At 47.3% G+C, this 1,097,112-nt stretch overlaps 1 protein-coding gene and 1 long non-coding RNA gene across 3 annotated transcripts; one reads left to right on the top strand and one right to left on the bottom strand.

Moving 5' to 3' along the window:
- Window positions 1-132,690: 132,690 nt before the first annotated feature.
- Window positions 132,691-928,484, bottom strand: PDPR (pyruvate dehydrogenase phosphatase regulatory subunit). 2 transcript variants are annotated; one of them, XM_078670675.1, is made up of 18 exons: window positions 928,422-928,484; window positions 856,717-856,972; window positions 854,322-854,455; window positions 815,821-815,902; window positions 723,707-723,870; window positions 695,343-695,464; window positions 615,211-615,328; window positions 586,443-586,592; window positions 534,064-534,256; window positions 504,408-504,532; window positions 414,642-414,797; window positions 414,404-414,537; window positions 379,168-379,316; window positions 378,920-379,032; window positions 378,582-378,676; window positions 223,107-223,196; window positions 199,897-200,079; window positions 132,691-136,191 (listed from the first exon to the last, which is right to left on the bottom strand). In XM_078670675.1, the coding sequence occupies exons 2-18, from the start codon at window positions 856,932-856,934 to the stop codon at window positions 135,787-135,789; spliced, it is 2,631 nt and encodes an 876-aa protein (XP_078526801.1). In that variant the 5' UTR covers window positions 856,935-856,972; window positions 928,422-928,484; the 3' UTR covers window positions 132,691-135,786. The 2 variants fall into 2 exon arrangements, with proteins under 2 accessions (XP_078526801.1, XP_078526802.1); XM_078670676.1 differs by lacking the exon at window positions 928,422-928,484 and adding an exon at window positions 859,292-859,312.
- Window positions 243,694-401,184, top strand: LOC144799386 (uncharacterized). The gene is made up of 3 exons (XR_013603801.1): window positions 243,694-243,794; window positions 398,204-398,301; window positions 401,050-401,184. It is a non-coding gene; the product is annotated as an uncharacterized LOC144799386 (long non-coding RNA).
- Window positions 928,485-1,097,112: the final 168,628 nt, after the last annotated feature.

The raw sequence follows: 1,097,112 nt of genomic DNA, 5'->3' as shown, positions 1-1,097,112 counted from the left end.
CATTAAGCCACTCAGTGCCGAGTTGACTTGTCGGAACCAGCTGTTCGGGATATGATAGGGGTGATTTTGTAGTTGGTACACGAGGCGGGGAAGCGCAACCATCTTGAAAATAGCCGATCTGCCATATATAGACAATGGCAAACGGGACCACCCCTTGATATCCTCGCGCGTACGAGTCCAAACCGGGGTGAGGTTACGCTTGCGGGAAACTGTAGCATCCTCTGATAAATACACCCCCAGATACTTCATACCGCCCGACGCCTTCTGGAGGTCCGATGCCCACGCCCGACCCGTCCCTGACCCCCGAGTATCCACAGCGTCTACTTAGCGGGGTTCATATATAGGCCGGAGGTTTCGCCAAAAATCTGCAAAATACGAAGTAGCCGCGGACCCGAGCGGTCCAAATCTGTAAGAAAAAACAAAACATCATCGGCGTAGAGCGCTATTTTATCCACCAGATCCACTGACCACCGAAGGCCTTTAAGTTGGGCATCGATGCTCACCCATGATGCGAGGGGCTCCATGGGGAGCGCGAATAGATAGGGGGATAAGGGGCAGCCCTGCCGTGTTCCCCTCTGAACTGAAAAAGAACGAGAGACAGCACCCCCGACTCGCACGGAGGCCGTAAGATCAGTGTATAACAGCTGAACATATGCCAAGAAGCGGGGGCCAAGATTAAGGCGTCGCAGCAGAGCAAATAAGTACACCCAGCTCAAAGAATCAAAGGCGTGATCCATATCGGCCAAAAAGAGCGCCGCCTGCTGCCCTAGCCCCTTCCAAGCGGAGATCGCGACGTGAGCGCGTCTGATATTGTGGCGGGTGGCCCTGCGAGGCATGAAACCGGCCTGATTGGGATGGACCAGGTCAGCTATGTATGGTTTAAGCCTATTAGCCAGGACCTTGGCCAGGACCTTAGCCTCAGTATTCAGTAGCGATATCGGGCGGTAGGACGCGTGGCTTTCAGGGGGTCTGCCCGGCTTCAAAAAGACCACGACCTCGGCATGTCTCCAGTCAGGTGGGAGCACCCCCTCGCGCACCTCCTCCATCACCGGTCGGAGTCGCGGACCCAGCTGCACATAAAAACGACGAAAGAATTCGGCGGGGAAGCCATTTGGACCCGGCGCCTTACCGGGGTTCAGCTCACCCAGAGCCGTGCCAATTTCATCATCAGACAACGGTTTGTCCAATAAATCCCACACTTCATCGGAGACAGCCTGCCGGGGGAGGTCATCAATACATTTCTGGACCATATCAACTGGCAAGCACTCCCGGGGCGCGTAGAGGCCCTCGTAATAAACAGCGAAGCTCTCCCCGATAGCCGTATGTTCAAGTATAGGTTCCCCACTAGGGCACATAAGTTGGGGCAGCGGTTGGGAATGGAAAGTGCCCTGACATAGGCGGTGCAACATTTTGCAGGATTTGTCCCCCCACTGGTACACCCGACTACTAGTGGCCAGCCAAGCCTGTCGCGCTTCCTCCATGAGAACGGCTGGGTACTCTTGCTGAGCAAGTACCAGCTGACGTCTGATGGGACCTCCATCCACCCCCCTACTCCTATGCTCTAAATCCTCAAGCGCAGCCTCGCGCCGCACTAAGTCTCTCTTTCGCTCCGTATGGGCTGCTGCGCACCAAGAAATATCTACACCCCGCAAAGTGGGTTTTAAGGCCTCCTAGATATTGGTTACGGAGCCAACATTGGACAGCAAGTAGTGATCTAGTTCTTTGGCCATGTGCTCCCGGTAATCATCCTGTGTCAAGTGCCAAGCAGACATACGCCAGCGAAACGACTGCCTGGCCGGGCCTATGAGGAATGTGAGGGCTACTGGGGAATGGTCAGACAAGGCTCTCTGTAAAAAAGCCACTGAGTGGATCCTATGGGCTAGCCCCCTCGGTACAAAGATGTAATCCAATCGAGAAAACGATTCATTAACTGCTGAGAAGTATGAGTAGTCCCTACATGAACCATGGCGATACCTCCACGTATCGATCCAGTCCAGACCTGTCACCAGAGCATGGAGTTTGGTGGTGGAGACCCCCCCACCACCTCCCCCAGCGACCGCCCCCCACGCCACCTATCACTGCCCAGGTCCATGACATCGTTCCAATCTCCCCCCACTATAGACAGGGCATCCGATATGGCGTCCCAAAGGGCCGTGAGTTTTTTAACAAGAGGCCACTGCAGAGGCGGCGGGGCATATACGCTACCCAGGGTCACCCTGTCCCCCCCGACCCTGCCCTGCACAAAGACATACCGACCCTGTGGGTCAGTCCAGAGTGTATCATGCACATAGGAGATCCTACGATGTACAAGTATAGCAACCCCCCTAGACCCCCTCACAAAGCCTGAGTGGAACACCTGTGTGTACCCAAATCGCTGGAGACATGGTACCTTAGTGCCTAGCAGATGCGTTTCCTGCAATAACAAGACATCCACCCCCGCCCTCTTAGCATATCGGAAAACCGCACCCCTCTTCACTTTGTCCAACACCCCTCGCACATTCCAGCTCAAAACACGCAAAGATACGGAACTCACCGGCCTACCGTCCCCCATAGCAGACATAGGGTCAAGTATGTATATAAATAACATGTGTCTTGGTGACTCAGCACATCAACAGCATAGCAAACACAGAGCAGCATAACATGCGCAAACATTCCCCCAACTCGAACCTAAAATAGCAACCCCCCCCCCCCCCCTCCACCCCCCACCTTCCAAACATGGAAGCACCTGTCGCGGTTGGAGCGCAGCCCGATCCCCAACGGTGGAACTCGAACCCCTCCTCCCAATCGATCCCCGAGCAACAACCCATAAACAGGGTTCTCACTCCCACCCACCCAAACCTACTGGGGCAGGCTCCAGCCCCGATTACCTAAGCACCTGAGCCTCTAATATTGCTGTGCACACAGTTCAGGACGAGAGTCTCATACATCAGGGAATGTCCTGGTGTCGCTGCTCCGGAGGCAGATCCCCCTGGCGGGACGTGGAGCCAGAGTGCAAGCTACGGCCAGATGTCGAGCCCCTGCGCCGACGCCGCTGACCCTGCAGGCCCCCACGGGCCTTCCCACTAGAGGAGGAATCCGATTCACCGCCTGGAGCCGTGGTGATGCGAAGTTTCACAGTCTCATCCATCTACTGGAAGACCTCCTCGGGGGAATCGAAGAACAGCGTGCGGGACTCGTAGATGACCCGCAAGCGTGACAGGTAGAGTAGAGCATACTGGATGTTAAGGCCCCGGAGGCGGGCCTTAGCTGCAAGGAAAGACTGGCGTTGCTGTTGCACCAGCCGCGTGTAGTCCAGGAAGATGAGTATGGTGGCATTGTTGTACGTGAGGGGGGCCTTTGACCGTGCATGTCGCAGGATGGCGTCGCGATCAGCATAATTCAAAAATTTCGCAATGAATGGGCGCGGGCGCGCCCCGGGAGGGGGTTTCTGCATGAAGGCCCGATGAGCCCGCTCCACAACGAAGCAGCGGGATAGAGCGTCCAAGGGCAGCCAGCCCTCCAACCACTGAGCCAGAAAGCGCTCTGCGTTGTTGCCCTCACAGTCCTCCAGAAAACCAACGAAACGGAGGTTGTTCCGCCGAGCACGCCCTTCTGCATCCTCAACCCGCATGGCGAGGCCCTTTCGAGTCTTTTCCATGGAGGCAACCTTTTTCTTGAGCACAGACACATCGTCCTCAATTTCGGAGACGCGAGTCTCCGTGCTGGTGATTCTTTCAACAGCATTCTGTAGATCCTGGCGGAGCAACATAACGTCAGATCCAACAGCCCCAATCTTGGCGTCAAGCATGTCCCTTGATTGCGTAATGGCCGACATTAATGCTGCATTGTCGGGCACCGCGTTGTGCGGCCCTCCACCGCCTGCCGCTTGGCCCGCCTCTGTAAGTTTATCAAGGGTCCCCTGCTTAGTATGTCCACCACCGGCTGCACCCCGCGTCATGGTGCCCATAGATGATATGCGTGGGATGGAGCTCCTCACTGCGACACCCGTCAGCGCCCACACACCGGAGATCCGAGGGGACAATCTGTAAGGCCGCAGGCCAGATCACCACTCCAGACAGGGGACCCCACCTCCGTTGGCGCGCTGTGGCCCGAACCGACCACCGATGCACACCCTCAAGGGTCCCCGTCGTCGCCGCCCCCGGCCCGTGGCGCCCAGAGCCCAGGAACAGCCACTCCAAAGCACTGCGGCCAGCACACCCCCAGTCACCACAGCCCGATGAGGCTGCCGAGCGCCCTGCTACAGGGCCAGCACCACTCCACCAGCCAGGATATATGGAAGAGAGGAAGGGGGGGGAATCGAGCGGGCGCCCTCACCCCCAGGTCTCAATCCCCAAGCCCCTCTGCGACCAACTCACCACTGCCGGCCAGGTCAGCACAAGGAGTCCACGGCCACGAAGCACCAGCCAGCCGCCTCCACAAGCCACACAGCACAGGATCCCCCAAAGGCGGCACAAGTCCGGCGAAGCACTCCAAGGTCCAAGGGGGGGGGGGGGATGGGAGTGGGGAAAAACCAGCGCCGTCCCCATGTATCCGCCGCAATCCTCCTCACTGGGCCTGTGAAGCTGCAGCTTGCTGCCCGGGAGACCAGAAATGGCCACTGCCCCCACCAGGCCACAAACAAAGATCTGTCCAGCCTCACCCAGGGCCACCTCCGTCCCCAAAGTCACCAGATCCGCAAGGCTGCTGCCGCACTTCCCACAGCGACGGGTTGATTCGGCAAGATGGCCGCCGTCATCCGAAGGGCAGGCCTGCCCGCTGCAGCCACCTCCCCGACACCACACGGCCGGTTCAGGCGGTCCGGTTCACCGCGGGAGGCTTGGTAATGCTGCCAGCCGCCACGCGTTCCTGCGGTCAGGACCCCCCCGCGGCAGGGGCAGTGGGGCCGGAAGAGCTCCGCGGCCCCCGGGGCACCAATACCCTGCCGCCGGCGCGATGGTCACCTCCCCGGCAGGGCGCGACACTGCAGGTCCCGGGCGAGCACCAGGCCCCACCTCTGCCGCAGATCACTGTGCAGCGCCCCAGCAGCCCCAACAGACAACCGGGGGTCACCCATGGAGAGCACTGGGTCTCCGGAGAACAGCTGGTCGGAAAAACGTGCTCAGATCAGGATAAATGCCAGGATATTTATGGGGCTGGCCGGAGTGAACCTAAAACGCTGCCGGCCAAGCCGCGCCCCGCCCCCTGGAACTCCATTCTTGACGCTTGAATCTTTGTTTCTCTTGGTTTCTTTGGGTTCTGGTTCATCATATACATACCATGGACAGGTTCTTGAAATCTTGAAGCACGCTTGAGTCTTGGTCCAGGTCGTCGCCAAAATATGTTGTACCTTACCAGACGCAGCAGAGTTCTATTTCTCGAGTTCCTTTATTAAGATCTGGGTGCAGGATGGCATTCTAGTACAATAAGTTGGTTTCCATGTACATCTGCTCTTCAGCCTGGTGATCCTTATACTATAGCATCTTCAGCTCTTACACCATCCCCACCAGGAGCAGCCTGCCTGCTGCTCAGCCCATCTCCAACTGTCACCACCAATCCACACAGGCACCCAAGCATTCCATACATCACAGGCACACCAACATTCCAATACCAACTCTCACTCTGGCTGAGCAGCAGGGAGACAGCTAGGCTGGGAAACATATACTAATACAATCAGGATATAACACTTTGGCTGCCAATTTACTACACCACAAAGTGGAGCAGGGATGGCGATTGCTTGCATTTGAGGAAATATTCATGTCTACACTAGGCACTGTTCCTCTACCCTGAAGGAAGAGCTTACAAGCAAATAGCATCCAAAGGCATGCAAAGTATATACTCTGAACTAGAGCAACCCTCCAACTTGCTCAATCTATTCAAAGAATTGAACCACTCATAATACATACCTAGTCCTCTCAAGAAGAGAAAGAAAACTGCAATGAATACACTGGTTAAGAAAAAAACATAGAAGTGTATAAATGTAACAGAACCCCCGAGAGGGTATCACAAGAGGAAAGAGGAAAATAGCAGGTATTAGTTCATTACCATAGTCCTTAAGAGAACATAAAATGAAGTCCAATAAGGACTAAGCTGTATATCAGACAGATCTATAGTATAGAAATTGACTACAAAAGTAGTATTTCTGAAGAGCTATACAATAGCAAACCAATACTCCTTGTAGAGTAAGTCAAAAACCCAATAAGGGGTAAACCTCTTGAGACCAAGCTCTTATTCAGAGTAAAACAAAGAATAAATAACCAGCTACATAGTTGTAAATGCCATCCGGAGATTAAAAAAGTCAATTCCGGAGACAAATCTCATATGCAAAAAGTAGTGCTTACTCTTCAAAACTACAAGACATAGCAGAGGGAGGACATGATCCTGAAACATAAGAACCACAGATGTTGATACATAAGAAATAAACAAAAGACCTGATACGGTCAAATTACATATTGCCAGCAATGAGGCGTTGTAACGCAGAATCAGCATGGCTGTGAAATAAACAGACTCCATCAAAGAGCAAGTCTTTGAAACTCTCCCGAACATCATCAGGAAATCTGGACTCACGCAACCAAGCATGTCTACGGAGAGCAATTGATCGAGCCATAGCTCTGCCAATAGATTCTGTTGTATCCATCGCCGATTTAATATTTAATTTTGCCATCTCACGGCCATTCTGCACAAGCTAAGAGAATTCAGCCCTGACCCCTTCTGGAAGGGAAGGAAGAAGTTGGTTGACAGAGTCCCACAGAGGACTTTCCTAAGACACAAGATGTGTCAACGACCTCAAGGCCAAACTAGTTGATGCAAAGATATTCCGGCCACACATCTCCAACCACCTAGACTCTCTACCTGGCGGAAGCAAGGAGAAACCTCAAAACTTGGCGAAGCTGTAGCAGTTTGCACAACAAACCCTTTAACAGTAGGGTGTCGAGAAAGACGAGCAGGATCCTCTGGAGCAGGGCCATGAAAATGCGAAATGGCACGATCAACAGAAATACCTGACATCAGCCTTACCCAAGTACCCAGGAGAATGTTGTACAGAAACTCTCCATAAGGTAGTAAAGGTTCAACACCTGTGACACCATGACGAAGCAGATCTAATAATGGATCAGATGACATAGTCACCGACGGAAGCTGCAATTTTAATATTCCAGCAGCTATCTTAATAGTCTCAGCGAAAGCTGCACTGGCCTCCGTCGCCATTCATGGTGGAGAAAGCAGATCATAATTAAGAGACGGTGGCAGACTACTGTCTCCACCAAATGTTGCCAAAGAACCTCCTACCTGAGGCTGACCAAGACCAACCAAGTGGTCGAAATCATCAGTATCTGCATAGTCTTCTTGCAATACTGGAGAAATAGCAACATAACCAGTTTCATCCTCAATTTGTAAAAGTAGAAAGTGCAGGAACTGCAGTGGCTATAAGCGGCGTCTCTAGTGCCGATTGACATCGGGGCGGCGTCTTATCGACGTGCACCATGAATGGGGTCTACGTCGTCGACCGGCGTCGTGGTGGCATCAAGACCACCTCATCCAACACCATCGACGTCACAAGGAGAAGCCGCACAGGGCTGTGTCCTGACGTCATAATGACTCCAGGTACAGAACCGAAGTCCTTGACTGGCGCTGAGGAAGAACCCGCCGGCGTGCTCACAAAGAAAGTCCCTTCAACCGCCTTGGGGCATATCAAATTCTGCACTCAAGTCTAGAAGGATCAATGCTGCTTAACCTCCTTTATCTGCAATTGGATATGAATGTTTAAATTAGGAGAGCATTTGTGATACCAACACCGAGACTCTGGGTCATCAACCCCTCTTCGCATTTTCCTGCCATCAAGGATAAAAGCATCTTTGAGAAATTAACCTTTACTTTTTCAGAGACAAAATTACTAGTCCCTCTGTGAAATGCTGGAGGCAGCACGGTGTTGGATCCACTGTGAGCCATGTTAAGTGGGCTTGCTTTAAACTGCATTTTCTGGTAAGTGGTAGTTAGAACTATAGCAAAGAGAGTGGGATTCCCAATCCTGGATGATCCTGAACTGGTGATCGCCGGATTCATTGGCTGCATAGGATGAGATTGCATTTTGAATACCATCGACCAGCTTTTACATTTAGTGAGTCTGGTTATCACCAGATCCTGGACAAAGGCTGCTGGTCCATCACTGGAAATACAGTAGCTGAAACCTTGGGGTGGAGCGGTTATAGTGACACAGTGACCCTTGGCCAGTCTTATAAATCATCAGGACACATTTCTACAGCCTGATTCTTGTTTATTTTTATGGTGCCTGAAAAGAGCCAATAAACTTGTCCTTCAAGATTGAAGGCCCTGAAATTCTTTCATTAACTCCTTGATCATTTCCTCTTCCTCATTTGAAATAATAGCAGCTGGAGGCGTTGGCAGTTTCTTGGACAATGTTCCTGCTATAATCTCTCACTGATTGGAGGCTTCTTCTGCCTTTTGTTAGAAGGGTGTGTGAAGGTAGTCAGAAAAGAGAATTGTATTATGGCGGGATGCCATTCATGTTGTCTTTTTCTGCTGTGGACCCACAATTACCACAGTAAAAATATGCAAAATAGATACATATGCAATTTTACGTTCATCTCTTTACACATTATTTTGAATCTCAAATGAGATTTATCCTGGCAAACTTGAAATCACTTACTTGCATGTCTTTTTACCTATATAGTGTAATGTTGAAAAGTTAGGGTTCAGTGCTGTAAAATCATTCTTTTTTGGACCCGTTTTCTCGTCTTTAACTAGAAACAGTTATTACCCTTAATAGCAATTTTAAAATTATGTTTATAGTAAATGTCTAATTTCATTAGAAAGCAATTTCTTGTGTGCCTACTTAAAAAAAGTCAGACTTTAACAGAGTTATGGATATTAGAGAATAAACCATTGTAAATATTGTACTGTTTTAAAATGTACAAGCCAATACCCGAACTGAAATTGAAAATACAATTTTATATTGACTTCATAAATATTGGTGTTTCCTTGTTGCCAGTGTTGAATTGCGTGTGATAGTTTGTATGACATCTGTATGTATGTAGGGTGAGCCAGACTGGGCCTGAGAATGGGTAATTAATGATGGGTGCTGGTATGTCGAGCTCTGCTTAGTTTTAGTAGTTTGAAAGTGGGTGCACAAGTCCTCTGAGGACTTCCACATACAAATAGCTCTTGAACTGTATTAGGTGCTTCCTGTGTTCAAACACTGGATATTAGATAGTCAAGTTAACCAGTCAATGGAACTTTGAGACTAGTTTGTCACTATATACATTTGGGGTAGGATATCTTTGAGTTAGGAATTTTGTAGTGTGATGGTGATATTGCATTGTTATGTTGCCATTGAAAATCTAAAACTAAGGGCAGACATGTTATAGAACCCAGGATTGTTCACCAATCACTGACAAGCACGAGACATCTAAAAAAACTAGAAATCTGTGAGTTCCTGAAAGTTTGATACCTTAAACTCCCCATAGACCCCAATGTTAATTGCATTATAGTACCATACCACAGAGGCGCCATAAATTGATTTGCGGTTTTATCTCATTCCCAGGAAGCGATAAGGCCTTCTGTGTTTTCTAGCGCTTCTTACTTCTAACTGTTCTTCCTGTTGCCATTATAAATAAAGATCTACACTCTTTAAAGGTGCAGTTCCAACAGGACAGTGACCTTTACGAGGGTTGTTAACTTGTGCCACAATAGAACAGAGATTAAAATCCTCACTTTTTTGAGGAAATCGTCACAGCTTTACCACTCTACTGTTAGAGAGCCAAACTCAAACAATGCAGGAGTACTCTGAGGCATCAGCAGCTACTCAAGAGAGCTGCCCAGCAACCAATGTTGGGCTGAGCACCTACAGAAAAGGCCAAACACGTGGTTACTGGCCTTGCATTGGTTTTTTAAAAATGTTCTCCATCATATTAGCTAGCGAGATTCAATAGGTACTTGGGCACTTAACCCCTTCGCCATGGTGTGAATTTCGCCGCAGTGCAGGTGGAGCTAGGGGCGAGCGCAGTGCTGCGGTGCTCATGACGGAACCACGGGGCCATGAGTCACGAGCGGCATGTGCTCATAACAGCGTGGTTCCGTCATGACCCTGCCCGCTCATTAATTTGTCCGCACAGGCGGGTAATTAATGCTGCGTGGGCTGAGCAGCAGCCGCATGACGGAACCACGCCGTCATGAGCACACGCCGCCCGTGACTCATGACGGCGTGGTTCCGTCATAAGCACTCAACGGGTTAATAATTATTTTTTTCTTGCAAAAATAAGTAAAGAACTTGGGAATCATCCATTGAGCGTAGCATTGGGGCACTTTATCAATTTATAAAACATTTTTTCTGAATGTCATTCTTTCTCAAAAACCTTTGATGATTTTTTTTGTATCCTAATTTAAAAATGGATCTTTAGTGTCATAGAAAATGTTATATACATTGTATATTAAATTATGTTATTTGTTAACAAATCCATACAATCTAATAGTAACCTAAAGGAAAGACTTGTCATTCCCTAGAATTTCATTAGCCGCATATAAAATGAAAATGGACAAAAGGTTTTTAAACTGTGTTAAAGGATTAGCTATCAGAAAAGGGACAAACATTTTGTCTAGGCCAGATGTCTCCAACAAGTAGCGAATGAGCTACTAGTAGCTCTCCAGCTACCTGGGAGTAGCTCTGCTGGTTGCAGACCAGCATACTAACATAAAATGTTTTGCGTGGTTTAATTATATGTATAGCAAAATTGAAACGCGTGTATTCAAGACAAAAAACGTGTGTATTTTCAAAACTCATAAGCTGATGTTTGGGAAAAATTATTGCATTTTCAAAACAAATTTAGAGTTATTATATGAGTTGGAGAGATTTATCACTCCTATTATTACCTTGGTGTTAAGGGGATTGCATCTTTATCTTTTAAGCATTAACCACGTACAGTAATTTCAAATTGCCAAGATCTGTTTTTACATTCCATTTGGTGGTCACAATCACATCACTAAATTAGTAGATCAGGTTGATTTTCAATGAGCATAAGTAGCTCTTATTACAGAAAAGGTTGGAGACCTACACCAACTAAAACAAGCATTGGCATAGCCAATAGGTCTCGCTTTTGGGACCTTCTAAGTATTTAGTTATGCAGCACAATATCCTTGGTGCAACAACATCAACAGTTGCATGGCTAAACACTTATAAGGTCCCAAAGGCGAGACCTACTGTGCAGATTTTTTCACCACATACGAATGTCAAACTCTGCTTGCTCTTTCCTAGTGAAGGATAGCATGCCAAAACACCAGAAAGGAAAAGGGAATGGCTGGAGTCAAGAAAGACTTTTAGCAGCAGTCTCTTTCAAGATAGGTAGGTTAGTCGCCTCAGAATACATGCAGGTGCACAGTCGCTGCCTAGACTGGTTCTCTCTGGTGTATGCTGGTAAATGTAGTAATCTTTCCTATCCCTTGGGGTAAATGTTGCATTTTAAAAATATTCATTCATTCACCAACCACACAGTACGAACTTCACTCTCAGGCAGAGCACATATATTACAAGCACAGAACAGCCACTGAGCGTACGGCAGCTGTGCCAACTTAACAGCACCAAGATCACACAGCAATGGGAGTGATAAAAGGCAGACGGAAGGGGTAAAGATAAACACGATCAAGGGCAGGGGTGGGGTTGGCAGATTAGAGAAGAAACAGGTGGGGCAGAGGGGTTAAAGGGAAGAGCAGCAACACGGATAGGGAAGATGGCCTGAAAACACTATTAGTAATAACGTGAGTGCCTAATTTAATGTGAGGGGGAGAGCTGTATGTCTCCGTGACGGACAAAAAAATAAATTGTAGAAAAAAAGAATCCAAGTGTTCAGAGCCTTAAGTAAATGCTTAAACTAATAAGAACAGGGATACAAGCGGAAAATGAAACTGACGAAAACAGAGGGGGAGAAGGGAGGGGGAGTGCGAGCAGAGGAGCCTGATTACAGCAATAAAAACAGAGATGGCAGCTGAGCACGTGCACGCGCTCATAAACGCAAGCTGGAGGCCAGCAAAAGCCTCTGGTGGCACTTTTAAAAGCCACTTACTAAATGTCTCGAAGAGACAGTGCAGCATGCGCTGTCTCAGGCGAGACCTAAAAATAGGTAAATGAATGGCTCTACGTGTGGTGAAAAATTATTTATTGCTATAACGAGAGAGATTTGGGAACCAACCAGTGCCTTTGGTTGAAATCCTTATTTTCTATTGAAAAATACATCAAGGACGCTAACTTGCCTTGAATGTCCAGAAAGGACCACTTGGTTACGCATGTAAGGGGCCAAGCTATCGATGAGTGTGTATGGACACATTTTTAAAAGAGGTAAAGATATTTAAATTAACAAATGCTGCTTTGCAATGTGCTATTTTACTTTTACTTTGTGTGTACTACACTCAATTTCATTGTAACTTTTATACCGTTAAAAAAATGAACAATTACGAGTGTTCTGTTTAAACTAATGATGCCCAAACTGGCACTGATAAATCTAAACACATACAAAGAGAAAGCATACCTATAAGTCATTTTACTGGCCTCAGAGCATAAAGGCTAAGCTGGGAACTAAAATGTACTCACTTTCAGTAACGATCTTACTGGTGGATACTCTATACACCTGCAGACTCCTCACCTTTTCAGTATCTCCAGGTGGACTGGATTTGGAAACTTTCCAATAGCTTTCCTGCGCCAGTAGGTGGCACTCCCCCATCTCGGCATTGGTTGCAGCACAGATGTTATGTCACTGGAGCCATATAGTGGCACAACAGTGCCGGGAGGTCAGTTCTTTGTCCATTTTTTACTGAGCCCTAAGAGAGAGAGGTGAATAAAGCTTAGATCAATCAAGCTAATGCAATGTTACATTACTAAAGTGAAACCTCGAGAGGAGAAAATACGTGCCGGTTATGCTTCTTTCTTTGTTCCGGCACGCTGGGGGGGCAAGGGACGCCCGTCAGGGGGCCTTGCAGTCTGGGTGGGTGTACACCTGGGCTGTAAGGCCAAACATCTGAATACTATGTCAGAGGATGTCCAGTGTGTTATTCTGGAGTGGCCCAATGCATCCAAGCTTGCACTGGTCAATGTGTACTCTAGACCAGTGAACATCACCGGTGAATCAAGAACCATTGAGGAACTGTCTTTATTCTTGAGCTCATTGCCTAGTGGTACCCCTTTCGTGGTCGGAGGCGATTTTAATTGCCACTATGAGCCTCTACCAGGTTTGATCGAGGGGGTAGCCTCTGATGAAGATGATCAATGGGTAATACGATCAACGTCGGCTCCTTCTCCAAGGGCATGGACTCCATTGGCCATTCAAATCACGGCTCTAACTCTTAAACATTCTATCAAAGCCTGTAATGGACGAGTCCCATCAGATATACCCCCAAAATGTACATTTAACAAGAAAGGGCAGGAGTCGCGCCTGGATTATATACTGGTCGAAACTCGTTCATGGTCTAAAGTGATTGATTTTAAGGTCATTGAAAGGAGCGAGAGTGACCATAACCCATTAATCTTGGAAATACACTCTCCTGGTATTGTTATAGAGAAGATTAGTGGCAACGACCTGCCGCATTCGAGACTGGTTCTATCCAATGATAGACGTAGAGTCAAGTGGGCTTACCTACTGTCACATCCGGAGAAGGTTTGCGAGCTTTATGACCGAATTATCCCCACTCTCGAAAAAGTTAGTGAATTAACATCTGGCCCACATTCTCCTGACATGCATAATAGGCTTGGAATTTTGCACGGTCAAATAATTAATGAGCTGGAAGATGTGTTCAATCCCAGGACTATGAAGAAACTGTCCAAGGGAAAAAGATCTTCATGGTATAATGCCGCCTGCAGAAAGGCAAAGGCCGATCTAGTGTCCGCCCTAAAAAAGAACAAAGATAGAGCGGTTATTCAGGCCATGAGAACTGACGACAAGAGTCAAGTCCAACTCGCGAAGGAGGAGTGGGATCGCGATAACTGGACACAATTAACTGATGCTCTTGCAGTCAGAGACTCGCGTAGATTCTGGTCTATTGTATAAACTGGGTCTGATGAGCCGTTCACGGCCGTTGAGGCTAATATATCAGCTAATGTCTGGGAAGATCACTTTCGGACTTTGTATGCTGGTGATAACGCCGACTCGGAAGGGGAATTGGGCGGGGGGTTGCGGCTGAACTCTATCCCGCAAATTAATGGCGATGATTTTACCATAAAAGAGGTCTCTGCTGCAATTCAAAAACTGGCAGCAGGGAAAGCACCGGGGTTGGATAAACTCCCAGGCGACCTCTTTAAGCATGAACCTACAATATGGGCTCCGTATCTGCTGGTGATTTATAACGCGATCCAGAGGGGCATGTCGGTACCAGGTACTTGGCTAGGGGCAAGATTGTCCGCATTTTCGAAAAGGGTTCACCTCTGCTCCCAGCCAACTGCAGGCCTATTAGCCTCATCGACGTGCCCCAAAAGATCTTTGGGAGGCTGATCCTCGATCGCTTCCTAGAGTGGACGGAGGAGAACTCCATATTCAGAAAGAACATATCTACAGTTGACCAAATCTTTCGCCTGTCTATGCTGTTTTGGAAAACTGTCACAATCGAAGGGGGGGAGCCTGTATACGGTTTTTGTGGACCTCCGTGCGGCCTTCGACCTGGTGCCAAGGGGCAAGCTGTGGACCGTGCTCACGGAGATGGGGATTCCTTCCCATCTCCTGAACATTCTAATTCGGCTCCACCAGGAGAATTTCGCACGAGTAAGGTGTGGGAGGAATGGAGTGTTGTCTGCCAAGTTCCCCGTTGGCAGAGGGGTAAGACAGGGGTGCGCCCTAGCACCCACCCTGTTTTGCCTCTACGTCAACGGGGTAATTGACCACCTAAACGGGATAACTAACATCGATGCCCCTAAGCTTGCTGGCAATAGGGTGCCCGCAATTATGTTTGCGGACGACACCCTGCTGCTGTCGAAATCCCCTATGGGGATTCAACGGGTGTTGGAAGGCTTTGAGGCATTTTGCAAGGAGCGGGGGTTAGTAATCAACGCTCTGAAAACAACATTTATGATTTTTAATCCCCCAGCAACTTCTCGTCCCAACCCGAGTATAGGCGACAACAGGTTGGAAAGGGTCCAGATTTTTGAATATTTGGGGGTGACCTTAAATGAAAACATGACCTGCGCCCCCCATCAAATTAAATCCCGCCTTAAACTGGCCCAATTATCAGGTGGCATTTTCAAGCTCCCCAACACTTCAACAATTAAACCTATCCGACCACCTATTGAAATCTATAAAATGCAGGCCAGGGGGGCAGCTGTATATGGTGGTGAACTCTGGGGACATGAGTGCAGATCTGAGATCACTGTCACAGAAAACACATTTTTGAGGCAACTTTTAGCTTTGCCTTCTAGCACCCCCTTGCTGCCACTGAGGCTTGATATGGCCCTTAGACCAATAGATGAAGTCCTCGGACTAAAACCCCTAACATTCTGGAGAAGGCTCTGGAGTACACCTGAGCTCTTCAAATATAGGCAGGAACTATTAGAAATTTTAAGGCTAACAAATGTGGGCAGAATTCCATGGTTCAACTATTTTAAAAAGGAGTTGAGAAAGCTGGGAATCTCGTAACTGTGGTCTGATCCGGAGATAGCCTGTACTGGGATCTCACGCAAGCACCTAGCTAAACTCTATTATGAAAGTAAATTAAGGTCTTCAATACAGAGTGTGCAAAGTGGAACCCTAACTGATTCCTTTTTAAAAGAAAAAGATTTTTATGCATTTGAGTCAGTGCTGGATGATATTTTTCCCATTTTAACCAGAAAGCTCTACTTACAGTGGAGGTATGGAACCTTGCCAGTTAGAGCTTTTACTGACAAGTGGAGTACCCCCACTGTAAAATGTTGTCCTGGCTGCAATCATGAATTGGAGAACGACCTGCATATTATGTTTTTCTGTCCAACTTACAAAAAAGCAAGAAGGTACTGGCTTGTGCCGTTGTGCAAAAATTTGGGTCTAAATCATTGTATGCAGGCATATAGAATTCTAAAAACGGACTTATCCACTGTTATAGTGTTTGCTGTAGCCAAATTTTATAACCAATGATTAATTTTTTAACTTTAGTACATGCTCTATCGTATCTAATTTTATAATTATAATAGATTGTTAATGATGAATTGTAAGATGAATAGTTCTGAATATGTTCTGTTTGATGGGAATTTTTATCATCTTGCTATTTGTGTATACTTCTGTTTTTATGATGATGTTTGTATCTTTTATGGCTAAGCTAGCCGAAATAAAGAGAATAAAGAAAGAAACCTTATTAATTACCAGATGCCTATGAACATCCTTGAGAACTGGGAGGAGGGCGGGATTGGTGAGGTGGATAGTGTATCTACCTCAAAGATCCTCACCAAAGGCAAGTAACATTTTCTGCTGAAAGGTTTCTTCCATCTGCAGATTCCTCAGCGTTTGAATAGATGCCACAGCTGTACCCCCTCCCAGGTTTTGGGCCTGAAGGATTGGTCAGACCAGACAATCCAGCAGCTCAGAATGCACGAATGGCTATCCCTTCCTGCTTCAAATCCAAGCAATAATGCTGCTGGGACAGAAAAGGTAAAGACGTGTATCCCTGCCCGGATTGCCCAACTGCACTATTTTCTGGATCCCTAATGATGAGCACAGATTCTTTTTTAACACAATCTTTATTGCATTTAAGGAATTCACATCTCTGATGTCCCTTTCAGAATAGCACAATAGGCAATGCATTACAGAAAAGTCATTGCACATGAGAAAAGTCACATATGCATTTAGCAGGCTTCTGTTCAGGAAAACCACTGCCACAGGATTATCCTGCACTAGCTCTACCCTCTCACCCCCCAACCAACTTGTCAAAGTCACCCATCTGCGAGTCCTAGTGCAATAGATCAACATCAAGAATCCTATGTGGAAGCGCTGGTAAGTGGCTGCAATGTCTGCATAGTAATAGAGGAGTACCAGGCTATAACTGGGGCTCCGCAGGTAGGGGCCGATAAGCATGTCAGGCAGTGGTGTGTAAAAGAAAGGTGCCCTACGCACATAGACCAATAGTGTGAGAGGACGTAAGAAGGGGATTAGATTGGGCAAGATACTATTGCATGTATAGCTACAGCAACATGCATATTACTCCTCTTCAGAGGCCTTGTCTTGTAGCTTGAACCTTTCTAGAAGGGCGTCCCATTCGTGTGAGATTGGTCTTCTAAGAAACCCTCATTGTTCCTCCAGCCGTATTGCTCCACTCTCTGTCTGTCCCCAGTGTATGACCTCCTCCCACCAGACATTCAGTTGTGGAGCACTCTGGGATTTCCAGCATCTGGTTATTAGCAACTTTACCAGTGAGAATGCCAGATCAATAAAGCGTAATGCCAATTGGAGCTCCTTGGTTTAGGATATAGTCCTAATGGACATCGTGCTGGGGTATCCCATGATGAGATGCCAGACAGAGCTGTTAACGCTGTGGAGGTCTCTGCCCAACAAGCAGCCAGTGATGGGCATGACCATAGCATGTGCAAGAGATTGGCATCTGCGGTAAGGCAGCAAGGATAAGTGGAAGGGGCAGACAGAAAAATATGGCTGACTATGTGGGGTTAGGTACGCTCTGTGTAGAATGGAGAATTGGATGAATTTAAATCTCAAGTTATGAGAGATGTTTGCGGTATACGCTCAGAGTAGCCCAATCCTTGTCTGAAAGCTCACAGGATAGATTTTTTTCCCATTTAGCTCTCATGGAAGAGAGTGATATCAGGAGATGGGATCGAAACATGTGGTATAGCCAGCGTACTAGGTGTATGCCATGTGTAACGCCTGAATTGGTACATGCATCTCTAATCCTCTCCCTGAGGGAGCCCAATATCGTCACACATACTGAGTAATACTCGTGTGTGTAAGAAAGAGGTCTTCAATCAGCCCATGTGTGTGCATAAAATCCCAGCGTGGCAGTAATACACCATCTTGGAACAAGGAGCCCTCTGTCACTACCCCTCCTGCGCCAAAGGGCCCAGCATGTGTGTTGTTAGTGGACGTGGGAGGCCACATAGGGATATATCTGCATTTTCCAATATGCCAGGGCTATGCACAATAGGAGGGAGCCAGTTGGCATCACCATTGCACCCAGGGACATTTGTCGATAGAGATAACCCTGTCCGATCCTTTCAGCCATACATCCGATATCCATCAGATTCTGGCCAGCCAGCCAGTAAGAGAGCCACTGTAACTGCCCAACCAGGCAGTATGCTTTAAAATCAAGGGTTCCCAGCCCACCCCATCAATCGGTAACGGCAACTTCACAAGGCTTATTCTACAACGCCCCTTTTCCCAAGGCGAGTTCAACAGTCTGAACACCCATGCCAGCACCACCATCTGTAGATTAACAAAATGATACAGCAAACACGGTAGCATGACCATCTTTGCTAGCACCAGGCGCCTGGCCACTGATAGAGATAATGTAACACAGAACGCAATCTGGGAGCGCAACAACTGACCGTGTGGGCAAGGGTGCCCTCAAGCAGTTCCTGCATCTCTCCATGCCTTTGGATACCTAAATACCGGAACGTTTGTGTAGCCACCAGTATAGAGGTGGAAACAAGTGGCAGAGTGGGTTCTGTGTATGTATCAGTGAAGGAAAACACAATGACTTATCTGCGTTTACCTGCAACCCTGACAATGCCCCAAATTTGGTCAGTAGCTGGGATGTCCAAGCCAGGCTCCCTTGGAGGATTTTAAGGTATAGGATCATGTTGTTACCATATAGCGACACGGAATGGATCGTACGGCTGATGGGGAACCCCCAGTCAACAGCCTCCTGTCAGAGTGCGAGCACAAACAGGAACGTTGAAAAGGGGCAGCCCTGTCGTGTCCCTTGCAAAATTTGGCATGTATCAGAAATACAAGGCCCTGTAAAAGCACTGGCCGTGGGTGCTGAATATAATAATTTCACTCATCTAATATATGCCTAGGGGATTGCGAATTTGGTCAATGCTCCTATCACGTAGTCCCAACCTAGTGTGCCAAAAGCCTGGCGAATATCCAGGGACACACAGTTAGCAAACTAGTACTGCCCTAAAGCAGCATCCATTTGTCGGAACAAACAATGGATATTGAGGGAGGGAGGTACTACGTCGGGGAATAAAGCCACATTGATCCGTGTGTAATAACCCCTGAAGCAGCAGGAATATTTAGCCTAAAATGTTATACTCGGTATTTAATAAAGATAGGGCTCTCTATGAAGTAAGATCTGTGCGTGACTTGCCAGGCTTCAGCAGTGAGGTCACCAACGCCTCCCTATTGGTAGGCGGAAGGGATTCGTTCTCAAGCGAGGCATTACATCATTTTTTTTCTAATTGAGGCACTAATCATGTAACATACCTACAGTTAAATTTGACTGGGATGCCATCGGACCCCCGTGTTTTATTGCGGGCTAGCTCTTTAATCACTCCTCGTATCTCGCCTGCTGAACTAGAGGCACCAAGGGGCTCCTGATCAGCAGCTAGTACTCTTGGCAGTGCTGTGTGTCACAAAAAGGCGGCGACTTTACCCGGTACCAGAGGCCCCAGAGCAGTGTACAGTAGTGTGTACAAGTCATGGCAATCCGCGTTAATGTCTAGTTGTGCTTGGTTCAATCACGTGGGTCAGCGTATTTATTGAGAGAATGGGTGTGGGTGAGGGATCCAGTTGGATTAGATGGGCCAGAGGTGCGCCCAATGTATATGCATCAGTATGTGTCTTTTTGATGTAGGTCTATGACACGGTGCGTTCAAGGAGTTCAGCATGGGTTACTCTAGCATCTTGTAGCCTATCACATGGCTCAGTGTCATTAGCCGCAGCCCCCTCCAGTGACCCCTGCTTGTCCTCCAATTCCATTAGTTCCCACACCACCTTGCTACCATTACTCCAACAGCTGTGCCCCTGATCACCACCTTAAAGGCTTCCCACTCTACTGGTGGAGAGGATGGCGTGTTTGGATTCTCGGAGAAATGAGTGCCAATGCAAGTAGCTAGCGTATCCCTGAATAACGCATCCTCAAGCACAGCAGGTTGTAGGTGCCAGGTGGGAATTGGGGCTGGAACTCAGCTCCATGACAGTGCCATTTCCAATGGGCTGTGGTCGCACATCGTCTTTCCCAAATAAGTGGCATGTGGGACGTCTGCTGGGGGTGCGAGGAGCAAAGAAACCTGTCATGGCCGGAATGTGGATGTATGACGTTACAACGCATACTTTTACAACGCCTACCTTTACATCGCAAGTTTTACAACGCATACCATTACAACGCATAATGCTTTTGGGCGCTGGATAGTGAATAGTTTAATTTACTATTCCAACTCCAGTCGCCGTGGATAGTAGGGAAGGTGTTGGATAGTACATTAAACCTATTCCCTATCCTAGAGCGCCCCCCAGCGCTATGCGTTGTAATGGTTTGCGTTGTAAAAGTTGCGTCGTAATGGTAGTGCGTTGTAAAAGTTTCGTTGTAAAGGATGTTTCCCCCGGAATGTAACTGATGGGGGTAAGAACAGAACAACTATTCTCTCATACCCCAATTGTGGCTTCGCCATACATCGGAAAGATCCCATCCATCTATGCACTGTCACAATGCTTTTGCCTGCCAAATGAGGGCAGTTCCAGGCAAATGGGGGTTAGAAAGATCTAGTGTCATGTCTAAAGCTGCCTTAAAATCCCCTCTGAACACCCACGGGTACAATGACCAATCCGCTAATACTGTCGACAAGCGTGCCAGGAATACATCCTGCTCCACGTTGGGCACATAGATACATCCAAACACAATGGGAGCCCCATCCAGCTTGCCCCTCACTATGACATATCAACCCTGGGTGTCAATTCTAGTATCTAGCATATGCAGAGTAGGATGTGTGTAATTGCCACCTCCATTTTTTTAATAGTTTCAGAGCCTACTGTGCTGTGAGATTGGTTATCTGCAGAAATTCAATATAGGTGTGGCGCCTGTGTAATTGTGCGAATACCCTGTGACTCTTGTGCACAGACCCTAGGCCTCTTACATTCCATGTGATGATGTTATAAGCATTAGGTACATTAAGTATCGTAATCCTTAATGCATTTCCCCCTCTGTGAGAGCACCAGCTTCCACAGCACACCACACTTTACCCCCAGTGCATATGATAGGTGACTAAGTCTAACATTGAAGTAACTTTCCCCAATACTAGGTTCAGCTATACAATGTTGTTCGACCACATAATGAACAAACAACAACAAATTAACCAAGGAAAACTGTGTGCCTATGCTCCAGAGGCAGTAGTAATACACCGAGAGGGATGTCATGTGGATATAGAACAAAGTAGTTAAATCATAGTGGATCATACGGAGCCACAGCATGTCCCGTGATCCAGCATAAACAGTATTAACATATTGCCAGGCTGAGAAGGCAGCTGATGAGGATTCATGACTATCCCATACTATAGGACTGCTGGCGGTCCCCTAAGAGGAAACTATGAGCTATATGAGGTCCTCCCATCTCTTCGATCAATAAGTCAAATTACAGCTGCAGCACACCACAGAAATGTTACTGAAATCATGCTATTCAGGAGTACGCAGGGTAGCCCAATAAACAGAAACTGTGGGGGGCAACCTATAAAGAAACTAAAACATTACACAGAGTCATACAAGCAGTACTCATGTTGTTCACCCCATTAAGTCATATGTCATCTGTGGAGAGATTTAGGAGAACAGGGCCACGCTGCCCGCCAATTCAGACTCCAAAGCACTGCCCTGTGATGAACCGGAGCAAATGAGCTTCTTGGATTGTCTTAGTGTAGTCGTCGATCTGTTAGACTTTTGCTGTACCTCCAGCACCTGCCGCATAGAGGGGGCTGCACTAGATCCGATTCAATCCAATGCCCTCTGGGACCGCCTCCGCAGACCTCGCTGCGGCCTTGGAGGCCTGCCCATTCTGAAATCTGGAAAATTCTGCTCCAGCCAGTCCCATGCTTTTTCTGGCATTTCAAAGAAGATGGTCTGTTGGGCGTTGATCACCTTGAACCTGGCCGGGAACAGTAGTTCATACTGAAGGCCAGCCATGCACAAGTGTTTTTTGACCTCATGAAAGAAAGCAAGATGTTGATTGTATAGTCTGGAAACAGCGAGACCCTAGCGTTCTCAATGAGTGTAAGCGCCTTTACTCGTGCAGCACACAGTACCGCATCTCGGTCCTTAAAGTTAAGAATTTTAGCCACCACGGGTATCGGCGGAGCCCCAGGTATAGGCCATCTGAAAGAGACTCGGTGCACCTGCTGCACAACAAATAGTTCTGACAGCCCAGTTGGTACCACCACGGTCCAGAGCCCAGCTTAAAAAAATTGAGTGGAATGGAGGTCTTCTGTGCCCTCCTGAACTCCCACAATGCAGACATTATTTCTGTGTGCCCTTTCTTCTGCATCATCTGCATGGTCTAGTAGCTGTTCCACCTGTTGTGCAAGTGGTTGAGCTGTGATGCATGATCCGCTTGGCCTGGGGATAAGACAGAGAGAGCCAGTTTATTCTCTTTGACTCTTAGTTTGTTTGCGTTGATCATCTTTGAGTAGGCTGATGTTCGTTGTGATAGCCCCCAGGGGCAGTTCAATCGTCACTCATGAGTCACAGATTTCTTGAAGGATTACGTCCAGCTTATCAATATGGGTTAGCGCCGCCATTGGGGAAATATAGTACTCTGGTGTTTTGGTCAGGGAGCTCTCAGAGGGAGTTTAGCAGGAACGAGAGGGCAGGTATGGTTTTTCAGATCTGTTCCTGGTGCACCCCATTGTGGATTCCTACAATCCTTAGGCACAGCAGTTGTGTGAGATATGTACCCCTCTCTGCTCTCACCACCGTCTAAGTATGTTGAGAGAAGGCCCATGAGAGCAACACTTCACGTAGGGCAGGAATCCTAGCAAGCAGGTGGCCCACAGCGAACGGATGGGCAGCGCAAGAAAGGGGGCTCACCCAGAACAAGAGTAAGAGTCACCCAGAACAAGAGTAAGAGTCCCAATGCCATGCCCAAGAAGCCAACTGGCGGGACACGACCTACCATAGGTCTTCCGTAGCATCCAAGGCCTTGACTGTGGTTGCTCCGTGCATGTGAGGGGAAAGAGGGCGCTTCTTGTAAAGGGGTAAAGTAGGCTGGCATTGTGGTGTCCACCAAGTTGCCACCAGTGCAGATGCGCGGAACTTCAGGAACAAAGGGACCACCAGTAGACCTCTCTCCACACCGCAGTGTAGCATTCAAGTTTCCACACTCACCCCGGCTAGGCTCCGACAATAGCAACACAGGTAGGTTGAGTGGCAGTCATTGCACAGAAGGTCAAAGGCAGGCGCTGATCACAGAGCGGGAGATCCGCTGTAAGACATCACAACTGCACCCTAAGGGGCCCTTGGATGTCCTGACACTGTACAGTCTTGCCGCTGTGCCTCTCAGCTCCAGGAAATTCAGGTGAGGTGCCCGCCAGTCCCACCGCCAATAAAGTCCGGAGCAGTGTCACTTTCAAGTCTCTGGGGAACCACCCAGAGACACCATCCAGGGCCTGCGAGGAAGGGCAAGCCAGGCCCCTATCCATGCAAGGTACCGTACAGTAGCACATGGCTGATAGGGCTTCAGGTCTATCCTCTCAGTTGCGGGTAGTTTAGTTGGGAGCACAGAGAGAGCCTGTGTGACATCCCCGGTTGCTGTAAAGCTGGGCGGGCTCCCTTCACGCCCCCACATGGCACTGCCAAATGCACCAGGCAAGTGGGTGCAGCGGTGCCGCAGCAAGCCACAGTCCAAACCCCTGCAGGGGCCCCCACTCAGCGGTTCAGGTCGGGTGGCCCTGGAAGCAGCTGCCCATTGGCCCCAGTCCACATCCCTCGATGGAATCACACGGGACGGTGCCCCACTGACCGTCTAGGGAGGTGGGGCCTCTGGCTGTCCGGCTGTCACAGCCACAACAGATTCAGTACTGGGGGGGTCCACAATCAATGGGGTCCATCGCTAATCGCTTGCTCAGCCTGCCAGCGCCATCGCTAGAACTGCACTAGGCCATCGGGTCTAGGTGTGCTCCTCCCAGGCCGCTGAAACTTTACCCAGTGGGGGTCTTCGCATATTTCCCAGCCGCACTCCCCCTCACCTGGAAGCCCCAGCCACCGACCGGGGCGCTATCATAGAGGGCATGTCCATCATACAAAGATGCTGAGTGGAGTATAGGCCCTAGATGCACCAGCTGCTGTCATGGCCCAACAACGCGCCTCACATCAGTCCGGCTGCCATTGTTGCAGTTGCGCTAGCAAGGTCCAATAGGTGATGTTTCGCAGCTTGCACAGCCACAAAAACACCAATTCGGGACTGCCTGGCCAGAGTCTGATGTAGGATTTTTCTGGGAATTGGAGTGGCTCTCGGGGCCCAGGTCCGGGAGCCTCCAAGTTATGCTGCCGCCTTCTTAGGTGGTTTACCACAACCCCCTCAAACAAACATGAATCATGTGTTTACTACATGACATAGATCGGTCTCACGGATTAAAGTCCTGTTGGACCAAAGTGCTACTCTCCCGTCTCGCGCTGTTACATGTCCTGTAAGGAGTGGGGGGCAATAGATATAAGCAACACCTATTGTTGCTTGGTCTAACCTTGGCAAAGAGGGATATAGCGAGGGTGTGGAAGGCGCCCTAAGCCCCGTCACTGACCGCGTGGAGAAATAGGTTAGATTTCTGCATGGGCCTTGAACAGCCGATCTTTACTGCTAGGGGGTGTCCCCGTAAACATTATAAGATTTGGAAACGGGCAGATTACTGGGGACTAGACTTGGATCCGCCGTTGGAACGAGATGGCCCTCTGAGAGACTAATGAGTGTGAAGAAGATGGGACCTTGCAGGGGGGAGGGTTGTATGTGTGTCCAGTGTACTGCTACGTGTTTCCGGGGGGCTGTTGGCGTGACTGGGGGGAGGTGGGGTGGGGTGTTCTTGTTAGTTTTGTTAATATAAAAAGTCACTGTCATTTGCTACTGTGCTTTGGATGTATGCAGCTGTCTCCGGGGCTTCGGAGCTCTGCAACATATGTGAAACATGACGAATAAAGCTTGTTTAAAAAAAAAAAGTGCTACCTTCATAGTGGTAGAAGACTACAGCCTTCACCAGAAGTTAAGAAGTACAAGAGCGGTTGTGGCAGCATACCGTGTAGTGATCAGTAGTAGTGAACAGGAACTTCGTACCCTATGTCACTTTAGTGAGGCCTACATGGTCACTCACCTTAAAAGTTCTGCCGCTGTGTGCTTAACTCACTCTTGGCCTACATCAGGTAGATGTGGAGTACTGGATAGCACAGGAGTAGTGACTGAGTTTGCTGTGTGTGTGCCTGGGAAACGTATAGTACAAGGATGGAGAAGTACTGTGCAGTGCATTACTGGGTGTATGTATGCCGAGAGTAATACATTACATGAGCAATGTAGTGCTGTGCAAAGCATGTCTGGATAAAGCATGTGCTGGGTGTATGCGTGCTTGTGTGAAGTACAATACATGAAGGGTGAAGAGTTGTGCAACCCGCACATAGTGAGTGTGTGCTAGCAGTGCGTGTGGTTTGAAAGATCACACCCTGCTTAAAGATAGAAAATCTTCAGTGCATGCAGATTGAGTGTGTGTACTGATTGCATGTGTACATGTACAATGCATAGAGGTATATGTGCTGAACAAAAAGTGTGCTATAAATGTACGCTGAGTAAATGTGCCTGCAATCATACATTGTATAGAGGGCCAAGGATGTCTCGCGCGGCGAGAGAACTGCCTCAGACTCATCGCACCCTTGCTGGTTCAATATGGGAGCTGAAGAAAGAGTTCTTTAACCCTGTTGAAAAAGGCAACGTAGTGCTTCTTTGCGAGTAGTGAGCTCCTCCAATATCCAAAAGATTTCCGGTAGCGCCACTTCGGAGAGAGAGCCTGCACCACCAGGTGCTGCCACGTGGGCTGTGAGCAGTTTGACCTTGCCGAACTGAGCAGGACTTGAGGGTGTGCTTTTGAAGGAGCACACTGCATTGCTGAACCCTTCTGTGGTGCAAGAGTGGGTAAGACAAGAACTGGGCTAGTCAGGCCCCAGGGGAATTCACTGAAAACGGCACTGCAGTATCATAGACACTTTTTTGACTAAGTTCCTAAAAGGCCAGAAGGGAGAACAATTGAATGCGGCCTAATGGGTTGGATTTCCTGATGCGGCCATCCAGTGAATGGGGAATAAACTTGAACATGTTACACATAAGAGGGTGGGACAGGGATTCGCTTGACAACCACTAGAGCCACAACCTCAAGGGGAAAGGTATTACTGCATTTGAATTTTGCATCTCTTTGCATGTGTAGAATCAGAAATAAAATACTGCTCCCTCTTTGAATTGATGAGAATGGCTTTTCCACTCAGGGCATGTTTTTAGGGAGGCTTCCACCAGTGACTGCTCACGAGTCCACAGCATCAGTTGGGGGTTCAGGGGAAGGTCAGGATCCTTGGCACAGATGTTGCTCCAGCCAGTGGCAGTGGTGTGCCCTGTGGAGAGGTTCAGAAGTTGAATGGTGCCAAACCTGCTTGTGGTATTTCCAACTGGATCCTAAACTGAAGCACAGTAACCACAAACACACCACGGGAATACATACATTCCAGAAGAACACCATCATGGCATGGAGAAACTGTACCAGTTTAGTGGCAATCGTCTGGATTTTTGGGGAGGAGGCACTGGAGCCGGGAACACCATCAGAGTTGGAGCCAGCAGGTCAGTCCATAGGGAGCTGACAAGAGGGCTTGGACAGGAGTCGGTGTTGGGATCAGTGCTGTCAGTGAAGTGTCCTTGGATGGAGTTAGGTCCACCAGCTTTGGTTCCGATGAGGCCGCTGCAGGCAGTGGACAAAATCAAGGAGGCCAACCTTGCTACAGGGAGCGATGTGTAAATGTTAAGTCATCCCATCTCCTCTTCTTCTTATGATTTCTCTTAATCTCCAGAAAAAGCTTTGAAGATGGGAAAAGAGCGTAACTTCGAAGATGACCTTAACTGCAAATGGCACCCTTTAGGCAGACCTCGTGGGGATCAGAAATGCACATCTATCTATGGCAGTAGTACCAGGGATTAAAGCCAAGGAGAAATCCCCAAATTACTGCAAAAAAGGGCACAAAATAGAGATTTTAATGAAAAAATATCTCTAAAAGTAGTGCCAGATCCATGCTGAAGTCTGAAGAAAAAGGGAGCTGATGTCAAGAGACAAAGGTGGCACTGTATGGCTCCAGCGTTGTCACATCTGTGCTGCAAATGATGCAGAGATGGAGCCAGCACCACCTTGCACATTTTTTGGATCCAGTCTGGCACCTGAGGATATTCAAACGATAATGGAATTTATAGGCAGAAGTATCCAACAGAAATCCACTTACTGTGAACAAACCTGTGAACTCTCAATAAGAGGTGGGGAGTCTCCAAGCGAAGGGTCACTTTCTCAGCCCCAAAGATAAATATTAAACATTTACTAAATTATTAATTGCTTCTTCTCACATCCATTGAAGCGTTCCAGAATAGGTATATGGAAGGCATTTATATTAAAGGAGACTATATACTGTGTGTTGATGATCGACAATGTTGGATATTTAAATAGACCTTTCACTTTACCCAGCCCAGGCTGCTCTTTTCAACAAATGCAAAGTTCCTTATCAAGCAAAAAACAGGGTGATTAAAATGTACATATTCCTAGGTATGACGATAAAGGCAACAGCTTGAAGTGAAGACCACAGAGAAGAAGGACTCTCTTAAGGTCTTCTTATTCACAGGGCGTTATTTCAAATGGCTCCTTTCATTATCCCTTCCTTTTTACCATGTAGCTAACTTGTGTTTGTCACATGTGGCTGTTGGCTCATTTTGCATTTGGCTCTCACATGGATCTTTCTTTTCTCTCTCTGCCTGTCTCAGCCACAATTGGGCAAACTTAAATTCTACCTATGTCACACTTAGATAGCTTTCAACCTCCATTTTGGCACAAACTTTGACCATCTAACATTTCCAAAATAAAAACAACCAAAACACCAACACCACACAACCTGTCAAACTGTACAACAATTAAATTATAACAACCCAAACAACCTACAAACACTATCAATTGGGAAAAAGATACTACAAATCAAGGGAAGGCACACAAATATGATCACACGGTTCACTAATCATACTTTCCCAACACAACCTCCACACTCTACACAAATCATCAGACAACACAACCGTTACAACATCATAATCCATCACAACTCCCCACACACATCTAAAAGCCCTCATTTATCTAACCAAACAACCTCCCTCTCACCTCTACCAAAAGACACAAACTCAATACACCCCCAAATCAGCCACATTATCATACCCTAAACCCCTTCACCTCCGCCCTTACCACATGACATGAAGAAGAAAGAAACAGAACTAAAATGCCTCCAATGCAAGATCAATAAACAAAAATTGCTTTAATATCTTTGACCTACTCTCAGAAACACTAGACCTCTCCTTCATTGGAGAAATATGACTCAGGGAAGATTCTCCACCCACATGCCACAAAGTCATCTCTCCTGTTTTTCCTCATCATAAAAAAATTGTATTGGCAAAATTGGAGGAGACCTAGCTGTCATCCACGAAAAACATACTACAAGTAACAATGATTAAAAACTTCACCATGGACAGCTACGAAACCTTGATGATAAGATACCACCCCATTTCAAGTATTACTTATTCCCTTCTCTTAATATATAGACCCCCAAGCCGCAATTCGAACTTTAAATATGTCCTATTTGATACAGTAACTATCACCCAAGTTGACTACCCAACCTATATATTCTAGTAGACCCCAACATATATTTTTACAAGAAAAATCTAACACAACCTCAGCTATCACAACCAACCTTGAAGCGTTCAACCTACAACAAATAGCTTCTCACCCAACTCACTGCGCAGGACACACACCAGATGTCATATTTGCATCCTTAGAACAAGCCACAGTTACAGACAACTCCTTTGGAAGCAGAAGCACTCACAAAATCATCCCCTTCAACATCACATTCAACATCTACGCCTCTGTAAGCTAGAGCAACCATAACATAACCATCATCATGATCTACACAGCTATCAATAACAACACTTTGAAGACAATAAAAACCAACAACAACAAATGCTCATACAGACATTATAAAAAACCTAGACATCCAGCAACTCAACAATCACCTTTAAAAAAAACTATAAACATGCAGTTGAAAGCCATACACACCACCTCCAGCTGGATATCCACTGCACTGGACAAACAGATACCAACAAAAACCACATCCAGGATCGACCATAAAAACAAAACACCATATGGGTTGATGACAATATCAAAAGAATGAAAACACAACTCAGTATACTACAATGCAAACTGAGAAAATAAGGAGACAGACAAGAGCACGCTATGGTACTATAACAGAGCTCATAACAGTGTCTACAAATGAGCCATAAGAACTCCCCAAGAAAAACCATCACCACTCCACACGCATAACTGGAGTAGACTGCCCTTCTAAAGAACTCCATGAAATTCTAACAGAATTCCGCAATCCAGAAGGCCTAAACACAAAAACACCATGATTAAATGAAAAGTTACCTCATTTATTAAGTTTAAACTCTTCGTTTTAATTTTCTCCCATTTTAAAGTGTTGCATTTACAAACAGCAGGCCTCTTGTTCTAAATGACCACTAGACACTGTGCCGTATTTACAACTGGAAAAGTATTTTTCTTTTAAATGGGTGAAATTTAAAGTGAAGAAAAAAAATATTTCTATGAAACATTAAGTCTTAATGCCTTTCTCCACTCTCAATTAAGCCAATTTCGTCTTAATTATTTATGAAGCATGCTTTTCACTTTATATTCCTCCCATTTAACCCCTTCCCTGCTGCCGTCGGCCGTCGCGAGCACAACTCGCTGGTGCTGCGAGCGTCCAACGGCCGACGCGGCCCGCCCATTTCGCAGAACCGCCGCACTGCAGCGAAATCGTGGCCACGGCTAAGGGGTTAAACAAATGGCTGTATTTTTCTGTTAGAAACATAGCACACTGTCTACAGGCCACTGGGAGCAAGATGCCTTATGGTTGTAAATGTGACATTTGGCAATGAGAAAAAAACTTAAATGATGAGTTTTATAAAATTCATATAAATATAAAGTTACTCAGGGGGGTGAACAGTTCCCTCTCTACAGGTGACTGGAGAGAAATGGAATGGTTCTATTGATTTGCTTTGTTACACCAAATCACTCGAGATAAATTATGATGTATTCATTTCTCAATGTGCTGCAGAATTGTTTGTTTAGAAAACGGAAATAAAAAGTTACAAAAATGTTTACAAAATTCTCCAAAAAACAAAGTTAACTTTTCAGTTTAATTGACCCATATTTCAAAGTGTCGCCTTTACACACAGCAGGCATCTGCCTCCCTGTGGCTGGTCTCAGGGAGGCATTCTTTTTATTTTATTTTTTTATTGAGCATTTCAAAACTACACATCCGGCATACAATGCCACTTCATAGCATATATATATATATATATATATATATATATATATATATATATATATATATATATATATATATATATCTAAATATATACCCAGTTGAGGACATAAGAAATTAATGCAAAAACGAACGGTACTAACAGAAAATCAGCCGTGTTTGTACAACAATCGCCAGTGGTCAGTGTGCAGTGGACACACACCCATTTGTATCCTATATTACAATCCGCAAAGCATAGCAGGCTATCAGCAGTCCAGGCACCCTCAGCCATCCAATAGATATTCAATCAGATTCCAATTCTTGTCGAGCCAGGAAGTATTCCCTTAGAGGAAGGGAGGCATACTTATAACTGAAATTTACAGCCATTATTTTAAGTGGGAGAAATTTAAAGTGCAGAAACATTTTCCTTAATATGAACATTTTTACAGAACATTTTTCTGCACTTTAAATGTTTCCCATTTACAATAAATGATATGTTTGTGATATACATGTAACGGGCCACATATGGTGAAAGGTATGTCCTGTGACACAAGTACTTATAACACAGGCTCTCAGTAACCCATACACATATATCCCATTCATACCCACACATGTTCATATATCCCCAAAAACCACCCTCTCACTGACAAATGGCAGCCCTATCATAGTGCCCCTAGTTAAAGTATTTTGTTCAAACTATAATATCCGGCTCGATGGACATTAGTCGTAAAGTCAATGAAGATGAGTGTGGGGGTGTCTGGTAACAATGAGCGAGTTGCTTAGCCTTCAATAGCTCACAATGATTTTCACCGATCAGAAGTAATACTACAGAAAAAGTTGGAGACCCCTGGCCTAGATAAGCCACTGCTGTTTCCTTTCCGCTTTGGATAGAAGATGCTTACTCTGTCTTTGTGCCTTTCTGACCCACCTTGTTAGGGCACTTGCACATTGATGAGTAACTGGAATTCCTTTACATTGTACATTGGCACAGTCAATAAGCATAATATATAACCTACTTCAGGTTGCTGTTCAGAGGAAGATGTATGATCCATCTCTGCAATTTTCTGATACTGTTGTGTTAAAATATTTTATACCGCGCACGTTCACCGAAACGGTTTCTTGGCGCTCATAACAAATGCGGAGGGCAAGGGCAGAAGTTTACTCAAATGCCAACTGAAAGAGAAACGTCTTCAGTGTCCTACGAAAGCATTCGTAGGTAGGGCAGTGGCGAAAAGAAAACGGGAGGGAGTTCCAAAGTGTGGGGGCTAGAAAAGAGAAGCGAAGACCGCCATGTTTTTTGCGGCGAATTTGAGGGATAAGCAGAAGGTTATCGGCGGAAGAGCGAAGATCTCTCGTGGGTATGTACCGCTTCAGGCTAGAAGAGATGAAGGCAGGCGCGAAATTGTTAAGGACTTTGAATATTGTACAGCCAAGCTTGAAAGTGCAGCGTTTGGCCACCGGGAGCCAGTGCAGGCTCCGTAATAGCGGTGAAACGTGCTGATGCTTAGGCTGATGGTATACTAAGCGAGCAGCCTGGTTTTGTATCAGCTGCAGCCTATGGAGCTGGTAGGCGGGGATCCCTGCATATAGGGTGTTAGCAAAGTCAATTCTAGATATTAGAAGAGCCAAGATGACAGGGATAAGTGCATCTCTGGTGAGAAATCTACAGATTTTGCGTATCCTACGCAGGTGGAAGAAGCAGGATGATGTTACAGCGCTAATCTGAGGCTTCATAGAAAGGTCACCAGAGATGACTACACCGAGGCTTTTCACAGAATTGACAGGACGGGGAGGCATCCCAAGTGAATGGGGCCAGAAGCTGGACTTCCATGGATTGGCGGATCCACCCACCAGCACCAGCTCAGTCTTTGTGGGATTTAGTTTGAGCTGGCTGTGAGACATCCAATCTGAGATGTCTAACATGGTGGTTTGAAAACTGATACGGGAGGAAAGGGAGGTGTCTATGGGAAAGATCAACTGCAGATCATCCGCATAGTTGAAAATTGTTGCAGAGGATTTGCAAAGAGAAACTATAAGGGGCTGCATATACAGATTGAAAAGCAAAGGGGATAGGGCGGAGCCCTGAGGGACTCCGCAGAACAGAGAAGAATAAGAAGCAGAAAAAGTGGAGAGATGTACGACTTGGGAACGTTTGTCAAGGAAAGATCTGACCCAATCGAGGGCTACGCCCTGGATGCCGGCATTGTTGATACGGTCGATCAGTATAGTATGATCGACCGTGTCAAAAGCCGCCGACAGATCCAGCAGGACGAGGGCTTGAAAGATGTTATTATCAGCACCTGTTCTTAAAGTGTCCATAACAGCCACGATGACCGCCTCCGTGGAGTGAAGGGGACGGAAAACGGCCTGTTGGGGATCTAAAAAGGACGAGCTCTCGATAAAACTCTACATATTGCAATGGTTACTTGGGTTTGGATTGTGGCAATGGCTTTGTTTACGTCATCAACGTCGGTGAGCATATAATGAACAAATTCACATTGCTGGCCAAAGTAATCTGGTTACCTTAATTACTGACAAACTCCCTGGCACTAATCTCCTTAAGCCAACACATTTCCAGAATTTAAATGATATGGTCACAGACCTAAGTTAATTGAATGTGAACCACTTGGCAGTGTGATGTTGAAGAACACAGACTTACAGTCCTTCACTTTCCCAATGCCCAATCTTAATTTGTAGGTGAAAATTACTCTTGCTTGTGCTGCCGCCAATTGCAAAAATAGAATACGGAGCCTCCTAAAAAGTGTTCTGTCGAGAAAAGAAAAAAAATAAAGAATACAGCAAACTTACCTGCCGGTTGCGTCCCAGCCGCAGCCTCTCCGCCGCCTCTCCTCCTCGCAGGAAACACCCGGGCTCCTACAGCCAATGACAACACCGCATTGCAGTGTTGTGATTGGTCTGCGCACCGTGTTTCAGCCATGAAAAGGCTGGGAAGCATGTTGGTCTTGGTGGCTGGGAGAAGATGGGGGAGCTGGAGGCCCCTCCGTGACCACGAAAGTCTGTTGGTGAGGTGCTATAAACAAGCCCAAGGAACTGGCCTTAGAGCTGGTGTTCTTAAAGCGCACCAGCCCGAACTTCACCTTATATCCAAAAAGGCTAGAGCCATCAAAGGGTATGTCCATGAGGGAAGCCTGGACATCCCGTTCTCGGCCCGGCGTGGCGTTGCAATGACACCAACAATGAAATCGTTCTGCCCTGTATGTTAGTCGTGTCAAGCCCACACTTATGGTGAACTTAGTTGCATTGCTCTCATTAGCAATAGCCTGGGTGAATATGGCTCGGGCATCTGACTGCAGGGCTAGCATGGGGGAAGAGAACATTCTCTTATCAAAGGTTTCCAACCTCTTGGATTCCCTATTTGGTGGAGTGGTATGGAACGCGGTGGGGGTTAATTCTGAATGTGGAGGCTTGGATGACAAAACTCTCCGGGGTAGGGTGCTGGGAAAGGCAACTGAGGTCCACAGGAGCAGTGTGATGGAGGCGGGCAATATCCTGTGCATAGGATCTCCTGTATTGGGCTTGGATACGCCCCTAAGACGTCAGTAGGAGCTTCATTGAATGGGAGTAAGGATTTGGAGGAGGTGACTCTCGGCTGATGTACCTCCATCAAGACGTTGGTCTTGACCACCAATGAGGGCAAGTTACGGTCCAAGACCTCAGTCACCTTCACACCACTATTGAAAAAGAGGCTCCCTCCTCTGTAGCCACAGTAGGAGGAGAGACCAGACCAGTGTCAGATAAGTTGTTCAATCCCCTGGCCTCCACTATTTCCTTGTGCCAGTTGTCCTGTTCCTCTTTGGGGACATGGTAACCATGAGGGTCTTTAGACCCCTCCCATTCATCTCCCTCTCCAGGCCAAACAAATAAGGCACTGGATCTGCTCCAGAAAATATGGGCCCGGTCAGTGCTGCAGTCAGCATTGGATGACGCCCATCCGGCTCTGTGCCGGAAATAATGATGGGGCGGCGCCACCTAGGGGCATCAGCAGCACTGGGAGTGGCGATACTGGAGCAGGCACAGAGGAAGGTCTAGGTTTTGCAGGCAGCTCCGCTCTGGATCATGCAAGGGAACCATGGGGCCTGACTAGGGCTGAGAGCGAATCCGTTGGCACGGGTCTAGTAGGGGCCCCTCCCGCAGTGTCTGAAGGTGCTCCCAATGGGCGAGGCCGCCAAAATGAGGGGCATGGCATCGTAGAACTCCTTCAACTAGGCAGGGTAAGCTTAAGGAAGCCCGGAGCAGACCCAAGTTCAGGTTCCACCAACTCGCCCGGCCTGGAGTTTTGACACTCCCACATCTTGGTGGAAGACTTTGATGGATGTAGAGAAATCGAACATCTCTTTGACTGCTTCAATTTTTTATATTTGTGGGACTTATCAGACTTTCCCGACAATTAGGAGTGGGGCGACAATCGTTACGAAGGGCTCTGTGAATGGTTCAGAGACCATCCATGCGATCGAGACCTTGAGTGCCGCAGGGTCGACTGACATTGGGTAGAGAGGAGCGTGAAGGAGTGCTCCATCAGTGCCTTCAGATGCATGGCACAGCAGTCCCCGCAGGTCGTGAAGGAGTGGTCCCGCTCCAAGCCCCAGAAACACACCAGATGGAGGTCTGACACCTACATTTGGCTGTGAAAGGCCCCACGTGGTTTGAAACCAGCCTTATTACCAGATGACATATCGCACACCAGGAGAATATTTCTCTCAAAAATTAGACAAAACTTTGAAAAAAGCCAGCTAAAAAGTGACTGAAGGGTAGCTCAGACCTTATCAGTCCTATATGCAGTGGAAAAAAAAGAATTTATGTCAACGAGCCAATCTGGCACCTATATAGGTACCAAAACAATCACTTCCAATGCTGACGATGCTAAGCTGAACGACGGCACCTACCGGTGAGCAGGGGTCCTGCTCTAAAATCTTCTAGATGCAGTCTGACTTACTTATACCTACTACCCCTCCAGTGGTATAGACCATCATCCAGAGCTCTCCAGCCATCTCTGTCCCGTACTTTTCTTTCAGTCTGACTCCAAGTGTAACCCATCTCCTTGCAGTCAGCCTCACGGTCTCTATTCCAGGTGTTTTTGGCCTTCTTCTTTTCCTTTTCCCTTGAGGGTTCAAGGTGAGGGCTTGCCTTGTGGTGTTTGATGCAGGCTTGCAGAGGGTGCGACCTATACAGCCCCAGCGTCTTTTTATGATTTCTTAATGAGCTGAGAGTTGGAAAGTCTGTTGCCATAGGTAGTTTTTGCCGATGGTGTTTGGCCGGCAGATTTGGAGGATTATCCTCATACAGGTGTTGATGAAGTTCTGGACTTTGTTGGAGATGGTCACTGTTGTCCTTCTAGTTTCTGCTCTATACAGAAGAACCAATATGAGGTTGGAGTTAAAAAGCCTGATCTTGGTTTGCAGCATTAGGTCCTTGGAACTCCAGATCTTCTTATGCTGAATTAAGGTAGCCCTTAATTTGGCGATTTTTGCCTTGACATCGGGGTCTGTGCCGCCATGCTGGTCTATGACACTGCCCAGGTAGGTGAAGGCCTCAGCCTCTTCCAGTTCATCACCTGCAAGAGTGACTGCGATTGACTGTGTTGGGTGTGTTAGCCATTAGGATTCTGTTTTTCCCCTGTGAATGTTGAGGCCAAGTTATGCTGTTGTGGCTGCCACTTTGTTGGTCTTCTCTTGCATCTGCAGATGGGTATGAGAGAGTACAGCCGGGTCATCTGCAAAGTCCAGGTCGTCGAGTTGTGTCCAAGGTGTCCACTGAATCCCATTTCTTCTCCTTGCTGTGGATGTCCTCATGATCCAGTCTATGGCCAGCAGAAAAAGCCAGAAAGCCAGAACTAAGCCATGGCAGATTCCAGACCTCAATTTGAAGCGGCTTCTGTGAATTGTCCTCCATGGACTATCTTGCAGATCATTCCGTCATAAGAGTTCCTGATGATTGTTACGAGTTTACCTGCTACACCGTAGTGGAGGAGGACTTTCCAAAGGGTCTCTCTGTCTACGCTGTCAAATGCCTTCTCGTAGTCAAAGAAGTTGACATAGAGGGGGGAATTCCATTCCATCGACTGCTCAATGACAATGCGCAGTGTTGCAATCTGATCTGTGAAGAATCTCTTTCTGAAAACCAGCTTACTAGTCTCGCAACTGAGTGTCAACTTGTTACTTTATTTTGTTCAGGATGACTCTTTTGAATACTTTGCCTGGGGTTGATAGAAGAGTTATCCCTCTGTAGTTTGTGCAGTTACTCAGGTAACCTTTCTTGTGGATCTTAATCACTCCTTCCAGTCCGAGCGCACCTTTTCCTCCACGAGATCCTTCCAAACATGTGGCTGAGCAGGTCTACTGATATTTCAAACCATGCCTTCAGTGCCTCAGCAGGAATGTTGTCAGGTTCTGCTGCCTTCCCATTCCCCAGATATCTGATGGCTTGTTGTATTTCTTCCTTGGTTGGTCTGTGCAGTCGATTGGAAAGTCTGTATCAACTGGCTGTATGTCTGGTGGAGACTGCGCATGGGTTGGTACAGCAGTTCTTGAAAGTGCTCCACCCATCTTCTTGTTGGCATTCGTTACCAATGACTGTCTTCCCATCTTTGTCTTTAACAGGTCTTTCTGGCTTGTATCTGCTAGAGAGTGCCCTTGTTATATCATAGAGTTATTTCAAGTTACCATGGCTTGATGCTTCCTGGGCTTTTATGGCAAGACTATGGATGAATATTTGCTTGTCTGCTCTTAAGCCGAAGGCACGCCACAGACAAGCCCGTCTGCACCCGTCCGCCACCAGCGCCAGCCATGCTGCTAGTAAACCCTCCGGGGATCCAATACACTGATCTACGGCTCAACTTCTTAACCTGAGAGATGGACACTGTAAGTCCCCCGTTATCCATGAGCTTTCAGGATCCACTTCCCAATTCAGGTGTGACTCCTGCCCATTTACTTTCATTGCAGAGTCCTTATTACCGCTCTTGGTTACGCCTGCTTTCCCTATCACCTCTAATGGGGATGTTACTTATCCCCCCCTTATTAAAGCTTGTTTACTCAATTGTAGATCTCTTCCCAGTCACTCAGATGATATCTGGCTGGTAGTGTAGTTCCTATATTCCCAATAGGCTCTGCGCATTGGAATAATATATCCTATAGATGTGACATAGGACTGAGGTCAGTATGTCTCTATAGAATATACTAAACTTTTGAGAGCTTAAGGCTCTCCCTGGAAGACCATGTATGGGACTTAATGTTCCTAACAGGAACATGGGTTAAGGACCATTCTAATTCCGTCCTTTCCCGGGCTATTCCTAATGATTATCGGTTTGCCGGGGTGAATAGGGCTTACAACAAAGTGGGAGGTGGAGTTGCTGTGGTCCTTCGCTCAGGTTGGGAAATCTCACATAATAAACTCCTGAATATTGGACCCTTAGAAGCCATGTACTTTAGCACCACAATGTCACCAAACCTAGCAATGGCCTGAATTTTGATATATAGACCCCCGCAAGCCCCCCCCCCCCATCACTTATTAGAACCCTATAATATAGCGTCTGACCTTTCGCTTGAAAACTCCCACTTCACGATTCTTGGAGAGTTCACCGTGCATGTGGACGACAAACACTGCCTCAAAGCCCGTCAGCTCTGGAACTCCTCTCTTTGTATGGGTTTCTTCCCCACTGCCTAGAAACGGGCTCTTTTAGTGCCTATTCTTAAAAATTCTGATGCAGTCACTGTGGTTTACAAAAGCTATCGACCCATTTCTCTTTTACCAGCACCAGCCAAAGTTTTTGAAAAATTAGTTCAAGAACAACTTTCCAGTTATCTGGAATCTTGTCACCTCCTTCATGACATCCCAGTCCGGGTTTAGGTCCGGTTACAGTACTGAGACCCCCCTACTAGAAGTCTCTGAGACTATTTGGGAATGCGTGGAAAAGCAAACATGCTGGTGCTTCTTGACTTATCCGCGGCATTCGACGCGGTCTCTCATTCCATCCTTCTAGAGAGACTTTATAACTTATCAATTCAATGCACTCCCCTGTCTTGGATTAGGTCCTACCTTAGTGGCCGGACTCAACTAGTCGTGCTCCATCCTTTTGTTTCCGACGAGAAACCATTGAGGTGTGGGGTCCCCCAGGGCTCTGATCTAAGCTGTCGCTTTTTTAACGCCTATCTCTCCCCCCTTGCGGCGCTGATAGAGTCTTATGGGTGAGAGTGATCTCATACGCCGATGATACTCAGTTAGTGTTTTCCTTTGAAGATCACTCGGAAGCGGCGTTCGCTAACTTCAGACACTGCCTGTGCAATATCTCGTCATGGATGGCACTGAATGCACTCAAGCTCAACTCGGACAAAACCGAGGTTCGTTCTTTAACCAAAAAAGTCCCCTCTCTCCGTCACTCTGGTGGCCATCAGTACTGAATCCTCCTCCGAAGCCAAGGACGGGGCCCAGCTTACCTCAGAGCTCGACTCAAGCACTCAACATACCCATGCCCTCAGATCTAATCACCTTCGCCTTCTGGCAACTCCTCGCTCCCGCCGTTCTAGAGTGAGTGGCAGAGCCTTTGCAGTGATTACTGCCAAGATTTGGAATAGCCTGCCACTCGCTTTTCGTACTGCTGAGTCTGAAACCACTTTCAGACATATTATTAAGACCTGGCTGTTTTCCTCCCCATAGTCCCCTTATGGGTTCTACCTTTGTCATATGACATAGAGCCAGGACACCCCCGTTGGGGGTAGCTGTACGCTCTATAAACTTTACAAAAAAAAGCTCCGCATCTTGTTGGTTTTGGTGTATTTCCTTTGAGCTTTTGCTTTTTCTGCTCTTGTTCGGCTAGTGTTAACTGCAACTTTCTTTTCCTTTCTTGCTTGGATTTTGCAGAGTATCGGTGGAGATTCATTCTTTATGCTGGTGTTTCTTGGGACCTAGGACCACCTGGCAGCTTGATTTCACCGTTTCTTTGATCTTCTTCGACTGGCATTCTACTGGGTCTCTGTCGTCCTCTAGTTGTTGCAGAACTTGAAACGTGTTACTGAGGGTGACTGAGTATTCACTCTGTTTCCGTGCATTTTTTAGGAGGGTGGTGTTATTATATTACTGGTGTTGGTTTGTCAGCTCTATCCATGTTTTTTTCAGCTTTAGCTTTAGTCTGGTCATGACAAGGTGATGGTCTGACACCACATCTGCTCCTGTCATCACTCTCACATCCTGCAGGGACCTCCAGAACATCTTGGGCAACGCAGAACTGGTTGATCTGATTCTCTGATGAATGGTCTGGTGACACCCATGTTGCCTTGTGTATTCTATTGAGTGGGAATACACTACTGCGTATCACCAGACTGTTCAGGGTTTTGAGATCTGTAAGCTTTTTGCCATTCTTGTTCATATCACCAATGCCATGGTTGCCCAGGACTTCTTTATCCACAGTGTTGTTGCTTACAATCTTGGCACGGAGGTCCCTGATCAGTATGGTGATGTCTCTCTCAAGGCATTTCTCCAGGATGATCTGGAGCCTGGTGTAAAACTTTTCTTTTTCCTCTTCTTTGCTGTCATTTGTAGGTGCATAGCACTGGATAATATTCATGTTGATCCTCTTTTTCTGTGCGGAAGGTCGCTGTAATGATTCTGGGACCGTGGGCTTCCCATCCAATCAGAGCTCTGCTGGCTGCTTGCATTAGCATCAGTGCTGCTATCTGAGTATGTGGGGCATTCTCTTCCTTGTGTCCAGAATACAGCTGCATTCCTCCCGGAGCCAGCCTTTTCTGTCTGGACTATGTCCATCTGGTCCCGCTGATGCCAAGCAGGGCAAGGTTGCCACTTAAGCTGTCTTGCCTGTTTCGTACATAGTCCTCACTTTCTATGCCCTGACGGTGATGGTCTTGGTCGAAAGAAGGTGGATCGGCGTTGTGGCTTTCAGGGATCTCTGGCTTTCCCCACAAGGCATCACAGCTCTCTGTGAAGGAGATTCCTCTGTCCCCAAGGCAGAGATGTCTTTTGGTTGACGTTTCTGTAGCTAGGATTCGTTTACATGGTGAGTTAGCTAGCCCCACGCATAATCCTCCTTCTTTTCGCAGCTGGGCTTGGGTCCAGCCATGGCAGAGTTATCCAGTCTGATGCCTGGAGAATATTCTTAGGTAAGGAATCTGTGGCTAGAAGTCTCTAGCAGATTATAATGGCACTTTAACATTTGGGAACCAGCTATCCCAGTATAAAACCCTGTCTCTAATTTCCTTATTACAGGCAACTTGTGACGTTTCTAAAAGCCTGAAATAAAAAAATGATACAGCCTCTTAACTGTAATAAGGTATTACAGTCGAGTTCTGATATCACAATGCCTTTGCCAGAGCCAGTATCCAAGGTGAAAGGCAGGTCATGAAGTATAATTACAGCTGCAGTTTAAAGGAAAACAGGTACTGGTTTTCCTTTCTTCTGGTTCGGTTTTCTAAAAAGATAAAAATGATGAACAGAAAGGAGTATGATGTAACATTTAACTGTGCCTCTCTAAAGCCTTGCTGGGCCAAATGTAAAACAATTAACATATCAGTTAGTTTTGCCTGCAGAGGATCAAGATTATGGCCCCAACTCCAGGCCACAATCTTTTTTAACGTCCAAAACAGTCATGGTTGAAGGACTTTTGCTGTGAGGATTACCTCCTCTACCTCTATCGGCAAATCAAACCTACTGAGATGTCACTGTTCATTCTCCTCGCATGTAGGTTTTGGAGATTCTGGTGCAGGACTCTCCTTGTTGCTGAGACAAGGGATTATCCTGAAGGGTATCCAAACTGGATGGAAAGTGTTTAGGCTCAAGAGTTCTTGGTACCACCCTTCTTGGCCATGTCTGGGGCAATTAGAATGTCTAGGGTCCAGTCTCATCTGACTTTCTTCAGAACTCGAGGCAGAACAGGTAATGATAGAAACATGTACAGAAGATGTGTGTTACACTGCAGGTGTAACATGTCTCCCAGGAAACCTTTTAATGGAAATGCCCGCCACAGTAATTATTACACTGACCATTCTCAGCAGTGTAGAAAGGATTAAGGTAGGGCACACTCCACTGGTGGAAGTTGTTTTGAGGAACTATAGAATAGAGATGCCATTTGTGGTCTAATAGCCGACATAGCTCAACTCATTGGCACTGGTGTTCAAAGACCCTGCCAAGGGACTGGCCACCAGGAAGATTCCCTGTTGGCTCAGATACCTTCAAAGGTGAAGATCACCCTGGCGCAGGTCCTAGAACTCCCACCCGCCCTGCTTGGTGCAGTACCATATGGTGGTCATGCTGCTCGTGAAAACCTGCACCAGCCTCCCTTTGATGGTCTGTAGGAAAGCTTTGAGTGCCAGCCTGATCGCCCTAAGCGCCAATAGATTGCTACTGAGTCAGTGCTCCACTGACAACCATAGATCTCCAATTTCACCATCCCCCGGGTGACATCCTCAACCCCAAAAAAATGCCTCTATCACTACAGTGAGCTCTGAATTGGGTAGCAAGAGAGGTATGCCACAAGTCAGGTTGGTGTCTGCTTGTCACCACTGAACCTCCTGGGCAGTCTTTTTCAATATGCAGATAGTGTCAGACAGACTGTCCCAATGTTGAATCCACTGAAACCAAAAGTTTCATACTACAGGGCCTTCAAGTGGCATCTTGTGCATAGGAAATGGAGGGTGTATGGGTCTAGGAGGCCAAGAAGTCTCAGAACCATCCTCATTGAGAACCAGTATGTGCCAGACACAGCGAGATCATATCTTGAAAGTTCTGGCTTGCTGCTGTGCTGGAAAGGACCTGAATGCCACCATGTCCAGGATAGCCCCTATAAGCTGAATCGTCTGCGTAGGCATCAGGAGGGACTTTAGATTACTGATGGAAAATCCAAAAGATGCAAGAGGGTGACCGTCATCCGAAAGTGGTCAAAGACTGACTTTGCAATATCGCCTTGTGCAGCCAGAAGTCAAGGTACAAGAATACATGTATTCCTGAACTCCATAGAGGGGCTTTCACTAATATCCAAAAGATAGAATGCCAAACTGGAAGAGCTCTTACCTCAATGTGAAAAACAGCAGGGATGTGGAATTCCTATAGCCCGACTCCCGGGATATATAGTTTGGGGTCAAGGGCAACAGGTTTTCATGTGCCCTTTATGCTTGGGACAAGTAGGCCCAACCCCCTACAGCAGCAACCCTCTGGATGCCAGTTTACAGTACAACATTATTGATTAGGGAAAGGCTCTGCCTGCAGTTAGTTTACAGTACCACATTATTGATTAGGGAAAGGCTCTGCCTGCAGTTAAGGTAATATTTGTGTCCATGTGTTAATGCTGTTCAAACTTGTATTTATGGTTCATTATTGCAAAGCCTTTATTATTAGGGTGAGCACTCTAAGTAAATGTTGCAAGCTCAGACTGCACTACAGACGGTGGTTCCAGTATTAAAATGTGTACACACGTTTTCAATGTTTAGCAATATGAGGCTATAAATAATGCTCCCAGAATGCTCCCTGATTAGATGCAAATATTTGCAGAAGCTTGAAAGCAAGATTAATTATTCTTTGTTTTCAAAATAAAATATTCACAAAAATGCAAGCAGGATAAACAAAAGATTTGCTAAACTACTGTAAACATTTAGATACCATTTCTTTAAAGCATCATTTAGTAAAATGTGTTGATGTATGCTAGTATTTCCCAAAAATATTCATAATGGAAAATCAGCGTAACCAGTTTTATTAAGATTACGGGGGGTAAAAATAAACAAGCACTGGTAAAGCCCGTAGGTCTGAAATTGTTGGTCAGCCTTTTGGTTTGTCAATGCGTGACTTGTTTTGGCATGTTTTTTGAAAACCTTATTTGCGTGGGAGCTGCCAGGCACTAACCATTATACCAAACACTGGCAAAAGCAAAAATAGTTTTGGTCTCAAAAAAGCACACATTGCCACAGTAGTTCCTGGCACTGAACAAAATGACTGTGTGTTAATAGGCTCCTTGTGAAAGAACAGAATGCTGTCACTCACAGTGAAGCTAGCTGATAGACAGAGAGAGAGGGACAGAATTTTAATAAACACAAAAGGTCTTGGTTAACGCCAGACCTAATTAGGGACCCAATTATTAAATAAAGTCTCAAAAGTACACCCATGTCCTTTCGTGATTTCAAAAGACTTTACATAAGTAAGCCAAGAAATAGTACTCCTAGAAAATATTTGTGAACATTTTAGCATGAGCAAATCTGGAGGTGTAGGTTTGCATATGCGAAAATGTGTTTACAAGTTTACTTTCCCTCCAATCACTTTTTTCCCCAACCCTGGAAGAAGTTTAATGTTTGCCATTGTCGGGAGTGAATTCCCAACCTTTCGCAGTAAGGGAAAAGATTAGCGAAGAGTTGGTGAAAACCATTAAAACATGCAAGTTAGTAGGTTTGCACAGACTCCTCAAAATGGCCTTCCAACCCTGGAACTGTTGCTTACCATTGCCCTTAGTCCCAAGTATGTGAATCTGCGGAAATGTGGCAACATAAGGGAATTGCTAGTATTCAACCCCTACTATGGAAGGAGCCCTGGCATAATCAGAGATTCTATTTCAGAGCTTTTATATATTGAGATTGCTGCCATAATGTGTTGCAGCATTTCATGGCAAATAAGGGACACGTGGATTTTGTTACAGGACAAGTAGATTTAGGGAGCAACCTGCCCCATAGACCAGTAGATGCTTTATTAAATTCCACACCCCTGAAACCGGTAGCCGTTTTTGGGACTGCATAACAGGTATGTAAAAATACGCATTCTCCTGGGTCCTGAGCTGAAAGTACTTGAGCCAGAGTGAGCATTTTGAATTTGTTCTTCTGCAAGAAGGCATTCAGAGGTCAAAGGTCCTAAATGGATCTAAGACAGTCAATCTTCTTGGGTACGGGCAGTAGTGAGAACACATGCTTCTACAGGGCACAACGTGGAACGGTGGAAGTCCGATCTTCTCCAATGGGCTGGGTGGGAAGGTGGTGTCCTACTCAGAGAGGACCGCAAAGGAAGGCGAACATTAGAATTTGCTAGGGCCTGAAAGATGCTACTCGACGGAATGAGAGGGGGGATGCAGACGACAAGACAGGCTCCTCCAGCTAAGTATCCCTATGCCCACCAGACTGGCGAGCAGAACTTGAATAACTCAAAACTTGCTATGCCCCCAAAAAAAGATCAGTCTCCCTAACTTGGGGAAAATTAGCTGTGATATAGCGCGCTCAGTATAGTCTAGACATACTGCAGCACGGACGTTCCACTCAGGGCTCAAGTCCTAAAAAAAGAAGTGGGGGGACGCTGACGTCACAACAGGCAGTGAAGTCACGAAAGGTGTCTTTCACTCAGTTGCAGTTTATAGTTATCGAGCTCCCGGTAAAATAAGTGGGGGGACGCCGTCCACCCGCGTGTTACCCCGACTCGAGCCCTGGTTACACTATTATATATTCTCCTTCCGAGCCGTCATTTTACTGTGGAAACATGACACCAGGGGGTTGCCGGGTGGGAAGAGAAGGAACAGGGGTTGTTCTATTATATGATACCGGGAAGTAACCAGTGGGGGTTAGTTACGGGTTACTGTTCACCTACATACAAAACGTTTTTATTGCCTCTTCTTAAAGAATTAAAATTTTACACAAAATAAAACCTGCTATGTTACACTTAATGATGCTGAAGGATAGCCGCACGTGTGTGTCTTGCAAAATTTTTAAGTTGTGTTACTAAGCTGCGGGAGATAAGGGGATAATAGGGTAATTCTACCCTGGGGGTTTTATATCTGCAACTTTTTATGATGATTGGATCGCGATAGTGATAGTTACTTCCTGATATTTTCAGGCAGGCCCCCAGTTGGCGACTCAAACTCTCTAGAAAACATCTACCTGATTATGCAGCTAGTGGCATGGATCTTCTGGACGTGTTACTGTACATGCTCGGTCCATATGTGAAATTCAATAAAATCTGTTTGAAAAAAAAATAGTAGAGAGAATAACACTTCTCGCCTTCCTCCTTTGCTGGCCCCTTTTCATTGGTACCTTTTGCCAGAAGATGGGTGGCTTCCTGCATCAAAATTGTGACATTGTCTGAAGAGTATAGGATACAGTATCATGGCCAGACAAGGCAGTAACCCTCAAGCAGTAAATCACATAGCGCGAAAGCACTGATCAGGAATACATGGCAATAGCAGTCTCAAACATATTGACCCAACCATTTTCCCCACACCCGTTATGTTTCTGGGGCACACCCTGGCTTCAAAGACCACACACTCCTGATATGGGGATAAATAGGAGAATTAAATAAATGCCCGGGCGTATCTCCTTCGAGTCATTTGTAATACCCATCAATCTGATGAATAGATTTGCAACCGGGGAGGAAACATTTAATTCTGCACCCTTTCTGCTTGTTGTGGCTCACAAAGGTGAACACAGAATGGCTTGGCAACCGCTGCAGCAGACAAAGATATATTATTTACAAAAAGGGGTGGTGATGGACAGAGTCTCTGAATTAAGCAGAGTACTCTCACCCAGTCAAGAGATCAGGGCTAGATCCAACACCGTTTTTTAGCTCATTGCACCATCCCAGTTTCAGAACCTGGCTGTATGCAAATTAGTCTGTCCCTGGCCCAGTGCATCATGGGAACAGGGCAGACCAGACTACAAAAGCCCCGGAAGCTTGTTTCCTTCCCAGTGTAAGAATTGGCTTTTGTAGTTTGGTTTGCCCTGTTCCCATCATGCACTGGGACAGGAACAGACTAATTTGCATACAGCCAGGTTCTGAAACTGGGATGGTGCATTGAGCTAAAAAACGGTGTTGGATCTAGCCCTGATCTCTTGACTGGGTGAGAGTATTCTGCTTAATTCAGAGACTCTGTCCCTCACCACCCCTTGTTGTAAATATGCAGCAGACAAAGAGGCGCATGATGGCTGCTGTATCAGATGATGTGCATGGTCCCTGCTGCCACAGCAGGACTGCAAAAAGCCAGGATTGGTTGCTGAACTGGCTAGGAAGGCTGTTGCTGCCCGCATTCGTAGCCCCTGAGTTTCCAGCATTGCTGGTGAAATTAATTGGTCAGCGGAATCAGCTTTAAGAGAAAGGGCTCTGCTTAAATCTCTCTAATGCAAAGTCAGCCTCCCCACCCCACGAAATAGTTCGAGCCATTGAAACCTATGACCATCAGGGAAACTTGGACATTCCCCAAAAGTCCAGCTGCACTTACCATGGCATGCTGCAGAGCACTAGGCTGGTACCCATGGCACCACCCACACAGTCAGTGATATCAAGGCCAGCATGCAGCAGGTACCTTGCTATGTTCTATTCCTAAGGAATAGTTTTAAAAAATTCATCCGGTGGTCTTCTGGGACAGCAGGCAACATTTTACTGGCCGTGTCCCACAAAGCATGAGTGCACCTGTCCAGAAGACAGACTGCATTTAACAAGAGTAAAGCTAGGCTGGATGAGGAAAACATATTTTTGGTAAAGGCGTCAAGTCGCTTGGATTCTCAGTTGAGAGCGATGATAGTAAAAACGGTAGAATTAACCTTACTAGTCAACGCCTGTACAGTTAGACTTTTTGGTATCAGGTAGGTGTGTGAGGAACGTTAGACCACCGGGGGTCAATCTGTGTCGTTTGGTGACAGGCTGAATGACGAGTGGCCAGATGCGGTTTCCTCACGTGGCCATAAGAGTGTGCTTCATTAAAGGGCACTAGGGACTCAGAGGTGACCAGCCATGGTAGGAGGATTTCAGTCAGTAAACTTAATTTAGTTAATATAGAAGTAGGCAGGCTGTAGGTCTAGGACTTCCACTGCTCTGTGCACCACAACTGCAAAAGAAGCACATTGCTACCATGGTGGACCAGATGGAGAGTGAAGATCAGTCTCTGGAGATGTTTCCAACCAGCTTGCATTCTACAGGTCCAAATAAAGCTCTCAATCAGTGTAGTGATGGAGAGCAGTTTATCTGTCTCCTCATGTCACAGCACACTCCGGGGGTCGCAATAGAACACTGCCAAGACCCACAGCTCCGTGTAGACGGAACTGGTAAAGACGGAACTACACATCCCATGATGCAAAGGGGACGTTCTGTTCGTGACGTCACACGCCTCGCTGAAGCCGGGTTAAGGCTTCAGGGAGATTTCGCCCGGTGCCGATAATTCTTGGACTTTCCTGTGTGAGAGGCGGCTCAAGATGCCGGTAGGGGTGCAGTTTGCACCAAAATACTTTTCCTGTTCTTTCTTGGATATCCCTCCGTTCCCGTTCTGGGGCGGTTACTTTCAGCCCCGTTGGACGAGTCAGTTCCAAATCTTGCTGAGTCTGTTGTTTGTGACCTGGTTATCCTTCGAAATGCACCTTGTCTTAGCGCTTTAACCCTTGTCTGATTCAAGCTCGTAGTCCCGTTGGTTGAGCTTGGTCCGGTTCTTGCGGGACTACCGTAGTCTTCTTTTGTGATTGTTTGTCCTCGATATGGTGAAAGGGAAACTTATGGCAAAGCAGCTGTGCGGTCGCGCCGCTGCAAGATTAACTCTTCTTGAATACTAGACGTACTCATGTACTCCTTGCCTTAGCTGTATGAGAGTAATACAGCAGGTAGTTTGAGTCTATGGAACTTGGAACCTAACGTTCGTGTATTTATCGATGGAAGTATATGCCTTCATATGTGATTCTGCATATTCAGTATTATTTGGTTCTGGACCCTGCATAATTAAGTCTGTGTTTACTTGTTCTCTTTCATAGCAGGGGCAGGTTGAGTTCTGTGGAAGATAGCCCCCTGTTAATTACATCACTTATAGTCTCTAGGTATGCACTGTTACCAGATTGCCTTGCTTATTCTGACTTGCACTCTTAGCACTGTGAGTATATATATATATATATATATATATATATATATAGTAACATCATTCTTCTATCACCTTTAGATCAAGTAGAGGCAGTAGTTCTGATACAATCCCTTGGAATAAAGCACAGTTATTTTCCTTTACAGGTATTACAAGGGGGAAAATACATTTGTGGCCTGTGATATATATATATGTTTTCTACCACGTTAGAAGCAGCAAGACGTTCTGATCACTGTGTGCTTTCTCGTTACAGATCTCCTTCCCTGCTGATCCCTTTCTTTCCTTCCCTCGCCTGATCTCTCGAATGAGTCTGTAGTTAGAATCAGAACTTTGAGCTATCAGGAGGTGGACCCCATATAGCATCGTACGTCTCCGAGGATTACTGGACCTGACACCTCATCACCATCACCTGTGAACCTTGGACTACATCTGAATTGGTGCCAAACAGAGCTTCTAGCCTCTAGTGATAATGAAGGGGTGAAAGAGGGTGCGAGTCAAAAGGAAATTCCGTCCGGTTGTGCCTTTTTATTTCAATTTGTGAAACAGGCTGGCATGGGCTCATGTCGGTTCATGGTTGGAGACCAGCTTTACCACTGAGCCAGGTATAGAACCTGCCAGAGTTGCTATGGCACCAGTATGGAAGGGACCGTGCGCCTGAATTGGATGTGTGGACCGGTGTTGTCACAGGACATTCAGTCCTAGGGAGTGGTCTGCCAGAGGAAATGCGACTGGAGCCCCCTGCGGTTCCATGGTTTCCAAATTAGGGCTACACCAGGACCAACAGTGGAAAATGCTTTGAGTAGGTAGATGCTGGAGGTGAGCCATTTAAGTGCTGGCTGTGCAGCTTCTCACCTGACTATGCGCGACGAGAGAGGGTTAAATCCTGCCTGGCTCCCGGTGCTTGTGACACACTTAGAATTTTTTTTGATAAACAGTTTTTAGTGAATTTTGGCCATTAAAAATGGTAGAAAAACACATGGCACACACAGCACAGTATATGATAAAGTATCATGGCCAGACAAGGCAGTAACCCTCAAGCAGTACATCACATAGAGCAAAAGCAATGACCAGTAATACATGGCAATATCAGTCTCAAACAAATTGACCCAACCATTTTCCACACACCTCCCCATGTTTCTGGGGCAACCCCTGGCTTCTGAGACCACATGCTCCTGTTGTGCACACCAATCTACACCCCTTTTCCATCTCGAGCTAGTTGAGGGGGAAGGAGACAGCCATTGTGTAGCAATATCATGTTTCGCGACTAAAGGACTGTGCCTATGAACATTCTTTCAGACCTCAGGCCTCCGGAGCCTTCAGTCACTCCAAGAAGAATCATCGGTGGGAAGGGGATGTCTTCACACCTAAGGACAGCCACCAAATCTCGGGTTATCCTGGTCCAATAATGATGCATCACTGGACAAGACCACATCATATGATAAAAGTCTGACGAGCCAATTTCACAACGAGGAAAGGTGGTGCAGTGTAAAGACCTGCGCAACACAGGCAGACTGGAGAGAGATAATGAAAATAGAAATAGTATGTCTGCACCAGCCGTAGCAGCGAGGAGGTAGTAAGTTCACGAAGGGCCATTAGGGCGTCGAGCCAATCCTCATCCTTCATGGGTCCCACTCCGTCCTCCCAATGGGTTCTAAGGCGGTCTAGTGAACCGAACCAGTGGAGTTAATTACGAGGGTACGATAAATCTGAGAGATTCCCCCACGGCCCAAATTACCCATGAGTAGCTTAACTTCCAGGGGGTCAAATTCTGTGAGGGCATCAGGCGACTGGAAATGAGCTTGGACAGCATGTCTGAGTTAGAGATATTTGTAGAATTGGGTATTGCCAGAGAATACGTCTGTCGAAGGTCCTTAAAGGAGCATATATGTGATCCAACCACACATTTCCCAGCTGTATGATACCAATAAGATCCCAAGCTCAAAGCCACAGAGCACCGCCACTTCTCCCAGCCAGGTGCAGTGCCAAAGAGGGGTTTGGTGAGTAAGTCTAGCCTCCCATTGTACATGTCAGAGGGGAGCTCTCCAAACAAGGAACACCACTCTTGTTACCAAAGGTATGGAATTAGAAACCCGGGATCCATAGAGCATGGCCTGCAAATTATGGAAGCCCTAACGAGAGCTCTAGGCGGTAGTTGGGATCTGACCATCTCCCATTAAAGTAATCATGGATAACAAGGAAGTGGGAGGACAAATAATAAAGGTAAAGACTAGATATCCCCAGGCCACCATCAAAGGAACCTCATTGACTGTGCGTAAAGGGCAGACGTGACCTTGCTCCCCACTACAGGAATGTTCTTGCAGTTCCATCTAATGTGGAAATTCACACCAGGGACAACTGAAGTGGTAAATTCTGAGAAATATAAAGAAAGTACGGAAGGATCATCATTTTATATAACACGATACATGCCATGACGTTAAGAGGAAGAGTTTGTCATCTAGTGAGGTTTGTTTTAGCTTTCTGAACTAAAGGTTGAAGATTAAGGGACCTGATAAATTCTGGATGTAAAGCAACACATATGCCCAAGTATTTAAAACTAAGCTGGTGGAGAGTATAAGTCTGCCAGTCATAGCAGACTTTGGCCGATGCCAGAGGGACCAGCACAGATTTAGAGGGGTTCATCCTCAAGCCTGAGTCCGGTTCAAAGTGTTTAAGTAATTGAAGACATCTAGAACCACTTACAGCCAAGTTTGTGAGGTATAAGAGAATGTCATCTGCGTATAACGCAATATGGTTCTCAAGATCCACACCCAAATTCCATCCAGAGTACCGTAGATCTGATCGGATAAGGTGGGCTTAAGGCTCTATTGCCAAGGCAAAGAGAAGGGGGTCCGGGGGCAACCCTGCCTGGTCCCTCGTTCTATGGGGAAGATGGCAGAAAGGACCCCATTGACTCTCACTCGAGCAGTGGGATTAGAGTACAGGACACAGACCATACTCCGAAATCACGATCCAAAGCTAGCACGGGCCAAAACCAACTGAAGATAGTTCCAATCCACTGTATCGAAAGCCTTTTCAAAGTCGATTAGGAATAAGGCCAGATCCTAGGGCAATCGAGACCAGTGGGCCAGAGCCACATGAAGCTGACAGATACAACATCTCGTGCTCCTGGATGGCATAAAACTGCATTGGTCTGGCTGCACGAACTTACTCAAGACCTGTTTGAGTCGGTTTGCCAATACAGTGGAAAACATTTTGACCTTGCAGTTGTGGAGTGAAATTGGACAATAGTTGGCACATGATGTAGAAGGAGGCTGCAACTATAGTGGCAGAGTTCGGCTGTAAAGGAAAGGAGCCCATGCGAAAGACCTCTGTATAAAAGGACAAGAGATAGGGGAGAAGAGTGTCTCAAAATGTGACTTAGTATTGGATAGGGAATCTGTCGGGCCAGCGGTTTTCTCAGACACCATAACGGACAATGCGTCACTGATCTCGTCCATTGTGAAGGATTCATCAAGTAAATGAGATTCAGTGGGAGATAGACTAGGAAGGGGAACTGAATCAAAAAGGGAACAGGATGCCGCCGGGTCCCTCTATACTGGCGTAGAGTAGAACTTTCTATAGGGTTGAGCGAAAGCCTGGGCTATCTCTCAAAGAGACTGTCATGAACAACAAGCTTCATCTATGACCTCAGGTATAACCCTATTTACTTGTTGGCAAGAGGCCAGCCAGTAGAGCAGCTTCCCATTCTGGTCACCACAACCATAAATCCTGGCCATTGTAGCCAGCCAAAACGTTTTAGCCACCTCAAACAAGTGCAGATGAATGTCTTCATAGATGAGACCTAATTGACGGGAGACATCCTCTTGGGGAGTCAATGCCAATCGTCGCTCCAGACGAAGGGTGCAAGCCTCCAGTTGGGCAACAAGAGAGGAGTGCTCACGCTCTCTAGCTCTGGCACAACTTCTGGCAACCCTCCGTACTGCTGCCTTACTAGCCGCCTACAAAGTACTAACCGGTGCAACCGACCATTCATTGTCTTGAAAATACGTAGAGAGTTCAGTGCCTAGTGATTGAAGGAATATGCTACTTAGCAGTATGCATCTGTTCGTGGCATGTAGGGCTGCTGACATTCATATCTGTGCATAGATCGCCACCTAATGTTGGGTCCGGATGATTGCACTTTGTTGTCCTGGAAGAGTCTTCGAAGTATCACGAGATAGGTGACTCCTCCCCTGGACTACAGTGCGCATAGGCATCTTCTCCATCCTCAGATTGTTTTTCGCCATTGTGGCAAAGATGGAGTATTGAAAAGTAAGAGGTGTCCATGTAAATATATGTAGAAAAAGTTCTGCAGCTGTGACAGGCACCGGGGAGGAGGGTGGGAGATATGAATGTCAGCAGCCCTACATGCCAAGAACAGATGTATACTGGTAAGTAGCATATTCCGTTCGAGGCATGTGGGCTGCTGAATTCATATCTGTGCATAGACTGTATAGCAGTATCTCCTCTAGCGGTGGTCACCTGTAGCAGCTGCATCAGTTTGGAAAAGAGTTTTAAGGACAGCCTGGCCTACAGCAGCTTGCTGCTTTGCTTGTACATCTACACAGTAGTGTTTAGTGAAAGTGTGTATGGTAGACCATGTAGCTGCCTTACATATTTCTTCTAGGGGAATGTTTCCTAGGAAAGCCATGGATGCCCCCATTTTACGCGTTGAGTGTGCTTTTGGGGGAACTGTCAGAGTGCGTTTAGCTTTGTGGTAGCATATCTGAATGCATTTGACTATCCATCTGGCTATTCCTGATTTTGAGATGGGATTCCCTTAATGTTGTGATGCAAAAGCAACAAACAGTTGCTTTGTTTTTCTGAAGGATTTGGTTCTGTCAACGTAATATAGCAGAGCTCTTTTTACTTCTAGCGGGTGTAGAGCTCTCTCAGCCACTGATTGCGGGTTTTGGAAGAAAACTGGCAATTATATGGACTGATTGCTATGGAAAGTGGATATAACTTTTGGCATAAACTTGGGGTTTGTACGAAGCACTACCTTATTGTTATGTATTTGCATGAAAGGTTCTTGAATGGTTAATGCTTGTAGCTCACTCACTCTCCTAAGGGAGGTAATGGCAATCAAAAATGTCACCTTCCAAGTTAGAAATTGTATTTCACATGAATGTAGTGGTTCAAATGGAGGTCCCATAAGTCTGGTAAGTACTATATTTAAGTTCCAGACTGGTGAAGGTGGGTGCCTTGGAGGGATTATTCTTTTAAGTCCTTCCATAAAAGCTTTGATTGGGGGTACTCCAAACAAAGACATGTGTTGTCTGTTTTGGAGGTAAGCTGCAATTGCAGCCAGATGTAGTCTTATGGAAGAGTAAGCCAAATTGCATCTTTGAAGATGCAACAGGTAACCGATAATGTTTTGGATGGAAGCATCTAATGGGTTGATTTGGTTATTTTTGCAATAAATTACAAATCTCTTCCATTTAGCTGCATAGCATGCTCTAGTAGTTGGACGTCTCGTCTCCTTGATAATGTTCATGCAATCAGGGGGCTAATTAAGGTACCCAAACTCTAAGACATCAGGAGCCAGATCGCTAGGTTCATCTCATTGGGATCTGGGTGCCTGATTTCTCCATGGTTCTGGGTTAAAAGATGTGGCGAGAGGCGCAGTCTTTGGTGGGGAACCACTGAGAGTTCTTGGAACGTTGTGTACCATGGTTGTCTTGCCCATGTGGGAGCAACCAGGATCATTGTGAGTGACTGTTGGCGCAGTTTGCGTGCTACCAGCGGAATCAGTGGGGCTGGTGGAAAAGCGTACGCAAATCTGCCTGACCAGTTCATTCATATCGCATTGCCTTGTGACAACGGATGTGGGAACCTGGTGGCAAAGTACTTGCATTTTGAGTTTTCTTTTGTGGCAAACAGGTCTATCTGTGGCTGCCCCCATTTTTAGAAGAATGGTTGGAGAACTTGAGGGTGAATCTCCAATTCATGTAGCGGCTGGCTGTGTCTGCTTAACAGATCTGCTACCTGATTGTCTTTCCCCGGCAGGTGTTCTGCTAGGAGAAAGATGCCCTTTGGAATTGCCCACCTCCATATGCTCTGTGCTAGGTGACATAACTGTGGAGAGTGGGTCCCTCCCTGCTTCTGTATGTAATACATGGCAGTCATGTTGTCCGTCCGATCAACACAGTCTTGTTGTACAAGTACTTCTGAAAAGCTTTCAGTGCTAGAAATACTGCTAGCAACTCTAGGTGGTTGATGTGCAGTGTTTTCTGTTCCATTGTCCATAGCCCTTGAACTGTGAATTGAAGTAGGTGGGCTCCCCAACCTGTCAGTGATGCGTCTGCTATTAGTACTACTTGTGGAACCGGCTCTTGGAACAGTCGCCCCTTGGAAAGGTTTTGTGGGCTCCACCACTGCATAGAGTTGTAAGCACGACTGTCCACCAACACTAGGTCTTTTAATTGCCCTTGAGCTTGGTTCCACTGGTTTGCTAGGCATTCCTGCAGTGGACGCATTTGAAGTCGGGTATGAGGGACAATGAATATACAGGAGGCCATCATGCCTATGAGCTGCATGAAAACTCGAGCTGGCAAAGAGTGTTGTGGCTGAAACTTTTGAATGAGAGTCTGCATATTGGCTATCCTGGCTGGATTTGGATATGCTTTTGCTACTGAGGTATCTATTGTGGTTCCCAGATATTGCTGTATGTGGGAGGACTGTAGATGTGATTTCGGGTAATTTATGGAAAACCCCAGACTGTGCAGCAGCTGGAGTGTCTGGGATGTATGGCTTGCACACTGCGTGTACGAGTTCGCCTTTATGAGCCAATCGTCGAGGTATGGAAACACGTGAATGTGTTGCCTTCTGAGGTGTGCTGCTACAACCGCTAGGCATTTTGTAAAAACTCTTGGGGCTGTAGTTACTCCGAAGGGAAGAACTTTGAATTGATAATGTTGCCCCTCTATAGTGAACCTGAGGTATCTTCTGTGAGCTGGATGTATAGGTATGTGAAAGTATGCGTCCTTGAGGTCCAATGTAGCAAGGAAGTCGTTCTTTTGGAGTAATGGGAGTACTTGCTGTAGAGTAATCATATGGAAGTGCTCTGAGAGTATGTATTGATTTAGCGGCCTGAGGTCTAGAATGGGTCTGAGGGACCCATCTTTTTGGGGAATTAGGAAGTATAGAGAGTATACTCCTGTCCCTTGATGTTGAAGAGGGACTGGCTCTATGGCTCCCTTTTCTAGCATGGACGCGACCTCTTGTTGTAACAGTGTGATGTGTTCTTTGGACATAGGACGGTGTTTGGGTGGTATGTTGGGTGGAGTAGAAGTAAGTTCCAGGCAGTAACCATACTGGATAATTTGTCTCACCCACCTGTCTGTGGTAATGTTTTTCCAGACTGGTAGGAATTGTTGTATTCTGCCTCCGACCGGTGTTGGGTGGTCAGGAGGAAGTGTGATAAAGTCACTGTTTGGCGGCAGTGGAGGCTCTGGTGTTATTGCCGCCACGTCCCCTGCCCTTGTTATTGTTTCCCCTATAACCACCTCTGTTGGAGCCTTTATTAAAGGTACTCTGGGTGTTACTCTTGTATGTAGAGGAAGTCTGTGATGTTTTGCCTCTTGCGCCGCCTCTATAGGAGGAGCGACGAAAGGAACCTCTATTTTGCTGAAACTGAAGTGCGCCCATAGATTTAGCTATTTCTGTATCTTTTTTCATTTTGTCTAAGATTGAGTCAACAGCTGGACCAAACAGGAAATCTGGGTTAACTGGTTGGTTGAGGATTGTGGATTGCACCTCGTTTTTAAAACCAGAGATGCGTAACCACGCATGCCTGCGTAGTAATACACTAGTATTAATGGATCTTGTTGCTGTATCAGCTGCATCTAGAACATTTAATAAAGGCATTAGTTATGAATTTGCCTTCCTGAATGAGGTAGTTGGCTTTAGCTTTAAAAGGTTCTGGTAAATGTTGCAGCAAACCTTCAAGGTCATCATAATGCGCTCTATCATAGCGTGCTAATAAAGCCTGTGTGTTTGCAATCCTCCATGAATTTGCAGCTTGTGAGGTCACCCTCTTGCCTGAGGCCTCTAAGATCTTAGACTCCTTGTCAGTAGGGGAGCATCTCCTGTTGTTTGTGTGTTGGCTCTCTTTTGGGCGTTTGCCACTACGAGAGAGTCTAAAGGTAATTGGGATTTGATATAGGCAGGGTCTGAAGGGGCCGCCTTATATTTCTTCTCTACTCCGGGATTGAGTACACGCGCTCTGGCTGGATCTTTGAATAGGTCAGGTGCATGTTTAAGTACCCCTTTTAACATGGGAAGTGTCCCGACATGTTTTTCAGAGGTAGGAAAGGTGTCAAATAAAAAGTCCTCTTCTATGGGGTCAGTGTGCATGTCCACATTGTGATATTTTGCTGCCCTATCTATTAATTGATTGAAAAGAATGATGTTGTCAGTAGGCGGCGGTTTTGTAGGGTATGTGGTGGTGTCTGGGATCGGCTGTGCATCATATGGATCGTTTTGGTCATCCCATGGGTTGTCTTGTGCATCAGGATCTTGTGGCTCATCAAAATTGCCATGAGGATCTACTCCCATGTTCTCTTCCTCATCATACTGTGAATTTGTAGGAGAGTAAGGCACAAAAGGCATATTAGGATAGAAAGGAGGAGGAGTAAAAGGTCTTGAGGGAGATGTCCCAAAGTCTTTTTTCTTTGGAGGAACAGGGGAAGGAGTGTCCGTGTCCAATGGTCTCTTTTTTCGATGATAAACTGTAAGCTTTCCTGTGGCAGGGTCTATATACAGTTTAGACTGTTACTCACTCACAGGAGGAGGATGGAAGAGTTCTTCCTCAACTGTCCGTGGCCTTGGCACCGATGTTTTTGGCTTAGTGACTAGTCCGTGACTTTTTGGCTCGAGAGCTTTAGGTCGTGGAGCTTTTTGTGGTTCGACTGTTGATTCAGGGTCGGAGACCTTTTTCGGTTTGACAACTTTGTCCTTGTTGACGTTCTTTGGTAGTTTAACAGTCTCTTTTGGTCCGGCGACCTTCTGTGGGTCGACGACCTGTTTCGGATCGACCAGAGTCTTTGGTTCGATACGTTTGTCTTGTTTCTTATGCTCGACGACCTTTTTCGGCTCGATGTTTTTGCTCGAGTCGGCGGCCTTTTTTGTGTCGGCGGGCTTTTTCTTTGGGTCGAGTATCTTCTTTGGATCTACGACCTTTTGTGACTCAGAGCTCTTTTTCGGCTCTACAGGCTTCGGCTCGATAACTTTCTTGGGCTGGCCGACCTTCTTTTGTTCGGGAACCTTCTTCGGTTCGACGTTTTTTGGGTCGATAACCGTCTTCGGGTTGACGGCCTTCGGTTTGACAACCTTTTTCAGGTCGACAACCTTTTTGGGGAGAGTGTTACTCGGGCCAGGTGTATCAGAAGGCTTAGTCTTCGGCTTCGGAGCCGAGCCGGAAGGCGGGGCTTCTGAAGTAAGTTGTCGATCTCGGCTAAGGCCTTTAGGCGATGCGTCGACCGGAGCCTTTCCTTTTGGGATAAACGGGGTCAGGGGCTGAGTACTCACTTTTTGCCCCGGCGTGATCTGGTCATCGGAGTGCGACTGGTCCTCAACAGTGACGGTTTCTAGATCCGAGTCCGCCGCTTCAGGGAGGTCGTGTTCGTCCTCGAAGATGTTCTCCGGTTCCGGTGCCTGCCGCTGCATCTCTTGCCTAGAGGCCCGTCGATTCCGGATGGTTTTCTTCTAACAGAATTGGGCACACGCTGGGCAAGTTTGCTCGTTGTGGACCGGCGACAAACACCTGTTACATACTGTATGTTTGTCAGTATGCGGGAATTTTGCGTGGCATTGTGGCCACCTTTTGAACGGGCTTCTTTCCATCGACAGCAGTCCCACGTGGCGTCGAAAAGGCCCAACCGCCCGCGTCGACGACCGGATCGAGATGGAAAGTTTGATCGAGTCAAGGAGTATCGAACGAGAACAATACCGTCGAGGTAGAAGGCATTTTGGCCTTGGAAAGTAGGTTAGTTTCAAATCCGAAGTTGGAGTATGGGAATAACATCCGAACCCAATGGCGGAAAAAAACAATCTGAGGATGGAGAAGATGCCCATGCGCACTGTAGTCCAGGAGAGGAGTCACCTATCTCGTGATACTTCGAAGACTCTTTTAGGACAACAAAGTGCAATCATCCGGACCCAACACTAGGCGGCGATCTATGCACAGATATGAATTCAGCAGCCCACATGCCTCGAACCAAAGGTTTTTTCTTGGAGATACCAAGCATTAAGGCACCACATGGGGCGCAGTCCAGGTGGTGGGTGGCCGAAACGGTGGAGATGGGGTGAGTGGTCTGATATTATGTGAGGCAAAATTTGGATCAGTCAGTTCTTGACAATCGGGGGCAGGCAGTATTATGAGATCTACCCGGGAGTGAGCATGGTGAGCTGGAGATGTGTCTGCATACTGACGAAGTCTAGGGTGCCAGGCTCTCCAAGCATCGCAGAGTTTCAGCTTACCAGTCCAGCAGGTAAGCAGGCGAGCCCCTGCACGTCTAGAGTTGGTAGGGTTCCGGTACGGTCCAGATCAGGGTCGAATACCACAATAAAATTACCCCCTAATACTTTAAGCCCCTGCGGAAGGTGTGAAAGAAGTTTCAAGAGGTCTCGGAGGCAAGCAGGTAAGACGGCTGGCGGCACATACACACTTATCAGATTCATCACCTGTCCCTCCAGTGTACCCTCTTGAGCGAGGAACCGCCCCTGAGGAATGCTTCGAACTTGAGTAACCACAGTAGGTAAGGAGTGGCGCAGAAGGCTAGCCACCCCTCTTGCTCCCCAGGAGTATCCTGCATGGAGGACCCTATTGTAACCTTTACGGGCCAGAAAAGATGGGTCTCTTGAAACAGCAACAACTGGGGGAGATGACGATAGGTGAAGGTAAATACCGCACCGCCTTTCACTTGATCCAGTAGACCATTAGAATTCGACAACAAAACCCAGAAGTTCATATGTATGGGGGTAAGTTATTGTAAGCGGTTGGTGACCTGGGAAGAAGACCCGCGGGGTTAGATAATGTGATAGCGAGTGCAACATTAGTGTGCTAAGAGCGAACATCGCCTCAAGACTGAAGTCATAATTAGTACAAGTGCGTGTGCCAAGATCTAAAAGGTAAATAAATTCATCGTACATTAAACTGGAATGAGAAACCATTAACATGCAAAAAAACCACCCACCAACACCCATACCTTGTCAAACTTCTACCCTAGAAGCATCTGTCGCCCTGAAAGAAAGAAGGTACATTAGAAACAGCAATGCACACAACACTGTGTAGAGGGGAAACCCCATCATAGAGAAAAGCATTGTAAAGACAGTAGCTGCCATTCTGTATTCAAGCAAAGACCTTTGGAGCAATTGAGTAGTTGGTCAAATCAATATGGTTGAAAAAGGGAACAGGATGGTTCAAAACAAGAGGTCACGTAGCCGTTAATACTGCATATCACAGGACTGCGGGAGATCAGAGTCCAGGTGGGGGTCACCGATCGGCGGACAGCAAAGATGAATGCCCCCAGTTCCTCATTCTCCATCCCAAAGTCTGCACTGGAAGCAGGTCTAGACAGGGGCAATAGTTGCATCTGTGGGGAGCGCTACGGTGAAATCGATCAAGCAGTTCTGTGCCCCCTTTGGGATCGAGTGCACTCTACGGGGTTTGGGCAGTGGCCGTGTGTCCGAGGCATCAGCAGGCTCCAGCCAGTGTGAGGAGGCGACGGACCAATGTAGCAAGCAATCTTCCGTAAGCCACAGCCTTGCACATTCCATATTATCGAATGCGCAAGTTGAGACTTGTTGAGATGAATGACACAGAGTCTGGCTGGGAACAACAGATGGTATTGAAGCCCCATAGCCCTCAGCTTCTCTTTGACTTCTAAGTAGGAACACCGTTGTTGCTGTACCTCACAAGTATAATCTGGAAAAATGAGACCCTTAGTGTCCCCATATTGGAGGTCTGAATGCAGTTGGGCTTCACCAAGGATTGCGTCCCTGTCTCTATAATTCAGAATGCGAGCAATTAGCCGGGGTGGGGCTCCGGGTGGAGGTCTAATAGCCAGGGCACGGTGAGCTTGTTCGACAGCAAACCATGAAGACAGACAAGCGCTAGGCATTGAGGATCTAATCCAGCATTCCGTGAAGTCCACCATCTGTTGGGGCTCAGCACCCTCAGTGTTCTTGGTAACTCCAATCATGCAAATGTTATTACACCGTGGGTGGTTTTCTGCGTCTTTGGCGCATCTGTAAAGTTCCGACGTGCGGGTAAGTAGGGTACAGACCTTAGACTTAAGAGAAGGGACTTCGTCCTCAACCGGGGAGATCCAAGATTCAGTCTCTGTTATTTGACCACTGGCATTTCAGAGACCCTGACGAAGCAGTGCCATTTCCAACCTCACCTCACCGACTTTCACCTCCCACGCAGCCTGTGATGGCTGGATGGCCCGTAATATAACAACAAGTTCACTGGAAAGAGAAGTGGGGTTATCACTGTCTGAGGGGCCTGGAGGGCCCTGAGAGGAGCCCGTGGTGTATTGGCCAAACACAAGTGTGTAGGGGCAGAGCGTGACATTTTGTCCTTGCCCATAATAGTAGGTTGGTGGGGGCCTGTCTTCAGTACAGGCTCCTACATCAGGCGCCGCCTTCAGCGCCACAAACCGGTAAGGGCCCAGTCAAGCATGCAGAGTCCCAGCCGTACCAGAGGGAGAAGGTCGTAAGGTAGCAATAGAAGTATTGTGGTGCAATTCTAGAAAGCCCCAAAATGTTCACAGAGTAAGTACAGTGGGGTCTTGCACGTAGCAGTTCAGCATACTAGGCCTCCCAGGGAAGGAAAGTACAGTCCTTACAGACAAGCAGGGCAGGGGGCCCAGTACACAGTGCAGAAAGAAGCAGGCGAGGGTGACCTCAACTCATTTCATGTCCTCACCCGCCTCGCGTTTGAGCTTCCAGAGCAGATGCAGCAGAAAACTAGACAAAGGGGTCCCATCTAAACCACACTGGCAGCACCACCGCAGGAGGAGGCCACAACCCAGCAAGACTCCTTTCTCCGGCTAAGGGAGCTGAAGGGTCATGTGGCAATTCAAGTCTGCGCCCGGCCCTCGACATCCCCAGGGCAGCGGTCCCACTGTCGGCCTAGAAGCCCCTGACAGGAATGGCGGTAGGCCAGAAGGAGGCACCGCAGAACTGCAGGTTCCCAAAGGGGACCCCCACTGGAGATATGAGTGTCGGCAGCGCAGCCCGTTTCAGCAGCTGCCCGAATGAGCTCTACGGTGAAAGGCCTGAAGGAAGTAGTGGCGGAGCATCAGGCTTTCAGTGGGGGGGCCTCATAGCAGGTAGGTGTGCCGGCCATGCAACGCAGCCCACCCCAGCAGCAGTACAGGGAGGCTCTCTCCGCCGGTCAGTCCCAGCGAGCATTGGGTCCATCGGTCCAGTCGATGAGGATAGTCCCTCCACAGCTGGACCAGGTTGCACCCCCAATGGAGTGCCCCACCGGCAATTAGGCACACAAGGGGGACCCGGACCCTCTTCGGCACCACCAGAGCATCCAAAGTAGGCGAGGACCACAACTCAGGCGGCGATTTCTCATTTCTCCACCGCCAGGCCATAGCACAGGCCTCACAACTCGGTTGTGACCCAGCTGACTGTGGAGAATTTAGTTTAGTTTATTATTATTATGCATGATAAATTAAAACTGTTGCAAACACATAACAATAACAATTTCATATACATAGTTAAACGGATAAAAACAATGTTAAAAACCATCATTATGTCATGTTAAAAATTCACATTTGGGACTTGTGCGCTTCAACAGATCTAAAGTGCATGAGCGTTAGAGAAAACTAATCTAGTGAGAGCTTTACCAAGTTGAGCAGCCATCATTATGTCAAATAAGGAGCAATAGCGAAGGCTTGCCTGGTCAAGCAGCAATAACAGCCCGGAGATTTTTTTTTAACCATTGTCCACTTCCAATGCATGTTTGAGTTTCTCGGTCACTGTGTCAAAACAATGTGTAAGCCGGCAGTTTGGCTGTGTTTCGGCCAGATTGAAGCACATTTTAACTGCCTGCCTGCAAGTCCTGGTGCCATTCTGCTTGAATATTGGTCGAAGTAGGGTGCTTCTTGTATCCTTTAGGTTAGAGCAGACCACATAAACGGCAGGCCTGGAGTCCTTATCTCCTTTTCCATGGTGGGAGGTGTGGGAGGATTGGTAGGATACCCAACTGCAGCTTTAAGAATTGTTCTTTTATCCTCGTTTTAAATCCCATGTTCAGGTAAGATTTTGGTTTGAGGGCTTTGTAGTCACTGAGTACTGTCCAGCCATAAGCCCTTTTAGCCAGTGTTTCCTCGTCTTCTAAGACAGATACCATTTTTGTTACCTTTGTCACAGTCTTTTTGAAGTACTGGTGGTCTGTGGAGGTCCCCCAAAGGTTGGACAGTCCCAGTAGCTTTAGGGAGTCAAGCAAGTACTCCCTGGCGGGTGACTTTTCATGGCATGACAGCTCGTTCCAAAGATAGGTGTTTAAGGATCCTGATTCGGCGCTTCGGATCTTGTGCCAACTTTTTATGTTTACGCCCCTCCTTTCCACTGATTGTTTTGAAGCCCAAATTCTAGGCGTATCTGGGCGGGTGACACATAGTTAGGGAGGTGAAAAATTGCTCTGTAAGTATTGGCTATTACTTTGTCCAAGGCAGCGGCATCTCTCCCGTTTAGCGATTCGCTCCCGTACGTTGGCGCTGGTTGTGGTTTTGCACGTATCGCCTGTAATAAAGGGTCCAGAGTTAGATCAGGCAGCATTTTTTTCAGGGGCTTCATTGCTAGGTAGCTCATGGTGCCCTTCGTACGTAGGTACTCTAGCTGGAGTTTGAATGAGTCTTTATGGTCCAGCAGGATTCCTAGGCATTTATAGTTTGGTATCTGGTCCAGGAATTGCCCATTTAAATACCAGTTGATTTTTATCCTTTTGTGATAGTTTATTGCCATGATTTTTGTTTTCTAAGGTTTATTTTTAGGGTGTTGCATTTGTTTGGCATTCTGGAGTATCCTGGCCCATAGTGTGTTGTTCTTTAATCTGTTTTTAGCCCATTTCTTTCTTTTTATTAGTGCCTTCGGTTTCCGCAGATCGCTTTGCACATCTAGGTTTTGGGGAGTTTCGCGAAGCCAACTTAGCGTTTGGTTTATTGTGCGTTTGAGATTCTTTAAATCTGGACTAATTGCTAACCTAGAGGTGGTGTGTCCTCAGTTTTTCCCAGTTTCTTTCTTATCCCGGTGGCAACTTTCTCCCCAAGAGTTGTTATGAAATTCTCCCATACTTTCCCAGGTTGGATTAGCGTGTCCTTTCCTTGGCAATGAAGTATTTTTGAGGTGGCTGATATTTCCTCGATGGTGTTAGGTGTGTAACATATTTGTTTGAAGTCCGAGGTGAATTCTGTGCAAAATGTTTTGCGTGCCTCCAGTAGATGTGCTGTGTTTGCTTTCAATGTCACTTCCTGGGGTACTTGATCACTATGTTCATTGTTGTCTATTCTGTAAGTAAGAGGAGGCATTTGTTGAGTGAAATGTAGCAACTGGCGGGTTGTCCTCCTTAAAGCGGCCATTCAGTGCTCTCATATTTAGGTGTTCAAATGCTTGGAGCAGGTATGTCGAGCATCTTGTTGGTTTCCCAAAGTTTGCCAGGTCCTGATTCGGTATTCCCCATGCGATGGTTAGGTCTTGCACAAGTTCATCATCTGGCCCAGACCCGATAAGGTGTAGATTAAAGTCACCTGCCAGAATGATATGGTCTGCGTCCCGCTCTTCCCTAACCCTTTTCAGCTCTTTCACCAGCTCTTTTGCAGTTTTTGACTTTTACTAGGTGGTAATTATTATGATTTGCTGGCATTTCGTGTTAAACTTGAGTGTTATCACTGTCTGGATGGTGCATGGATTTGTGCTTTTATTTATTAAATATCTCCTATTGTGGTTATTGAGACAAGTATCATCAGTCCCCCCAGAGGGATAACCGAAGTCTGATCCCTTTCTTGCTGGAACAAATTGTGACGTATACACCCCTAGTGTTAAAATACTATGTCCTCCCAGGTTTCCTGGAGTAGTATCACATTGAATGTCTTTAGGTAATTTAATACCTCGAGGTCCTCAGTCTAGCTCGCTAGGCCATTAATATTCCAAATGCACATACAGATTTTGCTTTACCTCGCCGAGGCTGTTGATAAGCAGGGCATCCCTTGTCATTAGGACCACTCGATTGTTATTGTTTGCTGTATTTGCATCCAGCTCAAGTCTGTTGATGGTGGAGTTAAGCCTTTATGCTCGATGCTTGTGTTCAGGTAAAAGGCCTTTGAGCCGATGGAGTGGGCAACTGAGGTGCTACTACGGGCTCCTTTCACTGTGGAGAATTGCAATTGATAGAAAGACAGTAGCTCCGCAGGTAGATCTTTAAAATATAACAAATGGATGGTTGATGGTGATTACGAGTCTGGATTTACGCCGGATTGCAGGGGTTAGCGCGGAGCTTCCCTAAAGTGCGACTTCCATGTTGGCTATCTTGGCCACGCCCACCACAAATAGAATTTTAACTTAGCTAGCACACCTGAATGTATAAAAAAAGAGGATATAGGTTGGATTAAGTATAACTATCTGAACTTGCTTGAAATGGAACGGGAGGAGCAGGAGTTGAGGAAACCGTGTGTTAAAACCAACTATGTTTTATTGACTTCGCCCTCTATCGAACCATATTTAAAAATTGTAACTAAGCCATTCCATCGCTATTTTCTGGTAAGATTTCGGTTTAACTTGATCCATCTCACCCTAGGTAGCTTTCCAAAGTGGGGAAAGCCAGAAAACTCTGCACCTGGTTCTTGTGATAATTTTTCCATACAAGACACTCTACACTTGGTTATGTTTTGTGAACGTTATTCAGAGATTCGGAAAAAAATTCTATCCCCGATTTTAAGAGAGATGGGCTTTGTACAAGTGAGGCGTGCACTGCTCTACTTGCAAATGCTAAGCAATATTTGGGATATTTTTAGCGTGGCAAGTTTTCTGGTAGCAGCGGCCCGGATTAATAATAAGATCTTCTGTGTATTTTAGCTGGATTTGTACTAGGTCTTATTACCTGATCAAATTTATCTGCTCATATTGATGATGAAATTTTGTACTGTATTAATAATATATTATATATATCGATGGTAACAACTTAATATACATTTTAACATATTTTTTAAATTGTACATAGTATGTATTTATTCTGTCTTTTATGATTTTAATTAATCGAAAAAAAGTGTTTTGACTGACTGACTGACTAACTTAGCGAGCAGGTACTGAGATTTAGCATGGTACCTGGAGTGTGTTCTGGAGTTGGAGCAGCACCTCAATTTTGAACAGACGGCCGTTTTCAACATGACCTCTACTGATGTTCTGAAAAATATAGCTGTGCTTCCCAATCCCTGGTGCTCTTTGGGTACATCAGAGCTCATGCACCAAAGACCAGCGTCAAAGACCAGCGTCATTGGGGTCTGCTTCATACATTCAGAGGATAGCTTGAATCCCGTGGCTTTCACGGAAGACGTATTTCCTCGCAAACTGTTGAAAAACCTTTGGAGGAATCAGAAGACCAACAAGTTGGGAGTGGAGCTCCAGGTCTTCATAGATGGGCACAGAAATAAACTAACTTCAGTGCATTGGCAGCATATGTGTGTCGCTCTGTTCCATTTAGTTCCATATTTTGATATATAACCTGTGTGGTGTCCTTTCATTTGGTATTAAAGGGGTTACATATGGTAAAACAGCTGGCTTTACATGCCCTCTTGAGTTTAGCATAAGACTGCTTTGTCCATGCTACCACTAGGATAGCTGGTCTATAAGGTTGACTTTACAACCATCACCATAAGGGTTGTTTGGACTGATACAGGGTGCCCACTAGAATAGTGGACATCACATATCAGGCCAACTTCTCACAATATGTGGGTTGATGGAGGCGTGGCTAGCCGAGCCAAGATGGAGGATGCACTCTAAGAGTGCTCCAGGACCCCTCTGCCCGTAATCCTAGCCCACAATGAACCATCAGAACCCGCATCTCCCTCCTTACCTGGCATGGTGATCCGGCGGAGTGTTTGGAAGTGTTTATCTCCGCAACGGGACCCCATAAGCTATGGACCGGCCTGCCAAACATCCTGGACAAAATGGCGGCCCCCGGCCCGTGACCTTGTTCTCCCCAATGGAGGCGGCGCCCGGCCCCGGGAGCTGAGGGGTTCCTTGACGCTGACCCCCAGGTCCGCTGTGGCCGACGGCCCGGCATGCTGCATGACACGGTTTCTCGTCTCTCCCGCAGGCTCGCACACGGCAGCTGGCGCCTGGCCTTCCGGCGGCGCGGCTGCTTCCCTGCATGTGGTGACGGGCGGCCCGGGAGAAGGAGTCGAACGCTGTTGCCTTCCAGGGCGTATCAGCATGATGATTGGGGGCCCGGAGCTCGAGCTGTGAGAAGCGGCGCTGGGAGTGACGCACAAGCCTGGTGAGTCTGCCCACGCTTTAGCCCCACTAGTGGAGTGATCATCGGAGCGGCTGCCATATCGGGCGGTGGGAGCTGTGGGGGTGGCTGCGAACCAACTGCTGGACTTTGCCCCTTGTGTTCCGCGCCGGCTTGCTCCCGGCACTCCGGAGGCACGGCAGCTTCATTACATGAAGTGCTAGGCGGCCTGGGCCCCACTTGAGAAGTGTTCGGGGGAGCGGCTGCCATATAGGGCAGCGAAGCAGCAGGGGGTGCTGCGAGCCTGCTGCTGGACTTCGCCTCCTGTCTCCCTTACTGGCTTTGCTGCATGCGGTGCTGGGTGGCCCGTCTCCTTCCAGTGAGCACCAACCTGTTCCAGGGGGGGCCATGAGCCGCGCTGTGACAGGCTGTGCCAGGAGTGACGCCTGAGGCCATCAAGCCTGCCCGTGTCTTGCCTCGACTTGCAGACTGACCAGAGGAGTGGTCACCACATCGGGCGGCAGGAGCTGCGGGGAATAGCTTGAGATCTGGGGCGAGATGTGCACTGATGTGGGTGAGTCCTGGCGGCGGTGGGGTCCAGGGACAGTTGATTGGGGGCCCTCCGCGCGCGCAGGCAGTCACTGTTGGAGGGACCAGCCCTGAGTGGTCCCCCTCGTTGCGACGGACTCTCCCTCTCGGAGGACACGCAGTCTGAAATCGAGCTAACAGGGCCCCGTCACCGCATCCCTGGGTGCAGGCTGGCCCAAGACTACTTATCAGCCGCGGAACCGAGCGGCACAGAAAACGCAGCGGATCTCCTACCGCCTTGGTAGACACGGATGGACTGTTCTCGCCCTTGAGATAGCGTTGGGGTGGGCGGGACGGAGGGCCCTCCCTGCCCTATTGCTACACCCTGATTTCTTACCCCCCCCCCCCTGCCCCCACCCCCCCCCCTGCCCCCACCCTCCAGGCCACATCAATAATCGAGGACCTCCTGTTGGGGCTTTTGGCCACGCGCCCAGGGCGGCAACTGTTCGGCTGTTCGAGAGGGCTAGTTGGTCTACATTTGTGGCCCTGGGCGGTGGCCCTGGTGGGCGGGGGCCCCCCATGCCGCCCTTCCCCGGATTCATGGCTCTGGAAGCGGGGCGACTTGTTGCCTGAGTTGTAAGATCTGTGGCTCCGACCTGCGGAGCCCTGCCTGGGGCCTGGCCTCTGGCCATCTCACTGTCCCCCTCCTCCCCTTGCCCCCCCCCCCCAACGACCCACTCTGTCCGGGACAGCGTAGTCGGCCGCAGAAATCAGGCGGCGGCGCTCCGGTCCTGACTGTGCATCGGCGTTGATTGATTACCCTGCTTGACTTCGTGCCACCCACAGAGGCGCGCAGGTTGCCCACTGTGAGACCCACCTGCAGGGGGCCCGGGCGCCAAGGCTCTTTGAGGTGCTACCTTGGGCAGGACTGACAGGTCGTCGAAGGCTCCTGCCACCCAAACCAAAATGGACCACTTTACTACCTTGGAGGGGGGCGCTCCTGGGGGGCCGCGGAACAGGAGCCTCCGCCCTCAGCAGAGTTTTATGCTATGCTGCAATCCATCCATGCCTCGCAAACCTCGGTGGAGGGCAAGATTGCGGAGGTGAGCGTGGACATGACTCTTATCCGGCAAGATCTCCGAACTGCCAACGCCCGGATCAAGGAAACCGAATCCTGTATCTCCACTGTGGAAGACGACGTCCAACAACTCAAGGGGTAGGTGGCCCGCCTTAAGTCTCACACTCAGGAGCTGGGCGGAAGACGCAAAGAATAGGTCCCGGCGCAATAATCTTCGCCTGGTGGGATTCCCGGAAGGGGCAGAGCAAGGCCGCAAGGCGGACTTTTTGGAGAAATGGCTCAGATCATGGGTCCAGAGGGCTCGCTCTCTCCTTGGTTCGCGATCGAGTGGGCCCATCGGTCCCTGGCCCCTAAGCCTCTTCTGGGTGCAGCTCCCCGACCTATCATAATGCGGGTCCTTAACTTCAAAGACCGTGATACCATCCTGTCGGAAGCCCGCAAACAGCAGCGGCTACTGCACGAAAATCGCACTAGCATGATTTTCCTGGACTATACCAGCGAGGTCCAAAGCCAGTGACGCTCCTTCGACGATGTGAAATAAAAGCTGAGGGCGCTCAATATCCATTACCGTCTTCTCTTCCCGGCACGCCTGCTATTCGCTAACAAGACCTTGTTCTTCGACAGTCCAACTGCGGCCTGGACCTGGGCGATGGAGGAACGCCCGTCGCATGCTGATGATCGAGCTCTGCAACGGGGGGGGGGGGGCAGTGGGGGTGCCGAGGGTGGTCCGGCTCACCTTCCGCCTCCCGCTCTCCAGCCCCAACGTAACCGCTCCCACAAGTGCCGTGGACGGAGACGGACACGCTCGGACTCCCCACCCAGCTGCCCCCTTCAACCAATACTGCTCTCTGATGACCCATCAATGGGGTGACGCTCCGGATCATCTGACCATTTGGCTCACGGGGGCCCTTCTCCCCGACCATCCTTGCAGGTTCTCCTGGACACACACCTCTCATGCAGCCCAATGCTCCTGAAAGATCCTGCTTGAACTCACCTCTGCCTGCCGGGCCTGGCTCCACAGCCAGTGGGTATACCTAGTCCTACCACATTCCTTTCTTACCTGATGGTCTCGTTTAAGCGCATCCTGAAATGAGGAGGGGACCTCCACGATTTCCCATTCCCAAGCGTTTTAGTTAAGTGTAGGGTGGGGGTTTGGGGCCGTTGTCCCGAGTTTTTTCCTCAGTTCTGTGATTCTTTACGCCTCTTAGTTCGACCACACCAGCATTCATGCAGCACCTTGCTGTACACCAGACAAGCCAGACAAACCGGATCTCCTCCCTCAGACTTGGAATCCCACTGTCAACCCAAACACCATGTTCGATACGCCATTAATAAACGCCTCCCTGCGTATCATGTCCTGAAACATTAATGGCCTCCTGGACCAATTTAAACGCATGGCTGTCCTCAAATACGTGCAGCGCTCAAGGGCGGACATCTTACTCTTACAAGAAACCCACCTGCTGGGTAATCACTGCCCCTTCCTAACGCGATACGGCTCTGACAGAGTGTGGCACTCGGGTTTACCAGGGGTTCCAGTGGGCGGCAATCCTGGTACGACGCTCCCTTCCTCCGGTGACTATCCAACGACTCTTGACACCCAGGGCACCTTCGTGGCCATCAGTGGCACAATAAATGGCAACCCGATTAACCTGGTGTCCCTTTATTCTCCCGCCTCGATGCGGACGACGACTTTAGCTAAATCGGTTGATCTCCTGGCGTCACTGCTCCCCGGTCCCACATTCCTTGGGGGCGACTTTAACGCAGTCTCGTCACCGGACCTCGACACGACAGGCCTGCCATCCCCAGGTAGAATTGCACAAGCCAAGCAGTTGCGGTATTGGTCAGCCTCACTGGGTTTGTGTGACGCCTGGAGACTGTGGCACCCACACTCCAAACAATTTACACACACCTCAGCGGCACACCACACACAGGCACGCATCAATGCCATTTTTGTTCCCTCAACGGACTGTCTTCTGATTCAGGACGTCATGCTTCTGCCGAGAGGTATCTCTGACCATTCGTGCGGGTACCCCCCCGCCTCTGCCCAACAAACATGGAGGTTAAATGTCTGGTTTCTTCAGGACAAAGATTTTAGGAAGGTGATGAGGGAGGAGCTCAATCAATATTTTCTCTCCAACGAGGCCTCTGTTTCCTCCCCGGGCACCCTGTGGGAGGCGGGCAAGGCCACGATTAGGGGGGTCGCCAAGGGCCAACTCAAGCTCCAGCAACATACCCAATTGGGACAGATTACCTCGCGAGAGGGGCAGGCCCTGCGCCTCGAACGAGCTGCGGCCCGGTCCTCCGATGCTTCCGACACAAGACTTCTGACCCGGCTCAGATCAGAGATCAAGCAGCTACTGCTGGATGTTGCTAAACTCCTTTGGCGCTCCTCAGTGGCAAGAGTATACGGCTGGAGCGACAAGAATGGCGCACTTCTTCATCGCCTGGCTACCTACCCAAGGGCTAACCGTATAATCCCTGAAATAACGGCACCAGACAGGTCACAGTGCCGTGCCCCAATGGAAATGGTGCAGGCCTTTTCCGCCTACTACCACAGGCTGTACGAGGTCCGTGCCCCAGCCCTATCCCATACGGATCTGATGGACATTGAGGGAGGCAGCCTTCCGCGTGTATATGCCGCCGTTCAAACCGATCTGGACCGTCCCATTTCCCTGAGGAAATTGGAGACGCAATCGCCCTTGTCTCATCTGACAAGAGACTCGGCCCAGACAGCCTTCCCCAGGAATACTACGCCCACTACCGGGATGTTTTCATCTCCCATCTAGACGCACTGTTTCGCGAAGCCGTGGAGAAGGGCTCCTTTCCTCTAGAAACTGACATAGCCACCATTGTGGTCCTTCCGAAAAGGGCTCCTTTCCTATAGAAACTGACATAGCCACCATTGTTGTCCTTCCGAAATCCCAGCCCCTATCGCCACAGTGTGCAGACTATCACCCCATCTCCCTCATCAACACCGAGGTCAAACTGTTTGCCACCCTCCTTTCCCAGCGACTCAAACCCCACCTGTCTACGTTGGTCCGCCCCAAATCCGCGGCACCCGACACTGTCTTCGAAGACTGCACTCCACCTTGGCCCATCGCCACCTCATCACTCTTTACCTTGCGCTTCTCCTGGTAGACTTTGAGAAGGCCTTCGACTCAGTGGACTGGGGCTTCCTTCAACATGATGGGACTTGGTCCTCGCTTTCGGGCCATGGTCAAAATTCTGTATGCCCTCCCGAGGGCTCGTGTTCTAGTTAACGGGGTCCTGTCAGAGCCCTTCCCGGTCTGTAGGGGAACGAGGTAGGGTTGTCCCCTTTCCCTCCTGCTCTTTGCTTTAGTGATGGAGCCCTTGGCGGCCTTGATGCGGTCTTGCGACTGAATGCGGGGATGGGAATAGCCCAGCGCTGAACCGGATACAATCGCCTTCTACGCGGATGATGTCCTCATCTACCTGGCAGATCCTGCCCGGTCTGGCCCCCATTGTCTTCGTATCTTGCAGTCCTTCGAGCGGGCCTCAGGCCTACGTTTGAATCCCAACAAATCGGTCTTGATTCCCCTTCACCTCTCTCGGGAATGCTTTGACTGGCAGTCTGAAATACCTCTACGCCGTCAATCAATCAAATATCTGGGGATCTGGATGACCCTGCTGCCCGAGCTCAGCTGGACCCTCAATGTCACTCCACTGGTGAATCGAGCCAAGGCGGATCTCCAGCGGTGGCAGTCGTTGCCCCTCAACCCCATGGGGAGGGTGGCCCTTATTAAAATGATGGTGCTCCCCCGCTTTCTTTATATGCTTCAGAATACCCCCATGTGCTTTCCCAGGGCCTGGTTCCGTGAACTTGACGGCTTAACCAGCAAGTTCTTATGGGGAAGCGTAGGTCCAGATTAGCGCTCAGTACCTGCAGGAACCCCTTCGTTTGACGGGGGTTTGGGGATGACTCACCTTTCCTTTATCTATACTCCTCTCCATACTTGACTGGTTCAATGGCGGGTGGTCCGATCCGGCCTACAGGCTCGAGCTTGGGGAGCTGGGCCTCGACAGGATACAATCCTTTCTCTATGGGACCCCGATTCCATCCCGTGTTCCGGAGGTGACACGCTCTGTCTTACTGGCCTGGCGGGCTGCACTGCGACACACCAACTGGATACACACGCTGACCCAGTGTACACCCCTGTGGCGTGGGACCTGGCTCAGGGAGTTGACCGGGCTTCGGGGCTTCGAGGCTTGGGACTGTATAGGGATCACTCAGCTTGGGGACGTTTGGGTGGAGGATCAGATGCGCTCCTTTGAAGATCTCCAAACCAGGTACTCGCTGCATCACTCGCAATTCTTTCGCTACCTCCAGCTGCGACATGCCCTCCACTCACACCTTGCAACAGGCACGCGGCTGCCAGATCATAGCCCGCCTGAAGCACAGATTATGTTTGAGGACCTGGGGAAGGGTGGCATTTCCCGCATTTACCGCACACTGATTAACAACACCCCGACTTCCTTGGACCGACTGCGGACGCAATGGCAGGACAGGGTGGGCCCCATGGAAGAAGTGGACTGGCGGGATGCCCTTATGGCCCCTAGAACAATCACCGCCTCTGCTAGGCTGCGCTTAGTGCAGCTCTTCTATCTACACGATGCATATCTCACCCCTGTACGCCTTAATCGCGCGGGGCTTAGTCCGTCCTCATCCTGTCCAGGTGTGGCCAATACCCCGCTGACTTCCTCCACATGGTTTGGGCCTGTACCCTCTTGGCGGGATTCTGGATGGGCATTGAGGAAGAACTCTCTGAGGTTCTGGGGTGGGGGGTTCCACACAACCCCAAGCACACGATATTGGGCATCACCAATGGTTTAGACGGGTCGCGCAATGAAAAACTGTTCTTCACTACAGCCTTGGTTGTAGCCAAAAGAGACATTGTGGCCTCCTGGAAATGACCTGATCCCCCAACTGTGGGACGTTGGCGAATTCGGGTGGACTGGTGCGCCACACAGGAGAAAGTTATGTACGAAACACGTGGTTGCCCCAAGAAATACTGCAGAATTTGGGGGAAGTGGTTCGGGGGAGGGGTCTAATCATGGGGGATTTAATTGTTTCCAACATATCTTTGCTTTATTAATGCCTGTTCACTGGGTAGCGGGATTCTGTAACTGTACTTTTCGATTATTGAAATATGGTGCGATTTGGCTGGTGCATGTGTTTATCAAAAAAAAATATGTGGGTTGATATAATCTATAGTATCCGGATGGTTCATCCTTTATTTTAACCAATCTTCTTTTTAAATTTGTGATTGGCACTGTAAAACAAGTTACTTACCTTCGGTAACAATATATCTGTAAGAAAAATAGGTTAGTTATAGATTCCTAACCTTAGAATTACCCCCAGGCGTCAGGCTGGATCTGGATATTTTTTTGTCAGCAATACCCCTGCGCGTCGAAATGTGGGCGTCGGTCGGCTCCACGTTTGACGTTGGCGTCGTGGTCGCCGGGATGATGTGGTAGCTACTTAGATGCCGCCCTCGCACGCTGACATCAGTTCTGTACATGACTTTCCACGCCAGGCGCACAGAGCCATGCAAGACACTGTCCACTGGTGCACAAAACTAGGGTCCTGAAAGGATGTCCTTAACCCTAGAAGTCAGTTCGCAGAACAGGGAGGATGGGTGGGGCATAAGGAATCTATAACTAACCTATGGTTCTTACAGATATATCGTTACCGAAGGCAAGTAACTTGTTCATCTGAAAGAACTAGTTATAGATTCCTTACCTTAGAATAGATACCCCAGCAATAACAACCCTGGAGGTGGGTCTGCAAACTAAGTTCACACTAGGAAGTCCTGAAGAATAGAACGGCCAAAGAAACCGTCTCTCCAAGCTTGGCTGTCCAGACAGTAGCGCTTGGTGAACGTGTGCAGTGATGCCCACTTAGCTGCCTGACAGATGTCATTTAGGGAGACTCCCCGTCCCAAAGCAGTAGTAGCTGCTGTCGCCCTGGTTAAATTAGCGCGCAGCCCCGATGGAGGCTCCTTCTTTGCCAAAGAATGGCAGGCCTTGATGCACAGAACGACCCCCCTGAAGATGGTCCGCTTGTGCATGGGCCGACATCTCTTAGCGCCTGCGTAACCAACAAAGAGCTGGTTGTCCACCCGGAATTGTTTGGTGCGATCCAAGTAGGAGAGCGCACGTTTTGGATCCAGACGGTGGAGCCTCTCTTCCTCTTTTGAAGGTTGTGGAGGCCGAAAGAAGGTGGGTAAAGTGATGGTTTGGCCAATATGAAAAGAAGTGACCACCTTTGGAAGAAAGGAAGGTCGAGTTCTGAGGACAACGTTGTCCAGATGAACAGCCAGAAAAGGAGGCTTGAAAGACAGAGCCTGTAGCTTACTCACCCTCTGCGCAGATGTGATGGCCACCAGAAATGCAGTTTTCAGAGTGAGGAGTCTGAGAGGACAGTTATGTAGCGGCTCAAAGGGAGCGCACATCAGATAAGTAAGAACCAAATTCAAGTCCCACTGAGGCATTACGAAGGGAACAGGAGGAAAAAAATTAGTAAAGCCTTTAAGAAATCTTTTTACAACAGGGGACTTGCAAAGAGAAGGTTGATCAGGAAGCCTGAGGAAGGCTGAAATGGCCGAGAGGTAGCCCTTAAAAGTGCCCAGAGCAGAGCCCTGCTGGGACCAAGACAGGAGGAACCAGAGAACCTCAGAAAGAGGGGCAGAAAGGGGATCCACAGCCTTTGCTGTGCACCATGCCACAAATATATTCCATCTGCAGGCGTATACAGTCTTAGTGAAGGCACGCCTGGCTGCCAAAATTACATCACAGACTTCGGGAGGCAAGTCAAATGACGTCAACTGCCACAGCTTAATCTCCATGCAAGGAGGTGGAGGCTGGGCAGGTTTGGGTGGAGGACCGTCCCCTGCTGCTGCGACAGAAGATCCTCCCGAAGAGGATACCAGACTCTTTGTGCCCAATCCGAAGCCACAAGAATGAATTGGGCCCGGTCGCGCTAAATCTTCCACAGCACTCTGGGCAGAAGTGGTATAGGCGGAAAGATGTATAGAAGACTGCAACTCCACTCTCAAAGAAAAGCGTCGCCTAGCGAGTGCTGCCTTGGAAATTCCAACGCGTAGAATTGCTGACATTGCGCGTTCTCTTCGGTGGCGAATAGCTCTAACCAAGGCTTTCCCCACTGTTGAAAGAGACCTTGCACCACCTCCGAGTGAAGACGCCATTCCTGATCCATGATGCACTTACGGCTGAATATGTAAGGTAAGATGACAGAGAAGCACGTGAACACCCATTTATCGAATCATCTTGAGGCAGCAGAAGGCCTGGACCCTTCACAATCTGGGTTCAGGCCAAACCACAGCACCGAATCGGCCCTACTAGCAGTGACCAATAACATCAGGATGACACTGGATAGTGGGGGGTCTATGATTCTGGTGCTGCTGGATTTGTCTGCTGCCTTCGATACGGTGTCTCACGAAGTGCTTCTCGACCGTCTGAGGGATGTAGGGCTGGGAGGTGTTGCTCTGTCGTGGGTGGAAAGTTTCCTTTCCTGCCGCTCCCAAGAAGTCAGGCTGGGCTCCCATAAATCCATCTCCAGGGAGCTCACCAGGGGGGTGCCACAGGGCTCTTGTTTTAGCCCCACATTATTTAATGTGTATGTGGCCCCCCTGGCCGACTTAGTGAGGTCCTTTGGGTTTACCCCGATATCCTATGCCGATGACACCCAGCTTCTGTTCCCCTTCAAGACTTTCACACCTGCTCTGCAAAAATCCTTCGCAGAAGGCATGAAGGCTGTGTCAAAGTGGATGGCCGAGAATTGCCTACAATGCAACGTAGGCAAAACGGAAGTTCTATTGTTTGGGGAAGCAACAACATTGTGGTCTGGAGAATGGTGGCCCCCAGAACTAGGACCAGTACCTGTCCCAAAGCAGACTGTCAAAAACGTAGGGGTGTTATTCGATCAAGCCTTGACTTTTAAACATCATGTCAATCAAGTTGCTGGCACATGCTTTGGGGCCATTGGACTTCTGAAAAGGGTGTTTCCCTATATACCGGATAGCCACAGGAAAACCCTAGTCCAGGCACTAGTGATTAGTAGATTGGACTACTGCAATGGCCTTCTTCTGTCAACTAATGAAGGCCAATTAAAAAAACTGCAAGTAGTCCAAAATACGGCGGCAAGGTTAATACTTAATGCTCCATCTAGAACTCCCTCCCGTCCTCTACTAGCTAATCTTCACTGGCTGCCAGTGCGACAACGCACAAAGTTTAAAATTCTGTGTACTATTCATAAATGCCTGTTAGGCAAGGGCCCCAAGTATCTTACCAATGTTTTCCAACCCTATGTTCCAACTCGATCCTTACGATCTAGTAGTCTTCACTTACTACAGGTTCCTAAAATAAAAAAGGCCCGTCAGGGAGGCCGTGCTCTGGCGCACACAGGACCCGCTCTTTGGAATTCCCTTCCCCCTAAACTTAAAACAATCACTAACCACTTATCCTTTCGTAAAACCCTCAAGACTTACCTTTTTACTATTAGTTAATCTGCCCATGGTTTGTGTACCCTAGAAAGTGAACTGGTGTGATGTAGACCTCCCTTAGCAAGCAAAAGCGCGGAGATATCCCTTCGGGGATTTATTCAGGCGCTATAGAAGCATATAAAATAAAATAAAAATAAAATAAATGTCCGCCCTGGCGTTCAGTAAACCTTCCATGTGTTGAACCACCAGGGATATGCCCTGATGTTCCAGCCATGTCCAGAGACGGAGGGCCTCTTGACATAGGGTCCACGACCCCACCCACCTGGTTTGTTGCAGTACCACATGGCGGTGGTGTTGTCCGTGAACACCTGCACTACTCTTCCCCGGACAGAGGGAAGGAATGCTTTTAGTGCAAGACAGATCACCCGGAGCTCCAGAAGGTTGATGTGGAGCTCGGACTCCGCGGGAGACCAGAGGTCTCTGATCTCCGCCTCTCCCATGTAGCCGCTCCATCCCAAAGGGATGTATCCGTCACCACTGTGTGTTCTGGTAGGGGAAGGGAGAGGGATCTGCCGTTGACCCAATCCTGGTTTGCGAGACACCACTGCAATTGTCGTGCAGTGCCCTCCGAGATCTGGACGCTTCAGGTCCCACTGCGGAGCCCACATATGCCACCTGGCATGATCGAACAGCAGGATGCAGGAGGCCATGAGGCCCAGCAGACTCAGGGTCATCCCGAGCGAAACCCGGGATAGAGGCTGAAAGATCGGAATCATAGCCCGAATATACTGGACTCGCTGTTTGGGAGGATAAACCAAAAACTGCGTCGTGTCCAGAACCGCTCCGATGGAGAGGAGCTTCTGAGAGGGGGTCAGGCGTGACTTCGGCACATTGATGGAGAACCCCAGCGAATGCAGGGGTGTCAGCCGTAGTCTGGAGGTGGTAGACAACTGCCTGGGGCGGGCCCATCTTCAACAACCAGTTGTCGAGATAGGGGAAGACTGGAACCCCTGATCTGCGCAGATGAGCTGCCACCACTGCCATCACTTTAGTGAACACCCAAGGGGCTCTAGTGAGGACAAAGGGGAGCACGGTAAACTGAAAGTGCTCGTGGCCTACCGTGAACCGGAGGTAACGCTGGGGGGCGGCAGGACGGGGATGTGAAAATAAGCATCCTGCAAGTCCACCACTACCATCCAGTCTCCAGGGTTGAGGGCAGACAAGACCTGAGCCAGGGTCAACATTTTGAACTTCTCCCTCCGGAGGAAACAGTAGACGTCTCTGAGATCCAAGATAGGACGCAAGCCCTTGTCCTTCTTGGACACCAGAAAGTAGTGGGAATAGCAACCACAACCTACTTCTATAGCAGGGATGTGTTCAATGGTTCCCTTGGCCAAGAGAGCCGTAACGTCCTGTTAGAGAAGGGCCAGGCGATCCCCCGACATGCAATGGTACTGGGGTGGCATGAGTGGAGGGATAGTCTCAAAGGGGAGGGAGTAGTCCCTTCGGACTATCTGCAAAACCCACCTGTCTGACGTGATGGTGCGCCAGTGGAGGAGGTGATGGATCCTGCCGCCCACTGGTGTTTGATGGGCCTGAAAGGTCAGACTAGGAGGGTTTGGAGGCCGCTACAGAGGGGGCAGTGGTGGACTGGCCCGCCCGCTGGCCCCCAGAACCACGCTGGTGGTTACCACGTTCCCTGCTGTGCTGAGGTTGAACTTGCGCTGGTCTGTTGCTCTGAAAAGAAAGTGTTCGGGCACCCCTTCTGTGGCCATGAAAGGAAGACCGTGCAGGGTGCATGGATGAGAGGCCCAAGCGCTTGGCCGTAGCCCCAGAGTCCTTGAAGCGCTCTAGCGCACTGTCTGCCTTGTCGCCAAACAGGCGACGGCAATCAAAGGGCATGTCCATCAAAGTGTTCTGCATATCCCCAGAAAAGCCAGTCGTTCTTGACCAGGCGTGACGGCGAAGCGCCATTGACATTGAAATGGGCCTACCCAGTGAATCAGCAGTGTCAAGTCCACAGCGGATGGCAAACTTTGCTGCGTCTCTCCCCTCGGCAACAGCACGGGAGAGTACAGCCCGGGCCTCCTCCGGACATCATATCCTGTTGTAAACGAATCTAGGACCCTAGTGTAGTTTTTCCCGATTCATGCCCTTATATAGGTATACTTTACCCTATCCTTATATAGGCATAGAAATCATTACCATATTTGGCCTGAGCCTTACAGCCCAAATACGGCAAGGCTACTTCCACTAAGTTCCGAGAATTCACAACGATTTCTTGGACAAACCCGCCTTCAGCAGCTAGGATCTTCCCCCTGTTTGAATATTAAGTTATCCAAGAAATCCTGGAGTTTTCTAGGAATTGAACCTTTGAGTGACGTTATTAAGTCCAATCATGCGTCAATCTCGGCACCTTCATGGTATAAATATGCCTACATTTGCCCAAAATCATGCTTTTACAGTACTACTTTATAAAACTGTTTGCATTATATGCCTTGTACTTTATAACCAGCATTACTATTGTAGCAGTACATTTCTCATGCTTGAGATAGAAGACTGTTCAATAAATACCTTTTATTGAAAACGACCGTCTCTCTAATTTCTCAGCAACTCTGGTGAAACTAAGTATACACGATTGACTGAGTAAAATAGTTATCTATTGTTTCCACGACTCTGAAGATTGATTTCTTATTCTTATTCTTGGGAAACAAAGTTGTCATGTTATATGGTTGTCAGAAACTAATCCCTTCTTGTACTTTCGAGAACGTTTCTAGTGACCTCTGAGCTAGCTGGCACACACATAATTAATTCTAATATATTCAGCAGAGACCTAGTAAACCTTAGTCCTACGTCTAAACCGCAGTTTATATTATTCCAATGCGCAGAGCCTATTGGGAATATAGGAACTACACTACATGGCGCCCAACGTTTGGTAAGGCGATAATTTAACGCTAGATACTAGAGTAACTCAGTCGTGCTTTTCACACAGACCCCTTTCTCCCATAAAAACTCCAAAAGACGTCTGGAGTGGGTGAAAGGATAATATCCGCCAAAACTGAGTAGGACGAAAAAATCCTATGTATTCGTTTTTGGTTTGTTCAACGTTGAAGGATACAGTGTTGCAAAATATTGTGCACCTAATCTTTGTTTCCTTGAAACTTATTCTGCAAACTCTTCAATAAGTAAAAAATAATGGTTACTGACGAAGAATTAGCTGCAGCAGCAGCTCAAGCGATCTTAGATGACGCTGAAATACTAGAAAATGTCAGGGATGCTATACTGCTCTCGGTAAATGTAAGAAAAAGTATAACTTCCAAACTGATAAATAATGGAGTATCAGCAAGAGGAGGCAGAGTAATCTTTGTCATAGAGGCACATGAATATCGCCAGACAGAGGTATTCTATTCATGGATTCAGTTTCCAGCAGCAAATGCAGGAACACGAGAGTTCCACTACTACAAAGCAGAGGAACTTCCAACGGAATACGTTCCTTTCGAGGACATTGAAATTCCATTAATTTACCAAGTGCATCAGCTCTGGTTTAAAGGCACCTTAAAACATGAAAATCACATTACCAGGCTTGGTCCACTAGGTAGACCTGGAGCTACATGGCCGGTACTAGCCAGCTATACACCACATCCAGACATTGAAAGGATGTCAGATGTAGAATTGTTAGCACAGCTAAAACAGTTAATTAAAATACATAGACAATTGGTCCAATATGTCATGCGCACAATAACAGTCTAACCAGCTGTAAAAATTCCACAGCACACCCCTCATCAGGGGAACACAAATAAAATAACACCACAGACTATACAATCAGTCATTGGAAAGTTGCCATCCCAAAAGGGAACAAATTCTATTTTGGTTAGCACAAAAAATTACTCAAATAGAGGCAGTATTTCCTGATAGTACACCTCATGAGAAACACAGGATTCTGACAATCTGTTTACCTATGGGGATTGCACCACACGTAGAGGATTGTGACACTTGGGGCACAGTCTTTGCTTCAATCTACACAAAAACACATGGTGTTCCGTCCATGGCGGTAATACCAGATGTTTTAAGACCGATTCAAAATGAATACGGTCCAGAACCAGCTTTAAATCTAGGTATGAAATTACTGAAAGATTTCAAACAGGTATCGGCTATACTACTAGCCAGCATTAGAGGTGAAGCAGCATCAGTGGCAATCCGCCAGAAATTAAAAGAAACAGACATTACTGAGCAACCATATGAGCTTGCCAGAATCATTGAAAAATCCTATGAAGAATTAGGTAGAGATAGTTTGGGTGGGAAACCACTAAAACCACAATTAACTGAAAATCCTGAAATTTTTTTATTAAAAACAATCTCACTACTCCTAGAAAGAAGTGGGAAAATAATAAACAGACACTTCCTAGAGAGAAGCGTTCTCAGTTCAGAGGAAGGTCTCCCCAACGGAGGAGAGTTAGATCTCCTGAACGGGGAGCAAGATCTCCCCAACGGGAGCCGTCTGAAAAAAGATATAACCTTAGAAATAGGGATACTTTAAGAAAACCTGATAGATATCAAGATAATGACACACGTCCCTCTCGATCTTTTCAGACTTCTTCGCAGAAATCAGAAAGAAGAGGACGGTCAGAACACAAAGAAGAACGCGCCAAGTCCAAAGACAAAGAACCCGTTCACCAAAGTAAAAAAGCTCAATTTTCAAAGAAGAAGGTAGCAAGCATAAAAATTAAACATGCCGAGGATTCTGAGGACATAACTCAAAAACAGGGAATGGGCTCAGACAATGCTAGACAGCACAGCAGAAGTGACCATAGCTCGCAAGCACCTGATGGATCATCTGGAGACAGTGGACTTGAATGAATACATTCAAGTTGAAACTGCCAACTCCAGGGTTAGTACACCCCACAAGTTATATATGAAATAACACTCCGGATGGAGGGGGACATAACTAGAAAAATAAAAGCTCTTTTGGGACAAGCTTTCCAAGGGTTATGACATACTTCTAGCTGAAAAAGACTGGCCACCTGTTGTTGTTAGGGAGTGCCCACACGGCGAAGAAATGATTATGCCAGCCTTCTCAAATCACATTCCAATTCATAAAAAATATACATATGCATGGAATCTCACCGAAAATCGCCAGAACGCCATCGCCATTGCCGAACGGCTTGAACGGGTTGCTGCGGCTGCTGCCGCGGAAAAGCGGCTACCGGTTACCAGCTCCCTGCCTGCTTGGCCGAGGGGGGTGCGAAATCTCCGAAATCGCCAGAATGCCATTACCAAACGGCTTGAACGGGCTGCTGCTGCTGCTGCCGCAGAAAAGCGGGCTGCCGGCTACTGGTTAACAGCTCCCTGCCTGTTGTGGCCGAAGGGGCCGTTTCTGAAGCCGTTTGCGGTCCCGCTGCATGTTTGCTGCAGTTCGGCCGATCAGCCACGCCGTTTGTGAGGAGCGGTAGCTGCAAGCGGGTGTGAGCGCTGAGTCAAGTGCTGTGAAAACAACACCGCCACAGCAGCAGGAGGGGGGGAATCACTGCCGTGACGTGGATTGGCCCCCCACCAGCTCCACCGCTGAGGCGCCGCGGCGCTGAGTAACCCGGGGGAGCCAGGAGGACTAGTGAGCCGCTTCAATTTGCATTGGAGAGAGCAGTCAGAGAGCAGGTGGAGAGCAATCACGGAGGAGCGTGCAGAGTGGAGCGGAGAGCGGAAGGCGTTGAGAAACTAGGAGCACTGAGCTCTGAGCGGAGGGGCACGGAGCGGGGCAGTGCCGCCGACCGCAGCCTGGTCTCGTAGTTTCGGACCGTAGGTGTCGGAAGGACGCCAAGTGAAGCAGCAGGAGCGAGCACCGGTGAGTGGTGAGTCGTTCAGGACCTGTTTAGGACTGTTTATGAACGGGAGTGGGAAGCGGGGAGTACGCGGGGAGTGCGCTGGTGTGCTGTAGTACCCATACGGCTAGGCTGGGATACTGATAAAACACGCTGCAATTGACTATTTAGCCATATTTGACCATAGTACACTGAACGGCTGATGGTGAATAGTGCTCGGTGGTTGCAGGAGGGGCAACATCACTATCGTCACTACTGTGCCACAGGTGGGATACCAACAGTACAGTCGAAAGGAGGGTAGGAAGCGCACACAGGCTGGTGAACTGAAATTGTAAACAACTGAACACAGGGAGAGTCTCCTTAAGAATTTTGTGACCACAGACTACACCTAAAAAGTAAAAGTGTCAGAGTGCCACCCCTGAAATTACACTCAGACATAAAGAAAATATAAACCGGGAAATATGCGATCAGGAAAGGTAAGAACTGCAAGCACAACAACAAAACGCTCAAAAAGAATGCAACAATCAATGGTGTCAAAAAAGCTAAAAACCAACACAGCAGGATTGACCCAGTCTCTTATCTCCCCAATAGCACGGATGTTTGAGAAATCCGGTAAAATACCGGATAATTTTCAATTTATGAAGGACCCATCCGGAGCTCTGTTGTCAATGAAATCGGAATTAGATAAGGACAAACTACAGACCCCCATGAAACCTACTACCAGTGAAATACATAACATTACACAACACTGTAAGCAAATTGTACAAATAGAACAAAAATTTGAGGAATACCAAATTACAGCTTTAGATATAATGACTGGTGAGCAACTGCAAGGGCCAATGCATCATGAAACTCCAAAAGAATTGCAAAACTGCAATATAACTCCTGAGACAGAGCCAAAGGCTAAGAAAGTTCACTCTCCCACAAATAAACCTCATTCAAAATCTCCGGAAACTAACCAACAACATCACGGAGATTGGAGGGAACAAGCGCTATCAAGGTTCCCTATTGAAGCCAATGTTGAAATTAATAAAAGATTGTGTTTAGACCCTGAGGATATTGAAAAATAACTAAACCATCATAGGGCTAAACACGGGACTGTCAACTATAAAGATATGGTCAATGGAACAATAAATGAAATCAAGCCAGTTGAGGAAGACGAGGAAGGAAAGCAAGAAAGTAATGACTTAGCTACACATTACCGATAAACATATGGTGGAGCACAAAAACACCCGGGATATCAAACATGCTAAGTGTGAGGTGGCTCAAAACTCAGAATTGGGAATAAAACAGCAAGAAGCAGGGATATCCTGGGATATTTACTACCAAACTTCGACCCTCACGCTAGAAGCCCTTCAATACCAATCAAATAAAATGGACATCCAAATCGACCTCTTAAAAATGATGGCAAATACTGTAGTGGGAATTGATAACAAACTTGCCCAACTTAATGAACTGATAATTAGAGCACAGACAGAAAACGAAAAAACAACTACGGAATGTATTCACGTACCTATTATGGATAAACTAGCAGTACTACCGGCAGTTCTAAAGAGCATAATAGAAGATACTAAAAGAGATATCCAAAACAGTAAGGGGAAAGCTGATGCGGATAACACTACTAGTAAGGAAAAGAATAAAAACGAATCTAGGAATGGGTCCGAAATCTCTAAAGACATAGAAACAAAACAGTTAACAAAACAACTTGGTGAAATAGTAAATCTCCCAGATCTGCAAGTATCGGACCAACCTGGAAACGAAATTATAGGTAAAGAAATTCAAGTGGATCAGATCAACAATGATAACGACTCAGATGGTTTTACTACGATGTCGAAACGTCAAAGAAAAAAACTCCGCAAAGCAAGAAAATTGAAAAAACGAAAATAGGTGTCACAATAAAGATAGACGATGACCGGATACCAACAACCACAGATGCTACGCAGAAGGGCAGAAACCACTACTTTCCTATATTTGGACATAAACCAACAACTGGACCAAGTCCAACAAAGTGCCCCACTGTAGATTAAACACAATTTCCAATAAGGAACGATAATACAGTAGTAGAAAGCCAAGTGGCCAATAGGGCCCCAGATAACCCGTCACAGGTAGCCAAACATGATGTAAAACAAGAGGAAGAAGAAAGAGTGCCAAGTATTTCTAACTCTAACAGAATAAATGAAAGTAGTCCCACCAAATCAACCCAAATAACTATTCCTCACCAAAAACACAGTGCTAAAGAAATAATTAAAAAAGACTGGGAGCTGACAGCGAGAAAGGTGGGAAATGGGCCTATAAAAACGCTAGAATGGGACCATTTGCTGATTAAAAGTAGGGAAGGGGTAAAAACAATCAGCTACAAACCTATGCAAAGCGAGAAAAATGAGGTCCTCAATTACCAAATTCCTAACATCAGTGAAAAACTTATATTTACACCCGAATTTCAGTCTAGAGGCAGGCACGATATACTAAACCGTGGGAACTTACTCAGATTATTTAAATCAATACCAGTACTACCTAATATCGTATTGAGTTTATGGAGAGGAAACTCAGCAGTCAGACTCCAACGCTAATAACATTAATATCACCAACAGTAGCTGACCAGATCATGAACGAGCAAATGACGTTCAAAACCTGGGGCATAGTAATAACCAAACAAATCCCAGAGGTATACCCTATTCCTTTTATTGGGGATGAAACAAAATTAAAACATGAAAAAGTAGATAAACAGATCGTTTCAGTACTAAAAAACGCGCTTGGTAGATCCCCTATGAAAAACGTATGTACCCCGCCGCAAAGCCCTGTTGACAGAATGGTAGAAATAAATGAAAAAATGGATAAATATGGCACTACACAATAACCTTAAACAATGAGATGATAGTCCAAACAGGGGCGTAGCTAGAGCTTCTGGCGCCCGGGGCTATCCCTCAGATTGCCGCCCTTGGCCGCGGGGCTGGGGATAAAGGACGGGGAGCAGGTGGGTGGATTGGCAGGGTTCAAGTTACAACGCCACTCTCTACTCAAAGCAAAGGTCGGAGCGGAGGTGCTGCGTGGGTCCACCCACTATTTTGACAGGGTGAACACCGTCCACCCGCCAAGAAATTGGGCCACACAGAAATATGCTGAACTTGATCTTGTGTCATTTTCAGACTCCTAGGCACGTTCAGCAGCACCTGCACAGTCTGCTTTTCATTCCCATCAGCAACGTGCTAGCAGCGAGGGGGGCTTTTATATCTTAACCTCCAGCTGGGCCAAAGATAAAGGCCAAGTTAAGGGGCCATTAGGCCTCTTTTTGATGGAGTGGCCTGGAACCTCACACTTAAATGTAAATGCAACAGAGGGAAACAAATGCACACAGCTTGTTATCTCTTCACAGGTAATTAAGAGAGGCTTGATTTTGACTTTATTAGGTCCATTTATGTAAGTTCATGAACTGTAAGAATGTCATACGTGTTGGCCTGTCACAGTATTTAAATAGCACTATTTTCATGCAAGTGTGTAAATCAGTGTATAAGATGAGTTGCATGAGTCAATGAGGGCTGCAAGATATAGCAGTCACATATCCTACATAGCTCACTGTGCTATATTGAAAGGCTTACTATTTATGAACTGCAAGTAACGAAAGGAGAAGTGTGGCTCACTGGTTAGAGGAGGCAGACCTGGAAGCAGAGGTCAGCCCGGGACCAGGGTTCAATTCCTGGCTCGGCCGGGTCTTGAGTCCTAAAATGTCCATGGACTCGACAATTCTCGCTCCGATGCCTACTCGATTCACGGGTTCACACTCTGCAACTCTGGGCAATAGCTTGCTTAATCTCCACAACGGCCCCTCGCGGCGGGATGCCTGGCTTTCACCTTGCGGATACCCTGCCGGGGTTATCTCACAGGGGAATACCAGGATGGGTTCCCTAAGCAAGCGCTTAGAAACCGCTCGGTGATTTGCGCTATATAAATTCCTGTACATTTACATTTACATTTACAAAGGATCTGTGTTCAAAGCAGTAACCTGCTTACCTTGTTACATAAAAAAACATTCTATCATCTGCATATTACATGATGTGCTTTACCAGCACATTAACCTTCTATACTACTTCGAGTCAGATCTGGAACTACACAAAACAGAAATCTCTCCATGAAATACTTTAACCGCCTGGGTTATCTCACCAATTATTATTTCATGATATATACTGGGCACCTCTACAGCAGATGTCTTTCCCCATAAAAATATTAGAAAATGCAGACTTTGTAACCAATTAAGCATAAAAGATCTACAAACATGCTTCTCCTTGCTGCCTAGATCTTTAAGCAGGGTTTTAGAACATTTTTAACATTAGTTGAAGCATCAGGATTGCGCCACTTTTTTTTAGCACAACCCCAAAGCAAAATCTAATTTGCTGAATCTCACAATGCACTTAAATGCACTCATGATATGTGATGTCACTTACTGTCACTTACTGTGATGCCATGTGTGAGGTCATGCGTTGTGACATCACAGGCTGTGATGGCACACACTATGATGTTACTTGACTAACTAGGTTAGTTCCCCCCACATGCTGGAGTAACAAGAAAGTCCATAGCTTAAAAAAATACAATTTACATATTTTTCCCCACAGCACAGGCAGTTTCATGCTTTCTCATCCACCACATGCATTTTAAAAAGGCCTGCCCCTGGACCATCCCTCTGGGTAACTTCATGTGGTGTCAGTCAGCCAGCAGTGTAGTCCAGCAATCATTCGAGACTCCTTTGAAAAGCATCACCACTGACCCACCTGTGGCCCCCAGGTCAAAACTAGAGATCCTTCCAACTCTCAGTGTCACCCATATCCAACAAGTGATACCTTAAACTGATAGCCACCCTTAAGTTAAGTTCCTACTGCTGCTGTATAGAACAGAGGAATACAAATTCAAATTTTATTCATTTTCACGTACCTTATTTAGGCTGTCAGTGTCATAGCTGCCATGGTTTCAGATTGCTATGTGTGACATTTTCAGAATTTCAGTATAATGATGAGTGACATTTCAACGATTAGGAGTGACACTTTCTCCCGAGGTAAGAATCAAGCAAAGACGACAAGGGAAACATATAAATATCAGAATTAATACCCATTTGAGCAATAGGAACTCTAATAATATCTTACAACTGCTGCACAGCAACCACAATTCGATGCCCAAAAAATTCAGCCCATACAGTGAACCTGTCACACCTACACTTCAGGGTGTGTACTGGAAGACAGCGTGCATATGTGATTTTACAACAGGAAAGGTTTGTGGTATTATAAGAAAAATCAAGAGTACAACCCAGTGCAGCAAACCCAACACATACAGAAAAAAGCCCAAAACAATCAGCCCAAAACTGTCACTTCAGGGGTTGCATTGGAAGCAGGCATGATAAGAAAACTACCACCTCAATGTCTCAACAAGGTATAGCGGGGAGAGTGCGTGTATTTAAAATTGCTGCAGGACATTTTTTTTATAAAGTCAGGAAATCAACAGTAAAACCCTGCGCAAGAAATTTAATAGGTCAAAAAATGTCAAGCCACACACTGGCCTGTTCAAGACCTTGTTTTCTCCAAATTGATTGATTTACTTTTTGTAGTTTTATGTAGCACCGGCTCAGCCAAAAGGTATTGAATGGCTTTAAACGAGCACCAGTTACATTTCATGAGCAGAGGAAGTTATTTGCCCCAAATCACAGGATGTTCCGACTATGCCGGGCCCGGGAGTCAAACCTCTTTCGGTGACTGCTGCTCTGGTGTCGAACAGGTCGGCCACGCTGCACTCTCCCTGCAAGATCAGTGGAGCTAAGTCGCCCCGGCCCAAAACAAGTTTGCATACTGTAGCAGATACCTACTGAGACAGACTACTGCCTCATTGCACAGTTCTCGGTTGACCGGCCGCAGGCAGATCCGGAAGACCGCTGCGCCTGCACATTATAAAAAGGCATAAAGGTAAGTAAAATTAGAACTTAAGTACCTTACATCTTTGTGAGGTGAGCCGGTGCCCCGCCAACAGGTCAGCCGTGTCTGGCTCGCAGTCATGCTTACTCCTGTGGCAACCAACGCCAGGCCTCGTGAATGTGGCAGGTACTGTATACGGTAGTGGACTGGTGACAGTGCCCTGGGCTGTTCCTGCGGCCGCCGCGGTCCTCTCTCAGCCTGGCCGCTGGTGAGGGGTCAGGTCAATCCGGTCGTGGTGTGGGTGCCTGGATCGATGTAATTAATTAATAAATACTGCCACAGTACCACTGTACGAGGGCCTGTTTCATTTCGCCAGAAGGAGACACTTTCATAAAACTGCCGCCGGTAGTAATGATAATCCCGCTCGCGGGATCATAACCGCTGCAGTGCCATGATTGCCCACTAGTTTAAACTCCAAAACACGTAGCCTTTTTGCGCCGCAGACGTTTTTTTCTCTTAAACAAGGTGGCTGGAAACGGAAGTAGCCATTGGGCATCCGGGCACTGACTCCTGACGAGGTTTCTGTACAGCAGGGTGAGGGTCTGATGAGAGTGTGAGTCAGTCAGGCGTCTGAAACCACTATGCCTGGTCATGGTGGTGCATGATTTTCTTAGAAGCAGGTCCGCTTGCACTTTCAAATATACGTGCATACTGGTTGCTCAGCAACAGCCGCCACATGGGCCTGCCGCCCCAAAAACAGTGCCGCCTGGGGCGGACCGCCCCCCTCGCCCCCCCCTAGCTACGCGGGTGAGTCCAAAGCAAGCAGCTGATAAAAGCAATGACTCGGAAATAATAATAATGTGTTCATGGAACATTAATGGATTGAGAGGTAAGATCTATAACGCACAAATAGATTCTATAGTGGGACCATGCCAGATTATATTACTACAAGAAACATGGGAAACCAACCCATTTCAGTTACACGGATACGTAGGCTACTATGTAAATGCAAAGAAAGACCAAAGGTTCGGCCGAGCAAGTGGGGGCCAGGCAATATTTATCTCAAACACCATACAGGCACACCATGAGCAAGTGGAAGTAGATAGTACAAACATCCTAATAGTTAAATTGAACTATAAAATAAATAACCAAAAACCTAAATCCTTATATTTGATTAATGTATATATATTGCCTACCCATGTGAGTAGGGAGACAACCTGTGGAACCTTGAACAATCTTCTAATTAACACAATGTTGGAGGATCCTATAGCAGACCTTTTGATTACTGGGGATTTTAATCTTAATCTAATGTCCGCCCACACAAGAGATGATATAACGCAATCGCAAAACCACCAATGGTTAATTCCCCAGCAGGACTTAGGGAAAGAGTCTAAATCATCTTTGAACAGAATTAGTAAAAAATTCGTTAAGGACATGGAGTCGATGGGACTTCGAATTCTTAACGGTAGAATAAAAACGGATGTGCCCCCAGCATATAGTTATTTTGGGTATAACTCACAGTCCAGGATTGATTACACAATGACCTCATTATATATGTTTCATAGCATCACCTCGTATCAACTAAAGAAAGTAACTGAAAGTGATCATGCCCAGCAGATAATTATAATGAACATTGGAACGAATACAAACAAAGTTTACCAGACTGTCGAGGGTTGCTTTGGAACAACTAACTATAAACAACTGTTCTGGAATGTTGGAAATAAAGAAGAAACGAATGAACAGGTGGAAAGTCTTGTGGAAGCATGCTTAAACAACACAATATCGGAAACAGTGATAGAGCAATGGGAAAACTTCACTGGGATGTTGATTAAAACTCAAAATCAAATACAAACAAAAAAGAACCCAAAGTGGAAAGAAATGAACAGGGACAATGAAAAGTACATAAATCTTCCATATACAATAATGAAGTTGAAAAAAGACCGAAATAGGATTATTAGGTTAACGAAGAAATCTGGGGTAAAAGCAGAAAACCTAGGCAAATTGAAGCTACTAAATCAAAATCTGAAGAAACTAATATGGAGCGAGAAAAATCAAGCAAAACAGGCAACTTGGGCAAAAGTATTCCATGCCAGGAAGCAAAAGAATCCAAGAGAATTCTGGAAAATCATCTACGGACTTGCTAGACCAAATAAGCATGTGGTCTCATCACCATTAATCGAGCAGGAATGGGAGACTTTTCTGAGGAAACACCTAAACCAGGATAATTCACAGTCATGGTTAGCGGAAAAGCAACACAGGTGTAAAAACGACATTGACATGGCAATTTCTCTTCATGACAACTATATGGACACACCAATACAAATAGAAAAAGAAGAGTTAATTAAATTAATAAAAAAAACAAAAGAACGGTGCTCCCGGACCAAACGGGATACCGTTTGCACTCTATAAAAAAATCCAAAATTGTGGGCTACACACCTAGAAAAACTATATAGAGAAGTCATTCTAAAAGGAGCCGTACCGAAGTCATGGCGAGGATCCTTAATAACCCCAATTTTCAAAAAAGGAAACTGGGCGCTTGCAGAAAACTACAGGCTGATTACTCTGCAAGACACGGACGCCAAGTTGTTTGCCAGAATTTTGTTGACTAATCTAGCCGAATGGGTTAGGGAAAACAAGATACTGCCTTTAAACCAAACAGGCTTCATACAAGGTTTGGGGACAACAACAAACATACTGGTTTTAGCTATGCTCATGGATAAGTCAAATAGAGTGAAGCAACCCCTGTACCTATGTTTTATAGACTTTAAATCTGCATTTGACTGTGTCAAAAGAAATGTACTATGGAAAAAACGAGGGAAAATGAAAATTCCAGCTGCCCTACTAAAGCTGATTCGTCTCTTATATACGAAGACATGGGTGAGTGTGAGGATGGGGGATGGAAGAACGTTATCTAAGGAGATTCCAGCAAATGAAGGCCTAAAACAAGGCTGTGTTCTAGCCCCCCTCCTCTTTAATCTGTTTCTTGCAGACCTAACTGTAATACTGGACGATGAAAATGCTCACCCCCCGAAATTAGCTGATAAGCGTCTCACTAATTTGCTGTATGCGGACGGTGTCATACTATTGAGCCACATGAAAGTGGGACTACAGTGCCTAATTAGTCAGACCCACATGTACGCAAAGGACAATGGGATGGTAATAAACGAGACAAAAACTAAGATCATGGTAGTTACCAAAAATAACAAGATAAGATACAAAAGTAAATGATTCATGGACAACACCCAATTAGAACAAGTAGAGGTATATAAATATTTGGGTGTGTTATTTGCTGAGAAGGGCAATTACCAGCTGCAAAAAAAGGACGTTCAAAGGAAGACTAATGCATTAACTGCAGCTTTCAGAACTGTACAGAAGTCACTTCCCAGCCTAACCTATGGCCCTCTCCTGAGTATTATAGGAGCAAGACTCCTACCAACTATCACATATGGTAGCGAAGCGGCAATGGGTAAGGATAATGAAACTCTGAACAAAGCCATAACCAGAGCATATCGGGCCCTATTTCATCTCCCAGCGAATGCGTCTCCTGCACAAATAAGGTTGGAGTTCGGATTAACCAATCAACAATATGCAAGGCAAGGACACTTCATAAAAGTATGGAATCGAATAAAAAACGACCATGAAAATGAGATATCGAAGCTAATATGGAGAGAAATAAATAACAACACAAACTCTACTGCATGGCACTATCTTATGGAAGCAATAAGAGAGTTTGCAGTCACGTCTATTTGGGAAAATAATATAACCAAGGCATCGTTTAAGAAAATAATTAATAAAACTGCAAAACAACTATCCATTTTAAATGATAAAGCTATCCTTACAAAGAGAAAACATGCCTGGATAATAATAAATGGCTATAAAAGAAAGGAAATTCAACAATATCTGGACACACCCTGGACGGAAAAAAACAAACAGGTGCTCCTTAAAGCAAGATTTGGAATAATGCCAGGCCTGTGTCATCTTCCACCCTGGGAGAGAGTGGAAACCCAAGCGCTATGCAGACTGTGCAATAATGGTGAGGAGAACATTCTCCATCTATTGTGTATTTGCCCAGAACTCTTGCAGGAGAGAGGAACATTGCTTAAGCTTCCATTTAACGTACGAGGTATAAGGACATGCAGGCAGGCCCTGATTAGGTGCCTGCACTCGAATGACATAATCTTGAATGCAACCTTTGTAAAGTTTTTAATGACAGTTAAAAGGAAATTAGGAGTATAATTATTTTTAATATGTAACTGATTGCGAAACCGATGTATTGGTATTTTAAGTGTTTTATACTTGAATATAGTTTTTACTGTTTTCTTTTTTTTTTCTATATAGATGTGTAATATTGTTAGATTTTAAATAATCAACACAATAAACTACTTACTTACATATGCAAGAAAATGGGCTGTAGCTCAAGCTCCAGCATTATATACAAATTACGTAGGATGGGATGAGGACTTTCCTCACCACAAAATACAGTTAAAAAAACAACCTACTGCTCAGGAACAGTACCCTGTTAAACAGGAAGCTAAAAAACAAGTCAGGGAGATCTTAGATCAACTTGAATATCAAGGGGTGATTGAAACATGCACCTCATCTATGAACAGTCCTTTGTTTCCTGTCTCCAAACCAGACAATTCATATTGTCTAGTTTTGGATTACAGACACCTAAACTCCTGTTGTAAAACATTCGCAGTACAAAATGCACATAGTGCTGCACTGATGAATAACATCGTGCGCAAAAAATATAAAACCACATTGGACATTTCAAATGGGGTTTTCTGTCAAAACATTGCACCAGAAAGCAGATACCTGACCGCTTTCTCAATCTTGGGGACACAGCGACAATTTTGCCGTCTCCCCCAGGGATTCAAGAATAGTCCAGGGTTATTTTCAGCCAGAGTAACAGAGTTACTACAAATGTACGACGATGAGGCATTATCTTATGTCGATGACATCTATCTTACAGATGACAATTTGGATGTACACTTGAAAAGAGTGAACACCATAATACTTGGGTTTGCTTCTGAAGGGTATAAATTCAATTTTAAAAAGTCACGAATTGCCCAACTCAATGTCCTATTTTTGGGGTACGAGTTATCAAGTGAAGGCAAAAGCCTGGTAGCAAACTTTCTTGAGAAGTGTGCGCTGCTTCAACCTCCAAAAACACTGAAAAACCTACAGTCAATTGTAGGTTTCCTGAATTTCGGTAGAACTTACGTTTTGAATTACGCAGAGAGGGTTAAACCTCTCTATGAACTAATCCAACCAGATTTCAAACAAACTAATTGGACTCAAGCACACACAGAAATTCTGCGTTCAGTCCAAACAGACATGTTAGCTAAAAAACAGTTACAGACACGTGAAAACATTCGCAACCTAGTGATCCATGTCATCCCAGGAAAATGCAGATTCACATACCTGACCTATAATGAAGGTGAAAAGGTACCAATCGCTTACAAATCACACTTGTACACACAAGCTGAAATGAAATTCTCATCAACAGAAAAAATTCTGCCAGCGGTTCAAACTGCAGTAGCAAAAGAGAGAGCTCTCGCACAGGGTAAACGTATAATGATCGTTACACCTGTACCTGCCTTAGAAGCAGTGACAAGAGCTAGCATTCCCAATGCAAAAGCTTTACATCCGAGATGGATTCAATAGGTTAACTCTCTTGCTGCAACAGACGTTGAATACCATTTTGACACTAATTTAAAGACACAAGAATTTCTCCAATATGAATATGATTGTCCTCTGCCGACTGAAATTCTGCCTCTGGAACATTACGGATGTATAATCTATACAGACGGATCAGCACAGCCCGCTATTGGGGGTAAACAAGCCTATAGTACTGCGTGCGCGATTGTTAAAGGTCGCTGACGCGAAGGCAAATTTAGACCTATGGTCACTAAAACTCAATCACTCTGGGACTGTACAGCTCAGCGAGCTGAACTACAGGCTTTCAAGATGGCGCTTGAGAATACCGATTGCAAATTCCCCACACTAATAGTGTGCGATTCGTATTACTGCATACAATCTTACAATGAATATCTGCAGAACTGGGTTCAGAACGATTTCAAAGACGCAAAAGGTGGCACAATAAAGCATAAAATGCTTTGGGAACAAGTAGTTCTATTACAGAAAGAACTACAAAAGACTCACGTGATTCATACACTGAGTCATCAGCGTGATGGCGTTCACGTTGCAGGGAATTAATTGGCTGATGAAGCCGCGAAGGCAGCTGTGCAAACTGCTTGCGTAGCTGCGATTACTCGGTCAAAAACAAACAGACAGCGAAATAATGCAAGCCGTCACTGCTACAGACAGACAGTGGTAAGACACTCCCGAAAGGCTTTCCAGTAAAGTACTCGTATATAACTGATGCAAACTCTGTTCCTTTTGCTCGAATCCCTGGAGTGGGGGATAGGGAAATCCCAAACATGGAACAAAGGTTAGGACTAATTGTAGCAGCACATGAAGGGCTAGCATCTACACATGCGGGAATTTCCGCCACGGTGTCATTATTAAAACAGAGATATCGGTGGCCGCGCATGAGGAAACTCACTAAAAACTATGTTCTAGAATGTGAAATCTGCCAGAAAATAAAAGTTTCTACAGTGAAACGTCCTGCACAGACACCCCTTCTGATTTCAGACAAACCACTAGCGTGTGTTTACCTGGACCACTGTGATCCCTTAACCAGGGATGGCAACTATAAATATATCATGGTCGCAGTGGACTCCTGCACAAGATTCATTTGGATGTGGCCCCAGCGCTCGGCTGACGCCAGAACTGTTATAAAGGATTTGCGAGTCTTTATCGGCACATACGCAATCGGCACGCTACATTCTGACCAGGGCCCTGCATTTAGCTCTAGGGCTTACAAGGAGGCCATGGTCAGCTTGGGCGTTGCATTGCGGTATTCTAGTCCCTTCCATCCCGACGGTAATGCGGTAGTGGAAAGAAAAAAAGGTGACATAAAGCAATCCATAACAGCCAAGGTATTAGGTTCGGGTGACGGGTGGGTCAAACATCTTATAAGTGTCCAACGTAGTCTTAATAATCTGCCAAGAAATTCTCTGGGTGGAGTCACTCCGTATGAACTAATGTTTGGTACTAGAATGATTATCGGGGACCTCAATAGTCAGACTTCAGTGGTAGAACAAAAACCCTTTGATATCAAAGATCGTTTGGCTGTTTTACAGGACTTAAATGAAACAAGAAGAAGTCTGAGTAATACAATACAGAAACAAACGACCGCTGAAGGAAAACCACCTGTCCCAGCAAGACCTGTCTGAATTCCACAGATTGGAGATCTAGACAGAGAGAAAATTGCGGTAAAGAAGGAATTTGGGCCTTCTTACAGAAAAGCCGTACCTGTCTTGGCAATCCACGGAACAAGATCAGTAGTACTACCGCCCCTTGCTGGTAAAAGGGAGAACAGAGTTGTGTCAATCGACCTGGTCAAACCACAATCATGTGGACAATAATAAGTAGTAGGCCCAGTGGACTCCCGAAAAGTAGCAGGCGTCCAAATCTTGCTACAATCCAGGGGGTTCAAACTGAAAGACTTATCACATTTGATAAACCTGCAGTAAGAAAAGAAGGACTATGCAACAAAGCGATGGAACTTATGCCTTTGGATACCCAAAAAACAGTTCGTCAAGACACACCTATCTACAATGATGTGACATCTGACTACATAGATATGGTAAAAAGAGAAAAGGCTCCAGTGACTTTGAATAATCCTGAAGCTATCCTAACAATTGACAAAACTGCTTCTGGCTATTTCATAAACTTTGATACCTTTTCTGAAGATCCCAGTGAAATTGAAGAAACGCCAGGAAAAATAAAAGCATACCAAGAAAAGTTAACAGAACTCTTTCATCAACTTGGAAAAACATATCTGGTTTCACCATGGGTTGAATTTTGGATTGGGTTAGGTGCATTTTTTCTCCTGCTCTGGCTCCATCACTATTCTTTAGGAAACAAGCATCCTGGGACCGGTTTCGGATTCATAATCCTCATCAGCCAGGCTATCTTGAATCCAGTGGCCAAGTGAGCAAGGGACTCACGTCTGAGCATACCCTGCCACACTTAGGGCGAACAAAGCGATTCAAAAGGGGATGATGGACGGAGCGTTTGAGCAAATCAAACACTCACCCCCAGTCAACTGATCCCTTGACTGGGTGTGAGTGTTTGATTGGTTCAGATGCTCCGTCCATCGCCACCCCCTTTTGTACCACTTTGTTCGCCATGAGTTGGCAGGGTATGCTCAGACGTGAGTCCCTTGCTCACTTTGCCACTGGATTCAAGCAAGCCAGGCTGAAGACGGCTGAAATGCCAAAAACCGGCCCTCGGAAGTTTGTTTCCGGTTTAGGGAAGGCATGGCTTGGCAGTTCGGGCTGGACTGTTCCCATGAGGCACAGGGTCAGACTGATTTGCATATGGCCATGTCTGAACTGGGGTGGCAGAGTGGGCTAAAGAACGGTGATGGATTAAACCCAGATCTGTTCACTGGGTGTGAGTGTTTGATTGGTTCAGATGCTCCGTCCATCGCCACCCCCTTTTGGACCACTTTGTTCACCATGAGTTGGCAGGGTATGCTCAGACGTGAGTCCCTTGCTCACTTTGCCACTGGATTCAAGCAAGCCGGGCTGAAGACGGCTGAAATGCCAGAAACCGGTCCTCGGAAGCTTGTTTCCGGTTTAGGGAAGGCGTGGCTTGGCAGTTCGGGCTGGACTGTTCCCATGAGGCACAGGGTCAGACTGATTTGCATATGGCCATGTCTGAACTGGGGTGGCAGAGTGGTCTAAAGAACGGTGATGGATTAAACCCAGATCTGTTGACTGGGTGTGAGTGTTTGATTGGTTCAGATGCTCCGTCCATCGCCACCCCCTTTTGGACCACTTTGTTCACCATGAGTTGGCAGGGTATGCTCAGACGTGAGTCCCTTGCTCACTTTGCCACTGGATTCAAGCAAGCCGGGCTGAAGACGGCTGAAATGCCAGAAACCGGTCCTCGGAAGCTTGTTTCCGGTTTAGGGAAGGCATGGCTTGGCAGTTCGGGCTGGACTGTTCCCATGAGGCACAGGGTCAGACTGATTTGCATATGGCCATGTCTGAACTGGGGTGGCAGAGTGGGCTAAAGAACGATGACGGATTAAACCCAGATCTGTTGACTGGGTGTGAGTGTTTTATTGGTTCAGATGCTCCGTCCATCGCCACCCCCTTTTGTACCACTTTGTTCGCCATTAGTTGGCAGGGTATGCTCAGACGTGAGTCCCTTGCTCACTTTGCCACTGGATTCAAGCAAGCCGGGCTGAAGACGGCTGAAATGCCAGAAACCAGTCCTCGGAAGCTTGTTTCCGGTTTAGGGAAGGCATGGCTTGGCAGTTCGGGCTGGACTGTTCCCATGAGGCACAGGGTCAGACTGATTTGCATATGGCCATGTCTGAACTGGGGTGGCAGAGTTGGCTAAAGAACGGTGATGGATTAAACCCAGATCTGTTGACTGGGTGTGAGTGTTTGATTGGTTCAGATGCTCCGTCCATCGCCACCCCCTTTTGTACCACTTTGAATGGCTACAGACATCTACACTCTCGGAGATTAAACAACACTTATCTTTACTTAAAGAAGGCAATGATTTGCGAGATTTCTTACTGGGACCTCGCAAACCACGTCATAAACGTTTCATATACGCCGGTATATACGCTGGGTACAACGAAGCTTGGAAAGTAACGCAAATGGAAACTGCAGAAAAGATACGAGAAATTGATCGTATTAATTTAGAGAAAAGTCTCTCTGTAGTGGACAATGGGTTAACGACTCTGTCCTCCAGAATTTATTCTTTGGACAACATTGTATCTTCTGCCATTGACATAATAGAGCAGGACTTGCTAATGCTACAACATGACCAGTCCCAATTACATTCTATCATGCAGTTAGGCTGGACGTTGCAAAATCTGCGTTCAGGCTATGTGCCTTGGCATCTAATCAACACAACGTCATTGTTTTCTGTATTTAACTTTACAGATAAACAAATCGCTTTGGCACAAAAAGGAGCAGACTATATGGTGCTGAACATTGAAAAACTGGAAAGGTTGCTATTGACAGTTTCTGAGAAAACCTGTCACTGAATGGATAATTTATGGCACCATAACAATACCGGTGACGATTTTCCAATTTCAGTATTGTCTACAGCATATACCAGCGGGCCTATATGAAAGGTTGGGTAAAGAATACATTAAGTCAACCTGGACTTTACCTTACACACACAAATGTTGGAATTGGGGAACAGAGGTATTCCTTAGTGGTAATAATTGTAAAAATTCACTAAGTGGTACACTTTTGTGCCAAGGTATTAATTTACATGGAGCCTGCGATGGTTCTGCAAATAACCTCTCATGCCACCTGCACGGAACTCCCTCCACAGTAATAGAACCAATTTTCAGACAGCTATCCAATGGCAGCTACGTTTTACTGAATGATCACAGCTGCTGTGGCATGTTGCCAGGAAAACTATCTCGTTAGTGTGTCCTCCAGGGTTACTTGTTGTATGCAAGTATTGTATCCGAGGAGCAATTCAGACAGCGGGACGGCGTTATGGCCTTCACTAAATACCTCTTCTATACGGATTGATACTTTAAGCAGAATGAAAGCCATTCTTTTGCAAAAAACTGTGCCACTGACCTCGTCTAGAGCAATGTATGATCTGCAAGTCGCAAGACTTCAGCAGAGATACATGCCCTATTATCAACAAATTGTCCTACGCATTTTGTAGAAATGTTGAGCCAAATCTTAAACATGTCTGATACCAGCGGAATCGCACATGTGTGAAAGATGAAAAATTAATTAGCTCTTTGAGGAAGGAATGCATGAAAATGAACCGTAGTTTTACATTAATTTCTGTGTTTCACATGCTTGCATATAATATGGGCCCACTAATGTAATATGGGCCCACTAATCATAATGCAATGCAGCTCCATAATGTACACAGGGTTAAACTAAATTGTCTGAAATTCAGCTAAAACCAAATGGACTGCAAATGAAAGAGTACGTGTCCCTTCTGTTGTAACTCCAACATGTGTAATGATTCACTAGCCTTCACCTGCTGCACAGAAGCCGGTTCAGCGAGTTACTTCCTAGAAATGGCTCGCTGACCTGGGAACATGTCAATCTGCTCTGCTCCTGCTTGGGTAAAATGTTTGCTCAGAATAAATATCGTGTGTGGAAATTGTACGGATAAAGCAGAAAACACGGGCATCTGCTGACCAGATCAAACAGTGCATGTTTGACAAAAACAAGATAACAGATTTAGGCTCTAGGTCAGGAGGCAGTAGCGTAAGAGATTGGCTAAATATTAGCATGGTCATGTGCGTCATGCATAAAGCAAATGTACACGTGGAATATTTGTGAAATGCTCACACCATGATGTTGAAGGTAATAATTAACATGTTTAGGTTCTGAAAATTGTATAAAAGGACTGGTTTCCCTTCTGTAAAATAGATCACTTTGCAGTCCTACTAGCAAATTGTCTCAACTGCAGTTCATGGGCAATAAAGAGCCACTCTTGAAGCCTTTGTGTGTGTCCATCTTACTTGCCCTTAAAAACCGTGCTTTAACAGATGGTGCCGTGACTCGCTGGGGACTGTTGGTCTCTGCAGGGGTTAAAGTACTGCGGTCCCAGGACTCTTCGGGGGGCCTTCCAGTCTCGGTGTATGCTGCGCAGCTGCTGATTGGACTTCGTTTCCTACAAGGCCCAGACAAGAAGGCTCCCATTGATAAGCCTGTGACATCAGACACCAGCAGCTCCCTTCGAGCCTTCAGGTGATTTTTTTGCCACAACAAGAAGGACGCATACAACGGCGTTACTGGTCAGATGTTCAGGTAGGCAGTGCGTAATGCACTGAACTCAGTTTTATACATTGTATGTTGTTTCTCTAATACCTCAAGGGGTACACACTGGGATTCATTAGGGGTCCCTAGGGGAGGTTTGAGGGCGCCTTTAAGATAGGTGCCTGAGGAGGGCTGTCCAGTCTGTGAAAGATCGTGAGGATCCCAAGGACAGAAGAGGAGCCGTGGGTGGTTGCCTCAGGAGGGACCGTGGGTGGTTGCCTCAAGACAGAGCATGACTATGCGTTTAGCTCTGCAAGAAGTCTAAAAAATTCATGCATATGCTTCAAATAGGTTGTACAATAGTGTTTTTCTAACAAAAAAAAAAACAAAAAAAAATGTTCAGTAAACTATTTCTAAGTACTGCTAAAGGGCGTAGGGACGCCTTAGATGTCACTCAACCTACACACCTCCTCGCGGTACCCCAGCATGGTACGTGGCACGAAAAAAAGGGTACCATATAGCTGTTCATCTAGATCAATGGACTCATTATACCAGGAAAAATCCTGATTTGCAATGGCCAGAATATGGCACGTTTCATAGAGCTAAAATGCTTTATTTAGAAGATTGTTTAAGAGAACGTGAAAAGAAAGGAAAAAAGTACGTTTATTACAATGGGATGCATTTCATGCATGGCGAACATATGCCGCCAATAGATGGTCAGGGGAACCTACGACAAGGTGGGCAAAAGCCATAGAACATGACAGAGAGAAGGCACAAGAACGACGTGTAACTAATTGTAGGGACAAAGAAATGGAAATAGACAAATGCTTCACAGTTCATAAACCAATACCAGATGTTTACCCCACTCTACCTAATGCTCCCTTAGAACAGGAAGATACAGAAGATCCTGTAATAGAGGCATTATTAACAACTCCACCACCATACAGTCCGCAAAGAATGCAAGCTCAGTCAGCAGTACACACACAACCAGTTACACCACAAACTGATAAGACAACACATCTTCAACAACAAGTTGCATCTAGTTCACACACAGGTAAAAGGGACTTGCGCATAAAAATATCAGAAAAAGAGAAAAAAGTGGTACAAGAGTGGGTAACAGATGTTATGAAAAATGGTACTTCTCTAAGGCATACAGGAAAATGCCGCTTCCCAACTGATTTCACACTTACACTTCAACGCAGCACTCTGGAAAAACTTGATAAAAAGGCGTTTCTGGTTTAAAGAGTGGGAGAAATATTGGCCTGCTCAAGATGGATACCCCCAACCAGACAGATTGTCCCGTGCTCATGTCAATACAATATTAGCAGTACTAGACGATGTAGGGGCATCAAACACAGAAGTATTAGATGCTGTCCAGATATTAACAGAATGGCTAGATACGCTACTATTACTAGAACGCAAATGTGCAAAAATTAAAAAAAGTAAAGAGGAGGAAGGGAATACACTAACACATTCTTGTGTTCTTTCTCCTGATCACACCATGCCTTTGAGAGAAGTACCAGGAAGTCAGCCAGGACACACTACTATTAAAGTGCACACACCATGGTCTAACGTTGAGTTACACAGGTTTGCTCTTCAGTTTCCAGACATTAGACAAGACAGAGAAGAATGATATAGACAGACAGAAATAATACTAAGAGTTGGCACTCTCACCCTGGATGACATAGAACAAATGTTTTCTATAATATTGCCACCAGACATTTGGGGAAAAATAAGGAGAGAGAATGATGAAGGCTTAAAGATAAAATGGGAAGAAATAACTACAGTGAAAAGGGAACAAGGAGAGGATATTTCAGATGATATTAAGGAATTACCAGCCAAAATAATGGCTAAAATAAATATACTGGTACCAAGAAAACAAATTGACTGGTCAACATTAAATGGATGTATACAGGATACTGAAGAAAAAGTGTCTGCATTTTTCGCTAGAATACAGGAGGTGTTCACAGCCTCAAGTGGACTAGAAAGTGAAAAAGAGGCAACACAAAGTGCACTTGTCTCCTGCTTTGTAAATAATTTAAGGCCTGCAATTATGAAAGGGATTCTAGAGTACAACCCTACTTGGTCATGCAAACCACTGACAGAAATTTTGCAATTAGCACAGTATTACGAGATGCTAGGGAAAAAGGATTTGGAATTTAAAAATAACAAAATAAAGGAGTTAAAAACAAAAGTTTTGATTCAGCAGGCAAACCAGTATAGCGGCAGAGGACAAAGAGGCAGGGGGAGAGGAAGAGGCCGTGGGGGCCTACAAAGATAATTTTCGGCTCCCCCAGCACAGCATACCACCACAAATGAGCAAACACACACACAGGGATGCTTTAATTGTGGGGAACAAGATCATTGGAGAGCTCAATGCCCACACCCCGTCAAACAGTCACAAAGAGGGGGTGGGATGGGAAGATCAAGAGGCCGGGGAAGGAGTATGGGGAGAGCTGGATATCAACAACAAGGACGTGACTCACAACCTGACCCAACACAGTATCCCCCACCACAAATTTCTTTGATAATACAGAAATACCAAAAATGCAGGTGCATCACCCCTATGATGGGATCTATCAAGAAAGGCCCCAAGGGGAATGGGACTATTATGACCAATAGGGAGGCCCGAGAGAGTTAATACAGAGGATGGTAGTCCCTGTAGATCCCACTGGACCATATGTAAGGGGAAAGATTGAAGGTAGACCTGTGGAATTACTAATAGATACAGGGGCCACCAACTCCTCCTTGACAAAGAAAAAGTTTCCAGATGTTCCTCTCTCGGGACAAATACATAAGTCAGTGGGATTCACCAATATACCTGTAACAAGTCCAATTTCGGCACCTTTGAAATACAGTATAGGCCCAATACAGGACACCCATTCATTTCTAATATCAGACAAATGTGCATTTAATTTGTTGGGATTGGACTTGCTAAAGAAGATGAATGCAACAATTAAGTGTAGTGCAGATGGAGTTTTCTTGGAAGTGGATGGGCCGATGGGCAACTGTTTCCTGTCAATAGGAATAAAAGATATACCAGCACAAATAATGGAGCAGATAGATTCGAGAATTTGGGCAAAACATAAAAATGACACAGGGAGAATGAACATCACACCTGTAACAATTACAGTCAAACAGAATGTGAAATTACCAAGGATACCACAGTACAGAATAGCTCCAGAAGGCCTAAAGGGGTTGCAGGATATAGTAACTGACTTGCTAAAAGAAGGGATTGTGAAAGAAATAACAGGCAGTCCTTGCAACAGCCCTATTCTACCGGTCCTGAAAAAGGGGGATGGAAATACTGGTGAAAAGAATTACAGATTCATAGTTGATCTCAGAGAAATAAATAAGATTGTGGTGCCACAGTTCCCGGTTGTCCCAAATGTAGTATTAATATTGTCAACATTGTCACCGGAAATGACATTTTTCAGTAATGGATCTAAAAATTGCCTTCTTCTCAATTCCAGTAGATGAGGGTAGCATGTACCTCTTTTCATTCTCTGTAGGCGGGAGAACTTTTTGTTTCCGTCGTATCCCACAGGGGTTCACAGAGAGCCCGAGTATTTACAATCAGGCCTTGAAAAGAGAACTAGATACATTCAATTTATCACCCGATTCTGTGCTAATACAGTACATAGATGACCTGCTGATTGGCAGCACCTCTGAGACACAATGTACAACTGACACCATTAATTTGTTGAATTTCCTAGCTGAACGTGATCACAAAGTTTCCCCAGAGAAAATACAATTTGTTCAACAGGAAGTGTCCTATTTAGGACACATCCTGTCGAAAGGGCAGAGAAGATTGGATGATAAGCGCCTTAAATTGATTCTACAGACACCAGTGCCATGCACCCAAAAAACAGGTGCGAGCCTTCCTAGGCATGGCCAGTTATTGTCGACTTTGGATTGCTAACTTTTCCTTGCTTTCAAAACCTTTATTGGCCCTGACCCACAAGGACACGACCAAACCCCTTCTTTGGTTGCCAGAACATGAACAAAGCTTCCTTGCCATTGGGCAAGCTCTCTGCTCTCCTCCTGCTTTAGGCCTACCAGACTATTCTAAGTCTTTCCAACTCTATGTTCATGAGTCTGACGGGTGTGCTCTTGGGGTTCTCTGCCAGCAGTTCGGTGACCACAAAAGACCCTGCGCATATTTCTCTGCCACCTTGGATACTGTAGCCAAGGCTTTACCTTCCTGTATACGATCGGTTGCAGCAACTGCTCTATCACTACAACGTGCAGAAAGCATAATAATGGGACATGAAGTTGATGTGTATGTTCCACATGCTGTGGAGCTGATACTGAATAAGACACGTACTCAACACCTTACAAATGCCAGGCTCACGCAGTATGAGATCTGTTTGTTTGCAGCACATGTAACACTGCACAAGTGTAATGTTCTAAACCCTGCCACTCTGTTACCTGTTCCCACTGATGATCTAGTGGACTCAGACCATGATTGTATTTTGTTAACTGAGGAACAAACAAAGGGAGAATAGATATGACTGATACACCCTATGCAGATGCTGAAGGAGAATTGTGGGTGGATGGGTCCTGCCTTAGAACAGAGGATGGCAATACATCAGCAGCCTATGCAGTTGTAACAAATGAAACTGTAGTTGAGTCCTGTAAGATACCGGAGTTGTCCGCACAAGCATCAGAGCTTGTGGCACTCACACGAGCTTGTGAGTTATCTGTAGGAAGGTGTGTTAACATATTCACAGAGTCAATACGCCTTTAATGTGGCACATTACTTTGGAAGACTCTGGAAGGAAAGAGGTTTTATTACCTCACAAGGCACAAAGATACAGCACGGAGTGCTTATCACTAAATTACTTAACTCCTTGGCACTTCCAAAGAAATTGGCCATAGTTAAATGCAGTGCTCACAAAAAGGTGACAGACAAAGTAGGCCAGGGAAATGCATTTGCCGATACGACAGCAAAACAGACAGCACAAAGTCATTCAGCATTAGTGTTAACAGCCCAAGAATTACCTCAAGAAGTGAAGTCACTAGATCTAACAACTGAAGGTGTGAGACTAATGCAACAAGGAGCAACAGCAGAAGAACAGATGAGTTGGTCAAAGAATGGGTCTTTTGTTCAAGGATGCTGGATGAATGAGACAAAGGAGAAATACATGTTACCAGATAGAATGGTCTACTCCATGTGCCTGGCCATGCATGGCCCGGCCCACATATGCTGGGGTGGTAAAGTAATTTGTATGGACAAATTCTGGGTGAACAAGAACATAAGGAAACAGCACAAGAGATATGTCAAACATGTATGGTATGTGCACAGTATAATGTGGGTAAGACTGCTCCAGTACCTAAAGGCCACTTTGAAAAACCAACAATGCCATTTGAAGCTCTGCAAATTGACTATGTGGAGATGCCACCTACAAATAAGTATAGGTATATCATGGTGGTAGTGGGTATGTACTCAAAATGGATAGAGGTATATCCAGTGAAACATAACAATGCCATCTCCACAGCCAAGTGCCTGATAAAGGAGCTGATCCCACGTTTTGGGGTCCCAAAAATAATATTTTCAGACAATGGCAGCCACTTCTGTAATCAAATAATAAACTTGACATGCAAGGCCCTGGGAATACAGCAAAAATTGCACTGTGCATATCATCCAGAGGCCGCTGGTGCAGTAGAGAGGAAAAATGGCGTATTAAAGAACAAAATAGCAAAAGTATGCGCTGACACAAAATTGACCTGGATGGATGCCTTACCAATTGCCCTAATAAGCATGAGGAGCACACCAGATGCCAAGACAAAACTCAGTGCACATGAAATAGTCACTGGGTTGCCAATGGTAGCTTGGGGAGTTCCAGACAAAAATGCTCTGCCTATGATGACGAATGAATTGTTGAATGACTACTGCATGTCACTTACACGTACTCTTGCTTCTATCAACCAGCAAGTGAAGGGGACCCTTCCAGAGCCACTGCAGATTGAGGGGCACAAGTTCAAACCCGGAGACTGGGTACTCATTAAATCATTCCAGAGGTCTAACCATCTCCAAGCTCGCTGGAAGGGTCCACAGCAAGTCCTGCTCGCCACAAAGACTGCAGTAAAGTGCTCCAACAACAAATCCTGGATCCACGCCAGTCATATCAAGAGGGCACCCCCTGAGACGGCATCCAGTCAAGACACAGGTCAGCAACACACGCCAGCACCAGAACTGATCAAAGAGAAAAAAGGTACAATTTGAGGTCAACAAAGAAGAAGGAGATGAAATGTCAGTAATACTGGTAATTGATCCTCTACAAGAGATAGACGAAGTGTTACTGCTAGACCTTATCCTAACAGATATTTCGACAACGATTTTTGACTTTGATAATAGTGGTGAAGAAAATAACGAAGGCACACTCATTTACCTTCAGGAAATATTCGATGAATTGGAATATCAATTAATGCGAGATTCAAACAGTATAGCATTACAAAAAGCCTTAGGTAGAATACTTTCAGACTGAGAAAAATTTGACTACAAATATATTGCACACTACCACCAAGGGTAATAGCTCCTTTGCATAACAAGGAAGATATACAACAAGTCATCAAGGAATGATTAGTCTAGAAAGAAAGTTGAGAAGTAAAGAGTGTGCCAGTCCAGCATTGAATAGATGAACTGATCCAGGAGGTATTTGCGAGTCCTCCTGTCACTGCAAGCACCCGTGCTGCTGCAGCAACCAGCAAAGAACTTTTTCCAGGTCGTCAAGACAGCCAGCTTTAGAAAAATACCTTTGGGGTGAGGTACAGTGGACACTCCTGTGAAATTAAGTGCGGCTGCACTAACAATTGATATACATGACCAAAGGGTCGTGCATTACAAGAATTGCATGCATATCTTTGGGAGGCGGGAAGTACCAAGACATTCTCAAAGGCCATCTGAAATATTAACGAATAACTGTTCGCAATATATTGTGTACTACAGCCTCACCTTATATGTGTTCATGCTTTTAGTATGTTTAGCTTATATTATAGTAAAGATTCACAGTGGTAATTCACAGCATAGTTTCATTAATAACTCTACATCTAATTAAAGAAAAGTATAGGAATAGATAGTTATGGATAGGAAATATACAGCTCTAAAAATGGAGAAAAAATGGTACAAGTCTAAAATGTGCATACCTGGGGTAATATTCTGTCTGTTATTGCTAGTATTAATTACTGTGTACCTATTGGATGTGTTCTATCCCATAGAACAGCTGGTCCCAACACCAACACCACCTGCTACCATACCTGCATACACTTTGTCACCTGAAGAAATAGCCCACAGAGAAGACATGCATCATAATTCCCTTGTGACTTTGTTGCATCACACCAATAAGATATTAACAAGGGGAAATTGCTGGATATGTTTGCAATTCCCAGCTTCTGTAGATCAAAGTTTGCCCCTGGTTCAAGTTCCATTGCCTTTCGCAGCATCCTGTTATGCTACTTACATAACGATAGTAAAAATAGAGATAATAGCTGTTTTACAGAATTTAAAGAAAAGCACTTCTGGTGGTGCAGGGGCAACTACGGCCCCGCCTGCAGGAACATTATATAACAAATATATGGCAGATATTCTGACACTGGGAAATTGCACGGAAGTAGTAGAACAGAATGCAACATTTCCCCTGTCTGATATCTTTACCCCGCGCTTTCCAACTCAGAATACAAGCACTAGGATAGCAGGCCCATCAAAAGAGGCAAACAAGAATATACCATTTTTGAAGTTAAAATTAAGACAACACAACGCAATAGGGAGTATTTGTATTAGAAGTAATGGGACCTATCAGGTGGGCAATAGTTCAAATTGTAACATGACATTCGAAATGACAGCCAGAAATAATAGCATTCCGCTTTACGTAGGTGACTCAATTTACTTTATTTGTGGAGAAAGGGCTTATACATGGCTTCCAACAAATTGGGGTGGATGTTGTCACCTAGGTTTTGTACTACCTGCTATAGCGATAAAAGACACAAAAGAAGTACGAAGGGACATGCAAAGACACGCACCACGGCGAGGCAGGAGAAGTGTGGATCAAAGAGATACAGCAGCAGAAATAGCAGGTGATATATTTAAAGGAGTAATACCATGGATTGGCCCAGCTATAAATTCCAGGGACATACGTAGATTGTCCAGACTACTGGAAGCAACAATAAATGAAACAACAAGTATACTTGAAAACATTACGATAGAGCTTCAAGCTGTGAGATTAGTTTCCTTACAAAATAGGATGATTCTTGACATAATGCTAGCGGAAAGGGGAGGAGTCTGTGCAATTATAGGGGCGTCCTGTTGCACCTATGTCCCTGATTCCTCTGTTACGGCAAGGGAAGCAATAAAAAGACTGCATCATATAGGTGTAGAAGCACATAGGGATTCCGGCACATGGGATATAGGAGGTTCACTTTGGAGTTGGTTGAGTGCATGGGGTTGGAAGATAGGAATGGTGTTCATAACAATATTCCTATTAATAATAGGCTGTTGTCTATGTATTAATTGCCTGCCAATGTGCTGCCAACTATTGGGACGACTGACCAAATGTCCAGTACCGATGTCAAAGGACAATGATAAAATAGATGCAAACAGTAACTACTGAATTGATGCATATAGACATTTCTGACAATGATAACTATGCACAATATAAATATTGAATATTGATATGCTTCAAGATGAAATTATTTTAAACTAAGGTTCAAAGGGTCGTTTGTGAAAGATGAAAAATTAATTAGCCCTTTGAGGAAGGAATGCATGAACATGAACCGTAGTTTTACATTAATTTCTGTGTTTCACCTGCTTGCATATAATATGGGCCCACTAATGTAATATGGGCCCACTAATCATAATGCAAGGCAGCTCCATAATGTTCACAGGGTTAAACTAAATTGTCTGAAATTCAGCTAAAACCAAATGGACTGCAAATGAAAGAGTACGTGTCCCTTCTGTTGTAACTCCAACATGTGTAATGATTCACTAGCCTTCACCTGCTGCACAGAAGCCGGTTCAGCGAGTTACTTCCTAGAAATGGCTCGCTGACCTGGGAACATGTCAATCTGCTCTGCTCCTGCTTGGGTAAAATGTTTGCTCAGAATAAATATCGTGTGTGGAAATTGTACGGATAAAGCAGAAAACACGGGCATCTGCTGACCAGATCAAACAGTGCATGTTTGACAAAAACAAGATAACAGATTTAGGCTCTAGGTCAGGAGGCAGTAGCGTAAGAGATTGGCTAAATATTAGCATGGTCATGTGCGTCATGCATAAAGCAAATGTACACGTGGAATATTTGTGAAATGCTCACACCATGATGTTGAAGGTAATAATTAACATGTTTAGGTTCTGAAAATTGTATAAAAGGACTGGTTTCCCTTCTGTAAAATAGATCACTTTGCAGTCCTACTAGCAAATTGTCTCAACTGCAGTTCATTGGCAATAAAGAGCCACTCTTGAAGCCTTTGTGTGTGTCCATCTTACTTGCCCTTAAAAACCGTGCTTTAACACATGTATTTAAGACAATTTTGTCGGGACTGTTAGCACCTTTTGAAGCGGTCCTCGGCATTTTTCCAAATTTCGTACACTCTGTGTTCGGTGGACTACCGCTCATCTTGGGACTCGTAGCTGGGATACTCTTTTTATTTCTCCTGCTTCGATATGGCAAGTCCGGCAAACAACGATACCCAGATATCCATGGAAGAAGCCCTCCGTGCAATGAGGTATTGTGAGCGGATAACACAGATTCTCGGCTTGGCTCGTTTAAGAGACCTGATCACCACATGGTTTCTTTCGTTCAGACCAATCTGGCAAGATTGCATCTTACCTGTTCTGCAATGCCTGCTTTGCGTAGAAGAATGCATATTAGACATCGGTCTTACACTTCCATTGTGGAATTTTAGTTCGTGAGCTGAACATCATCTGCGCCATCTTGCCCATCCCTCAGACTCACGTATGAACTAGCACGACGGCCATTTTAAGTGCCATGGTCTCCCTGTTCACGATCGCCCGTCAGTGCACTTCCCTGACCCTGCAAGCATCCCCCATGCACCCTGGCTGCCCCCGCTCTCACATGCACAAGTCATGAGCCCTCCCCTCCCGCATGACTCTGTCTCTGAGAATCACACCCCGCGCCTGACCAACACCTCCTTTCCTTTCATGAATACCCCTCCTTTGGTGACCCCTTCCTCTAAGCCTGATTGTCTGCACGGACCGCTGGTCATCCCTCAGCCTGAGGATACAGTTTATTGCCCACTACTGTATGCACTCGCCTCTCTTGAAAGGAGCCACTATTGATCATGACCTCCCCACCCCCAGAGATTCGATCAGGCGCACACATTCCAAAGGAATCGGCAGAACACTCAGCTGCGTGATAGCCCCCTCCCATTGTATGAGGGGTAAGGGCCTCTACTGTTGTCATGTGTTGGAAGGGGCCGGAACTGGGGGGGGGGGGGGGTGCCGGGGATGTCATCCTCATACTTCACAATGTCTCTGTTGTAATAAAGAGCGTTCACATGTCTTAAACCAGTGTATAAAAGACCAGGTCTCAGAGAGGCTGAGAGAGCACCTCGAGACGATACCTTGTTGTCCGATCTGACGTGTTCTACTCCGTCGGAATAAAACTTGTTTCCTGTCTTCCTGTCTCCAGCGCCTGCCTCTTTATTGGATAACTTCGTATGGTATTAGAGGCGTTTTACGCCGGGCAAATTTAACTTAGGAAACATCAACTAAATCGCCTGACCATTTTGAATTGATCTTTATCAATTGGCGTCCCAAACGCGGGGCCCATCAGCGACACGTGGATCCAGTGGGAGAGGTCCTGATGACAGAGTGAACGACTGCAACGATCGGGAGAGCTCCTGTCCGATAGACCCTCGTCTGACAGCCGATCATCTGAACTTCACTGATTCCGAGCAGACCTCTCCCGAGCGATCTACGGTCCTGACTGGGAACCACCAGGAGTGCCGCGATAGCAACAGAGAGTAGAGGACGATCGGGCGCTGGAAGCGGAAGACGAGAAACTGTCCATGCGGTCCGGGTAAGGTCGTGACACACGACGAATTGCGAAATTGATTGATTGTTCTTATTGATTGAAATACTAGTATTTGCTTTGTCGTTCTCTGAGATATTCGCTGCCTACAAACGGGGAGGAATAGGAATATTCTATCTCCCTTTGCGGATAGTGAAGGGTAGGTAACGCGGACTTTTGTCCCCCATTGTAATCTGCCGTGCCTATTTTTCTCCCCATTGATTGATTGATTGAATCGAGCATTGAATTGTTCGAAGTTGGTTCCCTTAAGGATCTTCTCTGCTTACAAACGGGGAAGAATAGGAATATTCTCTCTCCCTTTGTAGAGAGTGAAGGGTAGGTAACGCAGGCTTTTGCCCCCATTGTAACCCGTCGTGCCTATTTCATTCCTCATTGATTGATTGTTTGTCCAAACATTGACTGTTTGGAATTGGTTCTTTTTGGAGGTATTCTCTGTTTGCAAACAGCGTAGAATAGAATATTCTGTCCAGTCTTTGCAAGTAGTGAAAAGATAGGTAGTGCAGGCTTTTGCCCCCATTGTAATCCGTCATGCCTATCTTCTCCCCATTGGTTAGTAGTTGGGTCAACCCGGACCGCTTATTAGAGATGAACCATCCAGCTCCATTGGAAGGCACCCCTAATAAGGACATGTTTACTAAGCAAGGACTAGTCGCTATAGCTTATAGTAAGTTATGGCATAAATATACAAAAAAGGATCCCGAAAGTCAGTGGCCACTGATAGGTTCTTTTGATGAAAATAAAATAAAAACGTTGGAAGCAGCTGTAAAAATAAATAAGGCAACGCCCACTATGCTCGATAGTATTGGCATGTGGCGCAAAGAAGCAGAACAGCGAAGAAAAAGAGAAGAAGCAAAAATAGTGAAAGAGTTACGAAAAGCAGCCCATCTGGCCGCAAAAGAACTAGATGAAGAAATAAGAAGAAAAGAGGAAGTTAAACAAACACAAGAATCAGGACTGGCAGGCCAATGCCCTGTCAGGACCCCCCCTACGCTCTACCCGGAGATGCCCTCCAAACAGCGGGCAAATGACGAGTTACTGCTCGGTCCTCCAATTATCTACATGCCCCCTCCTTATGCTCCCTGCCAGCCTCTAGCACAACACTCACCAGTTCAAAGTGCAGGCGAGGGTGACCCTAGCGCTAGTGCCCCGGCTCTTACGGCCTTCTCACCGGCCGCATTAGTAACAACATCAGATGAACTCGAGACTGGCAAACAGCCAACAGCCAGACCAAATAGGTTGAGCAAAGACGAGCGGGATGGAATTGACAAAATAGCAAAGACGCTGGTAGAACGGAAGGAGAGCGAAGAATATACGATGAATATGCACAATTCACATGCCGGTAGTCACAGACGGCATTTCATTTTACGGTTCAGCTACCACACCCTGAATGCATATGAGGATAGGTACCAGAATAAGGGTCCTGCTAAACTGACGGCTCTATATAGAAGGGTCGATGTTGGAGATGGGACTGAGAGCGATGTGACGGACCTCTTCATGCAAACACTTGAAGTCTTCCCCCACCTCGCGGAACAGAAACCAGAGGTCAAGATCACAGTCCCTGAGAGGGTTGAGCCCCCATTAGAAGCAGCCAACACTATGATGCCTATCAGAGAAGCCGCCCCCTACTGGGTTCCCCCAAGAGGTCAGGGAACAAACGATGATATCAACCACGCAGATGCAAAAGGGAGGGTTGTGTATAACTGGGTTTACCAACCATGGGATCGGCAAGATATTTTAACTTTTAGGCAAACCCTGCCCGATTTAAGAAAGAACCCTACAGCATTTTATACCGAACTAGGCACAGCCTTGGGCTCAACCATAATGACCCTATCGGACATTGATTTGTTTTTCGGGTTGTGTCTGCCGGCCGATGTGTGGAAGCAAATCCGGAAAGCCGACCACACAGATCTGTTCGGACACACCGGGAAACAACTCAATGAACTAGATAGGCAGCGAGAGCCCGGAAAGAAACCTGTAAAAGACATACTGGAACTCCCCGACAAAATAGTGCAGAAGCTAAAGACGTTGATCCCAGAGAAGAAGGTAGACTGGTCGGTAGTCACGGCTTGCCGCCAGAAACCTCAGGAGGACGTATCAGAATACTTCTCCCGATTCGAGACGGTTTTCTCCGACTACAGTGGCCAAGACATGACCACCGCAACCGGACAACACCTATTCGTGCAAAACTACGTAAAGTGGCTATCGCAAGAGGTCTCCCAAAAGTTACAGACGAGCGAGAGTAGTTGGGGAGCCTCCAAACCTGCAGCTATCCTTCAGATGGCTCAGTATTACGAACACCAAAAGAACGAGAACGAGAGGGCGACTGAGAGAAAGAAAAAGGACTTAAAGGAACGAGTGATGATTGCTCAATTGCAGGGAGTGACTACAGGAAGGGAACGGTATAGGGGAAACTACCAGTCGAATGCCCCTAGGAATCCGCCCCTTAGAGACCGCAACCCCACACCCGGCGCTCCACGAACCGACCTCGATGAGAACCAGTGTGCATTTTGTAAAGAATTTGGACATCGGAAGTCTCAATGCCTGGCCCTTCGGGAAATGATTAAAAATAAAGAGACAAGGGACATGACAAATGGCCCCAAAACTGGAGGGCAGGGGCGAGGGCAGACCGACGACACCACCAATGACCGACCTGGCAGACCAAACACATTTGACCGCCCCCGACAGAATCAGTGCCAACAGTCCGACTGCAACAATACTCACGACTCTGCATAGGACGGCCAGGGGCAAGGGAGGGATCCAGTCGAGCTCTGTGTTGACCAGCAAGGTCCTTACGTCACTGCTAAGGTCCTGGGTACAAAGTCTCCATTCTTGGTAGACACTGGAGCGACACGTAGTGTATTATCAAAGCGACTGATTCCAAGGGCACCCTTGTCTGGCTCACACATTACATCGATAGGTTTCGATGGAACGCCCTCCACTAATCCCCTGTCTGTACCTATCTCCTTTGACCTAGGAAACAATCCCACTGACACAACGTTTTTGCTCTCCTCCAACTCCCCTGACGCCATTATGGGTATTGATTTACTGAAACATTTCCGAGCTACTATTAGGTGTTCCCCGGATGGAGTCCGAGTCATCCTGTACGACAACCCGAGCATGTCCAGACCCTACCCCACACGACATATGTACACCATAACAGATGCTGACCTATCCTTGCTCGATACCCTACCCCTGTACCTATGGGCCAGAAACGACTCGGATGTAGGACGAATGATGATCGATCCTGTACACATAACTGTTCGACCAGATGCAATACTCCCGAAACTCCCACAGTACCGGATATCGCCCGAAGGCGAGAAGGCGTTGGTAGCGATTATTCAGTCCTTGGTAGATGCAGGAGTGGTAGAGGAAGTGGTTAGTAATGTCTGCAATAGCCCTATCCTACCCATTATTAAGAAGCAAGGTGAGGGAGATGAGAAAGCGTACCGCTTCATCATCGACCTGCGAGAAGTCAACAAAGTGGTGGTACCACAGTACCCTGTAGTCTCAGACATCGCCTCCATTCTGACTCTCATCCCGTCCACTGCCACCACCTTCACCGTTATTGATCTTAAAAATGCATTTTTCTCTATCCCCATCCATCCAGACAGCCGTTATCTCTTCGGCTTCACTTTAAAAAACCGTTCGTACCGATTTTGTAGAGCTCCCCAGGGCTATACTGAAAGTCCCAGCATTTATAGCCAGGCCCTCAAAAGACAGTTGGACGCTGTCCAGCTACCGGACGGAGTGGTGTTGATCCAATATGTCGATGATATCCTTTTGGCGGCCGACACCACTCCACTTGCAATCACGGCCACTATCCAGCTCTTGCACTTTCTTGCGGAGAATGGCCACAAAGTCTCCAAAAAGAAACTACAGTTCTGTCAGCCTCAAGTGACTTACCTAGGCCATCTCCTGTCCAAAGAAGGGAGGAAACTTACGCCCGACCGAATCCAAACCATCCTAGATACCCCCATCCCAAAAACACAGAAACAAGTCCGTTCATTGGTGGGCCTTACCTCTTTTTGTCGACAATGGTTACCGAATTTCAGTCTCATCATAAAACCCCTACTTTCCCTGTTGGCCAAAGATGTCCCTTTCCCACTCCCTTGGACCTCCGAAGGCCAAGCGTCCTTTAAGGAACTGCGGGATGCCCTTTGCTCGGCACGCGTCCTACGAACGCCGGATTACTCCAAGCCCTTCTCCCTCTTCACTCACGAAAGGGAGGGATGCGCATTATCTGTTCTAACTCAGCCCATCGGCGCCAAACAACGCCCTTGTGCCTACTTCTCTACCACTCTTGATCCAGTCGCCAGAGCTTTACCTGCCTGCCTTCGAGCGGTAGCCGCTGCTGCTGTCTCTATCCGCCAGAGTGAGGGAATTGTACTTTCGAACTCCCTCACGGTATTAGTACCCCATGCAGTTGACACCCTTTTGAACCAGACCAAGACTCAACACCTGACTAGTGCACGACTGACAGGGTACGAATTGACTCTACTTGCCCCCCACATCACGTTGAAGAGATGCACGACATTGAATCCTGCTACACTGTTGCCCTTGCCTGAAAATGACCGCGATGTGCCCCCCACACACGACTGTGTGACCCTCACGGACGAACAGACTAGGAGTAGCATTGACCTCCGAGACATTGCTTTTACAGACCCTGATGGGGAACTATGGGTAGATGGCTCATGTATCAAACTACCAGATGGCACCACTTCAGCTGCCTATGCGGTGACGACAGCCCGGACAGTAATTGAAACAGCTCGCATCACACAGCGATCCGCACAGGCAGCAGAACTAATTGCCCTCACACGAGCGTGTATCATAGCAGCAGGAACCACGGCGAACATTTACACGGACAGCCAGTATGCCTTCGGGGTGGTTCATCATTTTGGGCTCCTGTGGAGGGAAAGGGGATTCCTGACGTCCCACGGCACGCCCATCCTTCACGGAGATCTAGTCTCCGCCCTAATTGAAGCAGTTCTCCTCCCCAAACGATTAGCAGTAATCAAATGCCAGGCACACAAGAAGGTGACAGATTTAGTCGGACAGGGAAACGCACTAGCCGACATCACTGCCCGAACCACAGCTGAGAATAGGACAACGACACGCATGTATGTGACCAGGTCACAAGCAGAAAAATGGACCGACGCTAGGGAAACGATTAGGGACATCCAATCGGCCAGCACACCCCATGAACTGACTGAGTGGGCACGGGTGGGTCTAAGGGACGATGAAGGCTGCTGGCGGACAAAAGACACGAACAAATGGTTGCTGCCCGACTCATACTTGATCCCCATACTGACAATGGCACACTCCCCTGCACAAATAGGTTCTGCCCCCATGATTGAACTCATTTCCAAAGTCTGGCACAACAACAAGTTCCCCGACGCGGCCAAACGCCTGGTCCAGCAGTGCCTTATCTGCCTACAACACAACCCCGGGAAAGGAACTGTGGTACCCCGGGGAGGGTTTGGGATCCCCGACCACCCATTTGAGGTCCTCCAGATGGATTACATCCAGCTGGAGAGGTGCCAAGGCTTGAAGTACGTATTAGTCATTGTATGTGCCTTCAGCAAATGGGTGGAAGCCTATCCGACCCAAGATAACACTGCCATGACTACTGCCAAAGTACTACTGAAAGAGTTTTTCCCTCGCTACGGCCTTTGTCGAATTTTATGGAGCGACAATGGCCCCCACTTCATAGCTGAAGTTATCCAACTAATCCTGAAGGGGTTGGGGGTAAAACAGAGGTTCCATGCAGTCTTCCACCCCCAATCCGCTGGCCTGGTTGAGCGACACAACGCTACACTGAAACTGAAACTGTCAAAGATAGTAGCCACCACAGGACTTAAGTGGCCAGATGCCCTCCCACTGGCACTACTATCGATGCGCTCCACTCCCACTAAGCACCACTTGACCCCCTACGAGGTTGTGTTTGGGCGACCAATGAACCTCTGGACTGCTCCCAAACCGACCTCCATTCACGACGTCCCCGACGTCCTACTGTCAGATTATTTATACAAGCTAACTAAAACGTTGTCTGTCATTCATCAACAGGTGCAGCAGGCTATCCCTGATGCTTCCAGGGGTCCCGGTCACGATATCCAACCGGGAGATTATGTTCTAGTCCGGAACTTTCAACGAGCTAAGAGTCTGGAACCCCGGTGGACGGGCCCCTGGCAAGTACTGATCACCACTCGGACGGCTCTTCGAGTGGAGGGAAAGAGGCACTGGCTGCACGGCCATCACTGCAAGAAGGTCTCCTCGACCCTGGCCACGACAGACAACGTCAGCACCCAAGAAGAATTCCTGGACAAAGACCGACCATCACTGAACTGCTATCCTGATACCGAGGCACTTGAACTTGCAAAACACTCTGATCCCACTGTGCTATCCCGAGAAGGGTATTTCCTGCGTCGAAAGGAGGGAGCTTCGGCTAAGTAGGCCACTGACTAAGTTAAAAATCTCAGAACGGTGGCCCAAAGCAACCAAGGGTTACCCGGAGAGAAGCTAAACAAAGTCTGTGGTTCTGCCCACTACCGAGCACCTTGAAGATGAAGATGATGGAAGCGCCAGATAAGAAGATGATGGAAGCGCCAGATAAGAAGACGTCGGAAGCAACAGGAAATACCCACTACAGGAACCCAAAGACTGATAATTTGCACAAATCAAAGACAATCGCTTTCTTCATTGTCTTCCTCTTTTGCCTCCTCCTCATGACTTCCTTCTGGATCTTGGAAGAAAGCACACCCGCTCACCAGATGTTGCCGACCACTGTACTGCCAACCACCATGAAAGAGCACTACCTGATCACCCTTTCACCTCAGCTCCGAGAAAGGCGTAAGGAGTTCTGGAACAATTCCTTCGTGCAACTGTTGCACCAGCACAACCTTGCTGCAAATGCCACGAACTGCTGGATCTGCGGGTTGCTCCAGCATGCCACCGGACACTCCATCCCCTTCATCCCTTCTCCTTTCTCAGTTCACGGCTCCTGCCTCGCCTGGTTGATCCTCTTGCAGGAAAGCCACAAGGACAACGCCGCTTCTGATCAAACAGTGTCCCACTTCTACTATGGGTTCTGGCTGAACAAAACAGGAAAGACTTCTGCCCCCTTTTGTCCTGTGATTTCAGGTTCAGCCTTCCTTACGAACATCCCTGCCAAAGAAAGAGTCGAAATGCAAGTGCTCCACAATCCAGCCAGACCCACCTTCTCCCACCTACGGAAACAAACGGCTGCCACCCTGACCGTGGCCCTGTCTGTCATCAATGTCACAGGACTCGTATGCCTCGAAGGCCAGGGAACGCAGCTGGTGGGTCACAGTTCCTGTCGCATCACCAAAACATTGGTCTCAGCTGACCCCCCCTCCTTTGTTGCTTCCCCGAATATGTACTTTGTTTGTGGCACCAAAGCTTACACTTGGCTCCCGAAAGGCTGGAGGGGTACGTGCTACATCGCCTTCATTCTTCCTCCCACATATGTGGCCCCAGCCTACCATCACCGGCAAAAGCGTGCTGGAGACGTTGGACAAGCCGACTCCACCGGAGCACAGTTCCTGGATGCGGCGAAGGGACTTGTTCCTCTGTGGGGCCCAATGGCAAATAGCCGCGCTATCCGACACCTGACTCAGGCAGTGGAAACAACCATTAACATCACCGCTGGCATCCTTGCTAACAACACGGCTGAGCTTCAGGCAGTCCGCCTGGTGGCTCTTCAAAACCGTCTTCTTCTAGATGTGGTTCTGGCCGACCGTGGAGGTGCATGCCGCATCATCGGCTCCAGCTGTTGCACCTATGTGCCAGATAACTCACCTTCAGTCTACAAAGCCATCGAACACCTCCACAGACTGTCCTCAGAGGTTCATCAGGAGCAGGAAGGATGGTCGCTTGGAGGCTGGTTCTGGGACACTTTGAAGGACTGGGGATGGAGATTGTTTACGTTTATATTGACGCCAATCATGATACTGTGTGGGTGTTGCTTAGGTATTCAATGTTTACCACCTGTATATGCCCTAAGACTTTGGACTTTAAAACTGAGCACGAGTCCCCTATACGTAGGGTGACCAGATTCTCAAAACAAAAAACGGGGACAGGTCATAGACATAGAAGTAGGACTACGGTTTCCAGTAGCCATCGACATAAAAGTAGGACTATTTGACAGCTGTCATAGACATAGAAAAAGGACTACAATGACAGCTGCCTCCACAGACCGAGATGAAGCATTACAGACGACAAGTCAGAAGTCTTTTATTGGCAGTAACCATGAATTCCATTTAAACAGACTTTGCCTCAACATTTGCTATAGTTGGTGACCGCCCTTGCCTTGAAATTCTAAGTATGTTTTCTTATGAATTAAGTATATATATATCGCTGCTCTCTTGTTTTCTCCATGAGGAAGTGAGCGAGTGCACTGCTATTGAGTATATATATATATATATATATATATATATATATATATATATATATATTAGATATATACAGGTACATACCCACACACACATATGTATGTATATATATTCCCAAAACAAAGTGGTCATAGCGGCGCGCACTATTTGCTGGTGCAAGCGTTGAGATATGACAAGTATCCCAGAGTATTTTCAAACAAAAAGAAGGATGCTGCACTCCTGGAAGCTCATATTATCATGTTCTTTATTGAGCAAACAGCATTGCACAAACATCACCAATGCCTTTTAACCATTGCGGCCTTGTTCACGGCAGTCTGTTTTCAATTAGAAGTGTGTGCTACTCTCTTTTATACTCTCAGGGACATTCTGGGTCTCGTGTTTTTTATAATATATTGTTATTTCACCATGTTGCAATTACTAATATGAAAAGAAGTATTTCACTTTATTTCCTTTTCTTTTTCATTTCTTGAGGCAACAGAACTGTTGCATTTGTAATTCTTACATAAAGCGAGTGCACATATAAATCCAACTTGCCAACTGCTAATATTTTGAATAGTTCAATGTGTATGCACCTCTTTCACATTTAGTTGTTTTCACATCCATCATTTCGTTTGTTGTAGCCTTGATTGGAAAATTAGTAATTGCATGTGCTACGAAAAATATGGCGTTTCAAAACGATCCCAGTCACTTACTTTTAGCACTTCGGAATGCGCTGTTATTGAAGTTCCACAAAGAGTTTCCAGACCGTGCTCTCTGATTTTTCATTCAGTTTCAGGGTTGCATCGGTATGAGAGGCATATTTTTCAAATGGACACACACTCACATTTCCATGAGACTGTCCATGTTCAGGAGTTTCACAAGGCGCCATAGAAGTCCAAGGCCAATCCAGGCTGCAATAGTCTTCAAATGTATAGTACATCAGGTGCAGGGAATTTGTATTCCCATTGCACTCTCTAGCTGTTTTCGATCTTCACATTTTTCCTCTCATGCGGGGCGCTGCCACTTAAGTTTAATTCCAAAGCAAAGTGGTCCTAGTGGCACGCACTATCTGCGTTTGAAGACCTCTGACATAACTGCTAGCATTAACTGAAGAATCAGAACACCAGGGCCGGTGTCTGGCACGATGACGTAGGTGGCGCTGCGTTGTACAAAGAGAAGGGAAATCCCGAGAGAAAGTGTCTCTTCAAAGGATTTCCCTTCCCCTACAACACTCGCCTAATGCCATGCCTTAATGAGTGCAAACAAAGAGAGCATGCGCGCGCACGCCGAACCAAAACACCAATGAACAATGAAAAACCGGGACATTTCTATGTTTCACCCGGACACTATTTAAAAACCCGGACATTTCCTTAACTTGGAAAAAAGTGTCGGGACACCGGGACACTTGTCTAAAAACGGGGACCGTCCGGGGAAAACCGGGATGTCTGGTCACCCTACCTATACGAGATAGAGGTGCGTGGTCTCATGGGGATCGATCCGAACTGACAAGCTGGCGAGACATGTTAAAAGGGAGGATTGTGGAATTTTAGTTCGTGAGCTGAACATCATCTGCGCCATCTTGCCCATCCCTCAGACTCACGTATGAACTAGCACGACGGCCATTTTAGGTACCATGGTCTCTCTGTTCACGATCGCCAGTCAGTGCACTTCCCTGACCCTGCAAGCATCCCCCATGCACCCTGGCTGCCCCCGCTCTCACATGCACAAGTCATGAGCCCTCCCCTCCCGCATGACTCTGTCTCTGAGAATCACACCCCGCGCCTGACCAACACCTCCTTTCCTTTCATGAATACCCCTCCTTTGGTGACCCCTTCCTCTAAGCCTGATTGTCTGCACGGACCGCTGGTCATCCCTCAGCCTGAGGATACAGTTTATTGCCCACTACTGTATGCACTCGCCTCTCTTGAAAGGAGCCACTATTGATCATGACCTCCCCACCCCCAGAGATTCGATCAGGCGCACACATTCCAAAGGAATCGGCAGAACACTCAGCTGCGTGATAGCCCCCTCCCATTGTATGAGGGGTAAGGGCCTCTACTGTTGTCATGTGTTGGAAGGGGCCGGAACTGGGGGGGGGGGGGGTGCCGGGGCTGTCATCCTCATGCTTCACAATGTCTCTGTTGTAATAACGAGCGTTCACATGTCTTAAACCAGTGTATAAAAGACCAGGTCTCAGAGAGGCTGAGAGAGCACCTCGAGACGATACCTTGCTGTCCGATCTGACGTGTTCTACTCCGTCGGAATAAAACTTGTTTCCTATCTTCCTGTCTCCAGCGCCTGCCTCTTTATTGGATAACTTCGTATGGTATTAGAGGCGTTTTACGCCGGGCAAATTTAACTTAGGAAACATCAACTAAATCGCCTGACCATTTTGAATTGATCTTTATCACCATCAGTACTGCCATTGGATGTTAACGCTTTGCTAGGTCCTGTAAAGGCTCATGCATCGTGTTGCCCCCCCACGGCTGCCAATTCTGATGACGGCATTCATTGAGGTCTCACCGGCAAGTTTGACTGCGGGTAAGGTGCGAGAAACTACAGGCATACAGGTAACATCGACTGCTGACGTTGCTAATGCTTCCTACGCTGACGGCCATGATCCACACCTATGCGCATTTGATCTGCTTGATCAAGTAGTTCCACTTTCGCCTACTACGGTAGACGGCTTCTTTGCCAGCCTCGATGATCTGATGTTTTCTCCTGACTCTGAAAATAACTTTTGATAATATTGACACGGTGTTCCCATAACTCTGAAATTCGTCCTTAATTTTTCAAAACAAACCCTCCGGCTTACAAACTTTTCTACAAATGCAACTTTTGAACTTTTTCCAGAATTAGAAAATAATTTTTTGGCACAGAGTATTCTGCTTAAAGTAGAACTATTCATAGAGAACAAGATTTCTTTATAGAACTTCCTACTAACAATATTTTGGCATAGCCATCATAACACAATGGTTTCAAATATTATGCTATGGAATGGTCTCGATTTGATTTTTTTTTTCTGTACAGACTTAAGACATTTCATGAATGTATATTTTCATTTTGCTTTGTAAATATTTGAAGGTATGCTTTCGTATTAGCTCATAGTGTACTTTCACTTTTGTTTCTTCATGTAAACAAGCCTTTTCAAATGCAAATTTGTATTTTGGGTGGGTTTGTGAACACTTACTTTAGATTTGATCAGTGCTTATAGGTCTAGTCTTATTGAACTTAAGATCGTGGAGTGGGTGTTGTAAACAAATCTAGGACCCTAGTGTAACTTTTCCCGATTCATGCCCTTATATAGGTATACTTTACCCTGTCCTTATATAGGCATAGAAATCATTACCATATTTGGCCTCAGCCTTACAGCCCAAATACGGCAAGGCTACTTCCACTAAGTTCCGAGAATTCACAACGATTTCTTGGAGAAACCCGCCTTCAGCAGCTAGGATCTTCCCCCTGCTTGAATATTAAGTTATCCCAAAAATCCTGGAGTTTTCTAGGAATTGAACCTTTGAGTGACGTTATTAAGTCCAATCATGCGTCAAACTCGGCACCTTCATGGTATAAATATGCCTACATTTGCCCAAACTATCACACGGTGGTTCTTGGAGCAGATCGACTAACTACTTGCCCGACGCCCTGCAGCAGCAAGTGCCGAAGGAAGCCGACCCTCCAGCAGACGCACTGAGAGACGCTGTATCTTCTCTTGCCGAGAAATCCAGCTCCAGTGTTTCCAGCTTACCCTTGCGGGTATCTGGGAGATCAAGTCCTGAGAAAGAGATACAAGACCTCCTTCATTCTAAACCAAGGTACGGAGCTGATTAGACCCTTAGAGAATTCTTGATTAGACTCTTGGCAGATTCTAGGCAAAGAATACTAAACTTAAAACTACTCCTAAACGGATTTATTCCCTTGTGCTAGGCTTAGGTCAGGTACATCGGGGTAGGCGTATTTTAGAAGCACCAGTTGAGTACTTTTAGCCATCTCTTTTATCATTGTATGTATTTTATGCATTTTATCTATTTAAAGCAACTTATGGCTTAGAAACCATATCATGCTTTTACAGTACTACTTTATAACACTGTTTATATTATATGCCTTGTACTTTATAACCAGCATTACTATTGTAGCAGTACATTTCTCATGCTTGAGATAGAAGACTGTTCAATAAATACCTTTTATTGAAAACGCCCGTCTCTCTAATTTCTCAGCAACTCTGGTGAAACTAAGTATACACGATTGACTGAGTAAAATAGTTATCTATTGTATCCACAACTGAAGATTGATTTCTTATTCTTGGGAAACAAAGTTGTCATGTTATACGGTTGTCAGAAACTAATCCCTTCTTGTACTTTCGAGAACGCTTCTAGTGACCTCTGAGCTAGCTGGCACACACATAATTAAGTCTAATATATTCAGCAGAGACCTAGTAGACCTTAGTCCTATGTCTAAACTGCAGTATATATTATTCCAATGCGCAGAGCCTATTGGGAATATAGGAACTACATTACAATCCCACTCAGAGTGCGAATAACGGCCCAACAGGCATGCAGTGTTTACCGACCGCAGCCCTAAGCTGGAGGAAGAAAATAACTTCTTCCCAAGCTGATCCAGCTTCTTGGATTCTCTGTCCGGTGGTGCGTTAGAGAATGCGCTTTGGGACGTTGGACCACGAAGCTCTCAGGGTAGGGATGTTGGGAGAGGAAAGTGGGGTCACCCAGGGCAGGGGGTGGTGTCGGGCAACCATGCTATCCACAGGACCCCCTGTGTTGAGCCTGGACCAGGTGCCCAAAAGGATGTCCGTGAGGGCTTCATTAAACGGCAGCAGGGGCTCCAAAGAGCTTGCTGCCGGCTGAAGCACCTCTGTCAGGAGGTTAGTCCGGACTGCCACAGTAGGAAGCTCGAGGTTTAGGGCCTCGGCCACCCTACGCAATACCACTGCGTAAGACACTCCCTCCTCCGCAGCCACGGTAGGAGGAGACAACATGCCAAGGTCTGGCGAGGTGTCCAAACCACTGGCATCCTCCAGTTCCTCTCTCCAGTCCTAGTCGTATTCTAACTGGTCAGTTAAAGGGTCTTCCTCACCCTCCTCTGGCTGCCAAACTGGCTGAAAATGGCCAGGGTGGAATGAAAGCACAAAAGTACCCATTGGCGCCGGATCCGGCGTCGACCGCTCCATATTCACATCGGGGTGGAATGCCGGGGTCGACACGGACATGGTGCCCGTGGAATCGGCACCGGTGGAAGTGTAATAAGGTCGACTGGTGCCGATACAGATCCAGGCCTGGATCGAAGGGGGCCCTGTGGTGCTGAGGCAGGACCCGCCGGCGTCAAAGGCCTAGGGCTCCCAGCCGAGTCCGTGGCTCTCGAAGGCGCACCAGCGGAGTTGAGCTGCACAAAGATGGCATGTATCGTTTCGTAGAACTGATGGAGCTGGGCAGGGATCGTTCCCGGGAAGGGCGGAGTTGACCCTGAAGGCTCCGCACGCGAGCCACTGGAGGGGCACCACCCGCACCTTTCGTTGCATCGGCCGACGGACGAGGGGTAGTTGAAGTGCGATGATGCTTCTTCGACTTTTTCTTGTGCTTTGACTTACCTGACCCGAGTGTGAAGACTTAGACGATGAGCGATGATGGCTCCGCGATCGGTCCCGTGAACTCCCACGCGCCCGGGACCTCGTACGACGCAGAGTCGACTGCCGGGCCCAGAGTAGCTTTCGGGATCGCTCCCGGAAAGACTTTGTAGCCATGGTTCGGCAGTCGGAGCACGACTTGGGGTCATGGTCGCGCTCCAAGCAGTAGAGGCCCGCGCGGTGCGGATCCGTCTCCGACATCAGTCGGCTAGAGGAACCGCAGGCCTTGAAACCGAGCATCCCTTGTGCACCAGGAGACTCGAAAACGAAGTCGACGCTAACGACGAACGCGTAGCCGACCGACGCCACCTTTCGACGTGCAGGGGTACTGCTGACAGAAAAACTTTCCAGATCCAGTCGGACGCCTGGGGGTAATTCTAAGGTAAGGAATCTATAACTAACTGTTTCTTTCAGATTTATGCTTTACAATGATAATGCTTACCGATCTCCATGTTAACTAACATATTATCCATACTTGTGATTGTCACATACTGTACTGAGATGGAGATCGCTCAATTGATAGAGCAATATGAATCAACTTAGCAATATTGTCAGTATTTATTGCATTGGTGATACTTGCCCCTTCTTTCTACCCCTTTCTTCTATTTTTCCACATCTTTCTAGTATTTATTTCCTACTTTCGACCTCCCCTACTACTCTCTCTTGATTGGGACTTGGGGTTAGTGACAATTATTGTACACACTACCCTCTACTTTATTTACTCTAGATAAATACAATTTGTCCAGAGTACTATGAAACTCAAATCTCCTAGCATCCCAGAACGCTATTAATTTAATAATTAAACATACGTAAATCTTCCCTCACTCTTGGCCCATTTAACTTTTAGTCGTTGGCCTGGCAGTTCGGACTGGACTGTTCCCATTTGGCGCAAGGTCAAGACTGATTTGCATATGGCTGGGTCTAAACTGGAATGGCATGGTGAGCAAAAAAACAATGGATTTAGACCCAGATCTCTGTACTGGGGTGAATGTATGACAGTATTCTACATTCTGTCCATCAATTGTTCTTTTTCCATTTGTCACACTGTGAGGGACGGGTATGCCGAGACGTGGGTCTCGTTCTCTCCATGCAACTGGAGGTAAGCTATCCTGGCTGATGAGGGCTGAAAGCCCGAAACTGGTCCTAGGATGCTTGTTTCCAGCCCAGGGACGACCTGGCAGTTCAGGCTGGACTGTTCCCATTTGGCGCAGGGTCAAGACTGATTTGCATATGGCTGGGTCCAAACTGGAATGGCATGGTGAGCAAAAAAACTATGGATTTAGGCCCAGCTCTCTGTACTGGGGTGAATGTATGACATTGTTCTACATTCTGTCCAACAATTGTTCTTTTTGCATTTGTCACCCTGTGTGGGACGGGTATGCCCAGATGTGGGTCCGGTGCTCTCCATGCCACTGGAGTCAAGCCTGAAACTGGTCCTAGGATGCTTGTTTCCAGCCAAGGGAGTGCCTGGCCTGGCAGTTTGGGCTGGACTGTTCCCATGTGGCGCAGGGTCAAGACCGATTTGCATAAGGATGGGTCCAAACTGGAATGGCATGGTGAGCAAAAAAACGATGGATTTAGGCCCAGATCTCTGTACTGGGTGAATGTAGGACATTGTTCTACATTCTGTCCATCAATTGTTCTTTTTGCATTTGTACCAAATGGCCGAATGCCGCTATGATTTGCAACTCGGTTACTTTCTTTAGTTCTTTTTCTATTTACAAAGGATGATTAAAATACAAGGATGATATGGCATCCTGTTCCCTTACTTCGGACGCTGCATCGCGTTTTGAAACCTTGTTCCACAGGTACTGTTCTCAGTTTCTACATGCTATTTACGTATACTTAGCAGCATATTTAAAATGCATTTGCTAGTACTCATATCAACTTGTTACATTGCTTAGGTAGGAGCTTACCAAGGTCTCCACACTGACATTTTACTACTCAGGACCGCTGGACTACCTGGTGGGTCCCTTGGGTAGGTTTCACAAACCTGCACAGTTTTGTGACTTCCATTACAGAGCTTTCAAGCCTTAACTTAAACTTTCCTATTTATAGTACAGTATTTCATGGGGGATCTGCCACTGGATTCCTCAGCCTATACCAAATAGTGGTTACCTTTACATCTGCTATATATAGGTACCTGAGCTACTCCACTACTACTACTTTTTGTCTAACATATATTTTTATATAACTATCTTTGGTGTATTTTGATTATTCACCTATAGATGTCTTGGTAGGACCCACCTCTGCATAATCCTGGTATACTCACTGGGCGCTAGATTATATCGCAAGGGGTTCTTCCTTGGCACCTTCTAGGTAGGACCTTTAACTTAGACTTAAAAGGCGGAAAGAAATGTTATTTCTTATAATACTTGTTTATTTTATAGTACTTAAGAATATCTGCCCCTGGATTCCCCAACATACGTTAGGTGACATTTAGCTTTCGACATTACTTGTTCCAGCATCTATTAGCATTTTAACGAGGCTTACCCACGTTCACTGCTTCTCTTCCTGCCGTGCCTGGTCCTGCCGCATTTTGCTTATTGCTGGCTGCAGTGGGTCGTGGCTCCACCCCACCTCGCTTCTGCTACCGGGTGCTTCAATATAAACAAGCTGGACGCGCGCCAAAGGCAAGCCTGTCGGCGCCCGGAGCGCGACCAGCACCAGAACCCATGCACCTTTTGTTAAAATGTATCCCCGGAACGAGCTGGTTGCCCTTAACACTGGTGAGTATGTTAATCCCACCTTATTGATAGACAGAGATACTTATAATCTAAGAGGGTGCAACGCTTGTGGCTTGGGGATTCTTGACAAACCGGCTAAAAGCTGTCTGCATAGAGGAAAAGGGAATAGAGAGAGGCCCGCTAGGAATATGGATAATACTCATTTTAGTAGGGGATCACAAGGGCAGGATACTGCCCTGGATATACCCTCCCAGCATTCTCTGGACCAACACAGTAATATTCAATGCCTCAGCGGCGAGTCAATCAGTGGCATCCTAATAAATGCAAGATCAATAAGTAAACACAAATATGAGGTGGAATGCCCGATTCAAATTGCAAATCCGGATCTTGTGTTTCTTACGGAAACCTGGGCCAATGAGATATCGGAACCTGATTGGAACGCAGCAGTTCCATCAGGCTACCTAGTTGCACACGTGGATAGGGCAGAAACAAGAGGAGGAGGGATAGCTAATATATATCGATCCTGCTTATCAGTTCGGATTCTGCCACAATCTTCGCTACAGGCCGAGGCACTGTCTTTAAGCATTAGAAATAATAGTTTGGAATTTTTTCAGGGGCTACTAATTTATTGGCCATCTTGGGCAAGACCGCCTTTCTCCAGTTTGCTCCAGACGTTTCTGGAGTCATGTTTGGACACTCACATTTACTGTTTTGGGGATTTTAATTTCCATTTGGAGGCTAATAATAACCCTGATACATCTCATTTGTTGGATAATCTTGCAAGCTTTGATTTGAGGCAACTTGTAGCAGAGCCGACACACGTAGCAGGCCATACGTTGGATGGTATTTTTACCAACAACGAACATCTTAAGATACTTAGCCTGCAACCCCCATCATGGTCGGATCACTTTGCAGTACATTTTTGCATAAAGCTCCCTCCAATTACTAGGGGGCGAAGGGAAAGGTCAGGCATATCCAAATCTCGTCCTTGGAAATCTATCCAAAAGAGTGATCTGGTAACCCATTGGAGAAGAACCCCCCAGAGATGACTTCTGACCCTAATACCTCATCCAGAAATGTTGAAAGCTGGCTTAGTTCAGCAGTAAACATGTCAGCCCCGGAAAAACTAAACAACTCCATAATAAGCGTGTTAGCTAACCTTGGTATACAACTGAGCTCCGGCAAATTAAAATACCTGAGACACAGGGAGCGCATCTGAAGATCAGATTATAGTGCCGATCATAAAAAAAAACGCTAACTGCGCCTTAGAAGACTATAAGGCAGCCATAAACTTGCCAAAGCTGTCGATTTTACTGCAAAAATTCTGGGAGGCGAAAAATTGCTCCAAGGAGCTGTTTAAAACAGTGACGGCGCTATCAAAATGTCCGGGCGACCGAGTATTTCTGCCGGTCCACAATTTTGTGGAACAAATGGCCGCGTTCTTTCAGAATAAAGTTCAAATGGTATACTATGGGCTAGCCACTGCTGCATGTGTTCTAAAAATAAATAGTGCAGATTCTTGGGATCACCGAACATCTCCGCAAAGGTTGTCACGGTTTTCCACGCTGGAGGATAAAGTTGCCAACCTGTTGCTACAAACTAAATCGGGCTCACCTCTGGACCGTTGTCCTCCTCACATATTACACCTGGTATCGGAAGAAGTTCTTCCTTGACCCCGTTATTAAATGCAATCATCATTTCTGGGGAATTTCCCTCCTTGTGGAAAAAGGCATGCATTAGGCCCATTATAAAAAAGGCCTCCTTAGACCCCTCAGAGACAAAACATAATCGCCCAATCTCCTGCCTCCCACTACCATCAAAAATCTTGGAGAAAGTCATGAATGTAGAACTGACAGAATATCTGGATAGCAGTAACATTCTTGACTCCAGACAACATGGCTTCCGCTCTCGGCATTCCATGAGTCAGCTCTAATCATGGCCACAGAAGAGATCCGTAAAGTGATGGACAGGGGAGGCACAGCTGCACTCATTCTGTTCGATCTGACTGCAGCCTTTTATACTGTAAATCATGCAGTATTGCTGCATCGATTGATGGATGTAGGTATTGAAGATGTGGCTCTGACTCTACTTACATAATTTTTAACATCACGAGAACAACTGATACACTGGAATGGCCTGCAATCGGGAATTTTCCATCTTCCATGTGGAGTCCTACAGGGTTCGGCCTGGTCTCCGACATTATTTAATGTATATGTCAGCCCCCTGGCTCGGGTAATCAAAGAGCATGGCATAATGTTGCTGTTGTATGCTGACGACACCCAACTAGTGGTCTCTGTGACACAAAGTGTGGGGTTAACAGCCGAGAGGTTCCGCAATTGCCTCACAGATGTAATGGCGTGGATGAATTCGAACTTTTTAAAGATAAATACGGAAAAAACCGAGGTCCTAGAGTTTGGGCAACTACTTTCTTAATGGAGGTAAGCCTGGTGGCCTCCTGAGGCAGGCATTTGTCCAGTCCCCCTGCCCAAGACCAGGAACCTGGGATTTGTACTTGACAAGGACCTCAAACTTGCCTCACAAATAAATCAAGTTTCCTCTTCATGTTTTTTCACATTAAAAATACTGCGGAAAATACTGCCCTTCATTTCTCTGTCACTTCGGAAAACAGTGGTCGGAGCTCTGGTTCTGTCCAGAATCTATTACTGTAATGCCCTATACCTAGGAGCTGGCAAGGGACAGATCAAAAAACGTCAATCACTTCAAAATGCAGCGGCTCGGGTTCTACTAGGCTTACCCAAGTATCACCTGACTTCAGCGGTGATTAAGGAGCTACATTGGCTCCCAGTCCATCAGAGAATGAATTTTAAAGCCCTATGCCTATTGCACAAGGCTATATATGGAGGAGGGGCTGCGGACATTCAAACCTTGTTTACCGTATACCAACCCCAACGCTCTCTCAGGTCTGCCAATACAGGATTAGTTTGTGTCCCTAGAACAAAAAGAGTTAGATGGGGAGGAACGGGGTTTTCTTACCAAGCACCCACCTTATGGAACTCCCTCCCTGTGACAATCAGCTTAGAATCCAACAGGTCTGTTTTTAGGAAAATGATATAGACCTGGCTCTTCACAAGGTCATAAGATCTGCTGCTGTCTGCATCATATTCACCCAGCACCAAGACGCCTCGGCATAAGTACGCTTTATAAGCTCTTCAGTCAGTCAGTATACATGTACCTGTGTTATACTTGTAGGACGTATTACTTAACATTTTCCCACTTCTTACGTGTACTCTAATGTAAATATATTACTCATCTTACCTCTTTTGGCAGGAGTTTGACTAATTTATACTTTCTATGGTGAACGTATATGGTATCATTCTGGACTGCAAGAAATCTCTTTTCTTAGTGGACCCACGTGGTACATTCTAACATATGTATCTTATAATATGTATACTTTCATTTAATTTTCCAGTGACGTAACTATTTTCATCATGCTCATGGGGGGAGGGGGGGGTTTGAGGACTCCTCTCTCACACTGACTATTGAGTGGGCCAGAGGACCCTGCTTTTTTGGGAAAAAACACACGGAAACCAAATTTTTGTTTTCTCCATAAGCCATTTATGTAACCTCGGTTTACTTCTTTATTAATACACAGATGGTTACTTTTACAACACACAGTTACTTTACCTATTCTCTATATCCATCCAGTTTGGCTATTTCCCTGGAGTATATCGTACTTACAAGGATCATCAACCCAAGTCATATGATGCACACTACTGCAAGCTTATTACCTCCCTGCATGAACCCTTGACGACCATTTCAGGTTTGTCTTGTTACAAGTTATATTGATATTAAATACCTGGACTCCCAGACACGCCATATTTACCAATATTTTATTTTACCTAGACAAAATACTTTATCATGTAAGAACCCATTCTGGGGTCCTTAATTCATCTCATCATGCATCTGATATTCTATTTACTATTATGTTAATGTTTTTTGTCTACTCTTCATACTTCATTTGTGTGATTCCCACGTTGGCAACTTCACTTGCTCTTTCTTTGGGATAGACCAGCTTTCTAATTCTACTTACGTTCACATGGTCTTGTTGGGATAAATGTCCGACAACAGTTTTAATCAGTGGTCACTTAAGCCTTTTTTCTCCTTTCAACTGGATGTCACGGCACGCCATACACCTTCTTACTTACCTCTTCCACGTTCTTGTTATTCTGGAGTGTTTTGGTTCCTTGCTATATCTTTCTACTCTACCTTATATTACATGTTATGTTCTCGTGTGTATCATCCCTGTCTTGATTGAGATTTTATTTATACTTTCAGCCTTGAAAATGTCACCTATCATGACAAAACATGTATTGGCTGTTATGATGATACATGATTGTGGAGTACTGAATTCTCCACATCTTAATAAATCTATAAAACTGGACTTACTATCTACAAACCTTACATTATTGACTCTTTTGGACTTCCATTTGAGTGCTGTGACATCTTCATTTGTGAGTATGAAATCTGCTCAGTTTTCTCTTCCAATTGATCACACACATGTAGAAGACAGATGCATGTTAAAATCTTTTTTTATTTCCAAAACAAAATTAACATCTGCACTTGGCAAAGTAAAATGATACAATTAAGCCTAGCATGATATAAATATAGTACAATAAGAGATATTTTGTTAAAAAAATATTACACAAATTTACAACTGACAAGTATGTTTCTCTTTTAAGGGGCCTGGGCTATCACAATGATACTGTCTAAAAATACATTGTTAACAATGAAGAGGGATGAGGGGAAACCTCTGCATAAAGTATGGAGGAAAGACTGAATTGTGCTGCTGATTCCCGGTCTTCAATATGGAAGATGAACACACGTTTAAAATAAATGGCCTACTTAAGAAAAGCCCTATCACTCAAAAGAATTGCCACATACAGCTCTTTAAACACACTATTATTCAGATTTGTAAGCATCATCTATGAAAACCACAGCTGTCAAAATAAGGACTTGAGTGTTTTTCAACCAGCTGATACAGTGTCATGAAATAGCAAAAACTACATGGTATACTAAAACTCCACAGCTCTCTCAGATACCTGTGCAAGGTAAGCTTTGAATATTAGCTGCATTTAGAATCTCCCTGCAGCTGTGCTTCATGAAACGAACAATGTAAGGCACTAAAAGACATTACAGAACACTCTCAGTAAGAATGTGGGGTGTCCTTTTAGTCTTTGGAGGCCTGGAAAATGTCTGTAAACTTTCCTGGGGAGGAGTGGGTTGGTTGGAGGACTGTGAAAATGGTTATGTAATATCAGGACATAATACCACAAGATGAACTGTGTGTGCATTTCTCTCCAACAAAAGATACATGCTCAGTGGGCTGAGTTAGAAGCCTCAGTATTTACACAGGGCCTAGGTCTCCTAAGTTCAGCACCTCATTTGTTGGAGCTTTGGAAAAGATTTTCATGTCCTGCTTGAAACCATGTTTCTGTTACATAGCCTATTTGTTTAACAGGCTTACAAGACAGAAGGTTTAAGATACACCTGCAGTAGTTAATTTATGTATGATTATAGCTACTATTTTTAAGAGGTCTTTGCTATTAATTTCTCTGGTAGAGGGTAGAATGGGCAAGTTCCAAAGTCCAGCCACACTTGATATTGTACTGTTCTTGCACAGACCCATTATGCTCACTGGGTCTGTACAAGAACATTGGAAATAATGAGCAACATAACTGCTGACAATTCTATTGGGAGCACAATAACTCTTTCAAAGTTGCTTATAGGAATCCCATGTTATCTGTGCACAAAAGTAAAACATAGGTAGAGCAACCAAACACAACTGTCAGGTGTTTGGGTGAACTATTCTCAGATCTGACCGTAACCTTATAAGAAGTGTTCTGCCTAGGGTGATGTACGAGCTTGAAAAACAGGGAAATCATTGGCTAGAAGCAGTCTGGTTTTACAGTCCTGTGACCTTCCTGAAGATTCAATCTCAAATGGGTAAGTGTTCTCCAATGATTAACATTGCACTCTTGCAGCTTCAATTACATTGCAATATTGCTTACATAGATTATTGGTGAGGTATTGTGCACCAAGCAGAAGGCACCTCCAGAAATATTTGTATTACTGAATTTGTCCATACACTAAACATCAAACGCAAAAGAAATATAGCTACATGGAATTTGGTAATTCTGAGGAAAATGAAAGTTAGCAACCTAGGTGATAGAGTAATGAGTTCAAGAGATAACCCACATTCCAGTGAACATATTATAATGTAAAAAAAATGCATCTGTCCATTTGTTTATATATAGTATGCTGTGGAGAATTAAGCCCTTATCATTTTAATAGATCAACAAGTGATTTGCTGAAAAAGATGAAAGATGTGACTAGCCAGGGAAAAAAACTCTTCTCATGAATAGACATGGGTTTTACCACACTTCCCATACTTAGAGGCTTGGAGGTAGCCTCTCCAGATGAAGACCAGCATGTAATGGTCATAAATACATAACAAAGAGACAAATCCCTCCAAATGTAAGGAATTATATAGACCATGAGAATGCACTACCATTTCCTTAGAAAAAACTGCCACACACACATATTGCAAGGAGAAAATATTTACAGCAACAAAACTACTCAGCCAGGCACCACAAAGCAAACCATGCAGAGACAACTGAGCACGAAGCAAGGGAAGCCTGACTTGAGTTTAAACTACAGTAAATGCACACAATGTTGTGTGCCTTGGGAGAAACGTGGCAGACCCACAGTACCATTGCTATCACACAGTCAAAGTGAAAATAACTGGACAACATGAAAATGTATCACGACAGGGCCTTCTGACCATATTGCCCCACAATTCTTTGCTAAATCTCCATGGATGTCTTGGACCAACACATCCTTGCCTAAACATAGGACCAAGAGGTAGTTTTGTATTTTATTCTATGACCATGGTCTTACTTGCCAACTATGAGAAGCAACAAGATAACAGCCTCCAAATGCATTGGGTTTAGGAGTGTGAAAGAATAGAACCTATCTGAAGCAATACAATAAAAGGAGTAGAGATAAAACCACATTTGCCCAACAATTAGTCAGGACATCACTGAAAGGAAAACTGCATTCATCCAGTTTCAAAAGTCTGGGTAGCAGTTAAGAATTCAGACTTTTACTCTTCATTTGTCTCTAGGTAGTACCTGGAGGCTACAGGGGTTGGAAGGAGGACAGCTGAATGATACTCAAACTTTGGTATTTACACAGATCCCTATGAAAACTGTAATAATGACCCATGAAATGCCCTTCCATACAAATGGTAGAATAACCTTTGCCCATATTTAACTATTTGATAAAGTGCGATGTAGAACGTGTGTTGCTAACACCTTTTTCAACAGATGCTAGGGAATACTGTTGCTAACCCTGGAGGCATCTCATACATAGCCAAGTAACAAATGTGGTATTTCATGCTACAATGGGAACCATCCAGATAGGCGGCAAGCAGGAACAGCCAATAAAGAAGAGGTCCAAAAATGTTGCTGATGGAGATGTTGATACGTTTTGACTTAATATTTCCATGATATCAAAGGTTACACACATACAGGTTTGAAGTAAAGAGTTGTCAATATACAGTTCAGGAGGGAGTGCAGCATCAACTTCTTTCTTTCTGCTGACATTGGTGCTACTTTCCTGGGAAGCTGAGTTCTAAGTCATCATCCTTCCTCCGCCGTTGTGCGAAGAGCGAGCTGAACGGGTAGAGTTTAGCCTTTGCCTTGTAGCGCTGCCCAGCAATGTCTATTTCATACTCTCCACGATTTATGAAGTCTGGTGTTACTACCTGGGGCTCACCAGTCTCTTCATCTGTGTGGTGCACAAAGCCCAGGCAGACGTGACGCTCCAAAGTATAGCTGTAGGCGCTGCTGGTGGTCTTTCCAACATGGTGCCCATTACGGTAGATGGGCTCACCCCACCAAGGCCACAAATCCAGATCAGCATCATGGTCCTCCAGGATGAACATGATGAAGCGTTTATAAACGCCATTCTGGCGCTGCTGCAGCAGCGCATCACGGCCAATAAAATCCATGCCCTATGAGAAAAAAAAGCCTTGTGGTTAAATGTAGTCATAATTAAATTACAGCACTTGTAAATGTAGACATTTATTTGCGGGTCACTGCTGAGAAGATATCTTTTATCTCCATTTCATCTATCCTTCTCACCATGTTCAGCACATCTTGCGGTCAAAAGTTACATTACTTGTACAGGACAACAAAAGCAATGCGTAACACCAAAACATATACAGAAGAATTTCTGCTTGAAAATGAGGAAGGCTTTGATGACTGAACTGCATTTGAATACTATAAAAACTATGTTCAAATATAACTGGATTTCATATACCACAGTGCATTTGGCATTGATCGCTCAGCTGCAATGAACTTTCGCATGGCACTTAATACGTTACGGATACGGCCTCTTCCTCCGCACAGTAGAGCACTTTCACTATATGTACAGACACAAACACACACATGTACATCCCTAATGCCTTTGCCTGTGTTGTGGATGCAAGCCTTTGCGGACCGGTGCACCTGCTGTGTTTATATTTGTGAGTGCTTCCTGTTGAGGTTGAAGTTCTATGAAATGCACATCAGACCAGACTGGAACCTCATATTTTCCCAGATGAAAGCCCAGTTTTGCCGAACACATTGGCCACGGGGACCCCATCTCCGGGACTAGGCCACAATTCGAAGGGGGCTGAGCTGATTTCAGCCAGGGGACCCCATCACCCGGAGCCCGGCCTTGTTAGGCTAGGTGCACTGGAGCCCACCCAGGGCACTCAGCTGCATCTTTGAGGACAGTGGGTGGAGCCTGAATGCCCCTGAAGTCCCTGCCGGCTCCCTGCCTCCAGCGGGAGCCAGCACTGCTGTTGAGTTAGTGTTTGTTCTGTCTTGGCAGGAGCTGTCAAAGCCCCCGCCATGGCAGAGCAAACAGCTGTGTCTTCGGGGTTGGCACTCCGGGACATAGGTTGCCAGCCCTGGGAAGTGGCAGCCCCTGGGTCATAACTGGCTCCAGGAGGGGAGGGGGGTATGTGGCCCACTCCCTCTGTGATCATGAGCTGGCACCAGGGAACACCACGGGCCAGATATGGCCCGGGAGGGGGGCTGCGAGGCCACCCTCCGAGTATTATATATTTCATAGGCCCTGGAACGGTTGTTGTCCCCAGAGCCCAGGGGGTTACCAGCGGCTCCCCTTTAACTGGTCAATTTATTACCCTGAGGAGGTGGCGGTCCCCAGGACTCAAAGACTTGGGTCGGGCGTGTGCCTCCTCTTTTTTTCTTAAATGCCCCCAGGACCTGGCCCACATGGGGGCTCTTATCAAAATAAGTGCAGGGGCCTCACTTGGTTATTGTTCCCCAATTGTCCCGGGGTCACGGATCCGTAGCGATTTTTGGCAAAAAATTTACAACATAAATCCCGGGCCACGGGTAGGGGCTCAGGCTATTTTTCTGCACCAGTAAGGAGCAGGAAAAGCAGCCAGTACTGACTTCTGATGCAGACACCCTCTCTATGGATCTTTTAGTCAGAAGGGCCTTCAGTTCCCGGTGTAATCAGATAGTTCTCAGTCGCACGTCTCAAAAGTGTTGAAAGGTGCAGTGGAGTGGAAAGAAACAAAAGACATAGCCCTGTCAGACAATTTACAGGACCCACTTGTCTGAAGTGATTGTTTGCCACCCTGAGAGAGGCCCCAGACAGGCTGTCTGTCTGAAAGGGCCCACTAAAGAGGTTTTGCAGCAGTGGCAGCTGGAGGGGCTGGGATTGGGCTGCTCGCTGTCCCAGCTGCCCAGCCTATCTGTGGGGGCTACGACCACTGCCAGTCCATGAACAGGCATTTAATGGTGGTATTACAAGTCCCTTATCATAGAGATTGAGGGGGCTAAATTGCTAGTGGAACTTATGGGTTGGGGCACATGTACCCAATGAGCAAGTGTTTTCCTTCTGTCTTTTAAGCGCTTGAGGACTAGGTCTGGTTTATTGCTGAATATGCAAAAGTAATCTAAGAGTGTGTCCATTGGAAGGACCGGACAACCCTGGAGAGGCCCAAGGAACTCAGAGAATATATTTAGTATTTAATATAGTTTTGGAGGCCATATACTACGGTAATTAGGTTATTATAGGTAGCCGTAGGCTCGGTAGTTTTATATAACTGAAGGTGGCGTTTTTTTACTATTTCTTTTGAGCACGACACATGGTGTGTGATTCTGCCACTTAACTCGTTTATTTAGAAGGTTCACTTTGAGTTGGAATACATTGTGCACAAATGTCTGTTGTACTTTAGCGAAATCACTAAGGGTGTTGCCTTTGGATTAGTCTGACCACTTTGAGCAAATTAAGTATTCAGATATGTATATATTCAATATATTGATCTCTGAGCATGTATAGTGTTTGATGTATATAGTTACATATGATTTTTCGATTTCTTAGACGGATTTTCACTAGCCCGAGTCCTGATGAGGCCCGTACTCAGTGGGCTGAAACGCGTCGACATTTTGTTTAAGAAGACTCCAGCCCAAATATTTTAAGTTTTGGAAATATAGTTAATAAGGAGTAAGGAATTAAGTGAGGTTTAAAGGATAGACCGTTTATACTCCTTGTTTCAGGTCTGGTTGATCTTACTTTAGAGGAATGCTGAGTTTTACATGTAGTGAGCATCCTTTTGCAAAAAAATTAGGCTACAATATTTGAAAAGAAACATCAATGTATCAATGTATGTATATTGTATGTATATATATGTGTAAAAAGTGATATATATATATATATATTTGTTTGTATATTTCAAAATGGGTCTAAAAAATACATAACCCTGGCTGGGGAGCAGTCCTCCAAGAATTACAAGTCAGTGGTCACTGGGATCCAAGTCAACGCCAGTGCCACATCAACCTGTTGGAGCTCAAAGCCATCCGATTAGCTCTACAGGCTTTTCTGTCGCAAATACAGAATCAATCAGTGCTGGTCCGAACGGACAACACGACGGCCATGCACTATATCAACAAGCAGGGGGGAACAAGATCTCAAACTCTGTCCAAGGAAGCTCAATTGATTTGGGATTGGGCAATCCTTCACAAGATTGCTTTGACTGCGGAACATGTGGCGGGTTCGCTCAACATCACTGCGGACGCTCTGAGTCGCTAGAAATCGACCACACACGAATGGGAGTTGGATCAGGCCATCCTGGAAGAGGTGTTTACGGTCTGGGGGACCCCGACCATAGACCTGTTTGCGACTCCGGAGAACACCAAATGCCGGTTCTATGCAAGCAGGGATCACCATCCGGGATCCTTGGGGAACGCGCTTTCGATTGCCTTGTTACGGCGCATTCTGTTACGCTTTTCCACCGATACCCCTCATTCCGAGGATACTCAGGAAGGCCAAAGCGGAGCCGTGCACAATGATCTTGATTGCACCAGCGTGGCCCCGGCAGTTCTGGTACACAGAACTCCTATTGCTCTCCCAGGCTCATCCGATTCCCCTTCAACTGATTCCGTCCCTGTTGTCGAGGTCTCAGGGTCCGACCTCGCTTCACTTAACAGCATGGCTCCTGAATACAGGGAGTTCCGACATCATAATCTCCCCAAGGAGTGTAGGGAGGTGTTGTCTCAGGCTCGAGCACCAAGTACTAACAAGACATATAAGGCAAAGTGGAAGAGATTCTGCCTATGGTGTCAGAAGCAACGTCTCCATCCGTATACTTCAGCTCCTCATAACATTTTACCATACATCCTGTTACTGGCTAAATCTGGACTAGCACATTCTTCTGTGAAAGTGCATCTGGCAGCCATCTCAAGGTTCAGATGGACGTCTTCCGGCCCTTCACTTTGGTCGGCTAGAATTGTCAAGCAATTTATGAAAGGCCTGTTTCGGATGTACCTCCCAGTCCGTCCTCGACCTCCAATTTGGCACCTTAATTTGGTGTTGGCTCAGCTAATGAAAGCTCCGTTTGAGCCCATCCACAAGGCGGACCTTCAATACCTTTCATGAAACTGGCTCTTCTGTTGGCTCTGACATCGGCCAGGAGGGTTAGTGAGCTGCAGGCTCTCTCCATAGTGGAACCTTTTCTTCAGTTCAAGCGGGATGTTCTAATCCTTAGGACTAATCCAAAATTCATCCCTAAGGTTCCATGTGCATTTCATCCGAACGAACCTTTGATCTTGAAGTCCTTCTTTCCGCGACCTACGACTCCAGCAGAAAGATCCTTGCATTCATTGGACGTTCAAAGATGTTTAAAGTTCTATTTGGAGCGCACAAAATCTTTTAGAATTACACACACATTTACACTTGCATCAAGAGTCCGTGCTCACTCCACAAGATTGATGGCATCTTCAGTGGCTCTGTTTGCTGGGATTCCTATCAAGGACATCTGCAGAGCAGCAACGTGGAGCAGTACACATACCTTCACGAAGCACTACTGCTTAGAGTCTACGGTGAAGGATGACACTGCTGTGGGACAGGCAGTCCTCAGAAATCTTTTTCAATAAGAGGTGAGCTTTCCCTACATCCCTCCTTCCTGTATAGCACATTTTATGTTTTGTTCCTATGAGAGTACATATATTGTCATGTCATGTGATGCAGGTAACAAAATGTGCTTTTATGGCTTACTGCTAACTACTCTGATACAAAGCATGGGAATCTATGAAAGTTCCAATACTGGGGTAAGAAAACAGGTTACTTACCTGTAACGTTGGTTCCCCAGTATTGGTAACTTTCATAGATTCCCATGCGCCCACCCGCCTCCCCTGGGAAAGCTCACCCTGTTTTTACAGAGATAGTGGCTGTTGCACAACGGATACGAAAATCTGAGGCTCTGAGGCTCTCTCAGGAAGGTTCTATGTGGTGAGGCTGTTCTGATTGGTTGTTGAGAAAAGTTTGGGCTCTTTTACACAAAGAGGGTGATATGTTACAAAATGAGATGAGGCCTAGGCCTGGTTTCTCTTTTGTTTCTATGGTTATGATATTTTTTATTTACCGAGGCTCCCATTCCGACGACGGGGAATGATACAAAGCAGGGGAATCTATGAAAGTTACCAATACTGGGGAACCAAAGTTACAGGTAAGTAACTTGTTTTTTTTTGCCTCATGAGAGACGAGAGATAGCTCCAGATCGAATTGAAGAATAGAGAACCGGCTCACCCCCGGAGAGCGAGGAACTGGTGCAGGTGCAGGAGTCGGAGGATAAGAGGTCTTGGGCGCCGGTGAGTCAATACCAAGGCTGCTGTCACTGCAAGACAGCGAGCTACAGCTGGGGGCTGGGGGGGGGGAGCACACGCAGAGCAAGAGCAAAGCCAAACTCTCAACAACCGGCCAGCCTCATCGGGACAGAGGTAACGGGCCCTGCTCACTGCGGCGACCCCCCCTCGCATTGGAGAACACGCCACCCGCGGCCGCCCCCTTATCACCCCCTCCCCATCGCCCCATTTTCGCAGCGAGCACAACGCACCAGGAAAAAACAACAGGGATAACAGGGAAAAACAATGAGGACTAGAAACTCGACCTTACTGCAGGCACAGGAAAAGCCTCGCCCCCACAGATCTGCCAGGAGACGGAAGGCTAAACTCGTCTACCCCCCGGGAGTGGGGGGCTTCTACCCTGGGTCAGGGCTCCTGGAGGGGTGGGGTCTCCCAGAATCACCCGGAGTCACCGGAGCAATTCCAACGCCCCCAGGTCTACCTATTGCGTTCCCAGCACTGACATCGATCCCAGAATCGTCGCAAGCAGGGCAAGATGGGAAGTGCTATAACCTAGTCAACTTAACTCCCCGCTCCGGCGCCAACGTAGCCACTACTGGGCCCCTAGGAAACAGACATAAGAAGCTTCTTGTGCCCCCTGGTAACAAGTTCAGCCGTACCATCTAGGCCACTAAATCATCTGAGGACGGTCAAACCCCTAGCCCCACTGCCGTCCGGGCACCAAGAATACCCCTATCTCCAAGAATAACTACGCTCCAGGGTGGAAAATCCCTCAAGTTAGAGGCATCTGACAGGGTCGTACCGAGGTCCGATCACATCAGAACAATACTCCGACCCACCAATCACCTGAAGACCGCCAACCGAACATGTCCCCAAACGGGGACCCCACGGCTGGCACACCCAACAGCTCACGCAGCAAAGTCTTAGCAAACGGAGAGCACCTGCCTGATGCGCCCAGCAGCATTCATGAAACCAATGAAGAAGGAGGAACTCCACAATTACTGGCCCGGCACACCCAGTCCCCGAACCCGTTGAGCTGGAGCCCCCCAGAACAAGTCAAAATGACCCAGCTATCAACGCCAATGCGCAGAAGCTCGGGCAGGGGGGAGAGCCCCCCAGTGTTTGTAGACCATCTAACACTGATTAACGAGACACTCATTTCCATGACTGGCGCCACAATAATGCACGCCGACAAGCTCGATGCCCAGATAAATATATTACAAACTGTTGCAAACCTAATCTCTGGGATCGCGCTAAATTGGATCATCTGAATTCCCTGATCCGTAGAGCACAGGATAGCACACACTTTAAGCCCGAGTCATGTAGCTGCAGCCCAATTCTGATCAACCTAGAAAAACTCCCGCACATCATGACTACACTAATAGAGGACCTCAAGACAGAAGCCGCCAAGATCAAGGATTCAACCGCACAGGCCCCAGCTCCTGACCCAATAAAAAAAGAAGGCTTAAAAAACCCACCACATGACAGTATAGAAACGCATAAGGAAGATAAAATCACTTGGGTGGCGCCACCGTCCACGAACAGCATGAGCAGAACAAACGCCACCCCGATCAAAACAAAAAACCACGACTGTCAGCATACTACCACATCGACCAGCCTAGACCTTCAAAATTTATCCAGGAAAAATAAGAAAATATTAAAAATGCTCAACAAGGCGAACAATAATAAATCTCTCGCCCCCAGATCCATACGGGAATGGCTACGGCCCGACAACCAGACGCAAGGCCACACAGAGACTCCGGAAACGACTCAACTAGATGTAATCACTAAAACACCAGAAACAACTGAGCCAAAGCTCGAAGTCTCTTACTTTACCAACGCAGCAATAATCCCAGGGTTGGTCGCCCCGCCCGCAGTTCCCCACCCAGCCTCAAAAGCACCAACCAAAAATCAAGCAAACGACCTACAAGGACAAAACACCGTGGAAGCGACTCAAGCCCACGCAAGTGAATATGTTCCTCGCCCAAACCACTCTCAGGTCGTCGTTCCATCAACGTTGACGACGTACCATGCGCCCCAAGTGCCACTGGCTGCCCTAGATTTCAAGGACACTGAAAACATGCCGCCTAATAATGGCCCAGCTAGCTTACCATTCACGGTGGCCCTTCAGCGGCCCACTGGGTTAAACAGGCAGGCAAACGCCCTTCCATCTGGCGTATCACAGTCACCACAAACAGCCGGCCAGGTAGCGGACTCTGCCTGCCAATTAAACCACTCCCAGGATCGGAAAATAATGCTGTACCCAGATTATGCCTCTCAGGGGAGGTGGGACATTCTCAACCGCAGTAACCTTCTAATACTTTGTGCAAACATTCCAGGGCTGGAGGGAATAAAAACTACAGACATTGAAACCATCTCCTTCCTGCCGCCAGATGCGGAGGAGAAAAATGAAACCACGGAGCTAACCTTCATGAGCCCGGACATGGCTGAGGCTTTGAAAAGCCAGCACAAGTTACTGGAAAGCTGGGGCATAAAAATAAAATCTAAGCATGCACATAAATAACCCCTTATCTTAAAAACACACTCCGCGCATTCCCAGACGGGAAACACGGCACAATCAGCTGGAGAGCACCTACGCTTGCACGCTCCCCCCACCCATGTGCCAAACATGGCGCCCACCCTCCAGGGGTCAAAAGGTGGTACAAACACAGGTCTAACCATCAGAACCCCAATCAGGATAACAACCGATCCGATCCAGGGTACACGCATATGCGCAACATTGGGATGCGCGAGCAAAGACTGGTCTTGGCTGCCGCTAGCACTAAATTCCAGATCCTAACGGACGTTGCCTCAATGCCTCAGGCCAACCCCACCGAAGCACGACAAACGTGCACCTAAAGTCCTCAGAGAGGGATCGGTCTCCGGTCAGTTTGAAAATCATGACTTGGAATGTCGCTGGGCTCAGGAGGTTGCTTCTTAAACAAACCGCGGTGACATTCATGGAGGACGCGGACATAATCTGCATACAAGAATCCTGGCAAATCCACCCTCTCTCATTATGAGGATATGCAGAATATGGAAAACCAGCAAAAAAGCTCAACATATTCGGAAGACCATCGGGTGGGATATGTGTCTACATAAAACATTCACTTAAACTGGAATTTGCGGAAATACCTAACCTTCCGGACACCCTCCGGGCAGGCATCCCGAAAGGCTGTCGCCCGACAAATGGTAATCTCGCACTTTTACTAATCAACCTCTATCATAACCCCCATGGGCCCTCATCCAACTCGGCCACGCTGACAAATCACCTCGAGTCCTTATTGCTTCATTTCCCGGCCCTAGAATGCATTATCCTTGGCGATTTCAACACCCATAACATAGGGGTACCTACCACACGATGTCACCTGCCCGGGGCCACTAACGCACTGAACGACCTACTACAATCCTACAAGCTGGCAACAGCGCACTCCGTCCTTCTAAAGAACAGCCCTGGGTCCTTTGTCTGTCCCACATTCAACAATCAAACAACGATTGACTACATCATCCTAAGTGATAAACTCCAACCCCTAATGTCAAATTTCTCAGTTCACCCGCGTAGCGACAGCGACCATGCTGCCTTAACTATTACACTGAACCTCACAGCGGACACACGCCACAGGCTCGAATACATCGGAGCAGCCGACGGAGAAGAATTAATAAAGCTGCCCAGAAGAATCAAATGGGAACAGACCGCAATTACTACATAAAACAGCTGGGCAAACCAGTGGACAGGCTGGCCACCCAGCGAACAGAAAAAGGGTGCAATAGCAACCTGGAACGCCATAACAGGGACCCTGGCGGTGATTCTTCGCGGGAATTCAAACAGCACAATTCATAGGCATCCCCTACCCACATACGGCAACAACACAGAAATAAAATAAGCGCAAAACAACTAAACAAGAAACGCAAACTCCTCCGCAAAACTGGGACAAGCCTAAACAAGAAACAATTACAAGAGGCCAAAAAAAGCCACTCAAAGAAGGTTTGGCCAGCAAAACAAGTCTACTGCGAAGCACAATGGCTGAAAACATTTGACTTACTGATCCCAGGAAAATCGCAAGAGTTTTGGCACTATGTATGCAACCTGGGACGAGGCTCAAATCATAGAGAAAACTCTCTTGAAGCCTCCATTTGGGTCGCCCACGTAAAAGCACTCTACACCGAAGACGGCCCGGTTAATAAGCAAAACGAAACATCTATTGCAGGAGTCGACCTAGGGAGGGAAAAGCCTACGCTAGTGCCATCTTGAGGGACCTCGCAGACTGGACGAGCGCAGAAGGCCTTCTTCCATTCTGCCAAACCGGATTTAGACCTGGGTCCGCCACAGTCGACAATATCATCGCGCTATCTTTTTTGGTCCACCGCGCACAGACACGCAAAAGCCCTCCCTTATTCGCCTGCTTCATTGACTACTCGGCGGCGTTCGATGGGGTAGATAGTGCAATTCCGTGGAGAAAGCTAGCTCAATGGAACATCAATCCATCCCTGTTAAGAGCGATCCAGTCCCTGTACCAAAAAACGTGGGTGAGAATTAAACTCTCGAGGGACCACGCATCCACGAAGATCGAGGCCTAAAACAAGGGTGTGTGCTAGCCCCATTGTTATTCAACTTATACACAGCGGACATGGAGAGTGCCTTGACCGGGGCAGCCTTGGTCACCCCAAAGAACATTGGGATCAAAATACATTTCATGCAATATGCTGACGACCTGGTACTCTTGGACCACACGAGAATTGGGCTACAAAAGGCGCTGAGGGCACTTGCCGCATACAACGATAAAAACAGGCTTATAGCAAACCCATCCAAGTCAAAAGTAATCATCTTCGGACATTACCCAAAGAAAAAATCATTAAAATGGAGGCTAGGCCATCTCTTGCTGGAAAGCACACAGCGGTACATCTATTTGGGCATCTGCTTTCTGGAGTCGGGGCTCTCAAGCGCCCATCTAAAGAGCATCCAAGGCAAAGGCAAAAGCATCACCTACGCCATCTGCAAGCTGCAAGCCTCCTTATACAACCCGTCCACAATGGCCATCCAAAGAGTACTCAAAGCCAAGCTAATGCCGGCCCTCAATTACGCTCTACAAGCATTTCCGGGCAAACTGAACAATGAACTAGAAAAAAATCATTGCAGAGCATATAGAGAGACTATTCCACCTTCCAAGGTGCACCAGAAACACCCTTGTCTGCCTGGAGTTCTCACTCAACCAGCAAAATCTGGAAGAGATGGCCGCCTTAAGTAAATATTACTTTTTAACAACGGCGGCACAGGAGAACACACTCAAGGCAGTCCTGAAATGTATCTTCAGAGAACCAGGGAACCCCTGGTCGGCCACTCTCAATGCGGCAAAGGATCATCTCAACCTTGCCATCAACTCTTGGAACCCCGAACACGTCAATTACGCCGCCATCAAAAACTTGATCAAAAAACAAGTACGGGCACGGGAACGGAAACTGGATCTGGAGTCTCTGGTAAGAAAAGATCTTCATGAGTCCCTGTGCCTACCGCACATCCTGCACAATCCTAAACATCATCTCTCGCAGGCCGTGGGCCGCGCAGCCCTTCACAAGATCTTAGCCTACTGACTACATCCGCTGCCCCTCAAAGAATTATACGCCTTCGGTCAGGCTGGCTCAGGAGTCCGGGAATGTAGGCTATGCAGGTATAAATGCGAGTCATTGGCCCACCTTTTATTCTGCTGCCCGGCCCTGCGCATGGCCCGCAGTCTTTATCTCAGGCCACTTCTAAGACAAGCAGGGTCACGTACCGCAAAGGAGGGGATCATCCATCTCTATACCCTGACTACGGTAAAGCACATGGCCTCTTTTGGAAAGTTTATCTATCAAACACGGTCCTTGCTGATGGCCTCCGAGAGTTCGATCACATAGAGACTTACAGGCCCACGTCTTACTATGAACCCCATCTATCGTATTCCTAGCACTCAGGGAGCAACTATACAGACTGATCTCTCGAAACTCTCCTGGTTTTAACTTTTGTAATTTTGCATTTTGGTTTTAATGTAATGGTTTTGAGTAACCAAACAATAACGTATTCATTCATTCATTCAGCTCCCGATCCATATTTAGTGGTGTGGAAAGAAAGGAACAGATGTCAAAACATTTGGGTGGTGCTTATATGCGGCTCAGCATGTTAGTTCCGGAGTGGAATGAAGTAGGTGTGGAGCGGTATGATGCCATCTACTAGCATGCAAGTACCTGTTCGAAAGTTTATGGATCTGGTCTGACACCTGGAAGAATATTCAAATGGTTAAGAATCTGTGGTCAGAAATGCCTATTAGAAAATATCTAAATTGCCAACCACAATGCCAATGGTGCCAAACTTCATCTGATAATCAATGTACTTCACTGCGAGTTTTTAAAGCAAACAAAGTTGGAAATTGTAATAGAAAGTTCCAGTACGCATTTAAAACACTCACTCTCCTCCGGCTGTAGCACATCTGTGTTGACATAACCGCAAATACCAGCACCATACATAATAGATGAGACACACCTAGATCCATACATCTTTAACACAGAGGGCATATGAACAACACCATTATCAACAGCAAAGCTAAAAATTGTCTTACCCAATGACTTTATCCATGACGAAGATCTGCTGTGGGAACGGGATTGGGACCTTCCCTTCGACTGGTCGCAGCGTGGAGTCTTCTAGTGTTTGGCAACATAAAGCGTTGCCTCTTGATGCCAGATGACCCTCAGATTCATCAAGGCGCAGTTTTTACTGGCCTTAGAGTCATGGTCCGACCACAAGCACCCAGGGCCGGACTGGGAACCAAAACGGAAATGCTCAGCCGCCCCCCGCCCCCGGCCAGTCCGGCCCTGCAAGCACCAAAGACAAATCTGATGGCCGATCTGTCACAGACATTTGCTTGCAACAGTCCATACAAGTTTAAACCCTGTGCTTGGGGGAGGGAGGGAGTGCATTGCCCCTTGCACACTAAAATTCTCAAGTAGATTTAGAGGCAGTCTGAAGAATTGTTGACATGTGAGAAACAAGGGTTAGCTCTGGACCCGCCTCTGACGGCTCGGCAAGAAAGTTACTGATGTCCTGGCGCTTATATGCGGCACCGCACTCAAATTCTGGAGTGTAACGGGATCGGCCCAGTGCCGCACAATGTCACCTACCAGCATGCAAGGGTACTGCTTGAAAATTTCTGGATCCAGTCTGACACCTGGGAGATAATTCAAAAGGCTAATAATCTGAGGTTAGAAGCATCAGAAAATATCTAACCGCCAACCACAATGCCAACGGTGTCAACTTAATCTGGTGAAATGTACCTCACTGCGCGTTCTTCATCGCGTACAAAGTTGGAAATTGTAATAGGATGACTCAGTACGCATTTAAGAAACGTATTCTCCTCGAACTACAGCCCCTTTGTATTGATGTAACCCCAAATACCAGGACCATACATAACAGATAAGACTCACTTAGAGCTATATATCTTTAACAAAGATGGCAAATGAACAAAAGCAAGGCTAAAAATGGCCTCATTAGTGTGTCCCTACCATAAGAACAGAATGTCTGAGTGACAAACCCTGCAAGCAAGAACACATTTTGGAGCTCTTTTACATGCCTTTATAGGGTAAGGCATCACCACCAGAAAAATAAGCCCTGGAGTATGACATTCACATATGAGTAAAGGATTGGGTTTGTTTCCTCAAAAGCAGTCCCGATAAAGTATAACAAATTAAATTACGTGTGCATAATGTTATTCGAAGTCACATAATAGGTGAGGCAACCCCATCTCCCAAAGGGCAAATTGTGTTACCAATTAATACATTCTGGTACTAGCTATGGTATAGTGTTCAATGGTATTTTAAATTGCTCCAATCACTGTGCAGTAAATTTGATAGAACAAATGAAATGTTGCTTACCTGCAATCCTAGTTCTCTCTCGATGTATATTTATATTTCATTTACACTCAAATATATGCAGCCTATAAAAGGTTGAGAAGATCAGATCTCATTTTATTTTCATTTAAAAAATCCAATTATTATCAGCCACTGATACAGATAACTGACCACAGAAAATCTTTCATAAACCATTTTTAAAAGAAAAAATGAAAACTGATTCAAGGACAGAATTAGCCTATAGGCTGTTGCAGCAGCAGGGGTTTGTGCTGCACCCGGTCCTATGTGATTTCCATCTCCATGAGACTGAGTGGCGGCAGTTGAACTTTCTGCTGAGGTCATTGGTGTCACATTGGGGACGAGGCGTCCCTCTGCCAGATCAGCGTGTGCCAGTAGCTGGGACAAATTTGTGGGCTGGAGTGGCACACAACAAAATTTGATCCACTGCAAGCCAAGTTATCTGTATTTTTGTTGTTTGTTTATTCTTTCTCCTTTTTTTACTGTTGCCAGGTCAGCCTAATCACCTGAGATTTTTTAAAGGCTTGCAGCATTTAATTCCAGCAAAGTCTTGTGTGTTGCCACAGGAAGATCTGAATTTACCCCTCATGTTTTTTCAATGGGCACCCCTCCTGAACCATTGCACAGTTGTCTATTGAGATTTTTGACGTTGAAAGAGGTCTTTCTCATCACCATAACATTGGCTAGACATGTGAGCGCGGTGCAGTTTTTCGGTTAATTCACATTATAAAACATTCTTCCTTAATATGATGGTGTTGCAGACCCGAGCTCCTTTTTTGCCAAAAGCATTAACGCCTTTTCATGTCGGCCAGGCGATCACCCTCCCGGCATTCTTTGCTCCACCTCCTCCTTCTAAGGAGGAGGAGAGACTCCATTGCTTACACGAGTTCTCCAAGATCTTGTATAAATCGCAACAAGGAACATTAGGTAGATGATCAGTTCTTTATGGGGTACATCAAAGCAATACAGTGCATCTGCATATGTAGTGTTCTCTGCGTAAAGATCTGCTGTGCACTGGCTAAGAAGAAGCCTCCTGAAGGCTTACTGGTTCTTCCACTGGTGCTAAGGCTGCTACCACTGCACTGGCACACAGAGTGCCAGCCCTGGATACGTGTCTGGCGGCCAGGTGGGCATTGGTACATAAGTTCATGAAGCACTAATGCTGCGATGGTCAGGTTCAACAGCTGGGGCATTTTGTCCACTCGGCCCTGTAGGTATTTTTGGTCGGAGACAGTTCACAGACTTTCCACTTGGGAGGTACTCCTTCGATATCTATTCACAAGATGAGGAATCTGTGGTTACAAATTTCCATCAGAAGAACAAGTTTATTACCTTCGGTAACATTCTTTCTGGTGCATACTCTATCTAACCGCAGATTCCTCACCGGCTTTCCTGCCTCCACATTCTGTGAACTGGACTCTTTTCATCTAGAGATCTGCACACTTGTTGTGCCAATCTGCTGATGGGCTATGCATTCGAGGGCACCAATGTAAGCATGCATGGATGGTGCTTATTTGAAACTTCATTTGTTACTTCCAAAGCAGAATGATACTAGAGCAGAGCTGCATGATGCCACCTACTGGCAAACAGGCAAAACTGCTACAACAGTTCTGGATCTAGTCTGATGCCTGTGGAATATTCATAAATTGAGGAATCTGTTGGTAGATAGAGTACCCACCAGAAGAATTGTTACAGAAGGTAAGTAACGTGTTCATCAGAACTTATTCACAGATTTTTCTACTCCCCCAATTTCAAAATATTAGGATTTTTGACAGTAGAAGACTTGGATCAGCTTTAGAACAGTACGATTAATTCAGTCCATCTAAGAAGCTAAAATTAGTAATGCAATTGGCTCTTTGCTGGTCACTAAAGTCCCACATGAGGATGGAATAACTGAGGAATTTTGGAAGTAGCATAAAGTGCTCTTCCTCACGCAAATTTAAATTTACTAAAAATCATAACATTTTAAAACCATATGAATTAAATATACATGCACAACTTTAAAAAGGAGCGAAACGGGGACTTTTGCTGGTGCAACAGCAATGCAAAAATCTAGCGAGGAGAGTGGATACATAAAAAACAAGCATTTACAATGCAACGGTCTCGCCTTTGCAAAAGTTAGCGCTTTTGGCATTGTAAATGACAAATGTTTTATTTATGTGTTGGTTTTGGAAACAGATAAATTAATGGCATTGTCATGAGCAGTAGAGAGTGAGTAGTAGAGAGTGAGTAGTAGAGAGAGTAGTAGAGAGTAATAGTGAGTAGTAGAGAGAGTAGTAGTGAGTGAGTAGAGAGTAGTAAGTGAGTAGTAGAGTGTGTAGTAGAGAGTAGTGAGTGTGTAGTAGAGAGTAGTGAGTGTGTAGTAGAGACTAGTGAGTGTGTAGTAGAGAGTGTGTAGTAGAGAGTGTGTAGTAGAGAGTGTGTAGTAGAGAGTGTGTAGTAGAGAGTGAGCAGTAGAGACTAGTGAGTGTGTAGTAGAGTGGTGAGTGTGTAGTAGAGTGGTCAGTGTGTAGTAGAGTGTGTAGTAGAGTGTGTAGGAGAATGTGTAGTAGGGAGTGTAGTAGAGTGTGTAGTAGAGAGTAGTGAGTGTGTAGTAGAGAGTGTGTAATACAGAATGTGAAGTAGAGAGATTGAAGTAGAGAGATTGAAGTAGAGAGATTGAAGTAGAGAGATTGAGGTAGAGAGATTGAATTAGAGAGATTGAGGTAGAGAGATTGAAGTAGAGAGTGTGGAGTAGAGAGTGTGGAGTAGAGAGTGGAGAGTCTGTAGTAGAGTGTAGTAGAAAGTAGTGAGTGTGTAGTAGAGTAGTAGAGAATGTGTAGTAGAGTAGTAGAGAGTAGTAGAGGGTGTGTAGTAGAGCGTGTGTGTAGCAGAGTGTGTAGCAGAGTGTAGTAGAGTGTGTAGTGTAGAGTGTGTAGTGTAGAGTGTGTAGTGTAGAGTGTGTAGTAGAGAGTGTGTAGTAGAGAGTGTGTAATGTAGAGTGTGTAATGTAGAGTGTGTAATGTAGAGTGTGTAATGTAGAGTGTGTAATGTAGAGTGTGTAGTAGAGTGTGTAGTAGAGTGTGTAGTAGAGTGTGTAGTAGAGTGTGTAGTAGAGTGTGTAGTAGAGTGTGTAGTAGAGTGTGTAGTAGAGAGTGTAGTAAGTAGTGACTGTAGTAGATAGTGTGTAGTAGAGAGTGTCTAGTATAGAGTGTGTCGAAGAGAGTAGTGGCTGTAGTAGTGAGTGTGTAGTGAGTGTGTAGTAGAGTGTGTAGTAGAGAGTAGTGACTGTAGTAGAGAGTGTGTAGTAGTGTGTAGTAGAGAGTAGTGACTGTAGTAGAGTGTGTAGTACAGTGTGTAGTAGAGAGTTGTGACTGTAGTAGATAGTGTGTAGTAGAGAGTGTCTAGTATAGAGTGTGTCGAAGAGAGTAGTGGCTGTAGTAGTGAGTGTGTAGTGAGTGTGTAGTAGAGAGTAGTGACTGTAGTAGAGAGTGGGTAGTAGTGTGTAGTAGAGAGTAGTGACTGTAGTAGAGTGTGTAGTACAGTGTGTAGTAGAGAGTAGCGACTGTAGTAGAGAGTGTGTAGTAGAGTGTGTAGTAGAGAGTGTGTAGTAGAGTGTGTAGTAGAGAGAAGAGTGCGTAGCAGAGAGTAGTGACTGTAGTAGAGAGTGTGTAGTAGAGTGTGTAGTAGAGAGTGTGTAGTAGAGTGTAGTAGAGAGTAGAGTGCGTAGCAGAGAGTAGTGACTGTAGTAGAGAGTGTGTAGCAGAATGTGTAGTAGAGAGTAGTGACTGTAGTAGGGAGTGTGTAGTAGAGAGTAGTGACTGTAGTAGAGAGTGTGTAGTAGAGAGTGTGTAGTAGAGAGTGTGCAGTGATTTGAGTTTTACATCAAATTAAAAACGGGAACGGAACAAACTCATCCTATACATTATTGTGGTAGGTGCCCACGCATATAGGGTTAAATGATGCGTTAGATGCCACAGGTCCCACCAACACGCTTCCTTTATGATAGGAGAATGCCCAACATCGCGGAGATTTGCTCTCTGCTCTTCCCGGATATTTGTATTTTCAAATGTATAATGTTATCCTGCTAAACGAAGACGATGCTCAAACTATAAAAGAAGAGGGTTTCACAGATATGTTAGTCCTTCCGGGCAAACGAAATGACCCAAAGAAAGATCAAGTGACAGTTTAGAGCTCCAAGTGAGTCTTAATAAAATCAGTGTCTGGAACGCATAGCATCAAAAAACGAGCGGGGCATCAAACTGCAGTGTCATTCAATCAAAGCTTCAAGGCTTCTGAGCGCTAGCCGAGAATTATTTTTTGTGAAGCACTAATCACTGTGGAAGGTGCCCCTGCTATCCCAGATGTGAGAAGTCAGTCTGATATGAAAATAAGCAGTATTTGGAATGAATGTATTTGGCAGGGGGAAGGTGGGGCGGCGCAAGACCGTACTGACGAGTGAACAGGAGCCATTTTGTACCGAGTGATTCTGCCTGTGTGCATGTAGACAAACCAGGCAGCAGCATGAGCATGTGATTCGGTAAAATAACAAGCATTTACAATGCAATGGTTTTGCCTTTGTTAAAGTTAGAGCTATTGGCATTGCTCTTGACACTCTGAGGCTCCACTCTGCATTCTGAAGCTCCACTCTGCACTCTGAAGCTCCACTCTGCACTCTGAAGCTCCACTCTGCACTCTGAAGCTCCACTCTGAAGCTCCACTCTGAAGCTCCACTCTGAAGCTCCACTCTGAAGCTCCACTCTGAAGCTCCACTCTGAAGCTGCACTCTGAAGCTGCACTCTGAAGCTCCACTCTGCACTCTGAAGCTCCACTCTGAATCTGAACTCTGAAGCTCCACTCTGAATCTGCACTCTGAAGCTCCACTCTGAACTCTGAAGCTCCACTCTGAATCTGAACTCTGAAGCTCCACTCTGAATCTGCACTCTGCACTCTGAATTTGCACTCTGAATCTCCACTCTGCACTCTGAATCTCCACTCTGCACTCTGAAGCTCCACTCTGCACTCTGAAGCTCCACTCTGAATCTCCACTCTGCAGCTCCACTCTGAATCTCCACTCTGCACTCTGAAGCTCCACTCTGAATCTCCACTCTGCACTCTGAAGCTCCACTCTGCACTCTGAAGCTCCACTCTCCACTCTGAAGCTCCACTCTCCACTCTGAATCTCCACTCTGAATCTCCACTCTCCACTCTGAAGCTCCACTCTGAAGCTCCACTCCACTCTGAAGCTCCACTCTGAAGCTCCACTCTGAAGCTCCTCTGCACTCTGAAGCTCCACTCTGAAGCTCCACTCTGCACTCTGAAGCTCCACTCTGAAGCTCCACTCTGCACTCTGAAGCTCCACTCTGCACTCTGAAGCTCCACTCTGAAGCTCCACTCTGAAGCTCCACTCTGAAGCTCCACTCTGAAGCTCCACTCTGAAGCTCCACTCTGAAGCTCCACTCTGAAGCTCCACTCTGAAGCTCCACTCTGAAGCTCCACTCTGAAGCTCCACTCTGAAGCTCCACTCTGAAGCTCCACTCTGAAGCTCCACTCTGAAGCTCCACTCTGAAGCTCCACTCTGCACTCTGAAGCTCCACTCTGAAGCTCCACTCTGCACTCTGAAGCTCCACTCTGAAGCTCCACTCTGCACTCTGAAGCTCCACTCTGAAGCTCCACTCTCCACTCTGAAGCTCCACTCTCCACTCTGAATCTCCACTCTGAATCTCCACTCTCCACTCTGAAGCTCCACTCTGAAGCTCCACTCCACTCTGAAGCTCCACTCTGAAGCTCCACTCTGAAGCTCCTCTGCACTCCGAAGCTCCACTCTGAAGCTCCACTCTGCACTCTGAAGCTCCACTCTGAAGCTCCACTCTGCACTCTGAAGCTCCACTCTGAAGCTCCACTCTGCACTCCGAAGCTCCACTCTGAAGCTCCACTCTGAAGCTCCACTCTGAAGCTCCACTCTGAAGCTCCACTCTGAAGCTCCACTCTGAAGCTCCACTCTGAAGCTCCACTCTGAAGCTCCACTCTGAAGCTCCACTCTGAAGCTCCACTCTGAAGCTCCACTCTGCACTCTGAAGCTCCACTCTGAAGCTCCACTCTGCACTCCGAAGCTCCACTCTGAAGCTCCACTCTGCACTCCGAAGCTCCACTCTGAAGCTCCACTCTGCACTCCGAAGCTCCACTCTGAAGCTCCACTCTGAAGCTCCACTCTGAAGCTCCACTCTGAAGCTCCACTCTGAAGCTCCACTCTGAAGCTCCACTCTGAAGCTCCACTCTGAAGCTCCACTCTGAAGCTCCACTCTGAAGCTCCACTCTGCACTCTGAAGCTCCACTCTGAAGCTCCACTCTGCACTCTGAAGCTCCACTCTGAAGCTCCACTCTGCACTCTGAAGCTCCACTCTGAAGCTCCACTCTGCACTCTGAAGCTCCACTCTGAAGCTCCACTCTGCACTCTGAAGCTCCACTCTGAAGCTCCACTCTGCACTCTGAAGCTCCACTCTGAAGCTCCACTCTGAAGCTCCACTCTGCACTCTGAAGCTCCACTCTGAAGCTCCACTCTGCACTCTGAAGCTCCACTCTGAAGCTCCACTCTGCACTCTGAAGCTCCACTCTGAAGCTCCACTCTGCACTCTGAAGCTCCACTCTGAAGCTCCACTCTGCACTCTGAAGCTCCACTCTGAAGCTCCACTCTGCACTCTGAAGCTCCACTCTGAAGCTCCACTCTGAAGCTCCACTCTGAAGCTCCACTCTGAAGCTCCACTCTGAAGCTCCACTCTGAAGCTTCACTCTGAAGCTGCACTCTGAAGCTGCACTCTGAAGCTCCACTCTGCACTCTGAAGCTCCACTCTGCACTCTGAAGCTCCACTCTGCACTCTGAAGCTCCACTCTGCACTCTGAAGCTCCACTCTGAAGCTGCACTCTGAAGCTCCACTCTGCACTCTGAAGCTCCACTCTGAAGCTCCACTCTGCACTCTGAAGCTCCACTCTGAAGCTCCACTCTGCACTCTGAAGCTCCACTCTGAAGCTCCACTCTGAAGCTCCACTCTGAAGCTCCACTCTGAAGCTCCACTCTGAAGCTCCACTCTGAAGCTCCACTCTGAAGCTGCACTCTGAAGCTCCACTCTGCACTCTGAAGCTCCACTCTGCACTCTGAAGCTCCACTCTGCACTCTGAAGCTCCACTCTGCACTCTGAAGCTCCACTCTGCACTCTGAAGCTCCACTCTGAAGCTCCACTCTGAAGCTCCACTCTGAAGCTCCACTCTGAAGCTCCACTCTGAAGCTCCACTCTGAAGCTCCACTCTGAAGCTCCACTCTGCACTCTGAAGCTCCACTCTGCACTCTGAAGCTCCACTCTGAAGCTCCACTCTGAAGCTCCACTCTGAAGCTCCACTCTGAAGCTCCACTCTGAAGCTCCACTCTGAAGCTCCACTCTGAATCTGCACTCTGAAGCTCCACTCTGAAGCTCCACTCTGCACTCTGAAGCTCCACTCTGAATCTGAACTCTGAAGCTCCACTCTGCACTCTGAAGCTCCACTCTGAATCTGCACTCTGAATTTGCACTCTGAATCTCCACTCTGCACTCTGAAGCTCCACTCTGCACTCTGAAGCTCCACTCTGCACTCTGAAGCTCCACTCTGAATCTCCACTCTGCAGCTCCACTCTGCACTCTGAAGCTCCACTCTGAATCTCCACTCTGCACTCTGAAGCTCCACTCTGCACTCTGAATCTCAACTCTGAAGCTCCACTCTCCACTCTGAATCTCAACTCTGAAGCTCCACTCTCCACTCTGAATCTCAACTCTGAATCTCCACTCTCCACTCTGAATCTCCACTCTGAATCTCCACTCTCCACTCTGAATCTCCACTCTCCACTCTGAATCTCCACTCTCCACTCTGAATCTCCACTCTCCACTCTGAATCTCCACTCTCCACTCTGAATCTCCACTCTCCACTCTGAAGCTCCACTCTCCACTCTGAAGCTCCACTCTGAATCTCCACTCTCCACTCTGAAGCTCCACTCTGAATCTCCACTCTCCACTCTGAAGCTCCACTCTGAAGCTCCACTCTGAAGCTCCACTCTGAAGCTCCACTCTGAAGCTCCACTCTGAAGCTCCACTCTGAAGCTCCACTCTGAAGCTCCACTCTGAAGCTCCACTCTGAAGCTCCACTCTGAAGCTCCACTCTGAAGCTCCACTCCACTCTGAAGCTCCACTCTGAAGCTCCACTCTGAAGCTCCACTCCACTCTGAAGCTCCACTCTGAAGCTCCACTCTGAAGCTCCACTCTGAAGCTCCACTCTGCACTCTGAAGCTCCACTCTGAAGCTCCACTCTGCACTCTGAAGCTCCACTCTGAAGCTCCACTCTGCACTCTGAAGCTCCACTCTGAAGCTCCACTCTGCACTCTGAAGCTCCACTCTGAAGCTCCACTCTGCACTCTGAAGCTCCACTCTGAAGCTCCACTCTGAAGCTCCACTCTGAAGCTCCACTCTGAAGCTCCACTCTGAAGCTCCACTCTGAAGCTCCACTCTGAAGCTCCACTCTGAAGCTCCACTCTGAAGCTCCACTCTGCAGCTCCACTCTGCAGCTCCACTCTGCAGCTCCACTCTGCAGCTCCACTCTGCAGCTCCACTCTGCAGCTCCACTCTGCAGCTCCACTCTGCAGCTCCACTCTGCAGCTCCACTCTGCAGCTCCACTCTGCAGCTCCACTCTGAAGCTCCACTCTGAAGCTCCACTCTGAAGCTCCACTCTGAAGCTCCACTCTGAAGCTCCACTCTGCACTCTGAAGCTCCACTCTGAAGCTCCACTCTGAAGCTCCACTCTGAAGCTCCACTCTGAAGCTCCACTCTGAAGCTCCACTCTGAAGCTCCACTCTGAAGCTCCACTCTGCACTCTGAAGCTCCACTCTGAAGCTCCACTCGGAAGCTCCACTCTGAAGCTCCACTCTGAAGCTCCACTCGGAAGCTCCACTCGGAAGCTCCACTCGGAAGCTCCACTCGGAAGCTCCACTCGGAAGGGGCAAAGATCGGAGCATCACGGAACTAAAACAAATATAAACAAGGCAGTGAGTGCAGCACCGCCTTAGCAGTGGGATAGCAGCCTTGATAACATCGGAGCAGCCCCTGCGCCCGGCCTCAAAACAATAAAGGCAACTCTAGAATGCAGATTTACCTGTATCCCGCAAGTGATGTACGCAGATGGGAAAGAAACAAATAGCAACCTTGGAGAGCTGGCGGGGCAGGCAAACACAGCATCGGGAGACGCAATATAAATAAAATAACAGCTAGTATCAAATTATACAAAAGCCCAACGTAACGAATTGCTCAAAAAAGTCAAACATCATGTGTACATGAAGACGCAATATAAATTAAAAAAAAAAAACAGCCACCAACAGATTAAAGAAAAGCCCCTCCATAGCGGATCGGTAAATAAACTCCAAACGCATCTGTTTATGCAGCATCACACAACCCACATGCCCGTAATATTAAACAAACAAGTGATAGCCGCAAACCTTATCATTTAAATTAGTTAAAAAGCCGTTGTCCGAGCACCCGTGAATTGCCTGAGAGCTGGGGTACAAGCCTTCGCCAATGCAGAACGGGCACAGAGAGGCAGCCTGCTGTGGCGGAGCGCAAAATGATGCCCCCCCTGCAGAATGCGAAGAGGCCCCGAGGCTCTTGAGTATAAAGCATGCCTCGCAGATATGTAATGAGCTTGGGCTGAATAGGATCCCCCCGAAAGGCTGCAGGGTTTCTGCATGTTAGCCCCTAAAGAGCGGTAACATTATTAAAGCCGGTTTATGAGGTAATGGACAAAGTAAATGACTTCAACTAAAAAGGGTGTAAAAAAGGGCCGTGTCTTGATTTCGAGTGCTCGATCGGTTTATGAATTATGTGATGACTCGGTTCAGATATGGGGTCCAGGATCAGTACATATCCAAACGCCTTACGCTATCGGCTTGGATAGAAAGTATTGTAACCAAACTCGAGGGGACTTCAGAAGTACAGTGCCATAAAATTCAGCCATCAATGTTTAAAACTAAATAAAAAGGTAGCGTCCCAAAAAAATAAATAAATAAATACCGCCTTCGGGTAAAGTCCGCGCTATATAAAAATGCATAAATAACTAACTAAATACATACCGCAAATCACTGCCGTCACTCTGCCGGCCTGCGACCAGGAAGTCAGGCAGGCCGGCGCGTCAACAGGAAACAGGAAGTAGGAGGGCGGGAGCCTACCCCGCCTCCCACGGAAGAGCCGCGATTGGACGGAGCCGCCGTGTTTGGAGCACCGGAGCAGGCAGGAGCCTACCCTGCGCCCCGGTGCAGAAGGAGGTAAGAAGAGTCCTGCTGCCGGGCCCTGCAGCTGAGGAGAGCCGCCGCACGAAGGAAGCCGGTGAGTGCGTTGCTGAGCGGGGAAGGGGGAGGCGGGGGGCGCGGGGAAGGGGGAGGCGGGGGGCGCGGGGAAGGGGGAGGCGCGGGGAAGGGGGAGGCGGGGGGCGCGGGGAAGGGGGGGGGCGCGGGGAAAGCATGTGCGGGCGGGCGGCCTTTGTATGTATGTGTGCGTGCGTGTGACTGTGGGGGAGGGGGGTGTGTGTGTGTGAGCGAGTGTCTGTGTGCCTGTATGTGTGTGCCTGCGTGTGCATGCGCTCGCCTGTGTGTGCGTGCGTGCGTGCATGCAGAGGGGTGGGGGCTGCCTGCCTGCGTCTGTAAAAGCAAGGGCTGTGAGTTACTCTGCGCATGCGCGGGGGCAAGCCTGTTCATTCCAAGCCAGCCTCAGCCAGCCTCGGGAAAAACGAAAGTAATAAAAAAGCGAAACTGACACTGCCACTGCAGACAATGCTGCGCGCTCCCGAGGTGAAATCCGGCACTGAAAACGCTCGTAACACTTTGGTGTCCACTCTCCTAAAAACGGATCACATTAGTTGTCGAGCTGACAGCATTCATGCTTCGCATGAATGCTAACGTCAGCTCGACCTAAAAAAAATTGCCTGAATATGCATTTGTCTTTTTCAAATCGGACTCATTAAGTAACATGACAGTCACAAAGTGGTTTTGAGGAAGTCTAAAAAAAAAGGGACAAGTGAGTATAACAGCTGGGTTTAAAAAATGCTGAACACGGTGTCCATACAGGCCTAGCTGAAGGGTGCCGGCGGTCGCTTGAGTTTTTATTGCAGAGACATAGCTGGGTCAACCGGTGAAAGAATTGATGCCTTTTCTTTCCCCAGCATTTTTGCAGTTCTGGCAACAAATTTAGTGAACCGGATGTTCAGCTTTATATTTTCTTGATTCATGGCTGCCATTATGGCCTGGCGACATGTGCGGGCGCCTAGTTTGATCCAGTCTGCTCTCAGTAAGATCCTTCTATCATGTAGCAGAGCTGGGCATGCGCAGGCTATGTGCTCCAAACTTTCAGTGTGGTAGCCGCATTCCCTGCAATCAATTTTGTGACTAAGGCGCCACCATTGTGGTGAATACTTTACAAAGGGCCATTCGCCTAGTCTTAAGGCCATAAATTTGACCTTCCAGAAGAGTGAATAGGTACTTGATAAGTAAGATGACTCAACCGGAATCGGAGATGACGGCCCAAGCGCGCTTCCTTCTTGCAAATTTTGCTCTGTCGAAGTGGAAAGACCAGAGCCGAGCGCTTCGCTTGATTACACTCCAATGTTTGTTGTGGTGGATTTGTTACCCAATATTCCGAGACTCCGAGGAGCTGAAGGGATTGGTCCAAGTGGTGCCGATGTTTTTGGCTGGATGCGCTGGTTGATATTTCGTTCCAGAGTTTGATCTCAAGACTGTTATCCTGGGAGTTGCGCAGTCTATTGCAGAACTTGATAAAAGCACCAGCCTTGACACCTTTGTGATCTAGCAGGCCAAGTTCTAGTCTGACTTGTGCCGAGGATGAGGACCTCGGCAAACGCCATGCTCGCTTAAAGATCCTGGTAGGTGATTTATATAGTAAGATGTTTGTTGAGCCCATCATAATCTCGTGGCCATATGATAGGGAGTTTGTAATCTTGGCCTTCATTACCTTAAGCTGAGGAGTTAGGCTTGGTCCTAGTAGATGTTTTGAAAGTTTTCCCGACGCGACCTCCAGTGACAGTGCCTTAGCCTTGATGGCGTCTTTTTGTTTGGCAAAAGAAGCTCTTGACTCAAGGAAAATTCCCAAGTATTTGTAATGTGGCACTATCTCAATGCTTTTGTTGTTGAAAAACCAACTGTTTTTCTGCTGCTTCTGTTTGCTGAAATGAATTATTTTTGTTTTTGATAGGTTCAATTCCAAGGCGTTTTCAAGTGTGTAAGGAAGAAGATCATCAAGGAGCCTCTGCAAACCAACCTTGGTGTGACTCAGTAGCACAAGGTCGTCGGCGTATAGCAGGTTGCAGATTCGGGTCCCGTCAAGTTGGGGTGGATGAGAGTTGACCTTATCAAGTATGGGGGATAGGTCAGAAATAAACAAGTTAAAAAGAAGGGGCGCCAAGACGCAGCCTTGTTTGACGCCGCTACTTGTTTGGATCTTCTTTGAGAACGTGGGACCCGTCGCCCAACTTTATCCTTATCCACGTCTGTGTGTGGAGTTGAATAATGGCTTGTAAGAGGGCTGGGGGTATACCCCAGTGGACCAATTTTTGCCATAGACGGCCGCATGGCACACGATCAAAAGCCACCTTAAAATCAACGAAGCAGCAGTATAGTTGCATGCAGCGGACGTTGGCCTTCTCCATCAGTACGGATAATGCAAATAGGTTACTGCTTGTGCGAGACTTGACTACAAAGCCGGTCTGGTTGAAGGGAAGACGCTGTGTTAATTCAACCCAGGATGTTAGTTCTTCCAATAGAATTCTGGCATAGTATTTGGATTCCATGTCGAGGAGAGCTGTCATTATATAATTTTTGGGGTCGTCTCTTTTGCCACTGTTATAGATGGGATGAATGATAGCGCCTTTCCATGAATCCGGGATGTAGTTGTTCAGCCTGCAGTGTGAGAACAACAGTGGTGCAAGCAGACCCGACCACAACGTTTAGTCTGATTTGAACAAAGACTGAGGTAATCCGTTGGGACAGGTGCTCCATCTGATCTACCCTTCCTAATAATCCGGGCAATGGTGTTTATTAGAATTCCGTGTGTCATCTGTGTCTCTTGGACGGAATAATTTAATGGCTCATCGAATATGGGTATGTCCGAGACGCCTTCAACCTTAGTAGTAGGCCCAGTGTTTCCTGTGGAATGGTGGATAGTGGCCGGGATTTGAGTGTCAAAAGAGGGCTAGGGGGCTGTTGCCCGCTTGAGTTTTCTCTGAAGTGATTGAATATAAAGTTAGTCCAATCATCAGCCCTTATGTTTGCAGTGACATGTTCTCTGCCTCCTAAAGGGCCTCTGTTCACAAGGGCCCAAAATATCTTTGTGTTCGACTTTTTGCTGGCTTGGACTAACTTCAACCAAAACTGGTCTGACGCTGATTGTTTGTCTCTATGTACAGATGCCTTAAAAGCTTTTTGGGCTTGCTTATAGTGATTGAATAAAATGACGTTTCCCAGGCTTTTTTTATTCTGGTCAGGCGCAAAGCAGCCTTTCTTAGTTGTTTTAACGTTTTTGTTGCAGGAGAAATCCGAGGTTGAGGAGGATCTGGCCGGGGAGGGGGTTTGACCAGAAATTAATTTAATAAACTGTTCACAAGCTTTTCCCATCCGTTGATAACAGACGTGTCTTTTTCACCTTGTGAACGTTGAAGATGACAGCATTTCTCCATGACAGTGGGGACTATGCTTGACGACCATTTCATTCGTCTTAGATTCTCAGTGTAACTGTCTGATATCGTGCGAGCAAGTGCTTGATGGTGAGCGATATTGGAGGATAATATTATTTGGGGTCGATGATCACTTTCCTCCAGTGGTGCTATATAATGGCACTCGATTAGGGTGAACATTTCACTGTTGGCCAGTGTGAAATCCAGAAATGAGGGGTTCGTCCGTTGGTTCTTGTCCAGGCCGGGGGCGTATCTTTGATTGAGCGACCATTTATTACTATGTAGCCTACTCTGCTAAGTTGGAGAAGCACAAGTTACTTACCTTCGGTAACGATATATCTGTAAGAAACAGTAGTTAGTATTAGATTCCTTACCTTAGAATATGCCCAGGCATCAGACTGGATCCAGAAGCTTTTGCGTAGCAGTACCCTTGCACGTCGGTAGGCGTCGTCTGCGGCTCCGCGTCCGTCGTCAGCGTCGTTGCTGCCGGGATGACGTCGCCGGTGTACTTAGACGCCGCCCTCGTGCGCTGACGTCAGTTCTTATACACAGCTTTTGCGCGCCAGAAACGCAGCGCCATGATAAAAACCAACACTGGTGCCATGAAACTAGGGCCCTGAAAGGGGATGACCTTAACCCTAGATATCGATTAGCAGAACGGGGAGGATGGGTGGGGCGGTAAGGAATCTAATACTAACTACTGTTTCTTACAGATATATCGTTACCGAAGGTAAGTAACTTGTGCATCTGAAAGAAACAGGTTAGTATTAGATTCCTTACCTTAGAATAGATACCTCAGCAATACCAACACCGGTGGTGGGTCTGCGAACCAATAATCACACCAGAAAGTCCTGGAGGACGGAACGGCCAAAGAAGCCATCCCTCCGGACTTGGCTGTCCAGGCAGTAGTGTCTAGCGAACGTTTGCAGCGAGGCCCACGTAGCTGCGTGACAGATGTCCTGCAAGGGGACTCCTCGGCCCAGGGCAGTAGTAGCCGCCGTGGCCCGTGTGGAATGGGCACGAAGCCCCACAGGAGGCTCCTTTCGAGCCAAACAGTAAAAAGCCTTGATGCACAAGACGACCCATTGAGAAAAGGGTTGTTTGTGCACCGCCCATCCCTTCTTAGCGCCCACGTAACCAACAAAGAGTTGGTCATCCACCTGGAACTGGCGTGTGCGATCCAAATAGAATGAGAGCGCACGTTTTGGGTCCAGACGGTGGAGCCTCTTTTCCTCTTTCGAGGGATGCGGAGGCGGAAAGAAGGTGGGCAAAGTGATGGACTGCCCGATGTGGAAGGCTGTGACTACCTTGGGCAGGAAAGAGGGTTGCGTCCGCAACACAACTTTGTCCGGATGGACTGAAAGGAAAGGAGGCTGAGAAGAAAGGGCCTGGAGCTCACTCACTCTCCTGGCAGAGGTGATGGCAACCAGGAAAGCGATCTTCAGAGTAAGGAGGCGAAGAGGACAGTTATGAAGTGGCTCAAAGGGAGCGCACATCAGAAAAGTTAGAACAAGGTTCAAGTCCCACTGTGGCATCACAAAAGGAACTGGAGGAAACACATGAGTGATGCCCTTCAAAAACCTATTTACAACCGGGGACTTGAACAAAGAGGGCTGATCAGGTAGCCTTAAGAAGGCGGAAATGGCAGAGAGGTAGCCCTTCAGAGTGCCCAGTGCAGAGCCCTGCTGGGCAAGAGAAAGAAGAAAGAGGAGAACCTCTGAAAGAGGGGCAGAAAGGGGATCCACAGCCTTTGCTCTGCACCATGCCACAAATCTGTTCCACCTGCAGGCGTATACCGATTTTGTGGAGGGACGCCTGGCTGCCAGAATGACATTACAGACTTCAGGAGGCAAGTCAAATGGCCTCAACTGCCGCCGCTCAATCTCCACGCATGTAAGTGGAGACTGGACAGGTTCGGGTGGAGGACCGTCCCCTGCTGCTGCGACAGAAGGTCCACCTGAAGGTGAAGACGAATCGGGGGATCGACAGACATGCTGAGTAGCTCGGGATACCAGAACCTCCGTGTAGGAGAGTAGGGTCTGCTTCCTATGGTCACCCCCACTTTTTGCTTTTGCTTTACTGGTTTTCGACTTAGATGTGGCTGTGGGCCTGCTAATCAGACCCACAGCCCAGATGCACTCTCTCTAAATTCACACCATGTACTCTAGGTACATCCACAATTGGGAATTGGTTCACCTTGTCTGCCCCTGTAGAAGTGTACCCTAGGTACTCAGGGCATAGGTGTAACCAAGGCCTACCAGGGGCTGCAGCATGTATTATGCCACCCCTGGCTGGCCACTCAAACTGACACAACTGGCTGATCACTCAGCTGGGGCAAGGTCGTGTAATCACCCCTTGCTTAGGTATAGTATTCCTATATCTACCCTTATATATAGACACACAGTAACCTATAAGTCACTCCTATGGCAGGCCTTAACAATCCTGGAGGCAGAGTGCTTGGTTATGTGTGAGATGGTGCTCTAGCATGAGCTGAGCCTGTCTGCAGCATGCGGAACCATGTCCTTATAGCTGTTCTATGATATCGCCATACCATATACTCTTAAGTGCATTATAATCCTCGCGGTTGAATGCTAACTTTGGTTTGGCTTTAACTAAACATGTCATGTAAGGTGTCATACGCTTTGGAATACTACCCCCTCGCCAATTCTGGCTACGGGGGTAGCATTCCACCCTTCTAGAGTAGAGAGAGAAGACATGTTGTTGCTGACTATCCCGGTTAAAGTTAACCAGAGCCCCAGCGTCACAAAATGGACGCTGCTGCCACAGACACAAGTCTGACCTCCTGCTGCTGGGAATCCTTCCAGTCACGGAGGTTTGGACAATAGGTTTCCTGCCTGGAGAGGTGCGAGCACCACCCCAAACAGGACTTTGTGTATTGGGACAGGGAGGGCTGAATAGTATGAGACACTGCCTGGGGCACACTAGGTGCTCCATGCATACCCCAGTTCAAACCGGTTGCTGGGGCACTCCAGCCCCAACTCTGGCGCGAAACTAGACATAGGAAAGGGGGTGTAACCACCCCCTTCCAGGTCCCACCCATAGGAGGGACCTAGAAAGTAATCCAGCCCCTTTAAGTTGTATAAAGGTAGGAGCCGAGTCCCACGACCTTAGATTTGATCCTGAACTGAAACTTGAAACCAAACTCTGGACCTTCGACATTCTACTGAAGCTGAAGACTGAAGAATCTTTCTTGTGGCCGAGGAGTGACCACCCTGGGCAACCAGGCACCACCCAGCAAATCAACAGCTTGCTTTGTCGAAGCTCCCGCCGGGACTCTAGTACAGAGCCTGACAAGACCCAGACTTCCAGACCTCTCTGACCCTCTCTTCACGTCTGCAGCATAGCTGAGATCCGTGGAGGCGACGAGACACGTGGGTCCGGACATCTTGAAAAGTCTGCGACTTGCTAACTGTGCAGCTCCTGAGGTATCCTCGCAGCTGTGCACTGGGGATTGAGAAGCCCCGAATCCGAGCTCCACCTGCACCGAAGATCAGCCCTCCACACTCCACGAGTTCTGCGTGGGGCCTTTCTGCTTGTGTTCTGCTCAACGCGTTGTCCGGTTGCTGGCCCGCTGGCTAGTAGCCTCTGTGACGACAATCCTTTTGAACCAACTCGCTGGTCTGGTTGCTCCAGACTGGCCCTTGCCGCCCTGCAAAGGTGAGGCACCTCAGACCTTGCTGGTCTGCACCAGAAGCCTTCTTTGAATCCTGCGTGGGTTGCCTTTGCCAAGGCTTGTTGACTCCAATCCGGCAGTCGACCCCTCCATCTGCGAGAACCTTCGTGGGACAGCTCCTCTCCAGCACCTGGTCGTCCTCGACGCCTCCTGGTCGGCATGGCTGAAGAGACGAGCTTCACGACAGCACCTGATTGCTCCTCGACGTCGTCTGGTTCCTTCCTGGTTCCACCCGGTCACTGGCTAGTGACCCAGACTGTCCCCTCTGCTTTCAGGTCCTCTTCATCCTCGATCCACCCGGACATCTTCCTCCTGGTTGCCTGCAGCATCTTTCCTCCAGGTCTCCATAGGCTTTAACAGCGAAACCCCGACACATCTTCACACCTATGCACCCTCTTCCTGTGGGTGAGGTAACAAGAGTACTTCGGTGCTCCCAAGGGTATTGACTATCCAAGTGTCTAGGTTTTTAGTTGTTTCCTCCTAGCTAAACCAGAAGTGTCCTAAATCCTTCTTTTTCTAACATCTAAGTTCCCATTGACTTAACATTGTCTCTCGCGTGTGTGTAAAGACACTGCACGCGCCGCCTGTGGGCCTCCTACTTCTTAACTAAGGTTCAGATAGTGTAGCCCCAGCGATTCCCTAGGCCTTTCCTTTTCTCGTGACGTGGTACTTATACCACTTTCTTAATATATGGTTTGCTTCACCCCTAGGGCCTAACTGTAATTTGTGCAACTTAACGTATTCTGACTAAGTAACTTGTTATGTGCTTTGGCTTCTGATCTCATAAAGAGTTCAGAGGAGTGTGTTAGTGAATAAATACATATATATTTCATATATATCCTGTGTGGTGTCCTTTCATTTGGTATACAAGGGGTTACATATGGTAAAACAGCTGGCTTTACACGCCCTCAAGAGTCTTTTAGCCTAAGACTGTTCTGTCCACGCTACCACTAGATAGCTGGTCTATATGGTTGACTTACAACCATCACCATAAGGGTTGTTTGGACTGGTGCAAGGTGTTCACTAGAATAGTGAACATCATATACCAGGCCAACTTCTCACACTCCGTGCCCAGTCCGGAGCCACAAGGATGACTTGGGCCCGGTCGCGCCTGATCTTCTTCAGCACTCTGGGCAGAAGTGGTATAGGCGGAAAGGCGTACAACAGACCGCAACTCCACTCGCGACGAAAAGCGTCTCCGAGCGTGTGCCGCCTTGGAAATTCCAATGCACAGAACTGATGACATTGCGCGTTCTCTTCTGTGGTGAATAGATCTAACCAAGGCTCTCCCCACTGCTGAAAGAAACCTTGCGCCACGTCCGAGTTCAGACGCCATTTGTGATCCATCATGCACCTTCGGCTGAGCTCGTCCGCCCTGGCGTTCAGAGAACCTGCCAGGTGTTGAACCACCAGGGTCACGCCCTGATGTTCCAGCCACTGCCAGAGGCGCAGAGCCTCCTGGCATAGGGTCCATGAGCCCACCCCGCCCTGTTTGTTGTAATACCACATGGCGGTGATGTTGTCCGTGAACACCTGCACTACACTCCCCCGGACAGAGGGGAGGAATGCCTTCAGTGCAAGCCGGATCGCCTGCAGCTCCAGAAGGTTGATATGGAGCTGGGACTCCGCCAGAGACCAGAGGCCTCTGATCTCCGCCTCTCCCATGTGGCCTTCCCAGCCCTGGAGGGACGCGTCCGTCACAACTACGTGCTCCGGCTGGGGTAGGGAGAGGGATCTGCCGCTGACCCAATCGCGGTCCGTGAGCCACCACTGCAACTGTCTTGCAGTGCCCTTCGAGATCAAGACATGGTCAATCAATCAATCAATCAATCAATCAAATCATTTGTAAAGCGCACTACTCACCCGTGAGGGTCTCAAGGCGCTGGGGTGGGGAATGCTGCTACTGCTCGAAAAACCAGGTCTTGATGAGTTTTCTGAAGGTCAGCAGGTCTTGGGTCTGCCGTAGGTTGATGGGTAGGGTGTTCCAGGTCTTGGCGGTGAGGTGGGAGAACTATCTGCCGCCTGAGGTCGCTCTTCGGAAGCGGGGGACTGTAGCGAGGGCGAGGTCGGCGGAGCGGAGCTGGCGGGTGGGGGTGTAGAAGCTGAGTCGTCTGTTGAGGTACGTTGGTCCGGTGTTGTGGAGTACCTTGTGTGCGTGGGTGAGGAGCTTGAAGGTTATCTTCTTGTTGACCGGGAGCCAGTGCAGGTCTTTCAGGTGGGGTGTGATGTGGTTGCAGCGAGGGATGTCGAGGATCAGGCATGCAGAGGAGTTTTGGATGCGTTGGAGCCGTCTCAGGAGTTTGGCTGAGGCTCCTGCGTAGAGGGCGTTTCCATAGTCCAACCTGCTGCTGACAAGGGCCTGGGTGACTGTTCTTCTCGTTTCAGTGGGGATTCACTTGTAGATCCTACGGAGCATGCGGAGGGTGTTGAAGCAGGAGGAGGAGACGGCGTTGACCTGTTTAGTCATGGAGAGGGTGGAGTTGAGGATGACCCCTAGGTTGCGTGCGTGGTCTGTGGGTGTTGGAGCGGTTCCCAGTGCGGTCGGCCACCAGGAGTCGTCCCAGGCCGAAGCGTTGGATCCGAGGATAAGGACCCCCGTCTTGTCAGAGTTCAGCTTCAGCCGGCTGTTCCTCATCCATTCAGCAACGGCCTTCATTCCTTCGTGAAGGTTGGTTTTGGCGGTGTGGGGGTCCTTGGTGAGGGAGAGTATCAGCTGGGTGTCATCGGCGTAGGAGAGGATGTTGAGGTCGTGCTGACGGGCGAGCGGTGCCATGTAGATGTTAAACAGGGTTGGGCTGAGGGATGAGCCCTGGGGTACGCAGCAGATGATCTCGGTGGCTTCGGAGCGGAAGGGGGGAAGGCGGACGCTCTGTGTTCTGCCGGAGAGGAAGGAGGTGGTCCAGTCCAGGGCCTTCTCTTGGATCCCAGCGTTGTGGAGGCGTGTTCGTAGTGTGTGGTGACAGACCGTGTCGAAGGCGGCTGACAGGTCCAGGAGGATGAGGGCCGCTGTTTCTCTGTTGTCCAGCAGGGACTTGATGCCATCGGTGGCGGCGATGAGGGCAGTCTCGGTGCTGTGGTTGCTGCGGAACCCGGACTGGGAAGGGTCCAGGATGTTGTTCTCCTCGAGGTAGCGGGTCAGTTGTTCGTTGACGGTCTTCTTGATGACCTTTGCCGGGAACGGGAGCAGGGAGATGGGCCGGAAGTTCTTGAGGTCCTTGCGGTCCGCCTTGGGTTTCTTGAGTAAGGCGTTGATCTTGGCGTGCTTCCAGCTCTCCGGGATCACGTCAATGGAATTAAGACACTATGGAGGTGAAAATCATGGAACCTGAGACAGCCTTTGACTTGATAAACTGGTCTGTATTGGAGAAAAAATTAGAGGATATGAATATCCCTATCTAGTTCACCATTCACCTGGTCAGTAGCAAAATTGGGCCAGAGATAGACTGTGGATTACATTTTTTTATGGCATTCCAGTGCGAGTTTAATATGATCTTTGGCAGGGAAGCCCTCGTTCCTCTTCTTTTTGCTTTATTAACAGAACCTCATAAAACAATTCAACTTCAAAAATCATCTAATTAAAGCTAGTCCTTGTGTACTGCTGGCCTGGCAAAAAAATCTAGGTCTATGCAGACAACGAAAGCTCGATTTCTGACACCTGAGATGCAAAAATCTTTCTATGATCTTGCAGATAACTGATAAATATTCCTCTTTATCATCTTACAAAGTAAAGATGAAATAGAAGGAATTCTTACTAATGCGTTTAAATGAGATTTAGGTCATGAGATGCAGAAGAAGGTGATTACCATTCCAGTGAGACATTTGGAAAATCAGATCAGTGTTCAGACAGAACACGTGTATAGACTTGATTGTAAGCAACTGCTCACCAAGACAGGACAAGACTTTAAGAAATGGAAACATCTTTCCCTATAATTGGTAGACAGGATTAACCTAGCGATGTTAGAAAAAGGTTAGGGCTACTTTGGATAAAAGGTGCTGGGGCCTACTGGATATTGAACAATGTTATCTGCCTGCCACACCATGCTTTATCCAAATAGTAATTATTTCCCAGAAATCCCCCTTTTCACTGAAATTCTGAATAAGTTGAGTGAATATGAGGTCCCTTCTATGGGCAAACCTTCTTAAAATAATAAGTACATCTAGAAGTCTGAGATCCACCTTAATTGGCTTGAGCATTTGGAAATGTGGAGAAGAGGGGCTGCATTGCTTTATGGGAGAATCTATCTGTACCAGAGGATTTTAGGAGAAAGGTAGCTGAATAAAAACAAGCATTGGCAGCACCAATAGATCTATCCTACGGGAGAACTTTTGTTTTTGGTAATGTGTTTTAGCCATGTTGTACACAAGAGTGGCTGCTGTTCAGCATGCTTAAAAGTTAGTGAGCTGGGGTGCAGTGGTGTGGGCAGGAGTGGGTAGATTATAGTGGAGTGGGGTACAATGGAGTGAAGAGATTGGGGGAGACTGGAGTGGGATGGATTGGAGGGAACTGGAGTAGAGTGGGGTAGATTGGAGTGAGGAAAATTGGAGCAGGGAAGGGTAGATTGGAGTGGAGTGAGGTAGATTGGAGTGGAGTGGGGTAGATGGTAGTTAAGTGGGGTAGTTTGGTGCAGAGAGGGTTAAATTGGAGTAGAGTGGAGTAGACTGAACTATTACGAAGTGGATTAGGGTAGCTTGGAGTGGGGTAGATTGGGGTAAAGTGGGCTTGATTGGAGTGGAGTGGCTGGTGCTTTAATAAGATTGAGTTGGTGCTGTATAAACCGGGAAAATAGAAAATAAAGCTGTTCCGTCCTTTTGAAGTACTTTGAGTATTGCTGTGACGACCTCTGCTAAGGGCAAGTGGTAAGGTTTTTAGGTTTCCCCTGCAACTGTGCCTTTTTCGGAACACATATTAGAGACAAACAATTTCCTCATTTATCGTTGCAGGCACTAGGGTCATGATTTGAATGGTGCAGCAGGTACAGCGACACGGGGGCCAAAAGATCTGGCACTGAACACTGATTATTCCTACCTTCTACTACTGAAGAAGCAGTCACAAGTGCAGTTACGTTGAAGGCACTAGGGCCATGATTTGAATGGTGCAGCAGGTGCAGTGGCACAGGGGCCATAGGGTCTAGGAACCCCACTGAATACCGTTATATTGTGATATTGGAATCACAGGTACTGTTTGGCAAAGGAGGCTCGTGCGCATTTGAATTCTTAACTGCATATAGTTGATGCACTTTAAAAATGGGCAACTAACGGTTGCATGGATAAAGTTAGCAAGATCTGGTATTTTTGTAAAAAAGCAAATCTAACTGTACTAATAGGATTAACCTCCCACTGTGCTATGCCACGGCTCCGCCACCCATCGGAGAATAATGATAACAAAAGAAATGCACCTGCTATGCACGCGCTTTGGGTATTTTAGAAGGTCTCTGAAAGGTCTGAGAATTATGCTTGTTGCAAAAATGGAGTATTGTGTCGGTAATTGGAAAAACAAACCTTGCATGTAGCCAAAGCAGACAAATCGAAAAGCAATCATTGTTTAAACACGTCCTGCAACACCGAAGCAAGCTTTGTTTGCAGTACCAAAAAGCCTTAATGCGCTGTCTGTATAAACAAAGGTAAAATTACTACTTGAACGACAATTTGCCTATTATATTTATTTTACTTATGTATAGATGAAAAAATCTTTATGTATTGTCTATTGTCATTGAAATAAGAATCATAAATAGTATGAATGTTTGAGCTAGGAGATGACTTCAAGTAATTGTTTTTAATTTTTTATGTATTTTATTTTTTGAATAAAAGTCATAACATATGTTTTAGATACTTTAGTGTATTGTTTTTGCCATACCCTCTGCATATCTATATGTATTCATTTATGATTGCCTAGGATTTGTTTCTCACATATAAACAAAGGTAACTACAATGCCTAATTTAGGTAAAACATGCATGTCCCCAAGGCAAACAAATCAAAAAGCAATCACTGTTTAAACATTTCCTGATACAACATACTCAGAAGCATCCTTTGTAATAGCAAAAAGCAGTCACACGCTGCCTAGTATACAAAGCTAACTACGAACCGTAATTTTAAAAAAACGTGCATGTCATGTACACAGAGCAGACAAATTTTAAAGTGATCGTTGTTTAATCACGTCCCCATACACCATATGCCGAAGCAAGCTTTGTTTGTATTGGAAAGAATCCGTCACAAAACAAAGGTATTTGCGATGCTTTCACGGGCAGTTGTAAAATAGAAATGCCTGCCATTCCATGTGTGAGGAAAAACAAGGTATGCATTCTATCGCTTTTCTGAGATACTGCCATTCCATGTGTAACACAAAGCCATTAGGCAGTTAGCCAACCATTTTTTTCCGGTACCGTTGTAGGGTATACTTGTGAGAAGATCTGGCAAAGTTAAGTAAAAAAAGGCAGAGAAACTAAATTTCATCTCTCTTAAATTAACTGAAGGATGAAAGATGAAAACAGTGAGGTGACTGCATAGAGGTGAACATCTCCCCCTTTACAACTGCAACAAATGTGTCTAGTAGGCGCAGATTACATTTCCCAAAACACAGTCTTATGATATTGCAATTTGTAAAGAGGGGTGGAGCAGGAGGTTGAAGAAGACTGCTGTGTGGCAGCAAACCTTTTGTCTACTTTAAGCACACTTTACGATAAAGTGCTCACACCTCTGTACTTATGTTGTGGGTGCTACAGTTTGGAGTCAGCCCTGCTGTGACGAGGCTGAGTAATCAAAGACCGTGTCTGGTTAGCAGGCTGGTTTCCCATATGGACCGGTAATTAGGTAAAAAGTGGAAAGGAAGGAATGCAACCAAGAACGTCATTACTGTAGTACACTCCATGTGTTTCCGATATATAAAACATTTGTTTTAGTTGGCATAACATCTAACCTACCTTTAAGCATGTTATTTTAAAAAAGAATCAAAAGTTACTGGTCATATAATAGATTTGCTTTCTATTCAACCAAGAACGTAATTACAACATTTTGCAGTTCGTTTATTTTATCTTGCTAAGTATTCTATTCCATAATAATTTGTTCTTTTCAAATGTTACATGATGATTTCTCTTCAGACAAATTAAAGCGGTCTCTCTAAAAACATTCCTGAAAATAAACTGCAGAAGGGATTGGGTACTCCTTTGACAAAGACAGTTGTGCTTTCACAAACCCCTCTGCACTAATAGGCTAAATCCAAGAATTAAACAAGCAAAATAATTAATAATTAAGTGTATTACAGTAGATAGTTTTAGGCACACGTTTCGCTGCGCTGCAAGTAAATGTTCCCCTTATGTGCAAGGTGGCCTCACACGGTGCTATCTGTTGTCTCCGGCAGCCTTCGGAAGGAGTAGTTTCTGTCCTGTAACTCCAGTTCTGTAGTAGGGGTATCTCTGTTATAGTCATAATCTAGTGAATAGTCCCGCCCATGTGCGTGGACCCCGGCAATCAAAAATAATCTCTTAAGTTGTCAGAAAACTGCAGAACTGCAAAGACACTTAAGAGAGAATTTAAAGACAGATAATGCAGCCTATACTCACAGGCTACACTGTCCAGTACTTCAACTAGAAATTCCACCAAAATAACACAAAAATAGCACAGCCTGCCCAGTTTCCTCCATAGAGAAACCTGCCTCTACCAGTAAAAGCCTCTGGAATGATAGAGAGGAAGGTATGGGCAGACAAGCCCCATAGGCTGCCATTATGTGGCTTAAATAGGATACTGTGCCTTTAAGAGAACTTTCCAGAACTTCTCCCAGTATCCCAGAATGCACAGCAGGTCCCACTTACTTTCAGTTCTTTTTGAAGGCGTAACACGCCAGACCTGTAGCATTCCTTACATGAATATCTTTCTCCACCGGGGAGGCGGGAGGGCGCTTATGACTATAACAGAGATACCCCTACTACAGAACTGGAGTTACAGGACAGAAACTACTCCTTCTGTAGTAGGGGATCTCTGTGTATAGTCATAATCTAGTGAATAGAATGGCAAGCCCATCCCCACACCAAAGCGGCGGTGGAGAAAAGAGAAATAACACCACTACTGTGCGAACAGATTTCGCAGCGAAGCCTGCCCAACCTGAGCGTCTGCCCTGGCATCAGTGTCCAGGCAGTAATGCTTAGCAAAGGTATGGACCGACTTCCAAGTGGCCGCCTTGCAGATTTCTGCAATTGGAACATTACGGAGCAAAGCAGTCGTGGCAGCTTTGCCCCTGGTGGAATGAGCCTTAGGTTTACCCCCTAAGGTCTTATTAGCTTTTTGGTAACACAACTGTATGCAGGACACAATCCACCTAGAGATAGACTGCTTAGAGGTCGCAAGACCCGTCCTGACCGATCCATAATTGATAAACAATTGGTCTGACCTACGAATATCTTTGGTTTTATCCAGATAAAATTTCAACACCCTCCTAACATCCAGGGAATGTAAAGACCTTTCCGCTGGAGACGAAGGATTCTGAAAAAACGTAGGCAAAGTTATGGTCTGGTTGACATGAAAATCAGAAATAACCTTGGGAAGAAATTTAGGGTGAGTACGCATAACAACCTTAGCAGCATGAAATACAGTATAAGGGTCTTGGCAACAAAACGCCTGAATTTCACTCACCCTGCGGGCCGATGTAATGGCCACGAGGAATGCCGCCTTTCAGGACAGGTGCTGCAACGAAGCTTAATGAATAGGTTCAAAAGGCTCCTTCATCAATCTGGACAGCACCACATTCAATTCCCATGAAGGCGAAGGAAGCCTGACAGGAGGGAATACTTTCTCCAAGCCTTCCAGGAAATCTTTGATCACAGGGATCTGGAAGAAGGAAGTCTGTGAAGGGCATTTCCTGTAGGCAGTCAAAGCAGTGAGATGAACCTTAAGGGAATGAACATTAAGTCCAGACTCCGCCAAATGTAGAAGGTATGGAAGGATGACATCCTCCTTGCATGTCGTAGGGTCATAGTTCTTGGACTGGCACCAGATACAGAACCTCTTCCCCTTGTAAGCATAGGAAGTCCGAGTGGAAGGTCGTTTAGACTCCTTCAGTATGTCCATGCAATCTTCTGGCAGATTCAAATGACCATATTGCACTATCTCAGGAGCCATGCCGCCAAACTCAAAGACGAGAGAGGTTGGGGTGCAACATCTGTCCCCCGAACTTCGTGAGAAGGTCCGGCCTGCACGGCAGCCGTATGTGAGGAAGGAGAGACCGGTGAAGCAGGTCCGTGAACCACCACTGCCTGGGCCATTCCGGAGCAATCAGTATCATCCGCGCCCTGGACCGGGCCAGCTTGATGAGTACTGCCGGGATCAGGGGAATGGGTGGAAAAGCGTACAGAAAGCTGTTCGACCAGTTGATCCATAACGCATTCCCCAGCGTCCCCCGCTGGTACTACCTGGAGGCGAAGTCTCGGCATTTGCTATTTTCGGCGGTGGCGAACAGATCTACGTCTGGCGTCCCCCACCTTGCGAAGACTTCTCCTAGCACTTCGTCGTTTATGACCCATTCGTGATTTTCCTGGAGCAGTCTGCACAGTGCGTCCGCCTGAACATTCTGCACACCTGGTAGATGAGTGGCCGTTATCGTCAGTCCTCGGGCCAGAAGCCAATGCCAGATCGTCTGCGCCTCCTGCGACAGGGTGCGCGATCTCGAGCCCCCCTGCTTGTTGAGGTAATACATCGTGGTCGTATTGTCCGTCTGTACAAGCAGAGAGTTGGTCTGAAAGGACGGGTGAAAGGCCTTCAGTGCCAAGTGAACAGTCATGAGTTCCAGGAAATTGATGTGATACGTGGCATCCATCGGAGACCACGTTCCTTGAATCTGTAGGTTTCCGGAGTGCGCTCCCCAGCCTTGGAGAGAGGCATCCGTCACGACAGTCTGAGTGGGAATGTCCTTGTGGAAGGGGACCCCTCTGAGGAGATTCTCCGCTGAACACCACCACTTCAGAGACTGAAGAGCATGCAGAGACAGTCGTATCCTGTCGTCCCAAGATCCTTTCCTCTGATCCCACTGGTCCTCAAAGCACTCTTGCGACGGCCTCATGTGCAGTCGTGCGTGTGGCGTAAGGAAGATACAAGAGGCCATCGATCCCAGTAGAGAAGACACCTTCCTCACTGTAGTAGATGGAGTGATCATAAGAGCCTGAGCCTTCCGATGGAGTGATAATCGTCTCTCCTCCGAAGGAGACACGCTTGCTGACCGCGTATTGATGAAGGCTCCCAAGTACTGTATGCACTAAGGGTGGGCGGCCAGCTACGCTCCGTGCACGGAGTGCACGGAGTGCCGTCTTCTACGCATTTTGCGTAGCGGGCGTAGCCAGGCGGCACTACGCGCGCTCCGCAGACGGAGCGTAGCCGGCCGCCACCCGCCCTCCCTAAATATTTAAATAAAAAGGATTGAAAGGTTTTAAAAACACTTACCTGTCCGCCGCGTCCCCGGGGCTCCCTCTCCCGTCCCTGGATTCGCGCCGCCGCCATTTCCGATACTAATGCGCATGCGCGGGCGGCCGCGCATGCGCATTTCTCATGAGAAATGCGCATGCGCGGCCGCCCGTGCATGCGCATTAGTATCCGAAATGGCGGTGGCGCGAATCCAGGGACGGGAGAGGGAGCCCCGGGGACGCGGCGGACAGGTAAGTGTTTTTAAAACCAGTTTGACTCCTTTTATTTAAATATTTAGGGAGGGCGGGAGGGAGGCGGGCGGCGCGTAGTGGGGCTACGCGGAGTGCGCGGGTGGGCCTAGTTTTGCACCCACTTCATGTAGCTCCGCGAAGCCCCACTCCGCACACTACGCCCAGGGTTAGTATGCACTGGACCGGAGTCGGGACAGACTTGGACATGTTGATGTGCAACCCCGGCTTGTTCAAGAGAACGCACGTCTTCTGGAAGTGTGCTTGAGCTTCCGAGAAGGAGGAGGCCTTGATCAACCAATCGTCCAGGTACGGGTAGACGAACACCTTGTTCTTCCTCAGGTGCGCTGCTACCACCGCCATGCACTTCGAGAATGTTCTCGGCGCAGACTTCAGTCCGAATGGCAGTACTGTGTATTGATAATGATTGGCGACGACTTGGAATCGCAGGAACTTCCTGTGTTTGTGTGCAATGGGCACATGGAAGTACGCATCCTGTAGGTCTATAGCACATAGCCGGTCTCCCTGTTGCAACTGAGGATAAATCTGATGCAACGACAGCATGCAAAACTTTTCTCTGCGAATCCACTTGTTTGCCTGGTGCAAGTCCAGAATGAACTCGTTCTTGTCCTTCTTGCGAACCAGAAAGAACCGGGAGTACAGACCTCTTCCTCTTTGAGACCGAGGTACGTCTTCTATCGCCATTTTCCTTAACAGGATATCGGCCTCCGCCTGGAGCTCGCGCAGCTGAAACTGCGAGCTGACCGGTGGAATTGCTGGAGGCGGGCTGGTGAACCGAAGACTGTATCCATTGCAAACAATATTAAGCACCCACTTGTCGGGAGTAATTTTTCTCCACTCTGCCAGAAAAGATTGAACGCTTCCCCCCACCGGAGTGGGTAACGGATGTAGGGGAAGTAAGCGCTCAGGGCCTAGACCCGGCCGGGCCTTTAGTCTCCGACTGTTGGCCGCCTCTGCCTCTCTGGCGCTTCTGGAACGGCCTTCGGAACTGCTGCTGTTGTTGCTGCTGTTGCTGTCCCGAAGACTGGCCACGCCCTCTGCCCTGTCCACTAAACCGTTTCTGGAACGGGCGGTACGATTTCTTGGTATCCTTGGGCTTCTCCAGACCCACCGCCGTGAGTGTTTCGGCCTCCGCCTTCATGCGGGCCATTTCATCATCAGCATGTTTTCCAAACAGGGTTTTGCCAGAGAATGGTAGATTGGGAACCCTCTGTTGTGCGTCAGGTTTTAGTGACATGAGGCGGAGCCAGGCGTGTCTTCGCTGGTTAATCCCATGGCAGAAGCCATGCGCCGCCTGTAAGGAAGAATCGGCTGCAGCACTGATGACCTGATTCGCCACCAGCATCCCCTCATTCAAGACCTCCTGGAAATCTTCCCTCTTGTCACGAGGCAGGTGTTCCACAAACTGCTGGAGGGATTCCCAGAGGGCTCGGTCATACCGCCCCAACAAGGCCGTGGCACTAGCAGCCTTCATGGAAGTCGCCGACGTCCCACAAACCTTCCTCCCAGCCGAATCCAGCCATCTAGATTCCTTATCTGGTGGGACTGTGGATGACGGAGTGGTGGCATGCTGTTTCCGAGCTGCCGTCACTATCACAGAGTCTGGAGGGGGTTCCACCCTTAGAAAAGCCGGGTCCGAGTCGGGAGCCCGGTACTACTTCTGCAGTCTTGAGGGGACCGCCTTAGTCACCGCCGGGGTGAGGAAAAGGTCCATGGCAGGCTCCTCCAGCCCCGGCACCAGTGGAAGTAATGGATGAGACAGATGTTTCTGGTGAAGTGTCTCGAAGATCACCGACATCTTGGGCATGGGCACCGCCAACAAGATGCCCAATTTCGCCGCACCTCTTAGAAGGACATCCTGAAAGGACACCAGATCGTCAACTGGGGACACCCTTGTCTCCGGTGACTCCGACAACGTCGGAGAATAGTCCCTGGTCCGCGAAGACCTCGTCTGGGAACGAGATCTGCGCCTCCTGTGGCGTCGTCTCGACCTCGTGGATGACCTGTTACGCGATCGTTCCCTCCTCCTGGAGCGAGAGCGCGATCTCCCAGCTCGTGGGCGCTCCACAGGCCTCTGTGGAGTAGTCTTCCTCGGCCTATTCTGGGGTAGAGGATTTGGAGTCCCCTTAGGCGGTGTAGGGAGCGGAGGCAGTGACACCGACCTCGGTGGAGGAATGGGTATCTCCGACCGAGAAGCAGGCCCACGCAGCGGAATCGGCGGCGGTGGTTGTCCTGCGGGAGGAAGTGGTGGAAGAGGAGGCTTGATGGGAGGATCCTCTCTAGGTAAAGGAGGCGGAGGCGTCTTAGGCCGAGGTGGTGTATAAACCACCGAGTACACCGAGCCCGGTGACTTCTTCGGGGGAGGGGATTGCGAATCAGCCCCTCCAGTAGGTGATCGCCGTCTCCGGCATCCTCCACCAGACCCAGCGGGACTTCTGGCATCAGAAATCCTTCTGCGCCGCGTAGGAGAGCTGGAAAGTCTCAGAGACGCCGACCTCTTTCTTCTCGACGTCGAGCGTCGCTGCTCCAGCGGCGAACATCGCCTCCGCGACTTCGAACGCCGCCTCCGCGACGTCGAGCGCTTCTTCCTCGACGCCGAGCGGCCTTTGCGGGACGTCGAGCGTGTAGACCTCGACGATGAGCGCCGACTTCTTCTCTGCGCCGACCGCTTGTCCGAGGTCCTCGACGTCGAGGAGCCCCTCGACGTCGATCGGCGGTGTCGCTTTGACGGCGAGCGCCGATGCCTTCTCCTTCGACGGGTCGACGCTGACGTCGACGACGAAGACGACGTCGACGGTGATCTCGACGGCGGCCTGCCCAGGCCTTTCGACGTCGACTTCTCACGCCATCTCGACCCGGAGCCCCGGGGAGATGGGGAACACACCGTCGTCATCCCTCTCGACGTCGTCGTCGAAGCAATCGACGTCGACGGAGACCGGGACCGTTTGCTGGGTTTCCTGCCTCTGGGGAGCCCCCCAGAGGCCTCAGCAGAGGCAGAGGGAGCCTTCCCAGTCTGCCCAGACTCGCCTGCAGCCGTCTCTCTTCCAGGCCTTGAAGCCTAATCTTCAGCCTGTCCCTCAGGGTCCTTGTTGAAAAGGTCTGGCAGATGTCACAATCTTCAGGGACATGTGCTTCAGGAAGACAGAGTATGCAGACGTCGTGTGGATCAGTCTTGGCCTTCTTCCTTCCACATGCTGGGCACTTGTCGAATAGAGCAGACATTTTAGAGCCCTAAAAAGCCTGATCAAATACACAGAAGAGAAGGGAAACACCAAGTACATCAACTGAAAACACTTTTAAATCAAAAAGTGCACAAAATTCCAATAAACCCTTGAAAAAGGGAGAGCTCAATGCACCAGGGTCCTGTTAGCAGGAGCCGGAAAAAAGAACTGAAAGTAAGTGGGACCTGCTGTGCATTCTGGGATACTGGGAGAAGTTCCGGAAAGTTCTCTTAAAGGCACGGTATCCTATTTAAGCCACATAATGGCAGCCTATGGGGCTTGTCTGTCCATACCTTCCTCTCTATCATTCCAGAGGCTTTTACTGGTAGAGGCAAGTTTCTCTATGGAGGAAACTGGGCAGGCTGTGCTATTTGTGTGTTATTTTGGTGGAATTTCTAGTTGAAGTACTGGACAGTGTAGCCTGTGGATATAGGCTGCATTATCTGTCTTTAAATTCTCTCTTAAGTGTCTTTGCAGTTCTGCAATTTTCTGACAACTTAAGAGATTATTTTTGATTGCCGGGGTCCACGCACATGGGCGGGACTATTCACTAGATTATGACTATACTCAGAGATCCCCTACTACAGAAACTAATAAACATAGAGGAAATGCAACTGTTTAATGGCGCTTGATTTTTTTCAGAAAGTTGCATGGATAAAGTTATCAAGATCGGATATTTTTGTTTAAAATCAAATCTGACTGTACAAATAAAATTGACCTCACACTGTGCTACACCACCGCTCCACCACCCATTGGAGAATAATGATGAAGGAAATTCAGCTGCTTTGCATGCACATTGGGTCCTTCATAAATTAGCTGAAGGGGCTGAGAATTATGCTTGTGTGCATAAAGGGAGTTAAGCCTCGGTACGTGGAAAAAAATCTTTCATGTAGCCAAAACAGACAAATTGAAAAGCAATCATTAATTTAACACTTCCCACTAAGAAAGGCTCTTTAATTGTAAATCCTATCTCTTAGGGGAAAGAATGAAAAGGTTGGAGATGCCGACTTGGGAGCTACAGAACCAGGTTTGAGTCTCAAGTTGGTTCAACATCCTGTGATTCTGAGCAAATAACTTAATCTCCCTGCCTTCAAAGCAAAAGCAAATAAACATTTACACGAAAGTTTACCGACAACAGAGTAGGCTTGCAGTTACAAAACTAAACTCAATAAATTACATGAAGTTTGAAAGCATTACCAATAAAATAGTAAGAAACAATGGGTAGCTTATAGAAACACGCGTAGAAAGGAAAGAAAAAAATAGTGACGTAAAAGCACAAAAGTGTAGGGCTACACGTAATTGGGCCATGCGCTGTGGGAGGGATCAACAGACAAAAAGGAGGGACAGTTACGAAAGACTGAGCACATACAAGCAAGCATTTCCAAAGGATGATCGGATGAACAAATGAAAAGCAATGGGTGGGCTGTAAGTCCACAGAGTGTATACAATAGGACTCGAAGAGACAGCACATTCATTGTCTAGGCGAGATCTAAAAAGGCCGAAATGTCAGAGTTAAGAAAATTGTTGACTGTACATGGTTTTGTAACCCTCTTTGCAATTGGTGTCTCAAATAGATACAGAGAGAAAAGTTAATTTTTATAGATTTCTAAGGACTAAGATCTATTAATAAGAATATCTACAAGATCCATTAAATAAAAGTAAGTATTTTAGAATGCTCAAAAGTAAACAGACAGAAAAGATCATTAATGGCGGTGTGAGGCTTAGTGATATTGAACTACTTAAATTAGGGCAATTAAATCCTAGAAAAGTAAAGTATCATTCGTCCCCCCCAAAATATAATGGTACATCTAAGAAAGGCACATTTGAAATAAAAAATGAGGAAAAACAGGTCGCTAATTCCAGCAGAACTTACCAGAATTGGGAGCCAAGTAAAAAACACACCTGACTGCAATGTGGAAGACTTATGACTAAGCAATTCATCGGGATACGAATAAAACAAGCTTCCCCCCCAAATTCTGAAGTATATCAGGGGCATGGGGGAGCAGAAAACAGCAAAGAACTGAGTCGCCAACTTGGAAAGGCAGACATTGTATGGGCCTAGCATCATTAATAGATAACTCAAGACATGGTTTTTGTTGTCAACAAAAGGTTATAGAAAAAAAGAAGAAGAATGCAAATATATGAATGGTTCGAAAAGGTAAGAAGAAGACATGGTTCTCGGAAAACCGAGAGGTCTGTTGTGAGCTCTGGGTGTTTGGAAAACAGTAAGGAATGAAGACACCATCTTAGAATGACAGACACTGTATAGGCTAAGTCTCAAATATAGCTGAATACAAACAAAAAACAATTAATTATTGTGGTATACGTAGGAAAACACTGGTGATAAAAATAGATTATGAATATCTATAAGTGGCAACATATTAGAGGGATGACAAAAAAGGGGGATTTACATTCTCATACAGGCAACTTATTGGTATTTGGATGTTCACATCTTTATATCATATGTGACAGCATCTGATCCCAAGGAGCTTTTTGTTCTGAAATTACCAGTCATACACATGGTATGAGTCACGCAATTGTACGTACACACATTTTTTTCGCTTGCCATCTTTTATCTTTCAAGATCACTTAGTCCAGTATTGACATAGCCATTGGTTAACTTAGTGGTGGCATGTATTTTGTAACACACCTTAGTTGTGCACAATACACTATCATTTCCCATCTCTTGATGTCTGATGCATTTTGCTTTTTTTACATTTTTATCTCTATACTATTGCCCTGAAGGTGGGCTTGCAGATTTACTCCTAAGGGAGACCGCAATATCACCAGTTTCTTCACATCAACCTGTGAATTCTATGCATGTTCAGGAATCTAGACTTTTCGCATAGGTTGACTTGTTGTTGCACAATTCAAGGATATTGAGACAAACATCAATATTGTATGTACAAACACCCTTGTTTGTGTATATATAAATATATGATCTGCTTTACTTGGATATAATTAGAAATATATTGTCATTTTAGTATTGAAAAATATGTATTAATGCATACTTTTGATACTGGTATTGAAAAAACTTTATTATTGATTAAACATATTTAATGTTTCGTTCTAGTAATGAACCAAAAATATGCTTTCATTAACTTGAAACCTTATTGCCAAAACGTTTTCTTAAACAAGAATTAGAAAGGTTAATTCGATCCATTGGATACATTGACCTACTGTATAGTAATCAAAACTGCCGTAATATTTCCTTCAGGATTTTGTTTTCTGGTAATAGCATATGCTTACCCTTCTCCTCAGAGACAACTGAGTTGCCCTCTCTGGTGTGTGTACGCTGGGTTATAATTAGGCACCTACCAGCACACAGGCTTAACACAGCTAGTACAATTTGTTTAATTTTACACTTCTGGCACTTTGAGATCCTATGGGTAGGGAGGACACAGGCTAATAAACAGATGGTGTTTAGTAATGGCTAATGGAGTTGGAGTGGTTAGGCACATCAGACTAATGGCAGTTTAGTCAACCTATTGGAATTCAACCGGATACATATTCCAGTCAACTCAATCAACTGAGTTAAAACTTTAAGATGGTCAGCCAGAATAAAGAGGGAGCCTAGGAAAAGGTCACTCAACTTAATAAACTATTTCTTGATGATGTAATGGCAATTCAACAGTATGTCTCTTAAAGATGAGGGCTACAGTATCCCCTTATATTTCAAGGGAGTCCTTAAAGGTACGGCACACGGTTGAGCATCCTCTACAACACTGAATCTTCTTTCAATGTCTAGCATGCGCCTAAAAGATATCCAACAGGCCATATAGATATGACTGCGGTAGTGTCTGTATACCATATGTTTCTATTGATGTTGTCTGCCTCAACAAGCATGTATGCAACAAAAAAGGAAGGGTGCGTCTGAGGGCCCTCTGATACCTAGATACGGTCTACGTAACCATACCTAGATATCAGAGATGTGATAAGAAATGCAAAGGTATGGGTAAACCCCTCCATATCTGATTTGGTGTGCTAACCCTCAAATTAGCATGGGGGCCAATGCCATTTCCCAGGATTAATATCCTCTGTCCATCTGTCCAGCAGTAGCTGTACATTTTACGTTGAAATTCGCTGCACCAACCCATGAAAAATAACATCATTTCACAAACTGAAAATTAGCAAAATGTAGAAAAACAAGTGGGCAACTCTTGACAAAAGTCTTCATGGACTTCCACTCTGTTGAACACCTGTTAGAAAGTAAAGACTGCCTGGGTAGGGAAGATGTGATAGAAAATATACAGCGAGTATACAAACCTACATTTGACCAAGTTATTCATAGAAATACAGAAAATGTTAAAACGTCATAAAATATATAAAAACAATTGGTTTAAATTAGAATGTCTGTAAAAATATATAAAAAGGAAGTCTTGTGTTCTGCAGTCCTTCTCACAGAGCTCGAAAAATTCAATGAGTGATTGTCACTATGTTGCATGCTGTGCTTCTAGTTGTCCTTATCCAACCTTAAAGTGAGAATGAAGTATTTTCCCCTATTACAGGTTGTATTTGTATGGAATTAACTTCTTTCAATTTGCTCTCATGTAAAATGAAAATGTGGTTTGGACATGAGTGGTAAAACCACATTTTAAGAATGGAACTTTTGGGTTTTTATTGTACAGATGTTTTAAAAGAAGAAAAATAAAAAACAAATTTTGACTTTCCATTGGTATTCTTTTTCGCTTAGTACAGAAAGATTTATTACTATTTTAAAAATGTTCTGAGCTCATCCCTCATATGGCTGGAAACATTCAATGCTTATGAATTTGATGAAGATCTTGTGACAGAAAAAATGCCAAGATCCTACACACCACAGCGTGAGCAGGAGACATGTACTTGATCACAGGGCAATTAGAGTGAGGTCCAACTGGCTCTGGAGAGCAGGGGGAGGAGATTGGCTGACTGGTATGCTACTCTTCCACTGCCAGGTGCAGTGGAGTGTAGTGTAGCTCCTATTTTACCAATAGGCTCTGCGCATTGGAATAGTACCTACAGCAGTAAAGGCCTAGACCAGACGTTAACTAGGTCTACTACTGTCGATACTAGACTTAATTTTTGGGTTTGCCAGCTAAGCTCAGAGTTCGCTAGAAACTTTCTCGAATGTTCAAGGAAGGAATTAACTCCCCTGATTAGACAAGAAGGGATTTAGTTTCTGACAACCATAGAACATGACAACTTTGCTCTCCCCTAATCAAGAGTCAATCTCGAGAGTCGTGTGAGCACAAGGCAATTATTTTACTCAGTCAGTACGTGCATTCTTAGTCTCATCAGAATGTAGAGAAAAGGAAGAGACGGGCGTGTTCAATAAAAAGGTGTTATTTATTGATCAGTCTCTTTTCTCATACATGAGAAATGGATCGATATTATTGCAATACTTATAGTTAAGTAAAGTGCATACATTAAAAGCAATAGTATAAAATAATACTGTAAAAACATTGATATGGTTTCTGAGCCATATGATGTTTAAAATGATTAAAATATATTTACATACACATATACATTTGACTAAACGTACTCAACTGGTGTTTCTAAATACGCCTACCCCGTGTACCTGACCTAAGTCTAATGCGTGGGCGGGAATAGAAAGTTACAGTTTAAGTTAAGTTTGGTTTTGCCAAGTGAATAACTAAAGAATTCTCTGTGAGGGGTTATTCAGTTCTGTACCTGGAAGTTAGGATGAATGAGGAATGGTATCTCTTTCTCTGCTCTCGATATTCCAGGCTGCCTGCGAGGGCTGCCCAGAATCGCCGGTGCTGGGTCTCTCGGCTTGAGATAGCAGCGCGTCTCTCAGCGCGTCAGGAAGGCGGGGCTGCTGCCAGCTGGGTCTGCTTCTGCTCTCGGCTTCGGCAAGTATGGCTGCTCCGTCTTGTCACCACGCGTGTGTTTGCATAGGGCAAGGTCGGCAATATTTATACCTTAAAGGTGCCGAGATTGACGTAAGGATGGACATAGATACGTCAATAAAGATGTCATACGACTTGCTCGTTAGCACATTCTTTACTAAAGTTCTCTGTGAAATCAAAACAATGGCCGCACGGATTTTCCAGGTTGTCATAGGTTTGATTTGTTATGAGAACGTCGTATGCCTTATCAGGGGCTGGAGGAATGTCGCTTGTCTAATTAGATCTCAAGCGTTATGACCTAATCAGATAACACGTTCCTGTGCCGGAGTGTGACTGCGTCAGATAACGGTATCTGCATCATGGGGGTTTTCTTGCCTCATGGGCTGACTGTTAGTTAACTTGATAGTTAGTTTAACCAGAATAGGGTCAGGAATAGGGGGACTGATTCAGAACATATAGAAATACACGACACCCACTCCACGCTAACTATGGTCATATCTACTAATCTATGCATAGTATAACATAGTACAACATACTATAGAGTATAGTGTATACCTTACCACCCCAAAATACATAAATGCATTTCGAAATTTTCAAATATACTGAAAAATTGCAGTCATATATATTGTATGCACTTAAGCTATGAATTAAATGCAAAAGTAAACACGCATTTTTATGCATTATTGCTTATTGGTATATGAGAAATACACATGAAATGGCTCTTAATATGGCTATATAGAAAGGAAGTCCGAGACCATTTCATCACATAATAAAATATTTGTGAACCTACCAGCGGGCAGCTAAAGTCTATAAAGTATCTAAAAATAGAAATTTTAGTTCTCTAGGAATAGTTTCTTACTTTAAGCAGAAGATCAGTGTCCCGGGAAAAAATATGTAGAAAAATATTTTAAGGGGCATGCTGAAAAAGTTGCTGTCCGTGAACTGGAGTGAAATTGTTCATGTGACTTTATTTTTAAAGTTGAAGGCCGAATTCAGGGAACGCCGTGTGCGAGTTTACTCAAAAGTCTCTATTTCTGTTCTGGAGAGAACATCATATCATTCAGGCTTTCGAAAAAACTGTCAACAGCTTCATGGGAAAGTTCCACTAAGTCGGAAATAGGTGTAACCATGCATTCGTGCGCATGATTGTCTCCATTGACATTCTGATTCGCATTGCTGACAGAAGGTCGTACCTGTTCGATGCTGCTTTCATCTTGAACTTCACTACTCTTCAATCGCAGTGGTGAAGATTCCAGGAATGCCGTCATCAGGATTGGCAGCCTTTGAGGGCAGCACAAAGCGTGAACCTTGGTAGGAACCAACAGTGTATCTGCATCCACCGGCGCATCCGATTGTAGCGTCAGACAGGTGTCTAACACGCATTCTTCTCCGCATAGCAGACACCTTAGTACAGGTAAAACACACCTTTGCCACATTGGTCGAAATGATAGAAACCAAGTCATGTTTAGGTCTCTAAGCCGGGAGAGTCCCAGGATTTTTGATATCCGGTCCCGGTATCCAATGGCTAGGATCGTATCTTCCATTGTCGCGAGAGTTTGATCTGTGACATGGGTTGCCATAACGAAAAATAAGGACTAAGAATAGGATTCCTGCAATTAGTCCCAGGATCAGGGGAAGTCCGCCAAAAATCGAATGGACGAAATCTGGAAAAATACCCAGTATGGCTTTGAATGGTGTTAATGCCATCGAAAATACTTTCTTAAATACCCCTGAGATCCCATTGGTATCAGAAATATTTAAGATTTCGCTCAGGATTTCCGCGAAATGTACGGGGGAATTAGTTGATAATAATGTATGTATCTCTGCAGTCGTCCTTGCGACTTGTAGATCATACGTTTCTTTTGATGACGTGAGCCTTGTAGGCGTCTGAAGAAGCACTGTTTTCATTCTGCTTAAAGTATCTATTCGAATAGAAGTAATTTTCAAACTGGGCCATGCCCTTGCCTCCCTGTCTGGAAAGGAGCTGGGGAATAAAGAACGTCCACAGCACTTGACCTTCGCCGTTGTAGTTACTAGATAAGGAGTCCCGGGCATAAGACTGCAACATCTGCGGTCTACAATAAGAATGTAACTCCCATTATAGAGTCTTTGAAAGAATGGTTCTATTTCAGTTGCAGGTGCGCCTTGCTGGTGACATGAAAGGTTGTATGAATTCCCTTCACAGGCTCCATGCAAACTAATTCCGTTACACAGAAGCGTGCCGCTTAGTGACATAGCACAATTGTTGCCACTAAGAAACACTTTCTGTCCTTTATTACTGACACATGCATGTGAATAGGGCAGGTTCCAAGTTGTTTTAAGGTACCCCTTTCCCAATTTCTCGTACATGCCAGCCTGTATATATTTTTGGCAGTATTGAAACCTGAAGGTTGAGATTGGAATATTTATGATTCCGTGGATTATCCATTCACTGACAGGTCGTTCTGACATTGTCATTGGTAATCTTTCTAGTTTTTCAATGCTCAAGATTGTATAATCAGCACCCTTTTGCGCCATACCGATTTGTCTATCAGTAAGGTTAAAGATTTGGAATAGTGACGTTGTGTTGATTAAACGCCAAGGCACATAGCCTGAACGCAGATTTTGTAACGTCCAGCCAAGCTGTACAATGGAACGCAATTGTGACTGACCATGTTGTAATAACAGTAAGTCTTGCGATAATATATCGATTGCTGAAGACACAATGCTGTCCAATGAAAAAATTCTGGAGGACAGAGTCATTAACCCATTGTCCACTACAGAAAGTGATTTTTCCAAATTGATACGGTCAATTTCCCGTATTCTTTCTGCTGTCTCAATTTGAGTAACCTTCCAGGCCTCATTGTATGCTGCATATACAGAGGCTGCTATGAAACGCTTTTGACGCTGTTTGCGTGGTCCCATTATGAAATCACGCAAGTCAGCACCATCAGAAAGTAAAGTTAGGTGTTGCTTAATTTCAGGCAGTGTGGAAGTCTGTAGCCATTGAAGGCATAATTTGCCCACACTGTAGGTTGTTATTATCCCTGGGTGATGTCTTTGGGGATATCTAGGGTCTGGCCTGGTCATTTTGAAACCCTGTGTTTTATTCAGGAATCTATCTTGACAGTGATTTGTATCTGTGGGCCAGATCAACCATTGTTTCCAATCAGGATGTGTTCTGTTTTGGTTTAGTATATGGTTTACGTCTATCTCTTCATCTGTATCAGAGTTATTGCTAAACATTGTTGGCTTTGGAATAGACGGTTTTAATTAAATCTTTGATTTTGGCTAAGCCAAGACAGGTGGTTTGTTGAACAGTGTCATTTAAAAATATCATTTGTTCTGGGATCATGCAGGCTCTAAACAAAGCTTCTAAACCCTGTACTTGCCATTCTTTTGTACCCCAAACACTTTTTAAATCAACATTTTTGTCCCAATAATCAAATCCAAAAGTATTCATTTTTTCGAAGAATGAATCTGAATATATCAATTTTGTGTTGGTTATCATGGTTTTCATCCCTGTCTTGTTTGACAATTTAAAATAAAATGTTTCAGCATTACTTGTGTTAAAACCTGAAAAATATGAATATTTGTCATACACGGTTCTAGTGCTCCCTTTTGGAGGTGTAGCGCAATGTTCCCATTGATTATAATTTAAAACATTTCTAGGTTGTGCAGATTTATGCAAAAAATGATTACCATAATGGTTATAGCAATACATACTATCATAATTTGTAGAACCTTGCAAATAATCATGTTTTGTAAATTTAGCAGACATTACTAAGTCAGACATCATGTTGTTAATACTCTCGAAGTCCCAATCATCAGCAAATGAGTTTAGTTTTGCAAAGTCACTCAAAGAGATCTTGATTTGGTGTGGATATTTCAGGATCTCGACCGGACCATAAATTTCATAGTCAGTGTTGTCCCAGGCTACCCCACCAGGTATAGGATTGGCTGTGAAGTTGGCTGAAGAAAGTTCTGAAGAAAGTTCTCTTTTCTCGACGTGTGAAGATGTGTGTGGTTTGAGGATCAAGTTGATGTTCTGACTTGCTGTGTCCATTTTAGCATATTTTCCCTCAATGAAGCGTCCCAAAGTAAATACCATGATGAGCCAAAGTATGAGGATAAATGCACCAAAACCCACCCAAAATTCAATCCATGGAGAAACCAGATATGTTTCTTTCAGATGTTTCAAAAGTTCCTTAGCTTTGTCTTTAAAGGATTTTGATGATGGCTGTGTCTTTGATTCACTGAAGCCGTCAGAGGAATCATCGAAGTTGATGAAGTACCCGGATGCAGTTCTGTCAATTGTTCCAATTGCTTCAGGATTTTTGTTCCTTGCATTTTCACTTGGTACTTCAGTATAGATTGGTGTGTCTCTGCTAAATGTTTTTATTTGGGTTTTCAGAGGTCTTAGTTCTATTGCATTGTTGCATAGTCCTTCTTGTTCTTCTGCAGGCGTCTCGAATGTGATGAGCCTTTTTGATAGGACCTCTGTACTGGTAGCAAACCTTGGTGTTCTGCTACTTATTGGGAGTCCACTTGGCCTACTGTTTGTTATCGGCCACATGTTGTGGTTTTACCAGGTCGATGGATACAACTCGGTTCTCCTTTTTACCAGCAAGTGGCGGTAGTACAACTGATCTTGTCCCGTTGACAGACAAGACAGGAACTGCTTTTCTGTAAGAAGGCCCAAATTCCTTCTTTACCGCGATCTTCTCCCTGACTAGATCCCCGACTTTTGGAATCCAGACAGGTCTTGCTGGGACAGGTGGTGATTCTTCAGTGGTCGTTGGCTGTTGTTTCAACTGTAAGTTGCTCAGGTCTTTTCTTGTTTTGTTTAAGTCCTGCAAAATAGCCAAACGGTCTTTGACATCAAAGGTTTTTTCTATTACCACTGAAGTCTGACTATCAAGGTCAGAGATCAACATCCTAGTTCCGAATAATAATTCGTACGGACTGAATCCCTTCAGAGAATTTCTTGGCAAGTTATTTAGACTACGTTGGACACTTATTAGATGTTTGACCCACCCAGCTCCCGAACCTAATATCCTTTCCATTATAGATTGCTGTCTGCCTTGGTTTTTTCTTTACACCATCCCGTACCCTCAGGAAGGAAGTGAGAAGATTCCCGCTGGGCTGTGCTCATTTGGCCATGTTTCCCCCCCAGGCTGGATTGCCTGAGTGAAAACAATGGTCGAACGTAGCATGCTCTTAGCGTATATGCCATTTAGACTCGCAAATCTTGTATAATAGTCCGGACGTCAGCCGAGTGCTGGTGATCTACATTATAAGTGGAAACTAGCCTGTATATGTTAATCGCAAGCCATTCTTTTTGCTGGTAATATTATCTGCCTTGATACGACAAGGTATTAAACTGCTTCTCTCCCCACTGCGATCAATGTTGCAGTTTGGGCAGTTTTTTACAAACATGGTGTAGTGCAGGCTCATGCCTGGCCACCAGTACCGTGATTGTAATTCTTCCAGAGAATCTTTTAATTTAAGGTGTCTGTGACCCTCGCCCATGTGTGCGTCTGCGATTAAAAAGTTTCTCCTGTCCATGTTTGGAATCACTCTATCCCCCACTCCAGGGATTCGAGCAAAAGGGACGGAGTTTGCATCGATTATGTATGTATAATTGAGTGGATAGTTGATCGGTAACGCTGAGCAGTCGCCTTTTGATGACGTTTTCACCGCCAGCATTGTTTCACCGTCAATGTATTTTAATGTACGCTTTTTTCGATCTACGGGAGCCGGTTTAGTGGCTGCCGCTGCGGCTGCTTCAGCCAATGAATTCCCTACAACGTGAACGCCATCACGTTGATGACTCAGTGAGTGAGTCACGTGAGTCTTTGGTAGTTCTTTTTTCAAAAGAGCTACTTGTTCCCAGAGCAGTCTCTGCTTTATTGGTGCATCTGTGTCATCTTTGTAACCGTTCTGAATCCATGTCTGCAAATCCTTGTTATATGCTTTGACGCAGTAATATGAAACTGACACTATAAGTGTCGGGAATTCGCGATCCGCATTATCTAGCGCCATTTTCAAAGCTATTATTTCAGTTTGTAGTTCTGAATTAGTTTCTACTGAGTGTGATTTTGTTAATAGAGGTCTTAGTTTACCTCCGCGCCACACTTCTTTTGTAATCTCACATGTGGGGTTGTATGCATGTTCTCCCCAAACGGAGGGTTGAGCATGTCCGTCTGTATAGATTACACAGGCGTAATGTCGTAGAGGCAGAATGTCGATTGGCAGAGGATACGTCTTTTCATATTTTAGATTTTTTAATTCTTCTAGTTCTGGATCAAAGAAGTAGTATACTTTGTCCATTGTGATTGAATTCACCCATTGTATCCATTCCGGATTCAATGTTGTTGTTGGTAAATTACACGGTGCTGTTAGTGCCTCAAAGGCTGATTCTGCTGTTCTGACTGTGATATGTCTACCGTCAGCTATGTCTTTTTCTCTAGCTATTGCGGTTTGAACTGCACGAATGATTTTTTCTGTATTACTGAATTTCTGTTCAGCTTCTGTGTACAAGTGTGATTTAAATGCAATTGGTACCTTTTCTCCTTCATTAGAGGTCAGGTATGTGAATCCGCATCTCCCTGGGATGACTCGGATCACAAGGTTGCGTGTGTTATCACGTGTTTCTAATTTTGTTTTAATTAGCATGTCTGTTTGTATGGATCTCAAAATTTCTGTGTGTGTTTGAGTCCAATTGGATCTTTTAAAGTCTGGTTTAATTAGATCGTAAAGGGGTTTGACCCTTTCTGCGTAATTTGCAATGTATGTTCTTCCGAAATTTAGGAAGCCTAGAATTGACTGTAGGTTTTTTAGTGTTTTAGGAGCTTGGATTACGGCACATTTCTCTAGGAAATTGTCTGCCAGGCTTTTGCCTTCACTTGATAACTCATATCCTAAGAATAGGACTGTCAGATGGGCAATTCTGGACTTTTTGAAGTTGAATTTGTAACCCTCTGCAGCGAACCCAAGTATTATGGTGTTCACTCTTTTCAAGTGAGTCTCCAAGTCATCATCTGTTAAGTAAATGTCATCGACATAAGATAATGCTTCATCATCATATAGTTGTAGTAATTCTGTTACTCTCGCTGAGAATACCCCTGGGCTGTTCTTGTACCCCTGGGCTAACCGACAGAATTGTTTTTGAGTGCCATTTACTGAGAATGCAGTTAAATATCTGCTCTCCGGTGCTATGTTTTGACAAAAGAATCCATTGGAGATGTCCAAGGTAGTTTTGTATTTTTTGCGCACTATGTTATTCATTAGTGCAGCACTGTGTGAGTTTTGTACTGCAAAGGTTTTGCAACATGTGTTAAGGTGTCGGTAATCCAAAACTAGACGATACGAATTGTCTGGTTTGGAGACCGGAAACAAAGGATTGTTCATTTGTGAGGTGCAAGTTTCAATCACCCCCTGGTATTCTAGCTGATCTAGTATTTCATTTACTTGTTTTTTAGCTTCTTGCTTAATTGGGTACTGCCTTTGTGCAGTAGGTTGTGATTTTAACTGGATTTTGTGAGGAGGAGAATCCTCATCCCATCCTACATGATTTTTATATAAAGCAGGTGCTAAGGCCACTGCCCACTTTCTAGCAAGTGTGTATTTTTTATGAATCGGTATTTGATTCGAGAAGGCAGGCATAATTACTTCTTCGCCATGAGGGCACTCCCTGACAAACTCTGGTGGCCAGTCTTTTTCAGCTAGAAGGATGTCATAGCCTTTGGAGAGGTTATCCCAAAATAGTCCCCTTATTTTCCTAGTCTTATCTCCCTCTATACGTAATGTTATCTCGTATATCTTGTGGGGCTTGCTAACTCTGGTGTCTGCAGTTTCCACTTGAAGGTATTCATTCGTGTCCACTGTCTCCAGATGATTCATAAGGACTTTGCGAGCTATGCTCACCTCTGCTGCGCTGTCTAGCATTGTCTGAGCCCATTCTCCGTTTTTCAGTTGTGTCCTCAGTATTCTCGGCATTTTTAACTACCTTGATACTGGCTACCTTCTTTTTGGGAAATTGTAATTTCTTTTTTAGCTGAGCAGGTTCCTTGTCTTTGGACTTGGCGTGCTCTTCTGATCGTCCTCTTCTTTCCGATTTCTGCGAGGAATTCTGAAAAGATTGAGAGGGACGTGTATCAATGTCTTGATATCTATCAGGTTTTTTAATATTATCCCTATTTCTAAGGTTATATCTATTCCCCGAGGGGTCACTCTGGGGTGACCTCTGTCTTTGGTTTGGAGATTTCTCTCTTCGCCTAGGAGACCTTCCTCGGGACTGGAATTTCTTTTCTTTAGGATTGGATTGTTTGTTTCCATCCCAGTTCTTTTTTGGTGAATTATTTTTATTAAAAAATATTTTTTCTGGACTTGTAGTCAGTTGCGGTTTTACTGGTATTCCACCTAGACTATCTCTGCCTAGTTCTTCATAGGATTTTTCTATGATTCTGGCAATTTCAGCTGGTTGGTCTGCTATATCTGTCTCTTTTAACCTCTGGCGGATCGCCACGTTTGCTGCTTCACCTTTTATGTTGGCTAATAATATAGCCGAGACCTGCTTGAAGTCTTTTAGTAATTTCATACCAAGAGTTAAAGCAGGTTCTGGACCGTATTCATCTTGAATTTGTTTAAGCACATCTGGTATTACCGAAATGGATGGAACACCGTGCGTTTTTGTGTAGATGGAAGCAAAGACTGTACCCCAAGTGTCACAGTCCTCAATGTGTGGTGCGATTCCCATTGGGAGACATATAGTCAGAATCCTGTGTTTTTCCAGCGGGGTGGTGTCAGGAAACACCGCCTCTATTTGGGTGATTTTCTGTGCCAACCAGAATGGTATTTGTTCCCGTTTAGCTGGAACTTTACCTAGGCAGGATTGGATGTTCTGTGGTGTAATTTTATTTGTGTTCCCCTGGTGGGGGGTCAGCTGTGGAAGTTTAATCGCTGGCTGAATTGTTGAAGTCCGCATTACATACTGAACTAATTGTCTATGAATTTTTAGTAGTTGTTTTAGCTGTATTAACAGCTCTGCTGCAGGCATTCTTTCGATGTCTGGATGTGGTGTGTATCCGGCTAAGACCGGCCACGTTGCTCCTGGTCTTCCTAAAGGACCGAGCCTTGTAATGTGATTATTATGTTTTAGGGCGCCATCAAATAAGAGCAAATGCTCTTGGAATTTGAGTGGTACTTCCACCTCCTCGAAAGGAGTGTACGTTTCAGGAGGTTCCTCTACTTTGTAATAGTGGAAGTACTTTGTTACAGCATTTGCTGCTGGAAAATGTATCCATGAATAGTATACCTCTGTCTGCCGATATTCGTGTGCCTCGATTACGAATATGACTGTGCCACCTCTAGGTGTCAGTCCATTTTCTATAAGTTTTAAGGTTATAGATCTCCTTTTAATGACCGGAATGAGTGTTATATTCGGGTCTGCTGCTTGCATGGTAGCATCAGCATCTGCGAGTTCAGTTGCTAATCTAACTGCCTCTCTTTCATCCTCATTGTCAGACATTTTACTGACAGGATGGTATTATGTTTATTTGCAGATCAGGTTTCTTTATGGAACAAAGATTAGATGCACAATATTTTGGAACTGTTTATCCTTCAACGTTGACTTGACCAAGAACCATACATAGGAGTTCCCTCCTGCGAGGTTTTGGAGGATATAACCTTTCACCCACTCCAGACGTCTTTGGAGTATTTGGGAAAAGGGGTCTGAGTGAGAAAGCACGACTGAGTTACTCTAAATGTCTTACGTTAGTTTTATCGCCCTTTCCAAACGCGTTGGGCGCCATGTAGTGTAGCTCCTATTTTCCCAATAGGCTCTGCGCATTGGAATAGTACCTACAGCAGTAAAGGCCTAGACCAGACGTTAACTAGGTCTACTACTGTCGATACTAGACTTAATTTTTGAGTTTGCCAGCTAAGCTCAGAGTTCGCTAGAAACTTTCTCGAATGTTCAAGGAAAGAATTAACTCCCCTGATTAGACAAGAAGGGATTTAGTTTCTGACAACCATAGAACATGACAACTTTGCTCTCCCCTAATCAAGAGTCAATCTCGAGAGTCGTGTGAGCACAAGGCAATTATTTTACTCAGTCAGTACGTGCATTCTTAGTCTCATCAGAATGTAGAGAAAAGGAAGAGACGGGCGTGTTCAATAAAAAGGTGTTATTTATTGATCAGTCTCTTTTCTCATACATGAGAAATGGATCGATATTATTGCAATACTTATAGTTAAGTAAAGTGCATACATTAAAAGCAATAGTATAAAATAATACTGTAAAAACATTGATATGGTTTCTGAGCCATATGATGTTTAAAATGATTAAAATATATTTACATACACATATACATTTGACTAAACGTACTCAACTGGGGTTTCTAAATACGCCTACCCCGTGTACCTGACCTAAGTCTAATGCGTGGGCGGGAATAGAAAGTTACAGTTTAAGTTAAGTTTGGTTTTGCCAAGTGAATAACTAAAGAATTCTCTGTGAGGGGTTATTCAGTTCTGTACCTGGAAGTTAGGATGAATGAGGAATGGTATCTCTTTCTCTGCTCTCGATATTCCAGGCTGCCTGCGAGGGCTGCCCAGAAACGCCGGTGCTGGGTCTCTCGGCTTGAGATAGCAGCGCGTCTCTCAGCGCGTCAGGAAGGCGGGGCTGCTGCCAGCGGGGTCTGCTTCTGCTCTCGGCTTCGGCAAGTATGGCTGCTCCGTCTTGTCACCACGCGTGTGTTTGCATAGGGCAAGGTCGGCAATATTTATACCTTAAAGGTGCCGAGATTGACGTAAGGATGGACATAGATACGTCAATAAAGATGTCATACGACTTGCTCGTTAGCACATTCTTTACTAAAGTTCTCTGTGAAATCAAAACAATGGCCGCACGGATTTTCCAGGTTGTCATAGGTTTGATTTGTTATGAGAACGTCGTATGCCTTATCAGGGGCTGGAGGAATGTCGCTTGTCTAATTAGATCTCAAGCGTTATGACCTAATCAGATAACACGTTCCTGTGCCGGAGTGTGACTGCGTCAGATAACGGTATCTGCATCATGGGGGTTTTCTTGCCTCATGGGCTGACTGTTAGTTAACTTGATAGTTAGTTTAACCAGAATAGGGTCAGGAATAGGGGGACTGATTCAGAACATATAGAAATACACGACAGGAGTAGAACAAACACACACACTCACATAATGTCCCCCCAAACTCGGATGCCCAGATAGTATAGAAGAAGAAGTAGCAAGGAAGTGTTTCACTCAGCGTTCGAATAAAAACCAAGCACAGCTCTCGGGTTCCTTCTTTCTCCACGTGTTGCAGAGCTTTGAGAAGGAGGAGAAACCAATATTCTGGTTGGGACAGTGATAATCATGATGCATTACTACATGCGTGCACTGCCCTTACGGCCATCTGTCTCCTTCTGCTGAACTTTTTGTGACTTTCGGCCCATCCTGTGCCGCACTCCACTCAAGTCTGGCCCCTCCCGACTTTACACCCACAATAGGTTTCTTCGAGATTCAGAATGAAGGCAGTTGTTGGCTCCTGCACTACACGTTGCTGGTGGCTTAGGCCACATTACCTGATCGCACCAATTTCTGCCCGGAGCGGACAATATGTAGTCTGAAACAAATTCACACCTGGAAACCACTAAGATCCCAGATCACTTTTTTTGCATAGCTTGCAGATAAGCGTAGAGGGCAGCCATGGAGAAGAGCAAAATGTCTGCTGCTCCTTGAGTTTATGATACCTTTTTCTCTTTTTTGAGGTTCTTGTAAGCCCATGAAATAAGACCCATAGGCAGAGTAACTAGTGGTGGCTGGTACTGCTTAAAAGAGCACAGACTTTGAAGTCAGCGACAATAAAGAAGTGGAAGGAGTGGAACCTTTTGGAAGCTGTGGAGCAAACAAGATGGTAGGCACAGGACAGAGGAAACTCCTGATGCCAGTGTGCTATTAGTGAGACTATTCTGCCATGGACGTTTGAAATCCCACGTGTTACTGCCTGCTATGGTGTGGGCTGGATGGCCATCCAAGTGTTTTCCAGTCAGTACATACTTAAAGGGAGTCTTTGCAAGACACTGAAGCAGCTGCAATTCTGCCAGCAGAGAGAGTTATAAAGTAAAATCTTGTCAGATGGGGAAAGGTTGGTACCCCCCGCTGAGGGAGTCTAGCAGGATGTGGTAGGGGGACCGCATCTAGCAGGAGATGCAATGTCTAAGGAAGCAGCAGAATTCCCATCTTTCCAACAAGGTGCATCAGTAGGTATGTAGTTGCTTGAGAGCAAAGCTGAAAAGCAGGAAATCACAACGAGGGCTAAAAACATTAAAGGATTACGATTTTATCTTATAGATAATGGCAGGAACAATAAGGTGCTGCATTATTTTTTCACAGAATATCTGACTCCTCCTACTCAATCTAAATATTCCCTGCTGAAAGAAAAGTTTTGGAACTCTTCTATGTGGCTCATGTCATCCACTGAGCATGTGTCACCATTATGATGATACTGGGTTACATGGATGGGCCAAGTGCCATTTTGAAAATCACATCTACGATGAAATGCAATAAGAAAGTAGATGGAAACTGAATTCTACAGCTTCCTTAGTTCGTTATGGAGACTTAGTTCAAAGAAAACAGTTCCCGGAGATTTGAAGGGAGCGTTTGTTAATGTGCCTTTCGGTGTCTGTCGATCCCAGCAAAGTTGTAAGTGGAGAATGGAAACGGGACGTATGCCTTGCCAAACATGGAAGCTGCCAGATTTTTTTTAGAGAAAATTACAAATGGCTCCACCTTGGAGAGAGCAATACGCCTTCATTGTTTGATTGCCTCTGTCCTGGGGCTCTGCTCAAACCAGTTCAAAGTTCCTGGGTGTGTTCGTGATCAGGGGTGCAGTGGATATTCAGTAGACTTTTATACAAATCTGAGTGCTGTAATTTTATAGTATTTTCTCCCAACATTCCAATTTGCCCTTTCTCTACTTTCTACCTTTTGCTGTTAGTACTGGAAATTTGGTGGATTTCTTAGAAGTGTTTGTGATGGATGGTACAGGGGTTTTAGACTGTCATAGTGGTAAATGTGAAATATGTATGAGGAGTTTTGGTTGCTGTGGGGCTGTATGAGGCACTGACCTTGTTTGCTGATAAAAAAAGGTTTAAAAAATTGCAAAAACAGATTGGAATTTCTAGGGTGCAGAGGCATAAGAAATGGAGAGCCAGTGCAATGCTTATAGGCACATGTTGGTGCTGGATGATATTTCCCTATTAGTACAATCCCATCATGTTGCATGTCCAGCCTTTGTCCACAGAAGCACTACACCACTCTGAGGATACAGCTATTACCAGATTGCTTTGGTAGGATACAATAAATGACTCCAAAAATGTCAGAGTAAAGATAATGATTAAGGAAAAGGCATAACTTAAAAGCAGGTGGGAAAGTATGTAGGAAAAGATGTGAACAACAACAGGGGTACAGGTGATCAAAATTGTTAATTGGACAATTATTTGGAAAAGAAGGTACCCACCTTGTCAAGTTTAACCCTGAACTCACGGCCACACTCCAGTGGGGTGGTGAAGGCATCCAGGTCTTGGCCCCAGAATGCAAAGAACTTTTCGATGCGTAGGCTGCGCAATGCATAATATCCAGCGTTACGAATTCCATACTTCTGTCCAACACTTATTACCTCATTGTAAACATGTAAAGCATACTGGGGAAAAAGTAGACACTGTTAAAATAGGAAAACAAATAAGGTATAAGTCTGTCATGTAAGAAAAAATTCCTTGTAACTGTTCTCCAGTTTTGGTACCTCTCATAGATTGACATGCTTTAATCATTCTCCGTCGTTAAGCTGGGAGTCCCATGGTATCTTTACAAAAGCACCTGAGAGAATAAGGAATACATACCTTTGGTAACCCTCTTTCTGGTGAGTTGTATATCAAACCACCGATTACTCCCCTTGTGAGTACCCCCAGGCACCAGACTGGATCTGAGATTTTTCGGCTAGTGTGCCGGTAGGTGGCGTCGTTCTGCTTCGCATTAGTTCTGTCCCGCCTCTTAAGTGATGTTGGGCCACAATAAAACCGCCACTGCAGCATTGTCAGTTTCTTTCGGATATCAGTCTGTGCTGTAGGACATAGAGCCCTTGTTATCAGACTGTACCAGTGTGCAGAATTCCTTTTAATATGGTCGAAAGGAGTCCATTCAATAGATCGGGGAGGATGGGGGGGGGCTGGAGAGGAATCTGCAGTTAGAGTATCAACCAGAAAGAGCATTAGTGAAAGTAAGTAGCTAGTACAGGTTCTGATGGTTACTTCGAACCACAGCTTCCTCACCTTGTGAATAGATCCCAAAGTACTACCACCACAGGTAGTGGGTCTGTGGAATTACTGAAAAAACCTGCAGGACAGAAGGGGAAAAGGAATTGGCTTTCCAGCCAGTAGTGCTTTGTGAATGCATGAACTGACCCATGTCCAAAACAGGCACTCCAAGTGCCAACGTGCTTTTAGCAGCTTTAGCTCTGATGGAATGAGCCTGAAGGCCTTACGGGGGCTCTTTCTTATTCACACAATAGCAAATCTTAATAAAAACAACAATCTAACTGGAAATCGATCTTTCTGCACGGCTCCTCACTTTTTCACCACAGAGAAACCCAAAAAGAGCTGTCAGATTGTGGTCTCAGATCTCTCTTCAGATCTAGGAGATGGAGTCCCTTTTCATCCCTGGATGGATGTGAAGGAGTGAAGAACGTTAGCAGGGTGATCGATTGCCCAATGTGGAAAGGTGTTACCACTTTCTGGAGTAATGTTACCAAGGTCCTGCGCACTAGGTGATTTAAATAAAGATGGTTGATAATGAAAACATGCAAAGGCAGATAAGGATAATACAAACAAGGAAAAACAGAAAAACATCAAACAACTGTGATTGTAAGAGTTGGATATACAGAGAAAAACACCAAACAAACTTCCCCCAATGTTCCACATGAATCTGGTGGAGGGACAGCTGGCTGCCAGAATAACATTTACTACCTTGGGAGGGAGATCAAAAGCTGTCAATTGTCATTACTCAATCTCCAAGCATGGAGGCATATGTTGTACAGGTTTGGATGCAGGACCCTGCCCTACTGTTTTGACAGAAAAATGTCATTAAGAGGCAACTGGATGGTCAAGACAAGAAGTTCTGGGTACCACATTCTTCTTGCCCAATCAAGAACCGCTACAATGAGCTGGGCCTGGTTGCCCCTGATATTCCTCAGAACTTTCAGCAGAAGGGGTAGAGGCAGGCATACAGGAGTCCCAAGGTGCAGTCGAGCTGGAAGGTATCTCAGAGCACAAACTGTCTAGGGAAATCCAGCATAAACATGCTTGGACATTGCACGTTTTTGGTGGTGGTGATGGAGCCAGGGATTCCCCCTTTTTGGAAGAATACCTGTGGCACCTATGAGGGCAGCCGCATTACTGATCCATTAGGCAATGCTGACTGAGGTTGTCGTCTATGGCATTTAAAGATCCTACCAGGTGTTGTTCAACCAGGAAAATGCCCTGATGACTCAGTCAGTTCCAAAGGGACAGAGCCTCCTTGCACAGGATCCACGACTCCACTATGCCCTATTTGTTGCGCAGAGGTAACAAAGTATCCACCTCTATATGGATGACCGTGTGCCACTGAGGACAAACTAAAGGGGTCTTGCAGCGGTGGTGGAAGGAAAGTCTGGAGACTCTGTAGTTCGTTGTCACTTGGGGCCAGGACGCTCTTTGCAGAATCCCCGGTCGTGAAATCTGTTGTAAGCCTCTTCCGAACCCCCGAAACGGCTGACACTGCTAAGTAAACTGCAGCGCTCGTGGTGCTATGCCCAAAAAGCGAGCTGTTGCCTTGCTTCCTTAACATGCTCTAATGCGCAGTCCACATGGTCTATAAAGAGATGGGTGGCATAAAAGGGATGCCCATAAGGGACTGCTGAACTTCACTCAAGAAGTCCATGGATCTTAAATAAGCGTGGTGCAGAAGGACCACACTGGAATCAGGTGTCCTACCCACACTGTCTGAAGTGGCCAGGCCTCACCGATCACGTATTTCGATGCGTCTTGGCCATCATGAATTATTTGCTGGAGGTTGGCCCAAAGGTCATCTGGGACTGCAGGCAAGATACGGGCCACCATGTCTCACAATGCATGCAAATAACAGTCCTGCATCTAACTTGAGTTTGCAGATCTAAGGACAAGGCTGGCAAAAAACGAATATTCGCTTCCCACATGCCCCCATGCATTTCAACTCTCTGGCTGTTTGGTTGAGAACACATTTCACATTTGGGTGCAGCCTGCTGATGGATGCTTGAACTACAAGGCTCTCAGGTGTCGGATGAAGCAGGAAGAAAGGGGAGTCCACTGGAGCTAGTCTGTGTCTACCAGCTATCTAGCTGGTAATGGGAAGGCAAGATTCTGCTTTTGCAAGGTATCACTGCCACTAGCCTCTTGGAGGGAAAGAAATAGGTTCTCTCCATCCTATATTGGTGATCTAGCATCAAAGTCATTGTCTTGTGCCTCTGGGTCCCAAAATTCATAGAATTCAGGAGCTAAGCGGTCAACTTCAATGATCCAGGGCTGTGATAAAGGACCTGCCTCTTGCTCAAAAGATTCACTGGGTGGTGCGTCTGCTAACTGTACAATTCCCGTGAACCAATATTACCATGGCCATGTTGGGGCGATTAGGATCATGAGGCATGGTTCTCTCTTTAGTTGGCGATGGCCCTTGCAATCAATGGGATACGAGGAATAGTATATTCATATGTCTCTGACCATGTGATCAAAAATGCATCCCCTGACAAGTTCCTTTGTTGAGAGAATGGCATTTCTTGTTTGTGCCATTTGCAAACAAGTTCAGCTTCGACTTTCCTCATGCTTCGAATCCCATCTTTAGCAAACTGTTGTGGAGTTTCCATTTCGAGCAGCTATAGATAAGAGATTCAAATAGTACGCTTGATCGCGGTCTTTTTCGAGTAAATGATCCATTAAAAAAAGTCTTATCTCTTATGCCTCATACCATAGGTGTTGGTCCTACTTGGCGATCTGCGTCTGCCTTTTTCTGGATGTAGAACATCAATTTTGAGCCATTCATTCAAACCAACACCGAAAAGGTATGTAACCTCCATAGGAAGGATTGAAGACCTTTCCGGGCATCTTAGCGTGAGAACATTGATGTGCATTTTTGTTTAGTTCAGAGACAATTGCCCTCCTGGCTTATAATTCCTTAGGTTGTATTCTCCGGTCGTACCAGTTGGCCAACAGATCCCTTCTAGGGAAGCAAAGGGCCCATTCCACTATGGGAAAAGTTTCTACCACAGTTCTCTTGAGGAATGTCTCCATCGCAGAAATTTGTAAAGCAGCTACATGGCGATCAGTTCATACCTTTACTCACCATTACTGTCTAGATACGGACACACAGGCAGATGCTCAGGGTGGGCAAGCCTCATTGAGAAACTTGTTTGCTAAGTCTGTTTAACATGTATATGTCAAGGTAATTTTCTGTTTTTTGCTCGTCCGCTCGGAAGTGGGTGTGAGCTTGCTACTCTATTCAGTGCTTATGACTATTGGTGAGTATCCCCTGGAAGAAAGGGATAAGTTACTTACCTGTAAGGATTAGTTACTTACCTGTAATCCTAGTTCTCTTCCAGGGGTATCCTCATCAAAGTCATAAGCATTAGAATATTCCCACCCATGCGCGGGACCCCGGAAACACTATATTATATGTGCCCCACATATATATACTCATATACATATATAAATATATATATACATATATATATACACATATATATATATATATATATATATATATATATATATATATATATATATATATATAACATGCAATAGCAGCCCAATCACACCAGAGCTGAAATATGCTGTGAAGAATTTCCACCATACATGAATAATATGCACTAGAAACATGAGAAACAACACCAAAGATTGTTTAGAAACTGTTTTAATGCTTAGGCAGCAGTAGAAATTCTTATAACTCACTGAAAGCATAGAAAGCTCCCAGGCTGCATTGCAAACACACAGTCTAAAAAGACTGAAAAGCTAACCTGTAGCTGTATACAAAAAACTGACACCGTGCCTTTAAGGCACCCATGACCCCCGGTATCCATCATGCCTCAGGGGTGACAGTTAGGTCAGTTCTTTTCGGAGACTGAAACAAACCCAGTAACAAAATAGGTTAACAATATCTCCTTATTGGGGGGGGGAAAATTGAGGGTTACGATATGGCCCACAGAGGTGGTCTCATGTACGAATGTTTTGCACCTGTTGAACCTGGAGGACCCGGAGGATGAGTCGACCTAATGCTTGTGGCTTCTGCCATGTGGGGTGTGGAAGACGCGAGATCCGGGGCCTGGGGGGAGGTATGGGGGACGAGTTGTTTGGGGGGGGGGGGGAGGTGAAGGGCGGGAAGGGGGACCTCGGATAGAGGCCTCTCAGTTGCCCGGGGATGTTCAGTGTGATAGTTGGGAGGGGGGGTTTGGGGTGAAAAATTGGACCACGAAATGATCTTATCGTGATAAATACTGTATGCTACTGTGTTCAAAATGTTGCGTATCACCGGGGGTTGGCGGAATGTTGACGCCCCCCCCGGATTGCCACACTGCTTTTCTTGATGATCCGTATGATGCAACAATAAAAGAAATTTACAAAAAAAAAAAAAAAAACAATATCTCCTTATTAAAGAATATCCTTTGCCCGGGGAGGCGGGAGGGTTGCTTATGACTTTGATGAGGATACCCCTGGAAGAGAACTAGGATTACAGGTAAGTAACTAATCCTTCTCTTCCAGGGGATCCTCATCAATAGTCATAAGCATTAGAATAGAATAGCGAGCCTCTCCTCTTCCCTGCGGGCAAAGGAATGACAAGACAGTAAACTCATCAACAAGCCTGAGCAGGCTATAGGCTACCCAAACAGATTTCTCAAGGAGGCTTGCCCTACTTGAGCATCGGCCCTGGAATCAGATTCGAGACAGTAATGCCTCGTAAAGGTATGAACCGATTTCCAGGTTGCAGCCTTGCATATTTCTGACATTGGAATGTCATGTAAGAAAGCTACTGTTGCGGCTTTCCTTTTAGTGGAATGCGCTTTGGGTGACACCAATAAAGGCTTGCCTGCAAGCTGATAGGCCAATTTAATGCAAGAGACAATCCATCTGGAGATGGACCTCTTGGCCGCTGGAAAGCCCATCCTCATTGAACCATAGTTCACAAACAGTTGATCCGTTTTCCTGATCCCTTTAGTCTTTTCCAAATAGAACTTGAGCACTCTCTTAAGATCCAAGGAGTGCAGTGGGGTCGTAGGATTTGGAAAAAACGAAGGGAGGGAAATGGACTGATTTATATGAAAATCAGAAACCACTTTAGTCAAGAAAGATGGATGAGCCCTCAGGACTACTCTATTGTGGTGGAAAACAGTATATGGTTCCTTCGCACAGAGCGCTTGTATCTCGCTTACTCTGCGCGCTGAGGTAATCGCCACCAAAAAGGCCGCTTTCCAAGAGAGATGTTGCAAGAAGGCCTTGTGGATGGGCTCGAAAGGAGGTGACATTAACCTGGATAGAACCAGGTTCAATTCCCAAGGAGGAGAAGGATTTCGCACAGGGGGATACACTTTTTTCAACCCCTGGAGGAAGTCCTTAACCACCGGAACCTGAAAGAAAGAAATCTGATTAGGTGATTTCCTGTACGCTACTATGGCTGACAAATGCACTCTAATGGAAGCATATTTCAAACCAGAAGTTGCCAAGGAAAGGAGGTATGGCAGGATTACCTCCTCCTGCCCTTTAGTCGGATCTAAGTGATGATCCCTACACCATATGTAGAACCTTTTCCACTTGAACGCATAAGACGCTCTCGTGGAAGGTCTCTTAGCCTCCTTTAAAATGTGCATACTTTCGGGAGGCAGATTCAAATGCCCATATTGCAGGACCTCAGGTGCCATGCTGTCAGGTTCAGTGATTGGAGGTTGGGATGTAGTATCCTCCCGTTCATCTTGCTCAACAGGTCCGGTTTGCAAGGAAGTCGTCTGTGTGGACACACAGACAGATGCAGCAGGTCCGGGTACCACCACTGTCGTGGCCAATCCGGAGCTATCAAGATCATCTCCATGTCTGACCTGAGGAGCTTGGAGACTACCTCCGGAATCAGAGGCAGGGGAGGAAACGCGTAAGCAAATGTTGCCGACCAATCCATCAGGAGAGCGTTCCCCTGCGTTCCTGGCCGGTGGAATCTGGACGCGAAGGCGTGGCATTTTGCGCTTTCTTCATCCGCAAACAAGTCTATGGCTGGACGACCCCAACAACGAAAAAGCTCTTCTACCACTTCGTCGTTTAGCACCCAGTCTGGCTGATCTTCGAAGTGCCTGCTGAGTGAGTCTGCTTTGATGTTTAACTCGCCTGGGAGGTGCACCGCCACCACTGAAATGTTTCGAGAGAGAAGCCAGTGCCAGATGGTTTGAGCCTCCCGGGAGAGAGGGCGTGACCGTGTGCCTCCTTGTTTGTTCAGATAGAACATGGTGGTTGTATTGTCTGTTTGAACTAAGACTGAATTGGACTCGATCGCTGAAAGAAAAGCTTTGAGAGCTAGAAACACCGCTCTGAGCTCCAGCATGTTTATGTGCTACGTCCGCTTCTGTGCAGACCACTGACCCTGAATCTGAAGGGGACCCATGTGCGCTCCCCAGCCTTGTAGAGAGGCATCTGTCACTATAGACTGGGTTGGTAGTGGCTGGTGCAAAGGCACTCCCACCTGCACATTCCTCGTCCGAGTCCACCATTTGATGGCATCCTTCGCTGCTTGGGAAAGAGTGATATGATCTTCCCAACGCCCTGTCGCCTGGTGCCACTGCTCTTCGAGAGCCTGTTGTAGAGGCCGCATTCTCAGCCTGGCGTTCGGGATGAGAAAAATGCAGGACGCCATGGTACCCAGCAGGGAGGCTACCTGTCGGACTGTTGGAAGCCGAGACTCTAATAGAATCCCACACTTCTGCCTCATGGAAAAAAGTCTCTCCTCCGAAGGAAACGCTTTTCCCAAATTTTGTGTCCAGAACGGAGCCTAGGTAGTGGATGGACTGTGTCGGCCGCTGGACTGACTTCTCTAGGTTCACATGGAGACCGAGCCTGTGCAACTGGTGTAGGCAAAGTTGCAGATCGTGCGTTACCTGTACTGGAGACGGGCCCTTTAGGAGCCAGTCGTCCAGGTATGGGTAGATGAAGAGTCCCTTTTTGTGAAGAAAAGCTGCCACCACTGCCATGCATTTGATGAAGACTCGTGGTGCGGACTTGAGTCCAAAGGGTAGAACCTTGTACTGGTAGTGTTTGCTTCCTACGACAAACCTCAAGTACTTGCGATGCTGTAGAGCAATCGGAATGTGAAAGTATGCATCTTGCAGATCCACCGAACACATCCAATCTCCGGCTTGAAGATGTGGGCATATTTGGTGAAGAGCTAACATGCGGAACTTTTCTCTGACAATGACTTTGTTTAGGAGACGCAGATCGAGTATAGGTCTGAACTTGTCCTCCTGATCTTTTTTGGGGACAAGAAAGTATCTGGAGTAGACTCCCTTTCCTCTTTGAGAGGGAGGAACTTCCTCTATAGCTCTTTTTTGTAGTAGGACTGTCACCTCTCTTCGGAGCAAGCTCAGCTGGTGAGGGCAAGAGTTCTTTGGAGGAATGCTTTTCGGGAGAGCACAGAAATGTAGCCTGTATCCATTGCGTAGTATATTCAGCACCCACTGATCTTTTGTGATGCTGACCCACTCTGCCAGGTGTTGTGAAGCACTTCCTCCCACTGGAGTGGGCAACGGCGCCAGAGGAAGCCACTGATCAAGCCTTTCCTCCTCTCGTGGTGGTAGAGGACTGCTGGTGACCTCCTCTACCTCTGTTGGATTTGCCTCGGAACTGGGATTTTCCCTGGTTCTTATTCTGGGACCACTGAGGGGTTTGAACCCTCTGTTGAGCCCCTCTCCCCCTGTTGGTCTTAAAGCGGCGTTTGAATTCTTTTTTCTTCTCCAAACCCACCGCTTTTACCGTATCCAGTTCAGTCTTCATACGGGTCATCTCTTCATCAGCATGTTCTCCGAAGAGAGAGGAACCCGAAAAGGGAAGATTAAGGATGAGATGCTGAGCATCCGGCTTCAGCCCTGTGAGGCGCAACCAAGCCGACCTACTGGCACAAACGCCATGTGAGTAGGAATGTGCCGCAAGCACTGCACCGTCCGCTGCTGTGCTTATCAACTGGTACGCCACCAGACATCCTTCTGTCATAGTTTCCTCGAAGTCCTTCTGGTCTTCCTTTGGCAGTTTGGACTTGAACCTTTCCATGGAGCCCCATAAGGCTCTGTTGTATCTACCCAGCAGTGCGACTGCACTGGAGACCTTCAGTGTGGAGGCAGCTGAATTGCAAACTTTGCGACCCCACGAATCCTGAGATTTGCTGTCCTTATCTGGTGGGACTGAAGACGAAGCAGCAACTGCATGCGTCTTCCTCGCCGCTGCCACTATCACAGAGTCTGCTGGAGGGTCAGATTTGACAAACACTGGGTCAGAAGAAGCCGGTTTGTATTTCTTCTGTATGGGGGCTGGCACCGCTCTGATGGCTGCTGGAGTTAGGAAAACGTCCTTGACCGGATCCATAATCCCCGGGACTAAAGGCAGCAGTGGACGAGAGATAGATTTTTTGTGCAAAGTTTCAAAAATTACTGTCATAGTAACCTGGGGGTCAGAAATTTCAATGCTCAGCGTCTGAGCTTCTCTTTGCAGGACATCCAGATAAGTGCCGATGTCATCCACCGGAGAGGATCTAGAAGTAGGACTATCCGTCAACGTGGGAGAGTAATTCCTCTTGGAAGACCTGGTAGAAGAGGTAGATGAAGTAGACGGAGTTCTTCGACGTCTACGGTGAGCACCGTGCCCCCTCTCACGTGATCTTCTTGGGTGCTCTTCCCTTCTAGGAGAGCGAGATCTGACCGGGTCCTGTCTTCTTGGTGAACGAGATCTGACAGGATCTTCTCTGGGAGATCGGGATCTCACCTGATTTTCCCTTCTGGGAGAGTGAGATCTGGTTGGTCTTCTCACAGGTGATTTGTCTGCTTGGCGCCTGGGAGGACTACGCCTGTCCACTTCATCCACCAGTCTCTGGAGAGGAAATCTGTGTTGCGGACTGACGTACTCGTGCATACGTTTGGTAGCCCCTGAATCTCGCCAATGGTCTAATGACTTGTACCATCTGGGTGACAGTCTGACCTCCGCAGCCGAAGGATCTGGCTGACGCACAGGAGATCTGAGGACAGGACTCCTGGACCTTGAGGATGTTGTTGAGGAGCCAGAAGACTGAAGTAGAATGACGAGAAGCTGACTCCGTAACCATGAACACAGAGTTTCTTGACGATGATCGAGCCCTTTCTGAATGTCTCGACATCGAGCGTTCTGGCGTCGTATGTTTTTCTCTCGACGTCGAACGCCTCTGGGGAGTCGGAGGGTCCAACAATCTCGACTTCGAATGCCTCGACGGCGATCGATGCGAGGATCTATGGTCTCTCGACGTTGAGTGGCGATGACCAGCCGTCGACGGAGCCCTCTCTCTCGACGTTGAACGGCGATGACCAGCCGTCGACGGAGCCCTTTCTCTCGACGTCGAACGGCGAGGACCAGCTGTCGACGGAGCCTTCTCTCTCGACGTCGAACGGTGATGACCAGCCGTCGACGGAGCCCTCTGTCTTGACGTCGAATGTCTATGCGACGACGGCGGAGGGGTATTGGTCACCCTCAACGCCGAGCGTCGACGAAACGCCGACGGGGACTGCGTCCTCGACGCCGATCGATGTTTTTCTGTCGACGGCGGAGGGGTCTTGGTCCTCGACGCCAAACGTCGTTTCTTAGACGACGGCAGAGGAGTCACACTTCTCGACGCCGGTCGTCGCCTGGATGACGACGGCGGAGTGACCTCCCTCGACGCCGATCATCGCCTGGTTGACGACGGCGGAGGGGCCTTGGATCTCGACGCCGACCGTCGCCCGGTTGACGGCGGCGGAGTTACATTCCTCAACGCCGATCGATGCCCGGGTGACAACGGCGTAGGGGATTTCGACGACGGAGCTGGATCCTTCGACGTCCTCGACGTACCTGTTCTTCTTTTCGACGGCGAGCCCGCCGTCGACGGTAGTTTTGAAGACAAACGACCCACCGGTGGTTCTTTCCTCAGCGCCAAGCCTGACGCTGAAGCTGAAGGGTGGGAAGACATCTCTTTTGAAGATGTTCTAGCCTTCTTGGAACCCTTCTTCAACGGAGACCTTCCTCTGGATGACCTGTGAGCCAGGCCATAGATGCGAATTCTCTCCCTGTCTTTGAGAGTTCTTCCTGACAGGTGCTCGCAGTGAGGACAGGTGCCTGGATCATGTTCTTCAGGCAGACACAGGATACAAACGTCGTGGTTGTCTGATTTTGCTTTCTTGTTGCCACAAGAAGGACATTTGTCAAAAAGTGAAGGCATTCTCAGCTGAAAATGCTCACTAAACTGACTTAAAACGACAGTTTCTTACTTGACTAGATGTAAAATGTCAAAGTAAGCAGAAAAAGTTGTTCAAAATGAAGTAATTTTCTGTCGGAAAACAGAAATTAGTGGAGCTGTGTTACCAGGATCCTTCCTGAAGGAGCCGGAAAGAACAACTGACCTAACTGTCACCCCTGAGGCATGATGGGATACCGGGGGTCATGGGTGCCTTAAAGGCACGGTGTCAGTTTTTTGCATACAGCCACAGGTTAGCTTTTCAGTCTTTTTAGACTGTGTGTTTGCAATGCAGCCTGGGAGCTTTCTATGCTTTCAGTGAGTTATAAGAATTTCTACTGCTGCCTAAGCATTAAAACAGTTTCTAAACAATCTTTGGTGTTGTTTCTCATGTTTCTCTTCCAGGGGTATACTCAAAGTCATAAGCACCCTACCACCTCCCCGGACGAGCAGGAACAGTTTACTGGTTATTCTTGCATCTTGTATGCAGGTTCCTACAAGTTTCTTATACCGTACAAAATAACTGACCTAACTGTCACCTGTGAGGCATGATGGGAGCAGGATTCTCCTGGAGACCTTAAAGGCAAAGTGTTCATATTCTCTGAGGCCTTAAAGGCGAAGTGCCAGTTTCCTTTTCTGTACAGGGAAGTTATTTACTTATGCATCCTTCTTTAGGCTAATTGCCTGTCATTACCGGTTTTCTTTGATGAAAATAAAAGGTTGTTTTTGCGGAATGCAATTACTGTACATGTCCTTCTCTTGCATTATATGTTATGGTTTATTTTCATACTAGAGAAATGCATGTAGTTCTGGCTTTCCTAGCTTATTAGATATGTTAGGGCTGCATATTATTGGTTTATACATGTATATATGTATAATATTTTCGCAATTTGTATTCCTTTTCTACTGTATACACATATATATGTATTATGCTATATGTTAAGGGTTCCCGCATATGGGCGGAGATAATTCAGTGCTTATGACTATTGATAAGTATCCCCTGGAAGAAAATTTGGCGATGTCAACTGGAGGCACATCCAGAGGTACACGCATTTCTGATTTTGCTCTCGGTATTATGTAGTTGTCCCATTAACTTCCTCGAGGTCTGGGGTTTTGGGGGACTTCCATATCAATCGAGTATTGATAGTAGAAATTCGATCTATGAACCTGATGGGTTCTGCAGTTATGTGTGCTAGTAAGATTTGAGTCTAGGGCCTTGGGGTGACAAACAAGATTTGTGGCACCTCAGCTGGCTGCAGATGGTGTAGGTGAGGTGTGGCTGTCGGTGGAGGAGGGATACTTTGAGGCGTTGGTGGAGGCTGATATGAAAGATATGCGGGTGGTTGTCAATAGATGTAAGTTTTTGAGCAGGTAAACTGGCACTGAATCATTTGGAGGGTCCTGGGGATCTTCATATCCCATCAGATAAAGTTCACAGAGACGGTCGGTGTGGGCTCTATTACCCAGCTTTTCCTCCCTTTCTCTGTAACAAGGATAATTATAAAAATACTGAGGTGATTCTGGTTCACAGGAAGAGGAGTAACCATGCTGGAAAGAGTGCCTGTCGACAGACCAGAATTTGCCAGAATCTGGTTGACGGGGTCTCTGATGGGACAGTCATCGACAACAGATGTTTCTTTTTCATTGACAGTGGAGGTGGTGAGCTCCTCATCAACAGTGTATCCCTCAACAAAACTAATGTAGACGATTCTGAGGTGTATCTGTTTTCCACAGGCTTCTAAGATGATGAAGCTGGTTACACAACACAAGGTGAATATCTGTTAGTGTCCATATGGCATGTTGCTTATGTCCCTTTTCCCCCCTTCTTCAGATGTTGGCATTAAGCAAGGTGATATCTACGGCATTTTGGAAAATGGCAATTACAGAAAAATAGTCGGAAAGTCCATGTTCGTTGTGTTTTCACCCAGTTTATTTATCGTGTTGGACCCTGTAGTTGGGACCTCTGTTTTAGAAGGCGCTACAACCATACATACTTTTATAAAATAGGTTGCCTTTTTACTCTCACATAGCAGCTCCTGCAACTGTGGACATGGCTGCCTGTCATGAATCTTTGGCTGCCACTGGGAAAGAATATGCTACTTACCAGTATGCATCTGTTCTTGGCATGTAGGGCTGCTGACATTAATATCTGTGCCTAGATCGCCGCCTAGTGTTGGGTCCGGATGATTGCACCTTGTTGTCCTGGAAGAGTCTTTGAAGTATCACGAGATAGGTGACTCCTCCCCTGGACTATAGTGAGCATGGGCATCTTCTCAATCTTCAGATTGTTTTTCGCCATTGTGGCAGACATGGAGATAGTAAAGTAAGAGATGGCTATGCAAAAGATAATGCTGCAGCTGCAACAGGCACCGGGGAGGAGGGCGGGCGATATGAATGTCAGCAGCCCTACATGCCAAGAACAGATGCATACTGGTAAGTAGCATATTCCGTTCGAGGCATGTGGGCTGCTGAATTCATATCTGTGCATAGACTGTATAGCCGTATCTCCTCTAGCGGTGGTTACCTGTGCCAGCTGCAGCAGTTTGAAAGTGTTTTGAGGACAGCCTGGCCTACAGCACCTTGCTGCTTTGCTTGCACGTCTACACAGTAGTGTTTTTTGAAAGTGTGTATGGTAGTCCATGTGGCTGCTCTACATATGTCTTCAAGAGGAATATTTCCTAGGAAAGCCATGGATACCCCCATTTTCTGCGTAGTGTGTGCTCTTGGGGGTACAGGTAAAGTGCGTTTAGCCTTTTGATAACATATTTGAATGCATTTAACTATCCATCTGGCTATTCCTGACTTTGATATGGGATTCCCTTTATGTTGTGGTGAAAAAGCAACAAATAATTGCTTTGTTTTTCTAAATGATTTCGTTCTGTCCACATAATAAAGCAGAGCTCTCTTTACATCCAGTGTGTGTAGGGCTCTTTCCGCTACGGACTGTGGATTTTGGAAGAACCGTGGCAGTTCTATTGATTGATTAATATGGAAAGTGGATACAACCTTTGGCATAAACTTAGGGTTTGTTCTAAGAACTACCCTGTTAGCATGTATTTGCATTAAGGGTTCTTGAATTGTTAGTGCTTGTAGTTCGCTAACTCGCCTGAGTGAGGTAATGGCAATAAAGAATGCCACCTTCCTTGTTAGAAATTGCAATTCGAGTGTAGAGGTTCGAAAGGAGGTCCCATAAGTCTGGTAAGTACTATATTTAGTTCCAGACTGGAAAAGGTGGGTGCCTTGGAGGAATCACCCTTTTAAGACCCTTCATAAAGGCCTTGATTGCTGGTACTCTAAACAGTGAAAGGTGTTGCCTGTTTTGAAGGTATGCTGCTATAGCAGCGAGGTGTAGTCTTATCGAAGAGTATGCTAGGTTGCATCTTTAAAGATGCAGTAGGAAACATATAATGTTCTGTATGGAAGCATCTAATGGGTTGATTTGGTTATTGTTGCAGTAAATAACAAATCTCTTCCATTTAGCTGCATAGCAGGCTCTAGTAGTTGGTCGTCTTGCCTCCTTAATGATGTTCATACAGTCTGGAGGCAAGTTAAGGTATCCAAATTCTAAGATTTCAGGAGCCAGATCGCTAGGTTCATATGATTGCGATCTGGGTGTCTGATTTCTCCTAGGTTCTGAGTTAGAAGATGGGGTGCGAGCGGCAGCCTTTGACGAGGAACTACTGAAAGCTCCAGGAATGTTGTGTACCATGGCTGTCTCGCCCATGTGGGAGCAACTAGGATCAGTGTGAGTGACTGTTGCCGCAGTTTGCGTGCCACCAGCGGAATCAGTGGTGCTGGGAGAAAAGCGTACGCAAATCTGCCTGACCAGTTCATCCATATCGCATTGCCCTGTGACAACGGATGTGGGAACCTGGCGGCAAAGTACCTGCATTTTGAGTTTTAGTTTGAGGCAAACAGGTCTATTTCTGGGTGCCTCCACTGTTTGAAGAATGGCTGGAGAACTTGTGGGTGAATCTCCCATTCGTGTAGTTGTTGGCTGTGTCTGCTGAGCAGATCCGCTATTTGATCGTCTTTCCCTGGGAGGTGTTCTGCCAGGAGAAAGATTTCTTTTGGAATTGCCCACTTCCATATGCTCTGTGCCAAGTGGGACAGCTGTGGGGAGTGTGTTCCTCCCTGTTTCTGGATATAGTACATGGCTGTCATGTTGTCCGTCCGGATCAACACAGTCTTGCTGTACAAGTATTTTTGGAATGCTTTTAGGGCTAAGAATATTGCTAGCAACTCTAGTTGGTTGATATGCAGTTTATTTTGTTTGATTGTCCAGAGCCCTTGTACTGTGTATTGTAGTAGGTGGGCTCCCCAACCTTTCAGTGATGCGTCCGCTGTTAGTACTAGTTGTGGAACTTGCTCTTGGAACAGTTGCCCCTTGGAAAGGTTTATGGGTTCCACCACTGCAGAGAGTTGTAAGCGCGACTGTCTATCAACACTAGGTCTTTTAGTTGTCCTTGAGCTTGGTTTCACTGCCGTGCTAGGCATTCTTGCAATGGACGTATTTGAAGTCGGGCATGGGGGACAATGAATATGCAGGAGGCCATCATGCCTATGAGCTGCATGAAAACTCGAGCTGGCAAAGAGTGTTGTGGCAGAAATTTGCGAATGAGCATCTGCAAGCTGGCTATCCTCGCTGAGTTTGGATATGCCTTTGCTGCTGAGGTATCTATAGTAGCTCCCAGATATTGTTGTGTGTGGGATGGTTGTAGATGCGATTTTGGGTAGTTTGTGGAAAAACCTAGGCTGTGTAGCAGCTGAAGAGTTTGAGAAGTGTCTCTTGCACACTGTTCGTACGATTTTGCTTGTATTAGCCAATCATCTAGGTTTGGGAACACGTGGATGTGTTGCCTCCTGAGATGTGCAGCTACTGTCGCTAAGCATTTTGTAAACACCCTTGGGGCCGTGGTTACCCCGAAGGGGAGAACCTTGAATTGGTAGTGTTGACCTTCTATTGTGAACCTGAGGTATTTTCTGTGAGTTGGATGGATGGGTATGTGAAAATACGCATCCTTGAGGTCCAATGTTGCTAGGAAGTCAACTTGTTGGAGCAACGGGAGCACTTGCTGTAGTGTGATCATATGGAAGTGCTCCGATAGTATATATTGATTCAGGGGTCTGAGGTCCAATATTGGTCGGAGGGAACCGTCCTTTTAGTGAATAAGGAAGTATAGGGAGTATACTCCTGTGCCTTGTTGGTGGAAAGGGACTTGCTCTATGGCCCCCTTTTCCAGCATGCATTTCATCTCTTGTTGGAGCAGGGTGATGTGTTCCGTGGACATAGGACGATGTCTGGGTGGTATGTTTGGTGGTGTAGGAGTCAGTTCTAGGCAATAACCATACTGGATAATTTGTCTCACCCACCTGTCTGTGGTAATTGCTTTCCAGACAGGTAGGAATTTTTGGATTCTGCCTACGACCGGTGTTAGATGGTCTGGAGGTAGTGTGATGAAGTCACTGTTTTGCGGCAGTGGAGGCTCTGGTATTATTGACTCCACGTCCTCTTCCCTTATTATTGTTGCCCCTATATCCTCCTCTGTTGGAGTTCATGTTAAAGGAACCTTGGGTGTTGCTTTTGTATGTAGATGAGGTTTGCGAAGTATTGCCCCGTGTAGCTGCTCTGTATGAGGAGCGTCGAAAGGAACCTCTGTGTTGTTGAAACTGCAATGCACCCATTGATTTTGCAGTTTCTATATCCTTTTTTATTTTGTCTAAAATGGTGTCGACTGCAGGGCCGAAAAGGAAGTCTTGATTGACTGGTTGGTTAAGAAGGGTGGATTGTACCTCGTTCTTAAAGCCAGAAATGCGTAGCCATGCATGTCTTCGCAATAAGACGCTAGTGTTAATGGACCTAGCTGCAGTGTCAGCTGCGTCAAGCGCACATTTAATGGCGGCGTTTGTAATAAATTTCCCCTCCTGTATGAGGTCGTTAGCTTGGGCTTTGAAAGGCTCAGGCAAGTGTTGCATCAAACTTTCAAGCTGGTCATAGTGTGCTCTGTCGTAATGAGCTAGTAGAGCTTGTGTATTTGCAATTCTCCATGAATTGGAGGCCTGTGATGCTGCTCTTTTACCCGAGGCCTCTAGTATTTTGGATTCCTTATCAGGAGGTGGAGCTTCTCCTGTTGTCTGCGAGTTGGCCCTTTTGCATGCGTTAGCTACTACTAGTGAATCTAATGGTAACTGACCTCTGATATAAGCAGGGTCTGTAGGGGCCGCTCTATATTTCTTTTCAATCCTGGGATTGATTACGCGTGCCCTGGCTGTATCTTTAAATATATCTGGCGCGTGTTTTAGTACCCTTTTCAACATAGGAAGTGTTCTGACATTTTTCTCAGAAGTAGGGAATGTCTCAAATAAAAAGTCTTCGTCTGTAGGTCCTTTGTGCATCTCTACATTGTGGTACTGCGCTGCCCTATCTATGAGCTGGTTGAAGACAATGGTGTCGTCAGGTGATGGCTTTGTTGGGTATGAGGAGGTGTCAGGGATGGGATGCGTGTCATATGGATGAGTCGGCTCTACCCATGGTTCATTTTGAGGGTTAGGATCCTCTGGATAGTTATAATCATATTGAGGATCTTCCCCTGTGTCGCCCTCATTGTCCCCAGAGTGTGTAGGAGAGTAAGGAGCAAAAGGCGTAGTAGGCATAGTGGGATAGAAAGGAATGAAGGGTCTAGAGGGAGAAGTCCCAACTTCCTTTTTCTTTGGAGGAATGGGGGAATGAGAGATCGTGTCCAATGGCCTTTTCTTCCTGTGTAGGATTGTGACTTTACCAGTGTCAGGGTTTATATATATTTTTGCCTGATCCTCTGATGGCTCTGGATGGAAGAGTTCTTCTTCCACTGTCCATGGCTGTGTCTTTGACTTCTTTGGCTCGGTCTTTTTTGGATCGAGTGTTGCCTTCGGGTCGACAACCTTTTTTGGTTTGACGACTTTCGGTGCCTTATTGCTCTTCCTCGGCTCGGCCTCTTTGTCCGGGTCGACGACTGATTGCGGATCAACCGGATCTTTAGGTTCGATGAGCTTTCTGTGCTCGACAGGTTTTTTAGGTTGAATGTCTTTTGTCGAGTCGACGATTTTTTTCAGATCGACCGGTTTTTTAGGAGCACTTGTCTTTGGGTCGGTGCCTTTGTTGGCTCGGTAACCTTCTTCGGCTGGGCCACAGGCTTCGGTACGACGCCCTCTGTGTCGGCGACCTTCTTCGGTTCGACGACTTTAGGCGCAGCGGCCTTCTTTGGGTCGACGGCCTTCTTAGGGTCGGCGGCTTTCTTTGGCTCAACGGCCTTCTTTGGTTCTGCGCTTTTTGGCTCGACGGCCTTCTTCGGGTCGACACCCTTAGGCTGTACGGGCTTTTTCGGTTCGACGCCATTCGGGTCGACGACCTTTTTAGGTTCTAGAACTTTCTTTGGGATAACGTTACTCGGACCTGGGGTGTCTGAAGGCTTAATCTTTGTTTTCGGAGCCGAGCCAGACGGCTGGGCTGCTGAATGATGTTTTGGATCTTGGCTAAGGCCTTTGGGCGATGCCTCGATCGGAGACTTCTGTAACGGGGTAATTGGTGTCGGGGGCAATGTACTCACGGTTTGCCCCGGTGGGATTTCGTCATCGGAGTCCGAGTGGTCCTCGACGGTGACTATCTCTAGATCCGAATCTTCCCCTTCTAGAAGTTCTTGTTCATCCTCGAAGATTATGTCTGGTTCGGGTGCCTGTCGCTGCATCTCTTGCCTAGCGGCCCGTCGAATCCGGATGGTTTTCTTCTAACAGAATTGGGCACAGGCTGGGCAGGTTTCTTCCTTATGGTCTGGTGATAGGCACTTGTTGCATACTGTGTGTCTGTCAGTATGCGGGAACTTGGAGTGGCATTGTGGGCACCTTTTGAACGGGCTCCTTTCCATCGACAGCAGGCACACGTGGCGTCGAAAAGGCCCAACGGCCCACGTCGACGACCGAGTCGAGATGGAAAGCTTGATCGAGTCAAGAAGTACCGAGCGAGAACAATACGGTCGAAGTCGAAGGCCTTTTGGCCTCTAGGAAAGTTTAGTTTCGATTCCGAAGTTGGAGTATAGGAATAACATCCGAACCCAATGTCGGAAAAAAACAATCTGAAGATGGAGAAGATGCCCATGCGCACTATAGTCCAGGAGTCACCTATCTCGTGATACTTCGAAGACTCTTCCAGGACAACAAGGTGCAATCATCCGGACCCAACACTAGGCAGGGATTTATGCACAGATATGAATTCAGCAGCCCACATGCCTCGAACATAATATTATTAACTAGTGAGGTAAAGTGCAGTTCACCTTGCCGTTTAGGACCAAGTAACTTGCCGAATTGTCGGTCACAGAACTTATCTCCACGATTTATCATCAATGTCATGAATCTTACAAAGCTGTAAAGTCAATGTCTAAATTACAACCAGGTCTGACACGGGATCCGTAAGGAAAATAAATATTAATTTGGATCTCAGAATAGTGGACTCGGCCAGTGGCTTTCCCTATAGACTATTATGGAATTTAAAAATATGAATATTGTGGAAATTGTGGAAGCTTGCAAACTAAGGTTCAAAAGAATTGTGCAAAGTTTAAGAACTATGGCATTGTGGATTATGGCAGAGTGAGGTAAAACCCGGGTCCACAGTGATCATGCATCCTACCAAGATCCTACATTGTTACTTTCCTATTGTACTGCAATATGCGCCAACTGCTTGGGAAGCTCTCAAAATATCCTCGGAGTTAATCCCAACCCACTGTAATGATGTCTTTATATCCTATCACATTTTGTTCACTGGCTAGACTAAACTATTTCAAATGCACCATTTCCCCTATATTTACCAGGAGTTACCTAAGACGGAATCCACAAAATGCCACCATGAAAAATGATATTTAAGTCCCCTAAGGTTTGATCAATGTTGATGCAAATCATGTCACTAATTACCCAAATGTCTGTAGGGGACTGCTACCAACTGCCTTACATATTGTTTGTAAATCCTTCCTATATTATTCCAAGCTTTATACAGAAAAGGTGTAATCAATTCACATAGATAAAAACAAATAACTGTCTCTTGCAATAGTTAAAACTGTTATGTTCCTATAACTTGACACATGCAGCTCAGCCTTTCGCGAGCTCTGTCAAGATGCAGCTGTAAATCCTACCAATTTTGACCGGTTTCTGAACGACAAATTTCTTGTACAATCCATAATTTGGTATTACTTTTAAAACAGTTTTCTGACTATATCCTTGCATTTAAATTTAATATAGTTTAGAATATTATACATTGGCCTATATTGCGGTCTGAAATACACTATTTGTTTACCAATAAACACTCACTAAATACTGTTAATTGTTCCTAACTTTGTATTATATATCCATTAGGGTATCGATTCATGTATTACTTGTTTTTCCAACACATCTATACTCATACATTCAGTTAGGGTACGGATGTTGCTTATCACTTCGACTGAAACAGAAACGCTAGCAAAAGGTTGGAGAACCCGATCATACACAATTCAAAGTAAATGGAGATGCAGTTGCCAATGAGTGAGGAGATGAAAGACTTAATTACCATAACTTTAATGGGGAGGAAAAATATATAGAAATCTCAAGCAATCTCGGGTAGAAAAAAATAGCTAACCAATGAGAGGCTTCCAGATGCAACTATAGAAACATGAAACTACCTTTGGCGACAATATTGGTGGTGGATACAGGCTTCACACTGGCTTGAAAAAGCTTTTCCCAGATGGCTCTGCAGCATCATCATCATATGGTGCCATGCGGCTGCTGTGGTAATTCCGCCAGTTGTATGACTTAACAATGCATGCATTTACAACGCAAGCCTTTACCATGCTTCCATTACCACGAATTGCCTTTACAACACAAGCCTTTATCAAGCATGCCTTTACAACGCCACGCAAGTATATACAAGAGTCAAATCCATTTATATGGATCTATGGATGAAAGGGTTTCGTTTAATATATATATATATATATATATATATATATATATATACACATATATATATATATACACACACACACACACATATATATAAGCACAACATATACTTATTTTTTTTTAACTACCCCATTTTCCTAATTATCTTTAACATTCCATACCCCAACCTACCCCATAAGCCTAAATACACCATTACCATCCAATAACCCTAAAAATACCATTCTCACCCTATACTCTTACCCATTCCTAAAAACACCATTACCACCTAACCCACCGCTAAACCCTAAGAACTCCCTCAGAACACCTTATCCCTACCCACCCCATAAAAATAAGTTACCAGCCAATACCCTTACCCACTGCTAGACCCTGACAGGCGTACCATCCAATACCCCTACTATCCCTACCCCTCCCAAAATCCTTTTAAAAAAAACCTTTGCACCCAATAACACTTACCCACCCCTAAACCCAAAAAACACCCTTACCACCTAATACCTCTACCCACCTCTACAAACACCATTACAACCAAGAACCCATACCCACCACAAACCCTAAAAACATTCTATACCCAAATCCATTCCAAACACTTAAAACACCCTTACCACTCAATACCCCAAAAAACCCATACCACCCAGTAACCCTACCCACTTCCAAAGCCTAAAAACACACTTACCTCCCAATACCACTAAACCCCCTAAGCACCCTTACCATCCTATACCAATACCCACCCCTAAATCCTAAAACAAACCCTACTAGGCAATTCCCCTACCAAACCCTAAACCCTAAAAACACCCTTACCACCCAATACCCTTACCCATCCCTAACCCCTAAATATACTATCTTTCTCTCTAGCTCATGCTCTCTCTATCAAAATACACACAAACACATGGTCACAACCTTGCACTTTTCAGCTCTAGGGAACCCAACAAAGAGCTGCTCATCCACTCGTTACCGATGTGTGCGGTCCATGCTTTAAGATATTACGGATCAGGGATTGAGTCTATGCAGTGATGAATACTTCTTGCTTGGATATGGAAGAGGGAAGAAAAATGGAGGTGAAATAGACTGGGGCCGTGTTTAACGATTAAACCCCCTTGGTTTAGAAAGATGGGCAGGTATGAAGAGCCAACTTATCTAGAGAGAAAACTGTGAAAGGTGGGCAAACTGACAGGGCCTAAAGTCCTCCTAACGTATGGGCTGAAGTTATTAACAGCAACAAAACCGGTTTCAAGGGAAGAAGTTGAGCAGGGCAACAGTATAGGCTTAGATGGGAATTTCCTCAAGAAAATCAAAATAAGATTCAATTGGAGGTGGAGTAAATAAGTAAAGCAAACCTTTTAGAAAGCACATCATTAATGGAGATCTAAGCCGTTGAATCAGGCAGACACATGAAGAACAACCAAGCCGTGAGAAAGCCACTAACTATAGCCATTAAAAAAGACACAGTTTCAAGGAACACCGCAGGTTTTAAGATGTCTGAAAGGGGTGATTTAAAACTATTAAACAAACTTATCCTAGCGACCTGTATACATGATTTTGGCAGTGGGCTTCCTGGCAACCAAGATGACATCTCATTAGGAAGGTACGGAAACTCTGACTGGCACTGCTCAAACGCCACATGTGCAGCCGCAGCATCTGGGATTAATCAGGAAGACCTTACATTCTTGCATGGAAGCAGAAGGGGAGTCTATGTACTGAGTTCCAGCATATCAGTGTCCAAGACCCTCTGTGCCCAGTATGGGGCAATCAGAATCAACTGTTCTTGAGCCTCCCAGAATTTCCACAGTACTTTTGACAGAATCAGCAGGCCCAAGACCAGTTGAACTGAAGGATTCCCTAGGGGAATCATTCAAATAGCACAAATCTGAGGACACTTCCTGTAATCGTTCACGGCGAAGAGATCCATGAATGAAAATGCCAACGTGGAGATCAGCTCTGTAATTTTACGGTGCTAAACGCTTCATTCATGGTACTCCAGAGATGGCTGAGATTATCTGCTATCACACTGCCAGTTTTTCTTTAAACTGAGAATTAAAAAAAAAAACTTTGAAGGGTTGTAGGTTGTCAGTTGTAGTTCTGTTTTGTAGCTGTTTCTATAGGAAACTGATATTTATATAGCTCCATATGCACCAGAGTTTCCCAGTTCGATGACCAGAATGATTCAAGCATGTGAATTTATGAAAGATATTATGCGTGAGAATTGGATTGGTGTTACAAAGATGGAAATTTGGCACCTACCTCAATGGGGATGTACAGCATGAAGCCAGGCTCTCCGGTGTGCGTCATGCTCATCACCCTGATCCCATTGGCATAACCTACACTCATTTCCTGTGGAGAAAAAATATGCCAGATTATTCGCAGTCAGGTCTGGAGATAATAAATGAGGATGACAAGAAGCAGAAATTCTGAGATTTAAGTGGGGGTTCAAGCTTGGCGTGCAGGAGGAAAAATATTACTAATTAATACAGGCAGAGGTGGGTGTGTGTGTGTGTGTCGGTGTGTTACCTGCTTGGCAAAATGTATTACCCACAAATCAATTGTTTAAAAAAACCATTTCATAGGCATGATGCCATGCTGCAAAATATTTTCTATCATTTACATAAGTTGCACAATTCCTGCGAAACATGGAGTTCATATAAAGTGAGATATTTTCTTTATTTAATTAGTGCTCATCAATTATTTAGTGTAGCACCACTACCATTCTCTTACATCAGCAGTTCTTAACTTTTTGTCTTCTATGGACCCCCAGTAAATCACTAATGGAAAGCGGGGGCCAAAGTCTCGGCAATTTTTATGATTTGAACTTCGAAACAATACACAAAAACACAGAAGCAAGCGTAACTCAAACAAATACAAATATTTTATTTAATTCATAAACATATGCAAAACTCGAAATTTTAATCAGAAGGTTGATATACTGTATTTTTATTTCTATAAGATAGAGCGATATGCTGTTTACTAGCATATTATTTGGTCGTTTTTTGCACTAATGCATGCTCTCTTTTTGGGGGCACATAGCAGTGCTTCTTTTGCGGTCACCACTTGCCCATACTTTATTCCTTTTGCTGTACTTGTGCTGCCTCCACAAATCCACATAAGGATATCAACTTAATTTTTAGCATCCAATTACAAATTCCTTCACAATTAAAATTTCTAATTTTGCATTTTATATATGTATACTTTATTCATCTATTATTTCATTTTCTTTACAGCAGTAGAACCCTTGAGTAAGTGTTGTGGACTACCAAGAGTCCGTGGTCTACAAGTTAAGAATCACTGTCATAGGTAACAAATCGATACCAAAGGGGATGATGGAAGGATCGTTTGAGCAAATCAAACACTCACCTCCAGTCAACTGGTCTGGGTTTAATCCATCAACATTCTTTAGCTCACTCCACCACCCCAGTTCAGACATGGCCATATGCAAATCAGCCCGAACTGCCAAGCCATGTCTTCCCTGGACTGGAAACAAGCATCCTGGGACCGGTTTCAGATTCATAATCCTCATCAGCCAGGCTATCTTTATTTAATGCTATTTTATATAGCACGGACTTTACCCGAAGGTGTCAGAGCGCTTTATATAAGAACCAGTTGCAAAACATAAGGATTTAGGATTACATGCGTTACATAAGAGATACACACAGAAAAAAAGGCAAATGTACAAGATGTAAAGTCACACAAAGAAGAGACTGGTGATTATAGTTATCTCTATATACATAGGGAAGGGATATGAATGGATATACTCTAAGAGTCACATAGGAATGGTAGAGAGTACAAGGTCTACTGCATATACTAGTGATTAGAGTTATCTCTATATACATAGGGAAGGGATACGAGTGGATATACTCTAAGAGTCACATAGGAATGGTAGAGAGTACAAAGGTCTACTGCATATACTAGTGATTAGAGTTATCTCTATATACATAGGGAAGGGATACGAATAGATATACTCCAAGAGTCAGATAGGAATGGTAGAGAGTACAAAGGTCTACTGCACATACTAGTGATTAGTGTTATCTCTATATACATAGGGAAGGGATACAAATGGATATACTCCAAGAGTCACATAGGAATAGTAGAGTACAAAGGTCTACTGCATATACTAGTGATTAGAGTTATCTCTATATACAGAAAAGCAGAGTTCCATTTAGTGGGGTGGGAGGGGGATGCAGTCACAGCACCAAGGAAGGGACAGAGAAGGGCAGGAAAGTGAGACAAACGAGAGAGGGAAGCAGATAGTAATGAGTAAGACAGCGAGGAGTGTGTCAGAGGCAACAGGAGAGACAATAGAAAGGTCGCTAGGACAGAGGGGGGGGTCAGAGATCGCTAAAATTAGGAGAAAGGTAGAAAAAGAAGTGAGTCATAAAAAGAAAATGGCGGGGAGCATAAAGGTCCAAGTCCGAAAGTCCAGGAAGAGGGCTGCCATAGCCAGCAAGTCCGGTGGGAGAAAGGCAGTCCGCAGCAAAGTCACAGCCTCATCGTCCATGAGGAGCTGGGGCAGAGGATCGTCCATGAGGAGCTGGGGCAGAGAGGTTCAATCCGGAGACACAGTGTGGACCCACGTCTGGGCACATCTGGGCATACCCTGCCAATTTAGGGCAAACAAAGCGATACCAAAGGGGATGATGGACGGAGCATTTGAGCAAATCAAACACTCATCCCCAGTCAACTGATCTGGGTTTAATCCATCACCATTCTTAGCTCACTCCACCACCCCAGTTCAGACATGGCCATATGCAACTCAGTCTGACCCTGTGCCTCATGGGAACAGTCCAGCCCGAACTGCCAAGCCATGTCTTCCCTGGACCGGAAACAAGCATCCTGGGACCGGTTTCGGATTCATAATCCTCATCAGCCAGCTAGGTAACTAAAGCAACCACCTAAATGGCTTAACTTAAGAGCTATTTCCCTTAAGAATTGCAAAATTTACTCGCGAGCATCTCATATCGGACCCCCTCCCTGGTGCAATGGTGAAAAATCATCAACTCCTCTGTCAAGCGCCTCTATACTGGCTCCCCCTCAAACTCTGCCAAGTTACTCCCTCATCAAGAAACCAGACGCCAACCAGGACAACCTTAATAACTACAAACCTATATAACCAACTCCCCCTCCTCCCCAAAACCATTGAAAAATGTGTGCTTGTACAACTCAACAACCATATCGAAAAATACAACCTGCTTAACACCTTCCAATTCAGTTTCAGGAAAGGCTACAGTTCAGTGACTGCTATACTAAACATCATGGATGCCCTACACAGATTTTTGGATGATGGCCAGGCCTGCATGCTTGACCTCTCAGCCGCCTTTGACACTATCAACCACAGCATCTTTTTAAACACCCTCTCACAACGTGCAGGCATCAATGGGACTGTCCTTCAGTGCTTCATCTCCATTCTAAGCCAACGCTCGCAGTTAATCAAGCTCAATAACTCGTCCTCAAAAACAACATCAGTCTCAAAAGGAGTCCCCCAAGCGTCAATCCTGTCTCCTACACTATTCAACCTCTGTATGGAACGCCTTGCAATTATCCTGAGGCAAGCTAGAATAGACTACCTTATATATGCTGATGGTACCCAACTATACATGAAAAATCCATCACTCAAAGACACCCAGCACCTAAATAACACTCTCCTCGAAGTCCAAGCCTGGCTGACCAGCAATCACCTCAAACTCCCCACCAAAACTAAAATCCTCCTCATTAGTCCCAAAGCAAAATCCTTTCCTATTGATTGCTGGCTTGACAACCTCACAGCTTTAAACTGCAAACTGTCCATCTCTACTCCTGTTAAATCCCTGGGGATTACACTTGACTCCCACCTAATCATGAAAGACCATATCATTCCATAAAGAGCATGCTACACGCTGAAAAACCTCAAGACTCAACCCCATCATCCCCATTGAAGACCTACAGAAGGTGGTGCAATCCTTAGTCCTACCCAAGTTGGACTATGGCAACGCAATGGTCACGGGTTCCCACAGTCTTACCTAGCCCCATTGTACCCACACTCCACACTGCGGCTAGACTTATATCTGGGGAATAGCTCTTCGACCACATAACTTACTCCCCCCTCAAACAACTCAATTGCATGCCAACCGAGGCAAGGGCCATACTGAAACCTGCATGCATAACATACAAAGCGCTCTACAATGAAGAACCAATCTACCTCACAAATACAGTATCAAAAGCCAGCCAAAAGAGACCTCTATGAAGGTCAAACAGTCTAATTCCTCCTAAATGGATGGGAGAGAAATCGCACACCTGCTACTTCTATGGATATGCTCCTAAAATCTGGAACTTCCTGCCTTGGATCCTGTGGGAACATCAATTATTCCCTCTCTTCAATAAGATACTGAAGCTTCTCCTCTTCAACAAATACCTAAACCCACCTCCCTAAAGCTCATGACCAGCCTGCGGGCACCCTTCTGGCACCCTCTAAATAAAGCTGTGCACCACTACCCCGGGGAAAACTGGGCCTCTATTTCTCCAATCCACAAAAGGCCTTACCCCAACAACCTCAGAAATACAATGCCTGTTACTCTTGCTCATCCAGTTTTTTTTCTTCAGTGTACGTATTGCTACTATGTGCTTTTTTACTTTTATTTTACTCTTCCAGTCATTTTGTACAATTGCTGCTGTGCTGTGAAAAGCGATATGTATTTTATGTACCGTAACTACCTCGAAGTTATATCAATCACTTTCCCCAATGTCCTAGTACACCACGTCCTATAATCTCACCATGTATCTATATGTACTCCAAATGTATCGCATGTAGTTCGGTTTATGCAATTCCTCATATACCTCGTCACTTTGCCACTAAGTATTTGTATTTATTCCAAATGTATCTCAAGTATATGCTGCTATTTCTGTGAAGCGCTCCGATGCCCTCAGGCCAAGTTCACGCTATATAAAACTCAGTAAATAAAAATCAAGTAAAACTTCAGAATTACTCTGTCAAAACATTCTCTAAGCGAAAGGTAATCAAAATCTGGAACTTTATTTGCAATCAGGATTACTGCTAGCAGTACAGATGGTCTGGCTGAAACCATAATGCAGGGAAAGAATCCATGTTGCCAGGATTCAAGTCGAACCATTTCTTCACACTGTTCAATATTCTGTATGCACCACAGTAAAGACAGAAATATTTCAAAACAATTTCTCAAGGCCCTGTACAAAGCACAGTAAAGTATTATTCCTTCTTGACTGTACAAAACATCACTGAAAATATAAATTCAGGTGTAGTCTACAATGAAGTCTGCCTCACTACTTTGAGTTCCTTCTCAATCAATCAATCTTTATTCGGTTTTGCTAGAAAACTATAAAGGAACACACATAAAAAAACTGTTAAAATCAGCCAAGGATATCATGTGGTGTTGTTCTCTATCCAATGCTGCATGGAGCTTTCACTTCACTTTCACTGCACTTTCACTGCACCTATTTGCACTTATTTGCATGCATGTAGAATTTTTTCAGGCGTTTTACACTTCACTTTCACTGCACTTATTTGCACTTATTTGCATGCATGTAGAATTTTCAGGCGTTTTACACCACTACATATGACCAAACCATATACACAGTCTCAAAACACTGAGCAGAGCAATAGATGAAGTCAGTAGCAGGATGACCTAGCTGCGATATCAGCGCGACGTCAGACGTGTCGGGGAGCCACCATTTCAGGCTGCTTACATAAAGTGATGAATTCTGTACTTCCGTTTTTCAGACAGTTCGTCAGTGTGCCTTAGCGTGGAGAGGAGACCGTGTAGATTCACAGAATGCACACGTGCGCTGTGTTTATGAATGAAAATGGACACTATGAGGGCATTCTCCTGTGTCGCTGCGCATTAAGCCAGTCACAATACTCTGTCCGCCGCCATTTTGTTGAAGCGCGTCTTGTGTTTACAGATGCCGCGCTGTTTGCTCACGGACCTTCAGAGACATTGAGCAGTTATGATCGAGCCGATAACACAAATAGTACAGTTTACCCCAGCAGTTAGTATTGTTGCCCACAAACTGCGCAGATTATAACAATGGAGGTCGCTGGGTTTTTCCAGATCGCAGTCGGGAGCTTGATCAGACCGCCATTAAGCTGCCGGTGTTTCGCGCCTTTATCACCCTTCCGTGTTGATCGGTCAAAATGCGGCAAAAAGCATTCTTTTTACTCACGGCTCCGGGGGCTGGTCATATCGCTGGTCACACCGCTGGGTAGGGGGGCCATTTCTGGACTCTTTAGGCTCCTGTCGCTGACTGTGGCGAGCGGACCTGGTGCTCCGGAGAGCCGCGCTGTTGTACCCGGCATCAGTCTCCGTCCCGCTCTTCAGTCTACAGCGGTCAGAGCAGACGGTTCCATTTCTTTAGCATTCCGCGCTCGGAATCAGCCCAAAATTCAGGATATGTTGCAGAAAGACCACGACAGTCGAATCCCTTGCCCTTCAGGAGCTGGGGGTCAGATAGCAGCCCTCTATGGTCGTTAAAGGAGCAGTCGCCTGGAGGAGGTCAGAACTTATTTACTAAATTAGTCATGTCCCTCTATGCCTGTCCCTCTGCTAGAGTACGAGCTGGCGGCGCTTTTTCCTCCCCATTTGGTCTAGAACAGGGTACTAGACAGGGATGTCCATTATCCCCGTCCTTATTCCTCCTGGCTATTGAGCCTTTTCTATACTACATAAGGGAAAACCCTGACATCGCTGGAATCCGGTTCGCTGATTGTACCATCAAACTCACGGCTTATGCAGATGACGTGTTGGTTATGAGTGAACAAGCTGACAAGGCTATCCCAGCGCTAATGTCCACAATAGAAGAATTCTCAGTTGTCTCTGGATACTCCTTGAACAAGGATAAAACTGAGGTGAAGTCATTGAATAACCTATGTGATAAAACAATCCTGGGCGACTCCGGGCTTACCTGGTAGTCGAAGAGTTTTAAATATTTAGGACTGGAATTTGAAAAGGACTTGATATCCACCTTAAAGATTAATGAAGAGCTGCTCTACAAAAAAAATACAAAAGCTATTAGACGGCTGGTCTCCTAAATTCCTTTCGTGGTGGGGTAGGGCTGAAACACTAAAGATGATGATCAGTCCTATGGTAAATTACATGGCGTGTATGCTCCCCATGACCTTCTCGGAAGACTTTTTACATAAAATTGAGAAATTGATCTCGAGTTTCTTGTGGAAAGGGAAGAAACCGAGAATTGCCATGAAAAAACTGCAACTCCCAAAGCTTAAAGGGGGATTAGGATTACCAAATTTCAGAAACTACCAGTCCGCCTTTCTCTGCAAGCAGGGAGCCTCCTGGTTTATCGAAGACCCTGTTTACACGCCCTTATGGGTCAATATTGAAAAATCCATTATAGGCAAAGCCCTGCTCTACGCTGTCCTAACAATGGGCCTCTCACACCTCACGAACTCTAAATACATCACGCTCAATACCAAGAGAGCACTTCTGCGGATAGATTGCGTTCACGCCTCTGGTCAACAAATCCACAATTCCTCCTCTGCGTCTTTATGGCGTAATCCGTCTATTAAAATTGGCGGATCACCCATCATATGGGACCATTGGTCTGATAAAGCCATTCTCGACTCTACAGGCTAGACACTCCCTGTTACCGATCGACTTTTATGCTTTCTTAAAGCTAAAGTCAGCCTTATCCACTAGAGCATTCAAGCTAGTGACGCCTTGGCTAAAAGCTATGCTACCACACTTTCAATCCTCTGGACATTTTGTCTCAAAAATATATAAACTACTCGCGCCAACGGCCAACAAGTCGATGAGGCGCAATGAGGTAAAATGGGAATCAGAAACAAACAACACGGGAATAAGTATAGACTGGGTCAGGATACATGCATCAGCACTCACACACAAGGTATCACCGATACTATCACAGACCAAATATATGATTATTAACAGGGCGTTTTGGACCCCACAGAGACTATTTAAGGTTGGCCTGCGGGACACACCGACGTGCTGGAACTGCTCCTCTGGTATTGGTGACCTCCCACACATGTTGTTCGATTGCCCCATGCTTCACACCTTTTGGACAAAAATCTTTGACTACATTGGACACACGTTTGACATACATCCCACAAGGGAATTCATCTACATTCTCCTAGGAGCCTTAGATCCATCACTAAAGGGGGACCATGACCGCCAGCTCTTGGACCTTCTACTTACATTAGCATGTAAGGTGATCCTATGCAATTGGAAATCAACAGGTGAGGTCTCCTTCAATGCATGGAAGGAGTGGCTGTCCTGCATTAGGGGCACTGACAATCCCGCTTTACACTCATCACCATGGCAGGTCACCAACAAAAAATTATGGTCTTCATTGGACCAGGCCTCCTTCACCTTTGACCCACCCTGAAGGTCTAAATGTTGAGGTCTTTACTCAGTGAACTGTAGGGTGCATGCTGCATGAACTGTAATGGCTATATCTTGTGCTCACAGACTTGACAATCCTATAACCACAAAGCAGGAACGATGAAGTGTAAAAGGTACTATATGACTTTATTTAGACGGAGGGCTCTATGGAACTATATACAAATGTGAGTATGCAATGTTGGTACTTTATTTTCCTTTAATGTATACGTATTGTTTTATATATAATCCATGTCTGATTGCGGTATCTTTGTAACATGACTGTAACATTAGATAAAGCAGTGCAGGTCGAACTTGTGCAAAATGTTAGTTCACAAGCAGTGTAACAATAACAAGGTTTTTTAATTCGTTTATAAAAAGTGCAAAACATAATAAAGTGCTCCGTATCCTGAGCCGAGCTGTTATCACAACCTCATGGGGTGCAAGTAGTGCCATAAAAACGTTCTCACGGTACTGCTAATACATTTTGTATACATTCAGTCTAAATCGAGTTAAAAGGAATCAATGATAATCAGACATGTAAACAACGTATAGCTCAATTAACATTGTTGTTAAAAGGAATCAATGATAATCAGACATGTTTTAAACAACGTAAAGCTCAATTAACATTGTTGTCTGGATTAATAAATGGGCTTTAACAGATGTTTTATCCTTAACCGATAATATTCCTTCTCAATCCCAGCTGAGAGAACTCCAGTGTTGCTTGCTCTAATATTGCCCATATTCTATTTTCGTCTCAATTGATTAACCGGTAATAATCAGTAGAAGCCATCATTATATTTAAATGAACTAGCATTTCATACTTCAGATCTCATTTTGCCTAAACGTTATTTGTAGAATAGTATTTTAGATATATCAAACACTAATCCTTGGAACAATACTGACTAACAATACTCTGGAATATATCCCAATTGCCCAGTGGCATCAAATACAAAAGAAAGAAGGGAAAATTCTTTGTCAACTGGCTATGGTTCAACAAGCTGTTCCTGAACAAGCTCTGCGTTTAGAATTCTCCTTAGTCAGTTCATGTGCTAGAGCTATCACTAATGTTCTAAGATGGGCGTACAATCTTCTACACGCAGACCAAGGTACTTTAAGATTCTTATTAAAAAAAGAGACACTTGAGACCGAATTTACAAAATACACTCTAAGCCAGAATTTGATTATCGCTTTTAAATTATCTAATTGCACAATTGCACTTTTGAAATCATGGACTCCTGCCCAAATGAAGCTCTTCTTGAAACATCTGACACCAAGGCTTAGTTACGATCTGGATATCTTGCACTGCTCCAAATTACATCATTATGAACAGTATGCAGAGACCATTACATACAAACAGGCTCAAAGATATACTCGTTTTTCCTTAAGGCATGCAATCAGGTGGTGTGTAATTGTATTGAGGTTTGGGCTACTCCCATTTAATTCACTGATCTCTACATGGACTCACAAAGAACAAGTTACCAGCATTTGCGATCTCTGCAATGGTGGAGTGCAAGATCTGAAACACGTATTGTCGATATGCCCAAACCAGTTATTGGTTGAGGCTAGAAATTTTTATTTAAAACCATTACAATTAAGGTGTAACAGCTCGTCCGTGCAGAATTTGATCAAGCTTTTTAACTCTCCCCCTGATGAATGTGTGTCATAACTTGTTTACATTTTTAAAATCCTTTTTAAATTTGTATTGATTGTTTTATATGTACAGCAATAGCATTTGCTCTGTAGAAAATGTGTTGTTCTCGGTAGAGAACTAAATCAAATAAATAATACTAATACTAATGACTAACAATACTGGCTAAAATCATTTAGAAGGGGTGCAGAGCATGCATCAATACACCCTATTAGCAAATAAAATCCAAAATCCATGTAGAGTTTATTGAACAGCAGGAACACTGATAAGAAGCTCTGTACATAGCAAACAATAGTATATTCGCTTATTATTAGTTTAGGTAGGTAACAATTACAGAAGGTATGGGAAGTGATGACAAAAACAAGACAATATATACATGATGTAATATGTATACAAATATAGAGCAACAGATTTGCTTGAGTGCAGTAAGAGTAATCAGTAAGAGATGTAAGTAGGAAGATGGTCTGAATGTCATTACTACGCGAGGAAGTGTAAGAGCAATCATGGAGGGCGATTAGACTAAACACATGCAACTCTCCTAGTAGACTGAAGCAGCGGAACCTTGCTACTGCACATGGAGGATCGGTGTGACATGGAGGATCAGTGTGGCAGAGCATAAGCCAATGCAAGAGAAATCTATAATGAGTATTTCAGAGATGCATTTTAGCAATTTCTTTATTGACATCCATATGCATCTGTTTCTGGGAACTCACAATCTAAACTGGTGGCAACAGTACTAAGTAGGGTATGCCTCTGCTGGTTGCACAAGCGGATTCTGGGGAAATTAAACAATTTATGTATTGTAGAAAAGGAATATGGCGGTGGACCGACCAGTAGGCTGTTTCAATAGTTGAGTCTGCTGAGCACTTGCGCAAGATCAAAGTCTTATTGCTATAAAAAGTATTGTTTGTTGAATAATATTTAGGTTCAATATTTGATCTTTGGTGGTTGTTGCCGTTATTAAGGACCTCAAATACATAGTGAGGCTAAAGTGTACGCCGAGGTTTCAGCCGGATAGTGCTGGGGTCAGAATGCTGGAGGAAAATGACAGGGTTAGGAAATATGGTGAGTGCCAAGGTAACAGAAATGTAAATTATCTCTTTTGCGTATTCATAATGAGGACCAGACAGCCATTTAGTGCTGTATGGCTATGAAGCAGTTGGATATCTATGAGTGGAAGTAGGGTGAAAGTAGGAAATGAAAAGATATGGTGGCCATCCACACACACGTTTTCAAAACATACCACCAAGAGAAATGGTATGTAAGGAGTAAAGGAGGTGGCTTGGAGAGCCAAGATGGTGGACGTGCCTTAGTGAGGATCTGCCACGAAGCCCCATTTATCTATTACTTATCCACCAGTAGGCTATCATTGGGCGAGGACATGTAGTATTCAACTCCCCTATTACTCCACAGAGCTGTGGCGTGACTCTCGGACTGCCGAGCCGATGGCGAAGAAGGCCATAATGCGCGCAATGAGGCCTGTACTCGATGAGGGGCGCCACCATTGATAGATGAGGGCTCCCGAAGAGGTGCGCCTCCGAGAACGTGAGGAGCTCTGATCTGCTTAACCCGTTGCTCTCGCCAGGGGCTGTGGGGCCCCCTGAGGCTGACCACCCCCAGCGCCCATGGTGGCTGGGGCCCGGTGGACTCGGGCTGCTGACTGGTGCTGCCTAGGCCCGCTGTGAGGAGCTGCTGGAGCGAGAGATGTCGCTGGATACGGGCATGCTAGGTCGCACTTCGCCGGCTGCCCATCCTGCATGAGGGTTGCTGCCATGAGCCCTTGTCGCCTGGCTCGGTGACGCCACTGAGGTGCAGTGGAGTGCATGGCCCTCTCTCGACTGCCCCGACCATGGGCAAGATTGCTGCAGCGGCAGTCCTGGGCAGGTGGAGGGAGAGTCTGCATGCCTGAAACTTCACCTGGCCTGCTATTCTAACAAGCCACATAAGGACAACTGCCCCCCCTCAGAGGATTCAGTCTCTCCAGCACTGGAGCCCCCCCCTGGAGCGGTTTGCTGCTTTTAAGCCACTGTCTTCCCCAAGCCGCGTCATCCTTGGGCATCTGCAGCGGTGGGGTCTAGTGACCACATGCTGGTATGCGCCTGGTGCTATTGCCGGATTGGCCCCTAGAGAAGAGGACCTTCCCAACGCTCCATGGTTCTCTGAGGGGCCTTCTGTGGTTCCCACCTCGGACATTGAGGATGCTGGGATAGCTCCTGCTTACTTGTCTGGCTGTGGACTGATCCGGGAGCCCCAAGTGCCTCTCTACTCTGGGCTGAGAACCCCCTGTCACCCTCCACTCCTACCTTCACTGTTGTAGGTCGGACACGCAGGTGCTTCATGACACTGGGCGGCTCATGCTGCTGCGCACACTTGGGACCTACTGGCGCATGCAAGTGGGCCCTTTAGCTTGAGTCCTAAAGTGATCACAATACTCCCCAATGACGTTATGTCTCTAAAAGCTTACGCCTACTGCCTGCTGCCCGGTACCATGATTGCTTGCAACCACCTGTATTAGATACCATTCATGAGTCCTCTTATTAGTCCGCTTTTACTGATTCTGTACAGCATTCTCCATAAAGCTCTGACTGGGGCATGCTGGGGCATACAGGCACCGCTCACACTGTTGTGATCAGGAGTTCATCTGGTGCTGTCAAGGTGGCCCTGCGGCTTACCTACCTGCGCTATTACAAGGGGACATTCTCCATGCTTAACGCTATGGGCCGCATGCGCTCCAGAACTGGTGGCACGCCCCCCAACGCACTCCCCACAAAAGATCGACTGGACATGCCAAAAAACGAATTCTTCTACATCCATTGGGACCAAGGCCAGAAAACTCAAATTCTTCTACATCTATGAGGAGCAAGCTGGATACAGTCATTGAGGCAGTGCAGCAACTTGGAATCTCCCTGGACCAGGCAAGAACACAAGAATCGCAAACAAGATTGATAATGTTCTGGTTGCCCTCACATTATTGCATGCAGACCATCGCAAGCTAGCCGACAAAACCAGCTCCATGGAGTACTCTATAAATGGCCTCGCTCCCAGAACCCGTGAAACAGAGACCTCCATATAGGCGTTGACTGACCGTGTGCAAATTCTGGAGCGCAGAACAGATTATGCTGAAGGACGTTCCAGAAGGAAAAATATTCAGGTGGTAGTATTGCCAGAGGGAATAGAGGGGACGGACGCTACCATTTACACAGATCCCTGGATACGCAGACTGATCCCACCAGAGGCGTTGTCACAGTTCTTCTCCATCAAGCGCGCTCATCAGATCGTGGCATGGCCTCCCCTGCCTGGATCAAACCTGAGGACCCTGCTGTTCTGTCTGCTTCGCTAAGTTGACAGAGACTCAATTCTATGTGAGGCACGGGCGCTTTCAGATATAACAGTGGAAAATGCTCGCATAATGCTATTCCCAGACTACACTTTCACAGTGCAGAAACACAGAAAGTCCTTCTTGGCCGTGAAATGCCAGTTGAGCACACTGAACCTGAAGAACTCCTTCCTTTTTCCCGCCTGTGAGTTGAGTCTAAAGGGAAAACAAGATTGCTTGATATCCCCGAGGCCGCCTGGGAATGGCGGGAGTCAACTGACCTGGCTCGACGGTCTGCATGTCTGCGGACCCCGAATAGCTCTTAGGATGCGTTGTCTGATCGCCAACGTGGTAGCGGAAAACGCAGGAACCTCCCTCCGCGACAAGGCCATGCCCCTGATCTGAAAGAGATAATACAAGAGCAATACAGGGCCTTACTAACAACGGCAACCATCGGAGAAGCGGCCCAGTTTTCAGACCTAGAAGACGACCTCACAAATCTGGCAGTGATAATGGTTCTTCAAGTAATGGGCCTTCTGAGATTGGCTCGGTGCACCTCCCGAAATAACACCAAAGACAGCAGATGGCATTATCTAGACTGAAATCTGTTACTATGCTGCCGTTAGGAACCCCAGCTGAGCCTACATAGCATTACTACATGCTCTGAGTTGGTGAATGACATGTATTATAATCTGCCTTCACAACCCCTCCCTTTCCTAAGGTTAAACATCCATTAGTATGCAGCTGTTACACCGTGTACCATTACTTCACAAGCGTTACAGCGCATGCGATGTTACAACGCGTAGCCTTTACTACGCAATTTGATACATCGCATCCATTGTAACGCTTGTGAAGTAAAGACTATCCACATCGTTGTGTGGAAACGGACGCGCTTCGCTGATGACGCAGGAAGCCGGAGAAGACAGATAATCGAGGAGAGAGGGAAGATGGGCTGTGTAGTATTTAAGGGTTTAGGGTAAGGGGAGGGTCGTGCAGGGGGTAGTCTTTATGGTTTAAGGGTAGTGTAGTTGGGTTTGTGTAGTGTTTTAGGGTTTAGGATAGTGTTGTGGTTTTTGTGTAGAGTAGTGTTTTAGGGTTTAGGGTACTGTCGGGGGTGCGTGCAGGGTAGTGTTTGGAAGTAGGGACAGGAATGGGGTAGGGGCAGTGTCGTGCTGGGGGTAGTGATTTAGGGTAGTGTTGTGGTGTTTGTGTAGGGTAGTGGCGGGGTGTGTGCAGGGTAGTGTTTGAGTGTAGGGAGCGGGCTGGGGGGAGCGTCGCCCAGGAGGTAGCGATTTAGGGTTTAGGGTAATGTAGTGGTGTTTGAGTAGTGTAGGTAGTGTAGTGTTCGAGGGTTTGGGTAGTGTTTTAGAGTTTGTGATGTGTAGGGTAGTGTATTTGTATATAGTATTTAGTGAAGTGGTTTTTTTTTTACATTAAAAAAGGGGTTAGAAAAAAATAAGAGGGGTGAATGTCTGTTTTTATTGCTAGCCAAGTTTTTAGTTCGAATTCATTAACACTTGCAATGTAAAGGTACGCAAACTAAAAACTTGCGTAGTAATGGTATTTGTGAAGTAAAAACGTTGAAGTAAAAAGCTGCAAGTCATATTCCTTTCCTAAAGGCAATAATGTTGTTCTAACTATGTGTTTGATCACGCTCTCATAAATGTTACTACGCTAAACACCCTACTAACGCCTACTCACCCGACATATCTGGGGCACCTCCTACTGAGCTCCCCGGGCCCTGCCTCACCTGCAGGTACTTTCTTCCTTTTTGCCAGTTATACCATTATACCAAACTGGTTAGTTTGGTAGTTTGGGCGGATATAGGTTTTGCCTCTGCTCTGATGGAGTTTTAACACCTTGGCTGCTATGACTTTTCCCCTCCTGTGCTGAAGGCTTCAGATTTACATTGTTCATGACAAGGTCAGCTCGTCATTAGCACAGCTCCAGTGTGCCTCATGACGAGCTGAGCTCGTCATGAGCATGGAAGGGGTTAAAGTCTTTGTCTTTTGCTTTACAATTGCTCAAATGTGTTATTTTTTGCTGTTTGATGGAGCCCGACCCTGCACCCACACCCATATACACTGGTCACCGTCTATTGTGCGCGTCCCTGGCTGTTGCACAATCATCAACAGCATAACTCTCACTACACTGATGGCTCCCAATAACATTCTTACATAGAACGTGAGGGGCATTCATACACCGACATGAAGATACTCAATCAACTCCTACCTCAGGTAACGTGCCATACATTTTGCACTCCTACAGGAGACACATTTAATGCTCCCTGAGACCACTAAGCTCCAGAAGCACTGGTGTGGGCAGCTGTTTGCCACAAATATTTCCACCTATGCTAGAGGGGCATTCATATGGATTAGGTTGGGAACCCCCTTTATGGCCCACGAGACTGAAGTTGATGTGGAAGGTAGGTATGTTTTTGTGTGCGGGCCGCCTAGATGGCAAAAAGATACTAATAGGATAGGTTTATGCACCCAATTCGGAACAAAGCTCTTTCTCGACATACTGACAGGCACGTTTTCCTGCTGGAGCGGACTCCCGTGGCTCATAGGGGCGACTTTAACAGTGTTCTCGACCAGGGACTTGACCGCTCCTTCCCTCCATTGCCCACCGCACCCATGATCTTAACTGCGTGAGTGCTCCATGCCAGGCTTCAGCACTGGCAGCAACTCTACATCTGGCGCCATGGTAATGCCATGGCTAGGGTGTACTTGTTCTTCTCTGCCCCACATCAATTGCATGTAAGGCTTGATGGAATACTTTGCACAAATTGGCTGCCTCAGAACTACAGACTGATTATCTAGATCGGCCCCACTCTGACCACAATCCCCATAACTTCCAATTGACATGGGAAACCACTGCACCAGCCATCCACACTTGACTGTTCTAACCGGGGTCCCCAGAGGGCTCTCCTTTCCAAGAATCTCTGGGTACCACCATAACTGAATACTTTGACCATAATGATGGTAAGGCATCCACACAACTTCTCGAATGAGATGCATTCAAGGTCACTATATGTGGGCACTGCCTGGGTGCGCAGTGGAACATACGTAAACACGTTGAAGGCAGCCTCACCCGCTTTGAGCGCACAATCCTCCGGCACGAAACACAAGCAGTACATGACCCGACTGAGCTACAACACTTATCAAATAAACGCCAAGAGCACGCGTCCCTGCTGGTGAGACTACGCTGTTTCAATTATACAGCTCACTCAGTCAGCATGCATGCTACTACGGATAGGTAGGGCTGCATGCTGGCATGGCTCATTCTCCAGGACCAATCTCGTTCTCCTGTGTTCCACCACCAGCACTTTACTTTATACCAAGAACGAGATACAGGCCGAGCTTACGTGTCCTTATGCATCCTTTAATCAGTCGACCACCGCGGCTGACACCGACATACTCAATACCTTTCTCTCCTCAATCTCGCTGCCTGGTATTATGCCAGAGCAGAGAGCATAACTGGATGACCCCACCACACAGTTTGAAATATAGGACAGCATTTGCGCGCTTGCCACAGGCCAAACCACAGGCCCGACAACTTGTCTGCCGAATTTTACAAAGCCTATGCCCCACTGGTTGGCCCCCAGCTGCAACTCCTATATGAGGAAGTCCTTTCTGCCGCTACCTTATCCGACTCCCAAAGAGAGGCATGCTTGTCTCTCTCCCCAAGCCCAGCGAGAACTCCACGGAGTTGGGATCATACAGGCTGCTGGCACTGCTAAACACACATTATAAGGTCCAAGCTAAAATTCTTGCAACTCAACTAGAGCCTCTAGATATAACACTGATCCACCCGGACCAAAACGGGTTAGTGCCAGCACGCAACACATCCTCGAAACCTCAGACGTTTCTTCCGCGCCATTACATATTCGCTGTACAACTGGCCCTAAGCAAGATGCCTTGTGTTGGACCTCGAAAAGGCCTTTGATTCTTGGACTGACCTTTCCTGTTTGCAGCACTTTGGCGATATGGCATCAGATTCTGCTTTTTGCGACTAGTGCAGTTTATATACACACACCCTCCGTTTAGATTCAAAACTGGCTTCTCCATTTCCAGCCGATACCAATTGGCAGGGGCACCTGGCACGGCTACCTAATCTCCCCCCTACTCTTTTCGCTAGCGATAGAACCACCAGCTGTGGAGGTCCGGCAACGAGGGGAGGCCTGGAGCATCCAATTAGGTGATGGTCTGCACACTGTATCCCTTTATGCGGATGATCTCCTTCTGAACCTCAGGAACATACGTTATTGTCCCGACATGATCGTCGCAGTGCTGTGCCGCTTTGCTGCGCTGTCTGGCCTTGATGTCAAATGGGAGAAACCATGCTTAATCCCCTTTACATCGGGCTTGTCAGATCCATGTTTTGCCTTTCCTGGAGTGTCTATACCCTGGCAGCCCAGAACATTGCAGTACTTGGGAAGTCGAGTGTACCATTCTCCTAGAGGATGTTTGATGGTAAACTCACGTGTGCAGCCACATCTGCCAGAGCTCAGATGGCTTTTTGGTAAACACTACTGCTGTCGGTGATGATTCGATGGCCCTGCTGAAGATGGTGGTCATCCCTCGACTCATATTATTTCTCCAATCTTTCTCTATCGATCTATCACGACTCAATTATTTTGAGACTTCGAGATGAGGTTCAAGGAGTTTCTCTAAAACTCTAGCCTTGCAGAGTGGCATTGGCAAAATTATACTCACCCCTGGACCAAGTGGTACAGAATATACAACAACATTATCTCACCTCTCAGCAGCAGTGTGTGGCGACATGGCTCCTTGGCCTGAAGTTGACAGACATGGCCACTGCGTTACCACCCTGGACATGGACTTGAATCCTTCACCTGTCACCTGTTTACCCCACCACTCAAGCTAAAGTGCCGCACCCCCTGCTGCTGGGTGTGTGGCACTGCTGCCACCACAGGAGCCTCTATCTTACGCACTCAGTGACTCCCCATGCACTAGCATTAGCCCTATTAGGCCCTCCCTGAAATGCCACCATTACCTCCGCAGTGGAACTCGAAATCTGGCGTGCTGTAGGATTACACATAATGGGAGACCTCTACAGTGATGGTGCCCTCATCCCATACGGGACACGAATGGGAGAGTACGAGTTAACGCCAGGACAGTTCCTCTTATACAATTCCCTGCTGACAACACTGACCCGATCATGGGGCGACCTGACACCTGAGCCATCGGCTCACTTCCTAGTACACTAACAAGTCATGGGACCGGGTAGGCACTTAGTACACTGGCTGGCTGCCTCGCTGCAAACTCATACAGCATCTTTACATGCAGCCCTATGGGCCCATTGGGAGGGCGATCTCACCCAGCCCTGTACAGACAAGGAATATACTGCAATCCTTGAGAGCTCCATCAATATACCATGCAATACGAGGTTTCACCTAATACAGTTTTATAATGTAAACAGGGCCTATCTTACCCACGCCAAAATCAACCGCTACTTCCCCTGTGCAGATGCTGCCTGCCCCTGCTGCGCCCTGGTTAATACGGACCTACTCCATATGTTGTGGTCTTGCATCTCGCTTCACACTTATTGGCAAGGTGTCACAACACAACTATCGACTTGCACGGAACGCCTAACCCTACACACATCAAAGGCATGCGTGCTGGGCCTGTTCCCTAGGGCTAAGAAGAATGAAATAGCCTCTAGGTTTCTCAACCTGGGCCTCCTGATGGCCAAATTACTTATTACCTGACAGTAGAAGTCCTCAGAGACTCTATCATTTGAGGCATGGACACAGTCCTTTCTTGTGTGGGCAGAGGCAAAGAGTGTGGTTTACACAGAGAGGATACTTTGGGATTGCGCAAGTACCCTGCTGCCCCAGTTGGCATGCCATCCTGGCATATCTCAGAGCTCTCACGTAAGGGGAGTGACGAGAGGGATACCAACCCATGAGGAAACTGGGACTGGCACAGTGGATGGCTGTTACACCCACGCACCAGCGCTTAACCATACGGATCTATCTTTTCTCTTGCCCAGGCCTAAGTAGGTTGCACTTTAATTTTCATATTCACTGACGCACCAAGATACTTCACTGGACGGAGCGGTTTGGGGGCAGGGGAAGGTGCTGGGATTTGAAGTCACCAGCTCCAGTTTTTACAACTTTTTTGTTTTTATATAATGGAATCTTTTCTCCTCACTGCAAAGCTAGGGGTAGCTGACCCTTGTGGGATATGCGTGGACCGTCTAACACCCTCATTTGGTAATTATCCAACAGAATTTATGCAGCAAGTGTAACTTGTTGTTTTAGTGTTCAATTCCCTGATCTACCCTCAGCAATTTGTATTTGTCAATGACGTGATATCAATTGCATGCTATAATGCCTGTAAATGAGACTATAATCCCGCTTTTCTTAGTAGAAAATGTTGTACAAGTAATGCATAAAAGGAGTAAAGGAGAGGGCGAAGATAGAAAGTTTGGCACTGTGCAGGGTGAGAAGCCCCATGAAACTGAAAAGGAATGATAGGAGAGATACAAAGAGAACCAGCCAATTGCTTTGCTAGGTATGCCCAGGGTGGTTAGAATAGATATGGCAAAGGTATCGACAATGCCAAACACTGCAGAGAGATCAAGGAGTAGGACTATAGAGAGAAGATGGTTGTAAGGGGAAGATATACTGAAGTTGGACACATACAAGAGGGTACTTTTTGTACATTGAAAGGTTTTGAAGGTGACTGACGTGGTTACTGGTGGTAAAAAAGAGGGTAATGCGACTAAATACCAGAAGTTGAAAAATTTTCTTAGAACAAAGGGCATATGCAAGATCTGATGCCAGAGAGGGAACACTTTTTTCCCCAAAGCAGGAGCAGCGAGTATGAACACGTTTAAATGCCTTAGTAAATGGGCCCTTTCTGCCACATCATGGTATCCTTAGAAGAGGAACCTTAATAGATTAACATGCTTCAGATTATATGGCTAAATTAGCAGTAGCAATAGTGGGAGAAATCAAACAGAACTGAATTTTACCCAAAGGTTGCTTAGCATAGGCTATGCAGATTAACGTCCATTTTGCTTTAATTATTTTAGTTTAAATAGTGCTTCTTAACCCATTTACATTCTTAGAATCTCCCAGAAGTGGATCCGTTTGATCATTTAGCATTTTCACTCCTGATTCTTTAATCATATTAGGCATGCCAAATCTCATTAGTCCGACTAGTAGGAAATGTTCTAGATTGTGACAGGATGTCTTGAAAACTTCTGCTGGATGTAATATCGTATCTCTGTGAAACTGAAATCATGCCTAAGGGCAACTATTGCTCCATTTAATTCTGTTTAATATCAGTACCAGGAAACCCATTCAGTTCCTGGAGCCATAAAGGGACAACAGTGGAATTTCACAGGTTTTCAATGTAAGCCTATCTGGTTGCAAATTTTCCCTCAATGACAAACCGTTTCTTTGGCTTTTGACAATTCAGATACTGTATTGCAGTTTTAACATAGCCTCTTAAGTATAATTTTGTCCACATTTCAGAAAAATCTTGCCTTGGATAGGCTTCTGAAGGATGCAGCTCATCAAATGGACAATAATACTCTGTTTATACACAAAGTGTTCGAGTCCATACGTGCAGCAGGTAATTATTCTAACATTTCTATCAATGAAAATCTTACACTGCAGAAGACCAGGTTTTTTTTTAACTCTTTATTTGGTACACAACATTAGCATTTTCAATGAACATTGAGACCATCATTTGCCACATAGAGTTCTAACTTCTGTTACATGACGACCTAATCTGTATAAGTACAAGAGTTCTTTACATTCAGGATCAGTCTATAATTGGGATTCATTCAATGTTTTCCAATAATGAATCAACAACCAGTATTGCACATATTTTCCCTCTAAAGGCGTTCCATTTTCCCTACACCCGTTCCCATTTCTTGGGGCACCCTCTATGCAGGCATACTGCTCTTTCCGCCACCATCGACATATCCATGTCATTACTCCAATCTCTTACAGTGGGAGTAGTACGTGCACCCCATTGTTTAGCGATGTTCCCCTTAGCTATAGTTATACCCAGTGTTGCCCAGGTGTGTGCTGCGAGATTAAGATCTGTGGCTTCCCATATGTTTAATAAACATCCCCTAGGCCACAGTTTTCCAAACTGTGTGGCGCGACACATTACTGTGTCGCGCCCCATGCGTGGGTGTGTCGCGCGATGCGATCCAATGACGTCAGGGGCTGACTTTAGGGAAATGCGTTATGCGACTCGAGACTGAAATCAGAGGGCAGCAAACGGGTCTCTTGTCGTTCCAACACATGGACAGTAGGTGGCGCTACAAAAACTGAGATCATGTTCCCAGGCCCCGGTGTCCAGGAGCACTGCAACCCTTCACTGGCCGTCCGGCAGCTGGGACCGAGTGATAGGGATCAGCAGGACTGCGCTTTGATTGTGGAGCAGGCAGATGGCGGGCAAGGTGACAGCACTGATGATAAATAACTCCATCATGCCATGACTCAGATATGGGCGGGAGGGCTTATAGTGCGCCGTGCTGCAGGCACGTGTGGAATTCTGAGTAACGGCGGGGTTGGGGGGGGGAGAGAAGCGGGGTGCTGGGCAGAATGGTGGAGGCAGTGGCAGAAAAGGCGCAAATGTATGCCCCGCTGTTTTCCCCTTTTCCATAGTCACAGCTTCCTATATTCTCTGAGACTACACGGATGTTATTTCTTTCTCTCTCTCTTTGTATAAACTCTGGGGCTCATTAACAAGCCCTGTGCGCTGCTGGCAAACTAGAGCCAAAGGTATCAGAGCGCTTTACATGAGAACCAGTTGTGTTACAGACGGACACTTGCATTTTTGTGTGTGAGGGTGTGTGTGTGAGGGTGTGTGTGGGGTGTGAGGTGTGTGGGGTTGTGTGTGTGGGGTGTGTGTGTGTGGGGTGTGTGTGTGTGTGGGGTGTGTGTGTGTGGGGTGGTGTGCGTGGGGTGGTGTGCGTGGGGTGGTGTGCGTGGGGTGGTGTGCGCGGGGTGGTGTGCGTGGTGTGGTGTGCGTGGTGTGCGTGGGGTGGTGTGCGTGGGGTGTGTGTGTGGGGTGGTGTGCCAGGGGTGTGTGTGTGGGGTGTTGTGCGTGGGGTGTGTGTGTGTGTGTGGGGGGGGTGGGTGTGTAGGTGGGGTGTGTGTGTGTGGGGGGGGGGGGGTGTGTGGGGTGTGTGTGTGTGGGGTGTGTGTGTGTGGGGGGTGTGTGGGGGTGTGTGTGTGGGGGGGGTGTGGGGGGGGTGTGGGGTGTGTGTGTGTGTGGTGTGTGTGTGTGGTGTGTGTGTGTGTGTGTGTGGTGTGTGTGGTGTGTGTGTGGTGTGTGTGTGGTGTGTGTGTGGTGTGTGTGTGGTGTGTGTGTGGTGTGTGTGTGGTGTGTGTGTGGTGTGTGTGTGGTGTGTGTGTGTGGGGTGTGTGTGTGTGTGGGGTTTGTGTGTGTGTGGGGTTTGTGTGTGTGTGGTGTGTGTGTGGGGTGTGTGGGGTGTGTGTGTGTGGGGTGTGTGTGTGGGGGGTGTGTGTGTGGGGGGGTGGGGTGTGTGTGGGATGTGAGGTGTGGGATTTGTGTGTGGGGGGTTGTGTGGAGTGGTGTGTCTGTATGGTGGTGTGTGTGGGGTTGTGTGTGGGGTGGGGTGTGTGTGTGGGGGGGGTCCGAACCCACCATAGGTGGTTCTGGATCGCTCGCTGCGCTTCCTCGCGTTACCGTGTCCCTGACATTTTTTTCACAAAAAGGTGTGTCACCATCATGAAAAGTTTGGAAAGCTGTGCCCTAGGCTCTGGTGGTACAGGGGCCCCACTTACTTTCGTTATTGTGGACATGACTGCCTCCCAATATGTCACTATTCCTGGGCATTCCCACAGTGTATGATGAAATGTGCCAGTTGCTCTACACTATCGTAGGCAGAGCTGGCTATCTGTCTTTCCCATTTTGTATAGTGTAGTCCTAGTATAATAGATCCGATGTAGCACTTCAAGCTGGATTAGGCATAGTTTTGAAGGGAATGCCACCTCCCTTGCGGATGCCAGAGCCTCTTGCCAGTCCGTCTCGTCCAAGTCTCCCACCTCTTTCTGCCACTTCTCCCAGAGGGATTGTGTGGGGATAGGATGATTATTGATGATTTTATGATATGGTAAAGATGTGGCTTTTTTGTGCATGTGCTCCGTAAGGAGTCTGTCCTCCAGGGGAGAGGCCTCTGGGAGGACGGTATCAGGCGGGATGGCTGCCTCTAGTGCGTGCTTAATTTGGTGATACCGGAACATTTCTGTAGGTGCCATCTCGGATTGATCTTAGAGTTGGGTGAATGGAATTACGTTACCCTTGGCCCATAGATCTCCCACCCGCGATATTCCTATGGCATCCCATTGCGTAAACCCTTTTCTGTTGAGTAGTGTGCCTAGCATGCCAGTATCCCAAAGAGGCGTTGCTTGCGTGATCTTTTTTATTCCATCCAAGTTTTTTGAGAACTGCATGCCAAAGGTGAATCGTATGTTTTGTCGGTCCTAATAAAGCCAGAAGACCAGGTTTTTGAGATGTGAGGGACTCTGAGTCCCATTCTCAAATCTCTATGGCCTGTGGCCTGAGAAGAGAACTATTAACTTTAGGCACATGCAAGACGAGTGTGTCTTTACACATCATTTTTGGCTATTCAGGCGATCTATATAATCCAGACACAAGGATGTTTTTTAACATACCTGCAAGTTAAAAACTTTTTTTATGCCAGAGACTGGAACTTCAAACATAAGGCACGCTCTTTAATACAGGGTGCCAAGAGGGTGGAGAAAGCAGGTGAAACGTTTATGCAGGAGGAATGGAATTGGGCCATTTTTGACATGCTTAAGATCCTCATTTTTGCTAATTTGAGGGCAATGCTATTTTTAGTTTCATCTATGTTTTACTTCTGAAAATATTTACAACACAGTAGTCAAATAGTCTGCACTTTCTACCTGATGGAGACAGGCCACTGGCTCCAATTCGTAAATGAATTACAGCAGTCACGCTTGGTTATACTCTGGTAACGAGTGTTTAGACGACAAATATCTTATTAGGGGCAATCTAACCTAAAACAAAAGGAGCTTCAGATCAGATTATATCCTAGGACACTTGAATCTTCACCTCAGAGATAATTCCTCATAGGTCTGTCAAACACTACCCTTAAATACCCCAAACACTGAGCCCTTATGGCCCCCCATTACTGTAATCATAGAAAAGTACTATAGTCTTAAGCAGGGTACCTTTAAAACTGAACTCTTTACAAAAACGGTGGGCATACCCCCCTGGAAACACTAGAATGCTTCTTCCAAATTTCAAAGAACTCACAAAACACTCACTGGGAAAAATGTGTTATCTCCTATTACATTAACCAGAAATATTAGTTACGCATTACCCTCTATGAGAGTGGAATAGTCATGAGCCTGTCCTCCGATATTATCATCCATGTCTTCACTGCGTTCTTTGAAATTCTGAGTACCCTAAACACTATCTAGGTAGAGAAGGTAGCATTCAGAGCATACCCACCTCTCCACTGACTACAACACCACTAGCACACCCTATCTGGGATGCAAATTCGACCAGATATAAGCATGGCTCTGTTATAGGACACAACTGATATTAGAGAAATTGTCTGCAGGTTAAAGTCTTTGCTTTTAGAGATCCTAAGTGGGAGAACCCATAATAGTTCACCTCTTGGTATCTGAAGAGGCTTCTAAGGTAGGGAGATACTGACACTGAGTGTTAATCGGGGATGTGACTGTCAAAATTCAAGTCAGAGGATTTTGTGCAAGTAGTGAAGGATGAGGAGATTCATTCTACTTCCATAGATTTGCCCATACTTGAATCGGGGATGCTTGTGGTAGTTGTTGGGGAGACTAATTGCCATTGCAGGAATCCTTGTGTCCTGACAGACTTTGCCGTGTTCTGGCCTCAGTGCCTTTCATCCCAGCTAGCAACTCGCCGGACCCGCTGCGCGTGTCCCGCAGCGCATCAGACCTTGCGGGAGTTGCTGAAGGGCTGCTCTCACCTGCTGCCAGCGTTGCCGAATCGGGGCTGCGAGCTAGGGAGCAGGGACTCCATTGTCCAGGAGTCCCTGCGAGCCCAAAGACCAACACCTGGGCTGCTCTCCCTGATCGCCACGCCCCCCGCCTACGGAAGTAAAAGTGGACGCTTGGAGCTGACCCACGGGAGACAAATTGCTATTGCAGGAATCCTTGTGTCCTGACAGACTTTGCCGTGTTCTGGCCTCAGCGCCTTTCATCCAAGCTAGCAACTCGCCGGACCCGCTGCGCGGGTCCCGCAGCGCATCAGACCTTGCGGGAGTTGCCGAGGGGCTGCTCTCACCAGCTGCCAGCGTTGCCGAATCGGACTGTCTGTGGCCGTCAGGGGCCGAAGGGGGCCGGGCTGGGCCTGGTCCTTAACATCTATATACTGCCTATTGTTGTTTCAGGTTAGTTTGCCTCCGGGGTACCTTACATGTTAAAGCTACCTACAGCGATGTCTAGTTCAATACCGTCATGTGTTGGGGTTTCGATCCTTGGGCCTCTTGACAAATATTTTGCGAAGGCAAACAAGGAAATAGATAAAGAACTTTTATTAGCAGAAAAACGTGCTGAGCGTCGACGCTCTCTCGAACAACTAAAAAAGAAACCATTGACCATTTCACAAGATCTAATCAACACCCAAGATTCTGGTAGTATTGGGAGGTTGGACTTAGATGTCGAGTTATTCAGTACCGATCTTATCCCCAGCATCTTTCGTGACAACAACTCTATTCTTGTTCACACAGCTATTAATAATGATGAAAATACAAACAGCCCTCCCACTGTCTCCAACAGTCTTATTGACCTGAACACTCCAGTTGCCCCGGGCACAGATCCACAACTTCATTCAACCTTCTCTAATCGTGCGATACTGTAGCATCAACTGAGATAATTCAGGTATACACTAAAAGTGCGACCAAAATTAAGCCCTCGACTCCACAAAGGGTATTTCGTTCTCCCCCAAGGAAGAAAAGGAGAAAAGGCGGGGTAAAAAGAAAAGCCAATAATCCCCTGAACTCCCCACCTACTACAGTGAAAATTAAAACTAAAACTAAAATAACTGTTCCTCCTGTGAGTGAGATCTTACCAGATACTCATCCCCCACATTCCCTCCATGAAGAACTATTACCTATGTTCAATAAAGAGTCAATAGATCTCCTTGAACAGCTATTGAAATCTTATATGCTCCCACTAATGGAAAGAGTTAGGATTCTGGGGGAGAAAATGGATTGCTTTCTAGCAGCTGCAGAATCGAATACAATACTCGACACGGCGAATCTTAAAGACCAGTCCCGGTCGAAATGCCAGTCCAGCAAAAATACATTGATCCTAAGCAAACCCCAAAAAACTCATGGGAATTTAATTCCTAACAACACAAGTGCCCCCAAAATTTCCCCCAAGCTGACGACAGTACAAAAGCCAGCTATAGAGAAGCCACTCTTGGTCCCGAACAAACCGACCCCTCCTACGAAAAAGCCAACTATGTTTCCAGGGGTAGCCAAAACCAACACTAAAACACAAAGGGCTAACCCTAACCGTAGGACCACAGTGGACTTACCACCTGAGTCGGCAAACTTTGTGATCCTGTTAACTGGTGTTCCCCCGATTTCAAGTGGAAACCTTGAACACAATGCAAATTTGAAAAATAAAGTTATCTTTTGGTTGAGAACAAATAGACCCCTACCTGCCCATCTAAACGGAGATATAATCTCGGTAAGAAGATGCAATTGAGTGGGCCTTCTTCCGAAAGATATTGATGGAGACATTGTGATTGTCAATTTTAAGGATCACAGAGTTGTCTCACATATAAGTGACTGGAACCCAGGGAACTATGAAGGAGGTGTTTCAACTAGAAACTTAAGCTATTTTTATCCAGAGGCTCTGCTTAGACCCCCTCTTTATTCCAGTTCTAGTAGAAATACTTACCCTCCGAATTTGGCCAACTGTACATCCCTCTTCCCCCGCCCTGCCAATAATTTTAACACTCCTATCCCCCCTCCTCAACACCGACATCCTCCTAGTCACCTCCCTATTTCAAATAACCATACCAACTATACCAATTACAATGAGTACTGGAACATCCCGCTGCAAAACCTGTATGAACCATACTCGGGGTTGGATTTCATTGATTGACTCGTTGCTCCATCTCCCAATCAAGATGTTAAACAAGATTGTACGGGTATTTTTGCTACCCCAGACAAAACTCCCCCCTATGATGAAGTATTGGTTGAAAAGTCATCTCACTGTGGGAATGGGAAGCTTGATCTCCCGGGTGGGGTTTGGGATGTGGGATTGGAAATAGTTGAGGATGAGGTACATGATGTATACACCCCAGAGGTCGGAAATAAGGTAACCGACCTTCATGGAGGAATTTCCTTTGTAACAGAAGCCGTATTGGGGGAATTAGATGGAGTGAGCCACCCCGGCATAAATCAGGTAGATGGCTGTGCAAATAACTCCTTTTTAGAAATGAGTAGTAGGGGGTACATTGCCTCTATTGCAAATGAATCAGCTGTTCAGGCCCGTGCTCTCAAAATAGTTTCCTGGAACATTGCGGGGCTGAAAGGGAAACTGGATGGGGCTGATTGGGGTGATTTTATAGAGCAATTTGATATCCTAATATTTCAAGAAAGTTGGTCATCTGAGGCAGTCTTTCGCTTAGGATATCTTTTACAAACCTGCTCTTAAGGGGACAAAGGGACGACCGTCAGGTGGGTTGGTTGTCTGGATTAGACAATCGCTTTGCTTCAGGCCCCTCATATTGTTTACCCCAAATCCTGACATCATGGGGATAAAACTTAGTAGAGAACATTACGAGGACCTGTTTATAATTAATATTTATGCAAGGGGGTTACCAGGAGGAAAGAGCCCTGTAATAATAGAGGACTTAGAGATCCTAATGAATATGATTGGCAGAGATAAGTGTGTAACAGTGGCAGGGGATTTTAACTGTACGTTCGAACCTCTGTCCTGCTTGGATGACAGCTGTTATGGGGAGGCAGATGAGTTATGGAACATTCCCAACCTTGCCATATTACCAGTTAAAAAGGCCACTGAGGCTGTGTTGCAGTGGCTCGGTTTGTGTTTGGAGTGGGGTCTAAGGGCTGCAAACGGAAGGTCAAAATCTGATTTAGCTGGAAAAGTTACTTTTGATAATGGCTATAGTTCTAGTCGGATTGATTATTTTTTTATTAAAATTGAGTTTTGGGGACTACTAGGGGATATGGAAATCATTGAGAGACCAGAAAGTGATCATAATCCCATGGCAATTAAATTGGAAATTGATGGGGAATTGTTTGGGAAAAATGTAACAAATCACATTACAGCCGAGACCGTTCTTACCAACGATTGCCGTAGGGTTCGCTGGTGTAGAATTCTGGATGCCCCATCCACCATTGATAAAATCTCTCAAGAAGTGTCGGAGGCGGTTGAAAAAGCAGGGTTATTAATTGACGAAGGGGGGTCATTGGAACAAATCAGTACAATCCATGAGTCCCTTTTTGTTAAATTAAAAACTTTTTTTTCAAAACCTGGTGTTGCAGTGATAAAAGGAGGAAAACCTTTAGGTGCCAGTTGGTATGATAAAACTTGCCGTAATGCCCATAGCGCCTTGATTGTAGCTATCAAATCCAGAGTAACTGTGGATATCCAAGAGAAAAGGCTGAGTTACAAGAAGATTCTAAAATGTGCAAAAACCACATGGGATGACCTTAGTTGGCAGGATCTTTATGAGGCCAGCATGTCCACAAACCAGAGTAAATTTTGGCAGGTAGTGAAGTGGGGCGGGTCGAGAGACCTACAAACCCCAGCAAACCATGTCCCTAGCGAAGTCTGGGTTGAGTATTTCTCTTCCCAGTTCTGCGGCAGGGAGATGGGAAGTAACTACGCAGGGGAGCATAAAATATTATTCAGTCAGGAAGCAATTAGTGGGCCCCTAGTTTTTAATGAAATTGAGGCGGTGAATGCACTTAGATTGGTCCAAGCTGGTAAGGCACCCGGAATGGACTGCGTCCCAGCGGATCTTTTTAAACATGACTTAGATATCTGGGTGCCCTATATAATTACTCTGGCTAATGCCATCGCCAGAGGTGCCAGGGTACCCGATTCCTGGAAAGGGGCTGAAATCCTTCCCGTATTCAAAAAAGGCGATAAGACCATGCCAGGGAACTATCGCCCAATAAGCCTCATAGATGCACTCCAGAAAGTTATAGCTAGAATGCTGTTGGGTAGAATCCAGGTTTGGATGAATGATGCAAAGATCTTATCCCCGCTGCAAGCTGGCTTTAGGGCACATACAAGCACTGTCGACCAAGTACTAAGATTTATTTTGATTTACTGGAAGACAGTGTATTTAGGGGAGGGCACCATATATGCAGCATTCGTGGATCTCAAATCCGCGTTCGACTTGGTCCCAAGAGAAAAGATGTGGACGGCCTTAAGGCGAATGGGAATGCCACCGGAACTCCTCGAACTAACTATTAGGCTGCATGATCAACATTTTGCCAGAGTTAGATGGGGGAGTCAGGGCCAGGTGACTAAGTCTTTCCCAGTCTCACGTGGCGTAAGACAAGGGTGTGTTTTGGCACCCACCTTGTTTTTACTTTTTTATAAATCAAGTAGTGCAGTATCTAGAAGCTACCCCGACTGACGCGCCAGCTCTGGGTGGGACTAAATTTCCCCTCCTAATTTTTGCCGATGACACTTTGATTCTGGCAAAAACACAGGTGGGACTCCAGACTGCAATAAATAAATTTGTAGAGTTTTGTAATATGCATGACCTTGAAATTAATGTCTCGAAAACCAAATTTATGGTCCTGACTAAGAATAAACCCTTAAGGGGTCAAGTTACAATGAACGGTACCATACTGGAGCAAGTTGAGGTGATGACTTATTTAGGGGTAGTTATTGATTATAGGCTGCCTGGAAGGAGCAGATTGAGGCACTTTGTTTAAAATGTGCCCGTTTATCGGGTTGCTTAGTAAAAGAACAACGTTGCTCCCTAACCAAAAGGGTTTTTCCAGCACTTAAAATCTATAACGCAAAAATTAGCTCAGCCATTCTTTATGGCTCAGAGCTATGGGGTAGTGTAGATCTAACCCCTTTAGACAAAATCCAAAATAAGTTTCTCCATACCCTGGTAGGGCTTCCACAATAAACACCGTCGCTTCCCCTTACGTTAGACATGGGCTGCCATTCAATTAAAAATCAAGCTTGTTACAGGATGGTAGCCTTGTGGAGACGTATTTGGTCTACACCAGAACTCTCTATATTCGCAAAAGAGGTTCTGGATGTAAGATCGATAATGGGGTCAGGAAACCTGCTTTGGTTTAAGACTGTGAAGGCCACACTCTATAAAATGGGTCTTCACTTACAGTGGTCAGATCCGGGTAATCATGTATTCCCGTCGAAAAAGGAATTCAAACAACTTTTTTGGTCAACTGTAAAGGAGGACCTTGTCTTCCTCTCGCAGACATCTAGTTTGACTGGTCTTTTTCTGCTTCACAAATTGGTCCCTCATATTGAGACTTACTGGGACAATATTACTAAAAGTGCAGATAGGAAACTTTACCACCAATTTAGAGTTGGCACATTACCAGTAAGGGTATTTACAACCAAATGGCGTAAGCAATCATCCATGTACTGTCCCTGGTGCAGTGAGATAAAAGAAACTGTCGCCCACCTCCTTTTCGCCTGTCCAGCCTACTCCGCACCCCGTCGCAAATGGCTTCAACCCATCTGCAGAAGGATTATTTTATGTGGGTGTGAGGAGGCTCTGGTAGTGTTAAGATCTAATAGTGCAGAGTGGGTATCTATAGGTATGGCGAAATTCCTTGGATGGGCTTGGATTATTAGAGCCAGACACTTACTTGGAGAAAACTAATAAATGAATTGTCTTATGCCACTATGATCTATGATTGATATGTAAACCTTTTTATGAATTATGCAACGTCTTTCGATACTATTTAATTGAATTTTTATTGTGTAATGAATGGATTGTATTTTTAACATCTTTTATGCTGTATTTTGTATGTATTTTTATTCTGTCTTTTATGAAGAAATTTTCTAAATAAAGACGTTGAAATTGAAACTGAACTGAGTTGTTGAGACTAATAGTTTTTTCCATGTTTGGGTTTCTGGTAGACTGCAGACATCTAAATGTGGGTAACGTACTGGGATGATACAAAGCATGGGGAGAGAATGGGGCTTGATACAGGGAATCACATCCTTTGAAACAAACCGCCTTATACTGACAGCTCCAAAGACTGTTTCAAGATAGAAGTTTTCACTGGCAAGGACTTTTTTTTGCGAGTGATGCATAAGCTTTTCAGTACCTCAGTATGTTCATTAGCAAGATTATCACCAGAGGGACTCTTGCTAGTTCTGTTTAAGTCCTGGATGTGCCATGGTGCCTTTGTCTTCAGTTTGTTTTCACTCAAAGAAGTGGAACAAGTGTGATTGATGACTTTGGGATGAAATATTTGGTGAATGCACATGGGAAACATGGTGGAGTAGTAGTAATAGGTGGACATGTTGGTAAAGCCAGATGATCAAGATGGGTTTGAAGGGTATGATGTGATGGAATCAGGAATATATGACAGGCCGTGAAAAAGATCAATTGTAAAAGAAGACCAGCAAATCCTTCATAAACTTGGCGATAATGTCATGGGGGAGGCAAAAGTCAATAAGCAACATGGCCTGGGAGATAAAAAATAAATGCAGTACAAATGGCTAATTTGTACATGAAGGCTTTTTGGGTCACTATAAGAGATGGAAGAACAGCTTGTTCTAGTACAAAGGGAAGGGACTATTTCAAATGTATTTGTAAACCTTATTAGGCATTGAAAGGACTCCGTTTAGTGTTGGACTGTACAACATACAGTAACGAAAACTACAGTGAAAAAATGCAAATGCATTTAGTTTACTCGGTTAAGAAACAAGTGATCTACAGTGGAACTTAGTATTTTAAGCCAATGAATGGCGGGAGAAGGGCACAAGAAGATCCAAGGAATCAAATACAGCAAAGAGGGAAAGAAAGGCAAAGCGCTAGAGGCCCTTGGCTAGTACAAACAAACAAAAAAGAATACTGCAGTTCAAAACGTCTCTATTTCGCTCATAGATCCGAACACAACAAATATTAAATATATTTGGGCTCTTCGTTTAGTGTTTGTAGTGTCAAAAGCCAGTCCATATCGTAGAGGAAAAGCTATATCACTGTATGTATTTAAATAAGTATAATGCACTGTATTCGGGTAAGATTTAATTATTTCCTGCAGAGACGGAATACTGCAGTGGAGGTTAGTATTTTGTAGTCGATGAGAACACTATACAGAATACTGTATGGTTGTGCCATAAATTACTGACATGTATTGAAAAAAACAGCTTAAATCTGAAATTTAAACTATTTTATTCCAAGGCTTCAACACCCCTCTGGTTGGGTCTGGCTGGCACAAGTAATTGGTTCTATTTACATCTATGCAATCACTTTTACAGATATTTGGCAAGAGTTACTTTGGCCATAAAACACGCTATAAAACGCACTTAGTGAGATTATGTGGTTTGCAATGTGATTTACTGCTTACAAATATAAATATTTTGACAACACACGGAAACCAAGAAAAATGTAAGTAGGCAGGCTAACACCTTCTCCTTCTGTGCACAGAGCAGAATTTAGTACTGCGTGAGGCAATCAGTCAGGGGTGGGATTCTTGTCAAATAAAGCAGTGTTCTGAGCTGTAATTTCCTACGGTTACAGTTATCATTACTACCTTAACTCTGGGGCCTACCACAACATATTTACAATGAAACCAATGTTGGGAGCCCCCACCTCATGGAAAGGCTATCTAATAAAAGCTGAAAGCAAATCTCAAGCGGTAAGCCGAAATGCGTACAGTACATGCTGCTAAAATGGAAAAACAAACATTGGCAACGCCAATATGCCCGGCCTTAATGTGCTAATGCCTGAAAACACAAATATGTATAAATGTGCACAAACTATCTTTGTGTAACCTGCCTCTTTCTGTGCCACATATGTATGTTTCATTATTTACTTATTTCCACTGATTAGGTGCTGCATGGCACCAGGACTAGCTTAGGGGATCACAAGTAGCAGCACAGGAACCTTGGGGTGAATTGGAAAAAACACAGGACACAGACACTGGAGACACATAAAGAGACAGGTTGCACAGACACATGATACAACTAGTTTGTGTCTATTGTGCATGACTGTATTTGCACATTGACTCTGTGCCTCATGGGAACAGTCCAGCCCGAACTGCCAAGCCAGGTCCTCCCTGGACCGGAAACAAGCTTTTGTCACCCCGAGTGGGACGGGTATGCCCAGACGTGGGTCCCGTGCTCTCCATGCCACTGGAGTCAAGCTACCCTGGCAGATGAGGGCTGAAAGCCCGACACCGGTCCTAGGATGCTTGTTTCCAGTCCAGGGAGGACATGGCCTGGCAGTTCGGGCTGGACTGTTCCCATTGGGCGCAGGGTCAAGACTGATTTGCATATGGCCGGGTCCAAACTGGAATGGCAAGGTGAGCAAAAAAACGATGGATTTAGGCCCAGATCACTGTACTGGGGTGAATGTATGACATTGTTCTTCATTCTGTCCATCAATTGTGCTTTTTGCATATTTGTAACCCAATTCCGAGGCTTGAGATTTGTAGGCAGAGTTTCTTAATGAACATTCGGTCCAGAGTAGTGCCTTATTGTGTGTAGGAAAGGTGCAATGTTTGACTATTTCTCAGTGTGAGTTGAAATCGCCAAGATTTGATCACACAAACTGATGAGTTGGTTGAAGCTAAAATCAAGGAAGCCATTGATAAAACATATTTTGCTGCCAGGTCGACACTATTAAGATGTTCAGCCTCAGACTATATACGAGTGACCTTCCCACCGAGGGACTGGAACGTAGAACTGGTTGTGGATAAGAAAACCACTACCAGTTCTTTCTGTACTTTTGAGGTGGAGGATTTGGTATCCTAGTGACTAGACAGCGGTATGGAGGATGAGCAGAAGTAGGTTTCCATAAGTGCAATATCATCAAGCTCACAGTTTTGGGTGAAGGCAGATTCTTAAGTTGCTTTGAAGAGTCCAGCAGGGCATTTTTAATGGGAACTGTGTTGAGATGGGTCATTAGACTGAGAGGAGGTTATTCTTCTGAGGTTGCTTAGGCAGACTGATATTTGATTGTGATAGGACATCTAGCTCTGAAGACTATGGTAACAGGATAAGTTATGAGATATGTGTCACAAAGTATTCAGGTATGTGGGCTTGGTTAGAAATAAAATGTATGAATGGATCATGGCTCTAGGTTGTTGAGTCCTTCTTTAGAGAGTCAGCTTGTGGGCTGTTATCATGGGATATCTAGACTGGGCCGAGATTTTTTGTTAACAGAGGGAGTCTACATCTACACTAAGTAATGGCAATTGAGAGATACTGTGTGTTGGTCCATGAAAGTAGTTTACTCTGTCAGTACAGGAGTAGATTTGTTCCAGGCTATGGTCCAGAATACTTACATTTATGTTGCCATTTTGATGTCTGAATTCATTCACTGAGAGGATACTGGGTAATAATGTAGAGCCTGGAGAAGTCGAGGTGTGTGAGCTAGTGGTGTCATAACAGTGGAGATGTGGGCATGTTATGAATGATACATTCTCTAATCAAGGTAGAAGCATCTAGGGTACTCAGAGTAGCAAACAATGTGGTGAAAATATGGAGGATAATATCTGAGGACTGAATCGTGACCTTCCCATTTTCATAGAGTATGATGCTCAACTCAAATCTCTGGTTATGGCAAATGGAGATAGCACATTTTTTAAATTATGGTTTTGTGAGTCCTTTGAAATTAAGAAGCAGCTGCATAGTGTAACCAGGTCAAGTTCCCGGAGGATATCATCACAGGTTTTTTTCTTTAACTAGGAGCTTGTACCCTTTGTAATTTCATCTTATTCCAATGCCAATGATAACTGCCATTGTCTTTGTATGCAATTGTTGCACAATGCTGTAAGTTGTCTCTGCAAGCCAATGAGTTTAGTGCTGGGACAATGAGATAATTACTGCAAGGCAGAAGGTTTACTTTTGATCCATGTAATATTGGTGGATAAAATGTTGCCTCTTCAGTGTTTACCGTAAATACCACACAAAAAAAGACAGCTGAAGTGGAGTAAAAATACACCTGTGTTTAAAACCATTTTCAACAGGGATCTTTTTAGTCATCGCACCATTTAACCCAATGTGGATTTTTGCCAGGTATTACTAGACAGAGTAATAATCATTTGAAAGAGGACCATGTGAAAGCGTGTCTAGGCTTTTCCATACTGAAAGACGATCCACAGTATCAAAAGCTGACTTAAAATCAACATAAAAAATATACAGTGAACTGTGGATGGAGATCTTTTTTTCATATACTTTAAAATGAATATATTACAATGGGTGTTCATTCCTGCTCTAAATCCTCTTTGTTCAATTCGCATACATCTATTTGCATTGGTCTGGTCTTCAAGAGGATCATATATAAACTTCACAAAGACTTTACAGGAGACTAATAAGGAAATTAGCCTATAAGAAGTTGAATCTCCATAATTCCTAGTCTATATATTGCATGAATTCCTGAGCCCAACCATGTTTTGGGAAGCTCACCTTTTCCCTGTATGTGTGTAAATAATTTATTGAGGCTTTGGACCCAAAGCTGTGGATCTCGTTTGAGGAACAGATTCAGTAAACCATCTGGTCTTGACTTCGACTGTTACTAATGCCCTTAATGATACAATCAATTTCTGACACACCTACTTTATCGTTTATCAACAGTCTGCTTCCTTTTCTCTTTATAAATGTGTTAGTCATATAACACACTGAGATGTGCCATCTATTGTTCTTCAGTAATATATAGGTCAAATTGGACATCCTTATGCCTGAACCCATGACTTTTAAAGTAGCATCCATCTTTTCCCAGACTTTGTCGCCCTTGCCCTTTTTCCTCTTGATCAAAACTTCCTATATTTTTTTTATTTGTATACATTGCCTGATTCTTCATGGCCTAAGTTCTATGCACTCCCAGCAACATTCATAATCGAATCAGGTTGCTTACATGGGGAAAATCTAGGGGCACAGTCTCCAATCTCTTTCAGACCATCTTAGATGTTGCTTACTCTGCAGGTATGCAAACTGACGCTATGGTACACTGGCATGGGAGACCAGATATACAATATACAGAAAAGGACTAGGCTAACTTAGTGGAAACAAATTACTGCACCACACGGGAGGCCAGAATTAATTATGTGCACTATAAAGTGCTCCATAACGGATACTGGACCCGAACAAGTTAGAACAGGCAAGACTCACACTGGATGACCACTGTAGGAGGTTCACACAACCGAAATGCGACCTAACCCACATTGTGTAGGAATGCCCGCAGCTCAGTGGCTACTGGACAGCCATCTAGCACCTATTACATAACACCAGTCTTTATCCCTTTGTTGAGTCTGCAAAATTAGCCATACTCCATGGCACCTCATATATAGACAAAACCACTTCCTCATAAAGAGGTGGATGTCTACAGATCTTATGGCGCTGAAGTAATGTACTCTCATAAACTGGTGTACTACACTTGTGCAAAGCCATCTGTATTAGACAGCTTAAATGTTTTGTTTGCCACTTATGAAAGAAGTATCTACAAGATACAGGATCAACTCTAGATTTTCGAAAATGTCAGGAGATTGTTTTGCACCTCATTGACCCTTAGGAAGCTCACTTAATCTTCACCTCACCCAACTGGCAGATCCGCTTTTTCATCATTATGATTGCCATACCACTGGGGCGAACTAGACTCTAAACATGGATATGCAGTACAACCTGGCAATGAGCACTGTGCTAGTTAAAGAGAAGACGAGTGCTGAGAATGTGCAGGAACAGATACCTCAGCCGCTAGCTGGGAACTTGCTATCCATGTTGTGTGTCTGCTTGAGTATGGCTGGCACTGTGGGAATGGGCAATATACTACTGCAAACGTAGACTTTACCACTTTCCCTGCGCAGCACTACACTTTGTCTCAGACAGAACCAGCCTGACACCTTCAAATGCCTACCATACAAACTGACCCCCGACTACCATCCCCCGGTAAAGTCAAGTGGGGATGAATGGGTGTCTGATACGGCCTGGTTGAAGGGCGGATGGGTGGACAGTCGCGGAAAGTATTGTAAACTCTTCCCCAGTCTAGAATACAGGATGTACGTGATCTGTAATGGAATAGTGGGTTCTATATGATTATGCACACATGGGAAGACATATTTGTCCTGTTCCATGTGGTGAGAAGCTTACACGGCGAGAGTGGCTTACACAGACTAAAGTGACACAGACAGTAAACAAATGTGGACTGCGATATCACCACATTACATGTCCCTGTATATGTGCGTATATCTTCAATGTATAGACATGGCTTTATTTGTTTTGTTTTTGTAAATCAAATAAAGAAATACGAAAAAATACAGAATCAGGCATATCTAATGCACATATACATGCCTTCTATAGCCAACTGACCCAAGAACCTTTACTGTTGCAAGGCTTTTGATGGTAACAGTTGTCCTATGTGTGACGGATCACAGAGTCTTCTCTCACCTGGTCTGGGTTTCCAACAGTTTCAGCAAGATATTGTATTGTTCTCCTTTGTCGTACTATAGCCAATTCACATACCCTTTCAGTCATAATAATATGTTTTAATTCTCAGACTGAGAGTAGCCAGCATAGGATGAGCCTCATTCCCTACGCAGGGGAATATTGAAAATTATGTTAATATATTACTGGTGATTGTTCCACAGAGTGAGTGAGTGAGTGAGTGAGTGTGTGTGTGTGTGTGGGTGTGGGTGTGTGGGTGTGTGTGTGTGTGTGTGTGTGTGTGTGTGTTGCAATTCCTCGTTGCACGTTTTCTTCTTTGAAAGAACGAGCGCACACCCAAATTGTGCTTTAGGTGTTGTTTATTTTCGCCACCAAGCTAGTCGCCATGACGCGTTTCGGCCGTCCCTCGGCCTTGATCATATGCCCACTGAGGCGGGACTTTTTCAATTTAAGCAGGTGTCCAATGTACTGCGGAGCCATTCCTTACGGCTCGTGAACAAGAGCGAGTAGCTTGAAACGTGCAGAGCCAGAGCAGACAACTTTGATGAAAGCTTGCTGAAGTTTGCCTGCTGCAGCCCTCTCATTTAGAAGGACTCACTCCGGGAGGCCATCCTTACAGGGGCAACCTTTCTTTGTGGATTTTTAACGGCTTTGTCCAGCCGCGAGGATGGCCCGCCGCAAATCAGCGGATCCTTGGTGTATCAGAGGTGCGCTCAGTATTGCAACAGACTTGTGTTTTTTAACTTTCATCTACCCACTGGGGATTGAAAATATTTTAAAGACAAGACGATAATGGCCCCACTCACTTGGGTTTGATGGTGTATGTTGGAACTGCTAATACCACTATGCAAAGCAACTAAAAAAGATACGCCCACTGAGTCGGGACTTTTTCAATTTAAGCAGGTGTCCAATGTACTGCGGAGCCATTCCTTACGGCTCGTGAACAAGAGCAAGTAGCTTGAAATGCGTAGAGCCAGAGCAGACAACTTTGATGAAAGCTTGCTGAACTTTGCCTGCTGCAGCCCTCTCGTTTAGAAGGACGCACTCCGGGAGGCCATCCTTACAGGGGTAACCTTTCTTTGTGGATTTTTAGCGGCTTTGTCCAGCCGCGAGGGTGGCCCGCCGCAAATCAGCAGATCCTTGGTGTTTAAAAAGATTAAAACTTCAGTGAAGGGAGCGGCATGCACTATCAGATGTGCGGTCAGTATTGCAACAGACTTTTGTTTTTTAACTTTCATCTACCCACAGGGTATTGAAAATATTTTAAAGACAAGACGATAATGTCCCCACCTACTTGGGTTTGATCGTGTATGTTGGAACTGCTAATACTACGATGCAAAGCAACTAATAAAGATACGCCCACTGAGGTGGGACTTTATCAATTCAAGCAGGTGTCCAATGTACTGCGGAGCCATTCCTTACGGCTCGTGAACAAGAGCGAGTAGCTTGAAACGAGTAGAGGTGGTGGAGGAGGTGGTGTAGGAGGAGGTGGAAGAGGAGGTGGTGATATATATATATATATATATACACAACTTAAAGGAAGTTAGAAAATGCCCTGTTAAACTTCCCTTCTTAAACCGACTAGCAGTTTGAAATACTGGGTTTTTATTGTCTCCATTTAGCACACTTTCACCTAATACAATTTCATTCAATTTGCACATTAATATCACCTCCTAAAATAAAGACAGAGCTGGGCAGTATTTGCCTAATGTTTTCCACCACCCAATTGTAAAAAGTTATTTTAAATAAAGTACATCTGGAGGAGAATCAACTATTACAGTTACTACTGAGTTAACAATCACACCATTTTCAAATCGGTTTGACAGAACTAATATGTTATTAACTGAAGTTGGTATTAATGGTACAGGAGCATATAAATATAAGATTAATAAAAATTGCAAGCCACACCCACCAGTCTACACTTACAGGAGATGTTGGCTATAAAAAGTGAGCCAGCCACTCATGTTTGGAATTGAAGAGTAGCAAGTCTCTTGCATTAGTATAATAGAGAAATCAATATGTAAAATTAATTTTTGATTCAAAATCACATTAAAGAGCAAAACTACCCTTGATGTAACATTAACAAGAGGGCAAAAAAACTTGCCGGAGCAAAAATCAAACTTAGATGCAAAATAAACCTTAGTGCAACATGAGGTAGTGCGTGGAACACTTTCATGCACAAAAAAGATTTAGCTGTAAAATAATAATTTGGTGTGCAAAATCATACTTCAGTGCAATATCAGGAAACATAAAGAAACAATTTTAGGTGCGCAAAAGACATTAAGGAGAAATAACAGTGAGGTGCAAAATCATTGCTGGTGGCTTAATAATAGTAGAAATACATAAGAGTCAGTGGTTTATCCACAATTGTGAAAAGAATTAAAAGCTTTGATTAGGGGTGCAGTCAGAATATTCTGGAAATATTTATAAGAAGAACCTGTAAACCAGCCTTGGCCAGAGGCTTTATTATGCAAACTAGAAATAGCCCAGTGTATTTCTTCTGTGGTTATGGGCTCCTCTAAAGTTTCTAATATTTCTTGGTCAGGGAAAAACTATGTCCCATAATTGTCAATCGGTAAGTCTAGATCAGAAGTTACAAAAAAAATCTTTAACTAGTCCAATTACACAAAAATTTTTGCGATTGTTACAGTAATGACGACTCATCATCACCCACAATCAATGGCGTTTTTCAGGAAGCATATGAATTAGGAAACAACCTTTACATGTCTTGGCAACATCTAGCCAGAAAGAGTAAAATTACATAGGAGTGTAGTGGAGTCCGAGGAGAAACTTGTAGGGAGCATTTTGTGCCTGATATTTAAAGAAACAACTTGAGTTTAAGTGTAGCAATAGGGATTCCATTAATGGGGACTCCAAGTTGGGGTCCAATAGCTTTCTGGATAAGGCTGCCTCAACACCTTTATTCCAAATAGCTTCCCTATAAATCCCTGAAATGGGAATATGCAGAGTAGGTGTGATGATCAGTCGTGTCAGTGCAGAATAATTTTGTGGCTCCAGGGGATGTGGTGGGTAGAGGTCCAGAGTATTCCAGAGACAGAAATATTTGATGTTGAAGAATGCCGTTCTCACCTCCTGCACTGCCAGCGTGGAATCTGGAAGATGCAGATAGCCATGTCGTTGTAAGTAAAGCTCCCTTTCTCTGTAGCTAGATGCAAAATCATGTTGCAGATTCAATAACTAAGGAGAGAATCAATGATCGGGATGGGAGAGCTCCCAGCACAGGTCTTGCCACCAGAGTCATGTGCTCTTTCCACAAGGAAAACTATAAACTAGAGGGGTCTTTCAAAGCAGTCCACGGCAGGTTCTCCACAAATGCCTCCATTTTGCCCATGTGACCTGGTTTCTATGTCTCTATTCTACGCCAGTATCACCTCCACACTTTCTCCATTTAAAAAAATAAATAAAATTCTTCTGCCGTTGTCGTAGTCTTCAATTTTATATATCTGCTGCTCTGCTATGTATAGTTGAGAGGAATTTTTATTTAGTCTTTCAGTCATATAGTCTACTTCAATGATGAAGTTGATTTTACCATCCATTGATTGCAGTCCTTTTTATTCATTTTCAGAAGCAGTCATTTTGCACCTGTCTTCTCCACTTGTTTTGGTCGAGCTTTGGGTGGGTCTGAATCAGCAGCTGGCATTTCTCAAAAGATCTTGCTGACAATCTTGGCTCAAGTGATAATTTGGGTTGTTTTTTGTGTCAATTTGGTTGTTTTTTGTCTTTTTGCCAAGCGCGTCGCCTCACCCAAGCCTTTGTCACATCCAACCTGAGGACCACACGATACTCCCCAGGGTTAGCCTGAACCCAGTCTGAGCTCGCTGTCGCGAACCGGGAAACCTCCTGCTGCCCCCCCCCCCCCCCCCCCAGAAAGGTTGGAGCCACTACAGCGAGGGTGAAGCTGCCTGGGACCGAGTTTGTTCGGATATGATCTGGGAGGAAAACGACGCGAGCGGAGGTGCAGGAGGGTCACCGGTGGTGCCTGCCCCAGCCTGGGACCTGCCCGACTTGCCTTTGCCACCATCAATCAGGGCTGAGGGAGGGGCCTCTGGGCTTTGAATTGACTCAGCAGCTGTCAGGTAGGCTGCAGCGGAGGTGCCATAGCCTGTGCGAGACGTATTGGCTTTCCCTCTATCGGAGATCTCCCTCCACTGCCACTGCGTACTATACTTTCTATCGGCGGCCGGAGCCAGGCAGGTGGGAGAGGGAGTAAGCCCTGTGTAAGGCTGTTACCTTGAGGGATCCTATTGGCCTGTGACATCCCGAGGCCCTCATCGGTGGGGCCATCCTTCGGGCTGCGTACGTCGGACTATCTTCTGTTACGTAGCCCCATGCTGGTACATCCTGTGTGCTCGCCCTCTCTACTGCACCATGCAGAGCCCCGATTGCCCTACTGCATCATCAAGGCACGTGGCTGGGCCTATTCTTCCATCCCTACCTGTTGGGCCCCAGCTTAACCTCCTAGTCCTTGAGGAGTAACTCTGACAATACCCACATTGCGCTGGATACATTGCTCACCCAACTACGCTCTTGTGATCAAGCAAGGGGGAAAACTCCCGACCAAGGCTTCTGATTAGGTAGGAGGATTTATTGGAGATTGTTTTTTCTTAATATTAAACAGAAAAAAAGAATTAAGGTCAGGTGGTCCCAGGGAGATTCCTTTCTCGAGTCTCCTTAGTGGTCTGTTCCTCTTCCTTCTTCTAGCTTCAATTATCGGCCTATCTCCCTTCTGCCCTACTTCGCCAAAATTCTGGAAGCCCACGTCACCGCCGGTCTCTCCCAGTTCATCGAGAGCTCCAACTTTCTCGAAGCCAACCAGGCCGGTTTTAGACCTGGCCACTCCACGGAGGTAGTAATCTTGGCCGTGTTGGATGCTCTTAGAGCCGGCGTGGACAGGGGCACCCCTCAGGCCCTGGTTCTTTTAGATCTGTCGGCCGCCTTCGACACGGTGGATCATAACATCCTTCTCCACCGTGTCGAGCAGGCCGGCATCCAGGGCCTGGCGCTGGCCTGGGTCAAATCCTTCCTGACTGGGAGGTCTCAGACTCTTAGCCTGGGTACTTTTAGGGCACCTGGGGAGCGTTCACTCTGCGGGGTCCCTCAGGGCTCCTCCCTATCTCCTCTTCTTTTCAATCTGTACCTTCAACCTCTTCTTTTTTCTCTGAGGCAGTGGGACGTCACCGTATTCAACTACGCTGACGACCTGCAACTCATCTTTCCTCTTGACTCTCCTTCTGCTATCTCTAACTTCCAGGCGGTTATGGTCCACATTCTTCAGTGGATGAGCCAGAACCAACTTAAATTAAACCCCGGGAAGACGGAGCTCCTTCTCCCCGGCAAGAGCTCTACTCACTGGGGCCCGCACTTTTGGCCGGGAGACCTCGGCCCTTCCCCCACCCCCGTGGCCTCAGTAAAGAGCCTCGGGGACATCATTGACTCCGAGCTATCTCTTAAACCTCAAATAGGGTCGGTGGTCTCTTCCTGCATGTATCAGTTGCGCAGGATTAGAAAGGTGGCTTACCTCTTGACTCCCGAAGCCCTGATTCTAGTCATCATGGCTCTTGTCCTCTCCCGCTTGGATTTCTCGAATTCACTCTGCCATGGTCTACCTAAGGCCCTTCTTTCCAGACTTCAGATCGTCCAGAACCAAGCGGCGAGACTGGCCTTTGGGATTCCGAAATGGCAATCCGCCAAACCTCTCCTTACTAAACTACACTGGCTTCCTGTCTCTTCGAGGGCAGCCTTCAAGATCGGCTGCCTCACTTTTAAATCTCTTACCGGCCCCTGTCCTGCCTTCTTGAAATCCCTTATCAGTCCTTATTGCCCCTCACGTAATCTCAGATCTTCTCACCTCCGTCTTCTGGTTGTTCCTTCTTCTAAACTCTGCAGAATCGGTGGCCGGAGATTTGCTCTCCTTGCCCCCAAACTCTGGAATTCCCTTCCTTCCTCACTCAAATTTTCTAACTCGCTCATCCAATTCCGTAAATCTCTAAAAACTTGGCTTTTCCCACAATCCGGTTAATTTTCTTTCCTCTTTGCAGTATCAGACCAGCGCCAGGAAACCCACGGTGACAGAGCGCTTTATAAGCTCCCCATAACATAACATAACATAACAGTATTCTCCTTCCCTTCTGCTCCCTCGTCCTCAGTACAAAGAAGAGGGCGACAGGTTAGTGTCTGTACTCTTAGTGGTTTTCCCGCCACAACACCCACGGGCTCTAATTTCACCACTCCGTGCCCTAGTTTTAGTGAAAGGGGATAGTGTTCTTCAGTCCTGAGTAAATTTCATAACAACAAAATGGTGCCAGCCTGAAGCCATGGCCCTCCCGGATCGTGGCAGGGGTCGTCTCCGCTTCCTTTGACTCTTCTGGGCGGTCGGGGTAGCCCTGTGGAAGTCCTTCGCTCTCCAGGAAAGTTCATCGCAGTCTTCTTGAGGATCCAGGTATGTTCAGTCCGTCTCCGTCTTCCGGTTTTCACTGCCTCCAAGGTCGTCTCCTCCTTCCCGTTTTCTCACACTTCGGCTTTTCACCTCCTTCATTTCCCGGTCGGCTGCCTGCGTCAACTCATCCGGGTCTCTCATTAGTCCAGCCTCAGACGTCATAGCCAAGTGCGTCTTGGCAGCTAGACCGTTCTCTCTGTAGTTTGTTGAAGAGAAAGGTGTGGCCATCAATGAGTCTCAGTGTGTCGCGATGCCTGACCACACCCCTCTTTGAACACTTTGTGCTGGACCCAGGGTGCCACCGCTTCGGCGCCATCTTCAAGGTGTGCAGCGAGGCTTTCATTTTCACCACCACTAACTGGAGCTTGACTCCTGATTTCAGGAGGTGCAGTAATAATTTCACCCTTTGTCTTCCCGACCTTGCGGTGTTCCTTTCTAGCCTAGAGTAAAGCCCATCAACATCTCGCTCTTCACATTGTACACATCCACGGTGTACCAGAACCTATTCCAGCTCATGTGCTGGATTTTTCTCCTACAGCTTGTGGTGAAGTTCAAAAGCCTGCACCTATTGTCTGATAGGAGACATTGGAGTATCATCTTGTCTGTCTGCTCCCATGCCCCTAAAACAGACCTCTCTGGCATCCCATGGCAGGTTCAGTCTCCGGTCAGCCAAGGCCGCCACACTGGCACAGACTGAGACTACAGAACTTATCCCAAGTGCCAACCCAGATACTCTACCGTGGGGCTTCTCTCAAACTCCAGCGACAGACAAGTTGGATTTGGTGCTCCCTGGCATTGAAAACTCATGTCTTGCCAAGGCAACGCGTTTCAATGCATTGGCCCCAGATTTCAGCTTCCTACGTGATGACCACCGTAAACGTTCCACCAGGGTGGTGGATGGTGCGAAACAACTAGCCACCCTACAACCAATTGTACTAGATACCCAATGCACTATAAGGGCACTGCAGAGCCGTATCCATCTCTTGGAAGACAGAGCTGACAACCTTGAAGGTAGATCCCGCAGAAGTAATGTACGCATTATAGACGTGCCGGAAGGAGTTGAGGGTCATGACCATAAAAAAACTGCACCCCAGCCTCGGAACTCACACCTTTTTTTCTGCTACGAGAGAGCGCACTGAGTACCCACAGGTCGTCCGTGTGCGGGTGCTCCACCAAGGCCAATGCTAGCGAAACGTCTTTATTTTAAAGATCAAGACGTCGTGCAGGTCCATTCAAAGTAGAGGACAAAGTGGTAATGCTATTTCCCAACTTCACCAGGGCAATAAAGCTCTTTGTTTCTAGGAGTAAAGCATTGGCTGCGTCAGCATGGGGTCCAATATTCACTCCTCTTTCCGGCATGCCTGAAGATTATAGTAAATTACGTTACTTTTTCACAAACCCAAAAGAGGTGTGGACTGAATAGAACAGCAGTATGGCTCTACAGCAACTGACGGAGCTGCCCCGTTTGAGACCCTGCCTAAATAGAGTAGGAGGAAACGGCAAACCTTGAACAGATCATTGAAGACAGATGCAGTGTTCTGCGGGTTGCTGCAGACATAGCACCAGATACTGTTACCCCTGACAATGACAAAGGCCCACAGCTTTTCACCATGGACGAGGATACCCTTTTTTCTGATGATTAACAGTGAGACTCCTGAGTCGTTCTAAGACACCACTGCCACCGATGGACAATCCTGAATGACAGAGAAGGCCATTGTTAATCACTAAGTGATTAATATTATTGCATAAAGGTTTTCCTTCCACGCTGTTGTCACTCCATACTATCCTTCCTACTTCACACGAGCCCTCACCCTCGCATTGACATTTTGACTTTTTATAGTTTTGTCAGCAGCTATCAGAACTCAGACTTTCTCTCCTCGGGGGACCTGTGGGCTCCCATGTGCTTACACACTTCGTTTCGTAGGGCAATTGCTACTTGGAATACCATCACTAAAGTTGCTCTCCCATCCCCACACAGAGACTATATTTGGGCATACTGTAGTTACAGTCAGCTCCCCTTGTTTCACTTACCTGGTTACATAGAAGCCCCTCTATTACCCTATCCACCCATTGCAGGTTACATCGCGACAAACTTTTTACACGTACTTCATTTTCACACCGGGAATGGGACATGATCAGGGCCGGACTGGGAACCAAAACCGGCCCTGGCAAAGTGCTCGGCCGGCCCCCGGGGGAGGGGCAGGGGGGTGAGGGTGACCGAGCTTTTGCCAGGGCCGCATTTCGGCAGTGTTTGTTATGCTGCAAAAAACGACCCTGCAACAAAAACGGCCCCAAGGGGCTCAAAACCGGCCCCCACCCTTGTGGCGCACCGGGGGACATGATGTATGCACATATGGAGAGAAGTGCCACCATTTTATCGTTACCCATTAAACACACTTAATGAACAAGTTACTTACCTTCGGTAACGATATATCTATAAGAGACATAGATTAGTTATGGATTCCTCAACTTAGAATTACCCCCAGGCATCAGACTGGATCCCCCTACTGGGCCAAAGAAAGCATGAAGAGGAGAACCTCTGAAAGGGGTGCAGAAAGGGGATCCACAGCCCTAGCTGCGCACAATGCTACAAATTTGTTCCATCTACAGGCGTATACTGTTTTGGTGGAGGGCCGCCTGGCCGCCAAGATAACATTACAGACTTCGGGAGGAAGGTCGAAAGCAGTCAACTGTCGCCGCTCAATCTCCACGCAAGGAGGTGGAGACTGGACAGGTTCGGGTGGAGGACCGTCCCCTGCTGCTGCGAAAGAAGATACTCCCAAAGAGGCAGTCTGATCGGAGGATCGATGGCCATGTGCAATAGCTTGAGATACCAGACTCTTCAATGCCAATCCGGAGCCACAAGGATGACTTGGGCCCGGTCGCGCTTGATCTTCTTCAGCACTTTGGGCAGAAGTGGTATAGGCGTTAAGGCGTATAGAAGACCGCACCTCCACTCGAAACAAAAAGCGTCACCTAGCGAGTGCCACCTTGGAAATTCCAACGTGCAGAACTACTGACATTGCGCGTTCTCTTCGGTGGAAAATAGATCTAACCAAGGCTCTCCCTACTGCTGAAAGAGACCTTGCTCAACCTCCGGGTGAAGACACCATTCATGATCCATCTTGCACCTGCAGCTGAGTGCATCCACCCTGGCGTTTAGAGAAACTGTCAGGTGTTGAACCCCCAGGGATATGCCCTGATGTTCCAGCCAAGTTCAAAGGCGGAGAGCCTCTTGACATAGGGTCCACGACCCCATCCCGCCCTGTTTGTTGCAGTACTACATGGCGGTGGTGTTGACCGTTAACACCTGCACTACTCTTTCCCGGGCAGAGAGAAGGAATGCCTTTAGTGCAAGATGAATCGTCCGAAACTCCAGAAGGTTGATGTGGAGCCCGGACTCCACCAAAGACCTCTTATCTCCGCCTCTCCCATGTGGCCGCCCCACCTCAGCAGTGATGCATCCGTCGCCACTGTGAACTCTGGTTGGGGAAGAGAGGCATCTGCTGTTGACCCAATCCTGGTTTGTTAGCCACCACTGCAATTGGCATGCAGTGCCCTCTGAGATCGGACTCAATTGGAAAGATTCCCCTGATGCTGTGCCCACTGGAACCTCAGGTCCCACTGCAGAGCCTCCAGATGCCACCTGGCATAGTCCACCAGCAGGATGCAGGAGGCCATGAGGCCCGGTAGCCTCAGGGTCATTGTGACTAAACCCAGGATAGAGGCGAAAGATCGGAATCAAAGCCTGAATATCCCGGACACAAACTGCACTGTATCCAGAAGCGCTCCGATGAAAAGGAGCTTCTGAGAGGGAATCAGATGAGACTTCGGCACGTTGATGGTGAACACCAGCGAATGCAGGAGGTCGGCCGTAGTCTGGAGGTGGGAGAAGACATCCTGGGGTGAGCCAGCCTTCAACAGCCAGTCGTCAAGATAGGGGAAGACAGGAACCCCTGATCTGTGTAGATGAGCTGCGACCACCGCCATCACTTTCGTGAACACCAGAGGGGCGCTGGTAAGACCAAAGAGGAGCACACTAAACTGAAAGTGCTCGTAGGCTACAGTGAACCGCAGGTAAAGCCGGTGGGCCGGCAGGACAGGGATGTGAAAATAAGCGTCCTGCAAGTCCAACGCTAACATCCAGACTCCAGGGTCGAGAGCAGACAGGACCTAAGCCAGTGTCAACATCTTAAACTTCTCCTTCTGGAGGACGCAATTGACGTTTCTGAGATCCAAGATAGGACGCAGGCCCTTGTCCTTCTTGAGCACCAGAAAGTAGTGGGAATAACAACCACGACCTACTTCTGGCGCAGGAAGGCGCTTGATGGCTCCCTTGGGTTAGAGAGCTGTAACTTCCTGTTGTAGAAGGGCCAGGTGATCCTCCGACATGCGATGGAATTGAGGTGGCATGGATGGAGGGGTAGTCTCGAAGGGGAGGGAGTAGACACTTTGGAATATCAGCAAAACCCACCTGTCCGACATGATGTTGAGCCAGTGGGGGAGGTGATGGCGAATCCTGATGCCCACTGGCTCCTAGGGGGTGTTTAGCTCCAATCGGAGCAGAATCAGTGCAAGGTTATCTCCAACTACTCTCCAAAATATTATTTCAAGGAATAATGGTGCGCCTTAAGACCTCCAGTACAGCTGTTGGTACTACCGTGTCTCCAGAGGGAGACAAGAAATCCCCCTGCTACTCAAAGTTCACCACTGAAAGGATAATCACTCAGACATTCTCATGTTCTGTGCAGGCTTTCCGAGCATCAATTTCTAATGCTGGTTCATAGTGTCACCTGACAGAGCAAGCAACTGTATGGATGCACATGCACCTCTTCAGATACAGAAGTGGGACTTCCACAATGAAGAGGTGTCAGATCATTTAAGGGGAAGACAATCAGAACCATCAAGCCAGGATCCACTTTTCCAGGAAGAAATGCGTTACTTACCTGTAACTGCAGTTATCCAGTATTGGTGTCTTTCTTAGATTCACATGCTTGAATCATTCCCGTCGTCGGGATGGGAGTCCCCGGTACATAAAGTAATGTCCTATAGACATATAGAGAATAGTAGGCCTAAAGGCCTCACATTAGTAACATATCCATGTCCTTTTGTAAAAAGGACCAAACTCTAGAAAAGAGCCAATCAGCTGTCACCTCCCTCTAGAACCCTCCTGGCAGGAGCCTCAGTCCCTCAGATTTTCGTACGCACTAAGCTAAGTAGGCGTGTTACTGAGAGAATTAGGTGAGTCCTTCCAGGGGAGGCGGGAGGGTTGCATGTGAATCTATGAAAGACACCAATACTGGATAACTGCATTTACAGGTAAGTAACGCTTTTCTTATCCAGTATTAAGGGTGTCTTTCATAGATTCACATGCCTGAATCAGAGTAGCAAGCAATGCAGAGAGCACATTTCAGATGGTACAGTATATACAAGTCATTATATAATAACATATCAAGCGACTAGTAACAGCCAATAGACCCCAACAACAAGTATCAGTAAAGAAATGTGCATACAAGAGAAGGATGGAGGGATGAAAGAAGGCTCACCTCAGTGAAATAGATGGCGTAGTACTGCTTTCCCACGGCTGCATCTTTCATAAGCTCCGTGTCAAGGCAGTAATGCCTAGTGAAGGTATGTGGCGACTTCCATGTTGCCGCTCTGCAAATGTCAATGACCGGCACCCGTGCAAAGAGTGCCATAGAAGTGGACATAGCTCTCGTGGAGTGGGCTCGCACCTTAGAGCGTAGTGGCAGTCCTGCTTGTTCATGACAGAAAGAGATGGCTGCAGAAATCCAGCGTGAGATGCTCTGTTTAATAAGTGGGAGACCCTTCCTAGATCTGCTGTAAGCTACAAGTAGCTGATTTGACTTCCTGAACGCTTTTGTTTTGTCGATGTAAAATTTTAAGCATCGCTTGAGATCCAAGGAATGCAATGATCTCTCTGCTGCTGTACTGGGATTTGGGAAGAAGGAACGCAAAACCACAGGCTCATTAAGGTGGAAATCCGACGGAACTTTTGGGATAAACTTCGGATTGGTCCTCAGGATTACCCTGTCATTTTTAAATTGCAGAAAAGGATCCTGAATTGAAAATGCCTGCAGTTCACTCACCCTCCTTGCAGAGGTGAGCGCAAGAAGGAGCGCTGTCTTCCAAGAGATGTATTTCAAGTCAGCTCTATGCACTGGCTCGAATGGATGCTTCATGAGCTGATTAAGAACTATATTCAGATGCCAGGTAGGTGGCAACATCCTTACTGGAGGGAAAAACCTGTATAATCCCTTCAAAAATTGTTTGATCAACCTGTTTGACCAGAGGGATGGACCCGCTGAAGTTCTCTTATAACGGGATATTGCAGCCAAGTGGACTTTAATGGAAGAGTGGGCTAGGACCGACTTTGCCAGATGTAACAGATAAGGTAAAACGTGTTCCGGTGAGGAAGAGAAAGGGTGTATCCCTTGATCTGTACACCAAACACAAAACCTCTTCCATTTCAGGGAATACGTTTTGGTGGTGCTATCCGCTCGTGCTCTGGCTAGGATGTCTCTACTGTCCAGCGGAATATTCAAATTTCGAAACTCTCGGAACTCAGGAGCCAGGCGGCTAACTTGAGAGATTTCAGATCCGGATGTTGAACTTGCCGGTTGTTCATTGTGAGTAGAGACGGACACTGCTTCAGACGGATCGGCGGTTTCAGGGATAGACGGTGGAGTTCTGTGAACCAATGTTGTCTTGGCCAAGTTGGGGCTATTAGAATGAGAGTACAAGGCTCCACCTTCATCTTCCTGAGGACTCTGGGATGCATCTGGAATGGCGGAAAGGTGTACGCAAAGACGTTGCGTCATGCGATGGACAATGCATTCCCTAGAGACCCTGACTGGGGATGCCAACTTGCGAAGTGTGTGTATTTGGCGTTGATCCTTGTAGCGAAGAGATCGATATGTGGCGTGCCCCATCTGGAGAAGATTTGGTTGAGGATTTTCTGATCTAGCTCCCACTCGTGAAATGATGTTTTCTGCCTGCTCAACGAGTCGGCGAGTACATTGTCCATGCCTGGGACGTATTCCGCCCGTAGGGCTACATTGTTCGTTATTAGCCAGTTCCAGATTTTCTGCGACTCGCGAGAGAGTGTCAGCGAGCTTGTCCCTCCCTGCTTGTTGAGGTAGTGCATCGTCGTAGTGTTGTCTGTCCTGACGAGCACCAGGAAGTTTTTGATCCTTGGTAGGAAAGACTGCAGGGCCAGAAAGACCGCTCTCAGCTTGAGCAGATTGAAATTGAGTTTTTTCTCTGCAGCTGACCATGTTCCGCTTATCTGCAGCTCCTGTAGGAAGGCTCCCCAACCTTCTAAGGAGGCGTCTGTTGTGATGACATGAGGAGCCGCTGGAAGCAGGAATGTCAATCCTTGAGACCGGTTTCGTGATGACATCCACCATCGCAAAGCTTTGACCATCTGAGAAGTCACCTTTATGCGGTCGTCGAATGACCCTGTGCATTGGACTCACTGCCTCGAGAGTGCCTCCTGCAGAGGACGCATCCGTAGACTGCAGTGAGGGATCAAAAGGATGCACGATTACATCATCCCCAAAAGGGATTTGTCGAGGCTACTCCAGATGCTAGTGCTAGGAGTTTGTTTTTCCTCTCCTGAGATGGGAACGCTTTTGCAGAACGTGTGTCCAAGGTTGCACCCAGGAAGTTGATGGTTTGAGAAGGTCGTAGGTTTGATTTCTCCTGGTTGAGCGTGAGACCCAGGCAATTGAAGAGATTTAGACAGGCGTTGGAAGACCTGGACGCGTCTTCGAAGGATGGTGCCTTGATCAGCCAGTCGTCCAGATATGGAAAGACTTGATGACGGCGCTGTCTGAGATATGCCACCACTGGGGAACGACATTTCGTGAAGATGCGGGGCGCAGACTTGAGTCCAAAGGGCAGGACGCAGAACTGGAAATGTCTGCCCGCTACTGCAAATCCCAAGTACTTTTTGTGATTCTTGTGAATTGGTATATGGAAGTAAGCGTCTCGTAAGTCTAGTGACGCCATGAAATCTCCCTCTTCCAGAAGATGTAAGACCTCCTGGATCGTTACCATGCGAAACGACTGCTTCTTCAGGAATTTGTTGAGGGCCCTGAGGATTGGCCTCCATTTTTTTTTTTGGATCAAAAAGAATCAGGAATAAAATCCTTTTCCCCTTTGGGATGGAGGTACCTTCTCTATTGCTCCTTTCTGCAGCATAACAGAGATTTCTCGTAGAAGCAGCCATAGGTTTTTGTGATGCATTGGACGAGGCGGAGTTTGTGGAGGGGTGCGTATGAATTGTATTAATTGAAGGACCAAACGGTCCATAGTAATTATCTTCCAATTTTGCAGAAAATTGGTAATTTTTCCTCCAATTTTTAATAAGTGAGATGAGGTCTGGACTGGCTGAATAAACAAGTCATTGTCTGCGTCCGTTGTTTCTCCTTTGTACTTTACCTCGAAAGGACTACTTTCCATACGAAGATTGTTGGCCTTGTTGCTACTGGCGTTGCTGGAACTGTGGCCTACTCTGGTTGGAAGAGTAAGAGGACCTGTATTGAAAACCTCCTTTGTAGGAAGATTGACCTCTTCCTCTCTTTCCCCGAAAGGACTGATTTTTATATTGGAGTGTGCCCAAGGCTCTTGCAGTGTCTGTGTCCTTTTTTATATTTTGTAGAGCTTCGTCAATTTTGGGGCCAAATAATAGTTGGCCGTCATATGGCATATCCTAAATCTTTGTCTGCACCTCAGGACAGAATGAGGTTGCTTTTAGCCATCCTTGGCTACTCAAAACCGCTGCTCCAGCCAGTTGGCGGAATCCTGTCATAGCTACGTCCATTGTACAGTCTATAATCTCCGATGCTGATGTTTCACCCTCCAGTAGTATTTTCTTTACATCCTCTTTGGACGCGTCAGGTAATTCGGACAGGTATGGGGCTATATCTGCCCACAATTGTCTATTATAACGCCCAAGAAGCACTAGGGCATTTGCTGCCTTGACGGTCATTGCAGACATTGAGGAAAACCGTTTCCCAATGTTGTTCCACTTTCTTCCGTCTTTATCAGGCGGAGCCGATAAAGGAGATGAAGGATTTCTGGAGCTTTTTTGGGCCGCCTGCGTCACCACCGAATCCGGTTTAGGATGACCTGTCAGACAGGCCGGTGCCGTGTTTGGAGCTTTGTACTTTTTGTCCAATCGAGGATTCACTGGTGAAACAGAGGTGGGATTCTGCATAACCTGAACCCCCTGTGTCCAAAGATATTCTATAATAGGAATTGACCTCGTTGATTTTTTTAGAGGTTCCTTGAAATTGTACAGGAAACAGTCCTGTTCCTGGGAATCCATAGTAATTTGGAAGCGATTAGCGGCCCTTTCCACCACATTATGGAAATCGCCGATGTCAACTGGTGGAGAATCTGAGGTTGCGGGCACTGGAGATGCTGGCGAAGGTATGACGTAATCCTCCCAGTCCTCATGGACAGATTGATCGTCCTGCAATTCACCTTCTTCTTGTCGGTCTTCTTGCTGTTCCTCCTCCTCTTCTTCATCAGAAGATTGAGGATGTGGAGAAGTGTGGCTCACTGATGTGGAGAAGTGTGGCTCACTGGTGTGGAGAAGTGTGGCTCACTGGTTAGAGGCGGCAGACCCGTAAGCAGAGAACGGCCCGGGACCAGGGTTCGATTCCCGACGCGGCAGGGTCGTGGACCAGGGTCAGCGGACTCGATAATTCTCGCCTCGGTGCCTACTCTAGTCAGAGACCACACGCGGCAACTCTGGGCATCAGCTTGCCTCATCTTCACAACGGCCCCCCCAGATCGCCGGGGATGCTTGGTCGCACCTTAGAGATACCCATCTGGGACCATCTCTCAGGGTGAGCCAGGACGGGTTCCCCAGCGGTCGAAGCGTGGAGATACTCCTCCGGGAGTTGATTCCTAGCGCTATATAAACCCGCAATTAAATTAAATTAAATCCACCCGTTCCTTTTGAATGGTTAAGGGCGGGGGTCGCGGTCTTGGTGATGGAGCTGCCGTGGAAGTTGGAGGAGCCGGAGATTCTGGGAACCTCTGCTTGTAATCTTGGATGAGGTATCGCAGATCTGTAACTAGGGATGCTGGAAGACAGACCATAGGTGTAGGTGGTGGATGAACTACTTCTTCCTGAGCAATCATCCTCATCTGAGCTCTGGCATTTGACATGCAGTTCTGAGGGGCTAATTGCCAACTGGAACATATCCCCGCCATCAGAATCCTCATCTTGAAGGAGACATGCTGGTGGCAATAGTTGCACACGGCTAGGAGAGGTTAACTCCAGCGTCTGCGTCGTTCTCGTGATCTTTAGACGCACAGAAGCTGTTTGGAAGCCAGAATCAATCACCGTCGATGGGATCCTCGACGCAGTAGTGTCGACAGTTTCCATAGCCGAAGCTGTCGTCGACGGGACCGTCGTCGACGGTATAGATGTTCCTGCCGTCGACGGTGCCTTTGTCGACTGTGCCTTTGTCGACGGGGCCTTCGTCGACGGTGTCGTGTCGACGGTGATGATCTCATCGTCGACGCGGTCGTCGGCGAGGCCATCGTCGACTGGATCTTAGGCGTCAATGATGATCTCTTAATTACTATTGTAGACGATAAAGCCTTACCCGCCGTCGACGATGGGGTCGTCATCGATGATAATGACGACGATGCCGTCGTCGTCGAGACTGTCGTCGACGTAGACACATAAGCAGGAGACACTGCTTTCTTCGTCACTGAAGATGTTGTCGACGATATTGTCGTCGTCGACCGTGCAGGCTTCTTGAAGGTGTGAACCTCTTTCTCAGAAGCTGTTTTTGACATACCCTCTGAAGACTTTTTTGATGTCTTCTTTTGAGGAGTGTCCAAGGGGCTAGGGATAGCTACCCTAGACCTTTTCAGAGATAATTTTGAGGAGACTTGTGAGAAGTTGGCCTGATATATGATGCTCACTAGTTCTAGTGATCACCTTGTATCAGTCCAAACAACCCTTATGGTGATTGGTTGTAAGTCAACCTTCTAGACCAGCTATCCTAATGGTAGCATGGACAAAGCAGTCTTAGGCTAAACTCTTTTGGCATGTGAAGCCAGCTGTTTTACCACATATAACCCCTTGAATACCAGATGAAAGGACACACACAGGTTGTTATGAAAATAAACAATATATTTATTAATAACAAACACCTCTGAACTCTTTATGAGATCAGAGGGCTAAGCACATGACAATCTCTTAGGAAAAATATGATAAGTTGCACAAAATTACAATGGTGCCCTAGGGGCACGGCAAACCATATACTAAGTAAATGGTATACAGAAATCGATAGAAGGAATGGAGCTGTCCAGAGGCTGTAAGAATGCTGGGACTACACTACCCTAACTTTAGGTAAGTAATAGGAGGCCCACGGGACGCGTGTGCAGAGTGTGAACTCACACGCGAGATGCGTAACAACGTCTATGGACAGTACAGTTCAAGAAAAAGGTGAGTACGGACAATCCTGACTGGTTAGGACTAAAACGACTGTGAATCTGGACACTAGGAGAGTTAATCTACCCTTGAACACCGAAATGCTCTTGTTACCTCACCCACGGGCTGGGGGTGCATAGGTGCGAAGTCGTGTCGGGTTTCTGCGTTGAAGTCTATGCAGCCTGAAAGAAAAGATGCTGCAGGCGACCAGAAGGAAGATGTCCGGCATGATCCAAGGGTGGATCAGTGATGCTGAAGACCTGAAAGCAGAGGGGACAATGTTCAAAGTCACTAGCCAGTGACTGGAGTGGAACCAGGAAGGAAGCAGATGTCGTCGTCGCGATCAGGTGAAGAGTGGACGCTTGTCTCTGCAGCCACGTGGACCAGGAGGTGTCTTCGACGATCAGGATGGAGGCACGAGCTCTCCCACGCAGGCTCTCGCTGTCGGCGGTGTCGGATCCGGATTTGGAGTCAACAGGCCTTGGCAAAGGCAACCCACGCGGTGAGTGGAAACCGCGTCTGGAGTGGACCAGGAGGGTCCAGGGAGCTCCTCTTTTAGAAGGGAGCAAGGGCCAGTCTGGAGCAACCAGACCAGCAGTGTAGTTTTCAAGGATCGTCGTCTAGAAGGTCACTAGCCAGCCGGCAAGTGACCAGACAACGCGTCGAGCAGCAATCAAGCAAAAGGGCCCCACGCAGATCTCGTGGATGCTGGAGGGCTGATCTTCGGTGCAGGGGCTGCTCGGGGCTGGGGCTTCTCAATCCCCAAAGCACTTTGTCGAGATTACCTCAGAAGTCGTGCTGGAAGCGAAGTGCAGTTTCTCCAAGATGGCCGGTCCCACGTGTCTCGTCGCACCCACGGATCTCAGCTGTGCTGCAGATGTGAGTTGAGGTCGGAGAGGTCTGGGAATCCGGTTCTCGTCGGGCTCTGAAGTCTGGATCCTCGGGGGAAGACGACAAAGTGAAGCCGCTGGACGCTTGATGGTGCCTGCAGTTGCAGGGTGGACACTCCTTGCCCACAAGGGAGATTTCTTCAGTCTTCTGTGGAGCAGAACGTCGAAGTCCAGAGTTTCTTCTTGTAAAGTTTCAAATCAGGATTAATCTAATTTGGAATGGGACCAGCTCCTACCTTTATCCTGCTAAAGGGGGCTGTACTACGACTAGGTCCCTCCTATGGGTGGGACCAGGAAGGGGGGTGGTTACACCCCCTATCCTTTGTCCGCTTTCGTGCCAGAGCTGGGGCTGGAGTGCCCCAGCAACTGGTTTTAGCCGGTGTATGCACAGGAGCACCTTGTGTGCCCCAGGCATGTCTCATTCCTTTCAGCCCTGTCCTACCTAATACACAAAATCCTGTCTGGGGTGGTGCTAGCACCTCCCAAGGCAGGAAACCCTTTGTCCAGGCCTCCCTCGCTGGAAGGACTCCCAGCAGCAGGAGGTCAGACTTGTGTCTGTGGTGGCAGCATCCATTTTGTGATGCTGAGGCTCGGGTTAACTTTAACCGGGGTTCACAGTTACATACATGTTGTGTCCCTCTAGAAGGGTGGAATGCTACCCCCGTCGCCAGAACTGGCGAGGGGGTAGTATTCCCATTCGTATGACACCTTACTCGACATGTTTTGATAATGCTATACCAAAGTAAGCATTCAACCGCGAGGATTATAATGCACTTAAGAGTATATGGTATAGCGTTATCATGGAACAGCTATAAGGACTTGGTTCCGCAAGCGGCAGACAGGCTCAGCTCATGCTAGAGCACTATCTCACATAATTCCAAGCACTCTGCCTTCAGGATTGATAAGGCCTGCCATAGGAGTGACTGATAGGAATACATGTGTCCATTTTGGGGTTAGATATAGGTAACTATATCTACAGAAAACGGTGATTAAACCACCATGGCCCAGCTGTCTTACCAGCCAGTTGTGTCTGTTTAGATGGCCAGCCAGGGGTGGCATAATACATGCTTCAGTCCCTGGTAGGCCCTGGGTACACAAATGCCCTGGGTACCTAAGGTACACTGTACAGGGACTGATAAGGTGGCCCAGTACCAATTGGTAAATGCACCTAAAGTACATGGATGTCAATTTAGAGAGAGAACAGCTAGGCTGTGGGTTTGATTAGCAGGCCCACAGCCAGGGAAAGTCGTAAACCAGTGAAGCAAAAAGCAAAAATCTGGGGTGACCATAGGATTGCAGACCCTACTCTCCTACAAGACTGAAGTACCTTCAATTTCCTCAGAGGAATCCAAGTTATCTCTATCTTTAAGCCTTTGGAGCCAGATGCACAAGTTACTACTTGTGTAACGATATATCTGTAAGACACATTAGTTAGTGATAGATTCCTTACCTTAGAATATCCCCAGGCGTCAGACTGGATCAGGAAAATTTTGCACAGCAATACCCCTGCGCGCCGGCAGGCGTCGTCCGCGGCTCCGCGTCCGTCGTCGGCAGCGCCGGAATGACGTCGGAGTACTTAGACGCCGCCCATGCACGCTGACGTTAGTTCTGATACACAGCTTTTCCGCGCCAGATACGCAGAGCCATGATAGAACCTACACTGGTGCCATAAAACTAGGGCCCTGAAAGGGGATGACCTTAACCCTAGATATCGGTTCGCAGAACGGGGAGGATGGGTGGGTCGGTAAGGAATCTATCACTAACTAATGTCTCTTACAGATATATCGTTACTCAAGTAGTAACTTGTGCATCTGAAAGAGACATGTTAGTGATAGATTCCTTACCTTAGAATAGATACCCCAGCAATACCAACCCCAGTGGTGGGTCTGCGAACCAATATTCACACCAGAAAGTCCTGGAGGACGGAACGGCCAAAGAAGCCATCCCTCCGGACTGGACTGTCCAGGCAATAGTGTCTTGCAAACGTGTGCAGCGAGGCCCACGTAGCTGCCTGGCAAATGTCCTGCAAGGGCACACCCCGGCCCAGGGCAGTTATAGTAACCGTGGCCCGGATGGAATGAGCCCGCAATCCAACAGGGGGCTCCTTTTTAGCCAAGGAGTAACATGCCTGGATACACAAGATGATCCACCGCGAGATGGTCCGCTTGTGCACCGCTTTCCCCTTCTTAGCGCCCACGTAACCAACAAAGAGTTGGTCATCCACCCGGAACTGGCGTGTGCGATCCAAGTAGAATGAAAGCGCACGTTTTGGGTCCAGACGGTGGAGCCGCTCTTCCTCTTTAGAGGGATGCGGTGGCGGAAAGAAGGTGGGCAAGGTGACAGACTGCCCGATATGGAAGGCCGTGACAACCTTGAGCAGGAAAGATAGCTTAGTACGTAACACAACCTTGTCCGGATGGACAGAAAGGAAAGGAGGAGTACAAGAAAGAGCATGGAGCTCACACACTCTCCTGGCATAGGTGATGGCAACCAGGAAGGCAGTCTTCAAGGTAAGACGACGAAGAGGACAATTGTGAAGTGGCTCAAGGGGAGCGCACATCAGAAACGTAAGAACAAGGTTCAAGTCCCACTGAGGCATCACAAACGGAACAGGAGGGAATGTGTGTGTGATGCCCTTCAGAAATTGATTTACAATAGGGGACTTGAACAAAGAAGGTTGATCAGGCAGCCTTAGAAAGGCTGAAAGGGAAGAAAGGTAGCCCTTGATAGTGCCCAGAGCAGAGCCCTGCTGGGCAAGAGAAAGAAGGAAGAGAAGAACCTCCCAAAGAGGGGCAGCAAGAGGATCCACAGCCTTTGCTGTGCACCATGCCACAAATCTGTTCCACCTGCAGGCGTATACCGACTTTGTAGAGGGACGCCTGGCTGCCAGAATGACATTACAGACTTCAGGAGGCAAGTCAAATGGCCTCAACTGTCCCCGCTCAATCCCCAAGCATGGAGGTGGAGACTGGACAGGTTCGGGTGGAGGACCGTCCCCTGCTGCTGCGACAGAAGGTCCTCCTGAAGAGGCAGACGAACCGGGGGATCGACTGACATACTGAGTAGCTCTGGATACCAGTACCTTCGTGCCCAGTCCGGAGCCACAAGGATGACTTGTGCCTGGTCGCGCTTGATCTTCTTCAACACTCTGGGCAGAAGTGGTATAGGCGGAAAGGCGTATAACAGACCGCAACTCCACACGCGACGAAAAGTGTCGCCGAGCGAGTGCCGCCTTGGAAATTCCAACGCGCAGAACTGATGACATTACGCGTTCTCTTCGGTGGCGAATAGATCTAACCAAGGCTCTCCCCATTGCTGAAAGAGGCCTAGCGCCATGTCCGAGTTCAGACGCCATTCGTGATCCATCATGCACCGACGGCTGAGTTCGTCCGCCCTGGCGTTCAGAGAACCTGCCAGGTGTTGAACCACCAGGGTCACGCCCTGCTGTTCCAGCCACTGCCAGAGGCGCAGAGCCTCCTGGCAAAGGGTCCACGACCCCACCCCGCCCTGTTTGTTGCAGTACCACATAGCGGTGGTGTTGTCCGTGAACACCTGCACTACACTCCCCCGGACAGAGGGGAGGAATGCCTTCAGTGCTAGACGAATCGCCCGCAGCCCCAAAAGGTTGATATGGAGCTGGGACTCCGCTGGAGACCAGAGGCCTTTGATCTCCGCCTCTCCCATATGGCCTCCCCAGCCCTGGAGGGACGCGTCCGTCACAACTACGTGCTCCGGCTGGGGAAGGCAGAGGGATCTGCCACTGACCCAATCGCGGTCCGTGAGCCACCACTGCAGCTGTCTCGCAGTGCCCTCCGAGATCAGGACATGGTCGGAAAGGTTGCCCTGATGCTGGGCCCACTGAAACTTCAGGTCCCACTGCAGAGCCCGCATCCGCCACCGAGCGTGATGCACCACAAGGATGCAGGAGGCCATCAGCCCCAGAAGCCGCAGCGTCAACCTGACCGATACCCGGGATAAAGGCTGAAAGAGTGGAATCATAGCCTGAATATCCCGGACCCGCTGTTCGGGAGGATAAACCCGAAACTGCGCCGAGTCGAGAACCGCTCAGATGAAGAGGAGCTTCTGAGAGGGACACAGGTGTGACTTGGGCACATTGATGGAGAACCCCAGCTGATGCAGGAGATATGCCGTCGTCTGGAGGCGGCTGACTACTGTCTGGGGCGAGCCCGCCTTCAACAACCAGTCGTCGAGGTAGGAGAAGACTGAAACCCCCACCCTGCGCAGATGAGCTGAGACCACCGCCATCACCTTTGTGAACACCCGTGGGGCGCTGGTAAGGCCCCACGTCCATCACCACCCCCTTTGGTAAGGCCGAAGGGGAGCACGGTAAATTGAAAGTGCTCGTGGCCAACCGTGAACCGCCGGTGGGCCGGCAGGACGGGGATGTGGAAATAAGCGTCCTGCAAGTCCAACGCTACCATCCAGTCTTCTGGGTCCAGGGCAGCTAGGACCTGAGCTAGTGTCAGCATTTTGAACTTCTCCTTCCGGAGGAAGCCGTTGACGTTCCGTAGGTCCAAGATAGGGCGTAGGCCCCCTTTGTCCTTCTTGGGTACCAGAAAGTAGTGGGAGTAGCAACCACACCCTACTTCTGGCCCAGGAAAGCGCTCGATGGCCCCCTTGGGCAAGAGGGCCGTAACTTCCTCCTGCAGAAGTCGCAAATGATCCCCCGAAACTCGGTGGAATTGCGGTGGCATGGCTGGAGGGGTCACCTCGAAGGGGAGGGAGTAGCCCCTTCGGACGATTTGCAGCACCCACCCGTCCGACGTGACATTGCGCCAGTGGAAGAGGTGATGGCGAACCCTGCCACCCACTGGCGTCACATGGGCCTGAAAACACGGACAAGGAAGGTTTTGAGGCAGGTGCTGCGGAGGGAGGTGTGGACTGGGCTCGCCGCTGTCCCCGTCCGCCGTTACGGCGGTTTCCACGGCCACCACCGCGCTGCTGAACATTCTGCGGTGCGTGGCTGGCAGCTCGTGTGGGGCGCCCCTTCCGTGGCCACGAAAGGAGCAAAAGGCACCCGATTGCTGCCGTGGGGCCGAGAGGCCCAAGGACTTGTCCGTAGCCCTGGAGTCCTTAAAACGCTCAAGCGCATGGTCTGCCTTGTCGCCAAAGAGGCGACGGCCATCGAACGGCATGTCCAGAAGAGTGGACTGGACATCGGCCGAAAAGTTGGCGGTCCTCAACCAGGCGTGGCGTCGAACCGCCACCGTCGTTGCCATCGCCCTGGCCAGTGAGTCCGTGGTATCCAGCACACACCGGATGGAATATCGCGCTGCATCTCGACTCTCCGCAAGGGCTTGGGCGAGTTTAGCCCGAACCACCTCCGGGCATTGTGGCAGCACATCCGCGACCGTATCCACAGGGTGTGGGTGTAGCGGCCCAAGAGGCATGCGGTATTGACAGACCGCAGTCTTAAACTCAGGGACGAGAACACTTTCTTTCCGAACTGTTCATACCTCTTGGATTCCCGATCGGGCGGGGCCGTCGGGAATGCGGTCTGGGAAGTAGAGGCCTGGATGGCCAAGCTCTCGGGGGTGGGATGGGTGGACAAAAAGCAAGGGTCGCCCGGAGCCGGGCGGTAGCGTCTGGCCACATTCCTATCCACAGGCCGACCTGAGGCAGGCTTGGACCAAGTGCCCACAAAAACGTCACACAAGGCCTCATTAAACGGCAGCAGCGGCTCACTGGAGCTTGCCTGCGGTCTAAGGACCTCAGTGAGGAGGTTAGTCCTCACGGCGGCAACGGGGAGCTCAAGGTTTAAGGCCTTGGCCTCCCTCGTCAACACTACACTGTAAGCAGCCCCCTCCTCTGTAGCCACGGTGGGAGGGGAAACAAATCCAGTTTCTGGCGAAGTGTCAATACCACTGGCCTCCCCAAGCTCATATGTCCAGTCCTCTTGAGACTGGCATTCCTCTGCCAGAGGGTCAGCAGACCCCTCCCAATCACCTTCGTCACCCATCTCCTCTAGAACAGGTTCAACTGACGGGACCTCCTCATGGAAATAAAAGTCTCCAAAGGCCGTCGGAATCGGCGCCCAGCGGCGCCGTTCCAGCGCCAGAGTCGGACCGAAGGAAACATTGGGGACGGCGTCCACAAGGGGCGCTGGGGGTGACACCCGCGGGACCGGCGCCGGTGAGGTCGTGAGGTCGACCCGGATCAGAAAGCGGATCCGGTGAGGTCCGGCGGCGCCGGGACCGAAGTCGCCGGCGGCGCCGGGGCCGAAGCACCCGACGGCGTCGAGGCCGAAGCACCCGACCCTCTAGGGCCTCCAGCCGGGGCCGCTGGGCCCGAAGGCGCCACGAGACCCGGCTGAGGGAGGGACCTCATGGCCATGAGGTACCGCTCGACCTCCTCCGGCGTCGCGCCATGCCCAGGGACCCAAAGGTGTGGGGCAGGTGGCGACGCCTGCGACTCAGTCGGAGCCGCGTGGGTGGTGTCACCCGAACCCCCAGCTGCCGCGAGCGAGCGTCTGGGTGGGTCGGAGGAACGATGACGCCTCTCCGACCTCTCATGCCTCTTACCTGAGGACTTGGATCCCGATGACCGATGTCCACTCCCGGAGATGCGAGGACTCCGACCCCGCGACCGGTCCCTCGACTTCCCGTCGACCGGGACCTGGAGCGGCGCCGACTGCCGGAGCTCGAGCCGCTTGCGGGACCGCTCCTGCCTAGCTTTCGACGTCAGGGCCCGGCAGTCGGAGCAGGTACGGTCATCGTGGTCGAGGCCTAAACACTTCAGGCACAGGCGATGGGGGTCGGTAACCGACATCAGTCGGTCACACTTGGAACAGGGTTTGAACCCGGGCCTCCCTACCGGCACCGTCGGAGTCGAAGACTCGAGTTAGAAAAATTATCAAAAAGATTGAAAAGTTTAGTCAAAAAAGACTAAGGGGTAGAGCTTCTCCGGATCTGCTCTAGCTGGCGCGGAAAAAAGAAGAACTGACGTCAGCGCGCATGGGCGGCGTCTAAGTACTCTGACGACGTCATTCCGGCGCTAACGACGCCGATGACGGACGCGGAGCCGCGGACGTCTGCCGGCGCGCAAGGGTATTGCTGTGCAAAATTTTCCGGATCCAGTCTGACGCCTGGGGATATTCTAAGGTAAGGAATCTATCACTAAGGTGTCTCTTTCAGATTAAAAGGCGTCCTTCTCGATCTTTGAGGGTCTTAGTTGAAAAGGTTCGACATACCTTGCAGTCCTTAGCAGTATGATCTGGGCATAGGCAGTACAGGCAGTCCTTATGTTGGTCATCAATGTGTAGCCTTTTCTTACCACAAGAGCCACAGGCTCTAAAGAGACCCTTCTTTGGAGTGTCAGCCATTGTGTATAGCTTTCACTTGAGGAAAACAGGAAAATATTCCAAAATACTGAAGAAAAAACTGTGAAGAAACAAACCTGAGCAGAGCTCAGGGGAGACTCCCTTAGCACAACTTGCGGTAGAAAATCTGAGGGACTGAGGCTCCTGCCAGGAGGGTTCTAGAGGGAGGTGACAGCGGATTGGCTCTTTTCTAGAGTTTGGTCCTTTTTACAAAAGGACATGGATATGTTACTAATGTGAGGCCTTTAGGCCTACTATTCTCTATATGTCTATAGGACATTACTTTATTTATGTACCGGGGACTCCCATCCCGACGAAGGGGAATGATTCAGGCATGTGAATCTTTGAAAGACACCCTTAATACTGGATAATGTCACTAACAAAGGTAACTGCTATGTGTCAACCACTGCAGAACCTGAGGGGTCAGAGAGTCTGACGTGCTTGCATTTCTGGATATTGTTGCTGCTGATGTAGGAGAGTGGGGTCTGCAATCCTATGGTCACCCCAGATTTTTGCTTTTTGTTTCACTGGTTTACGACTTTCCCTGGCTGTGGGCCTGCTAATCAGACCCACAGCCTAGCTGTTCTCTCTCTAAATTGACAACCATGTGCCTTAGGCGCATTTACCAATTGGTACTGGGCCACCTTATCAGTCCCTGTACAGTATACCTTAGGTATCCAGGGCATGGGTGTACCCAGGGCATACCAGGGGCTGAAGCATGTATTATGCCACCCCTGGCTGGCCATCTAAAACTGACTCAACTGGCTGCACGACAGCTGGGGCAAGGTTGTGTAATCACCCTTTGCTGTAGATATAGTATACCTATATCTAACCCTAAAATGGACACATATCCTCCTATCAGTCACTCTTATGGCAGGCCTTAACAATCCTGAAGGCAGAGTGCTTGGAATTATGTGAGATGGTGCTCTGGCATGAGCTGAGCCCATCTGCAGCTTGCGGAACCAAGTCCTAATAGCTGTTCCATGATAACGCTATACCATATACTCTTAAGTGCATTATCGACCTCGCGGTTGAATGCTATCTCTGGTATAACATTATCAAAACATGTCGAGTAAGGTGTCATACGAATTGGAATACTACCCCCTCGCCAATTCTGGCGACGGGGGTAGCATTCCACCCTTCTAGAGGGACACGACATGTATGTAACTGTGAACCCCGGTTAAAGTTAACTCGAGCCTTGGCATCACAAAATGAATGCTGCCACCACAGACACAAGTCTGACCTCCTGCTGCTGGGAGTCCTTCCAGCGAGGCCGGCTTGGACAAAGGGTTTCCTGCCTTGGGAGGTGCTAGCACCACCCCAGACAGGATTTTGTGTATTGGGTAGGATAGGCCTGAAAGGAATGAGACATGCCTGGGGCACACAAGGTGCCCTGTGCATACACCGGTTCAAACTAGTTACTGGGGCACTCCAGCCCCAGCTCTGGCGGGAAACCGGACAAAGGATAGAGGGTGTAACCACCCCCCCTTCCTGGTCCCACCCAGGGGAGGGACCTAGTCAGCAGTACAGCCCCCTTTAGCAGGATAAAGGTAGGAGCTGGTCCCATTCCAAATTAGATTAATCCTGAACTACTCTACAAGAAGAAACTCTGGACTTCGACGTTTTGCTCCACAGAAGACTGAAGAAATCTCCCTTGTGGGCAAGGAGTGTCCACCCTGCATCTGCAGGCACCATCAAGCGTCCAGCGACTTCACTTTGTCGTCTTCCCTCGAGGATCCAGACTTCAGAGCCCGACGAGACCCCGATTCCCAGACCTCTCCGACCTCAACTCACATCTGCAGCAAAGCTGAGACCCGTGGGTGCGACGAGACACGTGGGACCGGCCATCTTGAACGAACCTGCATTTCGCTTCCAGCACGACTCCCGAGGTAAACTCGACCAAGTGCTTTGGGGACTGAGAAGCCCCAGCCCCGAGCAGCCCCTGCACCAAAGATCAGCCCTCCAGCATCCACGAGATCTGCGTGGGGCCCTTCTGCTTGTTTGCTGCTCGACGCGTTGTCTGGTCACTTGCCGGCTGGCTAGTGGCCTCCTAGACGACGAACCTTTGAATCTTTGCTGCTGGTCTGGTTGCTCCAGACTGGCCCTTGCTCCCTTCCAAAAGAGGGGCTCCCCGGACTCTCCTAGTCCGCACCAGACGCTTTCTCCACTCACCGCGTGGGTTGCCTTTGCCAAGGCCTGTTGACGCCGATTCCGGATCCAACACCGCCGACAGCGAGAGCCTGCGTGGGACAGCTCGTGCCTCCATCCTGGTCGTCAAAGACACCTCCTGGTCCACGTGGCTGCAGAGTCAAGCGTCCACTCTTCACCTGATCGCGACGTCGACATCGGGTTACTTCCTGGTTCCACTCCAGTCACTGGGTAGTGACTAAGCATTGTCCCCTCTGCTTTTAGGTCTCCTTCTTCACCGATCCACCCTTGGATCGCACCGGACATCTTCCTCCTGGTCGCCTGCAGCATCTTTTCTTTCAGGCTCCATAGACTTCAACGCGAGAACCCGACGCACTTTGACACCTGTGCACCCGCAGTCCGTGTGTGAGGTAACAAGAGCATTTCGGTGCTCAAGGGTAGTTTAACTGTCCTAGTGTCCAGTTCCACAGTCGTTTTAGTCCTACCTAGTCAGGATTGTCCGAACTCACCTTTAACTTGAACTGTACTGTCCATAGACGTTGTTATGCATCTCGCGTGTGAGTTCACACTCTGCACACGCGTCCCGTGGGCCTCCTATTACTTACCTAGAGTTAGTGTAGCGTGGTCCCATCGATCCTACAGCCTCTGGACAGCTCCATTCTTCCTATTGACTTTCACATTCCACTTACTTAGTATATGGTTTGCCGTGCCCCTGGGGCACCATTGTAATTTTGTGCAACTTGTCGTATTTTTCTTAAGAGATTGTCATGTGCTTAGCCCTCTGACCTCATAAAGAGTTCAGAGGTGTTATTATTATTAAATATACTGTTTATTTTCATAACAACCTGTGTGGTGTCCTTTCATCTGGTATTCAAGGGGTTATATTGTGGTAAAACAGCTGGCTTCACATGCCAAAAGAGTTTAGCCTAAGACTGCTTTGTCCATGCTACCATTAGGATAGCTGGTCTATAAGGTTGACTTACAACCAATCACCATAAGGGTTGTTTGGACTGATACAAGGTGATCACTAGAACTAGTGAGCATCATTTATCAGGCCAACTTCTCACAGCTGACACCACTGCCTCACCACTAGCAGTAAATTAAGTGCCCCAAACATATGTCAATGCCTTCAGCCTCTTCAGGCCCCTTATGTAAACAGATAGAAGCGATACTGTAGGAGAGTAGGGTCTGCTATCCTAGGGTCACCCCAAATTTTTGCTTTTTGCTTCACTGGTTTTAGACAACTGAGGCTGTGGGCCTGCTAATCAGACCCCCAGCCTGCTGCTCTCTCTCTAAATTATTGATACATGTGCTATAGGTACATACCACAATTGGAAATGGACTCCTTGTCAGCCCCTGTACCATGCACTATAGGTGCCCAGGGCATAGGTGCCACCAAGGCCTACCAGGGGCTGCAGCATATCTTTTGCCACCCCTGGCTGGTTCTTAAATTGACACAACTGGCTGATCAATCAGCTGGGGCAAGGTGGTGTAATCACCCCTTGCTTAGATATAGTATACCTATATCTAAACCCATATCTGGACACATATAAACCTGTGAGCCACTCCTATGGAAGGCCTCATCAATCCTGGAGGCAGAGTGCGTGGTTTAATGTGAGATGGAGCTCTAGCATGAGCTGAGCCTGTCTGCAGCCGTCGGGAACAAATCCCTAAGCTGTTTCAGGATAATGCCATACCATATACTCTTAAGTGCATTATAATCCTCGCGGTTATATAGCAACTCTGGTTTGGCTTTATCAAAACATGTTGTGTAAGGTGTCATACGATTTGGAATACTATCCCCTCGCCAGTTCTGGCGACGGGGATAGCATTCCACCCCTCTAGAGGGGCAAGACATGTTACTTTACTTAAATGCGGTTAATTTCTAAAAGGGCCTCAGATGCACAAAATGGATGCTTCTGCCACAGACACGAGTCTGACCCCCTGAAGCTGACCGAAACTCAGCCCAAGGGGCCTGGACAAAGGGTTTCCTGTCGCAGGGCGGTGTTACAACCCCCCAGACAGGAGATAGTGGATTGTAGCAGGGAGGTTTGAAAGAAACCAGACACTGCCTGGGGAGCACAAGGCTGCCCCTTGCATAATCCGGCCAAACCGGTTCTGGGGCACTCCTGCCCCCGTCCCAGCGCGGCCAGGATCAAAGGAAGGGGGTGTATCCACCCACTTCCTGGGTCCCACCCATAGGAGGGGACCTAGCAGGTAATCCAGCCCCCCAGATTCGAATAAGAGTGGGAGCAGTGCCAATGCACTTCAGATTATCCTGATGAAACATAAGAAACGAAACTCTGGACCCTTCGACAACCTACTCGACGTAAAAGCCCGAAGAATCTCCCTTGTGGTCAAGGAGTGACCACCCTGTGCAAACAGGCACCATCCAGCCATCGACGTCTGCTTTGTTGCAGTTCCCGCCGGAACTCGAGCGACAGAGATCGACGAGATCAAGCTTGCCTGCCTTCTAACATCCCGATCCACAGTCCCTGCAGAGCTGAGACCCGTGGAGGCGACCGGAAGCGTGGGGCACGCCATCTTGAAAAGACCACGAGACGCTGACCGTGCAGCCCACGAGTGACCCTCGAAGCTGTACAACGGGGTTTGAGAAGCCCCAACCCTGAGCCACTCTTGCACCGAAGTTCAGCCCTCCACACTCGACGAGTGCTGCGTGGGGCCCTTCTGCTTCTTTTGGCTCAACGCGTTGGTCCGGTCACTTGCCAGCTGGCTTGTGGCCCCTGTGCCGACGAAACTTGAAATTCGACTTGCGATTCTGGTTGCTCCAGATTTGCACCAGCTCCCCTGAAAAGGAGCCCCCACTCTGACCCTCCTGGTACCCGTGGAGGCGACCGGAAGCGTGGGGCACGCCATCTTGAAAAGACCACGAGACGCTGACCGTGCAGCCCACGAGTGACCCTCGAAGCTGTACAACGGGGTTTGAGAAGCCCCAACCCTGAGCCACTCTTGCACCGAAGTTCAGCCCTCCACACTCGACGAGTGCTGCGTGGGCCCTTCTGCTTCTTTTGGCTCAACGCGTTGGTCCGGTCACTTGCCAGCTGGCTTGTGGCCCCTGTGCCGACGAAACTTGAAATTCGACTTGCGATTCTGGTTGCTCCAGATTTGCACCAGCTCCCCTGAAAAGGAGCCCCCACTCTGACCCTCCTGGTTCGAGTGAGAAGCAATCTCCCGGTTTCGCGTGGATTGCTTTTGCCAAGTGTTGTTTGCTCCAATCTTGAAGCCGACAGCGCCGACGGCGAGAGCCTGCGTGGGACAGATCGTGACCCGCTCCTGGACGTCGTAGATGCCCCAGAGCCCACGTGACAGCGGAGAGAAGCTCCTCGACGACCACCTGATTGTGCCCAACATTGCCTGGTTCCGTCCTGGTTCCACCCTGGTCACTGCTGAGTGACCCAGACTCTGTCCCCTCTGCTTTCAGGTACTTTGCGACTCGAGTCCACCCTTGGACTCCACCGGACACTTCTCCTTCACCTCGCCTGCAGCCCTTTCAGCTCTAAGCACCAAGAGCCTGCGTGACGAAACCAGACTCAACTTCGACCCTGTGCACCCACTTCCTGTGGGTGAGGTAACATTGCAACGCCGGTGTTCCCACACTGGTACACACCTCTAGGGTCTGTGTCTTAAGTTTTGTTCCTCTAGGTTCAGCGGAAGTGTCCTTAAACTCTAACTTTGTAACTTTTACGCACCATTGGTTAACATTGATGCATGCGTGCACTTTCTGCACTGCACCCGAATCCCGCGGGCTTTTCCCGACTTCAGCATTGCTTGTCCTGACTGCTCCCAGCGATTCCCTAGGCCTAACCACTGATCGAATGGTCTCTCTTATACCATTTTTTTAGTATATGGTTTTGAGTGGCCCCTTGGCCTCATCCAAAATTATGCAACTTTGTATGTTACACTGTGCTTTTGATTTAACGCTTGTGCCCCTTTATTCATAAAGAATACTGGGGATTGTTTTTAGTAATAAATACATATATTTTTATAATATATACTTGTGTGGTGTCCTTTCATTTGATATTACAGGATTGTAGGTGGTAAAACAGCTCGCTTAACACGACCTCTTAAGTTAAGCCTTTAGGCTGCTTAGTCCATGCTACCCCTAGGATAGCTTGTCTAATAAGGTTGACTTACAACCAGACACCATAAGGGTTGTTTGGACTGATACAGGGTGGTTCCAGAATTGGAAACATCATATATCAGGCCAACTTCTCACAGATACTGTTTGAGAACAACCAACTACACAGGCCTTAAGCAATTATACAAAATGATGAATATGTAACTGTGTGTGGGTGTGTACCAACAAAAAAGTTTTTCACAAAGGAATTCAAAGTGACAGACAATGCAAGTTGGTGTCAGTAGAATATATTCTCTTGTTGCTACTTGAGTGCACTTTAGGATTCATACGCAAACCACTGGTCCATTCTACACAACTTTCGACAAGTATTGCTCATGATCAACTAAAGTAACAGGTGAGAAAAGGTGGTATGGGTAATTATATGCAACTGAGAGAAGATGTGGAATGCAACTGCAAGCATCATGGTGCCACAGAAGTTTTAAAAAGTGCCTTTCTCCAAGATGGGCGGCGTTATGGGAGGCTTCTTCTGCCCGTGTATTTTATGCCAAGCCATTGCAGTGGCACAGGACCTCACTAAACATCTCCTACCTTGGGATCACCACCTGGACAGACCAGGAGGCGGGCTCCCTGAAACAGCTGGCCATCAAAGCGTGGAGGCAGAGGTATTCTGTGCAGGGCCTTGTACTAGAGGGCGACCTAAGAAGGTTGCCCTGTCTAGCAGTGAAAAAGGGTGGAGTGAACAGGGTGCTGGCGCAGGCTCATGTGAGCTAACCCATGACTGAAGAGCACCCTGGGACCGCGCATTGAGGGAGCAGTGGTCCCAGTGACAGCAGCGATCTCAGGTCAGCTCCAGGGAAGGAGCAGCAGGGTGCCAACAACGTGTGCAGACCAGACAGGCTGAAACCCACGGTGGATGTCGAAAAGATAACTTGTGGGGGTTTACACAAGCTCTACAGTCAGTAGGGCAGTTGGGGAGGAAGTAAGTGGCCCTCCCCATTAAAATCACCTCTGTGGGCGAACAGCAGACCAAACTAATAAGCAGATCATGAGGGAGGTGAGAATACTTCCTCCAGAGGGCTCAAACCTATTGGCATTGGCATTGTGGGGCCTTCAGCATGGGAGGCCCACTGCGACGACACAGTCACACAAACTCAAACTTTACAAAAAGGGATGTTTTTGGTCCACTCTTGTAAGTGGGCTGGTGTGGTGGGAACTGCCTAGAATGGCTTCCCGAATGAACTACAATACTAAGATAAGGAAGAGAGCTGATTAATCGGTTTTGGCAGGTGGATGAGAATGTATAATACCACCTAGAGGAGAAAAAAGGTGCTAGCAGTGAATGAATCCTGCTTAAGCACTGCTGGGTACATTTTTGAATATACAATCTGTGCTTAAATACTGTGTCCTCTGGGTGGCGGTGCACCCACTCTCATAAAAAGAGACAGGGCACAGCCCAAAGGACTCTTTGAAGCTGGGGTTCAACCACTGCGAACAGTGAATGGGGTACTCTCTCAAATGGGCAAGATTGGGGAATAAAAGACCTGAAGTAAGCCAAGCTCCCATTCAAGTTGCAGCAGGCTGGCAGGATCCACTTGTTGGACAGAGCTGCATCATCCCAGGAGCTTCTAGCGAAAGAGTATCCTGACGTTAAAACACTCCTGCTTCACATGCAAAAGAGGCTGGCATCAATTGACCGTAAGCTTGATATGCTCTCAATTAGGTTCCAATATAATTAAAACCATGTCAAACAAACAAGAAAAAAGTCTTGTTTCTTAAATTCGGCAAAGGCAGTATTAGGCCTTGAATTTCTCCTGACCAGGAGTTCTTGAATTGAGGAAATGTACTCTTATCTAAATCAAGTGTTGTCTTGAAAAGGAGCCCCCACTCTGACCCTCCTGGTTCGAGTGAGAAGCAATCTCCCGGTTTCGCGTGGATTGCTTTTGCCAAGTGTTGTTTGCTCCAATCTTGAAGCCGACAGCGCCGACGGCGAGAGCCTGCGTGGGACAGATCGTGACCCGCTCCTGGACGTCGTAGATGCCCCAGAGCCCACGTGACAGTGGAGAGAAGCTCCTCGACGACCACCTGATTGTGCCCAACATTGCCTGGTTCCGTCCTGGTTCCACCCTGGTCACTGCTGAGTGACCCAGACTCTGTCCCCTCTGCTTTCAGGTACTTTGCAACTCGAGTCCACCCTTGGACTCCACCGGACACTTCTCCTTCACCTCGCCTGCAGCCCTTTCAGCTCCAAGCACCAAGAGCCTGCGTGACGAAACCCGACTCAACTTCGACCCTGTGCACCCACTTCCTGTGGGTGAGGTAACATTGCAACGCCGGTGTTCCCACACTGGTACACACCTCTAGGGTCTGTGTCTTAAGTTTTGTTCCTCTAGGTTCAGCGGGAGTGTCCTTAAACTCTAACTTTGTAACTTTTACGCACCATTGGTTAACATTGATGCATGCATGCACTTTCTGCACTGCACCCGAATCCCGCGGGCTTTTCCCGACTTCAGCATTGCTTGTCCTGACTGCTCCCAGCGATTCCCTAGGCCCTAGGCCTAACCACTGATCGAATGGTCTCTCTTATACCATTTTTTTAGTATATGGTTTTGAGTGGCCCCTTGGCCTCATCCAAAATTGTGCAACTTTGTATGTTATACTGTGCTTTTCATTTAACGCTTTTGCCCCTTTATTCATAAAGAATACTGGGGATTGTTTTTTAGTAATAAATACATATATTTTTATAATATATACTTGTGTGGTGTCCTTTCATTTGATATTACAGGATTGTAGGTGGTAAAACAGCTCGCTTAACACGACCTCTTAAGTTAAGCCTTTAGGCTGCTTAGTCCATGCTACCCCTAGGATAGCTTGTCTAATGGGGTTGACTTACAACCAGACACCATAAGGGTTGTTTGGAAAAAACAGTTCGAACCCCACAAAAGTTATCTTTAGGGTCTGTAAGGACCTTACAAGTAAACAAAATCAATCCACTACTCTGGCAGCCTCCCTAGAGCATTGTGAGGACTTGGCGTCATTTTTTATTGAAAAAGTCGAGGCCATTTACAGGTCATTCTCCCAGCTTTCCATCGAGGAGAATAACATCGTACCTAGGGCCTCTATACCACTGCTGACTATTCCCAGTCCTACTCTAGAGGAGTTTAAAACCTTGACAACGAAGGTTAAATCCGGCTCACCTGATGACCCCATGAGACCCATCCAATTCCAGGAACTTGCTGAGTGCTGCTATCCGGTCATGCACAGTCTTATTGAGCTGTCCTTTAACACCGGCTGTGTGCCTAGTGCTTGGAAGCAGGCTACCATCATTCCCATTCTTAAAAAAACGGCTCTTGATCCCACTAAATCGGAACATTACCGGCCTATTTCCCTGCTTCCTTGGCTAGCGAAACTAGCAGAATCTCATGCCAATCGCATCCTGTCACTCCATCTGCAGGAAGCGAAGATACTGGATAACTCGCAGAATGGGTTCCGTGCGGGTCATAGTACCGAAACGGCTCTTCTAGCGGTGGTGGAAAACATCAGGAAAATGTTGGACCAAGGTCAAACGGCGGCACTGATCCTATTGGATCTCAGTGCCGCATTTGACACGGTGTCCCATCAGATCCTCCTTCACCGCCTTGAGGAGGCCGGTGTTGGAGAGAGAGCGCTCGAGTGGTTTCGATCTTTCCTCACTGATCAAACTTTTAAAGTGTCCACTCCCCCTTTTGTTTCTGCTCCTCACCCGATCTCGCAGGGTGTCCCGCAGGGATCGGCCCTAAGCCCTATCTTATTTAATTTATATGTTCAACCGTTGGCAGAGGTTGCCCATAGCTTTGGTCTCTCCATGGTGTCATACGCCGATGACACGCAGCTGGCGGTGGCACTTAATGGGGAGTCCAACATGGATGCTGCCTCTTTTCAGTCCGCGTTAAAAGCTGTGGCGGGCTGGATGGCGAACAATCGCCTCCAACTGAATGCCTCTAAAACCGAGGTTATTATTTTTGGTAGGGAAAGCGAGCTTTGGGGCGATCAGTGGTGGCCATCTGAATTGGGCCCTGTTCCCACTCCAGTGGCTGAAGTCAGGAACCTTGGGGTGTGGTTGGATGATAAACTCTCATTCACCACCCACACTAAACGGGTTGCCGGTACTTGTTTCGGCGCCCTGCGGTGTCTGCGACCTATTTTTAAGTTTTTCGATGCTGACACGAGACAGATTATTGTCCAGGCTACGGTCCTGGCTAGACTAGATTACGCCAGCTCTCTGTTCCTGGGCGCTAATCAAGCAGAATTAGTTCGCCTGCAGCGGGTGCAAAATGCGGCCGCCAGGATGTTGGTTGGCCTTCCGAAGTTTGTTTCTGTACGCCGTACTATACAGGATCTGCACTGGCTGCCCGTTGGGCAAAGAATTAAATTTAAAACTCTTTGTATTACTTTCAAAATCCTGAAGCTAGCCTCTCCCCCTATTCTTTCACAAACAGTTTGTCACTATGTGCCTTCCAGAGCCCTTCGATCTTCAGGGACAAACCTTGCTGTAGTGCCACGTTTTAAAAAAGCAAGGATAGGCGGACGTTCTTTCTCTGTGATGGCGGCAGCTCTCTGGAACTCCCTGCCTGCCCCTCTTCGCTCCATCCCTGATCTGCTTCCCTTCAGAAAGGCCTTGAAGACCTTCTTATTTTCCACTGTTTAGTCCTTTTTTCTGGTTTCATTAATTTCCGTGTTGTGTTTTTTACCATTTCCTTAGCGCCGGGACGCCTCTTGGCTGCGGCATCCGTGCGCTTTATAAAATGAAATAACATAACATAACATACAGGGTGGTTCCAGAATAGGAAACATCATATATCAGGCCAACTTCTCACATTGGTGAGCAGCGGTGCGGATTTGAGCTTGCTGTTTGTTTTACCATTGCAATCTTTTTTATCAAATTGAAAGATCACATCAAGTACCTCTAGGTACATATAAATCAAAAGCTTAGCATATTTAAGTTCTACTGAACTTAGTAGTTGTAGGTTAAAGAGATTAGCACACCCTGACTACAACTCACTAGCAAGGTACAGTAGGGAAACACTTAGTGTAGGTAGGTGCATCACTTACACCACACTAGAGTCATGTCTGACACAGGAAAAGGGTCTGTTCCTGTGACAGTTGACCTTACCCAGGCAACTTCCAGCTATGACAAACTAACCCACAAAGACTTGGTTGCCTTGTGCATCTCAAGAGGGTTAAAAAGGGGCAGAAGTCCCACCAGCCCTTCCCTGATAGCCATTCTAGAACAGGATGACTTGGAAAAGGCAAATGCAGCTCCCTTAGAACCAGGAGAGGGAGTGGACCCCACAGCCACTGAGACCACCCCAGAGGAGGAAGAAGAGGAGGAAGAAGAGGAGGAGGACTCAGAGGTAGATGCCCTGAAGATCAGGATCAAGGGGTTAACCAGGTTGTAGTTGCCAGGCTTAACCAGGCCAACTTAAACCTACTGGGAAATGGAGAGGGCCAGCACCTCCCCAGGTCTCACCAGAGCATTCTCCCAGGCAACAGAAGAGTGAGATCTCCATCTGGGGACTCTCATATTTCTAGTGCCTCAAGAGAATCTCAGAGAGGTATGACTGCCTCACAAAAGATAGAGCATAAGGCCAGGATGAGAGCTGTCAAACTCCAAATAGAGAGGGAGGAGGTAGCCCTGGCTCAAGCTAGACTTGCCTTGGCAAGAGAGCAGAAATTGTGTGGCTTAGATGTCACTGGTGGCAGCAATATTCCTAGAGAAAAAGACAGGACCTATGATAATAGAAACCTGACAAAAATTGTGGCCCCCTACAAGGAAGGGGATGACATCCACAAATGGATGACTGCTCTTGAGAGAGCCTGCATGGTACAGCAGGTTCCTCAGGATCAGTGGGCTGCAATTTTATGGTACTCCTTTTCAGAGAAAGGGAGGGACAGGCTCCTCACAGTTAGACCTGAGGATGCCAAAAACTACTCTGTCTTGAAGAGTGCTCTTTTTGAAGGGTTTGGCCTAACCACTGAGCAATACAGGTTGTTGTTCAGAGACACCCAGAAAGCACAGACTCAAGACTGGACTGATTTTGTAGATTGTGCCACTAAGGCTCTGGAGGGTTGGTTGCAGGGAAGTAAAGTTTCAGACTATACAGGATTGTACAATCTTATCATGAGAGAACAGATCCTTAATAACTGTACAAACCAGCTGTTGCATCAATACCTTATTGACTCTGATCTGACCTCTCCCCAAGAATTGGGAAAGAAGGCAGACAAATGGGTCAGAACAAGGATTAAGCAGAAACCCCAGAACCAAGGTGGTGACCAGAAGAAAACAGACCAGAAGGGTGGAAATCAGAAAGATAAAGAAAAGGACCAGAAGTCTTCAGGCCCCCAAAATAGTAATAAGGAGGGTGGTTCCCAAAATGGAAACAAGAAAAAGAAGAATAATGGCCCAAAGAAACCTTGGTGTAATACCTGCAAATCAGTTTCACACTGGGGCAGTGAATGCACCAAGACAAATCCAGTCCCCACCACTGCAGCTCCTAAAGCACCTGCACCCCCTAGTTCAGTAAGCAGTGGTGGAACACAACCAAAGGGTGTAGTAGGGTTAACCCTGGGTACTGAAGTAGGATCTGGCCTAGTCAGAATCCCTACTCAGGCAGTTCTCCTATATGATGTGGACTTAGCTTTGTCCACTACAGTGAGTCCCAGTAACCTGGGCAAATATAGGCAGACGCCTTTAATCGATGAGAAACTGGCTCAGGCCTACAGGGACACATGTGCCAGTGTCACAATGGTGACACCTGACTTTGTGGACCCTGGACAGATTGTACTAGGTGAAAGTTACCTAGTGACCAATGCAAGCAACTCCACTACTTCCCATAGTGTGGCAGTTGTGAACTTCTCCTGGGGAGGGGTAAATGGCCTAAAGAAAGTTGTTGTGAGTGCAGACCTCCCAGTAGACTGTCTGTTAGGCAATGATCTTGAAAGCTCAGTTTGGTCAGAAGTGGAGTACAGGACTCATGCAGAAATGCTAGGGATTTCAGCTCATGTCCTTGCAGGGACAAGGTCTCAGGCTAAGAAGTGCCTTCCTGAACCAGTGGTGGATCTTGAAACAATAGACCATCCACAACCCAAGAGAAGGAGCAAGAGAGGAAAGGCTGAGCCTTCCACCTTGCCCCAGGTTGAGGATCAGGTTTCACAGGAAATTGATTCTGCAGTCCAAGACGAGACTGTCTCTGAGGAACTTGAACCTGACCAGGTTGAGTTTCTGGGGACAGGGGGACCCTAAAGGGCAGACCTGAGGCAGGCTCAATTAGATTGCCCTTCACTTGAACCCCTCAGACAGCATGCTGCTGCTGAGGCTGGTGGGGATGCCCAAGCTACCCATACAGTGTATTGGGATGATGGACTCCTTTACTCAGAGGCTAGAGACCCCAAGCCTCGTACAACCAGGAGGTTGGTCATACCTCTGAAGTTTAGGGGCTTCCTTCTTACCTTGGCCCATGATATTCCCCTTGCAGGACACTTAGGCCAGAACAAAACGTGGGACAGGCTTGTTTCACACTTTCACTGGCCTCACATGTCAGAAAATGTCAAGGAGTTTTGTCGCTCCTATGTCACTTGCCAAGCCAGTGGTAACTCAGGTGGCACAACAAAGGCCCCCCTAATACCACTACCTGTGGTGGGGGTACCCTTTGAAAGAGTTGGAATAGATATTGTGGGTCCCATGGATCCTCAAACAGCATCTGGGAACAGATTTATACTGGTGGTAGTGGATCATGCCACCAGGTATACAGAAGCTATTCCCCTGAGGACCACCACAGCACCTGTGGTGGCAAAAGCCCTAATTGCAGTTTTCTCAAGAGTGGGCTTCCCAAAGGAGGTATTATCAGACAGAGGTACTAACTTCATGTCTAGTTATTTGAAAGCAATGTGGAAGGAGTGTGGAGTAAACTACAAGTTTACCACACCCTATCACCCACAGTGTAATGGGCTTGTGGAGAGATTCAACAAGACCCTCAAGGGAATGATAAAAGGTTTACCAGAGAAGCTTAGGCGGAGATGGGATATCCTTTTACCCTGCTTGCTCTTTGCTTACAGAGAGGTCCCACAGAAGGGGGTTGGCTACAGCCCTTTTGAACTTTTGTTTGGCCACCCTGTGAGGGGTCCACTATGTTTGGTGAAGGAAGGATGGGAGTTACCTCTCAAAAAGCCTAAGCTAGATGTAGTGGACTATGTACTTGGTCTCCGCTCCAGGATGGCTGAGTATATGGAAAGAGCATCCAAAAACCTGGAGGCCAGTCAAGAATTACAGAAAGCTTGGCATGACCAAAAGGCTGTTCTGGTTGAGTTCCAGCCAGGGCAGAAGGTGTGGGTGTTGGAGCCAGTGGCCCCAGCAGCACTCCAGGACAAATGGACTGGACCCTACCCTATCATTGAGAAAAAGGGAGAAGTCACCTACTTGGTTGACTTTGGAACCCCTAGGAGCCCCCACAGGGTGCTCCATGTGAATCGTTTGAAAGCCTTTGTGGACAGGGAGGACATGAGCTTGCCCATGGCCACAGATGGGGAACAGGAGGAAGAGAGTGACCCTCTCCCAGACCTGCTTTCTCAGAACCCTGATGGTTCAGTTGATGGAGTAGCCTTGGCAGGCAGCCTCACTGACCAGCAGCAGATGGACTGCAGACAGGTTTTGCAAGCCCACAGACACTTGTTTTCACTCACACCCAGCCAGACAAACTGGTGCACCCATGAGGTGGACACTGGTGACAGTCTGCCTGTCAAGAATAAGATCTACAGGCAACCTGATCATGTCAGGGATTGTATCAAGGCTGAGGTGCAAAAGATGTTGGAGCCTGGAGTGATTGAGCCATCAGAGAGCCCATGGGCCAGCCCAGTAGTCCTTGTGCCAAAACCTCATACCCAAGATGGAAAGAGAGAAATGAGGTTTTGTGTGGACTACAGAGGTCTCAATGCTGTCACTAGGACAGATGCACATCCCATTCCAAGATCAGATGAGCTCATTGACAGATTGGCTTCTGCCAAGTTTCTGAGCACATTTGATTTGACAGCTGGCTACTGGCAAATCATACTAGCTGAGGAGTCAAAAGCCAAGACAGCATTCTCTACCCCCAGTGGACATTATCAGTTTGTGGTGATGCCCTTTGGTTTGAAGAATGCACCTGCCACCTTCCAAAGGTTGGTGAATCAAGTCCTTGCTGGGTTGGATGACTTTTGTGCAGCATATCTAGATGATATTGCTGTCTTTAGCTCCACCTGGGAGGATCACCTGATCCACCTGAAGAAGGTTCTGGAGGCCCTGCAAAAGGCAGGCCTGACTATCAAGGCTACAAAGTGCCAGATAGGGCAGAGTAAGGTTGTATACCTGGGCCACCTAGTAGGTGGAGGTCAGGTTCAACCACCGGAGAGCAAAATCCAGACCATACAGGACTGGGCTCCTCCAGTTACCCAGACCCAAGTCAGAGCCTTCTTGGGCCTGACTGGGTATTACAGAAAGTTTGTGACAAACTATGGGTCCATTGTGACACCATTAAATGACTTGACATCCAAGAAGATGCCAAAAAAGGTTCAGTGGACAGTTAGCTGTCAGAAGGCATTTGATGACCTGAAGAAGGCCATGTGCTCTGCATCTATCCTGAAGAGTCCTGACTACTCCAAACAGTTCATTGTACAGACAGATGCTTCTGAGTTGGGGGTGGGAGCTGTGCTCTCGCAACTTAATCAAGATGGTCAAGACCAGCCCATTGCTTTTATTAGCAGAAGGCTGACCCCCAGGGAGAAACGTTGGTCAGCCATTGAGAGGGAGGCCTTTGCTGTGGTTTGGGCCCTGAAGAAGTTGAGGTCCTACTTGTTTGGAACTCACTTCCTAGTTCAGACAGACCATAAGCCCCTCTTGTGGCTCAATCAGATGAAGGGTGAAAATCCCAAACTGCTCAGGTGGTCCATTTCCCTACAGGGGATGGACTTTACAGTGGAGCACCGCCCAGGGACTGACCATGGTAATGCAGATGGTCTCTCCAGGTACTTCCACTTAGAACATGAAGACTTATCTGGTCAAGGTTAGTTTAATGTCCCTGCGTTTGGGGGGGGGGGGGTGTAGGAGAGTAGGGTCTGCTATCCTATGGTCACCCCACATTTTTGCTTTTTGCTTCACTGGTTTTAGACAACTGAGGCTGTGGGCCTGCTAATCAGACCCCCAGCCTGCTGTTCGCTCTCTAAATTATTGATACATGTGCTATAGGTACATACCACAATTGGAAATGGACTCCTTGTCAGCCCCTGTACCATGCACTATAGGTGCCCAGGGCATAGGTGCCACCAAGGCCTACCAGGGGCTGCAGCATATCTTTTGCCACCCCTGGCTGGTTCTTAAATTGACACAACTGGCTGATCACTCAGCTGGGGCAAGGTGGTGTAATCACCCCTTGCTTAGATATAGTATACCTATATCTAAACCCATATCTGGACACATATAAACCTGTGAGCCACTCCTATAGAAGGCCTCATCAATCCTGGAGGCAGAGTGCGTGGTTTAATGTGAGATGGAGCTCTAGCATGAGCTGAGCCTGTCTGCAGCCGTCGGGAACAAATCCCTAAGCTGTTTCAGGATAATGCCATACCATATACTCTTAAGTGCATTATAATCCTCGCGGTTATATAGCAACTCTGGTTTGGCTTTATCAAAACATGTCGTGTAAGGTGTCATACGATTTGGAATACTATCCCCTCGCCAGTTCTGGCGACGGGGATAGCATTCCACCCCTCTAGAGGGGCAAGACATGTTACTTTACTTAAATGCGGTTCATTTCTAGAAGGTCCTCAGATCCACAAAATGGATGCTTCTGCCACAGACACGAGTCTGACCCCCTGAAGCTGACCGAAACTCAGCCCAAGGGGCCTGGACAAAGGGTTTCCTGTCGCAGGGCAGTGTTACAACCCCCCCAGACAGGAGATAGTGGATTGTAGCAGGGAGGTTTGAAAGAAACCAGACACTGCCTGGGGAGCACAAGGCTGCCCCTTGCATAATCCGGCCAAACCGGTTCTGGGGCACTCCTGCCCCCGTCCCAGCGCGGCCAGGATCAAAGGAAGGGGGTGTATCCACCCACTTCCTGGGTCCCACCCATAGGAGGGGACCTAGCAGGTAATCCAGCCCCCCAGATTCGAATAAGAGTGGGAGCAGTGCCAAAGCACTTCAGATTATCCTGATGAAACATAAGAAACGAAACTCTGGACCCTTCGACATACTACTCGACGTAGAAGCCCGAAGAATCTCCCTTGTGGTCAAGGAGTGACCACCCTGTGCAAACAGGCACCATCCAGCCATCGACGTCTGCTTTGTTGCAGTTCCCGCCGGAACTCGAGCGACAGAGATCGACGAGATCAAGCTTGCCTGCCTTCTAACAGCCCGATCCACAGTCCCTGCAGAGCTGAGACCCGTGGAGGCGACCGGAAGCGTGGGGCACGCCATCTTGAAAAGACCACGAGACGCTGACCGTGCAGCCCACGAGTGACCCTCGAAGCTGTACAACGGGGTTTGAGAAGCCCCAACCCTGAGCCACTCTTGCACCGAAGTTCAGCCCTCCACACTCGACGAGTGCTGCGAGGGGCCCTTCTGCTTCTTTTGGCTCAACGCGTTGGTCCGGTCACTTGCCAGCTGGCTTGTGGCCCCTGTGCCGACGAAACTTGAAATTCGACTTGCGATTCTGGTTGCTCCAGATTTGCACCAGCTCCCCTGAAAAGGAGCCCCCACTCTGACCCTCCTGGTTCGAGTGAGAAACAATCTCCCGGTTTCGCGTGGATTGCTTTTGCCAAGTGTTGTTGGCTCCAATCTTGAAGCCGACAGCGCCGAAGGCGAGAGCCTGCGTGGGACAGATCGTGACCCGCTCCTGGACGTCGTAGATGCCCCAGAGCCCACGTGACAGCGGAGAGAAGCTCCTCGACGACCACCTGATTGCGCCCGACATTGCCTGGTTCCGTCCTGGTTCCGTCCTGGTTCCACCCTGGTCACTGCTGAGTGACCCAGACTCTGTCCTCTCTGCTTTCAGGTACTTTGCGACTCGAGTCCACCCTTGGACTCCACCGGACACTTCTCCTTCACCTCGCCTGCAGCCCTTTCAGCTCCAAGCACCAAGAGCCTGCGTGACGAAACCCGACTCAACTTCGACCCTGTGCACCCACTTCCTGTGGGTGAGGTAACATTGCAACGCCGGTGTTCCCACACTGGTACACACCTCTAGGGTCTGTGTCTTAAGTTTTGTTCCTCTAGGTTCAGCGGAAGTGTCCTTAAACTCTAACTTTGTAACTTTTACGCACCATTGGTTAACATTGATGCATGCGTGCACTTTCTGCACTGCACCCGAATCCCGCGGGCTTTTCCCGACTTCAGCATTGCTTGTCCTGACTGCTCCCAGCGATTCCCTAGGCCCTAGGCCTAACCACTGATCGAATGGTCTCTCTTATACCATTTTTTTAGTATATGGTTTTGAGTGGCCCCTTGGCCTCATCCAAAATTATGCAACTTTGTATGTTACACTGTGCTTTTGATTTAACGCTTGTGCCCCTTTATTCATAAAGAATACTGGGGATTGTTTTTAGTAATAAATACATATATTTTTATAATATATACTTGTGTGGTGTCCTTTCATTTGATATTACAGGATTGTAGGTGGTAAAACAGCTCGCTTAACATGACCTCTTAAGTTAAGCCTTTAGGCTGCTTAGTCCATGCTACCCCTAGGATAGCTTGTCTAATAAGGTTGACTTACAACCAGACACCATAAGGGTTGTTTGGACTGATACAGGGTGGTTCCAGAATTGGAAACATCATATATCAGGCCAACTTCTCACAGATACTGTTTGAGAACAACCAACTACACAGGCCTTAAGCAATTATATAAAATGATGAATATGTAACTGTGTGTGGGTGTGTACCAACAAAAAAGTTTTTCACAAAGGAATTCAAAGTGACAGACAATGCAAGTTGGTGTCAGTAGAATATATCCTCTTGTTGCTACTTGAGTGCACTTTAGGATTCGTACGCAAACCACTGGTCCATTCTACACAACTTTCGACAAGTATTGCTCATGATCAACTAAAGTAACAGGTGAGAAAAGGTGGTATGGGTAATTATATGCAACTGAGAGAAGATGTGGAATGCAACTGCAAGCATCATGGTGCCACAGAAGTTTTAAAAAGTGCCTTTCTCCAAGATGGGCGGCGTTATGGGAGGCTTCTTCTGCCCGTGTATTTTATGCCAAGCCATTGCAGTGGCACAGGACCTCACTAAACATCTCCTACCTTGGGATCACCACCTGGACAGACCAGGAGGCGGGCTCCCTGAAACAGCTGGCCATCAAAGCGTGGAGGCAGAGGTATTCTGTGCAGGGCCTTGTACTAGAGGGCGACCTAAGAAGGTTGCCCTGTCTAGCAGTGAAAAAGGGTGGAGTGAACAGGGTGCTGGCGCAGGCTCATGTGAGCTAACCCATGACTGAAGAGCACCCTGGGACCGCGCATTGAGGGAGCAGTGGTCCCAGTGACAGCAGCGATCTCAGGTCAGCTCCAGGGAAGGAGCAGCAGGGTGCCAACAACGTGTGCAGACCAGACAGGCTGAAACCCACGGTGGATGTCGAAAAGATAACTTGTGGGGGTTTACACAAGCTCTACAGTCAGTAGGGCAGTTGGGGAGGAAGTAAGTGGCCCTCCCCATTAAAATCACCTCTGTGGGCGAACAGCAGACCAAACTAATAAGCAGATCATGAGGGAGGTGAGAATACTTCCTCCAGAGGGCTCAAACCTATTGGCATTGGCATTGTGGGGCCTTCAGCATGGGAGGCCCACTGCGACGACACAGTCACACAAACTCAAACTTTACAAAAAGGGATGTTTTTGGTCCACTCTTGTAAGTGGGCTGGTGTGGTGGGAACTGCCTAGAATGGCTTCCCGAATGAACTACAATACTAAGATAAGGAAGAGAGCTGATTAATCGGTTTTGGCAGGTGGATGAGAATGTATAATACCACCTAGAGGAGAAAAAAGGTGCTAGCAGTGAATGAATCCTGCTTAAGCACTGCTGGGTACATTTTTGAATATACAATCTGTGGTTAAATACTGTGTCCTCTGGGTGGCGGTGCACCCACTCTCATAAAAAGAGACAGGGCACAGCCCAAAGTACTCTTTGAAGCTGGGGTTCAACCACTGCGAACAGTGAATGGGGTACTCTCTCAAATGGGCAAGATTGGGGAATAAAAGCCCTGAAGTAAGCCAAGCTCCCATTCAAGTTGCAGCAGGCTGGCAGGATCCACTTGTTGGACAGAGCTGCATCATCCCAGGGGCTTCTAGCGAAAGAGTATCCTGACGTTAAAACACTCCTGCTTCACATGCAAAAGAGGCTGGCATCAATTGACCGTAAGCTTGATATGCTCTCAATTAGGTTCCAATATAATTAAAACCATGTCAAACAAACAAGAAAAAAGTCTTGTTTCTTAAATTCGGCAAAGGCAGTATTAGGCCTTGAATTTCTCCTGACCAGGAGTTCTTGAATTGAGGAAATGTACTCTTATCTAAATCAAGTGTTGTCTTAGTTAACCTTTTTTTGGGCTTTGTTTGAACTTATTCTCGATTGAATCAATTCGCTGATTGGTACCTTAATGTCCTGGGAGAACTACTACTTAAAGCTTTTAGACACTGCTTCATTGTCCTCCGAAGACAGTGGTCTGAGTAACTGACACTCTGAAATGTCACTCAGCCCATGTTCCAATCTTAAGGACATTAGCTGGTTTCAAAGGCCACAAATTGACCTTTCAGAGCAAGGGGATCCCAAGAGCCGCAAAAGTACCATAACAGGGGTAAGACCGGTTTGTGCTGCAGTATGTGGTGCTACGGGGACCTGGTCTCTGCTTATGGGCAGTACTCCATCACCGCTGCGGCTGTATGTGCAGGAACAGAGTTCAGTGGTTAGCACTGCTGGAGTACACTGACTGACAGAAGTCAATTCAATTCAATTCATAAGCTTTTATTCGATTTGAAAGTACAAATCATACAAGCAACCATTAAAATACAATACCTTATATGACTCAAAATGTACACATGAATGGTACATAGAAAAAAGGGGATAAGAAACATGTGCAACAGTTAGTAGACAACAGATTATAGTTAAATAATATGGGCAATATAAAAGTTATACAAAAAAATCATATGTGTACAGACAGGAAATCAAATATATTTATCACACCAAATGGTGTTTCCTGGCAACTGTACATTTAAAACAGGACAAAAGTCCGGGCGGCTCAAATGAGCATAAGAGGAAAAATTTAGTGTATCAAAAAGGACCATACAATACATACTGTAGATTTATAACATAAATGATAATTCAGCATTTACACAACTTTTATGTACAGACAGGATTGTATAAAGTAATAGCAGCACTATACATTTCCTGGCAGCTGTACGTTTCAAAAGGGCATAAAACTAGCAAAATACAAGGTTAAAATATTTTATATACAACATATACAGGTCGTTCAGTACAGACAGGTATGTATAAGGGTATTACAACACTATACTTTTCCTGGCAGCTGTACATTTCAAGATAAAAGTGGCCACAAAAAAGCAAATATCCACATTCTCCAAAGAGGATAATAAAATCAATGCGGTCTTTGCGGATCGGATGTTGTATTTTATAAAAATGGGCTTAAGGTATTTTACCCTTAAAAATTGGTAAAATTTGCAGAAAAGTAAAAAGTGGCAACAGCTCTGGCGTGAAGTATTGTCACACGGGCAGGGGGTCTCGGACCTGACTTTCTGGTTTGGGAACGCAACAAGGTGGTGTACGATACCCAATCTGACTCGGGTTAATACGAATTGATGAGATGGACGAGTCACATTCACAAGGTAGGGTTGAAGCCCCGGAATTAAATTCAGTTCCTTATAGAACTTCACGGTGGCTAACTTACCGTACACTTTGTCGCGCTTAGCCTTTTTAAAATTTAAAAACGTTTGCTTGATTTCTTTTTTGGAGATGGCGACTGCCAGTTCTGGATCAAGGAAGACATCAATATCAAATAAAAGGTTGTACCAGAACTGAATGTATCTCAGCCATTGTATGCGTAACGAGTGGTCCAAACCTATACAATCAAGAATAATCTCTTGAGTGAATCGAGTCTCTGGCTTAGCCCAAATAGAACGCCACAGTAAAAGTGGCCGAACTGCTGCTAAGTCAGATATAAACTCGATCCCTACCTCATCATGGGTTAGTTGTACAGAGGCAGAAGAAGGAACACATAATCTCTTTAAAAACTTATTTTCATCAGTTTGGAACAAAGGGCCTTCACTATGGCCCCATACACCCGCCCCATACAGTGCAGAAGAAACACAACGGATGTTGTATATATTGATCATATCTGGGATGCTTCTCGATCCAAGTTTAGTGGCAAATCGAAATATACTGCTGGTGGACCGCAGCATTTTCAAACTGATGTTATCAAATTCAGTGGTCCAAGACCCATTGTTGGTGTAGGTGATTCCCAAATAACAGAAAGATTTAACGTGTGTCATTTTATCACTGTCCAAGAAAAAACTATGCTTCATCTTATTTGCAGCCTGCCCGCATGACATAACATAAGTCTTTGATTTATTCACACATAGCCTTCTATTTTGAATAAACAACATGAAACTATCAATTAGGCGCTGAAGGCCAATCTGGGTACGGGATAAAAGAACAGCGTCGTCTGCATATAGTAAAAGTGGGACGGGATTACCTCCAATCAAAGGGGCATCCGCGGAAATATCAACCAGGGTACGATCAACACCATTAATAAAAAGGGAAAATAAAAGAGGGGCCAAAACGCATCCCTGGCGAATTCCCCTTGAGACTTTGAGGAATGGGGTACATTCGCCTAGGGTGCCATAACGGACCTTACAAGAGAGTTTTTCGTAAAGCCTGGCTAAAAAGTGGACAATTTCCTTCGGTGCCCCTGACTCTAGCAAAACCTCCCAAAGAATAGCATGATTAACTAAATCGAACGCGCTGCTCAAATCAGCAAAACATAAAAAAAGGTTGCCCTTTTTGGCTACAGTATATTTGTTGATGATAAGGTCCAAATTTACACATTGTTCCAGAGTGCCCATACCTTTCCGGAAACCATATTGCACTTTAGTTAAAATATTCGAATCAGTTGCCCAGGTTTCTAACCTTTTAAGCAGAATCCTGCTCATGACCTTCACTGAGGCATCCAGCAGAGAAATCGGCCGATAGTTGGAGGCCTCAGATTTGCTACCTTTCTTGAATAGGGGAATTATAACTGATTGACCCCAAGAAGGAGGAAAATTGCCTTCTGCCGCACAATTAAAAATCCTCACCAGGATGGGGACCCACAAATTCGGTTCAGCTTTAAATAAATCAATGGGAACCCCATCCGGGCCTGGAGCTTTTCCCCCTTTACTATTGGAAAGTCCTTCATAACCTTCCTCCAGTGTTACTCCCATGGGTAGAGGTATCCAGGGTGAAGCCTCAATAGTTGAAACAACTAAGGGTGTCCCTTCTGGGTTAAAGATGTTAGAAAAATGGATGATCCAGTCATTACATGCGACATAGGAAGTTAATTCCGGGATGCCATCTTTGTTGAGAAAAGGGCTGTTAATTGTGTCCCAATATAATTTGCAGTTTTTGGTCTCAACTGCTTCCTTTAACTTATCCCATGCTTCACTTTGTAAGATCTTTTTTCTGTTGGTAATTACCATTTTATAGTTAGCCCCAAGATGTTTTATTCCGTCACTGTCTCGTGGTTTGGTACCTAATGCCTTCTTCAATTCCCGAAGGGCAAGTATACAAGGTTTATCAAACCATCCCTGCTTCATGCCTCTATTAGATGAGGGAGCCTTAGTAAAGATACCTTCAATAATAGTGTTGATAGTGATGAAGTGTGACAATAGGGAATCAGGGTTGATTACATTTTTTAAACAATAGCTAATTTGGGTTTTACAGCTAGATATAACCTCCTTCTGTTTGGCCATGGAGTTGGTTCCAGACCATCTGATCCTTAAACCATTTGGTCTAATAGGTACTAAATCAGTGGAGCACTTTTCTCCTATCGCTGGTGAAGTACCGTGACCCAGGAGGGTAATACAAATGCTATTGTGGTCACTGAGGCTTTCCTCTTTGATATACAGGTTGGAAAAGTCCCCTGTACTAGACAGCAAGATGTGATCTATAAATGTTCCAGCATCCCTTCCTGTAAAGGTGGGACACGTATCTGTCTGGATGTTTTTGTTACAGTTTAACAGATGTAGGTCTAGTTTGGTTAACATTTTATTAAGTATAGATCCATAGTGACAGTGTGGGAAGTGGAGGAAATCCTCCCTCTCTCCCACTCCCCCCCATTGGTTAGACATTACTGTTCCAAGGCCACAGGGATTCCCTTTGGACAGGTGGCATGGCTGTAGGTTAAAATCCCCTGCCCATATAACATCTGCCTTTCTGTTCGAAAAGCCCATAACCCTTACAATTTCCTTTTCGAGGGGGAATAAAATATTCCCTCTGGAGGCATCAAAGATGTTGTTATAAAAATTTACTATAACCAGATCGATTCCCTTACTACAATCAACCCTCACTACCCTGCTGTGGGTTCCCACAGTCAAACTGCTTCTGACTACACAGTTACACAACTTGTTGGACAGAAGCAACAGAAGACCCCCCTTAGCCCTACCTGAACTAGATTTAGTGGCTTTGAGGCAATGGGATGAGTAACCTTCAATATTGATTTGTTCCTGGCACCAGGTTTCCTGGAGGAGGATTATATCAAAACCTTCCCCCAATAAACCTGGACCAAAAGGGTGAGTCTAATTTCCCTGCAATACCGGCTATGTTCCAGGAGATAAGGGTAAGACCGACAGACTTGATAGTATCATAAACGGTCATCACCGGCTGGGGAACACAAGGTATGGTTGGACTACCTTCCGGGGTACTCACAACTAAGCCCGGTCTAGAGGCATCAGAGGACGCACTCACTTCAGGGCTAATACAAGGGGCACCTATACAAGAATGGGTGGTTTGGTTATTACTAGTAATAGTATAGGGTGGAAAAGGTTCTGTGGGGCTTCCTTCATTTACCGTATCATGTCGTCGGCCCGCCCGATCAACGGCGGGTACACAGTCCGAGATACGGGATGCTGTAATTCTATCGTTAACAGGTAGCTTGCAAACATAGGGGGACCCAAGCTGCTTGATGGCTGGCTGGCTAGAGGATGATGGGGCACTACGTCAGTCGACCATCTCCAGACAGTCGAATCTGTTGCTGGTGTGGATACCTTGCCATCCGTTCCCCATAGGATGGCCTTTGTTGGGGTACCAGGGACGGGGTAGCCCATCCCTATTCCTGCTCTTTTGTGACATCCAGGGGCCTCCATAATTCCAGGCTTGTTCTTGAGGAATAACCCAGTTGGGGGCTAAAATTGGAGCATGAAAATTAAATACAGGTGGATAGAAAAAGGAGAGCCGCTGAGTGTCGATTCCCCCTTTCTTCTCCAACTCTGGCCATGAACAAATATGATTCACTGAGGATGCGTCTTCGCAAGTAACAATGACGCAATCCCCCTGAATACTCTTAGGACTCGCCCCCACCCATGATACCCTACGGACTGAAGATATTCTACAGGTATTAGTAGGCTGTAGTGGCCTGTTGATACTAAGCCATTGGAGAATTTTATTCAAGAGGGACTAGGAAGGTTCATCAGTACCTACTGGAAGTTCCGGGACTCCCGTTAAAATTACCGTAAATGGGGAGACCTCCGGTGGAAGATGAACTGGGCGTTTAGGCCTAGGCCCCCTCTTAGTATCTGTATGATGTAATTTTTGGGTAACCGAGGGTTTGTCATGAGGTGGCTGCAGGGACCCCTTGGCCGCGATGGCACTGGCGGCTGGGGGTAAAACTGCAGGAGAGAGTTGTGTAGAGTTTTGATGACTAGATATGTCTAACTGAAGTGTGGGTTGGGATGTGGGTTTAGCATTGGGTTTGGAAGTTGCACAATTGTTTGGAGCAGGTAATGAGGTGGTTAAAGGCTCTTTAGTTTTTGCCTGTACTTTAAGTGTAACAGGCGGTCTGGGTGGATTAACCGGTGTAGACCCAGAATTAATTGCTACTGGTACCCCTCCGGTTTTGGTAGTTCCCACCCTAGTCTGATTGGGTATTTTGGTGAGGAGTATGGCAAGTTGCTTTTCTATTGCCATAATACTCTTCTCCAAGGGTTTAAGGTGAAATTTTAGTAAGTCCCTGAAACTAGCAAGGAGTTGTGAAGTATCACTGTCAGACGGGCTTGGGCCGCCCTCTTGAACATTGACCAAAGTGGGGCATTGTAGACTAGATGAATCTGAGGTAACAGAGTTTTTACTAGAAAGGGGATTGTTGGCTAATGAGACAATAGGCCCTTTCTTATTATTGGTAGTATGTTGAATTATATTGGTATTCCCCTTATTGTGCGCTTCAGGCTGTTTTGGGACGGCACCTTCTCTAGCCCCCCTAAGCTTATTGACTTGTGCTAGATCCTGAGCCGGGTCTTCGGATAAAATATGCTCAAGGTCTGGGGTTATCTCAAGGTTCTCAGTCGAATCCAATTCCAGTGACAGATTAGTGGCTGATAAATCTACAGCACTAGGGATGGAATGAACTTGTGCTGTGGTGCCCGACTGTATTAGAATTGGGATAGGGGTAGCTGATGGCAGTGGGGTTAAGGCTGTTGCTATAGGGCCCATAGAAGATCTCCGGGCAATCGCAAGGTCCTGGGACACCCTACGTTCTAAAACAGCAATATTTTGATTAATGGCCTCAGTTGTTTTAGAAATGAATAAATCAATAGGTCCTGTAAACGAAGCAGCTTTAAGGGCTGTTTTGCTTCTTAAACCCCTAGTCATAGTTATAACAGTTTAAGGTCTCACAGTTAAATGTTCAAAATGTCCGAAGTCAATGGGCAAAGATAATACCTTTAGGGTAGGGTCCGGATGGAATGAAGCAAGGGGGGTGGGCCAGCCCAACCTGGAACGGGCTGAAACGGGCCCGCCCTTGGCCCGGGCTTCGCCCGGCGTCCCGCGAGACGGGGGTGACAGCAAATGTATGCGCCTCCTGGCGCTCGATTGACGCGGAATGCGTCGCCGGGAATGCTGGGTGGTGTAGTTTTTGTCTTGCCCCAGCACCGCGCTCCGCTCGGCGGCCAGACCCAAAGGTAGAGCAGGGGTCAGGCGGCGGGAGGCGGGTGGGCGAGGGCACAGCTTCCTGAGGTATTTGTTCTCCTCTGGGCAATAACAGAGTTCTTAGCAGCAATTCGCTTTCAGTCAATTCTCCCCTTGCCAGCTTTTGCTATCAACTCAGTGCCACATCTCTCTGGCATCTCCCTTGCAAGTAGGGAGACCGAAACGGTTGATCATCAATTTCCTTGCCCACCTCGTCTCCCTGCAGGCTCTCGGTTCAGTCAGAGTACTTTGTCTCCAATGGATATTAAGACACCCAGTTAAGCCTCCGGAGACAGCTTGTGTACAACTACCTTTAGATAATTAAAACAGGTTACCTCATTCAAAGAATAAACGAACCCAAAACCAAAGATAAATAATTTAAATTATTTTGAATTATGATTAACTTGTTCTAACCCTAAGAAACTATCCCCCTGTATGTAATTAAGTACATTTTTAAATCATTTACACTTATTTAATTGTATTCGATTTTAATAATAACCCTCAATGGAACTGAATTGTTTTATGGCTCTATTCTAAATTATTGATGCCACAGTAAAATGTTAACACAGCGAAATGCCTACAACTCCAAGGGGCCGGCAGCGTGCTATAACCAGATAGGTGTATGTACACAGCGTCTTGCCTACAATCCTGGGGACAGCAGCGGTACGGAGGCATTTAACCATAAGAAAACACAAGAAACCCAAAGCAAAAATAACATTCCTTCATAAGGTGTAGTTAAGTGGTTAGTGGTAGGAGTCTGTTGTGTCAAAGGTCATCAATCATTAGGGTCGGTGGCTCAAGATGTATAAGTGGAGATCGCCGTTGGCGGGGTCAGATAGAGGCAACAGCCGAAGTAATTTCAGGTAGGTTGAACATGTCAGTTCATTGAATTCAGTAGATAGAAGGCGTATCAATGAAGCCCACTCTATGGCATAGTCGCCATGTCTCTGGTTCACTGTTAACAATAACGTTTCCATGCCTAGAATGAACCACAGACTGTGTAACAAAGTTGTGTATTGAGGGCTTCTGTCAGTTCCTCATAAAGCAAGGATCACCAGGTGTGCCGCACCTAAAACTAATGCAATATGCTTCCCTCTGTAGGAAGGTGGATATCTGACTATTGTTACCCCCAACTTTTTGCCTGGTGTTTTGCTGGTTTTGGACTTAGTTGGCCTGGGATCCTGCTATTCAGGACCCCAGGCTCTCTGCTCTCTCTGTTAAAATGGACTCCATGTACCCTAGGTACATATCTAATTGGATACTGAGTCACCGTATCAGTCCCTGTACAGTATACCTTAGGTATCCAGGGCATAGGTGTACCCAGGGCCTACCAGGGGCTGAAGCATGTATTATGCCACCCCTGGCTGGCCATCCAAAACTGACACAACTGGCTGCACGACAGCTGGGGCAAGGTGGTGTAATCACCCTTTGCTATAGATATAGTATACCTATATCTAACCCTAAAATGGACACATATATTCCTATCAGTCACTCCTATGGAAGGCCTTATCAATCCTGAAGGCAGAGTGCTTGGAATTATGTGAGATGGTGCTCTGGCATGAGCTGAGCCCGTTTGCAGCTTGCGGAACCAAGTCCTAATAGCTGTTCCATGATAACGCTATACCATATACTCTTAAGTGCATTATCAACCTCGCGGTTAAATGCTAACTCTGGTATAACATTATCAAAACATGTCGAGTAAGGTGTCATACGATTTGGAATACTACCCCCTCGCCAATTCTGGCGACGGGGGTAGCATTCCACCCTTCTAGAGGGACACGACATGTATGTAACTGTGAACCCCGGTTAAAGTTAACTCGAGCCTCCGCATCACAAAATGGATGCTGCCACCACAGACACAAGTCTGACCTCCTGCTGTTGGGAGTCCTTCCAGCGAGGATGGCTTGGACAAAGGGTTTCCTGCCTTGGGAGGTGCTAGCACCACCCCAGACAGGACTTTGTGTATTGGGGAGGATAGGCCTGAAAGGAATGAGACATGCCTGGGGCACACAAGGTGCCCTGTGCATACACCGGTTCAAACCAGTTGCTGGGGCATCCCTGCCCCAGCTCTAGCGGGAAACCGGACAAAGGATAGGGGGTGTAGCCACCCGCCTTCCTGGTCCCACCCAGGGGAGGGACCTAGTCAGTAGTGCAGCCCCCTTTAGGAGAATAAAGGTAGGAGCTGGTCCCATTCCAGATTAGATAATCCTGAACTATTCAACAAGAAGAAACTCTGGCCTTCGACGTTCTGCTCCACAGAAGACTGAAGAATCTCCCTTGTGGACGAGGAGTGTCCACCCTGCAACTGCAGGCACCATCAAGCGTCCAGCGGCTTCACTTTGTCGTCTTCCCTCGAGGATCCAGACTTCAGAGCCCGACGAGACCCGGATTCCCAGACCTCTCCGACCTCAACTCACATCTGCAGCAAAGCTGAGACCCGTGGGTGCAACGAGACACGTGGGACCGGCCATCTTGAACGAACCTGCACTTCGCTTCCAGCACGACTCCCGAGGTAAACTCGACCAAGTGCTTTGGGGACTGAGAAGCCCCAGCCCCGAGCAGCCCCTGCAGCGAAGATCAGCCCTCCAGCATCCACGAGATCTGCGTGGGGCCCTTCTGCTTGTTTGCTGCTCGACGCTTTGTCTGGTCACTTGCCGGCTGGCTAGTGGCCTCCTAGACGACGAACCTTTGCATCTTTGCTGCTGGTCTGGATGCTCCAGACTGGCCCTTGCTCCCTTCCAAAAGAGGGGCACCCCAGACTCTCCTAGTCCGCACCAGACGCTTTCTCCACTCACCGCGTGGGTTGCCTTTGCCAAGGCCTGTTGACTCCAATTCCGGATCCAACACCGCCGACAGCGAGAGCCTGCGTGGGGCAGCTCGTGCCTCCATCCTAGTCGTCAAAGACACCTCCTGGTCCACTTGGCTGCAGAGTCAAGCGTCCACTCTTCACCTGATCGCGACGTCGACATCTGGTTCCTTCCTGGTTCCACTCCAGTCACTGGCTAGTGACTGTGAACATTGTCCCTTCTGCTTTCAGGTCTCCTTCTTCACCAATCCACCCTTGGATTGCACCGGACATCTTCCTCCTGGTCGCCTGCAGCATCTTTTCTTTCAGGCTCCATAGACTTCAACGCGAGAACCCGACGCACTTTGACACCTGTGCACCCGCAGTCCGTGGGTGAGGTAACAAGAGCATTTCGGTGCTCAAGGGTAGTTTAACTGTCCTAGTGTCCTGTTCCACAGTCGTTGTTGTCCTACCTAGTCAGGATTGTCCGTACTCACCTTAAACTTGAACTGTACTGTCCATAGACGTTGTTACGCATCTCGCGTGCGAGTTCACACTCTGCACACGCGTTCCGTGGGCCTCCTATTACTTACCTGAAGTTAGTGTAGCGTGGTCCCATCGATCCTACAGCCTCTGGACAGCTCCATTCCTTTTATCGACTCTCACATTCCACTTACTTAGTATATGGTTTGTCGTGCCCCTAGGGCACCATTGTAATTTTGTGCAACTTGTCGTATTTTTCTTAAGAGATTGTCATGTGCTTAGCCCTCTGACCTCATAAAGAGTTCAGAGGTGTTGTTATTAATAAATAGACTGTTTATTTTCATAACAACCTGTGTGGTGTCCTTTCATCTGGTATTCAAGGGGTTATTTTGTGGTAAAACAGCTGGCTTCACATGCCAAAAGAGTTTAGCCTAAAACTGCTTTGTCCATGCTACCATTAGGATAGCTGGTCTATAAGGTTGACTTACAACCAATCACCATAAGGGTTGTTTGGACTGATACAAGGTGATCACTAGAACTAGTGAGCATCATATATCAGGCCAACTTCTCACACCCTCGACGCAAGTGGATTGGAAACTTTGGTGAAATGGGCAGTCCAAGGATTATGTATGCTTGAAACCGAGGAATAGAAGTCTTGAACGCACTGTGGATGTCATCCAGGACCTGGTCCTAGAAGCGAGTGAGATTGGTGGAGCAGCAAACTCATCCCTCCCCACAACCCCTCCAGCATTCTTTAGAATGTTCTAAGTGCCAAGTAGTGCTGAGGTCAGATACCAGTTAGACATGATTTTGTATGCGGTCTCTGTGCTAGACCTGTTGTGCGCAATATGATGGGCTTCATGGAAAATGTCAGACCATTCCTCATCGGTGAGTGTTCTGCGGAGTTCCTGTTCCCACCTCCTCTGCCCCGCAGAGGGAGTGGTAGTCTCCCCTATGGTATAAAACTCAGTGATAAGTTGCCTGTCATTTTTCTTAAGTATTAACCACCTTCTCAAAAGGTGTCAAGGGTCTCTGTTTGAGGCCGGGCAGAGGGCTTCATCACCCAACGGCGGACCTACAGGTATTGGATGTGGTCTGCCTCTTCCAAGCTGTAGTCTATTTTTTTGTTGGACAAAAGGAATGATCCTTTGGTGTCAAATATGCAACCTTTCTGCTTACAGTCACCGTTGTGCTGATTTCAGAACTGATCAGGTTAAAACCTTTGAGTGAAATCTGGATTATTTATGATAGGTGTCATTGGGGAAGGGAAGGACATTAGCCCCGCTTTGGCCACCATGGAATCGCATACTTTGAAGACTGAACTTGTGACCGGTGAAGAGTAGAGTCCAAGCCCTATCCTATCTTCTGAGGAAGCCAGGGATCCTTCCAAATGTGGGAACCTGCCACTGCCTGGTCCATAAAGAACCAGTATTGCTTAGTGAGCGGCCGGCTCCATTCTACTAAGAAACATAGCTGTTAGGCCAGATAATATCAAAGTAGAGCGGGCACTGCGAAGCCTCCCTCGTGTGTCAGGTGGTATATAAGATGTTTGTGGAGGCGAGGCCCCCCCCAACCCCCCTGAACCGATTAATATCGACTTGCATTGATCGAGGTGCATGTTTAGGCAGAGTCAATGGTAGGGCTTGGAAAAGGTAAAGCATGCGAGGCAAGGTTGTAATTTTAATGGCTGTAACTCTGCCCAGCTAGGAGAGTCCCAGGCGTTCCCAGTTGCTAATATCCATCCGGATTTGTTCTGCCAACAAATTTTAATTAAATTAAATGGTTTCGGCAATGAAGCACAAGTTACTACTTGTGTTACGATATATCTGTAAGAGACATTAGTTAGTGATAGATTCCTTACCTTAGATTATCCCCAGGCGTCAGACTGGATCCGAATTGTTTTGCGTAGCAGTACCCTTTCGCGTCGGTAGGCGTTGTCGTCGTCGTGGGCGCCGTGATGACGTCGTCGGAGTACTTAGACGCCGCCTCCGCGTACTGACATCAGTTCTTAGACAGCTTTTCCGCGCCAGAGACGCAGAGACGCAGAGCCATGTTAAAAACCAACACTGGTGCCATTGAAACTAGGGCCCTGAAAGGGGAGGACCTTAACCCTAGATATCGGTTCGCAGAACGGGGAGGATGGGTGGGTCGGTAAGGAATCTATCACTAACTAATGTCTCTTACAGATATATCGTTACACAAGTAGTAACTTGTGCATCTGAAAGAGACACGTTAGTGATAGATTCCTTACCTTAGTTCTTCTTTTGTCCGCGCCAGAAGCGCAGATCCGGAAAAAGTGGTACCTTAGTCTTTTTTTACTAAACTTTTTTGATCCTTTTTAATGGTTTCTTTTCGAGTCTTCGACTCCGGACGGAGCCGATAGGGATGCCAGGTTTTAAACCCTGTGAGGCCTGCGACCGACTGATGTCGGTCACCGACCCTCACAGTTGGTGTCTTCACTGACTGGGCGTCGACCACGACGACAAGACCTGTTCCTACTGCCGGGCCCTGACTTCAAAAGCTAAGCGGGAGCGGTCCCACAAGCGACTCGAACTCCGGCAGTCGGGCCCGCGCCAGGAAAGGTCCCGGTCCGGACGGAGATCGAGGGACCGGTCGCGGGAGCGGAGCCATCGGAGCTCCGGAAGTCTACATCACTCCTCAGGGTCGAAGTCGTCAGGTAAGCACAAGAAGTCGAAGAGACGTCATCACTCTTCCGACTCCCCCCGAAGCTCGCGCGGCCGGGGGTTCAGTTGGCACTGCCCAAGCGGCTCCGTCTGAGTCGCAGGCGTCGCGTCCGGCTCCATACCCTCCAGTCCCTGGGCCGCGCGCGACGCCGGAGGAGAACGAGCGGTTCCTCATGGCCATGAGGTCCCTCACTCCCCCGACGGGCTCCGCGGCGCCTCCGGGCCCAGCGGACCCGTCTGGGGGCCCTAGCGGGTCGGGGGCTTCGGGCCAGACGCCGCCGGCGCCTTCGGGCCTGGCGCCGCAGGCACCCACTGGTTCCGGACCGGGTCGTCGCCGGTGGACTTAACGACCTCCCCGGCGCCGGTCCCTCAGGTGTCACCCCCGGCGCCGTCCTCGGGCGGCGCCGTCCCCGATGCCTCCCTCGATCCGGTTCCGAATAGATACCCCAGCAATACCAACCCCGGTGGTGGGTCTGCAAACCAATAATCACACCAGAAAGTCCTGGAGGACAGAACGGCCAAAGAAGCCATCCCGCCGGACTTGGCTGTCCAGGCAGTAGTGTCTCGCAAACGTGTGCAGCGAGGCCCACGTAGCTGCCTGACAAATGTCCTGCAAGGGCACTCCACGGCCTTAGGCAGTCGTAGTCGCCATGGCTCGAGTGGAATGAGCCCTCAGCCCAACAGGGGGCTCCTTCTTAGCCAGGTAGTAACACGCCTGGATGCACAAGATGATCCACCGAGAGATGGTCCTCTTGTGCACCGCCCGCCCCTTCTTAGCGCCCACGTAACCAACAAAGAGTTGGTCATCCACCCGGAACTGGCGTGTGTGATCCAAGTAGAATGAAAGCGCACGTTTTGGGTCCAGACGGTGGAGCCGCTCTTCCTCTTTAGAGGGATGCGGTGGCGGAAAGAAGGTGGGCAAGATTATAGACTGCTTGATATAGAAGGCCGTGACAACCTTGGGCAGGAAAGATGGCTTAGTACGGAACACAACCTAGTCCGGATGGACAGAAAGGAAATGGGGTGTACATGAAAGAGCCTGGAGCTCACTCACTCTCCTGGCAGAGGTGAGGGCAACCAGGAAAGCAGTCTTCAAAGTAAGAAGACCGTCCTGATCCGATCAGAAGCGGTCGCTCCTCACGCTGCTCCCAGCTCCCTGATTGGTATCGTAGCGCCAGAGTGCAAAAGACTGCTAAATTAATAGCTGCTAAGCTCGCATTGCTCACGTAACCAGTAGTGCCTGACTGCACTTTAGAGTTGTATAATAGCGCGAAAGTGCGCTTTGTATATCATTGTACTGTGCTGCGCTGCGCTGCCTTTGCCAAATTATTTGTCTTGTGCCCAATTGTGCCGGTGCCATTGCCAAATTGTTCGCGTTTTCATTGCTTGTGACCCAATCCTCTTTTGCTTTTGGCTCGCAGCCATCCATTTTGTAGTTTGTTTTTGTGCCTCCCTGCCCGACTATCCACCCCGCCCACGCCTCCCAGCTGCTCCTCCCTCGCCCCTCCCCTCCCACTATCCACATATGTCAGATGCCTACGCGCGCAGCGTTCACGCGCAGCGGTCGCGCCCCATGCGCGCCAAAGGTAAGCCCGTCTACGCCCGTCCGCACCCCTGGCCCCCGCAATACCCATTTCGCCCGCATAACATACAACACCACAACCCTCTCTGCCCTTAACCCCGGCCGACCACCTAATTGCTACCAAGCTGTCCCAGGACACACTCATGGACCTTTCTCCTGCCACTCCTGCAAATTCGACTGCATCAGGACCCACCCCAAATCCTCTAATTCCAAACATAACTCTGACCCTAAACACCTGAAATGCATCCTGTTGAACACCCGCTCGGTCCACAGACACGCCATTGAACTCTGGAACCTACTCGACACTACATCGCCGGACGTCGCCTTCCTTACAGAAACCTGGATGAACGCCTCTTCAGCAACCGACATCGCCATAGCCATCCCGGAGGGCTACAAGATCATCCGTAAGGACCGCATCAACCAAACAGGAGGAGGCATCGCCATCGTCCATAAGAGCACCATCCGCAGCACAACCAGCTCCGACGATTACCTCGCTAACACCGAATACTTTCACTTTCAGATCCACACCAACCCCAAGACCAGACTCAGAGGTACCCTCATCTACAGACCACCAGGACCCCGCTCACAATTCTGTGAAGACATCACTGACTTCATCAGCCCACATGCCCTCACCTCCGAGAACTACATTCTACTAGGAGACCTCAACTTCCATCTGGAAAAGAAAAACGACAGCAACACCACCTCCCTTGTGGACAACCTGATCAATCTCGGACTCAAACAACTTGTTGACACCCCCACCCACCTTGCCGGACACACGCTCAATCCCATCTTCACCTCCAGCAAGCACATCTCCTTCGATCACACCACAGCCTTCCACTGGACGGACCACAGCTGCGTTCACTTCAGTTACAAAAAGACCACAACCCACAACCCCCCACATCCTATCCCTTTGAAGAAACTGGAACAAAATCACCACCTACCAGCTCTTCACTTCGCTCCACCAAAACCCCCCTGTCATATCATCGGACCCAAACCAAGCAGCCACCAACCTCACACAATGGATCACCCACAGCGCCAACGAACTAGCACCCTTGAAGAACCATCCTTTCAAGCAAAGTAGGAAAAAAGCCCCCTGGTTCAACGATGACCTTAAGAAATCCAAAAAGACCTGTCGGACGCACGAGAAAGCCTGGAGAAAAAACCCAACCTCCGACAACTTGGCCACCTTCAAGAACGCCACCCGCAAACACCACCAACTGATCCGATCCACCAAGAAATCAGCATTCAAGGACCGACTTGACAACAATGCCCATAACAGCAAGGAACTATTCAACATCATCAAAGAATTTACCAACCCCACCGCTGGCTCCAACGACATCACTCCCTCCCAAGAACTCTGCAACTCTCTATCCTCATTCTTCTACAACAAAATCGCCGATATATATAACAGCTTTGAATACCAATCCGAAGACCAGCCCACCCCACCCACCTCCGTACCAAAACCGCACTCTAACAACATGCGTGCCTGGAACCCAATCACCACCGAAGACACCATCCGCCTTATGAACTCCATCCACTCCGGATCGCCAACCGACCCATGCCCCCACCACATTTTCAACAAAGCAGACTCCATCATCGCACCCCACCTCCGCGATGTCATCAACTGCTCCTTCGACTCCGCTACCTTCCCGGAAAGCTGGAAACATGCCGAACTAAGCGCCCTTCTGAAAAAACCCACAGCAGATCCCACCGAACTTAAGAACTACCGCCCCATCTCGCTCCTCCCATTCCCTGCCAAAGTCATTGAGAAAGCCGTCAACAGTCAACTCGCCGCCTTCCTCGAATCCAACAAATCCCTCGACCCTTCACAGTCCGGCTTCCGAGCCAAACACAGCACCGAAACCGCCCTCATCGCTGCAACAGACGACATTCGAACTCTACTGGACAATGGAGAAACAGTTGCCCTCATCCTACTCGACCTCTCCGCAGCCTTCGACACAGTCTGTCACAGCACCCTCATACAACGCCTCAGCAACATCGGAATACAAGGGAAAGCATTGGACTGGATCACCTCGTTCCTCGCCGGAAGAACCCAGAGAGTCCGCCTCCCCCCTTTTAGATCCGAGGCCACCGAAGTCATCTGCGGCGTACCACAAGGTTCTTCACTCAGTCCCACCCTCTTCAACGTATACATGAGTCCCCTAGCATCCATCGCACGCCTACACAGCCTCAACATCATCTCCTACGCAGACGACACTCAGCTGATCCTATCCCTCACCAAAGACCCAAACACCGCCAAAACTAACCTACACGAAGGGATGAAAGACGTTGCCGAGTGGATGAAGAACAGCCGCCTAAAACTGAACTCAGACAAAATGTAAGTCCTAATTTTGGGATCATCCCCCTCTGCTTGGGACAACTCATGGTGGCCACCGGCCCTGGGAACAGCACCCATACCAACGGACCACGCACGCAACTTGGGCTTCATCCTGGACTCCTCCCTCTCGATGACCAGACAAGCCAACGCCGTCTCATCATTTTGCTTCAACATCCTCGGCATGCTCAAAAAAATCTTCAGTTGGATCCCCACCGAAACAAGAAAGACAGTCACCCACGCACTGGTCACCAGCCGACTGGACTACGGAAACACCCTCTACGCCGGAACCACAGCCAAACTACAGAAAAAACTACAACGAATCCAAAACGCCTCAGCCAGACTCATATTGGACATCCCTCGGCAAGCTCACATTTCTGACCATCTCAAAGACCTCCATTGGCTCCCCGTCAACAAGAGAATAACGTTCCGCCTCCTCACCCACGCACACAAAGCCCTCTACGACCAAGGACCCGACTGCGTCAACACCCGACTGTCCTTCTACTCCCCCTCCCGCCAACTTAGATCGTCGAATCAAGCCCTCGCCGCCATCCCGCGCATCCATAAATCCACCATGGGGGGTAGATCCTTCTCCTACTTAGCAGCCAAAACCTGGAATTCTCTCCCCACCCACCTCCGCCTCACACAGAACCACCTCGCCTTCAGAAAGCAACTAAAAACCTGGTTATTCGACAAGTAAAGCACCCCCCCTCCCTCTAGCGCCTTGAGACCTCTGGGTGAGTAGTGCGCTATACAAATATCCGAACTTGAACAGAGGACACTTGTGAAGTGGCTCAAAGGGAGAGCACATCAGAAACGTAAGAACCAGGTTCAAGTCCCACTGAGGCATCACAAACGGAACAGGAGGGAACATGTGTGTGATGCCCTTCAGAAAACGAGTTACAATACGGGACTTGAACAAAGAAGGTTGATCAGGCAGCCTTAAGAAGGCTGAAAGGGCAGAAAGGTAGCCCTTGATAGTGCCCAGAGCAGAGCCCTGCTGGGCAAGAGAAAGAAGGAAGAGAAGAACCTCAGAAAGAGGGGCAGCAAGAGGATCCACAGCCTTTGCTGTGCACCATGCCACAAATCTGTTCCACCTGCAGGCGTATACACCGACTTTGTGGAGGGACGCCTGGCTGCCAGAATGACATTACAGACTTCAGGAGGCAAGTCAAATGGCCTCAACTGTCGCCGCTCAATCTCCAAGCATGGAGGTGGAGACTGGACAGGTTCGGGTGGAGGACCGTCCCCTGCTGCTGCGACAGAAGGTCCTCCTGAAGAGGCAGACTATCCGGGGATCGACTGACATACTGAGTAGCTCTGGATACCAGTACCTTCGTGCCCAGTCCGGAGCCACAAGGATGACTTGGGCCCGGTCGCGCTTGATCTTCTTCAGCACTCTGGGCAGAAGTGGTATAGGCGGAAAGGCGTACAATAGACCGCAACTCCACTCGCGACGAAAAGCGTCTCCGAGCGAGTGCCACCTTGGAAATTCCAACGCGCAGAACTGATGACATTTCGCGTTCTCTTCTGTGGCGAATAGATCTAACCAAGGCTCTGCCCACTGCTGAAAGAGGCCTTGCGCCACGTCCAAGTTCAGACGCCATTCGTGATCCATCATGCACCGACGGCTGAGTTTGTCCGCCCTGGCGTTCAGAGAACCTGCCAGGTGTTGAACCACCAGGGTCACGCCCTGATGTTCCAGCCACTGCCAGAGGCGCAGAGCCTCCTGGCAAAGGGTCCACGACCCCACCCCGCCCTGTTTGTTGCAGTACCACATGGCGGTGGTGTTGTCCGTGAACCCCTTCACTACACTCCCCTGAACAGAGGGGAGGAATACCTTCCGTGCTAGACGAATCGCCCGCAGCTCCAAAAGGTTGATATGGAGCCGGGACTCCGCCGGAGACCAGAGGCCTCTGATCTCCGTCTCTCCCATGTGGCCTGCCCAGCCCTTCAGGGACGCGTCCGTCACAACTACGTGCTCTGGTTGGGGAAGGGAGAAGGATCTGCCCCTGACCCAATCGCGGTCCGTGAGCCACCACTGCAGCGGTCTCGCAGTGCCCTCCGAGATCAGGACATGGTCGGATAGGTTGCCCTGATGCTGGGCCCACTGAAACTTCAGGTCCCACTGCAGAGCCCGCATCCGCCACCGGGCGTGATGCACTAGAAGGATGCAGGAGGCCATCAGCCCCAGAAGCCGCAGCGTCAACCTGACCGAGACCCGGGACAAAGGCTGAAAGAGTGGAATCAGAGCCTGAATGTCCCGAACCCGCTGTTCGGGAGGATAAACCCGAAACTGCGCCGAGTCGAGAACCGCTCAGATGAAGAGGAGCTTCTGAGAGGGGCACAGGTGTGACTTCGGCACATTGATGGAAAACACCAGCAGGTGCAGGAGGTTTACCGTTGTCTGGAGGTGGCTGACGACTGTTTGGGGCGAGCCCGCCTTCAACAACCAGTCGTCGAGGTAGGAGAAGACTGAAACCCCTAACCTGCGCAGATGAGCTGCGACCACCGCCATCACCTTCGTGAACACCCGTGGGGCGCTGGTAAGGCCGAAGGGGAGCACGGTAAACAAAGTGCTCGTGGCCTACCGTGAACGCAGGTAGCGCCGGTGGGCCTGCAGGACGGGGATGTGGAAATAAGCGTCCTGCAAGTCCAACGCTACCATCCAGTCTCCTGGGTCCAGCGCAGCCAAGACCAGAGCCAGTGTCAGCATTTTGAACTTCTTCCGGAGGAAACCGTTGACGTTCCGTAGGTCCAAGATGGGGCGTAGGCCCCCTTTGCCCTTCTTGGGTACCAGAAAGTAGTGGGAGTAGCAACCACACCCTACTTCTGGCCCAGGAACGCGCTCGATGGCCCCCCCTTGGCCAAGAGGGCCGTAACTTCCTCCTGCAGAAGTCGCAAATGATCCCCCGATACATGGTGGTTCTGCGGTGGCATGGCTGGAGGGGTCGCCTCGAAGGGGAGGGAGTAGCCCCTTCGGACGATTTGCAGCACCCACCTGTCCGATGTGACAGTGCGCCAGGGGAGGAGGTGATGGCGAACCTTGCCCCCCACTGGCGACACATGGGCCTGAAAGCACGGACTAGGAGGGTTTTGAGGTGGATGCTGCGGGGGAAGGTGTGGACTGTCCTCGCCGTGTCCCCGACCGCCGCCACGGCGGTTTCCACGGCCGCCACCGCGTTGGGTATTACTCTGCGGTGCGTGGCTGGCAGCACGTGTGGGTAAACCCCTTCCTTGGCCACGAAAGGAGCGAAAGGCAGCCGTTTGCTGGCGCGGGGCCGAGAGCCCCAAAGACTTGGCCGTAGCCCTGGAGTCCTTAAAGCGCTCAAGCGCATGGTCTGCCTTGTCGCCAAAAAGGCGACGGCCATCAAACGGCATGTCTATGAGTGTATTCTGGACATCAGCCGAGAAGTTGGCGGACCTCAACCAGACGTGGCGACGAATCGCCACCGTCGTTGCCATCGCTCTGCCCAGTGAGTCGGTGGTATCCAGTTCACACCGAATAGAATAACGTGCCGGATCTCAGCCTTCCACAAGGGCTTGCCGAGTTTAGCCCGTACCTCCAACGGGCATTCTGGCAGCACTTCCGCCACCGTATCCCGCAGGGAGTGGGTGTAGCGGCCCAAGAGGCATGCGGTGATGGAAGACCGCAGTCCCAGACTTAGAGAGGAGAATACCTTCTTGCGTATTGCTCAAACCTCTTGGATTCCCTGTCAGGCCGAGCCGACGGGAATGCGGTCTGGGAATTGGAGGCCTGGATCACCAGGCTCTCAGGGGTGGGGTGGGTGGATAGGAAACCAGGGTCGCCCGGGGCTGGGCGGTGGCGTCTGGCCACGTTCCTATCTACAGGCGAACCTGTAGCGGGCTTGGACCAAGTGCCCAAAAGAACGTCGGTCAAGGCCTCATTAAACAGCAGCAGAGGCTCAGCCGAGCTTGACCTCAGTGAGGAGGTTAGTCCTCACAGCCGCGACGGGGAGTTCAAGGCCCAAGGCCTTGGCCACCAGCGTCAGAACCACACTGTAGGTAGCCCCCTCCTCCGTAGCCACGGTAGGAGGGGAGACAAAACCAGTGTCTGGCGAGGTGTCCAGACCACTGGCATCCCCAAGTCCACCTGTCCAGTCCTCCTGGGACTGACAGGTGGGTCCTCAGACCCCTCCCAATACTCCTCATCACCCATCTCCTGGTACTCAGGGGTGTCAAATGATGGGGCCGGCTCATGGAAGATGAACTCTCCGAACGGCGTAGAAAGCGGCGCCGTTCCAGCGCTGGAACCGGATCGAGGGAGGTATCGGGGACAGCGCCGCCCGAAGACGGCGCCGGGGGTGACACTTGAGGGACCGGCGCCAGGGAGGTCGTTAGGTCCACCGGCGAAGACCCGGATCCGGATCCAGCGGGGGCCTGCGGCACCGGGCCCGAAGGCGCCGGCGGCGTCGGGGCCGAAGCCCCCGACCCGCTAGGGCACCCCAGACGGGTCCGCTGGGCCCGAAGGCGCCACGGAGCCCGCCAGGGGAGTGAGGGACTTCATGGCCATGAGGAACCGCTCGATCTCCTCCGGCATCGCGCGCGGCCCAGGGACCGGAGGGTAGGGGGCCGGACGCGACGCCTGCAACTCCGACGGAGCCGCGTGGGCGGTGCCACCTGAACCCCCGGCCGCGTCGTGCGAGCGTCAGGGGGAGTCGTTAGAGCGATGACGTCTCTTCGACTTCTTGTGCTTACCTGACGACTTCAACCTTGAAGAGTGATGTCGACTCCCGGAGCTACAATGGCTCCGCTCCCGCGACCGGTCCCTCGACCTCTGTCAGGACCGGGACCTCTCCTGGCGCGGGGCCGACTGCTGGAGTTCGAGTCGCTTGCGGGACCACGCCCGCCTAGCTTTCGAAGTCAGGGCCCGGCAGTCGGAACAGGTCTTGTCGTCATGGTCGACGCAGAGACAGTGGATACACCGACGGTGAGGATCGGTGACCGACATCAGTCGGTCGCAGTCCTCACAGGGTTTAAAACCTGGCATCCCTATCGGCACCATTCGGAGTCGAAGACTCGGAAAAAAAAATGATCAAAAGGGATCAAAAGGTTTTGTCAAAAAAGACTAAGGTACCACTTTTTCCGGATCTGCGCTGCTGGCGCGGAAAAAAGAAGAACGGACGTCAGCACGCGGAGGCGGCGTCTAAGTACTCCGACGACGTCATCACGGCGCCCACGACGCCGACGACGGACGCGGAGCCGCAGACGACGCCTACCGACGCGCAAGGGTACTGCTACGCAAAAAAAATCCGGATCCAGTCTGACGCCTGGGGATATTCTAAGGTAAGTAATCTATCTCTAACGTGTTTCTTTCAGATATTCGCTAGTTTGATCCCTGAGGTTGCGGATGGAGTCATGCCCCGTCAAATGGAAATTGAGCATGTAAGAGGTTTACAGTCAGAGGTGAGAGGAAAGATTCAACATTTGTGATTTTTACATGTTGACTATGAACCAGAGAAGGTACTAAATGTCTGGTTCTGTGACCAAGGCAGGGAGGGATACCTGTGGGCTCAAGATGGCCAGGATCATGTTGGCAGCCTAAAGGCTAATAAGGTGCTGCCCGCCCCCAACCGGATATCAATGATATCTGGGTGTGCCTGTATGTGGTAGGCTCCACATACAGGGCAAAAAGGAGGGGAGAAAGGAAGCAGCCCTGTTGTGTACTGCAGTGGAAAGGAAAAGGTTGGGTTGAGAGTCCATTGACATGCACCGTTGCCATAGGGGAGCTGTAGATACTCTTTATCCATTGTCGGAAACTGTCGCTAAAGCCAAAAAGCTTACGGGTCCTGAAGAGGTAGCACAAATGGACTATATCAAACACCTTCTCCTCGTTGATTGAGAGAAGAAGGGTCCCCTTTTAAGTTATTGACAATTCATCCAGCAGATGGTAGGTGCGTCTAGTGTTGTCTACGCATTGGCGCACTGGCATGAAACCAGCATGCTCTGGCTAGGTCAGTCCTGGTATGAGGGGGTTGAGGTGGTGGGCGAATATACTTGCAAATAGTTTGGCATCAACATTCAGAAGAGATATGGCCCTGTCAGACCCACATAACATCAGATCTTTGCCCAGTTTGGGGATAACTAAGATCAAGGTTTTGAGCATGGAATCCATGATGGAGCCTGTAGTGGCGAAGGAATTAAAGAGTCGAGTGAGGACCGGGGCTAGTTCTTGGCAACAGGTTTTTGAAAATTTTGAGGGGTAGCGCCCCCCCCCCCCCCGGGGACTTCAATTGCCTCAGGCGCACTATGGCTGAGACCACTTCTTCAATGTGTATAAGTTTGTCCAGGGAGTCAGCTGCCTGTGATAGAAAAGGAGAGGGGTGTATTGGTGGGCCTACTATGAGGTAGTCCAAGGCATGGGCGGGAGCCCTTGCTGCTTCTGTGTAGAGTTCTATGGAAACTTTGGAATGTGTCTGTGATCTGTTGGTCTTAACACACCTCTGTGGTCTGGGTTGGGCGAACCACTTGGATGGACCCAGAATGAATCTTGGCCTGCAAGCAATGCAGTAGCAGTCCACAACAATTACTGCCAAGGTAGAACTTGTGCTTTATACAGACTAAGGCATGTCCGGCTCTGTCTAAATTTAATCATTTGAGGAGCAAGTGTGTTTATTCCAGCTTTCTCCAAACCTGTGGGGCCCCAGTGCATTTGTATATTTCCTCAAGCTCTAGGACTTTCAGCTCAAGGGTTCGCGGTTTATAGATAGAGACAGTTCTGTGCTGAGTGAGTGAAATATTTATAAAGCCTCCTATGCCGTGGCGTCTTGGCGCTAAACCACAGGAAGGAAGTAAGAGGAGGTTAAGGCTTTGTGAAAAACCAAGTTTTTAGTCCTTTCCTAAATTTGACTATGCTGCTTTCCCGGCGTAATGCGATGGGAAGGCTGTTCCATAACTTAGTAGCTCGGAAGGAAAGAGACTTACCGCCCCATCCGGCTTTCTTTATTTTGGGCAGTTGGACTAGCCCTTGATTGCAGGATCTGAGCGTGCACCTAGATAAGTAGCGCGGAAAAAGTTTGGTAAGCTCCTCTGAAGTGGCATCATGGAGTGATTTGTGCACAAGGCACAGGGCCTTAAACTGAATTCTACTTCTCACAGGGAGCCAATGGAGTTCCCGTATGACCTTGGAAGTAGGGTGTCTTTTTGGGAGGTTAAGTAGGACTCTAGCTGCTTTGTTTTGAATAGACTGTAGCCTGGCTAGTTGTTTTTCCCCCGCACCTATATATAGGGCGTTGCAATACTTTACTCTGGCCATTACTAATGCTCCCACCACTGTCTTCCTGAGAGAGAGCGGAATGAAAGGCAGGATCTTCCGAAGCACCTTTAAAGTATAAAAACAGGCCGAGGTTACCTGACTAATTTGTGCCGTGCAGGAAAGCTCTTTGTCGATCATGAATCCCGGGTCCCTAACTTTTTCGACTGGAACGGGGCAAGTGCCGGCCTCCGGCGGCCACCATAACTCATTCCATATTGATGGTTTGTGTCCGAACTCGATCACTTCTGTCTTTTCGGTGTTTAATTTTAAGAAATTATCGTTCATCCACCTTTTAACATCCTGGAGGCAACACCTAAAGCTCGCTGCTGTGGCTTCCGCCGGCTGGCAGAGAGACACTACAATTTGAGTGTCGTCGGCATAAGACACAAGATGTAGACCATAGGATTTTATTAGGGTTGCGAGGGGAGTGACATACAAATTAAATAAGGTGGGTGACGGGGCAGACCCCTGGGGGACTCCACATGGGAGTTGGAATTTATCTGACTTGAGGCCCCCCTCCAGTGGATTAGTTGAACCCGAGACTCCAGGAAGGATTGAAGCAGGGCTAATGCTTTGTTAGAGAGGCCAAGTACCTTCAATCGATTCAGCAGAACCTGATGGTTAACGGTATCAAATGCCGCTGTTAGATCTAGAAGGACCAAGGCAGCTCTCCCCCCCCCCCCCCCCCGTCCATGGTCATGCGGATGTTCTCAGTTGCAATGACTAGGGCGGATTCCGTGGAGTGCCAGGCCCTGAAACCATGTTGGGTAGAATCAAGGAGCTGGCCCTGATCAATAAATTTAGTTAGTTCTAGATTCATGGCCTTCTCCAGTATCTTGGCCGGTAGGGGGAGACAGGATATTGGCCGGTAGTTCTTAGGTTCGTTTGGGTCTAATGAGTCTTTTTTAAGAATAGGCCTGATGCAGGCCATCTTCCAGCTGCAAGGGAAGATGCCCGAGCTGATAACAGCGTTCAGCAGCGGGGTTAAGACCAAACTGATTGTTTCAAGAATCTGATGAAGTATATGGGGGGGGGGCAAGGATCTTGAGGGGATCCAGATTTGGTCTGGGAAAGTAAAGTTGCTACCTGGGTGACATTTAACTGTGAGAATTGTGGAAAGTTGACCGTGGTCATAGCCGTCTCAGAGACTGGTGTGTCGGTCGGTGATGAAGGTAGGGATTGGAGTTCATCATAGACCAGTTGAACCTTCTTTAGAAAGAAAAGTGCTATGTTTTGCACAAAATTTTGGTCTGGAGTGAAAGTTGTGTCTCTTGGACTTTTAGCTAGGTGGGTTACCGTTTGAAACCGTTCTCTGGGGGAGTTAGAGGACTCTAGGATTTTTTAGGAGAAAAATGCCGTTTTGGCTTTTGTGATCTCTATCTTATACTCGTTTAAGACTAGAGTGTAATCTTTCCTGGACTGAGCACCATAATCGGCTCGCCATAGCCTTTCATAGCGTCGACATCTTAGTTTAAATAACTTCACTTCAGACGTATACCAAGGTGATGTGGCTGAACGAATTCTGCTTTTTTTTTGTTCTACTGGGGAGACACCTCAGACCTGTGTACTTAAAAGCTTTAGCAAGGGTAGCGAGTACGAACACCTAGACCTTAGGGGGGCCCTGCTGCCTCCAATGGGTGTGGGCACCACCAGGTACAGTCTCTGCACAGAGGTAGGCATCAGTAAGCAAGTGCCAAGTATTGGAGAGGGAGTTGTTACGGGGCTGAGCGATGAGGGCTTATCCGGCTCTCTGAGAAGGCAGCCTGTTGCAGTATTGGTTTCCAGGGTGTCAAACGGACTGGTCAAGTATGCACAGGACGTCTCGGCGTTCTCAGGTTGGGCCGGGTTAGCCCCATATTGGGGTTGGGCCCGCAGCCTTTAGCCACCTGCGACAGCTTGCGGGGTGGCAGCCAACGGGAAAAGGGGGACCCTAAATATTTAGGGAGCCAGGTGCCACTACCCGGCCACCACCACTGTCTGTCTTTATGTGGCTGTGGGGCCCAGGTCTGGGAGGAGTGCTTTCAGCGGCTTTGGTGGGGGTGCTGGAAACTCCAGGCCAGGGGCCGGGGTAGATTTTCTTCTGAGACCGCAAGGGGGATGAGTCAGTGCAGATGCTGTGCAGAGCGCTGTGCTTTGCGTTCTGGTAGTGTTGTGTTTCGATTTAGATACCTGTACATAGGTTACCCGAATCATGTCCTTATATAGGCACAACTGACATTGTCCTTATTTAGGCATAGAATCCCAGTACTTATTTAGGCATTAGCCATGCTATCCAAATACAGGCATGGTCACCTACATCCGTCCATCCCACGTCACAACGAGTTCTTAGAAACCAGACCCTTAAACCCTTGGGATTTTTCATGCTTGGATTATTGATTTCTCCAAGAACTCATTTATTATGCATGAACTACTATTCCTTAGGGGTTCATTCAGGACGTCTTCCTCTGCCCGACTTTACGTCAATGCTAACATTCCTAGCCACCTACCAGGTATAAATATACCTTCCCTTACCAAGGCAAACCACGGCACGGCTCAACTTGGCTGCACGGTTTGCCTCAGCAAGTTCGGAAGAAACCACGACTCCAGGAGAAGTCGGATCCCAGCCTGACGCACTGACTAGACAATGTCCTCCCTGCCCGCAGAGAATCTAGCTTCAAGTGTTCCGACTCCCTTCAAGGGGTGTTAGAGTTTGAAATCCGGGAAAGAGATTCCAACCTCTCTCATTCTAAGGTATGGAGTCGACTAGAACCTAGAGGGACTCTTGGCATACAAACGTAATACAACCTTAGTATTTACCATGCTATAGAAAACAGCACCTACTTCTTGCCTCGTACTACACTTAGGTTAGGTACACTGGGGTAGAACTATTTACAAGCATCAGACGAGTATCCATATTTTAGCCTGTGTTATTTATGTATGTATATATGAATATACGTCGTAGCTAAAAAGACCATGCCATTGCAGTATTACTTCTTCTAACTGCTCACGCTGTACGTATATTTCGCATACTGTTTTGCGATTGTAACAGCTCATATCTCTTGCACAAGAAATAAGACTGTCCAATAAATCCTTTTATTGAAATGCCAGTCTATCTAATTCTGTGTAACTCTGAAGAAACTAAGCGTGCACGATTGACTGAGTGAAACTGTTATCTATTGTTTCCACGATTCTGAGACTGTTCCGATTCCGAGGAAAACAAAAGTGGTCATGTTTATGCGGTTGTCAGAAACTACTCCCTTCTTATTAATTCGAGAAGTTTCTAGTGACCTCTGAATTAGCTGGCACACAAAATAATTAAGTTTAATATACTCAATAGAGACATACTGACCTCAGTCCTTTGCAAAAACTATAGTGTATATTATTCCAATGTGCAGAACCTATAAGGGAAATAGGTAATACACTACATGGCGCCCAACGATTTGGTAAGGAACCAATATGACCCTAGATACTGAAGTAACTCAGTCGTGCTTTTCTCAGAGACCCCTACTCATAATACTCCATAAGACGTCTGGAGTGGGTAGGGATAATATCCGGCATAGCCGAGTAGGACGAAAATCCTATGTATTAGCTGTTTGGTTTGTTCAAAGTTGAAGGATACAGTGTTCCAAAATATTGTGCACCTTCTCTTTGTTTCTTTGAAACTTGTTCTGCATTTTTCCAAAACAATGTCCCTTAACGGGGACAATAACACCGAAAACGGTTTAGCTATGGCTGACCCAGTCGCACCAGTTTTAATCATACAGGTTTTAATGAAACCGATGAGGATGTTATAAACATCCCTCCAAATTTAAGGAGAACCATCACTCAAACTTATAAAACATGGCCTAACACCAAGAGGTGGTAGAGCAGTTTTCGTGTAGAGGCACATGAATCTTTTCAGACAGAGGTATTCTATTCATGGATAGTATTCCCAGAATCAAATCCAGTAACAAAAGTGTTTCACTTCTACAAAGAAGATGTACCACCTGAGGAATATATTCCTTTCGAGGATATTGAAATTCCACTCACATACCAGGAGCATAATCTCTGGTTTAAAGGCGCCCTAAAACATTATAATCACATTACCAGGCTCGGTCCACTAGGTAGACCAGGAGCAACATGGCCAATTTTAGCCGGCTACACACCTCATCCTGACATTGAAACAATGTCAGACGAGGAATTATTCACTCAACTCGAAGAGTTAATAAAAATTTACAGACAATTAGTCCAATATGTAATGCGGACTTTCACAGTCCAACCACCATTAACCATTGCAAATCAAACCCCTCGCCAGTGGAATACACTAAAAATGACTCCACAGACTTTACACGCAGTCATGAGTAAAATGCCCACAAAACGTGAACAAATTCCATTCTGGATAGCTCAGAAAATTACTCAAATCGAAGCAGTATTTCCTAATACTAGCCCTTATGAGAAACACAGAATCCTAACAATCTGTTTACCAATGGGGATCACACCACATCTAGAAGACTGCACCACTTGGGGCACAGTCTTTGCTGCCATCTATACTAAAACACATGTTGATCCGACTATTGTGGTAATACCTGATGTCCTGAAACAAATTCAAAACTAATATGGGGCAGAGCCTGCTTTGAATTTAGGTATGAAATTACTGAAAAATTTTGACCAGGTCTCAACAATAATATTATCTAATATTAAAGGGGAGGCAGCATCAGTGGCGATCCGCCAACGCTTAAGGGAATTTGATGTAACAGAACATCAACAAGAACTACCCAGATTAATAGAAAAATTCTATGAAGAATTAGGCAGAGACAGTTTGGGTGGAAAACATTTGAAACCACAACTGTCTGGAGTTCCTCAGAAGGACTCTTTTAAACAAAATCCTACATCTTCTAAAAAGAAATGGGAAAATAAACAACATTAAAAAGAGAAACGTTCTCAATCCCGGGGTAGGTCTCCTCAAAAGGAGCCCCCTGAAAGGAGGTATAACCTCAGGAATAGGGATAATTTGAGAAAACCTGACAGTTATCAAGATACTGATACACGTTCCTCGCATACCTTTCAGATATCGTCACAGACATCCAAAAGAAGAGGCAGGTCAGATCAAAAAGAAGAACCAGTGAAGTCCAAAGACGATCAAAATGATCAGAAAAACAAACCAAAACCTCAATTCGCCAAGAAAAAGGTAGCAGGTCTGAAGATCAGACATGGCGAGAATTCTGAGAACACAAATCAAGAATGAAGAATGGGCTTAGAAAATGCTGGACAGTGCAGCAGAAGTAACAATAGTTCACCAGAACCTGAAGAAACTTCTGGAGATAGTGGACTTGAATGAGTACATCACAGTTGAGACTGTAGACACTAGGGTTAGTTTTCCACAAAGGGTATATGAAATAACACTCCGGATGGAGGGAGACATACCAAGAAAAGTGAAAGCACTGTTTTGGGAGAGACTTTCAGAGTGTTATGATATACTTATAGCAGAACAGGACTGGCCCCCAGAATTTGTCACGGAGTGTCCACATGGTGAAGACATCATTATATCAGCCTTCTCCAACCATGTTCCAGTACATTTAAAATACACTTATGCCAGGAAATGGGCAGCTGCCCAGGCCCCAGCATTATACAAAAATCATGAAGAATGGGATGAGGACTCACCTCCCCACAAGATCCAGTTAAAAAAATCAACCAACTCCAGAAAGGCAGTATCAAATTAAGCAAGAAGCTAAAAAACAGGTCAGGGAGATCTTAGATCAGAGGTCTTCAAACTTTTGTCAGCTGAGCCCCCCCATCTAACCCTTTTTACACATCGAGCCCCCCCCCCACCACCTTAGGACAAAAATTTTCTGGAAGCTGTTACTCTGCATCATTGATGGCCATTTCCTCCTGCAGAGCATAGGGCAAATAATATTAAATAAAGTAAGAGTGTTTTGTAAACTAAAGATTTCGTAGAGGATATATATACAGCTTTAGTCTCTAGCAGCATCAAGAGTCAATTTATTAGCATAGTAGGCTTATAAAGAAGTTCGCCTTCCAAAGCTTGAGAAATAGATGCACAAGTAAGCATTTAAATTTGGTCTATGAAGGACGTGAGGACAGATGGTAGGCATACTTCACAATAGTTGTTATATTAGGCTTGTGGACTCAGCTCGTGGACTTGGCTCTAGGGATTAGAACATGTTAAACAAGCACTAGCGACTTTAATACAGGTCAAATTCATTTTTCGTAAGTCACTAGTAAAATAAGTGATTTTGTCCTGGATCACATGATGTTGAGCCAATGCCAGGACTTGGACCCAGGTCCCCAGAACCAAAGTCAGCAACTATGGCAACTGTAAAGTAACTGTGATGTAAATACCAAGAATAATAATAAATGTGGCAGTACTTATATTGGCAAGGCTGGATTTACGGTTTCTAAGAAAGTAATATATTTAAGAAGTACAACAATCAGAAACATAGAAGAAAGTCTACAGTGGCACATACAAACAGCAACTTTTAAGAAGAGCCAGAGCGGCACACGAACCCAGCAACGTAAAAGAAGTAGAATAAAGGGGGATAGCACAAGTGATATAGATGGACAGCAGTGGCATGTTCAACTGGCAACATTGAGGAAAGACCACAATGGCACATACTGTCAGAGACATAGAAGAAGCACTTTAATGCCACTTATAGACTTTGTTAGGGGCATGCGGACAATGAAACAAAGTCACACAATTCAGTTTGAGGAATTAAGTGGGAGCCTAAGAAGTAATGACTCAGCTGATCAAGACGTATGTGAATGCTAGATAATGTGTCTGATATTTTTTATGTGTGCCTTTTCCACACCAACAGGGAAAACAAAGGGAGGTTTGGGTCCTGTCACTGCCTGACCTGGACCACTACAATGTAATAAACAAGAACAAATGGCCAGACAGGTTCGATTTTAACCACTACCCCGCCTAGTCTAGCAAATTACTAGGTCGGACAACAATTTTGTTAAATGAATTTGTACTTTATACAAAATTATTTTGCAAAGGATTTTTCTTATGTCATCAAAAAAGACAATAGTTAACACATACATACATTCAAAGAAATGAAACAAATATATATCACAGATATATGCCACGAAAAATCACATAGACAACTGTGCAATGCCTCTTAATAATTTGGTTATGAGGCACCAGTCCTTAGTGAAAATACAAACGGACAAGTGGACATTCTAATTGTTGCTCCAGCCTACTTGTCTAAACCAGCCTAAGACTTATATTTTTATTCAAAGAGGGTGCTAATTATGGGGGTTAAGCACGATGGAGTATGCATTGGGAATACATTGTTTTGTCCCTAAATAGCCCCTTGTATTTTATATCTTAGGCGGAGAGTCAACGCGTTTCGAACCCTATGTTGTTCGGAGGGTTCTCCTCAGGACACGGACTGGGGGTCGCTGTCGCTGTGAACAATAATTAAAAATTGGTGTCAGTGTGTAAACTGCCTTACAGGGACCTCAGAACTAGCAGACTCCTTCACTCCTAGGAACATTTACCTTTTGTGGCCCAAAGGGGTCTAGAGTTGTCAAAAATCCCCCAGACGTCTTCTGTGAATAGACAAAAACAGAAAAGTCTGTTGCAGTTACTGCATTAGCGAGCTATATTCCGCCTAAGTAGGTGCCCCTTTTGAAAATGCATACCTTGTTTTATAGACGGTATGGACGGAAAGGGTGGATGCAGGATCGATTTTCTGAAACTCGGTGTTCTTTTAACCTTGGAATTGCTCATGAGTTCCGGCTATGTGCTGCAAATAAACAAGCATGTTGTTGTTATGCCTGTTTCTGTGCGTGAGTCAGGAAAGTCGATAACAAATGACAAGCTTCCTACCTTTTCGGAAATGAATTTCGGCTGGGCTGCAAACGCTGTTAGACGGCAGCCGCCGCACGGTGTTGCTGACTGCAACACAATGAGCATGGAATTAGGGGCCGCTCAAGTATAGGCTATTTGAAATAAAATCCTGATTGGGGTTTGGCAGAATGCTTACTTGGAACGATTTCATCAGCTCCTATTTTCCGGCATCCATTTTCTCCCACCATGTCTACTCATATTTAAAGGGGCTGCAATGTCGGTGTATGTTGGGATTTGTAGTTCAGATTGTTTACAAGCGGTCAACAAAGCAGAACACGGGCAGAGCAGCTGACTGTAGCAGAAATTGCAATGACGGACATGAGGTGTTATAGATTACTCAATTCATTGAGATCGTTTAGTCCTGTCATTGCAGTGTCAAATTTTAAGATTAGGTAGGCTTCTTTTTGTGAGAGGTGTGTGTCTGGGTCGCCTCCTGCTCCAACTGTATTTTTAATGACTGATAGAATTGTCCAGTTCAAATCATTAACAGAATGATTTTTCTGCAGAAAGTGAGATACCAGCGGTGCTGTGAGAACTTTGTTGTTGATTCTAGATCGATGTTGGATTATGCGTTGGCGCACCTCTTGTGTGGTTTTCCCGATATAAACTTTTTTGCAGGGACAGACTATGGCATACACTGCATACTTCGTTTTGCAGTTGGTGAAATCATCATGCCGCCAGTGCTTTTTGCCATCCGTGAAATGTGATCCTTCCATTGTTAGACTGCACACCAAGCAGGTGCCACATTTGTGGTGTCCTTTTACTGGGCTCATATTGAACAGAGTGCTCTGTGTATCTTTTTTGATTGTAGGGCGTGTGGTTGTGATCTGCTGTCCAACACTTCGATTCTTTTTCAGCGCAGACAGTGGTTGTCCGATGTTGGGAATCACTTCTTCCACTAAATGCCAACTATTTCGTATAATTTTTTGCACTGGATGTGTGTGCGGTCCAAACGTAGATACGCATACCATGCGTTCTGTGGGTGCTTTTTCTTTCTTTCGCAATAAATGCTCTCTTGGCGTCCATCTGGCCCTCACCAAAACACATTTTCTTTTAAAAGAACACATGACCAATAATATTGAGCATTTACATATTTAACATTTGCTCATAATGCAAAACATGTTGATTTAGAGAGTAAAGCCTTAGTTTCAAGATGGCACCTAGCTAAACCAGAGTCCTTACCATGTGCTGAAAACAATGCATCTAATGCACTACTATGGATGTGCGGTCTAGTAGGCTAAACAATACACCAATTCACTAGAATGAGGAGTGACATGTTTACTCCGCTGGGGAACTGTAATGAAATGTTTTATAACAGTGGTGAAAAAAGCTCTGCCAGACAGGTGTGCTCAGAAACCAGAGATAAAAAAATAGAGGTCATAGAGCGTGATCTCAAATTGATAGATTATGTAGGTAAATAAACGCCTCAACTCAAGTAAACGTGTGTTGTGTGGTAAATGCCCAATGCAGCTGGATGCCTATCGTAAACATGTGTTGTGTGCTAAATGCCCAATGCAGCTGGATGCCTATCTTAAACATGTGTTGTGTGCTAAATGCCACATGCAGCTGGATGCCTATCGTAAACATGTGTTGTGTGCTAAATGCCACATGCAGCTGGATGCCTATCATAATTCCCTACAAACTGACCGTGTTTCCTCGAGAGTACAGGATTGTGCTAGTTCCCAGATCGATTGCTGTCTCCTTATAAGATTCTCCCTTTTAGGGAATCAGATGGTGCAGATGATAACACGCCAAGAAGGAAAGACAAAGACACTTCCAAACTTAATTCACGCCCTCGCTAATATCTGAAGGAGGTCCCTCCTTTATAGGAAATTCTGTTCTACATAACTAGAAGTGCCTTCCCAATGTGTTCTTGTGGTTTGAGAGTCTGCCATTTATTGCAGTATTATACTTCTACTTGTATTGTGTACTCCTTTGTAACATGCACACTTCACTTTCCATCTTGGAATGTATCTTTTGCTACCTCTTGTATTTTGTTTGCTTCTGATACATGCACAATTGCCACCATTGCCTCATGTAACGTAACGTTTGTTCTAATGTTTTGAGTATCTGCCATTTAATTCAGTATTATACCTCTATTTGTACTTTGTACACTTTTGTAACAGACACACGTCACTTTTTTCCTTTTGTAACGTATTGTTTTGCTACCTTTTGTATTTTGTTTGCTCTTGATACATGCACAATTGTCACTATTGCCTTATATAATGTAACGTTTGCTCTTGTAACATGCTGACTTGTAACTTTTCCTCATGTTCCACTACTGTTCCTATTGTGAAGTGCTCTGACACCTTCGGGTAAAGTCCGCGCTAACAGTTCTTAAATAGTTTGCAAGATTCCAGACCCACTTGTCTGAATTCTGCCTTTGATCGCCTTCCTGGAAAACTTGTATTTCCACACTCTCATTATTGGAAGGGCTGCAGAAATCCAGCCAGGCAGACACAGCCTAGGCGTGCTGGAGATAAGACTCCAGACACTGTCCAGCCAAGCCCACAGCAGCCCGAGCTGAGACACACGATGGCAGGGGGGGGGGGTTAAGCACTTTCAGCCTTACGTGGCGTTTCGCGCTTAAAGGAACAATGGTAGAGAAGTGGTGGGGTGGAGTGCGCGCCCCCCTGAGGGGATGCTTCGACCCCCAGGGTGGCGCGCCCCGCAGTTTGAATACCGATGTCTTAGATCAACATGAATACCAAGAGGTGATTGAAACATGCACCTACTCAATGAACAATCTTTCGTTTCCTGTTTCCAAACCTGACAACACATATCGTCTAGTTTTGGATTACAGACACCTGAACTCTTGTTCAAAAACATTTGCAGTGCAAAATGCACATAGTACAGCATTAATGAATAACATTGTGCGTAAAAAATATAAAACCACAATAGACATTTCAAATGGTTTCTTTTGTCAAAACATAGCACCTGAAAGTAGGTAGTTGACAGCTTTTTCAATAATGGGGACCCAGCATCACTTTTGTCGACTCCCACAAGGGTTCAAAAACAGCTCGGGGTTATTCTCAGCAAGAGTAGCAGAGTTACTACAAATTTATGATGATGAGGCAGTGTCATATGTCGATGACATCTATCTGACTGACGATGACCTGGGTAGGCACTTGAACAGGGTGAATACCACTATACTGGGCTTCGCCTCTGAAAGTTACAAATTCAATTTAAAAAAAAAATCAAGAATTGCCTATCTCAATGTCCTTTTCCCAGGATATGAGCTTTCAAGTGAAGGGAAAAGCCTAGCAGCCAACTTTTCAGAAAAGTGTGCGCTGCTCCAACCTCCAAAAACGCTGAAAACGTTAGTCGATTCTAGGTTTCCTGACTTTTGGAAGAACTTACATTCTAAATTAGGCAGAAAGGGTTGAACCTCTCTACAAATGAATCAAACCTGATTTTAAAATAAAAAATTGGACACAAGAACACACAGAAATATTGCTTTCACTTCAAGCTGTCATGTTAGCAACAAATCACTTACAAACACGCGTAAACGTACGCAATCTAGTGATCCGAATTATTTCCGGTCAATGCGGATTTACCTACTTAACTTTTCATTAAGGTGAAAAAGTACCAATTGCATACAAATCCCATTTGTATACACAAGCGGAAATGCGCTTCACTTCAACGGTAAAAATTCAGACAGCATTTCAAACCGCTGCAGCAAAAGAAAGAGCTCAAACTCAGGGGAAACGCATAATTGTCATGACTCCAGTACCAGCCTTAGAGGCAGTTAAAAAAGCGAGCATTCCAAATGCAAAAGTTTACATCCAAAATAGATACAAGGTTAATTCTATTGCTGCAACAGGTGTTGAATATGTTTTTGATCCTTATTTAAAAACACAAGCATTCCTGCAATACGAACACGAATGCCCTCTGCCTGTTGAGATTCTCCCACTTGATCAGTACGAATTTATAATTTATACTGACGGATCAGCACAACCCGCTACGGAAAGAAAGCAAGCTTATAGTGCAGCATGCACGATTGTTAAAGATCGTATGCGCGATGATAAATTCAGACGATGGTCACAAAAACTCAATCTCTAGGAGATTGTACAGCTCAGCGAGCTGAACTACAAGCATTCAAATTGGCACTTGAAAATATGGATCGCGAATTCCCCACACTTATAGTGTGCGATTCTTTTTACTGTGTTCAATCATACAATGAATATTTGCAGAAGTACGCTTAGGGAAAAAAGCATTGTAAAATTGCATTAACATCATTTGTCTCAATAGGAGAGTGGGGACAAAATAGGCAAGATCCTTGCATATAAAGTTGCAGATGACAAAGCCAAGACTCTTTTAAAGACAATAAGGGGATCTAACAACCAGACTTACAATCAACCTTTGCAGATTTTGGAACAATTTAACCTTGTATACCCCGGAAAGCTGGCCTGTTGCAAGTAATATACAAAGTTATCTAGACATTAATATAATAAAAAATGGGGAAAATTAGGGATCTGACTCATTGACCGAGAATGTAACAATGGCAGAAATTAAACTTGCAATTAATGCTCTACCATCTGGTAAAGCTACGGGGGAGGACTCATTACCACTAGAAATATATAAAATATGCACAGATGAACTACTCCCACTTCTTAGCCAGGTAAATAACTCAATTGGAGCAGGTGGAAAGCCCCTAAATCATGGAATACCACACAGATAAAAAATTGTTTTAAGAAAAATAAACCAGCTGACGAGTGTGGGTCTTATAGATCCATATCACTTATCAACTCGGATGCAAAAGTATTTGCCAAAATCTTGGCTACCCGCTTGTAGCCATTTATGCCTAATTTAGTATCCCCTCAACAGCATGGGTTCATCATTGGTAGAGACACAACAGCACATGTAAACATGGCTATTACAGCATTCGATATTGCAGAGGTTAGCTCCACTCCACTCTATGATACTGCTGGATGCTGAAAAAGCTTTCGATCGAGTGGGGTGGGACTACCTCTGGGCAACAATGACAGCATTTGGCTTTAAAGGTCAATTTTTATATTGAATTCAAGCTTTATACGAACACCCAATTGCTAAAATCAGCTATGCGGGGATCCAATCTCCCAGTTTTCCAATATTTCGTGGCACCCGGCAAGGGTGTCCTTTGTCACCCTTGCTGTTTGCACTATCTATGGAGCCATTCCTCTCTGCCTTGCAAATCACTCTCGATTAGCTTCTTTTGCTTTTGGCCCAAATTCACTTACAATTACAGCTTACGCTGATGACATCGTGATATACTCTATAGATGTGGCTGAAGCCCTGCACGGAATAGTTCAAGAGGCTAATAAATTTGGGGATAACTCCGGATATTGACTAAATATAAATAAAACTCAAGTACTAATTGTGAGAAGTTGGCCTGATATATGATGCTCACTAGTTCTAGTGATCACCTTGTATCAGTCCAAACAGACCTTATGGTGATTGGTTGTAAGTCAACCTTATAGACCAGCTATCCTAATGGTAGCATGGACAAAGCAGTCTTAGGCTAAACTCTTTTGGCATGTGAAGCCAGCTGTTTTACCACAATATAAACCCTTGAATACCAGATGAAAGGACACCACACAGGTTGTTATGAAAATAAACAGTATATTTATTAATAACAACACCTCTGAACTCTTTATGAGGTCAGAGGGCTAAGCACATGACAATCTCTTACGAAAAATACTACAAGTTGCACAAAATTACAATGGTGCCCTAGGGGCACGACAAACCATATACTAAGTAAGTGGAATGTGAGAGTCGATAAAAGGAATGGAGCTGTCCAGAGGCTGTAGGATCGATGGGACCACGCTACACTAACTTCAGGTAAGTAATAGGAGGCCCACGGAACGCGTGTGCAGAGTGTGAACTCACACGCGAGATGCGTAACAACGTCTATGGACAGTACAGTTCAAGTTTAAGGTGAGTACGGACAATCCTGACTAGGTAGGACAACAACGACTGTGGAACTGGACACTAGGACAGTTAAACTACCCTTGAGCACCGAAATGCTCTTGTTACCTCACCCACGGACTGCGGGTGCACATGTGTCAAAGTGCGTCGGGTTCTCGCGTTGAAGTCTATGGAGCCTGAAAGAAAAGATGCTGCAGGCGACCAGGAGGAAGATGTCCGGTGCAATCCAAGGGTGGATTGGTAAAGAAGGAGACCTGAAAGCAGAGGGGACAATGTTCACAGTCACTAGCCAGTGACTGGAGTGGAACCAGGAAGGAACCAGATGTCGACGTCGCGATCAGGTGAAGAGTGGACGCTTGACTCTGCAGCCACAGGGCACCTTGTGTGCCCCAGGCATGTCTCATTCCTTTCAGGCCTATCCTCCCCAATACACAAAGTCCTGTCTGGGGTGGTGCTAGCACCTCCCAAGGCAGGAAAGCCTTTGTCCAGCCATCCTCGCTGGAAGGACTCCCAGCAGCAGGAGGTCAGACTTGTGTCTGTGGTGGCAGCATCCATTTTGTGATGCTGAGGCTCGAGTTAACTTTAACCGGGGTTCACAGTTACATACATGTCGTGTCCCTCTAGAAGGGTGGAATGCTACCCCCGTCGCCAGGATTGGAGAGGGGGTAGTATTCCAAATCGTATGACACCTTACACGACATGTTTTGATAATGTTATACCAGAGTTAGCATTTAACCGCGAGGTTGATAATGCACTTAAGAGTATATGGTATAGCGTTATCATGGAACAGCTATTAGGACTTGGTTCCACAAGCTGCAAACGGGCTCAGCTCATGCCAGAGCACCATCTCACATAATTCCAAGCACTCTGCCTTCAGGATTGATAAGACCTTCCATAGGAGTGACTGATAGGAATATATGTGTCCATTTTAGGGTTAGATATAGGTATACTATATCTACAGCAAAGGGTGATTACACCACCTTGCCCCAGCTGTCGTGCAGCCAGTTGTGTCAGTTTTAGATGGCCATCCATTGGGGGGCCCAGTCCCACACATGCGACTGGGACAACAACATGCAACAACGAATGGATTTCTTAACAATAAAATGTTCAATTCATGGTCCTCAAATGTTTCATTCAAAATAAATTTTTATGTTTCAACATAATTCTTTGATGACTAGTTACATCCCAAATGTTTTCAAATAACATTTAAACATTCTCAAATTTTACAAAAAATGTACATTATCAACTTCACACCCAATGCATTTCGAGACCTGCGTCCCTTCTTCAGGGGTAGCTGCAAAAGAAATTATAACATGAGACCAAATTTCATGGAGAGGCAAAGTTCTGCATATGAGTTAAAAGAATCCAATCACCAACACCTCTGTGACATACTATATTTTAATCAACCACTCACTTGAAGTCCTTAATGTTTGTCTAAATCCTTAATGAGTTCCTGCAAGAAACTTCAAAAGAAACAACATACTAAGCCATAGTCCTCTTCATCATCTTAATTTTAGGAATGTAAACAAAACACAAAACACCTGCAATCTATGTACCTTCATTTCTTGGAACCGAATCTGACCCAGATGAAGAAACGTAGCCAGCCTCAATAATCCTGGAGCTGAAAGATTGAAAAAGCATCCAGCTCATATATAATCACTATACTCAATCATGAACCTCACCGGTTCCATCAGAAACCTTATTCTTACCTAGAGTCGTGGTAAATTCCAAGTAATACGCGGATAATCTACAAACAAAATAATAAATAAACTATTAGTTTCACCCTGTTGATAGAGTCTAACTAAACATAGCGACCACCGCCAAAGTTGTTGTTACCGTTCTGCTGTTCTTCTCTAGCGACCATCTGTACTCGATTCTGTGTGAGCAGACGCCATGGAGCTCACCCTGTTATCCGATCTACGGTGCTACTTCCGCGTCACGTGATCGCGGTTCAGAAAATAATGGACATCAAAAAAGGACTGAACGGATACACAAAGCTCCGGATCAAAAACGATCAAAAAATTGTATCAGGATGATCATCATCCTACTCGTTAGTAAATAAACACCATGAATTCTGATAAACAAAAATTCAAAAACGTTCTACTAATCGCCGCGAGTTACTCGACAATAAATTAATTAAGTTCAAGATATCTGTGCTAACAAGCGTCAGTGATTGATATTTCACAATTATGTTTTAACTGTAATAAACCCAGTGCTCTGATGTACACTGACCCTTATTTTCCTCACGGGCAACACCCTCTTCAAGTCAAACTATCTTTCATCAAAACAAACGAAGGACTCCTACCAAAACAGTCTCTGGTGTTCAAAGTCATTATCAGTTAGTATGTGAATGTAGAGAAAATATAGAGAAAAGGTCAGATCATACAGTTCAAAATTGATGTGGACTTGTACATAAATTATAGACCAAAAACAATATGAGTCATCAGGAATACATTAAGAGAAACAAACATGGGTATCTATACAATCAAAATGGACAAATTCAAAGAGTTGTGAGCAGTATGTCATGTCTGTGTGTTTTGGTGGTTCTGGGGTGCTAAGAACACTTCAGAGAAAGCACGACATTTCCAATTTGTCGTTAAGTCCCATCGGGTTTAAGGTTTTAAGACGTTTAATCCAGTACACTTCCCGTTGTAGTAATCTTTTTGAATGGTCAAATCCTGGTTGTTTGTGTACTTGCTCGATGATTTGAAATTTGAGTTGAGCTATGGTGTGCCTCTTATCTTTCCAATGGACTGCCAGTGGTGATATCAAATTGCCGGTGCGGATTCGACTCTTATGTTCAGAGAGTCTGATTTTCATTTTACGTTCGGTCTTACCGACGTATAGTAGCCCACATGGGCATTTAATGGTATATATTATGTTCTCAGAGTCACAGGTATTGAAATTCTGCAAAGTGATTTTTTCCCCTGACTGAGGGTGTAGAAGTATATCCCCCAGAATCGCATTGTTACAATGAATACAATTCCAGCACTTTAATGTGCCAGTTTTCTCCAATTTCTCTTTTTTCTTTTTAGTCAAGATTTCTTTCAGATTACTCGACCTGGTGTAGGCAAATAAAGGTTTGTTTTCAAATAGTTCATGAAAATCTGGTTCAGACCTTAATATTTCCCAGTGCTTGAGTATGCTCCTTTTAATGTCCCACGACACAGTGGAAAATTTTGACACAAAGACAATTCTTTCAGTCGTGGATTTTTGTCTTTTTTCCATAAGTTTTTGTCTAGGAATTTTCCGTGCCCTCTGCATTTGTTTTTCAATTAAATCCTCAGGATAACCTCTGATGAGGTAATTGTTTTTTTGGTGCTGGCAGGAATCCTCACATTTTTTGTCATCTGATGAGATGCGGCAAATCCGTAAAAATTGTGAAAATGGTAAATTGTTCACCAATGTAGGCGGATGGAAGCTGTTATAAAGTAATGCATTGTTTTTATCTGTTGCTTTTTTGAATACACTTGTGTGTAAATTACCATCCTTTAATTCAATCTGCACATCTAGAAAAGAGATTTTGTGTTTATCCATCTGATGAGTGAATTGAATCCTGGGGTCTGCTAAGTTCAATGTGTCAATGTTGTTCTTTAAGTTGACTTCCGTGCCGTTCCATATTATGAATATGTCATCGATGAATCGTCGATAACAAATTAATCCTTGGGTCCAAGATTCATCCTGTAAAATGTAATCCTGTTCAAACCTTGCCATAAAGGTATTTGCATAGGCCGGTGCTCCCGGAAAACCCATGCTCGTTCCATTCAACTGAATGTAGAAGTCATCTTCCCACATGAAATAACTGTTTTGCAAACAGAATTCCAAAATTTCCAAAATGCATCTTTTAGGTGTGTTTAGATCATCCTGACTCAAAAGGGCCCATTCCACTGCCTCAATTCCACTAGCATGTGGTATTGAAGTGTATAAGGACACTACGTCTATAGTACATAGAATCCAGTTCTCTGTTACTGTATCCTTGATATTCAGTAGACACCTTAAAAAATCCGATGTATCCTCAATATATGTCTCCCATTGTTGGACAAAAGGTTGTAAATAGTGATCGATGAATCTACCCAATTTTTCAAATATAGAACCACATCCTGCCACAATGGGTCTAAACGGTGGGTCTGTTGCATGTTTATGTACTTTCGGTAAGAAATAAATCCTAGGTCTTTTAGGATTTTTGTTCATCAAATAATTTTTAAATAATTTTTGGTGGTGATGTTAATCCAACCAAACTCTTCTGCTTTATTCAAAATGACTCAGTCAAACACAGAAATGAGTTTGGTGATTAACATTTCGCGACTTAAATTGACAAAATTCCAAAATCTAGTTCTAAATAAAGGTACATCTTTTGTGAGCACTTATAAATCTTCGTAACTTGAGACAGATATTGCGACTTTTAAATTTATGAGAACACTGAGATTAAAGAATTTTTTCACCAACATTTGCCCACAAGATCCCATGAAAGAAACTTCCGTCTTCAAAGCTAAAAGTACTTTTATGGCTCCTAGCTCACACAAATCTTTGGATACATTCGAGACACTTGTAAAACAAGATATGAAAAAAATAAACTACAGGAGAAAACAAAATAATCTGAGCAGAGCAGAAAAAAGTGCGTTGAATGAACTGGGAAGCTGGACAGACATTCAAATTCAGAAAGCCGACAAGGGAGGAGGCTTAGTAATCATGGATAAAGATTTTTATGACAGGAAAGCATTGGAACATGTAACGGATGTAACCACATATGGAAAACTGGATAGTGATCCTACTTCAGAAATTATGGAGAACCTGGAAGTCATTTTGAATAAAGCAGAAGAGTTTGGTTGGATTAACATCACCACCAAAAATTATTTGATGAACAAAAATCCTAAACGACCTAGGATTTATTTCTTACCGAAAGTACATAAACATGCAACAGACCCACCGTTTAGACCCATTGTGGCAGGATGTGGTTCTATATTTGAAAAATTGGGTAGATTCATCGATCACTATTTACAACCTTTTGTCCAACAATGGGAGACATATATTGAGGATACATCGGATTTTTTAAGGTGTCTACTGAATATCAAGGATACAGTAACAGAGAACTGGATTCTATGTACTATAGACGTAGTGTCCTTATACACTTCAATACCACATGCTAGTGGAATTGAGGCAGTGGAATGGGCCCTTTTGAGTCAGGATGATCTAAACACACCTAAAAGATGCATTTTGGAAATTTTGGAATTCTGTTTGCAAAACAGTTATTTCATGTGGGAAGATGACTTCTACATTCAGTTGAATGGAACGAGCATGGGTTTTCCGGGAGCACCGGCCTATGCAAATACCTTTATGGCAAGGTTTGAACAGGATTACATTTTACAGGATGAATCTTGGACCCAAGGATTAATTTGTTATTGACGATTCATCGATGACATATTCATAATATGGAACGGCACGGAAGTCAACTTAAAGAACAACATTGACACATTGAACTTAGCAGACCCCAGGATTCAATTCACTCATCAGATGGATAAACACAAAATCTCTTTTCTAGATGTGCAGATTGAATTAAAGGATGGTAATTTACACACGAGTGTATTCAAAAAAGCAACAGACAATGCATTACTTTATAACAGCTTCCATCCGCCTACATTGGTGAACAATTTACCATTTTCACAATTTTTACGGATTTGCCGCATCTCATCAGATGACAAAAAATGTGAGGATTCCTGCCAGCACCAAAAAAACAATTACCTCATCAGAGGTTATCCTGAGGATTTAATTGAAAAACAAATGCAGAGGGCACGGAAAATTCCTAGACAAAAACTTATGGAAAAAAGACAAAAATCCACGACTGAAAGAATTGTCTTTGTGTCAAAATTTTCCACTGTGTCGTGGGACATTAAAAGGAGCATACTCAAGCACTGGGAAATATTAAGGTCTGAACCAGATTTTCATGAACTATTTGAAAACAAACCTTTATTTGCCTACACCAGGTCGAGTAATCTGAAAGAAATCTTGACTAAAAAGAAAAAAGAGAAATTGGAGAAAACTGGCACATTCAAGTGCTGGAATTGTATTCATTGTAACAATGCGATTCTGGGGGATATACTTCTACACCCTCAGTTAGGAGAAAAAATCACTTTGCAGAATTTCAATACCTGTGACTCTGAGAACATAATATATACCATTAAATGCCCATGTGGGCTACTATACGTCGGTAAGACCGAACGTAAAATGAAAATCAGACTCTGAACATAAGAGTCGAATCCGCACCGGCAATTTGATATCACCACTGGCAGTCCATTGGAAAGATAAGAGGCACACCATACTCAAATTTCAAATCATCGAGCAAGTACACAAACAACCAGGATTTGACCATTCAAAAAGATTACTACAACGGGAAGTGTACTGGATTAAACGTCTTAAAACCTTAAACCCGATGGGACTTAACGACAAATTGGAAATGTCGTGCTTTCTCTGAAGTGTTCTTAGCACCCCAGAACCACCAAAACACACAGACATGACATACTGCTCACAACTCTTTGAATTTGTCCATTTTGATTGTATAGATACCCATGTTTGTTTCTCTTAATGTATTCCTGATGACTCATATTGTTTTTGGTCTATAATTTATGTACAAGTCCACATCAATTTTGAACTGTATGATCTGACCTTTTCTCTATATTTTCTCTACATTCACATACTAACTGATAATGACTTTGAACACCAGAGACTGTTTTGGTAGGAGTCCTTCGTTTGTTTTGATGAAAGATAGTTTGACTTGAAGTGGGTGTTGCCCGTGAGGAAAATAAGGGTCAGTGTACATCAGAGCACTGGGTTTATTACAGTTAAAACATAATTGTGAAATATCAATCACTGACGCTTGTTAGCACAGATATCTTGAACGTAATTAATTTATTGTCGAGTAACTCGCGGCGATTAGTAGAAAGTTTTTGAATTTTTGTTTATCAGAATTCATGGTGTTTATTTACTAACGAGTAGGATGATGATCATCCTGATACAATTTTTTGATCGTTTTTGATCCGGAGCTTTGTGTATCCGTTCAGTCCTTTTTTGATGTCCATTATTTTCTGAACCGCGATCACGTGACGCGGAAGTAGCACCGTAGATCGGATAACAGGGTGAGCTCCATGGCGTCTGCTCACACAGAATCGAGTACAGATGGTCGCTAGAGAAGAACAGCAGAACGGTAACAACAACTTTGGCGGTGGTCGCTATGTTTAGTTAGACTCTATCAACAGGGTGAAACTAATAGTTTATTTATTATTTTGTTTGTAGATTATCCGCGTATTACTTGGAATTTACCACGACTCTAGGTAAGAATAAGGTTTCTGATGGAACCGGTGAGGTTCATGATTGAGTATAGTGATTATATATGAGCTGTATGCTTTTTCAATTTTTCAGCTCCAGGATTATTGAGGCTGGCTACGTTTCTTCATCTGGGTCAGATTCGGTTCCAAGAAATGAAGGTACATAGATTGCAGGTGTTTTGTTTACATTCCTAAAATTAAGATGATGAAGAGGACTATGGCTTAGTATGTTGTTTCTTTTGAAGTTTCTTGCAGGAACTCCTTAAGGATTTAGACAAACATTAAGGACTTCAAGTGAGTGGTTGATTAAAATATAGTATGTCACAGAGGTGTTGGTGATTGGATTCTTTTAACTCATATGGAGAACTTTGCCTCTCCATGAAATTTGGTGTCATGTTATAATTTCTTTTGCAGCTACCCCTGAAGAAGAGGCGCAGGTCTCGAAATGCATTGGGTGTGAAGTTGATAATGTAGATTTTTTGTAAAATTTGAGAATGTTTAAATGTTATTTGAAAACATTTGGGATGTAATTAGTCATCAAAGAATTATGTTGAAACATAAAAATGTATTTTGAATGAAACATTTGAGGACCATGAATTGAACATTTTATTGTTAAGAAATCCATTCGTTGTTGCATGTTGTTGTCCCAGTCGCTTGTGTGGGACTGGGCCCCCCAATGGATTGTTACATATGCTCAGTAGGCATTTACACAACATAGCACACATACCGAAATATTGCAGGAAAGTGAATCTGAGTGCGCTTGGTACCCCCCCAATTACTAGTTTTAGATGGCCAGCCAGGGGTGGCATAATACATGCTTCAGCCCCTGGTAGGCCCTGGGTACACCTACGCCCTGGGTACAGGGACTGATAAGGTGGCCCAGTACCAATTGGTAAATGCACCTAAAGTACATGGTTGTCAATTTAGAGAGAGAACAGCTAGGCTGTGGGTCTGATTAGCAGGCCCACAGCCAGGGAAAGTCGTAAACCAGTGAAGCAAAAAGCAAAAATCTGAGGTGACCATAGGATTGCAGACCCCACTCTCCTACACTAATGAACTATAAGTCTTTGATTCCGTTGCAGGGAGTTTGTAAAGTTGTTACATATCTAGGTGTTAGAATTTCTGCTAAAATAAGTGAAATAGCTGCACTCAATTATGAAGCTCTACTTAAAGAGACAGCTCTCTCACTAAAAAGATGGCATAAGGTGCCCTTGAGTATTATTGGTCGGATAAATTTAATTAAAATGAAGGTACTGCCTAAATTTCTTTACTTATTTAGGTCTATACCATTACGCATTAACAATTCTTTTTTTAAACGACTAGACAGGATATTTAGTAGTTTTATTTGGGGGTATAGAAAAGCTCGCCGAGCAATTGCTTTGCTCAAGCTCCCACCAAATCAAGGGGGGCTTGATTTTCCTGATTTCAAATTATACTCCTGGGCTGCCTTCCTCTGTCATCTTCGTAGTCTGATAAATCCCAGCAATAAATATGACTTTCACAGCTTTATGTTAGGTGAGGGCTCGGATATGTTTATGTTTAGAATCAATGACCCAAATAATTTCAAAAGGGTTAAATTCAAGACTGTGAGAGAAAGTGAGAACATTTGGTTTTCGATTTTAAATTTTTGTAAGACATCACTCTATCATCCCAAACTTCCCTTGTGGGGTAACCCAGGACTCCCTGATATTTTCCATGATGGGGTTGGTAAAACTTGGGCTACATTGGGGATTGGAGATCTGTCTGGCTACAATAGTTTTTAAACTTTTGAAACACAAAAAACTGTATATAACTTAACCGAAGCCATGCGATTTAAGTACTATCAGATTCGTGACTACTTTGCACGGAGTCTGAATCTAACAGAGATCCTGGACTCTGATATTTGGAATTGCTTTTACAAGGACAAGAACAAATCACTTATCAGTGATGGTTATAGAAGTCTTATTTCTTATAAAGCTGACGACTGTTTGAGACTTGCAGAGAGATGGAGTGTAAGATTAGATAACTGCTAATGCCATCTCCTCAGCTTTGAGTTGTATTAAAATAAATCAGTACGGTCTTCTTGCCTAAGGTTACAGCAGTATAGAACAATATACCTATTTTATTATACACCAGAAAGGATAGTAAAATGGTCCTCAACCACTTCTAGTAGCGACCGGACAAAATGTCCCAAATGTGATTTAGTAGCTGCTAATTTGGAACATATGCTCTTCTCATGTCCGGTACTAATGGAATTTTGGGGAGAAGTTGCTCAAGTTATGGATCAAAAATTTGGGAGACCTTTTTCTTTAACTGTAGAGGATGTGATGTTAGGTGGGCAAACTAGAAAACAAGTTACTTACCTGTAACTTTGGTTCCCCAGTATTGGTAACTTTCATAGATTCCCATGCTTTGTATCATTCCCCGTCGTCGGAATGGGAGCCTCGGTAGTATAAAAATCATAGAAACAAAAGAGAAAAATAGGCCTAGGCCTCATCTCATTTTGTATCCTATCACCCTCTTTTTGTAAAAGAGACTAAACTTTTGCCAGAACCAATCAGAGCAGCCTCACCCCATAGAACCTTCCTGAGAGAGCTCAGCCTCAGATTTTTGTAGCCGTTGTGCAAACCGCCACTATCTGTATCAAACAACTGAGCTTTCCCCGGGGAGGCGGGCGGGCGCATAGGAATCTATGAAAGTTACCAATACTGGGGAACCAAAGTTACAGGTAAGTAACTTGTTTTCTGGCCCCAGTATTGGAACTTTCATAGATTCCCATGCTTTGTATCAGAGTAGCTAGAAGTAAAGTACTAAGAACACATTTTGTAAATACATGGCATCACATAACTATATAAGCAATACATATAGCATAGGAAAACAAACAAAATGTGCTCACCAGGATGGAGGGATCGTAGGGAAAGCTCACCTCTCAATGAAAAAGATTCCGCAGGACTGCCTGACCAACAGCCGCGTCGTCTCTTCCTGCAGACTCCAGGCAGTAGTGTTTCGTGAAGGTATGAGTACTGCTCCACGTTGCTGCCCGGCATATGTCCTTAATGGTGACTCCCGAAAAGAGAGCCACCGACGATGCCACCGATCTTGTGGAATGCGCCCGGACTCTACTGTCCAGCGGCTTGCCCGCTTCCTGATGACAGAATTGAATCGCACTGGAGATCCAACGGGAAATGCCACTCTTTGCCAAAGGCATTCCCTTCCGGGGCGCGCTGTAGGACACAAACAATTGGGTTGACTTCCGAAAAGGACGTGTGCGCTCCAAGTAAAATTTCAAGCATCTCTGAACGTCCAAAGAATGTAGTGTGCGTTCCGCAGGTGTAGAAGGGTGCGGAAAGAAAGTTCTTAAAATCAAAGGTTCATTCAAGTGGAACTCAGATGGCACCTTCGGGATAAACTTGGGATTGGTGCGAAGAATAAGACCTTCTCTTTTAAACTGCAGGAAAGGATGCACTATGGAGAGAGCTTGCTCTCCTCGCTGATGTCAGAGCCAAAAGGAGGGCCAGTTTCCAAGACAGGAACTTTAAATCCGCTTTGTGCACCGGCTCAAACGGAGCTTTGATGAGTTGAGCCAGGACAAGATTGAGTTGCCAAACTGGTGGAGGAGGACGAACTGGCGGATACATTCGGAATAATCCCTTCAGGAATTGTTTAACAACCCTAGAGGACCATAAGGAAGGCCCTGAAGAACTGCGTCGAAACCTTGAAATGGCCGCCAGATGTACCTTTACCGATGAATGTGCCAAGCCAGACTTAGCCAGAGATAGTAAATATGGCAACAATTGATGAGGTTGGGAAGTGTAAGGATGGAGACCATGGCGTTGACACCACATGCAGAATCTTTTCCATTTCGCCTTGTAAGTCTTATTGGTACTTGGAGCTCGGGCTTGAGCCAAGACCTCTCTGCATTCCTGAGAGAGTGTTAGATGACTGAACTCTCTGTGTTCAGGAGCCACGCCGTCAAGTGGAGCGATCTCGGATCCGGATGGTAAACCTGCCCCTGACTCCTGGACAACAGGGACGGAATGGGTTGCAACTGAATTGGAGGAGCTTGGGAGAGCCTCAGAAGCTCTGTGTACCAGAATTGTCTGGGCCATGCTGGAGCAATTAGAATCATCTTGCAGGGCTCTGCCTTCATTTTCCTGGGAACTCGAGGAATGAGGGGAATGGAGGAAAAGCGTAAAAGAATGCGCTGTACCAAGCCATCGAAAGAGCGTTCCCCAGGGACCCCTGATGGTGAAGTTTGCTTGCGTAGAACCGGCATTTGGCGTTCTCCGGCGAAGCAAAGAGGTCGATGGCTGGCGTCCCCCAAACCGAGAACACCCTGTCCAGAATGGATTGATTCAACTCCCACTCGTGAGTCACTTCTGTCTGGCGGCTCAAGGCATCCGCCATGACATTGAGTGTTCCTGCTAGGTGTTCGGCTCGCAGAGTGATGTTGTGTAGAATCGCAAAATCCCAGATCCGTTGAGCCTCTGTGGACAGAGTTTGCGATCTGGTACCTCCTTGTTTGTTGACGTAGTGCATGGCCGTCGTATTGTCCGTCCGGACCAGCACTGTATGGTTGCGAACTCTGGGAAGGAAAGCCTGCAAAGCCAACCGGATGGCCGACAGCGCCAGGAAATTGATATGGCATAGGCGCTGTTGCGGACTCCAATGGCCACTGACTTGACGCTCTCAGAGCACTGCACCCGAGCCTTCCAATGAGGCGTCCGTGGTCATGATCATGGGTAAAGGAGAAATCCTGAATGTTAGACCCTGTGCGATATTGTCCTTTAGAAGCCACCATTCGCTCGCCTTCCTCATTGTCGATGTAACCAACACTTTGTCGTTGAACGACCCCTCTGACTGGCGCCATTGCTTGTCTAGTTCTTCCTGCAGCGGACGCATTCGCAGCCTGCAATACGGTATCAATGGTATGCAGGAGGACATTGACCCGAGAAGGGACTTGTATTGGCGGACAGAAAGACATTTCTTGTGGCATAGTTGTCGCGCTGATACCATCAGCTTTTGTTGTCGTTCCTCCGAGGGGCGAGCCGTACATTGCGTGGTGTCCAAAACAGCCCCCAGAAATCTGGCGGTTCTGGAGGGCAGTAGGACCGACTTGCGTTCGTTCAGCTGAAGTCCCAGGCAACGGAACAAATGGATGCAAGTTGACACTGCTTGAGAAGTTCCCTCGAAAGATGGTGCCTTGACGAGCCAGTCGTCCAAGTAAGGGAAAACTTCTAGAGATTGTTTTCGAAGAAAAGCTGCTACCGGTGCCAACACCTTGGTGAACACTCTTGGAGCCGACCGAAGGCCGAACGGAAGCACCTTGAACTGAAAATGGCTCTTTCCCACTGTGAAGCGTAGGTATTGTCTGTGAGCTGGATGTATCGGAATATGGAAATACGCATCTTCTAAATCCAGCGACGCCAAGTAGTCGCCTGGATTTAAGAGAGGAAGAATCTCCGAGAGTGACCATCCTGAAAGAGAGCTTGATGAGATAGGTGTTGAGCTCCCGAAGGTCTAGAATGGGACGCCAAGTGTCTATCGTCTTCCGCACCAGGAAGAACCTTGAATAGAAACCCCGGCCCCTCTGAGAAAGAGGGACCGGTTCTATCGCTCCCTTGAGGAACAATTGATGGGCTTCGAGGTAGAGTAGTCCCAGATGTCCTGTGCGGATGGCGCCCGGAGCTCGTGTCGGAGGAAGATCTTGGAACTCCAACACATGGCCACTCTCTACGATCTTGAGGACCCACTGGTCCGATGTGATTGATTCCCAGCTGTCCAGACAAAGAGATATCCTGTCCCCCACTGATGTGATCGGGAGGGGAGGAACAGTAGGTAGAGCCGGGAGGCCGCTATTGCCGCTTGGTGTTGTCCCGTCCCTGCCGGGTCTGACGGCCCCGCGGCGGATGGCGAGAGAAAGACGCTGATTGTCCCTGTCGCTGATTTGAATACTGGGGCTTATAGGACTGTGAAGACTGAGAGGAATATCTCTGTTGGTTTCCTCTGTATGATGTAAATCCTCTGCCTCGTGCGCCCCTAAAGGGGACCTTACGGTAGGTGAGGGACCCCAAGGACTTCGCAGTGTCCGTGTCCTTCTTTATATTCTGCAGGGCATCGTCCACATGCTTACCAAACAGCATCTCCCCATCAAATGGCAGATCCAGGATTCTATTTTGGACCTCCTGACGAAACCAGGTGGCTCTCAACCAGCCTTGGCGCCGTAGCACTGCCGAGCCCGCTAAGGCGCGAAACGCTGTTGAAGCAATGTCCATTGCACAGTCTATAACTTCCGCAGAAGATTTCTCCCCTTCCATAAGCACTTTCTTGGCTTCCTGCTTCGTGGGTTCTGGTAACAATTCCACGAAGGGTTCCATGTCGCACCACATCTGGCGGTCGTATCGGCCAAGGATGGCAAGAGCATTTGACGCCCTAACAAGCAAGCTGGCCATGGATGAAAACCGCTTTCCAACATTATCTAGACGTCGACCGCCCTTGTCCGGAGGCGTGGTCAAAGGTGTGGACGGATTCTTAGACTTGCTTTGGGCCGCCTGAGAGATCACCGAATCAGGCTTCGGCTGACCAAGAAGGCAAGCAGGACTGCCATCCGGAGCCTTATACTTCTTTTCCAGCCTTGGGAGAACTGGAATAACCGTGGCCGGATTTGCATAATTTTCATGCCTTCCTCCCATACATGCTCAATGATGGGAATAGACTTGACAGATCGCCTGTATTGCTCCTTAAAGTCATAAAGGAAACATTCCGATTCCTCCCTTGGAACCGGCAATCCAAATCTCTTTGCTGCCCTTTCCATCAGGTGATGAAAACCCCCTAAATCCACTGGAGGGGAGATGGACGTGTCACGACCCGCGGCGTCTGGATCTTGTGGTCCACCGTCACCCTGATCCAAGTCTGGGTCTTGCAACGGGTCAATCAAGGGATCCACCTGTACTATCTCCTCATCCGAAGAGGTATCCTGCTGGACATCAGGAACTGGTGCGGGATCTGGAGTGCGGATCCTGACCGAAGGTGTTATTGGTGGTGGCGAGGGGGGCAACACCGGACCAATAGACGGTTGCACTTGCGACTGTATTCGAGGTGGAGAATGTGCAGACTGTCCCAAAGGTTCCGACGGAAACCTTTTACGATAATCTTGAAGCATCATGTGCAGATCAGAAATGAGCGAGGCGGGCATTGCCACCATGCCCTGACCTAAACTCGGAGTGCGTCGCTCTTCCAGAACATATGGATGCGACTGCTGGCCACCTGCATGTTCATAATACTCTTCTGTATCCGTTTCCTGCATTTTAACATTCAAGTCCGAGGGACTATAGGCAGGACCATAATTGTCATCATCCTCAACCTCATCTTCGTCAGATTCATCATCCAGAAGCATGGTAGGCGGATGTGAAGAAACCCGTCGCGGAGACGTCATTTCCGGCGTTATTTTCATCTTCTGGGTCGAAAAATGCTGTTTTTGACCCGTCGACGGTCTCGTCGACGGTGCCGTCGTCGTCGGCGTAGCAGTCGTCGACGAAGCTGTCATCGGAATCGTCGACGGTACCATCACCTTCGTCGACACAATTCTCGTCGTCGACGGTACCATCGTCGGCGGCCTCGTAGACGAACTCGTCGTCATCACCATCATTGTCGACGTGGAAGTTGTTGTCGTCGCCGACGTAGTTCTCGTCGTCGTCGCGGCCGTCGACAGTGCTTTGCTTGTCGTCGTCGACGTGGAAGACGTCAGCGTCGACAAACTCGGTACCTTGAATGTCGACGAAGTCGTCGTCGTGGAGAGCGCTACCGCCGACGAGCCCGTCGACGGAGCCACAGAAACAGCGGGAATGTTTACTGAAGTAACGGTCGTACCTGTTGTTTTTGACGTCGACGGACGCTGTTTTCTCTCAGGCACTGATCCTGAAGTGACAGAAGATGGTTTGTCACTGGATTTGCTCTTTTTGGACGGAGGAGAAGGGAGAGCAACCTCCTTTTTGTCCTTTAAGGCTGTAACCACTCCAGCAGCCTGTCCCTGCCTCTCCTTTTCACTTCCGTGAGGAGATTGAAGGGGACCAGCCCTCTCAGACCCGTCAGAGATCTTGTGAGGGGCTTGAAGAGAGGGCTCAGATGTAGAAGTACCGGGGGGAGACCTACCCCTCTTCCTAAATCTGTGAGAGGAAGCAAAAGATGTGAATCCTCCTCATCCGAAGAGAGCACCTCCTTGCGAGTCTTCATCTTCTGAAGCCAGGTCAAAAGCCTACCTTCTCTGTCCCGAAGAGTCTTGTTCGAGAAGGTTCGACAGATCTTGCACTCTGTGGCCTTGTGGTCAGGATATAAGCAGTAAATATAATTGTCATGCTTATCCTCCACAAAAAGACGTCTTTTGCCACAAGAGGCACAGGCCCTGAATAAGGCCCTCTTCTCCTTGTCAGACATGTCGTTTTTCAGCAGAAACTTGAAGAAATACCAGAATAGTAGTGAAAAACTGAGCAGAGCTCAGTGGAGACTCCCTAGCACAACGTGCGGTAGAAAAATCTGAGGCTCTGAGCTCTCTCAGGAAGGTTCTATGGGGTGAGGCTGCTCTGCTTGGTTCTGGCAAAAGTTTGGTCTCTTTTACAAAAAGAGGGTGATAGGATACAAAATGAGATGAGGCCTAGGCCTATTTTTCTCTTTTGTTTCTATGATTTTTATACTACCGAGGCTCCCATTCCGACGACGGGGAATGATACAAAGCATGGGAATCTATGAAAGTTCCAATACTGGGGCAACTTATACTTCTCAGAAAGATCTAATAACCATCTTACTCATCTGTGCTAGATTGACGATCGCTCGAGTTTGGATCAAGATGGCCGCGTAAGCTCCCGGCTCCGCTGACCTCCGCCAGCAGCTCGATTATCCGGTCTTCAATCCTGACCTTACACCTGATTTCCTTGTTTATGAAGGTCTACTGCTTCTAAAGGTGCAATCCCGAGATTTCTACCTCATCGGCTGACGAAGATACGCCGTGTTTCCATTCTCGGCCTAACAACGTGTGGAAGCCGGGGCCTCGATTTCTAGACTATCCGGGTCAGAGTTGAACAACATCGGCCGTGAGACCTGGACTGAGCCCGGTCTCCCGAAGAGTGCCTGAATTGTTGACTTTTTGTGACGATCCTTTAAACGATCTACACCGAGGACACACCAGCGTGCCACGCCGGCTGCTGTGGTGGGGGTCCGGTGCCCGGAGACCTTGCTGCCCTCCCGGGGTCGACGGGCTGGGGCCCTCTCTGACGGCGAAGGTGTGTTCTGTAAGACGAGGAGCGCCCATTACTTGATATGAGATTTGTGTGGCCTGCGACTCCGGAGCAGCCGGCCTCCGGGGTTCAAGTCCGGCTCTGTCGCCTATTGAGAGGGGATGGAGCGGACGGAAGGCGCGCCATCGCTGCAGGCCGTTGTGGCCGCCATTGGGGCGCTCCATTCGCACACAGTCGCTGTGTTCCGGACACTGATGGTGAAAGTCGACGGTATCCTGGAACCTGAGGACGACACCTCGATTGGTTTCCAGCTAGAGATGGTACCAGCGGTGCATTGCACATCAGAGGTCGAGGTCCCCGTGCATAACCCGGAGTTCATGAACCTTGACGGTCCCCTATTACCGACAAGCCAGCCCGTGCTTCTCGCTAGCGTCTCTTGCCTGATCCTGCTGCCGCCTAACGCATCTATAGACGGTCTTCCATGTGGCTACGAGTTCCTTGGTGATGGTTTGGGATACTCGCTGTTTTTGGACACCTTTCCTCGTTCGAGCCGTGAACTTTTATCCTGTATTCGATCCTCCTGTGCGGACAAGAACTTTTGTGGACGCTTTGCCTTTTCCTTCAAAATGGCGGCTCGAGTGGCAAAGACTCTTATGACGGACCGCACTGGCCAGGGCTGAACTATATCACTGGGTTCCGATAAAATAGCTTTTAGCGATGCCGGGGTTGTGCCCATATTGTGACGAGAATTGGGTGGTTGTTGTTTATCCTCCCCTGACTGGTTTGTATAATTGCTAAATATTGATTTTACCATGTCTCGGGGTGGTCGCTGTTGGCGGGGGGTACGGGAGACCGGGAGTGTGTTTGCTTTCTCCTCCTCCGCTTTCTCTTTTCCCTTCCTTTAGGGTAGTTCTTTGGCGACAGGCACGCTGCTAGTGGGGTTAGGCAGTAGCCATTGCAGGGGTGCAGGGTGGGGGGTTAGGGGTGGGGTTTTTTATTTTGCCTTCTTTTGTTCTATGGCCCCTTTTGTCTTTTCTTTTTCCTTCTACGAGAGATGGGCTGTTTATTTTTCACGAATCCTTTATTGTCCGGGTGTCTTCGCTGGCTTAATTGTCCTGTAACATTGTGGACGAGGTCACGCGGGTGGGATTGCTTTGATTGCTTAATAGATTGCTTATTTCCTATTTCCGTTATGTGTACCCGTGATGGGCCTTTTACTTCTTACAGTGATTATTGTTTGTATATTTCCCCCGCCTGGCCCTGTTCTGTATTTTACTGCGAAACACCGGATATCTGTATTGCCTGCTCTTGTCTTACTGTTAAAATAAAAAAATATATAAAAAAAAAAATCTAGAGGTCATTCATTATTTAACACTCGTGTTATTTTTGTGGTTTCGCAAATATGTACGAGCTATTTGATTTTCTTGTAATTGTTATTAGTACATCTTTGAAAAGCATATGTTAGCTTCTGGTTTAGCTGTTTTGTCTTTTTCCTTTTTCTTTCTTTTTTGTATTCTGTAGTAAGGTGAATGTTCCTCTCCTTCTCAGTTCTCTTTCTTCCCCTTGCTGTTCAGCCTGAGTATGAGTGGAATGTTGTATAAGTCATGGAATGTTGAATGGGTGAAGTGAATCTGTTGGTTTCTGCAGGATGAGCAGTTAGGAGGCTGCTCCTGGTGAGTCGTACTTACAGAGATACTTACAGGCCTACTCACCATTCTGGCTACATCATCCTACCTCTGTAACTTGTACTTAAATAAAGCTTCTTGGAACTACAATTTGGCTTCCTGTGAACTTCTACTTTACAACATATTCCTATTACATATGCTGTTTGTTTGTATTTCTCATGCGGTCAATAAAAATATTTAAAAAAAAAAAAAGAATATTTGCAAAATTGGCTTCAAATGGTTTCAAAAAATGCAAAAGGTGGCACAATCAAGCATAAAACACTTTCGGAACAAGTAGTTCAGTTGCGAGACGGACTACAAAACACTCACGTGATACACACGCTGAGTCATGGACGTGATGGCGTTCACGGCTGACGAAGCCGCAAAGGGGGCTGTGCAAACGGTGTCTGTAGCTGCGATCACTCGTTCAAAAACGAGAATAGACAGTGAGGTATTATTAGCTGTCAATGCTTCAAGCAAAGGCAGTGGTGCAACCTTACCTAAAAAGTTTCCACTCAAATACGTGTATATAATTGATGCGAACAGCGTTCCGTTTGCTCAAATCTCTGGAGTGGGGGATAGGGTAATTCCAAACATGGAACGTAGATTAGGACTAATCCTAGCAGCACATGAAGGGATAGCCTCTGCCCATGCAGGTGTTTCCACCACAGTATCGTTATTAAAACAGAGATATTGGTGGCGCGGCATTAGGAAACCGACCAAAAACTATGTTTTCGAATGTGAAATATGCCAACAGATGAAAGTCTCTACAGTAAAACGTCCTGTGCTGACGCCCCTGTTCAATTCAGATAAACCATTAGCTTCTGTTTACCTGGGACATTGCGGTCCCTAGAAAAGGGAGGATAACTATAATATATAATGGTCGCAGTGGATTCGTGTTCAAGGTTCCTATGGATGTGGCCTCCGCGCTCGGCTGACGCTCAAACTGTTATAAAAGATTTGCGAGTCTTTATTAGTACATATGCAATTGGCACACAACATTCTGACCAGGGCCCTGCGTTTAGCTCTAGAGCTTACAAAGAAGCCATGGTCAGTTTGGGCGTAGCATTGCGATACTTCTCTCCGTTCCATCCTGAAGGAAATTCGGTTGTGGAAAGGAAAAACCGGGACATAAAGCAGTCTATAACAGCTAGGGTATTAGGCCAGGGTGATGGGTGCGTCAAACATCTTTATGGGGTCCAACGCTCATTAAACAACTTGCCAAGAAGTTCTCTATGGAGAGTCTTTCCATATGAGGTCCTATTTGGAACAAGAATGTTGGTTCCGGATCTTGAATGTAAAGGTACAGTGGTGGAAAAGAAACCTTTTGATATCAAAGATCGTTTGGCGGTCTTATAGGACGTAAATGAACTAATATCGAAACAACGCAACGTGTGCCTGAAGCCAACCACCACTGGGGAAAAAACAGCCGTCCCAGCAAGGCCTGTCTGGATCCCAAAGCTTGAGGATCTAGTCAGAGAGAAGATCGCGCACAAGAAGGAATTTGGGCCTTCTTACAGACAACCGGTACCTGTCCTAGCCATCCACAGATCAGGAACAGTACTGCTGCCGCCCCTTGCTGGAAAAAAAGAGAAAAGATTTGTGTCCATCGACTTCATCAAACCTCACTATGCGGCCGATACTAAGCAGTAGGCCATAACGACTCCAACCAAGTAGCAGACGCACTCCTCTAGCTCATATTCAAGAGGTTCAAACTGAGAGACCCATCACCTTCGAAGTGTCAGAAGTGTGAAATGAAGGACTAAGCAACAATGCTATGGAACTTATTCCTCTTGAAACCCAAATAACAGTTCGTCCTGAAACACCTGTCTACACCAATGTAACACATGATCAACTGGTTCGAGCAATTTCAACGAATCCTGATGCAGTTCCAAATGTTGACAGAACTGCCTCTGGCTATTTCATTAACTTTGATACATTTTCTGAGGATCCCAGCGAACCTGAAATGACGCCAGCAAAAAGAACATTCCTGAAAAAGACTTATCTGGTTTCACCATGGATTGAACTATGGATTGTTTCTGGAATATTTTTCTTTCTGCTTTGGCTAGCTTCAGTAATGACTGAGCATGCTGATAAATGGAAGATATATTCAAATGGACACAGCAAGTAAAAAGGTGAACTTACTTCTGAAACCACACAAATAATCCCATCGTAAAGCAAGAGACTTGTGAGCAGTGAACATCACAGCCATTCCTATACAAGATGGTATAGTTTGGGACAAAACAGATTATATATCAGATGATATATTCGGCCAGTCTGAACTTTTGAAGATTCCACACTTTTTTTAAATTGTCGTGCTGGGTAGTCTTAATGTAGGGAGAGTTTGGGGGTCAGGGAGGGTCGTGCAGGGGTACAAAATTAGGGTTTAGGGCAGGGTAGTGTCACTTACATTGCATACTTTTACCATGAGTATAGCTTTACCACGCATGCCTTTGTGTTGTAATGGTATGCGTGGTAAAAGCATATGCGTGGTAAAAGTCTGCGATGTAATGGCTGGTCACAATTGCAACGCGTAGTAATACCTGCATTGTAATGGCAGGCCTGGTATTAGTACGCGTTGTAATGAGTCATGTTTGTAGGGTGATGATGCAATGTGAAGTTATTTATAGAGAGATGTCCATGAGAAAGAGCAAAAAAAATAGTAAAGTATACTGCAACAGCCGTAGCCGTTTAGGAAGGAGGGTGGCCGCATGTGAATTTACAGCACTACATGCCATTAACAGATGATCACAGAGTAAGTAACATTTTTCGTTCGAAGCCTGTGCGACTGTAGATACACCTACTGTGCACAGACTGTAAGGCAGTTTTCCCAAAAAGCAGTGGCTTGCTTGAGGGTGTTGCAGCAGATTGAAATGGAGTATGGAGCATTGCCTGACCAACATTAGATTGTTAGTGGGCTAGTTCATCCACACAGCAAAGTTTTGTTAAAGTGTGTGGCGTAGATCAAGTAGCTGCTTTGAAGATGTCAGCTATTGGGATGTTCCCCAGGAAGGCCACAGAGGCTCCTTTCTTCCGAATGGAGTGGGCCCTAGAAGAAGTGGGTAGCGTCCTCTAAGCTTTACCATAGAATGTCTAGATGCATCCAACGATCCATCTGTCAATGCATGACTTGACCAGAGCATTCACTTTATGGGGTTTGGAGAAAGCAATAAAGAGTTGTTGTGTCTTCCTAAATGGTTTGGCACAGTCAACGTAGTACACGAGTACTCGTTTTACATCTAAAGTATGGATAGCCTGATTCGCAACTGAGTCATGTTGTGGGAAAAAAGACGGTATGTTCAATGGACTGGTTAAGGTGGAAGCGAGAGACAACCTTGGGATGAATTTGGGGGTAGTGTGTAGGACAACACTATCCCTAGGAACTTGGAAGAAGGGTTATTCCAGGGTGAATGCCTGTAGCTCATTGACATGCCTTAGTAAAGTGATAGCAACTAGAAATTCCACCTTCCAAGAGAGGAACTGAAGGCGGCAGGAGTGGAAGGGCTCAAACGGAGAGCCCATGAGTCTTTTGAGTACAATGTTGAGATTCCATTCCAGGGCCGGTGGGACCAGAGGAGGATGACCCTATTGAGACCCTCCATGAAAGCTTTAATGACCGGAATCCTGAGGAGAGAGATGTGTTGTCTATTTTGAAGATTGGCAGCCACAGTGGCCAGCTGTAGTCGTATGGAGGTGAAGGATAATATCCAACATCAACTGGTCTGAAGTGACAATCTGCTATGTGGGAAAGAAATATTGGAGGCAACCCCCACCTGGTGTTCAGTAGTCAGGGGGGAGAAGAGGCAACTAACAGTTTGGTGGTGGCTGCAACTCCTTTTGAGGAACCACCTTTACCTCTGCTTTTAGAATTGTTGCCTCTGTACGACCCTCTAAAGTAACCCCTGGGAGAGGATTGGTGTCCCTGGGTTCGCAGGTAGGATGTGGAGTGTTCGGGGAAAGTGGTCTTCATGCATCCACAGTGGTTTGTGTGGCAAAAGGAGCCACAGGGACAAGACGTATAAAGAGCACCCATCGCCTTAGCAGTCTCTTTATCTTTACTAATATTTGGGACAAATGTAGGCCAAAGAGATGCTAGCGATCAAAAGTCATGTTCAACTGCTTATGGTGTACTTCCAGCTCCAAGCCGGAGATATAGAGCCAGGCATCTCTGCATGGAAGAACACTGAAATTAACACCCCTGGCAGCAGTGTCTGCCACATCTAGAGCGCAGCGAATAGTAGTATTCTGTATCTGCTTGTCTTCAGAGACCATTTAATTTTCCCTCTTTCTGTGGTCTTCTGGGAGGTATTGGAGGAGCTCCTCCATCTCGTCCCGGATTCAGATCTTAAAAGAAGGCCGATTGAATTGGCAATATTCAATTGGTTGGTTGATTGTGAAGCCACCCTTTTGCCCGCTGCATCTATGCACTTACTCTCCTTTTCCGGTGGTTGGGCATCTCCGCTGTCCTGGGAGTTGTCTCGCTTATGAGCAGTCGTGACCACCAGAGTTTCGGGACGGAACTGGTCACAAATGTAAATGAGGTCAGTAGGGGAGGCTTTATATTTCTAATCCACTCTAGGTGTTATTATCCAGGCTCAGACGGGGCACTAGAAGATGTCGGGCGTTTGGCGCAGCATGCCCTTAACCATGGGGAAGTACTTAGTAGAGCAGCAGGTGGAGGAGAAGGTTTTTTCAAAAGAAAAATGCTACTTACCAGTATGCATCTGTTCTTGGCATGTAGAGCTGCAGAGTTACAGACTGTGCATAGATGGCCACCTAGTGTTGGGCCCGGATGTTTGCAGTTTGTTTTGTTGTAGAAAAGTCTTTGGAAGTCATGGGATAGGTGACTCCTTCTTTGGATGATACTGCGCATAGGCATCGGCTCCATCCCCAGATTGTTTTTCGCCATTAGGGAAGTGATGGAGCTGTACAAGAAGTAGTGATGTCCATGTGATTTGTATCTAATTAAGATAATACTGGAACACAACCAGGTAGCCGGGGAGGCGGGTGGGCGTGTGTTACTCTGCAGCTCTACATGCCAAGAACAGATGCATACTGGTAAGTAGCATTTTCCGTTCAAGGCATATGAGCTGCAGATTACACAATGTGCATAGATTGTATAGCAGGACCAACACCTAGCGGCGACCACCAGCATCTGTTGCAGTAGTTTGAAACAGAGTTTTTAGTACAGCCTGGCCCACAGTGGCTTGTTGTTTAGTTTGCACATCTACACAATAATGTTTTGTGAATGTGTTCGGTGTAGACCATGTAGCTGCTTTGAATATATCAGCTAGGGGAATGTTCCCTAAGAATGCAATTGAAGCACCTATTTTCCTTGTAGAATGGGCTTTTGGAGGAATTGTTAACGTACGTTTGGCTTTCTGGTAACATATTTGTATGCATTTAACAATCCACCTAGCTATCCCCGATTTTGATATAGGGTTGCCTGTATGTGGTGGTGAAAAAGACACAAAAAGTTGTTTAGTTTTACGAAAAGTTTGTGTCCTTTCGATGTCGTACAGTAATGCTCTTATTACGTCCAAGATGTGTAGAGCTCTTTCTGCGACTGTTGGTGGCTGCGCGAAAAAAACGGGCTGCTCAACAGATTGATTTAGATGAAATGGTGAAATTACTTTTGGATTAGTGCGTAGAACCACTTTGTTATGATGCATTTGCAAAAAGGTATCTTGAATGGTAAATGCTTGTAGTTCACTGACTCTTCTGAGAGAAGTAATAGCTACTAAGAAAGCAACTTTCCAAGTTAGGATTTGCAATTCACATTTATGTAACGGTTCAAAGGGAGGTCCCATTAACCGTGTAAGAATAATGTTTAAGATCCACACTGGTGAAGGTGACGTTCTGGGAGGGATTATTCTTTTGAGTCCTTCCATGAAAGCTTTTATAGTAGGTACTCTAAACAGAGAAAGATGTTGTCTATTTTGTAAATATGCTGCAATGGCAGCAAGGTGTAGTCTGATAGACGTGTAAGCTAAATTATACTTTTGAAGGTGTAATAGGTATCCTATGATGTGTTGAATAGACACATCTAAATGATTTATGGGGTTGTTTTGACAGTATATTACAAATCGTTTCCACTTAGCAGCATAACATGCTTTAGTAGTGGGACGTCTGGCTTCTTTAATAATGTTCATGCATTCTGGAGGAAGGTTGAGGTAACCAAACTCTGACTTCAGGAGCCAGATCGCTAGGTTGAATGGAGCTGGGTCCGGGTGTCTGATCTCTCCATGGTTCTGTGTTAAGAGACGTGGAGATAGGCTTAATTTTTGGTGTGGTACCACAGATAGTTGCAGCAGTGTGGTGTACCACGGTTGTCTGGCCCAAGTTGGATCTACTAGAATGAGTGTTAGGGAATGTTGCTGTAGCTTGCGTATCACTAACGGAAGTAGTGGGAGAGGAGGAAAAGCGTACGCAAATTTTCCGGACCAGTTCATCCATATCACATTGTTTTTGGACAGCGGATGTGGATATCTGGTGGCGAAGTTTGGACATTTTGCGTTTTCGTGGGTTGCGAAGAGGTCTCTGAGGTTGTCCCCACATTTGAAAGAACAGTTGAAGAACTTGTGGATGAAGTTCCCACTCGTGGATCTGCTGTGTCTGTCGACTTAGCAGATCTGCCATGGTGTTTTGTACTCCTGGAACGTGTTGGGCTAAGAGGAAGATATTTAGTGGTATAGCCCTTCTCCATATCTGGTTTGCTAACTGAGAGAGCTGCAGAGAGTGTGTTCCCCCTTGTTTGTTTATGAAGTACATGGCTGTCATATTGTGTGTGCGGACTAAGACAGCTTTACCTGATACTTGTTTTTGGAATGCTTTTAGGGCTACAAAAACAGCTAGTAAGTCCAAGTGGTTGATGTGGAGTAACTTTTGTTGCGGTGTCCACCTGCCTTGCATGGTGTGATGCAGTAGGTGAGCTCCCCAGCCAAAGAACGATGCGTCCGCTGTCAGGATTATCGGAGGAACTGGCTCTAGGAACGGTCGGCCCTTTGAAAGGTTTTTGGTGTTCCACCATTGCAGAGAGTGATGAGCCCGACAGTCTACCAACACTTGGTCTGTTAATTGACCACAAGACTGGTTCCATTGGTGTGCTAGGCACTCTTGAAGTGAACGCATTTGCAGTCTTGCGTGAGGTACTATAAATATGCAAGATGCCATCATTCCTATGAGCTGCATGAACACTCGAGCTGGAAGCGAGTGTTGCAGTTTGAATTTTGTTAGGAGAGTTTGTACACTTGTTATCCTGTTTGGAGAGGGATAGGCTAGTGTTAGTCGGGTGTTTATTTTAGCGCCAAGATATTGTTGTATGTGTGAAGGTTGCAGATGTGACTTGTTGTGATTTACTGTGAATCCTAAGTCGTGAAGCAGTTGAATAGTAGCGCGAGTGTGTTGTACACACTGGCTGTATTTGCTGGCTTTTATGAGCCAGTCGTCTAAGTATGGGAAGACGTGAATATGTTGTCTTCTTAAGTGTGCTGCTACTACTGCTAGGCATTTGGTAAATATCCTTGGTGCTGTTGTGACTCCGAATGGGAGCACTTTGAACTGGTAGTGCTGCCCGTCTAGTATAAATCGGAGATATTTTGTGTGCGCTGTGTGGAAGGGAATGTGGAAGTAGGCGTCCTTGAGATCTAGAGTGACAAGGAAGTCGTTTTGTAACAGGAGTGGAAGGACTTGTTGGAGTGTGACCATATGAAAATGATCCGACTGTATGTAAATGTTTAGAGGTCTGAGGTCTAGGATAGGTCTTAGAGATCCGTCCTTCTTTGGGATTAGAAAATATAGGGAGTATACTCCTTTGTTTTGCGGATGCTTTGGGACTATTTCTATTGCATTTTTCTGTAGGAGGGATATTAATTCCTGTCTGAGCAGTGTTAAATGTTCTTGTGACATTGGACGCTGCTTGGGTGGTATGTTTGGGGGGTGGATGTTAGTTCTAGACAGTAACCTGTTTGAATTATTTGAAGCACCCACCTGTCTGATGTGATGTTTTCCCAGGCTGGTGGGTATTGTTGTAGTCTTCCCCCGACAGGAGTGGAATGGGACGGGTGAAGGGCAGGGGAGGGGAGTCATTGGGCAGGGGAAGAGGCAGAGCGGGAGTTGTTGTTTTTACCTCTGCCTTTATTATTGTTACCCCTGTAACCTCCCCTTTGGTAGCCCTTACTATAGGTGGATTGTGTATGGGCTTTGTATGAGGTAGAAGGTGTGTCCGAAGAGTATCCCCTGGTGGCGCCTCGAAAAGATGAGTGGCGAAATGAACGTCTGGGAGCCTGCGACTGCAGGGCTCCCATAGATTTGGCTGTATCTGTATCCTTTTTCATTTTTTCAAGTGATACATCTACATTGGGTCCAAATAAGTGTTACTCATCGAAGGGTTGATTAAGTATAGCACTTTGGACTTCAGGTTTGAACCCTGATATGCGTAGCCAGGCATGTCTACGTAATAAAACACTGGTGTTAACAGCCCTGGAGGCAGTGTCCGCTGCATCAAGTGCACACCGAATAGAGGTGTTTGTAATATTTTTCCCTTCTTGGATAAGCTCATTTGCTCTATCTTTGTATTTATCAGGATGTGCCACATTAGTGATTCTAATTCGTCATAATGTGCCCTGTCATATCTGGCCAATAATGCTTGTGTATTGGCAATACGCCACATGTTTGCTGCTTGAGACGCAGTTCTTTTCCCTGATGCGTCAAGTAGCTTAGACTCTTTATCTGGTGGGGGAGATTCACCTGATGTTTGCGAGTTTGGTCTCTTGCGTGCCTTGGAAACTACAAGTGAGTCTTTTGGTACTGGACCTTTAATATATGCTGGGTCTGAAGGGGCAGCTTTATATTTTTTCTCTATTCAAGGGTTAATGACCCGATTTCTGACTGGGTCCTTGAAGACTTCAGGAGCATGCTTAATCACTCCTTTAAGCATTGGTAAACTGGATGAGGACCTTTGTGCATTATCAAAGGTATCCATTAAGTCTTCATCTACAGGGTCTGTATGCATATCTACTCCATGATATTGCGCAGCTCTGTGTATCAACTGATTAAAACCCATAGTGTCTTCTGGTGGGGAAGGCCTTGAGGGGTATATGTCATCTTGAGGGACATTTGGGACGTCTGGTGTGTTATAATCATCCCACGGGCCAGGTGAGCCTGGAGGAATAGATGGATCATCTATGTTAGCCCCTATATCATCAGAGCTTTCATCCCTATTGTCATTGTCCGGTATGATAGAGGATGTAGGGGAATGTTGTGGTAGGGGAGCTGGTGGTGATGGTATATGTGGAGGAGAAGGAAGTCTTAAAGACGAGGTAGCCATGTCCTTTCTCTTTGAATGAGGAGCTGGCGCTGGTGTATCCAGTGGTCGCTTTTTTTAAGCTAAAGTTAGCTGCCCAGTGATTGGGTCTTTAGCTAGAGTCTTTTGTGCAGGGTCTGGATAAAATAAGTCATCTGCAGGAGGCCGATCTTTTGGTGCGGAGGGAGGTTTCGGCACCAAAGCGGTTTCTTTTGTTTTTTTGGCAATGTCCTTAACCGGAGAAGCAGGAGTCTTTTTCGGCTCCAAAGATTTTTTCGGCTCCGATGATTTTTTCGGCTCCAGTATATTTTTGGGATCTGATGGTTTTTTCGGTTCCGGTGGTCTTTTTGAATTCGAAGCGGGTTTGCTTGGCTCCGACCTGGGTTTCGGTGCCGAAGAAGTAGCAGTAGGCTTCGGCGCCGGTGGTTTGGATGTCGGCGGGCCGGTGATGTTGTCTTTTTCGGTGCCGGTAGGTGTGTGCCGGCACCATGGGAAGGCCGACTTAAGCCCGAGTCGCCTGAAGGCTTAGTTAGCTTCTTAGCCGGGCCCAAAGGTGGGGCAGTAGAAGCAGTGTGTCGGTGTGCACCCGAGCCCGAGGGTGTGACCGGGGCCTTCTTTGGATGTGTCGAGGAAGGGTCGGGGTCGACGGTCTTACTGACGACCGGCTGTGCTGGAGTGATGTCCTCGACTTCTGAATCTTCTGCCTCGGAGTTGCTGTCGATGTCGTGTTGTTCTGGGACGTCGATGCCTTCTTCAAAGATGTCGTCCGGAATCGGAGCTGAAGATCGAGCCATTGTTCTCCTAGCTCTTCGGTCCTGGATAGTCTTTTTGGAGCGGAAAGAGGCACAAGCGGAACAGTCTCTGGCCTCGTGCTCCGGGGAGAGGCAAAGGTTACACACTTCATGAAGGTCGGTGTGGGGAAACTTAGACCCAAATTGAGGACACTTTTTAAATGGCGTCCTTTCCATGAGCTGGAGTCGAGGCCTAGTTAGGCCCGAAGGCCGTCGACGATGACCGGAATCGAAATCTTCGGTGTTGAAGAGTAGCGCCGACTGTGAAAGCGTTCGTAAATGATTTTCTGTAAGTTGGTGAGGATTGCGCGCCGAAGGAAATCGGATCCAACACGGAGCGCTGGAAACACATCCGAGCCCGAATCTGGGGATGGAGCCGATGCCCATGCGCAGTATCATCCAAAGGAGGAGTCACCTATCCCGTGACTTCCAAAGACTTTTCTACAACAAAACAAATTGCAAACATCCGGGCTCAACACTAGGTGGCCATCTATGCACAGTGTGTAATCTGCAGCTCATATGCCTCGAACAGTAAGTTCTCTTTTTTGGGGCCTCTGAATGAAGATATACCTTATAGAGTAAGGCTGCCCTACCAATGCGTTCCTGATAGGTCATGGAAGAGGGAATGGATGGGCAGTGTAAGGGTAAGGTCTGTGTCCCCTGGTGGGTCACCATCATAGGAGTCCCATAGGTTATACTGCAGAGGGGGGTCAAATGTGCTGTGCTATTCCCCCATGCCCAGACATGTCAGAGTGAGGAGACCCGAGGTGTGATGTCAAGAGGGTCTCCTGAAGAAACAGGTGAAGAAGGTGAAAGCTGGGGAACATGGTGAAGGATGGTTGTGCGTGGGGTAAGGGGGTGGTAGCCTTATACGCCTTCCTGAACTGCTTCAGTGGAATCGGATTATCTAGGGCCTCCTCGAAGGACAGCTGGCATTTTCAGGGTGAAACAGCAGAATACCCCGAAGTGCAGGCAAGGATCTAACCCTTACGCGGGTGGATGACCAGGTGTTTCTGCCTTGTGTCGATCTCCTGCAGTCTGTAGAGAATCTGTTTGACCACACCAGCACCGACGTCGGTCCTGCTGGTTGATGGCAAAGTTTTCAGCTCCAAGGGTGGTTTTGGTACAGAGGTTTTGATTGGTTCTGAGGCAGAAGTGTTCAGCACTGAGGGTCGGCTCTGTGCTGGTGTCAGAGTAGTCTGTGTCAAAGTAGACGGTCTCAAAGGTTTCTCTGGAGCTGAACCAGAGCTGGGCAGAGCGTCTGATGTGGTCTGTTGGTGCCAACCATGGCCAGAAGGCAATGGTGGCCGAAAGGCTTGTGTGCTCCAGAGTTACTGTGTGCCCTTTGGCAAAGGGTGCTCGGATTGAGAGCGGCGATGAAGGATTCGGAGTGCCGTAATAACGGACTGTTGGGTTGGTGTAAGATCCTTGATCTCCAGATCGGTGCTTTCCTTGGAAGAGAAAGCCTCTTCATCTGCAGCCGATGGTTGCTGATGTTACCCCTCGAAGTACTAGGACATAAGAAGAGGTTTGGGGTGTGGTCACAGCTCCTGTGCGACATCTTGAGACGGCCTACCCAACGGTCTCGTAGAGTCTTCTTGGAATGGAAGGAGCGGCAGGGGGGTCAAAGGATGCTTTTTTGAGTTCGGCAGGAGTATCAAATTGCAGAACTGATGGAAGCAAGTCCAAGCATATTTCGCGTGGCAGCGAGGGCAATATTTGAAGGGCGTCTGTTCCATCACTGTCGATACATGGTGGAGAGACGCGACAGAGAGGGGAGTAGTCCCTGAAGAGCGAGGCCTAGGAGCGACTGCGGTCGACCTGGACCCCACTCAAGCAAAGCAACCAATTATCCACCCGAGACAGAGTATGGGAGACGTGATCGAAATGCAATACCGACAGAGGGAAAAGGAGCACTGCAATGGTGTCAAACTGGAGCACAGGTCTGAACCAGATGGTGGAAAGAAAACAATCTAACAGTGAAACAGATGACCATGCACAGTACCAGGAAGAGGAGGAGTCACTATACTCATGACTCGAAAGACCTCGTCTAAGAAAAATAACTGGCGAACATAAGGACCCAACACTAGATGGAAGGAGTATGCACAGCAAGTGTATCTACAGCCACACATGCCTCTAACATATTGTGCTCTTTAAGGACCAGGCAAGACAGCAAAACGAGTTTGCCTACTTCTGTTTCACCCTGATAAAAAAAGAAAAATTTGAAGATTCTCTCATACTTTAAATATCCGTCCCACAAACTAACACCTGCAACGGGAACATCCTTCACCCCGCATGCCATATTCTTTACTCTGCATTAACTTTTACAAAGCAGGGCTTTACACCGCAAAACTGTTACAACGCACTCCCCAAAGTAACGCCTCCCCCGGAGTTAGGATAGTAATTGCGTTGGGATGGGGAATGTATTGTAACGGATTGCGTTGTAAAGCCCTGCGTTTTAAAAGTTAATGTGGGGTAATGGCATGCAGAGTAAAAATGCGGGGTAAAGTGTCCTATTCAGCTGCAACATGAGATTCATCGACCAAAACCTTTTTAACCCTTGCTCCTTTCATTAGCATGGTCCTAAAAATTCAAGCATGATATTGCACTATACTCTATGAACATTCTCATCATTAATCACAGAGAAATGCAAGGCTTTGGAATGGCTCATCAACCCATCTCTTCTGTCTAGCCTATGACTAAAAACATACCAGAGACATAGGCTCTTTGGTACTCTTCCACTGGATGCTCTGTACATCTCAGGATGCTCAAATGTCTCAGACTGGTTCTGCTACTCAGACACATCACAGCTAGCGCTGAACTAATTTAGAGGTCATTAGGTCTTTTCATATATTTGAACTGCAATTGCTTACTCTATGGAATAAAGCATGTTTTTCCTCACATTCTTCTTCTGAGTTTGTATTCACCCCTCTCTACTAATGGAAAGACTCTGAGGTGGATCACAGCTGCATGAGATAATTCATCTATGCAGTAAATTTAAATAAAGTATTTTGAGCCAAACTGAATGACAGTTGGTATAGTACTAACCAGATTTAATATTAATGAAACTTATGTTACAATAATCTTCTTGGACACGATAACATGCAATTTCTGATGCTGCTGTGGTTAAGTCCAGATGCAGACATTCACTGGGGTTCTACCAAGATTGTGTTCTACTTTCATCCACATTGGATCAATCTATGGTTCATATCTTTGTCGCTATGTATTAGTTATAAGCCAGCTGTACATTTAGGGCTCAATTCTGGAATTGTACATGTACTCTAGATGTAGCAGACCGATTCTACTCAAATCCTAAAATGTGTTTTGCCCTCCCAGCAGATAGTAATCATTCTCAGTAACCTGCCTTAATTGGCGGTGAGAATACGCATTTGACTAAGGCTGCACACTCAGTGGCTTTCAATGTTCTGCAAGGAGTAAGCTGGTCTGGAATTCTGTGTGCTCTCATTTGGAGGGGACATGGCCTGGCAGGGCAGGCAATACTATTCTTATTAGAGCATTATTAAGGCTGATTTACACATGGTTGGTCTCTGTGCAGAGTGGCAAAGGCAGCAAAAACTGATAGGAGTGGAATAAAGCCCAGAGTAATTACCAGTGGCTGAAAATAGTTCAGTCATTCAACCCATAACTTTTTATTTTCTGCAGAGCCTGATCTTTTTAATGAGATGCTTATTATTCTGCCCTTCAGGGGAAAGGGAATGCATGTTGTTCCCAAGTCTCATGGAACTACATTTGGTTACAGTTCTTCTTGAGAGTGAAACAGTTTGTGGTCTGACACTCCTCAAGTGCTTAGCAAACACAAGAAGATGATGTCTTCCCTGGACCGGAAAGAAGCATCTTGGGACCGGTTTCAGGGTAACACCCCTCATCAGCCAGGCTAGCTTGAATCCAGGGGCAAAGTGAGCAAGGGACCCACGTCTGGGCATACCCTGCCAACTTAGGGCGAACAAAGCAAACACAAGCAGATGATGGACAGAGCGCTGAAACATTTCAGACGCTCACCCCCAGTCACAGATATGGGTTGAATATATCATCGTACTTTAGCTTACTTCGCCACTCAGTTCAGACACAGCTATATGCAAATCAGTCTTGACCCAGTGTCTCATTGGAACAGTCCAGCCCGAGAAATTCGGTCTGGACTGTTCCCATGAGGCACAGGGCCAAGACACATTTGCATATAGCTGTGTCTGAACTGGGGTGGCGAAGTAAGCTAAAGAACGATGATGGATTCAGCCCAGATCTGTGACTGTGGGCGAGTGTCTGAAAAGTTTCAGCGCACCGTCCATCATCTCCTTGTGTCTACTATTCAAGTGCTTGCCAGTACAGAAAGCGCTGGAAGGCACATTGTTTGCCCGTTCTAAAATATGGACCTAAATAATTATTTTATCAATTTCTTTTTTAGATTATGTTAATATGTTTACATTCATAAATAAGAGTAGAATAAACGTGGATGCCTCCTTGGCTTGAATGTTTTGACAGATCAAACAACTCTGTGCAAGTTTCTTGCAATTAAAGTGCTTGCTATCTATGTTATCTCACAACCCAAGTTGACCATTTCCTTCACTGGTTCACTTTACCCAATTGGAAGCCACATGCTGATTTCATGCACTTTATACTGTACCACTCAGTTATATTAGCTGAATGCTATTTAAAAGGCTTAAATGAAATTTCGAAGATTTAGTCAGGATGTCAGGTAAGCATTGCCCATGCTTATACAAGCTATTCAACTGAAACTTAAAGTTTTAAATTACATAATTGTCTCCCTTCTACACCACACTCCTGAACTAGTTTTTTTTTTTAACAAAGTTATACAGAAACGTGGCAATACACAGATGTGCACATTTATAAAAAAAAGTACCAAGTTCATATGTGATGCTATAGAGTAATTTAATAATTACTAAATGGCAACCAACCTTGCAAAAGAGGGAAGGGAAATGGTCAGGGGTCATCGGAGCGTAGGATAGCTCGGACAGGACATCCATTGCACGTGGACCAATCAGATTGAGAGCTGGTAGAAGAGAAAGAAGGTGTGTTAAAGGAATATAATGAAAAAATGTTGCGACACGAATATATATTTTTACAGTGAAATTTAGGAAAAAGTGAAATGTCCCTTCTTTCCTATTTAACAACCAATCCAATTCTCAGCTTGTGGCAGCTGGATTTTCTACCAAAATAGCTTTAGATGACAAAGAATAGGACACAGTTCAGTTCTCAAATGAGACATGCTGCAGTCAGCTTTCCTATGCCTTACCAGTGTACTTCCAGGTCACGTCTTCCAAGAAGAGGTCACTGTCAATAGGCATGTGTTGCTTCAGCCAGGCCCAACAGTGAACTTGCTGATCAGTGGGAGAAATCATGAAGAAGCTAAAACAGAAAAGCAGGGTTAATGTTTTACAATCCATTCATGCCTGAGCATGCCAATGGCTGGTCCAAGATCACACAGAACATATCAGCATATCGACAATCCTTAATGAATGGAAGTGATATAAAGAAACATACCTGCGCTTGTTAAGTCGGGCTACACTGCAGTCATTCTCGTAACCACCCTTTGGGTTCAGCATCCCTGTATGAACGATGTGTCCCACAGGAACATCCAGATCATTAGATAAGAGGTACTGCAGCACCTCCAGTGCTTGGTCACCTGTGGACTGCATGGACAGTGAATGTTAGTGTCAATAAAAGTATGTAGTACATTCCCCCAAATCTCGTCATACCCTTTAAACATCTCCACTAAAAGGCATCCTACTTTGCTATTGGTGACAACCAAACAATCTGTAAAAAAGTGGGCAGCAGAATTTTATAACCAACTGCTTGCCTAGATTAACTAAATCAGTACTTAAACATTAAATCTTTGACGAAATACCACACTATACTCATAATTCTATAAACGTTTGACCAATTTGTGGCATTAGAAGTGTGCAAATGATTTGTATTGACTAGAAGGTACCATTAGAATTTTTCTAAGGTCCATTAATTTCCCAAAAATGCCATCCACATGAAATATAATTGCTCAACAGAAATTTTACAAATAGCCCAAGGCACTGTACAATACAGGTCTTAACACAATCTCAATACATAAAGAAAACGATATAATTGTAGTTTCTTACACAAAGGAAAAATAACAGAAACCGTCCCCCTCTTGAATAACTATTTTTGATACTTATGTTTCTGAGGAGATAATAGTTTGTCCCAACTTTATCTGGAACATTAGCACTCAAACATATCAACGGCCTGTAGGTAGTGCACAATTTGCTTATTGACCATAGTTGGACACCTTGATATGTGGAGCAATTATTTCCGGCGCATTTTAATTTTATTCAGGTGTGGAAAAATCTCATTTTGCTACTGCAAGGGTTTGCATAGTGACAGGGTTTATGGACTGTAATACACACCTCCAACCTGTGGAAGTTTCCCTAAGACAAGATTTCACCAATGTGAAACTATTGTTAAACTATCTTAATTTCAAGAGCACTATAGTACATGAGAATATGCTTTCTTTTTTTGACTTTGATATCATTAAGTGAACTTGGCTAACAGACATGTCATCTTTAGCCTCAATGGAGTACGGCATTTTTTCTTGAGAGGATGAAGACTTCTTTAACCAAATTTCTGAAAGCTTTAAGAACATTATGACCAATGCATTCACAATGTATATGGACCTACATACTGTTTCGAATGATCATGGGTTCTTGAATATCAATACTTATTTAGTGTGGGTACCACTCCCATTTAGACTCCCCATTATGTGTCTACAAACCTCCATTTCATCTTGATTTCTTTAAGATGACATGACTTTACTTACAGGTGTATTTAATATGCTTTAGGGCTAGAAGCTAATACTTCTAGTCGTATGGTTATATTAAATCTATCCGCTCTCGTCAGCCGTCTAACAAAATAATCTTTCTTAACTCCACTTTAGTGATCCTCACCTTTGGAAGACTCAGAGCGACAGTCACCAAATCCTCCATGAATCCCAGGACATCTACTATGAATGGAGATGACCTCAAAACTATCCCAGTTCAAGATGAACCTAAAGTTTTGGAAATCATCATCACCTGGCTCCAAAGTTGCTCTTTGTCCAGCACATGGAGAAGATATGGTCTAGGCCCACTATCAGATGATAAGGACTGCTACTACAGGCTTCCGAGCCTGGTGTAACAGACAATGTACTAATGATAGGTAGAAAAGTACGAAGACAAACTCCCAAGCTTGCCCTGCCAAGGAAACTGACAAAAGCATCTGTTCAGTTAGAGAATGGGCATCCATAGTACAAAACCTGGAGATCTATCCATGCCATCCAATCAGCGCCTATATGTCCCTTAGGAGGTAATATCTCCCCACCTTCATGGCAAAGTCCCACTCATATCTAAAAGCTTGCTGTGGCAGTTACATCAGGACTAACATCCTTCTTATTTAAGGCCTGTTACATGTGAAGCTGATCAAATTTATAATCACTCTAGGTGGTAACTGTCTATATACCCTTAAGAGAGGGGCAGGGGTATTCAAACTGCATCTTCTGTAGGCATGACAGTAACTAACTGTGACTCTAGGGGATGTGTTCCATTCTGATAACCTGAGGTGTCTGGGTTTGTCAATGCCAATGTCAAGGACCATCAGCTATCCATTTCAACCAACTCGGGAGAGACCATTTCTCCTGACCCAATATCTTAGTTCTTTTAGGCATCATAAGCGTGGGATCCTAATTATGGCCTGCCTGCTTTCATCCCTAGCATTAGCAGAAAATTCACTCATAGGTGGTAGCAGTAGCTCAATCCTATTCAGGGTTTAGTGGACCAAAGGGGAGGAATTGAAGGATTATGGTTCTCTGAAGGAAACTCTTCTCAGACAGAAGTTTAGGTTTGATGAGAAAGGGAGCTATTCATGAGGGTCCGCTGATGCTGTTCAAAGGCATAAATGTCCAATGAAGGTTATCTTCCTTTGTGCCGCTCTTTAGCTTTCCAAGGGCATCCTCTCCAAGACTTTTGGAGATAGCGGGAGATCACGGCTGGTGTCTTGATCAACCCAAGTGTATCTATGCACCCACTCTTGGGATACCTTGATAAGCTGTTCGCTAAAAGGCTGTTTACATTGAGGAGTCAATAACTTCTAATGACAGTTTACGATACCCTGACTGACATGCTGCTCACAGAATTCCCCATCAGAAAGCCTACAGAGACAACTATTTCAGAGTTTCATTAGGTTTTTTGATGTAACAAATCACACAAAGATTATGTGACATCAAACAAGGTACTAGTACATTATTGCTTCAGAATATGAAGCTCGCTCAACAGCTCACCCATGTGAGCAATCTAATCCAGCCACACAGACCATGACCAAGAAAGTCTCTTGTTGGGTTTGGCAGAGAGTCTGTGTTTCTGTGGACAGTTCAGTAACACTGGAGTCTGAGGCAGCAGTGTACAGTCGCCTTCCATTACCCCTTCCCCCAACCTATTATTAGATGCAATATTTAGGCATATATGTATTTGTCCTCTACCCTTCATTATTCTCTTAGCCAACAGGATGTTCTCTGAAAGGACTATATACCTCATGGGTCAGCAGCTGTAGGACTCATAAGTATTGAAGTCAGTCTGGCAAACCCCTGCATCGATGACAAAAGGAAGTCTCTATCACCAAGCCAGCAGTATACGAGATCACTGCCGTCACCACTACCCAAAATGCCTGACTATGTTGGCCGTACCAGGTTACATGCAGGAAGTTAGCCTACAAGGCATGGCATCTAAGGCATGCAGGACTAGATGGGGGGTCAAATTTATGCAGAGTAACCAGTGTGTAATATATTGAATGCAGGTATTTGAATTGCAGCAATTTAGGCTTCTCTTCCAGGGGATCCTCATCAATAGTCATAAGCACTGAATATTCCCGCCCATGTGCGGGACCCCGGAAACAATATACAAAAATATATGGAAAAACATATATATCTAGCTCCACATATATGTATGTACATATATCATTTTTTCTCACACCAATGCAGCCCTAAAACTGAGGCTAAACAATGTAATCACTCATACATGAACTGAAATTAGCAAGGAAATAAAAAACACATTAGGTCCAATAGCCCTTGAACTTTGTGTTTTAATGAGTAAAAAAACTCATAAATCCTGAAAATTGCTAATAAATAGACATTGTTAGCCACAGGCTGCATTGAAAAGCAGGAACAGAAAATGAAAGCATTTTCAACAAAAACTGGCACCGTGCCTTTAAGGCAGCCATGACCCCAGGCTTCCCATCATGCCTCAGGGGTGACAGTTAGGTCAGTTGTTCTTTCCGGCTCCTTCTGTCAGGACCCTGGTTTAACAGCTCTCACCTTTTTTGACTTTCTGTCAAACATTCTTGGTGATTTTCTTCAATTTTTGCTTTCACTCGACGTTTTTTGACCTTAGAGAGTTAGTGCTGCCTTTTTTGAGCTGCAAAAAAGGATAATGTTTGTCAAAATGCCTTCGCTTTTTGACCCCTGCCCTTCCTGTGGGAAGAAGGCGGCTAGGACTGATACACATCCTGTGTGTATCCTCTGTCTCCCTGAGACACATTCTGCAGACAACTGTGAACACTGCAAGACTTTGTCCAGGAGAACCCTCAAAGACAGAGAGAGGATACAAATTTATGGTCTTTCTGAGAGAGGTAGGTCTCCTAAGAGACAGAAAAAGCGAAGGACGCGATCGACGTCGAGAGAAGTCCCGACTTGCTCTCCATCGGCGTCGAAGATTCCGTTGACGACGACGACGATGAGTCCCCTTCCTTCGATGACGAAGACTTCAGCAACGAGAGTCAAGGTACCTCCGCTGCCGTCAACCGGGCGTCGTGCAGCGTCGAAAGAGAGGTGAGCATAGGAGCTCGACGTCGAGACAGCGGTCGTCGAAGACTCATAACCAGTCTTCGACGGCGCAGCTTCCTCCATCGACGCCCAGTCATCGGCGTTCGACGTCGAGGCATCCTACATCGGGGTCTGGTCATCGGCGTTCGACGTCGAGGTACCCCCCGTCGTCGCCCAGCCAGCGGCGATCGGAGTCGAGGCATCATCCGTTGGCGTCCAGCCATCAACGCTCGATGTCGAGGCATCCTCGGTCGGCGACCAGCCACAGACGCTCGACGTCGAGGCATCCTCCATCGGCGACCAGCCATAGACGCTCGACGTCGAGGCATCCTCCGTCGGCGGCCAGCCATAGACGCTCGACGTCGAGGCATCCCCCGTCGTCGCCCAGCCAGCGGCGTTCGGCGTCGAGGCATCCTCCGTCGGTGTCCACTCATCGACGCCGAGGCATCCTCCATCTGCGACCAGCCATAAACGCTCGACGTCGAGGCATCCTCCGTCGGCGACCAGCCATAGACACTCGACGTCGAGGCATCCTCCGTCGGCGACCAGCCATAGATGCTCGACGTCGAGGCATCCTCCATTGGCGCCAAGGCATCGGAGTCCAGTCAAGGGCGCACAACGTCGAGACATCCTCCGTCGGCGTCCAGCCATCGACGCTAGATGTCGAGGCATCCTCCGTCGATGTCACCTCACCAGCGTTCGACGTTGAAGCATCGGTCGTCGAGACAAGTCTCTTCTTCACGATCCCAGAGGTCAGGATCTCCACAGAGAGTTCGTCAACCCTCGGCACAGTCTCAACCCACAGCGTCGGAGCAGACCAAGATGTCGAGTTTGCCAACTCCGTCTCCAGGTCATGGGCCTCGGTCGCACAGGTCTCCAAGATCAGCTTCAGCTGCGGAAGGAGAATCTTTCTCAGGGAGACTGTCTACACCGATGGAACGCTCTCCAGTGAGCATGAGCCATCCTGCGAAACGGAAGAGAGTTTCAGAGGATCGTGCTTCTCGGAGTCACACAAAATCCCCTTCTAAGAACCCTTCAAGGGAAAACACGCCTCCAGTGAGCCTTTCTTCATCTTCGTCAGGCTCTTATTCTTCTCACCGTAATAGGTCTCCGATTGTGGTCATCTATTCATCCGACAGTGAGAGGTCAAGGCGTTCTCCTGCACGTTGGCTGCATGGACAGAAGGATGTACCATCTCCTGCATGTTCACCAGCGACGGACAACACACAGAAGTCACCTCCCATCAGACTATCTCCAAGATGGTATAGGCCTCTTCATCACTGGGCTCCAGACAAAGAAACAGCGGCCAGGATGCAAGACAGGCCGGTTTCTAGGCCGAGAGAACGATCACGCTCCCAGGTGCGTTCCAGCAGGCGAAGAACCAGGTCTAGGAGCAGGAGAAGGGAACGAAGATCTCCAACTACATCTTCTTCTCCTACCCGCTCTCAAAGAGATTACTCTCCTACTTTGACGGACACTCCTCCATCGAGGATATCCCCAATAGATGACATCTTTACTTTTCAGGACATTCTGGACAGAGGGGCTCTGAAACTGGAGTGCCCATGACAGCTCACCAGATCAAGACCTCAGTGATCTTCTAAACTCTGCATCACAGGTCTGCACCCAAGCCTCTGTTGCCTTTTGTACCTGAGATTATAGAACCAGTGATGGAGGTATTCCTCACTCCAGCGACGATAAAGGCCGCCCCAGCGAGGATTCTCAAAGTACCGCTTGCCAGAGGAGGATCCTCTGTTCCTCAGGGCTGATCCACCCCCAGACTCAGTCATCATCGCAGCGGCGAAAAAATCCGGTGCGGTAGCTTCCTCCTCCACAGTACCTCCGGATAAGGAAAGCAAATCGCAGGATTCGTGGGGAAGATGAGTCGGTAATACTTCAGCCTCATTTCTTAAAAAGTGTCCAGCGCAGAAGCCCTTTTGGGGCGTTATGACAGGTCCCTGTGGGATTCCCTGCAGCGTTTTGTGGAGAAACTCCCGCAAGAAGACCGAAAAGACTTTGAAGAGATTCTCTTGGAGGGCAGCCAAGTCTCCAATCAGGTCATCAGCGCCGCAGCGGACGGAGCTACCCTCGCAGCGCATGGCTATGCATATGGGATATCTGCAAGAACGTCCTTCTGGTTACGTCTCACAGCTTTAAAACCAGAGGCTCAAGCTCGGATCTTAAACTTGCCTTTTTCAGGAACATCATTGTTTGGGGCAAGTACGGACGAAGAAATGCAGCGCATGAAGGCAGAGTTGGACACCCTCAAAGCCGTAGGGCTTGAGAAAAAGAAAGAGTTTAAGAATAAGTTAAAAAAGAAAATCGGTAGTGGTGTATCCAAAAGGAAAAGACCGCACATACACTATTGATAGTTGGATTGTAACAAGTACTGGAATAGTAATAGATCTTCAGTTTCGAAGACGGAGTGCTACATAGACCACTGTCCCCCACTACCAAGAGAGATTAATGACAATCAGAGATTGGCAAAATACAATTGAAACAAAAGGGTCAAATCGAGCACAATCCTAGCAGGCATATGTACATGAACAGACTAATAGGTCTCCTAGTTATTTCACAATATATGAAGATTCTCCAATAATGACAGCAGTTGAACATCACAAACAAACGGAAAAATTCAAATTATCATGTTCTTTATTTAGGAAATCCATGGGAGTAGACTTGACAAGAAACAGCCGACACGTGTTTCGTCAGTACTGCAGATCAGTACTAAGACTTTTTCAAGGCTGTGAGATGAAACAAAGAATAACATATAATATATATCTAACAAAATACATGTTAACATGTTAACGACAACAGAATGATAGGCCTAAAACAAATCATAAGATCCAAATTATTTTTCCAATCGACAAGTGAGATAAAAAAAGTAAGAGAAACAATAGGAAAAAGAGATGATAAATAATAAAGTAAGACATGAGATCAGAGAATATAGAGAGGTGCCAACACCAATGAGATAATAACCAAACACAAACCCCAAGTGAAACAGACTATAGCGACAGTGGTAAAGTTAACCTGCACCAGATACCCAAATAATGAGTAGAGTGTACACATAATGACTAACCTAAGCAAAACGAAATAGTAGCGTCGTATTTCAAATAGGAGCTTGTCCAGATAAAAAACGTTAAAAGTCAGGAACCTAGTAGATGAAATAAATACAAAACCATGTAAAACCTACAGTAGAAAGGGCTATGAAGCAAATACAGGCACAATGGCATGTGTGGCAGGTGGAGGTAAACCGTAAGACTAGTCATGCATACTGTCAAAAAATGGAATTTAACAAAGTACTCCTCATATGCGCCGAGGTGAAATAGCATGTTACCCCAAACACACACACTGCGCTCACCATAGTCAAGAGGATTCAGAACGATCATATAACATCAAGAAGCAACAGTCCAAGAGTTTGAAGTCAGATCGTTCCGGGTACTAATTTTCTGGTCAATGCACCTAAGGTATTCTGATTAAATGGAAAAGAAAACAATGTCACGATGTGCATGGCCCAAAGGACGAGACCTACGACCACAGCCATTAGATACTAAAATCCAATCTATAAAAAGTGGATTGCAGTTGATCCGAACCCACTATCAAGAAAGAATGCAGCAAGACTTATCAATTGGATGAACACCAAGACACATTTCAGAGTCACATAAGGTACATGATATAACACGAGGGAAAACTGGGAAACTCTAAGTTGAAAATACAGAGAAAAAGGACAACGCTCCGTGAATATATTACACGAGCCCATACTGATGTCATAAAGTAAAAAGCAATAAACAATAAATAAAAATGGAAGCACCTTAATACATCAACCGAAGGACTCCCCCACTCGGGTATCGTGGCTACATGAACTCAATATATATGTTATGAGTCATACAAAATGTCTGATGAAAAATCCCTGCAATGTGGGAAAAATAGAGTATATGTACACAGGTCAGAAACTTAATCCTAGTGAGTATAACGTTAATAGAGAACAGTATCCGAAACATGATAGTAAAATCATACCAAGTGTCGGGAGGGCAGAATTCTGTAGGTTCAATTCAGTGAAGACATACTTGTATATAAACTCAAGTAACAAAGGCCCCTTGTAATGGGTAACAGTGTGCTGTCAACAAAAGAATAAAATTACGTATTCAATAATCAAGTTTTGGCGACATCAGAACAGAGTAGTCGATCCAAAGTACACCCTGCTTACCTACAGCCAAGCCCCACAGCAGTTGAAGAGCTGGAAAGAGAAATGCATTCAAAGCCCAGATTATCATCTAAGACGTTACGAACAGCACAGAGAGCAACATGGAAATCGAATAAAAAGTTAAAAAATTCCCCGCTTACCAAAAGCGTGTAAAGTAGACTCCACGTGATAACGGAATCAAAGAAACAGACTCGCTCATCACAGGCACCGCGTTATAAGCGGAAGTCTAGTAGTGATGCGTCACGTGACTCCCATCATGCACCAATCCCAAAAGGTAGAAAGAGGACCAGTGCAACATCGTATGTAAACGTTACTAGTGTCAAAGTAAAGAGCGCCATGTTAAAAGGCGGGACATTAATACCTACGTAACGGAGAAAAAATGTGAAAGACCGCAGAGTCTCAGTTTGGAGAGATCTAATAGACATGTATAAATAGTGCAAAAAATATTGCAAAAAATAATAAAGCGTCAAGCGACAAAAATGTATCTGAGTCAGAGAAAAAAAAATTAAGTCAAGGATTTCACTACCTAGATAGAACACAACAGGAGTATAAATATTAAAAGCATGTCATGCAAAAGAAAGGGGGCATGACAGAATAGTACGAAAGTGAATATTCAACAGTCATGTTAGTGTAAACATTATAGAGGGACAGTTTGATTCAGATAAAATTCACAGTTATATCAGTGTCGTATATATACTGATTAGTGAAGATATTAGTACAACGTGATCAGAGAAGTCCAAGAGAGGTGAAGGAAAACAATACTAAGGCACCCCTATGTGATGTATTTTCAGATAATACTGATCAACCATTATACCTCAATGTAACATATTTACAAAAAATTGTAAAATGCTATACAGAACCAAACATGAGGTTCAAGCAATTGTAAAAGGTTCCAATGTACAGACACCATTGACAATATTGGGACAGATGGAGCAAAAGGTTACATGAACAATCCCAAAGCATGGTAATATAATTCAGACTTATTAAGTAGAAAGAATATAAGGTTAGGATGTCTAACACTGCAACAGATTCAGAGAGTGATATATACAGTATAGAAACAACACCTCATGATATAGAATTGATGTAATATTCATACAAATACATGCATTTCCCTGTCCGTGTTTAGTCCCTGGTCAACCGCTCTTAATTTAATCAGCCATTGTGTTTCGAGTTTTCTAAGAGCTGTCGTCTTGTTGCCACCGCGTGGGTCATTTCTAATGGTAGCAATGCCATGGAACTTGATGGTAATCAAATCAGATGATTTATGGTCATTATTGTAGTGTACCGCTAGTGGATAGTTAGGGTTGTTTGTGCGGATTGCCCTGATGTGATCCTGTACACGTTCTTTGAGCGGGCGGATGGTGCTCCCAATGTAGATTTTGTTGCATGGACATACCAGACAATACACCACAAATTTTGTATTGCAGTTCATGAAATCATAAATTTGGTAAGTCTTGCCAGTGTTGTAGCAAAACGAAGTTATTTTGTTGCATGCAAACTGACAAACACTGCAAATAGTGCACTTGAAAAAACCTTTAGGTTTAGGGGGGAACCAGATCTTAGTACTCAGAGAACTGGTGCCTGGACCAGTAGGAGCCAAAAGATTGCGCAGGGTTTGGCCTCTTCTATATGTGACTTGAGGGGCCTTGGTAATAAAAGGATCACGGTCACGATCTAGTTTGAGAAGATGCCAATGCCTCCGCAATATACAAAAGACTTCGTTGCTCTTGCAATGAAATTGCGTGATGAATGCAGTGCGTTTGGTGGTTGTCATGCTCTTTTTTCTGTTGTTTCTGAGTAGGTCATTGCGTTTGCATTTTGAACTGTGTACATATACTCTGTTTTTCCCACATTGCAGGGATTTTTCATCAGACATTTTGTATGACTCATAACATATATATTGAGTTCATGTAGCCACGATACCCGAGTGGGGGAGTCCTTCGGTTGGTGTATTAAGGTGCTTCCATTTTTATTTATTGTTTATTGCTTTTTACTTTATGACATCAGTATGGGCTCGTGTAATATATTCACGGAGCGTTGTCCCTTTTCTCTGTATTTTCAACTTAGAGTTTCCCCTCGTGTTATATCATGTACCTTATGTGACTCTGAAATGTGTCTTGGTGTTCATCCAATTGATAAGTCTTGCTGCATTCTTTCTTGATAGTGGGTTCAGATCAACTGCAATACACTGTCATTGGCTAGTACTAACCATCATTTTTATAGATTGGATTTTAGTATCTAATGGCTGTGGTCGTAGGTCTCGTCCTTTGGGCCATGCACATCGTGACATTGTTTTCTTTTCCATTTAATCAGAATACCTTAGGTGCATTGACCAGAAAATGAGTACCCGGAACGATCTGACTTCAAACTCTTGGACTGTTGCTTCTTGATGTTATATGATCGTCCTGAATCCTCTTGACTATGGTGAGCGGAGTGTGTGTGTGTGGGGTAACATGCTATTTCACCTCGGCGCATATGAGGAGTACTTTGTTAAATTCCATTTTTTGACAGTATGCATGACTAGTCTTACGGTTTACCTCCACCTGCCACACATGCCATTGTGCCTGTATTTGCTTCATAGCCCTTTCTACTGTAGGTTTTATATGGTTTTGTATTTATTTCATCTACTAGGTTCCTGACTTTTAACGTTTTTTATCTGGACAAGCTCCTATTTGAAATACGACGCTACTATTTCGTTTTGCTTAGGTTAGTCATTATGTGTACACTCTACTCATTGTTTGGGTATCTGGTGCAGGTTAACTTTACCACTGTCGTCTATAGTCTGTTTCACTTGGGGTTTGTGTTTGGTTATTATCTCATTGGTGTTGGCACCTCTCTATATTCTCTGATCTCATGTCTTACTTTATTATTTATCATCTCTTTTTCCTATTGTTTCTCTTACTTTTGTTATCTCACTTGTTGATTGGAAAAATAATTTGGATCTTCTGATTTGTTTTAGGCCTATCATTCTGTTGTCGTTAACATGTTAACATGTATTTTGTTAGATATATATTATATGCTATTCTTTGTTTCATCTCACAGCCTTGAAAAAGTCTTAGTACTGATCTGCAGTACTGACGAAACACGTGTCGGCTGTTTCTTGTCAAGTCTACTCCCATGGATTTCCTAAATAAAGAACATGATACTTTGAATTTTTCCGTTTGTTTGTGATGTTCAACTGCTGTCATTATTGGAGAATCTTCATATATTGTGAAATAACTAGGGGACCTATTAGTCTGTTCATGTACATATGCCTGCTAGGATTGTGCTCGATTGGACCCTTTTGTTTCAATTGTTTAAGAATAAGTATCGCTCCTACAACAAGGGCTCTTCTAAACAGAGGGTTCAAACCCCTCACTGGCAGAAGGGTCAGGATCAACAGGGGCAACAGAAGTCTCAGTTCAGAGGCAGGCGTAATTCCAGAGGAGGTGGGAATCAACGCCAGGGCAACAATTCCAACAAAGCCCAGTCCAAACAATGAGTCCGTCCTTCCCCCAGCGCCGTGGACCACTCCAGTGAGGGGGGAAGCATTGATCATCATATGGCAGAGTGGCAAGCCATTACAAAAGACCGATGGATGTTGACTACACTTCAGAATGGATACCGTCTTCGTTTCCATCATCTGCTTCCATCCGTTCCTCCAATACCAACATCAAATCATCAACAACACCTTTTAAAAAAAGAAGTAGCTACACTCCTCGAAAAGTCAGCCATCGAGAGGGTGACAGTGTCTCAAAGGGGGAAAGGAGTGTACTCACGATATTTTCTGGTCAGAAAAAAAGGCCCAGAAGGCAGATTACAGACCCATTCTGGACTCGAGAACACTCAACCTTCATGTCAAAAAAGAAAAGTTTTGCATGTTGGCGCTTCATCAAATATATCCACATCTCAGGAGGGGAGATTGGATGTGTTCGCTGGACCTACAAGATGCCTACTTTCATGTCCCGATACACCTAAATCACAGAAAATTCCTTCGGTTCCGGGTGGGGACCTCCCACTACCAGTTCAAAGTCCTTCCGTTTGGGTTGAAATCGGCTCCCCATGTGTTCACGAAGTGTGTCGCAGTGGTAGCAGCTGCACTACGCCGCAGGGGGGTCTTCGTGTACCCATACCTGGACGATTGGCTGTTGAAAGGTCCTTCCCCAGACAGTGTAAGAAATCAATTCCAGACCTGCATAGAGCTCTCAACGACTGGGATTACATGTCAACTTCAGCAAGTCAGTCTCTCAGCCCACCCAGAAGATTCACTTCTTAGGAGCTCTGCTAGACTCAGAGGTAGGAAAAGTGTTTCCTTCGGAGGAGAGACCGTGTTCTATAGCTCAGAAGTGTCAGCTGGTGCTTCGCAACAAGGTTCAGAAAGTGCGAAAAATTGCCTCCCTGCTAGGGTCGATGGCATCATGCATTTTCCTGGTCCTGAATGCCATGCTTCGGATGCGTCCTCTTCAGAAGGATCTGGAGGACAAGTGGGACCAACAGTCAGCTCGCTGGGACGACCAGATTACTCTGTCATAAACAGCTCGAGCATCCATTCCGTGGTGGACAAAGAAGCAGAATATGCAGGTGGGAGTTTTGTTCCATCAACCACCTCCTGCACAGACATTGATCACAGATGCTTCTCTGCAAGGGTGGGGAGCACACATGGGTCATCTACAAGTGCAGGGTCTGTGGTCTTCCAGAGAGCGTACCTACCACATCAACATGTTGGAGTTGAGAGCAGTCCACCTAGCCCTCAAAGCGTTCCTGCCCTCGATTCAAGAAGCATCAGTATTAGTACAAACGGACTACACCACCACAATGTACTACTTGAACAAGCAGGGGGGAACACGCTCAAGGACTCTTTCATTGGAAGCCCTTCGCATCTGGCATTGGCTTCTGGCTCGCAAGTTGTCCGTCACAGCAGTCCACCTCCCAGGAGAGCAGAATGTGAGGGTGGACGGCGAAGTCGGCATTTCGAAGACAGGGAAGACTGGGTTCTCAACGACACAGTAGTAGAAGACATCTTCCAGTCTTGGGGTCGTCCCACCATAGATCTCTTCGCAGACGACGAAAACACCAAATGCCTAGACTTCGCCTCAAGATTCTACCGGTCAGGATCGAAAGGGAATGACCTTTTGATAGACTGGTCAGGGGAATTTGTGTACACCTTTCCACCCATTCCACTGATCCCGAAGGTGGAGAACAAGAGGACACACTCGTGCACAACGATGATTCTCATTGCCCCAGACTGGCCGAGGCAATGGTGGTACACGGACCTGCTTCACCTGTCAGTGACTTCTCACAAGAGGCTGTCATGCAGACCGGACCGGTTATCCAAAATGAACCGGAGGATTCATCATCCCGACCTTCCGTCACTGAGCTTGGCAGCATGGCTCCTGAGATCATACAATACGGCCATCTAGGACTGTCGCAGGACTGCATGTCCATCCTGAAAGAAGCAAGGCGTCCTTCTACAAGACATTTTTATGCATGCAAATGGAAGCGCTTCTATATGTGGTGTATGCAGTATGGTCATAATCCTATTAAGAGTCAGGAAGAAGCAGTTCTTCCCTATTTGTTATATATGGCTAAGGCAGGTTTAAAGTTTAATTCTATTAAGGTGCATTTAGCTGCTATAACAGCATATAGGCGGTCACCTTCACAACCTTCTTTTTTCCAGTTGCCAGCTGTAAAGGACTTCCTGCAAGGGTTGAAAAAAGTATACTGTCCAGTGCGTCCTCCTTCTCCTCCCTGGAAGCTGAACCTGGTGCTATCAAAACTAATGGGTCCTCCGTTTGAGCCCATTCATAAAGCTACCTTGCAGCATATTCCCTGGAAAGCTGCTTTTTTGGTGGCAATCACGTCAGCTCGTAGGGTGAGCGAAATCCAACCTCTCTGTTCCAAAGAACCCTATACTGTGTTTCATTTGAATAGAGTGGTACGAAGGACATATCCGTCTTTTCTTCCTAAAGTGGTGTCAGATTGCCATGTCAATCGAACCATTTCTCTGCCCACTTTCTTTCCCAATCCCTCTACTCCAGCTGAGAGGGCTTTGCATTCTTTGGACCTGAAAAGGGATTTAAAATTCTATCTGGATAGGTCAAAGACTATACGTCAGTCTGATCAACTATTTTTTAACTATGGATCGATCAGACTAGGTCATGCAGCCCCGAAACGTTCTATTTCGAGATGGATCGTTTCGTGTATCAAGCTTGCTTACCAATTGGCACAGAAGACTCTCGGGTCTTCTCCCAAGGCGCATTCCACCAGGGGTAGAGCTGAGACTGTGGCTTTTCTCCACAATGTGCCTATGTCGGAGATCTGTAAGGCAGCGACCTGGAGGTCTGTCCATACATTTACCAGACATTACTGTCTTGATTCTGACACTAGAGCAGATACCCAGGTAGGCCAGGCCTCCTTGCAGAATCTGTTTAACAGCTGAGTTCTTGGCTGTTATGATTGTTTTGGTTGGGTCATGTACTTCTCATTTACCTGCAGGTGGTTGATGGGCTTGCTATTCTATTCAGTGCTTATGACTATTGATGAGGATCCCCTGGAAGAGAAGGATAAGTTACTTACCTGTAAGCCTAGTTCTCTTCCAGAGGTATCCTCATCAAAGTCATAAGCAACCCACCCGCCTCCCCAGGTAAATGAGATTTGTGCGTTTTTGACTTATGGTTGAGCCCTGACTTCAGGGTTATGTAAAGAACAACTGACCTAACTGTCACCCCTGAGGCATGATGGGAAGCCTGGGGTCATGGCTGCCTTAAATGCACAGTGCCAGTTTTTGTTGAAAATGCTTTCATTTTCTATAGTATTGCTTTTCAATGCAGCCTGTGGCTAACAATGTCTATTTATTAGCAATTTGCAGGATTAATGAGTGTTTTTACTCATTAAAACACAAGGTTCAAGGGCTATTGGACCTAATGTGTTTTTTATTTCCTTGCTAATTTCAGTGCATGTATGAGTGATTACATTGTTTAGCCTCAGTTTTGGGGCTGCATTGGTGTGAGTAAAAAATGATATATGTACATACATATATGTGGAGCTAGATATATATGTTTTTCCATATATATTTTTATATTGTTTCCGGGGTCCCGCACATGGGCGGGAATATTCAGTGCTTATGACTTTCATGAGGATACCCCTGGAAGAGAACTAGGATTACAGGTAATTAACTTATCCATATGTGAAGGGGATATCGGCATTGTCCTTGCAGCAGAATGTCCAGCCCAGTAAACACTGGTAATCTCAGACCCCAAGTCCCCTTCCCATCTACTTCTGGCTAATATAGGGACATCAATTTTAGAGTTATTACTCATGTTATATAAGTTAGTGACCCAATTCTGCACACTGGTTCTTGTTCCATTGAGTTAGAAGTTAATTTTCTTAGGGCTTTACTGGTAACATGAGAAATTATATTGGAATGTATGCCACTGCCTAAGGTATGTAAATATATCCAAGGAGAAGCATTCACTTTCACTTCAAATTAACATCTATAAAAGATGCCCTCCTACCCCTGAGATTCATCCCCTTCTTAGTTGGGGATTGTTCAACCACTTTTTAATTGGTAAGTGAAATGGGCACGTTATCACTTCGCTCCAGGGGAATTTAGACTATTTTTCTAACCTGCCTCATTAGTTTGTACAAAGCACTGTTCATGATCCTATTGGATTTATAGTACTCCAATTCACAGTTGGGTTGGAAACAGAATTGTCTGCAAACATACTATGTTCAGCAACTATATGTGGTGCCCATGGCATAAAGTGAAACCAATGAATTGCAAAATGGCCTTGTGCCACATAGAAGTAATGTGCTAGATCTGACACAGCAAAACTTCTCTGTCATAGGGAAGCGGAAGCTCTCATTAGAGGATGCTTGGTTGCCTGCCCCCATCCAAGACGTCTGATGAGTTGCAACCAGCCATTAATAGAGGTATTCTTATCCACGGTCTATTTGCACGCACAACCAGTCCAACACTGGATCATAGTTGTCAGTGAGACAGACTCACACATTTTATGGATCTCTATTCCCAAGAAGGAAACAAAGTCCATACACAATCTGAGCGGCTATTCGGTGTCACTGCAGTCGAAGGGAAAAACTTGAACCAGTTAATGGATACTCCAGAATGTGGTCAAAATCTTATAACTTCGCAAATTACTGTAAGCGAATGATCTCCAGATGTTTCAAGGAAAACAGTTTGTGTCAGTGTATACGGAGATCAGCAGGTAAAGGGTGGAGAACTCTATTCCCCTATGAGTATGAAGCCCACATAGTTTATGCCTCCATTGCTAAAGCAAAAAGAAGTTGGTAAAGGAGGCACTCGTGCCACTTTCTCCTACCAATAACCATCAAGCGCGACAAATTGTCATCAATGGAGTGAATTTCATGTATAAAGCATTCACCAGATGTAGAAAGTCTATCCCTAAACCCATTCTTCAAATAGTGTGCATAAAAACTGCCAGTTTTGTTTTTCACTATTGAAAGGCTATATGCTCCATAGGATAGAATGGGAAATACTTTGTGACATCTTACAAGTGTACCTACTGCAGTTTTGTGCCTCTGGAGGATGTTCCTGCTGTTGGGAGCTGGAAGAAACCAAAGAGAAGCAAGAAAACCTGTCTCAGATGTCAGCAACGCCGCTGTGACGCCTTGACCTGCACCGAGGCCCCGCTTGTACAGTGAATGACGCACCGCTCCGCTTGCACCACAGCTCAGACGCCCTTCGAAGCCTAAAGTTATCGGGCGTGCCCGACGCCAGTGCCAGCATCGACTCCGTCATCGCCAGCATCCTGTTATCGGGGTGCCGATAACCACCGAGGGTGACTCCACGAACTTGCCGACTTCGCATCGTCACCGGAACCGACGCCTCACAGCCGACTAAACAGCTGTCCCCTGTCCTGGACACATTGCCTCCTTGTGGACATGACGCCTCGCCTCCCCTGTGGCAACCAGAGAGCCAGCCTCAAACTCGGCGTCTCACTTCCACAACGCCGTGCCTCATCATAGACTTCCATTCCGAAGTACCGTTTGTTTGGGGATCAGTGCCAGACGGTGCGCTCCTCGTGGTCGGCACCGTACTTTGGATTTGTATTCTGTCATGACGTTACAATAGCCCCAGGTGGAGCGATTTGTTTTCTAAAAGCTATATTTTCGAAATAACTGTTCTAAAGTCATACCTTATTAACTGTATGTTGGATTTTTGTCGTTTTGGTCTTGTTGAGTTTAGATAAAGATACTTTATTTTTCTATGCTGGGGTGGTGTCATTTATGGTGTTATTGCTATATTACTGGGTGTTTTGAGTACAAATTTATATATTGCCTTTGAGATAAGTCTGTCTGCTCATGCCAAGCTACCAAGGGGGTGAGCAGGTGTTATCTAAAGTATGTATCCCCCTCACACGGAGTAGAAACAAGGGTCCCTATTTGGACAAAGAGAACCTACCTCTGCCAACTAGAAACCCCCATTTCTAACACTAAGCCAATTAAGGATATAGGTCTGCACAATCAACAAGGTAATATATATCTGACTGGTTTTAGCAAGATTATAGCAATTAACTCTTGTGTAAATTGTGGTGGTATGCATTTCTTTGTATAGCATCATTAAATGTGGACCGAATACCAAATTGTATTCTTTATAAAACTCTGCGTCAGGCTGTCAGTCAATCAACCTATCTATGGCCAGGTATACCTCAGCTAGTTATATTGGCCTGCTACAAGCTTGCAGTGTTCTCTTACCCAGCCATACCAGACCTACATACTCTAGACACTGTCTGATACTCTCTGGATCTGGCACCAAGTGTGGAACATAAACAGACACACAATAGTAAAAGTCTCTAAGATACATTCGCTCTGACAACTGTTGCCACAATTTTTGTCTTTGATGCAGCAATATACTGAGCAAAAGGAAGGGACAGTAGAAGCCATACCAACATTCGCCCAGTTTGTTCTCCATCTCCAAACTTCCTTGTCTTCACATTTGCCCAGGAAGCTATCCTCCACTCCAGCCAGTCCCCTGAATTCTTCTAGAGTTGCATTAATCTATGTCAAAGTAACACCCTGTCTTGTACTTGCATATTGTTCCTCCAACTCTCTAAGCTTGGTTTCCAAATTGTCTAACCTCCTTCAGATAGATCCGAGCACCCAGGCCTATGTCGTAATACACATCCTTCTGATGAAGACCTTGAAGGCCTCCTACACTGTGGGATGCCTAAGCATGAACCCAGTGCCAACTTGAAAGAATTAATTTATGTCTGTCAGTGTTTCGCGTTGTAATGAGTCTTGGAGCACCTCTGCAGGTAAACTCACAAACGTCTATAACTTTCTGTGGAGTGGGAGGGATATCATCATTTGTACTGGGACCATTGCAGGAAAGATTATGTGGGAAATACTGCACCTTTTCCATGCATGGTATCACATATCCAGATGCTAGCCAGTGATCATTCTTTGAGAACAAGTCATGAACAGTGTAGTAATAATAACAGGCTCTCCTCTGCCTCATGCCTGATCCTCCATACATCTTCCAGGTTCAAGACTGCAATAATCTACAAAACTACACCTGCAGGCAGCAGGGAGGCATCTCTCCATCATATGGAACTAATCAAGAGGAGCATATTGAATCCAGGTAATGGCTCCTCCCATATTATTTGAATGACCCTACTTTGCTAGCATATATTTTGCACTTCATAAAAACAGTCTTTTTTAGGCCCATATATTAAATATTGTCAAAAATAGATCATACCTTGTGCCCTGAAGTATAATGCATCTACTATTAGGGTCATCAAAAACTTGTTTGCAATTACATTACATACATTTGTGCACTAAAACTGCAATCACCTCTCACTCCTCTGAGAGTCAGCATTGAAGGAAACAAAGTGAGTGCTGGCCCAGCCAGAATTCCTTTATCACAATAACGTTTACCTTTTGATTTCCTATGTAAGCCAGCACCAGTCTGGCCTCTGTTGGGTAATAAGAGCCCAAATAAGAACAAGGATGAGAGGGATTTTTTTTATAAATGTCTCAGCAGGCAAATAGGATTTCCACTATTTGCAGCATCTTTTTCACCTTAAATAAGGCCTCTTGCAAGTTGCAGGATCATATCCCCCTCACAATAACTGGGTAGACTGACAATCAGGGGGCAAGGCAGGCCCCTGGAGGTAGTCTGGTACCATGGGACCTATTGGGCTCTCTCTACTATGAACATCTTGAAGATAGCACCTCCACCTAGCAGATATGACAGCAACTGTTCCAGAAAACTTTAATTCCTTTCACTACAGACTCCACTAAGCTGACACTGTGGATATTATTTAATCGGGACATTTCTAGTAATACCGCTCTCAAATCATGTCCTGTTTGCACTTCTGCACCAACCTTTCCATCATTATTGGGCACATACCTCTTCTTCTGGTTTGGATGTTGTGCCTTCCATGATTCAAAGATAATCCTAATTTGTTTATTGTTCTATTCTATGAAATAGACCCACTCAACCACAGGTAAGTCTTGAGAAAGTCCAATTATCTGCAGCATTGACTCATATGTTCAATAGCAATCCAAAGATGACAAAGATAACATTTTCAGGAATCATCTGGCGTCAGTGGATGCCCCTTCATATTTCAACTCTCAATATTGTAAAATACATCCTCCATGCTTGCTTTTTTTGGAAGATGATTACATAATTAATCAAAAATTGCTCTGTATCATGTTCTATAAGTAAATCCATCAGGTCTCTCTCCTCTTCCACTGATGATTTAACTGTTTTGCTGCCTTCCCATTTAAACTGATGGCCTATCAGACAGATATATCTGTATCAGGTCTGAAATGCCTGCAGTGTAGAATTGATGAATCTTAACTGTCTGCTTGCTTGGAGGGGAGGCACTCAAGTCTTGAAATATAGAGATTCTGCTGTCCAAAAAGTGTACTTATCCTTGTTGACTAACATCTTTCAAAATTATCTCCTTAAGGGCGTAGGAAGACATTTTCAAATAAAACCCAGAGGTCTCTGCTTACTTCCTTTTTGTTAAGTTCTATGCCCTTATTCCTGGAAGGGTGGGGTCTTCATTCAGAATAGCTCTGAAGAAATGATCCATGCACTGTTAATATTCACTTCCTTGCTGTTTAAAAAAAATAGAATTCAACTATTCCCCATCAAGAGCAGTTCTCTATGTCATTACATACTTCTCTATCAGTTGTTTCACTTGCATGTCAAGGGAGGTTAAGGAATTGTTTACAAGCCAGTCAATAACAATAGTTGAATATATCAACATATATCCCAAAAATTTGCTGATCACACTGATTTACCTGAGTGTTGACCTCACTCTGAAGTGATATACTATGGGCCACGCAACCTCATGAAACATAATGGGATTTAAAAAGATACATTAAACCTGTATTGTGTAATTAATAGCAGACAGTTTGGGAGGAAGAGGGTTCTTACCTATTTATAGTTTCTTGCTATTCCATGGAGTTGGTCTGACAGCCATCTTAGGTAGAGGAATATTAATTGCTACAGCGTCATGGGGCGCATGTAAAGGGAAGCTTATGAGTATCATTTGCATCACATTGAAAAGGCACATACTAAAAACTAGTGCGCTACATGCATGCAACCATCTTTATCAAAGCAATTCATTACACTGAACCAAACCTAAAAAATGAATATTCTCCTATGGCGGTCATGTTGAAATAACCTATCAGAGTTTTTAGTATTATACTGTATGCTGGTACAGGGGCATACCAAGAGCAGCATGCTTTGTGGACATTTCATCTATGTCAATAGTCTGCACACATCATTATGTGTCTGCCTCAACATCCAGTTGATATCCAGTAAACACTTTCTGTACAAACCAGAATATAACTGTGCATGGATTTAACACTGTCAGTGGAATCCAACCAGGGGTAGCAATGGAAAATACACTTGTAACATGATTACGCCACAGTGATACACTCGTCTTTAAATTCAGTTATTCACTCACTTGGACTAACTATATTCAAGAGTATTGTTGAATTCACAGTGATACACTCACTTTTGGGTGTTCCAGAATTTTAGTATCTTCAACCGTTCGACCCTTACCTTAAAGCCAGCAGTAATACACTCATTTCTTTTTAAAAAACTGTGGTGTATCATTGAATTCAGTGATACACACAGTCTTTCCTCCAGTACTGAGAGTGTTGCCTTTCCCTTTCAAGTGTTGACACATTAATACATTCAACAGTGATACTACTTCTAAGCGTTACCTCATTGTGCTTTTCAAATTTGTAAAACATTTTTTCCAATTGTAAAAGAGGTGGGGTGGTGTCTGGTGGGGAACATTTCTGATAAAACAGTGATTTATTTATTGTAACATGCAGTCGGTTAATCAACCACCTTTATTTTTAGATGGTCCAGGCGCATCACCAGTATCCTGGGAAAACTGGTTTGACGCGTTCCAAATATATCTTCAAAGTTTCTCCAGAAAGGAAACTAATCCTACTTCTACACTTAAATGGTTTTGAAGGCCGTTCTATTTTAAAACATCTTCCAAATATTGAAGTTGTTCAAGATGAAGGACCAGTGGATGAATTCACAGAAGCAATCAGGAAGTAGGAAAAACACGAACGTCCAAACCAGTATTGTAGTACATCGACTTAAGTTCTTAATGAGGAAGCAGCTGAATGGAGAGGGAGTCAACACACATGTATCTGCATCCGACGTTTAGTTTCAGACTGTAATTTTCAAAACAATACAGATCAGCTAGTACGTGATCAAATCATCTGTCACTATACTAATAAAGCTATTTAGCAAAACCTCTGGTCATTGACCAATCCGTCCCAGGAGGAACCTTTATGTACTTCTAAAAGCATTGAAACATCTAGGTTGTCTGTTAAAGAACTTGAAGAAAAGACATCAGAGGTTGTTGGTAATGTTCATCTAAAAAATAAAAGTATACCGAAAGAGAAGTCAGTAAATGAAGAGGTTTCAAGATGTTTGTTATGTTGTAACAATTTATTATGCACACTACTACCTGGCAGCAGGTTATTATGCCACGCATGGTACATCCTCCCATGTTGAAGTTTTGACAACTATGTGTCACCACTTTTGAAGGAAACAAGGAATACATTTTGATGCTATTTGTGATACCGGACCTTCCGATGTTTACTATACTTGGAATGGTGAGTTTTGACAACTATGTGTCACCTCACCACTGTTGAAGAAACTAGGAATACATTTTGATGCCATTTATGATACCGGACCTTCCTACGTTTATTATAACTGGATTGGCTAGATTCTTTAAACATCAGATAAAGAGGGAGGTACATTGCAGTGACACAGAGCATATGACAATTATCTGCTCCTTTGAGCCCTGACGAAGTTTCCTCTGGCAAAGTTTTGGGAACGAAATGCGTGGGCGGTCTGCCAGATTTAAGAGATTTACTGAATAAAAGGTCTTAATTTTGGAATTACCCTTCAAGCTGCTTCCTGGATTTCAGAAAGAGTGCACCTTCCAATTATTGTTTTCAACTTAAGTAGGTGCACCTAGATGACTAGAGCGACAGCTAGAGCATCAACCGGGGCAGAAATGAGGCCCCAGAAGTGTGGGTAATAACTGATCTTCCCTCCGCCACAATCGGTACAAACCGCGGCAGACCGGGGAAGCCAGGTAAAGATCCAAATAGCAGGTGAAATGCGCGTGTCACAGCAGATATAAAATGAGGGTACAGTACAAGTAAAATCAGTGGTAAGCAAGCTTAAAAGTATTTTTTTTAAAACAAACTTCACGACAATAGCAGCATCAGTAAGCGAGAGCTTTACAAACTATTAAAATATTAAAACAGGAGGTCAGAGGAACAGAGTACCCGAAAGAACGTCTAAAGTTTTTTCTAGACAGCCAAATGCACAAGTTACTACTTGTGTAACGATATATCTGTAAGAGACATTAGTTAGTGATAGATTCCTTACCTTAGAATATCCCCAGGCGTCAGACTGGATCCGGAAATTTTTGCGTAGCAATACCCCTGCGCGTCGGTAGGCGTCGTCTGCGGCTCCGCGTCCGTCGTCGGCGTCGTTAGCGCCGGAATGACGTCGTCGGAGTACTTAGACGCCGCCCATGCACGCTGACGTCAGTTCTGATACACAGCTTTTCCGCGCCAGATACGCAGAGCCATGATAGAACCAACACTGGTGCCAAGAAACTAGGGCCCTGAAAGGGGATGACCTTAACCCTAGATATCGGTTCGCAGAACGGGGAGGATGGGTGGGTCGGTAAGGAATCTATCACTAACTAATGTCTCTTACAGATATATCGTTACACAAGTAGTAACTTGTGCATCTGAAAGAGACACGTTAGTGATAGATTCCTTACCTTAGAATAGATACCCCAGCAATACCAACCCCGGTGGTGGGTCTGCGAACCAATAATCACACCAGAAAGTCCTGGAGGACGGAACGGCCAAAGAAGCCATCCCTCCGGACTTGACTGTCCAGGCAGTAGTGTCGTGCGAACGTGTGCAGCGAGGCCCACGTAGCTGCCTGGCAAATGTCCTGTAAGGGCACTCCCCGGCCCAGGGCAGTGGTAGTCGCCGTGGCCAGAGTGGAATGAGCCCTCAATCCAACAGGGGGCTCCTTCTTAGCCATGGAGTAACATGCCTGGATACACAAGATGATCCACCGGGAGATGGTCCGCTTGTGTACCGCCTTCCCCTTCTTAGCACCCACGTAGCCAACAAAGAGTTGGTCATCCACCCTGAACTGGCGTGTGCGATCCAAATAGAATGAGAGCGCACGTTTTGGGTCCAGACGGTGGAGCCGCTCTTCCTCTTTAGAGGGATGCGGAGGCGGAAAGAAGGTTGGCAAGGTGATGGACTGCCCAAAGTGGAAGGCTGAGACAACCTTGGGCAGGAAAGATGGCTTGGTACGCAACAGAACCTTGTCCGGATGGACAGAAAGGAAAGGTGGAGTACAAGAAAGGGCGTGGAGCTCACTCACTCTCCTGGCAGAGGTGATGGCAACCAGGAAAGCAGTCTTTAGAGTCAGAAGACGAAGAGGACAGTTGTGAAGTGGCTCAAAGGGAGCGCACCTCAGGAAGGTAAGAACAAGGTTCAAGTCCCACTGGGGCATCACGAAGGGAACAGGAGGGAACATGTGTGTGATGCCCTTAAGAAAACGATTTACAATAGGGGACTTGAACAAAGAAGGCTGATCAGGTAGCCGTATAAGGCAGAAAGGGCAGAAAGGTAGCCCTTGACAGTGCCCAGAGCAGAGCCCTGCTGGGCAAGAGAAAGAAGGAAGAGGAGAACCTCAGAAAGGGGGGCAGAGAGTGGATCCACAGCCTTTGCTGTGCACCATGCCACAAATCTGTTCCACCTGCAGGCGTATACCGACTTTGTGGAGGGACGCCTGGCTGCCAGAATGACATTACAGACTTCGGGAGGCAAGTCAAATGGCCTCAACTGTCGCCGCTCAATCTCCAAGCTTGTAGGTGGAGACTGGACAGGTTCGGGTGAAGGACCGTCCCCTGCTGCTGCGACAGAAGGTCCTCCCGAAGGGGCAGACGAATCGGGGGATCTACTGACATGCTGAGTAGCTCGGGATACCAGTATCTTCGTGCCCAGTCCGGAGCCACAAGGATAACCTGGGCCCGGTCGCGCCTGATCTTTTTCAGCACTCTGGGCAGAAGTGGTATAGGCGGAAAGGCGTACAACAGACCGCAATTCCACTCGCGACGAAAAGCGTCTCCGAGCGAGTGCCGCCTTGGAAATTCCAACGCGCAGAATTGATGACATTGCGCGTTCTCTTCGGTGGCGAATAGATCTAACCAAGGCTCTCCCCCTTGCTGAAAGAGGCCTTGCGCCACGTCCGAGTTCAGACGCCATTCGTGATCCATCACGCACCGACGGCTGAGTTCGTCCGCCCTGGCATTCAGAGAACCTGCCAGGTGTTGAACCACCAGGGTCACACCCTGACTTTCCAGCCACTGCCAGAGGCGCAGAGCCTCCTGGCATAGGGTCCACGACCCCACCCCGCCCTGTTTGTTGCAGTACCACATGGCGGTGGTGTTGTCCGTGAACACCTGCACTACACCCCCCCGGACAGAGGGGAGGAATGCCTTCAGCGCTAGACGAATCGCCCGTAACTCCAACAGGTTGATGTGGAGCCGGGCCTCCGCCGGAGACCAGAGTCCTCTGATCTCTGCCTCTCCCATGTGGCCACCCCAGCCCTGGAGGGACGCGTCCGTCACAACTACGTGCTCCGGGTGGGGTAGGGAGAGGGACCTGCCACTGACCCAATCGCGGTCCGTGAGCCACCACTGCAACTGTCTTGCAGTGCCCTCCGAGATCAAGACGTGATCGGACGAGTTGCCCTGATGCTGGGCCCACTGAAACTTCAGGTCCCACTGCAGAGCCCGCATCCGCCACCGGGCGTGACGCACCAGAAGGATGCAGGAGGCCATCAGCCCCAGAAGCCGCAGCGTCAACCTGACCGAGACTCGGGATAAAGGCTGAAAGATGGGAATCAGAGCCTGAATATCCCGAACCCGCTGTTCGCCGAGTCTAGAACCGCTCCGATGAAGAGGAGCTTTTGAGAGGGACACAGGTGTGACTTTGGCACATTGATGGAGAACCCCAGCAAATGCAGGAGGTCGGCCGTAGTCTGGAGGTGGCTGACGACTGTTTGGGGCGAGCCCGCCTTCAACAACCAGTCGTCGAGGTTATGTTATGTTATGTTACGAACTTTTGTACTGCGCACAGCTGCCCCAGCTAAGGGGCGTCCTGGCGCATGGCAAGTAATAAGCAACACCTACAGGGAACATAACAGTAAAAGGAGACAAAGGCAATTTATTCAAACAAAAAAGTTTTTAAAGCTTTACGAAAAGCTAAAAGATCAGCAAGCAATCGCATCTCAACAGGAAGAGAATTCCAAAGCTCAGCCGCTCTGACCTGGAAAGAGCGGCCACCTACCCGACACAACCTGTATCGGGGATCACTGTAAGAGCTTGACCCAAAGATCTTAGAGACCGGGCAGGCACATACCAGGACAAAAGGTTCGCGAGAATTTGAGGACTCCCACCCCTCAAAATCTTGAACGCCAGACACAGCACTTTAAACTGGATTCTTGGCCTGATAGGCAGCCAATGCAGTGATCTCAAGGTGCCGGAGACGGAACATGTTCGGGGTAAGCCAACAATGGCTCTCGCCGCGGCATTCTGAACGCATTGGAAGCGGGTAACCTCCGCCACATTAGCCCCTACCAGAAGCGAGCTGGCATAGTCCAGGCGAGATAACACTGTGGCCTGGACTATCAGCTGCCTGGTGCGATGGTCAAAGAACTTTAAGACGGGACGCAGCGACCGTAGTATGCCAAAGCAACAGGCCGCAGTTCTCTTCGTATGGCCCACGAAGCTGAGGGAGGGATCCATCCATACTCCAAGGTTCTTCAGCTCTGTGACCGGAATGGGGGCCGGCCCCAGTTCCGCTGGCCACCATCTGTCTCCCCATAGTTCCGACCTCCTACCGACGATCATGATCTCCGTTTTCTTTGCGTTGAGCTGGAGACAGTTGTTCTTCATCCAGCTCGCCACCGCCCTAAGTCCACTCTGAAACCTGGGGGCATCCCGGTCCGCATCCCCGCTGATCGTAACCGCTAGCTGAGTATCGTCGGCATATGAGACCATGGTCATGCCCCATTGCTTGACGACCTCAGCCAGCGGTCTCACGTAAAGATTGAACAACGTGGGACTCAGCGAGGAGCCTTGCGGCACCCCCTGTTTCAAAGGATGGAATTGGGACTGGAACGGTGGGATAGCAACGCTAAAGAAACGATCGTCTAAGAAGGACCGGAACCACTGGAGGGCCAGACCACTCAGCCCAATCTCCTCCAGGCGATGCAATAGGATGGGATGCGAGACAGTATCAAACGCGGCGCTCAGATCTAATAACACGAGCGCCGCTGTCTGCCCCGCATCCATCACCATGCGAAGATGTTCAGCCATGGAGAGAAGGGCGGTCTCCGTGCTGTGCCCAGCACGGGAACCCGTTCTGGGTGGGATCCAAGATGTTAGCATGGATGAGGTGAGCTGAAAGAACTTTGTTGACATGGGCCTCCAATACTTTGGTCGGCCACGGGAGCAAGTAGATAGGCCGGTAATTTTCAGGTTTCTCTGGATCCAGGGAAGGTTTCTTCAAGATGGGAGAAACCACCGCCCGCTTCCAGCTAGCGGGTACCGTGCCTGACTCCAACGAGATATTAATCAAGGAGTGTACCACGGCCCGGCCCACAAACGACCGATCTCTAAAAAGAGTCGGTCTAAGCGGATCAGCGGGGGACCCCGATTTAACCTGCTGAGCCAGGAGGTCAAACCCCTCAGATGTCAGTGGGGGCAGCATGTGCAAAGAGGTGTCTCCATGGATGTTGATCGGAGACTCAACTGGAGGCCCTGTATAAGGGAACGTCTTATAGATGTTTTGGACCTTTTCCAGAAAAAACAAAGCAAGAGCCTCACAGTGATCAGTCGAGCCAGTCGTCGGAATACAGGCTCGCTTTGCTAGAAGATCCTTCATCACTTTAAAGATGGTTTTAGAGGGGTTGGAGCTGTTAGCGAATTCAGCAGCATAGTAAGCTGCCCGCGCTCGGCAAACAGCCCGATGGTAAGTTTTGACGGAGGCGAGATAAAAAGCTTTTTTCCCCGTTATCGTACGCCTTCCGCCAAGCCCTCTCCGCTCGCCTACAGCTACCCTTGAGTGTACGTAAGGCACCATTGTACCACGGACTTGAGTCCCTGGAGCTGATCTTACGAGCGGTGATAGGAATAAGGGCGTCAAGCGCCTTGGAGATCCAGGAGCAGAACCTATCGTAGCCTGTGTCAACAGCTACTAAAGGTTCTAAAGGCTCCGCGGCGAGGACACGATGTAAGTCCTCTAGCCGTAATTTGCTCCAATGCCGTCTCGCGACCAACTTAGCAGGGGGAGTAGTAATCATTCCCGGCAAGGGGGTACAGATGGCAACCAAAGAGTGGTCCGACCAGCCAAGGGGTTTGACGGCAGTGACAGAAGCGTCTGCCAGGTTAGTGAAAAACGGATCTAAAATATCGCCGCCTATGTGAGTAGGCTGCCGAACCAGTTGCACAAGCTGAAGGGCCTCCAAGTCAGCAAGAAGACCACTAACCGTAGAGATGTTAGGGTGATCAAAGTGTAAATTAAGGTCTCCCAGGATGGAGAAGTTGGGGCAACCTACCGCCAGAGAGCTAACCACATTGGGGAAGGCAGCTCTGAACGCCACATCGCTTCCAGGGGGGCGATATACCACCATCCCCGAGAGTGAAAAATGTGAGGTGACCAGAATTTTAAACACCGCACTTTCACACCCTGCAATAGTCAGCCCCGACCAGCTACAAGTGAAGCTGGAACGCATGGCAAGAGCGATACCCCCTCCTCTAGTAGATCTATTAAGGGTAAAGACAGAAAAGTCAGAGGGGAATGCCAGATTGATGATAGCCGCATCGTCGTCCTTCATCCACGTCTCAGTGATGGCCACGATGTCCGGGGCCTTCTCCTGTATCAGGTCAAACACGGCCTGATGATGCCGCACCAGAGACCTGGCATTAAGACTGAAGATGCGAAGAGCATGCTCAGGGCGATTGCTGTGACGAGCAGCAGTAGGATTATCCTGTACGATCGAGGTTGGAGGATCCAACGTCCACCCACCGCAATCACAATGATAAGGGCCAACTAAAGGATGTATAGGAGGAAGACTGCAACTTACAGTCGAGCGCCCTATGTCCCGCAAAGTTTCGCTAGTGTACACAAACATGGCAAGGAGTGCCGCGACCACACTGAGATACAGCGGGTGCCCACTGAGCCCTGCGCGCCCGGCGCGTCCTTGGCACGGACGGGCGCAGATGGGCAGGACTCAGGCACGACTCCGGCTAAGCGACGGCGTCCCACTGCGCGTTCCCGCTGCGCGGGAAAGGACGACTTTAAATAGGCGAGTCAAATGGCACCACGAGCGAAGAGACGCTCCAAGATGGCGCCCGTGTAAAAAGCTACCCAGCCCAAGGCAAGATGGCGGCCACCGATCCAGCCCCGGGACCCGGACCCGCCAAACGGCGGTGCTTAAACCTTTTATATGCAGGTAAGAGGGCGAGGAGCAATTCCCAGATGCAAACGCCTAAAAGCAAGGGACAAATCAAATAATAACAAAGAAAATAGAAAACAGGTAATTAAAAGCAGCGCGGCCGCAGCGCGACCTGCAGGAAGCCAATTCCTTGACCAAATGGCTAAGTCTAAGTCCGCCTTAAATAGGCGAGTCGAATGGCACCACGAGCGAAGAGACGCTCCAAGATGGCGCCCGTGTAAAAAGCTACCCAGCCCAAGGCAAGATGGCGCCCACCGATCCAGCCCCGGGACCCGGACCCTCCAAACGGCAGTGCTTAAACCTTTTATATGCAGGTAAGAGGGCGAGGAGCAATTCCCAGATGCAAACGCCTAAAAGCAAGGGACAAATCAAATAATAACAAAGAAAATAGAAAACAGGTAATTAAAAGCAGCGCGGCCGCAGCGCGACCTGCAGGAAGCCAATTCCTTGAGGTAGGGGAAGACTGACACCCCTAACCTGCGCAGATGAGCTGCGACCACCGCCATCACCTTCGTGAACACCCGTGGGGCGCTGGTAAGGCCAAAGGGGAGCACGGTAAACTGAAAGTGCTCGTGGCCTACCGTGAACCGCAGGTAACGCCGGTGGGCCGGCAGGACGGGGATGTGAAAATAAGCGTCCTGCAAGTCCAACGCTACCATCCAGTCTCCAGGGTCCAGGGCAGCTAAGACCTGAGCCAAAGTCAGCATCTTGAACTTCTCTTGACGGAGGAAGCCGTTGACGTTCCGTAGGTCCAAGATCGGGCGCAGGCCCCCCTTGCCCTTCTTGGGCACCAGAAAGTAGTGGGAGTAACTTCCACACCCTACTTCTGGCCCAGGAACGCGCTCGATGGCCCCCTTGGCCAAGAGGGCCGTGACTTCCTCTTGCAGAAGTTGCAAGTGATCCCCCGACACGCGGTGGAATTGCGGTGGCATGGCTGGAGGGGTCTCCTCGAAGGGGAGGGAGTAGCCCCTTCGGACGATTTGCAGCACCCACTTGTCCGATGTGACAGTGCGCCAGTGGAAGTGGTGATGGCGAACCCTGCCTCCCACAGGCGTCACATGGGCCTGAAAGCTCGGACTAGGAAGGTTTGTAGGCAGGTGCTGCGGAGGGAGGTGTGGACTGGCCTCGCCGCTGACCCCGACCGCCGCCGCCACGGCGGTTTCCACGGCCGCCACCGCGCTGCTGTGTATTCAGCGGTGCGTGGCTGGCAGCACGTGTGGGGACGCCCCTTCCGTGGCCACGAAAGGAGCGAAAGGCACCCGATTGCTGGCGCGTGGTCGAGAGACCTAAGGACTTGGCCGTAGCCCTGGAGTTCTTCAAGCGCTCCAGCGCATGGTCTGCCTTGTCACCAAAAAGGCGACGGCCATCGAACGGCATATCCAGGAGGGTGGCCTGGACATCGGCCGAGAAATTGGCGGACCTCAACCAGGCATGGCGTCGAACTGCCACCGTCGTTGCCATCGCCCTGCCCAGTAAGTCCGTGGTATCCAGTCCACACCGGATAGAGTATCGTGCCGCATCTCGACCCTCCACAAGGGCTTGGGCGAGTTTAGCCCGGACCTCCTCCGGGCATTGTGGCAGAACGTCCGCGATCGTGTCCCACAAGGTGTGGGTGTAGCGGCCCAAGAGACACGCGGTGTTGACAGACCGCAGTCCCAAACTCAGGGACGAGACACTTTCTTTCCGAACTGTTCGTATCTCTTGGATTCCCGATCGGGCGGGGCCGTCGGGAATGCGGTCTGGGAAGTGGAGGCCTGGATAACCAGGCTCTCGGGGGTGGGGTGGGTGGACAAAAAGCAAGGGTCGCCCGGGGCTGGGCGGTAGCGTCTGGCCACGTTCCTATCCACAGGCGGACCTGTGGCGGGCTTGGACCAAGTGCCCACAAGAACGTCACATAGGGCTTCATTAAACGGCAGCAGAGGCTCGCTGGAGCTTGCCTGCGGTTTAAGAACCTCAGTGAGGAGGTTAGTCCTCACGGCCGCGACGGGGAGCTCCAGGCCCAAGGCCTTGGCTGCCCTCATCAACACTACGCTGTAAGCAGCCCCCTCCTCCGTAGCCACGGTGGGAGGGGAGACAAATCCAGTGTCTGGCGAGGTGTCAATACCACTGGCCTCCCCAAGCTCATATGTCCAGTCCTCTTGTGACTGGCAATCCTGTGCCAGAGGGTCCTCAGACCCCTCCCAATCACCTCCGTCATCAGTCTCCTGTAACCCAGGGTCAACAGACTGGACCTCCTCATGGAAATAGAAATCTCCAAAGGCCGTCGGAAGCGGCGCCCAACGGCGCCGTTCCGGCGCCAGAGTCGGACCGAAGGGAAGATTGGGGACGGCGTCCACAATGGGCGCCGGGGGCGACACCCTCGGGGCCGGTGCCGGTGAGGTCGTGAGGTCGACCGGCGACGACCCGGATCCGGAAGCGGGTCCGGTGAGGTCCCGCGGCGCCGGGGCCGGAGCGCCCGACCCGCTAGGGCCTCCAGCCGGGACCGCTGGGCCCGGAGGCGCCGTGGGGTCCGGCCGAGGAGGGAGGGACTTCATGGCCATGAGGTACCGCTCGACCTCCTCCGGCGTCACGCCGTGCCCAGGGACCCGAAGGTGTGGGGCAGGCGGCGACGCTTGCGACTCTCGCGGAGCCGCGTGGGTGGTGTTGCCCGAACCCCCGGCCGCATCGTGCGAGCGTCGGGGTGGGTCGGAGGAGCGATGATGCCGCTCCGACCTCTCATGCCTCTTACCTGAGGACTTGGATCCCGACGACCGATGTCCACTCCCGGAGCTACGAGGACTCCGACCCCGCGACCGGTCCCTCGACCTCCCGTGGGACCAGGACCTGGAACGGCGCGGGGCCGACTGCCGGAGCTCGAGTCGCTTGCGGGACCGCTCCCGCCTAGCCTTCGACGTCAGGGCCCGGCAGTCGGAGCAGGTGCGGTCGAGGCCTAAGCACTTCAGGCACCGGCGATGGGGGTCCGTAACCGACATCAGTCGGTTGCACTTCGAACAGGGCTTGAACCCGGGCATCCCTACCGGCACCGATAGAGTCGAGGACTCAAGAAAGAAAGGATTGAAAAAGATCAAAAAGTTTAGTCAAAAAATGACTAGGGGTAGAGCTTCTCCGGATCTGCGCTAGCTGGCGCGGAAAAAAGAACGGACGTCAGCGCGCATGGGCGGCGTCTAAGTACTCCGACGACGTCATTCCGGCGCTAACGACGCCGACGACGGACCCGCAGACGACGCCTACCGACGCGCAGGGGTATTGTTACGCAAAAATTTCCGGATCCAGTCTGACGCCTGGGGATATTCTAAGGTAAGGAATCTATCACTAACGTGCTTTAGATGTAGAAATATACCACATTTTAAGTCAGGTAAATAATGTGCAGCCAAAAGTTTTGTTTGCAGGAAGAATGGCAAATCAAACCATTTTGATAAGGTTTGCCAAAGTCTAGGTTATCATACAGAGACCAGTACCAGTGTTGTTGCAAACTTATTAGATGTTGAGTGCGATACACAGCTAGGAAAAATTCTGAATGATCTCCAGGATATTGCATCGATAATGGGGAGGATGTCAGTACAGGAGAACCTTTAGATTGTTTTGATCTGTATGAAGAGGTGACAGTAGGTAATAAATCACTCAGACTTCTAGTTGATTCTGGTGCCAAATCACACTGATTACCCAAGAAGTTTTTGATGAATGGTGGCCTAGTAGAACTTTGGACCTGCCAGAGCAAGTTTCGGTCTCATATGAAGGGAGACAGATTGATTTGTCAGGATATTTTGGTTTTCAAGGGACCGAAAGATTGGATAGGAACAAGTATCAGTGGTCACAGAAGACATAGCAAATGACATCACAATCAAATTTCCAAAAGTTTTTCAGGAAAATTGGGCACTATTAAAGCATACGATTAAGGTCAAGCAGAATACTATCCCTATTAAGCACAAGATTCGAAATGTTCCATTTTGCATCAGGGAGGATCCAGAGAAAGAGCTGATGAAATTGTGTGACAGTGGGATAATCAAACCCATAGAGTCATTATGGTTATCTCCACTGGTAGAGGCTCAGAACAAAAATGGTGAACTAAGGGTTTGCATTGATTGGTGAAGTTTAGACAGCGCTATTTGGGTTGAATCACTTCCCCTTCCTAGGATCACTAACTTTTTCAGCATGGAGGCAGGGTCGAATTGGTTTTCAAAACTGGATTCAGCTTCTGCGTAACAGCTGGTGGTAAGCTGAATCAAGACATTTGACAGCTTTCGTGTCACAGATAGGAACATTTCAGTATTGCTGGATGCCTTTTGGTTTGGCTTCCGCTGCATATGTTGTTTAGAGGATCATGTACCAGCTATTAAGGGACATAAAAGGGGTGGTCGCATTTCAGGATGCAGGAGGAGCATGATGCCATTTTAGACGAGGTATGGTTTATTTTACAAGAAAGTGGAGTGGTACTGAAGTTTGAGAAATGTGACATTGCCAAGTCCAGAGTGGAGTATTTGGGGCATGTGGTTTGAGGTGATGGCATTGTGCCAAGACCAGGATTGGTTAATTGCAACATTGATGAAAGACCACCGAAGGACAGTTGGCGTTGAAAAGTTTGAGAGGTATGTGTGAATTCTGTTTTTGTTTAATCCCGGTCTACGCTTCTCAGATCAAACCATTGACTGTGCTGTTGAAGAAAACTGCAATGTTCAAGAGGGGCATTGCATGTCAAGAGTGATCTGAGTGGGCTAAGAATGAATTAACCAACTCAAAAGTGTTAAAGCCATTTGATCCAAGTTTGCAATGCTGTATCACAGTTCATGCATCCAATGTTGGATTAGGTGCCATTCTTACACAATCCAGAGGGAATGATGAAAACACAGTTTGTTATGCCTCTTGTATATTTAGAGATTTAGAAATTCCTTATTCTACAATTGAAAAAGAGTTAATAGCTTGTTTGGGGGGGCTATTCAAAAATTCAAATCATATGTGTGTGGAAGCAAGTTTAGGAAGGCTACTGATCACAAACCATCAGTTGCAATCCTTTCAGGAGAAAAGATAAAATGACAGAATACCTATTGACATATACAACATCAAAGGGGCTAAGAATATTTGGGCAGATTTTTTGTTGAGGCTTCCAGCTACAAAAGGTAATCATGATGATATGTGTGAGGGTGTGGAAGAAGATTGTTTTATTGCTACAATTGGTTTGAAGGAATTGTATGCAGTGTCCAAGTAAGAATGGAGATCTGAGCTGGATCAAGATGAAGTCCTGAAATTAGTTATATCTTATGTGAAAATTGAATGGCCATCGGAACGATCTCTTACTGTTGTAGTTACACCCTGTATTTTCCCAAAAGTACCTTACAGAGGAAATATTGGCTGGCTGAGTAGTGGCTGCTCAGTCTTCTGCGAGTTGAAGGCAGTGTAAGAGAAAAAGCATAATGTTTCCCACAGATCACCCTACAACATGCTCAGGTTAATAAATAACATGATTTACAATCCTTTCAGGCCCATAAAATACTTGAGGCAGTGAACTCAATGGCGCTACAATCCTCTCACCTGAAATCAGGCGCAGGAGCATTTTATAAAACTAGATAAATACTCAAATAAATGGAGACTTATATGGTACAAAATAGGAACTGAATGGAAAACTCACACTAATCTCAAACTTGGTGAAGGATGACATGTCGATGACACATACAGCCTCCTTGCAGCACTTCACTTCAGACCCTACAATGTCAAACCAGTCAGGCTTATAGAAGGTCTTGCTCTGGTCCAAAGCCAGGAGATCTAAAGGATGAACAATAAAGGGATCATCAAATTAAGAAGCAAAGAAAAGAAAAATTAATTTTGACCGTTAATGGCCCATCACTAGCAGTGACAGGAATGCTGACCTTTTCCAGGCGGAACAAAGAATTTAGCTCTCTCAAAGCCATGCTTCTCCATCCAACGGGCTCCTTGGGCATCCAACCTGTCATACAAAGGTGAGGTACGCAACTGTCGTCCAGTCTGAAAGTCCCATCGTGGAACCTTAAGATCATAGATAAGAGCTGGAAAAAAGCAGGAACCCATTTAAAGCAATAGCATTTCAGTTTAATTTGATTTACACATTTGGTTCTCATATTTGAAAAGTGTTGTACAATATCAACCATCAGTATTATACAGTTCCATTCTGTTGTAGTGGGTATAACTTTAAGCTCACACACGAAGAAGAGAGGATTCCTACAGGGGTAACTGGTAACACCCGCAAAGTCTCTCTCTTGCATACCCTCACACCATACTCTTCCTTCTCCATGCACTAAGAAAGGCTGCAGGCTGGTTAAACAAACTGCCATTGATATGTGGGGCTTAAAGTTCTACATAGGGGGTACCCCAAGGTTTGGAATTAAAAAGCTTTGTTTCCGTTAAGGACAACTAGCCAAATGTCCACAAGTTCATTAATCAGGAGCATATAGCATCGAAGAAAGGCATGCAGATCTGTTTTAACTATGCTAGTATACAAGCATAACTGTACATACTGTCACAAAAAAAACTAAAATGTCTTCTTAATGAACACAAACCGAGCTCATGGATAAACAATCAGATATCACTTGCATTGATTTACGTACCTTCTAAAAAAAGCAAAGTCTAACAATCTAATTATCACATGGAGTTATAAAATATTCTTCAGCAATCTAGATTAAACCAGAAACTAAATAATGTCAAGTTGGTCGTTGCATTGTCTTGACTTGGCTTAGTAATCGGGCGGTGTGTAATTTAGCACACATTCCAGGATTGTTCCCCATTTGTAAGCAGAAGTCAAACAATGAACTCAGACCTTCTCAAACATATGTTTAAATTCTCAAAGTGTAGGACAAACGCGAAAAAACTTGGAATCACTATGTGGGCTTTATATATTAGATGAGAATTTGGAGGACAGTAGCTCCTTGACCCCTTGGACACAATCAGCCAGAACTAGATACAAAACACAAATTTAATACTAAACACAATCAAAGCTAAGTGACATCCAGCTATGGACAGAATACCACAGATTAGGCCTTCAGAACGGAGGAAATGGGAACACTCAAATGCAAGCTTTTAATTTTACTAAAGAGATGCATCAGCTCTGTGAAAAGGGTTGGAAACTGAGGAAACGGGAACACTCAAATGTAAGCTTTTAATTTTGAAAAAGAGACTATCTACTATGAGATGAGGATTGGACTTTGGATGAGAAAAGCAGATCTCTCTTACGCTTACAAAAGAAATAGATATTAGAAAGCATGTGCATCATTCGCCAGGTATTAATGGGAGGGGGGGGGGACTGGTCTACTTTTTGGATCAGTAGACAATCAGTATTTCTAAGAAATAGGAAAACCAAATTCTCTTTGACTTTAAGTCTGGAAATTAAATGGCAGGCATGGTGCAATTCTCCTTTTCAAGCTTTATTTCTCCACCAACAAATGCAGGTCAGGCAACGTGATGCGTGCAGAACTGCTGGTTGTTCCCAATGACTGTCCCAGTTTCCTTTTTAAAAACAAAATATTTAACTGCGATTTTTTATACATAAAAACAACTCAAGAGGATAGTACCACTATAAGACACTGATAATTATACTGAGGGAAACAATAATAAACGTAAGGAAGGGGAATCTGTAAAGGCTCTCATCATACAGAGGAATCTCAGTTCATGGCAAATAAGATTATGCAATACATCTTATCCGAGAAAGTGCATACAGTGCCTGAGGATCAAGTAACTGTTACCCTCACAAATAATCATCGCTCATTACACTCTCTCCCATGAAACCATAAGCTTTAGGCCACCCATACCATAAAGAGCCTACGTGCCACTCATTTACTCAATTGGTATTATTGAATAAAACATTCTATGAATTCATAGTGATAGCAAATCTTCGGAGTCCCCATCCAAATTAACAAGCTACACCACCCAATCCTAAAGAGCAAGGAGATGCCCACTGATATTCTCCCTAATATCAACCATATCAACCGGCCCAACCTCACAGGCCAATGATCCTTGCCAATGCCTGTGATAAAATACAGAAATGTATCCCACTTTATAAGCTGAGGTTGTTCAGGCTTTGTTGTACCCCTACTAAAACCAATGCCCGAGGGTAATACTTCCCATACTGATAATGATGTTCAGCAGGGGGTTGGCTCCTGAGATTGATTACAGCACCAATCTAAGATAGGTGCCCAAATCAGTTTCCCCTTCAATTTATCCTTTTTGCCTCTTCTTGAGTAGAGAGACATTTCCAGATGATATATTGCTAACAGGCATACAAGCCATTGGTGGAGTGTCGGAGGAGGGGTGCTGTCAAGCCAAGCCCAAGCAATACACAGGTGGGCCACCTCAATAGCAAATAATGTAAACAGATAGAAAGGCCCAGGAACTACATAACAGTGTAGAATGAGTTGAGGAGATCGGGTAATTTTAATTCTTAAACTGGTTTAAAAAAACCTAGTAATCTCACTCCAAAATGGTTCTAATATGGGGCATCTACAGAACATATGTATTAAGTCAGCCCCTGTATGTTGACAGCATGGGCAAGAAATACCAACACCCCCAACCTGGCGAATTTTCATGGTGTGTAGTCAAAATCTTAAATAGGTTTATAATGTTGAACTGGTAGATTAGTTGAGAGTAATAAAGTTCGAGCTAACTACAACGTTTCCAAGAAGGAATAATCTGAGGTACCCAGCTTATTCTGCCACTTCTCAACTGGTCTCTCAATATCATCTCGTGAGAGGGAGATCAAAACTTTGTAGAGTTGGCTAATAGTGCACAGATAGCCCCCAAATTGCCGATCCACCAATTCTATTTTCACAAAGCCCTGTGGCCCCCAACCCCTTCCTAGATAGAAAATCTTGGATTTAGAGGTATTAAAAAAATTCCTTTTGGGTGATCGCGAAATTAGAACATGATTCTTCAAAAAGATATTATACCCTCTTTAGTGAAGACATTGCCTAATCTCTTGAACCTGCAGTTCTCCCAACCCAATACCAAAGAGTCCCACAAAATGCCGGGGAATGTGGGTTCCTTTGTAATGGGTATAGTGGTTAAGCCACCCTGGTTCCAATTGCTTTCGTAGTAAGGACCAAATCATGAAAGCTACCTGCAAGGTCTTAAACTGAACCTTTTTAAATTAACTGGGTTCAACCTGCTACAGAAAAACTGCCTCTAACTTCTATCCCCAGCAAGAATTTCAAAAATAAGTGGGATTTTATCTGCCCATCCATCTGCCCTCTGCTCCCCAATTAGTGAGCACTTATATTGGAGAGCCGCTGCCCAGTAGTAAAGTTTGAAATCCGGTACAGCCCATGCCCCATTGTCTCTAGGGAGAGTTAAACATTTGAGGGCACTTCTGGTTTTTCGAATACGCCCAGATAAGTCACCTAACCATATAGTTCATGGCCTTACACCAAAGATTATTACATTCAAGAGGAATAGCCCAGAACAAATATAGAACCTTAGGTAAGAAAATCATCTTGACAACATTGCTATGTCCGAATATAGAAAGGTTTAAATTGTCCATTCTATGCAAGTTTCTTCTTGCCTTCCCAATGAAGGGGGCTAGGTTGATTTCTACTACTTGATCTGCCTCAGCTGCCACAGTAACCATTAGATAAGCAACTTTCTTGACTACCTGTTCATCCCTGAAATGAGCATACCTGCTAAGAACTATTTGGATTTTGTTTTGATTAAGCAAATTCCCGTAAAGGCTCCTGAAGGCCTGAGACTCCTTTTCAATTTCAGTCAGTGCAGTCCCGGGGCTGGGTGCAACTACAGCGACACCATCCGCATAGGCAAGAATGTTCGTGTCCCTGCCATGAAACTGCATAGGTGAGATCAAAGGGGTCATATCTAACTCCTGTATTAAGGAGTTAATATAAATTGTAAAGAGCATGGTAGAACAAGCCACCCGTCTGGTGCCTCTTTGGATTTTAATTTCCCGAATAGCCATCCATCAGTTGCAGTCTAGTAATAGGTCTATGGTAAACTGCTCTCACTTCCTTAATAAATCCGGGCCTTAGTCCAAATTGAGCCATGATTGTCCATAAGTACTTCTTGGAAACCCTTTTGAATGCCTTTTCTGCATCTAATAAAATCAAGGCCATGGGGTTCCCAGAAACAGCAGAGGCATTAAAGAGCGTGATGACGTGGCGAGGGTAGTCCCCTCTCCGAGTGTAATCCCATGTTGTCTTTGAGAGATTTCCTTGCCGAAAACTAGGCTCAGATGTGTAGCATCTGCAGAAAAGTATGCATCAAGTTCGACCCTAACTGCAAGGAAAAGACTTTGTAGAACTCTAGAGGGATCTTGTCCACTCTTACTGCTTTTCCCAAGGGCAAATCTTTTATAGCAGTTTGCTTTTCTTCCCATGAGAGGGCCCGCCAATAAATCCAGATCTTCCACACAATCTCCCAAAGGGGACTGACTCCAGGAAATGTATTAGATCCCCAACTTCGTATTATTATTCTTCTCTATAGAGCCTCTCATAATACCCACAAAACACATCTCAAATTCTCTCAGGATCAGAGACAGGACTCCCTGAGAATCCCTTAACTCAGTTATCTTGGACTGAATGTTTTTTGTCTTGTTCAAATAGCCAGTAGTTTTTTTACACGTTCGGTGTACTCATAGCGCTCCCTCTTCCAAACCACGTATTTATCCTTGGCTTTCTATCCCAAGATATCATTGATCGCAGATTTAGCCAGTGCCACTTTACATTGTGCCCCCTAAATATTTTGTCCTTCGGACTCTGCTGAGATTAATTGAGATTCAGCTTCTTCCAGGGCCCTATATAGCTCTCTGAGCTTCAACCTCTCTTTCTTTCGACGATTTAAGCAAAAACTGAGTGTTTCCCCTGCACCCCGGCCTTACAGCATCTCAAACTGCTCCAACTGAGGCACTACCTCTATTATACTCCATAAATTCCAAGATCCAGCTGTCCATATGCCAGATATATTCTTTATCTTGAGTAATGCCTGCTCAAAAGTCCAGTTCACTATAACTGACAACAGAACAACCCCAGCCATCTCCAAGACCATCAGACACAACCCTAGGGAATGTTTTGATTTTAGACCCATATAATAGGCTATGAGAAGTGAAGAAATAATCGAAACGGGCGTGTGATCTACATGGGGCAGAGTAATAGGTGAATCTGGGATCTGAGGCATTAATTTTATGCAACGCATCAGTCAGCCGGGATTATTCCCAAAATAAACGAGAGATCTAAAGACTCTGGATTTCACACTTACTAAGGACCCTACCACTTCTTCTAACTGCACATCACTTACATTGATGTTGAAATTCCCGCAGATTGTGATCGGAGTTGGCCAGAGTGCCAATTCAGGATCAAACCAACGACAGCCATATCGTCAGTGACTGACCCATACACCGGGCGAAAAAACCACCCTCATGATGACAATCTGTTATCACCCATCTTCCAAACCTGTCTGCCAGTCTATGGCTAAACCTGCACACATTTCTTCATGCCATAATAGCGACTCCTCGGATCCTCACCCCCTGGGTTGTACACCCTGCCAACTGAAATCCTAAAGATTCAAGCGGGGTCTTCAATGCACCTTCTATGTGGGTCTCATGTAAACAAAGTATATCTGCCCATAATACTTTTAGATTCTGTGCCACCCTTCTCCCCCAACAGCTGCCGTTCATCCCACTGAAATTCACGGTTGCAATATGTAGCTTTCTTATAATCACGGTTCGTAGAAAAGAATAACTGCCCTGAGACCTAGAGTTTCTTTTGCAAATATGCTTCCCCACCACTAACTGATATAAGTCATGCTATGCTCTTGCCTCTCCTCGTGTTGACCCCACCCTTCTGTCGCCTTCCCAACCAACCACCAAAGGACCCCAACCCCCCAGACAACCCTCCCTCCACCCCACCACAATTTAGCAGTCAGACCCCGCACGGCCTGAGTGATGACTCGAAACTCCCAAGAACACCCTTCTCGTACTCTCCCAAAGCTTGAGAATACTGTATTTAGAGGGTGAAAAGAAAGAAAAACAAGCAAAATCTACAAATAAAAGATAGATGAACGCAAAATAACAGCATGTGTTAGCAACTCATTCTAGACTATAGACATACCCTCCAGAGTAAGAGTTTTACAGCCATGGAGGGAATATTATTCAAGTCTTCCATAGACTTAATCTCATCGGAGAATTTTCAATCCTTGCCACTGAGTAGGACTTTAAACTGGCTTGGAGTCAGGAAAAAGGCCTCTCCTCCAAGATTCTGGAATGGTTTGATGAGCTGCCTGAGCCACAATCTCCTCTCCACTTTAGCATGACAAAAATCAGGCTGGGGAAAAAAGGAATGCCCGTCATAACTTCGCCTGGGGTCTGGCCTGGCCCTTTCAAAATTGCCTGCAGGGGCAACTAGCATACAAAGACGTGGGTGTGGTCTAGCCGGCTGCAAGATGGCGGCACTTTGAGAAGGCTCTGCCGGCCGAGAGCTCTATCCGTCATAATCCAGGGGTAAAATAAACTAGAGACAAGCAGAAATAGTGTGAGCTGCAGTGTATAGAACCTGGGGAGCACCTGGATTGTCGCATAAATCACTGGCACACTCCAGGGGAGATTGTGGAGGACGAGGATTCACCTGGTAAAGATGGCGGCGATAGCTGAGGAAGGCCGCGGACGCAGTCGATATACTTTACATCCTGCATTTAGCATACTCTTGAAATCCGACGCTGAAAGGTTAGCTTTCAAAACAGTAATCTACAATTACAACGGCTCCATTACTTCGCAATGCTATATGTACGCATTTTTTATTACGCGTTGACCATTACTACGCATGCTAAACGATAGCATGCTTTTACTACGCAAATATTGTTAGTTCGTATTACTTTACTTCGTTTTAAAAAAAAATTACGTTTATTATTTAAAAATAATAGTTTAAAAAAATAATATTAAGTTTAAAACTTCTCACCTGTTCTACTAAGTTTCATGCTTCTCAACCTCGCTCCTTCGTATCTCTGTAGGACGTATGACGTTTAACGTTATCTGCGCAAGGATTTCATCTTTGCACAAAATAAAAAGAGGACTTTCTTCTCATAGTTTATTTAATTAAATGTAAAAGTCTAGACTTTAATAAAATTCCCACGGTTTAGCATTGTATTCTATGGAGAAGAAAGTCATTTTTCTTATTTTGTAGAAAGATGAAATCCGTGACGCAGATAACGTGAAACATCATATGGAGAAAAGAAGGAGAGAGGAGGTGAAGCATGCAACTTAGCAGAACAGGTAAGAAGATTTAGAATTAATAATATTTTGTATTTTAAAGGATATGGGGCCAGATGTAGGAGCCCAAATACCGGTCGGTAACGGCCGATTTCGGCCGTTACCGACCGGTATTTAGGAATTGGCATGTAGGGGCCATTATTTTACAGAATCGGTAAATTTACCGATTCTGTAAATTTACCGATTCTGTAAAATACCGAATCGGTAATTTTACCGATTCGGTAAATCCAAATGTAGGTGACACTCCTGAGAGTGTCACAGGCCCTTAAGAGTCGGTATTTTACCACACAATCCTATTGTGTGGTAAAATACCGAATCCAGGTGTGCATGCACATCTGTGCATGCACACTGTGCAATGTGACACACAGACATGCCCTAAGGGCATGTATGTGTGCCACATGTCACACATGCCTTTACTTCGGGTGCCAGAGGGTTTCAAAGTGACACCCCCTGCACCCTTGCAACATTCGGTATTTACCGATTCGGTAAATACCGAATCGGTATTTCCCATTGATTCCTATGGGCTTCACAGCCCATGAAATCACAGCCCATAGGAATCAATAGGAAATACCGATTCGGTATTTACCGAATCGGTAAATACCGAATGTTACAGATTCGGTATTTCTATTTTAAAAAATACCTACATCTCCCAGCTTCATATTTACCGATTCATAAATATCGAATCGGTAAAACTCGGTATTTATGAGTCGGTAAATGTCCCTCACCTACATCTGGCCCATGGTTGTCTATTTTGTGGGTGTTACAGGATTGTGGCCGAAAGTGCGGCAGAGTTTGTTTAAACGGAGATTGCAGAATATTAGATGTTGTAAGAGGATAGCGAAGTGAAAGTCCATTGGTTAAAATGTGAATTTAAAATAATATTAAGAATTACAGTAATGGCATTGATTGGATAACGTTAAGTATGGATGATGGAAGTAATGCAGAGATAGAACAACAAGAGGCTGTTCGTTTTAAAATTTTAGGAGTATAGAGTAGTACATAAAGAAAAAGCAAAATAACATCCAATAAAAAGGGAAGCGCAAAAGGGGAAGAAGGATAATTTAAGTAAAGATAATTAAAATAAAAATTAAATACATCCAAACAAGCAACCCCACCCACTTCTCCCACGTACAGCCACACTCATATCCAATACAAACATGTAAGAAGAAAAATGGATTAAACAGACTCTGCACGCGAAGTAAAGACATGCGAAGTAATGTTCTGCTGTAAAAAGACACTTCTATAGATATTCATGTTTTTACGAAGTAATAGCGGTCGAAGTGAAAAAATGCGTGGTAATTGCACTTGCGATGTAAAAACATTGTAGTTAAAGCATGCGTAGGAATGGCATGCTAAGTATCATCATACATTCTTGAAAACAGGCGCAAGGGACACCATGGAGAAACATCACAGGATGCAGGGGAACAGGCCACACAAACTAAGGAAACAGCGTTGCAAGAGGGTGACATACATTCCCTACTGCTGGAGGTCAAATCCAGCCTCAAGACGATAGATGCTAAACCGGATCAACTTGCGATACGACTAGACCAGATTAACCAACGAGGTAACACTAGGCTCAGATTACCTAGGTGGAATCCAGAGTGTCGGAGGTGGAAGACACTCTCACTGAGGACAGACAGCTACTGTTAAAAATGGATAAAGTGCTGGAGATAATATTAGTAAAGAATGAGGATTTGGAATCCTGTTCCAGACGGAAAAATATCTGCATCCTAGGTATTTCCAAATCTGTGGCGATCGCCAGAATGGAGGACTATCGAGAATTCCTGCTCCGCTAACTGTTTGGTGCAGACCTGTCGGCCATTTTCATTGTGGAGCGAGTCCATTGTTCTCTGGGACCGATGCCTCCGCCTGGCGCACCTGCATGCCCAATAATTGCTGGTCTGCTAAACTACCTAGTTTGTGATGCGATTCTGCGGAGGGCTAGAGAAATGAGGGACGTCAGACACCAGGGTAACATTTTGTTCTTTTTCCAGACTTCACCTTAGAGGTGTAGGCGGCGCGAATTCCTGACGGCAAAGCAAATCCTGCAAAGGCTCACGATCCTATATGCTCTCCTTTACCATGCTAAGCTGTGTGTCATGGGAGATAGGAAAAAGAACAATCGATGGACAGAATGTAGAACAATGTCATAAATGCACTCCAGTTCTGAGATCTGGGAATAAATCCATCTTGCTCACCATGCCTTTCCAGTTTGGACCCAGCCGTATGCAAATCAGTCTTGACCCTGAGCTGGGAGGTCCTGGCCTGGCAGTTCGGTCTGGACTGTTCCCTTAGGGCACAGGGTCAAGACTGATTTGCATATGGCTGGTCCAAACTGGGGTGGTTTAGTGGGCAAAAGAACAATGGATTTAACCCAGATCTTTTGACTGGGGTAGAATGTTTGCATTGTCAGCATTCCGTCATAATTTTTTTGCTGTAACACTTTTCGCCCTGAGTGGGATTGGTATGCCAAGACTTGGGTCCCTTGCTCACTGTGCCGCTGGATTTAAGCTAGCCTGGCTGAAGAAGGGTGACATTCCCTGAAACTGGTCCAAGGATGCGTGTTTCCGGTACAGGGAGCACCTGGCCTGGCAGTTCGGTCTGGACTGTTCCCATGGGGCACAGGGTCAAGACTGATTTGCATATGACAGGGTCCAAACTGAGGTGGCGTAGTAGGCAAAAGAATGATGGATTTAACCCAGATCTTTTGACTGGGGGAGAATGTTTGCATTGTCAGCATTCCGTCGATCGTTTGTTTGATGTAACACATGGGGAATAGGAGGCTGCGATTCTTTACAGACCCGAAAGCCACAATGACCCACGCCAAGAAATTCAGCTGAGACAGCAAATCTGGGTTAAAGTCGCCCAGAGCATCTGTAGAAGGCCGCACAAGTGACAACGATTAGCCCTGTGCCCATGCGCTACATCAAATGGACCCTTGTGGACACTGGGCTACAGAGGACCAAAACTGCAATGCTGAACTTTGTGTGTGTATCCCTGCAAATGGTTGTCTGTTACCACCACATTCTCCGCATGGAGATGTTGCTCGGCCACCCTGACCTAGAGTCAGGGGTGTCCGCCTGGTGAGATCATGGACCCATGGGATAATTCCCACAAGTATCTATCTTTGTTTTGTAGTAGGGGTCTTAAGGGGTGGGAGGGGAGCAGGTCCCAACCTATTTGGGGGGTTGGAGTGGGTTTTGGGGGAACTGCTAATTCTTTGTAGCCAAATTTCGAGTTTTTTTATGGGGGGTGGAGGGCTGGGTTGTGTGTATGGGGAGGGTACTTGTTCAGTTTTTACAAGGTCTGTTCTGCAACAACACTCAAGCTGGGAAGTTACAAAAATCACAATAGTAAGATGCAGCATACACGTGTTCACATTAGGAATATTAGGAGATATGTCGATTCACAAGCCTTAAATAACCTGACACGGTGAAGGTAACATAATTGACATGGAATGTGTAGGGCCTTACCAACCTCTGCAAATCCCAATTAATCCACGCATACTTAGTGCGCCACTGTATAGATGTTTGCTTCCTACAAGAAACCCACCTGTTCACTAATTGCACTGCACCCCTGTTTCTTGTAGGAAGCAAACATCTATACAGTGGCGCACTAAGTATGCAGGGCATCAGTATACGGACAAACCTGACCTTTTCCCCAATATTTGCAGACAGCTGTTAGATTATGGGCCCAGACCAGTGGTATGGGAAGGGGATTTTAACGTTGCACTGCACGAGCATCAGAACGAGCAAGAAGAATAGTAACCCTCTCGGGCATAATTGAAATAGACATGGTGGGAGAATCCTACTCCTTAGTCTATTTCAATTATGCCCGAGAGGGTTACTATTCTTCTCAAGAAGTGATTGCTGTGGCGCACCACTAATTCCCTCATAGATAAAGAAGGTAGATATGTCTTTATGGTGAGCACTCTACACGCACAACCAATAATCAGGGCATCAGTATACTGACAAACCTGACCTTTTCCCCAATATTTGCAGACAGCTGTTAGATTATGGGCCCAGACCAGTGGTATGGGAAGGGGATTTTAACGTTGCACTGCACGAGCATCAGAACCGCTCTGTTGCTAGTCTACAACTCCCGCGAGCTACTGAGGCACTAAACAGGCTCATAGCGGATTACGCACTAGAGGACATTTGGCGCCATAAACACAAACAAGTGCAAAGGCACATACTTTTATTCTGCCCATGGCTCCTGGTCGAGCATCGATCTCTGGTTGGTATCCAGAGACGTAGCCGCTTGGACTACAGATGTCGAGCATTTGCCACGCACTCTCTCTAATCACTCCCCAGTGCGCTTGTCCCTCCAAATCCCTAAGACTGCACCACTGATGTTTTCGTAGCGTCTCCCCCATACGCACTGCACAATGCAGCTTTTAAAGAGGATAACGTCAGGATGTTACAGACTATTTTGCCTTCAATATCGGCTTAGCGCAGAGTTTTCCAAACTGTGTGTCCCGAAACAGTACTGTGTCGCCTGCAAATGGTGGGTGTGTCGCGGGATGACACCAGTATTAAGGGCACTTAGCACATAACTGCTGGTAATTAAGAGGCATTCCTTTGAAAGAGTGTCTCGGAGTCCGCAGCAGCAGCGCGGACTCTAAAACACTCTTCTCTATGGGGGCCGGGCGATTCACAACAAAGCCTCAATAACAAGTTAATGGTCTTTTAAAGACATGCGAAGTACTCGGTGCGGCTGTGTGGAAGCTGGGATGAGGTGACAGAGGGTGACAGGCAGAGGGTGACCGAGTGTAGTGTAGCGTTTTAGGACCCAAGTGACATTTTCCCGATTCATGCCCTTATATAGGTATAATTCACATTGCCCTTATATAGGCATAGAAATCATAACCATATTTAGACATAGCCCATGCAGTCCAAATACAGGCATGGATACTTCCACTAGTTCCAAAAAGCCACAACTATTTCGGCTTCAATAGCCAGGGACATCCCCTTGCTTGAATATTGATTTGTCCTAGAAATCATGGAGTTTTCAAAGAACTAACATTCCCTCGGGCTTCTTTGATGACGTTATTATATCCGACTTTACGTCAAACCAGGCACCTTCAAGGTATAAATATGCCTACACTTGCCCCAGCAAACACACGGTGGTTTGGAGCAGTTCGACTATCTACTTGCCGAACGCAGCTCGCTACAGCAAGCGCCGAAGGAAGTCGACCCTCCAGCTGACGCACTGACAGAGAGGCTGCCTTTCTCTCGCTGAGAATCCAGCTCCAGTGTTTCCAAGCTCCCCTTGCTGGGTGTTGGGATATTGAGTCCGAGACAGAGATACCAGACCTCCTTCATTCTAAAACCAAGGTACGGAGCCGATTAGACCCTAAGAGAAATCTTGGATAGATTCTTGGCAAAGAAACTAAAACCTATGCTACACCATACTTTTTTTTTTTTTTTTTTTTTTTTTTTTTTTTTAATGCTACACCATACTTACTTCTTCCCTTGTACTAGACTTAGGTTAGGTACATTGGGGTAGGCTTATTTTAGAAGCACCAGTTGAGTACTTTTAGTCTTTGTTATTTATGTATGTATTTTATGGCTTAGAAACCATACCATGCTTTTACAGTACAGAGGTAGACAGAGGGAGACAGAGGGAGGCAGAGAGAGAGGGAGGCAGAGAGAGAGGGAGGCAGAGAGAGAGGGAGGCAGAGAGAGAGGGAGGCAGAGAGAGAGGGAGGAAGACCGGGACGGAGACAGAGGGAAGGAGTCAGAGGGAAGGAGTCAGAGGGAAGGAGTCAGAGGGAAGGAGTCAGAGAGAGGGAGTCAGAGAGAGGGAGACAGAGGATGGGAGACAGAGGATGGGAGACAGAGGATGGGAGACAGAGGATGGGAGACAGAGGATGGGAGACAGAGGATGGGAGACAGAGGATGGGAGACAGAGGATGGGAGACAGAGGATGGGAGACAGAGGATGGGAGACAGAGGATGGGAGACAGAGGATGGGAGACAGAGGATGGGAGACAGAGGATGGGAGACAGAGGATGGGAGACAGAGGATGGGAGACAGAGGATGGGAGACAGAGGATGGGAGACAGAGGATGGGAGACAGAGGATGGGAGACAGAGGATGGGAGACAGAGGATGGGAGACAGAGGATGGGAGACAGAGGATGGGAGACAGAGAGAGGGAGACAGAGAGAGGGAGACAGAGAGAGGGAGACAGAGAGAGGGAGACAGAGAGAGGGAGACAGAGGGACGGAGACAGAGGGAGGGAGACAGAGGGAGGGAGACAGAGGGAGGGAGACAGAGGGAGGGAGACAGAGGGAGGGAGACAGAGGGAGGGAGACAGAGGGAGGGAGACAGAGGGAGGGAGACAGAGGGAGGGAGACAGAGGGAGGGAGACAGAGGGAGGGAGACAGAGGGAGGGAGACAGAGGGAGGGAGACAGAGGGAGGGAGACAGAGGGAGGGAGACAGAGGGAGGGAGACAGAGGGAGGGAGACAGAGGGAGGGAGACAGAGGGAGGGAGACAGAGGGAGGGAGACAGAGGGAGAGAGGAGGGCGACAGAGGGAGCGAGACAGACAGAGAGAGACAGAGGAAGGTAGACAGAGGGAGCCAGACAGAGGGAGAGAGCACGACGGAGACAGATGGAGAGAGAGGGACGGAGACGGAGGGAGATAGAGGGAGGGAGGGAGATAGAGGGAGGGAGGGAGATAGAGGGAGGGAGGGAGATAGAGGGAGGGAGGGAGATAGAGGGAGGGAGGGAGATAGAGGGAGGGAGGGAGATAGAGGGAGAGCGAGAGACAGACGAGAGGGAGGGAGGGAGACAGACGAGAGGGAGGGAGGGAGACAGACGAGAGGGAGGGAGGGAGACAGACGAGAGGGAGGGAGGGAGACAGACGAGAGGGAGGGAGGGAGACAGACGAGAGGGAGGGAGGGAGACAGACGAGAGGGAGGGAGACAGACGAGAGGGAGGGAGACAGACGAGAGGGAGGGAGACAGACGAGAGGGAGGGAGACAGACGAGAGGGAGGGAGACAGACGAGAGGGAGGGAGACAGAGGGAGACAGAGGCTGAAAGACAGAGGGAGGGAGACAGACAGAGGGAGGGAGGGAGGGGGACAGACAGAGGGAGGGAGGGAGGGGGACAGAGGGAGGGAGGGAGGGAGGGAGACAGAGGGAGACAGAGGGAGACAGAGGGAGGGAGGGAGGGAGGGAGACAGAGGGAGGGAGGGAGACAGAGGCAGAGGGAGGGAGGCAGAGGGAGGGAGGGAGACGGAGGGGAGGGAGACAGAGGGAGGGAGGGAGGGAGGGAGAGGGAGGGGGGGAGGGAGACAGAGGGAGGGAGGGAGGGAGGGAGAGGGAGGGAGGGAGGGAGGGAGGGAGACAGAGGGAGAGGGAGACAGAGGGAGAGGGAGACAGAGGGAGAGGGAGACAGAGGGAGAGGGAGACAGAGGGAGAGGGAGACAGAGGGAGAGGGAGACAGAGGGAGGGAGACAGAGGGAGGGAGACAGAGGGAGGGAGACAGAGGGAGGGAGACAGAGGGAGGGAGACAGAGGGAGGGAGACAGAGGGAGGGAGACAGAGGGAGGGAGACAGAGGGAGGGAGACAGAGGGAGGGAGACAGAGGGAGGGAGACAAAGGGAGGGAGACAAAGGGAGGGAGACAAAGGGAGGGAGACAAAGGGAGGGAGACAGAGGGAGGGAGACAGAGAGAGGGAGACAGAGAGAGGGAGACAGAGAGAGGGAGACAGAGAGAGGGAGACAGAGAGAGGGAGACAGAGAGAGGGAGACAGAGAGAGGGAGACAGGGAGAGGGAGACAGGGAGAGGGAGACAGAGAGGGAGACAGAGGGAGGGAGACAGAGGGAGGGAGACAGAGGGAGGGAGACAGAGGGAGGGAGACAGAGGGAGGGAGACAGAGGGAGGGAGACAGAGGGAGGGAGACAGAGGGAGGGAGACAGAGGGAGGGAGACAGAGGGAGGGAGGAGGGCGACAGAGGGAGCGAGACAGACAGAGAGAGACAGAGGAAGGTAGACAGAGGGAGCCAGACAGAGGGAGAGAGCACGACGGAGACAGATGGAGAGAGAGAGGGACGGAGACGGAGGGAGAGAGAGGGAGGGAGAGAGAGGGAGGGAGGGAGATAGAGGGAGGGAGGGAGATAGAGGGAGAGCGAGAGACAGAGGGAGGGAGGGAGACAGACGAGAGGGAGGGAGGGAGACAGACGAGAGGGAGGGAGGGAGACAGACGAGAGGGAGGGAGGGAGACAGAGGGAGAGAGAGGGAGGGAGACAGAGGGATGGAAACAGAGGGAGACAGAGGCTGAAAGACAGAGGGAGGGAGACAGACAGGGGGAGGTAGGGAGACAGACAGAGGGAGGGAGACAGACAGAGGGAGGAGGACAACGGAGGGAGACAGACGGAGACAGACAGAGGAAGGTAGACAGAGGGAGACAGAGGAAGGTAGACAGAGGGAGACAGAGGAAGGTAGACAGAGGGAGACAGAGGAAGGTAGACAGAGGGAGACAGACGGAGACAGACAGAGGGAGATAGAGGGATGGAGACAGAGAGGGAGATAGAGGGATGGAGACAGAGAGGGAGATAGAGGGATGGAGACAGAGAGGGAGAGAGGGATGGAGACAGAGAGGGAGAGAGGGATATGGAGACAGAGGGAGAGAGGGATGGAGACAGAGGGAGACAGAGAGAGAGAGAGGGAGGGAGACAGAGAGAGAGAGAGAGGGAGGGAGACAGAGAGCGAGAGAGAGAGAGAGACAGAGACGGGGACAGACAGAGACAAATAGAGGTAGAGACCGGGACAGTGGCAGACAGACAGAGACAGACAAAGACAGAGAGGGAGACAGGGACAGACAGACAGATAGAGGCAGACACATGGACAGGGACAGACAGAGGCAGAGACTGAGACAGACAGAGGCAGAGAGGGAGACATAGGGAGAGAGAGAGGGAGGGAGACAGAGAGAGAGATAGAGACAGAGACAGAGACAGGGACAGACAGAGACCAATAGAGGTAGAGACCGGGACAATGGCAGACAGACAGAGACAGACAAAGACAGAGAGGGAGACAGAGAGAGGGAGACAGGGACAGACAGACAGATAGAGGCAGACACATGGACAGGGACAGACAGAGGCAGAGACTGAGACAGACAGAGGCAGAGAGGGAGACATAGGGAGAGAGAGAGAGGGAGGGAGACAGAGAGTGACAGAGGGAGGGAGACCGAGAGAGAGGGAGACCGAGAGAGAGAGGGTGACCGAGAGAGAGAGGGTGACCGAGAGAGAGAGGGTGACCGAGAGAGAGAGGGTGACCGAGAGAGAGAGGGTGACCGAGAGAGAGAGGGTGACCGAGAGAGAGAGGGTGACCGAGAGAGAGAGGGTGACCGAGAGAGAGAGGGTGACCGAGAGAGAGAGGGTGACCGAGAGAGAGAGGGTGACCGAGAGAGAGAGGGTGACCGAGAGAGAGAGGGTGACCGAGAGAGAGAGGGTGACCGAGAGAGAGAGGGTGACCGAGAGAGAGAGGGTGACCGAGAGAGAGAGGGTGACCGAGAGAGAGGGTGACCGAGAGAGAGAGGGTGACCGAGAGAGAGAGGGTGACCGAGAGAGAGAGGGTGACCGAGAGAGAGAGGGTGACCGAGAGAGAGAGGGTGACCGAGAGAGAGAGGGTGACCGAGAGAGAGAGGGTGACCGAGAGAGAGAGGGTGACCGAGAGAGAGAGGGTGACCGAGAGAGAGAGGGTGACCGAGAGAGAGAGGGTGACCGAGAGAGAGAGGGTGACCGAGAGAGAGGGTGACCGAGAGAGAGGGTGACCGAGAGAGAGGGTGACCGAGAGAGAGGGTGACCGAGAGAGAGGGTGACCGAGAGAGAGGGTGACCGAGAGAGAGGGTGACCGAGAGAGAGGGTGACCGAGAGAGAGGGTGACCGAGAGAGAGGGTGACCGAGAGAGAGAGGGTGACCGAGAGAGAGAGGGTGACCGAGAGAGAGAGGGTGACCGAGAGAGAGAGGGTGACCGAGAGAGAGAGGGTGACCGAGAGAGAGAGGGTGACCGAGAGAGAGAGGGTGACCGAGAGAGAGAGGGTGACCGAGAGAGAGAGGGTGACCGAGAGAGAGAGGGTGACCGAGAGAGAGAGGGTGACCGAGAGAGAGAGGGTGACCGAGAGAGAGAGGGTGACCGAGAGAGAGGGTGACCGAGAGAGAGGGTGACCGAGAGAGAGGGAGACCGAGAGAGAGGGAGACCGAGAGAGAGGGAGACCGAGAGAGAGGGAGACCGAGAGAGAGGGAGACCGAGAGAGAGGGAGACCGAGAGAGAGACAGGGACAGACAGAGACAGAGAGGGAGACAGGGACAGACAGACAGACAGAGAGGGAGACAGGGACAGACAGACAGACAGAGAGGGAGACAGGGACAGACAGACAGACAGAGAGGGAGACAGGGACAGACAGACAGACAGAGAGGGAGACAGGGACAGACAGACAGACAGAGAGGGAGACAGGGACAGACAGACAGAGAGGGAGACCGAGGGAGGGAGACAGAGGGAGGGAGACAGAGGGAGGGAGACAGAGGGAGGGAGACAGAGGGAGGGAGACAGAGGGAGGGAGACAGAGGGAGGGAGACAGAGGGAGGGAGACAGAGGGAGGGAGACAGAGGGAGGGAGGGAGACAGAGAGAGGGAGACAGAGGGAGGGAGACAGAGAGAGGGAGACAGAGAGAGGGAGACAGAGAGAGGGAGACAGAGAGAGGGAGACAGAGAGAGGGAGACAGAGAGAGGGAGACAGAGAGAGGGAGACAGAGAGAGGGAGACAGAGGGAGGGAGACAGAGGGAGGGAGACAGAGGGAGGGAGACAGAGGGAGGGAGACAGAGGGAGGGAGACAGAGGGAGGGAGACAGAGGGAGGGAGACAGAGAGAGGGAGACAGAGAGAGGGAGACAGAGAGAGGGAGACAGAGAGAGGGAGACAGAGGGAGGGAGACAGAGGGAGGGAGACAGAGGGAGGGAGACAGAGGGATGGAGACAGAGGGAGGGAGACAGAGGGAGGGAGACAGAGGGAGGGAGACAGAGGGAGGGAGGAGGGCGACAGAGGGAGCGAGACAGACAGAGAGAGACAGAGGAAGGTAGACAGAGGGAGCCAGACAGAGGGAGAGAGCACGACGGAGACAGATGGAGAGAGAGAGGGACGGAGACGGAGGGAGAGAGAGGGAGGGAGAGAGAGGGAGGGAGGGAGATAGAGGGAGGGAGATAGAGGGAGGGAGGGAGATAGAGGGAGAGCGAGAGACAGAGGGAGGGAGGGAGACAGACGAGAGGGAGGGAGGGAGACAGACGAGAGGGAGGGAGGGAGACAGACGAGAGGGAGGGAGGGAGACAGACGAGAGGGAGGGAGGGAGACAGACGAGAGGGAGGGAGACAGACGAGAGGGAGGTAGACAGACGAGAGGGAGGGAGACAGACGAGAGGGAGGGAGACAGACGAGAGGGAGGGAGACAGACGAGAGGGAGGGAGACAGACGAGAGGGAGGGAGACAGACGAGAGGGAGGGAGACAGAGGGAGAGAGAGGGAGGGAGACAGAGGGACGGAAACAGAGGGAGACAGAGGCTGAAAGACAGAGGGAGGGAGACAGACAGAGGGAGGTAGGGAGACAGACAGAGGGAGGGAGACAGACAGAGGGAGGAGGGCTACGGACGGAGACAGACAGAGGAAGGTAGACAGAGGGAGACAGAGGAAGGTAGACAGAGGGAGACAGAGGAAGGTAGACAGAGGGAGACAGAGGAAGGTAGACAGAGGGAGACAGAGGAAGGTAGACAGAGGGAGACAGACTGAGACAGAGAGGGAGATAGAGGGATGGAGACAGAGAGGGAGAGAGGGATGGAGACAGAGAGGGAGAGAGGGATGGAGACAGAGAGGGAGAGAGGGATATGGAGACAGAGGGAGAGAGGGATGGAGACAGAGGGAGACAGAGAGAGAGAGAGAGAGGGAGGGAGACAGAGAGAGAGAGAGGGAGGGAGACAGAGAGCGAGAGAGAGAGAGAGAGAGAGACAGAGACGGGGACAGACAGAGACAAATAGAGGTAGAGACCGGGACAGTGGCAGACAGACAGAGACAGACAAAGACAGAGAGGGAGACAGAGAGAGGGAGACAGGGACAGACAGACAGATAGAGGCAGAGGCATGGACAGGGACAGACAGAGGCAGAGACTGAGACAGACAGAGGCAGAGACTGAGACAGACAGAGGCAGAGAGGGATGGAGACAGAGGGAGACAGAGAGAGAGAGAGAGAGGGAGGGAGACATAGGGAGAGAGAGAGGGAGGGAGACAGAGAGAGAGATAGAGACAGAGACGGGGACAGACAGAGACCAATAGAGGTAGAGACCGGGACAATGGCAGACAGACAGACAGACAAAGACAGAGAGGGAGACAGAGAGAGGGAGACAGGGACAGACAGAGAGTGACAGAGGCAGAGAGGGAGACATAGGGAGAGAGAGAGGGAGGGAGAGGGAGACCGAGAGAGAGGGAGACCGAGAGAGAGGGAGACCGAGAGAGAGGGAGACCGAGAGAGAGGGAGACCGAGAGAGAGGGAGACCGAGAGAGAGGGAGACCGAGAGAGAGGGAGACCGAGAGAGAGGGAGACCGAGAGAGAGGGAGACCGAGAGAGAGGGAGACCGAGAGAGAGGGAGACCGAGAGAGAGGGAGACCGAGAGAGAGGGAGACCGAGAGAGAGGGAGACCGAGAGAGAGGGAGACCGAGAGAGAGGGAGACCGAGAGAGAGGGAGACCGAGAGAGAGGGAGACCGAGAGAGAGGGTGACCGAGAGAGAGGGTGACCGAGAGAGAGGGTGACCGAGAGAGAGGGTGACCGAGAGAGAGGGTGACCGAGAGAGAGGGTGACCGAGAGAGAGGGTGACCGAGAGAGAGGGTGACCGAGAGAGAGGGTGACCGAGAGAGAGGGTGACCGAGAGAGAGGGTGACCGAGAGAGAGGGTGACCGAGAGAGAGGGTGACCGAGAGAGAGGGTGACCGAGAGAGAGGGTGACCGAGAGAGAGGGTGACCGAGAGAGAGGGTGACCGAGAGAGAGGGTGACCGAGAGAGAGGGTGACCGAGAGAGAGGGTGACCGAGAGAGAGGGTGACCGAGAGAGAGGGTGACCGAGAGAGAGGGTGACCGAGAGAGAGGGAGACCGAGAGAGAGGGAGACCGAGAGAGAGGGAGACCGAGAGAGAGGGTGACCGAGAGAGAGGGAGACCGAGAGAGAGGGAGACCGAGAGAGAGGGAGACCGAGAGAGAGGGAGACCGAGAGAGAGGGAGACCGAGAGAGAGGGAGACCGAGAGAGAGGGAGACCGAGACAGAGGGAGACCGAGAGAGAGGGAGACCGAGAGAGAGGGAGACCGAGAGAGAGGGAGACCGAGAGAGAGGGAGACCGAGAGAGAGGGAGACCGAGAGGGACGGAGACAGAGGGACGGAGACAGAGGGACGGAGACAGAGGGACAGAGACAGAGGGACGGAGACAGAGGGAGAGAGGAGGGCGACAGAGGGAGCGAGACAGACAGAGAGAGACAGAGGGAGGGAGACAGAGGGAGGGAGACAGAGGGAGGGAGACAGAGGGAGGGAGACAGAGGGAGGGAGACAGAGGGAGGGAGACAGAGGGAGGGAGACAGAGGGAGAGAGAGGGAGGGAGACAGAGGGATGGAAACAGAGGGAGACAGAGGCTGAAAGACAGAGGGAGGGAGACAGACAGGGGGAGGTAGGGAGACAGACAGAGGGAGGGAGACAGACAGAGGGAGGAGGACTATGGAGGGAGACAGACGGAGACAGACAGAGGAAGGTAGACAGAGGGAGACAGAGGAAGGTAGACAGAGGGAGACAGAGGAAGGTAGACAGAGGGAGACAGAGGAAGGTAGACAGAGGGAGACAGAGGAAGGTAGACAGAGGGAGACAGACGGAGACAGACAGAGGGAGATAGAGGGATGGAGACAGAGAGGGAGAGAGGGATGGAGACAGAGGGAGACAGAGAGAGAGAGAGAGGGAGGGAGACAGAGAGAGAGGGAGGGAGACAGAGAGCGAGAGAGAGAGAGAGACAGAGACGGGGACAGACAGAGACAAATAGAGGTAGAGACCGGGACAGTGGCAGACAGACAGAGACAGACAAAGACAGAGAGGGAGACAGAGAGAGGGAGACAGGGACAGACAGACAGATAGAGGCAGACACATGGACAGGGACAGACAGAGGCAGAGACTGAGACAGACAGAGGCAGAGAGGGAGACATAGGGAGAGAGAGAGGGAGGGAGACAGAGAGAGAGATAGAGACAGAGACGGGGACAGACAGAGACCAATAGAGGTAGAGACCGGGACAATGGCAGACAGACAGAGACAGACAAAGACAGAGAGGGAGACAGAGAGAGGGAGACAGGGACAGACAGACAGATAGACGCAGAGGCATGGACAGGGACAGACAGAGGCAGAGACTGAGACAGACAGAGGCAGAGAGGGAGACATAGGGAGAGAGAGAGGGAGGGAGACAGAGAGTGACAGAGGGAGGGAGAGGGAGGGAGAGGGAGACCGAGAGAGAGGGTGACCGAGAGAGAGGGTGACCGAGAGAGAGGGTGACCGAGAGAGAGGGTGACCGAGAGAGAGGGTGACCGAGAGAGAGGGTGACCGAGAGAGAGGGTGACCGAGAGAGAGGGTGACCGAGAGAGAGGGTGACCGAGAGAGAGGGTGACCGAGAGAGAGGGTGACCGAGAGAGAGGGTGACCGAGAGAGAGGGTGACCGAGAGAGAGGGTGACCGAGAGAGAGGGTGACCGAGAGAGAGGGTGACCGAGAGAGAGGGTGACCGAGAGAGAGGGTGACCAAGAGAGAGGGTGACCGAGAGAGAGGGTGACCGAGAGAGAGGGTGACCGAGAGAGAGGGTGACCGAGAGAGAGGGTGACCGAGAGAGAGGGTGACCGAGAGAGAGGGTGACCGAGAGAGAGGGTGACCGAGAGAGAGGGTGACCGAGAGAGAGGGTGACCGAGAGAGAGGGTGACCGAGAGAGAGGGTGACCGAGAGAGAGGGTGACCGAGAGAGAGGGAGACCGAGAGAGAGGGAGACCGAGAGAGAGGGAGACCGAGAGGGAGACAGGGAAAGACAGACAGAGACAGAGAGGGAGACAGGGAAAGACAGACAGAGACAGAGAGGGAGACAGGGAAAGACAGACAGAGACAGAGAGGGAGACAGGGAAAGACAGACAGAGACAGAGAGGGAGACAGGGACAGAGAGGGAGACAGGGACAGACAGAGGGAGGGAGACAGACAGAGGGAGGGAGACAGACAGAGGGAGGGAGGGAGACAGACAGAGGGAGGGAGGGAGACAGACAGAGGGAGGGAGGGAGACAGACAGAGGGAGGGAGGGAGACAGACAGAGGGAGGGAGGGAGACAGACAGAGGGAGGGAGGGAGACAGACAGAGGGAGGGAGACAGACAGAGGGAGGGAGGGAGACAGACAGAGGGAGGGAGGGAGACAGACAGAGGGAGGGAGGGAGACAGACAGAGGGAGGGAGGGAGACAGACAGAGGGAGGGAGGGAGACAGACAGAGGGAGGGAGGGAGAAAGGGAGAGGGAGGGAGGGAGAAAGGGAGAGAGACAGGGAGAGGGAGGGAGGGAGACAGGGAGAGGGAGGGAGGGAGACAGGGAGACGGAGGGAGGGAGACAGGGAGAGGGAGACAGAGGGAGAGGGAGACAGAGGGAGAGGGAGACAGAGGGAGACAGAGGGAGAGGGAGACAGAGGGAGACAGAGGGAGAGGGAGACAGAGGGAGAGGGAGACCGAGAGAGAGGGAGACAGAGAGAGGGAGACCGAGAGAGAGGGAGACCGAGAGAGAGGGAGACCGAGAGAGAGGGAGACCGAGAGAGAGGGAGACCGAGAGAGAGGGAGACCGAGAGAGAGGGAGACCGAGAGAGAGGGAGACCGAGAGAGAGGGAGACCGAGAGAGAGGGAGACCGAGAGAGAGGGAGACCGAGAGAGAGGGAGACCGAGAGAGAGGGAGACCGAGAGAGAGGGAGACCGAGAGAGAGGGAGACCGAGAGAGAGGGAGACCGAGAGAGAGGGAGACCGAGAGAGAGGGAGACCGAGAGAGAGGGAGACCGAGAGAGAGGGAGACCGAGAGAGAGGGAGACCGAGAGAGAGGGAGACCGAGAGAGAGGGAGACCGAGAGAGAGGGAGACCGAGACAGAGGGAGACCGAGACAGAGGGAGACAGAGGGAGAGGGAGACAGAGGGAGAGGGAGACAGAGGGAGAGGGAGACAGAGGGAGAGGGAGACAGAGGGAGAGGGAGACAGAGGGAGAGGGAGACAGAGGGAGACAGAGGGAGAGGGAGACAGAGGGAGACAGAGGGAGACAGAGGGAGAGGGAGACAGAGGGAGAGGGAGACAGAGGGAGAGGGAGACAGAGAGAGGGAGACAGAGAGAGGGAGACCGAGAGAGAGGGAGACCGAGAGAGAGGGAGACCGAGAGAGAGGGAGACCGAGAGAGAGGGAGACCGAGAGAGAGGGAGACCGAGAGAGAGGGAGACCGAGAGAGAGGGAGACCGAGAGAGAGGGAGACCGAGAGAGAGGGAGACCGAGAGAGAGGGAGACCGAGAGAGAGGGAGACCGAGAGAGAGGGAGACCGAGAGAGAGGGAGACCGAGAGAGAGGGAGACCGAGAGAGAGGGAGACCGAGAGAGAGGGAGACCGAGAGAGAGGGAGACCGAGAGAGAGGGAGACCGAGAGAGAGGGAGACCGAGGGAGAGGGAGACCGAGGGAGAGGGAGACCGAGGGAGAGGGAGACCGAGGGAGAGGGAGACAGAGGGAGAGGGAGACAGAGGGAGAGGGAGACAGAGAGAGGGAGACAGAGAGCGGGAGACAGAGAGCGGGAGACAGAGAGCGGGAGACAGAGAGCGGGAGACAGAGAGCGGGAGACAGAGAGCGGGAGACAGAGAGCGGGAGACAGAGAGCGGGAGACAGAGAGCGGGAGACAGAGAGCGGGAGACAGAGAGCGGGAGACAGAGAGCGGGAGACAGAGAGCGGGAGACAGAGAGCGGGAGACAGAGAGCGGGAGACAGAGAGCGGGAGACAGAGAGCGGGAGACAGAGAGCGGGAGACAGAGAGCGGGAGACAGAGAGCGGGAGACAGAGAGCGGGAGACAGAGAGCGGGAGACAGAGAGCGGGAGACAGAGAGCGGGAGACAGAGAGCGGGAGACAGAGAGCGGGAGACAGAGAGCGGGAGACAGAGAGCGGGAGACAGAGAGCGGGAGACAGAGAGCGGGAGACAGAGAGCGGGAGACAGAGAGCGGGAGACAGAGAGCGGGAGACAGAGAGCGGGAGACAGAGAGCGGGAGACAGAGAGCGGGAGACAGAGAGCGGGAGACAGAGGGATTGAGTCAGGGGGAGCGAGACAGAGAGAGACAGAGGAGGGAGGTAGACAGACAGAGGGAGACAGATGGAGACAGACAGAGGGAGAGAGAGGAAGGGAGACAGAGGGTGAAAGAGGGAGGGAGACAGAGAGAGGGAAACAGTGAGGGAGACAGAGAGAGGGAAACAGTGAGGGAGACAGAGAGAGGGAAACAGTGAGGGAGACCGAGAGAGGGAAACAGTGAGGGAGAGGGAGACAGACCGAGTGAGAACCCCCCGAACCCCTCTTAGGTTGTTCGGGCTCTCTCGCACGCTACACTGCCTTACTGTGTCCCAAAATGATGCATCTCCAAAAAGTGTGTCACCAACATGAAAAGTTTGGAAAGCTGTGGCTTAGCGGAATCACCTTCCACACTCTGGGAGGCGTTCCATGGGGTCCCACGCTGCAACTCTGGGCAATAGTTGCTTAATCTCCACTACGGCGGCCCACCCGCTGCGGGATGCCTGGCTTTCACCCTGGGGATACCCAGAAGGGGTTATCTCACAGGGAAAAGCCAGGACGGGTTCCCAAAGCAAGCGCCTTGATGCCTTCGGGTGATACGTGCGCTATATAAGTCGCAATACATACAGGGAGGGTGACGGCCCTGGCAGAATACATGCGGGGCTGCTTTAGATTAGTTATAGATTCCTTACCTTAGAATTACCCTCAGGAATCAGACTGGATTCGGAAAGTTTTTTGTCAGAAGTACCCCTGGGCGTCCAAAGGGGGAGTCGGTTGGCTTCGCGTTCGTCATTGGCATTGTGGTCGCCGAGATGATGTCACGGTAGCTACTTAGACGCCGGCCTCGCGTGCTGATGTTAGTTCTGTACAGGGCATTCCAAGCCAGAAGTGCAGAGCCATGCAAGACACTGACCACTGATGCACAAAACTAGGGCCCTGAAAGGGAGTCCTTGACCCTGGAAATCAGTTCGCAGAATGGGGAGGATGGGTGGGCGGTAAGGAATCTATAACTAATCTATGTCTTTTACAGATATATCGGTACCGAAGGTAAGTAACTTGTTCATCTGAAAGAGACAGTTATAGATTCCTTACCTTAGAAGAGACACCCCAGCAATGTCAACCCCGGAGGTGGGTCTGCAAAAGTTCACACCAGAAAGTCCTGGAGAGCAGAAAGGTCAAAGAAGCCGTCTCTCAGGACTTGGTCGTCCAGGCAGTAGTGTTTTGTGAACATGTGCAGCGATGCCTACGTAGCTGCCTGTTGGACTTGGCCCTTCTGGCAGGTTCACCCCTAAACTTTTTGCTTTTAATGGTGACCTGGTGATGGTGATTTTTGGTTTCTGCGCACTTTCACTGTGTCCCAGTGGAAAGTGCGTGCGCACTCTGAGTGCATGTGGTGAGATAGGCCTGCCCTCCCATAGGAATGTATGGGGAATGTATGTGTCCCTGGTAGTTCCTGATGCGTGGGGTGTGCAGGCTCGAGTCTGGTATGTGCGGACTCGTGTGATTGAATGCTGCGCAATGATGCGTGCAGCCTGTTTGTGTCTAATATGGAAGTGACACTTCTAGAAGTGTGCCTGTCTGTGCAGGGAATGTGCTGGCGTGTGATTGGCTGGAGCTGGCTGGGGTGCCAGGCTCCATGAGTCATGATGGGTCTGCCCGGTGGTGAGTGTTGAGATTAGCATGTGTGATGTGAGGGAGTGGTGCACCTGGGTCCTGAATAGGGCTGGGCTCCCCACACAATGCTGGCTCCGCCCCCTGTGAGGCGACTGATGACCCTAGCCTGCCTGGTGAATGGAAAGGGTGGCTGGGGAAAACAAAGTACTCCAAAACCAGCTGCGACTGGTTTCTCCCCCACCCTGAGACAAAGGATTTTAATGTATAAAAAGAGGCTGTGTCCCCTTGCAATCTGTTCTCTTCCAGGATCCTATCTGAGGGGGGCTGCTGCTGCTGGGCGCCAGGAGGACCGCCACTTGGACTGCCTCCCTGCCTGGAGGCCAGTGAGCTGGCTCTGGGCCCAGCCTTGCCCACCTGCCTGCCTAAAATAACTTTTTCTGGAGCTTTATTTTACTTCTAGCGCTTGGGAGCGCTTTATTTTACCTAGCGCCTGGGAACGCTTGATTCCTCCTCTAAGCGCTTGGTAGCGCTTTATTCCCACTTTCGCGGCTGCCCACGCCGCATATTGCCGTGTCTTTTTGCCCTTGTGTGACCCCTGACGGGTGCCCACACCGCCAGGGACCTGGTGCTGATTTGTGCCTCTTCACGGGAGTCCACCCCGTGTTATTTAATCACTTAATCCCGGGACCCTAACCCGGATATTGCCCAGAAGAAGTCACGACCGCCGGCACGGGATATTTCGAGCCGAGGGCTGCGCCCGCCCCCTTCGCGCTGGGATTGGTCCCTGGGCCGCAGGGACTCCCGCATCGTCATACCTGGGCCGCGCAGGGATTGGATCAGCCTCAAGGGCTTCCCCGCGCGCACCCAGGAAGCGAGTCAAGGTGCAGGCGGGGCTCCGGTGTTGGAAGAGGAGCCCCACCCGCGGCACCAGCCTGCCCGCTGGCAGGAGAAGCATTTACATTTACAGGACTCCGCAAGCCCGGTGAGTGGGGGCCCGTGGTGTTTGGTTGGGAGAAGGGGGAGGCGTCGGGGCACATTGCCGGTGCCCGCCCCCCGTGTGGCTTGCTGGCAGTTTTCAGGCAGCCTCCTTGTTGAAAGCCCCAAGAGGCTCCTCCTGAGTGTGGGGCCATTGTGCATTGAGTCCCCGGAGCGGGACTCCACCTAAAAAGGGGGCATTATTTCTTTAAGAGCCCCGAGGCTCCAGAGGCCTCCCGTTTGAGCCCTCGAGGCTCAGGGGGGGGCATATTTGCATATTTCGAATCATCCTATTGGGACTCCAACGAGACGGGCATTTTTGTGGTTAGAGCAGCAGAGGCTCTAGGGGGCATTTTCTTTGTTCAGAGCCTGTGAGGCTCCCACCTAGCCCCACCTTTTTCTCGAGTCCAGATGGGCTGAGGGGGCATATTGTTGGCGAGCCACGAGAGGCTCGTGGCGGCTTATTAATTTGGCAAGCCCCGAGAGGCTCTAGGGTGCCACATTTGCTCGAGCCCAGAGAGGCTCAGGGGGGACATTGTAATTGTTTAGGGCCACGAGGCTCCAGCGTTGGCCCCATTGTCTCCACAGCTGCCCAGCACTTAGTGGGCAGCTGCTATGTTTAGGTCCCCCTGTCTTTGGGACACAGGGCGTCCTAGCCCTAGAGAGGCCAGTTGGCCTAGGGACTGCCACAGGTGGTGGCTTATGTGAATTCTGCGCTATTGTGTTCTCACACATCTGAATGCATCATGTGTTCTCCTGTGCTGCACCTCTGAATGTGTTTTGATGCATCATGTGCCTTGTTCTTACACCGCTGAATGTATGTTTATGAATCATGTGTTTTGTTCCCATGCCTATACCCCTAAATGTATGGTGATACTTAGGTGGTTGTTTTCTCTTAGTACAGGTCTTTCTAGTGAGGTCCTGGTTCCCTGCGTGACATTCTCCTAAGGTGGTTAGGGTTGCGTAGGTGGTACTTACCTCTTACCAGTGATTACTGGTTGTGTGCTACATGATTATTTGGTGTTTAACTATATCCAAGGGCTTGATACTGAGCTTGCCCCCTGACCAGAGTCCCAGGACCAGTGGACTCTATTGTGCCTTCCCTGACAAATTGCTGGGACTTGTCTGATCTCCTTGGGCCGCTGGGGCCTCGCCTGAAGTGTGCCTCGCTCACTCCCCTGCAGCTCGTGCCTAGCCGCCCCCGCCAAGAGCAGCACCGCTCCTTGTGAAGCCGTGCTCTGCTCCGCCTGGGCCGCCCACATCTTGCACCTCGGCAGCTTGTGCCTGGGCCACCCTCATGCCTCGAGCCGCGCCGCTCTCCATTGAGCCGCGTCCGCTTCGCTGGGCCGCCCGCACCCTGCCCCCTCCTCCTCTGAGCCCACACCTTGGTCGCCCCAACCAAACGCTTGTAGCGCGCGGGTCGCCATCGCCTTCTCAGGCCTACTGAGGAGATCACGCGCATTATCCCGCGCAACCAGAACGGAAGGTACGGTCCGTATCCGCCAGTTATTATATGTTCTATGTTCTAAAAGTGTTACTTCTAAAAGTGCTTATTCCTGACAGTGGTCCAGGTGGCCCTGTCCTGTACAAATCCCCTGTAAATTCTGCCCGTGCCTGTTGGCACATTGTAAAGTGTGTGTTTCTATCTAATGTGTTTTGCAATACAAAGGCTATTTTTACATATACCTTGTGTGGAGTTCCTTTTGTGGGGGGCCTTGGATGTTGTTGCTGGTAGGTGCGTGCGCAAATTCTTTACACATCGCCTCTGAGATAAGCCTGACTGCTCGCGCCAAGCTACCGAGAGGGTGAGCAGGGGTTGTCTTGGCGGGTGACTTCCTTACCCTGACTTAGGAATGGTGGTTCCTGCCTGGCTTTGGCGCAAGCCTTAGCCAACCAGAAATCCCATTTCTAACACTGCCTGACAGATGTCATTTAGGGGGACTCCACGTCCCAAAGTAGTGGTAGTTGCCGTCACCCTGGTGGAATGGGCGCGTAGCCCCACTGGAGGCTCCTTCTGCACACAGAGGTGATGGTCAGTTTTTAAAGTCAGAAGCCTGAGAGGACAGTTATGTAGCAGCTCAAAGGGCGTGCACATAAGATACGTAAGAACTAAGTTCAAGTCCCACTGGGGCATTACGAAGGGAACAGGAGGAAAAAGATGAGTAATGCCCTTAAGGAAGCGATTTACACCAGGGGACTTGAAAAGAGAAGGCTGATCAGGAAGCCTAAGAAAGGCTGAAATGGCAGAGAGGTAGCCCTTTAGAGTGCCCAGAGCAGCGCCCTGCTGGGCCAAAGAAAGAAGGAACAAGAGAACCTCAGAAAGAGGGGCGGAAAGAGGATCCACAATCTTTGGTGTGCACCATGCCACAAATTTGTTCAAATGCAGTTGTATGCCGTCTTAGTGGAGGGACGCCTGGCTGCCAAGATAACATCACAGACTTCAGGAGGAAGGTCGAAAGCTGTCAACTTTCGCCGCTTAATCTACACAAGGAGTTGGAGGCTGGACAGGTTCAGATGGAGGACCGTTCCCTGCTGCTGCGACAGAATATCCTCCCGAAGAGGCAGTCGGATCGGAGGATCGAGGGCCATGTGTAATAGCTCAGGATACCAAACTCTTTGTGCCCAATCAGGAGCCACAAGAATCACTTGGGCCCGGTCGCACCTCATCTTCTTCAGCACTCTGGACAGAAGTGGTATAGGCGGAGAGGCGTATCGAAGACAGCAACTCCACTCGCAACAAAAAACGTCGCCAAGCGAGTGCCACCTTGGAAATTCCATGGTACAGAATTGCTGACATTGCGAATTGCTGACATTGCGTGTTCTCTTTGGTGGCGAATAGATCTAACCAAGGCTCTCCCCATCGCTGAAAGAGACCTTGCACCACCTCCAAGTGAAGACGCCATTTGTGATCCATCATGCACCTGCAGCGGAGTTCGTCCGACCTGGCGTTCAGAGAACATGCCAGTGGTTGAACCACCAGGGATATGTCCTGATGTTCCAGCCATGTCCAGAGACAGAGAGCCTCTTAACATAGGGTCCACAACCCCACCCGCCTTGTTTGTTGCAGTACCACATGGCGGTAGCGTTGTCCATGAACACCGGCACTACTCTTCCCCGGACAGAGGGAAGGAATGCTTTGAGTGCAAGACGAATCGCCCGAAGCTCCAGAAGGTTGATGTGGAGCCCGGACTCCGCTGGAGATCAGAGGTCTCTGATCACCGCCTCCCCCATGTGGCTGCCCTATCCAAGAAGTGATGCATCGGTCACCACTGTGAACTCTGGATGGGGAAGGGAGAGGGATCTGCCAGACCCAATCCTGGTTCGTTAGCCACAACTGCAAATGGTGTGCAGTGCCCTCCGAGATCTGGATGCAATCAGACAGGTTACCCTGATGTTGTGCCCACAGGAACTTCAGGTCCCACTGCAGAACCCTCATATGCATCTGGCATGGTCTGTAGGAGAGTGGGGTCTGCAATCCCATGGCCACCTCAGATTTTTGCTTTTTGCTTCACTGATTTACGACTTTCCCTGGCTGTGGGCCTGCTAATCAGACCCACAGCCTAGCTGTTCTCTCTCTAAATTACAACCATGTACCTTAGGTGCATTTTACAAATTGGTACTGGGCCACCTTATCAGTCCCTGTACAGCATACCTTAGGTATCCAGGGCATAGGTGTACCCAGGGCCTACCAGGGGCTGAAACATGTATTATGCCACCCCTGGCTGGCCATCCAAACAGACACAACTGGCTGCACGACAGCTGGGGCAAGGTGGTGTAATCACCCTTTGCTAGATATAGTATACCTATATCTAACCCTAAAATGGACACATATATTCCTATCAGTCACTCCTATGGCAGGCCTTATCAATCCTGAAGGCAGAGTGCTTGGAATTATGTGAGATGGTGCTCTGGCATGAGCTGAGCCCGTTTGCAGCTTGCGGAACCAAGTCCTAATAGCTGTTCCATGATAACGCTATACCATATACTCTTAAGTGCATTATAATCCTCGCGGTTAAATGCTAATTTTGGCATAGCATTATCAAAACATGTCGAGTAAGGTGTCATACGAATTGGAATACTAACCCCTCGCCAATTCTGGCGACGGGGTTAGCATTCCACCCTTCTAGAGGGACGCGACATGTATGTAACTGTGAACCCCGGTTAAAGTCAGACATAGCCTCAGCTCCACAAAATGGATGCTGCCACCGAGACACAAGTCTGCCCTCCTGCTGCTGGGAGTCCTTCCAGCAACGGAGGCCTGGACAAAGGGTTTCCTGTCAGGGGCGGTGCTAGCACCATCCCAGACAGGATTTTGTGTATTCCAGGTAGGCAGGGCTGAAAGGAAGGTGACTGCAAGTGGCACCCCGGTGCTCACTGTGCATAGCCCGGCTCAAACCAGTTCCAGGGGCACCCCAGCCCCTGAGCTGGGGAGAGACCGGACAAAGGAAAGGGGTGTAACCACCCCCTCCTGGTCCCACCCATAGGGCAGGACCAAGTCGTGTGCCAGCCCCTTTTCTTAGGATAAAGGTAGGAGCAGGCCCCCTTCCCAAATTAGATAATTCTGAATCTTGATTACTTTCCACGAAAGGAACTCTTGACTTTCTCTGAAGACTCTCCCTTGTGGCTAAGGAGTAGCCACCCTGCACCAGCAGGCACCATCGAAGCTCTTGCGGTAAGTCCATCCTCCGGATCAAGACTGCCCAGCTCGACGAGACCCGGTCTTCCCGCCATCTCTGACCTCTACCTACATCATCCAGCCCAGCTGAGATTCGTGGGTGTGACGAGACCCGTGGGACCGGCCATCTTCAAGACCTGCACGACGCTTCACCAGCACGACCCCCGAGAGACCCTCGAGTAAGTGCACTGGGGTTTGAGAAGCCCTAACCCTGAGCAGCTCCAGCACCGAAGTCCAGCTCCCCAGCATCCACGAGATCTGCGTGGGGGCCTTCTGCTCTTTGCTGCTCACCGCGTTGTCCGGCTACTTGCCTGCTGGCTTGTGGCCCTCCTGACGACGAACCACGACACTTCCATCGCTGGTCTGGTTGCTCCAGACTGGCCCTTGCTCCCCTCCAACAGAGGAGCACCCCGGACCCTCCTGGTCCACTCCAGACGCCATCTTGAGTCCACCGCGTGGGCTTGCCTTTGCCAAGGCTTGTTGCTCCAATCCTGGTTTTAGCAGCGCCGACAGCAGACACCTTCGTGAGACAGCTCGCACCTCCATCCTGGTCACCGACAACGCCTCCTGGTCCGAGAGACTGCAGAGCCCAGCGTCGCCCACTCACCTGGTCGAGGTGATTTCATCCGGTGCCATCCTGGTGCCCATATGATCGCTGGCTAGTGATCAAGAACTGAGTCCCCTCTGCTTTCAGGTCATCTTCAACTCCGATCCAGGATTGGATCCCATCGAACTTCATCACTGGTCGCCTGCCAGCAACTTCTTTCAGGCTCCATAGACTGTAACGAGGATTCCCGATGTCTTTTGAACCCTATGCAGCCGCAGCCCCTGGGCTAGGTAACTCGAGCATTTCGGTGCTCCAACGTAGGTTCACTACCTAAGTGTCCAGATCCTTTTTCGTTTTCAGCCTAACTAGTCGGATTCGTCTGATAACACTAACTTTACGAAATCTAGCATCCATAGACTTCTTCCCGCATCCCGCGTGAGAGTGCACACTCTGCACCCGATCTCCCTAGGCCTCCTGCTCCTAATCTTAGGGTTCAGTAGTGTAGTCCTAGCGATCCTGAAGCCTCTGGATCTTGTTACTTACCTGCTAGTATTTCGCATTCCACTTTTTGTGTATATGGTTTTTCGTGCCCCTCGGGCATTTGTGTAAATTGTGCAACTTGAAGTATTTTCGTAAGAGTTTTGTATTGTGCTTAGCTCCCTGACTCATAAAGAGTTCAGGGTAGAACTGTTATTAATAAATATCCTATATTTTTATAACAACTTGTGTGGTGTTCTTTCACTTGGTGTTCAAGGAGTATATGTGACGGTAAAACAGCTGGCTTAACACGCCCTCTAGAGTTTAGCCTGAAAACTGCTCGTGTCCATGCTACTAGGATAGCTGGTCTGAAAGGTTGACTTACAACCAATCATCAATAAGGGTTGCTTGGTATGATACAAAGTGATCACTAGAATAGTGAGCACTATATATCAGGCAAACTTCTCAAATTGGTGGGCAGCAGTTGGGATTTGAGCTTGCTGTTGTTTTACCTCGCACGTATCCTAAGAATATCAATTGAAAGATCACATAAGTACCCAGGTACATATAACTTAACTTAGAATACTCTGAGTTCTACTGAACCAGCTGTTGTAGTGTAACAGGGCTTAGCACACCCTGACTACAACTCTTAGCAAGGGATCAGTAGGTAAACCCATAGTGTAGGTAGGTGCATCACTTGCACCACACTAGAAGCATGTCTACCCATGGAGAGTCTTCAGAGACTCCCCTTGTGGTTGTTGACCCTCCACAGGTCACTTCCAGATATGCAGCCCTTAGCTTCCAGGAGATGAGACAATTGTGTACCTCCAGGAAACTAAAACAGGGTTCTAACCCTACCACTCCTTTTCTGTTAGGTCTCTTAGAGACATATGATGCTAGAAAAGCTTCTCAGACAGATGGGAGCATGCCCCCCTTAGAAGGTACTCGTGGTGACCCAGACTCCAACCTCCCTGAAACAGAGGATGTAGAAGAGGAGGAGGAAGAGGAAGTCTCTGGGGATGAGGCAGACAATGGTCCTGAGCTAGTCAGCAGACTTACTAGGGCCAACTTAGACCTACATAGGGAAGGATCTGGGGGACCCCCAGTACTGACCATAAGCAGGCCTAACTTTGGAGTTAGAAGAGATAGATCTCATTCTAGGGACTCCAACATCTCTGTGCACTCTCATGCCTCTGCTCAGAGGAGAATGATCTCTCCCCAGAGGAGACTGACTTCCCCTCAGAGAAGAGAACATGAAGCAAGGATGAAACAGGCTAATCTGAGGATTCAGAGGGAAGAACTTGCCCTTGCCAAGGAGAAGCTTGCCTTTGCTAGAGAGCAACAGTTAAGTGGGGTAGTCCCCACTGGTGGCAGCAATATCCCTAAAGATAAAGACAGGAGTTTTGACACTAGACACCAGAGTAAAATAGTGCCCCCCTTTAAACAAGGGGATGACATCCACAAGTGGATGACTGCTTTGGAGAGGGCCTGCACTCTCCAGTGCATCCCCCAGAGTCAGTGGGCAGCTATTTTGTGGCTCTCCTTTGAAGGTAAAGGTAGAGATAAGCTCCTCACTACCAGAGCTGAGGATGCTAACAATTACCAAGTCTTGAAAAATACACTGATTGATGGGTTTGGCTTAACCACTGAACAGTACAGGTTGCTGTTCAGAGACACCCAGAAAATTCAGTCTCAAGATTGGGCTGACTTTGTAGATTGTGCCACTAAGGCTTTTGAAGGCTGGTTACTGGGAAGTAAAGTTACTGATTACACAGGATTGTATAATCTAATTATGAGAGAACAAATCTTAAGTAATTGTCAAAATCAGTTGTTGCATCAGCACCTTATTGACTCAGATCTGACCTCTCCCCAAGAATTGGGAAAGAAGGCAGACAGATGGGTCAGGACAAGGGTCAAGCAGCAGAACCAGGGTGGTGGCCAGAAGAAAGCAGATCCCAAGGGTAATGAGAATAAGCAAAATGACCAGAAGTCTTCAACAGGGCCCCAACAACCTAAAGAGGGTGGGTCCCAGAATTCCCAAAAGAAGAAGAATGGTCAGAAGAAACCATGGTGCCAATACTGCAAAAGTAATACTCACTGGTTTAGTGAGTGCACCAAGAAAGGCCCAACTCCTACCACTACTGCCCCTAAGGCATCTGCACCCCCTAGTACAGTTAGTAGTGGTAGTAATCCTCCTAAGGCTATAGTGGGGTTAACCCTGGGAACTGAGGCGGGCTCTGACTTAGTCAGAACACCTACTCAGGCTGTTCTTGTTTGTACTGGGAACATGGATATGACCCCTACAATAAGTCCCAGTACTCTGGGGAAGTACAGGCAGACGCCTTTGATTAATGGAAAAATGGCTCAGGCCTACAGGGACACTTGTGCCAGTGCCACCATGGTGACACCTAACTTTGTGGACCCTGACCAGGTAATACTGGGAGCAGACTACCTGGTGACCAATGCTAGCAATGCCACTACCTCCCATAGTATGGCACTTGTTAACTTCTCCTGGGGAGGGGTAAATGGCCTCAAAGGGGTTGTTGTTAGTTCAGACCTCCCTGTGGACTGTCTTTTGGGCAATGATTTGGAATCCTCCTTATGGTCAGATGTGGAGTATAGGACTCATGTGGAAATGTTAGGTTTGTCAGCACATGTCCTTGCTGTGACTAGGTCACAGGCCAAGAATTGCCCAGCTGAACTAGTGCTGGATCCTGGAACAATGGACCAGACACTAACCAAGAGAAAGAGCAGTAGGGGTAAGGTTGACCCTTCCCCCCTGCCTCAGGAACAGGATCAGCTCTCTCAGGAGACTGACCCCAAGACCCCAGAAGGAACTGTCCTAGAAGAGCTTGAGCCTGAACAGGTTGAGTTTCTTGGGACAGGGGGCCCTTCCAGGGCAGACTTGAGGCAGGCACAGTTAGACTGTTCCTCTCTTGAACCCCTCAGACAGCAGGCTGCTGCTGAGGCTGCAGGGAATGCCACAGGTGCCCATAAAGTGTACTGGGATGATGGACTCCTTTACTCTGAGGCAAGAGACCCCAAGCCTGGTGCTACCAGGAGGCTGGTCATCCCCTTGACTCTGAGAGGTTTCCTTCTCACATTGGCCCATGAAATTCCCCTTGCAGGTCACTTAGGCCAGAACAAGACTTGGGACAGGCTTGCCCCACACTTTCACTGGCCTCATATGTCTGAGGACACCAAGAACTTTTGTCGTTCATGTGTCACCTGCCAAGCCAGTGGCAAATCAGGTGGCACCACAAAGGCCCCCCTTATACCACTACCTGTGGTGGGGGTTCCCTTTGAAAGAGTGGGGATTGACATTGTTGGACCAATGGACCCCCCAACAGTCTCTGGGCACAGATTTATACTGGTGGTAGTGGATCATGCCACCAGGTATCCAGAAGCTATTCCCCTTAGAACCACTACAGCTCCTGTTGTGGCAAGGGCCCTGGTTGGAGTTTTCTCCAGAGTGGGGTTCCCTAAGGAGGTGATCTCTGACAGAGGTGCAAACTTCATGTCAGGATACTTGACTGCTATGTGGAAGGAATGTGGTGTCAATTACAAATTCACCACACCCTATCACCCACAATGCAATGGGCTTGTTGAAAGATTCAACAAGTCCCTCAAAGGGATGATAAAAGGGTTACCTGAAAAGCTCAGGCGAAGATGGGACATCCTTTTACCCTGCCTTCTGTTTGCTTACCGAGAGGTCCCACAGAAGGGGGTTGGTTACAGCCCTTTTGAACTTTTGTTTGGACATCCTGTAAGAGGACCCCATGTCTTGTGAAGGAAGGATGGGAGTTACCTCTCAAAAAGCCTAAACTTGACATAGTGGACTATGTACTTGGTCTCCGCTCCAGGATGGCAGAGTACATGGAGAAGGCATCTAAAAACCTTGAGGCCTGCCAAGCACTTCAGAAAGCTTGGCATGACCAAAAGGCTGTCCTAACTGTATACCATGCAGGACAGAAGGTGTGGGTGTTGGAGCCAGTGGCCCCAGCAGCTCTCCAAGACAAATGGTCTGGACCCCACATCATCATTGAGAAAAAGGGAGAAGTCACCTACTTGGTTGACATGGGAACTCCCAGGAGCCCTCACAGAGTACTTCATGTGAATAGGCTCAAAGCATTTGTTGACAGGGAGGACATGGGCTTGCTCATGGCCACAGATGAGGGACAGGAGGAAGAGAGTGACCCTCTCCCAGACCTGCTCACTCAGAACCCTGATGATGGGTCAGTAGATGGTGTAGTCTTTTCTGACAGCCTCTCTGAGCCTCAGCAACAGGATTGTAGGCAAGTCCTTCAATCCTTCAGACAAATGTTTTCTCTGACCCCCAGTCAGACAAACTGGTGCACACATGAGGTGGACACTGGAGACAGTCTGCCTATAAAGAGTAAAATCTACAGGCAACCTGACCACGTCTGGGACTGCATAAAAACTGAAGTACAAAAGATGTTGGAATTAGGAGTCATTGAACCCTCAGAGAGCCCTTGGGCTAGTCCTGTAGTTCTAGTGCCTAAACCTCACACCCAGGATGGTAAGAGAGAGATGAGGTTCTGCGTAGACTACAGGGGTCTCAATGCTGTCACTAAGACAGATGCCCATCCAATACCTATGGCAGATGAACTGATAGACAAGTTGGCTTCTGCAACTTTCTTAAGTACATTTGACCTAACAGCTGGTTATTGGCAAATCAGGTTAGCTGAGGATGCCAAGGCCAAAACAGCATTTTCTACCCCAGGAGGTCATTACCAATTTGTGGCGATGCCCTTTGGTTTGAAAAATGCACCTGCCACTTTTCAAAGATTGGTGAACCAAGTTCTCACTGGGTTGGATGACTTCTGTGCAGCATATCTAGATGATATTGCTGTCTTTAGCTCCACCTGGGAGGATCACCTGATCCACCTGAGGAAAGTTTTAGAGGCCCTGCAAAAGGCAGGCCTCACTATCAAGGCTACTAAGTGCCAGATAGGGCAGAGTCAAGTTGTATACTTGGGCCACCTTGTAGGTGGAGGCCAAGTTCAACCTCTGGAGAGCAAGATACAGGCCATAAAGGACTGGGCTCCTCCAACCACCCAGACAGAGGTTAGAGCTTTCTTGGGCCTGTCTGGTTACTACAGGAAATTTGTCAGAAAGTATGGGTCCATTGTGACACCACTTAATGACCTGACAAGTAAGAAAATGCCAAAGAAAGTTCAGTGGACAGTCAGCTGTCAGAAGGCATTCGATGACCTAAAGCAGGCCATGTGCACTGCACCTATTCTCAAGAGTCCAGACTACTCCAAAATCTTCATTGTCCAAACAGATGCTTCTGAGTTGGGTGTGGGAGCTGTTCTATCTCAGCTGAATATTGATGGTCATGACCAGCCCATTGCTTTTATAAGCAGAAGGCTGACCCCTAGAGAGAAACGTTGGTCAGCTATTGAGAGGGAGGCCTTTGCTGTGGTTTGGGCCCTGAAGAAGTTGAGGCCATACTTGTTTGGTACTCACTTCAAGATTCAGACCGACCATAAGCCCCTCTTATGGCTAAATCAAATGAAGGGTGAAAACCCCAAACTTCTTAGGTGGTCCATTTCCCTACAGGGGATGGACTTTACAGTGGAGCACCGCCCAGGGACTGACCATGGTAATGCAGATGGTCTCTCCAGGTACTTCCACTTAGAGCAAGAAGACTCACCTGGTCAAGGTTAGTTTAATGTGCCTAAGTTTGGGGGGGGTTATGTAGGAGAGTGGGGTCTGCAATCCCATGGCCACCCCAGATTTTTGCTTTTTGCTTCACTGATTTACGACTTTCCCTGGCTGTGGGCCTACTAATCAGACCCACAGCCTAGCTGTTCTCTCTCTAAATTACAACCATGTACCTTAGGTGCATTTTACCAATTGGTACTGGGCCACCTTATCAGTCCCTGTACAGCATACCTTAGGTATCCAGGGCATAGGTGTACCCAGGGCCTACCAGGGGCTGAAGCATGTATTATGCCACCCCTGGCTGGCCATCCAAACAGACACAACTGGCTGCACGACAGCTGGGGCAAGGTGGTGTAATCACCCTTTGCTTTAGATATAGTATACCTATATCTAACCCTAAAATGGACACATATATTCCTATAAGTCACTCCTATGGCAGGCCTTATCAATCCTGAAGGCAGAGTGCTTGGAATTATGTGAGATGGTGCTCTGGCATGAGCTGAGCCAGTTTGCAGCTTGCGGAACCAAGTCCTAATAGCTGTTCCATGATAACGCTATACCATATACTCTTAAGTGCATTATAATCCTCGCGGTTAAATGCTAACTTTGGCATAGCATTATCAAAACATGTCGAGTAAGGTGTCATACGAATTGGAATACTAACCCCTCGCCAATTCTGGCGACGGGGTTAGCATTCCACCCTTCTAGAGGGACACGACATGTATGTAACTGTGAACCCCGGTTGAAGTCAGACATAGCCTCAGCTCCACAAAATGGATGCTGCCACCGAGACACAAGTCTGCCCTCCTGCTGCTGGGAGTCCTTCCAGCAACGGAGGCCTGGACAAAGGGTTTCCTGTCAGGGGCGGTGCTAGCACCATCCCAGACAGGATTTTGTGTATTCCAGGTAGGCAGGGCTGAAAGGAAGGTGACTGCAAGTGGCACCCCGGTGCTCACTGTGCATAGCCTGGCTCAAACCAGTTCCAGGGGCAACCCAGCCCCTGAGCTGGGGAGAGACCAGACAAAGGAAAGGGGTGTAACCACCCACCTCCTGGTCCCACCCATAGGGCAGGACCAAGTCGTGTGCCAGCCCCTTTTCTTAGGATAAAGGTAGGAGCAGGCCCCCTTCCCAAATTAGATAATTCTGAATCTTGATTACTTTCCACGAAAGGAACTCTTGACTTTCTCTGAAGACTCTCCCTTGTGGCTAAGGAGTAGCCACCCTGCACCAGCAGGCACCATCGAAGCTCTTGCGGTAAGTCCATCCTCCGGATCAAGACTGCCCAGCTCGACGAGACCCGGTCTTCCCGCCATCTCTGACCTCTACCTACATCATCCAGCCCAGCTGAGATTCGTGGGTGTGACGAGACCCGTGGGACCGGCCATCTTCAAGACCTGCACGACGTTTCACCAGCACGACCCCCGAGAGACCCTCGAGTAAGTGCACTGGGGTTTGAGAAGCCCTAACCCTGAGCAGCTCCAGCACCGAAGTCCAGCTCCCCAGCATCCACGAGATCTGCGTGGGGGCCTTCTGCTCTTTGCTGCTCACCGCGTTGTCCGGCTACTTGCCTGCTGGCTTGTGGCCCTCCTGACGACGAACCACGACACTTCCATCGCTGGTCTGGTTGCTCCAGACTGGCCCTTGCTCCCCTCCAACAGAGGAGCACCCCGGACCCTCCTGGTCCACTCCAGACGCCATCTTGAGTCCACCGCGTGGGCTTGCCTTTGCCAAGGCTTGTTGCTCCAATCCTGGTTTCAGCAGCGCCGACAGCAGACACCTTCGTGGGACAGCTCGCACCTCCATCCTGGTCGCCGACAACGCCTCCTGGTCCGAGAGACTGCAGAGCCCAGCGTCGCCCACTCACCTGGTCGAGGTGATTTCATCCGGTGCCATCCTGGTGCCCATCTGATCGCTGGCTAGTGATCAAGAACTGAGTCCCCTCTGCTTTCAGGTCATCTTCAACTCCGATCCAGGCTTGGATCCCATCGAACTTCTTCACTGGTCACCTGCCAGCAACTTCTTCTTTCAGGCTCCATAGACTGTAACGAGGATTCCCGACGTCTTTTGAACCCTATGCAGCCGCAGCCGCTGGGCTAGGTAACTCTAGCATTTCGGTGCTCCAACGTAGGTTCACTACCTAAGTGTCCAGATCCTTTTTCGTTTTCAGCCCAACTAGTCGGATTCGTCCGATAACACTAACTTTACGAAATCTAGCATCCACAGACTTCTTCCCGCATCCCGCGTGAGAGTGCACACTCTGCACCCGATCTCCCTAGGCCTCCTGCTCCTAACCTAAGGGTTCAGTAGTGTAGTCCTAGCGATCCTGAAGCCTCTGGATCTTGTTACTTACCTGCTAGTATTTCGCATTCCACTTTTTGTGTATATGGTTTTTCGTGCCCCTCGGGCATTTGTGTAAATTGGGCAACTTGAAGTATTTTCTTAAGAGTTTTGTATTGTGCTTAGCTCCCTGACTCATAAAGAGATCAGGGTAGAACTGTTATTAATAAATATCCTATATTTTTATAACAACTTGTGTGGTGTCCTTTCACTTGGTGTTCAAGGGGTATATGTGACGGTAAAACAGCTGGCTTAACACGCCCTCTAGAGTTTAGCCTGAAGACTGCTCGTGTCCATGCTACTAGGATAGCTGGTCTGAAAGGTTGACTTACAACCAATCATCAATAAGGGTTGTTTGGTATAATACAAAGTGATCACTAGAATAGTGAGCAATATATATCAGGCCAACTTCTCACATGGCCCAGTAGCCGGAGGGTTATCCTGACCGAAACCCGGGATAGAGACTGAAAGATCGGAATCATAGCCCGAATATCGCAGACTCGCTGTTCCGGAGGATAGACCCGAAACTGCACGGTGTCCAGAACCACTCCAATGAAGAGGAGAGCGGCTCCGATGAAGAGCAGCTTCTTAGAGGGAGGCAGGTGCGACTTCAGCACGTTGATGGAGAACCAAGCGAATGCAAGAGAGCCATAACTTCCTCTTGGAGAAGGGCCAAATGGTCCTTCGTAATGTGATGGTACTGAGGTAGCATGGCTGGGGGAGAAGTCTCGAAACGGAGGGAGAAGCCCCTTCGGACTATCTGCAAAGCCCACCTGTCCGATGTGATGGTGCCCCAGTGGGGGAGGTGATGGCGAATCCTGCCGCCCACTGGTGATTGGTGGCCCTGGAAGGTCGGATTAGGAGGGTTTGGAGGCTGCTGTAGAGGGGGCGGTGGTGGACAGGCCTGCTCGCTGGCGCCCAGACCCACGACGGTGGTTCCCACGTCCCCTGCCGCACAGGGGTTTAACAGCTAGCGCTGGCCTGTGGCCCTGGGTGGAACGTGGTGGGGCACCCCTTCCATAGCCACGAAAGAGGTGAAAAGCAGACTGCGCAGACCGAGTGGTTGAGAGGCCCAAGTACTTGGCCATAGCCTGTGAGTCTGAAGCAGGAGGAAGAAAACATCTTACCAAGATGGTCCAGCTTTTTTGATTCCCTATCAGGTGGTGCGTTAGGGAATGTTCCTTTGGATGTGGTGGCTTTTACACCAAGCTCTCAGAGGTGGGGTGTTGGGAGAGGTAAATGGGGTCGTCCGGGGCTGGGAGGTGGTGTCGGGCAATCATCCTATCCACAGGAGCCCCTGTGTTGGGCCTGGACCAGGTGCCCAAAAGATGTCGGTTAGGGCTTCATTGAACGGCAGCAGGGGCTACGAAGAGCGCACTGCTGGCTGAAGCACCTCTGTCAGAAGGTTGAGCCTGACTGCATGCGTAGGAAGCTGAAGGTTGAGGGCCTCAGCCGCCCTACGCAACACCACTATGTAAGAAGCTCCCTCCTCCGTAGCCACTGTAGGAAGAGACAACATGCCAATGCATGGATCCAAGGGGATTGTCCGGTGCCGAGGCCTGAGCCGCCGAGGTCCAAGGCCCCCAGCCGAGTCCGCTGGAGCCTGAAGGCACCGGAGGAGTCAGGCTGCCCAAAGATGGCATGCATCGCTTCGTAAAAGGTGTGAAGCTGGGCAGGGGTCGCTCCGGGTCCCGGGAAGGGAGGGAAACTGAGTCGACCCTTCCTCGACATCCCCAGCCACATCACCACCCACCTGAAGGCCCTGCACTGGCTTCCCATCAACAAGAGGATCACATTCAAGCTCTTCACCAACGCTGAAAAAGTACTCCACAACGCCGGACCAGCATACCTCAACAAGCAACTCACCTTCTACATCCCCAACTGCCAGCTCCGCTCCGAGGACCTCCCCTTCGCCACCGTCCCACGCATCTGCCGGACAACCACCGGCGGCAGATCCTTCTCCCACCTCGCCACCAAAACATGGAACACCCTCCCCATCCACCTTTGACAGACCCAGGATCTGCTGACCTTCAGGAGACGCCTCAAGACCTGGCTGTTTGATCAGTAGCTGCTCCCCTCCCCCCCAACAGTGCCTTGAGACCCTCATGGGTGAGTAGCACGCTTTACAAATGTCTGATTGATTGATTGACCCTTCAGGCTCCGCACACGGAGCAGCGGGAGGGGCAACACCCACATTTCTCGTTGCTTCGACCGACCGACAGGGAGAAGTCAAAGAGCGGCGATGCTTCTTCAACTTTTTCTTATGCTTCGACTTACCCGAGTAGTGCGAAGACTTTGCAGAAGACCGGTGGTGGTGGTCCGCGACCGGTCCCCTGACCTCCCATGCGACCGGGACCTTGAACCGACAGCCAGGCCTTGAGAAGCTTTTAGGACGGCTCCTGCAAAGACTTCGAATTCATGGTCCGGCAGTAGAGCATGATTTGGGATCGTGGTCGTGCTCAAGGCAAAACAGGCACACGTGGTGCAGATCAGTCACCGACATCAGCCGGCTGCAGAAGCCCGCAAGCCTTGAAATAGGGCATCCCTGACATGTACCAGAAGTCGAAGACTCAAAAACGGTGTTGACAAAAGTCGCCAAAAAGTCAGTCAAAAAGTGACTGGAGGCACTGCTCTTTCCGGATCTGCGCTGGATGGCGCGGAAAAATAAAGAACTGACATCAGCGTGCAAGGGCGGCGTCCAAGTAGCTACCACGACGTCATCCCCGCGACCACGACACCAATGACAAACGCAGAGCCGCCCGACGCCACTTTTTGATGCGCAGGGGTACTGTTGACGAAAAACTTTCTGGATCAAGTCTGACACCAGGGGGTAATTCTAAGGTAAGGAATCTATAACTAATTGTCTCTTTCAGATGGCCTTCTACGCCCAGCTCTATGCCACTGGTGAAGTAGGAGATCAGGACGCCCTACAACAATATTTTGACTCCATATATCTACTCTGGCTTGACAGTGGGCACAGAGAATAAAGCGGAGGAAATCGTGCAAGTCACAGCCAGCCTGCCCGGCGACAAAGCTCCCGGATCGGACGGACTCAAGTCTGCCTTCTACAAGGAATATGCTACTCTGCTTATTCCACACCTCATGGAGATGTATCAGGACTCACTGTCAGCAGGCCGCTTCCCCCTCAACCTTTCGGGACACAATAATCATAACAATACTCAAACCAGACAAGCCGCCTGAACTTTGCGATTCCTATCGCCCCCTATAATTAATATATATATAGACAAAATGTATGGGAAGTTGCTGGCAAACCATTTGTTGCCCCTCATGCCCACAATTGTAAGACCTAATCAGTCCGGACTTATCCCGGGGAGGTCCAAGTCACACAATCTCTGCACAATATTCTCGGTCATGCATCACATACACCCCTCCCTGCCAGCGGTTGCAGCACACCTCTATGCCACTAAGGCATTTGACTCCCTTGAGTAGCCATTTCTCTTCCCGCTCCTGGAACGCTTGGGCTTCAGCGTGCATTTCACCCAAAAGTTCTGATTACTGTATACCCTCCCTTTGGTGCGCATCAAGCTGAATGGTCATGTGTCCGAAACCATTGTGATCTCACGTGGTGCCAGGCAGGGATGCCCCCTCTCCCCGCTTTTGTTTGCAGCAGCGATGGAACCGTTGGCTGCTAGATTGAGCCAGCATCACGCAGAGCGTGGTGTTGGCTTCACCACTTGGGGACTGGTGGTGTCCATATATGCGGATGACATTACCCTTTGTATTGGCTACACCACTTGTGACTGGTGGTGTCCATATATACAGATGACATTACCCTTTTCATCTGTGAGCCCCGGGAAAATCTAGATCCCATGACGAGGGAAGTGATTGGCTTTGGGGGATACTCTGGTATCCAGATTAACTGGAGCAAAATCGATCCGTTTTCTGCTTACTGAAGCTGCAAGACCCTTCTAAAAGGAATAATCATTAAAGTGGGCATCCAAACTGACTAAATATTTAGGTATATGGCAGTGCAGAGACCCTGAGGAACTGTGAAGAATAAATTATGGCTGGGCAGTCTAATGGCTTAAGACACTTATCCAGGTATGGAATAAGCTCCCACTGTCTGTTGCTGGGCACATAGTGATAGCAAAAAATGGTGACGATATCGAAATTCTTATATCTTTTTGTTAATATCCTGCTTCCGCTCTCATCACAGTTCTTTAAAAGAGTGCGCTCCAACATGATCACACTAGTATGGGCAGGTCATCAACCCAACGTGTCTCAAATCCTTACTTTGACCCCGACACGAGGCGGATTGGGTGCTCTAGATTTAAAGCTATACACCCTCTGTCCTCAGGCGAGCTTTTTGCATTTTTGGCGACATCCCACATCGTTTCAGTCACACTTGGAGGTAGAAAGCAATCAAACAGCTCCATGGTTGCTGAAAGTGGCTTTGTTCCAGCCATATACAGCATCAAGGGCCGAAAAAACACAATTGAGTGCGTGAGATGGGCATGGGAGGGTGTCCAACGATTGGCACTGGCCAGCTCTATGCACCATCCGCCACACTGGCGGCTAATACCTCCTTTCCCCCTCTACATGACTGTGGTATGGCACAGTGCGCTGCGACTTTGGGCATCAAAACATACTGCAACCTGAACCCGAACAACCAGTATCTACCCCCATTCACTAGAACGGACACAAGGGAACTCAGTTTGATGGATACACTTTTATACTATCAATTCAGATCGACGTGCAGAACTGTAAACTACTCATTCCCTGCCCCCTCCAAATACTGCAGCATTAGACTATATATACACACAACCCCTTTGCCACGTAAACTCATTACCCGACTCTACTCTTTAACAATGTCTGCCTTCCTGTTGGACACCTCCAGGGCACGCCAGGTCTGGGAATTAGAGTTTGGCCTGGACATATCTGAAGAGCAATGACTACTGCTGTGGCCTAACAGTATGCCTCTCACCCAATTATAGATTGCACTTGATCCAGTTTAAATTTCTGCACAGAATGTATCGAACCCCATATACCTACACAAGATCGGACTGTTTAGCGACACGCGAGATGCTGGTGCGGCGCCAGAAGCAACCTTTTAACATTTGGCCAGGACCTGTCAGGGTGGCGAGCTAATGGAGGTCCGTGTGTGAGACAATTAACGCCATCACGGGTGACCTGACCTTCCCTGACCCATTGTTGTGTTTGCTTGGGTATGTTAAGGAAACTACGGCTGCACGCCATTAGCTTGTAGTGATGCTGCTGCTGGCTAAGTGGCGGGTGGTGATACACTGGGGCCGTAGACTGGCGCCTACAAAGAAGGCACGGCCGTCTGATGTAACATATTGCCAAACGCAGTTGACTACTTTCTGGAACCTCATGCTACATGCGAGGTGTCCGTGGTGCATATGGGGCCCATTCACAACGTACCTCTGCCTACACCCTATCAGCCCACTGGGCTCGCCTACTCTTGCACTTATCAGCAGCTAGACTAACTCTGGGCACCACACGAAGCCTGCACCATATAACCCGGCAAGTCTTATTAACACATCACAAGACATAACATAGTTGCCAACGGCCATCCATGTTAATACTCTTGCATGTCTGGTTGTGGAGAATGGGTACTAATTATCAAACGGTCGGCACGTATTACAACTGTTGTAAATGCTTGCACGTTTATGTTGCTAATAAGCCACATGTTGTGTAACACTTATTCCCATGGTTGTATATCCTTGTAAATACAAAGGCCCTAATATCACTGACTTCTACTCCTTATGCAAAGTCCAAGAATCTCAAGTTATTTCTGCGCTGTCTGTTTTCAAAATCCTCCATCTTCCAGATTAGATCAGACACCTGGAATTGCTGAGCATTAGCTTGACCTCTAAGTGCCCCTACATCCCAATGAGTTCCAGTACCTCTGCACGCTCTTCCACAGAGGAGCTTTGGTCCCCAATTTCTGTGCAGGTTTTATTGGCACCTTGCAATTTCTTTTTTTTATCAATTAGTGCACAACGGCTTTCATTGTAAGATTCCGCCTGGAATTGTTTTATGGAGTTATAGATGAGCCAGAGCAAGTGCTCTTCTCCTACAACAGGAGTCGGGTGATCCTTTCGCTGAGAGGGTGAGTTTGTGTGTGAAGTGGGGCCTTCCAGGTATACTTGTCTAGTTGCAAAGCAGTCCCATTTCAGGGCCTGAGACACAAGAGATTTATTTTGCAGTTCAGCCCTCTTCTTTTGGTTCCACCTCTCAACTTTTTCCGATGTTTCATCTGCTTGACAGTACTGCAGGGTTCATCAAGTGTACTGCTTTAACTGGCCTCTGAAGCCCCTGAGGTTAAAGACTGCAGATCCCTGTCCAGATCACGGTTACTGGATTTGTAGGATTATGACTTATCAGTAATAGAGAACTATTTAGCCCCATGATCTGGAGAGTCCACCAAGCTGTTTAAACCACCATTGCACTCCTCACGTGGACACAGACCTTTGTGTGTGGGAGTAGTTGTGGCAGGGATTAAAGGAGGCAAGCTGCCACAAGGCTAAAATTACCCATTTTAGGTTCAAGCGCCACTGATTTAACAAGATTCTTGGTGAGCAGGGGTGTTGTATCAAGAGAGTACGGTTTATCCTGTCCTTTTCCTGAATAGCTTTCTACTGCTAGAACACGTCAGACCAAACAAAGCTCATATTGGCTGCAACAGAAGCGGAGGTACACACCTCTTTACCGGGCACCCCACACTGATCTACATGTTTACTGATGACTCTTGTTCTGAAGAACCTCTGGAGCTCCTTCAGGCATTTTTGTGCAACCTCACTATCATCCTGTGGCCGGGACACAGAGGTTTCTTTCATTCCGGTCCGGAAAACAGTCAATCCAGGCAGACTCCCACCGGGATCTTTATGCCTGGCTGCTACTTCCCTTTCGGCGCCTGAGACCTGCTCTTTCGCGATGCAAGTATCCACAGGAGCTGGGGAGAAATACTCAACAACGGAGGCTTGCGGTTCAATGATAGCCCTCGGTAACCCATGTTGTTGATCTGTTTGCTTGGGAGCTTTCCTGATTACTGCCACTTGAGGGACAGCATTCGTATCCTTGCAGGTGTTTGCCTCAGGTTCCCTGACCCCAAGCTGTACCTTTCCATTTATGGTGGGATTGCCCTGTAGACCGCTGTAGAGCGGCTGCCGCTTCTGCCCGTTCTCAGAGCACCCTTGATCTTTTAGGTGGCATACTCGCACCCAAGAGACACTGGAACAAATCGCTGCAGAGAGCACCAGTTACCTGCAGTGCAGTGCGTGCCACAACTGTGGCAGAAAGGAACAGGACCTGAACCTCCATCTCACGGGTATTCTGTAGAAACAGGCATGATCCCAGAGGGGGGTGAGATCTCCACCCTAAATAAAACAGGATCTCTCAGTGTGCCTTTCTAAATTCTTTCCCCATCTCTGCTTAGCGAGCAACGAAAGCTAGGGGAGAGCTGCAAGCTATGCGTGTTACGCAGTCGCCATCTTGATTCCCTGCCGGGACTATCCCAGCTTCCTCCATTTCAAAGAAAGCATAACATGCCATTACATAACTCCCTTGATGACATAAGGTGGTTCTGTGAATGCGCAGGCAACCTATAATTGAAATGTGCTGGTCTCTTTTTGATCCATACATCACATTACCACTCCTATGTCCCAATTCACGCTTTGTTGGATGGTCATCACCTCCACCAGCTGTGCAGAACTTTGAAGATCATGTGATATACTCCAGACCTCGCCGCAATTCAAAATATTTGTCTTGAGTTTGGCAATCCTGAATGGTCTCACATAATTTGATTTCCCTCTGGGCACCCATCCGGGCTTCTTGACAAAAAACATTTCACCTACACTCCAACCCCTCTGTTGCACGCAATGTTTAGCATCACAACATTCTTTATATTTCTTCTGGACAATCTCAACCCTTTCTGGATCCCTCACTGCCACCTCTTCCTTGCATTCCAACCATAAAGGACTGAACTTAGTTCCAGAAACTCTTCCCTTCAAACATTGGAATATGAAAACATTAATGATACTGCTAGTAGTTGAGCGGTGGGCCTGGAAGGTTTCACACAAAAGAAACCCTCTTTGAAGGGGACCCTCTTCTCCACTGCTGTCTGCACACACCTTCATCAATTTATCCATCCCACAAGGCTGTATTGTTGGGGTGTAACAAGTGTTGCTTGGTGATTCTCTATTGACACATCGCTAAAAACACTCCTCCATGTCATCAAACTGGACCCAATTGTCTTTGATTATGGTTTTAGGAATATCCTCACATACAAATAAGTCATTAAAGAACCCAAGTATGCACTTGGTAGTTATTGAGCTTACACAACAATGTATGTTACCCACTTTGATGTATAATTACCTAAAACAGACCTCTCCACAATGATAATAAGTCAGAAATGTCCTACAATATCAATGCTTATTTGGGTAACTTAGGCCAAGGTTCTTCTGGTACTTCCAAAGGTTCACAGTGAAGACAAGTTTGGATGTGTCCCTTCCTACCAACTGCAAGTAGGCTCTCACTGAAGGCTCAGTTTGCTTATCGAGGCTAGGCCACCAATAACTCTCCCTTACGCTAGGCCCACCGAGATCATTACACATCCTATTTTTGGTACCCTTATCTTTTGGCACCAACCACTAAAAGGCTTCCATTTCTTCAATGACTCCAAATGTAACAATTTACCCAGCTCTTCTTTTAGAGGTTTCAACATAAGGTTAGGTACTCTCCTCACTCTATGCACAGCTGGTTAGGTATTTGCTTTTAAGATAATATTACGTTCAAAGTCTAATCCCTCCTCAGAAGACCTACGGAAAGTTGCTTGCAATATCTCCATCTTCACTGACTCCATTATACATAGTCTTAGTTGTTTGAAGAAGTTCATATGATGTACTTTAAAGTTTAACTGTCTTCCTTAAGACAGTATTTTATGTAATGCAGGATTCAGTATAAAATTCGCTACAAACTGGTAAAATTCATGTATTACTTTTTAGGGTTGGAAGATCTATTTATGTGTGCCTATGCCTGATTTCTACTGTTTTTTCCCCGTTAAAGTTTAATAAAAATGCAGTTACTTTGTCGAAACCTATGGTACACACGGTGAAAATTGTTGCTTGAATAATTGGAGTAAATGAACAACTATGCTTTGATACAAAGATTGACTAACTTGTATAGAGTATGCTCATTGCAGCTGCTCGCTGCTGTATAACACTAAACACGATGCGTTAGTGACATGAGAGGTAGGTATCACATGATGTGCCAGTGTGTGACACTGAAGTGACACTGCATGTCACATTATTCTACATGAACAAATGCCATTGCGTAGGAAGGTTCACACGCAGCTGTTGAAAATGTTTGAAACATGCAGGTACCGTTCAGTAATATTGTATTTACCACAACACAAAATTGTTAAAGTAGTTCCACATAAACTGTAAAAGAGATTACTTTGTACTTCCCTTATGGGGTGATCTGTAATTCATGAGTGGTTACTCAAACTTCTGCTGGTGGAGTTGGCCTTCTAGAGACCACTAGTCGCCATTGTTAAGCCTTGAAATGAAAAACCAGACAAAGTTTAATTGTCCTTTTCAAGCTACATGTCTCCACCAAGCAACACAGGTCGGGCAACGCAATACAGGCACAACTGTGCTTTGCTGTAACTGACTTTTGCAGCTTCCACTGCCTCATAGGAAGCATAACATTCCATTATACGACTTCCTTGATGACAGAAGGTAGTTTTGTGAATGCTAACAGAACTAGGCCACAAGAGACATGCCGGTTCACACCAGGTCACCTCTTCTTGATTCCATTTAGTACATCATTATAGTGAGATGATTATATTTTAGGAATGATTATGATTAATCAGCCTTAGCGCCGGTTTGGTTTTCACAACTAGGGTTCCAGGTAAAATGTTGCCTGTCTATGCTGAATACCATTACCACTCTTTTGAAGATGCCAAATTAATTTTTCCTAAATACTAGTCAGTCAAACTGTAACATGTTTATTATTATGATTTTTTTTCAGTAAATTGTTGACATATTGCTTTACACCTACTTTCCTGCACTATGGAGTCGGTTTTGTTCGACCAATGCAAGTCTCTGGTTTATGGTCTGTTACATCTTGCTCTCAACTCACTCATGTTTTGCGGGTCATGAGTGGTATGCTGTTCATTTAATGAATGCCATCAGCGTCCTTTCATTACTGAGATGGATAATGTTACATACCCAGTAAGCATCTGTTCTTGACATGTAGAGCTGTAGATTCACATGCTTTGCATACTCCTGCCATCTAGTGTTGGGTCTGGATGTTTGCAAGATGTTTTTCTTCGAAGAAGTCTTTCCTAGTCAAAAGGTAAGGTAACTCCTCTTTTCGGTGATAGTGTGCATGGGCATCAACTCCATTGTTGGATTGTTTTCCTGCAAGGGGTTGAGAATGGAGTAAGAAAGTGTAGTATATAGATGCTCATGCGTATAGATGTATAATGAAGAACTGCAACAACTATAGGTACCCGGGAAGGCGGGTGGGCGCATGTAAATCTACAGCTCTACGTGCCAAGAACAGATGCTTACTGCCTAAGTAACATTATGCGTTCGAGGCATGTGTGCTGTAGGTACACATTCTTTGCATAGACTATAAAGCAGTATACTTCCAAAGGGGTGGCTAACCTGTAGGTGTCGTAGTTGTTTGGAACAGTGTTTTAAGTACTGCATGGCCTACATTAGCTTGTTGACGTGCTAACACATCTACGCAATAGTGTTTGATAATTGTGTGTGGTGTAGACCATGTAGCTGCCCTACATATGTCAGCTATCGGAATGTTACCTAAAAAGGCCACAGAAACCCCTATTTTGTGAGTGGAATGCACTCTGGGGGGAATCGTTAAAGTTCTTTTAGCTTTAGCATAGCATGTTTGAATGCATTTAACAATCCATCTGGCAATACCAGATTTAGAGATAGGATTGCCTTTGTGAGGTGGAGCAAATGCAACAAACAGTCGTTTTGTTTTGTGAAAGTCTTTTGTTCTATCTATGTAGTACAGTAAAGATCTTTTAACGTCAAGCGTGTGAAGAGTGCCTTCTGCTACAGAATCAGGTTGAGGAAAGAAAACTGGTAACTCAACCGATTGGTTTATGTGAAAGTAGAAACAACTTTGGGAAGGAATTTAGGGTTGGTGCAGCGAACTATCCTGTGTAGATGAAAGAAGGGTTCTTCTAAAGTTAATGTCTGTAGCTCACCAACTCTCCTCAGTGATGTGATGGCAATGAGGAAAGCAACTTTCCATGAGAGGAATTGCAGAGGGCACTTGTACAATGGTTCAAAGGGTGGACCCATGAGCCTGTGAGATCAATGTTAAGATTTCACACTGGGGCAGGAGGAATCCGTGGTGATATTACTCTTTTTAAGCCTTCTGTGATGGCTTTAATTACTGGAACTCTAAATAGTAACAGGTGTTGCCTATTTTGCAAGTAGGCAGCTACTGCTGCAAGTGCAAACAAATAGAAGTCTAAGCCAGTCCTGTTTGCTGTAAAAGTAACAGGTAACAGATAATTTTTTGTATGGAAGCATCTTAAGGATTGATTTGGTTATTATTGCAGTATAAAGTACATCGTTTCCATTTTGCTGCATAGCAAGCTCTGGTAGTAGGCCTTCTTGCTTCTTTTAGAATATTCATACTGTTTGGATGTAAGGATAAGTTACTTACCTGTAATCCTAGTTCTCTTCCAGGGGTATACTCATCAAAGTCATAAGCACTGAATAGTCCCGCCCACGTGCGGGACCCCGGAACAATATATATATATATATATATATATATATATATATATATATATATATTACCTACTGGCGGTCGCCAGTAGGTATATATAGTTAGGATTTTTTCTCTATGGGTTTTTTGAAAATTCTATGTCTAATAACTTTGGCGTTTGTGGACGGAATTGGCTGAAATTTTCAGGAAAATGGCACATTTTGTTTCTGAGCAGCCCTTGAAAATTTGGGGGGGGGTTCGTCAAGGGGGGGCCGAGAAAAAAGGGGGGTCCCAAAACGTGTTTTTAACATTGAGTTTTCCATAGGGCGGTTGGCCTCACTTTTAGCCCGAACGGCTGAATGGATTTGCACGAAACTTGGCAAAATTGTAGGGACTGGTAGCCCGATGTGCCTTTTGTAGGTCTCAATATATGTGCTCCAGTGGATTTTGAGAAATTAACGTTTAAAAAAAGATATATATCTGTAACAGCGGACCTGGCAGCGTCCCAGGACGCGTACTTTACGCGCAACGGAGCTTTGTGAAGCGAAGCTGATTGGTTCTCCGGCGTCTGTCAACATTCCAAACAGTCCGTAGCGGCCGCCATCTTGTCTCTCGGTAGGATCGAGAGACAAGAGGAGGCCAAAGCGAAGGGGCAAATGACCATAAGGGGGCATAGTACATTGTCGCTCACCCCCTAGGTTTGATGTGGAGGTTTTAAAAGGGCCCCGCGGGGCAAAAAAAAATAAAAATAATAATAATAATCGAACAGCTGAATGGATTTGCACGAAACTTGGCAAAATTGTAGGGACTGGTAGCCCGATGTGCCTTTGCTAGATCTCAATATATGTGCTCCAGTGGATTTTGAGAAATTAACGTTCAAAAAAAGATATATATCTGTAACAGCGCACCGCTTCGCGTACTTTTCGCGTTACGGAGCTTTGCGAAGCGAAGCTGATTGGCTCTCCGGTATCTGTAAACATTCCAAACAGTCCGTAGCGGCCGCCATCTTGTCTCTCGGTAGGATCGAACAGCTGAATGGATTTGCACGAAACTTGGCAAAATTGTAGGGACTGGTAGCCCGATGTGCCTTTGCTAGGTCTCAATATATGTGCTTCAGTGCATTTTGAGAAATTAACGTTCAGAAACAAGATATATATCTGTAACAGCGCTCCGCTTCGCGGAGATAAAATTATATGTGTATTACCTAGCTGTTGCTAACACCAGTTAGCGACGGCTAGTAGAATATAGCGACCATCTTGGGCCCCACTTTGCATGTGAGTGATATTTATCACTAATGACATGCAAAGTGGGCATGCCAAGATGTTAGCGACTGGAAACAGTCGCTAACATCGCTATCTCCTATTATCAACTTTTGGAAATATTCGAGATAAGCGCGAATATCTCCAAAAGCTACCACCTGCCCTGAGCAGTTCTTAGCCATGTTATCCAATGGGAGGTGGATAACATGGCTAAGAGCATTAGCTCGGTAATGCATGAATATCGCTGAGTTTTCAGCGATATTAATGCATTGCGGTCGTTTTTTATCGTATTTCCGATAAACCTTGATAATAGCAAGGTTTATCTGCGATAATTTCTGACGGTAAAAAAATCGTTGCTAAGCATCGTTAGGGATAAATATCGCTTAACTTTGGTAATATGCCCCAACGTCTGTTAACGTTCGATTCGAAGGAAATCAGGAAGTGTTGAAAAACATTGTCTGCGCCATCTTGTCTTTTTTCAAATGCCACACTTTTGTCGTGCACGGCAGCCATTTTAGATGCCTTGACCAGACCCACTCTGTGCACGCTGTCGATCCTTAGCATGGCTCCCCACCCTCGCAAGCATCTCCCCCAGGCAGTGGTCACCCCCGCTCTCTGTCTTATGCATGGGTAATAAACCTCCCCCCATCTGCGCTGCTCTTCCCTGAGAATCACACCCTGTGCCCGCCCGACACCTCCCTTTCGCCCTATTCACTACCGCACCCTCTGACACTCCTTTTCCTCTGTGTCCGATTGTCCAGGCTGGTCCTAGGGTATCAGCTAGCCCTGCAGATGTAGTTTATGGCCACAGCTGTAAAGAATCACCCCTCTTCAAAGGAGTTATAGTAGATCAAGGCCCACACTCGATGAGATCCGTCACAGCAGAAGCGTTGCTATTATCTGAAAACCATCCTGTATTGTGATTGGGGAGGGGACCGAGCCTGAAGCGGAAGATTCCAGGGATGACTCTTTGTACATCAAAGTTTTTACAATTATGTGTCACATTAAAAATATATAGCACTCCGACAAAGTAGTAAGATTATAAAACTTTAATAATTTATAAATATATACAAGAAAACAAAAATAGTAATAACATATAAACATTTTTAGGGAAAAACAACGAAGTAGCGGTCGGCTGTGCGAATAGTCCCAACGCAGCACAACGTCCAGATTTCCGGCGTGGGGCGTCGCGGGGGGGTGGGTCATCAGTAGCAAACTGTTGTGCGAATAGTTCCAAGGCAGCAGAACGCGCTGAAATCTAGATGACACTAAAGTGATGTCTAGTAAGTTGCCACCCAGCAAATAACAGCATGGGGCGTCGCGGGGGGTGGGTCATCAGTAGCAAACTGTTGCGCGAATAGTTCCAAGGCAGCAGAACGATGGCACCAAGGTGATGTCCAGTAAGTTGCCGCACTGGTTTTGGTATCCTACAATGCTGCTCCGAATAACGGCGCGGGGCGCCCCGGGGGAGGCGGCGTGAACGGGCCTCTCCAGGTGGAGTGTCATCTGTTGTAGTGGGGCGCCCCTTTACCGTTTCAGTTGCCATTCCGTCCGTTTTTGGTCCACTGTGTCAAAAGCCGCAATTCAGCTGAGTTGCGCCCACTCTTGCGGTGCAGCGATAGGCGGCTGTCACAGGACTCTCAAAATGGCGGCAGGCTCTTTCCTTTTTGGGCCTGGTCCACTGAAATGGCCCTGGGACACCTTGGAAATCGGACGCTTGTCTGCTAGGTCTTGGACCCCATTCTCGAAAGCGTCCCCTCCGCCTTGAGAATTCATCAAAAGTTTTGGGGGCTCCGACTCCTGCAGGCTTCTGGTGGGGAGCGGCTGCCATGATTGCTCGCGGAATGACCACGACTGAGCTACGAGATGGTGGTGCTCTCATGCTGACGCCAGCTTCAGTCTGAAACATCCAGAAACAAGGTGGGGCTTTCATCGTTTGGGAAAAAAAAAAGTTTTCATCCAATGAAAAGTGTTTTTAGGTCACATGATCAAGCCTTCCATCATTAGGAAACCAAAAGTAAAATGAACCAATGAAAAGTTTTATAAACAAGTCACATGACCTGTTATGCGGCATAGGGTGTAAAATGCGGAGAAAATACGTTGGCACGTGAGGCGGCGTCAGTAGCGGACCGATGTGCGAATAGGCCGAAGGCAACACAACGCGCCAAGATCCGGATGGCACCGAGGTGGTGTCCAGCAAGTTGCAGCACTGGTGTGGCCATCCTACAATGCTGAAAGTCGGCGTGGGGCGCCCCGTTGGCACGTGAGGCGGCATCAGTAGCGGACCGATGTGCGAATAGGCCGAAGGCAACACAACGCGCCAAGATCCGGATGGCACCGAGGTGGTGTCCAGCAAGTTGCAGCACTGGTGTGGCCATCCTACAATGCTGAAAGTCGGCGTGGGGCGCCCCGTTGGCACGTGAGGCGGCGTCAGTAGCGGACCGATGTGCGAATAGGCCGAAGGCAACACAATGCGCCAAGATCCGGATGGCACCGAGGTGGTGTCCAGCAAGTTGCAGCACTGGTGTGGCCATCCTACAATGCTGAAAGTCGGCGTGGGGCGCCCCGTTGGCCTGTGAGTTTGCGTCAGTAGCGGACCGATGTGCGAATAGGCCGAAGGCAGCACAACGCGCCAAGATCCGGATGGCACCGAGGTGGTGTCTAGTAAGTTGCCGCACTGGTGTGGCCATCCAACAATGCTGAAAGTCGGCGTGGGGCGCCCCGTTGGCCTGTGAGTTTGCGTCAGTAGCGGACCGATGTGCGAATAGGCCGAAGGCAGCACAACGCGCCAAGATCCGGATGGCACCGAGGTGGTGTCTAGTAAGTTGCCGCACTGGTGTGGCCATCCTACAATGCTGAAAGTCGGCGTGGGGCGCCCCGTTGGACTGTGAGATGGCGTCAGTAGCGGACCGATGTGTGAATGGGGCCGAAGGCAGCGCAACAATATTTTCGGAATAGAAGACACCACTAGGCGCTGAGATTCCAAGATCCGGATGGCACCGAGGTGGTGTGTAGCAAGTTGCCGCACTGGTGTGGCCATCCTACAATGCTGAAAGTCGGCGTGGGGCGCCCCGTTGGCCTGTGAGTTTGCGTCAGTAGCGGACCGATGTGCGAATAGGCCGAAGGCAGCACAACGCGCCAAGATCCGGATGGCACCGAGGTGGTGTCTAGTAAGTTGTCGCACTTCTGTGGCCATCCTACAATGTTGAAAGTCGGCGTGGGGCGCCCCGTTGGCCTGTGAGATGGCGTCAGTAGCGGACCGATGTGCGAATGGGGCCAAAGGCAGCGCAACAATATTTTCTGATTTGAAGACACCACAAGGCGCTGAGATGCCAAGATCCGGATGGCACCGAGGTGGTGTCTAGCAAGTTGTGGCACTGGTGTGGCCATCGTACAATGGTAAAAGTCGGCGTGGGGCGCCCTGTTGGCCTGTGAGATGGTGTCAGTAGCGGGCTGATGTGTGAATGGGGCCAAAGGCAGCGCAACAATATTTTCTACAATATTTTCGGAGTAGAAGACACCACAAGGCGCTGAGATGCCAAGATCCGGATGGCACCGAGGTGATGTCTAAGTTGCGGACCGATGTGCGAATGGGGCCAAAGGTAGCGTAACAAGATTTTCTGTATGGAAGATACCACTAGGCGTTGAGATGCCAAGATTCGGATGGCACCGAGGTGATGTCTAGCAAGTTGTGCCACTGGTGTGGCCATCGTACAATGGTAAAAGTCGGCGTGGGGCGCCCTATTGGCCTGTGAGATGGTGTCAGTAGCGGACTGATGTGCGAATGGGGCCAAAGGCAGCGCAACAATATTTTCTGACTGACACCACAAGGCGCTGAGATGCCAAGATCCGGATGGCACCGAGGTGATGTCTAAGTTGCGGACTGATGTGCGAATGGGGCCAAAGGCAGCGTAACAATATTTTCTGTATGGAAGATACCACTAGGCGTTGAGATGCCAAGATTCGGATGGCACCGAGGTGATGTCTAGCAAGTTGGTGTGGTCATCCTACAATGCTGAAACTCGGCGTGGGTCACCCCATTAGCCTGTGAGATGGCGTCAGTAGCGGACCGATGTGCGAATAGGCCGAAGGCAGCACAACGCGCCAAGATCCGGATGTCACCGTGGTGGTTTCATAGTTGAGAGGCACTTCATCTGCAGTGGGGCGCCGAGATCCGGATGGCACCGAGGTGATGTCTAGCAAGTTGCTGTACTGGTGTGGTCATCCTACAATGCTGAAATGTAGTGGGGCGCCCATTTACCGTTTCAGTTGCCATTCAGCTGAGTTTCGGCTGCTCTTGATGCTACAGCGACAGGCGGCTGCAAGAGGACTCTCAAAATGGCGGCCTGTTCTTTGGATTTGGGCCTGGTCCACTAAAATGGCCCTGGGACACCTTAGAACTTGGACGCTCGATTTTTTTTTCCTTTCCTGTACATGCAAAAAAAGGTAAATGCCCGGTACGTTACACACTTCATCTGCCACGAACTCTCCAGAGGAACCGAAAAAATATATAGTTGTGGTAACTATACCATGCATCGTCATATGGAGAGGTGGCACCAATTAATTATAGTGCTGCATAAAAGAGAGATTTGGAGGAGAACCCCTGACCTGCTAGTACATTCATCAAAGAAGTGGCACTGAGAGCTTCAGAGGCAAGGGAAACGGTCCCAAATATTTAGAAGAACTTTGGAAAGATTAAAATGACATGTTTAGATTGTGGTAAATTAATTTCATGTGGACAGATGAGTGTTACTCTAATAAATACAGCATATGAACATCATCATAGTCGATGGTTGGTAGAGACATTTTGACTATATCCTGGACCTGCCCGTCCTCGCCCAAAATGGCGCCGGAATAAATGGGACTCGTAACTCCTTGTTGTGTACTGGTTGCAGAACCTTGAAATCACGAGATACGTATGCAGTTTTGAAGCACATGGCGGGCGGGGACGAGAATTGATTGAATATTTCGACATCCCTATTGATATTAAGTTCTGATGTGTTATTGATTACTGTACTGTTGAAAGTTCGAATTAACGTCACCCATGGTACTTGCCCGCAAATGTATATCTAGATAATTTTATTGTAACTGGCCCTGTCGTATTTTAATTATAAAATGTACGTCCACCGATTCCGTAACTGTTAGACACCTTAGTTCTTGCAACCTAATGGCCCGCCCGTTACGTTCCTCTACAGTGTAAATGTCTATTCATCATATACGATTACAGTTTGCTCCGTGGCAGGCCCACGTGGTTATAGGCTCGTATTTGTATAATGAAATTTTCACAATAAAGGTTTTTAAAAGAAAACATGGTAGTAGTATATACATTGGTAAAGTTTTTAATAATAGTCACTGTTTTAGAATCATTAAAAGGCAAGTGAAATAAAGCAGACCAATTACATGAAGGGTAAAAGGTATAATACGAAGGAACGCAGTAAAGATAAATGGTCAAGGGCTGTTGTGTTTTCTATTCCTGCAACATAAAGTGATCGATAAGAATCTCATATTCAGGCGTATCGGCGACTAAGACAGCAGGTCGACCCTCTTTTGCTCAACGGCTCCGTCATGGGACGAAGAAACGCTCTTTTTCTCGAAAAAAGAATATATTTTACTTGCAGGACAGTTGTAAAATTTCCGGGAAAGTACATTAGCCTGGAACATTATAACATATATTTAAGAAAAAATAATGTTCGGAAGTAATTCAAAGCGTAATTTTTAGGTGATATGACCAAGGCTTTCATCATTAGAATAAGAAAAGTAAAATGAACCAATGAAAAGTTTTATTAACAAGTCACATGACTTGTTATGCTTACGTTACGCGCTGCGCGCCCCGGATGACTTCCGGATGCGCTAACGCGGCGCGTCATATGACGCATTACGCGACAACGCAGGTCCAGAATATAGTCAAAATGTCTCCACCAACCAGCGGTCGAAACACAACCCCTTTCAGCAGGCTAAATAGTTCTGTTAAATGACAACAGAAGGGACAGGCAACAAGAACCATCAGTCAAAGAGGGGAGGGCTAGTTCTTCTCTACCGGGTTACATTGGGGCGCTACCGGAACTGATCGAATTGGTAGTCTACAGTGTTTCTGGATGTTTCAGACTGAAGCTGGGGTTAGCATGAGAGCAGCACCATTTCGTAGCTCCGTCGTGGCCATTCCGCAACCAATCATGGCAGCCGCTCTTTATCGTTATTTTGGGCGGGGTGGGTGGCGGAGCCGAGCTGTTTTGCAGCCATCATTGTGTGGAGTTCAGTTCATCTCACTAGTTTTGTATTTGTCATGAGGGGTTGTTCCTAATGTTTCTATTTTAGCGAGGTCAAAAAGAGATCCCATTAGTGGCCTACTGATTTTGCTCGATTCCTTTTCTTTTTTTTTACACGATTTTTCGTTATCTGCAAAGACTAAACAGAGTATTGCGACTCTGTGTTTGTTTGTAAATAGAGAATGAACCAAAGAGAACTAATTCTAAAATAGTAAATACTTGGATAACAATCAATCAAATGGAGAGAGAAGCAGGCACGACGGATTACAACGGGGGCAAAGGCCTGCGTTAACTACCTTTCACTATCTGCAAAGAGAGAGTACTACTAATAGAAATGAGGGGGGGGGGGCACCATTCAAAGCAGATCAGTGTGCATAAACACGAAAATGTTTTCACTTACCATGTACTTGACATTCGACAGCTTATGATATTTGCTATTAAAAAACCATTGAAATTCACTGAAAAAACCATAGGTTATAGACCATATATAGTTAGGAATTAGCATTTACAAAACCTTGAAAATTCACTGAAAAAACCATAGGTTATAGACCATATATAGTTAGGAATTAGCATTTAAAAAACCTTATTTTACTCACACAAAACCATTGAAATTCCATATATAGTTAGTTGCACTAACTATATATCGCGCACCCGCAATCCACTGCTGATCATGTCACATATTACATCATTCATGACATGGTCAGTGACATCACTGATGAAATCTCAAATGACATCACTGATGACATCACTGATGACATCACTGATGACATCTCATTTGACATCATTCTTGTGCTAATACGATAAACCTCTTCAGACTCTAATATAACCTTAGATACACTCAGTGTATACAGACACTCACACACTGCCACTCATCCATGGAGTTACTCACACACCCAGTCAGTCATGCAAAGAAACAATCTCACCTCCATTTCTTCAACTATACAGTTAAACACACCTTACTTATTGAAACATATACTAACACATATTTACTCTCTTATACAATCCCTGATACAAGTTCACAATGATCGATACAACCACTCACTCATTCAGTGGCTCTCATGCACAGTTATTTATATATGCCAACTCTCACATGTACTGTGTTTAACATATGTACTTACTATGACATGTAGCATTGAGATATCCATTCACTCATCAATACACTCATGCACACAGTCAACTGCCCATGTAGCTGTTTCCACATGCAGTCTTGAACTCATACACCTAGTGAATAAACTGCTCACACATCTATGCATAGAGTCACACACCTTCCAGCCACCCCCACACAAACTCAATCTGCCATAGAAATACTTGGGCAACCAATTAATAACACATATAGCCTCTCGTATAGCTAATGATCAACACATGCAGCAGTTTACAGAACAACAGACATAATGATGCACAAATTAAGACAGTTTAGTCACTAACCCATGCACTCAGTGAGACACATTTAATCACTCACTCATACATTCAGTCATGCACCTACTAAATCCTTCGTCCAGACACTTATACATCTACTCATTCTTCAATATGTAAAACATATTTAAACTTCACAGAAACACACAGTCACTGGATGACGTCATCAGTGATGTCATCAGTGATGTCATTTGAGATGTCATCAGTGATGTCATCAGTGATGTCACTGACCATGTCATGAATGATGTAATATGTGACATGATCAGCAGTGGATTGCGGGTGCGCGATATATAGTTAGTGCAACTAACTATATATGGAATTTCAATGGTTTTGTGTGAGTAAAATAAGGTTTTTTAAATGCTAATTCCTAACTATATATGGTCTATAACCTATGGTTTTTTCAGTGAATATATATATATATATATATATATATATATATATATATATATATATACACACATATTATATGATAATGTACAGAAGAACACGGACCTGGGTTTCTTTGAAACACACAACCTTTATTTTCAAAGGTAAAAAACAGGCAGGATCATAGAGGCAGATTTAGCCTAGATAGGCTGCATAGTAACAACTGAAAAATTGGCGCCGTGCCTTTAAGACCTCCATGAGCCTTCTGGCTCCCATCATGCACCACAGGTGACAGTTAGGTCAGTTCTTTTGGACGGCGTATAACAGTGTGATAACAGCATGGGCAACATGTAAATAGACAGTCCTGATATTCGTCCGGGGAGGAGGGTGGGTTGCTTATGACTTTGAGGAGTATACCCCTGGAAGAGAACTAGGATTACAGGTAAATAACTTATCCTTTTCTTCCAGGGGATATTCATCAATAGTCATAAGCACTGAATAGAATAGCAAGCCCATCTCATACCCTGCGGGCGAATACCAGTCTCTCTAAACAGTATGCCAATAATTATTACCCAAACAAATTCCTCAAGGATTCTTGACCAACCTGAGCATCCGCCTGAGTATCAGAGTCAAGGCAGTAGTGGCGTGCAAAGGTATGAACCGAACGCCACGTAGCTGCCATACAAATTTCATGAATTGGAACATTTTAAGCATTGCTATCATAGCAGCTTTTCCTCTAGTGGAATGTGCTCTCGGCTTACCCGGGAGCTGCTTCCGTGCCAACTGATAAGATAACATAATACATGACACAATCCATCTAGAAATGGACCTCTTAGATGCAGGCAAGCCTGTATTCAGAGGACCGTAGTTCAAAACCAAATGATAAGACTTCCGAACACTCTTGGTTTTATCAAGATAACATTTCAGAACTCTTTTTAAATCCAACGAGTATAGATCTTTCTCAGCTGGAGTGTTCGGGTTAGCAAAGAAGGTAGGCAGTGTGACTGACTGGTTAATGTGAAAATCCGAGACTACCTTAGGAAGGAATCTCGGGTGCGTACGAAGCACCACTATTCGCATGGAAAACGAGATATGGTTCAGTAGAACAAAAAGCCTGTATCTCGCTCACCCTGTGCGCAGAAGTGATAGCCACTAGGAAGGCCGCCTTCCACGACAGATGTTGAAGGGACGCCTTATGAATCGGTTCGAAGGGAGGACCCATCAATTTGAACAAAACCACGTTAAGCTCCCAGGGAGGGGAGGGGGCCCTCACAGGAGGATAGACCTTCTTGAGACCCTCCAGGAAATCCTTCACAACTGGAATTTGGTGAAGAAGGTCCGGGTACCACCATTGGCGAGGCCAATCTGGAGCCACCAGGATCATGTCTGTCTTGGACTTGTACAGTTTCTTGATCACCAAGGAAATGAGTGGAATCGGTGGAAAAGCGTAGAGTAATGCCTCTGACCAGTCTATCCACAGAGCATTCCCCTTGGACGCCTGTTGTGGGTACCTGGATGCGAAGACGCAGCATTTTGCTTTTTCGGCGTCCGCAAAGAGATCGATTTCTGGTGTCCCCCAGGCCTGGAAGACGTCTCGTACCACTTCTTCTTTTAAGACCCAGTCGTGTGCTTCTGCGAAGTGTCTGCTTAGGTCGTCTGCTTGGACGTTGAGGACACCTGGCAGATGAACCACTGATATTCTCATGTCTCGAGCCAGAAGCCACTTCCAGATTGCTTGCGCTTCCAGCGACAGCGGTCTGGATCTCGTTCCGCCCTGCTTGTTCAGATAGTACATCGTTGTTGTGTTGTCCGTCTGAACAAGCAGAGAGGGCGTTGTGATTGCGGGAAAGAAAGCTTTGAGAGCTAGGTGTACAGCTCTGAGTTCCAGCATGTTTATGTGATACAGTCGCTCTTTCTGACCACACTCCTTGAATCTGAAGTGACCCCAGATGAGCGCCCCATCCCTGAAGGGACGCATCCGTCACCAGCAATTGTCTTGGCATGTCCTCCTGGAAAGGGACTCCCACTACCAGATGACTCCGATGCATCCACCATCGGATGGAGATCTGAACTGACAGGGGTAGTGACAGTTTGTCCTCCCAACGATTGGAAAACTGAGACCACTGATCCTCCAGAGACTGCTGCAGAGGTCTCATGTGCAGCCTGGCGTTTGGAACGAGGAAAATGCATGAGGCCATAGACCCTAGAAGGGAGGAGATCTGCCTGGCCGTGGGCCGAGGAGTCTACAGGAGTCTGACACTTGAGGAGAATGGAGGATAGTCTCTCCTCCGAAGGATACGCTTTTGCGTTTTCCGAATCCAGAAGTGCCCCCAGATAGTGTATCCTCTGTGTTGGATTGAGGATGGACTTTTTGAAGTTTACGTGCAGACCGAGTCTCCGCAGCTGGTGGATGCAGAGCGTGAGATGTTGCTGTAGCAGAGCCGGAGACTCTTTAGGAGCCAGTCGTCTAGGTAAGGGTAGACGAAAATGTGTTTCTTCCTCAGGAAAGCCGCTACTACTGCCATGCACTTTGAGAAGGTGCGAGGAGCTGACTTTAGCCCGAAGGGCAGAACTGTGAATTGGAAGTGGCTTGATTGGATGCAAAACCTCAGAAATTTCCGATGCTTTGGGGAGATGGGAATGTGAAAGTAAGCATCTTCAAGATCCATGGAGCACATCCAGTCCCCTTGATGCAGAAGTGGTATTATTTGATGTAACGCCAGCATTCTGAACTTTTCTCCCTGAATGAATTTGTTGAGACGTCTGAGATCTAGGATGGGCCTGAACTCCTTGTTTGGACCTTTCTTTAATACCAGAAAGTATCGGGAGTAAATACCTTGTTGACGTTGGTACCTTGGGACCTCCTCGATGGCATTCTTTAGGAGTAAAGCAGACACCTCTTCCCTCAAAAGATGTACACGATGGGTGACAGTCTTTTGAGGAGGAATGGAAGGTGGGGGGGGGGACTTGAATTTGATGGTATACCCATTCCTTACAATATTCAGAACCCATTTGTCTAGTGTGATCTTTGTCCACTCTTCCAGGCAAAAACGAACACTTCCCCCCCACCGGAGTGGGTAACGGGGCCAGGGAAGCAAAGGCTCACTGTTTTTGTTGCTGCTGCTTGTTACCAGGTGTGGACTGTCTGGAAATGCCACCTCTTCCTCTACCAGGGTGATGCTGGGAGAACTGAGATCTTCCCTGATTTTGCTGTGATGACCATTGAGGGGTTTGAACCCTCTGCTGGTTCTGTCTCCGGTCGTAAGGACGGTATTCTCGCTTAAAATCTTTCCTTTTTTCAAGACCAACAGCTTTCACTGTATCCAGCTCTGTTTTCATTCGTGACATCTCATCATCAGCATGAGATCCGAAGAGTGATGATCCGCTAAAAGGAAGATTAAGTATCCGGTGTTGTGCTTCAGGTTTAAGTCCCATGAGCCTCAACCAAGCTGAGCGCCTGGCGCAAATTCCATGTGAGTAACCATGCGTAGATAGATCAGAAGCATCAGCGGCTGCACTGATCACTTGGTTAGCCACTAGCCCACCTTCATTCAGGGTCTCAAGGAAGTCTTGCTTATCTTCCTTAGGGAGCGTTTCTGCGAAACGGGACAAGGAGTCCCATAGTGCGTGGTTATAACGACCCAGCAGGGCCGAAGCACTGGCGACCTTCCTGTAGGAAGCAGAGGTGGTACACATTCTCTTCCCTACAGAGTCCATAGCCTTGATGTCTTTATCCGGTGGCACAGAAGATGACGCCGCTCCTGTTTGATTTTTACGTGCCGCTGACACAATCACAGAATCAGGTGGTGGTTCAGCCCTCAGAAAGAAAGGATCATTGTCAGGAGCTTTATATTTTTTTGATATTCGAGATGGAACCGCTCCCAACGCTGCTGGAGTTAGGAACTTTTGTAGATCAGGCTCCAACAGACCTGGTACCAAAGGGAGTAGAGATCTAGAAGTTGACTTTTGGTGCAGGGTTTCGAATATTACCGATGTCATGGTGGTATAGACCGGCATTTCGATGTGAAGTTTTGCTGCCCCACGGCAGAGAACCTCATTAAAGGTTATCACGTCATCAATTGGTGATATCCTACTCGGAGGAGATGAGGACAGCGTTGGAGAATAGTCCCTCTTTGAATCATTAGACCTTGTCGAGGACCTAGGACTGCGCCTCCTTGAAGAACGGTGGCGTGATGTTCTACTCCTGGGAGAGGGTGAGGATCGCCTTCTTACTGATGGAGAATTCCTCGGAGGAGTACGATCAAGTCTCCTTGGAGAGTGCACCAACTGCCTTAAAGGTGATCTTGATCTTGACGCAGATCTTGGCAGGTTAATTATAGGTGACCTTAAGCTGGAAGAAGACCTTGGAAGATTAATTCTCCTTATCTTCCACTCTTTACTATCTTCCAGCCATCTTGGCGAGATATTAGTCGTTGGTTGAATTGGAGACGGTGCTCTCGAGGGCTCTGGAGAGACCTGTACGATCTGAAGCCCAGGGGAGGAAGAGGAACCCCTCGAAGACACAGTAGGGATGTTAGACCGGTCCTTAGACACCGTTCTAGGCCTCTTAGCTGCAGGAGACTCCGCCAGGGACCTCCTCGATGGCGACCTCCTCGACGGCGACCTCCTCGACGGCGACCTCCTCGATGGCGATGGTCTCCTAGGCGTCGACGTCGGGTGCCCCGACTGAGATGGTCTCCTCGACATCGAATGGCTGGCTCTCTTCGGCGTCGAAACCTGCGATGGACGGTTCGACGTCGACGTCATGGCACCTCTCAACGGTGGTTTTGACGTCAGCTCAGAGCCTCTCGGCGGTGACCGTCGACGTCGATGAGACGACGTCAAGTCCCGACCTCTTGCCGTCGTAGGCGAGCCAGACCTGGACCACCTACGTGCAGATGGAGACCCCATCCTCTGTTTCTTCTCACCTTGCTTCGACGGCGACATCTTCTTCGACGGCGAGGGGTGCTTCGACGTCGACGGACGCCTCAACGGTGATTTTGACGCCGATTCGGAACACAGAGGTACCTTGGAGGAAGATCTGTCCCTCGACGGAGAAGGAGACCGATGTTTTCTCTTCTCACCTTTGTCCTTGCGCTCTTTAGGATGAGAAGAAGCCTTTCTGGAGCGAAATTCTTCTTTTCCACTCACTGTTTCTCCTCTCTCATGAAGGGACTGCAGTTTCATCTTCGCCCTCTCCCTGAGGGTTCTGTTAGAAAACTTGCTGCAGTGGTAGCATAGTTCTGGCTTGTGAGAAGATGGTAAACAAGCAATACAGACCAAATGAGGGTCTGTTTTGGCCATTTTTTTTACCACAGACCGGACACTTAACAAATAAGGCCGGCATTATGACCGGAAAAATAGGCAAAAACCAGGAAACAATTGTTGATTTAGTCAAACAATGACTAAAGACGTCGAGTAAAGACGAAAACATTAGAGATGTACCAGAAAAAAGTGATAAAATATCACAAACTGGCGAGCTCAATGTTCCAGGATCCTCACAGAAGGAGCCGGAAAAAACAACTGACCTAACTGTCACCTGTGGTGCATGATGGGAGCCTGAAGGCTCATAGAGGTCTTAAAGGCACGGCACCAATTTTTCAGTTGTTACTATGCAGCCTATCTAGGCTAAATCTGCCTCTATGATCCTGCCTGTTTTTTACCTTTGAAAATAAAGGTTGTGTGTTTCAAAGAAACCCAGTGCAGTGTTCTTCTGTACATTATCATATAATGTGATTTATAGGTCTTTATTTGGCAAATGTAAAAGTTTTACATGCAATAATGGCAGTTTTTGAGCCTAGTATGGTGTGCTTCAGGCTGCACATGTATATGCATATTATCTATATATATATATATAGGTATATATAGGTATATATATATATATATATATATATATATATATATATATATATATATATATATATATAACCTACTGGCTGTTGCCAGTAGGTAGTTATAGTTAGGACCTAGCTACCATAGGAAATCCGCAACATTCTATTGAGAATAACTCTGGCGCCGGTTGAGGAATTTGCGTAATTTTCCAAATTTTTGGCCAGCTCCGCTCCTTCCCTGTAAGTTTCGGGGGGATTCGTGAAGTGGGGGCTGAGAAAAAAGGGGGGTCCCAAAACGTGTTTTCCCCATGTTAATTTCCATAGGAAGTTCTGACAACTCTACAGCCCGAACCGCTGAACGGAATTACACCAAACTTGGCAAAATTGTAGGGACTGGTACGCAGATGTGCCTTTGCTATATTTGGTGAAAATTGCTCCAGTGGTTTTTATGAAAATTAACTTAAAAAACACATATCTATAGGCGCGCTACGAGCGCTCACCGGTGCGCGTACCGGGGAGCGCACCCGGCGCACTATGGGAGTGCGTGAGCGGAAAGCTGATTGGCTCTCGGGTGTCTGTCAACATTCTAAACAGTCCGGAGAGTCCGCCATCTTGTGTCTCGGTAGAATCGAGACACAAGAGGTGAAAATAAAAAGGGGGAAATGATTAAAAGGGGGCAGGGTAGACACCCCCTGACCCCCTAGGTTTTCTGAGGGGGGCCTAGAAGGACCCTGAAGGGCAAAAAAACTATTTTCTTTTATTTTCGCGGGGTAAGCGCTGGGTGCGCTCTCATGTGCGCTCTCCGGTACGCGCACCCTGAGCGCACCACGGGGAAAAACAGTGTAAAAAAATATAGTAAAAAAATTATTTAGAGTGCTTAGAGGTAGGGTAGCTCTGAAAAGAGCTGTTGTGTTATGTGGGTGTTTTTGTACCTACAAGTAGGTACCAATGCAGAGTCTCAAATTCAAGAGGAAGACGCTATTCCCCTCATCTGTAAAATGTACACCATCTCTCCTATAGATGCCTTGCATGTTGTAACGCACGTTGTTGTGGTAAATGGAACCCATACCATAGTCTCTGAGGAAAGCAGAAACAGATTTATTTACATGTTTCCTTGCTTTCTCAATCTGTGGACAAAATTGGTTGGACCAGTTCCATTTTTGCCTTTGGCATATATTGGAAAATACCAAGGCAGTTTTTGGAAAAAGTGACATCAATTGCCCAAAGATGTCCTTTAAATGCATTTCCAGACCTACCCCAGTCAAAGTGCCCAGGTCATTGCCACCACAGTGCACAATTATAAGGTCAGGCTGTGGTAGATGCATAAAGGATTTTATCAATGGTATCAATTGGTGACTTCTCAATCCTCTCTATCCAATCCACACAATGTCCACATTTGGTAAATCAAGGTTGTAAATACCTCTGTTACTTGCAAATTTTTCACTCCAGTAGACAAAGCTATGACCCACAAACCAGACTTTTGGCATCTTGAAGGTAGATGTGCTTGTATTCAGATGAGTTGTGGAAATGAAGTGGCAGTTTGAAAGTAGGAGTTATGAAAAAAAGTGGTTGAGATTCAGTGCACTTGAAAAACAAGAAATGATTGGTGCTTTCTTAACATTCTCCACTGAAAATTAGGGTGCATGCTTTTGTTTCTTGAAATAAGTCATTTTAATGGTGGAGAAAAAGTCATTGAAAGAAACATTGCACATGCTTAGCTAGTACATTGAGAGGTCAAACACCCTTGCTGGATTCTTTTGCAACATACTATGCTGAACTTTTGAACTGTGCGGTGGGTTAGGAGGGAGTTACCATGGTAACAGGGTGAATGAGCACTGGGGGGATGGGTGAATATTATGTGAGTTTCAAATTGTTCAAATGTACAACCAATTAAAATGTGCAGTTTGGTTTTGAATTAAGAAAAAACCATAGGTTTCAGGGGAGTTATAGTTAGCTGGACATTTCTCACTCCCTATAACTGAGCCACACTCCCACACTCACTTTCTTTCAGCTCTCCTGTTTTACTTCCCTTCCTCTCTCTTCCCTTCCTTCGCTCCTTCACTCTTTTCCCTTCTGTTACTCTCCTTACTCCACTTCAGTAACTCCTTCTCTCACTCCCTCTGTCCTCTTACTTCTACACTCCCCTTCCCTCATTCTCTCTCTGTTAGCCTTATTCTCTCCGTCCCCTTAATCTCTCACTCCTCTTCTGTCACGCTCACACCCTATAACTCAGCCATACTCCCACACTCACCTTCTTTCAGTTCTTCTCCTTTACGTTCCTTCCTCTCTTCCCATCCTTCGCTCCTTCACTTTTTTCCCTTCCCTTGCTCTCCTTACTCCACTTCAGCAACTCCTTCTCTCAATCCCTCTGTCCTCTAACTTACTCACTCCCCTTCCCTCACTCTCTCTCTCTGTTAACCCTATTCTCTCCGTCCTCTTAGTCTCTCACTCCTCTTCTGTTACGCTTACGCCCTATAACTCAGCCACACTCCCTCACTTATCTTTCTTTCCTCCCTCACTCAGTCCTCTACTGTCACTTTTTCCTTCACTTCCCCCTGTTTCCTCACTCCCTTACTCCCCTTGTCTCACGCTCACTTGCCTTTATCCACCCTCTATCACCACTCTTTCCTCAACATCACTGCTCTTCTCTTACCCTTGCACACCCCGTTCCCTTACTCCGTTTTCTTCACTTATCCTCCTTCCCCTTGTTCACTCCCCTTCTCCTCACTCACCTCCCACACTCACCTTCTTTCAGTCCCCCTAGTTCACTTCCCTTCCCCTCTCGTCCCTTTCTTTGCTCCCTCACTCATTTTCCTTTGCTCCCTGACTGCACTCCACTTCACTCACTCCTTTTGAATTTGTAAAGACTATAGCTCTTTTTGGAGAATTGGAGATAGTTCTAAAAAGAACTGTTTTTTTTTCTTCTTTTTTAAGGTTTTTTTTCTGAACAAAAACAAAAACAGGGAATGCCAAACTGCTCAACAGGAGCAAAAAAAAGGGGAAAAATTAGGGCTGGGGACGGCAGCGGAGGTCTTCCCTTCTGCGTACAATGTTCATGATACTCTGTTCTCCGTAGCAAAGCAGTTCATCACACTGCTTACACTTGATAGTGATATCATTGAAAACAGGCTGAATGTTGGGGATCAGCTGTTCAGGTCTTCCTCTCACGGATGATGTTGTTGCTCCTCCAGTGGATGTTGAGGCGCCATCTCTTGGGGGATTACGTGCCAGGTCCCTGACACTCTCCCGGGCATAGTTCTGGGGGTGCCTCCTCTGAACATGCCTGATCATTGTGGAGTTGCCAAAACTATACTTTCTTCTAGGGTCACCGCGTGAAAGAACTGTTTGGCAAATTTTACACTCCACCTTTGGAGCATTAACCTTTTTTTCACCTGGTGGTATGGTAAAAAAATTCCATATAAAGTGCTCCTTCACCTTGGGCTAAGGAGGCTCCTCCTGGATGAACTCATCAGAGTCCTCACTGCTGCTGGGTGGTCTGGAAGACATTCTTTCCACTAAATTGAAGAACAGAAGTGAAAAGGTCTTGCTGTCTCCAAAGTGAAAGAAGTAGTGAAGGAAATGGGTGGGGTTTTCATTAGTTGTAAAAAAACTGTAAAGAACCAATGAAAAGTGTTATTTTAAGGTCACATGACTTGACGCGCTTACGCTGCGCGCACCGGAGCTCTTCCGGGGGCACTTACGCAGCATGAACGTAGGCGCTTCCGGGGGCGCTTACGCGGCGCGTCTAAATGACGTTTTGCTACCTTTTCGGAAATATGTTTAAAGTTAAAATACAGGTATTTAAAATCAAAAATATTAGTTTTATAAGTATGCCACTAAATGTCTTGCATTATTTTTTACTTTAAATACAAACTTTTTTTTTCTCGCACACGGGATTAGCGCTCTCGCTGCGCTCTCGGGTTAGCTTACCGGTGCGCGCACCCTGAGCGCTCCGAGACAAAATGATAAAAAAAACTACATGAAAAATACATTGAAAAATTAATTTTTTAAAAAAAAATAAAATAATTAATAGTTATAAAAAACAGCTACTAAAAAAAATAATTCACTTTAAAAATCGTAGGTTACAAAGTCGATATACAAAGGAATTAGCTTTTAAAAAACCTTTGAAATTCACTGAAAAAAACATAGGTTTCACAATCGTTATAGTTAGGAATTAGCATTTAAAAAACCTTAGAAATTCACAGAAAAAAACATAGGTTTCACACTCGTTATAGTTAAGAATTAGCATTTAAAAAACCTTTGAAATTCACTGAAAAAAACATAGGTTTCACACCAGTTATAGTTAGCTGAACATTTTACTCATACAAAACCATTGAAATTCCCACGTTATAGTTAGTTGGACTCACTATAACTCGCGCGCCCGCAATCCACTGCTGATGATGTCACATATTACATCATTCATGACATGGTCAGTGACATCACTGATGACATCACTGATGACATCTCAAATGACATCAGTGATGACATCACTGATGACATCACTGATGACATCATCCAGTGTCTGTGTGTTTCTGTAAAGTTAAAATATGTTTAACATATTGAAGAATGTGTGTATGTATGAGTGTCTGGATAAAGGATTTAGTAGGTGCGTGACTGACTTATGAGTGGGTGATTAAATGTGTCTTACTGAATGCATGGGTTAGTGAGTAAACTGTTTGAATTTTAGCATCATTATGTCTGTTGTTGTGTAAGCTGCTCCATGTATTGATTAGTAGTTATATTACTGGCTATATGGGTTATTCATTGGTTGCCCAAGTATTTGTATGTGAGAGTGAGTGTGTGTGTGGGTGGCTGGGAGGTGTGTGACTGTGCATAGATATGTGAGCAGTTGATTCACTTGGTGTATGGGTTCAAGAGTGCATGTGGAAACAGCTGTATGGGCGGTTGATTGTGTGCATGGGTGTGTTGGTGAGTGAATGAATATCTCAGTGCTACATGTCCTAGTAAGTACATATGTAAAACACAGTGCATGTGAGAGTTGGCATATATCAATGACTATACATGAGAGCCTGTGATTGCGTAAGTGACTGTATGGATCACTGTATCAGTGATTGTAAAAGAGAGTAAGTATGTGTTAGTATATGTTTGAATAAGTAAGGTTATGTGTGTATAACTGTATAGATGAGGAAATGGGAGTGTGATTGATTCTTTGCATGACTGACTAGGTTTGTGAGTAACTCCATGGATGAATGGCACAGTCTGAGTGTCTGTATAGGTGTTTGAGTGCATATGATAGTGTTGTATTGATGAGTGACTGTATGTATTTGTGATTGTAAGGGTGAATGAGTGGATGTGTGTGTAGACTTAGGAATCAGTGAGTGTGTATGTAGTAACTGGTATTGGTGTGTCAATGGTTTCAGGAATGGTAGTCTGTATTCAACACTGGATGTATCAAAGGTTAGATTAGAGTGTGATGAGGTGCATTATATTATCACATGGATGATGTCATCAGTGATGTTATCAGTGATGTCATTTGAGATGTCATCAGTGATGTCACTGACCAAGTCATGAATGATGTAATATGTGACATCATCAGCAGTGGATTGCGGGCGCGCGAGTTATAGTGAGTCCAACTAACTATAACGTGGGAATTTCAATGGTTTTGTATGAGTAAAATGTTCAGCTAACTATAACTGGTGTGAAACCTATGGTTTTTTCAGTCATGAATGATGTAATATGTGACATCAGCAGTGGATTGCGGGCGCGCGAGTTATAGTGAGTCCAACTAACTATAACGTGGGAATTTCAATGGTTTTGTATGAGTAAAATGTTCAGCTAACTATAACTGGTGTGAAACCTATGGTTTTTTCAGTGAATATATATATATATATAGATATATGCATATTATTGGCTATTGCTCCGGGGTCCCGCACGTGGGCGGGACTATTCAGTGCTTATGACTATTGATGAGTATCCCCTGGAAGACAAATTTAAATAACCAAACTCTATGACTTCAGGAGCCAGATCGCTAGATTTAGTTCCTTGGGATTTGGATGTCTGATCTCTTCATGGTTCTTTGTGAGGAGACTGGAGGTGAGGTGTACCTTTTGATGTGAAACTATTGACAGCTCCAATAGGGTGGTGTACCATGGTTGACGGGCCCATGTGGGAGCTACTAGAAGTAGTGCATGGGATGTTTGCCTGAGTTTCCGAACAACACACGGAATGAGCAGGAGAGGCGGAAAAGCATAGGCAAATATCTCTGACCAGTTCACCCATAGGGCATTGCCCTTAGAGAGCAGGTGTGGGAACCTGGATCCGAAGCATGGGAATTTTGCGTTTGACTGTGGCGAACAGGTCTATTTGTGGAAAACCCTATTGTTGAAAATAGGGAAGGGGAACTTGGAGATGAAGTTTTCACTCGTGAATTTCCTGTATCCTTCTGCTGAGAAGGTCGGCAATTGGATTGTTTGCTCCTGGGCGATGTTCTGCAAGAAGACTAATCTTGTGATGGCTTGCCCACTTCCAAATGGTTTGAGCAAGTGTTGACAGTTGGAGAGTGTGTGTCCCCCCCTGCCTTTTCACATAATACATTGCTGTCATGTTGTCCATTCGAATTAGGACAGTGTTTGTGATGAGGTGAATTTGAAAAGCTTTGAGTGCCAGAAAAACTGCTAAAAGCTCTAGGTAACTGATGTGGAGAGCCTTGTGCTAGTTGCTCCACAGGCCTTGTATTGTGTAATCCTTGAGGTGAGCCCCCCAACCTGTTGGAGATGGGTTTGCTGTGAGCACGATTTGTGGAATAGGGTCGATGAAAGGCCGGCCTTCTGATAAGTTTTGTGGGTTCCACCACTGCAGAGAGCGATGGGTACAGACGTCTACCAACACTAAATCTGTTAACTGACCCTGTGACTGATTCCACTAAAGTGCTAAGCACTCTTGTAGGGGGCGCATATAAAGGGGTACAATTGCGATGCAAGACGCCATCATTCCCATCAGTTAGATAAACACTCTGGCTGGTAAAGCTTGGTTGGGTTGAAACTGTAGGATAATAGCCTGAATATTGGAATTCTCGCTGCATTGGGAGAAGCTAGAGCCTTGACTGCGTCTAGACTAACTCCTAGGTAAGCCTGCATCTGTGACGGATGCAGGAGAGATTTTTGAGCATTTATGGTGAACCCCAGTTGATAAAGTAGATCTATTGTGATCTGTGTGTGTTGTAGACTGTTCTGGTGAGAGCGGGCTTTGATAAGCCAGTCATCTAGATAGGGGAAGACGTGAATTTGTTCTTCTGAGATGAGTAGCGACTACCGCCAGACATTTGGTAAAAACTCTGGGAGCTGTAGTCACTCCAAAGGGAAGCACCTTGAATTGGTAATGCTTGTCCGCTATCACAAATCGGAGGTATTTGCGATGAGCCGGATGAATTGGAAGGTGAAAATATGCGTCCTTTAAATCTAGGGTAGACAAAGTCTGCTCTGTGTTGAAGTGTCACCACGTGAAAGTGCTCTGACAGTATAAAACGGTTTAGCTCTCCAAGATCCGAAATAGGTCTTCGGGAACTGTCCTTTTTGGGGATGAGAAAGTACAGGGAGTAAACCCCTGAGCCCTGGTACTGTATTGGAAACGGTTCTATTGTCCCTTTCATTAAGAGGAACTGGACCTCTTGTTTCAGTAAGTGTATGTGTTCTGGAGACAACTTGTGAGACAGAGGTGGGATGTTTGGGGGATTGCTGGTAAGCTCCAGGCAATAACCACGTTGGATAATTTCAAGCACCCATTTGTCTGATGTTATAGACTGCCAAACAGGGAGAAAATGTTGAAGTCTTCCCAAAACAGGTGTGGTGTAATCGGGGGGAAGCATGGGCAAGTCACTTTGTTGGGGGAAGGGAAGTTACGGGGGGTGTTGTCCTTACCCCTACCTTTGAAGTTGTAGCCTCTATAACCTCCTCCAAAAAAAACTCTGGATGGAGAGGACTGGTTGTTAGCCTTGTAATTGGAGGTATTTTGATATGGGGATGGTGTTTTTGACCCTCCTCTGTAAAAGGAGCGACAAAAGGAGCCTCTACTGCAGGCAGCATGGAGTGCTCCCATAGATTTTGCTACCTCGGTGTCCTTCATTTTCTCGAACGACTGGTCGATGTTGGGACCAAATAGGTGTTCCTTATCAAAGGGTGTGTTAAGGATTGATTGTTGGACTTCAGTTTTAAACCCTGAAATCCTTAACCAAGCCTGTCTGTTTATCAGAATGCTGGTGTTGACTTCCCTAGCTGCAGTGTCTGCAGCATCTCGGCTAAGAGGCCCTGTGTATTTGCAATGTGCCATTGATTTGCACCTTGAGCAGCTATGTGCTTGCCAGAAGCATCAATTAATTTGGACTCTTTACCAGGCGGAGGAGCATCTCCTGATGTTTGAGAATTTGCCCGCTTACGAGTATTAGATACTACTAGAAATCTAACTGTAATTGCCCCTTTATAAATATAGGATCTATAGGAGAGGTCTTATATTTTTTGTCCACCCTAAGAGTCAAGGTGCGTGCTCTGACTGAGTTTTTGAAAATCTCATCAGCATGTCGCATCATGCCTTTAAGCATGGGAAGAATCTGTGATGACCTGTGTGTAGAAGCTAAAGTCTCCAACAAAAAAATCTTCTTCTAGTGATTCTTTGTGCAGCTCAACCCCATGGTAATGCCCTAGCAATAAGTTCTTGTTGTGATGCACTGTCTGGAGGAGATGGTTTGGCTGGGTAAAGGTCTGGATCAGTATCATATGGGAGATAAATTGTGTAATCTGTCCATGGATCTATTGGGATATTCAACCCTCGAAGCTTCACAAAATCTGTAATGCCAGAATAAAAACCTAACTGTGGGAAAAAACAGGGTTTTCACTAAACATGTATGAAAATCCTCTTTCCAGAAAGAAAAATTATTTTCTAGAGTTTCCTCACCCACCAGGGTTTCCCCTAGGTGGCATTCTTCATCGTTGGGGTCCTCTCAATCCGCTGCGGTTTGAGGCGTGCTGCGACTTGCGGAACTACGTAGGAGCACTAAGTTGTGGAAAATGTGTAGTGCAGTGAAAGTGGAGTGGAAAAACAAAAAGTTAAAAATACCTAAATAGTGAGCTAATATTTTATTCCTGCCCCTAGTTGGTATGACTAAAATCAGGGGTTAATAATAGGGAAAATCTAACTATAATGAGTATAGAGTCCCTAGTATTGGGTCGACATGTTTCGAGCTGTCCCCTCAAAGCTCTTCTTCAGGACCAGACCCATGCATGCCACTCCTAAGCAAACCTATAATTAGGAATTAATAAGGTGCACACCTACTGTGTATACACCTACCACGTAATACATACGGTTAATCACTGACACGTAGTATCTGAGGAAATAAAGCAGAGAAAATTAAAAACGTGCCCGCCTCGAGGCCAGGCTGGTGGGTCCTTGACACATGCGGCGTCTTAACTTAATCAATGTACTCCTCTATAGTGGGTGGATGTAATTAAAAGTAATAATTAGTGTGTGGTAAGAAACTCAAACTCGCGACGCCTGGTAATAAATAAGTTGTTAAATACATAACGAAAAGCACTCGTGTAGAGACACCACGTGACATAAAACATATAACACTTAATTGTCAGCATATAAGTGACACATACTTAAGTTTAGGCAGAATTTTGCCTCATGATCTGCAGGGGTAGAGGGGCTTGTGGTCACATCCTAAGTAAATAAAGGGGACACAGAGTGATAATTAGCGAGGAAGAAAACGGAGGGGAATTCTCCTGGTGTCTCACATTGATCTACAATGGGATATTGAAAATTCATTAGTTCCTATTAAAGGAACCTAAGGAGAAAATGGTTAGCAAGACTTACTTCATCAAAGCGCACCTCTGGCAAATCACCTAATGGCACCCTTGTAAGTAATGTCCTCATCTTGAAGCTTGCGTTTTTGAGGTGGTTTCGTGTAAATATGACCAGTCGCAGGGTTAATGTGTAGCCTTTTATGCTTTGGATTTGGTGTTAAAGGTATAGTGTCCACTTTCGTATCCGAAGGGGGGTGCTTGTGTTTCGGTGCCAAAGTTTTCGGTGCCAGTGTTTTTGGTGCCGGCGAAGGCTGGCCTTTCGGCACGGAATGTTTCGGCTCTGAAGGTTGCTTGGGTTTCAGCACGGAAGATTTCGACTCCGAGACTGACTTATGCTTGGAACTGGAGGGTTTCGGCTCTGAGGAAGACTTTTGGCGACCGGGGACGGGACCGGAAGGCTTGACTGGCTGTTACAGAGCCGGGCCTGAAGGCATGGCGTCGGAAAAGTAGTCTCGGTACCAATCTTGGCCAGACTGTGGAGGTGGTGCCGAAGCCTTATGTTTTTTCGGTGTTTGTGGGCGCAAGGGGTCTTCGTTAATCACGTCATCTTGTCCCTGCGTCAGTTCTTCAGCATCAAGGTCTATCTCAAGCTCCGATTCAGAGTCTTGTTCGGAGAAGACTTCCTCCTCCACTGCCACTGATCCCTGGATGTCCTCTTGCCCGGAGTCTTCACCGAAGATGTCCGGCATGTCTTTGATGCTTCGATGCTGCATGTCTCGCCGTCAAGCCCGACGGTCGCAGAGTGTCTTTTTTGACCGGAAGGATTTGAAAGCGTCACAGTTTTCTTCTTTGTGCTCGGTAAATAAGCACAAGTTGCACACTTCATGTAAGTCGGTGAGCGGCTAGTTCGTGTGGCACAGAGAACAGAATTTAAACAGAGTCCCATCCATCGATGGAGAGTTTACTGGCTGCAGTTAAACTTTTCAAATGGAAGGTCAATTCCAATGTTGAAACGATACGCGGAGAAGTGGAAACGCATACTGAAACAATACCTTTGAGGGTAGAGAGGATTGTGCGCCGAGGGGAACCCGAGGAATGGTTTCGAACCGGAGTGCAGCAATACATGTCCGGACCTGATAGCGGGACACAACAATCTAACAATGGAGTTGATGCCGATGTGCACTATCACCGAAAGGAGGAGTCACCTTACCTCGTCACTAGGAAAGACTTTTACGAAGAAAAACAACTGCAAACATCGAGACCCAACACCAGATGGCAGAAGTTTGCAAAGCATGTTACAGCACGCATGCTCAAACATCAGGTTTCTCTTGATGGATGGACGGTTGGGACATTTTAGGGTTGGGTGGTATTCATGTTGCTCCCTGTATTGCTTGCAGATCAAGCTCAATCAGGCAATTAGCTGGGCATTGCCAATTTTACTGGGTATGGTTGAGAGTGAAATGGGGAGCAATACTTTCCTGGTTGTACAATACTTTTTCTCTCAATGGCTATGGTGGCAAGACGTACAACATAGGAGGTTTTTTATAGAAGAAGGACGGCAAGGAGCAGGAAGGAGAGCGGCCAGGCAGAGGAGGAGATAGCCACTCAGGTAAGTGCCTACTTTTAACATTTTTCATTAATTTGGGAGGGGGGAGCGAACAGAGCGTAGCGTAGTTCCATAGAGTTTTTTTCAAACTATGCGTAGAGACACTAGGCAAGCTTCGCCCGCCCTTAGAAATAAAGCTAGATCAAAACTTGGCAGCTGCCACACTCGTTAGGCAGAAATCCTTTCAAGACCTTACCAGAGAACTAAGGGGCAAACCGATCAGGTACAGAAGGTTTTAAAACATGAAGGGTAGGATCCTTGAATTAATCTCAGCCACAGGTAATTATTCAACTGCATCCTAATCCATCATCATTTTTTTTACACACAATGCCACCTCACATTAGATCCAGCCATATTCAAATCAAATTTGATCCTGTTCAAACTGGAACAGTCAATTCAGGTCATTTCTGAAGCAGAACGCAAGCAACCCGAGACCAGTTTTTCCCTAGTAGGGCCTCTTCAATTGGGTGCAGCTTGGTTGCAGTAGTAAAGTGAGCAAGGGTTCCACCACTGAGGAGACCATTGCATTTAAGCAAACAAAAAAGTGATGGGTGAGATGCATGAATTAATCGGTGCCACTAGCAATCACTCGGGCTGCATCACAGTCTATCATTCTTTTGCTCACAATATTAATTAAGATTAGACCCAGCCATATTCAAATTAGCCTTGATCTTGCTCAAATACGAACGTCCCAGGTCGAACTGCCAAGCCAAGTTGTCCCTAACTGAAGCATAAGCCACCCAAGAACAGTTTCGCCCTAGTTGAGGATCTTCAGTAGGGAGCAGCTTGGTTCCACGTTCAAAGTGAGCACAGGACCCATGGCTGGACTGTTCCAATTGGAGCAAAGTCAAGAATGATCTGCAAATGGCTGGCTCCAAACCAAAGTGCCATGGTGTGCAAAACAACAAAGTACTGAGATGTGGCCCCCGTGTGATAACCAGTGTCCCCGATTATTCAAGCAATCCACTGGTTACTTTTTTGTAAACATTTTTTTATACTTCCGCTTTACCCTGAGGCATGCAGTTAACTTGGAAGGGTCAGGATGCCATAATCTCTTGACCTGATGAAAAACGGAAGCTGCTCAAACTGGAGAACCCTGCAGATCAACAAGGATGGCCCAAGATGCAGTGAGGGAGAGGCTACATATCACACATGGCATACCCAGATGAAAAACTTGAGACGTCAGTGGCTCCTCTGTAACTCCACCAAGGCAAAACAAGTGCAAGTGTGAAAATCAATCAGGGGTTTATAGAGCACACTACTCACCCGTTAGGGTCTCAAGGCATGAAGAACTGGGGGTGGGTGGTGGGGGTGGGGGTCGGGGGGAGTGTGCAGCTCCGATGGGGTCATTCGAAGAGCCAGGTCTTGAAGTCTTTCCTGAATTGGTTCAGTGTCAGGCTTCGCCGGAGGTGAAGGAGGAGATCGTTCGAGGTCTTGGGTACGAGGTAGGAGAAGGACCTTCCACCCACTCAGTTCCTGTAGAAGCGTGGGACAGTGGCTAGTGAGAGGTCGGCTGAGCGGAGGTTTCTCTTGGTGGAGTGGAAGGAGAGGAGGTTGTTGAGGTACTGTAGTCCGGTGTTGTGAAGGGCATTGTAGGCATGCGTGAGCAGTTCGAAAGTTATTCTTCTTTCAACGGGGAGCCAGTGGAGGTCGTGGAGGTGTTGGATGATGAAGTTGTGCTGTGGGATATCAAGGATTAGTCTGTTTGCAGCGTTCTGGATTATCTGGAGTTTTAAGAGGAGTTTTTTGTTGATTCCAGCATAGAAGGCATTGCAGTAGTCCAGTTTGCTGATGATGAGAGCATGAGTGACCATTTTCCTGGAGTTGGAGGGTATCCATTTGAATGTTTTACGTAGCATGCAGAGGGTGTTGAAGTACGAGAAGGAGCTAGCGTTGATGTGGCGATTCATAGTGAGCGATGAGTCTAGTATGATGCTGAGGTTACCTGCATGGTCTGTTGGGGTGGGTGAGTTTCAGAGAGCGGGGCCACCAGGTGTTGTCCCATGCCGAGGGGGTGGAGCAGAGGATGAGGACTACAGTTTTCTCTGAGTTGAGTTTCAGGCAGCTGTTCTTCATCCAGCCTGAGACGGCTTCCATCCGTTCTTGGAAGTTGTGCCTGGTCATGTTGGGTTCCTTGGTGAGGGAGAGGAAGAATTGGGTGTCAGCGGTGTAGGAGCCTATGTTCAGCCCATGGTTTCTAACGATGTTTGCGAGGGGGGCCATGTAGATGTTGAAGAGGGAGGGGCTGAGGGAAAATCCTAGGGGTTCTCTGCATCTGTTCTCTGTTGATTCTGAAAAGAAGGGCGGGAGTCTTATTCTCTGTGTTCTGCCCGTGAGGAATGAGCGTATCCAGTCAAGGGCCTATCCTTGGATGCCGGCATCGTGGAGTCTGGTGGCAAGTGTGCGATGGTGTCGAAGGCTGCCTATAGGTCCAGGAGGACAAGTGCTGCTTTTGGCCTTGGTCGAGGAGGGCGCTGATGTAATCTGTGGTGGCGAGGTCGGTCTCTGAGCTTTGGAATCCAGATTGGGAGGTGTCCGGGATGTTGTTGGCTTCAATGAAGTTTAATCTTTTCAGAAAAACAAGGGAACCCAAAAAGTACCAAGGACCTTGGGCAAATGACTATTAAGGAAAAAAGCACTTAGACAATTTTCACGTGGCACACGGCAGTCCAGCCCGAGCTCTCCGCGGTCGCTTCACGGTCTGCATGCACACGCGGTAGCATTCCTGGATCCATAACTGACACCATCACTCCGGTCACAATGACGCGATCTTGCGATAACTTTATCCTTTAAAACTCTTTTGATTGATGCGATTTATAAATCTGTGGACACACGTCGTGAGTGCATGAGGTTGAAACACACTTTAAACAGGGTGTCGTCATGAATGGTGTGCTCTGTTGTGTAAAGACTATGGCATGAGAAGGAAGAAATACATTTGTCTGCGTGTGTAAAGTTCCTGACACAAGTGCTGTATATATAAAAGGAATCTCTTTCTTTTTTCCTCCCACTTTTTCCACTGTAAACAGGCTTATGACAAAAGTACTTACAGGCAAAAAATTAGAAAGTCCTGATGATGATCCCAGTTCAATAGGAGCCCGGGGATCGAAACGCCGTCGACACTTTTTACAATTCTGTAACCTGTCTATTATGTTATTTTTGTTGCAGTTATTGTTTGTCTTAACTTGCTTTGAAACTGTATTAATGATGCAAGGGACAATTGGCTCCCACGTTCTTTTTGCCTGAAATTCTTTACCCCCGCTTTTCTCTTCCTAATTCCCTACCCCCGAACCTTGTTCGAGTGTGCTCTGGATAGGTGCAGGCTTGTACCCTATCAAATTCTAAATCAGACCTCTTGTTTGGTCGCTGTATTTATACCTATACTTGAATAAAAATTCAGGCCCGGCTGGGTACTGAAAAAACTCTCAGATATAGTACTGATTGGAGTCTATATGCCATTTGAATTGTTAGTAATCCTTTACTCTAAGGACCACTGTTTTCCTTAATAGTCAATGAAGTTTAGGACAAAGAACTTGACAATGATAACCAAAGGTGCAACACAAATAGTGCAGAGATGAAGTGACAATGGCATCAATGCTGATGACAATTGTGATTGGGGGGTGAGAACACTGAGGAAGTTCACTCAAATCAATAATAAAATGTAATAAGAGGCTGAGGGGAGCTTCGGCAGTGTTGTACATTCTGTTTTGTACATTCTTCTTACAATTTAGGTACAAGAGAGCGAAGCAGGTGATGGATCTCAATGGAAACCTAAAACCATCTATTAGTGATGGATGCTCGAGGTGTTGGGTGGATGACGGCAATGGGCTTTGGTGCGGGGCTTAGGGTTGAGTGGGGTGGGGTGGGTGCGGGGCTTAGGGTTGAGTGGGGTTGGGTGGGAGAGAAAAGAATTAGGACCATTGACATTACTTGTTATGGTTTGTTTGGAGTGGGGGAGGGAAGTAGGTCCAAGTCTATCCTCAAGACTGAGACATAATCAATTCCGTGGGCACAATGATTCATCATGCAAGGAGGTACATTAACCTTTACTTTGCAAACTGTTAGGGTCTGAACTCCACCAATAAGTGGCATAAGATCTGGAGATATAACTTGAACAGGTGGGTGCTGATGTCGAGACTCATCTGCTGAAGACAGACACTCAACTTATGCCACATAAATATAACATGGAGCAGTTTCGGGTGTACACTAAAATAAAAACATCTGTGGTGTCCATCTTTTATAATGATATGACCACCAGGGACCTGAATAGGTGAATACTGATCCTTTGTGTGTCCTTAGGGGTAAGGCCCTATACATTTATTAATATAAGGGCTGAATTCATAACATGAAGATTTCCATCTAAACATAGTAGAGAATTATATGGTATTAGAGGGAGACGGGGAGATCTAAACCTAGCATGGGCACAAACACTTGAAAGATCTACAGAGCTGCAGGTCACACTAAAATCTTCCTCAAGAAAAAGACAGAAAATGACAGAAAATCAGAACAGGGATTACGTGACGTTTGGAGGTTTGCCAATCCAAGGGTGAAAGATTATTCATTCTGTTGGGCTGTTCATGGCACATACACTAGCATAGATTATTTGTTAGTCTCCCAGACTATCCAAGTTTGCTTAAACAGCTCATGCGTTGTTGGGAGCATGATCTCTGACCAGATTATTGGCACCGTGCCTTCGTACTCAAAAGGGTAAAGGATCACACAGCGCAAGTTAGATTTGAATAGTGTGCGTTTTTCACAGATAAAAAGGGTACGAGAAACGCATTTGCTCAATTTTATAAAAAATTAAATGGGCTGTACCCAGAGTTTATGCAGAGGACCTTCGAAGATGGACATGCGACAGCACGATAAAACCAGCCTGGTTTGAGAAGTCAGACAAGTCACTAGAGAAACAGAAGATCTTGCTGGCAATAAAGCTGATGAAACCCCCAAACCAGATGGCATACCCTGGGCCTTCTATAAAGATAATGTAGATCTCCTTCTCAGTTTAGTTCAATTTCTTCAAATAGAATGATGGTGTCACAGTCACAATGCAGTGCAGAAATTAATCTTATTCCAAAGACAAGAAAAAAACCAGAAGATTGCACATCATACTGTGCCATGGAACTCTTTAATTTGGATGTTCAAATTTTTAATAAAACCCTAACCAACAGGCTAAACAAGATAGTATTATCGTTGGTAGATACGGACCAGGTTCGTTCTTTTAAGGGCAGACAGAATACCACCATATTGAAAAGGCAAAACTGAAAGTAATTCAAACCTTACTTGTGACACTAGATGTTAAAAAAAGCGCTTCATAGAGTCAGTTGGAGCTTCCTAAGGGATTTCTTCTCAATGATAAAGATGGGGTGTAGAATGAAGGGGTGGACCCTATCTAACTATCATGCGCCTACAGCCATACTGTGTGTCAATTGTTTATGCTCTAATGAGATAAATTTGGGAAAAGCAAAGATTTCCCATCCGCACTCGTTTGCCCTAGTAATTGAGCCCCTGGCATGTGCAACTTAATATGGACTCCAGATTTAAGAGCCTAAAAGTTGATTTGAGGATTTGCCACATTGAATAAGTCTATTTGCAGACGACGTATTATTAATTATTACAGAGCCTGAGAATAACCTTCCAATCTTGATGAACCCATTGTCTTTATTTGAACAAGGGTTTAAAATGAATCTAGGCAAAACGGAAATACTCACCATCAATATACCTTTTCAGCGAGTTCAGGCATTAAAAAATCAGACTCCATTAGCCTGGATGAAGCCATCTATCAAATATCTGGGTCTCAACGTGTCTGCCTCCATAGCCGACTGGAAGAAACTGGCCCATATTGAAACCCCAGATACTCACTTATCTGGGGCAATGGAAAGGCCTGTATGTATCCTGGCTGGCAGATATTAAATTGAATGTCCTGACTTGCGAACTTTACCTATTCCAATTCCATTTCCATAGCAATTCGGCTGACTGAAATATCATTCCTGCAGAGAACGCTCAAGGTTTATAAAGGGCAATGTAAAGTGAGAGTGAGTAAATATTGCTTATGTCACCTAAAGAAAGAAGCAACCCGGCATATTCTTATATCATATATTATTACTGGGCAGCGCATTTACATGTAATAGTTCAGAGGTCTGTACAGGTCTCTAAAGACACTGGATTCATATGGAAAAGGCCATGGCCACAGAACCCCTCTGGAGCATGCCACTGCTACCTAAAGAACAGACACCCCGATCTGTCTATCTATCTATCTATACTATATCACACATCATGAAAACAGCACTCGAGGTCTAGGATAAGCTAGCAGTAATGGCAGGACTGACTATATTCCACTACCTTATAACTCCTTTGCACCACAACCTACAGTTCAATCCTGCTTTGGATAAAAAGCAATAGGTGGAGAACAGGAGAATGCCTAATGCAAAAGGTTTGTTTTTTTAAGGGGGGTGACCAAACAAGATAGACTCTCATTTACACAACTGAGGCACTTGGTGCTACACCTTGATAGCCCTGTAATGCCATCACACAATTCACAACATTTGAAAAGAACCGGTCTTCCTTCAATTCCACTAAGGGTTTGGGTTTTACCCTGTAAAAGATGGTCAAAGCTAACATTACCACGTTTGAGAAATGGAAACACCAGAAACAGATGAAACAAGAACTGGGCACTGATTCTGAAGAGAAGCAAAAGCCTCTTTGTGCATGATTACCGCCTAACATTTGGACTGATGCTGCAGGTTTCTTTGCTTCTGAAGGTGCACGGAGTCCTGCCAAACAGGCCTCAGTGCCAGTGCTCTGCCAGTAAAAGATATATATCTAATTGGACAGCCCACAATTAAGTTAACTTACTTGTAAGTCCCTATAATACTGTACCCCGGGGTTCTAAGGTAAATGTCCCTCATGAATTGCAGCACTCTTTGTGTCACCATAAGTCTGAAAAAGGAAAGGTTGACTCCTAGCCCACCATTGCAGGCTGGCAGAGCAGTTTAAAGCAGCAAACTCGACTTTCTATTTAACCTAATGGCAAAGCCCTTTTTAATATCTGTAAGTCACCCTAAAGGCAGGCCTACTGAGGCCTAAAGGCAGTATGCATTATCTTAAAAAGATGGACATGTGTGTTTTAAATTTACATGCCCGGGCAGTACAAATCTGTATTGCTGCTGGTGGTGCTATGGCATAACGTGATCTTGGAAAATTGATCACATGACATACAGCAGACTAAGAATTTCTTTGAGGTTGCTTGGGGGTAGGGGAAGTCTTATACAACACCTTACATCATTACCTCTACTATGTCACTTGCAAACTCTGAGTACTGTGACTTTTTGAGATATTAACCCTCGCAAAAAAAAAAGCCCAGGACACTAATTTTTAGATGTTGGGAGTACTCTCAGGGGAACAAAATATGAGGTGGAGCTTTTGACATGGTAGGGAAGGGGAGTTTAGTTGGGAGGAGTCCAAGTGTTTACTTCTGGCTAGTGGTTCGAAGTGTCTGAGCAGTGGGGCCCTTCATTATTACTGTGAATGCTAAATAGGATGTTGTCCAAATGCTGAAACGTGTTGGGGATATTCCTCTGCATAGTATGCTGCCCCAAACACAACGTGGTTTGGATTTATGTTTACATAAAACCATAATAAAATGTTATTTTAAAAAGAAGCTCTCAGGCACAAGTATTTACCAGCTGTGTTTTCAGTGAATTTTCATTATGTCTTCATTTTATTAACGTACACAATTTGTTAAAATAAGCAAACATTAGAATTGAGAACTGTGAAGACCATCGAATATTGGAATTTTTCATTCGTACCTCTTCAAATCGGCCTCTTCATTCTATGCTTTTATTCACTAAATTTGAGAAACTGAACTGTAAAATGCACCATTTCTATCACTGTCAAGAAAATTTCTTGGGGTGACAAATTCCCTCTTTTCCGTCCAGAGGGTGGGACATGCTCACTTGCTTAGAGCCATTTGGGGATTGGACTAAAACAACATCACTGATCTAAAATCCTCTTGAATAATAAAACTTTAACTTTTCGAAGTAGGTGAAGTTCCTAAGAGGCACTGTAAATTCTGGTTGCATTGTTATCGGGGAGCTTCGTATGAACAAAAAATATCTCACACATCACAAAGTGAACTATAATGAAAATGACATACAATATAATTATATACAAGGGTGAAGGGAGTGCTTTGTGAAGGTGGACAGGAGGAGGGAGAGTAAGAGTAAGTTAATAGTTATGCATTTTTTTCCTTATTGAAACCCAATAAAGAGTATTTAAAAGAATATATATCTGACATGTGAGTTCAGAATGGGAGAGATTGAAACAGGGCTAAGTAATTTAGCCATGGCTAAATCTTGAATGCATAGTCATCCATGTAGAGAAGCAGCAATTCAAGGTGAATTGGGTTGCGCTTTAAAGCCAAGCTGTCCAACCAAGACTAACACTTTCCAGTAGAAAGTTGCATATGAGATGGAATCGGAGTTGGTTGCCGTCGGGTAGAGTTGTGTGTCTTTTGCCTATTGATCGACAAACAATGTCTACTGGTGTCATGGAACTCAGAGTTCCCATGTACACTGTAAATAAACCAAGAGATGAGATGTAATTCTGGGGTGCTCCGCAGGCATAAGATAGGTGATGTGAATGATTTATCTTAACTAAGATCTATCTGTAAGAAAACAATTGAATCATTTTTTAACCTTATGGGCGGGCTGATTATAGGTCAGGTAGAGCCCATATGATGAGCCCCCAGCAGGAATTTGGCTCATCTCTATCACAAGAGGCGCGATTACTGCACCTACATTTAATGGGTGCTGGAACATCAGGCCTGATTTTACTGGCAACAAAACTAGCAGGTTAAATTACATACAGATCGGTCAGAGGCTGCAGGCACAAGCTAAGCCCCTCCCTCACCAGCCTCCTCCTTTGGCACACAGGGCATGCAATGCTCCTAACTGCCAATCCACAAACTGTTCTGGCCAATGACACCCTCCTCATTCCAGGCCCCGCATAGGCTCCCCACTTCCATTCACTACTTTGTCAGGGAAGGTGCTAAATGGGAGCACAACTGTCTGCAGAATGGGGAATCCAACTACAAAAAAGGTCTGAATAATTCCATATTCTCATGGGGGTCCCCCATTATGGGGACATTAATTAGTAATTGGCAATGTGCAGGGGTTCAAATACCATCTGGAATTGATAATTTCAGACCTGGTAATTGCAGCACCGTGCAGCTCTTAACTGTCCCTTTAGTTATAAGTAAAAAGAGAAACATGTACTCAATACAACAGCTAACAATGTATGCCTTGACTGCTCACTCCTGGGACCAGACAACAAAATTATGCCAGACATACAACTAGTTAGGCGACCCCCAGCAAGGTGTGGTGTGTATACTGTATGAGAGGTTTGTGGGTAGATAAGGATTATCTTTCCTTCCAATTTAAGTAGGTTACTGATATTTGATAAAATAAGTTGTTTTGATATTCAAAAAGAAAAAAAGGGAAAAAGCGTTTGATAATTACAATTTTGAAAAAAAATATGAGTGAAAAATAATATGTAGGTATTATGTATGTGTATGGCTCAATACGAAATCTAATGATATTTACCAATAACTGAAGTTACACCCACCAATAATACAAAGGGAGTAATTTAGAGGAGCCCTTTTTCTTCAATACAACAGTTCCTTTACTGTATCTAGTTAAAGATATTGCAACATGATGCCTTCACACAAGAGGCTCTTCCATTCAAGCTGCAGAGTATTGTGGTAGCCATGAGCGTTAGAAATGCCATAAAACTAGATATTGTTGGGTACTCTTAAGAAAGGGGTAGATGTTTCAATTTCTTTTATTTGCTTTGTTGGTAAAAAGATTGTAAAAGGTTACATCAAGGTATATAAGCAAAGATAGTATAGGTTTTGTATGAGGATAAACTGTGAGGCAAAGGCTTGATGAGGCGCTATTAGTAGTGGCTAGTGAAAAGTCCTTATCAAGCAGGTATATATTCCCTGAATGTTCATCTGCTGAAGGAAGGGGTATATGAATTCTCTGTGAAAATAATTTTTGCCTTGGCTTTACCGTTTTATTTTTCACTTTGTTTACTGTGTTTGAGAATCTCCTTCTGATCTCATTTGCCTTTTAGGTCAGCTCTTGGACTGAGCTTAAAAATGGGACGTGGTGTGGAGTGCAGGTGGTACAGACTGAAGATTTAATTGGAGTGATGGGCATGCATGTTCATTTTCTCTGACTTGGAGATTTTTGTTGCTATTCAGAGCAGGCATCCATGTCTGATCCTGGATACAAAGGAAAATAATTATAGTGTGACCTCAGAGTGTTCCCTGGTTCTAATATTCAGCACAAGCACTGTCACAGAAAAGGTTACCTCCACTAAGAACAATACACTCTTGAAGCGAGAATTGTGAAGTGACTGTCAAGATTTAGTAAGCATCGCCTGGAATTTACAAAAATATCCAACATGATGCAGTACATTTTTAAGTAAAGTGTCCTATGTACCTGAACTTTTTCTCAAAGTGAAATCACAGAAATGTACTTACGCATGACTTCCATGACTCGATGACGCAGGAATGTGCGGCTACTTTGTAGAACACCAAAGCGCCGAAGGTCCAATGGCCACACATTATCCAGCGGGTAACCATACACCATCCATTCTGCCAGGAACCTACATAGAAACAATGAGAATTTGAAGGTGACAGGAATACAGAACAGAGCAGAACCAGGAAAAATTAGATTTTGACAAATAACCAACAAGTGGTGTGTCTATGACCTTTAAGGCTAAGGTGGAAAAACAAAGACTGGGCAGATGCATTTATTGAGACAGGAGAGACTGCTTCTAATGGAGGAAAAGGAACAAAGAAAAATTAAAGGAGGCAAGGGTGAAGCTAAAGGGACATAATGAGTGTAGGCCATGCCATGAGTAAATTGAAAATGGCCGAAAAGTAGTAGTCATACAACATCCACTAGCACGTTAAGTGAACGGTTAGATAGTACATCTTAATGGCCGAGAAATAGTGGTGGGAGAGAAAGGTCTAGGGTGAAAGAGAAAAGTTGACAAAATGAGAGGAAAAAGAGGGTTAAAAGTGCCAATTAGGAAAAAGGAGTAAACAACACACTTGGGTCTCCACTACGATCTCCCGGTTATCTCTACGCCGAGACACTGATGCTGGAAAGGCTAGTTTCTCTCCTTGAGATAAAGGAGTGTCAAAGTTAAAGTCCCTCTAATTGGAAATAATTTTCTGGAACCTGAATTATCTGATCCTTTTAACAGTTTTCCCCTGATTCTGAGGGCTTTAAAGCAGATAATTATCATCTACTCTGCTCAGGCGGTTAACATCTGTGAGAGGGCTCGGGCATGGGGCGGGCGGTCTTGAGGGTGTCTGTGGGTTGTAGAGGCTCTTGGCTCTCTGGGATGTCTCTGTCCTGCAGTCAGTAGCCTCATTTTTGTCTGGGTGCAAATTTGCACTTGGTAAAACTGGACTGGTGTTTTGGGTCTTGAAAGTTCTAATCCAGAAACCATGAACCACTCAGAGTTGCGGAGAGCAGTATCGCCCTTAGGAGATACCACTGCAGGCCACTCTTAATGAAGGACGTGGGAGTCGTGAGAATGACAAATTCATGTATCTGCAACAGTTACTCAAAGTTTCAAAGAGGAAAAAGAAAAAACACAAAGCACAATGGCTTGGACGTACCACAACGAGCCTCTTAAGACATGCAAATAAAAATGGCACACAAAAACAGAATAGGTGCTCAGGAGCAATGCTCTAGACACTAAAAATGGAAATGTACTTAATATCAACCAAATATCATAGAAATATGAAATGTTGTGTTTTTATAAATCCCCTTTAATGGTAACAGTAACAATATGCACTTTATTGCAAAGATACAGTTCTACATCTAGGCAACTGTTGCAGCTTCCACTGCAGAAGTTTCTTAGCCCTAAGTAATAAAAGTGTTTCATGCATAAGCAATTGAGATAAAGCTAGAAACCCCTCAGTCAGTATGTATTTCAAATGTTAATATGATACATAATCCACTTAGAACCTAAATGGGTTGGGAGCCATGGAATAAAACACTATTTACTTGAAGTTCTAGTTTTGCATAGTAAAAATCTTGAAGTCATAAACGCTTGAATAATTCTGCGCTACGTGCATGGACTTCAAATCAACATATATAATATCCATAGTTATAAACCCAGGATGCCAGTGTCAACGTCCATATGATCAACAACCCTCTTTAGGAGCCTATCAAAGGTGATTTGTTTTCGGAGTGTAGTCTTTGCCAAATCGACTGAGCTTCTGTGGACAGCAGTTGAGACTTGGTGCCTCCTTGCTTGTTGATACAATGGTTGGTGGTGGGGCTCTCTGTCTGAATCAGGAGTGTCTTTTTGCACAGGGAAAGAAGGAATTCTTTGAGGGCTAGATGAACTACTCTCAGCTTGAGGAGTTTACGTTACATGTTTTTTCTCTTTCTGTCCAATGTCCTTGATGATTCAATTGAGCACCCAATCCTGTCAGCAATGCATCTGAAACTATAGTTTGTTGAGGAGATTCTTCCTGGAAAGGGGCTCCTCACAAATATGTTTTACTGATGTAACAACATGATAAAAACTGAACTGATGCAGTGGTCGGCATCAAATAGTTTTCCCAATAGTTCATCTTTTGACACCATTGTTCCTCCAGACACCACTGCGGGGATCACATTTGTAGGCATGCATTTGGGACAATGCAAATATAAGATGCCATTGCATCCAGGAACAATGAGAACTGTCTGCCTGTTGAATTGTTAGCTCTAAATAATAGACCGCACTTGTCCCGTATAGATGACACTGTCTTATCAAAAGGAAACACTTTTCTGTTTACAGTGCTCACAGATGCCCCTAGGAAGGACAAACTGAACTGGAAAGAGGTTTGATTTCTGTAGGTTGAAATAAAGCTTTAATGTGTGCAACAAGATGCATGTTACATGCAGTCTTGTTTCATCTTTTGCGAAGTGTGGACCTTCAGAAACCAGTAATCCAGGTAGGGAGAGATGAAGATACCCTTTCTCCTGAGGTGGGCTGCTATCAGTGCAATAGTTATCGAGAAGATGCAAAGAGTTGATTTCAGACCAAACGGACAGACTCTGTATTGGTAGTAATCTTCCCCAATCACAAATGTTAAGTATTTTTACTGTGGTGGGGAGCTACTGGGTCATGAAAGTACACATCTAGAAAGTTTATTACACACATGCAATTGTTTTGCCTTAGATGTGGAATTATTTGACGAAGGCACCCTCGGTTGTAACGTATCCAAGACAATCAACACTGCAGGATAAGGATGAGGATGTTCCAGAATGTTGAGGTTTGAAACTCCTCTGGCCAAGACCTCACAAAAAGACATGTTGTCATCTACAGGTGAGATATGAAAAGGAGAAGCTGCTAGAGATACAAGCTTGTGGGAAGAATAAGAATCATCCATATGAGAATATGGAGCTCTAGATCTCGCCAGAGATCTCTACCTTCTAGACTTCTCAGGGGTGTATAGCATATCTCTCGATGAAGACGGAGCACAAGAAGGAGGTGAAGGCTGTCTCTTGGTTCTTCCCACTGGAGATGTAGATATGGTATGGACACAGTTCTTGGTAGAGAATGTTGTAAAGTCTGCAGAGATTCTTGAATGGGAACCTCGAATGGAAAGCGAGATCTCAAGGGCCTCAGTGGCAATTGATGAAAAACCAGAGTGAGAGGTGGTAAAAATGCCTAGGAGGTCTAGATATGCTTCCTACTGTTTTTCTCTTTTTTGGTCTTGGAGAGAAAGAAGCCGTACAAAACTTTGGTGTCAGTGACTGGTGAAGAGACACAAGTCTTAGTGAGTCAAGAGACATTGATGAAGATACTGAAATTGACAAAGGAGAGCCTCACATTATCATGGAAATCCAAAAAGAGAGATCCATTGTCTGTCTTCTTTATGTCGTTAGAGAGGGAATTTTGTACAACTTCTTTCATGGTCTGTGGAGGTGGTGTAGACTTCCTTGACAATGAGCACCACTTTCTTGACATCAGCTGTTGGACTTATTTGACGGTGAAGGTGAGTCCAATACACCTTCGACAGCACTCCATCTATGGGAGGCCAATGCCCTTGGGTCTTATGGAGTGGGTGAGATAATGGTGTTGAACCCACCTTAGATGGCAAGCAGGTAGGCACCAAAGCCCTTGACATCTATGATGTAAGTCTCAACTGTGATTTTGGCCCACGTTCGGAATAACAATATTGATTATGTTTTCCATCTTGTCTTCTGCCTTTACATCTCCCCTTTGGGGAGTCTTCTTCAAGGGCTGTCTCACTTACAAAGGCCACATGAAAATAGATTTCCTCCATCATCATCTTTTTTTTCTCTCTGCTTCTACTTGTATAAACTGGAGCCGCCTCTCAGCTTTATACCTTCTCAGTCTTTTAGTGGTTTCTGACATACTCTGGCATGTGTCACAATCAAAAGAGCATGTGAAGCTGGGATGCATACCACACAGACCTTTTTGAGGGAACAGGGCCAACTTCTCCCTTTCACATGGTGAGCACTTCTCAAAGAGAGAAGGAATTGTGACTGGAAAAGGTTTCCAGAAGCAGGAAAAAATCACTTCACTCTGTAGATGGATCTAAAAGACATAGTGCGGATGTGAAAAAACCACAAAGATGACTGAAAATTTTGTCAGAAAACATAGGTGTGTGGACACACACATTTGTCTCTTTTCCCACCATTAGCACTCTCATGCACCTGCTGAGTAATCCTTCTGCTGCTCAGAAGCAACTTCTGGTCAGAGTTTTTAACACTCATTAGTCAAATACTACAGAGGGCAAAGTGATTAGCCTCAACGTGAAAGGCATAAACTACCTCACCTAAAGATTGGTGGTGCTTTCCCTCTTGGAGCAGAAGGGGGAGATGTATGTCTTCTTCACAAGACACCTTTGTTGCCCATAGAGGAACATAGGATGAGGTCCAGATGGTTCACCAGGCAATACTTCTCCTTGGGAACAGCGAAAAGGGAGGGGGTGGTCATCCTGCTCTCCTGGAATTTTCATGGGGAGGTCCTGGGCAAAATAGCTGATATTAAGGGCAGACATTTGGCTTATTGGGTTTGTATGGGTAGCCTACACCTCACTAAAGCTTTGGTGTTTGCCCCCAGCGCACACCAGGAGAACTTCCTTTTAGATGCTGTCCCTTGGGTCCTGTAGTCCCCTGACTCTGCAGTCTTGGTCATAGGTGTTCTCAATCTGATCATGGACCACGCTCTGTACAGTTCTGGTCATTGCTAAGGCCAAACAGGGGCCGTATCTTCAAGGGGCCTACAACAATGCAGGCTTATGGTCCTTTGACAAATATAGCACCCTCAGCGCAGGAATTATACCTTCTATTCTGCTTCCCACAGAACATATGCGAGAATAGACCACTTATTGGGTACACCCGCAATACAGATACGCCTGCAGAGCGTAGAAATAGATGCAGTGTCCCTGCCTGACCATGCCATTCTGTCCGCATTACTGCAGAGTAAGCATGGGCGGATTTTGCGGATCCACGATTCACGAATTTGCGGATTCACGGATCGTGGATCCGCAAAATCCGCGGATTATGCGGATCTGCGGATTTGGGGGCGGGGCTTCCTCGAGTGTGTGGGCGGGGCCAAACGGACGGGGCTTCCATGCGAGCGCGCATGCCGCTTGTGTGTATAAAAGGTCAGAGACCGATCAGAGCAGCAGATTAAGAGACAGAAGCTCGGGCGGGGCCAAACGGACGGGGCTTCCATGCGAGCGCACATGGCGCTTGTGTGTATAAAAGGTCAGAGACCGATCAGAGCAGCAGATTAAGAGACAGACTCGTGCTCGACACACCTGCCCAGCCTCCACAACGCTCACGATTATTTTTGGGCTGATGAATGAGTCACTGAATTTAAGCTTCAACTAGGGCACATGCGTTATTGATATCTGCAAGTGTTTCCTGTTGAGGTTTATTTTTTGTGCCAGGACCGTCGTGCCAGAATTTGAACCCTGCCCTTCATATTTATTCAAGAAGACACCACCGTTTTTCCCCATGTAAATAATTTACGATGGCGCCGGCAAGCTGCCAGCGCCATCCTGCAAAAGTTACTTAATTAGCTTCAACAGGAAGCTCCAATTGATAAAATAAAGCAGGCGCTCGAGCCCCTGCTTTATCTTATCTGTTAGAGCTTCCTGTTGAAGCTAATTAAGTAACCATTTGAGGATGGCGCTGGCAGCTTGCCGGCGCCATCGTAAATTAGGCATTAGGCTTGAACTTTTGACCGCAAAATCCGCTTCGATCGCGGATTGCGGATTTTCCGGTGAATTCGCGAGAGTTCGCGGACCGCGGATTCACCGAAAATCCGCAAAATCCGCGATCGGAGCGGATTTTGCGCTCATGCTTACTGCAGAGGACACCCAGGAGGTGGAGACTTCGAGACAGTAATATACAGCATAGGGAGGTTGTAGAGGCAATCAATATGGATCTCACTAATGACTCACAAATGACACAGAGGACACACACATAGACACACTGTGGGAGACACTGAAGGTGCTAATCAGAGGGGAGCTCATAGCTCTCTCTGCTACTGAGAAGAACATTAGAGGGAAGACAAAGCAGAAACTAGAGGCAGTGAGGGAGCTATAAGCCATACACAAACGCACAGGAGCACCAAGGGTGTGGCGCAAACTAGAGGCAGCTCGAACCCAACTTAAATGACTGGATCTAGATAAAGTGGAGTACGCCCTGCTGCGTGTTAAACAAATTCTACACAGGAAGCAGCAGATGTGCCAAACCGCTGGTCCACTGGCTACATTATAAAATTAATAATGATAGGGTCCACACTATCTTGGACGAGCACAGTGAGGTGGAGTGGGGAGATAATGGCATAGCATCAATTTTCAGGTACTTCTATAGCACTCTGTACTCATTCCAAGATCTCCGTGACACCGCGATTACATCGTTTCTGGCAAACGCAGAGGTGACCAAGCTCATGCTACTACAAGCCGAAAGTCTTGAGAAACCTATCAATGTCACCAAGGTGATATGGGCCACAACTAGACTGAAGCCCCTCAAATCATCTAGACCCGGCTTAACCCCCCTATCCTATAAAACTTTCAGTCACAATCTAGCCCCCCCTCTTACTAACCCAGCTCTTCAATTTGTTTGTGGACAGTGGGTCCCCTACAAAGTCCATGCTGGTGGCCTCCATCACAACCCTCTCCAAACCAGAGAAGAATAACCAACTTTGCACCTGCTCTAGACCAATCTTGTTGATTAATTTAGATGCCAAGCTCTTCACCAGAATCTTAGCGGCGAGACTGCGCCCTTACATACCCCAATGGAGAGACCATGATAATCAGGCTTCATTCCTGGCAGGAACTGCAGGGATCACACCAAACGCATCTTACATATTATGGATAGGGTGGAGAGGTCCCACAGGGAAACACTTCTCTTTGCTATCAAAGCTGAAAAATAATTCAATAGGATGCACATACCTATACCACACATTTGAGTGGGTTCTGGTGTGGATACAATTCCCCTAGGGCCTCAGTAAGGGTGAACGGGGTATCTTCCAATCCCTTTCATACAAAAAGTAAAACTAGACAGGAATGACCACTATCAGCACTCCTGTTTGCCTTATATATGGCGCCCTGGGCACAGTGCATTATAACCGATGGAGCGATCACCAGGGTGCGTTTTGCCGCAGAGACGCACACAATCAGCTTATACGCAGACAATGTGTTAGTGGCCCTGACACAGCTGCTCACGTCTCTCCCAGCCCTATTAGCTCAGCTGCAAAGCTTCGGAGCGGTCTACGGGTTTAAGGTTCACATTAAAAAATCACAGATGCTTAACCTAATGGTCCATTGTGCCCATAGCAGCTCAGTACCCGGTTTAGTGGGTGGAGACCTTCACCCCCTACCTGGGAATCCAGATCACTCGCTCAGCTCCCAGTATGGTGGAGATCAACTGCTGAGGGCTCCTCTGGCAACTTCGAATAGACCTGTCTTGCTGACGCAAACTCCTGCTTTCCTGGATGGGCGGTACAGCAGCCTTGAAGATGACAATATTCCCCAGGGTGGTGTTCTTGTTTCAAACACTCCCACTGAACCCCCGCACAACACTCTTAAGCAATTGAAGGCTGATATCAATAGATTTGTGTGGGGCAGAAAAAGGCCTCACATGAATCAGATCTAGAGCTCCAGGCTAACGAGGGAGGGTGACTTGAGGGTGCCCAACATTGTTCAATATTACCAGGCATCAGAGCTCCGATACTTGGTGGAGTGGGGCCGGGAAACATCCGAGAATCACTGGTGCTCCATGGATCAGACAGTTGTGGGTATGCCCAAGTGGAAAGTGCATTGGCTCCCTAGGAAGCATAGACCTTGGGGCCTACACTCTTCTCCGATAACGAAGGCAGCTCTGACAGCATGGGACTGGGTGGCAGAGCAGAGTGGACTGACCTCCTTTCCATCCTTGATGACCCCTATCCTAACCAACCCTTACTTTACACCTGGCCTCCAAGAGAAGATGTTCCGACAATGGCAAACCTGAGGATGCAAATGGGTGGGGTATCTATTTGACATAACTGGTATCATCCTCTTTGATGTTTTACAACGTGATTACAGCCTGCCCGAGTTGGAGCAACTCAGCTACTTCAAATCAGGCACTGGATCACGTATCCCTCAATCAAATTGCATACACATAGACCACTGACATAATTTCACTGAGCTCTATGCAATGCTGGTACAATTGGCCCCCATGGAGAAGACCCCAGGGCAGAGGCATTGGGAGGAGGAGCTGGGTGGGGAACTTATACACAAAGAATGGAGGACATCTTCTAAAGGGCTTAGCACACTGCACATAATGCATCTAATACAGAGATCACGGTTAGGGTGGCCTCCTACTGGTATTGGACACCCATCAGAATACAGACATGGTTCCCTGAACGCAGCAAATAATACTGGACAGGTTGCGGGGGCACAGGCCCCTTGATGCATCTTCTCTGGCACTGCCCAAAATTGACCGGATACTGGACGCTGCCCTGAACAATATAGTCAAACACTACGAAACGCAGATACCACGATTCCGTGCCAATGTCCGGCTGGGCCTGCCCAATCAACTAACTTATCCCTTAAAGTCCCCCAAGGGACGTCAAATATCGATGCTCCTGGAAAGGAGTGACACAGGCAATTCTGTCACGTGGGGATCAAAGAGGGTCACTAATCACTAACTGACTTCATAATCTATGGCACAATCCAATATCCTAAACTGAAATATTAGGGCTGTCATGTCCATGTCATCGGGTTTACCATTTCATTTTTTAAGAAGTATGATAGTAGGTTAGTAAGCCCGCTCAGCTGCCGGTTTCAGGAGGCACTTCAGGCTAACATGGAAAGCATGTGGCTGAATCCCCTCATAAAGGCCCATAGCATTAATAAACACGTAGGCAAAAAATTCTTGCTAAAGTCTTAGCCATCACGATATACAAAATAGCATAATTATTAATAGGGTGGGATCAAAAAGTGTTCAACACAGAGGGACCAGATAATGTATTAGACGTCTTAATATCGTCCTTGCCGACACTGACAAATCATTGAAACCAACAACGACAGTCCTACTGGGCTTTGAAAAAGCCTTCAATTATGTTTCTTGGCCTTTTTTGCACAAAGTCCTGGAGAGGATGAACTCAGGTATACATACAGCTGCTCTAATCCAGGCACAAGTCAGAGTAAATGGGGCATTGTCTCGCCCCTTTCCAATTGAAAGGTGCTCCCCGACAGGGATACCCCCTCTTCCCTTTGCTCTTTACTCTAGTAATGGAGCCTTTCACTTGCTGGATTAGGGATGATACACAGGTGAGGGGTATAGACTGGGGCGGAGGTTGAAAGTCCGGATAGCCCTCTGTGTGGATGACATCCTATTGTACATACAAAAAACACAACTTTGAATTCCAAAACGTATGCACGTTATTGAAATATATGGCAATGCTTTGGGGCTGCAGGTAAACTGGCCTAAATAAAAGGAGGTTCCCTTACACAACCTGGTAACTTTTGGGAGTTAGACATCCTCAATCTAAAGATCATGGTGGGGTCTTTTAAGTACTTGGGGATCTAAATTTGCCTAGATTCAGAAGTAAGCTGGAATCTGAATATTCTATCTACTCTTGAATAAACTCAAAGTGCAAATGGAGACCTGTGAAACACTGAAGCTCTCTATAATGGGTAGAGAGGCCCTGTACATAACGTTTGAATCGAATTGGACGTCCTTTCTATGGAATTCAATAAATGTGTCCAGTCACCCTACAAAGGTGGACTGGGGATCCCGGGGCATCCAACTTCACTACTGGCCTGCCCAAATACTTTCTCTAAATAGAAACAACCCAGCCCTGCAGCTAGTACTGCATTGCCTGGAACACCATGGCATATTAACACAACTCTATAACAGGAAACTGGAAGTTTCTCTCCCACTCACTACATAACTAGTCATTAACAGCTGGTGAGTGTCATAGGATAGAAAATTGACCAAAGAAACTTTGATTCAGTAACTGGATCCCCGAAGTCAACAGGCTGCCGGGTTTACGGCTGTGGGATGTCATGAATATTTCTAAACTGGGGGATGTCTGCGCTGTGACTCAGATGAAATCCTACACACACTTGAATGCTGACTACGACTTACATTAAGTCCCAGTTTTTCCGATTTTTGCAACAGAGGCACGCCATTGACAAGTACAAACACAGGTGAAATCCAATACCAGATCTGAATCCCTTAGAAAATAAACTGACCATGGAAAATGTTGAGAACAAGGGCATATCTGGCTTGTACTGAACCTTAGTGGAAAACAACTGTGACCCCTTGACACTCAGAGCCAAGTGGACGGCAGATATTGGCGAAATTGACAATGATGACTGGCATGACACAAAAATGACTGCTCACGAATGAGTTATCTTGGAAGGTTGAGGTCGATTCAATTTAAATATTTTCACAGGGTTTACTATTCCTCAGGCCAATTGCACTGCATAGAAAGACACCCATACCCAGATTGCACAAGGTGTGGTGAGCCATTGGAGTCATTCATCCATGTGGCCTGGGAGTACCTCATCACCCAAGTGTACTGGTTGCAGATTAGTAACCGCCTGAATGAGATATTTGGTAATCCTGTGCCTCAATCCCCCAAGAGCATTCTCCTTGGTATTCAGGCTGGTTGGGAAGGGATCAAGAGGGACAGGATACTGATCGAATTTGGTCACATGGGGGTTAAACATTGTTAGAAATGGGGGTCTCTAGTTGACAGAGGTAGGTGCCTTTGTCCAAATAGGGACCCTTGCTTCTAGTAAGGGTAAGGGGATACATTTCTAAAATAACCCCTGCTCACCACCTTGGTAGCTTGGCACGAGCAGACAGGCTTATCTCAGAGGCAGTGGGTAAAGTATTTGTGAACACATTCAGTAATACAGTGAAAACACTACAAATGGACCCACATCACTTTAGAAAAATAAGTACTCTTTATTTAAACCAAAACAAGACCAAAACGACAAAAATCCTCAATACAGTAATAACAATATCACTTTCAAATGGTAGAAATAGATCAGTTCCAAGCAAATTGCAGATGCAAAAGTTTTCATACAAAGTACCTTGGATGCGTTGCGTGCACAACCAAAAAGGGTTGCAGGGAAGGTGATGGATCGGTTCCTTACACTCAGGGAAGGTGATGGATCGGTTCCTTACACTCAGGGAAGGTGATGGATCGGTTCCTTACACTCAGGGAAGGTGATGGATCGGTTCCTTACACTCAGGGAAGGTGATGGATCGGTTCCTTACACTCAGGGAAGGTGATGGATCGGTTCCTTGCTCCGGGGGAGGTGATGCGTCGGTTTCTTACTGCGTCCCTCAACGATGTGGCAGATCTGGCACCTCGATGCGATGATCCGGGACGATACATGGGTTCTTGCAGCCACACAGCAGGGCTTGCGTCGGAATCGGTGCGGTGACTTCTGAGATCAGTGCACTCAGTGCGGCGATTTCTCAAGCCGTGGGCAGGCGCTGCGACGATTTCTTCGGCAATGCATCGCGCTTCTCGAAGTTGCGTTACTTTTCCAGCTCCCAGCGGCAAACAGCCTCCAGAGGACCAAAACAACAGCAGACAGCTCTTAGCAGGTCAGAACTCCCAGAAAGGATGTTCAGGGGAGCAGGTGGTGAATTCAGTCTTTGTGTCCCTGAGACTTCAGAACAGGAGGCAAGCTCAGTTTCAAGCCCTTGGAGATCTTCCTCAAGCAGGGGACACAGCAAACCGCAATGTCCTTTTCCCTTTCCAAGGCAGAAAATAGCCACTGCAGGTCTACCCAGCAATCAGCACAGTGGCAGTATTCCTCCTCAGTTTCTCCAGCTCTTCTCCTTGGCAAAGGTTCCTCTTGATTCCCAGAAGTGATCTAAAGATCTGGGGTCTGGCCCCCGATATTTTTACAGCAAAATCCTTTGTTCTCTGGTGGCAGAGCACCCCTGTGCTCAGTCAAAACCAGTTATGTCCTCTCTGTTGCAGCTTTCTGGCAGGAGGTGGAGACAGCATTGTGGAAGCTAGACCAGGCCCATTCAGGTAAAAGGAAATCTCCTCCCCCTACTCTAAAAGCAGCCCAGGTCTGTACAGCCCAGCCCTGACTCAGCCAGACTCTCTGGAGCCACTGCACACCCCCCCCCCCAGCCCCTGTCACTCCAAAGCCAGACAGTCCGGAGGCACACTGGATGGCTAAGCAAAAAAATACCAACTTTCTAAAAGTGGTATTTTCAAACACAGAATGTAAAAATCACCCTCACTAAAAGATGCATTTTAACATTCGAGTTCTGTCATACTAAACTTTATTTTCCTATCTTGTCTCCATGGGCAGTAATGCTCATAAGATGTTATGAGCAAACTCCCTATTCTATCCTATGGGGACTGATAGCCTTACAATAGTGAAAAAGGAAATTGGTAGTAATTCACATTCCACACACACCAGGGCACATCCTACCTTTCACATACACTGCACCTTGCCCACAGGGGTACCTTGGCCCTACCTTAGGTGTGACTAACATGTAAGAAAAGGGAAGGTTAGGGTTTGGAAAGTGGGTGCACTTGCCAGGTCGACATGGCAGCACTAGACTGCACACAGGCTATGCAATGGCAGGCCTGAGTTACATATACGAGCTGCTTACGTGGGTGGCACAATCAGTGCTGCAGGCCCACTAGAAACATTTGATTTACAGGCCCTGGGCACACACAGTGCACTGTACTAGGGACTGACTAGTAAATTAAATATGCCAATCATCGAATCACGAATCCATAACAATAATTTACAAAGGAACACTTGCACTTTGGCACTGAACAGCAGTGGCAAAGAGCACAGAGCATCTAGACTAGCAAAACGAAGTCCAAAACGCAGCAAAAACAAAGGAGGCAAAGGCAAAAATACAAGGAACATCTACGCCAATCATGCCAGGTCTAACAAACATGATGAACAAGCTACTTATCTTTGGTAACGTGGTGTTTGGTAGAGTCTCGATCTAGCCACAGATTCCTTACCTTAGACTATTCCCCAGGTGAAATGGAAATGTTTATGAGCAGCCGCCTTCCGCGTCGGTAGGTGGTGTCACTGGGGTCGGTCACAGTGCTTATATAGGCACTACCCCGGTGCACTGACCTCAGTTTCATGGCTATTTTTTCCCATGCCAGAAGCACAAACCAATACTGTGGTATAAACCCGGTGTGTCAGAATGAGGTCCTCAAGGATCTCTTAAGATGGAAATCACAGTTTGCAGAACAGGAATGATGGGAGGGACTGTAAGGAATATGTAGCTAGACAGAGTCTCTGCCAGATAAGGCATTACCAAAGGTAAGTAACTTGTCCATTTGATAGAGACTTTTAGCCATAGATGCTTTGCCTTACAATAAATACCAAAGAAATATCTCCCCTCAGGTGGGTCTGTGGACTGTTGACACTAAAAAGCCCTGGAGGAAAGAAGAGGTTGGAAATGCGTAAACATTTCAGGAAGCGTGTCACAATGGGTGACTTGAACAGGAACGGTTGATCCAAGAACCGCAAGAAAGCTGAAATGTCCGAAAGGTACCCTGTAACTGTACTCAAAGAACAAGTTGCTTACCTTCGGTAACAATAGATCTGTAAGAGACATATATTAGTTATAGATTCCTTACCTTCTAATTGCCCCCAGGCATCAGATTTGATCCGGAGAATTGTTCTTTAGCACTACCCTGGCACGTCGGTAAGTGCGGGTCAGTCGACTCTGCGTCCGTTGTTGGCGGCGTGGTCGCCGGAATGACATTGCAGTGACTACTTAGACACCACCCCTGCGCGTTGATGTCAGTTCTTTACCCAACATTCCATGCCAGATGCGCAGGCATACCAAGGTTTGTCTCAGCTCGAGATGGACTTCGGCAATTGCATTGGCTGCCAGTATTAAAACGGGCATAATTCAAAGCATTGTGCACAGTTTATGTCATTGATGGGTTGTGGTCCGGAATTTCTGAGCAGATGCTTTGAATGGTATGTTCCTGGTAGAGCGCTGCGCTCCTCCGAAGGAAAGCTAGTAACTGTCCCCCAAGTGAAAGAAGTTAGCTGGGGCGGCAGCAGCTTTTCTTTTTGTGCCGCGTAAGCCTGGAACAGTCTGCCGTTGCATCTTAGGAATGGCTCGGAGCTCCTTTCTTTCAGAAAGGGGCTGAAGACTTGGCGATTCTAGGTATAGATATTTTACCTTTTGGATTCTGTGAGTCAGTGCTCAGTGCCAGGACATCTTTGGGTATAAGTGCGCTATAAAAGCTCCTAGAACATAACATAACATAACAGGCAAGACACTGGCCACTGGTGCACATAACTGGAGCCCTGAAAGGGAGTCCCTCACTCTAGAAGTCAGTTCGCAGAAAGGGTAGGATGGCTGGGCCGGTAAGGAATCTATAACGGATATATGTCTCTTACAGATATATTTTTACCAAAGGTAAGTAACTTGTTCACCTGAAAGAGATTTTTAGTTATAGTTTCCTTACCTTAGAATAGATACCCCAGCAATACCAACCCTGGAGGTGGGTCTGCGAACTAAGATCACACCAGAAAGTCCCGGAGAACAGAAAAGGCCAAAGAAGCCGTCTCTCCAGACTTGACTATCCAGGCAGTAATGTTTAGTAAATGTGTGCAGAGGTGCCCACATGGCTGCCTGGCAGCTGTCACTGAGGGGGGACTTCACATCCCAAAGCAGTAGTGGCTGCCATCGCCCTGGTGGAATAGGCACGCAGTCCTACCGGAGGCTCCTTTTTCGCCAAGGAACAACAGATTTTAATGCAAAGGACGACCCATCGAGAATTGGTCCTTTTTTGCACGGCCCGACCTTTCTTAGCGCTCACATAGCCAACAAAGAGTTGATCGTCCACCCAGAATTGTTTGGTGCGATCAGATAAAATGATAACTCACGTTTTAGATCCAGACGGTGGAGTCTCTACTCCTCCTTGGAAGGATGCGGGGGCAGAAAGAAGGTGGACAAAGTGATGGTCTGTCCTATGCGGAAAGAGGTAACCACTTTGAGAAGAAAAGAAGGTCTAGTTCGAAGGACAACCTTGTCCGGATGACCTCAAAGAAAGGAGGTTAAGAAGATAGAGCCTGAAGCTCATTCACCCTGCGAGCAGAGGTGATGGCAACCAGAAAAGCAGTCTTTAAAGTCAAGAGTCTAAGAGGACAATTATGTTGTGGCTCGAAAGGAGCACACATGAGGCAAGTTAAAACCAGATTCAAGTCCCACAGGGGCATTACGAAAGGAATAGGAGGAAACAGGTGAGTAAGGCCCTTAAGAAACCTATTTACAATAGGTGAGTTGATAAGAGTAGGATCAGGAAGGCGAAGAAAGGCTGAAATGGCCGAAAGATAGCCTTTAAGAGTGCCCAGAGTAGAGCCCTGCTGTGCCAAAGAAAGAATGAAGAGAAGGAGCTCTGAAAGAGGTGCAGAAAGAGGATCCACAGCCTTTGCTGTGCACCATGCCACAAATTTGTTCCACCTACAGGCGTATACTGTTTTGGTGGAGGGAAACTGGCTGCCAAGATAACATTACAGACTTTGAAAGGAAGGTAGAAAGCGGTCAACTGTCGCTGCTCAATCTCCACGCAAGGAGGTGGAGGCTGGACAGATTCGGGTGGAGGACCGCCCCCTGCTGCAGCGACAAAAGATCCTCCAGAAGACCAGTCTGATCAGAGGACCCATGGCCATGTTCAAGAGCTCAGGATACCAGACTCTTCGTGCCCAGTCCAGTGCAACAAGAATGACTTGGGCCCAGTTGCGCTTCATCATCTTCAGCACTCTGGGCAGAAGTGGTATTGGCGGAAAGGCGTATAGAACACTGCAATTCCAGGGGATCGATCGATACGCTCTTTTTATGCGAGTCTGGTAAAGGAGAAAACTGATGATCTAGAAAAATATAGTAATAGGTGGGCGGAGAAAACAAGTGGAGAAATAGGCTGGTTTCAGGAATCATTAGATCTGGGTCGAACGATATTGTGTGCATCCCCCCTTCAATCTCAGCATTACAAAACCATATATTCACTTTACTTTACTCCAGCCAGGATAGCACAATGGGGAGGTACCACGGGAATTACCTGTTCGAGATGTAATGCCACCGAAGCTGACAATATACACATATTTGCCACCTGCCTGCAACTCCATACGCTGCTCAGAGATATTGAGGGGTTTCTGGGTAGAGTATTAGGGATCCGAATTAAGCTTATTCCATCTTGGATCTTACTAGGGGTTGGCAGGGATAATGATGGTGTACAGCGGGAGTTTATATTTGTGGCAATGGCGGTATACAGATTAATAATAGCTAGGGCCTGGCTGAATAAGAATCCACCGACAATGCAGTGTTGGCTCGCTAATTTATTAGCATCATACAACATAGAGAAGAATATATATGCCAGAAAAGGAAGGAGAGGGAAATTGATGGGCTTGAGAATATGGGAGCCTATAAGGAGATGGAAGGAGGGATTAGGTTGAGTGGAGTTGAAATTGGTGGAGGTATGGTCGTTTTTGTTTGTATATAATTTTGAACAGGATAGCGAAATGTATTGGATACTGTATATCTGTGATTGACATGAATTAATGGAAACTTAACTAATGATGAATAGTGTATAATGTTTAAAGTGTGCGTAAATTGAAAAATAAAAAATATAAAAAAAAAAAAAAAAAAGAAGAACACTGCAATTCCACTTGCGACGAAAAGCGTTGCAGTGCGAGTGCCACCTTGGAAATTCCAAAGCGCAGAACTGCTGACATTGCACGTTCTCTTCGGTGGTGAACAGATCTAACCAAGGTTCTCCCCAATGCTGAAAGAGACCTTGCACCACCTCAGAGTGAAGACTCAATTTGTGATCCATCATGCACCTGCGGCTGAGTTGGTCCGCCCTGGCGTTCAGAGAACCTGCCAAGTGTTGAACCACCAGGGATATGCCCTGATCCAGAGGTAAAGAGCCTCCTGATAAAGGGTTCACAACCCCACTCCGCCCTGTTCTTTGCAGTACCACATGGCAGTGGTGTTGTCCGTGAACACCTCCACTACCCTTCCTCCGACAGAAGGAAGGAATTCCTTTAGTGCAAGACTAATCTCTCAGAGCTTCAGGTTGATGTGGAGCCCGGTCGCTGCTGGAGACCAGAGGCCCTGATCTCCGCCTCCCCCAAGTGGCCGCCCCATTCCCAGGAGTGACGCTTGTGTTACCAATGTGAACTGTGGTTGGGGAAGGGAGAGGGATCTGCCGTTGACCCTATCTGGATTCCCCTGATGATGCGTCCACTGGAACTTCAGCTCCCACTGCAGATCCCAAACATGCTACCTGGCATGATCCACCAGCAGGATGCAGAAGGCCATGAGGACAAGCAGCCTCAGGGTGATTCTCACCGAAATCATGGATAGAGGCTGAAACATCGGTATCATAGTCCGAATATACCGGAGTCGTGGTTCGGGAGGATAGGCCCGAAAGTGCGCAGTGTCCAAAACCGCTCTGCTGAAAAGGAGATTCTGAGAGGTAATCAGGTGTAACTTCGGCATGTTGATAGTGAACCCCAGCGAATGAAGGAGGTCCGCCATAGTCTGAGGTGGAAGACGACAGCCTGGGGCGAGCTCGCCTTCAACAGCTAGTCGTTGAGATAGGGGAAGACTGGAACCCCTAATATGCGCAGATGAGCTGCGACCACCGCTATCACTTTCGTGAACACCGGAGGGGTGCTGGTAACGCCAAAGGGGAGCACGGTAAACAGAAAATGCTCGTAATCTACCATGAACCATAGGTAACGCCTGTGGGCTGGCAGAATGGGGAAGTGAAATTAAGCGTCCTGCAAGTTCAACCCTACCAACCAGGCCTGAGCCAAGGTTAACCTCTTGAACTTCTCCTTTCAGAGGAAGCAGTTGACGTTCCTTCTTGGGTACCAGAAAGTAGTGGGTGTAGCAACCACGACCTACTTCGGGCACAGAGATTTGCTCAATAGCTCCCTTGGCCAAGAGAGCCGTAACTTCCTGACAGAAAAGAGTCAAGTGATCCTCCAACATGCGATGGTGTTGGTGGCATGGAGGGAGGGGTAGTCTCGAAGGGGAGGGAGGGGTAGTCTCGAAGGGGAGGGAGTAGCCCCTTCAGACAATCTGCAAAACCCACCTGTCGGACATGTTGTTGTGCCAGTGATGGAGGTGATGGCAAAACCTGCAACCCACGGGCAACTGGTGGCCCTGAAAAGTCGGACTAGGAAGGGTTGGAGGCTGCTGCAGAGAGGGCACTGGTGGACTGGCCCCCAGACCCATGGCACTGGGTCCCCCGCCACGCAGAAGCTAGATAGCTTACGCAGGCCTGAGGCCCTGGGTGGAAAGTGGTGGGGCACCCCTACCGTAGCCACGAAAGGGGCGAAAGGCAAACTGAATGGGGTGAGAAGTGGCAGCAAGGCCCAAGGATCTGGAAGTAGCTCTAGAGTCCTTGAAGTGCTTGAGCGCATTGACTGCCTTGTCGACAAACAGGTGACGGCCATCAAAGGGTATGTCCAAAAAGGTTGATTGGACATCCCAGGAGGAGCCAGTGGAACTCAGCCAGGCATACCATCTCAAGGCTACTGACGTAGAAATTGTTCTACCCAGCGAGTCAGCAGTATCCAGCCCACATCGAATGGTGAACTTTGCTGTGTCGCTACCATCTGCGACCGCACTGGAGAGTACGCCCGGGCCCCCTCCAGGCACTCTGGCAGCACCTGCACAATCGTGTCCTGCACAGAGTGGGTGTACCGGCCCAGGAGACATGCAGTGTTCACCGACTGCAGTCCTAAGCTGGCGGAAGAAAACATCTTCCCAAAATGGTCCCGCTTCTTGGATTCCCTATCGGGGGAGCAGTAGGGAACGCGCCTTTGGATGTTGAGGATTGGACCACCAAGCTCTCGAGGGTAGGGTGTTGGGAGAGGAAAATTGGGTCACCTGGGGCCGTGGTCGGGCAATCATCCTATCCAAAGAGGCCCCTGTGCTGGGCTTGGACCAAGTGCCCTGAAGGATGTCTGTGAGGGCCTCATTGAACCGCAGCAGGGGCTCCGAAGAGGCCGCTGCCGGCTGAAGCACCTCAGTTAGGAGGTTAGTCCTCACTACCACTGTAGGAAGCTCAAGGCCCAAGGCTTCAGCTGCCCTACGCAAAACCACAGTGTAGGAGGCTCCATCCTCCGTGGCCACGTTAAGGGGAGAAAACATACCAAGATCTGGGGAGGTATCCAGACCATTGGCCTCACCAAACTCCTCTCTCCAGACCGGCTCTTCAAGCTGATCTGCTAGAAGGTCAACAGACCCCTCCCAGTCCTCCTCACCCTCCTCTGACTGCCACTCAGGGCAATGACGAATGCCAGTGAAGAACAGTGGTACAAAAGTACCAGTCGGTGCCGGTCTGGCTCTGTGTCCTAGTCGAGGGGGATGTCAGGGTCAACGCCAGCCGGGGACACGAATGGCGTCGGAGTTGGCAGAGGCGTCGTCCGAGAAATCGGCGCCTGGGGAGGTGTTGGGAGGTCGACTGGCACCGATCCGGATCCAGGTCTGGATCCCTGGGGGTCCTGCGGCGCCAAAGCCGGAACCGCCAGCATCGAAGGCCTAGAGCCCCTAGCAGAGTCTGCGGGGCCCGAAGGCGCACTGGTGGAGTTGGGCTGCCTAAAGATGGAGTGGAGGGCTTCGTAAAAGCACGAAGCTGGGCAGGGGATACTCCGGCTCCCAGGAAGGGGGGGGAAGCTCGGAGCCATTCCAGTAGGCTCCGCGGGCAGAGCCGAAGGACGACGGCCTTCCACGTTTCGTGTCGCATCGGCCGACGGACGGGGAGAAGGCGAAGAGCAATGGTGCTTCTTCGTCTTTTTCTTGTGCTTCGACTTACCCGATGACTAAGACTTCGGGGAGGAATGATGGTATTGACTCCGCAACTGGAACCGCGACCTCCCTCTCGACCGGGACATCGAGTGGCGCAGAGCAGACTGCCGGACCTCCAGAAGCTTTTAGGACGGCTCCAGCAAAGACTTCGGGTTCATGGCCCGGCAGTCGGAGCACGACTTCGGGTCATGGTCCCGCTCCAGGCGCCAGTAGCAAACGAGGTGCGGGTCCGTGACCGATATCAACTGGTGACAGGAGTCAAAAGGCTTGAAGCAGGTCCGATGATGGGACATCCCTTCGTGCACCAGGATTTGAATGACTCAAAAAAGATGTTAACAAAAGTCAAGAAAGTTTTAGTCAAAAAATGACTAAGGGTACCGCTTTCTCCAGATCTGCGCTGGCTGATGCGGAAAAAGAAAGAAGTGAAGTCAGCGAGCAGGGGCGGGGTCTTAGTAGACACCGCAACGTCATTCATGGGGGTAATTTTAAGGTAAGGAATCTATAAATAATAGTCTCTTTCAGATGCAAGGGTGGAGACAGAGGGACAACTTGTATTGAAACACACTAAGCCACAAATTTGTTCCATCAGTAGGTTTATTGTTCTCATAGAGGGACGCCTGGCTGCTAAAATAACATCGCACACTTTGGGAGGGAGGTTGAACACTCAATTGTATGCTGAATCTCTGCGCATGTAGGTGGAGAGTTTGCAGGTTCGGATGGAGAACCCTGCCCTGTTGCTGCAACAGGAGGTCCTCCCAAAGGGGCAGCTCAACGGAGGAACCGAAGCTCATGCTCAGGAATTGAGATACCAAACTCTCTGTGCCTAATCCGGAGCTACATGGGTGACCTGGGCCCAGTCAGTCCAGATCTTCTTGAGGACAAGGGGCAGGAGTGGTATAAGCGGAAAAGAAGCCCAACTTCCTCTTGAGATGAAATGCTTCTGCGAGAGAGAGCTGCCTTGGAAACTCCAGCGTGCAGAAGTGCTGAAATTGCCATTACTCAGCAATGGTGACTAAATCTAGGAAATGCGTTACTTACCTGTAACTGCAGTTATCCAGTATTGGTATCTTTCATAGATTCACATGCCTGAATCATTCCCCGTCGTCGGGGTGGGAGTCCCCGGTACATAAAAAGAGTAATGTCATATAGACATATACATAGTAATAGGCCAGAGGCCTCTCATTAGTAACATATCTATGTCCTTTTGTAAAAAGGACTAAACTTTGGCCAAGAGCCAATCAGATATCACCACCCTCTAGAACCTTCCTGGAAGGAGCCCTAGTCCCTCAGATTTTCGTAAGCACAGTGCTAAGTAGTACCTACTGAGAGAACCAAGGTGAGCCCTTCCAGGGGAGGCGGGTGGGTTGCATGTGAATCTATGAAAGATACCAATACTGGATAACTGCAGTTACAGGTAAGTAACGCATTTCTTATCCAGTATTATAGGTATCTTTCATAGATTCACATGCCTGAAACAGAGCAGAAAGCAATAACCAGCACATTTCTTATAGTACAACATGTAAAACCACTTGATAATAGAATATCAATCGTGAAATACAGCAAGTAACAAGATACTCTAAAATAGAGAAATGTGCAAGAAGGTAATAGGATGGAGGGATAAAAGGAAGAAGGCTCACCTCTAGTGAAATAGATGGCGGAGTACCGCTTGACCCACCGCTGCATCCTTCATCAGTTCTGAATCCAAGCAGTAGTACTTGGTGAACGTATGAGGTGTCTTCCATGTCGCCGCTCTGCATATGTCGATGATGGGTACTCCAGCGAAGAGCGCTATAGAGGTGGAGACCGCTCTAGTGGAGTGGGCCCGGACTTTAGAATGCAGAGGATGTCCTGCCTGCTGGTGGCAGAAAGTAATGGCTGCCGAGATCCACCTTGAGATGGACTGCTTTGTTAATGGAAGACCTTTCCTGGGCCTGCTGAAGGCAATAAATAGTTGGCTGGATTTCCGAAATTGTTCTGTTCTATGGATGTAGAACTTCAGACATCTCTTTAGGTCTAAGGAATGGAGAGACCTTTCTGCTGCGGTGCTTGGATTCGGGAAGAAGGACCGCAGAACTATAGGTTCATTCAGATGAAAGTTGGACGGAACCTTTGGTATGAATTTAGGATTAGTTCTTAAGATAACTCTGTCCTGTTTGAACTGCAAGAAAGGGTCTTGAATGGAGAAGGCTTGGAGCTCACTCACTCTCCTTGCTGATGTGAGCGCTAGCAAGAGAGCTGCTTTCCATGACAGATATTTGATGTCGGCTTTGTGTATTGGCTCAAAGGGATGTTTCATTAACTGAGCCAGTACAATGTTGAGCTGCCAGGTAGGTGGCAAAGCCCTCACTGGAGGGAATGTCCTGAACAATCCTTTCAGAAACTGCTTGATCAGTCTATTGGACCAGAGAGAAGCACCAGACGAAGAACGCCTATACCGAGATATAGCCGCCAGGTGAACTTTTATTGAGGCGTGGGCCAACCCCGAGTTAGCTAGATGAAGCAGATAAGGCAGAATCTGTGCCGGTGAAGACTCGAATGGGTGTATCCTGTTTGTCTTACACCATATACAGAATCTTTTCCACTTCAGGGAATACGTCTTGTTGGTACTGTCGGCCCGGGCCCGGGCCAAGACTACCCTGCATTCTTGAGGAATGTCTACGTTCTAGAACTCTCTGTACTCAGGAGCCAATCCGATAATTTGAGAGATGCTGGATTCGGATGTTGGACTTGCCGTGGTTCATAGTCAGGAGAGTCGGGCTTGGCCTGAATAGTATTTGCAGTTCCAGCGACCGGAGGATAAGTTCCGTAAACCAGTGTTGGCGTGGCCACGCCAGGGCTATCAGGATTAGGGTGCAATGCTCCGCCTTCATTTTCCTGAGAACCCTGGGAATCAGGGGAAATGGAGGAAATGCGTAAGCAAAGACGTTGCACCATGCGATGGAAAATGCACTCCCGAGAGACCCCTTCTGGGGATGCCAGCTTGCGTAGTAATGGCATTTTGCATTAAGTTGTGTCACAAATAGGTCCAGGTGAGGCTTGCCCCAAGGGGAGAATACGGTGTTGAGAAGATGTTGATCCAGCTCCCACTCGTGGCAGATTGAGCGTTGCCTGCTTAGAGAGTCCCCCAGGGTATTGTGTGCCCCTGGAACATACTCTGCCGTAAAGAAATGTTGTTTTGAAGTAGCCACTTCCAAATACGTTGAGATTCTTGCGATAGCGTCAGAGATCGAGTTCCCCCTTGTTTGTTCAGATAGTGCATTGTGGTGGTGTTGTCCATTATCACAAGCACTTGGGAATTCTTGATCCGGGGCAGGAATGCTCTTAGTGCCAGGTAGACTGCCCTCAATTCGAGAAGGTTGATGTGCAGCTGTTTTTCTGTCCGAGACCATAGCCCGTTGATCTGGAGTTCCTGCAGAAACGCACCCCATCCCTCCAGTGAAGCATCTGTGGTGATCACATGTGGTGAGATTGGTAGTAGGAATGGAAGGCCCTGGTCCATATTTTGAGGTTGAAGCACCAGTCTAGGGCCTGCATTATGGATGGAGTGATCTTGATTAGATCGTCGAAGGATCCTGTACACTGGATCCACTGAGTGGATAGTGCCTCCTGCAGCGGCCGCATACGAAGACGACAGTGTGGGATCAACAGGATGTTGAAAGACATCATCCCCAATGACGACTTGTACAGGCACACCGTGATGGTCTTCTTGGCCTGAATCCGGGCTGCCAGAGACCTGAGTTTGAACTGACGTTCCTGTGAAGGAAAGGCTTTTTCCTGATCCGTATCCAGGACTGCCTCCAAGAAAGTGAGGCGTTGGGAAGGCTGAAGTACAGACTTTTCTTGGTTGAGAGTGAGTCCCAGGTTTTCTAAGAGTTGTAGACAGGCGTCTGAGGACCTGCTCACGCCTGCGAAAGTAGGTGCCTTGACGAGCCAGTCGTCCAAGTATGGAAAGACTTGGTGATGGTGTTGGCGAAGATATGCTGCCACCGGAGATAGGCATTTTGTAAAAATGCGAGGAGCCGAGTTCAGTCCGAAGGGCAGCACCCGGAATTGGTAGTGTCTGCCCGCCACTGCAAACCTGAGGAATTGTCTGTGGTTCTCGTGGATTGGTATGTGGAAATAGGAGTCTTGTAGGTCTAAAGACACCATGAAGTCTTTTGAATCGAGGAGCTGCAGCACCTCCTGGATGGACACCATACGGAACGACTGTTTCTTGAGGTATCCGTTGAGGTCTCGTAAGTCCAATATATGTCTCCATTTTTTCTCCTTTTTCCGTATTAGGAAGAATCGGGAATAGAATCCTTTGCCTTTCTGATCCCGAGGTACTTTTTCTATAGCTCTTTTGTGGAGCATTATAGAGAGTTCCTTTTGTAGGAGATGTAGATTCTTGTGGATCATTGGACGTGGAGGATTCGAAGGAGGAGTATCCACAAACTCCAGAGAATGTCCGAGCTGGACTAGCTGAAGGACCCAGCGATCCGTTGTAATTTGCTGCCAATTGTGGAGGAAAGATGAGATTTTTCCTCCAACTGCGTAAGGTGGAGAAGAAATGGAGGCCTGCGGTAGAAAGAGGTAATTTGCCTCTGGCTGTGTCTTTCTTCCCTCCTCGTCCACGAAAGGAAGATTTATTGTATGATGACTGATTTTGCTGCTGCTGCCTTTGTTGGTACTGGGGTTTGTACTGCTGGTTTGAGCTGTACGATGATTTGTACCCCTGATAGCTACCTTTGAAGGTTGTCCTCTTCCTCTGGAGCCCCGAAAGGAAGTATTTCTGAACTGGAGAGTACCTAGGGCTTTCGTGGTATCAGTATCCTTTTTGATACCTTGCAGCATCTCGTCTATGTCTTTCCCAAATAGTAGCTGGCCATCAAACGGCATGTCCAATATCTTGGCCTGCACTTCCGGTCGGAAAGATGTGGCCTTAAGCCATCCTTGGCGCCTTAGGACCGCAGCCCCTGCCAATTGTCTGAATCCTGTGGAGGCGATATCCATCGCCACGTCGATCATCTCCGAGGCTGAACGTTTGCCCTCAAGGAGAATCTTTTTTGCTTCCTCTTTTTAGTCTTCTGGGGTAGTACCCAAATATGGAGCAATATCCGCCCACATTTGGCGGTTGTAGCGCCCAAACAGGGCTAAGGAGTTAGCCGCTCGTACAGTGAGGGCCGACATGGATGAAAACCTCTTGCCAATATTATCCAGTTTACGACCCTCCTTATCTGGTGGCGCAGTCAACGCAGCCGACGGATTATTAGATTTCGCTGCGCAGCCTGGGTAATGACAGAGTCTGGTTTTGTGTGACCTGTAAGGCATGCAGGAGCTGTGTCAGGAGCCTTATACTTTTTGTCGAGCCTGGGTAGAACTGGAGGCAAAGATGAAGGATTCTTCATTATTTTCACTCCCTGATCCCAAATATACTCAATAATGGGAATGGATCTCACAGCCTTCTGAAATGGCTCTTTAAAGTCCTACAGGAAGCAATCCTGAGGTTGCGTGGTCATTTGGATCTTGAATCTTGAAGCAGCTCTTTCCAAGATGTTATGGAACCCTCCAATGTCTTCCGGAGGCGAGTCTGCCTGTGCTTGGTCAGGGGAAGCCGGATCTGGAATAACGTAATTATTCCATTCGTCGTCCTGCAGTTCTCCTTCTTCTTGCTGTTCCTCATCGTCTTGTGCTCCTTCTCCCTCTTCCTCATCAGAAGACGGTAAAGGAGGCAAAAAAGCAGTGTCCGGTTGAATGACCAGCGGAGGCGGCCTAGGGCGTGGTGGAGGGGTAGGTGCCACAAGTGGCATTTGCGGCCCTACTGGAGGAGGCGGATTGGAAGGAAACCGCTGTTTATAATCCGCAATGATAAATTGTAAATCCGTCACTATGGATGCTGGAAGACACACCATAGGTTGTGAAGGTGGAGGAGGAGTAGATTGATATTCCTCCTGGAAATCCATTCCTTCCTGGTCCAGGTCTTCACACTCAGAACTTTCACGGATTTTAATGTTAAGTTCTGATGGGTTGGTAACTGTCGGAAACAGTGAGCCATCATCAGAATCCTCCGTGTCCAACAAATGAGCCGGTGGTAGTGGCTGGACTCAAAGTACGCTTGGTTATCCTGAAGTGTGTTTAAGAGTACTTCAATGAAGGGGAACCTGTCGTTGGCGAGCCCGTCGGTGTGGTCGTCGACGGGGGAACGTCGACAGCTATAGCAGGCGTCGACAGCGGCATACTCGTCGACGATGGAACTGTCGACGGCAGCGCCGTCGACGGAGTTTTGTTCGTTGACGGCAGCATCGACCCTGGAGACATCGTCGATGGTTCCGTCGACGGCTTCGTTCTTGTCGACGCTGGTGTCGACATCGATGGTCTCGTCGACGGCTTCGTCGACGATGGAACCGTCGACGGAGGCTTCACTGTCATCGACGAGGATTTCGTCGACGATGAAGGTTTCATCGACGTCGATGGGGCTTTAGTTGTTGACGATGATTTATGTTTCGTCGACGAGGCAGCGCTCGTCGACGGGGGCTTCGTCGTCGGTTTTTTAATTATTATTACAGATGGAATGGACCTACCCGTCGACGACGAGGCTGAAGTAGTCGTCGACGTTGAGGAGAATGACGATGCCACCGATGTGGAGATTGTTGTCGTCGACGTTGTTACAGCCACCACTGAAGAGGTCATGAGAGGCTTTTTGAAGGCAGCGTCCTGAAGAGAAACCTTCTCAGCCATGGCCTTTGAACGAACCTCTGAAGACTTGGGCGTCTTCTTTTGAGGTGGCTCCAAAGATGGTCCTGGGGATGACGTTCTAGGCCTTTTGGGAGAGGAATGAGTACTTTTGATGGAACACTCACTCTCCCCTGAAGAGACTACCTGGTCCTTGTCCTTAATTCTCTGGAGCCAGAGCAGCAGGCGTCCCTCTCTGTCCTTCAGAGTTTTGGTCGAAAAAGTGCGGCAGACCTTGCAATCCTTTGCAGAGTGGTCAGGGTAGAGACAGTAAAGGCAGTCCTCATGTCTGTCATCAACATGAAGCCTCTTTTTTTCCACAAGAGCCACAGGATCTAATTAATCATTTTTTAGGAGTGTCAGCCATGACTACTGAAGAACTACTCACAGAGAACAAATTCTGAGAGAAAAATATTGAAAAAGGTAAAGAATACCAGAAAAACTGAGCAGAGCTCAGAGGAGACTCCCTTAGCACGACGTGCGGTAGAAAATCTGAGGGACTAGGGCTCCTTCCAGGAAGGTTCTCGAGGGTGGTGATATCTGATTGGCTCTTGGCCAAAGTTTAGTCCTTTTTACAAAAGGACATTGATATGTTACTAATGAGAGGCCTCTGGCCTTTTACTATGTAAATGTCTATATGACATTACTCTTTTTATGTACCGGGGACTCCCACCCCGACAACGGGGAATGATTAAGGCATGTGAATCTATGAAAGATACCTATAATACTGGATAACCAAGGTTCTCCCCAGTCGCGGAAGAGATCTTGCACCACCTCCGGATGGAGACGCCACAGTGAAACGCAAGGCATTGCCAGCTGAGTTCCTCTGCCTTAGAGTTTAAGAAGCCTGTCAGGTACTGCACTACCAGAAAGATGTCCTGACGCTCGAGCCACATCCAGAGGCGCAGAGCTCTATTGCAGTACCATATGGCAGTGGTTTTGTCTGTGAACATCTGAACCAGCTTTCCCTTGACGAATGGAAATAAGTCTTTCATGGCCAAAAATACTGGTCTCGGCTCCAACAAGTTAATGTGGAGTTGAGGCTCTGCCTGAGACCAGATTCCCTTGATCTCCTCCCCTCCAATATGGCATCCACAAATCAGAAAGTGATACATCTGTAACTACTGTGTTCTTTGGGTGGGGAAGGAAAAGAGGTCAACCACTGACCCAATCCTAGTTAGTCAGCCACCACTGCTGATCTTTCACAATTCGCTCCAACATTTGGACCAGGTCGAAGAGATTCCCCTGATGCTGAGTCTGTTGGAACTTCAAATACCACTGCAGAGCCTGCATATACTAACAGGAATGTTTTACTAGCAGGATGCAGGAGGCCATGAGGCCTGGCAGACTCAGAATTAGTCTCAACGAAACATGAATATCCTGGACTCGCTGCTCTGTAGGAGAAGCACAAAATTGAGCTGTGTCCAACAATGGCTCAGATGAAAGGGAGCATCTGAGAGGAAGTCAGGTGTGACTTCAGTACATTGATAGAAAACTACAGAGAATGCAGGAGGTCCATTGTGAGAGACGACAGCGTAGTTGGGGGAAGACTAAAATCCTCAGACTCCGCAAATGGGTTGCAACCGCAGTCATCACCCTTTGTGAACATATGAGGGGCGAAGGTAAGGCAAAAAAGGAGCACAGCGAATTGGAAATGCTCCTGCTCTACCATGAACCACAGGTTACATCTGTGGGCTGGCAGAACAGGAATATGGAAGTACGAGTCCTGCAAGCCCAGTGCTATCATCCAGTCTTCGGGATCCAGAGCAGGCAGAACATGCGCTGGAGTGAGCACTTTGAACTTCTCATTTTCAGGAAGTAGTTGCCATAGGCCTAGAATAGATGGAGGTGGGAATAGCAATCACGACCTACTTATGATGGAGGCACCTTTTGGAAGGCGCCTTTGGCCACAAGCCTGTACTTTCTGTCGTAAGAGCGAAAGTGGTCCTCCGTCAGCCAATCGGAGGAGGGTGGCAAAGGTGGTAGGGTGTGCTGGAAAGGAAGGGCATAACCCCACTGGATAATGTGAAGCACCCATTTGTCCAACATTATTGTCTGCCATTAGGCAGATGAGTCCATATACTGCCTCCAATCGGTTGCCCATGATGTTGTGATGGCACGTTAAAGGGATTTGATGCTGCGGTTGCTGGAGGGGGAACAGATTGGGAAGACCTCTGGATTTGGGTCCAATGGGGTCTGTGGGAGCCACAGCCATGAAAAGACTGAGGAATGTTGACAAAAAGTTGCAACAAAAAAATGACTGAGGGGAAGTTGAACGAGAACTGCACTGATGGCACAGAAAAGGATGAACTGAAACTGAGGTCAGCGTGCTGGGGTGGCGACTACATAGGCACCACGCACGTCAATTACGACGCTGACGACGCTGACAAAGCCACATGGAGCCGAAAGACACAATCTGCAGGCGCTCAAGGGGACTGCTCAGAATAATTTTAAGATCCAGTTTTGTGTCTGGGAAACATTCTAAGGTAAGGAATATTTGGCTAGAAGTCTCTTCAGATATAGCTAACCTCTTGTGGACTCCATCAGCCACACCAGTATCAGAATGAATTAGGGGGATGGATCTATGTGATGTGGCAAAGAAGTCGGTTTGCAGGAATGAGGGCTACTTTAGGAAACATAAGATCTGGTTGAAATGGTGTGACTCCTACCATTAAATCCGTTCTTCCCTGTGATATTACATTTAGTCTAACAAAATTGACCTTTTAGTCTAACAAAAGTGTTTTGCCCCAGTTTACAATAGGTCATGTTTTTTTCAATGTCTATATACTGCTGCTGTTATAACTTGTTATCCTCATGATGTGCGTTTGGTTGTTTGGTAAAAGAAAACCAATTAAAAATATTTTTTAAGGAATCATATATGGTCTAAAGCGGTTTAAAAAACGCATCATATTTGTTCTAATGCCAATCCTTCTATCAATAAAAATATTCTTAGAAAATAGACTACTCTGGTTCCTACAGAAATTGAGACACTTCAGGCAGAAGGCACTTATATATGGAATGTCCTTAAAACAATACATAATTATGACTATTACAAAAGATTGCAATGGTCATTTTACTTACTTCCCAGCACCGCCACCAAAGGAGATGCCTGCAGAGTTCATGCCAGCTAAGACGAAATACCCTTGAATATTAGGCGACTCTCCCATGATGCAGCGCATGTCTGGAGTGAAGGACTCTGGACAATTTACTAGCTTTAAAATCTCCAGGGCTTCCAGGGCTGGCATACGCCGCAAAAGAGCACTCAGCAGTGGCTCTGTAAAGTAGAATGAAAAAAATGGCTATTAATCATAATTGGGGACGAGTATATACAGTGGGTAGGGAAGTAGCCAGCATGCATGAGGTCAGCATAGCGATATAGGAATGCAGCTCACAGAAATGAGGAATAGAATTGTCCAAGTGCAAATCACAACTCGCATTCTTTTGAAAGTCACTTTCCCACAAGGTTTCTCAAACCTCAGAATCTTTAAGAAATGTTTTCACTCCTGCCCACGCTCTTTCCAAAGCAGTTATGTAATGCCTTGTACTGTACTTCATCCCACACTTTATCAGGTTACTAAGGTGCGACTTGTAAAGAAAAGCATCTCACATCTATAGATATAGGTCTGCTGAGACGCCCACTGAAATAAGTGAAATAATGTGAAATGCCCTTCATGGTCCTATACTGCAGTTATTGATTTGTGACATTGGTTGCCCAGAATTGTCTTGACAAGATCATAAGACTTCTAACCCCTTAAGAAGATACTGAATCATGCTAGTGAATAGGTAGCACGCCACACCACAGAGAGTGCTTGGCTGGAAGAATGTTGAGTTCCAATGTGTCCTAAAGGGGATGTGCATGTTTTTTTAGAGTTCTGTGTGATGACCACCGTTGTGGGCTTATTCAGGCCTTGAATGTGGTGCTTAAAAGAGTTGCAAAGAGAAGAAAGGCAGCGAAAGGCAGACAGTGGCAGTGTCTGCTGCAACCCGTTTGTAGCGGTAACAACAAAGGGCAATCAATAGCGCTTTTTAAAATTGTACTGGATAGCTTGTTTTTAAAAATATAATTGTGAATCAGTACTATCTCTAAGCTGAAAAACTGTTTCCTAAACTCACTGGAAAACTGTGCTTAAATGTATGGTTATGGTTTGGTTTTTTAATCACGCACTGAGCTTCTGATCTGAGTTGCTTTCCCGCCCTGGTCCGTAGCGGCGTTTCAGTGCCGATTGAACGGAGGGCAGGGAAAGGAGGCAAGGTACTTCCGGTCTCCTGGTCTGGACTGCAGTCAGCGGTTTAGTGTGTAGGAGGGAGGATACCATTTAAAATGCATGCCTGTGGGGACGCGCAGCGGAGGTGCGTAGCGGGCGCGCCGCTGTCACACCAAAGACAAGCCCGTCTGCGCTCGTCCGTGGCCGGCCGGGACCTGGGGCCAGAACCCCTGCCCGTTTCTTACCCTCTCACAGATATACCGCAGAGCAATTACACACTATGTGTCCCCCCCATCCCAGATCTATGTAAACATAGTATATAGATGGGTTTCAATACACATAAATGCAGCCACTGCCCCTATACACTGGCGGGCAAGAGACAAACTAACAAGGAGCAAGAATTTAAAATGATACTGGTCAATTGCAGATCCCTCAATAAGCACAACTATGAGCTTCACGATCATCTTGTTGATAACCAACCAGATATCATGTTTTTGACTGAAACTTGGCTGAATGAAGTTTTGGCACCAGAAATCCTTGAGGCCCTCCCTCTGAATTATGGAATCACTAGACTTGACTGCCAAGTGAACAGGGGGAGGGGATAGCTATTGTCCATAAGCTATCGGTACAATGCTCACTAGAATCGGTGACTATCGAAGCCAGTGAGGCAGGCTTCTTTACAATCACGGCGGATACTAATTATGTTATGAAAGGTTTCTTAATTTACAGACCACCAGGCCTCATCGCACAGTTTGCATCTAGCCCCAGAGAACAAGTAATACAACCGGCACTGCAGTATACTGGTGTTAGGAGACATGAATCTACACTGACGCTATGGATAATACTGCAGCCCAAGAGCACTGTCAGGAGTTGGCCGTGTTACTGCTGGTGCTGCAATATCTCCCTCCCGACCCATCAACATGGCCAGATTAGATCCAATTTTTGCCAACTGGGGGGAGTTAACGGTTGAAAATCATAACGCAGTCCCATGGATAGACCATTATATGATTCCTTTTAGCACCAGGAAACCTAACACTCTACTCCTGAAAAAGGCAAGGGCAGGGAGACTGCAGAGGATATGGACTGGAATCTCAGCAGCCAACTTCAATCACGCCCTCCAACAGGGGGGTCCACCGGCTGGAAGTGATGAAGAATCCGCCTGTGACGCGCTAAAAGAAAGGATAACTGAGGCACTAGACAGAGCTGCCCCATGGGCCACAAGTGCACCGAGGAGACAGTCAAAATCTGCCCCTTGGTTCAACAAAGAACTTAGGGTGGTTAAGTCTTCATGCAAGCGTTTGGAAGAGTGTTGGAGAGGAGATTTTTCAGAGCACAAGAGGACCAAATATAAAATCGGCCTCAAACACTACCACTCGCCTATAAGGAAAACTCATGACGCGTACTATAACTCGAAGATAGAGCAAGCACAAAACTCCTCTAGAGAGTTATTTTTTCAAGGATCTATCAATCCTGGCCAGAACCACAGCTCCTAGCAGCGACTCAGTGGAGTCTTTCAACCGGATAGCAGACTTTTTTTCATAGAAGGTAGAAAGAATGTATACCACCTTCCCGGAGGAGGCACCCAATGGGATGTTGGAGTGGACAGGAGTGAGCATCACGGAGGAAGCACTCTGGCTCGGATGTATGACGTTACAACGCATACTTTTACAACGCATACCGTTACAACAAATTTTTAAAAACGCAAAAACTTTTACAACGCATACCATTACAACGCATCTTTTTACCACGCAAGTACTTTTACAACGCATGCCATTACAACGTAAGTATTGGTAAGTATATAATATTTTTTTTTTAAATTAATTGTAATTAATATAATTTAATTTAATTTAATTAATTTAAATTTTTTTTACCCTGTACCCCTGTACCCCAAAAAACCCAAATTAACCCAGCACCCTAAAAATACCCCTGTACCCCAAAAACCCAAAACTGTCCCTTAACCCTAAAAATACCCCTGTACCCCAAAAACCCAAAACTGACCCTGAACCCTAAAAATACCCCTTTACCCAAAAACTGAAAACTGACCCTGAACCCTAAAAATACCCCTTTACCCAAAAACTGAAAACTGACCCTGAACCTTAAAAATACCCCTTTACCCAAAAACTGAAAACTGACCCTGAACCCTAAAAATACCCCTTTACCCAAAAACTGAAAACTGACCCTAAAAATACCCCTTTACCCAAAAACTGAAAACTGACCCTGAACCCTAAAAATACCCCTTTACCCAAAAACTAAAAACTGACCCTGAACCCTAAAAATACCCCTTTACCCAAAAACTGAAAACTGACCCTGAACCCTAAAAATACCCCTTTACCCAAAAACTGAAAACTGACCCTGAACCCTAAAAATACCCCTTTACCCAAAAACTGAAAACTGACCCTGAACCCTAGAAATACCCCTTTACCCAAAAACTGAAAACTTAAAAAAAAAAAACATATAAAATATTAAATATAATTATATACTTACCAATACTTACGTTGTAATGGCATGCGTTGTAAAAGTACTTGCGTTGTAAAAACATGCGTTGTAATGGTATGCGTTGTAAAGGTTTTTGCGTTGTAAAAGTTTTGTTGTAATGGTAGTGCGTTGTAAAAGTTGCGTTGTAAAGGTTGTTTCCCCTCTGGCTCTCCAGATTTAACCTCCCCTCCTGCGATTATCTCAAAAACACAGCCTTGAGTATTAAATCCGGTTCCCCAAGGGACTCTACGACACCAACAATTCTGAGGAAGAGCATGGAGATATTAGCCCTCTATATTAGACACCGCTTAAAACTCCTTTGATTCAGGGGTGGTCCTACAAAGGTGGAAAGAAGCGGTGTTTATCCCTATAAAAAAAAAAGCCGGGTGTATGTGAGAGTCAGCTGGAGAACCTACGACCGGTTTCGCTCCTGCCATATTTTGCTAAAATAGCAGAAAAAGTGGTCAATACTCAACTGACAACGCACATTAACCAGCACGGCTTACTCCATCCTACGCAATCAGGTTTCTGGTCCATGCACTCTACGGAGTCAGCACTGCTTCTCTCTGCAGAAACCATACGCAGGCACGTAGACGAGGGGCAGATGGTGGCATTGGTCTTGTTGGACCTCAGTGCCACATTTGACACCGTCGCCCATCCAATACTCCTACAGTGCCTCAAGGAAGGAGGGCTGGATAATCTGGCCTTGAAGTGGCTAAGATCTTTTTTACAGGACAGAAGCTTCCAAGTGTCCCAACAACCGTATTACTCCAAGAGCATTAGGATGGCTCAAGGGGTTCCCCAGGGCTCCATACTCAGCCCTACTCTTTTTAATCTTTATATGGCCCCTTTGTCAGACATCATTATGGAATACGGCATTAGTGTTGTGTCATATGCGGATGACACGCAACTAGTAGTGTCTCTAGCTCAATCCCACAGTGAGGCAGCCACTAACTTCTCCTCCTGTCTACAGGAGCTGGCAGTCTGGATGTCAAATAAATGTTTAAAGTTGAATAGCAGTAAGACGGAAGTCCTGATCGTGGGGAAGGCTCCCTCAATATGGTCATCGAGGTGGTGGCCGGAAAGTGTTTGGGAATAATGAAAGGCCTTCGGAAGATCCTAGATGTGGCCCCCGTAGCAGCCAGGAAAACTCTAGTCCATGCGTTGGTGACTTCCCGCCTGGACTATGGGAACGCTCTAAACCTAGGAGCCAGTGGTCAGAGTGTTCAGAGATTACAATGCATTCAGAACGCGGCGGCCCGCCTTGTTCTGATGCTCCCCATAAGAGCCTCCTCCAAGAATGCCCTGGCTGCCCTGCACTGGCTCCCTGTGAGGGAAAGAATCCTCTTCAAGGCCCTGTATGTCAGTCAACGCATCCTGCAGGGAAAGGGACCTAGCTACTTACATAGCCTGTCACCTTGCACTCCTACTAGGGCCCTGTGGACCCTAGGGACAGGGCAGGTTAAAATCCCAGTAATCAAAAGAGTAAGAACGGGTGGCAGGTCTTTTGGTTACCTAGCCGCCAAGCACTGGAACACCCTCCCCCGCGCTCTCGGATGGAACCATCAGAAAACTCCTTCCGGAAAAAATTAAAAACATGGCTTTTCCAGATATAGATCCACCACCATGCTTAGATTCACTGCTACAGAGTTCGCGGAGTATGCTGCAGAACGGGGACACACTAGCTAGTGTAACCAGGCGCTTTACAAGCTCACTTATTATTTATTTTTTGTGTTTGGCTGAAATAGTGGGTGTTACTAGAGTGGACTATATGAGGAGCAGTTTGATCTCTTGGACTTGGAAGCCATTCAATTGATAGCTAGTGACAGGCCACACGCATGCAGAAGGTCATCTTTTGGACCCTGTCTTTTCTGATATATTTTGCCTTCCAGTAATCATCCGTTTTACAGCGGTATGGTCTGATCATCGCATGGAGCCAAGTGGTTTGAGTATCCCAAATACTACAGGGACAGCTAGTACCAATCCTGTTATGGAAAGGCAATGGCATAAACTGGATATAACGAAATTTGGCAAAAACATTCAGGCTAATATTCCTCAATTGGATTATAGCATAAAGGCAGCCCTGCTGAAAATACAGGTCTGGTTAACTTCGGCTTTGGATGCCTTTATACCTGTCCGTTTGGGCCAGGTGAAGAAGAGACCTTCGACCTCTTGGTTTAATGATAGAATGAATGCTGAAAAAAGAGCTTTAAAGCTCTTGAACGCATCTGGGGAAATCTTATGATGCTTTAGCTAAAAAATACTTATATGACAGCCATTAAATTCTACCATAAAATGAACAAAAAAGCCTGTGCCGATTTCTTTGCCAATAAAATTAAAAACAGCAACAATCCTTCAAAAGAAATTTATACAATTGTCAAAAGCCTGATCAGACAGACAGCTCACCCCTAGTTGACTGAGGCATCTAACGAGAACTGTGACTAATTTGCAGACCATTTTGTAGAAGAGGTCAATGACATCTACGTACACTTTGCTGCGCCTTGAAGGTCGAAGGATGATGGCCCAGCATCAAGGATGGACTGTAAGTTACCGGGGGATGAATTGGAGGAGCTAGGTCCACTGGACAGCACCTCTTTCACCTCCCTGCTGAGCAAAGTTAAGTCGGGTTCTTCCGATGACCCGATGAAACCTGAGCTTACTCTTGAATTGCAGTAGCTTGCTATGCCCACCTTTCTAAAATTAGAAAATCTTTCTCTGTCCTCGGGGGTGGTGCCCATGGCGTGGAAACACACCAAAGTTATCCCTCTATTGAAAAAACTCTCGCCTGATGCTGCGCAGCCAGAAAATTACGGATCAATTTCTCTCCTACTGTTTCTGAAAAAAGAAGTGGAAAAAATGTTAATGATCTTCTAACAGCCTTGGTAGAAAATAATTAATTGTTAGATCCTTTGCCGAACGGGTTTAGACACTCCCACAGAACAGTCTATTTTTCTTACAGTATTGGAGGCTCTGCGTCTTGCTGCAGACGAAGGTGGCTCAACTGCACTCATTCTTTTGGACTTAGGTACCAACTTCGATATGGTGTCTCACGAGGTGCTACTATGGTGACTGCATAAGATTGATCTTTCCAAGTGATATCCCCCCCTTTTGCATTTCTCAAAGCGTTTTGGAGCATGGCGTCCCGCAAGGTTCGACACTAAGTTCCATCTTCTTTAACATCGACATCAGGCCATTGGCGGATGTGGTGAAATCTTTTCTAATGTCCCTGGTTTCGTATGCTGATGATGTGAGAAGTTGGCCTGGTATATAATGTCCACTAATTAAAGTGTCTGAACTGGGGCGGCGGAGTGAGCTAAGGAATGATGATGGATTAAACCCAGATCAGTTGACTGGGTTTAATGCAATGCTTGCAATGTTCAAAACTCAGTCCATCATCCCCTTTGGTTTTGCCTTGTTCGCCCTAAGTTGGCAGGGTAGACGTGAGTCCCTTGCTCACTTTGCTACTGGATTCAAGCTAGCCTGGCTGATTAGCCAGAAACCGGTCCCAGGATGCTTGTTTCCAGTCCAGGGAAGACATGGCTTGGCAGTTCGGGCTGGACTGTTCCCATAAGGCACAGGTTCAGACTAATTTGCTTATAGCCATGTCTGAACTGGGGTGGCGGAGTGAGCTAAAGAATGATGATGGATTTAGCCCAGATCAGTTGACTGGGGGCGAGTGCTTGCAATGTTCAACACTCCGTCCATCATTCCCTTTGGTTTTGTTTCACTAATTAAAGTCTACACCTTGCACCAGTCCAAACAACCCTTATGGTGATTTAGGAGGTCAAAGATAACCTTAGAAAGCTATCCAAGTGGTAGCTGTGGAGAACAACCATCAGGCTTAGTCTTGAAGGAATGTTAAGCAACTTGTTTTACCAGAATGCAACCTTATTGTATTGGTTAAATGAAAGGAGAACTACACAGTAGTTCTAAAATATGTATTTATTATTATAACACATGTTAAATACCTCACAGTATCTGCTACACGCAGATAAACACAAAGCACACAATACTGTAGCACAGAAACAATTGATTGTAAGTAGTACTAATACACAGTGGGCTCCAGGGGGAGACCAAACCATATACTAAAATAGTTGTATAATAACCACGACTCGAGTCGAGACAGTGCCTAGAGGTTGTAGAATCGCATTCCCCTGCTTGAGCTTGGCTCAGCAGCAGGAGGGCAGAATTGTGTCTCTGGTTGGAAGCAACCATTTTGTGCTGTCCAGGTCGAGAAGGCTGGTACCAAGAAGACCAGGGACCCTATGAAGCTCACTACAGAAGGGTAGAATCATACCTTCCACACCGGTTACCAGTGTGGAGGTATGATTCCAAGGTGTTTGATACCAAAAAGGACATGTTTTTTTTACAGCCGTTTGAGATAGCATTTTACGCAAGCATATAATGCACCTCTACCTATATGTCTAACTGCGTCAACGACAACCCAGGAGGATGGTCTCTGAAGGCTGTATGGGTGTCCTGCTCATGCATGGGCACCCTCTCACGTAAAACCCAGCACCCTGCGTTTAGGATTGTTAATGCCTGCCAAAGGGGTGACTGGTTTTAAGTGTAGTGACCCTTAGATATAGGAAACCAATAGCTTTCATAAGTGGTGCAAGCACCAGCTTACCCAGGCTGCAATAGCAGGCCTGTAGTTCCATTTTGCATGGCCTCTCATGAGTAGCATAATACATGCTTCAGCCCATGGGAGGCCTCTGGGGTACCTATGCCCTGGGTACATGTGTACCATATTCTAGGGGCTGACAATGGTACCTCAGTATCCAATCTGGAGTGTACCTATGTACATGGCATAACCTTTTCAGGGAGAAAGCAGATAGACTGGGGGCCTGATTAGTAGGATCCCAGTCAGACTAGTCAAAACAGTGTAACATCAAGCAAAAAGTGGGGGTAACCATAAGAAGCAGATCCTACTTTCCTACAGATGATAACTAACTTATTGTCTCCTTGTCAGCGGAATCAACAAAGGGCACTGTTAACTTTCAGAACTGTATGACCGCTGTTGCAGAGTGGATGCACTCCAATTGTTTAATGTTGAATGCCAATTAAACAGAAATTCTTCTGTTGGGGAAGCACACTCTGGTTTGGGGAGATCATTGGTGGCCAAAGGTGTTAGGGTCTCCTCCCAAGCCAAATCTGGTGTAAAGAATCTAGAAGCCATCGAGCTCGTGATTGGAATCACAATCATCATACTACCGGGCTGTAAGTGTTCCGTTCACCCAGCCCTGGACCTAGCAATCCTCAGCTAGAGTTCATCACATCCTTAATCCTTGAAAGACTCCCAGAGTAAACTGCTATTGTTTAAAGCCAAGGACCGCTTATTGTAGCGTACCCGTAGCTCCTCAAGAGCTCCCACGCTTATCTTGCCCAATTGACCCGTAGCTCGTCTAGAGCTCCAACGCTTCTCTCGTAATTGCCCACTATTCGGCATCAAGGCAGTGTATTAATTCAGGCTTGTATAATACCCGTCCTGATGATGATCCTAGTATTCTTTAAAAGGGATCGAAACATCGTCGACTTGTCTAAATCGTATGCTCATTAATCCAATGTGTTAAAACAAATGCAGTAACCGTTTATTTTAAAGCTTGCCCTTATTATTCGTATTAGCCATAAGCTGCTTTTGTTTTGCCTGAAATGTTTTTGTCTAAATGTAATTGTTTTGTGTTTTTGTAGGACGCAGGACTGTGTCCCACTATATTACTGTGCTCTTATTTGCTCTGTTTTTTTTTTAATTCATTAAATTGTTTGTCCGGCCGGACACCTTTAATATTCAGTCATCTTGCGACTAGACTTCAGAAACATTCTTTACATGGTGTGCTGAACGTGACTGATAGCCTTCTTTTCCATCTGCTGAAACTGTGCTCGGTCTCCAAGCTGCTCTGCATACTCCACTGTCTTCTCATTGAGAAACGCATGCAATTCAAAGCTTTGTGCATAGCTCATTGGATTATGAACAAGCAGGGAGCACAGAGTCTGACTTCCCTGGTGCAGCGTATATACCTACAATGGCCCTCCACTCTGTCAACTTGAATTTGGCTCTTGTTCCCCTCACCAAAAGAGTAAGACTGAGAGGTCATTCCTTTAGAGCAATGGTACATATCAATATGTGTGATGGGTTGCTGCTGCTTTTCTGCAGTTTAGTTTTTAACTGCCCCTTTGTATCAATTACTGCTGCTGCTTTGAATTATAGATGTTTTGTGAGGGTTGGGGAGACTTCCAATTTGAACGCTTGTGTGGTATATGATTTATGTTAGTGGAAAGCATGCAGTGCTGTTGTCTGCATTTTATTTCTTCTGTGTTTGAGGAGATCTAGTACTGTGGATTTGGAAGTATGCACTGCTAATGCGTCTGCTACATCCTTTCTGTGTATGAAGAAGGCTTACATTGTGATGCCCGTCCTGTAGCTATTCAACACGTGTTAGAAAATATTGGACTGCTACTGTGAATGCGGTCCTTTTTGTGTGAGGGAGTATTAGTGAAGCTTCTGCTACTTCTATCAATGCTGTATCTGTTCTTTGTGCTATGAGGGCCTGCAATGTAGCTCTAAATGTTCATTGTTAATGAAGCTTGCATTACAACTGCATGGGCTGTATGGGCTTTGAGTATTTGAAGGCTGGTTTTATTGCTACTGCTTCTGCTTTTGGTGCACCTGTGACTTACTCTCTGCTGGCTATACTGTGCTGTACTTCTGTCTGTGCAAGGGAACATGCACTGCTGCTACCAGAGCTAAAGCTCTGCTCCTACCAAAGACGTACTTTTCAATGTTAGTTGCCCTGTCCCTGCTATACCAGTTTAAATGAGGAGCACGACATGCTGCTGTCCATGCTCCATCAGTTCTGGGTGTAAAGGATGATTGCATTTTTGTGCTGTGTCTAGTCTGTCTGTTGAATAGATGTGCTACCTCAACAAGTGTTGCTCTTCATTTTACAGCACTCTCTGTGAGTACCTATCCATGCCACTATATATTCACAAGGGCGGGGAAGCTATACAGCTTGCTGCTGAATCAGATCATTCTGGCTTAGTTTTGGTCTACACCAGTTATCATGCTTTCCCAAAAGTCGAAGCAAAGTTGTTTTTTTCTCCCTCCACTTACTTTTTCAAGGGGGGCGATAAACAAGTTACTTCAGTAACACTCTTACTGGTAGGTACTCCATCTAATAGCAGCTTACGCACCTTAGAATATCAACCAGCCTGGCTAGATAAAGAGATTCTGTGTAGCAGTGCTCGGGTGTGCCACTAGATAGCAAAGTGCAGGTCTGTGTTGTCTCCATACTGAGAAGCGATGGAGAGGAGTCGTATATAAGCATCCCCCCTGTGCGTGGATGTCAGTTCCTTATTTTTTCTGCATCCTCGGATGAAAGCGTGAACAACTGCTGGACACAGAGTGCCGAGTATTAACTTAAGTCGTTTATACGTGTTACAAATAGGCCTCTTCACAGATAGAGGAGGCGACAGGGAAGTGAGGATTCTGTGGTTAGAGTATAGACTATAAAGAACGTTACTGAAGGTCAGTAACTTGTTCCGCTGATGAATAATTCTAAGCACAGATTCCTCACCTCAGATAGATACATAAGCAGTTCCTCCCAAGGTGGAGAGTCTGTGGAGTAGACTCAGACCAAAAAGACTTGCGGAACTGAGCAGCTGAAGTATCCTTCCCTCGGGACCCAACTGTTAAGTCAGAAGTGCTTTGTGAACATATAAACAGATGCCAACGTGGCAGCCTGGAAGATGCTATGACAGGTAACACTTGTGCCAATGTAGTGATAGCTGCTGGTAGAGATAATGGCCTCTTCGGCGGGTCTGCTTCTTGGTCAGTGTGTAGCTGATCTTAATGATGAGGTCTATCCACCTAGACAAGGTCCACTTCAGCACGACTTCACATTCTTTGCCCCAGAGCACCCCCACAAAAAGCGTACCCTTGGTACCATATATATAAAAGCTTAAAGCCCTTTTCCAGACAATAGACAGAGCTTCGCCATCTCTTTGGAGGGGCGAGGGAGAGCACAGAACAACACTGGTAGAGTGAGATTGCCCAACATGGAAAAGAGTTGTGACTTTTAGTAAGAAGTCAGCCAGAGTCTTCACCACTAACTTGTTCGGGGAAAAGGTGGTGTGGAGAGGTTGCACTAAGTGCACACGCAGTACACTTACATGATGAGATGGTGTAATCGCAATGAGAAGCAGATATGCATCGGCATGAAGGGCGTACACTTGAACAATATCAAGACCAAGTTAAGATGGATTTCATGGAGGTGCCCCTAGTGACAAGGATAACATCCACCACCTCAGTGGACAAATCAAACACAGTCAGCTATCACTGCTCAATCTCAAAGGATGGTGGTGTAAGTTGTGTAGATTCGGATGGAGGACCCTGCCCTGTTGCTGAGATGGGAGGTTCTCCCGAAGTGGCAGCCTAATCAGTGGACAGATGCTCATGCTTAGGAGTTCAGGGTACTGCACTCTCCTGGCCCAATTGGGGCTACTGGGATGACTTGGACCAAGTTGTTCTTGATCGTCTTCAGTACTTGTGAATGGAGAAGAAGGGACTGGAGGGTGCACGAGTCCCTTGTTCCACTCCAGACAGAATAGGACTATTAACAGGTGTTGTTGCGAACCCCCAACATGAAAAATTGTTACTACTGTACGTTCTCAATGGGGGCAAAAGATCTAGCTAGGATTCCACCCACTGGTGGACGATACCCTGTGACACCTCTGGATGTTAGTGCCCAATGTGATCTGCCAGTTGACGCCTGCGTAGTTCATCAGTTCTGACAATTATGAACCCACCAGGTTGTTGGCAACAAGAAAGATGCCCTGGAACTCCAGCCAACCACAGAAGCTCAAAGCTTCTTGGCACAGGACTCAAAAGCCCACCTCGCCCTGGTTGCTGTAACACGTGGCAGTGGTGTTGTCTGTAAGAAGCTGCATCACTTTCCACTTGATGGATGGCAGGAAAGCCTTCAGGACTAAATGAAAGGCCTGCACCTCCTGTAAATGGGTAGAGGATGTGGCCCAACAGCTAAAGAGGTCGACCTCAAAGCCGTGGAACCTGGTTCGAGTCTTGGTAGCAATGCTCAACATTCTGTGAATCTGGGCAACTCACTTAATCTCTCCACGCCTACCAAAAATTATTGTGTCCTTTTGTAACGCAACTGGTGCTCATGTAAAGCGCTCTGATAACTTTGGGTCGAGTGTGAGCTATATAAAAAAAGATGGACGAGGAGTCAGCCCTTCACTGGAAACCAGAGTCCTCTGATATCCACCTTACCCAGGTAACCCCCTCCACAACCTAGAAGTGATACATCAGTCACAACCAGTGGTAGAAGTGGGCGGGGACGGAAGGGCATGGCGTGCCCCTACTTATAAAAATGATTTCAGTCCGTTCCCCTACTTCTTTATTTCAAAATATCGTCCCGGGACGGCAAACGATAACTTTTCCATTCACATTCTAGGGGCTGCTCGCACTTCTCTGTTGAACACTAGAGGCTGCCGCAGCCCCCCCCCCCCACTCCCCTCTTGAGCTCCACAGACCTGAGGGTCATTCCGATTGAGGCCGATTATCACCTTTAGAATGACAATGCGCCGGCCCTCTCTGCCTTTAGCATATCAAAGGCTGAGAGGACCAGGGAGGGCCGCCAGAAGTGTGGGGAGAGGGGCCAGGGCTTGAGTGAATGTGAAATTGAGGGTGTCGGAGGGCTCGGCAACTGTTGTAGTGAGAGAGGGGGTAGCAGTAGTGACAGGGCGGACCGTGCAGGCGATGCTCAAAGTGGTGCAAATGGTAAGTGCCACCCCCACCCCACTTCACCCCTCGGTCAGGAGGTTGACCCTCTTTGTGTTTTAACTTATTGCCTGGAGACGTTTCGGACATGAGACAGGCCAGACTCTGCATCGTGGCATCGTTTTCCGTAGCGCCGATATAAAGCCCGGAGGCAACTTTATAGCGCTATGTTGATATACAATGCGCCACGTTTTAATTTGAAAACGGTGTATTCTTTTTTATTGCCTGTCAAGCGCGCCGGGAGGCTGTAAACGTACAGAAATGCCAACAACAGTATCAGGGAGCGGTTTTATAATGCCTAAAAAGCAAAACTACTAGTACCAGAATGCAAGGGGCTACTGTATTCTTCTCTCAAATGATACGAGGTCACGTAACATCTTTGATAGCTTTAACATGTTACCCTTACTCGTGAAATCACATCTACAATGGCAATGTGGCTTGTAAACTGTGTATTTTTCGGTAGAACGCTACAGAATACATCTGGGAAAATAAGCATTAGTCCAGCTTTAATAATGCAGATGCAATTAGAGGTTAAGTACAGTAAGGGCTTTGAGTGGGATGAAAACACGGTGGGGCCTCTCATAGGGAGGTGACATATGTAATTAAGGACGTGGCTTGAAAGCACTGAACATCTATGCATAGTGTGCCACCCAACTGATATTTTGCTACTTCTGTCATTACATCCAGAGATATAATACAGTAAGTAACATAATACTTACAACAGACCAGTACTATTGGCTTGTGAATAGCTGCTTAACATAAATGAGCAACAAACATGGCTTCGTAGTATAGCATATTGAACCTGCTCAAGTTGTGAAGTGGGGGAACTGGGAAAGAACTATAACAAGTCTCTTTGAAGTTGCATCAAAGGCAGTGAAGGGGTGCACTGAGGGCAAAAATGGAGAGCCCGATAGCGACCCGTCTCAGCACCAGCAAGACTCGGCCCACTTAAAGCCCTGTGTGCAGAGCTTTAAATGGGAAAAATAAGTGCAGGTACTCCTCAAATTAAGTTTGAGGGTGGGGCCAAGGGGCGGAGCTGGGGGCGAGATACGACTATATAAACACACTACAGAATCGGTTATTCATTTTGCCCTTGCATTACCAATGTTGATAGTCTCAAATTTCCTGTATGTGCAAATTCACTCTGCACATGTGGGCAAAGCATATATAGACCATTAATAACCTGTCTCCTACTATGACCCTTTTTAATATGTTTGCCGTCCATTGTGTTTAAAGGGACATGTTACGTTTCAAATAAGCTTTCTATGCCACAGGTTTTCCAGTACACGTTTTTTTAGAACTGTGCTTAATACTCTGCTCAGCGCGATATTAGGACTACAGTGCCCTTGGCCAAGCACTGTTTGATCTTGGACCAACAGTGTTTAATTGTGTGCCAGCATTGTTAAGCCAGAAGCGTGTGATCTTGCGCTTGTGTTGAGTAAGACTGGGTCAGCAAGAGGCAAGACTGAGCCACACTGTGCTGGATTGACTCAGTGCTTTCAGACCTTGACTCACTCATGCATGATTTTGACTGTTCTTTTGCTCTCCAGTGTGTGATCTTGGCTAAGCTCTGTGTGATGTTGATCCAGCATCGCCTGACCGTGGGCCATCAACTAGTTGAATTTGGCCAAGTAGTGTCTGACATTGGTTCAGTACTGTGTGACCTTGACTCAGTGTGTAATCCTTGGCCAGTAATGTGTGTTCTTGGCTCAGCACTGTGTGATCTTAAGCCATCCTGGCCTGATCGTGAGCCATTGCTGTGATATAGGGCAGTACTGAATGATATCTGGTCCAGTCCTGTCTGATCTCGGCTCAGTCCTTTCAGATCTCTGCCCAGTGATTTGTTCCCCATAGATGAACAGCCAGTGCTTTAAATGGGCCGCTACTGTCCGGTACTGGGTACCTGCACTTTTTTATTTTGAGAAGGAGAGTACCTGCACTTCTTGGAAACAAGCAGGTACTATGTTAGAGTACATGCACTTCTCAGAAACAAGCAGGTACTCTATTACAGAGTACCTGCACTTCTATTTTTCTATTTCAAGCACTGGGCTCAGCCTATGAAAAGATAAACGTTAGCTTACAGAAAGCTGCACTCGGCTCCTATTGGCAAAACTCATGATGTAGGTGGGAGGTTGTTGGATTCAAATTATATTTTAACATTCTCATAATTTTCTCTTCCTTCTGATGAAAGGTAACTAGAAAATACAATTATTGAAACTTAACGTGTCTAAAACTAACCCCAAGTGTTCCTTCTACTGTCATCTACACAATGGGCTCTGTTGTTGTGAGGGGTCATGGTCCTTCTACCTATTTTTACTACCGTGGAGGGGGTTTCAGGTGCAGTTCCTACAGAACAGACTCAACGCACACACACACATCACTGCTTTGTCAAAGGTTTAATTTTCCCTAGCTAATACCTGGACAGATCTGGGCACCACCCCCACCTGCACCACAGTTTTGTAGTGGTCCTCATCTGAAGGGTTCCATCCTCAGTATCTCTTAAACGCACTGGACATATTGATGCAGTTCGCTGTGTGTCTGGGGATGGACCACACCAGACTGGGCCAAATGATCCCCAGAATCAATCTGATAGATTAAGAGCTGTGCACATTGGTCATCCCTGTGGGTGATGCTGAGCCTGTACAATGTTGTAGGCAGCATTTGTGACCCCGGACTTTAGGATGTTGGATGTTGGTGAGATGGTTGGTGAAGTTGGGCCACTGATATACTTTGAACGAGTGCTGTTCCATAGTGGGGCTCTGCTTTGTAATACTAGGCCTGCGCCTTGTGATACTGCCACAGCGCTGTGTGACCTTGGCCTAACTCAATGTATTTAGATTGACTGGGCTAACACGGAGTATTGACATTGGTTCTTTTAATACACCAACATTATGAAAGGGGAATTGTTTTTACACCCCATTAAATACTGAGAAGCACCACTTTGATTGCGTGTACAACTCTGGTCTATTTGAAGAGCCTTTGTTATTTTATGGTTAATTCCAAATGGAGAGTTATTATAATTACTGTTTGTGCACATTTCCGAACCAGTGACATTCTATAGAGATCTATATGGAACTGTACATTATTTACTTTCTCTCTATGTGTCCCAGATATTGTGTCTATATTATGCTTTATCTATATGGAACGTTACGTTATTCACCATATACCTATGTATCTATGACATGGTGATTACACTTTCATTGACTGACATGGAACTATATGTTATTTGCCATGTACCTATGTATCTAAGAGATTTACCTTGTAAAGCGCTCTGATACCCGCATGGGTCTTGTTCGCGCTATATAAAACTTTCAAATAAATAAATAAATAAAATAAGTGCCAGTGAGATGGGAGTTGGTGATTACAGAGGAGCTTTCCCCAGACAGAGTACTGTGGGGAATTTGACGCCTTGTGTAATTTGTCAATGTTGTACACAGAGTGAACTGGGCAGGAGCAGTGACTGGACAGAAGAGACGACAGGAAAGGAGAGGTACTAGGGCAGGAGAGGTGACTGGGTAGGAGAGGTGACTGGGAAGGAGAAGTGACGGGGCAGGAGAAGTGTCGGGGCAGGAGAGGTGACGGGGCAGGAGAGGTGACGGGGCAGGAGAGGTGACGGGGCAGGAGAGGTGACGGGGCAGGAGAGGTGACGGGGCAGGAGAGGTGACGGGGCAGGAGAGGTGACGGGGCAGGAGAACTGACGGGGCAGGAGAACTGACGGGGCAGGAGAACTGACGGGGCAGGAGAACTGACGGGGCAGGAGAACTGACGGGGCAGGAGAACTGACGGGGCAGGAGAACTGACGGGGCAGGAGCGGTGATTAGGCAGGGGCAGGAGCGGTGAACGGGGTAGGAGCGGTGAACGGGGTAGGAGCGGTGAACGGGGTAGGAGCGGTGAACGGGGTAGGAGCGGTGAACGGGGTAGGAGCGGTGAACGGGGCAGGAGCGGTGAACGGGGCAGGAGCGGTGAACGGGGCAGGAGCGGTGAACGGGGCAGGAGCGGTGAACGGGGCAGGAGCGGTGAACGGGGCAGGAGCGGTGAACGGGCCAGGAGCGGTGAACGGGCCAGGAGCGGTGAACGGGCCAGGAGCGGAGAACGGGGCAGGAGCGGAGAACGGGGCAGGAGCGGAGAACGGGGCAGGAGCAGAGAACTGGGCAGGAGCAGAGAACGGGGCAGGTGCAGAGAACGGGGCAGGAGCAGAGAACGGGGCAGGAGCAGAGAACGGGGCAGGAGCAGAGAACGGGGCAGGAGCAGAGAACGGGGCAGGAGCAGAGAACGGGGCAGGAGCAGAGAACAGGGCAGGAGCAGAGAACTGGGCAGGAGCAGAGAACGGGGCAGGAGCAGAGAACGGGGCAGGAGCAGAGAACTGGGCAGGAGCAGAGAACTGGGCAGGAGAAGTGACGGGCCAGGAGAAGTGACGGTCCAGGAGAAGTGATGGGCCAGGCAAAGGGAGGGGATAGGGGAATTGACGAAGCAGGAGTGTTGATCGAGCATGAGCAGGAGTACTGACTGGACAGGAGCAGCGAAAGGGCAGGAGCAAGCGTATCCCAGGGTGACTGGAAGGGTAGGGGGCCAGTTTAGTTTGGGGGGACCGGTTTTGTACAAGTGCAGGAGTTTTAAAAACACTGCAAAGTTCTTTGTATATTCAGCAGGTTTCGGTCAACAATGCAAGTGCCAAGATAACGTTGGTGATCAATGTACCTGCTGGAGAGAAATGGGAGCATGTTTTGTCTAGTGGCTGTTTTACTCATCTAAGGTAGCTCAGAGGGGTAATATGCCTGCTGCAAAGAACATGTACCATGCATATCAAAGAGCAATATGTTATGTGCATAGCTCAGTGGGTACTGCTTTGTGTTCACTTCCCGAATGAAAGGACACTTGAATACATATGGCCTGGCAGTTCGGGCTGGACTGTTCACATTGGGTGCAGGATCAAGACTGATTTGCATATGTCTGGCTCCAAACTGGAATGGCATGGTGAGCAAAGAAACAATGGATTTAGGCCCAGATCTCTGTACTGGGGTGAATGTATGATATTGTTCTGCATTCTGTCCACCAGTTGTTCTTTTTGCTATATTATGATTGAGCAGCTTGCATGAATATGAAGGAGCCTTTGTGGGTTTCCGTGAGTCTAGATTCTCCTGAAGAGTCCCTTCATCTTCTGGGCCCTGCTTAACACATGTGTACAGGAGGAGCCTGTATTCATGTCCTCAATGTTTGAGACAAAAAATAATTATGGATTTCTGAACAATGAGAGTAAAAGCATTAAGGTAACATGTTATTCCTGCTTATATTTCACACGCTTTACATAAACCGGTATTCCCTATGAGTGTTTGCTTTTTTCCTGAATTAAACCTCAAATAAACATGTTTATCCATTGTTTAAATTAAATAACGTTATAAGCTGTAACTGGTCAGTGAAATGCTAAACGTACAAAAAATTGGTATGTTTGCTATTTCTAGCCACACCCCTGACTCCGCCCACTGATTCAATCTTCGGTTATTCCCACCCCCTGATTCTCCATCCACAGTTCCCCTACTTTTTTTTCCCCACTTCGACCACTGGTCACAACTGTTAACCAGGGTGGGGAAGAGAAAGTGGCCCGCTTCAGGATAAACTGTTGTCGATAAGCCACCATGGCAGATTTTGAGCTGCTTCCTCCAAGATCTGGATGCTGTTGGAATGGTGGCCATGATGCTGAGCCCTCTGAAACTTCAAGCTTTACTACAGGGCTTGCAGGCTTGCATATGTCACCTGGTGTGGTTGATGAGGAGGATGCACAAGGTTAAGAAGCCAAGGCGTCTTACTGCAACCCTCTTCCAAATCCAGGCACATGTCTGATACATTGAGATTATATATAATAACAAAAAGAACCGGGGGTCTCAAAAGAGCCATTCAATTGAATCACTGGCTTTGACTCCTTACTAAGTGAGCCAGGACACAAGTTCCCTTCAAGCCTAAGAGAAACCAGGAAACAGCAATAGTGAAGAGCATAAAGAACAGTGATTACCAGTGAGATCCACCTATAGCTACATGGATTCCCATCAATGTATCGTGATGATCAATCTTATAATTTGGTCATCCATCTAGAGGGATGGTCTCTCTCTTGATCATTGAGACTCATTACCATACCCACAATGGTAGGCTGGAATGGATCAAACCCACAATCACTTTACAACCAAAGATGACAGATCCTATAAGAATAAGTGCAGTGCAAAAAACGGAAAAGTGGTGAGTAAAATAGGGTGGAGAGGCGAACAAACACTTTTTATTAGAATAACGGCTCTACCCCGAATTAAAAACAAGAACAGTCCAAAAAAGCAGTTTCAACAAATAACTGCGGACGGGCCAACATGTTTCAGCCAGTAGGGAAACAAATCCCACGGCTTTCTTCAGGGCCTCTGCTCTATAACTTTTGCTACTGCAAAACAGTGAAAAGAAAAAACTTTTATACAGAAAAGTGGTATAAACGAACCTACAGGAAGACGTGGCAACCTGCTTGTACTAATCCTCCGCAACCAGGAATGTTGCTCTCATCCAGCTTGACTGGGGACTGGACCTCACCTCACCTGGAACAAGCTCAGGAGATGGAGGCCCCGCTCTGTCCGTCGTTGCCTCTGACGAAACCTGAGTCAAGGGGGAGGCATTATAATCAAAATGTCATGGACTTGTTGGAAAGCCTTGAACTCCAGGGTATCCAGGACTGACCCAATAAATGGAAGCCTTTGTGGGGAATTCATATCTTGTATTGTGAAACCCAGCAATGACAAAAGGTCAGCAGTCATCTGGCGCTGGTCCAAAACTGACTCAGGAGAGCCTACCTTCAGAAGCCAAGGTACTACAGCAAATTCTGACCTCCGACAGCGACCACTGCCATCAGGTTCATGACCACCCAATCAGCGCTGATGAAGCAAAGGGCAAGCTTAAATATCCTCCGGGACCACCTTGAACCGAAGGTAATGCTCATGGGACTGCAGGACAATTCTATGAAAATATGTGTCCTCCAAGTCGATTAACACAATCCAGTTGTTAGGATCCAAAGTGGATTGGATCTGGGTGAGGTTGAGTATTCTGAATCTAACCTCTTGTAAAAAGGCACTGAGAGGTGGAGGTCCAAGATAGGCCTGAGGCACTATCCTTTTTTGGGACAAGCAAATGGTGACCGCAACAACTCTGCTTTTCTCCAAACCCGGTACCCTCTCTCTCTAAAGAACAAAAAATGCACTTTCTGTAGCAGGATGTACAGGTGTTCGTGGAAATCTAATCTAGGGGCTGATTAGGATGGCGGATTTCCCGCATCCTCCGGGCCGGCGGAAGCCACCGCCGGCCCGGAGGATGCGGGAAATCCGCCACGGATGCCTAAAAGACCCACCGCCAAATTAGGATGGCGGTGGGTCTCAAAATCCGTCCGCTGCTTTTCCGCCGCAGTCGCCTTTCGACCGCGGCGGAAAAGCCCTAACATGGCTGGCAGTGTCTGTCAGACACCGCCAGGCATATTAAGATAGCGGAAAACATATGCTTTTCCACGGCGGCTTTTCCGCCGTGGAAAAGCATACGGAGATTGCCTTCGGGGGCCCGTTGCAGGCCCCCTTGGTGACGGGGGGTGGGGGGTGCACATGGGGGATACCTATGGTACCCCCCTGCATTTGTGTGGACAAAGCGGCGGGCACCGCGCGGTGCCTGCTGCTTTGTGCACGCAAATGCCGTGCATGCTTTTTTTAACATTGCGGCGGGTGCAGCTTGAAGCTGCACCCGCCGCAATGTTAAAGATTGAGGATGTGACCGCCACCCTGGCGGTCACATCCTAATCTGCACGGAGGGACCTCCGCAGCCCCTGCGGACGGTCCCTCCTACTCTATGGTGGCGGACGGACTCAGGTCCGTCCGCCATCATAATCGACCCCCTAGTGTGGGAGTGATAATTGGTGGGGAGAAACGAAAAGGTTGGGCAGAACCTTTTTGAAATTTTTGCAAGACCCATCTGTCGGATGTGATGGATCAGCAACTTGGAAGGAAGTACTGCGTCCTGCCTCCCGCTAGGAGGGCATATGAAGCGGAGGACATATGAAGCGGAAGGCATATGTAGCAGAGGGCAACCTAAAATTGTTTGTTGGCCGTTGTAGCAGGGAAGCTCGAGTTGGAAGACTGGTGCCCCAGCCGGACCTGTGTCAGCGGTTGTGAAAGGATTGTGCGGTCAGTTGCAACACTTATTGGGAAGGATGTCTCACTTCATACGACTGTCTTCTGGAGTAGTTCCTACATTACAGAAACTTGTGCATGAATTGTTATGTAGGGGCCAACAGCCCCAAAGAACGCTCTGTAGCCCTACTCTCGTCAAAGCATTCCCAGGAATAGGCAGCCTCATCTCCAATGAGGCGGGACCCATCAGAGTGCATATTCATCCGTAAAACTTTCACATCAGTCAGTGGACCTCATCCAGGAATAAAAGCGAAGGACCACAATGGTACCCATTGCCCTACCAATGTCAGTCAGTTAAGCTTGATTCAAATATAAAATAATCATAAAAGCATATTTATAAAACAACAAAATCGCATGTTACAGAAAGATAGGAAACCACAAAATTATGGAATAAGGTATACAGTGAAAAATCTTACATCAGAATAGATTTTCTACACTTAAAAACAGACTTTAAAAACAATGAAACACATAAAATTATAAATTCTTCCCCAAGGGATTGTATGACTATGAATGCAGGCCGGCATTGTTGCAGGCCTAGTGTTCTAAGCAGCGGGAGAATCCACCTTTTCCTCTGGACTGTATAACATTTACAAAAGAATAAAACATGCACGGTGAATTGTGCTGACAAATCGTCGCATGGGCAATTAGACAGCTGCCTAGACCAATCGTTAATTGCTGGAAAACTAAGCGATCTATGGACAATGCCCATCCTGAAAGGTGTTAGTAAAAATCTTTCAAAGTCAGAGGATACAAAAGTTAAATATGACTGCATCTTAAAAGTAGTCAGGATGGATCCCTTAGCCCAGGTAGTGGCGAATGGACGTGTCTCGGCCTCCTTTGCTCTCGGTAGAGGTACGCGCCAGGGCTGTCCTCTGTCCCCACTCTTGTTTGCCCTTGCTTTAGAGCCACTGGCGGCTTGGCTGCGATGGGAACCATCCATGAAGGGCATTCGATGGTCTCGAATTTGAAGACCGTGTATCTCTGTATGCAGATGATATCCTTTTGTACCTCACATCGCCCGAAAGTCGTTAATCGTCCTTTTCGACGTTTTGACTTCTTTCCGTAAGAATTCCGGCTTAGTCATAAATTGGTCTAAATCTTGCGTTTATGTTCTCTCCGGTGATACTCCTCTCCTGCCCCGTGATTGTCCTATTCCGGTGGTACTAGATGGTTTCAAATATCTGGGAATCTTTGTCACCTTGGACCCCACACTTCGATATGAGCGCAATCTGCTGCCCCCTCTCAGACGCCTTCGGGCGGATGTCGGGACTTGGAGCAGACTCCCCCTTTCTCCCTTGGGACGAGCTGCGTTGTTTAAGATGATGTCGCTCCCCCGATTCCTTTATGCACTTCAAAACATGCTTGATGTTGTGCCAGCGGAATATTTTCGTGAGATTGAGAGTCTACAGTGGCAATTGTTATGGGGGGGCCGTCCTCGCATCGCCCTCTCGAAGCTTACACTCCCTTGGTATGATGGCGGCATCGCTCTCCCGGACATTCGTCGCTATTATTGGGCCTCTCAATTGGGGGCCATCAACCATGGCACCTACACTCCCCCCCCCCACTAAACCCGGCTTTTGCGATGGACAGATGGTTGCTACCCGGTGGGGACTACAATAGGGCTCTATATGCGAAATCAGCTGGCGAAACTCTTACGGGCCCCATCAAAACAGCAGTGCAGGTGTGGCGTAGAGCTACGGCGGCCACGGGATGGGCCGACAGGCCGACCCGGGCTACCCCACTATATGCTTCGGATAAACTGGGCTCCCTTTGGCAATCGAAGGGATTTGATCGGTGGGACATGATCGGGATCAGTAGGGTAGATGACGTATGGATCAAGGGCAGGGTCAAGACGTTTGAGGAATTGAAAGTTGAGTATGGGCTGAATGATAAGGAATTCTTCAGATATGCGCAAGTCCGGCATGCGGTCTTGTCTGTTTTTCCACTAGGCTCGGACGTGCCGGAGGCATCCCCGCTCGAGGATCGGATTCTGGATGGTCACGTTCCTGATAGCACGATTTCGCTAATTTATAAAAAGTTGATCAATACCAGGACTGATCTACTAGATAGTCTTCGAGGGTTGTGGACCAGAGATGGTCTAGAACTCGATGATGAGGACTGGCAGTCCGCGATTTCTTCCCCGAAGGAAGTGGCTATCCCGGCACGTCTTCGGGTCGTCCAACTAAAAATTTTGCATAGGGTGTATGTGACTGGCCCACGTCTGGTTCGAATGGGATTTTCGATGGATGGATTGTGCAGGCGCGGATGCGGTATGGTGGCTACGTTCCTTCATATTATCTGGGAATGCCCTGCTGTGATACGTTATTGGAACCGCGTGCATGAAGTAATGAGTGAGGTCACAGGAGTGCGATTAATGCCTGAAGCGCGAAGATGCTTGTTGAATGTCTGGGAGCCGAATGACTACAATCAAGCGCAGCTCTGCTGGGCGACCTTGGGCAACATGGTTGCCAAGCGTGATATTGCCCAATTGTGGGGCGCTCAGAAGCCTCCGACACTTCTGGGGTGGACACAAAACATGGAATGGTGCATGTTTCGAGAAAAGACTGTGTATGTTTCCCGTGGCAAACCAGGCAAGTGGGGGAAAGTGTGGACCCAATGGAACGCATACCGTGGAGATATATGTACTCTCCCAATGTCGGAATTTGATGCTGATTTGTCTTCCTCCCAACCTGACGTTTCCTCAGCAGGAATATAGTTGTTTTGTATAGATTTTGGTCTCCTTTCCCCCCCCCCCCCCCCAATTATTGATTGCACTACTGCTTGATTCCTCTATGTACCCCCCCCACGGGCCACGTGATGACACGTTTTAATGTACTGCCTTGTTTTGTATTGTTCTTTTGTTTTCTTGTTTTAAAATCAATAAAAAGTGTAAAAAAAAAAAAAAGTAGTCAGGATGTTTTGGTGGGCAAGAACAGAGATTTTTAATATCTTTGTATTTAATGTAATGTTTTCTAGATATTGCAAACAGCCAAGTTTAAAACGTTCCTATTTACTTTAGTCAAGGTATTGGAGTTATCAAAATATTCTTGATGTCCTAATTTACAAAAGAATTCCTTGACATAACTGAGCCAACTTATATGTGATACCCCATCTAATCCACAGCAATCAATAATCATTTGTCGATTTAAAACAGTCTTCTCTGGGGGGGGGCGTGGCTTGGAGGGCGAAGATGGCGGTCGCAGCTTAGAGGAGCTCCCGCCGGCCCACACGTTATCCGATCATTATCCTGGCCCCCGAGCCCCGCAAACTGCCCTACCTGTGCTGGGAGTGTTCCGGGTGGCACCGAGACCTATCCGGTGTGCCGCCCCGCTTCTTCCGCTGCTCCAGTGACCCGCGATTGTTGGTGACGCGGTGCGGCCTACTGTCCACGAGTGGAGCCGGGGCCTCGATTTTCGGGACCCGGGGCCGACGGCCAGTGGTTGGGCCGGTCGGGGGATTCCCCACCCAGCAGCATCGGCAACGGAGCCCACGGGGACCACTGGGGGTGCCTGGATCAACGGAGGCTACCCCTGGGGTGTTCCTGGGACAGGGTGGGAACACCGCGGCCTGTGCGGACCCCGGGAGACCGGGGCCTCGAGTTTTGCGACCCCGGGCCGGTCCGAGTCTGTGCGACCGGGGGTCGCGGAGGTTGGCTCCTAGGGTCGGTGTGGCACCTACTGTGAGCGGCGACCACTGTCAAAGTCCTGGGGGACCCTGAGGGGCTGGGACGCGGATCACACCCTACTGCCCGGTGGCCTTGCATTTTCCACATAACGTGCGCTCTGAGGCGCGCCTCCCCGGGCCTGCTCCCGGGACTGCTTGGGGCCGGTGAGACGACGGAGGGAGTCCCCGCAGGATCCTGCCTCAGATACTGGGGCTCTGGAGTGTCCTTGAAGCCTGCCTGGCCCTAGGGACGCCGGGGCCTCGAGTTTGGTGGGCCTCGGCCGGATGGTATTCTCCCTGGCTCCTAGACCGGGAGGTGGGCTCGGAGCAGCTGGAGACCTAGAGATTTGCACGCCACGTCGGACTTGGATGGCTGGAGCTGGTGGTGCCTGGAGGGACGAGCCTGCTGCCCGGATGGTGCGTGGAGGTCTCCTACGGATGGCCCGAGACAAACTGTGAGTGGGCCCCCTCCTCCTCCCCTCTGGTGGACCGGCGCTGTGACGGGACTTGTGACCTGAGAGGTGTTCTGGGCTAGTCGGTCTGAAGACCCGAGTGTCTGCTCTGCATCAGCCGCTGCTTTGGGACACGAGTGGGGTGTAGAGTGGCCGGGCAGACGACGGGGCTGGACGTCCCCGGTCCCTGGGACCTTCCTCTGTGCGTCCTGGCTCGCAGATCCTGGGTAAGGTCCGGACTGAGATCCTAGACGCCCTTCCCTAGTGAAGAGACTATCCTGCTGGACGTTCCCGCTGGGGCTTGCTGCCCGGAGCTGAGCCGCGGTGTCTGTGTACTGGGGGTGCCCACTGGAGACGGCATTTGAGCCCCGACGGAGTTTCCCCGAGCCCCCCCGAGTGGACGATACTGTTGCATTGCTGTCGACGAGGGGCCCACCGCTGGGGCAGTGAGGCCCTTTTCCTTGCCGCTAACCATGACGAGAGGTGGGGGCGGCACTGGGTCCACCAAGCAAGGGACGATTGATAAATTCACAGGGCCCAGTGGAGGATCCGGGGCCTCCGGTGGTGGCCAGAACGCAGGCCCTGATAATGCGGCCCTGATGGCCGCCATTACGCAGTCCAGAGACATGCTTGATGCCAAAATTGGGGCGGTTGGCGCCGATGTCATGCTGCTGCGTCAAGATCTCCGCAATGCTGTGGCCCGCATCACCGAAACCGAAACTCGGATTACTGGGGTGGAGGACGATGTGGTGGCCCTGAAAAATAAAGTGGAGGACATGGCCAGGATCCAAAAGGGGCTAGCGCTCCGTGTCGAGGATGCGGAGGGGAGGGCGCGAAGGAATAATCTGCGCTTTGTGGGCTTTCCGGAGGATTGTGAGAAGGGGCCCATGGATTTATTCTTGACGCACTGGTTGGAGAGTTGGCTTCCCCCGGACGTTTTGTCACGCTGCTTTGTAGTGGAGCGTGCCCATAGAGCCCTGGCGCAGAAACCGCCGGCGGGGGAGCGACCACGTCCGGTCATCGCCAAGATCCTCAATTTCCATGACCGGGACGTAATTCTTCGGGAAGCAAGAGCGAAGGAGGACTTGTCGTTTGAGGGTCACAGGATTATGATTTTCCCGGACTATACCAGGCTGGTGCAGCAGCAGCGCCGCTCCTTCCAAGATGCGAAAGCCAAGTTACGTGGACTGAAAATTCAATATTCACTGTTGTACCCTGCTCGTCTGCGTGTTGTGTTTCATTCCAAGACCCACTTCTTTGACACCCCGGAGACGGTGTTTAACTGGACGGATGAGACTGTCAGGATCCGACCAAATGCCCAGCCGGGCCTGAACTCCGGAGCATCGCGTGGGTCATCGCCGGAGAGGGGCGAATCCTCCAACAGGAGCAGGAGACGCCGGAAGTCTAGGTCGCGGCGACGCTCCCAATCCGGGGGTGACCTACTGGATGGTGCACAGTCAGACACTGCTCAGTCTGGGACTGGGACCTGTGGGTCGTAGGGCCCTCTCTTGTCTCCTGAGCGTCATTCGTCTCTAGCCTTGGCTGGTGGCCGTAAGGGTGACACTATTGCTTGATGGGCTGGTGTATGGTGTGGGGTGGTCTAGGCCGTGGCTGGACTCACAGGGGGGGGCGTGATGTTTGTAGTAGTTCTGTCCCGCTGCGCTTAAGCGGTGGGCCACATGTGTGTAACGGGGTTCGGGGTGCTGACCCATGGGCGGCCCATTCCTCCCATGTTCGAGGGGGGCCCTAAGGGGGGTACTGTTAGTTGGGGAGTATGAGGGGATCCATTGGCCTGGGGGGCTTTGGGCGCTCTGTTTTGGGCCCGGGGCTCTCTATGCCGCGACAGGTACTTCACTGTTTCATGAGGTATAGGGGTGGGGAAGGGGGATAGGCGGGGGTTTGGTAGTTGGGGATGTTGTGCTGGTGTTAGGGTGGGGGGGGGTACAGGGTAGTTGGGTAGGGATGCACGTGATTTTTGCTGCTGTGGTTTTTGTACTGCAAGGTGCTTGGGCTGGGTCCGGGGGTTTCCAGTTGCTCTCCCACCGAGACTATGGGTGATTCCCCAGAGACGGCGCCTGTTGGTGGCTCCATGAGGATTCTTAGCTGGAATGTCAGGGGAATGCTGGACAAAATTAAACGGGGAGCAGTACTGCGCTGGGGTAAGAGAGACTCGGCGGATGTCATGTTGCTGCAGGAAACACATATGTTAGGGACGAAGGTACTGAGTCTACAACGTTTTGGTTATACCCAGGTGTTCCATGCAGGCTTTACCAGGGGGTCGAGAGGGGCAGCTCTCCTCATTCATCGACGCTTATCCTATATTCACGAGCGCCAGTGGCTTGATCCCCAGGGTCGGTTTGTATTTGTCAAAGGCATGATTGGTGTGGAACCTGTGGTGTTCGGCAGTGTGTATGCTCCCCCTCCCCTGCAGTGGTCTCTGGCGGAGCGCCTGTTTGAATTGTGGGCCGATATCCCGGACTGCCTAGCTGTAATAGGGGGTGACTGGAATGATGTGATGGATGTGAGTCTAGACAGGCAGCGAATGCAGGTGGCCGCGGGGGTGCCTACCCCTACTCGTCAGAGCTATGAGTGATGGGCTCGGTTGGGTGGATGCATGGCGACATCTGCATGCCAGGACGCGTGAGTACACGTTTGTGTCGGCAGTGCATGGCTCCTTTTCCCGGTTGGACTGTGTGTTTGTGCCCGGGGCCTTCCTCGATAGGGTGAAGCAGGCCGTGATCCAACCTCGTGGATTGTCGGATCATTCCCAGGTCGCAGAGCGGATTGCACTATGTAAACCCCATCAGCCGTTCCGTTGGCGGATGTCTTCATGGCATCTCCAACAGACAGGATATACGACCCACTTGCGTGGTGCAATAGCCCAGTATTGGCGGGAGAATTTGACCGAAGGCATGGACAGTGTGACAGTCTGGGAGGCCATGAAACCCACGCTGCGGGGCGTGGACATCGCCTGGTGTGCTGCCGCCCGTCGGAAGCGTCAGGAAGCCACTGTAGCGGCTGCGGTGAGAACTTTGGAGGGGCAGTGTAGTGGAGATGCGGGCGATGTGGCGCTCAGGCTACTTCTCCAGGCGCAGCGATCCTATGCTTCGATCCTACTGGACGAGGCTCGACAGGCCTGGCTGGCCACGCGCAGTAGGGTGTACCAGTGGGGAGACAAGTCGTGCACTATGCTCCACCGACTGTCAGCAAACTCTACAGCCGATCTCTCTGCCGGGCCTTACAGACGAGGAGGGGATTGCCATGACGGACCCTGCTGCGCTTGCGGCGAGTTTTGCCGACTATTATAGGGTACAATACGCTTCGCGTGATTGTCTCCCACCGGAGGCAATTGACAAATTCGTAGCTGACCTCCCCCCCGGGTGATATCGGATGAGGCCAGGACGGCTCTAGACCTTCCCCTGTCGGCGGAGGAACTGGGCGACGCGCTAGGACAACTTAACACGGGCAAGGCGCCTGGACCGAGTGGCTTTCCCAGTGAATTTTACAAGAAATTTCATTTGCAGCTGGGACCACACTATCGGCGGGCCTTGGAGGCGGCGCGGGAGGGTGGTTGCTTGCCGGTCGACTGGCGTCAGGCTGAAATAGTGGTGTTCCTGAAACCGGGCAGGCCCCCTGACAGACACGAGTCGTATCGCCCGATTTCTCTTATTAATTTTGAGGCCAAATTATTGGCTAAGGCGTTGGCGAATCGCCTTCTCCCGTATGTGGCAGATCTGGTCCACCCGGATCAGGCAGGATTTATGCCGGGCAGAGCGACAAGGCACAACATCAGACGGGCACAAGTGGCGGTTGGTGCGATGGGGGCGACTGGGGAGCGGGCGGCGCTCCTACTGGCAGACATCGACAGAGCGTTTGATTCTGTCAGCTGGACATACCTCTTTGCTCTGTTACCGCGCCTCAACTTAGGCCCAGTTTTTGTCTCGTATGTCCAACTGTTGTACACCGACATCACAGCTTCGGTACGTGTCTCGGGCGCCATTTCAGAGAAGTTCCCGATTGCTAAGGGGACCCGGCAAGGGTGTCCCCTGTCCCCGTATCTCTTTGCGCTAGTCATGGAGCCGCTGGCAGCCTGGGTACGCATTGACGCACAGCTTCGTGGCTTTGTGTGGAGTGCGAGCCTCACGGACAGAATCGCACTGTATGCGGATGATGTTCTTTTCTTTTTGACAGACCTGGATCGTTCAGGCCCGCGTATTTTGGAGATCATGCGCGTGTTTGGGGACGTCTCGGGACTCTACCTTAACCCACGCAAGTCGACTCTATGGATGCTAGGGGGCCGGCGCGAAGTGTCTCCTTGGGCAGTGGATCTGCAGGTGGCGATTGGTGGCCTGAAGTATCTCGGAGTCTTCCTGTCGGAGTCTGCCGCTATTGCGTGGGAGCGTAACATACACCCGGTGTGGGACAAGGTTCAATCCGACGTCAAAACGTGGTCGCGCATGCCTCTGAATATCTATGGCAGATCTGCTATTTTTAAGATGGTGGCCCTCCCTAGACTGCTATACCAGCTACAGAACCATCCATACAGAGTGGACCCGCAGTGGTTCCGGCGTGTAAACTCCTTATTAGGCCGGTTTCTATGGGCTGGGGGTGCTTCTAGGGTGGCACTGCGGACCTGCTTTTTGTCCACATATTGTGGAGGTCTCGCGACGTCAGACATATTGTCCTACTATCAAGCCTCTCATTTGCTGGTCTTGAATGAGTGGTGGTACGGTGGCCGTGACGACCCGGCGTATGCCCTAGAACATTTTCTGATGGGAGATGCCACGCTCCATACCCTCTTGTGTTCGGCAGGGCGGCGGAAGTCGCTGCCGCATGCGACTCAAGTGGTCTTCTTGATTTGGAGGCAGGCACTGCGTCGAATGGGCTGGTGGGGAAGGCTGACGGCCGAAACTCCGCTGTGGAACAACGGGCGGCTCCCGGCACTGGCCTCCTTGCAGGGGTTTGGTGGCTGGGACTCCATAGGGATCTCGTCCCTTGGTCATATACTTACCGGGACTACCCTTAAATCCTTTGAAGTGCTCAGCGCTGAGTTTGCGATGCCTAAGACCCAGTTTTTTAAGTACCTACAGCTTCGTCATGCTCTGGCGCCGAGTCTGGTGGAGCTGGACCAGCTTCCGGACTTTAGCCCCGTGGAGGCTAAGCTTTTCATGGGAGACCTGGGGGATAAAAAAGTCTCAAAAATCTACCAATCCCTGGTCACTCACTGCTCCTCTTCCCTGGTGTCGCTGAAGGCCGCTTGGGAGGTGGATGTTGGTCCGCTGGATGAGGATGACTGGAGAGAGGCGTTGGAGTGCCCCCGGGGCACAGCTATAGCAGTGCGGTTGAGATTCATACAATATAAATACCTACATCGGGCCTATTACACCAGAGAGAGACTGTGGAGGGCGGGCCTTATTGCTTCCCCAGATTGCCTGCGCTGTGGGGCCGAGAGAGGCACATTGGTGCATACTGTGTGGTCATGTGTGGGCCTGGTCCGGTTCTGGGGTGGAGTGTGGGACTGCCTGTCGGAGGTGCTGGGGTGGGAGCTACCTCGTACTTCTAGGTTGGGTCTTCTTCATATCCTAGATCAAGTGGGTGGTAATGTTTATAAGCGCCATCTCCTCCTGTTAGGCCTTGTTGTGGCCAAGAGGGATCTGGCGAGGGCCTGGAAGAGTGACCGCGTCCCCCGCTAGGCGCCTGGAAGGCGGGCTTAGACTTCCTCATGGGGCTGGAAAAGCCAGGGTTTGAGGCCAGGGGCTGCCCTCGGAAACACTACAAGATCTGGAAGCGGTGGGCGGACTACAGAGACCTGACATTGGACCCTCCCGCTGAAACAGAAGATGGTCTGTCCGATGATTGAAACCTCGGGGCCTGGATAGTTCCAAGACACTTAGTGTGTTTCCTCTTGTATACTGCAGCTGATTGTGATCACGTGCATCGGGTTAGGGTGGGATAAGGGGTGGGTAGTTGGTACTGTTGTAGTTGTGGGGGGAATACAGGGGCGGGTAGGGGTTAGTCAAAAGTTTGAGCCATACGTATATTCTACTGTACTTTGCATATTGTCGTGTTCTCCTGCTCTTGGGGAGCTGTACACTTGATCTGCTTGAACTTCTAATAAATACGGTTTTGAAAAAAAAACAGTCTTCTCTGAAGTCCAAATATGATGCCAGAGGAGAATTGGTTGGATGCCAATGACATCCGCTATATAAGATATACCTAACTCAGAGTAGCAATTGAAAGTAGAGACACTAACCGGGACGGCAAGCAGGTATCTTAGAAATCTGTTTTCGCACCCTCTGTAGAGATGTCACATCTACATGTCCCTAAATACCCGATCCATAGGTCGCTATTGCGACACATTTTGCCTTGTAAATTTGAAGTAGTTCTGAGGGAGGGTGTCTGCCCAATTTCTTGTTAAAATTAACCAGGGCTGCCAGTGACAATAACAGTCTCCTTAAATTAACAGCCTGTGTCCACGTGCCAGTATGATCAAATAAGACCCCCAAGTATGAAAAGGTATTAGAGCAGTCTAGACAATTCTTTCCTAGGAAGAACGTACAACACTTTTTGCTCTCCAGGCCACATTTTAAAATGAATGTTTTAGATGCGTTTACTGTAAGGCCCAAGTTGGCCATAAAGTTCACAAAGCTAGATAATACCTTCTGGAGGCTATTCGGAGTGCGGGCCATAAGCACCGCGTCATCCGCATACATGAGCACAGGAAGTGAGCTCTTCCCTACCGCCAGGAGGTCCTGGCACTCATCTCTCAGAACCCGGTTTAAGTTATTAATATACAAGGTAAAAAGAAAGGGTGCAAGGACACAGCCCTGCCTTACTCCTCTTGAGACAGTAAAGGAATCTGTGCACTAACCCCTTGTCCCGAATCGGACCCTGGCCCCAATATAAAATTGTCTCATTAATGAGACCAGGGATGGGGGCGTGGCCACAGAGCCGATGAGGGAAGACAAGTGAGCCTGAAGCTCCGCGCTGACCCGAATTTTATCCTGATTTGGGACCAACGCTCAATCCTCTGAGCACCCACAACGGTGCCCATTGATAAGGAGAGCACCCACCGATAGCAATTGAAGGTTGGGAGCCCTAACCGACTGGTGAACGGAGGAGGCAGTGGGACTGTCCAAGGAGCATCCAAGATGGCGCTGCCGGCGGCTCAGAGGGACTGAGCGCAGCGCCGATAGCCGAAACCTGGTGGTAGCGAAGGTGTGGAGGAATCCGGAGAGAACAGTCTGCCCGCGGAGTTCCTATGACCCCCCACGTCGCACTAGTGGCCTGGAGGGGCCCTGCAGCCGACGCACCGGCGGGGAGGAGGCTAGCGGAGTGACGATGTAGCGACGCGCAGCGTTTGTGGAGGTATCGGAGGTGATAACGCAGTGCAGAGGTGCACAGCACGGGAGTGCGCAGGGTTTGGTCTCACCGATGTGGCTCTGAAGCACTGCGGGGCGAAGAGCGGGACTTGCTGATGGACCGCCATTTTAGGGCACGGTCCGCTATCTTGTGCTACTGAGCAAGTGGTGGGCACCGCAGGTTGTGATCCATATGTGGGCGCCGCCAACAGCGCACTGCGGAACTATAGCGGCGACTATTGGAGGGCACTGCTGTGGAGGCCTTGCACAAGGATGACCCGCTATCTCGTGGAAGGGAGTGAGGAGACGATCAGGCGGTAGGGCGAGCGACAGTGAGGCCATGAGGTGCTGATCGGTGTGGCACACCACAGGCAGCCCTATGGGGTAGTGTGCTGATGCATGCCTTGGAGTGTTTGTGAGCTGTATGTGCGGCTGCTCGGCTGGTCTCATGATGGAAGGATGCCACTAGGAGAGTGATGATCATAGTTCCTGGGATATCACATGCTGAAGAATGCTGCTGGAGGTGACACAGCGGAGGAGTGGACGGCATAGCGGCGCAGTAGCAGCCACAGGTGGACTTGGAGCGGTGCGCTGTGACCGTGTATGAGACTTGGGAGGTACCCTCAGCAACTGCATGTGGTTAGTGCCTAGGGATTTGAACTGGATTGGCTTGGGACACTGTGCTGTACCTAGGCATTTAGCACTTGAAGACTGTGGGCGGCACTGGTATATCACACAGAACGCAGCTGAAAGATATTGGAGGGTGACCACAGAGAGCAGACTGACATGTGGTAAGAGAAGTGCGGAACGGGGGTGGAGAGGCGCCCAACTGGCAGGGGCGCTGGCTTAGTAGCTACGCTAGGTACGTGTAGAGTTGGCAGTTGGCTGAGGGGCTGCACTGGTGCTGGGACCTGCAACATAATCAATAATGGGGAAACCGCAAGAGAAACAAGGAGAGGCGCCCCCAGAGTTGGATGAAGAAACAGGTACACATGACAAGCAAGAAGTGCTATCACAACATCCACAAGGGATGATGCAGCAACAAGTAGATCAGATACTCAAAGCCATTATTGACACTAGAGATGCTCTCCATCAAGACATTGCGCATGTCGCGCAGGGACTGGGGCTTCTTCGAGCAGATAATGTTAAACTTGCGGACAGGGTTAAACAAACGGAAGCGACGCTGGGGGCTCTGGAACCTGCCCAGAAAGCTCTGATGACGGATGTCAACCATCGATTGTAAACTTTGGAGAGGAGGGCAGAAGACGCTGAAGGGAGGAACCGAAGAAACAACGTCTGCGTGGTAGGGCTGCCGGAGGAGTGGAAGGGGCCAACATGGTAGATTACCTGGAAAACTGGCTTGGAATAGAGGTTGCCCCTGAAGGTCTGGCCTCCTTTTATACCCTGGAGAGAGCGCACAGAGTGTCAGCTTAGCCGCTGGCTCCTGGCAGGCCACCCAGACCGGTGGTGGCTAGATTACTCCACTATAAGGATAGGGAACTCCTGTTGCACAAAGCTCGAACATTGGCCCCCTACAAAGTAAACAATTGTAACATGACACTGTTCCCGCATTTGATGTGCAGTGCCGCCGTGCCTCGTTCTTAGTGGTCAAAAAGGAGCTCCTAGATGAGGGTCTCCAGTATTCGCTGCTGTTTACCGCACGTTTAAGAGTGGTCATGGACGGTAAGACATATTTCCACGATAGTCCCGAAGAAGCCTGGATATGGCTTGAATCGTACAGAACAGGCACAGGTGCAGCGGGACGCAGCATGAAAACATCAGCAGAGGGGCTGCCACGCCGATCACAACGAATTCGTAGACGTCGTTCAGCTGCCCACAAACCCACGGAGAAGGAGCGAACTGCTGCGTTGCAGGCAGTCACGGTGATCTCTCAGGAGAAGGTGACGGCGTCGCTGGTGGCAACAGAATCGGAACAGGGATCCTTGGAGTCAGAGACTTATCAATCAGTAACGGGAAGTGTTCAGCGGACGAGATTGCGGATGCTTAAGGACACAGGATAACTTAAGAATACATGGGGGAGGGGGGTTTGTACTGTTTTGTTGCTGATTCCCCGCCCTCATAAAGGGAGATACTGGATGACGGTTAGAAGGGTCAGTAAGGACGGATGGGTGCTTGAAATGTGCGGGTCCTTCGTAAAACATCGCCTCAAGAGAAGTTGAGGTTTACTTATCATCGGGGGTAAAGCGTGTGATGGTGTGGGACTGGTGGGTCGGTCCTCTACGCTCTAGGCCACCTCCCCTATTTTTGTGTGGTTACGGTTCCTCTGTTGTTGCCAGAGGAACACTTAGAGTGTTAGTTTGGATGGGTGCTAGATTTGTAGAGCCTGTTCTGGGGTGGGGGTGTTGGGGACACTTTGTGTTGTTTGTTAGGGTAGCTAGGGCCACCGGTGTGGCCGAACAGGGGCACAGCTTATTGGGAGATTTTGGCTTCGACATGGGGACATTACTCAATTTGAAATGCTTTGCCTGGAATGTACAGGGGCTCTGCACAATGATACGACTTCATAAGGTGCATGCTTATTTGGTGCAGTGGGGGGTTCATATAGCGTTTCTCCAGGAAACTCACATTAATCAAACTGAGGGGTTAGCATTGAAGCGCAGATGGAGGGGACAACTTTATTACACAACGTACTCCGCTTTTGCGAGGGGGGCCTTGATATGGATTAGGGCGGGAGTCCCATTTCAGCTGATCCAACAATTGGCGGATCCGGACGGGAGGTTTGTGGTGGTGACAGGTCGTCTTAATGGTGTAGACGTGACGCTGAGTAGTATTTATGCCCCCAATGTGGACCAGATTTCCTTTTTCAGCAGTCTGTCGGGGTAGTTAGCACCGTACTTAACTGGTTCAGTATTGATGGGAGGGGACTTCAACTCTATAGCGGACACTGAGATAGAAAGGTCCCATCCCCCGATGCCTGAAGCCCCTATATACAGATTATCCAAGGCTAGGCGAGACTGTCAAAATGATTGGGGATTGGTGGACAAGTGGCACGCACACCACCTGGAGGAGCAGGATTATTCTTACTTTTCTGCACTACACAAATTACATGTGCGGCTTGACGCGATGTTATGTACCCCTGGCGTCCATGCTAGAGTGAGCCACAGTGAATATCTCGCCAGAACATTGTCAGATCATAACCCTTTACTGGTTAACATACAATGGGCCCGGGAGAGGCCTGTGATACCAACCTGGCGGTTACAACCGGAGGCACTAGAGGACTCTGTCTTCCGCGAGGAAATTAGGGCGGGTATAACTCAATACTTTAATGAGAATGAGAGCACAGCATCGATACGGACGCTGGAGTGGGATGCCTTTAAGGTGGTGGTGCAGTTTTATGTATACCTAAAATGGTGGGGGTGAGGAAGACACTCTAGTGACATACAGACGGCAGAACATCGATTGCGAACGGGAGAGAGTCCGCCCAGAGAACCTAGATGCGCAAGGGGAGGTTTCGGAAGCTAGGGAGGCGGTAGCCGCGCAGGAAGAAAGGCTGCGCTGCTTTGATCATCTGTCGTATCTGGTGAGGGTGCACGCAGAAGGGCTTCAGTTGAAGGAAATTGTGACGATGGTAGAGGTCGAGTAAAAGGCATCGCGCTAAAGTTGAAGTTGAGCCATCGCACTTATCGAGCAGTACCATTGAATTATAAACAGTTTGTTGCCGGAACCCGCTGGGACCTGACAGCGACCCTCTAGCGGTCGAAACCATTTTCAGCTAGGCAAAAATTAAACAGACAGATTCCGCCGCCAAATACCGTTTGGCATGTTAAAGACTGCCCTAAAGAGTGACCTCGAGTGATGAAACAGAGGGAACTACTAACCCTGATGAATTTAAATGAGCCATGACTTCAAATAGAAAGGTCATTCTGAGCCTTTTCTTTGGAAGGTCCAGTGAGTCAGTTCATTACAGACAATTGACAAAGCCCTGATGAGAGTCCAGGAACTGGTTTCCTGGTCTTAAAACGCGTCGCACATCTGCGGGTGAAAACCAACTAGCATTGGCTACTCCAAAAATTAGTCTTTATTTGGCAATTGTGCTCCCGCTTTGACTTTGTCCTTTCTTTTTGGATATAGATTTACTGAATATAAAAAGAAAAATATAAATGCTTGACGTTTGTTTGAATAATGTTATGTCTTTTTGAGATGTATGATGTTTATTTAATTTATTTTTGGAATGTAAATATATGTTTGTAAATAGCATTGTATATTGATGTAATTAGATTGAATGTATATGTTTCCCCCTTTTTGCTTGAAATATGAAAAAATAGATCAAAAAATCATAAAATAGATGGGTATAAATAAAAATACCGGATCAAACGTAAGAAATTTGGTTTTGATCCTTGTCCTAAAAAAAATGTTGTGAAAATTAATTTGGGTTGGGCAAATTTTGTTATTTGCATCGTTATAATAGGGTCGAGCCTACCCCATGCCCCATATGGACCTAGCTCCTTAGCTTTACGAAGGGGATAAAGTGGGCATGTTATTGGCGTGGCTGGCTGACCCGCTGACCTGTTCATGGAATATTACGCTGAACTCTACTGTAGCAAATTGCACGCCGACTGGGGATGCTATAGGGGATTTCCTGACTGAGTTGCCGTTGCCCCAACTGGAAGAGGAGCTAGCGGACTTATTCGGAGGGGAAATTACGATAGGAGAAATACGGGGCGCAATTAAGCATATGGCACGTAACAAAACACGGGGGGTGGATGGGTTACCCGTTGAGTTCTATTCGATATACGTTGACTGCTTAGCGCCACGGCTATTAGCGGTATTCCAAGAGGCACGCAGGTGGGGAAGTTACTGGCTACTACTAGGGAAGCTATTATTATACCACTGCTGAAACCTGAGAGGGATCCTTCAGATAAGACGGCCTATCGCCCACTATCAATGTTAACCACTATTATAAAATCCTGAGTAGGATACTGGCGACCCGACTCCTCCTGTGCATGGTGCGCCTGATCCACCAGGACCAGGCGGGATTTATCCCTACACGGAATACATCCATCAGCGTGCGACATTTGCTTCGCATTTGGGGGGAAGATCACAGCTGCGTGCCCTCTGCAACGGTTCTTTCAGTTGACAATGAAAAGGCTTTTGATAGCCTGGAATGGCCGTATTTGGTCTAGGTTATGCGAGTCATGGGTCTGGGATGGATGGAGATCCTTTATAGATCGGTGACGGCTCGAGTGCGGACGGGCGCAACGGTTTCCTCCTCCTGCTCGGTTGGACGGGGCACGCAGCAGGGGTGCCCACTTTCTGCTTTGCTATTCGCATTGGCCATCGAACCGTTGGCCGCACAGTCTAGGACAGGGAGGCCTACCTTGGCCTGGGATTGCGCTGGGACATGCAATATATATTGCTTTATGCGGATGACTTACTCATGTTCCTGGCTAATACGGAGGAAGCTCTGAAGGGGGTGATGTCTTTACTGCATGCATTTGGTGCGGCTTTGGGACTCTGGGTGAATTGGGCGAAGACCTGCCTATTCCCTGTAGATGCATCGATGTTGAACCCTACCCAGACAGAGGGTACACGATGGGAACCTCTCTGCTTGCTTTACCTTGGAACTAATATTTATTATAAGCAGGAAGACCTGTTAGAGGGTAATATAGGTAGAGCTATGAGATGAATTAAGGGTAGTTTGGCGTTCTGGAGTACTCTGCCATTATCAGTATTAGGTCTGGTGGCACTCCTGAAGATGGAAGCGCTCTCCCGGTTGCTGTATTATTTTAGAACAGTGCCGATCTGGATACCAAGCTCATTATTCAAAACAATAAGATCACTGGTAGGTGGATTCCTGTGGAGGACCGGCAGACGGCGGGTGGCCTTGGCCACAATGATACGACCGCAAGCTGAAGGGGGGTGGGCAGACCCTGGTTTTGAATTTATTACTTTGCGGCCCAGCTGCAGTGGCTCACGCAAGCAGTGGCTAGGGAGTTTAGGGGCCCAGACGGTCCGATGGGTCGGTGGATGCCACTGCATGTGTTGTCCTTTAATATACTTCATCAGCGACTGCACCTTGGGTCGCTAACTCATGCAGAACGGACGCTGAGGCTATGCTGGAATCGGAGCCATAACAGAGGTGGGATTGCCCAACCATATGCTACGGAGATTCCTACTGCTCTTCCAAATGGGGGGATTGGACTGCTCAAGCTACGTGGGAGGACTTAGGAATACAAGTAGTGGGAGAATTATATGAAGATGGCACACTTCTATCATACCAGGCCCTGCGAGATAGATATGGCCTCCCCAGGGTGATTTCCTATTGCATTCAACCCTAGTGTCAGCAATTCAGCGTCACTGGGGAGGTGGGTTGTTGGAACCACAGAAGTCTATGGTATGCTAATATGTGGCGATGGCAGCGGGAACCTTCAAAGCTATTACATGTCTCTATAGACAAATGGTGCGTAAAGGGAGGACGCCCCTGAGCCAATTACAACGGAAATGGGAGGCAGACCTTGGCAAGGAGATTCCAGAGACAACGTGGGCCCGATTAGTTGAGAGAGTGTGGAAGTGCACGCGCAAAGCCAGGTTCCAACTGATTCACTTCTATATCTTACATAGGGCATACTTAACCCCGGATAAGATCAACAGGTATTTTAAAGTAGACACTGCCCAGTGCCCGCGTTGCAATTTAGTGGGGGCGGAGTTTCACTATATGATGTGGAGTTGCCCGCAGTTGGGAACATACTGGGAGGAGGTGGTTAGTGTGCTCTGTGAGATTACAGACCGACAGATAGAGCCGGACATAGCTTAGTACACTGGTTTCCGCATTCACCTAGAACAAAAGTCACAAGTAAGTTTTTTGATTTGGGGTTGCTGTTGGCCAAAAGGGATCTTATGGCGCACTGAAAATCTAGGCAAGGCCCAGCATTGCAAGATGAAAGGCAGAATTACTTAAGTGGGCAACCAGTGAGAGCACAGTTAGGTTCCGGCAAGCTAAGAGAACTAATAATGATAAAGCACTGGAGACTGCGAAGGCTGGGATGCCTTAGTTGTGTTACTACAGATCCCTGAGGCAGAGTCAAATGGAGACTCGGCACTGAATGAACCACTGAAGGCACCCCAGACCTATGGAGAATAGGAGGGGCTCCGCACATTCCTGGTTGGCACTGCTATAAAAATGGGGAATGTCAGATTGGAATGAGCAGTCTGGAGGTTGATGTGCTACATTAATCTAGAATAATACAGCATATTGTTGTTTTCTTTATGTGAATGATGAACACACCACTGGCAAGGGGTGGGGAGGGTAATAGGAGAGGGACTGGCTTTACTTTTACACATCGATACGAATTTCAGTTGAATCGCAGAGTCCTGTTTTGAAAAGGGGCAGATAATACCTATAAATGTGATTGCAGAATGTTCTAAGGTAGATGGGACATGAGAGATCGCTCTACAATAATGGAACATACGGTGATATAAATGTATAAACAGATATGCCTACAAACAGCATGATAGAATTGTCATCAACGTGTGTCCTGAATTCTATTATTGTAATGTAAATACCAGATGTCTGATGTTGGAGAGAAATCAATAAAAAAAACATTAAATAACATTTTTTTATTAATGAGACATGGGATGGTTCCATGCCCAACCTCTCCAAAATCGGCCATCATTTTTTATGGATGACACAGTCGAAGTCCGCGGACAAATCCACAAAGGCCAGGTAGAGAGGGCCCCTTTTCGCTTTAGTATATTTGGCAATAGTTAATTCTAAATTTAGGCACTGATTTATAGTGCCCGAGCCCTTGCGGAACCCATATTGTATATTACTAACAATAGAATAATTATCTGCCCAGTCCTGCAATCTAGAAAGGAGTACTCTTCCAATTATTTTGACCGTAGAGTCTAAAAGCGAGATAGGCCAATAGCACACCGGGTTGTGCCTATCCCCCTTTTTAAAAATCGTAATCAGACTTGATTCACTCCAGGTGGGAATAAGGCTGGTTGAGATACAGGCATTAGTAACTTTTGTCAAAATGGGTCCCCAAATTCCGAAACTAGGGGCGTACTGACCAGAAGTGGGGGAACTCCTGAATGCGGTAACAGATAGGGAGGTGGACTTTGATATGGCGGCATGTCTACTGCTCTGGTTCCCTCATACTAGGAAAACGAAAATTACGAGTAAATTTATTGATCTGGGACTTATGTTAGCTCAGAGAGAGATAACTTGGCACTGGAAGTCTAAAGAAGGCCCTTCAGTGAGGAGATGGATGAAAGAGCTGTTGAAATGGGCAGGCTGTGAAAGTATTATCAGAATGCGACAAGCCACAAGAACTGGCAAGGAGAGTTGCTTGGAAATGGCGAGAGCTTGGGAGATGGTGGTCCAGGCATTGCGTGATTACATGATAGAGGAGGAAGTGGAGGAGCAATGATTGAGGAGGACTCCATGTAGATTTAGTGACTGTAAACAACTCCTGATGAGTAGCGAGCTCCAGTGTTCGTACAGACTGAATGCGCCCGCATTAGCAGCAGTTGCAGGGGGGGGGGGTTCGGGGAGGTAGTTAAGCATAGTGACGCAGATTAGATCCGGAGGATAGAACTTAGGACTGACCCATGTTCAGGGGGGGCTCCTGAGAAGTAGGCAGGCACTCCGGTAGTATTACTAGGGGGACCCAGGTGGAGGACTCTGGAGTGATATGGGTGGGACTGCATTGGGGAGGGTAAGAGCTGCTGATGGAGTCCCCGTGAGACCTCTGTATCTGCTGGATGATGCATGGAGGGGGGGATTTTAGGGGAGTAAAAGCAGATACTGAATAGAAAAGCTGACCGAACACCCGGAAAGGGAGTACACTGGGGCACCCTCTTGAAGGACGGAAGTTCTGGCGCGCCGCCCAGCCTCCGGGATGTGGGCTGAATGGCTGTGTACGATACATACGTCACTTTCATTTTTTGTGATACTGTAAGTGTACTGGTTGGCCTATTTTGAGGTCTTGTTTCTAATTCTGCAATAAAAATAAATTAAAAAATAAAATAAAATGGGTCCCCAAAAAATAATATGTTTGAAAAGGTCCACGGGGATGCCGCCTGGGGCCTTACCACTCTTGCTCATTGCGATTGCCTCAATTTCATTAAGGTCTAATTTAAGATGTGAATGGTAATTTACAGTCTGGTATTCTACCCAACCCCGCCAAATCATTACTACTGGTTTCAGGACAGGTTGCAGAGTATAATTTAGAAAAATGATCAACCCATTCACCCTTAGAAACCGCTATCTCTATAGTTGCCCCCCTGGATCAGCTAAAAAGGGAGCATTGACCGCTTTCCAAAACGCTGAAGAATCTTTCAATTCTGACGCAGCTATCAGGGCATTCCATGCCTCCTCCTTTAAAAAAATGTTTTCCTTGCTTTTAAGGTACATCTATAAGCGTTTCTGGCTTCTTTTATTTCTTCACAATTTTTAACCTGTCTATGCAGTGCAAGTTTGAGTTTGGAGTGGGCTTTCGAGCAACTAGAATCAAACCATCCTTTATTTTGAAAGGTTTTCTTATTCGAGTTTACGTGAAGGGTTTTACCAATGAAATCTACTATTTCAGAAAAACCCTCCACTATTTCCGACGCGGGATGGTCATCTCCTAAACATTTTTTAATGGCTTCACTACAGTTAGAGGTCACCTTTCTCATAAAAGGCTCCGGATCGATTTTTTTCCAGCTCAGCGCATAGCCATTTTGTCTAACCAGTTTAACATCGTTAGCAAGGTGAGTGGACGAAACCTTCCCTTTAACTAGTCTATAATCAACCTTAACTCCAATACTCTGCGGGAAATGATCGCTAAGGGAAATATCATGAGTTTGGAAATTTGTGACTCTAGAGGCATGTCTGGACGAAATTAGAATAAAGTCTATGGTAGAAGACAGACCTCGTCCATTAAACTTTGGGCTGAAGGAGACCGGGGTGCGGAGACCGGGGTGCTGCATAAATTATTTGCAATGCCCATATCTCCAGTAAACATAATATCGTTTATAATATCTCCAGGTCCAGAATGTTTAAAGTGAGGGCAGCTAATTTCTTTATTATAGCCCAGACCACAGACACCAGTGTCCAAATAGTGGCATAAATTGATGTTAAAGTCTCTGCCCCAAACTATAAACAAATCTTTAGTCGAGGTCGCCTGAATCTTTGTAATAGGATGGGATATGGCCCCCAGCACTTCACGTGGGGCATTGTTATAAAAATTCACTACAACTATACCAATTGTTCTGTCCAAATCCACCCCTATTATTTGAAAGCAACGATTAGCTGCCAGTGTTACAATATTAATTGTAATACAACCAGAGAACCAAGGGTCTATGATAAATGGATCTATTCATGCATTCAATAGGCGCTACTGTAATTGAATCAGTAGAGAATACAGAAATTCCTAATGAGCCTAAACATGAAGTACACAACAAAGAACTAAGATCGAGAACACAGGTGATTATCAGTGAGACTCAAGAAAATGTGGATTCCCATCAAATGTCTTATAATGATCTATATTCTCATCTGGTCATCCATGGACATGGGGCGGGCTGTCTGTAGATCATCGAGACCATCTCCACTCCCACTCTCCAACAGGAGTCCGTGAGTCTAGCCCACAATCACTGTGCTGACCAAGAAGTAGATAGAGTAAATATGGGAATCAGTGCAGTGCAAAAGAAAAATGTGGGACCTCATGGCCATGAGGAACCGCTCGATCTCCTCCGACGTCGCGCGCGGCCTAGGGACCGGAGGGTATGGGGCCGGACGCGACGCCTGCGACTCAGACGGAGCCGCGTGGGCGGTGCCACCTGAACCCCCGGCCGCGTCGTGTGAGCGTCGGGGGGGGGGGGGGGTAGTCGGAAGAGCGAGGACGTCTCTTCGACTTCTTGTGCTTACCCGACGACTTCAACCCTGAGGAGTGATGTCGACTCCCGGAGCTACGATGGCTCCGCTCCCACGACCGGTCCCTCGACCTCTGTCCGGACCGGGACCTCTCGCTTGCGGGACCGCCTAGCTTTCGAAGTCAGGGCCCGGCAGTCGGAACAGGTCTTGTCGTCGTGGTGGACGCCGAGACAGTGGAGACTCCGACGGTGAGGGTCGGTGACCGACATCAGTCGGTCGCAGTCCTCACAGGGTTTAAAACCTGGCATCCCTATCGGCACCGTTCGGAGTCGAAGACTCGAAAAAGAAATGATCAAAAGGGATCAAAAAGTTTAGTCAAAAAAGACTAAGGTACCACTTTTTCCGGATCTGCGCTGCTGGCGCGGAAAAAAGAAGAACTGACCTCAGCACGCGGAAGCGGCGTCTAAGTACTCCGACGACGTCATCACGGCGCCGACGACGGACACGGAGCCGCAGACGACGCCTACCGACGCGCAAGGGTACTGCTACGCAAAAAAATTCCGGATCCAGTCCGACGCCTGGGGATATTCTAAGGTAAGGAATCTATCACTAACGTGTCTCTTTCAGATACTGGGGTCGACGTCGTCCAGAGACTGCGCCGGGAGCGACACCCTTGGGGTCAGCACCAGCGGAGGAGTCGCGAGGTCGACTGGCGACGGCCCGGATCCAGGCCTGGATCCTGCGGAGCCCTGCGGCGTCTGGACCGGAGTCGTCAACGGCGCGGTGGCCGAAGCACCCGACGGCGCCGGGGCTGGAGCCGCCGGCCCGCTAGGGCTCCCAGTTGGACCCGCGGGGCCTGAAGGCACCTCAGCAGGTTCCGACGGACGAAAGCATGACCTCATGGCCGAGAGGAACGCGCTGACCTCCTCCGGTGTCGCGTGCAGCCCAGGGACCGGCGGGTATGGAGCTGGACGCGGCACCTGCGGCTCAGACGGAGCCGCGTGGGCGGTGACGCCCCGGCCGCCTCGCGCGAGCTTCGGGGAGTCGGAAGAGCGATGACGCCTCTTCGACTTCTTTTTAGAATGCCTCAACTTACCTTAGGACTTAGAGCCCGACGAGTGATGGTGGCTCGTCGAGCGGGGATGACTGCTGCTCTGCGACCGGTCCCTCGACTTCCTCCTCGACTGGGACTTCGAGTGGCGCGGAGTCGACTGCCGGAACTCGAGCAGCGTACGGAACCGCTCCCGTCTAGCCTTTGAGGTCAAGGCCCGGCAGTCTGGGCAGGACTTGTCATTATCGTCGGCCCGAGGCAATAAAGGCACCGACGGTGGGGGTCTGTCACCGACATCAATCGGTGACAGTCCTCGCAAGGTTTAAAACCAGGCATCCCTAGCGGCACCGCGAGTCGAGGGTCGACTCGAAAAGTGATCAAAAGAGATAAAAAACTTAGTCAAAAATTGACTGGAGTACTGCTCTTCCCGGATCTGTGCTTTCTGGCACAGAAAAAAGAAGAACGGACGTCAGCGCGCGAGGTTGGCGTCTAAGTACTCCGACGATGTCATCCCGGCGAACATGACGCCGACGACGGACGCGGAGCCGCAGACGACGCCTAGCGACGCGCAGGGATACTGCTGACGAAAACTTTCTGGATCCAGTCGGACGCCTGGGGATATTCTAAGGTAAGGAATCTAACACTAACCTGTTTCTTTCAGATACTACGTTTGGCTAACCTCGTAACAGAACTGCTAATGTATCTGTTTATAAAATTGATAAGACTTTGAAATCAAAAAAACATTAATATACTCAGAGGCCGCCTCTAGAGGGCACCAGCCCTCAGCTGAATGGTTTGACCTGCTGGCCTCTTACTTCCAGAATAAAATTACAACTAGTCAAGCAAGCGTGCATTTAGACTTTTAGGCAACTAACTTACCTCCTGAGGTAGCAAACTAGTGAGTCTATCTCTGGGATGCCAACGTTATCTAATTTCCTCCGTATTGCCTTGTAGAATTAATTGGGCATTAAAAGACTTAAATCAGTGTCCCCATCTGACCCAGGCCCTTCCAGTATACTTGCAAAGGTGGCACTAACTATCAATACCATAGCAAACAAAGTGCTGATTGCCTCATTGTCATCTGAACGGTTCTAGTGCAACGGAAAAGAGCAACAATTCTGCCCTTGCTCAAAAACCTTAGGCCAATTAAATCCTAGCTAATTACAGTCCAATCTCCCTTCTCCCTGCTCTCTCGAAAGTACTGGAAAAATTTATAAACTTGCTACTTTCACAATACTTTGAAAATAATAACCTTTTGCACCAGAGTTAGTCTGGGTTAAGACCTAACTTCAGCACTGAGACAACCCTGACAGAAGTTGCCAAGTTCATTAAGGACACCCTAGATAAAAGAGGGAAGGCCACCTTGATAATGTTGGACCTATCGGCGGCCTTCAATACTGTCCCCCACTCCAGATTTCTAGCTCGACTCCAATCAACTGGCATTGGTGATACAGCTCTGAAGTGGCATATTTCCTTTGTGGAGGAAAGAAGTCAGGAATAACGGATGCCCTCTTTTCTTCCAAAGTACACATGCTGTCTGTTGGCGTGTCTCACGGTTCAGTTCTCAGTCCCACACTACTTAATGCCAATATTACGCCTTTAGCAGTGATAGCAGAAACCTTAGGGGCCAAAGTAATCTCAAATGCTGACGACACCCAGCTTCTGTTTAACTGTTGAAAAGAAGAGCAGATTGCTGGAGAGGCTTTTAAAAATCTTTCTCACGTGTTTCACTGGATGTCCATCAATCAATGGAAATGTAATCCTAACAAGACTGAGATTTTATTTGTTGGCCCTATCTCACCAGATTCATGGAGGATCTTCTGGACGAAGGATGCCCCCTCCTTAGCCCCTAACAGGGCACTGTTAGGAATCTAGGTATCATATTTGATAGCGCCCTTTTGCTTAAATCACAAATCCTGCTGGTTTTGTTCTGGGTTCCTACAAATTCTGAAAAAAAGTCCAGACTGGATTATAGAATTGCCCTATATTTGGATCTTCTAGATTATCTTCTTACAAGACTTCAAGTGGTACAGAATTAGGCGCCCAAACTCTTCTTAACCTCCATTCGCGAACTCTATCTCCTCACCTGAAGGCACTCCATTGGCTGCGAATTAAAAAACTGATTCTCTTGTAAACTCTAGTCCTTGTCCACAAAGCACTGCACGCAACCGGTGCAGGCTACCTTAGAGAGAGGATTAAAGTATATGTTCCCTCCAGAAATCTTAAGTCCACTCATAGCCAGTTGGTCCAATTTCCCAAGATCCACCGAGCGAGAATTGGTGACAGGTCCGTCTCCTATATTGGGGGAGTTGTCTGGAATAAACTTCTGATGGAGTTAAGCACCACAACAGAACCATTGATCTTTAAGAAAGTTAAAAACATGGCTTTTCCAACAAGAGTAATCTGGCAGCCATTGATATGTAGGTAGCCTTGAAGCCAGCCCAGGGACACTTAAGAGTATCTATGCGTGCCTTAAATCCTATATCATCATTACAGTAGAAAGAAAGACAAAAAAAGTATATAAAATAAAATCGCCAGTACAGGCGACTGAGAAAACTAAAGGGGTTTAGTTTACCAAAAACCATTTGTGGAAAGCCTTCTCATTACTGGACTCGTATGGTCTACAAAAACCCCAGGGCTGGATGTTCCCTTCAGTAACATTCTCTCCACGTCAGATGACATGGGATAATTGTGAGAAGTTGGCCTGATATATGATGCTCACTAGTTCTAGTGATCACCTTGTATCAGTCCAAACAACCCTTATGGTGATTGGTTGTAAGTCAACCTTATAGACCTATCCTAATGGTAGCATGGACAAAGCAGTCTTAGGCTAAACTCTTTTGGCATGTGAAGCCAGCTGTTTTACCACAATATAACCCCTTGAATACCAGATGAAAGGACACCACACAGGTTATGAAAATAAACAATATATTTATTAATAACAAACAACTCTGAACTCTTTATGAGGTCAGAGGGCTAAGCACATGACAATCTCTTAAGAAAAATACGACAAGTTGCACAAAATTACAATGGTGCCCTAGGGGCACGGCAAACCATATACTAAGTAAATGGAATGTGAGAGTCGATAGAAGAAATGGAGCTGTCCAGAGGCTGCAGGACCGCTGGGACTACGCTATCCTAACCTTAGGTAAGTAATAGGAGGGACGCGGGTGCAGAGTGTGAACTCACACGCGAGATGCGTAACAACGTCTATGGACAGTACAGTTCAAGAAAAAGGTAAGTACGGACAATCCTGACTAGTTAGGACTAAAACAACTGTGGAACTGGACACTAGGAGAGTCAAGCTACCCTTGAGCACCGAAATGCTCTCGTTACCTCACCCACAGGCTGCGGGTGCATAGGTGCGAAGTTGTGTCGGGTTTCTGCGTTGAAGTCAATGGAGCCTGAAAGAAAAGATGCTGCAGGCGACCAGGAGAAAGATGTCCGGTGCGATCCAAGGGTGGATCGGTGAAGAAGGGGACCTGAAAGCAGAGGGGACAATGTTCAAAGTCACTAGCCAGTGACTGGAGTGGAACCAGGAAGGAACCAGATGTCGTCGTCGCGATCAGGTGAAGAGTGGACGCTTGACTCTGCAGCCACGTGGACCAGGAGGTGTCTTGGACAACCAGGATGGAGGCACGAGCTGTCCCACGCAGGCTCTCGCTGTCGGCGGTGTTGGTTCCGGATTCGGCGTCAACAGGCCTTGGCAAAGGCAACACACGCGATGAGTGGAAAAAGCGTCTGGTGCGGACTAGGAGAGTCCGGGGTGCCCCTCTTTTGGAAGGGAGCAAGGGCCAGTCTGGAGCAACCAGACCAGCAGCAAAGATTTCAAAGTTCGTCGTCTAGGAGGTCACTAGCCAGCCGGCAAGTGACCAGACAACGCGTCGAGCAGCAAACAAGCAGAAGGGCCCCACGCAGATCTCGTGGAAGCTGGAGGGCTGATCTTCGGTGCAGGGGCTGCTCGGGGCTGGGGCTTCTCAATCCCCAAAGCACTTGCTCGAGTTTACCTCGGGAGTCGTGCTGGAAGCGAAGTGCAGTTTCTTTCAAGATGGCCGGTCCCACGTGTCTCGTCGCACCCAAGGATCTCAGCTGTGCTGCAGATGTGAGTTGAGGTCGGAGAGGTCCGGGAATCCGGGTCTCGTCGGGCTCTGAAGTCTGGATCCTCGAGGGAAGACGACAAAGTGAAGCCGCTGGACGCTTGATGGTGCCTGCAGTTGCAGGGTGGACACTCCTTGCCCACAAGGGAGATTTCTTCAGTCTTCTGTGGAGCAGAACGTCGAAGTCCAGAGTTTCTTCTTGTAGAGTAGTTCAGGATTAATCTAACTTGGAATGGGACCAGCTCCTACCTTCATCCTGCTAAAGGGGGCTGTACTGGTGACTAGGTCCCTCCCCTGGGTGGGACCAGGAAAGGGGTGGTTACACCCCCTATCCTTTGTCCGGTTTCGCGCCAGAGCTGGGGCAGGGATGCCCCAGCAACTGGTTTGAACCGGTGTATGCACAGGGCACCTTGTGTGCCCCAGGCATGTCTACTTCCTTTCAGGCCTATCCTACCCAATACACAAAATCCTGTCTGGGGTGGTGCTAGCACCTCCCAAGGCAGGAAACCCTTTGTCCAAGCCGCCCTCGCTGGAAGGACTCCCAGCAGCAGGAGGTCAGACTTGTGTCTGTGGTGGCAGGATCCATTTTGTGATGCCAAGGCTCGAGTTAACTTTAACCGGGGTTCACAGTTACATACATGTTGTGTCCCTCTAGAAGGGTGGAATGCTACCCCAGTCGCCAAAATTGGCGAGGGGGTAGTATTCCAATTCGTATGACACCTTACTCGACATGTTTTGATAATGGTTTACCAGAGTTAGCATTCCACCGCGAGGATGATAATGCACTTAAGAGTATATGGTATAGCGTTATCATGGAACAGCTATTAGGACTTTGTTCCGCAAGCTGCAGACGGGCTCAGCTCATGCCAGAGCACCATCTCACATAATTCCAAGCACACTGCCTTCAGGATTGATAAGGCCTGCCATAGGAGTGACTGATAGGAATATATGTGTCCATTTTAGGGTTAGATATAGGTATACTATATCTATAGCAAAGGGTGATTACACCACCTTGCCCCAGCCGTCTTAGTAGCCAGTTGTGTCAGATTTGGATGGCCAGCCAGGGGTGGCATAATACATGCTGCAGCCCCTGGTTGGCCCTGGGTACACTTATGCCCTGGGTACCTAAGGTACACTGTACAGGGACTGATAAGGTGACTCAGTATCCAATTAGATATGTACCTAGGGTACATGGAGTCCATTTTAACAGAGAGAGCAGGAAGCCTGGGGTCCTGAATAGCAGGATCCCAGGCCAACTAAGTCAAAAACCAGCAAAACACTAGGCAAAAAGTTGGGGGTAACCATAGTTCCACCTTCCTACAATAATCCTGTGCCTTAGTTTTAATTTATTGAAAGGCTTCCGATGGCTGGAAACACATTTGAGGACTGACCTGTATTATCTTGATGAAAATGACTGATTCTGACCTTGTTGTTTTCCTTGGAAGACCCTTTATGTTCAAGGATTGAAATGGGTCATCCCAATAAAATGAATTTTAATGGATAGCGTTTAGCCTTCAGCCTCAGATTTGTTGACTTAAATTAGTACCGAAGTTGAACGTTCTTCGGATTCTAGAAAGTTCTATTGTATTGTTTCTACTTGAACCCCTGCCTTGTCCATATTTAGCATGTACTTCTGATCTTCTTGAAAACATTTTACACAAGAAGAGGATAGTGAAATTCATGCCAAAGATGCACACCTAAGTTGTGCAACATTAAGTTAGCCGCAAAAACAGAGCAATCATCATCACAATGTGGCCTGTCAAACTGCACAAAATATCCTTGCTCTAAGGAGGTATGCATTTGTTGTCAAGGGGCCCGATTGATGAGGGTTTGTTGAAAAGCTTCATCCATATTTCTACCGCTTGCTTTAAGAAATTAGGATTCCTTGTAAAGAGAAGTCTCCATTTTGGGAATGTAAGAGGCCACTAGAACCAACATAATTCTTGGTAGGCTAAGAGTGCCAAATTTTTCTTGGTATGTTGCATATTTTCCACACTAAATCATTCTCCAAATCAGCAAGTGATTCCCTGGGAGAAATGTCCAGGGGAGCCCTGAGAGATGAACAGGCATCAGTAAGGAACAAATGCCCAGTAAGGAACAGATGTCCCTCTGAGAAGCTCACACATTTGAGCAAGGTGGAGAGGATAATGGCCATCCTGCCCCCATGGACCCACCAGGCCAATGATGTTGGGTCACAAAATTCAACTTCGAAACCTCATTTTACTGACGGGATCCTTCAAAGGAGACCTTATTACCCTAGCTTCATGTTGGAGACGCACATCAGGCACAATCACAGAGCTGGAAGCTTCCAGCTCTGAGCTGGCTAGAGATGCCGATGTGCACCACTCGTGATCACAGCAGTTCTGTACTTCAATGAGAGCAGGATCTCTTTACACCACCAATCCACTGAGCACTTGCATGTACCTCCAAGGAAGACACGTTTGTCCTGTGCTTTGAAACCAAACCTACTCTGTATAACCAACAAATAGTTTTTAAAGGATCTCAAAATGACAGTAACAAAGGGAGCAGAAAAAGACCAGATAGCTATTCCCCCAAACAAGACAAACTGTCAGTTGCACAAAATCCATCCTTTGAAGTCCGAATGCTGCAGCATTTGTTGCACGGTCCATTAAGGAAGAAGGGAAAGTGTTTGGGGGGGGAGAAGACGAAGAACAAAGTAAAAGCTGTGGTAGGAGAAGATTCCTTCTGCTTTTCTAGTACATAACTTTGAGACAACTATTGGCCATTCACTTGGAACAATGAGGCCCAATTACTTGGGAATGGGAGAGTGTCAATGCCTACAAATATAACATTCAATGGAAAATCTTCTATAGACCAAACTACTTTCACTATGACCACAATATTCTAAATCGTCACTTTCTGGTGAAGTAAAATGCACTTCCTGATATCTCACAAAACACCAGTACAGGGGTGGATTGGGCTGAAGTCTGATTATATGTCCGTATCAAAACACTCACGGGATACAGTAAATATGTGGGTTCATGATGGAATAATATTTATGGAGTCCATGTTTTGCTTAGCCACTAGTGATGCATCGATGTGAAGTGCTTTCCTTTCTAATAATCAACTGCACCTGCAAGGTATTTTGTGTTTACTTGAGGGAAATCTAGTCCATGACCCGGTGCCTTTATATTCCTTATCGCATTCCCATTCCAATGAGATCTCAACCTCCAACAATTGTTCCCTCATTAACCCTCATCATTCTCTTCAGTCTTCTAATCCACTCTCAGTCGTACAGTAAGCCCAATAAGCTTGTGATACTGATTAGTCATGCCCTGTTTTTCTCTCAGTGTTCTTCTGAAACCACATTTGACCCTTCACATACCAAAATGATCCCAGTCCTCGTGCAGGTTCTGAATCTCCTGTTGATTGCGACCCTCCGCAAAGATGGGTTTTGGATTCTTTTCAAAGCCACCTGACAGGATACCCCCTTGCCAGCTCCGAATATATATCCTTCCATCTGGATCCACAATGGCTGCAAGAAATTGAAAAGGGGAGAAACTGAAACAGAGAGAACCAACGTTATTGGTGCCTCAACAGACAAGAAAGCAACTGGGAACTCCAGAAAGACAGGCAAGTCAGAATAGGCGTTCCCCACTTTCACTCCAGACTTTCCAGCACACTGCTGATGCAGTGTTCAAGCCTTAAACAGAGACAAAAAAACTCCTATCCTCCCTGAGAGTTCATCATACAGCTTGCAAGACAATGAAAGATTACATTTCAACATCAAACGTGATGGAACTTGAACAGCTCAGTCATTAAAAGATCTCAAAATATTCTATAGCAATACAATCATGATACTCTATAAGTATCAACATGCCCTCACTATTAAACTAATACAAATTAATGGTGCTAGGAGTGTTGCTTCTTTCTGTTGCTGGTTAAAAGGGCTAAAACCACGTTCAACAGCTAGCCTTCATCAAATGCTTGTTTAGAAATCACTACAATTTCACTTTGGATCTCTATTGTGAGGTCACCAGGAATTTTGCGGCAGCATTCTTCGTTGGCACTAGTCTACCTCCTTCTTTTTTATATTCATGAGGCAAGACTCCTTTCTTTCTCCTTAAGAATACAACACATTTATTCTGGCAATATTTTCATCTGCTTGTGCTTCAAACATTGTGTACGTGAAAAAGATAAATTCTGAATATTTTTTTGTGCTACTGGTTGCATTGCAGATAGCATCAGGTTAAAAATGGGGACCATGATTTGATACTCCATAAGCCAATTCCATGACCAACAATTTAGCTAAATGAAACAATGTTCTAATTTTGTGTTAGGAGAAAACATGCCCTTTTGCAAATTTCTCCATTGGCTATCAGGGGACAATGGTGCATGAAAACACCCTTACCTCATTGCACATCGGTCTAGCCGATTGTTGGAACTAGGAGCTATCAAAGTCAAAGCTCCTGCAATACAGTCATTTTATGTCTTTACGTATGACTTGTATATCCCTAAAACTAGCTCCAAAGCAAGAGGATATTGTACATGATGGGGTTTTACGGTGGGTTGAAGAGGAGAAAGTTGAAAAGAGTGTGAGAGTGAACGGTTTGGGGATTACCTGGCAACTGGTTGATACAGCCTTTCACTGTCTTTTTCTGGAGAACTAGAGGAGAAAAAACGATTCTTTTAGCCACCTGCACAACCACTAAATCGGCTGAAAATTGACCTCTTAAAACGATGATACTGCGGAGAAGTTTTGCATTTCTTTTCTGGCTTATATAGACAAAATTGTATATTTGCCCAGGGCTAAAACACTAGAAGGCAGACGTGGATACTAAGGAAACTTGCATGTTGGCAAGTATTAGCATGGTCTTTCCTGGAGCTCACTTGATTTTCAAACAAGTGACATACCTTGTGTTTAAATATCATGAAAGGGAGCGACATGTTGGAACTACAGGGGAAGGGGAAGGAATAGTCTGTGGTGAGCATAGTGACAGCTTCCCAAATTTAATTCTTGCGTCTGGCAAGTTATGTTTAGGTGTGGTGCCTGCATCTTAGGGACATTTGATGAGGATATTGCTAGGGTGCAGTTTGAATGTCAATGTGTCTACAAGGAATAATATCAATCCAGAGCCACAATGGACACAGGGGTTCTTTGTCAAAGCACAAGTCAATCCATGTTTTCCCTTTTGTTAAATTTGTTAATGGTGCCAACTCTGTAGTGTACATTTGCCAAGGTATAGAAGTAAATTCAAAATACTGGACAACATATATACATCCAGAACGTAAGTATGCCAACATGGATATGAAGATGAGTGTGTTCGTTGGAACTTCATACCATGGGAAAATAGTATTATACCAGCCTTTAATTTCCTAAAATGCAAGGTAAACCTTCAGGTGCAATTATAACTACCATCGAGCTGCATTATGGTTGGTTTTAGAAGAGGTATGCAAAATGAAAAAAAGGATTCTGAAAGATTAAGAGAACTGAGCAACATAGTGAATTTATGAATATAGAATCTACAAATATTCTTCATATACTTTATAAAACAGTATTACATTTAAAATAATGGGTGTGCTTTATCTTATCAGTAGGCTTCCCAGAATCAGGAATTTACGGATACTGACGAAAAGTACTGATAATAGAGCAAAATAGACTACAATAGAAAACGTGATACAAATGAAAATAATTTTGTTGTAAGGTTATAAATGAGTAAACAAGTTGTCTACTTGTATATTTTATTTCTAAACAAGGATCATGAAGACACAGTACAATGTAATGATAAGGAATGAACCCAAGATAAAGGGAATCTGAAATTAAATTGTTTGGAACATTTTAATAATAATTTTGCCCTAACACTCTTATTAGGCTTATCTTTCCTTTGTATGAAATAGGATTGTTGTATTGGTTTGCTTACTCAAATTCAAATTGTTTTTTTACTTTGTTTCCAGCTGTGGGAAAGCTTCAGTTTGAAAGCTGCAAACTGTAAGTTGAATGAAGCAATTCTTACAAATAAGCACATGGATAAAAATACAAATGGGCATTTATAATCATATATAACATGGATGGGCTGAATATCCTTGACAGCTGCATGAAGTGACTATAGAGAATATTTAAATAACTGTAAATTAAATAAAGTATTTACAGTACAACACAACACAAAAAAATGGTACTGTACCCTATTACTTTTAAAACAAATGAACACATTGAGCTTCAATGCTTGGTTGGCGACCCAGCTGTAAATTCTACTGAATGCTAAGAAAGCCCATGCTCACTTATTCATTAGCACTCCAAGCTTCCAAAAAGTGAAACTTCCAGTCAGTACTCGTCTACAGTGGCAAATCAAGCCCAAGGGATATACAAATCAAAGTGGATCTCCAATTAAGGAAGCTTTGATAAAAACATTTGAGCACTGTCTGACTTGAGCATCAAGGTCCATATTTTGTCTTGGGCCAATTACAAAGGGTCAGCCCTAAAATATCGATTGATTTGGCAATGCTCATGAATTGAACTAACTGAACCCCAGGTGTCCCTTTATAGCCACAACCAGCAAAATATTACAATAGCTATCACAAACTCCAGGACTGTTATACAATGCAAAAAATGCTCATGTTTAGCAGTCCTGGCACACAAGTTAAAAACAAACACATTGTAAATGTATGCTGTATTACACAGAGGAAAGCCCACTGGAGCTAAAATAAAATTAAACACACAAAATCATTTTGGTCCAGTAGAAACTTTCTGAGACAATGGCCCAAATATATCTACAAACAAATAAAAAGAGTTGCACTTGAGCAAGGATATTGAATTAAGAAGATGATTTTCATGTATAAAGGAAAGTGACAGTATCTCTTTCTTTGGTGTGCTTTTGAAATTTTTACTTCAACATGTTCCACCTACAGAGACCTTGCTCTGAAAATGTTACTCTCTTGTCTTCAGCCTGTAAACCTCCAAGAGATGTCTTGTGTTTCAGAGGGCTTTGACTCTATCATATTGTGAGTCATACTAGTTTCAAGACTAAGCAATGTCTCCTTCTGAAGCCCTGCAACGCCATAAAGAAAATTTTAAATGGCCCGTACACAGAAAGAGCATGAATGCCACTAACTCATCTTTCACTTAAAAAAACTAAAGAGATATATATCATCTTTGATAGTGTAGTGAATTATGTTTGTGCGTGTTCAAAATAACCTTAATGAACAAGTTACTTACTTTCGGTAACACCTTATATGGTAGACCGACTACCTACCCACAGATTCCTTACCTTAGAATTATTCCCAGGCATTAGACTAGATCCAGAAACTTTTTGTGAGCAGTATCTCTGCTCGACGGTAGGTGGAGTCATTGGGGTAGTCCGCTTAGGAAGTTACATGTGTGGTGGCAACATAGGCAACCCCAGCGTGCTGACATCAGTTTCTTTTTGCAACTGTCCATGCCAGGAGTGCGGAGACAAAGAAAACTGACCACTGGTGTGGAAAACGGGGGCCCTGAAAGGGGAACAGCCCTGTCCCTTGAAATCCTTACGCAGAGCAGGGAGGATGGGTGGGTTGGTAAGGAATCTGCAGCTAGATACAGTCTCTACCAGATAAGGCATTACAGAAGTTAAGTTACTAGTTCATTTGAAGGAGATTTCTAGCCGCAGATTCCTTACTTTAGAATAGATACCCATGCAATACCTCTCCAGAGAAGGGTCTACAAAACCATGTCACTCAAAAAGTCCTGAAGGAATGAACAGGCAAAGAGACTGTCCCGGCGGATCTGATTTTCCAGGCAGTAGCGTTTTGTGAACGTGCGCAGAGAATTCCCACGTTGGAGTTTGGCAGATGTCCAGGACCAGGACTCTGAGTGTTAACGCAGTGGTTGCAGCCTTGGCTATGGTGGAATGAGCATGCAAGCCCACAGGGGGTTGCTTCTTGGCCAATGCGTTGCAGATTTTGATGCAGAACATGATCCACCAGGAGATGGTCCACTTCTGCATGGTACTTCCCTTTTTCGCTCCAACATACCCCACGAAGAGCCAGTCGTCCACCCGGAACTCTTGTGCGGTCAAAGTAGAACGACAACGCTCTTTTTTTAGTACAGTAGGTAAAGTTCCTCCTCTTCTTTAGAGGGATTTGTGAGGCATAAAAAGTAGGCAGGATGATAGACGGGCCTACATAAAAGGGAGTGACAACTTTTCGGCAGAAATTTCGTAGAACTATCTTGCCTGGGTACATGTTCATTCGATTACAGAGGCTTGGATGACAAAGCCTGAAGCTCACTGACGGAAATGCCAGACAGATGTTATTGCCACCAGGAAGGCCCTCTTGATGGTAAGGAGCCTGAGAGGACAGTTGTGCAAGGGCTCAAAGGGAGCGCACATCATGGCTAGATTAAGGTCCCACTGAGGCCTGATGAAGGGTAAAGGAGGAAACATATGTTGGAAACCATTCAAGAACCAATGTACAATAGGGGATTTGAAGAGAGGTGGCTGGTCAGGCAACTGCAGAAAGGCTGATAAAGCACAAAGGTAGACCTTTAACGTGCCAAGAGCAGCTGAGCTGCAGGGCCTGGGAAAGAATAAAAAGATAGAGGGTAGCAGAAATGGGGTCAACCTGTTTTTCTGCACACCAAACTACAAACTTGCCAAAACGGCAGACGTATACCGTTTAAGTGGGGGGATGCCTAGCTGCCAAGATAACATTATAGACTTCAGGCAGAAGGTCGGAAACTATCAAATGATGCCGCTCAATCTCCATGTGTTGACAGGTTCAGGTGGAGAACCCTCCTCTGCTGCTGCAAGAGAAGATACTCCGGAAGGGTCAGGTTGATCAAGGGACCGATGGCCAGGCTCAGCAGCTCGAGATACCAAGGTCACCAAGCCCAATTCAGAGCCACAAGAATGACTTGGGCCGGTCGTTCCTGATCTTCATGAGAACTCTGGGCAGGAGTGGTTCGGGTGAAAAGACTACAGGAGACCTGAGCTCCCCTTGAGACAAATAGTGTCTCCGAGCGAGAGCCGCCTTGGGAAACTCCAGAATGCAGAACTTCTGGTATTTTGCGGTGGCAAACAGATCTAACCATGGCTCTCCCCACCATTGAAAGAGACCTTGCACCATCTCGAAATGGAAATGCCACTTGTCAGTTGCTAGGCATCTTCGGCTGAATTTGTCCACCCTGGCGTTGAGAGGACCCGCAAGGTAATGAATCACCAGGGATGTGCCCTGGCATTTCAGCCATGTCCAGAGATGCAGACAAAGGATCTACAACCCCACCACGCCCTGTTTGTTGCAGTACCACATGGCGGTGGTGGTGTCCGCGAGTACCTGCACTAGCCTTACCTTGATGGAGGGTAGAAAGGCCTTCAATGCCAGCCAGATAGCCCAGAGCTTCAGAAGGCTGATGTGGCGTCTGGATCCCCCGGAGACCAGAGGCCTCTGATCTCCACTTCTCTGTCACCACTGTAATATCTGGTTGGAGAAGGGAGCGGGGTCTTCCGCTGACCCAATCGTGGTTCGTTAATAACCACTGCAGATACTTTGCAGTTCCCTCTGAGATCTGGACCATGTCAGAGAGATTCCCCTGATGCTACATCCACTGGAACTTCCGATACCACTGTAGAGCCCGCATATGCCAGCAGGCATCTGTCACAAGCAGGATACAGGAGGCCATGAGGCCCAGCAGTGTCAGAGTCAGTCTCACCGAAAATCAGGATAGAGGCTGAAACATTGGTATCATGGCCCAAATACCCCAGAATCGCAGTTCGGGATGATATGCCTGAAAATGCACTGTGCCCAGAACAGCTCCTATGAAAGGGAGGATCTGAGAACGAGTCAGGTGGGACTTTCGCACATGGATAGTGAGCCCCAGCAAGTGCAGGAGGTCCGCCGTAGTCTGGAGGTGGGAGACGACAGCCTGGGACATGCCCGCCTTCAACAGCCAGTCATTGAGACAGGGGAAGACTGGCACCCCTGATCTCCGTAGATGAGATGCAACCATTGCCATTACCTTGGTGAACACCCAAGGGGCACTGGTAAGGCCAAAAGGGAGCACAGCAAACTGAAAGTTCTCATTGCCTACCATGAACCACAGGTAAAGCCTATGGGCAGGCTGGACGAGAATTTGGAAATATGCATCCTGCAAGTCCAATGCTACCATCCAGTCTCCCGGGTCCAGGGCACATAGGACTTGAGCGAGCATGAGCATATCAACTTCTCATTCTTGAGGAAGAAATTGAGAGGGCGCAGATCTAGAAAAGGATGAAGTCTTCCATCCTTCTTGGGCACCAGGAAGTAATGGGAATAGCAATCACGATCTACTTCTGGCGTTGGCATTCTCTCAATGGCTTCCTTGGTCAAGAGAGGTGTAATTACCTGTCGGAGCAAGGAGAGCTGGCCCTCCATCAGCCTGTCAAAAGCAAGTGGCATGGGTGGATGGGCAGTCATGAAGGGGAGGAAGTATCCTCTCTGTACAATTTGGAGAACCCATCAGTCTGATGTCATCACCTCCAGTGGAGTGGAAGAGTGGATAGTGCACACCAACTGTGAATAAGATAAATCAGAGAAATTCAAGATTCAAACTTTATAGCGTGCTCCGTTTGACCAATGTCTGCCTGGCATGTACTAGTAATCAAAAGTGGCCAGGTTCCACATGGGTAACCTGGGCTCATACGTGCACAGCTAGGGGGGTTAAATAGTAACTTGATATCAGTTTTTCAAATGATTTGTACAATTCATCCAAATCTCAGTTTAGACATACACAATGTACAATTTATTGCTCATTGCATGTTCAAAAACAAAATGTTTCTTCACAAAATGTATTCAGTCTTGTAAGTCGTACCTTGAGTGGTCCCGCGGTTCCAGTCTCAGGAAAGATTACCATTTTGGAGCTGGAGAGTCAAGGAGCAGCAGCTCAGAGCGCAGCTGCGGCTGGCGTTTTGCGGTCTTTCCTGAGACTGGAACCGCGGGACCACTCAAGGTAGGACTTACAAGACTGAAATAAAATGCGTCAGGAGACCTTAGGCATGCTATTGTGTCCTGCAGAAGAAGATCCATCGGAACACGGATGAAAACACCAAACAGAGGAAGACATTATTGTGATCGTCAGTTTACGACGCATTCGCAGCTGGCAGTTGTGAAACCTCACTCGAGGTTTAGTAATCAGTGATCAGTGAAATCCAGTGTGGAGTACGGCATCCAACTGGCATCATATCAGTTCGCCCCTGACGAAGGGACAGGCAGTCCCAAAATGCATTGGGCTGAATTTTCGATAAATATGCATTGTATAGTTTGAATGCAATTAGTTACAGAGAGACTAACTACATTTTGTGAAGAAACATTTTGTTTTTTGAACATGCAATGAGCAATTAATTGTACATTGTGTACGTCTAAACTGAGATTTGGATGAATTGTACAAATAATTTGAAAAACTGATATATAGTTACTATTTAACCCGCCCAGCTGTGCACGTTTGAGCCCAGGTTACCCATGTGGAACCTGGCCACTTTTGATAACCTCCAATGGGGCAGGTGATGGTGTATCCTGCCTCACGCTGGGTGCCTAGGATGGTGAGGGTGGACTATAAGGGTTTGGAGGCTGCATCAGCCGGGAGGGGAGGAAGGGCGTCGGCTGGGTGACTGGCCCTACCTCTTTCTGCCCGACTCACGGATTCTGTAGGTGCCACAAAGAGGCAAGGAAGCTTGTGAGCCACGGCGGCTGGAAGAGTATAGATGTGGCTGGAAGCCCCTTCCTTGGCCACGAAAGTAGCGAATGGAAGATTGGGAATGCCGAGGGGCCTTGGTAAGGCCCAAGGACCTGGCCATAGCGCTGCTGTCTTTAAAGAACTCCAGCGCTGAATCCATCTCGTCTCTGAAGAGACAGAAGCCATCAAAGGGCATGTCCATAAGAGATGCTTGGACATCCCCTGAAAATCCAGTTGTTCTCAGCTAGGCATAATACCGTAAGGCCACAGCTGAGGAAACCGCCCTGCCCAGTCATTCGGTAGTATCCAGTCCAAATTCGATGTTAAACTTAGTGGCTTCTCTACCGTCTGCAACAGCCTGAGAGTGTATGGCCCGGGCATCCTCCGGAACCATGGGCAGCACCTGTGCAACAGGATCACATAGAGCATGGAAGTAATGGCCCAAAAGGAATGTGGTGTTTACGAACCACAGTGCCAGGCTGGTGGAAGAACACATCTTCACGCCTAAAATGTCCAGTCTATTGGATTCCCTATCAGGTGGCGAGGTAGGGAATGTGCCAGGATTCACAATGGAGGTAGAGGCTTGCCCCATCAAGCTTTCTGGTGTGGGGTGCTGTATGAGGAAACTGGAGTCCCCTGGGGCGGGGTGGTGGCAGAGGACAATGATCCTATTTACAGGAACCCCTTTGCTGGGTTTAGACCAGGTCCTAAGACGGACTTCTATAAGGACTTCATTAAATGGGAGAAGGAGTTCTGAGGGGAGTCACTCCCGGCTGAAGCACCACAGTCAAGACGTTCATCTTGACTGGCACGGAGGGAAGGCTAAAGTCCAGGACCTCGGCCACCCTTCTTACCACCACTGCAGAGGACACTCCCTCCTAAGTAACCACCGAAAGAGGGGAAAGTATGCCAGTATCTGAAGAAGTGTCCAATCCACTGGCTTCCCCCAAGTCCTCACACCAGTTCATGTGTGGCTATAAAGGCTGTTGAAATTCTTCAGGGTCCAGGGACCCCATCCCAATCTTTCCTGAGTCATGTCCACTTGAATTAAAAAGTGTCCAGGAGTATCTCTCAGGATCTGTGCTGACTGGTGGAAAGAAAAGAGCGGACGCCAGCACGCTGAGGTGATGCCTATATAGGCACTGAGCACATCACTTTCAGCTTGGATGACACCATGTAGAGCCGAACAACACCATCTATCGGCGTGCTGGGGCACTGCTCATGAAAAGGTACTGGATCCAGTCTGACGCCAGGGGATAATCTAAGGTAAGGAATCTGCGGCTGGAAGTTTCTATCAGATTACCTTAGTTAAAACCAAGTTACTTTCTAAGACAGAAGGTGGGCTTCAAACTAAAAGTAACATTCTCTTAAAACTGTTGAGGAAGTTACGAACCAAAGTAACATTAGGGAAGGAACATTTGCACAATATTTCTGAAATTTGTTTTATTGGGATTAACCAGTGTGCAGAGATTTACAGGCACACATATAAGTGAAATGGAGCAATCCCTATGCCGCCAAGGACCATGATGCTTATGCATAAAAACACAAGAGTGTATGTTTAAACAAATCAAATAATATTGCTGTATGTGGCAAACAAAAAATAACTTGAATTGTTTTGTTTAATCTCTGAATAACTCTCAGTAGAAAGGGTTGACTGCGGTGTGGTTTGGCATCTTAAATAAAGGTAAAAATTATACAACACTGTTATTAAACATTACCTACACCAAAACACTGGGGAACGTAGCACAAATTTGCACTTATGGGTTTACTGTTGGCAAAAATGTATATAGAAATCCGTTGGATGTTTGCTAATGGTCCAGTGGAAGAAGGGTGTTTGAGAGACTTACTTGAATGAGGATCAGCTGAAGAAATCAGAATGAGAGCAGTCAAGATGGATGAAAGGGTTTCGGAGGACATGGAGGTGTGGACAGAAATGTTGAAATTGGTGACAAGTGCTGGAAAAATAGTCCTTCATAAGTATGCACAGCAAATGACGACATCATGCCAGTAGCAGACAGATATTGCGATCTGGACTAGTTGGTATACTCTGGAGGATTGACCTATTGGAATAACACTCAATGGTAATCAGCAATCGTGCAGCTGCATTTTGTAGTGTTTGCAGCTTGCATAGAATTCTTTTGTTTGCACCTAGGTAGAGAGCGTTACAGTAAGCAATTTTTTATAGCACCAGAGCAACGATAACTGTTTTCCAAAGGTCCATAGGAATAAATGATAAACATTTTCATAGAATCTTCAGCGTAAAGAAGCGTGATGAAGTGATGCTGTTGACCTGGCCAGATATTGATAATTGGTCATCTAAAATAGCGCCAAGGTTGTTTACCTTTTTTACTGGCAGAGGGCAAGGCCCGGCTGCTTCCGGCCACCAGGAGGAGTTCCAGAAGGAGATATCCCTACCAAACAATATCACTTCGGTTTTGTCGGTATTCAGCTTTAAGCAGTTATCTCGCATCCACCTAATAATGTGAACTATACAATCGTTAAATTTAGTTGCCACGTCCTCAGGCTTTGAAGATAGAGACACCACTATTTGCATGTCGTCAGCATAACAAATGGCAGTAAAGCCGTGAGAGCGTAGGAGTTTGGCCAATGGGGTAACAGACATTGAACAACGTTGGAGATAGTGAGGATCCCTGGGGCACCCCGTACAGCAGGGTGTAGGTGTGAGATTTATGTTCTCCCATCACTATAGTTTGTTCTCTGTCAGTTAGGTAGAATCTGAGTATATTGGAGGCTTCGCCTATGATCCCAATTTCGGATAGGCGATGAATTAGTATTTGGTGATTAACCGTGTTGAACGCGGGCCGAGGGGTCAAGCATAATCAGTATAGCTTTTCCTCCCCCATCTAGTTGGATAAGTATCTCCTCGGTGGCAGCAATCAGAGCAGGCATTGTGCTATGTACGGGCCCTGTTGCCCAGGGTCTAGTTTGCTATTGGATTCTAGAAAAAGGAGCAGTTCTTCGTTAAAAGCGTTTTCAAGAACTTTAGATGGAAATGGCAGACAGGAGATGGGCCGATAACTGCTAACCTCCATTGGATCGTGAGGTTTCTTCAAAATAGGCGTGACATGGGATTTTTTCCAGATAGTAGGGAAATGTCCAGTGTCCAAGATGTTGTTGAGGAGGGGTGCTAGATGGTCTGCAATGATGTTGGGGACTGTGTGAAGGACCAAAGCAGGACTGGGGTCAAGTGGGGATCCTGGTTTGACATTATGAGCCTATCGACTCATCTGGCGTGAAGGGATTACATTTTTTGAGGGTGAACCTGATGGTCGCCTCGCCTTTGTTCAGCACATCCAAATTATCTCCAGCCTTGCCGCTGGAGAACTAGTCGTATACCTTTTTTACTTTGTCATGAAAGAACTTTGCATTTGTCACAGAACTGCGTATTAGGGCTGAAATGTTTGCTTTCGCCGAATTTGGATAAGGCAGAGACTGTTTTAAAAAGTTCTCTGGCTGAGTTTTTAGCAGAACTGATTTTTTCGGTGAAAAAACGTGATTTTGCAGAGATTATTGAATCTTTATAATTTACAATCGCCTTTTCATAGTGTTTTTTTTCTAGTTCTGAATATTCTTTCTTCCATGCTCGTTCTTTAGCCCTGCATTTTTTCTATAGTTCTTTTAGCTCCGATGTGTACCATGGGGCTGATGGTTCTTTTCTGCAGATGCAAGTATGCATCTCTGGGGCTAGCTTATTAGCTGCCAAGTCAATCCAGCGGTCAAAATTTAGGGCTGCGGAATCTGGGTCAGTATTTAGACAGGGGCTGTGGGAGCGTAAGGCGAATTCCAAATCTGGAGTATTTATTTTTCGCTAAGGGTGTGTTGCGCCCATCCTGTTACTGTTTGATTCTTTGAGGTATTGTCCAATGAGAGATAGCTCAAAGAAAACAGCACTATGATGTGTCCAGGTCATAGGTAGTGTTCTGTTGAATCATAGTAGGTAAAAAATGCAATCCAAGGTGTGTTTACCAATATGAGCAGGCTCAGTAACGATTTGATTTAAGTCAAAACTCTTTAGCCCTTCAAATAAATTGATGGTGTCCCGACTTTCAGTGGACTCTAAATGAAAGTTAAAATCCCCCAATAGGGAGAAGTGGGATTATTCCATGCAGGACTCCATAGCGTCTGTATGGAGGAAATAAAAGGATTCTTGGGACCGGGTGGACGGTAAATTAGTATCCCATTAAAAGCTGTCGTATTATTGCATTTAAGTGAAAACAGGACAGCTTCTTCCTTCAGTTGGGGGATAGCTGCAAATGTGGCCTTAATATTAGAGCAATATGCTTAGCAATCCCCCCGCCTCGTCGTCCTTCTCTATCGATTTTAAACAGGTTGTAACCTTTTGGTATGGCCATATTCAGGTCCGGCTCAGAGGAACTATTAGTCCAAGACTCCGAGAGGAACATAATGGCCGGCTTGTATTGATCAAGAAAGTCAGCAAGTTCGTATTTATGTTTAGGAAGTGACCTGATATGAAGTAGGACGCAAGTTAGAGCGCAGTCCTTTGACTCGTACATGCGCACGACATGCTGACGTGGAGGCCTTTACCACAGCAGTGTATACAAACATAGCAGAGACACCAGAGTTACTGGGAAAGGAGGTCCAGTTACCCAAAGAATTCCTTTTCCAGCTACAAGGGCAAGATTCTTTGATGCCTGACACTGAGCTAATATTGCAAATAGAGTCCTTAGTGGTACCACCAACCTATGGTGCTCTAATAGCCAGTGACCATAACCATATTTTATGGACATGGCATATATTCATTGAGCCAGGTGAAATGGTTAGGGAAAAATTGGATGATCAACTGTTTGATGGCAATTCCAAGAAAACAGTTGTAGTCTTATTTGATGACATACAGTTGAGGACAGTATTAGAAGTAAAGACGCCCAACCCAAGTAGAGCTTTTGATTATGTTAGGGAAGCAGATCTGTCTCAAGTACCAGACACCTTGTGGACCAAGGGTCACCATGATATAGGCTTTATTCGCACTGCTATAATATTCAGGATTACACTAAAGGAACGTCCTATCCTTCCTAGAGTGAGGCAGTATCCTCTTTCTAAAGCATCCCCACTGCTTTAAAGGCAGTGCTAGAGCAAGGAGTAATTTACCCTGGTTTATCCCTTTGTAACACCCCGATTTACCTGGTTAAGAAGTGCAAGAGTAATACCCGGCATATGGTTCAAGACCTGCGCCCCTGGACAATGTAGTGATACCAGAACTTCCAATTGTTCTGGACCCCTCCATCCTTCTAACAAATATACCTCACGGTGCTAAATATGTCTCTGTTATAAATCTGAAGAATGCTTTTTTCATCATCCCTCTCAATCCAGACTGCCATTATTTGACAGCGCTCTCCTATAGTGGGACTCAGTGTTATTAATCTCGTTTAACCCAAGGGCACTGTGAGTCCCCTAGCATTTTCAACAGAGTGGGGGGAAATGATCTGCCAAACTTTCAGTGCGACAGTACATTGTTGCTGTATGTTGATGACATTCTAATTTGCAGTTCTATAGAACAGCAGTGTAGGAAAGATACTATATCCCTTCTGGTTATTCTTGCACAGAGAGGTTACAAGGTATAAAGAGGCAAAGTCCAGTATTGTCAGGAGGAAGGCCATTATTCAAGCAATTACTGTCAGCGTCTGGTCGACGAGTACCCCATGAAAAAGCAGCATCCATCCGTCAAATGACTAAAATAGAAAATGCTAAAGGAATGCAAAAGTTTCTTGGTCTCTGTAAATATGTGAGACAAGGGTTTTTGATTAAAGCACTTTAATAGTGCATTTGCTAGCTTCTATTAAACAAGCAAAAGACAGGAAATGAAAGATAACATGGGCACCTGAAATGAGTGAGACTTTTCAGAAATGTAAAACTAAGAAAATAAATGCTCCCGTTTTGGGAACTCCTGATTATACCAAGGAGTTTTATCTATTTTGCCATTGTAATGGTCAAGTGATGGCAGTTGTCCTTACGCACAAATATCTTTTAAGACACAATCTCATTGCATACTTTAGTGGACAGTTGGATTCATTGATGAGAGGACATTTTCCTTGCGAGCAAGTTTTCACCACTGCTGCATTCGCAGTGCAGAAGAGCACCACCATTGTCCTGGTTGTGCTGCGGCAACAAATGATGGCCGGAATGCTGAATAAATCAAACATTCACCCCCAGTCAAGAGATCTGGGTTCAATCCATTTTGCCCACTACGCCACCCCAGTTTGGACCCAGCCATATGCAAATCAGTCTTGACCCTGCTCCTCATGGGAACAATCCTGCCCGAACTGCCAAGCTGGGTCCAACAAGTATCCTGGGACTGGTTTCAGGGTAACACCCCTCATCTGCCAGGCTAGCTTGAATCCAATGGCACAGCAAACAAGGGACCAAAGTCTGGGCATAGCCATCTGACTTAGGCTAAAAAGTGCTGCAGCACCAAATGATGGACAGAATGCTGAATGAATCAAACACTCACCCCAGTCAGGAGATCTGGGATAAATCCATTGTTCTTTTACTCACTATGCCACCCTAGTTTGGCCCCCGCCAGCTGGGGGCACCTTAAAAACGCTATGCAGAGCATGCAGTGTTTGTATCATTCAGAAGGCTAAGTCTACTCTGACTACACAGAGTGTGTCAGGATATCAGGTGATACTGTAACTACCATCTTTGAAGGTTGTGAAGTGTCATACAGTGAATCCTGTGACATTCTTTGCTCATCCTCTATCCGATTCGAAGGATGAAGTGCACGACTGTGCAACTTACATTTCAAAGGGATCAAGTCATGTTACAGAGGACCCTATACCAGGTAGCATTGTCTATTTTGTTGATGGTTCTTCTACTATTGACCAGGATACAGGAGTAAGACACAATGGTGCAGCAGTAGTTGATGATCCTTCAGATACACTCCACACAGTAGAGAAGTAAACACGCAAGCACACTATTCTGCACAACCAGCAGAATGAATAGCCTTGATAGTAGCGCTTAAGCAAGGAGCAGAAAAATTCACCACAATGTATCCAGATTCAGCTAATGTGACTACCACGTACATTCCAGCACTATGAGATGGAGGAGGGGTTTCTTCAAATCAAATGGACGTCGTTATTCACAGGAATCGCCTTGAGGCTCTGATAGGGGCACTCATGTTACCACAGGCAGTGGCAGTTGTGAAATGCGCAGCACATACAAATGGACAGGATTTTGTGCCACAGGGGAGGGTTATGCATTAGCAGATTCGGCTGCTAAAGATGAAGCTAGGCACACACTCAGACCTGTACCATAAGGTTTACAACATGTCCATGTTTTGATTGCTCAGACTGCCTCACCACCCGAATCCGAATATAACCCTATAACAGACAATGTCACGTCTTATAATGCCAAGACAGTGCATTTACATCTTTGAGAATTGCAGGAGGCTGCTCAACCCGATAAAAAAACGTTATGGGAGTCTAGAGGATGCTCCCAGTCAGGGGATGACCTAACACCTTGGGTGCTTGAGAAGATCCTCTGCTGTGCTGGGCCATAATGGAAATGGGTGTGGTCATGAGCATACGAGAGGTATACCTCATGACGAGCTGAGCTCGTCATGAGCATCAAATGGGCTAATATATAGATAAATATCTGCAGGTAAAACCAGTGATGCCTCAAGCCTTACTTATGATAGTCTTGGTCAAATGCATTTACCAGTTCACGTCTCAAGAGATCATTTGTCTATGCAAATACAACAAGATCGGTTCATTCACAATTTGCATGACATGCTTACCATGTACCTTCACAATTGTACTGTCTGCCAACAATTGTCTCCCAATCCCACATTAAAATTGTTAAATTCTACTATTCCACGACCACAAGGTCCTTTTAAAGCACTCAATACTGATTTTCTAGATAGGTGTAACAACTTCCGCTATCTTATAGTTTTAGTTTGTTCTTTTTCCTGATGGATTAAAAAAGGACCAGGCAGCCATTGTGATGCTAAGTCAGCTGCTATATTTCTGATTCGTGAGGTGATTCCATACTGGGGAATTCCAGAAGGGATAAAATCTGACAATGGCACACACTTTGTGAATGCAATTTTTACATATCTTATGACAATGATCGGGATAAAACAAACTATCCTCTGTTTACTACCCACAAAGCAATGTCATAGTTGAATGAATGAATGGCCTGCTAAAGAATAAGATCAGCAACCTATGTGCCACGTTGCATAAGAAGTGGTTGTTTTGTCTACCACTGGCACTCTTTTCCGTTAGAAACATGCCTGGTTCTGATCATTAACTGAGAGACAGGGAGACCCATGACTGTGCAAGTACCTGCCACTAGAAGTAATGTACAGGGAGAAAATTCAGCAGATATCCTGAAGGATGAATGCATGCTTACCTTTATGAATTAATGAAGGGTGCAAAGATCATCTCCAAACAGGTAACCAAAGGGAAGTAGAAGCGAGCCACCACGGAGTTTGACCTTCCATTGGTGCCCATAGGCGACAAGGTTTTTGTACGCAATCGTGTCCGGCAATGGAGAGAGCACAGATTCGACAGACCTTTCACGGTGATCATGGTAACCCCCCACTGCCCTCAAGGTAGATGGCAGAAAGCCTTGGTTCCCCCTCACAGATATCTATCTGAATCCAGCATCACGTCATGCACCATAGATAATGTAAATGGAACAAGAGGGGGGAAGAGGATTATCATTGTAAAAATAACCCCCTCCACCTCTGCTTTTAGACACTTTTTTGGATTAACAGTACACATGTTATGTATTTTTGTTTTCCATTTTCTTTTTGGTCTCTTAATACTATCTGTTCTATTGTTGCTCTTATATAGCAATTTATCTTCTAGCTCTAACTTCCCACACATACTTTCTATTAATTCCAATGTGTCCCATAATGTTCATGCCACACTATCAGATAAGTGGTAGCAACATATGTCAGACATAGGTTTAGAAAAAGCAACGATTCATGTTTTGTTTGCTCTAACTCCTCATGCTACAGGATCAGATAGGCTACATTCAACTAAAGAAGTACCCCCAAATACATCTCTACATCTATTGCATCTCCCCTTGTGTAGGAGTAAGGCCCCAATGCAATTAATACATGTGAAAGTAGTATGTTTCTAGTCAATGCCACAAAATAAGACTCTTCAGCAGATGTTTTATATATCCTTACAGACTGACAGTATATCAAGGATGAGATATCATGCATGAAGAAAACAGGTCATCCTACTACTGTAGGATGGATAAAGTTGATTTTAGATTTAGGGTTTTTAGGCGTAACATATCCGCCCACTGAGTGTAATAGCTATTTAATGAATCTTTTAGCCCCAGATTGTGTTCTTAGCCCAGGATTTAGAGTCAGTGATTCAGTTTTTGCCCATGGTCAATGGTATTCTGATATCAAATTTTTGTGTATTTATAGAATGGTACTGATGTAGGTCAGGATGCAGTAAACTAGTGTGCACGCATATGGGACAACAACATTGCACGTTACACTTGAATAGATAGTGCAGTAAATTCTGAGACTAACATCTGTTTCTTTATGTTTCAGAGGAAATGGCATTGTTAATGTAGGAAGCAATGCCAATTTTAGTACCACAATAGATGACTCCGCCAAGCAGGGGGGCACCTCCAGCCTCATTGACTACTACTGCAGTGAGGAGAACTACTGTACGCCCAGCTACCATCAAACTGGGGTGGCCTCTGTACATTGGTCAACTTGTACCCCGTCTTGGTAGTTCCTGAAATTAACATATCAGGTTTCCATGAACACCCCATGAGCCATTCAACAACTTTCTTAAATCATCACTGAAGGAAAAGAACTGCAGAGTATTATGACACCTTTACATGGAATCATATTCCTCAAGAGTATCAGTTGTTTAAGGATGCACATCTGTTCTTTGAGAGCACTGTGCGGTTTGTTCAGGCTAAGGCAACAGCTCAATGGCTGCAGATAACTCAATTGGAGCTCCTCAAGTGCAACAACACTACAAAAGATGGATTAAATGCCATAAAGGAAGAGCTGTGTGCTATGAGAACAATGATAATGCAGCACCATTATGTACTTGACATAATGACGGCCATGCAAGGAGTAGTATGAGCCAGGATAGTAACAGCTTGCTGTACTTTTATCCCAACAAACAATGCGGACAATGGAACTTTGTTGGAGGCTATACAAACTATGTACAATCTACAGAAGAAAATGGTAGATGAAGGAGGTGCCCCAGATAATTGGTTTACCAGATGGTTTTCTTTTCTGCCATCCTGGATGTCAAGACTGTTGGGAGCCTAGTTTCCAACTACTGTGGTCCTACTAGTTGTGTTTTGTGGTATCCAATTAGTTTTAGCATGTTGAAGAAGGATTGGTACCAAGGTGGGAGGAATGTATACGGTTAGGATGCCAACTGGAGAAGTTGATGCTCAGGGTAACACATTTCACATAGTGCCAAGTGTAGACCAAGGTATAGATTCAGAAGTTGAAATATCAATTAGAGGGGGGAATGCTATAGAAGAAATAAAATATGAAAACATGGTGCAACAGCGGACAACAGCAGAGTATCACACAGCTATACGTGGTGAAAGAGTAGTGCAGGCCAAAAACGTGTGCTGATGAAAAAGGGGTGAAGAGTTTACTTGAGAACAGACTGAATGACCTGTATGGTCATAATTAAAGGAAAAACTGTGCTTCACAAGCTTGAAGGAATTTATGGCCTTAGCACACAGGCACACCAGCACATATTCTGTGTTTTCAATAGACTGAAACAAGATTAGACAATGGGAACAGGAGACTGAATTAGCCAAGAACACACTAAATCTGTAAGATGTCTTAGGAGGACAATGATAGAGCACACACACAAATACATATGCATTCACCCCAAATACACATGCATTCAAAAAGTAGAACACTTAGTTTGTTAAGCATTGTTAGAAGTGCCATAAAGGATGTGTAGAGAATTAGGTTAGTCTAGGGTTACAGGTGCCCTCATGTTTTTCTAGAACTAATGAATACCAAGGTGTAACTGTCTAGTAATTGATTATTTGAACTTTTGTAACTAGCATTGTTTAACTGTGTATAAAAAGTAGCAAATTGAGACCGTCTCTTTACTTGCGTGAAGATGGTCGTGCTTCCTGCCTCAACAGTAAAGAGCTGTTTTTTACAGTGCCAAGAGTCTGTATTTTTCATGTTCCTTAATGGATGACAAATACATGGATATCACTGGAGCAGTGTGAAGTTCTAACATGAAACCTTATGAAAAAGTCAACCTATTTGTGTCTGACCAATCTTCGGAAGGGGAGGAGAGTGGGATTGTGAGGCATCTACAAGTACATAGAGTATCCACCAGAAAATCATTACCGAAGGTGAATACACTTTTTCTTTTGATGGACACTTCTACCTGCAGATTCCTCACCTCTGAATAGATAACTAAGAAGTCCACTTCTTAGGAGGTGTGCCTGAAAGAGTGGTAGGAAGAGGAAATTCTGTAGCACAGAACATGTGCAATGGCCATCCCTCCTCTCCTCTGTATTCCAGGTAATAATACTCCATGAACGTGAGCAAAGAAACCTATGTTGCCAATATACAAATAATTACAGAAACCTCTTGCCAGAGCACACTTAGGTGTATTGCCCTGGTGGAATGGTCCTGGTTTCCCTCAGGAGGCTCCTTCTTAGCAAGTGTAGCATATCTTTATAAAGAGAATGATCCACTGTGACAACATCCACTATAGACTCCTTTGCCTTTCTTGCTCCCAGCGTAACCCACGATGTGCTGATTCTCTGAACGGATATTTCTGATATGGATCATGTAAAAACTGACTGCCCTCATGGGATCCAAGTAGTGTAGCCACTCCTACTCCTTTGTGGTTATTACCATCATGGACAGTACAGAAGCCCTGTTTCAGAGATCCAACTCGTCATGGAAAAAGGTAGTAAACAGTGGGCAAACGCTCGGTACTGGCAACTCGCCGACTTGTCTCGCCAGTGTTATACCAACCAAGAAGGGAGTCTTCAAAGTCAATAGCCTTAACTGTTAGCTGTGAAGGGGTACAAATGAAGATCCTATGAAAAATGTCAAAACTAAATTTAGATCCCATTGATGCATGAACATCACAACGGGAGATTTGAAAAGGCTGATGTGGAAGGCAGAGGAATGTCGATGAAGCTGCAAGGTGTTCTTTAACAGTACCTACCGCACAACCCGACTTGGCCAGCGAAAGTGCTAATTAAAGAATCTCTGACAGGGGTACATGCAATGAAGCTATATTATTATTGTGCATCTGGTGACAAATCTTCACCACCTCCAAGAATAATCTGTTTTCGTGGAGAATGAAATGCAGACAGGATGATATCCCACCACTTCTGCTGGCAGCTGAAAAGTGCTCAAATGCCCTCACTCAATCTCCAGTCATGAAGGCAGAGGCTCTGGAGACTAGGATGCTGGACCCAGCCACCCGATTGAAGAGAGAGGTCCCTACAAAGAGGTAGATGGAGTGGGGTACACAAGAGGAGACAATTAGGGGCAATGAGAATGACTTTGGCCCGGTCTTGGCAAATCTTTCTCAGACCTCAAGGAATCTAGCGTATGAGGGAAATCCATAGTGAAGAAGAAAATCCCACCTCAACCGAAATAGATACTGGAGGGCACAGAACTAGGAAACAGAGCATTGTCCAGAGTGCAGAAAGGTCAATGGGAGGTGCCCCCAAAGGGAGAAGATGTTCTGCATCACCTCTGGGTGTAGACGCCACTTGTGTTTTGTAAGATAACTCCAGACATTCAGGGATCTCGGACAGGTGGTTGGCAGGCAATCACCTCCCGTGTTGCTGACACCAAGACCAAAGCCTCAACACCTTGTGACGGAGGCATTGAGGTCCAACTCCTCCCCGTTTGTTGATGTACCACATCGTAGCAGTATTGTCCGTCAAGATCTAAATGGACTGACGGTGAATGAAATGAGAGAAAAGTCTTGAGTACCAGTCGTAATGCTCTCAGTTCTAGCAGGCAGACAAAGCACCTACTTCCAGGGGCGGTTCTAGGGTGGTGTGATCGCACCGGGCGCTGACTTGGGGTGGGGGCACCGTGTTCATCGTTTTAAAAGACCTGATGCTGCGTACATTGTCCCAGCCATATTCAGCCATCAATAAAAAGGACAACTCCGGTGACTAATGTTCTTCCTGGAGAGAGACAGGAGCTTTGTCTAGTGAACGTTTTGACTCATCATAGCACAAAGGGTTAATATGCCTGCTGTGAAGAACGTGTCCCTTTCACATCCCAAAGTATGTATAATATAAATATGTCAGTGGGTTACTGCTTTCATCAGAGATTCTTTAATTACTTGCAGTTTAGAAGTTAAAATCCTGATATAGAGCAGTGAGCTATTAACTGCCATCAAAGAGATGCATGCAAACTGCAAGGAACATATTAGAGCTGTATTTTTTCCGCAGTGACACCTCACGATGTGATGTCAGCGTAGTCCAAATTACCCCTCCGCTGACGTCAGTTTCTTCGTGACTATAGTCCGCACATAAAACATGGAGCCACATACCTAAACTGCCTATTGGAGCAGTGTGCCAAGATAAAAGACACCATCTGTAATGTACCTGTTGCGCAAAGGAAAGGAGGAAACAGTCAAGAATGCAAGAGGTCCAAAAAGACTAATGGCAGAAAGCGGGAACAGCAATGTCCTTCTGAAGCCCTCCTAGAAATAGACAACACCATTAATGTGCCATGATAATGAACGGAGGAGTATGCAGAAATGAAGCAAGAACAACCTGCAAAACAACCAGGATATCCTCAGGAACAATAGCTCATGAGCCTACAATACAACAAGATTGTTTACAAATAGGACACCTAAACACAGACTCAATATAAATGAAGAAGAAAGAAAAAATTGTTCGCAGAGCGGGGAGGATAGGAGAGGCACAGGGAATCTGCGGCTAGATCCTGTCTCTACCAGATACATCATTACCGAAGGTAAGTAACTTGTTCATCTGATAGAGACATCTAGCCGCAGATTCCTTACATAGAATCAGATACCCAAGTCATAACATTCCCGGAGGAGGGTCTACGAACAGGAACTATAAAGTATGTATAAGTAATATGAACCGGGTCAGACCAAAAGACTGGGGGAAAGGACGACTGAGGAGAATATCACACTAATTCAAAGTCCAACACATAGTAACTGAATAACAACATGCCTCGAGAAGAGGACAAATGTTGGAGAATTGTACACCGAAGCCATAGGCGCAGAATGCCGATTGACAACAAGGAAAAAACAAGCAGTTGCGGCCTCGACAGCATCTGACCCAGGTATACATGGTGACCATAACTGAAGCCACTACAGGGTAGACAAGATAACACCCACAGAGTAAAGGGAAAATATCAATGGCAAGAAGAAATGCCACTAACTGAACTAATAAGGCCATTGCGATCATAGGAATCCAGGAAGCTGAATAGGAAATGCAGAACACAGAACCTCTGAGAAACCACTGAGTAATCTCCTAATATAGCAGAGTAATCATGATAGCGAAGAGAACCAATCGCAATAACTATCCGCAAGAAGCGCCATAAATATAATAACGAGCTATAGATAATGCCTTGAAATATACTTATATCCAGAAGCATACAGACATAGGATTTCATTAAAATACACATAGTGTACTTAGTTATACACGTATATACCCTTGTAAAAGAGAAAGCGCAAGAAAATACTACTCTACCCCAACGGAAAGATAATCAAATAATAAGAAAGTAGTACAGTGCATAGAAAACAATCCTATGTCCTCAACGAAGGGGAGAGAGATGTACATGGAAATCACAAACAGGAGGTAACATAATAAGGAAAAAGGGGTGCAACCAAAGGAAACCCAAGATAGCACAATGCAGCATCGGACCACAAGTGCAGCCGAACTTGATCACAAAAGTTGCGAATAGAAGCGACCAGGTGGCATAGAAAAACTTCTCCAGCTCACAGAAGGAATAGATGAATTCGTAGCAATGAACCCATAAAGAAGAAAGTAGCAGGTATATAATACAAGGTAGCCAATAACGATTCCTAACCCTGCCACATATATGCAAATGGAGACCATAACGAAAAAAATCAAGTCCCAACTATCTGCAATAGAGGCATGAAAAGAAAAGGACCATCCCCCGAGGGACAAGAACCTGAATGAGAAAGGAGAAGAAGAGGAAGAAGTAACCAGTGGCAGGACCAGGAGGCTAGGTCCTCTACCGTTGATGGGACAATGGACCATCATAGCTAGAAAAAATCCCTAATAGAGGAATTAAAGCTCCGAAAAAAGTGGGGCAAGCCCAGCAACGCAGAGCATCACCCCACTCAACGTATTTTGGATTCAAAAGCGTGGTGAATAATGCAATCAAGCGGATCTCTTTACTAACAGATAAAATGATCTTCGGAAAAAAACATCATGCCTGGGCTGTGATACAGGCCTACCAGAGGCTGAAGACGCAACAATACCTGTATGAACACTTCTCCCATCATAAAAAGCACTACCTGATGTTGCTACGAATGGGATCATTCCCCTCAAAGATCTGACCCCAAAATGTAAACACATATGGCCATCTAAGGAATGCCGCCTCTGCGGTCAAGGAGAGGAGTCACTATTACACCTACGATGTACTTCCCTTTTCTACTGAAAACTAGAAAATCCATTCTTCTGGAGATTTTAAAGAAGGAACAGATAAAAACATGTATAGCTGCAGTCATCAGGTGTCTTGGAGGGTTTTCGATTCCCCCGTCCTGTAGTGCCATAAAATTCTGGAAAATAGCAGCAAAGGAACTGGAAAAAAATCGATTCAAGTCAAGCAGCCAACAAATAATCTGTTGGCTCACATTTTTTAAATGCATTGTTATACCTGTTAGTTTACTAATTGTGGTCATGACTAAGGCCTTTTTAGGTCTCTTTTATGTTTGTAAAATGCTCATTGAAAGTACAGAGTTTTATAATGGTTCGCCATCCTTTTATGATTTTTAACGAATCAATAAAAGTATATTTGACTGACTGACTGACACCCCACTCAAAGGCGAAAGCGCGCAAAATGCAGTTGCCTGATGGGGTAATGGTGAGGAAACCAGCACAGCCATGTAGAAAGCCCAATAGAGGAACTAATGCTCCTGAAAAGGGAGCAGAATGAGTAACGCATAGTGTTTTATCACTCCAAAGACGAACGCGCAAGCAAAGGCAGAGTAAGGTTACAGCCCAGTTACGTGGTAACCAGGATAAGGGAACCAAAAGCACAACTAAAGAGTGTTCTGATCAATAATTTAGAACCCCCAGAAGTAGGAAGGGTCACCAGGGAACCGACAGACAGCAGGTTACGTGCCATGTACAAGAGGCAAACATGCCGCCTTCAGGCGGTCCCACTGAAGCACGGATGGGTAGACAGTGTCAATGTGCAAGAGTAACTGCAACACAGAAGATGATGCGTGTGAAGAAATGCACTAAGGATTGGGCCACTATACATAACATACCAGAGGAGATATGTATATATTACGACAAATATACGCGGAATGCATTAAGGTATGTTCAATATACATGGGTAGAAAGAGGCCAGTGTCCACCAAAAGTATGACGATAATCGTTTGGGAAGAGTGGGATGAAGGAGCCCAGTAACATCACATTAGGAAAGTCCACAGTGCTAAATACATGAAGATATATTCAAATATGTCAAGCAAAGGACAAACGTCAATAAGATAATAATTGCAACCAGTATCCATACCTACATGTAATATACATCTGAAGAAGCAGAGTAAACAAAATACACCACGCCTACGCAAGGGGAAGAACCCTTCTTCCCATGAAGGGATGCAGGTAACAGACACACATAAACAAAAGGTATATGGATATAAACAGAAACGCTGGACGCAAGCGTACTAGAGATACCCCACATAGGGTATAGTACAGCTCAACAAGCCGTAAGAAATCCCATATGTATAAAGCAGCAAAATCCGCTGCATACAGCTTTGGAAACAATTATGCACATAGTACAATGGTAATTCTGCACCTAGCGGAGAAGAAAAGACAGCACTAATCATGAGTCACACAGTTGGAACTCGCAAGAGGGATAGAGAGGGACATCCTAAAAGGAGTGCAAGGTAACAAATAATTACTATATTACCTCAAAATGGTGTTGGTGACACCTATCAATAACAGTCTGAACTCAGATGTGTAGCATACCGCTCTAAGGATGAATATAAAATATAACTACTAAGCTATGAGGTAGATTTATCAGGTCGGTAAGCCTTAAACCGACGAAGGGCTGAATCAGCCTGCTCGCCTAAGATATCTACAGTGAGTGGCACAGTCGACGCCGTACTCGACGCTGTTGTGGCCTCTGCTCGACGTCAGAAATGGCAATGGGGTCCGCATCGAGTGGCACCACTGATGTTGCAGATGGGAGAGGCAACAACCACGGAATGTGTGAACCCTGGAGGGATGTGCACTGGTGCCATGACGAATGAGCTAATGGATTCAGGAGACCCTGCTGTGGTCAAAATCAAAGCAGTCGGCAAACAACAAAACGGGGTACTCCCTAACTCTTTAGGGTTGGAAATTGCACCAGAAGGAGTTGAGGGATCAAAGACTCACTGAAGAGAAAGAAAAGATTCTTTAATCTGCTCTGAGATTGCCTCGGCTCCAGGGTATTTTGGGAGGTGTGGAGTCGCTTGAGAGGCCTTTGTAACCGGAAGGTGCAGGACAACGTCAAACGTACTTACGTTTGGAGTGCTGGGTCTTCAGCACCTTGTGGGAGGGCGCTGGCTCCTCACTTGAGCAACTCCCCAACCTGTCTCTTGGTCTCGGAGGAGACTAACAACATCACGCCTCATCCGAAGGCCACTGTGGGGAAGACGAACGATGCCGCTATTCATCCGTCACTCGCGCCGCAAGTTCCTTCAAAGCCTTCAGCCGGAGACGCTGACATAAGCTTCAGTCAGTGGAGTCATAGAGTTCACCCAGACACCACAACCAGAAAGTATGTGGATCCGTGATCGACGTCTTCCTCTCACAAGAACAACAGGGTTTAAACCCAGAAGACATTGTGTTGGCACACTGTAAGAAAGAGGAAGGATCCATTAACAGCCTGAATTCCGCTCCAGATCCGTGTTGTAAGTGCGGAAAAGAAGGAACTGACGTCAGCGTGTTGGCAGAGGGGTTGTATGGACTCCGCTGACATCACATTCAAGGACAATGTCGTTGCGGAATTGCTAGACGTCCTCTACCTGCGTGCAGACATACTGTGGGAAAAAAGCTTCTGGATCCAGTCTGGCACCTGGGGAGGATTCTAAGTAAGGAATTTGCAGCTAGATTTCTCTATCAGATTAGAGGGGTTATAATCACTTGTATGTTGGAGGAACTCATCCAAAATTGACTAAAGTATTCAGGGCATTTGCTTTTACTCAACCAGTAATGTTAAAGGTTTGTCCTTAAAAAGAAAGTAGGGCACAGCTCTATATGTTTTCACCTCGATTCTGGTAGCTAACTGAAGAACCAGAGATTGGCTCACTGGCTTGTTGCTTCCAGGTTTGTCTGAATACCCTGATATGATTCTGTCTTACAGCTGTTTCAGCTTTGGTTCATTAGTTTAGTATATTCTTCCTTTTATGTGTCAGTCTATTTCTATTCATCTGTCAGTTTCACATACAGTTTAGGTTCTCCTAGCAGAAGAGTTCTTTAGTAAGACACATTGTGGCTGTCTCAGCTTGTCTTAGTTAAATTCAACTTTTCATCTCTCACAGCAGGCCACTTCCTCAACCCTGCATCTCAAGTCCCTGTTTCTACTTTACCATTCAACTTTTGAATAGGGCTATCCACTACACAGCAACAAGTGTCACAGCAATTTTAGTAACTTTTGATCCATTTGAGTTATAATGTTTTGTTAACATCTGTAGATTATGCAGCAGAAGAAATGATAATTTTCATATCCATAATTTTGCAGAAAATGCCACCGACAAATTTGCATAATTCCAATGGTTCCGCCTATGGTATATGATTTCTACATTCTGTCTTGTATGACTTTATTAGTGTATTAGTATTTTTTGCCGTTAGTCTCTCTTATGCTAAGCTAGGTGCTGTTTTGTTAATAGTGAATGTCAGCCCATTTCTGTGTCTTATTGTAGTAAACATCTAAATGATTCCTTTATTCAGCATTAAAGAGAAGGCTACTTGCGTTGAGAAATGAACCACCTTTAGTGTATTGGAATTGTCTTTGTGCTGCATTTTATTATGTGCAAATCACATGTACAAACAGCCCAAACATTTCCCATGCCTCAGTTGACATAAACGTACTAATACAATAGCAAACACTTACAACAGATTGGTGTATTACTTACTGTCTATCCGGTTATTCAGGTAATATCTTTAGTATAAAGGATCCCACTGGAAGTGTACCGCCTTCAAGTTCATTCTCATAATATCAATGTGATTTATTTGTTTCAGTGCGAGCGCATCTACTATTTCACTTTTTGAAACCGAGGCTACTTATTGAGATCTCAGAGTTCAGTATTTCTCACTAGTAGGGCATCTGTACTCCTACTTTCTGCTAACTGCAGTTACATTTTATGACCGACTCCAAGGGAAGGGCACGCTAATTCCACCCTAAACAAATTCTCTGCAAGCTGAACTTCGTGCAAATAAATACTCTGTTGTAATGACAGACTGAAGCATATATTTCTGGCACTTCAAAGGCCTTTATCCTTCTTTTCCTATGGAGGCTTTGTTTGACTTTCTGGTACCTAACTAAAGTATATGAAGACTCACCCACACATAAACAACTTTACCATTTACTCCATAATAGTCTCTGTACAATGGCTTCCTCCATTGTTATTCCAGGTAGTCTTTTTTTTCTAATAGTCTTAAGTATATTTACTGTAGTTGTGTCTCGCCCCCTGCAAGTCATGGCTCACACCAGTGACCAGCCTTACAATATAGTACCGCAATTACACAAGTCCAGTCGACCGGTATCTATCAACTGACATAGTTTAGCTGTGCTTTCAGAGATGTATGCTTCAGGGTTTTTGTAAAGTGCTGCACAACCCCCCACAGAGCCCTCACCAGAGCCCTAGTGGAGAAAAGGAGAAACACAATGCATAGCATATGTGAGGGTCGAACTGTCCTGTTGATACCCAAAGGGAATGGTGAAAGGTCGCAAGCCAGATTTGTGGCGAGTAAGATCAGGGATCTGGCGAGACCAATGGAAAAGGGCGAATGTTACTGAAGCGATGCAATTCATTGTTGGATCGACTCAAGGACTGCCTAATGTGTGCGTCCAAGTTATTGTCACCTCCTAATCCTGTTCCATTGACTACGAATTCTACAGAGACGGTGCACAACATTGATTTCTGCCATTAGACAAATACATTTCTTAGATTCTCAGTTCTCACCCAAGTTCCCGTGCTATAGCACCAGTCATGGTGGCTTGAACTAACCACCTAAACAGCAGTCAAACTAATAATCTTACTTGGTGTGTTGTTCTGGAGGGGTTTGGGCAATGGCCGGGTCAGGAGGTAGAAATGTTCGCAGGCATGCAATGGAATGCTGACTGGCTCCTCATTCGACAGGCCCAGCTCGTACGCCCACTGAAAGAGGTAGAGCAGAAAAGAAATAGCACATTTAGAAAGAAGAGCTTCTGAAATGTGTTCATTAACTTGAGCTGCAAATTCTAAAAACTGAAAATGGCAGAACAATGAACTATACCAATTTAGATGTTGCTTCACTTCAGGATCATTTATGGCAGTCAAAGTCGTGTTTCATTAGAGATACGCTACAACACAGACAGCATCTGTCTAAACATCTTACTCATACATGGCACAGCAATCACAAAAGAAGCAATTGTGCTAGCATACCTACTAATACGATCATCTATTGACAAAGGAAATAAGTGTGGTGTTGTCAAAGTGAATACAAATATGGGAAGACATGTGAAAAGGTATTTTTGCTGGCATGGAAGGATTTGAGGAATCATAATTAAAGTTACTGATCTGATTTACATGGAAAGTTTGTAACAAAACCATACCACTATGAAACACTGAGTAGCCTTCACTAGAACTTACATTTTGTGAACTATGTGTTTTTTTTTGTTGTTGTCCTCATACATGCCACCAGAAATGTACTCTCTAAGTGGGATCACTCCGAGCCTCTTACACACTAAGTCTTCTTGGATTCCACCCTTAAGGAGTGTGTGGACCATACAGAGTTCACCCAGAGGTAGGCTGTTACCTTGTCCAACTCCCCATCGCAACGTTACCTGGGAGGACCAGACCTTAAACCTCTGGCATAATCATTGGACTTCAGTTATTTATCGGCCCAAGTTTTTAAAGCTGACCACACCTTAATAGCACTTTCTCCACCACACGCCATATCCGACTGACTTATCATAATATTCCGCGGGCACTCTGTAAATTTTGGGGGGACCTCCGACTTCCACTCTCTACATATTTCCCTCCTTGCGATGACAATAACATAGAAAAGGAATTGTGTAGCTGGATTGTTCATCGAGTACCCTTGAGGGAGACCGAAGATGATCAGTCTGAGGCAGCAGGTGATAGATGTTAGTAGGACCTCTTCTAGAAAGCCACACACCTGTGTCCAGTAACTAGTAATTTGAGGGCACTCGAAAAACATGTGCACATCATCAGCTGCCACCAGCTTACATTTTGGGCAGTAATATCTCTCGGCTGATATCCTAGAGAGTTTAGCCGGAGTCCAGTACACTCTGTATGCTGTAAATAAAATGGTTCCTTCTGAGATTGGCTGGTTTGATATTGTCTTTTGTGATATTGCAAATGTATCAGCCCAGATTTTCCTCATCTCCTCCGTATTTTCTGTTAGATCGTTACTCCAGAGGCAGGATGTTTCAGAAGTTAAAGTATCTTTTCCCCCTAGCACAGTGCTATACCAAAAGGCAACCTCCCGCTTCCAACCACTACCTCTATCGATAAGGTCTAAAATTTGGGACTCCTCCTGAATCCCCCAACATTGTCTCCCCCCACCATGATGACAATTGGTAGTACTTGAATCTTGTTAGGGACCCCCCAGTAAGATTTACTAAAGAATCCCAGTCTAACAGCCTGGAGTTAATACTAAGGTCCGCCCATTTTACTAATCCCGCCTCTCTCAGTGGGATTGCCAACCGGTCTAACAAACAGTCGGGGGTACCAGGGGAGTCCCATAAGGGTGCGTATATATTGTAATAGGGGATCTCCAGAACTTTCCGAAGGTACAGCCAAGTTCTTAGTGCTGCCTGTGGAATTTTCAGGCTGACCTTTTTATAACATTTTTGATGGCCGAATTTATAAAGAAAAAATTCAGAGCTTAGTGACTGGTCTGATAATAGTGCCTGAAATAGACGACCATGCGAGGAGGAGTCAAGCCTGTTCGCCAAGATTCTAAAATTTTTAAGCTGGAAGGCGTAACAATACAAAAAAAGATCAGGTAACGCAAGGCCTCCCAACTTCAGCCCCAATCTCAACTTCCTCCAAACTATCCTGGGAGATTTTGTGGCCCAAATAAATGAACCAATCTTCCCTTGTAGGCTGGCAATATCTTTATGGTCAAATGATAGAGGTATGTTATTAAACAAAAAAGTTATTTTGGGGAGGATAGCCATTTTAATTAAATTTACTCTTCCATATATGTTCAAGGGAAGACCTGCCCACTTAATTAATAACTTACTGACTTCCTTTACTACTGTCTGCCAACTGATTTTGGGGGTATCTGCTAATTTCTGTGTGAGGTGTATTCCCAGATATCTCATTTTTTGTTTAGCACCCTGTACTGGGGAAGTACTATTCCAACTCATGATTTCAGTCTTCTCTTTGTTGATTTTGTATCCAGATACCCTTCCAAAGTCTTCGGATAGTTTAAACAATGTGGGGATAGCTTCAACAGGGTTAGTGGTATAAAGGAGAAGATCGTCTGCATATAATGCCGTTTTGAGTACTAACTCCCCCATTATAAAAGGTAAAATAGCAGAATCCGATCTCAAGGAACATACAAAGGGCTCGATGTATACGTCGAACAATAGGGGGGACAGGGGACAGCCCTGCCTTGTACCTCTGGAGATGTTAAACCAATCTGTCATGCCCCCATTAATCAGGACTCTGGCCCGGGGATTCTTATATAGTGATTTTATACCTTCAACAAAAATGGGGGAGAACCCAAACCTAGTCATTGTCTCCCAGAGGAACACCCAGTTAACCTGATCGAATGCCTTAGCGGCATCTATCGCTACTATGGTAAGTGGGAGTCTTCTTTCTTCTGCTACATCTATAGCCCCCAACACCTGAAACGTGAGTTCGTTGAGCTGCCGTCCTGGTATAAAACCCCTCTGATCTGGGTGGATGATTGATTTAATAACTTTTGCTAGCCTAGAGGCTAGTAAACCAGAAAAAAAATTGAGATCGGAGTTTAGGAGGGAGATCGGCCTATACGATTCTATCTTCTGAGGGTCTTTATTTGGTTTTGCTATTAAGACAATAGTGGCCTCCAACCAAGAGGTAGGAATACTTTCTCCATGTAGAAGAATTTTATTAAAAAGTGAGACAAGCACAGGCAGGGTTTCTTCAAGGTTGTCCTCAGACTTCTGTTGGCAAGCCGTCAGGGCCCGCCGCTTTCCCACGGCTCATCTTCTTTACTTGCGCCCTTATCTACCCTTCTGTAATTTCGCTGGACAACAGATCTCTCAAACTTAGCAAGGTTGTTACTTCCTCAACTTCGATACAGCCATCCTCTTGGTATAGTCCCTTGAAGAACCCCCTGGCTTCCTCCCTGATCTCATCTTCCCCTGTTATCAAAGTCCCTGAGACTCGCTGAATTAGCGAATCTATATTATTCCTGCTCCTCTCTACCCTCGCCTTCCAGGCTAGGAGGGCCCCACATTTCTCCCCGTACTCGAAGTTCTTCATTCTGCTAACCTCCCACTTATCCTTAATGACTTTATACCTTCTTGCTTGGAATGAAGATTGAAGTTCCAAAAGATCTTTTTCTAGCTTCGGGATACTGTCTATCTGCCAGGACCGCTAACTGCAATTCCAGTTCTTTCTTCTTAATCGTTTCAAGATCTTCAATGTCTCTTATCTTTGATGATCTTCTTTTAAAGGACATCAGAGAGCTCAGTATACCTCTTAAATAGGCCTTAAATGATTCCCATACCAGTTGTTCTGTACCTGAACCTATATTGAAAAGAAAGAACTCAGATATACTTTCTTTAACCTTAGACTTAGTCTGATTCTCCAACAGAAGTGTTCTGTCTAGGGTCCATCTGACAACGTTAGGCTTGATCCTGAAGTTTAATACAAGCTCTATTGCTGAATGGTCCGAAAGGCCTACAGGAATATGCGTTACCGACACTATGTCAGGCATTAGGGTACGGTCTACCAAAATGTAATCTATTCTTGAATACTGCTTATATTTCTTACTATAAAAAGAATATTCTCTAGCAGCACCATACTTGGCCCTCCATGCATCCGGATATTAAAATCTTTCATTATATTCCTTAGAGCTAGGAAAGAGGTTTTTTTGGGGGAGAATACTTCGCTCTAGAGGTGCGATCTAGCTGATTATCAAAGACTAGGTTGAAGTCACCTCCCATTATTACTGGCGCATTATGCTGTAATGGGCTACCCTCCAGTTTCAGAAGAAAGTTGGAGTTATCCTCGTTGGGGCCATAATACACCGCACACGTGTAAGGGGCGTTATGTATTAACAGGGCCGCCACGAGCCATCTGCCAGACTGGTCAGTATCCCATTTCTGAACTATGATCTCTTTGTTCGCTCTGATGATAATCGCTACCCCCCTTGATACCCACATCTGCCTAGAGCAAAGTACATCCTGTACCAGCCTAATTTACTAAAGACTTGTTTACACAACTTAGCCTCCAGATGAGTTTCCTGTAATAGACATACAGAAGCCTCTGAATTTTTTAAGAATTCACAGACCCTTGTCTGTTTCCTCACACCCCCGATACCATTGAGATTCCAAGAGAAAAATGTTATTACCATTGATCCTACTGACAGCCATAATAAGCCTTAACCAATAGCATTCCCACCTTCCATTGCACTGACAAACTTACTGGTTTTGCAGTATATGAGGATTTTTTTTCTTTTATTCCCTCCCCCCTTGACCCCTCCCTAACCCTCCCCCGGGGAACCCTCCCGTCCTACTAGGCGCTGGTCTCGCCTTTAGGGAACCCCCTGCTCTAGCGGCACTGCATTACCCATATTCAGCTTTTGCAGGACCACGGTATATTATATTATATTATATTATATAATATATATATATATATATATATATATATATATATATATATATATATATATATATATATATATATATACTTTTTTTTTTACTTGCTTACTATTGTAAACATACTTTTATATTTTATAAGTATATATATGTATATATATTATTATTTTTTTTAATTTATTACTTTTTTTATTTCGATTTTCTTCCTTTTTATTTTTTCCCCGTGTTACCTTTCACTTCGGAGACTGCCCAACTGAATCTCCCTCTTTAGAACGCCAGTTACCTCAAGCTGAAGTGCTCAGAGATCGAACTACTTCCTCATCTGGGACAGGAGCTCATCTACCTCCTCCGGATGGTTACAATTATCCATTTTATTGTTCCACATCACCTTTAGCAGTGCGGGGAACTTCATCTGAACCTGTGCCCCAAATGACCTAAGTTCTGGCATTCTAGAGCCTAATTCCCACTGCCTCTGTGCTGTCCGGCCACTGATATCGGAACGAATTAGGTAAGGGTTGGCTCGATGATGTAGAGAGGACCGCGAGAGACACCTATTTAGAATCAATTCCTTAACGCTGTAAGTTTGAAAGTAAACAAGAATTTTCCTGAGTGCCTTCCGATCTGGATGTAACCTAAAAGGGTCTCTGTGCACCCTCTGAATCTCTGATTCCAAATCAATATCTGTCCGATCCTTCAAAACCCCCTCTCGTAACAGTCTGCACACGAAACCTTTAATGTCCTCAACTTCCTCCCCTTCTGGAATTTTCAGGATTCTGAGGTTGTTCCTACGTGTGTGCATCTCCAACTTTTCTACGTCCATCATTAGTGACCGATTTTGTACTTTTAAGGAAGCTATGTCCTTAGTATTTCCTAGCGTAGACTCATAACAGAGAAACCTTGGACTCTAGAGCGCTTGTGCGAGCACATATGTCCTCCAATTTTGTCTCCAGATGGTCAAATCGGTCATGTAGGCTCTTTTGATTACTCTCAGATACTTCAAATTTACTCAAGAGGTCCTCCCTGAGAGATTGAAATAGAGAGCCAATCCTATCTCCTTCAGGCTGAAGATTAATCAAACCCGTTGTTGGTTGAGAGCCTGTGACAGCTTGAGAGGCTACAGAAGTTGTCAAGGGGAGAACTTGTACCTGTATCTGGGCCTGACCGGAACCTGCAGTAACCAAAGGCCGCCTTCTCCATCAGCAGTGCCACTGAGCTGCGGAGCTCCGCGACCGGCGTTAGCCTGCCGCCGCCATGTTCCCCTGACCCGACCTTGTGAACTATGTGTGATAATAAAATTGATACTCGAAAGACTGCATTCAATAGCAAGTTCTGCAAAGTGGTCTTGAGTATCTGTCTTTAGTTTAGATGTTAAGCTTTCCTAACAACGGGAGACCCCATTTTAAGACATTCTAAGTCATTAAATTAATAATTGCTACCAGAGCGAAGAACAACATGTGGGTTTCACTTTTTCTGTAAAGTGTTATAGCGGCCAAAGGCACTTTTACTTCAATCCAGATGCTGCTAAATATAAAACATAAGGTAAGGCCATCAAACCAATACTCTTCTTGATACCACTTATCAAGAATAACGTTTATGTTCAAACATATATGATGAACTGGTGGAAACAGTCTTGCGTTCCTTCAGTATGCTCATGCAGTTCGTGGAAGTTTCAAGTGCATATATTGCAAACAGGTAGGTGCCAGACTGTTACGTTTAACAACAATTTGTTATGATTGAACATTTCCAGGCTTGGAGAGCCCGCTCCGCTGGGGGTCTGCGTGAATGCGGCCGGGGATTGCACTCGCGTGCCTGGGGTGCCTGCAGTCATCTGGAGGTTGTAAACCACTTTATGATGTTCCCTCCAGGTCTCCGCTGCCAGCTCCTGGCGCAAACATGACAGGGCTTCCGCGAACCCGATGCAACTTCTGAAGCACAAAGTGCAGCGCGCAGCCCCGTCCTTCCAGTGACCCGGGGAATGGCGAGACATGTATTTTGGTAGGAAGAAGACACAGGAGATCTACAGCTCTACCATGGAGCTGTCGGAGGTGAAGTGCACGAGCGCCAGCGAGGAGCTGTACACCATCAACAGGACCCCGGTGACCACCCGGCCCAAGCGGCTGCTGTGGCAGAGCGCTGTGCGCCACATCACCGAGCAGCGCTTCATCCACGAGCAGGGCGGCGGCGCCAAGGGCCTCTCCTCCCCCGACGTGGGGCCCTACACCCCTAACAGCCGCCACTCGGGAGGGGACTGCCACAACAATGGGGGCACCAAAGTCTTCCCTGAGCGCAACAGCAGCGACCTGGGCTTCCTGCACCTGAACTGCGCTCCCAGCAACTCAGACTTCTTCCTGAACTGGTGGCTACACCTACAGGGGGGTCATCTTCCCCATCCTGCGCAACTCCTTCAAGTCCCGGGACCTGGAGCGCCTCTACCAGCGCTACTTCCTGGGCCAGCGGCGCAAGTCCGAGGTGGAGATGAACATCCTGGATGTGCTGTCCAAGCTGACCCTGCTGGTCCTGCACCTGACCCTGGCCTCGGCCCCCATGGACCCTGTCAAGGGCATCCTTCTCGGCTTCTTCACTGGCATCGAGGTGGTGATCTGTGCCTTGGTGGTGGTGCGCAAGGACACCACCTCCTACACCTACCTGCAGTACAGCGGGGTGCTGACTTGGGTGGCCATGGCCACGCAGATCCTGGCGGCCGGCCTGGGCTACGGCCTGCTGGGGGACGGGATTGGCTATGTGCTCTTCAGCCTCTTCGCCACCTACAGCATGCTTCCACTGCCCCTCACCTGGGCCATCCTGGCGGGACTGGTCACCTCCCTCCTACAGATCGTCATGCAGCTGGTCATCCCCAGGCTGGCTGTAAAGTCCATAAACTAGCATTACCTTTTCATGGTCCACACTCGAAATCACTCTGGGGAAAAGTATTTCAGGTACCCTACCCTCAGTCACACACAAGAGACACCAAAATGGCTGAAAGGGAAATGCGGACCAAACTAAAGAAGAGCAAGAACGAACCAGGGCCTGCTGACTCGCCGAGCTATGGGGGAGATTGACTTTGGGCTCCCTCCTTTGACTTTCACCTACCCAGCCGGACTTCGGGCTAACGCGCCTGCATCTCTCCTGACCTTACCTTCCCCTTCCCCCTTCCCCCAACCCTCCCCCATCTCCGCTCCTACTCTTTCCAGCTTCTGTCCTCTGCCTTCACATGCCCTTGCCCTTTGTCCCCACCCTGTTTTTTTGTGAACCTCTTCCCTCGCCACTTGAGACTGATCTATTTTGTCTGATGCCCGATGGAGCTACCTGGTTTAGCTATAGGGGAGATGGGCCGTTGATTCCCTCCTTGGCCATCACCTACCCAGTCGGTCTTTAGACAGACTTCCTTTCGTCTCTACGGTTGTCTCTTCCCTTATCCTCACTCTCTCTCCTCCCCTACCCCCCACTACTTTCTCTCTCCTTTCTCTCTTCCCCTAATGTATTGCTGACTGTTTGATTTAATGTTTACTTGTTGTTCTTTTTCTGGTATATTGTTGAACCACATTGTTGCACTTCCTTTCGTCTCTCCTGTCGTCTCCTCCCACATCCTCCCTCTATTTATGTCTCTCCTTCCCTCCTCTCTCAATGTATTGAGACCGAACTATTTTGTCTGATGCCCGATGGAGCTACCTGGTTTAGCTATAGGGGAGATGGGCCGTGGATTCCCTCCTTGGTCGTCACCTACCCAGTCAGTCTTTAGGCAGACTTCTTTTCAACTCTCTCCTTATTGTCTCTTCCATAGCTCCTATCCTCTCTCCCCTGAATTTCTCCCCTTGCCTGCTACTCTGCCTACCCCCCTGTCCTTTGTGCCCTTTGACTAAGCACTCCTTCTCCCCTTGTTGGGGAAAGATCCAATATTTATACTCTGGAGTCTCAGCGAACCCGCTGAGTGAGTCCACTGTGCCAAGGGAGCCACTCACACTTGAGGTATGATATGGCAACCCTTGCCAAAGCACTCACTCTCCCCTTTTTGGGGAAGGATCCAGTATGTAGGCCTTGGAGTCTCAGAGACCCCTCTGAGAGAGTCCACTGCGCAATGGGTGCCTCTCGCAATAGAGATAGGGAAGGGATACCACTTCCCCTGGGATCACAGCTTACTGGACTTTGGACGTTGCCTTGACTAGTCTACCGGTTTGTATCCCCGTCACCCTTCCCCTCCTCTCCCTATGCTGTGTCTCTCACCCTCCCCTCCTCTTTCCCGCCTCCATTATCTGTCTACTTCCCCTACTCCAACCCCCCTCCCGTGAATCTCTCACCTTGCCTTCTTTTCCCCTTACTTATTTGTGCTTATTGTTTATCTCGACCTTGACAACATTCTCGACAACAACACCACAACCCTTCTGGACAACCTGTCCAATCTCGGACTCAAACAACTCCGTGACACCCCCACTCACATAGCCGGACACACGCTCGACCCTATCTTCACCTCCAGCAAGCACATCTCCTTCGATCACACTACAGCTCTCCACTGGACGGATCACAGCTGTGTTCACTTCAGCTACAAAACAACCCTGACCCACAACCGTCCACAACCCATTCCCCGAAGAAAATGGAACAAAATCACCACCAACCAACTCCTCACATCACTTAGCCAAAATACTCCCACCCCAGCAACGGACCCAGACCTAGCGGCCACCAACCTCAGGCAATGGATTACCCACAGTGCGGACGAACTAGCACCCCTGAAAAAACACCAGTCGAAATCATCCAGCAAAAAAGCTCCCTGGTTCAATGACCTTAAAAAATCCAAGAAGACATGCCGCACCCTGGAGAAGAATTGGAGAAAAGAACCAACCTCAGACAACATGGCCTCCCTCAAGACAGCCACCCGCAAACACCACCAACTGATTCGATCCGCCAAGAAAGCAGCATTTAAGGACCGTCTCGACAACAATTCCCATAACAGCAAGGAACTCTTCAATATCAAAGAATTCACCAACCCTCCCGCAGCATCCAACGACATCACTAACTCCCAAGACCTCTGCGATGCGCTATCCTCCTTCTTCTACAACAAAATTGCCGACATCCACAACAGCTTCAAGAATACCCCCAATGACCAACTCACCCCACCCCCTTCAGATCCCACCCCTCCAACTAACTACCTCAACTCCTGGAACCCAATCACCATTGAAGACACCATTCGCCTCATGAACTCAATCCACTCTGGTTCACCCTCTGACCCCTGTCCCCACTACATCTTCAACAAAGCTGACTCCATCATCGCTCCCCAACTCCGCGATGTCATCAACTGCTCTTTCAACTCCGCCACCTTTCCAGAAATATGGAAGCACGCCGATCTCAGCGCCCTTCTGAAAAAACCAACAGCAGACCCCTCAGATCTGAAAAACTACCGACCCATTTCCCTCCTCCCTTTCCCGGCCAAAGTCATCGAGAAAGCCGTCAATAGCCAACTCGCAGCCTTCCTTGAATCCAACAACTCCCTGGATCCCTCACAGAACGGCTTTCGAGCCAAACACAGCACCGAAACAGCCCTCATTGCGGCGACCGACGACATCCGAGCACTCCTGGACAACGGTGAAACAGTGGCCCTCATTCTACTCGACCTCTCCGCCGCCTTCGACACTGTCTGTCACAACACCCTCATACAACGCCTCAACAACATCGGCATACAAGGAAAAGCCTTGGACTGGATCATCTCGTTCCTTGCCGGGAGAACCCAGAGAGTCCGACTCCCCCCTTTCTACTCAGAGCCCACCGAAGTCATCTGCGGCGTACCTCAAGGCTCCTCACTCAGTCCCACCCTCTTCAACGTCTACATGAGTCCCCTCGCCTCCATCGCACGTCAACACAACCTCAACATAATATCCTACGCCGACGACACCCAGCTAATCCTTTCCCTCACCAAAGACCCCAACACCGCCAAAACCAATCTTCAAGAAGGCATGAAAGAAGTAGCCGAATGGATGAAACAGAGCCGCTTAAAACTCAACTCAGACAAAACGGAGGTGCTCATCCTAGGATCCTCCCCCTCAGCTTGGGACGACTCCTGGTGGCCTTCCGCTTTGGGATCTGCGCCCACACCCACAGACCATGCACGTAACCTTGGCTTCATTCTAGACTCCTCCCTCTCAATGTCCAGACAAGTCAACGCCGTATCGTCCTCCTGCTTCAACGTCCTTCGCATTCTCAAAAAGATCTTCCGCTGGATCCCCCTCGAAACAAGAAAGACTGTCACCCATGCACTGGTCACGAGTCGACTGGACTATGGCAACACACTCTACGCCGGAATTACAACAAAATTGCAGAAAAAGCTCCAGCGCATCCAAAACGCATCAGCAAGACTCATATTAGACATCCCGCGCCAAGAGCACATCACCGGTCACCTAAAAAACCTCCACTGGCTTCCCGTCAACAAAAGAATTACTTTCCGCCTTCTTACCCACGCACACAAGGCCCTTTATAATCTAGGACCCGAGTGCCTCAACACCCGACTGTCCTTCTACTATCCCACCCGCCAACTAAGATCATCCAACCAAGCCCTCGCCGCAGTCCCGCGCATCCGAAAAACCACTATGGGTGGCAGATCATTCTCCTTCCTGGCTGCCAAGACCTGGAACTCACTCCCCACCCACCTCCGCCTTTCTCAGAATCACACCTCCTTCAGAAAAGAACTGAAAACATGGCTATTCGATAAACAATAATCCCCTCCCTCCAGCGCCTTGAGACCCTCTGGGTGAGTAGTGCGCTTTACAAATGCATGAACTTGAACTTGAACAAGTAACTATGTTGCCATGCTCTAAGAACTGTGTAACCTTTGTAACGATGTAACCTGTAACTATGATCCGATGCTCATGTAAAGCGCTCTGATACCTCCGGGTCGAGCCAGCGCTATATAAAACTTTTAAAATAAATAAATAAAATTGTGTAACGTTTCATCAGCCCAGGTTTGAGGACCTGTTCTGCACAAAGCCCTCTTCAGGGAATCAGACCTCCAATCCACCTCATGCATGGCCAATCAAGGTACATTGGGTTCATTCTTTACGTCGTTGCCTGAACTTTGTGAGCACCCCCATATTAATGATATCAGTGGAAACATTTTAAGTTGTGCCCCAAAGCAACTAATCAAAAGAGTGTTTCTCCTCCCTCGTGTCTGGGACCATACAACAAAGACACAGACCAAGATATTTGTGTTTTCTGAGGTGGTAAACAGACTCAGTCTCGACTTTTTCCCCAACAGATCAAGTTTGGACTACTGATATTGTGCCTGATTTAGAATTTTGTGGTCGTGGTATTAAGTCACAAGCTTGATGGAGATCCTGTCCACCTTATTACAACCATCATACAAACCAATCAGTGGGTACATTTAATTTTTTATAAGTTTGAGAACTTTGGAAGCCCTTTGAAAAAAAGCATTACCAAAGCAAAGGAGTATGAATTACATTTTAGTTACACGCCAGTGGATTGGTTTTGCCAATGCTGCAGGAGAGGGGACACACTGAAGAGCATCATAACCCAGGCATGAAGCTAAATACAGGAGTAGTGGGGTCACACAAAGAAATGAAGGGCCAACCCACTCACCACCATCCATATATACAACATCACATGCTAAAACACACCCCCAACAGATGTCAGAACAACCAACATGAAATTCTCTTTCTCAGGGAAAGCCCCCAAAATATGGAACTCTCTGCCAGAACACATCTGAACCAACCCCTCCTTCATTAACTTCAAGAGACAACTTAAAGAATTCCTCCTAAATCTGGCACCTATATCCCTCCATGAAATAACCAACAAATTGTACCATGAAAAGAACACCTAGTTATATGCATCTCTTCCGCAAGATCTACTCAACGAATTGACACTTATCTCCCCAATTCATAATTGTATTATTACTGAATGATGATGACTAGACTATAGCAACAATGCTACCAGCATCAAATGACTACAAAACCATCTACCTACAGCCACACGGCTATCAACACATACTAATACACATATCATAGATCCAAACACCCTCCATAGCACACGCATATATCCACCTTACATACATCCACAACCCACCATTATATGATAACACATTGGCCTCCACTGCTACCCTTTAACAATTTTGTATACTGTGACTCCAACAACTTAGTCATGCCATCACTAAACCCTATAAAACAATCAAAAGCATTACCAATGACTCTCTAAGGCACATCTCATTTCAAACTTTAGCAAATAATAACAAGGGTCGTAGTTAAGTTTGAGGGTTGTGACTTTTTTTTCACATAATTTCATTTGAGTAAAACAAAACTCCCTAAAAGTTGAAAGGGAATTAACGTTGAGAAAATGTTTACAGTGGCTCTACGGTTAAGAAATTCTCAAGTTAAGGTCCTTCCTTCACCACGTGTCCCAACCACACCATACTAAAAAAACGTAACTCCCACCCACAGCGTACAGTATTTGGTACCTCACACAACTGCTGGCAATAAAAATAATACACTATACAATATAAAATATTAAAGTCTTCATGAGCCAACCCTCTCAACGTCATATATTCCTTCACACAATCAACCCACCCTCCGTAATGCATGCATCCACCCAACATCATGGTGAAACAATCATCAACCCAAATCATGGGACCACTGAAACAACATTTTTCTTTTCATAAATACCTGTTTATGGCCACATATGTATTCCACAACCAAGCCACTAGGTTCATACACCCACATCCAGCAACATAAGTCTTCAAAATCAACATCAAATTATCACACAGACACCAACCTATAACTGCACACACCATTATACCTCAACATACCTATTTTCACACATTTAAAGTCACAATGCACAAGTTACTTACCTTCGGTAACGATATATCTGTAAGAAACTGTAGTTGGTATTAGATTCCTTACCTTAGAATATCCCCAGGCGTCAGACTGGATCCGGAAACTTTTGCGTAGCAGTACCCTTGCGCGTCGGTAGGCGTCGTCTGCGTCTCCGCGTCGGTCGTTTGCGTCGTTGGTGCCATGAAACTAGGGCCCTGAAAGGGGATGACCTTAACCCTAGATATCGGTTCGCAGAACGGGGAGGATGGGCGGGAAGGTAAGGAATCTAATACTAACTACTGTTTCTTACAGATATATCGTTACCGAAGGTAAGTAACTTGTGCATCTGAAAGAAACAGGTTAGTATTAGATTCCTTACCTTAGAATAGATACCTCAGCAATACCAACCCCGGTGGTGGGTCTGCGAACCAATAATCACACCAGAAAGTCCTGGAGGACGGAACGGCCAAAGAAGCCATCCCTCCCGGACTTGGCTGTCCAGGCAGTAGTGTCATGCGAACGTGTGCAGCGAGACCCACGTAGCTGCCTGACAGATGTCCTGCAAGGGGAATCCCCAGTCCAGGGCAGTAGTAGCCGCCGTGGCCCAAGTGGAATGGGCCCTCAGCCCAACAGGAGGCTCCTTCTTAGCCAAAGAGTAGCATACCTTGATGCACAACACGACCCACCGGGAGATGGTCTGTTTGTGCACCGCCCGCCCCTTCTTAGCGCCCACGTAACCAACAAAGAGTTGGTCATCCACCTGGAACTGGCGTGTGCGATCCTTATAGTACGACAGCGCACGTTTTGGGTCCAGACGGTGGAGCCGCTCTTCCTCTTTAGAGGGATGCGGAGGCAGAAAGAAGGTGGGCAAGGTGATGGACTTCCCGATGTGTAAGGCTGTGACTACCTTGGGCAGGAAAGAGGGTCTTGTCCGCAACACAACCTTGTCCGGATGGACAGAAAGGAAAGGAGGTTTAGAGGAAAGAGCCTGGAGCTCACTCACTCTCCTGGCAGAGGTGATGGCAACCAGGAAAGCAGTCTTAAGTGTAAGAAGACGGAGAGGGCAGTTATGAAGCGGCTCAAAAGTAGCGCACATCAGGTAAGTCAGAACCAGGTTCAAGTCCCACTGGGACATCACGAAAGGAACAGGGGGGGAACATATGAGTGATGCCCTTCAAGAATCTGTTAACAATAGGGGACTTGAACAAAGAAGGCTGAACGGGTAGCCTCAAGAAGGCGGAAAGAGCAGAAAGGTAGCCCTTGATAGTGCCCAGAGCAGAGCCCTGTTGGGCAAGAGAAAGAAGGAAGAAGAGAACCTCAGAAAGGGGGGCAGAGTGTGGATCCACAGCCTTTGCTGTGCACCATGCAACAAATCTGTTCCACCTGCAGGTGTATACCGACTTTGTGGAGGGACGCCTGGCTACCAGAATCACATTACAAACTTCAGGAGGCAAGTCAAATGGCCTCAACTGTCATCGTTCAATCTCCAAACATGGAGGTGGAGACTAGACAGGTTCGGGTGGAGGACCGTCCCCTGCTGCTGCGACAGAAGGTCCCCCTGAAGAGGCAGACAAATCAGGGGATCGACAGACATGCTGAGTAGCTCTGGATACCAATATCTTCGTGCCCAGTCCGGAGCCACAAGGATAACTTGGGCCCGGTCGCGCCTGATCTTCTTCAGCACTCTGGGCAAAAGTGGTATAGGCGGAAAGGCGTACATAAGACCGCAGCTCCGCCCGCGACGAAGTGTATCCGAGCGAGTGCCGCCTTGGAAATTCCAACGCGCAGAACTGATGACATTGCGCGTTCTCTTCTGTGGCGAATAGATCTAACTAAAGCTCTCCCCACTGCTGAAAGAGGCCTTGCGCCACGTCCGAGTTCAGACGCCATCCGTGATCCATCATGCACCGACGGCTGAGTTCGTCCGCCCTGGCGTTCAGGGAACCTGCCAGGTGTTGAACCACCAGGGTCACGCCCTGATGTTCCAGCCACTGCCAGAGGCGCAGAGCCTCCTGGCATAGACCACGACCCCACCCCGCCCTGTTTGTTGCAGTACCACATGGCAGTGGTGTTGTCCGTGAACACCTGCACTACACTCCCCCGGACAGCGGGGAGGAATGCCTTCAGTGCAAGCCGGATCGCCCGCAGCTCCAGAAGGTTGATGTGGACCCGGGAATCCGCAGGAAACCAGAGGCCTCTGATCTCCGCCTCTCCCATGTGGCCCACCAGCCCTGGAGGGACGCGTCCGTCACAACTACGTCCTCCGGTTGGGGTAGGGAGAGGGATCTGCCGCTGACCCAATCGCGGTCCTTGAGCCACCACTGCAACGGTCTTGCAGTGCCCTCCGAGATCAAGACATGGTCGGACAAGTTGCCCTGATGCTGGGCCCACTGAAACTTCAGGTCCCACTGCAGAGCCCGCATCTGCCACCGGGCGTGATGCACCAGAAGGATGCAGGAGGCCATCAGCCCCAGAAGCCGCAGCGTCAACCTGACCGAGACTCAGGATAACGGCTGAAAGATCGGAATCAGAGCCTGAATATCCCAAACCCGCTGTTCGGGAGGATAAACCCGAAACTGCTCAGAGTCTAGAACCGCTCCGATGAAGAGGAGCTTCTGAGAGGGACACAGGTGTGACTTCGGCACATTGATGGAGAACCCCAGCAGGTGCAGGAGGTCGGCTGTAGTCTGGAGGTGGCTGACGACTGTCTGGGGCGAGCCCGCCTTCAACAACCAGTCGTCGAGGTAGGGGAAGACTGAAACCCCTAACCTGCGCAGATGAGCTGCGACCACCGCCATGGTGAACACCCGTGGGGCGCTGGTAAGGCCGAAGGGGAGCACGGTAAACTGAAAGTGCTCGTGGCCTTCAGTGAACCACAGGTAACGCCGGTGGGCCGGCAGGACGGGGATGTGAAAATAAGCGTCCTGCAAGTCCAACGCTACCATCCAGTCTCCCGGGTCCAGGGCAGCTAAGACCTGAGCCAGTGTCAACATCTTGAACTTCTCATTCCTGAGGAAGCCGTTGACGTTCCGCAGGACCAAGATAGGGCGTAGGCCCCCTTTGCCCTGCTTGGGTACCAGAAAGTAGTGGGAGTAACAACCACACCCTACTTCTGGCCCAGGAACGCACTCGATGGCCCCCTTGGCCAAGAGGGCCGTAACTTTCTCTTGTAGAAGTTTCAAGTGATCCCCCGACACGCGGTGGTACTGCGGTGCCATGGCTGGAGGGGACGCCTCGAGGGGGAGGGAGTAGCCCCTTCGGACAATTTGCAGCACCCACCTGTCCGATGTGACAGTGTGCCAGTGGAGGTGGTGATGGCGAACCCTGCCCCCCACTGGCGTCACATGGGGCTGAAAGCCCGGACTAGGAGGGTTTTGAGGCGGATGCTGCAGGGGTAGGTGCGGACTGGCCTCGCCGTTGTCCCCGACCGCCGCCACAGCGGTTTCCACGTCCGCCACAGCGCTGGATGATAGTCTGCGGCCCATGGCTGGCAGGACGTGTGGGGGTGCCCCTTCCTTGGCCACGAAAGGAGCGAAAGGCAGCCATTGGCTGGCGCGGGGCCGAGAGGCCCAAGGACTTGGCTGTAGCCCTGGAGTCCTTAAAGAGCTCAAACGCATGGTCTGCCTTGTCGCCAAAGAGGCGACGGCCATCAAACGGCATGTCCATAAGGGTGTTTTGGACATCAGCTGAAAAGTTGGCGGACCTCAACCAGGCGTGGCGACGAATGGCCACCGTCGTTGCCATCGCTCTGCCCAGTGAGTCCGTGGTATCCAGCCCACACCGGATGGAATACCGTGCCGCATCTTGAACCTCCGCAAGGGCTTGGGCGAGTTTAGTCCGGGCCCCCTCCGGACATTGTGGCAGCACGTCCGCGACCGTGTCCCACAGAGAGTGGGTGTAGCGGCCCAAGAGGCATGCGGTGTTGACTGACCGCAACCCCAAACTCAGGGAGGAGAATACCTTTTTCCCGTATTGCTCATACCTCTTGGATTCCCGATCGGGGGAGCCGTCGGGAATGCGGTCTGGGAGTTAGAGGCCTGGATGACCAGGCTCTCGGGGTGGGGTGGGTGGACAGGAAGCAAGGGTCGCCCGGAGCCGGGCGGTGGCGCCTGGCCACGTTCCCATCTACAGGCGGAGCTGTAGCGGGCTTGAACCAAGTGCCCAGAAGAACGTCTGACAAGGCCTCATTAAAAGGCAGCAGAGGCTCGGCCGAGCTTGCCTGCGGTTTAAGGACCTCAGTGAGGAGGTTAGTCCTCACAGCCGCGACGGGGCGCTCAAGGCCCAAGGCCTTGGCAGCCCGCGTCAGCACCACACTATAGGCAGCCTCCTCCTCCATAGCCACGGTAAGAGGGGAGACAAAACCAGTGTCGGACGAAGCGTCCAGACCACTGGCCTCCCCAAGCTCACCTGTCCAGTCCTGAGAAGACTGACACTCATGTGCCAGAGGGTCCTCGGACCCCTCCCAATCCTCCTCGTCACCCATCACCTGGTACTCAGGTTCAAAGGATGGGGCCGGGTCGTAGAAGTAAAAGTCTCCCATCGGGGTCGAGAGCGGCGCCGCTCCGACGCCGGACCCGAATCGAGGGTAGGACCGGGGACGGCGTCGTCCTGGGACGGCGCCGGGGGGCGACACCCTGGGGGCCGGCACCGGCGAGGTCGACCGGCGACGACCCGGTTCCGGAGCCGGATCCGGCGGGGCCCTGCGGCGTCGGGACCGAAGTCGCCGAGGGCGTCGGGGTCAAAGCACCCGACGGCACTGGGGCCAAAGCACCCGGCCCGCGAGGGGACCCAATCGGGGCCGCTTGGCCCGAAGGCGCCGCGGAACCCGACAGAGGAGCGAGCGACCTCATGGCCATGAGGAAGGACTATCTCCTCCGGCGTCGCGTCCTGCCCAGGGACCGGCGGGTATGGAGCAGGCCGCGACGCCTGCGGCTCCGACGGAGCCACGGGAGCGGTGTCGCCCGAACCCCCGGCCGCGCCGCGCGAGCGTCAGGGGGAGTCAGAAGAGCGATGTCGCCTCTTCGACTTCTTGTGCCTCTTACCTGAGGACTTCAAGCCTAAAGACTGATGACGACTCCCGGAACGGTGGTGACTCCTGCCCCGCGACCGGTCCCTCGACCTCCTTCCGGACCGGGACCTCGAGCAGCGCGGGGCTGACTGCCGGAGCTCGAGTCGCTTGCGGGACCGCTCCCGTCTAGCTTTGGACGTCAGGGCCCGGCAGTCGGAGCAGGACTGGTCGTCGTGGTTGGGGCCCAGACAGTGAAGGCACCGGCGATGGGGGTCGGTAACCGACATCAGTCGGCTGCAATCGACGCAGGGTTTGAACCCGGGCCTCCCTACCGGCACCGTCGGAGTCGAGAGACTTCGAAAGACGATCAAAAAAGGATCGAAAAAGTTAGTCAAAAACTGACTAGGGTACAACTATTTCCGGATTGGCGCTTGCTGGCGCGGAAAAAAAGAAGAACTGACGTCAGCGCACGAGGGCGGCGTCTAAGTACTCCGGTGACGTCATCCCGGCGCCAACGACGGACACGGAGCCGCAGACAACGCCTACCGACGCGCAAGGGTACTGCTACGCAAAAGTTTCCGGATCCAGTCTGAGCCTGGGGATATTCTAAGGTAAGCAATCTAATACTAACCTGTTTCTTTCAGATATATTAAGCCTTCACAGCAACCATAATACAGCAACAAATTCCATCATATGCCAAGGCAGAGATAGCCATATATCCCAAAGTAACCATGCTATACAACAGGGTGATGCAAGGACCCAGTTCATCAAACATACGTCATCACACTAACAAGCATTGCTGACACGCATCACATTGCAAGGTTGCCCATGTGATAACACCCACTATTCTATATCCACATAATCACAGTTATACAGCAACACAAAAGAGCCATTTTACAATGCTCAACATACGAGCATACAAATATGTAATATGCCACCATAAAACATTTCACAAACTTATATAGACAAGCTTTATCAAATTAAAACAGGTGTGTTAGTTAAGGTAGGTGAAGGTAACATCTTACTTTAGGAATTCCTTTACTTTTTTTAATGATATAGATATATTTTGAGTATTCCATAAATAAATACCTGCACTGAAAAAGGTGGTCAACATTTACATGGTACACCTTGCAATATCCTTCTAATCATGATTAGACCAACCACACAACCAGCATAGAATCAACAAGAAGCCACCTAAACAGTAGGTATTGATACAAAAAAAGGGGTGGGGGTAAACGAAGGCAGAACAATTAGCAAATAATAAGAACACCAGCAGTCTATTGGCATAAGTCATTGCAACTGGCAGATTAAGAAAACGAAATTTTGGAAGGAGCTTTGTGAATATCTTAGAATCTTGGTTGAGGAGACCTATAGGGCGAAATGACGTGTATAACTTCAAAATAAAATCAGATTTATAAAGCGCACACCTGCATAGAAGGCGTAGTGGCACTGGAAGCACATAGCAAGGCATGAGCAAAAGGAGATGCTAAGCACTACATAGCCATGTTTTGAGTTGTGATCTAAACTGGCTTTCCTTAGCCATTTGACGAAGGAAGAGTGGAAGCTCATTCCAGGCTCTAGAGGTTAATTAAGTAAAGGAACAGCCACCTCGAGCAGCACGTTCAAACCTGCAGAGCTCTCACAGGCCGGTAATGGCTAAACAGGTTATTGATATATTTCTAAGACGCTTTATAAATACCTCGGTGGGCTATCACCAATGCAATGTATCGGACCCGTTTTTAGGTCTCGGCTAGCCGCGCGAAGCGCGTCTCCGCCGAGCCCCTTTTGTCGGCATGTGTGCTTCCCAGGAGACAGTCCTGGCAGCGCGCATCACCTTGGAGGCGATTTGAAAGTGACACGCACACGCGAACGAGCGCTGCGGCCAGGCGCTGTCTCCTGTGAAGCACACACGCATGCGCATACACACATCAAGTGTGTGCCGTTAGCGCGCGCGGTAATTCTCCCATAAAGCGCCCCGTCACCGCACGCGCCGGGGCAATGCTCCTCAGTCACCTCACACGCGTGGTCGGTGCTCCCACCTCACCTCGGGTGTCGCAGGCAGGGCCTGGATAACAAAGACCCGCGGTCGGACCGGAGGAAGGCGGGGGCTCGGCTATGACAGACTCCTCTGCTGCGCCTGGACTGGGGAAGGAGGAAGAAGCGGCCCCCGCCCGCCAGGCCCGACCCCTTTTATGATAATGAGCCGCCTCTGCCAGTCGCGTAGAAGCTGCGCCTGGACTGGGGAAGGAGGAAGAAGCGGCCCCCGCCCGCCAGGCCCGACCCCTTTTATGATAATGAGCCGCCTCTGCCAGTCGCGTAGAAGTAGTAAACTTGCACCGGCCCCTTTCACGAGCGCTGCTGGCCGTTCAAACGCTGGAGCTAACCGCCGCCGCGCCGATAGCCCAAAATACGCCCCCTCGTCGAGCAGTGCCAGCCCGCAAGTATGTGGGGCTTTCAGCGGGCTGGTGGGGGGCCCCGAGCCGCGGACATGGCTTTAGGTGGAAGTGTGTCCCTGTCCTTCAACAGCGGCTGCCGCCTTCCTCAGAGAGACATGCCGTGTAGAATGTGAGAGCGCATAGGGCCAGTGCTAAGTAAATGTGACTTAGAAAAATGTCCCGTGTATATTTTTTTAAACTTAGCAGTTCTGCTTCTGCCAATAAAAATACAGCAGTACGTTAGATTATTCGAATCGCCCTTAAAGTGATTTTTCCGTTCTGTTTGATTTTTTGGGGGGGCATGTAGTATAAGCGAGCAATAGTGGCTCTCTTTGTTTTTGTGGGTCCTTAACTCAAAAATACCGGCTCTGTCGATAACGTATCTCTGCCCAAAGGTGGTGGCTCTAGACGGCTTGGAAACGGATTCTCGTTATTCATTCAACGCAAGCGCTTCCTGTCTGGAGGATATTTACCCACCGTGAATGAAAAACTCTTTTCTATCAGTGCTATTTTCTACGGTAGTTGCCAAAAATGCGCATAGAGCAACATCAGGAGTCTGCAGGAATTGTTGGAAGATGTGGCGCATCCTGTGGTGAGGGCGGGCAAGATTAGTAGCACTTGAGAATTTATTATTTATGCAATGTATTATGGGTCTAAATTAATAATTGCAGAAAGCATAGTGATTCGTTTATTAGCACTTGATATTATGATTTGCTTACTCTATACCTGCCAATTTACACGTTGATACCACAGTGTGAGGCGGGGTCAGGGCTAAGTGCTGAGAGCTTCTCACCAAGCCCCCCTCCCGCGCCTATCAAACAGTAATAAAGGGTCATTGAGGCTGGTGCTGATGTCCTTTGGTGTTTTCACACCTCCTAATGGATGTCTGCACTTCAAAGCCTCCGAAAATGAGCTGAAACCTCCTGTTTACAGTGGTTTTCAGTTCGTTTTCCATGCCACCGTGTGATTACGTCTCTTCACCGGGTGGAATGAGTGAAGGGGGTGGAAATCGTGGCACCGTGTGAGTTGGCAGGTATGTTAACTGAAATTATCCCATTCAGTATCCTCTAACCTCGGAGCAGTGTATATTTGTGCCATCTGCGTTATAGGTATGTCTTTTTCGCAAATGCATTACCTAATGAGTTGTCTTGCAGCATTGAATATAAATGATCACCCAGTAAGATCTTACTACGATTAAAGCTTCTGACCTGCAGCTTAGACCCGCTGCTCTTCAGCAGACACACGAACCAACTGCTAGTGTATCAGCGTTGCAAGGTCAGACTCGCAGGATACATACATGCAGAACACAGTTTAAACTGCTGCGCTGACAAAATGCATTAAACATGCACATTATGGTCATGTTCTTACTGTGGAAATTTGTGGGCAAAATGTAACTGGCCAGGTTTTTATGCTAATAAAGTTAATGACATGAGTCCAGATGAGCTGGATAATAGTAACACCAGTTGTTTACTTTGCCCCCATTCTGCCTCCTAATCCCCTCGTCCATTTCTTAGTAAATGTTGTCTGTCAAGGGTCGTGTATTTGTTAAGAAAACAATTCCATTTAAATGTAACTTGCTTTTGAATAGTGGGTGATTGACGAGTTTAACAGCAGAAATTGGCGAAACTCTGATTTTGGAAAGCCATATTATGAACTCTGAGAAGCTAGTAGGTGCACATAACATCCTAGACGTTTTTTTTTCCAATAGTAATTCTCATTTTTAGGTATTAACCTTTCGAATCAGCCAGTCATTGTAGTCAACAATTACACTTGTAAATGAACATTGCAAAAAAGCAATTGCAATTTAATATGGCCAGTGAGCCACAATACTAATGGAGAGTTACTATCCAGTTCAGAATTGTTAGCACGTATAGTGATTTTAGGAGCAGAGCAAACAGACAGCTGCAGTATGTAAGCAAAATATATGTATATAGAGTAGAGTAGTGAGTGCGCAGAGTAGTGAGTGCGCAGAGTAATGAGTGCGCAGAGTAGTGAGTGCGCAGAGTAGTGAGTGCGCAGAGTAGTGAGTGCGCAGAGTAGTGAGTGCAGAGTAGTGAGTGCAGAGTAGTGAGTGTGCAGAGTAGTGAGTGTGCAGAGTAGTGAGTGTGCAGAGTAGTGAGTGTGCAGAGTAGTGAGTGTGCAGAGTAGTGAGTGTGCAGAGTAGTGAGTGTGCAGAGTAGTGAGTGTGCAGAGTAGTGAGTGCAGAGTAGTGAGTGCAGAGTAGTGAGTGCAGAGTGGTGAGTGCAGAGTGGTGAGTGGTGAGTAGTGAGTGGTGAGTAGAGTAGTGAGTGGTGAGTAGAGTAGTGAGTGGTGAGTAGTGAGTGCAGAGTAGTGAGTGCAGAGTAGTGAGTGGTGAGTGGTGAGTAGTGAGTGGTGAGTGGTGAGTAGAGTAGTGAGTGGTGAGTAGTGAGTGCAGAGTAGTGAGTGCAGAGTAGTGAGTGCAGAGTAGTGAGTGCAGAGTAGTGAGTGCAGAGTAGTGAGTGGTGAGTAGTGAGTGCAGAGTAGTGAGTGGCTGGCCCTGTTTCTAGCTCAAGCGGCACCGGCACCTGTAGTCTAAAGATAATACCTCTGCCTCAAGTGAAGTACTCTGGTACCCAAGGATGACTAGCAAACAATATTATTCACAACGTTGCTTACTATTCAGCAACATTTGACAGTTTGCAATCAATCTTTATAAAACAATTCAGAGTTTGATAACAAATTAATGCAACACATTGTAATATACAATGGCAATAGCTCAAACTTTAATGCTGCGAGACCTATTGCATTGTAAATGCTTGTTTACACAAGCAGCCAGTGCAGCTCTTTTAATCAAAATCAATTTATAAAGGGCATAAGTACCCTAAAGGGTTTCCCAGCGCTAGCAGATCTGGAGACCAACAGAAGCAAAAGTAGATTCAAAAGAGACAGGTCTTGAGCATTCTTTGAAACAACGCGCGAGTTATTTCGCCGTATTTCATTCTATAATATGGGGCCCAGATAAGCAAGGGCTCAGCATCATCTAGTCCTTTTTTTCAGGTGCTCTGCGAGACTTTTAGTGTGTGGCTCCAGAAAATGCTACCACGCGCTTTTGCTTATGGCAGCCTAGAGTTTGCGGTGACGCGCACAAACGCGCACGCCTCGCTCTGCCTCTCCATAGCTCGCTATGCCTCTCCTTCTTCCTCTTTTCTTACGGCTGTGCAATGAGGCTCGAGAATACTTCTGAGGGGAGCAGGGGGCAACATGTGTGTGCGTGGTCGCACGCTTGCGGGAATCCACTGTTTTTTATTATCTTAAGGAGGCACGTCATATCTGCATTCCAGATCTCCCATACTCACTACCGCTTGCGAGGTTGTGTCCCAAGGGTTTCTTTTCAAAACTGTGTCTCAGGACGGCAGAAATAGCAAAGCTATTCAGATCAGGCTTGTCTTGCTTTTGTGGACAATCTGGGACGGGCAGAGAAGGAAAAGGACTCTGTCCATGTCTTCTCTGGGCGGTAAGGAAGAGACCATGTCCTCTTCTTTTATGTGCTGGCAGCTGACCCCCCCCCTCCTATTATTCGCTCTCTTTCTGTCTTGCTCCTCACTTACTGAAAACCATGTCTTGAAGAAACGGTTCACAACCTCTCTTTCCTTCTTTCATTTAGTTGATTCCCTGTGAAATGGATACAAAAAAGAAAAACGCCCTTGCAGGAAATGCCCTTTTTCTGACATTTTTCTATTCCAAACTGCAGCCTCGGGATGGAGAGAAATAAAAGGTTTTAAATATGAAAAATAAATACATAACTAAATAAAGCAAGACAGAGTGGTTGCAAAGTGGTCAGATTGGTTTTATTCACGTCCAAATACATCAGCCTCACTTTACAGACTTTGCAGTGAAGCGCTACTTTTCTTTTCTTGTCTTTCTTTGAACAGCTTTATTGTCCCCAGGTGGGGAAGTGCACCATTCCTGGATGTATTGCAATACCTGGTTGATCGGTGGTTAGGAAAACAAAATGTGTACCTATGTGTTTATGGATGTGGTCTTTTTAAACCATACTGTTTACGTTTACGTTTATTAAGGATATAAGAAATGGACATTGAAACGTTTTCGTTCAGGGCCCTGTAGACATGTCCTTAACTTTTCAGGTAAAGCCACTCGCTGATTTCTGAATAGTGAGTGAGAGATCGTTAAGGTAACCATGTTGTTTATGCTTACATTTCACATGCTTTACTCAATCTTGCACTCCCTATGAGTGTTTGCTTTTACTTTTTTTTTCAGGCAGCATATTACTCTTATCAAGTGCATAATTTGAATTGAGCCACATCCAAGTGTTTATAGCGGGCACAATTAGGTTGTAGCTGAAGGCAGTGCGAGTTTCTCTCAGTGGGGCAGTATGGTGTTCAGTGGGGGAGAGGATGTGGCGCAATGGCCAGAGCTGTCGAATTTGGAACCGGGGAACCGGGTTCTGCCTTCATGACCAGTCCCCAGACCACTCTCCTGAGGAAGCACATTCCCATGCTAGACCTTAGAAAGCCCCAGTAGACCTTAGAAGCCCAGGTGTCTTAGCACCAACAGGTGGAACTTTGCAGTGGCTGGTGTTAAGAATATCGTAACATTTACATCCATAAAAGTCAGATTCAAAATATTTTTTCCTTTAAGGGCAATAAAAAGTTTTATTTAAATCTATATCCCTAGAAAACATTATAATTTCTAATATTGAAAAGTCTTTTCTCCGAATAGAAAATAAATATTAATGTTTCTGATCAAAGCATGTATTTTCAAAACGCGCTTTTTAATCGAGGAGTGTAATTTTTAGCTCTATTTAGCTTCAGAGCCGTGTGGGTGCAATGCAAATTCCATATGCTTTTCCCATCCGTTTCTGGCAGGCTGCTGTAAATCGTGTAGACAACTTGTCCCCAAATGGAGCTAATCACCCGGGACACCGACCCTTATTCCTTACAAAATTGCCTCAGTATTTCAATCTGCCAGACAGTCTCAAAGCTCTCCCTGCAATGCCCCTTGACAGGTCTTGATGTTGTGCTCGCTCGGTAAAAAGACAACGATTCTAACAGCTAAACATGTCAAGGCTGACTCGGGAACTACGGGGCATGTGTTTGTCTGGCGTCTCAGGAGAGGAGCAATAACTCATTTGCCTGGACAGTTTTGCATGATTTTCTTGTCTAATTGGCACTTCTTAGTGCTGCCTGTTCTGTATTGCTTTGAGACAATTTATTAAGATTAGGTGTCTGGGGAAGAAGCATCCCCTTTGTCCAATAACTCTTGTTATGGTGTATAATTCATCTTCTGCAGATTCTTCACCCCTCCCCCTTCTCTCCTTTTGAGGTTGGGCCAGTACTAGAAAGGTTCCATTGTAGGTTCGGGTTGATACTTACATCTGTCTAGTTTCCCCCTCCTTAGGCTTTGGTTGGCCTCCAGGAAAAACAAGCATTGGCATAGCCAATAGGTCTCGCCTTTGGGACCTTATAAATGTTTAGCCATGCAACAGATGATGTTGATTGACCAAGGATATTGTGCTGCATAACTAAATACTTATAAGGTCCCAAAAGCGAGGCCTATTGGCTATGCCAGTGCTTGTCATTTTAGGGTTGATGGCCAGGTTAGAATTACCTGAACTGAGTTTCATATGGGGAGGAAAGGATGTATTAGAGAGTGTACATACAGAGGGCCAGACTCATGCATGGCTCTACGAACATAGCACAATGCCTTGTACTTAATGCATTGGCCTATAGGGAGCCAGTGTAAGAGTCACCGGTGTTGAGAAACTGACTGATTGCAGGGGATGGAGCATAATAAATGGGTCACCACACTCTGAATGGTCTGCAACTGCTTTAGGCGGGACTGCATGGCACCCAAGTATAGTACATTGCCACAGTCCAATCTTGAAATTATTAAAGTGTGTACCACAGTTTTTGGGGTCTTCAAAAGTAGGTATTGCAGGATATTTTTTTAAACATAATAACAGACCAAAATAGCACAATGTTACCGTATTAATTTACTTGGCCATAATCAGTTCATCATGTAGCCAAATGCCCATGTCTTGGACCAACTGGCTGGGAGTGTGACATGTGCCCAGTTCGACTAGTCAGCAGTGGGGACCCAAGAGCTGGGGTTGATTCCTTAACTTTAGCACCTTCGTTCTGCTGCCATTTAATTTGAGGCAGTTAAGGAGCATCTAGTCCACCACTTACATGAGACAGAGAGCAAGACTGTACGATGCACTGCTATCCGATGCAGAGAGCGGGAAAATAATTTGCGTATCATCTGCATAGGACTAGAGAGCTAGATTAAACTTTTTCACTGTATCTGCCCATGGTCTCATATAGATATTAAACACAGTGGGGCTCAAAAAACAGCCCTGAGGAACTCCATGGGCCAGGCTAAAATCGTAGATTTAACAATTTTGGCCATAACTTGGAATGTGCGACCTTCCAGGAACAACTTAAACCTTAATTGGGCTCGAACTTAACCCCTAACCATGACTAATGTCTGTAGAATCAACGCTGCAGTTCCTCCTCTATCCAGTTCCTGCCTCTGCAGTTCAGTAAAACATAGTAGGGCAGACTCTGAAGCCAGATTAGGATGGATAAAGTACCTAACGGAAAGATAGAAAGCGGACGATTAAATGATTCTCAAGGATCTTACTGAAAAAAGGAAGAGAGATAGGGCGATAATTAGCCCAGTTGGCTGTCTCCATGTTAGCCTTTCTTAGCAGTGTGGGTACCACAGCATGCTTGTATGTCTTGGGATCCTCTCCATCTGCCAGAGAGGAATCTAACAAATTAATCACAGTCGGGGAGAGTGAGTCACTCTCGTTGAGCTTGTCAGGTGGTAGGAGGTCAAGGGACGAGTCTAACTAATCTAATGGCTTTAGCTAGGGCTGAAACGTCTCAGGATCAAAAAGAAGTCAATGTCTTAGTTGGGATCTTGAAAGTGGAGGAAACATACTGTGACATAGCCACTTCGTCAAGGGTGGAGTAGATAGAGGCTACTTTATTACAGAAGATTTCTACCAACTTATTTCAGTCCTTCTGAGGTACAGAAAGACGAGGGGGATCATGTAAGGTGTCCAGAAGAGATTTAAGTATTTGGAAAATGTCTTTAGGGGTGTTGCTGGCGTTCTCAATTGTATTCAAATAATAGGCCGCTGATTCTCTTTACATTTTTCTTTATCATGTGAGAAATAGTGCTTTCGCCACATGCGCTCCAGTTGTTTGCAGTGCTTCTTCAAGGCTAGGAGTGCTACAGTGAACCAAGGAGTGCAGGGTCGAGACATAGTTTTCCTAGTTAGCTGCAACAGAAGAGCTGCGTCTAAATTGGATTGGATCCAGAAATCTATCAGTCCCTCGCGTTCATCTATGGAACAGTGTACCTCAGGCACAGAGTTGTGTAAACATGTACTAAAATCAACCGGATCCAATGTGGCCCATCTCCTAGAACAGATCGCATTGATTTGTTGCCTTTCTTCAACTACATATTTTTTAATCCGGAAAGTAACCAAAACATCGTCCGACCAGCTGAGGGGAATGTGCCAGTCTCCTTAGATATTAGTTAAATTGGTAAAGACTGGGTCTAGAAGATGTCCTGCAGAGCGAATAAGGGCCTTTACTATTAATTCAAGTCCCAAAACCTTCAGATCACTGATAAACAGAGGCGGCACCCAACAGCAGTTCTCACCCGATTGGGAGGAGTGTCCCCCCACGCTGGAGCTCCAGGGGCGGCCACCCACTTGATCTCACCTGTGGGAGCCCAGCTAATTCAGCCAATGAATAGAGTTTGGTGGTCGCATCCTGCAGTCCCGGGAATCCTCTGCATTAAGTTCTTTCTGTGTGCTCAAGCCTGCAGCCCCAAGCTGGAACACAGAGAGCACAAGTCTTGCTGGGTCCTCGCTCTGGCCACGCCATCTAATTCTCTTTCAATTTTATTTTGCTCATGAAATATACAATATAAATGCAGATGCGCATAATTTAATATGCGATTCATGGTTATCCTGGATTTCAGTTTCAACTTACTTCAATTAGGAAAAAAACCATGACCAGAAGAACTTACACTTTCAGTTGAAACTCTAAAGTACTGAAAGTTCACCACTAGATGGCACTACTGCTATGTCTTGTGTTTTCCTCGGTAGTGTTAGTCACCATATTTATCTGTAGAACATATAACCTTACTGCTCACATTTAGCACAGGAGGCGTCTTGCAATCACTATCCAAAACCTACATAAGACCGTTCCATGCTACAAAAAACAAATAGCTGAATTGCGGAGTGACAAGTCCTGTAATTCCTCACTTGGTTTCTTAGTTGCATGTAATTAGAGACTTGAGTCAGATCTAACCAGAGTATTCCTCACTTGGTTTCTTAGTTGCATGTAAATAGAGACTTGATTCAGATCTAACCAGAGTATTCCTCACTTGGTTTCTTAGTTGCATATAAATAGAGACTGGAGTCAGATCTAACCAGAGTTTTACCTCTAAGGATGTCATGCTTTCATGCCATCTCCGTTTCTGGCGTTCAGAATACACCTCAATAATGTCGAAGCTGACATTTTACATTTCTAACCATCACCTCTGGCCCATATAAAATAATTAAAACCAAAGTTGTGAATCTCAATTTGCAGTCAGAAATATTTCCTGTGTGAGAGCCCTATGTGTCATTATGTCAAGAACAGCACAGCAGCACCATGCTCAATGAAGAGCGACACATTCACCAAACAAATCTGCAGACTTTTATTTTAGACATGGAATCCTTTAGAGAGAAACAATTCTGGGTGAGGCTGCCTCCTTGTACGCAGGTTCACAGTGAAGAGTCAGGAGTTGACTTGTTCCCCTGAAGTGAGGACACTGATGGGCTAAGAAGCACTGCTGTTTAAAAATGAGAACCCTCACTCACCCTAGGGTGACATGCTTCATCATTGGGTCCACTCTTCACACTGGGACCGCAAGGTACCCAGTGCGGGCTACAACTCCCCCATAGGAGAGGAGCGGAGGGATTTTTTAGTATATCATACTAAAATTATACTTTCAATCATCTAGTGGCTATCATATGGTACCGTCATCTAGAAGGTTCGACAGGGTGCATTTATAGCTTATACACTAAGCCCACCTTCATCAGTCCCTTCATAGCGGGACAGAGCTGATTAACCTCGACCGCCACTTACTGAAGGACCGGCCTTCAGGATAGCCACTAGATGATTGAAAATATAATTTTCATCTTTTCACTTTTACCACAAGCAGAGTGACTCATACCTTTGGTCCTGACGAACGCCATGAACCCGTCAGTCAATCTAGGCAGAAACATGTTGACCATAATATGAAGTAGGAGAATATCTATATCCCTATTTCACGTTGCTTTTTTTTAATCCTATCCACTGGGGGTACCAGAATACAATTTGTCTTCACCCACCAAGAGATAGTTGTAATCCACACATTTTTGTTTGCGCTCTGCCCCTCCCGCCCATACAAACTTGATATTAGGGTATGACAAACTAAAAAATCCCTCCGCTCCTCTCCTACGGGGGAGCTGTAGCCCGCACTGGGTACCTTACGTACCCAGTGTGAAGAAGGGACCCAATGATGAAGCATGTCACCCTAGGGTGAGTGATAGTTCTCGTTTTTAAACAGCAGTGCTTCCTAACCCATCAGTGTCCTCACTTGTTCACGCTCTGTCACTATGTCCCCTGCCCGCCCCATACATACTTTTGTGAGAATAGTTCCTTATGAGTAGTATGGTGGGCGGTGTTAAATACTCCACTTAGACCTTTTTTGTGAGATACTACCCCGGGAAGAAACAGGAGCCCGGAAGTAAAGTGGCTGATCCTGTGTTTGAACACAGGACCTTTGAAGCCATCTTCATAAATGTTTGCTGGGGGCTGGCTGGCCACAAGACCGGACACCCAGCCAGTGCCTGTGCCCAACTTATTGCAGGAGGACAACTCCCTTCAGCAATGCCCTGTTTTTGTTCATTGATATTTCTTAGCATTCACGGATCCTACTGTAAGGTTCACAAACAAGCAGCAAACTTCATGGTCAAGGACTGTGAACCCTGAATTGACGGTCAGAGAGCCCTTCAAGCCCACACAAAAAATGAAGGTTAATTTCACAAAAAATACTAAAGAGATTTACACCAAACCAAGCAGGGCACTTCCTTGAGTAAAGTTCTACCTTCACGCAGAGTTTCATCTGTTTTCCCTAAACCATACAGAAAAGATTCCTATAAGAATAAAAATGGGAAATGCCATTTTTTCTGCACAAAACTTGCCATGTCGATCCCACTGTGGATTAACTTTTATTCCAGAACGTTTCATTGAAGATTCTCTGAATGGTGCCAAAGTTAGTAGGGAACAAATTCCTATTGCAATGGAAATGCTAACCTAACCGTAAAATGCTAATCTAACCATAACTACATGTTAGCCATCGCAACCAGTACTGCTACTGCACACTCTCCCCAATCAGAGGTTGCACTTGGATGTGTACAGTGCAGTGTAAGATAAAGCACTGTCCCGGTCGTGCGGGGTGCAACCTCAAAAGGATACGCTCAGCGCAGACAATGACGCCATATTTCAGAATACCAGCCCTAGTCTCAAAGTTACGTTGTTGCCCCTTCTTGCATCTATGACCACTCATAAACTAGGGGAAAGTAAATTCAGCTCAGAGGCAACGTTATACATCGTCACAAAATGCCTAGCATCTTTACCACAGCCTCTGAAACTTGTAAGCATAGCCCACCTTAAAAGATTTGAGACCTCAGGATTTCTAAAATTAACTAAGGATGTCTGAAACCTTCTCCATATGACAACATTGGCCGTAATGGTCAACAAAGTCTACGTAACATTTTGCATTGTAGCTCCTTCCTGTGCAAACACTGTCTTATGGTCAAATTTGCCCCCAAATCCTATTAGGACCTTCTGTTTGTCTTGTTCCTAATGTTAACTTCCCTACTTTCCTTTAGGTAAATAAAGGACCTATTGAAGGGGGCATGGCCAAGCGGCAATGGAGTAAGCCGCACTCCCTCGGTGCTCCCCCCCCCCCCCCTCGAGAGTCCCCAGCCACTGCCATCCTGCAGACACAGAGGCCTGGGGGGGCTGCTGATGCCAACTATATGCCCCCTTCATCCTCCCCTGCACTGTATGACGCCCCGGAGGGAGACCATCGGGTCCCGCTGAAGTCTTTGGCGCCATGGCGGGCGATCACGCCGACCATGCGCTAAGCTCACAAAATGGAGGATGAGGGCTGCAAGGACCGAACAGGTGCGGAGTTCCGATCCTTACGGTACCTGCGGCGACTGCCAGGTGGAGTACCTAACAAGCAGAGCGTCCTGGAGGCTGTCGCCACGGTCCCGAGCCTGCCCCCTGCAGAGCGCCGGTGCGGCACAGAAACTGCGGGGAGATGGGCCACTATACGAGAGTGAACAGGGGGCTTGAAACGCCGCGACCATAGGCCTCTCAGCACCTGGTTCTGAGGTGCTCGGGCTGGGACTGCCGGACCCCTCCCCAACAGTGAAGATTGGCCTAGTACCTGCCTGTGCAGTACAGAGGCATGCAGCGCCTGACAATCGACTAGGCCAGGTAATGCAAGGACTGTTCTTGCTGGGCTCAAGCTGCCGTTCACTCGCTAGCCGGGCCCGCCATAACGTATGCCCTGAAGGGTAAATGGGGCAACATTTGATGGTGCATGTATGATTGCCCTCGCAACCAAGAGTGGAGTCGGCCCAGCACTTCTCAAGACAACATCTGAGGAGCACGGAGAGGGGCGCTTGCTATCATATGACCCTGAGGGCTCTGGCTAATAGTGGACGGTGGTGCGGCCGCGGCCGGTTATACTGTCATCTGAGCTGCTCTGGACCTAAGTCGCCTTGCTGTAAGGCCAAGAGTTAGTGCCTCTACGGGGGAGGCTGGTGGGAATGATTGCTGGTGCCTACGGTCTATGGCTGTAGGAAGAGTGTGAGATGACTGCTAAATGAACCCTGAGAGAGTGTATTCTGGCCTATGTATCAATTGACTGCAACTGAAACCTGGTAGCGGAGGTGACTGGCAGCCTGGTCTTGGGTGCTACGGGGACTTGATGTCTCTCAAGTTCACCCACTTTTCCAGTCAGCTGGTGAGACTCCTGCCTTCTACTATTCTATGCCAAATTCAAACCAGCAACTGTATTCTTGTGCTTTAACGCACCTTCTTCTAAGACGCAGTTCAAATGCCTCCCCCCCCTCTTTTGAATGTCTGCCTGAGGATGGGAATTTAAAGCTCAAGCTTGGTGCCAGAGACAGGAATCCACATTTTACGTCAGCGAGGGAATCACAGAGGTTGAATGGGGATGACATCTTGGTGATTATACTAAAACAACCACATTTCCCACCCCAGCATCAAATCAATGAAGTAGCCAGAGACCACCAAACTTAGTTTTGAGCATCAAACATTCTCTGACCATATTTATTTTCCAAAAGACACAAATAAAATTCTCTGTCTGAAATTTCTCAAAATCATGGTTAACTACTGACCTGGCCCATCAAGCACCATCCTCATGAAAATGTGATTTGAGCCTCCAGATTTCCCCTAGAGCCCCTACTTAATACTTGACAAGGTTCGTCTGGGCATACCCTGCCAACTTAGGGCAAACAAAGCAAACATAAGGAGATGATGGACGAAATGCTGAAACTCATCAGACACTCACCCCCAGTCACAGATCTAGGTTGAATCCATCATTGTTCTTTAGCACATTTCGCCACCCCAGTTCAGACCCAGCTATATGCAAATCAGTCTTGACCCTGTTCTTTATGCGAACATTCCAGCAGAACTGCCAAGCCAGGTCTTCCCTGGACCGAAAACAAGCATCCTTGGACCGGTTTCGGAGTAACACCCCTCATCAGTCAGGCTAGCGTGAATCCAGTGTCAAAGAGATCAAGGGACCCACATCTGGTTAACAGGGTATGCACAGACGTGCGTCCCTTTCTCCCTTTGCCACTGGATTCAAGCTAGCCAGGCTGAAGAGGGGTGTTACCCCGAAACAGGTCCAAGGTTGCTGGTTTCCGGTTCAGGGAAGACTTGGCTTGGCAGTTCGGGCTGGGTTGTTCCCTTGAGGCACAGGGTGAAGACTGATTTGCATTTAACTGGGTCTTAACTAGGGTGGAAAAATTAGCTAAAGAACAATGATGGATTCAATCCAGAACTGTGACTGAAGGTGAGTGTCTGAAATGTTTCAGTGCTCCGACGAGCATCTCCTTGTGTTTGCTTTGTTCACCCTAAGTTGGTAGGGCATGCCCAGAAGTGGGCCCTTTGCTCACTTACTCACTGAATTCAAGCTATCCTGGCTGATGAGAGCTGTTAGCCCAAAACCGATCCCAGGAAGCTTGTTTCCGGTCCAGGGAAGACATGGCTTGGCAGTTCGGGCAAGACTGTTCCCATGAGGGACGGGGTCAAGACTGATTTGTATATAGCTGTGTCTGAATTGGGGTGGCGAAGTGAGCTAAAGAATGATGATGGATTTAACCCAGATCTGTGACTGGGGGTGAGTGTGAGTGTCTGAAAGGTTTCAGCGCTCCGTCCATCATCTCCTTGTGTTTGCTAGATATCACACAGACATTTTTTAGACAAAAGGTAAGTAATTCACTTTAAGTACATTTGCAGTTTTTCAATGTTTCATACAAACCAACTCCACACTTACAAGAACTTTCAAGGAAAAGCAGTCCTTGCAATCCTATGGAAGGAAACTAAGTTAACGGTTTGCAGGTAAGTACTTATTGTGGGCGTTGGTATTCTAGGGTTACAACCAGGGTTCTCCAGCGTCAAGAATGCACTCTCCGTGCCACGCCCACAGCTGATATTCATGGGGTTGGCCTTGGTGGTCGCTAAGAGAGATGTGGCCAGGAAATGGGGAGCCCCACAGCTACCGCGGCTGGAGGAATGGAGGAGGGGGTCTAGATCTATACATGGCGGCTGAAAGAGTCACATACAAGGCGAGGGGATGCCCTAAAAACTTTAAAAGAGTGTGGGGTAAGTGGCGTCATTACCGTGGCCTAGATGGTTCCCTCTGACCTGATTGGCAGGGATGGGCTCCTGTTTGGAAAAGATAGGCTGACAGCTATCCATTGCAAAAATGATCTCTACCGCTTTAGGGTAAGGGAGTGGAGGATAGCAAGGGTTTTAGATGGTTATCTTGGATATGTGAGGGTGGTGGGGTGGGGGGCTACAAAGTGGATTATGATGTATTGTACTGACATGCTTGTTCTGTGGCTGCAATATGAAAAGTTAATAAAAATGTAAAAAAAAAAAAAAAAGAATGCACTCTCAGGATACCCTCAGCGGCACTAGGGCGGCTGGGTGCAGATTGCCGAGGCCCAATGTTAGCCACAGAGGAATGGGGTCCTCCGGTTGGTGGTTGCTCACAAGCAGGCCATAGGTTGTTGGAGCAAAGCTTATGGTGTTAGGCTCAGGGCAAATGGGGATCAGAGTTAGCACCCAAAGTACACCCGCAGCGGCACAGGGCAGCTGGGTGCAGGGTGCAATGGGGATTCTCTGGTTGCAACCAAGACTGCAGGCTCGGGACGAAGATCCTCTGGAGGTGACCACAGGTAGAGCGGTAAGTTGGGATGCTCGGACACCGTTAGTTGGGCCACCCAAGGCTGTGGGACGTCGGATGCAGGGGTGTCTTTAGGCATTGGGTTTTCTTGCCAGTTCCAGTCACGGTCGGGGGATCCTCCAGAAAGGGGCTGCAGGCGTCAATTGGAGATTGAAGACAGGTCAGAGATCAACAGATCTTAGGTCAGGATTTCAGGGGAGACCTCCTTGTGGTGTTGGGCCACTCGAAATCAGACCGTGGGCGTTCGGTGCAGACTCGCGGATTTGGCCGAAGCCAGAGTCTGTGGATGAGCAAATCCGGTGCTCACAGGAGACCAAGTCTTGTTTTTGGAAGGCAGGGCAGGTCCTTCGGGTCCTTGAGAGCTACTGGCTGCAGGACACACCGATATTTAAATGGAGCAGGTTCGAGGTGCGGACAGGCCGGTAGGGCAGGGGCCAAGTCAGTGGGTGTCCTAGTCTTCTTAGTTCAGCACAGCTTCTTCGGTCTGTCTTCTCTTCTTCTGATCGGTCCTTGTCTTCTTGGTTCAGGGCTGCACCCTAAATACTGTATATAGGGGGCGTTTTAGGGGTCTCGAGGTCAGTAGCCAATGGGCTACTGACCGGAGGGTGACTACACCCTTGGTGTGCTCAACCCACGTTGGGAAGTGGGCACAATCCCTAATCCTTATTGGGGAGTTCCTGCCATTGGAAAGATGGCAGGCACTCAAGAGTGGGCTTCACCTCACCTCCCCCACCTGAGGAGAGGGGTTGGCAAAGGTTGGCACACCTTCTGGGCTGTGCTAATTTTTTCCGCCTGTGCTCCTGCCGAAAAGAAGGGAAGGCAGAAAGGGGGCCTGCTCCTGATAGCAGGAGAGGCTGGGGGCACGCTACAAAAGGCGTTAAAGATGGTTCTTCCTGACCTGGGGGAGGTGTAACCACCTCTGCCCAGGGAAGGCTATGTTTCTGCGCTCAGAGAGCGAAGGGTCCCACCCCAGGGGTCCAGAAACAAGTTGTGGTGGCACGCTGGTGAGTACCAGTCAGGGAACCCACCAGAGGCTAGTCGTTTTTCAGGGGGCATCTCTGAGTGCATTATTTGTTAAATCCCACACTGGCATCAGTGTGGGTTTAATGTGCTGAGAAGTTTGACACCAAACTTCCCAGTTCTCAGTAAAGCCATTATGGTGCTGTGGAGTTCGTAATGACAAACTCCCAGCACCATATACTCCTAATGGCATTACTGCACTTACAATGTCTAAGAACTGGTCTAGACACTGTAGAGGTACCATGCTCATGCACCTGTACCCTCACCACTGGTATAGTGCACCGAGCTAGAGGGGTGGCTGACCTATGCCAGGGCAGTGGGGTGTAGGCATGGCATGTGTGCCGACTCTTCACTTTGCTCTGCACAAAACACGCAGCTGCAATGGATGTGTGTGTAAAGGTACAGGGCCTCTAAGGGTGGCACAAAAAGTGCTGCAGCCCTTAGATGCCTTCCCTGGCCACAGTGCCCTTGGTACCCACAGTACCTTTTACAAGGGACCGACATGTGGCCAGAGAGGTGCCAATTGGGGGTACAAGGTACAGTTTTGGGAAAGAACCCAGGCCCTGGGAACCTGATTGGCAAGGACCCAGGGCACAACAAGTCAAAGTGCATCAGTAGTCTGGCAAAAAGTGGGGTGTTACTGCAACAGAAACCCAGCTTCCTACAATGCAGTATTCCTTTGTCTCCATCACTACCCATAATTAAGGCTCCTGCCTTTATGGTATATATATATATTTTAACAATTCTTTTTATTTTTTCTAATTTTCACAATTTATTTAAACTTTTACTACTAAAACAGTTAGATTCAGGTTAAATCATCTATGGCTTTTTTAAAAATATATATTTTTATTGTTTTTCTTTGACAGGATACAAATATACATATAACATTTAGAACATTTCGCTGTTTCATTTGGCATACACGTATTACATAAAAGCGTTTGGTGGTTGGTTCTTGGGTGTCCTTTGAAATGTCCATCGTCTTTCAGTCATGAGCTAAGGTTAGAACATATATAACGTATACATATAACATATAGGCGTTCGGCTAATGGTTGTGGATCGACTGTCGAACACTGTGGGTGGTTCTCGATGTTTGCTTTCTCGCTGCTGTCTACGGTGGTTTGTATGCGTCAAGGAAGCTATCTAAAGATGACCACATCTCTCTGTTGGTTTTTCTCCAGAGTGTGTGTCTTAGTGCAGTTGAGTCTGCCCCTCTTAGGTACGTCACCGAGTTCAGCCATTCTTTAAAGGTGGCCTTGGTGGTGTCTTTCCATTTGGCTAATACAGTTTTTGTTGCACTAGTGAGGAGGAAGTCAAGGAGGTTTCTGTCTTGTTGTGAGTAAACGTCTGTGTTGATGTGTGCTGTGGTTAAAGTGCTGAATTCTTGTTTCAAGGTGCAGCCTAGGACCTTATTGATATAGTCGAACACCTTCTTCCAGAATTTGCTGACCTTGCTGCAGTGGAAGATAAGGTGGGCTAGGTCCCCTATTTCTCCGTCACAGTTCCAGCATCGGTTATTCTCTCTTAGGCCTAGCTTTGCTAGTTTAGCTGGTGTCCAGTATGCCTGATGCAGCAGCCAGAATTTTGTTTGGGCTAGTACTGGTGATATTATGTTGTGTGTGGGGGCCCTCCATATGGTCTGTAATTCTTGTTCTGTCAGTTTCGAATCTATCTGTGTTTCCCAGTATTCTGTGTTTTTGGCGTAGAGTTTTATGGATGCTGGGCGGAGGAGTTTGTATAGCTGTGATACCTGGTGGCCGGTCTTGTTTATGTTTTCCATGTATTGGAATATTGATGGGGTCCGCCTATCTAGATTTGCTTTTGTGATGGCCGCTTTGATCGCCAGGAAATTGTATAGCTCTAAATCAGGAAGGGCATGTTTTTCCTTCATGTTGTTGAACTTGAGGGGTATCCCCTTCTCCTCCATCTGAGCTGGGTGCGAGAGGCCTGTTTGTTTCCATGTTATGTCAAGGGGTCTGCCTCTGTATTTGATTTTGGGATTTGTCCAGAGTGCTACCCATAAGGAGTTTTTGATGCTTATCTCAAGTTTTTGGTCTACCTTGAGGAGAGCTTGTTTTGTTATTTTGAATACCGGGTTCCCTTTTAGTGCCTTTTTGTTGGTGGTTAGGAGGGCGAGTGGATCGGTGTTGCCGAGGATGGCTTTTTCTAGTAATAGCCAGGTCGGAGTGTATTGTTGATTGTTGAGCACCCAGTGCATCCCCTGCCTGGCTACCGCGGCAATCTGGAAGGTTCTAGGGTCTGCTATGTTAAGGCCCCCTTGTTCCTTCTTTAATCTCAGTTTTGCAAGACCTATTCTCGGTTTTTTATCTCTCCAGATGAATTTGTTAAGAGTTTGGTCTGTTTTCTTGTGGAAGTCGTTGGTTAGTGCTAGGGGAGGCATGCTGACTAGGTAGTTGACTATTGGGGTGATCATCATTTTGACTGTTTCTATTCTTCCCCACCAGGTGATATATTTGGGTGACCAGTTTTCGAGCAGTCCCTTTATCTTGTCTAGGGTGTTTTTCTCGTTCTGTTCTAGGGTGCTTTTTAGGTTCCTCCCGAAGTTGATGCCTAGGTATTTGATGGATCTCGTTTGCCATGCTAGCCCTGAGTTACCCAGTACCTCTTTAGTTGTATGTATGTTTAGAGGCATACACTCTGACTTCTCTCTGTTTAGTTTGTAACCGGAGTGAGATGCGTAGGTGTCTATGGTGCTCATGAGTGCAACATAAACTCATACTTTGATGCCTGTTGCATTTTAGCAAATTAGGTAGCTAAATAGCACCAACATGTAAATATTAGCATTATCTATATATATATATAAAAACGAATGTATGTCTGTCTGTCTGTCTGTTTGTCCTTTATGCATTACTACACCATTCATCAGATCGCCATGAAACATTGGGAAGTTGTTGAGTACACACCTGCGAAGGTTACTGGCATACATTTTTTTAAAAATATCGGCCCCCAAGAGCTCTCATAATCTTTCGAATACTGATGTACGCACCAGATGGAAAAACAACCAATTGTGTATCCACAAGCACTCGAATAAATAAATAGAATTAAAACACCATTCATCCGATCGCAATGAAACTTTGGGAAGTTGTTGAGTACACTCCCGCGAAGGTTTCTGGCATACATTTTTTAAAAATATCGGCCCCCCCATGGGCCTCATAATCTTTCGAAAACTGATGTACGCACAAGATGAAAAAAAAAACCGCCATGAAACTTTGGGAAGTTGTTGAGTACACTCCCGCGAAGGTTTCTGGCATAAAAAGCTTTTAAACATCGGCCCCCCAGGGCCCTCATAATCTTTAGAATTCTGTAGTACGCATCATACGGAAAATCAAAAAATCATGTATCTACAAGCACTTAAATAAATAAATAGAATTAAAACACCATTCATCCGATCGCCAGGAAACTTTGGGAAGTTGTGGAGTACACTCCCGCGAGGGTTTCTGGCATACACTTTTTTAAAATATATCCCCCCCCAAGGCCCTCAATCTTTCGAATACTGATGTACGCACCAAACGGAAAAACAAAAAATCGTGTATCCACAAGCACTCAAATAAATAAATAGAATTAAAACGACATTTTGAAATGTTTTCCATATTAAAATTAATAAGTTTCAATAAAAATGACACAATGTAATTGAATGTTATCATAACGAGTTTCCTTGAATTTCCTTTCTTCGGAGATCGCAGCAACGCGCGACGGGTAAGCTAGTATACAAATATATCTTAACATATGCTTGTAGTTAAGGAAATGTCATCCTGTTTTTAACTCCCCATGCTGTTTACTCAACTGTTAGCCTGAAATTAATTAAGTACAGCATGAAGAGTCACCTACAAGAAGAACACTTTTCTGCTTTTAAAAAATAAATACAGACAGGAAAACATTGTAATCTCTCTGCATTTATCTGTAGCAATCCATGAAAACTGAAAACAGGCAGCCTTACCCATAATAATCAATGCTCTGTTGCTCCCCAGCTAAGTCTGTGCTATAACAATATAACCTCATACATGTTTTTATATTGTGAAGTTATCCCGCTTACTTCGCTCTGTGTGGGGCTCTTTGTGAACACCCCTCATTTTGTGACATTCACACAGAAGCTCTATATAATTTTCTTTATCCCAGAAAATGCAACACACATTTAATAGGGTTCATATAAGTCTACTTCTCAATGTCTCAGGGAGCACTTTCTTGTGTTATTGTAGAATCCCATACATAGATATCTTCTTGCTCCCTGAAGCATTTGTTTAATGTCTCGTTACTTTTAGTATGAAAAGATACCTTTTCAATAAGGTTTTCTTTTCTGTGTGTCAGATGTGCACACAGGCACATGATTAGATTAGTACAAAACATTTTGCAAACACCTGATACTCGCAGGTATGGTGGATATGCTCAAAACTCCAGCAGTGGTTAGTGTCCAAGTGGAAATTATTGGCAGAAACAGTAGATCTCGCTTCAATGTGCCGATGTGTGAAAATACAGGCATGCCTGAATGCTGTTTGCATGTGTTAGCAAGTTAAAGGCAGACATATTGGCAATGTGTGCTCTTATACTGGCTCCGAGAATGTCTCTTCCCGCATTGTGTGGATTGGTAGCTCCACCGCTGCAGCTTGACATATTAATCCCCCCGAAGTTCTGGTCGTGTTCCGCCCCTGGTGCTTTAAATAAGGATGTTAACATGTGGCGCTTTCTCCTACATGTCAATAGGATCTTTAGAACCCCAGATGTCTCTAGTTCGACGTCAGAGCTGCCCATGTCTGTTCAGCCAGCTAGTATAGGGTGTTGTGTATTAAGAACTGCCCCAGAGGGGTTCCATATTCCTCCCTACATTCAGCAAACAACCTGAAGGGCCTGAGACGTACAGTTGCTCCACTGTAGCAACTGAGGCTCTTGCTCATATCAGATGGTAGGAAAGAAGCTCTATGCACTCTAAACTAGGTACACACAACAAGCGCAACTCAGGCTCGTAGGCATTGATGTTTGGTAAGTATCTGCTCCAGCTATGCTTGGCTACTCTCAGTAGGACAAAGCTTGCTGAGTGTAGGAAAATAGTACCCAACAAATATTCAACAACTGGGACGTTGCCTAGTACTGACTGCACATACCTTTGATCAGTCACACTGCCACCCATTGAATCTACGCTGCCAAATAAGTCTGATATCCCCGGGCCACCCCCACAATGGGTAAGAAGAGATTTTCTGGTGTCACCCTGCAGCTACCCTGGGTTCATATTAACTCAATCACAATGGTAGGGAGGTCACGGAAAAAGATTTGGCGATTAGGACTGGTATGTTCAAACAGGGGTATACTACGAGTGGTAGAAGGACCATTGTCAAGAGTGCTACTTTTGAGTGTGTTGACAGAGGTTGCTTTTTCAAGAAGGATACAAATGCTCTGGGAGAGGCTAAGGTCCTGTTCAAATTGACGGCCATCACATCAACAGGCTGTCTACAACTTCTGATGCCAAGACTTTTCACATTCTTCCTCAACAGGAAGGAACATGACTTTGACCTATTCACTGTCCACACAGACAGAGGCTTTCATGAACTCCACCAGTGCAACAATAAACCTGCCATCACTTCACGCAGATATAATATATCATTGGCATTAAAAAAATGACAGACCTGTGTTTGCATATGTCTAATCCCTACCTACCCCTTCTTTTATGGTTAGCCAATGGTTCCAAAACATAGGGAACCAGCAGTGGGAACAGAGGAGGACAATGCCTTGCTCCCCTCTGCCCCTACCATGCTTCCGATATAACCCTTCCTGTTTGTGACTCTTGCTATTGGGTTAGTGTGCAGGAACTGGGTCTATAATTGGATCTCTTTTTTTACGAAAACTGTTGCATCTAGAAATTTAAACAAAGATCCCCAATCGAGCATGTTGAACACTTTATCCTACTCTATAGAAGCTAACATGGCTTTAGTGTGGTCAGATGATATATTTTCCATAATATGAAATAATCAGCGCCTCCCTGGAAAACAAACTCCTTTTGGTTTGGGTGTATCAAATGTGGGAGCACTTTTTGCATCCTTCTTGATAACATATTACCAGTATCTTACAGTCTAGGTTTAAAATCGACAGTGGTCAATATGAACTGCACCATAGGAGATCCGGGTCTGCCTTAGGCAGAACTATAAGTATGTTGTGGGAGTTCGCCTCTCTCTTTAGCTACAATATATGCATTGAGTAAATGCTGTGATAATGGAGTTTGGTATGTTCAGTAAAACTCTGATAGTAGGAACTGCTGCAGGATGTTTTCCCAGTTGCAAGTTGTTGTACAGCCACATTTATCTCCTACAACAAAACTGGAATTTCCCTCTGTGCTGAATGTTCAAATGTCTATTTATGCACATTGGCTGTATTTATGTATCTACCTCGAGATGAAGGATGTGCAGTCGACGGCTGAACTGTTTGTAGTTTTAAACTAATGTATTGTTGACACCTGCCTGGCTATGCAGTAGATGTCATTAAGAGATGTCATTAACCCCTTCCATGCTCATGACGGAACGGTTCCGTCATGAGCGTAGGTTGAGCTGTGCTCATGACGGAACCGTTCCGTCATGGTTCCATAAGCCCAATGGAACGTTCAGCACAGCGCGGAAATTCGCGCCGCGCTGAAGCGGTTAAGAGTGCCTCCTAGCCGTTAAAGCAGTATTGTGCATGTCAGTTCAGGCAAGTCGGGCTAGATACTCATTGTGGTTATGCACTCCAAATCTATTCGACAAGACTATGTGCAGTTCTCTCTTGTGTCAGTACATGTCTTTCAGCATTGGATCCATTGCAGTCCCATCAGCAAGTGGTTGTGATTAGTCAGTGTTTGTGTAAGTACTCCACTCCAGTTATCAATGAGGTTTGTAATGTGTGTATGGGAGAGCAGTACAAATATTCCCGTTAGGTAGACTGCTGACCATATGGTCTTAAATTCTAGCCTGTTGCCCAGTTCATCAGCTTTTTTTATTTTTTATTTTTAAGTCCTCATTTAACCGTAATATGCTCCAACATCAAGAAGAGGTTTCTCTGACCCTTTCAAGTATCTGAAGGATGTATTTTAAATTACCGATCTGGTTTCACCCCCAAAGGGGAGAAGGATATTACGTATCCCCAGAGCCGTACCTTCGATTACTTGTATGGGTTTCAACCAACCTTAGTCTTGAGTAATCAATAAACCACTGTAATCCCACTTTACAGAGGGTGATGAAACAGACCCGTCCAAGGGACTCTGTCTAGAGCATATTCTTAATCACTGGACCCAGAAATCATAAGAACACAAAGGAAAAACCAAACCAGCAAGAGAGAAAATAAAGCCCATTACAAAATAAAAATAAATAAATAAAAAACCTTTATATATGTCTAGTCCCGGTCTCCACCCAATTATCCCATATTTCCCAATATTTTGTCTTTTTAGTTTAATTACCAGATTGATCTAAAAAGGGGCTACCCTCTGAATGGAGTGAATCCATTCTTCTGTGGGAGGACAGGGCACGATACATTTAATGCAAAGCTCCCTACGAGATAGAAGTATCAAAGTAAAAAGTTGGGCTTTGTGATTTTTTGTTAGTACTCGTTCATCAACCTCCCTTGGGGGTAACCCAAAAATGATGGATACAGTTGTTAATTTCATATCCAACCCCATAATATCTGATATGGTCTTACTCACTTTGTTCCAGTACGAGTGTATTACCTGACAGGTCCAGAACATATGAACCTCATTTGCTCCATCTTCTCTGCATTTGGGACATTTCTTGGTTTCTCGATTCCCCATTTTCAATATTTTCTGGGGAGTCCAATAGGCCTTATGAGCTGTAAAAAGGTGATTCTTTTTTAACGGAGCAGCATTTGTGCATGACCATAAAGAAGACCTAGATACTTGCCCAATATTTTCGAGGTCTTCATCTGGCAGGTCCTTCCTCCAAATCTGGACAAGTAACCAATACCACTCTGCCACTTCCTTTTTTTTGTGGACAGGAGCATATCTTTAGTGCCAGATTCGAATTCCCTTTTAGCTCTTTTCCCGAGGATTTTGTCCAGCTTAGCAATTGGTAATATTTAAACTTTGAGACCAGGTTTCCGCAGATGGCTGATCAATGAGGCCAAGAGACAAGTTCCGCCTCGAATAGAAGTTGCCCCCAAGTGGTGATCCCATAACTTCTCAAAGGGATCGCTAGGGCATCTTCTAAACCCAGTGGCATCCCTGGAGAGTCCCAAACTGGGGTAATGTCATTGTAGTAAGAAATTTTTTTAAAACGTCTCACCTGGGACCAAAGTTTTACTGCTGATGACAAAATCTTCAATTTTACCTTTTTGAAAAATTTTGGATGGCCAAATTTTAAAAGAAAGCACCCAGCTTGTTGGGCAAAGTCGGATGTAAGGGCTTTATACAAAGGAGAAAACAAGGAGCGTTCCATCATCAATTGACATAGGTTTTTTTAACTGGAACGCACACAAGTACAAATACAAATCAGGAGTTGCAATCCCTCTGTATTCCTTTCTACGTTTTTTTAGCGCTATTCTTGAGCATTTATTTCCCCATATAAAATTTGTAAAGAGCCCGGAGACCTTCTTAAACCAGACTTTTGGGAACTCCAAAGGAATGGTGTTAAACAGAAACGTATACTTTGGCAGTATTGACATTTTTAGTAAGTTGGATTTACCCAAAAAGGAAAGGGACAATGCCCCCCAAGATTGTCCCATCCATTAAATTTAAAGGGAATAATATTCTGGCAAGCTCTTAGTTTACTAGCCAAGGGTTCGATGTAGATATTAAAAAGTAACGGTGAGAGGGGGCAACCTTGTCTGGTCCCTCTTCCAATCTGTATCGCTCTGGTTAAATTCCCATTAACACAAATTTTTGCTCAGGGGTTTTTATATATGGCTTTAATTGCTGCCAGACATTTTTCACCCAAGTCAAAGCGCTGTAGAACTTTAAACAGGAATGCCCAGTTGACCCGATCAAAAGCTTTGGCAGCATCGAATGTCATTACTGCCAAAGGGGTCTTATATATCTGGTTATAAAAAGCTCCAGAAAGGTCATGGGTTAATTCACTAAGCAGCCTCCCCTTCATGAATCCTTTTTTGATCTGGGTGGATAAGTGGACCTATTACTTTGTCCAGACGTCTAGTAATAATCTGTGTATAGATTTTATGATCACAGTTTAAAAGCGAGATAGGTCCTTAGGACTCGCAGATATGTGGCTTTTTATTAGGTTTCAAAAGAATTGTGATTGTTGCCTCATCCCACGAGACACGGGGACTATGACCCTATATATAAGAGGAATTGAATAGTTGTAAAAGAATAGGTGCTAGTTCTTCTTTTAATATACTATAGATCTCATTAGGGATGGAGTCAGGACCCGCTGCTTTTCCCTTTTTTAAAGAGCTGATAGCCTGGGTTACTTCTTCCACAGACATAGGGCAGTGTATTTGTTCTTTATCATATTTTTGGAGCGTAGGAAGAACTAACTCTGATAAAAAGTAATCCATGAGACTTTCATCAATTATCTTCTCCTCTGGATATAGTTTTTTGAAAAACTGGACTACGGCCTCCTCGATTTCGGCATCATCTGTAATTATACTGCCAGTGTCTAAACATCGTAGGTCCCTTATCACGTTTCTCATCTAGTCAGTTTTTGTTTTCCAGGCGAGGAGCGTCCTACACCCCTCCCCATATTCATGATGTGCTAGTTTACTAGCATCCCATTTTTTTTAAATTATGGATTCTAAAAAGTCAGCAAGGTTGTGTTTTGCAGACATTAAACTTCTCAAAATATTCACGTTCTCCAGATCCCTTTCAAGACTTTCATGCAGTCTATACATCTCATTCTCTAGCTTTTTGGTCCCCTCATTTATTTTCTTAGCTTGTGAGCAAGATATAGCTATTAACAAGCCCCTCAGGAAGGCCTTATAAGTATCCCACACTATTTGAATTGGAGCAGAGTTTAAATTGATGTCAAAGAACTCTTTAGTTTCTACTTTTAATTTTTCAGTTATAGTATTTTCCAGTATTAATGCTCGGTTAATAGTCCACCTTCGAGGTGGTTGAGCATTACTCATAGCTATTTTTTTAAATGACTGCAGAGTGGTCTGACATATACTCAGAGACATGGCTTACTTGAATAGTGTTTCTGCTTGCTGTTGCTCCTACTAGTAAAAACTCAATCCTTTAACTATGTCCACATTTTTTTATTGTGGAACGTAAATTTTCCACCTTTTGTTTTAGATTTTATACCCACCTCTCCAAATATCTACTAGCCCTATGTCTGACATTAGATGTCTTAAAGCCCTTCTCATCTTTTGTGTGTTAGATACAGCTTTGTGAGAGGTAGAGTCATGACTCGGGTCTAAGACCAGATTAAATTCACCCCCTAGAATTATATAATTATTGACTTCAGTTAGGTGGAGAAGTAAAGTGTATAGGGAAGCCGGGTCATCCAAATTAGGACTGTAATAACTTACAAAAGTCATCCTGACCCTGCTATTTTTTAATTTAGCAATTGTCCACCTCCACAATGGATCAACTATACACTCACCCAATATAGCCAACGCCGTTTTTTTAATATAGCAACTCCTTTTATTGTACAGGATTGAGTTGTGCAGATGCAATATTCAATCCATTTCTGATGCTTTAAAATAATTGCCCACTCTTCTTTAAGTAAATGAGATTCTTGAATAAGAAAAATCTTACATTCTGAAAGTCTTAGATATTCCAGTATCCTTTCTCTTCTAGGGGAACCCTCAGTCCATTTACATTCCATGACATGATTTCCAGGTCTTTTACTCTATCATTTTTAGACATAGATTATTAGATAATTGTCTTTATTATCATTTAAGAAAAAAAGGCAGAGATTTTTCGAACTAACACTGTTAAATGAGAAAGTATTTTTTTTTTAATTTTCTCCTACATGCTCCCCCCCACTGTGTATCAATAAAAGAAAATGTTTGTTACATTTTGAGAGAAGGACCCCCTCCCCACCCCTTGGGGAAACCTCCCTTACTACTATTAGAGGACCTTCTCTAATTTCAGGCTCTGTCTCTATCCAGGCTTTTGGTTCCAGCAACTCTTATCTGGATGATGTACTCTTATCTGGTTCATCAGGGTATTTGCTTCTTCTGGGTCTTTGAAGTTAAACATTTTATTGTTCCACATAACTAAGTGAAACGGGGAAACGTAAGTTTGCCGTGGCACCTACATTTTTTAATTCTTTCATTGATTTCCCCAACTCCCATTGCTTTTCTTGAGTAATATGGGATATGTCCGATCTGATACGGAATGTCCAACCAGCCTTTTTATAGACCCCTGCTTTTAGCCCTCCTGTCAGAATCTTTTCTTTAAGTGTATACGATTTAAAATTAACCAAGATCCTCCTAGGATTTTTCTTCACGGGTTTTTTAAAAAAAGGATCTCGATAAACTCTTTGTAGAGCAGAGGTCTTCAAACTTTTTGATGCCGAGACCCCCTTATCAAACTTTTTTAGGGCTAAGGACCCCCTTCTGACAAAAATTTCTAGAACCTTGAACTCTTCATCATCGACCACTATCGACACCCCCAATTCCTACAGCAAATAATTTTTACCGTGGGGAAATAATATTAAACAATGTTTAGCAAACCAAAGGTAAGGGAGCATGGGGGTGTAGTCAAAGGTGTAGCTTAACCATTTGCACGCTGATGACGGAACCGCTCTGTCATCAGCTGCGGTGGCGCTGTGCTGATGACGGAGCGGTTCCGTCATGGCCCTGCCGCTGCGCCTGCGCGGCGCGGATTCCGCGCCTGCGCTGGGCGTTCTATTGAGCGGGCGGGGCCATGACGGAATCGCTCCGTCATGAGCACAGCCCAACCGCGGCTGATGACGGAGTGGTTCCGTCACCAGCATGCGGCCGCCGCGCCCCCTTAGCACTGCGGCGGAATAGACGCCGCAGTGAAGGGGTTAAAGCAAAGGGCCTAATTTATGAGGAATTGGCATATTTATGAAATATGGTGCATTCCTGTCCTTTTCCCTTTCGTTGGCGCACAAATTGCTGCCTAGCACCAACACAGGCAGGATTGTTTTTGTACAGGAAAGGGCAACTTCCTTCACAAAAACAATCCAGAGAGGCGTGTTTCTCTTTCTATTTGAGCTGCAGAATGCAGCACACACGGAAAGAGGAAACAACTAGGAGAAATAAAACCATCTCTCCTTGTTACACCTCCACTGGGGAGGCATCTGTTTTTTAAGTTCCCCAGGTTTTCTTGATTTTGTTATTATGAGGCAGCATCAAAATCCATGAGTGTAGCGTTGGAACCCCACACAAAGCCCACGGGACACCTCCTTGACACAGAGTATTTCAAAGAAGTGACTTGCGCTGCTTGGTCTTACTCCATATCCATGAGGCCATGCAAGCCATGCAGGGTGACTTTGCACTGCCTCATAGGTATGGTTGAGAGGCTTACGCCACTGGAGGGTCAAAAGTGATGCTCTGGTGATGCAAGACTCTCATAAATAAGCTCCAGAATATTCTGGTCCTTACTTTTGAAGGCTTGCCACACTTTTACGCCACCATTGCGTCACTTTTTGTGACACTGTGGCAGCGTAAATAATGCGGCACGGTTCGCCATATTTACAAAGTGACGCATTTAAGCAGATGTGTCACTTTGTAAAGGCCTGCGCTACATTATACCTGTGTCAGGTATAATGTTTGTAGGGTAGGCGTTCCGCTGCAATAAAGGGCCGTAGAAGTGATGCAGTGAAATCTATGAGATTTCACTGCAACACTTCTAGGACACTACTGTGTCAATATCTTACACCTGGCTTACAGCAGGCGTGAGACTGACGCAGGCCCTTTCACATAGGGCTTGCCCCATGTGAAAGGCCCATTGCTGGAGTTGCGTCTATTTTCAGACACACCCCGACAACGTGTCACTTTTGCCCCTACATACGTTAGAAATACTGACGTATCTGTAATTTCTTCCAACATGGTGCACCGTACATTAAATGCGGCACATCCATTGTTACAAGGAGGGCACAGTGAAAACTGTTGCCTCGCTGTTTTGTCGCAGCGATGCAACAATTTTCATAAATGAGGCCCTCTGTTACTTTTTTTTAGTTCTTTCATCATCAAATATCTACATAAAAAACGAATGGGCAGCATAAATGAAAAATAAATGTAAAAGTTGTTACTCAGTGCGAAATGCACTGTAGTACATTAAGAAACCTCTATTAGTGAATGCACTTTAGAGGTCTGCATGCAACCAGAGAGCCACAGAATTACAACTTGGTTGGTTCAGTGGAGAATAGTGATGTGTATTTTTAGTGCTATGAATAATGCTGCAAAAGGTGGACATAGTTTAATGATAAAATGGTGCTTTCAAAACGAAGATTTTAGTAATACCAGAGTATATGTAAAGCAAACTTTTTTCCCCATAGTTGTCCCTTTAGGCATACTAAGGGCTGTGTAAATGCAGTTACAATTATAAGCAAGCCCTTCCCAGCCCAGTTGCTAATGCTTTGCACTTCCACTCAAAAAAACAAATCTTTTATCATCACAAATCTTGGAGTGATTTGATTAATTAAAGACAGAACTGCTCCCAGGCATCCCTTACACTTTTACATTTGAATTTCATCCAGAGAAGCAGCTGATAACAATCCAAACAGGCCGTTTTAGGAGGGCTGTCTTTTTTCAAAAGGAATGTACGCATTTTGAATTGCAGGGAGAAGTGAAGCTGAGGAATGCGCGACCCCCTTGCCAGGACACCAGGGCCTCCCTTCGGGTCGAATCCCACAGATTGAAGACCTCTGTTGTAGAGTCTTTTTGTCGATATCTGCATGGAGCTCTGTGAGGAGATTAATCATGAATAATCTTATCTCTTCGCCCTCTGCATCTTCTGGTACATTCAGGAGCCTGATGTTGGTCCTCCTTGCGACATTTTCTAAACTTTCCAATTTCTGTTTTAAGGTTCTATCTTCCCCCCTTAATGCCTGGATATCCTGAGTGTTTTTATCTACTCGTTTTGTTAGGCTTCAAAAGCTACTTCCATTGCCCCAACTCTATCAGAGATGGCGTTCATTTTAGCTTCAAGAGTTTCACAGACTGTTTGTATTTTTAATTGATTATTTTCAGAGATTGCGAACTTATCTCTTATTTCTGTGAGCAGTGTAGTTAATAACCCCTTGGTAGGTGAAGTCGCTCCCTTATCGCACGGTGTGTTTAAGATGCCTGATGGGCTTGACTCATCAGATATACCCCCTTTTCCCAGTTGGATAGTTTTTTCCAAATTAGACGGGGAAGAGGAGGGTAACAGACCATTTGCGACTTCATTAATCTCTTCATTAAACTCTTGTGAGAGCAGCTCGTACCTATTCTCCAAGGGTACTAGCTCCATTTCCCCCTTATCTTTTTAGGTCTCGGACTAGCTTCCCACGGAGTGGGCGGAGTCCGAGATTTTATGTCGTCTAGTATGGGGCCTAGAACCCGCCCCTCTTCTCCATTGGCTGGCCTCGTAAATGCTGGCCAGCCATTGGAGGAGAGGGGCGTCACTCAGTTCAGGCCCCGTCTTAACGCGATTCGGGGGCGTTTCGCTCTCATTTTTTAAGCCCCGCCCCTTTTCTAGTGATGGACGTTACACCCGCCCTCTCGCCGAGGTCCCAGTCTATTTCTCCTGTAATGCACCCTTTGCTACCTCTTGTATTTTGTTTGCTCACAATTGTCACTTTTGCTTAATGTAACTTAACGTGTTCACTCGTCTCATGGATCATTTCTGTTCCTATTGTGAAGCGCTCTGACCACCGCCTGCAGTGACCTGAAGGGGCCGCCGCGCTGCCTGCGGCGACCCGGAAGTGCTTCTCTCCAGACCTCTCGCCGAGTATACTCGATAACAGGACAGCAGGGTAGCCATTTTGTTTGATCGCATTATGGCACCCGACTACGCCTCAGCGGGATTTGCCACTTTGACAGGCTTTCCCAAAACTCTGCAGTGCCGGTAATTCTAGTTTAATCCCGTTTCCCCTTCTGCTTCTCATGTTCTATATTCCCTTTTGTTTGGCTACTGTATAAGTGCTCTCGCATTTCGTTACACTCCCCGGCCTCTTCATTAGTAAACGCTGTCATGCAGCAGCGCCCCCCCTCCCCCCCCTGCAAGGGAACTAGGAAGCGAGAGATAAGCGGAGCCACCCCTCATCTCCCCCCCCCGCGCAGGACACCAGGAAACACGGGGGCATGTTTAGCTGAAGTCGTCCTCTCAGGCACATCAATGACCCTGCTTCTATCAGTGCCCTTCAGCAGTTCCAGGATCGTGACTTGAAATATGGAGCTGGCATACAACGCTTTGCTTTCTTTTGAAGTGTAAATGCGTGTTTAATTTTTCACTCTCTATTGAGTCCGTAGTGCCCGGGGCCTCGTCCTGTAGAACTCCTGCTGACACCCACCTGCCCCAGTCAGTGCTGCAGAGAGAAAGTCACACGCTGCCCCAGAATGCAGCAGAGCTTCCCCGGGGGCTAAAGGGATCTCACAGGCTCGGATTCACGATTTGGGCCACGGCGGAGTGGCGGTCCGAGGTAGAGTGCGCTGCCCTCCGTGTCTCCTGTGAATGAGGCGGCCTTGCACGGATCCGTGGCACAGATGTTGGAGCTCCCGTGATGCACTGTTATCCATCTGCACCCGGGAGCGATTGCGGCTTAACGAAATTGGACACTTGACTGGTGCGGGTGAGTAAGGGCTGGGAGCAGGGCTTTCAACAGCGAGCCGACGTACCTGAAGCCCCCTTCTCCCCGGGTCTCAAGGTGTACTATCCCCCACTCAATGCCCAGCCCTTCCAAGAGAACTAGGAAGCGCGGAGGTAAGCGGAGCCAGGTGCGCCCCCCCCCCTCCCAGTGCCTTGAAGCCTCTCCCCTCTCAGGGCTCTAGGAACCGTGGGGACAGAGCAGCGCTGCAGCAGCGCCGCCCCCCCCCCCCCCTGCAAGGGAACTAAGAAGCGAGAGATAAGCGGAGCCACCCCTCATCCCCACCCCGCACAGGACACCAGGAAACACGGGGCATATTCAGCTGTTGGGGGCACCAGGAGGCAGGGGTATATATATTCCACCTCTCAGGGCACCCCGAGGCTCGGACCTATGTTTCTGAGGCGCCCGGAGCCAAAGGTGTTCTATGGTATCGGGGAGTGCAGCGCCGTCCCTTTGCAGATACAGGTGCATGCTGCTTAGCTTTTGAAGTACTGACATATAGTTATGCTTGTTGCTAATGAATGAGCACATGGGAATAATCTTCTAGTGTAGCTCCCACCACAGCACCACTGCGCCATCCTTCCACAGCACCACTGCGCCATCCTTCCACAGCACCACTGCGCCATCCTTCCACAGCAACACTGCGCCATCCTTCCACAGCAACACTGCGCCATCCTTCCACAGCACCACTGCGCCATCCTTCCACAGCACCACTGTGCCATCCTTCCACAGCACCATCCTTCCACAGCACCACTGCGCCATCCTTCCACTGCGCCATCCTTCCACAGCACCACTGCGCCATCCTTCCACAGCACCTCTGCGATATCCTTCCACAGCACCACTGCGCCATCCTTCCACAGCAACACTGCGCCATCCTTCCACAGCACCACTGCGCCATCCTTCCACAGCACCACTGTGCCATCCTTCCACAGCACCATCCTTCCACAGCACCACTGCGCCATCCTTCCACTGCGCCATCCTTCCACAGCACCACTGCACCATCCTTCCACTGCGCCATCCTTCCACAGCACCACTGCGCCATCCTTCCACAGCACCTCTGCGATATCCTTCCACAGCACCACTGCGATATCCTTTCACAGCACCACTGCGCCATCCTTTCACAGCACCACTGCGCCATCCTTTCACAGCACCACTGCGCCATCCTTTCACAGCACCACTGCGCCATCCTTCCACAGCACCACTGCGCCATCCTTCCACAGCGCCATCCTTCCACAGCACCACTGCGCCATCCTTCCACAGCACCACTGCGCCATCCTTCCACAGCACCACTGCGCCATCCTTCCACAACACCACTGCGCCATCCTTCCACAGCACCACTGCGCCGTCCTTCCACAGCACCACTGCGCCGTCCTTCCACAGCACCACTGCGCCGTCCTTCCACAGCACCACTGCGCCGTCCTTCCACAGCACCACTGCGCCGTCCTTCCACAGCACCACTGCGCCATCCTACCACAGTCTGTGTGTGTGCGTGGCTGTGTGCGCGGCTCTGTCTGTGTGCGCGGCTCTGTCTGTGTGCGCGGCTCTGTCTGTGTGCGCGGCTCTGTCTGTGTGCGCGGCTCTGTCTGTGTGCGCGGCTCTGTCTGTGTGCGCGGCTCTGTCTGTGTGCGCGGCTCTGTCTGTGTGCGCGGCTCTGTCTGTGGCTCTGTGTGGGTGGCTTTGTGTGGGTGGCTCTGTGGCTCTGTGTGGGTGGCTCTGTGTGGGTGGCTCTGTATGTGTGTGGGTGGCTTTGTTGGGTGGCTCTGTGTGGGTGTAAATGCAATAGGTCAGGCATTTGCGAGCGATTAAGCTATTGGCATTGTAAATGACAATGCCATTTATTTAATGATCAAGCTATTGGCAATGTAAATGACAATGCCATTTATTTATGATTTAAAAAAAAAAAATCATGAGCAATGCCAATAGCTCTACCTTTAATAATGCCGAGACCATTGCATTGTAAATGCTTGTTTATTCAAGAGTTGTAGTTGGGTTTGATGTGAGGCTTAAGGACTACTTTCAACCACTGTTGGGTCTGAAATATGTCCGGGAAAAAGATTTATTTCCTTCGCAGGAGGCTGTATACTCTTGACCATAAAGTAGGATCTTAGTGATGGAGTGACTCGTATGTTTCCTGTTTTATTTTTAGAAGATTTTTTTCGTTTTTTTCTGGAAGGGGTATTAGCAGCAGGGGCTTTCGAATTCAGGGTTGTATTAGTTGCTTTTACTATTTTAGCTTTCTTTTGTACCTCCGTGGTAGCTGGCAATATCTGGTCTTTATTGACTAATTCAGGGGGAGAATTATTTACCCCCAGATATCCGTGCTCCTGAGAGTGTACCTTTTAACTTTATTTGTCTCTGTGCACAAGCCCCCCTCCTGTCTCTCCTGTCTCTCTGCTTCTCGTTCGAAATGCAATTTAGGTCCCCAGTCTCTCCCTCTTCTCCTTACCAGAATCATTGAAGTTTGCAATGCATTGGGTTCTGCCTCCTTTGAGTTTTCCAGATCCCTTCCATCCTTCCTTGTTTCCTGACATTTGTATTTTTATCTGGGAAAACTCCTGAGGAATTTCAATATGTTTAGCAGAAAAACACAGAGACAAGCGAGCAGGCGCCAAGCTCCTCTGCAGCTGTCTCTCGCCGAAAAGCTTCACCTCTGTGCCAGACTCACAGCAGCCTCCGACCTCCCAAATTTTCGAGTAAGTGTGAGCTTGGCATCTCTTAGTAACATGACCAGGCCCATTGATGATGCATGTCAAGGATGACTGCGTTTTGGGAGGGGATCGCTTTGTAGTTTGGATCGCCCATGCCCACTGCTTTCAAAGTTGTGCTCTTAATGTGCATGCTGACCCCTTGGCCATGGAATGAGGCCCTGTGTAACACAATTGTAACCTGACTGGTACAATAAGGTTTTTGCCCGTCACAGCCTCCTAAAACCTAAGTGAAAAATAACTTTCCCAACTGAAATACACTTCCGTGGGCCAGACTTCGAACTGCCTCTTATCCACTTTGAAAAGAAATATAAAAACAGGCAAGATGGCGTCTGCTAGCCAGACGTGCGTGGGAGAGGCTCCGCTTGGACACCCCGGCGTTTTTCGTACCTGAGGTCTCGGCGGCAGTTATCCCGGCAGTTTTCCCAGGACATTTGGTGATCTTGCGTGGCACTTGCTTCGGTAGTCCTCCAATGCCATCGGGGGGCTCTAAACGGCAAGGAGCAGCAAGTCGGCGCGTTGGCGTGGTTCCCGGCGTGGCTCTCGGCGGTGTGAGGCTGAGAGAAACCGTGGAGCGAGTGGTGGGCGGAGCACGCCGGGGAGCTGCGGTGTTCGACTGGACTCAGCTACATGGATACTATTTGGATACTTCTAAGTCTACGGCGATATTTCTGCTGGGATACAGTGTATAGAGGCAACTCTCTCTCAGCAAGGGAGCGAGAATACTACCAATCCGCATTTCTGATGCCCTGGAGAAAAAATGCTTTTTGCATGGCTAAAGCGGCAAGTAAGTGGCTCAGGAGTGCTGCACAGCTGCTTTACTAATTAATAACTGCCCCGACATTTTGAAAGTCGTTTTTTGGGGGATTTGGTGTTGTGGAAATAACTTTGGAAAGCACCTTCTATGTGCTGTATATGGTCACTAATTAATAACTGCTCCGATTGCCCCGACATTGTGAAAGACGTTTTATTTTTTGGGGGATTTTGGTGCTGTGGAAAGACATTGTGAAAATCGTTTTTTTGGGGATTTGATGCTGTGGGAAAAACTCTGGAAAGCACCTTCTATACGCTGTATATAGTTAAGTAAGTGCTTTGGGAGTGTCGCATTACTGCTTTGAATTTCTGGCTGTAATAAGGCTTCCAGGTCTGCTCCAATTAACTGGGCTATGGGACCGAAAACAGCCCGCGGGGGGAAAACCAGGGCTACTGGAGAGAGCCAGGTTGGGACTCGCGCTGCCCTTCCTATAAAAGCTAACGCAAACCAGTAGCAATAAACAGGACAGTAGCAAGGATTCCGAGGTAGATACATCGGCTAACCCCAAGATTCCACAAATGTTTCAAACCGCCTCAGGGAAAAAGGCTATGATCCCTGTAGCCAGACTTACTGACCCTGGCGATATTGATGGTGATACTACGTTGGTGGAAGCGCTTGAGCAGCTTGTAGTTTCTCCAGTTTCGCTACAGAGCTCCCTAACAGTACCGCTACAAGCTCTGGCCGTGATCGCTGATGAGCATGAAGGGAGCGAACATAGTGTGGTCAATGTAGCTAGTGCTACTGGGGAAGAAGTAATAGATCCTGTGAGCAGCAAGGACAGTGAATTCTATTCTCTCTCTTAGCAATCAGATGGAACAGATCTTGATGGTGATTTAGAAGAGGAGGCGGATTTTTCAATACTCGAAGAGATTACAGAGGATACTACACCTATTGCGAAGGCCAGTAAAAGAGTCAGAATAACTTGTATGATTCAATTGGCGATACTGATACCATTAGGAAGCGGGGGCCCGCTGAGATCTCTGATTGGGCTTTGTCAGAGGCCGATCCAATGTTTTAGAGCCTGGACCTATCTGAGCAGGCTAGTGGCGGTCTGGGGGCCATTAGTCAAGTGTCGCTAGAGGAGATCTTTAAGGCTATCTCGGAACATCGGCTAGAAGCCAGGGCTGAGCATTTAAAAACCTATACCGCTTGTCGGAAGCTCCAGAACACTGTTCGACGTCTGGCAAAGACATGTAATGATTTCACGGACAGAATGGTAGAAGCTGAAGGCCGCATTTCCACATTGGAGGATCAAGTGGCAAACCACAAGGTAGAAATCGCAGATATTAAGGCGCACAAGGAAGATGTACATGGAAAGCTTGCCGATATGGAGAATCGACTACGCCGCAATAATTTGCGTATTCTTGGGGTCCCTGAAGGGGTTGAGGGGCAGGACATTCGTAAATTAGTAGTTGAACTTTTTGAAGAGGCATTTCCGGAGGTAAAAGACTAGAACTGGGCCCAGGAAATTCAACGGGCGCATCGATTTCCATTTCGCCAACGACCAGCTCAGACTGGGCAAGCTGTTCAACACCCACGCGCCATATTGATTTCATTAAATAATTTTTTGGCAAGCCAAACATTATATGACCTTGCTAGACCCGAGAAAAAGATTTCAGAAAGGGACTGAATTTTTGGTACGCCCCGATTTTTGCCACTCCACTGTAGAGAATCGTTGGCGGCTTCGCCAATTAATTGCACCATTCCAATCTAAGGGCTTACAGGTTTTTCTTTAACAACCAGCTACTCTAAAAACGGTGTATAAAGGGCAGAATCGATTCTTTACCTCTGAGGCCTCAGCTAAGGAATACCTTAACTCTTTGGGTTGATGAAACCGTGCATTGATCATTCGCAAGCTGATTACATATGTGTACTTATGTGGGAATATGCACGTAGATCAACTGCTGATTACTGTTTAGTTTTGTTTTTTTATCTAGAGCTATGTTGATCTAATACGGGACTGTCCGAGCATCAGAGATTCTCTCATACTCATCTAAAGGGCGATAAGCTCTATTGCCTTGGTTGTTGGGGAGGGTCACTTGCGGGGGGGGGGGGAGGGGGTTTCCGGGGGACGTCCACGGGGTATAGCGGTGGGTAGTTTGTAGGTTAAGGGTGTAAAGGGAAAAATGTCAGTTCATAGCATATGCTGTAAGGCTGTAGGAGCAAGCTTATTTTGTATTTCATGTATTAACGGCCTGTGCCAATTCATGGTTCATCTCAGGGTAAATGGCTAGTAACAGTCTGCGTATATGTTCATTTAACGTATGTGGATTGAACAATGTTCTTAAGCGTAGGCGTGGGATGCAGGAAGTTCGGCTAATTAATCCTGACATTATATGTCTTCAGGAAACCCCCGTGCCATGGGGTAATCGGAAGATATTGAATGAATTGGGCTATTCGTAGCATCAAGGCAGGCTACTATGAATCGTGGTGTTGCAATTTTGGGTCGCCAAATGATAGCTACCACGGGTAAAACTAAAGCCGATAGTTTAGGACGCTGGGCAATTGCGGAGTGTATTGTTGGGGGGGTCACGACCACAGTATGTACTGTATATGGTTCGAATTTGGACGATTCCGAGATCCTTGATTTTCTGAATGTCGAGCTTGCATTGTAGGGTGCACCCTTATTATTGTTAGGGGATTTTAATATACATGGTGAGTTTTCTACTTGGGATCCTCAATTCACTAGATATATTGGCCGTAAGCCACATGTTTTTAGAGCATTGCGGCAATTATTGCTCCAGCACGGCCTAGTTGACGGGTGGCCATTGGTTAACCCAGGTGATCCCGGGTATACTTTTTTTTCTTCCCCCCATAAAAAGTTTGTCCGGTTAGATTATATTTTTTTGCCTAGATTATTTATTAGTGGTGCCCCTATGCAGGTAATGCCACGGATCACATCGGATCATGGCCCTGTTGTTATGGATTTGCCTCCTTTTAATATTCGGCGGGCACAGTGGTCATTTTAATTTAATAAGAAATTAATATCTGATGAAGAATATGTATGTCATATTCAAGTATGGGCTCAGCAGTTCCTAGATCATAATAGAGGCACAGCTTCTCAGGCGATGGTATGGGATTGCTTTAAGGCTGGGCTGCGGGGTGAAACTTGTAGCTATGGGTGGTCTCAACAGAGGAAAAAAAAAGTTGATGTGGACAAATTGCTGGTAGATCTAAAAAATGCAGAACATTAACTTATCTTGGCTATTAGAGCACACCGTGATAGTGAATCGGCACAAACTAAGGTTGCATGTTTTAAGGCAAAGATCAATGGTGTCTGGAGTCGTGATATTGCAACTCAGTATAAAGTCCACCGAGCTGAGAGATAGGAGTATGGTGAATCGGTCGGTAGATGCCTAGCTCAAAGACTTCGCGGGCGGCAGACATTACAGCGTATAGCGACCGTAGAGAACGATCAGGGCTGTTTGGTTGAGACGATGGATGGTATATTGCAGGTTTTTCAACAATATTATACTGAATTGTATACCCAAGAATATCTATCTCAAGATCAGATTGACCAATTTGTGTCTAGATTTGATTTATCTGTGGTTGAGCTCACTGTTAGAGAAGAGCTAGAAGCCCCCATAACTATGCTAGAACTTGAGACAGCAATTAAGGACCTTGCGCTTGGGAAAGCTGCTGGTCCGGATAAACTGCCTTTAGAAGTATATCGTTTGTTATTTTCTATTATTGAAGATGATATGCTGGCCACTTTTATCGCTGCTCAAGCTGGCACCCCTCCTCCCTCGTGGGATGACGCAAGCATAGTGGTATTTAAAAAGAAAGATAAACCCCCACATCTTCCGGGGTCATATAGACCCATCTCATTAATTAATGTAGATGCCAAGATATATTCTAAAATCCTCGCTAGCCGTTTAATTCAAGTTGTACCATCATTTGTGTCTTATCAGCATGATTTTCTTCCAGGTAAAAGCACTGTTAATCATTTGCATCGTGTGATTGCTGTCTTGGACTATGCATCAGCATTTCATAAAAATGTCGGCTTGGTGTATTTTTTTGTTGTTGTTTTTTTTAACTTTGTCCTTTATTGCACAACCAGTTTTTACACAGCTCTTATAGCCTACAACCCGGAGGCCGGCAGCAACTCAAAGCCTCACATTCCCAAACTCGTAATATGGCGTACACAGCCTTCATGCCAGCATCCCTGGGGCCTCGCGGCAACAAAGAAGTATTGACATGAAAACAGAAGTTCCTCAGCAATCAAAGTGTCGCTGCACAGCATGCAGCAGCACAGGTCCGCAGTTCACCATTCTGCTGAAGGTGTCATATTACATCCGAACCCCACAGGTCCATAGGCCAAAAGTAGTGTCTTCCCTGTAACTGTTCTTAGCTCCTAACCCCTAACCTACCCTCCGCTCCTCAACAAACTCTATCCCACCCCAAAGTGTGTCTGCCTACCCAGTGTGTGATAACATGTCTATGTACTGCTTGTGATCGTCATACGACGGACCCCGCGCCCTCCACCTACCTGTGAATATTGCCCTATGTGTGGAAGTGGAACCTCAGATCGCCCTCCCGCTACCTTCCCACCCCGGGAGCCTCATACCCTCACACCAGTTTAGATCATCCGTTATGTGGGGAGTCCTTGAGGACTAGGCCACTACTCCCAGTTCGCGCTGTGCTTAAGTGTACCCATCACCCCTCCCCGGGGACTCGACATCCTCATCCTGAACCTCGCCTATCTCCTCCCCCTCTAGATCAGGTTCAGTGTCGTCACTGTCTCTGGCGCTTATATAGGTCCTGTACAGCCCCCAGAAATTTTTGGGTCGGTTTATCGGAGGAAGCAATTCACTGTACGTTTCCGACTGTGTGCAGCAGTACAGTAAGTCTGACGCCCACCGTTTCTTGGTCGGTAGCGATCCCCTCATCCAGCATATCGCAACTATACGTTTAGCGGTCAACAAGGCTATATCCGCCAGACGCCTCAGGGCCACTGGTAGTGTCTTGGAATAACCCAGAAGCGCTAGGGCCGGACAGAGCGGGATGTCTACACCCAGCATCCGCACTATCTCAGAGAAGACCTCCTTCCAGAATCTGTGTATCCCGGGGCAGGACCACGCCATGTGGATGAAGTCCGCCGTTGGGAGGTGGCAGCGTTCGCATTTCGCCGAACTCCTCAGCCCGTACCTGTGCAATCTCTCTGGCGTATAGTAGACACGCTGCAAGTATTTGAAGTGAATCAGCCTATGTCGGCCATTGAGCGATATCTTCCTAACATTGGTACAGCAATAATGCCACATCTTGTCAGAAATCTGCATCTGTAATTCACGTTGCCAGTAAATTCTAGCCTTGGAGATCAGGTGTTTCTTGTGTTGGTCCCCCAACTTCTTGAGATTTTAACTAGTTTGCTGGACGCTGGGTTTTTAATCACATAGGTGAGTTCCAACACCTCTGGCGGTTCAGTCAGTTCTGGTCCAAGCAGTTCTTGCAGTGCACTGCGTACTCTGTGGAATTGCAATCTGTGCAGCAGCGTCTTCCCCGTCTGAGATTGAAGTACTTGTTGGAGAGTTTTCACTATCCCGTTAAGGAATAGATCCCCCATCTTGACTATACCTAGTTCATGTAGTGCCAAATCACCCCTTTCTCTGTCAGTGGGGGAAGCCATATCGCCCACTCTACACGCATGAGTGGTGAATACATTATTTCACTGTCTTGCACACGCAACAACTCATTCCATGCGTGATTCGTAGTTTTTATGGAGTCCAATATCCCAATTCTTCGGTCCACGGGTTGACATATCGTAGCCGGGAGAGGGGCAGGGTCTGCGAACAGACGCTCCAACTTTACATGTGGAATATCGGGATTCCCATGAATCCACGTATGGAGGTGCGCCGCCTGCGCTAGTCTGTAATAACGCTCCAAGTCCGGTGCTCCCAGACCTCCCTTTTCATAGGGGAGCATTAAGGTCTTCCATTGGACTCTGGGTTGTGTACCTCCCCATGCAAGTCTGATAAGTGTCTGTGTGAGTTGTCGAAAGAAGGATATGGACAGCACTACCGGGATGTTAGTAAATAGAAATAGGAACTTGGGCAGCACCACCATCTTCATTATCGCTATCCTTCCCATCAGGGACAAAGGTAGCCTGCACCACACCTCCACATCGTCCACAAGTTTATCATACGCCACCCCGTAGTTCTCGCGGACCAGTATCTCGGGGTCAGTGTGCAGACGTATCCCCCAGATATCTTATGGAGTCCGTGGTCCACTGTAGCGGGTACTCCAAGTCAAACGGGTGAGTCACCGGTGTCAGGGGAAGTGCCACTGATTTGTCCCAGTTGACTCGCAGGCCGGATAGCGCACAAAATCTCACCACCTCCCTTAAAATAGATGCCATTCACTTCTGGTTCCCTAACATACAGTAGGGTGTCATCCGCGTACGTAGATATGCCAATCTTGTAAGAAGGGAAATTGATCCCCTCTAACCCATGGTATTCTCTGATCGCGCACGCTAGAGGTTCGCCACAAGTGCGTACAAGAGAGGGGAAAGGGGGCATCCCTGTCTAGTACCCCTGCCTATCGCTATCGGGGCAGTGACCGTGTCCCCCAGTTTCAGCCTAGCTGAGGGCTTGTAATATAAAGACCCCAACATCTGTAAGAAGGGTTCACCCAACCCAAATTTCCTCAGGACTCTTAACATGAAAGGCCAGTCCAGAGTCGAAGGCCTTCTCTATGTCTAAAAATATAGCCACCGCCTTATTGTCTTGCTTTACATGTTGTATGGTGCCTAGCACAGTGTGAATATTATATGTCAGGTTCCTTGCAGGAACAAACCCAGCCTGTTCCGGAGCAACCAGTTCCGGGATCAGTAGAGCAAGCCGCGCAGCCAAAACCTTCGCATATAGCTTGGCGTCAACATTTATTAGTGAGAACGGTCTGTATGAACCGCATTTATTGGGGGGCTTCCCTGGTTTAGGTATCGCGATAAGAAGTGCCTCCCTCATAGATTTCGGCATACTGCCCTGTTGAAAGATATCGTCAAAGAGAGACATCAAGTGCGGGATTAGCTTATCTTTGAAAGCCTTATAAAAGGCTACCGTAAGCCCGTCTGCACCTGGAGCGCTGCCTGATCTCATTCCCTCCAGCGCCTCCAGGATCTCGTCTTTCTGTATGGGCATCATTAAGAATTCCCTCTGGAAATCAGCTAGCAAGGGCATATTGATATAACTGAGGTAGTCGTCAATTTCCTCTTCTAATTGTCCAGATCTTGACTGATAGAGCCTAGTATAGTAATCCTGGAACTCAGCAAGGATGTCACCTTTCTCCGTAACTACCTCTCCCCTGGATGAGACCAATTCCTCAACTACTAGCGGTCGTCTGCCATTGCGCATTAGTCTAGCCAGCAATGCGCCAGGGCGGTCCCTCTCCCCATACGTGCGTGCCGTGGCATATTTCCCCATGTTTTGGACCTCTCTATCCGCCTCCTCATTAAATTCTATAATCAGCCTTTTGATTTGTTTGTCAGTGTCGCTATTCGATGCGTGTCTAAGTTGTTGTTCTAAGTCAGACAGTTGCGATTCGAGGTGTCTCAGCCGTTGCCTAATGGATTTAAGCACCCCAGAATGTTTTGCCATCGACAGGCCCCGGATATACACCTTGAAGGTATCCCAGACTGTCTGAAAACTGTCCACAGACCCCACATTTTTGTCAAAGAATGTGTCTATGTCCTCCGCCAACTCCCCTCTGAAGACCTCGTCTAACAATGAATAGGGGGGGAAACCTCCAAGTAAACGGGGGAATCCTCCTAGCCGGAGCGTCCAGGAGCAGCAGTAATGGTGAGTGGTCCGACAGAGTGCGGGCAGTATTACGCAGCCCTTCACTGAGTTAAGTAGTGAGTGAGATGCGAACCAATAATCAATCCTCGTGTGTATATCGTAGTAGGCCGAGAAATGTGTGTACCCTCCCCTCCCGGGGTGACTATGTCTCCATATATCCACCATGTCCAGCTTAATCAGTTCCGTCTGCACAAGGACTGCAGATGCCGCTGGGCCGCGGGTCGCCCCAGCCGATCTATCCAGCTCCGGGCTCAGCACAAAATTGAAATCACCCCCCCCCCATAACATTCTTGAACCAACATACGATCTGCACATGTCTGCTAGGGAGGAGTAAAACTCAGGATTGTCGAAATTGGGACCATAGACATTCACAACCATTAAATCGTGTCCTTTACCTGTACATCGTGCAAGGAGATATCGTCCCTCCAGGTCCGCGGCCAACAGTGTCAACGTCAGCTGCGATTTAGGGTTGACCCACGTGACCACCCCCCTGGAGTGAGTGGTAAAACCCGCTGCAACACAATTACCCCCTAGGCCTCTAGCAGTCAACATTTTACTTGTGAGGGGGAGGTGTGTTTCCTGCAGGAGAGCAATATCAATCCGGTGTCTGTGGAGATAGCTCATCACCTTCCTGAGTTTGCGATGATCGTTTAACCCTCTGACGTTCCAGATCAACACTCTCACTAGGTTGGGGCCCCTGTCCGACTTTAGGACCTCAGTATCCGCCATCTTAACCCCTTCTGTTTGTCAATTTCGTGCACATTCGATCCCAGACACACAGATTTAGTAGGCAACAAAACATCCCAACATCCCCAATTGACCATCCCCAACCTGGTCAGACAAAAACTGCCACCCCCCGCCCACAGCCGACCACCCCCAACCTGGTCAGACAGTGCCCGCTTCCACCCCCAATCCCCCCTGAGAAACCAATTGACTCTGCAGTCCCTTGAATGGCCCTATTCAGAGCCTAGAGGCCAAAAGTGCAGGGGCAGAAGTTGCCAGACACAAAGCAGTTAAACACAAGTCCGATACTGCAATGCCGAGGCGCTCCTGTACCACGCCCCTTACTAACGTTCAGCGCCCACTTTAGTCCATGATCAACTGTCACATAGGTTAACTCCCCCTCATGTATGCCTCAACCCAGCATATTCCAGGGGGCAGTAATCTCCACTCCACTCAACCCCCCGCCGCTGGGGGCACGTCTCTCCCCAGAGCATTGGGCAATACGACGTCACAAGTCAAACACAAGTGGAAAGTAAGAGGGAACAAAGGGAGAGAGCAAACAGAACCCGGGGGGGCGCTCTGCAACAACAGAGCCATCTTGCACCCCCGTTTCCTTGCGAAATGAGAAGGATAAAATCTGGGAATCTGAGCTCTTCTCTCCAAAACCCATCACCCATGGCAAAGTACCTGTCACATAGTTGAGCATATATAAATCAGAAAGATCTCACCCAGCAATAGTCTCTTAGTGTTCTCGCATGCCTCCTCCGGACTCGAGTATCCGCTGTACAGCACTGTTCCGGCGAGAAGACCCAACCAAAAGTACACTCCCCCGTACGGGGATGACCCCCCAATAGGGGCACGCTGGCAGGGCCAACCGGTAATTGGCTACTTATTCCTGATCCTCCATATGTGAAGAAGTAGTAGATTCCTCCCGTTGGCTTCTCGGGCTATTCCTACAGTCTTTAGCCCACTCCTTCAGCGATTTCTGCAGCTCCTTGGGGTCAGTAAAGAAATGTGAGTGCCCCTGTCTGTTTATTCGAAGTTTCGCGGGGTACAGCATCGCGTAGTCCAATCCGAGTTCGCGTAGCTGTTTTTTGTATGGAGCAAAATGTTTCCTTTCCTCTTGTACCTTTGCCGTGAAGTCCGGGTAGAGCGATATGTCCATTCCCTCATATTGTAGCTTCCCTTTTTCTCTGGCCGTCGTAGCGCCGTATCCCTGTCACGGTAGTTCAGTAGTTTCGCTATTATTGGCCGCGCCGGTGCTCCCGGCCGTGGTTTCGGTCCCAATGAGCGATGGGCTCTTTCCACTATGGCATACAGCAGAATACAAAGTTCCCCGGGGAAAGTGCTACAGAGTGGAGAAGAGAGTTGATATCACAAGTCAAGGGACTGGAAGGGTTCCCTTGTCGGAACTTAGAGAGCCTCACACACCCAGAGTATTAGGTGTGAAACACACCGTGACTGAAGGGTGTCCAGTATCATCATCGACTCACTGCCCCTCGACAGACCGGCACTGCAATGTCTGACGGAGAACCCGAAGGCACTCTTTTGGCGGGGTTCTTTTGTTCCTTGCCGATGGTGGGTGTGAGTGAGGATGGAGGAAAGTGTAGTCGGTGCAAAAGTGAGTGAAAGTTAAAAAGGGTGATCAGTCCACAATGGCTTTTATTGACGTGGCTGATTCCCTGATTAAAAGGGGTGAGAACTAACTCAACCCCCTGGTGTGGTCAGCATGTGTCTCGCCAACCGGCGATTCGTCAGGACCTCAACAAAGTACTACACAAGAAGACACAAGGGTTAGATGCTCATTCACTTAGCAAAAAGCAGATACAACCTCTCTGGGTCGGGGGTAAAGAGGGCCACGGGGTCCTGCTCTAATTAGGCGACCCTAAGGGAAAGTAACAAGGGCCTCGCAGCATGCTCCCGTGAGGCCAACGCTGTTAGGTTAGATGAACCTTTGATAAGGCGCTGGATCGGCGGGACACCTACCACTCACGCTCACGGCACCTGGTCATGAACATAGGGGAGAAGACGTCATCCCCCAGTAGTGCTCTCAGGAGTTTCTCCACGAATAGCTCCATTTTGCCAGTCTGAGTGGTCTCTGCCACCCCTGTGATGCGAATGTTGGAGCGCCTTGAGCGCGCCTCCAAATCCTCAGACTTGTCCTGAATGACCTGCAGAAGTCTGCCAAACTGTTTTCGATCTTTATCCCAGTCCGATTGCGCCTCCTCCGCCTCGGTCAGGCGTCTCTCCGCCATGTCGAGACGCTCCGCATGCTTGTCCACACGTTCCGACATGCGGTCCATGCGGTATGTCAGAGCATCGAGTTTAGTACCGATCGATGCCATGCTGTCTTGGAGTCCCTTTTCCATTGATACCAGCATTTCACGAATATCTGCGCACAGGGAGCTGTCTGGTGCAGCACTCCGCGGTGATGCCTCCCGGGCCGGCACGTCAGGTCCCTTAGCTCTGCGCTGGTCGAACGAAAGTTTAGCTTGTGTCCTGTCGCCCTTCCCCATGTTGTTCCCGCTGGACATCAATGTCTACAACTCCGCCAAACACAAGTCGAGGATAGGGTGAACCAGTGTCTCTAAGTTGGCCCTACACGGTCCTCCAGCACCAAGGAGCGGCTCGCTACACAGCAATAAAAAACACAAGATGGTGGCCTTGCGTGGGACAGGCGTGCAAACGCGGGCCCCGTTCAAATGTCTTACTGTGGCGCTACATCGAAGGCATCCCCTCTCCAACACACCGTTGGAGGGTCGCAGTGGTAGCTTGGGTTGCATGAGCTTCCTGCACCTCTCGTGCGTCATGCAGATCAGAGCCCCGGGGCGCTGCACATACGCTCCTCCGGGCCAAGGTCAGCACACTGCCGGCCTCCCGCAAATAATGTTGCCTCTTCCATGCACAGTTCCAGCTCGCAGGCACCGAGACCACCCACCGCCCAGTCAGAAGGCGGGAGTGCAACAGGCGGGCTTCCTCAAATGAATCCGGCAGCCGGCCGCCGTTCCGTGCGCCCAGTGCCGCCGTGGTCGGTAGCTGCGTGTAGGTCGCCCCTCCGCCTCAGTCCCGGTCTCCGTGGGTGCCGCACTTACTTCAGGAGGTCGGGCGCACCGGAGCGATGTGTCGTCTCGTTTTCGGCAGCAGTCCTGCGCCGCCGGCTCGTCCTCAGCCTCCCGTACCGCACGCAGCGCGACGCAGCCCGGGCGCCGCCGCAGGCCAGCCCGGGGATGTCGGCCTGGTCCGCCCCAGCGAACTCCTTGCACCAGCAACGCTCCAACAGCACTTTCTTCGGGAGGAAAAATATCGCTGCCTGCTCCGGAGATTAGAGGGGAAGTGCTCACCTACTTTTGGGGCTAGTAGGGCGCCTGAAGGATACTTTTGGCAGATTTTATTGGGGCTTAGGCGGGGAGCTTAGCGCTCACACGTCTATCATGGACGCCGCCAAGCTCCGCCCCCCCGGCTTGGTGTTTTTAGATGCTGAAAAAGCCTTTGATCGTGTGGCGTGGGCATTCCTATGGGCTATAATGGGTAAAATGGGGTTTGGACCCCAATTTTTGCTTGCCTTACAAATTATGTATAAACGACCAAGGGCCAAGATCTGTGTGATGAGGCAGGAGTCATCATTTGTTTATATTACTCAGGGCACACGGCAGGGATGCCCATGCTTGCCGCTATTATTCGCCATTTACATCGAGCCTTTGCTGCAAATGCTAGAAACTTCCCAGCGTATACAATCAATGGCTGTGGGTGATAATTATGTACGTGTCTTAGCTTACGCTGATGACATTGCGGTCGTTACATCTGATCCGGAACAAGCACTATGCGAAATTGAAAATATAACACAAGAATTTGTTAAAGTTTCTGGGTATAAATTGAATATCACTAAAACCCAGGTAGTGTGTACTGCCGGGCTATGCTCCAACGATTTACGTGTTACCCATGAGGCGAAGTACCTTGGAATTAAAATTAGGATGTCGCTCCAAGAGTTAGTAACTGTGAATTGGACTGATATATTACAATCAGCTAAGCGACAGTTGGAAAAGTTGGAATGTCTTCACTTAACGTTGGTGGGGCGACAAAATGTTTTAAAGATATGTATCTTACCTAGGGTATTCTATTATTTCCGGACTGTACCACTGGAGCCGTCACGTGTACAATTAACAAAACTGCAAACTATTACAGATAGGTTTTTATGGGGCTGGAAATCTCCTCGTCGGGCGTCTAAATTTATGACACTGCCGCTTTCAAGAGGTGGATGGGGAGTTCCGAATTTTGTTTTTTATTATTTAGCCTGCCTCCTTCAGAATATGAAAATCTTGGTGATTGGGGGCGAGACACCGGCATTTGAAAGCTCTAATATTTATTTAATGCTATTAGGATGTCAATCTAGACAAGTGCTGCTACGCTTTCTCGAACCAAGTTATTATGAAAGAACGAGATTTAAGACCGTATTAGCAGCATTTAAAGGGTGGAGGTGGGTACGTAAAATCATTTCTCTTAACCAAATTAATTTCTATACCCCCTGTGACTCAATAGAATTACTCCCTTCTATTTTTTGGGATAGCAAGATGCGGACTTGGGCGGATAAAGGCATTGTTTGGTTAGGCAGTATGTTTCATGCTGGCATCATGGTTACATTTGATGATTTAAAGGAAAAATATGCGATTCCTCAGAATGATTTTTTTTAATATTTACAGCTACGCGATTTTATTTTTAAGCATTGAAGTATTCTACCTACCGGCACTAATGTTTTTCTTGAAGTCTTGAACAAACCGGCCAAGATCGGGATTTTTATATGATAGTTTAAGTACGCAGCGCGATGATATTGATATACAAGAGGGGAAATGGATTATTAGACTTGGCATTCCTGACCAGTTTGTTCAAGCATCAATCGACATGGATGCAAAAATTACTTTGACTGCCAACCTACGTTCTCAACATTATAAAACTTTATTTAATTTATATCATACACCGGCTAAGATGATGAAGTGGGGCAATATGCATAATGGGAAATGTTATAGGTATCATGCCGATATGGCGGACATTGTGCACATATTTTTTGATTGTAGAGTCTTGAAACCATTTTTTGTATCTATTGCACAATTTCTGTCAAATATTTTAAATTTCGATGTGCTGATATCTAGAGAGATGATGATGTTTGGATTATGTAAAGATATGGATATTCTGCCATTGTACTATCAAAATCGGTATTTTTATATGGCTATGTCAGTCACCCGATTATGCATTGCCTCTCTGTGGTTGAAGCCTGATGCGCCTTCATATGAGATGTGGCGGGCAACGTTTTATAATGTATTCCATCTAGAATTTAATCTGTACTGCATCAAATCATTGAAAAAAAAACAACTGGGGATTAAAATTTGGCAGCCTATGATTGATCACCTAGAAAACGAATGCCCAGACTAGCTGGTAGTACTCATTGCTCATTTGTTAATGGAATCATTGTTCAATCATTTTTGTCTTTTCTTCTTTTTTTTTTTGGTTTGTTTATGCTATGATTACTTGCTTTTTCTGGTGTTCTATTGCACTTGCAGCACTTTATTTAATGAATTGATGACTATATGTTTTGTATTTGCTTGGATTATGCTATGAACTGAATGATAATAAATTTCTTTTTTAAAAGAAAAGAAATATGAAACAAGGTGAGGAGAGTGTTGTACAACTTGTGCTTTAATACATTGCCCACTTTACGTCCCTAAACTTCATATACTTTTAAGATTCAGCACCTCTTGCTCTCTCTAATGTGTTACCTAGGCTCAGGGAGGCACATTCAAGCAATCTCAGTGGTGTTTGATGGTTCTTTAGTGTGTCCGCATAAACCATTTGAGTCGGAGTTCAAATGTACCCAAGTCTCTTCTCTAAAGTACAAAAGCCTGAAATAGGCTCCCTACCTATCCAGTGTTTGAGGTCACATTCATAGCAGGTCATCGACCGACTGGGGTGTTACCCTGGTGAGTTTCTCCACTTCACTAGATGTGAAGGGGGATACCTTTAAGTTTGTGGAGCTAGTTGCTTCTGATGGTACTTTTTGGTCATCTTAGTTAGGCTGCAAAAATACGGCTGTTGTCTTCACAGACACCTTCTAGTAGTTTTGGGCTTGCTTTGGAGTGGGAGCTGATGCATACCTTGGCCATGTGCTCGGGTTTTGGTGCTGTCGCTTGCATCTGTATTTGCCTCTCTGCATCTCCCATTTTCACGTTGCATTCGCCTGGGTCAGAATCCACTGCTGTTTAGCCCAATCCCAAGCCACTTCCACCTCAGTGAAGAAAAATGATATTTTGTGTGGTTATAATCTTCGTTTTGGTGGGGCAGCGCATGCTGCATTTCAGGCTGATTCTATGCAGCTTGCTCTTCGCCCCCACAAAGCTGATTAAGTGAAGCTGGATCGGTCAAGCTATTATCTGGAAATATTAGGACCTTGTTGCTGTCTGTTTCGGGTTGCCCTGCCGTCCAGCCATCTGCAGAATATTGCACCGATCACTGAAATATAGTAATTTGGCAGCTGTTGGCCTAGTATACACAATGCAGGGGCCCACCTTATAGACACTCAATTATTTTAGACGTGACACATTAGGGTTCTTAATAATGTTTCCTTCCCTTATCTATATAAATTCAAGTATTCATATAGGTCACGGTGTCGTATTTAGAAAACACATACAACATGTCCACTACCATCTCTAATCCCCAGCTTTCCTCTACTGAAAAAAGTGTAAGGGAAGAGAGAGAGCACCTCACGGTAGAACCGCCGAACGGTTCTAAAATAATTGAGTGTCTATAAGGTGGGGCCCTGCATTGTGTATAATGGTTTGAGTGGGGGGCGGCATCTTCCTTCTTTCCCCCTTGACTCCCAGTAGATTGAAGCTGTTGGCTTAGGCCAAGGATGACTTGCCGGCCCAGGGTGGGCACTTCTAATTGATAAGAAGGACGACAATCCTTGAGGCGCTAGTCTAGAGGATCTCCAATTCTCCCAAAATGTGAACATGTCTTGACTTTCTATACCCTTAGGTGTGTCTACTATTCATGTGTCGCTGTGCCTAAAACACCTTCCAGCTTCCTTTGGTAACTTCCAAAAACCAGGCACGGTCTTTGAGTTCTTGGATTTCTTTTTGCATTTTCATTGTTTGCGGTGGAAGTGTTTGCATTGCAAAAAGTACCAAATCAACCACACCAATGTCTGTCATTTGCCACCAAGGGCTCCCTTATGATTGTGATTGGTTCCAGTACGGTGTCTAGCTTGACTGATTTTGCCTTTGCACTTGGACTAGGAGCCTGGTCATGCAGTTCATTATCCCTGGAATGCTCAAGTAGTTTTGGCGCACTACTGTGGGCAGTGGAGCTATTTCGTTCAAACCAGGCTTCCCCATTATTAAATCTAACTTGTTCACTCTGCGGAAGGAGAATTGGACTATTTTTGTGTGCTTCCTGCCTTTGTTCAACACATAGGTTGAAGCACAATCAAGATTCTGGTGTTGGGGCGTGGCTTAGGAGCCAAACATGGTGGACGCTTCTCCCTAGAGCTCCGCAGTTCGCTCCATCTATGGGCCAGAATCCTGTAACATCCTTGAACCCAGTCACTATTCTTGGGGGTCCCTTGCAGAGGTACCTGCTGTGACCCTACAAGCGAAGGTTGGAGGCAGCGAAGGGCCGGAAACTCTGCACCCGGTTCCCCGATCTGCAGCAGTCGTGCCTGAGAGCAAAGGCAGAAAAGTCGATTCCGCAGCTGCGGCGTGCCCTCCTCGCCAGGGAGGCAGCGACAGAGACGGCTCAGCCTGGTGCAGTCACACGATCACAGGTACCGAGGCGTCGCCGCAGCGGAGCAGCCACTTACGGACCAAGGTGAAGGGCAGAAGGCCGGAGTTGCTGCCACTGCACCACTGAGGCGCCCCTCCCCAACTCCTTCACTGCAGGCGCTGACGGGGCCTGCGCTGCGGGCCTGGCGACGCTCTGCCTAGGCCTCGGGTTATCGGCCCAGTACGCTGCCTGGCCGGGCCATCTGATGAGACTGCCTACCCGATTGGGAGCTGCGGGCCCCCGTTTGGAGTCGCCTGCCCGTGGTGACATCGTCGGGCCAAGACTGAGAGCGGCCTGCATCCAGCACGGGCCATCCGACAGAAGAAGCTGCTGCAGCAGTGTGGTGGCCGCCGGGGACCCTGTAGCGAGCCGGTGAGAGGCCTGTCCTGCATCCGGCTCATGAGGTGGGAGATCGGCCGGGAGGCCGGGGACCCTGGGACTGCCAGATTTGCGGCGCATAATGGTGGTTGGGCTGCACCATCAGTGCTTGGCCTCCTTCTTGCGCCGGTAGCCGCCCTGGGATGTCCGGGCTGCTCCAGTGACTGGCCCTGCAAATTTGTGGAGTCACCATAGAATAGATCCTGCGAGGTCACCAAGGGCCACCGTTTGCCGTGTCACGGCGGACGCCGGGGCGGTGCCCTGCTATTGAGTCCAGTGTGGGGCGCCTCCCATTGCTAGCAGCTACCGAACTTCACTGCTGCCCCTCGCACGGCCGTGGGGGAGGCCAACCTGGTAAGGACTTCCCCGGTAGGGTATCCCCGGTCGCCATGGTAAAGGATAGGCAGGGTGCGGCGGCCCCCAAGCAACATACAATGGACCGCTACTGGCGGCGATTAATCAATCGCAGACTGCTCTAGAGGCTCAGATTGGGGCCGGGGGCTCAGAGGTGTCGTTTCTCCGCCAAGATCTGCGAAAGGCTGTTAACCGCATCACAGAAGCGGAGACTAGGGTCTCCACTGTGTAAGACTCCGTATCCGCACTCCAGCAAAAGGTGGACAAACTGACCAAGCACTCGCAAGAGCTGGTGGTGCGGGTCGAGGATGCGGAAGGGCAGGCCCACCGCAACAATATATGCTTGTAGGGCTTCCCGGAGGGCTGCGAGGGGACATCTATGGACAACTTCATCTCGGGATGGTTCAGGGCGCTGCTGCCCCGAGAAGACATGTCTCCCTGCTTCGCGATTGAGAAGGCCTAGCGCACTTTGACCAAGAAACGGACACCCGGGGAGCGTCCGAGGCCAGTGATCGCCCGGCTCCTTAACTATGCTGACCAAGACGCTATTTTCCGTTACGCCCGGCTACATAAGGACAAAATGATCTTTGAGTCACATCCCATCATGGTTTTCCCCGATTATACTAAGCTGGTGTAGCAACAACGCCAGCCCTTTGTGGCGGCCAAGAGACGGCTACGTGAACTGAACTTATGCTACGCACTTCTGTTCCCGGCCCGGATGAAGGTGATGTACAATGCAAAAACATTTTTTTTCGATACCCCAGAAGAAGTCTTTGTGTGGACTGATGAGCGACGTGTTCTTAAACCGCACTCACCGCCCCGTTGGACTCGGACTCCTCCCAGGGCTCACATCGGAGTGGTCGCCAGGGAAGGGACGTGACCTCAAGACGCAACAGATCCCGCTCCAATTGGCGTGCCCAGGAGCAGACGGGCGCTGGGGACTGAGGTGCACTGGGGCATGTAGACACATCTTCTCCACTTCCACTTCCTGGGGCGGGTCATGATCTCTGACAGTGGCCGCATGCTATATTCCTTAGGTTTTTATGGGTTGGGATCTTTACTACCAGCCCTGGAGGGAACAGGACATGGAACGCCCTGAACGTTTTGGGTAATTTTGCGTGATGTTGGGTGGGGGGAACCATTGGAGGAACTGCTTGGGTCATCCTGTTGGGGGCCTGGGGAGGGATTCCACCGCAACAGATACTCCCATGTTCCTGGAAGTATGGGGGTGGGGGGATAGGGGGAAGATTTTGTGTGGTTTCCTTTTTTCATTCTATGTTTCGCACCATGCACACAACTCACTGCTCCGCCATGCACACACCAGTCGTCATTTTATACCCTGAAACCTAGGAATGGCCTACACAACAGGTAACTCTCCACCGGGAGAACTGAACATTCTCGCCTGGAATGTGAGAGTTCAAATCAACGCACTCTTGAATAGGTTTCTTAGGGGGGGTGCGGTTTGGGTGGCGCTTGCAAAATGTGTTCAATCTACTTACTGCGGCGGCTGACGTTCTGGCATATTATTGGGCTTCGCACCTTCTGGTGATAAACAAATGGTGGTTTGGCTCACGAGCGGACCTGGCTTATGCAGTGGAAAGACTCTTCATGGCGGAAACCCCGCTGCTCCACCTCCTGTATAGTTCCTAGTCTCTGGTGGAGCTTCCCCCGGCATGTAGGACAGTCATCCAGATTTAAAGGCGAATAGTCCGCCAAATGGGCTGGTGTGGCAAGCTGACCTTTGCCTTGCCTCTTTGGCAGGGCTCCCACCTCTGACAGGTTTCGACATCAGTAGGGTTCCGTGGGTGGGACGACATAGGGATCTCCATGTTGGGTGATATAATGCAGGGGTCCACGCTTAAGTCCTTCCAGAGGCTGCTGGAGGACTTCGACCTCCATAAAACACAGTTCCATAGATACCTGCAGCTCCGACACGCCATGTCCATTTAATAAGAAACCTCACAACTATTCCTGAGTTCCACCCGCTAGAAGGCCGGTTGCTCATAGGAGATCTTGGGGCCCACAACATTCGACAAATCTACCAAACAATCACTACACATTTCACAACCACTAAACACCGGACTCGGGCGGCGTGGGAGGCGGATATGCCCACTCTGACAGACGATGATTGGGCTGAGGCGTTGGCTAGCACCAGATACTCCGCTGTCTCCACCTGATACCGGCGGATCCAGTTTAAGTATCCTCATAGGATATGCTACACACACCTAAGCCTCTGTAGGATGGGGGCTATCCAGTCCCCCACATGCCTCCGCTGCGATTCAGATGAGGGGTCATTTTCCCACACTGTGTGGAGTTGCGGGGTACTGCAACACTTCTGGTCTGGCGTTCGGTCCTGTTTGGGGCGGGTATTAGCATGGAACATTCGAGCAGACCCTAGGCGGATTCTCCTACACAGCACTGAAGACATCTGGGGTAACAGATATAAACACCACCTATTCTTCTTAGGTATCACACTAGCTAAGCATGACATTGCACAGCACTGGAAGGCTACATCCCAACCCAGTATAGGTAATTGGGAAAAAAGCAATGGATAGGTGCCTGTCAGCTGAAGTTGCGCTATTTCAGGCACAAGGCTGTCCACAAAAGCTCGGGAAGATATGGGCAGGCTGGGCCAAATACCGAGGCATTGACTTGTCCCTCTTGGAGCCGCCGGTATCCCGGGACCCAATTGACAGGCTAGTGATAAGCAACTCACTGGTTTAGTGTAATGGTGTTGTGCAAGGGTAGAAGTGCAATTTTGCATTATGTTTGTATCACGATTTATGTAAGGTGTGTAGCGCGTGGTTGGGGGGAGGGGGTTTCCGGTCTGATGTTCTGCAGAACTTCATAGGGGATGGTATATGGTGCCTAGAAATCTTACAGTATGCCTTATACCCGTTTGATACTTGCCGGGCTTTGCCCATTTGGCACTTTGGAAAATCAATCAAATTTGTTGTTAAAAAAAAGATTCTGGTGTGGTTGTGCTGTTGGCCCACTTACATCCTAGGTATATCAACATCTCGTGTGGGGGTGGAGGCACAAGCAGCTAAACGTCAGTGGCAGTCTCCAAGATAATCACTTCAATGCAAAACTCAACACAGCCCAATGAGCCAGGGTTGTTGCTCTTCTAAATGTTTAATACTTTGCAAGTACTTGACTGTCCCACTTTCTGTTATGCCCACTGGTCATCAGTTACACTACTGGCACATGTGCTAGGTGAACATGCTGCTCCAGGTGCTATTTAGGGTCCTGTATCCCAGACCACTGTACTGGTGCCTCCTGCCTGCCACCACACAAAAGGAGTTGAAGGGAAGGAGAGGCCAGCGTTTTTATGAGGGGCCACATTGGGGTGCATTCTCAAAAGGCTGACGGACTGCCTCACTTGCTGTTTGTATAGGGGTGCTTCATGGGCCCACAGGGCCCCTTACTTCAGTTTGTGGCCTTCAGCTACATCAACAGTCAACCTGTGATCACCGGTCTATGCACTCCATCAGGCAGACGCCTCTTGATGCTCAGGAGGGGTGAAGGTAGAAGAGGATGGTTTAGTATTTTAGTATGGGACAACCATGCGTGCACTGTGACCCATCCAGCTGCTGCTGTTTCTCACCTCCTCAGCCTTTCCACCTTTGTTCTTCCACAATACCCGAGCAGCCTTGTCTGGGGATATGCAACGTCGTCTCATCCAAATTCCTTGCCTTCCATCGGAGTCAGTCACTTCTCTATAACCAGCCTGCTCCAGTCTCCCACATTCTTGTAGGAAGCCAAGCTTCTCTAGTCTGCCCATCCCAGATAAAGTGTTACTGTGCATTGCCTGCTGCTTCAGTCAGCGCTGGTCAGATTCCATGGAATTCAGGGCTCAAGCTTGAACCTGTGCTGCCTTACTCCTTGGTTCTTCCAGAATGCACTTGCAGCCCCCTCAGGGAATCCAGGAGTCCACTGAAGCCCGAGCCTGTGCTACCTTTAAGGATGCCTATACTTGCAGGATGATGGAGTACTTGTGGGGTGCCAGATGAACAGGTCAGTTAGAATATTCCCGCCATCATGGCTGTCTAACCCGTATGTTAAAAGCAACCTCTGGACATTTTGCCTTCTGCTTTTTGTTTCTAGAGATTTGAAGGATTGTAGCAGTGTGGAGAGGATGTATTTAAGGATTTTGTTTCAGAAGTGTTTAAAGCCCACGTTATAATACGCTGTCATATATTAGTGCTCTTATAGCGTTTCCCACACCCCTTGAGAGTATAAAGGTTCTTAAATTGAACATTGCACGTAACTGGCAACTGTGAGGTAATCTAAATATGTGGATTACATCCGTTTGAGGGCAACAATTTACTGAATTTTGAATTCATCATGTTTAAAGTGAGGAAGTTGAAAGGCTGTAGTAGAAAAATTCTGAAAACAATAGCTGAACAGCTTTTCGCCATATGTAGAAAGACCATCAAATACAGCTATGTACGATACAGCTTTCAATTTTGATGGACATTCGCTGAGTAGTTACGCAGGTAGTGACAAAAAGTTCCTTTAGAGTTCAAGGGAAATGTTATATTTCAGGGCCACCTATGATCTTTCCCACTACCTTAATCAATGTTCTTAAAGCTTTGCAGAAAGAAATCAGTGGTACAAACACAGGTTTTGGAAATTTGGTGCAGCAGGGGTAAAGTTAGTGGTGATCCTAAATTGAAGGTCTGTTTAGGTTTATATCTAGCCCCAGGAAATAAGTTAGCTACAAAAGAGGTTTGTTTGTTTGAAACGATACTGAAAAGTAGTTCATAGCCATAAAGATAAATGAGAATCTTTAGCTTATTTCATAGTTTTGTTCCCAGCCCTCTAAACCTCATTAGAACACGGTCACAAAATTAGATCCTGGGTTGTCTCTTGTCACTTGCCCATTCTTTGTTCTCCTGCACCTAATTCACCTCAGACTGCCGTAGATCATTAGGGGCATCCTACGCTAGAATATGGGAATACACCAACTGGTTCACCTATGTCACGGTAAGTCTCTTTAAAGCTATCCTCCTCTCTACAACCAGGTAAATTACCAATTCTAGAAAATTTGGCAGACTAATTCCATTCTGACCTCACTCAAATAGCGAACACTTAGATCTCATTCTACCCCTTAAGACAGCATGCCTCACCAGAAGGCTAACCATTACACAACAATGGGGAACACAGTAGGTCATAGGACCTGGGTATAGTTTGATACACAACACAGAAGATTCCAATGGAAAAAATGTAAACTATTTATTTTTATGCCCTACAGTTATGCATGCTGTTTCACTACATTTGTATTCTGCACTTAAAGACTGGTTCGGAAGCCTACCCTATTGTGACATCACAAGTGAGCTCAATGCCACACTTCAGCTCCCATCCTCCAGGCTTAAGGATGTTTGGCAGCCCCTCTGCAATTATTTATTATCAGTGACAAATTCTACTCAACCAAGTAGGAACAACTCAACTCAGACCATCATCCCTGCAGACTCACCAAGACCCCCCCCCCCCAAAGCATGATCCTTTTGCCCTGCCCAACCACACATTCGCTTCAAACATCCCCCCCATCCCTTCCTTGGTTCCACGACGCCCAGAAATGTCGTGAAGCATGAGACAAATACCAAGACAGTCAAACTCACAGTGCCATAATTGGGAAGACATAGTCCGATGATACAGCGCATTGTTATTGAAGTGGATTGTTTACTAAAAAAATCGAATCAGACATCTGAGATCGCCTTCAGAGCATGTATTATTTTCTCAATTGCCTTCTATCTGTCTTCGGTACACCACTGCAGCTGGTGGGGTCATTTTTCGTTTGATACAGACCAAGCTGCTGTATTTGACATTGTACTTTCACTGTTCTGGAAAACTGTCATGATGTAATATGTGTTTGTACTATGCACTAGTGTAAAAATGAAATGACAAAAAAAATTATTTGAATGTTAAGCTATTTTTCCGTTCCTGCACTAAGTTCAATGTTGGAAAGCACTCCGTTACCTCTTAGGGTTTTACTACTCTATAACAAAAAATGAATAAATAAATAACAAATACTGAACTGCATGAAATGTAGTCTTAGAGGACAGGATATCCTCAAATTACTTATAGGGTAAGTTCCACCCAACATGTTCATTTGGCAAAGAAAAATCTCACAATTATTCTGCCATTTTATTTGTTTCCAGTGTAACTTCAGCAACTTTTTCCAACTTCAACAGCTGATAGTTAACAACTGTAAGCCACCATCTTTATCTGGCCTTTCTATTCTCAGATGCATTTCAAGTAGAGGAGAGTTACATGTTGCTGAGTTGCTTTATGTGGAGCACTCATGCCACTGATTCATTATTGGTAGCCTTCAACAGCATAGGTCACATAATATTCCTCAACATAAAAAAAAAACAGGATTGAGTAGCTCTGATTTAAGCAGGACGATTTCATATGCATTTGCCAGGCACAAGGAGTTATCATAAGCAAACATTAGCCTGCCACCAAGTTGCAGAGTTCTCAAATCCCCAGCCCTTTCATCTCAATGTGTCGATGCCAGCATACCCCAAACTTGAAAGCCAGCTTACATTTGAGGTTTCTTTCTCATGAAGTATGAAAAGGACATCTAACTCTCTGTAAAAGTGTAGGGCACTAACACAAAAGCTGAGAAATATAACAATTAAGATACTGTGTCCCTAAATTGGCCATTATTGAACAACTCTAATACAAGATTACTAATAGGACCTGCAGCTGTCTAATCCATTGTCAAGATAATCCCTCAGCAGCACTGCCTCACAATAGCCTCCTATCTTCAGCTCAAACAGCACAAAACAGGTCAAGGCGCTTGCTATACTCTTTTACCTTTCTCACTTCTTCAGACCCCAGACTACAGGTACAAAAAAGATGTCAGCCTCCTAAGCAAGAACAAACATCACCTCTCTTCAGAGAATAGCAACAAAGATATAATGAGAAAGATTCAAAATGATTCTAATAGCTTTAGCATGAACCCAAGATGAATGGTACATACATCTACTACTCATTATGGCCTAGATCCTTCACAAGCTCAGAATTCAGCTACTTCGACTGACTTAAAGAAACACTGCAACAACAAAAGGTACGGCCAGGAACAGTGACAGATGCTATCAGTGTTCTTGGAGATAGATAAGAGGCTCAAGTGGTGGCAGGCCAGTATGACAGGGAGGAAATTACCTGCAGATATCTCGCAGTCAGAAGGATGTTAAAAAATTCAGTCTTATTGGTCTTAGTGAGCAAGTTAATATTTCACTCACCTGGCCGGCACAGTTGACAAAGTATTCACAATCCAAATGACCTCGGTCTGTCTCGACACCAGTGACGTGGCCTTTTTCCACAAGAACATGGTTGACACTCGTTCGCTCATGGATTTGAACACCTGCAAAGACACATATCAAGGACGATTAGATGCAAGAAAAGCAAAGATTTCACATGTCTCAAGTATGCTGGTTATCTATTTTTTTAATGTTGTTGATGTTGTTGATGTTGTTTTATTTGCACAGCAGCAATTCTGAGCCCAAAATTAAAGGGAATATAAACATCTCTAGTAAAAATCAAAAAGGTATTTAATGTCAGATGAGAGGTACCAAACTTCGTTGCAATCAGAAAGGAATGTTTTACATAGTCTAGGGTTATTCGGAAAATGTAGTTATCTCTCTTTATGGACATTTGATATTTCTGTCGCAGACAACCAAACCAGAAGCAAGCTAGGACATCATGATTATAAAGTAGCGCGTACCAGCACAACTCTTCCCAAATACTGTTCGAACTGGCATTAAACTTTAAAAATTCCTTCAATATCGGACAATGATTTTACTTATTTGTTGGTTGCTTATAACCTGATCACACAGAAATCCAAGTTGCAGGGAGAAAAGGGAAGGGAAGAGATAGAGCAGACGGTGAAGAAGGTAAGGAGAAACGGTAAGAAGGACAGAATGAAGGCTCTTAGGATAGTAAAATTCTCCAGAAACTGGGGCAGGAACTAATGATGAAATCCTGGAAAGCTAAGGTTTCAGAACTGGGTGAAAAGTGATATAGTGATTCTCATCATATGTCACAGGGCAGATGAGAGTTCTGCAGGTTTGGCTACCAAAGCAAAGGTTTGGCCTCCAGGTCTTTTCTGTTGGATGCTAGTGGCAACAAAGAGCGGGAAAGTGGAGGTGTTGTAATTTCTGGTTGGCTGATATCCTTTGAAAGAAGTGGTAGGGTTTTGTTCCATAGATTTTACCCACTGAAAGCCACAGAGACGTCATCGAACTCTATATCCCTAGTATGTGGCGGCTAATGGGGGTGTTCCAGACCGAGAACGGTATTCTACTGCGGTCCAGATTTCAGGATCCCCTTGACTACCTTGTACTGAATAGCTTACAACATTAATGTGAAGACTTAGGGGAGACTCTGTGGAGGGCGGGAGCAAAGTCAACCATGGAAAGGATGCAGGCTCAGTGAAGACGTGCAGTCTGTGAAGGGTAAGAAGGGGTGAGATGAGAACTCCGGGCTTTCACAAACTGGTTTATCACTTTATTCAATGGCACATGTAATTAATTTTGACCCTAAGTTTCAATAACTAATTTATTGGAGAAGAAATGGGTCTGAGATTGGCAGTAGCATTGAATGGCAGTTTTGCTAAGTGAATTGTAACCAGGAGTAGGAGTTTGGCATTCTCACCATTTCAGCCAAGCTTGATGTAGTTCAAAGAACACTCTACGTGCTTTAACAGGTTTAGACTGGGTAAAAAATGTTCAAAGACTACTTTCATCTTGTATAGTTGCTTGAGAAGTTCTGACAGCTAGCCAATATAAGTGTGTAATTTGATCTCTAAATTGAATTCCTAGATAACCTCAGCAGTAGACACAGTCTATGAAAGTCAGGGGGTACAAGAGACAACCCTAATGGCACTCTGCAGCCCAGAGCATGGGTAGAAGAAGAAAAGGTGCTACGCTCAACCTTAGCAATGACTGGAGAGGAATGACTAAACAGTTGAGGGATGAAGAAACACAACAAACAGTTCAAAGTAAAAAAAAAAGGGAGACTCTTGTGCTCCACAAACTTGTAAGTAGTTGACTGGATGAGTAGGAAGAAAGAGATTGGTGAGCTTTCCAGCACACATTTCTTAAGATCTGGTAGGCTGATTCAATTTTATGCATGGGCCTGAACTTTGATGAGTGACATGGGGGAAGGATGTGATCACTGCAGCGCATGAGCTCTGTCAAAAAGAACACATTGAGTAATCTCCTTTGATCAAATGCATAAAGTATGCTTTTTTGATCGTGTAATACGATGCTGAAGCCCAGATCTTGAGTAAAATAGGCAAGTCTGTCAGTCAAGCAATTCTTTAGACTTTTTAAGGCCCTCCTGATGACAAAGTCTCTGTTGAACCATTTAAGAAGGGAGCAAGAGGGAAGTTTCACGGGCTTTGTTAATTTCTCTCATAAGTGAGCCCAGTATTGCGGCTGTAAAAGATCATAGGTGTATGCTTCAAATAAATTGAAGGCTCTGACAGATCCTTCAGTAGTGATACTGTCTGTAGCTGAAACTTATGTAGTGATGATTTTTCAGTTTTGAGGAAAAGGACACTGATATGGTTATTGTAATGAGAGGCGAGGATGGTCCAACCAGGAAAGGCCTAGCAGGCCACCCTTTGAGAGCCTAGGGTCAATGGAGTGGATTGTTGAGACTCCAGCAACATAGAAAAATTACATCAAATGAATTATGACTTTCAGACTCCATTCAGAGGGCTACTGGGACCCAGCTAATGTGGGTGAGGTTGTCTGCACTTGTGTCCTTTGGTCTGTCCTTCTATGGCTCTGCAAAGTGGACCAATTACAACCATTTCCAAACTTGACCGTCAGGGTAGCAAAGGGAAAGAAGTCTTTTTATGGTCATAGTGTGGGAGGGCACACGCTCAGGACCAACAATCATCCAGAAGACACAGTAACTTCCATGTCCAGCCCAGTGCTTGTCTTTATAGAAAGGAAAGTATTTTTTAACCCTGTAGCAATACGCAACACTACAGAACTAAATTCAGCATACCTGGTAGTGATCCTGGTCACCACATTCTTTTGCAGGTCTTCAGCATCCCATTATGCCCTCTGTGCTACCTAGGGGTGACTCTAAACGAATCTCCTGAGTGCCAAAATATAATTATTAATCAATCCAAAAGTCCAGTATGATCAAAGGCTCTTAAATTTCCACATCTTCATATGGATCCAGCAGTCAAGTATAATTCTTGTAGTCAACACGTGTTTTGTTTTATTAGTGAGTTCACCATCGATTTCATCAGGGCTACCAAGTCACCTTTGGGCACGAGGGCACAATCAAAAAGATAAAATAAAGTGTGCACCGAAATTAGTATACGATGTGAAAATTCTGCCTGATTCAACAATACTTAAGAACAAGAGAGAGAGCAAGGGATGCTTTTTTCACTGAGTGTGAAAGCGAGATTACTCCTATTCCCTGAAAGGAACTAAGTACAACAAAAGAAGGAGTATCCCCTCCTGAGGTTTCAAGAAATCTCACTTGAGGGCGTACTTTCTGGCAAAAAGGGAAAATTCAGCCTTTTGTATAAAACCCCTCACTCACCCACCTAGGGGTGACATGCTTCATCATCGGGGTCCACCCTGGTGACCTAGCGTCACCAGGATGTGCTTCAACACCTGGACTACAGTGGAGCGGGTTGTGACTGTGGGTGCAAAAATTTTTTAAAAATTGTCCTGGTTTAACTCAAAATATTATTTTTATTTTAGAGCAACTGAACAATAGTTAAAAATAGTTAAAAATTCAAGGGCGAGACCCTGGTAGGTGAGTTACGGCCAAGGAGTCTCTATATGTGTTGGCCGAGCAGAGACCGGTAGATGTAGGTGATTGGCCTTTCTTTCCGCCTGCAAACTAATATGTTCTGACGGCGTGAAATACCTACCCTCTGCCCGTTGAAGCACGCTAAAGCTTAATACTAAGTCTCCTTTTCATTTTTGCAGCTCACATATTTTGCCTGAGCTTTCACACCTTTGGCCATTTTAGCCACTAGGTACACAGGGGCACAGGACAGGGTGTGCCTTCTAGGGGGCACATACCTTCCGTCCACCTGTTTTTGGTCCTGAAGAATACCGGGCAATTGCCCTATTGGTAGAAACATGTCGACCAACGCACACCAACACATATAGAGACTCCTTGGCCGTAACTCACCTACCAGGGTCTCGCCCTTGAATTTTTAACTATTGTTCAGTTGCTCTAAAATAAAAATTATATTTTGAGTTAAACCAGGACAATTTTTAACATTTTTTTGCACCCACAGTCACAACCCGCTCCACTGTAGTCCAGGTGTTGAAGCACATCCTGGTGACGCTAGGTCACCAGGGTGGACCCCGATGATGAAGCATGTCACCCCTAGGTGGGTGAGTGAGGGGTTTTATACAAAAGGCTGAATTTTCCCTTTTTGCCAGAAAGTACGCCCTCAAGTGAGATTTCTTGAAACCTCAGGAGGGGATACTCCTTTTGTTGTACTTTGATTCAACAATACAACACTTTGAAGAAACCCATGCATCTGAAATGGAACCCCAAAGGTCAGAAACCAGAATTAAATTGCGTGTAGTAGTCAAAACAAACATAAAAACCAAAGCTATATAGTAAAAAGAGCTGTCTCAGTTATAACTCGTATCCAAAATATTTACATTATTTAGGTACATTGACGACAAGTCTACAACATATGGTGTGTTCGGCAGTCTAATCTGAAACAATGAAACAAATCTTATTCAAGTTATGGTTCAAGCAGTACATACCCATGATCCTGCTATTTCCCTATTCACACATCTCACCTAGTAAGTTCTGTAGCACTATTTAAAGCATATATATTGAAGTGCACAAAAAAGTGATCATTTGCAAAGTAAAATTAGACAATAATACCAATAACCACTATTTATGCGAGAAACTATCCTATACAAAAGTAAAACTACAAACATTGGCAGTGACTAGTAAAATCTTTTATCAAACGTATCGCATAGTATAAGTACGGTCAAACCAATATTCCATTATCAAAATGTACCACTCAGCAACCAGCAAGTAGAGATATGCCCTTCAGCTATTTCAAACGTTCATAATAATCTGTACATCTGCTATCACTATTTATGTGCAATATTACCCTACACAAAATTATACTTATTAACAGTGATCAGAAAAGTACACTATATAAAGATATGCACTTCAGCTAACATTATTTATACGGGATATTATCCTACACAATATATAAAAATTAGCGGTAACCCCTGAATTATAATATCCTATATAAAACTTCTCACGTTGTGTGTATATAATCAAATAAATACCATCTATCGAAACGTATCAATCTAAAACCGGCAGGCTGTTTTCCCAAAGTTCTTAAAGATATGCACTTCAGCTCTTGTATCTACCACTATTGATTTACTATGCGTGAAGCAAAATGTACCCATATCCAAATAAATCAAACCACTCAGTTACAATAAAAGTATATTTAGTAGACTTACTCTATCCATAGACCAGTATAGTCAGAACTGTAACTTTATTCTTCCAGAATAAGCTGAGAGTACTCCAACAGTCGTGTTTGTTCGGCATGTACAACAGACGCCATCTTAGAATGACTATTTGTATCCTATAGTAGCGTTAGAAAAATGATTTCGCCCAAGCCTAATCTGCAAATACAACATGTATTCATGGCTGCTATTTAGTAACATCTAAATCAGTACCGATGTTACCATTCATATAATCTCCAATACCAAAATACTCAAATTCGCATTGCTAGTAGATCATAAGTATATCCACCCTCACAAACTAATGATTACAAATTGGGCTAATCCAAACACATTAAAAAAGTAACCAGAGACCACAATATAGAAATTCCATGTTAGACACTATCTTAGAATGTCTATTTGTATCCTATAGTAGCATCAGAAGACGGACTTCGCTCAAATTAAGTCACCACATACAATGTGTATCCGTGGCATTAATTTTGTTAAATCTAAATACGTACCATATTACCGTTCTCATTATCTCCAATATCAAAACACACAATTTTGCATTGCTAATATATCTTGTATCTTACATTAGCATTAGAAGATGGACTTCGCCCAAACTAAATCATCAAATAAAATGTATATCCGAGGCGTCCATTTTGTGACATCTAAATCCGTCACCATATTACTGTTTTTATCTCTAAAACCAAAACACACAATTTCACATTGCTAATATATTTTCAGTATATCCACCCCTACAAACGAATGATCACAAATTACATTAATCCAAACACATTGCAAAAGTAATCAGAGTCCACAATATAGAAATTCCGCATGTTAGGCGTAGTGCACCTACCACCACATATAGTCCTCAAACCATATGGCGGCCAAGGAAATATTACTAGCTCTGTAATGATTTAACATAGACTATTTAAATGCGCACCAACAAAAGCCCATATTTTGGGTAGAAGATGTCACAAAGGACAATACAGTAGCTATCCACTCTAGATCAATAGAATTCAAAATTAGGCAAGTAAAGGAGGGCGTATATATACCAAGCCCATGTTTAAAATAAAACAAATGATAGATGATGGTAATTAATAGCCAACTCACATGCTCATGATAAACGGCTCAGAGAAATAAAATTAAGGATAGAAATAGACTGAAACAGAGTCAAATGGTCCACATTGCCACTGATAAAGCCACATAAAGAGCAGAATAAGCTGGCCTAGGAGAATCTATGTACTCAGAAAATATTGCATTAAATGATCAATGTTTAATCCATCTTCCATTGCATGTAATTGCATAATCTATCGGGGTTCACATTGTCATAACCTCAGTTCCCTATTTCCTCCTCTAGCATCACTTTGTACAACATCGATACCATGGAACCTAAAGCTCATATGTGTATTCTAAGCCTTACAATCTTTAACATGCAATGCTATAGGGTACCTGACGTCATCTTGTTTAATTACTCTGAAATGCTCAGAAATCCTCTCTTGTCGGGGCCTAATTGTGCTTCCTACATATATTTGTTCACACTTACATATGATTACATAGACAAAACACGTGTTGGCTACAAGAATGTAATTGACAGATGCATGTGAAGATACGGAAAGTAAAGAGCCTTTGATTATACTAGACTTTTGGACTTCAAATAATTATATTTTGGTGCTCAGGAGATTCACATATTATTGCTGTAAGCTTTGTTTCCCTTTTGGAATCTAAGGTGGGTATTTCATCTCCTTGGAGAACCTCCATATATGTATCTTTCATTTACACAATAAGGCACACACTTACTTGTGCAAAGATTTGTCTAGCCACCCTGTTCATTATAAATAGACTCTAGACTAACTTGCCCACCGGAAAGTTTGGCAAAAGCATGAAGAAGGCTCGGATGCAGATTAATGGTGCCACACAAGTCAAATGCAAAATATGTTTATTCATTTGCTGGCGTTTTAACCTGGTGGTGCAGCAGGCAGGAATTCAGTTTTTATTTCCTATGCTCGACTAACACAAACTCAGCAGGGCGGGTCAATCACAGATGGAGGCCTGTGACGCTCAGATGCAGTCACCTGGAGCCCTTTGAGTTGACAGAGTGACCAGCATCTGCCTCACATATGACCACCTGAACTGATCTACTGTCACATGGGGATCTTAGTACTTCCAGTGGATGAGACTCAGGCAGTTCCAATAGGGGCTACTAGGAGTACCACAGCATTTGTAGGCCCGATCGGGCCTGGTGAACCTCACAGCACAGTAGAGTGCCCAGGAAACCATCTTCAGCATGGGTCACTCCTGGCTTCGCTCTCCAATCATCTGCTTATTTTGGGTGTCCCTTCGACTAGGAATATTTTGGGTTTCTGCCCATGGACAGTATCTCATTCTAGAGGGACAAGCAAACCCCGTCCCTCTCTCATCAGACAGAAATGTATGTAGGCACTAGGCAAACTCTCAGATCCGCCAAGAGAAAGGTGATGTCCCTTTTCCACCGGGAGATAGGCTGTCAGACAGACACCAATGCTGGTCACACAGCAGTCATTTGAATACTATTTGATGCACTCCAATTAATGGTCATGAAGAACGTTGATCTGGAATAAAGTGGGGTAGTTTCGGTCTCACTTTTATACAACTTTTCTAGACAGAGGATGTGGATCCACTGTCTCAAAGAGAAGAACCAGTTGGACAAGTTACTTACCTTCGATAATGCCTTATCTGGTAGAGATATGATCTAGCCGCAGGTTCCGGATCTAGCCTGATGCCACGAAGTACAAAGGTCTAGATGTCTTTATCAGATTGAAGGTGTCCTCATCAGGCTGCTCTCCATAGGCAGCCTTTGAGGAAAGTGATTCTCCTCACAGTAGGTAGCACAGGGACGATTTCAAAACTCAAGCACCCTCACCTAAACACAATGAAGTGGGAGGTTCCTGCACCTGGCTGCCATAAGTCTTTCTAAAGCAGTAATCAGCAAAAAACAAGAGAATGCCTGAGCCAGAAACTTCCTCACCTTGAACAAGAGACTCTGCAGTCTCACCCCTTCAACCTTCTCAACTACCAAATAGCACGGCTCAGGAAAAACTCATCAGCAGCCACTTGCAAACAAAGTCTACATGGAATTTCTAAAGGTGCGTTTGTCTCCATCCACCTCACTGCAGTGTCTGGATCTGAACCATCCAGCCAAAGGAATGCAGGCAATAAACTTGCACTGACTGGGGAAGCTGTCCACATCCTCTTACCCGTGCAATTTTAAACTAGGGGCAACAAAAATGGATTCAACTGGTGTCCGTTCTCAAACTCATGCATTACCGCAGCTGACCTACTCACACATGCAGTCTAGATACACTCAGTATGTCATCGCAAGGTTCTGGGCATTCACATAGATTAACTTTACACACAAGCAAGCCCGTGAGCCACTAACTCTGGAAAAAAAGACTGGACTCGTCCCGCTATCAATCTCAAAACACAGTATGCTGCCGCCACCACTTTATGTGCTACACCCAGGACAAGGACAGTAGTCCTCTGTCAACTATAGGATACACTGCATGCACCCATCCAGGCCACAGGACAGGTCCTGGACCTCACATAGCTGGGGACAGACCTAGGCCTCTACACACACTCTAGATTAGCGTGACACCAAGGCCAAAATAAAAGTTATGGCACCAGATAAACATGCACTCGGGCACTTAGGTGAGATGAACACATCCATGTATGCAGAGACTTTCCTGCAACAACACATGCTCCTCCCAGATTAGACTAATCGGATTCTTATTCCACCACTGGAGAAGTCCAGTTGTTGGATCGGCAAAACCGGCAGAAAAGTCTATCCACATTCCCATGATTCTTTCTGGTTGTGTGCTCCACTGTCAAATCTAGAACTTGTAAAAATATAGATGAAACTGGCAACTTGGGATCCTCACCCATCATCGCCATTAACGACATGAGTAGTTTACAATCGGTCTGGACCAAAAAACTGGTACTAAAAGATAAGGCTAACCTTTTCAAAGCCCACTCTATAGCAAAGCATTCTTTTCAATGTCCATCCAGTTCTGTTCCCTACAAAGCAGCCTGCAGCTGATGAAGGCCACTGGATGATCTCTACTCTTCTCATCAAGCTGAGCCAGAACTACTCCTAACTCAAACTCCTTTATCGGAAGTCTCAGTCTGTCATCTGTCAATGGAGGGCTAACCATAGCCACATGCCTTCAACACAGGACATTAGCTATGGGCACCCGGATGACAACAACATTATTCTAATATCTAGTGAGACCTAAGAAAACTCATCTAGATCTGAGTGGTAGGAACTTCCCACTCCAATACAGACTGGATCTTGGCATATAACGGGCGGATCATCCAATTTTACACAAGATGCATAAGGTAGATGGCAGAGAACCACCCTATCTGGCACTTGGGTGCCTTGATGATCAGTTTAGCTCCCTGTATCCTGACCAACACTTGTTCTAGGTGTTTCGGGAGGTACTGCCACAAACTTTTAAACAGGGCAATATCTTCATGGTAGGCCACGCAAAACTCATCCAACCCATAGAGAATATTGTTCTCCAGGTGCTTTAGACCAAAAGGTATTCCTAAACTAAAATAGTCTATCTATTGTCAGTTTGGATACATACAACTCCATCAATAACACACACAAACTGTGTGTGTGTATATAGATATATAGATATATAGATATATATATATATATAGTTAGGAATTAGCATTTAAAAAACCTTTGAAATTCACTCAATAAACTATAAGTTTTAGGGGTGTTATAGTTAGCTGGACATTTCACTCCTACAAAACCATTGAAATTGCTCCTATATAGTTAGTTGGACTAACTATATTTCGCGCACCCGCAATCCACTGCTGATGATGTCACATATTACATCATTCATGACATGGTCAGTGACATCACTGATGACATCTCAAATGACATCACTGATGACATCACTGATTACATCATCCAGTGAATGTGGTTTGCTTCGTTATTTAAATATGAATTATATATAGCAATTTGCATTGAAGAATGAGTGGATATATAAAAATAAATATTTGGATGGAGGATTTAGTAGCAATGTAATTGTCTGTTTACTTTAACAATGTATAGTGTCTCACTAAATATAGTGGATAGTGACTAAACTGTGTGAATATCTGTATCACTTTGTCAGTTGTTGTGTAAACTGGTTCTCCAGTTGGTTACTAGCTATGTGAAAGTCTATATTAGTTATTAATTAGTTAACTGAGTATTTGTATTGGAGAGTGAATGTGTGTGTGGTTCGGTGGGGGGGGTGTGAGTGCCCAAAGATGTGTGAATAGTTGATTCAGTAGATATATGAAGTTAAAACTACATATTATAATAGTTGTTTGGGTGAGTGAATATCTTTATGGGAGTGGTGATGAGAAAATATATTTCTCTTTGGTGCATGTCCAACAAAGTAGAAAAATAAAAGGCAGTGTATATGTCAGTTTTTGTACATAAATAAGTATTCATAATACTCAATGATTCTGTAAGTGACTATATGGATGACTGTATACTTGTAATAATGATTTTATAATACAGTAAGTATGACTTACTATGTAAATGAATAGATGAAGTGGTGTTTGTATAAGTGTGTAGCTAAGTAAGTATGTAAGTATGATCCATTGTTTGCATAAGTGAGTAGGATAACTTCATATTTTAATAGGTTGTGTGCTGGTGTGTAATGACGATATAGGTGTATAAGTATTTTTGATAGTGTTCTATTTTTCATTGACAGCATGTATGATTGAATCTACAGGTAAGTGATTAGATGTGTGTATACATCTAGGAATCACTGAGTGGGTTTTTAGATACTAGTATTGCAGTGTCAATGGATTCAAATATGATACTCTGTATTTTACAAAGAGTGATGAAAGATTTTACTAGTGTATGAAAAGGTGTATGTGATTGTCACGTGGATGATGTCATCAGTGATGTCATTTGAGATGTCATCAGTGATGTCACTGACATTGTCATGAATGATGTAATATGTGACATCATCAGCAGTGGATTGCGGGTGCGCGAAATATAGTTAGTCCAACTAACTATATAGGAGCAATTTCAATGGTTTTGCATGAGTGAAATGTCCAGCTAACTATAACACCCCTAAAACTTATAGTTTATTGAGTGAATTTCAAAGGTTTTTTAACTGCTAATTCCTAACTATATAAGGCCTGAAACCTATGGTTTTTTCAGTGAATTTGCAAGGTTTTTTAATGCTAATTCCTAACTATATAAGGCCCGAAACCAATTATTTTTTTCATTGAATTTGCAAGGTTTTTTAATGCTAATTCCTAACTATATAAGGCCTGAAACCTATTATTTTTTCATTGAATTCGCAAGGTTTTTTTAAATGCTAATTCTATTAGCGGATAACGTTTATATATTCAAACGTTTTTTAATGCTAATTCCTAACTATATAAGGCCTGAAACCTATGGTTTTTTCAGTGAATTTCAAAAGTTTTTAAATGCTAATTCCTAACTATATAAGGCCTGAAACCTATGGTTTTTTCATTGAATTTGCAAGGTTTTTTAAATGCTAATTCTATTAGCGGATATCGTTTATATATTCAAACGTTTTTTAATGCTAATTCCTAACTATATAAGGCCTGAAACCTATGGTTTTTTCAGTGAATTTCAAAGGTTTTTTTAAATGCTAATTGTATTAGCGGATAACGTTTAAATATATTAATATCCTAGTGGGACCACCTGAGCAGCCCTAGCGGGTCATTGTGTTTCTACCCTGCCCCCTTTTTGTGTTCTATACGTTTGTTGTTCTGCTTTCTTGTGCCTCAGTCTACTGAGACCCAAGATGGATGCCAACACTTCCTGGTTAGAAGTGTTGACAGCCAATGAGCACGCAGCTTTCTCGGGAAGGCTTGCTGATTGGCTGTCACTGTCTGTCAACACTAGCACAAGATGGATGCCAACACTTCCTGGTTAGAAGTATTGACAGCCAATGACCATGCAGCTTTCTCGGGAAGGCATGCTGATTGGCTGCCACTGTCTGTCAACACTCCAAACCAGGAAGTGTTGGCAGCCATCTTGTGCCTTGTTAGAACCAAGGCACAAGAAAGCAGTGAAACAAAGGTGTGAAACTCGCAAAGGGGCCAGAGTAGAAGCACCCTGACCCCCTAGGCCTGCTCAGGGGGTCCCACAAGGACCCTCCAGGCCCAAAAAATATATATATATTTTTTTAAATCGCGGGGTACGCGTACGGTGCGCGTGCGTACGCGTACCCCGCGACTTTTTTTGTTTTTGCCTTGGGGATCCTTGTGGGTCCCCCTGAGCAGGCCTAGGGGGTCAGGGTGCTTCTACCCTGCCCCCTTTTTGAGTTCTACACATTTATTTTTCTGCTTTCCTGTACCTCACACTACCGAGGCACAAGATGGCTGCCCACAATTTCTGTTTTGGAGTGTTGACAGACAGTGGCAGCCAATCAGCATGCAGCTCGTGCACGTAGGGGTACACGCGCGTACGGTACGCGTAAGCTTATGGGTAAGTGTACGTTGAGCTCATATAGATATATATGTGTTTTTGAAGTTAATTTTCATAAAAACCACTGGAGCAATTTTCACCAAATATAGCAAAGGCACTTCTAGGTACCAGTCCCTACAATTCGGCCAAGTTTGGTGTAATTCCGTTCAGCGTTTCGGGCTGTAGCCTTGTCAGAACGTCCTATGGAAATTAACATGGGGAAAACACGTTTTGGGACACCCCTTTTTTCTCAGCCCCCACTTCACGAATTCCCCGAAACTTTCAGGGAAGGAGCGCAGCGGAGCTGGCCAAAATTTCGGAAAATTACACGCAAATTCCTCAACCGGCGCCAAAGTTATTCCCAATAGAATGTTGCGGATATCCTATGGTAGCTAGGTCCTAACTATATATACCTACTGCCTATCGCCAGTAGGTAATTAATTATATATATATATATATATATATATATACATATACACATATATATATATATATATATATATATATACACACACACATACATATACACTCACACATATATATATTCTTTAAAAGAAGATCATATACAGATAAAATGTATGTAAAGTACAAGTTACTTACCTTCGGTAATGATGTATCTGGTAGAGACGATTCTAGCCGCAGATTCCTTAACGTAGAATTATCCCCAGTCGTGAGACTGGATCCAGAAAATCTCTTGCCACAGCATCCCTGTGCGCCGGGTGGCGGTACCACGTAACTTCTCCCTGACGCCATCCGCGGACGTGACGTCAACTAGGTCACATAAGTCCCACCCCGGCACGCTGACGTCAGTTTTCTTTGGAGAACTTTTCCGCGCCACAACGCGGAACCATCACAAACAAAACTGTGAGAGTATGGAAACAGTGTGCGAAAAAAGCAATGAAACAGGAAAGAAAGAAGTGAATGGTGAAGAACATCCCCATTAGGGACAGTGCCAGGCACTGTGTTAATGAACGTCATGGAAGGGAAAGAGCAGGGCACCGCTTCTGAGAAGCAACCCCGCAAAGTGAAGGCGATATCCACCCTGGAGGCAGAAAACATATGAAAAAATGTCATAGCAGACGACAGAAGGTCTGCAGCCACAGTTTATAACAGTTAAGGGCAACAAATCCGGAACAGATGAGTAACGATAAATTACCCCGAGACAACACCATCAAGGAGTGTTGTATCCCCTGTAAAGAGCCAAGGGCTGAGGCCCAGCCAAGAGACCCCAACCTAGATGAATGCAGAGGAGTCAGAAACCCCAAGCAATGAAGAAGGGAGAAGATTACGAGTAAGCCCCACACTGGACTAACCAGGGTGTAGGGATGCAGAAGTACACATAAACTTGCCTTCCAAGTACCAGAAAGGAAGGAGTAGAAAACAAACAGAAAGAAGCATCCTGCCAGGGAAGGAGTGAAAGAGGACACTTGCAGAAGACAAAGCCACCCGGACGGGGGGAGTGTGCAGAAGACCCACCCGAAGGTCCTCGCAGAACAGGGAGGAAGGGCGGGCCGTGAAGGAATCTGCGGCTAGAATCGTCTTTACCAGATACATCGTTACCGAAGGTAAGTAACTTGTACATCTGAAAGAGACTACTAGCCGCAGATTACTTAACGTAGAATAGATACCCTAGCCATACCCAGAGGGGAGGAGGGTCTGCAAGAGAACCTCACCAGCCCTGAAGAAACAGAGGACCCCAACAGGGGATGTGTCATGGGGACAGGAAGGACATCCCAGCTCCCACCAATCAGAAGTAAGCAAGCACAACACAAAGGGAAGGCCAGAACACCCCAAACCTACACGAGGTACAAAGGGCATCCGCCAGAAACCCCTGGAGGGACAGACAGCGGCAAAAGAGTACCAAGGAAGAAAAGAACCACACAAACTTTAAGAAGAAGATGTGAAAACGGAGGCAGAGCCCGCCGCAGGAGAACACACACAGCGAAGGGGACATCTGAACTGGCATCAGCCCGAGGCAGCGGACAGGGCAGGAAGGGCCCCACAGCCGAGAAGCGCAGGCATGAGAAGAAAGACACAGTCGCGCAAAGCTCCAGCAGAACAAGGGGCAGGAGCACAAGGGTACACGCCAAGGCCCACGGAGGCGGACCATAACGACCAGGCGCACGCAGCCGGCAGCTGGCAAATACCATGAAGCAGCGCGCCCAGAACAATCCAGGCGCAAGACGAAGGCAGAGGCAAGGAAACTCCAGAACAAGTCCCAGAGAAGGACCGTGCCAGAGACACAACCCGACTCATGAAAAGAAGTGGGACCAGCCAGAAGATTAGAGGAGAAGTACGTACGACGGACCTAAAGCAGTCGCCCAGAACCCAGGAGAATACCAGGAGTATCCTAGCCTCCCCTGGAACACCAGGCAGAGAACCAGGCCGAAACATCGGACAACAAGGTGGAAACACCACGACAACGCCGCACACGGCATGCCAAAGTCATCCTGGTAATTTAGCGGATACTGAGCAGGACAGAACCTGGAGCAGCTCAAGCTGCGCCAAAACAGAAGAAAAAAGACCGCACCAAGCGGGATACAGTGACGCCAAGAAAGGCGAGGAACCCGAGAAGGTGTCCACATCCGCCCAGCTTAGGACAAGGCAACACAATAGCTACAAGTACCCCACCTAGGGTATGACACGTCCCAAAACAAAACATGGGAGCACCTCTTAGGGAAAAACCCCGCAGCAGAGGTCAAAAGCATGACCTGCAGGAGCACCACAGACGGCTTACCAATCAGCCAAAAAATACACAGATGGCCCAACTGGAGGACCCAGACGGCTTCACTAACAGCCAAAAAACCACACCACAGAAGCTAAAGGGCTGTACCAGCAGCCAACAGTACAGAGGGGCCAACTTAAGGACCCTGAAGGCATTCCAAGCCACAAAGAACACACACACGGGCCCACCGAAACACTAGACTCAAACAGAAAGGTGGGATAAACGCCTCTCATAAGGCATCTGAGGACCGACAAGCCGAAGCTTACGGAGGAGTCGTTGAATGGCGGAGTCCGCGTGGTGTTAAATAAAAGAATCCCATCAAAAGACAGGTCACCAAGACGCTCCCTAATATTCCCAGGAAAAACGCCATCCAGCAACCAAGCATAGCGGCGGAGAGCCACAGAACTTGCCATAGTGCGGCCGAGAGAATCAGAAACATCCAAGGCCGAACAGAGAATAAATGCAGCTAACTCCTGACTATCCAGCACAGGGTGCCGCAGATCAGCGCGACACCTTCATGTGAGGAGCGAGACAGAAGGGACTCTGCAGATTCCCATAGGCTGGAGGTAGCCCTGGCCAACACGCAAAGTGTGTTCAGCGCACGCAAAGTAGCACTAGTGGAAGCGAAGATGTTACGCCCCCAGGAGTCCAACCACCGGGCCTCCCGTGACGGAGGGAGCAACACTGAAGGCAAGGAAGGAAAATCAGTCTGCAGGAGAGGGCCCTGGGCAGAAGGGTGAAAAGAAAGGCAGACTGGACCGTGGGTGGCGGTGGAGGAGCGGCTGAGGCATCGGATCCCTCGTGGCAGGACGCCCCCATTAGAGAGTTGTGGAGCGAGGCTTCAAATGGAAGAAGCAGCTCCCCTCCACCAGATCCCTGATGGAGGACTTCCAACAAATGGTCTGTAGGGAATGGAGTGACCGGGTTAACCATTTGCAAAATCCCAGCGGGCGTGGAAGTGGCCCGGACAAAGGCTACACTTGCCTCCATAGGGCGTCACGGGGGAGAGAGCAATTCCTCCGTGGGCGAAGGCTGCAAGCTAAGCCGCCCATCCCTGAGTCCAGCTGCAGGAAGAAACGGCCAGCCCCTGTAGGATGGAAGATCCATGGTCGAGTGGGGGACCTAAGGGGCAACCCACAGCGAGTTGCGGAAGATAGGGTCCGCAGAGACGCCGTAGAGCCCTCCCTGGAATACGCCGGGGAAAAAGCAATGACACGGCGGCCAGTCTCCGGTGATGAGGAGGCCAGGAGATGACAAACCTCCGGAGAGGAAGGTACCTCCGGAGACGAGTCGACGACCCGACGCCGGGACGGTGCCGTGGAGTCCGCCAAAGGCGCCGGTGTGTCCTCGATCGGCGCCGGAGTGGCCATCAGGGGTGCCGAGTCGACCTTCACTACCACGTGCTTCCTAGGAGAATGGGGCGGGGTTGGAGCTGGAATGGCCAATGAAAGGTGCCGAAAAGGTACCGGCTCGACCTCTGACGAGGCAGCCGCTTGGGCAGAAGACCGAGAGGGATTCGGGGAGGCGCACCGGGCACTGACCACCACCCGCGGCGCCGCCAGGGCCGGGGTGGAAAGTCTTCGGCGCGGGAAAGGCGTTGCCTCGGGCTCTGGTAAGGCAGCCGCATTCCCAGAGGACTGAGGGGGTCTCGGGGACAAACCGTGAGTCCCGGCGACCTCCTGCAACACCACAGGGAACACCGCGGGGATTTGCAGCGAGGCAGGGACGCCGTGGGTCGAAGAAGGGAACCCTGTAGGGCCACACCTCAAATCCTGAAGCCGAACCCATTGGCGCCAGGGTCGAAGCGGCCGGCGACTCTGCGGAAGGCCCAGCGCATGGCAAGTGATCCGTGGACGTCTTAGGAAGAGGGGGGGGGGGCAAAGAAGCCTGCAGAGCCATAGCGTAGGCCTTCATTTGGGCCCTAGTCGCCCCGACACTGGGAAACGGCGGATAGGGTGGCGACGGGCGAGGGCGCACATCCCGAGGGGAATCCGCGCTCTCTGCAATACGAAGACAAGGCCCCGGAGACAAGCTGCAGGACTTACCAGCGGGGGAGCGACACCCGTGGGGCCTCGGTGAAGGACGATGCCGCAGTCGGAATCGGCGGCTTCTGGCTTCCGAGGTAGGGGAAGGACGCGGTGACAAGACTGACCTGGACAAGCGGGCCGAAAGCAATTTCATCCGGCGCTCCTGCCGGGACTTCGGCTTGAGATGCTGACAAGCATTGCAGTCCGAAGAGTCATGGTGCTCGCTCAAACACCACATACAAATAGGGAGAGGGTCCGTCGCCGACATCCGACGTTCACAAGAATTACAGGTCTTGAAACCCGAAGGCATTCCCACACTGTTCCTCAACGCAAAGCGTTAAAAGAAGGCCTGAAAACAGGTCAAGGGACCGAATGTGGATCCACATTGCACGCGGAAAAGAAGGAAACTGATGTCAGCGTGCCGGGGTGGGACTTATGTGACCTCGCTGATGTCAAGTCCGCGGACGGCGTCAGGGCCGAGTTATATGGTACCGCCCCCGGCGTAGAGGGATGCTATGGCAAAAGATTTTTCAGATCCAGTATCACGCTAGGGATAATTCTACGTTTAAGAATCTGCAGCTAGTAGTCTCTATTGGATAACATTAATTAATCCATCTATCCAACATCAAATATTTGTGCAAAATAGACAAAATATGTAGTACTCCGTACTGCTTTTTTTCTCAAGTACCAAGCTGAGTGGAGAAATTTTCACATGGCACATACACAGGAGTAAGTATCCGATTTGATTATTCTTAGGACATCTTGGTACTGTATTTTTTCTAAAATTAAATAGAGGTTTGAGCATTGGCATTGGCAAGATCTATATTGGCATATAGATCTTTATATGCTGGGCAAAGATAGGCACATGTTCTTCAGTTTTATCTAATTTATGGCAAAGAGGACACTATCTGCATTCAGGTTCAGAAGCCAACCACCTATACAGAAAAGAAGCTAGCGAGAGCATACCCATTCTAACCTGCAGATACAAAGCTCTATATATGGGGGGTTGATTTAATCAAAAAATTCTTCAAAGTTGTAATTGCTTGGGGGGTGTGGCCAAGGGAGCCAACATGGCAGACGCAGCTTAATGAAGCTCCGTCTCGCCCGTCATTGATCCTCTAAATTATCCTGCTTTCCACTGCTCCCTGGTGACCCAGAGGGGAGATCCGGTACCGGAGCCTGGCGGCAAGCACCCGGTGGTGTCTTGGGGACTTTGGTGCGCCAGGGGCCGGAGATCGCGGCCATGCTTGCGAGGCCTGGGCGAGGAGGAGGTGGAGCCGGGGACCACGATTTTAGCAGATCCCAGCAGTCGTAGCGGTGGTGGCGCCGCGGTACGCGGCGCGTAAGGCGAGTCCTTGTGGCTGCGCCCAAAAGCGCTGGTCGGCCCCTTCGGAGTTTCTAGTGGCAGAGGGCTCCGAGGGCAAGAAGCCCTATCCGGACCCGTGTGGCGCTGTGGCCCAGTCGCGGCGGGGCCTAGGCTCAGGTGACAGAGCTGGGGGCTCCAGTTTGACGGGCCCCGGAGGCGGAATCCAGCAATCGACCCCGAGGCAGGCTCTCGGGGGGGCACATCGGCTGCCAGACGGACAGTGAGCAGGGAGGAGAGCGACGCCCGCTGAGGGGTGAGACATTGGGGCAACGCCGGAACCCAGGGCTGGAGAGAGCCGGTTGCCCATCCTTCGGCGGTCGGACCGGGCCGCGCCGGCGGTGAGAGAGAGGTGTGGGGGCCCGGGCGGTGCCTCCCCCGGCTCTGGAGCCTGGGAGACTAAGCGAGGGGGCCTGATATCCTGTAGCTGAGCTGTAGGCTGGATTGGAGCGGGCCTCCTGGCGCCGGGCCTGCCTTCGCCGTGGGCGGTGGACCGGGGGTTGCTCCCACCGACTGGTTAAGGCCCCGTCGCGGCGCTGTGCCGCGGAGCCGCGGAGTGCCCCATTCCCCCGGGGGGACATGGACATGTGCCATTGCTGGTGAGTGGGGAAGAAGGTGGGCAGCTACTACATCTGATGGCGGCCGGGTCCCGGTGGTACAGAGGGCGGAGCGGAGGTCTGGTCTGCATCCAGGGGCCCGGTGGAGGATTGGGCCCCCCCCCGGCAATCGGCCTGATATAGAAGGCGAGGGGTACGAAACTAGAGAGCGGGCCTTGACCCGAGGGAGCCCAATATCCAGCGGAGAGCGGCCTGGGTGTACACACGCGCCCCCAGGGATATTGGAGAGGACTTGCCGGAGAACGCGACGACAGGCCTCCCGGGGGGCGGACTCCTGTAGCCAGTAGCCATGACACGAGGCAGCAGCGGTGGAGGGTCTACCAAACAAGGTACCATGGACAAGTTCACGGGGCCCAGTGGAGGTGAGAGGGCGGCGAGCGGCCCCCAAGACTCTCGACCCGATAGCGCGGCCCTGATGGCAGCCATAACCCATTCCTGAGATATGTTGGATGCGAAGATAGGAGCAGTGGGGACAGATGTTACACTTTTGCGCCAGGACTTGCGAAACGCCGTGTCCCGCATAACGGAGGCAGAAACGCGCATCTCGGGGGTGGAAGATGATGTTGCGGCCCTGAAGCATAAGGTGGCCAGTATGGAGAACATTCAGAAGGGGTTGGCACTCCGAGCGGAGGACGCGGAACGGCGGGCCAGACGGAATAACCTGCGCTTTGTCGGGCTCCCGGAAGGATGTGAGAAAGGCAACATGGAGGGCTTCTTGACACAGTGGCTGGAGGGCTGGCTCCCCCCTGACTCTCTTTCTAGATGTTTCGTTATCGAGCGGGCACACAGAGCTCTCATGCAAAAGCCGCCAGTAGGGGCTCGTCCGCGGCCGGTGATAGCCAAACTGTTGAACTATCATGATCTTGATACTAAATTGCGACTGGCCAGGGCGAAAGAACAGCTACTTTACGAAAACCATCGTATCCTGATTTTTCCCGACTATACGCGCTTGGTGCAACAGCAGCGGCAATCGTTCACAGCGGCGAAAGCTCGTCTAAGAGACCTCAAGCTCCCATATGCTTTGCTCTACCCGGCCCGCCTACGGGTTGTGTTTCGGTCCCGCACCCACTTCTTCGATACCCCTGAGGTATTCAAATGGACAGATGAGACGATGCAGGTGAGAGCGCATACACCGCCAGGCTTGGAGTCTGATTCATCACAGAGCGGTACACAGTCGAGGGTCTCTCTGGGGCACGGCCGAAGGGTAACTGGAGGTCCAGGTCCAGGCAGTGCTCTACCTCCAGCAGAGACTCGGAGAAGGGGAAAGGGGCCCCTGGACACCAAACAGAGGATCCTTGACGTTTCCGATGGACAAACTGAAGGAACTCGGGTTTGCAGTATAATTGGGCATGGCTCTGTACATTAGCATGCTATTGTCTTTATTGCTTTGCGGGCAAGTAGAAATTGATGTGTGGATATACATTTAGCTCTGAGAAATGATGGGTAGTGGAGGGGTAGTGGGAGGGGTACTATGGGCGGATTGTTCCCCTAGTTGTGGGTCGGTTGAGGGTGGTTTAGGGTTTGGGGGCTGTAAGATGGGGATCCATTGGTGTGGACGGCCTCAGGTCCCACGTTGGGGGCAGAGTGTCAGCTATACCGCGACAGGTACTTCAATGTTCTTGAGGTATGGGGTGGGGGGCAGGGGGAGGGGGAAGGGGGGTTGTTTGCTCTAGAAGGGGTTTTAGGTGGGGTGGGCTGTGAGTTGCACGGTCCTATGGGGGTCTCAATGGTTGTTATGTGTGCACCGGTATGGCCCAGCATCTGGGCACTTGCTCTGGGTGTTCCCTGATGGCAAACTTTGAGGATTGGGCACAGGGGCCCAGAGGCTCTTTCTGAGTCCTCAGCTGGAATGTGCAGGGAGTCCTGGATAAGGTTAAGAGGGGAGATGTACTGCGGCAGGCGAAGAGGGCTAGAGCCGCTGTATTGCTGCTGCAGGAAACTCACCTACTAGGTACTAAAACACTGTGCTTACAGCGCTATGGCTACCAACAAGTCTTTCACGCGGGCTTCACTAAGGGATCCAGGGGGGTGGCAATTTTGGTGCATCGCAGACTCCCCTATGTCCACTCAACTCATTGGATTGACACACAGGGTCAGTATATCTTTGTCAAAGGTATGGTGGGAGAGGAGCCTCTGGTCCTTGGGAATGTTTATGCCCCGCCCCCTCTGCAGTGGTCCTTGGTCGAGAAGTTATTTGCAGTGTGGGCGGACATCCCTGATGCTCTGACGGTTGTGGGGGGGGATTGGAATGATGTCATGGAAAGCCTTAAAGATAGGTATCGACCTGGGGGGGGACACAAGTGGCAGGTCATTCTACTAAATTGAACAACATGGCTAGGGGGTTAGATTGGGTGGATACATGGCGGCACTTACACGGTAACATGCGGGAATACACATCCCTTTCCGCTGTCCATAAATCCTTCTCCAGGCTAGATTATATCTTTGTCCCCAGGGTGGCGATTAATAGGGTTGAGTCAGCAGACATACTACCGCGCGGGCTCTCCGACCATTCCCCCGTTGCCATTGCCGTGTTTGGACAAGGGGCGGCGGCCATTTCGATGGAGTCTCTCTGCTTGGCACCTGCAGCTGCCGGACTATCAGAAACACATGGGCGAGGCCATTGCTCACTTCCTGGTTGAGAATGTGGGGTCCGTCGTGGATGCCGGAACAGTGTGGGAGGCCATGAAACCTACACTACGGGGTGGACATAGCTTGGTGTGCAGCCGCTCGGATGAGGCGTAGAGCGGGATTAGTGCAGGCCGAGGCCGAGATTGAGGCGTTGGAGCGTCGGGGAAGTGTAGAGGGTGAGGTTCAAGCAGTAGGGCAGCTCCTACTGGCACAGCAGTCCTATGCCTCTATGTTAATGGACGAGGCGCAACAGATATGGCTCGTGACGCGCAGTAGGATATACCAGTGGGGTGATAATCAGGAATGGTGCTACACCGATTATGTCAGGGCACGTTCCAGGCTCAGACCCTGCTGGGGATTCTGAATGATGCGGGATCCCCAGCCACTGATTCTAAAGAATTAGCGGAAGGCTTCGCTGCCTACTACGCAGATCTGTACGCCACGAATGAATGTCTCCCTGCAGATGTAGTGAACAAATTTCTTGCAGACCTACCGCCACGTGCGGTATCTGATGAGGTGCGGGAGCGCCTCGAGCTCCCGCTGACGGAGGAGGAGCTGGGCACTGCCCTGGCCGAACTTAACACGGGTAAGGCCCCTGGAGCCAATGGGTTTCCTAGCGAATTCTATAGGAAATACCAGCTGCAGCTCAGTGCCCATTACAGAGCCGCCGTGGAGGAGGCCAGGGAACGAACGAGGCAGTCTTCCTCCAGATTGGAGACATGCAGAGGTCGTGGTCCACCACAAGCCGGGCCGGCCCTTAGAGCAACATGCATCTTATCGCCCAATCTCATTGCTAAACGTAGAGGCCAAGATCTTAGCCAAAGCACTGGCAACAGGCTATTGCCCCATATCGCGGACTTCGTCCACCCAGACCAAGCTGGTTTTATGCCCCAGAGGGCGACCAGACAATATTCGGCGAGCGCATGTGGCGGTGGCGGCGATTCAGAATACGGGGGCACAATCCGCGCTTCTTTTAGCTGATATGGACAGGGCGTTTGACTCGCTGAGTTGGGTCTACCGGTTCGCACTCCTGCCTCGGCTCAACTTTGGGCCTCACTTCTTGTCGTATATCCGACTATTATATACGGATTTGACAGCATCTGTCAGGGTTGCAGGGGCTATATCCTCCAGATTTTCCATCGGGTGGGGTACCAGGCAAGGCTGCCCCCTCTCGCCATACCTTTTCGCTTTGGTTTATGGAACCTTTGGCTGCGTGGGTGCGCATAGATGCGCAGCTGCGGGGGTCGAATGGGTGCAAGGACCATCTGAGAGGATTGCGCTGTACGCGGATGACGTCCTGTTTTTCCTCACGGATCTCAATAGGTCGGGCCGCGACTCTTACGAATCATGCAAATCTTCGGCGGTGGGAGGATTTAAGTACTTGGGGGTATTTTTGTCTGAGGTTCCCACGGTCTCTTGGGAGCGGAATGTAGCGCCAGTCTGGGATCGGGTTAGGGCGGATATTAGGACATGGACCCGCATGCCACTGACAATTTATGGTAGGTCGGCCATTTTTAAAATGGTGGCCCTCCCCAGGCTGCTCTACCAATTGCAGAATCACCCCTTTCCTATCCCACCCCACTGGTTCCAGCAGGTGGACTCCGCGCTGGGGCAGTTCCTCTTGGCGGGGGGTACAGTACGGGTGGCATTGCACACCTGTTTCCTGTCGACTTATTGTGGTGGGTTGGCAACCTCTGATATCCTCTCCTATTACCAAGCTTCTCACCTCCGAGTTTTAAATGAGTGGTGGTATGGAGACAGAGGGGACCCGGAGTATGCCCTGGAGAGCTACCTCATGGGCTCTCACACGCTACATACTATTCTATATGCGGCAAAGATGCGGAAGGCACTACCGCCGGTTACGCAGGTAGTGTTTCAGATTTGGAGACAGGCTCTACGCCGTATGGGATGGTGGAATACATTGACAGGTGAAACTCCCCTCTGGCGTAATGGACGTTTGCCTGGACTGGCGACTCTGCAGGGTTTCCGGGAATTGGACAGTATTGGGATATCAACACTAGGAGATGTACTGTCGGGAGTGACGCTTAAGTCTTTTCAGGTCCTGAGCAAGGAGTATGGTATGCCCCGATCTCAATTTTTTAGATATCTTCAATTCCGCCACGCCATCGCCCGTGCCTGGAGGGGTTGGAGTCCCTCCCGGAGTTTAGCCCTCTGGAGGCAAAGGTATTCATTGGAGACTTAGTGACCAAAAAGATATCGCGCATATACCAGTCCCTGGTCACACACTGTTCCCCCTCGCTGCAGAAGTTACGAGAGTCCTGGGAAAGGGATGTTGGAGAACTGGAGGAAGAGGTTTGGAGGGAGACATTGGCAGCCCCCAGGGGTGCTGCCATAGCAATACGCCTACGGCTCATCCAATTTAAATATCTGCACAGGGTGTATTTTACTAGACAGCGGCAGTGGCAGGCGGGACTGATTGCATCCCCTGACTGTCTCCGATGTGGCCAGGAAGTAGGGACATTCATGCACACGGTGTGGAGTTGTAACTCACTAGATAGGTTCTGGAAAGGGGTGTGGGATTGCATGTCTGAGGTCCCTGGGGTGGGAGCTCCCCTGCACACCGCTGCTGGGCCTCCTGCATGTAATGGATGGGGTAGGGGGTAACATCTATAAGAGACATTTGCTGCTGCCTGGCCTCACGGTGGCCAAGAGGGACGTGGCCAGAGTATGGAAAGATCCGCGGGCCCCCACTGTAGTGGCATGGAAGAGAGGGCTTGATTTTTGCATGGGAATGGAGCAGCTGATTTTTGTTGCCCGGGGCAGTCCGCGAAAGCACTATAAAATTTGGAAGCGCTGGGCGGAATTTTGAGGTCTGTGGCTTGAACCACCGGTGGAACAGGACCTTTCGGTGGAAGTATGAAGGGGCTGTGACAGAGGGTGCTGCACACTGTCAGTTGGGTGTATAATGAACAGGAGACGTACGATGGAGACCGTGCGACGGGGGCGGGTGTGATCCGGGAGGGGGGAGTGTTGGGGGAAGGGGGGTTGGGGGGGAGGGGTGATAATTTTGCTTTCTTTGTGTTTGCTTGTATACTATGAGACAAGTGGATTGCAATGTAATGGCTGTGGTATATTTGACTTACAGATATCACTGGGTTACCGAGCTCTGCGGAATATATGCAATCTATAGATAAAAATGTGTTTAAAAAAAAAAAGTTGTAATTGCTTTTCATGTTTAGGAAACTGCTGACCCATCCGACCATAGATACAGAGGTAATTTGTTTCTCTTGGGAAGAAAAGCCAAACTATATTCTTCACAAATCAATACACATTTGAAGAAATTAACTTGGTATTAAACTAGTAGACCCCCACTGCCCAAGGTCTACTAATGAGCTCTTAACATGCATCAGCCAAGGAATTTTTTATCATTTCAGTCTGCTGACAACATTGAATAGCCCCTCTCAATAAGGGAGTTATTTTTCTGTACTCCAGATTCTGACCTAGTACAAGATAGGCGTCAATTTTACATCCTCAGTTATTGATTTTAGATACAAATCTAACCACAGCAGCAGTAGTAGTGAAAATAGTGAAATAGTCTTTGTGGCATAAAGAATATATTCTTCTCGTTGACGCTAGCTGATAATGTGATTTACCAATGTCCTTTAGTATGATTAAAAACGTACATGTACCTTGCATCATCCAGCAGGGCCACTAGATTATCACCTCTGGGAATAGGGTGTGCATGAATCTTGGTCCCCTGACTGAGGTCCCGAGTAAGTAACACAAAACCAGAAGTCTGGATCTTGCTTGGGTTCCGATAATATATGGCTGGACCAAGGACTACAGAACAGTCAATCACCGCTAAATCCAACATCTTGGCAACCTCAATCTTGACATTCCGGTACTCGGTTAAATATCTGGTACATTTTGATCTTCACAGGCAAACTATCCCTGGTGTCTATGTCATTGACTCAAACAGGTGTCTACCCTGGAGTCAGCCAAAAGAGTTGGGAACATCATACCAGCACCTCCCTATACTATTTCTGCTACTCAGATGTTAATTCAAGGGCAAGCGGTAACCCATCTACAGAATTACCCTTTATATTACCATGCAGTATGTCAGGAAGAGTCTCACTGTCTTCTTGAACCTCATCTGCCATTTCAATGATGCTCACTGTGAACTCTCTCTTAAGGTATGGCTTAATCATGTACCATGGAACACCATATTTGGCTCTTTGAGCCGCCCGTTCCCAGCAAGTAGTTGACCTAAGAAATTGTCTGCACTACTCTGTATATCTCACACTCTTAGAAAAATGGACTTCAGCACCAATAACTCTTGAGACTCCTGGTACCCATGTAGCAGTTCTGTCTGGTTATACCCACTGCATCAGCTCTTGGCATTCATGAAGGCTTATCTTCTCCAGACTCATGTATTGTGCCATCAACCTCCTAAGGCCAGTCACATAATCCATCACATCCTGTTATATTGACTCTGTAGTACATTTCTGATGATCTCTTAGGTGAGGGGTCAGGCACTAGGTGATCAAATAGAAGATAAAGGTGACTTAACCCTACCCCTTTCTGTAGAAATTCTTTGTAGGTGAATTAGAGAAAGGGGCTGAAGATCACACTTTCTCTTGAGGTTCTCCAACAGAACCACCCCCCATCATGATTTTTAGGATCAACGGGAAGTAAAATATCAACATGGGCGATCTGTGGAGTAGACAGGGTTTAAAATTGATTAAATTATTCTTAAGATAAATACTCTGGGAAGCATTCAAGTTTAACAAGCCCGGGAGTGGTGCGTGCGTAGTCTGTTAATTTTCAAGCACTGCACTCATGCTTGTGGCGCGCCCCTGCTCGCTCCCGCAAGGTGGATGCCGCCACAAGCACGATTGTGTGCTTGAAAATGAATAACTCTGGGCGTAGTTCACATAGTAGCGCTACGTGTAGCTACGCGAAGTGCACTTCACACTACGCGAGCCATGCGAATGCGTAGTACGGAAGGGAAATGCTTGTCAGCACTGTGCAATCATTGCAAACGGCATCTTGCACAGTGCAAGCAGTCGTTTTCTGCCGCTCGAGTAGATTTGTACTTGAGCGGCAGTTTTCTCAAAGCGGACTGGTAGTTTCTCATCGCGAACGGTCGCGAGCATACGCGACCACTCGCAATGAGAAACCGGACCTCCCCGCGTTGAGAATCTCGGCGTGAGGTTCATTTTCCACGCTCGCAATTGGCAACTTGATGTTGCTGATCGTGAACGAGGAAAAAGTCTCGCCGGGATGTAATTTTACTTGCTCGCGATTGCCAACTTGACGTCTAGGACCGCGAGCAAGCAAAAAATGGCCGCTACGCTACGCGTTTTTGCACTGTGTTACGTGCAATTTGCGTAGCACGTAGTTGCGCAAACTACGCAAGCATAGCGTAGTTTTCCACCCAGGCCTAAAAATGAGCAGAGCGACGGCTAAAGGCCCTCCTATGCAGCGCATGTGCGCTGCGTAGGCAAGACCTAAATAGGACTTGTCACACTATCATTCTCGCTCAAAAGACAGTATGCTGCCACCACAGCTTTATGTGCAATGGACAGGACTGGACTAGTAGTCATCTCTCCACTATGCAGGTACACTTGTTGAGCCTCTCCAGGTCCCTGGACAGTCCCTGGACCTCGGGGTAGTCCTGTACTCTGTACACACCCTAGAATAACATAACTCAAGGACCAAACCAAAAGTCAAGATACCGGGTAAACATGCAGTCGGGCACTCAGGGAAGGAGTACATGCCTGTATACCATGCAGAGAGCTCCTAACAATGAGTCTATGAAAAGAATATCTATACAGCATACAGAACAGTTACAGCCAATATAGCTGCTATTTACCAATGACTGTCAGGAAAGAAGTGGTACATATTCAAATATTTCAGGGAAGACAATGGTTTAACAAGGTGAGGCTGGCAGTGGAAAAGGTGGCTCTAATCCGGAGTCCTAGAGTGACAAATGCGGGAACACTTTAAAAATTAGATTGATAGATACAAATGACTTCATAATTTAGAATACAATCAACTATTGCATAATAAACTACGTGTCCATAATGGAAGAAAGAATCCTCCTGCCCTACAATGCCCAATTTGTTCTGGGAGAAAGGCACATGGCATGAAAAGAAGCAGATCGGTGGAATACTATCTCCTTAGGGATTTATTGGGATATTTGCAAAAACATCACATCATTTTGTAAGACAATACACCAAACATATCTTGGTACAGCTAACCTAAAACAGACTTGGCTGTATTTATTATTTTATGTCTGATATTATACACTTCTCAGAGGTCTCACCATTTTGCGTGGCTGCTTTAGCAAGGGCCATGCTCACATCAGCCGTAGACACAACTGCGTCTTCAGGAACGTGCATAGCACCCACCAAGTCATGAATATTGATGAGGGGGTGAAGGGCAGCAACTTGCTTCGGAGTGATGATCTCACAAGGAATTCCCATCAACCTACAGAAGAATATATGATCTAATCAGATAGAACGCAAACATCAACATATACATAAAATTACTGAAAATTGTAATTAAGTTAACATGCACATATGCATACATCGCTGGGTTGACATCTGAATACCCAAAAGTATATTACTAGCTGATCCAAAGAAAAAAGGCCCCAAAGTTCCCTGAAGGACTACTGAAGAATGTAAACAGGCGGAGGGTTGGGAAAAGGAATGTGGTAAGATGGCAGTGGCTACAGGGATGAGAATGGAAATGCCTTACAGTTAATGCTATCACAGAAAGCTTATTGCCATGGCAGGAAAAGGTAGTTGAAAAAATAAAAAGGGGTCCATTGAGAGCACAGGGCATCGACCCAAATCTGGAAGGAGAGCGAAGCCTGCAAGTTAAAGCAAGGAGAGGGGGAACAAGGACAAAGCAAGTGTAGCACTGAGGCAGATGAGAATCCCCTATCATTTTGCTTGAAAATGGTGAAAAGCCACGGGTGAAGGAGGCTATTCTGAACCATTAGAGACCACCAGTCTGTCTGGTCTTCTCCCACCAATGTTCCAAACAAAGCTTTCAGTGACCAGGGGCGAGGACAGATACAGCCGGAGGGTAAACTTGAGGAGAATTTCGCACAGCCTAGTTGAATGGTTAGCCGGGTGGAGCGATAGTGTACTTGAGTGGAACCCCTGGCTGAGAGAGATGCATGCACAGAGACTAAAAGAGAACATGAAGGAGTTCAGAAAGCCTGGGGCAAGAGACTGGATTGATACCCAGGACAAAGGCACTCCTGAAGTAGTAGAATACAGCCTGCAGCGTAGGGGCAGTGTAAGGAGCATTATAATTATATCAAGAAAAGTGCCACCTGTTCCTCTTCAAAGTAAACAACATAATAAAAAAATCAGTAAACAGAAAAAACAATGTGTCTTTATGCCCAAACATTAAAGACCTTCAGGCCATAATGGTGAATGGTAAGTGAGGTTTCATAGAGAAGACAGAGAAAACCAAAGACTATTGTAGACTACGTAGATCCCCACAGAAGGACAAGTCCTTTGCTCTGGAGCAGCTACCACTTAAAACAAACACAAGGAATTTGTCGAACTACTGGCAATTGCTCAGGACAGAATCCCAACCCATCATTCTTTTGTTCACTTTGCCACCTCAGTTTGGACCAGCCAAATGCAAATCACCTGTATTTACTACTTTGCATGAAAGTAGAGCCTTTGAGAATGAAGAGGGGAACAAGGTAGTGATCAGCCGTTAATTGAGAAAAGTCTTGTAAGACAAGCACATGAAAGGAAATCCACAGACAGATGGTTTAAATTGGTCAGTCACATTCTCATGAAAATGTGACATATAAAGAATCAGATGAGCAGGAATGTATACAAAAGCACCACTTTTGAAGATGCAAGTTCAACTTACAAAAAAAAATAGGGGGAAGATTTTGAAAATGTGTTGCAATGAAGTAAAATGGACTTACCCTTGGTAACAATATTACTGGTAGATGCATAATCTTCCTACAAATTTCTCACCTTATAAATTATCCTTCCAGGTTTCTAATTGGGCCAAAAAAGCATTTCCCCAGCAACAGCTCTGCAGTGCCACTAAGTTGAGCCATGCAGCTCCAACCGTGACTTCACCTCCAGACAAAATGACACCAGAAGAGATCAGGTGCCAACCAACATGGTGACATCAGTTCTTGATCTTTTTCCTTGCACCATCTAGCAGTGCAGACAAAAATGAAGACAGCAACAACTGCCATAAATACAGTACAAAACACACCTGCATTCCTTGGGATCTTATTAGTCAAGTCACTAACTCTTAAGGGGAGAATCAAAAGTGAGATCACCAGAAGCAGGGCTGTGACATCATGCAATCGGTCCATGGACTGCTGGGCCAAACAGCATTTCTACCATGGAGTCATGGCAGGATCCAATATTGCTTCCAATAATGAGAGCAATGGCTGCTTCATGAAGGAAAAGGGCTGCAAGTTTTCAGTCAAAATGTTACACTTCTCCTCTGTTGAGGGCATGATAACCTTCAAATCTTGTGGCTTAAGCTACAGACCTAAATGAGAAAACTTCCACTGAGGGGCCAGAGAAGCCATGGATGTCTCCTCTGGTGAAGTTTCTAGGGCACTGACATGTTGGCTATTCAAATAAGCCAGCAACAACATTAAAATTGGAAGGAAAGTTATTAGCCTTCGAATAATCGGACATTGTCGGAACATCCTTTTTTATCAGGGATTCTGTAGTAAAACACCAGGATGTGTCAGTTGTCTTGAGAAAGATTTAATGTAGGTTACATGGTTGAGGAGCCAGCTTCAACAAAGCCAGCTCCAACAGACACCAACTCAAGAATGAAACATGCACATTCCAATGCAAATAAGTAGCATAAGAAAGTCCTTAAAGAAACTACACTAGAAATTAACAAATGGTTACTACAGATTACTACATTACCTTCCCTTCTCATAACAACAAAAACAAAAAAAAACACAATCCAACAGAAGTATATAAAAGCTTAATTACCTGAAACAAGCAGGTTAGATGACATTACAAGAACTTCATTCCCTGAACCTTTCAGGTTTAATAATAGTGCAGGAACTTCTCCTGAAGATTCCAGGGACATGTCCCATAATAGAAGAAGCATTATTATCATTTTTCTTTGAGGTTAGCTGCTGGTTAGAACGCTGAACCTTAGCTACCTTGCTCAAGTTCCACCAACAACCACCCTCAACTTGAACAGAATTCTCAACAACTTTAACAGGTGGACCAGATTTACATTCACCTTTGTTGACATGAATAGATTTCCTTATTTTAACCGTGTCGCCAACCTTCAGGATGGCCATTTACGACCCCATCTTGGTGTTAAAGCTCAGCTTTCGCTTGGCCTGGGTGAGAGAAGTATTCCCTTTTACAAAAGACATCAATTTAGGCACATCTGACTCAGTATTAAGCCACTTGGACATCCACCCTGGACGGAAAGAGGTATTCACCTTCCTTCCCCTCATCAATTCGAAGGGAGACACTTTCGTTGACGAATGTGGGGTGGTTCTATAAAACCATATCATGCTATTAAGTGATTTTACAACATCTTGATTACTGGCTTTTGCCCACTTTACACAGTCCCCAACCACCTGATTCATCCTCTCAACAAAGTCCATTTCCTTGAGGGTGATAAAGAGTACTTTTTATGTGCCTTATACCATAGATGGACAAGAATGATTCAAAATCCTTACTGACAAATTGTTTACCATTGTCAGAAACAAGAGTCTGTGGAAAACCTTCTCTAGACCAGACCTCGCTTAAAAAAAAAAAACGATGATGGTTTTAGTATCGGCTTCCCTAACTAACTTGTATTCAGGCCATTTTGATGCATAATCAACCAAAACCAAAATAAATCTAGAACTGCCACTGAGAGTCATATAGGGTCCCATAACATCTACACCAAGCTTCTCCCAGGGACGGTCAGGACACTCAACAGGAATGAGGGGTGGAACGGAAGTTTTAAGGGACTTGTCAGATGACTTGCAAATACGACAATCCATCACAAACTCGTCAACTTCTGTGTCCATTCCTGGCCACCAAAACATGTCGCGGATGCGATGCTTAGTAAACGAAGATCCCAAATGTCCTTCATGGGCTCTAACAATAATCCCCCTTCCTGAACGAATGTGGAGGAATACGTTTGTCATTACGTAGTAGAAAATCATCCTCCACAGATAACTTGCCTTCAATTTTTGAAAATGGTTGAAGAGAGGGAGACCAAACCTTTTCTCTGGGCCACCCACAACTAACGAACTTACAAACTTCTTTAAGAATACAATCATTGGCAAAAGCTAACCTCCACTCGTCCTCAGAGCAGAACTTTAACTCCGGGATGTCCACACCTGCTACAAGGCACTCTTCACAATCCTCATCAATGAGGTCAGAAAAGGAAACATCATCTTCATGGGAGTCCATAGAGGGAAATCGAGAAAGAAAGTCCCCTCTGCCATTCTTACCTCCAGAGATATGCCTGATATCAAAATGATATTGTAGTAATTTAGAAACCATTCTCATAATTCCGGGGGTACAACATTTAGTGAGGGTGTCTCCCAAAATATTGACTATGGGTTTATGGTCTGTTTGAAGCGAAAACTGTTTTCCCCACATCCGTTCTCAATGGCCCATGCACAAGCTAGTAACTCTTTTTCAATGACTGAATATTGTAATTCAGGAGATCTCAAGACTCTAGAAGCAAACCCTATCTATTGTTCTTTCAACTCCATCCTCCACTTGTGTCAGGGTAGTGCCCAAACCTACTTGACTGGCGTCAACAGTTAAACAGCATGGTAGGCTGGGGTCAAAGGGTTTGAGTACGGAACTGTCACTTAAGAGATTTTGAACCTCTTGGACAGCCAAGACACATTCATTACTCCACACAAACTTAGTTCCCTTTTTTTAGAAGATTGCTGATGGGACGAACTATTGTAGCATAATGAGGAATAAACCTCGAATAGTACTCACATAATCCCAAAAGAGATTGTACTCCAGTTTTGTCTGTGGGAGTAGCAGCATTGGAGATTGCTTCAAAAAGACCAGGTCTGGGCTTGATACCATCTTGAGTGAGAATATGACCGAATATTCCACTTCTGTACAAAAGAACTTACATTTTTCTAATTTTAAAACCACATCATGCTCTTGAAATAAACCCAACACTTTGTGTAAGATAAGATCATGTGAAGAAGCATCTTTTGCAAAAATGAGCATGTCATCTTGGAAGACCAATAACTCTGTCAACCCCTCTGAGGATGTTGCTCATCACTCTTTGAAATACCGACGCTGCCGATGCCAACCCGAAGGGCATGCGTCGATATTGAAACATCCCCAGAGGAAAGACAAAGGCGGCAAGATGACGCGACTCAGGATGCAATTCAACCTGGTGATAAGCGTTAGCCAGATCAAGTTTCGTGAAGAATTTTGCACCCTTGGTTGATGCAAACAGATCATTGATTTTAGGAAGAGGATGCGAGTCAACCCAGATCTCTTTATTTAGGGACCTTAAGTCAACACACACTCTGAGTTAACCACACCTCTTCCTAGCAACAACCAAAGGTGAAAGCCAAAGTGAAGACTCTGCTGGCTCGATAAGTAATTAAGGCAACTGTGTGAGAAAAAGTTATCTAAATCTTCCCTGACACTATAGGGTACACCCCTGAGTTTGTGCTTTACAGGCAAAGATCCTTCTTTAACTATTATTCTGTGTTTAAATCCCTTGATTTGACCTAGGATAGAGTTGAAAACAGACGGACATTTTTTCCTAAAGCACTTGGACTTCATTTGAACACCCAACAACAAGGACTTGCTATTTGGTTCCAGGTTTCAGGACCATCCCAAAAAGTCCTTGGTGGAACCACCTTAAAATATTAAGTCCTTTGACAGCAACGTAGATTTTACCTCTAATTCTTCTTCCTATGAAACACATCTCCTCTTCAAAATAACCTAAGAGATCAATCTTCCGACCTTCATATGATACTGGTGTGCGGCCGGGAGGAAGAAGAGGTTGAGTACCTTCCCAAGTTTCCTCAAAGAGTTTCTGGGTGATCATGGTTATTTTGGCACCAGAATCAACTAGGAGCTTGATACATTTGCATCCAACCTGAATATCCACTATTGGATCAACAAAGGCTTTGGGATCCTCTTCTATGACTTCACCAACGGTAAGGTCGGTAACAACAGAAACCATTTCAGAGTCGAAAGAAGATTCAGAATCAATAATGCACACAGTGGGTTTCTTAAAATTCTTTTGACCCTTTAACATTTGGCAAACTTTTGCAAAATGTCTGACTTTTTTGCAATGATTACAGGCAACATTGGAAGCAGGACATCGCGATCCCTTAGAGTGAGGTGTGTTCCCACACCTTATACAAACTGCAGTATCAGTATTGACAAGCATGGAAGACTTAGTTGCGCCAATCAGCGTGCGGCTGGTTGCTGGGAAACAGCTGAACAAGGTAGAGGACATTCAGTCAATCACACGCAGAGCTCTGACATAGGCACGCAAAGTATGATGAGGTCGTCACTAGGAAACCACAAGGATACACGTGGAGGACATTCCACCAATTACGGGCAGAGCGCGGACGTTGACACACATGAAGACGATTGGCAGGCACAATGACGATAAGAAAATACTTCAATACAGAGGGACGCTGAATGTCTATGGAATGCTAATCCATTGTGCTCTGCACGAGTGGGTTCGAATCCCATCCTCGTCGCCAATAAAATGTAGTAAAACACCAGGATGCCCCAGTTGTCTTGAGGAAGATTTAATGTAAATTACATGGATGAGGAGCCAGCTTTGACAAAGCCAGCTCCAACAGACACCAACTCAAGAATCAAACACGCACATTCCAATGTATCTAAGCAGCATAAGAATGTCCTTAAAGAAACACTATGCTAGAAATTAACAAATGGTTACTACAGATTACTACAGATTCTTAGGGTGTCGAGTCACAGCAAAAATCTCCTTCAACCTCCAGGCAAATCTCTGAGCCGCATGGAGGTACATCGCCAAAAGAACGTAATGAAAGTTTAAATTAACCTTTTACTCTTTTCCTTTGCAATACTGATAATTTCTTCTGATGGTTTCAAAATCAACATTGTACTCTGTTCCAATGGAGACTTTGGGCCGGATTTAGATCATGGCGGATCTGGTCCCGCCATCAATTTCAATGGTTTCACTGCCCGGCTGATGGGCGGCCCACCCACTCCATTTAGATGTTAGCGGGTCCATGGACGAAAGACCGCCCGAGTGCCGGGGACTTAGCCAGGAATTTTCCACTGAGTCGTCAAAGTCATAGGCAGAAGCTGCTGTTGGCTGGAATTCAGTCAAGATTACAGTCACTACAATCACAATGTGACTTACCTCCTACTACGAAATGAGGTAGAAACATACCTTTTTTCTGTCCCACTGTCCAGGTCATCCCTTTGATGCTACTACATGACCACTACACTAATCAACTCCGTTGTCACTGGGATTCAAGGTAAGTTTATCTACACTTGTCTTACTATGAATAGTGTGTTTACAACTGCTTTAATCTAGAGTATTTTTACATTGCTCTTACATGTATTTTTTAATGTGTAATGCATTAGAGTACATTTTGCAACTTATCAAGGTAAAATGAACACACCTATATTGACATTTTGTTTATGTTGTTGTGGGTGTTGTGGTGCCTGTGGGTGTGCTTTCAATAGTGTGTGTTTGTGTGCTATGCAATATGTAAGAAAAGGAGCATAACAAATTACCTACATATATTTTAGAAGCAAACACAACATATATGTGTATTGGGATCCAGCGACTTGTAAATCTATCCTTGACTGAATGTGAGGTTCCCAGGGGGTGGCAAAAGGCTCTGGTAAGACCTATTAGAAAAAACTCTGCGATTCCATGGACAGACCGGTCTAATCTCAGACCAATTTCGCTGCTACCGTTCCTGGGCAAATTCACAGAAAAGCATGTAAATCGACATCTATCCAATTACATCGCACTAGCAGGAGGCCTGGATTACTCTCAATCAGGCTTTAGGCCGAAGCACAGTACTGAGTCAACCCTACTGTCAGTTACGGACGATCTGCATATGTATCAGGACAGGGGTTATTCCGTTGTCCTGATACTGTTAGACCTGTCGGCAGCGTTCGACACTGTCACATAACATCTTGCTAGGTTGGCTGGAAAACATCGGTCTTGAGGATAAGGCACTGGCCTGGCTAAGGAGCTTTTTATCCAACCGCACCCAATGTGTCACCATGGGTGAATATCGCTCGGCGGAGGTTGAGATTTCTAAGGGGGTGCCACACGGCTCCTGTTTGAGCCCAACCCTTTTTAACATCTTTGTGGCACCCCTGGCTAGAATCATGCGAGCCTTTGGTTTCATCCCAGTGTCTTATGCGGATGACACACAGCTCCTTTTTCCCTTCAAATCTCTCACCACCGAGGTTAAAACCACCTTCTCCCAGGGCATGAAGGCTGTGGCTCAGTGGATGTCATCAAACTGCTTACAGTGTAATGTAGGGAAGACCGAAGTCATGCTGTTCGGGGAGGCTAAAATCCTATGGACTCCGGACTGGTGGCCACAAGATCTCGGACCAGTCCCTGACCCCAAACATGTTGTAAAGAACCTAGGAGTCTGACTAGACCATGAGCTCTCGCGGAAGCAGCAAAGTAACCACATTGTGGGCTCATGTTTCCACGTGATTGGCCTTCTACGCAAAGTGTTCCCCCTACTCCCTGACTGCATCAGGGAAACATTGGTACAGGCTCTTGTTCTTAGCCGTATTGATTACTGTAATGGAATGCTGTTATCTGCAAATGAAGGAGTATTAGCCAAACTCCAAGTTGTACAGAATACCGCGGCCCGGTTGGTCTTGAACGCCCCCCCTAGATCTGCGTCAAAACCTCTTTTGGACAAATTACACTGGCTGTCAGTCCGGCAAAGGATTAAGTTTAAGACCTGCTGCATAATCCACAAAAGCTTAAACTGATTAGGTCCCGCATACTTAAAAAACAAACTTACACCCTACTCTCCTGTTCGTTCCCTTAGGTCCAGCAACCAGTCTCTACTGTGTGTGCCTCGTGCAAAGAAGGCCAGACATGGAGGCAAAGCTCTATCTGTTGTTGGGCCCTTATTATGGAACAAGCTCCCATTAGCTCTCAGACAATGTCCAGAACATCTAATGTTTAGGAAGCGGCTCAAACCTTTTCTGTTTCAAAATTAATTCTTTTTAAGTTCCCCTCTGACTGTGCTTGTGGTGTTCCTAGGGCGCAGAGATACTCCTTCGGGAGTCGATTCGAGCGCGATATAAACCCGCAAATAAATAAATAAATAAATCTTTAGTACTTATTAGTTTCCACTCCACCAGGGACTCACTCCATCAGCAAGCCCCCGCTACGGCAACTCCAGCACAACGGGACATCAAAATAGGCTCAGCTAAACCCTGCTAACCTGATCAACGAAGTATTGTTAGCCAGCAGAGGAATCTATTACCTTGACGACAGTGTGCCGCTAACGCAACAGACAACAGTCTGTCGATACGGACAGCAGTTCAGCCAGCAAACATCTAAATACAGTGGACAGGATACCGTCCGTCAGCTTGGCAGAGTACTTGGATATTCCGCCGCAGACGGACGACAGAAGTCCGGCCAAGATGTAAATCAGGCCCCTTGCCAGAATAGGGGCAGAGCCTTGGCAGGGTTCGACTTTTGAAGCCAAAACCAGAGTCCATGGAAGTGTAGTTGTAGAGTCACTGAGGTTGTTAAACTTTAGGGAACATGCCTCCCAATTGGGGGGCGAAGGAGAAAGCGGACCAGAGGGTGAGGAAGCCATCCTGAATGAATATGCCTCATTTTCCCGCAGTTCTTTCCCCGCAGGGAATTACAACGCGGTTGTTACAACGACCACGTTGTAATTCCGCATACCATTACCCCGCAAGTTGTAACAGCGACTTGCGGAGGGGGGGGGGGGGGCGCGCTGGATGTCGGAATAGTCTAATTTACTATTCCAACTCCAGTCTGTGCTGACATTAGGGAAGGTGTTGGATTTTAAATCTAACACCTTCTCCCCCCTCCGCAAGTCGTTGTTCCGACTTGTGGAGTAATGGTATGCTGAATTAAAACGCGGTCGTTCTAACGACCGCGTTGAAATTCCCTGCGAGGAAAATGTTTTGTGGTAAACGTTGTTTACCATCCTGAACAGTTCCAGTATCGCACTCAGGCAGGCCTTGACCTGTGCAAGGCTTTCTGGCTGGTCTGGGCAATGGACCCCGAGATTTCAGTGTCACCTTTTCACAGTCTGGATCTTCTCCAATGATTAGGAAATCAAGACTTTTAATTTATTGCTGCAGTGGGACCATTTCCTCACGGAAGAAGGGGACTTCTCCTTCCTATGACACGTTTTGTGTTACTGTTTACACAAGATCTTTTAGGAGATCATGCCCTTGCAGGTGACTTCTGTTTGGGCATAGGACATTGCTTAGGCATCACTCTGTGAGCATTAAGCCAGGAATAACTTGGCCTCCCGCTTCCAAATGGCCTGTGGGTGCTTAGAAGCAAAAGGACCACAGGCTGCAGGATCATGCTCCAAACCATGGCACCACAGGGCCTTGTGGTGTGGATACAAAAGGGCATCCTCTTGCCGGATCTGCAACATGGTGTTTAACACCTGAAAGTTTTGGAAGAGGCATTTGAGCTAGCCACTGTCTAATGCAGAGGAATGTTGTTAGTAACACTAAGAGAGAGCTCTGGAACCACGCCAACGTGTCACACAATCTAACACCAGTGCATAGTTTAGGGCCTAATATACTCTAGTGTCTTGATGTCCGGAAGCAAGTCACAGCTGGCGACTTATGGCAGCACCTTTGCAGCTGTGGAGAGGTATTGCTAGGGAAAAGCTTTCCGGACCAGTCTGAAGCCTGGACAGAGAATTCACAAATTGTGGAATCCGCAGGAAGATATTTCCATTAGAACCAAAATTTGACTTCAGGGAGTTCTGTCATGTGCTGAGGGAGAAGGTTGTCCAATAACTGCTACATAGAATCCCAGGCTAAGTAGTCTTCCCTAAAATTTGACCACACCAAGAGTCTCTCTATCTCAACAAAGACAGGCCTTCAGACAAATATACCAGTTAAAGAGACTTCTTTTCTTTAAAGTCATAGGAAATCACAAGGAGGTCATTATATCTTTAAAGACAACTATTTGAAACTCTATTATGACTTAACAGTAGCTAATCAACAAAAAAAGAATAGTGCTCAAATTTACTATAGACCTACTTGGAACAGAGAAGACCAAATGCAGATGAAGCCACCCTTTCCCAATGATTTACAAGTCGAAACAATAACAATAGGCAATCAGAAGCTTAAGATGCAGTGAAGTAGATCCTGCAACCTCAGCAAGATGATGATGCGCAACAGACCTGGATTCAGAGGCAATGTGCTAAAGAATCACACCTCAACAGACACCGAGACCCTGTAGGAAAAGTAGTCAGAACACCGAATCCTTTCTAATAAATAGAACAAAGGAATCTCAATCCATTCCACTCTCAAGGTGGAGTTAAATGTGGTTGAGGTTTCTGATATTTAGGACACATTAGCATTGCATAACTTGCCTTTGAATACTGGTGAAGGGGGACATTGAAGTGTCAGTGGGCTGCATATCAAACAGGAGGAGTTACAAAGAAGGTTTATAGCTGCAAAACTATAAAAGCATGCTTTATGGGGTGGTTATCATGGAGGTTAAATGTCTGGGCGTCATATTTCACTATGATACACCGGGTACATAAAGCAGTTTAAAAAAATTCTAGCTTTTTATACCTCCAAGCCAGTGGAAGGGTCTTAGCAAGAGTCATACCGTGAGCTGCAGGTATTACACATCTATCCCAAAAACAAAAAGACCAGCTGGAAGAACCTGTACCTAAGAAGGAAGCATTTATTGAAATTAGGAAATTCTCCAGGCCTGATGGCTTTAGAGACACCTATTATGAGTTACTACTTCCTAAGCTCATTTAAGAACTAAGCAATAAGCAGAATAAATCAAGTCAATACGAGTAAATCAGAAATTCCTAATCTCCTACATGAATAAATTAATGCTATCTCCAAGAAACTGCTTTTCAAATGGAATGCCAAGGCAGTTAAAGATCTAAGTTTAAATCATACCATAAATACAGAGTATTTTGTTCAAAATCTATTCAGGACTGATGGCCGAAAAAGATAAGCAATTATGGTGTTAAATAAGTGTAAGCTAAGGGTAACAATTTCAAAGGCAGATTCTACACAATGCAATTGTAACTGCTATTTGGCAACAGTTTTGTATCCTTGAACTCAGATTGGAGGTGCCAGTGTAATATTTCTTTATAATGTGAGTTGGATTGGGTATAGATTGGGCAGGTCTGAGAGCAGAACCTTGTCCTGCTGCCTAAAAGTTTCACATACCACACACGGCTGACCTAATCCAGAGAGACTAGGAGGACTTGTGTCCATTTGTTCGTGATATTTTACAGAACATGAGGCAGGAGAGCTAGTGGAGGAAAGGCATACAGGAGTCACACAGAGTACTCTAGCCAGAATAGAATCTCCAAATGAGAGCGTTGAGGGGAACTCCAATGCACAGAAGTTTTGACACTGTGTTCTTGATAGTGGCATAAAGATGTAGCCAGGGCTCTCCCCACTGCCGGAAGATGTCCTCAAGATGCAACTGTCATTAGTGAACTATCAAAGAAATGGGGAAGCAGAATCAATTAATGCCATTGACTTGCATGTGCCAAATAAAATGCATTTGTTTGCAACTCACCAGAATTATTTGTATGAGGTTCAATGTTTTGAAGTCACTATCTCTTTATGGTCAGTATATTAGCCCAGGAGCAGTAGTAGATATAAGGGCACCCCCCCCCCCGTTTTATGATTAATGATCCATCAGGCATCACCGGGTGTACTAGTCTGCCCTGGCATTTAGGGATCACACCAGGTCGTTTATGATCAGGGAGAAAGTCTGACACTCCAGGCAACTCAAGAGGCTCAGCTCTTCTTGGCATAGGATTCTGGACCCACTTATACCCTACTTGTTGCAGTACTACACGATCTGTCCGTGAGAACCAGCACTTGATGGACAGCAGGAAGATCTTCAAAGTTAGGCAAATTGCCCACAACACCAACAGATTTATGTGGAGCTGGGTTTCCGCCAAAGATCAGAGTACTCTGATCGCCACTTCTACCACATGACCTCCCCAGCCCAGTAAGGACGCATTCGTAACCACCGTCAACTCTGGGTGAAGAAGAGAGAGGGGTCTGCTGCTGGTTGTCTGCAGCCTCCTCCAAAACCTGGGTGGCACCAGACAGGTTTTCCTGGTGCTGGGCCCACTGAGACTTCAGATCCCACTACAAAGCCCACATATGCCACCTGGCAAAGTGGATCACATTATGCATGAGGCCAGCAGGCCAAAGAAGTTAATGGCTACTCTCACCAAGATCCAGGACCGAGGCTGAAACTTCAGGATCATAGCCCAAATGTCCTGAACTTGTTGTTGGGGTGAAAAGGATCAGAACTGCACTGCACAGAAGAGCTGTGCTGAAAGGAAGCCTCTGTGAAGGAATCAGGTACAACTTCATTTATTTGATCGAGAACCTCAACATTGTAAGAATTTACCATTGTCTGGAGGTGGCCTTTAACTGACTTTGGAAAGCCCGTCTTCAATACCCCATCATTGAATTAGAAGAAATCAGATATCCCAACCTGCTAAGATGGATAGTTACCATTGCCATCACTTTCATGAACATCCAAGGGGCACTGGTAGGGCCGAAAGGGAGCACAGAAAAATAAAAATGCTTCTTGCCCACCTGAAACTGTAGTGTAGTTCCTATCATCCCAATAGGCTCTGCGCATTGGAATAATACCTACAGCAGTAAAGGCCTAGACCAGACGTTAACTAGGTCTACTACTGTCGATACTAGACTTAAAGTTTTGGGTTTGCCAGCTTAGCTCAGAGTTCACTAGAAACTTTCTCGAATGTTCAAGGAGGAATTAACTTCCCTGATTAGACAAGAAGGGATTTAGTTTCTGACAACCATAGAACATGACAACTTTGCTCTCCCCTAATCAAGAGTAAATCTCGAGAGTCGTGTGAACAAAAGGCAAATTATTTTACTCAGTCAGTACGTGCATTCTTAGTCTCATCAGAATGTAGAGAAAAGGAAGAGACGGGCGTGTTCAATAAAAAGGTGTTATTTATTGATCAGTCTCTTTTCTCATACAAGAGAAATGGATCGATATTATTGCAATACTTATAGTTAAGTAAAGTGCATACATTAAAAGCAATAGTATAAAATAATACTGTAAAAACATTGATATTGTTTCTAAGCCATAAGATGTTTTAAAATGAATAAAAATATATTACATACACATATACATTTGACTAAACGTACTCAACTGGTGTTTCTAAATACGCCTACCCCGTGTACCTGACCTAAGCCTAATACGTGGGCGGGACTAGAAAGTTACAGTTTAAGTTAAGTTTGTTTTTGCCAAGTGAATAACTAAAGAATTCTCTGTGAGGGGTTATTCAGTTCTGTACCTGGAAGTTAGGATGAATGAGGAATGGTATCTCTCTCTCTGGTCTCGATATTCCAGGCTGCCTGCGAGGGCTGCCCAGAAACGCCGGTGCTGGATTCTCGGCAGGAGAAAGCAGCGCGTCTCTCAGCGCGTCAGGAAGGCGGGGCTGCTGCCAGCGGGGTCTGCTCTGCTCTTGGCTTCGGCAAGTATGGCTGCTCCGTCTCGTCACCACGCGTGTGTTTTGCATAGGGCAAGATCGGTAATATTTATACCTTTAAGGTGCCGAGATTGACGTAAGGATGGACATAGATACGTCAATAAGGATGTCATACGACTTGCTCGTTAGCACATTCTTTTACTGAAGTTCTCGGTGAAATCAAAACAATGGCCGCAGGGTTTTGCCCAGGTTGTCATAGGTTTGATTTGTTATGAGAACTCCGTATGCCTTATCAGGGGCTGGAGGAATATCGCTTGTCTAATTAGATCGCAAGCGTTATGACCTAATCAGATAACACGTTCCTGTGCCGTAGTGTGACTGCGTCAGATAACGGTATCTGCATCATGGGGGTTTTCTGCCTCATGGGCTGGCTGCTAGTTAACTTGTTGGTTTGTTTAACTAGAATAGGGTCAGGAATAGGGGGATCGATTCAGAACCTATAGGAATACATCACACCCACTCCACGCTAACTATGTACATATTTACTAATCTATGCATAGTATAACATAATACAACATACTATAGAGTATAGTGTATACCTTACCACCCCAAAATACATGAAAGCATTTTGAAATTTTCAAATATACGGAAAAATTGCAGACATATGTATTGTATGCACTCAAGCTGTAGAATAATGCCAAAGTAATCGCATTTGTATACATTATTGCTTAATTGGTATATGAGAATTACACATGGAATGGCTTCTTAATACAGAAAAAAGTTTGAGACCATTCCATCACAGAATAAAATATTTATGAACGTATCAGCGGGCAGCTAATGTCTATAAGCTATCTAAAATTTAGAAACCTTAGTTCTCTAAGAATAGTTCTTACTTTAAGCAGAAGATAGTGTCCCGAAAAATATGCAAAAATATTTGGGGCTGCTGAAAAATTGCTGTCCGTGAACTGGAGGGAAAATTTTTCATGTGACTAAGTTGAAGGCCGAATTCAGGGAACGCCGTGTGCGAGCTTGCTCAAAAGTCTCTATTTCTGTTCTAGAGAGAACATCATATCGTTCAGGCTTTCGAAAAAACTGTCAACAGCTTCCTGGGAAAGTTCCACTAACTCGGAAATAGGTGTAATCATGCATTCTTGCGCATGATTGTCTCCATTGACATTCTGATTTGCATTACTGACAGAAGGTCGTACCTGTTCGATGCTGCTTTCATCTTGAACTTCACTACCCATCAATCGTAGTGGTGAAGCTTCCACGAATGCCGTCATCAGGATTGGTAGCCTTTGAGGGCAGCACAAAACATGAACCTTGATCGGGCTCAACAATGTTTCTGCATCCATCGGCGCATCCGATTGTAGCGTCAGACAGGTGTCTAACACGCATTCTTCTCCGCATAGCAGACACCTCAATACAGGTAAAACACATCTTTGCCACATTGGTCGAAATGATAGAAACCAAGTCATGTTCAGGTCTCTAAGCCGGGAGAGTCCCAGGATTTTTGATATCCGGTCCCGGTATCCAATGGCTAGGATTGTTTCTTCTCTTGTCGCCAGAGTTTTGTCTGTGACATGGGTTGCCATAACGAAAAATAAGGACTAGGAACAGGATTCCTGCAATTAGTCCCAGGATCAGGGGAAGTCCGCCAAAAATCGAATGGACGAAATCTGGAAAAATACCCAGTATGGCTTTTAATGGTGTTAATGCCATCGAAAATACTGTCTTAAATACCTTTGAGACCCCATTGGTATCAGAAATATTTAAGATTTCATTCAGGATTTCCGCGAAATGTACGGGGGAATTAGTTGATAATAATGTATGTATCTCTGCAGTCGTCCTTGCGACTTGTAGATCATACGTTTCTTTTGATGACGAAAGCCTGGTAGGCGTCTGAAGAAGCACTGTTTTCATTCTGCTTAAAGTATCTATTCGAATAGAAGTAATTTTCAAATCGGGCCATGCCCTTGCCTCCTTGTCTGGGAAGGAGCTGGGGAACAATGAGCGTCCACAGCACTTGACCTTCGCAGTCGTAGTTACTAGATAAGGAGTCCCGGGCATAAGACTACAACATCTGCGGTCTACAATAAGAATGTAACTCCCATTATAGAGTCTTTGAAAGAATGGTTCTATTTCTGTTGCAGGTGCGCCTTGTTGGTGACATGAAAGGTTGTATGAATTCCCTTCACAGGCTCCATGCAAACTAATTCCGTTACACAGAAGTGTGCCACTTAGTGACATCGCACAATTGTTGCCACTAAGAAACACTTTCTGTCCTTTATTACTGACACATGCATGTGAATAGGGCAGGTTCCATGTTGTTTTAAGGTACCCCTTTCCCAATTTCTCGTACATGCCAGCCTGTATATATTTTTGGCAGTATTGAAACCTGAAGGTTGAGATTGGAATATTTATTATCCCATGTATTATCCATTCACTGACAGGTCGTTCTGACATTGTCACTGGTAATCTTTCGAGTTTTTCAATGCTCAAGATTGTATAATCAGCACCCTTTTGCGCCATACCGATTTGTCTATCAGTAAGGTTAAAGATTTGGAATAGTGACGTTGTGTTGATTAAACGCCAAGGCACATAGCCTGAACGCAGATTTTGTAACGTCCAGCCAAGCTGTACAATAGAACGCAATTGAGACTGACCGTGTTGTAATAACAGTAAGTCCTGCGATAATATGTCGATTGCTGAAGACACAATGCTGTCCAAAGAAAAAATTCTGGAGGACAGAGTCATTAACCCATTGTCCACTACAGAAAGTGATTTTTCCAAATTAATACGGTCAATTTCCCGTATTCTCTCTGCTGTTTCAATTTGAGTAACCTTCCAGGCCTCATTGTATGCTGCATATACAGAGGCTGCTATGAAACGCTTTTGACGCTGTTTGCGTGGTCCCAGAGTGAAATCACGCAAGTCAGCACCATCAGTAAGTAAAGTTAGGTGTTGCTTAATTTCTGCCAGTGTGGAAGTTTGTAGCCACTGAAGGCATAATTTGCCCACACTGTAGGTGGTTATTATCCCTGGGTGATGTCTTTGAGGATATCTAGGGTCTGGCCTGGTCATTTTGAACCCCTGTGTTTTGTTCAGGAATCTGTCTTGACAGTTATTAGTATCTGTGGGCCAGATCAACCACTGTTTCCAATCAGTATGTGTTCTGTTTTGGTTTAATATATGGTTTACGTCTATCTCTTCATCTGTAGAAGTGTTGCTAAACATTGTTGGCTTTGGAATAGACGGTTTATTTAAATCTTTGATTTTGGCTAGGCCAAGACAGGTGGTTTGTTGAACAGTGTCATTTAAAAATATCATTTGTTCTGGGATCATGCAGGCTCTAAACAAAGCTTCTATACCCTGTACTTGCCATTCTTTTGTACCCCAAACACTTTTCAATTCAACATTTTTGTCCCAATAATCAAAACCAAAAGTATTCATTTTTTCAAAGAATGAGTCTGAATATAACAATTTTGTTTTGTTTATCATGGTCTTGGTCCCTGTTTTGTTTGACAATTTAAAATAAAATGTTTCAGCATTACTTGTGTTAAAACCTGAAAAATATGAATATTTGTCGTAAACGGTTCTTGAGCTCCCTTTTGGAGGTGTTGCACAATGTTCCCATTGATTATAATTTAAAACATTTCTAGGTTGTGCAGATCTATGTAAAAAATGGTTACCATAGTGGTTATAACAGTACATACTATCATAATTTGTAGAACCCTGCAAATAATCATGTTTGGTAAATTTAGCAGACATTACTAAGTCAGACATCATATTATTAATGCTTTCGAAGTCCCAATCATCAGCAAATGAGTTTGGTTTTACAAAGTCACTCAAGGAGATCTTAATTTGGTGTGGATATTTCAGGATCTCGACCGGACCATAAATTTCATAGTCAGTATTGTCCCATGCTACCCCACCAGGTATCGGATTGGCTGTGAAGTTGGCTGAAGAAAGTTCTCTTTTCTCGACGTGTGAAGATGTGTGTGGTTTGAGGATCAAGTTGATTTTCTGACTTGCTGTGTCCATTTTTGCATATTTTCCCTCAATGAAGCGTCCCAATGTTAGTATCATGATGAGCCAAAGTATGAGGATAAATGCACCAAAACCCACCCAAAATTCAATCCATGGGGAAATCAGATATGTTTCTTTCAGTTGTTTCAAAAGTTCCTTAGCTTTATCTTTAAAGGTTTTTGATGATGGCTGTGTCTTTGATTCACTGAAGCCTTCAGAGGAATCATCGAAGTTTATGAAGTAGCCGGATGCAGTTCTGTCAATAGTTCCAATTGCTTCAGGATTTCTGTTACTTGCATTTTCACTTGTTACTTCATTATAGATTGGTGTGTCTCTGCTAAATGTTTTTATTTGGGTTTTCAGAGGTCTTAGTTCTATTGCATTGTTGCATAGTCCATGATGTTCTTCTGTAGGCGTTTCGAATGTGATGAGCCTCTTTGTTAGGACCTCTGTACTGGTAGCAAACCTTGGTGTTCTGCTACTTATTGGGAGTCCACTTGGCCTACTGTTTGTTATCGGCCACATGTTGTGGTTTTACCAGGTCGATGGATACAACTCGGTTCTCCTTTTTACCAGCAAGTGGCGGTAGTACAACTGATCTTGTCCCGTTGACAGACAAGACAGGAACTGCTTTTCTGTAAGAAGGCCCAAATTCCTTCTTTACCGCGATCTTTTCCCTGACTAGATCCCCGACTTTTGGAATCCAGACAGGTCTTGCTGGGACAGGTGGTGGTTCTTCAGTGGTTGTTGGCTGTTGTTTCAACTTTATGTTGCTCAGGTCTTTTCTTGTTTTGTTTAAGTCCTGCAAAATAGCCAAACGGTCTTTGATATCAAAGCTTTTTTCTTTCACCACTGAAGTCTGACTATCAATGTCAGAGATCATCATCCTAGTTCCAAATAATAATTCGTACGCACTGAATCCCTTCAGAGAATTTCTTGGCAAGTTATTGAGACTACGTTGGACACTTATTAGATGTTTGACCCACCCAGCTCCCGAACCTAATATCCTTTCCGCTATAGATTGCTTTATGCCTTGGTTTTTTCTTTACACCATCCCGTACCCTCAGGAAGGAAGTGAGAAGATTCCCGCTGGGCTATGCTCATTTGGTCATGTTTCCCCTCAGGCTGTTGGGCTAGAGTGAAAACAATGGTCAAACGTAGCATGCTCTTAGCGTATATGCCATTTAGACTCGCAAATCTTTGTATAACAGTCCAGACGTCAGCCGAGTGCTGGTGATCTACATTATAAGTGGAACTAGCCTGTATATGTTAATCGCAACCCTTCCTTTTTACTCCTGATTTTTCCTGGAGTAAACTGACGAGGTATTAAACTGTTTCTCTCCCCACTGCGATCTCTGTTGCAGTTTGGGCAGTTTTTTACAAACATGGTATGACGCAGGCTCATGCCTGGCCACCAGTACCGTGATTGTAATTCTTCCAGAGAATCTTTTAGTTTGAGGTGTCTGAGACCCTCGCCCATATGTGCGTCTGCGATTAACAAGTTTCTCCTGTCCATATTTGGAATCACTCTATCCCCCACTCCAGGGATTCGAGCAAAAGGGACGGAGTTTGCATCGATTATGTATGTATAATTGAGTGGATAGTTGATCGGTAACGCTGAGCAGTCGCCTTTTGATGACGTTTTCACCGCCAGCATTGTTTCACCGTCAATGTATTTTAATGTACGCTTTTTTCAAACTACGGGAGCCGATTTAGTGGCTGCCGCTGTGGCTGTTTCGGCCAATGAATTCCCTGCAACGTGAACGCCATCACGCTGATGACTCAGTGAGTGTGTCACGTGAGTCTTTGGTAGCTCTTTCTGTAAAAAAGCTATTTGTTCCCAGAGCAGTTTTTGCTTTATTGGTGCATCTGTGTCATCTTTGTAACCGTTTTGAATCCATGTCTGCAAATCGCTGTTATATGATTTGACGCAGTAATATGAATCTGACACTATAAGTGTCGGGAATTCGCGATCCGCATTATCCAGCGCCATTTTCAAAGCTAATATTTCAGTTTGTTGTTCTGAATTAGTTGCTACTGAGTGTGTTTTTGTTAATAGAGGTTTTAGTTTACCTCCGCGCCACACTTCTTTTGTAATCTCACATGTGGGGTTGTATGCTTTTTCTCCCCAAACGGAGGGTTGAGCATGTCCGTCTGTATAGATTACACAGGCGTAATGTCGTAAAGGCAGAATGTCGATTGGCAGAGGGTATGTTTTTTCATATTCTAGATTTTCCATTTCTTCTAGTTCTGGATCAAAGTAGTAGTATACTTTGTCCGTTGTGATTGAATTCACCCATTGTATCCATTTCGGATTCAATGTTGTTGTTGGTAAATTACACGGTGTTGTTAATGCCTCAAAGGCTGATTCAGCTGTTCTGACTGTGATATGTCTACCGTCTGCTTGATCTTTTTCTCTAGCTATTGCGGTTTGAACTGCATGAACAATTTTTTCTTTGTTGCTGAATTTCCGTTCAGCTTCTGTGTACAAGTGTGATTTGAATGCAATTGGTACCTTTTCTCCCTCATTAGAGGTCAGGTATGTGAATCCGCATCTCCCTGGGATGACTCGAATCACAAGATTGCGTGTGTTATCACGTGTTTCTAATTTTGTTTTAATTAGCATGTCTGTTTGTAGGGATCTCAAAATTTCTGTGTGTATTTGAGTCCAATTGGATCTTTTAAAATCTGGTTTTATCAGATCATAAAGGGGTTTGACCCTTTCTGCGTAATTTGCAATGTATGTTCTTCCGAAATTTAGGAAGCCTAGAATCGACTGTAGGTTTTTTAGTGTTCTAGGTGCTTGGATTACGGCACATTTCTCTAGGAAATTGTCAGCCAGGCTTTTGCCTTCACTTGATAATTCATATCCTAAGAACAGGACTTTCAGATGGGCAATTCTGGATTTTTTAAAGTTGAATTTGTAACCCTCTGCAGCGAACCCAAGTATTATGGTGTTCACTCTCTTCAAGTGAGTCTCCAAGTCATCATCTGTTAAGTAAATGTCATCGACATAAGATAATGCTTCATCATCATATAGTTGTAGTAATTCTGTTACTCTCGCTGAGAATACTCCCGGGCTGTTCTTCTACCCCTGGGCTAACCGACAGAATTGTTTTTGAGTGCCATTTATTGAGAATGCAGTTAAATATCTGCTCTCTGGTGCTATGTTTTGACAAAAGAATCCATTAGAGATGTCTAATGTTGTTTTGTATTTTTTGCGCACTATGTTATTCATTAGTGCAGCACTGTGTGAGTTTTGCACTGCAAAAGTTTTGCAACATGTGTTAAGGTGTCGGTAATCCAAAACTAGACGATATGAATTGTCTGGTTTGGAGACTGGAAACAAAGGGTTGTTCATTTGTGAGGTGCAAGTTTCAATCACCCCCTGGTATTCTAGCTGATCTAGTATTTCATTTACCTGTTTTTTAGCTTCTTGCTTAATTGGGTACTGCCTTTGTGCAGTTGGTTGTGATTTTAACTGGATTTTGTGAGGAGGAGAATCCTCATCCCATCCCACGTGATTTTTATATAAAGCAGGAGCTAGAGCCACTGCCCACTTTCTAGCAAGTGTGTATTTTTTATGAATTGGAATTTGATTTGAGAAGGCAGGCATAATTACTTCTTCGCCATGAGGGCACTCCCTGACAAACTCTGGTGGCCAGTCTTTTTCAGCTAGAAGGATATCATAGCCCTTGGAGAGATTATCCCAAAATAGTCCCCTTATTTTCCTAGTCTTATCCCCCTCTATACGCAATGTTATTTCGTATATTTTGTGAGGTTTGCTAACTCTGGTGTCCGCAGTTTCCACTTGAAGATATTCATTCGTGTCCACTGTCTCCAGATGATTCATAAGGACTTTGCGAGCTATGCTCACTTCTGCTGCGCTGTCTAGCATTGTCTGAACCCACTCTCCGTTTTTCAGTTGTGTCCTCAGTATTCCCGGCATTGTTAGCTACCTTGATACTGGCTACCTTCTTTTTTGGAAATTGTAATTTCTTTTTTAGTTGAGCAGGTTCCTTGTCTTTGGACTTGGTGTGCTCTTCTCTTTGTTCTGATCGTCCTCTTCTTTCCGATTTCTGCGAGGAAGTCTGAAAAGATTGAGAGGGACGTGTATCAATGTCTTGATATCTATCAGGTTTTTTAATATTATCCCTATTTCTAAGGTTATATCTTTTCCCAGAGGGGTCACTCTGAGGTGACCTGTGTCTTTGGTTCGGAGATTTTTCTCTTCGCCTAGGAGACCTTCCTCGGGACTGGAATTTCTTTTCTTTAGGATTGGATTGTTTGTTTCCATCCCAGTTCTTTTTTGGTGATGTAGAATTATTATTAAAAAATATTTTTTCAGGACTTTCAATTAGTTGCGGTTTTACTGGTATTCCACCTAAACTATCTCTACCTAGTTCCTCATAGGATTTTTCTATGATTCTGGCAATTTCAGCTGGTTGGTCTGCTATATCTGTCTCTTTTAACCTCTGGCGGATCGCCACGTTTGCTGCTTCTCCTTTTATGTTGGCTAATAGTATAGCCGAGACCTGCTTGAAGTCTTTTAGTAATTTCATACCAAGAGTTAAAGCGGGTTCTGGACCATATTCATCTTGAATTTGTTTTAGCACATCTGGTATTACCGAAATGGATGGAACACCGTGCGTTTTTGTGTAGATGGAAGCAAAGACTGTACCCCAAGTGTCACAGTCCTCAATGTGTGGTGCGATTCCCATTGGAAGGCAGATAGTCAGAATCCTGTGCTTTTCTAGCGGGGTGGTGTCAGGAAACACCGCCTCTATTTGGGTGATTTTTTGCGCTAGCCAGAATGGTATTTGTTCCCGTTTAGCCGGTACTTTACCTAGGCAGGACTGGATGTTCTGTGGTGTAAGTTTATTTGTGTTCCCCTGGTGAGGGGTCAGCTGTGGGTGTTTAATCGCTGGCTGAATTGTTGAAGTCCGCATCACATACTGGACTAATTGTCTATGTATTTTTATTAATTGTTTTAGCTGTGTTAACAGCTCTGCTGCCGGCATCTCATTGATGTCTGGATGTGGTGTGTATCCGGCTAGGACCGGCCACGTTGCTCCTGGTCTACCTAAAGGACCGAGCCTGGTGATGTGATTATTATGTTTTAGGGCGCCATCAAATAAGAGCAAATGCTCTTGAAATTTGAGTGGTACTTCCACCTCCTCGAAAGGAGTGTACTCATTAGGAGGTTCCTCTATTTTGTAATAGTGGAAGTACTTTGTTACAGCATTTGCTGCTGGAAAATGTATCCATGAATAGTATACCTCTGTCTGCCGATATTCGTGTGCCTCAATTACGAATATGACTGTGCCACCTCTAGGTGTCCATTTTCTATAAGTTTTAGGGTTATAGATCTCCTTTTGATGACCGGGATGAGTATTATATCCTGGTCTGCTGCCTGCATGGTAGCATCAGCTGCTGCGAGTTCAGTTGCTAATCTAACTGCCTCTCTTTCATCCTCATTCTCTGACATTTTACTGACAGGATGGTTATTTCTTTTGTTTGCAGATCAGGTTTCTTATGGAAACAAAGGTTAGATGCACAATATTTTGGAACTGTTTATCCTTCAACGTTGACTATACCAAGAACCATACATAGGAGTTCCCTCCTGCGAGGTCTGGCGGATATAACCTTTCACCCACTCCAGACGTCTTTGGAGTATTATGGGAAAAGGGGTCTGAGTGAGAAAGCACGACTGAGTTACTCTAAATGTCTTACGTTAGTTTTATCGCCCTTTCCAAACGCGTTGGGCGCCATGTAGTGTAGTTCCTATCATCCCAATAGGCTCTGCGCATTGGAATAATACCTACAGCAGTAAAGGCCTAGACCAGACGTTAACTAGGTCTACTACTGTCGATACTAGACTTAAAGTTTTGGGTTTGCCAGCTTAGCTCAGAGTTCACTAGAAACTTTCTCGAATGTTCAAGGAGGAATTAACTTCCCTGATTAGACAAGAAGGGATTTAGTTTCTGACAACCATAGAACATGACAACTTTGCTCTCCCCTAATCAAGAGTAAATCTCGAGAGTCGTGTGAACAAAAGGCAAATTATTTTACTCAGTCAGTACGTGCATTCTTAGTCTCATCAGAATGTAGAGAAAAGGAAGAGACGGGCGTGTTCAATAAAAAGGTGTTATTTATTGATCAGTCTCTTTTCTCATACAAGAGAAATGGATCGATATTATTGCAATACTTATAGTTAAGTAAAGTGCATACATTAAAAGCAATAGTATAAAATAATACTGTAAAAACATTGATATGGTTTCTAAGCCATAAGATGTTTTAAAATGAATAAAAATATATTACATACACATATACATTTGACTAAACGTACTCAACTGGTGTTTCTAAATACGCCTACCCCGTGTACCTGACCTAAGCCTAATACGTGGGCGGGACTAGAAAGTTACAGTTTAAGTTAAGTTTGTTTTTGCCAAGTGAATAACTAAAGAATTCTCTGTGAGGGGTTATTCAGTTCTGTACCTGGAAGTTAGGATGAATGAGGAATGGTATCTCTCTCTCTGGTCTCGATATTCCAGGTTGCCTGCGAGGGCTGCCCAGAAACGCCGGTGCTGGATTCTCGGCAGGAGAAAGCAGCGCGTCTCTCAGCGCGTCAGGAAGGCGGGGCTGCTGCCAGCGGGGTCTGCTCTGCTCTTGGCTTCGGCAAGTATGGCTGCTCCGTCTCGTCACCACGCGTGTGTTTTGCATAGGGCAAGATCGGTAATATTTATACCTTTAAGGTGCCGAGATTGACATAAGGATGGACATAGATACGTCAATAAGGATGTCATACGACTTGCTCGTTAGCACATTCTTTTACTGAAGTTCTCGGTGAAATCAAAACAATGGCCGCAGGGTTTTGCCCAGGTTGTCATAGGTTTGATTTGTTATGAGAACTCCGTATGCCTTATCAGGGGCTGGAGGAATATCGCTTGTCTAATTAGATCGCAAGCGTTATGACCTAATCAGATAACACGTTCCTGTGCCGTAGTGTGACTGCGTCAGATAACGGTATCTGCATCATGGGGGTTTTCTGCCTCATGGGCTGGCTGCTAGTTAACTTGTTGGTTTGTTTAACTAGAATAGGGTCAGGAATAGGGGGATCGATTCAGAACCTATAGGAATACATCACAAAACTACAGGGTAACATCTGTAGGAAAGGCACATGAAAGTATGCTTCGTGCAGGTTCCGAGGACACCATCCACTAGCCCAAATCCAGGGCAGACAGAACTCTGGTCAGTAAAAGTATTTCGAATTTAGAAAGCCATGCAAAAGACTAAGATCTAAAATAGGAAAATGGCCTCCACTCTTCTTCAGCACAAGGAAAGGGTAGGAGTAACATCGGTCCCTACTTCCAAGACCAATAGCTCCTTCCAAGGCCAATGGCCCCAATGGCCAGTAAGGCCTGCACGTTTTGTAGCAAAACGGAGATATGCTCCATTTAAAGTAGCTTTGATTGTGGTGGTTGTGTGTTGCTAATGGCAAACTAAATTGGTTTAGAGGCTGATGCTGCATGGGCAGGGGACTGAGTAGAACTCTGTTGCCGGTGGCCGGTGCGATGTCTGCCTAATCCCCATTCTCTGCACGGTGTGGCTGTTGCAGTGGTGGGGGGATTGGTGTCGTCTACAAGTCAGCCTTCTGGAGTAAGCTAGGAAGTAGCAAGACTTATAGGTAAATAAACATGCATGGAAAGAAAGGCGCAAAGAACACGCGTTGGCTCTGCTTTTCGTATAAAGTTTGAGGGCTTTCTCACAAATTATGGGGGACCCATTAAAAGGCATAACCATAAGTGATGCTTGTCCATCTCCCCCCAAAAAATTGATCACATCCATGAAGGTCAGTGTACCACCACGCTAGTGCCCACTTAAGCAAATCAATCGGTACTATCATGGCCAGAATTATTTACATACTTTGCTGCTATTTTGAACGGTTTGATCCTAAGAGGCCCAAAGCTCCTCCATGACAGCTGGCAAGATCACACTGGCCATGTCCCAGAGGGCATGCATGTAGCAGCGTAACAGAAGACCATTCACTTTCTGAATGCCTCAATCCTTTTTGAAAACCTTTCCAGAGGAGTCAAATTGGGATTTACTTTGCTGGTGGAAGCCTGGACCACTAAACTTTCAGACGTAGGATGCCGTGCAAGAAAATCTGGATCACCAGGTGCCAGTCTGTGGCATCTGGCCACTTGCCTGTTGACAGGTGGGCAAGAGCAAGACTTAGCCCAAGTGCCCATAAGACTGTCAGTCATGGCATCATTAAATGGAAGTCAGAGCTCAGATGAGGCTGATCTAGGGTGCAAAACCTTAGTAAAAATAAACATTTGTTTGACTTCAACAGTAGGCAGCTGCGGGGGGGCGTGGCTAGCTACGAGCCAAGATGGCAGCAGCATAGAGGAGCTCTGTGACTGACGAGCCCTCTCCACCAAAATCCGCTCACCAATCAGTCTCATCGCAGCAGCCAAATCACGCCATCGGACACTCCTAAACCTCCGATACGCAAGGAGCTATCCAGTTTTTCAGTGCGGCTGACCTACGCCGAGAAACGCTGTGTTGTCAGCCGGGGCCTGCTTTGGAGCCACAGACCGGGGACTCAAGTAGGAGGCTGCACCGCCGAGACTAGCGGAGGCCGGGGCAGGTGCCAGACTACGAAAAGGTACGTCGGACGGCTTCAGGTCTTAAGCCGCAGCCGGAGCAGTACAAGCAACTCAAACCCGCATCGGTACACAGCTGAGTAGCAGACTCCGAGGTGATTATATCGTGGAACGGACTTGGGAAACGGGAGGCACACGGCGAATCCGAGCTCAGGGCGGGGAGACACTCGGACGGCCGACGGCCTCACTGCGAGCTGTGGGGGGCGGACGGCGGACAACCCCACGTCCTGGGGCATGAAACGTGCTGCACGCCGCCGCAATCGGCAATAACTGCACCGAGGCGGACTAGACGACATCACCAGTTCTGGGGCTAAAGCATACTACGCCACTGCGGAGACCACAGCGACATAGGACCAAGGGCAGCTCTAATCCCCACAACCGCTATCAGCCGCCATTACAGACAGGGAGCGCAGAGCACTGGCAGACAGGCAGCACATACCTGGCACCGCACCCACTTCGGAGCCCATAGACTCGGCAAGGACACGACATAGTCACTGCACGTCCCTACCTCCTGCTCAGCTAACTATATCCAGCGCTATCCGCAATGAGTGGCAGAGGAACCAGAGGCCAGCAGGCCCCCAAACTGGACAAATTTGCATATCACAAGGACCCGCCGGACAACGCAAGAGGAGACCCACAGCGCACACCGCCCCAGACCATGGGAACGCAAAATGACACTGAAAAGGTCACCCTACAGGATGTAATGGCGACGCAAAAGGTAATGCAATCATCGATGGGCACTATATCAACAGATGTCTCCTTAATACGGGCGGACTTCGGGAAAATTTCGGAAAGGCTAGTAACAGTGGAAAAGACAACCATCGGGCTGGTGAAAGACACGTCGGAGCTTCAACGGAAGGTTCAGCGCCTGGAAGAAGACAACGCCGCACTGAAATCCAAACTGGACGATCAGGAAGGCCGCTCCAGGCGCAACAACGTGCGTCTGGTGGGTTTACCAGAGACGGAAGGCGGCCCTGCCCTGGACCTCTATATGGAGGATCTAATCCAAAATCAGCTCCAACCCAAAGGTTTGTCGAACTTTTTCTCGGTCGAACGAGCCCACCGTGTGCCCGGAGGGAAGACCAAACCAGGGGCGCCACCCCGTCCCGTCTTGATAAGGATCTTCAACTTCAGAGACCGGGACGCTATTTTACAAGCCGCACGCACACGCCCGCCGATATGAATCGACAACTCGGAAATTAACTTCTACCCGGACTACACGGCAGCGGTGGCTCAACAACGAAGGGGCTTCATAGACGTAAAAAAGGAACTGAGAGCCCGTGAACTCAAATATTCCATGCTTTTCCCGGCAAAACTGCGCGTCGAATCCGAGGGAAAGACGTGGTTGTTTGAGTCGCCACAGGATGCCCAAGACTGGTTGGAGGGATGGAGGCCCGCCAAAGGACCCAGAAATCGAGGCCCACAACGCGGAAACGACAATGGAAGCCCACGGATATCTGAAGAGGCGGAATAGCCAGGAAACAGCGCAGGACAGATTTGTTGGACTCCTCCTGACATTGGACAGGCGGCACCAAACCCCCTTTTGACCTGGAACTCCTGAGTTCACTACCAGCCTGGGTGAAAGGGAGGCTAAAAGGGCGACCAGTGGAGTGAACATTTATCCACAGAAGCAGGTAGCCAGCCATGGTAAGAGACTGACCACGGGTGCGTGGGCCCATGCAGGTAAGAAATTCTAAAATGGACAGACACTGCATGGTATCATTGGAGAAGGGGCTCGGCAACGGACACAGAAGTCTCACCCCCACGAACATTCCTAAAAGTTGGGACTTTAAGCACTCTGCTCAGTTGGGGAGGTGGAGGGTTCTTTATCCACCGGGCAGGGAGGCAGGGAGGGGGGAAGAGGGTTTAAGCATTTCAAAGTTAACTTGCTTTTTGTTCTTAGTTACTGGCTTTGACACTCACTCATGTACACATACAACATGCATTCAGGCTCTTCTTTATACACCTCGACACGTCGCCTCGACCGTGACACGCTCTAGGGAGCCGCTAGCTGCTTCAACATTATACCGCACCCACCTCATGAAACGACCTTTGAAGGGCCAACAGTCCGCAACGGATAGTGCCAGGCTTACAGCCCCACCACGAACACAGCAGTCAGCCCCACAATTACACTTGTACGGAACACACCATGACGGAACGAACAACACTGGGACTTGATCCCCCAAGGAGTAAACTGGTATCCCCACCACTGACAATACTTTCCTGGAATGTGAATGGGCTAGGTCATAAAAATAAAAGAGGACTAGTTCTACAGTACTTGAAACGTAAGGCACCGACAATAGCCCTACTACAGGAAACGCACCTGACAGGCATGGCGACGAAGGCACTAAACCGATGGGGGTTTAAAATGATCACACATTCAGATTTCTCCTCCGGCTCCCGAGGGGTTGGCATTTTAGTCAACAAGAGTGCCCCCCTGGTAATTAAAAAGACGTGGGCGGATGACCAGGGGCGCTTTACAGCAGTCACATGTCAGTGGGAGGGACGAAACTTTAATATAATATCAGTATATATTCCCCCAACACTTCACCAGGGTGCTTTCCACGACTTGGGGAAATTTCTGCTCGAGCTCCCAGAAGGGGACCTAATCATGGGAGGGGACTTTAACGCGGTGCTCGACACGGCGATAGACCGTCAACCCCCGCGACCCCCGGCGAAAACCAATCAACTTTTCAGAGACTTTCAGGATGCGATGGGGCTAGTGGACATGTGGCGACTGAAACACCCCAATGACCGCCACTACACATTTCACTCGGGAGCCCATAATAGCCTCTCCCGAATAGACAGCATACTAACACTAGCGACACCGCCAGAACGAGTGACGGCGATAAAACATTTACCGAGAGGTATATCAGACCACTCGCCAGTGCTGCTCACCTACACTACACACCCTACGAGGTGGCAGAGAATATACCCGATTTACCCAGGTTATTTAAAAAACCACAACATTTTCAAGACTTTAGACACTGCAACCACACACTACTTTGAGGAAAACCTGTCGTCAGTCGACTCTCCCTCGATCCTCTGGGAGGCCTTTAAGACGGTCATTAGGGGGCAGGCCATCTCCACCATCACTAGACACAAGAAAGACCAAAGGGAGACAATAGAAGCACTAGAATCTGCAGTCTTGACAGCAGAAATAACCCATGCAGCAAACCCCACAGACGATACGGCACACACGCTCACTATGGCGTCGAGCGAATACAGAACCTATGCAGAAGAAATGGCTAAAATTAGGCACACAGACACGTTACACAGGATCTATGAACTGGGTGGCAAAACAGGGAAAATGCTGGCGTGGCTGGAAAGGAAGGAAAGAGCAGACAGGTGGATAGCCCAACTAGACCTACCAGATGGCACGCATACTTCCTCCCCCCAACAAATAGTGGAGGAACTGGCCTCTTACTACGAAAACATATACACTGCACGGGGTAATGTGACAGAAGAAGATTGCACTGACTTCCTACACAACATACCACTCACCACTATTTCACAGGAGGATGCACAGGAGTTAGAAGAGGACCCAACAGCGGATGAATTGGGAGAGGCACTGGCAGCATTACACACAGGCAGAGCAATGGGGCCGAACGGTCTCCCGGTGGAGTTATGTAAAGCACTGGCACGACAGCTCATCCCTAATATGCTTTCCATGTACACTGACTGCCTATCACAGGATACCTTAGCGGCTGATCAAAGATTGGCCACCATCGTCTCAATTCGTAAACCTGGCAAACCGCCCGACCGGACGTCCTCTTATCGTCCGATCTCACTAATAAATGCGGACGCGAAAGTATTGGCGAAACTGCTGGCACTCCGACTGCAACCATACCTCACAACATTAATCCACCCGGACCAGTCGGGCTTTATGCCCGGGCGGAACACGTCGCTTAATCTGAGACGTCTGAATGGGGTACTTCACCGCATTCCCAACCTCCGAGAGGAGACAGCCATTCTTTCCCTAGATGCAACCATGGCGTTCGACCTCGTGGAATGGCCATTCCTTTCTGCAGTACTCAGGAAGATGGGCTTTGGCCCCAAATTTTGCGGCTGGATCAAACTACTTTACACGGCACCCCTTGCACAAGTGGTGGCCAATGGCCATACGTCCCATACGATTTCCTTAAGCCGCGGTACAAGGCAGGGGTGCCCCCTGTCCCCTCTTTTGTTCGCCCTCATTTTGGAGCCGCTGGCGGTGATAATAAGAACAGACCCTGTGGTCCGTGGGATCACCTGGGAAACGGGAGGGGAAGATCGTATATCCCTTTACGCCGATGACGTATTAATATACCTTACGTCCCCGGCAACATCAATAGCAGCCCTCTTAGACATCCTCAAGAAATATGGGGCAGTTTCGGGATATACAATAAACTGGACGAAATCACTCATATATACTACACGGTCCACTGCCCATGCTCCCCCCAGACTGTCCACTACAAATAGTACCCAGAGGTTTCAAGTATCTTGGAATTTATGTAACTCCGCAGGCTTCCGTCTTCATGGAAGAGAACTTGCAGAAACCCTTGCAGAGGCTCAAATCAGATGTAGCTCACTGGCGCTCCCTCCTGTTGACACTGTTAGGGAGAGCAGCACTCTTTAAGATGCTCGCGCTTCCACGGTTCCTCTACGCGCTACAAAACACCCCATTCCAAGTCCCTATTACTTACTTCAAGGCAATAGATGCTGAAATATCGGCCTTCCTGTGGGATGGCAAACCGGCTCGAATAGCAAACTCAAAATTGATCCGCAGCTGGTATGATGGGGGGGATTGCGCTACCGAGCGTCAAACTTTACTACTGGGCTTCACAGCTAACGGTAGTCAACCAATGGCTACACGCCCCACACAATGATCCAGCTTACAGTTTGGACAGGACGCTACTCCCCACAGACAGACTGATGAAGGCCCTATACACTAATAAACGGCGTCATGCACTTACTGGCCCTACTGCTCACACAGTGAAAATTTGGCACACAGCTCAGAGAGCCTTAGGCTGGGAGGGAGTGCTCACACTGGCCACCCCACTTTGGGACATGTGCCGCCTTGGTACCCTAGCTAACACTAAAAGATTCAGGCAGTGGGACCTCATAGGTATTTCAAAGATAGGTGACTTGTGGAATAGGGGCGACATCGTCACTTTCGAGGCCCTGCAAGAAAAATACGGAATGGCGAACACCGAGAGATACAGATACACACAAATCAGGCACGCCTTGAAAGGAGCCATCCCACCGGGAACGACCCTGGTTGACTCCTCCCCACTAGAGGATAGACTCCTCACAGACCATCTTGAGAAAAAAGCAATCTCGCTAACATATCGCAAGTTGGTAAACAATCTTCCAGACCCCACAGTGGTCCTCCGCAGTAAGTGGGAAGTGGAATTAGGAGACATAGGAGACGAAGATTGGCTATACGCACTTACTTCGGCAAGAGATGCTTCCATTCCGTCTCGACTAAAACTCATACAATTGAAGATATTGCACCGAATCTATTATTCTCGCACCCTACTAAATAAACTAGGTCACATCCCGGAGCCTGAGGGGCTGTGGACTCCCAGGAACGTACTTCCATATACTCTGGGACTGCCCCAGGATACAAACATACTGGACTGGGGTGCTGTTGGAACTATCAAACGCAAGCGGGGTGGAAATACAACTTGATCCACGATGCTGTATATTAAACATATGGCCACCCACAGATCTAAACCGGGGGCAACGGACTTGGGCAACACTGGGCATGACACTAGCAAAGCGAAACATAGCTAGAAAATGGGGGTCCGGGAATGTTCCCTCAAAGACACACTGGGGTGATGACATGGATACGGCGATGGTGGCAGAAAAGGCAGTATTTCTACACAGGGGATGCCCCAAAAAATGGTCCACTATATGGGGCAAATGGAATGAATACAGAGGAGACCCATGTGAAGCACTGCAGGAGGTATCTGAACCGACAATAAGTCCATAAGAGGGGAGCGAGGACATAACACACGGGTAACGGACACAGGTGCCCTGCTGGGGTGGGCAAGGCCACCAGACTGCTCACCACCATACATCGTTTTGGACGTAAGGGCGGGTCGTACGAGGTCTTCCACACACGCATCACAAGAGCTCTACCCAGGGGGAACATATCAAGAGGCCACATCTATACTGTGGACAGATAATCGATGTTATCATTGCCAACGTTCACTGATGACCAAATGTAATACAACTTATAAATATTGAAGATGCCAAAGTATGTTGTCTGTATGTAAGAAAACGAATTTTACATGTACTATTACACTGAAAAAGCCAATAAAACTGTTTATTAAAAAAAAAACAGTAGGCAGCTGCAGGTCCAGGACCCCATCTGCACGTCTAATCACTACAGCAAATGACATACTCTCTTCCTTTGGGGGTCCAAGGGGCAAAATCAACCTTGTATCTGGAGAAGTATCAATCCGACGTGGCACAAGTACACATATATACTACTGTCATCATAATATGGGGGTAAATCATCCCTATCATCAACATGGTCATTATCAGGTGGATGCAATTTCTCCGGTCAGTTGCTCTATGGGGAGAGGCGAGTGGGGGCCAGCATACCTCGAGACAAGCACGCCTTTGTGCTCGCTGCGGAGCCAGGGCTACATGAGCGGCTGACGTGGCTGTGGGAGAGAATAGGCGGCAGTCCTCTCCAAGGTGCGGCATGCTGCCCATCAATGGGGGCTCTCAGAGGCTTGTGGACGCCCCACTCGGCCGCAGTTTGGCCCGCCACAAAGACTGCATGAGTGGGGTGGCCCACAATGGGCAACAGCAACAAGCGGCTTGCACTGGGCAAAAAAAGAGAAGCTCCGAGGACTAACGGGGGAAGAAAGAGGAACCACGTGTTTCCCCAGGTAACAAGGGGCCCATGCAGCCAGCATGCCTCTCGCTTGCACAGAGAGCAAGCTCGCTGCCAGACAACTGGGTGAGGGAGAGGACCGGCTGGGCTTACTCCCTGAGAAGGAGGCAGTCAGGGGGAATGCCCCTGATATAAAGGAGTAGTCATTGGCCTAAACATCCAGATGCACACTCGCCTTGCTCTGTCTTGAACAGATGTTGGACTTGTTCGTCCCCACCTGAGGTCTAACTCTAGAACTGCCACGCCACAGGACTGCTCACGCCCTCCTTATTAGCACGCATCAAGAATAACTTGCAGGGGGGAGGAGCCTAGCTCGAGAGCGTAATGGCCGCCTTTTAGCTCGGCTCCGTCGGCCCTCCGGCCAACCTCGAATATCCTGCAATATATCCTGTACTACGACGATACTTCACTACAGATTTTGGAATTTAACGACCCACTCTTACTCACCGTCTGGTCCGGAGGTTCCTGCGTGCTGTGGGTCCGCGGTTGTGCCCTCGGTAGGATTGGGGCCTCCGGGCGCTCGAGACCGGGACCTCGCCTGTGGGACCCGACCGGCGGTGCTGAGATTGCCGGCCCCGGCCGCGAGAGTGAGCCACTGGTGGGAGCCGTTGTGTGTATGCCCCGGCGATCCTGATCCGGCCCCGATTTGTGGACCGTGCGGCTGGAGGGGGACGAGATGTGTTGGGGGCTGACTGTGTGAAGGGGTCCCTTCGCCTTTGTTCTGTCCGGCAGCCCTGGACCCCGCGCCTAGCACCTGCTTGTGGGGCCCGCCACGGTTCGGAGGGGGCCCCCCCCCCATCGAGCGCCTGCCCGTTCTGTGCCGGTGAGGCCGTTGTTGGGAACCTCCGGAGATCTGTAAAGTCCTACATTTGGGAACTGTTTGGGGGCCCACGGTGGAGTGCGGGGCGGCGAAACTCACAAAATGGCTACCAACAACGTGGGGGGTGATCCGCTCTGCACCGACGAACCTTGCTGGCCGGATTGCGCGGAGGCCTGGGCGTGTGCTCGTGCGCCCACGCTCGGAGATGTCCTGGACGCCTTGATGTCCTTGTACGCTGTCCTGGCCCCCGGTACTTCTACCGACCCCATGCGGCCCGCCGCCATTTTGGGTCGCCGCTCTTTCCTGCACCCCTGTCGTCCTGATGCCTCCATTGCTTCGCCCCCTTCGGCTGCGCCAGGAGTTGCTGCCGCTGTTCTTCGGCCGCTTGATGGGCCGGTGGCTTTTGAACCTCCGCTTTTTCACCGCCCGGACTTCGAGGACTTGCACACGACATGGAGATCTGCTCCTTCCCGGACAACTGGGAACTATGGTGGACCGCTGTTTGCTCCCGCTTCGATGGATTCGAGCTTTTGTCCTGGAGGGGTACCTTTGCATTGTCGAACTGCTAAACTGGACTCCGGCTTGCTTTTGCTTGCCCTGTCGCTGCTGCTACAATTGACTTGCTTCATTGACTTTTTGTGTTCCATTAGTATGGTGGCTTTCCCTAATCTACATCACTGCCGTAACCCTGGTCAACGTTACGATTATTCTGTGCTGGGTGGTCCGCTCCATGTTATCCTTTATTGGGTTGGTTTTGTGATTAGGAAGGGCTGGGGGTAAGTTGCACAACACTGATAGATTGCTGGTTTGTCTGTCCGTTGCGCTGATGCTTGTACTCTCGACATTGTGAAACGTTAAAATTTCCCCCTCCCCCCCCCCCTGCGGGTTTTTGCTGTATGTGAAGGTGTAGTACTGATTTGATAATTATTCATTTGCTGGTCGGGGGAGGGTCGTAGCCGAGTGTGTTTATTTATATCCTCTGGCTCCTCCCTCACATCTTATTTTTGTTTCATATTCCCTCTCCTCCTTCTTTTTGTCTCCTTATTCTACTTTCTTTCTTTACTATATTTCGGGTTTCGGATTAGGGCGACAGGCACGCTGTTTGGAGGGTAGGCCGTAGCCTTCTGCAGGGGTGCGGGGTGGGACGGGTGGGCGGGGTCTTTCAGATGTTTCTTTTTTGGTTCTATGGCCCTTTTCTATCCCTTTATAGCGGTGCCGCTTCTGTCCTCGCTTCTCTGGCATGAGTGGGTTGGGGTCTGTTGCTATGCCACTTTTATCAGTTTCGATGCTCCGTCGCGACTGCCACACCCTTCTCGCTAGCTCTCTACTTTCTTCTGTATTATTAGCCGCGGGATGCCTGGCCCGGGGTGGCGCCCATCTTGCACGATTGTGTTTCTCCTTTTATATTTCTTCTTCTTTGTTCCTTCTTCTTCCCCTTTCCCTGTTCTTGCCCTTATTGGTTTCCTCCCCTCTGTTTCCCCCCTATTTTTCCCCCTTTCCCTCCCCCCCTCCCCCTTCCCCTTCCCTCCCCCCGCCCTTTTTTCCCCAGGCTCGTATGGCGAGTAGGTTTCGATCGTGCAGTTTATCCGCTCCCCTTGCCTTTGTTAGCGTGTTATCGGGTGGGGGGCATGAGATGCTGGTAGTACTTGTATGCTTATCTACTATATTTTGCGTTTGTTTTGTGCTAAGATCGACTCGTGTCTTCACGTCCTCCTCCCCCCCCCTCCTCTTCCCATTTTGGCATGGGTGTACTTCTGTTTATTGGTTTTTCCCGTATTTTTATGAGTCTGCCATGAGCCTTGTCCCCTTATTATAAAATGGACCTCATTGATCCTGATATTGGGCCGTTAATGTCGCTTGTCCTATTCTTAGCACTGTTTTAAATATGTTTGCCTGCCTGCCAGCTGGCCTTGTGTCGCTTGTTTTGACTTTGATCATTTTTTGACTTGTGGCCGGCCGGATTGGTTGTGGGCCCACGCTTGTCTATCCTATTGATGCAAATAAAGGTTTTCAAAAAAAAATAAAAATAAATAAATAATAAATAAAAAAAAGAATAACTTGCATTGATGAGTGAGGCGGGCCCAGTAACACGGGTTAGGGCCTATTGTGAACTTTGGCCCGTCCTGCTGTACGGAGTCATTCACACCATTGTGAAGGGCCCATCTGCTTGGGACACTGCAGGAGATGCTCCAATATACGACAGATGCCTATCTACCCTAAGTGGGACACCGGTTCTGGGGTGGACCCCTGTCTCTGGCACAAAGGGACTGCTTGTACTACCTTCGGCTGTGCATATCAGCTGCTTGCTGACCTCAGGGGCACACTGTCATGTAGATACTCTAATTTGCACATCCATTACCCCCAAGTCACGTGGATTACCGCTTGATCTACCTGTGTTGCCCTGGTACTTTTTTCTGCTGCTGGGCCGAACGTGAGATGTGCCTCTGCAAGCGGAAGCTTGTTGCTCCAAGCGACAGGGAGTACAGGCTGCCCTGCATCATCTGGGCCTTGCGCTGGAAAGGGAGGAAGCGTGCACCTCCTACAGGGGGAAACGAGGCGCTGGATCTGCTTGTCCTGGGGCGTACAGATGTTGGGGTTCATGGCTCGGAAATGGTCATGCTGGACACCGGAGCAGCGATGGACCAGAGAACTGTCAAAGTGGACAATAGTCTGGCCACTACTGCAGAATCCAGTCAAGACATAGGCGGAAGAGTGGACTCAGTAGTGGTGGAGCTCAGTCTTCTTCTGGATGATCAGAAGAAGTTGTCAGTACAGGTTAAACAGACCGAGGACCAAATATGAACAACTACAACCTAATGTGGGCATGTGAAGGTACAATCAACAGCCTAACTGCAAAATTCTATGAACTGGAGAGCAGGACGGAGGACTCGGCGAGGTGGTCCTGCTGAAACAATATCCGCTTCGTAGGATTTCCTGAGGGAGTAAAAGGATTAGACATGGTGGCATTTTTTGAAAACTGCCTGGCACAATCAGTGTTGCCTACGGGGCTCTCGCCTCATTTCCTGTTGGAACAAGCCCACTGGGTACCGGCAAGACGATCCCCACCACGCAAACTGGGGAGACCGATAGTGGCCAGAATAATGAATTACAGGGATAAGGAAACTATCCCCCAAGCACCCTGTACCAAGACCTTTCTGGCATATGATAATGCACAAATATTCCTATTTGCGGTTTATATTCTGGCTGTCCAGCACCATTGAGCCTCCTTCTTAAGGGTGAAAAAGAAACTGTAATCAGCTGGCCTTAACTACTCCCTGCTGTTCCCAGCCAAACTGAAGGTCATGGTGAACAGCACCAGCTACTTTGTCACCCAACCAGCAGATGCATGGGACTGACTTGAATAACTATGCAGCAAACAAACAGGTAGTGACTTACTTTTGCCCACGAGGAAACATTGTGGAAAGTAAGAAATGGACTCACCTGCGTACTTTACATCATAGGCGCCTTGTGAGCGGCGGTTCAAGTACATCAACTTAGTTCCCATGAAGGACCATTTCCACATGGCACAGAGAACCTTCATTATCCCCTTTGTCTCATAGTGCTTGAGGTCTTACTTGCCAAATATAGCACTTAGCAGACAGTTCGCTATTCTATCCAAAATATCTTCTTGTGTCCAATTCCGAAAGAAGATTGTACAAGTAACATGGCTACCTGATGAAGGCTCAAGGCCGAAACGCGCGTGGATTTTATTTCTAGCCATGAAAGATATATACAATTGAACTGACACTGGGGTTTGTTTGCATCCCCCTCTTTTTGTGCCTGTTGGACATTCATTGTAAATAGGATATATGACAGGGGAGTCGAGAGGAAGAGTGGCAGGAGCCTCGACTACTGCTCAGGCAGAACAGATACAGGCTCTATCTTCAGCCACCAACATGGGTCAAAAGACGTTCCCCCACTGATCAGGACCCTGATGAGGTGCTATCTGAAGCGGGGTCAAACGCATCGGTAAGCAGTACGGCCTCTGTTGGCCTCCTGACGGTGGCACCGCAGATGGCAGATGAAATTTCCTGAACACCGCTGCCCAACACCAATAATTGCCTAGCCCACCAGCAGAGGATTGCTTGTCGAGCTGTGCACATATGGAAGGTGACTCTCCTGCCTCCGTACCGTGAATATGTAGCTGGCCATTCCTCTACTGAGTGGGGTTGCTGGTCCGGGACTGGAGGTCAGACGTGGTGGGGTGGCCTGGATGGCTCACACCACACCACCATAATGCACTTCAGGAAACATGGGTCATGTCCGTTAACCTCCCCCCGTTTTCTTCTCATCTCTAGCACTGCTTGAATACAAACTCGGCAAGAGCTTGATGTGGTAAGACGATCACCCCCCACTACTCTCCAGATGTATCACTCAGCGTGGCTGCAGGCAGACTGGAGATTCCAGAGTACACATTTGTGGTCTGGGTCGCTAGACGTTATTCTGCCACCTAGGGAAGGGGAGTTGGGCATTCTGTTAATAGTGTTCATTGAGCCATGAAGAATGTCCATTCCTAACTCGAAGCACCATCCGGCCCCTGGCTGCTGCACCTTTATCACGCATCTCCATTCCCCCTGCCCAGCCCTCCACCACTAGGTAGACTAGATTACAGCTCGTAACATGGAATGTCTGGGGTATGGGGACAGCGTGCAGGTGGCATGCAAAACAATGGTACATTAAGAGGAGGGAGGCCCAAATTGCGTTCCTACAGGATACACATACACCCAAGGGTGAGGATACACACTTGCAGAAACGATGGTTGGGTAATGCTACTGCATCACATACTCTGGGTTCTCCCGAGGGGCCCTTATATGGGTTAGACCTTCAGTGCCCTTTAAGGCCGCGGTAACAGTGATAGACCCTGATGGGCGTTATGTTTTTGTGGAGGGACAATTAGATGGTAAACCACTGTTGTTGGGGAGCATTTATGCCCCAGATGCGGCACAACAGACATTCCTGGCCCGCCGTTTCACCATATTGGCCAGATGGGCACATATACCCTGGATCATAGGCAGGGATTTCAATTATGTACTGAATACGCAGTTGGACCAGTCACATACTCCTCTACTACCTCCTTTACTACTAGATTGTAAATGAGAGATTGCAACTGATCTAAATTTATCTAGCTCTCCATTGTGTGAAAGATTCCACTACCATTGCTTTATCTAACTACCTCACCAACAATTGGGGCTGGGCTACCTCTAGGTTGACGGAATGGGAGGCAATGAAAGTGGTGTTGAGGGTCATTGCATACATAAAGGAATGGGCGCACAAGCTACTCAGCACCATAATCGACTGAGACATCACTAGGAGTCCTGGAAATCGCTGAGCGAGACGATCCTGCTGGTAAGCCTGTTCTCACTGAAGCACAGGAAAGGAAGGCGTGACTCTTAGAATCCTCGAGATGCCTAGATTATAGGGCCCATCAGGCTAGGATACACCCTGTAGGTGATAAAGTGTATTGCCTGCTGGCATAGCTACTACAGAGCACGGTGGTTATTGCTCACATTACTGTGATACGGATAACCCCAATGCAGCTTGCCACAAGTCAAATTGAGATGCATGTGGCGTTTACCACCCACTACCGGAACGAGAGACACAAATCCGCGACCTCCTTGGGGTTACGCTGCCAGTCATTGATATAATGGGGAGAGAGGAACTTAACATCTCACTCAGTGGGAAGGAAATTAGGGGGCCATTAGGGGAGCCGCCACAAGCAAAGCCCCGGCACTGGATTTGTTTCCTATCAAATTTCATAAAGCAGCGTCCTACCGCCCGATATCTCTGCTCAATACAGAGGCCAAGATACTGGCTAAGGCCCTCGCCAATCGACTTAAGCCGTATATCACCAACCTGGTGCATTCGGACCAGGCCGGTTTCATGCCCCAGCGTGCCACCCGTCATAATATACGACGGGCGCAGGTCGCGGTGTCGGCGTGGCGAAGGCTGGGGGAACGGGCGGCACTGTTCTTAGCGGATATGGATAGGGCATTCGATTCCCTGAGCTGGACGTATTTGTTCGCACTGCTGGGGCGTCTCAACCTGGGCCCTCGATTTCTGGATTATGTGCGACTCCTGTATGCGGACCTCACAGCTGCGGTGCGAGTGGGGGGGGAGATCTCCCGCTCCTTTCGGCTTGAGCGTGGGACAAGGCAGGGATGCCCCCTCTCTCCATACCTGTTCGCTCTTGCTATGGAGCCCCTTGCGGCGTGGGTGCGGATAGACGCACAGCTCAGGGGATTCCAGTGGGCAGTTGGTGTGACGGATAGAATAGCGCTGTACGCCGATGAGGTGTTATTTTTTCTCACGGACCTGGAGCGCTCGGGGCCAAGGCTCCTGCGAATCCTGGAAATTTTCAGAGAAACATCTGGATTATATATGAATCCTCGGAAATCCACACTGTGGATCCTAGGCGGCCCGCTGCCTGTGGGGAACTGGGCGGGAGAGCTCCAGATAGCCACGGACGGTATGAAATATTTGGGGGTGTTCCTGTCCGAGGACGCGACCGCTGCTATGGAGCGCAACATTACCCCGGTGTGGGAGTGCACCCGAGATGACATTAAGGTTTGGTCCAAAATGCCGCTTTCCATTCACGGTCGGTCGGCCATCTTCAAGATGGTGGCACTCCCACGTTTGATCTACCAATTACAGAATCACCCAGTCCTGCTTGCGCAGAGCTGGTTCAGGCGCCTTAATTCGGCGCTCAGCCGGTTTCTGTGGGAGGGGGGCACGGCACGAGTGGCCCTGCGGACCTGCTTCTGGTCGACCTACACTGGGGGCCTGGCCACTTCAGATGTACTATCCTATTACCAGGCATCCCATCTATTGGTTTTGAACGACTGGTGGTATGCGGACAGGAACGACCCTGCCTACGCGGTAGAGAGGGCTTTGATGGGTACAGCGTCCGTCCACACACTACTATACTCGGCGCCGCTCAGGAAATCTCTACCATCCGTCACACAGGTGGTTTTTCAGGTCTGGAAGCAGACGCTACGTAGGATGGGTTGGTGGAATGTGCTCACCCAGGAGACACCCCTGTGGCGCAATGGCCGCCTACCTCAGCTGGACACGTTGCTGAGCTTTCGGGGATGGGATGCGATCGGCAGCTCTACCTTAGGAGACGTTATGTCGGGGGGCGTGCTCAAGTCCTTTGACGACCTGCAAGTAGAATTCGAGATGCCGCGCACTCAGTTCTATAAATATCTTCAATTCAGACATGCTCTGATGCCATATATAGTGGGGTTGGACGACCTCCCCGAATTTAGCCCGATAGAGGCCAAAGTTTTTATGGGGGAGCTACCCGACAAGAAACTGTCCCGAATCTACCAAACAGTAGTACGACACTGCAGCACTGACCTGCAACACCTCAGAACGGCATGGGAACAGGACGTTGGGGCCCTGGATGAGGAGGACTGGGTGGAGGCACTGGAGAGCCCTAGGGGAGCTGCAATATCCACGCGCCTGCGACTCATACAATTTAGGTACCTACACCGCACATATTACACTAGGCAGCGCTTGTGGAGGGCGGGTCTAATTGCGTCCCCGGATTGCCTTAGGTGTGGGACGGAGGTTGGAACATTGCTGCATACAGTGTGGGAATGCAGGGCGTTGCAGAGATTCTGGGCGGGGGTGCTTCGGTGTTTGGACGAAGTCCTGGCCTGGGTGCTCCAAAGGGACCCTAAACTGACTCTGCTACACGTTATGGCTGGGGTGGGGGGCAATAGGTACAAGCGCCATTTACTTCTACTGGGATTAACATTGACGAAGAGGGACATTGCGCGTTCGTGGAAAGCGCCCCAGGCTCCCTCCCTAGCAGCATGGAAGAAGGGATTGGACTTCTGCATGGGGATGGAGCAGCCTGTCTTTGTGGCCAGAGGATGCCCGCGCAAACATTATAAGGTTTGGAAAAGGTGGGCGGACTATCGCGGTCTGGAACTAGACCCGCCACCCAAGGACACCATGGACCAGCCTCGGATCTAGCCGGACAATATTGGCAAAACCGTAAATTTATCAGTGCATGTGATAGTTTGTGCACTGAAGCAGTTTTACTTGAACAGAGCAGGCAGCAGTGCATAGGGGGGGTGGGAGTTGTGGGGGGTGGGGGGGGGACCAGTTCGATGTACATTTGGTTTGCATTTTGTTTTCCATTTCCATATTGTAACAAAAGAAATGACTGCATCTGTGCTGAGTTTAATGATGATGGTGATGGACTCTGGGTGACAGAGCATTACAGCGTATATGCTTCTTATGCATTCAATAAAAATGTGTTTTAAAAAATAAAAAATAATTCATAAAGCATACAAGGTGCTACTTGCCCCTAAATTGTTGGAACTGTATACTGCGGTCCTTACTACAGGGCGCTTGCCTGCAACACAATGTGAGGCGTCACTAGTCTTGCTTCCAAAACCCGGTAGGGACCCATCAGAGAAGGCATCCTATCAGCCCTTGTCGATGTTGGGAAACTAATTAGAAGATACTGAGCAAAATCAATGCAGTGTCACTCCTCGACCATCTCCTGCATCTGGCCCACACGGACTAGAACTGGTTCATCCTGGGTGGGTCCACGACACTTAAAATTCCACGGCTCTAATTGATGGCCGGCTGCAAAGGCTCTTATGGCTCCTTTACTCCGAGACCACAGCAAGAGTAGGGATAGGACAAAGCATCTCAGCCTCATTCTGGGTCAGTAGAGGCACCCGTCAGGGTTGCCCCCTTTCCTTGCTTCTCTTTGGTCTGGCGAATGAGCCATTGGCGCAGAGGCTCAGGCAGTTGGATCAGACCTGGGCTATACTCGTAGAGATAACCATACAAGTGGTCTCGGTTTACACGGATGATGCTTTGATCTATGTAAAAGATGTGTGATGGGCCACCTACGAAATAGTGAGCGTGTTTGCAGAGTTCCGAGCCACCTCAGGACGAGTAGTAAGCTGGTCCAAAACTCGCCTATTCCCACCCCGCACAGATTGCCCCCCACAATGTTTCAGGGTAGATGAGCACTCTCTCTGCTGGGAGCTCTCACCTTTCGCTACCTATCAACGTTTATCATGCTATGCATGGCCTCAGGGAAGAGAATCTCACGAGGGCGATGGCCTCCCTCTGATATTTGAAGTACATTTCCACTATCAGTACAGGGCAGGATCTCCCTATCAAATATGGTGATACTCCCCCATCTCTTATATTTCTTTCACAATCTCCCAGTGAACATCCCTCACAGCACTTTTCGTACATTACATTAAATGTTCAAGGGTTTCCTGTGAAACAAAGCGCAACATTGCATCTTGTTGACAAAAATCCAACTCCCTGTAGACGAGGGGCGTTTAGGAGCTTCTAATTTTGATTATTACTACTTTGTAGCACAGCTGCAATGGCCTACTTAGATGAATTAGGACTGCCCTCTGAGCCCCGTGTGCAGTGGGTGATACAAGAAGTTTGCTCCAGTAGGCCGGCAAACTAATGCAAGTGGCTCACGGTGGCTTCCAGAGGGGTTTACGTCTCATGCCAGATAGGCCTCACTATGCACCAGTGATTCGGCTGGGATTTAGGAGATCTTTCAAAGAACAGATCAGGAGTGAGGGAGTGGTGCTATGGGAAGAGGCTAGGATGGGCACCTTACGAAATGTATTTCGGGAATGGACGCTGGTCCCTTTTGACCAGCTGTAGAATGACAGAGACCTCTCGTCATTTGTGCTTTTCGCCAATGGCCGACTGGTGGTGAAGTTGAAAGATTATGGCACATTACTGATACAGAACCCACCCAGCACCCAGTCATACAGACAATGCACACTGCAGGGATGACCATTGCTTGAAAACCAGGGGTGGCTCCTCCGCTAAGGCAGAGGAGCGTCACTCCACTGCTCTCAGAGCTGTGAAAAAAGGAAACATTAAATAATAACACTTATTATTATTTCATTTTTCGTAGCGACGGGCTGGGTTAGGGCAGGGCGGGGCTGATGTTGTAGGGAAGAGGAGTGGTGAGCACTTTCTAAGTGTGCATGAATTTTGGCCGTCATCTTGGGCCGGCCAAAAAGAACATGCACAGGCTCCCAGTGGATGGAGTGGGTGGAAAACATGCACAGGGTCCCAGTCCCTGTCTGAATGCCAAACCACGGCGCTCAGACCAATCTCAACGCTGCTGACAGCAGCATTGAGATTGGCTTAGGGGAAATTGTGTGTTACCTGGTTCTGGGACCTGTCAGGAAGGGAAGCAACGACAGAGAGAGCAGCCATGAAGAGTAAGTGTTTTCTTTATATTTTGTTTTTTTCAAACCCCCCACTCTGCCACCCCCATTACCTGCCAGCCGCCACTGCTGATAACGTGGCCAGCTAGGGCCCTTTCACTCCTGACACAGGACCCCTTATTAGCACTCCGCAGGGCTTGGGAGGTGGACCTGGGCCAGGAACTCGCACAAAGAGAATGGGTCATGGCCCTTATATATCCCCGCACTGTTTCCCGCAATGCCCGGTTTCAATATATCCAACACAACATACTCCATAGGGCCTACTTCACCCCGGCAAGGTTCCATTGGACCTTTTCAGGATCTGTATCAATTTGCCCGCGTTGCATTAAGCCAGAGACCAACACGGCACACATGTTCTGGAATTGCCCACAGGCTCGGGACCTACAGTTGGAGGTCACCAATAGGCTTGGTGAAATAAAAGGCAGCAATGTCCTCTATAACATGTCTTCCAGCATGTTAGTGGAGTAGCAAAACGCCCCCATTTATTTCAGCTAGTAACAAAAAGAGGGGGTGGCTCTGATCAGCAAGGCTGAGCACAATATAACCTATTAACAAAAGTACTTGCCAATACTGATAATTATTGCAGACAATGAATTTAAATCAGAATGTCCAATTTATTAACATCCGAAGGTTTCTAAATTGCTTTTTATTTGCTTTTTACTTGTTTTCATATAACAACCAACACGATTACCACATCATTTTAACATCAAAAGATACCATTATAGGTGATTAAAGGGACAAATATAATGAATAAATATTCACGCAATCAACCATTCATACCATCAAGCGTCCGCATTTATTCCCATCCTTCCACCATACTGTACAAAAATATATATATACTCCAACGGTATAGCTGAACCTGTGTAGTGAAATAGGTCTGCCAATTCAATTTGTCACAATATTAGGAAATGTATTATATCAGTACATACAAATTGAACATCTCATATATTTTAACAAATTGTTCCTAAACCAATTATTAATCCAGGAGTTTTTTTTAGTATAGATCTTTTATGGCAGCACCAGAAGTCTACGCGTTTCAAGTCCCAAGGTTTGTAGGGACTCTCGTCAGGAATAGATTTCTGAAATGATAAAGGAAAATTGGTACTTTCCTATTTAAAGCAACACTACTTGCAACAATACTAAGTGACTACCACTATTCTCAAGCTTCAGCTTACCACTTTAATTAAACACCACAAGGTGTAAACGTGCTTTTATCTATCCCCACAGAAGAACTGCAAGAAAAACAGAAAAAAGAAAAAATCCAATGTAATCACATCAATAACACATATTCAAGTTTGTTACTACTCATGTCGACCAAACAACACCTGTCACACCCATTTATTTCAGGGCAGTTAGGAAGGATCCACTACCTTGCACATTTAATTGCAGGACTACAGCTGATATGGCTTGTTGTTTGATTGTGTTCTCTGTTTATAAATTGCTCAGAACCTATCTCTCCAGATCCAAACAAGGGAGTAGCGGTGAGATAACTGCTTGCATTTTTGTATTATTTTGGTTGGCCTTTGCCAGCCAACGCATTGTCTTGCTTATGTCAGAAAATCCAATAAAGATGGTTCAGGTGGAGGCAAATTCTGGTCAGAATCCGAGCCAAAAAGATAATGGAGCCTCTGAGGAAGGTTTCGTGGTGGAAGAAGTGTTTGGTCGGAGTCAAAAGGTATAGCAGTTGGGTATGCTGGAGTGGAATCATAACGCAACCTTGGCACGGAGCGAGACCGGTTTGTTTCTGGGTTGGACACCAGAGTCAGCAGGCGCACGATCTCCGGCACAGTTGAGACCTGTGCCGATGAAGAAATAACAAGTGCAGGTATTGGAGCCAGACCAGAAGTCTGACCTGATGTTGGTGCAAAACCGGAGACGTGTTCAAGGGCACAGATGGTGCTGAAGGCAGCCCAGCGGACAGGAACCACCCTGTAGGCCCCTGTGCAATCTTGGGGCTGGAAGGCGCATTATAGGGAGCCGGAAGAGTGTCAACAATATGTAGCATGACTTCCTTAAAGGCCTAATTCTGTTACAGTTTTGTTGACGGAACGGGCAATTCGGTATGCAGAGGGATCAGTTGTGGAATCAGGACGTAATCAATTGCCACCTTGACCCCATCCCAACATATCTTTGGCCAGAGAGTGGCAGGATGGGATCCAGTCTTGCTCTGACTACTTTTTTTTTTTTTTTAAACTGTATTTTTATTGCAGAATTAGAAAACACACAATCATTTGTTCCGACTGTCCCGCCACTTATAAATTTCCTGCAGATATCGTGAAGCAAGCATCACACAGTCATTTAGCCCACATCCCGGAGGCTGGGCGGCGATAGCTAGGAGGTGCTCAAACACGGAAAGTGCAAAAGGAAACAATGACATGTGCCCGTCAAGACGATCTAGCATCTGCATTTCTTTATCCCCTCATCCCCCTACCCCAACAATTAACCCGTCCTGTAGCTCAAACGATAAATACTGGTCGTTGCTGTAAGCATAATTTGGTGGCCCACCTCCAACCATCTGGCCCCTTTGAGTAGTCGTCTCGTGAAAACTAAGCTCTGTGTACCCTCCCCTAAGTTGGAAAACATTGGATCAATCACACAACACAAATGTCCACTCACGCAGCTCCCAATGGTCGGCCCTCTCCTATATCAACAACAGGACTCCCAACTCCCCTCCCCCCCCAACCCTCCCCCTAACCGCTGCTGGTGTGGGCCTAGTTCATTTATATCGACTCCTAAAAGGATGAAACCTGCAGGATCCATACCCATCCATCTGTGTATCCCATGGAACTCCATTCAAATTCCTTCCACCTTAGTCCTCCTCATTCTCCTGTCTGTCACTCAGTGTTCGTACTATTTCTTCCCAAGCTCGTGCCATCTCCATACTCTTCTCATTAGTGGTACGGGTTGCCTGTCGAAGTCTAACTGTACCTTCGATATGGGCCCATTTATGTAATTCGCTCGCCCATCGTCTACTAGATGGACCCTCCTTCGATTTCCAATGCCAGGTTATCTCCCTCTGGGCTAGGAGGAGACCTAGGTCAATGAATTTACTAGTGATTTTGGTGTGTTTCGTATGAAAAAACCACTGTAACAGACAAGTCGCCATGTCATAGACCACCTGCCTATCAGTAACTTCGTTAAGAAGCGCCCCCACTTCAGACCAATAGAGCCCTAGTCTCGGACAGTCCCATAGTATGTGATCTAGTTCCACATCAGGCATCAAGCACCTAGGGCACGCCGCATCCTGCACCTGGAAATATTTCCGAATCTTCCCTGGGGTAAGGTAGGCTCTGTGCACTATAAAAAAATGCACTTGCTGGAAGCGAGCATTTCTGCACCCCTTCTAGGTCCTCCTCAAAATATGACCCCATGCTGTGTCCGGGATGGGTTTCCCCACACTTGTCTCCCATTTTTGTTTGAGAACCGTTAGTGGTTCCAAAACCTCATGTAACAGAGAATGTAGGCAAGTAACCGCTTTAAACGTGCCCGCCGCCATTACCACGTATTGGCAAGCCATTGTGGTCCTTGGTTCTGATTGCCCAGACTTCCAATGCTTCCGTATCGCCTTCGTTATCGCCATGTGCAAGAGGAAGCTCCCGTCGGGGAGACCAAATTGATCTTGTACCGCCATAAAAGGTAACAACTCACCATTAGCAAAGAGGTCGCCAATCATGTGAAGCCCCAATTACTCCCACTCCATGAGCGGGGACCAGTCCCCTCCATGTGGCAATGCCGTCAGCATGCCCAAAGGGATTTCGGGAGCGTACGGGTGTGCCACTCCCGCCCTTTTCTGGCTTTTATTCCAGCACAACCTCAGGGTCTTCTCCTCTAGGGTTAAGTCCCGCACCTCAAGCTGTTGCTGCATGACGATATACGAGAGAACATGCCTCTGTATTCCCGTCCCACGGGTCTGTTCTGGGCCCCTAAATTCTCGAGCAACACTCTGTGTAAGGATCTGCAGCTGCGCCGCTAGGTAATAAAGTTCGAAGTTAGGAACCGCCAGTCCCCCTTCCGATTTCGGCCTTAACAACGTATCCAGCGCCACTCGTCGCCTCCCGTGTCCCCATAGAAAGTCAATGGTGAGCGTTCGTAACTCCTGAAAAAAACGTGGAGGTATCCAAAGTGGCAGCGTACAGAAATAATAGAGCAAGCGAGGCAAAGCTACCATTTTGAGCAGCGCCACTCTCCTCACCACTGAAAGGGGAAGAGTTACCCAAAACGCTGTACAGCTTCTCAGGGCCCCTATGCAGCGTCCTATGTTCCCCTCCAACATGCTATCCGCCCCATGATAAATCCGAACTCCCAGATAGGTGAAGCACGATCGCTCCCATATCAGATCAGCGTCTAGTTGCGGCTGTGGCATGTCAGCTCTGATAGGGAAAATGCATGTTTTATTCCAATTAACTCTGAGGCCCGACAGCGTCCCAAATTCTGATAGTAGGACCACCGCCCCTCTTAGTGCCACTGTCGTGTCCTCCAAGAACAACAGCAGATCGTCTGCATACAATGAAATATAGTTCGGGATTTCACTACACACAATGCCTCTATATGGTATCCCCGTCCTAGCGTGGATCGCCAGAGGTTCAATCACCAGCGCGAACAGCAGAGGCGAAAGTGAGCACCCCTGCCTCGTTCCGCTCCTCACCGGATACTCAGAGGATATTACTGAACCCAGTCGCACCCTGGCAGTTGCTAAGGAGTATAGGACCTTCGTCCAATGTCGAAATTGCACGCCTAAACCGAATTTCTCCAGCACCCTATCAAGGTACTCCCATTCTAGGCTATCGAACGCCTTTTCTATGTCTACGGATAACATGGCCGGCATCATATCCATATCCAGGTCGCTCCCCAACACTCGTATTAGGCGGCGGATATTAATCGAGGTATTCCTAGTCAGAATAAACCCTGCCTGATCCTCATGGACCAGAGCAGTCATGTGGGGCAGTAGCCTCGTGGCCAGTATGCGGCTCAAGATTTTATAGTCCATCGTCAACATAGACAGCGGTCTATAGGAGGTCACATCATTACTCTCCCTCCCAGATCTCAATAAGGGGACGACCAGCGCCTCTCTCATGGACTTAGTAAGGAGGCCCCGCTCCATCGCTTCGTTGTACACCTCCAGTAGGCGAGGCGCCAGGATGTCTATGTATTTCATGTAAAATTCTATAGGGAGTTCATCCACTCTCAGGGTCTTGTTCCGAGCCATCTGCTTGATCGCTCCCCTAATCTTGGTCAAGGTTATAGCCTGACCTAGTGTCTCAGCATCCTCCTCATCTAACTGTGGGAGAGGAATCCCCTCTAGGTAGCCCTATATGTCCAGCAGGTGACTTTGATAGAGTGTCGTGTAGTAGCTCAAGAAGCGCGAGACAATCGCAGTCTGGGAATAGACCAGTTCTCCCGTCTCTGTACGCATGCTCAAAACCGGGCACCCTCCTGACACCGGGTTCGCTAGTCTCACCAGAAGTGTGCCCACCTTGTCCCCTTCAGCATGAAACTTCACCATATATTGTCTATAATCATAGCTCCGTAATCTCTCTGTTTCTGCCGCCACTAGTTCTTTAGCCGCTAAGAGCTGCTCCTGTAGGTCCTTCCGCTCTGGTCTCTGCCTCTCCAGTTCCCGCAGTGCCTCCTCTGCTTTTCTGACATCAGCCAATACCACTGTTCTTTCACCTGAATATTTACTAATGCACAACCCTCTCACTACTACTTTAAATGCATCCCATTCTATTCCTCTAGTAGACGCTATCTCCATATTCACAGCAAAGTAGCGTTCAATGCCACCCCGTATTTCAGAAATAAAGACCCGATCATCTAGAGTGTCCGGACGTAGTCGCCAGGTCAGGATCGCGGCCCTCACTCGCTGCCATTCAAAGGACACCAGCTGAGGATTGTGATCAGAGATGGTCCTAGCTAAGTACTCAGAATGTGTTGCCAAACAAGCTAACAAGTGGCTACATAAGACAGCATCAATTCTAACATGCAGTTCATGGAGCGCGGAAAAGAAAGAGTAATACCTGTCCTCGGGGTGGTGCCCCCTCCATATGTCATTTAACCCCCACCTGTCTTGCCATTCTACCCTCCGTTTCGCTATCCTGCGTACCTCGGAATCAACCAGTGGTGGGTGGGATCTGTCCAATGTTATATCAGTGATGGAGTTAAAATCTCCTCCCATTATCACCTGACTCGCCAGAAAATGTGCCAATGTCCCCGAGAGTGTGTCTAAGAATCGGGGCTGATCCGTGTTCGGGGCATAAATACTACATAGCACCACATCTCTTCCATACAATCTCCCTTCAACCGCCACATACCTGCCCTCCGGGTCAATAACACTGTTCGTGGCTTGGAAAGGAATCCCCGCCCTCACCCACACCAAGACTCCCCTGGCAAACACAGAGTAGGCAGTGCCAAACACTTGGCCCCGCCATCGCTTCTGCAACGCAGTACACTCCTGCTTGGTAAGATGGGTCTCTTGAAGCAACGCTATCTGAATTCCACGTCTCACCAAGTATGCATGCACCTTGTGGCGCCTGGACATAGTATGTAATCCACGTACGTTCCATGTAATACATTTCAATTCAGGTAATGTCCCCATAGCAATAGTCCCTCAGCGTCTCCCTCTCCAAACTTTGCCAGCCCACACCAGAACCACTGTACCCCGAACCCCCAACTCCCCGGAAAACACCCAGGACCCTCCCCCCCAGAACAGGACCCAATAACACATTATCAGACCCCATCCAAACTTCCTCAACAAATCACACAACTCTATCCTGCAATAGTCACTACAGGTTGCCTTAAGGGCAATGGGAAGGTGGACCAGCCCCGAAAGGTGGCAGCACTTGCCCCAGCCCCCAGCCCCTCAATCCCTCACACTAATAAGGCACAGCTATAATGTTCATGAACATTACCAAATACTCCAGCACCACCAGGTTCAGATCTCCAGCAATGGCCTTCAAGAGGGTCGACGTAACTTACACGTCATCGGCCGTTCTGGGCGTCACTTCCGGGCCCCTAGTGCTGTCTGTGTCCGAGAACTCAGTACCCGAGTGTCTCTTGTCCTCATCGGTATCCGTTCCCCTGGTCGAGTCCTCTCTCTGCGATCCAGTTATCGCCGCCGTCGCCGCCAGAGCCCCTTGTTTGTCCGCCGCTAGTTGTGCGAGCTGTAAGGCTTGTTGGGTCTTGGCTTTCCTGTGGAGACGCTGCGATTGGCGCCTCCGCGGTGGTTTAAGCTGTCCTCTGTCTTCCCTGCCCCTACGATCCGTGCCTGCCCTGTACGACTCAAGCCAGGACCAAGCATCCTCGGGCGTTAGGAAAAACTGTGTCGAACCTTCCATGATCACTCTTAATTTTGCTGGGAATAGGAGTGAATATTGGATCCCCTCATCTCTAAGCTCTTTTTTGATAGTTAGGTACGAAGCCCTACGTTTCTGTATCTCTTGAGTGTAGTCCGGGAAAAGCATGACTGAGCTGTTCTCCACCTTGAAAGGCCCTGTGGAGCGTGCGTTCTGAATCAGCAGATCCCTATCCTTGTAATGAAGGACCATATGGCCACTACAGGCCGGGGAGGGCGGCCAGGTAGGGGTGGTTTGGCCGGAACCCTGTGTGCCCTCTCCAGCGTGAAGAAAGAGGAGAGGCCCTCCGGGGCAACTTGCATTTTGAACCAGTTCTCCAGATAGGCTATCATGTCCGTTCCCTCTATTTTCTCGGGCAGTCCCACCACCCGTACGTTATTACGCCGATTTCGACTTTCGGCCCTCTTCTCCAGAGTCGCTAGGCGTTGCAACGCATCTTCCAGTTTACGTTCCACTGTCACCACCGTTGGTTTCAAGTCTTGAAAGACCAATTCAGTTTCTTTAACCCTGTCCGCCAGCTTTGAGTGGTCTGCCCTCAGGAGTCCCAGCCCCGTCGCCACTTGTGTTATATCCTGGTGCCGGGAAACCTTCGTCGCTGCTATAGCTTCCAGGATTTTATCTAGGCGTTTATTCAGCCTCTTTTCTGATATCGTGCCCTCCTCGTCCTCGCCGCCATCTCGGGCGCCGCCCTGCTCCACAGCGTCCTCCGCCTTATTCTTTGGTTTCATCTCGATGTATAGGGTGGACCACTGTTCCGCAGGCGGAGAACTTCCAGAGCACCTACACCGCTGCCAATGTCGTCCTGGGCTACCGTGGGTGCGGAATGTAACCAGCTGGGACCCTAAATCACCTGCCCGTGCACTCCATAGGCCCACTGCACTGCAGAAGTCACAATCACAGTCCAAAGCACCGGCTAGTCGCCCACTACAATCCACAGTCAGGAGCAAGGTCTTCCTAACCGCGTGGGATCACCTTCGTACCTCGTGCTGCCTCCACGGGCTCCAGGTACCTCTCCGCCCTCGTTCATCTCTCCAGTCGTTTTTCCGTTGTCGGCGCTATCTCCTTATTAGCCCCTCTCAGACTTCCCGATCTCCAGGTAGAGACCCAGCAAAATTCCCATGGCTCACCGGCACTTGTGGTACCCAAAACAGCAGTCGGCCAAATTCCGTGCAGTAAACGGGGTCACCTCCCCTCACCAGCTATGGCCAGGCAGGTATGTCCTCTTACTGCGCCGTAGTTCTCCGTTGGGCTGTACTACGGTGCCTCCCTTCACGCAGCTTCGCTGTCCGTGTACATCGGTACCCCGGCTTTGAGCGCTACAGGCCTGCCCCCGTTCTCACCTCCGTAACGCCGTGTCTAGGTCTGCGCCACTCCACTCACCAGGGGCCCCAGGGCGATCTTGTCGTCCGCCGCTCACCCTAAGGTTCAATTCGCAGGGCTCCCGGCGTTCGTCTCTTCTCACACCACAGGCCAGGCTGCAGGGCCTCCCAGCTAGCTCACCTTTGTGCACGGGCCGTCCATTCTACTCGCTCCGGCTCCATTTAGGCTGCGCAGCACGCGAACCGCCACAATCGTTCCCGCAGGCAAGGCCCTCGCTTACTGTCCGGACAGCACCACACCGCCAGTCCGCCCGGGAACCGTCGCTGCTCGCTGCTACTGGTGCGAGACCCTCTGATCATTCAGTCTGCTGGGCGCCATTTTGTAGGCTCCGGGCAGCGTACCAGCTCTCCGCCTCCAGGTCCGTTAATCGCACCAGCAAGTATTATCGGTACCTCCTCAGTGGGGTCATTTCTGCCACTTACCGGCTCCAGGAGGGGTCGTTCCTCACTACCAGCACTGCTCAGCGCCACTGGGTCCCTGACGTTGTGGCCGCCCCTGCCGCTGTGCAGCGCCATCGCACGGCCGCGGAGCGGACCACAACTCCCAGCGTGCCTTGCTGAACACACCGCCCACTTCCTGCACAAGCGCCAGGAGGCGCAACAAAAGGCGGCAGCACCCGGAGGGGAGCGGGGGTCATTTCTGCCACTTACCGGCTCCAGGAGGGGTCGTTCCTCACTACCAGCACTGCTCAGCGCCACTGGGTCCCTGACGTTGTGGCCGCCCCCGCCGCTGTGCAGCGCCATCGCACGGCCGCGGAGCGGAGCGGACCACAACTCCCAGCGTGCCTTGCTGAACACACCGCCCACTTCCTGCACAAGCGCCAGGAGGCGCAACAAAAGGCGACAGCCCCCTCCGCCTCGCGGACGCGCGCGGGCGGCGCCGGGCGGAGCCCGGGCAGAGGGCGGGCCGTCTGTGGCCGTCAGGGGACTACAGGGGACGGGACGGGCACCCCCCCTTCGATTTGCACGCCGGACAATGGGTAAGCGCAAACTTCAAACATCTGTCAATGGGGGCACATCTAAGGCTAAAATTGCGCGACAAACTCCAGCTTCATCTAACATAATGACTTTCCTCACCTCAGCCGTCGGCAAGCTAAACCAGGAAATTGCTGATAAAGAACGTGAACTAGGCTTGGACCCTATATTGGTGGATAGTCAAATCTTGCCTACACCGACTAGACAACCAATCCCTTTGGACCCAGTAATATTGATTGAAAAAGTACCCATTACTAGGCAACCAGATACAGATAATGCACTGGTACAAGAGAGCCAAGAGGGACAATTGAATGCCCTGGAAATCTCCATCAAGGACATGGTGGAGAAGATCCTTGTTGACAAGCTTGAAGGGGTACTTATACAAATCTCCACCGACATTATAGACACTCTAAGGGAATGTGTTTCCGATATTTTAAAGAAATGTGATAGGATAAACAAATTTATAACATCCTTCGAGAAGGATCCTCGGTGCCCATTACCCAAAATCACCCCACAGTCTCTTTCTAACGCTCAGGGACAACCCCAATCCCCTATGGAGCAGGGGAATACTGTACTAACCTACCTCCAGAACCTACCTGCACAACCACAAGTGTCAAATGGCCGTGGCTCTGGGCAAGGGGACAGCACACTTATCACTAAGCTACCTTTGGCACCTAAATCTTGCCCACCGCTGGCGGTACCCACGGCACCTATGGTACCCACCCAAGATGGGCTTAACCCAGCAGGGCCCAGAAGACACCGCCCGAGACCGCCAGTTCACCTCCCACCAGAAGCTACACCTTTTGTTGCAATTTTGGTGAATATACCAGTATTAAAACCGGGGGAAATTGAGTCTAATGACTCACAGTTGACCAATATAAAAACATGGTGTGATGCTAACTGTACTGGCCCTAATAATATCTCTGAATATATCCACACAGGCAGACGTGTGGATTGGGTGGGGTATTCTAAGAAGAAATTCTCTGGGGACTGTTTGATTGTTAACTTTAATAGACCCCATGAGGCCTCCCGACTATTCTGGGATGCAACAGAGGTCAGAGAGGACAGGATAAGAGCAGTCCCTTTAGGTTTCTTCTACCCCCCTCCAGCACCTCTGAATAAGTTCCCTGAAAGGGCTACTCGCAATGTTTTACCAACTAAAACACACTCTATTAGCCCCTGGGCGACCCAAACTACTGGTATGTTACCTAAAACCCATGTAATACAGGGAGGTGAAATAAGAAATGGTCTGGAGTTAACAAATAGGTTTTCGGCACTTTCTAATCTAGAGGAAATTGATTGACTAGCTACTTGTGATAGCACTAGTGACCCATTGCTTACAACTAACAATGGAAACGAAAAAGGTATCACTGCTAACCTAATGAGCTGGAATATCGCAGGACTCCGCTCGAAAAGGGATGACACAAAATGGTTGAATCTATTGAAAATGTATGATGTAATAGCCCTGCAGGAGACATGGGATATGGCTTGTGATTTTTGGTTAGATGGGTATACATCCTATTTCTTAGCAGCACAACCTTCAAATTCTGGTCGTAACAAAGGAGGGCTGCAGTTTTTATTATCAGTCAAAATGAATGGATCTGCGAAGGTATTAAATACACTATCCCCAAACTTTCTTGTTTTGGAAGTCACATTGATTCATAAATCCAAATGTGTTTATATTAATTTTTATAATGCCACTCAAAGTACTGGTGATATCGAAAACCTCAATTCCCTGAATGAGTTTATGCACAATTTTAAAGAGAGTCAAACCACGCCGATATATTTTATACTGTTGGGAGATTTTAATGTACATTTATGTCAAAAAAACTGTCAGTTAAAAGATACTCTGAATTTAGATATGTTTCAACCCCCACATTTTGAACATTCTGGTAAAGGGACAGCTTTAGAAGATCTTCTTCTTCAGAATGATCTTTATGAACCGGAGTTCTTTGATAGCAATGAAAGGGTCCCAACCTACAGAGCTAGGGATTGCAACACTATCATTGATTATATATTTATCTCACCGGTTATGTTGCAGAATGTTATTTTTTATAATGCTATACACACCACACACAGTGATCACAACCCAGTTGTGTTGAACATGGAGGATAATATTTTATTTTTGTTTAATAAAAACTCTGAAGTAGACATTGCTGTAGATATAACCTTAAAGGATCAAGGGAAACACGTGAAATGGAGTAAAATTATTCCGGAGGATTTCCTTTACTCCCTTAAGGAGAAAGTGGGCAGCGATATTAATGTCTGCAGGGAGCCACTGAAGTTCAAAGGGAATATTATTGGGTCCTTTGAAGCCATCTGTCGTCAGGTGGCAGATGACCTAAAATGTAAACCTACAAAGAGAGAGAAAAAGGTAGAGGGGTGGTTTAACAGCACATGCTCCAAATCACATCGAGAATTACATAAAGCACTGAAAAAGGTACCCCGTGATAGATTGGAGGTGGCTAGGCTTAGGAAACAGTATACTATGGACATTCAAATGAGGAAAAGGGAAATTAAGAAACAGGCCTGGGAGGATTTGTATGAGAAAGCAACCCTGAGGGATAGTGCAAAATTTTGGACCATTGTAAATACCCCTCTGTTCAATGGGAAAGAAAATGCACCACTGGAGGTAAATATCCCTGAGAAGGAATGGCTGAACCATTTTCAAAAAATCTATGGCAGCAACCTCGATCTAGGACAATCAGACCTAACATTGATCCACACACAAGACCCCCTCCAAAGTTTTACCATTAAAGAAGTACAGAGTGCAATTGAGGATATGTCATCACAGAAGGCTCCCGGTCCAGATGGCGTACCCGCTGATATGTTTAAAACAAATTCAGAAATGTGGTCAGTTGTACTTACTAACGTTTTTAATGTAGTTGGTATAGACAAGATAAGACCTCCAACTACCTGGTCACAGTCAGTCATCATCCCCATTTTTAAGAAGGGTCAAAGGGGGGACCCTAGATGCTACAGACCCATATCTCTGCTAGATTCCTCATTTAAAATCCTGGGTAAAATAATACTGGAAAGAATCTCAGCTTGGGCTACTAATAAAAACATCTTGTGTGAAGCTCAGTATGGCTTTAGATCTGCCAGAGGCACAGAAGATCAATGCCTTAATTTACATCTTATACTGAGCAAATATACTGTAGCATCAAGGGGGATGATGTATTTGGCCTTCATGGACCTGTCCACAGCTTTTGACCTAGTTAATAGGTCAAAGCTGTGGACAATACTCCTTGAAAAGGGACTGGACCGTGCACTTGTGGATTTTTTGGCGCGTCTCCACAGTGATCTAAGGGCAACTATCCGCATGTCTCAAGAAGGGAACTGCACTGCTTTCTTTAAATCGGGAAGGGGAGTGCGCCAAGGGTGCATTTTGGCACCTATGCTCTTCTCCCTTTATATTAATTCACTGGGTGAGTCCCTAAAAATCGCCTCTACAGATGTGCCTCGTATGGGTGGTTCCGTGATGCCGGTACTTTTATATGCCGACGACACGGTACTGATGTCAAGGACCCCTAGGGGTCTTCAACATCTATTAAATACTTTTGGGGCTTTCATGCAAGATCTGGAATTAGTGATTAATGCAGGGAAATCACATGTTATGGCTGTGGGTAATTGCAAGAGTAATTCCAGAACCCTGTCCTGTAATGGCTCCGTACTTACTAAAGTTAAAGCCTTTACATACCTAGGAGTGGTGTTCGACGAGAAGGGGACATGGGCACCACAAATCCAGAACAAGACCGCTGCAGTAAAACGATCATCTGCTGCTATACTGGGGTTTGCAAAACGCCTTGGCGGCAAACCTCCAGAGGCTATACTATCCATATATAAAGCTAAAACCCTGGCAATAGCCAGATATGGAGCCTCTATTTGGGGTTATAAGAACACAACCCACATTCAAAGAGCAGAGAATATATTCCTGCGATCTGTCCTGGGCTTACCAAAATCCACACCGGCTTTCTCAATCCATATGGAATTAGGGATGGGTTTTATTGAAGATATGTTGTCCCTGGCACCATTAAGGGCATGGATTAAAACTTGGCTTAATCCCAATTTAACACTTAATCACAAGATTATCAAAGACTGCATGGGGCGGGATCGAGTGGCAGAGATTGAGTGGCTTGCATACATTAAAAAAATAGCAGGATATCTGGGCCGCCCTGATCTATATACTAATCCTGAAGGCCTAAAAAAAGATGACATTAGCTGGGTAAAATTGGAATATGTAAAGAAAAGAGAAGCTGAAAGAGAATCTTGCGAAATCACGAAGCCAACCGTGAGATCACATTTCCGGACAATTGCATCTTTAGCTATCGAACCATACTTGGCGATAGTAAATAAACCTTTCCACCGGTGGCTTCTCACTAAATTTCGATTCAATCAGGCTCACCTTTTGCTGGGTGAATATAGTAAATGGCGTAAGCCCCGTGAGAACGCCCCCTGCAAGTGTGACGATTTCTCAGACCAGGATTCTGTGCATTTTTTCTTTTTTTGTCCATTATTTAGAAATGCTAGAGAGAAATATATTAAGCCTATATTAAAAGAACAAATGTTTATCCAAGTTAAACCGGCTTTTTTGTTCCTACAACTGATGGAAACACCTTTAATTATGTATGGGGTAGCAAATTTTCTTACAATGTCTATTAGGTCCAGACGAAAAAGACTTCAATCACCAACTACCTGATTTAGTCTTTGTGAAAAACCGTACGCCTTGTCAGGGTAGCACTATAAAATGATTGTATTATAGGCTTGTAAATATTATTATAAATAGATCATTCATCAAACCCTTTAGTACAACCTGTGTAAATGAACTGAAATTCTGTAGGTAACTATAGACAGTGTAAATATGATGTAAATTCTTTGTAAAATCCTTGTAAATATATCTTTGTATTATTGGAAATTTGCACATAATGTCTCTTGTTTTAATATGGTTATATAAAAAATTCTTTTGTATATCCCTGTGATCAACTTTGAATGTATAGCATACTTTTATGATTTTTATTTAATCGAATAAAGTGTTTTTGACTCTGACTCTACCTCCTCAGTATAGGCTAGAGGTCATGTTTTGCGTGTACGCAGCGGTCGTGCTCTGAAGGTGTACAGACACAAAGCGATCAGGTCGCCACGGCTCGGCCTCAGCCGCCGATCACCGCCGCCATTTTGCTGCCCTCTCTCCGGCTCCTCCGGCAAGATCTCCTGCAGCTGGGGCACCTCAGAACCTGCTAAGATCACCGCAGCGGGTTGACATGTGGGCTCGGTCGTTCCGGTGTTCGTTTCCGTAATTACAGCTGTTCCACAGGTCGTTTTTCAGGATGTATGGCGGGATCAGGCACAGAGCTAGTTGCTCACGCCGCCTCCACCATTGGCGCCCAAGTCACGCCCCTTGCTCTGACTACTTATGCTTCTTTTTCGACTTGGACCGTGAAGAAGACATACCATGAGATGACTTCAAGAATGGGCACACGTCAGCGACCTCGACTTGGAGCGGGACCTGTGCCAGGTCCGTGACTTCTATCGGTGTTCAGCGGCATATACCTTCACTTCACAGTCCCGGATCATCTTTGGGTACATAGGGGCACATTCTTTACATGTCCTGGAGTCGTGTCCGGGGGAGAAACACCAGAGCCCGACCAGATGCAGATCCATCACAGACATCTGTTTCCCACAGTTACTGCATAGTTTAATGATGGTTGCACCGTGGACGTGTGCAGTTGGCGCTCTGTTTGTGCACAGACGACTTGCCAAAGGCAATTCAGCCTCTGCTTGGGCAGCACGTGGAATACTGGTTCTTCCCTACCCTCCGATATTCTACTGTGCTCCTCCATGCCACTAACCATGGCCGCCCTCGCTGCACTGCTGCTACAATGCACCACACAAAATGGAAAGATTCACATGCGCTTTCTGCCAGTTCTCATGCACTCTCCCACACCCTACACCCACCACTTCCACATCAACAGCACCTAGCTCCCCACTAGCTCAGACTCACACAAACCAGACACCCACTCTCGCTCACAAAGACACTACCCAAACAACACGCCACGCTCGCATACATGATCCTCAACACCAGCTCGCTCACCAAACAGGTGCTATAGAGGTATGGAACCTGCTGCACGGCCATGCGCCGGACCTGCTCTCTCTCATGGAAACATGGCTATACCCAATTTCAGCACTGGATATGGGTACAGCAATCCATGCTGAATACAAGAGCATTAGGCAAGACCTTCAGTACAGGTCTGGTGGTGGAGTCGACATCAAAGTCAAAGATACCATCAACTGCACCACCTCCACAGAGATACCTCCACAAGCTACATTAAACACCTCACATTCAAGATATGCATCATAGCCAACTTCTCTCCGGGTGGGACCCTCATCTGCAAACCACCAGAACCCCATTAAAATTTCGCCAGCAACATTACGGATGTCATCACACCCATTATCATCAATTCCAGCACCTTCATCCTCCTCAAAGCCCCTAACCTTCACCTAGAAGATAGCACCAACCTAGTCACCATTGCAACTAAACTTCCCATCAAGGCCTATGAACTAACCCTGAGCTCGTGGCCTGCCATCTCTAATGTCTGAATTGTTGCTACCATGAAGACCATCCACATAGGGGCTCTATCGGGCCCTTCCCCCCACCACACCTTCTCCAAATGACTCCTACCGATCAGTGAAGCACTAAAACCCACCCTCAACACCTCGATCGACTCAGCCACATTCCCACATACCTGGAAACATGCGGTCATGCCCCTGCTCAAGAAACTATCTGCTGACTAAGCCACACATTTCAAATATAGACCCTTCTCCCTCCTAACAAACCCAGCAGAGGTCTTGGAAATACTAATCAAGTGATGTCTCACCAACCATAAGAAAAAAGAAGAACAGGACAACCTGACCAAGGTTAAGCACAACCAAAACAAAAGTCTTTATCAAAATTATAATTGTGGTGCTGCACACTCCCAGTGCCTGTTGTCCTGAGGCACAAGTCCGAACAATAGATATTTAAACAAAAGGTAGGAGGCACACTCAGAAAGATCAAGGAGGCAATATTATTATTTCAAAGGTTCTCTTCTTTATTTCGGTAATTATACCGGATAAAACAGCCAACGCGTTTCGTTACAGTATGCAACTTCGTCAGGGCTGAAAATGACCATAAAAAACACAAATTACATACATATAAAGATCACAACAGACATATAAATCAACATTACACAAGGTATTTACAACATAGGATGGAAGTGTTAAAGAAAAACAAAATTATTTTGTTACAAAAAAGGAAAAACAACATACAAAGGATGTGTGCGTATTTTACCAGCCTAGTCACACTGATCCTTACATATGTACAACATTCACATAGTATTTATCTATATATACAATTTAAAACCGTTTTTACAGAAACAGATACAAGAGATAATAGGTTCGCTGTACCGGAGAGCTTTAGAAAGGAGAAAAAATGGAAGGATGAAGAATGAGGAAGGGGAGGAGAAACAATCTAAAGTGTACTAAACCAACAGTGGGAGAAACAATCGTAAATAATACTGTGCCAATAGGCATGATCTATCTCTATTTGTTGCGCATACGATTAAAAGCAAAGCTGCCAGAAGGAATTGTCCGTGGCATAATTGTACTGAAAAAAAACGAGATCAAAGAAGGAAAAAATACTGCCTTTCGGACTGCAGCATCCGGACCAGGCCCAAGAGAGTAAGAACTATACAAATTTCAAGATCTATACAATTTTTTATTTTTAACCCGAGTCGCCTAATGGTAACCTAATATCCCATGCATAGTCATGTAAGCTGTACATTTGGGGTGCTATCAAGAAATAACTACTCACCATATATTTAAACACGGCCCACAAGGAACCAGTGTGTAGAAGGTCATACAGGCAGAGTTTCAATCCAAAATGCCATATGCAGATTAACAACGAGGCGTATTGTGAATGAAATAATTGATAAATTATGATAAAGTCTCTAAATGCGTCAATCCGTAGTCCAGATTAGACTGACTATATGACCAAATGATGAGAAAGACACACAAGACCCTAAGGTGCTACAAAATTATCTTATCATGTATATGGGAGTTAAGGGGTCAGTTGTGGAATACCTAACAAAAAGTAACAAACAGCTCAACGAGTCCCTAAATCACAAAATTATATGTGAGGAGACCACATTGAGGCTGTGGTATGACCTTACTGAGCGATGTTCAGTGTCGTATATCTATGCCTCCTCTTATAACTCCACATCCACTGTCAAGTAGGGCGTATCGCTCCATGGGGTACTTTACTAATCTTGTACGTTGGAAACGTCTGCAAGGTACAATGTAATTTATAAAAAGCCTCCGCCTGGACGAATTGTTATTACTACATGCAAGCTACTTTTTACAAAGCACAAATAGTTATGATATGTGGCTCTTGCCTACAAGGCGAGTAACAATCATTAAGCTATATGCCCAAGTATCAGGATTCTCATCTCACCTTTAAGGAAAAAATTCTAGTCCAATGATGGATAGAATGTGGCAACGTTATCGGTTCGTGAGTGGTGTTTGTCTATGTTGATAATCTGTAAGGAATAATAAAAATATTGATTATGAAGTCGTTGCTGGGACATATGATTAGACAGAGAGACACACTATCTTAAAATTAAATATAAATTATATTAATGGCCCATAGCTTAAGATAATGTCTATGCTGCCAGAAACATATCAACCACTGTATTTTGCTCCTTCCAATTAGAAAGCCTTGTGCCCCTATGTAGTACTTATAGTAACATGCCGTAGCACGAAGTTAATGTCCCTAACTTAATACTCAGGTAATTATATCTTAGTTGCAATAAGTACTCAAAGTAGTTTTAATTTGTACATTACCACAAGAGATAGTTTGATAATTAAGATATAATCATCTTTTTTAAGGAATGGCTATTTGTTTTGTTAATCGTCACTACCGTGACTACTTATGGACCGGTGATCGATAGGACTTAATTGTGCCTGTACCTGTTATGTGCATATAACTTTCCAAACTGTGACTCCTTGGAGGGACTGGTTTGGGAATGGGATTTTTCTCAATCTACGCCTAATGCGCATGTATATACCTTTGCCCAACAGTTACTTCTCGCATTTAGAGGGTGTTATACAAGAACTCTGGGTCCTTTTAACTTTTTTCGCTACTTGGAGCAATAGTTACACGACGTAAGATTTGGATATAATGTACATAGGGGCACAATGCTTTCTACTTGGAAGGAGAAAAATACAGTGATTAGTATGTTTTTGGCAGCATAGACATTATCTTAAGCTATGGGCCATTAATATAATTTATATTTAATTTTAAGATAGTGTGTCTCTCTATCTAATCATATGTCCCAGCAACGACTTCATAATCAATATTTTGCTTAATCCTTACAGATTATCAACATAGACAAACACCACTCACGAACCGATAAAGTTGCCACATTCTATCCATCAGTGGACTAGGATTTTTTCCTTAAAGGTGAGATAAGAATCCTGATACTTGGGCATATAGCTTAATGATTGTTACTCGCCTTGTAGGCAAGAGACACATATTATACCTATTTGTGCTTTGTAAAAAGTAGCTTGCATGTAGTAATAACAATTCGTCCAGGCGGAGGCTTTTTATAAATTACATTGTACCATGCAGACATTTCCAACGTACAAGATCAGTGAAGTACCCCATGGAGTGATATGCCCTACTTGACAGTGGATGTGGAGTTAGAAGGTGAGGCATAGATATACGACACTGAACATCGCTCAGTAAGGTCATACCACAGCCTCAGTGTGGTCTCCTCACATATAATTTTGTGATTTAGGGACTCGTTGAGCTGTTCGTTACTTTTTGTTAGGTATTCCACAACTGACCCCTTAACTACCATATACATGCTGCGATGCATGAGATATTTTTGTAGCACCTTAGGGTCTCGTGTGTCTTTCTCATCATTTGGTCATATAGTCAGTCTAATCTTGACTACGGATTGACGCATTTAGAGACTTATTATAATTTATCAATTATTTCATTCACAGTACACCTCGTTGTTAATCTGCATATGGCATTTTGGATTGAAACTCTGCCTGTATGACCTTCTACACACTGGTTCCTTGTGGGCCGTGTTTAAATATATGGTGAGTAGTTATTTCTTGATAGCAACCCAAATGTACAGCTTACATGACTATGCATGGGATATTAGGTTACCATTAGGCGACTCAGGTTAAAAATTAAAAATTGTATAGATCTTGAAATTTGTATAGTTTTTACTCTCTTGGGCCAGGTCCGGATGCTGCAGTCGGGAAGGCAGTATTTTTTCCTTCTTTGATCTCGGTTTATTTCAGTACAATTATGCCACGGACAATTCCTTCTGGCAGCTTTGCTTTTAATCGTATGCGGAACAAATAGAGATCGATCATGCCTATTGGCACAGTATTATTTACGATTGTTTCTCCCACTGTTGGTTTAGTACACTTTAGATTGTTTCGCCTCCCCTTCCTCTATCTTATTCTTCATCCTTCCATTTTTTCTCCTTTCTAAAGCTCTCCGGTACAGCGAACCTATTATCTCTTGTATCTGTTTCTGTAAAAACGGTTTTAAATTGTATATATAGATAAATACTATGTGAATGTTGTACATATGTAAGGATCAGTGTGACTATGCTGGTAAAATACGCACACATCCTTTGTATGTTGTTTTCCCTTTTTGTAACAAAATAATTTAGTTTTTCTTTAACACTTCCATCCTATGTTGTAAATACCTTGTGTAATGTTGATTTATATGTCTGTCGTGATCTTTATATGTATGTAATTTGTGTTTTTTATGGTCATTTTCAGCCCTGACGAAGTTACATACTGTAAAGAAACGCGTTGGCTGTTTTATCCGGTATAATTACGGGAAAAAAAAAAAGAAGAGAACCTTTGGAATAATAATATTGCCTCCTTGATCTTTCTGAGTGCGCCTCCTACCTTTTGTTTAAATGTCTCACCAACCACCAGCTCCTCTCCGAATTCAAGCCCAATCACAGCACAGAAACAGCACTCATTGCTGCCACAGACAACATCCGCATGTACTATGACAAAGGAGACACTGCAACCATCATTCTACTGGACCACCCTACAACATCTGACCCATTCTCACACTCCATCCTCATCAGGCATCTGCAAGAGATTGGCATCCAAGTATCCGCTCTCCACTGGATCTGCTCCTTCTCTTTGTGTTCAAAATATGTTATTCAAGTTTTATAGATATGAACAACTAATAAAGACATTACAAAAAATAGCATCATTTGGTAATTATACCTATATAGCAAATGTAGAGCACTCTTCAATAATACAAAACACAATAGGTATATAGATAATCTACATGTATGAACTAAAAGGAAGGGAAGGGAGGAGGGAGAATACAATATCAATTAATCATAATACATATACAGAGCTACTATAATTATATCATAAGAATAAACTTTTTGAGGTAAAAAATAAATTAGCAGAAGAGATACAACTTTAAGATGATAAATATAAATCCACTGGGGACCAAAAAGACTGATAAGTAATTGAATTATGATAAATCCCATTCACGGATAATTGAGCACCTCTTCTGGTAAAAATAACCCACGGCCACCAAGCATGAACAGATAATGTAGATAAATCTTTCCAACAAAAAGTAATGGATTTTAAAGCTGCTGATATCAAAAAATTAAAAAGTTTACATTCCAAATCTTGTAAATTCAATGAAATAATAGAGGATTTACATATTATTAATTGGTTCTGCTCCTTCTCAACAGCTAGAATGCACTGTTAGCTTGGCACCTTGTTCCTTGGAAGTCCGCAAACTCATCTGCAGAGTGCCTCATTGCACATCGCCCAGCCCCACCCTCATCAATGCACATATGATCACTCTGGCCAATGTCATCCGTGCACAAGACAACATCCTCTAGCACGTAGACAACACGGAATTCATGCTCTCCCTCTTGGACAAGTCCCCCAAAACAAGAAACAAGTTCACAGCCTGCATGACCAAAGTCGTCAACTGGATGAAAGCCAACAGTCTCAAGCTCAACCCCAACAAGACAGAGGTGGTGATCTTCAGCAAGAACACCCCACCATGGGAACCCAACTGATGGCCAGCCGAACCCAGATCCATAACCACATCCAGAAACCATACCAGGAACCTTGGAATAATCAACAGCAAACTGGACATGACTGCGCAGGTCAATACCATCAATGCCTCCTGCTTCCACAGCCTGAAGATGCTGCCTCCCAAGCAACACTAGAAAACCGTCACTCATGCCCTAGTCACCAGCAATTGGACTATGGGAGTACCCTCTATGCCAGGATCACCAAGCAGCTCACTAGAAGTCTACAAACTATCCAGAACTCGACATCCAGACTCATCTGAAACCTACCACGCAGACCTCACATCACATCACACCTAAGGGATATACACTGGCTTTCGATACACAAACGTGCTTTATTCAAACTCTTAACTCACGTTCTAGGCACCACACATCTCCGGCCCCACATACCTGAACAGTTGCATCTCATTCCACCAACCATGCAGACACCTCGGGTCCTTCGGGCTCCTACTTGCACACATCCCATACAAACACAAGACCAGATCAGGAGGACAGGTGTTCTCTTACATTCCTGCTAAAGCATGGAATGACCTCTAACTCCACATCAGAGCCTTCTTCTCTCTTCTTGAATTCCACAAGAAGCTGAAGACCTAGCTATTCAATTAACCAACCTACCATAGGCCCGGCTAGGCATACCCACCTGCTCAGCACTAGAGCACAGATTGCTATACAAATACAGCAAACAAAAACTTCAAACGGACATCGTTCCCATACGCACTGAAAAAAAGAATTTGAATGAGTTAGTCAAAAAAGAAAAGGTAGTGGAGCTCCGATCCGCATTTCGGCATGGAAAGAAAGGAACGGACATCAGCGTGCGGGGTCTGCACCTTTATTAAGCTCTGCTCCACTCTGGAGGTGGGGAGCTGGAGGTGAAGAACTTAGACCGCCCTACGTATAACAATGGTTCAGAAACCACTCTTCTCAGTGTCAGGGCCAGGGAGTGAGATTAGATCTGACTCAGGGAGGCATCAAGGTCACTAGCCTCCTGCAGGTCATCATACCAATTCTCCTTTTGACAAGGTTGGCCATACTAATCACCCACATCATACCCGTTATCTGAATCCAAGCCTAAGAGGGAAAGCAGCGTGTGCGTCTGTCATTGAGGTAGATGAAGTGGAGGAAATGGAGCGGTCAGGTGCAACCTCAATCGAGATCGAAGCTGTGCTAAATCTAGGTCAGAGAGGACATTCGGGGTCGGCATTGATGTTAATGCACCGTGGACCATAGTGCCAGAGGGGGAGTCAATAGTGGAGCTGGAGGTGGCCCAGTTATGGTCTCAGAGGGTCCAGTTGGCACGGAGGGCAAATCCACCAGTGGTAACCCAGGTGGAGACCTCTCGGTTCTGTGGGGCCCTCAGGCACCCCAGAAGGAGTTGGCAAGGATCCAAAAAGTTGGAACATGGCCTCACTGAACCCCTTAATCTGGTTAGTAGTGTCAGATAGTCCCCAGAAACTCTGGTTGTGCCAGACCGAGGTGTCAGATAGACTCCTAAGTCAGAGATGTAGGGTGCTGCCTTCCGAGTCTCACTAAGATTCCTTGTGTTTTTTCTTCAACTTACCTGAAGATTTGGATCGAGAGGAAGACCGACCCCTGGAACAACATCAACAACTACTAGATCTCTAACACGACTGAGACAGAACTTTCAACATGGACCAGTCTTGTCACAGAATTTTCCGGTACGTGGTGATGCTGAATTTTGGCTTCCCGTCTCATATGGATCATCGATGCACAGTCTTGGCTCGCCCCCAGGCAAATTTGGTGAGGATCTGTCACAAACATTTCCCTGTGACAGTGTTTACAGGGCTTAAAATATGTTGGGGGGGGGGGGGTGACATGTACCTTGTAAGAGTCTCAAAGAGATGAGAGTTAGCTCCATATCCATGTCTGCTGGAGCAGAAAGAAAGAAACTGACGTCAACGTGTGAGAGTGATGCCTATATATGGTCCACACATCATCATCATCCATATAACTTTATATGGCCACAAAGAGATTAACCCAAAAATACAGTACAAGTGCACAGAAATAAAAAGAAAATAGGTACTTTTACCTATGCAATTGTTTTAAAGCAGTTACTTAGCCCTTATATATATTTATTTTTTGTGACAAAACCCAAAGTATCAGCAAATTCCTTGATAAAATGAATATTATACGATGTCAATACTAAGTTAAAAATGATAATCATGCAAATTTAAAAGCATTTCTTCTTTCGGGAGTGCAAAACCCATCCCGGTTCTATGGCCGGTCAAGGCTTTTTTCTTCTGCGTACAGCCCCTGCTAAAAAACTTGTAACTCCCATAACATATCAGGGGTGGTGACAACATTTTCAGATATATCAGGGCAGGTCTTGCTTGTGCAAAATGGCAATTTTTTAAAAGAGGTAAGATATATTTAAACCGTAATCACTATAAAAAAACGCAAAAAAACAAAGTGCAGCAAATCTTAGTCCGAAAAATCATCACAGGAGCAAGGCTCCCTAACTTAGAGAAACCCTTGTGGACCGAAAGATACCAATGAGTATAATTAAACCTAAATCTGGTTAAAAGAAAGCGATGATGCAAATTATTGATAAAAGATCAATAGGGTTGATCTAAAATCCCAGGGCTTATTGCACAAGTTACTTACCTTCGGTAACGATATATCTGTAAGAAACATTAGTAGTGATAGATTCCTTACCTTAGAATTACCCCCAGGCATCAGACTGGATCCGTAAAGTTTTTCGTCAGTAGTACACCTACGCGTCGGTAGGCGTCGTCGTGTGGCTCCGCGTGCGTCGTTGGCGCCGGGATGACAATCGCTGGAGCTACTTAGACTAGCCCACGCACGCTGATGTCAGTTCTGTACACGAATTTCCGTGCCAGGAACGCAGAGCCATGCAAGGAACTCACCACTAGTGCCATGAAACTAGGGACCTGAAAGGGATGACCTTAACCCTAGAAATCAGTTCGCAGAACCGGGAGGATGGGTGAGGCGGTAAGGAATGTATGACTACTTATGTTTCTTACAGATGTATCATTACCGAAGGCAAGTAACTTGAGCATCTGAAAGAAACACGTAGTGATAGATTCCTTACCTTAGAATAGAAACCCCAGCAATACCAACCCCGGTGGTGGGTCTGCGAACCAAGATCACACCAGAAAGTCCTGGAGAACAGAACGGCCAAAGAAGCAGTCTCTCCGGACTTGGCTGTCCAGGCAGTAGTGCTTGGTAAACGTGTGCAGCGAGGCCCACGTAGCTGAACAGATGTCATGCAGTAGTGGCTACCATCGCCCTGGTAGAGTGGGCGCGCAACCCCACCGGAGGCTCTCTTTTAGCCAAGGTGTAACAAGCCTTTATGCACCGAACGACCCACAGAGATGGTCCGCTCGTGCCCAGCCCGACCTTTCTTGGTGCACACGTAGCCAAGTCATCCCCTCGGAACTGTTGTGTGCGGTCCAGATAGAAAGAGAGCACACGTTTTGGGTCCAGACAGTGGAGCCTCTCTTCCTCTTTTGAGGGATGCAGAGGCAGAAAGAAGGTGGGCAAAGTGATGGTCTGCCCGATGTGAAAGACAGTAACAACCTTTGGCAGAAAAGAAGGACGAGTCCTTAGAACGAGGTTTTCCGGATGGACAGAGAGAAAAGGAGGCTTAGAAGAAAGAGCCTGGAGCTCACTCACTCTGACAGAGGTGATGGCAACCAGGAAAGCAGTCTTTAGAGTGAGGAGACTAAGAGGGCAATTGTGAAGTGGCTCAATGGGAGCAGACATCAGAAAAGTAAGAACTAGATTCAAGTCCCACTGAGGCATCACAAAAGTAACAGGAGGAAACATGTGCGTGATGCCTTTCAAGAATCTATTTACAACAGGGGACTTAAAAGGGGAAGGCTGATCTGGAAGCCTTAAAAAAGTGGAAATGGCCGAGGGATAGCCCCTAATAGTGCTCAGAGCAGAGCCCTGCTGGGCCAAAGAGAGAGGAAAAAAAGACCTCTGAAAGAGGGGCAGAAAGGGGATCCACAGCCTTTGCTGTGCACCATGCCACAAACTTATTCCGCCTGCAGGCGTATACCGTCTTAGTGGAGGGATGCCTGGCTGCCAAGATAACATTACAGACTTCGGGGGCTGGTTGAAAGACGTCAACTGCCGCCGCTCAATCTCCACGCAAGGAGGTAGAGACTGGAAAGGTTCGGTGGAGGACCGTCCCCTGCTGCTGCGACAGAAGATCCTCCCCAAGAGGCAGACGGATCGGGGGATCGATGATCATACTGAGTAGCTCGGAATACCATGCTCTTCGAGCCCAGTCCGGAGCCACAAGGATGACTTGGGCCCGGTCGCACCTGATCTTCAGCACTCTGGGCAGAAGTGGTATAGGCGGAAAGGCGTACAACAGACCGCAACTCCACTCGTGACAAAAAGCGTTGCAGAGCGAGTACCGCCTTGAAAATTCCAACTCGCAGAACTGATGACATTGCGCGTTCTCTTCGGTGGCAAATAGATCTACCCAAGGCTCTCCCCATTGCTGAAAGAGACCTTGCGCCACGTCAGAGTTCAGATGCCATTTGTGATCCATCATTCACCGGCGGCTGAGTTTGTCCGCCCTGGCGTTCAGAGAACCTGCCAGGTGTTGAACCATTAGGGACATGCCCTGATGTTCCAGCCAAGTTCAAAGGCGCAGAGCCTCTTGGCATAGGGTCCACGACCCCACCCCGCCCTGTTTGTTCCAGTACCACATGGCGGTGGTGTTTTGTGAACACCTGCGCTACTCTTCCCATGACAGAGGGAAGAAATGCCTTCAGGGCAAGTCGGATCGCCCGAAGCTCCAGAAGCTTACTGTGGAGCCAGGACTCCGCTGGAGACCAGAGGCCTCTGATCTCCGCCTCCCCAAGTGGCCGCCGCATCCCAGAAGGGACGCGTCCTTCACAACTATGTTCCAGTTGGGGAAGGGAGAGGGATCTGCCATTGACTCAATCGCGATTCGTGAGCCACCACTGCAATCTCCGTGCAGTGCCCTCCGAGATCTGGATGTGATCGAACAGGTTGCCCTGATGCTGTGCCCACTGGAACATCAGGTCCCACTGCAGAGCCCGTATATGCCACCTGGCATGATCCACAAGCAGGATGCAGGAGCCCATCAGGCCCTGTAGCCGAAGGGTCATCCTGATCGAAACCCGGGACAGAGACTGAAAGATCGGAATCATAGCCTGAATGTCCCAGACTCGCTGAACGGAAGGATAACCCCGAAACTGCGCCGAGTCCACAACCGCTCCTATGAAAAGGAGCGACTTCAGCACGTTGATGGAAAATGCCAGCAAACACAGGAGGTCAGCCATTGTCTGGAGATGGGAGACAACTGCCTGGGGCGAGCCCGCCTTCAACAGCCAGTCGTCGAGATAGGGCAAGACTGAAACCCCTGATCTGCGCAGATCAGCAGCAACCACCGCCATCACTTTCGTGAACACCTGAGGGGCGCTGGTAAGGCCAAAGGGGAGCACAGTAAACTGAAAGTGCTTGTGGCCTTCCGTGAATAGCAGGTAGCGCCTGTGGGCAGGCAGGACAGGAAAATTAAAATAGGCGTCCTGCAAGTCCAATGCCACCATCCAGTCTTGCAGGTCCAGGGCAGACAAGACCTGAGCAAGTGTGAGCATCGTGAACTTCTCCTTCCGGAGCAAGCGATTGACGTTCTGAAGGTCTAAGATAGGACGTAGGCCCTTGTCCTTCTTTGGAACCAGAAAATAGTGGGAATAACAACCACGACCTACTTCTGGTGTCGGAACGCGCTCGATGGCCCCCTTGGCCAAGAGGGCCGCAACTTCCTGCTGGAGAAGTGCCAAGTGATCCCGGACATGCAGTGGTACTGAGGTGGCATGGCTGGAGGGGTTGTCTCGAAGGGGAGGGGGGTGCCCCTTTGGAAAAATTGCAGCACCCACGCTGAAGTTGTTTCTGTTATGGCCTGTGGCTCTGGGAACGCTGTGGGGTGCCCCTTCCGTGGCCACGAAAGGAGCAAAAAGCAGAAGGCGGAGGAGGCCGACAGGCCCAAGGACTTGGCCGTACTCCGGGAGTCCTTGAAGCGCTCCAACGCACTATGTGCCTTATTGCCAAAGAGGCGAATGCCATCAAAGGGCAAGTCCATCAGAGTGTTATGGGCATCTCCTGAGAAGCCAGTTGTCCTCAACCAGGCTTGGCACCAAAGCGCCACCGGCGTGGAAATAGACCTGCCCAGTGAGTCGGCGGTGTCCAGCCCACAACGTATGGTGAACTTTGCTGCGTCTCTCCCGGCCGCAACCGCCTGGGAAAGAACTGCCTGGGCATCCTCCGGGCAGTTGGGCAGAACCTGTGCAACCGTTTCACACAGAGAGTGGGTATGACGGCCCAAGAGGAATGCGGTGTTCACCGTCCGCAGCCCTAAGCTGGGAGATGAAACCAGCTTCTTGCCAAGCTGATCCAGCTTCTTGGATTCCCTATCCGTAGGTGCAGTAGGGAACGGGCTCTGGGAAGCAGACGCTTGGACAACCAAGCTCTCAGGGGTGGGATGTTTAGTAAGGAAGAGGGGGTCGCCCGGAGCAGGGCGATGGCGTCAGGCCACGTTCCTGTCCACAGGAGCCCCTGTTTTTGACCTGGACCAGGTGTCCAAAAGAACGTCTGATAGTGCTTCATTAAAAGGCAGCAAGGGCTCTGAAGAAGTAGCCGCCGGTTGGAGCACTTCTGTCAGGAGGTTAGTCCTGATGGCCACTGTAGGGAGTTCAAGGTGGAGAGCCTTGGCTGCCCTACGCAACACCACTGCGTAACTGGCTCCGAGGAGACAGCATGCCAAGGTCAGGTGAGGTGTCGAGACCACTGGCATCCCACAAATCCTCTGCCCAGTCCGGATCATAAGCACAGTCCTGTGCTAGAGGGTCCTCAGACCCCTCCCAGTCCTCCCCTTCCTCCGAAGTCTGTGGAACAGGCTCAAAGTAAGGAGGATGGACACAGGGCACAAAAGGGCCCATCGGTATCGGCGTCGGGCGACGCCGATCCGGCACCATGTCCGGATCGGGCTGAATCTGGAGACGACGCCGTCCCGAGGAGCGGCCGACGTCTGAATCGGGGCAGGGGAGATCAGCGCCGGTGGAGGTGTCACTAGGCCAACCGGCGTCGATCGGGATCCGATCCCGGATCCCTTGGGGGCCTGCGGCGTCTGGGCCGGAGCCGTCAGAGACACCAGGCCAGAGCCGCTGGAGATGGCAAAGAAGGACGCTTAGTTGGGCCCGCAAAGCCCGCAGGCGCACCGGAGGGCCAAAGAGTCGGGCCATGGCAGCAAGACATTCTTGCACCTGAGCAGGCATCGCTGCCGCATCCGGAAAGGGGGGGTAGACTGGCGGCGACGTCGCAGGGTCAGCCGGAGCTGCGAGGGTCAGCCGGAGCCGCGAGGGTCAGCCGCGTCGGGCGACGGGAAGTCGAGGAGAGACCATGCTTCTTTGACTTTTTTTTGGAATGTTTCGACTTACCTGACCCAGAGTACGAAGACTTCGATCCAGAAGAATGAGGACGGCTCCGCAACCGGTTCCTGGACCTACCACGGGACCGGGACCTCGAGCGGCGCGGAGCTGACCGCCGGACTTCAATCAACTTTCGGGACAGTTCCCGCAAAGTCTTCGGCGCCATGGCCCGGCAGTCAGGGCAGTAGGGACACATGCGGTGGGTGTCCGTCACCGACATCATGCGATGACAGTCCCACAGTTCTTGAAACAGGGCATCCCTACGACACCAGGAGTCTATCGACTCGAAAAAAGGGGAGGTCAAAGGCCTCAAAAAGCTCAGTCAAAAAATGTCAGGGGGTACTTGCTCTTCCCGGATCTGAGCTTGCTGGAGTGGAAAAAGAAAGAACTGACATCAGCGTGTGTGGGCGCGTCTAAGTAGCTCCAGCGACTTCATCCCGGCACCAACAATTTCTGGATCCAGACTGACGTCTGGGGGTAATTCTAAGGTAAGGCATCTTTCACTACGTGTTTCTTTCAAATATCATATTTTTAATTGTGGGTTTGATAAGTTCACTATTTTTCCTTTGCATCCTTCTCCTGGTTAAAAATGGACTTGGTCCTCACATCATGTCCAGAGCAAAATGGCGTCAGTGTGGAGTGCAGTCCGACGCCTAGGGAATATTCCAAAGTTGAGAAAGAAGTCTCTATCAGAAATGTCCTCACTTTACTAAACAGAAACTGCACTCCCACCCCTACCATCAGCCAAATTGCAGTGCTCAGGAAGAATCACTAAGAGCTTCTTGCTAACAAAAGATCCCATGTAGTTTTTAAAGGTAGCCCTGTCTCCATCCTCCACACTTCAGTGTCTGGGTCGCTACCTTTCAACCACAGAAATGTATGCAATAGACTTCCACTGTTGGGGGAAGCTGTCCCCATCCTCCAGCTTGTGCTATGCCAAGCCAGGGGTATAAACACAATGGATACCACTGGCTTCAGCGTTCAGGCTCACTTACACACATAGTCCATACCACGGCACATTTGCCTGCCACACTACATAGTGCACACACTCAACATACACAGCATACCAGCACACGGTTCTGGGCATGCACGTAATTGATACATTTTACACAAGAGCTACCAGTAGGACTTCCAGCGACACAGGTATGTTCTTTACCAGGACTGGGACAAAAGTCCCCTGTACGTAACAACATGCTTGGTGCACCCCTCCATGTCACAGCACATAGGTGCATGGGCACCCACTTAGATCAGTGTGATGTCAAGGACAAAATAAAAGTCAGCACACCAGATATGTATGTAGTCAGGCACTCTGGGCAGAGAAACATGCCCATATACCATGCAGGAAAGCTAGGCAGCTGTGCTTCGTGAGTATGCGAGCTGATGCCCACATAGTAGCCTGGCATATTGTATTGTAATGGCATTTGTATAGCGCTTACTACTCCTGACGAGGCGTCAAAACGCTTTTTCGGTGAGTAGCACGCTACACCGGGACCCACAGAGGATTAGTGTTTAATTAGTATAGTGAAACATGCAAGTAGATTTTAAGTGGTGGATAGGTTAGTTCGTTATTTGGATTCGGAAGCATAGAAGAGGGAAAAAAGGTTTGTATTTATATAACGCTTGTTACCCCTGATGGGATATTGAAGCATGCTACTCCAGAAACCCATAAAGGATTAGTTGTGAATTAGTATGGAGAAATATGAAAGTAATTTGAGTGGTGGATAATATTCAGTTATTTGGAGTGAGAAGGATAGTGGAGAGATAGAAGAGGATGAAAGGTTTGCATTCATATAGCACCTGTTACCCTGATGGGTGTTGAAGCGCTTTTCTGGCAAGTAGCACGCTACTCTGGATCCCATAAAGGATTAGTATTGAAAATTAGTATAGTGAAATATGAAGTTATTTGAGTGGTGGATATGTTACTCAGTTATTTGGATAGAGAAGGGTAGGTGGCGGGATAGAAGAGGGAAAGAGGTTTGTATTTATATAGCGCTTGCTACCCCTGATGGGGTTGTGAAGCGCTTTTTTGGAGCGTAGCATGCTACTCTGTAATCCATGAGGATTAGTGTTGAATTAGTATGGTGAAAGATTAAATTAATTTGAGTGGTGGATATGTTATTCAGTTATTTGGATTGAGAAGGGTTGGGGATGGGTAGAAAAGGGAAAAAAGTTAGCATTTATATAGCGCTTGTAACCCTGATGGGGTGTTGAAACGCTTTATTGGCGAGTAGCACGCTACCCTGGAACAATAAAGGATTAGTGATGAATTAGTATAGAGGAATATGGAATTTCAGAAGTGAACATGTTAGTCTGTAATTTTGATTGAAAAGGATAGTGGAGGGACAGAAAAGTGAAAATGTTTTGTTTTTCTTTTTTTAAGTTATAGCAGTAGGAGGAGGCTTTTGGATGGGTAAAAAGGGTTTTGGAGGGAAAGAGTCAGAGGGAAGAGTTTAGAAAGGTTTGTTTTTGGGGATCAGTATATTAAAAGAGGTGTCAGATGATGCAAGGAGGGGTACAGTAGGAGAGAGTCTAGAAAGGGTTGTTTTGGGGATGATAGTAGTGGTATGGGGTTTGGGATAAATGAGAGTGGATGTAGAGGATATATTGATAGATGTATAGGGTGAGAGATAGGGTAGTGCATTGGAAAGAGTAGTAGAACAGTTTGAGAGGAGTCCGAAAGTGGGACTAGAAAATATATTAATAGAAGTATAGGCTGAGAAATAGGGTAGTGCATTGCAAATGCTAAATTAGAAGAAAGTGATAAATATATAGATCCAGAAGTACATTGAAAGTATAGATGCACAAAGGAGGTAAGTACATGTAGATTAATGATATTGATAGAGGTACATGATGAGGAATAGGGTAGTGCATTGGATATGCTTTTTGAGGAGAAACGTAACAGACACACATATCCAAGTACATGGAGGTACATAGATGCACAATGGAAGCAAGTACATGTAGACCAAAGATGATTTAAAAAAAAAAATTTACAATATAATTATTCTACATGTTTATATTAAGCAATACACAGAGATAGGTACATTTATATAGTGAAAATAAATGCTTATATACAGAGGGATATGCTGTCAATTTCAGTTTGCGTATGGTGCTTATGTTGGGAAGAGCCAAATCTGGAGTAGTTTTCCGAAGATAAGGTGGTTGTCAGGGGATCTTATGATGGAGGTAAAGAGTTCCATAGTTTGGCAGTTTGAACAGAGAAGGATGTGCCACCCATGTTTTTTTTTCTTATATCTTGGGATTTTGAGGGGAGATGCTCCTTTAGAGCGGAGGTTCCTTTGTTGAAGGTGTTTGGTGATTTTATTTCTGATGAAGAGCAGTCCCATTCCATGTATTGCTTTGTGGGTGATACAAAGTAGCTTGAACGTGGATCTTCTGGCAACCGGTAACCAATGCAGGGCTTTCAAGGCAGGTGGGATGTGGTCTCGCCGTATGATATGCAAGAGTAGTCTGGCAGCCGAGTTCTGAATCTGTTGTAGTCTTTTCATGGTCGTTAAAGGTGATCCGCGGTAGAGGCTATTGGCGTAATAGAGTTTGGACAGAACAAGGGAGATGGTAGCTTGGACCTTGTGTGGAAATCCCAAATGAGGAAAATTTTGTTGCAGCGTTTTTATAGTGACAATGCTTGATCTTGCTAGTTTGTCCACTTAGGCATTCATCGACAACTTGGAGTCCATGGTCATTCAGAGGTTTCTTACTTTCATCAATACTTTAGGCGGTGATCCCAGTTCATCAGGCCAGACAGCAAGCGAGTGATAATGTTTCCAGTCACCACATGTGAGTATTTCCGTTTTGGAAGCATTCAATTTGAGATGGCTCCAAGTCATCCACTGATCCACGGCTCTGAGAGAACTGAAAATTGGTGATTTTCCAATGTCTTTAGGCCACTCCAGTTTAAGAAGTATTTGCGTGTCATGTGCATAGTTATAGCACGTGAGGTGAAATTGATGGATCAGTTCCGGTAATGACTTCAAGTAGATGTTGAAAAGCATGGGTGAGGTGATAGAGTGGAGAAGTGTGGCTCAATGGTTAGAGCAGGCAGACCTTGATGCAGAGCTCTGGCCAGGGACCAGGGTTAGATTCCCGCCTCGGCGGGTCTCCGGGTCATTAATTCCCCTGACTGGATATTCTCGCCTCAGTGCCTGTTCTGATCATGGGTCCCACGCTGCAACTCTGGGCAATAGCTTGCTTAGTCTCCACAACGGCCCCAAAAGCGCTGGGATGCCTGGCTGCACCTGGGGGGTGCCCAGGAGTGGACATTTCCCAAGAAAGCCGGGAAGGGTTCCTAAGCGGTATACGAACAGCGCCGGGACACCTCCGGTGGAGGTAGCTGTGCGCTTTACAAATTCCTACATAGAACCTTGAGGGTCCCCTGCTTTTGTGGAGTATGGTTTGGACGAGAAAGGTGAGATATGGATGACATTAGTTCTGGTTTGAAGGTAGGACGTGATCCAGATTAGAGCAGTTCTATATATGCCGGCTTCATAGAGTCTTTGTTTCATAGCGTCATGGTCAACCGTGTCAAAGGCAGCCGAGAGGTCCAAGAGGAGTAGCGCAGCAACCCCGTAGCGATCTACTGAATTCTTTAGGTCATCCCAGATGGCAAGGAGGACAGATGCAGTTCCTCTTCCCCGACGGAATCCTGTTTGGAAGTCTGAAAGTATGTCATTCTCTTCAATGAATTGTGACATCTGGACGAACACTGCTCTTTCTATCAGTTTGCCAAGGAAAGGTCCATTTGTAATGGGTATGTAGTTGTCAGGGTTCAGTGGGTCCAAGTTATTTTTCTTCATTAAAGGGCGTATGTGTGACTTTTTGAATCCCTCTGAAAATATTCCGTAGTTAAGGAATCGTTGATGATTCTTCTTACTGGAGTGGCAGCAGAGGTTGTTAAAAGAATTGTCTTGAAAGTTTGTGGTGGACAGGGCTCAGAAAGGCTGCCTGCAGGCCCGCTTGCTTTGACCGGGTCCATAAATTCACTGCGTGAAATGTGTTGGAAGGAACGGAGAGGCTGGGTTAGAGTATTCTTGGATTGTTGTTTTGCACAAGGGTTAGTGCTGGTGCTTTATTTCTGTTTTAAGTACGAGTCCAGAGTGTCTGCTTTGTCCGTGAAAGGATTTGCCGGTTTGTCTGTGAAATCTTGAGTAACAGGATGAGTTCCTTCTAGGCAATTTGGTTTTCGAAATTCATGAAGTATTTTATAGAATTCTTTATTTGGATATTTAGCATTTTTAATTCTGTCTGAATAGTACCTTTTCTTAGCTTTTTTGAAAGCCGACTTGTATAATCTGTTTATTTTCTGTAGGTGAAGTTTGTCTTGTTTGGCGTTTGTTTTGAGCCAGGTACGTTGTAGATTCCTAATTTGTTGTTTTATGTCTTTTATTTCTATGTTTCTCCTAGGCGTTTTTTTTCTTTTGTTCGGTTGTGTGATTTTGAGTGGTATGGATGTCAAAAGCTTCCTGTAGCCACTCATATAGATTTTGAACAGAATTTATTGTTTCCAGATTTGTACTGGATGCTAGTTGTGTTTCTAAGTGTTCCAAATTGAGTTTGTTCTACGGCCGATAGGTGGATGGATGCAAGGTAGTTTTAGGTGAGTCTCTTAGTGTTATTTTATGTTGGAAACCAGGCAAGTGGTGGTCTGACCATGTGACTGGAGTTATGGGTTGAAAGGTAACCAGTTCAGTATTAGCAAAAATGACATCTAGGATATGTCCAGGGATGTGTGTGGGTGTGTGGACAATCTGATGCAGTTTTAGTGTATCTAGGCCAGTGATTGTTTTTGGATCGGTCATATTGGGTTTGTCAAACCAAATGTTGAGGTCACCCAGAACGCATAGGTTGGAGTGTATTGTTATCAGGTTTGAAACTGTGCGTCTGGGAATGTTGCCTAGCTAGGTGGAGGTCTGTAAAGGAGCAGGCAGTTAAAGGAGGAAAGACCCAAAGACTTGACTGTGGCGCGCGAGTCTTTAAAGAGCTCCAGGGCATTGCCCTCCTTGTCGCCAAATAGATGGGAGCCATCGAAGGGCATGTCCATGAGCGAGCTCTGGACATCGGGTGAGAACCCAGTAGAGCGTAACCAGGCGTGGCGCCGCAAATCACCCATCGTGAAAATCGCCCTGCCCAACGAATCAGCGGTGTCCAAACCACACCTGATGGCAAACTTTTGGTTTTTTTGGGGTGGATGAAAACTATTTATTGAAGCATCGTTCAAAAAGCACATAGTATGTTCACAGTACATCAGTATAGAGCAATGACATCGCTTTTTGTAGATAATGTAACTAGTTTGTACAATATAACAAACTTTAGCCGCATATAGAACACAGAATATCAGTGATTGGTTATAACACCACATAAATTAATCCAGTCTTCTGAGGTAATAGCAGAATAATCAAACCCGAGGTTTATACAAGGCAAAAACATTGACATGACAGGCAATCATTCCGAGGCTTGCTCCGTTTGAGACCATAGATATTCCCTGAAGGGGGCACAGATGTCTTTGGGCCTGGATGATGACGGCAGTTCTTCAGAATACAATTCTAATTGTTCCTGGCAATAGGCCATATCTTTTAGCCACAGATTTACATTTGGTTTCAGATTACTATCCCACGTGAATAATACACGTCTTTTAGCTAATAACAAAGCCACTCGCACAAAACGACCTACTAACGATATATATTGGGGGGTGTAGTTCATTAAGCATTCTATGGGCGTACATGGCAGTGTCTGGCCCGTCATCTTGTGCAACAGCGCAGTGACTTGCTCCCAGTACCTGAACACCGCCCCACACTGCCATGCTAAGTGCAGAAAGTCAGCCTCATCCCAGCCACATCTTTTACAGCAGGCGGAGTCGCGCAGTCCCAGCTTATGTAACTTGAGTGGGGAGTACTAGACCTGATGTATGTATTTAACGTGAATGATGCGGAGGTTGTTATTAGACGTTAATCTCCCCGTCAATGTGCATACTTGTTCCGAGACTGCCTCTGTAATTGGAGATATCAGTATCGAATTCCAGAAGGCCAAGCTCTTATCGTGTCCTACGGCCGTGTCTCTCTGTATAGCTTTATATCATTTCGTTATCAGTTTCTTCCGATTAGGAGCGACTATCACCATTTGTAATGCCTGGGACACTTGTGGTTTATTAGGGAATGTAGTGTAATGGGCCTTCATCGCCTGACGCAAACAGAAGCAGGTGAAATGAAAGAGTGGTGCGGGATGCTGTACATAAGCAAAGTCGTGATCAGTTACATATTTCCCGTCTATGTAGAGGTCCCCCACTAGTGTTATGCCCACCTCCCGCAGTGTCAGCATTGGCCCCCGTTCCTGCGCTACCGAAATGGCGACGTGTCCATGGAACAGCAGAGCAGGTGCTTACAGTGGAAGTCTATTGATTTACCTCCCGATTTCCTTCCATGCCCTCACTGTAAAGTCGATAGTGTTGATCTCGTAGTGGGGCATATGTCGTTGGACATGAGTGAGAATACCTTTTAGTGGCACGGGGTATGCGTCACCCTCTTCTACTGCTACATAAGGCAAAAAATAATTCGGTTTGAACCAAAAGTAAGCATATTGTGCCTGGTTACACAGATAATACATGTAGAAGTCTGGAGCTTGGAAACCCCCCCTGTCGAATGTCTGTGTAAGAGTATACCAACTGAGTCTGGGTTGTTTGTTCCCCCATACCAGTTGCAACAGCTGAGACCGAAGTTGTTTGAAGAAGTGTTTTGTTAGGCGAACAGGAACGTTGCAGAATAAATATAAAAACCTCGGAAGGACGATCATCTTAATTAGAGCGATACGATCTGATAGCGAGAAAGGCATTCCTACCCATCTATCAATCTGTTCTATGAGTGTGGTGTAAGCCCGGCCATAGTTTTACTTTAACGACCACATCTGGGTCCTGATGAACCCACACCCCAAGATATATCACTGGGTCAGCCGACCATAAGAGCGAGTATTCTATCTGTTGTGAAGTGGTAATTTGTGTCAGGGGGATAATGATGGACTTTTCCCAATTAATTTGAAGTCCCGAGAAGAGGCCGAATTTTATATATTCACAGATCACCGAGGAAAGGTACAAGTGGGGCTCGCGGACATAGACTACCATGTCATCTGCATAGAGAGAAATTACCACAGGCCGATTATTAAAGGACAGTGCGGCTGCCCTAGGCCCCTGTCTGATTCTACATGCTAGTGGTTCTAGGATAAGGGCGAAAAGGAGAGGAGACAGTGGACAGCCCTGTCGAGTACCTATCTCCACAGGAAATGATTCTGAAGTAACCCCACCAACTCGCACCCTTGCAGTGAAATCAGTGTAAAGAACTTGCACCCATGTGATGTACACCGGGGGAAAGCCCATACGGTGAAGCATGAAGAAAAGGCAACGGCATTCTACGGAATCAAATGCTTTTGCCGCATCAAGTAACACGGCAGCTGCAGGTAAGTCAGGATTTAACACATGAAGCATAGCAAATATAGTACATAGGTTGAGGGAGGTGGAGCGCTCAGGAATGAAACCGGACTAGTCGGGGAGTACTAAGAGGGGCATGAGGGGCTGCAATTGAGTGGCTATTACTTTCGCAAGGATTTTTGCATCCAGATTTATTAACGAAAGAGGGCGGTATGATTCACAACTCGTCTGGGGCTTGTCTTGCTTCAACAGAGTAATTATGTGGGCCTGTCTGAGGGTGGGGGGAAGATGACCAGTGTCATGAGCTTCAGCATACATCTCCAGTAAATGGGGAATGAGAAGGTCTGTGTAGTGTTTGTAGAATTCCGCAGTTAGGCCATCAGGCCCTGGAGCCTTATTGTTGGGAAGAGATAGTATGGCCCCCTTAATGTCTTTGTCATCTATAGGCACCTCCAGATATTTCCTGTGGCCATCGGATAGCCATGCAATAGCTGAACCCTCGAGGTAGTCTGTCATGGCCTCCTCCGTCATGCTTCTCCTAGCGGAGTACTGCGATGCATAAAACTGCCTAAACTGCTCTACAATTGCATTGTGTGTGTGGTGTGATGTATTGGTACTGTCTAGAACGTGATCGCTAGGGGGGTTTGTTGATCTATGCTGCAGTCTATCTGCCAAATTCTTACCCGGCCTGCCACCCTCCCCGTGTGCGTGGGCAACATGGCGTTTGGACAGATATTTTATTTCCGTTTCCGCCAGTGTGTTGTATTCCTCTGTCAGCTCTCGGATTTGGGCTAGTGTTTCCATAGTGGGATGTTGGTCGTATTGGGTCTCTAAGTCTCTCAGTCGACCCTCTGGCGTCAATAGTTGTCCCCGAAGGTCTCTTAAGTATCCCTGCTGTCGTCCCGATGCATACCCCCCCAGGATCGTCGCCTTGAAGGCCTCCCACAATGTAGCTAGACTACTTACTGAGCCTGTGTTTAAATCGAAAAATTGCACGTTAGACCGTATGGGGTCTGCAAACACGGGATCTAGTAGCGATGACGCTCTGAAACGCCATGTGAAGGGCCGATGTGGAGTATCTGGCAAAAAAGTAATTTAGAGTGTTACAGGACTATGGTCGGATAGGGTCCGGGGAAGAATGTCGACCTTTGTCACCTATGCGTCCGCATCTTCGCTAAGGAGCCAATAATCCAGGAGAGACCAGCTATTAAATGCCAGCGCTATGTGTGTACCAGTTAACACATCCGCACGTCGCAGCCTCCAAGAGTCCACCAAACCTCAGATTTGTCGAGTGCTGGGTCTAGATGAGTGTTAATATCGCCCCCCCATAATATAACAGATTCAGGCCAGGAGCACAATACATCCAGCATGTGGAGGAAAGGCGTAGCATCGTCTACTACAGGGCCAAACATGTTAACAATGGTAACCACCCTCAGACCTAGCTTACCCTGCACAACAGCCGCAGATTCCTTCACGTACAATAGATACCCTAGCCATACACAAGGGGAAGGAGGGTCTTCGAGAGGACCTCACCAGCCTGGTCATAACAAAAGGTCCCACAGGGGGAGAGTCCCAAAGACAGGACGAGGAGCCCCGACCCTCAGGCAAGGAGAACCCCCGCAAGCAGAAGACCACCAACCCCGAAGGGGATGTGGGAAGGGAGAAAATAAGAGGTGGCCCGACGTCCCTCAGCAGAGGAACAGGACAAGGCGAAAAAGGAGGCAAAAGCACCCCATGCCCATACAGGACGACAAAAAGTCCTCTCAAGACCAAAGGAAGTGGAGCTTTGAAGGAGAAGAGCAACCTAGATACTCAAAGGAGAAGAGGCAGAGCAAAGGCAAGCCGCCCTCCACCGGATACACACTCAGCGAAGAGGGCAGCTGAGCCTAACTCAGTCAAAAGGCAAAGACCAGATAGAACAGCACCGTCCGCAATAAGCAAGCAGAAGCCGAAAAGGGCAGCTCAAGGACATCCAGGAAGAACCGCCTAGCGCCCCGTAGGGACAAACTGCACCCGGAAAGGAAAAAGAACTCAGGGACCATCTCATCCCCCAGGGAGGAGAGGTAGAACTGAGTCCAAGGCGTACTGGAAGGAGCGGACAAGGCAAGGATGACTGTCCCACCAAAGCGCCCAGAAGGCACAATGGTGCAGAAAAACAGTAGGGAACCAGGCAGAGCCAAGACGTCCAGCCGCAGACAGCAGGCCAGACCAGGCAAACAGCGCAGTGCCCCGGAAAAGGACACCCCGTGGTGCAAATCAAGCCATCCCAAGTCTTCAGCAAGAGGATTGCAACTGCAACATACCGTAACGCCATGGAGAACAGAGACCCAAAGGCGATCACAACTCCCCAGCGCATAACAGAGCTATATAACAGCTACCACTGCCCCACATAGGGCATGTCACGTCCCAAAACTAGGGAACCTCTTAGGAATAAATGTCCACAGCAGAGGACAACAGAAAATACATGCGGAACAACCCACAGAAGGATTATCAAACAGCCAAAGAGCAAAAAAACAGCAGGCCTAGTCTCAGGGCCAGCATGTTGTAGAAAACCCAAAGCAAAAACAAACAGTCAAGAAGGGCCGGCCAGCAGCCAACAGAACCACATCCCTAACAAGGGGGACTCAAGTGGCCAGGAAGCACACAGATCACACAACTGGGGCGACCTGCCCCAACGGAAGAACACCTCCAAGAACCAGATCAACCCACAGGTCACTGAAGGGGAGAAGGAAGAAGAGGAGGAGGACGACGAACCCCCGCCAAGTACCTCTAGATGGCCGAATCTGCCTGGACGTGGAACAAAAGAGTGCCATTGAAGGGAAGATCTACCAACCGTTCCCGAACATTTTCCGGGAACACACTGTCCCGAAGCCAAGCATGGCGGCAAAGGGCTACCGAAGAAGCCATGGCTCGAACAAGCACCTACGAGATGTCCAGAGCGGACCGGAGAATAAACGTCGCCAGCTCCCGGCCATCTAACGCATGGTGCAGCAAATCAACTCCAGCACCCTCCTGAGAAGCGGCAGGGCCAAGGGACTCCGCCGAGTCCCACAAGCAAGAAGTGGCCCTAGCCAACACACAAAGTGTTAAGGGCCCGCAGAGCCGCACTGGTCGAAGCAAACATATTGCGCCCCCCAAGAGTCCAGTCAGTCGGCCTCCCGAGATGGCCGAGACAACAGCGGCGGCAGGGAGGGAAAGACAGTCTGCAAATGAGGGCCTCCGACAGAGGGGTGGAGGGAAAGACACACCGGGTCATGTGGTGCTGGAAGGTGCCGGTGCAGAAGGTGTTGAGGCACCGGATCCCCCGTAGCATGGCGCACCCAAGCCCCCATCAGGGAAGAATGGAGCGAACCCTCAAAGGGAAGCAGCAGCTCCCTCCCACCAGAGTCCTCATGGAGAACTTCCAGAAGATGATTTGCGGGAAAATGGGCAGCCGGATCACCCATGCGCAAAATCCCCACAGCCGTGGAGACAGCGTGAGCGAAGGCCACACCCGTCTCTGTAGGGCCCCACGACGGGGAAAGCAGCTCCTCCATAGGCGACGGCTGCAAACTAAGGCGGCCACCCCGAAGCGAATCGGAGTGGGTAAGGGCCAGGTCTGGAAAGAAGGAGGAGGGAAAGAAGGAGGAGGGAAAGAAGGAAGAGGGACCGAGGAGTGGGGGACCTGCGGCTCCTCTGGCACAGACTGCGGCCGTGGAGATGGTGTGGAGCTGCCCTTGGACGACACCGGGGAAAAAGCTACCACGCGTCGGCCCGTCTCCGTGGAGGATGACACCAACAAGCGTCGAACATCTGGAGAAGAGGCGTTCGAGGTCGAATAACAACGACCTGACGCCGTCCTGGCGCCGTAGAGTCCGCAATCTGAGGCAGGACGTTGTCATCGTCCAGCGCCAAAGGGGACACCAGATAGGCCTCCACCTCGCCACATGGAGCCGAGGCGGCCAAGGGACGACGCCGGAACGGCGTTGACTCGACCTCCGACGAGGCAGCCGTCTGCATGGAGGGATGAGAGGGACCTGGGGGGTGACACCTGTGTGGCGGGACGAGAGGGGCCCGGGGAGGTGAGAGGGGTCCCCCGCCAGCCTTGACCCATGATTGGACGAGGGGGTCCCCGACCCCTATTCCGCCACCAGGGCCAACAGCCGCCGGCATAGTAGCGGCATCACGTCGGCCTCAGACAAGATCAACGCTTGTCCAGAGGACCGAGAGGGGCTCGGGGATGCGACCCGAGACCCAGTGACCTCCCGTGACACCACAGGGACTCCCGCAGGAGTTTGCAGCGAAGCAGAGGCGCCGTGGTCCGAAGGAGGAACCCCGAAGGGCCGCACTCCAACGGCACTACATCCTCCAAGCCTGGAACCGAGCCAGTCGGCGCCAGGGCCGGAGCTGCCGGAGACTCCAAAGAGGGCCCTGCACAGAGCAAGGGATCCGCTGACGTCCCAGGAGGGGGAAGGAGGAGGGGGGAGAAGCGAGCGAGGCCTGCAAAGCCACCGCAAATGTCTCCCTCTGGGCTCTTGATACCCCCTCACAGAAACGGTGGATAGGGGGACGATACGCGGGCCGCATCACCCGTGGAGAGCCCATGCCCCCAAGAGGCTGGAAACCTGCTCTCGGGGACAAACTGCGACACTTACCGACAGGAGAGCAACGCTCTTGCGGCATAGGAGAGGGATGACGACGATGATGGAGACTTTAGAAACCCTCCACAGAAGCTGATTGAGGGGATGAAGCCGATCTGGACAGGCGAGCCGAGAGAAGTTTCATCCAGCGCTCCCGCCCCGACTTCGGCTTCAACCGTTGGCATGCCTCGCAATCAGTGGAGCAGTGATCTTCCCCCAAGCACCACATGCAAATGAGGGGAGGGTCCGTCGCCGACATCAGGTTTACACAAGACTAGCACGTCTTAAAACCCGAAGGCATCCGCACACTGTTCCCTTAAACACACGCAATAGTGAAGGGAAGGCCTAAATAGGCCGAGGACATGAACCGGATCCGCGTTGCACGCGGAAAAGGAACAAATTGACTTGTGCGCCGGGGCGGGACTTATGTGACCTCGCTGACGTCACGTACGTGGACAACGCCTGGGCGGAGTCGCGTGATGCTGTCTCCCCGGCGGGCAGGGATGCTGTGGCTAAAAAAATTCCGGATCCGGTCTCACGCCTGGGGATAATTCTACGTGAAGGAATCTGCGGCTAGTAGTCTCTATCAGATCTGTGATGTCATTCAGGACAGGTCTTTGAGTTTTTTAATGTCTTTTTCCTTGTTTGACGATTGAATGGGGGCAATATCATTGTTATCGTGATTTCTATTTATATAAATTGAAATATTATGTATGTGAATTAATACAAATTATCAATATATTTAGAAATATTTAAAAACCCTTTCTATGGTGAATACATTAAAATGATATGAATCTTTCTTGAGAACCCAAAATGTATTCTTATTGCTACATGTGTGGTCAATCTCAATCCCCTTTTGGAAAGTTATCTCTTGTGCTTACTTAGAGACGCATTGTGCTTATACTTTATTGTAGGCAGTTGACATTTATTCCCTTCCTTTTTGTAGGGTGTTGGTAGTTTGACACCGCATTTCATCACCTTGGTAGCATTCTTTGCTCTGGTAGAACGAGTGAGTATGTCATTCGGAGGCTGTTTCTTGGCCAACTGGTTGCATATTTTGATACAGAGGACAATCCAAATAGAGATGGTTTACTTCTGCACAGCGTTTCCTTTCTTCAGGGCTCGAAAAATCCGAAAAATTGTACTAGTCCTGCAGGTCTAGTACCTTGGATAATCCCCTCGACCCAACTGCAACCTACTTGACCTCCGTCTCTGAAAACGGAGCAAAAGTGACAAGTTAAGATTTAAAGGCATCTTTATTGCTCATTCCCTTTGTGAGCAGTAAAAATGCCTTTAAATCTTATCTTGTCACTTTTGCTCCGTTTTCAAAGACGGAGGGCAAAAGATAGTTTGTCTTCCTACTCGCCAGAAAGGGCGAGTAGGACCTAAAAATAGCTCGTCCTCATCCCTTCTCCCTCGCAAATGCGAGCAGGCGAGTGGATTTGTCGAGCCCTGTTCTTTGACCAGGAGAATCCCAAAAAGAGCTAATTCTCCATCCGATGGTCTTTACGAAGATCAATATAAAAGATTAGAGCTCTCTTAGGATCTAGGCAATGAAGTCTCTCCTCCCCTTTAGATGGTGAGGAGGGGAGAAGTAAGCTAGAGGGTAATGGACTGTCCTATATGGAAAGGGTTGCAACTATCGAGATAAAGTCACTTTAGTCCTGAGAACTCAATTTTCCAGGAAGAAGGTGGTATACGGTTGCTGGGGGGACAGTACCAATAGTTCGCTCACACAACGAGCCTACGTTATTGTTAGGAGGAAGCTGTCTGTAATGCGAGCAGTCGGGTATAGGCAGCTGTGCATTTTCTTAAACTGAGTGCACATGAGATATGTGGGAACCAGATTGAGGTCCCACTGAGGCATCACAAATAGTGTTGGAGGGAACATATGGGTCAGTCCTTATAATAAAAAGGAGCACAACAGCTAATTTGAATGGCTGATCAAGTAAATGGAAAAAAGCTGAAAGAACCGAATAACCCTTAACTGTCACCACAGCAAGACCTTTCTGGGCCTAAGATAAACAAAAAGGTAATAAATCAGAAAACTGTGCATGTAAAGGTTAGATATTTTGGCTAGAACAATAGAAAGAAAAATTCTCTGAGCGTTCACCATTGATTATTTTACTTGAGCAACGTGTAGCTGCCAAAATAACACTCACTGCTTCAAAAAGGAGATCAAAAGCTGTCAACGGTCGCCGTTCAATCACTAAATAAGGAGGTGTACGTTGTGCAGGCTTGGGTGCAGGACTCTACCCTGCTGCTGCAACAGGAAGTCCTCCCGAGGGGGGAATCGGATCGCAGTACAGATACTCATTGCCAGAAGTTCTTAGTGCTTCCCTCTCCTTGCCCAATCCGGAGCTACTAGGATGACCTTGGCCCGGTGGTTCTTGATCTTCTTCAGAACTTTGAACAGGAGAGGTAAAGGCCGGAAACAAACCAGCAATGATGCATATGATGCATATGTCACAACCGGTAGCTCTGGAAGGGGCACCACTGCAGGTCTTTTGCAGTCTCTTTCGACATCTGGATGGAATTTGACCGATATCCTTGGTCGGGGACCCACTGAGACTTCAGATCCCACTGTAGAGCATGCATGTTCTACTTGTGGTCCACAAGCAGGATACATGAGGTCAAGAGGCAAGAAGTCTCAGAGCCTCTCTCACTGAGCCCCAGTCCGAGGGTTGAAACAACTGGATCATAGCCCTAATGTTGTGGACTCCTAAAGGCTGAGGAAAGGCCCCGAAAAGCACAATATCCAGAATGGCTCCAAAGAGGGGGAACCTCTGTGAAGCAGTGGGATGTTAATTTGGCACTTTGATGGAAAACCCCAGCAATGCCAAGAGGCTGGCTGTCCTCTGGAGATGGTCCACAACTGTCTGAGGTTAACTTGCCTTCAGCAACCAGTTATCGAGGTATGGGAAGGCTGATATATCACAACCTTTGAAGTTTGAAGAGCACTTTTGTGAACACCTGAGGCACACAGATAAGGCAGAAGGGGAGCACTGAGAACTGAAAGTGCTCATGGCCTACCTAAAACCCCAGGTAACACCTGGGGGACTGCAGGACAGAGATACAAAAAGCAGGTCCAACAGCTCTAGCACCACCATCCAGTCTCCTGGATCCAGACCAGACAGGACTTGGGTCAGGGTGAGTATCATGTACTTGTCCTTCCTCAGGAAGAATTTTAGAGGACAAAGATCAAGCATAGGATGAAGGCCTCCATCCTTCTTCGACATCAGGAAGTTACAAGAGTATTAAGCATCCCCAACTTCTGATGCTGGTGCCTTCTATGTAGCTCCACTGTCGAAGAAGCCTGAACCTCCCTTCGCAGAATGCAAAAGTGGTTGTCTGGGGGGCATTGTGGTGTAGGAGGCATGTCCGGTGGGAAAGCAAGGAAAGGGCAGGCATTTTCATTTGGGATGATATGGAGCACACATCAGTCTAATGTGATGCTCTGCTACCCTTGGTGATAAAAAGAGATCCAACATCCTACTGTGCGCCACACAGGGAAATCTAAAGTGGTTTTGCAACAGCTGCAGCGGTGGGATTGAGTAGTTTGTTGACTCTGTGGGCCTGGACACTGGCTGCTTGATCCCCAACTTCTGTCCCAAAAGGTCTTTGAGGTTGCAGTTCCTAAGGCAAGGTATAACGTGGCCTCTGCTGGAACCCTCAACTGAAGTCTTGACGGGCAAAATTGTTCAAGCAATCTGTCATTCAAGAGACTGGAGGCCCCCTCGGATCCGAAGGCACTCCAAAGGGAGAAACTGCAGCATGGACTCTTTAATGATCTGAACTTGGAGGAAGAGCGCTTGCAATATTAGAGTCCTCGACCTTGAGCAGGACAGGGCCGTTTGGCGATATTCAGTGACATATAGTTTGGCTTCCTGTCCTGGATGGCTATCTTTTCCTTTGAGTGCATTTCTCGTACGAGGCAGAGTCGAGTGAGGAGCCCAAACACCAGAGACAGACCTCAAGGGGGTCCATCACTGACATTGGTTTGTGCAATCCTTACAAGGTTTGAACCCTGTTGCTTTTAGAGGAGACATGTCAGCATATGCATTTTCTGACTGGCCTGTAGCTTACACTATGTTATAATTAGTTCAATAAAGATATTTGGAAAAACAAAAAATGTTAAAAAAGAGTACAGGCTTCAGATACTGGAATTGGGGAATCTGATTTAAAAACCAAAATCTTTTTATGTTTACTGTATAATCCGCTTGACTCCTCCGCTCTGGTTTTCCAAAGAAATCAACAAACAAACGCTTCTAACAGTTTCGCTTTAAACTCCATGTCTCGGGAGAATTTTTCCTTGTCGCAGAAACAGCAATAAGCAACTAACCTCTTCAATTGAAGTAATTTTGGATAAAAAACTTCTACTTTCAAGCTTCATAGATGAAGTCCTCGCAAAAGAAAAGATAGCTATACATTCAGCATTTAGATGCACATGCCAAATGTGAAATAGGTGAAAAATCTAAAATAAAGCATACAGGTCAAATAATTGCGCAACTAACATTGAATACGGCTTTTAGATCAAACGTAATAAAACACTATTAATATGGGATCCCCCATTAGAGGTCTGATGTAAGACGAGAATTATTAAATATGAGCAAACTCCCAGGTTCCTACGATATTCCAGGGAAAACACACAACACAAGTTTTTTCATTGAGTTCATGTTTAAAAATCATATAATGACAGATTAAAGCTTTTGAAAAGCCTTTAGATTTAAAACGTACTTTAGTCGGGAGACCATGCGTTTCAAGGAGATGAGTCGGTCCTGCGTCTGTGCCAGCAAAATTGAGCCAGTCCTTGTGTATCCTGTAATAGAAAAACATTATTCATGGCATACAACACAAACAACCTCTTTTGCATCAGTCCTATAAGAACACTTGTCAGTCTAAAATTCTTACGGTCACCTTAAAATCACAATTAGCGTGGATGCAGAAAACTTTGCTAAAATGTGGCACTGAAAAATGTTTTAAGAGAGAACAGTAAAAAGTAAACATGAAACGGAGTTTTAACATTGTACAGAAAGCAAAGAGGTAATTTGCTTAGTGTGAAACTCTTCTCATGCAACAACCACAATCCTCAACAGGGTGAACCACAAAAGTCACTAAACTAATCTGTGCTTAACCCTCTAGTAGCATGTCACAAATGCAGGCAGGCTTAACTTAGGGCAATGTGTAAAGTAATTATGAAGCACTTAAACAGTAATAAGGTGAAAACACAGCAAAAGGCAAATCCCACACTGATTTAGAAAAATATATTAAATGTTAATAAATTAATCAACACCAAAAAGACAAAAATCATTTCAATACAACTGTAGTCATGACGCTGGCTAAGATGGCGGATGAGTCTCACTAGAGCTCTGCCATCCATTCCCCATTATCCTGCAATTCTCCTGTCAAGAGGGCAGAACCAGCGGCTGCAGCATAACTGAGCAACCGCAGAGATTGTCCAGAGGATCATTGAGCAACATCGGTTTCCTCCCACACGGTAACCGCAGAGACAGAGTCCTGGGCTGAGCCGCATTGGGACGCGAAGCCCTGGAGGAGGAGCGAGTGTGGGGACTGGCGTGCCTGAGGCAGGACACACAGTGAATTGAGCTGCACTCATAAGCCAAGCTGGCCGCATGCCGGGGGGCTCCCAGAGTAGACAGGAGGAACTGCAGAGGAGAAGAGCGGCCAGATAAGGGGTTGCAGTGGCACCCTGGTCTGAGTTGCGGGGACTACGCAACATCAATCCTGGCACAGCACGGCTGAGCTGGGCAGTACCAGGGAGTGACGCCCTAGTGGGGAACTACATGGCAGCTTGAGGAGCTCTCGCCTGAAATATTCCAGGAAGGCGCGTTTCGTGGCCTGGCCAGTGTTGGAGGACACAGGTGCTTCATCGCAGCAGGTGAGGGGCTGCCGCGGCAATAAAGATAAGCTGTGTGTGGAGCATCGCGACGTCTTGAGCTGTGTAGCGGGTCTGCGCTCTACCGAAAGAGGCTGAAGTAGCACCGCTACATACATCACAGCCCAGAGCGAATGAGAGGATCCCGAAAGCAACGTTGAACAGCTTGAGCTTTATACTGACAGTGCCACACCAAGGGCGCCAGGTGCCTAGATACTCAAGCAAACAGATATTGGAATGACACGGTGAGGCCAGTGTTGCTGGCCAGAGGCACCTTGGACCTGATAACACGTCAAGCAAACCTTGCAAGGGCCACTATCTCCTGGTCGTGCAGATCACCGAGTGCCTACAGGAGGAGCAGTGATATGCCGGAGGACAGGGGCAGCGTGGAGGCATCCCTAGGCGGAGAAGGTTTGTCTTGCTGATCTGTAATAAAGGAGAGCACAGTACACAGGCAGACTCGTTCAGTAAGATCCTGGGACTGACAAGAATAAAGGCTCCCAGCTCACACACGAGCGCCAGAAACACATCGGGAGCTAGGAAAGCAAAGCGCAGCCAGACAGTGGGGTGCTGCGAGTTCCTGCTGGAGTCTTGGTTGTGGCCAGATTCGATGCCAAAATCCAGAGCACCATTGGACATAACGGTGTGACCACTGCTCGGAAGCGACCCAGGGGCTACACCACACACCGCAGTACACAGAAGCTGAGGCCCAACAAGATGGCACATGTCAGACATAGGTAAGCTTCGCTCCAGAGCTGGCGGCTCTTCTGGCCATCCGCCACCAACCAGAGTCCAGAATGAAAAGCTGCCCGTGGAGGCGCCAACTGACTGTCCAGTAAACTGGACGCCGTCCTCGTGGCTGTTGAACGCCTGGGGAACACACTGGCGCAAACGTGTACCCCTCTAGAGAACAAGATTGATGCAGTGGCGAGTGATCTAAACCTCCTGCACGCAGACCACCGTAAGCTGGCAGGGAAAACCTACACACTGGAGGCTGCGGTGGAGGAGGAGTTGTCAAAAACAAGGGAAGTGGAGATGAGCTTGAATGAGCTGGCGTCCCGGGTGCGAATCCTTGAACACAGGGCGTAGGACTCTGAAGGCCGTTCCAGATGGAACAACGTCTGAGTGGTCAGCTTGCCTGAGGGCAAAGAAGGTAAAGATGTAGCCACCTACATGGAGAACTGGATAGAGAGTTAAATGCCGGAAGGCATACTTATGAAGCACTTTGCAGTAGAAAGAGTGCACAGGGTCCCGGTGAGACCGCCACCCCCGGTGTCCAGCCCCAGGCCGCTTCTATCTCTCGTGCTACACTACAAAGTCAGGGATTCAATTCTACAGGAGACACGAAAGCTGCAGGCAATACAAATTGCAAATAGTCAAGTAATGCTCTTCCCGGATTATACAGCTGCAGTACAGAAGCAAAGATACTCTTTCTTAAGAAGTGAAGCGCCGTCTGCACAGCCTGGACCTTAAATACTCCCTACTGTTCCCAGCAAGTCTACGAACAGTGGCAAAGGGCAGGTCGCACTTCTTCGAAACTACCACCGCAGCCTTGGAATGGCTGGATTCTGCTCAGCTGGGGGGTGGCTCCCCCACCCCGGTGGAAGCACAGGTAAAGACACAACCTCCGAAAACCCCAAGGTTTCATAAAGGGAGGCGACGCAAGCGGTGTGAACACCCATGCTTTGCGGCCCAAATGTAGAACAAATTATCCTTGACCAGTGCAAGGTGCTACAGGCAACAGCGGAATTTAGGGACCACCGAAGTGACTCGATGTCAGAAACCAGTCTCCGGGACCGGGGAGGCGATGAGGAGTCGGCGGATGCGGACTCTTTTCGCAAGACTCCAGTGCCTTATCAGAAATCACACCACAGACAGCGGAGCATATCATATAGTGGTGCATTAGACTATTCTGCTTTGAACATTCGCCCAGTAATAGAGGCCACACAAGTACTTTAGGTCATGTTATGTTTAGCCCTGCTTGTAAGTCTCACTTTGGTAAATATTGTTTCATACTATACAGGACACTGACACTGTTTGAGCTAGAAATGATTTACGGAGCAAGCATACAAGCCGCAGGCATCCAACCTTAAGCCCAAGCCATAATCCTGGCAAGAATAGCAGAAGCTCGAGGGGGCGCACAGCGGAATGGCTGCTTAGACGTGCAGCTCCGCCGGGCGGATCATATTATCGCCGATAATGTGCGGTTTAATGGACTGAAACAGAGAAAACAACATATCACCTTGAAGGGGAATGAAAGGGGCTCCGGCAAGTGGAAATGAGACGGGACTAGCTGCGCTGATACTCCGGGGAGGACGAGAAATCTGCTGTGTTCGGGAAGGCGGAAAATGGCGGCCGGTGTCCGGATGGAAACAAGCGAGGAGAGTTCTGAAGGCACGGACTCCCGGCACTGAAAGAGGCAGCGGCGGAGCAACCTGACCGGACTGCAGAGAAACAAGGCGGGACTCCTCTAACACTGGAAGTAAGAAAACACATAAAGCGCCAGATCGTCTTTATGGAGTAAGGGCGTCCGATGGCAAAATGGCGGCGCTGTAATCCCGAAGATAGCTAGCCCACTCGGAACTGATCTACGCAGGGGCACCTATACACCCAATAAACACTGGATAGCTCGAGGGGGGCACATTCAGTGCGATTCCCGAAGCAACGGTGGCAGTAATTTTATTCATCGGGCACTGCAGACAAAATGGCGCCGCCCATGTACTGGACAAACCAGCGCGAAACGCACTGTACTTAAGTGCCGATACAGAGTGATGAGCTCGGCCCCGTGGCTTGCTCAGCTCAGCCAGACAAGAAAATCGTATGCACTGAGGTCGGGCGCTATGTTACATGGAACAACTCTGCTCTACAACTCGAACTCCAGGACAAGTGTAAACAGTAAACGAGGCACGGGGTTGCAGGGTGCCTTCCGCCACGAGGGTGAGATTCCCCAGAGCAGATTCCCCAGAGCGCCAGAAGTACTCCACCACGATAAGGCACATGTAAAATTGCCGGCAAGATCAGCGTTGGAACTCAGAACTGACGCTGACACCGCCTGCAGTAACTGAAACACGGGGATATAACAACATTTCCATCATTATACAGGTAAAACGACGCAGCTTCAAATGACTTGAGCTCATTTCCAATATATAGTGTGACGAGGCTAGCGGACAGGCGGCAGATCCGACTATACCAAACCACGCATGCGACAACTACGAGCACGGAGTTGATAGCGTGAGCCGTTGTTGCATGGCAAACCTCCTACTCCTATCAGCCGAATACGCACATAAGAGCTCTACGACGAACTGATCGCTACGCCCGCGCAGCCACCTAAACTCGCATTATCACCACTAGGCACTGCAAAATGGGGAAACCAGACAAACAACAACCCAAACTTACATTTGAAACGAGGAAGACGGCTAAGAGCCAGAATGAGCAAGTAGAGGAGGAACAGGACACAAACTCCCCAGAGGGCAGTGTTATGGATAACATTCTCAAGGCTGTGCAGGCCTCGAGGCAGGAAATAAATGCCAAACTGGACCTCCTGACGGGCAGAGTTGACAGCATGGCGGCGAAGCTAGACAAGCAAGGCGAGAGGCTAGACACGGCTGAAAACAGGATTTCCACTGTTGAAGATGAATCGTGCACCACGACAGCCAAATGCATGGGTATGGAGAAAGTCCTGGAAGTTATTAAGACCAAGTCGGAGGAGTTGGAAGCGAGATCAAGAAGAAACAAAATACGAATAGCGGGTCTGCCGGAATCCACAAATACAGGACGAATGGAGCTGTATGTGGAAAACCTATGCAAGGAAATATTTGGCGCCGAAAACCTGTCGCCCATTTTCATAGTGGAACGAGCCCACCGCTCTTTGGCCCCGAGGCCAAAATCAGGAGCCTCGCCTAGACCAATAATAGCAAGAGTCCTCAATTACCGCGACAGGGACACTGTTTTAAGACTGGCAAGAGAGAAGGGTGAGATCCAACATCAAGGTAATAAGCTGGAATTCTACCCGGATTTCACGGTAGCAGTACAGCAAGCGCGCAAGGAATTCAACGATGTTAAGGCCAAACTACGTGATCTGCAAATACCATACGCCATGTTGTATCCAGCACGTTTAAAGATAACCTGGGATGACAAGCCGGTGTTCTTGGCGACGCCCAAAGCTGCCATGGAGTTCATAAAATCAACGGCCGGTAAAGGTAAAAGGTCTAACCGCAAGGATGACCGTCTGGATTCAGAATGAAGGTAAGTCTATCTTATACCGCAGGTGTTGAGCCTGAAAGCATGAATGCATTGACTGTTCTGACTACAAGAGTATTTGTCCTGGAGTGCCTGGCCCTTCACTCTCTAAATTGGAACTCTTGCAGGCAGCTAGAGACATACTGATTTTGAACTCCCCTATCTACACGAACAGTGGGCATGACACACTGATGGTCCCTCTACGTAATGGCAGGGGGGAGTACTTGAGCAGATGGCGATGTCGTAGCCACTCAGATGATCACTGTCGGCAGTCTAAGGTAGACACTCAATGCGCTATTGTAAGAAAGTACATGTTTCCCCCCCATGGTTATCCAGCCCATTCATAAGTACTGCTTAATGCTGGAACTGGATCAGAAGTGGATACTTGTGTGTGGAACAATGGGGTCTGTTCACAGTCTATAGATCTGCCCCCATCCTTCTGTAAGGATGGCATGTTGTACCCTCGGCGGACCTCTACTAGGGCAGTCCCCAAACGGTTATGTTACTCATTGAAGTTATACGGGCAAACTGGCTTCGGCAGGATTGGGTTGCTGAAGTGGGTGGGAAAGGGGGTAGTTGGGGTTTGTTGTTTTTTTTTTAGCCAAAGAAGCAATTAAGATGCACTGCTGAATGCCATATTGAAATATACAGCAAATGTAAGGAACCTAGTGCCGTAAGGTTACGTGATATTGTGCTGAGATCAAACGGATTGCAATGTACTACACTGTGCACTGATGCAGGCCTCAACTATGTTGATGATAGCTGGTCGGAAACGTGGGCTGTGAGGTTGGGCTGTGAGGTACTGGGAGGACAGGGGTTGAGGTGGGATACACCGTTCACTAAGATGGAAGAGCTAGAATGATGAGTGGCCATGACCTGAATCTAATAACGTGGAATGTGAGAGGATTTACTAATCCTCATAAAGTCAGACAAATCTTTGCCAGTCTCGACAGACATCACATAGATATTGCACTAATTCAGGAAACGCATATAGACCCTACAACACGTAGGTCTATTGGCACACGCTCAGCGGAATCCACTTATTCAGCAACCTATTCTTCCTACTCTAGGGGGGTCATGACACTGGTTAAAAAAGGGACTAACTACAAGATCACACGCACGATTATAGATACCAATGGCAGATATGTTATTGTGTCGGGGGTTCTGAGAGGGCAAGGAATAACAATAGTAAATGTATATGGACCGAATGTTGATGCTCCGGAGTTTTTTCAGGAACTATGGGGTCATTTGTTGGAATTCACTGACACAACTTTGATTTGGGGAGGTGACTTCAATGTAGCGTTGTGTAACGCAGTAGATCGATCCACATCTTCGATAGAACCACACAAGAAGGCCGGGGAGAAACTAAGGGATATGATGGTAGAAATGTCACTTAAAGACATTTGGAGGGTACGGCATCCAACAGCGCCTGGTCCAACCCACATAAACTTGGCGCACGAAAGTTGGTCGAGAATAGATTATTGGTTGGGAACCGACAATGCTGTCTTATGGGCCACAAAAATTGTACTGCTCCCGCGCACGCTATCTGATCACAACCCAGTGGCACTATCACTACAGGTACCTCATTACACGCCCCCACCTTTTAGCTGGCGGTTTAATGCGCAGGCGCTATTGGACCAATTATATCTCACAGCCATAACTGAGGCCATTAAGGATTACTTTCAATTAAATAAAGATTCAGTAGACGATCCCTGCATTTTATGGGAAGCATTCAAAGCGACGCTCAGAGGAGTGTGTATTAGCATGACAGCAGGTATACTTAAGGACATAAGGGCGCAGATAACCAGGCTGGAACGTGATAAGTCGTCCCTGGAACAAGAATACGCCGGTACAGGGAATGTAGGCCTACTGGGGGAACTCAAGTTGAAATTTACTGACCATCAGAAAGTCGCGGAGGACGAACTGAAGTATGTCACCAAGCGACCCATAGCCAGACAATTCGGCGAAGGAGGACGACCTGGTAGAGTATTAGCGAGGAAAATATGCAAAGGGAGAGATTCGCAGTTAATAACACAAATAAGGGACAAGGATGGGACACTACACTCGCACCCCGAGGGAATACTTAACAGCTTTGTTGGTAACTATGCAGATATATACACTTCTCGAAAGCCAGCCCCACCACAAGAAACGTTTAGATACCTACAGGATGTAGCTCTAGGGTGGTTGTCGGACAATCAACGGGAATACCTGGCACAACCCATTACGGTAGAGGAGGTAACTGCGATTGTACATGCACTCCCCAACGGGAAGGCACCGGGACCTGATGATTACTCGTGTGAATTCTATAAACCATTTGCTGACATACTTGCCCCCCATCTGGTCGAGATGTATGGCGCTGCAATCGAACAGATGATACTGCCGCCATCACTGCGTGAGGCGGTGATCGTCACCCTCCTAAAACCAGGCAAGCAGCCAGACCTCTGCGACTCTTTTCGTCCATCGTCACTCTTGAACATGGACTCAAAAATCTTAGCCAAAATATTAGCGGAACGATTACAACCCCTGATGACAAACCTGATACTGCCTGACCAGGCTGGATTCATCCCCACGAGAGCCACATCGCACAATACAAGTACGTTATTCGCACTGTCTCACTATCTTATGCCGCAGACCAAAGCAGCAGCCATAATGTTGGACGCTGCTAAAGCCTTTGACTCCATTGAATGGTCCTTCATCCGCACGATTCTACATAGAATGGGCTTTGTGGTGCGGTTTATAACGTGGATCACACTGCTGTACACGAGTCCTATGGCAAGGGTAAGAGTAAATGGATACATTTCAGAACCTTTTGAAATAGCAAGGGGGACGAGACAAGGGTGCCCGTTGTCGCCTCTGATCTTCGCCCTGGCATTGGAGCCACTCGCATGTATAATCAGACAGACGCACAATCATTCGGCCCTGCATTTCCCTGGGAGACCTCTGCACATCTCGCTTTACGCAGATGACATGCTTTTATACGTACGAGACCCCAAACAGAACCTGAGCCCAATACTACGGGAATATGTGCGATTTGGGCGGCACTCGGGGTTGCAAATTAACTGGGAAAAATCGTCAATAATTCCACTTACTGACTCAACCATTCCTTTTACCCCTGATTTCCCTCTAGACTGGCAGACGGAACCTACGAGATACCTGGGAGTCTGGTACAGTCGAGACCCGGAAGAGGTCATTAGAACTAACTATGGAAGGGTATTCACGGAACTGGAGGGAAGGGTAGCCAGATGGATACAGCTGCCACTATCGTTGGCAGACCGAATCGTAATAGTCAAAATGAATATCCTACCTAAATTTCTATATTTATTCAATAATATACCGATCACACCTCCCAAAGCGATCTTCACAAACATAATGTCTCTAGTGTTAAAACTCATCTGGGCTGGTAAACAAGCTCGCATTGATCTGCACACCCTAACGTTACCCTACGAGAAAGGGGGATTTTGTGTACCAGACTTTAAGCTCTACTACCTGTGTGCGCAGGCCCAATATGCATCACACTGGTACCACCCCACAACATACCTAACGCACACAGCGGTGGAGGAGGGTGACGCTTAACCAATTCCACTGACAGCGATAGTGACACATAAAAGACCCCCACTTCACTCGAAGGATATAAACACGATAGACACCACTGCCCGTGCGTGGAGGACACTGGGGAGGATGGCTCACAAGTTACCGTTGTATGCACCAGCGCTTCCACTACACTTTCATCCGGAGGTGTCAGTGACGAACGAACAAGTGGGTATGGACATGCTGAGGAATATAGGTATAGCCACATTTGGGGATCTATATCACGAAGGAACTTTCCGCAAAACAGAAGATCTGACATATATAAGCAAGCCAACACTACTCTATAGATTCACTCACTATAGGTTACAAAGGGCGATCCAAGATCTCTACCCAGACTACCCGAAAGAACCGCCAACTTTACAATCACTACAATTCATTATAACGTCATCAAACACGTCACACCTGATGCCCAGATTATACAAGGTAGCTCAAAGCGAAATCCCGCATAATTCCGAGAAAGCAATGCAGAGGTGGAACGATTCTTTGCCTGAAGCACTGGCAGAGAAGGACTGGTACATCGCTTGCACACTCCTTAAACTGCTCACCCCAAATGGAAATCTACGAATTACACACCTGAAATATCTACATCAAACATATCACACGCCAAAAAGACTACATAAATATGGGTTACGAGACAATGCCAGGTGTAAAAGATGTAGATGCGATGAGGCGGATTTTGTTCACCTAGCATGGTACTGCCCGAAGATACATGAGTATTGGGAGATGGTAACGGTCTTACTGGGCAAAATGGTGGGAATTGACATAGAATGCAACATGAAAGTATGCCTAATAGGCCTTCTATCCAATGTGAGAGTGGGGAAGGGAAAGTTCTGTGCGGTGGCTCTACTGATTGCTAAGAGACAGATATCCAAGTGCTGGGAAGGGAAAAATGTACCTAATATTACGACATGGCTCAAGGACAGGACGTTCTGCTGAGAGGCAATTACTTACTTATGAAGAGGAATTGCCCAGTAGATCACGCCCAAAAGACTTCTGGTGTTATTTGTCGGATTACTTATTAACTGCTGAGGGAGACGGAGAGTCACAGTAATTTACTTGGTCTGATAAAGTGGCTGGTGCTGCAGTGTAATGTGAGAGTCATCAGCACAACTAGGAATATTGTGTCTCACTATGGTACACCAAGGTTATGATGCACACAAATGGCAACAGAGTGTGGAATTGCCCTACGGTTCTTAATTTTACTGTTCGGAATGTTATGTTTACGTAATATACAAAAATCAAAAAAACTGAAGATTCATGTAATAACAAGACAAGGTGTGTCCGAGCTGCACGTTACATCACCATGGACTGGTTCACAATATGCCGCTGGACCCATGGGTTGCCAGCTGAATGGCTGTGTGCGAATGAATAATGTGCAGCTGCCACATACGGCCGGGCCTCCGGGTTGTAGGCCAATGGCGGTGATAACTGTGATAACTTTATGCCAATAAAGATTTTGTTGAACTTCAAAAAAAAAAAAAAAATAGCAGAAGCTCTGGTTTCCGCAAACAACACTAGCACCGGGGGATACATATCCTAGCCAAGCTAACACTCTGCAAATTCGTTGCCCAACCCCAATGGCCATAGTTGGCAAACTATCTTGGTTGAATGTTTCGATGGATGCATGTTGCAATCTCGCCCTTTTGGTATTTAAGACGTTAGTTTATGTTTGTTTACTTAGTCATGACACGTCAGGCAAATCATGCATCTGCAACACTACTACAGCGACTCATCCCTTACCCGCTTTGCAGTGCCTCTGCATGCGTGCAGCAGTCCCACCCCGCGACCAGTTACACACTGAAATATATTCCACCACCACTATGACAGTTATTAAGGTATGCACCTGGAATGTTCGGGGAATACATACACCCACCAGTAGGTGGTCCGGAGGTGGGGTTCGACAGCCTGGGACGAGCCCGCCTTCAACAGCCAGTGGTCGAGATCTGTGATCCCTGATCTGTGCAGATCAGCTGCGATCACCACCGTCACTTTCGTAAACCACTGAGTGGCACTGGTAAGGCCGAAGGGGAGCACGGTGAACAGAAAATGCTCATAGCCTACCGTGAACCGCAGGTTACGCATGTGAGCTGGCAGGAAGGGGATGTGAAAATAGGTGTCCTGCAAGTCCAACGCCACCATCCAGTCTTGAGGGTCGAGGGCCGACAGGACCAGAGCCAAGGTTAGCATTTTGAACTTCTCTTTCCAGAGGAAGAAGTTGAGGGCCCCCGAGGTCTAGCATAGGATGCAGGCCTTTTCCCTTCTTGGGAGAATAGCAACCACAACCTAACACAAGTCACTAAGACCTGATACTCAGGAACCAAGGGATATTAACAAAAGAAATGGTTTATTCGTGCTTTCTGTAAATCGCAATGTTCAGATTTTTCTAATTGTACATTTACTGTGGTATTGCATTCTCTAGGTATTCATGTAACCAAAAGTGTCCATGGTTTACACTATGACTTTTCACTTATAATTTTTATTTTCTATTTTAAGTTTTATGTTAAGCACTTTAGTACCAGATCACTGTACATTTTATTAGGAAGCACCAGGATCCGTTCCAAGCATTGAGGTGCGAGGTTTAGAAGTGAAAAGGGCTTTGACGCTCATTGCGATTTTGTGTTTAAGAATGAGGTGTTTAAAATGTTTTCACTGGCTTAGTTATGAACTTCAGTGAGTTCCCCAGAGGTTGGATTAGGATATTGGTGGCATTGAATAGCCATTCAAAGATGGCGGCCGTACGTCTGGACTAGCCAGTGTCCATCGTCTGTTTTTACATCCAGCAGTGTAGGAGTCTGGTTCCGGGTTCTCAAATTAAATGTGCACTTAAAAAAGGAGTGGTGCATTCGGAGGGGCACCGCGAAGAAATATCTGGCAGTTGCCGTGAAGAAAGATCCGTACCTCCAGGTACCTTTTATAAAGGTGAAAAGTTTGGCCGGTGTTGAAAAGAGATAGGAGTTGAAGGTTAGGGTGACGCGCTATTTATACATTGTATCACTCTTTTGTTTCAGAATCGTTAAAAGTTACCGGACTTTTTTGAAAGTTGCCGAAGGTACGTGATATTTTGATGGCGAGGAGTAGTAAAAGCCCTGAATGTTTTTTTTTTCAACATATTTTATTTGTCAATTGCATACCCATCGCAGAGCTCTGCACACCAGAGTAATCTGCTGAATCATACCGTATATTGTTACAGGAACTACTGACTTTTTCGCAAATGTCAACCAAGTAAATAATAACTCCCCGCCCCCCGAAGTTGCACAATGTCCGCATAGTCCTTGCCACTGCCTTGATACATAGCAACAGAGTCTTCGCACAATAACACACGTCTTCCCGGATCCCCCCCACCCTGCGCCCCTACAACCCGGTGTGCATCCTAGTGAATGAGCCTCCAAAGCAGTTGGCGGCTCCAACCACAACCCTCGGTAATCCGCCCATCTTTTCCATGTTTTGTAATGTTTGTGCGGGCAGCCTGTGGCCACAAAAATAGGCTGTTCCAGCCCCATACAAAAATCTAAGCCGTTTTTCTATGCTGTCACCGAAGGGGCCCACGGCGCCTTCCACGCCCTGGCGATATCTCGCTTTGTCAGTGTGAAGCCAAGTTGCATGAGGTGCCGTTTGTAAATATTACCCTCTATGCCCTCCATAACGTGAAGCAGAGCTAGCTGTGGCATTCGCGGGAGCTCCCATCCTAGGACCTCCGATAGGCATAAAAAACACCCTCTCCAAAACCCATCCAGGGAAAGGCAATGCCAGGTAGTATGTATGAATGTACCCTCCTCCCGACCACATCTAAGACACTCCGGGGAGGCGATCAAGCCCGCTCGTTACAATCGAGCACGGGTAAAATAGACCCTGTGCAGATATGTAAACTGGATGAGGCGAAGGCGCATTGCTATGGCCGCTTCCCAAGGAGCCGCCAAGGCCTCCCTCCAGTCCTCCTCTTCCAACGCGCCCACATTCGTCTCCCAGTCCCCTCGCAGCTTCTGAAGAGTGGTGGAACAGTGTATAACTAGGGATTGATAGATCCGGGAGATCTTCTTGGTCTCCAAATCTCCCATAAAAACTCTCGCCTCCAGTGGACTAAAATCAGGGAGAGATTCAAGGCCTTCCAGGCTAAGGGACAAGGCATGGCGAAACTGGAGATACTTATAGAATTGTGACTGGGGCATAGAAAATTCCCTCTGTAGGACCTGAAAAGACTTGTGTCGTGCCTCCCATAACATTCCCTAGGGTCGAGATACCGATATCATCCCATCCCCAGAAGCCCTGCAGGGCTGCCAGCTCTGGTAAGCGGCCATTATTCCAAAGGGGTGTCTCCCCAGTCAAGGTATTCCATCAACCCATGCGGCTTAACGTCTGCCGCGATATCAGGAAAACCACCGGCATGGCACAACGGCGCAGAGTACAATATAGTATGTAACGTAGGAGACCCCATGAGCAGTCGTTCCAGTGCGCATGCCTAATCCCTCCTAGCAACGTACCACCACTCGTTGAGGACAAGTAGTTGCGAGGCCTGATAGTATGAAAGGATATCAGAGGACGCGAGTCCTCTGCAATAAGGGGATAGGAAGCATGTTCGTAGGGCCCGCGCACTTTACCCCCATCCCACAGAAACTGCCCCAGCACAGAATTCACCAGCCGGAACCATATGGGCTGGATCGGATACGGGTGATTCTGTAGCTGGTAAAGCAGCTGGGGAAGCGCCACCATCTTGAAAATTGCTGACCTGCCATACAGCTTCAAGGGCATACGAGTCCAGGTCTTGAGGTCCGCGCGGACTCGCTCCAACGCTAGTGCCAGGTTTCGCTCCCAGGAGACGTCCGGCACATCCGACAGGAACACCCCCAGGTATTTTAACCCCCCTACAGCTAGCTGGATTGTGTTCGCCCAAGCGCCCATCCTCAGTCGATCTCCCAGAACCCCCAGAGTAGATTTGGGGGGATTCATATATAGTCCCGACGTCTCTCCAAAGATCTGCATGATCTGTAGGAGTCGAAGCCCCGTTTTGTCGAAGGCCATGAGGAAAAACAGGACATTGTCCGCATATAATGAGATTCTGTCAGATAGGTCAGAAGTCCACTTAAAACCACGGACCTGTGCATCAATGCGCACCCGTGCCGCCAATGGCTCCATAGCCAGCGCAAATAGATATGGAGACAGGGGAGATCCCTGTTGTGTGCCCCTCTGGATCGGGAAGATGGAAGAGGCCGCAACCGCCCCCCGCACTGTCGCCGTTAATTCTGTATAGAGGAGAATGAAATAGGACAGAAAACGAGGGCCCAATTTAAGTCTGTGTAATAATGCAAATAGATAAACCCAACTTAGGGAGTCAAACGCCCTGTCCATGTCAGCTAACAGAAGTGCCGCCTGCTCCCAGGTCTGTTGAACAGCCGCCACCGCCAAATGTGCCCGCCGTATATTATGTCCGGTCGCCCTCTGGGGCATGAACCCAGCCTGATCAGGGTGTATAAGCATCGATATGTGAGGCAGAAGGCGATTAGCCAATGCCTTGGCCAAGATCTTAGCCTCCACGTTGAGGAGGGAGATGGGGCGGTATGAGGCCTGTTGTTCCGGTGGCCGGCACCACCAATTCCGCATGCCTCCAAACAGGAGGGACTCAGAAAAGGGGGTGGTGATGAACAGAGTGTCTGAATTAAGCAGACCACTCTTACCCAGTCCAAAGATCAGGGCTTGATCCATCACCGTTATTTAGCTCACTGCCCCATCCCAGCTCAGAACCTGGCTATATGCAAATTTGTCTGTCCCTGGCCCAGTGCATCATGGGAACAGGGCAGACCTAACTACCAAGCCAATTCTTCACCAGAAAGGAGACAAGCTACCGGGGACCGGTTTCTGGCATTTCAGCCTCGTCGGCCCGGCTTGCTTGAATCCTGATGGTGCAGTGAGCAAGGGACTCATGTCTGAGTATACCCTGCCACACCTATAGTGGCCAAAAACAATTCAGAAAAGGGGGTGGTGATGAACAGAGTGTCTGAATTAAGCAGACCACTCTTACCCAGTCCAAAGATCAGGGCTTGATCCATCACCGTTATTTAGCTCACTGCCCCATCCCAGCTCAGAACCTGGCTATATGCAAATTAGTCTGTCCCTGGCCCAGTGCATCATGGGAACAGGGCAGACCAAACTACCAAGCCAATTCTTCACCAAAAAGGAGACAAGCTACCGGAAGCTTGTTTCCTTTCCAGTAAAGAATTGGCTTGGTAGTTTGGTCTGCCCTGTTCCCATGATGCACTGGGCCAGGGTCAGACTAATTTGCATGTAGCCAGGTTCTGAACTGGGATGGTGCAGTGAGCTAAAAAACGGTGATGGATCAAGCCCTGATCTTTTGACTGGGTAAGAGTGTGCTGCTTAATTCAGATACTCTGTCCATCACCACCCCCTTTTGAATCGTTTTGGCCACCACAAGTGTGGAAGGGTATGCTCAGATGTGAGTCCCTTGCTCACTGCACCATCAGGATTCAAGCAAGCCGGGCCGAAGATGGCTGTAATGCCAGAAACCGGTCCCCGGAAGCTTGTTTCCTTTCCAGTAAAGAATTGGCTTGGTAGTTTGGTCTGCCCTGTTCCCATGATGCACTGGGCCAGGGTCCGACTAATTTGCATGTAGCCAGGTTCTGAACTGGGATGGTGCAGTGAGCTAAAAAACGGTGATGGATCAAGCCCTGATCTTTTGACTGGGTAGGAGTGTTCTGCTTAATTCAGATACTCTGTCCATCACCACCCCCTTTTGAATCCAAACAGGAGGGAGCATGCCCTTCTCCCGGGCCTCCTCCACCACTGCCCGATAGTAAGGGGCCAACTGCACATTATAGCGTCTAAAAAATTAACTCGGGAACCCATTACACCCAGGAGCCTTCCCAGAATTAAGCTCTCCCAGGGCCGCCTGAAGGGGTTTTTCACAAAAAGATTGAGCTTTTCGTCATATATTTTACCTTTTGACTTTAGATTTGTGAGAGAGAAGCATCACCACATTCCTAGTAAGTAACGAATGAGTGTTGTTGGTGAAGTTTTGTTTTGGGATTGGTTTACTTGATGATGAAAGGGTCACAGAATAACACTGATTTTATTATCATTTTTCATGCACATCTCTTTTGACCATGCGACACCTAGAACGTTATAATGTCTAAACAAATAATGATGTATATCCCATGCACAGAATGATTCTCTCATGGAGTGACTATAAATCTTTATAACATTGATGGTTTATGGTTTCTAAAACCTTGTTTACATGCATTTTTGTAGATTCAAAGCCCCCCGAAGAAGGGATCACCAAGCCCGAAATGCATTGGTCAGCCAGTGAAAGATATGGGAATGAAGTTTTGTATTCTTCAGTCTGAAAAAAAGAACTTTATGTATTTTATGTGTGAACAACCATTATAATTTTCCATAAAGAGAAGTTGATGGAAAAGTGATTGAGTTTGTATTTGTTTTCGTGAATCAAATGTACGTTTAAGCTTCATGGTTTATATGTGAATACAATGTTGTTTTTAATTGTGTTTAAAGGTAGTTGTCAATTGCCGTAAGCAACAGTGCGCAGGGGTCAGGTCTTAGTGACTTGTGTTAGGTTGTTCAGTGAAAGGGCACGATCGAGACAAATGTGCCACCCACTGCAGCACGCTCAAAATAAGGCAAAAAAGAAAGTGGTTAAACTTTCTTTTTTTTAAAAAGGGTGTGCGTCTCCACTTAATTAATTTTGTGGAATAGTAACCACAACCTACTTCTGGCGCAGGAACCCTCTTGGTAGCTCCCTTGGCCAAGAGAGCTGAGACTTCCTGGAAGAGAAGTGCGAAATTATTCTCCGACTTGAGATCGAAAAACGGTGGCATGGAGGGAGGGGCAGTTTCAAAGGGAAGGGAGTAGCCCCTTCAGACTATCTGCAAAGCCCACCTGTCTGATGTGATGGATTGCCAGTGGGGGAGGTGATGGCCAATCTAGCCACCCACTGGCTGCTGATGGCCCTGAAAGGACAGACTAGGAGGGTTTGGAGGCTGCTGCGGGGGGGGGGGAGGGGGTGGACTGGGTCCCAAGTCGGGCAGCCACGCAGAGGCTGGCCAGCTTGCGTGGGCTGGTGGCTGGACTGGGTCAGAGGTGGTGGGGTGCCCATTCGGTAGCAATGAAAGGGACTAAAGGCAGACCGTGGGGGACGGATGGACGCAGCGAGGCCCAAGGATCTGGCTGTAGCCCAAGAATCCGTAAAAGCACTCGAGCGCCGAGTGTGCTTTATCACCAAAGAGGCAACAGCCAACAAAGGGCATGTCCAGCAAGGTTGACTGGACACCACCCAAAAAAACAGACTTCCTGAACCAGGCGTAGCAACAAAGGGCTACTGACGTGGCAATCGTTATGCCTAGAGAGTCAGCGGTTTCCAGTCCACAGCGGATTGTGAATTTTGCTGCGTCTCTCCCATCCGCCACTGCCTGGGAGAAAATGGCCCGAGCCACCTCCAGGCACTAAGGCAGCACTTGCGCAACAGTATCCCAGACTTTATCGTTATAGCGGCCCAAGAGGCATGCAGTATTTATGGATCGCAGCGCCAAGCTGGAGGAAGAGAACATACGCTTCCCAACATGATCCAGCTTCTTGGATTCCCTAACCAGGGGTGCGGAAGGGAATGTGCCCTTCGGAAGAAGAGGCTTGGACCTCCAAGCTCTTGAGGGGAAGGGTGTTGGAGAGGAAAATGGGATCACCTGGGGCTGGGCGGTGGTGGCGGGCAATCATCCATTCAACAGGAGCCCCTGTGTAGGGCATGGACCAAGTGCCCAGAAGAACTTCCATGAGGGCTTCATTGAGGGGCAAGAGGAGTTCAGAAGAAGTTGCCGCCCGTTGAAGCACCTCTGTCAGGAGGTTAGTCCTGACTGCCACTGTAGGGAGCTCAGGCCCAAAGCCTCGGCTGCCCTACGCACCACTACTGCATAGGACGCTCCCTCCTCCGTAGCCACGGTAGGGGGAGAAAGCGAGCCAAGGACTGGGAAGGTTTCCAGACCACGGGCGTCGCCCAGTTCCTCTCTCCAGTCCGGCTTTGCCAGCTGGTCTGTTAAAGGGTCCAGCGAACCCTTCCAGTCCTTATCACCTCCCTCTGGGCGATAGGGAACACCTAAGATGAACAGGGGAACGAAAGTACCCTCCAGCATTGTATTCGACGTCAGCCGACGTTGATCCGGCTTTGGGTCCATCTCGGGGATGAGGATGAGGACAACGTTGGCTGGATGCGTCGGCACCTGGATCGGCACCGGGAAAGGTCGAATAAAGTTGACCGGCGTCGATCCGGATGCGGCCTGGATCCATGGAAACCCTGCAGCGCCGTGCCCGTAGCTGCCGGTATCAACAGCCAGGGCCCCCGACCGACTACGCGGGGCCCAACGGCCCACCAGCGGAGTCGGGCTGCCCAAACAAGCGATGGAGCGAGTCATAGAATGGATGAAAAGCTGGGTAGGGGATGCTCCAGCTCCCAGAAACGGGTGACAGCACAGAGTCATCCCAGAATCAGGTGCCGGAAACGGAGCCTTGGAGCGACGATGCACTGGGTCCCAAGTCGCGTCAGCCGACCGACAGGGAGAAGGTGAAGAGCGACCGTGCTTCTTCGCCTTCTTATTGTGCTTTGACTTACCCGAGGAATGCGTAGTCTTGGACAAGGTGTGGTGGCTCCGGCACGGTCTCGAGACCATCCCCTCGAGCAAGACCGGGAGCAACGCAGCGCTGACTGCCGAGCCTCCAAAAGCTTTCGGGACCGCTCCCACAAAGACTTCGGGTGCATGGCCCGGAACTCGGAGCGCAACTTTGGGTGGTGAACGCGTTCCAGGCGCCAGAGACACACGAGGTGTGGATCCGTCATGGATATCAATTTGCGACAGGAGTCACAAGGCTTGAATCCGGTGCGATGATGGGACATTCCCATTGCACCAGGAGTCGGAGACTCAAGAAAAAGACGTTGACAAAAGTTGTTTTTTTTAAATTGTCAAAAAATGACTAAAGGGCAATCTTTCTCCGGATCTGCGCTAGGCTGCCGTGGAAAAAGAAAGAACGTCCGTCAGCGTGCAGGGGCGGCGTCTAATTAGGCACCGCAACGTCATCCGGGCAACCACGACGCGGAGGGCAGACCCGGAGTCGATCAACGCCACCTACCGACGAGCAGGGGTATTTCTGAAGAAAATTTCTCCAGATCCAGTCTGACGCCTGGGGGTAATTCTAAGATAAGGACTCTATAACCAATAGTCTCTTTCAGATAAAACATTCGTTCTCAGCCAGCCAGGGTGCCGCAGGCCCATCGACAATGAAATCAATCTACCCAGCAAGTAATTTGTTTCAAGTCCACATCCTTTGGTAAACTTGCTCTATCTCTCCCATCCAAAATAGCTTGCGCAAGTATAGCTAGGGCCTCCTTTGAGACCATAAGCAGCACTTGCAAAACCGAATCCCAAATCGTATGGGAATATTGGGCCAAAAGTCCTGCAGAGTTCACTGACCACAGTGCATGGCTGGAGGAAGAGAACTTCTCTTTCCAAGGGTATCCAGCCTTTTGAATTATGTATCTAGCGGAGTGGTAGGGAACACTCCGGGGTGATCACAGAAGCAAAGGCTTGGACCACAAGTTCTCCAGGGTGCTGGGTAAGGAAACGGAGGTCCCCATGAGCAGGGCGATAGGGGCAGGCAATTTTCCTATGCAAAAGAGCCCCTGTGCCGGGCTTGGACCAAGTCCTGATTAGGATGTCAGTATGAGCTTCATTAAATGAGAGTAAAGGTTTGGAGAGGGGAACTCCAGGCTGCAACACCACTGTTGAGACGTTTGTCTGAACTCCCACTAAGGGCAGCTAAAGGTCCAAGATCTCAGCCAACATAAGCACCACCATAGCAAAAGAGGCTACCTCCTCCATAGCCACAGTAAGAGGAGAGACCAAGCCAATGTCAGACGAAGTGGCTAGCCCACTGGCCTCAACCAGTTCCTCATTCCAGTTGTTTTCCTCACCTAAGGGATGTCTGTGACTATAAGAGTACTCAGACCCCATCCCATTCCTCTCCAGGCCTATCAAGAGAAAAAGGCACTGGCTCCACCCCGTGTGACCGAAATCTTGAACTTTGAGGAGTCGTCCAATGCTGGGCGGCGAGGAGCTTGAGGGATTGCCCCCTCAACGCCTCCAGGTGCTTGGGGAGGCAGTATTCACAGGTCTTTCAGTTGTGGTCATGCTCCAAGAACCACAAACACACCAAGTGGGGGGGTCTGTCACAGACATCTCTTGGGACAGGCTCCACATGGTTCGAAACCATCCGTTTTCTTGGGTGACATCCTCACATCAGGAGAGAAAACTCTCGGAAAAAGTAGACAAAAAGCTGGAAAAAAACAAGTAAAAAAATACTGAGGTTAGATCAGACCGGATCAGGATTATTTGGCACAGAAAGTAAAGAACTGACATCAGCATGCCAGGGTGGAGCTTATATAGGTACTGGGCATGTCACTTCTGGGGCAGATGACACCGAGCTTTACAATGCCACCTACGGGCGTGTAGGAGTAATGCAAAAAAATCTTCCTGATCCATTCTGAAGCCTGGGGATATTCCAAGGTAAGGAATCTGCAGCTATGCAACTAGACTTCTCTATCAGAAATTACCTTACATCCCTTTACCTCCATAAACCCCAAAATTCATCCTTAACTCCCTTTACCTCTACCCACACATTAATCCTTTATTTCTTTAAATAACATATTAAGTTGCTATTTAAAAAAGTATATACTTAATGTTTGGTAAAATACAACGTGTTAAAAGATGCATGATGGGGGGCGTGGCTACGTGGGCGACGATGGTGGACGCAGCTTGTTAGAGCTCCCACCGGCCCGATCTTTATCCGACGTTTTATCCTGGCTTCTGGACCTGTTTCGTTGCCCACACCGGCGGTGAGCGTAGCGGAGAGCAGGAGGTGCTGTCCGGTGCACTTTTCGGTGCTCCCGGACCTTTTGCGGTGTCGGAAGAAGCGGCGGCAGTCTGCGGCCTTGTCCCCGAGGGAGAGCAGGGACCTAAAGTTTGGCGCCTCCCGGTCGGAGGGTCTCCGCGCCGGCCGGCTGGGCCTCCACTTCTTCGGGGCCGGCGGGGCCCCCCTTGCAGGCGGAACAAGGAGCTGCTTGGCAGACTCATCGACAGTGGTGGGAGCACTGACCTGGACTACAGAAGCAGCTGGAGGGCACCGCTGCCTACATCGGGGCCGGGAGACCGGGACCTCGATTTTCGTGCTTCCCAGCAGCAACCACAGAAGCAGTGCGGAGGCGGAGGGGCCGGCTGGAGCAGCAGGAGAGACAGTGCTCGGTGGTTTGGGGTTTTCCCTTCGACTCGATCCTGAGAGGACCCGGTGGAGGCGCCTGGCTGGACGATATCCTGGTTGGTGACGCGGGTGGGCAGTGGGGTGAGCCGGCGGCCGGCCCAGGAGACACCGGTGAGTCCCTAAGACCATTGGCCGGCAGGGCGGGGGGGCTCCCCGACTAGATACTGGTGGTGGCTTGCTGAGTGGACTGGAGTAGCCCCACGGGACCCCCCGCTAGTGACTGGAGTGAAAGTGGGGTGGAGCGGAGCCTGGGTCCGGCTGACACACTGTGGTGCACCAATACCCTCGAGACTACCTCGTGGACCCCAACAAAACCCCCCCTGGCGGCGGACGGCGATTGAGGACTTGTGGGCCTGGAGATCCTCCTGTGGTGTGCTCTTGCCTCCGATCAGGGGTACGGGGGTAGGCCCCGAGCCTAGCCACAACTGCTCGGACATTGGTTGGACCCAGGGGTGCTGTGGCCATGACCAGAGGTGGGAGCGGCAGCGGGTCCGCTAAACAAGGGACCCTGGATAAGTTTACCGGGACGAGTGGGGCGTCGGGAGCATCGGGCGGAGGCCACGGATCGGGCCCTGACAACGCAGCAATGATGGCGGCGATTACCCAGTCCAGGGACATGCTGGACGCCAAGATCGGGGCGGTAGGCGCGGATGTGACCCTCCTGCGCCAGGACCTGCGGAACGCTGTGGTGCGCATTACCAAAGCCGAATCCAGAATATCGGTGGTGGAGGACGACGACGTGACCTTGAAGCGGAAAATGGCGGCGATGGAAAATGTCCCGAGAGGCCTTGCGCTCCGCGTGGAAGATGCGGAAGGGCGGGCGCGCAGAAACAACCTACGCTTCGTGGGCTTCCCGGAAAGTTGCGAGAAGGGTAACATGGAACTATTCTTGTCCCAATGGTTGGAGTCCTGGCTTCCCCCCGATGTACTGTCACGATGCTTTGTGATTGAGCGTGCACATATGGCCCTGACGCAGAAGCCGCCGGCGGGGGAGCGGCCCAGACCGGTGATTTCAAGGATTCTAAACTTCCACGATAGGGATACTATCCTACGGGAGGCAAGGACCAAAGACTCACTCCTGTTTGAAAATCAGAAGATAATGATCTTTCCGGATTATACCAGGATCGTGCAGCAACAGCGCCACTCGTTCATCGCAGCCAAGGCAAAACTGCGAGGCCTGAAGATCCAATACTCCCTCCTTTATCCGGCCCGCGTGCGGGTGATATTCCAGTCGCGAACTCACTTCTTTGACACTCCGGAGGATGTCTTTAAATGGACTGATGAGACAGTAAGGGTCCGGCCGCACGCTCAGCCGGGCTTGAACCCGGGCCACTCGAGGGGCCCATCGCCGGAGCGGGAGGATCCAGCCGCCAAGGGCAGAAGAAATAGAAGGTCAAGGTCACGAAAACGCTCCCCTTCACGGGGTGGGAAGCGAGATGGCGCGCCCGCAGACTCAGACCACTCTGGCAAGGACGGTGGTACCTCAGGGGACTGAACTTACTTGTGATGATTACAGGCTCCCGCTGGGAGAAGGGATTTCCTAAGTCTGTTTGGACTGCGGCTTGCTACTAGAATGTGTAATTGCTGCTTGCTATACTTTATCAGTCATGGGACGGTGTGGGGGACGGGGGGAGTTCGGATAGCTCTTCTATAAGGGCTTTGCCTCCTGCTTAAGTGGGAGATGCTGGGGGGAGTCGGTTAGCTGGGTGGGTAGTTGGGACTGTTGGGGGAGAGGTTCTTGGGGATCCATTGGAGTGGGTGGCCGCTGACCTCCCGTTGGGGGTTAGGGCACTCCTGCACCGCGACAGGTACTTCAATGTTGTTGAGGTATAGGGGAGGGGGGTGGTCGGCTTGCTGGGAGTTGAGTTGGGGTTGGGTCTGGGGGAGGGGGGAGGGGGGATACACGATGCTTGGGTCCACAGGGGTAACTTGTTCACGCACGATGGTTCACCAGGTTCGTCTCGTCATATGAGCAATTGCGCTCTCCTATGCCCGGGCGGTTGCGCCCATTTGCTCCTACTGGCGGTTAGGGGTCATGCTTTGGAGCTCCCCAGAGCTACGTTGAAAATTGTGTGTTGGAACGTGAGGGGCATGCTCGATAAAATCAAACGAGGGGCTGTGCTGCGACAGAGGAAAAGGGAAAAAGCGGACGTCCTCCTGCTACAAGAAACCCATCTCCTAGGTACGAAGACTCTGAGTCTGCAACGTTATGGGTATCACCAGGTGTACCATGCAGGCTTTGCCCGGGGGTCCCGGGGGGTGGCGGTCTTGGTCCACCGAAGAGTTTCCTATACCCATTCCTCGCAGTGGATAGATGCCCAGGGCAGGTATGTCTTCATCAAAGGACTGATTGGTGAGGAACAAGTGGTGTTTGGTAGTGTGTATGCTCCCCCCCCCTTGCAATGGTCTCTAGTGGAGAAGCTGTTTGCGATCTGGGCCGAGGTGCCTGACGTCTTGTCGGTGATAGGCGGAGACTGGAATGATGTAATGGATGGTTCTGCGGATCGCTTCAGGCCTGATGGCAGACCGCTGGCGGCTGCCCCTACGAAACTGAGTGATATGGTCGGAGGTATGGGATGGATGGATGCCTGGCGCTGCCAACACCCACACAGTAGGGAATTCACATACGTGTCGGCGGTACATCGCTCCTTCTCACGGCTGGACTATTTGTTTGTCCCGCGCGCCGTCATCGGTAGGGTGGCGTCGACCGCTATCATGCCCAGGGGGCTTTCAGACCATTCCCCTGTCACGATTGATATCCTTCTTGACAGGCGGCGACAGCCGTTTCGATGGCGCCTCTCTACCTGGCATTTACAACGAGATGATTACCAATCCCATATGCGTGAAGCCATAGCTCACTACTGGGAGGAGAATGAGGGGCCGGACTCGGATGCGGTGACCCTGTGGGAGGCCATGAAGCCCACGCTCAGAGGAGTGGACATAGCCAGGTGTGCGAGGGCCCGTAGGACTCGGAAGGAAGACCTGGAGAAGGCGGAAGATCGCGTCCGCACTCTGGAAGTGCGATCTACGGAGACGGGGGCGGAGGAGGATACGCGGCGGCTCCTGCAGGCGCAGAATGATGCTGCTTCTATCTTGCTTGAGGAGTCGCGCCATATATGGCTTGCTACGCAGAGTAGAATATACCAGTGGGGGTATAAATCCAGCTCTATGCTGTACAGGCTGTGCCGAGGCGCATTCCAGGCTCAGACACTGCCGGCACTGGTGGATGAGGCCGGGACCCCTATCACTGACCCTGGGACCATAGCTGCCAGTTTTGCGCACTACTATGAGGCGCAATACGCCCCCAGGGACTCCCTTTTGGCGGCGGAGGTGGACAAATTTCTGGCGGCTCTCCCGCCGCGGGGGATCTCCGACGAGGAGCGTGTTGATCTAGAGCTCCCTCTGTCCGCGGAGGAACTGGGCAAAGCATTGGATGAGCTGAATGCCGGGAAGGCCCCTGGGCCGAACGGCTTCCCGTGTGAGTTTCTACGGAAATACCACCTCCAGTTAGGGCCCCACTTCAAAAAGGCGTTGGATGCTGCAAGGGAGCGAGGTCGGCTGCCGTCGGATTGGAGACATGCCGAGATAGTGGTGTTCTGTAAGCCGGGGAGGCCGCCGGATAGACACGAATCCTACCGCCCTATCTCTCTCCTAAATATAGAGGCGAAGATTCTGGCGAAGGCGCTTGCCAATCGTCTCCTGCCTCTCATTGCTACTCTGGTCCATCCGGACCAGGCTGGTTTCATGCCCCACAGGGCCACTCGGCACAACATCAGGCGGGCCCAAGTGGCTCTGGAAATGATGAACGCCACCGGCACCCAGGCGGCGCTCCTATTGGCTGACATTGATAGGGCCTTTGATTCGCTGAGCTGGACATACCTACAGGCACTTCTGCCTCGCTTGAATCTTGGCCCTCACTTCCTCTCGTATGTGCGACTGCTCTATACGGATCTGACGGCGTCCGTGCGGGTGGCGATTGCGATTACCGACGCCTTTCCCATCGGGCGGGGCACCCGGCAGGGCTGCCCGCTCTCGCCATACCTATTTGCTCTCGCAATGGAACCCCTTGCGGCATGGGTGCGAATTGATGCTCAAATGAAGGGGTTCGAGTGGGAGGCTGGGCCGTCGGACCGCATCGCGCTATACGCGGACGATGTACTGTTTTTTCTTACAGACCTCAACAGGTCAGGTCCCAGAATTCTAGAGATCATGAGAGTGTTTGGTGAGGTGCCTGGGCTGAATCTCAATGTGAGGAAGTCAGTTTTGTGGACCCTGGGCGGCGGGGTTGCTCCCGGTGCCTGGGCATCGGCTCTACAAATAGCGACGGGAGGCCTTAAGTACCTAGGGGTGTTCCTGACTGACGTCCCTGGGGTATCGTGGGAGTGTAATATTGTTCCGGTCTGGGACCGAGTCCGATCGGACATGAAGACGTGGTCCCGTATGCCCTTGAATATATATGGCCGATCGGCCACCTTTAAGATGGTCGCCCTCCCGCGCTTACTCTACCAACTACAGAACCACCCGTATCCTATCTTGCCACAATGGTTCCGCCAGGTCAATTCGGCCCTGGGCCGCTTCCTCTGGGCCGGGGGAGCGGTGCGTGTGGCCCTCCGCACCTGCTTCTTGTCCACGTATTGCGGTGGCCTGGCGTCTTCGGACATTATATCCTACTACCAGGCGTCCCATCTCTTGATACTTAATGAATGGTGGTATGGGGATCGGAGCAACCCGGCGTATGCTCTGGAGAGGTATTTAATGGAACCAGACACCCTGCACACACTCCTCTACTCAGCCGGGAAAAGGAAGAAGCTCCCGGTAGTTACGCAAACTGTCTTTCAGGTCTGGCGGCGAGCGCTTGGTCGTGTGGGGTGGTGGAATAGGCTGACTGGGGAGACCCCGCTGTGGCAGAATGGCCGCCTGCCGGCCTTGTCGACCCTATCAGGGTTTCGAGGCTGGGACTTAATTGGAATCTCGGCGTTGGGACACGGTGTGAAGGGCACGACCCTTAAGTCCTTCCAGGAGTTGAGGGACGAGTTCGAAATGCCGAGTACCCAGTTCTTCCGATACCTACAGTTTCGTCATGCTATCTCCCCCGCATTGGAGGGGTTGTACTCCCTACCGGAGTTTAGTCCCATAGAAGCTAAACTGTTCATGGGTGAATTGACGGAGAAGAAGATATCATGCACATACCAATCCCTAGTCACACACTGTGCGTCCTCCTTGGATGGCCTACGGTCTAAATGGGAGAGAGATGTAGGTGGGATTGATGAGGAGGGGTGGAGGGAGGCTCTTGCGGCCCCGAGGGAGGCGGCTGTCGCCGTGCGGCTGCGCTTTATCCAATTTAAATACCTACACAGGGCTTATTATACGAGAGAGAGGCTGTGGCGGGCTGGATTGATTGCTTCCCCTGACTGTCTGAGGTGTGGTAGGGAAAGGGGCATGTTTCTGCATACGGTGTGGACATGTGGGGCTATAGCCCGATATTGGAAGCGTGTTTGGGACTGCTTGGATGAGGTCCTGGGCTGGCAGCTCCCGCGCACGTCGCAGCTGGGTCTTCTGCATGTCTTGGAAAAGGTGGGCGGCAACATCTATAAGAGACATCTCCTGCTCTTGGGCCTTACGGTTGCTAAGCGGGATGTGGCTGTGCCTGGAAAGATCCGGGGGCACCCCCAATTGGGGTCTGGAAACGGGGCATGGACTATTGCATGGGACTGGAACGCCCCGTATTTGAGGCCCGTGGCTGCCCCAGAAAACATTATAAAATCTGGAAAAGATGGGCAGAATATAGGGGGCTGTGGCTGGAGCCGCCGCAGGACGCACTAGTGGACCAACTGTCATGTATGCCGGGGCAAGAGTGAGAGTGCATCAACGTATCTGTACAGCCTATGTTGTTTTAGATTCTGGTGACCATCGTGAACGGGGCGGGGTGGGAACCGGGTGGGGGGATGTTGTGGGGTTGGAGGGAGGGATCCGGGAGGTTAATGTAATTTGTCTCATACAGCTTTTTATGCTGATTGCTGCCACTATGACCCTTGATTATTTGCTTACAGCCTCTCCAGTGACTGGAGCGCTGTGAATGTTTCCGCAATCCATATTTGAAATGTCAATAAAATTTGGTTTTGAAAAAAAAAAAGATGCATGATAAAAGTTTAAACCTATACTGCGTACTTACCTGCATGGTAAAGACTGTGTGATAAAGTCCCTGCGTTGTAAAGGCTGTGAGGTAAAGAATGTTTCCTCCAATAGTTAATTTACAATTGCAGCATAGATTTTCACCGAGTTTGTGAAGGCTGACAGGAGTCCAATGAGACCAATGGATCAAATGGGTACTATTTTGAGCCAAGTAACCAAAATGGTTTATTAAAAATTGTCAAATCCTTTATGAGTAATAAGGCCAGCTATTATCTAATATGCAGATTGGAAGGGAAATCTTAAATGCCAAGTTGTCAACAGTTAAAATATATCTAACTATCTAACTGTACCGAGTATCTCACAAATGGAAAAAAAATCAACGTTCCTAACTTTTGTAACTAATCTACAGCATAGGTACATCCTGGTGAGATTCCGTCTAAACTATATTCCTCTAATGTTGGGTATTCCAGGTAATGTTTATGTTGCTGCCGATCTCCCACTCTGTACTTGTGATAATCAGTCAATACAGAATGATATGCATTTTTTGCTTTTTTGTAAACATTACGATAATGAGACGAAAAGGTTTATCATCCCCATTTTGCGAAAAATGAATTTTAGACAATGTCGTATGGCCTTTTACTATTTACAGCTATTGTCTGATCCCTTTATCTGTTTCTCTGTGGCATCCTTTCTTTTAACTGCTCTAAAAAAGAGACGTTCAATCTGCGGATTCAATTAATTGTAATATGAACTTAATCAAGTATGAATTTTTATCATAAGTTTTGAAATTGTATAGCGATTGTATCTTAACAATTATCGAACTGTAAGGATGTGGAATGTTTTTATCTTTTATACATGTAGTATACTTTTATGCCTTCATCATGTTGGCGAAATAAAGTTATTCTAACTGACTGAGTAATAAGGCTTCAAAGGTGCTCCAACCTCTGATTATAGAAAAATTAATAGTATGCCTTTTCGCCTATATGGTGAATCCCAGGCTGTGAAGCGGGGAAGATTTTAGCTAAGGTGTGGCTCACTGGTTAGAGGCGGCAGACCTGTAAGCAGAGAACGGCCCGGGACCAGGGTTCAATTCCCGACGCGGCAGGGTCTTGGACCAGGGTCAGCGGACTCGATAATTCTCGCCTCAGTGCCTACTCTAACCAGGGAACACACTCGGTAACTCTGGGCATTAGCTTGCCTCATCTCTACAACGGCCCCCCACAGACGCCGGTGATGCCTGGTTTCACCCTGGAGATACCCAGAAAGGGACAATCTCACAGGGAAAACCAGGACGGGTTCCCCAGCGGTCTACAGCGCCAGGACACTCGGGTAGAGTAACAGTGCGCTTTACAAGTATCCAACATTTATTGTGGCTTTAGGCATTGTTGACTCCCAGCGTTTTTTATCAGCCAGTGGTCGAGATAGGGGAATATCCTGCCCCTTCTGAGAGAGGGGCGGCTACTAACACCATGTATTATGTGAAAACCCTTGGGACAGTGGTGAACCCACGGGGAAGTACTTAAATTTGTAGAGCTCCCTACTTACCCCAAAAGCAGGGGTAGTTTCTTTGGGCAGGGTGGGTGGGTCTGTGAAAGTAGTCGTTCTTGAGGTCTAATACGGTCATGTTGTTAACTTGCTGAAGCAAAGGAATGAGTTTCTGCAGAGTTGCTATGTGGAAATTTTCAGTCAGGATACATTTGTTGAGGGGCATGAGGTCCAAGACTGTAAAGAGAGTAGATGCTCTTGCCCCGGTATAGAGGGCATCTACTTTATTACACCATTGAAAAGGACCCAATGCATCTCTTTCAGGCGAGCCAGTTGGGTGTCGCACACAGTCATTGACAGTCACTGAGGTAGCATTGAATTGGTGGTCATCAAGGACTGTCAACTGCAGCAGCGCAAAGTGTAGGTCTCATGTTGCCAGTCGTAGTTGGTGGTCACGGTCATGCGAAGAGTAGGTCTCACCGGAACTTTGTGTTGGTGGTTGTGGCGGGTGGCAGAGTCTTGCCATGAACTGGCCCGTTCACAGTGGGGAGGAGTCCAAACTTCAGGATTTTCACCTTTCATTTAAGACAAGTACACTCTAATGACAGCCAAGGGTCCAGGACCCGGGGGGACACCTCTCGCGGATAAGGGACTGACTCCAGCAGAGGATAAGGCAGTTCCAGTTGCAGCAGGTCAGCTAAGCAGTTGTAGGGAGGCCTCTAAAGCTTGTGACCCTGTAGCTTATACAGGAGTACAGCCAACTGTCCCTTGGATTTTCTTTGGTTAGCTTGGAATAAAAGCAAGCAGGGCCAGTCTTTCTTCTCAGGCAAAAAGGCAGAGAAGGGTTGGTATCAGATTCCCTTGTGTGTGCAGGAGGCAGAACTCTCTGAAGTGAGTGTGGGGCTGGGTCCAACCCCCCCCCCCTCTCCCCCCCCCCCCCCCCCCCCAAGTCATCCTGCCAGTATGGCCCTTCTGTTCACACCTAAGGCTCCTGTGTATTTTTGTCTAGAAGCAATGCACAAACACCAACGGTAGAGCCTTTCACAAGCATGTGACTGAGGAAACTGGCAGAAGACACAAAGGGTTGGGACAAGATATGCCAACGTTCTAAAAGTGTAATTTGCTGAATTGGGACTTAAAATCCCACTTACCACGAAAGAGGATTTTAAATTACAATCCATTTGAGAATGAACAGCATATCTCCATCTGCTCCCAATCAAACTTTAATATTAAGGTAACCCAGTGTTAATCAATGTTAGATATGGGCTTTCCAACAGGGAAGCCCGACGTTAGGACATGTCAAAATAAAATACACATGTCCTACTTTTAAGATATAATGCACCATGCCCTATGAGCCTTTAGGGTCTACCTTAGGAAGGTTTACACCTCACAAAAAGTTTATTTTGCCAGATTGAACTGGCAGATTAAAACTGCACTACAGGCTGCAGTGGCAGGACAGACACTTTAGAAGGCTACTTTAGTGGGTGGCACAATGGGTGCTGCTGCCCAATAGACCCATTTAATTTACAAGCCCTAGGTACATGCTAGTCTAATTAGAATTGCAACACGCTGATACCATTTGAAACGCCGCGCCTTGCACACTGAAACGCTGCTCTATGCACTCTTTCTATTGATGGATTAGGTCGTTTTAATATTTTTAACTTTAGCTGGTAACTTTTTTAAATAGCTGGCTAATTTAGGGTCTCATTTAAGGCTTACATTCCGCTTGTTTGCCCGCTCCTGCCCGCATTGCCTGCACTTAAAATTGAGTTGCACAACTCACCATTTTGGTGAGTCCTCGCGTCCCCTCTGCTCCCGACTGCCATTTTAGGTGAGGGACCAGGGACTCCTGCACGCTTCCAAGACGCCATCTTGGTTAGCGCACTAGTGTTGCAGGGAATACAGCACCAACACTATTTAAAGATCAGGGATGCAAGCGCACAGCGCGCAGCGGGCGCACCACTGGCGCACCAGAGGTAAGCCCGTCTGCACCCGGCCGCGCCCGGCCGGGCCCAGGGACCAGGAATCCTGTTCAACAACATATTTATACAGATGAGACACTCATAGCACTGAAGACAGGCAATGAGGTGTTAGAGGGAACTGCGCTAGCCAGGCTACGAGAGGAGTCATTATTGAGGGATTTTATTGAGGAAGGGAAGGGAAGGGAACTACATTGGCTCAGAGACATTCTCGTGTGAATACGATAAATGACCTGAAGGTAGCAGTGCTCAATACGCGTTCACTGCAAAAACATCATCTTGAAGTGTTCTCCCTTCTTCTCGAAGGGGATATTGATATTTTAGCTCTTACGGAAACATGGTTGGGGGACACATCCACCCCAGATATTCTGGCAGCACTGCCAATAGAATTTGATGCGCTATGGCATAACCGACCTGGGGACTCTAGGGGTGGGGGAGTTGCGGCCATTATTAAAAGACTCTCACGGTGATCCAAATTGTAGCAGAAAACTGTGACAGTGCGGGGCTTCTGGGAATAAAAATCTCCCTGAAATCCTCCTGTATTGTGATGCTAGTAGTGTATCGTCCACCTAAATGCTCCCCAGACTTTAACGATGTCTTTCTGGAGCTCCTAACAGATCTCGGATCAAGATATAAACATCTCCTTGTGGTAGGGGATTTTAATTATCACTGGGACAAGTTACCCAGAGATTCTGTAGAGGATGTGTTCGAAACAAATTTGACCTCTTTGGACCTGCTACAATTGGTAAATGGCCCTACTCATATTATGTGCCATACTTTGGATTTGATCTGGTTTCTTAACCTCGGGTGGAGATTACAGATATCAGTCCCTGTGTATGGTCGGATCATTTCTTGATAAGATGCTGGGTACCATGTGACTGTCCTCCTCTATCGACAGCACCCTTGTGGAGGAAGGTTAGATCCTGGAAGAAAGTGGAAGCTGAATCTTTAGTCTCTACGCTTCGTTCAATTCCTCTCCCAGTCATGTGCGAGGGTAACCTGGATCAAAAAAGTGTAGCATTAATATCTCGGCTTCAGGTCGCAATTGATAAACTAGCCCCTGAATGGATAGAGAGGGTTAGAGTGAAAGGAAAAGGAACCCCTTGGTTTGATGCTACTCTAAGGGAGGAAAAACAACTTCTCCGTCAAGCAGAGAGGAGGTGGAGACTCAACTACAAGCTAGTGGACCTTGACATTTCTAATGCTCTTCTGTCTAAATATAAATCAGATATCCTACTCAGGAAGGCAGCCTTTTATGAGGGCAGAATCGGCCGGGCCTGTAACAAACAAAAAGAGATCTTTGCTATTCTGAAGGAACTTACGCAGATGGGGGGCAGAGCTCCAACAATCGACCTCCCGAACTGTGATACTTTCCAGGAGTTTTTCCTTCAGGAAGTCCGGGATATCATCCTGGATATCACTATAATCTCGACTGATCTCAGTGTATTAGATCCACCCAGCCCTCCCTGCCTGAGTAGGAATCGGAATAGTGTTCTCTGCTTGGACGCAGTTAGTCTGACAGCAATAGCCAACCAGATCAAATCCGGCTCTAGAATGGACCCTTGTCCTCCGAGGATATTTCAAATGGCCCTGCCGGGTTTGGAAAAGCAGCAGCTGGATTGACTCAATGAGTCGCTAGACTCAGGATATTTGCCAGTGAACTTGAAGGAAGCTAGGGTTATCCCCCTCCTGAAAAAAGCAGGGGCGGATATAAAAGTTTTAAAAAACTATAGGCCCATCTCTCAGCTTCCTTTCTTGGCAAAAATCCTGGAAAAACAGGTCCTGAATACCTTGGCTAGCTATCTGGAAGATCATGAACTACTCCATCCCAGACAGGCAGGTTTCAGATCATACCATAGCACTGAGCTGGCGATGGCCTCCATTGTTGACGACCTGAGAATCAGTGCCGACAATAAACAGCCATGCGCCCTGATTCTCTTAGATCTGTCAGCAGCATTCGACACGGTCAGCCATTCTATCTTGCTGAACCGTGTGTCTAATCTGGGGATAAAGGGGCAAGCATTTAAATGGCTAAACTCCTTTCTAACCGGCCGGACTCAGAGAGTGCAAATGGGAGATCAACTATCATCTGCCAGCCCAGTAACTTGTGGTGTGCCCCAGGGCTCTGCATTGTCCCCCCTTTTATTAATATCTATCTGCAGCCCTTAGTGGAAGAGCTAACACGAAGAAACTGCCAAGTCTTTAATTACGCAGACGACACTCAACTGCTGGTCCAACTCAATAACACCAGCCAGGCTCAAGAATGTTCTCAGGTTTACGGTTAACTGGATGGCAAATAACCTCTTGAAGTTTACCCGGATAAAACCGAGGTGCTTATCATCGCAACACAAAACAGCTCCTGGTGTGAGCTTTTCTGGCCCCAGGGAGAGTAGTAAAAAGCCTAGGACTGAAAATTGATTCAGACCGGTCCATGGCCCCCCAATTCTCCGCAGTAGTAGGCACCTGTATAGGCCTACTTAGGCAACTGCGGAAACTTGTTCCCATTCTCTCTGTTCCGGCAGTACAATCCATTGTGTCCGCCACAGTTATTTCTCTGCTGGAATATGGCAATGCTCTTTATCTAGGCCTCCCTTGGAAACTCCTCAGGAAATTGCAGGTAGTTCAAAATGATGCATCCAGGCTCATCTTCTCCCTACCGAGGAGAACACGAGCTACCCCCCTTCTACATAAACTGCACTGGTTGCCCATTGAACACCGAGTGCAATTTAAGTGCCTTTGTATAGCCCACAAAGCTATTTATGGAGAGGCTCCTAAATACATTAAAGATCGACTGGTAAAGTACACCCCAAGAAGAGCCTTGCGCTCCTCCAAGGCCTGTAAGCTTGCCCCATCGAGATTTAAACTCAAATCCAAGGGTGGTAGAGCTCTGTCGGTCCTCCTTCCTCAAATCTGGAATGAGCAACTAGAAATCTTACAAGGGGAATCTGTGCTAATATCCTTCAGGAAGTCTCTGAAGACCCACTTGTTTAAAAAGACAATAGCCTCAATTTAAACTGCCAGCTTGGTTGCTGGCGGATCATCAGTGGCTATCTGTTTTGTTCCTTTCTTTAAAAGCGCTTAGAGACTAGTGGTGATTTGCGCTATAAAAAAATAAAGTAACATAACATGCAGTACCATTTACTAGGGACTTGCAAGTAAATTAAAATTTACCAATCAGCCATATGCCAACTGTACCATGTTTCAGGGAGCGAGCACAAGCACTTTACCACTGATAACTAGGAAAATGTGCTCAGAGTCCTAATAGCAACAAAAAACGGTTAAGGGACAGAAGGCAAACATCTGGAGGGCTGCAAATGTTTTAAAGTGAAAAAGAAAACATTTCACCTATTAGGCTGGCGGAATGAATTAGTAACACTTACATTGAAGAGTGAGTGATAGTGTGGTGCACAAGAATTGTAGCAGCAGACCTTCCAATGCCGCACCTGAAACCCAGTTCCAAAAATTTAAGAGTTTTGTGTGCAGCCACCCTCGACGTCAGCTGCTAATTGGCGTCGCTGTGCTAACCAGATCACAGGTAGTTTTTTTTACTTGTATGGGGGCGCACAGAAAAAGAAGTCCAAAAGAACTGTCAATTTTTAAATATATGAAAACGTTCCTTTATTCTGTATTGTTCATTTTAAAAAAACACAGCCACAGTTCAATTTGCAACAAAAAATCAGCCAACGTGCCCCCATACAAGTCAAAAAAAGTGAGTGATAGTGTGGTTATGAGCACAGCTGTATTTTTTAAATTCATATTGTAATCAGAACCTTGAAATTGGGCAGAGGCTGAAAATTTTATTGAACAGTGTTATGATTGGTTTCCTGTTCAAGTCCTACATGAATCAAACACCACAACAAGTGCATCTAAAATGATTGCCTGGTCAATTTACATAGCCAAAAATGAATTGGAATTAGATACTTTCCTCTTTTCATTACATCTTTTTTTTGGAGAGGGAGGGAGGGGGCCTCTACATCCAAATTAAAAAAATCCCCTCTATCCTGCCACTGTTTCACATCTCTCAAGTGATCCTCGTTTTAGCACTGTTCTCATACAGCAATTAATTACAAATTTCTCACTATTACTTTCCCCAATATCCATCAAGTCCCATACATTTAAACAGAAAAAGATCCTATTGGTCTGGAATGCCAATGTTAGAGGATACTACTTACAACTCAGACAGGGTGAGAGCAATAGCAGAGAACTGCTTTCAGAACAACCATTCCTGCTATTGTTCCAGCCTCTGGATTAAATTCATATTCTTTTATAGGGCCCATTGCAAATGTTGTCCTCCAAGTGCTCATAATCTCTGGTAGATAAAGGAACTGAGGCACAAGAAGACAAGCAACAAATAATTTGGTCAAGAGCGAAAGTTAGGATCGGAACCCAGGTGTCCCTGGTCCTATATCTTCAACTAGAATTAGACCAAATCCTAAGAGAATGAGCTAGTAAAAGAGGAAGGGATATAAGGAGGAGACAAGCCATTATATCACATATGGCTCCTAGGGCCTCTTACCCATAAACTACAAAACTAACATCTCAACATTCCTTGCCCCTACAACCCTTCTTCCATTTATGCAACCAACTAAAATTCTGTTCCCTTGATCTGGTAAGGAATCTGGTACTTTAAAAATATTTCCAGGGATGGAATGTTTGGGGCTTCCATAGTGCCATTCATACCCTAAACCAGTTACTTGCTAATGATGGACCAGTGGAGGGACAGAGAAGAAACACTTTTGCCCACTTTATTACATTACATTGCGCCTGATGAAAAGACGACAAGGGTGGGAGAGAAAAGCTGCACTGCTTAATCTTCCTCACTTACCAGGCTCCTTGACCTGGAGAGCCTTCCCCCTTGTAGCTCTCTCTCGGTGCCTCTCACACCTTGCCTACACGTGTTAGAGCACCTGTGAAGAACACGCTTTATCTTCAACCGCAGAGAGCTGTGACATACCTTTAATACCAGAGTGGAATAGGGCAACCTAACAAATGCTAAAATTGGCCCACTAACCTCATAAAGCTGGAGAAGACATTTGAGGCAGTTTCTAGACAGATTAAAAAGTCCCTGTGCAAGTAAATATGAATCTAGGTGGGGGAGGTTGAGCCAGGGCAGCTAATGATCGGCCTGGGAATTTGAAGATTCTAGCATGCATTTCAGGCTGTGCTAATGCATCCTAGGCTCTGCATGGATATCCGAGTTTATGTTGGTAATTTGAGGTGGGGCCCGGACATTTGAAACTATGCTGGGTATAGTTGTGTCTGTCATACCATGGCCACAGCGAGTTAAAATAACTGTGGAAAGTAAGACAGGCTTGTTCTTACTTTTATTGTTCTCTTATTAATCTTGCCTTCAATTTAGCTTTAACTGGACTGTTGTATCTTACGACTAATATATATGTTAGGCTTACTTCAGCAAGTGTGGCTTCTCACTAGTCTCAAGTCTCTGACTCGGGCTGAAAAGGGAACACTTGTGTCACACTAGGCAGTCTACCTCTTAAGTCCTTCAGCAGCTGCAGAATTTCTTCTAACTTGTCATGGAATAAATCTTTACACTTAGGAAAGAGAAAGTTAGATTTTTGTTTCTATTCCATTCGTTCCTCTATGCAGGTGTGAAGATCTCCTGGAAGTAAAAGGCGAATACTAGATATGCTTGAGGGGCTAGTTTGTATCTAGTCCTGTGGTCAGTTAACCCAAACCAACTGTCTAAACTCAAAGATTGCCCCAAACCTACTGGGGAGAACAATTCACTGCATGTGCCTGTTCTTATTAGTTTCCCATGGCCATGTGGCAACCATGTTCAAGAGAAATTGTCACTCTCAAGATGGCAATTTCCCTCAGACCATTTCCACTACAAAGGGCATTGAATTTGGAGGAGAAACATGCAGCCAATTACCTATGTAAGGTGGGCACTATAGCCACAGTCCCAGACTACAACCCTAGTGCAGGTGCGGCTCTGAACATTACAACATTAACATCCTCAAATTAGTTTGGTGTCAGCGTTGTGTATTCTCTGATTGATGATGTTAGACAGAGCACAGGCATTTACAAAGAATTTAGGAGGGACTGTGAATCTATGGAATAGCATCAGGAGAGAGGAGACCGCAAACTCAGCCCACTGCTAAAGCCAATGAGGCACCCTAAAGCCTTAGGGACTACATACACACAGGGGGACCCCAACATGGGTGTCCCACAGTGCATGAATCCAAGCACATGCATACACACTTCTCATACAATCACAGGGAATCCGGAGCATGTTCAAGAAATACTACACAGACTTACACAGGAGTACTAGTAAGAAGTGTCTTCACTGAGATGCAGGTAAAAAGGTCTGCCTGTACCTTACTCTATAATTAGCTGCCACCAAACATTAGTAGTGTCATAGCTTGGTCATCCTAGTCAAAGGAGAACCAACATCCACTGAAGTGAACCTAAACATTTGTTGGTGAACCCAGTGCTAACATTCAGACCTATAACTGGTATTTCAAAGAAATGTGTCACTCAGTCTCATTTTCTTTGAGGCAACATGATATACCCATCCCAAAATTAACATACTGTTTTGTGCACTATTTAGTTGTATACAAAAAGGGCATTCTTTTTAAGCGGTCTTGAATGGAGAAGTCCTCCAGCTCTATGTTTAGAGTTCACAGATTTAGTGCTTTTCAATTATTATTTGTTTTTATCATGTTGCTGTCCCACCATTTCATCTACTTTGCTGTTTATAAGCTATTATAATGTTAGCCATGCTGTTATGACCCATCCTGGCAAATCATAAAATTACACCTTCACCTCTGAACTAACTGATGGCTAGAGCCATATGCATCTATAAAGTCAGGTTTTCAAAGGCATTTATAAACCAACAGTTACATTTGTTGACACTTTTCAATTCATCACGTTGTCTGCTTTTTTCCTCATTATTGCCCTCTCGTCATGTTCTTCGTCATTGGTTAGGCAACATCTGTACATATTAATAGTTGCATCCAGCAGAATCTTGCCTATATCAGAAGTTCTAACAAGTGTTATGAAGTAATCTATGTATAACAATACTGAATTCTTACTCTGAGGCTACCATGAGCTACCAAACACCTAAGCTATCCCAACCTTCGCCAACTTCCCAATAATATTAAGTGATAAACAGTACCTAACCAATAATCAGAAACATCAATACAAAATGCTCACCCAAAAGCCTAGCCATAACCTCTGTAAGGCTTATTTTCATTCGTCCCAGTCTAAACTAATTGGGAATTTCAGCCCATGTACAGTACTAAAACAAAATGGAGACTTTCATTATACAAATAATTGTCATACTGTCAGTTTTTAACTGGAAAAGAGCTAATGCTGGTTGAAAACATCCAGCAAAGACCCTATGACAAAGACCCTATGGAAAGAAGAGGGCTCGTGAGCACCATGTGTCCTGCCTAAAGGCATCATATATTTTTCAACAAATCAAACAAAACGCTATCACCACAAAATTTTTGTGAAAATCAAAGTAATGAACATGAACACACCCCTTGGTACCCACAACAGCAAGGCTACAACATTTAGCATAACAGCAGAGTCCGGTTTAAACAGACATTGTTGATACTACTTGGTTTCCTAACCTGTTGCAATGCCAGTTTCTTGTTCCAGTTGTTGATAAAGCTTATTTGAATAATCTGCCATCTTTGTTTCAATAGAGATGTGTTTGACGGTACTCACAATGCCAGCACAAAAGCGCGTGGATCCAGCTGCCAATCTAAATATTGAGACAAAACAATAATAATTTGTAAGCCTTTCAGTCTGAAGAGAAGTAAAACACAGAGAATGTCAATAAACACAAGATACTAAGCCAGGCGCAAACTGTCAAGATCTTTGAGTAACCTGCGCCAATACTATAGAATACGTGGAGCTGATATTGCTGCACATGTTTGCTGCTCCAACTCCTTCCATGCTAGTTTACCTCTCTACACTAGTTCATCTTCTAAACCAGTCTTTGAATGCTATGTCTCCAAATTAGCTGTGTGTGCAAAGACTCTAAATCACAAAGGAACATGTGTCGTTTAATGCCTTCACTTTACCTATCATGCATTTTGCTGCAATGCACAAAACCTCATTTATTGAAGATTTTGGAGCTCTCGTGGCTGTGCTCATCTTGTTAAGAGTTTGTTCAACTTTTACTTATGCCTAGAGAGAACCAATGCCAGCATGTTCTATGAATATCTTCCATCTGCTGTGTAAGTGTGATGGCTTAGTGAGCTGTACCTGCAATGCTTCACCGTTAGACTCTCTAGGGGTGACTGCTTACCACGGTGGTCTGAAGCATTTCAGCTTTCTTTCCTCTCATCTAAGTTCACTGCACCATTTTGGTACTGCCCTATTAAGGGACCCTTGTGCCGAGTACTAGAAACTGTGTCTCTATCATTTAATCTAGATTATCCTTTAATGTAGATTGTCCTAACAATCTGTGGACTGAGTAATTCTCAACTGCTTTGTACATCACTCGGGGTGGGCAAAATCATGAGACTTATCTCCATAACTCATCTGGATGACCCATCTAAAGATGTGCGGATGTCTTGATTATTTAGGCCCCTACACCTGTATAACTACTTACAGTTGTATTTTCCCAACTTTCATGTTATGAACGTTTTTGCCAATTAACAATTATCAATAATCTAATTATATGCTAAGCGTGCTCACAATTTAATCACAAAGTTTATTAAAGTATTGACAATAAGCTGAACTATCCATGTCTGCCTAAAAGGCAAATATATGTGAATGTATTTTTCCTGATACTTGTTGTTTTGCAATGACACCTATAAACTAATGTAGAGGCTCTAACAATGGCAATTCATAGGCTTTTATAGATTTTTCTCACTGTATTACCCGCATATATTTATAATGCACAACATTTGAAATGAGTTAAAGTCCCATTAGGCGAGGACTCCTTTGAACTGAAAATAAGTGAGTTCACACATTTTTTCACCCACGAGGACAGTGGATTAACTTGGGTGGGTTAATGCTTTGATTATGATTAGCATAGCAGCCTCCTCTACAGTCGCTTGTCATATAAAATTCCCTATCATATGAACTTTTAACAAGGCCATTATGGGATTTTCTTGACATGTCTGATTAGACTGAGGAGCTCCACAGAGACAACCAACCATGCAAGAGCTTCTGGCGTGACTGAAGTCGTCCTAACACTGACCTACACTCCGTGATTTAGCCCAGGGAAGGTCGGTGAGACAGCAGTCTTTTTATCCAGTTCTGTAGGCTCACACGCTATTTCCCTTGGCTCAGGGTCTGAATAGTTCTTAGCTGAGACACAGATCTCAACAGGCTAAATCAGTCAAGGGCTTTGGGATACGAGTAATTCCCAGTTATCCTCTCATCACGGAGTACTAGGGTCAGATTTTGGTGCAAGTGTCTCCGATTTACATGCCACCTAGTCTAGACAGCCCTGTTTGGAGCAGTTGAATGGCTCATGATTGGGCTTATCTTCAAAGCTTCTCAATTGTGGATCGGCCAGGTAAAAGAGACGTTGGCTTTATCCATGGTTCGGCATTCATATACGTTCCCTGATGCCTCTTCTTCACATCTGTAAAGATCTTGGATGCAATATCACTTCATTTCTAAAACAGACGTGATTAAAGAATCTTCGTCCTATCTAAAGTTCCAGGATATGAGTAATTATCTGTGACCATTGCAATTCTCCGCCAGGAAGTCCTGACCAGAAATCCTTGTTAAAACCTGGCTCTGTCCTTCTACATTTGTTTATTCATCAGAACAGATTTCGCAGGTGCCAATTTAAATATCTGAGCCCCAAACAAATTAAAATTTGTATAACAGCATAAATTATACTAAGAAAGCAGGCATGAAGGGAGCTGAGGTGTGAAGCATAGCTGGAACAGAAATGCATTTGCTATTAGGGTGAATGTAATGTGCCTCTAGGTACATTTCCCTAAAACCAATAAAACTCTCCAGAGAAAAGAATGGTGAAAGCATTCGACACAATCTTACCTCCCCTGCTCCAGCAGGACAATATCCTTCCAGCCCATCTTTGAGAGGTGATAGGCTACAGAGGTTCCCATGATACCTCCCCCACAAATTACTACTTGAGCATGGGAAGGAAGAGGCACAGGTTGGGGTTCGGGAACACTGGAACTGCTGCGTAAGGAGCTAAATACACCACGCCAACCCGGACAGCACCGGACATCCAACAGAAGCCTGGGCAACATACTGGAGGGGAGAGGCCCAGCCCTGTGTTACAGCCACTCTGCAGAGAGAACCAAAAATGCATGATGTTGACACAATATTCATTTACAGTGGAAATTTTTTTTTTTTTTAAGGAAATCACTTCTTCAATTTCCAGCTTCAATTTGTCACTGGAATTTTAGGTGTTATCTCTGAAACACTACTTGATAAAAGTTAAAGCTGTATGAAATACTTGCCTGTGACACAAAGGAAGCTTGATTATTTTAAGAAACAAGACCTGCAAATCCCACATTTCATTTAAAGATGCAAAATGGAAGTTGCACCTCAAATCAACATACATGTAGAACAAGTTACTTAACTTCGATAACCCCTTTTCTAGTAGAGTCTATATCTGACCTTAGAATTGTTACCTCAGAATATTCCACAGAAGTCATATTGGATCCAGAAAATCCTTAGCAGTACCCCTGTGCACCGGTAGATGGAGCCGACGGCTCCGCATCAACTTCATCCCTGCCAGATGTGACGTGCGCAGTGTCTATATAGGAGCCGCCTTGGTGCACTGAGAGCAATTTATTTTGTGACGCACTCTGCATCCACAGGTGCAGAGCCACGTCAGACTATTTATCATCAGTGTGCTGGATCTAAGAGGACCTTCCATGTAAGGAAGCGTAGTTCACAGAGCGGGGAGGAAGAGAGGGTTGGTAAGGAATCTGCAGCTAGATAAGAGTCTCTACCAAAGAGGCGTTACCTAAGAAATTAACATGTCCTTCTAGAAAAGACTTCAAATTGCAGAATAAATACCTTAGAATAAATACCACAGCAATAACCTTCCTGGCGGAGTGGCTGAAAATGGACTTAAACTGAGAAGTCCTGTAGAACCGAGTGAGTAAAGTGCCCCTCTCAACGGACCTGACCATCTAGTCAGTAGTGCCTTGTTGAGGTATGAGAGGACGTCCACATAGCTGCCTGGAAAATGTCAAGGTCAGGTACTCCATGTGCTAATGCAGTAGTCCTAGCCTTGGCTCTGGTAGAGTGAGCTCTCAATCCTTCTACAGGCTGCTTCTTCACCTACGTGTAGCACAGTTTTATGCAGCTTATAATCCAGCGAGAGAAGGTACGACTGATATCAAAACTAAGGGCCCTCTTTGGGGCTAAACAACGTAGCCTCTCCTCCTCCCAAGAAGGGTGAGGCAGAGCAAAGAATGTTGGAATGGTAATTGCTTGGCTGACGGGGAGGGGAATTATCACATTATGTAGGAAGGAGGTATGCGTTTAGGGAACCTGTTTGTCCTGGAAGCATGTATTATACAGAGCCAGCTTTAGAGAGGTGTGACAAGTGTGGTGGCACTGGGCCCTGACTTGAAAGGGGGGTGCTGACCTCAGGGAGAGGCGTGTGATTAGCAATAACTTACGATTTAAAAATAGCTGCTGCCGAGTTCCTTGTGTGTTCAGCTTTCAGGCAGCAATAAAAATGTGACGATAAATCTTGTGATTAATGTTCCTGCTAGAGAGGGAGCTCGGAGTTTTGTCTAGTGACAGATATAGCTCACCATATGGTAGTGCAGAGGGTTAATATGCCTGCTACAAGGGCGCATGCCATGCAGATCACTATGTGGATTACTGCTTTTGTCACAGAGAACCTTTTGTTACTGCAATTCATAAGATACAATCCTAAAATAGAACATTGACAATTACTTTACTGTCTTTAAAGAATTGCATGCAAAATGCATTAAATATGTTAGGACGGAATGTATTTTTTCTCAAGTCTTTTATTATCTATTCCTAATGTTGCTAAAAAGGGTTTGATTGGGTACATATACATTCTGCTTCAAAACAACAGAAATGAAAGTGAGAAAAGGGCTATGGAGAGATATGGGGCACTTTGCCCCAGCGTTAGTGAGGGAATCCGAAGAGGAGGTTATGGGCGGGAAGGGGAAACAAAAATGGTTGTCCCATAGGGCGCCACATGGGCTAAAACCGGCCCTTGTATAATATGGAGGCTGGACCGAGAGAACATGAAGCTCGCTCATCCTCCAGGCCGATGTGATGGCCACTAAGAAGACCGCCTTGAGGGTCAGAAGCCTGGGAGGACAGCTATGCACAGGCTCAAAAGGAGAGTCCTCTAAAAAGTTGAGGCCGAGATTCAAGTCCCACTGGGGAAGAACAAAAAGGAGAAGGAGGAAACCTGTTTTACAAACCTTTCAGAAACCGGTCACTCAAACAGGGGAAAGCTGATCTAGCAAACTCAAAAAAGTTGACGGGGGGCGTAGTCTCGCTGGGAATGCAGACGCACGCTGCGGGAGCTCTGGCCACTCGTTGCTTTTTAACACAATTATCTCGGAGCTGGGGGCTCGTAGGCGCTGCTGCAGAGGGTGCTTACCTGGCTGAGGGCGAGAGGTGCCTACGGATGGACGGTAAACTGCTTTGACATGGCGGGTGAGGTTGAAGGGTCGCTGCGCCTTGGCCTCCCGACCCGGACAGAGGCAGCTGCCATCTTAAGGCGCCCAGGCCTGGGTCACCTCGGTGGATGCAGAGAGCGGTCCTGAGACACTTTGGAGCCTCCTGGTGCAGTGCTGCTTCGGGACTGACAGCGCAGTGGCTGGGGTGCCTCTGCAGGACTGGACGGCGCTTGGATTTCTCACTCGGGACGCCATTTTAACTGTGGAGCCCCGGGCGCCCTCCGGCGGCGTGTGCTGCGGATTGCCCCCCCCCAGACCGGAGCAGCGGGGCATATGCACCGCCCGAGATTGTGCAAGAGGTGACCGGGATCGATTCAGCTGTGAGCGTGGGCACCCTGCCCTTGGGGGCTGCAATTGGAGGCGGCCACCATCTTGGCTGCAGCGGTCCCGGGCAGTCTGGTGTTGTGGGCGTCTGTCGTGACTGGAGGACTGCGGGCTCTCAAGAACGCTGAGGGCCCTGTGGAGGATCAGCTGCACAGAGGTCGCGGATAAGCTGTGGTACATCCCGGGCTGGTGAGACCGTCGTCCTGGGCCTCTCCCTCCCCCCTGGAGCTGGCGTGAGGCAGGGGGTGGCAAGCGGGGACCCCTGAGGCGGAGGTCCCGCCCTGTATTGGCTGGTTGAGCAGCAGGCTAAGTGGGGGCACGCATAGTGAAAGCGGACGCTGGGAGGACACAGCGACGCCCTGGGGGGCGATCTGGCCCGGAGGCGGCGGCTCCCTGATCTGGTAGGCCTGTGGCCTGGTGTGAGCCGATGCTTGCACGCGCCCGGTCCCCGGGCTCTGGTAATGGGCCAAGGTGAGGTGTACGGGGTGGGGGCGTCTCCTGCTGAGCCACTTCTTCACGTCCTACCCCCGAGCCCCTGCACCTCACTGACCCTGCGCAACCCCGCTGCCCTGCGCCTGCCTGAGGCCTACATTGGCAAACTGCCCTACCGGCAACAGAAGGCTAGGTCGGCCCGAAAACAAGGAACGTCTGGTAACTGGCTTCCCTGCCACTGGTGGCTCCCCTACGACTGCTGGTGAGGTTGGTCCCCATGGTCTCCCCTGAACTACCTGCACGACCCGCTCACTTTCTTAAAAAGACACTTGAGTACAAGCATATCCAGGTCCCCACACCATACGCCCAGCGCCATTCCCCGAAGGTGGACGCAAGGCCTGCGATCACTGGGGCTCCATCTGGCTCAATCCCCGTTGCCCGACTCTCCTACTTGGGGGCTGGGATCTCCACGCAACCTGCCCAGACAGCATTTTGGCTAGAGGGTTGGCAGAGGTGGCTAGGAGCGGCTGGTCTTTGGTGAGGCTGGGTGAACCCGCTGGGGGTCCCAGCCTCTGGGTGGCAATCTCCCGGCCTAGAAGGCGTGTGGCTGAGTGCGACGCTGCGCTTCTCTCGGCCCCAGGTATCTTGCTCCCTGCTGGATTCTTGGACAACAACACACCTCTTGAACAGGTAGGGAGTGGAGGAGAGAGCATTCATGTATGCAGAGACCCTACCTACCCCTCCTGGCACCCGTCGCACTATCAACTGTTGAGCCAGGTGTGACACATTCTGATCTCCATCAACTGAGACGACACAGGTACACTTGGCAACCAAACCTACTCTCCAACGACCCTTCCTCCACACACTAGCTCCTACGCCTGGCGCCGTTGAGAGACAGTCGCACCCAAAAGATGACATGTACCAAAGTCAGGAAGGACCCAGCGGCACCCCCAAAAGACAATCCTGTTGCCCCAATGTGGAGTAAGGCTGGCATGTCAACGCCTGGAGTTGTGGCCTCACAGACTGGAGGGGACTCGCCCCCTGTCACACAGGCTTTTATAGCTACTTTAATGACAGAGCTTAAAACGGAGATAGGTTCCCTGCGAACCAAGGTCCACTCATGTGACCGGGAGCTGAAAAAGGAGGTCACGGACCTCGGGGAAAGAGTGGATGGCCTGGAGAAGACTGTAGATGCCTGAACAGAAGACTGAACAGAAGACTAGGGACAACTTTGGCAGTGCCTGGCCACCCTGGAGGAGCAACACAGAGCTGCAACTGAAGCAAGACGATTTAGAGAATAGAAGTCCCCGGAACAACCGCCGCATCCGGGGGGTCCCCCTCGGGGCGGAGGGGAACGATATTATGACTTATGTGGCGCAGCTAAGCTCCAGCATGAGGTCTGGGGAGATTATGATGCCTCTCCACCGGCCCTGGATCGGGCCCATCGAGTCACTGGCCCCGCTGGTAGATCAGGGTTTCTCCCGGACATCCTGACCTGGGTGAACTTCTTTTCAGAAAAAGAGGCTATTCTTAAAGCGGCGCGCGCCAAATCGGACCTCACCTACAATGGGGTCAAGATTCAGATCTATCAGGACCTCGCACCTAACACCCTCCGGAGACGTCGAGATTTTAGACCTGTGACGGACAAACTGCGAACTCTGAATATTCCATACCAATGGGGCCACCCATTTGCTCTCATTTTTCAATGAGAGTCCAAGCGCCGGATGGTAAGGTCTTTTAAAGAAGCGGCACAGCTTATCCACCTCTCCTCAACGCCACCTTCCAACCCTACACGTCTGCCGCCCTTCACACGGGCACCCGCCAAGCCCTCATGGTCTACTGTATGCCGTCACCAGCCCTCACAGCAACCAGATGAACAATCATCCTTGCAAGCCACGTATGACATTATCCAACATATCCGGTCTCTGGAGGGGGAAAGATCTACAACAAACTCCCGACCTTCGTCCCCTTAATTGACTGAAAACATGCTTCCACAAATTCACGAACATGCTGACCTCGGAAATTGTCTCAGACCCCATTGGGGGTGGCGCTCACTCTCTGAAACTGGACATAACCCAGCTCCCTATCAGCAGTGTTGTAGGTCCTGGACTACCCATCCGGACGATCCCGCAGGTAGCCGATGACCCGCCCCCTACCTGTTCTTGAGAGAGTGACATCTCTGGGATCACCCTAGCCTTAATATCTGGGCTGACCCGCAACTGGAACAGGACACTGTGGCCCGGTTGGCCAATGTTGGTTCTACACTCTTTGCCTATACTTATCTGTACTTGCTTTTCTTTTTTTTCCCTCCTCTTCTATATCTTTCGTTATGGCAGGTGGGGAACCCCCCCAGACGGTGCCCTGCCCGTGGCAAGAGTGACAAATCCCTGCGCCTCCCTCCCATCATCCCACCTTGCTCTCTAAAGTGGCTTGACGGACTACCCCCGATCTTGACACAACTCTGGCTGCACCCTGCCCCCTGAAGATTTTATCCCTTAATGTTAAGGGACTTAACTCCTCCAACAAACGACATCAAGCATGGTGCTATCTTCTACAACATAACCCAGACATTATACTTCTACACGAAACTCACTTTTTAAAAGCAGATATCCCTTGCATGGCCAATCTGCTATAACCCCTCCAATTCTGGGCTTCGGCGCCACTAAAATGGCTGGGGTGGCAATCCTTTGCAGGGCTGGCATCAGGCAGGGGGAGTCTAGAGTCTTCCGTAGCTCGGATGGCCGCTTCATCAGGGCTGGGGTCCGGATTGAACAACGCCACTTTACACTTTGCAATGCGTATGCACCCAACCAGACGCAGGACTCCTATCTCCAGACGACCTTGCGGAAGCATGTCCCCCAAGACGACCCCTCACTAATCTTAGGGAGTGACTTCAATATGGCATGGGATTCTAAAATGGACCGCAGTGAGACATCCTCGCACGGGATGGGGGCTATGTCTTCGACCCTCCAGAGTCAAATAGCGGACCTAGGTTTACTGGACTCCTGGCACTACCACTCCCTTGAGACGTGCGACTTTTCGTATTACTCACAAACACATCGCTCGTACTCACACATAGATTATATTTTTATCTCACACCCTGGTCCGCGACATGGTCTCGGCCTCGACGTCTGCTATCTCGCTCTCCGATCACGTACATGTTGAACTCCACCTGCAAGACCCAGCCGCTTGTCCCTCCCGTACCCCAAGATGGCGTTTCCCACTGCACACTCGGCGGGACCCCATTGGATGTGGAGAGCATACGGACTGCTATTGACCCTTACTTCGCGATCAATGATATTCCCAAAACTCCCTTTCCTGTAGTATGGTATGCATTCAAGTCCACGATCTGCAGCCACATCACATCTCTGGCAATTGCACGGGCGCGTGAGGCCCGTCTCTTGGAGGATAACCTCTCCAAAGACATTAAGGATTTAGAGAGACAAGATCAGGACCACCCCACACTCGCCCGTAAACACCGCCACGCTAATCGTAGGGGGTAAATCCGTTCTCTCCGCACTAACAAGGCTGAGAGAGCCCTATTGGCATTGAAACAGCGACCCTTTGAGGGGGGGGGGGACAAGGTGGGTAAGATATTGGCAAGACGCCTGCGAGCGCCCACTGCCAAAGCGCACATAGGTAACATCCAGCTCATTAATAGCGAGAGGGTCACCACAGAATGGGCTAAACGCGAGGCCTTCCAGGCATATTACTCACACCTGTATACAGCCGTCTCCAGATCGGGCTAAAGATAACCTACATTGCTGCCCCTGGACTCCACTTAGTCCCTACCACTCCGAGCAGCTGGAAAAACTCCTCACAAAATAGGAGCTGGCGAGTGCGCTAAAGGACCTACCCCTGGGGAAATCACCGGGCCTTGATGGCCTCCCATTGGCCTTCTATCCCCTGCTACTACCACAACTCCAACCCTAACTCCTAAGGCTGTTCAACTCCTTCTCCGATAAAGAGGAGCCGTCATCATCTATGGGAATGACAGAAATAGCCCTCATCCCCAAACCAGGGAAGGACCCCACCCTGTGTTCATCCTTCCGTCCCATAGCCCTTTTGAACACAGACCTTAAATACTATACTAAAATGCTGGCCAAACGCCTTGATCCACACATGCCCGGCCTTATAGAGCCTGACCATCTCGTGGGGAAGGCGCAACATTGGAATATAGCGGCAGGCCCTTTATCGCTCGACGCGGAAAAGGCGTTCAATCGGGTCAACTGGACCTTCCTCCGAGCGGTGCGGACGAAAATCTGACTGGGCCAGAACATGATTGCTAGGATCATGGCCCCTTACCTCTGCCCGCAGGCTCGGGTGTGAGTCAATGGCCAACTCACGCATCCTATCTCCATACACAGGGGCAAGCGACAGGGCTGCCCCCTATCCCCTTTGTTGTTTGCCCTCGTGGTAGAGCCCATAGCTATGATGATTAGGCAGGCCTCGGACATACATGGCATCATCCTCGCGGGTCAGCAGAACAAAGTAGCGCTCTTTGCTGACGATCTTATCCTAACGTTGTCTCGCCCCCATGTTTCCCTTCCGGCGCTACACTCCCTACTGCAATCTTTTGAGCTGGCCTCTGATCTTAAAATCAATCATGGATTATCCTGGGCTTTGAACCTCACGATCCCAGAGGAGGAGATACCGACCCTGCGAACACTTGTCCCCTACCAGTGGGCCACTAACTCCATTCGATATTTGGGTTTCAGTTGACTCCCTCTCTTGCCACATGTACCCAAACTAATTGGCGGGAGTGAAGGAAAACCGTCTTGGAAGACCAGAAGGGTTGGAAATCCCTGACCCTTTCCTAGCTGGGGCGTTTGAACGCTATTAAAATGTCGGTGCTCTCAAAAGTTCAGTACCTGTTTCAATGCCTGCCCACTCCCATCCCGCAAAACCAGATTCAGAGTCTTCAGAGCGATATCACCGCCTTCATCTGGGGCAGCCGTAGACCTCGCTTCTCCAACAAAGTTCTGATGCTTCAGCGGAACAGAGGAGGACTAGCATGCCCCAACCTACTAGACTACTACTGGGCCTCTCACCTTTGCATCGTTTCGTAGTGGACAGCGCTTGAGAGTGAGAAGATCTGGTTCCATATGGACAGGGCGGGAACCAGACGAACCATTTGGGATCTTTCCTGGCGCCATAGAAATGCACGCTCCTGCAGCACCTATATTGCAGTGCCCACTAGGACGGTGCTGGATATATGGGGCAAAGCAGCAATATCCAAGGGGCTCACCACCTTTCCCACTCCCCACACCCTCATTGCAGGTAACCTGTTGTGCCTGCAGCACTGGTTGTGCCACCCACAGAAGCCGCCTTGTAAAATGTGTCTAAGGTTTGTCATTGCAGAGGCTATGTGCAGTCTGGTACTGTCATGCTGACTGGGCAAGTGCACCCACTTTCCAGTCCCTAAACCTTCCCTTTTGTTCATATCAGTCACCCCTATGGTAGGCCCAATGTCAGTGTGCATTGTAAGTATAAGGTAGGACAAGCCCTGATGTGTGTGGCATGTCCTAATAGTGAATTAGAGCCATTTTCGTTTTTCACTATTGCAAGGCTACCTGTTCTCCATAGGCCAGAATCGGCTGTTAGATTATTACGTTTATAATCCTAACTGTCTCAGGGAACATGGTAGAAATTCGAGTTTAGTATGCCTGAACTCAGAATAATGAAATACATCTTTTAGTGAAGTTGATTTTAATATTCTGTGTTTGCAAATACCACTTTTAGAAAGTAAGTATTTGATTGTCTAACCATTCAAACCTGCCTCTGCTAGGTTGTGTATTCCTTTGTCTGGTTTTGTGAGTGACAGGGCTGGGGAATTCCAAGAGACAGGCTGAGTCACCCAGTGGTGAATAGAGAGATCTGCATCTAGATGGGAGGGAGGAGTTGCACCTGAACCTTGAATAGGGCTGTGCCTACATTCCACAATGCTGCCTCCACCCCCTGGAGAGCGTCTGATGTCTCTGCCCTGCACACTGAAAGAAGAGGAGTCGTCCTGTAAACAAAGTGCTCCAGGACTGTGCTTGCCTTCCACAATGCTGGCTCCACGTCCTGTGGGGCGTCGGATGTGCCTGCCCTGCACTGTGAAAGGAAAGGAGAAGTCTGGTAAACAGAGAGCTTCTGAACTGGTTTGGACTGGGCAAAGGCCCCTCTACCCTCAGAGAACAAAGGATTTTGGGGTATAAATATTGGGACCCTGATCCCATGAAATTAGATCACTTTTGGACTATAAGAAGAAACCTTTACGGAGGAGAGGAACCTGAAGAAACTGAGGAGAGACTATTCCCAAGCTGAAGTGCTGCTTGGGGGATTGGCCTGCAGTGGTTGCCTTACTGCCAAAGGAAGGAGAAAGGAACTTTGTGTACTTTGCTTTCAACTTGTGAAGGATCTCCATGGGCTTAGAAAAGAGCTTGCATCCTGCTGAAGTCTCAGGGACAACAGACTTCAACCCCCAGCTCCCCAGAGTTCGTGTGGAAGTGCCTGCTGCTTTTTTGGCCTTCTGAGGAACTGCATGTCGCAAGGAGCTGGAAGCGCGACTCAATGAGATGAAGCATGTCACCGTCGCTGAGCCTGCCGTCGCAACTCCGAAGGAGGGTGTCGCCGCTGGAACTGTCGCACTGCATCGCACTGAAGCGTGCCGCAACGAAGAGGAAGCGCGTCGCCGTCGCAGCTGCACAACTCCGAAGGAGGGTGTCGCCGCTGTAGTTGTCAGACTGCACCACATCAGGAGAAGGATCTCGCAATGAGGTCGGAGCGTGTCACCGTCGCTGTGCCTGCCGTCGCAACTCCGAAGGAGGGTGTCGCCGCTGGAACTGTCGTACTGCACAGCATCGAAGAGCACCTCGCATCCCCTGAGAAGTGCGCCGCCGTCGGAGCTGCTGCCATCGCATCGTGGATGTCGCCGCTGTAGTTGTCGCATTGTGCGGAAACTTCACGCATCGTGGGAGAAGAGTGTTGCCGCTGGAGCTGCTGCCTTCGCATCGCGGAACAAGGGTGTCGCCGCTGCAGTCCACACATCGAACCGAGAACTTCTCGCATCCCTGAGAAGGGTGCCGCATGTGGAAGATCTTCACGTCTTTATTTCTTTGCACTTGAACTTTGCCGCATTTCCCTCGATGTGACATTGCCTGTAGTGGAAGCGCTACGCAACCTAAGGTACATTGACGCAAAGTGTCACATCTAAGAACTGAACTGAACTAAGCTTAATCTACAATCTTAAAGTAATAGTATTGTGTATTTTTGTCGTTTATGGTCTTGTGGTAACTCTATATAAAGTCTACTTATTTTTTATATAAAACCTGTGTGGTGTCCATTTGTAGTGTTGTCACTGGGTTACTGTATGTAGTCACAAATGCTTAACACACAACGCCTCTGAGATAAAGCCTGTCTGCTCATGCCAAGCTACCAAGGGGGTAAGCAGGGGTTATTTTAGGAGTGTAATCCCCTTATCCTGACTAGAGGCGAGGGTCCCTATTTGTCACAAGTACCTACCTGTGCCAACTAGAGACCCCCAAATCTAACACCCGTTATTCCCACTGGCCTTCAATCCGCAAGCGTTCTCAAAATGGCTGGAAGGTGGATGTAGAACGATCCGAGATATGTACGCCGGGGACACACTCAAAACCTTTGACCAATGCAAGGAGGGGTTTCAACTCCTAGAAGGAGCTAGGCTCCAGTATGCACAGTTGCGGCATTGACTGTCCTCGTCCGAGATGCAACAGGCCGCTACTCGCCCATTCACTCCTTTTGAGCGGCTGGTATGCTCCTTTGATGAGTAGAAGGGTCTTATTTCCCGGACTTATCAGATCTTGCAAAACCCCCCGCGGATAGCCACCCACCCGTACCAACGTCAATGGCAATCTACTTCCCCTACAGAAATTACGCATGCTCAGTGGAACCGATTGTGGCGGGACATACTGAAGGTGTATCGTAGCATCTCACAACGAGAAACCGCGTTCAAGATCATGACACAGTGGTACTATACACCTGCGCGATTGCACAGGATGTTCCCCACATCCTACCCGCAGTGCTGGAGACGCTCGAATGCATCTGGGGACTTCATTCACATTTGGTGGGCATGCCCTCTCCTGGCCCTGTTCTGGAAAGAGGTTCTTTGTCATATCAAGGAGGTACTTGGCTTCCCTCTGCCTGAATCCACAGCCACGATCCTTTTAGGCCTTAAGCCCGACAACTTACGAGCGCTCACCTGCAGTGACTATCACATTGCACTCCATATGCTAGGGGCCGCTAAGGAACTCATAGCGCTATACTGGAAAAAGGCAGAGACCCCCCCCCCATTGCCGCTTGGTTCGTGCGCTTATGGCACGTAGTGACTATGGAGCTCCTCACAGCGTGCCTACAGTCCTGTGACACCCGATTCACCAAAATTTGCCAAGCATTAGTTACATACCTCTTCAAATTAGAACTTGCGCATCTCCTGCCCCCGAAACTCCGGGCCTTATGTCTATTTGAAGATGCTGTAATTCCATCTGAGCCCAACAGACTGCTTGCGCCACCCTAACCGCCCTGTCCATTGATACACATGACGCATACACCGGTCCATGGCCTGATTAGTGTACATTGATGGCTCCCCTTACTTCCCTCCCTGCCCGCCAGTATTCTCCTAGTCACCATCGTCTTACATAGCCCCCCTGTCACGGGCTCCTCTCTTTCCCCTGCTCTTTTTACTCCCTTGCCACTCTTTACCAGTTCACTCTTTACTGTCCGCTTTCTGTAGGCCGCGTGCCTACCCCTTCTTCCTTTTCTCTCGTTATGATGTTGCATATGTTAACTTTGGGTCTTGCAATTCTCCCACAAATGCAATCTAATGTTATGACACATGCACTACGCGGCCGGCCATCTGAGGGTTATAGGCGACATGCTGTGTACAGTCTACATCGGTAGACTCTTTTGAAATCACCCGTGTACCCTCTGATTTGCGCGGCTGGCCCGGTGTAGGGTTGTGGGCCCTGTGCTGTGTATATCTAGACCCTCTCCTTGCTCTTTGTATGAAAATAAAACAAATAAAAAAATAAAAATTTGAGGCAGAAAACTCTAGCCCACGGCACAAAGGGCCCCTCCTGGATTTCAGTCTGAAGTGCCAATCGCAGCTATCGACTAACCAAAGGTTTAAAACGGAAACCAGGAGACACCAAATATCCTTTAACAGTGCCCATCGCCAGGTTCTGCCGAGCCAAGGACAACATAAACAGCAACCCCTCAGGCAGAGAGGCATGACGTGGGTCAAGGCACTTATCTGAACAAGTCACAAATGTGTTCCAACAGCAGGCACCAGGGCCGGACTAGGAACCAAAAGCAGCCCTTGCAAATGTTGCCAAACCATCCCCGGTTCAGTACGTTTAGAGCAAGACTGGCCTTGCAAGGGGGTTTGAAGAGGTTCTCCCATTAGAAATGAGGGGGGGGAAAAACACATTTTCCATTATATATTCAAATATATTGGACTTTTAAATCATAGTAAATTAGGACTTTACAGTGCACCAGGATACCCAGTCATACCCACAGACATTCTTACAAAGAACCCCCCAAAAAAAGATAGATCAGAGGGTGTAGTATCAGAGAACCCAAAAAATAAGACTGACCAGTAGACATACTGTGCATAGCGAGCGAGCGTAGAGATCTAGGCTGACCACTGCATAGGAAGTCCGGGGGGCTCCACTAAAAAAAGACATGGAACAAAAAATTGAAAAAATTGTGCATTTTACAACAGAAGCATCACGCCAACCACACCGAAGGTATGTGCCAGGCTGAAAAAGCTTGAGGGGAAATAAGGAGGGGTTGGAGGTGGGGGCAGAGAACAAAAAGTGGACTGCCATGGAATTATGGTTGCCTTTACTCTTTCAACTGCCCTTAAGAGACATGCACAAAACTGAGGCAGAAAATTCTAGCCCAGGGCACAAAGGGCCCCTCCTGGATTTCAGCCTGAAGTGCCAATCGCAGCAATGAACTAACCAAAGTTTTAAAATGGAAACCAGGAGGGTGCAGTGTCTCAGTTGAACAGCCTACAGATGCCTGACATCATCTTGCATATGTTCAGGAAAAGCTCCCTGGAGATTCCTGGTCTCGTGCCCTGCCCTCCAGCAGTGCAAAAACACCTGTTTACAGCAGTGCCCACTACTTCTCCACACACTGCTGTACCCATCATTCCGCCTCTGTCTGCCATTTTCCTCAATTACTACACAGAGAGGGGAACACGAGTTTGTGCAAGACCGTGGCATCGTTTACAATTATAAAGCACGTGTGTAAGACCTTATGATTCTATACAAGTATAAGAACTGGTGGAAAAGGAGGTTACCCACTGTTGTTCAAATCAGCATAGTATACAAGAGGTCCTGGCATTGTGCTGAGAGCAGCACTTGCATAGTGAACAGTGTGGGGGAGACGCAAAGCTCTCAACAGTGCTACATAAAGGGTCTCGGGACCAGCAAAAACTGTGCACATTCTTTGCGGCCATGTTGTGACTAATTAACGCATTTTCTTAATCTTCAATGCACTTCATTATCGTTGCTCCTCTGCGCTTGGCAGAAAAGGGTAAAAGGGTAAAATAGTCCCGGGGACGTTTATTCGCCTGTCTGACCACTGAGCAGAAAAGTGCTGGGTGGAGGGGGACCATGGCACTATCACTGAGGGTGAATATGGGCCCCTCTGAGCCCTCCACATGCCAGCCTGAGTTGAATGGAGCTCTGCTTGTGCCAGTGCAAATACTTCCTGCATTTAGTCCAGTCTGCTCCCTAGTGAAGGCCTTCATCCCTCAACTCATGGAAGGAGTAGTTTCTGTCCTGTAACTCCAGTTCTGTAGTAGGGGTATCTCTGTTATAGTCATAATCTAGTGAATAGTCCCGCCCATGTGCGTGGACCCCGGAGCAATCAAAAATAATCTCTTAAGATGTCGAAAAATGCAGAACTGCACAGACACTTAAGATAGAATTAAAGACAGATAATGCAGCCTATATCCACAGGCTACACTGTCCAGTACTTCAACTAGAAATTCCACCAAAAATCCACAAACAGCAAAGCCTGTCCAGATTTCCCTTGCTTTAACAGCAAAAACCCTCTGGAATGATAGAGAGAAAGACCTGGACAGACAAGCCCCATAGGCTGCCATTATGTGGCTCAAAACAGGATACTGTGCCTTTAAGAGAACCTTCCAGAACTTCACAGTATCCCAGAATGCACTGCAGGTCCCTATTACTTTTAGTTCTTTTTGAAGGCGTAACACGCCAGACCTGTAGCATTCCTTACATGAATATCTCTCTCCACCGGGGAGGAGGGCGGGCGCTTATGACTATAACAGAGATACCCCTACTACAGAACTGGAGTTACATGACAGAAACTACTCCTTCTGTAGTAGGGGATCTCTGTGTATAGTCATAATCAAGTGAATAGAATGGCAAGCCCATCCCCACACCAAAGCGGCGGTGGAGAAAAGAGAATTAACACCACTACTGTGCGAACAGATTTCGCAGCGAAGCCTGCCCAACCTGAGCGTCTGCCCTGGCATCAGTGTCCAGGCAGTAATGCTTAGCAAAGGTATGGACCGACTTCCAAGTGGCCGCCTTGCAGATTTCTGCAATTGGAACATTACGGAGCAAAGCAGTCGTGGCAGCTTTGCCCCTGGTGGAATGAGCCTTAGGTTTACCCCCTAAGGTCTTACCAGCTTTTTGGTAACACAACTGTATACAGGACACAATCCACCTAGAAATGGACTGTTTAGAGGTAGCAAGACCTGTCCTGACTGATCCATAATTGATAAACAATTGGTCTGACCTACGAATATCCTTGGTTTTATCCAGATACAATTTCAACACCCTCCTGACATCCAGGGAATGCAGGGACCTTTCCGCTGGAGAGGAAGGATTCTGAAAAAACGTAGGTAAAGTTATGGTCTGGTTAACATGAAAGTCAGATATAACTTTAGGAAGAAATTTAGGGTGAGTACGCATAACAACCTTAGCAGCATGAAATACAGTATAAGGTTCTTGGCAACACAATGCCTGAATTTCACTCACCCTGCGGGCCGATGTAATGGCCACGAGGAACGCCGCCTTCCAGGATAGGTGCTGCAACGAAGCCTTATGAATTGGTTCAAAAGGCTCCTTCATCAATCTGGACAGCACCACATTCAATTCCCATGAAGGCGAAGGAAGCAGGACAGGAGGGAACACTTTATTCAAGCCTTCCAAAAAGTCTTTGATCACAGGGATCTGAAAGGAGGAAGTCTGTGAAGGGCATTTCCTGTAGGCAGTCAAAGCAGCCAGATGAACCTTAATGGAATGGACATTAAGGCCAGACTGCGCCAGATGTAGAAGATATGGAAGGATGACATCTTCCTTACACGTCGTTGGGTCATAGTTCTTGGACTTGCACCAGATGCAAAACCTCTTCCACTTGTAAGCATAAGAAGTGCTAGTGGAAGGTCGCTTAGCCTCCTTCAGTATGTCCAAGCAATCTTCTGGTAGATTCAGATGGCCATATTGCACCATCTCAGGAGCCATGCCACCAAACTCAGAGACGAGAGGTTGGGGTGCAACATCTGCCCCCCGAACTTCGTGAGAAGGTCCGGCCTGCACGGCAGCCGTATGTGAGGAAGGAGAGACCGGTGAAGTAGGTCCGTGAACCACCACTGGCTGGGCCACTCCGGGGCAATCAGGATCATCCGTGCCCTGGACTGGGACAGTTTGATGAGTACCGCCGGAATCAGGGGAATGGGTGGAAAAGCGTACAGAAAGCTGTTCGACCAGTTGATCCATAGCGCATTCCACAGAGTCCCTGGTTGGTAGTACCGGGAGGCGAAGTCGCGTCATTTGCTGATTTCGGCGGTGGCGAACAGATCTACCTCTGGAGTCCCCCACCTTGCGAAGACTTCTCCTAGTACTTCGTCGTTTATGACCCATTCGTGGTTTTCCTGGATCAGTTTGCTCAGTGCGTCTACCTGAACATTCTGCACACCTGGTAGATGGGTGGCCGTTATCGTCAGTCCTCTGGCCAGAAGCCAGTGCCAGATCGCCTGCGCCTCCTGCGACAGAGTGCGCGATCTCGACCCCCCCTGCTTGTTGAGGTAATACATCGTGGTCGTATTGTCTGTCTGAACAAGCAACGAGTTGGTCCGGAAGGACGGAAGAAAGGCCTTCAGTGCCAAGTGAACAGCTCTGAGTTCCAGGAAATTGATGTGGTACGTGGACTCCATCTGGGACCACGTCCCTTGAATCTGTAGGTCTCCGGAGTGCGCCCCCCAGCCGTGGAGAGACGCATCCGTCACAATAGTCTGCGTGGGAATGTCCTTGTGGAAGGGAACCCCTCTCAGGAGATTCTCCGCTGAACACCACCACTTCAGAGACTGAAGAGCATGCAGAGACAGTCGTATCCTGTCGTCCCAAGATCCTTTCCTCTGATCCCACTGATCCTCCAAGCACTCCTGCAGCGGTCTCATGTGCAGCCGTGCGTGTGGTGTGAGGAAGATACAGGAGGCCATCGACCCCAGTAGAGAAGACACCGTCCTCACTGTTGTAGATGGAGCGGTCATAAGAGCCTGAGCCTTCCGAAGGAGTGATAACCGTCTCTCCTCCGAAGGAGACACGCTTGCTGACAGCGTATTGATGGAGGCTCCCAAGTACTGTATGCACTGGACCGGAGTCGGGACAGACTTGGACATGTTGATGTGCAACCCCAGCTTGTTCAAGAGAACGCACGTCTTCCGGAAGTGCGCTTGAGCTTCCGAGAAGGAGGAGGCCTTGATCAACCAATCGTCCAGGTATGGGTAGACAAACACCCTGTTCTTCCTTAGGTGTGCGGCTACCACTGCCATGCACTTCGAGAATGTCCTGGGCGCAGACTTCAATCCGAATGGCAGTAATGTGTACTGATAATGATTGGCGCCGACTTGGAATCGCAGGAACTTCCTGTGTTTGTGTGCAATGGGCACATGGAAGTATGCATCCTGTAGATCTATGGCACACAGCCAGTCTCCCTGTTGCAGCGGAGGATAAATCTGATGCAACGACGGCATGCGAAACTTTTCTCTGCGAATCCACTTGTTTGCTTGTCGCAAATCCAGAATGGGCCTGAACTCGTTCTTGTCCTTCTTGCGGACCAGAAAGAACCGGGAGTACAGACCTCTTCTCTTTGAGACAGAGGTACGTCTTCTATCGCCTTTTTCCTCAACAGGATATCGGCCTCCGCCTGGAGCTCGCGCAGTTGAAACTGCGAGCTGACCGGTGGAATTGATGGAGGCGGGCCGGTGAACCAAAGACTGTTTCCATTGCAAACCATATTCAGCACCCACTTGTCCTGAGTAATTTTTCTCCACTCTGCCAGAAAAAATTGGACGCTTCCCCCCACCGGAGCGGGTAACGGATGAAGGGGAAGTAACAGCTCAGGGTCGAGACCCCGCCGCGCCCTTGTTCACTGTAGAGGACTGTTGACCTCCTCTACCCTTCTGGCGCTTCTGAAAGGGCCTCCAGAACTGCTGCTGTTGTTGCTGCTGCTGCTGTCCCGAAGCCTGTCCTCGCCCTCGGCCCTGCGCCCCGAACCGTCTCTGGAACGGGCGGTAGGTTTTCTTTTCTTTGGGCTTCTCCAAGCCCACAGCCGTCAGAGTCTCTGCCTTCATGCGGGCCATCTCATCATATGCATGTTTCCCGAACAGGGTCTCCCCCGAGAAGGGCAGATTAGCCACTCGCTGTTGGGCCTCCGGCTTGAGCGATGTGAGCCTGAGCCAAGCATGGCGTCGCTGGTTGATCCCATGACAGTAACCATGGGCCGCCAACAGGGAACCATCCGCAGCCGCGCTGATAACCTGGTTCGAAACCAGCATTCCTTCCTTTAGGATCTCCAGGAAATCCTCCCTCTTGTCACGTGGCAGGAGTTCCGTGAACTGTTGGAGAGATTCCCACAGGGAACGATTGTACCGTCCCAGCAGAGCCGTATCGCTAGCGGTCTTCATGGCCGTAGCTGCTGTCCCACAAGCCTTCCTGCCATTAGAGTCGATCCATCGGCTCTCCTTATCCAGAGGCACGGTAGACGACGGAGAGGTAGAATGTTGTTTTCTGGCCGCCGTCACTATAACGGAATCCGGAACCGGGTCAGACCGTAGAAAAGCTGGGTCGGAATCCAGAGCCCTATATTTCTTCAGCAGACGGAATGGAGCAGCTCTCGTTACTGCAGGCGTAAGGAACAGCTCCTCCGCTGGCTCCACCAAGCCTGGCACGAGCGGCAGCAGAGGGCGAGATAAATGTTTCTTGTGAAGTGTCTCAAAGATCACGGACGTCGTAGGTGTGGGAGCCGTCACCGTGATTCCTAATTTTGCCGCACCCCTCAGGAGAACATCTTGGAACGTGCTGATGTCATCCACGGGAGACACCCTAGTCCCCGGGGAGTCTGACAAGGTCGGGAAGTAGGACCTCGTCCTGGAAGAGCCCGTGCGGGACCGTGATCCGCGCCTCCTGTGGCGCCGTCTGGACCTAGTCGAGGATCTGTGACGACTGCGCGACCTCCCTCTCCGTCCGGAGCAGGATCGCGACTTCCGTGGCTTAGGTCGTCCTGCCGGTTCCACCGGGACAGGAGACTGTGGCTTGGGTGGTCCCCTCGGCCGAGGGGTCCCCTTCGGAGGAGTCGGGTACCTGGGCAGGGAAACCGATCTCGGAGGAAGCGGTGGAGGCTTGTCAACCGGCAGCTGAGGTTGAGGCTGAGGCTGAGGTGGCAGAGGTGGTGGGGTAGGGACCCGCGGAGGAAGCCCTCTCGGCAAAGGAGGCAGAGGAGGAGGAGTCACTGTCCCCGGCTTAGAAGGGGTATAAACAAGGGAGTACACCGAGCCCGGTGACCCGCCCTCCTTATCAGGCTGGGATGTGGGAGAGTCTCTCCTAGGCACTGGATGCCTGTCAGACTGACTCCTGGCGCCCAAACTCCTTCTGCGCCGTTCCTGCGTCGAAGAACGGTGACCCGACGGCGAGCGTCGGCCCCTCGACGTCGAACTGCGCTTCCTCGGCGGCGAACGCCTGTCCCTCGACGGCGAACGCTTCCGTCTCGATGGCGATCTCCATCGCCTCGACGTCGATCGACTTTGCCTCGACGGCTTCCTGTGCCTCGACGGCGATCTCTTCCTCGACGGCGATCTCCTGTGCCTCGACGGCGATCGCCCCCTCGACGCCGAGGATCCCCTCGACGACGATCTTTTCCTTTTCGCCGATGGCGAACGGCGGTGTCGCCACGACGGCGAGTGCTGACGCCGGGCCACCCGTCGACGTCCTCAACGACGTCGAGTCCTCGACGACGAAACTGTCACCGGTGACGTCGACGGCGGTCTGTTCAGCACCCTCGACGACGAACGTCGACGCCGCTTCGACCCAGAGCCCTGGGGAGACGGGGAACAGACTGTATTCATCCCTCTCGACGCCGTAGTCGGTGCAATCGACGCCGACGGAGAATGGGGACGCTTGCTGGACTTCCTGCCCCCCAGAGGCCTCAGCATGGGCAGATGAAGCCCCTCCAGACCCACCTTGTGCTTGCAGTCTTCTCTCCTCCATGCCTTGGAGCCTGATCTTCTTTCTGTCTCTCAGGGTCCTGGTTGTGAATCCCTGGCAGATCTCACACTCATCAGGGTTATGAGAGGAGGGAAGGCAGAGGATACACACTTCATGTGGGTCAGTCTTGGCCTTCTTCCTGGAACACTCCGGGCATTTGTCAAATAATGCAGGCATATTCGTCAAAAGGACTGCCCCAAAAGCACACCAAAGAAGAATTAACCAAAGTACTTCGAACAAAGTACCAAAAAACACTTGAAAAAGTGAGAAATCACAAACATAAATCCCAAAAGGGAGAGCTCAATGCTCCAGGGTCCTGCTAGCAGGAGCCGGAAAAAAGAACTGAAAGTAAAAGGGACCTGCAGTGCATTCTGGGATACTGTGAAGTTCTGGAAGGTTCTCTTAAAGGCACAGCATCCTGTTTTGAGCCACATAATGGCAGCCTATGGGGCTTGTCTGCCCAGGTCTTTCTCTCTATCATTCCAGAGGGTTTTTGCTGTTAAAGCAAGGGAAATCTGGACAGGCTTTGCTGTTTGTGGATTTTTGGTGGAATTTCTAGTTGAAGTAGTGGACAGTGTAGCCTGTGGATATAGGCTGCATTATCTGTCTTTAATTCTCTCTTAAGCGTCTGTGCAGTTCTGCATTTTTCGACATTTTAAGAGATTATTTTTGATTGCTCCGGGGTCCACGCACATGGGCGGGACTATTCACTAGATTATGACTATAACAGAGATTCCCCTACTACAGAATGACATGTTAGAGAAAAGGAGGGTCCAGGAACAGCCCAGTCAATTAAGACAGCACCATTATAATGTGAAAAGACACCAACTCTGCTGAACAAACCCTGCCACCAGCGCTGTAAAGACACCACCGCCACTGTGAATGAAGACACCATGACCAATGTGAGAAAAGACACCATCACTGGCGTATAACGTTAAAGACACCAGTGCAAGAAGAGACACCACTAGTGTGAGAAAGACACAACCACCACTGAGAACTAAGACACCACTACTAACGTTAGACTAGACCCGCCATTAGTGTACAGACACCATGACCAATGTGAGAAAAGACACCATCACTGGCGTATAACTTTAAAGACACCAGTGCAAGCAAGAAGAGACACCACTAGTGTGAGAAAGACACCAACACCACTGTGAATGAAGACACCATGACCAATGTGAGAAAAGACACCATCACTGGCGTATAACGTTAAAGACACCAGTGCAAGAAGAGACACCACTAGTGTGAGAAAGACACAACCACCACTGAGAACTAAGACACCACTACTAACGTTAGACTAGACCCACCATTAGTGTACAGACACCATGACCAATGTGAGAAAAGACACCATCACTGGCGTATAACGTTAAAGACACCAGTGCAAGCAAGAAGAGACACCACTAGTGTGAGAAAGACACCACCACCACTGTGAATGAAGACACCATGACCAATGTGAGAAAAGACACCATCACTGGCGTATAACGTTAAAGACACCAGTGCAAGCAAGAAGAGAGACACCACTAGTGTGAGAAAGACACCATCACCACTGTGAACTAAGACACCACTACAAAGGTTAGAAAAGTCCCACCATTAGTGTACAGACACCATGACCAATGTGAGAAAAGACACCATCACTGGCGTATAACGTTAAAGACACCAGTGCAAGAAAAGAGACGTCACTAGTGTGAGAAAGACACAACCACCACTGTGAATGAAGACACCATGACCAATGTGAGAAAAGACACCATCACTGGCGTATAACGTTAAAGACCCTAGTGCAAGAAGAGAGACACCACTACTAACGTTAGAAAAGATATACCACTAGTGTACAGACACCATAACCAATGTGAGAAAATACATTATAACTGATGTATAATGTTAAAGACTCCAGTGCAAGAAAAGACACACTTCTGCTGTGAGAAAAGAAACTGCCAACCAACAATGTGAGAAAATACATCACCATTAATGTGAAGTAGTGTGCAAATATGCAATCAGTGCGAGAAAAGACACACCGCTATTGTGATAAAATACACCACCTCCAGTGTGAATGAAAATCCACAACTAGTGTACACAGACACTACCACCAGTGTGAGAAAAGATTCTATCACAAGTATACACAAACACTGCCTATGTGAGAAAAGACATCACTAGTGTGAGAAAAGGCACCACCGCCAGTTTAGAGAAGACACCACAACTACTGTGCAACACCACAACCAATGTTAAAGACACCGCTTATACTGTACAAAACACCACTGCTATAGTGAAAAAAGACACAAACACTACTATCCAGAAACCACCATCAGTGTGAGAAATGCAAACTACTAGTGTAAGAAAATACACCATTATTAGTATACAAACACACGCCCACGAATGTTCGAAAAGACGTCGCTGTGAATGCAGACCACCACCACCATGGTGAGAAAATGGGTTTAACTTACAGTTCAGGCACTAAGTTATGAGATGAGAAGGAGACGGTTCCAATGAATGAGGGCCCTATCAGCTCATTATGAAATACAGAAGCTCCTAAAAAGTGGCCCATTGAACCCTGCAGCCTTGAACGATCGAGGAGATTGTAGGATTGCCCAGACATCATCTCCAAGTTTGCACAAATGGGACTCTGGCACAATAGGCAGCCACCCTAGTGTGAGATGAGGGATCTAAGCAATATCAGGTTTGCAGAATAAAGATGCTAACTTCAGAGATGCTGGAAGAAGATAGTAAACGCTCCAAGCATTAGGGAGGTGGCTGAATTTCGAAGCGCCTCTCATAAACTTTGCGTTTCACTTGTGTGTTAGTTCTTCCTATTGCATGACGTCTGTGAAGGTGTGACGTGTACGCTGCCGGCATGCAGTAGGGCAGGCGAATTCCCAGAAAGAGATTGTTCTGTGAGAGTGCGGGACTAACTTCATCTGTGGTGCGTTGACAATGACAAGTCATTGCTAACTCGCCGGTGATGCGAGGCAAACTTATCGTCAGAAGCAGGTACTTGAAGCGCTCTGTGGCCGAGGACACAGTTAAATACTGTGCTCGGAGACCGTGAAAAGCAACAGGACGATTTGATGTCCCACTGCAAGACAACGTCCGGTCCTTCTCAGTGATATGCCACACGATCAAGGCAAATAACATCCTTAAGCACCTCACATGTCGACCTATGGAATACCACAGTTCCATTTCCTTGGCAAGGGAAATCCGCAATGTGTTCACGCAAAGAGAATCTTTTTGCGTTTTAAAAAAAAAACATTTTCAATATCTTTAAATGTTGGGTGACCCATGTTTTTTTTCTAAAGTAATTAATTCAATTCAGGCGAGTGAGTGCGCTGTTGCCGTTGTCTCGCTCGGTTCATTTAGCCGCTCTTTTCATGACAGGGTCTCCGTCCTTCTGTTTCTGATGTAATTATACCTGGGCCGCCACACGCTGCTATAGACGGACGGCCCTGTAAACACACGCTGGAGCTGTAGTGATTAACGTTATCAAAGTTAACACCATCCCCGGCCTGGGATTGGGGTTACATTTTAGAACGTTTTCAAAATAGCAGCACATTAGTGTCCTTGTGAAGCGCTGGCACCGGGAGGCTGGAAACACAAGTAACTGAACCAGACTACTGAACTTGCTGTCCTGCTAATTTTGTTACTGTGGGCCGATAAGGCTGTACATTCGGCTCCCAGCAACAGACAAGCATTTGCAATGCAATAGGCAGGGGTGGCTGGTGACATTTGAAAGTGGTGGGGGCGTAAACTACTTTGCATATTGCAGCGAGCGTAGCGAGCGAGCGAGCCCAAACCACCTTGCATCCATCCATACATCATTCATGCATCCACCCATCCATCCATCCACCCACCCACCCATCCATCCACCAATTCTGCATTCATCCTGCATCCATCATTCATTCATGCATCCACCCATCCATCCAGCATCCATCATTCATTCATGCATCCACCCATCCATCCATCCACCCACCCACCCATCCATCCACCAATTCTGCATTCATCCTGCATCCATCATTCATTCATGCATCCACCCATCCATCCAGCATCCATCATTCATTCATGCATTCACCCATCCATCCATCCTGCATCCATCATTCATTCATGCATCCACCCATCCATCCATCCATCCACCCATCCATCCATCCTGCATCCATCTTTCATTCATGCATCCATCCATCCATCCATCCATCCACCCATCCATCCTGCATCCATCCATCCATCCATCATTCATTCATGCATCCATCCATCCACCCACCCACCCACCCACCCATCCATCCATCCATCATCCATTCCTGCATCCATTCATGTCATGTGTCCACCCATCCATCCACCCATCCTGCATCCATCATTCATTCATGCACCCATCCATCCACCCTGCATCCATCATTCATTCATCCACCCATCCATCCACCCATCCACCCATCCATCCATCATTCATTCATTCATCCATCCATCCACCCACCCACCCACCCATCCATCCACCCATCCATCATCCATTCCTGCATCCATTCATGCATCCACCCACCCATCCTGCATCCATCATTCATTCATGCACCCATCCATCCACCCTGCATCCATCCTGCATCCATCATTCATTCAGCCACCCATCCTGCATCCATCATTTCATTCATGCATCCACCCATCCATTCATCCACCCATCATTCATCCTGCATCCATTCATGTGTCCACCCACCCACCCATCCATCCACCCATCCTGCATCCATCATTCATTCATGCACCCATACATCCACCCATCCATCCTGCATCCATCATTCATTCATGCACCCATCCATCCATCCACCCATCCATCCTGCATCCATCATTCATTCATCCACCCATCCATCCACCCATCCAGCATCCATCATTCATTCATTCATGCATCCACCCACCCATCCATCCACCCATCCATCCTGCATCCATCTTTCATTCATGCATCCACCCATCCATCCATCCACCCATCCATCCATCCTGCATCCATCCACCCATCCATCCTGCATCCATCCATCCATCCATCATTCATTCATTCATTCATGCATCCATCCATCCACCCATCCATCCACCCATCCATCCACCCATCCACCCATCCATCATCCATCCATCATCCATCCTGCATCCATTCCTGCATCCATTCATGTGTCCACCCATCCATCCACCCATCCTGCATCCATCATTCATTCATGCACCCATCCATCCATCCACCCTGCATCCATCATTCATTCATCCACCCATCCATCCACCATCCACCCATCCATCCATCATTCATTCATGCATCCATCCATCCATCCACCCATCCATCCATCCACCCATCCATCCACCCATCATCCATTCCTGCATCCATTCATGCATCCACCCACCCATCCATCCATCCTGCATCCATCATTCATTCATGCACCCATCCATCCATCCTGCATCCATCATTCATTCAGCCACCCATCCTGCATCCATCACTCATTCATGCATCCACCCATCCATTCATCCACCCATCATTCATCCTGCATCCATTCATGTGTCCACCCACCCACCCATCCATCCACCCATCCTGCATCCATCATTCCTTCATGCACCCATCCATCCACCCATCCATCCTGCATCCATCATTCATTCATGCACCCATCCATCCATCCACCCATCCATCCTGCATCCATCATTCATTCATCCACCCATCCATCCACCCATCCAGCATCCATCATTCATTCATTCATGCATCCATCCATCCACCCATCCATCCACCCATCCATCATCCATCCTGCATCCATTCCTGCATCCACCCATCCATCCATCCTTCATTCATTCATGCACCCATCCATCCACCCTGCATCCATCCTGCATCCATCATCCATCCATCCACCCATCCTGCATCCATCATTCATTCATGCACCCATCCATCCACCCTGCATCCATCCTGCATCCATCATTCATTCATCTACCCATCCACCCATCCATCATCCATCCTGCATCCATTCCTGCATCCACCCATCCATCCATCCATCCTTCATTCATTCATGCACCCATCCATCCACCCTGCATCCATCCTGCATCCATCATCCATCCATCCACCCATCCTGCATCCATCATTCATTCATGCACCCATCCATCCACCCTGCATCCATCATTCATTCATCTACCCATCCACCCATCCTGCATCCATCCTGCATCCATCATTCATTCATGCATCCACCCATCCATTCACCCATCATTCATCCTGCATCCATTCATGCATCCACCCATCCTGCATCCATCATTCATGTATTTTTATGACCATATAACTTAGCACACAGCTTGTCAGTGTTTAATACCAGTCTCGAACCTTGTACTCCAGCACCAATGATACATGATTAATATTAATTGTTTTTAAAAACATGTATTTATTCAACACCAATTTCACACCTTAGTCGGAACATAATTTTTATTTGTTTTTTAAAATATCTATTTATTTAACACCAAAGTAAGTCATGTATACATTTTTATGGTTCGATAAGAGGCTCGAACCTGGTTTCCCAGCACCAAAGTCGGCCGTGCTATCCGTCAGGGGTTATGTAACCGGGCTATGTAGTGACCAGCCAATCCTGCGCCAGGATTGGCTGGGGGGGCACCATGACTCCTCGCCCAGTCGCCCTGTGTAATCCCGGGGGCTGCGGCCCGCCCCCTGGTCCTCTCTCTAAGGGGTAATTCACAAGAACACGATCTGCGCATGCGCGGGCATGTTTGTGCCCAAAAATACACTTGCGCAGCTGCAGCAGCCCGATCCTTTCCCCCCCCCCCCCTTGCGCACTCCGGGAAGGTCGGGTGTCTCCCGGTTTCCCGGCCGGCAGATAGCGCGATTTTTAAAAATAATTGTGTTTGGCTTCTAGTGACAACGTTGTGGGTCCATGGGGCTTAGTGGGGCTTCGCCCCTACGCCCCAATGGACGCACCGCGCCTGGCAATAGGTCTCGCATTTGCGAGAGTTAGAGATATTGGTGTTGTAAATGATAATGTCTTTTACACCTATGCTTTTTTTTTTTTGAGTGTTCTGGACGTATGTGGTGTGGAGTAGAATTATGTGAGTTAGATTGGAATTATTAGTTGTGGGATTGTGTGGGGGTGGTATTGTGTGGTATATTTGTGTAGTGGAATTATGTGGCATGGTGAATAGATAGGGTTGAGAGCGGCAGAGAGTAGATAGAAAGGAAGCTAGAAAGGGATAGCTAGTTAGAAAGGGATAGCTAGTTAGAAAGGGATAGCTAGTTTGTGAACAAAGAGGTGAATGAACTCAAGGCAGAGGTGCAGAAAAAGTGTCTGAGAAATAAGTGGATAGCAGGCCCTAAACATATAAAGAGGCAGCATATGTGTACAAAGAAGACACCCAAAGAAGAGAGGAGAGCAAGGGTTGAACAGGTATAGGAAAAATGATGTGCTTGAAGACCTGAAGTGACCATCTGAGAATGGTGGGGAGAGTGCATGAGAGAGAGAGGGGTGAAATATATGGTATAAAATCTCTCGCTAGAGGGACGAATGGGTGGGGTACCAAGGCGGAGTGGGTGAGGAGGCAAGAGGTGGACTAGTGTACAGCGTGAGGAGCAGGGCCAGTGCTAGGCATGGGCATTGTGGGCAGCTGCCCAGGGCCCCGCGCTTGCTCGCAGCCATGGGGCCTCGCACATTTAAAAACTGCTGAGTTTCGAGGCATAGGGGGGGCCCCCTAAGAGTTTCTATTTTTTTCTATTTTTATCAATTTCCCCAGCCGGCCCCTCTCTCTGGGCCTAATCGCTGCATCTGCATGAGGAGAACAGAGATTAGACAGGTAATTAAAGAGCCCTTACGTGTGAAGTGCGCCCTGCCCCTGTATAAATGAAAAGCAGGATAACCTGAAGGGCACAGAACAAAAGATAGAACGACGGTGCATCACAATTAAAACTGCTCAGCTCACCCAGGATGAGGGAAAGGGAGCACAGAGGTGAATGAAAGGGGTACGACAAACAGAATAAAGTGATAGGAGGAGGCGAGAAGATAGGTGCGAGTACAGCAGCCAGACAAGAGGTGCTCACAGAGGAGCAGAATCAGAATGTAAAAGAGGAGGGACTAGGGCTTTAAGTGTGCTGGGTCCCTCGAGTCTTTACCTGGTGGTATATTAAAACGGACATTGAAACGGGCCCCTATCGGACCCCCTATTCATGTCCTTTACTTTACCTGCAAAAACAATGATCCAGTGTCTGCAAAATAAATGTATAACACAGTAGCCGGGTTGGACTGGCCTATAGGGCAATCAGGCAGTGCTTGATGGTCTTATCTGTCAGGTTAGTATGTAGGCCGTTTTGTGGGCTGTGTGTTGGCCTGCTCTATGGTCAGGTGAGCAAATTTCTACTGTTGAATTTTAGGATATTAACACACACATTGCCTGCTTCGAAATCAAATCAATGCAGTCTTCCATACTTTACACAAAACGTAAACATCATGTCTTTACAAAAACTGCCCCAATTTGCAAACATGGGTCAATTTTCTAGCTAACTAATTCACTAATGGGGGCCACTTTTATTTTGATGCCAGGGCCTATTTCCTGACCCAGTCGCACACTGCATGATAGGGTAATCCATGGCAGCGATCTATTTATATTTCACTTGCTTTACTTAATCTTGGATTTCCCAAGAGTGTTAGCTATGTCCATGATTGTGTGTTTCTGTATTTCATTTCACAGCATATTACTGTTGTATGGGGCACACATCGTAGCGAGTCACCTCAAGGTGTTCATAACAGGCTACATTTGAGTGCTTTGGAGTTGAGGCTAATGGCAGTACAACTTTCACACTGTGCCTGTCCGTGGGTCAAAATGGTGTCCAGAATACATGATCATTCGAAACATGGCATCTCTGCAGAGCACACAGAGCAACGGTCCGGTTTTCCAGTTGCAGTTGGTATTCTGTGCAAATGTGTGAATTGTTACTCATTTATCTTAATCAGCTAACAGCCATTGAAAAAACCAATACCCCTCGCTGTTTTTAGATGTAAGTCAGTTGTTGTATTATATTTCTGGATTCAATCACTGAAAGCTGAGGGAAAGATGAGAAAAAGAGTAAAGCATTTAGGGAAAGGTGGATATAAAAGGGTCAGCATCAACAAAAAAAGATAAGATGCTTCAGGAGGATGGAAGGTAAATGAAGCAGAACAAGGAAAGAAGTAATGAGTCTGGGGGAGAGATGAGAGTTGAAGCGGAGTGTATGGATAAGATGTGTGGATATAAGAGAGACAGAAGCAGCAAGGGAACATAAGCAGAGTGGAGAGAGAAGTGTTGGTGCGAGATGGATGGAAGAAAGCAGGACCACTGAAAGATGTCAGAGGTTGGGCGGGTGAGGCAGGAGGGGAGAGGGGGAAGTTAGAAGGGTCAGAACCAGCAGGAGAAATTTGAATCATAGAAAAAAGAAGTCAACTTCCAAATCTCTTTCATAAAAAGTAATTTACTCATTGACAATGTGTCGGCTTCTGACAACCCTAGGAGTTTGAATTAGCATTTGTGCTCTATCATATGATTTTTGTCCGACTTCTTATTGTAGAGTTAGAGCAGCCTTAATACTTCTGAAGCTTAGCACCACATTTGACACTGTTTCCCAGCCAGTGCTTATAAATCATTTAGTACAACCTGGAATTTAAGTATCCCCCTCTGTGGTTGTCCTCTATCTGATTTGAGAAATCTGAAACACTCCACTCACCACCTACGTCTATTATGTTCTAAACCTCTGACTTGTGGAAGTTATTGGGTATCCACTGTTCAATCTATATAATTCCCAGTTAGTCTTACTCATACAGTGCTTTGGTTTCTTGGTGATATCCTGCGCATACTGATACCCAAACATCTCTTCCCTCAGTGGCAATCTGGTCTTTGCCCAAAAATATGTTTGAATTTGTATGCTTTAAAAAGTGAGGCAAGAGAGTCTCTGGCTTCATCCCTTAGCAGGCACACATATTTGTTGTCTTTTGTGGTGAAAAAAAAAGACTTCCATACAATGGTTTTGCTTTTAAATCTCTTTGTATTTCATAATCATTTTTTTGATTTTTCAAAATGATTTCATATAGACTTTAACAGATGATTTTCATTTCAGGCAATGTCTTTGAAAATGTCCAATGCATTTCGGGCATTAGTAACATGCCCTTCATCAGGGAATTGACACTGTGAAACAACCATATGAATGAGTATTAGTGAAATTAATATCTGTATAACTGGGTAAAAATAAACACATCAACAAATGACTAAAGGTAATGACACCATATCATGTACTCGGTCTATAAGTAAACAATTGAAAGAGATTTAAAAGCAAAACCATTGTATGGAAGTCTTTTTTTTTCACCACAAAAGACAACAAATATGTGTGCCTGCTAAGGGATGAAGCCAGAGACTCTCTTGCCTCACTTTTTAATGCATTATGTTTGACGCCGTTAGGCACTCGACGTCTCCTCGCGGAGCACCAGCAAATTAACCCTAAAATCACCGCCAGTGGGTGACCACTTCTTGGTAATCAACAGCTGTGCATCCTTCCTATTCAGTTTCCCATTATCTGAATTTGTATGCTAACAGTTGATTTCTGAATGAAGATAAATTCATTAAAACCTTATAGTGACAAACAAAGGGTTCTCATTTTTAAAGGATCTCATACCATATGGTGTTCTCTTTAGTGGCTGGTGGAGCTGGGTCAATCGCTCACATTGGTGGAGTCAGCAAAAAATCTTGGCTTCATGTTCCATCATCTTCTAACAGATTAACCAGGTTTCATCCACTTGCTTTTCCTACATCCATAAGCAACATAAAATCCTCCCTTTTCTCCCCTCTCACTACAGTGAAGCTGTTGTACAGTCAGTTATCTTCTCACTAGATTATGCAAATGCCCTTTCTCTTGGGCTTCCCGCATTTTAGCATTCAGTACGCCTTCAAATCATTCAGGACAGTGCTAGGTTCCTCATCTGAGACTGCAGCATTGCAATGCTATTTCTTCTCACCTTTCTGCTGTCTGCTGTGTTTTTGGTTTGAAACCCTACATCTGCAAGGTTCTCTCTTTCGACAACACTCCGTACTGTTCATTCCATAATCCTATACTCTGTGCCAACCAAACTCGTGTGCCATCCTAAAATTTAGATGGCCCTGATTGGGGACAGATCCTTCTTCTTTCTAGTTGTGCTGGACTGGGACTCTCTCCCTCTTGAGCTATGGCGTGACTCCAATCTTTTGGAAAAACACTTAAAACTGTCCTTTCTCCACATTAGTAAAGTCTACACCTCTCATTTGGAGCTTTCTTTGTGCCAGAATGCTTGATTTGCAAATCATTTTCATTCATCCCATTCAAGAGAACAATAACTAAGTTAAATTCATTTAATGTATTTCCACTTATGAGAGATTTAAAATGTATGTATGTATTTTATTAGGATTATTAGTGTTACTGCTAACCATTTTACTTACATGCAAACTGGGTAAGGAGCTTCTTGCAAAGCGGCTTCAAACAATGCCATATAATTAATGTCTAATTGATATTACCTCCAATGAGGTCACTTGCGGTCAGGTTAAATCTTATGCAAATTATAGGGGCCTCGCATGTTCCTATTTTGCTCGAGTCCCCACAAATCTTATGACCGGCCCTGGCAAGGAGGTATAAGTTAGCATGTGTAAGCAGGTATTATAGATAGGGAGGGATGAGAAAGGAATTGGAATTGGGAGACGAGGGGGTAGTGGGAGTGTAAGGGAGAGATGAGAGGGGTAGTTGGTGTGTTGTGGAGAGATGATAGGGAAGTGCAATGGAGAGATGGGTTGTATTGAATTTGTTTGTTGTTGAATTATATGACGTGGAATTGTGTGATGTGGCGTGGATTTCTAAGTAAATTATTTATTTACGGCTCAATATCTTTCTTTATGTACCCAACAGATATATATCAACCATTTTGCAAAGGCAAAAAAGTTCCCGGTAGGATCAGATTGTTATGAAAGATTGCATGGATTTCTATTTAATTAATTTATGGATGAAAACGTCTTATTATGTCTCAAATGGACCATGCTGACTGACTGACTGAGGGTATTTATAGAGCGCGCTTATGCAGAGGCGTCTTGGCGCTGGGTAGAGTGAACTGAGAGCTAGACTAAATATTAGCGTTGTGTAAAGAGCCTGGTTTTAATAGCTTTCCTAAAGACAGTGTGAGAAGACTGAAGACGGAGCGAGACGGGAAGGGAGAGTTCCATAGTTTGGTCGCCAGGAATGAAAAACGTTTACCTCCCTAACTAACTCTTTTCATCTTGGAAGGAAGAACCAACCCAGTGTCCCTAGACCTTAAGCAGCGTTAAGGAATGTATTGGGGAAATAGTGATTGTACATCTTCCGCCCCTCCTCCATAGAGGGCTTTACGCACTAAGCATCGGGCTTTAAACTCCACCCGTCGTCTAACCGGAAGCCAGTGTAGTAGTTTAATGCTAGCCGAGGTGGAGTGGTACTTAGACCATACAACACTCGAGCAGCAGCATTTTGAAGTGACTGAAGCTTATTAAGCTGTTTTACTCCTGCGCCCAAATAAAGCACATTGCAATAATCGATCCTCGATAAGATAAGCACGCCCACCACCGTTTTCCTGAGGGAAACTGGATAAGTAAACAGATTTTACGCAATATCTTGAGTGTAAAAAAGCAGGCGGAGACGACTTGATTTATTTGAGGGGCGCAAGTAAGATCTTTGTCAAAGAAAAAAACAAGGTTTCTGGCCTTAGACACCGGCGACCGACAAGTGCCGGCTTCTGGGAGCCACCAACACTGATTCCAGATTGAAGGTTTATTGCCAAATTCCAGAATCTCGGTCTTTTCGGTGTTAAGTTTTAAAAAGTTGACATTCATCCATGACATCACAGAGGAAAGGCAGTCACGGAACCGTTATGCTGACATACTATCTGTGAGAAGTTGGCCTGGTATATGATGTTCACTATTCTAGTGAGCACCTTGCACCAGTCCAAACAACCCTTATGGTGATGGTTGTAAAGTCCACCTTATAGACCAGCTATCCTAGGGGTAGCATGGACAAAAGCAGTCTTAGGCTAAACTCAAGAGGGCATGTGAAGCCAGCTGTTTTACCATATGCAAACCTTTTAATACCAAATGAAAGGACACCACACAGGTTATATATTCAAAATATATATGTATTTATTTCTAAATAGATCCCCTTAACTCTTTATGAGCACAGGAGCACAAGCGTATAACAAGTAACTTAATATAACATACAAAAGTTGCACAAATATGGATAGGCCCTGGTGGCCCGCTAAACCATATGAAGTTGAAGGGTTTTGTATAGCGCTCTACTACCCTGGAGACTGAGTCAGGGGAGGAGGAGAGATTGAAGATGAGCTGGAGGTCATCAGCGTAATTGAACGCCGTGACCTCCATGTCCTGTAAAGCAACAATAAGGGGGTGTATGTAAAGGTTGAACAGAAGGGGGGACAGGGAGGAACCTTGGGGTACCCAGCAGGAGACGGAGCGGGTAGGTGCAAGAAAACCTTCTAGTCGAACAGCCTGAGTTCGGCCTGCTAAGAAAGAGGTGAGCCAAGTCAGAGCCGACCCCCGAAGGCCGGCGCCTCTGACACGGTCGAGAAGGATACTAAAATAGTGGTATAAGAACCACGTCACGAACAATGGTAAGGCCTAGAGCCTTGGGAATCGCTGGGGCTACACTGGACTAACAGCAGTTACGAAGTGGGAGGCCCACAGGATGCGGGTGCAGTGACTAAATGCACACGCGTGCACCTATAGAAGTCAATGGGTGCGTAAAGTTAGAAAGTTGCAGATTTGGAAGTCTTCCGACTGGACTAGAACTTAACCACTTAAAACTAGGACACTAGAGATGTAAATCTCTACAGGAGCACCGCAGTACTCGCGTTACCTCACCCACAGGAAGCGGGTGCATAGGTGTCAAAGTGTGTCGGGTTTTGTCGTGGAGTTCTATGGAGCCTTGGAGAAAAGATGCTGCAGGCGACCAGGAGAGAAGAGTTCGGTTGGATCCAAGGGTGGATCGAAGATGTAGAGTACCTGAAAGCAGAAGGGACAGAGTCTGGGTCACTAGCCAGTGACCAGGAAGAAACCAGGAGGGAACCAGGCGATGTCGGGTTGCGATCAGGTGATGTCGTGAAGCTGGTCTCCGCTGCCACATGGACCAGGAGGTGTCGACAACGACCAGGCGCTGGGCACGGACTGTCCCACGAAGGCTCTCGCTGTCGGCGGTGTCGGATCTCGATTCGGAGTTAACAGGCCTTGGCAAATGCAACCCACGCAGGAATCGAAGATGGCTTCTGGATCAGACAAGCAAGGTCTGATGGGCTGCTCCTTTTCAGGGGAGCAAGGGCCAGTCTGGAGCAACCAGACCAGCGTTGAAAATTCAAAGGTTCGTCATCACAGAGGCCACTAGCCAACGGGCAAGTGACCGGACCGACGCGTCGAGCAGGAAATTGCAAAAGGGCCCCACGCAGCACTTGGTGAGTGTGGAGAGGTGATCTTCGGTGCAAAGGATGCTCGGGCTGGGGCTTCTCAATCCCCAAGGCACAGCTTCGAGGGTGCCTCAGGAGCTGCACAGAAAGCACTTCGCTGGCTTTCCAAGATGGCCGGTCCCACGTCTCTCGTCCCCTCCACGGGTCTCAGCTTTGTTGTGGCTGTGGATCGGGCAGTTGGATGTTTGGAAGTCCGGTTCTTGTCAGGCTCTGTCGTTCGAGCTCTGGCGGGAGCAACGATAAAGCAAACCGTTGAGCGCTTGATGGAGCCTGTTTGCACAGGGTGGTCACTCCTTGACCACAAGGGAGATTCTTCAGTCTTCTACGTCGAGTAGGATGTCGAAGGGGTCAGAGTTTCGTATCAGAGTTTCAGTCAGGATGATCTAAAGTCTAAGGTCACAGCTCCTACCTTTATTCCAAATCAAGGGGCTGGATTACCTGCTAGGTCCCTCCTATGGGTGGGACCCAGGAAGGGGGTGGTTCACCCCTTTCCCTTTGTCCAGTTTCGCGCCAGAGCTGGGGCTGAGTGCCCCAGCACCGGTTTGAACTGGGCTATGCATGGGACACCTTGTGTGCCCCAGGCAGTGTCTCGTTTCATTCAGCCCTCCCTGCCCCAATCCACTATCTCCTGTCTGGGGTGGTGCTAGCACCTCCCTGTGACAGGAAACCTATTGTCCAAGCCTCCCTCCCTGGAAGGGCTCCCAGCAGGAGGAGGTCAGACTTGTGTCTGTGGCAGCAGCATCCATTTTGTGATGCTGAGGCTCTGGTTAACTTTAACCGGGATTAAGGAAAGTAACATGTCTTCTCCCTCTAGAAGGGTGGAATGCTACCCCCGTCGCCAGAACTTGCGAGGGGTTAGTATTCCAAAGCGTATGACACCTTACACGACATGTTTTGATAAAGCCAAACCAAAGTTAGCAATAACCGCGAGGATTATAATGCACTTAAGAGTATATGGTATGGTAATATCCTAGAACAGCTATAAGGACATGGTTCCGAAAGCTGCAGACAGGCTCGGCTCATGCTAGAGCACCATCTCACATAAAACCAAGCACTCTGCCTCCAGGATTGTTAAGGCCTGCCATAGGAGTGACTTATAGGTGTATATGTGTCCAGATATAGGTTTAGACATAGATATACTATATCTAAGCAAGGGGTGATTACACGACCTTGCCCCAGCTGAGTGATCAGCCAGTTGTGTCAGTTTGGATGGCCAGCCAGGGGTGGCAAAAGATATGCTGCAGCCCCTGGTAGGCCTTGGGTGCACCTATGCCCTGGGTACCTATAGTACACTGTACAGGGACTCATAAGAGTGACCCAAATCCAAATTGGTGATGTACCTAAAGTACATGGTGTGAAATTTAGAGAGAGAACAGCAGGGCTGTGGGTCTGATTAGCAGGCCCACAGCCACATTAAGTCAAAAACCAGTGAAGCAAATAGCAAAAAATGGGGTGACCATAGGATAGCAGACCCTACTCTCCTACACGATCGTTTTGAGCAACCGACACCACCAATTGCGTGTCGTCAGCATAAGATACGAGCGCAAGACCATAACTTTTAATTAGTCTTGCCAATGGGGTTATGTAAATATTAAACAAGGTGGGCGAAAATGCCGAACCTTGGGGGACTCCACCCGGGAGGGTAAACCGTACCGATCTGAGGCCTTCCCAAAATATTATTTGTTCCCTGGAGTCAAGAAAAGAGGCAAGAAGGGTCAGGGCCTTCCCACTGACTCCCACATACTGCAGCCTATTTATTAACACTGTATGGTTTGCAGTGTCAAAAGCTGCCGCGAGGTCTAGCAGTATTAAGGCCGTCCTGCCTCCCTCATCGAGCACCCTTCGAATCTCCTCTGTAGCCATGATCAGAGCTGTCTCGGTAGAGTGTCGAGCTCTGAAACCATGCTGGATGGAATCGAGGATGTTATTATCCTCAAGGTAAGCAGTCAATTCCAGATTGATAGCTTTCTCCAAGACCTTAGAGGGCAGAGGTAAACAAGAGATAGGGCGGTAGTTTTTGGCCTCCAACGGTTCAAGTGTTGTTTTTTTAGAATAGGCCTAATACAGGCCATTTTCCATCCCGCAGGAAAACAACCCGTTCCAGTGATTAGATTTAGTAATGGGGTCAGTGAAGTGCCTACCTGATCCCTAGTTAGATGTAAGATGTATGGGGGGCAGGGATCAAGTGGAGAACCAGACTTAGTTTGTGAAAGTAGGTCTACCACTTGCTTTCCATCCAGACTAGTGAATTGGGTTAGACTACCTTGACGAGAGTGTTTTTACCATGTCTCAATAGAGTTCCTACTGTTGACCTCTGCTGAAATTGAAAGTTCCTCATACACCATTTTGACCTTTGTCTGAAAGAAAACCACAAGGTTATCCACAAAGGCTTGGTCAGGGGCAAAGACAGCGTCTCTCGGACATCGAGACAGAGCAGTTACTGTTTTAAACAGTTCTTTGGGGGAGTTTGAGGCTTTAGATGTAAAATAGGTTGTCTTAGCAGCTATTATTGCTCCCTTATATTCTTTTAGTCCTAAGCCATATTCTATCTTATGTTCAGAGCTATAGGAGGCTTGCCAAGTGCGTTCCTTGAGTCTACACTTTATTTTTTTTCTGGTTTTGCTGGTTCATTGTTTCAAATTGGCACCATTGTGCAAAATCACTCTAAACACCAGGGACATTGGAATTATGCAGCATGGAAAACAAAAAATTGGTGCAATGTTAAATAAATTAAGCGTATAGAAAAGGTGATAATTCACCTTGTATCGACAAATAATTACTTCAACACCACAGCATTGTTTTGGTGTTTATGTTGCATAATTACAATAACCTTGCCTTTTAGTGCAAATTTGTACCATAAACAACTATATATTAGTGCCACATTAAAACTCAAATGTAACCAGAATATAGTTTTCTTTTTTAATTTAATTTAGTACAGAAACAGTGACCATTTTATTGAGAACGGAGCATGGAGGCACATTGTTTTAAAAATTATTTTCACAAAGCCTGTTGGCACATTGTATTAATAAATTGTTGAAGTCTGCTAAAATGTAATAAGATTTAAGGTCATATTATTAGATCGAAATAATAGATTTGTTTATTTTGATAATGGGTTAATGACGTGATTAAATGCGCACAAAAGGAGACCTTATTTATAAGTATATATTTATTTATTTGCTTATATAGCGCTAGAATCGACCCCCGAAGGGGTATCATTGCGCTTAAACGGAACAGGAGGGTAATGTGTGCTCCAGCAAGTTAACAGGTGCGGAAAAGAGTGGTTTTAAGCAGCTTCCTGAATTGTAGATGGTCTAAACGCTGTCTCAGAGGTAGAGGCAGCTCATTCCAGTAGCGGGGGCCAAGATGAGAGAGAGTCATTCCTTCTAATCTTGCTCTTCTTACTCCCTGCACCACCAACAGATGTTTGGTACTCGAGCGGAGGGATCTCGAGGGAGCATAAGGCATGAATCTCTCGGAAAGGTAAGAAGGGCCCAAGTCAATCAATGCCTTATGGATGGTGCAGCAGATTTTGAACTTGACCCTTTGACGAATGAGGAGCCAATGCAGTTTTATTAGAAGAGGGCGGGAGGGAGTCCTAGAGGGAACATTAAGGACCATCCGTGCCGCCGTGTTCTGAACTATCTGTAATCTAGCAAATGAGGAATCATTGGCGGAAACTAACAGGCCGTTACGATAGTCAAGGCAACTTAGTACAAGCGCCTGGACGAGGGTTTACCGGGAGGAATCAGGAAGCGAAGCGAAAACTTGGCGGAGTAGGCCTATTACATGGAAACAAGACCCAGCAGTCTGAGCAGCATGCTCCTACAGAGTAAGTGCTTGATCCAGCCGGATCCCAACATTTTGGACTGACAGCTTGGGGGCAGGATGGGGACCTAGATCTGTCGGCCACCAGTTGGGTGTCCATAGGAGGGGAGCCTCTCCAAAGAGCATGATTTCTGTTTTTCCCACAGTACACTGGAGGAAAGTATTCCTCATCCAGTGTGATATTGCTCTCATCCCATTGGAGAAGGCCGCCCGAACTGCTGAGGTGAACTTGTTGAATGGGAAAAGTAGTTGGGTATCATCGGCATATGATATGGGGATAAACCCATGGGACCTCAAGAGATTGGCCAAGAGAGCAATATAAATGGTAAATAATGTAGGGCTCAAGCATGAGCCCTGAGGAACTCCCTTGGACAATTTTGTGGGGGTCAATCGGTACAGGCCTAGGTTGACAATCTGAGAGTGATCAGATAGAAAGCTCCTCATCCATTGCAAGGTTGTTTTTCTTAGCCCAACCTCTTCCAATCTTTTAGTCAAAATGTTATGGGAGACTGTGTCGAACGCTGCGGATAGGTCCCACAGCACCAGAATCATAGAAAGACCATGGTCTAGGGTAATCCTGATTTTATCTGTGACCGCTAGTAATGCTGATTCAGTGCTGTATTTGGGCCTGAACCCAGACTGGGAAGGATCTAGACATCCAGTTTGTTCAACAAAATTGGAGTGGTGGGCATTTACATGTTTTTCCATTAGTTTGCTTGTAAACGGAAGAAGCAAGATAGGGCAGAGGTTGAAAAGATCCATCATTCTTACGGATTGGCCTAACCTGTGCGACTTTCCACTCTAGCGGTACATGTACATCTTTTAGGGAGAGATTGATGAGAGATTGCATTGAAGGAGACAGATTTTTAGCCATGGATGGAAGAATTTTTGCAGGAATGTAATCAGCAGGGGAACCAGACTTAATTTTATTAATCAATAATTCAACCTCCATTAACGAAATTGCAGGGAAGTTCTCTAACATCTGAGGATCAGTAAGATTAAGCTAATCCCGAACCATCTGGGTCTGCGACATACATCCTGCTCCAGTGATTTTTTCATAAATAAGCTCTATCTTTTGAGCAAAGTAAAGAGCAATATCATTGCATAGTGATTAGGAGGGGCCTCTAGGCTTTCACAGGCTCTAGGATTGTAGAATTTGGTACAGAGTTTTGGAGGAATTGCCAGACTGGGCTAGTTGAGACGTCATGTACGTTTTCCGTGATATTTTTATATTTTTATGATCACTGGATAGAGCAGACTGAAACTGCTCTTTGTATCACTATGGGAAAGACACCAGATTCTCTCCAACTTCCTGCAGAGTTGTTTTTGAACTCGCAGTTGGTTTGAAAACCAAACTGCCTGTGGTGGATTGGGATGGCTATGGACAGATTTCAAGGGTGCAATATAGTCAATGGCTGTTCAGACTGCCGAATTATATTTGGACAGGGCTTCTTCAATATTATCTAATATCAGAATTTGGGGCCTCTGACAGATGGTTTTAAAGTTCTCCTCCGTAACTTTCTTCCACTGTCTGCGAAAGGAGCATATGGTTGGTTTGGGTTTTTCCAAGTCTATGGGGTCCTGAATAGCAAATTCAATAACAGAATGATCAGACCAAGTAAGTTGTTGTGGGGGTTCACACGAAATCATAGAAGAGTTTGAAAAAATAATATCTAGGGTGTGTCCAGCTATATGAGTCGGACCTTCGTTGAGCTGGGACAGGCCTACCAGAGATAGGTCAGTCAGAAGCGTCTGTGCATCTGGGTTGGAAAGACATTCACTGTGAACATTAAAGTCTCCCAAGAGTAGGAAATGTTTACACATGTTCACGTATGGAGCTAGTAGTTCGACCAGTTGCAGAGAAAAGTCGGCAAGAGGTCCTGGGGACGATAGACTAACGTCCCTTTCCAACTAGCTTGCAAGGAGGATTCAATTCTGAAGACCAGCATCTCCATGTTAGCATCCTCACGTTGGTCCAAAAATGGAAATCTTAATTTCTTCTTTATGCACAATGGCAATTGCTCCCCCAGTTTTCGTGGTTCTATCTAGTCCAACGATCTTATACCCTTGCGGTAGTCCTAGTGTTATAGCGGGTACACAGTGGGGTTTGAGCCAGGTTTCGGTTAGAAAACCCAATTCAGGTTGGACCGAGGACAAGAGGTCCCATACCTCAATGGCATGTTTAGGCAAAGATCGAATATTACATAGGAGATTTTTCCATCCCTTCCGTGTGGATTTAGCAGAAGTGTCTATATTCTGGTCAGATGAGGGATGGTTTGCCTGAAATCGACAGCCTCGGCAGGCAAACGGGCCTTCTAGGTAAGGCCAAGTTTCCCGCCGACACACGGAAAGGGGATTAGTCTGTAAATGTATTAGTTGTTGTCTTGTGTAGTATATATGCTTAGGAGGGCCTCAGTGAGCGAGCAATTGGCCAGGGTCCCTGGCTCCTGGTGACGTCCTGGCGCAGACGGGCTTGCCTTTGGCGAGACGCCGGCGCGTCCGCTGCGCGCTCCACTCTGCATAACAATTTATGTAGAAGTGAGGGTGGGGGCTAGACCGCCAACCCTTGTCTACCCGGAAATAGCCTCCGTCCACACAAACGGGATTGGGACCCACGGTGGACCGGGGAGACAGAACCGGAAGCGAGTCCGACGAAGAATGCACTCAACAGGTATTTTCCTCGTAATTCCTAAAGAAAGTGCTATTTTAAAACATTGCGTGCACAGATTAGATTGTGAAAGTTAAAAAGCATCAGTGGGCGTCAAGCAGCTAGCGCTGGGCAGATTAAAACACTAAATGGCACTACCTCATGCGCGTTGCATTTTCAAGTGAGTTACTGGCATGTAAAACACGCATGGTTGAAAACCTATGAAACCGTTCATTTAAGTAAGGACTGCCTTTCATCCGGAACCAAACCAGATCAATAGCCTGATTTTAAGTAAACCAAATACATTTTTAGAACGTTTTAAACACGATTCTTGAGCCCCAGGGGACCATCAATGTTACAAGACTTGCTTCTGGTGTTAATGATAGACGAGTTATTAATATGATATTGTGCACTACCCTTGAACAAACGTTTTTAATAAGTTTAATACACGAGTGTCATGCATTTCAGAGCAATGTCTTAAAGTCAACCGCTAAGCCTGCAGTCCTGCCCATTAGCCCGGGTACACAAAAAATGCTATAAATAGTTGTGAGACTGTGGGCTGAGCGGACCGGAATAACAGGCTGGGAGGCCGAATGTAATGAGCTATGTTCAAGGATTTATTCGATTGATATTGTACACAATGTCTGGGTTCAAAGAGTTTTCCAGGGAAGAAGCGCCACCGAGAAGCACCCAGCCGGGAGGGGGTGGTTGTTGTGGGAATCTCCGGGTTGTGGTCCTCTGCGGGGCTGATGTCATCAGGGTACGGCCGGTTGATGGGTCTCCTCGGAGATAAGTAAGAGAGAGTACAGGGGTTAGTCCCGTCCAGTAAGGACTGCTGAGTACTACCAACGTCACCGGGAAGTGAGGGGCCAGGTCAAGAAAGTGGGGAAGGTGGGAAGGGTAGGTAGGGACAAGACCAATCCGCAAGCAGGAGGGGAGTGTGAGGGGGGTGTCCGGGGTGAGTGCGAGGGAGGTAATTACAGTGCTCGTGATACGTTTCTTAAAGGCTAAGGCGAGTGCAGGGTGCTCGTGAGGCTCTATATACAGTATGGTACAAGCAATCACAATATTTACACTATGGGACACGGAGAAGGATAGAATGTACTCACGTGCCCCGCCGTAACTCTCATCCGAGTTACGGCCGCTCTCCAGCCACCTCCGGAGGTCGCCACCAATCCTCCGTCCACAGGTCTTCTTCCTCGTCCTCTTCTCCGATCTCCGCCTCTTCTCCGCTCTCCTCCTTCCTTCTGCTCTCCGTCGGGGGTTCCGCGCCGTTCGCTGTCTCCTGCCACGAGTCCGCTGGGCTGAACAATGTTTCCCCGTTCCTGCCGTCTTTTCTGTGTTCCCGGCGGACCTCAGTGGACGTGCTTCCGGTTCTGGATGGGACGGGTTCGTCGACAGGAGTTCCGCTTCCGGGTTCCTGTTGTTCTGTTTCCGGGTCCTTGGGGCTTAGCGGATCCTGTGGGTGAAGAGAGGATGTCCGGTGACCAAGGGACGCTGTTCCTCCCGGAGTGGGGGTTTGGCCCCCCCGACTACAACGTTCTTCCGAAGAGGTAGGGACCCCCGGTCTTCCACAATAGTGTACAGGTGAGAAGTGTGAGAAATACAAAGGACAGCAGGGCCCTTTTGTAACTGAAACGGGGAGAGTCCTTCAGGCACTTCTCGAAATCAACAGTTACCTTCATGCTGCCCGGGCGATCAATGCGAGTGCAGGAATAAGGAGGCAGCAGCAAGATAAGTGGATAGAAGCACAGCAGTTGAATATTGTCACATTTTAACCAGCCTCACGACCGTCCAGCTCTCAGCCCTCGGCACTTCCGCCACTTCTGAATACAGTCTCGCTGGCAGACACTCCATAGACATAGATAATGTACAACAATACTAGAGTTGGTGCGTCATAAACACAAAAGAAAGTACCGTTGAGCCCAAAGTAATCCGAGCTGCGTGACGTAAATGACCTTTATGAATATGTGGTGGCGAAAAGTAGTGTTTAGCGCGGAGTCATAATATAGTAATATTTTAATTAAGACTTTAAATATGTAATTTGACTGGCATATTGTACCGTTTATATTGAACACACACAGCCACCTTTGAATATGGCGGCCAAAGTATTACTACTAACAAGAGGGTGGTGTGGCACTCCTGGGTTGTGTGTGTGTAATCACAAAGGTAATACAAAAGCGTAGTTGGAGGGGATTTCTGGGCGCCACAGGAATGTGTCTCTTCTGGCTGATAGAGACAGAATTGAAGAACAATATGATAGAGGCGTGAGGTGTCCCACGCGGAATCCTGGGGAGCTCCTAAAAGGTCTCAGCGAAAGTTTGCAAATCAATTTAATCCATGGAGTCGTATATTGGAAATATGGTTTCCTTACTACATGTGGTTTCTGATCCCCTGATGAAGGGACGGTGGTCCCGAAATGCATAGGGATTAACCGCATGGGATTTACCGCTTGTTGAAATCCATTTGTTGAACCTACTGAATAACCCGTGTACTTGTCTATATGATTTCCAATATACGACTCCATGGATTAAATTGATTTGCAAACTTTCGAACTTCCACTTGAGTATCTTTTTGAAAACCCTAAGGCTGAGACCTTTTAGGAGCTCCCCAGGATTCCGCGTGGGACACCTCACGCCTCTATCAAAGTATTCCTACTGAATGGTAGAACTCCTGCACTGTCCAATGTGAGCAACTTAAAGCATGCTGATTATACAAGACCCAAAGCAATGATTAAGTAAAGCCATTTTTTGACTAAAGTACGTGAAAATAATTTTTGTCTTAATACTAAATATTCCTTTATAGAATAGTATTAAGTATACATACAGACATTTGTATCTTTGTCATATCTCTTTTACAACTGTCATTAAAATAAAAAATAAAAATGTACATACATGACGATCCTCATGGAAACAAAATGAGGAATACTCAACAATAAGCCAGTACGAAGCAACCTCTGAATAGGGGTTGTCCCTCTGAGCAAACACAAAACGTTTGTAATCCGATATACTTGTCAATCAAAAGTTCAACCAAAATTCTTGAAACAAAGTTATTTATTGATCATTCTCCTCATGATCAAATTTGTACAATTCTTTCTTTCTTCACTGTAAAAATCCAGTGTGTATTCTTAAATCAATTATTCACCACAAATCATTTTCCCAATGCATTTTGGGCATTGACTGTGCCCTTCCTCAGGGGATAACTACGAGCAAAAGTAAATGAAAAAGGTCTTAATGAGGAAGCATCTCGCTACCTAGTGGTGACCCACAAATGCTACACTCGCAGCCTAATGTTAACAAGCGAAACGAAGCCCTATGCCCCGGTCCTGCTTTTCTTGGGCACACCACGGACTGGGGGAGTAGTGACGGAAGCTGCATTGGATCAATGGACAAGGGTTGGTGTGGATACCGAGGCGGATCTATATGCGGATGGTACCCTGATTCCCTTTGGGACACTGGCAGAAGACACGGGCCTTCCTGCCGGACAGTTTTTGCAACACGCATCCATAATACACACATACACGAAGGCATGGGGTGACATCACGGAAGGACTACCAACACACCAATTGGTGCAATACCTGCATGTCATGGGGAACGGGTCGCACGTGATACACTGGTTGGCACAGGCCCTATTGTCACACACACAGGTCACTACAGCCATTGCGAGATAAATGGGCGGTGGATAGGGGAAAAGAATGGACGGACAAGGAATGGGCAATGATACTTAAAAGTCCCACCTATATTCCACGTAACTCCCGCTTTAAACTCATACAGTTCTATATATTGCATAGGGCATACCTATCGCCGAATAAAACTAACCAATACTTTGCAACGGCCGCCGCCGAGTGCCCCAGATGCTAGCTAGCTAACGCGGATCTCCTCCATATGCTGTGGAGCTGCCCGAGGATACATACATATTGGCACGCAGTGACGACACTATTGGCAAAAGGGACTGACATGCAATTACAGCACACATGGGAAACATGTTTGCTAGGCCTTTATAAAAGGACGAAAAACAATAATCTTCTCTCCAGATTCTGGGACCTGGGACTGGTTACGGCCAAAAGGCTTCTCACTAAACACTGGAAGCGCAATGAACCCCCACACGTCAAACACTGGCACACCTCGTTTGATAACCGGGCAAGGGCAGAAAGCATTGTCCTACATAGGGAAGAGACAGTGGGGCACAGGAAATTCCCCATTGCACAACTCTGGGATGATATACTGGGAACATTCCACCAGGCATGTATAGACCGGGGAGTTACTTGAACCCCCCCTCTTCTTGGGCGGGAGGAGCAGAGCAGCGATGGTGACGAGAATCAGGTCCTAGGTAACGAGGATTCTTAATGCTGACACACAATACGCCACGCTCCAGACGAATGGTGATGCCCCCGCCCTAAGGCGAGACTGCCGCTTATCCCACTTTTCCCTAACTGCGCACGAGACCTACCACAACAGGAACACGGTTGCGACGGACCCCCGCATGCTCCCCACACCCCAGAAACATTACGCCGGCCGCACCCGAGATACACGCCACGAGAGAGACATGACCCCACTGCCTACACCCACCGCCCTCTTCTTTTCCATTTTATTATTATTATTTTTTTTCTCTCCCCCCCACATTCACCAGTCTCTATTTCAACCATATTGTTGTGTTTCTATCTAGGACCCTAATTCGATATTCCCGATTTATGCCCTTATGTGGTTATAATAAATAATATCCTTATAAAGGCATAAGAATCAAATCCATATTTAGTAATAGCCCATGCAGTCCAAATACGGCAAGGCTACTCCCCTAGACTCCTAGAAAGTACAACGTGTTCTTTAAACAAACCAAACCTCCAGCAACCTGGGAATTCCCCATGCTTTTGTTTTGATTTGTCCTAGGAATCCTGCGAGCACTGAAAGAACGGCCAGTTCTTAGTGACATCTTTTATTGACGTCTTATGTCCAACCTTACGTCAAACCCGGCACCTTTCAGGTATAAATATACCAACGTTGCCTTAAGCAAACAGACAGTGGTTTGGAGCAGAGCGGCTATCTACTTGCCCGAGAGCCCAGCTGATGCGAGAGCCCACGGACGACGCCCCTCCCTTTTAACGCACTGAGAAAGACGCTGTCTTTTTCTCCAGCCGAGAAAATTCCAGCTCCGGTGTTTACAGCCGCCCTTGCGGGTTGCTGGGATATCGAGTCCTGAGAGAGAGATACCAGACCTCCTACATTCTATTACCAAGGTACGGAGCTGACTAAACCCTTAGGAGAATTCTTGATTCAGATTCCTTGGCAAAAACCAACTTAACTTAAACTGCTACTTACTTACTCCTTCCCACGTATTAGGCTTTGGTCAGGTACACCGGGGTAGGCGTAGATTAGAAGCACCAGTTGAGTACGTTAGTCAATGTTTTTATGTAGTTATATATTTTATCCATTTTAAAGTATCATATGGCTAAGAAACCATATCAATGCTTTTACAGTATTATTTCATAATACTCCTTTTACTGTACGCACTTTACTTCATGTTAAGTATTGCAATTGTGGCAATTCATTTCTTTTGCATGAGAAAGAAGACTGCTCAATAAATAACACCTTTTATTGAAAACGCCCGTCTCTCTATTTCTCTGCACTCTGGTGAAACTAAGTACGCACGATTGACTGAGTGAAATAACTGTCTATTGTTTTCACACGACTCTAGAGATACACTCTTATTCTGAGGGAGCAAAGTTGTCATGTCATATGGTTGTCAGAAGCTAATCCCTTCTTGTCTATCCAGGGAAGTTAAACACCTCCTTGTTTATTCGAGAACGTTTCTAGTGATCTCTGAGCTAGCTGGCAAAACTAATTAAGTCTAATATAGTCAGTAGAGACCTAGTCGACCTCAGTCCTACGTCTACACTGCTGTTTATATTATTCCAATGCGCAGAGCCTATTGGGAATATAGGAACTACACTTCATGGCGCCCAACTTTTGGTAAGGTGATAATCTAATGTAAGACATTAGAGTAACTCAGTCGTGCTCTTTTACACAGACCCTTTTCCCGTAAATACTCCAATAGACTTCTGGAGTGGGTAAAAGGTTAAAAATCTGCCGGAACTTAGTAGGAAGAGATTCCTATGTATAGTTTTTGGTTTAGTCAACGTTGAAGGATACAGTGTTCCAAAATATTGTGCACCTAATCTTTGTTTCCCTTGAAACTTGATCTGCAACAAAACTTTCTGTCAGTAAAATGCCGGACGGTGACGAAGAAAGAGATGTTACAGCGTCTCAACTGTTGTTAGATGACACGAATCTTCAACAGAATGACCCGGATGCAATTATCATCCCGGCAAATATAAGAAGAACTATAACTCTTAAACTTATAGAAAATGGACTAACATCACGAGGTGGTACAGTCATATTCGTGGTAGAGGCCCATGAATATCGGCAGACAGAGGTATTCTATTCATGGATACACTTTCCAGCAGCAAACGCTGTAACAAAAGAATTCCACTATTACAAAATAGAGGAACCTCCGGATGAATACACTCCTTTCGAGGAGGTTGAAATCCCACTAAATTACCAAGAGCATCTGCTCTGGTTTAAAGGCGCCCTAAAACATTAAAATCACATCACCAGGCTCGGTCCATTAGGTAGACCAGGAGCAACGTGGCCGGTTCTAGCCAGCTACACACCAAATCCAGACATTGATAAAATATCAGACCGGGAACTTTTAGCACAGCTAAAACTATTAATTAAAATACATAGACAATTGGTCCAATATGTAATGCGGACTTCAACAGTCCAACCAGCAATTAACATTCCGCAGCTGACCCCCACATCAGGGGAACACAAACAAAATAACACCACAGAACATACAATCATGTCTTGGTAAAATACCCTCAAAGCGGGAACAAATTCCATTCTGGTTAGCACAAAAAAATCACTCAAATAGAGGCAGTATTTCCTGATACTACACCCACTGAGAAACACAGAATTCTGACTGTCTTCCAATGGGGAGCGCACCACATGTGGAGGACTGTGAACTTGGGGCACAGTCTTTGCTTCCATTTACACAAAAACACACGGTGTTCCGTCTATGGCGGCAATACCAGATGTACTAAGACAGATTCAAAATGAATACGGTCCAGAACCTGCTTTAACTCTGGGTATGAAATTACTGAAAGACTTCAAGCAGGTCTCGGCTATATTATTAGCCAACATAAAAGGAGAAGCAGCATCTGTGGCGATCCGCCAGAAATTGAAAGAAACAGATATAGCAGAACAACCTTTTGAACTTGCCAGAATCATAGAAAAATCCTGTTAGAAATGGGATCCCTGGCTGGCCAGGGCTTGTGCCAAAGTCAGTCAGAGACCACCACTTCCACGTCAGGGCAAGGGAGTTACACGCCAAGATAACCCCTGCTCACCCCCTTGGTAACGTAGCACGAGCAGTAAGGCTAAACTCGGAGGCAATGTGAGTTAAGTGTTTGCGCACGCACCCCCAGCAACAACACCCAAGGCCCACCACAAAGGAAACTCCACACAAGGTTATATGTAAAAATAGCCTTTGTATTACACCAAAACACATTAAATAAAAACACACACTTTACAATGTGCCAACAGGCACGGGCAGAATTTACAGGGGATATGTACAAGACAGGGCCACCAGGACCACTGTCAGGAATCAGCACTTTTAGAACTTAGCACTTGGTAGAAGTAGTACTTAGAACATAGAAGATAAAATGTAAATCGCTGTAGCACACAACCAGTAACTACTGGTAACCAGGTAAGTACCTCCTACACAACCCTAACCACCTTAGGAAAATATTGCGCAGGGAACCAGGACCACCCTAGCACCACCTGTACTAGGAGGAAAACAACCAACTAAGTATCACAATACATTTAGGGGTATAGGCCTGGGAACAAAACACATGATGCATAAACATACATTCAGCGGTGTGAGAACAAAGCACATGATGCATCAACAACACATTCAGAGGTGCAGGGAAGGAAAACACATGATGCCCACAAACATTCAGAGGTGTATCCAAGAACACAATTGCACAAAAATCACATTAGTCACCACCTGTGACTGTCCCTAGGCCAACTGGCCTTGCAGGGGCTAGGACGCCCTGTGTCCCAGTGTCAGGGGGGGGGGGGCTAAACGTGGCAGCTGCCCACAAAGTGCTGGGCAGCTGTATATAATGATGAGGCCAAGGTGGGAGCCTCGCAGGCTCTGTAGAAATGACTGTCCCCTTTTTGGAGCCTCGCTGAGCTCCGAGTAAATAAATGGCCCCTGAGCCTCTCTGGGCTCTCAAAGATACTTGTGGCGCCTGAGCCCCTCGTGGGCTCTCAGTAAATCAAAATGCCCCCATGAGCCTTTCAGGCTCAAACACAAAATGCGGCCGTCTATGGAGCCTCTCCGGGCTCTTGAACAAATATACGGGGCCAAACAGTGGTGGAGCCTATCAGGCTCCAAATAACAATGGCCCCCGGAGCCCTCGTGGCTCAGACTCAATATTGCGGCCAGGGAGCCTCTCAGGGCTCCTAGTACAAATGGCGCCTTCCTTGGAGTCCCTCCCGGACTCGAGACAGCAAGAGAATGCCCCCGAGAGCCACCAAGGCGAAGCCCCACTCACCTGCTTCCTTGGTGCGGCGGCTCTCCTCTCATCAGCAGCTGCAGGGCTCCTCTATACCGGTTACCACGGGGCTCTCCCTCACTCCTGGGAGCCCCGTGGAAGGCGCTGGCAGCAGGACTCTTCCTCCCTCCTTCTCAGGGCGAGTGCATCGGGGCGCAGGGTAGGCTCCTGCCTGCTCCGGTGCTCAGAACAGCAGCGGCTCTTCCGTGGGAGGCGGGGTAGGCTCCCGCCCTCCTACTTCCGGTTCCGGTCGTCCCGGAGGCCAGCCCCCGGCCTGCCTGACTTCCTGGTCGCGGGCCGGGCGGCGATTGTTGATCCTGGCCAGCTAACAAAATGCGGCAATGAGCGGGGCAATGCCGGGTGGGCACCGGCTTTAAAGATCGATAAAGCGCTCCAGGCGCTATAAGCAGGGTAAAGCGCAATTAAGCGCTGTGGGCCCAAATAAAGCGCTCCCTGCGCTAAAAGGATAATAAAGCGCTCTCAGCGCTAGATGCAAATAAAGCGCTCCCTCAGCGCTACAGGGGAAATCAAGCGCTTCCAGGCGCTACAGGGAAAGTCCAAAGCGCTCCCAGGCGCTGGGAGCACAAGCACAGCGCTCCCAGGTGCCCTCAGCAGGGCAGAGTTCCAGCAAAGTCCTTAGGTAGGCAGGGGGCAAGGCTGGGCCCAGAGCCAGCTCACTGGGCCTCCAGGCAGGGAGGCAGCCCAAGTGGCGGTCCTCTGGCCCAGCAACAGCAGCAGCCCCCTCAGGATCCTGGAAGAGAACAAATTGTGAGGGGACACAGCCTCTTCTTATACTAGTAAATCATTTGTCTGTAGGTGCAGGGTGGGGGAGAAACCAGTTGCAGCTGGTTTTGGAGCACCCTTGATGTGCTCAGCCCTCGCTCTATTCACTGGCAGGGCTAGGGTCGTTAGACGCACCACAGGGGGCAGAGCCAGCATTGTGTGGGGAAAGCCCAGCCCCATCAGGAACCAGGTGCAGCCCTCCCTCAGATCACTCAGGCTGATCTCTCCACTCACTCCTGGGCAGACCCATCCAGACTTCCTGGAGCCAGGCTTGCCAGCCAGCTCCAGCGAATCACGCTCCATCACCCTCACTGCACACACACATCAATGTCTAGAAGTGGCACTTCCATACTAGACACACACACGCTGCATACATCATTTTGCAGCATTCAATCACACGAGTCCGCACATACCAGACTCGAGCCTGTACACCCCCCACATCAGGAACGACCAGGGACACATACATTCCCCATGCATTCCTATGGGAGGGCAGGCCTATCTCATTACATGCACTCAAAGTGCGCACGCACTTTCCACTGGGACACAGTGAAAGTGCGCAGAAACCAAAAATCACCATCACCAGGTCACCATTAAAAGCAAAAAGTTTAGGGGTGAACCTGCCAGGAGGGCCAAGTCCGACAAATCCTATGAAGAACTAGGTAGAGATAGTTTGGGTGGGAAACCAGTAAAACCCCAACTAACTGAAAATCCTGAAAAAACTTTTATTAAAAATAATCTGAACACTCCTAAAAAGAGTTGGGATGGAAATAAACAATCCACTCCCAGAGAAAAACGATTCCAGTCCAGAGGAAGGTCTCCTCAACGGAGAGAAAGATCTCCGGACCGAGGACACAAGTCTCCCCAGAGGGAGCCCTCGGAGAAAAGATACAACCTTAGGGTTAGGGATAAATTGAGAAAACCTGATAGATATCAAGATATTGATACACGTCCCTCTCGATCTTTTCAGACTTCCTCACAGAAATCGGAAAGAAGAGGACGGTCAGAACACAAGGAAGAGCACGTCAAGTCCAAAGACAAGGAACCTGCTCATCAAAGTAAAAAATTACTATTTCCAAGAAAGAAGGTAGCCAGTATTAAAATAATAAAACATGCCGAGGATACTGAGGACACAACTGAAAAACGGAGAGTGGGCCCAGACAATGCTAGACAGCGCAGCAGAAGTGACAATAGCTCGCAAGATCCTGATGAATCTTCTGGAAACAGTGGACACGAATGAATACATTCAGGTGGAAACTGCAGATACCCGAGTTAGCAAACCTCATAAAATATACTAAATAACACTGCGTATAGAGGGGGACAAGACTAGGAAAGTAAGGGGTCTCTTTTGGGATAACCTTTCGAAAGACTATGACATCCTGTTAGCTGAGAAAGACTGGCCACCAGAGTTTGTCAGGGAGTGCCCTCATGGCGAAGAAATGATTATGCCTGCCTTCTCAAATCATATTCCAATTTATATAAAATACACATTAGCAAGAAAATGGGCATTGGCCCAAGCTCCTGCATTATACAAAAATCATGTAGGATGGGATGAGGATTCTCCTCACCATAAAATCCAGTTAAAAAAATCAACCCACTGCACAAAGGTAGTACCCAGTTAAACAAGAAGCTAAAAAGCAAGCCAGGGAGATCTTAGATCAACTTGAATATCAGGGGGTGATTGAAACATGCACCTGACAAATGAACAATCCTTTGTTTCCTGTCTCCAAGCCAGACGATTCATATTGTCTAGTTTTGGACTACAGACACCTTAACTCCTGTTGCAAAACATTTGCAGTACAAAACTCACACAGTGCAGCACTAATGAATAACATCATGCGCAACAAATATAAAACGACATTAGACATCTCTAATGGATTCTTTTGTCAAAACATTGCACCTGAAAGCAGGTATTTGACCGCTTTCTCAATAATGGGGTCGCATAAACACTTCTGTCGACTCCCACAGGGATTCAAGAATAGCCCAGGATTATTCTCAGCAAGGGTAACAGAGTTACTACAAATATATGATGATGAGGCATTATCTTATGTCGATGACATCTATCTCACAGATGATGACCTGGAGACACACTTGAAAAGAGTGAACATCATAATACTTGGGTTTGCAGCTGAGGGTTACAAATTCAACTTAAGTCAAGATTTGCCCATCTAACTGTCCTGTTTTTAGGATATGAATTATCAAGTGAAGGCAAAAGCCTAGCAGACAACTTCTTAGAGAAGTGTGCTGTACTCCAAGCACCTAAAACGCTGAAGAATTTACAATCAATACTAGGTTTCCTGAATTTCGGAAGAACATACATTCTAAATTATGCAGAGAGGGTTAAACCTCTCTATGAATTAATAAAACCTGATTTCAAACCAATAAATTGGACTCAGAAACATACAGAAATGTTAAGATCATTGCAAACAGACATGTTAGCTAAAACTAAATTTGCAAACACGCGAAAACATACGCAACCTTGTAATCCGAGTCATCCCAGGAAGATGCGGATTCACATACCTAACCTCTAATGAGGGAGAAACGGTACCAATAGCTTACAAATCACATTTGTACACACAAGCTGAAATTAAATTCAGTTCTACTGAAAAAAATTCTAACTGCGGTTCAAACTGCTGTAGCAAAAGAAAGAGCCCAAGCCCAAGCCCAAGGCAGAAGACTAACTGTTTTAACAGCAGAATCAGCCCTTGAGGCATTAACAAGCCCACGCAATTTGACTGCTGTGGCATTAGATCCAAAATGGATTCAATGGGAAAATTCTCTTGCTGCAATAGTGAAATACTATTTTGAAAAAACTAGAAGATCTAGAATATGAAGAATATCCTCTGTCAATCGAAATTCTGCCTCTCGAACAATACACGTGTAATCTACATGGACAGATTTGCACAACACTACGATGTAGAGAAAAAATCCTACAACGCAGCGTGCGCGATTGTTAAAGGTCGCTGGCGCTTTGGTAAATTCAGACCATTAATTACCAAAACTGAATCACTCAGAAACTGTTCAACTTAGCGAGCTGAAATAAGATCTTTAAAGATGGCGCTTGAAAATGGCGATCGCGAATTCCCCACACTAATAGTGTGCGATTCGCATTACTGCGTCAAGTCTTACAATAATGACATACAGACCTGGATTCAAAACGGTTACAAAGATAACAGGTGCCACAATAAAGCATAAAAAGCTTTGGGAACAGGTAGTTCTTTTGCAGAAAGAAACACAAAAGACTCGCGTGATCCATACACTGAGTCATCAACGTGATGTCGTTCACGTTGCAGGGAATTCATTGTCTCTCAGAGCCACAGCGGAAGCAGTCTTAACAGCTTCCGTAGCCACAAAAAAGCATTCTAAAAAATACATAGCCGGAGAAACTATGCTAGCTGTGAAAGCCTCATTAAAAGGAGACTATGCAGCATTACCTCTGAACTATCCACTCAGTTATACATACATAATTGATGCAAACTCCGTTCCTTTTGCTCAAATCCCTGGAGTGGGGGATAGAGTAATTCCAAACACGAACAGGAGAGTCTTATTAATAGCAGACGCACACATGGGAGAGGGTCTAAGACACCTAGAGATTGTGAAATCTCTAAAAGAATAACAATCAGAATACTGGTGGCCGGGGATGAGCTTGCAACATTACAAATTTGCAAAGGATTGTCCTGACTGCAACAGAGATCACAGTCGTGAACCGGACCAGACTAGTGCCAGGACACCACTGTTAGAAAGCATAAGGCTATCTATACGCAAAAATCCAGCAGGAGAAATGCGTCCCCATAATATTTAAGACTAGATTCACTTAAAATGCAGACAGCAGCGCTCGGCCGACGCCAGAACTGTTATAAAAGATTTGCGAGTCTTTATCGGCATATACGCAATTGGCATGCTACATTCTGACCAGGGTCCTGCGTTTAGCTCTCGAGCTTACAAAGAGGCCATGACCAGCATGGGCATTGCATTGCAGTACTCTTTTCCATTCCATCCTGAGGGAAATGCCGTAGTGGAAAGAAAAAACCGTGACATAAAGCAATCTATAACGGCGAGGGTATTAGGTTCGGGTGATGGGTGGGTCAAACATTTAACAAGTGTCCAACATAGTCTTAATAATCTGCCAAGAAATTCTCTAAAAGGTCTCACTCCATACGAACTATTGTAGGGTACTAGAATGTACATTCAGGATCTTGATAGTCACACTTCAGTGGTAGAAGAAAAATGCTTTGACATCAAAGACTGTTTGGCTGTTTTACAGGACTTAAATGAAACAAGAAGAAACCTGAGTAACAAAGTTAAAACAACAGCAAACAGCCACTGAAGAAAAACCACCTGTCCCAGCAAGACCTGTCTGGATTACAAAGATTGGGGATCAGGTCAGAGAAAAGATCACGGCGAAGAAGGAATTTGGGCCTTCTTACAGAAAAGCAGTACCTGTCTTAGCTGTCAGCGGAACAAGATCAGTTGTACTACCGCCCCTTGCTGGTAAAAAGGAGAACTGAGTTGTATCCATCGACCTGGTAAAACCACAATCATGTGGCCAATAATAAGTAGTAGGCCCAGTGGACTCCCAAGAAATAGCAGAATACCAAAATTTGCTACAATCCAAGAGGTTCAAACTGAGAGACTAATCACATTTGATAAACCTGCAGTGAATAAAAAAAGGATTATGCAACAAAGCCATGGAACTTGTGCCTCTTGAAACCCAAATTGCAATAGTTCGTCAAGAAACACCTGTCTACAATGATGTAGCATCGGACTATACTAATGTCTCCAAGAAAGATCCAAAGACTAAAGAAAATCCTGAAGCAATTCCAACAATTGACAGAACTGCATCTGGCTACTTCATCAATTTCGATGACTTTTCTGACGATCCAAGTGAACATGAAGAAACACCAGCAACAAAAACTTTCAAAGACAAAGTAACTGAACTTTTTCATCAACTCAAAGAAACCTATCTGATTTCACCATGGATTGAATTTTGGATTGTGTTAGGTGTACTTTTCCTCCTGCTTTGGCTCATCATGGTTCTTTGTTTGAGAAAATTCATTGAAGGAAAATACAGTACAATGGACACAGCAAGTCAGAACATCAACTTGGTCCTAAAGCCTCACAAGTCATCTCACATCGAGAAAAGAGAACTATCATCAGTGAACATGGCCCGATTGAGCTCTTGAAATATCCACACCAGTTTAAGATTTCATTAAGTGACTTTGTAAAACCAAGTACTTTTTCTGATGATTGGGACTTTGAAAATATTAATAATATGATGTCAGATTTAGTAATGTCAGCAAAATTTACAGAACATGATTATTTACAGGGTTCATCAAATTATGAAGAAATGTACTGCTATAATCATTTTGGTCATCACTATTTGCATAAATCTGCACAGCCTAGAAATGTTTTTAATTATAACCAATGGGAACATTGTGCAACACCGCCTAAAGGCAGCTCGAAAACATTTTATGAGAAATTCCCATACTTCTCAGGGTTTAACACAAGTGATGCAGAAACGTTTTATTTTAAAATGTTAAATAAGACAGGAATGAAAACAATGTTGACAAATACTAAATTGATTTATTCTGAAACATTTTATGAAAAAATGACTACATTTGGTTTTGAATTTTGGAAAAACAACATTGAAACAAAAACCATCTGGGGTACAAAAGAATGGCAGGTACAAGGTCTAGAAGCATTATTTAGAGCCTGCATGATCCCAGAACAAATAATATTTCTGAATGACACAATTCAGCAAACAACTTGTCTTGATTTAGCCAAGATAAAAGACTTGAATAAACCGTCTATTCCGAAGCCCATACCTGATAGTAATAGCACTACAGACGTGGAGATAGACGTATCCCATATTTTACACCAAAACAGAACAAATCCTGATTGGAAAAAATGGTTGATCTGGCCCACAGACACAAATAACTGTCAAGATAGATTCCTGAACAAAATACAGGGCTTAAAACTGAACAGGCCAGACCCAAGATACTCCCAGAGACAACATCCAGGGATAGTTACAACATACAGTGTAGGGAAACTATGCCTCGAATGGCTACAAAAAGCCACACTGGCTGAAATTAAGCAACACTTGACTTTACTTAAAGACGGTGCTGACTTGCGTGATTTCATACTGGGACCACACAAAGAGCGTCAAAAACGTTTCATAGCGGCCGGTATATACGCTGCATACAACGAGGCTTGGAAAGAAACACAAATTGAAACAGCAGAAAAAATACGAGAAATTGATCATATTAATTTGGAAAAATCACTTTCTGTTGTGGACAATGGGTTAACGACTCTGTCCTCCAGAATATATTCACTGAACAGCATTGTATCATCTGCTATTGATATAATAGAGCAGGACTTACTAATGTTACAACATGGTCAGTCCCAATTACGTTGTATTGTACAGCTTGGCTGGACGTTGCAAAATCTGCGTTCAGGCTACGTGCCATGGCGTTTAATCAACGTAACGTCATTATTCTCCATCTTTAACCTTACTGATAAACAAATCAGTTTGGCACAAAAAGGAGCAGACTATACAATTCTGAGCATTGAAAAACTTGAGAGATTACCATTGACAATGTCAGAAAGACCCGTCATTGAATGGATAATACACGGAATTATTACAATTCCGATAACAACATTCCAGTTTAAATATTGCCAAGAGTATATACCAGCGGGCCAGTATGAAAGGTTGGGTAAAGGATACATCAAGTCAACATGGAAATTACCTTATACACACAAATGTTATAGTGAGGGGAAAAAGGAGGTATTTCTTAGTGGTAATAACTGTAAAAAATCACTAAGTGGTACACTTCTGTGTCAAGGTATTAACTTGCATGGAGCCTGCGAAGGGTCTTCAAATAACCTTTCATGTCACCTGCACGGCACTCCTACAACTCAGATAGAGCCATTTTTCAGACAGCTTTCCAACTGCAGTTATGTTCTAATAAGTGACCACAGCTGTTGTGGCATGGTGCCAGGAAAAGCCTATCTCGTGAGCGTTCGTTCCATGGTCACTTGCTGTATGCAAGTATTGTATCCAAACAACAATTCAGACATGGAGGCGGCATTATGGCCTTATTTGAATATCTCTTGATACTTTAAGCAGAATGAAGTCTACTCTTTTACAGACAACTGTGCCTTTAACCTCGTCCAAAGAAACGTATGATCTGCAAGTTGCAAGGACAGCGGCAGAGATACATTCCCTATTATCAACAAATTGCCCCATGCATTTCGTAGAAATGTTAAGTTAAATCTTAAACATGTCTGATACCAGTGGCATCGCGCATGTATTTAAGACAATTTTTTCGGGACTGTTAGCACCCTTTGAAACAGTTCTGGGCATTATCCCGAATTTTGTGCATTCATTATTTGGCAGTCTGCCTCTTCTTTTGGGACTCGTAGCAGGAATTTTATTTTTGATTCTTCTGCTTCGATATGGCAAGCAAAGCCACAGACAAGACTCCAGCAACAATGGGAGAAACGATCCTAGCTATACGCTACCAGGACCGCATCATTAAAGTCCTCGGATTTGCCCGGCTAAGAGATCTAAGTACAACTTGGTTTCTTTCATTCAGACCAATCTGGCAAGATTGCATCTTATCTGTGCTTCGATGTATGCTATGCGGAGAAGAATGCGTGTTGGACGTCTGTCTTACACTACCATGAGCAGTACCAATGGATACAGATACCTTGCTAGGTCCGGTAACGACTCATGCATCGTGTTGTCCCCGGCGGCTACCTATTCTGATGACGGCATTCGTTGAGACTTCACCACTACGAGTATGTGGCGGTGAAGTACGAGAGGAAAGCAGCACCAAACAGGTACAACCTTCTGTGATCATTGCTGATCCGGACATCGATGATAGCAATCATTCTCACACATGCACTGTTACAGCATTTTCGAACTTGGTCGAACTTTCACCTGATGTCGTAGACCAATTTATTGCAAGTCTGCCTGATATGATCTTCTCCCCTTAATAACGAGAATAACTTTTAAAACAACGAGCACACAGCGTTCCCTGAACTCTGTATTCGGCCTTCAGTTTTGATAAACATAGCTACTGAAAACAATCAGAACAATTTTTTCCCCTAAAAGCGAAATAATTTTTTTTCACTTCCAAAATATTTACCCTTTTTTCTGGCACAAAGTACTCTGCTTAAAGTAGAATTATTCTTAGAGAACAGAGCTTCTATTTTAGGAACTCTAGAGACAATATTTTACCTCAGCCTCTAGCACATGTACAGCATTTGTATAAATATGTGATGGAATGGTCTTGACCTTCTTTTCTGTATTCAGAGCCATTTCATGTGTAATTTTCGCAATTCATTCAGCTGATATATATGCATTTAACTGAATGATACGACTGCTTAATAAGCGTACAGTACCAATACTCATTTTCGTGTATTTACCATATACCATTTCAAATGCGATTTATGTATTTTGGGGTGGGTTGGAAAACACACATGCATCGTCATGTTTAATATTGCTTAGTTTTTAGTAATGATGGACATTAATTCGTGGAGTGGGTGTTGTGTTTCTATCTAGGACCCTAATTCGATATTCCCGATTTATGCCCTTATATGGTTATAATAAATAATATCCTTATAAAGGCATAAGAATCATATCCATATTTAGTAATAGCCCATGCAGTCCAACTACGGCAAGGCTACTCCCCTAGACTCCTAGAAAGTACAACGCGTTCTTTAAACAAAACAAACCTCCAGCAACCTGGGAATTCCCCATGCTTTTGTTTTGATTTGTCCTAGAACTCCTGCGAGCACTGAAAGAACGGCCAGTTCTTAGTGACATCTTTTATTGACGTCTTATGTCCAACCTTACGTCAAACCCGGCACCTTTCAGGTATAAATATACCAACGTTGCCTTAAGCAAACACACGGTGGTTTGGAGCAGAGCGGCTATCTACTTGCCCGAGAGCCCAGCTGATGCGAGAGCCCACGGACGCCGCCCTTCCCTTTTGACGCACTGAGAAAGACGCTGTCTTTTTCTCCAGCCGAGAAAATTCCAGCTCCGGCGTTTCCAGCCGCCGTTGCGGGTTTCTGGGATATCGAGTCCTGAGAGAGAGATACCAGACCTCCTACATTCTATTACCAAGGTACGGAGCTGACTAAACCCTTAGGAGAATTCTTGATTCAGATTCCTTGGCAAAAACCAACTTAACTTAAACTGCTACTTACTTACTCCTTCCCACGTATTAGGCTTTGGTCAGGTACACCGGGGTAGGCGTAGATTAGAAGCACCAGTTGAGTAAGTTAGTCAATGTTTTTATGTATGTATATATTTTATCCATTTTAAAGTATCATATGGCTAAGAAACCATATCAATGCTTTTACAGTATTATTTCATAATACTCCTTTTACTGTATGCACTTTACTTCATGTTAAGTATTGCAATTGTGGAGGAGGAGCTACGCTAGCAACCAAGATGGCTGCATAAGCTCCCGGCTCCGTCTACCTCCGTCGCTGGCGGACCTATCCTGAAACTCATCCTGGCCTCCCACCCGACTCCCGTGTGTCTGAATCGTTGCTGAGCCCAGGGGGGCAATCCCGGAGCTTTTATCGCTCTTATTGACGAAGTTACACCGTCTTTTATTTTCGGGCCTACTCCAGTGTGTGAGACGGGGCCTCGAGTACTGACCAAGCCGGGTTTCAGTTGAACAACATCGGCCGCGGGTACCTGGCGGAGTCCGGTCTCATCGGAGTGAACCTTATTCTCGATCCTGGTGGCGGTCTTTGGTCCCGGCGAATACTAGACGGACGGCGACGGAACGTGATTGCTACGGTGGGTGGGGGGCCAGGTCCCGGGACCCTGTTGCATCCCTCGGGGCCCGCGGGTGGGGCCCCCACTCGCGGAAATGGTGTAATGAGCCCCAAGCCTGTAAGTCGCCCGCCGCCTCCGTCCATCCCGCTCCTGTCTGTTTCCCCGGAGTAGCCGGCCTCCGGGGTTGGGGACCCGCTTTGTTATCGTGCAAGCGGAGATGGATCGGACGATGTGTGGACCAACACGTGGGACCGTAATGGCCGCCATCGGGGCTCTTCACCTACAAATGGAGGCTGCTCTCCACAAATTGACTGTAAGCATCGAGACTGTGTGTTTGAGACCGGACTCCAGCCCTGTGTCAGACCTGCAACATACGGTGACCCCCGCGAAGCTTGATCTAACTCGAGAGGAGAACCCCAAACATAATCTGAATCTGGTGCCATTTGTCTACGCACAACTACAGTGGTACGTTACCGGAGCCCCTGAACGACTAGCAAGATCGGCAGAGTCATCGCCCGCGCAGGACTCATTTCTTCCTTCGCTTCTGGAGACTTCCATTAATACTTATTGGACTGACTTTCGTGTCTCTGGTAGACTTCGAGACATAACGTTTTTGACCCTTTCAGGATATATTGATCTCATTTTTCTACACCGTTCTGGCTCTTTTGCTACTATGTTGGTCCTACTGGAGGGGGTTTGTGCGATGGATCGTAAGGGCCAGGGCTGAATTTGACTGTCGGAGTTCGGTACAGTGACTTTCTTTTGGCTCTGCTGGGTTGTATTCGTGAGCGTAGGGGCCAGATAGAAGTCTGATTGTCTATTATCTCAATTCATTTGCCCGTTCACCACTACAATATGTTCCACCAAATGATACCCGGTATGTACATTTCTACTCTTGTGTTATAATCAATAAAAATATATATATATATATATATATATATATATATATATATATATAAAAATAAAAAAAAGTATTGCAATTGTGGCAATTCATTTCTCTTGCATGAGAAAGAAGACTGCTCAATAAATAACACCTTTTATTGAAAACGCCCGTCTCTCTATTTCTCTGCACTCTGGTGAAACTAAGTACGCACGATTGACTGAGTAAAATAACTGTCTATTGTTTTCACACGACTCTAGAGATAAACTCTTAGTCTGAGGGAGCAAAGTTATCATGTTATATGGTTGTCGGAAGCTAATCCCTTCTTGTCTATCCAGGGAAGTTAAACTCCTCCTTGTTTATTCGAGAAAGTTTCTAGTGACCTCTGAGCTAGCTGGCAAAACTAATTAAGTCTAATATAGTCAGTAGAGACCTAGTCGACCTCAGTCCTACGTCTACACTGCTGTTTATATTATTCCAATGCGCAGAGCCTATTTGGAATATAGGAACTACACTACAATATTGTTAATGGGTTGATAATTCTTCATATATAATAGATCTTTAGATGTTGGTGTCGACACGGCTTAACCGTACAACACGTTTGTTTGATTGTTTGCATTATAAGCTTTTGAATATCACATTTAAACCCTGGAATGTAATTGGAGCATAACGCATACATGCGGAAACATCCGGAATATCGAGTCATTTGACCAAGGTCTGGTAACAACGATGGGACTGACGTGTCCGAAAGACACAAACATACCGGGAATCACAGACCAGGGGCCACATGCAGTCCTCGCTACTCATAGACATAGCAAATAGCTCACAGCTGACAAACACAACACCAACTGTTACTACAAACACGAACCATAAAGCGGAGAACTTGATATTACCATCACACAGCTCCCCCCCAGCGTCGTACCCACTGACAAGTGCAGTGGGAATACACACTTAACAAGCGTAGTAACGATCGGGTAGTCAGAGCTTCATTAAGTTTATATAGTATGCTAATCGTATTGCCTCATTATCAACCCTGTGCAACGTAATATGTGACTAATGTTTCTAAATGTATCACCGCAATACGCGAATGTAATGAAAGATTGAAGAAATGGTTCGTATAAGTTTACTGCTGACAACGTTGTAATGTACAGTGTTTGATATGTTATAAGAAATAAAACCAATAAAATATATTCCCCCAAAAAAAAATGGAGGAAGCATCTCGCTACATCTCTAGTCAAGTAAATTCAATGTGACTGGAAAACGTGAAAGACATATCTTAGAGAAAAAGGTGAATGATTGATTCCACATGCGTGTGTCGGATAGATAAACTGAATGGAGAAACGTAATCAAAATGGAGTGACTCATGCAACAGTAAATAATATATAAGATAACATTGTGGGATCCAACATGTGTTATAAACGTAAGCGTGATCGCATAGAGGGAAAAGTACCAATCGATGCATGCATGGTGCAACCGTGCTATCGTATCGTGTATTCCACTGTGTAGAAATGTTTTTGTGCAATAGAAACAGCTTAATCCAGTGCATCGTGTAGTGAAAATCGAAAGACTCAGTGCATCGTGTGATGAATATAGAAATACTCGTACTTTACAGAAAGGTCAAACATTTGTACCCACAACAATGACCAATACATTGGAATTGGAAGTGAGTTTGTTCAAGTTATTGAGAAACATCAGACTTCGACACTATTTTGAGAACTTGGTACAAACAACAATCCAAGAAGAAGACATCCTTCAAGGTTTAAGACTTCGTAGCACATTCATGGCCCCAGTGAGCTTCAAGATCATGGACACCTTCGAAAATCTTGTAAAGCACGACATAGCGTCCTTTACCTTTTTACAAACTTCAAAACGCTGCAATCTCACAATGAAAGACAAGAGCATCCTCCAAAAGTTTGCCAACAACAGGTCCATCACCTGTCAAAACACTGAAAAAGGGGGAGCATTAGTCATCATGGACACCTCGTATTACCAGGAACAAGTTGCTCTGCATGTGTCCGACACAAACACTTATGTGCTTTCGGATGATGATCCAACTAATGAATATACCACGGTGCTTAAGAACATCATCACAAAAGCATTAGACAATTGAACTATCACTGAAAAAGCTAAGAGATTCCTCATTCAAGATTATCCTAAGGCACCATCGTTGTATATGCTGCCGAAGATTCATAAACATCCCACGCAACCACCGTTCAGACCGATAGTTTCTACCAGAGGCAGCATCCACGAGCCTGTTGGGAAATTCATAGATACACTAGACTTTTTGACTAAACTCAACTCTTGCTTTATCTTTCCGGAAGAGGAAATTTGCCTATGTACAGTAGACGTCCGTTCCTTGTATACATCGATTCCACACAACCTCGGGATAGAAGCCATTGAACAAGTGCTAATAAATTCCAGTCTTGATCCGTATTTACAAATATTATTAATGGAACTACTCATGTTTACTCTATACCACAGTTACTTCTGTTGGAATGATAAGTGGTACTTACAACTATGTGGGACCTCCATGGGCAATTGCACAGCTCCTGCGTACGCTAATTTGTTCATGAAGCAATTTGAAGAACAAAACATTCTGAATAATCTTACATGGCATGAACATGGCAAATTATTACTGCAATTCATAGATGACATTTTTATTTTATGGTCCGGTACAGCGGAATCATTGCAGTGTTTCCTACATCGGATGAACCATATAGATGAACGTATTCAATTCACTTGGGATTTCAACAAACAACTGATACATTTCTTGGACGTTGAAATACAACTTTCCAATGGCAAACTGTCTACCAACTTATTTCGTAAGACTACTGATCGGAACTCTATTCTACATTATAATAGCTTTCACAGACCTGGCTTGAAAAACAACCTACCATTTTCACAACTTCTCTGAGTAAAACGTATCATTTCATCGCCTTCAGAAAGTGAGCAACAAATCACTGACATGCTTAACAGATTCAGGCAACGCGGATACCCTGATGAAATTTTGAAAACAGATGCAAGACCATCAAAAGGCAAGATTTATTAAAAGTAAAGAAGAAAGAAACCAGCAAACAGATGGTAGTAGTGTCAAAATATTGTATTGTCAGCCAAAAATTCAGGAAGATCATTTTAAAACACTGGCCGCTGTTGAGTGGTGAACCTGATTTCAGAGGATTATTTGAAAACAAGCCGATCTTCGCATATACGATATGCCGGAACCTCAAAGAAATGCTAACCCGACCTACCGACAGTCCCACACCTGCATTGTACAAAGGCCTAGTACCTTGTTATAATTGTAGCAATTGTCACAATATAATTTTAGGAAACTACACCAGTCATCCAATGAAGGGTACCAGGATCAAATTGAAAGTCAATGCCACATGCAACACTGCAAATGTTATTTACATGTTGAAATGTCCCTGTGGATCTTGCTATGTTGGACACACAGACAGGAAAATCCGCACAAGGATCTTTGAGCACAAAAGCAACATATGGACTAAAAATCCTAAATCCACCGTTGCTTTGCACTTCATGGAGAACAATCACACAGTAGCACAGCTCAAGTTTTTAATTTTGGAAGTTATCAAACCCTTGGAAAGTGGAATCAACAAAAATAGACTGTTACAGAGAGAAAATTACTGGATCCGTTTCTTGTGCACGATGCAGCCTAACTGGCTCAATGACAGAATGGAATTCTCATGTTATCTATAATTTGTATGATGTATAGATGTATTTACAATGTCACGCATTTCATATAACATAGGTTTTGTAAATTCGTTCAATGTTTCAATCATGTTGGATATAGTCAGGACATTTCATTTTATGTTTCAGTTTCTTTTCATACAGCCTTGGCCACACGTTGATTGCGCACTCTAACATTTCTCCCGTTTATTCTTTCACCGCTTTTCACCTTTTCAAGATGGCGCCCGTTCTCGAAGCCATCTCAATAGTCCGTCTTCACCTTTCATGTTCACTGTTCATACACGACGATAGATGCCGCCACTCACTCTTTAACTGAACACCGGCCACAGGTTGCTTCACGATCACCGAAGAACCCCGAGATTAACCCTAATATTCACTGCCTTATGATTCCTGTAAGTACCTCACCATGAGGACCTTATATAATGCAGTTTCATATTCTAAATACCGATGACTGTATTTACGTTCTCACTTTCAGATGATACGGCCATTTACCGTTCACCGAGTGAGTGCTGACCCACTTTTTTTCTCGTCCGAGTATTTCTATATTCATCACACGATGCACTGAGTCTTTCGATTTTCACTACACGATGCACTGGATTAATCTGTTTCTATTGCACAAAAAAATTTCCACACGATACGATTGCACGGTTGCACCACGCATGCATCGATTGGTACTTTTCCCTATATGAGATCACGCTTACGTTTATAACACATGTTGGATTCCACAATGTTATCTTCTATATTATTTACTGTCGCATGAGTCACTCCATTTTGATTACGTTTCTCCATTCAGTTTATCTATCCGACACACGCATGTGGAATCATTCACCTTTTTCAGTAAGATATATGTCTTTCACATTTTCCAGTCACATTGAATTTACTTGACTAGAGATGTAGCGAGATGCTTCCTCATTAAGACCTTTTTCATTTACTTTTGCTCGCAGTGATATCCCATGACGAAGGGCACAGTCAATGCCCAAAATGCATTGGGAAAATGATTTGTGGTGAATAATGGATTTAAGAATACACACTGGATTTTTACATTGAAGAAAGAAAGAATTGGTCAAATTTGATCATGAGGAGAATGATCAATAAATAACTTTGTTTCAAGAATTTTGGTTGAACTTTTGATTGACAAGTATATCGGATTACAAACATTTTGTGTTTGCTCAGCTGTGCACAGAGGGACAACCCCTATTCAGAGGTTGCTTCGTACTGCTTTATTTCTACTACGCTGTTAGGAACAGACAGCGATACCTCAGTAGCACGCTACAATTGAACAGCATTTCAATTTTTGATTACACGGCTTGCGAGTCCCATCTCCCATTTATGAATACTCAACCATCCCTAGTTGAGCACGAGGTCACGAGTGGAGGGAAAGCAAACAAACTCAATCCCCTTTAAAAGGGAGCTCAAAACCAAACAATTATCCTACCAAAAAAAGGCAACCTCACATTCAAGATCGAAAATTGCATAGAGGGTAAATAAAATACAACCAAGGGAGCAGGACACACGCCCTTGAGGCAGCACTAACTCAGCTGTGGCATTAAGAGGAGGTGGGAGGGAGAAGTGCAAAAGTTAAATCCAAGCAGCTATGGCGCCAAAACCGAACACAGGCAAACAGTAACAGAGCAGGAAACCAAGAAAAAAATAGTCCTCCAAAGAACAGATAAAGGACCACAGTGGAATGAGACAGTACTGCTCTGTGGGAGGAAGGGAAGAGAGGAAGAAGGGACAGAGGAAGAAGGGACAAAGAGGCAGGACTGACCACTAGCAAGCAAGGATTTTTAAAGGAAACTGACAGACAAATGAAAAGCATTTACAAGAAGGAGGATGGCCTTGCTGCCCACAGACTGATTACAGCAGGCCTCGAAGAGACAGTGCATGCACTGTCTAGCTCAACCTAAAAACTGCCCCTACCATTCCAGCTTCCCAGGGAAATGCCCGGTGTCTAGTAGGCCTAACAGGCATATATGGACTTTGTTGAGGAACGCCTAGATGCCAAAACAACATTTACAACCTTGGGAGTAAGGTCAAAAGCGTTTAGTTATCACCGCTCAAACTCCAAGCATGAATATGGAGTGTGCAGAGGTTGAGGTGGAGGAACTGACCCTGCTACTGCGAAAGGAGATCCTCCGGAAAAAGCAGCTTTATCAGAGGACAAATGCTCAGGCCCAGGAGTTCTGGATACCAATGTCGTTGTGTCCAGTCCAAAGCCACTAGGATGACTTGGGCTCAGTCAGTCCTGATCTTCTTGAGGACCCGAGTCAGGAGTGGTATCGCCAGAAAGGCATACAAGAGTCCTAAGTTCTACTCCAAGAGGAATGGGTCTCCAAGCAAGACCTACTTTTGAAAATCAAGCACGCAGAAGTGCTGATACTGCGCATTGTAGGCGATCGCAAATTGCTTGAGCCAAGTTTCTCCCCATTCTTGGAAGTAACCTTGAACCACCTCCAGGTGTAAAGCCATTCTTGATCCACAATGCATTGGTTGCATTGGCAGCTGAGTTTGTCTGCCTTGGCGTTCGGAGCTCCTGCCGGGCGTTATACAACCACAAGGATATTATGACAATCCAGCCATTTGCAGAGGCACAAGGTCTCCTATCACCGGAACCACTATCCCAGCCCGCCCTGCTTGTTGCAGTACTGCATGGCAGTGATCTGTGAACATCTGAAGTAGCTTCCCTTTGAACGATGGTAGGAAGGCTTTCTACGCCAAGCGGGTGGCCCGCAACTCAAACAAGTTGATGTGGAGGTGGAGGTCTGCGGGAGACCATAGTCCTCTGATCTCCACCACTCCCAGATGGCCACCCCAGTACAGAGGTGGTGCATCTGTTCCCACTGTCCGCTATGGGAGGGGAGAGAGGTCTGCCACTGACCAGATCCCGTTTCAATAGCCACCACTTCAGATCTCTTCCGAAATCTGGACCTGGTGAGAGATATTACCCTGATGTTGCGCCCACTGGGACTTCAGATCCCAATGCAAAGCCCACATATGACATCTGGTGTGTTTCACCAGCAAGATGGAGAAGACCATCAGACCCAGTAGCCTCAGAGTCAGTCTCATCGAAATCCAGGCTGGAGTCTGAAACATCGGGATCATAGCCTGAACGTCGTGGACTGTCCACACCAAAGAGAAGGCGCAAAACTGTACCATGTTTAGAACTGCTCCAATGCATGGGAGTGTTTGGGAAGGATTCAGCTGTGAATTCAGCATGTTTATTGTGAACCCCAACAAATTAAAAAGTTTCACCGTAGTCTGGAGGTGGGACACGACTGCATGGGGTGAGCTCACCTTCAACAGCCAATCGTTGAAGTAGGAAAATAATGGGATCCCTAACTTTCAAAGGAGAGCAGCAGGCATTACGATCACTTCTGGTAACACCCAAGGGACACTGGTAAGGCCAAAAGGGAGCATAACAAACTGAAAGTGCTCGGAGCAAACCGTGAACCGCGGGTAATGCCTGTGGCCTTACAAGAGCAAGGATATGAAAATAAGAGTTGTGCAGGTCGAACGCTACCATCCAGTCTCCAGGGTAGCAACACCTGGCCAATGGTGAGCATCCTGAGCCTGCCCCTTTTCAGACAGGCGTTCAGAGGACGAAAATCTACAATAGGACACCTGTCCTTTTTTGGCACCAGAAGGTACGTTTGTAACCCCGCCACAAAATCTGTAACAACCACTTGTCCAAAGTGACCGCTTGACATGCAGGTAGAAAGGCCAGAAAGGGTGTAATAAAATGGTTTGGCGGCAGCAGGAGGGGTGGAGGACTGAGCAGAGCGGTTACCCTGCTATCCATGTGGCCTGCGGGAGCGCAATTTACGACTCACAAAATAACATGGTCGTACATCTGGCCCCAGAGGTCTGTGACATGAGCCACAGTTTGTAACCACTGAATGGGTAATTCATACTCCACATATATCACATATAGTGGACAGATAAAGAAACTGCTGCAGAAATGTCATCAAGAAGCAATGCTAACACTGTTTAAGTCGCATGTTAGTGTGGAAAACACAAATAAGTTAACCCTCATTGGTATTGCTCATTTACTAGCATCAGTTTTAAAATCGTATATCACACTCGCAGAGCTACTCTCACAAATGTATTCTGCATCACCAAACTATGAAGTAACAGGTCCTCCAGACTTTCATCTCATATGTTATTATGACATAACCGAAGGTCTCAAAAATCCCTTTAAGGTGCGACCCCTTGATTTACAGCAGTTTCTACATTAGCTGGTTGACTCGGCCGATCAACATATGCAAAGTTTACAAGACCAACACTTCAGCAACAGTAGATCAGAACAAGACCCTGGGGTAAACAAAGTGACTGACTGAAACATTTTTAAGAAAAGTAAGGTTCAAATATATCATTACATTTGCTTAAATCATGCAAGAATTTCCTTAGTAAAGAAAACCCTATGAAAGCCATAAAGAGTTTAGTCAGATTTGAACCGGAGAGGAGGTTATAATTTATAGGCACTCCACTGAAAGGTAAATAACACACAAAAGAGGCTATATAGAGCGGACTTGCAAATGTTTTTTACAAGTGTACAACTAAATTATATACCTCCTGCGTATAACTGGCATATTTTAATCTGGTGTTATATATTGCTGGAAATTAATTTTTTTTTATCTAAAGGTGGTACAAAAGGATGCATAGGTCGGTGTATTGTACAGGTTAGCAATAGGTAGGCAAAATAAAAACATAGACACAAAGTGAGAAGGTATTTACATTCAGAAGCAAAAACAAATAAGTGCTTAATACAAAGAAAGTATCAGATATTGGACTCTCAAGACAAAAATATCATGGTATGCTTACCAAGGCGCTGCTTATGCCTGTAGGAGCATGCTGCTAAGGAAGTATAAATATAACTTGTAGTTGTGTTCTAATGCATGGTGTTATATTAGTGGTGTGTTTTGTGCATTGATCTATTGGTGAGAACTTCTGTTAGTGATGGTTTGTTTAATCTGTGCATTATATTAGCAGGAGATGTTTTTAATTCCCATCTACGACATATTTAATGGTGCTGATGTACTAAATGGTGTGGTCCATTTTCAGAGGAAAGTTAGCTGTAGCTGTTGATGTTTTCGTATTTGTAGTCGGCGAAACATTTTTGCTAGCGGGCATATATTGCTCTATTCAATTATGTACTTGCTGATTGATATGAGAGGATTAAGTCATATTTGCTTGGGTAATATACTTATAATGGTGCATATTTGTTAGTCCTGAAAACTATTTACGTGTTAAGTTTCCTGCAGTACTTTTTTCCTACATATGCCATCTTTCCATAACGTGGTAGCTCTGCTACATGTGGCACACTTTCTGGAGCCAGTGGTATAGTTCCACATGTGGAAGCTTCCCTGCATGCTGCATTTCGTAGAGTGGTGATGTATTTCTTAAAACGACGACTCAAGAGCAGGGCCTGCTTTTGCGCTGGTGGTGCCCAGTTTGACAATGGTTGTTGACCCCCCCCCCCCCATGACCACCTCCACTACGGATTCCGTCATTATCACCGTTTACCAGTGCCCCGCAAGTCGCCATAATCATTCTCTCTTAAGATGCATTTAGTTTGATTTATAGCACCACTCATACCAGTGTAGGGTGTCCGAGCACTTTACATCTCACACACATATAGGTGTGTAAATCAGTGTATAGAAAATGTTAAGTAAGACAGAGGACTACACAGTGTAGAATTTGCATGTCATCACTACTGGTAGACAATATAGTTTAATAGTGCTTGTTTTGGAAAAGCACACACTTAGAATTTAAAACGTAACACCAAGGTTGGGGGTTCTCTTTAATAATCTGAATTGATTTGTATCCTAATGAACAATTTTCCAGCATTAGGATAATGAAAGACCGGGGGTAGGGGGTGTCAGTAAGCTCTTATCTATACTTTGAAGTTTGCATGCAGCTCTTTGAGGACGGTTAACAACAGCACAATGTTCTATGTTAGGATTTTAACTTATAAACAGCAAGTAACAAAAGGATCTCTCCCAAAAAAGCAGTAACTCACTGACCTATTTACAATATGTGCACTTTGTGATCTGCATGGTACACGTTCTTAGCAGCAGGCATATTAACCCACTGCCCTACCTTACCACGAGTCAAAACTTCCACTAGACAAACCTTAGATCTCTCTCTAGGAAGAACTTTAATAATTGGAGTTATCTTGACATTTTTATTGTTGTCTTAAAATTGCTCGAGGCCAGGAACGCGGGAGCAGGTGCTTCCCAAACCATAATATACTACAAACACGACGCCCCCACCCGAAGTCAGCGCCCGGTGCGGTCGCACCGGTCTAGAGCCGGCTTTGCTGCAGAGTTTGTAGCATGCTTGCTGGAGCGTCCAGTTTCAGACTGTTGCATGTTTGCTGGAGCGGCCAGTTATAGATAGGAGACACATTTTTCTAATGTGGAATGTTTTCTGGAACGACCGTTTTTCTCTGCAGTGCCATATTTGCTGGGGGTTAGTAGAAATTGCTAGGGGGGTTAGTGGAAATTTCTAAGGGGTTAGTAGAAATGTCTAAGGAGCTGGAAATCCTTTAGCGGTATAATTCATGAAGATTAGGTTTGAGTTTGGTTTATTTGTCCTCAAAACGGTGGACATTATTTTCAATAACTTGATACACTTTTCGGTGGGAGGTGCGGGTCCCCGGGTGACAGATTTCTTCGTTTCATTGCGACACTTGACGCTCATAGTGTACGACTGCAACAGAGCATACATGTCAACGTTTGGAAAAGGACTTTTTAAAAAGGTTAGGAAGGCGGTACTTGCCTAGTGAGTATTTAAGTGCGGGATACTTTATAAACAACATTAAACTTAATGGTAGACAGCAGCAACACTGTCTACAAAATCTAGACTCCTCGAAAATTGGACAGTGTAAACTTGACAGCTTAACAGGCACACAAACCATCATCTACGTCCAAACTAGACTGTTGGCTCACACCAGGGAAGTCCAGGCAGCTTATTATTCTTTCAAACAGGACATAACAATCAGCCAAATGAAATGTCAACCACGCCAGCACAACACTCTCACCTCCTTTCTCCGCCCGGTCTATGATCTAAATATCCGATTGCTTTACCTTGCCTTCGACTCCAAACTACTTTCAGAACTGAAGGCAAGGAGAGCCAATGAGAAAGCTCAATTACGGAGATTGACACCCTACAGGGCGGTACAAGGAGGGGCACAGCACCTACCCCGCCCCATGCAACCTTTAATTGGTTAGAAGGAATATGACCCGCCCTACACAAAGACGGCCCAACCGCTCCGGAAGAGACCGTTCTTACCTCCCGGCAATACGCCTCCCGGAAGTGAACGCCCCACGTAACGTTTGACAGGTGCAAGTCCAATGTCACATGGAGGTTCTGTACAGAGCCAACACGTGCCTAGACTGCTAACTGAACACATACAGAGGGTCCGACTTAGCGCCATGCTGTTCGGCGCTTTTGCAATGTTTCACCTTCCTCTGCTCCAGGTTTAATTGAGGAAGACAATGGTTCACATCCGTGGCGCTGTCATTGTCAACTGTACAATTAAGAGGAAAGCAGCGAGACGCGATGCATCTTATCCATAAATGAGTAATATGGGTTTTAACAATCTCTCCACTTATTTGAGGCTGGGCAACACATTCGTGCTTCCATTCCGTTTTTAAATAATCATGTCTGTTCCTCTGCTATCTTTCGATTATATGTCAGATCCGGAGGGGAGGTTTATGCATTTCTTTCTTCACTTTATTAAATCAGCAGCCTTTAATGAAAAAGCAACACAGACTACATATCCCATGAACCATAGGGAATGAGTCTCCATAGTAACCTTAGTCAAATCAGATGTATATCCTCCATAGCTGTCAAGGTTTCAGATTGCAATGTGTGACATGTTCATAATTTCAGTGCAATTATGAGTGACATTTTAATGACCATGAGTGACACTTTCTCGTGAACTAACTCAAGCAATGAAAACCCGGGTAACATATCAATATCATACATTACATCCATTTGAGCATCTGGGCTTGAGTTCTGTTTTTTTTTTCAAGTATCCTACATAGTTTAGGTTTGCTGAGCTATGTTCAAATGCTAGTCTTTACATTACCCTGTTTGATACATGTATAATTTTTTGGTGTGCCATTAAGCTTGCCTTGATGGCATTTAGGCCAAGTTCATTGGTATTTTATACATGTGCCATGCCTAATTTGCAATTATATCAAAAACAGAAGGAGCTCATACTTTTTCTAAAGAGGCTGTCACTCATGCTGCCGAATGTAGGGGCTCATGAATACCAAGGCTTATACATTTTGATTCCACGTTGTGCTTTTTTTTTCAATCAACCTGCCATTCCTGTGTTCTTATCTCAGTCTTGTAGGTTATTTTTCATTCCTGCTATTTTCATCTGTCACTGCTCCATTATTTTCCTCTGCTTTCTTCTTGCTCCCTTTCCTTCTGCACCGAAGCCCCTCCCTCATTTCCACTAACTCAAACACTTTCAGCCGTGATGCGCTCTTGTGTGCTCACCTTACAACTCTCCTACCCGATGTTCCCCCTCCTTCAGGCAAGGAAACCCTTTGCAATACTCGGGGCCCCGACAAAGAACTCCCTCCTCACCCACCGGGAATACACACTCCCTTCCAGTGTGCAGTCTCTCTCGTACACCACTCACACCTGAGCCCAGTAAAGAGACGTGCCCTGTGTATGAACTAGAAATCTATACTTTCTGTAGAGTGCTGCAAGTGTTTTTCTCTCCCCTCGCTGTGATTTCTGTTATTGCAGTGAGATATAGAAGAGCTGCAGAGAGCTGAGCTGCACAGAACCGAGCTGCGCAGAGATGAGCTGCCTTATCCCAAGTAAAGGAGGCTATTGGCTGGCCTAGGCTGAAGTCAAACTAACGGCGGCAGACACCAGCACGCACCCCCGCAGCCTCGAGCCTACAGCCATGCCCAGGGCAGACCTTCATGAGCGTTACTGGCTGCAAGAAGCTGATCACGTGCTGCCTGGGCCCAGGAGTCTCCTTGTGCAAGGCACTAAAGTGAAACTGCTGCGCAACGACGGGATGTCACGACAATCATCTTTAAAAAACCTATACATAACCTAAAACATCCTGACTTCCTTGAACCCAAGTGCGATACATGCCGCCGCTGCCGCCCGGGCTAAGCCTCCTGAGCAGAGCTGTTAGAATGAAAGCTGCAGCTGAGCCCTGAAGACGGCGCGGCCGCCACTCCCGTTTTCACCTGCTACAAACCATACATTAGTTTGCAATGCTTCAGTTGTGTGCAGCAGGCGGAGGTCAGATAGCTCACAGTTTGTCAACTGCATGCTGCCAGCAGCGCACCAGGTTCATGCTGCTTCACCTAATGGAGCACAGCTTCTACTACCGTGGTAGCACTTCACAGTTAGACACCTGTTGAGACACTACGATTATGCGTGACAATGCATTTCAGTGCGGTAATGCGGATTACCACACGGAAATGCGCTAATGTCACGCCTGATGCGTGACACTTGGCAGGCCTGATCCTCTTTCTTCACTGTTCAGTTGATTCAGTCTTTTCTACTTCCTATATGTTGCTGTAGCAATAGTGATTTACAGTGTGCTATCGTTTATTAAAGCATATTATATTTATTTTATTTAATGCAGTTTTATATCGCGTAAACTTTACCCAAAGGTGTCAGAGCGCTTTACAAAAGTTACATAAAGTACACAAGATACACTAAATCCGATAACAAGTTACATATATACAGTCACAAAGGTACACAAGAAAGACTGAACATGCTAACAAGTTACATATACTGTATTGTAATTGCTTTTATATAGTGCTTACTACCCCATACAAGGCGTCAAAGCACTTTTTCAGCCAGTAGCACGCTATTCCGGAACCCATAAAGGATGAGTGTTGAATTAGTATAGTGAAATATGAAAGTAATTTGAGTGGTGGATAGGTTAGTCCGTTATTTGGATTCGGAAGGATAGAAGTGGGAAAAGAAGGTTTGTATTTATATAGCGTTTGTTGAATCGCTTTTTTAGCAACTGGTCCGCTACTCCAGAAACCCATAAAGGATTGAAACCCATAAAGGATTAGTGGTAAATTAGTATAGTGAAATATGAAAGTAATTTGAGTGGTGGATATTAGTCAGTTATTTGGAGTGAGAAAGATAGCGGAGGGATAGAAGAGGGGAAAAAGGGTTGCATTTATATAGAGCTTGTGGGTTTCTGTTGCAGTAACCCCCCCCCCACACACACTTTTTGCCAGATTACTGATGCACGTTTTCTTGGTGCGCCGTGGGTCCCTGCCAATCAGGTTCCCAGGGTATGTGTTCTTTCCCCAAAACTAACCCAATTGTCATCTCTGGCCACATGTCAGCCTCTGGTAAATGGTACCACAGGCACTGTGACCAAAGAAGGCCTCTAAGGGCTGCAGCACTTATTGTGCCACCCTTAGAGGCCCTGTACCCTGACACTCACACACTGCCTTTGCAGGCTGCGTGACTTGGTGCAGAACAAAGTGAAGAGTCGACATGGCACACATCCCTGTGTGCCATGCCCACAAACCACTGCCTTGTCATACATGAGTCACCCCTCTAGCTGGGTGCCCTATGCCAGTGGTGAGGGTACAGGTGCATGAGCCCTGTACCCCTACAGTGCCCAAGTCCATTCCTGGGCACTGTAAGTGCAGTGCTGCCATTAAGAGTATATGGTGCTGGAAGTTTGTCATTACAAACTCCACAGCACCATAATGGCTACACTGAAGACTGGTAAGTTTGGTATCATACTTCTCAACACATTAAACCCACACTGAAGCCAGTGTGGGATGTAATGTAAAATGCACAACAGGGGGCATCTTAGAGATGCCCCCTGAAAGTCGACCAACTCCTAGTGACCTGACGGAGTGGCTGCTTAGGCTGCCACCACCAGACATGTTTCTGGACCCCTGGGTCGAGAGCTTGCTGCTCTCGGGGGCCTGAAACAATGTACATCCTGGGACGAGGTGCCAAGCCTCCTCCCCCAGGATGGGCAGGGTTCACGAAGGAGAAGCTTCAAAGGCATGCCACTTTTGTGAGCCTCACCAGACCATTTGTGGCTTTTAGCAACTGGTCCCCACTGGTTCTACCCCCCGGCGGGAAAAACAAGTGAGGAAAGGAGTTGTGCCCACCTCTGTCAACTCCACCCCTCAGGTGGGGGAGGCGAGGAGAAGCACAACCTCGAGTCCCCGCCATCTTGAGAATGGGGAGACTCAGCCAACCAGGGACAGGCACCTGCCTCCCTCCCACTGGAGAGTGGCAGAATAGGGGGTGTACCCACCCCAGGGAAAGGACCCATTGGTCCCTGCCCTTTACCTACCTGTAATGCCCCTAAATTTAGTATTTAGGGGGCACCCTGAACCTTCCTTCCTTAGATCCAGAAACAACAAGAAAAGAATATAAGAAGGATGCAAAGCCGTGCAGTTCTAACAAGAGGATGACGCCCACTGACTTGGCCCCAACCCTACAGGCCTGTCTCCCCTCGAACCTGCTCCTGCAAAATCCCGGTATGTCCTGCAGCCAGCAACCTCAAAAACCCCGGAGGACCTGCCGGCCTTCACTTCAAAGACTGAATCTCCAGTGAACACTGGACTTTTTTTAAACTGCAGCTTCTGATGCCAACCAGAAACCGCAAATCCAGCCCACTCTGCACCCGCCGAACCCGGACCGAGTTCAAGTGGAACAATACCACGAAGAGGTCCCCCCCCTGGCGATCATGACCCGAGATCCGGCGACCCCTGACCTGCCTCAAGCCTCCAGACGACGCCTGCAGCCTCAATCCAGATAACCCCACCTACCGCAACCAGAGCGGGGAAGAAAATCCGATGTCCCAAGGCACCCCTGCACCCGACGCCCCACAGCCTTGTGTGCCCAAACCAAATGTGCCTAACCAACCCTCAGCATTCCAATTTACCCCTCGAAGTGGTGGTCGTACCTGGAAGATCCTCGTCCCCGAGCCTGCAGTGTTTCTTTGTCCCGGAGGTTCTCCATTGGAAACAACAGGGCACCCGACCTCAAAATAGCACCCGGCACCCGGCCGCCCTAGTGCCGCTGAGGGTGCACCTTTGGTGCTACTTTGGTCCCCAACAGGCCCTGAGCTAAACCCTTGAAGCTTTGCTCCCACAGCCTCGTGGCCTGCTTGCTAGCAGCCACCAACCAGAGACCCCCTATCCTCCATAGGATAACATTGGGCCTCAACACTCTGCAACCGGCCGCCCTAGTGCCATTGAGGGTGCAATTCTAGTGCATCACTGACCCTGGGAGACCCCCGAGTCTAACCCCAGAACCTTTAAACCCCACAGTTGTTTACTTACCTGCAAACCGATAACCTGTTTTTCCTCGATAGGATAACATTGACAATTTTCCCTCCAAAAAAACGACTAAGTGTGGAGTTTTGAAAACTAAAGATATTCTTTAAAAATCGTACAAATAACCAAAAGGAGTTTTCTCACCTGTTTGCAGGACATGTCCCAGTGCTGAATCTAGGCATCCATCACTGAGTTAGGAAAAGTAACGTAAACGTAACTTACCTGCAATTTGTTGACAAAGCCTATTCATTTCAATGTACAGCTCCAAAAAGTTTCTAAGTGTGGAGTTTTGAAATCTGAAAATATTCTTTGAAAATCGAACAAATAACAAAAACGCATTTACTCACCTGTTAACAAGAAATGTCCCAGTGCTGTATCTAGGCATCCAGCACTGAGTTAAAAAAAGTAACGTAAAAGTAACTCACCTGCAATTGATTGAAAAAGCCTATTCATTCCAATCTACTTTATTTGCTAAGTGTTGCATACTACTGCTCCCCTGTAAATCAAACAAAGTGCAATTTCTATTGCATTTTCAAACTGTTCTATATCCAGTAACTTATTACGGAAAAGTATTTAATGCTTTCCTTTACCAGGTTTGCTTGGTTCTAGAAATAAACAAAAATATATTTTTTATACAAATACAATTGGCCTAGAGTTCAGTTCTTGATTGTGTGAATTCATTTGCTGACTGAGTGAGTACGTCAAATGCTTAACACTGTCCTCTGATACCGCCTTTCTGCTCGACCAAGCTACCACTATTAGAGAGTAAGGTTCTATCTAACTTTAAACTCTGCCTACTTCTGGGGAGACTTGGACTCTATACACACTATACCTCATTTTGGTGTAGTATATATAGAGCCAGTTTCTTACAGGGTGTTGAAGCACTTTTTTGGTGAGTAGCACGCTACTCCAGAACCCATAAAGGATTAGTGTTGAATTAGTATAGTGAAATATGAAAGTAATTTGAGTGGCAGATATGTTAGTCAGTTATTTGGATTGAGAAGGGTAGGTTTGCAGTTCCAGCACCAACTATTTGCATATTTATATTGACAAAGTTGTCCTCTACTGAGTACAAGATTGCCCTAAGGGTTAAGAAAAGGGTTACATTATTCCAGGAAATACCAATGGAGGAGGAGAGCTTTAAGATCTGTTTTGAAGGTCTCGGAGGGATGGAGAAAGTGAGTTCTAGATTCTGGTTGCATTACCAGAGAAGGATTGAGCTATAAATCTTTCCCTTTTGAAGGTAGGAGGTTCGAGCAGTAAGTTGTCCGTCTAGAGCCGCCTGAGATTTTGAGCTTATTAGTCAGGCTAATACACGCGGTAGGCAATTTTTCACGAGAGCGCTTCCTGCTCCATCGTGGGTACGGAAGGTGCGCTGTTTTGTGCTGTCAGGCGCATTGCTGCGAAGTGAGGCAGCTTCAGCGATTTCCCCAGCAGCACAAGCATTTGGGGAAAAACCAAGTGAAGCTCTGAGAGCTGTCAGGGCTCTTTCCGACCAACTCTCGCACTCAACACTACTTGCCTGTGGTCGACTCCCCACATGTGGCCAGGGCGCTACAATGCCACTTGATGGAGAACTGAGGGTACTGCAGCTGTTTTACATGGCAATTGAGCACTTGCGAGGGGGCTGCCCAGCATAGGTTTTAAGGGCGAAATAAAGTACTGTTGTGCTCTCACCCTAACAAAAACTATGAGTTCTGCCAGGTATCATGAATATTCCTCCTTTCAGGAGGCTGAGGAAGAATGGCCTTCCCAGCGCCTCCCTGTGGAGGTGGACCAACAGCTGTCCCAGGCTATATCCAGAGCACAGCCCCCTCCTTTAGGGATCAAGAGGATCAACTGACTAAATGTATTCCATGTGTATTCAGCGAACTTTCATCTCTGGAAGCAGGACCTAGTGGTAATGCAAAGGCGGGAAAAGGCCTCTAAGCGTGATGCGGGGCACCTAGAAGTTTTCGATAGGCTTAGAGAAACCTTCCGTAATTGTAATTGCATTTATATAGTGCTTATTACCCCCAGACAAGGCATCAAAGCACTTTTTCGGCTAGTAGCACACTCCTCCAGAACCCAAAAAGGATTAGTGGTGAATTAGTATACTGAAATATGAAATTAATTTGAGCGGTGGATATATTTGTCTGTTATTTGGAATGAAAAGGATAGTAGAGGGATGGAAGAGAGAAGTGTTTGCATTTATATAGCGCTTGCTACCCCTGATGAGGTGTTGAAGCACTTTTCGGTGAGTAGCACACTACTCAGGAACCCAAAACAGATTTGTGGTGAATTAGGATAAGGAAATATGAAGTAAATTTGGTATGAGAGGTGGACATGTTAGTCTGTTATATGAATTGAAAAAGGATAATGGAGGGATATAAGAGGGAAGGGTTTGGATTTCTATACCGCTTGCTAGCCCTGATGAGGTGTTGAAGCACTTTTCAGTGGGTAGCACGCTACTCTGGAACCCAAACAGGATAAGTGGGGAATTAGAATAGGGGATTATAAAATTAATTTGAGCGGTTAACAGTGCATGCATGCTTAAACATGTACCCTACCGGGAGGAAGAAGGACCTGGAGAAAACTCTAAAGCGGTCACCCAAAATATCAAATTTGATATTGTGGTTCCCTATAGAGAGGAGGGTGAATGAGATGGGGAAAGCTACTCCGATGAGGATAAAGACTTGGTCAGACCATAGCGCCCGGGATCCAATTCCTCAGAGTCCTTAGACACAGATGGTGGGCAATTGAACATGTTTGACTCATCTGACATATATCATCCTAGGTCAGCTGAGTAGACCCCAGACCAAAAAGTTGCTGTCACTATTGCCTCCAGAAACAGATCTCAGTGATAACAGAGTACCTCCCAGGAATAGAGAATACAGTAGCAGACTGAAATTCAAGTAAGTTTTCAGACGATTGGCAGTTGAAGTGAAAGGTCTTTCTGGCACTGATGGACAGATGGGGTCCCTGCGACTTGGACCTTTTTGCATCTCGGTTGAACCATTAACTACCACAATATGTGATGTGGAGACCTGACCCACAAGCCATAGCAATGGATGCCTTCCTCCAAGACTGGGTGAAGGATATTCTGTATGTCTTCCCACTATTTATGATGATTCCCAGAGTTGCGGCTCAAGTCAGATGACAAGCATCATCCCTGGTGTTGGTCATTCCGATCTGGAAGTCTCATGCATGGTCCCCAATACTGATGGAGCTCTCAAGGGACCTACTGATAGAGCTGCCTTCATCCCCTTAAATACTCAGAGACCCACAGGGTTGCCTGCATCCTCTGGTCCTACAGGGACACCTCTCCCTCATGGCATGAAGGATTTCCAGGCACGCTGGAAAGCTGACCAACTTTCAGCAGACAGTGTAACCTTTATCCAGCAGGCGTGGGCCTCAGGACCCATCAAGCAATATCGCTCTGCTTGGAGACAACTGAATAGTTGTTGTTTGGAGAGACATCTAGATCCCTTGGGGGCAGAAATTACTCATAGTCTACCTTTTTTGGTATAATTGGCATGGTCAGGGCTGGCATGTCGCACAGTCATATCCTTTAGGTGAGCCATATCAGCCGGACATAACATTATTGATAAGAAACCAAATGGAGCACCCCCTGAGGTCTGTAAACTAATGAAGGGTATCAGACACTCTAAGCCACGAGAGCCTAGATATTCGGGCCCATGGAACGTTAATGAGGTTTTAAGACTACTCGTTAGTTGGCAAGATAAACAATACTTGTCAGGAAAGGGACTTTCTGCAAAACTAGCTGTGAGAAGTTGGCCTGGTATATGATGTTCACTATTCTAGTGAGCACCTTGCACCAGTCCAAACAACCCTTATGGTGATGGTTGTAAAGTCAACCTTATAGACCAGCTATCCTAGTGGTAGCATGGGAAAAGCAGTCTTAGGCTAAACTCAAAAGGGCATGTGAAGCCAGCTGTTTTACCATATGCAATCCCTTTCATACCAAATGAAAGGACACCACACAGGATATATATAAAAAATATATGTATTTATTACTAAATTAATCCTCTGAACTCTTTATGAGGTCAGAGGCACAAGCACATAACAAGATACTTAATCAACATACAATAAGTTGCACAAAATACAGTAATGCCCTAGGGGCACTTCGAACCATATACTAAAATAGTGGTATAAGAACCACGTCACGAACAAAGGATAGGCCTAGGGCCTGGAGAATCACTGGGGCTACGCTGTACTACCAAAGGATAGGGAGCAGGAGGCCCACGGGATGTGCGTGCAGTGTCTTTACACACACACGAGTTACCATAGAGTTAGAATGGGAACGAAAGAATTGGAAACTAGTTCTTTTAGGTCACTTCCGGATGGACAAGGAGAAAGCTACTTGAAAGTTAGACACTAGGATAGTAAATAGATAGTAAATACCCACAGGAGCACCAAAGTACTCGCGTTACCTCACCCACAGGAAGCGGGTGCATTGGTGTCAAAGTGTGTCGGGTTTCGTCGCTGAATCCTATGGAGCCTTGAAGAAAGATGCTGCAGGCGACCAGGAGGGAAGTGTCCGGGTGGATCCAAGGGCGGATCGAGGATGGAGAGTACCTGAAAGCAGAGGGGACAGAGTCTGGGTCACTAGCCAGTGACCAGGAAGGAACCAGGAAGGAACCAGGCGATGTCGCGAAGCAATCAGGTGATGTCGTGAAGCTTGTCTCTGCAGCCACGTGGACCAGGAGGTGTCGACGATGACCAGGAGGTGGATACGGACTGTCCCACAAAGGCTCACGCTGTCGGCGGTGTCGGCTTCCAGATTGGAGTCAACAAGCCTTGGCAAAGGCTACCCACGCAGGAATCGAAGATGGCTTACGGATGAGGCCAGCAAGGTCTGATGGTCTTCTCCTTTTCAGGGAAGCAAGGGCCAGTCTGGAGCAACCAGTCCAGCTGTGTAAATCAAAAGGCTCGTCGTCACGGAGGCCACTAGCCAACGGGCAAGTGACCGTACAGACGCGTTGAGCAGGAAAATGCAGAAGGGCCCCACGCAGAACTCGTGGGGTGTGGAGGGCTGATCTTCGGTGCAGTTGATGCTCGGGGCTGGGGCTTCTCAATCCCCAATGCACAACTTCGAGGGTGCCTCTAAAGTTGCACGGAAATCAATTCGCTGGCTTTCCAAGATGGCCGGTCCCACGTCTCCCGTCGCCTCCACGGGTCTCAGCTCTGCTTAGACTGTGGATCGGGCTGTTGGAAGTCTGGAAGTCCGGGTCTTGTCAGGCTCTGTGCTCGGGCTCCGGCGGGAGCGTCAACAAAGCAAACCGTTGATTGCTTGGTGGTGCCTGCTTGCACAGGGTGGTCACTCCTTGACCACCAGGGAGATTCTTCAGTCTTCTAGTTGCAGTTGAATGTCGAAGGTCCAGAGTTTCGTTTCAAGTTTCATTCAGGATAAATCTAAAGTCTTGGGACTCAGCACCTACCTATATACCAAATTTAGGGGCTGGATTACCTGCTAGGTCCCTCCTATGGGTGGGACCAGGGAAGGGGGTGGTTACACCCCTTTCCCTTTGTCCAGTTTCACGCCAGAGCTGGGGCTGGAGTGCCCCAGCACCGGTTTGAACTGGACTATGCATGGGACACCTTGTGTGCCCCAGGCAGTGTCTCATTTCATTCAGCCCTCCCTGCCCCAATACACTATAGCCTGTCTGGGGTGGTGCTAGCACCTCACAAGACAGGAAACCTATTGTCCAAGCCTCCCTTGCTGGAAGGGCTCCCAGCAGCAGGAGGTCAGACTTGTGTCTGTGGCAGCAGCATCCATTTTGTGATGCTGAGGCTCTTGATAACTTTAACCGGGATTAGTAGGAACAACATGTCTTCTCCCTCTAGAAGGGTGAAATGCTACCCCCGTCGCCAGAACTGGCGAGGGGGTAGTATCCAAAGCGTATGACACCTTACACGATATGTTTTGATAAAGCCAAACCAAAGTTAGCAATTACCGCTAGGATTATAATACACTTAAGAGTATATGGTATGGCTATATCATAGAACAGCTATAAGGACATGGTTCCGAAAGCTGCAGACAGGCTCAGCTCATGCTAGAGCACCATCTCACATAAAACCAAGCACTCTGCCTTCAGGATTGTTAAGGCTTCCATAGGAGTAACGTATAGGTGCATATGTGTCTATATATAATGGTAGGTATAGGAATACTATACCTAAGCAAGGGGTGATTACACGACCTTGCTCCAGCTGAGTGATCAGCCAGTTGTGTCAGTTTGGATGGCCAGCCAGGGGTGGCATAAGATATGCTGCAGCCCCTGGTAGGCCTTGGGTGCACCTATGCCGTGGGTACCTATGGTACACTGTACAGGGACTCACAAGAGTGACTCAATATCCAATTAGGTATGTACCTAAGGTACATGGAGTCCATTTTACAGAGAGAGCAGATAGCCTGGGGCCCTGATTAGCAGGATCCCAGGCCAACTAAGTCGAAAACCAGCTAAACACAAGGCAAAAAATCTGGAGTAACCATAGTCAGGTATCCACCTTCCTACACTAGCCATATTACTATGTCTCATTTCATGTAAACGGGTCTTCGATGGGAGGGCTTTGGATATATCCGCTAGAGTTTCACACCAGAAAGAGTCACATTTACCACATCTAGGAGAACTGAGACTAATACCAGATTGGTATCCTATCCTGCTTTTTTGGAACCCCCTAAACTATGTGTGGTCAGATACATTAAGGCATATGAAGAGATGACAGCGGGTATCAGACTGGAAGTTGAGAGGCAACTTCTAATTGCCATACAAAAACAGTTCGAGGTGGTATCATCACCTTTCATTGCCAGGTGGGTAAAGTGGATCATGGCAGAGGCAGGGGTTGATGTGCATACATTTGGGGCTCACTTCGCGAGAGGGGCTATGGTCTCAAGGGCCATACAGGTAGGTGGCAGTCTTGAGGATATCATGGGTGCGGAGGACTGGTCATCCGAGTAGACCTTCAAAAGTTTTACTTTAAACCCATTTCGAAGGCCGCCACTCTGGTAGTAAGTACGCTTTGAACAAGCCTAATCCTCACCTCTGGTCCAGACGTAGAATTAAACATTTCCTAGCTAGTGAGAAGGAAAGTTTAAATTTTATTGAGGACAAGGAGGTTAGGATTATCCCACCCAAGGACATCATGGAATGATTTCGGACCCTCCCAATGATACTTTGTTATCAGTAAGTAAAGTTAACATCATGTCTATTTTAATGGATGTTTATGGAATTTGGTTTACATTTTTTTCACAAAATATAAGGAAATTAAGGTGACGGAATCGTGGTTGTGATTACAATTTCATAATATTATAAAGAATTGGATAATGTGAATAACCTCTCTTGTAGAGAATGATCAAAAATTCGAACAGGACAGACGTTCAAGGTTAACTTCCTCCAGTGAAAAAGATGAACAGTATAGGACGTCATCCAGTATACACCGACTTGGGCTATGATTGGGCTATAGTTACTATGGAGACTCACTCCCTGTAGTTGATGGGATATGTAGACTGGGTTGCTTTTTTTAAATATGTTCTTTAAAGGCTGCTGATTTCATAAAGTGAAGACAGAAATGCATAATCTTTGCCTCCTTGCCCTTAATAGATTCCAAACTTTCCTTCTCCGCATGCGGTCCGGAGGTTGCAGTGTAGGTGATTCTGCCTCAGTATCCTAATACTAAATTGAAGGGATACCATCAACTCTCCGCGTCCATGGGGCAAAGTTAGGTCTCCTTCCATATACTACGTGACTATCATTTTACATATGTACTAATGCATGCCTTATTTTTGCAGCATTTAATTGTTTTTTAAACCTCACTTGAGAACAATTAGGAGTGGCGAACACAGAGCTGGTCCCTGTGTAATCCTGAAGAAGAGCTTGGGGACTGCTCCAAACATGTTGACAGGAATCACGAGGTACACCTATCTCATTGCTACTAGGACCCCTAGTATTCTACCCCATTTATAATTTACCACCTAGGAGCAAGAATAAATCATTTGTAGAGCACTAGGTAGGTAGTTTTAACCCACTTAAACTAATTCCACTCCACTTCACGACACTGTTTGCACTACACATAGTCAATCACTTTAAGTACTCCTACGTAGTTTGCAAGTCGCAGCACGCCCCAGTCCATAGAGGGATGGGATGGCCCCAATGATGAAGCATGTCACCGTGGGGAAACCCTGGTGAGTGAGGGGACACAAGAAAGAAAAAAAAAATTTCTTTCCACTAAAACACAACTATTCCAACCCCAGCGAGTGTTGTGAATACTGGTAACTGATAAGCTAGGCTGTTGACCTCTGTTCTCAGGGGTTTTCATGTCATTGTTAAATATGATGCGACAGCTGATAGGCAGCCAGTGCAATTGGCGAAGCGAGGCAGAAACTGATAGGCGCGCCAGCACCATCAGAATTTGATGTGCTACAGCATTTTGAATGATCTGCAGACAATGCAGCAGGTAAGAAGGCAAGCTCAGGTACAGACAGTTCGTATAATCAAGTTTAGATGTCACCAGGGTATGAACCACCATCTTCCGATTGGTTTCTTGGACTAGATGAAGCATTTTCCTGAAAAAGTTTAGAGTAAAAAAGCGACTGCCCAAGACCATCTTATTCTGTGGTTCAAAGGACAGTTTAGAATCGAATTTGAAGCCAAGGTTTCTTACAAAAGGAGGATAGAGGAGGGGGGCCTAGTTCCAACGGCCACCAGTTGTGAGAGTCTGGGTGGATGGTGGTGCTGAAAAAAAGAATTTCTGTTTTTTAAGAATTTAGTTTACGGCAATTATCAGTCACCCAGCCCCAGACTACCTTCAAGCAATGCTTGAAAGCACAAAGAGCCTCCACCCCATTCTTCTGGAGGGTCAGCATCAGCTGGGTATCCTCAGCATGAGAGATTACACATATGCCCCAGGCTTCAACCAGGCTGGCAAGGAGAGTCAGGTAGGCATTAACCCCTTCCACGCTCATGACGAGCTGGGCTCGTCATGAAGTAGCCTCCTCGCACGCTCATGACGAGCCCAGCTCGTCATGATGGGTGGGATTTCCGATTTCTCAGCACAGCAGGGGAATATGCTGAGCATCCATGGGGTTAAAAAGAGTAGGACTCAGGGGCGAGCCCTGGGGACCCCACAATCAAGAGGTTTGAAAGTGAATGTAAATGGGGAAAGGAAAATCACGTGAGATCTGCCTTCTAAGTAGGATTCAAGCCATGCCCATGCCTGGCTCTTGACTCCAACAGACCACAAAGAAGTGTACATGCTATGTAATCACTACATTTGTACATAGATGTTCAGTAATGCTTTTCTTTTAGTAAGAATTAGTTGCACTATATCGCGCGGGTGAGTAGCGCGCTTTACAAATGCTATGTATGATTGATTGATACGAAGATGTTCTCCTTCAGTTATAATGGAACATGTATTCATGAGAAATTCCTTTACTCTTATAAAGTGACTGTTTATATATTAGCATTTACTCAGTTATAACGTGTATTGGAATCTTGATTTTGCTAACTTGACCAAAGGCCTTAAGCAGTTGGGGTTCACAGTGTTTAACCTTCAATGTGAATGTTTTCCTCGGATGAAGTGTTTTTTTTCTCTCCAGGTGCCTGGTACGATGACCGGAAAACATCTTTTACAACGCAACTTTTACCACGCAGTGCCTTTACGACGCAACTTTTACAACGCAAACCATTACAACGCATTGTGCTGGGGGCGCTCTAGGATAGGGAATAGGTTTAATTTACTATCCAACACCTTCCCTACTATCCACGGGGACTGGACTAGGAATAGTAAATTAAACTATTCACTATCCAGCGCCCCAAAGCACTATGCATTGTAAAGGCATGTGTTGTAAAAAACGCGTTGTAAAGGCATGCATGGTAAAAGCATGCGTTGTAATGTCATACATCCACGATGACCTAATGAATAGAAAAAGGCTCTTTGTATGAAACAGATAGGGAGTCAAGGGTGGCAGAATTACCTGCCAGAAGGAAGGACTGCTGTCTGTACAGAATGAAGGGACAAATATAAAGTTGTCTCCAAATATATGGATCAAAGAAGACGAGTTACGAGTGTGTCTTTCAAAATGTACATCAAAAGAAAGAAGAATTATGAGTGTGTTTGCCAAGGAGAGTATTGTTTAAAAGTGGTCTTTAATTGGACCTTTGAAAATGGTTTAGGAGGGTCTCAGAGGGTATAACTGGGCAATGATCTGTAACTTAGCAGCAGACTTACGCTGAGATTTCTCTAGGCTAGGAGAAGTTTAGTACCCTGCTCTCTAAGCTTTATTTTCGTTGTGTAGCTTCATGCTATGCAATACTTTACTTTAGAAAATGTCTACTAAAGTTTTCCATACTGACACATTTTCCACCTTATGTATCTAATTGGGATATAGTTTTGCATTCTTAGGGCCACATGCATCATTGTTGGAATTTGCGATTCCTAAATTGCGAAAATTAAGGAATCGCAATTTAGGAATTGCAAAATCCTATGCATCAAGAAATTGCAAAAGTTTTTGCGATTCCTTCATTTTCTTTATTTGCGATTACTTAATTGCGAATCGCAATTAAGGAATTGCATTACATTGATTCCTATGGGCCTAGAGGCCCATAGGAATCAATGGGCAGGCATTCTCATTTTGCGAATTCGCAATTAAGGAATCGCAAAATGAGAATGCAATTTCAAGGGTGTAGGGGGTCCAAAGGACCCCCCCCTGCACCCCTGAAATATCATGTAAGTACATTTTACTCACACACATGTCCCAAGGGCAGGTGTGTGTGTAACAAATACGTTTCAAAAATGCATTTTTTTGCATTTTTGAAACTTTTCGCAAATTACCATGAAGGTTTACTTCATGGTAATTTTCCCCTTCCAAATTGCGAATTCGCAAATAAAAAAAAAATCATGCATAGCATTTAAGAAATCGCAACATTTGCGATTTCATAAATGCTATCGCAATTTGAGAAATCGCAAAAAATTGCGATTTCTTAAATTGCGAAAAATGAAAAAAAAATGATGCATCCCAAAAAAGGTTTTTGCCTTCGCAAATGGCCGAATTTTGCGATTCGCACCGTTTGCGAATGCAAAACAGCTTGATGCATGTGGCCCTTAGTGTAGCTTGAATAGGGAATTAGAAAACCTCCTTTATTTTAGACAGGGGAAGCAGAAATTAAATCTTCTCATAATGCTGTGTTTCATTTAATTTAGACTACTGCTACTGAAGTTCTCATTGGTTACTTGCTTTTTAGAATTAACTTTGTCCTCAGAATCGGAAGTCCTTTGATGAATCTCTATTGGTATGTGCTGTTTCTGAGACTGACTCACATTACTTTGGCTTTGCATTCATAATTTTATGGTATTAAATGTAGGGTTCAACACTTGTGTTTGGCTTAAACAAGGGCACAAGAGTACAGAAAAAGAGGGTGCTCTAGCGTTTCCTTGCTATAGTACATTTAACGTACAAATTATTGAAAATTTGAGACAAATTCTGTACAAAATTAAACCACAGCCTAGACCTGCACAGTTTAAAGCGCCTAATGATTGGTAGCCTGCTGCACATGAGAGAAAGAGAGGTATCAGGTAAAAACTAAAAGGACAGTACATACGTATGCAGATTCGAAATGATATGTAGAACAGAAAAGGCGGAAGATAGATGTGATAGGAGGAGCTAAATTATATCCAGGATGAATGGGCATATAATTTGTGAAGTAAAGGAAGAAGAAAATGAGAGGATACGGATTGAAGGAAGTAGCTGAGGGAGCTGAAACTGACGAAAGCCACTATAGGGATGATCTCTTGGATGTCTTGTTGTCAGAGCGTCCACCTCCGAATAAGGAAATACAAGTAAGAGAAAGTGGAAGTTTAATGATTAGCGGAAATTCAGAGGTTGCTACTGAACCAATGAATATGAGTACTAATATAGTGGGGGACACCTTTATAAATGTGAACCAAAATACAGCACATGGTAATTCAGGGACTTGTGCACTCAGTCACTCTATAGCCCCAAATGGCTGTACATTCCCAAATATACCAGATGCTCTTACTGTTCCAGTCACAATTTGACCCATAGTCCCAATATACAACCCTAGTGACACAGAGAATGCCACATGTGACATTCCTGTTTCAAATTAGACAAGACCCTCAGAGAAGGTGGGAAGTTTGTTCCCTCAGTTCTCATAAATGAGACTACTCCTGGTGGTGTGAGTGCAGATCCATCAATGAATCAAGGAATATTTGGACCTATACGGTCATTTGTGGGATTGCCAGAATTAAGTTCTCTTGTATGGGAAAGACCTTTGACTGTTTATAGGTGCACGCCTAAGGTTAAGACAGTGTCCCAATCACCTGAGACGACACACATACTGACAGATCAGAATCTAGATGAGTGGTTAGGAGAACACAGTGTTCCTCTAAGAGAATGTAATATTCCTTCAAATGAGGCTCAGAGTACAAGATATAAGTCAAAAGACAATCCAGTCGGCTTCAAAGGTTAATATGGTAGATGTAGTTAAGTAAAAAAATTAATTAGATGAAATGATAAATGGAAGTCGTAAGTTAATTCTGACAAATGCTTATCAGTCAAACTAAAATTTGTTTATATGTAAGGATGTTACTCGAAGAGTAAGACAATCTTATGAGAAATTGCCTGAATTGGCACATAAATACAAGGTAGATTTAGAACAGACTAAAGTTTTACAGAAACTTTGATCAAGACCTGGAAAACATTAGAATACCAGGGTTGAAATTACAAATAAGAGAACTAATTCAAGGTATTCAAATTTGGGAAACATTTGAAAAGTGGGAAGTCAAATGGTTAAGAAAGAAAAGACAAAAAGATTGCTAGGCGAACTACCGCCTCTGGGAGATGGAGAAATAGGTGTTAAGATTTTACCTTTATGAGAAGTGCCTAATGGAGGTCATGTTTATGTACCATGGAGTTAAAGCGATCTTGCATGATTCACAAACAATTTCCCCAAGTTGAGAGAGAAACCTGCAAAATGGTACAAGCAAGTTGGACAGTTTGTGTAGATTTCTATGGCATTGTAGACCAAGTTGAATACACTGTTTGACATTGTGGTTCCAAGTAATTTGTGGAAGAAATGTAAAATAGCTATAGAATGTACTGAGAGAGATCAGCTGACTAATAGCCTGTCAGATACAGTAATGAGGAAGTACAATCAAGCGATGATGTGGTTGAAAACTAAGATGTCACCTCAGGATGATGATTGGGTTAAGATTGATAGTACAAATCAGGAACCCAAGGAAACGATTCATGCTTACTAGAAGAAATTGTTAGAGGTGTTTAAGCAGTATAGTGTGATGGATACATTGGAAGCCAAGGAAATGAGACATTTTGGGTCAAGGTTTGTGTCAGGATTGAGACCTGAGATTAACATGATGATAGCGCAGCATTTAATATGCTGACAAAATAAATCACTTGATGAAATGTTGTGTTATGCAAAGTTCTGCAATGATAATATTGAAATGAAGCAGAAAAAGTTGAAAGAAAAACTTATGGTAGCATAGTGAAAGCAGCACAGAGAGGACATTAAGGTCCACCATTTGTCGCGAATGCACCGCGTATGCAGGGAGTGTATTAACAGGGAGTCCCTGTGTGAGAAGTTGGCCTAATGTGCAGTGCTCACTATTCTAGTGATCACTATATATCAGTCCAAACAACCCTTATTGATGATTGGTTGTAAGTCAACCTTATAGACCAGCTATCCTAGTAGCATGGATACGAGCAGTCTAAGGCTAAGACTCTAGAGGGCGTGTTAAGCCAGCTGTTTTACCATCACATTACCCCTTGAACACCCAGTGAAAGGACACCACACAAGTTGTTATGAAAATAAACAGTGTATTTTTTTATAACAAGACTACCCTGGCTCTTTATGAGACAGGGAGCTAAGCACACAACAAAACTCTTATAAAAATACTTAAGTTAGCACAGTATATACAAATGCCCGAGGGGCACGGGAAACCATATACTCAAAAAGTGGAATGCGAAATTACTAGCAGGTAAGTACAGTACTAATAGGCTTTGGAATCGCTAGGACTTGACTATAGAATCGTTAGATTACTTCTAGGAGGCCCAGGGGACTCGGGTGCAGAGTGTGCACTCTCACGCGGGATGCGGGACAAAGTCTATGATAGCTAGTAAAGTTAAAGTTAGTGTTCACGGGCGAACCCGACCTGGTAGGAAGAAAACGACAGTGGATCCTGACCCTTGGATAGTGAGGCTATGCTGGGGCACCGAAATGCCGAAGTTACCTAGCCCAGGGGCTGCAGCTGCATAGGTCTCAAAAGACGTCGGGAATCCTCGTAGACGAACCAGGAGCCTGGAAGAAAGATGCTGGCAGGCGACCAGTGAAGAGAGTTCAAGTTGATCCAAGCCTGGATCTTGAAGATGGATGACACCTGAAAGCAGAGGGGACCAAGTTCGGGACTACTAGCCAGTAGTCAGGGGCACCAGGAGGGCACCGGAGGGTAGTCACCTCGACTAGGTGAGTGGGCGACGCTGTGCTCTGCAGATCTCACGGACCAGGAGGCGTTGTCGGCGACCAGGATGGAGGGGCGAGCTGTCCCACGATGGATGAAGCTGTCGGCGTCGAAGGACCCAGGATTGGGCAACAAAGCCTTGGCTAATTCAAGCCCACACGGTGGACTCAAAATGGCGTCTTGAGTGGACCAGGAGGGTCCGGGGTGCTCCTCTTCTGGAAGGGAGCAAGAGCCAGTCTGGAGCAACCAGACCAGCAGCAGTGATGTCGTTGGGCGTCGTTCAGGAGGCCACAAGCCAGCGGGCTAGTAGCCAAACAACGCGGTGAGCAGCAAAAAGCAGAAGGGCCCCACGCCGATCGTGGAGATGCTGGGGGGCTGATCTTCGGTGCTGGAGCTGCTCAGGGTCGGGGCTTCACGGACCCCAAAGCACTAGCCAGTAGATTACCCGGCGGGCTTGCTGTGAAGAAGTCGTGCAGTCTTGGCAATAGTCGGTCCCTTGAGGTCTCGTCGCACTCACGGTTCTCAGCTTGGCTGTAGAGGTGAGTAGAGGTCGGAGGTGCCAGGGAAGCCGGGTCTTGTCGAGCTGGGCAGTCGGATTCCGGAGGAAGGACTTGCAGCAGACCGCAGTGTTCTTAAGGTGGTGCCTGCGGATGCAGGGTGACTACTCCTTAGCCACAAGGGAGAATCTTGAAGAAGAAATCTTGATGTCCTTTCGTAGAAAGTCGTGTCTTGATTCCAAAGATGATCTAATTTGGAAGGGGGCCTGCTCCTACCTTTATCTGGGAAAAGGGGGCTGGCACGCGACTAAGTCCTGCCCTAGGGGTGGGACCAGGAGGGGGTGGTTACACCCCTCTCCTTTGGCGGGCTTTCCCCAGGCCAGGGGCTGGAGTGCCCCTGGAACTGGTTTCAGCCGGCCTATGCACAGTGAGCACCGGGGTGCCACTTGCAGTCACCTTCCTCTGTAGCCCTGCCTACCTTGAATACACAAAACCCTGTCTGGGACGGTGCGGGCACCGCCCCTGGCAGGAAACCCTTTGTCCTTGCCTCCTGCTCTGGGAGGACTCCCAGCAGCAGGAGGGCAGACTTGTGTCTCGGTGGCAGCATCCATTTTGTGGATGCTAAGGCTCTGTCTGACTTTAACCGGGGTTACAGGTTACATACATGTCGTGTCCCTCTAGAAGGGTGGAATGCTAACCCCGTCGCCAGAATTGGCGAGGGGTTAGTATTCCAATTCGTATAGCACCTTACTCGACATGTTTTGATAAAGCGATACCAGAGTTGGCATATAACCGCGAGGATTATAATGCACTTAAGAGTATATGGTATGCGATATCATGGAAACGGCTAAGGGATGGATCCCGAAAGCCGTAGACAGGCTCAGCTCATGCCAGAGCACCATCTCACACGATTCCAAGCACTCTGCCTTCAGGATTGTCAAGGCCTGCCATAGGAGTGACTGATAGGAGATCTGTGTGTCCATTTTTAGGGTTAGATATAGGTATACTATATCTAAAGCAAAGGGTGATTACACCACCTTGCCCCAGCTGTCAAGCAGCCAGTTGTGTCAGATTTGGATGGCCAGCCAGGGGTGGCATAATACATGCTGCAGCCCCTGGTAGGCCCTGGGTACACCTATGCCCTGGGTACCTAAGGTACACTGTACAGGGACTGATAAGGTGACTCAGTATCCAATTAGATATGTACCTAAGGTACATGGAATCCATTTTACAGAGAGAGCAGTAGGCCTGGGGTCCCGAATAGCAGGGCCCCAGGTCAACTAAGTCAGAAAACCAGCAAAACACCAGGCAAAAAGTTGGGGGCAACCATAGTCAGGGATCTACCTTCCTACATAACCCCCCCCCCCAAACGAAAGGAGATAAGGCTATCCTTGCCAGGTAAGCCTATATTGCCTGAGTGGCCATATAAGGAAGTACCAGCACTGGCATGGTTACCCCCTATCTCATGGTCCACTAAGCAATCCCTCACCCTAAGGGTATCTGAGGGTCTCCACCATAGGGAATCTCTACCTGTGGTGTGTTTTGGCAAAGGAAAAGGCTGGTGCTGAAATGGAGTACTGAAGTGAGGCTCCACTAATTTTGGGCTCAGCTTCCTCCAATCATTTTCCACCATAGAGGCCTTTCTTTCCAAGACTGAGTTGTTTTGGGCTCTCAGGGTCAACCTCTGGCTACCTACAGCTGGAGGTTGGGTCCCTCTGTTTGGCTTACTGGAGGGACGGGTCAGGTTTGGGGCCCTTAGGTCCCAGGTCTGGCTGTGCCCAACAGTGTCCATCTGTGGGAGGTCCCTAACTAATTTTAAGGGGGATCCCTCAGGAGTATGTTTTATTTTCACTTGGCTAGTTCTACTAGCTTCAGTGCCCTTAATCTGCTGATTGGGAAGTTCTTTTGGACAGGGGGCCCTTTGGGGTCCACCACTGGCCTCCCTGACCTCTACAGCCCTGGGCTGACTGAGGCAGGGTAGAGAGGGGCAGGTTACCTGCTCCAGACTGGGTCCCACCTTGGAAGGGTCCACTGACATCAGAGGCTCTGCCAGGCTAGGCCTGACTACCTCTGGGGCAGTTCCTTCACAAGGGGTCAGATCAGTTCCCTGAGGAGGCTGATCCTTTCCTAAAGTCTGGTGGGAGGGAGATTTCTCTTCCTCCTCAATACTCTCTGTCTGAGTGGAGTGATCCATAGTTTCAGGCTTCACAACACTATCATCTGTCTGAGTTTGAGCTGTGGCCATCACAACTCTCCCAACCTAACCTAACTGCTGGTACGAGAGGCTGCTGAGGCTTCGTGTGTTACCTGTTATTGTAATAACTTTTAAAAGCACTATTTTATGTTGGAGTGAGCGCTTTTCAGCGCTTTGCTTTACTTTGCATTGTGTTGATTTTAATAACGCATTCGCACCTCTTCTGATCGCCGCTCTGGCGCAACGTTTGTTATTTGATCGCCGCTTCTGGCGCAACGTGTGTAATTGATTGCCACCTCCTTACCTTCGCTCCTGGCACCGATCCGCCACGGCTTGTGCCGTTAGCAGCGGCGGTGGCCACACGAGCGCACTCTAACTTCCGCCCTTCATCCTCACTTCCGCCCTGCTCCCCAATTGGCAGGTTAGCGGTGTAGTGGTTGGAATAGAAGGCAGTATTTAAATCCTGCATTTATGTTTGCTCGGTGCTAACTGCTGGTACGAGAGGCTGCTGAGGCTTCGTGTGTTACCTGTTATTGTAATAACTTTTAAAAGCACTATTTTATGTTGGAGTGAGCGCTTTTCAGCGCTTTGCTTTACTTTGCATTGTGTTGATTTTAATAACGCATTCGCACCTCTTCTGATCGCCGCTCTGGCGCAACGTTTGTTATTTGATCGCCGCTTCTGGCGCAACGTGTGTAATTGATTGCCACCTCCTTACCTTCGCTCCTGGCACCGATCCGCCACGGCTTGTGCCGTTAGCAGTGGCGGTGGCCACACGAGCGCACTCTAACTTCCGCCCTTCATCCTCACTTCCGCCCTGCTCCCCAATTGGCAGGTTAGCGGTGTAGTGGTTGGAATAGAAGGCAGTATTTAAATCCTGCATTTATGTTTGCTCGGTGCTAACTGCTGGTACGAGAGGCTGCTGAGGCTTCGTGTGTTACCTGTTATTGTAATAACTTTTAAAAGCACTATTTTATGTTGGAGTGAGCGCTTTTCAGCGCTTTGCTTTACTTTGCATTGTGTTGATTTTAATAACGCATTCGCACCTCTTCTGATCGCCGCTCTGGCGCAACGTTTGTTATTTGATCGCCGCTTCTGGCGCAACGTGTGTAATTGATTGCCACCTCCTTACCTTCGCTCCTGGCACCGATCCGCCACGGCTTGTGCCATTAGCAGCGGCGGTGGCCACACGAGCGCACTCTAACTTCCGCCCTTCATCCTCACTTCCGCCCTGCTCCCCAATTGGCAGGTTAGCGGTGTAGTGGTTATCTCTCCCGGTGTATTTAATGCCACAATGGCGGAAGCGCAGCGGACGAGCGCAGCGGGAGCGCCGACTTCGCACCGAAGTCGTGCCAAAGTCCTGCCCGTCTGCGCCCGTCCGCGCCAGCACGTGCCCAGGGCTCAGCCCCTCTGTACATATTCCTACCTCCTACTCACGTTCCGCCTTACTGCAGTTGCGGGGACCACTGTGCCCCTCACATACCGTGCTGAATTGTAACAATGCTCCCATATCCTGTTCCCATTGCTCTCTGGCTTTGGACTCCCTTGACTCATGTACAGACAGCATGTCATCCACGTTTTGGAATCTCCCTTCCCCTATGCGCACCTTCCCTCCCACCTTGCACAATCCCTCACCTGCTCTGAGCTTCATTAGCATTAACTGTCGGTCACTCTCAAAACACAAGAGAGATATTTTCGACCTTTTGGAGACAGCTAATCCTGCTGCCATGTTTGTCACCGAAACTTGGCTAAATGATAGCTCTGGCCCCGATATCGCCATGGCTCTCCCCAATGACTACACCTATGTGGGACGAAATCGAGCGCTTAAAGACGGCGGGGGAATTGCCATCATCTTCAAGAGAGAACTCTCTTGTAAATGGGAAGATTTAGATTTTCCAAACTGTGAAGCTGGCCTGTTTAAATTAACTCTTTCTCCTCAGTTTACCCTAACTGGCACCCTGATTTACCGCCCGCCAGGTTCAGCTAGCTGCTGGGCTGCTTCATTTCCTGATCTTATCGCCCCTTTTTTAGCACAATCTACCAACTTCACTATTGTTGGGGATTTAAATATTCATTTTAATTCTGTTTCTTGTGCTATTGCTAAACGCCTTATACAGGATCTTGAAGCCTTAGATCTGCATCTCCTTAACTCCGACCCTACTCATAAGGCCGGTAATCTTCTAGATCCCATCATTTCCAACTTGATTGGCATCTCCTATCAATCCTCTATCCCTGTTCTCTGGTCAGATCATTTTATTGTTAATTTTTCGATTAAAACGTGCGAAGCTGTTTCTTTCAGGCCTGACCCTCCTCACAAAGCTAGCAGGATCTGGAAACGCTTAGATTTAAATAAGTTAAACTCTCTCCTTGCCAGTTCCAAACCTTCGGTTTCCAACTTGACTATCAAAGAGCTACCTGTGGTTAGATCATGGTTAACTACTGCTTTGGACTCATGCCTCCCTACACAAAAAAACAAATCTCAAATTCATCACCCCCCGGCACCCTGGTTTAATGACTCCCTCCGCTCTGAAAAATCCAACTGCAAAAAATTGGAACGAATTTGGCGTTCAAATTATAACCCTGAGCATAAAGCAAAATACAGGTCAGCTCTTAAAACCTACCATGCGGCATGTGACACCGCTAGAGCTAACTTTGCCAACAGCACCATACTCACAGCTCAAAATAGACCCAAGGCCTTGTTTAAAATAGTCAAGGAGCTCTCAGGTGCTTCCTCTGTTCCTAAGGATCCCTGCCTAGACACGGCCCAGTGTAATGCTCTAGCCAACTTCTTTCGTGAAAAAATTGATAAAATCTATGCGATTTTCAACTCTACTCCTGCCGCCTCAACTCACGCTGCTCAAGCTCCTTGCAACTCTCCTCCGGTTATTACTCCTTGCTCTTTGCTTATCACCACCCCACTTCACGCTTGGGATCCTATCTCCCCCGCGCTTCTAAAAAAGTATCTTCAGGACATCAAATCTGGCTCCCCCCTTGACCCTCTGCCCCCTCAAGTTCTGAGTTCCCTTGACCCAGCCCTACTCCACATTATTTTGGACGTCCTGAACGCTTCCCTAACAGAAGCGATTGTCCCAAACGAATGGAAGCACGCAATGGTGGTACCATTACTAAAAAAGGCCAACGCAGACCCCAATAATCCTTCCAATTTTCGCCCTATTTCTTTGCTTTCTTGCTTTTCCAAGATTTTGGAGAAGCATGTTAATTCTTTGTTGTCTTCCTTTGTTGAATCCACCAATTTTCTTCATGGTTCTCAATCCGGGTTCAGGGCTGGTTTCTCCACGGAAACAACTCTCCTTGGCGTGTCAGAAACCATCAGACGCCAAGTGGATAATGGTGAGACGGTGGCACTCATTCTGCTTGACCTGAGTGCCGCTTTTGACACCGTCTCCCATTCCATCCTATTGTCCACCCTGGAGGCAGTTGGTGTCGGTGGTACCGCCCTGGCCTGGATCGCTAATTTTCTTTTTGAGCGCACATTTCAAGTTTTTTCTTCCACATCTGTTTCATCTATTCTCCCTTCCCCTCACGGTGTTCCCCAGGGGTCTATTCTTAGTCCCCTTTTCTTTAACCTGTACGTGAGGCCGCTTGCTTTCCTGGCGGAACAAGCTGGCCTCACAATTTATTCCTACGCTGATGACACTCAAGTCATTACTCTCTCTCCACCAATAAAAACCTCCCCTCTTCCTCTCTCCAAGTTGGACTGAAACATATATCGGACTGGATGTTGAAGCACAAACTAAAATTAAACGGGGATAAAACAGAGCTGCTTCTGTTTGGCCCAGACACCTCTCTCTGGGGCCCACACCATTGGCCTCCAGAGATGGGTCCTCTTCCCATTCCATCTGTGTCTGCCCGCAATCTTGGTGTGATCTTCGACAACCAACTCACTTTCAAACAACACGCTGTGAAAGTCTCAGCCACCTGTACTACCATCATCAGGTGGCTGAGAAAGATCACCTGGATGTTACCTGCGGACGCCTTGAGGACCGTAGTCCAGGCTCTTGTCATCTCACGCCTGGACTATGGGAACATCCTGCTCCTAGGTGCTGCCAAAGAGGTAATCAAGAAGTACCAGGTGGTACAGAATATGGCTGTCCGCTTGATCTGTCACCTTCCTGCCCGATCCTCGGTCGCGCACCATATGCGGAATCTGCACTGGTTGCGGATTGAAAGCAGAGTTAACTTCAAAGCACTCTGCTACATGCACAAAATTATGACTGGTAGAGCCCCTTGCTATCTCTCTGCTCTGGTGCAGCAATACATCCCCCCCCGCACACTTAGGTCTTCGACGCAGAATAAATTTAAGATTCCGCGCATCAACAGAGCCAAGATGGGAGGACGCTCGTTTTCCCTGCTGGCCCCATCCTTATGGAATTCTCTTCCTCAATCTCTGCGCACTGAATTGTGCTTTCTGAAATTCCGTAAGGGAATAAAAACTTAGCTTTTTAACAACTAACTTATGATCTTATGATCCTCCCTCCCTTTCACCGTTCAGTTTGCTCTAGCGCCGGGAAACCTCCGGGTAGCTGCGCGCTCAACAAATGTAATTATAAATAAATAAATAAAAACCTTCTCAGGAGGGGGCTCAGTTTGGATGTGGGCTGTTACCATTACAGCCTTGACAACCTGTTCTGGGAAGGAAGTTGTCTGAGATTGGGTTGTGACTGGCACAACCCTCCTGACCTGTTCAGGGAGGACATCTTGGACTGGGGCTGTGGCTATCACTGCCCCACTAACCTTACCATGGGAGTTTACCATTTTAGAATGGGTTTCTTGCTCTACTTCAGCCCAGGCTGAGAGCTCTAAATCATTCCCCAGTAGGCAATCTACAGGCAAGTTTGGTGACACTGCCACTCTCTTGTGGCCAGTGACACCTCCCCAGCTGAGATTGACCACTGCCATGGGATGATCTCTCTGTACTCCATCAATATTGGTCACCTGGTATGTGGCACCAGGTAAAAGTTGCCTTGAGGGGACTAGACTCTCAGTCACCATGGTGATGCTAGCCCCTGTATCTCTATAGGCCTCAACTTTTATATCATTGATGAGGGGCTCCTGTCTGTACTTGCCCAAAGTGTTGGGACAAGTTGTGAAGTTGGCAAACCCCATGCCAGTCTCACAGACAAGAGTATCTAGGTTTGGGGACCTGGTTAGGCCAGAGTCCCCAGGAACTCCCAAAGTAAATGCACCCAAATTCTTGGGGGCACTCCCACCACCTGGGGGATTACTACTAGTAGTAACAGGAGGTTTGGGAATGTTACTTGGGGGTATGTTCTCCTTATTGTTATTCTTTGGGCAACTGCTGTCAGTTTTTAAATGACCCACCTGTTTACAGGGATAACAATAAGGTTTCTTCTGGTTATTAGACGGATTCTGGGACCCACCCCCTCAGAGGATTTTTGGGGCCCTGATGTGGTTTGATCTGGAGATTTATTCCCACCCTTCTCTTGAGGCTTGGTTGATTCCTTTTTCTGGTCACCACCTTGGTTCTTGGGCCTAATCCTGGTTCTGACCCACTTGTCAGCCCTCTTCCCCAATTCTTGTGGAGAGGTCAGATCAGAGTCTACCAGGTGCTGGTGTAATAACTGGTTCTGACAATTATTTAAGACTTGCTCTCTCATAATAAGATTATACAATCCTGTGAAGTCAGTAACCTTGCTACCCAGTAGCCAGCCTTCCAAACCCTTAGTGGCACAATCAACAAAGTCAGACCAGTCCTGAGACTGAGTTTTCTGGGTGTCTCTGAACAGCAACCTGTACTGCTCAGTGGTTAAGCCAAACCCATCAACCAGTGCATTTTTCAGGACCTGGTAATCATTAGCATCCTCCACTCTTGTAGTGAGGAGCTTGTCTCTACCTTTACCATCAAAGGAGAGCCACAGTATAGCTGCCCACTGACTTTGGGGAATGCCCTGCACAGTGCAGGCCCTCTCCAAAGCAGCCATCCATTTCTGGATGTCATCCCCTTGCTTAAAGGGGGGCACTATTTTTGTCAGGTGTTTAGTGTCTAAACCCTTCTCTCTATCTCTTGGGAGATTGCTGCCACCAGTGGGTGCTAACCCACTCATCTGCTGCTCTCTAGCAAAGGCAAGCTTCTCTTTGGCCAGGGCAAGTTCTTTCCTTTCAATCCTCAGTTTAGCTTGTCTCATCCTTGCTTCATGCTCCCTTCTCTGAGGGGAAGTCAATCTCCTTTGTGGAGAGTTCCTTCTCCTCTGAGAAGAGGCATTAGAGTGCAGAGATCTAATGGAGTCCCTAGAAAGAGATCTATCTCTCCTAACTCCAAGGTTAGGCCTCATCAGGGTCAGTACTGGGGGTCCCCCAGATCCTTCCCCAAGTAGGTCTAAGTTGGCCCTAGTGAGTCTGCTGACTAACTCAGGACCCTTGTTTGCCTCACCATCAGAGAGTTCCTCAAGATCCTCCTACTCAACTGAATTTACAGTGTTGTGGAGGTCTGGATCACCAAGGTGCCCCTCTAAGGCTGGCATATTCCCCTCTCCCTGAGATGCTTTACTAGCATCATAGGTCTCTAAGAGATCCAACAGGAAGGGAGTGGTGGGGTTAGCCCCCTGTTTCAATTTCCTGGAGGTACACAAGTGTCTCAACTCCTGGAAATTGAGAGCTGCATATCTTGAGCTGACCTGTGGAGGGTCAATCACCACAAGAGGGGTCCCTGAGGACTCTCCCTGGGTAGACATGCTTTTCTAGTGAGGTGTAAGTGGTGCACTTACCTACACTATATGTTTACCTACTGATCCCTTGCTAGAGTTGTAGTTTAGGGTGTGCTAGGCCCTAGGAGCTACAACAGCTGGTTCAGTAGAACTCAGAGTATTCTAAGCTAAGTTATATGTACCTTTAGTACTTATGTGATCTTTCACAAGATATTCTTAGGATATGTGTGGTAAAACAACAGCAAGCTCAAATCCCAACCGCTGCTCACCAATGTGAGAAGTTGGCCTGATGTGCAGTGCTCACTATTCTAGTGATCACTATATATCAGTCCAAACAACCCTTATTGATGATTGGTTGTAAGTCAACCTTATAGACTAGCTATCCTAGTAGCATGGATACGAGCAGTCTAAGGCTAAGACTCTAGAGGGCGTGTTAAGCCAGCTGTTTTACCATCACATTACCCCTTGAACACCCAGTGAAAGGACACCACACAAGTTGTTATGAAAATAAACAGTGTATTTATTTATAAAAAGACTACCCTGGCTCTTTATGAGACAGGGAGCTAAGCACACAACAAAACTCTTATAAAAATACTTAAGTTAGCACAGTATATACAAATGCCCGAGGGGCACAGGAAACCATATACTCAAAAAGTGGAATGCGAAATTACTAGCAGGTAAGTACAGTACTAATAGGCTTTGGAATCGCTAGGACTTGACTATAGAATCGTTAGATTACTTCTAGGAGGCCCAGGGGACTCGGGTGCAGAGTGTGCACTCTCACGCGGGATGCGGGACAAAGTCTATGATAGCTAGTAAAGTTAAAGTTAGTGTTCACGGGCGAACCCGACCTGGTAGGAAGAAAACGACAGTGGATCCTGACCCTTGGATAGTGAGGCTATGCTGGGGCACCGAAATGCCAAAGTTACCTAGCCCAGGGGCTGCAGCTGCATAGGTCTCAAAAGACGTCGGGAATCCTCGTAGACGAACCAGGAGCCTGGAAGAAAGATGCTGGCAGGCGACCAGTGAAGAGAGTTCGAGTTGATCCAAGCCTGGATCTTGAAGATGGATGACACCTGAAAGCAGAGGGGACCAAGTTCGGGACTACTAGCCAGTAGTCAGGGGCACCAGGAGGGCACCGGAGGGTAGTCACCTCGACTAGGTGAGTGGGCGACGCTGTGCTCTGCAGATCTCACGGACCAGGAGGGGTTGTCGGCGACCAGGATGGAGGGGCGAGCTGTCCCACGATGGATGAAGCTGTCGGCGTCGAAGGACCCAGGATTGGGCAACAAAGCCTTGGCTAATTCAAGCCCACGCGGTGGACTCAAAATGGCGTCTTGAGTGGACCAGGAGGGTCCGGGGTTCTCCTCTTCTGGAAGGGAGCAAGAGCCAGTCTGGAGCAACCAGACCAGCAGCAGTGATGTCGTCGGGCGTCGTTCAGGAGGCCACAAGCCAGCGGGCTAGTAGCCAAACAACGCGGTGAGCAGCAAAAAGCAGAAGGGCCCCATGCCGATCGTGGAGATGCTGGGGGGCTGATCTTCGGTGCTGGAGCTGCTCAGGGTCGGGGCTTCTCGGACCCCAAAGCACTCGCCAGTAGATTACCCGGCGGGCTTGCTGTGAAGAAGTCGTGCAGTCTTGGCAATAGTCGGTCCCTTGAGGTCTCGTCGCACTCACGGTTCTCAGCTTGGCTGTAGAGGTGAGTAGAGGTCGGAGGTGCCAGGGAAGCCGGGTCTTGTCGAGCTGGGCAGTCGGATTCCGGAGGAAGGACTTGCAGCAGACCGCAGTGTTCTTAAGGTGGTGCCTGCGGATGCAGGGTGACTACTCCTTAGCCACAAGGGAGAATCTTGAAGAAGAAATCTTGATGTCCTTTCGTAGAAAGTCGTGTCTTGATTCCAAAGATGATCTAATTTGGAAGGGGGCCTGCTCCTACCTTTATCTGGGAAAAGGGGGCTGGCACGCGACTAAGTCCTGCCCTAGGGGTGGGACCAGGAGGGGGGTGGTTACACCCCTCTCCTTTGGCGGGCTTTCCCCAGGCCAGGGGCTGGAGTGCCCCTGGAACTGGTTTCAGCCGGCCTATGCACAGTGAGCACCGGGGTGCCACTTGCAGTCACCTTCCTCTGTAGCCCTGCCTACCTGGAATACACAAAACCCTGTCTGGGACGGTGCTGGCACCGCCCCTGGCAGGAAACCCTTTGTCCTTGCCTCCTGCTCTGGGAGGACTCCCAGCAGCAGGAGGGCAGACTTGTGTCTCGGTGGCAGCATCCATTTTGTGGATGCTAAGGCTCTGTCTGACTTTAACCGGGGTTACAGGTTACATACATGTCGTGTCCCTCTAGAAGGGTGGAATGCTAACCCCGTCGCCAGAATTGGCGAGGGGTTAGTATTCCAATTCGTATGACACCTTACTCGACATGTTTTGATAAAGCGATACCAGAGTTGGCATATAACTGCGAGGATTATAATGCACTTAAGAGTATATGGTATGCGATATCATGGAAACGGCTAAGGGATGGATCCCGAAAGCCGTAGACAGGCTCAGCTCATGCCAGAGCACCATCTCACACGATTCCAAGCACTCTGCCTTCAGGATTGTCAAGGCCTGCCATAGGAGTGACTGATAGGAGATCTGTGTGTCCATTTTTAGGGTTAGATATAGGTATACTATATCTAAAGCAAAGGGTGATTACACCACCTTGCCCCAGCTGTCAAGCAGCCAGTTGTGTCAGATTTGGATGGCCAGCCAGGGGTGGCATAATACATGCTGCAGCCCCTGGTAGGCCCTGGGTACACCTATGCCCTGGGTACCTAAGGTACACTGTACAGGGACTGATAAGGTGACTCAGTATCCAATTAGATATGTACCTAAGGTACATGGAATCCATTTTACAGAGAGAGCAGTAGGCCTGGGGTCCTGAATAGCAGGGCCCCAGGTCAACTAAGTCAGAAAACCAGCAAAACACCAGGCAAAAAGTTGGGGCCAACCATAGTCAGGGATCTACCTTCCTACACCCTGCCACACAGAGTAGAGGTGGACATCCGTCTCAAGTTAGAGGTAGAGGAGACCCTATTGATCCTAGTACTGGAATTGATGTGGCTACATTGAAAAAGTCCAATCCATTCCACTACTGTAATAGGTTGGGGCATTGGAAGTAAGAATGTTGTTTTAATCCAGCAAATCAAGGCCAGAACATAGAGTTTGTGCCTCAACAAGTTAACAGTCCCATCCACAAGCAGAATGTGCCTAGACCAAAATTTTAACATACCCCAAGCCCCAGTAATGAAGGTTCCGCATCCTGCGATGATGCAGCAAGCTGCTTCGGGACCTAGGTTTGTTTCAAATCAGGTTCCAAATGTAAAACAGAATTCGTTTCAGGGAACTGATCCATATCAGCAATATCCCATGTTTGAGACTGTTGACAATTTTGGTATTGATCAGTCAGCTTGACGGTCCCTGAGGGGGAAGGAGGATTGCGTACTTGGCACAAGCCTAGAGGGAAACCAGAGTGGCCCTTAAGTAAATGGTGAGGTAAATGGCTATGGTGTGTAATTTTTGGTTGACACTGGGGCTACCCGTTCTACTGTGAGATCAATGTAAATTTCGAACCTACCCCTCTAGGGAAGAACTATCCAAGTTGGTGAAGTCGCTAATCAAGAAATGAGAAATTCTATTACCAAGAAGTCCTTGTTGGAATAGGGAATTTTGAGGGAAATCGGCAGTTCATGGTTTGTGATTCAGGGCAGTGAATCTGTTAGGGGAAGACTCACTGTGCAAGTTGAATTGTACTGTTTACTGTGCACCAAGAGGTGTGGAGTTTAACACACAATGAGGATTTGGCTTTTAAAATGGACAATCGTACTCAAGTTGTTATAATGTATCCTGTGATGACAATTTAAGATCTGCCATTAGACCTTAGAGACAAGGGGAACGTGTGGGATTTTTCAGGAAAAGATATCAGACTCATTAAGGGAGTTGAGCCTATCCACATACAGATAAGGTCAAATGCAGAATTTCCCAGAACTCCACAATATAATTTGTCTCCTAAAACAATTGCTGGAATAACTCCACTGACTGAGTCCTTGATTCAGCAACGAATACTGAAAGAAATTATGGGGAGTTCATGTAACCACCCATTTTTTTTTTAAACGTTTTTTATTGCAGATCAAGTACACAGTATACATATCATTATTGGATCATGTCAGTACAGACTTTTCCTCTATTCAACTCCGCACCGGATTAGTACAAATAGCCATTCAGCCCACATTCCGTAGGCCGGGCGGCATCCTCCGCTTCCTCTGTGCATGTTACAATTACTTCTGCACATGGTCCAAATATGAGGCAATCTGGTGTCTGCTTTTTAATCAATACTCCCCGTCCCTTCGGTATTCATGTAACCACCCATTATGGGACTTCAGAAGCCTAGCGGTAAGTACCACATAATGCAGGCCCTATGCAAAATGAATAATATTGTGGTCCTTTGTTGTCCCGTGGTACAGAATCCTGCTGTAATATTGCTTCAAAATCCATGCAAGGCTGAGTGGTTTTCTGTTATCGATTTATGCCAGATATGTTTCTCCATACCTTTGCACGAGGACAGTTAGTTCCTCTTCTTGTTCCAGCTAGGCAATGGTGTCTTGGCATGGTGCCGAGTCCCACAAGAGTTCTTCTATTTTCAGCTAGATCCCTAAAAAGAATCTGGAGTTCCTGGTGATGCCTTGTAATTCTGTCCTTTGTGATATGTAGATTTTATATGATGAACAGTGGTTTATAGATCAAATGGTCTAAATAAACTTTATTTTTGACTTGACTTGACTTGACTGTCCTGGTCCAATATATTGATGACTTTGTTGGTTGCGTCAAATACTCATGAAGCATGCAAGGTTGATACAATTGCACTGCTAAACCTACAGGCTAGGAATGGCATAAAGTGTCCCCTGGAAAGTTGCAGTACTGTCTGAAGGAGGTTCAGTACCTTGGTCATCATATTGAGAAAGGAGTCAGAAAGGTGTCACAAGACAGAATCTTGGTAGTTTTAGAAATGAAACCACCAACAACACAAAAAGAGGTCAGGGTGTTCTTGAGAATGGTGGACTACTATCGCCAGTGGATACCCAACTTTTCCCTGGTGGCCAGGCCTTTACAGAGACTGACACACAAGGATGTGTCAGATCCGGTACTTTGGGACATTGACTGGTTGCATTCCTGGAGTTGAGATAAAGTCTTTGTCGCGCCTGGCGTTAGGAATGCCTGATTATAACAAAGTGTTTTTGCTTTTCTGCAGTGAAAGGGAAGGCAATGTTCTTTCAGTACTAACAAAAAAACATGGGAATGTTAATTGGTCTGTTGCCTATTTTTCAGCTACTTTAGATCCAGTAGTTGTGGCTCTGCCTGGGTCTCTAAAAGCAGTGGCAGTTGCCGTTGTCAGCATAGAAAGATGTGAAGACATTATCACGGGTCATCCTTTAACAGTGTACATGCTTCACTCTGTAGAGATATTGCTGATGTGTACTCGCCTTCAACATTTGACAAACAGTCACGTCACTTGGTATGACCTAATCATACTAGCGGCTCAAAATGGGATGTATGATGGCACATTGCAAACTGTAACACCGCATACCTTCACATCGCATTTTTTAGATCACATGTCCCTTCACCTCGCAAGTAATTGCAACACACCCAATCACGTCGCATCCCAATTGCAAATCATGTAAAACACAATCACACCGCATACAAACACCCCGCATGGTTCTAAATCGCATTTTTTACCCCAGTGCGCATTCCCACTGATCCTAAGGCCTACACTACACACCACGACCCCCTACAGCCTAAAAGTGCATCATTAACGACCCTTAACCTTAAGCCCTAACTCTAAACCTTAAAACACTACCGCATACACCCCTTAACCCTAAGCCCTAATTCTAATGCCTAAAACAGTACCAAATCCTACCCTTAACCCTAAGCCCTAAAAGCCCTAGCCCGAATGTCTAAAACACACCCATATCCGACCCTAAGCCCTAAAAGCCCTAACCCAAATGTCTAAAACAGTACCTTATCCGACCCTTAACCCTAAACCCTAAAAGCCCTAACCCTAAAAGCTAAAACACGACCATATCCAACCCTAAGCCCTAAAAGCCCAAACCCCTAAAACACAACCATATACTACTATTAACCCTAATCCCTAAAGCTCCCCCCACTCCAATACAGTCCCCATCAACTACCTAAAAGCCTAAAACACCTCGGGTACATCCGTCATCCATACCTGTCTCTCGTGGTTCCAGCGTTGTCTCCCGTGTCCGTTGCAAGCGCCCGCGATCTAATGGCGCCTCCGATGTAATGGGGTGCGTAGTGAATGCATGCGTTGTAACGTCACATGCGTTGTGACGGCACGCGACGTAAATGCATGCGTGTGACGCATGCGCTGCGATGGTTGTTCCCCCTCAAAATGTCACATTGAAAAGGTGTTCTATTCTGAATCCTGCTAAATTCTTGCCCATTCCTGATGGTGATGAAAATGAAGTGAAGCATGACTGTCTCAATATCACTGAACTATGCATCAAGCAGAGACTAGATATCCAATATAAGCCACTACCTGAATCTGATTATGCACTGTCTGTGGATAGTTCGTGTTTGTGAGACCATAAAGAAAATTTGCGAGCTGCTTATGAGGTTTGCACAGCTTCCGGAGTAGTAGATGCTTCATGGCTCCCATATGTATATTCAGCTCAAGTGGCTAAACTGATTGCTCTTACTAGAGCATGTTGGGTCTCTGACGAGCTGAGAGTGACGATTTATATGAATAGTCTTCGGTGTGGTTTATGATTTCAGATAGTTATGGTTCCAGAGAGGATTTATGACATCCTCAGGTTCACCCATGCGAAAGGAGGAGCAACTTTGAAAACTCCTTGAGGTATTACAATTGCCTGCTCAGATTGCTGTTAACACATTTTCAGCAGATTGTAAGGGCGATGATTATGTAACTGGTAATAGGTATGTGGACCAAGTGGCTAAATATTGCTCCTTTAATGCTTGTGCTTTTAATGATGAATATGTAAATGAAGCAACAGACAGAGTCAGAGGAAGGACAGCAGAGTTGGGTCAAAAAAGGTTGTGTTAAGAGGGACGAGAATGAGATTTGGGTTTCAGCTGATGGGAGACCCATGATTCCCAATAGTCTTTTACTACTGGTAGTATGACATTATCATGGTTCCACTCATGTAGGAAGGAATGCGATGGTGAGGTTGTTTCGACATACCTGGTTTAATCCAAGATTTAGGTTAACGGCTGAAGCATTGTGTTACAGGTGCGATGTGTGTCAACAGAACAATGTACGAAAAAGGACTGCAGTCAAATTGAGTCACATTGGGAGGTCTAGTGGTCCTTTCAATAGGATGCAGCTAAACTTCATAGACATACCTGTGTGTATTAGGTTGAGATACATGCTGGCTGTGGTGTGCATCTTTTCACGGTCGGTCGAGGCATACCCTACATGAAGAAATAATAGTTTGATAGTTGCAAAATTGTTGTTGAGGAAATAATACCTAGGCTTGGTTTTCCGACTCTGCTGGAATCTGACCAAGGTACCCATTTCAATAACAAAGCCTTGCGTATGCTGTGTACTGCACTGCAAGGGGAACAGAGACTGCAGTGAACCTACAGTACTGAGGCTTCGGGTCTGGTCCAGCAGGTCAATGGAACTTTGAAATCAAGGCTTTCCAAAGTGTGTGCTTCCATGTCAGTGAAATGGCCTGATGCTTTGCCTCTTGTGTTGATGAATCTTCGCAGCATACCTGATCTAAGGACAGGATAGTCCCCTCATGAGATCATCATGGGTATGGCATTGATACTGCCTGCAATGCTCGTCAAAATCACTGATGATCTAATACTTGATTATTGTAAAGTACTGGCTGATGTGGTGCGTTCTGTATCTCATCAGGTGAAGCTGTTATTGACTGCCTCATCAGGAGCAATGCCATGACCCAAGTCCTGGTGACTGGTTCTTGGTTTGGAAACATGGGAGGAAAGGCTGTCTGGAGACTTGCTGGTGGGTGCCTCACCAGGTGATCTTGTTTTCTATGACTGCTGTGAAATGCGGAGGTCTTCCTACCTGGGAGCATGCTGCCCACACTCGCCGAGTTCAGTGTCCCCTCCATGAGAACAGCACCTCTCCCAGAAGCACCAGCGGTAGTCAAGTGGCCATGGGAGCAGGTTAGTCAAGCTGTTGGGACTCGCATGAATTCGAGACAGCACTTGTTCAGCCTGAAGAGGGTCTTGAAGTTTTGGTTACTGAGGTTGAAAACCTAAGCTGGTCGTAAGACAGAACATGAATCAGACACAGATGAATGGCTTAGTGCTGTTCAGTCGTAAGTGACAGCTGGCAAATGTTTGCCTAGACGACAAGAGATCTCACAAGGAGAAGGTGACCTTAATGCAATTCAAGAAGATACAAAGAATTCTGATCTGGGCGACGGCAGCAAAGGAGAAGGAAACTGTAGAATCCGCTTTCAATAAATCCAGAGGTAGATTTGGTTGTAAAGAAGTTGGGTTTAATAAGAAGCTAGAAAATCCCATCCATCAAGGCTCTGCAGTCAGGTGCAACTGACTTCAGGCCCCTTAAACATTCTATCTCCATAGTGAAACTCCATGGAGTTACTTAAAGGAAAACACATAGACTAAGGAACCAACAACTCTCATCTATGTACAGTGAAGATTAAAGAATAGTTAACATTGTTACACATCTTCCTCCTATATAACAGAAAACATTAAAACAAGAACAAAACCCTTTGTCCTTGCCTCCTGCTCTGGGAGGACTCCCAGCAGCAGGAGGGCAGACTTGTGTCTCGGTGGCAGCATCCATTTTGTGGATGCTAAGGCTCTGTCTGACTTTAACCAGGGTTACAGGTTACATACATGTCGTGTCCCTCTAGAAGGGTGGAATGCTAACCCCGTCGCCAGAATTGGCGAGGGGTTAGTATTCCAATTCGTATGACACCTTACTCGACATGTTTTGATAAAGCGATACCAGAGTTGGCATATAACCGCGAGGATTATAATGCACTTAAGAGTATATGGTATGCGATATCATGGAAACGGCTAAGGGATGGATCCCGAAAGCCGTAGACAGGCTCAGCTCATGCCAGAGCACCATCTCACACGATTCCAAGCACTCTGCCTTCAGGATTGTCAAGGCCTGCCATAGGAGTGACTGATAGGAGATCTGTGTGTCCATTTTTAGGGTTAGATATAGGTATACTATATCTAAAGCAAAGGGTGATTACACCACCTTGCCCAAGCTGTCAAGCAGCCAGTTGTGTCAGATTTGGATGGCCAGCCAGGGGTGGCATAATACATGCTGCAGCCCCTGGTAGGCCCTGGGTACACCTATGCCCTGGGTACCTAAGGTACACTGTACAGGGACTGATAAGGTGACTCAGTATCCAATTAGATATGTACCTAAGGTACATGGAATCCATTTTACAGAGAGAGCAGTAGGCCTGGGGTCCTGAATAGCAGGGCCCCAGGTCAACTAAGTCAGAAAACCAGCAAAACACCAGGCAAAAAGTTGGGGGCAACCATAGTCAGGGATCTACCTTCCTACACCCTGCCACACAGAGTAGAGGTGGACATCCGTCTCAAGTTAGAGGTAGAGGAGACCCTATTGATCCTAGTACTGGAATTGATGTGGCTACATTGAAAAAGTCCAATCCATTCCACTACTGTAATAGGTTGGGGCATTGGAAGTAAGAATGTTGTTTTAATCCAGCAAATCAAGGCCAGAACATAGAGTTTGTGCCTCAACAAGTTAACAGTCCCATCCACAAGCAGAATGTGCCTAGACCAAAATTTTAACATACCCCAAGCCACAGTAATGAATGTTCCGCATCCTGCGATGATGCAGCAAGCTGCTTCGGGACCTAGGTTTGTTTCAAATCAGGTTCCAAATGTAAAACAGAATTCGTTTCAGGGAACTGATCCATATCAGCAATATCCCATGTTCGAGACAGTTGACAATTTTGGTATTGATCAGTCAGCTTGACGGTCCCTGAGGGGGAAGGAGGATTGCGTACTTGGCACAAGCCTAGAGGGAAACCAGAGTGGCCCTTAAGTAAATGGTGAGGTAAATGGCTATGGTGTGTAATTTTTGGTTGACACTGGGGCTACCCGTTCTACTGTGAGATCAATGTAAATTTCGAACCTACCCCTCTAGGGAAGAACTATCCAAGTTGGTGGAGTCGCTAATCAAGAAATGAGAAATTCTATTACCAAGAAGTCCTTGTTGGAATAGGGAATTTTGAGGGAAATCGGCAGTTCATGGTTTGTGATTCAGGGCAGTGAATCTGTTAGGGGAAGACTCACTGTGCAAGTTGAATTGTACTGTTTACTGTGCACCAAGAGGTGTGGAGTTTGACACACAATGAGGATGTGGCTTTTAAAATGGACAATCGAACTCAAGTTGTTACAATGTATCCTGTGATGACAATTTAAGATCTGCCATTAGACCTTAGAGACAAGGGGAAAGTGTGGGATTTTTCAGGAAAAGATATCAGACTCATTAGGGGGTTGAGCCTATCCACATACAGATAAGGTCAAATGCAGAATTTCCCAGAACTCCACAATATAATTTGTCTCCTAAAACAATTGCTGGAATAACTCCACTGACTGAGTCCTTGATTCAGCAACGAATACTGAAAGAAATTACGGGGAGTTCATGTAACCACCCATTTTTTTTTTAAACGTTTTTTATTGCAGATCAAGTACACAGTATACATATCATTATTGGATCATGTCAGTACAGACTTTTCCTCTATTCAACTCCGCACCGGATTAGTACAAATAGCCATTCAGCCCACATCCCGTAGGCCGGGCGGCATCCTCCGCTTCCTCTGTGCATGTTACAATTACTTCTGCACATGGTCCAAATATGAGGCAATCTGGTGTCTGCTTTTTAATCAATACTCCCCGTCCCTTCGGTATTCATGTAACCACCCATTATGGGACTTCAGAAGCCTAGCGGTAAGTACCACATAATGCAGGCCCTATGCAAAATGAATAATATTGTGGTCCTTTGTTGTCCCGTGGTACAGAATCCTGCTGAAATATTGCTTCAAAATCCATGCAAGGCTGAGTGGTTTTCTGTTATCGATTTATGCCAGATATGTTTCTCCATACCTTTGCACGAGGACAGTTAGTTCCTCTTCTCGTTCCAGCTAGGCAATGGTGTCTTGGCATGGTGCCGAGTCCCACAAGAGTTCTTCTATTTTCAGCTAGATCCCTAAAAAGAATCTGGAGTTCCTGGTGATGCCTTGTAATTCTGTCCTTTGTGATATGTAGATTTTATATGATGAACAGTGGTTTATAGATCAAATGGTCTAAATAAACTTTATTTTTGACTTGACTTGACTTGACTGTCCTGGTCCAATATATTGATGACTTTGTTGGTTGCGTCAAATACTCATGAAGCATGCAAGGTTGATACAATTGCACTGCTAAACCTACAGGCTAGGAATGGCATAAAGTGTCCCCTGGAAAGTTGCAGTACTGTCTGAAGGAGGTTCAGTACCTTGGTCATCATATTGAGAAAGGAGTCAGAAAGGTGTCACGAGACAGAATCTTGGTAGTTTTAGAAATGAAACCACCAACAACACAAAAAGAGGTCAGGGTGTTCTTGAGAATGGTGGACTACTATCGCCAGTGGATACCCAACTTTTCCCTGGTGGCCAGGCCTTTGCAGAGACTGACACACAAGGATGTGTCAGATCCGGTACTTTGGGACATTGACTGGTTGCATTCCTGGAGTTGAGATAAAGTCTTTGTCATGCCTGGCGTTAGGAATGCCTGATTATAACAAAGTGTTTTTGCTTTTCTGCAGTGAAAGGGAAGGCAATGTTCTTTCAGTACTAACAAAAAACATGGGAATGTTAATTGGTCTGTTGCCTATTTTTCAGCTACTTTAGATCCAGTAGTTGTGGCTCTGCCTGGGTCTCTAAAAGCAGTGGCAGTTGCCGTTGTCAGCATAGAAAGATGTGAAGACATTATCACGGGTCATCCTTTAACAGTGTACATGCTTCACTCTGTAGAGATATTGCTGATGTGTACTCGCCTTCAACATTTGACAAACAGTCACGTCACTTGGTATGACCTAATCATACTAGCGGCTCAAAATGGGATGTATGATGGCACATTGCAAACTGTAACACCGCATACCTTCACATCGCATTTTTTAGATCACATGTCCCTTCACCTCGCAAGTAATTGCAACACACCCAATCACGTCGCATCCCAATTGCAAATCATGTAAAACACAATCACACCGCATACAAACACCCCGCATGGTTCTAAATCGCATTTTTTACCCCAGTGCGCATTCCCCCTGATCCTAAGGCCTAAACTACACACCACGACCCCCTACAGCCTAAAAGTGCATCATTAACGACCCTTAACCTTAAGCCCTAACTCTAAACCTTAAAACACTACCGCATACACCCCTTAACCCTAAGCCCTAATTCTAATGCCTAAAACAGTACCAAATCCTACCCTTAACCCTAAGCCCTAAAAGCCCTAGCCCGAATGTCTAAAACACACCCATATCCGACCCTAAGCCCTAAAAGCCCTAACCCAAATGTCTAAAACAGTACCTTATCCGACCCTTAACCCTAAACCCTAAAAGCCCTAACCCTAAAAGCTAAAACATGACCATATCCAACCCTAAGCCCTAAAAGCCCAAACCCCTAAAACACAACCATATACTACTATTAACCCTAATCCCTAAAGCTCCCCCCACTCCAATACAGTCCCCATCAACTACCTAAAAGCCTAAAACACCTCGGGTACATCCGTCATCCTTACCTGTCTCTCGTGGTTCCAGCGTGTCCGTTGCAAGCGCCCGCGATCTAATGGCGCCTCCGATGTAATGGGGTGCGTAGTGAATGCATGCGTTGTAACGTCACGTGCGTTGTGACGGCACGCGACGTAAATGCATGCGTGTGACGCATGCGCTGCGATGGTTGTTCCCCCTCAAAATGTCACATTGAAAAGGTGTTCTATTCTGAATCCTGCTAAATTCTTGCCCATTCCTGATGGTGATGAAAATGAAGTGAAGCATGACTGTCTCAATATCACTGAACTATGCATCAAGCAGAGACTAGATATCCAATATAAGCCACTACCTGAATCTGATTATGCACTGTCTGTGGATAGTTCGTGTTTGTGAGACCATAAAGAAAATTTGCGAGCTGCTTATGAGGTTTGCACAGCTTCCGGAGTAGTAGATGCTTCATGGCTTCCATATGTATATTCAGCTCAAGTGGCTAAACTGATTGCTCTTACTAGAGCATGTTGGGTCTCTGACGAGCTGAGAGTGACGATTTATATGAATAGTCTTCGGTGTGGTTTATGATTTCAGATAGTTATGGTTCCAGAGAGGATTTATGACATCCTCAGGTTCACCCATGCGAAAGGAGGAGCAACTTTGAAAACTCCTTGAGGTATTACAATTGCCTGCTCAGATTGCTGTTAACACATTTTCAGCAGATTGTAAGGGCGATGATTATGTAACTGGTAATAGGTATGTGGACCAAGTGGCTAAATATTGCTCCTTTAATGCTTGTGCTTTTAATGATGAATATGTAAATGAAGCAACAGACAGAGTCAGAGGAAGGACAGCAGAGTTGGGTCAACAAAGGTTGTGTTAAGAGGGACGAGAATGAGATTTGGGTTTCAGCTGATGGGAGACCCATGATTCCCAATAGTCTTTTACTACTGGTAGTATGACATTATCATGGTTCCACTCATGTAGGAAGGAATGCGATGGTGAGGTTGTTTCGACATACCTGGTTTAATCCAAGATTTAGGTTAACGGCTGAAGCATTGTGTTACAGGTGCGATGTGTGTCAACAGAACAATGTACGAAAAAGGACTGCAGTCAAATTGAGTCACATTGGGAGGTCTAGTGGTCCTTTCAATAGGATGCAGCTAAACTTCATAGAGATACCTGTGTGTATTAGGTTGAGATACATGCTGGCTGTGGTGTGCATCTTTTCACGGTCGGTCGAGGCATACCCTACATGAAGAAATAATAGTTTGATAGTTGCAAAATTGTTGTTGAGGAAATAATACCTAGGCTTGGTTTTCCGACTCTGCTGGAATCTGACCAAGGTACCCATTTCAATAACAAAGCCTTGCGTATGCTGTGTACTGCACTGCAAGGGGAACAGAGACTGCAGTGAACCTACAGTACTGAGGCTTCGGGTCTGGTCCAGCAGGTCAATGGAACTTTGAAATCAAGGCTTTCCAAAGTGTGTGCTTCTATGTCAGTGAAATGGCCTGATGCTTTGCCTCTTGTGTTGATGAATCTTCGCAGCATACCTGATCTAAGGACAGGATAGTTCCCTCATGAGATCATCATGGGTATGGCATTGATACTGCCTGCAATGCTCGTCAAAATCACTGATGATCTAATACTTGATTATTGTAAAGTACTGGCTGATGTGGTGCGTTCTGTATCTCATCAGGTTGAAGCTGTTATTGACTGCCTCATCAGGAGCAATGCCATGACCCAAGTCCTGGTGACTGGTTCTTGGTTTGGAAACATGGGAGGAAAGGCTGTCTGGAGACTTGCTGGTGGGTGCCTCACCAGGTGATCTTGTTTTCTATGACTGCTGTGAAATGCGGAGGTCTTCCTACCTGGGAGCATGCTGCCCACACTTGCCGAGTTCAGTGTCCCCTCCATGAGAACAGCACCTCTCCCAGAAGCACCAAAGGTAGTCAAGTGGCCAATCAACAGTATTTTGTTTGGACAGAGAAATCGATTCCTTGAGAACTCGAACAAAGCGTTCCACCATTCCGTTACATTCTGGGTGATATAAAGAACAGCGTTTATGCCTGATGGAGCATTTATCTGAGAAATCTTCCATTTCTCCAGATACAAATTGAACCCCGTTATCAGTGAGTATATAACTGGGAAGTCCCTCTCTTGTGAACACTTAAAAAATGTTATAACATTTTTAGAATCAATACCTCTGGTAATCTTTATTTCTGGCCATCTAGAAAATAAATCTATCAGAACAAAGATATATAGATCGCCTTCATTACATTTTACTGGACCTAAAATATTAAGAGCCAGTTCCTCCCAAGGCTCTTTTGGTCTTTCTCTTACAACCATGGGTTTTAAACAATTTTCACTCAAAGTGCAAGGGTGCAAGGGATGCAAGGGATGCACTCTCGCACTAAACACTCAACCTCCATATCCATACCTGCCCACCAATAATTTTGTCTAATGCTTTCCTTAGTTTTCGAAATACCTTGATGACCCTGATGGGCCAACTCAATAAGTTCTTTACGAAAACACCTAGGTGGAATTAACCTCGTCCCTCTGAATATCAATCCATCTGACTTGGAAATTTCATGCTTGACATTCCAATATTTTTCAGAGGTACCTTGTTTCTTTTTCTGCCAACCATTCTCAACCAACGAAGCTAACTCAACACCTTTACTAAGGAAAGATCGCATATTAATACTTTTTACTGCAAACCCTTTGATACATTTGCTGTAATACTCAGCCATCCCTAAAAATTTCATAAGATCTTCCTTGCTTTCAGGTGAGGCCAAGTTTTCAATAGATTCAATCAGATCACGTTTGGGCTCAACTCCTTTTCCTGAGATGGAGTGTCCAAGATAGTCAATCGAAGACCTTCTGAATTTGCACTTATCAAACCTAACAGTAAGGCTGTGTAGATCAAATTTCTCCAAGACCTCATTAAGCCTCTGATCATGTTCTTTATGATCTTTACCAAATATCAATTCATCATCTTGGTAGATCTTAACTCCTTTTTGATTCTTTAACACCTTCTCTAAGGCTCTCTGAAATACAGAGGCCACTGAGACCAAACCAAAAGGTAACCGTTTAAACCTGAAGGTGCCAAAGGGTGTAATGAAAGATGTATAGTCCCTAGATTCCTCATCAAGTTTAATGTGATGATATGCCGATTTTAAATCGACCGTCGAGAAAACATTAGCTCCTTCCAACAACATCAATATTTCTGATATCTTGGAAAGGGGATATTTATCCACAACCACCTGTTTGTTTAACTCCCTGAGGTCAATGCAGAGAGGGAGAGAGTCGTCAGATTTCCGCGCGGCCACAACCAGAGGCAACCACTGAGTTCCCTCGACTTTTTCAATGATCCCATCCAACTTCAGCTTTTCTAATTGTTGTCGCATTTCTTCCCTTACTGATAGTGGAGCCCCTTTCACCTTACTTGCATACGGAATAGCACCAGAAATCAATTTGATCTTATGAGTGTAGCTCCTTAAGCATCCTAGCTCTTCACTGAATACCTTAGGAAATGATTTCTTAAGATTCAAGGTAAATCTTTCACAATCACTGCGAAAATCAACTTCACTGACGGTAAAATTCTCCTTCAAAATAATAGGCGGGTCACTATTAGGGTCCAACATTACTCCCAAATCTCCTTGATGTATCCAACTTAATATACTGTCTCCTTTATGAGAAACGTATATCTTCCCGGAAACATATCTTCCTTTATACTCAATCAGCCCTATGAAGTACCCCATGAGCTTTATTGGTTCCCCACCATAGGCGTAAGGATTGATGTCAGCCTTCAAGAGTTTAACTCTGTCCTTCATGAAGTTTAGGAAAAAGTTTTGGGATACAATAGTAATCTTGGCTCCTTAGTCAAACAGAACTCTGTTGCCGCAATGTTCTACGAGAATTTCATCAAAGGGACCTTTCTTTTTAGTACATGAAATTTGTGAAAGAATTTGCCCACAGTCACAATCAGATTCCGACGTACATTCATTATCTTCACTCTTACACACCATGTTAACCTTTTTCTTAAAACTCTTTGCTTTGCAAGAGGAAGTAAAATGACCTACTTTTTTTTACAAATGCCACACTTTGCCTTCAAAGTGGGACATTTTTTGTCATTAGCAAAGTGATTGGGGTTACCGCATCTAAAACATTTAAAATGCGAGTCTGGTTTCTTGATTGAACCTTTCCCTAGTTCAACTTTATTATCCTTTTTTTCACTTTTCTCCTTCACATTCACTCTTTCTTTAGAATGTAATTTTACTTCTTGTATAATCTCATTTTTACTTTCTTGTTTGGAGATAACTTCAACACACTTAAGCGAGTGTTCAATTTGTTTAACAATATTTACAACTTCATCAAGTGAAGGTTCATCCTTTTGCCAGATGTCATTCCTTACCTTTTGTCCTTTTGTATGTTGCAACCCAACATAAACTGGTCTCTTATTCTTTCTTCTATAAGTGAACCAAATTTGCAAAGATCCTAACTTCCAGAGTGTTGTAGTGTAGTTTTCTACAGACTCACCATCGTTTTGACTGCGCCTCCCAAAATGGTAGCGTTCAAGAATAGTGCTAACTTTTTGGGAGAGGTGTGGCGCCGCGGCCAGGGCGACTGACGCTGGAATCTGGGGATCAAGGTTCGATCCCCGGCTCCGGCGGCAGGTTAGCCCAGCACCATGTGACTCTGGGCAATAGCTTGCTTAATCTTCCCGACAGCCCCCAGCGCCTAGAGACCCTTACAGGTGATTGTGCGCTTTACAAATGTGGATTTAATTAAATTTTTTTAATTTAACTTTTGGAAGGTAATGCCTATCTTATTTCAAAATACAGATCTCATATTCATTCAATGATGAGTCATCTATATCAGGTAGGTGGTCAAAGACCTCTTGGCCTTCTGACCCTAGGCAATGTAATAAGAGTGTAGTCCTCCTTTCAATACTCAAGTTCGTCCCACACACTTTAGCGTACCGCTCAAATACCTGCTTCCATTTCTGCCACTTCATAGGTGGTTCGCACGGGTCAGAAAGAAAGAAAGGTGGGGTAGCTACATTCTGCATGGTGAGACAATAGTGCCCAAAGAAACTAGTACCACACAAACTTACCTAGAGCTAGATTCACAATATATGGGTAATACTTCAATTGAGAATGTTTATCATGTGCCAAGAGAAAAAAAAAATTACCTAAGTCTAAATATCTCTTCTAATATTATAACTGAGAGCAGATTATGTGATGTAAACAAAATACAGTAGAAATATCCATCATTAAACTAATGGTGCAGATTAAGTCACAGACTCACCCGATGATAGTTCCTACTGTTAGATAACGTTTAAATAAAGAGCGCAAACTTAATATTACCTAAAATTAAATAACAAGGATTTCGTGAAAGTATAAATATAAAATCAATAAAGTTAACACTACTGTGCTATAAGGATGTTCCGATGAACAAAAAAAAAATGTCCGTCACAATGCTACGTTGCGAAGCGTAGTGTAACGTGATGACATACCAAAGTATGGTGTCTTGGAGGTTTCACCTTGTGTCAAAGCTTGCGTATAGTTCCGGCAGAGATTGAAGAATCTGTGATGATGCGCTTACGACAACTCCAGCGCGGGAAGCTCACAGTAAGTATATTTTCAAATTGTATGCACGAGGGATCTTTGACGAAGTTTTCCAGCACGGGATGATGGAAGATATGAGTTCTGAAGTGTAATAAGAAGTCTCGCTGCGGGTTTATTTTCAACTTACATGCACGAGAGACATCCAACGGAGTTCCTCATATGTTGAAGCAACGGAGATGTTTACTTTGAAATAAAGCTGAACAACGACGTAGTCCAACAACCAGCATACGTAAAAAAAACAATTACTGTAGATTTTCCTCCTTCATGGAGATTATTGACTGTGAGAGATAAAGCCTTTTAAGTTTCAGTTGAAGAGAAACAGATTCTCAAAAATGAAAACTCGTGAGGTTACAGAATGAAAAAGTATCCAAATCAGAAACCCACTTAACGATGAACTCTAGGGAAGAGGTGGGCTCTGAAGTCTTAGCAACAAATGTCCTTTCTTTGTCATTCAAGGAATCAGTTACCCCTCACTTTGTGAGCGCGTTCAACTGATATGTGAAAATCCTCAACAAAATGTTCAGTGTGACAATAGCCCACATCGAGATCTCCCAGCCCCAAAATACACAGAAAAGAGGGGAGGCGAGATATGTGGCGAAAGCTATGGATTCATGGAACGACAAATATAAAGTCAAAATTAAGTCAGTAACACTCACAGATTTCGGGAAATAACAGGTTCCATCTTGTGATAGAAAAGGTCAATATCCCAATCTTCAGTAGATCTTGAAATTGATGTTGAGATTTTCTTGTGATTTTCTTCTCTTGAAATATATATAAATATATATTTTTAAAATAAAAATAAAATCCAACTTGTTAATATTTGGTGTATCCCATCCTCGTCGCCAGTGTAGAATCCGCTTTCAATAAATCCAGAAGTAGATTTGGTTTTAAAGAAGTTGGGTTTAATAAGAAGCAAGAAAATCCCATCCATCAAGGCTCTGCAGTCAGGTGCAACTGACTTCAGGCCCCTTAAACATTCTATTTCCATAGTGAAGCTCCATTGAGTTACTTAAAGGAAAACACATAGACTAAGAAACCAACAACTCTGATCTATGTACAGTGAAGATTAAAGAATAGTTAACATTGTTACAGAAACACACTCGAAGGTCAAAGAGGGCGAGGATGCCTTGTCGGAGGTACTCTTCTCTTCTGAGTGGACATATTTCTTTGCAAATGACCAAGAGATCGAATTGTCCAACTCCTGGAATAGTTGTGGAAATTTATCTTAATCTGAGAGAATTTGATTTACAGTTTAAGCTCATGTTTGAAATTCCTTTGCTAGTAAGACTGAGTGCCTTGATGTATTTAATTCTGAGCTTGGCTGAGTTTCATTTCCTGGATGCCAATGCATTTTCTGTGTTAGTCAATTAACTGAATGCTTCCTTTCGGAACTGATCATTAGTGAGCTGAGCCTTATATAATTGTTTTTTCAGCATATCTTCATTGGAATTTCAAAGTTTGACACATCAGTGTGATAGTTCTCCCTTCCCTCCACCCTCTTAGCATCCGGTACATCAACTTTTATAATCCATTATGATCATATTCAGATTCAATGCAGAAAACCGCAGTCGTAGGCTTTTCCTCTATGTATGACAATGAGTAACAATTAACTTCCCTGCCAGCCCTCCCCGTCCCATCCCGTGTCAATTCCTCTGGTTTGCGCAAGGTGCAGGGGCGGGCAGCTCCTCCGCTAAGGCGGAGGAGTGTCGCCCCACTGCCTTTTCTCAGCATGGCAAAAAAGGAAAAATAAAATAATAATAAGATGTTATTGTCATTTTATTTTCTGTACTGGTGCAGTTTTATGGGGAGGGGCTAGGCAGGCTGCACCGGGGGAGGAGTGGTGACACCCTCCTAAGTGCGCATAAATGTTTGGCTGGAACCCTGGGGCTGGCCAAACATTCATGCACACTTTGCATGTTCTCCACCCAGGCTGCTTTAGAGAACATGCCCAGGCCTCCATTCCCCATCTGAGCGCCAAACTGCTGCGCTCAGACCAATCACAATGCTGCATTGCAGGGTTGGGGAGCCTGGGTGCTCACCAATCACAACGCTGCAATGCAGAAGAGAGGTGGCAGCCAGCCGGCTGGCGGGTAAGTGAATTTTGTTATTGTCATTTTCTCCCCCTTACACTTCCCGTCCACAGTGCTGATTCACAGGAGCAGCTGCAGCTAGCTAGGTGTGCCATATTTGTGCATTGCCCATAGCTCAAAATGTCCCTACTGGTGCCCCCCTGTGAGTCATCCGTGATTCAATTCATTAGGGGTCCTCTATTCCCTCCATGGTCTGTGGTGCCTGATTCATCCAAGGTTTGCGGATCCCTTAGATCTGCTAGCATTGAAGTCCATGCTCTTATGTCATCCTCCAATCTGTACTGACATGTTTCACGTGCGCCGCCTCTGCCATCGCTGATTAACACAAGTCCTTTATCCAGGTCTCTGCGAGAGTAGGTGTGTGGCATTGCCATGTTATCAATTGTTTTGCTAAGACCAGGCCAAGTAGAACAAATTTCCTGCTCAGCTTCTTTTTTTGGGTGTTTGTGGCAGCCCCAGCAACACTGTCCATAGCTCCCTGGGCACTACCCACCCTGTGGCTCCCTGCAAACGAGTCAGTATCGTCCTCTAGTATAACATCAGAGTTGGGCAGGACCATGCCATATGTATAAACTCAGCTTCCATTGCTCCGCATCGGGGGCATTCACCTGAGCGGTCTAGAAAAATTCTGCACATTGTTCGCAGCGTAAGATAAGTCTGATGTACAAAATTATATTGAATTAGTTCGAAGTGCGCGTTAGTCCGGATCCCTGATGAATTTTCTGCCAATCTTGTATAGTGAGAGGATCCAGAATTCTGCAGTTTAGTTTTGTTTGTACTGGAAGCACCCCCCCATGATCATCGTCTCGGAGTGCACCATATGAGTTGGAGACCAGCCGACGGCCCTAAGCCATATATAGCATGACTTGCAGCACATTAGTGCAGGGGGGTCCTCCCAGAAGGATGGCCGAAGCTCGCAAGCCACACTGGAAATCTTACCGTACTGTATTAACTGTCCGATCCCCGGGGCAAAGGAGGTCTCTGCCTTTCTCCAGGTTATAAAGTGCCCATCATCATATAGATCTCCCATCAGTTGGCAGCCCCCCTCCTCCCATCTTCGTATCGACAGGGAGTCCGCTATTTGCTGGAAGGGCTTCACCACCCATAGCAGCATATCTGGGGCATATGGCACGTGTTGTATCACCCTGCGGACCATGTGTTCCCATATCTCCTCGACATGTTCTATGACATAGGCGTGGCCTGCGGTACCCCGGACCCAAGCATCAAGCACTCCGGCATGGATCGCTCTCCATAGGTACCCTTCAGGTGCTGTTTTTCCCATTTCTCATTATCGTCCAACCAGTGGAATAAGTGTAGCAGGTGGGAGGCCATTTAGTAGAGCTCCAAGTGGGGCACCTCTAACACCCCCCCAATCCCACGTCCTCTGCAATGTTTTCAAACATATGTGTTTTCGTCTGGAGCCCCAGAAAAGGTCCACCATCAGTCCATCCAGTATTTAGAAGTACTGTTTGGGGATTTTGCAAAGGGAATGTTGAAGGGTGTAAAGACATTGTGGCAGTTGCCAGCACAAGGACACTGTGGGAGGCCTTCAAGGTCACTGTCAGGGGACACTGCATTAGTAAACACGCAGGCATTCTGAGGGATATCCAACAACAATTGAAACAGACAGAAGCCGACATCACAAGACTTGAACGGGAACTTGCAGACACCCAAGATAAAACACTACTAGCTGAAATCAGGTCACAGATAGATAAATATAACAAATATGCAGACGATGAGATAAAATACATATGGCGCAAATATACGGCTAGAAACTATGGAGAGGGTGGGAGGCCTGGCCGAGCACCGTCGTTCAAATTCAGACCTACCCACACTACGGCGTACATTACACAGATCCAAAATGCTCAGCGTCAACCAGTATATGACACTCCAGCTATTCTAGACTGCTTCACAAAATAGTATGCTCAATCGTACACTGCCCGGGCAACGGTCCCCACACCTGACATACATGAATATCTGGATGATGTGGCACTTGCATGGTTATCAGACACGCACAGAGAATACTTCTGCCACCATATTACAAAAGATGAAATTGTAGATGCCATTAATTCTCTCCCAAATAATAAAGCTACGGGCCTTAATGGCCTCCTGGGAGAATTTTATAAAGAATTTCGAGATCTACTGATATCATATCTAGCCGAGATGTATGAAGAGGCTTATAAAGAGGGCACACTTCCGGCTTCCTTAAATGAGGCTCTCCTGATAGCACTACCAAAACCGGGTAAAGAAAGATCTTACCGAATGTATAGCGAAACGGGCAGTGGCGTGGAGATGGGGATTGAGGTCTGCTCCTACTATAAAACTGTGGCTTACGGATCTAGCCTATTGCAGGGATCAGTTGCAAGTGTATGAGGAGGAGTTGCCTGAAGCCTCTTGCCCTAAAGATTTTTGGGGCCCTATAACAGCGTATCTGCTGGCACATCCTGATTTATTTGAGGAGCGATGTTCCACGAGTGGCACAGCTGCGGGCATTCTTATTGAACTATCACTGACCAGGAAATACCCCACTACTTGACCTAAATGCTGTGTTATGATGTGTTTGGGACGATGCTACCTGTTTGTAACTGGCCGCTATGCAACACATGCTCCAGCCGCGTTGCCTCGGAAAGGTGCTCTGAAGTACTCTTATCGCCTGGTTGATGTTCGGGGGGGGGGCGGGAGGGGTGGGAGGTGTTTTGGTACCTTAACGTATTTACTTAGATATGTACAGAGATATTTTTGCTGCAGTAATAGCATCGTATTGGTTTATGCATATGTACGTTGTGAGTGATGCATATGTCAACAAAGGATGTACGCGTATGTTGCTCTGTCGAAATTCCAATAAAAAGATTTTTAAAAAAGAGGTAAGAGATAGAAGAAACCTAGCCAATATCAGTTTCATAAATTGACAGCAAAGAATACACATTTAATCCAAGTTGTACAATATGAACTGAATAAGGGAAAATGGCCATACCTGAAAGGGTTTGCAGTTTGTGCTTTCCTGCACCATGACCAGACAAATTGAGCACATGTATGCCTCAAGTTCTATCTATAAAATGAATCTATGAAATAATATCGACAGACAGAATTTCTACATACAAAAATATCGACACAAAAATATCGACATCAAAAATATCGGAGTTATATCTTCATAAAGGTAAGTACAAAACTATCGAAAAAATAATATCGTAGTACAAAAATATCGAAATTAAAAATAGTTTTTTAAAATGTATTAATAATAATGTAAAAATAATTTAAAAATACATATAATTTTACAAATATTAAATAAAAACATGAAAACATTAAAAAAATTATAACTAATACATATACATTTAAAATAAATTAAAATCTCTACATATAAATGAATATATATACTTACTCCACATATTGCAACAGTAGGAAAAGCATTGGATAGCGTAGGGGTAAAAATTACTATTCCCACTCCAGAGGGTGCAACAGTAGGGAAAATGTTGGATAGCGTAGGGGTAAAAATTACTATTCCTACTCCAGAGGGTGCAACAGTAGGGAAAGCGTTGGATAGCGTAGGGGTTTAAATTACTATTCCCACTCCAGAGGGTGCAACAGTAGGGAAAGCGTTGGATAGCGTAGGGGTAAAAATTACTATTCCCACTCCAGAGGGTGCAACAGTAGGGAAAATGTTTGATAGCGTAGGGGTAAAAATTACTATTTACACTCCAGATGGTGCAACAGTAGGGAAAGCGTTAGATGGCGTAGGGGTTTAAATTACTATTCCCACTCCAGAGGGTGCAACAGTAGGGAAAGCGTTGGATTGCGTAGGGGTAAAAATTACTATTCCCACTCCAGAGGGTGCAACAGTAGGGAAAGCGTTGGATAGCGTAGGGCTAACAATTACTATTCCCACTCCAGAGAGTGCAACAGTAGGGAAATCGTTGGATAGCGTAGGGCTAACAATTACTATTCCCACTCCAAAGGGTGCAATAGTAGGGAAAGCGTTGGATAGCGTAGGGGTTTAAATTACTATTCCCACTCAAGAGGGTGCAACAGTAGGGTAAGCGTTGGATAGCGTAGGGGTAAAAATTACTATACCCACTCCAGAGGGTGCAACAGTAGGGAAAATGTTGGATAGCGTAGGGGTAAAAATTACTATTCCCACTCCAGAGGGTGCAACAGTAGGGAAAGCGTTGGATAGCGTAGGGGTAAAAATTACTATTCCCACTCCAGAGGGTGCAACAGTAGGGAAAGCGTTGGATAGCGTAGGGGTAAAAATAACTATTCCCACTCCAGAGAGTGCAACAGTAGGGAAAGCGTTGGAAAGCGTAGGGGTTTAAATTACTATTCTCACTCCAGTGGGTGCAACAGTAGGGAAAGCGTTGGATTGCATAGGGGTAAAAATTAATATTCCCACTCCAGAGGGTGCAACAGTAGGGAAAGCGTTGGATAGCGTAGGGGTAAAAATTACTATTCCCACTCCAGAGAGTGCAACAGTAGGGAAAGCGTTGGATAGCGTAGGGGTTTAAATTACTATTCCCACTCCAGTGGGTGCAACAGTAGGGAAAGCGTTGGATTGCGTAGGGGTAAAAATTACTATTCCCACTCCAGGGGGTACAACAGTAGGGAAAGCGTTGGATAGCGTAGGGGTAAACATTACTATTCCCACTCCAGAGAGTGCAACAGTAGGGAAAGCGTTGGATAGCATAGAGTTTTAAATGACTATTCCCACTCCAGAGGGTGCAACAGTAGGGAAAGCATTGGATAGCATGAGGGTAAAAATTACTTCCCACACTACTCCCCCTTTAACAAACACACTACACATACAAAAAAACACAATTAATATCAATATCAATTAATCAATTAATAACAATTAATATTAATAAATTGATGTAATTATAGGTGAACTAATTAACACATTAATAACCAATTAATTAACAATAAATACCAATAAATAAATACAATCTCTTTAATTAATTACATTTAATTATATCACACCCTATTCCCCTATAAACACACAACCCACTACACATAAATAAATCACATCATTTAATCACGTAATAATTATTAATTACCAATTAATTATTTAACAATAACAAAAAATTAAATATATTAGCACATTAACTCTAATTAATTTAATTAACTAATTAATATTATTTAATTACCAATTCATTATTAATTAACAATAACAAAAAATTAAATATATTAGCACATTAACTCTAATTAATTTCATTAACTAATTAATATTAATTAATTACCAATTAATTATTGATTAATAACAACATATTAAATATATTAGCACATTAACTCTAATTTAATTAACTAATTAATATTAATTAATTACCAATTAATTATTAATTAAAAATATAAAAAAATATATTAATTAATTAATATTAAATTACTTCCCACCCTATTCCCCTATAAACCCACAACCCACTCTGATACTAAAATGCAAAATGTAAACAAAATTACTAATTTTCAAACATACATTAATAAACATATTTAACAAACATATAAACAACATAATAAAATACATAACACTAAACAAAATTTTGATATTAGTAACATACATACCTTAAAAACGATATTCTGTCTGTCGATATTTTGCACATCGATATTCTATACCTTAAAAACGATATTCTGTCTGTCGATATTTTGCACATCGATATTCTATAGCATCGAAATTAAAACATCGATATTATTGTATATCGATATTTTAATTTCGATATTTTGTCTCACTACCCTATAAAATGAGTTCTGGTTGTACGTGGGGAGTTTACTTCACCCCACTAAAGCTTAGTTACATTTTCAAAAACAAGCGCACAAACAATTCTGCTTGAAGAAATCATGTTTATTAAATGTTGAACACACTGTTCTTACCAGTAAATAACTATGGTCAATTAAAAAAAAAAAAAGATCTTACCGAATGTGAATCTTACAGGCCGTTATCTCAGATAAACATAGACGCCAAGATACTGACAAAAATAATAGCGACCAGAATACAACCGCTACTGTGCAACTTAGTGCTACCGGATCAAGCAGGCTTCATGCCCACGCAATCCACTACCCATAATATACGTTCTATATTCGCGTTATACCACCAGTTAGATCCGGAAATACCAGCGGCTGCGGCTCTATTAGACGCAGCCAAATCATTTGATTCCATGGAGTGGGATTTCATGTTTGTTATTCTTCGAAGGACGGGGTTCCCGGAACCATTTTTAAAATGGATATCACTGCTATATGCTGTTCCTAAAGCGTGCGTTAGGATAAACGGGAACACATCAAGCCCAATAGTGATAACACGGGGCACCAGACAAGGTTGCCCCTTGTCACCGATGTTGTTTTCGTTAATTGTGGAACCACTGGCTTGCAAAATTAGACAGAAACACTTCGAAGCTGCCCTACAGTTCGACCTCCGACATATCGGAATAGCGCTCTATGCAGACGATATGGTTCTTTACACCACACACCCTAATAAGAATCTCAATCCGCTAATAAGAGAATATATTCGATATGAGCAATTTTCAGGCCTTCGTATAAACTGGGATAAATCAGTTGTGATACCCCTGACTGCTGACACCCCAGAACCTAATCTGGAGTACCCGCTAAAATGCCACACAGATTCAGTGAAATATCTAGGAATTTGGATTCATCGTGATCCAGAACTAGTAGTCTGAGAGAACTACGGTAGAGCGCTAGTGAGATTGGTGGAGCAGGTGGATGAATTGATTAAAATATCTCTCTCCATGGCAGATAGGTTAGTTTTGCAGAAAATGATCATACTGCCGAGGTTCCTATACCTGTTCTGGAATATACCAAAATGTTTAAATAAGGCAATCTTTGTCCAAATACGCTCTATTTTACAAAGACTAACATGGGCAGGAAAGCAAGTCAGGACTAGTTGGAAGATTCTGACCCAACCGTATCACCTAGGGGGCTTCGTGGCGCCAGACCTCCACTTATACTTCCTCTGTGTGCAGGCTCAGCATGCACACATTTTTGGACAAAACCGCACGCGCATATCCCACACATTGCAGTAGAAAAAGATAGTGTACATCCCAGGCCATTGACTACTCTTATAGCGGATCCTATGACGTATACGCCAAGGAACACGATACAAACAGCTCAGTGCACCTCAAGGGTGTGGCATGCACTGGCACGCAGAGCGCATAAACTCCTGATCTATGCACGGGCGTTACTCTCAGCGTGACACCCCAAGCTTACTGTCACATAGGAAAAAAATGCACACGCTGCTGGCTGAGATAGGACTGACTACTATGGGCAATATGTTCCCACATAATAAATTCATTGAATTAGTGGACACCTCACTTTGTGCACATTAGTCCGCCTTGAAGAAATTTGCATATTTGAGATTACGTTCAGCAATTAGGGCACTATACTCTACATTTCCAGAAGAACCCTTGCAACTGGACACGTTACAAACACTATTAACAGCACCTACACGTAAAAATTTAGTGACGCGCTTATACAACACAGCCCAGCAAGAACAGGCTGAGACGCCAAATGTCGCAGCAAGCAGATGGGAAATAGCACTGGGCAAAATAATAGACAAACATGACTGTCAGTATAGCTGTACACAACTTACACTCCTCATGTCAAATTGCAACCTGTGAATTATTCATTTTAAGTTCCTCCACCAGCTATACCACACACCGGCTAAGTTACATAAATTTGGACTTAGAGAGACGGATAATTGCCAGAGATGCAATGCACCAAGTGCTGACTTTTTACATATGTCATGGTCATGCCCCCAATTGCAGATATATTGGAGTGATATCACAGCCACGCTAACTGAGATGCTGACGGAACAGATCCCCAACACCCCCTTGGTGTGTTTACTAGGAGCCAGGAAACTCAAACATGCCAGGCGCAGGAAATTTCTGGCAGTTGCATTACTGCTTGCTAAGAGACGTACAGCTATACGGTGGGGAAGCAAAAGACCCCCAAGACTTAAAGACTGGATCACAGATATGACCTACTGCAAGGAGACATTAGAGACCTACGCAGAAAACATCCCACAAGCCTCCAGGTCCAGGGACTTCTGGGAGCCACTGGTCCAGTATCTGCAGTCACATTTAGAGCCCGAACCCACAGGTTGACCTACCAGACCTCACTTTAACAAACCAGCGGGACAGGCGACCAAACTGAAGATGATGCTTATACATGGAGTCCTGCAGAGAAAAAGGATGGTTGTGGGACTTTTGTCGAAACAGGTAGCCATCTGCTGAAAAGAAGGGCTAGAAAGTGATGTAAGACATGTATACAACACAGATTGTACTTTCATGTGGTATGTAAAGCTAATTCAATAGAAAGTATGATGTATTTCGTGATATGTAACTGCTGGTTTGGTGAAAAAATAAGATAAAAAAATAAAAAAAAGACATTGTGGCAGAATAATCATCTTTGCTATAGCTATCCTCTCCATGAGGGACAGGGGCAGATCCTTCCATGATTTAACAGAGCCTTGTATACCCACTAAGACTTTCCCTGTATTGAGGTTCAGATATTGTAGGAGGCTGGCTTAGTATATGGTGCCCACTTATGTAAGTGCACCACCCTGCACTAATCCAGACAACCCTGATGGTGATTTTAGTGGTCTTAGACAACCATAAAAAGGTCTTTAAGTGGTAGCTGTGGAGAGCAGCCTTCAGGCTTGGTCCAGAAGGAGTGTAAATCAGCTTGTTTTCCCAGTATCTAATCTTATGGTATAGGTTAAGTGAAAAAGAACCGCACTGTGTCGCTATAAAAAATATGTATTTATTATTAACACTCACTAACACAGTACAATATCACCTACCTGGAGATATATGCACAATACACACAATACTTTGTCAATATAATACGTAAATAGCACAATATACACAGTGGTCTCAAGGGGGAGACCAAACCTTATACTAAAATAGTGGAATGCTAACCACAAATTAAGACAGGAATGGACCCAGAAGACGTAGAAGAGTGGGGAACCCAAGGAACCACCCAAGGAACACGACTGCATACTCAATGGAAGCCTATGGGTTGTAATTTTAAAGAAGGACAAGCTTTTCCAGCGGACCCTGAAGAAACCCCGTGGAAGATGGAAGGTTGGAGAGTAACCTCACCTGTGGATACCACAGAAAGCAGGATATCTACATCAGGGAAGTCTGGTGCATAGGTGAAAGTAATGTCTGAAACCGCCGTAGACCACAATGGAGGTCTTAAGGAAGATGCCACTGGCGAGGAAGGTGAAAGTGTCTAGTGGAATCAAAGGTGGATTCAAGAAGAGAGGTACCTGCAAGCAGAGGGGACATAGTATTTGCCACTCAAGAGTGACCAGGAGGCACGGGAGGCGAATGTCCACCAATGTCGGTAATGCAGGAGAGTTTGATGGTCCCTTGAAGTTGCAGCTGGGCAGACCAGGCAACACTGTGGAAGACCAGGAGCCATTCACAAGGTGTCCCACGTCGAATGTCGAGAGCCAAGGGGTCAGTGTCCGGCAGGGACACCAACAAGTCTTGGCAGCAGCAAACAACATAGTCGACAAAAAGTTGCAGTGTTGGGACCAGCAAGGTCCAAGTGACTCACAATGAGCCTGTAAGTCAGAGTAGGCCCAGAGCAAGCAGAGGAGCCCACTGGAGTTAAAGAAGACCCACAGGCCTGAGGCACAGAAGTTGCAGGAGATGCAGGTGGACCTCAACCAGCGAAGATAGCAGAGAATCGAAAGAAGATGCATCGCGGAACACGTAACTACATTTACCATAGTCCTTAGGGGCTATACCGCTGGTGTGTGAGTAGTGTGCGACCCCACCCCCAATTGTAATGTTAAAGCTCCCTCGAGCAGTTGGCTGACGAGCCTGGGACCCCGCACCTACGCGCCTGAGTGGTACTAAACCTGGCAGATATTTGGCAGCCACCGGCAACTCCAGAACACGGCCTATCCATGCTGACGAGGGGTGATACCCCGAAACACGTGTCCAGGGATGGCGAAGACAGCGAAGATAGCAGAGAATCGAAAGAAGATGCATCGCGGAACACGTAATTACATTTACCATAGTCCTTAGGGGCGATACCGCTGGTGTGTGAGTAGTGTGCGACCCCACCCCCAATTGTAAAGCTCACCAAAGGATGATGGCCCACTGTGCAAAGGATGCAGTGCAGGCTAAGATCTTGGCTGCAGGAAATGCTTGAGGCTGGAGCTTCTTGGATCCCGAAGATCTCTGGAGGGTAGGGTCAACAAGCCTTGGCAATGGCAAGTCAACGCTGTGCACAGGGGTACTGCTCCAGCAGTTCCGACATGGAATACTGGCTTCAAACTTGCTGTAAAGACAGTGTAGGCTGCGAGGGAGTTGCAGAACCACCACCTGTGTTGCTGAACCTTTCGGAGTCGTGGGAGGTCAGGAACAGTAGACCAGTCAGCTTCATTGCGGTGCCTGCAGATGCAGGGGAGTGACTCCTTCACTCCAAGAGAGATTCCTTCGGGTGTCTTGGATGTCCACAGGCCTGGTAAATAACCGGTATGGAGCACAGGCACAGACGCTGCAGCAGACTTGCAGGACGACGTGACCAGGGGCAGCAGGAGTTTTCCAGTTGCAGTGTTGGTTCCCAAAAGCGAAGTCCAGAGTTCCCAGAGGGTCAAAGTTGAAGTTGTGTTGGATCTGAATCTTGTACCACGATGAATCTATGGATCCACCCACAGGTAAGCCCTTTTAAGTACCCTAAGGAAAGGGTTGGAATGATTATGGGGTCCCTCCCAGAGAAGTGGCTGGATACTTCCATGTCCTTTGTCCAGTTTTACGCCAGAGCGGAGCCAACGGCTCCCGAACTGGTTTGAACACCAGCCAGGAATCTCAATGCAAATGCCAATTTCTGTAACAAACTTGCTACATTTTTTAAAAAATAAGGTAGAAGTTATTTTCAACGTTTTAACCACCAGCCCGAACCCAGTATGTACCTGCTTGAACATTAACCCACAGTTAGCAGCTTCCAATGGGCCCAAAGTAGGAAGTGCTATTAGTGAAGCCAACTCCTTGGAAACCGATTTCTTAGTGCCCCCTCCATCTATATATAGAATATAGAGGAACATAGCGAATCGGACATATAAGTAGTAAATGGTACCTGAGCATGCAGAAACACAGAGAGACGACTGCGCGGAATTTTCGCAAAGCCACTTTTGTGACGAAGTAGAGCAGCCGGTCAGATTTTCACCCACAGTTATCCCCTGACGAAGGGCTGAGGAATAGCCCGAAATGCATTGGGATCAATAAATTGGGAGGATTAATTACTGGCGAAATCATTACATTGAAGCAATTCTAATGGATGACAATATACACAGTGAAAATAATCATGAAGACAATGAGTTGAATAAAAGAATTTGAATCCAAAATTCTTGGCATGGAAAAACTTTATTAAATTGTTGTAGCGAACAAGACGTTTTCAGTCTATCACAGCGGTGCACAGAGGAGCCTTCTCCAACGTTGGGGCAGCCTTGTAATACTCCAGTGTAAATAGGTCACCTAGGCTCAGCGCTTTAAGATGGTCTTCACTGTCAGGGACCGGACACCAAATTGAATCATCTTGTACTGAAAGTGTTTGTTCCTCCATAATGAACCTGAGAATCCTCTGATGTCTGTTTGCAATTGTCATTTACAAATAAACTTAATGAACATCTATAGCTACATTACACACACATCTACACTTATGTGAAATTAGAGATAATTAGGTCAGTGAAGTCATCCTTCTCGGCCAATATATACACACAAAGAAATAGATAAATCAAAAGAAAAGGACTTTTAATATGCCTCTTTCCTTTCAAAACCCTAAGCTTTGGCAGACTGGACTTTGGTCCAGCAGATTTGATTGTGTAGTAATCTATAGTGAATAGCCAGTCTCATCCGTGGAGAAATAAAATGGAAAAAGGAACCGATAAAACCCTATTCCGACAGATGAGGGCAATCTATCAAAGAACTCTGGAATAAAAATTTAAAAAAAAGGCGTATAAAGAAGAAATATGGAACAAGCTCCTATTGACCAGCAAGCTACCAAATTGCAAAGAGTTTTGAGGTGTGATAAATAGACTGGACATGGGACCGGTTCATCACCAAAATGCAGAGATCTCAGAGAGGGCCTGGGAGTCCCATATCAGTGCAATGTACTCCTTACCAGCCAACAGACTGACAAGCGTGAACCATCATAACAACCTAAAGTTGGCAACGGCATTGTCTGAAGTTGTTCGGGGGACCCAAAAAGCAAAACAAAGTACTTCAATTGAGAGCAACCACACTGGTATCTCTGAAATACAAAGTTCAACCACCCTTCAATTAGACAATGAGGAGTACTTAACAAACGTCAAGCGCCTACGGAGTATATTAAAGAAATTGAAGGCAGAGGGAGCACCTAGCCCAAACGGACAACCAAATGCCCTATTCAAGCATGATCTCAACTTTTGGGCTTGTTATTTAATGCCCCATTTCAACTAAATTTACCAGACTAATGTCATTCCAACCTCATTGAAAGGGAACATGTCACTCCATTTATAAGAATGTCAGTCACTCATGTCGGCTTAACTACAGGCTAATAGCAATAATTGATGTAGACACCAAACCATACGCTCCCTGTAATTGGTCATGAGGTGCCAAACAAAAACTAAAGCAACTGACAGAGCATGATGTGATACTGGTGGATTTGTAGTCCTAAAAGCAGAGAAAAGTATTCGTTTTTATTAAAGTGCTCCGTGGTTCCGCACATGGAAGCAACCTATTGTCCTCATATTATTACTATTAGGGTTAACAAAAGGATGGAGGAGTGAAGGGTTTGTTTCCAATGCTTCATAAATCTCCGCAATCTTTTTCAATCAGATCATCCAGAACAGCAGGGACCTATGTAAAGAGACACAAAACCAAACACTACAGGGGTCAAGGTAGAGGCTTGCCACAGTGCAGGGTCCATCAGACCTAACAGAGCTCAGGGTATCTTGAATGTAAGGTTAGCAATGGCTTAGTCCTTTTGACTGGAGTCACAGAAAAACAGTGGCAAGATCTGAAACAATAACATTTTAACGTGACTTGCTGAAAGGCTACCAACCACTGCGCCTTTCAGTAGGCCGGGTCACCCCCTTGCTCCCGCCGCTTCCAGAAGATCTGCAGAGGACTGCCAAGGACTCCCGCCCACCTGCTCCTGCCGCCGCTGCCCTTCCTGCACCCGAGTGACCCAGCCACAGCTGAGCCGCCCGGCCGCCAGTTGTTCCCGCCGCTGACCCCCTGTGGCCCCGCCCACCGCCGCCCATTGGACGCCCCGCTCCCGCCTACCCAGCTGACCCGCCCTCCCGTCCCCCTACTTAAGGGGATCGCCGGACGCACTCGGGAGTGACCACTGCGCCTTTCAGTAGGCCGGGTCACCCCATTGCTCCCGCCGCTTCCAGAAGATCCGCAGAGGACTGCCAAGGACTCCCGCCCACCTGCTCCTGCCGCCGCTGCCCTTCCTGCACTCGAGCGACCCAGCCACAGCTGAGCAGCCCGGCCGCCAGTTGTTCCCGCCGCTGACCCCCTGCGGCCCGGCCCACCACCGCCCATTGGACGCCCCGCTCCCGCCTACCCAGCTGACCCGCCCTCCCGTCCTCCTACTTATGACGCCCCCAGAGCGACCGCGCAGCGGACGCGCGCAGCGGGAGCACCGATTGAGCGCCGAAGGTGCGCCAAAGGTAAGCCCGTCTGCGCCCGTCCGCACCCAGTGCCAGGACCCCTGTCTCCCGCAGACACCAGCCCACCCGCCGGACCTACGACGCCACCGAACTCTACGCACTCAACACCGGTAGAATCCCGGGCTGCTATCGAGCCACCCCGAGACGCACCCACGGACCCTTCTGCTGCCACTCCTGCAAGTTCACCTGCATTCGGACCTGCACCACACCAGCACCGACCAAGCCGAACTCCAGCAGCTACCACCTCAAGTGCATCCTGATCAACACCCGCTCCGTCCACAGACACACCGTCGAGCTCTGGAACCTGCTCGACACCACAGCCCCAGACGTCGCCTTCCTCACGGAAACCTTGATGAACGCCTCCTCAGCGCCCGACATCGCCATCCCGGACGGCTACAAGATCATCCGGAGGGACCGCATCAACCAGACAGGAGGAGGCATCGCCATCGTCCACAGGAACACCATCCGCGTCACGACCAACTCCGACGACACCCTCACACCCGCCGAACACCTGCACTTCCAGGTCCATATCAACTCCATAACCACCCTCCGCGGCACCCTCATCTACAGACCCCCGGGACCACGCACACAATTCAGCGAAAACATCGCCGACTTCATCAGCCCGCACGCCCTCCCCTCCGCCGACTACATCCTCCTCGGCGACCTCAACTTCCACCTGGAGAACAACAACGACTGCAACACCACCACCCTGCTGGACAACCTCGCCAACCTCGGTCTCAAGCAGCTGGTGACCACCCCCACCCACTACGCCGGACACACACTCGACCCCGTCTTCTCATCCAGCAAGGACATCGCCTTGAGCCACCGGACTCCACTGGACGGACCACAGCTGCGTCCACTTCAGCTTCAGAAGGACAACGATCCACCACCACCAGCAACAGGTTGCACGCAGAAGCTGGACCAAGATCACAGCCGACCAGCTCACAACCTCCCTGAGCATGAAGCCTCCCTCCAGCGCAACAAACCCTAGCCAGTCGGCCACCAACCTCGCGAAGTGGATCAGCAACTGCGCAGACGACCTTGCCCCTCTTAAGACCCCGCCTAGCAGACCCGGCAGCAAGAAAGCCCCATGGTTCACCGACGAACTCAAGAGCTCCAAGAAGAACTGCCGAGCCCTCGAGAAAGCCTGGCGCAGAGACCCAACACCGAACAACATGACTGCCCTCAAACTCGCCACCCGAAAACACCACCAACTGATCCACGCCACCAAGAAAACTGCATTCAAGGAACGACTGGACAACAACGCACACAACAGCAAGGAACTCTTCAACATCGTTAAGGAGCTCTCCAACCCCAACGCCGGAAACAACGACATCACCCCCTCGCAAGACCTCTGCCACTCCCTCGCCCTCTACTTCCACAACAAGATCGCGGACATACACAACAGTCTCAGCTCTCAACCGACGCACGCCACGATGGAACCACCACCCCCCACCACCACCCTCCGCGCCTGGACCCCGATCAGCACCGAAGACACCATCCGCACGATGAACTCCATCCACTCCGGATCTCCAACCGACCCCTGCCCTCACCACGTCTTCAACAAGGCCGACGCTGTCATCGCACCCCACCTGCGGGACATCATCAACACCTCCTTCGACACCGCTACCTTCCCGGAGAGCTGGAAGCACGCCGAACTCAGCGCCCTACTAAAGAAACCATCAGCCGACCCCACCGACCTCAAGAACTACCGCCCCATCTCGCTGCTCCCGTTTCCTGCCAAAGTCATCGAGAAGACCGTCAACAAGCAGCTGGCCGCCTTCCTCGAGACGAACGGATCCCTCGACCTCTCGCAGTCTGGCTTTCGGGCCAACCACAGCACCGAGACCGCCCTGATCGCAGCTACCGATGACATCCGAGCTCTGCTCGACAACGGAGAAACAGCGGCCCTCATCCTCCTAGACCTCTCCGCGGCCTTCGACACTGTCTGCCACCGTACCCTAGTACAGCGCCTCAGCAACGTTGGAATCCAGGAGAAGGCACTGGAATGGATAACCTCCTTCCTTGCCGGAAGGACGCAGAGAGTCCACCTTCCCCTGTTCAGATCAGAAGCCACCGAAGTCATCTGCGGCGTTCCTCAAGGCTCCTCGCTCAGCCCAACCCTCTTCAACGTCTACATGAGCCCCCTCGCAGCCATCGCACGCCAACACAACCTCAACATCATCTCCTATGCCGATGACACCCAGCTGATCCTCTCCCTCACCAACGACCCCGCCACCGCCAGAGCCAACCTACACGAAGGGATGACAGACGTAGCCAAGTGGATGATGAGCAGCCGCCTGAAACTGAACTCGGACAAGACGTAAGACCTCATCCTGGGATCCTCACCCTCCGCCTGGGACGACTCCTGGTGGCCCCCCGCCCTGGGCAGCGCACCCAAACCGACGGACCACGCACGCAACCTAGGCTTCATCCTGGACTCCTCCCTCTCCATGACCAGACAAGTCAACGCCGTCTCCTCGTCGTGCTTCAACATCCTGCGCATGCTACGTAAGATCTTCCGGTGGATCCCCACCGAGACCAGGAAGACGGTCACCCAGGCCCTCGTCACCAGCCATCTGGACTACGGCAACTCCCTCTACGCCGGAACCACCGCCAAACTCCAGAAGAGACTCCAGCGGATCCAGAACGCCTCAGCACGACTCATCCTGGACATCCCCCGTCGCAGCCACATCTCCGGACACCTAAGAGATCTGCACTGGCTCCCGGTCAACAAGAGAATCACCTTCCGTCTCCTCACCCACGCACACAAAGCCCTGCACAACCAAGGACCAGCATACCTCAACAGCCGCCTCAACTTCTACGCTCCCACACGCCAGCTTCGATCGACCAGCCACGCCCTCGCCGCCGTCCCCCGGATCCATAGAGCCACCGCAGGAGGAAGGTCCTTCTCCTACCTGGCCGCCAAGACTTGGAACTCCCTCCCGACCCACCTCCGCCTGACCCAGGACCACCTCGCCTTCAGGAAGCAGCTCAAGACCTGGCTGTTCGAGCAGTAGCGGACCCCCCCTCCCCTAGCGCCTTGAGACCCTCCGGGTGAGTAGTGCGCTATATAAATGCTGTGATTGATTGATTGAACTACTCAATGCTTATGGAGGAAGGTTAATTATCTTAAACTGATAGTGGGACATATTTGCTCCTTAGATCAGTAACTTCCCAACATGTTTTTCTGATGACCCCTTGAGGCACTGTAGCTAAATACTTTTATTCATAATTTAGTGGTCATCGAGAATGCCATCAACGCCTAACTCTTCGAGTTCATCGAAGCCAACTGTTATGTGCCCGGGTTAGGCCCATGTAGCGAAGCAGCTCATTTCTTACATTGTCCTCTTTTTCACAATAACATTTCTGCCATGACCTTTTGCACATATTTGCATGCACGACAATGTTGAATTAGTTTCTCTGAAACTACTATGTTTACACATCTTGCTTTGCACAACATTATCACGATGTCCCGAACATCTTGTACAAGACCCTTCTACGCAGTATGTACAAATATCATTTCTATCTTCTTCCATGGGGCGACATGGCTATCCATAACATAACTAATCTATACGCACATCGCAAGGTTGCTTTCTAATATAAATTAAGAGCATCCTATAAGATTAGTAGAGTAGTCACATCAGCTCACACGGAGGGTCCCTGGATGCTGAGACAACACCACACAGCGGTCTGACATCTCCGTCCAGTTCGTGATGAGACGGGCTCTTATATTCTCTCCTGCCAGGTAATGGGGTTGGATCGTCCCTTGGGAAGATGTTTGGCTTCACACCTACACACACTCTAGGTAGTCTTTGAGTAGGGATTTGAATAGTAGAAGTACGCCTAATTACTGCCTTGTTTATGTGCCTGCATCTATACACTTTACTTTTTTACATCATGGTTGAACTATTTACGCTTTTGGTACATCATGGTTGAACTATTTACGCTTTTGGTGCTTGTAATCACTTTCATCTACTTCTGTCTGATTATTGCAGCACATGTATTCTATCCAAGAATACTGTCGGTTTAGTAAATATATTGAAAACGTTCCACTGTGTATTCTCTGTATATTTATCTGAGCACTTGTAAGCACAAGTGACTGAGCAAAAGGTTCTGATCTGTTTCCACGATCCCGGAGGCGTCAGGGTTGTCATATTCAGTGGTTACCTGAAACCATTTTGCTCCCTGTTAAGGTTAGGGGGCTTATGGTGGCACTGTGAGCTAGCTGGTCTCTAGGCCAACATATCATTTGGGGTGCCCGGAATCAGTCAAGGCCCCTCACTCAACATGTATGTTGTCCAACAAACGTACAGATCCAATGGATTAGTAGGGAATACACTACACAACCACGTCCTGGACTCCTCTCAATCCAGCTTCCGAAGCAACCACAGCACCGAGAATGCCCTCCTCTCCGCCACCTATGACATCCGCTCCCTCTTCGACCGGGGAGAATCAGTAGCCCTCATCCTTCTTGACCACCTTTGATATAGTCTCTGACTGCACCCTAATCACGAGACAACACAACGTCGGCATCCACAAACTAAGCCCTGGACTGGATTTATTCCTTCCTTACCGGTAGAACACAGTGAGCCAGACTTACCCAGTTTCTCTTGGAACCCACAGAGATCAGCTGCGGAGTGCCTCAGGGCGCCTCCCAGAGCCCCAGCTTTTTCAAATTCTACATGGCGGGCCCAACTCGCAGCCTTCGTCAGAAGCAATAGACTCAACATTGTTTCCTACGTCAATGACACCCAGCTGATCTCTCCCTCCTCACGAGCCCACCACCGTCAAAACCAACTTTCACAACGGGATGAAGGTCGTCAGCACCTGGATGAGAGACAGGTGTCTCAAGCTCAACTCAGACAAGATCAAAGTGCTCACATCCTGGAGCCCAACACCTCCGTTTAGGACAACTCCTTGAGGCTCGCCAAGTTAGGAAATCCCCCGACACCCACTGACCATGCACAAAACATCAGCATCATACTGGACTCTTCACTTACCATGAACCACCAGATCAACGCCGTCACCTCATCATGATTCCACACTCTTCGCCTGCTTCAAAATACCTTCAGATGGATACCCACTGAGATCAGGAAGACGGTCACCCACGCACTTATCGGCAGCAGACTCGACTATGGCAACGCACTCTATGCAGGTACTACCCAGAAACTACTCAAAAAACTTCAGAACATGAAGAATGCCACAGCCAGACTGGTCCTCAACCTCCCACCAGAGCCACATCTCTGAACACCTATGAGTACTCCAATGGCTCCCAGTCAACAAAAGAGTCACCTTTAAGCACCTCAAACATGCCTACAAAGCCCTCCACGACACAGGACCAGCATACCTGAACCATGCCACTCTTTCCACACACCCACCAGATACCTCCGCTCTCCCCAACTGGCCCTCGCCACCGTTCCTCGGATTTGCAAGACCAGGACCGGAGGAAGATCCTTCTCCTACTTTGCCACCAAATCCTGGAACGTCATGCCTCTTCACCTCATGCTCTCACCGTCTCTGATACAGTTTCGGAATGATCTCAAGATCTGGCTCTTGGAATGAACCACAGCATGCAGTCGGACCTGCAACCCCATGCCCCATGCCCCAGTGCCTCGAAACCCTCACGGGTGAGTAGCGGCGCATAACAACCACTGATTGATTAATTGATTGATTGATTGATTGATTTTCCTTAACAAATTCCCAGTTCTCCAACACCAGACCCTCACTGAAGAACTGTAAAGTGCCACTTACAGGAAAATTCAAAGCAAGTTGGGTGCAAGTCAAAAAGCAGAGCATGGAGACACATTACATTTTACCACAGTCTTCTACCATCAAGCAGTCCTTCAAAAAAACTCATCTGAGGTCAGGTTTATGTAGAAGACATTCAAAACGATTACGCAACCAACCTCTCAAAAAACGTTTTATTGTACTGTATGAGAAACACAAATCATATTTACAACCCAACCATATCTGTTTTTGTAGCACATGGTATAAATCGCAGTTTGCATTGTATGTTTTAGAGAACTTCGGTAGTAACATACTACTCCTGGCAGCAGTCTGGAAGAACTGAAAAAGCTAACTTTCAGCAGCCTGTGGAATTCTCTCCAGAATCTTTGGTGGCAATAAGAATTTTCTTTGCAGAAAAAGGTTACAGACTCATTCACTCAATCACTGACTACTTCTTGCTGCTTGGGCACCGCGTAGATACCTTTAGGCTACAGTGTTATATAAATGTGGCGATGAAAAGCCAGAGTATGGCATTCATGAGGAGGGAGTTTTTTTTTTTTTTTTTTTTTTTTTTTAAAGACCTTTATTGATAGAAAAAAGGCGAGTACAGTGCAACAAAGAGCCCGAGGGCTCACACATACGATACATTGCAACATTTTGTAGGCACAAGGATATGGTACAGTAGGACCGAGGTCTAATTTTAAAGATTTTCCTATAGGAGAGACACAAACAGGATATCATAGCACAACAAGTCGATACTGGTGTAGGACATGCAGGATATACCAACATATGACGGATGAAAACAACCAGAGTCGCTGCGCGGCACCCGGAAGAAAACGTCTAAGCCCCAAGGAAGAAAAGGAGAAGAAAAAAGAGGGAAAAAGAAAAAGGAAAAAGAATAGAAGGCCCATAGAACAAAAAGAAAAACAAAAAGAAAGTAACCCCGCCCCCCGGTTACCCCCCACCCTGCACCCCTGCAGCTGGCTACGGCCTGACCCCCCCTAGCAGTGTGCCTGTCGCCCAATAAAAGGAGTCCCGAAATATAGAGAGAGAAGAAAAAGATAAAAACCCTAACCTAAAGTTCTCATAAAAGAGAGAAACGCGGGGAGGAGCCCGCTATCTGTCTCCCGGCTCCGCTCTCTCGTGGAAATAGTAACAACAGAAAGCTTAAAGCCCGATAGTAAGAACATACCCGACATGCCGAGGACACTGGAAGCACAGCAGCAGCGCGCAGTAGAAATAAGGCAACAACCTCCAACCCAGCCATCCAAGACATCCATAAGGAATCCCAAAATCACGAATAACAAACGGAGGCCCCCGTGACAGTCCCTTAGCATCATCAATACATGTCCCGGCCACTCAAAGAAGATCAACCCTCCAGCTACCCCACCCGCAAGAGCGGCGCCATAACAGGAGTCAATAGTTCGATGGCAAAAAATAGGTCAAAAAGCACGGAATAGGGCACCATGATAACACCAGTAAAACAGAATCACAGCAGCGTTTCCCCCATCCGCCACATTCAGCAACAAGAAATCCGCCAGGACGATAGTAGAAGTGTCTATCCTTGTCCCGTTTTCTCCTTACCACCACAGACCAGTGGAGGCGATGCCGGCACAGAACACAGTCCAGGGACATAGCCGCGGTGCGGGTAACTAGATGTATCCGAAGCAGAGAAAACCAGGAGTCTCACAAAGGGTACAGAGTACGCCGACTCAGAATCATAGGGCACAGCCAGGACGGGGAGGGAGACAGTTGCGACCATCACCACTCGGGGCGAAGCTCGAAGATCCGTGAGCATGGCGAGGAGGGAAGGTGCACGCCGTAGCGGAAGCCCCGGAGGGGCAGACGAATCCGGGAGCCGACCTCCCGAAGTCAATGGCAAAGGCTGGCCGAGGGTCACAAGGGCGCCATAGTCCCCAATGGCCGCCATCTTAGCACAGGCGAAGGTGGAACAAAGAGCGGTGCTGGAACCCCGCGAGTCGGCCATCTTAGGACGAGGCGATACACAAAGCAAGCTCTCCAACTTATCCAGCAGGGCGCAGCCAGAACGTAGTGCCATAGCGCGGAAGGAAAGAACCGCTTCCAGGATATCACCATAGCCATGAGTGGTAGCACACTGTATGTCAAACATGTCGTCTCACACAATGTACTCAGAGACACAAGTCACAGGCAAATAGTCAGGATACAGCGAAATATGCCCACCATAGCGTCAGACAAGGAAGCCTCGGATCGGAGCAGGCTGCGCACCATAGAATAAAACCCAGGTCGTGCTGCGAGGAACAGATGATGTAGTTCGGGTGCGGACAAAGGCACAGTACATTCAATATGGCGTCCCACTTAGTTCCGGGTACTTGGCCAGGCCAAGAGCCCACCACCATTAGTGGGACGAGGTGCAGGCAAAAGACAAAACAAATAGCAGCACACTTGCCCGTAACGGCACAATTTCAGCCAGGTAAGCAAGTCCCAGCGTCAGCAACGCAGCGGGACTTAAGTGCCGGGTCCGCCGCCCCTCGGTAACCACCGATCGAGACCTCGCAGTCACCAAGTCCGGGAACGCGTGTCCGACGGCCGGCCTCAACAGTCACGCGAGGCCCCGGTCACCATGCCGATGCAGTCCGCCAACTGCGTCCAAGCGTTTCCTCCACTTGCCGGGGAGCAAATGCGTCAGGATTTCAAAGCGGGTCGCCGGTGTGCGTCCGCGTCCGGAATCAGCCACCCCAGGTCAGGATATCTGGCAGGAGAGGCTCGACAGCGGAGACGGTCCCCGGAGCCGAGGGTCTACACGTCTGACCCGCGCGCCATCTTGGCTCCTCCCCCCGAGGAGGGAGTTTTTAATTGGGTTTGGTGATTTCTTAGGCCAGAGCAGCTCCAACTCCCAAAGACACAAGGACTTGGGATACATGGTGCTCTTTGTCTGGTTAGTGTTCAGCTGCTACGGATACATTCTTTCACCTCTGATCATAACTATGAGAAGGAAGTGGTGCCTCTTCATCTGAGACACCAACCAGGCACCGGCACTTAGTACATTCTTTAAATCCTTACTGATGTGTAAACAAAAGAGAAACTCCTCATCAAATCTCAACTAAGCCCTGAGGAATGGGGAGAACGCTGCATCTTGGGATCTGTAGTCACTTAAAGAAATACTGACAAGGGATCAGAATACACGTTTATAGAGCAGAGAGCACATTGTTTGAGGACACCTACCCAGTTCTGACACAATCAATCAATCAATCAGTGACACTTGTAAAGCGCGCTACCTACCCGTAGGGTCTCAAGGCGCTGGGGGGGGGGGGGGGGGGGGGGGGTGCCGCTACCGCTCGAACAGCCAGGTCTTCAGCTTCTTCCTGAAGGAGAGGTGGTCTTGGGTCAGGCGCAGGTCGGTCGGCAGGGAGTTCCAGGTCTTGGCGGCCAGGTAGGAGAAGGACCTTCCTCCTGTAGTCGCTCTTCGGATGCGGGGGACGGCGGCGAGGGCGTGGTTGGCTGATCGGAGGTGGCGTTTGGGAGCGTAGAAGTTGACTCGGTTGTTGAGGTAGCTCGGGCCTTGGTCGTGTAGGGCTTTGTGTGCGTGGGTGAGGAGGCGGAAGGTGATTCTTTTGTTGACGGGGAGCCAGTGAAGGTCTCTCAGATGTCCGGAGATGTGGCTGGTTCGTGGGATGTCGAGGATGAGTCTGGCTGAGGCGTTCTGGATCCGCTGGAGTCTCTTCTGGAGCTTGGCGGTGGTACCGGCGTAGAGGGCGTTGCCGTAGTCCAGTCGGCTGGTGACGAGGGCCTGGGTGACGGTCTTCCTGGTCTCGGTGGGGATCCACCAGAAGATCTTCCGTAGCATGCGTAGGATGTTGAAGCACGCCGAGGAGACGTTGTTGACTTGCCTGGTCATGGAAAGGGAGGAGTCCAGGATGAAGCCCAGGTTGCGTGCATGGTCTGTTGGTTTGGGTGCGGTGCCCAGGGCGGGAGGCCACCAGGAGTCGTCCCAGGCGGAGGGTGAGGAGCCCAGGATGAGGACCTCCGTCTTGTCCGAGTTCAGTTTCAGGCGGCTGGTCGTCATCCACTCGGCTACCTCTTTCATCCCTTCGTGCAGGTTGGCTCTGGCGGCGGCGGGGTCGTTGGTCAGGGAGAGGATCAGCTGGGTGTCGTCGGCGTAGGAGATTATGCTGAGGTTGTGTTTGCGTACGATGGCCGCGAGGGGGCTCATGTAGACGTTGAAGAGGGTGGGGCTCAGAGATGATCCTTGAGGGACGCCGCAGATGACTTCGGAGGCCTCTGACTTGTACGGTGGTAGGCGGACTCTCTGTGTTCTTCCGCCGAGGAAGGAGATGATCCATTCCAGCGCCTTGTCCTGGATTCCGATGTCGTTGAGGCGCCGTACTAGGGTGCGGTGGCAGACCGTGTCGAATGCCGCGGAGAGGTCTAGGAGGATGAGGGCCGCTGTTTCTCCTTTGTCCATCAGGGCTCGGATGTCATCGGTGGCGGCGATGAGGGCGGTCTCGGTGCTGTGATTGGCTCGGAAGCCGGACTGTGAGGGGTCGAGGAATCCGTTCGTCTCGAGGAAGGCGGCCATCTGCTTGTTGACGGTCTTCTCGATGACTTTGGCTGGAAACGGGAGGAGCGAGATGGGGCGGTAGTTCTTGAGGTCGGTGGGGTCCGCTGTTGGTTTCTTGAGTAGGGCGCTGAGTTCGGCGTGTTTCCAGCTCTCAGGGAAGATGGTGGTGTCGAAGGATGTGTTAATGATGTCTCGTAGGTGGGGTGCGATGACAGCGTCGGCCTTGTTGAAGACGTGGTGAGGGCAGGGGTCGGTCGGTGATCCGGAGTGGATGGAGTTCATCGTGCGGATGGTATCTTCGGTGCTGATCGGGGTCCAGGCGTGTAGGGTGGTGGTGGGGGGTGGTTGTTCGGTCATGGTGTGCGTTGGTTGGTTGTTGAAGCTGTTGTGTATGTCCGCGATCTTGTTGTGGAAGTATGAAGCGAGGGAGTTGCAGAGGTCTTGCGATGGGGTGATGTCGTTGTTTCCTGCGCTGGGGTTGGAAAGCTCTTTCACGATGTTGAAGAGTTCCTTGCAGTTGTGTGCGTTGTTGTCCAACCGGTCCTTGAATGCTGTTTTCTTGGCTGCGCGGATCAGCTGGTGGTGTTTCCGGGTGGCAAGTTTGAAGGAGGTCCTGTTGTCCGGTGTCGGTTCCCTTCTCCAGACTTTCTCGAGGGCTCGGCAGTTCTTCTTGGAGCTCTTGAGTTCGTCGGTGAACCATGGGGCCTTCTTGCTGCCGGGTCTGCTAGGCGGGGTCTTCAGTGGGGCGAGTTCGTCCGCGCAGTTGCTGATCCACTTTGTGAGGTTGTCGGCGGCCTGGCTGGGGTTCGCAGAGCTGGCAGGAGGGTGCTGGCTCAGGGAGGTGGCGAGCTGGTCTGCTGTGATCTTGTTCCAGCTTCTGCGGGCGGCCTGTTGCTGGTGTTGGTGGGTCGTCGTTCTCTTGAAGGTGAAGTGGACGCAGCTGTGGTCCGTCCATTGAAGCTCTGAACACAAGATGCTTTAGTGGCAACTGGAGCCCAAGTTTTGGGGTTGTTTCCTCCAGATAAAATCTAACATATGTTTAAGGTATTTATATACAATTGACCTAATGATAGATGATGAAGCACTCCCCAAAGATTCAAGATATTTTTGAGTAGGCTTTACAAAAAAAGGGTTTTGGGCAGTTGAGTTTCAGAAATGTTTTCTTATAAATGTTGAACTTGCACTAGCTGTTTGGCTGTAGTTAGGCCTGCAAAAAAGTATTTCAACTGGAACACTCTTGAAAATATTTGCACACAAAATTATCCATAGGCCTTCAATTTCAGAGTAGTTGCAAGTGCAAAAAGGTGATGACTTAATGTAACTCCGATAAGTCAGTTAGCAGTCTTTCTGCTTGCCTATTCACAGAGACATTCCACAGGAAATTGATGGGCACCACCAGTTATGCTCACAGGTGAGCAGAATAGAAGGATTTTAACTGCTTAGGTTTGACATAACTGAGAATAAACTCTATGAAAACATTAGGTGTCATTGTTTGAGTGGAATGCCAAGAGGAAGTCTCCAGGACTGTTACAAGTCTGTGAAAAAACACACAAATCAGGAAACTGATTTCTACAAACACAGCAAGAAAGATGAATGCACTTTTTGGTCGTCCATCAGTATAAAACTCATGTTTATAATTATGGCACAATATCTGGTCTCTATGAGAGCAGGTGCAACAACCAAACCAGACAGCAAGAAAATGAACGAAAAGACAAAGCACAAAAAGAGAAAGTTCCACATGCAAGTAAATAGTTATCAGCATCTCACTGAGCTGTACATAATTCTAAATGAGTATTCAACCCTACACACAATGTATGTTGCATTCCCAGTGGATTTTACCAACACAATACAAACAATAACATCACCCTCAAGCACTTTATAATGGTGCTCCTTAGATCACTAATTTTTCCAATAGGGTTTTCTGAGGACTCCTTGAGGCATTCTAGCACAATATATCTTATTCAGAATTTAGTGATTGTCTGCAACCAACTCACAGCCCACCAACACCAGATTATCACACAAGAACTGTACGCTTAAAAACATTTTACTACATTTTTCTTCACAGCCTACTACCACCGAGGAGTCCCTGAAAAAAAGGTAATTTGAGCTCAGTTTTATGGAGAAATCATTTTAAACAATTACACAAACTACTAATGAGACTGGACAGACCAATATTGCATCACCTTCTTCATAGCTGAAAAGGCAGTTATCTCTGGGGGTCAACCTGTGAAAGTCAAACATTGGATCAGAGACAACCGTAACATCAACCCAGTCACGCTTTTAGCTATTAGTACCTGTAGTCTGGTCTCATCCTCCAACATGTATGACACAGAAGACCTTACATACCACTACATCAACTCCATGTCAAACATCATGGATGCCATTGTTCCCAAATAACTAAAGAGAGTCCCTTTCAAAAGATCCAACCCTTGGTATAACTGTAACCTTAATGATTATTCCCTGCTGCCTTGGACTGGCTGAAAGAGCATGGAGACTTGCCCCCTCTCAGATGAACCTCAGACTTCTGCGACAGAGAACCTATGATAGGCACATTAGAAATTTCAAAGCAGCATTTTTTCAAAAACAGCTAAACACAGCAGTAAATTGGCCCCCCAAAAAGTTTGAAAATGTCAAAAACCAAACACACTGGAAAAGCAATTCTCCTTCCTCAGACAACAAAACCATACCCAATTGTAACCGTTTTGCCTTCTTTGCTGAGAAAACCAAACTACTCAGCAATGATCTACAGAACAGTATAAAAATCTTACAGTTTGAAACCCCCCCACACCTCACCCCTCATGCCAAGAAAGAATGCTCTAGAGGCATCCGCTTGGTCCAGCTTTAAAACCTTTAATACAAGTGACATCCTAAAACTTTTGACATCTCTGAAATACTCCAACTACTTCATCGATACTCTACCCTCTAAACTCCTCAACGCGACAGTTCACCTCCTGCTCGCCTTATGGACTAGAATGATCAATGCCTCACTTACACAAGGCTGTATACCAGAATGCCTAAAAAGTGGCCAGGTCACTCCTATCTTAAAAATCCCCAGGTCTGACCAGTCTGACCCCAACAACAACCACCCTATCTCTAACATTCCAACTTTGGCCAAACTCTTTAAGAAATGTGTTCACCTACAGCTTTGCAGTCACATCAAGCAATTCCAACTCTTCGACTAATATCAATCTGGTTTAAGGCCAGGTCATAGCACCGAAACTGCCCTGGTCCACATTGTTGATGATGCTCTACGCTCCCTCATCAGAATTAATCTTCCTTACTAATCCTACTTGACTTGTCAGCTTCATTTGGCCCTATCAAACATGAGACTCTTATGACCCTATTAGAATGCAGGATGGGTCTCTCTGGTACCGTGTTAATATTGGTCCTCATTCCTACACAACAGAACTTAACATGTTTTAATTAACCAAGCTCTAGCTAATCAGCCTCCAGTTATACTTTGCATCCCTCGAGGCCCTACTCTCTCCCCTACACCACTAAACCTGTACATTGAGCCCCTGACCAAAATCCTCAAACCCTCCCACATCTCCTACCACATGCATGCTGATGATACTCAACTCTACATGAAAATGATCTCACCTGAAGACATCGCCTTCTTAACACTTTGACAAAAACTCAACATTGGCTGACTTGTAACCCCCTCAAATTTATCACACTCAAAACTGAATTATTATTGATCTCATAACTCAGTATCACTCCTAGCATCAAAGACTGGCTCCCACATTTCACTGCCTTGAACTGCACTCCACATGATTGACTCAGCAAAATCCCTAGGAAAAATCATGGACAATAACCTCACCGTGCAGAATCATATCAGTGCCTCCATCAGAGTGACTAATCATCAACCACATGCATTAAGGAAACTAAAACCTTTCCTTCCCATGGTAGATCTCAAAACAGCAGTTCAAGCACTTATGCTATCAAAATTAGACTATAGTAGTGCTAACCTTGTGTGCCTTCTGAAAATACCACTTGCACCGTTGAAGGCTACCTTGAACGCAGTGGCAAGGCTCATCACTGGCTTAAAAAACAAGCATTGGCATAGCCAATAGGTCTCGCCTTTGGGACCTTATAAGTGTTTGGTTATCCAGCACAATATCCTTGGTGCAACAACATCAACTGTTGCACGGTTAAACACTTATAAGGTCCCAAAAGCATACAGCAGAGATCTTTTCGCTGTTGGAAGATGGTACGCTGGATCTGCTGTTTATAACAGAAAATTGGCTGAATAGCTCATGTGCCCCTGACATTGAGCTGGCCATCCCTAGAGGGTTTAAGATCCAGAGGAAAGATAGAGCCAGTGGTAGGGGTGGCGGATTAGCCATTATCTTTAGGGAATCATGGGTCCTTAATGTTGAAATTATTGATGAGATAGTTGAGGGGGAGATTGTGAACTTTTCTTTGGTTCTGTCGCCACATTTTACATTGGGAGGTTCCCTTATCTATCGACCACCAGGCCCCTCGGGTCCTTTCCTTAAAGCTCTCTTGGAGATTCTGGTTCCCCGTGCAGTGAGGTTTTCGCACTTTCTACTGCTTGGTGACTTGAATATTCATGTTGATCGTTCTGATCTTCAGGAAAGCAAGATTTTGCATGACTCTCTTGACTTGGCCTCTCTTACTCAATGGGTTTCTTCCCCCACGCATATGGGTGGGCATATTTTGGATGTTATTTGCTCTAACTTTCCCTTGAAGGGTGAGGCTCCTCAAATTCTCACTTGGACTGATCATCGGCTGATTAGATTTACATGGTCGGCCATGAAAGATACGCCCAAGTCCTGCAGGAACACGTGCCCTCCGAAGATCAACATAGGCAATTTTATTGCCTGGCTTGATCAAAATAGGCCTATTCTGGGGACTGAGTTGGATTCGGCACTTCAATTATTTGATGGGTGGATGGGAGCAGGGATGTCCGCCTCGTCGAAGGGGTCTTATTCGAGTAGAGATAGGTTGACCCCTTCGCAACCTTGGTATTCGCCCCAATTACGCTTACTTAAGCTTGCTTGTAAAAAATTAGAGCGGGTGTGGCGGACGGCTTACTGCCCACAAGCCAAGGTGGCATATCGCACGGCACAGCGGGAGTATTACGCCAGTATTAAACTGGCTAAATCTGAATACTTTGTCAATAGAATTGAGAAGGCTAACAATAACAGTCGTGAAATTTTTTCTATTGTCAAGAGTTTTCTCTCCCCCTGTGCAGAACAAGTATCGGTGAAGCCATCTGCTGAGTGGTGTGAGATTCTTTCATCTTTTTTCTTAGAGAAAATCGCTAAAATACAGCAGAGTCTCAGAGCTGTTAATGGTGGGAGTAGGATTTTTGATAATGTTAGATCTATAGCGCCTCCCACCCATACGATGGAGGCTTTCTCCCCCCCCTCAGTGGAAGACACGCTGGTAGCGATTAAGTCTTTGAGATCTGGCGCCCCTGGTGACACTTGTCCAGCTCGGGTGCTGGCAGTAGTGGCAGATTCAGTGGCAAAGGAGGTTTCGCAAATAATGGGCCTATCCTTTAAGACATCTAAGGTTCCCGAGGAATGGAAACAGGCAAAGCTCCTTCCCTTGCTGAAGAAGACGGGAGCTCTGATCCTGCTGTGCCGGGTAATTATCGAACAATTTCCCTGCTTCCAGCGATGGCGAAAATTGGAGAGAAACTTGCTTTTCGCCAGTTGAATGCCTTTGTTGAATCTTCTGAGGCTCTCCACCCTGCTCAGTCTGGTTTTCGTGCAGCGCATAGCACGGAGTCAGCTTTGGTGGAGATCACAGAGGCTATTAGGGAGTGTTTGGACAGTGGCGGCAGAGCGGTTCTAATTTTATTGGACCTCTCTGCCACGTTTGACACTGTCCCGCACTCTCTCCTTCTGACTCGATTGGCTGAGATAGGTGTGGTGGGTTCAGCTCTGGAATGGGTGAAATCTTTTTTGTCTGACAGTTTGGATCCCGCCTTTTTCCTCCTCGGCCAAGCCTCTTACTACCGGGGTACCCCAGGGGTCTACATTGAGCCCCTTGCTTTTTAATGTCTACCTTACCCCGTTCATAGTGATGGCTGAACAAATGGGGGCCAAAATTATAGCGTATGCAGATGATACGCAATTATTATTTACATGGCCTGGGACAGCAATAGGCACTGAGGTTATTCGATCCTGTCTTTCTTCGGTTTTCAGCTGGTTAGCGGCGGCGCAGCTGAAATGTAACGAAGATAAAACAGAAATTTTGTTGTATGGCCAATTTGTGCCTAATTTTAGAGAACTCCTGTGGCCTCCGGATTTTCCCCTGCCAAATTTAGTTACCATCCCTGCAAAGAACTTGGGAGTATGGTTTGGGGAGGATCTGAGGTTTGAGGCACACATAAAGAAACTTACAGGGGTGTGCTTCGGGTCTCTTAAGGCTATGAGAAAGTTCTTTCCATATCTTCCGTCTTCGGCAAGAGAGTCTGTTCCGAGGGCTTTAATACTATCACGGCTCGATTATGCCAACTCTCTTTTCAGTGGAACTCCTGCCTTTTTAGTCGCTAGATTACAGATCATTCAAAACGCGACGGCGAGACTTCTCTGTAATGTGCCCAGTAGAGAGAGTGTACGCATCCATCAGAAAGAACTACACTGGCTGCCAGTATCATGAAGGATTACTTTTAAAATCCTGACACTAGCATTTAAAGCAGTCAATGGTCTCGGGCCTTCGTATCTGAAGAAAAGATTTAGCCGTTACGCCCCCATTCGATCTTTACGTTCAGCTGATCATAATTTGTTGAGTGTACCTCGCTTTCGGCGAGTGCGCCTAGGAGGCCAGTCAATTGCTGTCCTTGCGGCATCTGCTTGGAACACTCTACCACTGTTTTTAAGATCAATTCAGAATTTTTTACCTTTTAAGAAGGCACTGAAAACTCATCTTTTTAGATTTGCTTATTAGACTATTCTAATTGCTTCTGTTTTCTTTGGCCACCTGCTTGTTTTTTTCTCCTCTTTCGCGCCAGGATACTCTGGTAGTAACAGAGCACGTTATAAAACAGCTATAAATACATAAAATAAAAGCGAGACCTATTGGCTATGTCAAAGCTTGCTTTATTTTTCATTGGTACGCATATTAAAACTACATTTAAAGCTAGACCAAAATCTCGTTTCTGTTCATTAATTTGATGTATTGACCCTATTGTCCTCAAAAGAATGAATTATTTTAATGAGTTCCAGGTGAACCACTGTTCTCTTTACAGAATACATGCCCGAGTTCACACTGCTGAAAGGGCGGCTCTGGTTTTTCTTTAATGGACTCTTATTCGTTTAAGCAATCGAGTGTGGACTGAGCACACCAATATGATGAGCGTTTGTAATTTTGTTGCGTGCGATCTAGGGTATCACTCTCTGGTCAAAGGGTGTAAAAAAACTGAGAGAGCAGCGCCACCTGGGTAGGGGGCATTGCACAGAGCACAGCTGTGTCCCACAAGCAGTGTGGGTAGAAAACGATGTATCTAGATCTGATCAAAAAGTTGATTAGCACAGAAATGATGCCAGCATAAAGGTGTTTTTTGTAAGTTTTTTTTTTAAAAACCTTTTTTATCGGAAAGGCGTACAAATACAGACCTACAACCCCACAGGGCCGGTCAGTAATAATCCGTAACACAATCGAAAACAGTACAAGGCCCAACAACCCCTGAAATCAATCGCAATGTGTACACGTCATTAAACAGGGCCGGCGGCTGTAAGAGGATAATAAAAAGGTTTCACATTTTATATTTAAACAAGCAAACAACACAGAAACAAAGTCCGAGGTAAGATTGTTATCGAAGTGACCATCTCCACCAGCAGGGGGGAAAGCCAGCCAATGAGGCTGGTCTAAAGAAGGATAAATCCCAAGGGGGAGGAAAGAAGGGCCAAGAGCGGACAAGCAGACTGTGTGTCATAGTAGAAGGATGCATGGAATGCGAGGTCACGGAGACAGAGGGATAGTAACGGAATCTACGGTGGGGGGGTACAAATCTCTCCTCGGTACGCATTCCACTGACCCCACACCTTTCCCCATTTCCTAGGCCTACCACGGGCAGTATACACCGTTTTCTCCCTAAACATACACCAATCCATGCATTCCATCCATGCCGACGCCGAGGGTGCCCTCTGGGACCCCCACAATTGGGCTATGTCCCTTTTGGCAATCATGTTGCCGAGGGTGGCCCACCGAGTCTGCGCCACGTTATAATCATTGGGCTCCCAGACGTTCAGAAGGCACCTCCTAGCCTCCGGCATTAAAGACACACCCGTCACCTCTTGCATAATGTCATGCACGCTTCTCCAGTAAGACACCACATCCGGACACTCCCATATGATATGGAGAAAAGTAGCAAGCATACCACAGCCACGCCTGCACAACCCATCCAATGAATAACCCATCCTCATCAGGCGTGGACCCGTGACATAGACGCGGTGCAAAATCTTCAATTGCACTAGCCGTAGACGCACCGGAATCGCCACTTCCTTTGGAGACGACACCGCGGCCTGCCAGTCTTCGTCATCCAACTCAAGCCCATCCGCGGTCCAGGCACTACGGAGCTGGACAAGGAGGTCAGAGCGGTCATTAATAAGCTTCTTATATATAAGTGAGATGGTACTATCAGGGACATGTCCATCGAGCACCCTATCTTCCAGGGGGGAGGATTCCGGGACAACGGCACCAGCCGGAAACACCGAAGCAAATGCATGGCGAATTTGAAGATAGCGGTAGTATTCCCTATCACTCAGGTTGTATTCCCGCTGGAGTTCGGCAAAAGTCTTGATCCTGTCCTTGATCAGAAGGTCCCCCACTCGACTAATACCTATAAGATCCCACTTGTCGAACCCCTTAGTCGCCCAGAGATTCCCCAGCCGTTCAGCGGCATAAAGCGGCGTTGCTCTAGTCAGCTTATCTGTCCATCCCGTGGCAGCCGTCGCACTAGTCCAAACTCGCACCGCGACCCCAGTAGGACCAGTAAGTGTCTTCCTAGCAGCTTTAGAGTAAAGCGCCCTATTGTAGTCGCCACCCGGTAGCTGCCATTTGTCCATCTCGAACGCAGGGTTAGGGGTAGGACCATACATGGCATGGTTGATAGCACTCAACTGAGACGCCCAGTAATAGCGTTTGATGTCGGGCAGCGCTATACCGCCATCATACCAAGGCAGAGTCAGTTTCGAGAACGCAATACGAGGCCGCCCGCCCCATACCAGTTGCCGTTGGAGGCCCTCAACCTCATGGAAATAACTAGCTGGGACCAGATCGAGTGTATTTTGAAGGGCATAAAGGAACCGGGGGAGAGACATCATCTTAAACAGGGCGGCCCGGGGGAGAGACATCATCTTAAACAGGGCGGCTCTCCCCAACGGGGACAGCGGCAAGCCACACCAACCCGCGACGTCCGACGGCAGCCGACGAAGTGGCGGCAGTAAATTCCTTTCATACCGCACTGCAGAGTCCAGGGAGATATAAATCCCCAAATATTTAAAGCCGTCACGTACTACAGGTATCGGGCAGACACGGGGCAGCAAGGGCAGTTCTCCAGTGAGCGGATAAATACAGGACTTGGTCCAATTGATGGACAAGCTAGAGTTTCTCCCGAAGGAGCGCAACACGTCAAACAACACTCCCAGGGATTTACGAGGTGAGGTCAGGTACAACAAGATATCATCCCCATACAGTGAAACACGATCTTCATACCCCAGGGACCAACTGATGCCCTTAAGCGACGGCTCCCATCGGAGCCACGCAGCGAGGGGTTCAAGAGCAAGTGCGAAGAGCAACGGTGACAACGGGCAGCCTTGTCGCGTGCCTCTGCCAAGAACAAAGGACTCCGAGGTCCTGCCATTCACCACCACTTGAGCCAATGGTTGTGCGTAGAGGAGCTGAACCCACCCGATGAAACGCGGGCCGAAACCGAACTTCGATAGAGCCGCCCATAAATACGACCACTCTATTGTGTCAAAGGCCATCGAGGCGTCCAAAGAAACCAATATGGCCGGCTCACGAAGCGACCCCGCCCGCGCTAGAACGCCATTAAGACGGCGAAGGTTAAGCGCAGTATTACGGTGGGGAATAAATCCCGACTGGTCTGGATGTACTAAATCACCAATCACTGTAACTAGACGATTCGCCAATACTTTCGCCAGAACCTTAGGTTCAACATTCAGAAGCGAGATCGGTCTATACGACGAACACTGCTCACGGGGTTTCCCGTCTTTATGAATTACCACAATGGACGCCAATCTCTGATCCCGGGGAAGGAGTCCGAGATCTCGCGATTCCAAGAACATGCGACGTAGATGCGGCGCCATCTTATCCGGGCATAGCTTATACAGCTCTACCGGAATACCATTCGGGCCAGTGGCCTTGCCTGAACGAAGGGAACGGATAGCAAGCGCTATTTCATCAGCGGAAAAGTCCGCCTCCATAAGTTCACGGTCGGACTCCGAGAGGCTAGGCAGCGCGATATCCCTCAGTAGCAAATGTGAGTCCTCCTCCGGCCTGTCTGAGACCGGCACGTAAACCTTCTGGAAGTGCTGAGCAAAAACCGCGACTATCTCAACAGGGTCCACAACCCGCGAACCATCCACCCCTTCCACAACAGGCACAACCCTATTCAAACACTCTCTCCTGTCCAACCAAGCAATCAACTTCCCGGCCTTATCACCAACATCATACATCCGCCCCTGTTGCACACGATACATCATCCTGGCTGCATCCGTCACCAGAGCCCTGTAGTCAGCCTGTTTAAGGGCCAAAACATGCAACTTCTCAGGTGTAACCCCAGATCCCAAATCTTCCTCCAAAGCTGTGATATCATTTTCAAGGCAAACAACCTCCTCATTCTTACTTTTCTTCGCGCTAGCAACCAAGGATAGGGCCTGACCCCGAATCACAGTCTTATAGGCCTCCCAGAGGGAAACGGAAGAGGACACCGATCCCACGTTCTCATTAAAGTAGTGTTCCATGCATTGAACCACTGCAGCCCTAGTTTTGGGGCTGCGTAGGTGCCAGGGGTTGATCGGGGCAACACGGCCCTCCGCTCCCAAGGACAAATCAATCCCAAGCCAAAGAGGAGAGTGATCCGAGATCCCCCTAGCCAAATGACGCACTTCCGTTACGGAGACCATCTGCACCGCTGGCACCAGGATATAGTCAAGCCTCGAAAGACTACCATGCGCTCCCGAGTGAAAGGTGTACTGTGACTGTCCAGGGTGCAAGTGCCTCCAGCTATCCACTAAACCCATCGCATCCAGAAAATCACCCAACCATGACTGCGATCTCAAGAGAGTTCTGGGGGAGTTACGATCATCATCACCACTAACCACCGAATTGAAGTCGCCACCCATTATCAACATGACTTCGGGGAAGCTCAAGACCACCCCACCTAAATCAGAGAACGTAGTGGACTGTAGACCTGGTGGGACATAGACAGAGAGTATGGAAATCGTCTTCCCCTCCCATCGCCCCGTAATGGCCGCGTATCGGCCACGATCGTCAAGCACGACGTCATCTATCTCCAAGGGGAGGGAGTTACGAACCAAGACGCCCGCCCCCCTCGAACCCGTGGTGAAACCTGAGTGCGCCACCAGACGATACCCCGTCCTATTCAGCGCATGGCAAGTGTACCCTATCAAATGAGTTTCTTGAAGCAACACAACATCGGGTGAAAGACGTTTCAAATATTGCAAAACTATCCCTCGCTTGATCCTATCACCCAGCCCGTTCACATTCCAACTCAACACCCTCAGCCCCCTACCCCCCATTGCAGAAATGCACCCAGCATCCCTCCCCGCATAAGGACAGTCACATCTAGCGAATCGTGCATGGAAATGAAACCTCGGAGTAAACAAAAAAACAGAAACCCCCCCCAACCCCCAAAAGAGTACCCAACACATACCCCCCCACCCTGCACCCCTGCGTCGATCCAAAGAACCACCCCAACTTGCAGTGTGCCTGTCGCCCCATTAAACTAATCTACGAGAAGATAGAAGAACCCCTTAGAGGAGGAAGAAACCCGAACCCTCCCACCCCCGGGTAGACAATATACATGCACTCAATAATAGTCGAACCGCTGCCATAAGTCTATATAGCCGGCCCTCCGGTGGGGACTCACTCCACCCGTTCCTCCAGGCCACCTTCAGCACCGCCGGAGTGTTCAGATCGGTCGCGCTGTGTCGGCAGAGTATCAAGCCAGTCACTAGCAACCTCCGGGCGATCAAAAAAGAAAGTGCGCTCCTCAAATTCGACCCTCAAGCGGGCCGGGAACAGCATAGCGTACTTTAGGCCCATATCTCGGAGGCGTCGTTTCACGCCAGTGAAGTTCATGCGCTGTTTTTGGACTGACTGTGTGAAGTCCGGGTAAAAACTGATGGATGCATTGTCAAATTTTGTGGGCCCACCAGTGCGCGATGCCTGGAGAATAGCGTCTCTGTCTCGAAAGTTGAAGATCCTGGCTATAATGGGCCGCGGCATCGCTCCCAATTTAGGCTTACCACCTGAGACTCTGTGGGCACGCTCCACAGTGAAGAAGTTACTGAGGCCCTTAGGTGCCAAGTGGTTCAGCACGAGGTCCTCAACCAAAAGATCCGTAGACACTGCTTCGGAACTTTCCGGAACACCAATGATGCGGACGTTGTTTCGCCTGGCCCGGCTCTCGTAATCATCCAGCCGACGAGCAAACAAGTCATTAAATTTCCGGAGATTGTGGATCTCAGTCTGAAGGTCCGAAACATCAGTAGTGAGACTTGCTGTTTTAATGTCCAGCGATTTTACCCGCTCATTAGTCTTTGCAAGATCCGTTCTGATGAGGTTAACCTCGATAGCTACAGTGTCTATCTTCAAGGCCAGTGTCTCGTACTGCTGGCCCATGGAGGTCTTTACACCGGCAATGGCGCCCATGACGTCTCGCAGCGTCAGGTCGTCTGTCGCAGGAAGGTCCTCTCCAGATTCACCCGGGGTTCTACCCAGCCCCCCAGGGGTGCCTTTCGGGCGGGCGAAGCGATCAATGGTATTAGACTGAGTAGAACCCCCTCGGTTCGTGATCCTGGTGGCCCGCTTCTCGGTTTCAGGTCTACCCGACATGGCGGCCAAGGAGTCCTGGCAGACCTCTGGGAGGGTACGGCGAAGGCAACTCTCTAGAGATTCGCCGTGTACAGTCGAGAAATACGAGAGACAGGAGATGCGCTGGGGGCGGGCTGCAAGGTGTCTGCCAGCAGTACTGGCAGACAGGAAGCCGCGGAGGACAGCGACCAAAAACGAAACCGAAAGTACCACGAGGGTTGCGATCAAGCCTCAGTGACCGTTGTTATTCAATTACCACTCGGGTAGTTCGGCAACTCGAGACCGTGGGCATCTGCCGGTGTAGGCCATAAAGTTCAAGATGCAGCAAGTCCGGTGTCCGGTGGCCAAATCGAATTCCGAAAGACAATTTCGTATCAGCAGGGCTTCCGTAAGTCGAACCCGTCGTCTAAATCAGGATATTGAACAGGATAGCCGTAGGAGGTGGAAGGGGTCTCGGGAGCCCTGTGCTCACGCGTCCATCTTGGATCCGCGCGTAGCTCCTCCTCGCATAAAGGTGTTTTAATGTGCATAAATCTTTGTTGACTATGGCAAGCTATGGTAAGCTCACAAGCAGGCTCAGCCGATAGGAACAACTAAAAGATTGCAGAATGTTCTAGAATGCACATAGTGATTTTTACAGTATCTTAGTGAGACCTCAAGACACAGGTGTCAGAGGCGTGGCCCGGCTCTGCCCAGCCCAGCCCAGCCCCGCCTCTTACGGGCGCGGATGGGCCCAACCTTGGCCCACGCAACGGGGCCTCACAACCGGCTTTATGCCCTTTCAGCACCTGGAAATGCGGTGGCAACAAGGGAGCCTGAGGTGTAGTGAGCTACTGTGGTGACGGTCTAGTGTTGCCGCGTAGGCGGAGACCGGAACCGGAAGGGCGGCCATTTTAGTTAGCGGCCGGACCCCGAGATAGCATGAGCGTTTCCCCGGCGCATCGAGGAATAAACAGATACTTACCCGCTACTCTGGCTAATGTGTGTTTATTTATGGTGGAAAGGCACTTCAACAAATGGCGACGAGGCGGGATCCAGGAAACAACGAGGACCCACGAACAGCACACAGTCAAAACGAAAAATAAATAAAGAAATAAAAATCGAACATAAACCTCGGAGCGTGGCAGAGGTTGAGAGTCAAACAGGGCCACAGGACACAGTACGGAGGTCCAGGGCAGACACCGCGCAGTGGCGAAACACTGAGCTGGGCACACACGGAGCCGGTGAGAGCAAAAAGGAGGAGGCAAGCCAAGCATGGAGCATACGCAGGACGCCAAGGGCAGCACCAGAGGCAAGGAGTCACAGTACCAGGCCAAGCTCCACACAAGGCATCACGAGGGCTCTAGGGGCACAGCCATAAAACAAACCTTGTAGTAAGGGCTCGAGTGCACTGAGGACAGACCGCGCAAAGGGGGAGCGGACAGCTCAGCCCGGAGAGGTAAAGCGGGAAGCAAACCTGGAATCCCGAGGGGCTTCAGGCAGCGACGACGGCAGCCCGACCCAGGAGAGAAGAAGAGAGGATAGGCAAGCACCAGGCAGCCTGCCTAGTGACAACGGTCAAGCCCAAGCTAATCCAAGGGGCAACGAAAAGATGGCTACACCCTCCACATCACTCACCAGCATGGTGCCGTTCCTGCCAAAAAGAGGCGAACCCACGATGCCGTGGGAAGACTGGAAGAAGTACTTTCTAAATTATTTGTCGGCACTAGAGGAAGAGAGTGAAGCGGAATACTCCAGCCCACGTAGAAAGAAGATATTGCTGCATAATCTAGGGCCGGAAGGCATAAGAGTGTACGATAACATAGTGAAGGTAACAAGACAAGCGGCAGACACGGACGTGTTCCAACACGCAATAGAAGATCTGGACGCTCACTACAGGCCAGTGGTGTGTGTAGCCATAGACCGATGCAATTTCTTCCAGAGGAAGCAAGAGAGGGGCGAGACTATAGACGAATATGTAGCGGCCCTACAGAAATTGGCCTTAACGTGTAAGTTCGGAGCACTACATGACGAACTGGTAAGAGATCAAATCATCATGCATACATCTAACACAGCAGTGCAAGAAAAACTGTGGGTTAACGGAGATGCGCCCCTCAAGGAGGTATGGGCCTTAGTGAAGAAGGCTGAATTGTCCAAAAGATGCGCGGAAGCAGCCAGGAAGGTCAAAGGCAGCAAACAGACAGTATGCAGAGTGATGGTGAATAACAAAGGGGAAAATACCAAACAAATAGGGCCACCCAGAAGCCAATACTCGAAAAGGAACCAGCAAGGTGCTGGAGCGATGCAGAAGACCAATTGGGAGAAGAAAACGAAGTGCTACCGGTGTGGAAGCACATCACACATAGGAAATGACAAGGTATGTCCAGCATTCAAAGCGAAGTGTGCGTACTGCGGAATATTTGGCCATTACGAGAAAGTCTGCAGACGGAAGCCCAGAGGAGCAGCGGTCAAGTACATCGACCACGGCAGCGCCGACGAAGAGGAGGCGCAAGGAGGAGATGAGTACGGTGAAGAAGTTCTCTACATAGAGGACCAAGTGTTGGATGTGGATTGCCAAGGTTCCAGCGAACCGGTGTTAAAAATGAACATAGGTGGAGTGATGGTCGACATAGTGGCAGACTCGGTATCTCCCATCACGATCGTGCAAAGGAAGGTATGGGAAGAAGAATTCCAAGAGACAATAAAGAAGGAACTACATCCCATGGACGAGAGGCCTGTCACCTACACAGGACAAAGGATACCCATGGTAGGGTATTGTCCGTTACTGTTTGAGTTCAGAGGACGCAAAGCCGAATGCAAGCTGTACGTGTCGGAAAAGGGGCCTTCGGTGCTAGGGAAACCTTGGGGATACGCTGTTCCCTCCTTCGTAGCAGCAATAGCCAAAATATCATCATCAATTTTAGTCATGGACCTAGTTACTACTGCTACTGAACAAGTGGCTACTGCAGATTTGGCTGCCTCATCAGCCAGCGAATTACCAATAGCGTGTGCTCCCACACTTTGATGGCCCAAAGTATGGATACAATGTATTAGTGGCAAACGCTCCTTAAGAGCGGCCACTTTAACCCAAAGTGTCTTATGCTTAATTGTTGCTACCAATAGAATCACGAAAATAATTTTGTGTCCAGAAGACTATGTTGTCATTGAAGGATTGTACACAGTAAACCGAATCGTACACTACAAGAGTAGGAATATCAGGATCAGCAAATTAAAGAGCTAAAACCAAAGCATGTAGCTCCACCAAGTGTAAGAGTGTAAGTGTGTGTGTGTGTGTGTGTGTGTGTTGGTGTTACTATCCTTGTGGGGACTTGGGTGTGATAACACACTCACGCTGTGGGGACTTGATTGCACTGTGGGGACCTGAACCCAAGTCCCCACAAGGTAATGTCCTTTAAATGATAAAAAATGCCTTCAGGAACATCTGTGTCAATTTTTACAACTTTTAAAAAAAGTTGTCTTGTGGGGACCTGTGTTTCATAAAGTGTGTTTACATTTTTGCTCGCTCTGCCCCCCTAGACAGGAGGCGGTACTGCAGTCTTAAACACACTGCATTTAAACACACTTTGTTCACCAGGAATACAAGTTAGCAGCAGAAAGCACAGATATTTCAAAGGAAAAGCTGCAAAACTCGGGGTTAAAAAATATTTTTCATGCAAAGTAACATTTTCCCCATTTAATAAAGTAAAACTTTATTTCCATGAAAATTTTGAATTCAGACTATTTGAGTTTAAAAATTGTTAAACATTGTTACAATCAATTTGGATACGATTTGAATCCCAGATTACATCGTGGTGTGTGGAATGTGGTGTGTGGAACCACTCCACATTCCACACACACACTCCACATTCCACACACATTCCACACACATTCCACACACATTCCTCACAACACATTCCACACACATTCCACACACATTCCACACCACATTCCACACACCACATTCCACACACATTCCACACACCACATTCCACACACATTCCACACACCACATTCCACACACATTCCACACACATTCCACACACCACACACATTCCACATTCCACACACCACTCACCATATTCCACACACACACACCACACACCACGTTCCACACACCACGTTCCACACACCACGTTCCACACACCACATTCCACACATTCCACGTTCCACACATTCCACACACCACACACCACATTCCACATCCCACACACCACACATTCCACACACCACATTCCACAAACATTCCACACACATTCCACATCCCACACACCACACATTCCACACACCACATTCCACACACATTCCACATTCCACACACCACACACCACATTCCACACACATTCCACATACCACACACATTCCACATACCACACATCACACACACCACATTCCACACACCACATTCCACCCACATTCAACACACCACATTCCACACACCACATTCCACACACATTCCATACACCACATTCCACACACCACATTCCACACACATTCCACACACACCATTTAACACACGCCACATTTCACACATTCCACACACAACATTCCACACACATTCCACACACCACATTCCACACCACATTCCACACACATTCCACACCACATTCCACACCACATTCCACACACCACATTCCACACACCACATTCCACACACCACATTCCACACACACTCCACACACCACATTCCACACCACATTCCACACCACATTCCACACACCACATTCCACACACCACACACCACATTCCACACACCACATTCCACACACCACATTCCACACACATTCCACATTCCACACACATTCCACATTCCACACACCACATTCCACACACCACATTCCACACACCACATTCCACACACCACATTCCATACACCAAATTCCACACACATTCCACACACATTCCACACACCACATTCCACACACCACATTCCACACACATTCCACACACATTCCACACACCACATTCCACACACCACATTCCACATTCCACACACCACATTCCACACACCACATTCCACACACCACATGCCACACACATTCCACACACATTCCACACACATTCCATACACCACATTCCACACACATTCCACACATCACATCCCACACACATTCCACACACATTCCACACACCACATTCCACACACATTCCACACACCACATTCCACACACACACACATTCCACACACACCACACACACCACATTCCACATTCCACACACATTCCACACACATTCCACACACCACATTCCACACACCACATTCCACACACATTCCACACATATTCCACACACCACATTCCACACACACCACATTCCACACACATCCCACACATATTCCACACACCACATTCCACACACACCACATTCCACACACATCCCACACACATTCCACACACACCACATTCCACAAATATTCCACACACATTGTGTGTGGAATGTGTGTGGAATGTGTGTGGAATGTGGTGTGTGGAATGTGGAGTGTGTGGAATGTGGCGTGTGTGGAATGTGGTGTGTGGAATGTGGTGTTTGTGGAATGTGGTGTGTGGAATGTGGTGTATGTGTGGAATGTGGTGTGTGGAATGTGGTGTGTGGAATGTGGTGAGTGGAATGTGGTGTGTGGAATGTGGTGTGTGTGTGGAATGTGTGTGGAATGTGGTTTGTGGAATGTGGTTTGTGGAATGTGGTGTGTGTGGAATGTGTGTGGAATGTGGTGTGTGGAATGTGTGTGGAATGTGGTGTGTGGAATGTGGTGTGTGTGTGTGTGGAATGTGTGTGGAATGTGGTGTGTGGAATGTGGTGTGTGGAATGTGGTGTGTGGAATGTGGTGTGTGGAATGTGGTGTGTGGAATGTGGTGTGTGGAATGTGTGTGGAATGTGTGTGGAATGTGTGTGGAATGTGGTGTGTGGAATGTGGTGTGTGGAATGTGGTGTGTGGAATGTGGTGTGTGGAATGTGGTGTGTGGAATGTGGTGTATGGAATGTGTGTGGAATGTGTGTGGAATGTGTGTGGAATGTGGTGTGTGGAATGTGCGTGGAATGTGTGTGGAGTGTGTGGAATGTGGAGTGTGTGGAATGTGGAGTGTGTGTGTGGAATGTGGAGTGTGTGGAATGTGTGTGGAATGTGGTGTGTGGAATGTGGTGTGTGGAATGTGGTGTGTGGAATGTGGAATGTGGAGTGTGTGAATGTGGAATGTGGAGTGTGTGTGTGTGGAATGTGGAGTGTGTGTGTTGAATGTGCGTGGAATGTGTGTGGAATGTGGAGTGTGTGTGTGTGGAATGTGAGTGAAATGTGTGTGGAATGTGTGTGGAATGTGGTGTGTGGAATGTGGTGTGTGGAATGTGGTGTGTGCAATGTGTGTGGAATGTGGAGTGTGTGAATGTGGAATGTGGAATGTGGAGTGTGTGTGGAATGTGTGTGGAATGTGGAATGTGGAGTGTGTGTGGAATGTGTGTGGACTGTGTGTGGAATGTGTGTGGAATGGGGTGTGTGGAATGGGGTGTGTGGAATGTGGAATGTGGAGTGTGTGTGTGGAATGTGGAGTGTGTGTGGAATGTGGAGTGTGTGTGTGGAATGTGGTGTGTGGAATGTGTGTGGAATGTGTGTGGAATGTGTGTGGAATGTGTGTGGAATGTGGAGTGTGGAATGTGGTGTGTGGAATGTGGTTTGTGGAATGTGGTGTGTGGAATGTGGTGTGTGGAATGTGTGTGGAATGTGGTGTGTGGAATGTGTGTGGAATGTGTGTGGATTGTGTATGGAATGTGTGTGGAATGTGCGTGGAATGTGCGTGGAATGTGCATGGAATGTGTGTTGAATGTGCATGGAATGTGTGTGGAATGTGTGTGGAATGTGGAGTGTGTGTGTGGAATGTGTGTGGAATGTGGTGTTTGGAATGTGGTGTGTGGAATGAGTGTGGAATGTGGTATGTGGAATGTGTGTGGAATGTGTGTGGAATGTGTGTGGAATGTGGTGTGTGGAATGTTGTGTGTGTGTGTGTGTGTGGAATGTGTGTGGAATGTGGTGTGTGGAATGTGCTGTCTGGAATGTGTGTGGAATGTGGTGTGTGGAATGTGGTGTGTGGAATGTAGTGTTTGGAATGTGGTGTGTGGAATGTGGTGTGTGGAATGTGGTGTGTGGAATGTGTGTGGAATTTGGAGTGTGTGAATGTGGAATGTGGAGTGTGTGTGTGGAATGTGTGTGGAATGCATGTAGAATGTGGAGTGTGGAATGTGTGTGGAATGTGTGTGGAATGTGGTGTGTGGAATGTGTGTGGACGGGATAAGAGCCTACGTCTGGGAATCGTACAGTAAAGCGACTGGCACACCACCTGAACAAGAACAACCATGAGTCTCATCGGAGCAAGCGAAAAGACCGCATTTCGGAAAGACCGCCTGGAAGAATATACCCACAAAGAATTAAAACAATTCTGCAAAGATTTCCACATCGCTACCACTGGGTTAAGTACCAAAGACGACTTCCAGAAAGCCCTGACGGCCTGGGTAGAGGCCGGGGCCCACCTCCCCACGACAGAAAGGAATGATGGGGAGGAGGAGCCGCCGACCGAAACGGAAGAGAAGAGGGACCCGACACCCTACCACGGAATACTGGCACGGAGAGAGGTCTGTTGATCGAAGAAATGACAGACTGAGAACGCAACCGAAACCACGAGCTAGAACTGGCACGACTTAAAATCGAAGGAGAGATAAAGCTGGCTGAAAAGAAACTGGCCGTAGAACAATTACGGCTGCAAGTGGAACTAGAAGAAAAGAAGCTCCAGCTGGAGCATGAAGGGAAAAAACTCCAACTCGAACTCGAGCGCAGCTTGAAAGAACTAGAGATTAAAGCCCAAAAGGAAGAAACCCGACCCCCGGGGCACCGAGACACGGGTCCCCCGGTAGAACCGAAAGTCCACATCCCCAAGGATGTGGTGAAGGAATACTATAAAAATGACGACATCCAGCAATGGTTCAAAGCGTAGGAGGTCGCCATGGCCGCCCACCGAGTACCTGAGAAGGATTGGGGGGCCGGATTATGGGTCCGCTTCCTCAGCGAGGGGAGAGACACCATGCTGGATCTGCCCTCCTCCGTCATGACCTCCTACCCCCATATGAAGGACGCCCTCATGGCTCGATATGGGCTCACCCCGGAAATGTACCGGCAACGATTTAGAGACTGCAAGAAGATCTCCGGCACCACATGGGTAGAGTACGTGAATTTCTACAGCCGGGCCTTGGGAGGGTGGATCAAGGGCAGCAAGGTGACCACCTTTGAAGGACTCATTGACCTCGTAGCCTATGAGCACCTATCAAACAACTGCTTTGTGGAACTAAGACAGCACCTTCTGGACAGCAAGTTAGCAGACCCCCGGAAGCTGGCTGTCGAGGCTGATCGTTGGGTGAGCACAAGAGTCCCACGGGGTCCCGGGGGAGACTATGGCCGAAACGAACAAGGATCTCCACGTCAAAGGCGCCCAGGGGGTCAGAGTAGACAAAAGGGCTTGATAACAAAAAGGAGGACAAAGTTCCTATACAAGGGTGCAAAAGTCACCGGTGTATCAGGGTGCAAACAGTCACCCATGCATTAAAAACAGGGAAGGATAAGGGAAAGGTAATCCTAGGTATAAAGTACCCTAATATGAGAGGGAAAGACATTCAACATCCTCTGCTCCCCTCACACACCCCGAAGGATGTCATGCTTCATCATCGGGCATTTTGCTCCTCGTAGGGCAGGCGCTGCAATTCCCTATGGGACCCCCGAAGGGTCACTTTGTCGGAGATCTTTTTGAGGAAATGCCGGATGTTGCATGAGGGTGTGTGGGGAAGGGTAAAGGAGGGTAATTCATGTACGTGCAAACGTGATAGTGTGATAAAATTCCAAGGGTATGAAAGCAGCGGTAAGTTTTTCTTGGTAAACCCTTGGCAGTTAAGAATACTGCTTAAAAATGACTGACCCCAAAAGACCCACTATGCCTGGGTGTCTATAGTCGCGGTCGACATGTTTCGCGCCTCTGTCGCCCATAGGTCATTGGCGCTTCTTCAGGACCAAACAAAAAACAGTGAAGTGCACGTGAACATAATACATAAAAGTTAAAATGAGAACCCTCTTATCTCAGCCAGGGCGGGTAAGGAAGCCTGTATACCCTCTATGTAAATTCAGCTGCTACACAGAAGCTGCTCCTGGTTGATACCTAGGAAAGAAGAAAACAAGATAAACCACATGTGAGCGTCAGTAACTACTTGATGCATCACGAGGTGCCACTTTTGTGTACACCTATTTTCACAGAAAAATTGCGCAGGCACACGGGAAAGGTCCCCCATGAGGCGGGGGCCGTTAGTACAAAGAGCAATTAGCTCAATTAACGCTTATATTATTAAAAAAGTTAAAATAAGGCACATAGACTCGGCTACATGGAAGTGGTTAAAGGTGTAACAACTATGAGGCAGGAGCCTGCCAATGTTGAAATATGGTAGAATTACCAAAACGTGAAAATAGGTGGAACACCATCACCATGCTTACCAAGCACTAGTAAAAGCACTCCTCCAATGGTCAAGAGAATGGACGCCCGCGTATAGTCGGGCTGTGGAAACAATAGACACAGGCCAGGCACATAAATAAAAATGTAAATGCACCAATGGAGTTAGGTGAAAATGATGGCAACCATCAAGTGACTGGAACGAAATGGTACTTACATAGATATACGGGTGCTGCCTCTAGTGCATCTACCCCTGTCCAAACGCTCGCCGTAAGTGAATTGAGAACAGCGAAACGCGGGATTTTAAATCAACAAGTCGGGCGAGGGGAGAAGCGGAAACTCTTTCCGGTGATGTCTAAATAGGAAGTATCTCAATGCGCATGTGCAGCATGGCGGTGAAGAGGCGCATGCGCATCAATTGTACACACTCTTCCCTCGCTCATGCGCACTGGCTTGAATGAAAAGGAAGGTGTCAGTACCGGTAATGTCTCAAAACAGCTATCAGGAATCAAGCGGTTCCTCCGGTATTTTGGCACCCTTCAATTTCTTGGGCATCACCGTGTAAACCAGGTCCTAAGACAAAAGGGTCCCCAGACAGGGCCTCCCCGCAGCACCCGTAGAAACCAGACCGGGACATCCCCGCCAGGCGCAAGGGCCGGATTCCCTCCAGTTAGGCAAGGACCCAGAATAAGCACCACCTGCTACCGATGTCAACAGACAGGGCATTATGCCAGTGACCCCAACTGCCCCATGCTCAAGAAGCCCACTGCTGCGAGTCCCCCTGCGCGCCACCTCGCCAATGTAGCCCTAGAAGAGGAAAAGATAGAGGACCCGGAAGGGTGGGAACCAGCCGCCATGATCTTAGTCTCCCTGGGGAATAGGGAGATGGTTCCCGGAACCTTCTTGCCAGATAACACAGAGAAATACCGACAGCAGGTGACCGTCGACGGGCACCGCATAGGGGCTCTCCGAGATACAGGGGCCAGTATCACTGCTGTAAAGGAGCACCTAGTCACGAAGGACCAGATAGTACCCAACGCCTCCTGCAGAGTGATCTCCGCGGACAACTCCGTCCGCACTTGCAGAATATCTCAGGACCCATTCGAATGGGAGGGCGTCTCTGGGGAGTTACGAGTAGCAGTCCGCACCGACATGCCCGTGGACTGTCTCCTCGGTAACGACCTAGAGAGCTCCCCGTGGAAGCAAGTAGAGCGAAGGACTCACCTCGAGATGGTGGGCCTACCCGAGTGGGCCTGCGTGACCACCCGATCCTGGGCAGCCCAGGCGTCCACCCCAGAGGGGGTGGAACCCGAAAACTCTCGCCCCGTCCCCGCCGAGCCGGAGGACAGCGGGCAGACAGAAGGCCTCGACCTTTTTCCCGGCGAAAGCAGTGACCCCGACCCGGGTCCCCTGGACCCCGCTGGTGAACCAGCCCCGAGCACGGACGATCTCCCCGAGTTAGCCCAGCGGCGCCAGGAAGGGGGGCCCTCCAGAGAGGAGTTCTGCCTGGAACAGACCTCCTGTCCCTCTCTAGTGGGGCCACGGCAGCAGGCCGCCGCCCAGGCCGCCGGTGACCAGTCCGGCTCCCACCACGTCTATTGGGAAAATGGCCTGCTATGTAGCGAGCAAAAGTCCGCCGAACTAGGGTCAGCCCGAGTGCTGGTGGTCCCCCTACGTTTCCGCAGCTTCCTCCTGAACCTGGCCCATGATGTGCCCTTGGCGGGACACTTGGGCCAAGACAAAACGTACCACCGTTTGGTCACCTATTTCTACTGGCCCCACATGCGAGCTGATGTGGAGGCCCACTGCAGATCCTGCCCCAGGTGTCAGGCCAGCGGGAAGAGCAGAGGGCGGCGCAAGGCTCCCCTCCAACCCTTCCCAGCGGTCAGTACCCCCTTTGAACGGGTGGGAATCGATATCGTGGGGCCTCTTGACCCCCGAACGTCCCAAGACACAAGTTCATTCTTGTCCTAGTGGACCACGCCACCCGATATCCCGAGGCCATCCCCCTCCGAACGGTGACGGCCCCGTAGTGGGGCGGGCCCTCATGGGGATCTTCTCCCGGGTGGGATTCCCACGAGAAGTAGTGAGCGACAGAGGAACGAACTTCATCTCGAGATACATGAAGTCTCTCTGGCAGCAGTGTGGGGTGACGTACAAGTTCACCACCCCATACCACCCCCAAGGTAACGGCCTGGGCGAGCGGTTCAACCGCACCCTCAAGGGGATGATCATAGGTCTCGAGGAGTCCCTGAGGCGCAAGTGGGACGTCCTCCTCCCCTGCCTCCTGTTCGCGTAACGCGAAGTTCCCCAGAAGTCCTTGGGGTTTAGCCCCTTCGAGCTGCTCTATGGGCACCCCGTCCGGGGACCCCTCAGCCTGGTCAAGGAAGGGTGGGAGACGGAATCCCTAGAACCCCCCCCAGATGTGTTTCGATACATTCTGGCCCTCCGAAACCAGACTCGGAAGTTCTGAGAACTGGCAGAAGCAAACCTCGAAGCCAGCCAAGAAGAGATGAAAAGGTGGTATGATCAGAATGCCACTCTGGTCGAGTTCCAGCCCGGACAACAGGTCTGGGTGATGGCCCCTGTGGAACCTTGTGCCCTGCAGGACAAATGGACCGGGCCCTTCAAGGTGGTGGAACGAAAGAGCCAGGTTACCTACCTCGTCGATGTACAGTCCCCCAGGAACCCCCTGAGGGTCCTCCACGTAAATCGCCTGAAACCCCACTTCGTACGGTCCGAGTTGAGCTTGCTCCTCGCCACCGACGACGGAACCGAAGAGGACACGGAGCCTCTCCCCGACCACCTCTGTGCGAAAGAGAAAGATGACTCCGTAGAGGGAGTGAGTCTCTCCTCCTCCCTCACCCCCGAGCAGCGCGAGGACTGTCGCCAGTTACTTGGACAGTTCTCTGACCTTTTCTCCCTCGTCCCCGGCATCACCAGTTGGTGCGTTCATGATGTGGACACCGGAGACAGCCCCCCGGTACGGCACAGAGCCTACCGCGTTCCTGACCGAGTCCGAGCCTGCATCAAGGCCGAGGTCTCTAAGATGCTAGCCCTGGGGGTGGTCGAAGCCTCCGACAGCCCATGGGCCAGCCCCGTGGTTCTGGTTCCGAAGGCAGGCGCCCCCGGCGCTGTTCCTGAGCTGAGGTTCTGTGTGGACTACCGGGGCCTCAACGCAGTCACCAGAACCGACGCACATCCCATTCCCCGAGCAGACGAGCTCATTGACCGCCTAGGGTCTGCTCGCTATCTCAGTACCTTCGACCTGACCAGCGGTTACTGGCAGATCGCCCTGACAGAAGGAGCCCGAGAGAGTTCAGCCTTCTCCACCCCGGATGGTCACTACCATTTCCGGGTGATGCCCTTCGGCATGAAAAAGGCCCCTGCCACCTTTCAGAGACTGGTGAACCAGGTACTGGCCGGGGTGGAAGAATTCAGTGCCGCGTATCTGGACGATATCGCGGTATTCAGCTCCCACTGGCCCGAACACCTCCTCCACCTCCGGGAGGTCTTGGTAGCCCTGCAGGAGGCGGGTCTCACCATAAAAGCCAGCAAATGTCAAATCGGCCAAGGGTCCGTGGTCTACCTGGGACACCAGGTCGGCAGCGGCCTCGTGGCACCCCTTCAGCCCAAGATCGATGCGATCGTGGCCTGGGAAGCCCCCACCACCCAGACAGAGGTGCGGTCGTTCCTAGGGCTCACGGGATACTATCGACGATTTATAAAGGGGTATGGCAGCCTGGTAGTGCCCCTCACGGAGTTAACCTCCAAGAACCAGCCCAAAAGAGTTAACTGGACCCCCGCCTGCCAAAAAGCGTTCGAAGCATTGAAGGACGCCATGTGTACTGCCCCCGTGCTACAGGCCCCGGACTACTCCCGAGAGTTCGTGGTCCAAACGGACGCGTCCAAGCATGGCATCTGAGCCGTCCTGTCCCAGATGAACAAGCAAGGCCTGGATCAGCCAGTGGCCTTCATTAGCCGGAGGTTACTCCCTCGATTGCAAAGGTGGAGCACCATCGAGCGGGAGGCCTTCGCGGTGGTTTGGGCCCTGAAGAAGCTGAGGCCCTACCTGTTCGGTACTCACTTCCGGGTCCAAACCAATCACCGACCTCTCCGGTGGCTAATGCAAATGAGAGGGGAGAACCCCAAACTGTTACGATGGTCCATCTCCCTCCAGGGGATGGATTTCACTGTTGAGCACCGGCCTGGTGCTGACCACGCCAACGCAGACGGCCTGTCCCGGTTCTTCCGCCTCAGTGAAGAGAACCCCCAAGAGGATGGGTAGTTCTCTCCGCCTTTCAGCTGGGGGGGGATGCGTGTTGGACCTGGCCTCGTGGCGTGGTTCCCCCCTGTTCCTCAGTACCCCGTTTGCCTAGCCCTGCACCCAGAAACCCCTGGTTGCCCTGCCCATGTCCGTCCCAACGCTAACGACCAACCTCGGCCTGTCCCCGGCCGCCTTCCCAGCCCCGCGCGCCCCAAACCCGCGAGGCCCCATAGGCCCACCGGCAGCCATATTCCCTTCCCGAGGTCCCTTACTTCCTGGGCTTAGCATGACCCCAGCCCCAGCGAAACTTAGGCTCCAGACACGCCAGCCCCCGTTGGGAGGGTGAGGGCTCCCATAGGGAGGAAAGATAGGGAGTTTCGATGGCACCTCCGGCCTCCACTGAGAGACTGGTTTCTGTCACACCTCAGGCCTTCCCCCGGGGGCCAGTTTCAATTGCACCTCTGGCCTCCCCGAGTGCTGGCTCCAGACCTGCTGGGTGTCTGGGAAATCCCGGACGCATCCTCCAAGAGATCAAAGAGCCAACCGCCGGACCTCAACAACGGGCCACACCCAAGGCCTCAGACCTCCGCCTGCGAGAGTCCGGACATCAAAGGGCCACTGGACTATATCAAGGCCCGCCCCAGAACTAGCGGGCAGTTGTATCCTGGACAATAAAGCCCTGCTGATCTGATCATGGCTGCCCTTGGGAGAACTGAACTCTGTAACTCTACGAGCCATGCTGACGCCGTTGCGGCTCATCCTTGGAACTAGAACATCGGAGCCCTGCTGACCCCGTCACGGCTCGAGCTTGAACCCTAAAGATTTTCAACAAACATTCTGAGCCCTGCTGACGTGGTAGCGGATCCTCAAGAACTACCCTCCGGATCGAGCCCTGCTGACCTCGTCGCGGCTCGAGGAGTACTCTGGTCCGGCTGGACCATCGGCGCTACCATCACGAACTGAGTCATCCTCAAGTGAGTAGGAAAACCGGTACGATCACCATCTTCCATACCCCCCGGCTCGAGGATTGAGAGCCGTGCGCAGGGTACGCTACCTACTGGTCTAAAGACTGAGACTGTCCCGCTTCCCACTTCCTGGAGCCTTGAGACTTTGGCGATCTCTCGATCCTGTGTACATAAGAGTGCTAATTCCTTTACCTGTTTATAAAGATCTTGATATCGAAAACCTACGTTGTAGTGTCTGTTCCTAAGGGTGGTGTGGTCCTCGTGTGTACGATTCAATACTTGAGGTCCTCCCCGGAGGGGATCCCTAGTTGAGGGTCGGCATTATTGGTGGGAGAGGTGGGTCACGGAGCAGTCGGGTAGACATAACCTGGCCTCTGGGATCGCCCCTTCTAACATTGGTGGCAAGCGACGGGATAAGAGCCTACGTCTGGGAATCGTACAGTAAAGCGACTGGCACACCACCTGAAGAAGAACAACCATGAGTCTCATCGGAGCAAGCGAAAAGACCGCATTTCAGAAAGACCGCCTGGAAGAATATACCCACAAAGAATTAAAACAATTCTGCAAAGATTTCCACATCGCTACCACTGGGTTAAGTACCAAAGACGACTTCCAGAAAGCCCTGACGGCCTGGGTAAAGGCCGGGGTCCACCTCCCCACGACAGAAAGGAATGATGGGGAGGAGGAGCCGCCGACCGAAACTGACGGCCAAAGAGAAGAGGGACCCGACACCCTACCACGGAATACCAGCACGGAGAGAGGTCTGTCGATCGACGAAATGACAGACCGAGAACGCAACCGAAACCACGAGCTGGAACTGGCACGACTTAAAATCGAAGGAGAGATAAAGCTGGGTGAAAAGAAACTGGCCGTAGAACAATTACGGCTGCAAGGGGAACTAGAAGAAAAGAAGCTCCAGCGGGAGCATGAAGGGAAAAAACTCCAACTCGAACACGAGCGCAGCTTGAAAGAACTAGAGATTAAAGCCCGAAACGAAGAAACCCGATCCCCGGGGCACCGAGACACGGGTCCCCCGGTAGAACCGAAAGTCCACATCCCCAAGGATGTGGTGAAGGAATACTATAAAAATGACGACATCCAGCAATGGTTCAAAGCGTACGAGGTCGCCATGGCCGCCCAACGAGTACCTGAGAAGGATTGGGGGGCCGGATTATGGGGCCGCTTCCTCAGCGAGGGGAGAGACACCATGCTGGTTCTGCCCTCCTCCGTCATGACCTCCTACCCCCATATGAAGGACGCCCTCATGGCTCGATATGGGCTCACCCCGGAAATGTACCGGCAACGATTTAGAGACTGCAAGAAGATCCCCGGCACCACATGGGTAGAGTACCTGAATTTCTACAGCCGGGCCTTGGGAGGGTGGATCAAGGGCAGCAAGGTGACCACCTTTGAAGGACTCATTGACCTCATAGCCTATGAGCACCTATCGAACAACTGCTTTGTGGAACTAAGACAGCACCTTCTGGACAGCAAGTTAGCAGACCCCCGGAAGCTGACTGTCGAGGCTGATCGTTGGGTGAGCACAAGAGTCCCACGGAGTCCCGGGGGAGACTATGGCCGAAACGAACAAGGATCTCCACGTCAAAGGCGCGCAGGGGGTCAGAGTAGACAAAGGGGTCCCCAGACAGGGCCTCCCCGCAGCCCCCCTAGAAACCAGACTGGGACATCCCCGCCAGCCGCAAGGGCCGGATTCCCTCCAGTTAGGCAAGGACCCAGAATAAGCACCACCTGCTACCGATGTCAACAGACAGGGCATTATGCCAGTGACCCCAACTGCCTCATGCTCAAGAAGCCCACTGCTACGAGTCCCCCTGCGCGCCACCTCGCCAATGTAGCCCTAGAAGAGGAAGTGATAGAGGACCCGGAAGGGTGGGAACCAGCCGCCATGATCTTAGTCTCCCTGGGAAATAGGGAGATGGTTCCTGGAACCTTCTTGCCAGATAACACCGAGAAATACCGACAGCAGGTGACCGTCAACGGGCACCGCATAGGGGCTCTCCGAGATACAGGGGCCAGTATCACTGCTGTAAAGGAGCACCTAGTCACGAAGGACCAGATAGTACCCAACGCCTCCTGCAGAGTGATCTCCGCGGACAACTCCGTCCGCACTTGCAGAATAGCTCAGGTCCCATTCGAATGGGAGGGCGTCTCCGGGGAGTTACGAGTAGCAGTCCGCACCGACATGCCCGTGGACTGTCTCCTCGGTAACGACCTAGAGAGCTCCCCGTGGAAGCAAGTAGAGCGAAGGGCTCACCTCGAGATGGTGGGCCTACCCGAGTGGGCCTGCGTGACCACCCGATCCATGGCAGCCCGGGCGTCCACCCCCGAGGGGGTGGAACCCGAAAACCCTCGCCCCGTCCCCGCCGAGCCGGAGGACAGCGGGCAGACAGAAGGCCTCGACCTTTTTCCCGGCGAAAGCAGTGACCCCGACCCTGGACCCCGCTGGTGAACCAGCCCCGAGCACGGACAATCTCCCCGAGTTAGCCCAGCGGCGCCAGGAAGGGGGGCCTTCCCGAGAGGAGTTCTGCCTGGAACAGACCTCCTGTCCCTCTCTAGTGGGGCCACGGCAGCAGGCCGCCGTCCAGGCCGCCGGTGACCAGTCCGGCTCGAACCACGTCTATTGGGAAAACGGCCTGCTATATAGCGAGCAAAAGTCCGCCGAACTAGGGTCAGCCCGAGTGCTGGTGGTCCCCCTACGTTTCCGCAGCTTCCTCCTGAACCTGGCCCATGATGTGCACTTGGCGGGACACTTGGGCCAAGACAAAACGTACCACCGTTTGGTCACCCATTTCTACTGGCCCCACATGCGAGCTGATGCGGAGGCCCACTTCAGATTCTGCCCCACATGTCAGGCCAGCGGGAAGAGCGGAGGGCGGCGCAAGGCTCCCCTCCAACCCTTCCCAGTGGTCAGTACCTCCTTTGAACGGGTGGGAATCGATATCGTGGGACCTCTTGACCCCCGAACGTCCCTAGGACACCGGTTCATTCTTGTCCTAGTGGACCACGCCACCCGATATCCCGAGGCCATCCCCCTCCGAACGGTGACGGCCCCCGTAGTGGGGCGTGCCCTCATGGGGATCTTCTCCCAGGTGGGATTCCCGCGAGAAGTAGTGAGCGACAGAGGAACGAACTTCATCTCGAGATACATGAAGTCTCTCTGGCAGCAGTGTGGGGTGACGTACAAGTTCACCACCCCATACCACCCCCAAGGTAACGGCCTGGGCGAGCGGTTCAACCGCACCCTCAAGGGGATGATCATGGGTCTCGAGGAGTCCCTGAGGCGCAAGTGGGACGTCCTCCTCCCCTGCCTCCTGTTCTCGTAACACGAAGTTCCCCAGAAGTCCTTGGGGTTTAGCCCATTCGAGCTGCTCTACGGGCACCCCGTCCGGGGACCCCTCAGCCTGGTCAAGGAAGGGTGGGAGACGGCGTCCCTAGAACCCCCCCCAGATGTGTTTCGATACATTCTGGCCCTCTGAAACCAGACTCGGAAATTCTGAGAACTGGCAGAAGCAAACCTCGAAGCCAGCCAAGAAGAGATGAAAAGGTGGTATGATCAGAATGCCACTCTGGTCGAGTTCCAGCCCGGACAACAGGTCTGGGTGATGGCCCCTGTGGAACCTTGTGCAGGGGCGTAACAAAGGCCCCCGCAGCCCCCGCGGTGCGGGGGGGCCCCTAGGCTTCCCTACACTTGAAGGGGCCCCCTCTGCCCCACGCTGAAGAGAAGCAAGCACGGGCCTGAGTAATGCACAGCAGTCCTGTTTAGCTCCAGCCTTTCTTCCAGCTGGTAGCAGTGTTCTGAAAACCTAGCAAAGAAAAAAGAAAGTTGCAATTTATAGCTTTAGTTTCTTGCCAGCAAAGAGAGGCCTGGAAGGAAAGGCACCCAGCATGTATCTGTGATGAGGAGTATGGAGGAGCCAGTCAGGGGCACAGCTGCGCCACTGGCTGCCTCTAAACGGCATTCATGGTTGAAAGGAGTACTGTGGAAGGCCTGGGACTCGGTACTGTAGTACTGCATTCCTGGCTGCAGACTTCCATAATAACAGCTGATTAGCTGACTCTCCAGCTGTTATAATTACCCATTTTATTGGTAAATACAATTTGAACACCAGAAGGATGAAATGCTAAACCACCCGATGGATGTTTAGCGCCTGGTTTACAAAAGGACGTTAATTACAAAGTTATTGCGTCTATAACTACATTTTCCTCTGAATCAGAGACGTTTTAAGGGCTGGGCTAAGCAGGCAATTGTCCAGGGCACCCATCTTCGAAGAGACCCCCTACCAGAGTGCCTATGGCAGCCGAAATTCCTCCCATAATTATAACGTTGCTGAAAAAAAATGCTTTTGTGTTTTAATTTGACAGACAAGTATGATTAACATAAAACTTAGGGCCCAGTTTACTTGAGGTTTGCACCAGAGCAAAGTCCCACAAAGCGATTCAAAGCAGAGCAAACTGTTGGAAGGATATTTAGTTTACAGCGCAATAGGTATTTTGCACTTTAAAGGTGTCCTTCCTCGCTGCTGCGTGTCGCTTAGTGTCGAGGCGCATTACATGGGTGTCATTTCAGTGGATTAGTGCAAGCACACATAGTTTTTGACACAAAGCCTTATTTTCTGTCAACAAAAATTACGCGTCCTTGAAGCAGACACAAAAATGGAGGAATGTTTTAATTTCTCCCAAAATCTCACACATTGCATATGTGCTGCCCTTTACAGCACCTATACAAAAGGTGGAATGTTTAAAAACTGTGTAGGAATAATTGTTTGTACTGGAAGAGCATGTGTCCAGTAAAAATCCTATGCTAGCCAGCACATTGCACCTCTTCACCATGCACCATCCCAGAGGTAGTGAGCAGCAACCAGACATTTTTAATATTAATGAGTGCACAGCTTTCTTGCACTAAACAAAATATCGAATCTGCTTCTTGATCTGCAAGCCTGGATTTCCCAGCCTTAACCGTTGTTCAGCCAGGCAGGTGGTGGCAATTAAACTGAAAAACACCTTTGTGTCATTTCACTCTCCTTAATACACCTCGGGCCAGATGTACAACGCGCAAAATAGCGCCTCGCAAATTGCAAGTCTTTTGCGACTCACAATTTGCATGGCACTATTTTGCATGTACAACAGTGTGTTTAAAACTGTTTGCGATTCCCAATGGGGTCGCAAACTGCAAGGCTCATGAATATTAATGAGCCTCCCGCAATTTGCGAGCCCATTGGGAATGGCAGGCCTTCCCAGGGATGGTGGTCTGCTTTCCTTAAAAGTTTTTGGGACCACTGCCTGCCCTTAAAAAATATTTTGGGAGCCAGTCACAAAGGGGAACGGGTCCCTCTTCCCTTTTGCGACTTCATTACCACCCTCTTGAAGAGGGCAGTAATTTACGAGTGTTTTTCAACCGCATTTGCAGTCGCAAAACATTCATACATGGCTCTGCGGTCGCTATTAGGAAGGGGACGCCCCTTTCTAATAGCGAGTCGCATTACACTATTTTGCGAGTCGCAAATTATTTGCGAACCGCAAAATAGTGTAAGTACATGGCCCAGACTGAAATTGCATGCGCAAACAGGTCGCAAACCGGTTTGCGCATGCAATTTTACGTAATACATCAGGCCCCTCACCACTTCTATCTAAACGAAGGGGCAGATGTATCAAGATTCCATTTTGCGAATCCTAAATAGCGATTTTTAGCGAATCGCTATTTAGAATTCGCAAAATAGAATGTATGTAAAAAATCGCTAATTTTTTTGCGATTCCTTAATCTTCTTTTCTTTGCGAATTCGCATTTTGCTAATTCGCAAATAAGGAATAATTTCCCATGCATTCCTATGGGCCAGGAGGCCCATAGGAATGATTGTGAAATAATTCTCAAATTGCGAATTCGCAATTTGCTAATCGCAATTTGAGAATTATTTCAAGGGTGCAGGGGTGTCTCAAAGACACCCTGCTGCACCCCTGAAATGTACATGTGTTTGCATATGGCGCACATACATGCCCTATGGGCATGTGCGTGCGTCACATGCCACCTTCAAAAATGCCAAATTGTGCATTTTTAAAAGAATTCGCAAATTAACATCAATTACAAGTTGGTGTTAATTTGCGATTTCTTAAACAAAATTCGCAATTTAAAAATGCTACATACATAGCATTTAAGGAATCACAAAATTTGCGATTCCTTAAATGCTATGGCAAAATAAGGAATCGCAAATTTTTGCGATTCCTTATTTTGCGAATTTTTGATGCATGCCAAAACATGCAAAAAGACCGTTTGCGACTCGCAAAGGCCGAAATTCTGCGAATTTCGGCCTTTGCGATTCGCAAAAGGCTTGATACATCTGCCCCAAGTCTCTTAAACCCTCTTTCTATTTCTACATCTCTTACTGCCTTAATCACGCATTGATTGATTTCATAAACTAACATACAAATGTACATAAACACAATATATACAACATATACAAACTCTAACAACTACATATTTACATGTGCACTCCTCAGTCTGAGTGATGCACTCTGAGGTAGTCCCCTTCGCACAAGAGGTATCAAACCTCTCTCTTATTTACCACTGTGCGCCTATACACTTTAACTAAGTTCAAATGAATTGGACTCCTCAAACTGTCAACGCGTGCGCGTTTCAGCCGTCAATTTCTTCCAGCTTCCTCAGGACAAGGGTACACCAGGGGCGTAACACAGGTCCCCGCAGTGCGGGGGGGGGGGGGGGGGGGCCCGAGCTGCAAGGGGACCCCACAGCACTGTACACAGTCTCAGGCCTGAGAGTTCCGGATTAGAACCGGAGGCTGGAGCAGGGGGCCCCTCTGTGTACCTTGCAAGGGAGGATGGCGGGCCCTTCAACTTTCCTTACGCCTGTGGATGAAATAGCTAATAAAGGTCTCAAGATGTGATATTAACTATACAATTCTGCTGGATTAGGAAACTTCACCACCAATGAATCGAAAACAAGCGTGCTCATTTATTTGTTTTGTTGTTCTTGTATTTTGTACATACATTTTTATTGCTCTTTCGAAATTCTAGAAAGTGTTACTGATGTCCTTGTCATGCGCAACAACCCTAAAGGGAATTGGATGCTAGGAGCAGCGGAAATGACATCACTAGGTTGTCACCTTGTACCACCAGTTTATTCTTTGCTGCACATGTATTAGGCAAATGGCAAGCAGTGGAAACTACAGGTGGTGAACAGGGTTCTCTGGGCAGAGTTCACTTTCTTTTCCTCCAGTTACCTTCATGGCCCACAGACAAGAGGTAACAAGGGAAGTGCAAAGGGTACAATAGGGCAAGCATGGGGTAGCTATCCCTGGTCACCACTCACTGGCATCCATGTTCTAAAATCCATGACGCTTCTCCCATGTGTATCTTCACCTCTTGAAGCCCTGTAAGGCTGGATACAGTACAAGCACTGCCCTACATGTTCCAATAAGATCTTTAGTAATTATATTGAAATCTCTCACAAAAAGGCGCTACCTGCACAAAGGGAATATTTATAGAGGACTGAGACTCATCATACTGAAACAAAGAGAAATAACTGGATGAACCAGTCACCCCTGACATGTCCAGCTTATTTGCTTCTTCGAGAGTCTGTTTCTTTGAAACTGTGAAACCAATTTCAGCCACCCCATATTTGGATATGTTTATAACAACTAAATCAGTGGCGTAGCCTGGGTGCCTGAGGCTCTAATGCAAGAAAGGAACAAACATTGACAAAGCAAATAGGTCTCGCCTTTTGGGAGTTGCCAATGGTTTTTATCGATGCTGTACAGAAAACCTGATCCTGTGCAGCATGGCTAAAGAGGACCCGATGCTGCGCAACATAGATAAACAGGAATATGGGTAAAGAGGACCCGATGTTGTGCAGCATAGATAAACAGGAATATATCATTAGAAAAAATCCTATGACACAACCAGTAGCATCATTTTGTAGGCGCACGCACGTCCTTTTTTAGTTCTCGCCGACACAGTGCAACCAGTGTACTGCAAGATGTATTGTTTCCAATTCAGTGGGCTTACGGACTGCCCACAGCAAACCACTAGTTGTTTTTGTTTTCACTCTTATTTGCAATCTTTCAATTACTTACCTCCCATAGGCATATCTTCCTTTCTTGTGTTGGCTCCTTCCTGGAGCATGGACCAAGCACATGTGTTCTTCCTTGTCTTTGTTCTTCCTCATCTTTTTGCAACACACTATTGTTTATATATAAGTGTTTCAATATTACTCCTGGACATGCAATGTGCTTTCCTACCTTTACCACTGGTGTATGACTTCTTATTTATTTTGCTTTCACTCTATCTGTCATCTCGATTGATGCTTTAGTTACTTACACACACAACTGTACTACTCTAAGCCATTCTACTCTATGCCACTCCACTCTACCCCACTTCACTTTACTCTACACCACTCTACTCTATACCACTATGGTCTACTCTACGCCACTCCTCTCTGCTCCACTGTATGTCATTCCACTTTACAAAAACTCTAGGCAACTCAGCTCTACTCTACTCTAGCCCACTCCACTGTACGAAACTCCACTCTATTCTATGCCATTCCACTCTACACCACTCCATGCTACTCTACAACACTGTGCACCACTCCTCTCCACACAATGCCCCTCTATGCCACTCTACTCTATACCACTCCACTTTACTCTATGCCACTCCACTCTACACCACTCCATGCTACTCTACAACACTGTGCACCACTCCTCTCCACACAATGCCCCTCTATGCCACTCTACTCTATACCACTCCACTTTACTCTATGCCACTCCACTCTACACCACTCCATGCTACTCTACAACACTGTGCACCACTCCTCTCCACACAATGCCCCTCTATGCCACTCTACTCTATACCACTCCACTTTACTCTATGCCACTCCACTCTACACCACTCCATGCTACTCTACAACACTGTGCACCACTCCTCTCCACACAATGCCCCTCTATGCCACTCTACTCTATACCACTCCACTTTACTCTATGCCACTCCACTCTACACCACTCCATGCTACTCTACAACACTGTGCACCACTCCTCTCCACACAATGCCCCTCTATGCCACTCTACTCTATACCACTCCACTTTACTCTATGCCACTCCACTCTATGCCACTCTATTCAATCCCACTTTACTCAACGCTACTCTATTCCACTCCACCCCTCTCTCTATGCCCCACTACTCTATAATGCTCTACTCTTCATTACTCCATCTTACTATACTCTATGCCACTCTACTGTATGCCAAGCCACAACACACAATGCCAATCCACAGCACTCTATGCCAATTCATTCTGCTCCACGCCACTCTGCCACACTCTACTCTGAGCAACTCTATGCCACTACACTTTACTCCATCCCACTGCTGCTCCACTCTACTTTATGCCACTATACTCAATGCCACTCTACGGCACTCTACTCTACACCACTCCTCTCTATTCTACGCCACTTTACACCACTCTACTCCACGCCGCTCTATGCCACTGTATACCACTCCAAATAAAGACACTCCACTCTACGCCACTCTAATCTCTGCGTCACTCCATACCATGCTACTTCACCTCACTCTATGCCACTCCACTCTGCACCACTCTGTTCCATGCTACTACACACTATGCCACTCTGCTCTACTCTATGCCACCTTACTCTACGCCACTCCACTCCACTCTTCATTACTCTACCCTAGGTCTTTCCGGTCCACTCCACTCAATGCCACTTTTCGCCACTCTACTCCACTCTATTCTACGTCAATCCGGTCCACTCTACTCAATGCCGCTCTACTCTATGGCACTTCACTCTGCACCACTAAACTCTACACCACACTACTCTACTGTACACCACTCTACTCTACACCACTCTACACCACTCCACTCTACATCTCACCACTGTACTCTACACCACTCTTCTCTACAACATTCTACTAAACTCTATGCTGTCTCCTCTATGACACAGTATGCTATACTGCTCTATGCCACTCCACTCTATACCAATCTAATATATGCCGATCTATTCCATCCCAGTCTATGCCACTTTACCCCATTCCATGCCACTCACTCTACACAATGCCACTCTACGCCACTCCACTACACACCACTACACTTTATGCCACTCTACTCTGTCACTCCACACTATGCCACTAGAACTTATGCCACTCTCTGCTATGCCACTCTACGCTACGCCACTGTACGCCACTCCATTCCACTCTATGCTACTCCATGCCACTCTACTCTACTACACACAACGCCACTCTACAGCACTCTACGCCACTCCACTCTATGCCATGCCACTCCACTCTATGCCAATCCACGCTATGTCACTATATGCTACTCCACTCTACGCTACTCCAGCATCCACTGGATCACCTTCAGGTACACTGACGAAAGAAACTTGGAAGTACATCTCATTGTGCATGCTCTGAGTGGCTGAGAGACATCCGTGTGCAGCATTGCGCATGCTCTTATTTATAAGAGCACAGTACGCCACATGGCCCTGGCTTCCTGCTGCTAACAAACCAGCCTTGCCCCTGATGTGTGGCTTCTGCTGTCTGTCAGAAGACAGTGATGACTTAGTGCTGCCTCAGGAGCAAACAGGCAAAAGGCAGACTTTGATGGTCAGTAAACACACATGAAGTTACTTAGCACTGAGTGCTAGACATTTTTTAAAAAAGGAATTCGATGTGGAGGGGTTTTGGAACATTTTATGACAAAAATGTGGTATTACAGGTAACATGTACACATGTGCTAGCAAATTTGGTCATTATTGGTTATTGCAGCAGAAGAAGAAGCAATCATTCTTCTGAATCTCCAGGAAACAGGCCAGAATTTTGGAGGACAAGAGGGTGCTCATCAGAAGAAGATGCAGATAGAGGAAAACAGACTACCGAACAACTTTATGAGTCATCAATAGCAAGTTCTGCAGGCTAATCCTGTTGAAATAAATGGAGGATGGGGAATTACTTCATGGTGGGTGGTCATAGTCAAGCATTTTTGAGAATGAATACAGATTTAAAGAGGATGATCTCTTCTAAATTAGAGTGAATTCAGAAGTGTTAGAGGAAAGAAAATTGTAGTTCAATAGGCAAAGGAATGGTGAATATAATTAAAGAGTGCTGACTGGAGTCCCTATGTAGAAAATGAGATACTGGTACGGCTTAGTAGCGTAAAAATGGCCCCGCGGAGTGGAGGCCCTGCTTCAGCACTGTGCACGGGCCCCTAGCCAGAGTGCTCCTGACGGGGTCTGGAAAATAGGGGGCCCCCTCCATGTACTTTGCAGGGGGGCCCCCTCAAGTTTCGTTACGCCACTGGTTGTGCCCTGCAGGACAAATGGACCGGGCCCTTCAAGGTGGTGGAATGAAAGAGCCAGGTTACCTAACTCGTCGATGTACAGTCCCCCAGGAACCCCCTGAGGGTCATCCACGTAAACCGCCTGAAACCCCACTTCGTACGGTCCGAGTTGAGCTTGCTCCTCGCCACCGACGACAGAACCGAAGAGGACACGGAGCCTCTCCCCGACCTCCTCTCTGCGAAAGAGAAAGATGACTCCGTAAAGGGAGTGAGTCTCTCCTCCTCCCTCACCCCCGGGCAGCGCGAGGGCTGTCGCCAGTTACTGGGACAGTTCTCTGACCTTTTCTCCCTCGTCCCCGGCGTCACCAGTTGGTGCGTTCACGATGTGGACACCGGGGACAGCCCCCCGGTACGGCACAGAGCCTACCGCTTTCCTGACCGAGTCCGAGCCTGCATCAAGGTCGAAGTCTCTAAGATGCTAGCCCTGGGGGTGGTCGAAGCCTCCGACAGCCCATGGGCCAGCCCCGTGGTTTTGGTTCCGAAGGCAGCCGCCCCCGGCGCTGTTCCTGAGCTGAGGTTCTGTGTGGACTACCGGGGCCTCAACGCAGTCACCAGAACCGACGCACATCCCATTCCCCGAGCAGACAAGCTCATTGACCGCCTAGGGTCTGCTCGCTATCTCAGTACCTTCGACCTGACCAGCGGATACTGGCAGATCACCCTGACAGAACGAGCCCGAGAGAGATCAGCCTTCTCCACCCCGAATGGTCACTACCATTTCCAGGTGATGCCCTTCGGCATGAAAAACGCCCCCGCCACCTTCCAGAGACTGGTGAACCAGGTACTGGCCGGTGTAGGAGAGTGGGGTCTGCAATCCCATGGCCACCCCAGATTTTTGCTTTTTGCTTCACTGATTTACGACTTTCCCTGGCTGTGGGCCTGCTAATCAGACCCACAGCCTAGCTGTTCTCTCTCTAAATTGACAAGCATGTACCTTAGGTGCATTTACCAATTGGTACTGGGCCACCTTATCAGTCCCTGTACAGTATACCTTAGGTATCCAGGGCATAGGTGTACCCAGGGCCTACCAGGGGCTGCAGCATGTATTATGCCACCCCTGGCTGGCCACCCAAATCTGACACAACTGGCTGCACGACAGCTGGGGCAAGGTGGTGTAATCACCCTTTGCTTTAGAATTAGTATTCCTATATCTAACCCTAAAATGGACACATATATTCCTATCAGTCACTCCTATGGCAGGCCTTATCAATCCTGAAGGCAGAGTGCTTGGAATTATGTGAGATGGTGCTCTGGCATGAGCTGAGCCCGTTTGCAGCTTGCGGAACCAAGTCCTTATAGCTGTTCCATGATAACGCTATACCATATACTCTTAAGTGCATTATAATCCTCGCGGTTAAATGCTAACTTTGGCATAGCATTATCAAAACATGTCGAGTAAGGTGTCATACGAATTGGAATACTAACCCCTCGCCAATTCTGGCGACGGGGTTAGCATTCCACCCTTCTAGAGGGACACGACATGTATGTAACTGTAAACCCCGGTTAAAGTTAACTCAAGCCTCAGCATCACAAAATGGATGCTGCCACCACAGACACAAGTCTGACCTCCTGCTGCTGGGAGTCCTTCCAGCGAGGGAGGCTCTGACAAAGGGTTTCCTGCCTTGGGAGGTGCTAGCACCACCCCAGACAGGATTTTGTGTATTAGGTAGGCTCAGGCTGAAAGGAATGAGACATGCCTGGGGCACACAAGGTGCCCTGTGCATACACCGGTTCCAACCAGTTGCTGGGGCACTCCAGCCCCAGCTCTGGCGGGAAACTGGACAAAGGATAGGGGGTGTAACCACCCCCCTTCCTGGTCCCACCCAGGGGAGGGACCTAGTCGTAGTGCAGCCCCCTTTAGCTGAATAAAGGTAGGAGCTGGTCCCATTCCAGATTAGATTAATCTTGACAACCTTCTACGAAGAAACTCTTGACCTTCGACCTCCTGATCCATCAGAAGACTGAAGAATCTCCGCTATGGTCAGGGAGTGCCCATCCTGCTTCGCAGGCACCATCAAGCTCCTGTGCGGTTTGCTGCAGAGTCCTTCCATCCCGGAATCTGACGACCCAGCTCGACAAGACCCGGACCTCCAGACCTCTCTGACCTCTACCCACATCCACAGCACAGCTGGGACCCGTGGGTGCGACGAGCAACGTGGAGACGGCCATCTTGAAGAAACCTGCACAGCGCTTCCTGCACGACCCCTGAGGGTTCCTCAAGTGAGTGCATTGGGGACTGAGAAGCCCCACACCGACTCAGCTCCTGCACCAAAGACCAGCCCCCCAGCATCCCCGTGATCTGCGTGGGGCCCTTTTGCCTGGTTGCTGCACTTCCTGTTGTCTGGTCACTTGCCGGCTGGCTTGTGCCCTCTGAGACGACGACCCGAAGATTTCAACACTGCTAGTCTGGTCCCCCAGACTGGCCCTTGCTTCCTTGTAAAAGAGGAGCACCCCGGACCCTCCTGGTCCACACAAGATGCCATCTTTGTTCCACCACGTGGCTTGCATTAGCCAAGGCCTGTTGACCCGATCGACGATCCGACACCGCCAACAGCAGCAGACTACGTGGGACAGCTCGTGCCTCCAGCCTGGTTGTGAAGAGCAGCTCCTGGTCCGCGCAGCTACAGAGAGAAGCGACCCCTCCTTCACCTGAACGCGGCGACAGCTCCTGGTTCCCTCCTGGTTCCAGCACCGTCACTGGCTAGTGACCAAGACTCTGTCCCCTTCCCTTTCAGGACTTCTTCCTTCCAGTTCCATCCTTGGAACCACTGGACTCCTCCATCTGGCTGCCTGCCAGCAACTTCTTGTTTCAGGCATCACCGGGATCAACGCAGCAAACCCGACACTACTTCAGCCCTATGCACCCGCAGCCTGTGGGTTAGGTAACTAAAGCTCCTAGGTCCTGAAGTCTGTGTCCACTATCCTAGTGTCCAGGTCCACTGTTGTTTTCCCTCCATCCAGCCGGGTTCGTCCGGAATCCGTAACTTTGTAAACTGTTGCATCCATAGACGTTGGTACGCATCCCGCGTGAGAGTTCCCACTCTGCACGTCAGTCCCGTGGGCCTCCTGCTCCTTACTTACCTAGTTTGTAGCGTAGTCCCACTGATCCTCCAGCCTCTGGATCTCCTTACAGTATCTTTCTTCCTCGCATTCCATTGTTTTGAGTATATGGTTTGTCGTGCCCCTAAGGCACTTGTGTAAATATTGTGCAAACTCGTATTTCCTTTTTAGTATTGTCATGTGCTTAGCCCTATGATCTCATAAAGAGTTCAGAGGTGTTGTTATTAATAAATAGATTGTTTATTTTCATAACAACCTGTGTGGTGTCCTTTCATTTGGTATTCAAGGGGTTACTGTGGTAAAACAGCTGGCTTCACATGCCAAAAGAGATTAGCCTAAAAGACTGCTTTTGTCCACGCTACTAGGATAGCTGGTCTATACGGTTGACTTTACAACCAATCACCATAAGGGTTGTTTGGACTGATACAAGGTGATCACTAGAATTAGTGAACATCATATATCAGGCCAACTTCTCTCAGCTGGGTTGGAAGAATTCAGTGCCGCGTATCTGGACGATATCGCGGTATTCAGCTCCCACTGGCCCGAACACCTCCTCCACCTCCGGGAGGTCTTGGTAGCCCTGCAGGAGGCGGGTCTCACCATAAAAGCCATCAAATGTCAAATCGGCCAAGGGTCCGTGGTCTACCTGGGACACCAGGTCGGCAGCGGCCTCGTGGCACCCCTTCAGCCCAAGATCGATGCGATCGTGGCCTGGGAAGCTCCCACCACCCAGACAGAGGTGCGGGCGTTCCTAGGGCTCACGGGATAGTATCGACGATTTATAAAGGGGTATGGCAGCCTGGTAGTGCCCCTCACGGAGATAACCTCCAAGAACCAGCCCAAAAGAGTTAACTGGACCCCCGCCTGCCAAGAAGCGTTCGAAGCATTGGAGGACGCCATGTGTACTGCCCTCGTGCTACAGGCCCCGGACTACTCCCGAGAGTTCGTGGTCGAAACGGACGCGTCCGAGCATGGCATCGGAGCCGTCCTGTCCCAGATGAACAAGCAAGGCCTGGATCAGCCAGTGGCCTTCATTAGCCGGAGGTTACTCCCTCGAGAGCAAAGGTGGAGCACCATCGAGCGGGAGGTGTAGGAAGGTGGCTACCTGACTATGGTTACCCCTGATTTTTTTGCCTTGTGTTTAGCTGGTTTTCGACTTAGTTGGCCTGGTTCCCTGCTAATCAGGGCCCCAGGCCATCTGCTCTCTCTGTAAAATGGATTCCATGTACCCTAGGTGCATAACTAGATTGGCTTGGGTCACCTTATCAGCCCCTGTACAGAGCACTATAGGTGCCCAGGGTATAGGTGCATCCAAGGCCTACCAGGGGCTGCAGCATATCTTTTGCCACCCCTGGCTGGCTATCTAAAATTGACACAACTGGCTGATCACTCAGCTGGGGCAATCACCTCTTGCATAGATATAGTATACCTATATCTAAACCTATATCTGGACACATATAAACCTATGAGCCACTCCTATGGAAGGCCTTATCAATCCTGGAGGCAGAGTGCGTGGTTTAACGTGAGATGGAGCTCTAGCAAGAGCTGAGCCTGTCTGCAGCTGTCGGGAACAACTCCCTAAGCTGTTCCGGGATAATGCCATACCATATACTCTTAAGTGCCATATAATCCTCGCGGTTATATAGCAACTTTGGTTTGGCTTTATCAAAACATGTCGTGTAAGGTGTCATATGAATTGGAATACTATCCCCTCGCCAGTCCTGGCGACGGGGATAGCATTCCACCCCTCTAGAGGGAGAAGACATGTTACTTTGCTGAAATACGGTTGATTTTTGAAACAGCCTCAGATCCACAAAATGGATGCTTCTGCCACAGACACAGGTCTTGTGGAAAAGTAAATTTTGCCATGTTCTGTGTCCCTACGCGTCATCCATCATATGTTATCTGTGCATGATTAATATGCATATGTTATTTCCCATGTTCGATTAAAGACGCAATTATAGTTGTGTCCACCTTTAGTATGTCAGTTTCCAGTTCTCGTGAATACTACGAATATCAGGCCTATGTAAAGCTACGTTGCCACGTTTCTCAGTGTGCACGTTATTCCATTGTAAAATCTCCGTTTCTAGGCCTCAAAAGGGCCTGGACACCAGATTCAGCTCCTGTCCCCTGAAGCCTCGCTGAGGAGCGATACAGCCCCCGCCTGTATCCTCGACCCTTCACTTACTTCCTGCCTCGCAGTGCCCGGTTCAGCCTGGCTCTGCCTCCGAGTCTGCCAAGAGTATGTTATGATTCGAGTTATCAGTACAGCCCTCCTTCTCTGCATTCCTAAAGCTACTGAATCGCATCAATAGTTTCCGTCATTTTCTAGCCTCTACGTCTCCATGTAAGAGAAATACTGCATTTAATGATCATTTAATATTCTTCATCACGCACTACATGTAGAATAATGCATGCTCCAGTCTTAGAGTCTGTTCGCCTTTACCCCGATAACATTTGGATTCTATCAACATGTTCTCTAAACATCAGATACTAGATACTGCTTAGGCACATGTCGCCCTGACTCTCCAGACTTCAGTCTCTGCTCCTAGCACAGAGTTCATAGCCCCCAGCTTCTCCTAGTAACACGTCATTGCCAGTTTGCGCGCACCATCAGGTTAGAGGTCCCGGCTCCTTAGGTAGCCCCCTCCATGGTTTCCACCCCATTCATGACATATTCTGTTACGTTTGCATCACATGTCTATGTATACGCCCTGTTACACCTCTTTTCACCCTTATCTTTCGCGACTGCTACGCGTCACGCCTATTGCTCCACCCACTGCTACGCCTATTGCGATGTAATGCTATGTGTTTGCGTTATGTATATATGCTCATGTACTGTTATTAAAAAGTTATCCTTCCGCCGATTCCGATCCTGACCCCGGCAGCGCTGCCAGGGCTTGCCATCCTATTCCTGTGCAGGTTGTCCTGTCCCTGTCTTTATGCTGTATTAAACCTGCAAAACTCCTACTACCTCGAATCTTGACTCTTATTTATTGAGCTATCTGTTATTCATTTATGCATTCAAAAAGAGAGGTATTATTTATTTATTTACCACATAATGGCGCCCGAATAGGGACTTGCTCTTTCCCCACGCGTCGGTGAAGCCACGCCGACCCCCTGACCCTCTGCAGTCGTGACGGAACTCTTCTGCGCACCGGCAGATATTTCTGCTTCAAGTATCCCTCAGGCCCACGGAGGAGACGGAGGAGGCGGTCCAGCATCCAGACGAGACGGTGGAGGAACGCGGCGAGTCCCGACCAGAGCCCAAGCCGAGAGTCCAAGGTCCGAGGTATCCGGAGGCCCACCCGTAACAGAAGTCCGAAGTTCGTCCGTCCGGCGTCCAAGCAGTCCCGTCCAGTCTGAGGCCTTCCGTTCTTACTGCCCGGTGAGTACCATTACTGGGGTAGTATCTAGACAGGGTCAATTTAATTGACTCTGGTCCGTGGGTTGGTGGTACACAAGCCCACAAACGAAGTGTCCACTCCGGTGGATACGGGTCCTGACGTGTCTCTGTATGAGACCGGTAAGTTTCGTACTGTTTCAGCAGTGCATCTAGTTTCTGTTCTAGTCAGTTCTGTTCTCGAGAAAATTCATGTATTCTGTTTTCCGTATTCCAGGTAGTATTCTGTTCGAACTGTTATTCTGAATGTTCTTCATGTATCTTGATGTCGTGGTATGAGTGTGAAGTAGTTATCGTGTTTATTGTGTATCGTATTGTGTCCAGATTATAGTTCAGTCATGCCGCTCTTTTCAAAACTGCGTCAGTTGAGAACTAGAAAAGGTCTGCTAGAAGCAGCAGTTCCAGTCCCGCCTAGGGACAGTCCAGGTCATTTTATGTATCAGAAGCATGGCATAAGCGCCATATTGTATCTAGATTTATGGGTCGAGTATACCAAACAGTTAGAGGAAAAGTATAGATGGCCTGTGTCAGGCACATGGGATGCCGAGTGCATCATGAGAGTAGAAGAAGCATTATGGAAAAAGAAAGCCAGACAGTCACAGAAAGATGCCATCGAGTTATGGCGCAAAGAATCTCATAAAAGAACCGAAAAAGAAATCAGAAAGTCAGAATTAAGTAGAGAATCCTTGGAACGAGCCCAAGAAAGGGAATTAATCGAGATTGGTGAACGAGTTAAAACCGAACAGTCAGACAGACAGAGGCATGCTCTTATTAAGGGTATGTATCCTCTTCTTGCCGAGGGCCTGCCAAAAGCGACCCCGGAGGCATCCAGTAACTTTCCGCCACCATTAGTTCCGACCAAGCTACGTCACAAACAGACCGCAGCTGATATTTTCATTTCGTCCTATTTGGACGACACAGTCCCAGAATATGCAAATCCTGTTCGCGCTCCGCCAGTCCCTGTAAATCAGGCACTCCCCGTTTCTCCAGACACCGGGGTACCCCTTGCAGTACCTGCTACGGTCCCCCAGGTCCAGCCCGCCACACAAGTTCAGTCCGCATTTCAATTTCCCGCCACTCTAGTACGAAGAGTATCAGTTGACGACTCTAGTTTAGGGGCCGCAGGAGGAGGCCCTCCTCAGACCCCGCCGCCACACAAGCGTTTAACGTTAGTCGAATTACATGCACAAGCGTCACAGCGTACGCCCAGAGATCAGTCTGTAGCAGAAATAAGAAAAGCCCTTAATGAATGCGGCTATGATCCAGTCCCAGGCGAGGATAATATGGTTTTATATTCATTACGTGTAAGAAAGGTGGCCGAGTATCTAGTCACCCTACCGAATATGAAAGAAGATCTAGACAGAATATATTGTTTCATCCGTACAGGGGATGATCCAGAAAGCATTGGCGAAGTCATGTCTCAAAGGAAAGCCGAGATCCAGCTCATGACACTAAAGTTTTTGATTAATTGTTTAATAAGAGAACAAGATTACCCGTCCAAAGATCAAGCCGAAATGAGAACCCTGACAAAGTGGAGTGATAATATAGCCGAGGGTAAGCACAGGACCATCAGTGCTATGGAAAGTATGTACAAGAAAATCCGTAAAGAAATAATAAAGTTACACGAACAGCGTAAAGCAGCACAAGTAAGCGAGAAAGAAAGTAACTCTGATACTGAAGAGGTAGACGACGAGGATCCCGCCAGAATAGCGTATGTAGGAAAATCTAGATTTCCAGATCGCCATTTACGCCTAGAACACAAGTCAACTTTCCATCATCCAGCACCAGAACAAGGTTCTCTAGAACAAGTGTTTCAAGCTACCGATCACATTCTGAAATCACGAATCGGTTACAGTGAGTTAAGTACTATGCATGAACAAGAACTAGCCCGATCAGCAGTCCGATGGACTACTGATTCTACCACTTTTCCAGACGAATTAGTGGCACAAATGTTTCTGAAAATGCCCCCAGCCGAGCAACGACTGGCGGGTATGTATATGATTCAGCACCTCATTACATTGTATGAGGGTCAGCACTCTGATCCAGGCCCGTTACATGATATCCTGAACGAGTTACTCCAGTATAGATGGAAAGGTTTAGGTACCGATTTAATTAGTGTCATTCTAGAACAGCGTCACAAATATAGAACGTTTTTGAACCCGCATTTTGTTCATGTCTCACCCCCAGAAAGTAAACCATTTTACATGGAGAGACAGAATCCGTTACGAGAAGTCCACCCAGTTAGAGGAACGGGTGGCGAACTAGAACGAGTGTTTGTTTACACCCCGATCACAAAGATGGAACTCTTAGAGATGAAAAAATTAATTCCCTGTCACGATAAAGATCCAGCAGGGTTCCATCGAGAATTAAAAGACATGCTCCGTATGGGAGAATACACGTATCCAGATATAATTAAAATGTTAAAGGTTCTGCTGCCCGCAGGGGTGTATGAAAAGCTCAAGGAAAAAGAATGGGAGGTGGGAGAGAAAAAGATCGATTGGGCAGTTCTAGAAGCTGAAGATAAGGCACGAGTACCAGGTACCGGTCTTGGAGCGAAATGTAAAGAATTACCTGAATTATTGATTCAAGTTTTACCCAGATTGTTAACAACGAAAAAGGAAGACTGGGATGCAATCTCAGCCTGTAAACAGAAACAAGACGAAGACATTAGTGATTTTTATTCTAGATTTGAGAAATGTTTTAGCATCAACAGTGGCCTCAAGACAAGTAGTGAGTCATACCCTCACCTTTTTGTTACTAAATTAGTCGAGAATTCAAGTCCACCAATTAAAAATCGAGTTTTGAAAGTCGAAAGTACCTGGCAAGCTAATACCCCGTCCCAGATGTTACAGATGCTCCAATATCACCAGAATAGAATCAGGGAAGAGCAAGAACACGAGAGAAAGCGTATGAAAGACACGAAAATGAAAGTACTAGTTGCACAATCTGTTCCTCAAGACAGTCAGAAGAGGGGTCCGAATCAAGCCAGTCATCCTGCAGCTCCCGTTAAAGGGAACTGCAATTATTGTAAACAGCCAGGTCATTTTATAAACGAGTGTGCAGTTCTGAAACACAACATAGCTACTGGTAAGACTAAAGAAAGACCACGTCCGCCTAGACAAGAACAAGTTTCACAGACTCCTCAGCCACAGAATGCACCACAGACAGTTACAGCACCGCAGCCCATCGCTGCAACACAGCACGTTACACAGCAGATGTACCAGTATGCACAGTCTGAGTATCCAGAGTATCAGCCATATTCATGAAACAGCCTAGAGAGGGAGGTAGGCTTGCCTCTCATCGAGATACCTGTAGATCAAGAAGGTCCCTATGTTCACAGTCAAGTATTAGGGAAAGACAGAAAGTTTTTGATTGATACAGGGGCAAGTAGGACCACAATTAGCCACGCCGAAGTTCCAGGGGCTCCGCTCTCAGGCTCAAGAAATGTTTCCCTTGGATTTTCAGGAAAACCCATTGTAAATGAAATATCAAAGCCAGTTACTCTAGAAGTAGGTCCATTGTCCCGTACTACTGATCTGTTACTTACTAAGTCATGTCCAGAGAATCTATTAGGTATTAAAACACTGAAAGAGTTAGGTGCAGTTATATGCTGTTCCCCAGAGGGAATACGATTGTTCCTGCGTGACTTTAAGGGTCACTATGTATTACGAGATTTTGATCCCAGATTGTCTAATGTTCCGCAGCATTTATGGGCGCAAGGTCCAACTGATGTTGGTTATATGCAAATCACACCCCATCGTGTGACTCTCAAGCCAGGTGTAGTGTTACCACGAATCAGACAGTATAGATTGCCACCGGAGGCTGTAGCAGCCTTATCCAAAATTATTGACGAGCTCATCGCTCAAGGAGTGGTTGTAGAAACTGACTCCAATGTATGCAATTCTCCGATCATTCCAGTCATGAAACGTACTGATCCAAATGCACCCCCAGTATATCGATTAGTGATTGACCTACGAGAGCTTAATAAATGTATTATTCCCCAGTACCCAGTTGTCCCAGATATCTCTTCCCTATTGACAGCCATTGATTCAGAAGCCTCATTTTTTACAGTCATAGACCTCAAGAATGCATTTTTTAGTGTCCCCATTCATTCAGACAGCCAGTTCCTTTTCGGATTTTGTTTAAATGGAAGGAGCTATATGTTCACACGAGCTCCTCAAGGTTTCACAGAAAGTCCTAGTATTTACAGTCAAGCACTTAAGAGACAACTAGACAACATTCACATGCCAACTGACACTGCCCTGCTCCAGTATGTCGATGATCTACTGGTCACAGCCCGTTCTGAACGTGCTTGCGAGCGAGCATCCCTCACAGTTCTGTATTTCCTAGCCGAGATGGGGCACAAGGTGTCCCCTTCGAAGCTTCAATTCTGTGTCCAGCAAGTGGTCTACTTAGGACACTTACTGTCCAAGAGGGGTAGGCAGTTGACACCTGACCGTATCCAGTTAATAGCGAGTCTTCCTCAGCCCAAGACCCAGAAGGAGGTACGTGCTTTTATCGGCCTCACTTCTTACTGCCGACAATGGATTCCTCAGTATGCATTTCTAGCCAAGCCACTGATACAGTTAACGACACAGGAGGCAGCCGTATCGACTGTCCTCCCTTGGACATCTGAACATACACTCAGTTTCAATGAGTTAAAGAAAACTTTATGCCAAGCTCCAGTTCTAGCTACACCAAACTACAGTAAGCCTTTTACACTTTTCGTCACAGAACACGAAGGTACAGCATTATCTGTTCTCACACAAGATCAAGCAGGACAATACAAGCCTTGTGCTTATTTTTCGAGCACATTAGATCCTGTAGCCCAGGCTCTCCCTGCGTGCCTCAAGTCAGTTGCAGCCACAGCACTAGCTATCAGACAAAGTGATTCCATAGTATTAGGACACTCCCTGACAGTACAAGTTCCACACTCCGTGGAAGTTCTTTTAAACCGAACACAAACTCAGCACTTGACAATCGCACGTTTAACAGGTTATGAATTGACACTGTTTCAGCCACACATAGAAATCAGACGCTGCAACGTTCTCAATCCTGCTACACTGTTACCATCAGCTAATCCAAATCCTGCCACACATGACTGTGTGGAAGTAGTCAACATCACGACCAAGCCAAGACAAGATCTGACAGATATTCCATTACCAGATCCCGACCTGACACTTTATGTGGATGGTTCATGTATGAGAACAAGTACAGGAGAACTAGTCGCCGCGTATGCAGTGACTACCGACACCGAAGTTATTGAAACACACCGTATTGACACCCTGTCCGCTCAAGCAGCAGAGCTAGTTGCTCTGACACAAGCCTGCATACACGCTAAGAACCGGAAAGTTAATGTTTACACAGATTCACGCTACGCATTTGGAGTCGTACACGACTTTGGAGTGCTCTGGCAGGAGAGAGGTTTCATGACTTCTCATGGAACCAAGATTCAGCATGGTCTCCTTATTCAAGCTCTGTTAGATGCAATACATTTACCGACATCCATTGCTATCATGAAATGCAAGGCACACACGAAAGTTACTGACATTATTTCCCAGGGTAACGATCTAGCAGATCGCACAGCCAAGCTTACAGCACAGACTCCAGACATTCCAGTTAACATGACACACACTCCAGATCCGACTACATGTATGACAGTTAAGGACCCTACTCAAGATGTCATAGATATCCAGTTACATGCTACTCCCGAAGAAATCAAGAAATGGTCCGAACAAGGAGGGGTCCAGACAGATCAAGGATGGTTAACGAAAGGAAAAGCCACTTGGTTTCTCCCCGACTCTATGGTTCAAGTCATTATCAATACCGCACATAGTCCAGCACATTTAGGAGAAAAAGCTATGTTAGACAGTATCCAGAACATTTGGTTCAACAAGCATTTACGAGCTGCAGCCAAGCAGAAAGTCCGTACCTGTATGATATGTTGTCAGTTTAATCCAGGTAAAAGTGTCCCGGTGGAACAAGGTGGATTTCAACCTCCTGACCACCCTTTTGAAGTCCTCCAGATGGATTATATTCAGATGGAGCGATGTCGAGGTTTCAAGTATGTCCTTGTAGTTGTATGCGCTTTGTCCAGGTGGACAGAAGCATATCCAGTCCCAGATTACACAGCCGCGACCACTGCCAAGCAGTTGGTTCGTGAGTTCTTCCCCCGTTATGGACTCCCTAGGGTCGTATATTCTGATAACGGCCAGCCATTCTCCTCAGAGTTAATGAAGCATGTTTCCCTTTTGTTAGGGTACCAGTGGAAGTTCCATTGTGTACGCCACCCTGAAGCAGCAGGTCTCGTAGAGAGACATAACCAGACCCTGAAAATTCGCATCGCCAAAGTATGTAAAGAGAAAGGTGTGGACTGGCTAGTAGCTCTGCCAGTCGCTTTGTTCTATATGCGCATGGTCGCACATTCCAGATCAGGTCTGTCCCCGTATGAGGTCGTTTTCGGCCGCCCCCCTAACATGTGGGGTACACCCAGACCCCGAAGTATTACCGATGTTTCAAGTAATATGCTGACAGATTACCTAGCTTCCTTGATGTCTGCCCTCAACTCTTGTCGTTCACAGGTTGCCGCCGCATTTCCAGACAATACCGAGGTGGCACCGCATGAAATCGTTCCAGGATCCATGGTCCTGGTGCGAAATTTTGACCGCTCAAGTCCGCTGGAGCCTCGCTGGAAGGAGCCCCGACAGGTCCTCCTCGCCACACGTACAGCCGTGAAGTTGGAGGGACGCAAAGGCTGGGTGCATCTTTCACATATAAAGAAGTTTTATGGACTGAAACCGGTCTCAAAGAACATTTCCCAGGATTTGAAGGATTACCAAAGTACTATTCTTAAGGACTGTCCCGCAAAGAACAATGATACTGCACCCTCCCTGTTAGAGAAAACTCCACAGCAGGAGTATAAGTTGAAACTCCGGTCTAGTAAAATAAGTCAGCCAGTTTGATTGTCTAAGTCCTCCCCTAGGTGAAACGGTTAGACTGTTTCTGACATGTATAAAATAGACCCCCATAGTGAGAGAGTTAGTCAAAACTCAATCCGATGTATCGTTTTTCTATGTTTCATATTATTTCTCAGCATTATGATTTCCTGCACCAGTTATGCATTTTACCTGTATTTTCCAGTTTCTCATGTAAATAAGTCTGCTAATGTTACGGTGGAGCACACGTTTAGTGATCTGCCTCCTCATGAACTCTCTTACCGCCTCGCTATGCGAAATAATTCTTTCATCCGCATGTTACATTATTCACACCAGACCAGCAATGCCACTAATTGTTGGGTGTGTGGTCGACTCCCCCCTTTTCAGACACCGAAGGGAGTTCTGCCACTCTTTCCTTATCCTTTTTCACATAATGGTTCGTGTGGAGCATGGTCCACGTTAACGTCATCCTCAACAGATATGTCTTTTCTTAACAGTACATGTTTTCCAGACAAGCAAGGTCTCCCCCACAGAACCGGGTTAGATCTAGAAAATGAAGTGTATAATTTAGGTAAATATTCTTCGAATTTCATGGTCCTGAATGTTCAGTCTGATACTACTCCAGACTTACCTGCAATTTCAGTACTACCAATCAAAGGCGAATTATGTGTCCGAAATAATGGTTCTACACACGTAGGACATAGTGATTGTACTACTATTGTCAAGTATAGTGACAGTGGGAAATCTATTTTCAAAGCTTCACGTCATTCTTATTTTATTTGTGGTCAGACCGCATATGTTCGTCTGCCCCTCGATTGGGAGGGAACCTGTTACATTGCCTTCCTACTGCCACCGGTTTTTCTAGCCCCACCCGACTACCATAGGAATTCCCACCTAGTACATACTAGACACAAGAGAAACCTCCCGATTGTCGATTATACTGAAACTGCTCTAGAACAATATATAGATATCAATAAAGGTGTCTTCCCTTATTTAGGTACAGTTGTGAATAGTAAACTGATACGTAGGTTAACCAGAACCCTTGAAGCAGTAGTAATTGAGACTACTTCTGCTCTAAGTAATTTAACCGAAGAACAATCCTTTATGAGAATTGTCGTGCTCCAGAATCGTCTCGTCCTTGACGTCATATTGGCCGATAGGGGCGGGGCCTGTAGAGTCATCGGATCTAGTTGCTGCATTTTCATTCCAAATAACGCGCCGTCTGTTTATTCAGCTATAACCAGACTCCATAAGATTGCCCATCTGTTACACCAAAATCCAGGCACCTGGACATGGTCCGGTTGGTTCTGGAATATAATTTCCGCCTGGGGATGGAAAGTCTTGTCCTTTCTAGGTATTGCAGTAGCGATCATATTTAGCTGCTGCCTCTGTATACAATGTGGCCCTGCGATTTGCGGCATTTGTGCTACCTCTTGTATTCCTAGTCCCAAGCCCCATTCTAAAACCCGTTCCAAGAAAATTCGAGACGAGCAAATGATACTGTACGAAATAATAGATGGTATCATGAATATTGATGTTTCCTGAAGGAAACGTAGTGACAAGGAGGGAATGTGGAAAAGTAAATTTTGCCATGTTCTGTGTCCCTACGCGTCATCCATCATATGTTATCTGTGCATGATTAATATGCATATGTTATTTCCCATGTTCGATTAAAGACGCAATTATAGTTGTGTCCACCTTTAGTATGTCAGTTTCCAGTTCTCGTGAATACTACGAATATCAGGCCTATGTAAAGCTACGTTGCCACGTTTCTCAGTGTGCACGTTATTCCATTGTAAAATCTCCGTTTCTAGGCCTCAAAAGGGCCTGGACACCAGATTCAGCTCCTGTCCCCTGAAGCCTCGCTGAGGAGCGATACAGCCCCCGCCTGTATCCTCGACCCTTCACTTACTTCCTGCCTCGCAGTGCCCGGTTCAGCCTGGCTCTGCCTCTGAGTCTGCCAAGAGTATGTTATGATTCGAGTTATCAGTACAGCCCTCCTTCTCTGCATTCCTAAAGCTACTGAATCGCATCAATAGTTTCCGTCATTTTCTAGCCTCTACGTCTCCATGTAAGAGAAATACTGCATTTAATGATCATTTAATATTCTTCATCACGCACTACATGTAGAATAATGCATGCTCCAGTCTTAGAGTCTGTTCGCCTTTACCCCGATAACATTTGGATTCTATCAACATGTTCTCTAAACATCAGATACTAGATACTGCTTAGGCACATGTCGCCCTGACTCTCCAGACTTCAGTCTCTGCTCCTAGCACAGAGTTCATAGCCCCCAGCTTCTCCTAGTAACACGTCATTGCCAGTTTGCGCGCACCATCAGGTTAGAGGTCCCGGCTCCTTAGGTAGCCCCCTCCATGGTTTCCACCCCATTCATGACATATTCTGTTACGTTTGCATCACATGTCTATGTATACGCCCTGTTACACCTCTTTTCACCCTTATCTTTCGCGACTGCTACGCGTCACGCCTATTGCTCCACCCACTGCTACGCCTATTGCGATGTAATGCTATGTGTTTGCGTTATGTATATATGCTCATGTACTGTTATTAAAAAGTTATCCTTCCGCCGATTCCGATCCTGACCCCGGCAGCGCTGCCAGGGCTTGCCATCCTATTCCTGTGCAGGTTGTCCTGTCCCTGTCTTTATGCTGTATTAAACCTGCAAAACTCCTACTACCTCGAATCTTGACTCTTATTTATTGAGCTATCTGTTATTCATTTATGCATTCAAAAAGAGAGGTATTATTTATTTATTTACCACAGTCTGACCCCCTGCAGCTGACCGAAACTCAGCCAAGGAGGCCTGGACAAAGGATTTCCTGTCGCAGGGAGGTGTCACACCACCCCAGACAGGAGATAGTGTATTGTAGCAGGGAGGTTTGATAGAAACCAGACACTGCTTGGGGCGCACAAGGCTGCCCCTTGCATAATCCGGCCAAACCGGTTCTGGGGCCCCCCAGACCCTGTCCCAGCACGGCATGGCATGGATCAAAGGAAAGGGGTGTACCCACCCCCTTCCTGGGTCCCACCCATAGGAGGGGACCTAGCAGGTAATCCAGCCCCCTAGATTGGTATAAGAATGGGAGCAGTGCCAATGCACTTCAGATTATCCTGACGAAACATAAGAAATGAAACTCTGGACCCTTCGACATCCTACTCAACGTAGAAGACTGAAGAATCTCCCTTGTGGTCAAGGAGTGACCACCCTGTGCAAACAGGCACCATCCAGCACCTCGACGTCTGCTTTGTTGCAGTTCCTGTCGAAACTCAAGCAACAGAGATCGACGAGATCAAGCTTGCCTGCCTTCCTACAGCCCGATCCACAGTCCCTGCAGAGCTGAGACCCGTGGAGGCGACCGGAAGCGTGGGGCACGCCATCTTGGAAAGACCACGAGACGCTGACCGTGCAGCCCAACAGTGACCCTCGAAGCTGTACACCAGGCTTTGAGAAGCCCCAACCCTGAGCCACTCTTGCACCGAAGCTCACCCCTCTACACTCAACGAGTGCTGCGTGGGGCCCTTCTGCTTTCTTTGGCTCAACGCGTTGGCCCGGTCACTTGCCAGCTGGCTTGTGGCCCCTGTGCCAGAGAAAACCTAAATACGACTTGTGATTCTAGTTGCTCCAGATTTGCACCCGCTCCCCTGAAAAGGAGCACCCGCTCTGACCCTCCTGGTCCGAGTGAGAAGCAATCTTCCAGTTCCGCGTGGATTGCTTTTGCCAAGTGTTGTTTGCTCCAATCTTGAAGCCGACAGCGCCAACGGGGAGAGCTTATGTGAGACAGCTTGTTACCCGCCCCTCGACGTCGCAGATGCCCCAGAGCCCATGTGGCAGCGGAGAGAAGCTCCTCAACAACCACCTGACTGCGCCCGACATTGCCTGGTTCCGTCCTGGTTCCACCCTGGTCACTGCTGAGTTACCCAGACTCTGTCCCCTCTGCTTTCAGGTACTTTTCGACTTTGATCCGCCCTTGGATCCCACCGGACACTTCTCCTTCACATCGCCTGCAGCATCTTTAGCTTCAAGCACCAAGAACCTGCGTGACGAAACCCGACGCCACTTTGACCCTATGCACCCGCTTCCTGTGGGTGAGGTAACATTGCAACGCCGGTGTTCCCACACTGGTACACACCTCTAGGGTCTGTTTCTAAAGTTTTGTCCTTCTAGGTTCAGCGGAAGTGTCCTAAAACTCTATTTGTGTAACTTTTACGCACCATTGACTTAACATTGGTGCATGCGTGTGCTTTAAGCACTGCACCCGAATCCCGCGGGCTTTTCCCGACTTCAGCATTGCTTGTCCCGACTGCTCCCAGCGATTCCCTAGGCCCTAGGCCTAACCACTGATCGATTGGTATCTCTTATACCACTTTTTTAGTATATGGTCTGAGTGGCCCCCGCCCTCATCCATAATTGTGCAACTTTGTATGTTATACTGTGCTTTTGATTTAACGCTTGTGCCCCTTTGTTCATAAAGAATACTGGGGATTAATTTTAGAAATAAACACATATATTTTTATAATATATACTTGTGTGGTGTCCTTTCATTTGATATTACAGGACTGTGATTGGTAAAACAGCTCGCTTAACACGACCTCTTGAGTTGAGCCTTTAAGGCTGCTTAGTCTATGCTACCATTAAGATAGCTTGTCTACAAGGTTGACTTACAACCAGACACCATAAGGGATAGCTTGGACTGATACAAGGTGGTTCCAGAATTGGAAACATCATATATCAGGCCAACTTCTCACATTGGTGCGCAGCGGTGCCGATTTGAGCTTGCTGTTGTTTTACCATTGCAATCTTTTTATCAAATTGAAAGATCACATCAAGTACCTTCAATCAATCAATCATTGCCACTTGTAAAGCGCGCTACCTACCCGTAGGGTCTCAAGGCGCTGGGGGGGGGGGGTGCCGCTACTGCTCGAACAGCCAGGTCTTCAGCTTCTTCCTGAAGGAGAGGTGGTCTTGGGTCAGGCGCAGGTCGGTCGGGAGGGAGTTCCAGGTCTTGGCGGCCAGGTAGGAGAAGGACCTTCCTCCTGTAGTCGCTCTTCGGATGCGGGGGACGGCGGCGAGGGCGTGGTTGGCTGATCGGAGGTGGCGATTGGGAGCGTAGAAGTTGACTCGGCTGTTGAGGTAGCTCGGGCCTTGGTCGTGTAGGGCTTTGTGTGCGTGGGTGAGGAGGCGGAAGGTGATTCTTTTGTTGACGGGGAGCCAGTGAAGGTCTCTCAGGTGTCCGGAGATGTGGCTGGTTCGTGGGATGTCGAGGATGAGTCTGGCTGAGGCGTTCTGGATCCGCTGGAGTCTCTTCTGGAGCTTGGCGGTGGTACCGGCGTAGAGGGCGTTGCCGTAGTCCAGGCGGCTGGTGACGAGGGCCTGGGTGACGGTCTTCCTGGTCTCGGTGGGGATCCACCAGAAGATCTTCCGTAGCATGCGTAGGATGTTGAAGCACGCCGAGGAGACGCTGTTGACTTGCCTGGTCATGGAGAGGGAGGTGTCCAGGATGAAGCCCAGGTTGCGCGCATGGTCTGTCGGTTTGGGTGCGGTGCCCAGGGCGGGGGGCCACCAGGAGTTGTCCCAGGCGGAGGGCGAGGAGCCCAGGATGAGGACCTCCGTCTTGTCCGAGTTCAGTTTCAGGCGGCTGGTCGTCATCCACTCGGCTACCTCTTTCATCCCTTCGTGCAGGTTGGTTCTGGCGGCGGCGGGGTCGTTGGTCAGGGAGAGGATCAGCTGGGTATCGTCGGCGTAGGAGATTATGCTGAGGTTGTGTTTGCGTACGATGGCCGCGAGGGGGCTCATGTAGACGTTGAAGAGGGTGGGGCTCAGAGATGAACCTTGGGGGACGCCGCAGATGACTTCGGAGGCCTCTGACTTGTACGGTGGTAGGCGAACTCTCTGTGTTCTTCCGTCGAGGAAGGAGATGATCCATTCCAGTGCCTTCCCCTGGATTCCGGCGTTGTTGAGCCGCTGTACTAGGGTGCGGTGGCAGACCGTGTCGAAAGCCGCGGAGAGGTCTAGGAGGATGAGGGCCGCTGTTTCTCCCTTGTCCATCAGGGCTCGGATGTCATCGGTGGCGGCGATGAGGGCGGTCTCGGTGCTGTGATTGGCCCGGAAGCCGGACTGTGAGGGGTCGAGGGATCCGTTCGTCTCGAGGAAGGCGGCCATCTGCTTGTTGACGGTCTTCTCGATGACCTTGGCTGGAAACGGGAGGAGCGAGATGGGTCGGTAATTCTTGAGGTCGGTGGGGTCCGCTGTTGGTTTCTTGAGTAGAGCGCTGAGTTCGGCGTGTTTCCAGCTCTCCGGGAAGATGGTGGTGTCGAAGGATGTGTTGATGATGTCTCGCAGGTGGGGTGCGATGACAGCGTCGGCCTTGTTGAAGACGTGGTGAGGGCAGGGGTCTGTCGGTGATCCGGAGTGGATGGAGTTCATCGTGCGGATGGTGTCTTCGGTGCTGATCGGGGTCCAGGCGTGGAGGGTGGTGGTGGGGGGTGGTTGTTCGGTCCTGGTGTGCGTGGGTTGGTTGTTGAAGCTGTTGTGTATGTCCGCGATCTTGTTGTGGAAGTATGAAGCGAGGGAGTTGCAGAGGTCTTGCGATGGGGTGATGTCGTTGTTACCAGCGCTGGGGTTGGAAAGCTCTTTCACGATGTTGAAGAGTTCCTTGCAGTTGTGTGCGTTGTTGTCCAACCGGTCCTTGAAAGCTGTTTTCTTGGCGGCGCGGATCAGCTGGTGGTGTTTCCGGGTGGCGAGTTTGAAGGAGGTCCTGTTGTCTGGTGTCGGTTCCCTTCTCCAAACTTTCTCGAGGGCTCGGCAGTTCTTCTTGGAGCTCTTGAGTTCGTCGGTGAACCATGGGGCCTTCTTGCTGCCGGGTCTGCTAGGCGGGGTCCTCAGTGGGGCGAGTTCGTCGGCGCAGTTGCTGATCCACTTCGTGAGGTTGTCGGCGGCCTGGCTGGGGTTCGCTGAGCTGGCAGGAGGGTGCTGGCCCAGAGAGGCGGTGAGCTGGTCTGCCGTGATCTTGTTCCAGCTTCTGCGGGCGGCCTGTTGCTGGTGTTGGTGGGTCGTTGTTCTCTTGAAGGTGAAGTGGACGCAGCTGTGGTCCGTCCATTGAAGCTCTGTGGTGTGGCTGAAGGTGACGTCTTTGCTGGATGAGAAGACGGCGTCGAGCGTGTGTCCGGCGAGGTGGGTGGGGGTGGACACCAGTTGCTTGAGTCCCAGGTTGGCGAGGTTGTCGAGCAGGGTGCTGGTGTTGCGGTCGTTGTTGTTCTCCAGATGGAAGTTGAGGTCTCCCAGGAGGATGTAGTCGGCGGATGGGAGGGCATGCGGGCTGATGAAGTCGGCGATGTCCTCGCTGAATGAACCTTAGGTACATATACATCAAAAGCTTAGCATATTTAAGTTCTACTGAACTTAGTGGTTGTAGATTAAAGGGATTAGCACACCCTGACTACAACTCACTAGCAAGGTACAGTAGGTAAACACTTAGTGAAGGTAGGTGCATCACTTACACCACACTAGAGTCATGTCTGGCACAGGTGAAGCTCCCAGCTCTCTGCCTGTGACAGTTGACCTTACCAAGGCAACTTCCAGCTATGACAAACTTAGCCACAAAGACTTGTGTGCTTTGTGCATTGCAAGGGGGCTAAAAAGGGGCAGAAGTCCCACCCGTTTTTAAAGCAGAATCTCCTGAGGCACAGCCGGGAGAAGGGATTCCGTTTCTTTTAAATACTTGTACTTTGTGTATTCTCTTGTGTTTTTAATTGGAACCTCTGCACTTTCTCCCCGCACAGCGGACAGAACACTGAGGCGGGTGGGTGCTTTCTCGGCAGAAACCGACGCTATTGGCTGGATCTGAACGGCACGCCCACTCACAATAGCCACGCCCCTTTTAGTATAAAGCGCGCGCTGATTACGAGCGCGGCATTTTTAAAGCAGAATCTCCTGAGGCACAGCCGGGAGAAGGGATTCCGTTTCTTTTAAATACTTGTACTTTGTGTATTCTCTTGTGTTTTTAATTGGAACCTCTGCACTTTCTCCCCGCACAGCGGACAGAACGCTGAGGCGGGTGGGTCCTTTCTCGGCAGAAACCGACGCTATTGGCCGGATCTGAACGGCACGCCCACTCACAATAGACACGCCCCTTTTAGTATAAAGCGCGCGCTGATTACGAGCGCGGCATTTTTAAAGCAGAATCTCCTGAGGCACAGCCGGGAGAAGGGATTCCGTTTCTTTTAAATACTTGTACTTTGTGTATTCTCTTGTGTTTTTAATTGGAACCCCTGCACTTTCTCCCCGCACAGCGGACTGAACGCTGAGGCGGGTGGGTGCTTTCTCGGCAGAAACCGACGCTATTGGCCAGATCTGAACGACACGCCCACTCACAATAGCCACGCCCCTTTTAGTATAAAGCGCGCGCTGATTACGAGCGCGGCGTTTTTAAAGCAGAATCTCCTGAGGCACAGCCGGGAGAAGGGATTCAGTTTCTTTTAAATACTTGTACTTTGTGTATTCTCTTGTGTTTTTAATTGGAACCTCTGCACTTCCTCCCCGCACAGCGGACAGAACGCTGAGGCGGGTGGGTGCTTTCTCGGCAGAAACCGACGCTATTGGCCGGATCTGAACGGCACGCCCACTCACAATAGCCACGCCCCTTTTCACACCCTACTCCCATAAAGGATGTGTCCTTACCGGAAGTGCAGCGGACGAGCGCAGTGGGCGCGACGATGGCGCGCCGAAGGCGCGCCTAAGGCAAGCCCGTCTGCGCCCGTCCACAATCGTACGCGGTCTAGGGCCATACTCCATGCCCCCCAGGATGACCATATACGATGGAGTAAGCAGGAAAAACTCACCTTACGCCCTAATGTCAATGAGTCCTGTAAGCATAAATTACGAGTGGAAGACAACATAGGCTGCGAATACTGTCACTTCTCCTATGATCTTGGAAAGAATATAACCAGCACGGACTATATTATACATTGCGGTCTGCTCAATGTACGATCATTACGGAAAAACAAGTTAGACCTATTTGATCTACTTACTGAGAAACAATGGGATCTCATGTTTTTAACAGAGACCTGGTTAGATAAGGACTCCACACCTGATGCCCTTGAGGCACTTCCAGCAGGATACACAATACACAGACAGGACAGACCCATAGGTAGAGGAGGGGGCATTGCAATTGTAGTCCGGGAAAGCTTGTGATGCCAACTTGACTGCTCTCCCATTTTGGATACTGAGGCAGGCAGTTTCACCATTAAAGTGAATAATAGCTACACGCTAAAGGGCATACTCATCTATAGACCACCTGGCCCCATCGCCAAGTTTGAGGAGAGTCTGGTTGAAGGTATAATGGAAACCGCACTATGTAGTGACAAATTTTTGGTACTCGGTGACCTTAATTTACATTTTAATAATCCTTCTGACAGCGCCAGTAAGAATTTCAGTCAGGCACTAGGAGCCCTTCAACTGAACCAGATTGTTAACGGTCCAACCCATCAGTTGGGTCACCTATTGGATCCTATATTTGTCAATTGGGGGGAAGTTGAAGCAATGACCCCAATACCTATTCCCTGGTCAGATCACTATCTGGTCCCTTTTTCTATACGAATTCCAGGAAATAGACCCCCGCAGCCAACAGCATTGTTTCACCTCAGGCGAAAATGGGCCACCTTCTCTCAGCTCAAATTTTCCGAGGAGCTGACTAAAGGAGGGAACCCCGGGGGGGATGACGCTGACACAGCCAACACTAATCTTTGTAAACGGATCATTAAGGCACTAGACTGTACAGCTCCTCTCTCAAAAGCCAAATCTAGCGGCCGTGTTCAAAAAACTGCCCCATGGTTCAACGATGAGCTAAGAGTCTTGAAAACTGCACTGAAAAGAACCGAAAGAGAGTGGCGTAGAACCCTCTCTAAAGAAACTAGAAACGCCTACCTGACTGAGAGGCGACTTTACCATGGCCTAATTAGGAAACTCAAAACGGCATACTTCACGTCCAGAATCAATGAAGCTGGTAATTCAGTGAAAGAATTGTTTTCCCTTTACAAAACCCTTTCGAGTGGGAAACCAGTCACTGTCCCAGATAATTGCTCGCACGAAACGTGCAATAAAATCGCAGACTTCTTTGCAGATAAAATAGACAAAATCTACTCGGCATTTCCAACGCAGCCCATAAATGGGATTGATTTTGTGGAAAGCCCAAGGGAATGGGGAGACAGACTTAGACTGACTAACATTGTTACCCCGCCCCCAGAAGATTTCCTAAAAATTTGTAGAGCTGTGAGGTCGGGTTCTCCTCGGGACCCTACCACACCTAAGCGTCTGGCAGATAGTCTGGCGGTATTAGAACCTTACTTCAGACATCTATTAGACGTGTCTTTTAGCACCAAGACCGTACCCAAAGATTGGAAAAGGGCGGTGGTTCTACCCTTAAGGAAGAAGCCTACTATTAGTTTTGAGAAACTAGAGAACCTCCGTCCTATTTCACTCCTACCCTATCTGGCCAAAGTAGCCGAAAAAACAGTAAATATTCAATTGATGGACTTTGTGGAAAGGGCAGCCTTACTACATGACACTCAGTTCGGCTTCCGACCTCGCCATTCAACGGAGTCTGCGCTCCTAACAGCGGTGGAGGCCCTACGTCAGGGGGCGGATGAGGGACATACCATGGCCCTCATCCTATTGGACCTGAGTGCAGCATTCGACACTGTAGCTCATACCACCTTGCTACAGTGTCTGAATAATGGAGGAATATCTGGAGCTGCACTTCAATGGATCCAATCCTTCCTGACTGGGAGAAGCTTTCAAGTCCGCCAGGGTGACCACTACTCTAGAGACATAGGATTGGGCCAGGGCGTTCCCCAGGGATCGCCCCTGAGCCCAACCTTGTTTAATCTTTATGTCTCTCCAGTGGCTCCGATCGCCATGAGTCATGGACTGAACATTGTGTCATACGCCGATGACACGCAGCTGGTTATCTCCCTCTCACGTGCACCCGGACTTGCTATGGACAGTTTCAGGGCTTGCATGCAAGATCTTGCAACCTGGATGTCCACCAACTGCCTTAAATTAAATGGCAACAAGACCGAGGTGCTCGTGGTAGGGAGGAACCCATCTGTTTGGTCATCGGCGTGGTGGCCCCCGTGCCTAGGGGAGGCTCCTGTGCCCCGTCAGGAAGTTAAAAACCTTGGCGTTTGGCTCGATGCTAACCTGTCTTTTGGACCTCAGATAGATCGAGTAGCAGGTGTCTGTTTCGGAGTCTTGAAAACCTTACGGAAGGTTCTTGTCCTCCTTCCTAAGCCCGCTCGAAAAACACTGGTACATGCCCTCGTGACCTCACGCCTAGATTATGGCAACCTACTGTACCTGGGAGCCACTTGCAAGGCAATGAATCGACTCCAGGTATTACAGAATGCGGCTGCCCGCCTTATTCTAAAAATCCCCAAAAGATCGGATGCTAAAGCTGCTCTTCAGACCCTCCATTGGTTGCCAGTGAGAAGCAGAGTGGAATTTAAAGCCCTCTGTACCTGTCACCGGATCCTTGAAAAAAAAGCGCCAATACCACTTCAGAACCTAGTCACCAAGTACGTACCATTACGTACCTTGCGCTCCTCAAATGGAGGCCTACTCAAGGTCCCCAGGGTTAAATGGGCCCGAATGGAAGGGCGCTCGTTCCGACATCTGATAGCGAAGAGCTGGAATGCCCTGCCCCCCAATCTCCGCCTCGACTCCTCTGAATCCAGCTTTCGGAAGAACTTAAAAACTCACCTGTTCACAAGATAACTGAGCTCTCTCCTTACTCTGCCTCGGAATGATTTTCAGCCCCAGCACGGGGACATGCTCTTGAGCGTAACCAAGTGCTTTACAAGCTTCCCTTACTTACTAATAGCCATTCTGGAAAAGGATGACTTAGATAAGGCGAGTGCAGCTCCCTTAGACTTAGGAGATGGAGTACAACCCCCTGAGAATGAGACCACTCCAGTGGAGGAAGAAGAAGAAGAGGAGGAGGGCTCAGATGTAGAGGAACCTGAAGATCAGGATCAGAGGGGTAACCAGGTTGTAGTTGCCAGGCTTAGCCAGGCCAACTTAGACCTACTTGGGAATGGAGAGGGCCAGCACCTCCCCAGGTCCCATAACATCATTCTCACAGGCAACAGAAGGGTGAGATCTCCAGCAGGGGACTCTCATATTTCTAGTGCCTCAAGAGAATCTCAGAGAGGAATGACTCCCTCTCAGAGGAAAGAGCATGAAGCAAGAATGAGGGCTGTCAAACTCCAGATAGAGAGAGAGGAGGTAGCCCTGGCTCAAGCTAGACTTGCTTTAGCAAGAGAACAGAAAATGTGTGGCTTAGATGCCACTGGTGGCAGCAATATTCCTAGAGAGAAACCCAGGTCCTATGATAGTAGAAACCTGACAAAGATTGTGCCCCCCTACAAGGAAGGGGATGACACCCACAAGTGGATAACTGCTCTTGAGAGAGCCTGCATGGTACAGCAGGTTCCTGAAGAACAGTGGGCTGCAATCTTATGGTACTCCTTTTCTGAGAAAGGGAGAGATAAGCTCCTCACTGTCAGACATGAGGATGCAAACAATTACAAAGTCCCGAAGAGTGTTCTGATAGATGGGTTTGGCTTAACCACTGAACAATACAGGTTAAGGTTCAGAGACACCCAGAAGACACAGACTCAGGACTGGACTGATTTTGTAGATTGTGCTACTAAGGCTCTGGAGGGTTGGCTACATGGCAGCAAAGTACATGACTTCACAGGATTGTATAATTTGATTATGAGGGAGCAGATCCTAAGTAATTGTCAGAACCAGCTCTTACACCAGCACCTGGTGGACTCAGATTTGACCTCTCCCCAAGAATTGGGAAAGAGGGCAGATAAATGGGTCAGAACCAGGATTAGGCCTAAGAATCAGGACAGTAACCTTAAGAAGGAGTCTACCAAGCCTCAAGAAAAGGGTGAGGATAAAAGTAAGGAAAAGACTTCCCCAGTGCCCCAAAACTCCAAGAATGGGGGTGGGTCCCAAGACACTTCTTCAACTCAGAAAAAGCCTTATTGTCATGTCTGTAAACAGGTTGGGCATTACAAAGCAGACAACTGTTGTCCCAATAATGGCAATAAAGAGAATATACCTCCAAAGCCAGTTCCAACACCTCCTGTTACTGTCAGCAGTAATCCCCCAGGAAGTGGGAGCACACCCAGGAATCTGGGTGGGTTTACTTTTGGAGCACAGTTGGACCCTGGCCTATCCAGGTCCCCATCACCAAATAACCTTGTTTATGAGACTGGCATGGGGTTTGCTAACTTCTCTGATTGCCCAAATACTTTGAGCAAATATAAACAAGAACCCATCATCAATGGTTTGAAAGTTGAAGCCTTTAGAGACACAGGGGCTAGCATCACCATGGTGGCTGACTGTATAGTACCCTCTAAGCAACTTTTACCAGGTGCCACATACCAGGTAACAAACATTGATGGAATCCAAACAAATCATCCCATGGCAGTAGTAAGTCTCAGCTGGGGAGGTGTCACTGGCCCAAAGAGAGTGGCAGTGTCACCAAACTTGCCTGTAGACTGCCTACTTGGTAATGATTTGGAAATCTCAGCCTGGGCTGAGGTTGAACAGGAAACTCATTCTAGAATGGTAAATTCCAATGGAAAGGTTAGTGGGGCTGTAATGGCTACAGCCCCAATTCAAGATGTCCTTCCTGAAAAGGTTGGTAGGGCTGAGCAACTCTCTGCCCCATCTTTAGCAGAAGCTCTTCCTGAACAGAATAGCAAAGCTGTTATGATAACAGCAGAAACCCACACTGAGTCCCCTCCTGAAAAGGTTGGTGGGGCTGTGATGGCCACAGCCCAAACTCAAACTGATATGTGTGTTGTGAAGCCTGAAATGATGGATAACTCCACACAAACTGAGAGCACAGAGGAGGACGAGAAATCGCCCCCTCACCAGACTTTAGGAATGGATCAGCCTCCTCAGGGAACTGATCTTACCCCTGATGAAGGAACTGCCCCAGAGGTGGTTGGGCCTAGCCTGACAGAGCCTCTGATGTCAGTGGACCCTTCTCAGGTGGGACCCAGTCTGGAGCAGGTAACCTGCCCCTCTCTACCTTGCCTTAGTCAGCCCAGGGCTGCAGAGGACAAGAAGAACAGTGAGACCCAGAGGGTCCCCTGTCAAATAAAGCACCCCCATCAACAGATTAGGGGCACCAAAACGAGTAGCCCTAGTGAGGTGAAAACTTTAAACACTCCTGAGGGAGCCCCCTTAAAAGTAGTTAGGGACCTCCCACAGATGGATTCTGTTGGGCACAGCCAAACCTGGGACCCAAAGGGCCCAAACCTGAACTGTCCCTCCAGCAAGCCAAACAGAGGGACCCAGCCTCCAGCTTTAGGTAGCCAGAGGTTGACCCTGAGAGCACAGTGCAACTCAGTTGTTGAAAGAAAGGCACACATGGTGGAAGATAATTGGAGGAAGCGGAGCCCTAAATTAGTGGAGCCTCACTTCAATACTCCATATCCAAACCAGCCTTTGACTTTGCATAAACACACCCAAGGTAGTGATTCCCTATGGTGGAGACCCTCTAATACCCCAAGGGTGAGGGACTGCTTAGTGTACCATGAGACAGGGGGTGCCCATGCTAGTGCAGGTACTTCCTTATATGGCCACTCAGGCAATATAGGCTTACCTGGCCAAGGATAGCCTTATCTCCTTTCGTTTGGGGGGGGTTGTGTAGGAAGGTGGCTACCTGACTATGGTTACCCCAGATTTTTTTGCCTTGTGTTTAGCTGGTTTTCGACTTAGTTGGCCTGGTTCCCTGCTAATCAGGGCCCCAGGCCATCTGCTCTCTCTGTAAAATCGATTCCATGTACCCTAGGTGCATAACTAGATTGGCTTGTGTCACCTTATCAGCCCCTGTACAGAGCACTATAGGTGCCCAGGGCATAGGTGCATCCAAGGCCTACCAGGGGCTGCAGCATATCTTTTGCCACCCCTGGCTGGCTATCTAAAATTGACACAACTGGCTGATCACTCAGCTGGGGCAAGGTGGTGTAATCACCTCTTGCTTAGATATAGTATACCTATAAACATATAAACCTATGAGCCACTCATATGGAAGGCCTTATCAATCCTGGAGGCAGAGTGCGTGGTTTAACGTGAGATGGAGCTCTAGCATGAGCTGAGCCTGTCTGCAGCTGTCGGGAACAACTCCCTAAGCTGTTCCGGGATAATGCCATACCATATACTCTTAAGTGCATTATAATCCTTGCGGTTATATAGCAACTTTGGTTTGGCTTTATCAAAACATGTTGTGTAAGGTGTCATACGATTTGGAATACTATCCCCTCGCCAGTCCTGGCGACGGGGATAGCATTCCACCCCTCTAGAGGGAGAAGACATGTTACTTTGCTGAAATGCGGTTGATTTTTAAAAGAGCCTCAGATCCACAAAATGGATGCTTCTGCCACAGACACAGGTCTGACCCCCTGCAGCTGACCGAAACTCAGCCAAGGAGGCCTGGACAAAGGATTTCCTGTTGCAGGGAGGTGTCACACCACCCCAGACAGGAGATAGTGGATTGTAGCAGGGAGGTTTGAAAGAAACCAGACACTGCTTGGGGCGCACAAGGCTGCCCCTTGCATAATCCGGCCAAACCGGTTCTGGGGCCCCCCAGCCCCTGTCCCAGCGTGGCCTGGATCAAAGGAGCTGAGACCCGTGGAGGCGACCGGAAGCGTGGGGCACGCCATCTTGGAAAGACCACGAGACGCTGACCGTGCAGCCCACCAGTGACCTTGAAGCTGTACACCGGGGTTTGAGAAGCCCCAACCCTGAGCCACTCTTGCACTGAAGCTCAACCCTCTACACTCAACGAGTGCTGCGTGGGGCCCTTCTGCTTTCTTTGGCTCAACGCGTTGGCCCGGTTACTTGCCAGCTGGCTTGTGGCCCCTGTGCCGGCGAAAACCTAAATACGACTTGTGATTCTGGTTGCTCCAGATTTGCACCCACTCCCCTGAAAAGGAGCACCCGCTCTGACCCTCCTGGTCCGAGTGAGAAGCAATCTTCCAGTTCCGCGTGGATTGCTTTTGCCAAGTGTTGTTTGCTCCAATCTTGAAGCCGACAGCGCTGACGGCGAGAGCCTACATGAGACAGCTTGTGACCCACTCCTGGACGTCACAGATGCCCCAGAGCCCATGTGGCAGCGGAGAGAAGCTCCTCAACAACCACCTGACTGCGCCCGACATTGCCTGGTTCCGTCCTGGTTCCACCCTGGTCACTGCTGAGTGACCCAGACTCTGTTCCCTCTGCTTTCAGGTACTTTTCGACTTTGATCCACCCTTGGATCCCACCGGACACTTCTCCTTCACATCGCCTGCAGCATCTTTAGCTTCAAGCACCAAGAACCTGCGTGACGAAACCCGACGCCACTTCGACCCTATGCACCCGCTTCCTGTGGGTGAGGTAACATTGCAACGCCGGTGTTCCCACACTGGTACACACCTCTAGGGTCTGTGTCTAAAGTTTTGTCCTTCTAGGTTCAGCGGAAGTGTCCTAAAACTCTATTTGTGTAACTTTTACGCACCATTGACTTAACATTGGTGCATGCGTGTGCTTTAAGCTCTGCACCCGAATCCCGCGGGCTTTTCCCGACTTCAGCATTGCTTGTCCCGACTGCTCCCAGCAATTCCCTAGGCCCTAGGCCTAACCACTGATGGATTGGTATCTCTTATACCACTTTTTTAGTATATGGTCTGAGTGGCCCCCGCCCTCATCCATAATTGTGCAACTTTGTATGTTATACTGTGCTTTTGATTTAACACTTGTGCCCCTTTGTTCATAAAGAATACTGGGGATTAATTTTAGAAATAAACACATATATTTTTATAATATATACTTGTGTGGTGTCCTTTCATTTGATATTACAGGACTGTGATTGGTAAAACAGCTCGCTTAACACGACCTCTTGAGTTGAGCCTTTAAGGCTGCTTAGTCTATGCTACCATTAAGATAGCTTGTCTACAAGGTTGACTTACAACCAGACACCATAAGGGATAGCTTGGACTGATACAAGGTGGTTCCAGAATTGGAAACATCATATATCAGGCCAACTTCTCACAGGAGGCCTTCGCAGTGGTTTGGGCCCTGAAGAAGCTGAGGCCCTACCTGTTCGGTTCTCACTTCCGGGTCCAAACCGATCACCGACCTCTCCGGTGGCTAATGTAAATGAGAGGGGAGAACCCCAAACTGTTACGATGGTCCATCTCTCTCCAGGGGATGGATTTCACTGTTGAGCACCGGCCTGGTGCTGACCACGCCAACGCAGACGGCCTGTCCCGATTCTTCCGCCTCAGTGAAGAGAACCCCCAAGGGGATGGGTAGTTCTCTCCGCCTTTCAGCTGGGGGGGATGCGTGTTGGACCTGGCCTCGTGGCGTGGTTCCCCCCCTGTTCTTCAGTACCCCGTTAGCCTAGCCCTGCACCCAGAAACCCCTGGTTGCCCTGCCCATGTCCGTCCTAATGCTAACGACCAACCTCGGCCTGTCCCCGGCCGCCTTCCCAGCCCCGCGCGCCCCAAACCCGCGAGGCCCCATAGGCCCACTGGCAGCCATATTCCCTTCCCTAGGTCCCTGACTCCCTGGGCTTAGCATGACCCCAGCCACAGCAAAACTTAGGCTCCAGACGTGCCAGCCCCCGTTGGGAGGGTGTGGGCTCCCATAGGGAGGAAAGATATGGAGTTTCGATGGCACCTCCGGCCTCCCCTGAGAGACTGGTTTCTGTCACACCTCTATCCTTCCCCCGGGGGCCAGTTTCGATTGCACCTCTGGCCTCCCCAAGTGCTGGCTCCAGACCTGCTGGGTGTCTGGGAAATCCCGGACGCATCCTCCAAGAGATCAAAGAGCCAACCGCCGGACCTCACCAACGGGCCACCCCCAAGGCCTCAGACCTCCGCCTGCGAGAGTCCAGACATCAAAGGGCCACTGGACTATATCAAGGCCCGCCCCAGAACTAGCGGGCAGTTGTATCCTGGACAAGAAAGCCCTGCTGATCTGATCGCGGCTGCCCTTGGAGAACTGAACTCTGTAACTCTACGAGCCCTGCTGACGCCGTCGCGGCTCATCCTTGGAACTAGAACATCGGAGCCCTGCTGACCCCGTCGTGGCTCGAGCTTGAACCCTAAAGATCTTTAACAAACATTCTGAGCCCTGCTGACGTGGTCGCTGCTCCTCAAGAACTACCCTCCGGATCGAGCCCTGCTGACCTCGTCGCGGCTCGAGGAGTACTCTGGTCCGGCTGGACCATCGACGCTACCATCACGAACGGAGTCATCCTCAAGTGAGTAGGACAACCGGTACGATCACCATCTTCCGTACCCCCCGGCTCGAGGATTGAGAGCCGCGCGCAGGGTACGCTACGTACTGGTCTAAAGACTGAGACTGTCCCGCTTCCCACTTCCGGGAGCCTTGAGACTTTGGCGATCTCTCGATCCTGTGTACATAAGAGTGCTAATTCCTTTACCTGTTTATAAAGAACTTGATATCGAAAACCTACGTTGTAGTGTCTGTTCCTAAGGGTGGTGTGGTCCTCGTGTGTACGATTCAATACTTGAGGTCCTCCCCGGAGGGGATCCCTAGTTGAAGCTCGGCATTATTGGTGGGAGAGGTGGGTCACGGAGCAGTCGGGTAGACATAACCTGGCCTGTGGGATCGCCCCTTCTAACATTGGTGGCAAGCGACGGGATAAGAGCCTACGTCTGGGAATTGTACAGTAAAGCGACTGGCACACCACCTGAACAAGAACAACCATGAGTCTCATCGGAGCAAGCGAAAAGACCGCATTTCAGAAAGACCGCCTGGAAGAATATACCCACAAAGAATTAAAACAATCCTGCAAAGATTTCCATATCGCTACCACTGGGTTAAGTACCAAAGACGACTTCCAGAAAGCCCTGACGGCCTGGGTAGAGGCCGGGGCCCACCTCCCCACGACAGAAAGGAATGATGGGGAGGAGGAGCCGCTGACCGAAACTGACGGCCAAAGAGAAGAGGAACCCGACACCCTACCACGGAATACCGCCACGGAGAGAGGTCTGTCGATCGAAGAAATGACAGACCGAGAACGCAACCGAAACCACGAGCTAGAACTGGCACGACTTAAAATCGAAGGAGAGATAAAGCTGGCTGAAAAGAAACTGTCCGTAGAACAATTACGGCTGCAAGGGGAACTAGAATAAAAGAAGCTCCAGCGGGAGCATGAAGGGAAAAAACTCCAACTCGAACACGAGCGCAGCTTGAAAGAACTAGAGATTAAAGCCCAAAACGAAGAAACCCGACCCCCGGGGCACCGAGACACGGGTCCCCCGGTAGAACCGAAAGTCCACATCCCCAAGGATGTGGTGAAGGAATACTATAAAAATGACAACATCCAGCAATGGTTCAAAGCGTACGAGGTCGCCATGGCCGCCCACCGAGTACCTGAGAAGGATTGGGGGCCAGATTATGGGGCCGCTTCCTCAGCGAGGGGAGAGACACCATGCTGGATCTGCCCTCCTCCGTCATGACCTCCTACCCCCATATGAAGGACGCCCTCATGGCTCGATATGGGCTCACCCCGGAAATGTACCGGCAATGATTTAGAGACTGCAAGAAGATCCCTGGCACCACATGGGTAGAGTACGTGAATTTCTACAGCCGGGCCTTGGGAGGGTGGATCAAGGGCAGCAAGGTGACCACCTTTGAAGGACTCATTGACCTCATAGCCTATGAGCACCTATCGAACAACTGCTTGTGGAACTAAGACACCACCTTCTGGACAGCAAGTTAGCAGACCCCCGGAAGCTGGCTGTCGAGGCTGATCGTTGGGTGAGCACAAGAGTCCCACGGGATCAAGGGGGAGACTATGGCCAAAATTAACAAGGATCTCCATGTCAAAGGCGCGCAGGGGGTCAGAGTAGACAAAGGGGTCCCCAGACAGGGCCTCCCCGCAGCCCCCCTGCCAGCCTCAAGGGCCGGATTCCCTCCAGTTAGGCAAGGACCCAGAATAAGCACCACCTGCTACCGTTGTCAACAGACAGGGCATTATGCCAGTGACCCCAACTGCCCCATGTTCAAGAAGCCCACTGCTGCGAGTCCCCCTGCGCGCCACCTCGCCAATGTAGCCCTAGAAGAGGAAGAGATAGAGGACCCGGAAGGGTGGGAACCAGCCGCCATGATCTTAGTCTCCCTGGGGAATAGGGAGATGGTTCCCGGAACCGTCTTGCCAGATAACACCGAGAAATACCAACAGCAGGTGACCGTCAACGGGCACCGCATAGGGGCTCTCCGAGATACAGGGGCCAGTATCACTGCTGTAAAGGAGCACCAAGTCACGAAGGACCAGATAGTACCCAACACCTTCTGCAGAGTGATCTCCGCGGACAACTCCGTCCGCACTTGCAGAATAGCTCAGGTCCCATTCGAAGGGGAGGGCGTCTCCGGGGAGTTACGAGTAGCAGTCCGCACCGACATGCCCGTCGACAGTCTCCTCGGTAACGACCTAGAGAGCTCCCCGTGGAAGCAAGTAGAGCGAAGGACTCACCTCGAGATGGTGGGCCTACCCGAGTGGGCCTGCGTGACCACCCGATCCATGGCAGCCCGGGCGTCCACACCCGAGGGGGTGGAACCTGAAAACCCTCGCCCCATCCCCGCCGAGCCGGAGGACAGCGGGCAGACAGAAGGCCTCGACCTTTTTCCCGGCGAAAGCAGTGACCCCAACCCGGGTCCCCTGGACCCCGCTGGTGAACCAGCCCTGAGCACGGACGATCTCCCCGAGTTAGCCCAGCGGCGCCAGGAAGGGGGGCCCTCCCGAGAGGAGTTCTGCCTGGAACAGACCGCCTGTCCCTCTCTAGTGGGGCTGCGGCAGCAGGCCGCCGGTGACCAGTCCGGCTCCCACCACGTCTATTGGGAAAACGGCCTGCTATATAGCGAGCAAAAGTCCGCCGAACTAGGGTCAGCCCGAGTGCTGGTGGTCCCCCTACGTTTCTGCAGCTTCCTCCTGAACCTGGCCCATGATGTGCCCTTGGCGGGACACTTGGGCCAAGACAAAACGTACCACCGTTTGGTCACCCATTTCTACTGGCCCCACATGCGAGCTGATGTGGAGGCCCACTGCAGATCCTGCCCCACGTGTCAGGCCAGCGGGAAGAGCGGAGGGCGGCGCAAGGCTCCCCTCCAACCCTTCCCAGTAATCAGTACCCCCTTTGAACGGGTGAGAATCGATATCGTGGGGCCTCTTGACCCCCGAACGTCCCTAGGACACCGGTTCATTCTTGTCCTAGTGGACCACGCCACCCGATATCCCGAGGCCATCCCCCTCCGAACGGTAACGGCCCCCGTAGTGGGGCGGGCCCTCATGGGGATCTTCTGCCGGGTGGGATTCTCGCGAGATAAAGACATTTTTTCTCATCGTTCGCACTCTTGGACTGTAGTAAATGGCTATGAGACACTGACACCGGCACTGTATTTGGAAACAACTTACTCCATCTTTATTAAAAGAAAGCTGATGTCATTGAGATTTGGTAACTTTCCAACATTAGCTGATGAACCAGCCTGGAAACGGCAGGTAGCTGTCTCATGTCGTTTGTGTGGCAGCTCCAAAGAAGATCTTATACATATAATTTGCCATTGTAAGACGCTGTCTAAGGAACGGTCATATTATTTAAAGAGTAGTTTTCAGATTAAGAGGTTGCGAACATGTAGATCTGCTATTATTGGATGCCTGGACACAACTGCTCCTCGGTTACATTGTAAGCTGGTGAAGTTCTTGCAGGCATTTGAGAAACGCATTAAACACCATGAAGATATGTAACGCTAATGATTTGAACTATTGCACAATGATGTAAATATTGATCGGAAATCTTTGAGTTTTACTTTTTGCCAAATAATAGATGTTTTATTGCTAATTTTAACATAATTTTATAAAACAAAACAAAACATTTTCATTTTATATAATGGATGTGTTTTTATCTAGTAAATTGTTATGGTTTTAATTAACTGAACAATAAAGTTTATTATTATTATTATTATTATTATTATTATTAGTGAGCGACAGAGGAACGAACTTCATCTCGAGATACATGAAGTCTCTCTGGCAGCAGTGTGGGGTGACGTACAAGTTCACCACCCCATACCACCCCCAAGGTAACGGCCTGGTCGAGCGGATCAACCTCACCTTCAAGGGGATGATCATGGGTCTCGAGGAGTCCCTGAGGCGCAAGTGGGACGTCCTCCTCCCCTGCCTCCTGTTCCCGTACCGCGAAGTTCCCCAGAAGTCCTTGGGGTTTAGCCCCTTCGAGCTGCTCTACGGGCACCCCGTCCGGGGACCCCTCAGCCTGGTCAAGGAAGGGTGGGAGACGGCGTCCCTAGAACCCCCCCAGATGTGTTTCAATACATTCTGGCCCTCGGAAACCAGACTCGGAAGTTCCGAGAACTGGCCGAAGCAAACCTCGAAGCCAGCGAAGAAGAGATGAAAAGGTCGTATGATCAGAATGCCACTCTGGTGGAGTTCCAGCCCGGACAACAGGTCTGGGTGATGGCCCCTGTGGAACCTTGTGCCCTGCAGGACAAATGGACCGGGCCCTTCAAGGTGGTGGAACGAAAGAGCCAGGTTACCTACCTCGTCGATGTACAGTCCCCCAGGAACCCCCTGAGGGTCCTACACGTAAACCGCCTGAAACCCCACTTCATACGGTCCGAGTTGAGCTTGCTCCTCGCCACCGACGACGGAACCGAAGATGACACGGAGCCTCTCCCCGACCTCCTCTGTGCGAAAGATAAAGATGACTCCGTAGAGGGAGTGAGTCTCTCCTCCTCCCTCACCCCCGAGCAGCGCGAGGACTGTCGCCAGTTACTGGGACAGTTCTCTGACCTTTTCTCCCTCGTCCCCGGCGTCACCAGTTGGTGCGTTCACGATGTGGACACCGGGGACAGCCCCCCGGTACGGCACAGAGCCTACCGCATTCCTGACCGAGTCCAAGCCTGCATCAAGGCCGAGGTCTCTAAGATGCTAGCCCTGGGGGTGGTCGAAGCCTCCGACAGCCCATGGGCCAGCCCCGTGGTTCTGGTTCCGAATGTGGTGTGTGGAATGTGGTGTGTGGAATGTGGTGTGTGGAATGTGTGTGGAATGTGTGTGGAATGTAGAGTGTGTGTGTGTGGAATGTGTGTGAAATGTGTGTGGAATGTGTGTTGAATGTGTGTGGAATGTGGTGTGTGGAATGTGGTGTGTGGAATGTGTGTGGAATGTGGTGTGTGGAATGTGGTGTGTGGAATGTGGTGTGTGGAATGTGTGTGGAAAGTGTGTGGAATGTGGAGTGTGTTAATGTGGAATGTGGAGTGTGTGTGTGTGGAATGTGTGGAATGTATGTGGAATGTGGAGTGTGTGTGTGTGGAATGTGTGTGGAATGTGTGTGGAATGTGTGTAGAATGTGTGGAATGTGGTGTGTGGAAAGTGGTGTGTGGAATGTGTGTGGAATGTGTGTGGAATGTGGTGTGTGGAATGTGGTGTGTGGAATGTGGTGTGTGGAATGTGTGTGGAATGTGTGTGGAATGTGGTGTGTGGAATGTGTGTGGAATGTGGTGTGTAGAATGTGGTGTGTTAATGTGTGTGGAATGTGATGTGTGGAATGTGTGTGGAATGTGGTGTGTGGAATGTGTGTGGAATGTGGTGTGTGGAATGTGTGTGGAATGTGGTGTGTGGAATGTGGTGTGTGTGGTGTGTTGTGTGTGGAATGTGTGTGGTGTGTGGAATGTCTGTGGAATGTGGTGTGTGGAACGTGGTGTGTAGAATGTGGTGTGTGGAATGTGTGTGGAATGTGGTGTTTGGAATGTGTGTGGAATGTGTGTGGAATGTGGTGTGTGGAATGTGTGTGAAATGTGTGTGGAATGTGTGTGGAATGTGTGTGGAATGTGTGTGGAATGTGGTGTGTTAGAAAGGCGATCCCAGGGGGGAGGCAGAAGCTGTCTGACTGACCCTCCCGAGACCCACCTCTCCTTCTGGAGTTGGCCGAGCGCGGTCGAGAGGCCTCCGGGGTGGGGTTCTTCTCCTAGAATCGTAACAGCCGAGCACTCACACCACTACAAATGGACACCACACCAGAGGGTAGATTCTTAGAGTCTTTATCAACAATCAAGGCAGGTTCTCTCAGCAATATATACACACGGATCGAGGGATCCTTAATGTCTCGGTGACTGTGGGAATGGGGTAGCGGGACAGTCTTAGTACCAGCCTGGCACAGGGATACCCTACGCTCAGCTCTCAATCCTCGAGCTGGGGGGTTCCGCAAGGTCGAGCCGCGGCGCCGTCAGCAGGGCTCCGAAGATGGTTTCAGCGAGGTCGGGCCGCGGCAGCGCCAGCAGGGCTCCGAAGAGGGTTTCAGCGAGGTCGGGCCGCGGCAGCGCCAGCAGGGCTCCTAAGATGGTTTCAGCGAGGTCGGGCCGCGGCAGCGCCAAACAGGGCTCCGAAGATGCTTTCAGCGAGGTCGGGCCGCGGCAGCGCTAGCAGGGCTCCGAAGACGGTTTCAGCGAGGTCGGGCCGTGGCAGCGCCAGCAGGGCTCCGAAGTTCCAGGGTTCAGAGTAGCGAGTTCTTCTCAGGGTCAGCCGCGATTCAGTCTGCAGGGCTCTCGACTCCAGGATACAACTGCTGACCCATTCCAGCGCTGCCCCAGATATAGGTCTGGAGTCCTTTGATGTCTGCACCCTCGCGCCTGGGGGTCAGAGGGGCCGGGATGAGAGTGTCCAGACACCCAGCAGGGGGGTGGTGCCAGCGCCCAGGGAGGCCGGAGGGCGATCGAAACCAGGCGTCCGGGGACGGCTGGAGGGCTATCGAAACTCTCCCCCTCCTTGATCCGTCAAGTGACCGCTTTACCACCTGGTCGGATCTTGGTGCCTCGATGTCGGGGCTTCGCTGGGGCCGCGGCCGAGGTCGGGCCGAGGCCACGTGGTCCGGGCGTGGAGGGTCCAAGATGGAGTTGGGGCCTGAGATGGCGGCCCGGGAGAGGGGTCGGACCAGCAGAGTGGGGCGAGTAGGGGTCGCCGTGTTCTTGAGGGGGAGAGCCTGGGGTCGCCAGGAGTGGCGGCTCTCAGTGAAGGTTGGAGAGGTAGTTTCGGCGGGGAGGACAGGGGTCGATGCTATCCAGGGCCCACCATGTGGGAGGAGTGGGACCATGCCACGAGGCCGGGTCCAACACACGTCCCCCCCAGCTGAAGGCAGGGAGAGTCACCCATCTTCTTGGGGGTTCTCCTCGCCGAGGTGGAAGAAGCGGGACAGGCCGTCGGCGTTGGCGTGGTCGTTGCCGGGGCGATGTTCCACAGTGAAGTCCATCCCTTGGAGGGAGATGGACCATCGTGACAACTTTGGGTTTTCTCCTCGCATCTGCATCAACCACCGCAAAGGCCTGTGGTCAGTTTGCACCCGGAAGTGGGTGCCGAAGAGATAGGGTTGGAGTTTCTTGAGGGCCCACACCACGGCGAAGGCCTCTCGCTCAATGGTGCTCCAGCGTTGCTCTCGGGCCAGCAGACGTCGGCTGATGAAGGCCACAGGTTGATCAACTCCTTCGGCGTTGATTTGGGAAAGGACCGCCCCGACACCGTGCTCTGAGGCATCGGTTTGGACTACGAATTCCCGGCTGTAGTCGGGGGCTTGGAGCACGGGGGCGGTACACATCGCTGTCTTCAGAGTCTCAAAGGCGGCCTGACACTCGGCTGTCCAGTGCACCTTCTGTGGCTGCTTCTTGAGAGTGAGTTCGGTGAGGGGGCCCACAATGCTTCCATAATTCTTTACGAAGCGCCGGTAATACCCAGTGAGCCCCAGGAAGGCTCTGACTGCGGTCTGGGTGACCGGGGGCTCCCAGGCCATGATGGCGTCGATCTTGGGTTGGAGGGGAGCCACATGGCCGCTACCCACTTGGTGTCCCAGATACGTCACGGAACCTTGGCCTATCTGGCATTTGCTTGCTTTGATGGTCAGTCCGGCCCGTCGGAGGGCCGCCAGGACCTCCCAGAGGTGCTTGAGGTGCTCGGCCCAGTGGAGGCTGTACACCGCAATATTGTCCAGATAGGCGGCGCTGAACTCCTTTAGCCCCGCCAGCACCTTATTCACCAGCCTCTGGAACGTTGCGGGGGCGTTCTTCATCCCGAAGGGCATCACCCTGAAGTGGTAGTGGCCATCGGGGGTGGAGAAAGCGGAGCTCTCTTGGGCGCCCGGGGTGAGTCCGATCTGCCAGTAGCCGGAGGTTAGGTCGAATGTGCTCAGGTAGTGGGCCGCCCCCAGGCGGTCGATCAGTTCATCGGCCCGGGGAATGGGGTGGGCATCGGTCCAGGTGATGGTGTTCAACCCCCGGTAGTCTACACAAAATCGCAGTTCGGGATTGGCGCCAGGGGCGGCGGCTTTTGGGACCAGGACGACAGGACGGGCCCATGGACTGTCAGAGGGTTCGACCACCCCCAGGGCCAGCATCTTGGAGACCTCCGATTGAATGCAGGTCCGAACTTGGTCGGGAACTCGGTAGGCCCGGTGTCGCACAGGCGGGCTGTCTCCGGTGTCGACATCGTGGACGCACCACGGGGTGACTCCGGGGGTGAGAGAAAACAAGTCTGTGAATTGACCCAACAGCTTTTGGCTGTCTTGGCGTTGTTCTAGGGTCAGGGCGGAGGAGAGGGTGACCCCCTCTACGGAGCCGTCTTTCTCGGAGGTGCTCAGGAGGTCCGGTAGGGGCTCGGAGTCGTCTTCGGCCCCGCCATCAGTAGCCAACAGCAGGCTAAGTTCCGTTCGGACAAAGTGAGGCTTGAGTCGGTTGGTGTGGAGGACCCGGATGGGGTTCCTGGGGGACTCCATGTCCACCAGGTAGGTGACAGGGCTCTTGCGCTCCACCACTTTGAAGGGCCCAGTCCACTTGTCCTGGAGGGCACATGGTTCGACCGGGGACATGACCCAGACCAGTTGGCCTGGCTCGAACTCAATGGAAGAGGTGTTTTGGTCATACCAGCGTTTCATCTCCTCTTGGCTGGCCTCGAGGTTGTCTTTGGCAAGTTCCCGGAACCGCCGGGTCTGGTTTCGGAGCGTCAGGAGGTACCGGTAGACATCGGGGGGAGCATCTTGGACTGCAGCCTCCCAGTCTTCTTTGACCAGGCTGAGGGGACCCCGGACGGGGTGTCCGTACAAGAGTTCGAAGGGGCTGAACCCCAGAGACTTCTGAGGGACCTCCCGATAGACGAAGAGGAGGCAAGGCAGCAACACGACCCATTGGCGTTGCAAGGGCTCTTCAAGGCCCATGATCATCCCCTTGAGTGTTCGATTAAAACGTTCCACCAGTTCATTCCCTCGGGGGTGGTAGGGGGTCGTAAACTAATATGTGACCCCGCACTGTTGCCACAGGGACTTCATGTATCGGGAAATGAAGTTCGTACCCCGGTCACTGACGACCTCTCGGGGGAAGCCCACCCGGGAGAAGATCCCCATCAGTGCCCGGCCCACCACAGGGGCCGTCACGGTCCGGAGAGGGATGGCTTCGGGATAGCGGGTGGCATGGTCCACCAGGACGAGAATAAAATGGTGCCCTTGAGAGGTTCGGGGCTCCAGAGGCCCCACAATGTCGATCCCCACCCGCTCGAATGGGGTGTTGACGACTGGGAAGGGTTTAAGGGGGGCCTTGTGCTTCCCTCCGCTCTTCCCGCTGGCTTGGCACGTTGGGCAAGTCCGGCAGTGATTGTGCACATCATTCCTCTTTTTTGGCCAGTAGAAATGGGTCACCAGGTGGCTGTAGGTTTTGTCCTGCCCCAGGTGCCCGGCGAGGGGCACATCGTGTGCCAGGTTCAGGAGGAAGTCTCTGAACCGGAGGGGGACCACCAGCACCCGGCTGGCCCCCAGTTCGGCAATCTTCTGTTCGCTGTAGATGAGATCGTTGTCCCAATAGACCCAGTGGGACCCCGATGGGTCTCCGGCGGCTTGAGCGGCGGCTTGCTGTCGGGTCCCCTCGAGGGAGGGACACGCTTTCTGTTCTTGACGGAACTGCTCTCGTGTGGGGCCACCTTCTTGGCGCCATTGGGCTAGTTCCAGGAGGTCGCCGAGCTCGGCAATAGCTTCACGGTTGGGCCCCAGTGGACCGGGCTCGGGGTCGGCGTCTTCGGGGTCGGAGGGCGGCGGCGGCGCGGGCCACTCCGGTTCTTCGGTCTGGGTGGATTCAGTCGGGATGGTGGCCCGAGCGGTCATGGATCGGGTGGTCGCACAGACCCACTCGGGAAGGCCTAGCATCCCCAGATGCTCTCTCCGCTCGACGTCGGCCCAGGGGGAACTTTCTAGGTCGTTCCCGAGGAGGCAGTCCACGGGGGCATCGTCCCGGACGGTCACTTTCAGCATGCCCGACACTCCCCCCCATTTGAAGGGGATTCGGGCCATCTGGCACAGGCTCTCTGAATTGTCCGCCGACCGTACTGGGCACAGCACTTTGGGCAGGATCTGTTCAGGGGTCACCAAGTGGCAACGGACGGCCGTCACGCTGGCTCCGGTGTCGCGGAGGGCTTCGGCCCTGTGCCCATTAATGGTGACCCACTGGCGGTACTTCTGGGTGTTGCCCGGAATCGGGGCCCGGGTGGACCATGTCTCTTTCGCCTAGACATACCAGGGACATGGCGGCGGGCTCCCACTCGGTCTGGTCTTCGTCATAGTTCTCTTCTTCGCCCCTTTCTTCTCCCAGGGAGGCGGCCGCGATCTGGCGGTTTGGAGGACCAGTGGTGCCGGGCCGTTGGTTCATCGGGCAGTGGGGGTCACTGGCATAGTGACCGGGCTGCTGGCATTTGTGGCAGATAACGTTCGTGCGGGGCCCCGGCCGTGCTGGGGGGGCCCCTCTTCTGGCCAGGGATGGCGAAGTGTGGGTCGGGGGCGGCACCGCGGGGGCGGCTCTGTTCCTATTCTGGCCTCATCCGCCGCCTCGCGGCCGGTAGGGCACCGGGGGAGCTCGGCCGTAGTCGCCCATCGAGTTTCGGGGGACCCGGGTGCTCACCCATCGATCGGCCTTGACGGCGAGTTTACGTGGCTCGGTCAGCTTGCTGTCGAGGAGATGCTGCCTGAGTTCGACAAAACAGTTGTTGGAGAGGTGCTCCCATACAATGAGGTTGAACAGCTGCTCGTAGGTGGTGACCTGGCTGCCTTTGATCCACCCCTCTAGGGCTCTACTATAGAAGTTCACGTACTCCACCCATGTAGTACCGGGGATTTTCTTACAGTCTCGGAATCGCTGCCGGTACATCTCGGGGGTGAGTCCATAGCGAGTAAGAAGGGTGGCTTTCATATGTTCGTAAGAGGTCATCTCGGCGTCTGGAAGTTCTAGCAGGGCGTCTTTCCCTTCATTGATGAACTTCCCCCACAAGCCGGCACCCCAGTCTTTTTGGGGTAATCGATGAGAGGCCATGGCCACCTCGTAGGCCTTAAACCATTGTTGGATGTCGTCGTTTGGATAGTATTCTTTGACGACATCTTTGGGGATGTGGACCTTCGTGTCCGCAGGAGGAGGTGGGCTCCGGTTCCCGGAGGCGCTGGCCTCACCATTTTTGGCCTTGATCTCAAGTTCTTTTAAGCCACTCTCGTGCTCGAACGTGAGCTTCTTCTCCTCTAAGTCCCTCTGCCTTCGTTTCTCCCCCAGGTCTCCTTGCAGCCGTAGTTGCTCAAGGGCTATCTTTTTCTCGGCCAGCTGTAGTTCTCCGTCCAGACGGAGTCGGGCGAGCTCCAATTCGTGGAGCCGGCTCTTTTCTCGCTCTCGAGCGTCTTCGTGGGAGAGGCCTGTGTCTACGTTTGTATGTCTTTCCTCCGCTGGGGTTGTGAGGGTTTCCGGATGCATGTCCGGGACCGTGTCATCTTCGGTCTGGGGTGGCGTCGCTCCTGCCTCCACCCATGTTTGTAGGGCCTGCTTGAAATCGTCCTTGGTGCTTAGTCCAGTGGTAGCGATGCCCAGGTCCTTGCACAATTGTTTCAATTCTTTGTGGTTATATTCTTCCAACCGTTCCTTCTGGAACTCCGCGGTCGGTCTGGTTTCTTTGGTAGTCATGGTTGTGGTGTGTTTCTGTCAGTAGTGGGTGAGTCACTCTCTGTACGATTTGCGTCGGCTCGGATCGCACCGCCTGCCACCAATGTTAGAAAGGCGATCCCAGGGGGGAGGCAGAAGCTGTCTGACTGACCCTCCCGAGACCCACCTCTCCTTCTGGAGTTGGCCGAGCGCCGTCGAGAGGCCTCCGGGGTGGGGTTCCTCTCCTAGAATCGTAACAGCCGAGCACTCACACCACTACAAATGGACACCACACCAGAGGGTTGATTCTTAGAGTCTTTATCAATAATCAAGGCAGGTTCTCTCAGCAATATATATACACACGGATCGAGGGATCCTTAATGTCTCGGTAACTGTGGGAATGGGGTAGCGGGACAGTCTTAGTACCAGCCTGGCACAGGGATACCCTACGCTCAGCTCTCAATCCTCGAGCTGGGGGGTTTCGCAAGGTCGAGCCGCGGCGTCGTCAGCAGGGCTCCGAAGATGGTTTCAGCGAGGTTGGGCCGCGGCAGCGCCAGCAGGGCTCCGAAGAGTGTTTCAGCGAGGTCGGGCCGCGGCAGCGCCAGCAGGGCTCCGAATATGGTTTCAGCGAGGTCGGGCCGCGGCAGCGCCAGCAGGGCTCCGAAGATGGTTTCAGCGAGGTCGGGCCGCGGCAGTGCCAGCAGGGCTCCGAAGTTCCAGGGTTCAGAGTAGCGAGTTCTTCTCAGGGTCAGCTGCGATTCAGTCTGCAGGGCTTTCGACTCCAGGATACAACTGCTGACCCATTCCAGGGCTGCCCCAGATATAGGTCTGGAGTCCTTTGATGTCCGGACCCTCGCGCCTGGGGTTCAGAGGGGCCGGGATGAGAGTGTCCAGACACCCAGCAGGGGGGTGGAGCCAGCGCCCAGGGAGGCCGGAGGGCGATCGAAACCAGGCGTCCAGGGACGGCTGGAGGGCTATAGAAACTCTCCCCCTCCTTGATCCGTCAAGTGGCCGCTTTACCACCTGGTCGGATCTTGGTGCCTCGATGTCGGGGCTTCGCTGGGGCCGCGGCCGAGGTCGGGCCGAGGCCACGTGGTCCGGGCGTGGAGGGTCCAAGATGGAGTCGGGGCCTGAGATGGCGGCCTGGGATAGGGGTCGGACCAGCAGAGTGGGGCGAATAGGGGTCGCCGTGTTCCTGAGGGGGAGAGCCGGGGGTCGCCAGGAGTGGCGGCTCTCATTGAAGGTTGGAGAGGTAGTTTCGGCGGGGAGGACAGGGGTCGATGCTGTCCAGGGCCCGCCATGTGGGAGGAGTGGGACCACGCCACGAGGCCGGGTCCAACATGGTGTGTGGAATGTGGTGTGTGGAATGTGTGTGGAATGTGGAGTGTGTGGAATGTGGAGTGTGTGTGGAATGTGGAGTGTGTGGAATGTGTGTGGAATGTGGTGTGTGTGGAATGTGGTGTGTGGAATGTGTGGTGTGGAATGTGGTGTGTGTGGAATGTGTGTGGGATGTGTGCGGAATGTGGTGTGTGTGGAATGTGGTGTGTGGAATGTGTGTGGAGTGTGTGGAATGTGGTGTGTGGAATGTGGTGTGTGGAATGTGTGTGGAATGTGGTGTGTGTGAAATGTGGTGTGTGTGGAATGTTATGTGTGAAGAATGTGGTGTGTGTGTGTGGAATGTGTGTGGAATGTGGTGTGTGGAATGTGGTGTGTGGAATGTGTGTGGAATGTGGTGTGTGGAATGTGGTGTGTGGAATGTGTGGAATGTGTGTGGAATGTGTAAGGAATGTGTGTGGAATGTGTGTGGAATGTGTGTAGAATGTGTGTGGAATGTGTGTGGGATGTGTGTGGAATGTGTGTGGAATGTGCATGGAGTGTGTGTGGAATGTGGTGTGTGGAATGTGGTGTGTGGAATGTGTGTGGGATGTGTGTGGGATGTGTGTGGAATGTGGTGTGTGTGGAATGTGGTGTGTGTGGAATGTGGTGTGTGGAATGTGTGTGGAATGTGTTTATAATGTGTGTGGAATGTGTGTGGAATGTGCGTGGAATGTGTGTGGAATGTGCATGGAATGTTGTGTGTGGAATGTGGTGTGTGGAATGTGGTGTGTTGAATGTGTGTGGGATGTGTGTGGGATGTGTGTGGAATGTGGTGTGTGTGTGGAATGTGGTGTGTGGAATGTGTGTGGAATATGTGTGGAATGTGGTGTGTGGAATGTGGTGTGTGTGGAATGTGGTGTGTAGAATGTGCATGGAATGTGTGTGGAATGTGCGTGGAATGTGCGTGAAATGTGCGTGAAATGTGCGTGAAATGTGTGTGGAATGTGTAAGGAATGTGTGTGGAATGTGTGTGGAATGTGTGTGGAATGTGTGTGGAATGTGTGTGGAATGTGCGTGGAATGTGCGTGGAATGTGTGTTGAATGTGCGTGGAATGTGGTATGTGGAATGTGGTGTGTGGAATGTGATGTGTGGAATGTGTGTGGGATGTGTGTGGGATGTGTGTGGAATGTGGTGTGTGTGGAATGTGGTGTGTGTGGAATGTGGTGTGTGGAATGTGTGTGGAATGTGTGTGGAATGTGGTGTGTGGAATGTGTGTGGAATGTGTGTGGAATGTGTGTGGAATGTGGTGTGTGTGGAATGTGGTGTGTGGAATGTGGTGTGTGGAATGTGTTGTGTGGAATGTGGTGTGTGTGTATGGATTGTTTGTGGAATGTGGTGTGTGTGGAATGTGTGTAGAATGTGGTGTGTGGAATGTGGAATGTGTGTGGAATGTGGTGTGTGGAATGTGGTGTGTGGAATGTGTGTGGAATGTGGTGTGGAATGTGGTGTGTGGAATGTGGTGTGTGGAATGTGTGTGGAATGTGGTGTGTGGAATGTGTGTGGAATGTGGTGTGTGTGGAATGTGGTGTGTGGAATGTGTGTGGAATGTTGTGTGTGGAATGTGGTGTGTGGAATGTGTAAAATGTGGTGTATGTGGAATGTGGTGTGTGTGGAATGTGGTGTGTGGAATGTGGTGTGTGTGGTGTGTGTGGAATGTGGTGTGTGGAATGTGGTGTGTGGAATGGGGTGTGTGGAATGGGGTGTGTGGAATGGGGTGTGTGGAATGGGGTGTGTGGAATGTGGAGTGTGTGTGGAATGTGGAGTGTGTGTGTGTGTGTGTGGAATGTGTGTGGAATGTGGTGTGTGGAATGTGTGTGGAATGTGGTGTGTGCAATGTGGTGTGGAATGTGTGTGGAATGTGTGTGGAATGTGGTGTGTGGAATGGGGTGTTTGGAATGGGGTGTGTGGACTGTGTGTGGAATGTGTATGGAATGTGGTGTGTGGAATGTGGTGTGTGGAATGGGGTGTGTGGAATGTGGAATGTGTGGAATGTGGAGTGTGTGCGCTGAATGTGGAGTGTGTGTGTGTGGAATGGGGAATGTGTGTGGAATGTGTGTGGAATGTGGTGTGGAATGTGTGTGGAATGGGGTGTGTGGAATGTGGTGTGTGGAATGTGTGTGGAATGGGGTGTGTGGAATGTGGTGTGTGGAATGTGTGTGGAATGTGTGTGGAATGTGCATGGAATATGCGTGGAATGTGTGTGGAATGTGCATGGAATGTGCGTGGAATGTGCATGGAATGTGCGTGAAATGTGTGTGGAATGTGCATGGAATGTGGTGTGTGGAATGGGGTGTGTGGAATGTGTGGAATGTGGAGTGTGTGCGCTGAATGTGGAGTGTGTGTGGAATGTGGAATGTGTGTGGTACGTGTGTGGAATGTGGTGTGTGGAATGTGTGTGGAATGTGTGTGGAATGTGGTGTGTGGAATGTGGTGTGTGGAATGTGTGTGGAATGTGTTGTGTGGAATGTGTGTGGAATGTGGTGTGTGTGGAATGTGGTGTGTGGAATGTGGTGTGTGGAATGTGGTGTGTGGAATGTGGTGTGTGTGTGTGGAATGTGTGTAGAATGTGGTGTGTGGAATGTGTGTGGAATGTGGTGTGTGGAATGTGGAATGTGTGTGGAATGTGGTGTGTGGAATGTGGTGTGTGGAATGTGGTGTGGAATGTGGTGTGTGGAATGTGGTGTGTGGAATGTGGAGGGTGGAATGTGGTGTATGTGGAATGTGTTGTGTGGAATGTGTGTGGAATGTTGTGTGTGGAATGTGCTGTGTGGAATGTATGTGGAATGTTGTGTGTGGAATGTGTGAAATGTGTTGTATGTGGAATGTGGTGTGTGGAATGTGGTGTGTGTGGTGTGTGGAATGTGGTGTGTGGAATGTGGTGTGTGGAATGTGGTGTGTGGAATGTGTGTGGAATGTGTGTGGAATGTGGTGCGTGGAATGTGGTGCGTGGAATGTGTGTGGAATGTGGTGTGTGGAATGTGGTGTGTGGAATGTGGTGTGTGGAATGTGTGTGTGGACTGTGTGTGGAATGTGTGTGGAATGTGCATGGAATGTGTGTGGAATGTGCGTGGAATGTGCATGAAATGTGTGTGGAGCGGGTGTGGAATATGTAAGGAATGTGTGTGGAATGTGCATGGAATGTGTGTGGAATGTGCGTGGAATGTGTGTGGAATGTGGTGTTTGGAATGGGGTGTGTGGAATGTGTGTGGAATTTGGAATGTGTGGAATGTGGAGTGTGTGCGCTGAATGTGGAGTGTGTGTGTGTGGAATGTGGAATGTGTGTGGAATGTGGTGTGTGGAATGTGTGTGGAATGTGGTGTGTGGAATGTGGTGTGGAATGTGTGTGGAATGTGTGTGGAATGTGTGTGGAATGTGTGTGGAATGTGGTGTGTGGAATGTGGTGTGTGGAATGTGTGTGGAATGTGGTATGGGGAATGTGTGTGGAATGTGTGTGGAATGGTTATGGAATGTGTGTGGAATGTGCATGGAATATGCGTGGAATGTGTGTGGAATGTGCATGGAATGTGCGTGAAATGTGTGTGGAATGTGTTGTGTGGAGTGTGTGTGGAATGTGGTGTGTGGAATGTGTGTGGAATGTGTTGTGTGGAATGTGGTGTGTGGAATGTGGTGTGTGGAGTGTGTGTGGAATGTGTGTGGAATGTGGTGTGTGGAATGTGTGTGGAATGTGTGTGGAATGTGTGTGGAATGTGGTGTGTGTGTTTGGAATGTGGTGTGTGTGTGTGGAATGTGGAATGTGTGTGGAATGTGGTGTGTGTGGAATGTGTTGTGTGGAATGTGTGTGGAATGTGTTGTGTGGAATGTGGTGTGTGGAATGTGTGAAATGTGGTGTATGTGGAATGTGGTGTGGAATGTGGTGTGTGTGGTGTGTGTGGAATGTGTGTGGAATGTGGTGTGTGGAATGTGGTGTGTGGAATGTGTGTGGAATGTGTGTGGTATGTGTGTGGAATGTGGTGTGTGGAATGTGTGTGGAATGTGGTGTGTGGAATGTGTGTGGAATGTGGTGTGTGGAATGTGTGTGGAATGTGTATGGAATGTGTGTGGAATGTGCATGGAATATGCGTGGAATGTGTGTGGAATGTGCATGGAATGTGTGTGGAATGTGCATGGAATGTGCATGAAATGTGCGTGGAATGTGCGTGGAATGTGTGTGGAATGTGGTGTGTGGAATGGGCTGTGTGGAATAGGGTGTGTGGAATGTGGAATGTGGAATGTGTGGAATGTGGAGTGTGCGCTGAATGTGGAGTGTGTGGAATGTGGAATGTGTGTGGTATGTGTGTGGAATGTGGTGTGTGGAATGTGGTGTGGAATGTGTGTGGAATGTGTGTGGAATGTGGTGTGTGAAATATGGTGTGTGGAATGTGTGTGGAATGTGTGTGGAATGTGGTGTGTGGAATGTGTGTGGAATGTGTATGGAATGTGTGTGGAATGTGCATGGAATGTGTGTGGAATGTGCATGGAATATGCATGGAATGTGCGTGGAATGTGCATGGAATGTGCATGGAATGTGCGTGAAAGTGTGTGGAATGCGGTGTGTGGAATGTGTTGTGTGGAATGTTGTGTGTGGAATGTGGTGTGTGGAATGTGTGTGGAATGTGTGTGGAATGTGTTGTGTGGAATGTGTGTGGAATGTGGTGTGTGTGGAATGTGGTGTGTGTGGAATGTGGTGTGTGTGGAATGTGGTGTGTGGAATGTGGTGTGTGGAATGTGGTGTGTGTGTGGAATGTGATGTGTGGAATGTGGAATGTGTGTGGAATGTGGTGTGTGGAATGTGGTGTGGAATGTAGTGTGTGGAATGTGGTGTGTGGAATGTGGTGTGTGGAATGTGGTGTATGTGGAATGTGTTGTGTGGAATGTATGTGGAATGTTGTGTGTGGAATGTGTTGTGTGGAATGTGTTGTGTGGAATGTATGTGGAATGTTGTGTGTGGCATGTGGTGTGTGGAATGTGTGAAATGTGTTGTATGTGGAATGTGGTGTGTGTGGTGTGTGGAATGTGGTGTGTGGAATGTGTGTGGAATGTGGTGTGTGGAATGTGTGTGGAATGTGGAATGTGTGTGGAATGTGGAATGTGTGTGGAATGTGGTCCGTGGAATGTGTGTGGAATGTGGTGCGTGGAATGTGTGTGTGGAATGTGTGTGGAATGTGTGTGGAATGTGTGTGGAATGTGGTGTGTGTGTTTGGAATGTGGTGTGTGTGTGTGGAATGTGGAATGTGTGTGGAATGTGTGTGGAATGTGCATGGAATGTGTGTGGAATGTGCATGAAATGAGTGGGGAACGTGTGTGGAATGGGGTGTGTGGAATGTGTGTGGAATTTGGAATGTGTGGAATGTGGAGTGTGTGCGCTGAATGTGGAGTGTGTGTGTGTGTGGAATGTGTGTGGAATGTGGTGTGTGGAATGTGTGTGGAATGTGGTGTGTGGAATATGGTGTGGAATGTGTGTGGAATGTGTGTGGAATGTGGTGTGTGGAATGTGGTGTGTGGAATGTGTGTGGAATGTGGTATGTGGAATGTGTGTGGAATGGTTATTGAATGTGTGTGGAATGTGCATGGAATATGCGTGGAATGTGTGTGGAATGTGCATGGAATGTGTGTGAAATGTGCATGGAATGTGCGTGAAATGTGTGTGGAATGTGGTGTGTGGAATGTGTTGTGTGGAATGTGGTGTGTGGAGTGTGTGTGGAATGTGGTGTGTGGAATGTGTGTGGAATGTGTTGTGTGGAATGTGGTGTGTGGAGTGTGTGTGGAATGTGTGTGGAATGTGGTGTGTGTGGAATGTGGTGTGTGGAATTTGGTGTGTGGAATGTGGTGTGTGTTTGGAATGTGGTGTGTGTGGAATGTGGAATGTGTGTGGAATGTGGTGTGTGGAATGTGGTGTGGAATGTGGTGTGTGGAATGTGTGTGGAATGTGGTGTGTGTGGAATGTGTTGTGTGGAATGTGTGTGGAATGTGGTGTGTGTGGAATGTGTTGTGTGGAATGTGTGTGGGATGTATGTGGTGTGTGGAATGTGTGAAATGTGGTGTATGTGGAATGTGGTGTGTGGAATGTGGTGTGTGGTGTGTGTGGAATGTGTGTGGAATGTGGTGTGTGGAATGTGTGTGGAATGTGTGTGGAATGTGTGTGTGGAATGTGTGTGGAATGTGTGTGGAATGTGGTGTGTGGAATGTGTGTGGAATGTGTGTGGAATGTGTGTGGAATGTGTGTGGAATGTGTGTGGAATGTGCATGGAATGTGTGTTGTGTGCGTGGAATGTGCGTGAAATGTGTGTGGAATGTGTGTGGAATGAGTGTGGAATGTGTGTGGAATGAGTGTGGAATGTGTGTGGAATGTGTGTGGAATGTGCGTGGAATGTGCGTGGAATGTGCGTGGAATGTGCATGGAATGTGTGTGGAATGTGTGTGGAATGTCGTGTGTGGAATGTGGTGTGTGGGATGTGTGTGGGATGTGTGTGGAATGTGGTGTGTGTGGAATGTGGTGTGTGGAATGTGTGTGGAATGTGTGTGGAATGTGGTTTGTGGAATGTGTGTGGAATGTGGTGTGTGTGGAATGTGGTGTGTGTGGAATGTGTGTGTGTGGAATGGGGTGTGTGGAATGGGGTGTGTGGAATGGGGTGTGTGGAATGGGGTGTGTGGAATGGGGTGTTTGGAATGGGGTGTGTGGACTGTGTGTGGAATGTGTGTGGAATGTGTGTGGAATGGGGTGTGTGGAATGGGGTGTGTGGAATGTGTGTGGAATTTGGAATGTGTGGAATGTGGAGTGTGTGTGTGGAATGTGGAGTGTGTGTGTGTGTGGAATGTGGAATGTGTGTGGAATGTGGTGTGTGGAATGTGTGTGGAATGTGGTGTGTGGAATGTGGTGTGGAATGTGTGTGGAATGTGTGTGGAATGGGGTGTGTGGAATGGGGTGTGTGGAATGGGGTGTGTGGAATGGGGTGTGTGGAATGGGGTGTGTGGAATGTGTGTGGAATGTGGTGTGTGGAATGTGTGTGGAATGTGTATGGAATGTGTATGGAATGGGGTGTGTGGAATGGGGAGTGTGGAATGGGGTGTGTGGAATGTGTTTGGAATGTGTGTGGAATGTGGTATGTGGAATGTGGTGTGTGGAATGTGGTGTGTGGAATGTGGTGTGTGGAATGTGGTGTGTGGAATGTGGTGTGTGGAATGTGGTGTGTTGAATGTGTGTGGAATGTGTATGGAATGTGTGTGGAATGTGCGTGGAATGTGTGTGGAATGTGTGTGGAATGTGTGTGGAATGTGCATGGAATGTGTGTGGAATGTGTGTGGAATGTGTGTGGAATGTGTGTGGAATGTGGTGTGTGTGGAATGTGGTGTGTGGAATGTGGTGTGTGGAATGTGTGTGGAATGTGTTGTGTGGAATGTGGTGTGTGGTGTGTGTGTGGAATGTGTGTGGAATGTGGTGTGTGGAATGTGGTGTGTGGAATGTGGTGTGTGGAATGTGGTGTGTGGAATGTGGGGTGTGTGTGGAATGTGTGTGGAATGTGGTGTGTGGAATGTGGATAGTGTGTGGAATGTGGTGTGTGGAATGTGGTGTGTGGAATGTGGTGTGGAATGTGGTGTGCGGAATGTGGTGTGTGGAATGTGGTGTGGAATGTGGTGTGTGTGGAATGTGGTGTGTGTGGAATGTGTTGTGTGGAATGTGTGTGGAATGTTGTGCGTGGAATGTGGTGTGTGGAATGTGTGAAATGTGGTGTGTGTGGAATGTGGTGTGTGGAATGTGGTGGGTGTGGTATGTGTGGAGTGTGTGTGGAATGTGGTGTGTGGAATGTGTGTGGAATGTGTTGTGTGGAATGTGGTGTGTGGAATGTGGTGTGTGGAGTGTGTGTGGAATGTGTGTGGAATGTGGTGTGTGTGGAATGTGGTGTGTGGAATGTGTGTGGAATGTGTGTGGAATGTGTGTGGAATGTGGTGTGTGTGTTTGGAATGTGGAATGTGTGTGGAATGTGGTGTGTGTGGAATGTGTTGTGTGGAATGTGTGTGGAATGTGTTGTGTGGAATGTGGTGTGTGGAATGTGTGAAATGTGGTGTATGTGGAATGTGGTGTGGAATGTGGTGTGTGTGGTGTGTGTGGAATGTGTGTGGAATGTGGTGTGTGGAATGTGGTGTGTGGAATGTGTGTGGAATGTGTGTGGTATGTGTGTGGAATGTGGTGTGTGGAATGTGTGTGGAATGTGGTGTGTGGAATGTGTGTGGAATGTGGTGTGTGGAATGTGTGTGGAATGTGTATGGAATGTGTGTGGAATGTGCATGGAATATGCGTGGAATGTGTGTGGAATGTGCATGGAATGTGTGTGGAATGTGCATGGAATGTGCATGAAATGTGCGTGGAATGTGTGTGGAATGTGTATGGAATGTGGTGTGTGGAATGGGCTGTGTGGAATGGGGTGTGTGGAATGTGGAATGTGGAATGTGTGGAATGTGGAGTGTGCGCTGAATGTGGAGTGTGTGGAATGTGGAATGTGTGTGGTATGTGTGTGGAATGTGGTGTGTGGAATGTGGTGTGGAATGTGTGTGGAATGTGTGTGGAATGTGGTGTGTGAAATATGGTGTGTGGAATGTGTGTGGAATGTGTGTGGAATGTGGTGTGTGGAATGTGTGTGGAATGTGTATGGAATGTGTGTGGAATGTGCATGGAATGTGTGTGGAATGTGCATGGAATATGCATGGAATGTGCGTGGAATGTGCATGGAATGTGCATGGAATGTGCGTGAAAGTGTGTGGAATGCGGTGTGTGGAATGTGTTGTGTGGAATGTTGTGTGTGGAGTGTGTGTGGAATGTGGTGTGTGGAATGTGTGTGGAATGTGTGTGGAATGTGTTGTGTGGAATGTGTGTGGAATGTGGTGTGTGTGGAATGTGGTGTGTGTGGAATGTGGTGTGTGTGGAATGTGGTGTGTGGAATGTGGTGTGTGGAATGTGGTGTGTGTGTGGAATGTGATGTGTGGAATGTGGAATGTGTGTGGAATGTGGTGTGTGGAATGTGGTGTGGAATGTAGTGTGTGGAATGTGGTGTGTGGAATGTGGTGTGTGGAATGTGGTGTATGTGGAATGTGTTGTGTGGAATGTATGTGGAATGTTGTGTGTGGAATGTGTTGTGTGGAATGTGTTGTGTGGAATGTATGTGGAATGTTGTGTGTGGCATGTGGTGTGTGGAATGTGTGAAATGTGTTGTATGTGGAATGTGGTGTGTGTGGTGTGTGGAATGTGGTGTGTGGAATGTGTGTGGAATGTGGTGTGTGGAATGTGTGTGGAATGTGGAATGTGTGTGGAATGTGGAATGTGTGTGGAATGTGGTCCGTGGAATGTGTGTGGAATGTGGTGCGTGGAATGTGTGTGTGGAATGTGTGTGGAATGTGTGTGGAATGTGTGTGGAATGTGGTGTGTGTGTTTGGAATGTGGTGTGTGTGTGTGGAATGTGGAATGTGTGTGGAATGTGTGTGGAATGTGCATGGAATGTGTGTGGAATGTGCATGAAATGAGTGGGGAACGTGTGTGGAATGGGGTGTGTGGAATGTGTGTGGAATTTGGAATGTGTGGAATGTGGAGTGTGTGCGCTGAATGTGGAGTGTGTGTGTGTGTGGAATGTGTGTGGAATGTGGTGTGTGGAATGTGTGTGGAATGTGGTGTGTGGAATATGGTGTGGAATGTGTGTGGAATGTGTGTGGAATGTGGTGTGTGGAATGTGTGTGGAATGTGGTATGTGGAATGTGTGTGGAATGGTTATTGAATGTGTGTGGAATGTGCATGGAATATGCGTGGAATGTGTGTGGAATGTGCATGGAATGTGTGTGAAATGTGCATGGAATGTGCGTGAAATGTGTGTGGAATGTGGTGTGTGGAATGTGTTGTGTGGAATGTGGTGTGTGGAGTGTGTGTGGAATGTGGTGTGTGGAATGTGTGTGGAATGTGTTGTGTGGAATGTGGTGTGTGGAGTGTGTGTGGAATGTGTGTGGAATGTGGTGTGTGTGGAATGTGGTGTGTGGAATTTGGTGTGTGGAATGTGGTGTGTGTTTGGAATGTGGTGTGTGTGGAATGTGGAATGTGTGTGGAATGTGGTGTGTGGAATGTGGTGTGGAATGTGGTGTGTGGAATGTGTGTGGAATGTGGTGTGTGTGGAATGTGTTGTGTGGAATGTGTGTGGAATGTGGTGTGTGTGGAATGTGTTGTGTGGAATGTGTGTGGGATGTATGTGGTGTGTGGAATGTGTGAAATGTGGTGTATGTGGAATGTGGTGTGTGGAATGTGGTGTGTGGTGTGTGTGGAATGTGTGTGGAATGTGGTGTGTGGAATGTGTGTGGAATGTGTGTGGAATGTGTGTGTGGAATGTGTGTGGAATGTGGTGTGTGGAATGTGTGTGGAATGTGTGTGGAATGTGTGTGGAATGTGTGTGGAATGTGTGTGGAATGTGCATGGAATGTGTGTTGTGTGCGTGGAATGTGCGTGAAATGTGTGTGGAATGTGTGTGGAATGAGTGTGGAATGTGTGTGGAATGAGTGTGGAATGTGTGTGGAATGTGCATGGAATGTGTGTGGAATGTGTGTGGAATGTGCGTGGAATGTGCGTGGAATGTGTGTGGAATGTGTGTGGAATGTCGTGTGTGGAATGTGGTGTGTGGGATGTGTGTGGGATGTGTGTGGAATGTGGTGTGTGTGGAATGTGGTGTGTGGAATGTGTGTGGAATGTGTGTGGAATGTGGTTTGTGGAATGTGTGTGGAATGTGGTGTGTGTGGAATGTGGTGTGTGTGGAATGTGTGTGTGTGGAATGGGGTGTGTGGAATGGGGTGTGTGGAATGGGGTGTGTGGAATGGGGTGTGTGGAATGGGGTGTTTGGAATGGGGTGTGTGGACTGTGTGTGGAATGTGTGTGGAATGTGTGTGGAATGGGGTGTGTGGAATGGGGTGTGTGGAATGTGTGTGGAATTTGGAATGTGTGGAATGTGGAGTGTGTGTGTGGAATGTGGAGTGTGTGTGTGTGTGGAATGTGGAATGTGTGTGGAATGTGGTGTGTGGAATGTGTGTGGAATGTGGTGTGGAATGTGTGTGGAATGTGTGTGGAATGGGGTGTGTGGAATGGGGTGTGTGGAATGGGGTGTGTGGAATGGGGTGTGTGGAATGGGGTGTGTGGAATGTG

This window comes from Lissotriton helveticus, chromosome 12, assembly GCF_964261635.1.
Source record: "Lissotriton helveticus chromosome 12, aLisHel1.1, whole genome shotgun sequence".
Taxonomy (NCBI): Eukaryota; Metazoa; Chordata; class Amphibia; order Caudata; family Salamandridae; genus Lissotriton; species Lissotriton helveticus.
This window is presented reverse-complemented; position numbering and strand designations above follow the sequence as displayed.

Coding starts and splice junctions, on each gene's coding strand:
- PDPR (XM_078670675.1), bottom strand. CDS start 856,934: ATGTTGCCCAGGCTTCTGTTGGATGTCCGGTGCTGTCCGGGTTGGCGT. Junction 815,903..854,321: donor AGAAACTGGCATTGCAACAG/GTTAGGAAACCA, acceptor TTTCTATTACAG/GATACACAAGGACTGGCTCA. Junction 534,257..586,442: donor CGAGGACTGGGATCATTTTG/GTATGTGAAGGG, acceptor TCTACTTTACAG/AGCCACTGCTGAGTGCTCTT.